Source organism: Balaenoptera borealis, assembly GCF_965194805.1.
Source record: "Balaenoptera borealis genome assembly, contig: HAP1_SCAFFOLD_42, whole genome shotgun sequence".
Lineage (NCBI taxonomy): Eukaryota > Metazoa > Chordata > Mammalia > Artiodactyla > Balaenopteridae > Balaenoptera > Balaenoptera borealis.
The window spans coordinates 1,303,999-2,457,431 of NW_028124003.1; the positions used below are offsets into that span (position 1 = coordinate 1,303,999).

At 44.2% G+C, this 1,153,433-nt stretch overlaps 1 long non-coding RNA gene across 1 annotated transcript; it reads left to right on the forward strand.

The window, feature by feature from the left end:
• The first annotated feature begins 44,545 nt into the window (after positions 1-44,545).
• LOC309621238 lies at positions 44,546-845,657 on the forward strand. The gene is made up of 2 exons (XR_014239845.1): positions 44,546-44,616; positions 845,548-845,657. It is a non-coding gene; the product is annotated as an uncharacterized lncRNA (long non-coding RNA).
• The last annotated feature ends 307,776 nt before the right edge of the window (positions 845,658-1,153,433 follow it).

Below are 1,153,433 nucleotides of genomic sequence, written 5' to 3' on the forward strand. Positions count from 1 at the left end.
AACGTCTAAAAAGCAAAGCTTAGAGAGCATAGGGCACTTCCACTCATGGGGGTATAAATTGGGAAAATGAAAAATCAGCAAGACACAAGCACCCCAAAGTTTAGGGCTGCTCTGTTGACAAGGACCTCCACTTCATTCCACCTTCAATATCCCAGGAAAGAGAAAAATGGATAAAGAAGTTGTGGTCCTTATGTACAATGGAATATCGCTCAGCCGTGAAATCAATGTCATAAGGCTAGTAGCAGCATGATGAGTGGATTTAGGTACAACGACTCTAAGGGAAATAAGTCACACAGAAAAGGACACTTCTCATAAGGTATCACTGATAGAGGGAATGTAAAAACCGTTACACTTCAACTGAATTACAAAACAGAACAGAGTCACACATGCAGAAAACACACTATGGCTGCTTAACGGGAAAGGTGAGGTGGGGTGATACATAAAACAAGGGTTTCAAATTAGCTCAGATACCGTTCCATAAAACCAATATGTAATAGACAAGACCTACTCCTTGCTCAGAGAACTGGACTCAACACGCCCTATTCACCGCACAAGAATATATCTGACTAGTAATAATCTTAAAACTTATGTATTGATATCTCTCTGTTAGTGTGTCAAGTGGGTGTAAAGCGGCATAAACACAGCAGTGAAAAGCAGCTAAACCCCATTATAAAAATAAATTACTTTGAAAAACCCATGAAACAAAGACAGTGAAAGAGATAGAAATTCTTACACAATGCGTTCACGGGCTGTGATGCAACCTGGATTGACCATATCTAGACCCACAGCTGGATGAGACATAAGGGTGGACACTCTTGGGGCTGAGAGGTTTGGTGAGGTTGGGTGAGCAAACGCAGACCCTTTAAAGTAATACTGCATGGTACCCATCGCATGGGTCCCAAATCGCCAGGTTCAAGGGCATCTTCCTACATCGAAAACATGCATGAGAAACCCAGAAGATGGTACACCGTGTGATGTGGAAAGGTTTCTAAAACGCACCTCATTTCTCATCTCCTTGTGCCCGGGTTCACTATTCCAGCCGCTTTACTAGCAATCTCCCTCCTTGGAGCATCAGCACCTTTAACCTCCTGTTCCGTACAGGTTGCAATTTGTACTGAGGATGAACGGGAAGACGTGGAACCAATGAAAGACTAGCTCTTGGTGTTGGGACAGGCACAGGTCACTCTATTTTCCCATCAGGAAGAAGAATTAACCACAGGCTCAGCCTGCCCCCCGGAACCAGAACAGGGCCTGAAGCCATCCTGCGCTTTTGCGGCCAGCTCCCAAAAAAGCGAGTTGTAAAATGGAGCTTCAGGGCACTGCAATTCACAAACCTGCAGAGTTATAAATGATAACTCTCATCCACAAATATATTGAGGGAAGGCAAAGAAGAGGATTTGAAATCAAGGCAGAATTGCAGGAAACAGATTTCAGGAGGTAGATTCGAATCGCCTTTAAAGCACATGAAAAGCGGCAAAACGTTGACAATGATGCCCTTGGCCAAAAAGGGCGTATGCGTTTTTTCCTGAATATATTCAGGAAAAAACGCATACGCCCTTTTTGGCCAACCAAGCAACCTGGAAAGGCAAATCAGCGCTACAAAGAAGTCTCGCTTCCCATCGGTTAAAAGGGCCATGCTGAAAAAAGTGTCAAAACCAGAAATGCAGGACAGGCCATGGAGAAATGGGAGCCTTGCTACACTGATGGGCGGGATGTAAATTGTCAACAGCCACTCTGGAGAAGTGTACGGTGAGTCCTGAAACGTCTAAAAAGCAAAGCTTAGAGAGCATAGGGCACTTCCACTCATGGGGGTATAAATTGGGAAAATGAAAAATCAGCAAGACACAAGCACCCCAAAGTTTAGGGCTGCTCTGTTGACAAGGACCTCCACTTCATTCCACCTTCAATATCCCAGGAAAGAGAAAAATGGATAAAGAAGTTGTGGTCCTTATGTACAATGGAATATCGCTCAGCCGTGAAATCAATGTCATAAGGCTAGTAGCAGCATGATGAGTGGATTTAGGTACAACGACTCTAAGGGAAATAAGTCACACAGAAAAGGACACTTCTCATAAGGTATCACTGATAGAGGGAATGTAAAAACCGTTACACTTCAACTGAATTACAAAACAGAACAGAGTCACACATGCAGAAAACACACTATGGCTGCTTAACGGGAAAGGTGAGGTGGGGTGATACATAAAACAAGGGTTTCAAATTAGCTCAGATACCGTTCCATAAAACCAATATGTAATAGACAAGACCTACTCCTTGCTCAGAGAACTGGACTCAACACGCCCTATTCACCGCACAAGAATATATCTGACTAGTAATAATCTTAAAACTTATGTATTGATATCTCTCTGTTAGTGTGTCAAGTGGGTGTAAAGCGGCATAAACACAGCAGTGAAAAGCAGCTAAACCCCATTATAAAAATAAATTACTTTGAAAAACCCATGAAACAAAGACAGTGAAAGAGATAGAAATTCTTACACAATGCGTTCACGGGCTGTGATGCAACCTGGATTGACCATATCTAGACCCACAGCTGGATGAGACATAAGGGTGGACACTCTTGGGGCTGAGAGGTTTGGTGAGGTTGGGTGAGCAAACGCAGACCCTTTAAGGTAATACTGCATGGTACCCATCGCATGGGTCCCAAATCGCCAGGTTCAAGGGCATCTTCCTACATCGAAAACATGCATGAGAAACCCAGAAGATGGTACACCGTGTGATGTGGAAAGGTTTCTAAAACGCACCTCATTTCTCATCTCCTTGTGCCCGGGTTCACTATTCCAGCCGCTTTACTAGCAATCTCCCTACTTGGAGCATCAGCACCTTTAACCTCCTGTTCCGTACAGGTTGCAATTTGTCCTGAGGATGAACGGGAAGACGTGGAACCAATGAGAGACTAGCTCTTGGTGTTGGGACAGGCACAGGTTACTCTATTTTCCCATCAGGAAGAAGAATTAACCACAGGCTCAGCCTGCCCCCCGGAACCAGAACAGGGCCTGAAGCCATCCTGCGCTTTTGCGGCCAACTCCCAAAAAAGCGAGTTGTAAAATGGAGGTTCAGGGCACTGCAATTCACAAACCTGCAGAGTTATAAATGATAACTCTCGTCCACAAATATATTGAGGGAAGGCAAAGAAGAGGATTTGAAATCAAGGCAGAATTGCAGGAAACAGATTTCAGGAGGTAGATTCGAATCGCCTTTAAAGCACATGAAAAGCGGCAAAACGTTGACAATGATGCCCTTGGCCAAAAAGGGCGTATGCGTTTTTTCCTGAATATATTCAGGAAAAACCGCATACGCCCTTTTTGGCCAACCAAGCAACCTGGAAAGGCAAATCAGCGCTACAAAGATGTCTCGCTTCCCATCGGTTAAAAAGGCCATGCTGAAAAAAGTGTCAAAACCACAAATGCAGGACAGGCCATGGAGAAATGGGAGCCTTGCTACACTGATGGGCGGGATGTAAATTGCCAACAGCCACTCTGGAGAAGCGTACGGTGAGTCCTGAAACATCTAAAAAACAAAGCTTAGAGAGCATAGGGCACTTCCACTCATGGGGTTATAAATTGGGAAAATTAAAAATCAGCAAGACACAAGCACCCCAAAGTTTAGGGCTGCTCTGTTGACAAGGACCTCCTCTTCATTCCACCTTCAATATCCCAGGAAAGAGAAAAATGGATAAAGAAGTTGTGGTCCTTATGTACAATGGAATATCACTCAGCCGTGAAATCAATGTCATAAGGCTAGTAGCAGCATGATGAGTGGATTTAGGTATGACGACTCTAAGTGAAATAAGTCACACAGAAAAGGGCACTTCTCAAAAGGTATCACTGATAGAGGGAATGTAAAAACCGTTACACTTGAACTGAATTACAAAAGAGAACAGAGTCACACATGCAGAAAACACACTATGGCTGCTTAACGGGAAAGGTGAGGTGGGGTGATACATAAAACAAGGGTTTCAAATTAGCTCAGATACCGTTCCATAAAACCAATATGTAATAGACAAGACCTACTCCTTGCTCAGAGAACTGGACTCAACACGCCCTATTCACCGCACAAGAATATATCTGACTAGTAATAATCTTAAAACCTATGTATTGATATCTCTCTGTTAGTGTGTCAAGTGGGTAAAAAGCGGCATAAACACAGCAGTGAAAAGCAGCTAAACCCCATTATAAAAATAAATTACTTTGAAAAACCCATGAAACAAAGACAGTGAAAGAGAGAGGAATTCTTACACAATGCGTTCAGGGGCTGTGATGCAACCTGGATTGACCATATCTAGACCCACCGCTGGATGAGACATAAGGGTGGACACTGTTGCGGCTGAGAGGTTTGGTGAGGTTGGGTGAGCAAACGCAGACCCTTTAAAGTAATACTGCGTGGTACCCATCGCATGGGTCCCAAATCTCCAGGTTCAAGGGCATCTTCCTACATCGAAAACATGCATGAGATACCCAGAAGATGGTACACCGTGTGATGGGGAAAGGATTCTAAAACGCACCTCATTTCTCATCTGCTTGTGCCCGGGTTCGCCATTCCAGCCACTTTACTAGCAATCTCCCTCCTTGGAGCATCAGCACCTTTAACCTCCTGTTCCGTACAGGTTGCAATTTGTACTGAGGATGAACGGGAAGACGTGGAACCAATGAAAGACTAGCTCTTGGTGTTGGGACAGGCACAGGTCACTCTATTTTCCCATCAGGAAGAAGAATTAACCACAGGCTCAGCCTGCCCCCCGGAACCAGAACAGGGCCTGAAGCCATCCTGCGCTTTTGCGGCCAGCTCCCTAAAAAGCGAGTTGTAAAATGGAGGTTCAGGGCACTGCAATTCACAAACCTGCAGAGTTATAAATGATAACTCTCATCCACAAATATATTGAGGGAAGGCAAAGAAGAGGATTTGAAATCAAGGCAGAATTGCAGGAAACAGATTTCAGGAGGTAGATTCGAATCGCCTTTAAAGCACATGAAAAGCGGCAAAACGTTGACAATGATGCCCTTGGCCAAAAAGGGCGTATGCGTTTTTTCCTGAATATATTCAGGAAAAAACGCATACGCACTTTTTGGCCAACCAAGCAACCTGGAAAGGCAAATCAGCGCTACAAAGATGTCTCGCTTCCCATTGGTCAAAAGGGCCATGCTGAAAAAAGTGTCAAAACCAGAAATGCAGGACAGGCCATGGAGAAATGGGAGCCTTGCTACACTGATGGGCGGGATGTAAATTGTCAACAGCCACTCTGGAGAAGTGTACGGTGAGTCCTGAAACGTCTAAAAAGCAAAGCTTAGAGAGCATAGGGCACTTCCACTCATGGGGGTATAAATTGGGAAAATGAAAAATCAGCAAGACACAAGCACCCCAAAGTTTAGGGCTGCTCTGTTGACAAGGACCTCCACTTCATTCCACCTTCAATATCCCAGGAAAGAGAAAAATGGATAAAGAAGTTGTGGTCCTTATGTACAATGGAATATCACTCAGCCGTGAAATCAATGTCATAAGGCTAGTACCAGCATGATGAGTGGATTTAGGTACGACGACTCTAAGTGAAATAAGTCACACAGCAAAGGACACTTCTCATAAGGTATCACTGATAGAGGGAATGTAAAAACCGTTACACTTCAACTGAATTACAAAACAGAACAGAGTCACACATGCAGAAAACACACTATGGCTGCTTAACGGGAAAGGTGAGGTGGGGTGATACATAAAACAAGGGTTTCAAATTAGCTCAGATACCGTTCCATAAACCCAATATGTAATAGACAAGACCTACTCCTTGCTCAGAGAACTGGACTCAACACGCCCTATTCACCGCACAAGAATATATCTGACTAGTAATAATCTTAAAACCTATGTATTGATATGTCTCTGTTAGTGTGTCAAGTGGGTAAAAAGCGGCATAAACACAGCAGTGAAAAGCAGCTAAACCCCATTATAAAAATAAATTACTTTGAAAAACCCATGAAACAAAGACAGTGAAAGAGAGAGAAATTCTTACACAATGCGTTCAGGGGCTGTGATGCAACCTGGATTGACCATATCTAGACCCACAGCTGGATGAGACATAAGGGTGGACACTGTTGCGGCTGAGAGGTTTGGTGAGGTTGGGTGAGCAAACGCAGACCCTTTAAAGTAATACTGCGTGGTACCCATCGCATGGGTCCCAAATCTCCAGGTTCAAGGTCATCTTCCTACATCGAAAACATGCATGAGATACCCAGAAGATGGTACACTGTGTGATGGGGAAAGGTTTCTAAAACGCACCTCATTTCTCATCTGCTTGTGCCCGGGTTCGCCATTCCAGCCACTTTACTAGCAATCTCCCTCCTTGGAGCATCAGCACCTTTAACCTCCTGTTCCGTACAGGTTGCAATTTGTACTGAGGATGAACGGGAAGACGTGGAACCAATGAAAGACTAGCTCTTGGTGTTGGGACAGGCACAGGTCACTCTATTTTCCCATCAGGAAGAAGAATTAACCACAGGCTCAGCCTGCCCCCCGGAACCAGAACAGGGCCTGAAGCCATCCTGCGCTTTTGCGGCCAGCTCCCTAAAAAGCGAGTTGTAAAATGGAGGTTCAGGGCACTGCAATTCACAAACCTGCAGAGTTATAAATGATAACTCTCATCCACAAATATATTGAGGGAAGGCAAAGAAGAGGATTTGAAATCAAGGCAGAATTGCAGGAAACAGATTTCAGGAGGTAGATTCGAATCGCCTTTAAAGCACATGAAAAGCGGCAAAACGTTGACAATGATGCCCTTGGCCAAAAAGGGCGTATGCGTTTTTTCCTGAATATATTCAGGAAAAAACGCATACGCCCTTTTTGGCCAACCAAGCAACCTGGAAAGGCAAATCAGCGCTACAAAGAAGTCTCGCTTCCCATCGGTTAAAAGGGCCATGCTGAAAAAAGTGTCAAAACCAGAAATGCAGGACAGGCCATGGAGAAATGGGAGCCTTGCTACACTGATGGGCGGGATGTAAATTGTCAACAGCCACTCTGGAGAAGTGTACGGTGAGTCCTGAAACGTCTAAAAAGCAAAGCTTAGAGAGCATAGGGCACTTCCACTCATGGGGGTATAAATTGGGAAAATGAAAAATCAGCAAGACACAAGCACCCCAAAGTTTAGGGCTGCTCTGTTGACAAGGACCTCCACTTCATTCCACCTTCAATATCCCAGGAAAGAGAAAAATGGATAAAGAAGTTGTGGTCCTTATGTACAATGGAATATCGCTCAGCCGTGAAATCAATGTCATAAGGCTAGTAGCAGCATGATGAGTGGATTTAGGTACAACGACTCTAAGGGAAATAAGTCACACAGAAAAGGACACTTCTCATAAGGTATCACTGATAGAGGGAATGTAAAAACCGTTACACTTCAACTGAATTACAAAACAGAACAGAGTCACACATGCAGAAAACACACTATGGCTGCTTAACGGGAAAGGTGAGGTGGGGTGATACATAAAACAAGGGTTTCAAATTAGCTCAGATACCGTTCCATAAACCCAATATGTAATAGACAAGACCTACTCCTTGCTCAGAGAACTGGACTCAACACGCCCTATTCACCGCACAAGAATATATCTGACTAGTAATAATCTTAAAACCTATGTATTGATATCTCTCTGTTAGTGTGTCAAGTGGGTGAAAAGCGGCATAAACACAGCAGTGAAAAGCAGCTAAACCCCATTATAAAAATAAATTACTTTTACAAACCCATGAAACAAAGACAGTGAAAGAGAGAGAAATTCTTACACAATGCGTTCAGGGGCTGTGATGCAACCTGGATTGACCATATCTAGACCCACAGCTGGATGAGACATAAGGGTGGACACTCTTGGGGCTGAGAGGTTTGGTGAGGTTGGGTGAGCAAACGCAGACCCTTTAAAGTAATACTGCGTGGTACCCATCGCATGGGTCCCAAATCTCCAGGTTCAAGGGCATCTTCCTACATCGAAAACATGCATGAGAAACCCAGAAGATGGTACACCGTGTGATCTGGAAAGGTTTCTAAAACGCACCTCATTTCTCTTCTCCTTGTGCCGGGGTTCGCCATTCCAGCCGCTTTACTAACAATCTCCCTACTTGGAGCATCAGCACCTTTAACCTCCTGTTCCGTACAGGTTGCAATTTGTCCTGAGGATGAACGGGTAGACGGGGAACCAGTGAGAGACTAGCTCTTGGTGTTGGGACAGGCAAAGGTCACTCTATTTTCCCATCAGGAAGAAGAATTAACCACAGGCTCATCCTCCCCCCCGGAACCAGAACAGGGCCTGAAGCCATCCTGCGCTTTTGCGGCCAGCTCCCAAAAAAGCGAGTTGTAAAATGGAGCTTCAGGGCACTGCAATTCACAAACCTGCAGAGTTATAAATGATAACTCTCGTCCACAAATATATTGAGGGAAGGCAAAGAAGAGGATTTGAAATCAAGGCAGAATTGCAGGAAACAGATTTCAGGAGGTAGATTCGAATCGCCTTTAAAGCACATGAAAAGCGGCAAAACGTTGACAATGATGCCCTTGGCCAAAAAGGGCGTATGCGTTTTTTCCTGAATATATTCAGGAAAAAACGCATACGCCCTTTTTGGCCAACCAAGCAACCTGGAAAGGCAAATCAGGGCTACAAAGCAGACTCGCTACCCATCGGTCAAAAGGGCCATGCTGAAAAAAGTCTCAAAACCAGAAATGCAGGACAGGCCATGGAGAAATGGGAGCCTCGCTACACTGATGGGCGGGATGTAAATTGCCAACAGCCACTCTGGAGAAGTGTACGGTGTGTCCTGAAACATCTAAAAAACACAGCTTAGAGAGCATAGGGCACTTCCACTCATGGGGGTATAAATTGGGAAAATGAAAATTCAGCAAGACACAAGCACCCCAAAGTTTAGGGCTGCTCTGTTGACAAGGACCTCCACTTCATTCCACCTTCAATATCCCAGGAAAGAGAAAAATGGATAAAGAAGTTGTGGTCCTTATGTACAATGGAATATCACTCAGCCATGAAATCAATGTCATAAGGCTAGTAGCAGCATGATGAGTGGATTTAGGTACGACGATTCTAAGTGAAATAAGTCACACAGAAAAGGACACTTCTCATAAGGTATCACTTATAGAGGGACTGTAAAAACCGTTACACTTGAACTGAATTACAAAACAGAACAGAGTCACACATGCAGAAAACACACTATGGCTGCTTAACGGGAAAGGTGAGGTGGGGTGATACATAAAACAAGGGTTTCAAATTAGCTCAGATACCGTTCCATAAACCCAATATGTAATAGACAAGACCTACTCCTTGCTCAGAGAACTGGACTCAACACGCCCTATTCACCGCACAAGAATATATCTGACTAGTAATAATCTTAAAACCTATGTATTGATATCTCTCTGTTAGTGTGTCAAGTGGGTGTAAAGCGGCATAAACACAGCAGTGAAAAGCAGCTAAACCCCATTATAAAAATAAATTACTTTGAAAAACCCATGAAACAAAGACAGTGAAAGAGAGAGAAATTCTTACACAATGCGTTCAGGGGCTGTGATGCAACCTGGATTGACCATATCTAGACCCACAGCTGGATGAGACATAAGGGTGGACACTCTTGGGGCTGAGAGGTTTGGTGAGGTTGGGTGAGCAAACGCAGACCCTTTAAAGTAATACTGCGTGGTACCCATCGCATGGGTCCCAAATCTCCAGGTTCAAGGGCATCTTCCTACATCGAAAACATGCATGAGAAAACAAAAAGATGGTACACCATGTGATGGGGAAAGGTTTCTAAAACGCACCTCATTTCTCTTCTCCTTGTGCCCGGGTTCGCCATTCCAGCCACTTTACTAACAATCTCCCTACTTGGAGCATCAGCACCTTTAACCTCCTGTTCCGTACAGGTTGCAATTTGTCCTGAGGATGAACGGGTAGACGGGGAACCAGTGAGAGACTAGCTCTTGGTGTTGGGACAGGCACAGGTCACTCTATTTTCCCATCAGGAAGAAGAATTAACCACAGGCTCATCCTCCCCCCCGGAACCAGAACAGGGCCTGAAGCCATCCTGCGCTTTTGCGGCCAGCTCCCAAAAAAGCGAGTTGTAAAATGGAGCTTCAGGGCACTGCAATTCACAAACCTGCAGAGTTATAAATGATAACTCTCGTCCACAAATATATTGAGGGAAGGCAAAGAAGAGGATTTGAAATCAAGGCAGAAATGCAGGAAACAGATTTCAGGAGGTAGATTCGAATCGCCTTTAAAGCACATGAAAAGCGGCAAAACGTTGACAATGATGCCCTTGGCCAAAAAGGGCGTATGTGTTTTTTCCTGAATATATTCAGGAAAAAACGCATACGCCCTTTTTGGCCAACCAAGCAACCTGGAGAGGCAAATCAGGGCTACAAAGAAGACTCGCTACCCATCGGTCAAAAGGGCCATGCTGAAAAAAGTCTCAAAACCAGAAATGCAGGACAGGCCATGGAGTAATGGGAGCCTTGCTACACTGATGGGCGGGATGTAAATTGCCAACAGCCACTCTGGAGAAGTGTACGGTGAGTCCTGAAACGTCTAAAAAGCAAAGCTTAGAGAGCATAGGGCACTTCCACTCATGGGGGTATAAATTGGGAAAATGAAAAATCAGCAAGACACAAGCACCCCAAAGTTTAGGGCTGCTCTGTTGACAAGGACCTCCACTTCATTCCACCTTCAATATCCCAGGAAAGAGAAAAATGGATAAAGAAGTTGTGGTCCTTATGTACAATGGAATATCGCTCAGCCGTGAAATCAATGTCATAAGGCTAGTAGCAGCATGATGAGTGGATTTAGGTACAACGACTCTAAGGGAAATAAGTCACACAGAAAAGGACACTTCTCATAAGGTATCACTGATAGAGGGAATGTAAAAACCGTTACACTTCAACTGAATTACAAAACAGAACAGAGTCACACATGCAGAAAACACACTATGGCTGCTTAACGGGAAAGGTGAGGTGGGGTGATACATAAAACAAGGGTTTCAAATTAGCTCAGATACCGTTCCATAAAACCAATATGTAATAGACAAGACCTACTCCTTGCTCAGAGAACTGGACTCAACACGCCCTATTCACCGCACAAGAATATATCTGACTAGTAATAATCTTAAAACTTATGTATTGATATCTCTCTGTTAGTGTGTCAAGTGGGTGTAAAGCGGCATAAACACAGCAGTGAAAAGCAGCTAAACCCCATTATAAAAATAAATTACTTTGAAAAACCCATGAAACAAAGACAGTGAAAGAGATAGAAATTCTTACACAATGCGTTCACGGGCTGTGATGCAACCTGGATTGACCATATCTAGACCCACAGCTGGATGAGACATAAGGGTGGACACTCTTGGGGCTGAGAGGTTTGGTGAGGTTGGGTGAGCAAACGCAGACCCTTTAAAGTAATACTGCATGGTACCCATCGCATGGGTCCCAAATCGCCAGGTTCAAGGGCATCTTCCTACATCGAAAACATGCATGAGAAACCCAGAAGATGGTACACCGTGTGATGTGGAAAGGTTTCTAAAACGCACCTCATTTCTCATCTCCTTGTGCCCGGGTTCACTATTCCAGCCGCTTTACTAGCAATCTCCCTCCTTGGAGCATCAGCACCTTTAACCTCCTGTTCCGTACAGGTTGCAATTTGTACTGAGGATGAACGGGAAGACGTGGAACCAATGAAAGACTAGCTCTTGGTGTTGGGACAGGCACAGGTCACTCTATTTTCCCATCAGGAAGAAGAATTAACCACAGGCTCAGCCTGCCCCCCGGAACCAGAACAGGGCCTGAAGCCATCCTGCGCTTTTGCGGCCAGCTCCCAAAAAAGCGAGTTGTAAAATGGAGCTTCAGGGCACTGCAATTCACAAACCTGCAGAGTTATAAATGATAACTCTCATCCACAAATATATTGAGGGAAGGCAAAGAAGAGGATTTGAAATCAAGGCAGAATTGCAGGAAACAGATTTCAGGAGGTAGATTCGAATCGCCTTTAAAGCACATGAAAAGCGGCAAAACGTTGACAATGATGCCCTTGGCCAAAAAGGGCGTATGCGTTTTTTCCTGAATATATTCAGGAAAAAACGCATACGCCCTTTTTGGCCAACCAAGCAACCTGGAAAGGCAAATCAGCGCTACAAAGAAGTCTCGCTTCCCATCGGTTAAAAGGGCCATGCTGAAAAAAGTGTCAAAACCAGAAATGCAGGACAGGCCATGGAGAAATGGGAGCCTTGCTACACTGATGGGCGGGATGTAAATTGTCAACAGCCACTCTGGAGAAGTGTACGGTGAGTCCTGAAACGTCTAAAAAGCAAAGCTTAGAGAGCATAGGGCACTTCCACTCATGGGGGTATAAATTGGGAAAATGAAAAATCAGCAAGACACAAGCACCCCAAAGTTTAGGGCTGCTCTGTTGACAAGGACCTCCACTTCATTCCACCTTCAATATCCCAGGAAAGAGAAAAATGGATAAAGAAGTTGTGGTCCTTATGTACAATGGAATATCGCTCAGCCGTGAAATCAATGTCATAAGGCTAGTAGCAGCATGATGAGTGGATTTAGGTACAACGACTCTAAGGGAAATAAGTCACACAGAAAAGGACACTTCTCATAAGGTATCACTGATAGAGGGAATGTAAAAACCGTTACACTTCAACTGAATTACAAAACAGAACAGAGTCACACATGCAGAAAACACACTATGGCTGCTTAACGGGAAAGGTGAGGTGGGGTGATACATAAAACAAGGGTTTCAAATTAGCTCAGATACCGTTCCATAAAACCAATATGTAATAGACAAGACCTACTCCTTGCTCAGAGAACTGGACTCAACACGCCCTATTCACCGCACAAGAATATATCTGACTAGTAATAATCTTAAAACTTATGTATTGATATCTCTCTGTTAGTGTGTCAAGTGGGTGTAAAGCGGCATAAACACAGCAGTGAAAAGCAGCTAAACCCCATTATAAAAATAAATTACTTTGAAAAACCCATGAAACAAAGACAGTGAAAGAGATAGAAATTCTTACACAATGCGTTCACGGGCTGTGATGCAACCTGGATTGACCATATCTAGACCCACAGCTGGATGAGACATAAGGGTGGACACTCTTGGGGCTGAGAGGTTTGGTGAGGTTGGGTGAGCAAACGCAGACCCTTTAAAGTAATACTGCATGGTACCCATCGCATGGGTCCCAAATCGCCAGGTTCAAGGGCATCTTCCTACATCGAAAACATGCATGAGAAACCCAGAAGATGGTACACCGTGTGATGTGGAAAGGTTTCTAAAACGCACCTCATTTCTCATCTCCTTGTGCCCGGGTTCACTATTCCAGCCGCTTTACTAGCAATCTCCCTACTTGGAGCATCAGCACCTTTAACCTCCTGTTCCGTACAGGTTGCAATTTGTCCTGAGGATGAACGGGAAGACGTGGAACCAATGAGAGACTAGCTCTTGGTGTTGGGACAGGCACAGGTTACTCTATTTTCCCATCAGGAAGAAGAATTAACCACAGGCTCAGCCTGCCCCCCGGAACCAGAACAGGGCCTGAAGCCATCCTGCGCTTTTGCGGCCAACTCCCAAAAAAGCGAGTTGTAAAATGGAGGTTCAGGGCACTGCAATTCACAAACCTGCAGAGTTATAAATGATAACTCTCGTCCACAAATATATTGAGGGAAGGCAAAGAAGAGGATTTGAAATCAAGGCAGAATTGCAGGAAACAGATTTCAGGAGGTAGATTCGAATCGCCTTTAAAGCACATGAAAAGCGGCAAAACGTTGACAATGATGCCCTTGGCCAAAAAGGGCGTATGCGTTTTTTCCTGAATATATTCAGGAAAAACCGCATACGCCCTTTTTGGCCAACCAAGCAACCTGGAAAGGCAAATCAGCGCTACAAAGATGTCTCGCTTCCCATCGGTTAAAAAGGCCATGCTGAAAAAAGTGTCAAAACCACAAATGCAGGACAGGCCATGGAGAAATGGGAGCCTTGCTACACTGATGGGCGGGATGTAAATTGCCAACAGCCACTCTGGAGAAGCGTACGGTGAGTCCTGAAACATCTAAAAAACAAAGCTTAGAGAGCATAGGGCACTTCCACTCATGGGGTTATAAATTGGGAAAATTAAAAATCAGCAAGACACAAGCACCCCAAAGTTTAGGGCTGCTCTGTTGACAAGGACCTCCTCTTCATTCCACCTTCAATATCCCAGGAAAGAGAAAAATGGATAAAGAAGTTGTGGTCCTTATGTACAATGGAATATCACTCAGCCGTGAAATCAATGTCATAAGGCTAGTAGCAGCATGATGAGTGGATTTAGGTATGACGACTCTAAGTGAAATAAGTCACACAGAAAAGGGCACTTCTCAAAAGGTATCACTGATAGAGGGAATGTAAAAACCGTTACACTTGAACTGAATTACAAAAGAGAACAGAGTCACACATGCAGAAAACACACTATGGCTGCTTAACGGGAAAGGTGAGGTGGGGTGATACATAAAACAAGGGTTTCAAATTAGCTCAGATACCGTTCCATAAAACCAATATGTAATAGACAAGACCTACTCCTTGCTCAGAGAACTGGACTCAACACGCCCTATTCACCGCACAAGAATATATCTGACTAGTAATAATCTTAAAACCTATGTATTGATATCTCTCTGTTAGTGTGTCAAGTGGGTAAAAAGCGGCATAAACACAGCAGTGAAAAGCAGCTAAACCCCATTATAAAAATAAATTACTTTGAAAAACCCATGAAACAAAGACAGTGAAAGAGAGAGGAATTCTTACACAATGCGTTCAGGGGCTGTGATGCAACCTGGATTGACCATATCTAGACCCACCGCTGGATGAGACATAAGGGTGGACACTGTTGCGGCTGAGAGGTTTGGTGAGGTTGGGTGAGCAAACGCAGACCCTTTAAAGTACTACTGCGTGGTACCCATCGCATGGGTCCCAAATCTCCAGGTTCAAGGGCATCTTCCTACATCGAAAACATGCATGAGATACCCAGAAGATGGTACACCGTGTGATGGGGAAAGGATTCTAAAACGCACCTCATTTCTCATCTGCTTGTGCCCGGGTTCGCCATTCCAGCCACTTTACTAGCAATCTCCCTCCTTGGAGCATCAGCACCTTTAACCTCCTGTTCCGTACAGGTTGCAATTTGTACTGAGGATGAACGGGAAGACGTGGAACCAATGAAAGACTAGCTCTTGGTGTTGGGACAGGCACAGGTCACTCTATTTTCCCATCAGGAAGAAGAATTAACCACAGGCTCAGCCTGCCCCCCGGAACCAGAACAGGGCCTGAAGCCATCCTGCGCTTTTGCGGCCAGCTCCCTAAAAAGCGAGTTGTAAAATGGAGGTTCAGGGCACTGCAATTCACAAACCTGCAGAGTTATAAATGATAACTCTCATCCACAAATATATTGAGGGAAGGCAAAGAAGAGGATTTGAAATCAAGGCAGAATTGCAGGAAACAGATTTCAGGAGGTAGATTCGAATCGCCTTTAAAGCACATGAAAAGCGGCAAAACGTTGACAATGATGCCCTTGGCCAAAAAGGGCGTATGCGTTTTTTCCTGAATATATTCAGGAAAAAACGCATACGCACTTTTTGGCCAACCAAGCAACCTGGAAAGGCAAATCAGCGCTACAAAGATGTCTCGCTTCCCATTGGTCAAAAGGGCCATGCTGAAAAAAGTGTCAAAACCAGAAATGCAGGACAGGCCATGGAGAAATGGGAGCCTTGCTACACTGATGGGCGGGATGTAAATTGTCAACAGCCACTCTGGAGAAGTGTACGGTGAGTCCTGAAACGTCTAAAAAGCAAAGCTTAGAGAGCATAGGGCACTTCCACTCATGGGGGTATAAATTGGGAAAATGAAAAATCAGCAAGACACAAGCACCCCAAAGTTTAGGGCTGCTCTGTTGACAAGGACCTCCACTTCATTCCACCTTCAATATCCCAGGAAAGAGAAAAATGGATAAAGAAGTTGTGGTCCTTATGTACAATGGAATATCACTCAGCCGTGAAATCAATGTCATAAGGCTAGTACCAGCATGATGAGTGGATTTAGGTACGACGACTCTAAGTGAAATAAGTCACACAGCAAAGGACACTTCTCATAAGGTATCACTGATAGAGGGAATGTAAAAACCGTTACACTTCAACTGAATTACAAAACAGAACAGAGTCACACATGCAGAAAACACACTATGGCTGCTTAACGGGAAAGGTGAGGTGGGGTGATACATAAAACAAGGGTTTCAAATTAGCTCAGATACCGTTCCATAAACCCAATATGTAATAGACAAGACCTACTCCTTGCTCAGAGAACTGGACTCAACACGCCCTATTCACCGCACAAGAATATATCTGACTAGTAATAATCTTAAAACCTATGTATTGATATGTCTCTGTTAGTGTGTCAAGTGGGTAAAAAGCGGCATAAACACAGCAGTGAAAAGCAGCTAAACCCCATTATAAAAATAAATTACTTTGAAAAACCCATGAAACAAAGACAGTGAAAGAGAGAGAAATTCTTACACAATGCGTTCAGGGGCTGTGATGCAACCTGGATTGACCATATCTAGACCCACAGCTGGATGAGACATAAGGGTGGACACTGTTGCGGCTGAGAGGTTTGGTGAGGTTGGGTGAGCAAACGCAGACCCTTTAAAGTAATACTGCGTGGTACCCATCGCATGGGTCCCAAATCTCCAGGTTCAAGGTCATCTTCCTACATCGAAAACATGCATGAGATACCCAGAAGATGGTACACTGTGTGATGGGGAAAGGTTTCTAAAACGCACCTCATTTCTCATCTGCTTGTGCCCGGGTTCGCCATTCCAGCCACTTTACTAGCAATCTCCCTCCTTGGAGCATCAGCACCTTTAACCTCCTGTTCCGTACAGGTTGCAATTTGTACTGAGGATGAACGGGAAGACGTGGAACCAATGAAAGACTAGCTCTTGGTGTTGGGACAGGCACAGGTCACTCTATTTTCCCATCAGGAAGAAGAATTAACCACAGGCTCAGCCTGCCCCCCGGAACCAGAACAGGGCCTGAAGCCATCCTGCGCTTTTGCGGCCAGCTCCCTAAAAAGCGAGTTGTAAAATGGAGGTTCAGGGCACTGCAATTCACAAACCTGCAGAGTTATAAATGATAACTCTCATCCACAAATATATTGAGGGAAGGCAAAGAAGAGGATTTGAAATCAAGGCAGAATTGCAGGAAACAGATTTCAGGAGGTAGATTCGAATCGCCTTTAAAGCACATGAAAAGCGGCAAAACGTTGACAATGATGCCCTTGGCCAAAAAGGGCGTATGCGTTTTTTCCTGAATATATTCAGGAAAAAACGCATACGCCCTTTTTGGCCAACCAAGCAACCTGGAAAGGCAAATCAGCGCTACAAAGAAGTCTCGCTTCCCATCGGTTAAAAGGGCCATGCTGAAAAAAGTGTCAAAACCAGAAATGCAGGACAGGCCATGGAGAAATGGGAGCCTTGCTACACTGATGGGCGGGATGTAAATTGTCAACAGCCACTCTGGAGAAGTGTACGGTGAGTCCTGAAACGTCTAAAAAGCAAAGCTTAGAGAGCATAGGGCACTTCCACTCATGGGGGTATAAATTGGGAAAATGAAAAATCAGCAAGACACAAGCACCCCAAAGTTTAGGGCTGCTCTGTTGACAAGGACCTCCACTTCATTCCACCTTCAATATCCCAGGAAAGAGAAAAATGGATAAAGAAGTTGTGGTCCTTATGTACAATGGAATATCGCTCAGCCGTGAAATCAATGTCATAAGGCTAGTAGCAGCATGATGAGTGGATTTAGGTACAACGACTCTAAGGGAAATAAGTCACACAGAAAAGGACACTTCTCATAAGGTATCACTGATAGAGGGAATGTAAAAACCGTTACACTTCAACTGAATTACAAAACAGAACAGAGTCACACATGCAGAAAACACACTATGGCTGCTTAACGGGAAAGGTGAGGTGGGGTGATACATAAAACAAGGGTTTCAAATTAGCTCAGATACCGTTCCATAAACCCAATATGTAATAGACAAGACCTACTCCTTGCTCAGAGAACTGGACTCAACACGCCCTATTCACCGCACAAGAATATATCTGACTAGTAATAATCTTAAAACCTATGTATTGATATCTCTCTGTTAGTGTGTCAAGTGGGTGAAAAGCGGCATAAACACAGCAGTGAAAAGCAGCTAAACCCCATTATAAAAATAAATTACTTTTACAAACCCATGAAACAAAGACAGTGAAAGAGAGAGAAATTCTTACACAATGCGTTCAGGGGCTGTGATGCAACCTGGATTGACCATATCTAGACCCACAGCTGGATGAGACATAAGGGTGGACACTCTTGGGGCTGAGAGGTTTGGTGAGGTTGGGTGAGCAAACGCAGACCCTTTAAAGTAATACTGCGTGGTACCCATCGCATGGGTCCCAAATCTCCAGGTTCAAGGGCATCTTCCTACATCGAAAACATGCATGAGAAACCCAGAAGATGGTACACCGTGTGATCTGGAAAGGTTTCTAAAACGCACCTCATTTCTCTTCTCCTTGTGCCGGGGTTCGCCATTCCAGCCGCTTTACTAACAATCTCCCTACTTGGAGCATCAGCACCTTTAACCTCCTGTTCCGTACAGGTTGCAATTTGTCCTGAGGATGAACGGGTAGACGGGGAACCAGTGAGAGACTAGCTCTTGGTGTTGGGACAGGCAAAGGTCACTCTATTTTCCCATCAGGAAGAAGAATTAACCACAGGCTCATCCTCCCCCCCGGAACCAGAACAGGGCCTGAAGCCATCCTGCGCTTTTGCGGCCAGCTCCCAAAAAAGCGAGTTGTAAAATGGAGCTTCAGGGCACTGCAATTCACAAACCTGCAGAGTTATAAATGATAACTCTCGTCCACAAATATATTGAGGGAAGGCAAAGAAGAGGATTTGAAATCAAGGCAGAATTGCAGGAAACAGATTTCAGGAGGTAGATTCGAATCGCCTTTAAAGCACATGAAAAGCGGCAAAACGTTGACAATGATGCCCTTGGCCAAAAAGGGCGTATGCGTTTTTTCCTGAATATATTCAGGAAAAAACGCATACGCCCTTTTTGGCCAACCAAGCAACCTGGAAAGGCAAATCAGGGCTACAAAGCAGACTCGCTACCCATCGGTCAAAAGGGCCATGCTGAAAAAAGTCTCAAAACCAGAAATGCAGGACAGGCCATGGAGAAATGGGAGCCTCGCTACACTGATGGGCGGGATGTAAATTGCCAACAGCCACTCTGGAGAAGTGTACGGTGTGTCCTGAAACATCTAAAAAACACAGCTTAGAGAGCATAGGGCACTTCCACTCATGGGGGTATAAATTGGGAAAATGAAAATTCAGCAAGACACAAGCACCCCAAAGTTTAGGGCTGCTCTGTTGACAAGGACCTCCACTTCATTCCACCTTCAATATCCCAGGAAAGAGAAAAATGGATAAAGAAGTTGTGGTCCTTATGTACAATGGAATATCACTCAGCCATGAAATCAATGTCATAAGGCTAGTAGCAGCATGATGAGTGGATTTAGGTACGACGATTCTAAGTGAAATAAGTCACACAGAAAAGGACACTTCTCATAAGGTATCACTTATAGAGGGACTGTAAAAACCGTTACACTTGAACTGAATTACAAAACAGAACAGAGTCACACATGCAGAAAACACACTATGGCTGCTTAACGGGAAAGGTGAGGTGGGGTGATACATAAAACAAGGGTTTCAAATTAGCTCAGATACCGTTCCATAAACCCAATATGTAATAGACAAGACCTACTCCTTGCTCAGAGAACTGGACTCAACACGCCCTATTCACCGCACAAGAATATATCTGACTAGTAATAATCTTAAAACCTATGTATTGATATCTCTCTGTTAGTGTGTCAAGTGGGTGTAAAGCGGCATAAACACAGCAGTGAAAAGCAGCTAAACCCCATTATAAAAATAAATTACTTTGAAAAACCCATGAAACAAAGACAGTGAAAGAGAGAGAAATTCTTACACAATGCGTTCAGGGGCTGTGATGCAACCTGGATTGACCATATCTAGACCCACAGCTGGATGAGACATAAGGGTGGACACTCTTGGGGCTGAGAGGTTTGGTGAGGTTGGGTGAGCAAACGCAGACCCTTTAAAGTAATACTGCGTGGTACCCATCGCATGGGTCCCAAATCTCCAGGTTCAAGGGCATCTTCCTACATCGAAAACATGCATGAGAAAACAAAAAGATGGTACACCATGTGATGGGGAAAGGTTTCTAAAACGCACCTCATTTCTCTTCTCCTTGTGCCCGGGTTCGCCATTCCAGCCACTTTACTAACAATCTCCCTACTTGGAGCATCAGCACCTTTAACCTCCTGTTCCGTACAGGTTGCAATTTGTCCTGAGGATGAACGGGTAGACGGGGAACCAGTGAGAGACTAGCTCTTGGTGTTGGGACAGGCACAGGTCACTCTATTTTCCCATCAGGAAGAAGAATTAACCACAGGCTCATCCTCCCCCCCGGAACCAGAACAGGGCCTGAAGCCATCCTGCGCTTTTGCGGCCAGCTCCCAAAAAAGCGAGTTGTAAAATGGAGCTTCAGGGCACTGCAATTCACAAACCTGCAGAGTTATAAATGATAACTCTCGTCCACAAATATATTGAGGGAAGGCAAAGAAGAGGATTTGAAATCAAGGCAGAAATGCAGGAAACAGATTTCAGGAGGTAGATTCGAATCGCCTTTAAAGCACATGAAAAGCGGCAAAACGTTGACAATGATGCCCTTGGCCAAAAAGGGCGTATGTGTTTTTTCCTGAATATATTCAGGAAAAAACGCATACGCCCTTTTTGGCCAACCAAGCAACCTGGAGAGGCAAATCAGGGCTACAAAGAAGACTCGCTACCCATCGGTCAAAAGGGCCATGCTGAAAAAAGTCTCAAAACCAGAAATGCAGGACAGGCCATGGAGTAATGGGAGCCTTGCTACACTGATGGGCGGGATGTAAATTGCCAACAGCCACTCTGGAGAAGTGTACGGTGTGTCCTGAAACATCTAAAAAACACAGCTTAGAGAGCATAGGGCACTTCCACTCATGGGGGTATAAATTGGGAAAATGAAAATTCAGCAAGACACAAGCACCCCAAAGTTTAGGGCTGCTCTGTTGACAAGGACCTCCACTTCATTCCACCTTCAATATCCCAGGAGGGAGAAAAATGGATAAAGAAGTTGTGGTCCTTATGTACAATGGAATATCACTCAGCCATGAAATCAATGTCATAAGGCTAATAGCAGCATGATGAGTGGATTTAGGTACGACGATTCTAAGTGAAATAAGTCACACAGAAAAGGACACTTCTCATAAGGTATCACTGATAGAGGGAATGTAAAAACCGTTACACTTGAACTGAATTACAAAACAGAACAGAGTCACACATGCAGAAAACACACTATGGCTGCTTAACGGGAAAGGTGAGGTGGGGTGATACATAAAACAAGGGTTTCAAATTAGCTCAGATACCGTTCCATAAACCCAATATGTAATAGACAAGACCTACTCCTTGCTCAGAGAACTGGACTCAACACGCCCTATTCACCGCACAAGAATATATCTGACTAGTAATAATCTTAAAACCTATGTATTGATATCTCTCTGTTAGTGTGTCAAGTGGGTGTAAAGCGGCATAAACACAGCAGTGAAAAGCAGCTAAACCCCATTATAAAAATAAATTACTTTGAAAAACCCATGAAACAAAGACAGTGAAAGAGAGAGAAATTCTTACACAATGCGTTCAGGGGCTGTGATGCAACCTGGATTGACCATTTCTAGACCCACAGCTGGATGAGACATAAGGGTGGACACTCTTGGGGCTGAGAGGTTTGGTGAGGTTGGGTGAGCAAACGCAGACCCTTTAAAGTAATACTGCGTGGTACCCATCGCATGGGTCCCAAATCTCCAGGTTCAAGGGCATCTTCCTACATCGAAAACATGCATGAGAAAACAGAAAGATGGTACACCATGTGATGGGGAAAGTTTTCTAAAACGCACCTCATTTCTCTTCTCCTTGTGCCCGGGGTCGCCATTCCAGCCGCTTTACTAACAATCTCCCTACTTGGAGCATCAGCACCTTTAACCTCCTGTTCCGTACAGGTTGCAATTTGTTCTGAGGATGAACGGGAATACGGGGAACCAGTGAGAGACTAGCTCTTGGTGTAGGGACAGGCACAGGTCACTCTATTTTCCCATCAGGAAGAAGAATTAACCACAGGCTCAGCCTGCCCCCCGGAACCAGAACAGGGTCTGAAGCCATCCTGCGCTTTTGCGGCCATCTCCCAAAAACGCGAGTTGTAAAATGGAGGTTCAGGGCACTGCAATTCACAAACCTGCAGAGTTATAAATGATAACTCTCGTCCACAAATATATTGAGGGAAGGCAAAGAAGAGGATTTGAAATCAAGGCAGAATTGCAGGAAACAAATTTCAGGAGGTAGATTCGAATCGCCTTTAAAGCACATGAAAAGCGGCAAAACGTTGACAATGATGCCCTTGGCCAAAAAGGGCGTATGCGTTTTTTCCTGAATATATTCAGGAAAAAACGCATACGCCCTTTTTGGCCAACCAAGCAACCTGGAAAGGCAAATCAGCGCTACAAAGAAGTCTCGCTACCCATTGGTCAAAATGGCCATGCTGAAAAAAGTGTCAAAACCAGAAATGCAGGAAAGGCCATGGAGAAATGGGAGCCATGCTACACTGATGGGCGGGATGTAAATTGCCAACAGCCACTCTGGAGAAGTGTACGGTGAGTCCTGAAACGTCTAAAAAGCAAAGCTTAGAGAGCATAGGGCACTTCCACTCATGGGGGTATACATTGGGAAAATTAAAAATCAGCAAGAGACAAGCACCCCAAAGTTTAGGGCTGCTCTCTTGACAAGGACCTCCACTTCATTCCACCTTCAATATCCCAGGAAAGAGAAAAATGGATAAAGAAGTTGTGGTCCTTATATACAATGGAATATCACTCAGCCATGAAATCAATGTCATAAGGCTAGTAGCAGCATGATGAGTGGATTTAGGTACGACAATTCTAAGTGAAATAAGTCACACAGAAAAGGACACTTCTCATAAGGTATCACTTTTAGAGGGAATGTAAAAACCGTTACACTTGAACTGAATTACAAAACAGAACAGAGTCACACATGCAGAAAACACACTATGGCTGCTTAACGGGAAAGGTGAGGTGGGGTGATACATAAAACAAGGGTTTCAAATTAGCTCAGATACCGTTCCATAAAACCAATATGTAATAGACAAGACCTACTCCTTGCTCAGAGAACTGGACTCAACACGCCCTATTCACCACACAAGAATATATCTGACTAGTAATAATCTTAAAACCTATGTATTGATATCTCTCTGTTAGTGTGTCAAGTGGGTGTAAAGCAGCATAAACACAGCAGTGAAAAGCAGCTAAACCCCATTATAAAAATAAATTACTTTGAAAAACCCATGAAACAAAGACAGTGAAAGAGAGAGAAATTCTTACACAATGCGTTCAGGGGCTGTGATGCAACCTGGATTGACCATATCTAGACCCACAGCTGGATGAGACATAAGGGTGGACACTCTTGGGGCTGAGAGGTTTGGTGAGGTTGGGTGAGCAAACACAGACCCTTTAAAGTAATACTGCGTGGTACCCATCGCATGGGTTCCAAATCTCCAGGTTCAAGGGCATCTTCCTACATTGAAAACATGCATGAGAAACCCAGAAGATGGTACACCGTGTGATGGGGAAAGGTTTCTAAAACGTACCTCATTTCTCATCTCCTTGTGCCCGGGTTCGCCATAACAGCCGCTTTACTAGCAATCTCCCTACTTGGAGCATCAGCATCTTTAACCTCCTGTTCCGTACAGGTTGCAATTTGTCCTGAGGATGAACGAGAAGACATGGAACCAATGAGAGACTAGCTCTTGGTGTTGGGACATGCAGAGGTCACTCTATTTTCCCATCAGGAAGAAGAATTAACCACAGGCTCATCCTGCCCCCCGGAACCAGAACAGGGCCTGAAGCCATCCTGCGCTTTTGCGGCCATCTCCCAAAAAGGCGAGTTGTAAAATGGAGGTTCAGGGCACTGCAATTCACAAACCTGCAGAGTTATAAATGATAACTCTCGTCCACAAATATATTGAGGGAAGGCAAAGAAGAGGATTTGAAATCAAGGCAGAATTGCAGGAAACAGATTTCAGGAGGTAGATTCGAATCGCCTTTAAAGCACATGAAAAGTGGCAAAACGTTGACAATGATGCCCTTGGCCAAAAAGGGCGTATGCGTTTTTTCCTGAATATATTCAGGAAAACACGCATACGCCCTTTTTGGCCAACCAAGCAACCTGGAAAGGCAAATCAGCGCTACAAAGAAGTCTCGCTACCCATTGGTCAAAATGGCCGTGCTGAAAAAAGTGTCAAAACCAGAAATGCAGGAAAGGCCATGGAGAAATGGGAGCCATGCTACACTGATGGGCGGGATGTAAATTGCCAACAGCCACTCTGGAGAAGTGTACGGTGAGTCCTGAAACGTCTAAAAAGCAAAGCTACAGAGCATAGGGCACTTCCACTCATGGGGGTATACATTGGGAAAATTAAAAATCAGCAAGAGACAAGAACCCCAAAGTTTAGGGCTGCTCTCTTGACAAGGACCTCCACTTCATTCCACCTTCAATATCCCAGGAAAGAGAAAAATGGATAAAGAAGTTGTGGTCCTTATATACAATGGAATATCACTCAGCCATGAAATCAATGTCATAAGGCTAGTAGCAGCATGATGAGTGGATTTAGGTACGACGATTCTAAGTGAAATAAGTCACACAGAAAAGGACACTTCTCATAATGTATCACTTATAGAGGGAATGTAAAAACCGTTACACTTGAACTGAATTACAAAACAGAACAGAGTCACACATGCAGAAAACACACTATGGCTGCTTAACGGGAAAGGTGAGGTGGGGTGATACATAAAACAAGGGTTTCAAATTAGCTCAGATACCGTTCCATAAAACCAATATGTAATAGATAAGACCTACTCCTTGCTCAGAGAACTGGACTCAACACGCCCTATTCACCGCACAAGAATATATCTGACTAGTAATAATCTTAAAACCTAGGTATTGATATCTCTCTGTTAGTGTGTCAAGTGGGTGTAAAGCGGCATAAACACAGCAGTGAAAAGCAGCTAAACCCCATTATAAAAATAAATTACTTTGAAAAACCCATGAAACAAAGACAGTGAAAGAGATAGAAATTCTTACACAATGCGTTCACGGGCTGTGATGCAACCTGGATTGACCATATCTAGACCCACAGCTGGATGAGACATAAGGGTGGACACTCTTGGGGCTGAGAGGTTTGGTGAGGTTGGGTGAGCAAACGCAGACCCTTTAAAGTAATACTGCATGGTACCCATCGCATGGGTCCCAAATCGCCAGGTTCAAGGGCATCTTCCTACATCGAAAACATGCATGAGAAACCCAGAAGATGGTACACCGTGTGATGTGGAAAGGTTTCTAAAACGCACCTCATTTCTCATCTCCTTGTGCCCGGGTTCACTATTCCAGCCGCTTTACTAGCAATCTCCCTACTTGGAGCATCAGCACCTTTAACCTCCTGTTCCGTACAGGTTGCAATTTGTCCTGAGGATGAACGGGAAGACGTGGAACCAATGAGAGACTAGCTCTTGGTGTTGGGACAGGCACAGGTTACTCTATTTTCCCATCAGGAAGAAGAATTAACCACAGGCTCAGCCTGCCCCCCGGAACCAGAACAGGGCCTGAAGCCATCCTGCGCTTTTGCGGCCAACTCCCAAAAAAGCGAGTTGTAAAATGGAGGTTCAGGGCACTGCAATTCACAAACCTGCAGAGTTATAAATGATAACTCTCGTCCACAAATATATTGAGGGAAGGCAAAGAAGAGGATTTGAAATCAAGGCAGAATTGCAGGAAACAGATTTCAGGAGGTAGATTCGAATCGCCTTTAAAGCACATGAAAAGCGGCAAAACGTTGACAATGATGCCCTTGGCCAAAAAGGGCGTATGCGTTTTTTCCTGAATATATTCAGGAAAAACCGCATACGCCCTTTTTGGCCAACCAAGCAACCTGGAAAGGCAAATCAGCGCTACAAAGATGTCTCGCTTCCCATCGGTTAAAAAGGCCATGCTGAAAAAAGTGTCAAAACCACAAATGCAGGACAGGCCATGGAGAAATGGGAGCCTTGCTACACTGATGGGCGGGATGTAAATTGCCAACAGCCACTCTGGAGAAGCGTACGGTGAGTCCTGAAACATCTAAAAAACAAAGCTTAGAGAGCATAGGGCACTTCCACTCATGGGGTTATAAATTGGGAAAATTAAAAATCAGCAAGACACAAGCACCCCAAAGTTTAGGGCTGCTCTGTTGACAAGGACCTCCTCTTCATTCCACCTTCAATATCCCAGGAAAGAGAAAAATGGATAAAGAAGTTGTGGTCCTTATGTACAATGGAATATCACTCAGCCGTGAAATCAATGTCATAAGGCTAGTAGCAGCATGATGAGTGGATTTAGGTATGACGACTCTAAGTGAAATAAGTCACACAGAAAAGGGCACTTCTCAAAAGGTATCACTGATAGAGGGAATGTAAAAACCGTTACACTTGAACTGAATTACAAAAGAGAACAGAGTCACACATGCAGAAAACACACTATGGCTGCTTAACGGGAAAGGTGAGGTGGGGTGATACATAAAACAAGGGTTTCAAATTAGCTCAGATACCGTTCCATAAAACCAATATGTAATAGACAAGACCTACTCCTTGCTCAGAGAACTGGACTCAACACGCCCTATTCACCGCACAAGAATATATCTGACTAGTAATAATCTTAAAACCTATGTATTGATATCTCTCTGTTAGTGTGTCAAGTGGGTAAAAAGCGGCATAAACACAGCAGTGAAAAGCAGCTAAACCCCATTATAAAAATAAATTACTTTGAAAAACCCATGAAACAAAGACAGTGAAAGAGAGAGGAATTCTTACACAATGCGTTCAGGGGCTGTGATGCAACCTGGATTGACCATATCTAGACCCACAGCTGGATGAGACATAAGGGTGGACACTGTTGCGGCTGAGAGGTTTGGTGAGGTTGGGTGAGCAAACGCAGACCCTTTAAAGTAATACTGCGTGGTACCCATCGCATGGGTCCCAAATCTCCAGGTTCAAGGTCATCTTCCTACATCGAAAACATGCATGAGATACCCAGAAGATGGTACACTGTGTGATGGGGAAAGGTTTCTAAAACGCACCTCATTTCTCATCTGCTTGTGCCCGGGTTCGCCATTCCAGCCACTTTACTAGCAATCTCCCTCCTTGGAGCATCAGCACCTTTAACCTCCTGTTCCGTACAGGTTGCAATTTGTACTGAGGATGAACGGGAAGACGTGGAACCAATGAAAGACTAGCTCTTGGTGTTGGGACAGGCACAGGTCACTCTATTTTCCCATCAGGAAGAAGAATTAACCACAGGCTCAGCCTGCCCCCCGGAACCAGAACAGGGCCTGAAGCCATCCTGCGCTTTTGCGGCCAGCTCCCTAAAAAGCGAGTTGTAAAATGGAGGTTCAGGGCACTGCAATTCACAAACCTGCAGAGTTATAAATGATAACTCTCATCCACAAATATATTGAGGGAAGGCAAAGAAGAGGATTTGAAATCAAGGCAGAATTGCAGGAAACAGATTTCAGGAGGTAGATTCGAATCGCCTTTAAAGCACATGAAAAGCGGCAAAACGTTGACAATGATGCCCTTGGCCAAAAAGGGCGTATGCGTTTTTTCCTGAATATATTCAGGAAAAAACGCATACGCCCTTTTTGGCCAACCAAGCAACCTGGAAAGGCAAATCAGCGCTACAAAGAAGTCTCGCTTCCCATCGGTTAAAAGGGCCATGCTGAAAAAAGTGTCAAAACCAGAAATGCAGGACAGGCCATGGAGAAATGGGAGCCTTGCTACACTGATGGGCGGGATGTAAATTGTCAACAGCCACTCTGGAGAAGTGTACGGTGAGTCCTGAAACGTCTAAAAAGCAAAGCTTAGAGAGCATAGGGCACTTCCACTCATGGGGGTATAAATTGGGAAAATGAAAAATCAGCAAGACACAAGCACCCCAAAGTTTAGGGCTGCTCTGTTGACAAGGACCTCCACTTCATTCCACCTTCAATATCCCAGGAAAGAGAAAAATGGATAAAGAAGTTGTGGTCCTTATGTACAATGGAATATCGCTCAGCCGTGAAATCAATGTCATAAGGCTAGTAGCAGCATGATGAGTGGATTTAGGTACAACGACTCTAAGGGAAATAAGTCACACAGAAAAGGACACTTCTCATAAGGTATCACTGATAGAGGGAATGTAAAAACCGTTACACTTCAACTGAATTACAAAACAGAACAGAGTCACACATGCAGAAAACACACTATGGCTGCTTAACGGGAAAGGTGAGGTGGGGTGATACATAAAACAAGGGTTTCAAATTAGCTCAGATACCGTTCCATAAACCCAATATGTAATAGACAAGACCTACTCCTTGCTCAGAGAACTGGACTCAACACGCCCTATTCACCGCACAAGAATATATCTGACTAGTAATAATCTTAAAACCTATGTATTGATATCTCTCTGTTAGTGTGTCAAGTGGGTGAAAAGCGGCATAAACACAGCAGTGAAAAGCAGCTAAACCCCATTATAAAAATAAATTACTTTTACAAACCCATGAAACAAAGACAGTGAAAGAGAGAGAAATTCTTACACAATGCGTTCAGGGGCTGTGATGCAACCTGGATTGACCATATCTAGACCCACAGCTGGATGAGACATAAGGGTGGACACTCTTGGGGCTGAGAGGTTTGGTGAGGTTGGGTGAGCAAACGCAGACCCTTTAAAGTAATACTGCGTGGTACCCATCGCATGGGTCCCAAATCTCCAGGTTCAAGGGCATCTTCCTACATCGAAAACATGCATGAGAAACCCAGAAGATGGTACACCGTGTGATCTGGAAAGGTTTCTAAAACGCACCTCATTTCTCTTCTCCTTGTGCCGGGGTTCGCCATTCCAGCCGCTTTACTAACAATCTCCCTACTTGGAGCATCAGCACCTTTAACCTCCTGTTCCGTACAGGTTGCAATTTGTCCTGAGGATGAACGGGTAGACGGGGAACCAGTGAGAGACTAGCTCTTGGTGTTGGGACAGGCAAAGGTCACTCTATTTTCCCATCAGGAAGAAGAATTAACCACAGGCTCATCCTCCCCCCCGGAACCAGAACAGGGCCTGAAGCCATCCTGCGCTTTTGCGGCCAGCTCCCAAAAAAGCGAGTTGTAAAATGGAGCTTCAGGGCACTGCAATTCACAAACCTGCAGAGTTATAAATGATAACTCTCGTCCACAAATATATTGAGGGAAGGCAAAGAAGAGGATTTGAAATCAAGGCAGAATTGCAGGAAACAGATTTCAGGAGGTAGATTCGAATCGCCTTTAAAGCACATGAAAAGCGGCAAAACGTTGACAATGATGCCCTTGGCCAAAAAGGGCGTATGCGTTTTTTCCTGAATATATTCAGGAAAAAACGCATACGCCCTTTTTGGCCAACCAAGCAACCTGGAAAGGCAAATCAGGGCTCCAAAGCAGACTCGCTACCCATCGGTCAAAAGGGCCATGCTGAAAAAAGTCTCAAAACCAGAAATGCAGGACAGGCCATGGAGAAATGGGAGCCTCGCTACACTGATGGGCGGGATGTAAATTGCCAACAGCCACTCTGGAGAAGTGTACGGTGTGTCCTGAAACATCTAAAAAACACAGCTTAGAGAGCATAGGGCACTTCCACTCATGGGGGTATAAATTGGGAAAATGAAAATTCAGCAAGACACAAGCACCCCAAAGTTTAGGGCTGCTCTGTTGACAAGGACCTCCACTTCATTCCACCTTCAATATCCCAGGAAAGAGAAAAATGGATAAAGAAGTTGTGGTCCTTATGTACAATGGAATATCACTCAGCCATGAAATCAATGTCATAAGGCTAGTAGCAGCATGATGAGTGGATTTAGGTACGACGATTCTAAGTGAAATAAGTCACACAGAAAAGGACACTTCTCATAAGGTATCACTTATAGAGGGACTGTAAAAACCGTTACACTTGAACTGAATTACAAAACAGAACAGAGTCACACATGCAGAAAACACACTATGGCTGCTTAACGGGAAAGGTGAGGTGGGGTGATACATAAAACAAGGGTTTCAAATTAGCTCAGATACCGTTCCATAAACCCAATATGTAATAGACAAGACCTACTCCTTGCTCAGAGAACTGGACTCAACACGCCCTATTCACCGCACAAGAATATATCTGACTAGTAATAATCTTAAAACCTATGTATTGATATCTCTCTGTTAGTGTGTCAAGTGGGTGTAAAGCGGCATAAACACAGCAGTGAAAAGCAGCTAAACCCCATTATAAAAATAAATTACTTTGAAAAACCCATGAAACAAAGACAGTGAAAGAGAGAGAAATTCTTACACAATGCGTTCAGGGGCTGTGATGCAACCTGGATTGACCATATCTAGACCCACAGCTGGATGAGACATAAGGGTGGACACTCTTGGGGCTGAGAGGTTTGGTGAGGTTGGGTGAGCAAACGCAGACCCTTTAAAGTAATACTGCGTGGTACCCATCGCATGGGTCCCAAATCTCCAGGTTCAAGGGCATCTTCCTACATCGAAAACATGCATGAGAAAACAAAAAGATGGTACACCATGTGATGGGGAAAGGTTTCTAAAACGCACCTCATTTCTCTTCTCCTTGTGCCCGGGTTCGCCATTCCAGCCACTTTACTAACAATCTCCCTACTTGGAGCATCAGCACCTTTAACCTCCTGTTCCGTACAGGTTGCAATTTGTCCTGAGGATGAACGGGTAGACGGGGAACCAGTGAGAGACTAGCTCTTGGTGTTGGGACAGGCACAGGTCACTCTATTTTCCCATCAGGAAGAAGAATTAACCACAGGCTCATCCTCCCCCCCGGAACCAGAACAGGGCCTGAAGCCATCCTGCGCTTTTGCGGCCAGCTCCCAAAAAAGCGAGTTGTAAAATGGAGCTTCAGGGCACTGCAATTCACAAACCTGCAGAGTTATAAATGATAACTCTCGTCCACAAATATATTGAGGGAAGGCAAAGAAGAGGATTTGAAATCAAGGCAGAAATGCAGGAAACAGATTTCAGGAGGTAGATTCGAATCGCCTTTAAAGCACATGAAAAGCGGCAAAACGTTGACAATGATGCCCTTGGCCAAAAAGGGCGTATGTGTTTTTTCCTGAATATATTCAGGAAAAAACGCATACGCCCTTTTTGGCCAACCAAGCAACCTGGAGAGGCAAATCAGGGCTACAAAGAAGACTCGCTACCCATCGGTCAAAAGGGCCATGCTGAAAAAAGTCTCAAAACCAGAAATGCAGGACAGGCCATGGAGTAATGGGAGCCTTGCTACACTGATGGGCGGGATGTAAATTGCCAACAGCCACTCTGGAGAAGTGTACGGTGTGTCCTGAAACATCTAAAAAACACAGCTTAGAGAGCATAGGGCACTTCCACTCATGGGGGTATAAATTGGGAAAATGAAAATTCAGCAAGACACAAGCACCCCAAAGTTTAGGGCTGCTCTGTTGACAAGGACCTCCACTTCATTCCACCTTCAATATCCCAGGAGGGAGAAAAATGGATAAAGAAGTTGTGGTCCTTATGTACAATGGAATATCACTCAGCCATGAAATCAATGTCATAAGGCTAATAGCAGCATGATGAGTGGATTTAGGTACGACGATTCTAAGTGAAATAAGTCACACAGAAAAGGACACTTCTCATAAGGTATCACTGATAGAGGGAATGTAAAAACCGTTACACTTGAACTGAATTACAAAACAGAACAGAGTCACACATGCAGAAAACACACTATGGCTGCTTAACGGGAAAGGTGAGGTGGGGTGATACATAAAACAAGGGTTTCAAATTAGCTCAGATACCGTTCCATAAACCCAATATGTAATAGACAAGACCTACTCCTTGCTCAGAGAACTGGACTCAACACGCCCTATTCACCGCACAAGAATATATCTGACTAGTAATAATCTTAAAACCTATGTATTGATATCTCTCTGTTAGTGTGTCAAGTGGGTGTAAAGCGGCATAAACACAGCAGTGAAAAGCAGCTAAACCCCATTATAAAAATAAATTACTTTGAAAAACCCATGAAACAAAGACAGTGAAAGAGAGAGAAATTCTTACACAATGCGTTCAGGGGCTGTGATGCAACCTGGATTGACCATTTCTAGACCCACAGCTGGATGAGACATAAGGGTGGACACTCTTGGGGCTGAGAGGTTTGGTGAGGTTGGGTGAGCAAACGCAGACCCTTTAAAGTAATACTGCGTGGTACCCATCGCATGGGTCCCAAATCTCCAGGTTCAAGGGCATCTTCCTACATCGAAAACATGCATGAGAAAACAGAAAGATGGTACACCATGTGATGGGGAAAGTTTTCTAAAACGCACCTCATTTCTCTTCTCCTTGTGCCCGGGGTCGCCATTCCAGCCGCTTTACTAACAATCTCCCTACTTGGAGCATCAGCACCTTTAACCTCCTGTTCCGTACAGGTTGCAATTTGTTCTGAGGATGAACGGGAATACGGGGAACCAGTGAGAGACTAGCTCTTGGTGTAGGGACAGGCACAGGTCACTCTATTTTCCCATCAGGAAGAAGAATTAACCACAGGCTCAGCCTGCCCCCCGGAACCAGAACAGGGTCTGAAGCCATCCTGCGCTTTTGCGGCCATCTCCCAAAAACGCGAGTTGTAAAATGGAGGTTCAGGGCACTGCAATTCACAAACCTGCAGAGTTATAAATGATAACTCTCGTCCACAAATATATTGAGGGAAGGCAAAGAAGAGGATTTGAAATCAAGGCAGAATTGCAGGAAACAAATTTCAGGAGGTAGATTCGAATCGCCTTTAAAGCACATGAAAAGCGGCAAAACGTTGACAATGATGCCCTTGGCCAAAAAGGGCGTATGCGTTTTTTCCTGAATATATTCAGGAAAAAACGCATACGCCCTTTTTGGCCAACCAAGCAACCTGGAAAGGCAAATCAGCGCTACAAAGAAGTCTCGCTACCCATTGGTCAAAATGGCCATGCTGAAAAAAGTGTCAAAACCAGAAATGCAGGAAAGGCCATGGAGAAATGGGAGCCATGCTACACTGATGGGCGGGATGTAAATTGCCAACAGCCACTCTGGAGAAGTGTACGGTGAGTCCTGAAACGTCTAAAAAGCAAAGCTTAGAGAGCATAGGGCACTTCCACTCATGGGGGTATACATTGGGAAAATTAAAAATCAGCAAGAGACAAGCACCCCAAAGTTTAGGGCTGCTCTCTTGACAAGGACCTCCACTTCATTCCACCTTCAATATCCCAGGAAAGAGAAAAATGGATAAAGAAGTTGTGGTCCTTATATACAATGGAATATCACTCAGCCATGAAATCAATGTCATAAGGCTAGTAGCAGCATGATGAGTGGATTTAGGTACGACAATTCTAAGTGAAATAAGTCACACAGAAAAGGACACTTCTCATAAGGTATCACTTTTAGAGGGAATGTAAAAACCGTTACACTTGAACTGAATTACAAAACAGAACAGAGTCACACATGCAGAAAACACACTATGGCTGCTTAACGGGAAAGGTGAGGTGGGGTGATACATAAAACAAGGGTTTCAAATTAGCTCAGATACCGTTCCATAAAACCAATATGTAATAGACAAGACCTACTCCTTGCTCAGAGAACTGGACTCAACACGCCCTATTCACCACACAAGAATATATCTGACTAGTAATAATCTTAAAACCTATGTATTGATATCTCTCTGTTAGTGTGTCAAGTGGGTGTAAAGCAGCATAAACACAGCAGTGAAAAGCAGCTAAACCCCATTATAAAAATAAATTACTTTGAAAAACCCATGAAACAAAGACAGTGAAAGAGAGAGAAATTCTTACACAATGCGTTCAGGGGCTGTGATGCAACCTGGATTGACCATATCTAGACCCACAGCTGGATGAGACATAAGGGTGGACACTCTTGGGGCTGAGAGGTTTGGTGAGGTTGGGTGAGCAAACACAGACCCTTTAAAGTAATACTGCGTGGTACCCATCGCATGGGTTCCAAATCTCCAGGTTCAAGGGCATCTTCCTACATTGAAAACATGCATGAGAAACCCAGAAGATGGTACACCGTGTGATGGGGAAAGGTTTCTAAAACGTACCTCATTTCTCATCTCCTTGTGCCCGGGTTCGCCATAACAGCCGCTTTACTAGCAATCTCCCTACTTGGAGCATCAGCATCTTTAACCTCCTGTTCCGTACAGGTTGCAATTTGTCCTGAGGATGAACGAGAAGACATGGAACCAATGAGAGACTAGCTCTTGGTGTTGGGACATGCAGAGGTCACTCTATTTTCCCATCAGGAAGAAGAATTAACCACAGGCTCATCCTGCCCCCCGGAACCAGAACAGGGCCTGAAGCCATCCTGCGCTTTTGCGGCCATCTCCCAAAAAGGCGAGTTGTAAAATGGAGGTTCAGGGCACTGCAATTCACAAACCTGCAGAGTTATAAATGATAACTCTCGTCCACAAATATATTGAGGGAAGGCAAAGAAGAGGATTTGAAATCAAGGCAGAATTGCAGGAAACAGATTTCAGGAGGTAGATTCGAATCGCCTTTAAAGCACATGAAAAGTGGCAAAACGTTGACAATGATGCCCTTGGCCAAAAAGGGCGTATGCGTTTTTTCCTGAATATATTCAGGAAAACACGCATACGCCCTTTTTGGCCAACCAAGCAACCTGGAAAGGCAAATCAGCGCTACAAAGAAGTCTCGCTACCCATTGGTCAAAATGGCCGTGCTGAAAAAAGTGTCAAAACCAGAAATGCAGGAAAGGCCATGGAGAAATGGGAGCCATGCTACACTGATGGGCGGGATGTAAATTGCCAACAGCCACTCTGGAGAAGTGTACGGTGAGTCCTGAAACGTCTAAAAAGCAAAGCTACAGAGCATAGGGCACTTCCACTCATGGGGGTATACATTGGGAAAATTAAAAATCAGCAAGAGACAAGAACCCCAAAGTTTAGGGCTGCTCTCTTGACAAGGACCTCCACTTCATTCCACCTTCAATATCCCAGGAAAGAGAAAAATGGATAAAGAAGTTGTGGTCCTTATATACAATGGAATATCACTCAGCCATGAAATCAATGTCATAAGGCTAGTAGCAGCATGATGAGTGGATTTAGGTACGACGATTCTAAGTGAAATAAGTCACACAGAAAAGGACACTTCTCATAATGTATCACTTATAGAGGGAATGTAAAAACCGTTACACTTGAACTGAATTACAAAACAGAACAGAGTCACACATGCAGAAAACACACTATGGCTGCTTAACGGGAAAGGTGAGGTGGGGTGATACATAAAACAAGGGTTTCAAATTAGCTCAGATACCGTTCCATAAAACCAATATGTAATAGATAAGACCTACTCCTTGCTCAGAGAACTGGACTCAACACGCCCTATTCACCGCACAAGAATATATCTGACTAGTAATAATCTTAAAACCTAGGTATTGATATCTCTCTGTTAGTGTGTCAAGTGGGTGTAAAGCGGCATAAACACAGCAGTGAAAAGCAGCTAAACCCCATTATAAAAATAAATTACTTTGAAAAACCCATGAAACAAAGACAGTGAAAGAGATAGAAATTCTTACACAATGCGTTCACGGGCTGTGATGCAACCTGGATTGACCATATCTAGACCCACAGCTGGATGAGACATAAGGGTGGACACTCTTGGGGCTGAGAGGTTTGGTGAGGTTGGGTGAGCAAACGCAGACCCTTTAAAGTAATACTGCATGGTACCCATCGCATGGGTCCCAAATCGCCAGGTTCAAGGGCATCTTCCTACATCGAAAACATGCATGAGAAACCCAGAAGATGGTACACCGTGTGATGTGGAAAGGTTTCTAAAACGCACCTCATTTCTCATCTCCTTGTGCCCGGGTTCACTATTCCAGCCGCTTTACTAGCAATCTCCCTACTTGGAGCATCAGCACCTTTAACCTCCTGTTCCGTACAGGTTGCAATTTGTCCTGAGGATGAACGGGAAGACGTGGAACCAATGAGAGACTAGCTCTTGGTGTTGGGACAGGCACAGGTTACTCTATTTTCCCATCAGGAAGAAGAATTAACCACAGGCTCAGCCTGCCCCCCGGAACCAGAACAGGGCCTGAAGCCATCCTGCGCTTTTGCGGCCAACTCCCAAAAAAGCGAGTTGTAAAATGGAGGTTCAGGGCACTGCAATTCACAAACCTGCAGAGTTATAAATGATAACTCTCGTCCACAAATATATTGAGGGAAGGCAAAGAAGAGGATTTGAAATCAAGGCAGAATTGCAGGAAACAGATTTCAGGAGGTAGATTCGAATCGCCTTTAAAGCACATGAAAAGCGGCAAAACGTTGACAATGATGCCCTTGGCCAAAAAGGGCGTATGCGTTTTTTCCTGAATATATTCAGGAAAAACCGCATACGCCCTTTTTGGCCAACCAAGCAACCTGGAAAGGCAAATCAGCGCTACAAAGATGTCTCGCTTCCCATCGGTTAAAAAGGCCATGCTGAAAAAAGTGTCAAAACCACAAATGCAGGACAGGCCATGGAGAAATGGGAGCCTTGCTACACTGATGGGCGGGATGTAAATTGCCAACAGCCACTCTGGAGAAGCGTACGGTGAGTCCTGAAACATCTAAAAAACAAAGCTTAGAGAGCATAGGGCACTTCCACTCATGGGGTTATAAATTGGGAAAATTAAAAATCAGCAAGACACAAGCACCCCAAAGTTTAGGGCTGCTCTGTTGACAAGGACCTCCTCTTCATTCCACCTTCAATATCCCAGGAAAGAGAAAAATGGATAAAGAAGTTGTGGTCCTTATGTACAATGGAATATCACTCAGCCGTGAAATCAATGTCATAAGGCTAGTAGCAGCATGATGAGTGGATTTAGGTATGACGACTCTAAGTGAAATAAGTCACACAGAAAAGGGCACTTCTCAAAAGGTATCACTGATAGAGGGAATGTAAAAACCGTTACACTTGAACTGAATTACAAAAGAGAACAGAGTCACACATGCAGAAAACACACTATGGCTGCTTAACGGGAAAGGTGAGGTGGGGTGATACATAAAACAAGGGTTTCAAATTAGCTCAGATACCGTTCCATAAAACCAATATGTAATAGACAAGACCTACTCCTTGCTCAGAGAACTGGACTCAACACGCCCTATTCACCGCACAAGAATATATCTGACTAGTAATAATCTTAAAACCTATGTATTGATATCTCTCTGTTAGTGTGTCAAGTGGGTAAAAAGCGGCATAAACACAGCAGTGAAAAGCAGCTAAACCCCATTATAAAAATAAATTACTTTGAAAAACCCATGAAACAAAGACAGTGAAAGAGAGAGGAATTCTTACACAATGCGTTCAGGGGCTGTGATGCAACCTGGATTGACCATATCTAGACCCACCGCTGGATGAGACATAAGGGTGGACACTGTTGCGGCTGAGAGGTTTGGTGAGGTTGGGTGAGCAAACGCAGACCCTTTAAAGTATTACTGCGTGGTACCCATCGCATGGGTCCCAAATCTCCAGGTTCAAGGGCATCTTCCTACATCGAAAACATGCATGAGATACCCAGAAGATGGTACACCGTGTGATGGGGAAAGGATTCTAAAACGCACCTCATTTCTCATCTGCTTGTGCCCGGGTTCGCCATTCCAGCCACTTTACTAGCAATCTCCCTCCTTGGAGCATCAGCACCTTTAACCTCCTGTTCCGTACAGGTTGCAATTTGTACTGAGGATGAACGGGAAGACGTGGAACCAATGAAAGACTAGCTCTTGGTGTTGGGACAGGCACAGGTCACTCTATTTTCCCATCAGGAAGAAGAATTAACCACAGGCTCAGCCTGCCCCCCGGAACCAGAACAGGGCCTGAAGCCATCCTGCGCTTTTGCGGCCAGCTCCCTAAAAAGCGAGTTGTAAAATGGAGGTTCAGGGCACTGCAATTCACAAACCTGCAGAGTTATAAATGATAACTCTCATCCACAAATATATTGAGGGAAGGCAAAGAAGAGGATTTGAAATCAAGGCAGAATTGCAGGAAACAGATTTCAGGAGGTAGATTCGAATCGCCTTTAAAGCACATGAAAAGCGGCAAAACGTTGACAATGATGCCCTTGGCCAAAAAGGGCGTATGCGTTTTTTCCTGAATATATTCAGGAAAAAACGCATACGCACTTTTTGGCCAACCAAGCAACCTGGAAAGGCAAATCAGCGCTACAAAGATGTCTCGCTTCCCATTGGTCAAAAGGGCCATGCTGAAAAAAGTGTCAAAACCAGAAATGCAGGACAGGCCATGGAGAAATGGGAGCCTTGCTACACTGATGGGCGGGATGTAAATTGTCAACAGCCACTCTGGAGAAGTGTACGGTGAGTCCTGAAACGTCTAAAAAGCAAAGCTTAGAGAGCATAGGGCACTTCCACTCATGGGGGTATAAATTGGGAAAATGAAAAATCAGCAAGACACAAGCACCCCAAAGTTTAGGGCTGCTCTGTTGACAAGGACCTCCACTTCATTCCACCTTCAATATCCCAGGAAAGAGAAAAATGGATAAAGAAGTTGTGGTCCTTATGTACAATGGAATATCACTCAGCCGTGAAATCAATGTCATAAGGCTAGTACCAGCATGATGAGTGGATTTAGGTACGACGACTCTAAGTGAAATAAGTCACACAGCAAAGGACACTTCTCATAAGGTATCACTGATAGAGGGAATGTAAAAACCGTTACACTTGAACTGAATTACAAAACAGAACAGAGTCACACATGCAGAAAACACACTATGGCTGCTTAACGGGAAAGGTGAGGTGGGGTGATACATAAAACAAGGGTTTCAAATTAGCTCAGATACCGTTCCATAAACCCAATATGTAATAGACAAGACCTACTCCTTGCTCAGAGAACTGGACTCAACACGCCCTATTCACCGCACAAGAATATATCTGACTAGTAATAATCTTAAAACCTATGTATTGATATGTCTCTGTTAGTGTGTCAAGTGGGTAAAAAGCGGCATAAACACAGCAGTGAAAAGCAGCTAAACCCCATTATAAAAATAAATTACTTTGAAAAACCCATGAAACAAAGACAGTGAAAGAGAGAGAAATTCTTACACAATGCGTTCAGGGGCTGTGATGCAACCTGGATTGACCATATCTAGACCCACAGCTGGATGAGACATAAGGGTGGACACTGTTGCGGCTGAGAGGTTTGGTGAGGTTGGGTGAGCAAACGCAGACCCTTTAAAGTAATACTGCGTGGTACCCATCGCATGGGTCCCAAATCTCCAGGTTCAAGGTCATCTTCCTACATCGAAAACATGCATGAGATACCCAGAAGATGGTACACTGTGTGATGGGGAAAGGTTTCTAAAACGCACCTCATTTCTCATCTGCTTGTGCCCGGGTTCGCCATTCCAGCCACTTTACTAGCAATCTCCCTCCTTGGAGCATCAGCACCTTTAACCTCCTGTTCCGTACAGGTTGCAATTTGTCCTGAGGATGAACGGGAAGACGTGGAACCAATGAAAGACTAGCTCTTGGTGTTGGGACAGGCACAGGTCACTCTATTTTCCCATCAGGAAGAAGAATTAACCACAGGCTCAGCCTGCCCCCCGGAACCAGAACAGGGCCTGAAGCCATCCTGCGCTTTTGCGGCCAGCTCCCTAAAAAGCGAGTTGTAAAATGGAGGTTCAGGGCACTGCAATTCACAAACCTGCAGAGTTATAAATGATAACTCTCATCCACAAATATATTGAGGGAAGGCAAAGAAGAGGATTTGAAATCAAGGCAGAATTGCAGGAAACAGATTTCAGGAGGTAGATTCGAATCGCCTTTAAAGCACATGAAAAGCGGCAAAACGTTGACAATGATGCCCTTGGCCAAAAAGGGCGTATGCGTTTTTTCCTGAATATATTCAGGAAAAAACGCATACGCCCTTTTTGGCCAACCAAGCAACCTGGAAAGGCAAATCAGCGCTACAAAGAAGTCTCGCTTCCCATCGGTTAAAAGGGCCATGCTGAAAAAAGTGTCAAAACCAGAAATGCAGGACAGGCCATGGAGAAATGGGAGCCTTGCTACACTGATGGGCGGGATGTAAATTGTCAACAGCCACTCTGGAGAAGTGTACGGTGAGTCCTGAAACGTCTAAAAAGCAAAGCTTAGAGAGCATAGGGCACTTCCACTCATGGGGGTATAAATTGGGAAAATGAAAAATCAGCAAGACACAAGCACCCCAAAGTTTAGGGCTGCTCTGTTGACAAGGACCTCCACTTCATTCCACCTTCAATATCCCAGGAAAGAGAAAAATGGATAAAGAAGTTGTGGTCCTTATGTACAATGGAATATCGCTCAGCCGTGAAATCAATGTCATAAGGCTAGTAGCAGCATGATGAGTGGATTTAGGTACAACGACTCTAAGGGAAATAAGTCACACAGAAAAGGACACTTCTCATAAGGTATCACTGATAGAGGGAATGTAAAAACCGTTACACTTCAACTGAATTACAAAACAGAACAGAGTCACACATGCAGAAAACACACTATGGCTGCTTAACGGGAAAGGTGAGGTGGGGTGATACATAAAACAAGGGTTTCAAATTAGCTCAGATACCGTTCCATAAAACCAATATGTAATAGACAAGACCTACTCCTTGCTCAGAGAACTGGACTCAACACGCCCTATTCACCGCACAAGAATATATCTGACTAGTAATAATCTTAAAACTTATGTATTGATATCTCTCTGTTAGTGTGTCAAGTGGGTGTAAAGCGGCATAAACACAGCAGTGAAAAGCAGCTAAACCCCATTATAAAAATAAATTACTTTGAAAAACCCATGAAACAAAGACAGTGAAAGAGATAGAAATTCTTACACAATGCGTTCACGGGCTGTGATGCAACCTGGATTGACCATATCTAGACCCACAGCTGGATGAGACATAAGGGTGGACACTCTTGGGGCTGAGAGGTTTGGTGAGGTTGGGTGAGCAAACGCAGACCCTTTAAAGTAATACTGCATGGTACCCATCGCATGGGTCCCAAATCGCCAGGTTCAAGGGCATCTTCCTACATCGAAAACATGCATGAGAAACCCAGAAGATGGTACACCGTGTGATGTGGAAAGGTTTCTAAAACGCACCTCATTTCTCATCTCCTTGTGCCCGGGTTCACTATTCCAGCCGCTTTACTAGCAATCTCCCTACTTGGAGCATCAGCACCTTTAACCTCCTGTTCCGTACAGGTTGCAATTTGTCCTGAGGATGAACGGGAAGACGTGGAACCAATGAGAGACTAGCTCTTGGTGTTGGGACAGGCACAGGTTACTCTATTTTCCCATCAGGAAGAAGAATTAACCACAGGCTCAGCCTGCCCCCCGGAACCAGAACAGGGCCTGAAGCCATCCTGCGCTTTTGCGGCCAACTCCCAAAAAAGCGAGTTGTAAAATGGAGGTTCAGGGCACTGCAATTCACAAACCTGCAGAGTTATAAATGATAACTCTCGTCCACAAATATATTGAGGGAAGGCAAAGAAGAGGATTTGAAATCAAGGCAGAATTGCAGGAAACAGATTTCAGGAGGTAGATTCGAATCGCCTTTAAAGCACATGAAAAGCGGCAAAACGTTGACAATGATGCCCTTGGCCAAAAAGGGCGTATGCGTTTTTTCCTGAATATATTCAGGAAAAACCGCATACGCCCTTTTTGGCCAACCAAGCAACCTGGAAAGGCAAATCAGCGCTACAAAGATGTCTCGCTTCCCATCGGTTAAAAAGGCCATGCTGAAAAAAGTGTCAAAACCACAAATGCAGGACAGGCCATGGAGAAATGGGAGCCTTGCTACACTGATGGGCGGGATGTAAATTGCCAACAGCCACTCTGGAGAAGCGTACGGTGAGTCCTGAAACATCTAAAAAACAAAGCTTAGAGAGCATAGGGCACTTCCACTCATGGGGTTATAAATTGGGAAAATTAAAAATCAGCAAGACACAAGCACCCCAAAGTTTAGGGCTGCTCTGTTGACAAGGACCTCCTCTTCATTCCACCTTCAATATCCCAGGAAAGAGAAAAATGGATAAAGAAGTTGTGGTCCTTATGTACAATGGAATATCACTCAGCCGTGAAATCAATGTCATAAGGCTAGTAGCAGCATGATGAGTGGATTTAGGTATGATGACTCTAAGTGAAATAAGTCACACAGAAAAGGGCACTTCTCAAAAGGTATCACTGATAGAGGGAATGTAAAAACCGTTACACTTGAACTGAATTACAAAAGAGAACAGAGTCACACATGCAGAAAACACACTATGGCTGCTTAACGGGAAAGGTGAGGTGGGGTGATACATAAAACAAGGGTTTCAAATTAGCTCAGATACCGTTCCATAAAACCAATATGTAATAGACAAGACCTACTCCTTGCTCAGAGAACTGGACTCAACACGCCCTATTCACCGCACAAGAATATATCTGACTAGTAATAATCTTAAAACCTATGTATTGATATCTCTCTGTTAGTGTGTCAAGTGGGTAAAAAGCGGCATAAACACAGCAGTGAAAAGCAGCTAAACCCCATTATAAAAATAAATTACTTTGAAAAACCCATGAAACAAAGACAGTGAAAGAGAGAGGAATTCTTACACAATGCGTTCAGGGGCTGTGATGCAACCTGGATTGACCATATCTAGACCCACAGCTGGATGAGACATAAGGGTGGACACTGTTGCGGCTGAGAGGTTTGGTGAGGTTGGGTGAGCAAACGCAGACCCTTTAAAGTATTACTGCGTGGTACCCATCGCATGGGTCCCAAATCTCCAGGTTCAAGGGCATCTTCCTACATCGAAAACATGCATGAGATACCCAGAAGATGGTACACCGTGTGATGGGGAAAGGATTCTAAAACGCACCTCATTTCTCATCTGCTTGTGCCCGGGTTCGCCATTCCAGCCACTTTACTAGCAATCTCCCTCCTTGGAGCATCAGCACCTTTAACCTCCTGTTCCGTACAGGTTGCAATTTGTACTGAGGATGAACGGGAAGACGTGGAACCAATGAAAGACTAGCTCTTGGTGTTGGGACAGGCACAGGTCACTCTATTTTCCCATCAGGAAGAAGAATTAACCACAGGCTCAGCCTGCCCCCCGGAACCAGAACAGGGCCTGAAGCCATCCTGCGCTTTTGCGGCCAGCTCCCTAAAAAGCGAGTTGTAAAATGGAGGTTCAGGGCACTGCAATTCACAAACCTGCAGAGTTATAAATGATAACTCTCATCCACAAATATATTGAGGGAAGGCAAAGAAGAGGATTTGAAATCAAGGCAGAATTGCAGCAAACAGATTTCAGGAGGTAGATTCGAATCGCCTTTAAAGCACATGAAAAGCGGCAAAACGTTGACAATGATGCCCTTGGCCAAAAAGGGCGTATGCGTTTTTTCCTGAATATATTCAGGAAAAAACGCATACGCCCTTTTTGGCCAACCAAGCAACCTGGAAAGGCAAATCAGCGCTACAAAGATGTCTCGCTTCCCATTGGTCAAAAGGGCCATGCTGAAAAAAGTGTCAAAACCAGAAATGCAGGACAGGCCATGGAGAAATGGGAGCCTTGCTACACTGATGGGCGGGATGTAAATTGTCAACAGCCACTCTGGAGAAGCGTACGGTGAGTCCTGAAACGTCTAAAAAGCAAAGCTTAGAGAGCATAGGGCCCATCCACTCATGGGGGTATAAATTGGGAAAATGAAAAATCAGCAAGACACAAGCACCCCAAAGTTTAGGGCTGCTCTGTTGACAAGGACCTCCACTTCATTCCACCTTCAATATCCCAGGAAAGAGAAAAATGGATAAAGAAGTTGTGGTCCTTATGTACAATGGAATATCACTCAGCCGTGAAATCAATGTCATAAGGCTAGTAGCAGCATGATGAGTGGATTTAGGTACGACGACTCTAAGTGAAATAAGTCACACAGCAAAGGACACTTCTCATAAGGTATCACTGATAGAGGGAATGTAAAAACCGTTACACTTGAACTGAATTACAAAACAGAACAGAGTCACACATGCAGAAAACACACTATGGCTGCTTAACGGGAAAGGTGAGGTGGGGTGATACATAAAACAAGGGTTTCAAATTAGCTCAGATACCGTTCCATAAACCCAATATGTAATAGACAAGACCTACTCCTTGCTCAGAGAACTGGACTCAACACGCCCTATTCACCGCACAAGAATATATCTGACTAGTAATAATCTTAAAACCTATGTATTGATAAATCTCTGTTAGTGTGTCAAGTGGGTAAAAAGCGGCATAAACACAGCAGTGAAAAGCAGCTAAACCCCATTATAAAAATAAATTACTTTGAAAAACCCATGAAACAAAGACAATGAAAGAGAGAGGAATTCTTACACAATGCGTTCAGGGGCTGTGATGCAACCTGGATTGACCATATCTAGACCCACAGCTGGATGAGACATAAGGGTGGACACTGTTGCGGCTGAGAGGTTTGGTGAGGTTGGGTGAGCAAACGCAGACCCTTTAAAGTAATACTGCGTGGTACCCATCGCATGGGTCCCAAATCTCCAGGTTCAAGGGCATCTTCCTACATCGAAAACATGCATGAGATACCCAGAAGATGGTACACCGTGTGATGGGGAAAGGTTTCTAAAACGCACCTCATTTCTCATCTGCTTGTGCCCGGGTTCGCCATTCCAGCCACTTTACTAGCAATCTCCCTCCTTGGAGCATCAGCACCTTTAACCTCCTGTTCCGTACAGGTTGCAATTTGTACTGAGGATGAACGGGAAGACGTGGAACCAATGAAAGACTAGCTCTTGGTGTTGGGACAGGCACAGGTCACTCTATTTTCCCATCAGGAAGAAGAATTAACCACAGGCTCAGCCTGCCCCCCGGAACCAGAACAGGGCCTGAAGCCATCCTGCGCTTTTGTGGCCAGCTCCCTAAAAAGCGAGTTGTAAAATGGAGGTTCAGGGCACTGCAATTCACAAACCTGCAGAGTTATAAATGATAACTCTCATCCACAAATATATTGAGGGAAGGCAAAGAAGAGGATTTGAAATCAAGGCAGAATTGCAGGAAACAGATTTCAGGAGGTAGATTCGAATCGCCTTTAAAGCACATGAAAAGCGGCAAAACGTTGACAATGATGCCCTTGGCCAAAAAGGGCGTATGCGTTTTTTCCTGAATATATTCAGGAAAAAACGCATACGCCCTTTTTGGCCAACCAAGCAACCTGGAAAGGCAAATCAGCGCTACAAAGATGTCTCGCTTCCCATTGGTCAAAAGGGCCATGCTGAAAAAAGTGTCAAAACCAGAAATGCAGGACAGGCCATGGAGAAATGGGAGCCTTGCTACACTGATGGGCGGGATGTAAATTGTCAACAGCCACTCTGGAGAAGTGTACGGTGAGTCCTGAAACGTCTAAAAAGCAAAGCTTAGAGAGCATAGGGCACTTCCACTCATGGGGGTATAAATTGGGAAAATGAAAAATCAGCAAGACACAAGCACCCCAAAGTTTAGGGCTGCTCTGTTGACAAGAACCTCCACTTCATTCCACCTTCAATATCCCAGGAAAGAGAAAAATGGATAAAGAAGTTGTGGTCCTTATGTACAATGGAATATCACTCAGCCGTGAAATCAATGTCATAAGGCTAGTAGCAGCATGATGAGTGGATTTAGGTACAACGACTCTAAGTGAAATAAGTCACACAGAAAAGGACACTTCTCATAAGGTATCACTGATAGAGGGAATGTAAAAACCGTTACACTTCAACTGAATTACAAAACAGAACAGAGTCACACATGCAGAAAACACACTATGGCTGCTTAACGGGAAAGGTGAGGTGGGGTGATACATAAAACAAGGGTTTCAAATTAGCTCAGATACCGTTCCATAAAACCAATATGTAATAGACAAGACCTACTCCTTGCTCAGAGAACTGGACTCAACACGCCCTATTCACCGCACAAGAATATATCTGACTAGTAATAATCTTAAAACTTATGTATTGATATCTCTCTGTTAGTGTGTCAAGTGGGTGTAAAGCGGCATAAACACAGCAGTGAAAAGCAGCTAAACCCCATTATAAAAATAAATTACTTTGAAAAACCCATGAAACAAAGACAGTGAAAGAGATAGAAATTCTTACACAATGCGTTCACGGGCTGTGATGCAACCTGGATTGACCATATCTAGACCCACAGCTGGATGAGACATAAGGGTGGACACTCTTGGGGCTGAGAGGTTTGGTGAGGTTGGGTGAGCAAACGCAGACCCTTTAAAGTAATACTGCATGGTACCCATCGCATGGGTCCCAAATCGCCAGGTTCAAGGGCATTTTCCTACATCGAAAACATGCATGAGAAACCCAGAAGATGGTACACCGTGTGATGTGGAAAGGTTTCTAAAACGCACCTCATTTCTCATCTCCTTGTGCCCGGGTTCGCTATTCCAGCCGCTTTACTAGCAATCTCCCTACTTGGAGCATCAGCACCTTTAACCTCCTGTTCCGTACAGGTTGCAATTTGTCCTGAGGATGAACGGGAAGACGTGGAACCAATGAGAGACTAGCTCTTGGTGTTGGGACAGGCACAAGTTACTCTATTTTCCCATCAGGAAGAAGAATTAACCACAGGCTCAGCCTGCCCCCCGGAACCAGAACAGGGCCTGAAGCCATCCTGCGCTTTTGCGGCCAACTCCCAAAAAAGCGAGTTGTAAAATGGAGGTTCAGGGCACTGCAATTCACAAACCTGCAGAGTTATAAATGATAACTCTCGTCCACAAATATATTGAGGGAAGGCAAAGAAGAGGATTTGAAATCAAGGCAGAATTGCAGGAAACAGATTTCAGGAGGTAGATTCGAATCGCCTTTAAACCACATGAAAAGCGGCAAAACGTTGACAATGATGCCCTTAGCCAAAAAGGGCGTATGCGTTTTTTCCTGAATATATTCAGGAAAAACCGCATACGCCCTTTTTGGCCAACCAAGCAACCTGGAAAGGCAAATCAGCGCTACAAAGATGTCTCGCTTCCCATCGGTTAAAAAGGCCATGCTGAAAAAAGTGTCAAAACCACAAATGCAGGACAGGCCATGGAGAAATGGGAGCCTTGCTACACTGATGGGCGGGATGTAAATTGCCAACAGCCACTCTGGAGAAGCGTACGGTGAGTCCTGAAACATCTAAAAAACAAAGCTTAGAGAGCATAGGGCACTTCCACTCATGGGGTTATAAATTGGGAAAATTAAAAATCAGCAAGACACAAGCACCCCAAAGTTTAGGGCTGCTCTGTTGACAAGTACCTCCACTTCATTCCACCTTCAATATCCCAGGAAAGAGAAAAATGGATAAAGAAGTTGTGGTCCTTATGTACAATGGAATATCACTCAGCCGTGAAATCAATGTCATAAGGCTAGTAGCAGCATGATGAGTGGATTTAGGTATGACGACTCTAAGTGAAATAAGTCACACAGAAAAGGACACTTCTTAAAAGGTATCACTGATAGAGGGAATCTAAAAACCGTTACACTTGAACTGAATTACAAAACAGAACAGAGTCACACATGCAGAAAACACACTATGGCTGCTTAACGGGAAAGGTGAGGTGGGGTGATACATAAAACAAGGGTTTCAAATTAGCTCAGATACCGTTCCATAAACCCAATATGTAATAGACAAGACCTACTCCTTGCTCAGAGAACTGGACTCAACACGCCCTATTCACCGCACAAGAATATATCTGACTAGTAATAATCTTAAAACCTATGTATTGATATCTCTCTGTTAGTGTGTCAAGTGGGTAAAAAGCGGCATAAACACAGCAGTGAAAAGCAGCTAAACCCCATTATAAAAATAAATTACTTTGAAAAACCCATGAAACAAAGACAGTGAAAGAGAGAGAAATTCTTACACAATGCGTTCAGGGGCTGTGATGCAACCTGGATTGACCATATCTAGACCCACAGCTGGATGAGACATAAGGGTGGACACTGTTGCGGCTGAGAGGTTTGGTGAGGTTGGGTGAGCAAACGCAGACCCTTTAAAGTAATACTGCGTGGTACCCATCGCATGGGTCCCAAATCTCCAGGTTCAAGGGCATCTTCCTACATCGAAAACATGCATGAGATACCCAGAAAATGGTACACTGTGTGATGGGGAAAGGTTTCTAAAACGCACCTCATTTCTCATCTGCTTGTGCCCGGGTTCGCCATTCCAGCCACTTTACTAGCAATCTCCCTCCTTGGAGCATCAGCACCTTTAACCTCCTGTTCCGTACAGGTTGCAATTTGTACTGAGGATGAACGGGAAGACGTGGAACCAATGAAAGACTAGCTCTTGGTGTTGGGACAGGCACAGGTCACTCTATTTTCCCATCAGGAAGAAGAATTAACCACAGGCTCAGCCTGCCCCCCGGAACCAGAACAGGGCCTGAAGCCATCCTGCGCTTTTGCGGCCAGCTCCCTAAAAAGCGAGTTGTAAAATGGAGGTTCAGGGCACTGCAATTCACAAACCTGCAGAGTTATAAATGATAACTCTCATCCACAAATATATTGAGGGAAGGCAAAGAAGAGGATTTGAAATCAAGGCAGAATTGCAGGAAACAGATTTCAGGAGGTAGATTCGAATCGCCTTTAAAGCACATGAAAAGCGGCAAAACGTTGACAATGATGCCCTTGGCCAAAAAGGGCGTATGCGTTTTTTCCTGAATATATTCAGGAAAAAACGCATACGCCCTTTTTGGCCAACCAAGCAACCTGGAAAGGCAAATCAGCGCTACAAAGATGTCTCGCTTCCCATCGGTTAAAAAGGCCATGCTGAAAAAAGTGTCAAAACCAGAAATGCAGGACAGGCCATGGAGAAATGGGAGCCTTGCTACACTGATGGGCGGGATGTAAATTGCCAACAGCCACTCTGGAGAAGCGTACGGTGAGTCCTGAAACATCTAAAAAACAAAGCTTAGAGAGCATAGGGCACTTCCACTCATGGGGTTATAAATTGGGAAAATTAAAAATCAGCAAGACACAAGCACCCCAAAGTTTAGGGCTGCTCTGTTGACAAGGACCTCCACTTCATTCCACCTTCAATATCCCAGGAAAGAGAAAAATGGATAAAGAAGTTGTGGTCCTTATGTACAATGGAATATCACTCAGACATGAAAGCAATGTCATAAGGCTAGTAGCAGCATGATGAGTGGATTTAGGTACAACGACTCTAAGTGAAATAAGTCACACAGAAAAGGACACTTCTCATAAGGTATCACTGATAGAGGGAATGTAAAAACCGTTACACTTGAACTGAATTACAAAACAGAACAGAGTCACACATGCAGAAAACACACTATGGCTGCTTAACGGGAAAGGTGAGGTGGGGTGATACATAAAACAAGGGTTTCAAATTAGCTCAGATACCGTTCCATAAACCCAATATGTAATAGACAAGACCTACTCCTTGCTCAGAGAACTGGACTCAACACGCCCTATTCACCGCACAAGAATATATCTGACTAGAAATAATCTTAAAACCTATGTATTGATATCTCTCTGTTAGTGTGTCAAGTGGGTAAAAAGCGGCATAAACACAGCAGTGAAAAGCAGCTAAACCCCATTATAAAAATAAATTACTTTGAAAAACCCATGAAACAAAGACAGTGAAAGAGAGAGAAATTCTTACACAATGCGTTCAGGGGCTGTGATGCAACCTGGATTGACCATATCTAGACCCACAGCTGGATGAGACATAAGGGTGGACACTGTTGCGGCTGAGAGGTTTGGTGAGGTTGGGTGAGCAAACGCAGACCCTTTAAAGTATTACTGCGTGGTATCCATCGCATGGGTCCCAAATCTCCAGGTTCAAGGGCATCTTCCTACATCGAAAACATGCATGAGATACCCAGAAGATGGTACACTGTGTGATGGGGAAAGGTTTCTAAAACGCACCTCATTTCTCATCTGCTTGTGCCCGGGTTCGCCATTCCAGCCACTTTACTAGCAATCTCCCTCCTTGGAGCATCAGCACCTTTAACCTCCTGTTCCGTACAGGTTGCAATTTGTACTGAGGATGAACGGGAAGACGTGGAACCAATGAAAGACTAGCTCTTGGTGTTGGGACAGGCACAGGTCACTCTATTTTCCCATCAGGAAGAAGAATTAACCACAGGCTCAGCCTGCCCCCCGGAACCAGAACAGGGCCTGAAGCCATCCTGCGCTTTTGCGGCCAGCTCCCTAAAAAGCGAGTTGTAAAATGGAGGTTCAGGGCACTGCAATTCACAAACCTGCAGAGTTATAAATGATAACTCTCATCCACAAATATATTGAGGGAAGGCAAAGAAGAGGATTTGAAATCAAGGCAGAATTGCAGGAAACAGATTTCAGGAGGTAGATTCGAATCGCCTTTAAAGCACATGAAAAGCGGCAAAACGTTGACAATGATGCCCTTGGCCAAAAAGGGCGTATGCGTTTTTTCCTGAATATATTCAGGAAAAAACGCATACGCCCTTTTTGGCCAACCAAGCAACCTGGAAAGGCAAATCAGCGCTACAAAGAAGTCTCGCTTCCCATCGGTTAAAAGGGCCATGCTGAAAAAAGTGTCAAAACCAGAAATGCAGGACAGGCCATGGAGAAATGGGAGCCTTGCTACACTGATGGGCGGGATGTAAATTGTCAACAGCCACTCTGGAGAAGTGTACGGTGAGTCCTGAAACGTCTAAAAAGCAAAGCTTAGAGAGCATAGGGCACTTCCACTCATGGGGGTATAAATTGGGAAAATGAAAAATCAGCAAGACACAAGCACCCCAAAGTTTAGGGCTGCTCTGTTGACAAGGACCTCCACTTCATTCCACCTTCAATATCCCAGGAAAGAGAAAAATGGATAAAGAAGTTGTGGTCCTTATGTACAATGGAATATCACTCAGCCATGAAAGCAATGTCATAAGGCTAGTAGCAGCATGATGAGTGGATTTAGGTACAACGACTCTAAGTGAAATAAGTCACACAGAAAAGGACACTTCTCATAAGGTATCACTGATAGAGGGAATGTAAAAACCGTTACACTTGAACTGAATTACAAAACAGAACAGAGTCACACATGCAGAAAACACACTATGGCTGCTTAACGGGAAAGGTGAGGTGGGGTGATACATAAAACAAGGGTTTCAAATTAGCTCAGATACCGTTCCATAAACCCAATATGTAATAGACAAGACCTACTCCTTGCTCAGAGAACTGGACTCAACACGCCCTATTCACCGCACAAGAATATAACTGACTAGTAATAATCTTAAAACCTATGTATTGATATCTCTCTGTTAGTGTGTCAAGTGGGTGTAAAGCGGCATAAACACAGCAGTGAAAAGCAGCTAAACCCCATTATAAAAATAAATTACTTTGAAAAACCCATGAAACAAAGACAGTGAAAGAGATAGAAATTCTTACACAATGCGTTCACGGGCTGTGATGCAACCTGGATTGACCATATCTAGACCCACAGCTGGATGAGACATAAGGGTGGACACTCTTGGGGCTGAGAGGTTTGGTGAGGTTGGGTGAGCAAACGCAGACCCTTTAAAGTAATACTGCATGGTACCCATCGCATGGGTCCCAAATCGCCAGGTTCAAGGGCATCTTCCTACATCGAAAACATGCATGAGAAACCCAGAAGATGGTACACCGTGTGATGTGGAAAGGTTTCTAAAACGCACCTCATTTCTCATCTCCTTGTGCCCGGGTTCGCTATTCCAGCCGCTTTACTAGCAATCTCCCTACTTGGAGCATCAGCACCTTTAACCTCCTGTTCCGTACAGGTTGCAATTTGTACTGAGGATGAACGGGAAGACGTGGAACCAATGAAAGACTAGCTCTTGGTGTTGGGACAGGCACAGGTCACTCTATTTTCCCATCAGGAAGAAGAATTAACCACAGGCTCAGCCTGCCCCCCGGAACCAGAACAGGGCCTGAAGCCATCCTGTGCTTTTGCGGCCAGCTCCCTAAAAAGCGAGTTGTAAAATGGAGGTTCAGGGCACTGCAATTCACAAACCTGCAGAGTTATAAATGATAACTCTCGTCCACAAATATATTGAGGGAAGGCAAAGAAGAGGATTTGAAATCAAGGCAGAATTGCAGGAAACAGATTTCAGGAGGTAGATTCGAATCGCCTTTAAAGCACATGAAAAGCGGCAAAACGTTGACAATGATGCCCTTGGCCAAAAAGGGCGTATGCGTTTTTTCCTGAATATATTCAGGAAAAAACGCATACGCCCTTTTTGGCCAACCAAGCAACCTGGAAAGGCAAATCAGCGCTACAAAGATGTCTCGCTTCCCATTGGTCAAAAGGGCCATGCTGGAAAAAGTGTCAAAACCAGAAATGCAGGACAGGCCATGGAGAAATGGGAGCCTTGCTACACTGATGGGCGGGATGTAAATTGTCAACAGCCACTCTGGAGAAGTGTACGGTGAGTCCTGAAACGTCTAAAAAGCAAAGCTCAGAGAGCATAGGGCACTTCCACTCATGGGGGTATAAATTGGGAAAATGAAAAATCAGCAAGACACAAGCACCCCAAAGTTTAGGGCTGCTCTGTTGACAAGGACCTCCACTTCATTCCACCTTCAATATCCCAGGAAAGAGAAAAATGGATAAAGAAGTTGTGGTCCTTATGTACAATGGAATATCACTCAGCCGTGAAATCAATGTCATAAGGCTAGTAGCAGCATGATGAGTGGATTTAGGTACGACGACTCTAAGTGAAATAAGTCACACAGCAAAGGACACTTCTCATAAGGTATCACTTATAGAGGGAATGTAAAAACCGTTACACTTGAACTGAATTACAAAACAGAACAGAGTCACACATGCAGAAAACACACTATGGCTGCTTAACGGGAAAGGTGAGGTGGGGTGATACATAAAACAAGGGTTTCAAATTAGCTCAGATACCGTTCCATAAACCCAATATGTAATAGACAAGACCTACTCCTTGCTCAGAGAACTGGACTCAACACGCCCTATTCACCGCACACGAATATATCTGACTAGTAATAATCTTAAAACCTATGTATTGATATCTCTCTGTTAGTGTGTCAAGTGGGTAAAAAGCGGCATAAACACAGCAGTGAAAAGCAGCTAAACCCCATTATAAAAATAAATTACTTTGAAAAACCCATGAAACAAAGACAGTGAAAGAGAGAGGAATTCTTACACAATGCGTTCAGGGGCTGTGATGCAACCTGGATTGACCATATCTAGACCCACAGCTGGATGAGACATAAGGGTGGACACTGTTGCGGCTGAGAGGTTTGGTGAGGTTGGGTGAGCAAACGCAGACCCTTTAAAGTATTACTGCGTGGTACCCATCGCATGGGTCCCAAATCTCCAGGTTCAAGGGCATCTTCCTACATCGAAAACATGCATGAGATACCCAGAAGATGGTACACCGTGTGATGGGGAAAGGTTTCTAAAACGTACCTCATTTCTCATCTCCTTGTGCCCGGGTTCGCCATAACAGCCGCTTTACTAGCAATCTCCCTACTTGGAGCATCAGCATCTTTAACCTCCTGTTCCGTACAGGTTGCAATTTGTCCTGAGGATGAACGAGAAGACATGGAACCAATGAGAGACTAGCTCTTGGTGTTGGGACATGCAGAGGTCACTCTATTTTCCCATCAGGAAGAAGAATTAACCACAGGCTCATCCTGCCCCCCGGAACCAGAACAGGGCCTGAAGCCATCCTGCGCTTTTGCGGCCATCTCCCAAAAAGGCGAGTTGTAAAATGGAGGTTCAGGGCACTGCAATTCACAAACCTGCAGAGTTATAAATGATAACTCTCGTCCACAAATATATTGAGGGAAGGCAAAGAAGAGGATTTGAAATCAAGGCAGAATTGCAGGAAACAGATTTCAGGAGGTAGATTCGAATCGCCTTTAAAGCACATGAAAAGCGGCAAAACGTTGACAATGATGCCCTTGGCCAAAAAGGGCGTATGCGTTTTTTCCTGAATATATTCAGGAAAACACGCATACGCCCTTTTTGGCCAACCAAGCAACCTGGAAAGGCAAATCAGCGCTACAAAGAAGTCTCGCTACCCATTGGTCAAAATGGCCGTGCTGAAAAAAGTGTCAAAACCAGAAATGCAGGAAAGGCCATGGAGAAATGGGAGCCATGCTACACTGATGGGCGGGATGTAAATTGCCAACAGCCACTCTGGAGAAGTGTACGGTGAGTCCTGAAACGTCTAAAAAGCAAAGCTACAGAGCATAGGGCACTTCCACTCATGGGGGTATACATTGGGAAAATTAAAAATCAGCAAGAGACAAGAACCCCAAAGTTTAGGGCTGCTCTCTTGACAAGGACCTCCACTTCATTCCACCTTCAATATCCCAGGAAAGAGAAAAATGGATAAAGAAGTTGTGGTCCTTATATACAATGGAATATCACTCAGCCATGAAATCAATGTCATAAGGCTAGTAGCAGCATGATGAGTGGATTTAGGTACGACGATTCTAAGTGAAATAAGTCACACAGAAAAGGACACTTCTCATAATGTATCACTTATAGAGGGAATGTAAAAACCGTTACACTTGAACTGAATTACAAAACAGAACAGAGTCACACATGCAGAAAACACACTATGGCTGCTTAACGGGAAAGGTGAGGTGGGGTGATACATAAAACAAGGGTTTCAAATTAGCTCAGATACCGTTCCATAAAACCAATATGTAATAGATAAGACCTACTCCTTGCTCAGAGAACTGGACTCAACACGCCCTATTCACCGCACAAGAATATATCTGACTAGTAATAATCTTAAAACCTAGGTATTGATATCTCTCTGTTAGTGTGTCAAGTGGGTGTAAAGCGGCATAAACACAGCAGTGAAAAGCAGCTAAACCCCATTATAAAAATAAATTACTTTGAAAAACCCATGAAACAAAGACAGTGAAAGAGAGAGAAATTCTTACACAATGCGTTCAGGGGCTGTGATGCAACCTGGATTGACCATATCTAGACCCACAGCTGGATGAGACATAAGGGTGGACACTCTTGGGGCTGAGAGGTTTGGTGAGGTTGGGTGAGCAAACGCAGACCCTTTAAAGTAATACTGCGTGGTACCCATCGCATGGGTCCCAAATCTCCAGGTTCAAGGGCATCTTCCTACATTGAAAACATGCATGAGAAAACAAAAAGATGGTACACCATGTGATGGGGAAAGGTTTCTAAAACGCACCTCATTTCTCTTCTCCTTGTGCCCGGGTTCGCCATTCCAGCCGCTTTACTAACAATCTCCCTACTTGGAGCATCAGCACCTTTAACCTCCTGTTCCGTACAGGTTGCAATTTGTCCTGAGGATGAACGGGAAGACGGGGAACCAATGAGAGACTAGCTCTTGGTGTAGGGACAGGCACAGGTCACTCTATTTTCCCATCAGGAAGAAGAATTAACCACAGGCTCAGCCTGCCCCCCGGAACCAGAACAGGGCCTGAAGCCATCCTGCGCTTTTGCGGCCATCTCCCAAAAACGCGAGTTGTAAAATGGAGGTTCAGGGCACTGCAATTCACAAACCTGCAGAGTTATAAATGATAACTCTCGTCCACAAATATATTGAGGGAAGGCAAAGAAGAGGATTTGAAATCAAGGCAGAATTGCAGGAAACAGATTTCAGGAGGTAGATTCGAATCGCCTTTAAAGCACATGAAAAGCGGCAAAACGTTGACAATGATGCCCTTGGCCAAAAAGGGCGTATGCGTTTTTTCCTGAATATATTCAGGAAAAAACGCATACGCCCTTTTTGGCCAACCAAGCAACCTGGAAAGGCAAATCAGCGCTACAAAGAAGTCTCGCTACCCATTGGTCAAAATGGCCATGCTGAAAAAAGTGTCAAAACCAGAAATACAGGAAAGGCCATGGAGAAATGGGAGCCATGCTACACTGATGGGCGGGATGTAAATTGCCAACAGCCACTCTGGAGAAGTGTACGGTGAGTCCTGAAACGTCTAAAAAGCAAAGCTTAGAGAGCATAGGGCACTTCCACTCATGGGGGTATACATTGGGAAAATTAAAAATCAGCAAGAGACAAGCACCCCAAAGTTTAGGGCTGCTCTCTTGACAAGGACCTCCACTTCATTCCACCTTCAATATCCCAGGAAAGAGAAAAATGGATAAAGAAGTTGTGGTCCTTATATACAATGGAATATCACTCAGCCATGAAATCAATGTCATAAGGCTAGTAGCAGCATGATGAGTGGATTTAGGTACGACGATTCTAAGTGAAATAAGTCACACAGAAAAGGACACTTCTCATAATGTATCACTTATAGAGGGAATGTAAAAACCGTTACACTTGAACTGAATTACAAAACAGAACAGAGTCACACATGCAGAAAACACACTATGGCTGCTTAACGGGAAAGGTGAGGTGGGGTGATACATAAAACAAGGGTTTCAAATTAGCTCAGATACCGTTCCATAAAACCAATATGTAATAGATAAGACCTACTCCTTGCTCAGAGAACTGGACTCAACACGCCCTATTCACCGCACAAGAATATATCTGACTAGTAATAATCTTAAAACCTAGGTATTGATATCTCTCTGTTAGTGTGTCAAGTGGGTGTAAAGCGGCATAAACACAGCAGTGAAAAGCAGCTAAACCCCATTATAAAAATAAATTACTTTGAAAAACCCATGAAACAAAGACAGTGAAAGAGAGAGAAATTCTTACACAATGCGTTCAGGGGCTGTGATGCAACCTGGATTGACCATATCTAGACCCACAGCTGGATGAGACATAAGGGTGGACACTCTTGGGGCTGAGAGGTTTGGTGAGGTTGGGTGAGCAAACGCAGACCCTTTAAAGTAATACTGCGTGGTACCCATCGCATGGGTCCCAAATCTCCAGGTTCAAGGGCATCTTCCTACATTGAAAACATGCATGAGAAAACAAAAAGATGGTACACCATGTGATGGGGAAAGGTTTCTAAAACGCACCTCATTTCTCTTCTCCTTGTGCCCGGGTTCGCCATTCCAGCCGCTTTACTAACAATCTCCCTACTTGGAGCATCAGCACCTTTAACCTCCTGTTCCGTACAGGTTGCAATTTGTCCTGAGGATGAACGGGAAGACGGGGAACCAATGAGAGACTAGCTCTTGGTGTAGGGACAGGCACAGGTCACTCTATTTTCCCATCAGGAAGAAGAATTAACCACAGGCTCAGCCTGCCCCCCGGAACCAGAACAGGGCCTGAAGCCATCCTGCGCTTTTGCGGCCATCTCCCAAAAACGCGAGTTGTAAAATGGAGGTTCAGGGCACTGCAATTCACAAACCTGCAGAGTTATAAATGATAACTCTCGTCCACAAATATATTGAGGGAAGGCAAAGAAGAGGATTTGAAATCAAGGCAGAATTGCAGGAAACAGATTTCAGGAGGTAGATTCGAATCGCCTTTAAAGCACATGAAAAGCGGCAAAACGTTGACAATGATGCCCTTGGCCAAAAAGGGCGTATGCGTTTTTTCCTGAATATATTCAGGAAAAAACGCATACGCCCTTTTTGGCCAACCAAGCAACCTGGAAAGGCAAATCAGCGCTACAAAGAAGTCTCGCTACCCATTGGTCAAAATGGCCATGCTGAAAAAAGTGTCAAAACCAGAAATACAGGAAAGGCCATGGAGAAATGGGAGCCATGCTACACTGATGGGCGGGATGTAAATTGCCAACAGCCACTCTGGAGAAGTGTACGGTGAGTCCTGAAACGTCTAAAAAGCAAAGCTTAGAGAGCATAGGGCACTTCCACTCATGGGGGTATACATTGGGAAAATTAAAAATCAGCAAGAGACAAGCACCCCAAAGTTTAGGGCTGCTCTCTTGACAAGGACCTCCACTTCATTCCACCTTCAATATCCCAGGAAAGAGAAAAATGGATAAAGAAGTTGTGGTCCTTATATACAATGGAATATCACTCAGCCATGAAATCAATGTCATAAGGCTAGTAGCAGCATGATGAGTGGATTTAGGTACGACGATTCTAAGTGAAATAAGTCACACAGAAAAGGACACTTCTCATAATGTATCACTTATAGAGGGAATGTAAAAACCGTTACACTTGAACTGAATTACAAAACAGAACAGAGTCACACATGCAGAAAACACACTATGGCTGCTTAACGGGAAAGGTGAGGTGGGGTGATACATAAAACAAGGGTTTCAAATTAGCTCAGATACCGTTCCATAAAACCAATATGTAATAGACAAGACCTACTCCTTGCTCAGAGAACTGGACTCAACACGCCCTATTCACCACACAAGAATATATCTGACTAGTAATAATCTTAAAACCTATGTATTGATATCTCTCTGTTAGTGTGTCAAGTGGGTGTAAAGCGGCATAAACACAGCAGTGAAAAGCAGCTAAACCCCATTATAAAAATAAATTACTTTGAAAAACCCATGAAACAAAGACAGTGAAAGAGAGAGAAATTCTTACACAATGCGTTCAGGGGCTGTGATGCAACCTGGATTGACCATATCTAGACCCACAGCTGGATGAGACATAAGGGTGGACACTCTTGGGGCTGAGAGGTTTGGTGAGGTTGGGTGAGCAAACGCAGACCCTTTAAAGTAATACTGCGTGGTACCCATCGCATGGGTCCCAAATCTCCAGGTTCAAGGGCATCTTCCTACATTGAAAACATGCATGAGAAACCCAGAAGATGGTACACCGTGTGATGGGGAAAGGTTTCTAAAACGTACCTCATTTCTCATCTCCTTGTGCCCGGGTTCGCCATAACAGCCGCTTTACTAGCAATCTCCCTACTTGGAGCATCAGCATCTTTAACCTCCTGTTCCGTACAGGTTGCAATTTGTCCTGAGGATGAACGAGAAGACATGGAACCAATGAGAGACTAGCTCTTGGTGTTGGGACATGCAGAGGTCACTCTATTTTCCCATCAGGAAGAAGAATTAACCACAGGCTCATCCTGCCCCCCGGAACCAGAACAGGGCCTGAAGCCATCCTGCGCTTTTGCGGCCATCTCCCAAAAAGGCGAGTTGTAAAATGGAGGTTCAGGGCACTGCAATTCACAAACCTGCAGAGTTATAAATGATAACTCTCGTCCACAAATATATTGAGGGAAGGCAAAGAAGAGGATTTGAAATCAAGGCAGAATTGCAGGAAACAGATTTCAGGAGGTAGATTCGAATCGCCTTTAAAGCACATGAAAAGCGGCAAAACGTTGACAATGATGCCCTTGGCCAAAAAGGGCGTATGCGTTTTTTCCTGAATATATTCAGGAAAAAACGCATACGCCCTTTTTGGCCAACCAAGCAACCTGGAAAGGCAAATCAGCGCTACAAAGAAGTCTCGCTACCCATTGGTCAAAATGGCCATGCTGAAAAAAGTGTCAAAACCAGAAATGCAGGAAAGGCCATGGAGAAATGGGAGCCATGCTACACTGATGGGCGGGATGTAAATTGCCAACAGCCACTCTGGAGAAGTGTACGGTGAGTCCTGAAACGTCTAAAAAGCAAAGCTACAGAGCATAGGGCACTTCCACTCATGGGGGTATACATTGGGAAAATTAAAAATCAGCAAGAGACAAGAACCCCAAAGTTTAGGGCTGCTCTCTTGACAAGGACCTCCACTTCATTCCACCTTCAATATCCCAGGAAAGAGAAAAATGGATAAAGAAGTTGTGGTCCTTATATACAATGGAATATCACTCAGCCATGAAATCAATGTCATAAGGCTAGTAGCAGCATGATGAGTGGATTTAGGTACGACGATTCTAAGTGAAATAAGTCACACAGAAAAGGACACTTCTCATAATGTATCACTTATAGAGGGAATGTAAAAACCGTTACACTTGAACTGAATTACAAAACAGAACAGAGTCACACATGCAGAAAACACACTATGGCTGCTTAACGGGAAAGGTGAGGTGGGGTGATACATAAAACAAGGGTTTCAAATTAGCTCAGATACCGTTCCATAAAACCAATATGTAATAGATAAGACCTACTCCTTGCTCAGAGAACTGGACTCAACACGCCCTATTCACCGCACAAGAATATATCTGACTAGTAATAATCTTAAAACCTAGGTATTGATATCTCTCTGTTAGTGTGTCAAGTGGGTGTAAAGCGGCATAAACACAGCAGTGAAAAGCAGCTAAACCCCATTATAAAAATAAATTACTTTGAAAAACCCATGAAACAAAGACAGTGAAAGAGAGAGAAATTCTTACACAATGCGTTCAGGGGCTGTGATGCAACCTGGATTGACCATATCTAGACCCACAGCTGGATGAGACATAAGGGTGGACACTCTTGGGGCTGAGAGGTTTGGTGAGGTTGGGTGAGCAAACGCAGACCCTTTAAAGTAATACTGCGTGGTACCCATCGCATGGGTCCCAAATCTCCAGGTTCAAGGGCATCTTCCTACATCGAAAACATGCATGAGAAACCCAGAAGATGGTACACCGTGTGATGGGGAAAGGTTTCTAAAACGTACCTCATTTCTCATCTCCTTGTGCCCGGGTTCGCCATAACAGCCGCTTTACTAGCAATCTCCCTACTTGGAGCATCAGCATCTTTAATCTCCTGTTCCGTACAGGTTGCAATTTGTCCTGAGGATGAACGAGAAGACATGGAACCAATGAGAGACTAGCTCTTGGTGTTGGGACAGGCACAGGTCACTCTATTTTCCCATCAGGAAGAAGAATTAACCACAGGTTCATCCTGCCCCCCGGAACCAGAACAGGGCCTGAAGCCATCCTGCGCTTTTGCGGCCATCTCCCAAAAAGGCGAGTTGTAAAATGGAGGTTCAGAGCACTGCAATTCACAAACCTGCAGAGTTATAAATGATAACTCTCGTCCACAAATATATTGAGGGAAGGCAAAGAAGAGGATTTGAAATCAAGGCAGAATTGCAGGAAACAGATTTCAGGAGGTAGATTCGAATCGCCTTTAAAGCACATGAAAAGCGGCAAAACGTTGACAATGATGCCCTTGGCCAAAAAGGGCGTATGCGTTTTTTCCTGAATATATTCAGGAAAAAACGCATACGCCCTTTTTGGCCAACCAAGCAACCTGGAAAGGCAAATCAGCGCTACAAAGAAGTCTCGCTACCCATTGGTCAAAATGGCCATGCTGAAAAAAGTGTCAAAGCCAGAAATGCAGGAAAGGCCATGGAGAAATGGGAGCCATGCTACACTGATGGGCGGGATGTAAATTGCCAACAGCCACTCTGGAGAAGTGTACGGTGAGTCCTGAAACGTCTAAAAAGCAAAGCTACAGAGCATAGGGCACTTCCACTCATGGGGGTATACATTGGGAAAATTAAAAATCAGCAAGAGACAAGAACCCCAAAGTTTAGGGCTGCTCTCTTGACAAGGACCTCCACTTCATTCCACCTTCAATATCCCAGGAAAGAGAAAAATGGATAAAGAAGTTGTGGTCCTTATATACAATGGAATATCACTCAGCCATGAAATCAATGTCATAAGGCTAGTAGCAGCATGATGAGTGGATTTAGGTACGACGATTCTAAGTGAAATAAGTCACACAGAAAAGGACACTTCTCATAATGTATCACTTATAGAGGGAATGTAAAAACCGTTACACGTGAACTGAATTACAAAACAGAACAGAGTCACACATGCAGAAAACACACTATGGCTGCTTAACGGGAAAGGTGAGGTGGGGTGATACATAAAACAAGGGTTTCAAATTAGCTCAGATACCGTTCCATAAAACCAATATGTAATAGATAAGACCTACTCCTTGCTCAGAGAACTGGACTCAACACGCCCTATTCACCGCACAAGAATATATCTGACTAGTAATAATCTTAAAACCTAGGTATTGATATCTCTCTGTTAGTGTGTCAAGTGGGTGTAAAGCGGCATAAACACAGCAGTGAAAAGCAGCTAAACCCCATTATAAAAATAAATTACTTTGAAAAACCCATGAAACAAAGACAGTGAAAGAGAGCGAAATTCTTACACAATGCCTTCAGGGGCTGTGATGCAACCTGGATTGACCATATCTAGACCCACAGCTGGATGAGACATAAGGGTGGACACTCTTGGGGCTGAGAGGTTTGGTGAGGTTGGGTGAGCAAATGCAGACCCTTTAAAGTAATACTGCGTGGTACCCATCGCATGGGTCCCAAATCTCCAGGTTCAAGGGCATCTTCCTACATCGAAAACATGCATGAGAAACCCAGAAGATGGTACACCGTGTAATGGGGAAAGGTTTCTAAAACGCACCTCATTTCTCATCTCCTTGTGCTCGGGTTCGCCATTCCAGCCACTTTACTAGCAATCTCCCTACTTGGAGCATCAGCACCTTTAACCTCCTGTTCCGTACAGGTTGCAATTTGTCCTGAGGATGAACGGGAAGACGTGGAACCAAAGAGAGACTAACTCTTGGTGTAGGGACAGGCACAGGTCACTCTATTTTCCCATCAGGAAGAAGAATTAACCACAGGCTCAGCCTGCCCCCCGGAACCAGAACAGAGCCTGAAGCCATCCTGCGCTTTTGTGGCCATCTCCCAAAAAGGCGAGTTGTAAAATGGAGGTTCAGGGCACTGCAATTCACAAACCTGCAGAGTTATAAATGATAACTCTCGTCCACAAATATATTGAGGGAAGGCAAAGAAGAGGATTTGAAATCAAGGCAGAATTGCAGGAAACAGATTTCAGGAGGTAGATTCAAATCGCCTTTAAAGCACATGAAAAGCGGCAAAACGTTGACAATGATGCCCTTGGCCAAAAAGGGCGTATGCGTTTTTTCCTGAATATATTCAGGAAAACACGCATACGCCCTTTTTGGCCAACCAAGCAACCTGGAAAGGCAAATCAGCGCTACAAAGAAGTCTCTCTACCCATTGGTCAAAATGGCCGTGCTGAAAAAAGTGTCAAAACCAGAAATGCAGGAAAGGCCATGGAGAAATGGGAGCCATGCTACACTGATGGGCGGGATGTAAATTGCCAACAGCCACTCTGGAGAAGTGTACGGTGAGTCCTGAAACGTCTAAAAAGCAAAGCTACAGAGCATAGGGCACTTCCACTCATGGGGGTATACATTGGGAAAATTAAAAATCAGCAAGAGACAAGAACCCCAAAGTTTAGGGCTGCTCTCTTGACAAGGACCTCCACTTCATTCCACCTTCAATATCCCAGGAAAGAGAAAAATGGATAAAGAAGTTGTGGTCCTTATATACAATGGAATATCACTCAGCCATGAAATCAATGTCATAAGGCTAGTAGCAGCATGATGAGTGGATTTAGGTACGACGATTCTAAGTGAAATAAGTCACACAGAAAAGGACACTTCTCATAATGTATCACTTATAGAGGGAATGTAAAAACCGTTACACTTGAACTGAATTACAAAACAGAACAGAGTCACACATGCAGAAAACACACTATGGCTGCTTAACGGGAAAGGTGAGGTGGGGTGATACATAAAACAAGGGTTTCAAATTAGCTCAGATACCGTTCCATAAAACCAATATGTAATAGATAAGACCTACTCCTTGCTCAGAGAACTGGACTCAACACGCCCTATTCACCGCACAAGAATATATCTGACTAGTAATAATCTTAAAACCTAGGTATTGATATCTCTCTGTTAGTGTGTCAAGTGGGTGTAAAGCGGCATAAACACAGCAGTGAAAAGCAGCTAAACCCCATTATAAAAATAAATTACTTTGAAAAACCCATGAAACAAAGACAGTGAAAGAGAGAGAAATTCTTACACAATGCGTTCAGGGGCTGTGATGCAACCTGGATTGACCATATCTAGACCCACAGCTGGATGAGACATAAGGGTGGACACTCTTGGGGCTGAGAGGTTTGGTGAGGTTGGGTGAGCAAACGCAGACCCTTTAAAGTAATACTGCGTGGTACCCATCGCATGGGTCCCAAATCTCCAGGTTCAAGGGCATCTTCCTACATCGAAAACATGCATGAGAAAACAAAAAGATGGTACACCATGTGATGGGGAAAGGTTTCTAAAACGCACCTCATTTCTCTTCTCCTTGTGCCCGGGTTCGCCATTCCAGCCGCTTTACTAACAATCTCCCTACTTGGAGCATCAGCACCTTTAACCTCCTGTTCCGTACAGGTTGCAATTTGTCCTGAGGATGAACGGGAAGACGGGGAACCAATGAGAGACTAGCTCTTGGTGTAGGGACAGGCACAGGTCACTCTATTTTCCCATCAGGAAGAAGAATTAACCACAGGCTCAGCCTGCCCCCGGAACCAGAACAGGGCCTGAAGCCATCCTGCGCTTTTGCGGCCATCTCCCAAAAAAGCGAGTTGTAAAATGGAGGTTCAGGGCACTGCAATTCACAAACCTGCAGAGTTATAAATGATAACTCTCGTCCACAAATATATTGAGGGAAGGCAAAGAAGAGGATTTGAAATCAAGGCAGAATTGCAGGAAACAGATTTCAGGAGGTAGATTCGAATCGCCTTTAAAGCACATGAAAAGCGGCAAAACGTTGACAATGATGCCCTTGGCCAAAAAGGGCGTATGCGTTTTTTCCTGAATATATTCAGGAAAAAACGCATACGCCCTTTTTGGCCAACCAAGCAACCTGGAAAGGCAAATCAGCGCTACAAAGAAGTCTCGCTACCCATTGGTCAAAATGGCCATGCTGAAAAAAGTGTCAAAACCAGAAATGCAGGAAAGGCCATGGAGAAATGGGAGCCATGCTACACTGATGGGCGGGATGTAAATTGCCAACAGCCACTCTGGAGAAGTGTACGGTGAGTCCTGAAACGTCTAAAAAGCAAAGCTACAGAGCATAGGGCACTTCCACTCATGGGGGTATACATTGGGAAAATTAAAAATCAGCAAGAGACAAGAACCCCAAAGTTTAGGGCTGCTCTCTTGACAAGGACCTCCACTTCATTCCACCTTCAATATCCCAGGAAAGAGAAAAATGGATAAAGAAGTTGTGGTCCTTATATACAATGGAATATCACTCAGCCATGAAATCAATGTCATAAGGCTAGTAGCAGCATGATGAGTGGATTTAGGTACGACGATTCTAAGTGAAATAAGTCACACAGAAAAGGACACTTCTCATAATGTATCACTTATAGAGGGAATGTAAAAACCGTTACACTTGAACTGAATTACAAAACAGAACAGAGTCACACATGCAGAAAACACACTATGGCTGCTTAACGGGAAAGGTGAGGTGGGGTGATACATAAAACAAGGGTTTCAAATTAGCTCAGATACCGTTCCATAAAACCAATATGTAATAAATAAGACCTACTCCTTGCTCAGAGAACTGGACTCAACACGCCCTATTCACCGCACAAGAATATATCTGACTAGTAATAATCTTAAAACCTAGGTATTGATATCTCTCTGTTAGTGTGTCAAGTGGGTGTAAAGCGGCATAAACACAGCAGTGAAAAGCAGCTAAACCCCATTATAAAAATAAATTACTTTGAAAAACCCATGAAACAAAGACAGTGAAAGAGAGAGAAATTCTTACACAATGCGTTCAGGGGCTGTGATGCAACCTGGATTGACCATATCTAGACCCACAGCTGGATGAGACATAAGGGTGGACACTCTTGGGGCTGAGAGGTTTGGTGAGGTTGGGTGAGCAAACGCAGACCCTTTAAAGTAATACTGCGTGGTACCCATCGCATGGGTCCCAAATCTCCAGGTTCAAGGGCATCTTCCTACATCGAAAACATGCATGAGAAAACAAAAAGATGGTACACCATGTGATGGGGAAAGGTTTCTAAAACGCACCTCATTTCTCTTCTCCTTGTGCCCGGGTTCGCCATTCCAGCCGCTTTACTAACAATCTCCCTACTTGGAGCATCAGCACCTTTAACCTCCTGTTCCGTACAGGTTGCAATTTGTCCTGAGGATGAACGGGAAGACGGGGAACCAATGAGAGACTAGCTCTTGGTGTAGGGACATGCAGAGGTCACTCTATTTTCCCATCAGGAAGAAGAATTAACCACAGGCTCATCCTGCCCCCCGGAACCAGAACAGGGCCTGAAGCCATCCTGCGCTTTTGCGGCCATCTCCCAAAAAGGCGAGTTGTAAAATGGAGGTTCAGGGCACTGCAATTCACAAACCTGCAGAGTTATAAATGATAACTCTCGTCCACAAATATATTGAGGGAAGGCAAAGAAGAGGATTTGAAATCAAGGCAGAATTGCAGGAAACAGATTTCAGGAGGTAGATTCGAATCGCCTTTAAAGCACATGAAAAGCGGCAAAACGTTGACAATGATGCCCTTGGCCAAAAAGGGCGTATGCGTTTTTTCCTGAATATATTCAGGAAAAAACGCATACGCCCTTTTTGGCCAACCAAGCAACCTGGAAAGGCAAATCAGCGCTACAAAGAAGTCTCGCTACCCATTGGTCAAAATGGCCATGCTGAAAAAAGTGTCAAAACCAGAAATACAGGAAAGGCCATGGAGAAATGGGAGCCATGCTACACTGATGGGCGGGATGTAAATTGCCAACAGCCACTCTGGAGAAGTGTACGGTGAGTCCTGAAACGTCTAAAAAGCAAAGCTTAGAGAGCATAGGGCACTTCCACTCATGGGGGTATACATTGGGAAAATTAAAAATCAGCAAGAGACAAGCACCCCAAAGTTTAGGGCTGCTCTCTTGACAAGGACCTCCACTTCATTCCACCTTCAATATCCCAGGAAAGAGAAAAATGGATAAAGAAGTTGTGGTCCTTATATACAATGGAATATCACTCAGCCATGAAATCAATGTCATAAGGCTAGTAGCAGCATGATGAGTGGATTTAGGTACGACGATTCTAAGTGAAATAAGTCACACAGAAAAGGACACTTCTCATAATGTATCACTTATAGAGGGAATGTAAAAACCGTTACACTTGAACTGAATTACAAAACAGAACAGAGTCACACATGCAGAAAACACACTATGGCTGCTTAACGGGAAAGGTGAGGTGGGGTGATACATAAAACAAGGGTTTCAAATTAGCTCAGATACCGTTCCATAAAACCAATATGTAATAGACAAGACCTACTCCTTGCTCAGAGAACTGGACTCAACACGCCCTATTCACCACACAAGAATATATCTGACTAGTAATAATCTTAAAACCTATGTATTGATATCTCTCTGTTAGTGTGTCAAGTGGGTGTAAAGCAGCATAAACGCAGCAGTGAAAAGCAGCTAAACCCCATTATGAAAATAAATTACTTTGAAAAACCCATGAAACAAAGACAGTGAAAGAGAGAGAAATTCTTACACAATGCGTTCAGGGGCTGTGATGCAACCTGGATTGACCATATCTAGACCCACAGCTGGATGAGACATAAGGGTGGACACTCTTGGGGCTGAGAGGTTTGGTGAGGTTGGGTGAGCAAACGCAGACCCTTTAAAGTAATACTGCGTGGTACCCATCGCATGGGTCCCAAATCTCCAGGTTCAAGGGCATCTTCCTACATTGAAAACATGCATGAGAAACCCAGAAGATGGTACACCGTGTGATGGGGAAAGGTTTCTAAAACGTACCTCATTTCTCATCTCCTTGTGCCCGGGTTCGCCATAACAGCCGCTTTACTAGCCATCTCCCTACTTGGAGCATCAGCATCTTTAACCTCCTGTTCCGTACAGGTTGCAATTTGTCCTGAGGATGAACGAGAAGACATGGAACCAGTGAGAGACTAGCTCTTGGTGTTGGGACAGGCACAGGTCACTCTATTTTCCCATCAGGAAGAAGAATTAACCACAGGTTCATCCTGCCCCCCGGAACCAGAACAGGGCCTGAAGCCATCCTGCGCTTTTGCGGCCATCTCCCAAAAAGGCGAGTTGTAAAATGGAGGTTCAGAGCACTGCAATTCACAAACCTGCAGAGTTATAAATGATAACTCTCATCCACAAATATATTGAGGGAAGGCAAAGAAGAGGATTTGAAATCAAGGCAGAATTGCAGGAACCAGATTTCAGGAGGTAGATTCGAATCGCCTTTAAAGCACATGAAAAGCGGCAAAACATTGACAATGATGCCCTTGGCCAAAAAGGGCGTATGCGTTTTTTCCTGAATATATTCAGGGAAAAACGCATACGCCCTTTTTGGCCAACCAAGCAACCTGGAAAGGCAAATCAGCGCTACAAAGAAGTCTCGCTACCCATTGGTCAAAATGGCCATGCTGAAAAAAGTGTCAAAGCCAGAAATGCAGGAAAGGCCATGGAGAAATGGGAGCCATGCTACACTGATGGGCGGGATGTAAATTGCCAACAGCCACTCTGGAGAAGTGTACGGTGAGTCCTGAAACGTCTAAAAAGCAAAGCTACAGAGCATAGGGCACTTCCACTCATGGGGGTATACATTGGGAAAATTAAAAATCAGCAAGAGACAAGAACCCCAAAGTTTAGGGCTGCTCTCTTGACAAGGACCTCCACTTCATTCCACCTTCAATATCCCAGGAAAGAGAAAAATGGATAAAGAAGTTGTGGTCCTTATATACAATGGAATATCACTCAGCCATGAAATCAATGTCATAAGGCTAGTAGCAGCATGATGAGTGGATTTAGGTACGACGATTCTAAGTGAAATAAGTCACACAGAAAAGGACACTTCTCATAATGTATCACTTATAGAGGGAATGTAAAAACCGTTACACGTGAACTGAATTACAAAACAGAACAGAGTCACACATGCAGAAAACACACTATGGCTGCTTAACGGGAAAGGTGAGGTGGGGTGATACATAAAACAAGGGTTTCAAATTAGCTCAGATACCGTTCCATAAAACCAATATGTAATAGATAAGACCTACTCCTTGCTCAGAGAACTGGACTCAACACGCCCTATTCACCGCACAAGAATATATCTGACTAGTAATAATCTTAAAACCTTGGTATTGATATCTCTCTGTTAGTGTGTCAAGTGGGTGTAAAGCGGCATAAACACAGCAGTGAAAAGCAGCTAAACCCCATTATAAAAATAAATTACTTTGAAAAACCCATGAAACAAAGACAGTGAAAGAGAGAGAAATTCTTACACAATGCGTTCAGGGGCTGTGATGCAACCTGGATTGACCATATCTAGACCCACAGCTGGATGAGACATAAGGGTGGACACTCTTGGGGATGAGAGGTTTGGTGAGGTTGGGTGAGCAAACGCAGACCCTTTAAAGTAATACTGCGTGGTACCCATCGCATGGGTCCCAAATCTCCAGGTTCAAGGGCATCTTCCTACATCGAAAACATGCATGAGAAAACAAAAAGATGGTACACCATGTGATGGGGAAAGGTTTCTAAAACGCACCTCATTTCTCTTCTCCTTGTGCCCGGGTTCGCCATTCCAGCCGCTTTACTAACAATCTCCCTACTTGGAGCATCAGCACCTTTAACCTCCTGTTCCGTACAGGTTGCAATTTGTCCTGAGGATGAACGGGAAGACGGGGAACCAATGAGAGACTAGCTCTTGGTGTAGGGACATGCAGAGGTCACTCTATTTTCCCATCAGGAAGAAGAATTAACCACAGGCTCATCCTGCCCCCCGGAACCAGAACAGGGCCTGAAGCCATCCTGCGCTTTTGCGGCCATCTCCCAAAAAGGCGAGTTGTAAAATGGAGGTTCAGGGCACTGCAATTCACAAACCTGCAGAGTTATAAATGATAACTCTCGTCCACAAATATATTGAGGGAAGGCAAAGAAGAGGATTTGAAATCAAGGCAGAATTGCAGGAAACAGATTTCAGGAGGTAGATTCGAATCGCCTTTAAAGCACATGAAAAGCGGCAAAACGTTGACAATGATGCCCTTGGCCAAAAAGGGCGTATGCGTTTTTTCCTGAATATATTCAGGAAAAAACGCATACGCCCTTTTTGGCCAACCAAGCAACCTGGAAAGGCAAATCAGCGCTACAAAGAAGTCTCGCTACCCATTGGTCAAAATGGCCATGCTGAAAAAAGTGTCAAAACCAGAAATGCAGGAAAGGCCATGGAGAAATGGGAGCCATGCTACACTGATGGGCGGGATGTAAATTGCCAACAGCCACTCTGGAGAAGTGTACGGTGAGTCCTGAAACGTCTAAAAAGCAAAGCTACAGAGCATAGGGCACTTCCACTCATGGGGGTATACATTGGGAAAATTAAAAATCAGCAAGAGACAAGCACCCCAAAGTTTAGGGCTGCTCTCTTGACAAGGACCTCCACTTCATTCCACCTTCAATATCCCAGGAAAGAGAAAAATGGATAAAGAAGTTGTGGTCCTTATATACAATGGAATATCACTCAGCCATGAAATCAATGTCATAAGGCTAGTAGCAGCATGATGAGTGGATTTAGGTACGACGATTCTAAGTGAAATAAGTCACACAGAAAAGGACACTTCTCATAATGTATCACTTATAGAGGGAATGTAAAAACCGTTACACTTGAACTGAATTACAAAACAGAACAGAGTCACACATGCAGAAAACACACTATGGCTGCTTAACGGGAAAGGTGAGGTGGGGTGATACATAAAACAAGGGTTTCAAATTAGCTCAGATACCGTTCCATAAAACCAATATGTAATTGACAAGACCTACTCCTTGCTCAGAGAACTGGACTCAACACGCCCTATTCACCACACAAGAATATATCTGACTAGTAATAATCTTAAAACCTATGTATTGATATCTCTCTGTTAGTGTGTCAAGTGGGTGTAAAGCAGCATAAACACAGCAGTGAAAAGCAGCTAAACCCCATTATGAAAATAAATTACTTTGAAAAACCCATGAAACAAAGACAGTGAAAGAGAGAGAAATTCTTACACAATGCGTTCAGGGGCTGTGATGCAACCTGGATTGACCATATCTAGACCCACAGCTGGATGAGACATAAGGGTGGACACTCTTGGGGCTGAGAGGTTTGGTGAGGTTGGGTGAGCAAACGCAGACCCTTTAAAGTAATACTGCGTGGTACCCATCGCATGGGTCCCAAATCTCCAGGTTCAAGGGCATCTTCCTACATTGAAAACATGCATGAGAAACCCAGAAGATGGTACACCGTGTGATGGGGAAAGGTTTCTAAAACGTACCTCATTTCTCATCTCCTTGTGCCCGGGTTCGCCATAACAGCCGCTTTACTAGCCATCTCCCTACTTGGAGCATCAGCATCTTTAACCTCCTGTTCCGTACAGGTTGCAATTTGTCCTGAGGATGAACGAGAAGACATGGAACCAATGAGAGACTAGCTCTTGGTGTTGGGACATGCAGAGGTCACTCTATTTTCCCATCAGGAAGAAGAATTAACCACAGGCTCATCCTGCCCCCCGGAACCAGAACAGGGCCTGAAGCCATCCTGCGCTTTTGCGGCCATCTCCCAAAAAGGCGAGTTGTAAAATGGAGGTTAAGGGCACTGCAATTCACAAACCTGCAGAGTTATAAATGATAACTCTCGTCCACAAATATATTGAGGGAAGGCAAAGAAGAGGATTTGAAATCAAGGCAGAATTGCAGGAAACAGATTTCAGGAGGTAGATTCGAATCGCCTTTAAAGCACATGAAAAGCGGCAAAACGTTGACAATGATGCCCTTGGCCAAAAAGGGCGTATGCGTTTTTTCCTGAATATATTCAGAAAAAACGCATACGCCCTTTTTGGCCAACCAAGCAACCTGGAAAGGCAAATCAGCGCTACAAAGAAGTCTCGCTACCCATTGGTCAAAATGGCCATGCTGAAAAAAGTGTCAAAACCAGAAATGCAGGAAAGGCCATGGAGAAATGGGAGCCATGCTACACTGATGGGCGGGATGTAAATTGCCAACAGCCACTCTGGAGAAGTGTACGGTGAGTCCTGAAACGTCTAAAAAGCAAAGCTACAGAGCATAGGGCACTTCCACTCATGGGGGTATACATTGGGAAAATTAAAAATCAGCAAGAGACAAGAACCCCAAAGTTTAGGGCTGCTCTCTTGACAAGGACCTCCACTTCATTCCACCTTCAATATCCCAGGAAAGAGAAAAATGGATAAAGAAGTTGTGGTCCTTATATACAATGGAATATCACTCAGCCATGAAATCAATGTCATAAGGCTAGTAGCAGCATGATGAGTGGATTTAGGTACGACGATTCTAAGTGAAATAAGTCACACAGAAAAGGACACTTCTCATAATGTATCACTTATAGAGGGAATGTAAAAACCGTTACACTTGAACTGAATTACAAAACAGAACAGAGTCACACATGCAGAAAACACACTATGGCTGCTTAACGGGAAAGGTGAGGTGGGGTGATACATAAAACAAGGGTTTCAAATTAGCTCAGATACCGTTCCATAAAACCAATATGTAATAGATAAGACCTACTCCTTGCTCAGAGAACTGGACTCAACACGCCCTATTCACCGCACAAGAATATATCTGACTAGTAATAATCTTAAAACCTAGGTATTGATATCTCTCTGTTAGTGTGTCAAGTGGGTGTAAAGCGGCATAAACACAGCAGTGAAAAGCAGCTAAACCCCATTATAAAAATAAATTACTTTGAAAAACCCATGAAACAAAGACAGTGAAAGAGAGAGAAATTCTTACACAATGCGTTCAGGGGCTGTGATGCAACCTGGATTGACCATATCTAGACCCACAGCTGGATGAGACATAAGGGTGGACACTCTTGGGGCTGAGAGGTTTGGTGAGGTTGGGTGAGCAAACGCAGACCCTTTAAAGTAATACTGCGTGGTACCCATCGCATGGGTCCCAAATCTCCAGGTTCAAGGGCATCTTCCTACATCGAAAACATGCATGAGAAACCCAGAAGATGGTACACCGTGTGATGGGGAAAGGTTTCTAAAACGTACCTCATTTCTCATCTCCTTGTGCCCGGGTTCGCCATAACAGCCGCTTTACTAGCAATCTCCCTACTTGGAGCATCAGCACCTTTAACCTCCTGTTCCGTACAGGTTGCAATTTGTCCTGAGGATGAACGGGAAGACGTGGAACCAAAGATAGACTAGCTCTTGGTGTTGGGACAGGCACAGGTCACTCTATTTTCCCATCAGGAAGAAGAATTAACCACAGGTTCATCCTGCCCCCCGGAACAAGAACAGGGCCTGAAGCCATCCTGCGCTTTTGCGGCCATCTCCCAAAAAGGCGAGTTGTAAAATGGAGGTTCAGGGCACTGCAATTCACAAACCTGCAGAGTTATAAATGATAACTCTCGTCCACAAATATATTGAGGGAAGGCAAAGAAGAGGATTTGAAATCAAGGCAGAATTGCAGGAAACAAATTTCAGGAGGTAGATTCGAATCGCCTTTAAAGCACATGAAAAGCGGCAAAACGTTGACAATGATGCCCTTGGCCAAAAAGGGCGTAAGCATTTTTTCCTGAATATATTCAGGAAAAAACGCATACGCCCTTTTTGGCCAACCAAGCAACCTGGAAAGGCAAATCAGCGCTACAAAGAAGTCTCGCTACCCATTGGTCAAAATGGCCATGCTGAAAAAAGTGTCAAAACCAGAAATGCAGGAAAGGCCATGGAGAAATGGGAGCCATGCTACACTGATGGGCAGGATGTAAATTGCCAACAGCCACTCTGGAGAAGTGTACGGTGAGTCCTGAAACGTCTAAAAAGCAAAGCTTAGAGAGCATAGGGCACTTCCACTCATGGGGGTATACATTGGGAAAATTAAAAATCAGCAAGAGACAAGCACCCCAAAGTTTAGGGCTGCTCTCTTAACAAGGACCTCCACTTCATTCCACCTTCAATATCCCAGGAAAGAGAAAAATGGATAAAGAAGTTGTGGTCCTTATATACAATGGAATATCACTCAGCCATGAAATCAATGTCATAAGGCTAGTAGCAGCATGATGAGTGGATTTAGGTATGACGATTCTAAGTGAAATAAGTCACACAGAAAAGGACACTTCTCATAATGTATCACTTATAGAGGGAATGTAAAAACCGTTACACTTGAACTGAATTACAAAACAGAACGGAGTCACACATGCAGAAAACACACTATGGCTGCTTAACGGGAAAGGTGAGGTGGGGTGATACATAAAACAAGGGTTTCAACTTAGCTCAGATACCGTTCCATAAAACCAATATGTAATAGACAAGACCTACTCCTTGCTCAGAGAACTGGACTCAACACGCCCTATTCACCGCACAAGAATATATCTGACTAGTAATAATCTTAAAACCTATGTATTGATATCTCTCTGTTAGTGTGTCAAGTGGGTGTAAAGCGGCATAAACACAGCAGTGAAAAGCAGCTAAACCCCATTATAAAAATAAATTACTTTGAAAAACCCATGAAACAAAGACAGTGAAAGAGAGCGAAATTCTTACACAATGCGTTCAGGGGTTGTGATGCAACCTGGATTGACCATATCTAGACCCACAGCTGGATGAGACATAAGGGTGGACACTCTTGGGGCTGAGAGGTTTGGTGAGGTTGGGTGAGCAAACGCAGACCCTTTAAAGTAATACTGCGTGGTACCCATCGCATGGGTCCCAAATCTCCAGGTTCAAGGGCATCTTGCTACATCGAAAACATGCATGAGAAACCCAGAAGATGGTACACCGTGTGATGGGGAAAGGTTTCTAAAACGCACGTCATTTCTCATCTCCTTGTGCTCGGGTTCGCCATTCCAGCCACTTTACTAGCAATCTCCCTACTTGGAGCATCAGCATCTTTAACCTCCTGTTCCGTACAGGTTGCAATTTGTCCTGAGGATGAACGAGAAGACTTGGAACCAATGAGAGACTAGCTCTTGGTGTAGGGACAGGCACAGGTCACTCTATTTTCCCATCAGGAAGAAGAATTAACCACAGGCTCAGCCTGCCCCCTGGAACCAGAACAGGGCCTGAAGCCATCCTGCGCTTTTGCGGCCAGCTCCCTAAAAAGCGAGTTGTAAAATGGAGCTTCAGGGCACTGCAATTCACAAACCTGCAGAGTTATAAATGATAACTCTAGTCCACAAATATATTGAGGGAAGGCAAAGAAGACGATTTGAAATCAAGGCAGAATTGCAGGAAACAGATTTCAGGAGGTAGATTCGAATCGCCTTTAAAGCACATGAAAAGCGGCAAAACGTTGACAATGATGCCCTTGGCCAAAAAGGGCGTATGCGTTTTTTCCTGAATATATTCAGGAAAAAACGCATACGCCCTTTTTGGCCTACCAAGCAACCTGGAAAGGCAAATCAGCGCTAAAAAGAACTCTCGCTACCCATTGGTCAAAATGGCCATGCTGAAAAAAGTGTCAAAACCAGAAATGCAGGAAAGGCCATGGAGAAATGGGAGCCGTGCTACACTGATGGGCGGGATGTAAATTGCCAACAGCCACTCTGGAGAAGTGTACGGTGAGTCCTGAAACGTCTAAAAAGCAAAGCTTAGAGAGCATAGGGCACTTCCACTCATGGGGGTATACATTGGGAAAATTAAAAATCAGCAAGACACAAGCACCCCAAAGTTTAGGGCTGCTCTGTTGACAAGGACCTCCACTTCATTCCACCTTCAATATCCCAGGAAAGAGAAAAATGGATAAAGAAGTTGTGGTCCTTATATACAATGGAATATCACTCAGACATGAAATCAATGTCATAAGGCTAGTAGCAGCATGATGAGTGGATTTAGGTACGACGATTCTAGGTGAAATAAGTCACACAGAAAAGGACACTTCTCATAATGTATCACTTATAGAGGGAATGTAAAAACCGTTACACTTGAACTGAATTACAAAACAGAACAGAGTCACACATGCAGAAAACACACTATGGCTGCTTAACGGGAAAGGTGAGGTGGGGTGATACATAAAACAAGGGTTTCAAATTAGCTCAGATACCGTTCCATAAAACCAATATGTAATAGACAAGACCTACTCCTTGCTCAGAGAACTGGACTCAACACGCCCTATTCACCGCACAAGAATATATCTGACTAGTAATAATCTTAAAACCTATGTATTGATATCTCTCTGTTAGTGTGTCAAGTGCGTGTAAAGCGGCATAAACACAGCAGTGAAAAGCAGCTAAACCCCATTATAAAAATAAATTACTTTGAAAAACCCATGAAACAAAGACAGTGAAAGAGAGCGAAATTCCTACACAATGAGTTCAAGGGCTGTGATGCAACCTGGATTGACCATATCTAGACCCACAGCTGGATGAGACATAAGGGTGGACACTCTTGGGGCTGAGAGGTTTGGTGAGGTTGGGTGAGCAAACGCAGACCCTTTAAAGTAATACTGCGTGGTACCCATCGCATGGGTCCCAAATCTCCAGGTTCAAGGGCATCTTGCTACATCGAAAACATGCATGAGAAACCCAGAAAATGGTACACCGTGTGATGGGGAAAGGTTTCTAAAATGCACCTCATTTCTCATCTCCTTGTGCTCGGGTTCGCCATTCCAGCCACTTTACTAGCAATCTCCCTACTTGGAGCATCAGCACCTTTAACCTCCTGTTCCGTACAGGTTGCAATTTGTCCTGAGGATGAACGGGAAGACTTGGAACCAATGAGAGACTAGCTCTTGGTGTAGGGACAGGCACAGGTCACTCTATTTTCCCATCAGGAAGAAGAATTAACCACAGGCTCAGCCTGCCCCCCGGAACCAGAACAGGGCCTGAAGCCATCCTGCGCTTTTGCGGCCAGCTCCCAAGAACGCGAGTTGTAAAATGGAGCTTCAGGGCACTGCAATTCACAAACCTGCAGAGTAATAAATGATAAGTCTCGTCCACAAATATATTGAGGGAAGGCAAAGAAGAGGATTTGAAATCAAGGCAGAATTGCAGGAAACAGATTTCAGGAGGTAGATTCGAATCGCCTTTAAAGCACATGAAAAGCGGCAAAACGTTGACAATGATGCCCTTGGCCAAAAAGGGCGTATGCGTTTTTTCCTGAATATATTCAGGAAAAAACGCATACGCACTTTTTGGCCAACCAAGCAACCTGGAAAGGCAAATCAGCGCTACAAAGAAGACTCGCTTCCCATCGGTCAAAAGGGCCATGCTGAAAAAAGTTTCAAAACCAGAAATGGAGGACAGGCCATGGAGAAATGGGAGCCTTGCTACACTGATGGGCGGATGTACATTCCCAACAGCCACTCTGAAGAAGTGTACGGTGTGTCCTGAAACATATAAAAAACACAGCTTAGAGAGCATAGGGCACTTCCACTCATGGGGGTATACACTGGGAAAATGAAAAATCAGCAAGACACAAGCACCTCAAAGTTTAGGGCTGCTCTGTTGACAAGGACCTCCACTTCATTCCACCTTCAATATCCCAGGAAAGAGAAAAATGGATAAAGAAGTTGTGGTCCTTATGTAAAATGGAATATCACTCAGCCATGAAATCACTGTTATAAGGCTAGTAGCAGCATGATGAGTGGATTTAGGTACGACGATTCTAAGTGAAATGAGTCACACAGAAAAGGACATTTCTCATAAGGTATCACTGATAGAGGGAATGTAAAAACCATTACACTTGAACTGAATTACAAAACAGAACAGAGTCACACATGCAGAAAACACACTATGGCTGCTTAACAGGAAAGGTGAGGTTGGGTGATACATAAAACAAGAGTTTCAAATTAGCTCAGATACCGTTCCATAAACCCAATATGTAATAGACAAGACCTACTCCTTGCTCAGAGAACTGGACTCAACACGCTCTATTCACCGCACAAGAATATATCTGACTAGTAATAATCTTAAAACCTATGTATTGATATCTCTCTGTTAGTGTGTCAAGTGGGTGTAAGGCGGTATAAACACAGCAGTGAAAAGCAGCTAAACCCCATTATAAAAATAAATTACTTTGAAAAACCCATGAAACAAAGACAGTGAAAGAGAGAGAAATTTCTATACAATTCGTTCAGGGGCTGTGATGCAACCTGGATTGACCATATCTAGACCCACAGCTGGATGAGACATAAGGGTGGACACTCTTGGGGCTGAGAGGTTTGGTGAGGTTGGGTGAGCAAACGCAGACCCTTTAAAGTAATACTGCGTGGTACCCATCGCATGGGTCCCAAATCTCCAGGTTCAAGGGCATCTTGCTACATCGAAAACATGCATGAGAAACCCAGAAGATGGTACACCGTGTGATGGGGAAAGGTTTCTAAAACGCACGTCATTTCTCATCTCCTTGTGCCCGGGTTCGCCATTCCAGCCGCTTTACTAGCAATCTCCCTACTTGGAGCATCAGCACCTTTAACCTCCTGTTCCGTACAGGTTGCAATTTGTCCTGAGGATGAACGGGAAGACGTGGAACCAATGAGAGACTAGCTCTTGGTGTTGGGACAGGCACAGGTCACTCTATTTTCCCATCAGGAAGAAGAATTAACTACAGGCTCAGCCTGCCCCCGGGAACCAGAAGAGCGCCTGAAGCCATCCTGCTCTTTTGCGGCCTGCTCCCAAAAAAGCGACTTGTAAAATGGAGCTTCAGGGCACTGCAATTCACAAACCTGCAGAGTTATAAATGATAACTCTCGTCCACAAATATATTGAGGGAAGGCAAAGAAGACGATTTGAAATCAAGGCAGAATTGCAGGAAACAGATTTCAGGAGGTAGATTCGAATCGCCTTTAAAGCACATGAAAAGCGGCAAAACGTTGACAATGATGCCCTTGGCCAAAAAGGGCGTATGCGTTTTTTCCTGAATATATTCAGGAAAAAACGCATACGCCCTTTTTGGCCAACCAAGCAACCTGGAAAGGCAAATCAGCGCTACAAAGAAGACTCGCTACCCATCGGTCAAAAGGGCCATGCTGAAAAATGTCTCAAAACCAGAAATGCAGGACAGGCCATGGAGAAATGGGAGCCTTGCCACACTGATGGGCGGGTTGTAAATTGCCAACAGCCACTCTGGAGAAGTGTACGGTGTGTCCTGAAACATCTAAAAAACACAGCTTAGAGAGCATAGGGCACTTCCACTCATGGGGGTATAAATTGGGAAAATGAAAAATCAGCAAGACACAAGCACCCCAAAGTTTAGGGCTGCTCTGTTGACAAGGACCTCCACTTCATTCCACCTTCAATATCCCAGGAAAGAGAAAAATGGATAAAGAAGTTGTGGTCCTTATGTACAATGGAATATCACTCAGCCATGAAATCAATGTCATAAGGCTAGTAGCAGCATGATGAGTGGATTTAGGTACGACGATTCTAAGTGAAATAAGTCACACAGAAAAGGACACTTCTCATAAGGTATCACTTATAGAGGGAATGTAAAAAGCGTTACACTTGAACTGAATTACAAAACAGAACAGAGTCACACATGCAGAAAACACAGTATGGCTGCTTAACGGGAAAGGTGAGGTGGGGTGATACATAAAACAAGGGTTTCAAATTAGCTCAGATACCGTTCCATAAACCCAATATGTAATAGACAAGACCTACTCCTTGCTCAGAGAACTGGACTCAACACGCCCTATTCGCCGCACAAGAATATATCTGACTAGTAATAATCTTAAAACCTATGTATTGATGTCCCTCTGTAAGTGAATCAAGTGGGTGTAAAGGGGCATAAACACAGCAGTGAAAATCAGGTAAACCCCATTATAAAAATAAATTACTTAAAAATTCCAAAAAACAAAGACAGTGATAGAGGGAAAATTTTTACGTAATTCGTTCCGGGGCTGTGATGCAACCTGGTGTGACCATATCTAGACCCACAGCTGGATGAGAAATAAAGCTGGACACTCTTGGGGCTGAAGGTCTCTTTCCCTATTTACCAGATTAGGAACGTAGAAAGGCTGCCACCCTCTGGCCGTTACCTGCAAAAGCAGCTTTAAAACCTGTGCTAATGGTCACTTCATATGAACAAGTACTTCAGGGCTGTAAATGAAACGTGCCCTCAAAATGTCTTGAGGGAGGTAATGGCCAAAAATTTTCAAAATGTGACACTTACTTTAAGAAAACACTTTGAAGAACTGAGCTGTAATCACAGTTTGATAAATAAAAAGGGCATGCTTTAAAGCTCAATTTCAACAGATTATGGGACACATGCAAATTCAACCACAGATAGGCATCAGCTCGCACCCATTAGAATAACCATCAGCAAGAAAACTACAAACAATAAATATTGAAGGTGTTTTGGAGAAATGCATACCCTCAATTTTAAGTGGGACGTAACCTGGAAAGAGCCACTAATGAGAACTGAATGGTGGTGCCTTTAAAACATACACACTGAGCTACCATATGATACAGCAAGCCCACTGCTTGGCCTATAACATAAGAAGATATAACTGGAAAGACACAGGCAAGCAAATGTGCATTGCAGCAGTATTACAATAGCCAAGACATGGAGGCAACCAGAAAGTCCATCAAGAGGTGCGTGGCCAAAGAAGAACTGGTACACGTACAGATGGAATATTAGCCAGGGAAAAAAATGAAACAATGCCATTTGCAGCACCATGTATGATTCTTGAGGTAATCAGGCAAATTGTACTAAGTCAGAAAGCAAAAGACACATATCCTATAATATCACTTATAGGTCTTAGCTAAAAATTGATACCAATGAAAATATTTCCACAGAGAAATGCAATCACAGATTCATGAAACAAACTTATGGTTCACCAAATGGAAAGGTGTGAGGATTGGATACATTAGGATATTGGGGTTAAGATAGATATAGAAACACATGTGAAATATGTAATCACCAAAGACCTACGTAATACCAAGACAAGACTACTCAACATCGTGTCATAACCTACATGGGAAAATGATCCAAAGAAGAATAGATATATGTATATGTTTAAAAGAACCACATCTTTCACACCTAGAAGAAACAAAACATTTTAATTAAATTTGCTCTGACAAAAAATAAAAATTAAATTAAAAAAAGAACAAGAAGTAATGAGACATAAACTTAAGGGGCTATTTGCTGGCACATTGCATTCTAATTTACAACCAGAACATGACTTCCATTAAGGCTCTGTCATCACTAATAAAGCAGCTTTATAAGCAATGTTGAAGGTAGCTTAAAAGAAGTCTCACTAATTATTGATAGTAACAAGGAAACAAAGAAAAGTAAAAATCTCACTGCAAAAAGTATACATAGGGTAAGGATAGTAGATCAAACACTTATTAAACTTCTGTAGAGAATAAAAGACAACAGTAGTATGTTTTTTTAAAAAGAGAGGGCCCAAATAAATCTGAAATGAAAGAGATGATGTTACAACAGACACCACAGAAATACAAAGTATCCTAAGATACACACAGGGTAACTCAGGGCTCAGACTGGACAGAGCCCACTCTCCAGTCCCCTGTACATGACTTACAGGAGCCTCAGGAACTGAGGAGGGGGTCCCTGAGGAGAGGCTCAAGATAGAATATGGTAGGCATTAACATGACTGCATTCATCTTAAACATGCCTGAACTACATTCACACGAGATGATTTTGTCCTGTATGTACATCGGCACCTCTAGTTGGAACTGCAGATCTTTGGCTTCAACACCTCTACTGACAACATTAGCGTCACCTGCTGTGGACCGTCTCCTATAGGATTTCTAGAATCACAAAACATCGAAGCTTCACAGGACCCAGAGTCTGTGCAACTCCACACAGAGTCTCAGAGTCTCAACTCCACTCAGATACTCCACTCTTGGAGGGCACACACAAAGTAGTGTGCACATCAGGACCCAGGGGAAGGAGCAGTGACCCTGTAGGAGAATGACCAGAACTACCTGCTACTTTTAGAGGGTCTCCTGCAGAGGCAGGTGGTGGCTGTGGCTGTGGCTCACCGTGAGGACAACGACACTGGCAGCAGAAGTTCTGGGAAATACTCCTTGGTGTGAGCCCTCCCAGAGTCCGCCATTAGCCCCACCAAGAGCAAGGTAGGCTCCAGGGCTGGGTCGCCTCAGGCCAAACAACCAACAGGGAGGGAACCCAGCCCCATGCATCAGCAGACAAGCGGATTAAACTTTTTATTAAAGTTTTATTTAATCCGTAGACAAGCGGATTAAAGCTCTGCCCACCAAAGCAACACCCAGCTCTACCCACCACCAGTCCCTCCCATCAGGAAGCTTGCACAAGCCTCTAAGATAGACTCATCCACCGGAGAGCAGACAGCAGAAGCAAGAAGAACTACAATTCTGCAGCCTGTGGAAGGAAAACCACATTCACAGAAAGATAGACAAAATGAAAAGGCAGAGGACTTTATACCAGATCAAGGAACAAGATAAAACCCCAGAAAAAAAATGAAATGAGGTGGAGATAGGGAACCTTCCAGAAAAAGAATTCAGAATAATGATAGTGAAGTTGAGCCAAGACCTTGGAAAAAGAAAGGAGGCAAAGATCGAGAAGATGCAAGAAATGTTTAACAAAGACCTAGAAGAATTAAGGAACAAACACCTAGAAGAATTAAAGAACAAACAAACAGAGGTGAACAATGGAATAACTGAAATGAAAAATACACTAGAAGGAATCAGTAGCAGAATAACTGTGGCAGAAGAACGGATAAGTGACCTGGAAGACAGAAAGGTGGAAATCACTGCCATGGAACAGAATAAAGAAAAAGAATGAAAATAAACGAAGATACCCCAAGAGTCCTCTGGGACAACTTTAAACGCAACAACATTCGCATTATAGGGGTCCCAGAAGGAGAAGAGAGAGAGAAAGGACCCGAGAATATATTTAAAGAGATAATGGTCAAAAACTTCCCTAGCATGGGAAAAGAAATAGCCACCCAAGTCCAGAAGCACAGCGTGTCCCAGGCAGGATAAACCAAAGGAGAAAAATGACAAGACACATAGTAATCAAATTGACAAAAATTAACGACAAAGAAAAATGATTGAAAGCAGCAAGGGAAAAATGACAAATAACATACAAGGGAACTCCCATAAGGATAACAACTGATTTCTCAGCAGAAAATCTACAAGCCAGAAGGAAGTGGCATGATAAATTTAAAGTGATGAAAGGGAAGAACCTACAACCAAGAGTACTCCACCCTGCAAAGAGCTCATTCAGATTTGATGGAGAAATCAAAAGCCTTACAGACAAGCAAAAGCTAAGAGAATTCAGCACCATGAAACCAGCTCTACACCAAATGCTAAAGGAACTTCTCTAAGTGGGAAACACAAGAGAAGAAAAGGACCCACCAAGACAAACCCATAACAATTAAGAAAATAGTAGTAGGAACATACATATCGATAATTACCTTAAACGTGAATGCACTACATGTTCCAACCAAAAGACACAGGCTCGCTGAATGGATACAAAAACAAGACCCATATATATGCTGTCTACAAGAGATCCATTTCAGACCTAGGGACACATACAGACTCAAAGTGAGGCGATGGAAAAATATATTCTATGCAAATGAAAATCAAAAGAAAGCTGGAGTAGCAATACTCATATCAGATAAAATAGACTTTAAAATAAAGAATGTTACAAGAGACGAGGAAAGGCACTACATAATGGTCAGGGGATCAATCCAAGAAGAAGATATAACAACTATAAATATATATGTACCCAAAATAGGAGCAGCTCAATGTATAAGGCAACTGCTAACAGCTATAAAAGAGGAAATCGACAGTAACACAATAATAGCGGGGGACTTTAACAGCTCACTTACACCAGTGGAGATCAGCCAGACAGACAATTAATAAGGAAACACAAGCTTTAAATGACACAATAGACCAGATAGAGTTAATTGATATTTATAGGACATTCCATCCAAAAACAGGAGATTACACGTTCTTCTCAACTGCACACGGAACATTCTCCAGGATAGATCACATCTTGGGTCACAGATAAAGCCTCAGTAAATTTAAGAAAACTGAAATCATATCAAGCAGCTGTTCCGACCACAATGCTATGAGATTAGAAATCAATTACACGGAAAAAACCGTAAAAAACACAAACACATGGAGGCTAAACAATACGTTACTAAATAACCAAGAGATCACTGAAGAAATCAAAGAGGAAATCAAAAACTACCTAGAGACAAATGACAACAAAAACACGATGATCCAAAACCTATGGGATGCAGCAAAAGGAGTTCTAAGAGGGAAGTTTATAGCAATACAAGCCTACCTCAAGAAACAAGAAAAATCTCAAATAAACAATCTAACCTTACACCTAGAGGAACTAGAGAAAGAAGAACAAAACCCAAAGTTAGTAGAAGGAAAGAAATCATAAAGATCAGAGCAGAAATAAATGAAATAGAAACAAAGAAAACGAAAGCAAAGATCAATAAAACTAAAAGCTGGTTCTTTGAGAAGATAAGCAAAAATGATCAACCTTTAGCCAGACTCCAGAAAAAGAGGGAGAGGACGCAAATCAACAAAATTAGAAGTGAAAAAGCAGAAGTTACAACAGACACCACAGGAATACAAAGCATCCTAAGAGACTACTACAAGCAACTCTAGGCCAATAAAATGGACAATCTGGAAGAAATGGACAAATTCTTAGAAAGGGATAACCTTCTAAGACTGAACCAGGAAGAAATAGAAAATATGAACAAACCTATCACAAGCAATGAAATTGAAACTGTGATTAAAAATCTTCCAACAAACAAAAGTCCAGAACCAGATGGCATCACAGGTGAATTCTATCAAACATTTAGAGAAGAGCTAACACCCAACCTTCTCAAATTCTTCAAAACAATTGCAGGGGAAGGAACACTCCCAAACTCATTCTATGAGACCACCATCACCCTGATACCAAAATCAGACAGAGATACTACAAGGAAAGAAAATTATAGACCAATATCACTGATGAATATAGATGTAAAAATCCTCAACAAAATACTAGCAAACAGAATCGAACAACACATTAAAAGGATCATACACCATGATCAAGTGGGGTTTATCCCAGGGATGCAAGGATTCTTCAATATACACAAATCAATGTGATACACCATATTAACAAATTGTAGAATAAAAGCATATGATCATCTCAATAGAGGAAGGAAAAGATTTTGAGAAAATTCAACACTCATTTACGATAAAAACTCTGCAGAGTGTGGGCATAGAGGGAAACTACCTCAACATAATAAAGGCCATATATGACAAACCCACAGCAAACAGCATTCTCAATGGTGAAAAAATGAAAGCGTTTCCTCTAAGATCAGGAACAAGACGAGGATGTCCACTCTCACCACTGCTATTCAACATAGTTTTGGAAGTCCTAGCCATGGCAATCAGAGAAGAAAAAGAAATAAAAGGAATACAAAAAGGAAAAGAAGAAGTAAAATTGTCACTGTTTGCAGATGACATGATATCATAGAAAGAGAATCCTGAAGATGCCACCAGAAAACCACTGGAGCTAATCAATGAATTTGGTAAAGTTGCAGGATACAAAATTAATGCACAGAAATTGCTTGCATTCCTATACACTAACAATGAAAGATCAGAAAGAGAAATTAAGGAAACAATCCCATTACCACTGCTACACAAAGAATAAAATACCTAGGAATAAACCTACCTAAGGAAGTAAAAGACCTGTACTCAGAAAACTATAAGACACTGATGAAAGAAATCAAAGATGATATAAACAGATGGAGACATATACCATGTTCTCGGATTAGAAGAATCAATATTGTGAAAATGACTATACTACCCAAAGCAATCTACAGATTCAATGCAATCCCGATCAAAATACATTTGGCATTTTCTACAAAACAAGAAAAAAAAATCTTAAAATTTGTAGGGAGACACAAAAGACCCTGGATAGCCAAAGCAGTCTTGAGGGGGGAAAAAAAAGAGCTGGAGGAATCAGACTTCCAGACTTCAGACTATATTGCAAAGCTACAGTAATCAAGATAATATGGTACTGACACAAGAACAGAAATATAGGTCAATAGAACAGGATAGAAAGCACAGAGATAAACCCACGTACCTATGGTTCACTAATCTATGACAAAGGAGGCAAGGGTATACAATGGAGAAAAGACAGTGTCTTCAGCAAGTGGTGCTGGGAAAACTGGACAGTTACATGTAAAAGAATGAAATTAGTACACTCCCTAACACCATACACAAAAATAAACTCAAAATGGATTAGAGACCTAAATATAAGACCAGCCACTATAAAACTCTTAGAGGAAAACATAAGCAGAACAGTCTATGACATAAATCACAGCAAGATCCTTTTTGACCCACCTCCTAGAGAAATGGAAATAAAAACAAAAATAAAAAAATGGGACCGAATGAAACATAAATTCTTTTGCACAGCAAAGGAAAACATAAGCAAGATGAAAAGACAACCATCAGAATGGGAGAAAATATTTTCAAATGAAGCAAATGGCAAAGGATTAATCTCCAAAAAGCAGCTCATGTAGCTCAATATCACAAAACCAAACAATCCAATCCAAAAATGGGCAGAAAACCTAAATAGACATTTCTCCAAAGAAGATATACAGGTTGCCAACAAACACATGAAAGGATGCTGAACATCACTAATCATTAGAGAAATGCAAATCAAAACTACAGTGAGGTATCACCTCACACCAGTCAGAATGGCCATCATCAAAAAATCTACCAACAATAAATGCTGGAGAGGCATTTATTGGAGCAAAGGGAACCCTCTTGCACTGTTGGTGGGAATGTAAATTGATATAGCCACTAGGGAGAAAGGTATGGGGGTTCCTTAAACACTAAAAATAGAACTACCATACAACCCAGCAAACCCACTCCTGGACATTTACCCTGAGAAAACCATAATTCAAAAAGAGTCATGTACCACAATGTTCACTGTAGCTCTATTTACAATAGCCAGGACATGGAAGCAACCTAAGTGTCCATCAACAGATAAATGGATAAAGAAGATGTGGCACATATATACAATGGAACATTATTCAGCCATAAAAAGAAACGAAATTGAGTTATTTTTAGTGAGGTGGATGGATCTAGAGTCTGTCCTACAGAGTGAAGTAAGTCAGAAAGAGAAAAACAAATACCGTATGCTAACACATATATATGGAATCTTAAAAAAAAAAGTTTATGAAGAACCTAGGGGCAGGAAAGGATTAAGGACACAGACGTAGAGAAAGGACTTGAGGACATGGGGAGAGGGAAGGGTAAGCTGGGACAAAGTGAGAGAGTGGTATGGACATATATACACTACCAAATGTAAAATTGATAGCTACTGGGAAGCAGCCACATAGCACAGGGAGATCAGCTCTGTGCTTTGTGACCACCTAAAAGGGTGGGATAAGGGAGTGAGAGGGAGGTGCAAGAGGGAGGGGATATGGTGTTATATGTATACGCACAGCTGATTCACTTTTTTATACAGCAGAAACTAACACACAATTGTAAAGCAATTATACTCCAATAAAGATGTAAAAGAAAAAAAAAAGCCCAGAGATAAACCTACACACCTATGGCCCACTAATCTATGACAAAGGAGGCAAGGGTATACAAAGGAGAAAAGACAGTCTCTTCAATAAGTGGTGCTGGGAAAAATGGACAGCTACATGTAAAAGAATGAAATTAGAACACTCCCTAACACCATACACAAAAAATAAACTCAAAATGGATTAGAGACCGAAATGTAAGACCGGACACTATAAAACTCTTAGAGGAAAACACAGGAAGAATACTCTTTGACATAAATCACAGCAAGATCTTTTTTGATCCACCTCCTAGAGTAATGGAATAAAAAAAAAAATAAACATATAGGAGCAAATGAAACCTAAAAGCTTTTGCAAAGCAAAGGAAACTACAAACAAGACGAAAAGACAACCCTCACAATGGGAGAAAATATTTGCAAACGAATCAATGGACAAAGGATTAATCTCCAATGTATATAAACAGCTCATGCAGCTCAACAGTAAAAAAACAAACAACCCAATCCAAAAATGGGCAGATGACGTAAATAGACATTTGTCCCAAGAAGACATACAGATGACCAAGAAGCACATGAAAAGCTGCTCAACATCACTAATTATTAGAGAAATATAAACCAAAACTACAATGAGGTATCGCCTCACACGAGTTAGAATGGGCATCATCAGAAAATCTACAAGCAACAAATGCTGGAGAGGGTGTGGAGAAAAGGGAACCCTCTTACACTATTTGTGGGAATGTAAATTGATACAGTCACGATGGAGAACAGTATGGAGGTTCCTTAAAAGACTAAAAATAGAATTACCATATGACCCAGCAATCCCACTACTGGCCATATACCCAGAGAAAACCATAATTCAAAAAGACATATTCACCACAATATTCATTGCAGCACTGTTTACAATAGCCAGGTCATGGAAGCAACCTAAATGCCCATAGACAGACGAACAGAAAAGATGTGCTACATATATAAAATGGAATATTACTCAGCCATAAAAAGGAATGAAATTGGGTCATTTGTAGAGACGTGGATAGATCTAGAGACTGTCATACAGAGTGAAGTAAGTCAGAAAGAGAAAAACAAATATCGTATATTAACGCATACATGTGGAACCTAGAAAAATGGTAAAGATGAACCGGTTTGCAAGGCAGAAATAGAGACACAGATGTAGAGAACAAATGTATGGACACCAAGGGGGGAAAGTGGCAGGGTGGTGGTGGTGGGATGAATTGCGAGCCTGGGATTGACATATATACACTTATATGTATAAAATAGGTTACCAATAAGAGCCTGCTGTATAAAAAAATGAATAAAATAAATTCAAAAATTAAAAAATAAATCATACTTAAAAAAATAAAACAGAAAAAAAAGTTCTGTCCTTCCCATAGACGTATTTATATGAATGAATTATTTCCATGCTTATATCCATAAATACAAAAAGAGGAATAAAACTTACCTTGAACCAAAAAAGAAAAAAAAAAAAAAAAACAGAACCCACTGGTCATACAGAGGAAAACCCTATCAGGGCACTTGCTCCAGGGGTAAACAATTCTGAAGTTGGTCACAGGTGGGGAATCATCTCCCATGCAGCCAGCAGCCCCCACACGAGGAGCGTCCTCATTGCAAAGCTGGGGGACCGTGAGGAGGCGTCTCTGAGTAAACGTGAGCTGAGCCCCAGGCCAGCTGCTGCTGAACTTTTCCCACCCTTCCCAGGTAAAACACCTGAATGTGTGCAAAGACTTTAAAAACTAGAGGAAGGGGCTTGGAGTCACACCAGCGACAGCACGCAGGCCGACTTGGTGCCTGCAGGCCAGCCAGGATGGTCCTGGCCCCGGGCGCTCGTCTGGAAGCTTTCCATTTCCCTGCCTGAGGTACCCCTCCTGTCCCGGCCCCCACTGCTTTTTTCCTTCCTCACCTCTGCCCGGGGAGAAATTCCAGCAGCAAGTATGGGTGACACATCCTCTTCTTTAGCAGGTGGCAGCCCGGCAACTCCTGCAGAAAGTCCAGCAGAGCCCCAGTCACACTGGGCCACTCATAGAGCCGTGGGCCCTACTCCCTCCCACCAGCCCAACCCCGAGACTGCTGACGGGGCAGAGAATATGGCGTCAGGCACAGCTGCAGAGGCTTTTGCTGCCTGGAGGGGTGTTTATATTGACCTCAACCCAGGCACACCTGGGAAGGGCTGGCCGGCCGGGTCAGGCTGCCCAGGTCAGCCAATCCTCGCCCCTCAGGGGCTCAGAGTTGCAGAAAATGGGCCTTGCTGCACCGGCCAGATCCAAGGAACAGGTGTAGGGTCCCGAGAGTCAGGATAGATAAGGGGCGGCAGCCCTGGCTTGTTTTCGAATCATTTTATCTGGTCCATGAGTGGGAGACAACTTCAAGAAGACCCTCTGCTAATGAGAGGAACCCAGGAGTCAGGGAGAGGAGGGGTGGTGGGTGGAGACAGAGGCCTGGTGCCCCGGCTGCAGTGGAAGCCCCTGGAAGACCAGGCAGAGGGAGGCCGCACAGAGTGAAGCCTAGGGTCACAGACCTGTTGGAGCTGCTGTTTGTTAGTTCAAGCTCTGCTCTGAGGTGCTCTGTGTCAGCTCTGAGTGACAGGGGTGCTGGGGGTGCTCTGCAATGAGGGCTATGTGCACGGTTCCTGTGTGCCCAGCCCTGCCGGGGTACCTGTCCACGGGAGCTCCATATCCAGGGAGGGGCCTGCCCACGAGAGCCCCGTGGGCTGCTGCGTACCTGCCCAGGTGAGCTCCATATCCTGGGAGGGGCCTGACCACAAGAGCCCCGTGGGCTGCTGGGGACCTGCTAGAGGACGCCAGGACAGTCAGTGAAGCCACAGAGGATATACATCTAGTAGTTCCTAATTCCTACACCCTGCTGGTCATTCTACCATCCACCAGGACATGGCATTCTGTATTAGACTTCAATGATGCCTTCTTCTGTATTCCATTAGTCCCAGAGTCACAAGAAATTTTGGCTGTGAGTGGCAGGACTCAACCTACAACAAAAACAATACTGCTGGGCCGTCCTGCCCCAGGGGTTCAAAAATTCCCACACCATCTTTGGGGAAACGTTAGCTAAAGACCTAAAAGATCTACCTCTGGAGAAGGGAACCCTCCTTCAATATGCAGATGACATTCTGATCACCAGCCCGACTAAGGAGGCCTCTGAACTACCTAGCCAATAAAAGATAGAAGGTGTCCAAGGAAAAGGCTCAAATATCACAAACTAAGGTGGCCTTCCTGGGCTTCATTCGCACAGAAGGTCGGAGAAGCCCACCCCAGGAAAGGGAAGAAGCCATTTGCAGCCTCACCTTTCCTGAAACTAGAAGACAGCTTAGGGGTTCCTGGGGAGACCGGGGTTTGCTGCATCTGGATCCCTAACTACAGTCTAATAGTTAGACTGGGCCTCTATATGAAACACTGAAAGGAAAAGATGATGATCCTTTTGAATAGAATCCAGAAGCGGCCTTTCAAGAATGGAAAGAGCAGTCAATTCAGACCCTGGCCCTGGACCTCCCTAAGTTAGCTAAACCCTTTGACCTTTACATTCCTGGTCCAAGGCGAATCGCCCTTGGAGTATTAGTGCAAAAACTGGGACCACTTGAAATGGAACAATGCAAGAATGCCCTCCAGGCATTGGCCAGCCACCCCATCCGACCAGGATACTGGGGGTATCTAAAAACCTGGAAATCAGCAGCCCACAAGGCCAGCTCCCTCCTAAGGGAAAAGGACGCCACTTGGTGATCCTAACCACCCACCATGCCCTGAAGTTGCAGGGATTGCTCCGTGGGCACAATGACCTCGAGTGAGGAGGCCCTCCAACACCAACCTCCAGAGAGACAACCTGGGGCAATGGGCCCCCATGACGACTCGTGTGACCATCACTTGACCTGGAGCTTCTCTCAGAAAACAACAAGAGTGTGCCCCAAAAGAGCAGACTATTGCTTACAGGACTTACTGCACCCAGAGCGGAGCTAATAAACTTGGCAGGGGAACCGTAAATAACGCTGCCACCATAGAAAAGCCTACAGACACCGCAGTGACGGCGGCCAATGAGACCGGCTGTACTCCTGGCTACTTCAAAAGGCCGTTGACTGAGTGGCCGTCATGGTCCTGGATCACCACCGGCCCTGGACTGTCTGGGAGTTGAGCAAGCAGGGCTCTGACACCTGGTGCTGTTTGTACGTTAATTCAGTGGCCTAACTGAAGAAAGCACAGACTACTGGTCAGAGCATCTAGGCTGGCAGAAACCGTCAGCCTAAGGGGGCCGAACCAATGTGGAGCAGGGTAAAACCGCCCACCCCCCCAGCGTCTCTGCACATCTCTTTCCTGGACCCTTAAAGGTCATTAGAATCTATAAAACTTCCAATGCTGGTGCTCAGGCAGACGAGCAGTGAGGGAGGAGGCCTGCGGACAATCAACCTCACCTGGAGGCTGCTGGGGAGAAGTCCTGCCCCTCCCCCCGGGTATGAGGACACCCAACTCAGCATGAAGCATTTACAGAAGACGTGTCTGCACCCTCAGCGCCCCAAGAATGAGGAATGGGACAAAAGGCAGAGGAGGGCTTTGTCACTGGCAAAGCCCATTAAAAATTCCTGGGAGATAAAAATAGAATCTGGGCAATAAAATAAAGTCTAACCATTTTTTCCTTTGTGCTTTGTCTAATTTCACTTGCTCCTAGGTTTCCACATGCAGAGGTCCCACACCCGACACTTCAGACCCGATTTCCTCGTGCAAAATGGCTGGGCCGACACCTCAGCTCGTGGGGCCCCGTGCAGACTCTGCGACATAGAGCCTGAGCTCCAGCCAACCTGGCCCTCGAGAGCTCCGCCCCCTCCCTCCCGCTGATGCTGACAGGATCCCTACACAGCAGCCCGGCCCACAACCCGCAGGGGAGCACACACTCTCACCTCTCCATTCTCTGATCAAAATATAAAGTTTTCCTTTGCTTCTGAACCAAAGTCAGTCTCGATCTGTTGGCTCCAATGACACTGGGCAGGGAGACCCTTGTTGGGGCCCACTCTGCAGGATCAGTAACAGAATTTGAGAACATTGTAACTTCAATGAACAGATGTGTGAGCCAAACTGTAATTAACATAGAGCAGTGTATAAGGCTCGTGTAAAATAAGATGTTTCTAACACTTCCATTTGATATTTCCATCACTTTATTATAAGCAAGTTCAGTGGAGGGGATTGTCTTATTTGTCAGGTCAAGAGTAGAGAAATGCAGTGATTTCTTTCCAAGGATGTACATCTAATAATCTTGGTTGAAGTTTCAACCTTGTTTGGAATGATTTTCCATTGAAAATGATACCTCTCTTTCAGCTCCTAGATTTCTGAGAAGTATAAAATCTTATATTTTTTATTACCAAAGGGGAAAGGTGGGAGGAGGGATAAATTAACAGTTTCAGATTAACATATACACACTGCTATGTATAAAATATATCATCAACAAGGAACTACTGTATAGCACAGGGAACTATACTCAATATTTTGTAATGACCCCTGAGGGGAAATAATCTGAAAAACAATAGATATCTATATCGACATCATCTATCAACTACAGATAAAATGGAAACTAAAGGAGGCCGATGGTGAGCGTTTCTGAACCTGAAGACTTCAATCATCTAAAGTTCGGACTCTGCCTACGGCCCAAGTCCCTTAATGAACACACATGTACCAGTAGCTTAAAAATTCCCCAGATTGGAGTTCGGGGAGACACTGATTTGGAAAAATCCCTTGTGTTCTCCTTACATACACGGGACCTTTCCTACAGCTAAAACATGCCTGTGACACCCAGAAGATGGAACACGGTTGGATCAGGAAGATTTTGGAAAAGGCACCAAAACGCCTAATTGCCTGGTTGTTGGGTTCACCCCTCCAGCCTTTTTCCTTAAAATCTCCCCACTAGAGGATGTCAGCACCTTCAACATCCAGTTGCACAGAAATCGGAATTTGTCCAAAGGAAGAAGGGGAAGGAGGAGAAACAAGGAGAGCCAAGCCCTAGATGTTCGGAGAGGCACATGTCACTCTACTTTCCAGTCAGGAAGAAGAATTAAGCAAAGGCTTAGCTTGCCACCGGGAACCAGAGTAGGTCCAGAAGCAAACGAGCGGTTCTGCGGAAAGCTCCCAAAAAAGCGAGTTGACAAATGGAGCTCAGGGGCACTGCAATTCACAAACCTGCAGAATTATAAATGATAACTCTCGTCCACAAATATATTGAGGGAAGGCAACGAATAGGATTTGAAATCAAGGCAGAATTGCAGGAAACAGATTTCAGGAGGTAGATTCGAATCACCCCTAAAGCACATGAAAAGCGGCAAAACGTCGACAATGATGCCCTTGGCCAAAAAGAGCATATGCGTTTTTTCCTGAATGAATTCAGGAAAAAACCCATAGGCCCTTTTTGGCCAACCAAGCAAGCCGGAAATGCAATTCAGCGCTACAAAGAAGTCTGACTTCCCATCGGTCAAAATGGCCTTCCTAAAAAAGTGTAAAACCAGAAAAGCAGGAGAGGCCAGGGAGGCAAGGGAGCCTTGCTACACTGATGGGCGGGATGTAAATTGCCAACAGCCACTCTGGAGAAGTGTACGGTGTGTCCTGAAACATCTAAAAAACACAGCTTAGAGAGCATAGGGCACTTCCACTCATGGGGGTATAAATTGGGAAAATGAAAAATCAGCAAGACACAAGCACCCCAAAGTTTAGGGCTGCTCTGTTGACAAGGACCTCCACTTCATTCCACCTTCAATATCCCAGGAAAGAGAAAAATGGATAAAGAAGTTGTGGTCCTTATGTACAATGGAATATCACTCAGCCATGAAATCAATGTCATAAGGCTAGTAGCAGCATGATGAGTGGATTTAGGTACGACGATTCTAAGTGAAATAAGTCACACAGAAAAGGACACTTCTCATAAGGTATCACTTATAGAGGGAATGTAAAAACCGTTACACTTGAACTGAATTACAAAACAGAACAGAGTCACACATGCAGAAAACACACTATGGCTGCTTAACGGGAAAGGTGAGGTGGGGTGATACATAAAACAAGGGTTTCAAATTAGCTCAGATACCGTTCCATAAAACCAATATGTAATAGACAAGACCTACTCCTTGCTCAGAGAACTGGACTCAACACGCCCTATTCACCGCACAAGAATATATCTGACTAGTAATAATCTTAAAACCTATGTATTGATATCTCTCTGTTAGTGTGTCACGTGGGTGTAAGGCGGCATAAACACAGCAGTGAAAAGCAGCTAAACCCCATTATAAAAATAAATTACTTTGAAAAACCCATGAAACAAAGACAGTGAAAGAGAGAGAAATTCCTACACAATGAGTTCAAGGGCTGTGATGCAACCTGGATTGACCATATCTAGACCCACAGCTGGATGAGACATAAGGGTGGACACTCTTGGGGCTGAGAGGTTTGGTGAGGTTGGGTGAGCAAACGCAGACCTTTTAAAGTAATACTGCGTGGTACCCATCGCATGGGTCCCAATCTCCAGGTTCAAGGGCATCTTGCTACATCGAAAACATGCATGAGAAACCCAGAAGATGGTACACCGTGTGATGGGGAAAGGTTTCTAAAACGCACCTCATTTCTCATCTCCTTGTGCCCGGGTTCGCCATTCCAGCCGCTTTACTAGCAATCTCCCTACTTGGAGCATCAGCACCTTTAACCTCCTGTTCCGTACAGGTTGCAATTTGTCCTGAGGATGAACGGGAAGACGTGGAACCAATGAGAGACTAGCTCTTGGTGTTGGGACAGGCACAGGTCACTCTATTTTCCCATCAGGAAGAAGAATTAACTACAGGTTCAGCCTGCCCCCCGGAACCAGAAGAGGGCCTGAAGCCATCCTGCGCTTTTGCGGCCAGCTCCCAAAAAAGCGAGTTGTAAAATGGAGCTTGAGGGCACTGCAATTCACAAACCTGCAGAGTTATAAATGATAACTCTCGTCCACAAATATATTGAGGGAAGGCAAAGAAGACGATTTGAAATCAAGGCAGAATTGCAGGAAACAGATTTCAGGAGGTAGATTCGAATCGCCTTTAAAGCACATGAAAAGTGGCAAAACGTTGACAATGATGCCCTTGGCCAAAAAGGGCGTATGCGTTTTTTCCTGAATATATTCAGGAAAAAACGCATACGCCCTTTTTGGCCAACCAAGCAACCTGGAAAGGCAAATCAGCACTACAAAGAAGACTCGCTACCCATCGGTCAAAAGGGCCATGCTGAAAAAAGTGTCAAAACCAGAAATGCAGGACAGGCCATGGAGAAATGGGAGCCTTGCTACACTGATGGGCGGGATGTAAATTGCCAACAGCCACTCTGGAGAAGTGTACGGTGAGTCCTGAAACATCTAAAAAACACAGCTTAGAGAGCATAGGGCACTTCCACTCATGGGGGTATAAATTGGGAAAATGAAAAATCAGCAAGACACAAGCACCCCCAAGTTGAGGGCTGCTCTGTTGACAAGGACCTCCACTTCATTCCACCTTCAATATCCCAGGAAAGAGAAAAATGGATAAAGAAGTTGTGGTCCTTATGTACAATGGAATATCACTCAGCCATGAAATCAATGTCATAAGGCTAGTAGCAGCATGATGAGTGGATTTAGGTACGACGATTCTAAGTGAAATAAGTCACACAGAAAAGGACACTTCTCATAAGGTATCACTTATAGAGGGAATGTAAAAAGCGTTACACTTGAACTGAATTACAAAACAGAACAGAGTCACACATGCAGAAAACACAGTATGGCTGCTTAACGGGAAAGGTGAGGTGGGGTGATACATAAAACAAGGGTTTCAAATTAGCTCAGATACCGTTCCATAAACCCAATATGTAATAGACAAGACCTACTCCTTGCTCAGAGAACTGGACTCAACACGCCCTATTCGCTGCACAAGAATATATCTGACTAGTAATAATCTTCAAACCTATGTATTGATGTCCCTCTGTAAGTGAATCAAGTGGGTGTAAAGGGGCATAAACACAGCAGTGAAAATCAGGTAAACCCCATTATAAAAATAAATTACTTAAAAATTCCAAAAAACAAAGACAGTGATAGAGGGAAAATTTTTACGTAATTCGTTCCGGGGCTGTGATGCAACCTGGTGTGACCATATCTAGACCCACAGCTGGATGAGAAATAAAGCTGGACACTCTTGGGGCTGAAGGTCTCTTTCCCTATTTACCAGATTAGGAACGTAGAAAGGCTGCCACCCTCTGGCCGTTACCTGCAAAAGCAGCTTTAAAACCTGTGCTAATGGTCACTTCATATGAACAAGTACTTCAGGGCTGTAAATGAAACGTGCCCTCAAAATGTCTTGAGGGAGGTAATGGCCAAACATTTTCAAAATGTGACACTTACTTTAAGAAAACACTTTGAAGAACTGAGCTGTAATCACAGTTTGATAAATAAAAAGGGCATGCTTTAAAGCTCAATTTCAACAGATTATGGGACACATGCAAATTCAACCACAGATAGGCATCAGCTCGCACCCATTAGAATAACCATCAGCAAGAAAACTACAAACAATAAATATTGAAGGTGTTTTGGAGAAATGCATACCCTCAATTTTAAGTGGGACGTAACCTGGAAAGAGCCACTAATGAGAACTGAATGGTGGTGCCTTTAAAACATACACACTGAGCTACCATATGATACAGCAAGCCCACTGCTTGGCCTATAACATAAGAAGATATAACTGGAAAGACACAGGCAAGCAAATGTGCATTGCAGCAGTATTACAATAGCCAAGACATGGAGGCAACCAGAAAGTCCATCAAGAGGTGCGTGGCCAAAGAAGAACTGGTACACGTACAGATGGAATATTAGCCAGGGAAAAAAATGAAACAATGCCATTTGCAGCACCATGTATGATTCTTGAGGTAATCAGGCAAATTGTACTAAGTCAGAAAGCAAAAGACACATATCCTATAATATCACTTATAGGTCTTAGCTAAAAATTGATACCAATGAAAATATTTCCACAGAGAAATGCAATCACAGATTCATGAAACAAACTTATGGTTCACCAAATGGAAAGGTGTGAGGATTGGATACATTAGGATATTGGGGTTAAGATAGATATAGAAACACATGTGAAATATGTAATCACCAAAGACCTACATAATACCAAGACAAGACTACTCAACATTGTGTCATAACCTACATGGGAAAATGATCCAAAGAAGAATAGATATATGTATATGTTTAAAAGAACCACATCTTTCACACCTAGAAGAAACAAAACATTTTAATTAAATTTGCTCTGACAAAAAATAAAAATTAAATTAAAAAAAGAACAAGAAGTAATGAGACATAAACTTAAGGGGCTATTTGCTGGCACATTGCATTCTAATTTACAACCAGAACATGACTTCCATTAAGGCTCTGTCATCACTAATAAAGCAGCTTTATAAGCAATGTTGAAGGTAGCTTAAAAGAAGTCTCACTAATTATTGATAGTAACAAGGAAACAAAGAAAAGTAAAAATCTCACTGCAAAAAGTATACATAGGGTAAGGATAGTAGATCAAACACTTATTAAACTTCTGTAAAGAATAAAAGACAACAGTAGTATGTTTTTTTAAAAAGAGAGGGCCCAAATAAATCTGAAATGAAAGAGATGATGTTACAACGGACACCACAGAAATACAAAGTATCCTAAGATACACACAGGGTAACTCAGGGCTCAGACTGGACAGAGCCCACTCTCCAGTCCCCTGTACATGACTTACAGGAGCCTCAGGAACTGAGGAGGGGGTCCCTGAGGAGAGGCTCAAGATAGAATATGGTAGGCATTAACATGACTGCATTCATCTTAAACATGCCTGAACTACATTCACACGAGATGATTTTGTCCTGTATGTACATCGGCACCTCTAGTTGGAACTGCAGATCTTTGGCTTCAACACCTCTACTGACAACATTAGCGTCACCTGCTGTGGACCGTCTCCTATAGGATTTCTAGAATCACAAAACATCGAAGCTTCACAGGACCCAGAGTCTGTGCAACTCCACACAGAGTCTCAGAGTCTCAACTCCACTCAGATACTCCACTCTTGGAGGGCACACACAAAGTAGTGTGCACATCAGGACCCAGGGGAAGGAGCAGTGACCCTGTAGGAGAATGACCAGAACTACCTGCTACTTTTAGAGGGTCTCTTGCAGAGGCAGGTGGTGGCTGTGGCTGTGGCTCACCGTGAGGACAACGACACTGGCAGCAGAAGTTCTGGGAAATACTCCTTGGTGTGAGCCCTCCCAGAGTCCGCCATTAGCCCCACCAAGAGCAAGGTAGGCTCCAGGGCTGGGTCGCCTCAGGCCAAACAACCAACAGGGAGGGAACCCAGCCCCATGCATCAGCAGACAAGCGGATTAAACTTTTTATTAAAGTTTTATTTAATCCGTAGACAAGCGGATTAAAGCTCTGCCCACCAAAGCAACACCCAGCTCTACCCACCACCAGTCCTTCCCATCAGGAAGCTTGCACAAGCCTCTAAGATAGACTCATCCACCGGAGAGCAGACAGCAGAAGCAAGAAGAACTACAATTCTGCAGCCTGTGGAAGGAAAACCACATTCACAGAAAGATAGACAAAATGAAAAGGCAGAGGACTTTATACCAGATCAAGGAACAAGATAAAACCCCAGAAAAAAAAACGAAATGAGGTGGAGATAGGGAACCTTCCAGAAAAAAAATTCAGAATAATGATAGTGAAGTTGAGCCAAGACCTTGGAAAAAGAAAGGAGGCAAAGATCGAGAAGATGCAAGAAATGTTTAACAAAGACCTAGAAGAATTAAGGAACAAACACCTAGAAGAATTAAAGAACAAACAAACAGAGGTGAACAATGGAATAACTGAAATGAAAAATACACTAGAAGGAATCAGTAGCAGAATAACTGTGGCAGAAGAACGGATAAGTGACCTGGAAGACAGAAAGGTGGAAATCACTGCCATGGAACAGAATAAAGAAAAAGAATGAAAATAAACGAAGACACCCCAAGAGTCCTCTGGGACAACTTTAAACGCAACAACATTCGCATTATAGGGGTCCCAGAAGGAGAAGAGAGAGAGAAAGGACCCGAGAATATATTTAAAGAGATAATGGTCAAAAACTTCCCTAGCATGGGAAAAGAAATAGCCACCCAAGTCCAGAAGCACAGAGTGTCCCAGGCAGGATAAACCAAAGGAGAAAAATGACAAGACACATAGTAATCAAATTGACAAAAATTAACGACAAAGAAAAATGATTGAAAGCAGCAAGGGAAAAATGACAAATAACATACAAGGGAACTCCCATAAGGATAACAACTGATTTCTCAGCAGAAAATCTACAAGCCAGAAGGAAGTGGCATGATAAATTTAAAGTGATGAAAGGGAAGAACCTACAACCAAGAGTACTCCACCCTGCAAAGAGCTCATTCAGATTTGATGGAGAAATCAAAAGCCTTACAGACAAGCAAAAGCTAAGAGAATTCAGCACCATGAAACCAGCTCTACACCAAATGCTAAAGGAACTTCTCTAAGTGGGAAACACAAGAGAAGAAAAGGACCCACCAAGACAAACCCATAACAATTAAGAAAATAGTAGTAGGAACATACATATCGATAATTACCTTAAACGTGAATGCACTACATGTTCCAACCAAAAGACACAGGCTCGCTGAATGGATACAAAAACAAGACCCATATATATGCTGTCTACAAGAGATCCATTTCAGACCTAGGGACACATACAGACTCAAAGTGAGGCGATGGAAAAATATATTCTATGCAAATGAAAATCAAAAGAAAGCTGGAGTAGCAATACTCATATCAGATAAAATAGACTTTAAAATAAAGAATGTTACAAGAGACGAGGAAAGGCACTACATAATGGTCAGGGGATCAATCCAAGAAGAAGATATAACAACTATAAATATATATGTACCCAAAATAGGAGCAGCTCAATGTATAAGGCAACTGCTAACAGCTATAAAAGAGGAAATCGACAGTAACACAATAATAGCGGGGGACTTTAACAGCTCACTTACACCAGTGGAGATCAGCCAGACAGACAATTAATAAGGAAACACAAGCTTTAAATGACACAATAGACCAGATAGAGTTAATTGATATTTATAGGACATTCCATCCAAAAACAGGAGATTACACGTTCTTCTCAACTGCACACGGAATATTCTCCAGGATAGATCACATCTTGGGTCACAGATAAAGCCTCAGTAAATTTAAGAAAACTGAAATCATATCAAGCAGCTGTTCCGACCACAATGCTATGAGATTAGAAATCAATTACACGGAAAAAACCGTAAAAAACACAAACACATGGAGGCTAAACAATACGTTACTAAATAACCAAGAGATCACTGAAGAAATCAAAGAGGAAATCAAAAACTACCTAGAGACAAATGACAACAAAAACACGATGATCCAAAACCTATGGGATGCAGCAAAAGGAGTTCTAAGAGGGAAGTTTATAGCAATACAAGCTTACCTCAAGAAACAAGAAAAATCTCAAATAAACAATCTAACCTTACACCTAGAGGAACTAGAGAAAGAAGAACAAAACCCAAAGTTAGTAGAAGGAAAGAAATCATAAAGATCAGAGCAGAAATAAATGAAATAGAAACAAAGAAAACGAAAGCAAAGATCAATAAAACTAAAAGCTGGTTCTTTGAGAAGATAAGCAAAAATGATCAACCTTTAGCCGGACTCCAGAAAAAGAGGGAGAGGACGCAAATCAACAAAATTAGAAGTGAAAAAGCAGAAGTTATAACAGACACCACAGGAATACAAAGCATCCTAAGAGACTACTACAAGCAACTCTAGGCCAATAAAATGGACAATCTGGAAGAAATGGACAAATTCTTAGAAAGGGATAACCTTCTAAGACTGAACCAGGAAGAAATAGAAAATATGAACAAACCTATCACAAGCAATGAAATTGAAACTGTGATTAAAAATCTTCCAACAAACAAAAGTCCAGAACCAGATGGCATCACAGGTGAATTCTATCAAACATTTAGAGCAGAGCTAACACCCAACCTTCTCAAATTCTTCAAAACAATTGCAGCGGAAGGAACACTCCCAAACTCATTCTATGAGACCACCATCACCCTGATACCAAAATCAGACAGAGATACTACAAGGAAAGAAAATTATAGACCAATATCACTGATGAATATAGATGTAAAAATCCTCAACAAAATACTAGCAAACAGAATCGAACAACACATGAAAAGGATCATACACCATGATCAAGTGGGGTTTATCCCAGGGATGCGAGGATTCTTCAATATACACAAATCAATGTGATACACCATATTAACAAATTGTAGAATAAAAGCATATGATCATCTCAATAGATGAAGGAAAAGATTTTGAGAAAATTCAACACTCATTTACGATAAAAACTCTGCAGAGTGTGGGCATAGAGGGAAACTACCTCAACATAATAAAGGCCATATATGACAAACCCACAGAAAACAACATTCTCAATGGTGAAAAACTGAAAGCGTTTCCTCTAAGATCAGGAACAAGACGAGGATGTCCACTCTCACCACTGCTATTCAACATAGTTTTGGAAGTCCTAGCCATGGCAATCAGAGAAGAAAAAGAAATAAAAGGAATACAAAAAGGAAAAGAAGAAGTAAAATTGTCACTGTTTGCAGATGACATGATATCATAGATAGAGAATCCTAAAGATGCCACCAGAAAACCACTGGAGCTAATCAATGAATTTGGTAAAGTTGCAGGATACAAAATTAATGCACAGAAATTGCTTGCATTCCTATACACTAACAATGAAAGATCAGAAAGAGAAATTAAGGAAACAATCCCATTACCACTGCAACAAAAAGAATAAAATACCTAGGAATAAACCTACCTAAGGAAGTAAAAGACCTGTACTCAGAAAACTATAAGACACTGATGAAAGAAATCAAAGATGATATAAACAGATGGAGACATATACCATGTTCTCGGATTAGAAGAATCAATATTGTGAAAATGACTATACTACCCAAAGCAATCTACAGATTCAATGCAATCCCGATCAAAATACCTTTGGCATTTTCTACAGAACAAGAAAAAAAAATCTTAAAATTTGTAGGGAGACACAAAAGACCCTGGATAGCCAAAGCAGTCTTGAAGGGGGAAAAAAAAGAGCTGGAGGAATCAGACTTCCAGACTTCAGACTATATTGCAAAGCTACAGTAATCAAGATAATATGGTACTGACACAAGAACAGAAATATAGGTCAATAGAACAGGATAGAAAGCACAGAGATAAACCCACGTACCTATGGTTCACTAATCTATGACAAAGGAGGCAAGGGTATACAATGGAGAAAAGACAGTGTCTTCAGCAAGTGGTGCTGGGAAAACTGGACAGTTACATGTAAAAGAATGAAATTAGTACACACCCTAACACCATACACAAAAATAAACTCAAAATGGATTAGAGACCTAAATATAAGACCAGCCACTATAAAACTCTTAGAGGAAAACATAAGCAGAACAGTCTATGACATAAATCACAGCAAGATCCTTTTTGACCCACCTCCTAGAGAAATGGAAATAAAAACAAAAATAAAAAAATGGGACCGAATGAAACATAAATTCTTTTGCACAGCAAAGGAAAACATAAGCAAGATGAAAAGACAACCATCAGAATGGGAGAAAATATTTTCAAATGAAGCAAATGGCAAAGGATTAATCTCCAAAAAGCAGCTCATGTAGCTCAATATCACAAAACCAAACAACCCAATCCAAAAATGGGCAGAAGACCTAAATAGACATTTCTCCAAAGAAGATATACAGGTTGCCAACAAACACATGAAAGGATGCTGAACATCACTAATCATTAGAGAAATGCAAATCAAAACTACAGTGAGGTATCACCTCACACCAGTCAGAATGGCCATCATCAAAAAATCTACCAACAATAAATGCTGGAGAGGCATTTATTGGAGCAAAGGGAACCCTCTTGCACTGTTGGTGGGAATGTAAATTGATATAGCCACTAGGGAGAACGGTATGGGGGTTCCTTAAAAACTAAAAATAGAACTACCATACAACCCAGCAAACCCACTCCTGGACATTTACCCTGAGAAAACCATAATTCAAAAAGAGTCATGTACCACAATGTTCACTGTAGCTCTATTTACAATAGCCAGGACATGGAAGCAACCTAAGTGTCCATCAACAGATAAATGGATAAGGAAGATGTGGCACAAATATACAATGGAACATTATTCAGCCATAAAAAGAAACGAAATTGAGTTACTTTTAGTGAGGTGGATGGATCTAGAGTCTGTCCTACAGAGTGAAGTAAGTCAGAAAGAGAAAAACAAATACCGTATGCTAACACATATATATGGAATCTTCAAAAAAAAGTTTATGAAGAACCTAGGGGCAGGAAAGGATTAAGGACACAGACGTAGAGAAAGGACTTGAGGACATGGGGAGAGGGAAGGGTAAGCTGGGACAAAGTGAGAGAGTGGTATGGACATATATACACTACCAAATGTAAAATTGATAGCTACTGGGAAGCAGCCACATAGCACAGGGAGATCAGCTCTGTGCTTTGTGACCACCTAAAAGGGTGGGATAAGGGAGTGAGAGGGAGGTGCAAGAGGGAGGGGATATGGTGTTATATGTATACGCACAGCTGATTCACTTTTTTATACAGCAGAAACTAACACACAATTGTAAAGCAATTATACTCCAATAAAGATGTAAAAGAAAAAAAAAAGCCCAGAGATAAACCTACACACCTATGGCCCACTAATCTATGACAAAGGAGGCAAGGGTATACAAAGGAGAAAAGACAGTCTCTTCAATAAGTGGTGCTGGGAAAAATGGACAGCTACATGTAAAAGAATGAAATTAGAACACTCCCTAACACCATACACAAAAAATAAACTCAAAATGGATTAGAGACCGAAATGTAAGACCGGACACTATAAAACTCTTAGAGGAAAACACAGGAAGAATACTCTTTGACATAAATCACAGCAAGATCTTTTTTGATCCACCTCCTAGAGTAATGGAATAAAAAAAAAAATAAACATATAGGAGCAAATGAAACCTAAAAGCTTTTGCAAAGCAAAGGAAACTACAAACAAGACGAAAAGACAACCCTCACAATGGGAGAAAATATTTGCAAACGAATCAATGGACAAAGGATTAATCTCCAATGTATATAAACAGCTCATGCAGCTCAACAGTAAAAAAACAAACAACCCAATCCAAAAATGGGCAGATGACGTAAATAGACATTTGTCCCAAGAAGACATACAGATGACCAAGAAGCACATGAAAAGCTGCTCAACATCACTAATTATTAGAGAAATATAAACCAAAACTACAATGAGGTATCGCCTCACACGAGTTAGAATGGGCATCATCAGAAAATCTACAAGCAACAAATGCTGGAGAGGGTGTGGAGAAAAGGGAACCCTCTTACACTATTTGTGGGAATGTAAATTGATACAGTCACGATGGAGAACAGTATGGAGGTTCCTTAAAAGACTAAAAATAGAATTACCATATGACCCAGCAATCCCACTACTGGCCATATACCCAGAGAAAACCATAATTCAAAAAGACATATTCACCACAATATTCATTGCAGCACTGTTTACAATAGCCAGGTCATGGAAGCAACCTAAATGCCCATAGACAGACGAACAGAAAAGATGTGCTACATATATAAAATGGAATATTACTCAGCCATAAAAAGGAATGAAATTGGGTCATTTGTAGAGACGTGGATAGATCTAGAGACTGTCATACAGAGTGAAGTAAGTCAGAAAGAGAAAAACAAATATCGTATATTAACGCATACATGTGGAACCTAGAAAAATGGTAAAGATGAACCGGTTTGCAAGGCAGAAATAGAGACACAGATGTAGAGAACAAATGTATGGACACCAAGGGGGGAAAGTGGCAGGGTGGTGGTGGTGGGATGAATTGCGAGCCTGGGATTGACATATATACACTTATATGTATAAAATAGGTTACCAATAAGAGCCTGCTGTATAAAAAAAATGAATAAAATAAATTCAAAAATTAAAAAATAAATCATACTTAAAAAAATAAAACAGAAAAAAAAGTTCTGTCCTTCCCATAGACGTATTTATATGAATGAATTATTTCCATGCTTATATCCATAAATACAAAAAGAGGAATAAAACTTACCTTGAACCAAAAAAGAAAAAAAAAAAAAAAAACAGAACCCACTGGTCATACAGAGGAAAACCCTATCAGGGCACTTGCTCCAGGGGTAAACAATTCTGAAGTTGGTCACAGGTGGGGAATCATCTCCCATGCAGCCAGCAGCCCCCACACGAGGAGCGTCCTCATTGCAAAGCTGGGGGACCGTGAGGAGGCGTCTCTGAGTAAACGTGAGCTGAGCCCCAGGCCAGCTGCTGCTGAACTTTTCCCACCCTTCCCAGGTAAAACACCTGAATGTGTGCAAAGACTTTAAAAACTAGAGGAAGGGGCTTGGAGTCACACCAGCGACAGCACGCAGGCCGACTTGGTGCCTGCAGGCCAGCCAGGATGGTCCTGGCCCCGGGCGCTCGTCTGGAAGCTTTCCATTTCCCTGCCTGAGGTACCCCTCCTGTCCCGGCCCCCACTGCTTTTTTCCTTCCTCACCTCTGCCCGGGGAGAAATTCCAGCAGCAAGTATGGGTGACACATCCTCTTCTTTAGCAGGTGGCAGCCCGGCAACTCCTGCAGAAAGTCCAGCAGAGCCCCAGTCACACTGGGCCACTCATAGAGCCGTGGGCCCTACTCCCTCCCACCAGCCCAACCCCGAGACTGCTGACGGGGCAGAGAATATGGCGTCAGGCACAGCTGCAGAGGCTTTTGCTGCCTGGAGGGGTGTTTATATTGACCTCAACCCAGGCACACCTGGGAAGGGCTGGCCGGCCGGGTCAGGCTGCCCAGGTCAGCCAATCCTCGCCCCTCAGGGGCTCAGAGTTGCAGAAAATGGGCCTTGCTGCACCGGCCAGATCCAAGGAACAGGTGTAGGGTCCCGAGAGTCAGGATAGATAAGGGGCGGCAGCCCTGGCTTGTTTTCGAATCATTTTATCTGGTCCATGAGTGGGAGACAACTTCAAGAAGACCCTCTGCTAATGAGAGGAACCCAGGAGTCAGGGAGAGGAGGGGTGGTGGGTGGAGACAGAGGCCTGGTGCCCCGGCTGCAGTGGAAGCCCCTGGAAGACCAGGCAGAGGGAGGCCGCACAGAGTGAAGCCTAGGGTCACAGACCTGTTGGAGCTGCTGTTTGTTAGTTCAAGCTCTGCTCTGAGGTGCTCTGTGTCAGCTCTGAGTGACAGGGGTGCTGGGGGTGCTCTGCAATGAGGGCTATGTGCACGGTTCCTGTGTGCCCAGCCCTGCCGGGGTACCTGTCCACGGGAGCTCCATATCCAGGGAGGGGCCTGCCCACGAGAGCCCCGTGGGCTGCTGCGTACCTGCCCAGGTGAGCTCCATATCCTGGGAGGGGCCTGACCACAAGAGCCCCGTGGGCTGCTGGGGACCTGCTAGAGGACGCCAGGACAGTCAGTGAAGCCACAGAGGATATACATCTAGTAGTTCCTAATTCCTACACCCTGCTGGTCATTCTACCATCCACCAGGACATGGCATTCTGTATTAGACTTCAATGATGCCTTCTTCTGTATTCCATTAGTCCCAGAGTCACAAGAAATTTTGGCTGTGAGTGGCAGGACTCAACCTACAACAAAAACAATACTGCTGGGCCGTCCTGCCCCAGGGGTTCAAAAATTCCCACACCATCTTTGGGGAAACGTTAGCTAAAGACCTAAAAGATCTACCTCTGGAGAAGGGAACCCTCCTTCAATATGCAGATGACATTCTGATCACCAGCCCGACTAAGGAGGCCTCTGAACTACCTAGCCAATAAAAGATAGAAGGTGTCCAAGGAAAAGGCTCAAATATCACAAACTAAGGTGGCCTTCCTGGGCTTCATTCGCACAGAAGGTCGGAGAAGCCCACCCCAGGAAAGGGAAGAAGCCATTTGCAGCCTCACCTTTCCTGAAACTAGAAGACAGCTTAGGGGTTCCTGGGGAGACCGGGGTTTGCTGCATCTGGATCCCTAACTACAGTCTAATAGCTGGGCCTCTATATGAAACACTGAAAGGAAAAGATGATGATCCTTTTGAATAGAATCCAGAAGCGGCCTTTCAAGAATGGAAAGAGCAGTCAATTCAGACCCTGGCCCTGGACCTCCCTAAGTTAGCTAAACCCTTTGACCTTTACATTCCTGGTCCAAGGCGAATCGCCCTTGGAGTATTAGTGCAAAAACTGGGACCACTTGAAATGGAACAATGCAAGAATGCCCTCCAGGCATTGGCCAGCCACCCCATCCGACCAGGATACTGGGGGTATCTAAAAACCTGGAAATCAGCAGCCCGCAAGGCCAGCTCCCTCCTAAGGGAAAAGGACGCCACTTGGTGATCCTAACCACCCACCATGCCCTGAAGTTGCAGGGATTGCTCCGTGGGCACAATGACCTCGAGTGAGGAGGCCCTCCAACACCAACCTCCAGAGAGACAACCTGGGGCAATGGGCCCCCATGACGACTCGTGTGACCATCACTTGACCTGGAGCTTCTCTCAGAAAACAACAAGAGTGTGCCCCAAAAGAGCAGACTATTGCTTACAGGACTTACTGCACCCAGAGCGGAGCTAATAAACTTGGCAGGGGAACCGTAAATAACGCTGCCACCATAGAAAAGCCTACAGACACCGCAGTGATGGCGGCCAATGAGACCGGCTGTACTCCTGGCTACTTCAAAAGGCCGTTGACTGAGTGGCCGTCATGGTCCTGGATCACCACCGGCCCTGGACTGTCTGGGAGTTGAGCAAGCAGGGCTCTGACACCTGGTGCTGTTTGTACGTTAATTCAGTGGCCTAACTGAAGAAAGCACAGACTACTGGTCAGAGCATCTAGGCTGGCAGAAACCATCAGCCTAAGGGGGCCGAACCAATGTGGAGCAGGGTAAAACCGCCCACCCCCCCAGCGTCTCTGCACATCTCTTTCCTGGACCCTTAAAGGTCATTAGAATCTATAAAACTTCCAATGCTGGTGCTCAGGCAGATGAGCAGTGAGGGAGGAGGCCTGCGGACAATCAACCTCACCTGGAGGCTGCTGGGGAGAAGTCCTGCCCCTCCCCCCGGGTATGAGGACACCCAACTCAGCATGAAGCATTTACAGAAGACGTGTCTGCACCCTCAGCACCCCAAGAATGAGGAATGGGACAAAAGGCAGAGGAGGGCTTTGTCACTGGCAAAGCCCATTAAAAATTCCTGGGAGATAAAAATAGAATCTGGGCAATAAAATAAAGTCTAACCATTTTTTCCTTTGTGCTTTGTCTAATTTCACTTGCTCCTAGGTTTCCACATGCAGAGGTCCCACACCCGACACTTCAGACCCGATTTCCTCGTGCAAAATGGCTGGGCCGACACCTCAGCTCGTGGGGCCCCGTGCAGACTCTGCGACATAGAGCCTGAGCTCCAGCCAACCTGGCCCTCGAGAGCTCCGCCCCCTCCCTCCTGCTGATGCTGACAGGATCCCTACACAGCAGCCCGGCCCACAACCCGCAGGGGAGCACACACTCTCACCTCTCCATTCTCTGATCAAAATATAAAGTTTTCCTTTGCTTCTGAACCAAAGTCAGTCTCGATCTGTTGGCTCCAATGACACTGGGCAGGGAGACCCTTGTTGGGGCCCACTCTGCAGGATCAGTAACAGAATTTGAGAACATTGTAACTTCAATGAACAGATGTGTGAGCCAAACTGTAATTAACATAGAGCAGTGTATAAGGCTCGTGTAAAATAAGATGTTTCTAACACTTCCATTTGATATTTCCATCACTTTATTATAAGCAAGTTCAGTGGAGGGGATTGTCTTATTTGTCAGGTCAAGAGTAGAGAAATGCAGTGATTTCTTTCCAAGGATGTACATCTAATAATCTTGGTTGAAGTTTCAACCTTGTTTGGAATGATTTTCCATTGAAAATGATACCTCTCTTTCAGCTCCTAGATTTCTGAGAAGTATAAAATCTTATATTTTTTATTACCAAAGGGGAAAGGTGGGAGGAGGGATAAATTAACAGTTTCAGATTAACATATACACACTGCTATGTATAAAATATATCATCAACAAGGAACTACTGTATAGCACAGGGAACTATACTCAATATTTTGTAATGACCCCTGAGGGGAAATAACCTGAAAAACAATAGATATCTATATCGACATCATCTATCAACTACAGATAAAATGGAAACTAAAGGAGGCCGATGGTGAGCGTTTCTGAACCTGAAGACTTCAATCATCTAAAGTTCGGACTCTGCCTACGGCCCAAGTCCCTTAATGAACACACATGTACCAGTAGCTTAAAAATTCCCCAGATTGGAGTTCGGGGAGACACTGATTTGGAAAAATCCCTTGTGTTCTCCTTACATACACGGGACCTTTCCTACAGCTAAAACATGCCTGTGACACCCAGAAGATGGAACACGGTTGGATCAGGAAGATTTTGGAAAAGGCACCAAAACGCCTAATTTCCTGGTTGTTGGGTTCACCCCTCCAGCCTTTTTCCTTAAAATCTCCCCACTTGAGGATGTCAGCACCTTCAACATCCAGTTGCACAGAAATCGGAATTTGTCCAAAGGAAGAAGGGGAAGGAGGAGAAACAAGGAGAGCCAAGCCCTAGATGTTCGGAGAGGCACATGTCACTCTACTTTCCAGTCAGGAAGAAGAATTAAGCAAAGGCTTAGCCTGCCACCGGGAACCAGAGTAGGGCCAGAAGCAAACGAGCAGTTCTGCGAAAAGCTCCCAAAAAAGCGAGTTGAAAAATGGAGCTCAGGGGCACTGCAATTCACAAATATGCAGAGTTATAAATGATAACTCTCGTCCACAAATATATTGAGGGAAGGCAACGAAGAGGATTTGAAATCAAGGCAGAATTGCAGGAAACAGATTTCAGGAGTTAGATTTGAATCACCCCTAAAGCACAAGAAAAACATCAAAACGTCGACAATGATGCACTTGGCCAAAAAGAGCATATGCGTTTTTTTCTGAATGAATTCAGGAAAAAACCCATAGGCCCTTTGTGGCCAACCAAGCAAGCCGGAAATGCAATTCAGCTCTACAAAGAAGTCTGACTTCCCATCGGTCAAAATGGCCTTCCTACAAAAGGGTAAAAACAAGAAAAGCAGGAGAGGCCAGGGAGTAAAGGGAGCCTTGTTACACTGATGGGTGGGGTGTAAATTGCCAATGATGACTCTGGAGAAGGGTATGGTGTTTCCTAAAACATCTAAAAAACACAGCTAGAGAGAAAGGGGCACATCGACTCATGGGCTTATAAATAGGGAAAACTAAAAATCAGCAAGACACAGGCACCCAAAACTTTAGGGCTGCTCTGTTGACAAGAACCTCCACTTAATTCCACCTTAAATATCCAAGGAAAGAGAAAAATGGATAAAGAAGTTGTGGTCCTTATGTACAATGGAATATCACTCAGCAATGAAATCAATGTCATAAGGGTAGTAGCAGCATGATGAGTGGATTTAAGTACAACGATTCTAAGTGAAATAAGTCACACAGAAAAAGACACTTCTCATAAGGTATCACTTATAGAGGGAATGTAAAAACCGTTACACTTGAACTGAATTACAAAACAGAACAATGTCACACATGCAGAAAACACACTATGGCTGCTTAACGGGAAAGGTGAGGTGGGGTGATACATAAAACAAGGGTTTCAAACTAGCTCAGATACCGTTCCATAAACCCAATATGTAATAGACAAGACCTACTCCTTGCTCAGAGAACTGGACTCAACACGCCCTATTCACCGCACAAGAATATATCTGACTAGTAATAATCTTAAAACCTATGTATTGATATCACTCTGTTAGTGTGTCAAGTCGCTGTAAAGCGGCATAAACACAGCAGTGAAAAGCAGCTAAACCACATTATAAAAATAAATTACTTTTAAAAACCCATGAAACAAAGACAGTGAAAGAGAGAGAAATTCTTATACAATTCGTTCAGGGGCTGTGATGCAAACTGGATTGACCATATCTAGACCCACAGTTGGATGAGACATAAGGGTGGACACTCTTGGGGCTGAGAGATTTGGTGAGGTTGGGTGAGCAAATGCAGACCCTTTAAAGTAATACTGCGTGGTACCCATCGCATGGGTCCCAAATCTCCAGGTTCAAGGGCATCTTCCTACATCGAAAACATGCATGAGAAACCCAGAAGATGGTACACCGTGTGATGGGGAAAGGTTTCTAAAACGCACCTCATTTCTCATCTCCTTGTGCTCGGGTTTGCGATTGCAGCCACTTTACTAGCAATCTCCCTACTTGGAGCATCAGCACCTTTAAACTCCTCTGCCGTACAGGATGCAATTTGTCCGGAGGATGAACGGGAAGACGGGGAACCAATGAGAGACTAGCTCTTGGTGTTGGGACAGGCACAGGTCACTCTATTTTCCCATCAGGAAGAAGAATTAACCACAGGCTCAGCCTGCCCCGCGGAACTAGAACAGGGCCTGAAGCCATCCTGCGCTTTTGCGGCCAGCTCCCTAAAAAGCGAGTTGCACAATGGAGGTCCAGGGCACTGCAATTCACAAACCTGCAGAGTTATAAATGATAACTCTCGTCCACAAATATATTGAGGGAAGGCAAAGAAGAGGAATTGAAATCAAGGCAGAATTGCAGGAAACAGATTTCAGGAGGTAGATTCGAATCGCTTTAAAGCACACGAAAAGCGGCAAAACGTTGACAATGATGCCCTTGGCCAAAAAGGGCGTATGCGTTTTTTCCTGAATATATTCAGGAAAAAACGCATACGCCCTTTTTGGCCAACCAAGCAACCTGGAAAGGCAAATCAGTGTTACAAAGAAGTCTCGCTTCCCGTCGGTCAAAAGGGCCATGCTGAAAAAAGTGTCAAAACCAGAAATGCAGGACAGGCCATGGAGAAATGGGAGCCTTGCTACACTGATGAGCGGGATGTAAATTGCCAACAGCCACTCTGCAGAAGTGTACGGTGTGTCCTGAAACATCTAAAAAACACAGCTTAGAGAGCATAGGGCACTTCCACTCATGGGGATATAAATTGGCAAAATGAAAAATCAGCAACACAAAAGCACCCCAAAGTTTAGGGCTGCTCTCTTGACAAGGACCTCCACTTCATTCCACCTTAAATATCCCAGGAAAGAGAAAAATGGATAAAGAAGTGGTGATCCTTATGTACAATGGAATATCACTCAGCCATGAAATCAATGTCATAAGGCTAGTAGCAGCATGATGAGTGGATTTAGGTACGACGATTCTAAGTGAAATAAGTCACACAGAAAAGGACACTTCTCATAAGGTATCACTGATAGAGGGAATGTAAAAACCGTTACACTTGAACTGAATTACCAAACAGAACAGAGTCACACATGCAGAAAACACACTATGGATGCTTAACGGGAAAGGTGAGGTGGGGTGATACATAAAACAAGGGTATCAAATTAGCTCAGATACCGTTCCATACACCCAATATGTAATAGACAAGACCTACTCCTTGCTCAGAGAACTGGACTCAACACGCCCTATTCACAGCACAAGAATATATCTGACTAATAATAATCGTAAAACCTATGTATTGATATCTCTCTGTTAGTGTGTCAAGTGGGTGTAAAGCGGCATAAACCCAGCAGTGAAAAGCAGCTAAACCCCATTATAAAAATAAACTAATTTTAAAAACCCATGAAACAACGACAGTGAAAGAGATAGAAATTCTTACACAATGAGTTCAGGGGCTGTGATACAACCTGGATTGACCATATCTAGACCCACAGCTGGATGAGACATAAGGGTGGACACTCTTGGGGCTGAGAGGTTTGGTGAGGTTGGGTGAGCAAACACAGACCCTTTAAAGTAATACTGCGTGGTACCCATCGCATGGGTCCCAAATCTCCAGGTTCAAGGGCATCTTCCTACATCGAAAACATGCATGAGAAAACAAAAAGATGGTACACCATGTGATGGGGAAAGGTTTCTAAAACGCACCTCATTTCTCTTCTCCTTGTGCCCGGGTTCACCATTCCAGCTGCTTTACTAACAATCTCCCTACTTGGAGCATCAGCACCTTTAACCTCCTGTTCCGTACAGGTTGCAATTTGTCCTGAGGATGAACGGGTATACGGGGAACCAGTGAGAGACTAGCTCTTGGTGTTGGGACAGGCACAGGTCACTCTATTTTCCCATCAGGAAGAAGAATTAACCAGAGGCTCATCCTCCCCCCCGGAACCAGAACAGGGCCTGAAGCCATCCTGCGCTTTTGCGGCCAGCTCCCAAAAAAGCGAGTTGTAAAATGGAGCTTCAGGGCACTGCAATTCACAAACCTGCAGAGTTATAAATGATAACTCTCGTCCACAAATATATTGAGGGAAGGCAAAGAAGTGGATTTGAAATCAAGGCAGAATTGCAGGAAACAGATTTCAGGAGGTAGATTCGAATCGCCTTTAAAGCACATGAAAAGCGGCAAAAAGGTTGACAATGATGCCCTTGGCCAAAAAGGGCGTATGCGTTTTTTCCTGAATATATTCAGGAAAAAACGCATACGCCCTTTTTGGCCAACCAAGCAACCTGGAAAGGCAAATCAGCGCTACAAAGAAGACTCGCTACCCGTCGGTCAAAAGGGCCATGCTGTAAAACGTGTCAAAACCAGAAATGCAGGACAGGCCATGGAGAAATGGGAGCCTTGCTACACTGATGGGCGGGATGTAAATTGCCAACAGCCACTCTGGAGAAGTGTACGGTGTGTCCTGAAACATCTAAAAAACACAGCTTAGAGAGCATAGGGCACTTCCACTCATGGGGATATAAATTGGCAAAATGCAAAATCAGCAACACAAAAGCACCCCAAAGTTTAGGGCTGCTCTCTTGACAAGGACCTCCACTTCATTCCACCTTAAATATCCCAGGAAAGAGAAAAATGGATAAAGAAGTGGTGATCCTTATGTACAATGGAATATCACTCAGCCATGAAATCAATGTCATAAGGCTAGTAGCAGCATGATGAGTGGATTTAGGTACGACGATTCTAAGTGAAATAAGTCACACAGAAAAGGACACTTCTCATAAGGTATCACTGATAGAGGGAATGTAAAAACCGTTACACTTGAACTGAATTACCAAACAGAACAGAGTCACACATGCAGAAAACACACTATGGATGCTTAACGGGAAAGGTGAGGTGGGGTGATACATAAAACAAGGGTATCAAATTAGCTCAGATACCGTTCCATACACCCAATATGTAATAGACAAGACCTACTCCTTGCTCAGAGAACTGGACTCAACACGCCCTATTCACAGCACAAGAATATATCTGACTAATAATAATCGTAAAACCTATGTATTGATATCTCTCTGTTAGTGTGTCAAGTGGGTGTAAAGCGGCATAAACCCAGCAGTGAAAAGCAGCTAAACCCCATTATAAAAATAAACTACTTTTAAAAACCCATGAAACAACGACAGTGAAAGAGATAGAAATTCTTACACAATGAGTTCAGGGGCTGTGATACAACCTGGATTGACCATATCTAGACCCACAGCTGGATGAGACATAAGGGTGGACACTCTTGGGGCTGAGAGGTTTGGTGAGGTTGGGTGAGCAAACACAGACCCTTTAAAGTAATACTGCGTGGTACCCATCGCATGGGTCCCAAATCTCCAGGTTCAAGGGCATCTTCCTACATCGAAAACATGCATGAGAAAACAAAAAGATGGTACACCATGTGATGGGGAAAGGTTTCTAAAACGCACCTCATTTCTCTTCTCCTTGTGCCCGGGTTCGCCATTCCAGCTGCTTTACTAACAATCTCCCTACTTGGAGCATCAGCACCTTTAACCTCCTGTTCCGTACAGGTTGCAATTTGTCCTGAGGATGAACGGGTAGACGGGGAACCAGTGAGAGACTAGCTCTTGGTGTTGGGACAGGCACAGGTCACTCTATTTTCCCATCAGGAAGAAGAATTAACCAGAGGCTCATCCTCCCCCCCGGAACCAGAACAGGGCCTGAAGCCATCCTGCGCTTTTGCGGCCAGCTCCCAAAAAAGCGAGTTGTAAAATGGAGCTTCAGGGCACTGCAATTCACAAACCTGCAGAGTTATAAATGATAACTCTCGTCCACAAATATATTGAGGGAAGGCAAAGAAGTGGATTTGAAATCAAGGCAGAATTGCAGGAAACAGATTTCAGGAGGTAGATTCGAATCGCCTTTAAAGCACATGAAAAGCGGCAAAACGTTGACAATGATGCCCTTGGCCAAAAAGGGCGTATGCGTTTTTTCCTGAATATATTCAGGAAAAAACGCATACGCCCTTTTTGGCCAACCAAGCAACCTGGAAAGGCAAATCAGCGCTACAAAGAAGACTCGCTACCCGTCGGTCAAAAGGGCCATGCTGAAAAACGTGTCAAAACCAGAAATGCAGGACAGGCCATGGAGAAATGGGAGCCTTGCTACACTGATGGGCGGGATGTAAATTGCCAACAGCCACTCTGGAGAAGTGTACGGTGTGTCCTGAAACATCTAAAAAACACAGCTTAGAGAGCATAGGGCACTTCCACTCATGGGGGTATAAATTGGGAAAATGAAAAATCAGCAAGACACAAGCACCCCAAAGTTGAGGGCTGCTCTGTTGACAAGGACCTCCACTTCATTCCACCTTCAATATCCCAGGAAAGAGAAAAATGGATAAAGAAGTTGTGGTCCTTATGTACAATGGAATATCACTCAGCCATGAAATCAATGTCATAAGGCTAGTAGCAGCATGATGAGTGGATTTAGGTACGACGATTCTAAGTGAAATAAGTCACACAGAAAAGGACACTTCTCATAAGGTATCACTTAAGGAGGGAATGTAAAAAGCGTTACACTTGAACTGAATTACAAAACAGAACAGAGTCACACATGCAGAAAACACACTATGGCTGCTTAACGGGAAAGGTGAGGTGGCGTGATACATAAAACAAGGGTTTCAAATTAGCTCAGATACCGTTCCATAAACCCAATATGTAATAGACAAGACCTACTCTTTGCTCAGAGAACTGGACTCAACACGCCCTATTCACCGCACAAGAATATATCTGACTAGTAATAATCTTAAAACCTATGTATTGATATCTCTCTGTTAGTGTGTCAAGTGGGTGTAAAGCGGCATAAACACAGCAGTGAAAAGCAGCTAAACCCCATTATCAAAATAAATTACTTTGAAACACCCATGAAACAAAGACAGTGAAAGAGAGAGAAATTCTTACACAATGCGTTCAGGGGCTGTGATGCAACCTGGATTGACCATATCTAGACCCACAGCTGGATGAGACATAAGGGTGGACACTCTTGGGGCTGAGAGGTTTGGTGAGGTTGGGTGAGCAAACGCAGACCCTTTAAAGTAATACTGCGTGGTACCCATCGCATGGGTCCCAAATCTCCAGGTTCAAGGGCATCTTCCTACATCGAAAACATGCATGAGAAAACAAAAAGATGGTACACCATGTGATGGGGAAAGGTTTCTAAAACGCACCTCATTTCTCTTCTCCTTGTGCCCGGGTTCGCCATTCCAGCCGCTTTACTAACAATCTCCCTACTTGGAGCATCAGCACCTTTAACCTCCTGTTCCGTACAGGTTGCAATTTGTCCTGAGGATGAACGGGTAGACGGGGAACCAGTGAGAGACTAGCTCTTGGTGTTGGGACAGGCACAGGTCACTCTATTTTCCTATCAGGAAGAAGAATTAACCACAGGCTCAACCCCCCCCGGGAACCAGAACAGGGCCTGAAGCCATCCTGCGCTTTTGCGGCCAGCTCCCAAAAAAGCGAGTAGTAAAATGGAGGTTCAGGGCACTGCAATTCACAAACCTGCAGAGTTATAAATGATAACTCTCGTCCACAAATATATTGAGGGAAGGCAAAGAAGAGGATTTGAAATCAAGGCAGATTTGCAGGAAACAGATTTCAGGAGGTAGATTCGAATCGCCTTTAAAGCACATGAAAAGCGGCAAAACGTTGACAATGATGCCCTTGGCCAAAAAGGGCGTATGCGTTTTTTCCTGAATATATTCAGGAAAAAACGCATACGCCCTTTTTGGCCAACCAAGCAACCTGGAAAGGCAAATCAGCGCTACAAAGAAGACTCGCTACCCATTGGTCAAGAGGGCCATGCTGAAAAAAGTCTCAAAACCAGAAATGCAGGACAGGCCATGGAGAAATGGGAGCCTTGCTACACTGATGGGCGGGATGTAAATTGCCAACAGCCACTCTGGAGAAGTGTACGGTGTGTCCAGAAACATCTAAAAAACACAGCTTAGAGAGCATAGGGCACTTCCACTCATGGGGGTATAAATTGGGAAAATGAAAAATCACCAAGACACAAGCACCCCAAAGTTTAGGGCTGCTCTGTTGACAAGGACCTCCACTTCATTCCACCTTCAATATCCCAGGAAAGAGAAAAATGGATAAAGAAGTTGTGGTCCTTATGTACAATGGAATATCACTCAGCCATGAAATCAATGTCATAAGGCTAGTAGCAGCATGATGAGTGGATTTAGGTACGACGATTCTAAGTGAAATAAGTCACACAGAAAAGGACACTTCTCATAAGGTATCACTTAAGGAGGGAATGTAAAAAGCGTTACACTTGAACTGAATTACAAAACAGAACAGAGTCACACATGCAGAAAACACACTATGGCTGCTTAACGGGAAAGGTGAGGTGGGGTGATACATAAAACAAGGGTTTCAAATTAGCTCAGATACCGTTCCATAAAACCAATATGTAATAGACAAGACCTACTCCTGGCTCAGAGAACTGGACTCAACACGCCCTATTCACCGCACAAGAATATATCTGACTAGTAATAATCTTAAAACCTATGTATTGATATCTCTCTGTTAGTGTGTCAAGTGGGTGTAAAGCGGCATAAACACAGCAGTGAAAAGCAGCTAAACCCCATTATCAAAATAAATTACTTTGAAACACCCATGAAACAAAGACAGTGAAAGAGAGAGAAATTCTTACACAATGCGTTCAGGGGCTGTGATGCAACCTGGATTGACCATATCTAGACCCACAGCTGGATGAGACATAAGGGTGGACACTCTTGGGGCTGAGAGGTTTGGTGAGGTTGGGTGAGCAAACGCAGACCCTTTAAAGTAATACTGCGTGGTACCCATCGCATGGGTCCCAAATCTCCAGGTTCAAGGGCATCTTCCTACATCGAAAACATGCATGAGAAAACAAAAAGATGGTACACCATGTGATGGGGAAAGGTTTCTAAAACGCACCTCATTTCTCTTCTCCTTGTGCCCGGGTTCGCCATTCCAGCCGCTTTACTAACAATCTCCCTACTTGTAGCATCAGCACCTTTAACCTCCTGTTCCGTACAGGTTGCAATTTGTCCTGAGGATGAACGGGTAGACGGGGAACCAGTGAGAGACTAGCTCTTGGTGTTGGGACAGGCACAGGTCACTCTATTTTCCCATCAGGAAGAAGAATTAACCAGAGGCTCATCCTCCCCCCCGGAACCAGAACAGGGCCTGAAGCCATCCTGCGCTTTTGCGGCCAGCTCCCAAAAAAGCGAGTTGTAAAATGGAGCTTCAGGGCACTGCAATTCACAAACCTGCAGAGTTATAAATGATAACTCTCGTCCACAAATATATTGAGGGAAGGCAAAGAAGTGGATTTGAAATCAAGGCAGAATTGCAGGAAACAGATTTCAGGAGGTAGATTCGAATCGCCTTTAAAGCACATGAAAAGCGGCAAAACGTTGACAATGATGCCCTTGGCCAAAAAGGGCGTATGCGTTTTTTCCTGAATATATTCAGGAAAAAACGCATACGCCCTTTTTGGCCAACCAAGCAACCTGGAAAGGCAAATCAGCGCTACAAAGAAGACTCGCTACCCGTCGGTCAAAAGGGCCATGCTGAAAAACGAGTCAAAACCAGAAATGCAGGACAGGCCATGGAGAAATGGGAGCCTTGCTACACTGATGGGCGGGATGTAAATTGCCAACAGCCACTCTGGAGAAGTGTACGGTGTGTCCAGAAACATCTAAAAAACACAGCTTAGAGAGCATAGGGCACTTCCACTCATGGGGGTATAAATTGGGAAAATGAAAAATCAGCAAGACACAAGCACCCCAAAGTTTAGGGCTGCTCTGTTGACAAGGACCTCCACTTCATTCCACCTTCAATATCCCAGGAAAGAGAAAAATGGATAAAGAAGTTGTGGTCCTTATGTACAATGGAATATCACTCAGCCATGAAATCAATGTCATAAGGCTAGTAGCAGCATGATGAGTGGATTTAGGTACGACAATTCTAAGTGAAATAAGTCACACAGAAAAGGACACTTCTCATAAGGTATCACTTATAGAGGGAATGTAAAAAGCGTTACACTTGAACTGAATTACAAAACAGAACAGAGTCACACATGCAGAAAACACACTATGGCTGCTTAACGGGAAAGGTGAGGTGGGGTGATACATAAAACAAGGGTTTCAAATTAGCTCAGATACCATTCCATAAACCCAATATGTAATAGACAAGACCTACTCCTTGCTCAGAGAACTGGACTCAACACGCCCTATTCACCGCACAAGAATATATCTGACTAGTAATAATCTTGAAACCTATGTATTGATATCTCTCTGTTAGTGTGTCAAGTGGGTGTAAAGCGGCATAAACACAGCCGTGAAAAGCAGCTAAACCCCATTATCAAAATAAATTACTTTGAAACACCCATGAAACAAAGACAGTGAAAGAGAGAGAAATTCTTACACAATGCGTTCAGGGGCTCTGATGCAACCTGGATTGACCATATCTAGACCCACAGCTGGATGAGACATAAGGGTGGACACTCTTGGGGCTGAGAGGTTTGGTGAGGTTGGGTGAGCAAACGCAGATCCTTTAAAGTAATACTGCGTGGTACCCATCGCATGGGTCCCAAATCTCCAGGTTCAAGGGCATCTTCCTACATCGAAAACATGCATGAGAAAACAAAAAGATGGTACACCATGTGATGGGGAAAGGTTTCTAAAACGCACCTCATTTCTCTTCTCCTTGTGCCCGGGTTCGCCATTCCAGCCGCTTTACTAACAATCTCCCTACTTGGAGCATCAGCACCTTTAACCTCCTGTTCCGTACAGGTTGCAATTTGTCCTGAGGATGAACGGGTAGACGGGGAACCAGTGAGAGACTAGCTCTTGGTGTTGGGACAGGCACAGGTCACTCTATTTTCCCATCAGGAAGAAGAATTAACCACAGGCTCATCCTCCCCCCGGGAACCAGAACAGGGCCTGAAGCCATCCTGCGCTTTTGCGGCCAGCTCCCAAAAAAGCGAGTAGTAAAATGGAGGTTCAGGGCACTGCAATTCACAAACCTGCAGAGTTATAAATGATAACTCTCGTCCACAAATATATTGAGGGAAGGCAAAGAAGAGGATTTGAAATCAAGGCAGATTTGCAGGAAACAGATTTCAGGAGGTAGATTCGAATCGCCTTTAAAGCACATGAAAAGCGGCAAAACGTTGACAATGATGCCCTTGGCTAAAAAGGGCGTATGCGTTTTTCCTGAATATATTCAGGAAAAAACGCATACGCCCTTTTTGGCCAACCAAGCAACCTGGAAAGGCAAATCAGCGCTACAAAGAAGACTTGCTACCCATTGGTCAAAAGGGCCATGCTGAAAAAAGTCTCAAAACCAGAAATGCAGGACAGGCCATGGAGAAATGGGAGCCTTGCTACACTGATGGGCGGGATGTAAATTGCCAACAGCCACTCTGGAGTAGTGTACGGTGTGTCCTGAAACATCTAAAAAACACAGCTTAGAGAGCATAGGGCACTTCCACTCATGGGGGTATAAATTGGGAAAATGAAAAATCAGCAAGACACAAGCACCCCAAAGTTTAGGGCTGCTCTGTTGACAAGGACCTCCACTTCATTCCACCTTCAATATCCCAGGAAAGAGAAAAATGGATACAGAAGTTGTGGTCCTTATGTACAATGGAATATCACTCAGCCATGAAATTAATGTCATAAGGCTAGTAGCAGCATGATGAGTGGATTTAGGTACGACGATTCTAAGTGAAATAAGTCACACAGAAAAGGACACTTCTCATAAGGTATCACTTATAGAGGGAATGTAAAAGCCGTTACACTTGAACTGAATTACAAAACAGAACAGAGTCACACATGCAGAAAACACACTATGGCTGCTTAACGGGAAAGGTGAGGTGGGGTGATACATAAAACAAGGGTTTCAAATTAGCTCAGATACCGTTCCATAAACCCAATATGTAATAGACAAGACCTACTCTTTGCTCAGAGAACTGGACTCAACACACCCTATTCACCGCACAAGAATATATCTGACTAGTAATAATCTTAAAACCTATGTATTGATATCTCTCTGTTAGTGTGTCAAGTGGGTGTAAAGCGGCATAAACACAGCAGTGAAAAGCAGCTAAACCCCATTATAAAAATAAATTACTTTGAAAAACCCATGAAACAAAGACAGTGAAAGAGAGAGAAATTCTTACACAATGCGTTCAGGGGCTGTGATGCAACCTGGATTGACCATATCTAGACCCACAGCTGGATGAGACATAAGGGTGGACACTCTTGGGGCTGAGAGGTTTGGTGAGGTTGGGTGAGCAAACGCAGACCCTTTAAAGTAATACTGCGTGGTACCCATCGCATGGGTCCCAAATCTCCAGGTTCAAGGGCATCTTCCTACATCGAAAACATGCATGAGAAAACAAAAAGATGGTACACCATGTGATGGGGAAAGGTTTCTAAAACGCACCTCATTTCTCTTCTCCTTGTGCCCGGGTTCGCCATTCCAGCTGCTTTACTAACAATCTCCCTACTTGTAGCATCAGCACCTTTAACCTCCTGTTCCGTACAGGTTGCAATTTGTCCTGAGGATGAACGGGTAGACGGGGAACCAGTGAGAGACTAGCTCTTGGTGTTGGGACAGGCACAGGTCACTCTATTTTCCCATCAGGAAGAAGAATTAACCACAGGCTCAGCCTGCCCCCTGGAACCAGAACAGGGCCTGAAGCCATCCTGCGCTTTTGCGGCCAGCTCCCAAAAAAGCGAGTTGTAAAATGGAGCTTCAGGGCACTGCAATTCACAAACCTGCAGAGTTATAAATGATAACTCTCGTCCACAAATATATTGAGGGAAGGCAAAGAAGAGGATTTGAAATCAAGGCAGAATTGCAGGAAACAGATTTCAGGAGGTAGATTCGAATCGCCTTCAAAGCACATGAAAAGCGGCAAAACGTTGACAATGATGCCCTTGGCCAAAAAGGGCGTATGCGTTTTTTCCTGAATATATTCAGGAAAAAACGCATACGCCCTTTTTGGCCAACCAAGCAACCTGGAAAGGCAAATCAGCGCTACAAAGAAGACTTGTTACCCATTGGTCAAAAGGGCCATGCTGAAAAAAGTCTCAAAACCAGAAATGCAGGACAGGCCATGGAGAAATGGGAGCCTTGCTACACTGATGGGCGGGATGTAAATTGCCAACAGCCAGTCTGGAGGAGTGTACGGTGTGTCCTGAAACATCTGAAAAACACAGCTTAGAGAGCATAGGGCATTTCCACTCATGGGGATATAAATTGGGAAAATGAAAAATCAGCAAGACACAAGCACCCCAAAGTTGAGGGCTGCTCTGTTGACAAGGACCTTCACTTCATTCCACCTTCAATATCCCAGGAAAGAGAAAAATGGATAAAGAAGTTGTGGTCCTTATGTACAATGGAATATCACTCAGCCATGAAATCAATGTCATAAGGTTAGTAGCAGCATGATGAGTGGATTTAGGTACGACGATTCTAAGTGAAATAAGTCACACAGAAAAGGACACTTCTCATAAGGTATCACTTTTAGAGGGTATGTAAAAACCGTTACACTTGAACTGAATTACAAAACAGAACAGAGTCACACATGCAGAAAACAGACTATGGCTGCTTAACGGGAAAGGGGAGGTGGGGTGATACATAAAACAAGGGTATCAAATTAGCTCAGATACCGTTCCATAAACCCAATATGTAATAGACAAGACCTACTCCTTGCTCAGAGAACTGGACTCAACACGCCCTATTCACCGCACAAGAATATATCTGACTAGTAATAATCTTAAAACCTATGTACTGATATCTCTCTGTTAGTGTGTCAAGTGGGTGTAAAGCGGCATAAACACAGCAGTGAAAAGCAGCTAAACCCCATTATGAAAATAAATTACTTTGAAAAACCCATGAAACAACAAAAGTGAAAGAGTTAGAAATTCTTACACAATGCGTTCAGGGGCTGTGATGCAACCTGGAATGACCATATCTAGACCCACTGCTGGATGAGACATAAGGGTGGACACTCTTGGGGCTGAGAGGTTTGGTGAGGTTGGGTGAGCAAACGCAGACCCTTTAAAGTAATACTGCGTGGTACCCATCGCATGGGTCCCAAATCTCCAGGTTCAAGGGCATCTTCCTACATCGAAAACATGCATGAGAAACCCAGAAGATGGTACACCGTGTGATGGGGAAAGGTTTCTAAAACGCACCTCATTTCTCATCTCCTTGTGCCCGGGTTCGCCATTCCAGCTGCTTTACTAGCAATCTCCCTACTTGGAGCATCAACACCTTTAACCTCCTGTTCCGTACAGGTTGCAATTTGTCCTGAGGATGAACGGGAAGACGGGGAACCAACGAGAGACTAGCTCTTGGTGTTGGGACAGGCACAGGTCACTCTATTTTCCCATCAGGAAGAAGAATTAACCACAGGCTCAGCCTGCCCCCTGGAACCAGAACAGGGCCTGAAGCCATCCTGCGCTTTTGCGGCCAGCTCCCAAAAAAGCGAGTTGTAAAATGGAGGTTCAGGGCAGTGCAATTCACAAACCTTCAGAGTTATAAATGATAACTCTCGTCCACAAATATATTGAGGGAAGGCAAAGAAGAGGATTTGAAATCAAGGCAGAATTGCACGAAACAGATTTCAGGAGGTAGATTCGAATCGCCTTTAAAGCACATGAAAAGCGGCAAAATGTTGACAATGATGCCCTTGGCCAAAAAGGGCGTATGCGTTTTTTCCTGAATATATTCAGGAAAAAACGCATACGCCCTTTTTGGCCAACCAAGCAACCTGGAAAGGCAAATCAGCGCTACAAAGAAGTCTCGCTCCCCATCGGTCAAAAGGGCCATGCTGAAAAAAGTGTCAAAACCAGAAATGCAGGACAGGCCATGGAGAAATGGGAGCCTTGCTACACTGATGGGCGGGATGTAAATTGCCAACAGCCACTCTGGAGAAGTGTACGGTGAGTCCTGAAACATCTAAAAAACACAGCTTAGAGAGCATAGGGCACTTCCACTCATGGGGATATAAATTGGCAAAATGAAAAATCAGCAAGACACAAGCACCCCAAAGTTGAGGGCTGCTCTGTTGACAAGGACCTCCACTTCATTCCACCTTAAATATCCAAGGAAAGAGAAAAATGGATAAAGAAGTTGTGGTCCTTATGTACAATGGAATATCACTCAGCCATGAAATCAATGTCATAAGGTTAGTAGCAGCATGATGAGTGGATTTAGGTACGACGATTCTAAGTGAAATAAGTCACACAGAAAAGGACACTTCTCATAAGGTATCACTGATAGAGGGAATGTAAAAACCGTTACACTTGAACTGAATTACAAAACAGAACAGAGTCACACATGCAGAAAACACACTATGGCTGCTTAACGGGAAAGGTGAGGTGGGGTGATACATAAAACAAGGGTATCAAATTAGCTCAGATACCGTTCCATAAACCCAATATGTAGTAGACAAGACCTACTCCTTGCTCAGAGAAGTGGACTCAACACGCCCTATTCACCGCACAAGAATATATCTGACTAGTAATAATCTTAAAACCTATGTATTGATATCTCTCTGTTAGTGTGTCAAGTGGGTGTAAAGCGGCATAAACACAGCCGTGAAAAGCAGCTAAACCCCATTATGAAAATAAATTACTTTGAAAAACCCATGAAACAACGACAGTGAAAGAGATAGAAATTCTTACACAATGAGTTCAGGGGCTGTGATGCAACCTGGATTGACCATATCTAGACCCACAGCTGGATGAGACATAAGGGTGGACACTCTTGGGGCTGAGAGGTTTGGTGAGGTTGGGTGAGCAAACGCAGACCCTTTAAAGGAATACTGCGTGGTACCCATCGCATGGGTCCCAAATCTCCAGGTTCAAGGGCATCTTCCTACATCAAAAACATGCATGAGAAACCCAGAAGATGGTACACCGTGTGATGGGGAAAGGTTTCTAAAACGCACCTCATTTCTCATCTCCTTGTGCCCGGGTTCGCCATTCCAGCCGCTTTACTAGCAAGCTCCCTACTTGGAGCATCAGCACCTTTAACCTCCTGTTCCGTACAGGTTGCAATTTGTCCTGAGGATAAACGGGAAGACGTGGAACCAACGAGAGACTAGCTCTTGGTGTTGGGACAGGCACAGGTCACTCTATTTTCCCATCAGAAAGAAGAATTAACCACAGGCTCAGGCTGCCCCCCGGAACCAGAACAGGGCCTGAAGCCATTCTGCGATTTTGCGGCCAGCTCCCATAAAAACGAGTTGTAAAATGGAGGTTCAGGGCACTGCAATTCACAAACCTGCAGAGTTATAAATGAGAACTCTCGCCCACAAATATATTGAGGGAAGGCAAAGAAGAGGATTTGAAATCAAGGCAGAATTGCACGAAACAGATTTCAGGAGGTAGATACGAATCGTCTTTAAAGCACATGAAAAGCGGCAAAACGTTGACAATGATGCCCTTGGCCATAAAGGGCGTATGCGTTTTTTCCTGAGTATATTCAGGAAAAAACGCATACGCCCTTTTTGGCCAACCAAGCAACCTGGAAAGGCAAATCAGCGCTACAAAGAAGTCTCGCTTCCCATCGGTCAAAAGGGCCATGCTGAAAAAAGTGTCAAAACCAGAAATGCAGGACAGGCCATGGAGAAATGGGAGCCTTGCTACACTGATGGGCGGGATGTAAATTGCCAAGAGCCACTCTGGAGAAGTGTCCGGTGAGTCCTGAAACATCTGAAAAACACAGCTTAGAGAGCATAGGGCACTTCCACTCATGGGGGTATAAATTGGGAAAATTAAAAATCAGCAAGACACAAGCACCCCAAAGTTTAGGGCTGCTCTGTTGACCAGGACCTCCACTTCATTCCACCTTAAATATCCCAGGAAAGAGAAAAATGGATAAAGAAGTTGTGGTCCTTATGTACAATGGAATATCACTCAGCCAGGAAATCAATGTCGTAAGGTTAGTAGCAGCATGATGAGTGGATTTAGGTATGACGATTCTAAGTGAAATAAGTCACACAGAAAAGGACACTTCTCATAAGGTATCACTGATAGAGGGAATGTAAAAACCGTTACACTTGAACTGAATTACAAAACAGAACAGAATCACACATGCAGAAAACACACTATGGCTGCTTAACGGGAAAGGTGAGGTGGGGTGATACATAAAACAAGGGTATCAAATTAGCTCAGATACCGTTCCATAAACCCAATATGTAATAGACAAGACCTACTCCTTGCTCAGAGAACTGGACTCAACATGCCCTATTCACCGCACAAGAATATATCTGACTAATAATAATCGTAAAACCTATGTATTGATATCTCTCTGTTAGTGTGTCAAGTGGGTGTAAAGCGGCATAAACACAGCAGTGAAAAGCAGCTAAACCCCATTATAAAAATAAATTACTTTGAAACCACCATGAAACAAAGACAGTGAAAGAGAGAGAAATTCTTACACAATGCGTTCAGGGGCTGTGATGCAACCTGGATTGACCATATCTAGACGCACAGCTGGATGAGACATAAGGGTGGACACTCTTGGGGCTGAGAGGTTTGGTGAGGTTGGGTGAGCAAACGCAGACCCTTTAAAGGAATACTGCGTGGTACCCATCGCATGGGTCCCAAATCTCCAGGTTCAAGGGCATCTTCCTACATCAAAAACATGCATGAGAAACCCAGAAGATGGTACACCGTGTGATGGGGAAAGGTTTCTAAAACGCACCTCATTTCTCATCTCCTTGTGCCCGGGTTCGCCATTCCAGCGGCTTTACTAGCAAGCTCCCTACTTGGAGCATCAGCACCTTTAACCTCCTGTTCCGTACAGGTTGCAATTTGTCCTGAGGATAAACGGGAAGACGTGGAACCAACGAGAGACTAGCTCTTGGTGTTGGGACAGGCACAGGTCACTCTATTTTCCCATCAGAAAGAAGAATTAACCACAGGCTCAGCCTGACCCCCGGAACCAGAACAGGGCCTGAAGCCATTCTGCGATTTTGCGGCCAGCTCCCATAAAAACGAGTTGTAAAATGAAGGTTCAGGGCACTGCAATTCACAAACCTGCAGAGTTGTAAATGATAACTCTCGTCCACAAATATATTGAGGGAAGGCAAAGAAGAGGATTTGAAATCAAGGCAGAATTGCAGGAAACAGATTTCAGGAGGTAGATACGAATCGTCTTTAAAGCACATGAAAAGCGGCAAAACGTTGACAATGATGCCCTTGGCCATAAAGGGCGTATGCGTTTTTTCCTGAGTATATTCAGGAAAAAACGCATACGCCCTTTTTGGCCAACCAAGCAACCTGGAAAGTCAAATCAGCGCTACAGAGAAGTCTCGCTTCCCATCGGTCAAAAGGGCCATGCTGAAAAAAGTGTCAAAACCAGAAATGCAGGACAGGCCATGGAGAAATGGGAGCCTTGCTACACTGATGGGCGGGATGTAAATTGCCAAGAGCCACTCTGGAGAAGTGTCCGGTGAGTCCTGAAACATCTGAAAAACACAGCTTAGAGAGCATAGGGCACTTCCACTCATGGGGGTATAAATTGGGAAAATTAAAAATCAGCAAGACACAAGCACCCCAAAGTTTAGGGCTGCTCTGTTGACCAGGACCTCCACTTCATTCCACCTTAAATATCCCAGGAAAGAGAAAAATGGATAAAGAAGTTGTGGTCCTTATGTACAATGGAATATCACTCAGCCAGGAAATCAATGTCGTAAGGTTAGTAGCAGCATGATGAGTGGATTTAGGTATGACGATTCTAAGTGAAATAAGTCACACAGAAAAGGACACTTCTCATAAGGTATCACTGATAGAGGGAATGTAAAAACCGTTACACTTGAACTGAATTACAAAACAGAACAGAATCACACATGCAGAAAACACACTATGGCTGCTTAACGGGAAAGGTGAGGTGGGGTGATACATAAAACAAGGGTATCAAATTAGCTCAGATACCGTTCCATAAACCCAATATGTAATAGACAAGACCTACTCCTTGCTCAGAGAACTGGACTCAACACGCCCTATTCACCGCGCAAGAATATATCTGACTAATAATAATCGTAAAACCTATGTATTGATATCTCTCTGTTAGTGTGTCAAGTGGGTGTAAAGCGGCATAAACACAGCAGTGAAAAGCAGCTAAACCCCATTATAAAAATAAATTACTTTGAAACCACCATGAAACAAAGACAGTGAAAGAGAGAGAAATTCTTACACAATGCGTTCAGGGGCTGTGATGCAACCTGGATTGACCATATCTAGACCCACAGCTGGATGAGACATAAGGGTGGACACTCTTGGGGCTGAGAGGTTTGGTGAGGTTGGGTGAGCAAACGCAGACCCTTTAAAGGAATACTGCGTGGTACCCATCGCATGGGTCCCAAATCTCCAGGTTCAAGGGCATCTTCCTACATCAAAAACATGCATGAGAAACCCAGAAGATGGTACACCGTGTGATGGGGAAAGGTTTCTAAAACGCACCTCATTTCTCATCTCCTTGTGCCCGGGTTCGCCATTCCAGCCGCTTTACTAGCAAGCTCCCTACTTGGAGCATCAGCACCTTTAACCTCCTGTTCCGTGCAGGTTGCAATTTGTCCTGAGGATAAACGGGAAGACGTGGAACCAACGAGAGACTAGCTCTTGGTGTTGGGACAGGCACAGGTCACTCTATTTTCCCATCAGAAAGAAGAATTAACCACAGGCTCAGCCTGACCCCCGGAACCAGAACAGGGCCTGAAGCCATTCTGCGATTTTGCGGCCAGCTCCCATAAAAACGAGTTGTAAAATGGAGGTTCAGGGCACTGCAATTCACAAACCTGCAGAGTTATAAATGATAACTCTCGTCCACAAATATATTGAGGGAAGGCAAAGAAGAGGATTTGAAATCAAGGCAGAATTGCACGAAACAGATTTCAGGAGGTAGATTCGAATCGCCTTTAAAGCACATGAAAAGCGGCAAAATGTTGACAATGATGCCCTTGGCCAAAAAGGGCGTATGCGTTTTTTCCTGACTATATTCAGGAAAAAACGCATACGCCCTTTTTGGCCAACCAAGCAACCTGGAAAGGCAAATCAGCGCTACAAAGAAGTCTCGCTTCCCATCGGTCAAAAGGGCCATGCTGAAAAATGTGTCAAAACCAGAAATGCAGGACAGGCCATGGAGAAATGAGAGCCTTGCTACACTGATAGGCGGGATGTAAATTGCCAACAGCCACTCTGGAGAAGTGTACGGTGTGTCCTGAAACATCTGAAAAACACAGCTTAGAGAGCATAGGGCACTTCCACTCATGGGGGTATAAATTGGGAAAATGAAAAATCAGCAAGACACAAGCACCCCAAAGTTGAGGGCTGTTCTGTTGACAAGGACCTCCACTTCATTCCACCTTAAATATCCCAGGAAAGAGAAAAATGGATAAAGAAGTTGTGGTCCTTATGTACAATGGAATATCACTCAGCCATGAAATCAATGTCATAAGGTTAGTAGCAGCATGATGAGTGGATTTAAGTACGACGATTCTAAGTGAAATAAGTCACACAGAAAAGGACACTTCTCATAAGGTATCACTTTTAGAGGGAATGTAAAAACCGTTACACTTGAACTGAATTACAAAACAGAACAGAGTCACACATGCAGAAAACAGACTATGGCTGCTTAACGGGAAAGGTGAGGTGGGGTGATACATAAAACAAGGGTATCAAATTAGCTCAGATATCATTCCATAAACCCAATATGTAGTAGACAAGACCTACTCCTTGCTCAGAGAACTGGACTCAACACGCCCTATTCACCGCACAAGAATATATCTGACTAGTAATAATCTTAAAACCTATGTATTGATATCTCTCTGTTAGTGTGTCAAGTGGGTGTAAAGCGGCATAAACACAGCCGTGAAAAGCAGCTAAACCCCATTATGAAAATAAATTACTTTGAAAAACCCATGAAACAACGACAGTGAAAGAGATAGAAATTCTTACACAATGAATTCAGGGGCTGTGATGAAACCTGGATTGACCATATCTAGACCCACAGCTAGATGAGACATAAGGGTGGACACTCTTGGGGCTGAGAGGATTGGTGAGGTTGGGTGAGCAAACGCAGACCCTTTAAAGTAATACTGCGTGGTACCCATCGCATGGGTCCCAAATCTCCAGGTTCAAGGGCATCTTCCTACATCGAAAACATGCATGAGAAACCCAGAAGATGGTACACCGTGTGATGGGGAAAGGTTTCTAAAACGCACCTCATTTCTCATCTCCTTGTGCCCGGGTTCGCCATTCCAGCCGCTTTACTAGCAATCTCCCTACTTGGAGCATCAGCACCTTTAACCTCCTGTTCCGTACAGGTTGCAATTTGTCCTGAGGATGAACGGGAAGACGGGGAACCAACGAGAGACTAGCTCTTGGTGTCGGGACAGGCACAGGTCACTCTATTTTCCCATCAGGAAGAAGAATTAACCACAGGCTCAGCCTGCCCCCCGGAACCAGAACAGGGCCTGAAGCCATCCTGCGCTTTTGCGGCCAGCTCCCAAAAAAGCGAGTTGTAAAATGGAGGTTCAGGGCACTGCAATTCACAAACCTGCAGAGTTATAAATGATAACTCTCGTCCACAAATATATTGAGGGAAGGCAAAGAAGAGGATTTGAAATCAAGGCAGAATTGCACGAAACAGATTTCAGGAGGTAGATACGAATCGCCTTTAAAGCACATGAAAAGCGGCAAAACGTTGACAATGATGCCCTTGGCCAAAAAGGGCGTATGCGTTTTTTCCTGAATATATTCAGGAAAAAACGCATACGCCCTTTTTGGCCAACCAAGCAACCTGGAAAGGCAAATCAGCGCTACAGAGAAGTCTCGCTTCCCATCGGTCAAAAGGGCCATGCTGAAAAAAGTGTCAAAACCAGAAATGCAGGACAGGCCATGGAGAAATGGGAGCCTTGCTACACTGATGGGCGGGATGTAAATTGCCAACAGCCACTCTGGAGAAGTGTACGGTGAGTCCTGAAACATCTAAAAAACACAGCTTAGAGAGCATAGGGCACTTCCACTCATGGGGGTATAAATTGGGAAAATGAAAAATCAGCAAGACACAAGCACCCCAAAGTTGAGGGCTGCTCTGTTGACAAGGACCTCCACTTCATTCCACCTTAAATATCCAAGGAAAGAGAAAAATGGATAAAGAAGTTGTGGTCCTTATGTACATTGGAATATCACTCAGCCATGAAATCAATGTCATAAGGTTAGTAGCAGCATGATGAGTGGATTTAGGTACGACGATTCTAAGTGAAATAAGTCACACAGAAAAGGACACTTCTCATAAGGTATCACTTTTAGAGGGAATGTAAAAACCGTTACACTTGAACTGAATTACAAAACAGAACAGAGTCACACATGCAGAAAACAGACTATGGCTGCTTAACGGGAAAGGTGAGGTGGGGTGATACATAAAACAAGGGTATCAAATTAGCTCAGATACCGTTCCATAAACCCAATATGTAGTAGACAAGACCTACTCCTTGCTCAGAGAACTGGACTCAACACGCCCTATTCACCGCACAAGAATATATCTGACTAGTAATAATCTTAAAACCTATGTATTGATATCTCTCTGTTAGTGTGTCAAGTAGGTGTAAAGCGGCATAAACACAGCCGTGAAAAGCAGCTAAACCCCATTATGAAAATAAATTACTTTGAAAAACCCATGAAACAACGACAGTGAAAGAGAGAGAAATTCTTACACAATGCGTTCAGGGGCTGTGATGCAACCTGGATTGACCATATCTAGACCCACAGCTGGATGAGACATAAGGGTGGACACTCTTGGGGCTGAGAGGTTTGGTGAGGTTGGGTGAGCAAATGCAGACCCTTTAAAGTAATACTGCGTGGTACCCATCGCATGGGTCCCAAATCTCCAGGTTCAAGGGCATCTTCCTACATCGAAAACATGCATGAGAAACCCAGAAGATGGTACACCGTGTGATGGGGAAAGGTTTCTAAAACGCACCTCATTTCTCATCTCCTTGTGCCCGGGTTCGCCATTCCAGCCGCTTTACTAGCAATCTCCCCACTTGGAACATCAGCACCTTTAACCTCCTGTTCCGTACAGGTTGCAATTTGTCCTGAGGATGAACGGGAAGACGGGGAACCAACGAGAGACTAGCTCTTGCTGTCGGGACAGGCACTGGTCACTCTATTTTCCCATCAGGAAGAAGAATTAACCACAGGCTCAGCCTGCCCCCCGGAACCAGAACAGGGCCTGAAGCCATACTGCACTTTTGCGGCCAGCTCCCAAAAAAGCGAGTTGTAAAATGGAGGTTCAGGGCACTGCAATTCACAAACCTGCAGAGTTATAAATGATAACTCTCGTCCACAAATATATTGAGGGAAGGCAAAGAAGAGGATTTGAAATCAAGGCAGAATTGCACGAAACAGATTTCAGGAGGTAGATTCGAATCGCCTTTAAAGCACATGAAAAGCGGCAAAACGTTGACAATGATGCCCTTGGCCAAAAAGGGCGTATGCGTTTTTTCCTGAATATATTCAGGAAAAAACGCATACGCCCTTTTTGGCCAACCAAGCAACCTGGAAAGGCAAATCAGCGCTACAGAGAAGTCTCGCTTCCCATCGGTCAAAAGGGCCATGCTGAAAAAAGTGTCAAACCAGAAATGCAGGACAGGCCATGGAGAAATGGGAGCCTTGCTACACTGATGGGCGGGATGTAAATTGCCAACATCCACTCTGGAGAAGTGTACGGTGTGTCCTGAAACATCTGAAAAACACAGCTTAGAGAGCATAGGGCACTTCCACTCATGGGGGTATAAATTGGGAAAATTAAAAATCAGCAAGACACAAGCACCCAAAGTTGAGGGCTGCTCTGTTGACAAGGACCTCCACTTCATTCCACCTTAAATATCCCAGGAAAGAGAAAAATGGATAATAAAGTTGTGGTCTTTATGTACAATGGAATATCACTCAGCCATGAAATCAATGTCATAAGGTTAGTAGCAGCATGATGAGTGGATTTAGGTACGACGATTCTAAGTGAAATAAGTCACACAGAAAAGGACACTTCTCATAAGGTATCACTTTTAGAGGGAATGTAAAAACCGTTACACTTGAACTGAATTACAAAACAGAACAGAGTCACACATGCAGAAAACACACTATGGCTGCTTAACGGGAAAGGTGAGGTGGGGTGATACATAAAACAAGGGTTTCAAATTAGCTCAGATACCGTTCCATAAACCCAATATGTAATAGACAAGACCTACTCCTTGCTCAGAGAACTGGACTCAACACGCCCTATTCACCGCACAAGAATATATCTGACTAGTAATAATCTTAAAACCTATGTACTGATATCTCTCTGTTAGTGTGTCAAGTGGGTGTAAAGCGGCATAAACACAGCAGTGAAAAGCAGCTAAACCCCATTATAAAAATAAATTACTTTGAAACACCCATGAAACAAAGACAGTGAAAGAGATAGAAATTCTTACACAATGAGTTCAGGGGCTGTGATGCAACCTGGATTGACCATATCTAGACCCACAGCTGGATGAGACATAAGGGTGGACACTCTTGGGGCTGAGAGGTTTGGTGAGGTTGGGTGAGCAAACGCAGACCCTTTAAAGTAATACTGCGTGGTACCCATCGCATGGGTCCCAAATCTCCAGGTTCAAGGGCATCTTCCTACATCGAAAACATGCATGAGAAACCCAGAAGATGGTACACCGTGTGATGGGGAAAGGTTTCTAAAACGCACCTCATTTCTCATCTCCTTGTGCCCGGGTTCGCCATTCCAGCCGCTTTACTAGCAATCTCCCTACTTGGAGCACCAGCACCTTTAACCTCCTGTTCCGTACAGGTTGCAATTTGTCCTGAGGATGAACGGGAAGACGGGGAACCAACGAGAGACTAGCTCTTGGTGTCGGGACAGGCACAGGTCACTCTATTTTCCCATCAGGAAGAAGAATTAACCACAGGCTCAGCCTGCCCCCCGGAACCAGAACAGGGCCTGAAGCCATCCTGCGCTTTTGCGGCCAGCTCCCAAAAAAGCGAGTTGTAAAATGGAGGTTCAGGGCACTGCAATTCACAAACCTGCAGAGTTATAAATGATAACTCTCGTCCACAAATATATTGAGGGAAGGCAAAGAAGAGGATTTGAAATCAAGGCAGAATTGCACGAAACAGATTTCAGGAGGTAGATACGAATCGCCTTTAAAGCACATGAAAAGCGGCAAAACGTTGACAATGATGCCCTTGGCCAAAAAGGGCGTATGCGTTTTTTCCTGAATATATTCAGGAAAAAACGCATACGCCCTTTTTGGCCAACCAAGCAACCTGGAAAGGCAAATCAGCGCTACAGAGAAGTCTCGCTTCCCATCGGTCAAAAGGGCCATGCTGAAAAAAGTGTCAAAACCAGAAATGCAGGACAGGCCATGGAGAAATGGGAGCCTTGCTACACTGATGGGCGGGATGTAAATTGCCAACAGCCACTCTGGAGAAGTGTACGGTGAGTCCTGAAACATCTAAAAAACACAGCTTAGAGAGCATAGGGCACTTCCACTCATGGGGGTATAAATTGGGAAAATGAAAAATCAGCAAGACACAAGCACCCCAAAGTTGAGGGCTGCTCTGTTGACAAGGACCTCCACTTCATTCCACCTTAAATATCCAAGGAAAGAGAAAAATGGATAAAGAAGTTGTGGTCCTTATGTACATTGGAATATCACTCAGCCATGAAATCAATGTCATAAGGTTAGTAGCAGCATGATGAGTGGATTTAGGTACGACGATTCTAAGTGAAATAAGTCACACAGAAAAGGACACTTCTCATAAGGTATCACTTAAGGAGGGAATGTAAAAAGCGTTACACTTGAACTGAATTACAAAACAGAACAGAGTCACACATGCAGAAAACACACTATGGCTGCTTAACGGGAAAGGTGAGGTGGGGTGATACATAAAACAAGGGTATCAAATTAGCTCAGATACCGTTCCATAAACCCAATATGTAGTAGACAAGACCTACTCCTTGCTCAGAGAACTGGACTCAACACGCCCTATTCACCGCACAAGAATATATCTGACTAGTAATAATCTTAAAACCTATGTATTGATATCTCTCTGTTAGTGTGTCAAGTAGGTGTAAAGCGGCATAAACACAGCCGTGAAAAGCAGCTAAACCCCATTATGAAAATAAATTACTTTGAAAAACCCATGAAACAAAGACAGTGAAAGAGAGAGAAATTCTTACACAATGCGTTCAGGGGCTGTGATGCAACCTGGATTGACCATATCTAGACCCACAGCTGGATGAGACATAAGGGTGGACACTCTTGGGGCTGAGAGGTTTGGTGAGGTTGGGTGAGCAAATGCAGACCCTTTAAAGTAATACTGCGTGGTACCCATCGCATGGGTCCCAAATCTCCAGGTTCAAGGGCATCTTCCTACATCGAAAACATGCATGAGAAACCCAGAAGATGGTACACCGTGTGATGGGGAAAGGTTTCTAAAACGCACCTCATTTCTCATCTCCTTGTGCCCGGGTTCGCCATTCCAGCCGCTTTACTAGCAATCTCCCCACTTGGAACATCAGCACCTTTAACCTCCTGTTCCGTACAGGTTGCAATTTGTCCTGAGGATGAACGGGAAGACGGGGAACCAACGAGAGACTAGCTCTTGCTGTCGGGACAGGCACTGGTCACTCTATTTTCCCATCAGGAAGAAGAATTAACCACAGGCTCAGCCTGCCCCCCGGAACCAGAACAGGGCCTGAAGCCATACTGCACTTTTGCGGCCAGCTCCCAAAAAAGCGAGTTGTAAAATGGAGGTTCAGGGCACTGCAATTCACAAACCTGCAGAGTTATAAATGATAACTCTCGTCCACAAATATATTGAGGGAAGGCAAAGAAGAGGATTTGAAATCAAGGCAGAATTGCACGAAACAGATTTCAGGAGGTAGATTCGAATCGCCTTTAAAGCACATGAAAAGCGGCAAAACGTTGACAATGATGCCCTTGGCCAAAAAGGGCGTATGCGTTTTTTCCTGAATATATTCAGGAAAAAACGCATACGCCCTTTTTGGCCAACCAAGCAACCTGGAAAGGCAAATCAGCGCTACAGAGAAGTCTCGCTTCCCATCGGTCAAAAGGGCCATGCTGAAAAAAGTGTCAAACCAGAAATGCAGGACAGGCCATGGAGAAATGGGAGCCTTGCTACACTGATGGGCGGGATGTAAATTGCCAACATCCACTCTGGAGAAGTGTACGGTGTGTCCTGAAACATCTGAAAAACACAGCTTAGAGAGCATAGGGCACTTCCACTCATGGGGGTATAAATTGGGAAAATTAAAAATCAGCAAGACACAAGCACCCAAAGTTGAGGGCTGCTCTGTTGACAAGGACCTCCACTTCATTCCACCTTAAATATCCCAGGAAAGAGAAAAATGGATAATAAAGTTGTGGTCTTTATGTACAATGGAATATCACTCAGCCATGAAATCAATGTCATAAGGTTAGTAGCAGCATGATGAGTGGATTTAGGTACGACGATTCTAAGTGAAATAAGTCACACAGAAAAGGACACTTCTCATAAGGTATCACTTTTAGAGGGAATGTAAAAACCGTTACACTTGAACTGAATTACAAAACAGAACAGAGTCACACATGCAGAAAACACACTATGGCTGCTTAACGGGAAAGGTGAGGTGGGGTGATACATAAAACAAGGGTTTCAAATTAGCTCAGATACCGTTCCATAAACCCAATATGTAATAGACAAGACCTACTCCTTGCTCAGAGAACTGGACTCAACACGCCCTATTCACCGCACAAGAATATATCTGACTAGTAATAATCTTAAAACCTATGTACTGATATCTCTCTGTTAGTGTGTCAAGTGGGTGTAAAGCGGCATAAACACAGCAGTGAAAAGCAGCTAAACCCCATTATAAAAATAAATTACTTTGAAACACCCATGAAACAAAGACAGTGAAAGAGATAGAAATTCTTACACAATGAGTTCAGGGGCTGTGATGCAACCTGGATTGACCATATCTAGACCCACAGCTGGATGAGACATAAGGGTGGACACTCTTGGGGCTGAGAGGTTTGGTGAGGTTGGGTGAGCAAACGCAGACCCTTTAAAGTAATACTGCGTGGTACCCATCGCATGGGTCCCAAATCTCCAGGTTCAAGGGCATCTTCCTACATCGAAAACATGCATGAGAAACCCAGAAGATGGTACACCGTGTGATGGGGAAAGGTTTCTAAAACGCACCTCATTTCTCATCTCCTTGTGCCCGGGTTCGCCATTCCAGCCGCTTTACTAGCAATCTCCCTACTTGGAGCACCAGCACCTTTAACCTCCTGTTCCGTACAGGTTGCAATTTGTCCTGAGGATGAACGGGAAGACGGGGAACCAACGAGAGACTAGCTCTTGGTGTCGGGACAGGCACAGGTCACTCTATTTTCCCATCAGGAAGAAGAATTAACCACAGGCTCAGCCTGCCCCCCGGAACCAGAACAGGGCCTGAAGCCATCCTGCGCTTTTGCGGCCAGCTCCCAAAAAAGCGAGTTGTAAAATGGAGGTTCAGGGCACTGCAATTCACAAACCTGCAGAGTTATAAATGATAACTCTCGTCCACAAATATATTGAGGGAAGGCAAAGAAGAGGATTTGAAATCAAGGCAGAATTGCACGAAACAGATTTCAGGAGGTAGATACGAATCGCCTTTAAAGCACATGAAAAGCGGCAAAACGTTGACAATGATGCCCTTGGCCAAAAAGGGCGTATGCGTTTTTTCCTGAATATATTCAGGAAAAAACGCATACGCCCTTTTTGGCCAACCAAGCAACCTGGAAAGGCAAATCAGCGCTACAGAGAAGTCTCGCTTCCCATCGGTCAAAAGGGCCATGCTGAAAAAATTGTCAAAACCAGAAATGCAGGACAGGCCATGGAGAAATGGGAGCCTTGCTACACTGATGGGCGGGATGTAAATTGCCAACAGCCACTCTGGAGAAGTGTACGGTGAGTCCTGAAACATCTAAAAAACACAGCTTAGAGAGCATAGGGCACTTCCACTCATGGGGGTATAAATTGGGAAAATGAAAAATCAGCAAGACACAAGCACCCCAAAGTTGAGGGCTGCTCTGTTGACAAGGACCTCCACTTCATTCCACCTTAAATATCCAAGGAAAGAGAAAAATGGATAAAGAAGTTGTGGTCCTTATGTACAATGGAATATCACTCAGCCATGAAATCAATGTCATACGGTTAGTAGCAGCATGATGAGTGGATTTAGGTACGACGATTCTAAGTGAAATAAGTCACACAGAAAAGGACACTTCTCATAAGGTATCACTTTTAGAGGGAATGTAAAAACCGTTACACTTGAACTGAATTACAAAACAGAACAGAGTCACACATGCAGAAAACAGACTATGGCTGCTTAACGGGAAAGGTGAGGTGGGGTGATACATAAAACAAGGGTATCAAATTAGCTCAGATACCGTTCCATAAACCCAATATGTAGTAGACAAGACCTACTCCTTGCTCAGCGAACTGGACTCAACACGCCCTATTCACCGCACAAGAATATATCTGACTAGTAATAATCTTAAAACCTATGTATTGATATCTCTCTGTTAGTGTGTCAAGTAGGTGTAAAGCGGCATAAACACAGCCGTGAAAAGCAGCTAAACCCCATTATGAAAATAAATTACTTTGAAAAACCCATGAAACAACGAGAGTGAAAGAGAGAGAAATTCTTACACAATGCGTTCAGGGGCTGTGATGCAACCTGGATTGACCATATCTAGACCCACAGCTGGATGAGACATAAGGGTGGACACTCTTGGGGCTGAGAGGTTTGGTGAGGTTGGGTGAGCAAATGCAGACCCTTTAAAGTAATACTGCGTGGTACCCATCGCATGGGTCCCAAATCTCCAGGTTCAAGGGCATCTTCCTACATCGAAAACATGCATGAGAAACCCAGAAGATGGTACACCGTGTGATGGGGAAAGGTTTCTAAAACGCACCTCATTTCTCATCTCCTTGTGCCCGGGTTCGCCATTCCAGCCGCTTTACTAGCAATCTCCCTACTTGGAACATCAGCACCTTTAACCTCCTGTTCCGTACAGGTTGCAATTTGTCCTGAGGATGAACGGGAAGACGGGGAACCAACGAGAGACTAGCTCTTGCTGTCGGGACAGGCACTGGTCACTCTATTTTCCCATCAGGAAGAAGAATTAACCACAGGCTCAGCCTGCCCCCCGGAACCAGAACAGGGCCTGAAGCCATACTGCACTTTTGCGGCCAGCTCCCAAAAAAGCGAGTTGTAAAATGGAGGTTCAGGGCACTGCAATTCACAAACCTGCAGAGTTATAAATGATAACTCTCGTCCACAAATATATTGAGGGAAGGCAAAGAAGAGGATTTGAAATCAAGGCAGAATTGCACGAAACAGATTTCAGGAGGTAGATTCGAATCGCCTTTAAAGCACATGAAAAGCGGCAAAACGTTGACAATGATGCCCTTGGCCAAAAAGGGCGTATGCGTTTTTTCCTGAATATATTCAGGAAAAAACGCATACGCCCTTTTTGGCCAACCAAGCAACCTGGAAAGGCAAATCAGCGCTACAGAGAAGTCTCGCTTCCCATCGGTCAAAAGGGCCATGATGAAAAAAGTGTCAAAACCAGAAATGCAGGACAGGCCATGGAGAAATGGGAGCCTTGCTACACTGATGGGCGGGATGTAAATTGCCAACAGCCACTCTGGAGAAGTGTACGGTGTGTCCTGAAACATCTGAAAAACACAGCTTAGAGAGCATAGGGCACTTCCACTCATGGGGGTATAAATTGGGAAAATTAAAAATCAGCAAGACACAAGCACCCAAAGCTGAGGGCTGCTCTGTTGACAAGGACCTCCACTTCATTCCACCTTAAATATCCCAGGAAAGAGAAAAATGGATAATAAAGTTGTGTTCTTTATGTACAATGGAATATCACTCAGCCATGAAATCAATGTCATACGGTTAGTAGCAGCATGATGAGTGGATTTAGGTACGACGATTCTAAGTGAAATAAGTCACACAGAAAAGGACACTTCTCATAAGGTATCACTGATAGAGGGAATGTAAAAACCGTTACACTTGCACTGAATTACAAAACAGAACAGAGTCACACATGCAGAAAACACACTATGGCTGCTTAACGGGAAAGGTGAGGTGGGGTGATACATAAAACAAGGGTTTCAAATTAGCTCAGATACCGTTCCATAAACCCAATATGTAATAGACAAGACCTACTCCTTGCTCAGAGAACTGGACTCAACACGCCCTATTCACCGCACAAGAATATATCTGACTAGTAATAATCTTAAAACCTATGTACTGATATCTCTCTGTTAGTGTGTCAAGTGGGTGTAAAGCGGCATAAACACAGCAGTGAAAAGCAGCTAAACCCCATTATAAAAATAAATTACTTTGAAACACCCATGAAACAAAGACAGTGAAAGAGATAGAAATTCTTACACAATGAGTTCAGGGGCTGTGATGCAACCTGGATTGACCATATCTAGACCCACAGCTGGATGAGACATAAGGGTGGACACTCTTGGGGCTGAGAGGTTTGGTGAGGTTGGGTGAGCAAACGCAGACCCTTTAAAGTAATACTGCGTGGTACCCATCGCATGGGTCCCAAATCTCCAGGTTCAAGGGCATCTTCCTACATCGAAAACATGCATGAGAAACCCAGAAGATGGTACACCGTGTGATGGGGAAAGGTTTCTAAAACGCACCTCATTTCTCATCTCCTTGTGCCCGGGTTCGCCATTCCAGCCGCTTTACTAGCAATCTCCCTACTTGGAGCATCAGCACCTTTAACCTCCTGTTCCGTACAGGTTGCAATTTGTCCTGAGGATGAACGGGAAGACGGGGAACCAACGAGAGACTAGCTCTTGGTGTCGGGACAGGCACAGGTCACTCTATTTTCCCATCAGGAAGAAGAATTAACCACAGGCTCAGCCTGCCCCCCGGAACCAGAACAGGGCCTGAAGCCATCCTGCGCTTTTGTGGCCAGCTCCCAAAAAAGCGAGTTGTAAAATGGAGGTTCAGGGCACTGCAATTCACAAACCTGCAGAGTTATAAATGATAACTCTCGTCCACAAATATATTGAGGGAAGGCAAAGAAGAGGATTTGAAATCAAGGCAGAATTGCACGAAACAGATTTCAGGAGGTAGATACGAATCGCCTTTAAAGCACATGAAAAGCGGCAAAACGTTGACAATGATGCCCTTGGCCAAAAAGGGCGTATGCGTTTTTTCCTGAATATATTCAGGAAAAAACGCATACGCCCTTTTTGGCCAACCAAGCAACCTGGAAAGGCAAATCAGCGCTACAGAGAAGTCTCGCTTCCCATCGGTCAAAAGGGCCATGCTGAAAAAAGTGTCAAAACCAGAAATGCAGGACAGGCCATGGAGAAATGGGAGCCTTGCTACACTGATGGGCGGGATGTAAATTGCCAACAGCCACTCTGGAGAAGTGTACGGTGAGTCCTGAAACATCTAAAAAACACAGCTTAGAGAGCATAGGGCACTTCCACTCATGGGGGTATAAATTGGGAAAATGAAAAATCAGCAAGACACAAGCACCCCAAAGTTGAGGGCTGCTCTGTTGACAAGGACCTCCACTTCATTCCACCTTAAATATCCAAGGAAAGAGAAAAATGGATAAAGAAGTTGTGGTCCTTATGTACAATGGAATATCACTCAGCCATGAAATCAATGTCATAAGGTTAGTAGCAGCATGATGAGTGGATTTAGGTACGACGATTCTAAGTGAAATAAGTCACACAGAAAAGGACACTTCTCATAAGGTATCACTTTTAGAGGGAATGTAAAAACCGTTACACTTGAACTGAATTACAAAACAGAACAGAGTCACACATGCAGAAAACACACTATGGCTGCTTAACGGGAAAGGTGAGGTGGGGTGATACATAAAACAAGGGTTTCAAATTAGCTCAGATACCGTTCCATAAACCCAATATGTAATAGACAAGACCTACTCCTTGCTCAGAGAACTGGACTCAACACGCCCTATTCACCGCACAAGAATATATCTGACTAGTAATAATCTTAAAACCTATGTACTGATATCTCTCTGTTAGTGTGTCAAGTGGGTGTAAAGCGGCATAAACACAGCAGTGAAAAGCAGCTAAACCCCATTATAAAAATAAATTACTTTGAAACACCCATGAAACAAAGACAGTGAAAGAGATAGAAATTCTTACACAATGAGTTCAGGGGCTGTGATGCAACCTGGATTGACCATATCTAGACCCACAGCTGGATGAGACATAAGGGTGGACACTCTTGGGGCTGAGAGGTTTGGTGAGGTTGGGTGAGCAAACGCAGACCCTTTAAAGTAATACTGCGTGGTACCCATCGCATGGGTCCCAAATCTCCAGGTTCAAGGGCATCTTCCTACATCGAAAACATGCATGAGAAACCCAGAAGATGGTACACCGTGTGATGGGGAAAGGTTTCTAAAACGCACCTCATTTCTCATCTCCTTGTGCCCGGGTTCGCCATTCCAGCCGCTTTAATAGCAATCTCCCTACTTGGAGCACCAGCACCTTTAACCTCCTGTTCCGTACAGGTTGCAATTTGTCCTGAGGATGAACGGGAAGACGGGGAACCAACGAGAGACTAGCTCTTGGTGTCGGGACAGGCACAGGTCACTCTATTTTCCCATCAGGAAGAAGAATTAACCACAGGCTCAGCCTGCCCCCCGGAACCAGAACAGGGCCTGAAGCCATCCTGCGCTTTTGCGGCCAGCTCCCAAAAAAGCGAGTTGTAAAATGGAGGTTCAGGGCACTGCAATTCACAAACCTGCAGAGTTATAAATGATAACTCTCGTCCACAAATATATTGAGGGAAGGCAAAGAAGAGGATTTGAAATCAAGGCAGAATTGCACGAAACAGATTTCAGGAGGTAGATTCGAATCGCCTTTAAAGCACATGAAAAGCGGCAAAACGTTGACAATGATGCCCTTGGCCAAAAAGGGCGTATGCGTTTTTTCCTGAATATATTCAGGAAAAAACGCATACGCCCTTTTTGGCCAACCAAGCAACCTGGAAAGGCAAATCAGCGCTACAGAGAAGTCTCGCTTCCCATCGGTCAAAAGGGCCATGATGAAAAAAGTGTCAAAACCAGAAATGCAGGACAGGCCATGGAGAAATGGGAGCCTTGCTACACTGATGGGCGGGATGTAAATTGCCAACAGCCACTCTGGAGAAGTGTACGGTGTGTCCTGAAACATCTGAAAAACACAGCTTAGAGAGCATAGGGCACTTCCACTCATGGGGGTATAAATTGGGAAAATTAAAAATCAGCAAGACACAAGCACCCAAAGCTGAGGGCTGCTCTGTTGACAAGGACCTCCACTTCATTCCACCTTAAATATCCCAGGAAAGAGAAAAATGGATAATAAAGTTGTGTTCTTTATGTACAATGGAATATCACTCAGCCATGAAATCAATGTCATACGGTTAGTAGCAGCATGATGAGTGGATTTAGGTACGACGATTCTAAGTGAAATAAGTCACACAGAAAAGGACACTTCTCATAAGGTATCACTGATAGAGGGAATGTAAAAACCGTTACACTTGCACTGAATTACAAAACAGAACAGAGTCACACATGCAGAAAACACACTATGGCTGCTTAACGGGAAAGGTGAGGTGGGGTGATACATAAAACAAGGGTTTCAAATTAGCTCAGATACCGTTCCATAAACCCAATATGTAATAGACAAGACCTACTCCTTGCTCAGAGAACTGGACTCAACACGCCCTATTCACCGCACAAGAATATATCTGACTAGTAATAATCTTAAAACCTATGTACTGATATCTCTCTGTTAGTGTGTCAAGTGGGTGTAAAGCGGCATAAACACAGCAGTGAAAAGCAGCTAAACCCCATTATAAAAATAAATTACTTTGAAACACCCATGAAACAAAGACAGTGAAAGAGATAGAAATTCTTACACAATGAGTTCAGGGGCTGTGATGCAACCTGGATTGACCATATCTAGACCCACAGCTGGATGAGACATAAGGGTGGACACTCTTGGGGCTGAGAGGTTTGGTGAGGTTGGGTGAGCAAACGCAGACCCTTTAAAGTAATACTGCGTGGTACCCATCGCATGGGTCCCAAATCTCCAGGTTCAAGGGCATCTTCCTACATCGAAAACATGCATGAGAAACCCAGAAGATGGTACACCGTGTGATGGGGAAAGGTTTCTAAAACGCACCTCATTTCTCATCTCCTTGTGCCCGGGTTCGCCATTCCAGCCGCTTTACTAGCAATCTCCCTACTTGGAGCATCAGCACCTTTAACCTCCTGTTCCGTACAGGTTGCAATTTGTCCTGAGGATGAACGGGAAGACGGGGAACCAACGAGAGACTAGCTCTTGGTGTCGGGACAGGCACAGGTCACTCTATTTTCCCATCAGGAAGAAGAATTAACCACAGGCTCAGCCTGCCCCCCGGAACCAGAACAGGGCCTGAAGCCATCCTGCGCTTTTGCGGCCAGCTCCCAAAAAAGCGAGTTGTAAAATGGAGGTTCAGGGCACTGCAATTCACAAACCTGCAGAGTTATAAATGATAACTCTCGTCCACAAATATATTGAGGGAAGGCAAAGAAGAGGATTTGAAATCAAGGCAGAATTGCACGAAACAGATTTCAGGAGGTAGATACGAATCGCCTTTAAAGCACATGAAAAGCGGCAAAACGTTGACAATGATGCCCTTGGCCAAAAAGGGCGTATGCGTTTTTTCCTGAATATATTCAGGAAAAAACGCATACGCCCTTTTTGGCCAACCAAGCAACCTGGAAAGGCAAATCAGCGCTACAGAGAAGTCTCGCTTCCCATCGGTCAAAAGGGCCATGCTGAAAAAAGTGTCAAAACCAGAAATGCAGGACAGGCCATGGAGAAATGGGAGCCTTGCTACACTGATGGGCGGGATGTAAATTGCCAACAGCCACTCTGGAGAAGTGTACGGTGAGTCCTGAAACATCTAAAAAACACAGCTTAGAGAGCATAGGGCACTTCCACTCATGGGGGTATAAATTGGGAAAATGAAAAATCAGCAAGACACAAGCACCCCAAAGTTGAGGGCTGCTCTGTTGACAAGGACCTCCACTTCATTCCACCTTAAATATCCAAGGAAAGAGAAAAATGGATAAAGAAGTTGTGGTCCTTATGTACAATGGAATATCACTCAGCCATGAAATCAATGTCATAAGGTTAGTAGCAGCATGATGAGTGGATTTAGGTACGACGATTCTAAGTGAAATAAGTCACACAGAAAAGGACACTTCTCATAAGGTATCACTTTTAGAGGGAATGTAAAAACCGTTACACTTGAACTGAATTACAAAACAGAACAGAGTCACACATGCAGAAAACACACTATGGCTGCTTAACGGGAAAGGTGAGGTGGGGTGATACATAAAACAAGGGTTTCAAATTAGCTCAGATACCGTTCCATAAACCCAATATGTAATAGACAAGACCTACTCCTTGCTCAGAGAACTGGACTCAACACGCCCTATTCACCGCACAAGAATATATCTGACTAGTAATAATCTTAAAACCTATGTACTGATATCTCTCTGTTAGTGTGTCAAGTGGGTGTAAAGCGGCATAAACACAGCAGTGAAAAGCAGCTAAACCCCATTATAAAAATAAATTACTTTGAAACACCCATGAAACAAAGACAGTGAAAGAGATAGAAATTCTTACACAATGAGTTCAGGGGCTGTGATGCAACCTGGATTGACCATATCTAGACCCACAGCTGGATGAGACATAAGGGTGGACACTCTTGGGGCTGAGAGGTTTGGTGAGGTTGGGTGAGCAAACGCAGACCCTTTAAAGTAATACTGCGTGGTACCCATCGCATGGGTCCCAAATCTCCAGGTTCAAGGGCATCTTCCTACATCGAAAACATGCATGAGAAACCCAGAAGATGGTACACCGTGTGATGGGGAAAGGTTTCTAAAACGCACCTCATTTCTCATCTCCTTGTGCCCGGGTTCGCCATTCCAGCCGCTTTACTAGCAATCTCCCTACTTGGAGCACCAGCACCTTTAACCTCCTGTTCCGTACAGGTTGCAATTTGTCCTGAGGATGAACGGGAAGACGGGGAACCAACGAGAGACTAGCTCTTGGTGTCGGGACAGGCACAGGTCACTCTATTTTCCCATCAGGAAGAAGAATTAACCACAGGCTCAGCCTGCCCCCCGGAACCAGAACAGGGCCTGAAGCCATCCTGCGCTTTTGCGGCCAGCTCCCAAAAAAGCGAGTTGTAAAATGGAGGTTCAGGGCACTGCAATTCACAAACCTGCAGAGTTATAAATGATAACTCTCGTCCACAAATATATTGAGGGAAGGCAAAGAAGAGGATTTGAAATCAAGGCAGAATTGCACGAAACAGATTTCAGGAGGTAGATACGAATCGCCTTTAAAGCACATGAAAAGCGGCAAAACGTTGACAATGATGCCCTTGGCCAAAAAGGGCGTATGCGTTTTTTCCTGAATATATTCAGGAAAAAACGCATACGCCCTTTTTGGCCAACCAAGCAACCTGGAAAGGCAAATCAGCGCTACAGAGAAGTCTCGCTTCCCATCGGTCAAAAGGGCCATGCTGAAAAAATTGTCAAAACCAGAAATGCAGGACAGGCCATGGAGAAATGGGAGCCTTGCTACACTGATGGGCGGGATGTAAATTGCCAACAGCCACTCTGGAGAAGTGTACGGTGAGTCCTGAAACATCTAAAAAACACAGCTTAGAGAGCATAGGGCACTTCCACTCATGGGGGTATAAATTGGGAAAATGAAAAATCAGCAAGACACAAGCACCCCAAAGTTGAGGGCTGCTCTGTTGACAAGGACCTCCACTTCATTCCACCTTAAATATCCAAGGAAAGAGAAAAATGGATAAAGAAGTTGTGGTCCTTATGTACAATGGAATATCACTCAGCCATGAAATCAATGTCATAAGGTTAGTAGCAGCATGATGAGTGGATTTAGGTACGACGATTCTAAGTGAAATAAGTCACACAGAAAAGGACACTTCTCATAAGGTATCACTTTTAGAGGGAATGTAAAAACCGTTACACTTGAACTGAATTACAAAACAGAACAGAGTCACACATGCAGAAAACAGACTATGGCTGCTTAACGGGAAAGGTGAGGTGGGGTGATACATAAAACAAGGGTATCAAATTAGCTCAGATACCGTTCCATAAACCCAATATGTAGTAGACAAGACCTACTCCTTGCTCAGAGAACTGGACTCAACACGCCCTATTCACCGCACAAGAATATATCTGACTAGTAATAATCTTAAAACCTATGTATTGATATCTCTCTGTTAGTGTGTCAAGTAGGTGTAAAGCGGCATAAACACAGCCGTGAAAAGCAGCTAAACCCCATTATGAAAATAAATTACTTTGAAAAACCCATGAAACAACGAGAGTGAAAGAGAGAGAAATTCTTACACAATGCGTTCAGGGGCTGTGATGCAACCTGGATTGACCATATCTAGACCCACAGCTGGATGAGACATAAGGGTGGACACTCTTGGGGCTGAGAGGTTTGGTGAGGTTGGGTGAGCAAATGCAGACCCTTTAAAGTAATACTGCGTGGTACCCATCGCATGGGTCCCAAATCTCCAGGTTCAAGGGCATCTTCCTACATCGAAAACATGCATGAGAAACCCAGAAGATGGTACACCGTGTGATGGGGAAAGGTTTCTAAAACGCACCTCATTTCTCATCTCCTTGTGCCCGGGTTCGCCATTCCAGCCGCTTTACTAGCAATCTCCCTACTTGGAACATCAGCACCTTTAACCTCCTGTTCCGTACAGGTTGCAATTTGTCCTGAGGATGAACGGGAAGACGGGGAACCAACGAGAGACTAGCTCTTGCTGTCGGGACAGGCACTGGTCACTCTATTTTCCCATCAGGAAGAAGAATTAACCACAGGCTCAGCCTGCCCCCCGGAACCAGAACAGGGCCTGAAGCCATACTGCACTTTTGCGGCCAGCTCCCAAAAAAACGAGTTGTTAAATGGAGGTTCAGGGCACTGCAATTCACAAACCTGCAGAGTTATAAATGATAACTCTCGTCCACAAATATATTGAGGGAAGGCAAAGAAGAGGATTTGAAATCAAGGCAGAATTGCACGAAACAGATTTCAGGAGGTAGATTCGAATCGCCTTTAAAGCACATGAAAAGCGGCAAAACGTTGACAATGATGCCCTTGGCCAAAAAGGGCGTATGCGTTTTTTCCTGAATATATTCAGGAAAAAACGCATACGCCCTTTTTGGCCAACCAAGCAACCTGGAAAGGCAAATCAGCGCTACAGAGAAGTCTCGCTTCCCATCGGTCAAAAGGGCCATGATGAAAAATGTGTCAAAACCAGAAATGCAGGACAGGCCATGGAGAAATGGGAGCCTTGCTACACTGATGGGCGGGATGTAAATTGCCAACAGCCACTCTGGAGAAGTGTACGGTGTGTCCTGAAACATCTGAAAAACACAGCTTAGAGAGCATAGGGCACTTCCACTCATGGGGGTATAAATTGGGAAAATTAAAAATCAGCAAGACACAAGCACCCAAAGCTGAGGGCTGCTCTGTTGACAAGGACCTCCACTTCATTCCACCTTAAATATCCCAGGAAAGAGAAAAATGGATAATAAAGTTGTGTTCTTTATGTACAATGGAATATCACTCAGCCATGAAATCAATGTCATACGGTTAGTAGCAGCATGATGAGTGGATTTAGGTACGACGATTCTAAGTGAAATAAGTCACACAGAAAAGGACACTTCTCATAAGCTATCACTGATAGAGGGAATGTAAAAACCGTTACACTTGCACTGAATTACAAAACAGAACAGAGTCACACATGCAGAAAACACACTATGGCTGCTTAACGGGAAAGGTGAGGTGGGGTGATACATAAAACAAGGGTTTCAAATTAGCTCAGATACCGTTCCATAAACCCAATATGTAGTAGACAAGACCTACTCCTTGCTCAGAGAACTGGACTCAACACGCCCTATTCACCGCACAAGAATATATCTGACTAGTAATAATCTTAAAACCTATGTATTGATATCTCTCTGTTAGTGTGTCAAGTGGGTGTAAAGCGGCATAAACACAGCAGTGAAAAGCAGCTAAACCCCATTATGAAAATAAATTACTTTGAAAAACCCATGAAACAACGACAGTGAAAGAGATAGAAATTCTTACACAATGCGTTCAGGGGCTGTGATGCAACCTGGATTGACCATATCTAGACCCACAGCTGGATGAGACATAAGGGTGGACACTCTTGGGGCTGAGAGGTTTGGTGAGGTTGGGTGAGCAAACGCAGACCCTTTAAAGTAATACTTCGTGGTACCCATCGAATGGGTCCCAAATCTCCAGCTTCAAGGGCATCTTCCTACATCGAAAACATGCATGAGAAACCCAGAAGATGGTACACCATGTGATGGGGAAAGGTTTCTAAAACGCACCTCATTTCTCATCTCCTTGTGCCCGGGTTCGCCATTCCAGCCGCTTTACTAGCAATCTCCCTACTTGGAGCATCAGCACCTTTAACCTCCTGTTCCGTACAGGTTGCAATTTGTCCTGAGGATGAACGGGAAGATGGGGAACCAACGAGAGACCAGCTCTTGGTGTTGGGACAGGCACAGGTCACTCTATTTTCCCATCAGGAAGAAGAATTAACCACAGGCTCAGCCTGCCCCCCGGAACCAGAACAGGGCCTGAAGCCATCCTGCGCTTTTGCGGCCAGCTCCCAAAAAAGCGAGTTGTAAAATGGAGGTTCAGGGCACTGCAATTCACAAACCTGCAGAGTTATAAATGATAACTCTCGTCCACAAATATATTGAGGGAAGGCAAAGAAGAGGATTTGAAATCAAGGCAGAATTGCAGGAAACAGATTTCAGGAGGTAGATACGAATCGCCTTTAAAGCACATGAAAAGCGGCAAAACGTTGACAATGATGCCCTTGGCCAAAAAGGGCGTATGCGTTTTTTCCTGAATATATTCAGGAAAAAACGCATACGCCCTTTTTGGCCAACCAAGCAACCTGGAAAGGCAAATCAGCGCTACAGAGAAGTCTCGCTTCCCATCGGTCAAAAGGGCCATGATGAAAAAAGTGTCAAAACCAGAAATGCAGTACAGGCCATGCAGAAATGGGAGCCTTGCTACACTGATGGGCGGGATGTAAATTGCCAACAGCCACTCTGGAGAAGTGTACGGTGTGTCCTGAAACATCTGAAAAACACAGCTTAGAGAGCATAGGGCACTTCCACTCATGGGGGTATAAATTGGGAAAATTAAAAATCAGCAAGACACAAGCACCCAAAGTTGAGGGCTGCTCTGTTGACAAGGACCTCCACTTCATTCCACCTTAAATATCCCAGGAAAGAGAAAAATGGATAATAAAGTTGTGGTCTTTATGTACAATGGAATATCACTCAGCCATGAAATCAATGTCATACGGTTAGTAGCAGCATGATGAGTGGATTTAGGTACGACGATTCTAAGTGAAATAAGTCACACAGAAAAGGACACTTCTCATAAGGTATCACTGATAGAGGGAATGTAAAAACCGTTACACTTGCACTGAATTACAAAACAGAACAGAGTCACACATGCAGAAAACACACTATGGCTGCTTAACGGGAAAGGTGAGGTGGGGTGATACATAAAACAAGGGTTTCAAATTAGCTCAGATACCGTTCCATAAACCCAATATGTAATAGACAAGACCTACTCCTTGCTCAGAGAACTGGACTCAACACGCCCTATTCACCGCACAAGAATATATCTGACTAGTAATAATCTTAAAACCTATGTACTGATATCTCTCTGTTAGTGTGTCAAGTGGGTGTAAAGCGGCATAAACACAGCAGTGAAAAGCAGCTAAACCCCATTATAAAAATAAATTACTTTGAAACACCCATGAAACAAAGACAGTGAAAGAGATAGAAATTCTTACACAATGAGTTCAGGGGCTGTGATGCAACCTGGATTGACCATATCTAGACCCACAGCTGGATGAGACATAAGGGTGGACACTCTTGGGGCTGAGAGGTTTGGTGAGGTTGGGTGAGCAAACGCAGACCCTTTAAAGTAATACTGCGTGGTACCCATCGCATGGGTCCCAAATCTCCAGGTTCAAGGGCATCTTCCTACATCGAAAACATGCATGAGAAACCCAGAAGATGGTACACCGTGTGATGGGGAAAGGTTTCTAAAACGCACCTCATTTCTCATCTCCTTGTGCCCGGGTTCGCCATTCCAGCCGCTTTACTAGCAATCTCCCTACTTGGAGCATCAGCACCTTTAACCTCCTGTTCCGTACAGGTTGCAATTTGTCCTGAGGATGAACGGGAAGACGGGGAACCAACGAGAGACTAGCTCTTGGTGTCGGGACAGGCACAGGTCACTCTATTTTCCCATCAGGAAGAAGAATTAACCACAGGCTCAGCCTGCCCCCCGGAACCAGAACAGGGCCTGAAGCCATCCTGCGCTTTTGCGGCCAGCTCCCAAAAAAGCGAGTTGTAAAATGGAGGTTCAGGGCACTGCAATTCACAAACCTGCAGAGTTATAAATGATAACTCTCGTCCACAAATATATTGAGGGAAGGCAAAGAAGAGGATTTGAAATCAAGGCAGAATTGCACGAAACAGATTTCAGGAGGTAGATTCGAATCGCCTTTAAAGCACATGAAAAGCGGCAAAACGTTGACAATGATGCCCTTGGCCAAAAAGGGCGTATGCGTTTTTTCCTGAATATATTCAGGAAAAAACGCATACGCCCTTTTTGGCCAACCAAGCAACCTGGAAAGGCAAATCAGCGCTACAGAGAAGTCTCGCTTCCCATCGGTCAAAAGGGCCATGATGAAAAAAGTGTCAAAACCAGAAATGCAGGACAGGCCATGGAGAAATGGGAGCCTTGCTACACTGATGGGCGGGATGTAAATTGCCAACAGCCACTCTGGAGAAGTGTACGGTGTGTCCTGAAACATCTGAAAAACACAGCTTAGAGAGCATAGGGCACTTCCACTCATGGGGGTATAAATTGGGAAAATTAAAAATCAGCAAGACACAAGCACCCAAAGCTGAGGGCTGCTCTGTTGACAAGGACCTCCACTTCATTCCACCTTAAATATCCCAGGAAAGAGAAAAATGGATAATAAAGTTGTGTTCTTTATGTACAATGGAATATCACTCAGCCATGAAATCAATGTCATACGGTTAGTAGCAGCATGATGAGTGGATTTAGGTACGACGATTCTAAGTGAAATAAGTCACACAGAAAAGGACACTTCTCATAAGCTATCACTGATAGAGGGAATGTAAAAACCGTTACACTTGCACTGAATTACAAAACAGAACAGAGTCACACATGCAGAAAACACACTATGGCTGCTTAACGGGAAAGGTGAGGTGGGGTGATACATAAAACAAGGGTTTCAAATTAGCTCAGATACCGTTCCATAAACCCAATATGTAATAGACAAGACCTACTCCTTGCTCAGAGAACTGGACTCAACACGCCCTATTCACCGCACAAGAATATATCTGACTAGTAATAATCTTAAAACCTATGTACTGATATCTCTCTGTTAGTGTGTCAAGTGGGTGTAAAGCGGCATAAACACAGCAGTGAAAAGCAGCTAAACCCCATTATAAAAATAAATTACTTTGAAACACCCATGAAACAAAGACAGTGAAAGAGATAGAAATTCTTACACAATGAGTTCAGGGGCTGTGATGCAACCTGGATTGACCATATCTAGACCCACAGCTGGATGAGACATAAGGGTGGACACTCTTGGGGCTGAGAGGTTTGGTGAGGTTGGGTGAGCAAACGCAGACCCTTTAAAGTAATACTGCGTGGTACCCATCGCATGGGTCCCAAATCTCCAGGTTCAAGGGCATCTTCCTACATCGAAAACATGCATGAGAAACCCAGAAGATGGTACACCGTGTGATGGGGAAAGGTTTCTAAAACGCACCTCATTTCTCATCTCCTTGTGCCCGGGTTCGCCATTCCAGCCGCTTTACTAGCAATCTCCCTACTTGGAGCACCAGCACCTTTAACCTCCTGTTCCGTACAGGTTGCAATTTGTCCTGAGGATGAACGGGAAGACGGGGAACCAACGAGAGACTAGCTCTTGGTGTCGGGACAGGCACAGGTCACTCTATTTTCCCATCAGGAAGAAGAATTAACCACAGGCTCAGCCTGCCCCCCGGAACCAGAACAGGGCCTGAAGCCATCCTGCGCTTTTGCGGCCAGCTCCCAAAAAAGCGAGTTGTAAAATGGAGGTTCAGGGCACTGCAATTCACAAACCTGCAGAGTTATAAATGATAACTCTCGTCCACAAATATATTGAGGGAAGGCAAAGAAGAGGATTTGAAATCAAGGCAGAATTGCACGAAACAGATTTCAGGAGGTAGATACGAATCGCCTTTAAAGCACATGAAAAGCGGCAAAACGTTGACAATGATGCCCTTGGCCAAAAAGGGCGTATGCGTTTTTTCCTGAATATATTCAGGAAAAAACGCATACGCCCTTTTTGGCCAACCAAGCAACCTGGAAAGGCAAATCAGCGCTACAGAGAAGTCTCGCTTCCCATCGGTCAAAAGGGCCATGCTGAAAAAAGTGTCAAAACCAGAAATGCAGGACAGGCCATGGAGAAATGGGAGCCTTGCTACACTGATGGGCGGGATGTAAATTGCCAACAGCCACTCTGGAGAAGTGTACGGTGAGTCCTGAAACATCTAAAAAACACAGCTTAGAGAGCATAGGGCACTTCCACTCATGGGGGTATAAATTGGGAAAATGAAAAATCAGCAAGACACAAGCACCCCAAAGTTGAGGGCTGCTCTGTTGACAAGGACCTCCACTTCATTCCACCTTAAATATCCAAGGAAAGAGAAAAATGGATAAAGAAGTTGTGGTCCTTATGTACAATGGAATATCACTCAGCCATGAAATCAATGTCATAAGGTTAGTAGCAGCATGATGAGTGGATTTAGGTACGACGATTCTAAGTGAAATAAGTCACACAGAAAAGGACACTTCTCATAAGGTATCACTTTTAGAGGGAATGTAAAAACCGTTACACTTGAACTGAATTACAAAACAGAACAGAGTCACACATGCAGAAAACAGACTATGGCTGCTTAACGGGAAAGGTGAGGTGGGGTGATACATAAAACAAGGGTATCAAATTAGCTCAGATACCGTTCCATAAACCCAATATGTAGTAGACAAGACCTACTCCTTGCTCAGAGAACTGGACTCAACACGCCCTATTCACCGCACAAGAATATATCTGACTAGTAATAATCTTAAAACCTATGTATTGATATCTCTCTGTTAGTGTGTCAAGTAGGTGTAAAGCGGCATAAACACAGCCGTGAAAAGCAGCTAAACCCCATTATGAAAATAAATTACTTTGAAAAACCCATGAAACAACGAGAGTGAAAGAGAGAGAAATTCTTACACAATGCGTTCAGGGGCTGTGATGCAACCTGGATTGACCATATCTAGACCCACAGCTGGATGAGACATAAGGGTGGACACTCTTGGGGCTGAGAGGTTTGGTGAGGTTGGGTGAGCAAATGCAGACCCTTTAAAGTAATACTGCGTGGTACCCATCGCATGGGTCCCAAATCTCCAGGTTCAAGGGTATCTTCCTACATCGAAAACATGCATGAGAAACCCAGAAGATGGTACACCGTGTGATGGGGAAAGGTTTCTAAAACGCACCTCATTTCTCATCTCCTTGTGCCCGGGTTCGCCATTCCAGCCGCTTTACTAGCAATCTCCCTACTTGGAACATCAGCACCTTTAACCTCCTGTTCCGTACAGGTTGCAATTTGTCCTGAGGATGAACGGGAAGACGGGGAACCAACGAGAGACTAGCTCTTGCTGTCGGGACAGGCACTGGTCACTCTATTTTCCCATCAGGAAGAAGAATTAACCACAGGCTCAGCCTGCCCCCCGGAACCAGAACAGGGCCTGAAGCCATACTGCACTTTTGCGGCCAGCTCCCAAAAAAGCGAGTTGTAAAATGGAGGTTCAGGGCACTGCAATTCACAAACCTGCAGAGTTATAAATGATAACTCTCGTCCACAAATATATTGAGGGAAGGCAAAGAAGAGGATTTGAAATCAAGGCAGAATTGCACGAAACAGATTTCAGGAGGTAGATTCGAATCGCCTTTAAAGCACATGAAAAGCGGCAAAACGTTGACAATGATGCCCTTGGCCAAAAAGGGCGTATGCGTTTTTTCCTGAATATATTCAGGAAAAAACGCATACGCCCTTTTTGGCCAACCAAGCAACCTGGAAAGGCAAATCAGCGCTACAGAGAAGTCTCGCTTCCCATCGGTCAAAAGGGCCATGATGAAAAAAGTGTCAAAACCAGAAATGCAGGACAGGCCATGGAGAAATGGGAGCCTTGCTACACTGATGGGCGGGATGTAAATTGCCAACAGCCACTCTGGAGAAGTGTACGGTGTGTCCTGAAACATCTGAAAAACACAGCTTAGAGAGCATAGGGCACTTCCACTCATGGGGGTATAAATTGGGAAAATTAAAAATCAGCAAGACACAAGCACCCAAAGCTGAGGGCTGCTCTGTTGACAAGGACCTCCACTTCATTCCACCTTAAATATCCCAGGAAAGAGAAAAATGGATAATAAAGTTGTGTTCTTTATGTACAATGGAATATCACTCAGCCATGAAATCAATGTCATACGGTTAGTAGCAGCATGATGAGTGGATTTAGGTACGACGATTCTAAGTGAAATAAGTCACACAGAAAAGGACACTTCTCATAAGCTATCACTGATAGAGGGAATGTAAAAACCGTTACACTTGCACTGAATTACAAAACAGAACAGAGTCACACATGCAGAAAACACACTATGGCTGCTTAACGGGAAAGGTGAGGTGGGGTGATACATAAAACAAGGGTTTCAAATTAGCTCAGATACCGTTCCATAAACCCAATATGTAATAGACAAGACCTACTCCTTGCTCAGAGAACTGGACTCAACACGCCCTATTCACCGCACAAGAATATATCTGACTAGTAATAATCTTAAAACCTATGTACTGATATCTCTCTGTTAGTGTGTCAAGTGGGTGTAAAGCGGCATAAACACAGCAGTGAAAAGCAGCTAAACCCCATTATAAAAATAAATTACTTTGAAACACCCATGAAACAAAGACAGTGAAAGAGATAGAAATTCTTACACAATGAGTTCAGGGGCTGTGATGCAACCTGGATTGACCATATCTAGACCCACAGCTGGATGAGACATAAGGGTGGACACTCTTGGGGCTGAGAGGTTTGGTGAGGTTGGGTGAGCAAACGCAGACCCTTTAAAGTAATACTGCGTGGTACCCATCGCATGGGTCCCAAATCTCCAGGTTCAAGGGCATCTTCCTACATCGAAAACATGCATGAGAAACCCAGAAGATGGTACACCGTGTGATGGGGAAAGGTTTCTAAAACGCACCTCATTTCTCATCTCCTTGTGCCCGGGTTCGCCATTCCAGCCGCTTTACTAGCAATCTCCCTACTTGGAGCATCAGCACCTTTAACCTCCTGTTCCGTACAGGTTGCAATTTGTCCTGAGGATGAACGGGAAGACGGGGAACCAACGAGAGACTAGCTCTTGGTGTCGGGACAGGCACAGGTCACTCTATTTTCCCATCAGGAAGAAGAATTAACCACAGGCTCAGCCTGCCCCCCGGAACCAGAACAGGGCCTGAAGCCATCCTGCGCTTTTGCAGCCAGCTCCCAAAAAAGCGAGTTGTAAAATGGAGGTTCAGGGCACTGCAATTCACAAACCTGCAGAGTTATAAATGATAACTCTGGTCCACAAATATATTGAGGGAAGGCAAAGAAGAGGATTTGAAATCAAGGCAGAATTGCACGAAACAGATTTCAGGAGGTAGATACGAATCGCCTTTAAAGCACATGAAAAGCGGCAAAACGTTGACAATGATGCCCTTGGCCAAAAAGGGCGTATGCGTTTTTTCCTGAATATATTCAGGAAAAAACGCATACGCCCTTTTTGGCCAACCAAGCAACCTGGAAAGGCAAATCAGCACTACAGAGAAATCTCGCTTCCCATTGGTCAAAAGGGCCATGCTGAAAAAAGTGTCAAAACCAGAAATGCAGGACAGGCCATGGAGAAATGGGAGCCTTGCTACACTGATGGGCGGGATGTAAATTGCCAACAGCCACTCTGGAGAAGTGTACGGTGAGTCCTGAAACATCTAAAAAACACAGCTAAGAGAGCATAGGGCACTTCCACTCATGGGGGTATAAATTGGGAAAATGAAAAATCAGCAAGACACAAGCACCCCAAAGTTGAGGGCTGCTCTGTTGACAAGGACCTCCACTTCATTCCACCTTAAATATCCCAGGAAAGAGAAAAATGGATAAAGAAGTTGTGGTCCTTATGTACAATGGAATATCACTCAGCCATGAAATCAATGTCATAAGGTTAGTAGCAGCATGATGAGTGGATTTAGGTACGACGATTCTAAGTGAAATAAGTCACACAGAAAAGGACACTTCTCATAAGGTATCACTTTTAGAGGGAATGTAAAAACCGTTACACTTGAACTGAATTACAAAACAGAACAGAGTCACACATGCAGAAAACAGACTATGGCTGCTTAACGGGAAAGGTGAGGTGGGGTGATACATAAAACAAGGGTATCAAATTAGCTCAGATACCGTTCCATAAACCCAATATGTAGTAGACAAGACCTACTCCTTGCTCAGAGAACTGGACTCAACACGCCCTATTCACCGCACAAGAATATATCTGACTAGTAATAATCTTAAAACCTATGTATTGATATCTCTCTGTTAGTGTGTCAAGTGGGTGTAAAGCGGCATAAACACAGCAGTGAAAAGCAGCTAAACCCCATTATGAAAATAAATTACTTTGAAAAACCCATGAAACAACGACAGTGAAAGAGAGAGAAATTCTTACACAATGCGTTCAGGGGCTGTGATGCAACCTGGATTGACCATATCTAGACCCACAGCTGGATGAGACATAAGGGTGGACACTCTTGGGGCTGAGAGGTTTGGTGAGGTTGGGTGAGCAAACGCAGACCCTTTAAAGTAATACTTCGTGGTACCCATCGAATGGGTCCCAAATCTCCAGCTTCAAGGGCATCTTCCTACATCGAAAACATGCATGAGAAACCCAGAAGATGGTACACCGTGTGATGGGGAAAGGTTTCTAAAACGCACCTCATTTCTCATCTCCTTGTGCCCGGGTTCGCCATTCCAGCCGCTTTACTAGCAATCTCCCTACTTGGAGCATCAGCACCTTTAACCTCCTGTTCCGTACAGGTTGCAATTTGTCCTGAGGATGAACGGGAAGATGGGGAACCAACGAGAGACCAGCTCTTGGTGTTGGGACAGGCACAGGTCACTCTATTTTCCCATCAGGAAGAAGAATTAACCACAGGCTCAGCCTGCCTCCCGGAACCAGAACAGGGCCTGAAGCCATCCTGCGCTTTTGCGGCCAGCTCCCAAAAAAGCGAGTTGTAAAATGGAGGTTCAGGGCACTGCAATTCACAAACCTGCAGAGTTATAAATGATAACTCTCGTCCACAAATATATTGAGGGAAGGCAAAGAAGAGGATTTGAAATCAAGGCAGAATTGCACGAAACAGATTTCAGGAGGTAGATACGAATCGCCTTTAAAGCACATGAAAAGCGGCAAAACGTTGACAATGATGCCCTTGGCCAAAAAGTGCGTATGCGTTTTTTCCTGAATATATTCAGGAAAAAACGCATACGCCCTTTTTGGCCAACCAAGCAACCTGGAAAGGCAAATCAGCGCTACAGAGAAGTCTCGCTTCCCATTGGTCAAAAGGGCCATGCTGAAAAAAGTGTCAAAACCAGAAATGCAGGACAGGCCATGGAGAAATGGGAGCCTTGCTACACTGATGGGCGGGATGTAAATTGCCAACAGCCACTCTGGAGAAGTGTACGGTGAGTCCTGAAACATCTAAAAAACACAGCTAAGAGAGCATAGGGCACTTCCACTCATGGGGGTATAAATTGGGAAAATGAAAAATCAGCAAGACACAAGCACCCCAAAGTTGAGGGCTGCTCTGTTGACAAGGACCTCCACTTCATTCCACCTTAAATATCCAAGGAAAGAGAAAAATGGATAAAGAAGTTGTGGTCCTTATGTACAATGGAATATCACTCAGCCATGAAATCAATGTCATAAGGTTAGTAGCAGCATGATGAGTGGATTTAGGTACGACGATTCTAAGTGAAATAAGTCACACAGAAAAGGACACTTCTCATAAGGTATCACTTTTAGAGGGAATGTAAAAACCGTTACACTTGAACTGAATTACAAAACAGAACAGAGTCACACATGCAGAAAACAGACTATGGCTGCTTAACGGGAAAGGTGAGGTGGGGTGATACATAAAACAAGGGTATCAAATTAGCTCAGATACCGTTCCATAAACCCAATATGTAGTAGACAAGACCTACTCCTTGCTCAGAGAACTGGACTCAACACGCCCTATTCACCGCACAAGAATATATCTGACTAGTAATAATCTTAAAACCTATGTATTGATATCTCTCTGTTAGTGTGTCAAGTGGGTGTAAAGCGGCATAAACACAGCAGTGAAAAGCAGCTAAACCCCATTATGAAAATAAATTACTTTGAAAAACCCATGAAACAACGACAGTGAAAGAGAGAGAAATTCTTACACAATGCGTTCAGGGGCTGTGATGCAACCTGGATTGACCATATCTAGACCCACAGCTGGATGAGACATAAGGGTGGACACTCTTGGGGCTGAGAGGTTTGGTGAGGTTGGGTGAGCAAACGCAGACCCTTTAAAGTAATACTGCGTGGTACCCATCGCATGGGTCCCAAATCTCCAGCTTCAAGGGCATCTTCCTACATCGAAAACATGCATGAGAAACCCAGAAGATGGTACACCGTGTGATGGGGAAAGGTTTCTAAAACGCACCTCATTTCTCATCTCCTTGTGCCCGGGTTCGCCATTCCAGCCGCTTTACTAGCAATCTCCCTACTTGGAGCACCAGCACCTTTAACCTCCTGTTCCGTACAGGTTGCAATTTGTCCTGAGGATGAACGGGAAGACGGGGAACCAACGAGAGACTAGCTCTTGGTGTCGGGACAGGCACAGGTCACTCTATTTTCCCATCAGGAAGAAGAATTAACCACAGGCTCAGCCTGCCCCCCGGAACCAGAACAGGGCCTGAAGCCATCCTGCGCTTTTGCGGCCAGCTCCCAAAAAAGCGAGTTGTAAAATGGAGGTTCAGGGCACTGCAATTCACAAACCTGCAGAGTTATAAATGATAACTCTCGTCCACAAATATATTGAGGGAAGGCAAAGAAGAGGATTTGAAATCAAGGCAGAATTGCACGAAACAGATTTCAGGAGGTAGATACGAATCGCCTTTAAAGCACATGAAAAGCGGCAAAACGTTGACAATGATGCCCTTGGCCAAAAAGGGCGTATGCGTTTTTTCCTGAATATATTCAGGAAAAAACGCATACGCCCTTTTTGGCCAACCAAGCAACCTGGAAAGGCAAATCAGCGCTACAGAGAAGTCTCGCTTCCCATTGGTCAAAAGGGCCATGCTGAAAAAAGTGTCAAAACCAGAAATGCAGGACAGGCCATGGAGAAATGGGAGCCTTGCTACACTGATGGGCGGGATGTAAATTGCCAACAGCCACTCTGGAGAAGTGTACGGTGAGTCCTGAAACATCTAAAAAACACAGCTAAGAGAGCATAGGGCACTTCCACTCATGGGGGTATAAATTGGGAAAATGAAAAATCAGCAAGACACAAGCACCCCAAAGTTGAGGGCTGCTCTGTTGACAAGGACCTCCACTTCATTCCACCTTAAATATCCAAGGAAAGAGAAAAATGGATAAAGAAGTTGTGGTCCTTATGTACAATGGAATATCACTCAGCCATGAAATCAATGTCATAAGGTTAGTAGCAGCATGATGAGTGGATTTAGGTACGACGATTCTAAGTGAAATAAGTCACACAGAAAAGGACACTTCTCATAAGGTATCACTTTTAGAGGGAATGTAAAAACCGTTACACTTGAACTGAATTACAAAACAGAACAGAGTCACACATGCAGAAAACAGACTATGGCTGCTTAACGGGAAAGGTGAGGTGGGGTGATACATAAAACAAGGGTATCAAATTAGCTCAGATACCGTTCCATAAACCCAATATGTAGTAGACAAGACCTACTCCTTGCTCAGAGAACTGGACTCAACACGCCCTATTCACCGCACAAGAATATATCTGACTAGTAATAATCTTAAAACCTATGTATTGATATCTCTCTGTTAGTGTGTCAAGTGGGTGTAAAGAGGCATAAACACAGCAGTGAAAAGCAGCTAAACCCCATTATGAAAATAAATTACTTTGAAAAACCCATGAAACAACGACAGTGAAAGAGAGAGAAATTCTTACACAATGCGTTCAGGGGCTGTGATGCAACCTGGATTGACCATATCTAGACCCACAGCTGGATGAGACATAAGGGTGGACACTCTTGGGGCTGAGAGGTTTGGTGAGGTTGGGTGAGCAAACGCAGACCCTTTAAAGTAATACTTCGTGGTACCCATCGAATGGGTCCCAAATCTCCAGCTTCAAGGGCATCTTCCTACATCGAAAACATGCATGAGAAACCCAGAAGATGGTACACCATGTGATGGGGAAAGGTTTCTAAAACGCACCTCATTTCTCATCTCCTTGTGCCCGGGTTCGCCATTCCAGCCGCTTTACTAGCAATCTCCCTACTTGGAGCATCAGCACCTTTAACCTCCTGTTCCGTACAGGTTGCAATTTGTCCTGAGGATGAACGGGAAGATGGGGAACCAACGAGAGACCAGCTCTTGGTGTTGGGACAGGCACAGGTCACTCTATTTTCCCATCAGGAAGAAGAATTAACCACAGGCTCAGCCTGCCTCCCGGAACCAGAACAGGGCCTGAAGCCATCCTGCGCTTTTGCGGCCAGCTCCCAAAAAAGCGAGTTGTAAAATGGAGGTTCAGGGCACTGCAATTCACAAACCTGCAGAGTTATAAATGATAACTCTCGTCCACAAATATATTGAGGGAAGGCAAAGAAGAGGATTTGAAATCAAGGCAGAATTGCAGGAAACAGATTTCAGGAGGTAGATACGAATCGCCTTTAAAGCACATGAAAAGCGGCAAAACGTTGACAATGATGCCCTTGGCCAAAAAGGGCGTATGCGTTTTTTCCTGAATATATTCAGGAAAAAACGCATACGCCCTTTTTGGCCAACCAAGCAACCTGGAAAGGCAAATCAGCGCTACAGAGAAGTCTCGCTTCCCATCGGTCAAAAGGGCCATGATGAAAAAAGTGTCAAAACCAGAAATGCAGTACAGGCCATGCAGAAATGGGAGCCTTGCTACACTGATGGGCGGGATGTAAATTGCCAACAGCCACTCTGGAGAAGTGTACGGTGTGTCCTGAAACATCTGAAAAACACAGCTTAGAGAGCATAGGGCACTTCCACTCATGGGGGTATAAATTGGGAAAATGAAAAATCAGCAAGACACAAGCACCCCAAAGTTTAGGGCTGTTCTGTTGACAAGGACCTCCACTTCATTCCACCTTAAATATCCCAGGAAAGAGAAAAATGGATAAAGAATTTGTGGTCCTTATGTACAATGGAATATCACTCAGCCATGAAATCAATGTCGTAAGGTTAGTAGCAGCATGATGAGTGGATTTAAGTACGACGATTCTAAGTGAAATAAGTCACACAGAAAAGGACACTTCTCATAAGGTATCACTTTTAGAGGGAATGTAAAAACCGTTACACTTGAACTGAATTACAAAACAGAACAGAGTCACACATGCAGAAAACAGACTATGGCTGCTTAACGGGAAAGGTGAGGTGGGGTGATACATAAAACAAGGGTATCAAATTAGCTCAGATACCGTTCCATAAACCCAATATGTAGTAGACAAGACCTACTCCTTGCTCAGAGAACTGGACTCAACACGCCCTATTCACCGCACAAGAATGTATCTGACTAGTAATAATCTTAAAACCTATGTATGGATATCTCTCTGTTAGTGTGTCAAGTGGGTGTAAAGCGGCATAAACACAGCCGTGAAAAGCAGCTAAACCCCATTATGAAAATAAATTACTTTGAAAAACCCATGAAACAACGACAGTGAAAGAGACAGAAATTCTTACACAATGAGTTCAGGGGCTGTGATGCAACCTGGATTGACCATATCTAGACCCACAGCTGGATGAGACATAAGGGTGGACACTCTTGGGGCTGAGAGGTTTGGTGAGGTTGGGTGAGCAAACGCAGACCCTTTAAAGTAATACTGCGTGGTACCCATCGCATGGGTCCCAAATCTCCAGGTTCAAGGGCATCTTCCTACATCGAAAACATGCATGAGAAACCCAGAAGATGGTACACCGTGTGATGGGGAAAGGTTTCTAAAACGCACCTCATTTCTCATCTCCTTGTGCCCGGGTTCGCCATTCCAGCCGCTTTACTAGCAATCTCCCTACTTGGAGCATCAGCACCTTTAACCTCCTGTTCCGTACAGGTTGCAATTTGTCCTGAGGATGAACGGGAAGACGGGGAACCAACGAGAGACTAGCTCTTGGTGTCGGGACAGGCACAGGTCACTCTATTTTCCCATCAGGAAGAAGAATTAACCACAGGCTCAGCCTGCCCCCCGGAACCAGAACAGGGCCTGAAGCCATCCTGCGCTTTTGCGGCCAGCTCCCAAAAAAGCGAGTTGTAAAATGGAGGTTCAGGGCACTGCAATTCACAAACCTGCAGAGTTATAAATGATAACTCTCGTCCACAAATATATTGAGGGAAGGCAAAGAAGAGGATTTGAAATCAAGGCAGAATTGCACGAAACAGATTTCAGGAGGTAGATACGAATCGCCTTTAAAGCACATGAAAAGCGGCAAAACGTTGACAATGATGCCCTTGGCCAAAAAGGGCGTATGCGTTTTTTCCTGAATATATTCAGGAAAAAACGCATACGCCCTTTTTGGCCAACCAAGCAACCTGGAAAGGCAAATCAGCGCTACAGAGAAGTCTCGCTTCCCATTGGTCAAAAGGGCCATGCTGAAAAAAGTGTCAAAACCAGAAATGCAGGACAGGCCATGGAGAAATGGGAGCCTTGCTACACTGATGGGCGTGATGTAAATTGCCAACAGCCACTCTGGAGAAGTGTACGGTGAGTCCTGAAACATCTAAAAAACACAGCTAAGAGAGCATAGGGCACTTCCACTCATGGGGGTATAAATTGGGAAAATGAAAAATCAGCAAGACACAAGCACCCCAAAGTTGAGGGCTGCTCTGTTGACAAGGACCTCCACTTCATTCCACCTTAAATATCCAAGGAAAGAGAAAAATGGATAAAGAAGTTGTGGTCCTTATGTACAATGGAATATCACTCAGCCATGAAATCAATGTCATAAGGTTAGTAGCAGCATGATGAGTGGATTTAGGTACGACGATTCTAAGTGAAATAAGTCACACAGAAAAGGACACTTCTCATAAGGTATCACTTTTAGAGGGAATGTAAAAACCGTTACACTTGAACTGAATTACAAAACAGAACAGAGTCACACATGCAGAAAACAGACTATGGCTGCTTAACGGGAAAGGTGAGGTGGGGTGATACATAAAACAAGGGTATCAAATTAGCTCAGATACCGTTCCATAAACCCAATATGTAGTAGACAAGACCTACTCCTTGCTCAGAGAACTGGACTCAACACGCCCTATTCACCGCACAAGAATATATCTGACTAGTAATAATCTTAAAACCTATGTATTGATATCTCTCTGTTAGTGTGTCAAGTGGGTGTAAAGCGGCATAAACACAGCAGTGAAAAGCAGCTAAACCCCATTATGAAAATAAATTACTTTGAAAAACCCATGAAACAACGACAGTGAAAGAGAGAGAAATTCTTACACAATGCGTTCAGGGGCTGTGATGCAACCTGGATTGACCATATCTAGACCCACAGCTGGATGAGACATAAGGGTGGACACTCTTGGGGCTGAGAGGTTTGGTGAGGTTGGGTGAGCAAACGCAGACCCTTTAAAGTAATACTTCGTGGTACCCATCGAATGGGTCCCAAATCTCCAGCTTCAAGGGCATCTTCCTACATCGAAAACATGCATGAGAAACCCAGAAGATGGTACACCATGTGATGGGGAAAGGTTTCTAAAACGCACCTCATTTCTCATCTCCTTGTGCCCGGGTTCGCCATTCCAGCCGCTTTACTAGCAATCTCCCTACTTGGAGCATCAGCACCTTTAACCTCCTGTTCCGTACAGGTTGCAATTTGTCCTGAGGATGAACGGGAAGATGGGGAACCAACGAGAGACCAGCTCTTGGTGTTGGGACAGGCACAGGTCACTCTATTTTCCCATCAGGAAGAAGAATTAACCACAGGCTCAGCCTGCCTCCCGGAACCAGAACAGGGCCTGAAGCCATCCTGCGCTTTTGCGGCCAGCTCCCAAAAAAGCGAGTTGTAAAATGGAGGTTCAGGGCACTGCAATTCACAAACCTGCAGAGTTATAAATGATAACTCTCGTCCACAAATATATTGAGGGAAGGCAAAGAAGAGGATTTGAAATCAAGGCAGAATTGCAGGAAACAGATTTCAGGAGGTAGATACGAATCGCCTTTAAAGCACATGAAAAGCGGCAAAACGTTGACAATGATGCCCTTGGCCAAAAAGGGCGTATGCGTTTTTTCCTGAATATATTCAGGAAAAAACGCATACGCCCTTTTTGGCCAACCAAGCAACCTGGAAAGGCAAATCAGCGCTACAGAGAAGTCTCGCTTCCCATCGGTCAAAAGGGCCATGATGAAAAAAGTGTCAAAACCAGAAATGCAGTACAGGCCATGCAGAAATGGGAGCCTTGCTACACTGATGGGCGGGATGTAAATTGCCAACAGCCACTCTGGAGAAGTGTACGGTGTGTCCTGAAACATCTGAAAAACACAGCTTAGAGAGCATAGGGCACTTCCACTCATGGGGGTATAAATTGGGAAAATGAAAAATCAGCAAGACACAAGCACCCCAAAGTTTAGGGCTGTTCTGTTGACAAGGACCTCCACTTCATTCCACCTTAAATATCCCAGGAAAGAGAAAAATGGATAAAGAATTTGTGGTCCTTATGTACAATGGAATATCACTCAGCCATGAAATCAATATCATAAGGTTAGTAGCAGCATGATGAGTGGATTTAAGTACGACGATTCTAAGTGAAATAAGTCACACAGAAAAGGACACTTCTCATAAGGTATCACTTTTAGAGGGAATGTAAAAACCGTTACACTTGAACTGAATTACAAAACAGAACAGAGTCACACATGCAGAAAACAGACTATGGCTGCTTAACGGGAAAGGTGAGGTGGGGTGATACATAAAACAAGGGTATCAAATTAGCTCAGATACCGTTCCATAAACCCAATATGTAGTAGACAAGACCTACTCCTTGCTCAGAGAACTGGACTCAACACGCCCTATTCACCGCACAAGAATGTATCTGACTAGTAATAAACTTAAAACCTATGTATTGATATCTCTCTGTTAGTGTGTCAAGTGGGTGTAAAGCGGCATAAACACAGCCGTGAAAAGCAGCTAAACCCCATTATGAAAATAAATTACTTTGAAAAACCCATGAAACAACGACAGTGAAAGAGATAGAAATTCGTACACAATGAGTTCAGGGGCTGTGATGCAACCTGGATTGACCATATCTAGACCCACAGCTGGATGAGACATAAGGGTGGCCACTCTTGGGGCTGAGAGGTTTGGTGAGGTTGGGTGAGCAAACGCAGACCCTTTAAAATAATACTGCGTGGTACCCATCGCATGGGTCCCAAATCTCCAGCTTCAAGGGCATCTTCCTACATCGAAAACATGCATGAGAAACCCAGAAGATGGTACACCGTGTGATGGGGAAAGGTTTCTAAAACGCACCTCATTTCTCATCTCCTTGTGCCCGGGTTCGCCATTCCAGCCGCTTTACTAGCAATCTCCCTACTTGGAGCATCAGCATCTTTAACCTCCTGTTCCGTACAGGTTGCCATTTGTCCTGAGGATGAACGGGAAGACGGGGAACCAACGAGAGACTAGCTCTTGGTGTTGGGACAGGCACAGGTCACTCTATTTTCCCATCAGGAAGAAGAATTAACCACAGGCTCAGCCTGCCCCCCGGAACCATAACAGGGCCTGAAGCCATCCTGCGCTTTTGCGGCCATCTCCCAAAAAGGCGAGTTGTAAAATGGAGGTTCAGGGCACTGCAATTCACAAACCTGCAGAGTTATAAATGATAACTCTCATCCACAAATATATTGAGGGAAGGCAAAGAAGAGGATTTGAAATCAAGGCAGAATTGCACGAAACAGATTTCAGGAGGTAGATTCGAATCGCCTTTAAAGCACATGAAAAGCGGCAAAACGTTGACAATGATGCCCTTGGCCAAAAAGGGCGTATGCGTTTTTTCCTGAATATATTCAGGAAAAAACGCATACGCCCTTTTTGGCCAACCAAGCAACCTGGAAAGGCAAATCAGCGCTACAAAGAAGTCTCGCTTCCCATCGGTCAAAAGGGCCATGCTGAAAAAAGTGTCAAAACCAGAAATGCAGGACAGGCCATGGAGAAATGAGAGCCTTGCTACACTGATGGGCGGGATGTAAATTGCCAACAGCCACTCTGGAGAAGTGTACGGTGTGTCCTGAAACATCTGAAAAACACAGCTTAGAGAGCATAGGGCACTTCCACTCATGGGGGTATAAATTGGGAAAATGAAAAATCAGCAAGACACAAGCACCCCAAAGTTGAGGGCTGCTCTGTTGACAAGGACCTCCACTTCATTCCACCTTAAATATCCAAGGAAAGAGAAAAATGGATAAAGAAGTTGTGGTCCTTATGTACAATGGAATATCACTCAGCCATGAAATCAATGTCATAAGGTTAGTAGCAGCATGATGAGTGGATTTAGGTACGACGATTCTAACTGAAATAAGTCACACAGAAAAGGACACTTCTCATAAGGTATCACTTTTAGAGGGAATGTAAAAACCGTTACACGTGAACTGAATTACAAAACAGAACAGAGTCACACATGCAGAAAACACACTATGGCTGCTTAACGGGAAAGGTGAGGTGGGGTGATACATAAAACAAGGGTATCAAATTAGCTCAGATACCGTTCCATAAACCCAATATGTAGTAGACAAGACCTACTCCTTGCTCAGAGAACTGGACTCAACACGCCCTATTCACCGCACAAGAATATATCTGACTAGTAATAATCTTAAAACCTATGTACTGATATCTCTCTGTTAGTGTGTCAAGTGGGTGTAAGCGGCATAAACACAGCCGTGAAAAGCAGCTAAACCCCATTATGAAAATAAATTACTTTGAAAAACCCATGAAACAACGACAGTGAAAGAGAGAGAAATTCGTACACAATGAGTTCAGGGGCTGTGATGCAACCTGGATTGACCATATCTAGACCCACAGCTGGATGAGACATAAGGGTGGACACTCTTGGGGCTGAGAGGTTTGGTGAGGTTGGGTGAGCAAACGCAGACCCTTTAAAGTAATACTTCGTGGTACCCATCGCATGGGTCCCAAATCTCCAGCTTCAAGGGCATCTTCCTACATCGAAAACATGCATGAGAAACCCAGAAGATGGTACACCGTGTGATGGGGAAAGGTTTCTAAAACGCACCTCATTTCTCATCTCCTTGTGCCCGGGTTCGCCATTCCAGCCGCTTTACTAGCAATCTCCCTACTTGGAGCATCAGCACCTTTAACCTCCTGTTCCGTACAGGTTGCAATTTGTCCTGAGGATGAACGGGAAGACGGGGAACCAACGAGGGACTAGCTCTTGGTGTTGGGACAGGCACAGGTCACTCTATTTTCCCATCAGGAAGAAGAATTAACCACAGGCTCAGCCTGCCTCCCGGAACCAGAACAGGGCCTGAAGCCATACTGCGCTTTTGCGGCCAGCTCCCAAAAAAGCGAGTTGTAAAATGGAGGTTCAGGGCACTGCAATTCACAAACCTGCAGAGTTATAAATGATAACTCTCATCCACAAATATATTGAGGGAAGGCAAAGAAGAGGATTTGAAATCAAGGCAGAATTGCACGAAACAGATTTCAGGAGGTAGATTCGAATCGCCTTTAAAGCACATGAAAAGCGGCAAAACGTTGACAATGATGCCCTTGGCCAAAAAGGGCGTATGCGTTTTTTCCTGAATATATTCAGGAAAAAACGCATACGCCCTTTTTGGCCAACCAAGCAACCTGGAAAGGCAAATCAGCGCTACAAAGAAGTCTCGCTTCCCATCGGTCAAAAGGGCCATGCTGAAAAAAGTGTCAAAACCAGAAATGCAGGACAGGCCATGGAGAAATGAGAGCCTTGCTACACTGATGGGCGGGATGTAAATTGCCAACAGCCACTCTGGAGAAGTGTACGGTGTGTCCTGAAACATCTGAAAAACACAGCTTAGAGAGCATAGGGCACTTCCACTCATGGGGGTATAAATTGGGAAAATGAAAAATCAGCAAGACACAAGCACCCCAAAGTTGAGGGCTGCTCTGTTGACAAGGACCTCCACTTCATTCCACCTTAAATATCCAAGGAAAGAGAAAAATGGATAAAGAAGTTGTGGTCCTTATGTACAATGGAATATCACTCAGCCATGAAATCAATGTCATAAGGTTAGTAGCAGCATGATGAGTGGATTTAGGTACGACGATTCTAACTGAAATAAGTCACACAGAAAAGGACACTTCTCATAAGGTATCACTTTTAGAGGGAATGTAAAAACCGTTACACTTGAACTGAATTACAAAACAGAACAGAGTCACACATGCAGAAAACAGACTATGGCTGCTTAACGGGAAAGGTGAGGTGGGGTGATACATAAAACAAGGGTATCAAATTAGCTCAGATACCGTTCCATAAACCCAATATGTAGTAGACAAGACCTACTCCTTGCTCAGAGAACTGGACTCAACACGCCCTATTCACCGCACAAGAATATATCTGACTAGTAATAATCTTAAAACCTATGTATTGATATCTCTCTGTTAGTGTGTCAAGTGGGTGTAAAGCGGCATAAACACAGCCGTGAAAAGCAGCTAAACCCCATTATGAAAATAAATTACTTTGAAAAACCCATGAAACAACGACAGTGAAAGAGAGAGAAATTCTTACACAATGCGTTCAGGGGCTGTGATGCAACCTGGATTGACCATATCTAGACCCACAGCTGGATGAGACATAAGGGTGGACACTCTTGGGGCTGAGAGGTTTGGTGAGGTTGGGTGAGCAAACGCAGACCCTTTAAAGTAATACTGCGTGGTACCCATCGCATGGGTCCCAAATCTCCAGGTTCAAGGGCATCTTCCTACATCGAAAACATGCATGAGAAACCCAGAAGATGGTACACCGTGTGATGGGGAAAGGTTTCTAAAACGCACCTCATTTCTCATCTCCTTGTGCCCGGGTTCGCCATTCCAGCCGATTTACTAGCAATCTCCCTACTTGGAGCATCAGCACCTTTAACCTCCTGTTCCGTACAGGTTGCAATTTGTCCTGAGGATGAACGGGAAGACGGGGAACCAACGAGAGACTAGCTCTTGGTGTCGGGACAGGCACAGGTCACTCTATTTTCCCATCAGGAAGAAGAATTAACCACAGGCTCAGCCTGCCCCCCGGAACCAGAACAGGGCCTGAAGCCATCCTGCGCTTTTGCGGCCAGCTCCCAAAAAAGCGAGTTGTAAAATGGATGTTCAGGGCACTGCAATTCACAAACCTGCAGAGTTATAAATGATAACTCTCGTCCACAAATATAGTGAGGGAAGGCAAAGAAGAGGATTTGAAATCAAGGCAGAATTGCAGGAAACAGATTTCAGGAGGTAGATACGAATCGCCTTTAAAGCACATGAAAAGCGGCAAAACGTTGACAATGATGCCCTTGGCCAAAAAGGGCGTATGCGTTTTTTCCTGAATATATTCAGGAAAAAACGCATACGCCCTTTTTGGCCAACCAAGCAACCTGGAAAGGCAAATCAGCGCTACAGAGAAGTCTCGCTTCCCATCCGTCAAAAGGGCCATGCTGAAAAAAGTGTCAAAACCAGAAATGCAGGACAGGCCATGGAGAAATGGGAGCCTTGCTACACTGATGGGCGGGATGTAAATTGCCAACAGCCACTCTGGAGAAGTGTACGGTGAGTCCTGAAACATCTAAAAAACACAGCTTAGAGAGCATAGGGCACTTCCACTCATGGGGGTATAAATTGGGAAAATGAAAAATCAGCAAGACACAAGCACCCCAAAGTTGAGGGCTGCTTTGTTGACAAGGACCTCCACTTCATTCCACCTTAAATATCCAAGGAAAGAGAAAAATGGATAAAGAAGTTGTGGTCCTTATGTACAATGGAATATCACTCAGCCATGAAATCAATGTCATAAGGTTAGTAGCAGCATGATGAGTGGATTTAGGTACGACGATTCTAAGTGAAATAAGTCACACAGAAAAGGACACTTCTCATAAGGTATCACTTTTAGAGGGAATGTAAAAACCGTTACACTTGAACTGAATTACAAAACAGAACAGAGTCACACATGCAGAAAACAGACTATGGCTGCTTAACGGGAAAGGTGAGGTGGGGTGATACATAAAACAAGGGTATCAAATTAGCTCAGATACTGTTCCATAAACCCAATATGTAGTAGACAAGACCTACTCCTTGCTCAGAGAACTGGACTCAACACGCCCTATTCACCGCACAAGAATATATCTGACTAGTAATAATCTTAAAACCTATGTATTGATATCTCTCTGTTAGTGTGTCAAGTGGGTGTGAAGCGGCATAAACACAGCCGTGAAAAGCAGCTAAACCCCATTATGAAAATAAATTACTTTGAAAAACCCATGAAACAACGACAGTGAAAGAGATAGAAATTCTTACACAATGAGTTCAGGGGCTGTGATGCAACCTGGATTGACCATATCTAGACCCACAGCTGGATGAGACATAAGGGTGGACACTCTTGGGGCTGAGAGGTTTGGTGAGGTTGGGTGAGCAAACGCAGACCCTTTAAAGTAATACTGCGTGGTACCCATCGCATGGGTCCCAAATCTCCAGGTTCAAGGGCATATTCCTACATCGAAAACATGCATGAGAAACCCAGAAGATAGTACACCGTGTGATGGGGAAAGGTTTCTAAAACGCACCTCATTTCTCATCTCCTTGTGCCCGGGTTCGCCATTCCAGCCGCTTTACTAGCAATCTCCCTACTTGGAAAATCAGCACCTTTAACCTCCTGTTCCGTACAGGTTGCAATTTGTCCTGAGGATGAACGGGAAGACGGGGAACCAACGAGAGACTAGCTCTTGGTGTCGGGACAGGCACAGGTCACTCTATTTTCCCATCAGGAAGAAGAATTAACCACAGGCTCAGCCTGCCCCCCGGAACCAGAACAGGGCCTGAAGCCATCCTGCGCTTTTGCGGCCAGCTCCCAAAAAAGCGAGTTGTAAAATGGAGGTTCAGGGCACTGCAATTCACAAACCTGCAGAGTTATAAATGATAACTCTCGTCCACAAATATATTGAGGGAAGGCAAAGAAGAGGATTTGAAATCAAGGCAGAAATGCAGGAAACAGATTTCAGGAGGTAGATACGAATCGCCTTTAAAGCACATGAAAAGCGGCAAAACGTTGACAATGATGCCCTTGGCCAAAAAGGGCGTATGCGTTTTTTCCTGAATATATTCAGGAAAAAACGCATACGCCCTTTTTGGCCAACCAAGCAACCTGGAAAGGCAAATCAGCACTACAGAGAAGTCTTGCTTCCCATCGGTCAAAAGGGCCATGCTGAAAAAAGTGTCAAAACCAGAAATGCAGGACAGGCCATGGAGAAATGGGAGCCTTGCTACACTGATGGGCGGGATGTAAATTGCCAACAGCCACTCTGGAGAAGTGTACGGTGAGTCCTGAAACATCTAAAAAACACAGCTTAGAGAGCATAGGGCACTTCCACTCATGGGGGTATAAATTGGGAAAATGAAAAATCAGCAAGACACAAGCACCCCAAAGTTGAGGGCTGCTCTGTTGACAAGGACCTCCACTTCATTCCACCTTAAATATCCAAGGAAAGAGAAAAATGGATAAAGAAGTTGTGGTCCTTATGTACAATGGAATATCACTCAGCCATGAAATCAATGTCATAAGGTTAGTAGCAGCATGATGAGTGGATTTAGGTACGACGATTCTAAGTGAAATAAGTCACACAGAAAAGGACACTTCTCATAAGGTATCACTTTTAGAGGGAATGTAAAAACCGTTACACTTGAACTGAATTACAAAACAGAACAGAGTCACACATGCAGAAAACAGACTATGGCTGCTTAACGGGAAAGGTGAGGTGGGGTGATACATAAAACAAGGGTATCAAATTAGCTCAGATACCGTTCCATAAACCCAATATGTAGTAGACAAGACCTACTCCTTGCTCAGAGAACTGGACTCAACACGCCCTATTCACCGCACAAGAATATATCTGACTAGTAATAATCTTAAAACCTATGTATTGATATCTCTCTGTTAGTGTGTCAAGTGGGTGTAAAGCGGCATAAACACAGCCGTTAAAAGCAGCTAAACCCCATTATGAAAATAAATTACTTTGAAAAACCCATGAAACAACGACAGTGAAAGAGAGAGAAATTCTTACACAATGCGTTCAGGGGCTGTGATGCAACCTGGATTGACCATATCTAGACCCACAGCTGGATGAGACATAAGGGTGGACACTCTTGGGGCTGAGAGGTTTGGTGAGGTTGGGTGAGCAAACGCAGACCCTTTAAAGTAATACTGCGTGGTACCCATCGCATGGGTCCCAAATCTCCAGGTTCAAGGGCATCTTCCTACATCGAAAACATGCATGAGAAACCCAGAAGATGGTACACCGTGTGATGGGGAAAGGTTTCTAAAACGCACCTCATTTCTCATCTCCTTGTGCCCGGGTTCGCCATTCCAGCCGATTTACTAGCAATCTCCCTACTTGGAGCATCAGCACCTTTAACCTCCTGTTCCGTACAGGTTGCAATTTGTCCTGAGGATGAACGGGAAGACGGGGAACCAACGAGAGACTAGCTCTTGGTGTCGGGACAGGCACAGGTCACTCTATTTTCCCATCAGGAAGAAGAATTAACCACAGGCTCAGCCTGCCCCCCGGAACCAGAACAGGACCTGAAGCCATCCTGCGCTTTTGCGGCCAGCTCCCAAAAAAGCGAGTTGTACAATGGAGCTTCAGGGCACTGCAATTCACAAACCTGCAGAGTTATAAATGATAACTCTCGTCCACAAATATATTGAGGGAAGGCAAAGAAGAGGATTTGAAATCAAGGCAGAATTGCAGGAAACAGATTTCAGGAGGTAGATACGAATCGCCTTTAAAGCACATGAAAAGCGGCAAAACGTTGACAATGATGCCCTTGGCCAAAAAGGGCGTATGCGTTTTTTCCTGAATATATTCAGGAAAAAACGCATACGCCCTTTTTGGCCAACCAAGCAACCTGGAAAGGCAAATCAGCGCTACAGAGAAGTCTCGCTTCCCATCCGTCAAAAGGGCCATGCTGAAAAAAGTGTCAAAACCAGAAATGCAGGACAGGCCATGGAGAAATGGGAGCCTTGCTACACTGATGGGCGGGATGTAAATTGCCAACAGCCACTCTGGAGAAGTGTACGGTGAGTCCTGAAACATCTAAAAAACACAGCTTAGAGAGCATAGGGCACTTCCACTCATGGGGGTATAAATTGGGAAAATGAAAAATCAGCAAAACACAAGCACCCCAAAGTTGAGGGCTGCTCTGTTGACAAGGACCTCCACTTCATTCCACCTTAAATATCCCAGGAAAGAGAAAAATGGATAAAGAAGTTGTGGTCCTTATGTACAATGGAATATCACTCAGCCATGAAATCAATGTCATAAGGTTAGTAGCAGCATGATGAGTGGATTTAGGTACGACGATTCTAAGTGAAATAAGTCACACAGAAAAGGACACTTCTCATAAGGTATCACTTTTAGAGGGAATGTAAAAACCGTTACACTTGAACTGAATTACAAAACAGAACAGAGTCACACATGCAGAAAACAGACTATGGCTGCTTAACGGGAAAGGTGAGGTGGGGTGATACATAAAACAAGGGTATCAAATTAGCTCAGATACCGTTCCATAAACCCAATATGTAATAGACAAGACCTACTCCTTGCTCAGAGAACTGGACTCAACACGCCCTATTCACCGCACAAGAATATATCTGACTAGTAATAATTTTAAAACCTATGTATTGATATTTCTCTGTTAGTGTGTCAAGTGGGTGTAAAGCGGCATAAACACAGCAGTGAAAAGCAGCTAAACCCCATTATGAAAATAAATTACTTTGAAAAACCCATGAAACAACGACAGTGAAAGAGAGAGAAATTCTTACACAATGCGTTCAGGGGCTGTGATGCAACCTGGATTGACCATATCTAGACCCACAGCTGGATGAGACATAAGGGTGGACACTCTTGGGGCTGAGAGGTTTGGTGAGGTTGGGTGAGCAAACGCAGACCCTTTAAAGTAATACTGCGTGGTACCTATCGAATGGGTCTCAAATCTCCAGCTTCAAGGGCATCTTCCTACATCGAAAACATGCATGAGAAACCCAGAAGATAGTACACCGTGTGATGGGGAAAGGTTTCTAAAACGCACCTCATTTCTCATCTCCTTGTGCCCGGGTTCGCCATTCCAGCCGCTTTACTAGCAATCTCCCTACTTGGAAAATCAGCACCTTTAACCTCCTGTTCCGTACAGGTTGCAATTTGTCCTGAGGATTAACGGGAAGACGGGGAACCAACGAGAGACTAGCTCTTGGTGTTGGGACAGGCACAGGTCACTCTATTTTCCCATCAGGAAGAAGAATTAACCACAGGCTCAGCCTGCCCCCCGGAACCAGAACAGGGCCTGAAGCCATCCTGCGCTTTTGCGGCCAGCTCCCAAAAAAGCGAGTTGTAAAATGGAGGTCCAGGGCACTGCAATTCACAAACCTGCAGAGTTATAAATAATAACTCTCGTCCACAAATATATTGAGGGAAGGCAAAGAAGAGGATTTGAAATCAAGGCAGAATTGCAGGAAACAGATTTCAGGATGTAGATTCGAATCGCCTTTAAAGCACATGAAAAGCGGCAAAATGTTGACAATGATGCCCTTGGCCAAAAAGGGCGTATGCGTTTTTTCCTGAATATATTCAGGAAAAAACGCATACGCCCTTTTTGGCCAACCAAGCAACCTGGAAAGGCAAATCAGCGCTACAAAGAAGTCTCGCTTCCCATCGGTCAAAAGGGCCATGCTGAAAAAAGTGTCAAAACCAGAAATGCAGGACAGGCCATGGAGAAATGGGAGCCTTGCTACACTGATGGGCGGGATGTAAATTGCCAACAGCCACTCTGGAGAAGTGTACGGTGTGTCCTGAAACATCTGAAAAACACAGCTTAGAGAGCATAGGGCACTTCCACTCATGGGGGTATAAATTGGGAAAATGAAAAATCAGCAAGACACAAGCACCCCAAAGTTGAGGGCTGCTCTGTTGACAAGGACCTCCACTTCATTCCACCTTAAATATCCAAGGAAAGAGAAAAATGGATAAAGAAGTTGTGGTCCTTATGTACAATGGAATATCACTCAGCCATGAAATCAATGTCATAAGGTTAGTAGCAGCATGATGAGTGGATTTAGGTACGACGATTCTAAGTGAAATAAGTCACACAGAAAAGGACACTTCTCCTAAGGTATCACTTTTAGAGGGAATGTAAAAACCGTTACACTTGAACTGAATTACAAAACAGAACAGAGTCACACATGCAGAAAACAGACTATGGCTGCTTAACGGGAAAGGTGAGGTGGGGTGATACATAAAACAAGGGTATCAAATTAGCTCAGATACCGTTCCATAAACCCAATATGTAGTAGACAAGACCTACTCCTTGCTCAGAGAACTGGACTCAACACGCCCTATTCACCGCACAAGAATATATCTGACTAGTAATAATCTTAAAACCTATGTATTGATATCTCTCTGTTAGTGTGTCAAGTGGGTGTAAAGCGGCATAAACACAGCCGTTAAAAGCAGCTAAACCCCATTATGAAAATAAATTACTTTGAAAAACCCATGAAACAACGACAGTGAAAGAGAGAGAAATTCTTACACAATGCGTTCAGGGGCTGTGATGCAACCTGGATTGACCATATCTAGACCCACAGCTGGATGAGACATAAGGGTGGACACTCTTGGGGCTGAGAGGTTTGGTGAGGTTGGGTGAGCAAACGCAGACCCTTTAAAGTAATACTGCGTGGTACCCATCGCATGGGTCCCAAATCTCCAGGTTCAAGGGCATCTTCCTACATCGAAAACATGCATGAGAAACCCAGAAGATGGTACACCGTGTGATGGGGAAAGGTTTCTAAAACGCACCTCATTTCTCATCTCCTTGTGCCCGGGTTCGCCATTCCAGCCGATTTACTAGCAATCTCCCTACTTGGAGCATCAGCACCTTTAACCTCCTGTTCCGTACAGGTTGCAATTTGTCCTGAGGATGAACGGGAAGACGGGGAACCAACGAGAGACTAGCTCTTGGTGTCGGGACAGGCACAGGTCACTCTATTTTCCCATCAGGAAGAAGAATTAACCACAGGCTCAGCCTGCCCCCCGGAACCAGAACAGGGCCTGAAGCCATCCTGCGCTTTTGCGGCCAGCTCCCAAAAAAGCGAGTTGTAAAATGGAGGTCCAGGGCACTGCAATTCATAAACCTGCAGAGTTATAAATGATAACTCTCGTCCACAAATATATTGAGGGAAGGCAAAGAAGAGGATTTGAAATCAAGGCAGAATTGCAGGAAACAGATTTCAGGAGGTAGATACGAATCGCCTTTAAAGCACATGAAAAGCGGCAAAACGTTGACAATGATGCCCTTGGCCAAAAAGGGCGTATGCGTTTTTTCCTGAATATATTCAGGAAAAAACGCATACGCCCTTTTTGGCCAACCAAGCAACCTGGAAAGGCAAATCAGCACTACAGAGAAGTCTTGCTTCCCATCGGTCAAAAGGGCCATGCTGAAAAAAGTGTCAAAACCAGAAATGCAGGACAGGCCATGGAGAAATGGGAGCCTTGCTACACTGATGGGCGGGATGTAAATTGCCAACAGCCACTCTGGAGAAGTGTACGGTGAGTCCTGAAACATCTAAAAAACACAGCTTAGAGAGCATAGGGCACTTCCACTCATGGGGGTATAAATTGGGAAAATGAAAAATCAGCAAGACACAAGCACCCCCAAGTTGAGGGCTGCTCTGTTGACAAGGACCTCCACTTCATTCCACCTTAAATATCCAAGGAAAGAGAAAAATGGATAAAGAAGTTGTGGTCCTTATGTACAATGGAATATCACTCAGCCATGAAATCAATGTCATAAGGCTAGTAGCAGCATGATGAGTGGATTTAGGTACGACGATTCTAAGTGAAATAAGTCACACAGAAAAGGACACTTCTCATAAGGTATCACTTTTAGAGGGAATGTAAAAACCGTTACACTTGAACTGAATTACAAAACAGAACAGAGTCACACATGCAGAAAACAGACTATGGCTGCTTAACGGGAAAGGTGAGGTGGGGTGATACATAAAACAAGGGTATCAAATTAGCTCAGATACTGTTCCATAAACCCAATATGTAGTAGACAAGACCTACTCCTTGCTCAGAGAACTGGACTCAACACGCCCTATTCACCGCACAAGAATATATCTGACTAGTAATAATCTTAAAACCTATGTATTGATATCTCTCTGTTAGTGTGTCAAGTGGGTGTGAAGCGGCATAAACACAGCCGTGAAAAGCAGCTAAACCCCATTATGAAAATAAATTACTTTGAAAAACCCATGAAACAACGACAGTGAAAGAGATAGAAATTCTTACACAATGAGTTCAGGGGCTGTGATGCAACCTGGATTGACCATATCTAGACCCACAGCTGGATGAGACATAAGGGTGGACACTCTTGGGGCTGAGAGGTTTGGTGAGGTTGGGTGAGCAAACGCAGACCCTTTAAAGTAATACTGCGTGGTACCCATCGCATGGGTCCCAAATCTCCAGGTTCAAGGGCATCTTCCTACATCAAAAACATGCATGAGAAACCCAGAAGATGGTACACCGTGTGATGGGGAAAGGTTTCTAAAACGCACCTCATTTCTCATCTCCTTGTGCCCGGGTTCGCCATTCCAGCCACTTTACTAGCAATCTCCCTACTTGGAGCATCAGCACCTTTAACCTCCTGTTCCGTACAGGTTGCAATTTGTCCTGAGGATGAACGGGAAGATGGGGAACCAACGAGAGACTAGCTCTTGGTGTCGGGACAGGCACAGGTCACTCTATTTTCCCATCAGGAAGAAGAATTAACCACAGGCTCAGCCTGCCCCCCGGAACCAGAACAGGGCCTGAAGCCATCCTGCGCTTTTGCGGCCAGCTCCCAAAAAAGCGAGTTGTAAAATGGAGGTTCAGGGCACTGCAATTCACAAACCTGCAGAGTTATAAATGATAACTCTCATCCACAAATATATTGAGGGAAGGCAAAGAAGAGGATTTGAAATCAAGGCAGAATTGCACGAAACAGATTTCAGGAGGTAGATTCGAATCGCCTTTAAAGCACATGAAAAGCGGCAAAATGTTGACAATGATGCCCTTGGCCAAAAAGGGCGTATGCGTTTTTTCCTGAATATATTCAGGAAAAAACGCATACGCCCTTTTTGGCCAACCAAGCAACCTGGAAAGGCAAATCAGCGCTACAAAGAAGTCTCGCTTCCCATCGGTCAAAAGGGCCATGCTGAAAAAAGTGTCAAAACCAGAAATGCAGGACAGGCCATGGAGAAATGAGAGCCTTGCTACACTGATGGGCGGGATGTAAATTGCCAACAGCCACTCTGGAGAAGTGTACGGTGTGTCCTGAAACATCTGAAAAACACAGCTTAGAGAGCATAGGGCACTTCCACTCATGGGGGTATAAATTGGGAAAATGAAAAATCAGCAAGACACAAGCACCCCAAAGTTGAGGGCTGCTCTGTTGACAAGGACCTCCACTTCATTCCACCTTAAATATCCAAGGAAAGAGAAAAATGGATAAAGAAGTTGTGGTCCTTATGTACAATGGAATATCACTCAGCCATGAAATCAATGTCATAAGGTTAGTAGCAGCATGATGAGTGGATTTAGGTACGACGATTCTAAGTGAAATAAGTCACACAGAAAAGGACACTTCTCATAAGGTATCACTTTTAGAGGGAATGTAAAAACCGTTACACTTGAACTGAATTACAAAACAGAACAGAGTCACACATGCAGAAAACACACTATGGCTGCTTAACGGGAAAGGTGAGGTGGGGTGATACATAAAACAAGGGTATCAAATTAGCTCAGATACCGTTCCATAAACCCAATATGTAGTAGACAAGACCTACTCCTTGCTCAGAGAACTGGACTCAACACGCCCTATTCACCGCACAAGAATATATCTGACTAGTAATAATCTTAAAACCTATGTATTGATATCTCTCTGTTAGTGTGTCAAGTGGGTGTAAAGCGGCATAAACACAGCCGTGAAAAGCAGCTAAACCCCATTATGAAAATAAATTACTTTGAAAAACCCATGAAACAACGACAGTGAAATAGATAGAAATTCGTACACAATGAGTTCAGGGGCTGTGATGCAACCTGGATTGACCATATCTAGACCCACAGCTGGATGAGACATAAGGGTGGACACTCTTGGGGCTGAGAGGTTTGGTGAGGTTGGGTGAGCAAACGCAGACCCTTTAAAATAATACTGCGTGGTACCCATCGCATGGGTCCCAAATCTCCAGCTTCAAGGGCATCTTCCTACATCGAAAACATGCATGAGAAACCCAGAAGATGGTACACCGTGTGATGGGGAAAGGTTTCTAAAACGCACCTCATTTCTCATCTCCTTGTGCCCGGGTTCGCCATTCCAGCCGCTTTACTAGCAATCTCCCTACTTGGAGCATCAGCACCTTTAACCTCCTGTTCCGTACAGGTTGCAATTTGTCCTGAGGATGAACGGGAAGACGGGGAACCAACGAGAGACTAGCTCTTGGTGTTGGGACAGGCACAGGTCACTCTATTTTCCCATCAGGAAGAAGAATTAACCACAGGCTCAGCCTGCCCCCCGGAACCAGAACAGGGCCTGAAGCCATTCTGCGATTTTGCGGCCAGCTCCCAAAAAAGCGAGTTGTAAAATGGAGGTTCAGGGCACTGCAATTCACAAACCTGCAGAGTTATAAATGATAACTCTCATCCACAAATATATTGAGGGAAGGCAAAGAAGAGGATTTGAAATCAAGGCAGAATTGCACGAAACAGATTTCAGGAGGTAGATTCGAATCGCCTTTAAAGCACATGAAAAGCAGCAAAATGTTGACAATGATGCCCTTGGCCAAAAAGGGCGTATGCGTTTTTTCCTGAATATATTCAGGAAAAAACGCATACGCCCTTTTTGGCCAACCAAGCAACCTGGAAAGGCAAATCAGCGCTACAAAGAAGTCTCGCTTCCCATCGGTCAAAAGGGCCATGCTGAAAAAAGTGTCAAAACCAGAAATGCAGGACAGGCCATGGAGAAATGAGAGCCTTGCTACACTGATGGGCGGGATGTAAATTGCCAACAGCCACTCTGGAGAAGTGTACGGTGTGTCCTGAAACATCTGAAAAACACAGCTTAGAGAGCATAGGGCACTTCCACTCATGGGGGTATAAATTGGGAAAATGAAAAATCAGCAAGACACAAGCACCCCAAAGTTGAGGGCTGCTCTGTTGACAAGGACCTCCACTTCATTCCACCTTAAATATCCCAGGAAAGAGAAAAATGGATAAAGAAGTTGTGGTCCTTATGTACAATGGAATATCACTCAGCCATGAAATCAATGTCATAAGGTTAGTAGCAGCATGATGAGTGGATTTAGGTACGACGATTCTAAGTGAAATAAGTCACACAGAAAAGGACACTTCTCATAAGGTATCACTTTTAGAGGGAATGTAAAAACCGTTACACTTGAACTGAATTACAAAACAGAACAGAGTCACACATGCAGAAAACAGACTATGGCTGCTTAACGGGAAAGGTGAGGTGGGGTGATACATAAAACAAGGGTATCAAATTAGCTCAGATACCGTTCCATAAACCCAATATGTAGTAGAAAAGACCTACTCCTTGCTCAGAGAACTGGACTCAACACGCCCTATTCACCGCACAAGAATATATCTGACTAGTAATAATCTTAAAACCTATGTATTGATATCTCTCTGTTAGTGTGTCAAGTGGGTGTAAAGCGGCATAAACACAGCCGTTAAAAGCAGCTAAACCCCATTATGAAAATAAATTACTTTGAAAAACCCATGAAACAACGACAGTGAAAGAGAGAGAAATTCTTACACAATGCGTTCAGGGGCTGTGATGCAACCTGGATTGACCATATCTAGACCCACAGCTGGATGAGACATAAGGGTGGACACTCTTGGGGCTGAGAGGTTTGGTGAGGTTGGGTGAGCAAACGCAGACCCTTTAAAGTAATACTGCGTGGTACCCATCGCATGGGTCCCAAATCTCCAGGTTCAAGGGCATCTTCCTACATCGAAAACATGCATGAGAAACCCAGAAGATGGTACACCGTGTGATGGGGAAAGGTTTCTAAAACGCACCTCATTTCTCATCTCCTTGTGCCCGGGTTCGCCATTCCAGCCGATTTACTAGCAATCTCCCTACTTGGAGCATCAGCACCTTTAACCTCCTGTTCCGTACAGGTTGCAATTTGTCCTGAGGATGAACGGGAAGACGGGGAACCAACGAGAGACTAGCTCTTGGTGTCGGGACAGGCACAGGTCACTCTATTTTCCCATCAGGAAGAAGAATTAACCACAGGCTCAGCCTGCCCCCCGGAACCAGAACAGGGCCTGAAGCCATCCTGCGCTTTTGCGGCCAGCTCCCAAAAAAGCGAGTTGTAAAATGGAGGTCCAGGGCACTGCAATTCATAAACCTGCAGAGTTATAAATGATAACTCTCGTCCACAAATATATTGAGGGAAGGCAAAGAAGAGGATTTGAAATCAAGGCAGAATTGCAGGAAACAGATTTCAGGAGGTAGATTCGAATCGCCTTTAAAGCACATGAAAAGCGGCAAAACGTTGACAATGATGCCCTTGGCCAAAAAGGGCGTATGCGTTTTTTCCTGAATATATTCAGGAAAAAACGCATACGCCCTTTTTGGCCAACCAAGCAACCTGGAAAGGCAAATCAGCGCTACAAAGAAGTCTCGCTTCCCATCGGTCAAAAGGGCCATGCTGAAAAAAGTGTCAAAACCAGAAATGCAGGACAGGCCATGGAGAAATGAGAGCCTTGCTACACTGATGGGCGGGATGTAAATTGCCAACAGCCACTCTGGAGAAGTGTACGGTGTGTCCTGAAACATCTGAAAAACACAGCTTAGAGAGCATAGGGCACTTCCACTCATGGGGGTATAAATTGGGAAAATGAAAAATCAGCAAGACACAAGCACCCCAAAGTTGAGGGCTGCTCTGTTGACAAGGACCTCCACTTCATTCCACCTTAAATATCCAAGGAAAGAGAAAAATGGATAAAGAAGTTGTGGTCCTTATGTACAATGGAATATCACTCAGCCATGAAATCAATGTCATAAGGTTAGTAGCAGCATGATGAGTGGATTTAGGTACGACGATTCTAACTGAAATAAGTCACACAGAAAAGGACACTTCTCATAAGGTATCACTTTTAGAGGGAATGTAAAAACCGTTACACGTGAACTGAATTACAAAACAGAACAGAGTCACACATGCAGAAAACACACTATGGCTGCTTAACGGGAAAGGTGAGGTGGGGTGATACATAAAACAAGGGTATCAAATTAGCTCAGATACCGTTCCATAAACCCAATATGTAGTAGACAAGACCTACTCCTTGCTCAGAGAACTGGACTCAACACGCCCTATTCACCGCACAAGAATATATCTGACTAGTAATAATCTTAAAACCTATGTACTGATATCTCTCTGTTAGTGTGTCAAGTGGGTGTAAGCGGCATAAACACAGCCGTGAAAAGCAGCTAAACCCCATTATGAAAATAAATTACTTTGAAAAACCCATGAAACAACGACAGTGAAAGAGAGAGAAATTCGTACACAATGAGTTCAGGGGCTGTGATGCAACCTGGATTGACCATATCTAGACCCACAGCTGGATGAGACATAAGGGTGGACACTCTTGGGGCTGAGAGGTTTGGTGAGGTTGGGTGAGCAAACGCAGACCCTTTAAAGTAATACTTCGTGGTACCCATCGCATGGGTCCCAAATCTCCAGCTTCAAGGGCATCTTCCTACATCGAAAACATGCATGAGAAACCCAGAAGATGGTACACCGTGTGATGGGGAAAGGTTTCTAAAACGCACCTCATTTCTCATCTCCTTGTGCCCGGGTTCGCCATTCCAGCCGCTTTACTAGCAATCTCCCTACTTGGAGCATCAGCACCTTTAACCTCCTGTTCCGTACAGGTTGCAATTTGTCCTGAGGATGAACGGGAAGACGGGGAACCAACGAGGGACTAGCTCTTGGTGTTGGGACAGGCACAGGTCACTCTATTTTCCCATCAGGAAGAAGAATTAACCACAGGCTCAGCCTGCCTCCCGGAACCAGAACAGGGCCTGAAGCCATACTGCGCTTTTGCGGCCAGCTCCCAAAAAAGCGAGTTGTAAAATGGAGGTTCAGGGCACTGCAATTCACAAACCTGCAGAGTTATAAATGATAACTCTCATCCACAAATATATTGAGGGAAGGCAAAGAAGAGGATTTGAAATCAAGGCAGAATTGCACGAAACAGATTTCAGGAGGTAGATTCGAATCGCCTTTAAAGCACATGAAAAGCGGCAAAACGTTGACAATGATGCCCTTGGCCAAAAAGGGCGTATGCGTTTTTTCCTGAATATATTCAGGAAAAAACGCATACGCCCTTTTTGGCCAACCAAGCAACCTGGAAAGGCAAATCAGCGCTACAAAGAAGTCTCGCTTCCCATCGGTCAAAAGGGCCATGCTGAAAAAAGTGTCAAAACCAGAAATGCAGGACAGGCCATGGAGAAATGAGAGCCTTGCTACACTGATGGGCGGGATGTAAATTGCCAACAGCCACTCTGGAGAAGTGTACGGTGTGTCCTGAAACATCTGAAAAACACAGCTTAGAGAGCATAGGGCACTTCCACTCATGGGGGTATAAATTGGGAAAATGAAAAATCAGCAAGACACAAGCACCCCAAAGTTGAGGGCTGCTCTGTTGACAAGGACCTCCACTTCATTCCACCTTAAATATCCAAGGAAAGAGAAAAATGGATAAAGAAGTTGTGGTCCTTATGTACAATGGAATATCACTCAGCCATGAAATCAATGTCATAAGGTTAGTAGCAGCATGATGAGTGGATTTAGGTACGACGATTCTAACTGAAATAAGTCACACAGAAAAGGACACTTCTCATAAGGTATCACTTTTAGAGGGAATGTAAAAACCGTTACACTTGAACTGAATTACAAAACAGAACAGAGTCACACATGCAGAAAACAGACTATGGCTGCTTAACGGGAAAGGTGAGGTGGGGTGATACATAAAACAAGGGTATCAAATTAGCTCAGATACCGTTCCATAAACCCAATATGTAGTAGACAAGACCTACTCCTTGCTCAGAGAACTGGACTCAACACGCCCTATTCACCGCACAAGAATATATCTGACTAGTAATAATCTTAAAACCTATGTATTGATATCTCTCTGTTAGTGTGTCAAGTGGGTGTAAAGCGGCATAAACACAGCCGTGAAAAGCAGCTAAACCCCATTATGAAAATAAATTACTTTGAAAAACCCATGAAACAACGACAGTGAAAGAGAGAGAAATTCTTACACAATGCGTTCAGGGGCTGTGATGCAACCTGGATTGACCATATCTAGACCCACAGCTGGATGAGACATAAGGGTGGACACTCTTGGGGCTGAGAGGTTTGGTGAGGTTGGGTGAGCAAACGCAGACCCTTTAAAGTAATACTGCGTGGTACCCATCGCATGGGTCCCAAATCTCCAGGTTCAAGGGCATCTTCCTACATCGAAAACATGCATGAGAAACCCAGAAGATGGTACACCGTGTGATGGGGAAAGGTTTCTAAAACGCACCTCATTTCTCATCTCCTTGTGCCCGGGTTCGCCATTCCAGCCGATTTACTAGCAATCTCCCTACTTGGAGCATCAGCACCTTTAACCTCCTGTTCCGTACAGGTTGCAATTTGTCCTGAGGATGAACGGGAAGACGGGGAACCAACGAGAGACTAGCTCTTGGTGTCGGGACAGGCACAGGTCACTCTATTTTCCCATCAGGAAGAAGAATTAACCACAGGCTCAGCCTGCCCCCCGGAACCAGAACAGGGCCTGAAGCCATCCTGCGCTTTTGCGGCCAGCTCCCAAAAAAGCGAGTTGTAAAATGGATGTTCAGGGCACTGCAATTCACAAACCTGCAGAGTTATAAATGATAACTCTCGTCCACAAATATAGTGAGGGAAGGCAAAGAAGAGGATTTGAAATCAAGGCAGAATTGCAGGAAACAGATTTCAGGAGGTAGATACGAATCGCCTTTAAAGCACATGAAAAGCGGCAAAACGTTGACAATGATGCCCTTGGCCAAAAAGGGCGTATGCGTTTTTTCCTGAATATATTCAGGAAAAAACGCATACGCCCTTTTTGGCCAACCAAGCAACCTGGAAAGGCAAATCAGCGCTACAGAGAAGTCTCGCTTCCCATCCGTCAAAAGGGCCATGCTGAAAAAAGTGTCAAAACCAGAAATGCAGGACAGGCCATGGAGAAATGGGAGCCTTGCTACACTGATGGGCGGGATGTAAATTGCCAACAGCCACTCTGGAGAAGTGTACGGTGAGTCCTGAAACATCTAAAAAACACAGCTTAGAGAGCATAGGGCACTTCCACTCATGGGGGTATAAATTGGGAAAATGAAAAATCAGCAAGACACAAGCACCCCAAAGTTGAGGGCTGCTTTGTTGACAAGGACCTCCACTTCATTCCACCTTAAATATCCAAGGAAAGAGAAAAATGGATAAAGAAGTTGTGGTCCTTATGTACAATGGAATATCACTCAGCCATGAAATCAATGTCATAAGGTTAGTAGCAGCATGATGAGTGGATTTAGGTACGACGATTCTAAGTGAAATAAGTCACACAGAAAAGGACACTTCTCATAAGGTATCACTTTTAGAGGGAATGTAAAAACCGTTACACTTGAACTGAATTACAAAACAGAACAGAGTCACACATGCAGAAAACAGACTATGGCTGCTTAACGGGAAAGGTGAGGTGGGGTGATACATAAAACAAGGGTATCAAATTAGCTCAGATACTGTTCCATAAACCCAATATGTAGTAGACAAGACCTACTCCTTGCTCAGAGAACTGGACTCAACACGCCCTATTCACCGCACAAGAATATATCTGACTAGTAATAATCTTAAAACCTATGTATTGATATCTCTCTGTTAGTGTGTCAAGTGGGTGTGAAGCGGCATAAACACAGCCGTGAAAAGCAGCTAAACCCCATTATGAAAATAAATTACTTTGAAAAACCCATGAAACAACGACAGTGAAAGAGATAGAAATTCTTACACAATGAGTTCAGGGGCTGTGATGCAACCTGGATTGACCATATCTAGACCCACAGCTGGATGAGACATAAGGGTGGACACTCTTGGGGCTGAGAGGTTTGGTGAGGTTGGGTGAGCAAACGCAGACCCTTTAAAGTAATACTGCGTGGTACCCATCGCATGGGTCCCAAATCTCCAGGTTCAAGGGCATATTCCTACATCGAAAACATGCATGAGAAACCCAGAAGATAGTACACCGTGTGATGGGGAAAGGTTTCTAAAACGCACCTCATTTCTCATCTCCTTGTGCCCGGGTTCGCCATTCCAGCCGCTTTACTAGCAATCTCCCTACTTGGAAAATCAGCACCTTTAACCTCCTGTTCCGTACAGGTTGCAATTTGTCCTGAGGATGAACGGGAAGACGGGGAACCAACGAGAGACTAGCTCTTGGTGTCGGGACAGGCACAGGTCACTCTATTTTCCCATCAGGAAGAAGAATTAACCACAGGCTCAGCCTGCCCCCCGGAACCAGAACAGGGCCTGAAGCCATCCTGCGCTTTTGCGGCCAGCTCCCAAAAAAGCGAGTTGTAAAATGGAGGTTCAGGGCACTGCAATTCACAAACCTGCAGAGTTATAAATGATAACTCTCGTCCACAAATATATTGAGGGAAGGCAAAGAAGAGGATTTGAAATCAAGGCAGAAATGCAGGAAACAGATTTCAGGAGGTAGATACGAATCGCCTTTAAAGCACATGAAAAGCGGCAAAACGTTGACAATGATGCCCTTGGCCAAAAAGGGCGTATGCGTTTTTTCCTGAATATATTCAGGAAAAAACGCATACGCCCTTTTTGGCCAACCAAGCAACCTGGAAAGGCAAATCAGCACTACAGAGAAGTCTTGCTTCCCATCGGTCAAAAGGGCCATGCTGAAAAAAGTGTCAAAACCAGAAATGCAGGACAGGCCATGGAGAAATGGGAGCCTTGCTACACTGATGGGCGGGATGTAAATTGCCAACAGCCACTCTGGAGAAGTGTACGGTGAGTCCTGAAACATCTAAAAAACACAGCTTAGAGAGCATAGGGCACTTCCACTCATGGGGGTATAAATTGGGAAAATGAAAAATCAGCAAGACACAAGCACCCCAAAGTTGAGGGCTGCTCTGTTGACAAGGACCTCCACTTCATTCCACCTTAAATATCCAAGGAAAGAGAAAAATGGATAAAGAAGTTGTGGTCCTTATGTACAATGGAATATCACTCAGCCATGAAATCAATGTCATAAGGTTAGTAGCAGCATGATGAGTGGATTTAGGTACGACGATTCTAAGTGAAATAAGTCACACAGAAAAGGACACTTCTCATAAGGTATCACTTTTAGAGGGAATGTAAAAACCGTTACACTTGAACTGAATTACAAAACAGAACAGAGTCACACATGCAGAAAACAGACTATGGCTGCTTAACGGGAAAGGTGAGGTGGGGTGATACATAAAACAAGGGTATCAAATTAGCTCAGATACCGTTCCATAAACCCAATATGTAGTAGACAAGACCTACTCCTTGCTCAGAGAACTGGACTCAACACGCCCTATTCACCGCACAAGAATATATCTGACTAGTAATAATCTTAAAACCTATGTATTGATATCTCTCTGTTAGTGTGTCAAGTGGGTGTAAAGCGGCATAAACACAGCCGTTAAAAGCAGCTAAACCCCATTATGAAAATAAATTACTTTGAAAAACCCATGAAACAACGACAGTGAAAGAGAGAGAAATTCTTACACAATGCGTTCAGGGGCTGTGATGCAACCTGGATTGACCATATCTAGACCCACAGCTGGATGAGACATAAGGGTGGACACTCTTGGGGCTGAGAGGTTTGGTGAGGTTGGGTGAGCAAACGCAGACCCTTTAAAGTAATACTGCGTGGTACCCATCGCATGGGTCCCAAATCTCCAGGTTCAAGGGCATCTTCCTACATCGAAAACATGCATGAGAAACCCAGAAGATGGTACACCGTGTGATGGGGAAAGGTTTCTAAAACGCACCTCATTTCTCATCTCCTTGTGCCCGGGTTCGCCATTCCAGCCGATTTACTAGCAATCTCCCTACTTGGAGCATCAGCACCTTTAACCTCCTGTTCCGTACAGGTTGCAATTTGTCCTGAGGATGAACGGGAAGACGGGGAACCAACGAGAGACTAGCTCTTGGTGTCGGGACAGGCACAGGTCACTCTATTTTCCCATCAGGAAGAAGAATTAACCACAGGCTCAGCCTGCCCCCCGGAACCAGAACAGGACCTGAAGCCATCCTGCGCTTTTGCGGCCAGCTCCCAAAAAAGCGAGTTGTACAATGGAGCTTCAGGGCACTGCAATTCACAAACCTGCAGAGTTATAAATGATAACTCTCGTCCACAAATATATTGAGGGAAGGCAAAGAAGAGGATTTGAAATCAAGGCAGAATTGCAGGAAACAGATTTCAGGAGGTAGATACGAATCGCCTTTAAAGCACATGAAAAGCGGCAAAACGTTGACAATGATGCCCTTGGCCAAAAAGGGCGTATGCGTTTTTTCCTGAATATATTCAGGAAAAAACGCATACGCCCTTTTTGGCCAACCAAGCAACCTGGAAAGGCAAATCAGCGCTACAGAGAAGTCTCGCTTCCCATCCGTCAAAAGGGCCATGCTGAAAAAAGTGTCAAAACCAGAAATGCAGGACAGGCCATGGAGAAATGGGAGCCTTGCTACACTGATGGGCGGGATGTAAATTGCCAACAGCCACTCTGGAGAAGTGTACGGTGAGTCCTGAAACATCTAAAAAACACAGCTTAGAGAGCATAGGGCACTTCCACTCATGGGGGTATAAATTGGGAAAATGAAAAATCAGCAAAACACAAGCACCCCAAAGTTGAGGGCTGCTCTGTTGACAAGGACCTCCACTTCATTCCACCTTAAATATCCCAGGAAAGAGAAAAATGGATAAAGAAGTTGTGGTCCTTATGTACAATGGAATATCACTCAGCCATGAAATCAATGTCATAAGGTTAGTAGCAGCATGATGAGTGGATTTAGGTACGACGATTCTAAGTGAAATAAGTCACACAGAAAAGGACACTTCTCATAAGGTATCACTTTTAGAGGGAATGTAAAAACCGTTACACTTGAACTGAATTACAAAACAGAACAGAGTCACACATGCAGAAAACAGACTATGGCTGCTTAACGGGAAAGGTGAGGTGGGGTGATACATAAAACAAGGGTATCAAATTAGCTCAGATACCGTTCCATAAACCCAATATGTAATAGACAAGACCTACTCCTTGCTCAGAGAACTGGACTCAACACGCCCTATTCACCGCACAAGAATATATCTGACTAGTAATAATTTTAAAACCTATGTATTGATATTTCTCTGTTAGTGTGTCAAGTGGGTGTAAAGCGGCATAAACACAGCAGTGAAAAGCAGCTAAACCCCATTATGAAAATAAATTACTTTGAAAAACCCATGAAACAACGACAGTGAAAGAGAGAGAAATTCTTACACAATGCGTTCAGGGGCTGTGATGCAACCTGGATTGACCATATCTAGACCCACAGCTGGATGAGACATAAGGGTGGACACTCTTGGGGCTGAGAGGTTTGGTGAGGTTGGGTGAGCAAACGCAGACCCTTTAAAGTAATACTGCGTGGTACCTATCGAATGGGTCTCAAATCTCCAGCTTCAAGGGCATCTTCCTACATCGAAAACATGCATGAGAAACCCAGAAGATAGTACACCGTGTGATGGGGAAAGGTTTCTAAAACGCACCTCATTTCTCATCTCCTTGTGCCCGGGTTCGCCATTCCAGCCGCTTTACTAGCAATCTCCCTACTTGGAAAATCAGCACCTTTAACCTCCTGTTCCGTACAGGTTGCAATTTGTCCTGAGGATTAACGGGAAGACGGGGAACCAACGAGAGACTAGCTCTTGGTGTTGGGACAGGCACAGGTCACTCTATTTTCCCATCAGGAAGAAGAATTAACCACAGGCTCAGCCTGCCCCCCGGAACCAGAACAGGGCCTGAAGCCATCCTGCGCTTTTGCGGCCAGCTCCCAAAAAAGCGAGTTGTAAAATGGAGGTCCAGGGCACTGCAATTCACAAACCTGCAGAGTTATAAATAATAACTCTCGTCCACAAATATATTGAGGGAAGGCAAAGAAGAGGATTTGAAATCAAGGCAGAATTGCAGGAAACAGATTTCAGGATGTAGATTCGAATCGCCTTTAAAGCACATGAAAAGCGGCAAAATGTTGACAATGATGCCCTTGGCCAAAAAGGGCGTATGCGTTTTTTCCTGAATATATTCAGGAAAAAACGCATACGCCCTTTTTGGCCAACCAAGCAACCTGGAAAGGCAAATCAGCGCTACAAAGAAGTCTCGCTTCCCATCGGTCAAAAGGGCCATGCTGAAAAAAGTGTCAAAACCAGAAATGCAGGACAGGCCATGGAGAAATGGGAGCCTTGCTACACTGATGGGCGGGATGTAAATTGCCAACAGCCACTCTGGAGAAGTGTACGGTGTGTCCTGAAACATCTGAAAAACACAGCTTAGAGAGCATAGGGCACTTCCACTCATGGGGGTATAAATTGGGAAAATGAAAAATCAGCAAGACACAAGCACCCCAAAGTTGAGGGCTGCTCTGTTGACAAGGACCTCCACTTCATTCCACCTTAAATATCCAAGGAAAGAGAAAAATGGATAAAGAAGTTGTGGTCCTTATGTACAATGGAATATCACTCAGCCATGAAATCAATGTCATAAGGTTAGTAGCAGCATGATGAGTGGATTTAGGTACGACGATTCTAAGTGAAATAAGTCACACAGAAAAGGACACTTCTCCTAAGGTATCACTTTTAGAGGGAATGTAAAAACCGTTACACTTGAACTGAATTACAAAACAGAACAGAGTCACACATGCAGAAAACAGACTATGGCTGCTTAACGGGAAAGGTGAGGTGGGGTGATACATAAAACAAGGGTATCAAATTAGCTCAGATACCGTTCCATAAACCCAATATGTAGTAGACAAGACCTACTCCTTGCTCAGAGAACTGGACTCAACACGCCCTATTCACCGCACAAGAATATATCTGACTAGTAATAATCTTAAAACCTATGTATTGATATCTCTCTGTTAGTGTGTCAAGTGGGTGTAAAGCGGCATAAACACAGCCGTTAAAAGCAGCTAAACCCCATTATGAAAATAAATTACTTTGAAAAACCCATGAAACAACGACAGTGAAAGAGAGAGAAATTCTTACACAATGCGTTCAGGGGCTGTGATGCAACCTGGATTGACCATATCTAGACCCACAGCTGGATGAGACATAAGGGTGGACACTCTTGGGGCTGAGAGGTTTGGTGAGGTTGGGTGAGCAAACGCAGACCCTTTAAAGTAATACTGCGTGGTACCCATCGCATGGGTCCCAAATCTCCAGGTTCAAGGGCATCTTCCTACATCGAAAACATGCATGAGAAACCCAGAAGATGGTACACCGTGTGATGGGGAAAGGTTTCTAAAACGCACCTCATTTCTCATCTCCTTGTGCCCGGGTTCGCCATTCCAGCCGATTTACTAGCAATCTCCCTACTTGGAGCATCAGCACCTTTAACCTCCTGTTCCGTACAGGTTGCAATTTGTCCTGAGGATGAACGGGAAGACGGGGAACCAACGAGAGACTAGCTCTTGGTGTCGGGACAGGCACAGGTCACTCTATTTTCCCATCAGGAAGAAGAATTAACCACAGGCTCAGCCTGCCCCCCGGAACCAGAACAGGGCCTGAAGCCATCCTGCGCTTTTGCGGCCAGCTCCCAAAAAAGCGAGTTGTAAAATGGAGGTCCAGGGCACTGCAATTCATAAACCTGCAGAGTTATAAATGATAACTCTCGTCCACAAATATATTGAGGGAAGGCAAAGAAGAGGATTTGAAATCAAGGCAGAATTGCAGGAAACAGATTTCAGGAGGTAGATACGAATCGCCTTTAAAGCACATGAAAAGCGGCAAAACGTTGACAATGATGCCCTTGGCCAAAAAGGGCGTATGCGTTTTTTCCTGAATATATTCAGGAAAAAACGCATACGCCCTTTTTGGCCAACCAAGCAACCTGGAAAGGCAAATCAGCACTACAGAGAAGTCTTGCTTCCCATCGGTCAAAAGGGCCATGCTGAAAAAAGTGTCAAAACCAGAAATGCAGGACAGGCCATGGAGAAATGGGAGCCTTGCTACACTGATGGGCGGGATGTAAATTGCCAACAGCCACTCTGGAGAAGTGTACGGTGAGTCCTGAAACATCTAAAAAACACAGCTTAGAGAGCATAGGGCACTTCCACTCATGGGGGTATAAATTGGGAAAATGAAAAATCAGCAAGACACAAGCACCCCCAAGTTGAGGGCTGCTCTGTTGACAAGGACCTCCACTTCATTCCACCTTAAATATCCAAGGAAAGAGAAAAATGGATAAAGAAGTTGTGGTCCTTATGTACAATGGAATATCACTCAGCCATGAAATCAATGTCATAAGGCTAGTAGCAGCATGATGAGTGGATTTAGGTACGACGATTCTAAGTGAAATAAGTCACACAGAAAAGGACACTTCTCATAAGGTATCACTTTTAGAGGGAATGTAAAAACCGTTACACTTGAACTGAATTACAAAACAGAACAGAGTCACACATGCAGAAAACAGACTATGGCTGCTTAACGGGAAAGGTGAGGTGGGGTGATACATAAAACAAGGGTATCAAATTAGCTCAGATACTGTTCCATAAACCCAATATGTAGTAGACAAGACCTACTCCTTGCTCAGAGAACTGGACTCAACACGCCCTATTCACCGCACAAGAATATATCTGACTAGTAATAATCTTAAAACCTATGTATTGATATCTCTCTGTTAGTGTGTCAAGTGGGTGTGAAGCGGCATAAACACAGCCGTGAAAAGCAGCTAAACCCCATTATGAAAATAAATTACTTTGAAAAACCCATGAAACAACGACAGTGAAAGAGATAGAAATTCTTACACAATGAGTTCAGGGGCTGTGATGCAACCTGGATTGACCATATCTAGACCCACAGCTGGATGAGACATAAGGGTGGACACTCTTGGGGCTGAGAGGTTTGGTGAGGTTGGGTGAGCAAACGCAGACCCTTTAAAGTAATACTGCGTGGTACCCATCGCATGGGTCCCAAATCTCCAGGTTCAAGGGCATCTTCCTACATCAAAAACATGCATGAGAAACCCAGAAGATGGTACACCGTGTGATGGGGAAAGGTTTCTAAAACGCACCTCATTTCTCATCTCCTTGTGCCCGGGTTCGCCATTCCAGCCACTTTACTAGCAATCTCCCTACTTGGAGCATCAGCACCTTTAACCTCCTGTTCCGTACAGGTTGCAATTTGTCCTGAGGATGAACGGGAAGATGGGGAACCAACGAGAGACTAGCTCTTGGTGTCGGGACAGGCACAGGTCACTCTATTTTCCCATCAGGAAGAAGAATTAACCACAGGCTCAGCCTGCCCCCCGGAACCAGAACAGGGCCTGAAGCCATCCTGCGCTTTTGCGGCCAGCTCCCAAAAAAGCGAGTTGTAAAATGGAGGTTCAGGGCACTGCAATTCACAAACCTGCAGAGTTATAAATGATAACTCTCATCCACAAATATATTGAGGGAAGGCAAAGAAGAGGATTTGAAATCAAGGCAGAATTGCACGAAACAGATTTCAGGAGGTAGATTCGAATCGCCTTTAAAGCACATGAAAAGCGGCAAAATGTTGACAATGATGCCCTTGGCCAAAAAGGGCGTATGCGTTTTTTCCTGAATATATTCAGGAAAAAACGCATACGCCCTTTTTGGCCAACCAAGCAACCTGGAAAGGCAAATCAGCGCTACAAAGAAGTCTCGCTTCCCATCGGTCAAAAGGGCCATGCTGAAAAAAGTGTCAAAACCAGAAATGCAGGACAGGCCATGGAGAAATGAGAGCCTTGCTACACTGATGGGCGGGATGTAAATTGCCAACAGCCACTCTGGAGAAGTGTACGGTGTGTCCTGAAACATCTGAAAAACACAGCTTAGAGAGCATAGGGCACTTCCACTCATGGGGGTATAAATTGGGAAAATGAAAAATCAGCAAGACACAAGCACCCCAAAGTTGAGGGCTGCTCTGTTGACAAGGACCTCCACTTCATTCCACCTTAAATATCCAAGGAAAGAGAAAAATGGATAAAGAAGTTGTGGTCCTTATGTACAATGGAATATCACTCAGCCATGAAATCAATGTCATAAGGTTAGTAGCAGCATGATGAGTGGATTTAGGTACGACGATTCTAAGTGAAATAAGTCACACAGAAAAGGACACTTCTCATAAGGTATCACTTTTAGAGGGAATGTAAAAACCGTTACACTTGAACTGAATTACAAAACAGAACAGAGTCACACATGCAGAAAACACACTATGGCTGCTTAACGGGAAAGGTGAGGTGGGGTGATACATAAAACAAGGGTATCAAATTAGCTCAGATACCGTTCCATAAACCCAATATGTAGTAGACAAGACCTACTCCTTGCTCAGAGAACTGGACTCAACACGCCCTATTCACCGCACAAGAATATATCTGACTAGTAATAATCTTAAAACCTATGTATTGATATCTCTCTGTTAGTGTGTCAAGTGGGTGTAAAGCGGCATAAACACAGCCGTGAAAAGCAGCTAAACCCCATTATGAAAATAAATTACTTTGAAAAACCCATGAAACAACGACAGTGAAATAGATAGAAATTCGTACACAATGAGTTCAGGGGCTGTGATGCAACCTGGATTGACCATATCTAGACCCACAGCTGGATGAGACATAAGGGTGGACACTCTTGGGGCTGAGAGGTTTGGTGAGGTTGGGTGAGCAAACGCAGACCCTTTAAAATAATACTGCGTGGTACCCATCGCATGGGTCCCAAATCTCCAGCTTCAAGGGCATCTTCCTACATCGAAAACATGCATGAGAAACCCAGAAGATGGTACACCGTGTGATGGGGAAAGGTTTCTAAAACGCACCTCATTTCTCATCTCCTTGTGCCCGGGTTCGCCATTCCAGCCGCTTTACTAGCAATCTCCCTACTTGGAGCATCAGCACCTTTAACCTCCTGTTCCGTACAGGTTGCAATTTGTCCTGAGGATGAACGGGAAGACGGGGAACCAACGAGAGACTAGCTCTTGGTGTTGGGACAGGCACAGGTCACTCTATTTTCCCATCAGGAAGAAGAATTAACCACAGGCTCAGCCTGCCCCCCGGAACCAGAACAGGGCCTGAAGCCATTCTGCGATTTTGCGGCCAGCTCCCAAAAAAGCGAGTTGTAAAATGGAGGTTCAGGGCACTGCAATTCACAAACCTGCAGAGTTATAAATGATAACTCTCATCCACAAATATATTGAGGGAAGGCAAAGAAGAGGATTTGAAATCAAGGCAGAATTGCACGAAACAGATTTCAGGAGGTAGATTCGAATCGCCTTTAAAGCACATGAAAAGCAGCAAAATGTTGACAATGATGCCCTTGGCCAAAAAGGGCGTATGCGTTTTTTCCTGAATATATTCAGGAAAAAACGCATACGCCCTTTTTGGCCAACCAAGCAACCTGGAAAGGCAAATCAGCGCTACAAAGAAGTCTCGCTTCCCATCGGTCAAAAGGGCCATGCTGAAAAAAGTGTCAAAACCAGAAATGCAGGACAGGCCATGGAGAAATGAGAGCCTTGCTACACTGATGGGCGGGATGTAAATTGCCAACAGCCACTCTGGAGAAGTGTACGGTGTGTCCTGAAACATCTGAAAAACACAGCTTAGAGAGCATAGGGCACTTCCACTCATGGGGGTATAAATTGGGAAAATGAAAAATCAGCAAGACACAAGCACCCCAAAGTTGAGGGCTGCTCTGTTGACAAGGACCTCCACTTCATTCCACCTTAAATATCCCAGGAAAGAGAAAAATGGATAAAGAAGTTGTGGTCCTTATGTACAATGGAATATCACTCAGCCATGAAATCAATGTCATAAGGTTAGTAGCAGCATGATGAGTGGATTTAGGTACGACGATTCTAAGTGAAATAAGTCACACAGAAAAGGACACTTCTCATAAGGTATCACTTTTAGAGGGAATGTAAAAACCGTTACACTTGAACTGAATTACAAAACAGAACAGAGTCACACATGCAGAAAACAGACTATGGCTGCTTAACGGGAAAGGTGAGGTGGGGTGATACATAAAACAAGGGTATCAAATTAGCTCAGATACCGTTCCATAAACCCAATATGTAGTAGAAAAGACCTACTCCTTGCTCAGAGAACTGGACTCAACACGCCCTATTCACCGCACAAGAATATATCTGACTAGTAATAATCTTAAAACCTATGTATTGATATCTCTCTGTTAGTGTGTCAAGTGGGTGTAAAGCGGCATAAACACAGCCGTTAAAAGCAGCTAAACCCCATTATGAAAATAAATTACTTTGAAAAACCCATGAAACAACGACAGTGAAAGAGAGAGAAATTCTTACACAATGCGTTCAGGGGCTGTGATGCAACCTGGATTGACCATATCTAGACCCACAGCTGGATGAGACATAAGGGTGGACACTCTTGGGGCTGAGAGGTTTGGTGAGGTTGGGTGAGCAAACGCAGACCCTTTAAAGTAATACTGCGTGGTACCCATCGCATGGGTCCCAAATCTCCAGGTTCAAGGGCATCTTCCTACATCGAAAACATGCATGAGAAACCCAGAAGATGGTACACCGTGTGATGGGGAAAGGTTTCTAAAACGCACCTCATTTCTCATCTCCTTGTGCCCGGGTTCGCCATTCCAGCCGATTTACTAGCAATCTCCCTACTTGGAGCATCAGCACCTTTAACCTCCTGTTCCGTACAGGTTGCAATTTGTCCTGAGGATGAACGGGAAGACGGGGAACCAACGAGAGACTAGCTCTTGGTGTCGGGACAGGCACAGGTCACTCTATTTTCCCATCAGGAAGAAGAATTAACCACAGGCTCAGCCTGCCCCCCGGAACCAGAACAGGGCCTGAAGCCATCCTGCGCTTTTGCGGCCAGCTCCCAAAAAAGCGAGTTGTAAAATGGAGGTCCAGGGCACTGCAATTCATAAACCTGCAGAGTTATAAATGATAACTCTCGTCCACAAATATATTGAGGGAAGGCAAAGAAGAGGATTTGAAATCAAGGCAGAATTGCAGGAAACAGATTTCAGGAGGTAGATACGAATCGCCTTTAAAGCACATGAAAAGCGGCAAAACGTTGACAATGATGCCCTTGGCCAAAAAGGGCGTATGCGTTTTTTCCTGAATATATTCAGGAAAAAACGCATACGCCCTTTTTGGCCAACCAAGCAACCTGGAAAGGCAAATCAGCACTACAGAGAAGTCTTGCTTCCCATCGGTCAAAAGGGCCATGCTGAAAAAAGTGTCAAAACCAGAAATGCAGGACAGGCCATGGAGAAATGGGAGCCTTGCTACACTGATGGGCGGGATGTAAATTGCCAACAGCCACTCTGGAGAAGTGTACGGTGAGTCCTGAAACATCTAAAAAACACAGCTTAGAGAGCATAGGGCACTTCCACTCATGGGGGTATAAATTGGGAAAATGAAAAATCAGCAAGACACAAGCACCCCAAAGTTGAGGGCTGCTCTGTTGACAAGGACCTCCACTTCATTCCACCTTAAATATCCAAGGAAAGAGAAAAATGGATAAAGAAGTTGTGGTCCTTATGTACAATGGAATATCACTCAGCCATGAAATCAATGTCATAAGGTTAGTAGCAGCATGATGAGTGGATTTAGGTACGACGATTCTAAGTGAAATAAGTCACACAGAAAAGGACACTTCTCATAAGGTATCACTTTTAGAGGGAATGTAAAAACCGTTACACTTGAACTGAATTACAAAACAGAACAGAGTCACACATGCAGAAAACAGACTATGGCTGCTTAACGGGAAAGGTGAGGTGGGGTGATACATAAAACAAGGGTATCAAATTAGCTCAGATACTGTTCCATAAACCCAATATGTAGTAGACAAGACCTACTCCTTGCTCAGAGAACTGGACTCAACACGCCCTATTCACCGCACAAGAATATATCTGACTAGTAATAATCTTAAAACCTATGTATTGATATCTCTCTGTTAGTGTGTCAAGTGGGTGTGAAGCGGCATAAACACAGCCGTGAAAAGCAGCTAAACCCCATTATGAAAATAAATTACTTTGAAAAACCCATGAAACAACGACAGTGAAAGAGATAGAAATTCTTACACAATGAGTTCAGGGGCTGTGATGCAACCTGGATTGACCATATCTAGACCCACAGCTGGATGAGACATAAGGGTGGACACTCTTGGGGCTGAGAGGTTTGGTGAGGTTGGGTGAGCAAACGCAGACCCTTTAAAGTAATACTGCGTGGTACCCATCGCATGGGTCCCAAATCTCCAGGTTCAAGGGCATCTTCCTACATCAAAAACATGCATGAGAAACCCAGAAGATGGTACACCGTGTGATGGGGAAAGGTTTCTAAAACGCACCTCATTTCTCATCTCCTTGTGCCCGGGTTCGCCATTCCAGCCACTTTACTAGCAATCTCCCTACTTGGAGCATCAGCACCTTTAACCTCCTGTTCCGTACAGGTTGCAATTTGTCCTGAGGATGAACGGGAAGATGGGGAACCAACGAGAGACTAGCTCTTGGTGTCGGGACAGGCACAGGTCACTCTATTTTCCCATCAGGAAGAAGAATTAACCACAGGCTCAGCCTGCCCCCCGGAACCAGAACAGGGCCTGAAGCCATCCTGCGCTTTTGCGGCCAGCTCCCAAAAAAGCGAGTTGTAAAATGGAGGTTCAGGGCACTGCAATTCACAAACCTGCAGAGTTATAAATGATAACTCTCATCCACAAATATATTGAGGGAAGGCAAAGAAGAGGATTTGAAATCAAGGCAGAATTGCACGAAACAGATTTCAGGAGGTAGATTCGAATCGCCTTTAAAGCACATGAAAAGCGGCAAAATGTTGACAATGATGCCCTTGGCCAAAAAGGGCGTATGCGTTTTTTCCTGAATATATTCAGGAAAAAACGCATACGCCCTTTTTGGCCAACCAAGCAACCTGGAAAGGCAAATCAGCGCTACAAAGAAGTCTCGCTTCCCATCGGTCAAAAGGGCCATGCTGAAAAAAGTGTCAAAACCAGAAATGCAGGACAGGCCATGGAGAAATGAGAGCCTTGCTACACTGATGGGCGGGATGTAAATTGCCAACAGCCACTCTGGAGAAGTGTACGGTGTGTCCTGAAACATCTGAAAAACACAGCTTAGAGAGCATAGGGCACTTCCACTCATGGGGGTATAAATTGGGAAAATGAAAAATCAGCAAGACACAAGCACCCCAAAGTTGAGGGCTGCTCTGTTGACAAGGACCTCCACTTCATTCCACCTTAAATATCCAAGGAAAGAGAAAAATGGATAAAGAAGTTGTGGTCCTTATGTACAATGGAATATCACTCAGCCATGAAATCAATGTCATAAGGTTAGTAGCAGCATGATGAGTGGATTTAGGTACGACGATTCTAAGTGAAATAAGTCACACAGAAAAGGACACTTCTCATAAGGTATCACTTTTAGAGGGAATGTAAAAACCGTTACACTTGAACTGAATTACAAAACAGAACAGAGTCACACATGCAGAAAACACACTATGGCTGCTTAACGGGAAAGGTGAGGTGGGGTGATACATAAAACAAGGGTATCAAATTAGCTCAGATACCGTTCCATAAACCCAATATGTAGTAGACAAGACCTACTCCTTGCTCAGAGAACTGGACTCAACACGCCCTATTCACCGCACAAGAATATATCTGACTAGTAATAATCTTAAAACCTATGTATTGATATCTCTCTGTTAGTGTGTCAAGTGGGTGTAAAGCGGCATAAACACAGCCGTGAAAAGCAGCTAAACCCCATTATGAAAATAAATTACTTTGAAAAACCCATGAAACAACGACAGTGAAAGAGATAGAAATTCGTACACAATGAGTTCAGGGGCTGTGATGCAACCTGGATTGACCATATCTAGACCCACAGCTGGATGAGACATAAGGGTGGACACTCTTGGGGCTGAGAGGTTTGGTGAGGTTGGGTGAGCAAACGCAGACCCTTTAAAATAATACTGCGTGGTACCCATCGCATGGGTCCCAAATCTCCAGCTTCAAGGGCATCTTCCTACATCGAAAACATGCATGAGAAACCCAGAAGATGGTACACCGTGTGATGGGGAAAGGTTTCTAAAACGCACCTCATTTCTCATCTCCTTGTGCCCGGGTTCGCCATTCCAGCCGCTTTACTAGCAATCTCCCTACTTGGAGCATCAGCACCTTTAACCTCCTGTTCCGTACAGGTTGCAATTTGTCCTGAGGATGAACGGAAAGACGGGGAACCAACGAGAGACTAGCTCTTGGTGTTGGGACAGGCACAGGTCACTCTATTTTCCCATCAGGAAGAAGAATTAACCACAGGCTCAGCCTGCCCCCCGGAACCAGAACAGGGCCTGAAGCCATTCTGCGATTTTGCGGCCAGCTCCCAAAAAAGCGAGTTGTAAAATGGAGGTTCAGGGCACTGCAATTCACAAACCTGCAGAGTTATAAATGATAACTCTCATCCACAAATATATTGAGGGAAGGCAAAGAAGAGGATTTGAAATCAAGGCAGAATTGCACGAAACAGATTTCAGGAGGTAGATTCGAATCGCCTTTAAAGCACATGAAAAGCAGCAAAATGTTGACAATGATGCCCTTGGCCAAAAAGGGCGTATGCGTTTTTTCCTGAATATATTCAGGAAAAAACGCATACGCCCTTTTTGGCCAACCAAGCAACCTGGAAAGGCAAATCAGCGCTACAAAGAAGTCTCGCTTCCCATCGGTCAAAAGGGCCATGCTGAAAAAAGTGTCAAAACCAGAAATGCAGGACAGGCCATGGAGAAATGAGAGCCTTGCTACACTGATGGGCGGGATGTAAATTGCCAACAGCCACTCTGGAGAAGTGTACGGTGTGTCCTGAAACATCTGAAAAACACAGCTTAGAGAGCATAGGGCACTTCCACTCATGGGGGTATAAATTGGGAAAATGAAAAATCAGCAAGACACAAGCACCCCAAAGTTGAGGGCTGCTCTGTTGACAAGGACCTCCACTTCATTCCACCTTAAATATCCCAGGAAAGAGAAAAATGGATAAAGAAGTTGTGGTCCTTATGTACAATGGAATATCACTCAGCCATGAAATCAATGTCATAAGGTTAGTAGCAGCATGATGAGTGGATTTAGGTACGACGATTCTAAGTGAAATAAGTCACACAGAAAAGGACACTTCTCATAAGGTATCACTTTTAGAGGGAATGTAAAAACCGTTACACTTGAACTGAATTACAAAACAGAACAGAGTCACACATGCAGAAAACAGACTATGGCTGCTTAACGGGAAAGGTGAGGTGGGGTGATACATAAAACAAGGGTATCAAATTAGCTCAGATACCGTTCCATAAACCCAATATGTAGTAGAAAAGACCTACTCCTTGCTCAGAGAACTGGACTCAACACGCCCTATTCACCGCACAAGAATATATCTGACTAGTAATAATCTTAAAACCTATGTATTGATATCTCTCTGTTAGTGTGTCAAGTGGGTGTAAAGCGGCATAAACACAGCCGTGAAAAGCAGCTAAACCCCATTATGAAAATAAATTACTTTGAAAAACCCATGAAACAACGACAGTGAAAGAGACAGAAATTCTTACACAATGAGTTCAGGGGCTGTGATGCAACCTGGATTGACCATATCTAGACCCACAGCTGGATGAGACATAAGGGTGGACACTCTTGGGGCTGAGAGGTTTGGTGAGGTTGGGTGAGCAAACGCAGACCCTTTAAAGTAATACTGCGTGGTACCCATCGCATGGGTCCCAAATCTCCAGGTTCAAGGGCATCTTCCTACATCGAAAACATGCATGAGAAACCCAGAAGATGGTACACCGTGTGATGGGGAAAGGTTTCTAAAACGCACCTCATTTCTCATCTCCTTGTGCCCGGGTTCGCCATTCCAGCCACTTTACTAGCAATCTCCCTACTTGGAGCATCAGCACCTTTAACCTCCTGTTCCGTACAGGTTGCAATTTGTCCTGAGGATGAACGGGAAGACGGGGAACCAACGAGAGACTAGCTCTTGGTGTCGGGACAGGCACAGGTCACTCTATTTTCCCATCAGGAAGAAGAATTAACCACAGGCTAAGCCTGCCCCCCGGATCCAGAACAGGGCCTGAAGCCATCCTGCGCTTTTGCGGCCAGCTCCCAAAAAAGCGAGTTGTAAAATGGAGGTTCAGGGCACTGCAATTCACAAACCTGCAGAGTTATAAATGATAACTGTCGTCCACAAATATATTGAGGGAAGGCAAAGAAGAGGATTTGAAATCAAGGCAGAATTGCAGGAAACAGATTTCAGGAGGTAGATACGAATCGCCTTTAAAGCACATGAAAAGCGGCAAAACGTTGACAATGAGGCCCTTGGCCAAAAAGGGCGTATGCGTTTTTTCCTGAATATATTCAGGAAAAAACGCATACGCCCTTTTTGGCCAACCAAGCAACCTGGAAAGGCAAATCAGCGCTACAGAGAAGTCTTGCTTCCCATCGGTCAAAAGGGCCATGCTGAAAAAAGTGTCAAAACCAGAAATGCAGGACAGGCCATGGAGAAATGGGAGCCTTGCTACACTGATGGGCGGGATGTAAATTGCCAACAACCACTCTGGAGAAGTGTACAGTGAGTCCTGAAACATCTAAAAAACACAGCTTAGAGAGCATAGGGCACTTCCACTCATGGGGGTATAAATTGGGAAAATTAAAAATCAGCAAGACACAAGCACCCCAAAGTTGAGGGCTGCTCTGTTGACAAGGACCTCCACTTCATTCCACCTTAAATATCCCAGGAAAGAGAAAAATGGATAAAGAAGTTGTGGTCCTTATGTACAATGGAATATCACTCAGCCATGAAATCAATGTCATAAGGTTAGTAGCAGCATGATGAGTGGATTTAGGTACGACGATTCTAAGTGAAATAAGTCACACAGAAAAGGACACTTCTCATAAGGTATCACTTTTAGAGGGAATGTAAAAACCGTTACACTTGAACTGAATTACAAAACAGAACAGAGTCACACATGCAGAAAACAGACTATGGCTGCTTAACGGGAAAGGTGAGGTGGGGTGATACATAAAACAAGGGTATCAAATTAGCTCAGATACCGTTCCATAAACCCAATATGTAATAGACAAGACCTACTCCTTGCTCAGAGAACTGGACTCAACACGCCCTATTCACCGCACAAGAATATATCTGACTAGTAATAATCTTAAAACCTATGTATTGATATCTCTCTGTTAGTGTGTCAAGTGGGTGTAAAGCGGCATAAACACAGCCGTGAAAAGCAGCTAAACCCCATTATGAAAATAAATTACTTTGAAAAACCCATGAAACAACGACAGTGAAAGAGAGAGAAATTCTTACACAATGCGTTCAGGGGCTGTGATGCAACCTGGATTGACCATATCTAGACCCACAGCTGGATGAGACATAAGGGTGGACACTCTTGGGGCTGAGAGGTTTGGTGAGGTTGGGTGAGCAAACGCAGACCCTTTAAAGTAATACTGCGTGGTACCCATCGAATGGGTCCCAAATCTCCAGCTTCAAGGGCATCTTCCTACATCGAAAACATGCATGAGAAACCCAGAAGATAGTACACCGTGTGATGGGGAAAGGTTTCTAAAACGCACCTCATTTCTCATCTCCTTGTGCCCGGGTTCGCCATTCCAGCCGCTTTACTAGCAATCTCCCTACTTGGAAAATCAGCACCTTTAACCTCCTGTTCCGTACAGGTTGCAATTTGTCCTGAGGATGAACGGGAAGACGGGGAACCAACGAGAGACTAGCTCTTGGTGTTGGGACAGGCACAGGTCACTCTATTTTCCCATCAGGAAGAAGAATTAACCACAGGCTCAGCCTGCCCCCCGGAACCAGAACAGGGCCTGAAGCCATCCTGCGCTTTTGCGGCCAGCTCCCAAAAAAGCGAGTTGTAAAATGGAGGTCCAGGGCACTGCAATTCACAAACCTGCAGAGTTATAAATGATAACTCTCGTCCACAAATATATTGAGGGAAGGCAAAGAAGAGGATTTGAAATCAAGGCAGAATTGCAGGAAACAGATTTCAGGAGGTAGATTCGAATCGCCTTTAAAGCACATGAAAAGCGGCAAAATGTTGACAATGATGCCCTTGGCCAAAAAGGGCGTATGCGTTTTTTCCTGAATATATTCAGGAAAAAACGCATACGCCCTTTTTGGCCAACCAAGCAACCTGGAAAGGCAAATCAGCGCTACAAAGAAGTCTCGCTTCCCATCGGTCAAAAGGGCCATGCTGAAAAAAGTGTCAAAACCAGAAATGCAGGACAGGCCATGGAGAAATGAGAGCCTTGCTACACTGATGGGCGGGATGTAAATTGCCAACAGCCACTCTGGAGAAGTGTACGGTGTGTCCTGAAACATCTGAAAAACACAGCTTAGAGAGCATAGGGCACTTCCACTCATGGGGGTATAAATTGGGAAAATGAAAAATCAGCAAGACACAAGCACCCCAAAGTTGAGGGCTGCTCTGTTGACAAGGACCTCCACTTCATTCCACCTTAAATATCCAAGGAAAGAGAAAAATGGATAAAGAAGTTGTGGTCCTTATGTACAATGGAATATCACTCAGCCATGAAATCAATGTCATAAGGTTAGTAGCAGCATGATGAGTGGATTTAGGTACGACGATTCTAAGTGAAATAAGTCACACAGAAAAGGACACTTCTCATAAGGTATCACTTTTAGAGGGAATGTAAAAACCGTTACACTTGAACTGAATTACAAAACAGAACAGAGTCACACATGCAGAAAACAGACTATGGCTGCTTAACGGGAAAGGTGAGGTGGGGTGATACATAAAACAAGGGTATCAAATTAGCTCAGATACCGTTCCATAAACCCAATATGTAGTAGACAAGACCTACTCCTTGCTCAGAGAACTGGACTCAACACGCCCTATTCACCGCACAAGAATATATCTGACTAGTAATAATCTTAAAACCTATGTATTGATATCTCTCTGTTAGTGTGTCAAGTGGGTGTAAAGCGGCATAAACACAGCCGTGAAAAGCAGCTAAACCCCATTATGAAAATAAATTACTTTGAAAAACCCATGAAACAACGACAGTGAAAGAGACAGAAATTCTTACACAATGAGTTGAGGGGCTGTGATGCAACCTGGATTGACCATATCTAGACCCACAGCTGGATGAGACATAAGGGTGGACACTCTTGGGGCTGAGAGGTTTGGTGAGGTTGGGTGAGCAAACGCAGACCCTTTAAAGTAATACTGCGTGGTACCCATCGCATGGGTCCCAAATCTCCAGGTTCAAGGGCATCTTCCTACATCGAAAACATGCATGAGAAACCCAGAAGATGGTACACCGTGTGATGGGGAAAGGTTTCTAAAACGCACCTCATTTCTCATCTCCTTGTGCCCGGGTTCGCCATTCCAGCCGATTTACTAGCAATCTCCCTACTTGGAGCATCAGCACCTTTAACCTCCTGTTCCGTACAGGTTGCAATTTGTCCTGAGGATGAACGGGAAGACGGGGAACCAACGAGAGACTAGCTCTTGGTGTCGGGACAGGCACAGGTCACTCTATTTTCCCATCAGGAAGAAGAATTAACCACAGGCTCAGCCTGCCCCCCAGAACCAGAACAGGGCCTGAAGCCATCCTGCGCTTTTGCGGCCAGCTCCCAAAAAAGCGAGTTGTAAAATGGAGGTCCAGGGCACTGCAATTCACAAACCTGCAGAGTTATAAATGATAACTCTCGTCCACAAATATATTGAGGGAAGGCAAAGAAGAGGATTTGAAATCAAGGCAGAATTGCAGGAAACAGATTTCAGGAGGTAGATTCGAATCGCCTTTAAAGCACATGAAAAGCGGCAAAACGTTGACAATGATGCCCTTGGCCAAAAAGGGCGTATGCGTTTTTTCCTGAATATATTCAGGAAAAAACGCATACGCCCTTTTTGGCCAACCAAGCAACCTGGAAAGTCAAATCAGCGCTACAGAGAAGTCTCGCTTCCCATCGGTCAAAAGGGCCATGCTGAAAAAAGTCTCAAAACCAGAAATGCAGGACAGGCCATGGAGAAATGGGAGCCTTGCTACACTGATGGGCGGGATGTAAATTGCCAACAGCCACTCTGGAGAAGTGTACGGTGAGTCCTGAAACATCTGAAAAACACAGCTTAGAGAGCATAGGGCACTTCCACTCATGGGGGTATAAATTGGGAAAATGAAAAATCAGCAAGACACAAGCACCCCAAAGTTGAGGGCTGCTCTGTTGACAAGGACCTCCACTTCATTCCACCTTAAATATCCAAGGAAAGAGAAAAATGGATAAAGAAGTTGTGGTCCTTATGTACAATGGAATATCACTCAGCCATGAAATCAATGTCATAAGGTTAGTAGCAGCATGATGAGTGGATTTAGGTACGACGATTCTAACTGAAATAAGTCACACAGAAAAGGACACTTCTCATAAGGTATCACTTTTAGAGGGAATGTAAAAACCGTTACACTTGAACTGAATTACAAAACAGAACAGAGTCACACATGCAGAAAACAGACTATGGCTGCTTAACGGGAAAGGTGAGGTGGGGTGATACATAAAACAAGGGTATCAAATTAGCTCAGATACCGTTCCATAAACCCAATATGTAGTAGACAAGACCTACTCCTTGCTCAGAGAACTGGACTCAACACGCCCTATTCACCGCACAAGAATATATCTGACTAGTAATAATCTTAAAACCTATGTATTGATATCTCTCTGTTAGTGTGTCAAGTGGGTGTAAAGCGGCATAAACACAGCAGTGAAAAGCAGCTAAACCCCATTATGAAAATAAATTACTTTGAAAAACCCATGAAACAACGACAGTGAAAGAGAGAGAAATTCTTACACAAAGCGTTCAGGGGCTGTGATGCAACCTGGATTGACCATATCTAGACCCACAGCTGGATGAGACATAAGGGTGGACACTCTTGGGGCTGAGAGGTTTGGTGAGGTTGGGTGAGCAAACGCAGACCCTTTAAAGTAATACTGCGTGGTACCCATCGAATGGGTCCCAAATCTCCAGCTTCAAGGGCATCTTCCTACATCGAAAACATGCATGAGAAACCCAGAAGATAGTACACCGTGTGATGGGGAAAGGTTTCTAAAACGCACCTCATTTCTCATCTCCTTGTGCCCGGGTTCGCCATTCCAGCCGCTTTACTAGCAATCTCCCTACTTGGAAAATCAGCACCTTTAACCTCCTGTTCCGTACAGGTTGCAATTTGTCCTGAGGATGAACGGGAAGACGGGGAACCAACGAGAGACTAGCTCTTGGTGTTGGGACAGGCACAGGTCACTCTATTTTCCCATCAGGAAGAAGAATTAACCACAGGCTCAGCCTGCCCCCCGGAACCAGAACAGGGCCTGAAGCCATCCTGCGCTTTTGCGGCCAGCTCCCAAAAAAGCGAGTTGTAAAATGGAGGTCCAGGGCACTGCAATTCACAAACCTGCAGAGTTATAAATGATAACTCTCGTCCACAAATATATTGAGGGAAGGCAAAGAAGAGGATTTGAAATCAAGGCAGAATTGCAGGAAACAGATTTCAGGAGGTAGATTCGAATCGCCTTTAAAGCACATGAAAAGCGGCAAAATGTTGACAATGATGCCCTTGGCCAAAAAGGGCGTATGCGGTTTTTCCTGAATATATTCAGGAAAAAACGCATACGCCCTTTTTGGCCAACCAAGCAACCTGGAAAGGCAAATCAGCGCTACAAAGAAGTCTCGCTTCCCATCGGTCAAAAGGGCCATGCTGAAAAAAGTGTCAAAACCAGAAATACAGGACAGGCCATGGAGAAATGGGAGACTTGCTACACTGATGGGCGGGATGTAAATTGCCAACAGCCACTCTGGAGAAGTGTACGGTGTGTCCTGAAACATCTGAAAAACACAGCTTAGAGAGCATAGGGCACTTCCACTCATGGGGGTATAAATTGGGAAAATGAAAAATCAGCAAGACACAAGCACCCCAAAGTTTAGGGCTGCTCTGTTGACAAGGACCTCCACTTCATTCCACCTTAAATATCCAAGGAAAGAGAAAAATGGATAAAGAAGTTGTGGTCCTTATGTACAATGGAATATCACTCAGCCATGAAATCAATGTCATAAGGTTAGTAGCAGCATGATGAGTGGATTTAGGTACGACGATTCTAAGTGAAATAAGTCACACAGAAAAGGACACTTCTCATAAGGTATCACTTTTAGAGGGAATGTAAAAACCGTTACACTTGAACTGAATTACAAAACAGAACAGAGTCACACATGCAGAAAACACACTATGGCTGCTTAACGGGAAAGGTGAGGTGGGGTGATACATAAAAAAAGGGTTTCAAATTAGCTCAGATACCGTTCCATAAACCCAATATGTAATAGACAAGACCTACTCCTTGCTCAGAGAACTGGACTCAACACGCCCTATTCACCGCACAAGAATATATCTGACTAGTAATAATCTTAAAACCTATGTATTGATATCTCTCTGTTAGTGTGTCAAGTGGGTGTAAAGCGGCATAAACACAGCCGTGAAAAGCAGCTAAACCCCATTATGAAAATAAATTACTTTTACAAACCCATGAAACAAAGACAGTGAAAGAGAGAGAAATTCTTACACAATGCGTTCAGGGGCTGTGATGCAACCTGGATTGACCATATCTAGACCCACAGCTGGATGAGACATAAGGGTGGACACTCTTGGGGCTGAGAGGTTTGGTGAGGTTGGGTGAGCAAACGCAGACCCTTTAAAGTAATACTGCGTGGTACCCATCGCATGGGTCCCAAATCTCCAGGTTCAAGGGCATCTTCCTACATCGAAAACATGCATGAGAAAACAAAAAGATGGTACACCATGTGATGGGGAAAGGTTTCTAAAACGCACCTAATTTCTCTTCTCCTTGTGCCCGGGTTAGCCATTCCAGCTGCTTTACTAACAATCTCCCTACTTGGAGCATCAGCACCTTTAACCTCCTGTTCCGTACAGGTTGCAATTTGTCCTGAGGATGAACGGGTAGACGGGGAACCAGTGAGAGACTAGCTCTTGGTGTTGGGACAGGCACAGGTCACTCTATTTTCCCATCAGGAAGAAGAATTAACCACAGGCTCATCCTCCCCCCCGGAACCAGAACAGGGCCTGAAGCCATCCTGCGCTTTTGTGGCTAGCTCCCAAAAAAGCGAGTTGTAAAATGGAGCTTCAGGGCACTGCAATTCACAAACCTACAGAGTTATAAATGATAACTCTCGTCCACAAATATATTGAGGGAAGGCAAAGAAGAGGATTTGAAATCAAGGCAGAATTGTAGGAAACAGATTTCAGGAGGTAGATTCGAATCGCCTTTAAAGCACATGAAAAGCGGCAAAATGTTGACAATGATGCCCTTGGCCAAAAAGGGCGTATGCGTTTTTTCCTGAATATATTCAGGAAAAAACGCATACGCCCTTTTTGGCCAACCAAGCAACCTGAAAAGGCAAATCAGCGCTACAAAGCAGACTCGCTACCCATCGGTCAAAAGGGCCATGCTGAAAAAAGTCTCAAAACCAGAAATGCAGGACAGGCCATGGAGAAATGGGAGCCTTGCTACACTGATGGGCGGGATGTAAATTGCCAACAGCCACTCTGGAGAAGTGTACGGTGTGTCCTGAAACATCTAAAAAACACAGCTTAGAGAGCATAGGGCACTTCCACTCATGGGGGTATAAATTGGGAAAATGAAAATTCAGCAAGACACAAGCACCCCAAAGTTTAGGGCTGCTCTGTTGACAAGGACCTCCACTTCATTCCACCTTCAATATCCCAGGAAAGAGAAAAATGGATAAAGAAGTTGTGGTCCTTATGTACAATGGAATATCACTCAGCCATGAAATCAATGTCATAAGGCTAGTAGCAGCATGATGAGTGGATTTAGGTACGACGATTCTAAGTGAAATAAGTCACACAGTAAAGGACACTTCTCATAAGGTATCACTTATAGAGGGAATGTAAAAACCGTTACACTTGAACTGAATTACAAAACAGAACAGAGTCACACATGCAGAAAACACACTATGGCTGCTTAACGGGAAAGGTGAGGTGGGGTGATACATAAAACAAGGGTTTCAAATTAGCTCAGATACCGTTCCATAAACCCAATATGTAATAGACAAGACCTACTCCTTGCTCAGAGAACTGGACTCAACACGCCCTATTCACCGCACAAGAATATATCTGACTAGTAATAATCTTAAAACCTATGTATTGATATCTCTCTGTTAGTGTGTCAAGTGGGTGTAAAGCGGCATAAACACAGCAGTGAAAAGCAGCTAAACCCCATTATAAAAATAAATTACTTTGAAAAACCCATGAAACAAAGACAGTGAAAGAGATAGAAATTCTTACACAATGCGTTCAGGGGCTGTGATGCAACCTGGATTGACCATATCTAGACCCACAGCTGGATGAGACATAAGGGTGGACACTCTTGGGGCTGAGAGGTTTGGTGAGGTTGGGTGAGCAAACGCAGACCCTTTAAAGTAATACTGCGTGGTACCCATCGCATGGGTCCCAAATCTCCAGGTTCAAGGGCATCTTCCTACATCGAAAACATGCATGAGAAAACAAAAAGATGGTACACCATGTGATGGGGAAAGGTTTCTAAAACGCACCTCATTTCTCTTCTCCTTGTGCCCGGGTTCGCCATTCCATCCGCTTTACTAACAATCTCCCTACTTGGAGCATCAGCACCTTTAACCTCCTGTTCCGTACAGGTTGCAATTTGTCCTGAGGATGAACGGGTAGACTGGGAACCAGTGAGAGACTAGCTCTTGGTGTTGGGACAGGCACAGGTCACTCTATTTTCCCATCAGGAAGAAGAATTAACCACAGGCTCATCCTCCCCCCCGGAACCAGAACAGGGCCTGAAGCCATCCTGCGCTTTTGCGGCCAGCTCCCAAAAAAGCGAGTTGTAAAATGGAGCTTCAGGGCACTGCAATTCACAAACCTGCAGAGTTATAAATGATAACTCTCGTCCACAAATATATTGAGGGAAGGCAAAGAAGAGGATTTGAAAGCAAGGCAGAAATGCAGGAAACAGATTTCAGGAGGTAGATTCGAATCGCCTTTAAAGCACATGAAAAGCGGCAAAACGTTGACAATGATGCCCTTGGCCAAAAAGGGCGTATGCGTTTTTTCCTGAATATATTCAGGAAAAAATGCATACGCCCTTTTTGGCCAACCAAGCAACCTGGAAAGGCAAATCAGGGCTACAAAGAAGACTCGCTACCCATCGGTCAAAAGGGCCATGCTGAAAAAAGTCTCAAAACCAGAAATGCAGGACAGGCCATGGAGAAATGGGAGCCTTGCTACACTGATGTGTGGGATGTAAATTGCCAACAGCCACTCTGGAGAAGTGTACGGTGTGTCCTGAAACATCTAAAAAACACAGCTTAGAGAGCATAGGGCACTTCCACTCATGGGGGTATAAATTGGGAAAATGAAAAATCAGCAAGACACAAGCACCCCAAAGTTTAGGGCTGCTCTGTTGACCAGGACCCTCCACTTCATTCCACCTTCAATATCCCAGGAGGGAGAAAAATGGATTAAGAAGTTGTGGTCCTTATGTACAATGGAATATCACTCAGCCATGAAATCAATGTCATAAGGCTAATAGCAGCATGATGAGTGGATTTAGGTACGACGATTCTAAGTGAAATAAGTCACACAGAAAAGGACACTTCTCATAAGGTATCACTTATAGAGGGACTGTAAAAACCGTTACACTTGAACTGAATTACAAAACAGAACAGAGTCACACATGCAGAAAACAGACTATGGCTGCTTAACGGGAAAGGTGAGGTGGGGTGATACATAAAACAAGGGTATCAAATTAGCTCAGATACCGTTCCATAAACCCAATATGTAGTAGACAAGACCTACTCCTTGCTCAGAGAACTGGACTCAACACGCCCTATTCACCGCACAAGAATATATCTGACTAGTAATAATCTTAAAACCTATGTATTGATATCTCTCTGTTAGTGTGTCAAGTGGGTGTAAAGCGGCATAAACACAGCCGTGAAAAGCAGCTAAACCCCATTATGAAAATAAATTACTTTGAAAAACCCATGAAACAACGACAGTGAAAGAGACAGAAATTCTTACACAATGAGTTCAGGGGCTGTGATGCAACCTGGATTGACCATATCTAGACCCACAGCTGGATGAGACATAAGGGTGGACACTCTTGGGGCTGAGAGGTTTGGTGAGGTTGGGTGAGCAAACGCAGACCCTTTAAAGTAATACTGCGTGGTACCCATCGCATGGGTCCCAAATCTCCAGGTTCAAGGGCATCTTCCTACATCGAAAACATGCATGAGAAACCCAGAAGATGGTACACCGTGTGATGGGGAAAGGTTTCTAAAACGCACCTCATTTCTCATCTCCTTGTGCCCGGGTTCGCCATTCCAGCCGATTTACTAGCAATCTCCCTACTTGGAGCATCAGCACCTTTAACCTCCTGTTCCGTACAGGTTGCAATTTGTCCTGAGGATGAACGGGAAGACGGGGAACCAACGAGAGACTAGCTCTTGGTGTCGGGACAGGCACAGGTCACTCTATTTTCCCATCAGGAAGAAGAATTAACCACAGGCTCAGCCTGCCCCCCAGAACCAGAACAGGGCCTGAAGCCATCCTGCGCTTTTGCGGTCAGCTCCCAAAAAAGCGAGTTGTAAAATGGAGGTCCAGGGCACTGCAATTCACAAACCTGCAGAGTTATAAATGATAACTCTCGTCCACAAATATATTGAGGGAAGGCAAAGAAGAGGATTTGAAATCAAGGCAGAATTGCAGGAAACAGATTTCAGGAGGTAGATTCGAATCGCCTTTAAAGCACATGAAAAGCGGCAAAACGTTGACAATGATGCCCTTGGCCAAAAAGGGCGTATGCGTTTTTTCCTGAATATATTCAGGAAAAAACGCATACGCCCTTTTTGGCCAACCAAGCAACCTGGAAAGTCAAATCAGCGCTACAGAGAAGTCTCGCTTCCCATCGGTCAAAAGGGCCATGCTGAAAAAAGTGTCAAAACCAGAAATGCAGGACAGGCCATGGAGAAATGGGAGCCTTGCTACACTGATGGGCGGGATGTAAATTGCCAACAGCCACTCTGGAGAAGTGTACGGTGAGTCCTGAAACATCTGAAAAACACAGCTTAGAGAGCATAGGGCACTTCCACTCATGGGGGTATAAATTGGGAAAATGAAAAATCAGCAAGACACAAGCACCCCAAAGTTGAGGGCTGCTCTGTTGACAAGGACCTCCACTTCATTCCACCTTAAATATCCAAGGAAAGAGAAAAATGGATAAAGAAGTTGTGGTCCTTATGTACAATGGAATATCACTCAGCCATGAAATCAATGTCATAAGGTTAGTAGCAGCATGATGAGTGGATTTAGGTACGACGATTCTAACTGAAATAAGTCACACAGAAAAGGACACTTCTCATAAGGTATCACTTTTAGAGGGAATGTAAAAACCGTTACACTTGAACTGAATTACAAAACAGAACAGAGTCACACATGCAGAAAACAGACTATGGCTGCTTAACGGGAAAGGTGAGGTGGGGTGATACATAAAACAAGGGTATCAAATTAGCTCAGATACCGTTCCATAAACCCAATATGTAGTAGACAAGACCTACTCCTTGCTCAGAGAACTGGACTCAACACGCCCTATTCACCGCACAAGAATATATCTGACTAGTAATAATCTTAAAACCTATGTATTGATATCTCTCTGTTAGTGTGTCAAGTGGGTGTAAAGCGGCATAAACACAGCAGTGAAAAGCAGCTAAACCCCATTATGAAAATAAATTACTTTGAAAAACCCATGAAACAACGACAGTGAAAGAGAGAGAAATTCTTACACAAAGCGTTCAGGGGCTGTGATGCAACCTGGATTGACCATATCTAGACCCACAGCTGGATGAGACATAAGGGTGGACACTCTTGGGGCTGAGAGGTTTGGTGAGGTTGGGTGAGCAAACGCAGACCCTTTAAAGTAATACTGCGTGGTACCCATCGAATGGGTCCCAAATCTCCAGCTTCAAGGGCATCTTCCTACATCGAAAACATGCATGAGAAACCCAGAAGATAGTACACCGTGTGATGGGGAAAGGTTTCTAAAACGCACCTCATTTCTCATCTCCTTGTGCCCGGGTTCGCCATTCCAGCCGCTTTACTAGCAATCTCCCTACTTGGAAAATCAGCACCTTTAACCTCCTGTTCCGTACAGGTTGCAATTTGTCCTGAGGATGAACGGGAAGACGGGGAACCAACGAGAGACTAGCTCTTGGTGTTGGGACAGGCACAGGTCACTCTATTTTCCCATCAGGAAGAAGAATTAACCACAGGCTCAGCCTGCCCCCCGGAACCAGAACAGGGCCTGAAGCCATCCTGCGCTTTTGCGGCCAGCTCCCAAAAAAGCGAGTTGTAAAATGGAGGTCCAGGGCACTGCAATTCACAAACCTGCAGAGTTATAAATGATAACTCTCGTCCACAAATATATTGAGGGAAGGCAAAGAAGAGGATTTGAAATCAAGGCAGAATTGCAGGAAACAGATTTCAGGAGGTAGATTCGAATCGCCTTTAAAGCACATGAAAAGCGGCAAAATGTTGACAATGATGCCCTTGGCCAAAAAGGGCGTATGCGGTTTTTCCTGAATATATTCAGGAAAAAACGCATACGCCCTTTTTGGCCAACCAAGCAACCTGGAAAGGCAAATCAGCGCTACAAAGAAGTCTCGCTTCCCATCGGTCAAAAGGGCCATGCTGAAAAAAGTGTCAAAACCAGAAATACAGGACAGGCCATGGAGAAATGGGAGACTTGCTACACTGATGGGCGGGATGTAAATTGCCAACAGCCACTCTGGAGAAGTGTACGGTGTGTCCTGAAACATCTGAAAAACACAGCTTAGAGAGCATAGGGCACTTCCACTCATGGGGGTATAAATTGGGAAAATGAAAAATCAGCAAGACACAAGCACCCCAAAGTTGAGGGCTGCTCTGTTGACAAGGACCTCCACTTCATTCCACCTTAAATATCCAAGGAAAGAGAAAAATGGATAAAGAAGTTGTGGTCCTTATGTACAATGGAATATCACTCAGCCATGAAATCAATGTCATAAGGTTAGTAGCAGCATGATGAGTGGATTTAGGTACGACGATTCTAAGTGAAATAAGTCACACAGAAAAGGACACTTCTCATAAGGTATCACTTTTAGAGGGAATGTAAAAACCGTTACACTTGAACTGAATTACAAAACAGAACAGAGTCACACATGCAGAAAACACACTATGGCTGCTTAACGGGAAAGGTGAGGTGGGGTGATACATAAAACAAGGGTATCAAATTAGCTCAGATACCGTTCCATAAACCCAATATGTAGTAGACAAGACCTACTCCTTGCTCAGAGAACTGGACTCAACACGCCCTATTCACCGCACAAGAATATATCTGACTAGTAATAATCTTAAAACCTATGTATTGATATCTCTCTGTTAGTGTGTCAAGTGGGTGTAAAGCGGCATAAACACAGCCGTGAAAAGCAGCTAAACCCCATTATGAAAATAAATTACTTTGAAAAACCCATGAAACAACGACAGTGAAAGAGATAGAAATTCGTACACAATGAGTTCAGGGGCTGTGATGCAACCTGGATTGACCATATCTAGACCCACAGCTGGATGAGACATAAGGGTGGACACTCTTGGGGCTGAGAGGTTTGGTGAGGTTGGGTGAGCAAACGCAGACCCTTTAAAATAATACTGCGTGGTACCCATCGCATGGGTCCCAAATCTCCAGCTTCAAGGGCATCTTCCTACATCGAAAACATGCATGAGAAACCCAGAAGATGGTACACCGTGTGATGGGGAAAGGTTTCTAAAACGCACCTCATTTCTCATCTCCTTGTGCCCGGGTTCGCCATTCCAGCCGCTTTACTAGCAATCTCCCTACTTGGAGCATCAGCACCTTTAACCTCCTGTTCCGTACAGGTTGCAATTTGTCCTGAGGATGAACGGGAAGACGGGGAACCAACGAGAGACTAGCTCTTGGTGTTGGGACAGGCACAGGTCACTCTATTTTCCCATCAGGAAGAAGAATTAACCACAGGCTCAGCCTGCCCCCCGGAACCAGAACAGGGCCTGAAGCCATTCTGCGATTTTGCGGCCAGCTCCCAAAAAAGCGAGTTGTAAAATGGAGGTTCAGGGCACTGCAATTCACAAACCTGCAGAGTTATAAATGATAACTCTCATCCACAAATATATTGAGGGAAGGCAAAGAAGAGGATTTGAAATCAAGGCAGAATTGCACGAAACAGATTTCAGGAGGTAGATTCGAATCGCCTTTAAAGCACATGAAAAGCAGCAAAATGTTGACAATGATGCCCTTGGCCAAAAAGGGCGTATGCGTTTTTTCCTGAATATATTCAGGAAAAAACGCATACGCCCTTTTTGGCCAACCAAGCAACCTGGAAAGGCAAATCAGCGCTACAAAGAAGTCTCGCTTCCCATCGGTCAAAAGGGCCATGCTGAAAAAAGTGTCAAAACCAGAAATGCAGGACAGGCCATGGAGAAATGAGAGCCTTGCTACACTGATGGGCGGGATGTAAATTGCCAACAGCCACTCTGGAGAAGTGTACGGTGTGTCCTGAAACATCTGAAAAACACAGCTTAGAGAGCATAGGGCACTTCCACTCATGGGGGTATAAATTGGGAAAATGAAAAATCAGCAAGACACAAGCACCCCAAAGTTGAGGGCTGCTCTGTTGACAAGGACCTCCACTTCATTCCACCTTAAATATCCCAGGAAAGAGAAAAATGGATAAAGAAGTTGTGGTCCTTATGTACAATGGAATATCACTCAGCCATGAAATCAATGTCATAAGGTTAGTAGCAGCATGATGAGTGGATTTAGGTACGACGATTCTAAGTGAAATAAGTCACACAGAAAAGGACACTTCTCATAAGGTATCACTTTTAGAGGGAATGTAAAAACCGTTACACTTGAACTGAATTACAAAACAGAACAGAGTCACACATGCAGAAAACAGACTATGGCTGCTTAACGGGAAAGGTGAGGTGGGGTGATACATAAAACAAGGGTATCAAATTAGCTCAGATACCGTTCCATAAACCCAATATGTAGTAGACAAGACCTACTCCTTGCTCAGAGAACTGGACTCAACACGCCCTATTCACCGCACAAGAATATATCTGACTAGTAATAATCTTAAAACCTATGTATTGATATCTCTCTGTTAGTGTGTCAAGTGGGTGTAAAGCGGCATAAACACAGCCGTGAAAAGCAGCTAAACCCCATTATGAAAATAAATTACTTTGAAAAACCCATGAAACAACGACAGTGAAAGAGACAGAAATTCTTACACAATGAGTTCAGGGGCTGTGATGCAACCTGGATTGACCATATCTAGACCCACAGCTGGATGAGACATAAGGGTGGACACTCTTGGGGCTGAGAGGTTTGGTGAGGTTGGGTGAGCAAACGCAGACCCTTTAAAGTAATACTGCGTGGTACCCATCGCATGGGTCCCAAATCTCCAGGTTCAAGGGCATCTTCCTACATCGAAAACATGCATGAGAAACCCAGAAGATGGTACACCGTGTGATGGGGAAAGGTTTCTAAAACGCACCTCATTTCTCATCTCCTTGTGCCCGGGTTCGCCATTCCAGCCGCTTTACTAGCAATCTCCCTACTTGGAAAATCAGCACCTTTAACCTCCTGTTCCGTACAGGTTGCAATTTGTCCTGAGGATGAACGGGAAGACGGGGAACCAACGAGAGACTAGCTCTTGGTGTTGGGACAGGCACAGGTCACTCTATTTTCCCATCAGGAAGAAGAATTAACCACAGGCTCAGCCTGCCCCCCGGAACCAGAACAGGGCCTGAAGCCATCCTGCGCTTTTGCGGCCAGCTCCCAAAAAAGCGAGTTGTAAAATGGAGGTCCAGGGCACTGCAATTCACAAACCTGCAGAGTTATAAATGATAACTCTCGTCCACAAATATATTGAGGGAAGGCAAAGAAGAGGATTTGAAATCAAGGCAGAATTGCAGGAAACAGATTTCAGGAGGTAGATTCGAATCGCCTTTAAAGCACATGAAAAGCAGCAAAATGTTGACAATGATGCCCTTGGCCAAAAAGGGCGTATGCGTTTTTTCCTGAATATATTCAGGAAAAAACGCATACGCCCTTTTTGGCCAACCAAGCAACCTGGAAAGGCAAATCAGCGCTACAAAGAAGTCTCGCTTCCCATCGGTCAAAAGGGCCATGCTGAAAAAAGTGTCAAAACCAGAAATGCAGGACAGGCCATGGAGAAATGAGAGCCTTGCTACACTGATGGGCGGGATGTAAATTGCCAACAGCCACTCTGGAGAAGTGTACGGTGTGTCCTGAAACATCTGAAAAACACAGCTTAGAGAGCATAGGGCACTTCCACTCATGGGGGTATAAATTGGGAAAATGAAAAATCAGCAAGACACAAGCACCCCAAAGTTGAGGGCTGCTCTGTTGACAAGGACCTCCACTTCATTCCACCTTAAATATCCAAGGAAAGAGAAAAATGGATAAAGAAGTTGTGGTCCTTATGTACAATGGAATATCACTCAGCCATGAAATCAATGTCATAAGGTTAGTAGCAGCATGATGAGTGGATTTAGGTACGACGATTCTAAGTGAAATAAGTCACACAGAAAAGGACACTTCTCATAAGGTATCACTTTTAGAGGGAATGTAAAAACCGTTACACTTGAACTGAATTACAAAACAGAACAGAGTCACACATGCAGAAAACAGACTATGGCTGCTTAACGGGAAAGGTGAGGTGGGGTGATACATAAAACAAGGGTATCAAATTAGCTCAGATACCGTTCCATAAACCCAATATGTAGTAGACAAGACCTACTCCTTGCTCAGAGAACTGGACTCAACACGCCCTATTCACCGCACAAGAATATATCTGACTAGTAATAATCTTAAAACCTATGTATTGATATCTCTCTGTTAGTGTGTCAAGTGGGTGTAAAGCGGCATAAACACAGCCGTGAAAAGCAGCTAAACCCCATTATGAAAATAAATTACTTTGAAAAACCCATGAAACAACGACAGTGAAAGAGACAGAAATTCTTACACAATGAGTTCAGGGGCTGTGATGCAACCTGGATTGACCATATCTAGACCCACAGCTGGATGAGACATAAGGGTGGACACTCTTGGGGCTGAGAGGTTTGGTGAGGTTGGGTGAGCAAACGCAGACCCTTTAAAGTAATACTGCGTGGTACCCATCGCATGGGTCCCAAATCTCCAGGTTCAAGGGCATCTTCCTACATCGAAAACATGCATGAGAAACCCAGAAGATGGTACACCGTGTGATGGGGAAAGGTTTCTAAAACGCACCTCATTTCTCATCTCCTTGTGCCCGGGTTCGCCATTCCAGCCGCTTTACTAGCAATCTCCCTACTTGGAGCATCAGCACCTTTAACCTCCTGTTCCGTACAGGTTGCAATTTGTCCTGAGGATGAACGGGAAGACGGGGAACCAACGAGAGACTAGCTCTTGGTGTCGGGACAGGCACAGGTCACTCTATTTTCCCATCAGGAAGAAGAATTAACCACAGGCTCAGCCTGCCCCCCAGAACCAGAACAGGGCCTGAAGCCATCCTGCGCTTTTGCGGCCAGCTCCCAAAAAAGCGAGTTGTAAAATGGAGGTCCAGGGCACTGCAATTCACAAACCTGCAGAGATATAAATGATAACTCTCGTCCACAAATATATTGAGGGAAGGCAAAGAAGAGGATTTGAAATCAAGGCAGAATTGCAGGAAACAGATTTCAGGAGGTAGATTCGAATCGCCTTTAAAGCACATGAAAAGCGGCAAAACGTTGACAATGATGCCCTTGGCCAAAAAGGGCGTATGCGTTTTTTCCTGAATATATTCAGGAAAAAACGCATACGCCCTTTTTGGCCAACCAAGCAACCTGGAAAGTCAAATCAGCGCTACAGAGAAGTCTCGCTTCCCATCGGTCAAAAGGGCCATGCTGAAAAAAGTGTCAAAACCAGAAATGCAGGACAGGCCATGGAGAAATGGGAGCCTTGCTACACTGATGGGCGGGATGTAAATTGCCAACAGCCACTCTGGAGAAGTGTACGGTGAGTCCTGAAACATCTGAAAAACACAGCTTAGAGAGCATAGGGCACTTCCACTCATGGGGGTATAAATTGGGAAAATGAAAAATCAGCAAGACACAAGCACCCCAAAGTTGAGGGCTGCTCTGTTGACAAGGACCTCCACTTCATTCCACCTTAAATATCCAAGGAAAGAGAAAAATGGATAAAGAAGTTGTGGTCCTTATGTACAATGGAATATCACTCAGCCATGAAATCAATGTCATAAGGTTAGTAGCAGCATGATGAGTGGATTTAGGTACGACGATTCTAACTGAAATAAGTCACACAGAAAAGGACACTTCTCATAAGGTATCACTTTTAGAGGGAATGTAAAAACCGTTACACTTGAACTGAATTACAAAACAGAACAGAGTCACACATGCAGAAAACAGACTATGGCTGCTTAACGGGAAAGGTGAGGTGGGGTGATACATAAAACAAGGGTATCAAATTAGCTCAGATACCGTTCCATAAACCCAATATGTAGTAGACAAGACCTACTCCTTGCTCAGAGAACTGGACTCAACACGCCCTATTCACCGCACAAGAATATATCTGACTAGTAATAATCTTAAAACCTATGTATTGATATCTCTCTGTTAGTGTGTCAAGTGGGTGTAAAGCGGCATAAACACAGCAGTGAAAAGCAGCTAAACCCCATTATGAAAATAAATTACTTTGAAAAACCCATGAAACAACGACAGTGAAAGAGAGAGAAATTCTTACACAAAGCGTTCAGGGGCTGTGATGCAACCTGGATTGACCATATCTAGACCCACAGCTGGATGAGACATAAGGGTGGACACTCTTGGGGCTGAGAGGTTTGGTGAGGTTGGGTGAGCAAACGCAGACCCTTTAAAGTAATACTGCGTGGTACCCATCGAATGGGTCCCAAATCTCCAGCTTCAAGGGCATCTTCCTACATCGAAAACATGCATGAGAAACCCAGAAGATAGTACACCGTGTGATGGGGAAAGGTTTCTAAAACGCACCTCATTTCTCATCTCCTTGTGCCCGGGTTCGCCATTCCAGCCGCTTTACTAGCAATCTCCCTACTTGGAAAATCAGCACCTTTAACCTCCTGTTCCGTACAGGTTGCAATTTGTCCTGAGGATGAACGGGAAGACGGGGAACCAACGAGAGACTAGCTCTTGGTGTTGGGACAGGCACAGGTCACTCTATTTTCCCATCAGGAAGAAGAATTAACCACAGGCTCAGCCTGCCCCCCGGAACCAGAACAGGGCCTGAAGCCATCCTGCGCTTTTGCGGCCAGCTCCCAAAAAAGCGAGTTGTAAAATGGAGGTCCAGGGCACTGCAATTCACAAACCTGCAGAGTTATAAATGATAACTCTCGTCCACAAATATATTGAGGGAAGGCAAAGAAGAGGATTTGAAATCAAGGCAGAATTGCAGGAAACAGATTTCAGGAGGTAGATTCGAATCGCCTTTAAAGCACATGAAAAGCGGCAAAATGTTGACAATGATGCCCTTGGCCAAAAAGGGCGTATGCGGTTTTTCCTGAATATATTCAGGAAAAAACGCATACGCCCTTTTTGGCCAACCAAGCAACCTGGAAAGGCAAATCAGCGCTACAAAGAAGTCTCGCTTCCCATCGGTCAAAAGGGCCATGCTGAAAAAAGTGTCAAAACCAGAAATACAGGACAGGCCATGGAGAAATGGGAGACTTGCTACACTGATGGGCGGGATGTAAATTGCCAACAGCCACTCTGGAGAAGTGTACGGTGTGTCCTGAAACATCTGAAAAACACAGCTTAGAGAGCATAGGGCACTTCCACTCATGGGGGTATAAATTGGGAAAATGAAAAATCAGCAAGACACAAGCACCCCAAAGTTTAGGGCTGCTCTGTTGACAAGGACCTCCACTTCATTCCACCTTAAATATCCAAGGAAAGAGAAAAATGGATAAAGAAGTTGTGGTCCTTATGTACAATGGAATATCACTCAGCCATGAAATCAATGTCATAAGGTTAGTAGCAGCATGATGAGTGGATTTAGGTACGACGATTCTAAGTGAAATAAGTCACACAGAAAAGGACACTTCTCATAAGGTATCACTTTTAGAGGGAATGTAAAAACCGTTACACTTGAACTGAATTACAAAACAGAACAGAGTCACACATGCAGAAAACACACTATGGCTGCTTAACGGGAAAGGTGAGGTGGGGTGATACATAAAAAAAGGGTTTCAAATTAGCTCAGATACCGTTCCATAAACCCAATATGTAATAGACAAGACCTACTCCTTGCTCAGAGAACTGGACTCAACACGCCCTATTCACCGCACAAGAATATATCTGACTAGTAATAATCTTAAAACCTATGTATTGATATCTCTCTGTTAGTGTGTCAAGTGGGTGTAAAGCGGCATAAACACAGCCGTGAAAAGCAGCTAAACCCCATTATGAAAATAAATTACTTTTACAAACCCATGAAACAAAGACAGTGAAAGAGAGAGAAATTCTTACACAATGCGTTCAGGGGCTGTGATGCAACCTGGATTGACCATATCTAGACCCACAGCTGGATGAGACATAAGGGTGGACACTCTTGGGGCTGAGAGGTTTGGTGAGGTTGGGTGAGCAAACGCAGACCCTTTAAAGTAATACTGCGTGGTACCCATCGCATGGGTCCCAAATCTCCAGGTTCAAGGGCATCTTCCTACATCGAAAACATGCATGAGAAAACAAAAAGATGGTACACCATGTGATGGGGAAAGGTTTCTAAAACGCACCTAATTTCTCTTCTCCTTGTGCCCGGGTTAGCCATTCCAGCTGCTTTACTAACAATCTCCCTACTTGGAGCATCAGCACCTTTAACCTCCTGTTCCGTACAGGTTGCAATTTGTCCTGAGGATGAACGGGTAGACGGGGAACCAGTGAGAGACTAGCTCTTGGTGTTGGGACAGGCACAGGTCACTCTATTTTCCCATCAGGAAGAAGAATTAACCACAGGCTCATCCTCCCCCCCGGAACCAGAACAGGGCCTGAAGCCATCCTGCGCTTTTGTGGCTAGCTCCCAAAAAAGCGAGTTGTAAAATGGAGCTTCAGGGCACTGCAATTCACAAACCTACAGAGTTATAAATGATAACTCTCGTCCACAAATATATTGAGGGAAGGCAAAGAAGAGGATTTGAAATCAAGGCAGAATTGTAGGAAACAGATTTCAGGAGGTAGATTCGAATCGCCTTTAAAGCACATGAAAAGCGGCAAAATGTTGACAATGATGCCCTTGGCCAAAAAGGGCGTATGCGTTTTTTCCTGAATATATTCAGGAAAAAACGCATACGCCCTTTTTGGCCAACCAAGCAACCTGAAAAGGCAAATCAGCGCTACAAAGCAGACTCGCTACCCATCGGTCAAAAGGGCCATGCTGAAAAAAGTCTCAAAACCAGAAATGCAGGACAGGCCATGGAGAAATGGGAGCCTTGCTACACTGATGGGCGGGATGTAAATTGCCAACAGCCACTCTGGAGAAGTGTACGGTGTGTCCTGAAACATCTAAAAAACACAGCTTAGAGAGCATAGGGCACTTCCACTCATGGGGGTATAAATTGGGAAAATGAAAATTCAGCAAGACACAAGCACCCCAAAGTTTAGGGCTGCTCTGTTGACAAGGACCTCCACTTCATTCCACCTTCAATATCCCAGGAAAGAGAAAAATGGATAAAGAAGTTGTGGTCCTTATGTACAATGGAATATCACTCAGCCATGAAATCAATGTCATAAGGCTAGTAGCAGCATGATGAGTGGATTTAGGTACGACGATTCTAAGTGAAATAAGTCACACAGTAAAGGACACTTCTCATAAGGTATCACTTATAGAGGGAATGTAAAAACCGTTACACTTGAACTGAATTACAAAACAGAACAGAGTCACACATGCAGAAAACACACTATGGCTGCTTAACGGGAAAGGTGAGGTGGGGTGATACATAAAACAAGGGTTTCAAATTAGCTCAGATACCGTTCCATAAACCCAATATGTAATAGACAAGACCTACTCCTTGCTCAGAGAACTGGACTCAACACGCCCTATTCACCGCACAAGAATATATCTGACTAGTAATAATCTTAAAACCTATGTATTGATATCTCTCTGTTAGTGTGTCAAGTGGGTGTAAAGCGGCATAAACACAGCAGTGAAAAGCAGCTAAACCCCATTATAAAAATAAATTACTTTGAAAAACCCATGAAACAAAGACAGTGAAAGAGATAGAAATTCTTACACAATGCGTTCAGGGGCTGTGATGCAACCTGGATTGACCATATCTAGACCCACAGCTGGATGAGACATAAGGGTGGACACTCTTGGGGCTGAGAGGTTTGGTGAGGTTGGGTGAGCAAACGCAGACCCTTTAAAGTAATACTGCGTGGTACCCATCGCATGGGTCCCAAATCTCCAGGTTCAAGGGCATCTTCCTACATCGAAAACATGCATGAGAAAACAAAAAGATGGTACACCATGTGATGGGGAAAGGTTTCTAAAACGCACCTCATTTCTCATCTCCTTGTGCCCGGGTTCGCCATTCCATCCGCTTTACTAACAATCTCCCTACTTGGAGCATCAGCACCTTTAACCTCCTGTTCCGTACAGGTTGCAATTTGTCCTGAGGATGAACGGGTAGACTGGGAACCAGTGAGAGACTAGCTCTTGGTGTTGGGACAGGCACAGGTCACTCTATTTTCCCATCAGGAAGAAGAATTAACCACAGGCTCATCCTCCCCCCCGGAACCAGAACAGGGCCTGAAGCCATCCTGCGCTTTTGCGGCCAGCTCCCAAAAAAGCGAGTTGTAAAATGGAGCTTCAGGGCACTGCAATTCACAAACCTGCAGAGTTATAAATGATAACTCTCGTCCACAAATATATTGAGGGAAGGCAAAGAAGAGGATTTGAAAGCAAGGCAGAAATGCAGGAAACAGATTTCAGGAGGTAGATTCGAATCGCCTTTAAAGCACATGAAAAGCGGCAAAACGTTGACAATGATGCCCTTGGCCAAAAAGGGCGTATGCGTTTTTTCCTGAATATATTCAGGAAAAAATGCATACGCCCTTTTTGGCCAACCAAGCAACCTGGAAAGGCAAATCAGGGCTACAAAGAAGACTCGCTACCCATCGGTCAAAAGGGCCATGCTGAAAAAAGTCTCAAAACCAGAAATGCAGGACAGGCCATGGAGAAATGGGAGCCTTGCTACACTGATGTGTGGGATGTAAATTGCCAACAGCCACTCTGGAGAAGTGTACGGTGTGTCCTGAAACATCTAAAAAACACAGCTTAGAGAGCATAGGGCACTTCCACTCATGGGGGTATAAATTGGGAAAATGAAAAATCAGCAAGACACAAGCACCCCAAAGTTTAGAGCTGCTCTGTTGACAAAGACCTCCACTTCCTTCCACCTTCAATATCCCAGGAGGGAGAAAAATGGATAAAGAAGTTGTGGTCCTTATGTACAATGGAATATCACTCAGCCATGAAATCAATGTCATAAGGCTAATAGCAGCATGATGAGTGGATTTAGGTACGACGATTCTAAGTGAAATAAGTCACACAGAAAAGGACACTTCTCATAAGGTATCACTTATAGAGGGAATGTAAAAACCGTTACACTTGAACTGAATTACAAAACAGAACAGAGTCACACATGCAGAAATCACACTATGGCTGCTTAACGGGAAAGGTGAGGTGGGGTGATACATAAAACAAGGGTTTCAAATTAGCTCAGATACCGTTCCATAAACCCAATATGTAATAGACAAGACCTACTCCTTGCTCAGAGAACTGGACTCAACACGCCCTATTCACCGCACAAGAATATATCTGACTAGTAATCATCTTAAAACCTATGTATTGATATCTCTCTGTTAGTGTGTCAAGTGGGTGTAAAGCGGCATAAACACAGCAGTGAAAAGCAGCTAAACCCCATTACAAAAATAAATTACTTTGAAAAACCCATGAAACAAAGACAGTGAAAGAGAGAGAAATTCTTACACAATGCGTTCAGGGGCTGTGATGCAACCTGGATTGACCATATCTAGACCCACAGCTGGATGAGACATAAGGGTGGACACTCTTGGGGCTGAGAGGTTTGGTGAGGTTGGGTGAGCAAACGCAGACCCTTTAAAGTAATACTGCGTGGTACCCATCGCATGGGTCCCAAATCTCCAGGTTCAAGGGCATCTTCCTACATCGAAAACATGCATGAGAAAACAAAAAGATGGTACACCATGTGATGGGGAAAGGTTTCTAAAACGCACCTCATTTCTCTTCTCCTTGTGCCCGGGTTCGCCATTCCATCCGCTTTACTAACAATCTCCCTACTTGGAGCATCAGCACCTTTAACCTCCTGTTCCGTACAGGTTGCAATTTGTCCTGAGGATGAACGGGTAGACGGGGAACCAGTGAGAGACTAGCTCTTGGTGTTGGGACAGGCACAGGTCACTCTATTTTCCCATCAGGAAGAAGAATTAACCACAGGCTCATCCTCCCCCCCCGGAACCAGAACAGGGCCTGAAGCCATCCTGCGCTTTTGCGGCCAGCTCCCAAAAAAGCGAGTTGTAAAATGGAGCTTCAGGGCACTGCAATTCACAAACCTGCAGAGTTATAAATGATAACTCTCGTCCACAAATATATTTAGGGAAGGCAAAGAAGAGGATTTGAAATCAAGGCAGAAATGCAGGAAACAGATTTCAGGAGGTAGATTCGAATCGCATTTAAAGCACATGAAAAGCGGCAAAACGTTGACAATGATGCCCTTGGCCAAAAAGGGCGTATGCGTTTTTTCCTGAATATATTCAGGAAAAAACGCATACGCCCTTTTTGGCCAACCAAGCAACCTGGAAAGGCAAATCAGGGCTACAAAGAAGACTCGCTACCCATCGGTCAAAAGGGCCATGCTGAAAAAAGTCTCAAAACCAGAAATGCAGGACAGGCCATGGAGAAATGGGAGCCTTGCTACACTGATGGGTGGGATGTAAATTGCCAACAGCCACTCTGGAGAAGTGTACGGTGTGTCCTGAAACATCTAAAAAACACAGCTTAGAGAGCATAGGGCACTTCCACTCATGGGGGTATAAATTGGGAAAATGAAAAATCAGCAAGACACAAGCACCCCAAAGTTGAGGGCTGCTCTGTTGACAAGGACCTCCACTTCATTCCACCTTAAATATCCAAGGAAAGAGAAAAATGGATAAAGAAGTTGTGGTCCTTATGTACAATGGAATATCACTCAGCCATGAAATCAATGTCATAAGGTTAGTAGCAGCATGATGAGTGGATTTAGGTACGACGATTCTAACTGAAATAAGTCACACAGAAAAGGACACTTCTCATAAGGTATCACTTTTAGAGGGAATGTAAAAACCGTTACACTTGAACTGAATTACAAAACAGAACAGAGTCACACATGCAGAAAACAGACTATGGCTGCTTAACGGGAAAGGTGAGGTGGGGTGATACATAAAACAAGGGTATCAAATTAGCTCAGATACCGTTCCATAAACCCAATATGTAGTAGACAAGACCTACTCCTTGCTCAGAGAACTGGACTCAACACGCCCTATTCACCGCACAAGAATATATCTGACTAGTAATAATCTTAAAACCTATGTATTGATATCTCTCTGTTAGTGTGTCAAGTGGGTGTAAAGCGGCATAAACACAGCAGTGAAAAGCAGCTAAACCCCATTATGAAAATAAATTACTTTGAAAAACCCATGAAACAACGACAGTGAAAGAGAGAGAAATTCTTACACAAAGCGTTCAGGGGCTGTGATGCAACCTGGATTGACCATATCTAGACCCACAGCTGGATGAGACATAAGGGTGGACACTCTTGGGGCTGAGAGGTTTGGTGAGGTTGGGTGAGCAAACGCAGACCCTTTAAAGTAATACTGCGTGGTACCCATCGAATGGGTCCCAAATCTCCAGCTTCAAGGGCATCTTCCTACATCGAAAACATGCATGAGAAACCCAGAAGATAGTACACCGTGTGATGGGGAAAGGTTTCTAAAACGCACCTCATTTCTCATCTCCTTGTGCCCGGGTTCGCCATTCCAGCCGCTTTACTAGCAATCTCCCTACTTGGAAAATCAGCACCTTTAACCTCCTGTTCCGTACAGGTTGCAATTTGTCCTGAGGATGAACGGGAAGACGGGGAACCAACGAGAGACTAGCTCTTGGTGTTGGGACAGGCACAGGTCACTCTATTTTCCCATCAGGAAGAAGAATTAACCACAGGCTCAGCCTGCCCCCCGGAACCAGAACAGGGCCTGAAGCCATCCTGCGCTTTTGCGGCCAGCTCCCAAAAAAGCGAGTTGTAAAATGGAGGTCCAGGGCACTGCAATTCACAAACCTGCAGAGTTATAAATGATAACTCTCGTCCACAAATATATTGAGGGAAGGCAAAGAAGAGGATTTGAAATCAAGGCAGAATTGCAGGAAACAGATTTCAGGAGGTAGATTCGAATCGCCTTTAAAGCACATGAAAAGCGGCAAAATGTTGACAATGATGCCCTTGGCCAAAAAGGGCGTATGCGGTTTTTCCTGAATATATTCAGGAAAAAACGCATACGCCCTTTTTGGCCAACCAAGCAACCTGGAAAGGCAAATCAGCGCTACAAAGAAGTCTCGCTTCCCATCGGTCAAAAGGGCCATGCTGAAAAAAGTGTCAAAACCAGAAATACAGGACAGGCCATGGAGAAATGGGAGACTTGCTACACTGATGGGCGGGATGTAAATTGCCAACAGCCACTCTGGAGAAGTGTACGGTGTGTCCTGAAACATCTGAAAAACACAGCTTAGAGAGCATAGGGCACTTCCACTCATGGGGGTATAAATTGGGAAAATGAAAAATCAGCAAGACACAAGCACCCCAAAGTTGAGGGCTGCTCTGTTGACAAGGACCTCCACTTCATTCCACCTTAAATATCCAAGGAAAGAGAAAAATGGATAAAGAAGTTGTGGTCCTTATGTACAATGGAATATCACTCAGCCATGAAATCAATGTCATAAGGTTAGTAGCAGCATGATGAGTGGATTTAGGTACGACGATTCTAAGTGAAATAAGTCACACAGAGAAGGACACTTCTCATAAGGTATCACTTATAGAGGGAATGTAAAAACCGTTACACTTGAACTGAATTACAAAACAGAACAGAGTCACACATGCAGAAAACACACTATGGCTGCTTAACGGGAAAGGTGAGGTGGGGTGATACATAAAACAAGGGTATCAAATTAGCTCAGATACCGTTCCATAAACCCAATATGTAGTAGACAAGACCTACTCCTTGCTCAGAGAACTGGACTCAACACGCCCTATTCACCGCACAAGAATATATCTGACTAGTAATAATCTTAAAACCTATGTATTGATATCTCTCTGTTAGTGTGTCAAGTGGGTGTAAAGCGGCATAAACACAGCCGTGAAAAGCAGCTAAACCCCATTATGAAAATAAATTACTTTGAAAAACCCATGAAACAACGACAGTGAAAGAGATAGAAATTCGTACACAATGAGTTCAGGGGCTGTGATGCAACCTGGATTGACCATATCTAGACCCACAGCTGGATGAGACATAAGGGTGGACACTCTTGGGGCTGAGAGGTTTGGTGAGGTTGGGTGAGCAAACGCAGACCCTTTAAAATAATACTGCGTGGTACCCATCGCATGGGTCCCAAATCTCCAGCTTCAAGGGCATCTTCCTACATCGAAAACATGCATGAGAAACCCAGAAGATGGTACACCGTGTGATGGGGAAAGGTTTCTAAAACGCACCTCATTTCTCATCTCCTTGTGCCCGGGTTCGCCATTCCAGCCGCTTTACTAGCAATCTCCCTACTTGGAGCATCAGCACCTTTAACCTCCTGTTCCGTACAGGTTGCAATTTGTCCTGAGGATGAACGGGAAGACGGGGAACCAACGAGAGACTAGCTCTTGGTGTTGGGACAGGCACAGGTCACTCTATTTTCCCATCAGGAAGAAGAATTAACCACAGGCTCAGCCTGCCCCCCGGAACCAGAACAGGGCCTGAAGCCATTCTGCGATTTTGCGGCCAGCTCCCAAAAAAGCGAGTTGTAAAATGGAGGTTCAGGGCACTGCAATTCACAAACCTGCAGAGTTATAAATGATAACTCTCATCCACAAATATATTGAGGGAAGGCAAAGAAGAGGATTTGAAATCAAGGCAGAATTGCACGAAACAGATTTCAGGAGGTAGATTCGAATCGCCTTTAAAGCACATGAAAAGCAGCAAAATGTTGACAATGATGCCCTTGGCCAAAAAGGGCGTATGCGTTTTTTCCTGAATATATTCAGGAAAAAACGCATACGCCCTTTTTGGCCAACCAAGCAACCTGGAAAGGCAAATCAGCGCTACAAAGAAGTCTCGCTTCCCATCGGTCAAAAGGGCCATGCTGAAAAAAGTGTCAAAACCAGAAATGCAGGACAGGCCATGGAGAAATGAGAGCCTTGCTACACTGATGGGCGGGATGTAAATTGCCAACAGCCACTCTGGAGAAGTGTACGGTGTGTCCTGAAACATCTGAAAAACACAGCTTAGAGAGCATAGGGCACTTCCACTCATGGGGGTATAAATTGGGAAAATGAAAAATCAGCAAGACACAAGCACCCCAAAGTTGAGGGCTGCTCTGTTGACAAGGACCTCCACTTCATTCCACCTTAAATATCCCAGGAAAGAGAAAAATGGATAAAGAAGTTGTGGTCCTTATGTACAATGGAATATCACTCAGCCATGAAATCAATGTCATAAGGTTAGTAGCAGCATGATGAGTGGATTTAGGTACGACGATTCTAAGTGAAATAAGTCACACAGAAAAGGACACTTCTCATAAGGTATCACTTTTAGAGGGAATGTAAAAACCGTTACACTTGAACTGAATTACAAAACAGAACAGAGTCACACATGCAGAAAACAGACTATGGCTGCTTAACGGGAAAGGTGAGGTGGGGTGATACATAAAACAAGGGTATCAAATTAGCTCAGATACCGTTCCATAAACCCAATATGTAGTAGAAAAGACCTACTCCTTGCTCAGAGAACTGGACTCAACACGCCCTATTCACCGCACAAGAATATATCTGACTAGTAATAATCTTAAAACCTATGTATTGATATCTCTCTGTTAGTGTGTCAAGTGGGTGTAAAGCGGCATAAACACAGCCGTGAAAAGCAGCTAAACCCCATTATGAAAATAAATTACTTTGAAAAACCCATGAAACAACGACAGTGAAAGAGACAGAAATTCTTACACAATGAGTTCAGGGGCTGTGATGCAACCTGGATTGACCATATCTAGACCCACAGCTGGATGAGACATAAGGGTGGACACTCTTGGGGCTGAGAGGTTTGGTGAGGTTGGGTGAGCAAACGCAGACCCTTTAAAGTAATACTGCGTGGTACCCATCGCATGGGTCCCAAATCTCCAGGTTCAAGGGCATCTTCCTACATCGAAAACATGCATGAGAAACCCAGAAGATGGTACACCGTGTGATGGGGAAAGGTTTCTAAAACGCACCTCATTTCTCATCTCCTTGTGCCCGGGTTCGCCATTCCAGCCACTTTACTAGCAATCTCCCTACTTGGAGCATCAGCACCTTTAACCTCCTGTTCCGTACAGGTTGCAATTTGTCCTGAGGATGAACGGGAAGACGGGGAACCAACGAGAGACTAGCTCTTGGTGTCGGGACAGGCACAGGTCACTCTATTTTCCCATCAGGAAGAAGAATTAACCACAGGCTAAGCCTGCCCCCCGGAACCAGAACAGGGCCTGAAGCCATCCTGCGCTTTTGCGGCCAGCTCCCAAAAAAGCGAGTTGTAAAATGGAGGTTCAGGGCACTGCAATTCACAAACCTGCAGAGTTATAAATGATAACTCTCGTCCACAAATATATTGAGGGAAGGCAAAGAAGAGGATTTGAAATCAAGGCAGAATTGCAGGAAACAGATTTCAGGAGGTAGATACGAATCGCCTTTAAAGCACATGAAAAGCGGCAAAACGTTGACAATGAGGCCCTTGGCCAAAAAGGGCGTATGCGTTTTTTCCTGAATATATTCAGGAAAAAACGCATACGCCCTTTTTGGCCAACCAAGCAACCTGGAAAGGCAAATCAGCGCTACAGAGAAGTCTTGCTTCCCATCGGTCAAAAGGGCCATGCTGAAAAAAGTGTCAAAACCAGAAATGCAGGACAGGCCATGGAGAAATGGGAGCCTTGCTACACTGATGGGCGGGATGTAAATTGCCAACAGCCACTCTGGAGAAGTGTACAGTGAGTCCTGAAACATCTAAAAAACACAGCTTAGAGAGCATAGGGCACTTCCACTCATGGGGGTATAAATTGGGAAAATTAAAAATCAGCAAGACACAAGCACCCCAAAGTTGAGGGCTGCTCTGTTGACAAGGACCTCCACTTCATTCCACCTTAAATATCCCAGGAAAGAGAAAAATGGATAAAGAAGTTGTGGTCCTTATGTACAATGGAATATCACTCAGCCATGAAATCAATGTCATAAGGTTAGTAGCAGCATGATGAGTGGATTTAGGTACGACGATTCTAAGTGAAATAAGTCACACAGAAAAGGACACTTCTCATAAGGTATCACTTTTAGAGGGAATGTAAAAACCGTTACACTTGAACTGAATTACAAAACAGAACAGAGTCACACATGCAGAAAACAGACTATGGCTGCTTAACGGGAAAGGTGAGGTGGGGTGATACATAAAACAAGGGTATCAAATTAGCTCAGATACCGTTCCATAAACCCAATATGTAATAGACAAGACCTACTCCTTGCTCAGAGAACAGGACTCAACACGCCCTATTCACCGCACAAGAATATATCTGACTAGTAATAATCTTAAAACCTATGTATTGATATCTCTCTGTTAGTGTGTCAAGTGGGTGTAAAGCGGCATAAACACAGCCGTGAAAAGCAGCTAAACCCCATTATGAAAATAAATTACTTTGAAAAACCCATGAAACAACGACAGTGAAAGAGACAGAAATTCTTACACAATGCGTTCAGGGGCTGTGATGCAACCTGGATTGACCATATCTAGACCCACAGCTGGATGAGACATAAGGGTGGACACTCTTGGGGCTGAGAGGTTTGGTGAGGTTGGGTGAGCAAACGCAGACCCTTTAAAGTAATACTGCGTGGTACCCATCGAATGGGTCCCAAATCTCCAGCTTCAAGGGCATCTTCCTACATCGAAAACATGCATGAGAAACCCAGAAGATAGTACACCGTGTGATGGGGAAAGGTTTCTAAAACGCACCTCATTTCTCATCTCCTTGTGCCCGGGTTCGCCATTCCAGCCGCTTTACTAGCAATCTCCCTACTTGGAAAATCAGCACCTTTAACCTCCTGTTCCGTACAGGTTGCAATTTGTCCTGAGGATGAACGGGAAGACGGGGAACCAACGAGAGACTAGCTCTTGGTGTTGGGACAGGCACAGGTCACTCTATTTTCCCATCAGGAAGAAGAATTAACCACAGGCTCAGCCTGCCCCCCGGAACCAGAACAGGGCCTGAAGCCATCCTGCGCTTTTGCGGCCAGCTCCCAAAAAAGCGAGTTGTAAAATGGAGGTCCAGGGCACTGCAATTCACAAACCTGCAGAGTTATAAATGATAACTCTCGTCCACAAATATATTGAGGGAAGGCAAAGAAGAGGATTTGAAATCAAGGCAGAATTGCAGGAAACAGATTTCAGGAGGTAGATTCGAATCGCCTTTAAAGCACATGAAAAGCGGCAAAATGTTGACAATGATGCCCTTGGCCAAAAAGGGCGTATGCGTTTTTTCCTGAATATATTCAGGAAAAAACGCATACGCCCTTTTTGGCCAACCAAGCAACCTGGAAAGGCAAATCAGCGCTACAAAGAAGTCTCGCTTCCCATCGGTCAAAAGGGCCATGCTGAAAAAAGTGTCAAAACCAGAAATGCAGGACAGGCCATGGAGAAATGAGAGCCTTGCTACACTGATGGGCGGGATGTAAATTGCCAACAGCCACTCTGGAGAAGTGTACGGTGTGTCCTGAAACATCTGAAAAACACAGCTTAGAGAGCATAGGGCACTTCCACTCATGGGGGTATAAATTGGGAAAATGAAAAATCAGCAAGACACAAGCACCCCAAAGTTGAGGGCTGCTCTGTTGACAAGGACCTCCACTTCATTCCACCTTAAATATCCAAGGAAAGAGAAAAATGGATAAAGAAGTTGTGGTCCTTATGTACAATGGAATATCACTCAGCCATGAAATCAATGTCATAAGGTTAGTAGCAGCATGATGAGTGGATTTAGGTACGACGATTCTAAGTGAAATAAGTCACACAGAAAAGGACACTTCTCATAAGGTATCACTTTTAGAGGGAATGTAAAAACCGTTACACTTGAACTGAATTACAAAACAGAACAGAGTCACACATGCAGAAAACAGACTATGGCTGCTTAACGGGAAAGGTGAGGTGGGGTGATACATAAAACAAGGGTATCAAATTAGCTCAGATACCGTTCCATAAACCCAATATGTAGTAGACAAGACCTACTCCTTGCTCAGAGAACTGGACTCAACACGCCCTATTCACCGCACAAGAATATATCTGACTAGTAATAATCTTAAAACCTATGTATTGATATCTCTCTGTTAGTGTGTCAAGTGGGTGTAAAGCGGCATAAACACAGCCGTGAAAAGCAGCTAAACCCCATTATGAAAATAAATTACTTTGAAAAACCCATGAAACAACGACAGTGAAAGAGACAGAAATTCTTACACAATGAGTTCAGGGGCTGTGATGCAACCTGGATTGACCATATCTAGACCCACAGCTGGATGAGACATAAGGGTGGACACTCTTGGGGCTGAGAGGTTTGGTGAGGTTGGGTGAGCAAACGCAGACCCTTTAAAGTAATACTGCGTGGTACCCATCGCATGGGTCCCAAATCTCCAGGTTCAAGGGCATCTTCCTACATCGAAAACATGCATGAGAAACCCAGAAGATGGTACACCGTGTGATGGGGAAAGGTTTCTAAAACGCACCTCATTTCTCATCTCCTTGTGCCCGGGTTCGCCATTCCAGCCGCTTTACTAGCAATCTCCCTACTTGGAAAATCAGCACCTTTAACCTCCTGTTCCGTACAGGTTGCAATTTGTCCTGAGGATGAACGGGAAGACGGGGAACCAACGAGAGACTAGCTCTTGGTGTTGGGACAGGCACAGGTCACTCTATTTTCCCATCAGGAAGAAGAATTAACCACAGGCTCAGCCTGCCCCCCGGAACCAGAACAGGGCCTGAAGCCATCCTGCGCTTTTGCGGCCAGCTCCCAAAAAAGCGAGTTGTAAAATGGAGGTCCAGGGCACTGCAATTCACAAACCTGCAGAGTTATAAATGATAACTCTCGTCCACAAATATATTGAGGGAAGGCAAAGAAGAGGATTTGAAATCAAGGCAGAATTGCAGGAAACAGATTTCAGGAGGTAGATTCGAATCGCCTTTAAAGCACATGAAAAGCAGCAAAATGTTGACAATGATGCCCTTGGCCAAAAAGGGCGTATGCGTTTTTTCCTGAATATATTCAGGAAAAAACGCATACGCCCTTTTTGGCCAACCAAGCAACCTGGAAAGGCAAATCAGCGGTACAAAGAAGTCTCGCTTCCCATCGGTCAAAAGGGCCATGCTGAAAAAAGTGTCAAAACCAGAAATGCAGGACAGGCCATGGAGAAATGAGAGCCTTGCTACACTGATGGGCGGGATGTAAATTGCCAACAGCCACTCTGGAGAAGTGTACGGTGTGTCCTGAAACATCTGAAAAACACAGCTTAGAGAGCATAGGGCACTTCCACTCATGGGGGTATAAATTGGGAAAATGAAAAATCAGCAAGACACAAGCACCCCAAAGTTGAGGGCTGCTCTGTTGACAAGGACCTCCACTTCATTCCACCTTAAATATCCAAGGAAAGAGAAAAATGGATAAAGAAGTTGTGGTCCTTATGTACAATGGAATATCACTCAGCCATGAAATCAATGTCATAAGGTTAGTAGCAGCATGATGAGTGGATTTAGGTACGACGATTCTAAGTGAAATAAGTCACACAGAAAAGGACACTTCTCATAAGGTATCACTTTTAGAGGGAATGTAAAAACCGTTACACTTGAACTGAATTACAAAACAGAACAGAGTCACACATGCAGAAAACAGACTATGGCTGCTTAACGGGAAAGGTGAGGTGGGGTGATACATAAAACAAGGGTATCAAATTAGCTCAGATACCGTTCCATAAACCCAATATGTAGTAGACAAGACCTACTCCTTGCTCAGAGAACTGGACTCAACACGCCCTATTCACCGCACAAGAATATATCTGACTAGTAATAATCTTAAAACCTATGTATTGATATCTCTCTGTTAGTGTGTCAAGTGGGTGTAAAGCGGCATAAACACAGCCGTGAAAAGCAGCTAAACCCCATTATGAAAATAAATTACTTTGAAAAACCCATGAAACAACGACAGTGAAAGAGACAGAAATTCTTACACAATGAGTTCAGGGGCTGTGATGCAACCTGGATTGACCATATCTAGACCCACAGCTGGATGAGACATAAGGGTGGACACTCTTGGGGCTGAGAGGTTTGGTGAGGTTGGGTGAGCAAACGCAGACCCTTTAAAGTAATACTGCGTGGTACCCATCGCATGGGTCCCAAATCTCCAGGTTCAAGGGCATCTTCCTACATCGAAAACATGCATGAGAAACCCAGAAGATGGTACACCGTGTGATGGGGAAAGGTTTCTAAAACGCACCTCATTTCTCATCTCCTTGTGCCCGGGTTCGCCATTCCAGCCGCTTTACTAGCAATCTCCCTACTTGGAAAATCAGCACCTTTAACCTCCTGTTCCGTACAGGTTGCAATTTGTCCTGAGGATGAACGGGAAGACGGGGAACCAACGAGAGACTAGCTCTTGGTGTTGGGACAGGCACAGGTCACTCTATTTTCCCATCAGGAAGAAGAATTAACCACAGGCTCAGCCTGCCCCCCGGAACCAGAACAGGGCCTGAAGCCATCCTGCGCTTTTGCGGCCAGCTCCCAAAAAAGCGAGTTGTAAAATGGAGGTCCAGGGCACTGCAATTCACAAACCTGCAGAGTTATAAATGATAACTCTCGTCCACAAATATATTGAGGGAAGGCAAAGAAGAGGATTTGAAATCAAGGCAGAATTGCAGGAAACAGATTTCAGGAGGTAGATTCGAATCGCCTTTAAAGCACATGAAAAGCAGCAAAATGTTGACAATGATGCCCTTGGCCAAAAAGGGCGTATGCGTTTTTTCCTGAATATATTCAGGAAAAAACGCATACGCCCTTTTTGGCCAACCAAGCAACCTGGAAAGGCAAATCAGCGCTACAAAGAAGTCTCGCTTCCCATCGGTCAAAAGGGCCATGCTGAAAAAAGTGTCAAAACCAGAAATGCAGGACAGGCCATGGAGAAATGAGAGCCTTGCTACACTGATGGGCGGGATGTAAATTGCCAACAGCCACTCTGGAGAAGTGTACGGTGTGTCCTGAAACATCTGAAAAACACAGCTTAGAGAGCATAGGGCACTTCCACTCATGGGGGTATAAATTGGGAAAATGAAAAATCAGCAAGACACAAGCACCCCAAAGTTGAGGGCTGCTCTGTTGACAAGGACCTCCACTTCATTCCACCTTAAATATCCCAGGAAAGAGAAAAATGGATAAAGAAGTTGTGGTCCTTATGTACAATGGAATATCACTCAGCCATGAAATCAATGTCATAAGGTTAGTAGCAGCATGATGAGTGGATTTAGGTACGACGATTCTAAGTGAAATAAGTCACACAGAAAAGGACACTTCTCATAAGGTATCACTTTTAGAGGGAATGTAAAAACCGTTACACTTGAACTGAATTACAAAACAGAACAGAGTCACACATGCAGAAAACAGACTATGGCTGCTTAACGGGAAAGGTGAGGTGGGGTGATACATAAAACAAGGGTATCAAATTAGCTCAGATACCGTTCCATAAACCCAATATGTAGTAGACAAGACCTACTCCTTGCTCAGAGAACTGGACTCAACACGCCCTATTCACCGCACAAGAATATATCTGACTAGTAATAATCTTAAAACCTATGTATTGATATCTCTCTGTTAGTGTGTCAAGTGGGTGTAAAGCGGCATAAACACAGCCGTGAAAAGCAGCTAAACCCCATTATGAAAATAAATTACTTTGAAAAACCCATGAAACAACGACAGTGAAAGAGACAGAAATTCTTACACAATGAGTTCAGGGGCTGTGATGCAACCTGGATTGACCATATCTAGACCCACAGCTGGATGAGACATAAGGGTGGACACTCTTGGGGCTGAGAGGTTTGGTGAGGTTGGGTGAGCAAACGCAGACCCTTTAAAGTAATACTGCGTGGTACCCATCGCATGGGTCCCAAATCTCCAGGTTCAAGGGCATCTTCCTACATCGAAAACATGCATGAGAAACCCAGAAGATGGTACACCGTGTGATGGGGAAAGGTTTCTAAAACGCACCTCATTTCTCATCTCCTTGTGCCCGGGTTCGCCATTCCAGCCGATTTACTAGCAATCTCCCTACTTGGAGCATCAGCACCTTTAACCTCCTGTTCCGTACAGGTTGCAATTTGTCCTGAGGATGAACGGGAAGACGGGGAACCAACGAGAGACTAGCTCTTGGTGTCGGGACAGGCACAGGTCACTCTATTTTCCCATCAGGAAGAAGAATTAACCACAGGCTCAGCCTGCCCCCCAGAACCAGAACAGGGCCTGAAGCCATCCTGCGCTTTTGCGGCCAGCTCCCAAAAAAGCGAGTTGTAAAATGGAGGTCCAGGGCACTGCAATTCACAAACCTGCAGAGTTATAAATGATAACTCTCGTCCACAAATATATTGAGGGAAGGCAAAGAAGAGGATTTGAAATCAAGGCAGAATTGCAGGAAACAGATTTCAGGAGGTAGATTCGAATCGCCTTTAAAGCACATGAAAAGCGGCAAAACGTTGACAATGATGCCCTTGGCCAAAAAGGGCGTATGCGTTTTTTCCTGAATATATTCAGGAAAAAACGCATACGCCCTTTTTGGCCAACCAAGCAACCTGGAAAGTCAAATCAGCGCTACAGAGAAGTCTCGCTTCCCATCGGTCAAAAGGGCCATGCTGAAAAAAGTGTCAAAACCAGAAATGCAGGACAGGCCATGGAGAAATGGGAGCCTTGCTACACTGATGGGCGGGATGTAAATTGCCAACAGCCACTCTGGAGAAGTGTACGGTGAGTCCTGAAACATCTGAAAAACACAGCTTAGAGAGCATAGGGCACTTCCACTCATGGGGGTATAAATTGGGAAAATGAAAAATCAGCAAGACACAAGCACCCCAAAGTTGAGGGCTGCTCTGTTGACAAGGACCTCCACTTCATTCCACCTTAAATATCCAAGGAAAGAGAAAAATGGATAAAGAAGTTGTGGTCCTTATGTACAATGGAATATCACTCAGCCATGAAATCAATGTCATAAGGTTAGTAGCAGCATGATGAGTGGATTTAGGTACGACGATTCTAACTGAAATAAGTCACACAGAAAAGGACACTTCTCATAAGGTATCACTTTTAGAGGGAATGTAAAAACCGTTACACTTGAACTGAATTACAAAACAGAACAGAGTCACACATGCAGAAAACAGACTATGGCTGCTTAACGGGAAAGGTGAGGTGGGGTGATACATAAAACAAGGGTATCAAATTAGCTCAGATACCGTTCCATAAACCCAATATGTAGTAGACAAGACCTACTCCTTGCTCAGAGAACTGGACTCAACACGCCCTATTCACCGCACAAGAATATATCTGACTAGTAATAATCTTAAAACCTATGTATTGATATCTCTCTGTTAGTGTGTCAAGTGGGTGTAAAGCGGCATAAACACAGCAGTGAAAAGCAGCTAAACCCCATTATGAAAATAAATTACTTTGAAAAACCCATGAAACAACGACAGTGAAAGAGAGAGAAATTCTTACACAAAGCGTTCAGGGGCTGTGATGCAACCTGGATTGACCATATCTAGACCCACAGCTGGATGAGACATAAGGGTGGACACTCTTGGGGCTGAGAGGTTTGGTGAGGTTGGGTGAGCAAACGCAGACCCTTTAAAGTAATACTGCGTGGTACCCATCGAATGGGTCCCAAATCTCCAGCTTCAAGGGCATCTTCCTACATCGAAAACATGCATGAGAAACCCAGAAGATAGTACACCGTGTGATGGGGAAAGGTTTCTAAAACGCACCTCATTTCTCATCTCCTTGTGCCCGGGTTCGCCATTCCAGCCGCTTTACTAGCAATCTCCCTACTTGGAAAATCAGCACCTTTAACCTCCTGTTCCGTACAGGTTGCAATTTGTCCTGAGGATGAACGGGAAGACGGGGAACCAACGAGAGACTAGCTCTTGGTGTTGGGACAGGCACAGGTCACTCTATTTTCCCATCAGGAAGAAGAATTAACCACAGGCTCAGCCTGCCCCCCGGAACCAGAACAGGGCCTGAAGCCATCCTGCGCTTTTGCGGCCAGCTCCCAAAAAAGCGAGTTGTAAAATGGAGGTCCAGGGCACTGCAATTCACAAACCTGCAGAGTTATAAATGATAACTCTCGTCCACAAATATATTGAGGGAAGGCAAAGAAGAGGATTTGAAATCAAGGCAGAATTGCAGGAAACAGATTTCAGGAGGTAGATTCGAATCGCCTTTAAAGCACATGAAAAGCGGCAAAATGTTGACAATGATGCCCTTGGCCAAAAAGGGCGTATGCGGTTTTTCCTGAATATATTCAGGAAAAAACGCATACGCCCTTTTTGGCCAACCAAGCAACCTGGAAAGGCAAATCAGCGCTACAAAGAAGTCTCGCTTCCCATCGGTCAAAAGGGCCATGCTGAAAAAAGTGTCAAAACCAGAAATGCAGGACAGGCCATGGAGAAATGGGAGACTTGCTACACTGATGGGCGGGATGTAAATTGCCAACAGCCACTCTGGAGAAGTGTACGGTGTGTCCTGAAACATCTGAAAAACACAGCTTAGAGAGCATAGGGCACTTCCACTCATGGGGGTATAAATTGGGAAAATGAAAAATCAGCAAGACACAAGCACCCCAAAGTTTAGGGCTGCTCTGTTGACAAGGACCTCCACTTCATTCCACCTTAAATATCCAAGGAAAGAGAAAAATGGATAAAGAAGTTGTGGTCCTTATGTACAATGGAATATCACTCAGCCATGAAATCAATGTCATAAGGTTAGTAGCAGCATGATGAGTGGATTTAGGTACAACGATTCTAAGTGAAATAAGTCACACAGAAAAGGACACTTCTCATAAGGTATCACTTTTAGAGGGAATGTAAAAACCGTTACACTTGAACTGAATTACAAAACAGAACAGAGTCACACATGCAGAAAACACACTATGGCTGCTTAACGGGAAAGGTGAGGTGGGGTGATACATAAAAAAAGGGTTTCAAATTAGCTCAGATACCGTTCCATAAACCCAATATGTAATAGACAAGACCTACTCCTTGCTCAGAGAACTGGACTCAACACGCCCTATTCACCGCACAAGAATATATCTGACTAGTAATAATCTTAAAACCTATGTATTGATATCTCTCTGTTAGTGTGTCAAGTGGGTGTAAAGCGGCATAAACACAGCCGTGAAAAGCAGCTAAACCCCATTATGAAAATAAATTACTTTTACAAACCCATGAAACAAAGACAGTGAAAGAGAGAGAAATTCTTACACAATGCGTTCAGGGGCTGTGATGCAACCTGGATTGACCATATCTAGACCCACAGCTGGATGAGACATAAGGGTGGACACTCTTGGGGCTGAGAGGTTTGGTGAGGTTGGGTGAGCAAACGCAGACCCTTTAAAGTAATACTGCGTGGTACCCATCGCATGGGTCCCAAATCTCCAGGTTCAAGGGCATCTTCCTACATCGAAAACATGCATGAGAAAACAAAAAGATGGTACACCATGTGATGGGGAAAGGTTTCTAAAACGCACCTAATTTCTCTTCTCCTTGTGCCCGGGTTAGCCATTCCAGCTGCTTTACTAACAATCTCCCTACTTGGAGCATCAGCACCTTTAACCTCCTGTTCCGTACAGGTTGCAATTTGTCCTGAGGATGAACGGGTAGACGGGGAACCAGTGAGAGACTAGCTCTTGGTGTTGGGACAGGCACAGGTCACTCTATTTTCCCATCAGGAAGAAGAATTAACCACAGGCTCATCCTCCCCCCCGGAACCAGAACAGGGCCTGAAGCCATCCTGCGCTTTTGTGGCTAGCTCCCAAAAAAGCGAGTTGTAAAATGGAGCTTCAGGGCACTGCAATTCACAAACCTACAGAGTTATAAATGATAACTCTCGTCCACAAATATATTGAGGGAAGGCAAAGAAGAGGATTTGAAATCAAGGCAGAATTGTAGGAAACAGATTTCAGGAGGTAGATTCGAATCGCCTTTAAAGCACATGAAAAGCGGCAAAATGTTGACAATGATGCCCTTGGCCAAAAAGGGCGTATGCGTTTTTTCCTGAATATATTCAGGAAAAAACGCATACGCCCTTTTTGGCCAACCAAGCAACCTGAAAAGGCAAATCAGCGCTACAAAGCAGACTCGCTACCCATCGGTCAAAAGGGCCATGCTGAAAAAAGTCTCAAAACCAGAAATGCAGGACAGGCCATGGAGAAATGGGAGCCTTGCTACACTGATGGGCGGGATGTAAATTGCCAACAGCCACTCTGGAGAAGTGTACGGTGTGTCCTGAAACATCTAAAAAACACAGCTTAGAGAGCATAGGGCACTTCCACTCATGGGGGTATAAATTGGGAAAATGAAAATTCAGCAAGACACAAGCACCCCAAAGTTTAGGGCTGCTCTGTTGACAAGGACCTCCACTTCATTCCACCTTAAATATCCAAGGAAAGAGAAAAATGGATAAAGAAGTTGTGGTCCTTATGTACAATGGAATATCACTCAGCCATGAAATCAATGTCATAAGGCTAGTAGCAGCATGATGAGTGGATTTAGGTACGACGATTCTAAGTGAAATAAGTCACACAGTAAAGGACACTTCTCATAAGGTATCACTTATAGAGGGAATGTAAAAACCGTTACACTTGAACTGAATTACAAAACAGAACAGAGTCACACATGCAGAAAACACACTATGGCTGCTTAACGGGAAAGGTGAGGTGGGGTGATACATAAAACAAGGGTTTCAAATTAGCTCAGATACCGTTCCATAAACCCAATATGTAATAGACAAGACCTACTCCTTGCTCAGAGAACTGGACTCAACACGCCCTATTCACCGCACAAGAATATATCTGACTAGTAATCATCTTAAAACCTATGTATTGATATCTCTCTGTTAGTGTGTCAAGTGGGTGTAAAGCGGCATAAACACAGCAGTGAAAAGCAGCTAAACCCCATTATAAAAATAAATTACTTTGAAAAACCCATGAAACAAAGACAGTGAAAGAGATAGAAATTCTTACACAATGCGTTCAGGGGCTGTGATGCAACCTGGATTGACCATATCTAGACCCACAGCTGGATGAGACATAAGGGTGGACACTCTTGGGGCTGAGAGGTTTGGTGAGGTTGGGTGAGCAAACGCAGACCCTTTAAAGTAATACTGCGTGGTACCCATCGCATGGGTCCCAAATCTCCAGGTTCAAGGGCATCTTCCTACATCGAAAACATGCATGAGAAAACAAAAAGATGGTACACCATGTGATGGGGAAAGGTTTCTAAAACGCACCTCATTTCTCTTCTCCTTGTGCCCGGGTTCGCCATTCCATCCGCTTTACTAACAATCTCCCTACTTGGAGCATCAGCACCTTTAACCTCCTGTTCCGTACAGGTTGCAATTTGTCCTGAGGATGAACGGGTAGACTGGGAACCAGTGAGAGACTAGCTCTTGGTGTTGGGACAGGCACAGGTCACTCTATTTTCCCATCAGGAAGAAGAATTAACCACAGGCTCATCCTCCCCCCCGGAACCAGAACAGGGCCTGAAGCCATCCTGCGCTTTTGCGGCCAGCTCCCAAAAAAGCGAGTTGTACAATGGAGCTTCAGGGCACTGCAATTCACAAACCTGCAGAGTTATAAATGATAACTCTCGTCCACAAATATATTGAGGGAAGGCAAAGAAGAGGATTTGAAAGCAAGGCAGAAATGCAGGAAACAGATTTCAGGAGGTAGATTCGAATCGCCTTTAAAGCACATGAAAAGCGGCAAAACGTTGACAATGATGCCCTTGGCCAAAAAGGGCGTATGCGTTTTTTCCTGAATATATTCAGGAAAAAATGCATACGCCCTTTTTGGCCAACCAAGCAACCTGGAAAGGCAAATCAGGGCTACAAAGAAGACTCGCTACCCATCGGTCAAAAGGGCCATGCTGAAAAAAGTCTCAAAACCAGAAATGCAGGACAGGCCATGGAGAAATGGGAGCCTTGCTACACTGATGTGTGGGATGTAAATTGCCAACAGCCACTCTGGAGAAGTGTACGGTGTGTCCTGAAACATCTAAAAAACACAGCTTAGAGAGCATAGGGCACTTCCACTCATGGGGGTATAAATTGGGAAAATGAAAAATCAGCAAGACACAAGCACCCCAAAGTTTAGAGCTGCTCTGTTGACAAAGACCTCCACTTCCTTCCACCTTCAATATCCCAGGAGGGAGAAAAATGGATAAAGAAGTTGTGGTCCTTATGTACAATGCAATATCACTCAGCCATGAAATCAATGTCATAAGGCTAATAGCAGCATGATGAGTGGATTTAGGTACGACGATTCTAAGTGAAATAAGTCACACAGAAAAGGACACTTCTCATAAGGTATCACTTATAGAGGGAATGTAAAAACCGTTACACTTGAACTGAATTACAAAACAGAACAGAGTCACACATGCAGAAATCACACTATGGCTGCTTAACGGGAAAGGTGAGGTGGGGTGTTACATAAAACAAGGGTTTCAAATTAGCTCAGATACCGTTCCATAAACCCAATATGTAATAGACAAGACCTACTCCTTGCTCAGAGAACTGGACTCAACACGCCCTATTCACCGCACAAGAATATATCTGACTAGTAATAATCTTAAAACCTATGTATTGATATCTCTCTGTTAGTGTGTCAAGTGGGTGTAAAGCGGCATAAACACAGCAGTGAAAAGCAGCTAAACCCCATTATAAAAATAAATTACTTTTACAAACCCATGAAACAAAGACAGTGAAAGAGAGAGAAATTCTTACACAATGCGTTCAGGGGCTGTGATGCAACCTGGATTGACCATATCTAGACCCACAGCTGGATGAGACATAAGGGTGGACACTCTTGGGGCTGAGAGGTTTGGTGAGGTTGGGTGAGCAAACGCAGACCCTTTAAAGTAATACTGCGTGGTACCCATCGCATGGGTCCCAAATCTCCAGGTTCAAGGGCATCTTCCTACATCGAAAACATGCATGAGAAAACAAAAAGATGGTACACCATGTGATGGGGAAAGGTTTCTAAAACGCACCTCATTTCTCTTCTCCTTGTGCCCGGGTTCGCCATTCCATCCGCTTTACTAACAATCTCCCTACTTGGAGCATCAGCACCTTTAACCTCCTGTTCCGTACAGGTTGCAATTTGTCCTGAGGATGAACGGGTAGACGGGGAACCAGTGAGAGACTAGCTCTTGGTGTTGGGACAGGCACAGGTCACTCTATTTTCCCATCAGGAAGAAGAATTAACCACAGGCTCATCCTCCCCCCCCGGAACCAGAACAGGGCCTGAAGCCATCCTGCGCTTTTGCGGCCAGCTCCCAAAAAAGCGAGTTGTACAATGGAGCTTCAGGGCACTGCAATTCACAAACCTGCAGAGTTATAAATGATAACTCTCGTCCACAAATATATTTAGGGAAGGCAAAGAAGAGGATTTGAAATCAAGGCAGAAATGCAGGAAACAGATTTCAGGAGGTAGATTCGAATCGCATTTAAAGCACATGAAAAGCGGCAAAACGTTGACAATGATGCCCTTGGCCAAAAAGGGCGTATGCGTTTTTTCCTGAATATATTCAGGAAAAAACGCATACGCCCTTTTTGGCCAACCAAGCAACCTGGAAAGGCAAATCAGGGCTACAAAGAAGACTCGCTACCCATCGGTCAAAAGGGCCATGCTGAAAAAATTCTCAAAACCAGAAATGCAGGACAGGCCATGGAGAAATGGGAGCCTTGCTACACTGATGGGTGGGATGTAAATTGCCAACAGCCACTCTGGAGAAGTGTACGGTGTGTCCTGAAACATCTAAAAAACACAGCTTAGAGAGCATAGGGCACTTCCACTCATGGGGGTATAAATTGGGAAAATGAAAAATCAGCAAGACACAAGCACCCCAAAGTTTAGGGCTGCTCTGTTGACCAGGACCTCCACTTCATTCCACCTTCAATATCCCAGGAGGGAGAAAAATGGATTAAGAAGTTGTGGTCCTTATGTACAATGGAATATCACTCAGCCATGAAATCAATGTCATAAGGCTAATAGCAGCATGATGAGTGGATTTAGGTACGACGATTCTAAGTGAAATAAGTCACACAGAAAAGGACACTTCTCATAAGGTATCACTTATAGAGGGACTGTAAAAACCGTTACACTTGAACTGAATTACAAAACAGAACAGAGTCACACATGCAGAAAACAGACTATGGCTGCTTAACGGGAAAGGTGAGGTGGGGTGATACATAAAACAAGGGTATCAAATTAGCTCAGATACCGTTCCATAAACCCAATATGTAGTAGACAAGACCTACTCCTTGCTCAGAGAACTGGACTCAACACGCCCTATTCACCGCACAAGAATATATCTGACTAGTAATAATCTTAAAACCTATGTATTGATATCTCTCTGTTAGTGTGTCAAGTGGGTGTAAAGCGGCATAAACACAGCCGTGAAAAGCAGCTAAACCCCATTATGAAAATAAATTACTTTGAAAAACCCATGAAACAACGACAGTGAAAGAGACAGAAATTCTTACACAATGAGTTCAGGGGCTGTGATGCAACCTGGATTGACCATATCTAGACCCACAGCTGGATGAGACATAAGGGTGGACACTCTTGGGGCTGAGAGGTTTGGTGAGGTTGGGTGAGCAAACGCAGACCCTTTAAAGTAATACTGCGTGGTACCCATCGCATGGGTCCCAAATCTCCAGGTTCAAGGGCATCTTCCTACATCGAAAACATGCATGAGAAACCCAGAAGATGGTACACCGTGTGATGGGGAAAGGTTTCTAAAACGCACCTCATTTCTCATCTCCTTGTGCCCGGGTTCGCCATTCCAGCCGATTTACTAGCAATCTCCCTACTTGGAGCATCAGCACCTTTAACCTCCTGTTCCGTACAGGTTGCAATTTGTCCTGAGGATGAACGGGAAGACGGGGAACCAACGAGAGACTAGCTCTTGGTGTCGGGACAGGCACAGGTCACTCTATTTTCCCATCAGGAAGAAGAATTAACCACAGGCTCAGCCTGCCCCCCAGAACCAGAACAGGGCCTGAAGCCATCCTGCGCTTTTGCGGTCAGCTCCCAAAAAAGCGAGTTGTAAAATGGAGGTCCAGGGCACTGCAATTCACAAACCTGCAGAGTTATAAATGATAACTCTCGTCCACAAATATATTGAGGGAAGGCAAAGAAGAGGATTTGAAATCAAGGCAGAATTGCAGGAAACAGATTTCAGGAGGTAGATTCGAATCGCCTTTAAAGCACATGAAAAGCGGCAAAACGTTGACAATGATGCCCTTGGCCAAAAAGGGCGTATGCGTTTTTTCCTGAATATATTCAGGAAAAAACGCATACGCCCTTTTTGGCCAACCAAGCAACCTGGAAAGTCAAATCAGCGCTACAGAGAAGTCTCGCTTCCCATCGGTCAAAAGGGCCATGCTGAAAAAAGTGTCAAAACCAGAAATGCAGGACAGGCCATGGAGAAATGGGAGCCTTGCTACACTGATGGGCGGGATGTAAATTGCCAACAGCCACTCTGGAGAAGTGTACGGTGAGTCCTGAAACATCTGAAAAACACAGCTTAGAGAGCATAGGGCACTTCCACTCATGGGGGTATAAATTGGGAAAATGAAAAATCAGCAAGACACAAGCACCCCAAAGTTGAGGGCTGCTCTGTTGACAAGGACCTCCACTTCATTCCACCTTAAATATCCAAGGAAAGAGAAAAATGGATAAAGAAGTTGTGGTCCTTATGTACAATGGAATATCACTCAGCCATGAAATCAATGTCATAAGGTTAGTAGCAGCATGATGAGTGGATTTAGGTACGACGATTCTAACTGAAATAAGTCACACAGAAAAGGACACTTCTCATAAGGTATCACTTTTAGAGGGAATGTAAAAACCGTTACACTTGAACTGAATTACAAAACAGAACAGAGTCACACATGCAGAAAACAGACTATGGCTGCTTAACGGGAAAGGTGAGGTGGGGTGATACATAAAACAAGGGTATCAAATTAGCTCAGATACCGTTCCATAAACCCAATATGTAGTAGACAAGACCTACTCCTTGCTCAGAGAACTGGACTCAACACGCCCTATTCACCGCACAAGAATATATCTGACTAGTAATAATCTTAAAACCTATGTATTGATATCTCTCTGTTAGTGTGTCAAGTGGGTGTAAAGCGGCATAAACACAGCAGTGAAAAGCAGCTAAACCCCATTATGAAAATAAATTACTTTGAAAAACCCATGAAACAACGACAGTGAAAGAGAGAGAAATTCTTACACAAAGCGTTCAGGGGCTGTGATGCAACCTGGATTGACCATATCTAGACCCACAGCTGGATGAGACATAAGGGTGGACACTCTTGGGGCTGAGAGGTTTGGTGAGGTTGGGTGAGCAAACGCAGACCCTTTAAAGTAATACTGCATGGTACCCATCGAATGGGTCCCAAATCTCCAGCTTCAAGGGCATCTTCCTACATCGAAAACATGCATGAGAAACCCAGAAGATAGTACACCGTGTGATGGGGAAAGGTTTCTAAAACGCACCTCATTTCTCATCTCCTTGTGCCCGGGTTCGCCATTCCAGCCGCTTTACTAGCAATCTCCCTACTTGGAAAATCAGCACCTTTAACCTCCTGTTCCGTACAGGTTGCAATTTGTCCTGAGGATGAACGGGAAGACGGGGAACCAACGAGAGACTAGCTCTTGGTGTTGGGACAGGCACAGGTCACTCTATTTTCCCATCAGGAAGAAGAATTAACCACAGGCTCAGCCTGCCCCCCGGAACCAGAACAGGGCCTGAAGCCATCCTGCGCTTTTGCGGCCAGCTCCCAAAAAAGCGAGTTGTAAAATGGAGGTCCAGGGCACTGCAATTCACAAACCTGCAGAGTTATAAATGATAACTCTCGTCCACAAATATATTGAGGGAAGGCAAAGAAGAGGATTTGAAATCAAGGCAGAATTGCAGGAAACAGATTTCAGGAGGTAGATTCGAATCGCCTTTAAAGCACATGAAAAGCGGCAAAATGTTGACAATGATGCCCTTGGCCAAAAAGGGCGTATGCGGTTTTTCCTGAATATATTCAGGAAAAAACGCATACGCCCTTTTTGGCCAACCAAGCAACCTGGAAAGGCAAATCAGCGCTACAAAGAAGTCTCGCTTCCCATCGGTCAAAAGGGCCATGCTGAAAAAAGTGTCAAAACCAGAAATACAGGACAGGCCATGGAGAAATGGGAGACTTGCTACACTGATGGGCGGGATGTAAATTGCCAACAGCCACTCTGGAGAAGTGTACGGTGTGTCCTGAAACATCTGAAAAACACAGCTTAGAGAGCATAGGGCACTTCCACTCATGGGGGTATAAATTGGGAAAATGAAAAATCAGCAAGACACAAGCACCCCAAAGTTTAGGGCTGCTCTGTTGACAAGGACCTCCACTTCATTCCACCTTAAATATCCAAGGAAAGAGAAAAATGGATAAAGAAGTTGTGGTCCTTATGTACAATGGAATATCACTCAGCCATGAAATCAATGTCATAAGGTTAGTAGCAGCATGATGAGTGGATTTAGGTACGACGATTCTAAGTGAAATAAGTCACACAGAAAAGGACACTTCTCATAAGGTATCACTTTTAGAGGGAATGTAAAAACCGTTACACTTGAACTGAATTACAAAACAGAACAGAGTCACACATGCAGAAAACACACTATGGCTGCTTAACGGGAAAGGTGAGGTGGGGTGATACATAAAAAAAGGGTTTCAAATTAGCTCAGATACCGTTCCATAAACCCAATATGTAATAGACAAGACCTACTCCTTGCTCAGAGAACTGGACTCAACACGCCCTATTCACCGCACAAGAATATATCTGACTAGTAATAATCTTAAAACCTATGTATTGATATCTCTCTGTTAGTGTGTCAAGTGGGTGTAAAGCGGCATAAACACAGCCGTGAAAAGCAGCTAAACCCCATTATGAAAATAAATTACTTTTACAAACCCATGAAACAAAGACAGTGAAAGAGAGAGAAATTCTTACACAATGCGTTCAGGGGCTGTGATGCAACCTGGATTGACCATATCTAGACCCACAGCTGGATGAGACATAAGGGTGGACACTCTTGGGGCTGAGAGGTTTGGTGAGGTTGGGTGAGCAAACGCAGACCCTTTAAAGTAATACTGCGTGGTACCCATCGCATGGGTCCCAAATCTCCAGGTTCAAGGGCATCTTCCTACATCGAAAACATGCATGAGAAAACAAAAAGATGGTACACCATGTGATGGGGAAAGGTTTCTAAAACGCACCTAATTTCTCTTCTCCTTGTGCCCGGGTTAGCCATTCCAGCTGCTTTACTAACAATCTCCCTACTTGGAGCATCAGCACCTTTAACCTCCTGTTCCGTACAGGTTGCAATTTGTCCTGAGGATGAACGGGTAGACGGGGAACCAGTGAGAGACTAGCTCTTGGTGTTGGGACAGGCACAGGTCACTCTATTTTCCCATCAGGAAGAAGAATTAACCACAGGCTCATCCTCCCCCCCGGAACCAGAACAGGGCCTGAAGCCATCCTGCGCTTTTGTGGCTAGCTCCCAAAAAAGCGAGTTGTAAAATGGAGCTTCAGGGCACTGCAATTCACAAACCTACAGAGTTATAAATGATAACTCTCGTCCACAAATATATTGAGGGAAGGCAAAGAAGAGGATTTGAAATCAAGGCAGAATTGTAGGAAACAGATTTCAGGAGGTAGATTCGAATCGCCTTTAAAGCACATGAAAAGCGGCAAAACGTTGACAATGATGCCCTTGGCCAAAAAGGGCGTATGCGTTTTTTCCTGAATATATTCAGGAAAAAACGCATACGCCCTTTTTGGCCAACCAAGCAACCTGAAAAGGCAAATCAGCGCTACAAAGCAGACTCGCTACCCATCGGTCAAAAGGGCCATGCTGAAAAAAGTCTCAAAACCAGAAATGCAGGACAGGCCATGGAGAAATGGGAGCCTTGCTACACTGATGGGCGGGATGTAAATTGCCAACAGCCACTCTGGAGAAGTGTACGGTGTGTCCTGAAACATCTAAAAAACACAGCTTAGAGAGCATAGGGCACTTCCACTCATGGGGGTATAAATTGGGAAAATGAAAATTCAGCAAGACACAAGCACCCCAAAGTTTAGGGCTGCTCTGTTGACAAGGACCTCCACTTCATTCCACCTTCAATATCCCAGGAAAGAGAAAAATGGATAAAGAAGTTGTGGTCCTTATGTACAATGGAATATCACTCAGCCATGAAATCAATGTCATAAGGCTAGTAGCAGCATGATGAGTGGATTTAGGTACGACGATTCTAAGTGAAATAAGTCACACAGTAAAGGACACTTCTCATAAGGTATCACTTATAGAGGGACTGTAAAAACCGTTACACTTGAACTGAATTACAAAACAGAACAGAGTCACACATGCAGAAAACACACTATGGCTGCTTAACGGGAAAGGTGAGGTGGGGTGATACATAAAACAAGGGTTTCAAATTAGCTCAGATACCGTTCCATAAACCCAATATGTAATAGACAAGACCTACTCCTTGCTCAGAGAACTGGACTCAACACGCCCTATTCACCGCACAAGAATATATCTGACTAGTAATAATCTTAAAACCTATGTATTGATATCTCTCTGTTAGTGTGTCAAGTGGGTGTAAAGCGGCATAAACACAGCAGTGAAAAGCAGCTAAACCCCATTATAAAAATAAATTACTTTGAAAAACCCATGAAACAAAGACAGTGAAAGAGAGAGAAATTCTTACACAATGCGTTCAGGGGCTGTGATGCAACCTGGATTGACCATATCTAGACCCACAGCTGGATGAGACATAAGGGTGGACACTCTTGGGGCTGAGAGGTTTGGTGAGGTTGGGTGAGCAAACGCAGACCCTTTAAAGTAATACTGCGTGGTACCCATCGCATGGGTCCCAAATCTCCAGGTTCAAGGGCATCTTCCTACATCGAAAACATGCATGAGAAAACAAAAAGATGGTACACCATGTGATGGGGAAAGGTTTCTAAAACGCACCTCATTTCTCTTCTCCTTGTGCCCGGGTTCGCCATTCCATCCGCTTTACTAACAATCTCCCTACTTGGAGCATCAGCACCTTTAACCTCCTGTTCCGTACAGGTTGCAATTTGTCCTGAGGATGAACGGGTAGACGGGGAACCAGTGAGAGACTAGCTCTTGGTGTTGGGACAGGCACAGGTCACTCTATTTTCCCATCAGGAAGAAGAATTAACCACAGGCTCATCCTCCCCCCCGGAACCAGAACAGGGCCTGAAGCCATCCTGCGCTTTTGCGGCCAGCTCCCAAAAAAGCGAGTTGTAAAATGGAGCTTCAGGGCACTGCAATTCACAAACCTGCAGAGTTATAAATGATAACTCTCGTCCACAAATATATTGAGGGAAGGCAAAGAAGAGGATTTGAAAGCAAGGCAGAAATGCAGGAAACAGATTTCAGGAGGTAGATTCGAATCGCCTTTAAAGCACATGAAAAGCGGCAAAACGTTGACAATGATGCCCTTGGCCAAAAAGGGCGTATGCGTTTTTTCCTGAATATATTCAGGAAAAAATGCATACGCCCTTTTTGGCCAACCAAGCAACCTGGAAAGGCAAATCAGGGCTACAAAGAAGACTCGCTACCCATCGGTCAAAAGGGCCATGCTGAAAAAAGTCTCAAAACCAGAAATGCAGGACAGGCCATGGAGAAATGGGAGCCTTGCTACACTGATGTGTGGGATGTAAATTGCCAACAGCCACTCTGGAGAAGTGTACGGTGTGTCCTGAAACATCTAAAAAACACAGCTTAGAGAGCATAGGGCACTTCCACTCATGGGGGTATAAATTGGGAAAATGAAAAATCAGCAAGACACAAGCACCCCAAAGTTTAGAGCTGCTCTGTTGACAAAGACCTCCACTTCCTTCCACCTTCAATATCCCAGGAGGGAGAAAAATGGATAAAGAAGTTGTGGTCCTTATGTACAATGGAATATCACTCAGCCATGAAATCAATGTCATAAGGCTAATAGCAGCATGATGAGTGGATTTAGGTACGACGATTCTAAGTGAAATAAGTCACACAGAAAAGGACACTTCTCATAAGGTATCACTTATAGAGGGAATGTAAAAACCGTTACACTTGAACTGAATTACAAAACAGAACAGAGTCACACATGCAGAAATCACACTATGGCTGCTTAACGGGAAAGGTGAGGTGGGGTGATACATAAAACAAGGGTTTCAAATTAGCTCAGATACCGTTCCATAAACCCAATATGTAATAGACAAGACCTACTCCTTGCTCAGAGAACTGGACTCAACACGCCCTATTCACCGCACAAGAATATATCTGACTAGTAATCATCTTAAAACCTATGTATTGATATCTCTCTGTTAGTGTGTCAAGTGGGTGTAAAGCGGCATAAACACAGCAGTGAAAAGCAGCTAAACCCCATTACAAAAATAAATTACTTTGAAAAACCCATGAAACAAAGACAGTGAAAGAGAGAGAAATTCTTACACAATGCGTTCAGGGGCTGTGATGCAACCTGGATTGACCATATCTAGACCCACAGCTGGATGAGACATAAGGGTGGACACTCTTGGGGCTGAGAGGTTTGGTGAGGTTGGGTGAGCAAACGCAGACCCTTTAAAGTAATACTGCGTGGTACCCATCGCATGGGTCCCAAATCTCCAGGTTCAAGGGCATCTTCCTACATCGAAAACATGCATGAGAAAACAAAAAGATGGTACACCATGTGATGGGGAAAGGTTTCTAAAACGCACCTCATTTCTCTTCTCCTTGTGCCCGGGTTCGCCATTCCATCTGCTTTACTAAAAATCTCCCTACTTGGAGCATCAGCACCTTTAACCTCCTGTTCCGTACAGGTTGCAATTTGTCCTGAGGATGAACGGGTAGACGGGGAACCAGTGAGAGACTAGCTCTTGGTGTTGGGACAGGCACAGGTCACTCTATTTTCCCATCAGGAAGAAGAATTAACCACAGGCTCATCCTCCCCCCCCGGAACCAGAACAGGGCCTGAAGCCATCCTGCGCTTTTGCGGCCAGCTCCCAAAAAAGCGAGTTGTACAATGGAGCTTCAGGGCACTGCAATTCACAAACCTGCAGAGTTATAAATGATAACTCTCGTCCACAAATATATTTAGGGAAGGCAAAGAAGAGGATTTGAAATCAAGGCAGAAATGCAGGAAACAGATTTCAGGAGGTAGATTCGAATCGCATTTAAAGCACATGAAAAGCGGCAAAACGTTGACAATGATGCCCTTGGCCAAAAAGGGCGTATGCGTTTTTTCCTGAATATATTCAGGAAAAAACGCATACGCCCTTTTTGGCCAACCAAGCAACCTGGAAAGGCAAATCAGGGCTACAAAGAAGACTCGCTACCCATCGGTCAAAAGGGCCATGCTGAAAAAAGTCTCAAAACCAGAAATGCAGGACAGGCCATGGAGAAATGGGAGCCTTGCTACACTGATGGGTGGGATGTAAATTGCCAACAGCCACTCTGGAGAAGTGTACGGTGTGTCCTGAAACATCTAAAAAACACAGCTTAGAGAGCATAGGGCACTTCCACTCATGGGGGTATAAATTGGGAAAATGAAAAATCAGCAAGACACAAGCACCCCAAAGTTTAGGGCTGCTCTGTTGACCAGGACCTCCACTTCATTCCACCTTCAATATCCCAGGAGGGAGAAAAATGGATTAAGAAGTTGTGGTCCTTATGTACAATGGAATATCACTCAGCCATGAAATCAATGTCATAAGGCTAATAGCAGCATGATGAGTGGATTTAGGTACGACGATTCTAAGTGAAATAAGTCACACAGAAAAGGACACTTCTCATAAGGTATCACTTATAGAGGGACTGTAAAAACCGTTACACTTGAACTGAATTACAAAACAGAACAGAGTCACACATGCAGAAAACACACTATGGCTGCTTAACGGGAAAGGTAAGGTGGGGTGATACATAAAACAAGGGTTTCAAATTAGCTCAGATACCGTTCCATAAACCCAATATGTAATAGACAAGACCTACTCCTTGCTCAGAGAACTGGACTCAACACGCCCTATTCACCGCACAAGAATATATCTGACTAGTAATAATCTTAAAACCTATGTATTGATATCTCTCTGTTAGTGTGTCAAGTGGGTGTAAAGCGGCATAAACACAGCAGTGAAAAGCAGCTAAACCCCATTATCAAAATAAATTACTTTGAAACACCCATGAAACAAAGACAGTGAAAGAGAGAGAAATTCTTACACAATGCGTTCAGGGGCTGTGATGCGACCTGGATTGACCATATCTAGACCCACAGCTGGATGAGACATAAGGGTGGACACTCTTGGGGCTGAGAGGTTTGGTGAGGTTGGGTGAGCAAACGCAGACCCTTTAAAGTAATACTGCGTGGTACCCATCGCATGGGTCCCAAATCTCCAGGTTCAAGGGCATCTTCCTACATCGAAAACATGCATGAGAAAACAAAAAGATGGTACACCATGTGATGGGGAAAGGTTTCTAAAACGCACCTCATTTCTCTTCTCCTTGTGCCCGGGTTCGCCATTCCAGCCGCTTTACTAACAATCTCCCTACTTGGAGCATCAGCACCTTTAACCTCCTGTTCCGTACAGGTTGCAATTTGTCCTGAGGATGAACGGGTAGACGGGGAACCAGTGAGAGACTAGCTCTTGGTGTTGGGACAGGCACAGGTCACTCTATTTTCCCATCAGGAAGAAGAATTAACCAGAGGCTCATCCTCCCCCCCGGAACCAGAACAGGGCCTGAAGCCATCCTGCGCTTTTGCGGCCAGCTCCCAAAAAAGCGAGTTGTACAATGGAGCTTCAGGGCACTGCAATTCACAAACCTGCAGAGTTATAAATGATAACTCTCGTCCACAAATATATTGAGGGAAGGCAAAGAAGAGGATTTGAAAGCAAGGCAGAAATGCAGGAAACAGATTTCAGGAGGTAGATTCGAATCGCCTTTAAAGCACATGAAAAGCGGCAAAACGTTGACAATGATGCCCTTGGCCAAAAAGGGCGTATGCGTTTTTTCCTGAATATATTCAGGAAAAAACGCATACGCCCTTTTTGGCCAACCAAGCAACCTGGAACGGCAAATCAGGGCTACAAAGAAGACTCGCTACCCATCGGTCAAAAGGGCCATGCTGAAAAAAGTCTCAAAACCAGAAATGCAGGACAGGCCATGGAGAAATGGGAGCCTTGCTACACTGATGGGCGGGATGTAAATTGCCAACAGCCACTCTGGAGAAGTGTACGGTGTGTCCTGAAACATCTAAAAAACACAGCTTAGAGAGCATAGGGCACTTCCACTCATGGGGGTATAAATTGGGAAAATGAAAAATCAGCAAGACACAAGCACCCCAAAGTTTAGGGCTGCTCTGTTGACCAGGACCTCCACTTCATTCCACCTTCAATATCCCAGGAGGGAGAAAAATGGATTAAGAAGTTGTGGTCCTTATGTACAATGGAATATCACTCAGCCATGAAATCAATGTCATAAGGTTAGTAGCAGCATGATGAGTGGATTTAAGTACGACGATTCTAAGTGAAATAAGTCACACAGAAAAGGACACTTCTCATAAGGTATCACTTTTAGTGGGAATGTAAAAACAGTTACACTTGAACTGAATTACAAAACAGAACAGAGTCACACATGCAGAAAACAGACTATGGCTGCTTAACGGGAAAGGTGAGGTGGGGTGATACATAAAACAAGGGTATCAAATTAGCTCAGATACCGTTCCATAAACCCAATATGTAGTAGACAAGACCTACTCCTTGCTCAGAGAACTGGACTCAACACGCCCTATTCACCGCACAAGAATGTATCTGACTAGTAATAAACTTAAAACCTATGTATTGATATCTCTCTGTTAGTGTGTCAAGTGGGTGTAAAGCGGCATAAACACAGCCGTGAAAAGCAGCTAAACCCCATTATGAAAATAAATTACTTTGAAAAACCCATGAAACAACGACAGTGAAAGAGATAGAAATTCGTACACAATGAGTTCAGGGGCTGTGATGCAACCTGGATTGACCATATCTAGACCCACAGCTGGATGAGACATAAGGGTGGCCACTCTTGGGGCTGAGAGGTTTGGTGAGGTTGGGTGAGCAAACGCAGACCCTTTAAAATAATACTGCGTGGTACCCATCGCATGGGTCCCAAATCTCCAGCTTCAAGGGCATCTTCCTACATCGAAAACATGCATGAGAAACCCAGAAGATGGTACACCGTGTGATGGGGAAAGGTTTCTAAAACGCACCTCATTTCTCATCTCCTTGTGCCCGGGTTCGCATTCCAGCCGCTTTACTAGCAATCTCCCTACTTGGAGCATCAGCACCTTTAACCTCCTGTTCCGTACAGGTTGCCATTTGTCCTGAGGATGAACGGGAAGACGGGGAACCAACGAGAGACTAGCTCTTGGTGTTGGGACAGGCACAGGTCACTCTATTTTCCCATCAGGAAGAAGAATTAACCACAGGCTCAGCCTGCCCCCCGGAACCAGAACAGGGCCTGAAGCCATCCTGCGCTTTTGCGGCCATCTCCCAAAAAGGCGAGTTGTAAAATGGAGGTTCAGGGCACTGCAATTCACAAACCTGCAGAGTTATAAATGATAACTCTCATCCACAATTATATTGAGGGAAGGCAAAGAAGAGGATTTGAAATCAAGGCAGAATTGCACGAAACAGATTTCAGGAGGTAGATTCGAATCGCCTTTAAAGCACATGAAAAGCGGCAAAATGTTGACAATGATGCCCTTGGCCAAAAAGGGCGTATGCGTTTTTTCCTGAATATATTCAGGAAAAAACGCATACGCCCTTTTTGGCCAACCAAGCAACCTGGAAAGGCAAATCAGCGCTACAAAGAAGTCTCGCTTCCCATCGGTCAAAAGGGCCATGCTGAAAAAAGTGTCAAAACCAGAAATGCAGGACAGGCCATGGAGAAATGAGAGCCTTGCTACACTGATGGGCGGGATGTAAATTGCCAACAGCCACTCTGGAGAAGTGTACGGTGTGTCCTGAAACATCTGAAAAACACAGCTTAGAGAGCATAGGGCACTTCCACTCATGGGGGTATAAATTGGGAAAATGAAAAATCAGCAAGACACAAGCACCCCAAAGTTGAGGGCTGCTCTGTTGACAAGGACCTCCACTTCATTCCACCTTAAATATCCAAGGAAAGAGAAAAATGGATAAAGAAGTTGTGGTCCTTATGTACAATGGAATATCACTCAGCCATGAAATCAATGTCATAAGGTTAGTAGCAGCATGATGAGTGGATTTAGGTACGACGATTCTAACTGAAATAAGTCACACAGAAAAGGACACTTCTCATAAGGTATCACTTTTAGAGGGAATGTAAAAACCGTTACACGTGAACTGAATTACAAAACAGAACAGAGTCACACATGCAGAAAACACACTATGGCTGCTTAACGGGAAAGGTGAGGTGGGGTGATACATAAAACAAGGGTATCAAATTAGCTCAGATACCGTTCCATAAACCCAATATGTAGTAGACAAGACCTACTCCTTGCTCAGAGAACTGGACTCAACACGCCCTATTCACCGCACAAGAATATATCTGACTAGTAATAATCTTAAAACCTATGTATTGATATCTCTCTGTTAGTGTGTCAAGTGGGTGTAAAGCGGCATAAACACAGCAGTGAAAAGCAGCTAAACCCCATTATGAAAATAAATTACTTTGAAACACCCATGAAACAAAGACAGTGAAAGAGATAGAAATTCTTACACAATGAGTTCAGGGGCTGTGATGCAACCTGGATTGACCATATCTAGACCCACAGCTGGATGAGACATAAGGGTGGACACTCTTGGGGCTGAGAGGTTTGGTGAGGTTGGGTGAGCAAACGCAGACCCTTTAAAGTAATACTGCGTGGTACCCATCGCATGGGTCCCAAATCTCCAGGTTCAAGGGCATCTTCCTACATCGAAAACATGCATGAGAAACCCAGAAGATGGTACACCGTGTGATGGGGAAAGGTTTCTAAAACGCACCTCATTTCTCATCTCCTTGTGCCCGGGTTCGCCATTCCAGCCGCTTTACTAGCAATCTCCCTACTTGGAGCATCAGCACCTTTAACCTCCTGTTCCGTACAGATTGCAATTTGTCCTGAGGATGAACGGGAAGACGGGGAACCAACGAGAGACTAGCTCTTGGTGTCGGGACAGGCACAGGTCACTCTATTTTCCCATCAGGAAGAAGAATTAACCACAGGCTCAGCCTGCCCCCCGGAACCAGAACAGGGCCTGAAGCCATCCTGCGCTTTTGCGGCCAGCTCCCAAAAAAGCGAGTTGTACAATGGAGCTTCAGGGCACTGCAATTCACAAACCTGCAGAGTTATAAATGATAACTCTCGTCCACAAATATATTGAGGGAAGGCAAAGAAGAGGATTTGAAATCAAGGCAGAATTGCACGAAACAGATTTCAGGAGGTAGATACGAATCGCCTTTAAAGCACATGAAAAGCGGCAAAACGTTGACAATGATGCCCTTGGCCAAAAAGGGCGTATGCGTTTTTTCCTGAATATATTCAGGAAAAAACGCATACGCCCTTTTTGGCCAACCAAGCAACCTGGAAAGGCAAATCAGCGCTACAGAGAAGTCTCGCTTCCCATTGGTCAAAAGGGCCATGCTGAAAAAAGTGTCAAAACCAGAAATGCAGGACAGGCCATGGAGAAATGGGAGCCTTGCTACACTGATGGGCGGGATGTAAATTGCCAACAGCCACTCTGGAGAAGTGTACGGTGAGTCCTGAAACATCTAAAAAACACAGCTAAGAGAGCATAGGGCACTTCCACTCATGGGGGTATAAATTGGGAAAATGAAAAATCAGCAAGACACAAGCACCCCAAAGTTTAGGGCTGCTCTGTTGACAAGGACCTCCACTTCATTCCACCTTAAATATCCCAGGAAAGAGAAAAATGGATATAGAAGTTGTGGTCCTTATGTACAATGGAATATCACTCAGCCATGAAATCAATGTCGTAAGGTTAGTAGCAGCATGATGAGTGGATTTAAGTACGACGATTCTAAGTGAAATAAGTCACACAGAAAAGGACACTTCTCATAAGGTATCACTTTTAGAGGGAATGTAAAAACCGTTACACTTGAACTGAATTACAAAACAGAACAGAGTCACACATGCAGAAAACAGACTATGGCTGCTTAACGGGAAAGGTGAGGTGGGGTGATACATAAAACAAGGGTATCAAATTAGCTCAGATACCGTTCCATAAACCCAATATGTAGTAGACAAGACCTACTCCTTGCTCAGAGAACTGGACTCAACACGCCCTATTCACCGCACAAGAATGTATCTGACTAGTAATAATCTTAAAACCTATGTATGGATATCTCTCTGTTAGTGTGTCAAGTGGGTGTAAAGCGGCATAAACACAGCCGTGAAAAGCAGCTAAACCCCATTATGAAAATAAATTACTTTGAAAAACCCATGAAACAACGACAGTGAAAGAGACAGAAATTCTTACACAATGAGTTCAGGGGCTGTGATGCAACCTGGATTGACCATATCTAGACCCACAGCTGGATGAGACATAAGGGTGGACACTCTTGGGGCTGAGAGGTTTGGTGAGGTTGGGTGAGCAAACGCAGACCCTTTAAAGTAATACTGCGTGGTACCCATCGCATGGGTCCCAAATCTCCAGGTTCAAGGGCATCTTCCTACATCGAAAACATGCATGAGAAACCCAGAAGATGGTACACCGTGTGATGGGGAAAGGTTTCTAAAACGCACGTCATTTCTCATCTCCTTGTGCCCGGGTTCGCCATTCCAGCCGCTTTACTAGCAATCTCCCTACTTGGAGCATCAGCACCTTTAACCTCCTGTTCCGTACAGGTTGCAATTTGTCCTGAGGATGAACGGGTAGACGGGGAACCAGTGAGAGACTAGCTCTTGGTGTTGGGACAGGCACAGGTCACTCTATTTTCCCATCAGGAAGAAGAATTAACCACAGGCTCATCCTCCCCCCCGGAACCAGAACAGGGCCTGAAGCCATCCTGCGCTTTTGCGGCCAGCTCCCAAAAAAGCGAGTTGTACAATGGAGCTTCAGGGCACTGCAATTCACAAACCTGCAGAGTTATAAATGATAACTCTCGTCCACAAATATATTGAGGGAAGGCAAAGAAGAGGATTTGAAAGCAAGGCAGAAATGCAGGAAACAGATTTCAGGAGGTAGATTCGAATCGCCTTTAAAGCACATGAAAAGCGGCAAAACGTTGACAATGATGCCCTTGGCCAAAAAGGGCGTATGCGTTTTTTCCTGAATATATTCAGGAAAAAACGCATACGCCCTTTTTGGCCAACCAAGCAACCTGGAAAGGCAAATCAGGGCTACAAAGAAGACTCGCTACCCATCGGTCAAAAGGGCCATGCTGAAAAAAGTCTCAAAACCAGAAATGCAGGACAGGCCATGGAGAAATGGGAGCCTTGCTACACTGATGGGCGGGATGTAAATTGCCAACAGCCACTCTGGAGAAGTGTACGGTGTGTCCTGAAACATCTAAAAAACACAGCTTAGAGAGCATAGGGCACTTCCACTCATGGGGGTATAAATTGGGAAAATGAAAAATCAGCAAGACACAAGCACCCCAAAGTTTAGGGCTGCTCTGTTGACAAGGACCTCCACTTCATTCCACCTTCAATATCCCAGGAGGGAGAAAAATGGATAAAGAAGTTGTGGTCCTTATGTACAATGGAATATCACTCAGCCATGAAATCAATGTCATAAGGCTAATAGCAGCATGATGAGTGGATTTAGGTACGACGATTCTAAGTGAAATAAGTCACACAGAAAAGGACACTTCTCATAAGGTATCACTTATAGAGGGACTGTAAAAACCGTTACACTTGAACTGAATTACAAAACAGAACAGAGTCACACATGCAGAAAACACACTATGGCTGCTTAACGGGAAAGGTGAGGTGGGGTGATACATAAAACAAGGGTATCAAATTAGCTCAGATACCGTTCCATAAACCCAATATGTAGTAGTCAAGACCTACTCCTTGCTCAGAGAACTGGACTCAACACGCCCTATTCACCGCACAAGAATATATCTGACTAGTAATAATCTTAAAACCTATGTATTGATATCTCTCTGTTAGTGTGTCAAGTGGGTGTAAAGCGGCATAAACACAGCAGTGAAAAGCAGCTAAACCCCATTATGAAAATAAATTACTTTGAAAAACCCATGAAACAACGACAGTGAAAGAGAGAGAAATTCTTACACAATGCGTTCAGGGGCTGTGATGCAACCTGGATTGACCATATCTAGACCCACAGCTGGATGAGACATAAGGGTGGACACTCTTGGGGCTGAGAGGTTTGGTGAGGTTGGGTGAGCAAACGCAGACCCTTTAAAGTAATACTTCGAGGTACCCATCGAATGGGTCCCAAATCTCCAGCTTCAAGGGCATCTTCCTACATCGAAAACATGCATGAGAAACCCAGAAGATGGTACACCATGTGATGGGGAAAGGTTTCTAAAACGCACCTCATTTCTCATCTCCTTGTGCCCGGGTTCGCCATTCCAGCCGCTTTACTAGCAATCTCCCTACTTGGAGCATCAGCACCTTTAACCTCCTGTTCCGTACAGGTTGCAATTTGTCCTGAGGATGAACGGGAAGATGGGGAACCAACGAGAGACCAGCTCTTGGTGTTGGGACAGGCACAGGTCACTCTATTTTCCCATCAGGAAGAAGAATTAACCACAGGCTCAGCCTGCCTCCCGGAACCAGAACAGGGCCTGAAGCCATCCTGCGCTTTTGCGGCCAGCTCCCAAAAAAGCGAGTTGTAAAATGGAGGTTCAGGGCACTGCAATTCACAAACCTGCAGAGTTATAAATGATAACTCTCGTCCACAAATATATTGAGGGAAGGCAAAGAAGAGGATTTGAAATCAAGGCAGAATTGCAGGAAACAGATTTCAGGAGGTAGATACGAATCGCCTTTAAAGCACATGAAAAGCGGCAAAACGTTGACAATGATGCCCTTGGCCAAAAAGGGCGTATGCGTTTTTTCCTGAATATATTCAGGAAAAAACGCATACGCCCTTTTTGGCCAACCAAGCAACCTGGAAAGGCAAATCAGCGCTACAGAGAAGTCTCGCTTCCCATCGGTCAAAAGGGCCATGATGAAAAAAGTGTCAAAACCAGAAATGCAGTACAGGCCATGCAGAAATGGGAGCCTTGCTACACTGATGGGCGGGATGTAAATTGCCAACAGCCACTCTGGAGAAGTGTACGGTGTGTCCTGAAACATCTGAAAAACACAGCTTAGAGAGCATAGGGCACTTCCACTCATGGGGGTATAAATTGGGAAAATGAAAAATCAGCAAGACACAAGCACCCCAAAGTTTAGGGCTGTTCTGTTGACAAGGACCTCCACTTCATTCCACCTTAAATATCCCAGGAAAGAGAAAAATGGATAAAGAATTTGTGGTCCTTATGTACAATGGAATATCACTCAGCCATGAAATCAATGTCATAAGGTTAGTAGCAGCATGATGAGTGGATTTAAGTACGACGATTCTAAGTGAAATAAGTCACACAGAAAAGGACACTTCTCATAAGGTATCACTTTTAGAGGGAATGTAAAAACAGTTACACTTGAACTGAATTACAAAACAGAACAGAGTCACACATGCAGAAAACAGACTATGGCTGCTTAACGGGAAAGGTGAGGTGGGGTGATACATAAAACAAGGGTATCAAATTAGCTCAGATACCGTTCCATAAACCCAATATGTAGTAGACAAGACCTACTCCTTGCTCAGAGAACTGGACTCAACACGCCCTATTCACCGCACAAGAATGTATCTGACTAGTAATAAACTTAAAACCTATGTATTGATATCTCTCTGTTAGTGTGTCAAGTGGGTGTAAAGCGGCATAAACACAGCCGTGAAAAGCAGCTAAACCCCATTATGAAAATAAATTACTTTGAAAAACCCATGAAACAACGACAGTGAAAGAGATAGAAATTCGTACACAATGAGTTCAGGGGCTGTGATGCAACCTGGATTGACCATATCTAGACCCACAGCTGGATGAGACATAAGGGTGGCCACTCTTGGGGCTGAGAGGTTTGGTGAGGTTGGGTGAGCAAACGCAGACCCTTTAAAATAATACTGCGTGGTACCCATCGCATGGGTCCCAAATCTCCAGCTTCAAGGGCATCTTCCTACATCGAAAACATGCATGAGAAACCCAGAAGATGGTACACCGTGTGATGGGGAAAGGTTTCTAAAACGCACCTCATTTCTCATCTCCTTGTGCCCGGGTTCGCCATTCCAGCCGCTTTACTAGCCATCTCCCTACTTGGAGCATCAGCACCTTTAACCTCCTGTTCCGTACAGGTTGCCATTTGTCCTGAGGATGAACGGGAAGACGGGGAACCAACGAGAGACTAGCTCTTGGTGTTGGGACAGGCACAGGTCACTCTATTTTCCCATCAGGAAGAAGAATTAACCACAGGCTCAGCCTGCCCCCCGGAACCAGAACAGGGCCTGAAGCCATCCTGCGCTTTTGCGGCCATCTCCCAAAAAGGCGAGTTGTAAAATGGAGGTTCAGGGCACTGCAATTCACAAACCTGCAGAGTTATAAATGATAACTCTCATCCACAATTATATTGAGGGAAGGCAAAGAAGAGGATTTGAAATCAAGGCAGAATTGCACGAAACAGATTTCAGGAGGTAGATTCGAATCGCCTTTAAAGCACATGAAAAGCGGCAAAATGTTGACAATGATGCCCTTGGCCAAAAAGGGCGTATGCGTTTTTTCCTGAATATATTCAGGAAAAAACGCATACGCCCTTTTTGGCCAACCAAGCAACCTGGAAAGGCAAATCAGCGCTACAAAGAAGTCTCGCTTCCCATCGGTCAAAAGGGCCATGCTGAAAAAAGTGTCAAAACCAGAAATGCAGGACAGGCCATGGAGAAATGAGAGCCTTGCTACACTGATGGGCGGGATGTAAATTGCCAACAGCCACTCTGGAGAAGTGTACGGTGTGTCCTGAAACATCTGAAAAACACAGCTTAGAGAGCATAGGGCACTTCCACTCATGGGGGTATAAATTGGGAAAATGAAAAATCAGCAAGACACAAGCACCCCAAAGTTGAGGGCTGCTCTGTTGACAAGGACCTCCACTTCATTCCACCTTAAATATCCAAGGAAAGAGAAAAATGGATAAAGAAGTTGTGGTCCTTATGTACAATGGAATATCACTCAGCCATGAAATCAATGTCATAAGGTTAGTAGCAGCATGATGAGTGGATTTAGGTACGACGATTCTAACTGAAATAAGTCACACAGAAAAGGACACTTCTCATAAGGTATCACTTTTAGAGGGAATGTAAAAACCGTTACACGTGAACTGAATTACAAAACAGAACAGAGTCACACATGCAGAAAACACACTATGGCTGCTTAACGGGAAAGGTGAGGTGGGGTGATACATAAAACAAGGGTATCAAATTAGCTCAGATACCGTTCCATAAACCCAATATGTAGTAGACAAGACCTACTCCTTGCTCAGAGAACTGGACTCAACACGCCCTATTCACCGCACAAGAATATATCTGACTAGTAATAATCTTAAAACCTATGTATTGATATCTCTCTGTTAGTGTGTCAAGTGGGTGTAAAGCGGCATAAACACAGCAGTGAAAAGCAGCTAAACCCCATTATGAAAATAAATTACTTTGAAACACCCATGAAACAAAGACAGTGAAAGAGATAGAAATTCTTACACAATGAGTTCAGGGGGTGTGATGCAACCTGGATTGACCATATCTAGACCCACAGCTGGATGAGACATAAGGGTGGACACTCTTGGGGCTGAGAGGTTTGGTGAGGTTGGGTGAGCAAACGCAGACCCTTTAAAGTAATACTGCGTGGTACCCATCGCATGGGTCCCAAATCTCCAGGTTCAAGGGCATCTTCCTACATCGAAAACATGCATGAGAAACCCAGAAGATGGTACACCGTGTGATGGGGAAAGGTTTCTAAAACGCACCTCATTTCTCATCTCCTTGTGCCCGGGTTCGCCATTCCAGCCGCTTTACTAGCAATCTCCCTACTTGGAGCATCAGCACCTTTAACCTCCTGTTCCGTACAGGTTGCAATTTGTCCTGAGGATGAACGGGAAGACGGGGAACCAACGAGAGACTAGCTCTTGGTGTCGGGACAGGCACAGGTCACTCTATTTTCCCATCAGGAAGAAGAATTAACCACAGGCTCAGCCTGCCCCCCGGAACCAGAACAGGGCCTGAAGCCATCCTGCGCTTTTGCGGCCAGCTCCCAAAAAAGCGAGTTGTAAAATGGAGGTTCAGGGCACTGCAATTCACAAACCTGCAGAGTTATAAATGATAACTCTCGTCCACAAATATATTGAGGGAAGGCAAAGAAGAGGATTTGAAATCAAGGCAGAATTGCACGAAACAGATTTCAGGAGGTAGATACGAATCGCCTTTAAAGCACATGAAAAGCGGCAAAACGTTGACAATGATGCCCTTGGCCAAAAAGGGCGTATGCGTTTTTTCCTGAATATATTCAGGAAAAAACGCATACGCCCTTTTTGGCCCACCAAGCAACCTGGAAAGGCAAATCAGCGCTACAGAGAAGTCTCGCTTCCCATTGGTCAAAAGGGCCATGCTGAAAAAAGTGTCAAAACCAGAAATGCAGGACAGGCCATGGAGAAATGGGAGCCTTGCTACACTGATGGGCGGGATGTAAATTGCCAACAGCCACTCTGGAGAAGTGTACGGTGAGTCCTGAAACATCTAAAAAACACAGCTAAGAGAGCATAGGGCACTTCCACTCATGGGGGTATAAATTGGGAAAATGAAAAATCAGCAAGACACAAGCACCCCAAAGTTGAGGGCTGCTCTGTTGACAAGGACCTCCACTTCATTCCACCTTAAATATCCAAGGAAAGAGAAAAATGGATAAAGAAGTTGTGGTCCTTATGTACAATGGAATATCACTCAGCCATGAAATCAATGTCATAAGGTTAGTAGCAGCATGATGAGTGGATTTAGGTACGACGATTCTAAGTGAAATAAGTCACACAGAAAAGGACACTTCTCATAAGGTATCACTTTTAGAGGGAATGTAAAAACCGTTACACTTGAACTGAATTACAAAACAGAACAGAGTCACACATGCAGAAAACAGACTATGGCTGCTTAACGGGAAAGGTGAGGTGGGGTGATACATAAAACAAGGGTATCAAATTAGCTCAGATACCGTTCCATAAACCCAATATGTAGTAGACAAGACCTACTCCTTGCTCAGAGAACTGGACTCAACACGCCCTATTCACCGCACAAGAATATATCTGACTAGTAATAATCTTAAAACCTATGTATTGATATCTCTCTGTTAGTGTGTCAAGTGGGTGTAAAGCGGCATAAACACAGCAGTGAAAAGCAGCTAAACCCCATTATGAAAATAAATTACTTTGAAAAACCCATGAAACAACGACAGTGAAAGAGAGAGAAATTCTTACACAATGCGTTCAGGGGCTGTGATGCAACCTGGATTGACCATATCTAGACCCACAGCTGGATGAGACATAAGGGTGGCCACTCTTGGGGCTGAGAGGTTTGGTGAGGTTGGGTGAGCAAACGCAGACCCTTTAAAGTAATACTTCGTGGTACCCATCGAATGGGTCCCAAATCTCCAGCTTCAAGGGCATCTTCCTACATCGAAAACATGCATGAGAAACCCAGAAGATGGTACACCATGTGATGGGGAAAGGTTTCTAAAACGCACCTCATTTCTCATCTCCTTGTGCCCGGGTTCGCCATTCCAGCCGCTTTACTAGCAATCTCCCTACTTGGAGCATCAGCACCTTTAACCTCCTGTTCCGTACAGGTTGCAATTTGTCCTGAGGATGAACGGGAAGATGGGGAACCAACGAGAGACCAGCTCTTGGTGTTGGGACAGGCACAGGTCACTCTATTTTCCCATCAGGAAGAAGAATTAACCACAGGCTCAGCCTGCCTCCCGGAACCAGAACAGGGCCTGAAGCCATCCTGCGCTTTTGCGGCCAGCTCCCAAAAAAGCGAGTTGTAAAATGGAGGTTCAGGGCACTGCAATTCACAAACCTGCAGAGTTATAAATGATAACTCTCGTCCACAAATATATTGAGGGAAGGCAAAGAAGAGGATTTGAAATCAAGGCAGAATTGCAGGAAACAGATTTCAGGAGGTAGATACGAATCGCCTTTAAAGCACATGAAAAGCGGCAAAACGTTGACAATGATGCCCTTGGCCAAAAAGGGCGTATGCGTTTTTTCCTGAATATATTCAGGAAAAAACGCATACGCCCTTTTTGGCCAACCAAGCAACCTGGAAAGGCAAATCAGCGCTACAGAGAAGTCTCGCTTCCCATCGGTCAAAAGGGCCATGATGAAAAAAGTGTCAAAACCAGAAATGCAGTACAGGCCATGCAGAAATGGGAGCCTTGCTACACTGATGGGCGGGATGTAAATTGCCAACAGCCACTCTGGAGAAGTGTACGGTGTGTCCTGAAACATCTGAAAAACACAGCTTAGAGAGCATAGGGCACTTCCACTCATGGGGGTATAAATTGGGAAAATGAAAAATCAGCAAGACACAAGCACCCCAAAGTTTAGGGCTGTTCTGTTTACAAGGACCTCCACTTCATTCCACCTTAAATATCCCAGGAAAGAGAAAAATGGATAAAGAATTTGTGGTCCTTATGTACAATGGAATATCACTCAGCCATGAAATCAATGTCATAAGGTTAGTAGCAGCATGATGAGTGGATTTAAGTACGACGATTCTAAGTGAAATAAGTCACACAGAAAAGGACACTTCTCATAAGGTATCACTTTTAGAGGGAATGTAAAAACCGTTACACTTGAACTGAATTACAAAACAGAACAGAGTCACACATGCAGAAAACAGACTATGGCTGCTTAACGGGAAAGGTGAGGTGGGGTGATACATAAAACAAGGGTATCAAATTAGCTCAGATACCGTTCCATAAACCCAATATGTAGTAGACAAGACCTACTCCTTGCTCAGAGAACTGGACTCAACACGCCCTATTCACCGCACAAGAATGTATCTGACTAGTAATAAACTTAAAACCTATGTATTGATATCTCTCTGTTAGTGTGTCAAGTGGGTGTAAAGCGGCATAAACACAGCCGTGAAAAGCAGCTAAACCCCATTATGAAAATAAATTACTTTGAAAAACCCATGAAACAACGACAGTGAAAGAGATAGAAATTCGTACACAATGAGTTCAGGGGCTGTGATGCAACCTGGATTGACCATATCTAGACCCACAGCTGGATGAGACATAAGGGTGGCCACTCTTGGGGCTGAGAGGTTTGGTGAGGTTGGGTGAGCAAACGCAGACCCTTTAAAATAATACTGCGTGGTACCCATCGCATGGGTCCCAAATCTCCAGCTTCAAGGGCATCTTCCTACATCGAAAACATGCATGAGAAACCCAGAAGATGGTACACCGTGTGATGGGGAAAGGTTTCTAAAACGCACCTCATTTCTCATCTCCTTGTGCCCGGGTTCGCCATTCCAGCCGCTTTACTAGCAATCTCCCTACTTGGAGCATCAGCACCTTTAACCTCCTGTTCCGTACAGGTTGCCATTTGTCCTGAGGATGAACGGGAAGACGGGGAACCAACGAGAGACTAGCTCTTGGTGTTGGGACAGGCACAGGTCACTCTATTTTCCCATCAGGAAGAAGAATTAACCACAGGCTCAGCCTGCCCCCCGGAACCAGAACAGGGCCTGAAGCCATCCTGCGCTTTTGCGGCCATCTCCCAAAAAGGCGAGTTGTAAAATGGAGGTTCAGGGCACTGCAATTCACAAACCTGCAGAGTTATAAATGATAACTCTCATCCACAAATATATTGAGGGAAGGCAAAGAAGAGGATTTGAAATCAAGGCAGAATTGCACGAAACAGATTTCAGGAGGTAGATTCGAATCGCCTTTAAAGCACATGAAAAGCGGCAAAACGTTGACAATGATGCCCTTGGCCAAAAAGGGCGTATGCGTTTTTTCCTGAATATATTCAGGAAAAAACGCATACGCCCTTTTTGGCCAACCAAGCAACCTGGAAAGGCAAATCAGCGCTACAAAGAAGTCTCGCTTCCCATCGGTCAAAAGGGCCATGCTGAAAAAAGTGTCAAAACCAGAAATGCAGGACAGGCCATGGAGAAATGAGAGCCTTGCTACACTGATGGGCGGGATGTAAATTGCCAACAGCCACTCTGGAGAAGTGTACGGTGTGTCCTGAAACATCTGAAAAACACAGCTTAGAGAGCATAGGGCACTTCCACTCATGGGGGTATAAATTGGGAAAATGAAAAATCAGCAAGACACAAGCACCCCAAAGTTGAGGGCTGCTCTGTTGACAAGGACCTCCACTTCATTCCACCTTAAATATCCAAGGAAAGAGAAAAATGGATAAAGAAGTTGTGGTCCTTATGTACAATGGAATATCACTCAGCCATGAAATCAATGTCATAAGGTTAGTAGCAGCATGATGAGTGGATTTAGGTACGACGATTCTAACTGAAATAAGTCACACAGAAAAGGACACTTCTCATAAGGTATCACTTTTAGAGGGAATGTAAAAACCGTTACACTTGAACTGAATTACAAAACAGAACAGAGTCACACATGCAGAAAACAGACTATGGCTGCTTAACGGGAAAGGTGAGGTGGGGTGATACATAAAACAAGGGTATCAAATTAGCTCAGATACCGTTCCATAAACCCAATATGTAGTAGACAAGACCTACTCCTTGCTCAGAGAACTGGACTCAACACGCCCTATTCACCGCACAAGAATATATCTGACTAGTAATAATCTTAAAACCTATGTATGGATATCTCTCTGTTAGTGTGTCAAGTGGGTGTAAAGCGGCATAAACACAGCCGTGAAAAGCAGCTAAACCCCATTATGAAAATAAATTACTTTGAAAAACCCATGAAACAACGACAGTGAAAGAGACAGAAATTCTTACACAATGAGTTCAGGGGCTGTGATGCAACCTGGATTGACCATATCTAGACCCACAGCTGGATGAGACATAAGGGTGGACACTCTTGGGGCTGAGAGGTTTGGTGAGGTTGGGTGAGCAAACGCAGACCCTTTAAAGTAATACTGCGTGGTACCCATCGCATGGGTCCCAAATCTCCAGGTTCAAGGGCATCTTCCTACATCGAAAACATGCATGAGAAACCCAGAAGATGGTACACCGTGTGATGGGGAAAGGTTTCTAAAACGCACCTCATTTCTCATCTCCTTGTGCCCGGGTTCGCCATTCCAGCCGATTTACTAGCAATCTCCCTACTTGGAGCATCAGCACCTTTAACCTCCTGTTCCGTACAGGTTGCAATTTGTCCTGAGGATGAACGGGAAGACGGGGAACCAACGAGAGACTAGCTCTTGGTGTCGGGACAGGCACAGGTCACTCTATTTTCCCATCAGGAAGAAGAATTAACCACAGGCTCAGCCTGCCCCCCGGAACCAGAACAGGGCCTGAAGCCATCCTGCGCTTTTGCGGCCAGCTCCCAAAAAAGCGAGTTGTACAATGGAGCTTCAGGGCACTGCAATTCACAAACCTGCAGAGTTATAAATGATAACTCTCGTCCACAAATATATTGAGGGAAGGCAAAGAAGAGGATTTGAAATCAAGGCAGAATTGCAGGAAACAGATTTCAGGAGGTAGATACGAATCGCCTTTAAAGCACATGAAAAGCGGCAAAACGTTGACAATGATGCCCTTGGCCAAAAAGGGCGTATGTGTTTTTTCCTGAATATATTCAGGAAAAAACGCATACGCCCTTTTTGGCCAACCAAGCAACCTGGAAAGGCAAATCAGCGCTACAGAGAAGTCTCGCTTCCCATCCGTCAAAAGGGCCATGCTGAAAAAAGTGTCAAAACCAGAAATGCAGGACAGGCCATGGAGAAATGGGAGCCTTGCTACACTGATGGGCGGGATGTAAATTGCCAACAGCCACTCTGGAGAAGTGTACGGTGAGTCCTGAAACATCTAAAAAACACAGCTTAGAGAGCATAGGGCACTTCCACTCATGGGGGTATAAATTGGGAAAATTAAAAATCAGCAAAACACAAGCACCCCAAAGTTGAGGGCTGCTCTGTTGACAAGGACCTCCACTTCATTCCACCTTAAATATCCCAGGAAAGAGAAAAATGGATAAAGAAGTTGTGGTCCTTATGTACAATGGAATATCACTCAGCCATGAAATAAATGTCATAAGGTTAGTAGCAGCATGATGAGTGGATTTAGGTACGACGATTCTAAGTGAAATAAGTCACACAGAAAAGGACACTTCTCATAAGGTATCACTTTTAGAGGGAATGTAAAAACCGTTACACTTGAACTGAATTACAAAACAGAACAGAGTCACACATGCAGAAAACAGACTATGGCTGCTTAACGGGAAAGGTGAGGTGGGGTGATACATAAAACAAGGGTATCAAATTAGCTCAGATACCGTTCCATAAACCCAATATGTAATAGACAAGACCTACTCCTTGCTCAGAGAACTGGACTCAACACGCCCTATTCACCGCACAAGAATATATCTGACTAGTAATAATTTTAAAACCTATGTATTGATATCTCTCTGTTAGTGTGTCAAGTGGGTGTAAAGCGGCATAAACACAGCAGTGAAAAGCAGCTAAACCCCATTATGAAAATAAATTACTTTGAAAAACCCATGAAACAACGACAGTGAAAGAGAGAGAAATTCTTACACAATGCGTTCAGGGGCTGTGATGCAACCTGGATTGACCATATCTAGACCCACAGCTGGATGAGACATAAGGGTGGACACTCTTGGGGCTGAGAGGTTTGGTGAGGTTGGGTGAGCAAACGCAGACCCTTTAAAGTAATACTGCGTGGTACCTATCGAATGGGTCTCAAATCTCCAGCTTCAAGGGCATCTTCCTACATTGAAAACATGCATGAGAAACCCAGAAGATAGTACACCGTGTGATGGGGAAAGGTTTCTAAAACGCACCTCATTTCTCATCTCCTTGTGCCCGGGTTCGCCATTCCAGCCGCTTTACTAGCAATCTCCCTACTTGGAAAATCAGCACCTTTAACCTCCTGTTCCGTACAGGTTGCAATTTGTCCTGAGGATTAACGGGAAGACGGGGAACCAACGAGAGACTAGCTCTTGGTGTTGGGACAGGCACAGGTCACTCTATTTTCCCATCAGGAAGAAGAATTAACCACAGGCTCAGCCTGCCCCCCGGAACCAGAACAGGGCCTGAAGCCATCCTGCACTTTTGCGGCCAGCTCCCAAAAAAGCGAGTTGTAAAATGGAGGTCCAGGGCACTGCAATTCACAAACCTGCAGAGTTATAAATAATAACTCTCGTCCACAAATATATTGAGGGAAGGCAAAGAAGAGGATTTGAAATCAAGGCAGAATTGCAGGAAACAGATTTCAGGATGTAGATTCGAATCGCCTTTAAAGCACATGAAAAGCGGCAAAATGTTGACAATGATGCCCTTGGCCAAAAAGGGCGTATGCGTTTTTTCCTGAATATATTCAGGAAAAAACGCATACGCCCTTTTTGGCCAACCAAGCAACCTGGAAAGGCAAATCAGCGCTACAAAGAAGTCTCGCTTCCCATCGGTCAAAAGGGCCATGCTGAAAAAAGTGTCAAAACCAGAAATGCAGGACAGGCCATGGAGAAATGGGAGCCTTGCTACACTGATGGGCGGGATGTAAATTGCCAACAGCCACTCTGGAGAAGTGTACGGTGTGTCCTGAAACATCTGAAAAACACAGCTTAGAGAGCATAGGGCACTTCCACTCATGGGGGTATAAATTGGGAAAATGAAAAATCAGCAAGACACAAGCACCCCAAAGTTGAGGGCTGCTCTGTTGACAAGGACCTCCACTTCATTCCACCTTAAATATCCAAGGAAAGAGAAAAATGGATAAAGAAGTTGTGGTCCTTATGTACAATGGAATATCACTCAGCCATGAAATCAATGTCATAAGGTTAGTAGCAGCATGATGAGTGGATTTAGGTACGACGATTCTAAGTGAAATAAGTCACACAGAAAAGGACACTTCTCATAAGGTATCACTTTTAGAGGGAATGTAAAAACCGTTACACTTGAACTGAATTACAAAACAGAACAGAGTCACACATGCAGAAAACAGACTATGGCTGCTTAACGGGAAAGGTGAGGTGGGGTGATACATAAAACAAGGGTATCAAATTAGCTCAGATACCGTTCCATAAACCCAATATGTAGTAGACAAGACCTACTCCTTGCTCAGAGAACTGGACTCAACACGCCCTATTCACCGCACAAGAATATATCTGACTAGTAATAATCTTAAAACCTATGTATTGATATCTCTCTGTTAGTGTGTCAAGTGGGTGTAAAGCGGCATAAACACAGCCGTTAAAAGCAGCTAAACCCCATTATGAAAATAAATTACTTTGAAAAACCCATGAAACAACGACAGTGAAAGAGAGAGAAATTCTTACACAATGCGTTCAGGGGCTGTGATGCAACCTGGATTGACCATATCTAGACCCACAGCTGGATGAGACATAAGGGTGGACACTCTTGGGGCTGAGAGGTTTGGTGAGGTTGGGTGAGCAAACGCAGACCCTTTAAAGTAATACTGCGTGGTACCCATCGCATGGGTCCCAAATCTCCAGGTTCAAGGGCATCTTCCTACATCGAAAACATGCATGAGAAACCCAGAAGATGGTACACCGTGTGATGGGGAAAGGTTTCTAAAACGCACCTCATTTCTCATCTCCTTGTGCCCGGGTTCGCCATTCCAGCCGATTTACTAGCAATCTCCCTACTTGGAGCATCAGCACCTTTAACCTCCTGTTCCGTACAGGTTGCAATTTGTCCTGAGGATGAACGGGAAGACGGGGAACCAACGAGAGACTAGCTCTTGGTGTCGGGACAGGCACAGGTCACTCTATTTTCCCATCAGGAAGAAGAATTAACCACAGGCTCAGCCTGCCCCCCGGAACCAGAACAGGGCCTGAAGCCATCCTGCGCTTTTGCGGCCAGCTCCCAAAAAAGCGAGTTGTAAAATGGAGGTTCAGGGCACTGCAATTCACAAACCTGCAGAGTTATAAATGATAACTCTCGTCCACAAATATATTGAGGGAAGGCAAAGAAGAGGATTTGAAATCAAGGCAGAATTGCAGGAAACAGATTTCAGGAGGTAGATACGAATCGCCTTTAAAGCACATGAAAAGCGGCAAAACGTTGACAATGATGCCCTTGGCCAAAAAGGGCGTATGCGTTTTTTCCTGAATATATTCAGGAAAAAACGCATACGCCCTTTTTGGCCAACCAAGCAACCTGGAAAGGCAAATCAGCACTACAGAGAAGTCTTGCTTCCCATCGGTCAAAAGGGCCATGCTGAAAAAAGTGTCAAAACCAGAAATGCAGGACAGGCCATGGAGAAATGGGAGCCTTGCTACACTGATGGGCGGGATGTAAATTGCCAACAGCCACTCTGGAGAAGTGTACGGTGAGTCCTGAAACATCTAAAAAACACAGCTTAGAGAGCATAGGGCACTTCCACTCATGGGGGTATAAATTGGGAAAATGAAAAATCAGCAAGACACAAGCACCCCAAAGTTGAGGGCTGCTCTGTTGACAAGGACCTCCACTTCATTCCACCTTAAATATCCAAGGAAAGAGAAAAATGGATAAAGAAGTTGTGGTCCTTATGTACAATGGAATATCACTCAGCCATGAAATCAATGTCATAAGGTTAGTAGCAGCATGATGAGTGGATTTAGGTACGACGATTCTAAGTGAAATAAGTCACACAGAAAAGGACACTTCTCATAAGGTATCACTTTTAGAGGGAATGTAAAAACCGTTACACTTGAACTGAATTACAAAACAGAACAGAGTCACACATGCAGAAAACAGACTATGGCTGCTTAACGGGAAAGGTGAGGTGGGGTGATACATAAAACAAGGGTATCAAATTAGCTCAGATACTGTTCCATAAACCCAATATGTAGTAGACAAGACCTACTCCTTGCTCAGAGAACTGGACTCAACACGCCCTATTCACCGCACAAGAATATATCTGACTAGTAATAATCTTAAAACCTATGTATTGATATCTCTCTGTTAGTGTGTCAAGTGGGTGTGAAGCGGCATAATCACAGCCGTGAAAAGCAGCTAAACCCCATTATGAAAATAAATTACTTTGAAAAACCCATGAAACAACGACAGTGAAAGAGATAGAAATTCTTACACAATGAGTTCAGGGGCTGTGATGCAACCTGGATTGACCATATCTAGACCCACAGCTGGATGAGACATAAGGGTGGACACTCTTGGGGCTGAGAGGTTTGGTGAGGTTGGGTGAGCAAACGCAGACCCTTTAAAGTAATACTGCGTGGTACCCATCGCATGGGTCCCAAATCTCCAGGTTCAAGGGCATCTTCCTACATCAAAAACATGCATGAGAAACCCAGAAGATGGTACACCGTGTGATGGGGAAAGGTTTCTAAAACGCACCTCATTTCTCATCTCCTTGTGCCCGGGTTCGCCATTCCAGCCGATTTACTAGCAATCTCCCTACTTGGAGCATCAGCACCTTTAACCTCCTGTTCCGTACAGGTTGCAATTTGTCCTGAGGATGAACGGGAAGACGGGGAACCAACGAGAGACTAGCTCTTGGTGTCGGGACAGGCACAGGTCACTCTATTTTCCCATCAGGAAGAAGAATTAACCACAGGCTCAGCCTGCCCACCGGAACCAGAACAGGGCCTGAAGCCATCCTGCGCTTTTGCGGCCAGCTCCCAAAAAAGCGAGTTGTACAATGGAGCTTCAGGGCACTGCAATTCACAAACCTGCAGAGTTATAAATGATAACTCTCGTCCACAAATATATTGAGGGAAGGCAAAGAAGAGGATTTGAAATCAAGGCAGAATTGCAGGAAACAGATTTCAGGAGGTAGATACGAATCGCCTTTAAAGCACATGAAAAGCGGCAAAACGTTGACAATGATGCCCTTGGCCAAAAAGGGCGTATGCGTTTTTTCCTGAATATATTCAGGAAAAAACGCATACGCCCTTTTTGGCCAACCAAGCAACCTGGAAAGGCAAATCAGCGCTACAGAGAAGTCTCGCTTCCCATCCGTCAAAAGGGCCATGCTGAAAAAAGTGTCAAAACCAGAAATGCAGGACAGGCCATGGAGAAATGGGAGCCTTGCTACACTGATGGGCGGGATGTAAATTGCCAACAGCCACTCTGGAGAAGTGTACGGTGAGTCCTGAAACATCTAAAAAACACAGCTTAGAGAGCATAGGGCACTTCCACTCATGGGGGTATAAATTGGGAAAATTAAAAATCAGCAAGACACAAGCACCCCAAAGTTGAGGGCTGCTCTGTTGACAAGGACCTCCACTTCATTCCACCTTAAATATCCAAGGAAAGAGAAAAATGGATAAAGAAGTTGTGGTCCTTATGTACAATGGAATATCACTCAGCCATGAAATCAATGTCATAAGGTTAGTAGCAGCATGATGAGTGGATTTAGGTACGACGATTCTAAGTGAAATAAGTCACACAGAAAAGGACACTTCTCATAAGGTATCACTTTTAGAGGGAATGTAAAAACCGTTACACTTGAACTGAATTACAAAACAGAACAGAGTCACACATGCAGAAAACAGACTATGGCTGCTTAACGGGAAAGGTGAGGTGGGGTGATACATAAAACAAGGGTATCAAATTAGCTCAGATACTGTTCCATAAACCCAATATGTAGTAGACAAGACCTACTCCTTGCTCAGAGAACTGGACTCAACACGCCCTATTCACCGCACAAGAATATATCTGACTAGTAATAATCTTAAAACCTATGTATTGATATCTCTCTGTTAGTGTGTCAAGTGGGTGTGAAGCGGCATAATCACAGCCGTGAAAAGCAGCTAAACCCCATTATGAAAATAAATTACTTTGAAAAACCCATGAAACAACGACAGTGAAAGAGATAGAAATTCTTACACAATGAGTTCAGGGGCTGTGATGCAACCTGGATTGACCATATCTAGACCCACAGCTGGATGAGACATAAGGGTGGACACTCTTGGGGCTGAGAGGTTTGGTGAGGTTGGGTGAGCAAACGCAGACCCTTTAAAGTAATACTGCGTGGTACCCATCGCATGGGTCCCAAATCTCCAGGTTCAAGGGCATCTTCCTACATCAAAAACATGCATGAGAAACCCAGAAGATGGTACACCGTGTGATGGGGAAAGGTTTCTAAAACGCACCTCATTTCTCATCTCCTTGTGCCCGGGTTCGCCATTCCAGCCGATTTACTAGCAATCTCCCTACTTGGAGCATCAGCACCTTTAACCTCCTGTTCCGTACAGGTTGCAATTTGTCCTGAGGATGAACGGGAAGACGGGGAACCAACGAGAGACTAGCTCTTGGTGTCGGGACAGGCACAGGTCACTCTATTTTCCCATCAGGAAGAAGAATTAACCACAGGCTCAGCCTGCCCCCCGGAACCAGAACAGGGCCTGAAGCCATCCTGCGCTTTTGCGGCCAGCTCCCAAAAAAGCGAGTTGTACAATGGAGCTTCAGGGCACTGCAATTCACAAACCTGCAGAGTTATAAATGATAACTCTCGTCCACAAATATATTGAGGGAAGGCAAAGAAGAGGATTTGAAATCAAGGCAGAATTGCAGGAAACAGATTTCAGGAGGTAGATACGAATCGCCTTTAAAGCACATGAAAAGCGGCAAAACGTTGACAATGATGCCCTTGGCCAAAAAGGGCGTATGCGTTTTTTCCTGAATATATTCAGGAAAAAACGCATACGCCCTTTTTGGCCAACCAAGCAACCTGGAAAGGCAAATCAGCGCTACAGAGAAGTCTCGCTTCCCATCCGTCAAAAGGGCCATGCTGAAAAAAGTGTCAAAACCAGAAATGCAGGACAGGCCATGGAGAAATGGGAGCCTTGCTACACTGATGGGCGGGATGTAAATTGCCAACAGCCACTCTGGAGAAGTGTACGGTGAGTCCTGAAACATCTAAAAAACACAGCTTAGAGAGCATAGGGCACTTCCACTCATGGGGGTATAAATTGGGAAAATTAAAAATCAGCAAAACACAAGCACCCCAAAGTTGAGGGCTGCTCTGTTGACAAGGACCTCCACTTCATTCCACCTTAAATATCCCAGGAAAGAGAAAAATGGATAAAGAAGTTGTGGTCCTTATGTACAATGGAATATCACTCAGCCATGAAATAAATGTCATAAGGTTAGTAGCAGCATGATGAGTGGATTTAGGTACAACGACTCTAAGTGAAATAAGTCACACAGAAAAGGACACTTCTCATAAGGTATCACTGATAGAGGGAATGTAAAAACCGTTACACTTCAACTGAATTACAAAACAGAACAGAGTCACACATGCAGAAAACACACTATGGCTGCTTAACGGGAAAGGTGAGGTGGGGTGATACATAAAACAAGGGTTTCAAATTAGCTCAGATACCGTTCCATAAAACCAATATGTAATAGACAAGACCTACTCCTTGCTCAGAGAACTGGACTCAACACGCCCTATTCACCGCACAAGAATATATCTGACTAGTAATAATCTTAAAACTTATGTATTGATATCTCTCTGTTAGTGTGTCAAGTGGGTGTAAAGCGGCATAAACACAGCAGTGAAAAGCAGCTAAACCCCATTATAAAAATAAATTACTTTGAAAAACCCATGAAACAAAGACAGTGAAAGAGATAGAAATTCTTACACAATGCGTTCACGGGCTGTGATGCAACCTGGATTGACCATATCTAGACCCACAGCTGGATGAGACATAAGGGTGGACACTCTTGGGGCTGAGAGGTTTGGTGAGGTTGGGTGAGCAAACGCAGACCCTTTAAAGTAATACTGCATGGTACCCATCGCATGGGTCCCAAATCGCCAGGTTCAAGGGCATTTTCCTACATCGAAAACATGCATGAGAAACCCAGAAGATGGTACACCGTGTGATGTGGAAAGGTTTCTAAAACGCACCTCATTTCTCATCTCCTTGTGCCCGGGTTCGCTATTCCAGCCGCTTTACTAGCAATCTCCCTACTTGGAGCATCAGCACCTTTAACCTCCTGTTCCGTACATGTTGCAATTTGTCCTGAGGATGAACGGGAAGACGTGGAACCAATGAGAGACTAGCTCTTGGTGTTGGGACAGGCACAAGTTACTCTATTTTCCCATCAGGAAGAAGAATTAACCACAGGCTCAGCCTGCCCCCCGGAACCAGAACAGGGCCTGAAGCCATCCTGCGCTTTTGCGGCCAACTCCCAAAAAAGCGAGTTGTAAAATGGAGGTTCAGGGCACTGCAATTCACAAACCTGCAGAGTTATAAATGATAACTCTCGTCCACAAATATATTGAGGGAAGGCAAAGAAGAGGATTTGAAATCAAGGCAGAATTGCAGGAAACAGATTTCAGGAGGTAGATTCGAATCGCCTTTAAACCACATGAAAAGCGGCAAAACGTTGACAATGATGCCCTTAGCCAAAAAGGGCGTATGCGTTTTTTCCTGAATATATTCAGGAAAAACCGCATACGCCCTTTTTGGCCAACCAAGCAACCTGGAAAGGCAAATCAGCGCTACAAAGATGTCTCGCTTCCCATCGGTTAAAAAGGCCATGCTGAAAAAAGTGTCAAAACCACAAATGCAGGACAGGCCATGGAGAAATGGGAGCCTTGCTACACTGATGGGCGGGATGTAAATTGCCAACAGCCACTCTGGAGAAGCGTACGGTGAGTCCTGAAACATCTAAAAAACAAAGCTTAGAGAGCATAGGGCACTTCCACTCATGGGGTTATAAATTGGGAAAATTAAAAATCAGCAAGACACAAGCACCCCAAAGTTTAGGGCTGCTCTGTTGACAAGGACCTCCACTTCATTCCACCTTCAATATCCCAGGAAAGAGAAAAATGGATAAAGAAGTTGTGGTCCTTATGTACAATGGAATATCACTCAGACATGAAAGCAATGTCATAAGGCTAGTAGCAGCATGATGAGTGGATTTAGGTACAACGACTCTAAGTGAAATAAGTCACACAGAAAAGGACACTTCTCATAAGGTATCACTGATAGAGGGAATGTAAAAACCGTTACACTTGAACTGAATTACAAAACAGAACAGAGTCACACATGCAGAAAACACACTATGGCTGCTTAACGGGAAAGGTGAGGTGGGGTGATACATAAAACAAGGGTTTCAAATTAGCTCAGATACCGTTCCATAAACCCAATATGTAATAGACAAGACCTACTCCTTGCTCAGAGAACTGGACTCAACACGCCCTATTCACCGCACAAGAATATATCTGACTAGAAATAATCTTAAAACCTATGTATTGATATCTCTCTGTTAGTGTGTCAAGTGGGTAAAAAGCGGCATAAACACAGCAGTGAAAAGCAGCTAAACCCCATTATAAAAATAAATTACTTTGAAAAACCCATGAAACAACGACAGTGAAAGAGAGAGAAATTCTTACACAATGCGTTCAGGGGCTGTGATGCAACCTGGATTGACCATATCTAGACCCACAGCTGGATGAGACATAAGGGTGGACACTCTTGGGGCTGAGAGGTTTGGTGAGGTTGGGTGAGCAAACGCAGACCCTTTAAAGTATTACTGCGTGGTATCCATCGCATGGGTCCCAAATCTCCAGGTTCAAGGGCATCTTCCTACATCGAAAACATGCATGAGATACCCAGAAGATGGTACACTGTGTGATGGGGAAAGGTTTCTAAAACGCACCTCATTTCTCATCTGCTTGTGCCCGGGTTCGCCATTCCAGCCACTTTACTAGCAATCTCCCTCCTTGGAGCATCAGCACCTTTAACCTCCTGTTCCGTACAGGTTGCAATTTGTACTGAGGATGAACGGGAAGACGTGGAACCAATGAAAGACTAGCTCTTGGTGTTGGGACAGGCACAGGTCACTCTATTTTCCCATCAGGAAGAAGAATTAACCACAGGCTCAGCCTGCCCCCCGGAACCAGAACAGGGCCTGAAGCCATCCTGCGCTTTTGCGGCCAGCTCCCTAAAAAGCGAGTTGTAAAATGGAGGTTCAGGGCACTGCAATTCACAAACCTGCAGAGTTATAAATGATAACTCTCGTCCACAAATATATTGAGGGAAGGCAAAGAAGAGGATTTGAAATCAAGGCAGAATTGCAGGAAACAGATTTCAGGAGGTAGATACGAATCGCCTTTAAAGCACATGAAAAGCGGCAAAACGTTGACAATGATGCCCTTGGCCAAAAAGGGCGTATGCGTTTTTTCCTGAATATATTCAGGAAAAAACGCATACGCCCTTTTTGGCCAACCAAGCAACCTGGAAAGGCAAATCAGCGCTACAAAGAAGTCTCGCTTCCCATCGGTTAAAAGGGCCATGCTGAAAAAAGTGTCAAAACCAGAAATGCAGGACAGGCCATGGAGAAATGGGAGCCTTGCTACACTGATGGGCGGGATGTAAATTGTCAACAGCCACTCTGGAGAAGTGTACGGTGAGTCCTGAAACGTCTAAAAAGCAAAGCTTAGAGAGCATAGGGCACTTCCACTCATGGGGGTATAAATTGGGAAAATGAAAAATCAGCAAGACACAAGCACCCCAAAGTTTAGGGCTGCTCTGTTGACAAGGACCTCCACTTCATTCCACCTTCAATATCCCAGGAAAGAGAAAAATGGATAAAGAAGTTGTGGTCCTTATGTACAATGGAATATCACTCAGCCATGAAAGCAATGTCATAAGGCTAGTAGCAGCATGATGAGTGGATTTAGGTACAACGACTCTAAGTGAAATAAGTCACACAGAAAAGGACACTTCTCATAAGGTATCACTGATAGAGGGAATGTAAAAACCGTTACACTTGAACTGAATTACAAAACAGAACAGAGTCACACATGCAGAAAACACACTATGGCTGCTTAACGGGAAAGGTGAGGTGGGGTGATACATAAAACAAGGGTTTCAAATTAGCTCAGATACCGTTCCATAAACCCAATATGTAATAGACAAGACCTACTCCTTGCTCAGAGAACTGGACTCAACACGCCCTATTCACCGCACAAGAATATAACTGACTAGTAATAATCTTAAAACCTATGTATTGATATCTCTCTGTTAGTGTGTCAAGTGGGTGTAAAGCGGCATAAACACAGCAGTGAAAAGCAGCTAAACCCCATTATAAAAATAAATTACTTTGAAAAACCCATGAAACAAAGACAGTGAAAGAGATAGAAATTCTTACACAATGCGTTCACGGGCTGTGATGCAACCTGGATTGACCATATCTAGACCCACAGCTGGATGAGACATAAGGGTGGACACTCTTGGGGCTGAGAGGTTTGGTGAGGTTGGGTGAGCAAACGCAGACCCTTTAAAGTAATACTGCATGGTACCCATCGCATGGGTCCCAAATCGCCAGGTTCAAGGGCATCTTCCTACATCGAAAACATGCATGAGAAACCCAGAAGATGGTACACCGTGTGATGTGGAAAGGTTTCTAAAACGCACCTCATTTCTCATCTCCTTGTGCCCGGGTTCGCTATTCCAGCCGCTTTACTAGCAATCTCCCTACTTGGAGCATCAGCACCTTTAACCTCCTGTTCCGTACAGGTTGCAATTTGTACTGAGGATGAACGGGAAGACGTGGAACCAATGAAAGACTAGCTCTTGGTGTTGGGACAGGCACAGGTCACTCTATTTTCCCATCAGGAAGAAGAATTAACCACAGGCTCAGCCTGCCCCCCGGAACCAGAACAGGGCCTGAAGCCATCCTGTGCTTTTGCGGCCAGCTCCCTAAAAAGCGAGTTGTAAAATGGAGGTTCAGGGCACTGCAATTCACAAACCTGCAGAGTTATAAATGATAACTCTCGTCCACAAATATATTGAGGGAAGGCAAAGAAGAGGATTTGAAATCAAGGCAGAATTGCAGGAAACAGATTTCAGGAGGTAGATTCGAATCGCCTTTAAAGCACATGAAAAGCGGCAAAACGTTGACAATGATGCCCTTGGCCAAAAAGGGCGTATGCGTTTTTTCCTGAATATATTCAGGAAAAAACGCATACGCCCTTTTTGGCCAACCAAGCAACCTGGAAAGGCAAATCAGCGCTACAAAGATGTCTCGCTTCCCATTGGTCAAAAGGGCCATGCTGGAAAAAGTGTCAAAACCAGAAATGCAGGACAGGCCATGGAGAAATGGGAGCCTTGCTACACTGATGGGCGGGATGTAAATTGTCAACAGCCACTCTGGAGAAGTGTACGGTGAGTCCTGAAACGTCTAAAAAGCAAAGCTCAGAGAGCATAGGGCACTTCCACTCATGGGGGTATAAATTGGGAAAATGAAAAATCAGCAAGACACAAGCACCCCAAAGTTTAGGGCTGCTCTGTTGACAAGGACCTCCACTTCATTCCACCTTCAATATCCCAGGAAAGAGAAAAATGGATAAAGAAGTTGTGGTCCTTATGTACAATGGAATATCACTCAGCCGTGAAATCAATGTCATAAGGCTAGTAGCAGCATGATGAGTGGATTTAGGTACGACGACTCTAAGTGAAATAAGTCACACAGCAAAGGACACTTCTCATAAGGTATCACTTATAGAGGGAATGTAAAAACCGTTACACTTGAACTGAATTACAAAACAGAACAGAGTCACACATGCAGAAAACACACTATGGCTGCTTAACGGGAAAGGTGAGGTGGGGTGATACATAAAACAAGGGTTTCAAATTAGCTCAGATACCGTTCCATAAACCCAATATGTAATAGACAAGACCTACTCCTTGCTCAGAGAACTGGACTCAACACGCCCTATTCACCGCACAAGAATATATCTGACTAGTAATAATCTTAAAACCTATGTATTGATATCTCTCTGTTAGTGTGTCAAGTGGGTAAAAAGCGGCATAAACACAGCAGTGAAAAGCAGCTAAACCCCATTATAAAAATAAATTACTTTGAAAAACCCATGAAACAAAGACAGTGAAAGAGAGAGGAATTCTTACACAATGCGTTCAGGGGCTGTGATGCAACCTGGATTGACCATATCTAGACCCACAGCTGGATGAGACATAAGGGTGGACACTGTTGCGGCTGAGAGGTTTGGTGAGGTTGGGTGAGCAAACGCAGACCCTTTAAAGTATTACTGCGTGGTACCCATCGCATGGGTCCCAAATCTCCAGGTTCAAGGGCATCTTCCTACATCGAAAACATGCATGAGATACCCAGAAGATGGTACACCGTGTGATGGGGAAAGGTTTCTAAAACGTACCTCATTTCTCATCTCCTTGTGCCCGGGTTCGCCATAACAGCCGCTTTACTAGCAATCTCCCTACTTGGAGCATCAGCATCTTTAACCTCCTGTTCCGTACAGGTTGCAATTTGTCCTGAGGATGAACGAGAAGACATGGAACCAATGAGAGACTAGCTCTTGGTGTTGGGACATGCAGAGGTCACTCTATTTTCCCATCAGGAAGAAGAATTAACCACAGGCTCATCCTGCCCCCCGGAACCAGAACAGGGCCTGAAGCCATCCTGCGCTTTTGCGGCCATCTCCCAAAAAGGCGAGTTGTAAAATGGAGGTTCAGGGCACTGCAATTCACAAACCTGCAGAGTTATAAATGATAACTCTCGTCCACAAATATATTGAGGGAAGGCAAAGAAGAGGATTTGAAATCAAGGCAGAATTGCAGGAAACAGATTTCAGGAGGTAGATTCGAATCGCCTTTAAAGCACATGAAAAGCGGCAAAACGTTGACAATGATGCCCTTGGCCAAAAAGGGCGTATGCGTTTTTTCCTGAATATATTCAGGAAAACACGCATACGCCCTTTTTGGCCAACCAAGCAACCTGGAAAGGCAAATCAGCGCTACAAAGAAGTCTCGCTACCCATTGGTCAAAATGGCCGTGCTGAAAAAAGTGTCAAAACCAGAAATGCAGGAAAGGCCATGGAGAAATGGGAGCCATGCTACACTGATGGGCGGGATGTAAATTGCCAACAGCCACTCTGGAGAAGTGTACGGTGAGTCCTGAAACGTCTAAAAAGCAAAGCTACAGAGCATAGGGCACTTCCACTCATGGGGGTATACATTGGGAAAATTAAAAATCAGCAAGAGACAAGAACCCCAAAGTTTAGGGCTGCTCTCTTGACAAGGACCTCCACTTCATTCCACCTTCAATATCCCAGGAAAGAGAAAAATGGATAAAGAAGTTGTGGTCCTTATATACAATGGAATATCACTCAGCCATGAAATCAATGTCATAAGGCTAGTAGCAGCATGATGAGTGGATTTAGGTACGACGATTCTAAGTGAAATAAGTCACACAGAAAAGGACACTTCTCATAATGTATCACTTATAGAGGGAATGTAAAAACCGTTACACTTGAACTGAATTACAAAACAGAACAGAGTCACACATGCAGAAAACACACTATGGCTGCTTAACGGGAAAGGTGAGGTGGGGTGATACATAAAACAAGGGTTTCAAATTAGCTCAGATACCGTTCCATAAAACCAATATGTAATAGATAAGACCTACTCCTTGCTCAGAGAACTGGACTCAACACGCCCTATTCACCGCACAAGAATATATCTGACTAGTAATAATCTTAAAACCTAGGTATTGATATCTCTCTGTTAGTGTGTCAAGTGGGTGTAAAGCGGCATAAACACAGCAGTGAAAAGCAGCTAAACCCCATTATGAAAATAAATTACTTTGAAAAACCCATGAAACAACGACAGTGAAAGAGAGAGAAATTCTTACACAATGCGTTCAGGGGCTGTGATGCAACCTGGATTGACCATATCTAGACCCACAGCTGGATGAGACATAAGGGTGGACACTCTTGGGGCTGAGAGGTTTGGTGAGGTTGGGTGAGCAAACGCAGACCCTTTAAAGTAATACTGCGTGGTACCTATCGAATGGGTCTCAAATCTCCAGCTTCAAGGGCATCTTCCTACATTGAAAACATGCATGAGAAACCCAGAAGATAGTACACCGTGTGATGGGGAAAGGTTTCTAAAACGCACCTCATTTCTCATCTCCTTGTGCCCGGGTTCGCCATTCCAGCCGCTTTACTAGCAATCTCCCTACTTGGAAAATCAGCACCTTTAACCTCCTGTTCCGTACAGGTTGCAATTTGTCCTGAGGATTAACGGGAAGACGGGGAACCAACGAGAGACTAGCTCTTGGTGTTGGGACAGGCACAGGTCACTCTATTTTCCCATCAGGAAGAAGAATTAACCACAGGCTCAGCCTGCCCCCCGGAACCAGAACAGGGCCTGAAGCCATCCTGCACTTTTGCGGCCAGCTCCCAAAAAAGCGAGTTGTAAAATGGAGGTCCAGGGCACTGCAATTCACAAACCTGCAGAGTTATAAATAATAACTCTCGTCCACAAATATATTGAGGGAAGGCAAAGAAGAGGATTTGAAATCAAGGCAGAATTGCAGGAAACAGATTTCAGGATGTAGATTCGAATCGCCTTTAAAGCACATGAAAAGCGGCAAAATGTTGACAATGATGCCCTTGGCCAAAAAGGGCGTATGCGTTTTTTCCTGAATATATTCAGGAAAAAACGCATACGCCCTTTTTGGCCAACCAAGCAACCTGGAAAGGCAAATCAGCGCTACAAAGAAGTCTCGCTTCCCATCGGTCAAAAGGGCCATGCTGAAAAAAGTGTCAAAACCAGAAATGCAGGACAGGCCATGGAGAAATGGGAGCCTTGCTACACTGATGGGCGGGATGTAAATTGCCAACAGCCACTCTGGAGAAGTGTACGGTGTGTCCTGAAACATCTGAAAAACACAGCTTAGAGAGCATAGGGCACTTCCACTCATGGGGGTATAAATTGGGAAAATGAAAAATCAGCAAGACACAAGCACCCCAAAGTTGAGGGCTGCTCTGTTGACAAGGACCTCCACTTCATTCCACCTTAAATATCCAAGGAAAGAGAAAAATGGATAAAGAAGTTGTGGTCCTTATGTACAATGGAATATCACTCAGCCATGAAATCAATGTCATAAGGTTAGTAGCAGCATGATGAGTGGATTTAGGTACGACGATTCTAAGTGAAATAAGTCACACAGAAAAGGACACTTCTCATAAGGTATCACTTTTAGAGGGAATGTAAAAACCGTTACACTTGAACTGAATTACAAAACAGAACAGAGTCACACATGCAGAAAACAGACTATGGCTGCTTAACGGGAAAGGTGAGGTGGGGTGATACATAAAACAAGGGTATCAAATTAGCTCAGATACCGTTCCATAAACCCAATATGTAGTAGACAAGACCTACTCCTTGCTCAGAGAACTGGACTCAACACGCCCTATTCACCGCACAAGAATATATCTGACTAGTAATAATCTTAAAACCTATGTATTGATATCTCTCTGTTAGTGTGTCAAGTGGGTGTGAAGCGGCATAATCACAGCCGTGAAAAGCAGCTAAACCCCATTATGAAAATAAATTACTTTGAAAAACCCATGAAACAACAACAGTGAAAGAGATAGAAATTCTTACACAATGAGTTCAGGGGCTGTGATGCAACCTGGATTGACCATATCTAGACCCACAGCTGGATGAGACATAAGGGTGGACACTCTTGGGGCTGAGAGGTTTGGTGAGGTTGGGTGAGCAAACGCAGACCCTTTAAAGTAATACTGCGTGGTACCCATCGCATGGGTCCCAAATCTCCAGGTTCAAGGGCATCTTCCTACATCGAAAACATGCATGAGAAACCCAGAAGATGGTACACCGTGTGATGGGGAAAGGTTTCTAAAACGCACCTCATTTCTCATCTCCTTGTGCCCGGGTTCGCCATTCCAGCCGATTTACTAGCAATCTCCCTACTTGGAGCATCAGCACCTTTAACCTCCTGTTCCGTACAGGTTGCAATTTGTCCTGAGGATGAACGGGAAGACGGGGAACCAACGAGAGACTAGCTCTTGGTGTCGGGACAGGCACAGGTCACTCTATTTTCCCATCAGGAAGAAGAATTAACCACAGGCTCAGCCTGCCCCCCGGAACCAGAACAGGGCCTGAAGCCATCCTGCGCTTTTGCGGCCAGCTCCCAAAAAAGCGAGTTGTACAATGGAGCTTCAGGGCACTGCAATTCACAAACCTGCAGAGTTATAAATGATAACTCTCGTCCACAAATATATTGAGGGAAGGCAAAGAAGAGGATTTGAAATCAAGGCAGAATTGCAGGAAACAGATTTCAGGAGGTAGATACGAATCGCCTTTAAAGCACATGAAAAGCGGCAAAACGTTGACAATGATGCCCTTGGCCAAAAAGGGCGTATGCGTTTTTTCCTGAATATATTCAGGAAAAAACGCATACGCCCTTTTTGGCCAACCAAGCAACCTGGAAAGGCAAATCAGCGCTACAGAGAAGTCTCGCTTCCCATCCGTCAAAAGGGCCATGCTGAAAAAAGTGTCAAAACCAGAAATGCAGGACAGGCCATGGAGAAATGGGAGCCTTGCTACACTGATGGGCGGGATGTAAATTGCCAACAGCCACTCTGGAGAAGTGTACGGTGAGTCCTGAAACATCTAAAAAACACAGCTTAGAGAGCATAGGGCACTTCCACTCATGGGGGTATAAATTGGGAAAATTAAAAATCAGCAAAACACAAGCACCCCAAAGTTGAGGGCTGCTCTGTTGACAAGGACCTCCACTTCATTCCACCTTAAATATCCCAGGAAAGAGAAAAATGGATAAAGAAGTTGTGGTCCTTATGTACAATGGAATATCACTCAGCCATGAAATAAATGTCATAAGGTTAGTAGCAGCATGATGAGTGGATTTAGGTACAACGACTCTAAGTGAAATAAGTCACACAGAAAAGGACACTTCTCATAAGGTATCACTGATAGAGGGAATGTAAAAACCGTTACACTTCAACTGAATTACAAAACAGAACAGAGTCACACATGCAGAAAACACACTATGGCTGCTTAACGGGAAAGGTGAGGTGGGGTGATACATAAAACAAGGGTTTCAAATTAGCTCAGATACCGTTCCATAAAACCAATATGTAATAGACAAGACCTACTCCTTGCTCAGAGAACTGGACTCAACACGCCCTATTCACCGCACAAGAATATATCTGACTAGTAATAATCTTAAAACTTATGTATTGATATCTCTCTGTTAGTGTGTCAAGTGGGTGTAAAGCGGCATAAACACAGCAGTGAAAAGCAGCTAAACCCCATTATAAAAATAAATTACTTTGAAAAACCCATGAAACAAAGACAGTGAAAGAGATAGAAATTCTTACACAATGCGTTCACGGGCTGTGATGCAACCTGGATTGACCATATCTAGACCCACAGCTGGATGAGACATAAGGGTGGACACTCTTGGGGCTGAGAGGTTTGGTGAGGTTGGGTGAGCAAACGCAGACCCTTTAAAGTAATACTGCATGGTACCCATCGCATGGGTCCCAAATCGCCAGGTTCAAGGGCATTTTCCTACATCGAAAACATGCATGAGAAACCCAGAAGATGGTACACCGTGTGATGTGGAAAGGTTTCTAAAACGCACCTAATTTCTCATCTCCTTGTGCCCGGGTTCGCTATTCCAGCCGCTTTACTAGCAATCTCCCTACTTGGAGCATCAGCACCTTTAACCTCCTGTTCCGTACAGGTTGCAATTTGTCCTGAGGATGAACGGGAAGACGTGGAACCAATGAGAGACTAGCTCTTGGTGTTGGGACAGGCACAAGTTACTCTATTTTCCCATCAGGAAGAAGAATTAACCACAGGCTCAGCCTGCCCCCCGGAACCAGAACAGGGCCTGAAGCCATCCTGCGCTTTTGCGGCCAACTCCCAAAAAAGCGAGTTGTAAAATGGAGGTTCAGGGCACTGCAATTCACAAACCTGCAGAGTTATAAATGATAACTCTCGTCCACAAATATATTGAGGGAAGGCAAAGAAGAGGATTTGAAATCAAGGCAGAATTGCAGGAAACAGATTTCAGGAGGTAGATTCGAATCGCCTTTAAACCACATGAAAAGCGGCAAAACGTTGACAATGATGCCCTTAGCCAAAAAGGGCGTATGCGTTTTTTCCTGAATATATTCAGGAAAAACCGCATACGCCCTTTTTGGCCAACCAAGCAACCTGGAAAGGCAAATCAGCGCTACAAAGATGTCTCGCTTCCCATCGGTTAAAAAGGCCATGCTGAAAAAAGTGTCAAAACCACAAATGCAGGACAGGCCATGGAGAAATGGGAGCCTTGCTACACTGATGGGCGGGATGTAAATTGCCAACAGCCACTCTGGAGAAGCGTACGGTGAGTCCTGAAACATCTAAAAAACAAAGCTTAGAGAGCATAGGGCACTTCCACTCATGGGGTTATAAATTGGGAAAATTAAAAATCAGCAAGACACAAGCACCCCAAAGTTTAGGGCTGCTCTGTTGACAAGGACCTCCACTTCATTCCACCTTCAATATCCCAGGAAAGAGAAAAATGGATAAAGAAGTTGTGGTCCTTATGTACAATGGAATATCACTCAGACATGAAAGCAATGTCATAAGGCTAGTAGCAGCATGATGAGTGGATTTAGGTACAACGACTCTAAGTGAAATAAGTCACACAGAAAAGGACACTTCTCATAAGGTATCACTGATAGAGGGAATGTAAAAACCGTTACACTTGAACTGAATTACAAAACAGAACAGAGTCACACATGCAGAAAACACACTATGGCTGCTTAACGGGAAAGGTGAGGTGGGGTGATACATAAAACAAGGGTTTCAAATTAGCTCAGATACCGTTCCATAAACCCAATATGTAATAGACAAGACCTACTCCTTGCTCAGAGAACTGGACTCAACACGCCCTATTCACCGCACAAGAATATATCTGACTAGAAATAATCTTAAAACCTATGTATTGATATCTCTCTGTTAGTGTGTCAAGTGGGTAAAAAGCGGCATAAACACAGCAGTGAAAAGCAGCTAAACCCCATTATAAAAATAAATTACTTTGAAAAACCCATGAAACAACGACAGTGAAAGAGAGAGAAATTCTTACACAATGCGTTCAGGGGCTGTGATGCAACCTGGATTGACCATATCTAGACCCACAGCTGGATGAGACATAAGGGTGGACACTCTTGGGGCTGAGAGGTTTGGTGAGGTTGGGTGAGCAAACGCAGACCCTTTAAAGTATTACTGCGTGGTATCCATCGCATGGGTCCCAAATCTCCAGGTTCAAGGGCATCTTCCTACATCGAAAACATGCATGAGATACCCAGAAGATGGTACACTGTGTGATGGGGAAAGGTTTCTAAAACGCACCTCATTTCTCATCTGCTTGTGCCCGGGTTCGCCATTCCAGCCACTTTACTAGCAATCTCCCTCCTTGGAGCATCAGCACCTTTAACCTCCTGTTCCGTACAGGTTGCAATTTGTACTGAGGATGAACGGGAAGACGTGGAACCAATGAAAGACTAGCTCTTGGTGTTGGGACAGGCACAGGTCACTCTATTTTCCCATCAGGAAGAAGAATTAACCACAGGCTCAGCCTGCCCCCCGGAACCAGAACAGGGCCTGAAGCCATCCTGCGCTTTTGCGGCCAGCTCCCTAAAAAGCGAGTTGTAAAATGGAGGTTCAGGGCACTGCAATTCACAAACCTGCAGAGTTATAAATGATAACTCTCGTCCACAAATATATTGAGGGAAGGCAAAGAAGAGGATTTGAAATCAAGGCAGAATTGCAGGAAACAGATTTCAGGAGGTAGATACGAATCGCCTTTAAAGCACATGAAAAGCGGCAAAACGTTGACAATGATGCCCTTGGCCAAAAAGGGCGTATGCGTTTTTTCCTGAATATATTCAGGAAAAAACGCATACGCCCTTTTTGGCCAACCAAGCAACCTGGAAAGGCAAATCAGCGCTACAAAGAAGTCTCGCTTCCCATCGGTTAAAAGGGCCATGCTGAAAAAAGTGTCAAAACCAGAAATGCAGGACAGGCCATGGAGAAATGGGAGCCTTGCTACACTGATGGGCGGGATGTAAATTGTCAACAGCCACTCTGGAGAATTGTACGGTGAGTCCTGAAACGTCTAAAAAGCAAAGCTTAGAGAGCATAGGGCACTTCCACTCATGGGGGTATAAATTGGGAAAATGAAAAATCAGCAAGACACAAGCACCCCAAAGTTTAGGGCTGCTCTGTTGACAAGGACCTCCACTTCATTCCACCTTCAATATCCCAGGAAAGAGAAAAATGGATAAAGAAGTTGTGGTCCTTATGTACAATGGAATATCACTCAGCCATGAAAGCAATGTCATAAGGCTAGTAGCAGCATGATGAGTGGATTTAGGTACAACGACTCTAAGTGAAATAAGTCACACAGAAAAGGACACTTCTCATAAGGTATCACTGATAGAGGGAATGTAAAAACCGTTACACTTGAACTGAATTACAAAACAGAACAGAGTCACACATGCAGAAAACACACTATGGCTGCTTAACGGGAAAGGTGAGGTGGGGTGATACATAAAACAAGGGTTTCAAATTAGCTCAGATACCGTTCCATAAACCCAATATGTAATAGACAAGACCTACTCCTTGCTCAGAGAACTGGACTCAACACGCCCTATTCACCGCACAAGAATATAACTGACTAGTAATAATCTTAAAACCTATGTATTGATATCTCTCTGTTAGTGTGTCAAGTGGGTGTAAAGCGGCATAAACACAGCAGTGAAAAGCAGCTAAACCCCATTATAAAAATAAATTACTTTGAAAAACCCATGAAACAAAGACAGTGAAAGAGATAGAAATTCTTACACAATGCGTTCACGGGCTGTGATGCAACCTGGATTGACCATATCTAGACCCACAGCTGGATGAGACATAAGGGTGGACACTCTTGGGGCTGAGAGGTTTGGTGAGGTTGGGTGAGCAAACGCAGACCCTTTAAAGTAATACTGCATGGTACCCATCGCATGGGTCCCAAATCGCCAGGTTCAAGGGCATCTTCCTACATCGAAAACATGCATGAGAAACCCAGAAGATGGTACACCGTGTGATGTGGAAAGGTTTCTAAAACGCACCTCATTTCTCATCTCCTTGTGCCCGGGTTCGCTATTCCAGCCGCTTTACTAGCAATCTCCCTACTTGGAGCATCAGCACCTTTAACCTCCTGTTCCGTACAGGTTGCAATTTGTACTGAGGATGAACGGGAAGACGTGGAACCAATGAAAGACTAGCTCTTGGTGTTGGGACAGGCACAGGTCACTCTATTTTCCCATCAGGAAGAAGAATTAACCACAGGCTCAGCCTGCCCCCCGGAACCAGAACAGGGCCTGAAGCCATCCTGTGCTTTTGCGGCCAGCTCCCTAAAAAGCGAGTTGTAAAATGGAGGTTCAGGGCACTGCAATTCACAAACCTGCAGAGTTATAAATGATAACTCTCGTCCACAAATATATTGAGGGAAGGCAAAGAAGAGGATTTGAAATCAAGGCAGAATTGCAGGAAACAGATTTCAGGAGGTAGATTCGAATCGCCTTTAAAGCACATGAAAAGCGGCAAAACGTTGACAATGATGCCCTTGGCCAAAAAGGGCGTATGCGTTTTTTCCTGAATATATTCAGGAAAAAACGCATACGCCCTTTTTGGCCAACCAAGCAACCTGGAAAGGCAAATCAGCGCTACAAAGATGTCTCGCTTCCCATTGGTCAAAAGGGCCATGCTGGAAAAAGTGTCAAAACCAGAAATGCAGGACAGGCCATGGAGAAATGGGAGCCTTGCTACACTGATGGGCGGGATGTAAATTGTCAACAGCCACTCTGGAGAAGTGTACGGTGAGTCCTGAAACGTCTAAAAAGCAAAGCTCAGAGAGCATAGGGCACTTCCACTCATGGGGGTATAAATTGGGAAAATGAAAAATCAGCAAGACACAAGCACCCCAAAGTTTAGGGCTGCTCTGTTGACAAGGACCTCCACTTCATTCCACCTTCAATATCCCAGGAAAGAGAAAAATGGATAAAGAAGTTGTGGTCCTTATGTACAATGGAATATCACTCAGCCGTGAAATCAATGTCATAAGGCTAGTAGCAGCATGATGAGTGGATTTAGGTACGACGACTCTAAGTGAAATAAGTCACACAGCAAAGGACACTTCTCATAAGGTATCACTTATAGAGGGAATGTAAAAACCGTTACACTTGAACTGAATTACAAAACAGAACAGAGTCACACATGCAGAAAACACACTATGGCTGCTTAACGGGAAAGGTGAGGTGGGGTGATACATAAAACAAGGGTTTCAAATTAGCTCAGATACCGTTCCATAAACCCAATATGTAATAGACAAGACCTACTCCTTGCTCAGAGAACTGGACTCAACACGCCCTATTCACCGCACAAGAATATATCTGACTAGTAATAATCTTAAAACCTATGTATTGATATCTCTCTGTTAGTGTGTCAAGTGGGTAAAAAGCGGCATAAACACAGCAGTGAAAAGCAGCTAAACCCCATTATAAAAATAAATTACTTTGAAAAACCCATGAAACAACGACAGTGAAAGAGAGAGGAATTCTTACACAATGCGTTCAGGGGCTGTGATGCAACCTGGATTGACCATATCTAGACCCACAGCTGGATGAGACATAAGGGTGGACACTGTTGCGGCTGAGAGGTTTGGTGAGGTTGGGTGAGCAAACGCAGACCCTTTAAAGTATTACTGCGTGGTACCCATCGCATGGGTCCCAAATCTCCAGGTTCAAGGGCATCTTCCTACATCGAAAACATGCATGAGATACCCAGAAGATGGTACACCGTGTGATGGGGAAAGGTTTCTAAAACGTACCTCATTTCTCATCTCCTTGTGCCCGGGTTCGCCATAACAGCCGCTTTACTAGCAATCTCCCTACTTGGAGCATCAGCATCTTTAACCTCCTGTTCCGTACAGGTTGCAATTTGTCCTGAGGATGAACGAGAAGACATGGAACCAATGAGAGACTAGCTCTTGGTGTTGGGACATGCAGAGGTCACTCTATTTTCCCATCAGGAAGAAGAATTAACCACAGGCTCATCCTGCCCCCCGGAACCAGAACAGGGCCTGAAGCCATCCTGCGCTTTTGCGGCCATCTCCCAAAAAGGCGAGTTGTAAAATGGAGGTTCAGGGCACTGCAATTCACAAACCTGCAGAGTTATAAATGATAACTCTCGTCCACAAATATATTGAGGGAAGGCAAAGAAGAGGATTTGAAATCAAGGCAGAATTGCAGGAAACAGATTTCAGGAGGTAGATTCGAATCGCCTTTAAAGCACATGAAAAGCGGCAAAACGTTGACAATGATGCCCTTGGCCAAAAAGGGCGTATGCGTTTTTTCCTGAATATATTCAGGAAAACACGCATACGCCCTTTTTGGCCAACCAAGCAACCTGGAAAGGCAAATCAGCGCTACAAAGAAGTCTCGCTACCCATTGGTCAAAATGGCCGTGCTGAAAAAAGTGTCAAAACCAGAAATGCAGGAAAGGCCATGGAGAAATGGGAGCCATGCTACACTGATGGGCGGGATGTAAATTGCCAACAGCCACTCTGGAGAAGTGTACGGTGAGTCCTGAAACGTCTAAAAAGCAAAGCTACAGAGCATAGGGCACTTCCACTCATGGGGGTATACATTGGGAAAATTAAAAATCAGCAAGAGACAAGAACCCCAAAGTTTAGGGCTGCTCTCTTGACAAGGACCTCCACTTCATTCCACCTTCAATATCCCAGGAAAGAGAAAAATGGATAAAGAAGTTGTGGTCCTTATATACAATGGAATATCACTCAGCCATGAAATCAATGTCATAAGGCTAGTAGCAGCATGATGAGTGGATTTAGGTACGACGATTCTAAGTGAAATAAGTCACACAGAAAAGGACACTTCTCATAATGTATCACTTATAGAGGGAATGTAAAAACCGTTACACTTGAACTGAATTACAAAACAGAACAGAGTCACACATGCAGAAAACACACTATGGCTGCTTAACGGGAAAGGTGAGGTGGGGTGATACATAAAACAAGGGTTTCAAATTAGCTCAGATACCGTTCCATAAAACCAATATGTAATAGATAAGACCTACTCCTTGCTCAGAGAACTGGACTCAACACGCCCTATTCACCGCACAAGAATATATCTGACTAGTAATAATCTTAAAACCTAGGTATTGATATCTCTCTGTTAGTGTGTCAAGTGGGTGTAAAGCGGCATAAACACAGCAGTGAAAAGCAGCTAAACCCCATTATAAAAATAAATTACTTTGAAAAACCCATGAAACAAAGACAGTGAAAGAGAGAGAAATTCTTACACAATGCGTTCAGGGGCTGTGATGCAACCTGGATTGACCATATCTAGACCCACAGCTGGATGAGACATAAGGGTGGACACTCTTGGGGCTGAGAGGTTTGGTGAGGTTGGGTGAGCAAACGCAGACCCTTTAAAGTAATACTGCGTGGTACCCATCGCATGGGTCCCAAATCTCCAGGTTCAAGGGCATCTTCCTACATTGAAAACATGCATGAGAAAACAAAAAGATGGTACACCATGTGATGGGGAAAGGTTTCTAAAACGCACCTCATTTCTCTTCTCCTTGTGCCCGGGTTCGCCATTCCAGCCGCTTTACTAACAATCTCCCTACTTGGAGCATCAGCACCTTTAACCTCCTGTTCCGTACAGGTTGCAATTTGTCCTGAGGATAAACGGGAAGACGGGGAACCAATGAGAGACTAGCTCTTGGTGTAGGGACAGGCACAGGTCACTCTATTTTCCCATCAGGAAGAAGAATTAACCACAGGCTCAGCCTGCCCCCCGGAACCAGAACAGGGCCTGAAGCCATCCTGCGCTTTTGCGGCCATCTCCCAAAAACGCGAGTTGTAAAATGGAGGTTCAGGGCACTGCAATTCACAAACCTGCAGAGTTATAAATGATAACTCTCGTCCACAAATATATTGAGGGAAGGCAAAGAAGAGGATTTGAAATCAAGGCAGAATTGCAGGAAACAGATTTCAGGAGGTAGATTCGAATCGCCTTTAAAGCACATGAAAAGCGGCAAAACGTTGACAATGATGCCCTTGGCCAAAAAGGGCGTATGCGTTTTTTCCTGAATATATTCAGGAAAAAACGCATACGCCCTTTTTGGCCAACCAAGCAACCTGGAAAGGCAAATCAGCGCTACAAAGAAGTCTCGCTACCCATTGGTCAAAATGGCCATGCTGAAAAAAGTGTCAAAACCAGAAATACAGGAAAGGCCATGGAGAAATGGGAGCCATGCTACACTGATGGGCGGGATGTAAATTGCCAACAGCCACTCTGGAGAAGTGTACGGTGAGTCCTGAAACGTCTAAAAAGCAAAGCTTAGAGAGCATAGGGCACTTCCACTCATGGGGGTATACATTGGGAAAATTAAAAATCAGCAAGAGACAAGCACCCCAAAGTTTAGGGCTGCTCTCTTGACAAGGACCTCCACTTCATTCCACCTTCAATATCCCAGGAAAGAGAAAAATGGATAAAGAAGTTGTGGTCCTTATATACAATGGAATATCACTCAGCCATGAAATCAATGTCATAAGGCTAGTAGCAGCATGATGAGTGGATTTAGGTACGACGATTCTAAGTGAAATAAGTCACACAGAAAAGGACACTTCTCATAATGTATCACTTATAGAGGGAATGTAAAAACCGTTACACTTGAACTGAATTACAAAACAGAACAGAGTCACACATGCAGAAAACACACTATGGCTGCTTAACGGGAAAGGTGAGGTGGGGTGATACATAAAACAAGGGTTTCAAATTAGCTCAGATACCGTTCCATAAAACCAATATGTAATAGACAAGACCTACTCCTTGCTCAGAGAACTGGACTCAACACGCCCTATTCACCACACAAGAATATATCTGACTAGTAATAATCTTAAAACCTATGTATTGATATCTCTCTGTTAGTGTGTCAAGTGGGTGTAAAGCGGCATAAACACAGCAGTGAAAAGCAGCTAAACCCCATTATAAAAATAAATTACTTTGAAAAACCCATGAAACAAAGACAGTGAAAGAGAGAGAAATTCTTACACAATGCGTTCAGGGGCTGTGATGCAACCTGGATTGACCATATCTAGACCCACAGCTGGATGAGACATAAGGGTGGACACTCTTGGGGCTGAGAGGTTTGGTGAGGTTGGGTGAGCAAACGCAGACCCTTTAAAGTAATACTGCGTGGTACCCATCGCATGGGTCCCAAATCTCCAGGTTCAAGGGCATCTTCCTACATTGAAAACATGCATGAGAAACCCAGAAGATGGTACACCGTGTGATGGGGAAAGGTTTCTAAAACGTACCTCATTTCTCATCTCCTTGTGCCCGGGTTCGCCATAACAGCCGCTTTACTAGCAATCTCCCTACTTGGAGCATCAGCATCTTTAACCTCCTGTTCCGTACAGGTTGCAATTTGTCCTGAGGATGAACGAGAAGACATGGAACCAATGAGAGACTAGCTCTTGGTGTTGGGACATGCAGAGGTCACTCTATTTTCCCATCAGGAAGAAGAATTAACCACAGGCTCATCCTGCCCCCCGGAACCAGAACAGGGCCTGAAGCCATCCTGCGCTTTTGCGGCCATCTCCCAAAAAGGCGAGTTGTAAAATGGAGGTTCAGGGCACTGCAATTCACAAACCTGCAGAGTTATAAATGATAACTCTCGTCCACAAATATATTGAGGGAAGGCAAAGAAGAGGATTTGAAATCAAGGCAGAATTGCAGGAAACAGATTTCAGGAGGTAGATTCGAATCGCCTTTAAAGCACATGAAAAGCGGCAAAACGTTGACAATGATGCCCTTGGCCAAAAAGGGCGTATGCGTTTTTTCCTGAATATATTCAGGAAAAAACGCATACGCCCTTTTTGGCCAACCAAGCAACCTGGAAAGGCAAATCAGCGCTACAAAGAAGTCTCGCTACCCATTGGTCAAAATGGCCATGCTGAAAAAAGTGTCAAAACCAGAAATGCAGGAAAGGCCATGGAGAAATGGGAGCCATGCTACACTGATGGGCGGGATGTAAATTGCCAACAGCCACTCTGGAGAAGTGTACGGTGAGTCCTGAAACGTCTAAAAAGCAAAGCTACAGAGCATAGGGCACTTCCACTCATGGGGGTATACATTGGGAAAATTAAAAATCAGCAAGAGACAAGAACCCCAAAGTTTAGGGCTGCTCTCTTGACAAGGACCTCCACTTCATTCCACCTTCAATATCCCAGGAAAGAGAAAAATGGATAAAGAAGTTGTGGTCCTTATATACAATGGAATATCACTCAGCCATGAAATCAATGTCATAAGGCTAGTAGCAGCATGATGAGTGGATTTAGGTACGACGATTCTAAGTGAAATAAGTCACACAGAAAAGGACACTTCTCATAATGTATCACTTATAGAGGGAATGTAAAAACCGTTACACTTGAACTGAATTACAAAACAGAACAGAGTCACACATGCAGAAAACACACTATGGCTGCTTAACGGGAAAGGTGAGGTGGGGTGATACATAAAACAAGGGTTTCAAATTAGCTCAGATACCGTTCCATAAAACCAATATGTAATAGATAAGACCTACTCCTTGCTCAGAGAACTGGACTCAACACGCCCTATTCACCGCACAAGAATATATCTGACTAGTAATAATCTTAAAACCTAGGTATTGATATCTCTCTGTTAGTGTGTCAAGTGGGTGTAAAGCGGCATAAACACAGCAGTGAAAAGCAGCTAAACCCCATTATAAAAATAAATTACTTTGAAAAACCCATGAAACAAAGACAGTGAAAGAGAGAGAAATTCTTACACAATGCGTTCAGGGGCTGTGATGCAACCTGGATTGACCATATCTAGACCCACAGCTGGATGAGACATAAGGGTGGACACTCTTGGGGCTGAGAGGTTTGGTGAGGTTGGGTGAGCAAACGCAGACCCTTTAAAGTAATACTGCGTGGTACCCATCGCATGGGTCCCAAATCTCCAGGTTCAAGGGCATCTTCCTACATCGAAAACATGCATGAGAAACCCAGAAGATGGTACACCGTGTGATGGGGAAAGGTTTCTAAAACGTACCTCATTTCTCATCTCCTTGTGCCCGGGTTCGCCATAACAGCCGCTTTACTAGCAATCTCCCTACTTGGAGCATCAGCATCTTTAACCTCCTGTTCCGTACAGGTTGCAATTTGTCCTGAGGATGAACGAGAAGACATGGAACCAATGAGAGACTAGCTCTTGGTGTTGGGACAGGCACAGGTCACTCTATTTTCCCATCAGGAAGAAGAATTAACCACAGGTTCATCCTGCCCCCCGGAACCAGAACAGGGCCTGAAGCCATCCTGCGCTTTTGCGGCCATCTCCCAAAAAGGCGAGTTGTAAAATGGAGGTTCAGAGCACTGCAATTCACAAACCTGCAGAGTTATAAATGATAACTCTCGTCCACAAATATATTGAGGGAAGGCAAAGAAGAGGATTTGAAATCAAGGCAGAATTGCAGGAAACAGATTTCAGGAGGTAGATTCGAATCGCCTTTAAAGCACATGAAAAGCGGCAAAACGTTGACAATGATGCCCTTGGCCAAAAAGGGCGTATGCGTTTTTTCCTGAATATATTCAGGAAAAAACGCATACGCCCTTTTTGGCCAACCAAGCAACCTGGAAAGGCAAATCAGCGCTACAAAGAAGTCTCGCTACCCATTGGTCAAAATGGCCATGCTGAAAAAAGTGTCAAAGCCAGAAATGCAGGAAAGGCCATGGAGAAATGGGAGCCATGCTACACTGATGGGCGGGATGTAAATTGCCAACAGCCACTCTGGAGAAGTGTACGGTGAGTCCTGAAACGTCTAAAAAGCAAAGCTACAGAGCATAGGGCACTTCCACTCATGGGGGTATACATTGGGAAAATTAAAAATCAGCAAGAGACAAGAACCCCAAAGTTTAGGGCTGCTCTCTTGACAAGGACCTCCACTTCATTCCACCTTCAATATCCCAGGAAAGAGAAAAATGGATAAAGAAGTTGTGGTCCTTATATACAATGGAATATCACTCAGCCATGAAATCAATGTCATAAGGCTAGTAGCAGCATGATGAGTGGATTTAGGTACGACGATTCTAAGTGAAATAAGTCACACAGAAAAGGACACTTCTCATAATGTATCACTTATAGAGGGAATGTAAAAACCGTTACACGTGAACTGAATTACAAAACAGAACAGAGTCACACATGCAGAAAACACACTATGGCTGCTTAACGGGAAAGGTGAGGTGGGGTGATACATAAAACAAGGGTTTCAAATTAGCTCAGATACCGTTCCATAAAACCAATATGTAATAGATAAGACCTACTCCTTGCTCAGAGAACTGGACTCAACACGCCCTATTCACCGCACAAGAATATATCTGACTAGTAATAATCTTAAAACCTAGGTATTGATATCTCTCTGTTAGTGTGTCAAGTGGGTGTAAAGCGGCATAAACACAGCAGTGAAAAGCAGCTAAACCCCATTATAAAAATAAATTTCTTTGAAAAACCCATGAAACAAAGACAGTGAAAGAGAGCGAAATTCTTACACAATGCCTTCAGGGGCTGTGATGCAACCTGGATTGACCATATCTAGACCCACAGCTGGATGAGACATAAGGGTGGACACTCTTGGGGCTGAGAGGTTTGGTGAGGTTGGGTGAGCAAATGCAGACCCTTTAAAGTAATACTGCGTGGTACCCATCGCATGGGTCCCAAATCTCCAGGTTCAAGGGCATCTTCCTACATCGAAAACATGCATGAGAAACCCAGAAGATGGTACACCGTGTAATGGGGAAAGGTTTCTAAAACGCACCTCATTTCTCATCTCCTTGTGCTCGGGTTCGCCATTCCAGCCACTTTACTAGCAATCTCCCTACTTGGAGCATCAGCACCTTTAACCTCCTGTTCCGTACAGGTTGCAATTTGTCCTGAGGATGAACGGGAAGACGTGGAACCAAAGAGAGACTAACTCTTGGTGTAGGGACAGGCACAGGTCACTCTATTTTCCCATCAGGAAGAAGAATTAACCACAGGCTCAGCCTGCCCCCCGGAACCAGAACAGAGCCTGAAGCCATCCTGCGCTTTTGCGGCCATCTCCCAAAAAGGCGAGTTGTAAAATGGAGGTTCAGGGCACTGCAATTCACAAACCTGCAGAGTTATAAATGATAACTCTCGTCCACAAATATATTGAGGGAAGGCAAAGAAGAGGATTTGAAATCAAGGCAGAATTGCAGGAAACAGATTTCAGGAGGTAGATTCAAATCGCCTTTAAAGCACATGAAAAGCGGCAAAACGTTGACAATGATGCCCTTGGCCAAAAAGGGCGTATGCGTTTTTTCCTGAATATATTCAGGAAAACACGCATACGCCCTTTTTGGCCAACCAAGCAACCTGGAAAGGCAAATCAGCGCTACAAAGAAGTCTCTCTACCCATTGGTCAAAATGGCCGTGCTGAAAAAAGTGTCAAAACCAGAAATGCAGGAAAGGCCATGGAGAAATGGGAGCCATGCTACACTGATGGGCGGGATGTAAATTGCCAACAGCCACTCTGGAGAAGTGTACGGTGAGTCCTGAAACGTCTAAAAAGCAAAGCTACAGAGCATAGGGCACTTCCACTCATGGGGGTATACATTGGGAAAATTAAAAATCAGCAAGAGACAAGAACCCCAAAGTTTAGGGCTGCTCTCTTGACAAGGACCTCCACTTCATTCCACCTTCAATATCCCAGGAAAGAGAAAAATGGATAAAGAAGTTGTGGTCCTTATATACAATGGAATATCACTCAGCCATGAAATCAATGTCATAAGGCTAGTAGCAGCATGATGAGTGGATTTAGGTACGACGATTCTAAGTGAAATAAGTCACACAGAAAAGGACACTTCTCATAATGTATCACTTATAGAGGGAATGTAAAAACCGTTACACTTGAACTGAATTACAAAACAGAACAGAGTCACACATGCAGAAAACACACTATGGCTGCTTAACGGGAAAGGTGAGGTGGGGTGATACATAAAACAAGGGTTTCAAATTAGCTCAGATACCGTTCCATAAAACCAATATGTAATAGATAAGACCTACTCCTTGCTCAGAGAACTGGACTCAACACGCCCTATTCACCGCACAAGAATATATCTGACTAGTAATAATCTTAAAACCTAGGTATTGATATCTCTCTGTTAGTGTGTCAAGTGGGTGTAAAGCGGCATAAACACAGCAGTGAAAAGCAGCTAAACCCCATTATAAAAATAAATTACTTTGAAAAACCCATGAAACAAAGACAGTGAAAGAGAGAGAAATTCTTACACAATGCGTTCAGGGGCTGTGATGCAACCTGGATTGACCATATCTAGACCCACAGCTGGATGAGACATAAGGGTGGACACTCTTGGGGCTGAGAGGTTTGGTGAGGTTGGGTGAGCAAACGCAGACCCTTTAAAGTAATACTGCGTGGTACCCATCGCATGGGTCCCAAATCTCCAGGTTCAAGGGCATCTTCCTACATCGAAAACATGCATGAGAAAACAAAAAGATGGTACACCATGTGATGGGGAAAGGTTTCTAAAACGCACCTCATTTCTCTTCTCCTTGTGCCCGGGTTCGCCATTCCAGCCGCTTTACTAACAATCTCCCTACTTGGAGCATCAGCACCTTTAACCTCCTGTTCCGTACAGGTTGCAATTTGTCCTGAGGATGAACGGGAAGACGGGGAACCAATGAGAGACTAGCTCTTGGTGTAGGGACAGGCACAGGTCACTCTATTTTCCCATCAGGAAGAAGAATTAACCACAGGCTCAGCCTGCCCCCGGAACCAGAACAGGGCCTGAAGCCATCCTGCGCTTTTGCGGCCATCTCCCAAAAAAGCGAGTTGTAAAATGGAGGTTCAGGGCACTGCAATTCACAAACCTGCAGAGTTATAAATGATAACTCTCGTCCACAAATATATTGAGGGAAGGCAAAGAAGAGGATTTGAAATCAAGGCAGAATTGCAGGAAACAGATTTCAGGAGGTAGATTCGAATCGCCTTTAAAGCACATGAAAAGCGGCAAAACGTTGACAATGATGCCCTTGGCCAAAAAGGGCGTATGCGTTTTTTCCTGAATATATTCAGGAAAAAACGCATACGCCCTTTTTGGCCAACCAAGCAACCTGGAAAGGCAAATCAGCGCTACAAAGAAGTCTCGCTACCCATTGGTCAAAATGGCCATGCTGAAAAAAGTGTCAAAACCAGAAATGCAGGAAAGGCCATGGAGAAATGGGAGCCATGCTACACTGATGGGCGGGATGTAAATTGCCAACAGCCACTCTGGAGAAGTGTACGGTGAGTCCTGAAACGTCTAAAAAGCAAAGCTACAGAGCATAGGGCACTTCCACTCATGGGGGTATACATTGGGAAAATTAAAAATCAGCAAGAGACAAGAACCCCAAAGTTTAGGGCTGCTCTCTTGACAAGGACCTCCACTTCATTCCACCTTCAATATCCCAGGAAAGAGAAAAATGGATAAAGAAGTTGTGGTCCTTATATACAATGGAATATCACTCAGCCATGAAATCAATGTCATAAGGCTAGTAGCAGCATGATGAGTGGATTTAGGTACGACGATTCTAAGTGAAATAAGTCACACAGAAAAGGACACTTCTCATAATGTATCACTTATAGAGGGAATGTAAAAACCGTTACACTTGAACTGAATTACAAAACAGAACAGAGTCACACATGCAGAAAACACACTATGGCTGCTTAACGGGAAAGGTGAGGGGGGTGATACATAAAACAAGGGTTTCAAATTAGCTCAGATACCGTTCCATAAAACCAATATGTAATAAATAAGACCTACTCCTTGCTCAGAGAACTGGACTCAACACGCCCTATTCACCGCACAAGAATATATCTGACTAGTAATAATCTTAAAACCTAGGTATTGATATCTCTCTGTTAGTGTGTCAAGTGGGTGTAAAGCGGCATAAACACAGCAGTGAAAAGCAGCTAAACCCCATTATAAAAATAAATTACTTTGAAAAACCCATGAAACAAAGACAGTGAAAGAGAGAGAAATTCTTACACAATGCGTTCAGGGGCTGTGATGCAACCTGGATTGACCATATCTAGACCCACAGCTGGATGAGACATAAGGGTGGACACTCTTGGGGCTGAGAGGTTTGGTGAGGTTGGGTGAGCAAACGCAGACCCTTTAAAGTAATACTGCGTGGTACCCATCGCATGGGTCCCAAATCTCCAGGTTCAAGGGCATCTTCCTACATCGAAAACATGCATGAGAAAACAAAAAGATGGTACACCATGTGATGGGGAAAGGTTTCTAAAACGCACCTCATTTCTCTTCTCCTTGTGCCCGGGTTCGCCATTCCAGCCGCTTTACTAACAATCTCCCTACTTGGAGCATCAGCACCTTTAACCTCCTGTTCCGTACAGGTTGCAATTTGTCCTGAGGATGAACGGGAAGACGGGGAACCAATGAGAGACTAGCTCTTGGTGTAGGGACATGCAGAGGTCACTCTATTTTCCCATCAGGAAGAAGAATTAACCACAGGCTCATCCTGCCCCCCGGAACCAGAACAGGGCCTGAAGCCATCCTGCGCTTTTGCGGCCATCTCCCAAAAAGGCGAGTTGTAAAATGGAGGTTCAGGGCACTGCAATTCACAAACCTGCAGAGTTATAAATGATAACTCTCGTCCACAAATATATTGAGGGAAGGCAAAGAAGAGGATTTGAAATCAAGGCAGAATTGCAGGAAACAGATTTCAGGAGGTAGATTCGAATCGCCTTTAAAGCACATGAAAAGCGGCAAAACGTTGACAATGATGCCCTTGGCCAAAAAGGGCGTATGCGTTTTTTCCTGAATATATTCAGGAAAAAACGCATACGCCCTTTTTGGCCAACCAAGCAACCTGGAAAGGCAAATCAGCGCTACAAAGAAGTCTCGCTACCCATTGGTCAAAATGGCCATGCTGAAAAAAGTGTCAAAACCAGAAATACAGGAAAGGCCATGGAGAAATGGGAGCCATGCTACACTGATGGGCGGGATGTAAATTGCCAACAGCCACTCTGGAGAAGTGTACGGTGAGTCCTGAAACGTCTAAAAAGCAAAGCTTAGAGAGCATAGGGCACTTCCACTCATAGGGGTATACATTGGGAAAATTAAAAATCAGCAAGAGACAAGCACCCCAAAGTTTAGGGCTGCTCTCTTGACAAGGACCTCCACTTCATTCCACCTTCAATATCCCAGGAAAGAGAAAAATGGATAAAGAAGTTGTGGTCCTTATATACAATGGAATATCACTCAGCCATGAAATCAATGTCATAAGGCTAGTAGCAGCATGATGAGTGGATTTAGGTACGACGATTCTAAGTGAAATAAGTCACACAGAAAAGGACACTTCTCATAATGTATCACTTATAGAGGGAATGTAAAAACCGTTACACTTGAACTGAATTACAAAACAGAACAGAGTCACACATGCAGAAAACACACTATGGCTGCTTAACGGGAAAGGTGAGGTGGGGTGATACATAAAACAAGGGTTTCAAATTAGCTCAGATACCGTTCCATAAAACCAATATGTAATAGACAAGACCTACTCCTTGCTCAGAGAACTGGACTCAACACGCCCTATTCACCACACAAGAATATATCTGACTAGTAATAATCTTAAAACCTATGTATTGATATCTCTCTGTTAGTGTGTCAAGTGGGTGTAAAGCAGCATAAACGCAGCAGTGAAAAGCAGCTAAACCCCATTATGAAAATAAATTACTTTGAAAAACCCATGAAACAAAGACAGTGAAAGAGAGAGAAATTCTTACACAATGCGTTCAGGGGCTGTGATGCAACCTGGATTGACCATATCTAGACCCACAGCTGGATGAGACATAAGGGTGGACACTCTTGGGGCTGAGAGGTTTGGTGAGGTTGGGTGAGCAAACGCAGACCCTTTAAAGTAATACTGCGTGGTACCCATCGCATGGGTCCCAAATCTCCAGGTTCAAGGGCATCTTCCTACATTGAAAACATGCATGAGAAACCCAGAAGATGGTACACCGTGTGATGGGGAAAGGTTTCTAAAACGTACCTCATTTCTCATCTCCTTGTGCCCGGGTTCGCCATAACAGCCGCTTTACTAGCCATCTCCCTACTTGGAGCATCAGCATCTTTAACCTCCTGTTCCGTACAGGTTGCAATTTGTCCTGAGGATGAACGAGAAGACATGGAACCAGTGAGAGACTAGCTCTTGGTGTTGGGACAGGCACAGGTCACTCTATTTTCCCATCAGGAAGAAGAATTAACCACAGGTTCATCCTGCCCCCCGGAACCAGAACAGGGCCTGAAGCCATCCTGCGCTTTTGCGGCCATCTCCCAAAAAGGCGAGTTGTAAAATGGAGGTTCAGAGCACTGCAATTCACAAACCTGCAGAGTTATAAATGATAACTCTCATCCACAAATATATTGAGGGAAGGCAAAGAAGAGGATTTGAAATCAAGGCAGAATTGCAGGAACCAGATTTCAGGAGGTAGATTCGAATCGCCTTTAAAGCACATGAAAAGCGGCAAAACATTGACAATGATGCCCTTGGCCAAAAAGGGCGTATGCGTTTTTTCCTGAATATATTCAGGGAAAAACGCATACGCCCTTTTTGGCCAACCAAGCAACCTGGAAAGGCAAATCAGCGCTACAAAGAAGTCTCGCTACCCATTGGTCAAAATGGCCATGCTGAAAAAAGTGTCAAAGCCAGAAATGCAGGAAAGGCCATGGAGAAATGGGAGCCATGCTACACTGATGGGCGGGATGTAAATTGCCAACAGCCACTCTGGAGAAGTGTACGGTGAGTCCTGAAACGTCTAAAAAGCAAAGCTACAGAGCATAGGGCACTTCCACTCATGGGGGTATACATTGGGAAAATTAAAAATCAGCAAGAGACAAGAACCCCAAAGTTTAGGGCTGCTCTCTTGACAAGGACCTCCACTTCATTCCACCTTCAATATCCCAGGAAAGAGAAAAATGGATAAAGAAGTTGTGGTCCTTATATACAATGGAATATCACTCAGCCATGAAATCAATGTCATAAGGCTAGTAGCAGCATGATGAGTGGATTTAGGTACGACGATTCTAAGTGAAATAAGTCACACAGAAAAGGACACTTCTCATAATGTATCACTTATAGAGGGAATGTAAAAACCGTTACACGTGAACTGAATTACAAAACAGAACAGAGTCACACATGCAGAAAACACACTATGGCTGCTTAACGGGAAAGGTGAGGTGGGGTGATACATAAAACAAGGGTTTCAAATTAGCTCAGATACCGTTCCATAAAACCAATATGTAATAGATAAGACCTACTCCTTGCTCAGAGAACTGGACTCAACACGCCCTATTCACCGCACAAGAATATATCTGACTAGTAATAATCTTAAAACCTAGGTATTGATATCTCTCTGTTAGTGTGTCAAGTGGGTGTAAAGCGGCATAAACACAGCAGTGAAAAGCAGCTAAACCCCATTATAAAAATAAATTACTTTGAAAAACCCATGAAACAAAGACAGTGAAAGAGAGAGAAATTCTTACACAATGCGTTCAGGGGCTGTGATGCAACCTGGATTGACCATATCTAGACCCACAGCTGGATGAGACATAAGGGTGGACACTCTTGGGGATGAGAGGTTTGGTGAGGTTGGGTGAGCAAACGCAGACCCTTTAAAGTAATACTGCGTGGTACCCATCGCATGGGTCCCAAATCTCCAGGTTCAAGGGCATCTTCCTACATCGAAAACATGCATGAGAAAACAAAAAGATGGTACACCATGTGATGGGGAAAGGTTTCTAAAACGCACCTCATTTCTCTTCTCCTTGTGCCCGGGTTCGCCATTCCAGCCGCTTTACTAACAATCTCCCTACTTGGAGCATCAGCACCTTTAACCTCCTGTTCCGTACAGGTTGCAATTTGTCCTGAGGATGAACGGGAAGACGGGGAACCAATGAGAGACTAGCTCTTGGTGTAGGGACATGCAGAGGTCACTCTATTTTCCCATCAGGAAGAAGAATTAACCACAGGCTCATCCTGCCCCCCGGAACCAGAACAGGGCCTGAAGCCATCCTGCGCTTTTGCGGCCATCTCCCAAAAAGGCGAGTTGTAAAATGGAGGTTCAGGGCACTGCAATTCACAAACCTGCAGAGTTATAAATGATAACTCTCGTCCACAAATATATTGAGGGAAGGCAAAGAAGAGGATTTGAAATCAAGGCAGAATTGCAGGAAACAGATTTCAGGAGGTAGATTCGAATCGCCTTTAAAGCACATGAAAAGCGGCAAAACGTTGACAATGATGCCCTTGGCCAAAAAGGGCGTATGCGTTTTTTCCTGAATATATTCAGGAAAAAACGCATACGCCCTTTTTGGCCAACCAAGCAACCTGGAAAGGCAAATCAGCGCTACAAAGAAGTCTCGCTACCCATTGGTCAAAATGGCCATGCTGAAAAAAGTGTCAAAACCAGAAATGCAGGAAAGGCCATGGAGAAATGGGAGCCATGCTACACTGATGGGCGGGATGTAAATTGCCAACAGCCACTCTGGAGAAGTGAACGGTGAGTCCTGAAACGTCTAAAAAGCAAAGCTACAGAGCATAGGGCACTTCCACTCATGGGGGTATACATTGGGAAAATTAAAAATCAGCAAGAGACAAGCACCCCAAAGTTTAGGGCTGCTCTCTTGACAAGGACCTCCACTTCATTCCACCTTCAATATCCCAGGAAAGAGAAAAATGGATAAAGAAGTTGTGGTCCTTATATACAATGGAATATCACTCAGCCATGAAATCAATGTCATAAGGCTAGTAGCAGCATGATGAGTGGATTTAGGTACGACGATTCTAAGTGAAATAAGTCACACAGAAAAGGACACTTCTCATAATGTATCACTTATAGAGGGAATGTAAAAACCGTTACACTTGAACTGAATTACAAAACAGAACAGAGTCACACATGCAGAAAACACACTATGGCTGCTTAACGGGAAAGGTGAGGTGGGGTGATACATAAAACAAGGGTTTCAAATTAGCTCAGATACCGTTCCATAAAACCAATATGTAATTGACAAGACCTACTCCTTGCTCAGAGAACTGGACTCAACACGCCCTATTCACCACACAAGAATATATCTGACTAGTAATAATCTTAAAACCTATGTATTGATATCTCTCTGTTAGTGTGTCAAGTGGGTGTAAAGCAGCATAAACACAGCAGTGAAAAGCAGCTAAACCCCATTATGAAAATAAATTACTTTGAAAAACCCATGAAACAAAGACAGTGAAAGAGAGAGAAATTCTTACACAATGCGTTCAGGGGCTGTGATGCAACCTGGATTGACCATATCTAGACCCACAGCTGGATGAGACATAAGGGTGGACACTCTTGGGGCTGAGAGGTTTGGTGAGGTTGGGTGAGCAAACGCAGACCCTTTAAAGTAATACTGCGTGGTACCCATCGCATGGGTCCCAAATCTCCAGGTTCAAGGGCATCTTCCTACATTGAAAACATGCATGAGAAACCCAGAAGATGGTACACCGTGTGATGGGGAAAGGTTTCTAAAACGTACCTCATTTCTCATCTCCTTGTGCCCGGGTTCGCCATAACAGCCGCTTTACTAGCCATCTCCCTACTTGGAGCATCAGCACCTTTAACCTCCTGTTCCGTACAGGTTGCAATTTGTCCTGAGGATGAACGAGAAGACATGGAACCAGTGAGAGACTAGCTCTTGGTGTTGGGACATGCAGAGGTCACTCTATTTTCCCATCAGGAAGAAGAATTAACCACAGGCTCATCCTGCCCCCCGGAACCAGAACAGGGCCTGAAGCCATCCTGCGCTTTTGCGGCCATCTCCCAAAAAGGCGAGTTGTAAAATGGAGGTTCAGGGCACTGCAATTCACAAACCTGCAGAGTTATAAATGATAACTCTCGTCCACAAATATATTGAGGGAAGGCAAAGAAGAGGATTTGAAATCAAGGCAGAATTGCAGGAAACAGATTTCAGGAGGTAGATTCAAATCGCCTTTAAAGCACATGAAAAGCGGCAAAACGTTGACAATGATGCCCTTGGCCAAAAAGGGCGTATGCGTTTTTTCCTGAATATATTCAGGAAAACACGCATACGCCCTTTTTGGCCAACCAAGCAACCTGGAAAGGCAAATCAGCGCTACAAAGAAGTCTCTCTACCCATTGGTCAAAATGGCCGTGCTGAAAAAAGTGTCAAAACCAGAAATGCAGGAAAGGCCATGGAGAAATGGGAGCCATGCTACACTGATGGGCGGGATGTAAATTGCCAACAGCCACTCTGGAGAAGTGTACGGTGAGTCCTGAAACGTCTAAAAAGCAAAGCTACAGAGCATAGGGCACTTCCACTCATGGGGGTATACATTGGGAAAATTAAAAATCAGCAAGAGACAAGAACCCCAAAGTTTAGGGCTGCTCTCTTGACAAGGACCTCCACTTCATTCCACCTTCAATATCCCAGGAAAGAGAAAAATGGATAAAGAAGTTGTGGTCCTTATATACAATGGAATATCACTCAGCCATGAAATCAATGTCATAAGGCTAGTAGCAGCATGATGAGTGGATTTAGGTACGACGATTCTAAGTGAAATAAGTCACACAGAAAAGGACACTTCTCATAATGTATCACTTATAGAGGGAATGTAAAAACCGTTACACTTGAACTGAATTACAAAACAGAACAGAGTCACACATGCAGAAAACACACTATGGCTGCTTAACGGGAAAGGTGAGGTGGGGTGATACATAAAACAAGGGTTTCAAATTAGCTCAGATACCGTTCCATAAAACCAATATGTAATAGATAAGACCTACTCCTTGCTCAGAGAACTGGACTCAACACGCCCTATTCACCGCACAAGAATATATCTGACTAGTAATAATCTTAAAACCTAGGTATTGATATCTCTCTGTTAGTGTGTCAAGTGGGTGTAAAGCGGCATAAACACAGCAGTGAAAAGCAGCTAAACCCCATTATAAAAATAAATTACTTTGAAAAACCCATGAAACAAAGACAGTGAAAGAGAGAGAAATTCTTACACAATGCGTTCAGGGGCTGTGATGCAACCTGGATTGACCATATCTAGACCCACAGCTGGATGAGACATAAGGGTGGACACTCTTGGGGCTGAGAGGTTTGGTGAGGTTGGGTGAGCAAACGCAGACCCTTTAAAGTAATACTGCGTGGTACCCATCGCATGGGTCCCAAATCTCCAGGTTCAAGGGCATCTTCCTACATCGAAAACATGCATGAGAAAACAAAAAGATGGTACACCATGTGATGGGGAAAGGTTTCTAAAACGCACCTCATTTCTCTTCTCCTTGTGCCCGGGTTCGCCATTCCAGCCGCTTTACTAACAATCTCCCTACTTGGAGCATCAGCACCTTTAACCTCCTGTTCCGTACAGGTTGCAATTTGTCCTGAGGATGAACGGGAAGACGGGGAACCAATGAGAGACTAGCTCTTGGTGTAGGGACAGGCACAGGTCACTCTATTTTCCCATCAGGAAGAAGAATTAACCACAGGCTCAGCCTGCCCCCGGAACCAGAACAGGGCCTGAAGCCATCCTGCGCTTTTGCGGCCATCTCCCAAAAAAGCGAGTTGTAAAATGGAGGTTCAGGGCACTGCAATTCACAAACCTGCAGAGTTATAAATGATAACTCTCGTCCACAAATATATTGAGGGAAGGCAAAGAAGAGGATTTGAAATCAAGGCAGAATTGCAGGAAACAGATTTCAGGAGGTAGATTCGAATCGCCTTTAAAGCACATGAAAAGCGGCAAAACGTTGACAATGATGCCCTTGGCCAAAAAGGGCGTATGCGTTTTTTCCTGAATATATTCAGGAAAAAACGCATACGCCCTTTTTGGCCAACCAAGCAACCTGGAAAGGCAAATCAGCGCTACAAAGAAGTCTCGCTACCCATTGGTCAAAATGGCCATGCTGAAAAAAGTGTCAAAACCAGAAATGCAGGAAAGGCCATGGAGAAATGGGAGCCATGCTACACTGATGGGCGGGATGTAAATTGCCAACAGCCACTCTGGAGAAGTGTACGGTGAGTCCTGAAACGTCTAAAAAGCAAAGCTACAGAGCATAGGGCACTTCCACTCATGGGGGTATACATTGGGAAAATTAAAAATCAGCAAGAGACAAGAACCCCAAAGTTTAGGGCTGCTCTCTTGACAAGGACCTCCACTTCATTCCACCTTCAATATCCCAGGAAAGAGAAAAATGGATAAAGAAGTTGTGGTCCTTATATACAATGGAATATCACTCAGCCATGAAATCAATGTCATAAGGCTAGTAGCAGCATGATGAGTGGATTTAGGTACGACGATTCTAAGTGAAATAAGTCACACAGAAAAGGACACTTCTCATAATGTATCACTTATAGAGGGAATGTAAAAACCGTTACACTTGAACTGAATTACAAAACAGAACAGAGTCACACATGCAGAAAACACACTATGGCTGCTTAACGGGAAAGGTGAGGGGGGTGATACATAAAACAAGGGTTTCAAATTAGCTCAGATACCGTTCCATAAAACCAATATGTAATAAATAAGACCTACTCCTTGCTCAGAGAACTGGACTCAACACGCCCTATTCACCGCACAAGAATATATCTGACTAGTAATAATCTTAAAACCTAGGTATTGATATCTCTCTGTTAGTGTGTCAAGTGGGTGTAAAGCGGCATAAACACAGCAGTGAAAAGCAGCTAAACCCCATTATAAAAATAAATTACTTTGAAAAACCCATGAAACAAAGACAGTGAAAGAGAGAGAAATTCTTACACAATGCGTTCAGGGGCTGTGATGCAACCTGGATTGACCATATCTAGACCCACAGCTGGATGAGACATAAGGGTGGACACTCTTGGGGCTGAGAGGTTTGGTGAGGTTGGGTGAGCAAACGCAGACCCTTTAAAGTAATACTGCGTGGTACCCATCGCATGGGTCCCAAATCTCCAGGTTCAAGGGCATCTTCCTACATCGAAAACATGCATGAGAAAACAAAAAGATGGTACACCATGTGATGGGGAAAGGTTTCTAAAACGCACCTCATTTCTCTTCTCCTTGTGCCCGGGTTCGCCATTCCAGCCGCTTTACTAACAATCTCCCTACTTGGAGCATCAGCACCTTTAACCTCCTGTTCCGTACAGGTTGCAATTTGTCCTGAGGATGAACGGGAAGACGGGGAACCAATGAGAGACTAGCTCTTGGTGTAGGGACATGCAGAGGTCACTCTATTTTCCCATCAGGAAGAAGAATTAACCACAGGCTCATCCTGCCCCCCGGAACCAGAACAGGGCCTGAAGCCATCCTGCGCTTTTGCGGCCATCTCCCAAAAAGGCGAGTTGTAAAATGGAGGTTCAGGGCACTGCAATTCACAAACCTGCAGAGTTATAAATGATAACTCTCGTCCACAAATATATTGAGGGAAGGCAAAGAAGAGGATTTGAAATCAAGGCAGAATTGCAGGAAACAGATTTCAGGAGGTAGATTCGAATCGCCTTTAAAGCACATGAAAAGCGGCAAAACGTTGACAATGATGCCCTTGGCCAAAAAGGGCGTATGCGTTTTTTCCTGAATATATTCAGGAAAAAACGCATACGCCCTTTTTGGCCAACCAAGCAACCTGGAAAGGCAAATCAGCGCTACAAAGAAGTCTCGCTACCCATTGGTCAAAATGGCCATGCTGAAAAAAGTGTCAAAACCAGAAATACAGGAAAGGCCATGGAGAAATGGGAGCCATGCTACACTGATGGGCGGGATGTAAATTGCCAACAGCCACTCTGGAGAAGTGTACGGTGAGTCCTGAAACGTCTAAAAAGCAAAGCTTAGAGAGCATAGGGCACTTCCACTCATAGGGGTATACATTGGGAAAATTAAAAATCAGCAAGAGACAAGCACCCCAAAGTTTAGGGCTGCTCTCTTGACAAGGACCTCCACTTCATTCCACCTTCAATATCCCAGGAAAGAGAAAAATGGATAAAGAAGTTGTGGTCCTTATATACAATGGAATATCACTCAGCCATGAAATCAATGTCATAAGGCTAGTAGCAGCATGATGAGTGGATTTAGGTACGACGATTCTAAGTGAAATAAGTCACACAGAAAAGGACACTTCTCATAATGTATCACTTATAGAGGGAATGTAAAAACCGTTACACTTGAACTGAATTACAAAACAGAACAGAGTCACACATGCAGAAAACACACTATGGCTGCTTAACGGGAAAGGTGAGGTGGGGTGATACATAAAACAAGGGTTTCAAATTAGCTCAGATACCGTTCCATAAAACCAATATGTAATAGACAAGACCTACTCCTTGCTCAGAGAACTGGACTCAACACGCCCTATTCACCACACAAGAATATATCTGACTAGTAATAATCTTAAAACCTATGTATTGATATCTCTCTGTTAGTGTGTCAAGTGGGTGTAAAGCAGCATAAACGCAGCAGTGAAAAGCAGCTAAACCCCATTATGAAAATAAATTACTTTGAAAAACCCATGAAACAAAGACAGTGAAAGAGAGAGAAATTCTTACACAATGCGTTCAGGGGCTGTGATGCAACCTGGATTGACCATATCTAGACCCACAGCTGGATGAGACATAAGGGTGGACACTCTTGGGGCTGAGAGGTTTGGTGAGGTTGGGTGAGCAAACGCAGACCCTTTAAAGTAATACTGCGTGGTACCCATCGCATGGGTCCCAAATCTCCAGGTTCAAGGGCATCTTCCTACATTGAAAACATGCATGAGAAACCCAGAAGATGGTACACCGTGTGATGGGGAAAGGTTTCTAAAACGTACCTCATTTCTCATCTCCTTGTGCCCGGGTTCGCCATAACAGCCGCTTTACTAGCCATCTCCCTACTTGGAGCATCAGCATCTTTAACCTCCTGTTCCGTACAGGTTGCAATTTGTCCTGAGGATGAACGAGAAGACATGGAACCAGTGAGAGACTAGCTCTTGGTGTTGGGACAGGCACAGGTCACTCTATTTTCCCATCAGGAAGAAGAATTAACCACAGGTTCATCCTGCCCCCCGGAACCAGAACAGGGCCTGAAGCCATCCTGCGCTTTTGCGGCCATCTCCCAAAAAGGCGAGTTGTAAAATGGAGGTTCAGAGCACTGCAATTCACAAACCTGCAGAGTTATAAATGATAACTCTCATCCACAAATATATTGAGGGAAGGCAAAGAAGAGGATTTGAAATCAAGGCAGAATTGCAGGAACCAGATTTCAGGAGGTAGATTCGAATCGCCTTTAAAGCACATGAAAAGCGGCAAAACATTGACAATGATGCCCTTGGCCAAAAAGGGCGTATGCGTTTTTTCCTGAATATATTCAGGGAAAAACGCATACGCCCTTTTTGGCCAACCAAGCAACCTGGAAAGGCAAATCAGCGCTACAAAGAAGTCTCGCTACCCATTGGTCAAAATGGCCATGCTGAAAAAAGTGTCAAAGCCAGAAATGCAGGAAAGGCCATGGAGAAATGGGAGCCATGCTACACTGATGGGCGGGATGTAAATTGCCAACAGCCACTCTGGAGAAGTGTACGGTGAGTCCTGAAACGTCTAAAAAGCAAAGCTACAGAGCATAGGGCACTTCCACTCATGGGGGTATACATTGGGAAAATTAAAAATCAGCAAGAGACAAGAACCCCAAAGTTTAGGGCTGCTCTCTTGACAAGGACCTCCACTTCATTCCACCTTCAATATCCCAGGAAAGAGAAAAATGGATAAAGAAGTTGTGGTCCTTATATACAATGGAATATCACTCAGCCATGAAATCAATGTCATAAGGCTAGTAGCAGCATGATGAGTGGATTTAGGTACGACGATTCTAAGTGAAATAAGTCACACAGAAAAGGACACTTCTCATAATGTATCACTTATAGAGGGAATGTAAAAACCGTTACACGTGAACTGAATTACAAAACAGAACAGAGTCACACATGCAGAAAACACACTATGGCTGCTTAACGGGAAAGGTGAGGTGGGGTGATACATAAAACAAGGGTTTCAAATTAGCTCAGATACCGTTCCATAAAACCAATATGTAATAGATAAGACCTACTCCTTGCTCAGAGAACTGGACTCAACACGCCCTATTCACCGCACAAGAATATATCTGACTAGTAATAATCTTAAAACCTAGGTATTGATATCTCTCTGTTAGTGTGTCAAGTGGGTGTAAAGCGGCATAAACACAGCAGTGAAAAGCAGCTAAACCCCATTATAAAAATAAATTACTTTGAAAAACCCATGAAACAAAGACAGTGAAAGAGAGAGAAATTCTTACACAATGCGTTCAGGGGCTGTGATGCAACCTGGATTGACCATATCTAGACCCACAGCTGGATGAGACATAAGGGTGGACACTCTTGGGGATGAGAGGTTTGGTGAGGTTGGGTGAGCAAACGCAGACCCTTTAAAGTAATACTGCGTGGTACCCATCGCATGGGTCCCAAATCTCCAGGTTCAAGGGCATCTTCCTACATCGAAAACATGCATGAGAAAACAAAAAGATGGTACACCATGTGATGGGGAAAGGTTTCTAAAACGCACCTCATTTCTCTTCTCCTTGTGCCCGGGTTCGCCATTCCAGCCGCTTTACTAACAATCTCCCTACTTGGAGCATCAGCACCTTTAACCTCCTGTTCCGTACAGGTTGCAATTTGTCCTGAGGATGAACGGGAAGACGGGGAACCAATGAGAGACTAGCTCTTGGTGTAGGGACATGCAGAGGTCACTCTATTTTCCCATCAGGAAGAAGAATTAACCACAGGCTCATCCTGCCCCCCGGAACCAGAACAGGGCCTGAAGCCATCCTGCGCTTTTGCGGCCATCTCCCAAAAAGGCGAGTTGTAAAATGGAGGTTCAGGGCACTGCAATTCACAAACCTGCAGAGTTATAAATGATAACTCTCGTCCACAAATATATTGAGGGAAGGCAAAGAAGAGGATTTGAAATCAAGGCAGAATTGCAGGAAACAGATTTCAGGAGGTAGATTCGAATCGCCTTTAAAGCACATGAAAAGCGGCAAAACGTTGACAATGATGCCCTTGGCCAAAAAGGGCGTATGCGTTTTTTCCTGAATATATTCAGGAAAAAACGCATACGCCCTTTTTGGCCAACCAAGCAACCTGGAAAGGCAAATCAGCGCTACAAAGAAGTCTCGCTACCCATTGGTCAAAATGGCCATGCTGAAAAAAGTGTCAAAACCAGAAATGCAGGAAAGGCCATGGAGAAATGGGAGCCATGCTACACTGATGGGCGGGATGTAAATTGCCAACAGCCACTCTGGAGAAGTGTACGGTGAGTCCTGAAACGTCTAAAAAGCAAAGCTACAGAGCATAGGGCACTTCCACTCATGGGGGTATACATTGGGAAAATTAAAAATCAGCAAGAGACAAGCACCCCAAAGTTTAGGGCTGCTCTCTTGACAAGGACCTCCACTTCATTCCACCTTCAATATCCCAGGAAAGAGAAAAATGGATAAAGAAGTTGTGGTCCTTATATACAATGGAATATCACTCAGCCATGAAATCAATGTCATAAGGCTAGTAGCAGCATGATGAGTGGATTTAGGTACGACGATTCTAAGTGAAATAAGTCACACAGAAAAGGACACTTCTCATAATGTATCACTTATAGAGGGAATGTAAAAACCGTTACACTTGAACTGAATTACAAAACAGAACAGAGTCACACATGCAGAAAACACACTATGGCTGCTTAACGGGAAAGGTGAGGTGGGGTGATACATAAAACAAGGGTTTCAAATTAGCTCAGATACCGTTCCATAAAACCAATATGTAATTGACAAGACCTACTCCTTGCTCAGAGAACTGGACTCAACACGCCCTATTCACCACACAAGAATATATCTGACTAGTAATAATCTTAAAACCTATGTATTGATATCTCTCTGTTAGTGTGTCAAGTGGGTGTAAAGCAGCATAAACACAGCAGTGAAAAGCAGCTAAACCCCATTATGAAAATAAATTACTTTGAAAAACCCATGAAACAAAGACAGTGAAAGAGAGAGAAATTCTTACACAATGCGTTCAGGGGCTGTGATGCAACCTGGATTGACCATATCTAGACCCACAGCTGGATGAGACATAAGGGTGGACACTCTTGGGGCTGAGAGGTTTGGTGAGGTTGGGTGAGCAAACGCAGACCCTTTAAAGTAATACTGCGTGGTACCCATCGCATGGGTCCCAAATCTCCAGGTTCAAGGGCATCTTCCTACATTGAAAACATGCATGAGAAACCCAGAAGATGGTACACCGTGTGATGGGGAAAGGTTTCTAAAACGTACCTCATTTCTCATCTCCTTGTGCCCGGGTTCGCCATAACAGCCGCTTTACTAGCCATCTCCCTACTTGGAGCATCAGCACCTTTAACCTCCTGTTCCGTACAGGTTGCAATTTGTCCTGAGGATGAACGAGAAGACATGGAACCAGTGAGAGACTAGCTCTTGGTGTTGGGACATGCAGAGGTCACTCTATTTTCCCATCAGGAAGAAGAATTAACCACAGGCTCATCCTGCCCCCCGGAACCAGAACAGGGCCTGAAGCCATCCTGCGCTTTTGCGGCCATCTCCCAAAAAGGCGAGTTGTAAAATGGAGGTTCAGGGCACTGCAATTCACAAACCTGCAGAGTTATAAATGATAACTCTCGTCCACAAATATATTGAGGGAAGGCAAAGAAGAGGATTTGAAATCAAGGCAGAATTGCAGGAAACAGATTTCAGGAGGTAGATTCAAATCGCCTTTAAAGCACATGAAAAGCGGCAAAACGTTGACAATGATGCCCTTGGCCAAAAAGGGCGTATGCGTTTTTTCCTGAATATATTCAGGAAAACACGCATACGCCCTTTTTGGCCAACCAAGCAACCTGGAAAGGCAAATCAGCGCTACAAAGAAGTCTCTCTACCCATTGGTCAAAATGGCCGTGCTGAAAAAAGTGTCAAAACCAGAAATGCAGGAAAGGCCATGGAGAAATGGGAGCCATGCTACACTGATGGGCGGGATGTAAATTGCCAACAGCCACTCTGGAGAAGTGTACGGTGAGTCCTGAAACGTCTAAAAAGCAAAGCTACAGAGCATAGGGCACTTCCACTCATGGGGGTATACATTGGGAAAATTAAAAATCAGCAAGAGACAAGAACCCCAAAGTTTAGGGCTGCTCTCTTGACAAGGACCTCCACTTCATTCCACCTTCAATATCCCAGGAAAGAGAAAAATGGATAAAGAAGTTGTGGTCCTTATATACAATGGAATATCACTCAGCCATGAAATCAATGTCATAAGGCTAGTAGCAGCATGATGAGTGGATTTAGGTACGACGATTCTAAGTGAAATAAGTCACACAGAAAAGGACACTTCTCATAATGTATCACTTATAGAGGGAATGTAAAAACCGTTACACTTGAACTGAATTACAAAACAGAACAGAGTCACACATGCAGAAAACACACTATGGCTGCTTAACGGGAAAGGTGAGGTGGGGTGATACATAAAACAAGGGTTTCAAATTAGCTCAGATACCGTTCCATAAAACCAATATGTAATAGATAAGACCTACTCCTTGCTCAGAGAACTGGACTCAACACGCCCTATTCACCGCACAAGAATATATCTGACTAGTAATAATCTTAAAACCTAGGTATTGATATCTCTCTGTTAGTGTGTCAAGTGGGTGTAAAGCGGCATAAACACAGCAGTGAAAAGCAGCTAAACCCCATTATAAAAATAAATTACTTTGAAAAACCCATGAAACAAAGACAGTGAAAGAGAGAGAAATTCTTACACAATGCGTTCAGGGGCTGTGATGCAACCTGGATTGACCATATCTAGACCCACAGCTGGATGAGACATAAGGGTGGACACTCTTGGGGCTGAGAGGTTTGGTGAGGTTGGGTGAGCAAACGCAGACCCTTTAAAGTAATACTGCGTGGTACCCATCGCATGGGTCCCAAATCTCCAGGTTCAAGGGCATCTTCCTACATCGAAAACATGCATGAGAAAACAAAAAGATGGTACACCATGTGATGGGGAAAGGTTTCTAAAACGCACCTCATTTCTCTTCTCCTTGTGCCCGGGTTCGCCATTCCAGCCGCTTTACTAACAATCTCCCTACTTGGAGCATCAGCACCTTTAACCTCCTGTTCCGTACAGGTTGCAATTTGTCCTGAGGATGAACGGGAAGACGGGGAACCAATGAGAGACTAGCTCTTGGTGTAGGGACAGGCACAGGTCACTCTATTTTCCCATCAGGAAGAAGAATTAACCACAGGCTCAGCCTGCCCCCGGAACCAGAACAGGGCCTGAAGCCATCCTGCGCTTTTGCGGCCATCTCCCAAAAAAGCGAGTTGTAAAATGGAGGTTCAGGGCACTGCAATTCACAAACCTGCAGAGTTATAAATGATAACTCTCGTCCACAAATATATTGAGGGAAGGCAAAGAAGAGGATTTGAAATCAAGGCAGAATTGCAGGAAACAGATTTCAGGAGGTAGATTCGAATCGCCTTTAAAGCACATGAAAAGCGGCAAAACGTTGACAATGATGCCCTTGGCCAAAAAGGGCGTATGCGTTTTTTCCTGAATATATTCAGGAAAAAACGCATACGCCCTTTTTGGCCAACCAAGCAACCTGGAAAGGCAAATCAGCGCTACAAAGAAGTCTCGCTACCCATTGGTCAAAATGGCCGTGCTGAAAAAAGTGTCAAAACCAGAAATGCAGGAAAGGCCATGGAGAAATGGGAGCCATGCTACACTGATGGGCGGGATGTAAATTGCCAACAGCCACTCTGGAGAAGTGTACGGTGAGTCCTGAAACGTCTAAAAAGCAAAGCTACAGAGCATAGGGCACTTCCACTCATGGGGGTATACATTGGGAAAATTAAAAATCAGCAAGAGACAAGAACCCCAAAGTTTAGGGCTGCTCTCTTGACAAGGACCTCCACTTCATTCCACCTTCAATATCCCAGGAAAGAGAAAAATGGATAAAGAAGTTGTGGTCCTTATATACAATGGAATATCACTCAGCCATGAAATCAATGTCATAAGGCTAGTAGCAGCATGATGAGTGGATTTAGGTACGACGATTCTAAGTGAAATAAGTCACACAGAAAAGGACACTTCTCATAATGTATCACTTATAGAGGGAATGTAAAAACCGTTACACTTGAACTGAATTACAAAACAGAACAGAGTCACACATGCAGAAAACACACTATGGCTGCTTAACGGGAAAGGTGAGGTGGGGTGATACATAAAACAAGGGTTTCAAATTAGCTCAGATACCGTTCCATAAAACCAATATGTAATAGATAAGACCTACTCCTTGCTCAGAGAACTGGACTCAACACGCCCTATTCACCGCACAAGAATATATCTGACTAGTAATAATCTTAAAACCTAGGTATTGATATCTCTCTGTTAGTGTGTCAAGTGGGTGTAAAGCGGCATAAACACAGCAGTGAAAAGCAGCTAAACCCCATTATAAAAATAAATTACTTTGAAAAACCCATGAAACAAAGACAGTGAAAGAGAGAGAAATTCTTACACAATGCGTTCAGGGGCTGTGATGCAACCTGGATTGACCATATCTAGACCCACAGCTGGATGAGACATAAGGGTGGACACTCTTGGGGCTGAGAGGTTTGGTGAGGTTGGGTGAGCAAACGCAGACCCTTTAAAGTAATACTGCGTGGTACCCATCGCATGGGTCCCAAATCTCCAGGTTCAAGGGCATCTTCCTACATCGAAAACATGCATGAGAAAACAAAAAGATGGTACACCATGTGATGGGGAAAGGTTTCTAAAACGCACCTCATTTCTCTTCTCCTTGTGCCCGGGTTCGCCATTCCAGCCGCTTTACTAACAATCTCCCTACTTGGAGCATCAGCACCTTTAACCTCCTGTTCCGTACAGGTTGCAATTTGTCCTGAGGATGAACGGGAAGACGGGGAACCAATGAGAGACTAGCTCTTGGTGTAGGGACAGGCACAGGTCACTCTATTTTCCCATCAGGAAGAAGAATTAACCACAGGCTCAGCCTGCCCCCGGAACCAGAACAGGGCCTGAAGCCATCCTGCGCTTTTGCGGCCATCTCCCAAAAAAGCGAGTTGTAAAATGGAGGTTCAGGGCACTGCAATTCACAAACCTGCAGAGTTATAAATGATAACTCTCGTCCACAAATATATTGAGGGAAGGCAAAGAAGAGGATTTGAAATCAAGGCAGAATTGCAGGAAACAGATTTCAGGAGGTAGATTCGAATCGCCTTTAAAGCACATGAAAAGCGGCAAAACGTTGACAATGATGCCCTTGGCCAAAAAGGGCGTATGCGTTTTTTCCTGAATATATTCAGGAAAAAACGCATACGCCCTTTTTGGCCAACCAAGCAACCTGGAAAGGCAAATCAGCGCTACAAAGAAGTCTCGCTACCCATTGGTCAAAATGGCCATGCTGAAAAAAGTGTCAAAACCAGAAATGCAGGAAAGGCCATGGAGAAATGGGAGCCATGCTACACTGATGGGCGGGATGTAAATTGCCAACAGCCACTCTGGAGAAGTGTACGGTGAGTCCTGAAACGTCTAAAAAGCAAAGCTACAGAGCATAGGGCACTTCCACTCATGGGGGTATACATTGGGAAAATTAAAAATCAGCAAGAGACAAGAACCCCAAAGTTTAGGGCTGCTCTCTTGACAAGGACCTCCACTTCATTCCACCTTCAATATCCCAGGAAAGAGAAAAATGGATAAAGAAGTTGTGGTCCTTATATACAATGGAATATCACTCAGCCATGAAATCAATGTCATAAGGCTAGTAGCAGCATGATGAGTGGATTTAGGTACGACGATTCTAAGTGAAATAAGTCACACAGAAAAGGACACTTCTCATAATGTATCACTTATAGAGGGAATGTAAAAACCGTTACACTTGAACTGAATTACAAAACAGAACAGAGTCACACATGCAGAAAACACACTATGGCTGCTTAACGGGAAAGGTGAGGGGGGTGATACATAAAACAAGGGTTTCAAATTAGCTCAGATACCGTTCCATAAAACCAATATGTAATAAATAAGACCTACTCCTTGCTCAGAGAACTGGACTCAACACGCCCTATTCACCGCACAAGAATATATCTGACTAGTAATAATCTTAAAACCTAGGTATTGATATCTCTCTGTTAGTGTGTCAAGTGGGTGTAAAGCGGCATAAACACAGCAGTGAAAAGCAGCTAAACCCCATTATAAAAATAAATTACTTTGAAAAACCCATGAAACAAAGACAGTGAAAGAGAGAGAAATTCTTACACAATGCGTTCAGGGGCTGTGATGCAACCTGGATTGACCATATCTAGACCCACAGCTGGATGAGACATAAGGGTGGACACTCTTGGGGCTGAGAGGTTTGGTGAGGTTGGGTGAGCAAACGCAGACCCTTTAAAGTAATACTGCGTGGTACCCATCGCATGGGTCCCAAATCTCCAGGTTCAAGGGCATCTTCCTACATCGAAAACATGCATGAGAAAACAAAAAGATGGTACACCATGTGATGGGGAAAGGTTTCTAAAACGCACCTCATTTCTCTTCTCCTTGTGCCCGGGTTCGCCATTCCAGCCGCTTTACTAACAATCTCCCTACTTGGAGCATCAGCACCTTTAACCTCCTGTTCCGTACAGGTTGCAATTTGTCCTGAGGATGAACGGGAAGACGGGGAACCAATGAGAGACTAGCTCTTGGTGTAGGGACATGCAGAGGTCACTCTATTTTCCCATCAGGAAGAAGAATTAACCACAGGCTCATCCTGCCCCCCGGAACCAGAACAGGGCCTGAAGCCATCCTGCGCTTTTGCGGCCATCTCCCAAAAAGGCGAGTTGTAAAATGGAGGTTCAGGGCACTGCAATTCACAAACCTGCAGAGTTATAAATGATAACTCTCGTCCACAAATATATTGAGGGAAGGCAAAGAAGAGGATTTGAAATCAAGGCAGAATTGCAGGAAACAGATTTCAGGAGGTAGATTCGAATCGCCTTTAAAGCACATGAAAAGCGGCAAAACGTTGACAATGATGCCCTTGGCCAAAAAGGGCGTATGCGTTTTTTCCTGAATATATTCAGGAAAAAACGCATACGCCCTTTTTGGCCAACCAAGCAACCTGGAAAGGCAAATCAGCGCTACAAAGAAGTCTCGCTACCCATTGGTCAAAATGGCCATGCTGAAAAAAGTGTCAAAACCAGAAATACAGGAAAGGCCATGGAGAAATGGGAGCCATGCTACACTGATGGGCGGGATGTAAATTGCCAACAGCCACTCTGGAGAAGTGTACGGTGAGTCCTGAAACGTCTAAAAAGCAAAGCTACAGAGCATAGGGCACTTCCACTCATGGGGGTATACATTGGGAAAATTAAAAATCAGCAAGAGACAAGCACCCCAAAGTTTAGGGCTGCTCTCTTGACAAGGACCTCCACTTCATTCCACCTTCAATATCCCAGGAAAGAGAAAAATGGATAAAGAAGTTGTGGTCCTTATATACAATGGAATATCACTCAGCCATGAAATCAATGTCATAAGGCTAGTAGCAGCATGATGAGTGGATTTAGGTACGACGATTCTAAGTGAAATAAGTCACACAGAAAAGGACACTTCTCATAATGTATCACTTATAGAGGGAATGTAAAAACCGTTACACTTGAACTGAATTACAAAACAGAACAGAGTCACACATGCAGAAAACACACTATGGCTGCTTAACGGGAAAGGTGAGGTGGGGTGATACATAAAACAAGGGTTTCAAATTAGCTCAGATACCGTTCCATAAAACCAATATGTAATTGACAAGACCTACTCCTTGCTCAGAGAACTGGACTCAACACGCCCTATTCACCACACAAGAATATATCTGACTAGTAATAATCTTAAAACCTATGTATTGATATCTCTCTGTTAGTGTGTCAAGTGGGTGTAAAGCAGCATAAACACAGCAGTGAAAAGCAGCTAAACCCCATTATGAAAATAAATTACTTTGAAAAACCCATGAAACAAAGACAGTGAAAGAGAGAGAAATTCTTACACAATGCGTTCAGGGGCTGTGATGCAACCTGGATTGACCATATCTAGACCCACAGCTGGATGAGACATAAGGGTGGACACTCTTGGGGCTGAGAGGTTTGGTGAGGTTGGGTGAGCAAACGCAGACCCTTTAAAGTAATACTGCGTGGTACCCATCGCATGGGTCCCAAATCTCCAGGTTCAAGGGCATCTTCCTACATTGAAAACATGCATGAGAAACCCAGAAGATGGTACACCGTGTGATGGGGAAAGGTTTCTAAAACGTACCTCATTTCTCATCTCCTTGTGCCCGGGTTCGCCATAACAGCCGCTTTACTAGCCATCTCCCTACTTGGAGCATCAGCATCTTTAACCTCCTGTTCCGTACAGGTTGCAATTTGTCCTGAGGATGAACGAGAAGACATGGAACCAGTGAGAGACTAGCTCTTGGTGTTGGGACAGGCACAGGTCACTCTATTTTCCCATCAGGAAGAAGAATTAACCACAGGTTCATCCTGCCCCCCGGAACCAGAACAGGGCCTGAAGCCATCCTGCGCTTTTGCGGCCATCTCCCAAAAAGGCGAGTTGTAAAATGGAGGTTCAGAGCACTGCAATTCACAAACCTGCAGAGTTATAAATGATAACTCTCATCCACAAATATATTGAGGGAAGGCAAAGAAGAGGATTTGAAATCAAGGCAGAATTGCAGGAACCAGATTTCAGGAGGTAGATTCGAATCGCCTTTAAAGCACATGAAAAGCGGCAAAACATTGACAATGATGCCCTTGGCCAAAAAGGGCGTATGCGTTTTTTCCTGAATATATTCAGGGAAAAACGCATACGCCCTTTTTGGCCAACCAAGCAACCTGGAAAGGCAAATCAGCGCTACAAAGAAGTCTCGCTACCCATTGGTCAAAATGGCCATGCTGAAAAAAGTGTCAAAGCCAGAAATGCAGGAAAGGCCATGGAGAAATGGGAGCCATGCTACACTGATGGGCGGGATGTAAATTGCCAACAGCCACTCTGGAGAAGTGTACGGTGAGTCCTGAAACGTCTAAAAAGCAAAGCTACAGAGCATAGGGCACTTCCACTCATGGGGGTATACATTGGGAAAATTAAAAATCAGCAAGAGACAAGAACCCCAAAGTTTAGGGCTGCTCTCTTGACAAGGACCTCCACTTCATTCCACCTTCAATATCCCAGGAAAGAGAAAAATGGATAAAGAAGTTGTGGTCCTTATATACAATGGAATATCACTCAGCCATGAAATCAATGTCATAAGGCTAGTAGCAGCATGATGAGTGGATTTAGGTACGACGATTCTAAGTGAAATAAGTCACACAGAAAAGGACACTTCTCATAATGTATCACTTATAGAGGGAATGTAAAAACCGTTACACGTGAACTGAATTACAAAACAGAACAGAGTCACACATGCAGAAAACACACTATGGCTGCTTAACGGGAAAGGTGAGGTGGGGTGATACATAAAACAAGGGTTTCAAATTAGCTCAGATACCGTTCCATAAAACCAATATGTAATAGATAAGACCTACTCCTTGCTCAGAGAACTGGACTCAACACGCCCTATTCACCGCACAAGAATATATCTGACTAGTAATAATCTTAAAACCTAGGTATTGATATCTCTCTGTTAGTGTGTCAAGTGGGTGTAAAGCGGCATAAACACAGCAGTGAAAAGCAGCTAAACCCCATTATAAAAATAAATTACTTTGAAAAACCCATGAAACAAAGACAGTGAAAGAGAGAGAAATTCTTACACAATGCGTTCAGGGGCTGTGATGCAACCTGGATTGACCATATCTAGACCCACAGCTGGATGAGACATAAGGGTGGACACTCTTGGGGATGAGAGGTTTGGTGAGGTTGGGTGAGCAAACGCAGACCCTTTAAAGTAATACTGCGTGGTACCCATCGCATGGGTCCCAAATCTCCAGGTTCAAGGGCATCTTCCTACATCGAAAACATGCATGAGAAAACAAAAAGATGGTACACCATGTGATGGGGAAAGGTTTCTAAAACGCACCTCATTTCTCTTCTCCTTGTGCCCGGGTTCGCCATTCCAGCCGCTTTACTAACAATCTCCCTACTTGGAGCATCAGCACCTTTAACCTCCTGTTCCGTACAGGTTGCAATTTGTCCTGAGGATGAACGGGAAGACGGGGAACCAATGAGAGACTAGCTCTTGGTGTAGGGACATGCAGAGGTCACTCTATTTTCCCATCAGGAAGAAGAATTAACCACAGGCTCATCCTGCCCCCCGGAACCAGAACAGGGCCTGAAGCCATCCTGCGCTTTTGCGGCCATCTCCCAAAAAGGCGAGTTGTAAAATGGAGGTTCAGGGCACTGCAATTCACAAACCTGCAGAGTTATAAATGATAACTCTCGTCCACAAATATATTGAGGGAAGGCAAAGAAGAGGATTTGAAATCAAGGCAGAATTGCAGGAAACAGATTTCAGGAGGTAGATTCGAATCGCCTTTAAAGCACATGAAAAGCGGCAAAACGTTGACAATGATGCCCTTGGCCAAAAAGGGCGTATGCGTTTTTTCCTGAATATATTCAGGAAAAAACGCATACGCCCTTTTTGGCCAACCAAGCAACCTGGAAAGGCAAATCAGCGCTACAAAGAAGTCTCGCTACCCATTGGTCAAAATGGCCATGCTGAAAAAAGTGTCAAAACCAGAAATGCAGGAAAGGCCATGGAGAAATGGGAGCCATGCTACACTGATGGGCGGGATGTAAATTGCCAACAGCCACTCTGGAGAAGTGTACGGTGAGTCCTGAAACGTCTAAAAAGCAAAGCTACAGAGCATAGGGCACTTCCACTCATGGGGGTATACATTGGGAAAATTAAAAATCAGCAAGAGACAAGCACCCCAAAGTTTAGGGCTGCTCTCTTGACAAGGACCTCCACTTCATTCCACCTTCAATATCCCAGGAAAGAGAAAAATGGATAAAGAAGTTGTGGTCCTTATATACAATGGAATATCACTCAGCCATGAAATCAATGTCATAAGGCTAGTAGCAGCATGATGAGTGGATTTAGGTACGACGATTCTAAGTGAAATAAGTCACACAGAAAAGGACACTTCTCATAATGTATCACTTATAGAGGGAATGTAAAAACCGTTACACTTGAACTGAATTACAAAACAGAACAGAGTCACACATGCAGAAAACACACTATGGCTGCTTAACGGGAAAGGTGAGGTGGGGTGATACATAAAACAAGGGTTTCAAATTAGCTCAGATACCGTTCCATAAAACCAATATGTAATTGACAAGACCTACTCCTTGCTCAGAGAACTGGACTCAACACGCCCTATTCACCACACAAGAATATATCTGACTAGTAATAATCTTAAAACCTATGTATTGATATCTCTCTGTTAGTGTGTCAAGTGGGTGTAAAGCAGCATAAACACAGCAGTGAAAAGCAGCTAAACCCCATTATGAAAATAAATTACTTTGAAAAACCCATGAAACAAAGACAGTGAAAGAGAGAGAAATTCTTACACAATGCGTTCAGGGGCTGTGATGCAACCTGGATTGACCATATCTAGACCCACAGCTGGATGAGACATAAGGGTGGACACTCTTGGGGCTGAGAGGTTTGGTGAGGTTGGGTGAGCAAACGCAGACCCTTTAAAGTAATACTGCGTGGTACCCATCGCATGGGTCCCAAATCTCCAGGTTCAAGGGCATCTTCCTACATTGAAAACATGCATGAGAAACCCAGAAGATGGTACACCGTGTGATGGGGAAAGGTTTCTAAAACGTACCTCATTTCTCATCTCCTTGTGCCCGGGTTCGCCATAACAGCCGCTTTACTAGCCATCTCCCTACTTGGAGCATCAGCACCTTTAACCTCCTGTTCCGTACAGGTTGCAATTTGTCCTGAGGATGAACGAGAAGACATGGAACCAGTGAGAGACTAGCTCTTGGTGTTGGGACATGCAGAGGTCACTCTATTTTCCCATCAGGAAGAAGAATTAACCACAGGCTCATCCTGCCCCCCGGAACCAGAACAGGGCCTGAAGCCATCCTGCGCTTTTGCGGCCATCTCCCAAAAAGGCGAGTTGTAAAATGGAGGTTCAGGGCACTGCAATTCACAAACCTGCAGAGTTATAAATGATAACTCTCGTCCACAAATATATTGAGGGAAGGCAAAGAAGAGGATTTGAAATCAAGGCAGAATTGCAGGAAACAGATTTCAGGAGGTAGATTCAAATCGCCTTTAAAGCACATGAAAAGCGGCAAAACGTTGACAATGATGCCCTTGGCCAAAAAGGGCGTATGCGTTTTTTCCTGAATATATTCAGGAAAACACGCATACGCCCTTTTTGGCCAACCAAGCAACCTGGAAAGGCAAATCAGCGCTACAAAGAAGTCTCTCTACCCATTGGTCAAAATGGCCGTGCTGAAAAAAGTGTCAAAACCAGAAATGCAGGAAAGGCCATGGAGAAATGGGAGCCATGCTACACTGATGGGCGGGATGTAAATTGCCAACAGCCACTCTGGAGAAGTGTACGGTGAGTCCTGAAACGTCTAAAAAGCAAAGCTACAGAGCATAGGGCACTTCCACTCATGGGGGTATACATTGGGAAAATTAAAAATCAGCAAGAGACAAGAACCCCAAAGTTTAGGGCTGCTCTCTTGACAAGGACCTCCACTTCATTCCACCTTCAATATCCCAGGAAAGAGAAAAATGGATAAAGAAGTTGTGGTCCTTATATACAATGGAATATCACTCAGCCATGAAATCAATGTCATAAGGCTAGTAGCAGCATGATGAGTGGATTTAGGTACGACGATTCTAAGTGAAATAAGTCACACAGAAAAGGACACTTCTCATAATGTATCACTTATAGAGGGAATGTAAAAACCGTTACACTTGAACTGAATTACAAAACAGAACAGAGTCACACATGCAGAAAACACACTATGGCTGCTTAACGGGAAAGGTGAGGTGGGGTGATACATAAAACAAGGGTTTCAAATTAGCTCAGATACCGTTCCATAAAACCAATATGTAATAGATAAGACCTACTCCTTGCTCAGAGAACTGGACTCAACACGCCCTATTCACCGCACAAGAATATATCTGACTAGTAATAATCTTAAAACCTAGGTATTGATATCTCTCTGTTAGTGTGTCAAGTGGGTGTAAAGCGGCATAAACACAGCAGTGAAAAGCAGCTAAACCCCATTATAAAAATAAATTACTTTGAAAAACCCATGAAACAAAGACAGTGAAAGAGAGAGAAATTCTTACACAATGCGTTCAGGGGCTGTGATGCAACCTGGATTGACCATATCTAGACCCACAGCTGGATGAGACATAAGGGTGGACACTCTTGGGGCTGAGAGGTTTGGTGAGGTTGGGTGAGCAAACGCAGACCCTTTAAAGTAATACTGCGTGGTACCCATCGCATGGGTCCCAAATCTCCAGGTTCAAGGGCATCTTCCTACATCGAAAACATGCATGAGAAAACAAAAAGATGGTACACCATGTGATGGGGAAAGGTTTCTAAAACGCACCTCATTTCTCTTCTCCTTGTGCCCGGGTTCGCCATTCCAGCCGCTTTACTAACAATCTCCCTACTTGGAGCATCAGCACCTTTAACCTCCTGTTCCGTACAGGTTGCAATTTGTCCTGAGGATGAACGGGAAGACGGGGAACCAATGAGAGACTAGCTCTTGGTGTAGGGACAGGCACAGGTCACTCTATTTTCCCATCAGGAAGAAGAATTAACCACAGGCTCAGCCTGCCCCCGGAACCAGAACAGGGCCTGAAGCCATCCTGCGCTTTTGCGGCCATCTCCCAAAAAAGCGAGTTGTAAAATGGAGGTTCAGGGCACTGCAATTCACAAACCTGCAGAGTTATAAATGATAACTCTCGTCCACAAATATATTGAGGGAAGGCAAAGAAGAGGATTTGAAATCAAGGCAGAATTGCAGGAAACAGATTTCAGGAGGTAGATTCGAATCGCCTTTAAAGCACATGAAAAGCGGCAAAACGTTGACAATGATGCCCTTGGCCAAAAAGGGCGTATGCGTTTTTTCCTGAATATATTCAGGAAAAAACGCATACGCCCTTTTTGGCCAACCAAGCAACCTGGAAAGGCAAATCAGCGCTACAAAGAAGTCTCGCTACCCATTGGTCAAAATGGCCATGCTGAAAAAAGTGTCAAAACCAGAAATACAGGAAAGGCCATGGAGAAATGGGAGCCATGCTACACTGATGGGCGGGATGTAAATTGCCAACAGCCACTCTGGAGAAGTGTACGGTGAGTCCTGAAACGTCTAAAAAGCAAAGCTACAGAGCATAGGGCACTTCCACTCATGGGGGTATACATTGGGAAAATTAAAAATCAGCAAGAGACAAGAACCCCAAAGTTTAGGGCTGCTCTCTTGACAAGGACCTCCACTTCATTCCACCTTCAATATCCCAGGAAAGAGAAAAATGGATAAAGAAGTTGTGGTCCTTATATACAATGGAATATCACTCAGCCATGAAATCAATGTCATAAGGCTAGTAGCAGCATGATGAGTGGATTTAGGTACGACGATTCTAAGTGAAATAAGTCACACAGAAAAGGACACTTCTCATAATGTATCACTTATAGAGGGAATGTAAAAACCGTTACACTTGAACTGAATTACAAAACAGAACAGAGTCACACATGCAGAAAACACACTATGGCTGCTTAACGGGAAAGGTGAGGGGGGTGATACATAAAACAAGGGTTTCAAATTAGCTCAGATACCGTTCCATAAAACCAATATGTAATAAATAAGACCTACTCCTTGCTCAGAGAACTGGACTCAACACGCCCTATTCACCGCACAAGAATATATCTGACTAGTAATAATCTTAAAACCTAGGTATTGATATCTCTCTGTTAGTGTGTCAAGTGGGTGTAAAGCGGCATAAACACAGCAGTGAAAAGCAGCTAAACCCCATTATAAAAATAAATTACTTTGAAAAACCCATGAAACAAAGACAGTGAAAGAGAGAGAAATTCTTACACAATGCGTTCAGGGGCTGTGATGCAACCTGGATTGACCATATCTAGACCCACAGCTGGATGAGACATAAGGGTGGACACTCTTGGGGCTGAGAGGTTTGGTGAGGTTGGGTGAGCAAACGCAGACCCTTTAAAGTAATACTGCGTGGTACCCATCGCATGGGTCCCAAATCTCCAGGTTCAAGGGCATCTTCCTACATCGAAAACATGCATGAGAAAACAAAAAGATGGTACACCATGTGATGGGGAAAGGTTTCTAAAACGCACCTCATTTCTCTTCTCCTTGTGCCCGGGTTCGCCATTCCAGCCGCTTTACTAACAATCTCCCTACTTGGAGCATCAGCACCTTTAACCTCCTGTTCCGTACAGGTTGCAATTTGTCCTGAGGATGAACGGGAAGACGGGGAACCAATGAGAGACTAGCTCTTGGTGTAGGGACATGCAGAGGTCACTCTATTTTCCCATCAGGAAGAAGAATTAACCACAGGCTCATCCTGCCCCCCGGAACCAGAACAGGGCCTGAAGCCATCCTGCGCTTTTGCGGCCATCTCCCAAAAAGGCGAGTTGTAAAATGGAGGTTCAGGGCACTGCAATTCACAAACCTGCAGAGTTATAAATGATAACTCTCGTCCACAAATATATTGAGGGAAGGCAAAGAAGAGGATTTGAAATCAAGGCAGAATTGCAGGAAACAGATTTCAGGAGGTAGATTCGAATCGCCTTTAAAGCACATGAAAAGCGGCAAAACGTTGACAATGATGCCCTTGGCCAAAAAGGGCGTATGCGTTTTTTCCTGAATATATTCAGGAAAAAACGCATACGCCCTTTTTGGCCAACCAAGCAACCTGGAAAGGCAAATCAGCGCTACAAAGAAGTCTCGCTACCCATTGGTCAAAATGGCCATGCTGAAAAAAGTGTCAAAACCAGAAATACAGGAAAGGCCATGGAGAAATGGGAGCCATGCTACACTGATGGGCGGGATGTAAATTGCCAACAGCCACTCTGGAGAAGTGTACGGTGAGTCCTGAAACGTCTAAAAAGCAAAGCTTAGAGAGCATAGGGCACTTCCACTCATAGGGGTATACATTGGGAAAATTAAAAATCAGCAAGAGACAAGCACCCCAAAGTTTAGGGCTGCTCTCTTGACAAGGACCTCCACTTCATTCCACCTTCAATATCCCAGGAAAGAGAAAAATGGATAAAGAAGTTGTGGTCCTTATATACAATGGAATATCACTCAGCCATGAAATCAATGTCATAAGGCTAGTAGCAGCATGATGAGTGGATTTAGGTACGACGATTCTAAGTGAAATAAGTCACACAGAAAAGGACACTTCTCATAATGTATCACTTATAGAGGGAATGTAAAAACCGTTACACTTGAACTGAATTACAAAACAGAACAGAGTCACACATGCAGAAAACACACTATGGCTGCTTAACGGGAAAGGTGAGGTGGGGTGATACATAAAACAAGGGTTTCAAATTAGCTCAGATACCGTTCCATAAAACCAATATGTAATAGACAAGACCTACTCCTTGCTCAGAGAACTGGACTCAACACGCCCTATTCACCACACAAGAATATATCTGACTAGTAATAATCTTAAAACCTATGTATTGATATCTCTCTGTTAGTGTGTCAAGTGGGTGTAAAGCAGCATAAACGCAGCAGTGAAAAGCAGCTAAACCCCATTATGAAAATAAATTACTTTGAAAAACCCATGAAACAAAGACAGTGAAAGAGAGAGAAATTCTTACACAATGCGTTCAGGGGCTGTGATGCAACCTGGATTGACCATATCTAGACCCACAGCTGGATGAGACATAAGGGTGGACACTCTTGGGGCTGAGAGGTTTGGTGAGGTTGGGTGAGCAAACGCAGACCCTTTAAAGTAATACTGCGTGGTACCCATCGCATGGGTCCCAAATCTCCAGGTTCAAGGGCATCTTCCTACATTGAAAACATGCATGAGAAACCCAGAAGATGGTACACCGTGTGATGGGGAAAGGTTTCTAAAACGTACCTCATTTCTCATCTCCTTGTGCCCGGGTTCGCCATAACAGCCGCTTTACTAGCCATCTCCCTACTTGGAGCATCAGCATCTTTAACCTCCTGTTCCGTACAGGTTGCAATTTGTCCTGAGGATGAACGAGAAGACATGGAACCAGTGAGAGACTAGCTCTTGGTGTTGGGACAGGCACAGGTCACTCTATTTTCCCATCAGGAAGAAGAATTAACCACAGGTTCATCCTGCCCCCCGGAACCAGAACAGGGCCTGAAGCCATCCTGCGCTTTTGCGGCCATCTCCCAAAAAGGCGAGTTGTAAAATGGAGGTTCAGAGCACTGCAATTCACAAACCTGCAGAGTTATAAATGATAACTCTCATCCACAAATATATTGAGGGAAGGCAAAGAAGAGGATTTGAAATCAAGGCAGAATTGCAGGAACCAGATTTCAGGAGGTAGATTCGAATCGCCTTTAAAGCACATGAAAAGCGGCAAAACATTGACAATGATGCCCTTGGCCAAAAAGGGCGTATGCGTTTTTTCCTGAATATATTCAGGGAAAAACGCATACGCCCTTTTTGGCCAACCAAGCAACCTGGAAAGGCAAATCAGCGCTACAAAGAAGTCTCGCTACCCATTGGTCAAAATGGCCATGCTGAAAAAAGTGTCAAAGCCAGAAATGCAGGAAAGGCCATGGAGAAATGGGAGCCATGCTACACTGATGGGCGGGATGTAAATTGCCAACAGCCACTCTGGAGAAGTGTACGGTGAGTCCTGAAACGTCTAAAAAGCAAAGCTACAGAGCATAGGGCACTTCCACTCATGGGGGTATACATTGGGAAAATTAAAAATCAGCAAGAGACAAGAACCCCAAAGTTTAGGGCTGCTCTCTTGACAAGGACCTCCACTTCATTCCACCTTCAATATCCCAGGAAAGAGAAAAATGGATAAAGAAGTTGTGGTCCTTATATACAATGGAATATCACTCAGCCATGAAATCAATGTCATAAGGCTAGTAGCAGCATGATGAGTGGATTTAGGTACGACGATTCTAAGTGAAATAAGTCACACAGAAAAGGACACTTCTCATAATGTATCACTTATAGAGGGAATGTAAAAACCGTTACACGTGAACTGAATTACAAAACAGAACAGAGTCACACATGCAGAAAACACACTATGGCTGCTTAACGGGAAAGGTGAGGTGGGGTGATACATAAAACAAGGGTTTCAAATTAGCTCAGATACCGTTCCATAAAACCAATATGTAATAGATAAGACCTACTCCTTGCTCAGAGAACTGGACTCAACACGCCCTATTCACCGCACAAGAATATATCTGACTAGTAATAATCTTAAAACCTAGGTATTGATATCTCTCTGTTAGTGTGTCAAGTGGGTGTAAAGCGGCATAAACACAGCAGTGAAAAGCAGCTAAACCCCATTATAAAAATAAATTACTTTGAAAAACCCATGAAACAAAGACAGTGAAAGAGAGAGAAATTCTTACACAATGCGTTCAGGGGCTGTGATGCAACCTGGATTGACCATATCTAGACCCACAGCTGGATGAGACATAAGGGTGGACACTCTTGGGGATGAGAGGTTTGGTGAGGTTGGGTGAGCAAACGCAGACCCTTTAAAGTAATACTGCGTGGTACCCATCGCATGGGTCCCAAATCTCCAGGTTCAAGGGCATCTTCCTACATCGAAAACATGCATGAGAAAACAAAAAGATGGTACACCATGTGATGGGGAAAGGTTTCTAAAACGCACCTCATTTCTCTTCTCCTTGTGCCCGGGTTCGCCATTCCAGCCGCTTTACTAACAATCTCCCTACTTGGAGCATCAGCACCTTTAACCTCCTGTTCCGTACAGGTTGCAATTTGTCCTGAGGATGAACGGGAAGACGGGGAACCAATGAGAGACTAGCTCTTGGTGTAGGGACATGCAGAGGTCACTCTATTTTCCCATCAGGAAGAAGAATTAACCACAGGCTCATCCTGCCCCCCGGAACCAGAACAGGGCCTGAAGCCATCCTGCGCTTTTGCGGCCATCTCCCAAAAAGGCGAGTTGTAAAATGGAGGTTCAGGGCACTGCAATTCACAAACCTGCAGAGTTATAAATGATAACTCTCGTCCACAAATATATTGAGGGAAGGCAAAGAAGAGGATTTGAAATCAAGGCAGAATTGCAGGAAACAGATTTCAGGAGGTAGATTCGAATCGCCTTTAAAGCACATGAAAAGCGGCAAAACGTTGACAATGATGCCCTTGGCCAAAAAGGGCGTATGCGTTTTTTCCTGAATATATTCAGGAAAAAACGCATACGCCCTTTTTGGCCAACCAAGCAACCTGGAAAGGCAAATCAGCGCTACAAAGAAGTCTCGCTACCCATTGGTCAAAATGGCCATGCTGAAAAAAGTGTCAAAACCAGAAATGCAGGAAAGGCCATGGAGAAATGGGAGCCATGCTACACTGATGGGCGGGATGTAAATTGCCAACAGCCACTCTGGAGAAGTGTACGGTGAGTCCTGAAACGTCTAAAAAGCAAAGCTACAGAGCATAGGGCACTTCCACTCATGGGGGTATACATTGGGAAAATTAAAAATCAGCAAGAGACAAGCACCCCAAAGTTTAGGGCTGCTCTCTTGACAAGGACCTCCACTTCATTCCACCTTCAATATCCCAGGAAAGAGAAAAATGGATAAAGAAGTTGTGGTCCTTATATACAATGGAATATCACTCAGCCATGAAATCAATGTCATAAGGCTAGTAGCAGCATGATGAGTGGATTTAGGTACGACGATTCTAAGTGAAATAAGTCACACAGAAAAGGACACTTCTCATAATGTATCACTTATAGAGGGAATGTAAAAACCGTTACACTTGAACTGAATTACAAAACAGAACAGAGTCACACATGCAGAAAACACACTATGGCTGCTTAACGGGAAAGGTGAGGTGGGGTGATACATAAAACAAGGGTTTCAAATTAGCTCAGATACCGTTCCATAAAACCAATATGTAATTGACAAGACCTACTCCTTGCTCAGAGAACTGGACTCAACACGCCCTATTCACCACACAAGAATATATCTGACTAGTAATAATCTTAAAACCTATGTATTGATATCTCTCTGTTAGTGTGTCAAGTGGGTGTAAAGCAGCATAAACACAGCAGTGAAAAGCAGCTAAACCCCATTATGAAAATAAATTACTTTGAAAAACCCATGAAACAAAGACAGTGAAAGAGAGAGAAATTCTTACACAATGCGTTCAGGGGCTGTGATGCAACCTGGATTGACCATATCTAGACCCACAGCTGGATGAGACATAAGGGTGGACACTCTTGGGGCTGAGAGGTTTGGTGAGGTTGGGTGAGCAAACGCAGACCCTTTAAAGTAATACTGCGTGGTACCCATCGCATGGGTCCCAAATCTCCAGGTTCAAGGGCATCTTCCTACATTGAAAACATGCATGAGAAACCCAGAAGATGGTACACCGTGTGATGGGGAAAGGTTTCTAAAACGTACCTCATTTCTCATCTCCTTGTGCCCGGGTTCGCCATAACAGCCGCTTTACTAGCCATCTCCCTACTTGGAGCATCAGCACCTTTAACCTCCTGTTCCGTACAGGTTGCAATTTGTCCTGAGGATGAACGAGAAGACATGGAACCAGTGAGAGACTAGCTCTTGGTGTTGGGACATGCAGAGGTCACTCTATTTTCCCATCAGGAAGAAGAATTAACCACAGGCTCATCCTGCCCCCCGGAACCAGAACAGGGCCTGAAGCCATCCTGCGCTTTTGCGGCCATCTCCCAAAAAGGCGAGTTGTAAAATGGAGGTTCAGGGCACTGCAATTCACAAACCTGCAGAGTTATAAATGATAACTCTCGTCCACAAATATATTGAGGGAAGGCAAAGAAGAGGATTTGAAATCAAGGCAGAATTGCAGGAAACAGATTTCAGGAGGTAGATTCGAATCGCCTTTAAAGCACATGAAAAGCGGCAAAACGTTGACAATGATGCCCTTGGCCAAAAAGGGCGTATGCGTTTTTTCCTGAATATATTCAGAAAAAACGCATACGCCCTTTTTGGCCAACCAAGCAACCTGGAAAGGCAAATCAGCGCTACAAAGAAGTCTCGCTACCCATTGGTCAAAATGGCCATGCTGAAAAAAGTGTCAAAACCAGAAATGCAGGAAAGGCCATGGAGAAATGGGAGCCATGCTACACTGATGGGCGGGATGTAAATTGCCAACAGCCACTCTGGAGAAGTGTACGGTGAGTCCTGAAACGTCTAAAAAGCAAAGCTTAGAGAGCATAGGGCACTTCCACTCATGGGGGTATACATTGGGAAAATTAAAAATCAGCAAGAGACAAGCACCCCAAAGTTTAGGGCTGCTCTCTTAACAAGGACCTCCACTTCATTCCACCTTCAATATCCCAGGAAAGAGAAAAATGGATAAAGAAGTTGTGGTCCTTATATACAATGGAATATCACTCAGCCATGAAATCAATGTCATAAGGCTAGTAGCAGCATGATGAGTGGATTTAGGTATGACGATTCTAAGTGAAATAAGTCACACAGAAAAGGACACTTCTCATAATGTATCACTTATAGAGGGAATGTAAAAACCGTTACACTTGAACTGAATTACAAAACAGAACGGAGTCACACATGCAGAAAACACACTATGGCTGCTTAACGGGAAAGGTGAGGTGGGGTGATACATAAAACAAGGGTTTCAACTTAGCTCAGATACCGTTCCATAAAACCAATATGTAATAGACAAGACCTACTCCTTGCTCAGAGAACTGGACTCAACACGCCCTATTCACCGCACAAGAATATATCTGACTAGTAATAATCTTAAAACCTATGTATTGATATCTCTCTGTTAGTGTGTCAAGTGGGTGTAAAGCGGCATAAACACAGCAGTGAAAAGCAGCTAAACCCCATTATAAAAATAAATTACTTTGAAAAACCCATGAAACAAAGACAGTGAAAGAGAGCGAAATTCTTACACAATGCGTTCAGGGGTTGTGATGCAACCTGGATTGACCATATCTAGACCCACAGCTGGATGAGACATAAGGGTGGACACTCTTGGGGCTGAGAGGTTTGGTGAGGTTGGGTGAGCAAACGCAGACCCTTTAAAGTAATACTGCGTGGTACCCATCGCATGGGTCCCAAATCTCCAGGTTCAAGGGCATCTTGCTACATCGAAAACATGCATGAGAAACCCAGAAGATGGTACACCGTGTGATGGGGAAAGGTTTCTAAAACGCACGTCATTTCTCATCTCCTTGTGCTCGGGTTCGCCATTCCAGCCACTTTACTAGCAATCTCCCTACTTGGAGCATCAGCATCTTTAACCTCCTGTTCCGTACAGGTTGCAATTTGTCCTGAGGATGAACGAGAAGACTTGGAACCAATGAGAGACTAGCTCTTGGTGTAGGGACAGGCACAGGTCACTCTATTTTCCCATCAGGAAGAAGAATTAACCACAGGCTCAGCCTGCCCCCTGGAACCAGAACAGGGCCTGAAGCCATCCTGCGCTTTTGCGGCCAGCTCCCTAAAAAGCGAGTTGTAAAATGGAGCTTCAGGGCACTGCAATTCACAAACCTGCAGAGTTATAAATGATAACTCTAGTCCACAAATATATTGAGGGAAGGCAAAGAAGACGATTTGAAATCAAGGCAGAATTGCAGGAAACAGATTTCAGGAGGTAGATTCGAATCGCCTTTAAAGCACATGAAAAGCGGCAAAACGTTGACAATGATGCCCTTGGCCAAAAAGGGCGTATGCGTTTTTTCCTGAATATATTCAGGAAAAAACGCATACGCCCTTTTTGGCCTACCAAGCAACCTGGAAAGGCAAATCCGCGCTAAAAAGAACTCTCGCTACCCATTGGTCAAAATGGCCATGCTGAAAAAAGTGTCAAAACCAGAAATGCAGGAAAGGCCATGGAGAAATGGGAGCCGTGCTACACTGATGGGCGGGATGTAAATTGCCAACAGCCACTCTGGAGAAGTGTACGGTGAGTCCTGAAACGTCTAAAAAGCAAAGCTTAGAGAGCATAGGGCACTTCCACTCATGGGGGTATACATTGGGAAAATTAAAAATCAGCAAGACACAAGCACCCCAAAGTTTAGGGCTGCTCTGTTGACAAGGACCTCCACTTCATTCCACCTTCAATATCCCAGGAAAGAGAAAAATGGATAAAGAAGTTGTGGTCCTTATATACAATGGAATATCACTCAGACATGAAATCAATGTCATAAGGCTAGTAGCAGCATGATGAGTGGATTTAGGTACGACGATTCTAGGTGAAATAAGTCACACAGAAAAGGACACTTCTCATAATGTATCACTTATAGAGGGAATGTAAAAACCGTTACACTTGAACTGAATTACAAAACAGAACAGAGTCACACATGCAGAAAACACACTATGGCTGCTTAACGGGAAAGGTGAGGTGGGGTGATACATAAAACAAGGGTTTCAAATTAGCTCAGATACCGTTCCATAAAACCAATATGTAATAGACAAGACCTACTCCTTGCTCAGAGAACTGGACTCAACACGCCCTATTCACCGCACAAGAATATATCTGACTAGTAATAATCTTAAAACCTATGTATTGATATCTCTCTGTTAGTGTGTCAAGTGCGTGTAAAGCGGCATAAACACAGCAGTGAAAAGCAGCTAAACCCCATTATAAAAATAAATTACTTTGAAAAACCCATGAAACAAAGACAGTGAAAGAGAGCGAAATTCCTACACAATGAGTTCAAGGGCTGTGATGCAACCTGGATTGACCATATCTAGACCCACAGCTGGATGAGACATAAGGGTGGACACTCTTGGGGCTGAGAGGTTTGGTGAGGTTGGGTGAGCAAACGCAGACCCTTTAAAGTAATACTGCGTGGTACCCATCGCATGGGTCCCAAATCTCCAGGTTCAAGGGCATCTTGCTACATCGAAAACATGCATGAGAAACCCAGAAAATGGTACACCGTGTGATGGGGAAAGGTTTCTAAAATGCACCTCATTTCTCATCTCCTTGTGCTCGGGTTCGCCATTCCAGCCACTTTACTAGCAATCTCCCTACTTGGAGCATCAGCACCTTTAACCTCCTGTTCCGTACAGGTTGCAATTTGTCCTGAGGATGAACGGGAAGACTTGGAACCAATGAGAGACTAGCTCTTGGTGTAGGGACAGGCACAGGTCACTCTATTTTCCCATCAGGAAGAAGAATTAACCACAGGCTCAGCCTGCCCCCCGGAACCAGAACAGGGCCTGAAGCCATCCTGCGCTTTTGCGGCCAGCTCCCAAGAACGCGAGTTGTAAAATGGAGCTTCAGGGCACTGCAATTCACAAACCTGCAGAGTAATAAATGATAAGTCTCGTCCACAAATATATTGAGGGAAGGCAAAGAAGAGGATTTGAAATCAAGGCAGAATTGCAGGAAACAGATTTCAGGAGGTAGATTCGAATCGCCTTTAAAGCACATGAAAAGCGGCAAAACGTTGACAATGATGCCCTTGGTCAAAAAGGGCGTATGCGTTTTTTCCTGAATATATTCAGGAAAAAACGCATACGCACTTTTTGGCCAACCAAGCAACCTGGAAAGGCAAATCAGCGCTACAAAGAAGACTCGCTTCCCATCGGTCAAAAGGGCCATGCTGAAAAAAGTTTCAAAACCAGAAATGGAGGACAGGCCATGGAGAAATGGGAGCCTTGCTACACTGATGGGCGGATGTACATTCCCAACAGCCACTCTGAAGAAGTGTACGGTGTGTCCTGAAACATATAAAAAACACAGCTTAGAGAGCATAGGGCACTTCCACTCATGGGGGTATACACTGGGAAAATGAAAAATCAGCAAGACACAAGCACCTCAAAGTTTAGGGCTGCTCTGTTGACAAGGACCTCCACTTCATTCCACCTTCAATATCCCAGGAAAGAGAAAAATGGATAAAGAAGTTGTGGTCCTTATGTAAAATGGAATATCACTCAGCCATGAAATCACTGTTATAAGGCTAGTAGCAGCATGATGAGTGGATTTAGGTACGACGATTCTAAGTGAAATGAGTCACACAGAAAAGGACATTTCTCATAAGGTATCACTGATAGAGGGAATGTAAAAACCATTACACTTGAACTGAATTACAAAACAGAACAGAGTCACACATGCAGAAAACACACTATGGCTGCTTAACAGGAAAGGTGAGGTTGGGTGATACATAAAACAAGAGTTTCAAATTAGCTCAGATACCGTTCCATAAACCCAATATGTAATAGACAAGACCTACTCCTTGCTCAGAGAACTGGACTCAACACGCTCTATTCACCGCACAAGAATATATCTGACTAGTAATAATCTTAAAACCTATGTATTGATATCTCTCTGTTAGTGTGTCAAGTGGGTGTAAGGCGGTATAAACACAGCAGTGAAAAGCAGCTAAACCCCATTATAAAAATAAATTACTTTGAAAAACCCATGAAACAAAGACAGTGAAAGAGAGAGAAATTTCTATACAATTCGTTCAGGGGCTGTGATGCAACCTGGATTGACCATATCTAGACCCACAGCTGGATGAGACATAAGGGTGGACACTCTTGGGGCTGAGAGGTTTGGTGAGGTTGGGTGAGCAAACGCAGACCCTTTAAAGTAATACTGCGTGGTACCCATCGCATGGGTCCCAAATCTCCAGGTTCAAGGGCATCTTGCTACATCGAAAACATGCATGAGAAACCCAGAAGATGGTACACCGTGTGATGGGGAAAGGTTTCTAAAACGCACGTCATTTCTCATCTCCTTGTGCCCGGGTTCGCCATTCCAGCCGCTTTACTAGCAATCTCCCTACTTGGAGCATCAGCACCTTTAACCTCCTGTTCCGTACAGGTTGCAATTTGTCCTGAGGATGAACGGGAAGACGTGGAACCAATGAGAGACTAGCTCTTGGTGTTGGGACAGGCACAGGTCACTCTATTTTCCCATCAGGAAGAAGAATTAACTACAGGCTCAGCCTGCCCCCGGGAACCAGAAGAGCGCCTGAAGCCATCCTGCTCTTTTGCGGCCTGCTCCCAAAAAAGCGACTTGTAAAATGGAGCTTCAGGGCACTGCAATTCACAAACCTGCAGAGTTATAAATGATAACTCTCGTCCACAAATATATTGAGGGAAGGCAAAGAAGACGATTTGAAATCAAGGCAGAATTGCAGGAAACAGATTTCAGGAGGTAGATTCGAATCGCCTTTAAAGCACATGAAAAGCGGCAAAATGTTGACAATGATGCCCTTGGCCAAAAAGGGCGTATGCGGTTTTTCCTGAATATATTCAGGAAAAAACGCATACGCCCTTTTTGGCCAACCAAGCAACCTGGAAAGGCAAATCAGCGCTACAATGAAGACTCGCTACCCATCGGTCAAAAGGGCCATGCTGAAAAATGTCTCAAAACCAGAAATGCAGGACAGGCCATGGAGAAATGGGAGCCTTGCCACACTGATGGGCGGGTTGTAAATTGCCAACAGCCACTCTGGAGAAGTGTACGGTGTGTCCTGAAACATCTAAAAAACACAGCTTAGAGAGCATAGGGCACTTCCACTCATGGGGGTATAAATTGGGAAAATGAAAAATCAGCAAGACACAAGCACCCCAAAGTTTAGGGCTGCTCTGTTGACAAGGACCTCCACTTCATTCCACCTTCAATATCCCAGGAAAGAGAAAAATGGATAAAGAAGTTGTGGTCCTTATGTACAATGGAATATCACTCAGCCATGAAATCAATGTCATAAGGCTAGTAGCAGCATGATGAGTGGATTTAGGTACGACGATTCTAAGTGAAATAAGTCACACAGAAAAGGACACTTCTCATAAGGTATCACTTATAGAGGGAATGTAAAAAGCGTTACACTTGAACTGAATTACAAAACAGAACAGAGTCACACATGCAGAAAACACAGTATGGCTGCTTAACGGGAAAGGTGAGGTGGGGTGATACATAAAACAAGGGTTTCAAATTAGCTCAGATACCGTTCCATAAACCCAATATGTAATAGACAAGACCTACTCCTTGCTCAGAGAACTGGACTCAACACGCCCTATTCGCCGCACAAGAATATATCTGACTAGTAATAATCTTAAAACCTATGTATTGATGTCCCTCTGTAAGTGAATCAAGTGGGTGTAAAGGGGCATAAACACAGCAGTGAAAATCAGGTAAACCCCATTATAAAAATAAATTACTTAAAAATTCCAAAAAACAAAGACAGTGATAGAGGGAAAATTTTTACGTAATTCGTTCCGGGGCTGTGATGCAACCTGGTGTGACCATATCTAGACCCACAGCTGGATGAGAAATAAAGCTGGACACTCTTGGGGCTGAAGGTCTCTTTCCCTATTTACCAGATTAGGAACGTAGAAAGGCTGCCACCCTCTGGCCGTTACCTGCAAAAGCAGCTTTAAAACCTGTGCTAATGGTCACTTCATATGAACAAGTACTTCAGGGCTGTAAATGAAACGTGCCCTCAAAATGTCTTGAGGGAGGTAATGGCCAAAAATTTTCAAAATGTGACACTTACTTTAAGAAAACACTTTGAAGAACTGAGCTGTAATCACAGTTTGATAAATAAAAAGGGCATGCTTTAAAGCTCAATTTCAACAGATTATGGGACACATGCAAATTCAACCACAGATAGGCATCAGCTCGCACCCATTAGAATAACCATCAGCAAGAAAACTACAAACAATAAATATTGAAGGTGTTTTGGAGAAATGCATACCCTCAATTTTAAGTGGGACGTAACCTGGAAAGAGCCACTAATGAGAACTGAATGGTGGTGCCTTTAAAACATACACACTGAGCTACCATATGATACAGCAAGCCCACTGCTTGGCCTATAACATAAGAAGATATAACTGGAAAGACACAGGCAAGCAAATGTGCATTGCAGCAGTATTACAATAGCCAAGACATGGAGGCAACCAGAAAGTCCATCAAGAGGTGCGTGGCCAAAGAAGAACTGGTACACGTACAGATGGAATATTAGCCAGGGAAAAAAATGAAACAATGCCATTTGCAGCACCATGTATGATTCTTGAGGTAATCAGGCAAATTGTACTAAGTCAGAAAGCAAAAGACACATATCCTATAATATCACTTATAGGTCTTAGCTAAAAATTGATACCAATGAAAATATTTCCACAGAGAAATGCAATCACAGATTCATGAAACAAACTTATGGTTCACCAAATGGAAAGGTGTGAGGATTGGATACATTAGGATATTGGGGTTAAGATAGATATAGAAACACATGTGAAATATGTAATCACCAAAGACCTACGTAATACCAAGACAAGACTACTCAACATCGTGTCATAACCTACATGGGAAAATGATCCAAAGAAGAATAGATATATGTATATGTTTAAAAGAACCACATCTTTCACACCTAGAAGAAACAAAACATTTTAATTAAATTTGCTCTGACAAAAAATAAAAATTAAATTAAAAAAAGAACAAGAAGTAATGAGACATAAACTTAAGGGGCTATTTGCTGGCACATTGCATTCTAATTTACAACCAGAACATGACTTCCATTAAGGCTCTGTCATCACTAATAAAGCAGCTTTATAAGCAATGTTGAAGGTAGCTTAAAAGAAGTCTCACTAATTATTGATAGTAACAAGGAAACAAAGAAAAGTAAAAATCTCACTGCAAAAAGTATACATAGGGTAAGGATAGTAGATCAAACACTTATTAAACTTCTGTAGAGAATAAAAGACAACAGTAGTATGTTTTTTTAAAAAGAGAGGGCCCAAATAAATCTGAAATGAAAGAGATGATGTTACAACAGACACCACAGAAATACAAAGTATCCTAAGATACACACAGGGTAACTCAGGGCTCAGACTGGACAGAGCCCACTCTCCAGTCCCCTGTACATGACTTACAGGAGCCTCAGGAACTGAGGAGGGGGTCCCTGAGGAGAGGCTCAAGATAGAATATGGTAGGCATTAACATGACTGCATTCATCTTAAACATGCCTGAACTACATTCACACGAGATGATTTTGTCCTGTATGTACATCGGCACCTCTAGTTGGAACTGCAGATCTTTGGCTTCAACACCTCTACTGACAACATTAGCGTCACCTGCTGTGGACCGTCTCCTATAGGATTTCTAGAATCACAAAACATCGAAGCTTCACAGGACCCAGAGTCTGTGCAACTCCACACAGAGTCTCAGAGTCTCAACTCCACTCAGATACTCCACTCTTGGAGGGCACACACAAAGTAGTGTGCACATCAGGACCCAGGGGAAGGAGCAGTGACCCTGTAGGAGAATGACCAGAACTACCTGCTACTTTTAGAGGGTCTCCTGCAGAGGCAGGTGGTGGCTGTGGCTGTGGCTCACCGTGAGGACAACGACACTGGCAGCAGAAGTTCTGGGAAATACTCCTTGGTGTGAGCCCTCCCAGAGTCCGCCATTAGCCCCACCAAGAGCAAGGTAGGCTCCAGGGCTGGGTCGCCTCAGGCCAAACAACCAACAGGGAGGGAACCCAGCCCCATGCATCAGCAGACAAGCGGATTAAACTTTTTATTAAAGTTTTATTTAATCCGTAGACAAGCGGATTAAAGCTCTGCCCACCAAAGCAACACCCAGCTCTACCCACCACCAGTCCCTCCCATCAGGAAGCTTGCACAAGCCTCTAAGATAGACTCATCCACCGGAGAGCAGACAGCAGAAGCAAGAAGAACTACAATTCTGCAGCCTGTGGAAGGAAAACCACATTCACAGAAAGATAGACAAAATGAAAAGGCAGAGGACTTTATACCAGATCAAGGAACAAGATAAAACCCCAGAAAAAAAATGAAATGAGGTGGAGATAGGGAACCTTCCAGAAAAAGAATTCAGAATAATGATAGTGAAGTTGAGCCAAGACCTTGGAAAAAGAAAGGAGGCAAAGATCGAGAAGATGCAAGAAATGTTTAACAAAGACCTAGAAGAATTAAGGAACAAACACCTAGAAGAATTAAAGAACAAACAAACAGAGGTGAACAATGGAATAACTGAAATGAAAAATACACTAGAAGGAATCAGTAGCAGAATAACTGTGGCAGAAGAACGGATAAGTGACCTGGAAGACAGAAAGGTGGAAATCACTGCCATGGAACAGAATAAAGAAAAAGAATGAAAATAAACGAAGATACCCCAAGAGTCCTCTGGGACAACTTTAAACGCAACAACATTCGCATTATAGGGGTCCCAGAAGGAGAAGAGAGAGAGAAAGGACCCGAGAATATATTTAAAGAGATAATGGTCAAAAACTTCCCTAGCATGGGAAAAGAAATAGCCACCCAAGTCCAGAAGCACAGCGTGTCCCAGGCAGGATAAACCAAAGGAGAAAAATGACAAGACACATAGTAATCAAATTGACAAAAATTAACGACAAAGAAAAATGATTGAAAGCAGCAAGGGAAAAATGACAAATAACATACAAGGGAACTCCCATAAGGATAACAACTGATTTCTCAGCAGAAAATCTACAAGCCAGAAGGAAGTGGCATGATAAATTTAAAGTGATGAAAGGGAAGAACCTACAACCAAGAGTACTCCACCCTGCAAAGAGCTCATTCAGATTTGATGGAGAAATCAAAAGCCTTACAGACAAGCAAAAGCTAAGAGAATTCAGCACCATGAAACCAGCTCTACACCAAATGCTAAAGGAACTTCTCTAAGTGGGAAACACAAGAGAAGAAAAGGACCCACCAAGACAAACCCATAACAATTAAGAAAATAGTAGTAGGAACATACATATCGATAATTACCTTAAACGTGAATGCACTACATGTTCCAACCAAAAGACACAGGCTCGCTGAATGGATACAAAAACAAGACCCATATATATGCTGTCTACAAGAGATCCATTTCAGACCTAGGGACACATACAGACTCAAAGTGAGGCGATGGAAAAATATATTCTATGCAAATGAAAATCAAAAGAAAGCTGGAGTAGCAATACTCATATCAGATAAAATAGACTTTAAAATAAAGAATGTTACAAGAGACGAGGAAAGGCACTACATAATGGTCAGGGGATCAATCCAAGAAGAAGATATAACAACTATAAATATATATGTACCCAAAATAGGAGCAGCTCAATGTATAAGGCAACTGCTAACAGCTATAAAAGAGGAAATCGACAGTAACACAATAATAGCGGGGGACTTTAACAGCTCACTTACACCAGTGGAGATCAGCCAGACAGACAATTAATAAGGAAACACAAGCTTTAAATGACACAATAGACCAGATAGAGTTAATTGATATTTATAGGACATTCCATCCAAAAACAGGAGATTACACGTTCTTCTCAACTGCACACGGAACATTCTCCAGGATAGATCACATCTTGGGTCACAGATAAAGCCTCAGTAAATTTAAGAAAACTGAAATCATATCAAGCAGCTGTTCCGACCACAATGCTATGAGATTAGAAATCAATTACACGGAAAAAACCGTAAAAAACACAAACACATGGAGGCTAAACAATACGTTACTAAATAACCAAGAGATCACTGAAGAAATCAAAGAGGAAATCAAAAACTACCTAGAGACAAATGACAACAAAAACACGATGATCCAAAACCTATGGGATGCAGCAAAAGGAGTTCTAAGAGGGAAGTTTATAGCAATACAAGCCTACCTCAAGAAACAAGAAAAATCTCAAATAAACAATCTAACCTTACACCTAGAGGAACTAGAGAAAGAAGAACAAAACCCAAAGTTAGTAGAAGGAAAGAAATCATAAAGATCAGAGCAGAAATAAATGAAATAGAAACAAAGAAAACGAAAGCAAAGATCAATAAAACTAAAAGCTGGTTCTTTGAGAAGATAAGCAAAAATGATCAACCTTTAGCCAGACTCCAGAAAAAGAGGGAGAGGACGCAAATCAACAAAATTAGAAGTGAAAAAGCAGAAGTTACAACAGACACCACAGGAATACAAAGCATCCTAAGAGACTACTACAAGCAACTCTAGGCCAATAAAATGGACAATCTGGAAGAAATGGACAAATTCTTAGAAAGGGATAACCTTCTAAGACTGAACCAGGAAGAAATAGAAAATATGAACAAACCTATCACAAGCAATGAAATTGAAACTGTGATTAAAAATCTTCCAACAAACAAAAGTCCAGAACCAGATGGCATCACAGGTGAATTCTATCAAACATTTAGAGAAGAGCTAACACCCAACCTTCTCAAATTCTTCAAAACAATTGCAGGGGAAGGAACACTCCCAAACTCATTCTATGAGACCACCATCACCCTGATACCAAAATCAGACAGAGATACTACAAGGAAAGAAAATTATAGACCAATATCACTGATGAATATAGATGTAAAAATCCTCAACAAAATACTAGCAAACAGAATCGAACAACACATTAAAAGGATCATACACCATGATCAAGTGGGGTTTATCCCAGGGATGCAAGGATTCTTCAATATACACAAATCAATGTGATACACCATATTAACAAATTGTAGAATAAAAGCATATGATCATCTCAATAGAGGAAGGAAAAGATTTTGAGAAAATTCAACACTCATTTACGATAAAAACTCTGCAGAGTGTGGGCATAGAGGGAAACTACCTCAACATAATAAAGGCCATATATGACAAACCCACAGCAAACAGCATTCTCAATGGTGAAAAAATGAAAGCGTTTCCTCTAAGATCAGGAACAAGACGAGGATGTCCACTCTCACCACTGCTATTCAACATAGTTTTGGAAGTCCTAGCCATGGCAATCAGAGAAGAAAAAGAAATAAAAGGAATACAAAAAGGAAAAGAAGAAGTAAAATTGTCACTGTTTGCAGATGACATGATATCATAGAAAGAGAATCCTGAAGATGCCACCAGAAAACCACTGGAGCTAATCAATGAATTTGGTAAAGTTGCAGGATACAAAATTAATGCACAGAAATTGCTTGCATTCCTATACACTAACAATGAAAGATCAGAAAGAGAAATTAAGGAAACAATCCCATTACCACTGCTACACAAAGAATAAAATACCTAGGAATAAACCTACCTAAGGAAGTAAAAGACCTGTACTCAGAAAACTATAAGACACTGATGAAAGAAATCAAAGATGATATAAACAGATGGAGACATATACCATGTTCTCGGATTAGAAGAATCAATATTGTGAAAATGACTATACTACCCAAAGCAATCTACAGATTCAATGCAATCCCGATCAAAATACATTTGGCATTTTCTACAAAACAAGAAAAAAAAATCTTAAAATTTGTAGGGAGACACAAAAGACCCTGGATAGCCAAAGCAGTCTTGAGGGGGGAAAAAAAAGAGCTGGAGGAATCAGACTTCCAGACTTCAGACTATATTGCAAAGCTACAGTAATCAAGATAATATGGTACTGACACAAGAACAGAAATATAGGTCAATAGAACAGGATAGAAAGCACAGAGATAAACCCACGTACCTATGGTTCACTAATCTATGACAAAGGAGGCAAGGGTATACAATGGAGAAAAGACAGTGTCTTCAGCAAGTGGTGCTGGGAAAACTGGACAGTTACATGTAAAAGAATGAAATTAGTACACTCCCTAACACCATACACAAAAATAAACTCAAAATGGATTAGAGACCTAAATATAAGACCAGCCACTATAAAACTCTTAGAGGAAAACATAAGCAGAACAGTCTATGACATAAATCACAGCAAGATCCTTTTTGACCCACCTCCTAGAGAAATGGAAATAAAAACAAAAATAAAAAAATGGGACCGAATGAAACATAAATTCTTTTGCACAGCAAAGGAAAACATAAGCAAGATGAAAAGACAACCATCAGAATGGGAGAAAATATTTTCAAATGAAGCAAATGGCAAAGGATTAATCTCCAAAAAGCAGCTCATGTAGCTCAATATCACAAAACCAAACAATCCAATCCAAAAATGGGCAGAAAACCTAAATAGACATTTCTCCAAAGAAGATATACAGGTTGCCAACAAACACATGAAAGGATGCTGAACATCACTAATCATTAGAGAAATGCAAATCAAAACTACAGTGAGGTATCACCTCACACCAGTCAGAATGGCCATCATCAAAAAATCTACCAACAATAAATGCTGGAGAGGCATTTATTGGAGCAAAGGGAACCCTCTTGCACTGTTGGTGGGAATGTAAATTGATATAGCCACTAGGGAGAAAGGTATGGGGGTTCCTTAAACACTAAAAATAGAACTACCATACAACCCAGCAAACCCACTCCTGGACATTTACCCTGAGAAAACCATAATTCAAAAAGAGTCATGTACCACAATGTTCACTGTAGCTCTATTTACAATAGCCAGGACATGGAAGCAACCTAAGTGTCCATCAACAGATAAATGGATAAAGAAGATGTGGCACATATATACAATGGAACATTATTCAGCCATAAAAAGAAACGAAATTGAGTTATTTTTAGTGAGGTGGATGGATCTAGAGTCTGTCCTACAGAGTGAAGTAAGTCAGAAAGAGAAAAACAAATACCGTATGCTAACACATATATATGGAATCTTAAAAAAAAAAGTTTATGAAGAACCTAGGGGCAGGAAAGGATTAAGGACACAGACGTAGAGAAAGGACTTGAGGACATGGGGAGAGGGAAGGGTAAGCTGGGACAAAGTGAGAGAGTGGTATGGACATATATACACTACCAAATGTAAAATTGATAGCTACTGGGAAGCAGCCACATAGCACAGGGAGATCAGCTCTGTGCTTTGTGACCACCTAAAAGGGTGGGATAAGGGAGTGAGAGGGAGGTGCAAGAGGGAGGGGATATGGTGTTATATGTATACGCACAGCTGATTCACTTTTTTATACAGCAGAAACTAACACACAATTGTAAAGCAATTATACTCCAATAAAGATGTAAAAGAAAAAAAAAAGCCCAGAGATAAACCTACACACCTATGGCCCACTAATCTATGACAAAGGAGGCAAGGGTATACAAAGGAGAAAAGACAGTCTCTTCAATAAGTGGTGCTGGGAAAAATGGACAGCTACATGTAAAAGAATGAAATTAGAACACTCCCTAACACCATACACAAAAAATAAACTCAAAATGGATTAGAGACCGAAATGTAAGACCGGACACTATAAAACTCTTAGAGGAAAACACAGGAAGAATACTCTTTGACATAAATCACAGCAAGATCTTTTTTGATCCACCTCCTAGAGTAATGGAATAAAAAAAAAAATAAACATATAGGAGCAAATGAAACCTAAAAGCTTTTGCAAAGCAAAGGAAACTACAAACAAGACGAAAAGACAACCCTCACAATGGGAGAAAATATTTGCAAACGAATCAATGGACAAAGGATTAATCTCCAATGTATATAAACAGCTCATGCAGCTCAACAGTAAAAAAACAAACAACCCAATCCAAAAATGGGCAGATGACGTAAATAGACATTTGTCCCAAGAAGACATACAGATGACCAAGAAGCACATGAAAAGCTGCTCAACATCACTAATTATTAGAGAAATATAAACCAAAACTACAATGAGGTATCGCCTCACACGAGTTAGAATGGGCATCATCAGAAAATCTACAAGCAACAAATGCTGGAGAGGGTGTGGAGAAAAGGGAACCCTCTTACACTATTTGTGGGAATGTAAATTGATACAGTCACGATGGAGAACAGTATGGAGGTTCCTTAAAAGACTAAAAATAGAATTACCATATGACCCAGCAATCCCACTACTGGCCATATACCCAGAGAAAACCATAATTCAAAAAGACATATTCACCACAATATTCATTGCAGCACTGTTTACAATAGCCAGGTCATGGAAGCAACCTAAATGCCCATAGACAGACGAACAGAAAAGATGTGCTACATATATAAAATGGAATATTACTCAGCCATAAAAAGGAATGAAATTGGGTCATTTGTAGAGACGTGGATAGATCTAGAGACTGTCATACAGAGTGAAGTAAGTCAGAAAGAGAAAAACAAATATCGTATATTAACGCATACATGTGGAACCTAGAAAAATGGTAAAGATGAACCGGTTTGCAAGGCAGAAATAGAGACACAGATGTAGAGAACAAATGTATGGACACCAAGGGGGGAAAGTGGCAGGGTGGTGGTGGTGGGATGAATTGCGAGCCTGGGATTGACATATATACACTTATATGTATAAAATAGGTTACCAATAAGAGCCTGCTGTATAAAAAAATGAATAAAATAAATTCAAAAATTAAAAAATAAATCATACTTAAAAAAATAAAACAGAAAAAAAAGTTCTGTCCTTCCCATAGACGTATTTATATGAATGAATTATTTCCATGCTTATATCCATAAATACAAAAAGAGGAATAAAACTTACCTTGAACCAAAAAAGAAAAAAAAAAAAAAAAACAGAACCCACTGGTCATACAGAGGAAAACCCTATCAGGGCACTTGCTCCAGGGGTAAACAATTCTGAAGTTGGTCACAGGTGGGGAATCATCTCCCATGCAGCCAGCAGCCCCCACACGAGGAGCGTCCTCATTGCAAAGCTGGGGGACCGTGAGGAGGCGTCTCTGAGTAAACGTGAGCTGAGCCCCAGGCCAGCTGCTGCTGAACTTTTCCCACCCTTCCCAGGTAAAACACCTGAATGTGTGCAAAGACTTTAAAAACTAGAGGAAGGGGCTTGGAGTCACACCAGCGACAGCACGCAGGCCGACTTGGTGCCTGCAGGCCAGCCAGGATGGTCCTGGCCCCGGGCGCTCGTCTGGAAGCTTTCCATTTCCCTGCCTGAGGTACCCCTCCTGTCCCGGCCCCCACTGCTTTTTTCCTTCCTCACCTCTGCCCGGGGAGAAATTCCAGCAGCAAGTATGGGTGACACATCCTCTTCTTTAGCAGGTGGCAGCCCGGCAACTCCTGCAGAAAGTCCAGCAGAGCCCCAGTCACACTGGGCCACTCATAGAGCCGTGGGCCCTACTCCCTCCCACCAGCCCAACCCCGAGACTGCTGACGGGGCAGAGAATATGGCGTCAGGCACAGCTGCAGAGGCTTTTGCTGCCTGGAGGGGTGTTTATATTGACCTCAACCCAGGCACACCTGGGAAGGGCTGGCCGGCCGGGTCAGGCTGCCCAGGTCAGCCAATCCTCGCCCCTCAGGGGCTCAGAGTTGCAGAAAATGGGCCTTGCTGCACCGGCCAGATCCAAGGAACAGGTGTAGGGTCCCGAGAGTCAGGATAGATAAGGGGCGGCAGCCCTGGCTTGTTTTCGAATCATTTTATCTGGTCCATGAGTGGGAGACAACTTCAAGAAGACCCTCTGCTAATGAGAGGAACCCAGGAGTCAGGGAGAGGAGGGGTGGTGGGTGGAGACAGAGGCCTGGTGCCCCGGCTGCAGTGGAAGCCCCTGGAAGACCAGGCAGAGGGAGGCCGCACAGAGTGAAGCCTAGGGTCACAGACCTGTTGGAGCTGCTGTTTGTTAGTTCAAGCTCTGCTCTGAGGTGCTCTGTGTCAGCTCTGAGTGACAGGGGTGCTGGGGGTGCTCTGCAATGAGGGCTATGTGCACGGTTCCTGTGTGCCCAGCCCTGCCGGGGTACCTGTCCACGGGAGCTCCATATCCAGGGAGGGGCCTGCCCACGAGAGCCCCGTGGGCTGCTGCGTACCTGCCCAGGTGAGCTCCATATCCTGGGAGGGGCCTGACCACAAGAGCCCCGTGGGCTGCTGGGGACCTGCTAGAGGACGCCAGGACAGTCAGTGAAGCCACAGAGGATATACATCTAGTAGTTCCTAATTCCTACACCCTGCTGGTCATTCTACCATCCACCAGGACATGGCATTCTGTATTAGACTTCAATGATGCCTTCTTCTGTATTCCATTAGTCCCAGAGTCACAAGAAATTTTGGCTGTGAGTGGCAGGACTCAACCTACAACAAAAACAATACTGCTGGGCCGTCCTGCCCCAGGGGTTCAAAAATTCCCACACCATCTTTGGGGAAACGTTAGCTAAAGACCTAAAAGATCTACCTCTGGAGAAGGGAACCCTCCTTCAATATGCAGATGACATTCTGATCACCAGCCCGACTAAGGAGGCCTCTGAACTACCTAGCCAATAAAAGATAGAAGGTGTCCAAGGAAAAGGCTCAAATATCACAAACTAAGGTGGCCTTCCTGGGCTTCATTCGCACAGAAGGTCGGAGAAGCCCACCCCAGGAAAGGGAAGAAGCCATTTGCAGCCTCACCTTTCCTGAAACTAGAAGACAGCTTAGGGGTTCCTGGGGAGACCGGGGTTTGCTGCATCTGGATCCCTAACTACAGTCTAATAGTTAGACTGGGCCTCTATATGAAACACTGAAAGGAAAAGATGATGATCCTTTTGAATAGAATCCAGAAGCGGCCTTTCAAGAATGGAAAGAGCAGTCAATTCAGACCCTGGCCCTGGACCTCCCTAAGTTAGCTAAACCCTTTGACCTTTACATTCCTGGTCCAAGGCGAATCGCCCTTGGAGTATTAGTGCAAAAACTGGGACCACTTGAAATGGAACAATGCAAGAATGCCCTCCAGGCATTGGCCAGCCACCCCATCCGACCAGGATACTGGGGGTATCTAAAAACCTGGAAATCAGCAGCCCACAAGGCCAGCTCCCTCCTAAGGGAAAAGGACGCCACTTGGTGATCCTAACCACCCACCATGCCCTGAAGTTGCAGGGATTGCTCCGTGGGCACAATGACCTCGAGTGAGGAGGCCCTCCAACACCAACCTCCAGAGAGACAACCTGGGGCAATGGGCCCCCATGACGACTCGTGTGACCATCACTTGACCTGGAGCTTCTCTCAGAAAACAACAAGAGTGTGCCCCAAAAGAGCAGACTATTGCTTACAGGACTTACTGCACCCAGAGCGGAGCTAATAAACTTGGCAGGGGAACCGTAAATAACGCTGCCACCATAGAAAAGCCTACAGACACCGCAGTGACGGCGGCCAATGAGACCGGCTGTACTCCTGGCTACTTCAAAAGGCCGTTGACTGAGTGGCCGTCATGGTCCTGGATCACCACCGGCCCTGGACTGTCTGGGAGTTGAGCAAGCAGGGCTCTGACACCTGGTGCTGTTTGTACGTTAATTCAGTGGCCTAACTGAAGAAAGCACAGACTACTGGTCAGAGCATCTAGGCTGGCAGAAACCGTCAGCCTAAGGGGGCCGAACCAATGTGGAGCAGGGTAAAACCGCCCACCCCCCCAGCGTCTCTGCACATCTCTTTCCTGGACCCTTAAAGGTCATTAGAATCTATAAAACTTCCAATGCTGGTGCTCAGGCAGACGAGCAGTGAGGGAGGAGGCCTGCGGACAATCAACCTCACCTGGAGGCTGCTGGGGAGAAGTCCTGCCCCTCCCCCCGGGTATGAGGACACCCAACTCAGCATGAAGCATTTACAGAAGACGTGTCTGCACCCTCAGCGCCCCAAGAATGAGGAATGGGACAAAAGGCAGAGGAGGGCTTTGTCACTGGCAAAGCCCATTAAAAATTCCTGGGAGATAAAAATAGAATCTGGGCAATAAAATAAAGTCTAACCATTTTTTCCTTTGTGCTTTGTCTAATTTCACTTGCTCCTAGGTTTCCACATGCAGAGGTCCCACACCCGACACTTCAGACCCGATTTCCTCGTGCAAAATGGCTGGGCCGACACCTCAGCTCGTGGGGCCCCGTGCAGACTCTGCGACATAGAGCCTGAGCTCCAGCCAACCTGGCCCTCGAGAGCTCCGCCCCCTCCCTCCCGCTGATGCTGACAGGATCCCTACACAGCAGCCCGGCCCACAACCCGCAGGGGAGCACACACTCTCACCTCTCCATTCTCTGATCAAAATATAAAGTTTTCCTTTGCTTCTGAACCAAAGTCAGTCTCGATCTGTTGGCTCCAATGACACTGGGCAGGGAGACCCTTGTTGGGGCCCACTCTGCAGGATCAGTAACAGAATTTGAGAACATTGTAACTTCAATGAACAGATGTGTGAGCCAAACTGTAATTAACATAGAGCAGTGTATAAGGCTCGTGTAAAATAAGATGTTTCTAACACTTCCATTTGATATTTCCATCACTTTATTATAAGCAAGTTCAGTGGAGGGGATTGTCTTATTTGTCAGGTCAAGAGTAGAGAAATGCAGTGATTTCTTTCCAAGGATGTACATCTAATAATCTTGGTTGAAGTTTCAACCTTGTTTGGAATGATTTTCCATTGAAAATGATACCTCTCTTTCAGCTCCTAGATTTCTGAGAAGTATAAAATCTTATATTTTTTATTACCAAAGGGGAAAGGTGGGAGGAGGGATAAATTAACAGTTTCAGATTAACATATACACACTGCTATGTATAAAATATATCATCAACAAGGAACTACTGTATAGCACAGGGAACTATACTCAATATTTTGTAATGACCCCTGAGGGGAAATAATCTGAAAAACAATAGATATCTATATCGACATCATCTATCAACTACAGATAAAATGGAAACTAAAGGAGGCCGATGGTGAGCGTTTCTGAACCTGAAGACTTCAATCATCTAAAGTTCGGACTCTGCCTACGGCCCAAGTCCCTTAATGAACACACATGTACCAGTAGCTTAAAAATTCCCCAGATTGGAGTTCGGGGAGACACTGATTTGGAAAAATCCCTTGTGTTCTCCTTACATACACGGGACCTTTCCTACAGCTAAAACATGCCTGTGACACCCAGAAGATGGAACACGGTTGGATCAGGAAGATTTTGGAAAAGGCACCAAAACGCCTAATTGCCTGGTTGTTGGGTTCACCCCTCCAGCCTTTTTCCTTAAAATCTCCCCACTAGAGGATGTCAGCACCTTCAACATCCAGTTGCACAGAAATCGGAATTTGTCCAAAGGAAGAAGGGGAAGGAGGAGAAACAAGGAGAGCCAAGCCCTAGATGTTCGGAGAGGCACATGTCACTCTACTTTCCAGTCAGGAAGAAGAATTAAGCAAAGGCTTAGCTTGCCACCGGGAACCAGAGTAGGTCCAGAAGCAAACGAGCGGTTCTGCGGAAAGCTCCCAAAAAAGCGAGTTGACAAATGGAGCTCAGGGGCACTGCAATTCACAAACCTGCAGAATTATAAATGATAACTCTCGTCCACAAATATATTGAGGGAAGGCAACGAATAGGATTTGAAATCAAGGCAGAATTGCAGGAAACAGATTTCAGGAGGTAGATTCGAATCACCCCTAAAGCACATGAAAAGCGGCAAAACGTCGACAATGATGCCCTTGGCCAAAAAGAGCATATGCGTTTTTTCCTGAATGAATTCAGGAAAAAACCCATAGGCCCTTTTTGGCCAACCAAGCAAGCCGGAAATGCAATTCAGCGCTACAAAGAAGTCTGACTTCCCATCGGTCAAAACGGCCTTCCTAAAAAAGTGTAAAACCAGAAAAGCAGGAGAGGCCAGGGAGGCAAGGGAGCCTTGCTACACTGATGGGCGGGATGTAAATTGCCAACAGCCACTCTGGAGAAGTGTACGGTGTGTCCTGAAACATCTAAAAAACACAGCTTAGAGAGCATAGGGCACTTCCACTCATGGGGGTATAAATTGGGAAAATGAAAAATCAGCAAGACACAAGCACCCCAAAGTTTAGGGCTGCTCTGTTGACAAGGACCTCCACTTCATTCCACCTTCAATATCCCAGGAAAGAGAAAAATGGATAAAGAAGTTGTGGTCCTTATGTACAATGGAATATCACTCAGCCATGAAATCAATGTCATAAGGCTAGTAGCAGCATGATGAGTGGATTTAGGTACGACGATTCTAAGTGAAATAAGTCACACAGAAAAGGACACTTCTCATAAGGTATCACTTATAGAGGGAATGTAAAAACCGTTACACTTGAACTGAATTACAAAACAGAACAGAGTCACACATGCAGAAAACACACTATGGCTGCTTAACGGGAAAGGTGAGGTGGGGTGATACATAAAACAAGGGTTTCAAATTAGCTCAGATACCGTTCCATAAAACCAATATGTAATAGACAAGACCTACTCCTTGCTCAGAGAACTGGACTCAACACGCCCTATTCACCGCACAAGAATATATCTGACTAGTAATAATCTTAAAACCTATGTATTGATATCTCTCTGTTAGTGTGTCACGTGGGTGTAAGGCGGCATAAACACAGCAGTGAAAAGCAGCTAAACCCCATTATAAAAATAAATTACTTTGAAAAACCCATGAAACAAAGACAGTGAAAGAGAGAGAAATTCCTACACAATGAGTTCAAGGGCTGTGATGCAACCTGGATTGACCATATCTAGACCCACAGCTGGATGAGACATAAGGGTGGACACTCTTGGGGCTGAGAGGTTTGGTGAGGTTGGGTGAGCAAACGCAGACCTTTTAAAGTAATACTGCGTGGTACCCATCGCATGGGTCCCAATCTCCAGGTTCAAGGGCATCTTGCTACATCGAAAACATGCATGAGAAACCCAGAAGATGGTACACCGTGTGATGGGGAAAGGTTTCTAAAACGCACCTCATTTCTCATCTCCTTGTGCCCGGGTTCGCCATTCCAGCCGCTTTACTAGCAATCTCCCTACTTGGAGCATCAGCACCTTTAACCTCCTGTTCCGTACAGGTTGCAATTTGTCCTGAGGATGAACGGGAAGACGTGGAACCAATGAGAGACTAGCTCTTGGTGTTGGGACAGGCACAGGTCACTCTATTTTCCCATCAGGAAGAAGAATTAACTACAGGTTCAGCCTGCCCCCCGGAACCAGAAGAGGGCCTGAAGCCATCCTGCGCTTTTGCGGCCAGCTCCCAAAAAAGCGAGTTGTAAAATGGAGCTTGAGGGCACTGCAATTCACAAACCTGCAGAGTTATAAATGATAACTCTCGTCCACAAATATATTGAGGGAAGGCAAAGAAGACGATTTGAAATCAAGGCAGAATTGCAGGAAACAGATTTCAGGAGGTAGATTCGAATCGCCTTTAAAGCACATGAAAAGTGGCAAAACGTTGACAATGATGCCCTTGGCCAAAAAGGGCGTATGCGTTTTTTCCTGAATATATTCAGGAAAAAACGCATACGCCCTTTTTGGCCAACCAAGCAACCTGGAAAGGCAAATCAGCACTACAAAGAAGACTCGCTACCCATCGGTCAAAAGGGCCATGCTGAAAAAAGTGTCAAAACCAGAAATGCAGGACAGGCCATGGAGAAATGGGAGCCTTGCTACACTGATGGGCGGGATGTAAATTGCCAACAGCCACTCTGGAGAAGTGTACGGTGAGTCCTGAAACATCTAAAAAACACAGCTTAGAGAGCATAGGGCACTTCCACTCATGGGGGTATAAATTGGGAAAATGAAAAATCAGCAAGACACAAGCACCCCCAAGTTGAGGGCTGCTCTGTTGACAAGGACCTCCACTTCATTCCACCTTCAATATCCCAGGAAAGAGAAAAATGGATAAAGAAGTTGTGGTCCTTATGTACAATGGCATATCACTCAGCCATGAAATCAATGTCATAAGGCTAGTAGCAGCATGATGAGTGGATTTAGGTACGACGATTCTAAGTGAAATAAGTCACACAGAAAAGGACACTTCTCATAAGGTATCACTTATAGAGGGAATGTAAAAAGCGTTACACTTGAACTGAATTACAAAACAGAACAGAGTCACACATGCAGAAAACACAGTATGGCTGCTTAACGGGAAAGGTGAGGTGGGGTGATACATAAAACAAGGGTTTCAAATTAGCTCAGATACCGTTCCATAAACCCAATATGTAATAGACAAGACCTACTCCTTGCTCAGAGAACTGGACTCAACACGCCCTATTCGCTGCACAAGAATATATCTGACTAGTAATAATCTTCAAACCTATGTATTGATGTCCCTCTGTAAGTGAATCAAGTGGGTGTAAAGGGGCATAAACACAGCAGTGAAAATCAGGTAAACCCCATTATAAAAATAAATTACTTAAAAATTCCAAAAAACAAAGACAGTGATAGAGGGAAAATTTTTACGTAATTCGTTCCGGGGCTGTGATGCAACCTGGTGTGACCATATCTAGACCCACAGCTGGATGAGAAATAAAGCTGGACACTCTTGGGGCTGAAGGTCTCTTTCCCTATTTACCAGATTAGGAACGTAGAAAGGCTGCCACCCTCTGGCCGTTACCTGCAAAAGCAGCTTTAAAACCTGTGCTAATGGTCACTTCATATGAACAAGTACTTCAGGGCTGTAAATGAAACGTGCCCTCAAAATGTCTTGAGGGAGGTAATGGCCAAAAATTTTCAAAATGTGACACTTACTTTAAGAAAACACTTTGAAGAACTGAGCTGTAATCACAGTTTGATAAATAAAAAGGGCATGCTTTAAAGCTCAATTTCAACAGATTATGGGACACATGCAAATTCAACCACAGATAGGCATCAGCTCGCACCCATTAGAATAACCATCAGCAAGAAAACTACAAACAATAAATATTGAAGGTGTTTTGGAGAAATGCATACCCTCAATTTTAAGTGGGACGTAACCTGGAAAGAGCCACTAATGAGAACTGAATGGTGGTGCCTTTAAAACATACACACTGAGCTACCATATGATACAGCAAGCCCACTGCTTGGCCTATAACATAAGAAGATATAACTGGAAAGACACAGGCAAGCAAATGTGCATTGCAGCAGTATTACAATAGCCAAGACATGGAGGCAACCAGAAAGTCCATCAAGAGGTGCGTGGCCAAAGAAGAACTGGTACACGTACAGATGGAATATTAGCCAGGGAAAAAAATGAAACAATGCCATTTGCAGCACCATGTATGATTCTTGAGGTAATCAGGCAAATTGTACTAAGTCAGAAAGCAAAAGACACATATCCTATAATATCACTTATAGGTCTTAGCTAAAAATTGATACCAATGAAAATATTTCCACAGAGAAATGCAATCACAGATTCATGAAACAAACTTATGGTTCACCAAATGGAAAGGTGTGAGGATTGGATACATTAGGATATTGGGGTTAAGATAGATATAGAAACACATGTGAAATATGTAATCACCAAAGACCTACATAATACCAAGACAAGACTACTCAACATCGTGTCATAACCTACATGGGAAAATGATCCAAAGAAGAATAGATATATGTATATGTTTAAAAGAACCACATCTTTCACACCTAGAAGAAACAAAACATTTTAATTAAATTTGCTCTGACAAAAAATAAAAATTAAATTAAAAAAAGAACAAGAAGTAATGAGACATAAACTTAAGGGGCTATTTGCTGGCACATTGCATTCTAATTTACAACCAGAACATGACTTCCATTAAGGCTCTGTCATCACTAATAAAGCAGCTTTATAAGCAATGTTGAAGGTAGCTTAAAAGAAGTCTCACTAATTATTGATAGTAACAAGGAAACAAAGAAAAGTAAAAATCTCACTGCAAAAAGTATACATAGGGTAAGGATAGTAGATCAAACACTTATTAAACTTCTGTAAAGAATAAAAGACAACAGTAGTATGTTTTTTTAAAAAGAGAGGGCCCAAATAAATCTGAAATGAAAGAGATGATGTTACAACGGACACCACAGAAATACAAAGTATCCTAAGATACACACAGGGTAACTCAGGGCTCAGACTGGACAGAGCCCACTCTCCAGTCCCCTGTACATGACTTACAGGAGCCTCAGGAACTGAGGAGGGGGTCCCTGAGGAGAGGCTCAAGATAGAATATGGTAGGCATTAACATGACTGCATTCATCTTAAACATGCCTGAACTACATTCACACGAGATGATTTTGTCCTGTATGTACATCGGCACCTCTAGTTGGAACTGCAGATCTTTGGCTTCAACACCTCTACTGACAACATTAGCGTCACCTGCTGTGGACCGTCTCCTATAGGATTTCTAGAATCACAAAACATCGAAGCTTCACAGGACCCAGAGTCTGTGCAACTCCACACAGAGTCTCAGAGTCTCAACTCCACTCAGATACTCCACTCTTGGAGGGCACACACAAAGTAGTGTGCACATCAGGACCCAGGGGAAGGAGCAGTGACCCTGTAGGAGAATGACCAGAACTACCTGCTACTTTTAGAGGGTCTCTTGCAGAGGCAGGTGGTGGCTGTGGCTGTGGCTCACCGTGAGGACAACGACACTGGCAGCAGAAGTTCTGGGAAATACTCCTTGGTGTGAGCCCTCCCAGAGTCCGCCATTAGCCCCACCAAGAGCAAGGTAGGCTCCAGGGCTGGGTCGCCTCAGGCCAAACAACCAACAGGGAGGGAACCCAGCCCCATGCATCAGCAGACAAGCGGATTAAACTTTTTATTAAAGTTTTATTTAATCCGTAGACAAGCGGATTAAAGCTCTGCCCACCAAAGCAACACCCAGCTCTACCCACCACCAGTCCTTCCCATCAGGAAGCTTGCACAAGCCTCTAAGATAGACTCATCCACCGGAGAGCAGACAGCAGAAGCAAGAAGAACTACAATTCTGCAGCCTGTGGAAGGAAAACCACATTCACAGAAAGATAGACAAAATGAAAAGGCAGAGGACTTTATACCAGATCAAGGAACAAGATAAAACCCCAGAAAAAAAAACGAAATGAGGTGGAGATAGGGAACCTTCCAGAAAAAAAATTCAGAATAATGATAGTGAAGTTGAGCCAAGACCTTGGAAAAAGAAAGGAGGCAAAGATCGAGAAGATGCAAGAAATGTTTAACAAAGACCTAGAAGAATTAAGGAACAAACACCTAGAAGAATTAAAGAACAAACAAACAGAGGTGAACAATGGAATAACTGAAATGAAAAATACACTAGAAGGAATCAGTAGCAGAATAACTGTGGCAGAAGAACGGATAAGTGACCTGGAAGACAGAAAGGTGGAAATCACTGCCATGGAACAGAATAAAGAAAAAGAATGAAAATAAACGAAGACACCCCAAGAGTCCTCTGGGACAACTTTAAACGCAACAACATTCGCATTATAGGGGTCCCAGAAGGAGAAGAGAGAGAGAAAGGACCCGAGAATATATTTAAAGAGATAATGGTCAAAAACTTCCCTAGCATGGGAAAAGAAATAGCCACCCAAGTCCAGAAGCACAGAGTGTCCCAGGCAGGATAAACCAAAGGAGAAAAATGACAAGACACATAGTAATCAAATTGACAAAAATTAACGACAAAGAAAAATGATTGAAAGCAGCAAGGGAAAAATGACAAATAACATACAAGGGAACTCCCATAAGGATAACAACTGATTTCTCAGCAGAAAATCTACAAGCCAGAAGGAAGTGGCATGATAAATTTAAAGTGATGAAAGGGAAGAACCTACAACCAAGAGTACTCCACCCTGCAAAGAGCTCATTCAGATTTGATGGAGAAATCAAAAGCCTTACAGACAAGCAAAAGCTAAGAGAATTCAGCACCATGAAACCAGCTCTACACCAAATGCTAAAGGAACTTCTCTAAGTGGGAAACACAAGAGAAGAAAAGGACCCACCAAGACAAACCCATAACAATTAAGAAAATAGTAGTAGGAACATACATATCGATAATTACCTTAAACGTGAATGCACTACATGTTCCAACCAAAAGACACAGGCTCGCTGAATGGATACAAAAACAAGACCCATATATATGCTGTCTACAAGAGATCCATTTCAGACCTAGGGACACATACAGACTCAAAGTGAGGCGATGGAAAAATATATTCTATGCAAATGAAAATCAAAAGAAAGCTGGAGTAGCAATACTCATATCAGATAAAATAGACTTTAAAATAAAGAATGTTACAAGAGACGAGGAAAGGCACTACATAATGGTCAGGGGATCAATCCAAGAAGAAGATATAACAACTATAAATATATATGTACCCAAAATAGGAGCAGCTCAATGTATAAGGCAACTGCTAACAGCTATAAAAGAGGAAATCGACAGTAACACAATAATAGCGGGGGACTTTAACAGCTCACTTACACCAGTGGAGATCAGCCAGACAGACAATTAATAAGGAAACACAAGCTTTAAATGACACAATAGACCAGATAGAGTTAATTGATATTTATAGGACATTCCATCCAAAAACAGGAGATTACACGTTCTTCTCAACTGCACACGGAATATTCTCCAGGATAGATCACATCTTGGGTCACAGATAAAGCCTCAGTAAATTTAAGAAAACTGAAATCATATCAAGCAGCTGTTCCGACCACAATGCTATGAGATTAGAAATCAATTACACGGAAAAAACCGTAAAAAACACAAACACATGGAGGCTAAACAATACGTTACTAAATAACCAAGAGATCACTGAAGAAATCAAAGAGGAAATCAAAAACTACCTAGAGACAAATGACAACAAAAACACGATGATCCAAAACCTATGGGATGCAGCAAAAGGAGTTCTAAGAGGGAAGTTTATAGCAATACAAGCTTACCTCAAGAAACAAGAAAAATCTCAAATAAACAATCTAACCTTACACCTAGAGGAACTAGAGAAAGAAGAACAAAACCCAAAGTTAGTAGAAGGAAAGAAATCATAAAGATCAGAGCAGAAATAAATGAAATAGAAACAAAGAAAACGAAAGCAAAGATCAATAAAACTAAAAGCTGGTTCTTTGAGAAGATAAGCAAAAATGATCAACCTTTAGCCGGACTCCAGAAAAAGAGGGAGAGGACGCAAATCAACAAAATTAGAAGTGAAAAAGCAGAAGTTATAACAGACACCACAGGAATACAAAGCATCCTAAGAGACTACTACAAGCAACTCTAGGCCAATAAAATGGACAATCTGGAAGAAATGGACAAATTCTTAGAAAGGGATAACCTTCTAAGACTGAACCAGGAAGAAATAGAAAATATGAACAAACCTATCACAAGCAATGAAATTGAAACTGTGATTAAAAATCTTCCAACAAACAAAAGTCCAGAACCAGATGGCATCACAGGTGAATTCTATCAAACATTTAGAGCAGAGCTAACACCCAACCTTCTCAAATTCTTCAAAACAATTGCAGCGGAAGGAACACTCCCAAACTCATTCTATGAGACCACCATCACCCTGATACCAAAATCAGACAGAGATACTACAAGGAAAGAAAATTATAGACCAATATCACTGATGAATATAGATGTAAAAATCCTCAACAAAATACTAGCAAACAGAATCGAACAACACATGAAAAGGATCATACACCATGATCAAGTGGGGTTTATCCCAGGGATGCGAGGATTCTTCAATATACACAAATCAATGTGATACACCATATTAACAAATTGTAGAATAAAAGCATATGATCATCTCAATAGATGAAGGAAAAGATTTTGAGAAAATTCAACACTCATTTACGATAAAAACTCTGCAGAGTGTGGGCATAGAGGGAAACTACCTCAACATAATAAAGGCCATATATGACAAACCCACAGAAAACAACATTCTCAATGGTGAAAAACTGAAAGCGTTTCCTCTAAGATCAGGAACAAGACGAGGATGTCCACTCTCACCACTGCTATTCAACATAGTTTTGGAAGTCCTAGCCATGGCAATCAGAGAAGAAAAAGAAATAAAAGGAATACAAAAAGGAAAAGAAGAAGTAAAATTGTCACTGTTTGCAGATGACATGATATCATAGATAGAGAATCCTAAAGATGCCACCAGAAAACCACTGGAGCTAATCAATGAATTTGGTAAAGTTGCAGGATACAAAATTAATGCACAGAAATTGCTTGCATTCCTATACACTAACAATGAAAGATCAGAAAGAGAAATTAAGGAAACAATCCCATTACCACTGCAACAAAAAGAATAAAATACCTAGGAATAAACCTACCTAAGGAAGTAAAAGACCTGTACTCAGAAAACTATAAGACACTGATGAAAGAAATCAAAGATGATATAAACAGATGGAGACATATACCATGTTCTCGGATTAGAAGAATCAATATTGTGAAAATGACTATACTACCCAAAGCAATCTACAGATTCAATGCAATCCCGATCAAAATACCTTTGGCATTTTCTACAGAACAAGAAAAAAAAATCTTAAAATTTGTAGGGAGACACAAAAGACCCTGGATAGCCAAAGCAGTCTTGAAGGGGGAAAAAAAAGAGCTGGAGGAATCAGACTTCCAGACTTCAGACTATATTGCAAAGCTACAGTAATCAAGATAATATGGTACTGACACAAGAACAGAAATATAGGTCAATAGAACAGGATAGAAAGCACAGAGATAAACCCACGTACCTATGGTTCACTAATCTATGACAAAGGAGGCAAGGGTATACAATGGAGAAAAGACAGTGTCTTCAGCAAGTGGTGCTGGGAAAACTGGACAGTTACATGTAAAAGAATGAAATTAGTACACACCCTAACACCATACACAAAAATAAACTCAAAATGGATTAGAGACCTAAATATAAGACCAGCCACTATAAAACTCTTAGAGGAAAACATAAGCAGAACAGTCTATGACATAAATCACAGCAAGATCCTTTTTGACCCACCTCCTAGAGAAATGGAAATAAAAACAAAAATAAAAAAATGGGACCGAATGAAACATAAATTCTTTTGCACAGCAAAGGAAAACATAAGCAAGATGAAAAGACAACCATCAGAATGGGAGAAAATATTTTCAAATGAAGCAAATGGCAAAGGATTAATCTCCAAAAAGCAGCTCATGTAGCTCAATATCACAAAACCAAACAACCCAATCCAAAAATGGGCAGAAGACCTAAATAGACATTTCTCCAAAGAAGATATACAGGTTGCCAACAAACACATGAAAGGATGCTGAACATCACTAATCATTAGAGAAATGCAAATCAAAACTACAGTGAGGTATCACCTCACACCAGTCAGAATGGCCATCATCAAAAAATCTACCAACAATAAATGCTGGAGAGGCATTTATTGGAGCAAAGGGAACCCTCTTGCACTGTTGGTGGGAATGTAAGTTGATATAGCCACTAGGGAGAACGGTATGGGGGTTCCTTAAAAACTAAAAATAGAACTACCATACAACCCAGCAAACCCACTCCTGGACATTTACCCTGAGAAAACCATAATTCAAAAAGAGTCATGTACCACAATGTTCACTGTAGCTCTATTTACAATAGCCAGGACATGGAAGCAACCTAAGTGTCCATCAACAGATAAATGGATAAGGAAGATGTGGCACAAATATACAATGGAACATTATTCAGCCATAAAAAGAAACGAAATTGAGTTACTTTTAGTGAGGTGGATGGATCTAGAGTCTGTCCTACAGAGTGAAGTAAGTCAGAAAGAGAAAAACAAATACCGTATGCTAACACATATATATGGAATCTTCAAAAAAAAGTTTATGAAGAACCTAGGGGCAGGAAAGGATTAAGGACACAGACGTAGAGAAAGGACTTGAGGACATGGGGAGAGGGAAGGGTAAGCTGGGACAAAGTGAGAGAGTGGTATGGACATATATACACTACCAAATGTAAAATTGATAGCTACTGGGAAGCAGCCACATAGCACAGGGAGATCAGCTCTGTGCTTTGTGACCACCTAAAAGGGTGGGATAAGGGAGTGAGAGGGAGGTGCAAGAGGGAGGGGATATGGTGTTATATGTATACGCACAGCTGATTCACTTTTTTATACAGCAGAAACTAACACACAATTGTAAAGCAATTATACTCCAATAAAGATGTAAAAGAAAAAAAAAAGCCCAGAGATAAACCTACACACCTATGGCCCACTAATCTATGACAAAGGAGGCAAGGGTATACAAAGGAGAAAAGACAGTCTCTTCAATAAGTGGTGCTGGGAAAAATGGACAGCTACATGTAAAAGAATGAAATTAGAACACTCCCTAACACCATACACAAAAAATAAACTCAAAATGGATTAGAGACCGAAATGTAAGACCGGACACTATAAAACTCTTAGAGGAAAACACAGGAAGAATACTCTTTGACATAAATCACAGCAAGATCTTTTTTGATCCACCTCCTAGAGTAATGGAATAAAAAAAAAAATAAACATATAGGAGCAAATGAAACCTAAAAGCTTTTGCAAAGCAAAGGAAACTACAAACAAGACGAAAAGACAACCCTCACAATGGGAGAAAATATTTGCAAACGAATCAATGGACAAAGGATTAATCTCCAATGTATATAAACAGCTCATGCAGCTCAACAGTAAAAAAACAAACAACCCAATCCAAAAATGGGCAGATGACGTAAATAGACATTTGTCCCAAGAAGACATACAGATGACCAAGAAGCACATGAAAAGCTGCTCAACATCACTAATTATTAGAGAAATATAAACCAAAACTACAATGAGGTATCGCCTCACACGAGTTAGAATGGGCATCATCAGAAAATCTACAAGCAACAAATGCTGGAGAGGGTGTGGAGAAAAGGGAACCCTCTTACACTATTTGTGGGAATGTAAATTGATACAGTCACGATGGAGAACAGTATGGAGGTTCCTTAAAAGACTAAAAATAGAATTACCATATGACCCAGCAATCCCACTACTGGCCATATACCCAGAGAAAACCATAATTCAAAAAGACATATTCACCACAATATTCATTGCAGCACTGTTTACAATAGCCAGGTCATGGAAGCAACCTAAATGCCCATAGACAGACGAACAGAAAAGATGTGCTACATATATAAAATGGAATATTACTCAGCCATAAAAAGGAATGAAATTGGGTCATTTGTAGAGACGTGGATAGATCTAGAGACTGTCATACAGAGTGAAGTAAGTCAGAAAGAGAAAAACAAATATCGTATATTAACGCATACATGTGGAACCTAGAAAAATGGTAAAGATGAACCGGTTTGCAAGGCAGAAATAGAGACACAGATGTAGAGAACAAATGTATGGACACCAAGGGGGGAAAGTGGCAGGGTGGTGGTGGTGGGATGAATTGCGAGCCTGGGATTGACATATATACACTTATATGTATAAAATAGGTTACCAATAAGAGCCTGCTGTATAAAAAAAATGAATAAAATAAATTCAAAAATTAAAAAATAAATCATACTTAAAAAAATAAAACAGAAAAAAAAGTTCTGTCCTTCCCATAGACGTATTTATATGAATGAATTATTTCCATGCTTATATCCATAAATACAAAAAGAGGAATAAAACTTACCTTGAACCAAAAAAGAAAAAAAAAAAAAAAAACAGAACCCACTGGTCATACAGAGGAAAACCCTATCAGGGCACTTGCTCCAGGGGTAAACAATTCTGAAGTTGGTCACAGGTGGGGAATCATCTCCCATGCAGCCAGCAGCCCCCACACGAGGAGCGTCCTCATTGCAAAGCTGGGGGACCGTGAGGAGGCGTCTCTGAGTAAACGTGAGCTGAGCCCCAGGCCAGCTGCTGCTGAACTTTTCCCACCCTTCCCAGGTAAAACACCTGAATGTGTGCAAAGACTTTAAAAACTAGAGGAAGGGGCTTGGAGTCACACCAGCGACAGCACGCAGGCCGACTTGGTGCCTGCAGGCCAGCCAGGATGGTCCTGGCCCCGGGCGCTCGTCTGGAAGCTTTCCATTTCCCTGCCTGAGGTACCCCTCCTGTCCCGGCCCCCACTGCTTTTTTCCTTCCTCACCTCTGCCCGGGGAGAAATTCCAGCAGCAAGTATGGGTGACACATCCTCTTCTTTAGCAGGTGGCAGCCCGGCAACTCCTGCAGAAAGTCCAGCAGAGCCCCAGTCACACTGGGCCACTCATAGAGCCGTGGGCCCTACTCCCTCCCACCAGCCCAACCCCGAGACTGCTGACGGGGCAGAGAATATGGCATCAGGCACAGCTGCAGAGGCTTTTGCTGCCTGGAGGGGTGTTTATATTGACCTCAACCCAGGCACACCTGGGAAGGGCTGGCCGGCCGGGTCAGGCTGCCCAGGTCAGCCAATCCTCGCCCCTCAGGGGCTCAGAGTTGCAGAAAATGGGCCTTGCTGCACCGGCCAGATCCAAGGAACAGGTGTAGGGTCCCGAGAGTCAGGATAGATAAGGGGCGGCAGCCCTGGCTTGTTTTCGAATCATTTTATCTGGTCCATGAGTGGGAGACAACTTCAAGAAGACCCTCTGCTAATGAGAGGAACCCAGGAGTCAGGGAGAGGAGGGGTGGTGGGTGGAGACAGAGGCCTGGTGCCCCGGCTGCAGTGGAAGCCCCTGGAAGACCAGGCAGAGGGAGGCCGCACAGAGTGAAGCCTAGGGTCACAGACCTGTTGGAGCTGCTGTTTGTTAGTTCAAGCTCTGCTCTGAGGTGCTCTGTGTCAGCTCTGAGTGACAGGGGTGCTGGGGGTGCTCTGCAATGAGGGCTATGTGCACGGTTCCTGTGTGCCCAGCCCTGCCGGGGTACCTGTCCACGGGAGCTCCATATCCAGGGAGGGGCCTGCCCACGAGAGCCCCGTGGGCTGCTGCGTACCTGCCCAGGTGAGCTCCATATCCTGGGAGGGGCCTGACCACAAGAGCCCCGTGGGCTGCTGGGGACCTGCTAGAGGACGCCAGGACAGTCAGTGAAGCCACAGAGGATATACATCTAGTAGTTCCTAATTCCTACACCCTGCTGGTCATTCTACCATCCACCAGGACATGGCATTCTGTATTAGACTTCAATGATGCCTTCTTCTGTATTCCATTAGTCCCAGAGTCACAAGAAATTTTGGCTGTGAGTGGCAGGACTCAACCTACAACAAAAACAATACTGCTGGGCCGTCCTGCCCCAGGGGTTCAAAAATTCCCACACCATCTTTGGGGAAACGTTAGCTAAAGACCTAAAAGATCTACCTCTGGAGAAGGGAACCCTCCTTCAATATGCAGATGACATTCTGATCACCAGCCCGACTAAGGAGGCCTCTGAACTACCTAGCCAATAAAAGATAGAAGGTGTCCAAGGAAAAGGCTCAAATATCACAAACTAAGGTGGCCTTCCTGGGCTTCATTCGCACAGAAGGTCGGAGAAGCCCACCCCAGGAAAGGGAAGAAGCCATTTGCAGCCTCACCTTTCCTGAAACTAGAAGACAGCTTAGGGGTTCCTGGGGAGACCGGGGTTTGCTGCATCTGGATCCCTAACTACAGTCTAATAGCTGGGCCTCTATATGAAACACTGAAAGGAAAAGATGATGATCCTTTTGAATAGAATCCAGAAGCGGCCTTTCAAGAATGGAAAGAGCAGTCAATTCAGACCCTGGCCCTGGACCTCCCTAAGTTAGCTAAACCCTTTGACCTTTACATTCCTGGTCCAAGGCGAATCGCCCTTGGAGTATTAGTGCAAAAACTGGGACCACTTGAAATGGAACAATGCAAGAATGCCCTCCAGGCATTGGCCAGCCACCCCATCCGACCAGGATACTGGGGGTATCTAAAAACCTGGAAATCAGCAGCCCGCAAGGCCAGCTCCCTCCTAAGGGAAAAGGACGCCACTTGGTGATCCTAACCACCCACCATGCCCTGAAGTTGCAGGGATTGCTCCGTGGGCACAATGACCTCGAGTGAGGAGGCCCTCCAACACCAACCTCCAGAGAGACAACCTGGGGCAATGGGCCCCCATGACGACTCGTGTGACCATCACTTGACCTGGAGCTTCTCTCAGAAAACAACAAGAGTGTGCCCCCAAAGAGCAGACTATTGCTTACAGGACTTACTGCACCCAGAGCGGAGCTAATAAACTTGGCAGGGGAACCGTAAATAACGCTGCCACCATAGAAAAGCCTACAGACACCGCAGTGACGGCGGCCAATGAGACCGGCTGTACTCCTGGCTACTTCAAAAGGCCGTTGACTGAGTGGCCGTCATGGTCCTGGATCACCACCGGCCCTGGACTGTCTGGGAGTTGAGCAAGCAGGGCTCTGACACCTGGTGCTGTTTGTACGTTAATTCAGTGGCCTAACTGAAGAAAGCACAGACTACTGGTCAGAGCATCTAGGCTGGCAGAAACCATCAGCCTAAGGGGGCCGAACCAATGTGGAGCAGGGTAAAACCGCCCACCCCCCCAGCGTCTCTGCACATCTCTTTCCTGGACCCTTAAAGGTCATTAGAATCTATAAAACTTCCAATGCTGGTGCTCAGGCAGATGAGCAGTGAGGGAGGAGGCCTGCGGACAATCAACCTCACCTGGAGGCTGCTGGGGAGAAGTCCTGCCCCTCCCCCCGGGTATGAGGACACCCAACTCAGCATGAAGCATTTACAGAAGACGTGTCTGCACCCTCAGCACCCCAAGAATGAGGAATGGGACAAAAGGCAGAGGAGGGCTTTGTCACTGGCAAAGCCCATTAAAAATTCCTGGGAGATAAAAATAGAATCTGGGCAATAAAATAAAGTCTAACCATTTTTTCCTTTGTGCTTTGTCTAATTTCACTTGCTCCTAGGTTTCCACATGCAGAGGTCCCACACCCGACACTTCAGACCCGATTTCCTCGTGCAAAATGGCTGGGCCGACACCTCAGCTCGTGGGGCCCCGTGCAGACTCTGCGACATAGAGCCTGAGCTCCAGCCAACCTGGCCCTCGAGAGCTCCGCCCCCTCCCTCCTGCTGATGCTGACAGGATCCCTACACAGCAGCCCGGCCCACAACCCGCAGGGGAGCACACACTCTCACCTCTCCATTCTCTGATCAAAATATAAAGTTTTCCTTTGCTTCTGAACCAAAGTCAGTCTCGATCTGTTGGCTCCAATGACACTGGGCAGGGAGACCCTTGTTGGGGCCCACTCTGCAGGATCAGTAACAGAATTTGAGAACATTGTAACTTCAATGAACAGATGTGTGAGCCAAACTGTAATTAACATAGAGCAGTGTATAAGGCTCGTGTAAAATAAGATGTTTCTAACACTTCCATTTGATATTTCCATCACTTTATTATAAGCAAGTTCAGTGGAGGGGATTGTCTTATTTGTCAGGTCAAGAGTAGAGAAATGCAGTGATTTCTTTCCAAGGATGTACATCTAATAATCTTGGTTGAAGTTTCAACCTTGTTTGGAATGATTTTCCATTGAAAATGATACCTCTCTTTCAGCTCCTAGATTTCTGAGAAGTATAAAATCTTATATTTTTTATTACCAAAGGGGAAAGGTGGGAGGAGGGATAAATTAACAGTTTCAGATTAACATATACACACTGCTATGTATAAAATATATCATCAACAAGGAACTACTGTATAGCACAGGGAACTATACTCAATATTTTGTAATGACCCCTGAGGGGAAATAACCTGAAAAACAATAGATATCTATATCGACATCATCTATCAACTACAGATAAAATGGAAACTAAAGGAGGCCGATGGTGAGCGTTTCTGAACCTGAAGACTTCAATCATCTAAAGTTCGGACTCTGCCTACGGCCCAAGTCCCTTAATGAACACACATGTACCAGTAGCTTAAAAATTCCCCAGATTGGAGTTCGGGGAGACACTGATTTGGAAAAATCCCTTGTGTTCTCCTTACATACACGGGACCTTTCCTACAGCTAAAACATGCCTGTGACACCCAGAAGATGGAACACGGTTGGATCAGGAAGATTTTGGAAAAGGCACCAAAACGCCTAATTTCCTGGTTGTTGGGTTCACCCCTCCAGCCTTTTTCCTTAAAATCTCCCCACTTGAGGATGTCAGCACCTTCAACATCCAGTTGCACAGAAATCGGAATTTGTCCAAAGGAAGAAGGGGAAGGAGGAGAAACAAGGAGAGCCAAGCCCTAGATGTTCGGAGAGGCACATGTCACTCTACTTTCCAGTCAGGAAGAAGAATTAAGCAAAGGCTTAGCCTGCCACCGGGAACCAGAGTAGGGCCAGAAGCAAACGAGCAGTTCTGCGAAAAGCTCCCAAAAAAGCGAGTTGAAAAATGGAGCTCAGGGGCACTGCAATTCACAAATATGCAGAGTTATAAATGATAACTCTCGTCCACAAATATATTGAGGGAAGGCAACGAAGAGGATTTGAAATCAAGGCAGAATTGCAGGAAACAGATTTCAGGAGTTAGATTTGAATCACCCCTAAAGCACAAGAAAAACATCAAAACGTCGACAATGATGCACTTGGCCAAAAAGAGCATATGCGTTTTTTTCTGAATGAATTCAGGAAAAAACCCATAGGCCCTTTGTGGCCAACCAAGCAAGCCGGAAATGCAATTCAGCTCTACAAAGAAGTCTGACTTCCCATCGGTCAAAATGGCCTTCCTACAAAAGGGTAAAAACAAGAAAAGCAGGAGAGGCCAGGGAGTAAAGGGAGCCTTGTTACACTGATGGGTGGGGTGTAAATTGCCAATGATGACTCTGGAGAAGGGTATGGTGTTTCCTAAAACATCTAAAAAACACAGCTAGAGAGAAAGGGGCACATCGACTCATGGGCTTATAAATAGGGAAAACTAAAAATCAGCAAGACACAGGCACCCAAAACTTTAGGGCTGCTCTGTTGACAAGAACCTCCACTTAATTCCACCTTAAATATCCAAGGAAAGAGAAAAATGGATAAAGAAGTTGTGGTCCTTATGTACAATGGAATATCACTCAGCAATGAAATCAATGTCATAAGGGTAGTAGCAGCATGATGAGTGGATTTAAGTACAACGATTCTAAGTGAAATAAGTCACACAGAAAAAGACACTTCTCATAAGGTATCACTTATAGAGGGAATGTAAAAACCGTTACACTTGAACTGAATTACAAAACAGAACAATGTCACACATGCAGAAAACACACTATGGCTGCTTAACGGGAAAGGTGAGGTGGGGTGATACATAAAACAAGGGTTTCAAACTAGCTCAGATACCGTTCCATAAACCCAATATGTAATAGACAAGACCTACTCCTTGCTCAGAGAACTGGACTCAACACGCCCTATTCACTGCACAAGAATATATCTGACTAGTAATAATCTTAAAACCTATGTATTGATATCACTCTGTTAGTGTGTCAAGTCGCTGTAAAGCGGCATAAACACAGCAGTGAAAAGCAGCTAAACCACATTATAAAAATAAATTACTTTTAAAAACCCATGAAACAAAGACAGTGAAAGAGAGAGAAATTCTTATACAATTCGTTCAGGGGCTGTGATGCAAACTGGATTGACCATATCTAGACCCACAGTTGGATGAGACATAAGGGTGGACACTCTTGGGGCTGAGAGATTTGGTGAGGTTGGGTGAGCAAATGCAGACCCTTTAAAGTAATACTGTGTGGTACCCATCGCATGGGTCCCAAATCTCCAGGTTCAAGGGCATCTTCCTACATCGAAAACATGCATGAGAAACCCAGAAGATGGTACACCGTGTGATGGGGAAAGGTTTCTAAAACGCACCTCATTTCTCATCTCCTTGTGCTCGGGTTTGCGATTGCAGCCACTTTACTAGCAATCTCCCTACTTGGAGCATCAGCACCTTTAAACTCCTCTGCCGTACAGGATGCAATTTGTCCGGAGGATGAACGGGAAGACGGGGAACCAATGAGAGACTAGCTCTTGGTGTTGGGACAGGCACAGGTCACTCTATTTTCCCATCAGGAAGAAGAATTAACCACAGGCTCAGCCTGCCCCGCGGAACTAGAACAGGGCCTGAAGCCATCCTGCGCTTTTGCGGCCAGCTCCCTAAAAAGCGAGTTGCACAATGGAGGTTCAGGGCACTGCAATTCACAAACCTGCAGAGTTATAAATGATAACTCTCGTCCACAAATATATTGAGGGAAGGCAAAGAAGAGGAATTGAAATCAAGGCAGAATTGCAGGAAACAGATTTCAGGAGGTAGATTCGAATCGCTTTAAAGCACACGAAAAGCGGCAAAACGTTGACAATGATGCCCTTGGCCAAAAAGGGCGTATGCGTTTTTTCCTGAATATATTCAGGAAAAAACGCATACGCCCTTTTTGGCCAACCAAGCAACCTGGAAAGGCAAATCAGTGTTACAAAGAAGTCTCGCTTCCCGTCGGTCAAAAGGGCCATGCTGAAAAAAGTGTCAAAACCAGAAATGCAGGACAGGCCATGGAGAAATGGGAGCCTTGCTACACTGATGAGCGGGATGTAAATTGCCAACAGCCACTCTGCAGAAGTGTACGGTGTGTCCTGAAACATCTAAAAAACACAGCTTAGAGAGCATAGGGCACTTCCACTCATGGGGATATAAATTGGCAAAATGAAAAATCAGCAACACAAAAGCACCCCAAAGTTTAGGGCTGCTCTCTTGACAAGGACCTCCACTTCATTCCACCTTAAATATCCCAGGAAAGAGAAAAATGGATAAAGAAGTGGTGATCCTTATGTACAATGGAATATCACTCAGCCATGAAATCAATGTCATAAGGCTAGTAGCAGCATGATGAGTGGATTTAGGTACGACGATTCTAAGTGAAATAAGTCACACAGAAAAGGACACTTCTCATAAGGTATCACTGATAGAGGGAATGTAAAAACCGTTACACTTGAACTGAATTACCAAACAGAACAGAGTCACACATGCAGAAAACACACTATGGATGCTTAACGGGAAAGGTGAGGTGGGGTGATACATAAAACAAGGGTATCAAATTAGCTCAGATACCGTTCCATACACCCAATATGTAATAGACAAGACCTACTCCTTGCTCAGAGAACTGGACTCAACACGCCCTATTCACAGCACAAGAATATATCTGACTAATAATAATCGTAAAACCTATGTATTGATATCTCTCTGTTAGTGTGTCAAGTGGGTGTAAAGCGGCATAAACCCAGCAGTGAAAAGCAGCTAAACCCCATTATAAAAATAAACTAATTTTAAAAACCCATGAAACAACGACAGTGAAAGAGATAGAAATTCTTACACAATGAGTTCAGGGGCTGTGATACAACCTGGATTGACCATATCTAGACCCACAGCTGGATGAGACATAAGGGTGGACACTCTTGGGGCTGAGAGGTTTGGTGAGGTTGGGTGAGCAAACACAGACCCTTTAAAGTAATACTGCGTGGTACCCATCGCATGGGTCCCAAATCTCCAGGTTCAAGGGCATCTTCCTACATCGAAAACATGCATGAGAAAACAAAAAGATGGTACACCATGTGATGGGGAAAGGTTTCTAAAACGCACCTCATTTCTCTTCTCCTTGTGCCCGGGTTCACCATTCCAGCTGCTTTACTAACAATCTCCCTACTTGGAGCATCAGCACCTTTAACCTCCTGTTCCGTACAGGTTGCAATTTGTCCTGAGGATGAACGGGTATACGGGGAACCAGTGAGAGACTAGCTCTTGGTGTTGGGACAGGCACAGGTCACTCTATTTTCCCATCAGGAAGAAGAATTAACCAGAGGCTCATCCTCCCCCCCGGAACCAGAACAGGGCCTGAAGCCATCCTGCGCTTTTGCGGCCAGCTCCCAAAAAAGCGAGTTGTAAAATGGAGCTTCAGGGCACTGCAATTCACAAACCTGCAGAGTTATAAATGATAACTCTCGTCCACAAATATATTGAGGGAAGGCAAAGAAGTGGATTTGAAATCAAGGCAGAATTGCAGGAAACAGATTTCAGGAGGTAGATTCGAATCGCCTTTAAAGCACATGAAAAGCGGCAAAAAGGTTGACAATGATGCCCTTGGCCAAAAAGGGCGTATGCGTTTTTTCCTGAATATATTCAGGAAAAAACGCATACGCCCTTTTTGGCCAACCAAGCAACCTGGAAAGGCAAATCAGCGCTACAAAGAAGACTCGCTACCCGTCGGTCAAAAGGGCCATGCTGTAAAACGTGTCAAAACCAGAAATGCAGGACAGGCCATGGAGAAATGGGAGCCTTGCTACACTGATGGGCGGGATGTAAATTGCCAACAGCCACTCTGGAGAAGTGTACGGTGTGTCCTGAAACATCTAAAAAACACAGCTTAGAGAGCATAGGGCACTTCCACTCATGGGGATATAAATTGGCAAAATGAAAAATCAGCAACACAAAAGCACCCCAAAGTTTAGGGCTGCTCTCTTGACAAGGACCTCCACTTCATTCCACCTTAAATATCCCAGGAAAGAGAAAAATGGATAAAGAAGTGGTGATCCTTATGTACAATGGAATATCACTCAGCCATGAAATCAATGTCATAAGGCTAGTAGCAGCATGATGAGTGGATTTAGGTACGACGATTCTAAGTGAAATAAGTCACACAGAAAAGGACACTTCTCATAAGGTATCACTGATAGAGGGAATGTAAAAACCGTTACACTTGAACTGAATTACCAAACAGAACAGAGTCACACATGCAGAAAACACACTATGGATGCTTAACGGGAAAGGTGAGGTGGGGTGATACATAAAACAAGGGTATCAAATTAGCTCAGATACCGTTCCATACACCCAATATGTAATAGACAAGACCTACTCCTTGCTCAGAGAACTGGACTCAACACGCCCTATTCACAGCACAAGAATATATCTGACTAATAATAATCGTAAAACCTATGTATTGATATCTCTCTGTTAGTGTGTCAAGTGGGTGTAAAGCGGCATAAACCCAGCAGTGAAAAGCAGCTAAACCCCATTATAAAAATAAACTACTTTTAAAAACCCATGAAACAACGACAGTGAAAGAGATAGAAATTCTTACACAATGAGTTCAGGGGCTGTGATACAACCTGGATTGACCATATCTAGACCCACAGCTGGATGAGACATAAGGGTGGACACTCTTGGGGCTGAGAGGTTTGGTGAGGTTGGGTGAGCAAACACAGACCCTTTAAAGTAATACTGCGTGGTACCCATCGCATGGGTCCCAAATCTCCAGGTTCAAGGGCATCTTCCTACATCGAAAACATGCATGAGAAAACAAAAAGATGGTACACCATGTGATGGGGAAAGGTTTCTAAAACGCACCTCATTTCTCTTCTCCTTGTGCCCGGGTTCGCCATTCCAGCTGCTTTACTAACAATCTCCCTACTTGGAGCATCAGCACCTTTAACCTCCTGTTCCGTACAGGTTGCAATTTGTCCTGAGGATGAACGGGTAGACGGGGAACCAGTGAGAGACTAGCTCTTGGTGTTGGGACAGGCACAGGTCACTCTATTTTCCCATCAGGAAGAAGAATTAACCAGAGGCTCATCCTCCCCCCCGGAACCAGAACAGGGCCTGAAGCCATCCTGCGCTTTTGCGGCCAGCTCCCAAAAAAGCGAGTTGTAAAATGGAGCTTCAGGGCACTGCAATTCACAAACCTGCAGAGTTATAAATGATAACTCTCGTCCACAAATATATTGAGGGAAGGCAAAGAAGTGGATTTGAAATCAAGGCAGAATTGCAGGAAACAGATTTCAGGAGGTAGATTCGAATCGCCTTTAAAGCACATGAAAAGCGGCAAAACGTTGACAATGATGCCCTTGGCCAAAAAGGGCGTATGCGTTTTTTCCTGAATATATTCAGGAAAAAACGCATACGCCCTTTTTGGCCAACCAAGCAACCTGGAAAGGCAAATCAGCGCTACAAAGAAGACTCGCTACCCGTCGGTCAAAAGGGCCATGCTGAAAAACGTGTCAAAACCAGAAATGCAGGACAGGCCATGGAGAAATGGGAGCCTTGCTACACTGATGGGCGGGATGTAAATTGCCAACAGCCACTCTGGAGAAGTGTACGGTGTGTCCTGAAACATCTAAAAAACACAGCTTAGAGAGCATAGGGCACTTCCACTCATGGGGGTATAAATTGGGAAAATGAAAAATCAGCAAGACACAAGCACCCCAAAGTTGAGGGCTGCTCTGTTGACAAGGACCTCCACTTCATTCCACCTTCAATATCCCAGGAAAGAGAAAAATGGATAAAGAAGTTGTGGTCCTTATGTACAATGGAATATCACTCAGCCATGAAATCAATGTCATAAGGCTAGTAGCAGCATGATGAGTGGATTTAGGTACGACGATTCTAAGTGAAATAAGTCACACAGAAAAGGACACTTCTCATAAGGTATCACTTAAGGAGGGAATGTAAAAAGCGTTACACTTGAACTGAATTACAAAACAGAACAGAGTCACACATGCAGAAAACACACTATGGCTGCTTAACGGGAAAGGTGAGGTGGCGTGATACATAAAACAAGGGTTTCAAATTAGCTCAGATACCGTTCCATAAACCCAATATGTAATAGACAAGACCTACTCTTTGCTCAGAGAACTGGACTCAACACGCCCTATTCACCGCACAAGAATATATCTGACTAGTAATAATCTTAAAACCTATGTATTGATATCTCTCTGTTAGTGTGTCAAGTGGGTGTAAAGCGGCATAAACACAGCAGTGAAAAGCAGCTAAACCCCATTATCAAAATAAATTACTTTGAAACACCCATGAAACAAAGACAGTGAAAGAGAGAGAAATTCTTACACAATGCGTTCAGGGGCTGTGATGCAACCTGGATTGACCATATCTAGACCCACAGCTGGATGAGACATAAGGGTGGACACTCTTGGGGATGAGAGGTTTGGTGAGGTTGGGTGAGCAAACGCAGACCCTTTAAAGTAATACTGCGTGGTACCCATCGCATGGGTCCCAAATCTCCAGGTTCAAGGGCATCTTCCTACATCGAAAACATGCATGAGAAAACAAAAAGATGGTACACCATGTGATGGGGAAAGGTTTCTAAAACGCACCTCATTTCTCTTCTCCTTGTGCCCGGGTTCGCCATTCCAGCCGCTTTACTAACAATCTCCCTACTTGGAGCATCAGCACCTTTAACCTCCTGTTCCGTACAGGTTGCAATTTGTCCTGAGGATGAACGGGTAGACGGGGAACCAGTGAGAGACTAGCTCTTGGTGTTGGGACAGGCACAGGTCACTCTATTTTCCTATCAGGAAGAAGAATTAACCACAGGCTCAACCCCCCCCGGGAACCAGAACAGGGCCTGAAGCCATCCTGCGCTTTTGCGGCCAGCTCCCAAAAAAGCGAGTAGTAAAATGGAGGTTCAGGGCACTGCAATTCACAAACCTGCAGAGTTATAAATGATAACTCTCGTCCACAAATATATTGAGGGAAGGCAAAGAAGAGGATTTGAAATCAAGGCAGATTTGCAGGAAACAGATTTCAGGAGGTAGATTCGAATCGCCTTTAAAGCACATGAAAAGCGGCAAAACGTTGACAATGATGCCCTTGGCCAAAAAGGGCGTATGCGTTTTTTCCTGAATATATTCAGGAAAAAACGCATACGCCCTTTTTGGCCAACCAAGCAACCTGGAAAGGCAAATCAGCGCTACAAAGAAGACTCGCTACCCATTGGTCAAGAGGGCCATGCTGAAAAAAGTCTCAAAACCAGAAATGCAGGACAGGCCATGGAGAAATGGGAGCCTTGCTACACTGATGGGCGGGATGTAAATTGCCAACAGCCACTCTGGAGAAGTGTACGGTGTGTCCAGAAACATCTAAAAAACACAGCTTAGAGAGCATAGGGCACTTCCACTCATGGGGGTATAAATTGGGAAAATGAAAAATCACCAAGACACAAGCACCCCAAAGTTTAGGGCTGCTCTGTTGACAAGGACCTCCACTTCATTCCACCTTCAATATCCCAGGAAAGAGAAAAATGGATAAAGAAGTTGTGGTCCTTATGTACAATGGAATATCACTCAGCCATGAAATCAATGTCATAAGGCTAGTAGCAGCATGATGAGTGGATTTAGGTACGACGATTCTAAGTGAAATAAGTCACACAGAAAAGGACACTTCTCATAAGGTATCACTTAAGGAGGGAATGTAAAAAGCGTTACACTTGAACTGAATTACAAAACAGAACAGAGTCACACATGCAGAAAACACACTATGGCTGCTTAACGGGAAAGGTGAGGTGGGGTGATACATAAAACAAGGGTTTCAAATTAGCTCAGATACCGTTCCATAAACCCAATATGTAATAGACAAGACCTACTCCTGGCTCAGAGAACTGGACTCAACACGCCCTATTCACCGCACAAGAATATATCTGACTAGTAATAATCTTAAAACCTATGTATTGATATCTCTCTGTTAGTGTGTCAAGTGGGTGTAAAGCGGCATAAACACAGCAGTGAAAAGCAGCTAAACCCCATTATCAAAATAAATTACTTTGAAACACCCATGAAACAAAGACAGTGAAAGAGAGAGAAATTCTTACACAATGCGTTCAGGGGCTGTGATGCAACCTGGATTGACCATATCTAGACCCACAGCTGGATGAGACATAAGGGTGGACACTCTTGGGGCTGAGAGGTTTGGTGAGGTTGGGTGAGCAAACGCAGACCCTTTAAAGTAATACTGCGTGGTACCCATCGCATGGGTCCCAAATCTCCAGGTTCAAGGGCATCTTCCTACATCGAAAACATGCATGAGAAAACAAAAAGATGGTACACCATGTGATGGGGAAAGGTTTCTAAAACGCACCTCATTTCTCTTCTCCTTGTGCCCGGGTTCGCCATTCCAGCCGCTTTACTAACAATCTCCCTACTTGTAGCATCAGCACCTTTAACCTCCTGTTCCGTACAGGTTGCAATTTGTCCTGAGGATGAACGGGTAGACGGGGAACCAGTGAGAGACTAGCTCTTGGTGTTGGGACAGGCACAGGTCACTCTATTTTCCCATCAGGAAGAAGAATTAACCAGAGGCTCATCCTCCCCCCCGGAACCAGAACAGGGCCTGAAGCCATCCTGCGCTTTTGCGGCCAGCTCCCAAAAAAGCGAGTTGTAAAATGGAGCTTCAGGGCACTGCAATTCACAAACCTGCAGAGTTATAAATGATAACTCTCGTCCACAAATATATTGAGGGAAGGCAAAGAAGTGGATTTGAAATCAAGGCAGAATTGCAGGAAACAGATTTCAGGAGGTAGATTCGAATCGCCTTTAAAGCACATGAAAAGCGGCAAAACGTTGACAATGATGCCCTTGGCCAAAAAGGGCGTATGCGTTTTTTCCTGAATATATTCAGGAAAAAACGCATACGCCCTTTTTGGCCAACCAAGCAACCTGGAAAGGCAAATCAGCGCTACAAAGAAGACTCGCTACCCGTCGGTCAAAAGGGCCATGCTGAAAAACGAGTCAAAACCAGAAATGCAGGACAGGCCATGGAGAAATGGGAGCCTTGCTACACTGATGGGCGGGATGTAAATTGCCAACAGCCACTCTGGAGAAGTGTACGGTGTGTCCAGAAACATCTAAAAAACACAGCTTAGAGAGCATAGGGCACTTCCACTCATGGGGGTATAAATTGGGAAAATGAAAAATCAGCAAGACACAAGCACCCCAAAGTTTAGGGCTGCTCTGTTGACAAGGACCTCCACTTCATTCCACCTTCAATATCCCAGGAAAGAGAAAAATGGATAAAGAAGTTGTGGTCCTTATGTACAATGGAATATCACTCAGCCATGAAATCAATGTCATAAGGCTAGTAGCAGCATGATGAGTGGATTTAGGTACGACAATTCTAAGTGAAATAAGTCACACAGAAAAGGACACTTCTCATAAGGTATCACTTATAGAGGGAATGTAAAAAGCGTTACACTTGAACTGAATTACAAAACAGAACAGAGTCACACATGCAGAAAACACACTATGGCTGCTTAACGGGAAAGGTGAGGTGGGGTGATACATAAAACAAGGGTTTCAAATTAGCTCAGATACCATTCCATAAACCCAATATGTAATAGACAAGACCTACTCCTTGCTCAGAGAACTGGACTCAACACGCCCTATTCACCGCACAAGAATATATCTGACTAGTAATAATCTTGAAACCTATGTATTGATATCTCTCTGTTAGTGTGTCAAGTGGGTGTAAAGCGGCATAAACACAGCCGTGAAAAGCAGCTAAACCCCATTATCAAAATAAATTACTTTGAAACACCCATGAAACAAAGACAGTGAAAGAGAGAGAAATTCTTACACAATGCGTTCAGGGGCTCTGATGCAACCTGGATTGACCATATCTAGACCCACAGCTGGATGAGACATAAGGGTGGACACTCTTGGGGCTGAGAGGTTTGGTGAGGTTGGGTGAGCAAACGCAGATCCTTTAAAGTAATACTGCGTGGTACCCATCGCATGGGTCCCAAATCTCCAGGTTCAAGGGCATCTTCCTACATCGAAAACATGCATGAGAAAACAAAAAGATGGTACACCATGTGATGGGGAAAGGTTTCTAAAACGCACCTCATTTCTCTTCTCCTTGTGCCCGGGTTCGCCATTCCAGCCGCTTTACTAACAATCTCCCTACTTGGAGCATCAGCACCTTTAACCTCCTGTTCCGTACAGGTTGCAATTTGTCCTGAGGATGAACGGGTAGACGGGGAACCAGTGAGAGACTAGCTCTTGGTGTTGGGACAGGCACAGGTCACTCTATTTTCCCATCAGGAAGAAGAATTAACCACGGGCTCATCCTCCCCCCGGGAACCAGAACAGGGCCTGAAGCCATCCTGCGCTTTTGCGGCCAGCTCCCAAAAAAGCGAGTAGTAAAATGGAGGTTCAGGGCACTGCAATTCACAAACCTGCAGAGTTATAAATGATAACTCTCGTCCACAAATATATTGAGGGAAGGCAAAGAAGAGGATTTGAAATCAAGGCAGATTTGCAGGAAACAGATTTCAGGAGGTAGATTCGAATCGCCTTTAAAGCACATGAAAAGCGGCAAAACGTTGACAATGATGCCCTTGGCCAAAAAGGGCGTATGCGTTTTTCCTGAATATATTCAGGAAAAAACGCATACGCACTTTTTGGCCAACCAAGCAACCTGGAAAGGCAAATCAGCGCTACAAAGAAGACTTGCTACCCATTGGTCAAAAGGGCCATGCTGAAAAAAGTCTCAAAACCAGAAATGCAGGACAGGCCATGGAGAAATGGGAGCCTTGCTACACTGATGGGCGGGATGTAAATTGCCAACAGCCACTCTGGAGTAGTGTACGGTGTGTCCTGAAACATCTAAAAAACACAGCTTAGAGAGCATAGGGCACTTCCACTCATGGGGGTATAAATTGGGAAAATGAAAAATCAGCAAGACACAAGCACCCCAAAGTTTAGGGCTGCTCTGTTGACAAGGACCTCCACTTCATTCCACCTTCAATATCCCAGGAAAGAGAAAAATGGATACAGAAGTTGTGGTCCTTATGTACAATGGAATATCACTCAGCCATGAAATTAATGTCATAAGGCTAGTAGCAGCATGATGAGTGGATTTAGGTACGACGATTCTAAGTGAAATAAGTCACACAGAAAAGGACACTTCTCATAAGGTATCACTTATAGAGGGAATGTAAAAGCCGTTACACTTGAACTGAATTACAAAACAGAACAGAGTCACACATGCAGAAAACACACTATGGCTGCTTAACGGGAAAGGTGAGGTGGGGTGATACATAAAACAAGGGTTTCAAATTAGCTCAGATACCGTTCCATAAACCCAATATGTAATAGACAAGACCTACTCTTTGCTCAGAGAACTGGACTCAACACACCCTATTCACCGCACAAGAATATATCTGACTAGTAATAATCTTAAAACCTATGTATTGATATCTCTCTGTTAGTGTGTCAAGTGGGTGTAAAGCGGCATAAACACAGCAGTGAAAAGCAGCTAAACCCCATTATAAAAATAAATTACTTTGAAAAACCCATGAAACAAAGACAGTGAAAGAGAGAGAAATTCTTACACAATGCGTTCAGGGGCTGTGATGCAACCTGGATTGACCATATCTAGACCCACAGCTGGATGAGACATAAGGGTGGACACTCTTGGGGCTGAGAGGTTTGGTGAGGTTGGGTGAGCAAACGCAGACCCTTTAAAGTAATACTGCGTGGTACCCATCGCATGGGTCCCAAATCTCCAGGTTCAAGGGCATCTTCCTACATCGAAAACATGCATGAGAAAACAAAAAGATGGTACACCATGTGATGGGGAAAGGTTTCTAAAACGCACCTCATTTCTCTTCTCCTTGTGCCCGGGTTCGCCATTCCAGCTGCTTTACTAACAATCTCCCTACTTGTAGCATCAGCACCTTTAACCTCCTGTTCCGTACAGGTTGCAATTTGTCCTGAGGATGAACGGGTAGACGGGGAACCAGTGAGAGACTAGCTCTTGGTGTTGGGACAGGCACAGGTCACTCTATTTTCCCATCAGGAAGAAGAATTAACCACAGGCTCAGCCTGCCCCCCGGAACCAGAACAGGGCCTGAAGCCATCCTGCGCTTTTGCGGCCAGCTCCCAAAAAAGCGAGTTGTAAAATGGAGCTTCAGGGCACTGCAATTCACAAACCTGCAGAGTTATAAATGATAACTCTCGTCCACAAATATATTGAGGGAAGGCAAAGAAGAGGATTTGAAATCAAGGCAGAATTGCAGGAAACAGATTTCAGGAGGTAGATTCGAATCGCCTTCAAAGCACATGAAAAGCGGCAAAACGTTGACAATGATGCCCTTGGCCAAAAAGGGCGTATGCGTTTTTTCCTGAATATATTCAGGAAAAAACGCATACGCCCTTTTTGGCCAACCAAGCAACCTGGAAAGGCAAATCAGCGCTACAAAGAAGACTTGTTACCCATTGGTCAAAAGGGCCATGCTGAAAAAAGTCTCAAAACCAGAAATGCAGGACAGGCCATGGAGAAATGGGAGCCTTGCTACACTGATGGGCGGGATGTAAATTGCCAACACCCAGTCTGGAGGAGTGTACGGTGTGTCCTGAAACATCTGAAAAACACAGCTTAGAGAGCATAGGGCATTTCCACTCATGGGGATATAAATTGGGAAAATGAAAAATCAGCAAGACACAAGCACCCCAAAGTTGAGGGCTGCTCTGTTGACAAGGACCTTCACTTCATTCCACCTTCAATATCCCAGGAAAGAGAAAAATGGATAAAGAAGTTGTGGTCCTTATGTACAATGGAATATCACTCAGCCATGAAATCAATGTCATAAGGTTAGTAGCAGCATGATGAGTGGATTTAGGTACGACGATTCTAAGTGAAATAAGTCACACAGAAAAGGACACTTCTCATAAGGTATCACTTTTAGAGGGTATGTAAAAACCGTTACACTTGAACTGAATTACAAAACAGAACAGAGTCACACATGCAGAAAACAGACTATGGCTGCTTAACGGGAAAGGGGAGGTGGGGTGATACATAAAACAAGGGTATCAAATTAGCTCAGATACCGTTCCTTAAACCCAATATGTAATAGACAAGACCTACTCCTTGCTCAGAGAACTGGACTCAACACGCCCTATTCACCGCACAAGAATATATCTGACTAGTAATAATCTTAAAACCTATGTACTGATATCTCTCTGTTAGTGTGTCAAGTGGGTGTAAAGCGGCATAAACACAGCAGTGAAAAGCAGCTAAACCCCATTATGAAAATAAATTACTTTGAAAAACCCATGAAACAACAAAAGTGAAAGAGTTAGAAATTCTTACACAATGCGTTCAGGGGCTGTGATGCAACCTGGAATGACCATATCTAGACCCACTGCTGGATGAGACATAAGGGTGGACACTCTTGGGGCTGAGAGGTTTGGTGAGGTTGGGTGAGCAAACGCAGACCCTTTAAAGTAATACTGCGTGGTACCCATCGCATGGGTCCCAAATCTCCAGGTTCAAGGGCATCTTCCTACATCGAAAACATGCATGAGAAACCCAGAAGATGGTACACCGTGTGATGGGGAAAGGTTTCTAAAACGCACCTCATTTCTCATCTCCTTGTGCCCGGGTTCGCCATTCCAGCTGCTTTACTAGCAATCTCCCTACTTGGAGCATCAACACCTTTAACCTCCTGTTCCGTACAGGTTGCAATTTGTCCTGAGGATGAACGGGAAGACGGGGAACCAACGAGAGACTAGCTCTTGGTGTTGGGACAGGCACAGGTCACTCTATTTTCCCATCAGGAAGAAGAATTAACCACAGGCTCAGCCTGCCCCCTGGAACCAGAACAGGGCCTGAAGCCATCCTGCGCTTTTGCGGCCAGCTCCCAAAAAAGCGAGTTGTAAAATGGAGGTTCAGGGCAGTGCAATTCACAAACCTTCAGAGTTATAAATGATAACTCTCGTCCACAAATATATTGAGGGAAGGCAAAGAAGAGGATTTGAAATCAAGGCAGAATTGCACGAAACAGATTTCAGGAGGTAGATTCGAATCGCCTTTAAAGCACATGAAAAGCGGCAAAATGTTGACAATGATGCCCTTGGCCAAAAAGGGCGTATGCGTTTTTTCCTGAATATATTCAGGAAAAAACGCATACGCCCTTTTTGGCCAACCAAGCAACCTGGAAAGGCAAATCAGCGCTACAAAGAAGTCTCGCTCCCCATCGGTCAAAAGGGCCATGCTGAAAAAAGTGTCAAAACCAGAAATGCAGGACAGGCCATGGAGAAATGGGAGCCTTGCTACACTGATGGGCGGGATGTAAATTGCCAACAGCCACTCTGGAGAAGTGTACGGTGAGTCCTGAAACATCTAAAAAACACAGCTTAGAGAGCATAGGGCACTTCCACTCATGGGGATATAAATTGGCAAAATGAAAAATCAGCAAGACACAAGCACCCCAAAGTTGAGGGCTGCTCTGTTGACAAGGACCTCCACTTCATTCCACCTTAAATATCCAAGGAAAGAGAAAAATGGATAAAGAAGTTGTGGTCCTTATGTACAATGGAATATCACTCAGCCATGAAATCAATGTCATAAGGTTAGTAGCAGCATGATGAGTGGATTTAGGTACGACGATTCTAAGTGAAATAAGTCACACAGAAAAGGACACTTCTCATAAGGTATCACTGATAGAGGGAATGTAAAAACCGTTACACTTGAACTGAATTACAAAACAGAACAGAGTCACACATGCAGAAAACACACTATGGCTGCTTAACGGGAAAGGTGAGGTGGGGTGATACATAAAACAAGGGTATCAAATTAGCTCAGATACCGTTCCATAAACCCAATATGTAGTAGACAAGACCTACTCCTTGCTCAGAGAAGTGGACTCAACACGCCCTATTCACCGCACAAGAATATATCTGACTAGTAATAATCTTAAAACCTATGTATTGATATCTCTCTGTTAGTGTGTCAAGTGGGTGTAAAGCGGCATAAACACAGCCGTGAAAAGCAGCTAAACCCCATTATGAAAATAAATTACTTTGAAAAACCCATGAAACAACGACAGTGAAAGAGATAGAAATTCTTACACAATGAGTTCAGGGGCTGTGATGCAACCTGGATTGACCATATCTAGACCCACAGCTGGATGAGACATAAGGGTGGACACTCTTGGGGCTGAGAGGTTTGGTGAGGTTGGGTGAGCAAACGCAGACCCTTTAAAGGAATACTGCGTGGTACCCATCGCATGGGTCCCAAATCTCCAGGTTCAAGGGCATCTTCCTACATCAAAAACATGCATGAGAAACCCAGAAGATGGTACACCGTGTGATGGGGAAAGGTTTCTAAAACGCACCTCATTTCTCATCTCCTTGTGCCCGGGTTCGCCATTCCAGCCGCTTTACTAGCAAGCTCCCTACTTGGAGCATCAGCACCTTTAACCTCCTGTTCCGTACAGGTTGCAATTTGTCCTGAGGATAAACGGGAAGACGTGGAACCAACGAGAGACTAGCTCTTGGTGTTGGGACAGGCACAGGTCACTCTATTTTCCCATCAGAAAGAAGAATTAACCACAGGCTCAGCCTGCCCCCCGGAACCAGAACAGGGCCTGAAGCCATTCTGCGATTTTGCGGCCAGCTCCCATAAAAACGAGTTGTAAAATGGAGGTTCAGGGCACTGCAATTCACAAACCTGCAGAGTTATAAATGAGAACTCTCGCCCACAAATATATTGAGGGAAGGCAAAGAAGAGGATTTGAAATCAAGGCAGAATTGCACGAAACAGATTTCAGGAGGTAGATACGAATCGTCTTTAAAGCACATGAAAAGCGGCAAAACGTTGACAATGATGCCCTTGGCCATAAAGGGCGTATGCGTTTTTTCCTGAGTATATTCAGGAAAAAACGCATACGCCCTTTTTGGCCAACCAAGCAACCTGGAAAGGCAAATCAGCGCTACAAAGAAGTCTCGCTTCCCATCGGTCAAAAGGGCCATGCTGAAAAAAGTGTCAAAACCAGAAATGCAGGACAGGCCATGGAGAAATGGGAGCCTTGCTACACTGATGGGCGGGATGTAAATTGCCAAGAGCCACTCTGGAGAAGTGTCCGGTGAGTCCTGAAACATCTGAAAAACACAGCTTAGAGAGCATAGGGCACTTCCACTCATGGGGGTATAAATTGGGAAAATTAAAAATCAGCAAGACACAAGCACCCCAAAGTTTAGGGCTGCTCTGTTGACCAGGACCTCCACTTCATTCCACCTTAAATATCCCAGGAAAGAGAAAAATGGATAAAGAAGTTGTGGTCCTTATGTACAATGGAATATCACTCAGCCAGGAAATCAATGTCGTAAGGTTAGTAGCAGCATGATGAGTGGATTTAGGTATGACGATTCTAAGTGAAATAAGTCACACAGAAAAGGACACTTCTCATAAGGTATCACTGATAGAGGGAATGTAAAAACCGTTACACTTGAACTGAATTACAAAACAGAACAGAATCACACATGCAGAAAACACACTATGGCTGCTTAACGGGAAAGGTGAGGTGGGGTGATACATAAAACAAGGGTATCAAATTAGCTCAGATACCGTTCCATAAACCCAATATGTAATAGACAAGACCTACTCCTTGCTCAGAGAACTGGACTCAACACGCCCTATTCACCGCACAAGAATATATCTGACTAATAATAATCGTAAAACCTATGTATTGATATCTCTCTGTTAGTGTGTCAAGTGGGTGTAAAGCGGCATAAACACAGCAGTGAAAAGCAGCTAAACCCCATTATAAAAATAAATTACTTTGAAACCACCATGAAACAAAGACAGTGAAAGAGAGAGAAATTCTTACACAATGCGTTCAGGGGCTGTGATGCAACCTGGATTGACCATATCTAGACGCACAGCTGGATGAGACATAAGGGTGGACACTCTTGGGGCTGAGAGGTTTGGTGAGGTTGGGTGAGCAAACGCAGACCCTTTAAAGGAATACTGCGTGGTACCCATCGCATGGGTCCCAAATCTCCAGGTTCAAGGGCATCTTCCTACATCAAAAACATGCATGAGAAACCCAGAAGATGGTACACCGTGTGATGGGGAAAGGTTTCTAAAACGCACCTCATTTCTCATCTCCTTGTGCCCGGGTTCGCCATTCCAGCGGCTTTACTAGCAAGCTCCCTACTTGGAGCATCAGCACCTTTAACCTCCTGTTCCGTACAGGTTGCAATTTGTCCTGAGGATAAACGGGAAGACGTGGAACCAACGAGAGACTAGCTCTTGGTGTTGGGACAGGCACAGGTCACTCTATTTTCCCATCAGAAAGAAGAATTAACCACAGGCTCAGCCTGACCCCCGGAACCAGAACAGGGCCTGAAGCCATTCTGCGATTTTGCGGCCAGCTCCCATAAAAACGAGTTGTAAAATGAAGGTTCAGGGCACTGCAATTCACAAACCTGCAGAGTTGTAAATGATAACTCTCGTCCACAAATATATTGAGGGAAGGCAAAGAAGAGGATTTGAAATCAAGGCAGAATTGCAGGAAACAGATTTCAGGAGGTAGATACGAATCGTCTTTAAAGCACATGAAAAGCGGCAAAACGTTGACAATGATGCCCTTGGCCATAAAGGGCGTATGCGTTTTTTCCTGAGTATATTCAGGAAAAAACGCATACGCCCTTTTTGGCCAACCAAGCAACCTGGAAAGGCAAATCAGCGCTACAGAGAAGTCTCGCTTCCCATCGGTCAAAAGGGCCATGCTGAAAAAAGTGTCAAAACCAGAAATGCAGGACAGGCCATGGAGAAATGGGAGCCTTGCTACACTGATGGGCGGGATGTAAATTGCCAAGAGCCACTCTGGAGAAGTGTCCGGTGAGTCCTGAAACATCTGAAAAACACAGCTTAGAGAGCATAGGGCACTTCCACTCATGGGGGTATAAATTGGGAAAATTAAAAATCAGCAAGACACAAGCACCCCAAAGTTTAGGGCTGCTCTGTTGACCAGGACCTCCACTTCATTCCACCTTAAATATCCCAGGAAAGAGAAAAATGGATAAAGAAGTTGTGGTCCTTATGTACAATGGAATATCACTCAGCCAGGAAATCAATGTCGTAAGGTTAGTAGCAGCATGATGAGTGGATTTAGGTATGACGATTCTAAGTGAAATAAGTCACACAGAAAAGGACACTTCTCATAAGGTATCACTGATAGAGGGAATGTAAAAACCGTTACACTTGAACTGAATTACAAAACAGAACAGAATCACACATGCAGAAAACACACTATGGCTGCTTAACGGGAAAGGTGAGGTGGGGTGATACATAAAACAAGGGTATCAAATTAGCTCAGATACCGTTCCATAAACCCAATATGTAATAGACAAGACCTACTCCTTGCTCAGAGAACTGGACTCAACACGCCCTATTCACCGCGCAAGAATATATCTGACTAATAATAATCGTAAAACCTATGTATTGATATCTCTCTGTTAGTGTGTCAAGTGGGTGTAAAGCGGCATAAACACAGCAGTGAAAAGCAGCTAAACCCCATTATAAAAATAAGTTACTTTGAAACCACCATGAAACAAAGACAGTGAAAGAGAGAGAAATTCTTACACAATGCGTTCAGGGGCTGTGATGCAACCTGGATTGACCATATCTAGACCCACAGCTGGATGAGACATAAGGGTGGACACTCTTGGGGCTGAGAGGTTTGGTGAGGTTGGGTGAGCAAACGCAGACCCTTTAAAGGAATACTGCGTGGTACCCATCGCATGGGTCCCAAATCTCCAGGTTCAAGGGCATCTTCCTACATCAAAAACATGCATGAGAAACCCAGAAGATGGTACACCGTGTGATGGGGAAAGGTTTCTAAAACGCACCTCATTTCTCATCTCCTTGTGCCCGGGTTCGCCATTCCAGCCGCTTTACTAGCAAGCTCCCTACTTGGAGCATCAGCACCTTTAACCTCCTGTTCCGTGCAGGTTGCAATTTGTCCTGAGGATAAACGGGAAGACGTGGAACCAACGAGAGACTAGCTCTTGGTGTTGGGACAGGCACAGGTCACTCTATTTTCCCATCAGAAAGAAGAATTAACCACAGGCTCAGCCTGACCCCCGGAACCAGAACAGGGCCTGAAGCCATTCTGCGATTTTGCGGCCAGCTCCCATAAAAACGAGTTGTAAAATGGAGGTTCAGGGCACTGCAATTCACAAACCTGCAGAGTTATAAATGATAACTCTCGTCCACAAATATATTGAGGGAAGGCAAAGAAGAGGATTTGAAATCAAGGCAGAATTGCACGAAACAGATTTCAGGAGGTAGATTCGAATCGCCTTTAAAGCACATGAAAAGGGGCAAAATGTTGACAATGATGCCCTTGGCCAAAAAGGGCGTATGCGTTTTTTCCTGACTATATTCAGGAAAAAACGCATACGCCCTTTTTGGCCAACCAAGCAACCTGGAAAGGCAAATCAGCGCTACAAAGAAGTCTCGCTTCCCATCGGTCAAAAGGGCCATGCTGAAAAATGTGTCAAAACCAGAAATGCAGGACAGGCCATGGAGAAATGAGAGCCTTGCTACACTGATAGGCGGGATGTAAATTGCCAACAGCCACTCTGGAGAAGTGTACGGTGTGTCCTGAAACATCTGAAAAACACAGCTTAGAGAGCATAGGGCACTTCCACTCATGGGGGTATAAATTGGGAAAATGAAAAATCAGCAAGACACAAGCACCCCAAAGTTGAGGGCTGTTCTGTTGACAAGGACCTCCACTTCATTCCACCTTAAATATCCCAGGAAAGAGAAAAATGGATAAAGAAGTTGTGGTCCTTATGTACAATGGAATATCACTCAGCCATGAAATCAATGTCATAAGGTTAGTAGCAGCATGATGAGTGGATTTAAGTACGACGATTCTAAGTGAAATAAGTCACACAGAAAAGGACACTTCTCATAAGGTATCACTTTTAGAGGGAATGTAAAAACCGTTACACTTGAACTGAATTACAAAACAGAACAGAGTCACACATGCAGAAAACAGACTATGGCTGCTTAACGGGAAAGGTGAGGTGGGGTGATACATAAAACAAGGGTATCAAATTAGCTCAGATATCATTCCATAAACCCAATATGTAGTAGACAAGACCTACTCCTTGCTCAGAGAACTGGACTCAACACGCCCTATTCACCGCACAAGAATATATCTGACTAGTAATAATCTTAAAACCTATGTATTGATATCTCTCTGTTAGTGTGTCAAGTGGGTGTAAAGCGGCATAAACACAGCCGTGAAAAGCAGCTAAATCCCATTATGAAAATAAATTACTTTGAAAAACCCATGAAACAACGACAGTGAAAGAGATAGAAATTCTTACACAATGAGTTCAGGGGCTGTGATGAAACCTGGATTGACCATATCTAGACCCACAGCTAGATGAGACATAAGGGTGGACACTCTTGGGGCTGAGAGGATTGGTGAGGTTGGGTGAGCAAACGCAGACCCTTTAAAGTAATACTGCGTGGTACCCATCGCATGGGTCCCAAATCTCCAGCTTCAAGGGCATCTTCCTACATCGAAAACATGCATGAGAAACCCAGAAGATGGTACACCGTGTGATGGGGAAAGGTTTCTAAAACGCACCTCATTTCTCATCTCCTTGTGCCCGGGTTCGCCATTCCAGCCGCTTTACTAGCAATCTCCCTACTTGGAGCATCAGCACCTTTAACCTCCTGTTCCGTACAGGTTGCAATTTGTCCTGAGGATGAACGGGAAGACGGGGAACCAACGAGAGACTAGCTCTTGGTGTCGGGACAGGCACAGGTCACTCTATTTTCCCATCAGGAAGAAGAATTAACCACAGGCTCAGCCTGCCCCCCGGAACCAGAACAGGGCCTGAAGCCATCCTGCGCTTTTGCGGCCAGCTCCCAAAAAAGCGAGTTGTAAAATGGAGGTTCAGGGCACTGCAATTCACAAACCTGCAGAGTTATAAATGATAACTCTCGTCCACAAATATATTGAGGGAAGGCAAAGAAGAGGATTTGAAATCAAGGCAGAATTGCACGAAACAGATTTCAGGAGGTAGATACGAATCGCCTTTAAAGCACATGAAAAGCGGCAAAACGTTGACAATGATGCCCTTGGCCAAAAAGGGCGTATGCGTTTTTTCCTGAATATATTCAGGAAAAAACGCATACGCCCTTTTTGGCCAACCAAGCAACCTGGAAAGGCAAATCAGCGCTACAGAGAAGTCTCGCTTCCCATCGGTCAAAAGGGCCATGCTGAAAAAAGTGTCAAAACCAGAAATGCAGGACAGGCCATGGAGAAATGGGAGCCTTGCTACACTGATGGGCGGGATGTAAATTGCCAACAGCCACTCTGGAGAAGTGTACGGTGAGTCCTGAAACATCTAAAAAACACAGCTTAGAGAGCATAGGGCACTTCCACTCATGGGGGTATAAATTGGGAAAATGAAAAATCAGCAAGACACAAGCACCCCAAAGTTGAGGGCTGCTCTGTTGACAAGGACCTCCACTTCATTCCACCTTAAATATCCAAGGAAAGAGAAAAATGGATAAAGAAGTTGTGGTCCTTATGTACATTGGAATATCACTCAGCCATGAAATCAATGTCATAAGGTTAGTAGCAGCATGATGAGTGGATTTAGGTACGACGATTCTAAGTGAAATAAGTCACACAGAAAAGGACACTTCTCATAAGGTATCACTTTTAGAGGGAATGTAAAAACCGTTACACTTGAACTGAATTACAAAACAGAACAGAGTCACACATGCAGAAAACAGACTATGGCTGCTTAACGGGAAAGGTGAGGTGGGGTGATACATAAAACAAGGGTATCAAATTAGCTCAGATACCGTTCCATAAACCCAATATGTAGTAGACAAGACCTACTCCTTGCTCAGAGAACTGGACTCAACACGCCCTATTCACCGCACAAGAATATATCTGACTAGTAATAATCTTAAAACCTATGTATTGATATCTCTCTGTTAGTGTGTCAAGTAGGTGTAAAGCGGCATAAACACAGCCGTGAAAAGCAGCTAAACCCCATTATGAAAATAAATTACTTTGAAAAACCCATGAAACAACGACAGTGAAAGAGAGAGAAATTCTTACACAATGCGTTCAGGGGCTGTGATGCAACCTGGATTGACCATATCTAGACCCACAGCTGGATGAGACATAAGGGTGGACACTCTTGGGGCTGAGAGGTTTGGTGAGGTTGGGTGAGCAAATGCAGACCCTTTAAAGTAATACTGCGTGGTACCCATCGCATGGGTCCCAAATCTCCAGGTTCAAGGGCATCTTCCTACATCGAAAACATGCATGAGAAACCCAGAAGATGGTACACCGTGTGATGGGGAAAGGTTTCTAAAACGCACCTCATTTCTCATCTCCTTGTGCCCGGGTTCGCCATTCCAGCCGCTTTACTAGCAATCTCCCCACTTGGAACATCAGCACCTTTAACCTCCTGTTCCGTACAGGTTGCAATTTGTCCTGAGGATGAACGGGAAGACGGGGAACCAACGAGAGACTAGCTCTTGCTGTCGGGACAGGCACTGGTCACTCTATTTTCCCATCAGGAAGAAGAATTAACCACAGGCTCAGCCTGCCCCCCGGAACCAGAACAGGGCCTGAAGCCATACTGCACTTTTGCGGCCAGCTCCCAAAAAAGCGAGTTGTAAAATGGAGGTTCAGGGCACTGCAATTCACAAACCTGCAGAGTTATAAATGATAACTCTCGTCCACAAATATATTGAGGGAAGGCAAAGAAGAGGATTTGAAATCAAGGCAGAATTGCACGAAACAGATTTCAGGAGGTAGATTCGAATCGCCTTTAAAGCACATGAAAAGCGGCAAAACGTTGACAATGATGCCCTTGGCCAAAAAGGGCGTATGCGTTTTTTCCTGAATATATTCAGGAAAAAACGCATACGCCCCTTTTGGCCAACCAAGCAACCTGGAAAGGCAAATCAGCGCTACAGAGAAGTCTCGCTTCCCATCGGTCAAAAGGGCCATGCTGAAAAAAGTGTCAAACCAGAAATGCAGGACAGGCCATGGAGAAATGGGAGCCTTGCTACACTGATGGGCGGGATGTAAATTGCCAACATCCACTCTGGAGAAGTGTACGGTGTGTCCTGAAACATCTGAAAAACACAGCTTAGAGAGCATAGGGCACTTCCACTCATGGGGGTATAAATTGGGAAAATTAAAAATCAGCAAGACACAAGCACCCAAAGTTGAGGGCTGCTCTGTTGACAAGGACCTCCACTTCATTCCACCTTAAATATCCCAGGAAAGAGAAAAATGGATAATAAAGTTGTGGTCTTTATGTACAATGGAATATCACTCAGCCATGAAATCAATGTCATAAGGTTAGTAGCAGCATGATGAGTGGATTTAGGTACGACGATTCTAAGTGAAATAAGTCACACAGAAAAGGACACTTCTCATAAGGTATCACTTTTAGAGGGAATGTAAAAACCGTTACACTTGAACTGAATTACAAAACAGAACAGAGTCACACATGCAGAAAACACACTATGGCTGCTTAACGGGAAAGGTGAGGTGGGGTGATACATAAAACAAGGGTTTCAAATTAGCTCAGATACCGTTCCATAAACCCAATATGTAATAGACAAGACCTACTCCTTGCTCAGAGAACTGGACTCAACACGCCCTATTCACCGCACAAGAATATATCTGACTAGTAATAATCTTAAAACCTATGTACTGATATCTCTCTGTTAGTGTGTCAAGTGGGTGTAAAGCGGCATAAACACAGCAGTGAAAAGCAGCTAAACCCCATTATAAAAATAAATTACTTTGAAACACCCATGAAACAAAGACAGTGAAAGAGATAGAAATTCTTACACAATGAGTTCAGGGGCTGTGATGCAACCTGGATTGACCATATCTAGACCCACAGCTGGATGAGACATAAGGGTGGACACTCTTGGGGCTGAGAGGTTTGGTGAGGTTGGGTGAGCAAACGCAGACCCTTTAAAGTAATACTGCGTGGTACCCATCGCATGGGTCCCAAATCTCCAGGTTCAAGGGCATCTTCCTACATCGAAAACATGCATGAGAAACCCAGAAGATGGTACACCGTGTGATGGGGAAAGGTTTCTAAAACGCACCTCATTTCTCATCTCCTTGTGCCCGGGTTCGCCATTCCAGCCGCTTTACTAGCAATCTCCCTACTTGGAGCACCAGCACCTTTAACCTCCTGTTCCGTACAGGTTGCAATTTGTCCTGAGGATGAACGGGAAGACGGGGTACCAACGAGAGACTAGCTCTTGGTGTCGGGACAGGCACAGGTCACTCTATTTTCCCATCAGGAAGAAGAATTAACCACAGGCTCAGCCTGCCCCCCGGAACCAGAACAGGGCCTGAAGCCATCCTGCGCTTTTGCGGCCAGCTCCCAAAAAAGCGAGTTGTAAAATGGAGGTTCAGGGCACTGCAATTCACAAACCTGCAGAGTTATAAATGATAACTCTCGTCCACAAATATATTGAGGGAAGGCAAAGAAGAGGATTTGAAATCAAGGCAGAATTGCACGAAACAGATTTCAGGAGGTAGATACGAATCGCCTTTAAAGCACATGAAAAGCGGCAAAACGTTGACAATGATGCCCTTGGCCAAAAAGGGCGTATGCGTTTTTTCCTGAATATATTCAGGAAAAAACGCATACGCCCTTTTTGGCCAACCAAGCAACCTGGAAAGGCAAATCAGCGCTACAGAGAAGTCTCGCTTCCCATCGGTCAAAAGGGCCATGCTGAAAAAATTGTCAAAACCAGAAATGCAGGACAGGCCATGGAGAAATGGGAGCCTTGCTACACTGATGGGCGGGATGTAAATTGCCAACAGCCACTCTGGAGAAGTGTACGGTGAGTCCTGAAACATCTAAAAAACACAGCTTAGAGAGCATAGGGCACTTCCACTCATGGGGGTATAAATTGGGAAAATGAAAAATCAGCAAGACACAAGCACCCCAAAGTTGAGGGCTGCTCTGTTGACAAGGACCTCCACTTCATTCCACCTTAAATATCCAAGGAAAGAGAAAAATGGATAAAGAAGTTGTGGTCCTTATGTACAATGGAATATCACTCAGCCATGAAATCAATGTCATACGGTTAGTAGCAGCATGATGAGTGGATTTAGGTACGACGATTCTAAGTGAAATAAGTCACACAGAAAAGGACACTTCTCATAAGGTATCACTTTTAGAGGGAATGTAAAAACCGTTACACTTGAACTGAATTACAAAACAGAACAGAGTCACACATGCAGAAAACAGACTATGGCTGCTTAACGGGAAAGGTGAGGTGGGGTGATACATAAAACAAGGGTATCAAATTAGCTCAGATACCGTTCCATAAACCCAATATGTAGTAGACAAGACCTACTCCTTGCTCAGAGAACTGGACTCAACACGCCCTATTCACCGCACAAGAATATATCTGACTAGTAATAATCTTAAAACCTATGTATTGATATCTCTCTGTTAGTGTGTCAAGTAGGTGTAAAGCGGCATAAACACAGCCGTGAAAAGCAGCTAAACCCCATTATGAAAATAAATTACTTTGAAAAACCCATGAAACAACGAGAGTGAAAGAGAGAGAAATTCTTACACAATGCGTTCAGGGGCTGTGATGCAACCTGGATTGACCATATCTAGACCCACAGCTGGATGAGACATAAGGGTGGACACTCTTGGGGCTGAGAGGTTTGGTGAGGTTGGGTGAGCAAATGCAGACCCTTTAAAGTAATACTGCGTGGTACCCATCGCATGGGTCCCAAATCTCCAGGTTCAAGGGCATCTTCCTACATCGAAAACATGCATGAGAAACCCAGAAGATGGTACACCGTGTGATTGGGAAAGGTTTCTAAAACGCACCTCATTTCTCATCTCCTTGTGCCCGGGTTCGCCATTCCAGCCGCTTTACTAGCAATCTCCCTACTTGGAACATCAGCACCTTTAACCTCCTGTTCCGTACAGGTTGCAATTTGTCCTGAGGATGAACGGGAAGACGGGGAACCAACGAGAGACTAGCTCTTGCTGTCGGGACAGGCACTGGTCACTCTATTTTCCCATCAGGAAGAAGAATTAACCACAGGCTCAGCCTGCCCCCCGGAACCAGAACAGGGCCTGAAGCCATACTGCACTTTTGCGGCCAGCTCCCAAAAAAGCGAGTTGTAAAATGGAGGTTCAGGGCACTGCAATTCACAAACCTGCAGAGTTATAAATGATAACTCTCGTCCACAAATATATTGAGGGAAGGCAAAGAAGAGGATTTGAAATCAAGGCAGAATTGCACGAAACAGATTTCAGGAGGTAGATTCGAATCGCCTTTAAAGCACATGAAAAGCGGCAAAACGTTGACAATGATGCCCTTGGCCAAAAAGGGCGTATGCGTTTTTTCCTGAATATATTCAGGAAAAAACGCATACGCCCTTTTTGGCCAACCAAGCAACCTGGAAAGGCAAATCAGCGCTACAGAGAAGTCTCGCTTCCCATCGGTCAAAAGGGCCATGATGAAAAAAGTGTCAAAACCAGAAATGCAGGACAGGCCATGGAGAAATGGGAGCCTTGCTACACTGATGGGCGGGATGTAAATTGCCAACAGCCACTCTGGAGAAGTGTACGGTGTGTCCTGAAACATCTGAAAAACACAGCTTAGAGAGCATAGGGCACTTCCACTCATGGGGGTATAAATTGGGAAAATTAAAAATCAGCAAGACACAAGCACCCAAAGCTGAGGGCTGCTCTGTTGACAAGGACCTCCACTTCATTCCACCTTAAATATCCCAGGAAAGAGAAAAATGGATAATAAAGTTGTGTTCTTTATGTACAATGGAATATCACTCAGCCATGAAATCAATGTCATACGGTTAGTAGCAGCATGATGAGTGGATTTAGGTACGACGATTCTAAGTGAAATAAGTCACACAGAAAAGGACACTTCTCATAAGGTATCACTGATAGAGGGAATGTAAAAACCGTTACACTTGCACTGAATTACAAAACAGAACAGAGTCACACATGCAGAAAACACACTATGGCTGCTTAACGGGAAAGGTGAGGTGGGGTGATACATAAAACAAGGGTTTCAAATTAGCTCAGATACCGTTCCATAAACCCAATATGTAATAGACAAGACCTACTCCTTGCTCAGAGAACTGGACTCAACACGCCCTATTCACCGCACAAGAATATATCTGACTAGTAATAATCTTACAACCTATGTACTGATATCTCTCTGTTAGTGTGTCAAGTGGGTGTAAAGCGGCATAAACACAGCAGTGAAAAGCAGCTAAACCCCATTATAAAAATAAATTACTTTGAAACACCCATGAAACAAAGACAGTGAAAGAGATAGAAATTCTTACACAATGAGTTCAGGGGCTGTGATGCAACCTGGATTGACCATATCTAGACCCACAGCTGGATGAGACATAAGGGTGGACACTCTTGGGGCTGAGAGGTTTGGTGAGGTTGGGTGAGCAAACGCAGACCCTTTAAAGTAATACTGCGTGGTACCCATCGCATGGGTCCCAAATCTCCAGGTTCAAGGGCATCTTCCTACATCGAAAACGTGCATGAGAAACCCAGAAGATGGTACACCGTGTGATGGGGAAAGGTTTCTAAAACGCACCTCATTTCTCATCTCCTTGTGCCCGGGTTCGCCATTCCAGCCGCTTTACTAGCAATCTCCCTACTTGGAGCATCAGCACCTTTAACCTCCTGTTCCGTACAGGTTGCAATTTGTCCTGAGGATGAACGGGAAGACGGGGAACCAACGAGAGACTAGCTCTTGGTGTCGGGACAGGCACAGGTCACTCTATTTTCCCATCAGGAAGAAGAATTAACCACAGGCTCAGCCTGCCCCCCGGAACCAGAACAGGGCCTGAAGCCATCCTGCGCTTTTGCGGCCAGCTCCCAAAAAAGCGAGTTGTAAAATGGAGGTTCAGGGCACTGCAATTCACAAACCTGCAGAGTTATAAATGATAACTCTCGTCCACAAATATATTGAGGGAAGGCAAAGAAGAGGATTTGAAATCAAGGCAGAATTGCACGAAACAGATTTCAGGAGGTAGATACGAATCGCCTTTAAAGCACATGAAAAGCGGCAAAACGTTGACAATGATGCCCTTGGCCAAAAAGGGCGTATGCGTTTTTTCCTGAATATATTCAGGAAAAAACGCATACGCCCTTTTTGGCCAACCAAGCAACCTGGAAAGGCAAATCAGCGCTACAGAGAAGTCTCGCTTCCCATCGGTCAAAAGGGCCATGCTGAAAAAAGTGTCAAAACCAGAAATGCAGGACAGGCCATGGAGAAATGGGAGCCTTGCTACACTGATGGGCGGGATGTAAATTGCCAACAGCCACTCTGGAGAAGTGTACGGTGAGTCCTGAAACATCTAAAAAACACAGCTTAGAGAGCATAGGGCACTTCCACTCATGGGGGTATAAATTGGGAAAATGAAAAATCAGCAAGACACAAGCACCCCAAAGTTGAGGGCTGCTCTGTTGACAAGGACCTCCACTTCATTCCACCTTAAATATCCAAGGAAAGAGAAAAATGGATAAAGAAGTTGTGGTCCTTATGTACAATGGAATATCACTCAGCCATGAAATCAATGTCATAAGGTTAGTAGCAGCATGATGAGTGGATTTAGGTACGACGATTCTAAGTGAAATAAGTCACACAGAAAAGGACACTTCTCATAAGGTATCACTTTTAGAGGGAATGTAAAAACCGTTACACTTGAACTGAATTACAAAACAGAACAGAGTCACACATGCAGAAAACACACTATGGCTGCTTAACGGGAAAGGTGAGGTGGGGTGATACATAAAACAAGGGTTTCAAATTAGCTCAGATACCGTTCCATAAACCCAATATGTAATAGACAAGACCTACTCCTTGCTCAGAGAACTGGACTCAACACGCCCTATTCACCGCACAAGAATATATCTGACTAGTAATAATCTTAAAACCTATGTACTGATATCTCTCTGTTAGTGTGTCAAGTGGGTGTAAAGCGGCATAAACACAGCAGTGAAAAGCAGCTAAACCCCATTATGAAAATAAATTACTTTGAAACACCCATGAAACAAAGACAGTGAAAGAGATAGAAATTCTTACACAATGAGTTCAGGGGCTGTGATGCAACCTGGATTGACCATATCTAGACCCACAGCTGGATGAGACATAAGGGTGGACACTCTTGGGGCTGAGAGGTTTGGTGAGGTTGGGTGAGCAAACGCAGACCCTTTAAAGTAATACTGCGTGGTACCCATCGCATGGGTCCCAAATCTCCAGGTTCAAGGGCATCTTCCTACATCGAAAACATGCATGAGAAACCCAGAAGATGGTACACCGTGTGATGGGGAAAGGTTTCTAAAACGCACCTCATTTCTCATCTCCTTGTGCCCGGGTTCGCCATTCCAGCCGCTTTACTAGCAATCTCCCTACTTGGAGCACCAGCACCTTTAACCTCCTGTTCCGTACAGGTTGCAATTTGTCCTGAGGATGAACGGGAAGACGGGGAACCAACGAGAGACTAGCTCTTGGTGTCGGGACAGGCACAGGTCACTCTATTTTCCCATCAGGAAGAAGAATTAACCACAGGCTCAGCCTGCCCCCCGGAACCAGAACAGGGCCTGAAGCCATCCTGCGCTTTTGCGGCCAGCTCCCAAAAAAGCGAGTTGTAAAATGGAGGTTCAGGGCACTGCAATTCACAAACCTGCAGAGTTATAAATGATAACTCTCGTCCACAAATATATTGAGGGAAGGCAAAGAAGAGGATTTGAAATCAAGGCAGAATTGCACGAAACAGATTTCAGGAGGTAGATACGAATCGCCTTTAAAGCACATGAAAAGCGGCAAAACGTTGACAATGATGCCCTTGGCCAAAAAGGGCGTATGCGTTTTTTCCTGAATATATTCAGGAAAAAACGCATACGCCCTTTTTGGCCAACCAAGCAACCTGGAAAGGCAAATCAGCGCTACAGAGAAGTCTCGCTTCCCATCGGTCAAAAGGGCCATGCTGAAAAAATTGTCAAAACCAGAAATGCAGGACAGGCCATGGAGAAATGGGAGCCTTGCTACACTGATGGGCGGGATGTAAATTGCCAACAGCCACTCTGGAGAAGTGTACGGTGTGTCCTGAAACATCTGAAAAACACAGCTTAGAGAGCATAGGGCACTTCCACTCATGGGGGTATAAATTGGGAAAATTAAAAATCAGCAAGACACAAGCACCCAAAGCTGAGGGCTGCTCTGTTGACAAGGACCTCCACTTCATTCCACCTTAAATATCCCAGGAAAGAGAAAAATGGATAATAAAGTTGTGTTCTTTATGTACAATGGAATATCACTCAGCCATGAAATCAATGTCATACGGTTAGTAGCAGCATGATGAGTGGATTTAGGTACGACGATTCTAAGTGAAATAAGTCACACAGAAAAGGACACTTCTCATAAGCTATCACTGATAGAGGGAATGTAAAAACCGTTACACTTGCACTGAATTACAAAACAGAACAGAGTCACACATGCAGAAAACACACTATGGCTGCTTAACGGGAAAGGTGAGGTGGGGTGATACATAAAACAAGGGTTTCAAATTAGCTCAGATACCGTTCCATAAACCCAATATGTAGTAGACAAGACCTACTCCTTGCTCAGAGAACTGGACTCAACACGCCCTATTCACCGCACAAGAATATATCTGACTAGTAATAATCTTAAAACCTATGTATTGATATCTCTCTGTTAGTGTGTCAAGTGGGTGTAAAGCGGCATAAACACAGCAGTGAAAAGCAGCTAAACCCCATTATGAAAATAAATTACTTTGAAAAACCCATGAAACAACGACAGTGAAAGAGATAGAAATTCTTACACAATGCGTTCAGGGGCTGTGATGCAACCTGGATTGACCATATCTAGACCCACAGCTGGATGAGACATAAGGGTGGACACTCTTGGGGCTGAGAGGTTTGGTGAGGTTGGGTGAGCAAACGCAGACCCTTTAAAGTAATACTTCGTGGTACCCATCGAATGGGTCCCAAATCTCCAGCTTCAAGGGCATCTTCCTACATCGAAAACATGCATGAGAAACCCAGAAGATGGTACACCATGTGATGGGGAAAGGTTTCTAAAACGCACCTCATTTCTCATCTCCTTGTGCCCGGGTTCGCCATTCCAGCCGCTTTACTAGCAATCTCCCTACTTGGAGCATCAGCACCTTTAACCTCCTGTTCCGTACAGGTTGCAATTTGTCCTGAGGATGAACGGGAAGATGGGGAACCAACGAGAGACCAGCTCTTGGTGTTGGGACAGGCACAGGTCACTCTATTTTCCCATCAGGAAGAAGAATTAACCACAGGCTCAGCCTGCCCCCCGGAACCAGAACAGGGCCTGAAGCCATCCTGCGCTTTTGCGGCCAGCTCCCAAAAAAGCGAGTTGTAAAATGGAGGTTCAGGGCACTGCAATTCACAAACCTGCAGAGTTATAAATGATAACTCTCGTCCACAAATATATTGAGGGAAGGCAAAGAAGAGGATTTGAAATCAAGGCAGAATTGCAGGAAACAGATTTCAGGAGGTAGATACGAATCGCCTTTAAAGCACATGAAAAGCGGCAAAACGTTGACAATGATGCCCTTGGCCAAAAAGGGCGTATGCGTTTTTTCCTGAATATATTCAGGAAAAAACGCATACGCCCTTTTTGGCCAAGCAAGCAACCTGGAAAGGCAAATCAGCGCTACAGAGAAGTCTCGCTTCCCATCGGTCAAAAGGGCCATGATGAAAAAAGTGTCAAAACCAGAAATGCAGTACAGGCCATGCAGAAATGGGAGCCTTGCTACACTGATGGGCGGGATGTAAATTGCCAACAGCCACTCTGGAGAAGTGTACGGTGTGTCCTGAAACATCTGAAAAACACAGCTTAGAGAGCATAGGGCACTTCCACTCATGGGGGTATAAATTGGGAAAATTAAAAATCAGCAAGACACAAGCACCCAAAGTTGAGGGCTGCTCTGTTGACAAGGACCTCCACTTCATTCCACCTTAAATATCCCAGGAAAGAGAAAAATGGATAATAAAGTTGTGGTCTTTATGTACAATGGAATATCACTCAGCCATGAAATCAATGTCATACGGTTAGTAGCAGCATGATGAGTGGATTTAGGTACGACGATTCTAAGTGAAATAAGTCACACAGAAAAGGACACTTCTCATAAGGTATCACTGATAGAGGGAATGTAAAAACCGTTACACTTGCACTGAATTACAAAACAGAACAGAGTCACACATGCAGAAAACACACTATGGCTGCTTAACGGGAAAGGTGAGGTGGGGTGATACATAAAACAAGGGTTTCAAATTAGCTCAGATACCGTTCCATAAACCCAATATGTAATAGACAAGACCTACTCCTTGCTCAGAGAACTGGACTCAACACGCCCTATTCACCGCACAAGAATATATCTGACTAGTAATAATCTTAAAACCTATGTACTGATATCTCTCTGTTAGTGTGTCAAGTGGGTGTAAAGCGGCATAAACACAGCAGTGAAAAGCAGCTAAACCCCATTATAAAAATAAATTACTTTGAAACACCCATGAAACAAAGACAGTGAAAGAGATAGAAATTCTTACACAATGAGTTCAGGGGCTGTGATGCAACCTGGATTGACCATATCTAGACCCACAGCTGGATGAGACATAAGGGTGGACACTCTTGGGGCTGAGAGGTTTGGTGAGGTTGGGTGAGCAAACGCAGACCCTTTAAAGTAATACTGCGTGGTACCCATCGCATGGGTCCCAAATCTCCAGGTTCAAGGGCATCTTCCTACATCGAAAACATGCATGAGAAACCCAGAAGATGGTACACCGTGTGATGGGGAAAGGTTTCTAAAACGCACCTCATTTCTCATCTCCTTGTGCCCGGGTTCGCCATTCCAGCCGCTTTACTAGCAATCTCCCTACTTGGAGCATCAGCACCTTTAACCTCCTGTTCCGTACAGGTTGCAATTTGTCCTGAGGATGAACGGGAAGACGGGGAACCAACGAGAGACTAGCTCTTGGTGTCGGGACAGGCACAGGTCACTCTATTTTCCCATCAGGAAGAAGAATTAACCACAGGCTCAGCCTGCCCCCCGGAACCAGAACAGGGCCTGAAGCCATCCTGCGCTTTTGCGGCCAGCTCCCAAAAAAGCGAGTTGTAAAATGGAGGTTCAGGGCACTGCAATTCACAAACCTGCAGAGTTATAAATGATAACTCTCGTCCACAAATATATTGAGGGAAGGCAAAGAAGAGGATTTGAAATCAAGGCAGAATTGCACGAAACAGATTTCAGGAGGTAGATTCGAATCGCCTTTAAAGCACATGAAAAGCGGCAAAACGTTGACAATGATGCCCTTGGCCAAAAAGGGCGTATGCGTTTTTTCCTGAATATATTCAGGAAAAAACGCATACGCCCTTTTTGGCCAACCAAGCAACCTGGAAAGGCAAATCAGCGCTACAGAGAAGTCTCGCTTCCCATCGGTCAAAAGGGCCATGATGAAAAAAGTGTCAAAACCAGAAATGCAGGACAGGCCATGGAGAAATGGGAGCCTTGCTACACTGATGGGCGGGATGTAAATTGCCAACAGCCACTCTGGAGAAGTGTACGGTGTGTCCTGAAACATCTGAAAAACACAGCTTAGAGAGCATAGGGCACTTCCACTCATGGGGGTATAAATTGGGAAAATTAAAAATCAGCAAGACACAAGCACCCAAAGCTGAGGGCTGCTCTGTTGACAAGGACCTCCACTTCATTCCACCTTAAATATCCCAGGAAAGAGAAAAATGGATAATAAAGTTGTGTTCTTTATGTACAATGGAATATCACTCAGCCATGAAATCAATGTCATACGGTTAGTAGCAGCATGATGAGTGGATTTAGGTACGACGATTCTAAGTGAAATAAGTCACACAGAAAAGGACACTTCTCATAAGCTATCACTGATAGAGGGAATGTAAAAACCGTTACACTTGCACTGAATTACAAAACAGAACAGAGTCACACATGCAGAAAACACACTATGGCTGCTTAACGGGAAAGGTGAGGTGGGGTGATACATAAAACAAGGGTTTCAAATTAGCTCAGATACCGTTCCATAAACCCAATATGTAATAGACAAGACCTACTCCTTGCTCAGAGAACTGGACTCAACACGCCCTATTCACCGCACAAGAATATATCTGACTAGTAATAATCTTAAAACCTATGTACTGATATCTCTCTGTTAGTGTGTCAAGTGGGTGTAAAGCGGCATAAACACAGCAGTGAAAAGCAGCTAAACCCCATTATAAAAATAAATTACTTTGAAACACCCATGAAACAAAGACAGTGAAAGAGATAGAAATTCTTACACAATGAGTTCAGGGGCTGTGATGCAACCTGGATTGACCATATCTAGACCCACAGCTGGATGAGACATAAGGGTGGACACTCTTGGGGCTGAGAGGTTTGGTGAGGTTGGGTGAGCAAACGCAGACCCTTTAAAGTAATACTGCGTGGTACCCATCGCATGGGTCCCAAATCTCCAGGTTCAAGGGCATCTTCCTACATCGAAAACATGCATGAGAAACCCAGAAGATGGTACACCGTGTGATGGGGAAAGGTTTCTAAAACGCACCTCATTTCTCATCTCCTTGTGCCCGGGTTCGCCATTCCAGCCGCTTTACTAGCAATCTCCCTACTTGGAGCACCAGCACCTTTAACCTCCTGTTCCGTACAGGTTGCAATTTGTCCTGAGGATGAACGGGAAGACGGGGAACCAACGAGAGACTAGCTCTTGGTGTCGGGACAGGCACAGGTCACTCTATTTTCCCATCAGGAAGAAGAATTAACCACAGGCTCAGCCTGCCCCCCGGAACCAGAACAGGGCCTGAAGCCATCCTGCGCTTTTGCGGCCAGCTCCCAAAAACGCGAGTTGTAAAATGGAGGTTCAGGGCACTGCAATTCACAAACCTGCAGAGTTATAAATGATAACTCTCGTCCACAAATATATTGAGGGAAGGCAAAGAAGAGGATTTGAAATCAAGGCAGAATTGCACGAAACAGATTTCAGGAGGTAGATACGAATCGCCTTTAAAGCACATGAAAAGCGGCAAAACGTTGACAATGATGCCCTTGGCCAAAAAGGGCGTATGCGTTTTTTCCTGAATATATTCAGGAAAAAACGCATACGCCCTTTTTGGCCAACCAAGCAACCTGGAAAGGCAAATCAGCGCTACAGAGAAGTCTCGCTTCCCATCGGTCAAAAGGGCCATGCTGAAAAAATTGTCAAAACCAGAAATGCAGGACAGGCCATGGAGAAATGGGAGCCTTGCTACACTGATGGGCGGGATGTAAATTGCCAACAGCCACTCTGGAGAAGTGTACGGTGAGTCCTGAAACATCTAAAAAACACAGCTTAGAGAGCATAGGGCACTTCCACTCATGGGGGTATAAATTGGGAAAATGAAAAATCAGCAAGACACAAGCACCCCAAAGTTGAGGGCTGCTCTGTTGACAAGGACCTCCACTTCATTCCACCTTAAATATCCAAGGAAAGAGAAAAATGGATAAAGAAGTTGTGGTCCTTATGTACAATGGAATATCACTCAGCCATGAAATCAATGTCATAAGGTTAGTAGCAGCATGATGAGTGGATTTAGGTACGACGATTCTAAGTGAAATAAGTCACACAGAAAAGGACACTTCTCATAAGGTATCACTTTTAGAGGGAATGTAAAAACCGTTACACTTGAACTGAATTACAAAACAGAACAGAGTCACACATGCAGAAAACAGACTATGGCTGCTTAACGGGAAAGGTGAGGTGGGGTGATACATAAAACAAGGGTATCAAATTAGCTCAGATACCGTTCCATAAACCCAATATGTAGTAGACAAGACCTACTCCTTGCTCAGAGAACTGGACTCAACACGCCCTATTCACCGCACAAGAATATATCTGACTAGTAATAATCTTAAAACCTATGTATTGATATCTCTCTGTTAGTGTGTCAAGTAGGTGTAAAGCGGCATAAACACAGCCGTGAAAAGCAGCTAAACCCCATTATGAAAATAAATTACTTTGAAAAACCCATGAAACAACGAGAGTGAAAGAGAGAGAAATTCTTACACAATGCGTTCAGGGGCTGTGATGCAACCTGGATTGACCATATCTAGACCCACAGCTGGATGAGACATAAGGGTGGACACTCTTGGGGCTGAGAGGTTTGGTGAGGTTGGGTGAGCAAATGCAGACCCTTTAAAGTAATACTGCGTGGTACCCATCGCATGGGTCCCAAATCTCCAGGTTCAAGGGTATCTTCCTACATCGAAAACATGCATGAGAAACCCAGAAGATGGTACACCGTGTGATGGGGAAAGGTTTCTAAAACGCACCTCATTTCTCATCTCCTTGTGCCCGGGTTCGCCATTCCAGCCGCTTTACTAGCAATCTCCCTACTTGGAACATCAGCACCTTTAACCTCCTGTTCCGTACAGGTTGCAATTTGTCCTGAGGATGAACGGGAAGACGGGGAACCAACGAGAGACTAGCTCTTGCTGTCGGGACAGGCACTGGTCACTCTATTTTCCCATCAGGAAGAAGAATTAACCACAGGCTCAGCCTGCCCCCCGGAACCAGAACAGGGCCTGAAGCCATACTGCACTTTTGCGGCCAGCTCCCAAAAAAGCGAGTTGTAAAATGGAGGTTCAGGGCACTGCAATTCACAAACCTGCAGAGTTATAAATGATAACTCTCGTCCACAAATATATTGAGGGAAGGCAAAGAAGAGGATTTGAAATCAAGGCAGAATTGCACGAAACAGATTTCAGGAGGTAGATTCGAATCGCCTTTAAAGCACATGAAAAGCGGCAAAACGTTGACAATGATGCCCTTGGCCAAAAAGGGCGTATGCGTTTTTTCCTGAATATATTCAGGAAAAAACGCATACGCCCTTTTTGGCCAACCAAGCAACCTGGAAAGGCAAATCAGCGCTACAGAGAAGTCTCGCTTCCCATCGGTCAAAAGGGCCATGATGAAAAAAGTGTCAAAACCAGAAATGCAGGACAGGCCATGGAGAAATGGGAGCCTTGCTACACTGATGGGCGGGATGTAAATTGCCAACAGCCACTCTGGAGAAGTGTACGGTGTGTCCTGAAACATCTGAAAAACACAGCTTAGAGAGCATAGGGCACTTCCACTCATGGGGGTATAAATTGGGAAAATTAAAAATCAGCAAGACACAAGCACCCAAAGCTGAGGGCTGCTCTGTTGACAAGGACCTCCACTTCATTCCACCTTAAATATCCCAGGAAAGAGAAAAATGGATAATAAAGTTGTGTTCTTTATGTACAATGGAATATCACTCAGCCATGAAATCAATGTCATACGGTTAGTAGCAGCATGATGAGTGGATTTAGGTACGACGATTCTAAGTGAAATAAGTCACACAGAAAAGGACACTTCTCATAAGCTATCACTGATAGAGGGAATGTAAAAACCGTTACACTTGCACTGAATTACAAAACAGAACAGAGTCACACATGCAGAAAACAGACTATGGCTGCTTAACGGGAAAGGTGAGGTGGGGTGATACATAAAACAAGGGTTTCAAATTAGCTCAGATACCGTTCCATAAACCCAATATGTAATAGACAAGACCTACTCCTTGCTCAGAGAACTGGACTCAACACGCCCTATTCACCGCACAAGAATATATCTGACTAGTAATAATCTTAAAACCTATGTACTGATATCTCTCTGTTAGTGTGTCAAGTGGGTGTAAAGCGGCATAAACACAGCAGTGAAAAGCAGCTAAACCCCATTATAAAAATAAATTACTTTGAAACACCCATGAAACAAAGACAGTGAAAGAGATAGAAATTCTTACACAATGAGTTCAGGGGCTGTGATGCAACCTGGATTGACCATATCTAGACCCACAGCTGGATGAGACATAAGGGTGGACACTCTTGGGGCTGAGAGGTTTGGTGAGGTTGGGTGAGCAAACGCAGACCCTTTAAAGTAATACTGCGTGGTACCCATCGCATGGGTCCCAAATCTCCAGGTTCAAGGGCATCTTCCTACATCGAAAACATGCATGAGAAACCCAAAAGATGGTACACCGTGTGATGGGGAAAGGTTTCTAAAACGCACCTCATTTCTCATCTCCTTGTGCCCGGGTTCGCCATTCCAGCCGCTTTACTAGCAATCTCCCTACTTGGAGCATCAGCACCTTTAACCTCCTGTTCCGTACAGGTTGCAATTTGTCCTGAGGATGAACGGGAAGACGGGGAACCAACGAGAGACTAGCTCTTGGTGTCGGGACAGGCACAGGTCACTCTATTTTCCCATCAGGAAGAAGAATTAACCACAGGCTCAGCCTGCCCCCCGGAACCAGAACAGGGCCTGAAGCCATCCTGCGCTTTTGCAGCCAGCTCCCAAAAAAGCGAGTTGTAAAATGGAGGTTCAGGGCACTGCAATTCACAAACCTGCAGAGTTATAAATGATAACTCTGGTCCACAAATATATTGAGGGAAGGCAAAGAAGAGGATTTGAAATCAAGGCAGAATTGCACGAAACAGATTTCAGGAGGTAGATACGAATCGCCTTTAAAGCACATGAAAAGTGGCAAAACGTTGACAATGATGCCCTTGGCCAAAAAGGGCGTATGCGTTTTTTCCTGAATATATTCAGGAAAAAACGCATACGCCCTTTTTGGCCAACCAAGCAACCTGGAAAGGCAAATCAGCGCTACAGAGAAATCTCGCTTCCCATTGGTCAAAAGGGCCATGCTGAAAAAAGTGTCAAAACCAGAAATGCAGGACAGGCCATGGAGAAATGGGAGCCTTGCTACACTGATGGGCGGGATGTAAATTGCCAACAGCCACTCTGGAGAAGTGTACGGTGAGTCCTGAAACATCTAAAAAACACAGCTAAGAGAGCATAGGGCACTTCCACTCATGGGGGTATAAATTGGGAAAATGAAAAATCAGCAAGACACAAGCACCCCAAAGTTGAGGGCTGCTCTGTTGACAAGGACCTCCACTTCATTCCACCTTAAATATCCCAGGAAAGAGAAAAATGGATAAAGAAGTTGTGGTCCTTATGTACAATGGAATATCACTCAGCCATGAAATCAATGTCATAAGGTTAGTAGCAGCATGATGAGTGGATTTAGGTACGACGATTCTAAGTGAAATAAGTCACACAGAAAAGGACACTTCTCATAAGGTATCACTTTTAGAGGGAATGTAAAAACCGTTACACTTGAACTGAATTACAAAACAGAACAGAGTCACACATGCAGAAAACAGACTATGGCTGCTTAACGGGAAAGGTGAGGTGGGGTGATACATAAAACAAGGGTATCAAATTAGCTCAGATACCGTTCCATAAACCCAATATGTAGTAGACAAGACCTACTCCTTGCTCAGAGAACTGGACTCAACACGCCCTATTCACCGCACAAGAATATATCTGACTAGTAATAATCTTAAAACCTATGTATTGATATCTCTCTGTTAGTGTGTCAAGTGGGTGTAAAGCGGCATAAACACAGCAGTGAAAAGCAGTTAAACCCCATTATGAAAATAAATTACTTTGAAAAACCCATGAAACAATGACAGTGAAAGAGAGAGAAATTCTTACACAATGCGTTCAGGGGCTGTGATGCAACCTGGATTGACCATATCTAGACCCACAGCTGGATGAGACATAAGGGTGGACACTCTTGGGGCTGAGAGGTTTGGTGAGGTTGGGTGAGCAAACGCAGACCCTTTAAAGTAATACTTCGTGGTACCCATCGAATGGGTCCCAAATCTCCAGCTTCAAGGGCATCTTCCTACATCGAAAACATGCATGAGAAACCCAGAAGATGGTACACCATGTGATGGGGAAAGGTTTCTAAAACGCACCTCATTTCTCATCTCCTTGTGCCCGGGTTCGCCATTCCAGCCGCTTTACTAGCAATCTCCATACTTGGAGCATCAGCACCTTTAACCTCCTGTTCCGTACAGGTTGCAATTTGTCCTGAGGATGAACGGGAAGACGGGGAACCAACGAGAGACTAGCTCTTGGTGTCGGGACAGGCACTGGTCACTCTATTTTCCCATCAGGAAGAAGAATTAACCACAGGCTCAGCCTGCCCCCCGGAACCAGAACAGGGCCTGAAGCCATACTGCACATTTGCGGCCAGCTCCCAAAAAAGCGAGTTGTAAAATGGAGGTTCAGGGCACTGCAATTCACAAACCTGCAGAGTTATAAATGATAACTCTCGTCCACAAATATATTGAGGGAAGGCAAAGAAGAGGATTTGAAATCAAGGCAGAATTGCACGAAACAGATTTCAGGAGGTAGATTCGAATCGCCTTTAAAGCACATGAAAAGCGGCAAAACGTTGACAATGATGCCCTTGGCCAAAAAGGGCGTATGCGTTTTTTCCTGAATATATTCAGGAAAAAACGCATACGCCCTTTTTGGCCAACCAAGCAACCTGGAAAGGCAAATCAGCGCTACAGAGAAGTCTCGCTTCCCATCGGTCAAAAGGGCCATGATGAAAAAAGTGTCAAAACCAGAAATGCAGGACAGGCCATGGAGAAATGGGAGCCTTGCTACACTGATGGGCGGGATGTAAATTGCCAACAGCCACTCTGGAGAAGTGTACGGTGTGTCCTGAAACATCTGAAAAACACAGCTTAGAGAGCATAGGGCACTTCCACTCATGGGGGTATAAATTGGGAAAATTAAAAATCAGCAAGACACAAGCACCCAAAGCTGAGGGCTGCTCTGTTGACAAGGACCTCCACTTCATTCCACCTTAAATATCCCAGGAAAGAGAAAAATGGATAATAAAGTTGTGTTCTTTATGTACAATGGAATATCACTCAGCCATGAAATCAATGTCATACGGTTAGTAGCAGCATGATGAGTGGATTTAGGTACGACGATTCTAAGTGAAATAAGTCACACAGAAAAGGACACTTCTCATAAGCTATCACTGATAGAGGGAATGTAAAAACCGTTACACTTGCACTGAATTACAAAACAGAACAGAGTCACACATGCAGAAAACACACTATGGCTGCTTAACGGGAAAGGTGAGGTGGGGTGATACATAAAACAAGGGTTTCAAATTAGCTCAGATACCGTTCCATAAACCCAATATGTAATAGACAAGACCTACTCCTTGCTCAGAGAACTGGACTCAACACGCCCTATTCACCGCACAAGAATATATCTGACTAGTAATAATCTTAAAACCTATGTACTGATATCTCTCTGTTAGTGTGTCAAGTGGGTGTAAAGCGGCATAAACACAGCAGTGAAAAGCAGCTAAACCCCATTATAAAAATAAATTACTTTGAAACACCCATGAAACAAAGACAGTGAAAGAGATAGAAATTCTTACACAATGAGTTCAGGGGCTGTGATGCAACCTGGATTGACCATATCTAGACCCACAGCTGGATGAGACATAAGGGTGGACACTCTTGGGGCTGAGAGGTTTGGTGAGGTTGGGTGAGCAAACGCAGACCCTTTAAAGTAATACTGCGTGGTACCCATCGCATGGGTCCCAAATCTCCAGGTTCAAGGGCATCTTCCTACATCGAAAACATGCATGAGAAACCCAGAAGATGGTACACCGTGTGATGGGGAAAGGTTTCTAAAACGCACCTCATTTCTCATCTCCTTGTGCCCGGGTTCGCCATTCCAGCCGCTTTACTAGCAATCTCCCTACTTGGAGCATCAGCACCTTTAACCTCCTGTTCCGTACAGGTTGCAATTTGTCCTGAGGATGAACGGGAAGACGGGGAACCAACGAGAGACTAGCTCTTGGTGTCGGGACAGGCACAGGTCACTCTATTTTCCCATCAGGAAGAAGAATTAACCACAGGCTCAGCCTGCCCCCCGGAACCAGAACAGGGCCTGAAGCCATCCTGCGCTTTTGCGGCCAGCTCCCAAAAAAGCGAGTTGTAAAATGGAGGTTCAGGGCACTGCAATTCACAAACCTGCAGAGTTATAAATGATAACTCTGGTCCACAAATATATTGAGGGAAGGCAAAGAAGAGGATTTGAAATCAAGGCAGAATTGCACGAAACAGATTTCAGGAGGTAGATACGAATCGCCTTTAAAGCACATGAAAAGCGGCAAAACGTTGACAATGATGCCCTTGGCCAAAAAGGGCGTATGCGTTTTTTCCTGAATATATTCAGGAAAAAACGCATACGCCCTTTTTGGCCAACCAAGCAACCTGGAAAGGCAAATCAGCGCTACAGAGAAATCTCGCTTCCCATTGGTCAAAAGGGCCATGCTGAAAAAAGTGTCAAAACCAGAAATGCAGGACAGGCCATGGAGAAATGGGAGCCTTGCTACACTGATGGGCGGGATGTAAATTGCCAACAGCCACTCTGGAGAAGTGTACGGTGAGTCCTGAAACATCTAAAAAACACAGCTAAGAGAGCATAGGGCACTTCCACTCATGGGGGTATAAATTGGGAAAATGAAAAATCAGCAAGACACAAGCACCCCAAAGTTGAGGGCTGCTCTGTTGACAAGGACCTCCACTTCATTCCACCTTAAATATCCCAGGAAAGAGAAAAATGGATAAAGAAGTTGTGGTCCTTATGTACAATGGAATATCACTCAGCCATGAAATCAATGTCATAAGGTTAGTAGCAGCATGATGAGTGGATTTAGGTACGACGATTCTAAGTGAAATAAGTCACACAGAAAAGGACACTTCTCATAAGGTATCACTTTTAGAGGGAATGTAAAAACCGTTACACTTGAACTGAATTACAAAACAGAACAGAGTCACACATGCAGAAAACAGACTATGGCTGCTTAACGGGAAAGGTGAGGTGGGGTGATACATAAAACAAGGGTATCAAATTAGCTCAGATACCGTTCCATAAACCCAATATGTAGTAGACAAGACCTACTCCTTGCTCAGAGAACTGGACTCAACACGCCCTATTCACCGCACAAGAATATATCTGACTAGTAATAATCTTAAAACCTATGTATTGATATCTCTCTGTTAGTGTGTCAAGTGGGTGTAAAGCGGCATAAACACAGCAGTGAAAAGCAGTTAAACCCCATTATGAAAATAAATTACTTTGAAAAACCCATGAAACAACGACAGTGAAAGAGAGAGAAATTCTTACACAATGCGTTCAGGGGCTGTGATGCAACCTGGATTGACCATATCTAGACCCACAGCTGGATGAGACATAAGGGTGGACACTCTTGGGGCTGAGAGGTTTGGTGAGGTTGGGTGAGCAAACGCAGACCCTTTAAAGTAATACTTCGTGGTACCCATCGAATGGGTCCCAAATCTCCAGCTTCAAGGGCATCTTCCTACATCGAAAACATGCATGAGAAACCCAGAAGATGGTACACCATGTGATGGGGAAAGGTTTCTAAAACGCACCTCATTTCTCATCTCCTTGTGCCCGGGTTCGCCATTCCAGCCGCTTTACTAGCAATCTCCCTACTTGGAGCATCAGCACCTTTAACCTCCTGTTCCGTACAGGTTGCAATTTGTCCTGAGGATGAACGGGAAGATGGGGAACCAACGAGAGACCAGCTCTTGGTGTTGGGACAGGCACAGGTCACTCTATTTTCCCATCAGGAAGAAGAATTAACCACAGGCTCAGCCTGCCTCCCGGAACCAGAACAGGGCCTGAAGCCATCCTGCGCTTTTGCGGCCAGCTCCCAAAAAAGCGAGTTGTAAAATGGAGGTTCAGGGCACTGCAATTCACAAACCTGCAGAGTTATAAATGATAACTCTCGTCCACAAATATATTGAGGGAAGGCAAAGAAGAGGATTTGAAATCAAGGCAGAATTGCAGGAAACAGATTTCAGGAGGTAGATACGAATCGCCTTTAAAGCACATGAAAAGCGGCAAAACGTTGACAATGATGCCCTTGGCCAAAAAGGGCGTATGCGTTTTTTCCTGAATATATTCAGGAAAAAACGCATACGCCCTTTTTGGCCAACCAAGCAACCTGGAAAGGCAAATCAGCGCTACAGAGAAGTCTCGCTTCCCATCGGTCAAAAGGGCCATGATGAAAAAAGTGTCAAAACCAGAAATGCAGTACAGGCCATGCAGAAATGGGAGCCTTGCTACACTGATGGGCGGGATGTAAATTGCCAACAGCCACTCTGGAGAAGTGTACGGTGTGTCCTGAAACATCTGAAAAACACAGCTTAGAGAGCATAGGGCACTTCCACTCATGGGGGTATAAATTGGGAAAATGAAAAATCAGCAAGACACAAGCACCCCAAAGTTTAGGGCTGTTCTGTTGACAAGGACCTCCACTTCATTCCACCTTAAATATCCCAGGAAAGAGAAAAATGGATAAAGAATTTGTGGTCCTTATGTACAATGGAATATCACTCAGCCATGAAATCAATGTCGTAAGGTTATTAGCAGCATGATGAGTGGATTTAAGTACGACGATTCTAAGTGAAATAAGTCACACAGAAAAGGACACTTCTCATAAGGTATCACTTTTAGAGGGAATGTAAAAACCGTTACACTTGAACTGAATTACAAAACAGAACAGAGTCACACATGCAGAAAACACACTATGGCTGCTTAACGGGAAAGGTGAGGTGGGGTGATACATAAAACAAGGGTATCAAATTAGCTCAGATACCGTTCCATAAACCCAATATGTAGTAGACAAGACCTACTCCTTGCTCAGAGAACTGGACTCAACACGCCCTATTCACCGCACAAGAATGTATCTGACTAGTAATAAACTTAAAACCTATGTATTGATATCTCTCTGTTAGTGTGTCAAGTGGGTGTAAAGCGGCATAAACACAGCCGTGAAAAGCAGCTAAACCCCATTATGAAAATAAATTACTTTGAAAAACCCATGAAACAACGACAGTGAAAGAGATAGAAATTCGTACACAATGAGTTCAGGGGCTGTGATGCAACCTGGATTGACCATATCTAGACCCACAGCTGGATGAGACATAAGGGTGGCCACTCTTGGGGCTGAGAGGTTTGGTGAGGTTGGGTGAGCAAACGCAGACCCTTTAAAATAATACTGCGTGGTACCCATCGCATGGGTCCCAAATCTCCAGCTTCAAGGGCATCTTCCTACATCGAAAACATGCATGAGAAACCCAGAAGATGGTACACCATGTGATGGGGAAAGGTTTCTAAAACGCACCTCATTTCTCATCTCCTTGTGCCCGGGTTCGCCATTCCAGCCGCTTTACTAGCAATCTCCCTACTTGGAGCATCAGCACCTTTAACCTCCTGTTCCGTACAGGTTGCAATTTGTCCTGAGGATGAACGGGAAGACGGGGAACCAACGAGAGACTAGCTCTTGGTGTCGGGACAGGCACAGGTCACTCTATTTTCCCATCAGGAAGAAGAATTAACCACAGGCTCAGCCTGCCCCCCGGAACCAGAACAGGGCCTGAAGCCATACTGCACTTTTGCGGCCAGCTCCCAAAAAAGCGAGTTGTAAAATGGAGGTTCAGGGCACTGCAATTCACAAACCTGCAGAGTTATAAATGATAACTCTCGTCCACAAATATATTGAGGGAAGGCAAAGAAGAGGATTTGAAATCAAGGCAGAATTGCACGAAACAGATTTCAGGAGGTAGATACGAATCGCCTTTAAAGCACATGAAAAGCGGCAAAACGTTGACAATGATGCCCTTGGCCAAAAAGGGCGTATGCGTTTTTTCCTGAATATATTCAGGAAAAAACGCATACGCCCTTTTTGGCCAACCAAGCAACCTGGAAAGGCAAATCAGCGCTACAGAGAAGTCTCGCTTCCCATTGGTCAAAAGGGCCATGCTGAAAAAAGTGTCAAAACCAGAAATGCAGGACAGGCCATGGAGAAATGGGAGCCTTGCTACACTGATGGGCGGGATGTAAATTGCCAACAGCCACTCTGGAGAAGTGTACGGTGAGTCCTGAAACATCTAAAAAACACAGCTAAGAGAGCATAGGGCACTTCCACTCATGGGGGTATAAATTGGGAAAATGAAAAATCAGCAAGACACAAGCACCCCAAAGTTGAGGGCTGCTCTGTTGACAAGGACCTCCACTTCATTCCACCTTAAATATCCAAGGAAAGAGAAAAATGGATAAAGAAGTTGTGGTCCTTATGTACAATGGAATATCACTCAGCCATGAAATCAATGTCATAAGGTTAGTAGCAGCATGATGAGTGGATTTAGGTACGACGATTCTAAGTGAAAAAAGTCACACAGAAAAGGACACTTCTCATAAGGTATCACTTTTAGAGGGAATGTAAAAACCGTTACACTTGAACTGAATTACAAAACAGAACAGAGTCACACATGCAGAAAACAGACTATGGCTGCTTAACGGGAAAGGTGAGGTGGGGTGATACATAAAACAAGGGTATCAAATTAGCTCAGATACCGTTCCATAAACCCAATATGTAGTAGACAAGACCTACTCCTTGCTCAGAGAACTGGACTCAACACGCCCTATTCACCGCACAAGAATATATCTGACTAGTAATAATCTTAAAACCTATGTATTGATATCTCTCTGTTAGTGTGTCAAGTGGGTGTAAAGCGGCATAAACACAGCAGTGAAAAGCAGCTAAACCCCATTATGAAAATAAATTACTTTGAAAAACCCATGAAACAACGACAGTGAAAGAGAGAGAAATTCTTACACAATGCGTTCAGGGGCTGTGATGCAACCTGGATTGACCATATCTAGACCCACAGCTGGATGAGACATAAGGGTGGACACTCTTGGGGCTGAGAGGTTTGGTGAGGTTGGGTGAGCAAACGCAGACCCTTTAAAGTAATACTTCGTGGTACCCATCGAATGGGTCCCAAATCTCCAGCTTCAAGGGCATCTTCCTACATCGAAAACATGCATGAGAAACCCAGAAGATGGTACACCATGTGATGGGGAAAGGTTTCTAAAACGCACCTCATTTCTCATCTCCTTGTGCCCGGGTTCGCCATTCCAGCCGCTTTACTAGCAATCTCCCTACTTGGAGCATCAGCACCTTTAACCTCCTGTTCCGTACAGGTTGCAATTTGTCCTGAGGATGAACGGGAAGATGGGGAACCAACGAGAGACCAGCTCTTGGTGTTGGGACAGGCACAGGTCACTCTATTTTCCCATCAGGAAGAAGAATTAACCACAGGCTCAGCCTGCCTCCCGGAACCAGAACAGGGCCTGAAGCCATCCTGCGCTTTTGCGGCCAGCTCCCAAAAAAGCGAGTTGTAAAATGGAGGTTCAGGGCACTGCAATTCACAAACCTGCAGAGTTATAAATGATAACTCTCGTCCACAATTATATTGAGGGAAGGCAAAGAAGAGGATTTGAAATCAAGGCAGAATTGCAGGAAACAGATTTCAGGAGGTAGATACGAATCGCCTTTAAAGCACATGAAAAGCGGCAAAACGTTGACAATGATGCCCTTGGCCAAAAAGGGCGTATGCGTTTTTTCCTGAATATATTCAGGAAAAAACGCATACGCCCTTTTTGGCCAACCAAGCAACCTGGAAAGGCAAATCAGCGCTACAGAGAAGTCTCGCTTCCCATCGGTCAAAAGGGCCATGATGAAAAAAGTGTCAAAACCAGAAATGCAGTACAGGCCATGCAGAAATGGGAGCCTTGCTACACTGATGGGCGGGATGTAAATTGCCAACAGCCACTCTGGAGAAGTGTACGGTGTGTCCTGAAACATCTGAAAAACACAGCTTAGAGAGCATAGGGCACTTCCACTCATGGGGGTATAAATTGGGAAAATGAAAAATCAGCAAGACACAAGCACCCCAAAGTTTAGGGCTGTTCTGTTGACAAGGACCTCCACTTCATTCCACCTTAAATATCCCAGGAAAGAGAAAAATGGATAAAGAATTTGTGGTCCTTATGTACAATGGAATATCACTCAGCCATGAAATCAATGTCATAAGGTTAGTAGCAGCATGATGAGTGGATTTAAGTACGACGATTCTAAGTGAAATAAGTCACACAGAAAAGGACACTTCTCATAAGGTATCACTTTTAGAGGGAATGTAAAAACCGTTACACTTGAACTGAATTACAAAACAGAACAGAGTCACACATGCAGAAAACAGACTATGGCTGCTTAACGGGAAAGGTGAGGTGGGGTGATACATAAAACAAGGGTATCAAATTAGCTCAGATACCGTTCCATAAACCCAATATGTAGTAGACAAGACCTACTCCTTGCTCAGAGAACTGGACTCAACACGCCCTATTCACCGCACAAGAATGTATCTGACTAGTAATAAACTTAAAACCTATGTATTGATATCTCTCTGTTAGTGTGTCAAGTGGGTGTAAAGCGGCATAAACACAGCCGTGAAAAGCAGCTAAACCCCATTATGAAAATAAATTACTTTGAAAAACCCATGAAACAACGACAGTGAAAGAGATAGAAATTCGTACACAATGAGTTCAGGGGCTGTGATGCAACCTGGATTGACCATATCTAGACCCACAGCTGGATGAGACATAAGGGTGGCCACTCTTGGGGCTGAGAGGTTTGGTGAGGTTGGGTGAGCAAACGCAGACCCTTTAAAATAATAATGCGTGGTACCCATCGCATGGGTCCCAAATCTCCAGCTTCAAGGGCATCTTCCTACATCGAAAACATGCATGAGAAACCCAGAAGATGGTACACCGTGTGATGGGGAAAGGTTTCTAAAACGCACCTCATTTCTCATCTCCTTGTGCCCGGGTTCGCCATTCCAGCCGCTTTACTAGCAATCTCCCTACTTGGAGCATCAGCACCTTTAACCTCCTGTTCCGTACAGGTTGCCATTTGTCCTGAGGATGAACGGGAAGACGGGGAACCAACGAGAGACTAGCTCTTGGTGTTGGGACAGGCACAGGTCACTCTATTTTCCCATCAGGAAGAAGAATTAACCACAGGCTCAGCCTGCCCCCCGGAACCAGAACAGGGCCTGAAGCCATCCTGTGCTTTTGTGGCCATCTCCCAAAAAGGCGAGTTGTAAAATGGAGGTTCAGGGCACTGCAATTCACAAACCTGCAGAGTTATAAATGATAACTCTCATCCACAAATATATTGAGGGAAGGCAAAGAAGAGGATTTGAAATCAAGGCAGAATTGCACGAAACAGATTTCAGGAGGTAGATTCGAATCGCCTTTAAAGCACATGAAAAGCGGCAAAATGTTGACAATGATGCCCTTGGCCAAAAAGGGCGTATGCGTTTTTTCCTGAATATATTCAGGAAAAAACGCATACGCCCTTTTTGGCCAACCAAGCAACCTGGAAAGGCAAATCAGCGCTACAAAGAAGTCTCGCTTCCCATCGGTCAAAAGGGCCATGCTGAAAAAAGTGTCAAAACCAGAAATGCAGGACAGGCCATGGAGAAATGAGAGCCTTGCTACACTGATGGGCGGGATGTAAATTGCCAACAGCCACTCTGGAGAAGTGTACGGTGTGTCCTGAAACATCTGAAAAACACAGCTTAGAGAGCATAGGGCACTTCCACTCATGGGGGTATAAATTGGGAAAATGAAAAATCAGCAAGACACAAGCACCCCAAAGTTGAGGGCTGCTCTGTTGACAAGGACCTCCACTTCATTCCACCTTAAATATCCCAGGAAAGAGAAAAATGGATAAAGAAGTTGTGGTCCTTATGTACAATGGAATATCACTCAGCCATGAAATCAATGTCATAAGGTTAGTAGCAGCATGATGAGTGGATTTAGGTACGACGATTCTAACTGAAATAAGTCACACAGAAAAGGACACTTCTCATAAGGTATCACTTTTAGAGGGAATGTAAAAACCGTTACACGTGAACTGAATTACAAAACAGAACAGAGTCACACATGCAGAAAACACACTATGGCTGCTTAACGGGAAAGGTGAGGTGGGGTGATACATAAAACAAGGGTATCAAATTAGCTCAGATACCGTTCCATAAACCCAATATGTAGTAGACAAGACCTACTCCTTGCTCAGAGAACTGGACTCAACACGCCCTATTCACCGCACAAGAATATATCTGACTAGTAATAATCTTAAAACCTATGTATTGATATCTCTCTGTTAGTGTGTCAAGTGGGTGTAAGCGGCATAAACACAGCCGTGAAAAGCAGCTAAACCCCATTATGAAAATAAATTACTTTGAAAAACCCATGAAACAACGACAGTGAAAGAGAGAGAAATTCGTACACAATGAGTTCAGGGGCTGTGATGCAACCTGGATTGACCATATCTAGACCCACAGCTGGATGAGACATAAGGGTGGACACTCTTGGGGCTGAGAGGTTTGGTGAGGTTGGGTGAGCAAACGCAGACCCTTTAAAATAATACTGCGTGGTACCCATCGCATGGGTCCCAAATCTCCAGCTTCAAGGGCATCTTCCTACATCGAAAACATGCATGAGAAACCCAGAAGATGGTACACCGTGTGATGGGGAAAGGTTTCTAAAACGCACCTCATTTCTCATCTCCTTGTGCCCGGGTTCGCCATTCCAGCCGCTTTACTAGCAATCTCCCTACTTGGAGCATCAGCACCTTTAACCTCCTGTTCCGTACAGGTTGCAATTTGTCCTGAGGATGAACGGGAAGACGGGGAACCAACGAGGGACTAGCTCTTGGTGTTGGGACAGGCACAGGTCACTCTATTTTCCCATCAGGAAGAAGAATTAACCACAGGCTCAGCCTGCCCCCTGGAACCAGAACAGGGCCTGAAGCCATACTGCGCTTTTGCGGCCAGCTCCCAAAAAAGCGAGTTGTAAAATGGAGGTTCAGGGCACTGCAATTCACAAACCTGCAGAGTTATAAATGATAACTCTCATCCACAAATATATTGAGGGAAGGCAAAGAAGAGGATTTGAAATCAAGGCAGAATTGCACGAAACAGATTTCAGGAGGTAGATTCGAATCGCCTTTAAAGCACATGAAAAGCGGCAAAACGTTGACAATGATGCCCTTGGCCAAAAAGGGCGTATGCGTTTTTTCCTGAATATATTCAGGAAAAAACGCATACGCCCTTTTTGGCCAACCAAGCAACCTGGAAAGGCAAATCAGCGCTACAAAGAAGTCTCGCTTCCCATCGGTCAAAAGGGCCATGCTGAAAAAAGTGTCAAAACCAGAAATGCAGGACAGGCCATGGAGAAATGAGAGCCTTGCTACACTGATGGGCGGGATGTAAATTGCCAACAGCCACTCTGGAGAAGTGTACGGTGTGTCCTGAAACATCTGAAAAACACAGCTTAGAGAGCATAGGGCACTTCCACTCATGGGGGTATAAATTGGGAAAATGAAAAATCAGCAAGACACAAGCACCCCAAAGTTGAGGGCTGCTCTGTTGACAAGGACCTCCACTTCATTCCACCTTAAATATCCAAGGAAAGAGAAAAATGGATAAAGAAGTTGTGGTCCTTATGTACAATGGAATATCACTCAGCCATGAAATCAATGTCATAAGGTTAGTAGCAGCATGATGAGTGGATTTAGGTACGACGATTCTAACTGAAATAAGTCACACAGAAAAGGACACTTCTCATAAGGTATCACTTTTAGAGGGAATGTAAAAACCGTTACACTTGAACTGAATTACAAAACAGAACAGAGTCACACATGCAGAAAACAGACTATGGCTGCTTAACGGGAAAGGTGAGGTGGGGTGATACATAAAACAAGGGTATCAAATTAGCTCAGATACCGTTCCATAAACCCAATATGTAGTAGACAAGACCTACTCCTTGCTCAGAGAACTGGACTCAACACGCCCTATTCACCGCACAAGAATATATCTGACTAGTAATAATCTTAAAACCTATGTATTGATATCTCTCTGTTAGTGTGTCAAGTGGGTGTAAAGCGGCATAAACACAGCCGTGAAAAGCAGCTAAACCCCATTATGAAAATAAATTACTTTGAAAAACCCATGAAACAACGACAGTGAAAGAGACAGAAATTCTTACACAATGAGTTCAGGGGCTGTGATGCAACCTGGATTGACCATATCTAGACCCACAGCTGGATGAGACATAAGGGTGGACACTCTTGGGGCTGAGAGGTTTGGTGAGGTTGGGTGAGCAAACGCAGACCCTTTAAAGTAATACTGCGTGGTACCCATCGCATGGGTCCCAAATCTCCAGGTTCAAGGGCATCTTCCTACATCGAAAACATGCATGAGAAACCCAGAAGATGGTACACCGTGTGATGGGGAAAGGTTTCTAAAACGCACCTCATTTCTCATCTCCTTGTGCCCGGGTTCGCCATTCCAGCCGATTTACTAGCAATCTCCCTACTTGGAGCATCAGCACCTTTAACCTCCTGTTCCGTACAGGTTGCAATTTGTCCTGAGGATGAACGGGAAGACGGGGAACCAACGAGAGACTAGCTCTTGGTGTCGGGACAGGCACAGGTCACTCTATTTTCCCATCAGGAAGAAGAATTAACCACAGGCTCAGCCTGCCCCCCGGAACCAGAACAGGGCCTGAAGCCATCCTGCGCTTTTGCGGCCAGCTCCCAAAAAAGCGAGTTGTAAAATGGATGTTCAGGGCACTGCAATTCACAAACCTGCAGAGTTATAAATGATAACTCTCGTCCACAAATATATTGAGGGAAGGCAAAGAAGAGGATTTGAAATCAAGGCAGAATTGCAGGAAACAGATTTCAGGAGGTAGATACGAATCGCCTTTAAAGCACATGAAAAGCGGCAAAACGTTGACAATGATGCCCTTGGCCAAAAAGGGCGTATGCGTTTTTTCCTGAATATATTCAGGAAAAAACGCATACGCCCTTTTTGGCCAACCAAGCAACCTGGAAAGGCAAATCAGCGCTACAGAGAAGTCTCGCTTCCCATCCGTCAAAAGGGCCATGCTGAAAAAAGTGTCAAAACCAGAAATGCAGGACAGGCCATGGAGAAATGGGAGCCTTGCTACACTGATGGGCGGGATGTAAATTGCCAACAGCCACTCTGGAGAAGTGTACGGTGAGTCCTGAAACATCTAAAAAACACAGCTTAGAGAGCATAGGGCACTTCCACTCATGGGGGTATAAATTGGGAAAATGAAAAATCAGCAAGACACAAGCACCCCAAAGTTGAGGGCTGCTTTGTTGACAAGGACCTCCACTTCATTCCACCTTAAATATCCAAGGAAAGAGAAAAATGGATAAAGAAGTTGTGGTCCTTATGTACAATGGAATATCACTCAGCCATGAAATCAATGTCATAAGGTTAGTAGCAGCATGATGAGTGGATTTAGGTACGACGATTCTAAGTGAAATAAGTCACACAGAAAAGGACACTTCTCATAAGGTATCACTTTTAGAGGGAATGTAAAAACCGTTACACTTGAACTGAATTACAAAACAGAACAGAGTCACACATGCAGAAAACAGACTATGGCTGCTTAACGGGAAAGGTGAGGTGGGGTGATACATAAAACAAGGGTATCAAATTAGCTCAGATACTGTTCCATAAACCCAATATGTAGTAGACAAGACCTACTCCTTGCTCAGAGAACTGGACTCAACACGCCCTATTCACCGCACAAGAATATATCTGACTAGTAATAATCTTAAAACCTATGTATTGATATCTCTCTGTTAGTGTGTCAAGTGGGTGTGAAGCGGCATAAACACAGCCGTGAAAAGCAGCTAAACCCCATTATGAAAATAAATTACTTTGAAAAACCCATGAAACAACGACAGTGAAAGAGATAGAAATTCTTACACAATGAGTTCAGGGGCTGTGATGCAACCTGGATTGACCATATCTAGACCCACAGCTGGATGAGACATAAGGGTGGACACTCTTGGGGCTGAGAGGTTTGGTGAGGTTGGGTGAGCAAACGCAGACCCTTTAAAGTAATACTGCGTGGTACCCATCGCATGGGTCCCAAATCTCCAGGTTCAAGGGCATCTTCCTACATCGAAAACATGCATGAGAAACCCAGAAGATAGTACACCGTGTGATGGGGAAAGGTTTCTAAAACGCACCTCATTTCTCATCTCCTTGTGCCCGGGTTCGCCATTCCAGCCGCTTTACTAGCAATCTCCCTACTTGGAAAATCAGCACCTTTAACCTCCTGTTCCGTACAGGTTGCAATTTGTCCTGAGGATGAACGGGAAGACGGGGAACCAACGAGAGACTAGCTCTTGGTGTTGGGACAGGCACAGGTCACTCTATTTTCCCATCAGGAAGAAGAATTAACCACAGGCTCAGCCTGCCCCCCGGAACCAGAACAGGGCCTGAAGCCATCCTGCGCTTTTGCGGCCAGCTCCCAAAAAAGCGAGTTGTAAAATGGAGGTCCAGGGCACTGCAATTCACAAACCTGCAGAGTTATAAATGATAACTCTCGTCCACAAATATATTGAGGGAAGGCAAAGAAGAGGATTTGAAATCAAGGCAGAAATGCAGGAAACAGATTTCAGGAGGTAGATTCGAATCGCCTTTAAAGCACATGAAAAGCGGCAAAACGTTGACAATGATGCCCTTGGCCAAAAAGGGCGTATGCGTTTTTTCCTGAATATATTCAGGAAAAAACGCATACGCCCTTTTTGGCCAACCAAGCAACCTGGAAAGTCAAATCAGCGCTACAGAGAAGTCTCGCTTCCCATCGGTCAAAAGGGCCATGCTGAAAAAAGTGTCAAAACCAGAAATGCAGGACAGGCCATGGAGAAATGGGAGCCTTGCTACACTGATGGGCGGGATGTAAATTGCCAACAGCCACTCTGGAGAAGTGTACGGTGTGTCCTGAAACATCTGAAAAACACAGCTTAGAGAGCATAGGGCACTTCCACTCATGGGGGTATAAATTGGGAAAATGAAAAATCAGCAAGACACAAGCACCCCAAAGTTTAGGGCTGCTCTGTTGACAAGGACCTCCACTTCATTCCACCTTAAATATCCAAGGAAAGAGAAAAATGGATAAAGAAGTTGTGGTCCTTATGTACAATGGAATATCACTCAGCCATGAAATCAATGTCATAAGGTTAGTAGCAGCATGATGAGTGGATTTAGGTACGACGATTCTAAGTGAAATAAGTCACACAGAAAAGGACACTTCTCATAAGGTATCACTTTTAGAGGGAATGTAAAAACCGTTACACTTGAACTGAATTACAAAACAGAACAGAGTCACACATGCAGAAAACAGACTATGGCTGCTTAACGGGAAAGGTGAGGTGGGGTGATACATAAAACAAGGGTATCAAATTAGCTCAGATACCGTTCCATAAACCCAATATGTAGTAGACAAGACCTACTCCTTGCTCAGAGAACTGGACTCAACACGCCCTATTCACCGCACAAGAATATATCTGACTAGTAATAATCTTAAAACCTATGTATTGATATCTCTCTGTTAGTGTGTCAAGTGGGTGTAAAGCGGCATAAACACAGCCGTGAAAAGCAGCTAAACCCCATTATGAAAATAAATTACTTTGAAAAACCCATGAAACAACGACAGTGAAAGAGACAGAAATTCTTACACAATGAGTTCAGGGGCTGTGATGCAACCTGGATTGACCATATCTAGACCCACAGCTGGATGAGACATAAGGGTGGACACTCTTGGGGCTGAGAGGTTTGGTGAGGTTGGGTGAGCAAACCCAGACCCTTTAAAGTAATACTGCGTGGTACCCATCGCATGGGTCCCAAATCTCCAGGTTCAAGGGCATCTTCCTACATCGAAAACATGCATGAGAAACCCAGAAGATGGTACACCGTGTGATGGGGAAAGGTTTCTAAAACGCACCTCATTTCTCATCTCCTTATGCCCGGGTTCGCCATTCCAGCCGATTTACTAGCAATCTCCCTACTTGGAGCATCAGCACCTTTAACCTCCTGTTCCGTACAGGTTGCAATTTGTCCTGAGGATGAACGGGAAGACGGGGAACCAACGAGAGACTAGCTCTTGGTGTCGGGACAGGCACAGGTCACTCTATTTTCCCATCAGGAAGAAGAATTAACCACAGGCTCAGCCTGCCCCCCGGAACCAGAACAGGGCCTGAAGCCATCCTGCGCTTTTGCGGCCAGCTCCCAAAAAAGCGAGTTGTAAAATGGAGGTCCAGGGCACTGCAATTCACAAACCTGCAGAGTTATAAATGATAACTCTCGTCCACAAATATATTGAGGGAAGGCAAAGAAGAGGATTTGAAATCAAGGCAGAAATGCAGGAAACAGATTTCAGGAGGTAGATTCGAATCGCCTTTAAAGCACATGAAAAGCGGCAAAACGTTGACAATGATGCCCTTGGCCAAAAAGGGCGTATGCGTTTTTTCCTGAATATATTCAGGAAAAAACGCATACGCCCTTTTTGGCCAACCAAGCAACCTGGAAAGTCAAATCAGCGCTACAGAGAAGTCTCGCTTCCCATCGGTCAAAAGGGCCATGCTGAAAAAAGTGTCAAAACCAGAAATGCAGGACAGGCCATGGAGAAATGGGAGCCTTGCTACACTGATGGGCGGGATGTAAATTGCCAACAGCCACTCTGGAGAAGTGTACGGTGAGTCCTGAAACATCTGAAAAACACAGCTTAGAGAGCATAGGGCACTTCCACTCATGGGGGTATAAATTGGGAAAATGAAAAATCAGCAAGACACAAGCACCCCAAAGTTTAGGGCTGCTCTTTTGACAAGGACCTCCACTTCATTCCACCTTAAATATCCAAGGAAAGAGAAAAATGGATAAAGAAGTTGTGGTCCTTATGTACAATGGAATATCACTCAGCCATGAAATCAATGTCATAAGGTTAGTAGCAGCATGATGAGTGGATTTAGGTACGACGATTCTAACTGAAATAAGTCACACAGAAAAGGACACTTCTCATAAGGTATCACTTTTAGAGGGAATGTAAAAACCGTTACACTTGAACTGAATTACAAAACAGAACAGAGTCACACATGCAGAAAACAGACTATGGCTGCTTAACGGGAAAGGTGAGGTGGGGTGATACATAAAACAAGGGTATCAAATTAGCTCAGATACCGTTCCATAAACCCAATATGTAGTAGACAAGACCTACTCCTTGCTCAGAGAACTGGACTCAACACGCCCTATTCACCGCACAAGAATATATCTGACTAGTAATAATCTTAAAACCTATGTATTGATATCTCTCTGTTAGTGTGTCAAGTGGGTGTAAAGCGGCATAAACACAGCAGTGAAAAGCAGCTAAACCCCATTATGAAAATAAATTACTTTGAAAAACCCATGAAACAACGACAGTGAAAGAGAGAGAAATTCTTACACAAAGCGTTCAGGGGCTGTGATGCAACCTGGATTGACCATATCTAGACCCACAGCTGGATGAGACATAAGGGTGGACACTCTTGGGGCTGAGAGGTTTGGTGAGGTTGGGTGAGCAAACGCAGACCCTTTAAAGTAATACTGCGTGGTACCCATCGAATGGGTCCCAAATCTCCAGCTTCAAGGGCATCTTCCTACATCGAAAACATGCATGAGAAACCCAGAAGATAGTACACCGTGTGATGGGGAAAGGTTTCTAAAACGCACCTCATTTCTCATCTCCTTGTGCCCGGGTTCGCCATTCCAGCCGCTTTACTAGCAATCTCCCTACTTGGAAAATCAGCACCTTTAACCTCCTGTTCCGTACAGGTTGCAATTTGTCCTGAGGATGAACGGGAAGACGGGGAACCAACGAGAGACTAGCTCTTGGTGTTGGGACAGGCACAGGTCACTCTATTTTCCCATCAGGAAGAAGAATTAACCACAGGCTCAGCCTGCCCCCCGGAACCAGAACAGGGCCTGAAGCCATCCTGCGCTTTTGCGGCCAGCTCCCAAAAAAGCGAGTTGTAAAATGGAGGTCCAGGGCACTACAATTCACAAACCTGCAGAGTTATAAATGATAACTCTCGTCCACAAATATATTGAGGGAAGGCAAAGAAGAGGATTTGAAATCAAGGCAGAATTGCAGGAAACAGATTTCAGGAGGTAGATTCGAATCGCCTTTAAAGCACATGAAAAGCGGCAAAATGTTGACAATGATGCCCTTGGCCAAAAAGGGCGTATGCGGTTTTTCCTGAATATATTCAGGAAAAAACGCATACGCCCTTTTTGGCCAACCAAGCAACCTGGAAAGGCAAATCAGCGCTACAAAGAAGTCTCGCTTCCCATCGGTCAAAAGGGCCATGCTGAAAAAAGTGTCAAAACCAGAAATACAGGACAGGCCATGGAGAAATGGGAGACTTGCTACACTGATGGGCGGGATGTAAATTGCCAACAGCCACTCTGGAGAAGTGTACGGTGTGTCCTGAAACATCTGAAAAACACAGCTTAGAGAGCATAGGGCACTTCCACTCATGGGGGTATAAATTGGGAAAATGAAAAATCAGCAAGACACAAGCACCCCAAAGTTTAGGGCTGCTCTGTTGACAAGGACCTCCACTTCATTCCACCTTAAATATCCAAGGAAAGAGAAAAATGGATAAAGAAGTTGTGGTCCTTATGTACAATGGAATATCACTCAGCCATGAAATCAATGTCATAAGGTTAGTAGCAGCATGATGAGTGGATTTAGGTACGACGATTCTAAGTGAAATAAGTCACACAGAAAAGGACACTTCTCATAAGGTATCACTTTTAGAGGGAATGTAAAAACCGTTACACTTGAACTGAATTACAAAACAGAACAGAGTCACACATGCAGAAAACACACTATGGCTGCTTAACGGGAAAGGTGAGGTGGGGTGATACATAAAAAAAGGGTTTCAAATTAGCTCAGATACCGTTCCATAAACCCAATATGTAATAGACAAGACCTACTCCTTGCTCAGAGAACTGGACTCAACACGCCCTATTCACCGCACAAGAATATATCTGACTAGTAATAATCTTAAAACCTATGTATTGATATCTCTCTGTTAGTGTGTCAAGTGGGTGTAAAGCGGCATAAACACAGCAGTGAAAAGCAGCTAAACCCCATTATAAAAATAAATTACTTTTACAAACCCATGAAACAAAGACAGTGAAAGAGAGAGAAATTCTTACACAATGCGTTCAGGGGCTGTGATGCAACCTGGATTGACCATATCTAGACCCACAGCTGGATGAGACATAAGGGTGGACACTCTTGGGGCTGAGAGGTTTGGTGAGGTTGGGTGAGCAAACGCAGACCCTTTAAAGTAATACTGCGTGGTACCCATCGCATGGGTCCCAAATCTCCAGGTTCAAGGGCATCTTCCTACATCGAAAACATGCATGAGAAAACAAAAAGATGGTACACCATGTGATGGGGAAAGGTTTCTAAAACGCACCTAATTTCTCTTCTCCTTGTGCCCGGGTTAGCCATTCCAGCTGCTTTACTAACAATCTCCCTACTTGGAGCATCAGCACCTTTAACCTCCTGTTCCGTACAGGTTGCAATTTGTCCTGAGGATGAACGGGTAGACGGGGAACCAGTGAGAGACTAGCTCTTGGTGTTGGGACAGGCACAGGTCACTCTATTTTCCCATCAGGAAGAAGAATTAACCACAGGCTCATCCTCCCCCCCGGAACCAGAACAGGGCCTGAAGCCATCCTGCGCTTTTGTGGCCAGCTCCCAAAAAAGCGAGTTGTAAAATGGAGCTTCAGGGCACTGCAATTCACAAACCTACAGAGTTATAAATGATAACTCTCGTCCACAAATATATTGAGGGAAGGCAAAGAAGAGGATTTGAAATCAAGGCAGAATTGCAGGAAACAGATTTCAGGAGGTAGATTCGAATCGCCTTTAAAGCACATGAAAAGTGGCAAAACGTTGACAATGATGCCCTTGGCCAAAAAGGGCGTATGCGTTTTTTCCTGAATATATTCAGGAAAAAACGCATACGCCCTTTTTGGCCAACCAAGCAACCTGAAAAGGCAAATCAGCGCTACAAAGCAGACTCGCTACCCATCGGTCAAAAGGGCCATGCTGAAAAAAGTCTCAAAATCAGAAAAGCAGGAGAGGCCAGGGAGGCAAGGGAGCCTTGCTACACTGATGGGCGGGATGTAAATTGCCAACAGCCACTCTGGAGAAGTGTACGGTGTGTCCTGAAACATCTAAAAAACACAGCTTAGAGAGCATAGGGCACTTCCACTCATGGGGGTATAAATTGGGAAAATGAAAAATCAGCAAGACACAAGCACCCCAAAGTTTAGGGCTGCTCTGTGGACAAGGACCTCCACTTCATTCCACCTTCAATATCCCAGGAAAGAGAAAAATGGATAAAGAAGTTGTGGTCCTTATGTACAATGGAATATCACTCAGCCATGAAATCAATGTCATAAGGCTAGTAGCAGCATGATGAGTGGATTTAGGTACGACGATTCTAAGTGAAATAAGTCACACAGAAAAGGACACTTCTCATAAGGTATCACTTATAGAGGGAATGTAAAAACCGTTACACTTGAACTGAATTACAAAACAGAACAGAGTCACACATGCAGAAAACACACTATGGCTGCTTAACGGGAAAGGTGAGGTGGGGTGATACATAAAACAAGGGTTTCAAATTAGCTCAGATACCGTTCCATAAAACCAATATGTAATAGACAAGACCTACTCCTTGCTCAGAGAACTGGACTCAACACGCCCTATTCACCGCACAAGAATATATCTGACTAGTAATAATCTTAAAACCTATGTATTGATATCTCTCTGTTAGTGTGTCACGTGGGTGTAAGGCGGCATAAACACAGCAGTGAAAAGCAGCTAAACCCCATTATAAAAATAAATTACTTTGAAAAACCCATGAAACAAAGACAGTGAAAGAGAGAGAAATTCCTACACAATGAGTTCAGGGGCTGTGATGCAACCTGGATTGACCATATCTAGACCCACAGCTGGATGAGACATAAGGGTGGACACTCTTGGGGCTGAGAGGTTTGGTGAGGTTGGGTGAGCAAACGCAGACCTTTTAAAGTAATACTGCGTGGTACCCATCGCATGGGTCCCAATCTCCAGGTTCAAGGGCATCTTGCTACATCGAAAACTTGCATGAGAAACCCAGAAGATGGTACACCGTGTGATGGGGAAAGGTTTCTAAAACGCACCTCATTTCTCATCTCCTTGTGCCCGGGTTCGCCATTCCAGCCGCTTTACTAGCAATCTCCCTACTTGGAGCATCAGCACCTTTAACCTCCTGTTCCGTACAGGTTGCAATTTGTCCTGAGGATGAACGGGAAGACGTGGAACCAATGAGAGACTAGCTCTTGGTGTTGGGACAGGCACAGGTCACTCTATTTTCCCATCAGGAAGAAGAATTAACTACAGGTTCAGCCTGCCCCCCGGAACCAGAAGAGGGCCTGAAGCCATCCTGCGCTTTTGCGGCCAGCTCCCAAAAAAGCGAGTTGTAAAATGGAGCTTGAGGGCACTGCAATTCACAAACCTGCAGAGTTATAAATGATAACTCTCGTCCACAAATATATTGAGGGAAGGCAAAGAAGACGATTTGAAATCAAGGCAGAATTGCAGGAAACAGATTTCAGGAGGTAGATTCGAATCGCCTTTAAAGCACATGAAAAGTGGCAAAACGTTGACAATGATGCCCTTGGCCAAAAAGGGCGTATGCGTTTTTTCCTGAATATATTCAGGAAAAAACGCATACGCCCTTTTTGGCCAACCAAGCAACCTGGAAAGGCAAATCAGCACTACAAAGAAGACTCGCTACCCATCGGTCAAAAGGGCCATGCTGAAAAAAGTGTCAAAACCAGAAATGCAGGACAGGCCATGGAGAAATGGGAGCCTTGCTACACTGATGGGCGGGATGTAAATTGCCAACAGCCACTCTGGAGAAGTGTACGGTGAGTCCTGAAACATCTAAAAAACACAGCTTAGAGAGCATAGGGCACTTCCACTCATGGGGGTATAAATTGGGAAAATGAAAAATCAGCAAGACACAAGCACCCCCAAGTTGAGGGCTGCTCTGTTGACAAGGACCTCCACTTCATTCCACCTTCAATATCCCAGGAAAGAGAAAAATGGATAAAGAAGTTGTGGTCCTTATGTACAATGGAATATCACTCAGCCATGAAATCAATGTCATAAGGCTAGTAGCAGCATGATGAGTGGATTTAGGTACGACGATTCTAAGTGAAATAAGTCACACAGAAAAGGACACTTCTCATAAGGTATCACTTATAGAGGGAATGTAAAAACCGTTACACTTGAACTGAATTACAAAACAGAACAGAGTCACACATGCAGAAAACACACTATGGCTGCTTAACGGGAAAGGTGAGGTGGGGTGATACATAAAACAAGGGTTTCAAATTAGCTCAGATACCGTTCCATAAACCCAATATGTAATAGACAAGACCTACTCCTTGCTCAGAGAACTGGACTCAACACGCCCTATTCGCTGCACAAGAATATATCTGACTAGTAATAATCTTAAAACCTATGTATTGATGTCCCTCTGTAAGTGAATCAAGTGGGTGTAAAGGGGCATAAACACAGCAGTGAAAATCAGGTAAACCCCATTATAAAAATAAATTACTTAAAAATTCCAAAAAACAAAGACAGTGATAGAGGGAAAATTTTTACGTAATTCGTTCCGGGGCTGTGATGCAACCTGGTGTGACCATATCTAGACCCACAGCTGGATGAGAAATAAAGCTGGACACTCTTGGGGCTGAAGGTCTCTTTCCCTATTTACCAGATTAGGAACGTAGAAAGGCTGCCACCCTCTGGCCGTTACCTGCAAAAGCAGCTTTAAAACCTGTGCTAATGGTCACTTCATATGAACAAGTACTTCAGGGCTGTAAATGAAACGTGCCCTCAAAATGTCTTGAGGGAGGTAATGGCCAAAAATTTTCAAAATGTGACACTTACTTTAAGAAAACACTTTGAAGAACTGAGCTGTAATCACAGTTTGATAAATAAAAAGGGCATGCTTTAAAGCTCAATTTCAACAGATTATGGGACACATGCAAATTCAACCACAGATAGGCATCAGCTCGCACCCATTAGAATAACCATCAGCAAGAAAACTACAAACAATAAATATTGAAGGTGTTTTGGAGAAATGCATACCCTCAATTTTAAGTGGGACGTAACCTGGAAAGAGCCACTAATGAGAACTGAATGGTGGTGCCTTTAAAACATACACACTGAGCTACCATATGATACAGCAAGCCCACTGCTTGGCCTATAACATAAGAAGATATAACTGGAAAGACACAGGCAAGCAAATGTGCATTGCAGCAGTATTACAATAGCCAAGACATGGAGGCAACCAGAAAGTCCATCAAGAGGTGCGTGGCCAAAGAAGAACTGGTACACGTACAGATGGAATATTAGCCAGGGAAAAAAATGAAACAATGCCATTTGCAGCACCATGTATGATTCTTGAGGTAATCAGGCAAATTGTACTAAGTCAGAAAGCAAAAGACACATATCCTATAATATCACTTATAGGTCTTAGCTAAAAATTGATACCAATGAAAATATTTCCACAGAGAAATGCAATCACAGATTCATGAAACAAACTTATGGTTCACCAAATGGAAAGGTGTGAGGATTGGATACATTAGGATATTGGGGTTAAGATAGATATAGAAACACATGTGAAATATGTAATCACCAAAGACCTACATAATACCAAGACAAGACTACTCAACATCGTGTCATAACCTACATGGGAAAATGATCCAAAGAAGAATAGATATATGTATATGTTTAAAAGAACCACATCTTTCACACCTAGAAGAAACAAAACATTTTAATTAAATTTGCTCTGACAAAAAATAAAAATTAAATTAAAAAAAGAACAAGAAGTAATGAGACATAAACTTAAGGGGCTATTTGCTGGCACATTGCATTCTAATTTACAACCAGAACATGACTTCCATTAAGGCTCTGTCATCACTAATAAAGCAGCTTTATAAGCAATGTTGAAGGTAGCTTAAAAGAAGTCTCACTAATTATTGATAGTAACAAGGAAACAAAGAAAAGTAAAAATCTCACTGCAAAAAGTATACATAGGGTAAGGATAGTAGATCAAACACTTATTAAACTTCTGTAAAGAATAAAAGACAACAGTAGTATGTTTTTTTAAAAAGAGAGGGCCCAAATAAATCTGAAATGAAAGAGATGATGTTACAACGGACACCACAGAAATACAAAGTATCCTAAGATACACACAGGGTAACTCAGGGCTCAGACTGGACAGAGCCCACTCTCCAGTCCCCTGTACATGACTTACAGGAGCCTCAGGAACTGAGGAGGGGGTCCCTGAGGAGAGGCTCAAGATAGAATATGGTAGGCATTAACATGACTGCATTCATCTTAAACATGCCTGAACTACATTCACACGAGATGATTTTGTCCTGTATGTACATCGGCACCTCTAGTTGGAACTGCAGATCTTTGGCTTCAACACCTCTACTGACAACATTAGCGTCACCTGCTGTGGACCGTCTCCTATAGGATTTCTAGAATCACAAAACATCGAAGCTTCACAGGACCCAGAGTCTGTGCAACTCCACACAGAGTCTCAGAGTCTCAACTCCACTCAGATACTCCACTCTTGGAGGGCACACACAAAGTAGTGTGCACATCAGGACCCAGGGGAAGGAGCAGTGACCCTGTAGGAGAATGACCAGAACTACCTGCTACTTTTAGAGGGTCTCTTGCAGAGGCAGGTGGTGGCTGTGGCTGTGGCTCACCGTGAGGACAACGACACTGGCAGCAGAAGTTCTGGGAAATACTCCTTGGTGTGAGCCCTCCCAGAGTCCGCCATTAGCCCCACCAAGAGCAAGGTAGGCTCCAGGGCTGGGTCGCCTCAGGCCAAACAACCAACAGGGAGGGAACCCAGCCCCATGCATCAGCAGACAAGCGGATTAAACTTTTTATTAAAGTTTTATTTAATCCGTAGACAAGCGGATTAAAGCTCTGCCCACCAAAGCAACACCCAGCTCTACCCACCACCAGTCCTTCCCATCAGGAAGCTTGCACAAGCCTCTAAGATAGACTCATCCACCGGAGAGCAGACAGCAGAAGCAAGAAGAACTACAATTCTGCAGCCTGTGGAAGGAAAACCACATTCACAGAAAGATAGACAAAATGAAAAGGCAGAGGACTTTATACCAGATCAAGGAACAAGATAAAACCCCAGAAAAAAAAACGAAATGAGGTGGAGATAGGGAACCTTCCAGAAAAAAAATTCAGAATAATGATAGTGAAGTTGAGCCAAGACCTTGGAAAAAGAAAGGAGGCAAAGATCGAGAAGATGCAAGAAATGTTTAACAAAGACCTAGAAGAATTAAGGAACAAACACCTAGAAGAATTAAAGAACAAACAAACAGAGGTGAACAATGGAATAACTGAAATGAAAAATACACTAGAAGGAATCAGTAGCAGAATAACTGTGGCAGAAGAACGGATAAGTGACCTGGAAGACAGAAAGGTGGAAATCACTGCCATGGAACAGAATAAAGAAAAAGAATGAAAATAAACGAAGACACCCCAAGAGTCCTCTGGGACAACTTTAAACGCAACAACATTCGCATTATAGGGGTCCCAGAAGGAGAAGAGAGAGAGAAAGGACCCGAGAATATATTTAAAGAGATAATGGTCAAAAACTTCCCTAGCATGGGAAAAGAAATAGCCACCCAAGTCCAGAAGCACAGAGTGTCCCAGGCAGGATAAACCAAAGGAGAAAAATGACAAGACACATAGTAATCAAATTGACAAAAATTAACGACAAAGAAAAATGATTGAAAGCAGCAAGGGAAAAATGACAAATAACATACAAGGGAACTCCCATAAGGATAACAACTGATTTCTCAGCAGAAAATCTACAAGCCAGAAGGAAGTGGCATGATAAATTTAAAGTGATGAAAGGGAAGAACCTACAACCAAGAGTACTCCACCCTGCAAAGAGCTCATTCAGATTTGATGGAGAAATCAAAAGCCTTACAGACAAGCAAAAGCTAAGAGAATTCAGCACCATGAAACCAGCTCTACACCAAATGCTAAAGGAACTTCTCTAAGTGGGAAACACAAGAGAAGAAAAGGACCCACCAAGACAAACCCATAACAATTAAGAAAATAGTAGTAGGAACATACATATCGATAATTACCTTAAACGTGAATGCACTACATGTTCCAACCAAAAGACACAGGCTCGCTGAATGGATACAAAAACAAGACCCATATATATGCTGTCTACAAGAGATCCATTTCAGACCTAGGGACACATACAGACTCAAAGTGAGGCGATGGAAAAATATATTCTATGCAAATGAAAATCAAAAGAAAGCTGGAGTAGCAATACTCATATCAGATAAAATAGACTTTAAAATAAAGAATGTTACAAGAGACGAGGAAAGGCACTACATAATGGTCAGGGGATCAATCCAAGAAGAAGATATAACAACTATAAATATATATGTACCCAAAATAGGAGCAGCTCAATGTATAAGGCAACTGCTAACAGCTATAAAAGAGGAAATCGACAGTAACACAATAATAGCGGGGGACTTTAACAGCTCACTTACACCAGTGGAGATCAGCCAGACAGACAATTAATAAGGAAACACAAGCTTTAAATGACACAATAGACCAGATAGAGTTAATTGATATTTATAGGACATTCCATCCAAAAACAGGAGATTACACGTTCTTCTCAACTGCACACGGAATATTCTCCAGGATAGATCACATCTTGGGTCACAGATAAAGCCTCAGTAAATTTAAGAAAACTGAAATCATATCAAGCAGCTGTTCCGACCACAATGCTATGAGATTAGAAATCAATTACACGGAAAAAACCGTAAAAAACACAAACACATGGAGGCTAAACAATACGTTACTAAATAACCAAGAGATCACTGAAGAAATCAAAGAGGAAATCAAAAACTACCTAGAGACAAATGACAACAAAAACACGATGATCCAAAACCTATGGGATGCAGCAAAAGGAGTTCTAAGAGGGAAGTTTATAGCAATACAAGCTTACCTCAAGAAACAAGAAAAATCTCAAATAAACAATCTAACCTTACACCTAGAGGAACTAGAGAAAGAAGAACAAAACCCAAAGTTAGTAGAAGGAAAGAAATCATAAAGATCAGAGCAGAAATAAATGAAATAGAAACAAAGAAAACGAAAGCAAAGATCAATAAAACTAAAAGCTGGTTCTTTGAGAAGATAAGCAAAAATGATCAACCTTTAGCCGGACTCCAGAAAAAGAGGGAGAGGACGCAAATCAACAAAATTAGAAGTGAAAAAGCAGAAGTTATAACAGACACCACAGGAATACAAAGCATCCTAAGAGACTACTACAAGCAACTCTAGGCCAATAAAATGGACAATCTGGAAGAAATGGACAAATTCTTAGAAAGGGATAACCTTCTAAGACTGAACCAGGAAGAAATAGAAAATATGAACAAACCTATCACAAGCAATGAAATTGAAACTGTGATTAAAAATCTTCCAACAAACAAAAGTCCAGAACCAGATGGCATCACAGGTGAATTCTATCAAACATTTAGAGCAGAGCTAACACCCAACCTTCTCAAATTCTTCAAAACAATTGCAGCGGAAGGAACACTCCCAAACTCATTCTATGAGACCACCATCACCCTGATACCAAAATCAGACAGAGATACTACAAGGAAAGAAAATTATAGACCAATATCACTGATGAATATAGATGTAAAAATCCTCAACAAAATACTAGCAAACAGAATCGAACAACACATGAAAAGGATCATACACCATGATCAAGTGGGGTTTATCCCAGGGATGCGAGGATTCTTCAATATACACAAATCAATGTGATACACCATATTAACAAATTGTAGAATAAAAGCATATGATCATCTCAATAGATGAAGGAAAAGATTTTGAGAAAATTCAACACTCATTTACGATAAAAACTCTGCAGAGTGTGGGCATAGAGGGAAACTACCTCAACATAATAAAGGCCATATATGACAAACCCACAGAAAACAACATTCTCAATGGTGAAAAACTGAAAGCGTTTCCTCTAAGATCAGGAACAAGACGAGGATGTCCACTCTCACCACTGCTATTCAACATAGTTTTGGAAGTCCTAGCCATGGCAATCAGAGAAGAAAAAGAAATAAAAGGAATACAAAAAGGAAAAGAAGAAGTAAAATTGTCACTGTTTGCAGATGACATGATATCATAGATAGAGAATCCTAAAGATGCCACCAGAAAACCACTGGAGCTAATCAATGAATTTGGTAAAGTTGCAGGATACAAAATTAATGCACAGAAATTGCTTGCATTCCTATACACTAACAATGAAAGATCAGAAAGAGAAATTAAGGAAACAATCCCATTACCACTGCAACAAAAAGAATAAAATACCTAGGAATAAACCTACCTAAGGAAGTAAAAGACCTGTACTCAGAAAACTATAAGACACTGATGAAAGAAATCAAAGATGATATAAACAGATGGAGACATATACCATGTTCTCGGATTAGAAGAATCAATATTGTGAAAATGACTATACTACCCAAAGCAATCTACAGATTCAATGCAATCCCGATCAAAATACCTTTGGCATTTTCTACAGAACAAGAAAAAAAAATCTTAAAATTTGTAGGGAGACACAAAAGACCCTGGATAGCCAAAGCAGTCTTGAAGGGGGAAAAAAAAGAGCTGGAGGAATCAGACTTCCAGACTTCAGACTATATTGCAAAGCTACAGTAATCAAGATAATATGGTACTGACACAAGAACAGAAATATAGGTCAATAGAACAGGATAGAAAGCACAGAGATAAACCCACGTACCTATGGTTCACTAATCTATGACAAAGGAGGCAAGGGTATACAATGGAGAAAAGACAGTGTCTTCAGCAAGTGGTGCTGGGAAAACTGGACAGTTACATGTAAAAGAATGAAATTAGTACACACCCTAACACCATACACAAAAATAAACTCAAAATGGATTAGAGACCTAAATATAAGACCAGCCACTATAAAACTCTTAGAGGAAAACATAAGCAGAACAGTCTATGACATAAATCACAGCAAGATCCTTTTTGACCCACCTCCTAGAGAAATGGAAATAAAAACAAAAATAAAAAAATGGGACCGAATGAAACATAAATTCTTTTGCACAGCAAAGGAAAACATAAGCAAGATGAAAAGACAACCATCAGAATGGGAGAAAATATTTTCAAATGAAGCAAATGGCAAAGGATTAATCTCCAAAAAGCAGCTCATGTAGCTCAATATCACAAAACCAAACAACCCAATCCAAAAATGGGCAGAAGACCTAAATAGACATTTCTCCAAAGAAGATATACAGGTTGCCAACAAACACATGAAAGGATGCTGAACATCACTAATCATTAGAGAAATGCAAATCAAAACTACAGTGAGGTATCACCTCACACCAGTCAGAATGGCCATCATCAAAAAATCTACCAACAATAAATGCTGGAGAGGCATTTATTGGAGCAAAGGGAACCCTCTTGCACTGTTGGTGGGAATGTAAGTTGATATAGCCACTAGGGAGAACGGTATGGGGGTTCCTTAAAAACTAAAAATAGAACTACCATACAACCCAGCAAACCCACTCCTGGACATTTACCCTGAGAAAACCATAATTCAAAAAGAGTCATGTACCACAATGTTCACTGTAGCTCTATTTACAATAGCCAGGACATGGAAGCAACCTAAGTGTCCATCAACAGATAAATGGATAAGGAAGATGTGGCACAAATATACAATGGAACATTATTCAGCCATAAAAAGAAACGAAATTGAGTTACTTTTAGTGAGGTGGATGGATCTAGAGTCTGTCCTACAGAGTGAAGTAAGTCAGAAAGAGAAAAACAAATACCGTATGCTAACACATATATATGGAATCTTCAAAAAAAAGTTTATGAAGAACCTAGGGGCAGGAAAGGATTAAGGACACAGACGTAGAGAAAGGACTTGAGGACATGGGGAGAGGGAAGGGTAAGCTGGGACAAAGTGAGAGAGTGGTATGGACATATATACACTACCAAATGTAAAATTGATAGCTACTGGGAAGCAGCCACATAGCACAGGGAGATCAGCTCTGTGCTTTGTGACCACCTAAAAGGGTGGGATAAGGGAGTGAGAGGGAGGTGCAAGAGGGAGGGGATATGGTGTTATATGTATACGCACAGCTGATTCACTTTTTTATACAGCAGAAACTAACACACAATTGTAAAGCAATTATACTCCAATAAAGATGTAAAAGAAAAAAAAAAGCCCAGAGATAAACCTACACACCTATGGCCCACTAATCTATGACAAAGGAGGCAAGGGTATACAAAGGAGAAAAGACAGTCTCTTCAATAAGTGGTGCTGGGAAAAATGGACAGCTACATGTAAAAGAATGAAATTAGAACACTCCCTAACACCATACACAAAAAATAAACTCAAAATGGATTAGAGACCGAAATGTAAGACCGGACACTATAAAACTCTTAGAGGAAAACACAGGAAGAATACTCTTTGACATAAATCACAGCAAGATCTTTTTTGATCCACCTCCTAGAGTAATGGAATAAAAAAAAAAATAAACATATAGGAGCAAATGAAACCTAAAAGCTTTTGCAAAGCAAAGGAAACTACAAACAAGACGAAAAGACAACCCTCACAATGGGAGAAAATATTTGCAAACGAATCAATGGACAAAGGATTAATCTCCAATGTATATAAACAGCTCATGCAGCTCAACAGTAAAAAAACAAACAACCCAATCCAAAAATGGGCAGATGACGTAAATAGACATTTGTCCCAAGAAGACATACAGATGACCAAGAAGCACATGAAAAGCTGCTCAACATCACTAATTATTAGAGAAATATAAACCAAAACTACAATGAGGTATCGCCTCACACGAGTTAGAATGGGCATCATCAGAAAATCTACAAGCAACAAATGCTGGAGAGGGTGTGGAGAAAAGGGAACCCTCTTACACTATTTGTGGGAATGTAAATTGATACAGTCACGATGGAGAACAGTATGGAGGTTCCTTAAAAGACTAAAAATAGAATTACCATATGACCCAGCAATCCCACTACTGGCCATATACCCAGAGAAAACCATAATTCAAAAAGACATATTCACCACAATATTCATTGCAGCACTGTTTACAATAGCCAGGTCATGGAAGCAACCTAAATGCCCATAGACAGACGAACAGAAAAGATGTGCTACATATATAAAATGGAATATTACTCAGCCATAAAAAGGAATGAAATTGGGTCATTTGTAGAGACGTGGATAGATCTAGAGACTGTCATACAGAGTGAAGTAAGTCAGAAAGAGAAAAACAAATATCGTATATTAACGCATACATGTGGAACCTAGAAAAATGGTAAAGATGAACCGGTTTGCAAGGCAGAAATAGAGACACAGATGTAGAGAACAAATGTATGGACACCAAGGGGGGAAAGTGGCAGGGTGGTGGTGGTGGGATGAATTGCGAGCCTGGGATTGACATATATACACTTATATGTATAAAATAGGTTACCAATAAGAGCCTGCTGTATAAAAAAAATGAATAAAATAAATTCAAAAATTAAAAAATAAATCATACTTAAAAAAATAAAACAGAAAAAAAAGTTCTGTCCTTCCCATAGACGTATTTATATGAATGAATTATTTCCATGCTTATATCCATAAATACAAAAAGAGGAATAAAACTTACCTTGAACCAAAAAAGAAAAAAAAAAAAAAAAACAGAACCCACTGGTCATACAGAGGAAAACCCTATCAGGGCACTTGCTCCAGGGGTAAACAATTCTGAAGTTGGTCACAGGTGGGGAATCATCTCCCATGCAGCCAGCAGCCCCCACACGAGGAGCGTCCTCATTGCAAAGCTGGGGGACCGTGAGGAGGCGTCTCTGAGTAAACGTGAGCTGAGCCCCAGGCCAGCTGCTGCTGAACTTTTCCCACCCTTCCCAGGTAAAACACCTGAATGTGTGCAAAGACTTTAAAAACTAGAGGAAGGGGCTTGGAGTCACACCAGCGACAGCACGCAGGCCGACTTGGTGCCTGCAGGCCAGCCAGGATGGTCCTGGCCCCGGGCGCTCGTCTGGAAGCTTTCCATTTCCCTGCCTGAGGTACCCCTCCTGTCCCGGCCCCCACTGCTTTTTTCCTTCCTCACCTCTGCCCGGGGAGAAATTCCAGCAGCAAGTATGGGTGACACATCCTCTTCTTTAGCAGGTGGCAGCCCGGCAACTCCTGCAGAAAGTCCAGCAGAGCCCCAGTCACACTGGGCCACTCATAGAGCCGTGGGCCCTACTCCCTCCCACCAGCCCAACCCCGAGACTGCTGACGGGGCAGAGAATATGGCATCAGGCACAGCTGCAGAGGCTTTTGCTGCCTGGAGGGGTGTTTATATTGACCTCAACCCAGGCACACCTGGGAAGGGCTGGCCGGCCGGGTCAGGCTGCCCAGGTCAGCCAATCCTCGCCCCTCAGGGGCTCAGAGTTGCAGAAAATGGGCCTTGCTGCACCGGCCAGATCCAAGGAACAGGTGTAGGGTCCCGAGAGTCAGGATAGATAAGGGGCGGCAGCCCTGGCTTGTTTTCGAATCATTTTATCTGGTCCATGAGTGGGAGACAACTTCAAGAAGACCCTCTGCTAATGAGAGGAACCCAGGAGTCAGGGAGAGGAGGGGTGGTGGGTGGAGACAGAGGCCTGGTGCCCCGGCTGCAGTGGAAGCCCCTGGAAGACCAGGCAGAGGGAGGCCGCACAGAGTGAAGCCTAGGGTCACAGACCTGTTGGAGCTGCTGTTTGTTAGTTCAAGCTCTGCTCTGAGGTGCTCTGTGTCAGCTCTGAGTGACAGGGGTGCTGGGGGTGCTCTGCAATGAGGGCTATGTGCACGGTTCCTGTGTGCCCAGCCCTGCCGGGGTACCTGTCCACGGGAGCTCCATATCCAGGGAGGGGCCTGCCCACGAGAGCCCCGTGGGCTGCTGCGTACCTGCCCAGGTGAGCTCCATATCCTGGGAGGGGCCTGACCACAAGAGCCCCGTGGGCTGCTGGGGACCTGCTAGAGGACGCCAGGACAGTCAGTGAAGCCACAGAGGATATACATCTAGTAGTTCCTAATTCCTACACCCTGCTGGTCATTCTACCATCCACCAGGACATGGCATTCTGTATTAGACTTCAATGATGCCTTCTTCTGTATTCCATTAGTCCCAGAGTCACAAGAAATTTTGGCTGTGAGTGGCAGGACTCAACCTACAACAAAAACAATACTGCTGGGCCGTCCTGCCCCAGGGGTTCAAAAATTCCCACACCATCTTTGGGGAAACGTTAGCTAAAGACCTAAAAGATCTACCTCTGGAGAAGGGAACCCTCCTTCAATATGCAGATGACATTCTGATCACCAGCCCGACTAAGGAGGCCTCTGAACTACCTAGCCAATAAAAGATAGAAGGTGTCCAAGGAAAAGGCTCAAATATCACAAACTAAGGTGGCCTTCCTGGGCTTCATTCGCACAGAAGGTCGGAGAAGCCCACCCCAGGAAAGGGAAGAAGCCATTTGCAGCCTCACCTTTCCTGAAACTAGAAGACAGCTTAGGGGTTCCTGGGGAGACCGGGGTTTGCTGCATCTGGATCCCTAACTACAGTCTAATAGCTGGGCCTCTATATGAAACACTGAAAGGAAAAGATGATGATCCTTTTGAATAGAATCCAGAAGCGGCCTTTCAAGAATGGAAAGAGCAGTCAATTCAGACCCTGGCCCTGGACCTCCCTAAGTTAGCTAAACCCTTTGACCTTTACATTCCTGGTCCAAGGCGAATCGCCCTTGGAGTATTAGTGCAAAAACTGGGACCACTTGAAATGGAACAATGCAAGAATGCCCTCCAGGCATTGGCCAGCCACCCCATCCGACCAGGATACTGGGGGTATCTAAAAACCTGGAAATCAGCAGCCCACAAGGCCAGCTCCCTCCTAAGGGAAAAGGACGCCACTTGGTGATCCTAACCACCCACCATGCCCTGAAGTTGCAGGGATTGCTCCGTGGGCACAATGACCTCGAGTGAGGAGGCCCTCCAACACCAACCTCCAGAGAGACAACCTGGGGCAATGGGCCCCCATGACGACTCGTGTGACCATCACTTGACCTGGAGCTTCTCTCAGAAAACAACAAGAGTGTGCCCCAAAAGAGCAGACTATTGCTTACAGGACTTACTGCACCCAGAGCGGAGCTAATAAACTTGGCAGGGGAACCGTAAATAACGCTGCCACCATAGAAAAGCCTACAGACACCGCAGTGACGGCGGCCAATGAGACCGGCTGTACTCCTGGCTACTTCAAAAGGCCGTTGACTGAGTGGCCGTCATGGTCCTGGATCACCACCGGCCCTGGACTGTCTGGGAGTTGAGCAAGCAGGGCTCTGACACCTGGTGCTGTTTGTACGTTAATTCAGTGGCCTAACTGAAGAAAGCACAGACTACTGGTCAGAGCATCTAGGCTGGCAGAAACCGTCAGCCTAAGGGGGCCGAACCAATGTGGAGCAGGGTAAAACCGCCCACCCCCCCAGCGTCTCTGCACATCTCTTTCCTGGACCCTTAAAGGTCATTAGAATCTATAAAACTTCCAATGCTGGTGCTCAGGCAGACGAGCAGTGAGGGAGGAGGCCTGCGGACAATCAACCTCACCTGGAGGCTGCTGGGGAGAAGTCCTGCCCCTCCCCCCGGGTATGAGGACACCCAACTCAGCATGAAGCATTTACAGAAGACGTGTCTGCACCCTCAGCGCCCCAAGAATGAGGAATGGGACAAAAGGCAGAGGAGGGCTTTGTCACTGGCAAAGCCCATTAAAAATTCCTGGGAGATAAAAATAGAATCTGGGCAATAAAATAAAGTCTAACCATTTTTTCCTTTGTGCTTTGTCTAATTTCACTTGCTCCTAGGTTTCCACATGCAGAGGTCCCACACCCGACACTTCAGACCCGATTTCCTCGTGCAAAATGGCTGGGCCGACACCTCAGCTCGTGGGGCCCCGTGCAGACTCTGCGACATAGAGCCTGAGCTCCAGCCAACCTGGCCCTCGAGAGCTCCGCCCCCTCCCTCCCGCTGATGCTGACAGGATCCCTACACAGCAGCCCGGCCCACAACCCGCAGGGGAGCACACACTCTCACCTCTCCATTCTCTGATCAAAATATAAAGTTTTCCTTTGCTTCTGAACCAAAGTCAGTCTCGATCTGTTGGCTCCAATGACACTGGGCAGGGAGACCCTTGTTGGGGCCCACTCTGCAGGATCAGTAACAGAATTTGAGAACATTGTAACTTCAATGAACAGATGTGTGAGCCAAACTGTAATTAACATAGAGCAGTGTATAAGGCTCGTGTAAAATAAGATGTTTCTAACACTTCCATTTGATATTTCCATCACTTTATTATAAGCAAGTTCAGTGGAGGGGATTGTCTTATTTGTCAGGTCAAGAGTAGAGAAATGCAGTGATTTCTTTCCAAGGATGTACATCTAATAATCTTGGTTGAAGTTTCAACCTTGTTTGGAATGATTTTCCATTGAAAATGATACCTCTCTTTCAGCTCCTAGATTTCTGAGAAGTATAAAATCTTATATTTTTTATTACCAAAGGGGAAAGGTGGGAGGAGGGATAAATTAACAGTTTCAGATTAACATATACACACTGCTATGTATAAAATATATCATCAACAAGGAACTACTGTATAGCACAGGGAACTATACTCAATATTTTGTAATGACCCCTGAGGGGAAATAACCTGAAAAACAATAGATATCTATATCGACATCATCTATCAACTACAGATAAAATGGAAACTAAAGGAGGCCGATGGTGAGCGTTTCTGAACCTGAAGACTTCAATCATCTAAAGTTCGGACTCTGCCTACGGCCCAAGTCCCTTAATGAACACACATGTACCAGTAGCTTAAAAATTCCCCAGATTGGAGTTCGGGGAGACACTGATTTGGAAAAATCCCTTGTGTTCTCCTTACATACACGGGACCTTTCCTACAGCTAAAACATGCCTGTGACACCCAGAAGATGGAACACGGTTGGATCAGGAAGATTTTGGAAAAGGCACCAAAACGCCTAATTTCCTGGTTGTTGGGTTCACCCCTCCAGCCTTTTTCCTTAAAATCTCCCCACTTGAGGATGTCAGCACCTTCAACATCCAGTTGCACAGAAATCGGAATTTGTCCAAAGGAAGAAGGGGAAGGAGGAGAAACAAGGAGAGCCAAGCCCTAGATGTTCGGAGAGGCACATGTCACTCTACTTTCCAGTCAGGAAGAAGAATTAAGCAAAGGCTTAGCCTGCCACCGGGAACCAGAGTAGGGCCAGAAGCAAACGAGCAGTTCTGTGAAAAGCTCCCAAAAAAGCGAGTTGAAAAATGGAGCTCAGGGGCACTGCAATTCACAAATATGCAGAGTTATAAATGATAACTCTCGTCCACAAATATATTGAGGGAAGGCAACGAAGAGGATTTGAAATCAAGGCAGAATTGCAGGAAACAGATTTCAGGAGTTAGATTTGAATCACCCCTAAAGCACAAGAAAAACATCAAAACGTCGACAATGATGCACTTGGCCAAAAAGAGCATATGCGTTTTTTTCTGAATGAATTCAGGAAAAAACCCATAGGCCCTTTGTGGCCAACCAAGCAAGCCGGAAATGCAATTCAGCTCTACAAAGAAGTCTGACTTCCCATCGGTCAAAATGGCCTTCCTACAAAAGGGTAAAAACAAGAAAAGCAGGAGAGGCCAGGGAGTAAAGGGAGCCTTGTTACACTGATGGGTGGGGTGTAAATTGCCAATGATGACTCTGGAGAAGGGTATGGTGTTTCCTAAAACATCTAAAAAACACAGCTAGAGAGAAAGGGGCACATCGACTCATGGGCTTATAAATAGGGAAAACTAAAAATCAGCAAGACACAGGCACCCAAAACTTTAGGGCTGCTCTGTTGACAAGAACCTCCACTTAATTCCACCTTAAATATCCAAGGAAAGAGAAAAATGGATAAAGAAGTTGTGGTCCTTATGTACAATGGAATATCACTCAGCAATGAAATCAATGTCATAAGGGTAGTAGCAGCATGATGAGTGGATTTAAGTACAACGATTCTAAGTGAAATAAGTCACACAGAAAAAGACACTTCTCATAAGGTATCACTTATAGAGGGAATGTAAAAACCGTTACACTTGAACTGAATTACAAAACAGAACAATGTCACACATGCAGAAAACACACTATGGCTGCTTAACGGGAAAGGTGAGGTGGGGTGATACATAAAACAAGGGTTTCAAACTAGCTCAGATACCGTTCCATAAACCCAATATGTAATAGACAAGACCTACTCCTTGCTCAGAGAACTGGACTCAACACGCCCTATTCACCGCACAAGAATATATCTGACTAGTAATAATCTTAAAACCTATGTATTGATATCACTCTGTTAGTGTGTCAAGTCGCTGTAAAGCGGCATAAACACAGCAGTGAAAAGCAGCTAAACCCCATTATAAAAATAAATTACTTTTAAAAACCCATGAAACAAAGACAGTGAAAGAGAGAGAAATTCTTATACAATTCGTTCAGGGGCTGTGATGCAAACTGGATTGACCATATCTAGACCCACAGTTGGATGAGACATAAGGGTGGACACTCTTGGGGCTGAGAGATTTGGTGAGGTTGGGTGAGCAAATGCAGACCCTTTAAAGTAATACTGCGTGGTACCCATCGCATGGGTCCCAAATCTCCAGGTTCAAGGGCATCTTCCTACATCGAAAACATGCATGAGAAACCCAGAAGATGGTACACCGTGTGATGGGGAAAGGTTTCTAAAACGCACCTCATTTCTCATCTCCTTGTGCTCGGGTTTGCGATTGCAGCCACTTTACTAGCAATCTCCCTACTTGGAGCATCAGCAACTTTAAACTCCTCTGCCGTACAGGATGCAATTTGTCCGGAGGATGAACGGGAAGACGGGGAACCAATGAGAGACTAGCTCTTGGTGTTGGGACAGGCACAGGTCACTCTATTTTCCCATCAGGAAGAAGAATTAACCACAGGCTCAGCCTGCCCCGCGGAACTAGAACAGGGCCTGAAGCCATCCTGCGCTTTTGCGGCCAGCTCCCTAAAAAGCGAGTTGCACAATGGAGGTTCAGGGCACTGCAATTCACAAACCTGCAGAGTTATAAATGATAACTCTCGTCCACAAATATATTGAGGGAAGGCAAAGAAGAGGAATTGAAATCAAGGCAGAATTGCAGGAAACAGATTTCAGGAGGTAGATTCGAATCGCCTTTAAAGCACACGAAAAGCGGCAAAACGTTGACAATGATGCCCTTGGCCAAAAAGGGCGTATGCGTTTTTTCCTGAATATATTCAGGAAAAAACGCATACGCCCTTTTTGGCCAACCAAGCAACCTGGAAAGGCAAATCAGTGTTACAAAGAAGTCTCGCTTCCCGTCGGTCAAAAGGGCCATGCTGAAAAAAGTGTCAAAACCAGAAATGCAGGACAGGCCATGGAGAAATGGGAGCCTTGCTACACTGATGAGCGGGATGTAAATTGCCAACAGCCACTCTGCAGAAGTGTACGGTGTGTCCTGAAACATCTAAAAAACACAGCTTAGAGAGCATAGGGCACTTCCACTCATGGGGATATAAATTGGCAAAATGAAAAATCAGCAACACAAAAGCACCCCAAAGTTTAGGGCTGCTCTCTTGACAAGGACCTCCACTTCATTCCACCTTAAATATCCCAGGAAAGAGAAAAATGGATAAAGAAGTGGTGATCCTTATGTACAATGGAATATCACTCAGCCATGAAATCAATGTCATAAGGCTAGTAGCAGCATGATGAGTGGATTTAGGTACGACGATTCTAAGTGAAATAAGTCACACAGAAAAGGACACTTCTCATAAGGTATCACTGATAGAGGGAATGTAAAAACCGTTACACTTGAACTGAATTACCAAACAGAACAGAGTCACACATGCAGAAAACACACTATGGATGCTTAACGGGAAAGGTGAGGTGGGGTGATACATAAAACAAGGGTATCAAATTAGCTCAGATACCGTTCCATACACCCAATATGTAATAGACAAGACCTACTCCTTGCTCAGAGAACTGGACTCAACACGCCCTATTCACAGCACAAGAATATATCTGACTAATAATAATCGTAAAACCTATGTATTGATATCTCTCTGTTAGTGTGTCAAGTGGGTGTAAAGCGGCATAAACCCAGCAGTGAAAAGCAGCTAAACCCCATTATAAAAATAAACTAATTTTAAAAACCCATGAAACAACGACAGTGAAAGAGATAGAAATTCTTACACAATGAGTTCAGGGGCTGTGATACAACCTGGATTGACCATATCTAGACCCACAGCTGGATGAGACATAAGGGTGGACACTCTTGGGGCTGAGAGGTTTGGTGAGGTTGGGTGAGCAAACACAGACCCTTTAAAGTAATACTGCGTGGTACCCATCGCATGGGTCCCAAATCTCCAGGTTCAAGGGCATCTTCCTACATCGAAAACATGCATGAGAAAACAAAAAGATGGTACACCATGTGATGGGGAAAGGTTTCTAAAACGCACCTCATTTCTCTTCTCCTTGTGCCCGGGTTCACCATTCCAGCTGCTTTACTAACAATCTCCCTACTTGGAGCATCAGCACCTTTAACCTCCTGTTCCGTACAGGTTGCAATTTGTCCTGAGGATGAACGGGTAGACGGGGAACCAGTGAGAGACTAGCTCTTGGTGTTGGGACAGGCACAGGTCACTCTATTTTCCCATCAGGAAGAAGAATTAACCAGAGGCTCATCCTCCCCCCCGGAACCAGAACAGGGCCTGAAGCCATCCTGCGCTTTTGCGGCCAGCTCCCAAAAAAGCGAGTTGTAAAATGGAGCTTCAGGGCACTGCAATTCACAAATCTGCAGAGTTATAAATGATAACTCTCGTCCACAAATATATTGAGGGAAGGCAAAGAAGTGGATTTGAAATCAAGGCAGAATTGCACGAAACAGATTTCAGGAGGTAGATTCGAATCGCCTTTAAAGCACATGAAAAGCGGCAAAATGTTGACAATGATGCCCTTGGCCAAAAAGGGCGTATGCGTTTTTTCCTGAATATATTCAGGAAAAAACGCATACGCCCTTTTTGGCCAACCAAGCAACCTGGAATGGCAAATAAGCGCTACAAAGAAGACTCGCTACCCGTCGGTCAAAAGGGCCATGCTGTAAAACGTGTCAAAACCAGAAATGCAGGACAGGCCATGGAGAAATGGGAGCCTTGCTACACTGATGGGCGGGATGTAAATTGCCAACAGCCACTCTGGAGAAGTGTACGGTGTGTCCTGAAACATCTAAAAAACACAGCTTAGAGAGCATAGGGCACTTCCACTCATGGGGGTATAAATTGGGAAAATGAAAAATCAGCAAGACACAAGCACCCCAAAGTTTAGGGCTGCTCTGTTGACAAGGACCTCCACTTCATTCCACCTTCAATATCCCAGGAAAGCCATGAAATTAATGTCATAAGGCTAGTAGCAGCATGATGAGTGGATTTAGGTACGACGATTCTAAGTGAAATAAGTCACACAGAAAAGGACACTTCTCATAAGGTATCACTTATAGAGGGAATGTAAAAGCCGTTACACTTGAACTGAATTACAAAACAGAACAGAGTCACACATGCAGAAAACACACTATGGCTGCTTAACGGGAAAGGTGAGGTGGGGTGATACATAAAACAAGGGTTTCAAATTAGCTCAGATACCGTTCCATAAACCCAATATGTAATAGACAAGACCTACTCTTTGCTCAGAGAACTGGACTCAACACACCCTATTCACCGCACAAGAATATATCTGACTAGTAATAATCTTAAAACCTATGTATTGATATCTCTCTGTTAGTGTGTCAAGTGGGTGTAAAGCGGCATAAACACAGCAGTGAAAAGCAGCTAAACCCCATTATCAAAATAAATTACTTTGAAAAACCCATGAAACAAAGACAGTGAAAGAGAGAGAAATTCTTACACAATGCGTTCAGGGGCTGTGATGCAACCTGGATTGACCATATCTAGACCCACAGCTGGATGAGACATAAGGGTGGACACTCTTGGGGCTGAGAGGTTTGGTGAGGTTGGGTGAGCAAACGCAGACCCTTTAAAGTAATACTGCGTGGTACCCATCGCATGGGTCCCAAATCTCCAGGTTCAAGGGCATCTTCCTACATCGAAAACATGCATGAGAAAACAAAAAGATGGTACACCATGTGATGGGGAAAGGTTTCTAAAACGCACCTCATTTCTCTTCTCCTTGTGCCCGGGTTCGCCATTCCAGCTGCTTTACTAACAATCTCCCTACTTGTAGCATCAGCACCTTTAACCTCCTGTTCCGTACAGGTTGCAATTTGTCCTGAGGATGAACGGGTAGACGGGGAACCAGTGAGAGACTAGCTCTTGGTGTTGGGACAGGCACAGGTCACTCTATTTTCCCATCAGGAAGAAGAATTAACCAGAGGCTCATCCTCCCCCCCGGAACCAGAACAGGGCCTGAAGCCATCCTGCGCTTTTGCGGCCAGCTCCCAAAAAAGCGAGTTGTAAAATGGAGCTTCAGGGAACTGCAATTCACAAACCTGCAGAGTTATAAATGATAACTCTCGTCCACAAATATATTGAGGGAAGGCAAAGAAGAGGATTTGAAATCAAGGCAGAATTGCAGGAAACAGATTTCAGGAGGTAGATTCGAATCGCCTTCAAAGCACATGAAAAGCGGCAAAACGTTGACAATGATGCCCTTGGCCAAAAAGGGCGTATGCGTTTTTTCCTGAATATATTCAGGAAAAAACGCATACGCCCTTTTTGGCCAACCAAGCAACCTGGAAAGGCAAATCAGCGCTACAAAGAAGACTTGTTACCCATTGGTCAAAAGGGCCATGCTGAAAAAAGTCTCAAAACCAGAAATGCAGGACAGGCCATGGAGAAATGGGAGCCTTGCTACACTGATGGGCGGGATGTAAATTGCCAACAGCCACTCTGGAGGAGTGTACGGTGTGTCCTGAAACATCTGAAAAACACAGCTTAGAGAGCATAGGGCATTTCCACTCATGGGGATATAAATTGGGAAAATGAAAAATCAGCAAGACACAAGCACCCCAAAGTTGAGGGCTGCTCTGTTGACAAGGACCTTCACTTCATTCCACCTTCAATATCCCAGGAAAGAGAAAAATGGATAAAGAAGTTGTGGTCCTTATGTACAATGGAATATCACTCAGCCATGAAATCAATGTCATAAGGTTAGTAGCAGCATGATGAGTGGATTTAGGTACGACAATTCTAAGTGAAATAAGTCACACAGAAAAGGACACTTCTCATAAGGCATCACTTTTAGAGGGTATGTAAAAACCGTTACACTTGAACTGAATTACAAAACAGAACAGAGTCACACATGCAGAAAACACACTATGGCTGCTTAACGGGAAAGGGGAGGTGGGGTGATACATAAAACAAGGGTATCAAATTAGCTCAGATACCGTTCCATAAACCCAATATGTAATAGACAAGACCTACTCCTTGCTCAGAGAACTGGACTCAACACGCCCTATTCACCGCACAAGAATATATCTGACTAGTAATAATCTTAAAACCTATGTACTGATATCTCTCTGTTAGTGTGTCAAGTGGGTGTAAAGCGGCATAAACACAGCAGTGAAAAGCAGCTAAACCCCATTTTGAAAATAAATTACTTTGAAAAACCCATGAAACAACAAAAGTGAAAGAGTTAGAAATTCTTACACAATGCGTTCAGGGGCTGTGATGCAACCTGGAATGACCATATCTAGACCCACTGCTGGATGAGACATAAGGGTGGACACTCTTGGGGCTGAGAGGTTTGGTGAGGTTGGGTGAGCAAACGCAGACCCTTTAAAGTAATACTGCGTGGTACCCATCGCATGGGTCCCAAATCTCCAGACCCTTTAAAGTAATACTGCGTGGTACCCATCGCATGGGTCCCAAATCTCCAGGTTCAAGGGCATCTTCCTACATCGAAAACATGCATGAGAAACCCAGAAGATGGTACACCGTGTGATGGGGAAAGGTTTCTAAAACGCACCTCATTTCTCATCTCCTTGTGCCCGGGTTCGCCATTCCAGCTGCTTTACTAGCAATCTCGCTACTTGGAGCATCAACACCTTTAACCTCCTGTTCCGTACAGGTTGCAATTTGTCCTGAGGATGAACGGGAAGACGGGGAACCAACGAGAGACTAGCTCTTGGTGTTGGGACAGGCACAGGTCACTCTATTTTCCCATCAGGAAGAAGAATTAACCACAGGCTCAGCCTGCCCCCTGGAACCAGAACAGGGCCTGAAGCCATCCTGCGCTTTTGCGGCCAGCTCCCAAAAAAGCGAGTTGTAAAATGGAGGTTCAGGGCAGTGCAATTCACAAACCTTCAGAGTTATAAATGATAACTCTCGTCCACAAATATATTGAGGGAAGGCAAAGAAGAGGATTTGAAATCAAGGCAGAATTGCACGAAACAGATTTCAGGAGGTAGATTCGAATCGCCTTTAAAGCACATGAAAAGCGGCAAAATGTTGACAATGATGCCCTTGGCCAAAAAGGGCGTATGCGTTTTTTCCTGAATATATTCAGGAAAAAACGCATACGCCCTTTTTGGCCAACCAAGCAACCTGGAAAGGCAAATCAGCGCTACAAAGAAGTCTCGCTCCCCATCGGTCAAAAGGGCCATGCTGAAAAAAGTGTCAAAACCAGAAATGCAGGACAGGCCATGGAGAAATGGGAGCCTTGCTACACTGATGGGCGGGATGTAAATTGCCAACAGCCACTCTGGAGAAGTGTACGGTGAGTCCTGAAACATCTAAAAAACACAGCTTAGAGAGCATAGGGCACTTCCACTCATGGGGATATAAATTGGCAAAATGAAAAATCAGCAAGACACAAGCACCCCAAAGTTTAGGGCTGCTCTGTTGACAAGGACCTCCACTTCATTCCACCTTAAATATCCAAGGAAAGAGAAAAATGGATAAAGAAGTTGTGGTCCTTATGTACAATGGAATATCACTCAGCCATGAAATCAATGTCATAAGGTTAGTAGCAGCATGATGAGTGGATTTAGGTACGACGATTCTAAGTGAAATAAGTCACACAGAAAAGGACACTTCTCATAAGGTATCACTGATAGAGGGAATGTAAAAACCGTTACACTTGAACTGAATTACAAAACAGAACAGAGTCACACATGCAGAAAACACACTATGGCTGCTTAACGGGAAAGGTGAGGTGGGGTGATACATAAAACAAGGGTATCAAATTAGCTCAGATACCGTTCCATAAACCCAATATGTAGTAGACAAGACCTACTCCTTGCTCAGAGAAGTGGACTCAACACGCCCTATTCACCGCACAAGAATATATCTGACTAGTAATAATCTTAAAACCTATGTATTGATATCTCTCTGTTAGTGTGTCAAGTGGGTGTAAAGCGGCATAAACACAGCCGTGAAAAGCAGCTAAACCCCATTATGAAAATAAATTACTTTGAAAAACCCATGAAACAACGACAGTGAAAGAGATAGAAATTCTTACACAATGAGTTCAGGGGCTGTGATGCAACCTGGATTGACCATATCTAGACCCACAGCTGGATGAGACATAAGGGTGGACACTCTTGGGGCTGAGAGGTTTGGTGAGGTTGGGTGAGCAAACGCAGACCCTTTAAAGTAATACTGCGTGGTACCCATCGCATGGGTCCCAAATCTCCAGGTTCAAGGGCATCTTCCTACATCGAAAACATGCATGAGAAACCCAGAAGATGGTACACCGTGTGATGGGGAAAGGTTTCTAAAACGCACCTCATTTCTCATCTCCTTGTGCCCGGGTTCGCCATTCCAGCCACTTTACTAGCAATCTCCCTACTTGGAGCATCAGCACCTTTAACCTCCTGTTCCGTACAGGTTGCAATTTGTCCTGAGGATGAACGGGAAGACGGGGAACCAACGAGAGACTAGCTCTTGGTGTCGGGACAGGCACAGGTCACTCTATTTTCCCATCAGGAAGAAGAATTAACCACAGGCTCAGCCTGCCCCCCGGAACCAGAACAGGGCCTGAAGCCATCCTGCGCTTTTGCGGCCAGCTCCCAAAAAAGCGAGTTGTAAAATGGAGGTTCAGGGCACTGCAATTCACAAACCTGCAGAGTTATAAATGATAACTCTGGTCCACAAATATATTGAGGGAAGGCAAAGAAGAGGATTTGAAATCAAGGCAGAATTGCACGAAACAGATTTCAGGAGGTAGATACGAATCGCCTTTAAAGCACATGAAAAGCGGCAAAACGTTGACAATGATGCCCTTGGCCAAAAAGGGCGTATGCGTTTTTTCCTGAATATATTCAGGAAAAAACGCATACGCCCTTTTTGGCCAACCAAGCAACCTGGAAAGGCAAATCAGCGCTACAGAGAAGTCTCGCTTCCCATCGGTCAAAAGGGCCATGCTGAAAAAAGTGTCAAAACCAGAAATGCAGGACAGGCCATGGAGAAATGGGAGCCTTGCTACACTGATGGGCGGGATGTAAATTGCCAACAGCCACTCTGGAGTAGTGTACGGTGAGTCCTGAAACATCTAAAAAACACAGCTTAGAGAGCATAGGGCACTTCCACTCATGGGGGTATAAATTGGGAAAATGAAAAATCAGCAAGACACAAGCACCCCAAAGTTGAGGGCTGCTCTGTTGACAAGGACCTCCACTTCATTCCACCTTAAATATCCAAGGAAAGAGAAAAATGGATAAAGAAGTTGTGGTCCTTATGTACAATGGAATATCACTCAGCCATGAAATAAATGTCATAAGGATAGTAGCAGCATGATGAGTGGATTTAGGTACGACGATTCTAAGTGAAATAAGTCACACAGAAAAGGACACTTCTCATAAGGTATCACTTTTAGAGGGAATGTAAAAACCGTTACACTTGAACTGAATTACAAAACAGAACAGAGTCACACATGCAGAAAACAGACTATGGCTGCTTAATGGGAAAGGTGAGGTGGGGTGATACATAAAACAAGGGTATCAAATTAGCTCAGATACCGTTCCATAAACCCAATATGTAGTAGACAAGACCTACTCCTTGCTCAGAGAACTGGACTCAACACGCCCTATTCACCGCACAAGAATATATCTGACTAGTAATAATCTTAAAACCTATGTATTGATATCTCTCTGTTAGTGTGTCAAGTGGGTGTAAAGCGGCATAAACACAGCAGTGAAAAGCAGCTAAACCCCATTATGAAAATAAATTACTTTGAAAAACCCATGAAACAACGACAGTGAAAGAGAGAGAAATTCTTACACAATGCGTTCAGGGGCTGTGATGCAACCTGGATTGACCATATCTAGACCCACAGCTGGATGAGACATAAGGGTGGACACTCTTGGGGCTGAGAGGTTTGGTGAGGTTGGGTGAGCAAACGCAGACCCTTTAAAGTAATACTTCGTGGTACCCATCGAATGGGTCCCAAATCTCCAGCTTCAAGGGCATCTTCCTACATCAAAAACATGCATGAGAAACCCAGAAGATGGTACACCATGTGATGGGGAAAGGTTTCTAAAACGCACCTCATTTCTCATCTCCTTGTGCCCGGGTTCGCCATTCCAGCCGCTTTACTAGCAATCTCCCTACTTGGAGCATCAGCACCTTTAACCTCCTGTTCCGTCCAGGTTGCAATTTGTCCTGAGGATGAACGGGAAGATGGGGAACCAACGAGAGACTAGCTCTTGGTGTTGGGACAGGCACAGGTCACTCTATTTTCCCATCAGGAAGAAGAATTAACCACAGGCTCAGCCTGCCTCCCGGAACCAGAACAGGGCCTGAAGCCATCCTGCGCTTTTGCGGCCAGCTCCCAAAAAAGCGAGTTGTAAAATGGAGGTTCAGGGCACTGCAATTCACAAACCTGCAGAGTTATAAATGATAACTCTCGTCCACAAATATATTGAGGGAAGGCAAAGAAGAGGATTTGAAATCAAGGCAGAATTGCAGGAAACAGATTTCAGGAGGTAGATACGAATCGCCTTTAAAGCACATGAAAAGCGGCAAAACGTTGACAATGATGCCCTTGGCCAAAAAGGGCGTATGCGTTTTTTCCTGAATATATTCAGGAAAAAACGCATACGCCCTTTTTGGCCAACCAAGCAACCTGGAAAGGCAAATCAGTGCTACAGAGAAGTCTCGCTTCCCATCGGTCAAAAGGGCCATGATGAAAAAAGTGTTAAAACCCGAAATGCAGTACAGGCCATGCAGAAATGGGAGCCTTGCTACATTGATGGGCGGGATGTAAATTGCCAACAGCCACTCTGGAGAAGTGTACGGTGTGTCCTGAAACATCTGAAAAACACAGCTTAGAGAGCATAGGGCACTTCCACTCATGGGGGTATAAATTGGGAAAATGAAAAATCAGCAAGACACAAGCACCCCAAAGTTGAGGGCTGCTCTGTTGACAAGGACCTCCACTTCATTCCACCTTAAATATCCCAGGAAAGAGAAAAATGGATAAAGAAGTTGTGGTCCTTATGTACAATGGAATATCACTCAGCCATGAAATCAATGTCATAAGGTTAGTAGCAGCATGATGAGTGGATTTAGGTGCGACGATTCTAAGTGAAATAAGTCACACAGAAAAGGACACTTCTCATAAGATATCACTGATAGAGGGAATGTAAAAACCGTTACACTTGAACTGAATTACAAAACAGAACAGAGTCACACATGCAGAAAACACACTATGGCTGCTTAACGGGAAAGGTGAGGTGGGGTGATACATAAAACAAGGGTATCAAATTAGCTCAGATACCGTTCCATAAACCCAATATGTAATAGACAAGACCTACTCCTTGCTCAGAGAACTGGACTCAACACGCCCTATTCACCGCACAAGAATATATCTGACTAGTAATAATCTTAAAACCTATGTATTGATATCTCTCTGTTAGTGTATCAAGTGGGTGTAAAGCGGCATAAACACAGCAGTGAAAAGCAGCTAAACCCCATTATGAAAATAAATTACTTTGAAAAACCCATGAAACAACGACAGTGAAAGAGATAGAAATTCTTACACAATGAGTTCAGGGGCTGTGATGAAACCTGGATTGACCATATCTAGACCCACAGCTAGATGAGACATAAGGGTGGACACTCTTGGGGCTGAGAGGATTGGTGAGGTTGGGTGAGCAAACGCAGACCCTTTAAAGTAATACTGCGTGGTACCCATCGCATGGGTCCCAAATCTCCAGCTTCAAGGGCATCTTCCTATATCGAAAACATGCATGAGAAACCCAGAAGATGGTACACCGTGTGATGGGGAAAGGTTTCTAAAACGCACCTCATTTCTCATCTCCTTGTGCCCGGGTTCGCCATTCCAGCCGCTTTACTAGCAATCTCCCTACTTGGAGCATCAGCACCTTTAACCTCCTGTTCCGTACAGGTTGCAATTTGTCCTGAGGATGAACGGGAAGACGGGGAACCAACGAGAGACTAGCTCTTGGTGTCGGGACAGGCACAGGTCACTCTATTTTCCCATCAGGAAGAAGAATTAACCACAGGCTCAGCCTGCCCCCCGGAACCAGAACAGGGCCTGAAGCCATCCTGCGCTTTTGCGGCCAGCTCCCAAAAAAGCGAGTTGTAAAATGGAGGTTCAGGGCACTGCAATTCACAAACCTGCAGAGTTATAAATGATAACTCTCGTCCACAAATATATTGAGGGAAGGCAAAGAAGAGGATTTGAAATCAAGGCAGAATTGCACGAAACAGATTTCAGGAGGTAGATACGAATCGCCTTTAAAGCACATGAAAAGCGGCAAAACGTTGACAATGATGCCCTTGGCCAAAAAGGGCGTATGCGTTTTTTCCTGAATATATTCAGGAAAAAACGCATACGCCCTTTTTGGCCAACCAAGCAACCTGGAAAGGCAAATCAGCGCTACAGAGAAGTCTCGCTTCCCATCGGTCAAAAGGGCCATGCTGAAAAAAGTGTCAAAACCAGAAATGCAGGACAGGCCATGGAGAAATGGGAGCCTTGCTACACTGATGGGCGGGATGTAAATTGCCAACAGCCACTCTGGAGAAGTGTACGGTGAGTCCTGAAACATCTAAAAAACACAGCTTAGAGAGCATAGGGCACTTCCACTCATGGGGGTATAAATTGGGAAAATGAAAAATCAGCAAGACACAAGCACCCCAAAGTTGAGGGCTGCTCTGTTGACAAGGACCTCCACTTCATTCCACCTTAAATATCCAAGGAAAGAGAAAAATGGATAAAGAAGTTGTGGTCCTTATGTACAATGGAATATCACTCAGCCATGAAATCAATGTCATAAGGTTAGTAGCAGCATGATGAGTGGATTTAGGTACAACGATTCTAAGTGAAATAAGTCACACAGAAAAGGACACTTCTCATAAGGTATCACTTTTAGAGGGAATGTAAAAACCGTTACACTTGAACTGAATTACAAAACAGAACAGAGTCACTCATGCAGAAAACAGACTATGGCTGCTTAACGGGAAAGGTGAGGTGGGGTGATACATAAAACAAGGGTATCAAATTAGCTCAGATACCGTTCCATAAACCCAATATGTAGTAGACAAGACCTACTCCTTGCTCAGAGAACTGGACTCAACACGCCCTATTCACCGCACAAGAATATATCTGACTAGTAATAATCTTAAAACCTATGTATTGATATCTCTCTGTTAGTGTGTCAAGTAGGTGTAAAGCGGCATAAACACAGCCGTGAAAAGCAGCTAAACCCCATTATGAAAATAAATTACTTTGAAAAACCCATGAAACAACGACAGTGAAAGAGAGAGAAATTCTTACACAATGCGTTCAGGGGCTGTGATGCAACCTGGATTGACCATATCTAGACCCACAGCTGGATGAGACATAAGGGTGGACACTCTTGGGGCTGAGAGGTTTGGTGAGGTTGGGTGAGCAAATGCAGACCCTTTAAAGTAATACTGCGTGGTACCCATCGCATGGGTCCCAAATCTCCAGGTTCAAGGGCATCTTCCTACATCGAAAACATGCATGAGAAACCCAGAAGATGGTACACCGTGTGATGGGGAAAGGTTTCTAAAACGCACCTCATTTCTCATCTCCTTGTGCCCGGGTTCGCCATTCCAGCCGCTTTACTAGCAATCTCCCCACTTGGAACATCAGCACCTTTAACCTCCTGTTCCGTACAGGTTGCAATTTGTCCTGAGGATGAACGGGAAGACGGGGAACCAACGAGAGACTAGCTCTTGCTGTCGGGACAGGCACTGGTCACTCTATTTTCCCATCAGGAAGAAGAATTAACCACAGGCTCAGCCTGCCCCCCGGAACCAGAACAGGGCCTGAAGCCATACTGCACTTTTGCGGCCAGCTCCCAAAAAAGCGAGTTGTAAAATGGAGGTTCAGGGCACTGCAATTCACAAACCTGCAGAGTTATAAATGATAACTCTCGTCCACAAATATATTGAGGGAAGGCAAAGAAGAGGATTTGAAATCAAGGCAGAATTGCACGAAACAGATTTCAGGAGGTAGATTCGAATCGCCTTTAAAGCACATGAAAAGCGGCAAAACGTTGACAATGATGCCCTTGGCCAAAAAGGGCGTATGCGTTTTTTCCTGAATATATTCAGGAAAAAACGCATACGCCCTTTTTGGCCAACCAAGCAACCTGGAAAGGCAAATCAGCGCTACAGAGAAGTCTCGCTTCCCATCGGTCAAAAGGGCCATGATGAAAAAAGTGTCAAAACCAGAAATGCAGGACAGGCCATGGAGAAATGGGAGCCTTGCTACACTGATGGGCGGGATGTAAATTGCCAACAGCCACTCTGGAGAAGTGTACGGTGTGTCCTGAAACATCTGAAAAACACAGCTTAGAGAGCATAGGGCACTTCCACTCATGGGGGTATAAATTGGGAAAATTAAAAATCAGCAAGACACAAGCACCCAAAGCTGAGGGCTGCTCTGTTGACAAGGACCTCCACTTCATTCCACCTTAAATATCCCAGGAAAGAGAAAAATGGATAATAAAGTTGTGTTCTTTATGTACAATGGAATATCACTCAGCCATGAAATCAATGTCATACGGTTAGTAGCAGCATGATGAGTGGATTTAGGTACGACGATTCTAAGTGAAATAAGTCACACAGAAAAGGACACTTCTCATAAGCTATCACTGATAGAGGGAATGTAAAAACCGTTACACTTGCACTGAATTACAAAACAGAACAGAGTCACACATGCAGAAAACACACTATGGCTGCTTAACGGGAAAGGTGAGGTGGGGTGATACATAAAACAAGGGTTTCAAATTAGCTCAGATATCGTTCCATAAACCCAATATGTAATAGACAAGACCTACTCCTTGCTCAGAGAACTGGACTCAACACGCCCTATTCACCGCACAAGAATATATCTGACTAGTAATAATCTTAAAACCTATGTACTGATATCTCTCTGTTAGTGTGTCAAGTGGGTGTAAAGCGGCATAAACACAGCAGTGAAAAGCAGCTAAACCCCATTATAAAAATAAATTACTTTGAAACACCCATGAAACAAAGACAGTGAAAGAGATAGAAATTCTTACACAATGAGTTCAGGGGCTGTGATGCAACCTGGATTGACCATATCTAGACCCACAGCTGGATGAGACATAAGGGTGGACACTCTTGGGGCTGAGAAGTTTGGTGAGGTTGGGTGAGCAAACGCAGACCCTTTAAAGTAATACTGCGTGGTACCCATCGCATGGGTCCCAAATCTCCAGGTTCAAGGGCATCTTCCTACATCGAAAACATGCATGAGAAACCCAGAAGATGGTACACCGTGTGATGGGGAAAGGTTTCTAAAACGCACCTCATTTCTCATCTCCTTGTGCCCGGGTTCGCCATTCCAGCCGCTTTACTAGCAATCTCCCTACTTGGAGCATCAGCACCTTTAACCTCCTGTTCCGTACAGGTTGCAATTTGTCCTGAGGATGAACGGGAAGACGGGGAACCAACGAGAGACTAGCTCTTGGTGTCGGGACAGGCACAGGTCACTCTATTTTCCCATCAGGAAGAAGAATTAACCACAGGCTCAGCCTGCCCCCCGGAACCAGAACAGGGCCTGAAGCCATCCTGCGCTTTTGCGGCCAGCTCCCAAAAAAGCGAGTTGTAAAATGGAGGTTCAGGGCACTGCAATTCACAAACCTGCAGAGTTATAAATGATAACTCTCGTCCACAAATATATTGAGGGAAGGCAAAGAAGAGGATTTGAAATCAAGGCAGAATTGCACGAAACAGATTTCAGGAGGTAGATACGAATCGCCTTTAAAGCACATGAAAAGCGGCAAAACGTTGACAATGATGCCCTTGGCCAAAAAGGGCGTATGCGTTTTTTCCTGAATATATTCAGGAAAAAACGCATACGCCGTTTTTGGCCAACCAAGCAACCTGGAAAGGCAAATCAGCGCTACAGAGAAGTCTCGCTTCCCATTGGTCAAAAGGGCCATGCTGAAAAAAGTGTCAAAACCAGAAATGCAGGACAGGCCATGGAGAAATGGGAGCCTTGCTACACTGATGGGCGGGATGTAAATTGCCAACAGCCACTCTGGAGAAGTGTACGGTGAGTCCTGAAACATCTAAAAAACACAGCTAAGAGAGCATAGGGCACTTCCACTCATGGGGGTATAAATTGGGAAAATGAAAAATCAGCAAGACACAAGCACCCCAAAGTTGAGGGCTGCTCTGTTGACAAGGACCTCCACTTCATTCCACCTTAAATATCCAAGGAAAGAGAAAAATGGATAAAGAAGTTGTGGTCCTTATGTACAATGGAATATCACTCAGCCATGAAATCAATGTCATAAGGTTAGTAGCAGCATGATGAGTGGATTTAGGTACGACGATTCTAAGTGAAATAAGTCACACAGAAAAGGACACTTCTCATAAGGTATCACTTTTAGAGGGAATGTAAAAACCGTTACACTTGAACTGAATTACAAAACAGAACAGAGTCACACATGCAGAAAACAGACTATGGCTGCTTAACGGGAAAGGTGAGGTGGGGTGATACATAAAACAAGGGTATCAAATTAGCTCAGATACCGTTCCATAAACCCAATATGTAGTAGACAAGACCTACTCCTTGCTCAGAGAACTGGACTCAACACGCCCTATTCACCGCACAAGAATATATCTGACTAGTAATAATCTTAAAACCTATGTATTGATATCTCTCTGTTAGTGTGTCAAGTGGGTGTAAAGCGGCATAAACACAGCAGTGAAAAGCAGCTAAACCCCATTATGAAAATAAATTACTTTGAAAAACCCATGAAACAACGACAGTGAAAGAGAGAGAAATTCTTACACAATGCGTTCAGGGGCTGTGATGCAACCTGGATTGACCATATCTAGACCCACAGCTGGATGAGACATAAGGGTGGACACTCTTGGGGCTGAGAGGTTTGGTGAGGTTTGGTGAGCAAACGCAGACCCTTTAAAGTAATACTGCGTGGTACCCATCGCATGGGTCCCAAATCTCCAGCTTCAAGGGCATCTTCCTACATCGAAAACATGCATGAGAAACCCAGAAGATGGTACACCGTGTGATGGGGAAAGGTTTCTAAAACGCACCTCATTTCTCATCTCCTTGTGCCCGGGTTCGCCATTCCAGCCGCTTTACTAGCAATCTCCCTACTTGGAGCATCAGCACCTTTAACCTCCTGTTCCGTACAGGTTGCAATTTGTCCTGAGGATGAACGGGAAGACGGGGAACCAACGAGAGACTAGCTCTTGGTGTCGGGACAGGCACAGGTCACTCTATTTTCCCATCAGGAAGAAGAATTAACCACAGGCTCAGCCTGCCCCCCGGAACCAGAACAGGGCCTGAAGCCATCCTGCGCTTTTGCGGCCAGCTCCCAAAAAAGCGAGTTGTAAAATGGAGGTTCAGGGCACTGCAATTCACAAACCTGCAGAGTTATAAATGATAACTCTCGTCCACAAATATATTGAGGGAAGGCAAAGAAGAGGATTTGAAATCAAGGCAGAATTGCACGAAACAGATTTCAGGAGGTAGATACGAATCGCCTTTAAAGCACATGAAAAGCGGCAAAACGTTGACAATGATGCCCTTGGCCAAAAAGGGCGTATGCGTTTTTTCCTGAATATATTCAGGAAAAAACGCATACGCCCTTTTTGGCCAACCAAGCAACCTGGAAAGGCAAATCAGCGCTACAGAGAAGTCTCGCTTCCCATTGGTCAAAAGGGCCATGCTGAAAAAAGTGTCAAAACCAGAAATGCAGGACAGGCCATGGAGAAATGGGAGCCTTGCTACACTGATGGGCGGGATGTAAATTGCCAACAGCCACTCTGGAGAAGTGTACGGTGAGTCCTGAAACATCTAAAAAACACAGCTAAGAGAGCATAGGGCACTTCCACTCATGGGGGTATAAATTGGGAAAATGAAAAATCAGCAAGACACAAGCACCCCAAAGTTGAGGGCTGCTCTGTTGACAAGGACCTCCACTTCATTCCACCTTAAATATCCAAGGAAAGAGAAAAATGGATAAAGAAGTTGTGGTCCTTATGTACAATGGAATATCACTCAGCCATGAAATCAATGTCATAAGGTTAGTAGCAGCATGATGAGTGGATTTAGGTACGACGATTCTAAGTGAAATAAGTCACACAGAAAAGGACACTTCTCATAAGGTATCACTTTTAGAGGGAATGTAAAAACCGTTACACTTGAACTGAATTACAAAACAGAACAGAGTCACACATGCAGAAAACAGACTATGGCTGCTTAACGGGAAAGGTGAGGTGGGGTGATACATAAAACAAGGGTATCAAATTAGCTCAGATACCGTTCCATAAACCCAATATGTAGTAGACAAGACCTACTCCTTGCTCAGAGAACTGGACTCAACACGCCCTATTCACCGCACAAGAATATATCTGACTAGTAATAATCTTAAAACCTATGTATTGATATCTCTCTGTTAGTGTGTCAAGTGGGTGTAAAGCGGCATAAACACAGCAGTGAAAAGCAGCTAAACCCCATTATGAAAATAAATTACTTTGAAAAACCCATGAAACAACGACAGTGAAAGAGAGAGAAATTCTTACACAATGCGTTCAGGGGCTGTGATGCAACCTGGATTGACCATATCTAGACCCACAGCTGGATGAGACATAAGGGTGGACACTCTTGGGGCTGAGAGGTTTGGTGAGGTTGGGTGAGCAAACGCAGACCCTTTAAAGTAATACGGCGTGGTACCCATCGCATGGGTCCCAAATCTCCAGGTTCAAGGGCATCTTCCTACATCGAAAACATGCATGAGAAACCCAGAAGATGGTACACCGTGTGATGGGGAAAGGTTTCTAAAACGCACCTCATTTCTCATCTCCTTGTGCCCGGGTTCGCCATTCCAGCCGCTTTACTAGCAATCTCCCTACTTGGAGCATCAGCACCTTTAACCTCCTGTTCCGTACAGGTTGCAATTTGTCCTGAGGATGAACGGGAAGACGGGGAACCAACGAGAGACTAGCTCTTGGTGTCGGGACAGGCACAGGTCACTCTATTTTCCCATCAGGAAGAAGAATTAACCACAGGCTCAGCCTGCCCCCCGGAACCAGAACAGGGCCTGAAGCCATCCTGCGCTTTTGCGGCCAGCTCCCAAAAAAGCGAGTTGTAAAATGGAGGTTCAGGGCACTGCAATTCACAAACCTGCAGAGTTATAAATGATAACTTTCGTCCACAAATATATTGAGGGAAGGCAAAGAAGAGGATTTGAAATCAAGGCAGAATTGCACGAAACAGATTTCAGGAGGTAGATACGAATCGCCTTTAAAGCACATGAAAAGCGGCAAAACGTTGACAATGATGCCCTTGGCCAAAAAGGGCGTATGCGTTTTTTCCTGAATATATTCAGGAAAAAACGCATACGCCCTTTTTGGCCAACCAAGCAACCTGGAAATGCAAATCAGTGCTACAGAGAAGTCTCGCTTCCCATCGGTCAAAAGGGCCATGCTGAAAAAAGTGTCAAAACCAGAAATGCAGGACAGGCCATGGAGAAATGGGAGCCTTGCTACACTGATGGGCGGGATGTAAATTGCCAACAGCCACTCTGGAGAAGTGTACGGTGTGTCCTGAAACATCTGAAAAACACAGCTTAGAGAGCATAGGGCACTTCCACTCATGGGGGTATAAATTGGGAAAATTAAAAATCAGCAAGACACAAGCACCCCAAAGTTTAGGGCTGCTCTGTTGACAAGGACCTCCACTTCATTCCACCTTAAATATCCCAGGAAAGAGAAAAATGGATAAAGAAGTTGTGGTCCTTATGTACAATGGAATATCACTCAGCCATGAAATCAATGTCATAAGGTTAGTAGCAGCATGATGAGTGGATTTAGGTACGACGATTCTAAGTGAAATAAGTCACACAGAAAAGGACACTTCTCATAAGGTATCACTGATAGATGGAATGTAAAAAGCGTTACACTTGAACTGAATTACAAAACAGAACAGAGTCACACATGCAGAAAACACACTATGGCTTCTTAACGGGAAAGGTGAGGTGGGGTGATACATAAAACAAGGGTATCAAATTAGCTCAGATACCGTTCCATAAACCCAATATGTAGTAGACAAGACCTACTCCTTGCTCAGAGAACTGTACTCAACACGCCCTATTCACCGCACAAGAATATATCTGACTAGTAATAATCTTAAAACCTATGTATTGATATCTCTCTGTTAGTGTGTCAAGTGGGTGTAAAGCGGCATAAACACAGCCGTGAAAAGCAGCTAAACCCCATTATGAAAATAAATTACTTTGAAAAACCCATGAAACAACGACAGTGAAAGAGATAGAAATTCTTACACAATGAGTTCAGGGGCTGTGATGCAACCTGGATTGACCATATCTAGACCCACAGCTGGATGAGACATAAGGGTGGACACTCTTGGGGCTGAGAGGTTTGGTGAGGTTGGGTGAGCAAACGCAGACCCTTTAAAGTAATACGGCGTGGTACCCATCGCATGGGTCCCAAATCTCCAGGTTCAAGGGCATCTTCCTACATCGAAAACATGCATGAGAAACCCAGAAGATGGTACACCGTCTGATGGGGAAAGGTTTCTAAAACGCACCTCATTTCTCATCTCCTTGTGCCCGGGTTCGCCATTCCAGCCGCTTTACTAGCAATCTCCCTACTTGGAGCATCAGCACCTTTAACCTCCTGTTCCGTACAGGTTGCAATTTGTCCTGAGGATGAACGGGAAGACGGGGAACCAACGAGAGACTAGCTCTTGGTGTCGGGACAGGCACAGGTCACTCTATTTTCCCATCAGGAAGAAGAATTAACCACAGGCTCAGCCTGCCCCCCGGAACCAGAACAGGGCCTGAAGCCATCCTGCGCTTTTGCGGCCAGCTCCCAAAAAAGCGAGTTGTAAAATGGAGGTTCAGGGCACTGCAATTCACAAACCTGCAGAGTTATAAATGATAACTCTCGTCCACAAATATATTGAGGGAAGGCAAAGAAGAGGATTTGAAATCAAGGCAGAATTGCACGAAACAGATTTCAGGAGGTAGATACGAATCGCCTTTAAAGCACACGAAAAGCGGCAAAACGTTGACAATGATGCCCTTGGCCAAAAAGGGCGTATGCGTTTTTTCCTGAATATATTCAGGAAAAAACGCATACGCCCTTTTTGGCCAACCAAGCAACCTGGAAAGGCAAATCAGCGCTACAGAGAAGTCTCGCTTCCCATCCGTCAAAAGGGCCATGCTGAAAAAAGTGTCAAAACCAGAAATGCAGGACAGGCCATGGAGAAATGGGAGCCTTGCTACACTGATGGGCGGGATGTAAATTGCCAACAGCCACTCTGGAGAAGTGTACGGTGTGTCCTGAAACATCTGAAAAACACAGCTTAGAGAGCATAGGGCACTTCCACTCATGGGGGTATAAATTGGGAAAATGAAAAATCAGCAAGACACAAGCACCCCAAAGTTTAGGGCTGCTCTGTTGACAAGGACCTCCACTTCATTCCACCTTAAATATCCAAGGAAAGAGAAAAATGGATAAAGAAGTTGTGGTCCTTATGTACAATGGAATATCACTCAGCCATGAAATCAATGTCATAAGGTTAGTAGCAGCATGATGAGTGGATTTAGGTACGACGATTCTAAGTGAAATAAGTCACACAGAAAAGGACACTTCTCATAAGGTATCACTTTTAGAGGGAATGTAAAAACCGTTACACTTGAACTGAATTACAAAACAGAACAGAGTCACACATGCAGAAAACAGACTATGGCTGCTTAACGGAAAAGGTGAGATGGGGTGATACATGAAACAAGGGTATCAAATTAGCTCAGACACCGTTCCATAAACCCAATATGTAGTAGACAAGACCTACTCCTTGCTCAGAGAACTGGACTCAACACGCCCTATTCACCGCACAAGAATATATCTGACTAGTAATAATCTTAAAACCTATGTATTGATATCTCTCTGTTAGTGTGTCAAGTGGGTGTAAAGCGGCATAAACACAGCCGTGAAAAGCAGCTAAACCCCATTATGAAAATAAATTACTTTGAAAAACCCATGAAACAACGACAGTGAAAGAGATAGAAATTCTTACACAATGAGTTCAGGGGCTGTGATGCAACCTGGATTGACCATATCTAGACCCACAGCTGGATGAGACATAAGGGTGGACACTCTTGGGGCTGAGAGGTTTGGTGAGGTTGGGTGAGCAAACGCAGACCCTTTAAAGTAATACTGCGTGGTACCCATCGCATGGGTCCCAAATCTCCAGGTTCAAGGGCATCTTCCTACATCGAAAACATGCATGAGAAACCCAGAAGATGGTACACCGTGTGATGGGGAAAGGTTTCTAAAACGCACCTCATTTCTCATCTCCTTGTGCCCGGGTTCGCCATTCCAGCCGCTTTACTAGCAATCTCCCTACTTGGAGCATCAGCACCTTTAACCTCCTGTTCCGTACAGGTTGCAATTTGTCCTGAGGATGAACGGGAAGACGGGGAACCAACGAGAGACCAGCTCTTGGTGTCGGGACAGGCACAGGTCACTCTATTTTCCCATCAGGAAGAAGAATTAACCACAGGCTCAGCCTGCCCCCCGGAACCAGAACAGGGCCTGAAGCCATCCAGCGCTTTTGCGGCCAGCTCCCAAAAAAGCGAGTTGTAAAATGGAGGTTCAGGGCACTGCAATTCACAAACCTGCAGAGTTATAAATGATAACTCTCGTCCACAAATATATTGAGGGAAGGCAAAGAAGAGGATTTGAAATCAAGGCAGAATTGCAGGAAACAGATTTCAGGAGGTAGATTCGAATTGCCTTTAAAGCACATGAAAAGCGGTAAAATGTTGACAATGATGCCCTTGGCCAAAAAGGGCGTATGCGTTTTTTCCTGAATATATTCAGGAAAAAACGCATACGCCCTTTTTGGCCAACCAAGCAACCTGGAAAGGCAAATCAGCGCTACAGAGAAGTCTCGCTTCCCATCGGTCAAAAGGGCCATGCTGAAAAAAGTGTCAAAACCAGAAATGCAGGACAGGCCATGGAGAAATGAGAGCCTTGCTACACTGATGGGCGGGATGTAAATTGCCAACAGCCACTCTGGAGAAGTGTACGGTGTGTCCTGAAACATCTGAAAAACACAGCTTAGAGAGCATAGGGCACTTCCACTCATGGGGGTATAAATTGGGAAAATGAAACATCAGCAAGACACAAGCACCCCAAAGTTGAGGGCTGCTCTGTTGACAAGGACCTCCACTTCATTCCACCTTAAATATCCCAGGAAAGAGAAAAATGGATAAAGAAGTTGTGGTCCTTATGTACAATGGAATATCACTCAGCCATGAAATCAATGTCATAAGGTTAGTAGCAGCATGATGAGTGGATTTAGGTACGACGATTCTAAGTGAAATAAGTCACACAGAAAAGGACACTTCTCATAAGGTATCACTGATAGATGGAATGTATAAAGCGTTACACTTGAACTGAATTACAAAACAGAACAGAGTCACACATGCAGAAAACACACTATGGGTGCTTAACGGGAAAGGTGAGGTGGGGTGATACATGAAACAAGGGTATCAAATTAGCTCAGATACCGTTCCATAAACCCAATATGTAGTAGACAAGACCTACTCCTTGCTCAGAGAACTGTACTCAACACGCCCTATTCACCGCACAAGAATATATCTGACTAGTAATAATCTTAAAACCTATGTATTGAAATCTCTCTCTGTTAGTGTGTCAAGTGGGTGTAAAGCGGCATAAACACAGCAGTGAAAAGCAGCTAAACCCCATTATGAAAATAAATTACTTTGAAAAACCCATGAAACAACGACAGTGAAAGAGAGAGAAATTCTTACACAATGCGTTCAGGGGCTGTGATGCAACCTGGATTGACCATATCTAGACCCACAGCTGGATGAGACATAAGGGTGGACACTCTTGGGGCTGAGAGGTTTGGTGAGGTTGGGTGAGCAAACGCAGACCCTTTAAAGTAATACTGCGTGGTACCCATCGCATGGGTCCCAAATCTCCAGGTTCAAGGGCATCTTCCTACATCGAAAACATGCATGAGAAACCCAGAAGATGGTACACCGTGTGATGGGGAAAGGTTTCTATAACGCACCTAATTTCTCATCTCCTTGTGCCCGGGTTCGCCATTCCAGCCGCTTTACTAGCAATCTCCCTACTTGGAGCATCAGCACCTTTAACCTCCTGTTCCGTACAGGTTGCAATTTGTCCTGAGGATGAACGGGAAGACGGGGAACCAACGAGAGACTAGCTCTTGGTGTCGGGACAGGCACAGGTCACTCTATTTTCCCATCAGGAAGAAGAATTAACCACAGGCTCAGCCTGCCCCCCGGAACCAGAACAGGGCCTGAAGCCATCCTGCGCTTTTGCGGCCAGCTCCCAAAAAAGCGAGTTGTAAAATGGAGGTTCAGGGCACTGCAATTCACAAACCTGCAGAGTTATAAATGATAACTCTCGTCCACAAATATATTGAGGGAAGGCAAAGAAGAGGATTTGAAATCAAGGCAGAATTGCACGAAACAGATTTCAGGAGGTAGATACGAATCGCCTTTAAAGCACATGAAAAGCGGCAAAACGTTGACAATGATGCCCTTGGCCAAAAAGGGCGTATGCGTTTTTTCCTGAATATATTCAGGAAAAAACGCATACGCCCTTTTTGGCCAACCAAGCAACCTGGAAAGGCAAATCAGCGCTACAGAGAAGTCTCGCTTCCCATCGGTCAAAAGGGCCATGCTGAAAAAAGTGTCAAAACCAGAAATGCAGGACAGGCCATGGAGAAATGGGAGCCTTGCTACACTGATGGGCGGGATGTAAATTGCCAACAGCCACTCTGGAGAAGTGTACGGTGTGTCCTGAAACATCTGAAAAACACAGCTTAGAGAGCATAGGGCACTTCCACTCATGGGGGTATAAATTGGGAAAATTAAAAATCAGCAAGACACAAGCACCCCAAAGTTTAGGGCTGCTCTGTTGACCAGGACCTCCACTTCATTCCACCTTAAATATCCCAGGAAAGAGAAAAATGGATAAAGAAGTTGTGGTCCTTATGTACAATGGAATATCACTCAGCCATGAAATCAATGTCATAATGTTAGTAGCAGCATGATGAGTGGATTTAGATACGACGATTCTAACAGAAATAAGTCACACAGAAAAGGACACTTCTCATAAGGTATCACTTTTAGAGGGATTGTAAAAACCGTTACACTTGAACTGAATTACAAAACAGAACAGAGTCACACATGCAGAAAACAGACTATGGCTGCTTAACGGGAAAGGTGAGGTGGGGTGATACATAAAACAAGGGTATCAAATTAGCTCAGATACCGTTCCATAAACCCAATATGTAGTAGACAAGACCTACTCCTTGCTCAGAGAACTGTACTCAACACGCCCTATTCACCGCACAAGAATATATCTGACTAGTAATAATCTTAAAACCTATGTATTGATATCTCTCTGTTAGTGTGTCAAGTGGGTGTAAAGCGGCATAAACACAGCCGTGAAAAGCAGCTAAACCCCATTATGAAAATAAATTACTTTGAAAAACCCATGAAACAACGACAGTGAAAGAGATAGAAATTCTTACACAATGAGTTCAGGGGCTGTGATGCAACCTGGATTGACCATATCTAGACCCACAGCTGGATGAGACATAAGGGTGGACACTCTTGGGGCTGAGAGGTTTGGTGAGGTTGGGTGAGCAAACGCAGACCCTTTAAAGTAATACGGCGTGGTACCCATCGCATGGGTCCCAAATCTCCAGGTTCAAGGGCATCTTCCTACATCGAAAACATGCATGAGAAACCCAGAAGATGGTACACCGTCTGATGGGGAAAGGTTTCTAAAACGCACCTCATTTCTCATCTCCTTGTGCCCGGGTTCGCCATTCCAGCCGCTTTACTAGCAATCTCCCTACTTGGAGCATCAGCACCTTTAACCTCCTGTTCCGTACAGGTTGCAATTTGTCCTGAGGATGAACGGGAAGACGGGGAACCAACGAGAGACTAGCTCTTGGTGTCGGGACAGGCACAGGTCACTCTATTTTCCCATCAGGAAGAAGAATTAACCACAGGCTCAGCCTGCCCCCCGGAACCAGAACAGGGCCTGAAGCCATCCTGCGCTTTTGCGGCCAGCTCCCAAAAAAGCGAGTTGTAAAATGGAGGTTCAGGGCACTGCAATTCACAAACCTGCAGAGTTATAAATGATAACTCTCGTCCACAAATATATTGAGGGAAGGCAAAGAAGAGGATTTGAAATCAAGGCAGAATTGCACGAAACAGATTTCAGGAGGTAGATACGAATCGCCTTTAAAGCACATGAAAAGCAGCAAAACGTTGACAATGATGCCCTTGGCCAAAAAGGGCGTATGCGTTTTTTCCTGAATATATTCAGGAAAAAACGCATACGCCCTTTTTGGCCAACCAAGCAACCTGGAAAGGCAAATCAGCGCTACAGAGAAGTCTCGCTTCCCATCGGTCAAAAGGGCCATGCTGAAAAAAGTGTCAAAACCAGAAATGCAGGACAGGCCATGGAGAAATGGGAGCCTTGCTACACTGATGGGCGGGATGTAAATTGCCATCAGCCACTCTGGAGAAGTGTACGGTGTGTCCTGAAACATCTGAAAAACACAGCTTAGAGAGCATAGGGCACTTCCACTCATGGGGGTATAAATTGGGAAAATGAAACATCAGCAAGACACAAGCACCCCAAAGTTGAGGGCTGCTCTGTTGACAAGGACCTCCACTTCATTCCACCTTAAATATCCAAGGAAAGAGAAAAATGGATAAAGAAGTTGTGGTCCTTATGTACAATGGAATATCACTCAGCCATGAAATCAATGTCATAATGTTAGTAGCAGCATGATGAGTGGATTTAGATACGACGATTCTAACAGAAATAAGTCACACAGAAAAGGACACTTCTCATAAGGTATCACTTTTAGAGGGAATGTAAAAACCGTTACACTTGAACTGAATTACAAAACAGAACAGAGTCACACATGCAGAAAACAGACTATGGCTGCTTAACGGGAAAGGTGAGGTGGGGTGATACATAAAACAAGGGTATCAAATTAGCTCAGATACCGTTCCATAAACCCAATATGTAGTAGACAAGACCTACTCCTTGCTCAGAGAACTGGACTCAACACGCCCTATTCACCGCACAAGAATATATCTGACTAGTAATAATCTTAAAACCTATGTATTGATATCTCTCTGTTAGTGTGTCAAGTGGGTGTAAAGCGGCATAAACACAGCCGTGAAAAGCAGCTAAACCCCATTATGAAAATAAATTACTTTGAAAAACCCATGAAACAACGACAGTGAAAGAGATAGAAATTCTTACACAATGAGTTCAGGGGCTGTGATGCAACCTGGATTGACCATATCTAGACCCACAGCTGGATGAGACATAAGGGTGGACACTCTTGGGGCTGAGAGGTTTGGTGAGGTTGGGTGAGCAAACGCAGACCCTTTAAAGTAATACGGCGTGGTACCCATCGCATGGGTCCCAAATCTCCAGGTTCAAGGGCATCTTCCTACATCGAAAACATGCATGAGAAACCCAGAAGATGGTACACCGTCTGATGGGGAAAGGTTTCTAAAACGCACCTCATTTCTCATCTCCTTGTGCCCGGGTTCGCCATTCCAGCCGCTTTACTAGAAATCTCCCTACTTGGAGCATCAGCACCTTTAACCTCCTGTTCCGTACAGGTTGCAATTTGTCCTGAGGATGAACGGGAAGACGGGGAACCAACGAGAGACTAGCTCTTGGTGTCGGGACAGGCACAGGTCACTCTATTTTCCCATCAGGAAGAAGAATTAACCACAGGCTCAGCCTGCCCCCCGGAACCAGAACAGGGCCTGAAGCCATCCTGCGCTTTTGCGGCCAGCTCCCAAAAAAGCGAGTTGTAAAATGGAGGTTCAGGGCACTGCAATTCACAAACCTGCAGAGTTATAAATGATAACTTTCGTCCACAAATATATTGAGGGAAGGCAAAGAAGAGGATTTGAAATCAAGGCAGAATTGCACGAAACAGATTTCAGGAGGTAGATACGAATCGCCTTTAAAGCACATGAAAAGCGGCAAAACGTTGACAATGATGCCCTTGGCCAAAAAGGGCGTATGCATTTTTTCCTGAATATATTCAGGAAAAAACGCATACGCCCTTTTTGGCCAACCAAGCAACCTGGAAAGGCAAATCAGTGCTACAGAGAAGTCTCGCTTCCCATCGGTCAAAAGGGCCATGCTGAAAAAAGTGTCAAAACCAGAAATGCAGTACAGGCCATGGAGAAATGGGAGCCTTGCTACACTGATGGGCGGGATGTAAATTGCCAACAGCCACTCTGGAGAAGTGTACGGTGTGTCCTGAAACATCTGAAAAACACAGCTTAGAGAGCATAGGGCACTTCCACTCATGGGGGTATAAATTGGAAAAATGAAAAATCAGCAAGACACAAGCACCCCAAAGTTGAGGGCTGCTCTGTTGACAAGGACCTCCACTTCATTCCACCTTCAATATCCCAGGAAAGAGAAAAATGGATAAAGAAGTTGTGGTCCTTATGTACAATGGAATATCACTCAGCCATGAAATCAATGTCATAAGGTTAGTAGCAGCATGATGAGTGGATTTAGGTACGACGATTCTAAGTGAAATAAGTCACACAGAAAAGGACACTTCTCATAAGGTATCACTTATAGAGGGAATGTAAAAACCGTTACACTTGAACTGAATTACAAAACAGAACAGAGTCACACATGCAGAAAACACACTATGGCTGCTTAACGGGAAAGGTGAGGTGGGGTGATACATGAAACAAGGGTATCAAATTAGCTCAGATACCGTTCCATAAACCCAATATGTAATAGACAAGACCTACTCCTTGCTCAGAGAACTGGACTCAACACGCCCTATTCACCGCACAAGAATATATCTGACTAGTAATAATCTTAAAACCTATGTATTGATATCTCTCTGTTAGTGTGTCAAGTGGGTGTAAAGCGACATAAACACAGCAGTGAAAAGCAGCTAAACCCCATTATGAAAAAAAATTACTTTGAAAAACCCATGAAACAACGACAGTGAAAGAGAGAGAAATTCTTACACAATGCGTTCAGGGGCTGTGATGCAACCTGGATTGACCATATCTAGACCCACAGCTGAATGAGACATAAGGGTGGACACTCTTGGGGCTGAGAGGTTTGGTGAGGTTGGGTGAGCAAACGCAGACCCTTTAAAGTAATACTGCGTGGTACCCATCGCATGGGTCCCAAATCTCCAGGTTCAAGGGCATCTTCCTACATCGAAAACATGCATGAGAAACCCAGAAGATGGTACACCGTGTGATGGGGAAAGGTTTCTAAAACGCACCTAATTTCTCATCTCCTTGTGCCCGGGTTCGCCTTTCCAGCCGCTTTACTAGCAATCTCCCTACTTGGAGCATCAGCACCTTTAACCTCCTGTTCCGTACAGGTTGCAATTTGTCCTGAGGATGAACGGGAAGACGGGGAACCAACGAGAGACTAGCTCTTGGTGTCGGGACAGGCACAGGTCACTCTATTTTCTCATCAGGAAGAAGAAATAACCACAGGCTCAGCCTGCCCCCCGGAACCAGAACAGGGCCTGAAGCCATCCTGCGCTTTTGCGGCCAGCTCCCAAAAAAGCGAGTTGTAAAATGGAGGTTCAGGGCACTGCAATTCACAAACCTGCAGAGTTATAAATGATAACTCTCGTCCACAAATATATTGAGGGAAGGCAAAGAAGAGGATTTGAAATCAAGGCAGAATTGCACGAAACAGATTTCAGGAGGTAGATACGAATCGCCTTTAAAGCACATGAAAAGCGGCAAAACGTTGACAATGATGCCCTTGGCCAAAAAGGGCGTATGCGTTTTTTCCTGAATATATTCAGGAAAAAACGCATACGCCCTTTTTGGCCAACCAAGCAACCTGGAAAGGCAAATCAGCGCTACAGAGAAGTCTCGCTTCCCATCGGTCAAAAGGGCCATGCTGAAAAAAGTGTCAAAACCAGAAATGCAGGACAGGCCATGGAGAAATGGGAGCCTTGCTACACTGATGGGCGGGATGTAAATTGCCAACAGCCACTCTGGAGAAGTGTACGGTGTGTCCTGAAACATCTGAAAAACACAGCTTAGAGAGCATAGGGCACTTCCACTCATGGGGGTATAAATTGGGAAAATTAAAAATCAGCAAGACACAAGCACCCCAAAGTTTAGGGCTGCTCTGTTGACAAGGACCTCCACTTCATTCCACCTTAAATATCCCAGGAAAGAGAAAAATGGATAAAGAAGTTGTGGTCCTTATGTACAATGGAATATCACTCAGCCATGAAATCAATGTCATAAGGTTAGTAGCAGCATGATGAGTGGATTTAGGTACGACGATTCTAAGTGAAATAAGTCACACAGAAAAGGACACTTCTCATAAGGTATCACTGATAGATGGAATGTAAAAAGCGTTACACTTGAACTGAATTACAAAACAGAACAGAGTCACACATGCAGAAAACACACTATGGCTGCTTAACGGGAAAGGTGAGGTGGGGTGATACATGAAACAAGGGTATCAAATTAGCTCAGATACCGTTCCATAAACCCAATATGTAGTAGACAAGACCTACTCCTTGCTCAGAGAACTGTACTCAACACGCCCTATTCACTGCACAAGAATATATCTGACTAGTAATAATCTTAAAACCTATGTATTGAAATCTCTCTCTGTTAGTGTGTCAAGTGGGTGTAAAGCGGCATAAACACAGCAGTGAAAAGCAGCTAAACCCCATTATGAAAATAAATTACTTTGAAAAACCCATGAAACAACGACAGTGAAAGAGAGAGAAATTCTTACACAATGCGTTCAGGGGCTGTGATGCAACCTGGATTGACCATATCTAGACCCACAGCTGGATGAGACATAAGGGTGGACACTCTTGGGGCTGAGAGGTTTGGTGAGGTTGGGTGAGCAAACGCAGACCCTTTAAAGTAATACTGCGTGGTACCCATCGCATGGGTCCCAAATCTCCAGGTTCAAGGGCATCTTCCTACATCAAAAACATGCATGAGAAACCCAGAAGATGGTACACCGTGTGATGGGGAAAGGTTTCTAAAACGCACCTAATTTCTCATCTCCTTGTGCCCGGGTTCGCCATTCCAGCCGCTTTACTAGCAATCTCCCTACTTGGAGCATCAGCACCTTTAACCTCCTGTTCCGTACAGGTTGCAATTTGTCCTGAGGATGAACGGGAAGACGGGGAACCAACGAGAGACTAGCTCTTGGTGTCGGGACAGGCACAGGTCACTCTATTTTCCCATCAGGAAGAAGAATTAACCACAGGCTCAGCCTGCCCCCCGGAACCAGAACAGGGCCTGAAGCCATCCTGCGCTTTTGCGGCCAGCTCCCAAAAAAGCGAGTTGTAAAATGGAGGTTCAGGGCACTGCAATTCAGAAACCTGCAGAGTTATAAATGATAACTCTCGTCCACAAATATATTGAGGGAAGGCAAAGAAGAGGATTTGAAATCAAGGCAGAATTGCACGAAACAGATTTCAGGAGGTAGATACGAATCGCCTTTAAAGCACATGAAAAGCGGCAAAACGTTGACAATGATGCCCTTGGCCAAAAAGGGCGTATGCGTTTTTTCCTGAATATATTCAGGAAAAAACGCATACGCCCTTTTTGGCCAACCAAGCAACCTGGAAAGGCAAATCAGCGCTACAGAGAAGTCTCGCTTCCCATCGGTCAAAAGGGCCATGCTGAAAAAAGTGTCAAAACCAGAAATGCAGGACAGGCCATGGAGAAATGGGAGCCTTGCTACACTGATGGGCGGGATGTAAATTGCCAACAGCCACTCTGGAGAAGTGTACGGTGTGTCCTGAAACATCTGAAAAACACAGCTTAGAGAGCATAGGGCACTTCCACTCATGGGGGTATAAATTGGGAAAATTAAAAATCAGCAAGACACAAGCACCCCAAAGTTTAGGGCTGCTCTGTTGACCAGGACCTCCACTTCATTCCACCTTAAATATCCCAGGAAAGAGAAAAATGGATAAAGAAGTTGTGGTCCTTATGTACAATGGAATATCACTCAGCCATGAAATCAATGTCATAATGTTAGTAGCAGCATGATGAGTGGATTTAGATACGACGATTCTAACAGAAATAAGTCACACAGAAAAGGACACTTCTCATAAGGTATCACTTTTAGAGGGAATGTAAAAACCGTTACACTTGAACTGAATTACAAAACAGAACAGAGTCACACATGCAGAAAACAGACTATGGCTGCTTAACGGGAAAGGTGAGGTGGGGTGATACATAAAACAAGGGTATCAAATTAGCTCAGATACCGTTCCATAAACCCAATATGTAGTAGACAAGACCTACTCCTTGCTCAGAGAACTGTACTCAACACGCCCTATTCACCGCACAAGAATATATCTGACTAGTAATAATCTTAAAACCTATGTATTGATATCTCTCTGTTAGTGTGTCAAGTGGGTGTAAAGCGGCATAAACACAGCAGTGAAAAGCAGCTAAACCCCATTATGAAAATAAATTACTTTGAAAAACCCATGAAACAACGACAGTGAAAGAGATAGAAATTCTTACACAATGAGTTCAGGGGCTGTGATGCAACCTGGATTGACCATATCTAGACCCACAGCTGGATGAGACATAAGGGTGGACACTCTTGGGGCTGAGAGGTTTGGTGAGGTTGGGTGAGCAAACGCAGACCCTTTAAAGTAATACGGCGTGGTACCCATCGCATGGGTCCCAAATCTCCAGGTTCAAGGGCATCTTCCTACATCGAAAACATGCATGAGAAACCCAGAAGATGGTACACCGTGTGATGGGGAAAGGTTTCTAAAACGCACCTCATTTCTCATCTCCTTGTGCCCGGGTTCGCCATTCCAGCCGCTTTACTAGCAATCTCCCTACTTGGAGCATCAGCACCTTTAACCTCCTGTTCCGTACAGGTTGCAATTTGTCCTGAGGATGAACGGGAAGACGGGGAACCAACGAGAGACTAGCTCTTGGTGTCGGGACAGGCACAGGTCACTCTATTTTCCCATCAGGAAGAAGAATTAACCACAGGCTCAGCCTGCCCCCCGGAACCAGAACAGGGCCTGAAGCCATCCTGCGCTTTTGCGGCCAGCTCCCAAAAAAGCGAGTTGTAAAATGGAGGTTCAGGGCACTGCAATTCACAAACCTGCAGAGTTATAAATGATAACTTTCGTCCACAAATATATTGAGGGAAGGCAAAGAAGAGGATTTGAAATCAAGGCAGAATTGCACGAAACAGATTTCAGGAGGTAGATACGAATCGCCTTTAAAGCACATGAAAAGCGGCAAAACGTTGACAATGATGCCCTTGGCCAAAAAGGGCGTATGCGTTTTTTCCTGAATATATTCAGGAAAAAACGCATACGCCCTTTTTGGCCAACCAAGCAACCTGGAAATGCAAATCAGCGCTACAGAGAAGTCTCGCTTCCCATCGGTCAAAAGGGCCATGCTGAAAAAAGTGTCAAAACCAGAAATGCAGGACAGGCCATGGAGAAATGGGAGCCTTGCTACACTGATGGGCGGGATGTATATTGCCAACAGCCACTCTGGAGAAGTGTACGGTGTGTCCTGAAACATCTGAAAAACACAGCTTAGAGAGCATAGGGCACTTCCACTCATGGGGGTATAAATTGGGAAAATTAAAAATCAGCAAGACACAAGCACCCCAAAGTTTAGGGCTGCTCTGTTGACAAGGACCTCCACTTCATTCCACCTTAAATATCCAAGGAAAGAGAAAAATGGATAAAGAAGTTGTGGTCCTTATGTACAATGGAATATCACTCAGCCATGAAATCAATGTCATAAGGTTAGTAGCAGCATGATGAGTGGATTTAGGTACGACGATTCTAAGTGAAATAAGTCACACAGAAAAGGACACTTCTCATAAGGTATCACTTTTAGAGGGAATGTAAAAACCGTTACACTTGAACTGAATTACAAAACAGAACAGAGTCACACATGCAGAAAACAGACTATGGCTGCTTAACGGAAAAGGTGAGATGGGGTGATACATAAAACAAGGGTATCAAATTAGCTCAGACACCGTTCCATAAACCCAATATGTAGTAGACAAGACCTACTCCTTGCTCAGAGAAGTGGACTCAACACGCCCTATTCACCGCACAAGAATATATCTGACTAGTAATAATCTTAAAACCTATGTATTGATATCTCTCTGTTAGTGTGTCAAGTGGGTGTAAAGCGGCATAAACACAGCCGTGAAAAGCAGCTAAACCCCATTATGAAAATAAATTACTTTGAAAAACCCATGAAACAACGACAGTGAAAGAGATAGAAATTCTTACACAATGAGTTCAGGGGCTGTGATGCAACCTGGATTGACCATATCTAGACCCACAGCTGGATGAGACATAAGGGTGGACACTCTTGGGGCTGAGAGGTTTGGTGAGGTTGGGTGAGCAAACGCAGACCCTTTAAAGTAATACGGCGTGGTACCCATCGCATGGGTCCCAAATCTCCAGGTTCAAGGGCATCTTCCTACATCGAAAACATGCATGAGAAACCCAGAAGATGGTACACCGTCTGATGGGGAAAGGTTTCTAAAACGCACCTCATTTCTCATCTCCTTGTGCCCGGGTTCGCCATTCCAGCCGCTTTACTAGCAATCTCCCTACTTGGAGCATCAGCACCTTTAACCTCCTGTTCCGTACAGGTTGCAATTTGTCCTGAGGATGAACGGGAAGACGGGGAACCAACGAGAGACTAGCTCTTGGTGTCGGGACAGGCACAGGTCACTCTATTTTCCCATCAGGAAGAAGAATTAACCACAGGCTCAGCCTGCCCCCCGGAACCAGAACAGGGCCTGAAGCCATCCTGCGCTTTTGCGGCCAGCTCCCAAAAAAGCGAGTTGTAAAATGGAGGTTCAGGGCACTGCAATTCACAAACCTGCAGAGTTATAAATGATAACTCTCGTCCACAAATATATTGAGGGAAGGCAAAGAAGAGGATTTGAAATCAAGGCAGAATTGCACGAAACAGATTTCAGGAGGTAGATACGAATCGCCTTTAAAGCACATGAAAAGCGGCAAAACGTTGACAATGATGCCCTTGGCCAAAAAGGGCGTATGCGTTTTTTCCTGAATATATTCAGGAAAAAACGCATACGCCCTTTTTGGCCAACCAAGCAACCTGGAAAGGCAAATCAGCGCTACAGAGAAGTCTCGCTTCCCATCGGTCAAAAGGGCCATGCTGAAAAAAGTGTCAAAACCAGAAATGCAGGACAGGCCATGGAGAAATGGGAGCCTTGCTACACTGATGGGCGGGATGTAAATTGCCAACAGCCACTCTGGAGAAGTGTACGGTGTGTCCTGAAACATCTGAAAAACACATCTTAGAGAGCATAGGGCACTTCCACTCATGGGGGTATAAATTGGGAAAATTAAAAATCAGCAAGACACAAGCACCCCAAAGTTGAGGGCTGCTCTGTTGACAAGGACCTCCACTTCATTCCACCTTAAATATCCCAGGAAAGAGAAAAATGGATAAAGAAGTTGTGGTCCTTATGTACAATGGAATATCACTCAGCCATGAAATCAATGTCATAAGGTTAGTAGCAGCATGATGAGTGGATTTAGGTACGACGATTCTAAGTGAAATAAGTCACACAGAAAAGGACACTTCTCATAAGGTATCACTGATAGAGGGAATGTAAAAACCGTTACACTTGAACTGAATTACAAAACAGAACAGAGTCACACATGCAGAAAACAGACTATGGCTGCTTAACGGGAAAGGTGAGGTGGGGTGATACATAAAACAAGCGTTTCAAATTAGCTCAGCTACCGTTCCATAAACCCAATATGTAATAGACAAGACCTACTCCTTGCTCAGAGAACTGTACTCAACACGCCCTATTCAATGCACAAGAATATATCTGACTAGTAATAATCTTAAAACCTATGTATTGATATCTCTCTGTTAGTGTGTCAAGTGGGTGTAAAGCGGCATAAACACAGCCGTGAAAAGCAGCTAAACCCCATTATGAAAATAAATTACTTTGAAAAACCCATGAAACAACGACAGTGAAAGAGATAGAAATTCTTACACAATGAGTTCAGGGGCTGTGATGCAACCTGGATTGACCATATCTAGACCCACAGCTGGATGAGACATAAGGGTGGACACTCTTGGGGCTGAGAGGTTTGGTGAGGTTGGGTGAGCAAACGCAGACCCTTTAAAGTAATACGGCGTGGTACCCATCGCATGGGTCCCAAATCTCCAGGTTCAAGGGCATCTTCCTACATCGAAAACATGCATGAGAAACCCAGAAGATGGTACACCGTGTGATGGGGAAAGGTTTCTAAAACGCACCTCATTTCTCATCTCCTTGTGCCCGGGTTCGCCATTCCAGCCACTTTACTAGCAATCTCCCTACTTGGAGCATCAGCACCTTTAACCTCCTGTTCCGTACAGGTTGCAATTTGTCCTGAGGATGAACGGGAAGACGGGGAACCAACGAGAGACTAGCTCTTGGTGTTGGGACAGGCACAGGTCACTCTATTTTCCCATCAGGAAGAAGAATTAACCACAGGCTCAGCCTGCCCCCCGGAACCAGAACAGGGCCTGTAGCCATCCTGCGCTTTTGCGGCCAGCTCCCAAAAAAGCGAGTTGTAAAATGGAGGTTCAGGGCACTGCAATTCACAAACCTGCAGAGTTATAAATGATAACTCTCGTCCACAAATATATTGAGGGAAGGCAAAGAAGAGGATTTGAAATCAAGGCAGAATTGCACGAAACAGATTTCAGGAGGTAGATTCGAATCGCCTTTAAAGCACATGAAAAGCGGTAAAATGTTGACAATGATGCCCTTGGCCAAAAAGGGCGTATGCGTTTTTTCCTGAATATATTCAGGAAAAAACGCATACGCCCTTTTTGGCCAACCAAGCAACCTGGAAAGGCAAATCAGCGCTACAAAGAAGTCTCGCTTCCCATCGGTCAAAAGGGCCATGCTGAAAAAAGTGTCAAAACCAGAAATGCAGGACAGGCCATGGAGAAATGAGAGCCTTGCTACACTGATGGGCGGGATGTAAATTGCCAACAGCCACTCTGGAGAAGTGTACGGTGTGTCCTGAAACATCTGAAAAACACAGCTTAGAGAGCATAGGGCACTTCCACTCATGGGGGTATAAATTGGGAAAATGAAACATCAGCAAGACACAAGCACCCCAAAGTTGAGGGCTGCTCTGTTGACAAGGACCTCCACTTCATTCCACCTTAAATATCCCAGGAAAGAGAAAAATGGATAAAGAAGTTGTGGTCCTTATGTACAATGGAATATCACTCAGCCATGAAATCAATGTCATAAGGTTAGTAGCAGCATGATGAGTGGATTTAGGTACGACGATTCTAAGTGAAATAAGTCACACAGAAAAGGACACTTCTCATAAGGTATCACTGATAGAGGGAATGTAAAAACCGTTACACTTGAACTGAATTACAAAACAGAACAGAGTCACACATGCAGAAAACACACTATGGCTGCTTAACGGGAAAGGTGAGGTGGGGTGATACATAAAACAAGGGTATCAAATTAGCTCAGATACCGTTCCATAAACCCAATATGTAGTTGACAAGACCTACTCCTTGCTCAGAGAACTGGACTCAACACGCCCTATTCACCGCACAAGAATATATCTGACTAGTAATAATCTTAAAACCTATGTATTGATATCTCTCTGTTAGTGTGTCAAGTGGGTGTAAAGCGGCATAAACACAGCCGTGAAAAGCAGCTAAACCCCATTATGAAAATAAATTACTTTGAAACACCCATGAAACAACGACAGTGAAAGAGATAGAAATTCTTACACAATGAGTTCAGGGGCTGTGATGCAACCTGGATTGACCATATCTAGACTCACAGCTGGATGAGACATAAGGGTGGACACTCTTGGGGCTGAGAGGTTTGGTGAGGTTGGGTGAGCAAACGCAGACCCTTTAAAGTAATACGGCGTGGTACCCATCGCATGGGTCCCAAATCTCCAGGTTCAAGGGCATCTTCCTACATCGAAAACATGCATGAGAAACCCAGAAGATGGTACACCGTGTGATGGGGAAAGGTTTCTAAAACGCACCTAATTTCTCATCTCCTTGTGCCCGGGTTCGCCATTCCAGCCACTTTACTAGCAATCTCCCTACTTGGAGCATCAGCACCTTTAACCTCCTGTTCCGTACAGGTTGCAATTTGTCCTGAGGATGAACGGGAAGACGGGGAACCAACGAGAGACTAGCTCTTGGTGTCGGGACAGGCACAGGTCACTCTATTTTCCCATCAGGAAGAAGAATTAACCACAGGCTCAGCCTGCCCCCCGGAACCAGAACAGGGCCTGAAGCCATCCTGCGCTTTTGCGGCCAGCTCCCAAAAAAGCGAGTTGTAAAATGGAGGTTCAGGGCACTGCAATTCAGAAACCTGCAGAGTTATAAATGATAACTCTCGTCCACAAATATATTGAGGGAAGGCAAAGAAGAGGATTTGAAATCAAGGCAGAATTGCACGAAACAGATTTCAGGAGGTAGATACGAATCGCCTTTAAAGCACATGAAAAGCGGCAAAACGTTGACAATGATGCCCTTGGCCAAAAAGGGCGTATGCGTTTTTTCCTGAATATATTCAGGAAAAAACGCATACGCCCTTTTTGGCCAACCAAGCAACCTGGAAAGGCAAATCAGCGCTACAGAGAAGTCTCGCTTCCCATCGGTCAAAAGGGCCATGCTGAAAAAAGTGTCAAAACCAGAAATGCAGGACAGGCCATGGAGAAATGGGAGCCTTGCTACACTGATGGGCGGGATGTAAATTGCCAACAGCCACTCTGGAGAAGTGTACGGTGTGTCCTGAAACATCTGAAAAACACAGCTTAGAGAGCATAGGGCACTTCCACTCATGGGGGTATAAATTGGGAAAATTAAAAATCAGCAAGACACAAGCACCCCAAAGTTTAGGGCTGCTCTGTTGACCAGGACCTCCACTTCATTCCACCTTAAATATCCCAGGAAAGAGAAAAATGGATAAAGAAGTTGTGGTCCTTATGTACAATGGAATATCACTCAGCCATGAAATCAATGTCATAATGTTAGTAGCAGCATGATGAGTGGATTTAGATACGACGATTCTAACAGAAATAAGTCACACAGAAAAGGACACTTCTCATAAGGTATCACTTTTAGAGGGAATGTAAAAACCGTTACACTTGAACTGAATTACAAAACAGAACAGAGTCACACATGCAGAAAACAGACTATGGCTGCTTAACGGGAAAGGTGAGGTGGGGTGATACATAAAACAAGGGTATCAAATTAGCTCAGATACCGTTCCATAAACCCAATATGTAGTAGACAAGACCTACTCCTTGCTCAGAGAACTGTACTCAACACGCCCTATTCACCGCACAAGAATATATCTGACTAGTAATAATCTTAAAACCTATGTATTGATATCTCTCTGTTAGTGTGTCAAGTGGGTGTAAAGCGGCATAAACACAGCAGTGAAAAGCAGCTAAACCCCATTATGAAAATAAATTACTTTGAAAAACCCATGAAACAACGACAGTGAAAGAGATAGAAATTCTTACACAATGAGTTCAGGGGCTGTGATGCAACCTGGATTGACCATATCTAGACCCACAGCTGGATGAGACATAAGGGTGGACACTCTTGGGGCTGAGAGGTTTGGTGAGGTTGGGTGAGCAAACGCAGACCCTTTAAAGTAATACGGCGTGGTACCCATCGCATGGGTCCCAAATCTCCAGGTTCAAGGGCATCTTCCTACATCGAAAACATGCATGAGAAACCCAGAAGATGGTACACCGTGTGATGGGGAAAGGTTTCTAAAACGCACCTCATTTCTCATCTCCTTGTGCCCGGGTTCGCCATTCCAGCCGCTTTACTAGCAATCTCCCTACTTGGAGCATCAGCACCTTTAACCTCCTGTTCCGTACAGGTTGCAATTTGTCCTGAGGATGAACGGGAAGACGGGGAACCAACGAGAGACTAGCTCTTGGTGTCGGGACAGGCACAGGTCACTCTATTTTCCCATCAGGAAGAAGAATTAACCACAGGCTCAGCCTGCCCCCCGGAACCAGAACAGGGCCTGAAGCCATCCTGCGCTTTTGCGGCCAGCTCCCAAAAAAGCGAGTTGTAAAATGGAGGTTCAGGGCACTGCAATTCACAAACCTGCAGAGTTATAAATGATAACTTTCGTCCACAAATATATTGAGGGAAGGCAAAGAAGAGGATTTGAAATCAAGGCAGAATTGCACGAAACAGATTTCAGGAGGTAGATACGAATCGCCTTTAAAGCACATGAAAAGCGGCAAAACGTTGACAATGATGCCCTTGGCCAAAAAGGGCGTATGCGTTTTTTCCTGAATATATTCAGGAAAAAACGCATACGCCCTTTTTGGCCAACCAAGCAACCTGGAAATGCAAATCAGCGCTACAGAGAAGTCTCGCTTCCCATCGGTCAAAAGGGCCATGCTGAAAAAAGTGTCAAAACCAGAAATGCAGGACAGGCCATGGAGAAATGGGAGCCTTGCTACACTGATGGGCGGGATGTAAATTGCCAACAGCCACTCTGGAGAAGTGTACGGTGTGTCCTGAAACATCTGAAAAACACAGCTTAGAGAGCATAGGGCACTTCCACTCATGGGGGTATAAATTGGGAAAATTAAAAATCAGCAAGACACAAGCACCCCAAAGTTTAGGGCTGCTCTGTTGACAAGGACCTCCACTTCATTCCACCTTAAATATCCAAGGAAAGAGAAAAATGGATAAAGAAGTTGTGGTCCTTATGTACAATGGAATATCACTCAGCCATGAAATCAATGTCATAAGGTTAGTAGCAGCATGATGAGTGGATTTAGGTACGACGATTCTAAGTGAAATAAGTCACACAGAAAAGGACACTTCTCATAAGGTATCACTTTTAGAGGGAATGTAAAAACCGTTACACTTGAACTGAATTACAAAACAGAACAGAGTCACACATGCAGAAAACAGACTATGGCTGCTTAACGGAAAAGGTGAGATGGGGTGATACATAAAACAAGGGTATCAAATTAGCTCAGACACCGTTCCATAAACCCAATATGTAGTAGACAAGACCTACTCCTTGCTCAGAGAAGTGGACTCAACACGCCCTATTCACCGCACAAGAATATATCTGACTAGTAATAATCTTAAAACCTATGTATTGATATCTCTCTGTTAGTGTGTCAAGTGGGTGTAAAGCGGCATAAACACAGCCGTGAAAAGCAGCTAAACCCCATTATGAAAATAAATTACTTTGAAAAACCCATGAAACAACGACAGTGAAAGAGATAGAAATTCTTACACAATGAGTTCAGGGGCTGTGATGCAACCTGGATTGACCATATCTAGACCCACAGCTGGATGAGACATAAGGGTGGACACTCTTGGGGCTGAGAGGTTTGGTGAGGTTGGGTGAGCAAACGCAGACCCTTTAAAGTAATACGGCGTGGTACCCATCGCATGGGTCCCAAATCTCCAGGTTCAAGGGCATCTTCCTACATCGAAAACATGCATGAGAAACCCAGAAGATGGTACACCGTCTGATGGGGAAAGGTTTCTAAAACGCACCTCATTTCTCATCTCCTTGTGCCCGGGTTCGCCATTCCAGCCGCTTTACTAGCAATCTCCCTACTTGGAGCATCAGCACCTTTAACCTCCTGTTCCGTACAGGTTGCAATTTGTCCTGAGGATGAACGGGAAGACGGGGAACCAACGAGAGACTAGCTCTTGGTGTCGGGACAGGCACAGGTCACTCTATTTTCCCATCAGGAAGAAGAATTAACCACAGGCTCAGCCTGCCCCCCGGAACCAGAACAGGGCCTGAAGCCATCCTGCGCTTTTGCGGCCAGCTCCCAAAAAAGCGAGTTGTAAAATGGAGGTTCAGGGCACTGCAATTCACAAACCTGCAGAGTTATAAATGATAACTCTCGTCCACAAATATATTGAGGGAAGGCAAAGAAGAGGATTTGAAATCAAGGCAGAATTGCACGAAACAGATTTCAGGAGGTAGATACGAATCGCCTTTAAAGCACATGAAAAGCGGCAAAACGTTGACAATGATGCCCTTGGCCAAAAAGGGCGTATGCGTTTTTTCCTGAATATATTCAGGAAAAAACGCATACGCCCTTTTTGGCCAACCAAGCAACCTGGAAAGGCAAATCAGCGCTACAGAGAAGTCTCGCTTCCCATCGGTCAAAAGGGCCATGCTGAAAAAAGTGTCAAAACCAGAAATGCAGGACAGGCCATGGAGAAATGGGAGCCTTGCTACACTGATGGGCGGGATGTAAATTGCCAACAGCCACTCTGGAGAAGTGTACGGTGTGTCCTGAAACATCTGAAAAACACATCTTAGAGAGCATAGGGCACTTCCACTCATGGGGGTATAAATTGGGAAAATTAAAAATCAGCAAGACACAAGCACCCCAAAGTTGAGGGCTGCTCTGTTGACAAGGACCTCCACTTCATTCCACCTTAAATATCCCAGGAAAGAGAAAAATGGATAAAGAAGTTGTGGTCCTTATGTACAATGGAATATCACTCAGCCATGAAATCAATGTCATAAGGTTAGTAGCAGCATGATGAGTGGATTTAGGTACGACGATTCTAAGTGAAATAAGTCACACAGAAAAGGACACTTCTCATAAGGTATCACTGATAGAGGGAATGTAAAAACCGTTACACTTGAACTGAATTACAAAACAGAACAGAGTCACACATGCAGAAAACAGACTATGGCTGCTTAACGGGAAAGGTGAGGTGGGGTGATACATAAAACAAGCGTTTCAAATTAGCTCAGCTACCGTTCCATAAACCCAATATGTAATAGACAAGACCTACTCCTTGCTCAGAGAACTGTACTCAACACGCCCTATTCAATGCACAAGAATATATCTGACTAGTAATAATCTTAAAACCTATGTATTGATATCTCTCTGTTAGTGTGTCAAGTGGGTGTAAAGCGGCATAAACACAGCCGTGAAAAGCAGCTAAACCCCATTATGAAAATAAATTACTTTGAAAAACCCATGAAACAACGACAGTGAAAGAGATAGAAATTCTTACACAATGAGTTCAGGGGCTGTGATGCAACCTGGATTGACCATATCTAGACCCACAGCTGGATGAGACATAAGGGTGGACACTCTTGGGGCTGAGAGGTTTGGTGAGGTTGGGTGAGCAAACGCAGACCCTTTAAAGTAATACGGCGTGGTACCCATCGCATGGGTCCCAAATCTCCAGGTTCAAGGGCATCTTCCTACATCGAAAACATGCATGAGAAACCCAGAAGATGGTACACCGTGTGATGGGGAAAGGTTTCTAAAACGCACCTCATTTCTCATCTCCTTGTGCCCGGGTTCGCCATTCCAGCCACTTTACTAGCAATCTCCCTACTTGGAGCATCAGCACCTTTAACCTCCTGTTCCGTACAGGTTGCAATTTGTCCTGAGGATGAACGGGAAGACGGGGAACCAACGAGAGACTAGCTCTTGGTGTTGGGACAGGCACAGGTCACTCTATTTTCCCATCAGGAAGAAGAATTAACCACAGGCTCAGCCTGCCCCCCGGAACCAGAACAGGGCCTGTAGCCATCCTGCGCTTTTGCGGCCAGCTCCCAAAAAAGCGAGTTGTAAAATGGAGGTTCAGGGCACTGCAATTCACAAACCTGCAGAGTTATAAATGATAACTCTCGTCCACAAATATATTGAGGGAAGGCAAAGAAGAGGATTTGAAATCAAGGCAGAATTGCACGAAACAGATTTCAGGAGGTAGATTCGAATCGCCTTTAAAGCACATGAAAAGCGGTAAAATGTTGACAATGATGCCCTTGGCCAAAAAGGGCGTATGCGTTTTTTCCTGAATATATTCAGGAAAAAACGCATACGCCCTTTTTGGCCAACCAAGCAACCTGGAAAGGCAAATCAGCGCTACAAAGAAGTCTCGCTTCCCATCGGTCAAAAGGGCCATGCTGAAAAAAGTGTCAAAACCAGAAATGCAGGACAGGCCATGGAGAAATGAGAGCCTTGCTACACTGATGGGCGGGATGTAAATTGCCAACAGCCACTCTGGAGAAGTGTACGGTGTGTCCTGAAACATCTGAAAAACACAGCTTAGAGAGCATAGGGCACTTCCACTCATGGGGGTATAAATTGGGAAAATGAAACATCAGCAAGACACAAGCACCCCAAAGTTGAGGGCTGCTCTGTTGACAAGGACCTCCACTTCATTCCACCTTAAATATCCCAGGAAAGAGAAAAATGGATAAAGAAGTTGTGGTCCTTATGTACAATGGAATATCACTCAGCCATGAAATCAATGTCATAAGGTTAGTAGCAGCATGATGAGTGGATTTAGGTACGACGATTCTAAGTGAAATAAGTCACACAGAAAAGGACACTTCTCATAAGGTATCACTGATAGAGGGAATGTAAAAACCGTTACACTTGAACTGAATTACAAAACAGAACAGAGTCACACATGCAGAAAACACACTATGGCTGCTTAACGGGAAAGGTGAGGTGGGGTGATACATAAAACAAGGGTATCAAATTAGCTCAGATACCGTTCCATAAACCCAATATGTAGTTGACAAGACCTACTCCTTGCTCAGAGAACTGGACTCAACACGCCCTATTCACCGCACAAGAATATATCTGACTAGTAATAATCTTAAAACCTATGTATTGATATCTCTCTGTTAGTGTGTCAAGTGGGTGTAAAGCGGCATAAACACAGCCGTGAAAAGCAGCTAAACCCCATTATGAAAATAAATTACTTTGAAACACCCATGAAACAACGACAGTGAAAGAGATAGAAATTCTTACACAATGAGTTCAGGGGCTGTGATGCAACCTGGATTGACCATATCTAGACCCACAGCTGGATGAGACATAAGGGTGGACACTCTTGGGGCTGAGAGGTTTGGTGAGGTTGGGTGAGCAAACGCAGACCCTTTAAAGTAATACGGCGTGGTACCCATCGCATGGGTCCCAAATCTCCAGGTTCAAGGGCATCTTCCTACATCGAAAACATGCATGAGAAACCCAGAAGATGGTACACCGTGTGATGGGGAAAGGTTTCTAAAACGCACCTCATTTCTCATCTCCTTGTGCCCGGGTTCGCCATTCCAGCCACTTTACTAGCAATCTCCCTACTTGGAGCATCAGCACCTTTAACCTCCTGTTCCGTACAGGTTGCAATTTGTCCTGAGGATGAACGGGAAGACGGGGAACCAACGAGAGACTAGCTCTTGGTGTCGGGACAGGCACAGGTCACTCTATTTTCCCATCAGGAAGAAGAATTAACCACAGGCTCAGCCTGCCCCCCGGAACCAGAACAGGGCCTGAAGCCATCCTGCGCTTTTGCGGCCAGCTCCCAAAAAAGCGAGTTGTAAAATGGAGGTTCAGGGCACTGCAATTCCCAAACCTGCAGAGTTATAAATGATAACTCTCGTCCACAAATATATTGAGGGAAGGCAAAGAAGAGGATTTGAAATCAAGGCAGAATTGCACGAAACAGATTTCAGGAGGTAGATACGAATCGCCTTTAAAGCACATGAAAAGCGGCAAAACGTTGACAATGATGCCCTTGGCCAAAAAGGGCGTATGCGTTTTTTCCTGAATATATTCAGGAAAAAACGCATACGCCCTTTTTGGCCAACCAAGCAACCTGGAAAGGCAAATCAGCGCTACAAAGAAGTCTCGCTTCCCATCGGTCAAAAGGGCCATGCTGAAAAAAGTGTCAAAACCAGAAATGCAGGACAGGCCATGGAGAAATGAGAGCCTTGCTACACTGATGGGCGGGATGTAAATTGCCAACAGCCACTCTGGAGAAGTGTACGGTGTGTCCTGAAACATCTGAAAAACACAGCTTAGAGAGCATAGGGCACTTCCACTCATGGGGGTATAAATTGGGAAAATGAAAAATCAGCAAGACACAAGCACCCCAAAGTTTAGGGCTGCTCTGTTGACAAGGACCTCCACTTCATTCCACCTTAAATATCCAAGGAAAGAGAAAAATGGATAAAGAAGTTGTGGTCCTTATGTACAATGGAATATCACTCAGCCATGAAATCAATGTCATAATGTTAGTAGCAGCATGATGAGTGGATTTAGGTACGACGATTCTAAGTGAAATAAGTCACACAGAAAAGGACACTTCTCATAAGGTATCACTGATAGAGGGAATGTAAAAACCGTTACACTTGAACTGAATTACAAAACAGAACAGAGTCACACATTCAGAAAACCGACTATGGCTGCTTAACGGGAAAGGTGAGGTGGGGTGATACATAAAACAAGGGTTTCAAATTAGCTCAGATACCGTTCCATAAACCCAATATGTAGTAGACAAGACCTACTCCTTGCTCAGAGAACTGTACTCAACACGCCCTATTCACCGCACAAGAATATATCTGACTAGTAATAATCTTAAAACCTATGTATTGATATCTCTCTGTTAGTGTGTCAAGTGGGTGTAAAGCGGCATAAACACAGCCGTGAAAAGCAGCTAAACCCCATTATGAAAATAAATTACTTTGAAAAACCCGTGAAACAATGACAGTGAAAGAGATAGAAATTCTTACACAATGAGTTCAGGGGCTGTGATGCAACCTGGATTGACCATATCTAGACCCACAGCTGGATGAGACATAAGGGTGGACACTCTTGGGGCTGAGAGGTTTGGTGAGGTTGGGTGAGCAAACGCAGACCCTTTAAAGTAATACGGCGTGGTACCCATCGCATGGGTCCCAAATCTCCAGGTTCAAGGGCATCTTCCTACATCGAAAACATGCATGAGAAACCCAGAAGATGGTACACCATCTGATGGGGAAAGGTTTCTAAAACGCACCTCATTTCTCATCTCCTTGTGCCCGGGTTCGCCATTCCAGCCGTTTTACTAGCAATCTCCCTACTTGGAGCATCAGCACCTTTAACCTCCTGTTCCGTACAGGTTGCAATTTGTCCTGAGGATGAACGGGAAGACGGGGAACCAACGAGAGACTAGCTCTTGGTGTCGGGACAGGCACAGGTCACTCTATTTTCCCATCAGGAAGAAGAATTAACCACAGGCTCAGCCTGCCCCCCGGAACCAGAACAGGGCCTGTAGCCATCCTGAGCTTTTGCGGCCAGCTCCCAAAAAAGCGAGTTGTAAAATGGAGGTTCAGGGCACTGCAATTCACAAACCTGCAGAGTTATAAATGATAACTCTCGTCCACAAATATATTGAGGGAAGGCAAAGAAGAGGATTTGAAATCAAGGCAGAATTGCACGAAACAGATTTCAGGAGGTAGATTCGAATCGCCTTTAAAGCACATGAAAAGCGGTAAAATGTTGACAATGATGCCCTTGGCCAAAAAGGGCGTATGCGTTTTTTCCTGAATATATTCAGGAAAAAACGCATACGCCCTTTTTGGCCAACCAAGCAACCTGGAAAGGCAAATCAGCGCTACAAAGAAGTCTCGCTTCCCATCGGTCAAAAGGGCCATGCTGAAAAAAGTGTCAAAACCAGAAATGCAGGACAGGCCATGGAGAAATGAGAGCCTTGCTACACTGATGGGCGGGATGTAAATTGCCAACAGCCACTCTGGAGAAGTGTACGGTGTGTCCTGAAACATCTGAAAAACACAGCTTAGAGAGCATAGGGCACTTCCACTCATGGGGGTATAAATTGGGAAAATGAAAAATCAGCAAGACACAAGCACCCCAAAGTTGAGGGCTGCTCTGTTGACAAGGACCTCCACTTCATTCCACCTTAAATATCCCAGGAAAGAGAAAAATGGATAAAGAAGTTGTGGTCCTTATGTACAATGGAATATCACTCAGCCATGAAATCAATGTCATAAGGTTAGTAGCAGCATGATGAGTGGATTTAGGTATGACGATTCTAAGTGAAATAAGTCACACAGAAAAGGACACTTCTCATAAGGTATCACTTATAGAGGGAATGTAAAAACCGTTACACTTGAACTGAATTACAAAACAGAACAGAGTCACACATGCAGAAAACAGACTATGGCTGCTTAACGGGAAAGGTGAGGTGGGGTGATACATAAAACAAGGGTATCAAATTAGCTCAGATACCGTTCCATAAACCCAATATGTAGTTGACAAGACCTACTCCTTGCTCAGAGAACTGGACTCAACACGCCCTATTCACCGCACAAGAATATATCTGACTAGTAATAATCTTAAAACCTATGTATTGATATCTCTCTGTTAGTGTGTCAAGTGGGTGTAAAGCGGCATAAACACAGCCGTGAAAAGCAGCTAAACCCCATTATGAAAATAAATTACTTTGAAACACCCATGAAACAACGACAGTGAAAGAGATAGAAATTCTTACACAATGAGTTCAGGGGCTGTGATGCAACCTGGATTGACCATATCTAGACTCACAGCTGGATGAGACATAAGGGTGGACACTCTTGGGGCTGAGAGGTTTGGTGAGGTTGGGTGAGCAAACGCAGACCCTTTAAAGTAATACTGCATGGTACCCATCGCATGGGTCCCAAATCTCCAGGTTCAAGGGCATCTTCCTACATCAAAAACATGCATGAGAAACCCAGAAGATGGTACACCGTGTGATGGGGAAAGGTTTCTAAAACGCACCTAATTTCTCATCTCCTTGTGCCCGGGTTCGCCATTCCAGCCGCTTTACTAGCAATCTCCCTACTTGGAGCATCAGCACCTTTAACCTCCTGTTCCGTACAGGTTGCAATTTGTCCTGAGGATGAACGGGAAGACGGGGAACCAACGAGAGACTAGCTCTTGGTGTCGGGACAGGCACAGGTCACTCTATTTTCCCATCAGGAAGAAGAATTAACCACAGGCTCAGCCTGCCCCCCGGAACCAGAACAGGGCCTGAAGCCATCCTGCGCTTTTGCGGCCAGCTCCCAAAAAAGCGAGTTGTAAAATGGAGGTTCAGGTCACTGCAATTCAGAAACCTGCAGAGTTATAAATGATAACTCTCGTCCACAAATATATTGAGGGAAGGCAAAGAAGAGGATTTGAAATCAAGGCAGAATTGCACGAAACAGATTTCAGGAGGTAGATACGAATCGCCTTTAAAGCACATGAAAAGCGGCAAAACGTTGACAATGATGCCCTTGGCCAAAAAGGGCGTATGCGTTTTTTCCTGAATATATTCAGGAAAAAACGCATACGCCCTTTTTGGCCAACCAAGCAACCTGGAAAGGCAAATCAGCGCTACAGAGAAGTCTCGCTTCCCATCGGTCAAAAGGGCCATGCTGAAAAAAGTGTCAAAACCAGAAATGCAGGACAGGCCATGGAGAAATGGGAGCCTTGCTACACTGATGGGCGGGATGTAAATTGCCAACAGCCACTCTGGAGAAGTGTACGGTGTGTCCTGAAACATCTGAAAAACACAGCTTAGAGAGCATAGGGCACTTCCACTCATGGGGGTATAAATTGGGAAAATGAAAAATCAGCAAGACACAAGCACCCCAAAGTTTAGGGCTGCTCTGTTGACAAGGACCTCCACTTCATTCCACCTTAAATATCCCAGGAAAGAGAAAAATGGATAAAGAAGTTGTGGTCCTTATGTACAATGGAATATCACTCAGCCATGAAATCAATGTCATAATGTTAGTAGCAGCATGATGAGTGGATTTAGGTACGACGATTCTAAGTGAAATAAGTCACACAGAAAAGGACACTTCTCATAAGGTATCACTGATAGAGGGAATGTAAAAACCGTTACACTTGAACTGAATTACAAAACAGAACAGAGTCACACATGCAGAAAACAGACTATGGCTGCTTAACGGGAAAGGTGAGGTGGGGTGATACATAAAACAAGGGTATCAAATTAGCTCAGATACCGTTCCATAAACCCAATATGTAATAGACAAGACCTACTCCTTGCTCAGAGAACTGGACTCAACACGCCCTATTCACTGCACAAGAATATATCTGACTAGTAATAATCTTAAAACCTATGTATTGAAATCTCTCTCTGTTAGTGTGTCAAGTGGGTGTAAAGCGGCATAAACACAGCAGTGAAAAGCAGCTAAACCCCATTATGAAAATAAATTACTTTGAAAAACCCATGAAACAACGACAGTGAAAGAGAGAGAAATTCTTACACAATGCGTTCAGGGGCTGTGATGCAACCTGGATTGACCATATCTAGACCCACAGCTGGATGAGACATAAGGGTGGACACTCTTGGGGCTGAGAGGTTTGGTGAGGTTGGGTGAGCAAACGCAGACCCTTTAAAGTAATACTGCGTGGTACCCATCGCATGGGTCCCAAATCTCCAGGTTCAAGGGCATCTTCCTACATCAAAAACATGCATGAGAAACCCAGAAGATGGTACACCGTGTGATGGGGAAAGGTTTCTAAAACGCACCTCATTTCTCATCTCCTTGTGCCCGGGTTCGCCATTCCAGCCGCTTTACTAGCAATCTCCCTACTTGGAGCATCAGCACCTTTAACCTCCTGTTCCGTACAGGTTGCAATTTGTCCTGAGGATGAACGGGAAGACGGGGAACCAACGAGAGACTAGCTCTTGGTGTCGGGACAGGCACAGGTCACTCTATTTTCCCATCAGGAAGAAGAATTAACCACAGGCTCAGCCTGCCCCCCGGAACCAGAACAGGGCCTGAAGCCATCCAGCGCTTTTGCGGCCAGCTCCCAAAAAAGCGAGTTGTAAAATGGAGGTTCAGGGCACTGCAATTCAGAAACCTGCAGAGTTATAAATGATAACTCTCGTCCACAAATATATTGAGGGAAGGCAAAGAAGAGGATTTGAAATCAAGGCAGAATTGCACGAAACAGATTTCAGGAGGTAGATACGAATCGCCTTTAAAGCACATGAAAAGCGGCAAAACGTTGACAATGATGCCCTTGGCCAAAAAGGGCGTATGCGTTTTTTCCTGAATATATTCAGGAAAAAACGCATACGCCCTTTTTGGCCAACCAAGCAACCTGGAAAGGCAAATCAGCGCTACAGAGAAGTCTCGCTTCCCATCGGTCAAAAGGGCCATGCTGAAAAAAGTGTCAAAACCAGAAATGCAGGACAGGCCATGGAGAAATGGGAGCCTTGCTACACTGATGGGCGGGATGTAAATTGCCAACAGCCACTCTGGAGAAGTGTACGGTGTGTCCTGAAACATCTGAAAAACACAGCTTAGAGAGCATAGGGCACTTCCACTCATGGGGGTATAAATTGGGAAAATTAAAAATCAGCAAGACACAAGCACCCCAAAGTTTAGGGCTGCTCTGTTGACCAGGACCTCCACTTCATTCCACCTTAAATATCCCAGGAAAGAGAAAAATGGATAAAGAAGTTGTGGTCCTTATGTACAATGGAATATCACTCAGCCATGAAATCAATGTCATAATGTTAGTAGCAGCATGATGAGTGGATTTAGATACGACGATTCTAACAGAAATAAGTCACACAGAAAAGGACACTTCTCATAAGGTATCACTTTTAGAGGGAATGTAAAAACCGTTACACTTGAACTGAATTACAAAACAGAACAGAGTCACACATGCAGAAAACAGACTATGGCTGCTTAACGGGAAAGGTGAGGTGGGGTGATACATAAAACAAGGGTATCAAATTAGCTCAGATACCGTTCCATAAACCCAATATGTAGTAGACAAGACCTACTCCTTGCTCAGAGAACTGTACTCAACACGCCCTATTCACCGCACAAGAATATATCTGACTAGTAATAATCTTAAAACCTATGTATTGATATCTCTCTGTTAGTGTGTCAAGTGGGTGTAAAGCGGCATAAACACAGCAGTGAAAAGCAGCTAAACCCCATTATGAAAATAAATTACTTTGAAAAACCCATGAAACAACGACAGTGAAAGAGATAGAAATTCTTACACAATGAGTTCAGGGGCTGTGATGCAACCTGGATTGACCATATCTAGACCCACAGCTGGATGAGACATAAGGGTGGACACTCTTGGGGCTGAGAGGTTTGGTGAGGTTGGGTGAGCAAACGCAGACCCTTTAAAGTAATACGGCGTGGTACCCATCGCATGGGTCCCAAATCTCCAGGTTCAAGGGCATCTTCCTACATCGAAAACATGCATGAGAAACCCAGAAGATGGTACACCGTGTGATGGGGAAAGGTTTCTAAAACGCACCTCATTTCTCATCTCCTTGTGCCCGGGTTCGCCATTCCAGCCGCTTTACTAGCAATCTCCCTACTTGGAGCATCAGCACCTTTAACCTCCTGTTCCGTACAGGTTGCAATTTGTCCTGAGGATGAACGGGAAGACGGGGAACCAACGAGAGACTAGCTCTTGGTGTCGGGACAGGCACAGGTCACTCTATTTTCCCATCAGGAAGAAGAATTAACCACAGGCTCAGCCTGCCCCCCGGAACCAGAACAGGGCCTGAAGCCATCCTGCGCTTTTGCGGCCAGCTCCCAAAAAAGCGAGTTGTAAAATGGAGGTTCAGGGCACTGCAATTCACAAACCTGCAGAGTTATAAATGATAACTTTCGTCCACAAATATATTGAGGGAAGGCAAAGAACAGGATTTGAAATCAAGGCAGAATTGCACGAAACAGATTTCAGGAGGTAGATACGAATCGCCTTTAAAGCACATGAAAAGCGGCAAAACGTTGACAATGATGCCCTTGGCCAAAAAGGGCGTATGCGTTTTTTCCTGAATATATTCAGGAAAAAACGCATACGCCCTTTTTGGCCAACCAAGCAACCTGGAAATGCAAATCAGTGCTACAGAGAAGTCTCGCTTCCCATCGGTCAAAAGGGCCATGCTGAAAAAAGTGTCAAAACCAGAAATGCAGGACAGGCCATGGAGAAATGGGAGCCTTGCTACACTGATGGGCGGGATGTAAATTGCCAACAGCCACTCTGGAGAAGTGTACGGTGTGTCCTGAAACATCTGAAAAACACAGCTTAGAGAGCATAGGGCACTTCCACTCATGGGGGTATAAATTGGGAAAATTAAAAATCAGCAAGACACAAGCACCCCAAAGTTGAGGGCTGCTCTGTTGACAAGGACCTCCACTTCATTCCACCTTAAATATCCCAGGAAAGAGAAAAATGGATAAAGAAGTTCTGGTCCTTATGTACAATGGAATATCACTCAGCCATGAAATCAATGTCATAAGGTTAGTAGCAGCATGATGAGTGGATTTAGGTACGACGATTCTAAGTGAAATAAGTCACACAGAAAAGGACACTTCTCATAAGGTATCACTGATAGAGGGAATGTAAAAACCGTTACACTTGAACTGAATTACAAAACAGAACAGAGTCACACATGCAGAAAACAGACTATGGCTGCTTAACGGGAAAGGTAAGGTGGGGTGATACATAAAACAAGCGTTTCAAATTAGCTCAGCTACCGTTCCATAAACCCAATATGTAATAGACAAGACCTACTCCTTGCTCAGAGAACTGTACTCAACACGCCCTATTCAATGCACAAGAATATATCTGACTAGTAATAATCTTAAAACCTATGTATTGATATCTCTCTGTTAGTGTGTCAAGTGGGTGTAAAGCGGCATAAACACAGCCGTGAAAAGCAGCTAAACCCCATTATGAAAATAAATTACTTTGAAAAACCCATGAAACAACGACAGTGAAAGAGATAGAAATTCTTACACAATGAGTTCAGGGGCTGTGATGCAACCTGGATTGACCATATCTAGACCCACAGCTGGATGAGACATAAGGGTGGACACTCTTGGGGCTGAGAGGTTTGGTGAGGTTGGGTGAGCAAACGCAGACCCTTTAAAGTAATACGGCGTGGTACCCATCGCATGGGTCCCAAATCTCCAGGTTCAAGGGCATCTTCCTACATCGAAAACATGCATGAGAAACCCAGAAGATGGTACACCGTGTGATGGGGAAAGGTTTCTAAAACGCACCTCATTTCTCATCTCCTTGTGCCCGGGTTCGCCATTCCAGCCACTTTACTAGCAATCTCCCTACTTGGAGCATCAGCACCTTTAACCTCCTGTTCCGTACAGGTTGCAATTTGTCCTGAGGATGAACGGGAAGACGGGGAACCAACGAGAGACTAGCTCTTGGTGTTGGGACAGGCACAGGTCACTCTATTTTCCCATCAGGAAGAAGAATTAACCACAGGCTCATCCTGCCCCCCGGAACCAGAACAGGGCCTGTAGCCATCCTGCGCTTTTGCGGCTAGCTCCCAAAAAAGCGAGTTGTAAAATGGAGGTTCAGGGCACTGCAATTCACAAACCTGCAGAGTTATAAATGATAACTCTCGTTCACAAATATATTGAGGGAAGGCAAAGAAGAGGATTTGAAATCAAGGCAGAATTGCAGGAAACAGATTTCAGGAGGTAGATTCGAATCGCCTTTAAAGCACATGAAAAGCGGTAAAATGTTGACAATGATGCCCTTGGCCAAAAAGGGCGTATGCGTTTTTTCCTGAATATATTCAGGAAAAAACGCATACGCCCTTTTTGGCCAACCAAGCAACCTGGAAAGGCAAATCAGCGCTACAAAGAAGTCTCGCTTCCCATCGGTCAAAAGGGCCATGCTGAAAAAAGTGTCAAAACCAGAAATGCAGGACAGGCCATGGAGAAATGAGAGCCTTGCTACACTGATGGGCGGGATGTAAATTGCCAACAGCCACTCTGGAGAAGTGTACGGTGTGTCCTGAAACATCTGAAAAACACAGCTTAGAGAGCATAGGGCACTTCCACTCATGGGGGTATAAATTGGGAAAATGAAACATCAGCAAGACACAAGCACCCCAAAGTTGAGGGCTGCTCTGTTGACAAGGACCTCCACTTCATTCCACCTTAAATATCCCAGGAAAGAGAAAAATGGATAAAGAAGTTGTGGTCCTTATGTACAATGGAATATCACTCAGCCATGAAATCAATGTCATAAGGTTAGTAGCAGCATGATGAGTGGATTTAGGTACGACGATTCTAAGTGAAATAAGTCACACAGAAAAGGACACTTCTCATAAGGTATCACTGATAGAGGGAATGTAAAAACCGTTACACTTGAACTGAATTACAAAACAGAACAGAGTCACACATGCAGAAAACACACTATGGCTGCTTAACGGGAAAGGTGAGGTGGGGTGATACATAAAACAAGGGTATCAAATTAGCTCAGATACCGTTCCATAAACCCAATATGTAGTTGACAAGACCTACTCCTTGCTCAGAGAACTGGACTCAACACGCCCTATTCACCGCACAAGAATATATCTGACTAGTAATAATCTTAAAACCTATGTATTGATATCTCTCTGTTAGTGTGTCAAGTGGGTGTAAAGCGGCATAAACACAGCCGTGAAAAGCAGCTAAACCCCATTATGAAAATAAATTACTTTGAAACACCCATGAAACAACGACAGTGAAAGAGATAGAAATTCTTACACAATGAGTTCAGGGGCTGTGATGCAACCTGGATTGACCATATCTAGACTCACAGCTGGATGAGACATAAGGGTGGACACTCTTGGGGCTGAGAGGTTTGGTGAGGTTGGGTGAGCAAACGCAGACCCTTTAAAGTAATACGGCGTGGTACCCATCGCATGGGTCCCAAATCTCCAGGTTCAAGGGCATCTTCCTACATCGAAAACATGCATGAGAAACCCAGAAGATGGTACACCGTGTGATGGGGAAAGGTTTCTAAAACGCACCTCATTTCTCATCTCCTTGTGCCCGGGTTCGCCATTCCAGCCACTTTACTAGCAATCTCCCTACTTGGAGCATCAGCACCTTTAACCTCCTGTTCCGTACAGGTTGCAATTTGTCCTGAGGATGAACGGGAAGACGGGGAACCAACGAGAGACTAGCTCTTGGTGTCGGGACAGGCACAGGTCACTCTATTTTCCCATCAGGAAGAAGAATTAACCACAGGCTCAGCCTGCCCCCCGGAACCAGAACAGGGCCTGAAGCCATCCTGCGCTTTTGCGGCCAGCTCCCAGAAAAGCGAGTTGTAAAATGGAGGTTCAGGGCACTGCAATTCCCAAACCTGCAGAGTTATAAATGATAACTCTCGTCCACAAATATATTGAGGGAAGGCAAAGAAGAGGATTTGAAATCAAGGCAGAATTGCAGGAAACAGATTTCAGGAGGTAGATACGAATCGCCTTTAAAGCACATGAAAAGCGGCAAAACGTTGACAATGATGCCCTTGGCCAAAAAGGGCGTATGCGTTTTTTCCTGAATATATTCAGGAAAAAACGCATACGCCCTTTTTGGCCAACCAAGCAACCTGGAAAGGCAAATCAGCGCTACAGAGAAGTCTCGCTTCCCATCGGTCAAAAGGGCCATGCTGAAAAAAGTGTCAAAACCAGAAATGCAGGACAGGCCATGGAGAAATGAGAGCCTTGCTACACTGATGGGCGGGATGTAAATTGCCAACAGCCACTCTGGAGAAGTGTACGGTGTGTCCTGAAACATCTGAAAAACACAGCTTAGAGAGCATAGGGCACTTCCACTCATGGGGGTATAAATTGGGAAAATGAAAAATCAGCAAGACACAAGCACCCCAAAGTTTAGGGCTGCTCTGTTGACAAGGACCTCCACTTCATTCCACCTTAAATATCCAAGGAAAGAGAAAAATGGATAAAGAAGTTGTGGTCCTTATGTACAATGGAATATCACTCAGCCATGAAATCAATGTCATAATGTTAGTAGCAGCATGATGAGTGGATTTAGGTACGACGATTCTAAGTGAAATAAGTCACACAGAAAAGGACACTTCTCATAAGGTATCACTGATAGAGGGAATGTAAAAACCGTTACACTTGAACTGAATTACAAAACAGAACAGAGTCACACATGCAGAAAACAGACTATGGCTGCTTAACGGGAAAGGTGAGGTGGGGTGATACATAAAACAAGGGTATCAAATTAGCTCAGATACCGTTCCATAAACCCAATATGTAGTTGACAAGACCTACTCCTTGCTCAGAGAACTGGACTCAACACGCCCTATTCACCGCACAAGAATATATCTGACTAGTAATAATCTTAAAACCTATGTATTGATATCTCTCTGTTAGTGTGTCAAGTGGGTGTAAAGCGGCATAAACACAGCCGTGAAAAGCAGCTAAACCCCATTATGAAAATAAATTACTTTGAAACACCCATGAAACAACGACAGTGAAAGAGATAGAAATTCTTACACAATGAGTTCAGGGGCTGTGATGCAACCTGGATTGACCATATCTAGACTCACAGCTGGATGAGACATAAGGGTGGACACTCTTGGGGCTGAGAGGTTTGGTGAGGTTGGGTGAGCAAACGCAGACCCTTTAAAGTAATACTGCGTGGTACCCATCGCATGGGTCCCAAATCTCCAGGTTCAAGGGCATCTTCCTACATCAAAAACATGCATGAGAAACCCAGAAGATGGTACACCGTCTGATGGGGAAAGGTTTCTAAAACGCACCTAATTTCTCATCTCCTTGTGCCCGGGTTCGCCATTCCAGCCGCTTTACTAGCAATCTCCCTACTTGGAGCATCAGCACCTTTAACCTCCTGTTCCGTACAGGTTGCAATTTGTCCTGAGGATGAACGGGAAGACGGGGAACCAACGAGAGACTAGCTCTTGGTGTCGGGACAGGCACAGGTCACTCTATTTTCCCATCAGGAAGAAGAATTAACCACAGGCTCAGCCTGCCCCCCGGAACCAGAACAGGGCCTGAAGCCATCCTGCGCTTTTGCGGCCAGCTCCCAAAAAAGCGAGTTGTAAAATGGAGGTTCAGGGCACTGCAATTCAGAAACCTGCAGAGTTATAAATGATAACTCTCGTCCACAAATATATTGAGGGAAGGCAAAGAAGAGGATTTGAAATCAAGGCAGAATTGCACGAAACAGATTTCAGGAGGTAGATACGAATCGCCTTTAAAGCACATGAAAAGCGGCAAAACGTTGACAATGATGCCCTTGGCCAAAAAGGGCGTATGCGTTTTTTCCTGAATATATTCAGGAAAAAACGCATACGCCCTTTTTGGCCAACCAAGCAACCTGGAAAGGCAAATCAGCGCTACAGAGAAGTCTCGCTTCCCATCGGTCAAAAGGGCCATGCTGAAAAAAGTGTCAAAACCAGAAATGCAGGACAGGCCATGGAGAAATGGGAGCCTTGCTACACTGATGGGCGGGATGTAAATTGCCAACAGCCACTCTGGAGAAGTGTACGGTGTGTCCTGAAACATCTGAAAAACACAGCTTAGAGAGCATAGGGCACTTCCACTCATGGGGGTATAAATTGGGAAAATTAAAAATCAGCAAGACACAAGCACCCCAAAGTTTAGGGCTGCTCTGTTGACAAGGACCTCCACTTCATTCCACCTTAAATATCCCAGGAAAGAGAAAAATGGATAAAGAAGTTGTGGTCCTTATGTACAATGGAATATCACTCAGCCATGAAATCAATGTCATAAGGTTAGTAGCAGCATGATGAGTGGATTTAGGTACGACGATTCTAAGTGAAATAAGTCACACAGAAAAGGACACTTCTCATAAGGTATCACTGATAGATGGAATGTAAAAAGCGTTACACTTGAACTGAATTACAAAACAGAACAGAGTCACACATGCAGAAAACACACTATGGCTGCTTAACGGGAAAGGTGAGGTGGGGTGATACATAAAACAAGGGTATCAAATTAGCTCAGATACCGTTCCATAAACCCAATATGTAATAGACAAGACCTACTCCTTGCTCAGAGAACTGGACTCAACACGCCCTATTCACCGCACAAGAATATATCTGACTAGTAATAATCTTAAAACCTATGTATTGATATCTCTCTGTTAGTGTGTCAAGTGGGTGTAAAGCGGCATAAACACAGCCGTGAAAAGCAGCTAAACCCCATTATGAAAATAAATTACTTTGAAAAACCCGTGAAACAACGACAGTGAAAGAGATAGAAATTCTTACACAATGAGTTCAGGGGCTGTGATGCAACCTGGATTGACCATATCTAGACCCACAGCTGGATGAGACATAAGGGTGGACACTCTTGGGGCTGAGAGGTTTGGTGAGGTTGGGTGAGCAAACGCAGACCCTTTAAAGTAATACTGCGTGGTACCCATCGCATGGGTCCCAAATCTCCAGGTTCAAGGGCATCTTCCTACATCGAAAACATGCATGAGAAACCCAGAAGATGGTACACCGTCTGATGGGGAAAGGTTTCTAAAACGCACCTCATTTCTCATCTCCTTGTGCCCGGGTTCGCCATTCCAGCCGCTTTACTAGCAATCTCCCTACTTGGAGCATCAGCACCTTTAACCTCCTGTTCCGTACAGGTTGCAATTTGTCCTGAGGATGAACGGGAAGACGGGGAACCAACGAGAGACTAGCTCTTGGTGTCGGGACAGGCACAGGTCACTCTATTTTCCCATCAGGAAGAAGAATTAACCACAGGCTCAGCCTGCCCCCCGGAACCAGAACAGGGCCTGTAGCCATCCTGCGCTTTTGCGGCCAGCTCCCAAAAAAGCGAGTTGTAAAATGGAGGTTCAGGGCACTGCAATTCAGAAACCTGCAGAGTTATAAATGATAACTCTCGTCCACAAATATATTGAGGGAAGGCAAAGAAGAGGATTTGAAATCAAGGCAGAATTGCACGAAACAGATTTCAGGAGGTAGATACGAATCGCCTTTAAAGCACATGAAAAGCGGCAAAACCTTGACAATGATGCCCTTGGCCAAAAAGGGCGTATGCGTTTTTTCCTGAATATATTCAGGAAAAAACGCATACGCCCTTTTTGGCCAACCAAGCAACCTGGAAAGGCAAATCAGCGCTACAGAGAAGTCTCGCTTCCCATCGGTCAAAAGGGCCATGCTGAAAAACGTGTCAAAACCAGAAATGCAGGACAGGCCATGGAGAAATGGGAGCCTTGCTACACTGATGGGCGGGATGTAAATTGCCATCAGCCACTCTGGAGAAGTGTACGGTGTGTCCTGAAACATCGGAAAACACAGCTTAGAGAGCATAGGGCACTTCCACTCATGGGGGTATAAATTGGGAAAATGAAAAATCAGCAAGACACAAGCACCCCAAAGTTTAGGGCTGCTCTGTTGACAAGGACCTCCACTTCATTCCACCTTAAATATCCAAGGAAAGAGAAAAATGGATAAAGAAGTTGTGGTCCTTATGTACAATGGAATATCACTCAGCCATGAAATCAATGTCATAATGTTAGTAGCAGCATGATGAGTGGATTTAGATACGACGATTCTAACAGAAATAAGTCACACAGAAAAGGACACTTCTCATAAGGTATCACTTTTAGAGGGAATGTAAAAACCGTTACACTTGAACTGAATTACAAAACAGAACAGAGTCACACATGCAGAAAACAGACTATGGCTGCTTAACGGGAAAGGTGAGGTGGGGTGATACATAAAACAAGGGTATCAAATTAGTTCAGATACCGTTCCATAAACCCAATATGTAGTAGACAAGACCTACTCCTTGCTCAGAGAACTGTACTCAACACGCCCTATTCACCGCACAAGAATATATCTGACTAGTAATAATCTTAAAACCTATGTATTGATATCTCTCTGTTAGTGTGTCAAGTGGGTGTAAAGCGGCATAAACACAGCCGTGAAAAGCAGCTAAACCCCATTATGAAAATAAATTACTTTGAAAAACCCGTGAAACAACGACAGTGAAAGAGATACAAATTCTTACACAATGAGTTCAGGGGCTGTGATGCAACCTGGATTGACCATATCTAGACCCACAGCTGGATGAGACATAAGGGTGGACACTCTTGGGGCTGAGAGGTTTGGTGAGGTTGGGTGAGCAAACGCAGACCCTTTAAAGTAATACGGCGTGGTACCCATCGCATGGGTCCCAAATCTCCAGGTTCAAGGGCATCTTCCTACATCGAAAACATGCATGAGAAACCCAGAAGATGGTACACCGTCTGATGGGGAAAGGTTTCTAAAACGCACCTCATTTCTCATCTCCTTGTGCCCGGGTTCGCCATTCCAGCCGCTTTACTAGCAATCTCCCTACTTGGAGCATCAGCACCTTTAACCTCCTGTTCCGTACAGGTTGCAATTTGTCCTGAGGATGAACGGGTAGACGGGGAACCAGTGAGAGACTAGCTCTTGGTGTTGGGACAGGCACAGGTCACTCTATTTTCCCATCAGGAAGAAGAATTAACCACAGGCTCATCCTCCCCCCCGGAACCAGAACAGGGCCTGAAGCCATCCTGCGCTTTTGCGGCCAGCTTCCAAAAAAGCGAGTTGTAAAATGGAGGTTCAGGGCACTGCAATTCACAAACCTGCAGAGTTATAAATGATAACTCTCGTCCACAAATATATTGAGGGAAGGCAAAGAAGAGGATTTGAAATCAAGGCAGAATTGCAGGAAACAGATTTCAGGAGGTAGATTCGAATCGCCTTTAAAGCACATGAAAAGCGGCAAAACGTTGACAATGATGCCCTTGGCCAAAAAGGGCGTATGCGTTTTTTCCTGAATATATTCAGGAAAAAACGCATACGCCCTTTTTGGCCAACCAAGCAACCTGGAAAGGCAAATCAGCGCTACAAAGAAGACTCGCTACCCATCGGTCAAAAGGGCCATGCTGAAAAAAGTCTCAAAACCAGAAATGCAGGACAGGCCATGGAGAAATGGGAGCCTTGCTACACTGATGGGCGGGATGTAAATTGCCAACAGCCACTCTGGAGAAGTGTATGGTGTGTCCTGAAACATCTAAAAAACACAGCTTAGAGAGCTTAGGGCACTTCCACTCATGGGGGTATAAATTGGGAAAATGAAAAATCAGCAAGACACAAGCACCCCAAAGTTTAGGGCTGCTCTGTTGACAAGGACCTCCACTTCATTCCACCTTCAATATCCCAGGAAAGAGAAAAATGGATAAAGAAGTTGTGGTCCTTATGTACAATGGAATATCACTCAGCCATGAAATCAATGTCATAAGGCTAGTAGCAGCATGATGAGTGGATTTAGGTACGACGATTCTAAGTGAAATAAGTCACACAGAAAAGGACACTTCTCATAAGGTATCACTTATAGAGGGAATGTAAAACCCGTTACACTTGAACTGAATTACAAAACAGAACAGAGTCACACATGCAGAAAACACACTATGGCTGCTTAACGGGAAAGGTGAGGTGGGGTGATACATAAAACAAGGGTTTCAAATTAGCTCAGATACCGTTCCATAAACCCAATATGTAATAGACAAGACCTACTCCTTGCTCAGAGAACTGGACTCAACACGCCCTATTCACCGCACAAGAATATATCTGACTAGTAATAATCTTAAAACCTATGTATTGATATCTCTCTGTTAGTGTGTCAAGTGGGTGAAAAGCGGCAAAAACACAGCAGTGAAAAGCAGCTAAACCCCATTATAAAAATAAATTACTTTTACAAACCCATGAAACAAAGACAGTGAAAGAGAGAGAAATTCTTACACAATGCGTTCAGGGGCTGTGATGCAACCTGGATTGACCATATCTAGACCCACAGCTGGATGAGACATAAGGGTGGACACTCTTGGGGCTGAGAGGTTTGGTGAGGTTGGGTGAGCAAATGCAGACCCTTTAAAGTAATACTGCGTGGTACCCATCGCATGGGTCCCAAATCTCCAGGTTCAAGGGCATCTTCCTACATCGAAAACATGCATGACAAACCCAGAAGATGGTACACCGTGTGATGTGGAAAGGTTTCTAAAACGCACCTCATTTCTCTTCTCCTTGTGCCCAGGTTCGCCATTCCAGCCGCTTTACTAACAATCTCCCTACTTGGAGCATCAGCACCTTTAACCTCCTGTTCCGTACAGGTTGCAATTTGTCCTGAGGATGAACGGGTAGACGGGGAACCAGTGAGAGACTAGCTCTTGGTGTTGGGACAGGCACAGGTCACTCTATTTTCCCATCAGGAAGAAGAATTAACCACAGGCTCATCCTCCCCCCCGGAACCAGAACAGGGCCTGAAGCCATCCTGCGCTTTTGCGGCCAGCTCCCAAAAAAGCGAGTTGTAAAATGGAGCTTCAGGGAACTGCAATTCCCAAACCTGCAGAGTTATAAATGATAACTCTCGTCCACAAATATATTGAGGGAAGGCAAAGAAGAGGATTTGAAATCAAGGCAGAATTGCAGGAAACAGATTTCAGGAGGTAGATTCGAATCGCCTTTAAAGCACATGAAAAGCGGCAAAACGTTGACAATGATGCCCTTGGCCAAAAAGGGCGTATGCGTTTTTTCCTGAATATATTCAGGAAAAAACGCATACGCCCTTTTTGGCCAACCAAGCAACCTGGAAAGGCAAATCAGCGCTACAAAGAAGACTCGCTACCCATCGGTCAAAAGGGCCATGCTGAAAAAAGTCTCAAAACCAGAAATGCAGGACAGGCCATGGAGAAATGGGAGCCTTGCTACACTGATGGGCGGGATGTAAATTGCCAACAGCCACTCTGGAGAAGTGTACGGTGTGTCCTGAAACATCTAAAAAACACAGCTTAGAGAGCTTAGGGCACTTCCACTCATGGGGGTATAAATTGGGAAAATGAAAAATCAGCAAGACACAAGCACCCCAAAGTTTAGGGCTGCTCTGTTGACAAGGACCTCCACTTCATTCCACCTTCAATATCCCAGGAAAGAGAAAAATGGATAAAGAAGTTGTGGTCCTTATGTACAATGGAATATCACTCAGCCATGAAATCAATGTCATAAGGCTAGTAGCAGCATGATGAGTGGATTTAGGTACGACGATTCTAAGTGAAATAAGTCACACAGAAAAGGACACTTCTCATAAGGTATCACTTATAGAGGGACTGTAAAAACCGTTACACTTGAACTGAATTACAAAACAGAACAGAGTCACACATGCAGAAAACACACTATGGCTGCTTAACGGGAAAGGTGAGGTGGGGTGATACATAAAACAAGGGTTTCAAATTAGCTCAGATACCGTTCCATAAACCCAATATGTAATAGACAAGACCTACTCCTTGCTCAGAGAACTGGACTCAACACGCCCTATTCACCGCACAAGAATATATCTGACTAGTAATAATCTTAAAACCTATGTATTGATATCTCTCTGTTAGTGTGTCAAGTGGGTGTAAAGCGGCATAAACACAGCAGTGAAAAGCAGCTAAACCCCATTATAAAAATAAATTACTTCGAAAAACCCATGAAACAAAGACAGTGAAAGAGAGAGAAATTCTTACACAATGCGTTCAGGGGCTGTGATGCAACCTGGATTGACCATATCTAGACTCACAGCTCGATGAGACATAAGGGTGGACACTCTTGGGGCTGAGAGGTTTGGTGAGGTTGGGTGAGCAAACGCAGACCCTTTAAAGTAATACTGCGTGGTACCCATCGCATGGGTCCCAAATCTCCAGGTTCAAGGGCATCTTCCTACATCGAAAACATGCATGAGAAAACAAAAAGATGGTACACCATGTGATGGGGAAAGGTTTCTAAAACGCACCTCATTTCTCTTCTCCTTGTGCCCGGGTTCGCCATTCCAGCCGCTTTACTAACAATCTCCCTACTTGGAGCATCAGCACCTTTAACCTCCTGTTCCGTACAGGTTGCAATTTGTCCTGAGGATGAACGGGTAGACGGGGAACCAGTGAGAGACTAGCTCTTGGTGTTGGGACAGGCACAGGTCACTCTATTTTCCCATCAGGAAGAAGAATTAACCACAGGCTCATCCTCCCCCCCGGAACCAGAACAGGGCCTGAAGCCATCCTGCGCTTTTGCGGCCAGCTTCCAAAAAAGCGAGTTGTAAAATGGAGGTTCAGGGCACTGCAATTCACAAACCTGCAGAGTTATAAATGATAACTCTCGTCCACAAATATATTGAGGGAAGGCAAAGAAGAGGATTTGAAATCAAGGCAGAATTGCAGGAAACAGATTTCAGGAGGTAGATTCGAATCGCCTTTAAAGCACATGAAAAGCGGCAAAACGTTGACAATGATGCCCTTGGCCAAAAAGGGCGTATGCGTTTTTTCCTGAATATATTCAGGAAAAAACGCATACGCCCTTTTTGGCCAACCAAGCAACCTGGAAAGGCAAATCAGCGCTACAAAGAAGACTCGCTACCCATCGGTCAAAAGGGCCATGCTGAAAAAAGTCTCAAAACCAGAAATGCAGGACAGGCCATGGAGAAATGGGAGCCTTGCTACACTGATGGGCGGGATGTAAATTGCCAACAGCCACTCTGGAGAAGTGTACGGTGTGTCCTGAAACATCTAAAAAACACAGCTTAGAGAGCTTAGGGCACTTCCACTCATGGGGGTATAAATTGGGAAAATGAAAAATCAGCAAGACACAAGCACCCCAAAGTTTAGGGCTGCTCTGTTGACAAGGACCTCCACTTCATTCCACCTTCAATATCCCAGGAAAGAGAAAAATGGATAAAGAAGTTGTGGTCCTTATGTACAATGGAATATCACTCAGCCATGAAATCAATGTCATAAGGCTAGTAGCAGCATGATGAGTGGATTTAGGTACGACGATTCTAAGTGAAATAAGTCACACAGAAAAGGACACTTCTCATAAGGTATCACTTATAGAGGGAATGTAAAACCCGTTACACTTGAACTGAATTACAAAACAGAACAGAGTCACACATGCAGAAAACACACTATGGCTGCTTAACGGGAAAGGTGAGGTGGGGTGATACATAAAACAAGGGTTTCAAATTAGCTCAGATACCGTTCCATAAACCCAATATGTAATAGACAAGACCTACTCCTTGCTCAGAGAACTGGACTCAACACGCCCTATTCACCGCACAAGAATATATCTGACTAGTAATAATCTTAAAACCTATGTATTGATATCTCTCTGTTAGTGTGTCAAGTGGGTGTAAAGCGGCATAAACACAGCAGTGAAAAGCAGCTAAACCCCATTATAAAAATAAATTACTTTGAAAAACCCATGAAACAAAGACAGTGAAAGAGAGAGAAATTCTTACACAATGCGTTCAGGGGCTGTGATGCAACCTGCATTGACCATATCTAGACCCACAGCTGGATGAGACATAAGGGTGGACGCTCTTGGGGCTGAGAGGTTTGGTGAGGTTGGGTGAGCAAACGCAGACCCTTTAAAGTAATACTGCGTGGTACCCATCCCATGGGTCCCAAATCTCCAGGTTCAAGGGCATCTTCCTACATCGAAAACATGCATGAGAAAACAAAAAGATGGTACACCATGTGATGGGGAAAGGTTTCTAAAATGCACCTCATTTCTCTTCTCCTTGTTCCCGGGTTCGCCATTCCATCCGCTTTACTAAAAATCTCCCTACTTGGAGCATCAGCACCTTTAACCTCCTGTTCCGTACAGGTTGCAATTTGTCCTGAGGATGAACGGGTAGACGGGGAACCAGTGAGAGACTAGCTCTTGGTGTTGGGACAGGCACAGGTCACTCTATTTTCCCATCAGGAAGAAGAATTAACCACAGGCTCATCCTCCCCCCCGGAACCAGAACAGGGCCTGAAGCCATCCTGCGCTTTTGTGGCCAGCTTCCAAAAAAGCGAGTTGTAAAATGGAGCTTCAGGGCACTGCAATTCCCAAACCTGCAGAGTTATAAATGATAACTCTCGTCCACAAATATATTGAGGGAAGGCAAAGAAGAGGATTTGAAATCAAGGCAGAATTGCAGGAAACAGATTTCAGGAGGTAGATTCGAATCGCCTTTAAAGCACATGAAAAGCGGCAAAACGTTGACAATGATGCCCTTGGCCAAAAAGGGCGTATGCGTTTTTTCCTGAATATATTCAGGAAAAAACGCATACGCCCTTTTTGGCCAACCAAGCAACCTGGAAAGGCAAATTAGGGCTACAAAGAAGACTGGCTACCCATCCGTCAAAAGGGCCATGCTGAAAAAAGTCTCAAAACCAGAAATGCAGGACAGGCCATGGAGAAATGGGAGCTTTGCTACACTGATGGGCGGGATGTAAATTGCCAACAGCCACTCTGGAGAAGTGTACGGTGTGTCCTGAAACATCTAAAAAACACAGCTTAGAGAGCATAGGGCACTTCCACTCATGGGGGTATAAATTGGGAAAATGAAAAATCAGCAAGACACAAGCACCCCAAAGTTGAGGGCTGCTCTGTTGACAAGGACCTCCACTTCATTCCACCTTCAATATCCCAGGAAAGAGAAAAATGGATAAAGAAGTTGTGGTCCTTATGTACAATGGAATATCACTCAGCCATGAAATCAATGTCATAAGGCTAGTAGCAGCATGATGAGTGGATTTAGGTACGACGATTCTAAGTGAAATAAGTCACACAGAAAAGGACACTTCTCATAAGGTATCACTTATAGAGGGAATGTAAAACCCGTTACACTTGAACTGAATTACAAAACAGAACAGAGTCACACATGCAGAAAACACACTATGGCTGCTTAACGGGAAAGGTGAGGTGGGGTGATACATAAAACAAGGGTTTCAAATTAGCTCAGATACCGTTCCATAAACCCAATATGTAATAGACAAGACGTACTCCTTGCTCAGAGAACTGGACTCAACACGCCCTATTCACCGCACAAGAATATATCTGACTAGTAATAATCTTAAAACCTATGTATTGATATCTCTCTGTTAGTGTGTCAAGTGGGTGAAAAGCGGCAAAAACACAGCAGTGAAAAGCAGCTAAACCCCATTATAAAAATAAATTACTTTTACAAACCCATGAAACAAAGACAGTGAAAGAGAGAGAAATTCTTACACAATGCGTTCAGGGGCTGTGATGCAACCTGGATTGACCATATCTAGACACACAGCTGGATGAGACATAAGGGTGGACACTCTTGGGGCTGAGAGGTTTGGTGAGGTTGGGTGAGCAAATGCAGACCCTTTAAAGTAATACTGCGTGGTACCCATCGCATGGGTCCCAAATCTCCAGGTTCAAGGGCATCTTCCTACATCGAAAACATGCATGAGAAACCCAGAAGATGGTACACCGTGTGATGTGGAAAGGTTTCTAAAACGCACCTCATTTCTCTTCTCCTTGTGCCCGGGTTCGCCATTCCAGCCGCTTTACTAACAATCTCCCTACTTGGAGCATCAGCACCTTTAACCTCCTGTTCCGTACAGGTTGCAATTTGTCCTGAGGATGAACGGGTAGACGGGGAACCAGTGAGAGACTAGCTCTTGGTGTTGGGACAGGCACAGGTCACTCTATTTTCCCATCAGGAAGAAGAATTAACCACAGGCTCATCCTCTCCCCCGGAACCAGAACAGGGCCTGAAGCCATCCTGCGCTTTTGCAGCCAGCTCCCAAAAAAGCGAGTTGTAAAATGGAGCTTCAGGGCACTGCAATTCCCAAACCTGCAGAGTTATAAATGATAACTCTCGTCCACAAATATATTGAGGGAAGGCAAAGAAGAGGATTTGAAATCAAGGCAGAATTGCAGGAAACAGATTTCAGGAGGTAGATTCGAATCGCCTTTAAAGCACATGAAAAGCGGCAAAATGTTGACAATGATGCCCTTGGCCAAAAAGGGCGTATGCGTTTTTTCCTGAATATATTCAGGAAAAAACGCATACGCCCTTTTTGGCCAACCAAGCAACCTGGAAAGGCAAATCAGCGCTACAAAGAAGACTCGCTACCCATCGGTCAAAAGGGCCATGCTGAAAAAAGTCTCAAAACCAGAAATGCAGGACAGGCCATGGAGAAATGGGAGCCTTGCTACACTGATGGGCGGGATGTAAATTGCCAACAGCCACTCTGGAGAAGTGTACGGTGTGTCCTGAAACATCTAAAAAACACAGCTTAGAGAGCTTAGGGCACTTCCACTCATGGGGGTATAAATTGGGAAAATGAAAAATCAGCAAGACACAAGCACCCCAAAGTTTAGGGCTGCTCTGTTGACAAGGACCTCCACTTCATTCCACCTTCAATATCCCAGGAAAGAGAAAAATGGATAAAGAAGTTGTGGTCCTTATGTACAATGGAATATCACTCAGCCATGAAATCAATGTCATAAGGCTAGTAGCAGCATGATGAGTGGATTTAGGTACGACGATTCTAAGTGAAATAAGTCACACAGAAAAGGACACTTCTCATAAGGTATCACTTATAGAGGGACTGTAAAAACCGTTACACTTGAACTGAATTACAAAACAGAACAGAGTCACACATGAAGAAAACACACTATGGCTGCTTAACGGGAAAGGTGAGGTGGGGTGATACATAAAACAAGGGTTTCAAATTAGCTCAGATACCGTTCCATAAACCCAATATGTAATAGACAAGACCTACTCCTTGCTCAGAGAACTGGACTCAACACGCCCTATTCACCGCACAAGAATATATCTGACTAGTAATAATCTTAAAACCTATGTATTGATATCTCTCTGTTAGTGTGTCAAGTGGGTGTAAAGCGGCATAAACACAGCAGTGAAAAGCAGCTAAACCCCATTATAAAAATAAATTACTTCGAAAAACCCATGAAACAAAGACAGTGAAAGAGAGAGAAATTCTTACACAATGCGTTCAGGGGCTGTGATGCAACCTGGATTGACCATATCTAGACCCACAGCTGGATGAGACATAAGGGTGGACACTCTTGGGGCTGAGAGGTTTGGTGAGGTTGGGTGAGCAAACGCAGACCCTTTAAAGTAATACTGCGTGGTACCCATCCCATGGGTCCCAAATCTCCAGGTTCAAGGGCATCTTCCTACATCGAAAACATGCATGAGAAAACAAAAAGATGGTACACCATGTGATGGGGAAAGGTTTCTAAAACGCACCTCATTTCTCTTCTCCTTGTGCCCGGGTTCGCCATTCCATCCGCTTTACTAACAATCTCCCTACTTGGAGCATCAGCACCTTTAACCTCCTGTTCCGTACAGGTTGCAATTTGTCCTGAGGATGAACGGGTAGACGGGGAACCAGTGAGAGACTAGCTCTTGGTGTTGGGACAGGCACAGGTCACTCTATTTTCCCATCAGGAAGAAGAATTAACCACAGGCTCATCCTCCCCCCCGGAACCAGAACAGGGCCTGAAGCCATCTTGCGCTTTTGCGGCCAGCTTCCAAAAAAGCGAGTTGTAAAATGGAGGTTCAGGGCACTGCAATTCACAAACCTGCAGAGTTATAAATGGTAACTCTCGTCCACAAATATATTGAGGGAAGGCAAAGAAGAGGATTTGAAATCAAGGCAGAATTGCAGGAAACAGATTTCAGGAGGTAGATTCGAATCGCCTTTAAAGCACATGAAAAGCGGCAAAACGTTGACAATGATGCCCTTGGCCAAAAAGGGCGTATGCGTTTTTTCCTGAATATATTCAGGAAAAAACGCATACGCCCTTTTTGGCCAACCAAGCAACCTGGAAAGGCAAATCAGCGCTACAAAGAAGACTCGCTACCCATCGGTCAAAAGGGCCATGCTGAAAAAAGTCTCAAAACCAGAAATGCAGGACAGGCCATGGAGAAATGGGAGCCTTGCTACACTGATGGGCGGGATGTAAATTGCCAACAGCCACTCTGGAGAAGTGTACGGTGTGTCCTGAAACATCTAAAAAACACAGCTTAGAGAGCTTAGGGCACTTCCACTCATGGGGGTATAAATTGGGAAAATGAAAAATCAGCAAGACACAAGCACCCCAAAGTTTAGGGCTGCTCTGTTGACAAGGACCTCCACTTCATTCCACCTTCAATATCCCAGGAAAGAGAAAAATGGATAAAGAAGTTGTGGTCCTTATGTACAATGGAATATCACTCAGCCATGAAATCAATGTCATAAGGCTAGTAGCAGCATGATGAGTGGATTTAGGTACGACGATTCTAAGTGAAATAAGTCACACAGAAAAGGACACTTCTCATAAGGTATCACTTATAGAGGGAATGTAAAACCCGTTACACTTGAACTGAATTACAAAACAGAACAGAGTCACACATGCAGAAAACACACTATGGCTGCTTAACGGGAAAGGTGAGGTGGGGTGATACATAAAACAAGGGTTTCAAATTAGCGCAGATACCGTTCCATAAACCCAATATGTAATAGACAAGACGTACTCCTTGCTCAGAGAACTGGACTCAACACGCCCTATTCACCGCACAAGAATATATCTGACTAGTAATAATCTTAAAACCTATGTATTGATATCTCTCTGTTAGTGTGTCAAGTGGGTGTAAAGCGGCATAAACACAGCAGTGAAAAGCAGCTAAACCCCATTATAAAAATAAATTACTTCGAAAAACCCATGAAACAAAGACAGTGAAAGAGAGAGAAATTCTTACACAATGCGTTCAGGGGCTGTGATGCAACCTGGATTGACCATATCTAGACCCACAGCTGGATGAGACATAAGGGTGGACACTCTTGGGGCTGAGAGGTTTGGTGAGGTTGGGTGAGCAAACGCAGACCCTTTAAAGTAATACTGCGTGGTACCCATCGCATGGGTCCCAAATCTCCAGGTTCAAGGGCATCTTCCTACATCGAAAACATGCATGAGAAAACAAAAAGATGGTACACCATGTGATGGGGAAAGTTTTCTAAAACGCACCTCATTTCTCTTCTCCTTGTGACCGGGTTCGCCATTCCAGCCGCTTTACTAACAATCTCCCTACTTGGAGCATCAGCACCTTTAACCTCCTGTTCCGTACAGGTTGCAATTTGTCCTGAGGATGAACGGGTAGACGGGGAACCAGTGAGAGACTAGCTCTTGGTGTTGGGACAGGCACAGGTCACTCTATTTTCCCATCAGGAAGAAGAATTAACCACAGGCTCATCCTCCCCCCGGAACCAGAACAGGGCCTGAAGCCATCCTGCGCTTTTGCGGCCAGCTCCCAAAAAAGCGAGTTGTAAAATGGAGCTTCAGGGCACTGCAATTCACAAACCTGCAGAGTTATAAATGATAACTCTCGTCCACAAATATATTGAGGGAAGGCAAAGAAGAGGATTTGAAATCAAGGCAGAAATGCAGGAAACAGATTTCAGGAGGTAGATTCGAATCACCTTTAAAGCACATGAAAAGCGGCAAAACGTTGACAATGATGCCCTTGGCCAAAAAGGGCGTATGCGTTTTTTCCTGAATATATTCAGGAAAAAACGCATACGCCCTTTTTGGCCAACCAAGCAACCTGGAAAGGCAAATCAGGGCTACAAAGAAGACTCGCTACCCATCGGTCAAAAGGGCCATGCTGAAAAAAGTCTCAAAACCAGAAATGCAGGACAGGCCATGGAGAAATGGGAGCCTTGCTACACTGATGGGCGGGATGTAAATTGCCAACAGCCACTCTGGAGAAGTGTACGGTGTGTCCTGAAACATCTAAAAAACACAGCTTAGAGAGCATAGGGCACTTCCACTCATGGGGGTATAAATTGGGAAAATGAAAAATCAGCAAGACACAAGCACCCCAAAGTTTAGGGCTGCTCTGTTGACAAAGACCTCCACTTCATTCCACCTTCAATATCCCAGGAGGGAGAAAAATGGATAAAGAAGTTGTGGTCCTTATGTACAATGGAATATCACTCAGCCATGAAATCAATGTCATAAGGCTAGTAGCAGCATGATGAGTGGATTTAGGTACGACGATTCTAAGTGAAATAAGTCACACAGAAAAGGACACTTCTCATAATGTATCACTTATAGAGGGAATGTAAAAACCGTTACACTTGAACTGAATTACAAAACAGAACAGAGTCACACATGCAGAAAACACACTATGGCTGCTTAACGGGAAAGGTGAGGTGGGGTGATACATAAAACAAGGGTTTCAAATTAGCTCAGATACCGTTCCATAAAACCAATATGTAATAGATAAGACCTACTCCTTGCTCAGAGAACTGGACTCAACACGCCCTATTCACCGCACAAGAATATATCTGACTAGTAATAATCTTAAAACCTAGGTATTGATATCTCTCTGTTAGTGTGTCAAGTGGGTGTAAAGCGGCATAAACACAGCAGTGAAAAGCAGCTAAACCCCATTATAAAAATAAATTACTTTGAAAAACCCATGAAACAAAGACAGTGAAAGAGAGCGAAATTCTTACACAATGCGTTCAGGGGCTGTGATGCAACCTGGATTGACCATATCTAGACCCACAGCTGGATGAGACATAAGGGTGGACACTCTTGGGGCTGAGAGCTTTGGTGAGGTTGGGTGAGCAAATGCAGACCCTTTAAAGTAATACTGCGTGGTACCCATTGCATGGGTCCCAAATCTCCAGGTTCAAGGGCATCTTCCTACATCGAAAACATGCATGAGAAACCCAGAAGATGGTACACCGTGTGATGGGGAAAGGTTTCTAAAACGCACCTCATTTCTCATCTCCTTGTGCTCGGGTTCGCCATTCCAGCCACTTTACTAGCAATCTCCCTACTTGGAGCATCAGCACCTTTAACCTCCTGTTCCGTACAGGTTGCAATTTGTCCTGAGGATGAACGGGAAGACTTGGAACCAATGAGAGACTAGCTCTTGGTGTTGGGACAGGCACAGGTCACTTTATTTTCCCATCAGGAAGAAGAATTAACCACAGGCTCATCCTCCCCCCCGGAACCAGAACAGGGCCTGAAGCCATCCTGCGCTTTTGCGGCCAGCTTCCAAAAAAGCGAGTTGTAAAATGGAGGTTCAGGGCACTGCAATTCACAAACCTGCAGAGTTATAAATGATAACTCTCGTCCACAAATATATTGAGGGAAGGCAAAGAAGAGGATTTGAAATCAAGGCAGAATTGCAGGAAACAGATTTCAGGAGGTAGATTCGAATCGCCTTTAAAGCACATGAAAAGCGGCAAAACGTTGACAATGATGCCCTTGGCCAAAAAGGGCGTATGCGTTTTTTCCTGAATATATTCAGGAAAAAACGCATACGCCCTTTTTGGCCAACCAAGCAACCTGGAAAGGCAAATCAGCGCTACAAAGAAGACTCGCTACCCATCGGTCAAAAGGGCCATGCTGAAAAAAGTCTCAAAACCAGAAATGCAGGACAGGCCATGGAGAAATGGGAGCCTTGCTACACTGATGGGCGGGATGTAAATTGCCAACAGCCACTCTGGAGAAGTGTATGGTGTGTCCTGAAACATCTAAAAAACACAGCTTAGAGAGCTTAGGGCACTTCCACTCATGGGGGTATAAATTGGGAAAATGAAAAATCAGCAAGACACAAGCACCCCAAAGTTTAGGGCTGCTCTGTTGACAAGGACCTCCACTTCATTCCACCTTCAATATCCCAGGAAAGAGAAAAATGGATAAAGAAGTTGTGGTCCTTATGTACAATGGAATATCACTCAGCCATGAAATCAATGTCATAAGGCTAGTAGCAGCATGATGAGTGGATTTAGGTACGACGATTCTAAGTGAAATAAGTCACACAGAAAAGGACACTTCTCATAAGGTATCACTTATAGAGGGAATGTAAAACCCGTTACACTTGAACTGAATTACAAAACAGAACAGAGTCACACATGCAGAAAACACACTATGGCTGCTTAACGGGAAAGGTGAGGTGGGGTGATACATAAAACAAGGGTTTCAAATTAGCTCAGATACCGTTCCATAAACCCAATATGTAATAGACAAGACCTACTCCTTGCTCAGAGAACTGGACTCAACACGCCCTATTCACCGCACAAGAATATATCTGACTAGTAATAATCTTAAAACCTATGTATTGATATCTCTCTGTTAGTGTGTCAAGTGGGTGAAAAGCGGCAAAAACACAGCAGTGAAAAGCAGCTAAACCCCATTATAAAAATAAATTACTTTTACAAACCCATGAAACAAAGACAGTGAAAGAGAGAGAAATTCTTACACAATGCGTTCAGGGGCTGTGATGCAACCTGGATTGACCATATCTAGACCCACAGCTGGATGAGACATAAGGGTGGACACTCTTGGGGCTGAGAGGTTTGGTGAGGTTGGGTGAGCAAATGCAGACCCTTTAAAGTAATACTGCGTGGTACCCATCGCATGGGTCCCAAATCTCCAGGTTCAAGGGCATCTTCCTACATCGAAAACATGCATGACAAACCCAGAAGATGGTACACCGTGTGATGTGGAAAGGTTTCTAAAACGCACCTCATTTCTCTTCTCCTTGTGCCCAGGTTCGCCATTCCAGCCGCTTTACTAACAATCTCCCTACTTGGAGCATCAGCACCTTTAACCTCCTGTTCCGTACAGGTTGCAATTTGTCCTGAGGATGAACGGGTAGACGGGGAACCAGTGAGAGACTAGCTCTTGGTGTTGGGACAGGCACAGGTCACTCTATTTTCCCATCAGGAAGAAGAATTAACCACAGGCTCATCCTCCCCCCCGGAACCAGAACAGGGCCTGAAGCCATCCTGCGCTTTTGCGGCCAGCTCCCAAAAAAGCGAGTTGTAAAATGGAGCTTCAGGGAACTGCAATTCCCAAACCTGCAGAGTTATAAATGATAACTCTCGTCCACAAATATATTGAGGGAAGGCAAAGAAGAGGATTTGAAATCAAGGCAGAATTGCAGGAAACAGATTTCAGGAGGTAGATTCGAATCGCCTTTAAAGCACATGAAAAGCGGCAAAACGTTGACAATGATGCCCTTGGCCAAAAAGGGCGTATGCGTTTTTTCCTGAATATATTCAGGAAAAAACGCATACGCCCTTTTTGGCCAACCAAGCAACCTGGAAAGGCAAATCAGCGCTACAAAGAAGACTCGCTACCCATCGGTCAAAAGGGCCATGCTGAAAAAAGTCTCAAAACCAGAAATGCAGGACAGGCCATGGAGAAATGGGAGCCTTGCTACACTGATGGGCGGGATGTAAATTGCCAACAGCCACTCTGGAGAAGTGTACGGTGTGTCCTGAAACATCTAAAAAACACAGCTTAGAGAGCTTAGGGCACTTCCACTCATGGGGGTATAAATTGGGAAAATGAAAAATCAGCAAGACACAAGCACCCCAAAGTTTAGGGCTGCTCTGTTGACAAGGACCTCCACTTCATTCCACCTTCAATATCCCAGGAAAGAGAAAAATGGATAAAGAAGTTGTGGTCCTTATGTACAATGGAATATCACTCAGCCATGAAATCAATGTCATAAGGCTAGTAGCAGCATGATGAGTGGATTTAGGTACGACGATTCTAAGTGAAATAAGTCACACAGAAAAGGACACTTCTCATAAGGTATCACTTATAGAGGGACTGTAAAAACCGTTACACTTGAACTGAATTACAAAACAGAACAGAGTCACACATGCAGAAAACACACTATGGCTGCTTAACGGGAAAGGTGAGGTGGGGTGATACATAAAACAAGGGTTTCAAATTAGCTCAGATACCGTTCCATAAACCCAATATGTAATAGACAAGACCTACTCCTTGCTCAGAGAACTGGACTCAACACGCCCTATTCACCGCACAAGAATATATCTGACTAGTAATAATCTTAAAACCTATGTATTGATATCTCTCTGTTAGTGTGTCAAGTGGGTGTAAAGCGGCATAAACACAGCAGTGAAAAGCAGCTAAACCCCATTATAAAAATAAATTACTTCGAAAAACCCATGAAACAAAGACAGTGAAAGAGAGAGAAATTCTTACACAATGCGTTCAGGGGCTGTGATGCAACCTGGATTGACCATATCTAGACTCACAGCTCGATGAGACATAAGGGTGGACACTCTTGGGGCTGAGAGGTTTGGTGAGGTTGGGTGAGCAAACGCAGACCCTTTAAAGTAATACTGCGTGGTACCCATCGCATGGGTCCCAAATCTCCAGGTTCAAGGGCATCTTCCTACATCGAAAACATGCATGAGAAAACAAAAAGATGGTACACCATGTGATGGGGAAAGGTTTCTAAAACGCACCTCATTTCTCTTCTCCTTGTGCCCGGGTTCGCCATTCCAGCCGCTTTACTAACAATCTCCCTACTTGGAGCATCAGCACCTTTAACCTCCTGTTCCGTACAGGTTGCAATTTGTCCTGAGGATGAACGGGTAGACGGGGAACCAGTGAGAGACTAGCTCTTGGTGTTGGGACAGGCACAGGTCACTCTATTTTCCCATCAGGAAGAAGAATTAACCACAGGCTCATCCTCCCCCCCGGAACCAGAACAGGGCCTGAAGCCATCCTGCGCTTTTGCGGCCAGCTTCCAAAAAAGCGAGTTGTAAAATGGAGGTTCAGGGCACTGCAATTCACAAACCTGCAGAGTTATAAATGATAACTCTCGTCCACAAATATATTGAGGGAAGGCAAAGAAGAGGATTTGAAATCAAGGCAGAATTGCAGGAAACAGATTTCAGGAGGTAGATTCGAATCGCCTTTAAAGCACATGAAAAGCGGCAAAACGTTGACAATGATGCCCTTGGCCAAAAAGGGCGTATGCGTTTTTTCCTGAATATATTCAGGAAAAAACGCATACGCCCTTTTTGGCCAACCAAGCAACCTGGAAAGGCAAATCAGCGCTACAAAGAAGACTCGCTACCCATCGGTCAAAAGGGCCATGCTGAAAAAAGTCTCAAAACCAGAAATGCAGGACAGGCCATGGAGAAATGGGAGCCTTGCTACACTGATGGGCGGGATGTAAATTGCCAACAGCCACTCTGGAGAAGTGTACGGTGTGTCCTGAAACATCTAAAAAACACAGCTTAGAGAGCTTAGGGCACTTCCACTCATGGGGGTATAAATTGGGAAAATGAAAAATCAGCAAGACACAAGCACCCCAAAGTTTAGGGCTGCTCTGTTGACAAGGACCTCCACTTCATTCCACCTTCAATATCCCAGGAAAGAGAAAAATGGATAAAGAAGTTGTGGTCCTTATGTACAATGGAATATCACTCAGCCATGAAATCAATGTCATAAGGCTAGTAGCAGCATGATGAGTGGATTTAGGTACGACGATTCTAAGTGAAATAAGTCACACAGAAAAGGACACTTCTCATAAGGTATCACTTATAGAGGGAATGTAAAACCCGTTACACTTGAACTGAATTACAAAACAGAACAGAGTCACACATGCAGAAAACACACTATGGCTGCTTAACGGGAAAGGTGAGGTGGGGTGATACATAAAACAAGGGTTTCAAATTAGCTCAGATACCGTTCCATAAACCCAATATGTAATAGACAAGACCTACTCCTTGCTCAGAGAACTGGACTCAACACGCCCTATTCACCGCACAAGAATATATCTGACTAGTAATAATCTTAAAACCTATGTATTGATATCTCTCTGTTAGTGTGTCAAGTGGGTGTAAAGCGGCATAAACACAGCAGTGAAAAGCAGCTAAACCCCATTATAAAAATAAATTACTTTGAAAAACCCATGAAACAAAGACAGTGAAAGAGAGAGAAATTCTTACACAATGCGTTCAGGGGCTGTGATGCAACCTGCATTGACCATATCTAGACCCACAGCTGGATGAGACATAAGGGTGGACGCTCTTGGGGCTGAGAGGTTTGGTGAGGTTGGGTGAGCAAACGCAGACCCTTTAAAGTAATACTGCGTGGTACCCATCCCATGGGTCCCAAATCTCCAGGTTCAAGGGCATCTTCCTACATCGAAAACATGCATGAGAAAACAAAAAGATGGTACACCATGTGATGGGGAAAGGTTTCTAAAATGCACCTCATTTCTCTTCTCCTTGTGCCCGGGTTCGCCATTCCATCCGCTTTACTAAAAATCTCCCTACTTGGAGCATCAGCACCTTTAACCTCCTGTTCCGTACAGGTTGCAATTTGTCCTGAGGATGAACGGGTAGACGGGGAACCAGTGAGAGACTAGCTCTTGGTGTTGGGACAGGCACAGGTCACTCTATTTTCCCATCAGGAAGAAGAATTAACCACAGGCTCATCCTCCCCCCCGGAACCAGAACAGGGCCTGAAGCCATCCTGCGCTTTTGTGGCCAGCTTCCAAAAAAGCGAGTTGTAAAATGGAGCTTCAGGGCACTGCAATTCCCAAACCTGCAGAGTTATAAATGATAACTCTCGTCCACAAATATATTGAGGGAAGGCAAAGAAGAGGATTTGAAATCAAGGCAGAATTGCAGGAAACAGATTTCAGGAGGTAGATTCGAATCGCCTTTAAAGCACATGAAAAGCGGCAAAACGTTGACAATGATGCCCTTGGCCAAAAAGGGCGTATGCGTTTTTTCCTGAATATATTCAGGAAAAAACGCATACGCCCTTTTTGGCCAACCAAGCAACCTGGAAAGGCAAATTAGGGCTACAAAGAAGACTGGCTACCCATCCGTCAAAAGGGCCATGCTGAAAAAAGTCTCAAAACCAGAAATGCAGGACAGGCCATGGAGAAATGGGAGCTTTGCTACACTGATGGGCGGGATGTAAATTGCCAACAGCCACTCTGGAGAAGTGTACGGTGTGTCCTGAAACATCTAAAAAACACAGCTTAGAGAGCATAGGGCACTTCCACTCATGGGGGTATAAATTGGGAAAATGAAAAATCAGCAAGACACAAGCACCCCAAAGTTGAGGGCTGCTCTGTTGACAAGGACCTCCACTTCATTCCACCTTCAATATCCCAGGAAAGAGAAAAATGGATAAAGAAGTTGTGGTCCTTATGTACAATGGAATATCACTCAGCCATGAAATCAATGTCATAAGGCTAGTAGCAGCATGATGAGTGGATTTAGGTACGACGATTCTAAGTGAAATAAGTCACACAGAAAAGGACACTTCTCATAAGGTATCACTTATAGAGGGAATGTAAAACCCGTTACACTTGAACTGAATTACAAAACAGAACAGAGTCACACATGCAGAAAACACACTATGGCTGCTTAACGGGAAAGGTGAGGTGGGGTGATACATAAAACAAGGGTTTCAAATTAGCTCAGATACCGTTCCATAAACCCAATATGTAATAGACAAGACGTACTCCTTGCTCAGAGAACTGGACTCAACACGCCCTATTCACCGCACAAGAATATATCTGACTAGTAATAATCTTAAAACCTATGTATTGATATCTCTCTGTTAGTGTGTCAAGTGGGTGAAAAGCGGCAAAAACACAGCAGTGAAAAGCAGCTAAACCCCATTATAAAAATAAATTACTTCGAAAAACCCATGAAACAAAGACAGTGAAAGAGAGAGAAATTCTTACACAATGCGTTCAGGGGCTGTGATGCAACCTGGATTGACCATATCTAGACCCACAGCTGGATGAGACATAAGGGTGGACACTCTTGGGGCTGAGAGGTTTGGTGAGGTTGGGTGAGCAAACGCAGACCCTTTAAAGTAATACTGCGTGGTACCCATCCCATGGGTCCCAAATCTCCAGGTTCAAGGGCATCTTCCTACATCGAAAACATGCATGAGAAAACAAAAAGATGGTACACCATGTGATGGGGAAAGGTTTCTAAAACGCACCTCATTTCTCTTCTCCTTGTGCCCGGGTTCGCCATTCCATCCGCTTTACTAACAATCTCCCTACTTGGAGCATCAGCACCTTTAACCTCCTGTTCCGTACAGGTTGCAATTTGTCCTGAGGATGAACGGGTAGACGGGGAACCAGTGAGAGACTAGCTCTTGGTGTTGGGACAGGCACAGGTCACTCTATTTTCCCATCAGGAAGAAGAATTAACCACAGGCTCATCCTCCCCCCCGGAACCAGAACAGGGCCTGAAGCCATCTTGCGCTTTTGCGGCCAGCTTCCAAAAAAGCGAGTTGTAAAATGGAGGTTCAGGGCACTGCAATTCACAAACCTGCAGAGTTATAAATGGTAACTCTCGTCCACAAATATATTGAGGGAAGGCAAAGAAGAGGATTTGAAATCAAGGCAGAATTGCAGGAAACAGATTTCAGGAGGTAGATTCGAATCGCCTTTAAAGCACATGAAAAGCGGCAAAACGTTGACAATGATGCCCTTGGCCAAAAAGGGCGTATGCGTTTTTTCCTGAATATATTCAGGAAAAAACGCATACGCCCTTTTTGGCCAACCAAGCAACCTGGAAAGGCAAATCAGCGCTACAAAGAAGACTCGCTACCCATCGGTCAAAAGGGCCATGCTGAAAAAAGTCTCAAAACCAGAAATGCAGGACAGGCCATGGAGAAATGGGAGCCTTGCTACACTGATGGGCGGGATGTAAATTGCCAACAGCCACTCTGGAGAAGTGTACGGTGTGTCCTGAAACATCTAAAAAACACAGCTTAGAGAGCTTAGGGCACTTCCACTCATGGGGGTATAAATTGGGAAAATGAAAAATCAGCAAGACACAAGCACCCCAAAGTTTAGGGCTGCTCTGTTGACAAGGACCTCCACTTCATTCCACCTTCAATATCCCAGGAAAGAGAAAAATGGATAAAGAAGTTGTGGTCCTTATGTACAATGGAATATCACTCAGCCATGAAATCAATGTCATAAGGCTAGTAGCAGCATGATGAGTGGATTTAGGTACGACGATTCTAAGTGAAATAAGTCACACAGAAAAGGACACTTCTCATAAGGTATCACTTATAGAGGGAATGTAAAACCCGTTACACTTGAACTGAATTACAAAACAGAACAGAGTCACACATGCAGAAAACACACTATGGCTGCTTAACGGGAAAGGTGAGGTGGGGTGATACATAAAACAAGGGTTTCAAATTAGCTCAGATACCGTTCCATAAACCCAATATGTAATAGACAAGACCTACTCCTTGCTCAGAGAACTGGACTCAACACGCCCTATTCACCGCACAAGAATATATCTGACTAGTAATAATCTTAAAACCTATGTATTGATATCTCTCTGTTAGTGTGTCAAGTGGGTGTAAAGCGGCATAAACACAGCAGTGAAAAGCAGCTAAACCCCATTATAAAAATAAATTACTTTGAAAAACCCATGAAACAAAGACAGTGAAAGAGAGAGAAATTCTTACACAATGCGTTCAGGGGCTGTGATGCAACCTGCATTGACCATATCTAGACCCACAGCTGGATGAGACATAAGGGTGGACGCTCTTGGGGCTGAGAGGTTTGGTGAGGTTGGGTGAGCAAACGCAGACCCTTTAAAGTAATACTGCGTGGTACCCATCCCATGGGTCCCAAATCTCCAGGTTCAAGGGCATCTTCCTACATCGAAAACATGCATGAGAAAACAAAAAGATGGTACACCATGTGATGGGGAAAGGTTTCTAAAATGCACCTCATTTCTCTTCTCCTTGTGCCCGGGTTCGCCATTCCATCCGCTTTACTAAAAATCTCCCTACTTGGAGCATCAGCACCTTTAACCTCCTGTTCCGTACAGGTTGCAATTTGTCCTGAGGATGAACGGGTAGACGGGGAACCAGTGAGAGACTAGCTCTTGGTGTTGGGACAGGCACAGGTCACTCTATTTTCCCATCAGGAAGAAGAATTAACCACAGGCTCATCCTCCCCCCCGGAACCAGAACAGGGCCTGAAGCCATCCTGCGCTTTTGTGGCCAGCTTCCAAAAAAGCGAGTTGTAAAATGGAGCTTCAGGGCACTGCAATTCCCAAACCTGCAGAGTTATAAATGATAACTCTCGTCCACAAATATATTGAGGGAAGGCAAAGAAGAGGATTTGAAATCAAGGCAGAATTGCAGGAAACAGATTTCAGGAGGTAGATTCGAATCGCCTTTAAAGCACATGAAAAGCGGCAAAACGTTGACAATGATGCCCTTGGCCAAAAAGGGCGTATGCGTTTTTTCCTGAATATATTCAGGAAAAAACGCATACGCCCTTTTTGGCCAACCAAGCAACCTGGAAAGGCAAATTAGGGCTACAAAGAAGACTGGCTACCCATCCGTCAAAAGGGCCATGCTGAAAAAAGTCTCAAAACCAGAAATGCAGGACAGGCCATGGAGAAATGGGAGCTTTGCTACACTGATGGGCGGGATGTAAATTGCCAACAGCCACTCTGGAGAAGTGTACGGTGTGTCCTGAAACATCTAAAAAACACAGCTTAGAGAGCATAGGGCACTTCCACTCATGGGGGTATAAATTGGGAAAATGAAAAATCAGCAAGACACAAGCACCCCAAAGTTGAGGGCTGCTCTGTTGACAAGGACCTCCACTTCATTCCACCTTCAATATCCCAGGAAAGAGAAAAATGGATAAAGAAGTTGTGGTCCTTATGTACAATGGAATATCACTCAGCCATGAAATCAATGTCATAAGGCTAGTAGCAGCATGATGAGTGGATTTAGGTACGACGATTCTAAGTGAAATAAGTCACACAGAAAAGGACACTTCTCATAAGGTATCACTTATAGAGGGAATGTAAAACCCGTTACACTTGAACTGAATTACAAAACAGAACAGAGTCACACATGCAGAAAACACACTATGGCTGCTTAACGGGAAAGGTGAGGTGGGGTGATACATAAAACAAGGGTTTCAAATTAGCTCAGATACCGTTCCATAAACCCAATATGTAATAGACAAGACGTACTCCTTGCTCAGAGAACTGGACTCAACACGCCCTATTCACCGCACAAGAATATATCTGACTAGTAATAATCTTAAAACCTATGTATTGATATCTCTCTGTTAGTGTGTCAAGTGGGTGAAAAGCGGCAAAAACACAGCAGTGAAAAGCAGCTAAACCCCATTATAAAAATAAATTACTTTTACAAACCCATGAAACAAAGACAGTGAAAGAGAGAGAAATTCTTACACAATGCGTTCAGGGGCTGTGATGCAACCTGGATTGACCATATCTAGACACACAGCTGGATGAGACATAAGGGTGGACACTCTTGGGGCTGAGAGGTTTGGTGAGGTTGGGTGAGCAAATGCAGACCCTTTAAAGTAATACTGCGTGGTACCCATCGCATGGGTCCCAAATCTCCAGGTTCAAGGGCATCTTCCTACATCGAAAACATGCATGAGAAACCCAGAAGATGGTACACCGTGTGATGTGGAAAGGTTTCTAAAACGCACCTCATTTCTCTTCTCCTTGTGCCCGGGTTCGCCATTCCAGCCGCTTTACTAACAATCTCCCTACTTGGAGCATCAGCACCTTTAACCTCCTGTTCCGTACAGGTTGCAATTTGTCCTGAGGATGAACGGGTAGACGGGGAACCAGTGAGAGACTAGCTCTTGGTGTTGGGACAGGCACAGGTCACTCTATTTTCCCATCAGGAAGAAGAATTAACCACAGGCTCATCCTCTCCCCCGGAACCAGAACAGGGCCTGAAGCCATCCTGCGCTTTTGCAGCCAGCTCCCAAAAAAGCGAGTTGTAAAATGGAGCTTCAGGGCACTGCAATTCCCAAACCTGCAGAGTTATAAATGATAACTCTCGTCCACAAATATATTGAGGGAAGGCAAAGAAGAGGATTTGAAATCAAGGCAGAATTGCAGGAAACAGATTTCAGGAGGTAGATTCGAATCGCCTTTAAAGCACATGAAAAGCGGCAAAATGTTGACAATGATGCCCTTGGCCAAAAAGGGCGTATGCGTTTTTTCCTGAATATATTCAGGAAAAAACGCATACGCCCTTTTTGGCCAACCAAGCAACCTGGAAAGGCAAATCAGCGCTACAAAGAAGACTCGCTACCCATCGGTCAAAAGGGCCATGCTGAAAAAAGTCTCAAAACCAGAAATGCAGGACAGGCCATGGAGAAATGGGAGCCTTGCTACACTGATGGGCGGGATGTAAATTGCCAACAGCCACTCTGGAGAAGTGTACGGTGTGTCCTGAAACATCTAAAAAACACAGCTTAGAGAGCTTAGGGCACTTCCACTCATGGGGGTATAAATTGGGAAAATGAAAAATCAGCAAGACACAAGCACCCCAAAGTTTAGGGCTGCTCTGTTGACAAGGACCTCCACTTCATTCCACCTTCAATATCCCAGGAAAGAGAAAAATGGATAAAGAAGTTGTGGTCCTTATGTACAATGGAATATCACTCAGCCATGAAATCAATGTCATAAGGCTAGTAGCAGCATGATGAGTGGATTTAGGTACGACGATTCTAAGTGAAATAAGTCACACAGAAAAGGACACTTCTCATAAGGTATCACTTATAGAGGGACTGTAAAAACCGTTACACTTGAACTGAATTACAAAACAGAACAGAGTCACACATGAAGAAAACACACTATGGCTGCTTAACGGGAAAGGTGAGGTGGGGTGATACATAAAACAAGGGTTTCAAATTAGCTCAGATACCGTTCCATAAACCCAATATGTAATAGACAAGACCTACTCCTTGCTCAGAGAACTGGACTCAACACGCCCTATTCACCGCACAAGAATATATCTGACTAGTAATAATCTTAAAACCTATGTATTGATATCTCTCTGTTAGTGTGTCAAGTGGGTGTAAAGCGGCATAAACACAGCAGTGAAAAGCAGCTAAACCCCATTATAAAAATAAATTACTTCGAAAAACCCATGAAACAAAGACAGTGAAAGAGAGAGAAATTCTTACACAATGCGTTCAGGGGCTGTGATGCAACCTGGATTGACCATATCTAGACCCACAGCTGGATGAGACATAAGGGTGGACACTCTTGGGGCTGAGAGGTTTGGTGAGGTTGGGTGAGCAAACGCAGACCCTTTAAAGTAATACTGCGTGGTACCCATCCCATGGGTCCCAAATCTCCAGGTTCAAGGGCATCTTCCTACATCGAAAACATGCATGAGAAAACAAAAAGATGGTACACCATGTGATGGGGAAAGGTTTCTAAAACGCACCTCATTTCTCTTCTCCTTGTGCCCGGGTTCGCCATTCCATCCGCTTTACTAACAATCTCCCTACTTGGAGCATCAGCACCTTTAACCTCCTGTTCCGTACAGGTTGCAATTTGTCCTGAGGATGAACGGGTAGACGGGGAACCAGTGAGAGACTAGCTCTTGGTGTTGGGACAGGCACAGGTCACTCTATTTTCCCATCAGGAAGAAGAATTAACCACAGGCTCATCCTCCCCCCCGGAACCAGAACAGGGCCTGAAGCCATCTTGCGCTTTTGCGGCCAGCTTCCAAAAAAGCGAGTTGTAAAATGGAGGTTCAGGGCACTGCAATTCACAAACCTGCAGAGTTATAAATGGTAACTCTCGTCCACAAATATATTGAGGGAAGGCAAAGAAGAGGATTTGAAATCAAGGCAGAATTGCAGGAAACAGATTTCAGGAGGTAGATTCGAATCGCCTTTAAAGCACATGAAAAGCGGCAAAACGTTGACAATGATGCCCTTGGCCAAAAAGGGCGTATGCGTTTTTTCCTGAATATATTCAGGAAAAAACGCATACGCCCTTTTTGGCCAACCAAGCAACCTGGAAAGGCAAATCAGCGCTACAAAGAAGACTCGCTACCCATCGGTCAAAAGGGCCATGCTGAAAAAAGTCTCAAAACCAGAAATGCAGGACAGGCCATGGAGAAATGGGAGCCTTGCTACACTGATGGGCGGGATGTAAATTGCCAACAGCCACTCTGGAGAAGTGTACGGTGTGTCCTGAAACATCTAAAAAACACAGCTTAGAGAGCTTAGGGCACTTCCACTCATGGGGGTATAAATTGGGAAAATGAAAAATCAGCAAGACACAAGCACCCCAAAGTTTAGGGCTGCTCTGTTGACAAGGACCTCCACTTCATTCCACCTTCAATATCCCAGGAAAGAGAAAAATGGATAAAGAAGTTGTGGTCCTTATGTACAATGGAATATCACTCAGCCATGAAATCAATGTCATAAGGCTAGTAGCAGCATGATGAGTGGATTTAGGTACGACGATTCTAAGTGAAATAAGTCACACAGAAAAGGACACTTCTCATAAGGTATCACTTATAGAGGGAATGTAAAACCCGTTACACTTGAACTGAATTACAAAACAGAACAGAGTCACACATGCAGAAAACACACTATGGCTGCTTAACGGGAAAGGTGAGGTGGGGTGATACATAAAACAAGGGTTTCAAATTAGCGCAGATACCGTTCCATAAACCCAATATGTAATAGACAAGACGTACTCCTTGCTCAGAGAACTGGACTCAACACGCCCTATTCACCGCACAAGAATATATCTGACTAGTAATAATCTTAAAACCTATGTATTGATATCTCTCTGTTAGTGTGTCAAGTGGGTGTAAAGCGGCATAAACACAGCAGTGAAAAGCAGCTAAACCCCATTATAAAAATAAATTACTTCGAAAAACCCATGAAACAAAGACAGTGAAAGAGAGAGAAATTCTTACACAATGCGTTCAGGGGCTGTGATGCAACCTGGATTGACCATATCTAGACCCACAGCTGGATGAGACATAAGGGTGGACACTCTTGGGGCTGAGAGGTTTGGTGAGGTTGGGTGAGCAAACGCAGACCCTTTAAAGTAATACTGCGTGGTACCCATCGCATGGGTCCCAAATCTCCAGGTTCAAGGGCATCTTCCTACATCGAAAACATGCATGAGAAAACAAAAAGATGGTACACCATGTGATGGGGAAAGTTTTCTAAAACGCACCTCATTTCTCTTCTCCTTGTGACCGGGTTCGCCATTCCAGCCGCTTTACTAACAATCTCCCTACTTGGAGCATCAGCACCTTTAACCTCCTGTTCCGTACAGGTTGCAATTTGTCCTGAGGATGAACGGGTAGACGGGGAACCAGTGAGAGACTAGCTCTTGGTGTTGGGACAGGCACAGGTCACTCTATTTTCCCATCAGGAAGAAGAATTAACCACAGGCTCATCCTCCCCCCGGAACCAGAACAGGGCCTGAAGCCATCCTGCGCTTTTGCGGCCAGCTCCCAAAAAAGCGAGTTGTAAAATGGAGCTTCAGGGCACTGCAATTCACAAACCTGCAGAGTTATAAATGATAACTCTCGTCCACAAATATATTGAGGGAAGGCAAAGAAGAGGATTTGAAATCAAGGCAGAAATGCAGGAAACAGATTTCAGGAGGTAGATTCGAATCACCTTTAAAGCACATGAAAAGCGGCAAAACGTTGACAATGATGCCCTTGGCCAAAAAGGGTGTATGCGTTTTTTCCTGAATATATTCAGGAAAAAACGCATACGCCCTTTTTGGCCAACCAAGCAACCTGGAAAGGCAAATCAGGGCTACAAAGAAGACTCGCTACCCATCGGTCAAAAGGGCCATGCTGAAAAAAGTCTCAAAACCAGAAATGCAGGACAGGCCATGGAGAAATGGGAGCCTTGCTACACTGATGGGCGGGATGTAAATTGCCAACAGCCACTCTGGAGAAGTGTACGGTGTGTCCTGAAACATCTAAAAAACACAGCTTAGAGAGCATAGGGCACTTCCACTCATGGGGGTATAAATTGGGAAAATGAAAAATCAGCAAGACACAAGCACCCCAAAGTTTAGGGCTGCTCTGTTGACAAAGACCTCCACTTCATTCCACCTTCAATATCCCAGGAGGGAGAAAAATGGATAAAGAAGTTGTGGTCCTTATGTACAATGGAATATCACTCAGCCATGAAATCAATGTCATAAGGCTAGTAGCAGCATGATGAGTGGATTTAGGTACGACGATTCTAAGTGAAATAAGTCACACAGAAAAGGACACTTCTCATAATGTATCACTTATAGAGGGAATGTAAAAACCGTTACACTTGAACTGAATTACAAAACAGAACAGAGTCACACATGCAGAAAACACACTATGGCTGCTTAACGGGAAAGGTGAGGTGGGGTGATACATAAAACAAGGGTTTCAAATTAGCTCAGATACCGTTCCATAAAACCAATATGTAATAGATAAGACCTACTCCTTGCTCAGAGAACTGGACTCAACACGCCCTATTCACCGCACAAGAATATATCTGACTAGTAATAATCTTAAAACCTAGGTATTGATATCTCTCTGTTAGTGTGTCAAGTGGGTGTAAAGCGGCATAAACACAGCAGTGAAAAGCAGCTAAACCCCATTATAAAAATAAATTACTTTGAAAAACCCATGAAACAAAGACAGTGAAAGAGAGCGAAATTCTTACACAATGCGTTCAGGGGCTGTGATGCAACCTGGATTGACCATATCTAGACCCACAGCTGGATGAGACATAAGGGTGGACACTCTTGGGGCTGAGAGCTTTGGTGAGGTTGGGTGAGCAAATGCAGACCCTTTAAAGTAATACTGCGTGGTACCCATTGCATGGGTCCCAAATCTCCAGGTTCAAGGGCATCTTCCTACATCGAAAACATGCATGAGAAACCCAGAAGATGGTACACCGTGTGATGGGGAAAGGTTTCTAAAACGCACCTCATTTCTCATCTCCTTGTGCTCGGGTTCGCCATTCCAGCCACTTTACTAGCAATCTCCCTACTTGGAGCATCAGCACCTTTAACCTCCTGTTCCGTACAGGTTGCAATTTGTCCTGAGGATGAACGGGAAGACTTGGAACCAATGAGAGACTAGCTCTTGGTGTAGGGACAGGCACAGGTCACTTTATTTTCCCATCAGGAAGAAGAATTAACCACAGGCTCAGCCTGCCCCCCGGAACCAGAACAGGGCCTGAAGCCATCCTGCGCTTTTGCGGCCATCTCCCAAAAACGCGAGTTGTAAAATGGAGGTTCAGGGCACTGCAATTCACAAACCTGCAGAGTTATAAATGATAACTCTCGTCCACAAATATATTGAGGGAAGGCAAAGAAGAGGATTTGAAATCAAGGCAGAATTGCAGGAAACAAATTTCAGGAGGTAGATTCGAATCGCCTTTAAAGCACATGAAATGCGGCAAAACGTTGACAATGATGCCCTTGGCCAAAAAGGGCGTATGCGTTTTTTCCTGAATATATTCAGGAAAAAACGCATACGCCCTTTTTGGCCAACCAAGCAACCTGGAAAGGCAAATCAGCGCTACAAAGAAGTCTCGCTACCCATTGGTCAAAATGGCCATGCTGAAAAAAGTGTCAAAACCAGAAATGCAGGAAAGGCCATGGAGAAATGGGAGCCATGCTACACTGATGGGCGGGATGTAAATTGCCAACAGCCACTCTGGAGAAGTGTACGTTGAGTCCTGAAACGTCTAAAAAGCAAAGCTTAGTGAGCATAGGGCACTTCCACTCATGGGGGTATACATTGGGAAAATTAAAAATCAGCAAGAGACAAGCACCCCAAAGTTTAGGGCTGCTCTCTTGACAAGGACCTCCACTTCATTCCACCTTCAATATCCCAGGAAAGAGAAAAATGGATAAAGAAGTTGTGGTCCTTATATACAATGGAATATCACTCAGCCATGAAATCAATGTCATAAGGCTAGTAGCAGCATGATGAGTGGATTTAGGTACGACGATTCTAAGTGAAATAAGTCACACAGAAAAGGACACTTCTCATAAGGTATCACTTATAGAGGGACTGTAAAAACCGTTACACTTGAACTGAATTACAAAACAGAACAGAGTCACACATGAAGAAAACACACTATGGCTGCTTAACGGGAAAGGTGAGGTGGGGTGATACATAAAACAAGGGTTTCAAATTAGCTCAGATACCGTTCCATAAACCCAATATGTAATAGACAAGACCTACTCCTTGCTCAGAGAACTGGACTCAACACGCCCTATTCACCGCACAAGAATATATCTGACTAGTAATAATCTTAAAACCTATGTATTGATATCTCTCTGTTAGTGTGTCAAGTGGGTGTAAAGCGGCATAAACACAGCAGTGAAAAGCAGCTAAACCCCATTATAAAAATAAATTACTTTGAAAAACCCATGAAACAAAGACAGTGAAAGAGAGAGAAATTCTTACACAATGCGTTCAGGGGCTGTGATGCAACCTGCATTGACCATATCTAGACCCACAGCTGGATGAGACATAAGGGTGGACGCTCTTGGGGCTGAGAGGTTTGGTGAGGTTGGGTGAGCAAACGCAGACCCTTTAAAGTAATACTGCGTGGTACCCATCGCATGGGTCCCAAATCTCCAGGTTCAAGGGCATCTTCCTACATCGAAAACATGCATGAGAAAACAAAAAGATGGTACACCATGTGATGGGGAAAGGTTTCTAAAATGCACCTCATTTCTCTTCTCCTTGTGCCCGGGTTCGCCATTCCATCCGCTTTACTAAAAATCTCCCTACTTGGAGCATCAGCACCTTTAACCTCCTGTTCCGTACAGGTTGCAATTTGTCCTGAGGATGAACGGGTAGACGGGGAACCAGTGAGAGACTAGCTCTTGGTGTTGGGACAGGCACAGGTCACTCTATTTTCCCATCAGGAAGAAGAATTAACCACAGGCTCATCCTCCCCCCCGGAACCAGAACAGGGCCTGAAGCCATCCTGCGCTTTTGTGGCCAGCTTCCAAAAAAGCGAGTTGTAAAATGGAGCTTCAGGGCACTGCAATTCCCAAACCTGCAGAGTTATAAATGATAACTCTCGTCCACAAATATATTGAGGGAAGGCAAAGAAGAGGATTTGAAATCAAGGCAGAATTGCAGGAAACAGATTTCAGGAGGTAGATTCGAATCGCCTTTAAAGCACATGAAAAGCGGCAAAACGTTGACAATGATGCCCTTGGCCAAAAAGGGCGTATGCGTTTTTTCCTGACTATATTCAGGAAAAAACGCATACGCCCTTTTTGGCCAACCAAGCAACCTGGAAAGGCAAATTAGGGCTACAAAGAAGACTGGCTACCCATCGGTCAAAAGGGCCATGCTGAAAAAAGTCTCAAAACCAGAAATGCAGGACAGGCCATGGAGAAATGGGAGCTTTGCTACACTGATGGGCGGGATGTAAATTGCCAACAGCCACTCTGGAGAAGTGTACGGTGTGTCCTGAAACATCTAAAAAACACAGCTTAGAGAGCATAGGGCACTTCCACTCATGGGGGTATAAATTGGGAAAATGAAAAATCAGCAAGACACAAGCACCCCAAAGTTTAGGGCTGCTCTGTTGACAAGGACCTCCACTTCATTCCACCTTCAATATCCCAGGAAAGAGAAAAATGGATAAAGAAGTTGTGGTCCTTATGTACAATGGAATATCACTCAGCCATGAAATCAATGTCATAAGGCTAGTAGCAGCATGATGAGTGGATTTAGGTACGACGATTCTAAGTGAAATAAGTCACACAGAAAAGGACACTTCTCATAAGGTATCACTTATAGAGGGAATGTAAAACCCGTTACACTTGAACTGAATTACAAAACAGAACAGAGTCACACATGCAGAAAACACACTATGGCTGCTTAACGGGAAAGGTGAGGTGGGGTGATACATAAAACAAGGGTTTCAAATTAGCTCAGATACCGTTCCATAAACCCAATATGTAATAGACAAGACCTACTCCTTGCTCAGAGAACTGGACTCAACACGCCCTATTCACCGCACAAGAATATATCTGACTAGTAATAATCTTAAAACCTATGTATTGATATCTCTCTGTTAGTGTGTCAAGTGGGTGAAAAGCGGCAAAAACACAGCAGTGAAAAGCAGCTAAACCCCATTATAAAAATAAATTACTTTTACAAACCCATGAAACAAAGACAGTGAAAGAGAGAGAAATTCTTACACAATGCGTTCAGGGGCTGTGATGCAACCTGGATTGACCATATCTAGACCCACAGCTGGATGAGACATAAGGGTGGACACTCTTGGGGCTGAGAGGTTTGGTGAGGTTGGGTGAGCAAATGCAGACCCTTTAAAGTAATACTGCGTGGTACCCATCGCATGGGTCCCAAATCTCCAGGTTCAAGGGCATCTTCCTACATCGAAAACATGCATGAGAAACCCAGAAGATGGTACACCGTGTGATGTGGAAAGGTTTCTAAAACGCACCTCATTTCTCTTTTCCTTGTGCCCGGGTTCGCCATTCCAGCCGCTTTACTAACAATCTCCCTACTTGGAGCATCAGCACCTTTAACCTCCTGTTCCGTACAGGTTGCAATTTGTCCTGAGGATGAACGGGTAGACGGGGAACCAGTGAGAGACTAGCTCTTGGTGTTGGGACAGGCACAGGTCACTCTATTTTCCCATCAGGAAGAAGAATTAACCACAGGCTCATCCTCTCCCCCGGAACCAGAACAGGGCCTGAAGCCATCCTGCGCTTTTGCAGCCAGCTCCCAAAAAAGCGAGTTGTAAAATGGAGCTTCAGGGCACTGCAATTCCCAAACCTGCAGAGTTATAAATGATAACTCTCGTCCACAAATATATTGAGGGAAGGCAAAGAAGAGGATTTGAAATCAAGGCAGAATTGCAGGAAACAGATTTCAGGAGGTAGATTCGAATCGCCTTTAAAGCACATGAAAAGCGGCAAAATGTTGACAATGATGCCCTTGGCCAAAAAGGGCGTATGCGTTTTTTCCTGAATATATTCAGGAAAAAACGCATACGCCCTTTTTGGCCAACCAAGCAACCTGGAAAGGCAAATCAGCGCTACAAAGAAGACTCGCTACCCATCGGTCAAAAGGGCCATGCTGAAAAAAGTCTCAAAACCAGAAATGCAGGACAGGCCATGGAGAAATGGGAGCCTTGCTACACTGATGGGCGGGATGTAAATTGCCAACAGCCACTCTGGAGAAGTGTACGGTGTGTCCTGAAACATCTAAAAAACACAGCTTAGAGAGCTTAGGGCACTTCCACTCATGGGGGTATAAATTGGGAAAATGAAAAATCAGCAAGACACAAGCACCCCAAAGTTTAGGGCTGCTCTGTTGACAAGGACCTCCACTTCATTCCACCTTCAATATCCCAGGAAAGAGAAAAATGGATAAAGAAGTTGTGGTCCTTATGTACAATGGAATATCACTCAGCCATGAAATCAATGTCATAAGGCTAGTAGCAGCATGATGAGTGGATTTAGGTACGACGATTCTAAGTGAAATAAGTCACACAGAAAAGGACACTTCTCATAAGGTATCACTTATAGAGGGACTGTAAAAACCGTTACACTTGAACTGAATTACAAAACAGAACAGAGTCACACATGAAGAAAACACACTATGGCTGCTTAACGGGAAAGGTGAGGTGGGGTGATACATAAAACAAGGGTTTCAAATTAGCTCAGATACCGTTCCATAAACCCAATATGTAATAGACAAGACCTACTCCTTGCTCAGAGAACTGGACTCAACACGCCCTATTCACCGCACAAGAATATATCTGACTAGTAATAATCTTAAAACCTATGTATTGATATCTCTCTGTTAGTGTGTCAAGTGGGTGTAAAGCGGCATAAACACAGCAGTGAAAAGCAGCTAAACCCCATTATAAAAATAAATTACTTCGAAAAACCCATGAAACAAAGACAGTGAAAGAGAGAGAAATTCTTACACAATGCGTTCAGGGGCTGTGATGCAACCTGGATTGACCATATCTAGACCCACAGCTGGATGAGACATAAGGGTGGACACTCTTGGGGCTGAGAGGTTTGGTGAGGTTGGGTGAGCAAACGCAGACCCTTTAAAGTAATACTGCGTGGTACCCATCCCATGGGTCCCAAATCTCCAGGTTCAAGGGCATCTTCCTACATCGAAAACATGCATGAGAAAACAAAAAGATGGTACACCATGTGATGGGGAAAGGTTTCTAAAACGCACCTCATTTCTCTTCTCCTTGTGCCCGGGTTCGCCATTCCATCCGCTTTACTAACAATCTCCCTACTTGGAGCATCAGCACCTTTAACCTCCTGTTCCGTACAGGTTGCAATTTGTCCTGAGGATGAACGGGTAGACGGGGAACCAGTGAGAGACTAGCTCTTGGTGTTGGGACAGGCACAGGTCACTCTATTTTCCCATCAGGAAGAAGAATTAACCACAGGCTCATCCTCCCCCCCGGAACCAGAACAGGGCCTGAAGCCATCTTGCGCTTTTGCGGCCAGCTTCCAAAAAAGCGAGTTGTAAAATGGAGGTTCAGGGCACTGCAATTCACAAACCTGCAGAGTTATAAATGGTAACTCTCGTCCACAAATATATTGAGGGAAGGCAAAGAAGAGGATTTGAAATCAAGGCAGAATTGCAGGAAACAGATTTCAGGAGGTAGATTCGAATCGCCTTTAAAGCACATGAAAAGCGGCAAAACGTTGACAATGATGCCCTTGGCCAAAAAGGGCGTATGCATTTTTTCCTGAATATATTCAGGAAAAAACGCATACGCCCTTTTTGGCCAACCAAGCAACCTGGAAAGGCAAATCAGCGCTACAAAGAAGACTCGCTACCCATCGGTCAAAAGGGCCATGCTGAAAAAAGTCTCAAAACCAGAAATGCAGGACAGGCCATGGAGAAATGGGAGCCTTGCTACACTGATGGGCGGGATGTAAATTGCCAACAGCCACTCTGGAGAAGTGTACGGTGTGTCCTGAAACATCTAAAAAACACAGCTTAGAGAGCTTAGGGCACTTCCACTCATGGGGGTATAAATTGGGAAAATGAAAAATCAGCAAGACACAAGCACCCCAAAGTTTAGGGCTGCTCTGTTGACAAGGACCTCCACTTCATTCCACCTTCAATATCCCAGGAAAGAGAAAAATGGATAAAGAAGTTGTGGTCCTTATGTACAATGGAATATCACTCAGCCATGAAATCAATGTCATAAGGCTAGTAGCAGCATGATGAGTGGATTTAGGTACGACGATTCTAAGTGAAATAAGTCACACAGAAAAGGACACTTCTCATAAGGTATCACTTATAGAGGGAATGTAAAACCCGTTACACTTGAACTGAATTACAAAACAGAACAGAGTCACACATGCAGAAAACACACTATGGCTGCTTAACGGGAAAGGTGAGGTGGGGTGATACATAAAACAAGGGTTTCAAATTAGCTCAGATACCGTTCCATAAACCCAATATGTAATAGACAAGACGTACTCCTTGCTCAGAGAACTGGACTCAACACGCCCTATTCACCGCACAAGAATATATCTGACTAGTAATAATCTTAAAACCTATGTATTGATATCTCTCTGTTAGTGTGTCAAGTGGGTGAAAAGCGGCAAAAACACAGCAGTGAAAAGCAGCTAAACCCCATTATAAAAATAAATTACTTTTACAAACCCATGAAACAAAGACAGTGAAAGAGAGAGAAATTCTTACACAATGCGTTCAGGGGCTGTGATGCAACCTGGATTGACCATATCTAGACCCACAGCTGGATGAGACATAAGGGTGGACACTCTTGGGGCTGAGAGGTTTGGTGAGGTTGGGTGAGCAAATGCAGACCCTTTAAAGTAATACTGCGTGGTACCCATCGCATGGGTCCCAAATCTCCAGGTTCAAGGGCATCTTCCTACATCGAAAACATGCATGAGAAACCCAGAAGATGGTACACCGTGTGATGTGGAAAGGTTTCTAAAACGCACCTCATTTCTCTTTTCCTTGTGCCCGGGTTCGCCATTCCAGCCGCTTTACTAACAATCTCCCTACTTGGAGCATCAGCACCTTTAACCTCCTGTTCCGTACAGGTTGCAATTTGTCCTGAGGATGAACGGGTAGACGGGGAACCAGTGAGAGACTAGCTCTTGGTGTTGGGACAGGCACAGGTCACTCTATTTTCCCATCAGGAAGAAGAATTAACCACAGGCTCATCCTCTCCCCCGGAACCAGAACAGGGCCTGAAGCCATCCTGCGCTTTTGCAGCCAGCTCCCAAAAAAGCGAGTTGTAAAATGGAGCTTCAGGGCACTGCAATTCCCAAACCTGCAGAGTTATAAATGATAACTCTCGTCCACAAATATATTGAGGGAAGGCAAAGAAGAGGATTTGAAATCAAGGCAGAATTGCAGGAAACAGATTTCAGGAGGTAGATTCGAATCGCCTTTAAAGCACATGAAAAGCGGCAAAATGTTGACAATGATGCCCTTGGCCAAAAAGGGCGTATGCGTTTTTTCCTGAATATATTCAGGAAAAAACGCATACGCCCTTTTTGGCCAACCAAGCAACCTGGAAAGGCAAATCAGGGCTACAAAGAAGACTCGCTACCCATCGGTCAAAAGGGCCATGCTGAAAAAAGTCTCAAAACCAGAAATGCAGGACAGGCCATGGAGAAATGGGAGCCTTGCTACACTGATGGGCGGGATGTAAATTGCCAACAGCCACTCTGGAGAAGTGTACGGTGTGTCCTGAAACATCTAAAAAACACAGCTTAGAGAGCTTAGGGCACTTCCACTCATGGGGGTATAAATTGGGAAAATGAAAAATCAGCAAGACACAAGCACCCCAAAGTTTAGGGCTGCTCTGTTGACAAGGACCTCCACTTCATTCCACCTTCAATATCCCAGGAAAGAGAAAAATGGATAAAGAAGTTGTGGTCCTTATGTACAATGGAATATCACTCAGCCATGAAATCAATGTCATAAGGCTAGTAGCAGCATGATGAGTGGATTTAGGTACGACGATTCTAAGTGAAATAAGTCACACAGAAAAGGACACTTCTCATAAGGTATCACTTATAGAGGGACTGTAAAAACCGTTACACTTGAACTGAATTGCAAAACAGAACAGAGTCACACATGAAGAAAACACACTATGGCTGCTTAACGGGAAAGGTGAGGTGGGGTGATACATAAAACAAGGGTTTCAAATTAGCTCAGATACCGTTCCATAAACCCAATATGTAATAGACAAGACCTACTCCTTGCTCAGAGAACTGGACTCAACACGCCCTATTCACCGCACAAGAATATATCTGACTAGTAATAATCTTAAAACCTATGTATTGATATCTCTCTGTTAGTGTGTCAAGTGGGTGTAAAGCGGCATAAACACAGCAGTGAAAAGCAGCTAAACCCCATTATAAAAATAAATTACTTCGAAAAACCCATGAAACAAAGACAGTGAAAGAGAGAGAAATTCTTACACAATGCGTTCAGGGGCTGTGATGCAACCTGGATTGACCATATCTAGACCCACAGCTGGATGAGACATAAGGGTGGACACTCTTGGGGCTGAGAGGTTTGGTGAGGTTGGGTGAGCAAACGCAGACCCTTTAAAGTAATACTGCGTGGTACCCATCGCATGGGTCCCAAATCTCCAGGTTCAAGGGCATCTTCCTACATCGAAAACATGCATGAGAAAACAAAAAGATGGTACACCATGTGATGGGGAAAGGTTTCTAAAACGCACCTCATTTCTCTTCTCCTTGTGCCCGGGTTCGCCATTCCATCCGCTTTACTAACAATCTCCCTACTTGGAGCATCAGCACCTTTAACCTCCTGTTCCGTACAGGTTGCAATTTGTCCTGAGGATGAACGGGTAGACGGGGAACCAGTGAGAGACTAGCTCTTGGTGTTGGGACAGGCACAGGTCACTCTATTTTCCCATCAGGAAGAAGAATTAACCACAGGCTCATCCTCCCCCCCGGAACCAGAACAGGGCCTGAAGCCATCTTGCGCTTTTGCGGCCAGCTTCCAAAAAAGCGAGTTGTAAAATGGAGGTTCAGGGCACTGCAATTCACAAACCTGCAGAGTTATAAATGGTAACTCTCGTCCACAAATATATTGAGGGAAGGCAAAGAAGAGGATTTGAAATCAAGGCAGAATTGCAGGAAACAGATTTCAGGAGGTAGATTCGAATCGCCTTTAAAGCACATGAAAAGCGGCAAAACGTTGACAATGATGCCCTTGGCCAAAAAGGGCGTATGCGTTTTTTCCTGAATATATTCAGGAAAAAACGCATACGCCCTTTTTGGCCAACCAAGCAACCTGGAAAGGCAAATCAGCGCTACAAAGAAGACTCGCTACCCATCGGTCAAAAGGGCCATGCTGAAAAAAGTCTCAAAACCAGAAATGCAGGACAGGCCATGGAGAAATGGGAGCCTTGCTACACTGATGGGCGGGATGTAAATTGCCAACAGCCACTCTGGAGAAGTGTACGGTGTGTCCTGAAACATCTAAAAAACACAGCTTAGAGAGCTTAGGGCACTTCCACTCATGGGGGTATAAATTGGGAAAATGAAAAATCAGCAAGACACAAGCACCCCAAAGTTTAGGGCTGCTCTGTTGACAAGGACCTCCACTTCATTCCACCTTCAATATCCCAGGAAAGAGAAAAATAGATAAAGAAGTTGTGGTCCTTATGTACAATGGAATATCACTCAGCCATGAAATCAATGTCATAAGGCTAGTAGCAGCATGATGAGTGGATTTAGGTACGACGATTCTAAGTGAAATAAGTCACACAGAAAAGGACACTTCTCATAAGGTATCACTTATAGAGGGAATGTAAAACCCGTTACACTTGAACTGAATTACAAAACAGAACAGAGTCACACATGCAGAAAACACACTATGGCTGCTTAACGGGAAAGGTGAGGTGGGGTGATACATAAAACAAGGGTTTCAAATTAGCTCAGATACCGTTCCATAAACCCAATATGTAATAGACAAGACGTACTCCTTGCTCAGAGAACTGGACTCAACACGCCCTATTCACCGCACAAGAATATATCTGACTAGTAATAATCTTAAAACCTATGTATTGATATCTCTCTGTTAGTGTGTCAAGTGGGTGTAAAGCGGCATAAACACAGCAGTGAAAAGCAGCTAAACCCCATTATAAAAATAAATTACTTCGAAAAACCCATGAAACAAAGACAGTGAAAGAGAGAGAAATTCTTACACAATGCGTTCAGGGGCTGTGATGCAACCTGGATTGACCATATCTAGACCCACAGCTGGATGAGACATAAGGGTGGACACTCTTGGGGCTGAGAGGTTTGGTGAGGTTGGGTGAGCAAACGCAGACCCTTTAAAGTAATACTGCGTGGTACCCATCGCATGGGTCCCAAATCTCCAGGTTCAAGGGCATCTTCCTACATCGAAAACATGCATGAGAAAACAAAAAGATGGTACACCATGTGATGGGGAAAGTTTTCTAAAACGCACCTCATTTCTCTTCTCCTTGTGACCGGGTTCGCCATTCCAGCCGCTTTACTAACAATCTCCCTACTTGGAGCATCAGCACCTTTAACCTCCTGTTCCGTACAGGTTGCAATTTGTCCTGAGGATGAACGGGTAGACGGGGAACCAGTGAGAGACTAGCTCTTGGTGTTGGGACAGGCACAGGTCACTCTATTTTCCCATCAGGAAGAAGAATTAACCACAGGCTCATCCTGCCCCCCGGAACCAGAACAGGGCCTGAAGCCATCCTGCGCTTTTGCGGCCAGCTCCCAAAAAAGCGAGTTGTAAAATGGAGCTTCAGGGCACTGCAATTCACAAACCTGCAGAGTTATAAATGATAACTCTCGTCCACAAATATATTGAGGGAAGGCAAAGAAGAGGATTTGAAATCAAGGCAGAAATGCAGGAAACAGATTTCAGGAGGTAGATTCGAATCACCTTTAAAGCACATGAAAAGCGGCAAAACGTTGACAATGATGCCCTTGGCCAAAAAGGGCGTATGCGTTTTTTCCTGAATATATTCAGGAAAAAACGCATACGCCCTTTTTGGCCAACCAAGCAACCTGGAAAGGCAAATCAGGGCTACAAAGAAGACTCGCTACCCATCGGTCAAAAGGGCCATGCTGAAAAAAGTCTCAAAACCAGAAATGCAGGACAGGCCATGGAGAAATGGGAGCCTTGCTACACTGATGGGCGGGATGTAAATTGCCAACAGCCACTCTGGAGAAGTGTACGGTGTGTCCTGAAACATCTAAAAAACACAGCTTAGAGAGCATAGGGCACTTCCACTCATGGGGGTATAAATTGGGAAAATGAAAAATCAGCAAGACACAAGCACCCCAAAGTTTAGGGCTGCTCTGTTGACAAAGACCTCCACTTCATTCCACCTTCAATATCCCAGGAGGGAGAAAAATGGATAAAGAAGTTGTGGTCCTTATGTACAATGGAATATCACTCAGCCATGAAATCAATGTCATAAGGCTAGTAGCAGCATGATGAGTGGATTTAGGTACGACGATTCTAAGTGAAATAAGTCACACAGAAAAGGACACTTCTCATAATGTATCACTTATAGAGGGAATGTAAAAACCGTTACACTTGAACTGAATTACAAAACAGAACAGAGTCACACATGCAGAAAACACACTATGGCTGCTTAACGGGAAAGGTGAGGTGGGGTGATACATAAAACAAGGGTTTCAAATTAGCTCAGATACCGTTCCATAAAACCAATATGTAATAGATAAGACCTACTCCTTGCTCAGAGAACTGGACTCAACACGCCCTATTCACCGCACAAGAATATATCTGACTAGTAATAATCTTAAAACCTAGGTATTGATATCTCTCTGTTAGTGTGTCAAGTGGGTGTAAAGCGGCATAAACACAGCAGTGAAAAGCAGCTAAACCCCATTATAAAAATAAATTACTTTGAAAAACCCATGAAACAAAGACAGTGAAAGAGAGCGAAATTCTTACACAATGCGTTCAGGGGCTGTGATGCAACCTGGATTGACCATATCTAGACCCACAGCTGGATGAGACATAAGGGTGGACACTCTTGGGGCTGAGAGCTTTGGTGAGGTTGGGTGAGCAAATGCAGACCCTTTAAAGTAATACTGCGTGGTACCCATTGCATGGGTCCCAAATCTCCAGGTTCAAGGGCATCTTCCTACATCGAAAACATGCATGAGAAACCCAGAAGATGGTACACCGTGTGATGGGGAAAGGTTTCTAAAACGCACCTCATTTCTCATCTCCTTGTGCTCGGGTTCGCCATTCCAGCCACTTTACTAGCAATCTCCCTACTTGGAGCATCAGCACCTTTAACCTCCTGTTCCGTACAGGTTGCAATTTGTCCTGAGGATGAACGGGAAGACTTGGAACCAATGAGAGACTAGCTCTTGGTGTAGGGACAGGCACAGGTCACTTTATTTTCCCATCAGGAAGAAGAATTAACCACAGGCTCAGCCTGCCCCCCGGAACCAGAACAGGGCCTGAAGCCATCCTGCGCTTTTGCGGCCATCTCCCAAAAACGCGAGTTGTAAAATGGAGGTTCAGGGCACTGCAATTCACAAACCTGCAGAGTTATAAATGATAACTCTCGTCCACAAATATATTGAGGGAAGGCAAAGAAGAGGATTTGAAATCAAGGCAGAATTGCAGGAAACAAATTTCAGGAGGTAGATTCGAATCGCCTTTAAAGCACATGAAATGCGGCAAAACGTTGACAATGATGCCCTTGGCCAAAAAGGGCGTATGCGTTTTTTCCTGAATATATTCAGGAAAAAACGCATACGCCCTTTTTGGCCAACCAAGCAACCTGGAAAGGCAAATCAGCGCTACAAAGAAGTCTCGCTACCCATTGGTCAAAATGGCCATGCTGAAAAAAGTGTCAAAACCAGAAATGCAGGAAAGGCCATGGAGAAATGGGAGCCATGCTACACTGATGGGCGGGATGTAAATTGCCAACAGCCACTCTGGAGAAGTGTACGTTGAGTCCTGAAACGTCTAAAAAGCAAAGCTTAGTGAGCATAGGGCACTTCCACTCATGGGGGTATACATTGGGAAAATTAAAAATCAGCAAGAGACAAGCACCCCAAAGTTTAGGGCTGCTCTCTTGACAAGGACCTCCACTTCATTCCACCTTCAATATCCCAGGAAAGAGAAAAATGGATAAAGAAGTTGTGGTCCTTATATACAATGGAATATCACTCAGCCATGAAATCAATGTCATAAGGCTAGTAGCAGCATGATGAGTGGATTTAGGTACGACGATTCTAAGTGAAATAAGTCACACAGAAAAGGACACTTCTCATAATGTATCACTTATAGAGGGAATGTAAAAACCGTTACACTTGAACTGAATTACAAAACAGAACAGAGTCACACATGCAGAAAACACACTATGGCTGCTTAACGGGAAAGGTGAGGTGGGGTGATACATAAAACAAGGGTTTCAAATTAGCTCAGATACCGTTCCATAAAACCAATATGTAATAGATAAGACCTACTCCTTGCTCAGAGAACTGGACTCAACACGCCCTATTCACCGCACAAGAATATATCTGACTAGTAATAATCTTAAAACCTAGGTATTGATATCTCTCTGTTAGTGTGTCAAGTGGGTGTAAAGCGGCATAAACACAGCAGTGAAAAGCAGCTAAACCCCATTATAAAAATAAATTACTTTGAAAAACCCATGAAACAAAGACAGTGAAAGAGAGCGAAATTCTTACACAATGCGTTCAGGGGCTGTGATGCAACCTGGATTGACCATATCTAGACCCACAGCTGGATGAGACATAAGGGTGGACACTCTTGGGGCTGAGAGCTTTGGTGAGGTTGGGTGAGCAAATGCAGACCCTTTAAAGTAATACTGCGTGGTACCCATTGCATGGGTCCCAAATCTCCAGGTTCAAGGGCATCTTCCTACATCGAAAACATGCATGAGAAACCCAGAAGATGGTACACCGTGTGATGGGGAAAGGTTTCTAAAACGCACCTCATTTCTCATCTCCTTGTGCTCGGGTTCGCCATTCCAGCCACTTTACTAGCAATCTCCCTACTTGGAGCATCAGCACCTTTAACCTCCTGTTCCGTACAGGTTGCAATTTGTCCTGAGGATGAACGGGAAGACTTGGAACCAATGAGAGACTAGCTCTTGGTGTAGGGACAGGCACAGGTCACTTTATTTTCCCATCAGGAAGAAGAATTAACCACAGGCTCAGCCTGCCCCCCGGAACCAGAACAGGGCCTGAAGCCATCCTGCGCTTTTGCGGCCATCTCCCAAAAACGCGAGTTGTAAAATGGAGGTTCAGGGCACTGCAATTCACAAACCTGCAGAGTTATAAATGATAACTCTCGTCCACAAATATATTGAGGGAAGGCAAAGAAGAGGATTTGAAATCAAGGCAGAATTGCAGGAAACAAATTTCAGGAGGTAGATTCGAATCGCCTTTAAAGCACATGAAATGCGGCAAAACGTTGACAATGATGCCCTTGGCCAAAAAGGGCGTATGCGTTTTTTCCTGAATATATTCAGGAAAAAACGCATACGCCCTTTTTGGCCAACCAAGCAACCTGGAAAGGCAAATCAGCGCTACAAAGAAGTCTCGCTACCCATTGGTCAAAATGGCCATGCTGAAAAAAGTGTCAAAACCAGAAATGCAGGAAAGGCCATGGAGAAATGGGAGCCATGCTACACTGATGGGCGGGATGTAAATTGCCAACAGCCACTCTGGAGAAGTGTACGTTGAGTCCTGAAAAGTCTAAAAAGCAAAGCTTAGTGAGCATAGGGCACTTCCACTCATGGGGGTATACATTGGGAAAATTAAAAATCAGCAAGAGACAAGCACCCCAAAGTTTAGGGCTGCTCTCTTGACAAGGACCTCCACTTCATTCCACCTTCAATATCCCAGGAAAGAGAAAAATGGATAAAGAAGTTGTGGTCCTTATATACAATGGAATATCACTCAGCCATGAAATCAATGTCATAAGGCTAGTAGCAGCATGATGAGTGGATTTAGGTACGACGATTCTAAGTGAAATAAGTCACACAGAAAAGGACACTTCTCATAAGGTATCACTGATAGAGGGAATGTAAAAACCGTTACACTTGAACTGAATTACAAAACAGAACAGAGTCACACATGCAGAAAACACACTATGGCTGCTTAACGGGAAAGGTGAGGTGGGGTGATACATAAAACAAGGGTTTCAAATTAGCTCAGATACCGTTCCATAAAACCAATATGTAATAGACAAGACCTACTCCTTGCTCAGAGAACTGGACTCAACACGCCCTATTCACCACACAAGAATATATCTGACTAGTAATAATCTTAAAACCTATGTATTGATATCTCTCTGTTAGTGTGTCAAGTGGGTGTAAAGCAGCATAAACACAGCAGTGAAAAGCAGCTAAACCCCATTATAAAAATAAATTACTTTGAAAAACCCATGAAACAAAGACAGTGAAAGAGAGCGAAATTCTTACACAATGCGTTCAGGGGCTGTGATGCAACCTGGATTGACCATATCTAGACCCACAGCTGGATGAGACATAAGGGTGGACACTCTTGGGGCTGAGAGGTTTGGTGAGGTTGGGTGAGCAAACGCAGACCCTTTAAAGTAATACTGCGTGGTACCCATCGCATGGGTCCCAAATCTCCAGGTTCAAGGGCATCTTCCTACATTGAAAACATGCATGAGAAACCCAGAAGATGGTACACCGTGTGATGGGGAAAGGTTTCTAAAACGTACCTCATTTCTCATCTCCTTGTGCCCGGGTTCGCCATAACAGCTGCTTTACTAGCAATCTCCCTACTTGGAGCATCAGCATCTTTAACCTCCTGTTCCGTACAGGTTGCAATTTGTCCTGAGGATGAACGAGAAGACATGGAACCAATGAGAGACTAGCTCTTGGTGTTGGGACATGCAGAGGTCACTCTATTTTCCCATCAGGAAGAAGAATTAACCACAGGCTCATACTGTCCCCCGGAACCAGAATAGGGCCTGAAGCCATCCTGCGCTTTTGCGGCCATCTCCCAAAAAGGCGAGTTGTAAAATGGAGGTTCAGGGCACTGCAATTCACAAACCTGCAGAGTTATAAATGATAACTCTCGTCCACAAATATATTGAGGGAAGGCAAAGAAGAGGATTTGAAATCAAGGCAGAATTGCAGGAAACAGATTTCAGGAGGTAGATTCGAATCGCCTTTAAAGCACATGAAAAGCGGCAAAACGTTGACAATGATGCCCTTGGCCAAAAAGGGCGTATGCGTTTTTTCCTGAATATATTCAGGAAAAAACGCATACGCCCTTTTTGGCCAACCAAGCAACCTGGAAAGGCAAATCAGCGCTACAAAGAAGACTCGCTACCCATCGGTCAAAAGGGCCATGCTGAAAAAAGTCTCAAAACCAGAAATGCAGGACAGGCCATGGAGAAATGGGAGCCTTGCTACACTGATGGGCGGGATGTAAATTGCCAACAGCCACTCTGGAGAAGTGTACGGTGTGTCCTGAAACATCTAAAAAACACAGCTTAGAGAGCTTAGGGCACTTCCACTCATGGGGGTATAAATTGGGAAAATGAAAAATCAGCAAGACACAAGCACCCCAAAGTTTAGGGCTGCTCTGGTGACAAGGACCTCCACTTCATTCCACCTTCAATATCCCAGGAAAGAGAAAAATGGATAAAGAAGTTGTGGTCCTTATGTACAATGGAATATCACTCAGCCATGAAATCAATGTCATAAGGCTAGTAGCAGCATGATGAGTGGATTTAGGTACGACGATTCTAAGTGAAATAAGTCACACAGAAAAGGACACTTCTCATAAGGTATCACTTATAGAGGGAATGTAAAACCCGTTACACTTGAACTGAATTACAAAACAGAACAGAGTCACACATGCAGAAAACACACTATGGCTGCTTAACGGGAAAGGTGAGGTGGGGTGATACATAAAACAAGGGTTTCAAATTAGCTCAGATACCGTTCCATAAACCCAATATGTAATAGACAAGACGTACTCCTTGCTCAGAGAACTGGACTCAACACGCCCTATTCACCGCACAAGAATATATCTGACTAGTAATAATCTTAAAACCTATGTATTGATATCTCTCTGTTAGTGTGTCAAGTGGGTGTAAAGCGGCATAAACACAGCAGTGAAAAGCAGCTAAACCCCATTATAAAAATAAATTACTTCGAAAAACCCATGAAACAAAGACAGTGAAAGAGAGAGAAATTCTTACACAATGCGTTCAGGGGCTGTGATGCAACCTGGATTGACCATATCTAGACCCACAGCTGGATGAGACATAAGGGTGGACACTCTTGGGGCTGAGAGGTTTGGTGAGGTTGGGTGAGCAAACGCAGACCCTTTAAAGTAATACTGCGTGGTACCCATCGCATGGGTCCCAAATCTCCAGGTTCAAGGGCATCTTCCTACATCGAAAACATGCATGAGAAAACAAAAAGATGGTACACCATGTGATGGGGAAAGTTTTCTAAAACGCACCTCATTTCTCTTCTCCTTGTGACCGGGTTCGCCATTCCAGCCGCTTTACTAACAATCTCCCTACTTGGAGCATCAGCACCTTTAACCTCCTGTTCCGTACAGGTTGCAATTTGTCCTGAGGATGAACGGGTAGACGGGGAACCAGTGAGAGACTAGCTCTTGGTGTTGGGACAGGCACAGGTCACTCTATTTTCCCATCAGGAAGAAGAATTAACCACAGGCTCATCCTGCCCCCCGGAACCAGAACAGGGCCTGAAGCCATCCTGCGCTTTTGCGGCCAGCTCCCAAAAAAGCGAGTTGTAAAATGGAGCTTCAGGGCACTGCAATTCACAAACCTGCAGAGTTATAAATGATAACTCTCGTCCACAAATATATTGAGGGAAGGCAAAGAAGAGGATTTGAAATCAAGGCAGAATTGCAGGAAACAGATTTCAGGAGGTAGATACGAATCGCCTTTAAAGCACATGAAAAGCGGCAAAACGTTGACAATGATGCCCTTGGCCAAAAAGGGCGTATGCGTTTTTTCCTGAATATATTCAGGAAAAAACGCATACGCCCTTTTTGGCCAACCAAGCAACCTGGAAAGGCAAATCAGGGCTACAAAGAAGACTCGCTACCCATCGGTCAAAAGGGCCATGCTGAAAAAAGTCTCAAAACCAGAAATGCAGGACAGGCCATGGAGAAATGGGAGCCTTGCTACACTGATGGGCGGGATGTAAATTGCCAACAGCCACTCTGGAGAAGTGTACGGTGTGTCCTGAAACATCTAAAAAACACAGCTTAGAGAGCATAGGGCACTTCCACTCATGGGGGTATAAATTGGGAAAATGAAAAATCAGCAAGACACAAGCACCCCAAAGTTTAGGGCTGCTCTGTTGACAAAGACCTCCACTTCATTCCACCTTCAATATCCCAGGAGGGAGAAAAATGGATAAAGAAGTTGTGGTCCTTATGTACAATGGAATATCACTCAGCCATGAAATCAATGTCATAAGGCTAGTAGCAGCATGATGAGTGGATTTAGGTACGACGATTCTAAGTGAAATAAGTCACACAGAAAAGGACACTTCTCATAATGTATCACTTATAGAGGGAATGTAAAAACCGTTACACTTGAACTGAATTACAAAACAGAACAGAGTCACACATGCAGAAAACACACTATGGCTGCTTAACGGGAAAGGTGAGGTGGGGTGATACATAAAACAAGGGTTTCAAATTAGCTCAGATACCGTTCCATAAAACCAATATGTAATAGATAAGACCTACTCCTTGCTCAGAGAACTGGACTCAACACGCCCTATTCACCGCACAAGAATATATCTGACTAGTAATAATCTTAAAACCTAGGTATTGATATCTCTCTGTTAGTGTGTCAAGTGGGTGTAAAGCGGCATAAACACAGCAGTGAAAAGCAGCTAAACCCCATTATAAAAATAAATTACTTTGAAAAACCCATGAAACAAAGACAGTGAAAGAGAGCGAAATTCTTACACAATGCGTTCAGGGGCTGTGATGCAACCTGGATTGACCATATCTAGACCCACAGCTGGATGAGACATAAGGGTGGACACTCTTGGGGCTGAGAGCTTTGGTGAGGTTGGGTGAGCAAATGCAGACCCTTTAAAGTAATACTGCGTGGTACCCATTGCATGGGTCCCAAATCTCCAGGTTCAAGGGCATCTTCCTACATCGAAAACATGCATGAGAAACCCAGAAGATGGTACACCGTGTGATGGGGAAAGGTTTCTAAAACGCACCTCATTTCTCATCTCCTTGTGCTCGGGTTCGCCATTCCAGCCACTTTACTAGCAATCTCCCTACTTGGAGCATCAGCACCTTTAACCTCCTGTTCCGTACAGGTTGCAATTTGTCCTGAGGATGAACGGGAAGACTTGGAACCAATGAGAGACTAGCTCTTGGTGTAGGGACAGGCACAGGTCACTTTATTTTCCCATCAGGAAGAAGAATTAACCACAGGCTCAGCCTGCCCCCCGGAACCAGAACAGGGCCTGAAGCCATCCTGCGCTTTTGCGGCCATCTCCCAAAAACGCGAGTTGTAAAATGGAGGTTCAGGGCACTGCAATTCACAAACCTGCAGAGTTATAAATGATAACTCTCGTCCACAAATATATTGAGGGAAGGCAAAGAAGAGGATTTGAAATCAAGGCAGAATTGCAGGAAACAAATTTCAGGAGGTAGATTCGAATCGCCTTTAAAGCACATGAAATGCGGCAAAACGTTGACAATGATGCCCTTGGCCAAAAAGGGCGTATGCGTTTTTTCCTGAATATATTCAGGAAAAAACGCATACGCCCTTTTTGGCCAACCAAGCAACCTGGAAAGGCAAATCAGCGCTACAAAGAAGTCTCGCTACCCATTGGTCAAAATGGCCATGCTGAAAAAAGTGTCAAAACCAGAAATGCAGGAAAGGCCATGGAGAAATGGGAGCCATGCTACACTGATGGGCGGGATGTAAATTGCCAACAGCCACTCTGGAGAAGTGTACGGTGAGTCCTGAAACGTCTAAAAAGCAAAGCTACAGAGCATAGGGCACTTCCACTCATGGGGGTATACATTGGGAAAATTAAAAATCAGCAAGAGACAAGCACCCCAAAGTTTAGGGCTGCTCTCTTGACAAGGACCTCCACTTCATTCCACCTTCAATATCCCAGGAAAGAGAAAAATGGATAAAGAAGTTGTGGTCCTTATATACAATGGAATATCACTCAGCCATGAAATCAATGTCATAAGGCTAGTAGCAGCATGATGAGTGGATTTAGGTACGACGATTCTAAGTGAAATAAGTCACACAAAAAAGGACACTTCTCATAAGGTATCACTGATAGAGGGAATGTAAAAACCGTTACACTTGAACTGAATTACAAAACAGAACAGAGTCACACATGCAGAAAACACACTATGGCTGCTTAACGGGAAAGGTGAGGTGGGGTGATACATAAAACAAGGGTTTCAAATTAGCTCAGATACCGTTCCATAAAACCAATATGTAATAGACAAGACCTACTCCTTGCTCAGAGAACTGGACTCAACACGCCCTATTCACCACACAAGAATATATCTGACTAGTAATAATCTTAAAACCTATGTATTGATATCTCTCTGTTAGTGTGTCAAGTGGGTGTAAAGCAGCATAAACACAGCAGTGAAAAGCAGCTAAACCCCATTATAAAAATAAATTACTTTGAAAAACCCATGAAACAAAGACAGTGAAAGAGAGCGAAATTCTTACACAATGCGTTCAGGGGCTGTGATGCAACCTGGATTGACCATATCTAGACCCACAGCTGGATGAGACATAAGGGTGGACACTCTTGGGGCTGAGAGGTTTGGTGAGGTTGGGTGAGCAAACGCAGACCCTTTAAAGTAATACTGCGTGGTACCCATCGCATGGGTCCCAAATCTCCAGGTTCAAGGGCATCTTCCTACATTGAAAACATGCATGAGAAACCCAGAAGATGGTACACCGTGTGATGGGGAAAGGTTTCTAAAACGTACCTCATTTCTCATCTCCTTGTGCCCGGGTTCGCCATAACAGCTGCTTTACTAGCAATCTCCCTACTTGGAGCATCAGCATCTTTAACCTCCTGTTCCGTACAGGTTGCAATTTGTCCTGAGGATGAACGAGAAGACATGGAACCAATGAGAGACTAGCTCTTGGTGTTGGGACATGCAGAGGTCACTCTATTTTCCCATCAGGAAGAAGAATTAACCACAGGCTCATACTGTCCCCCGGAACCAGAATAGGGCCTGAAGCCATCCTGCGCTTTTGCGGCCATCTCCCAAAAAGGCGAGTTGTAAAATGGAGGTTCAGGGCACTGCAATTCACAAACCTGCAGAGTTATAAATGATAACTCTCGTCCACAAATATATTGAGGGAAGGCAAAGAAGAGGATTTGAAATCAAGGCAGAATTGCAGGAAACAGATTTCAGGAGGTAGATTCGAATCGCCTTTAAAGCACATGAAAAGCGGCAAAACGTTGACAATGATGCCCTTGGCCAAAAAGGGCGTATGCGTTTTTTCCTGAATATATTCAGGAAAAAACGCATACGCCCTTTTTGGCCAACCAAGCAACCTGGAAAGGCAAATCAGCGCTACAAAGAAGACTCGCTACCCATCGGTCAAAAGGGCCATGCTGAAAAAAGTCTCAAAACCAGAAATGCAGGACAGGCCATGGAGAAATGGGAGCCTTGCTACACTGATGGGCGGGATGTAAATTGCCAACAGCCACTCTGGAGAAGTGTACGGTGTGTCCTGAAACATCTAAAAAACACAGCTTAGAGAGCTTAGGGCACTTCCACTCATGGGGGTATAAATTGGGAAAATGAAAAATCAGCAAGACACAAGCACCCCAAAGTTTAGGGCTGCTCTGGTGACAAGGACCTCCACTTCATTCCACCTTCAATATCCCAGGAAAGAGAAAAATGGATAAAGAAGTTGTGGTCCTTATGTACAATGGAATATCACTCAGCCATGAAATCAATGTCATAAGGCTAGTAGCAGCATGATGAGTGGATTTAGGTACGACGATTCTAAGTGAAATAAGTCACACAGAAAAGGACACTTCTCATAAGGTATCACTTATAGAGGGAATGTAAAACCCGTTACACTTGAACTGAATTACAAAACAGAACAGAGTCACACATGCAGAAAACACACTATGGCTGCTTAACGGGAAAGGTGAGGTGGGGTGATACATAAAACAAGGGTTTCAAATTAGCTCAGATACCGTTCCATAAACCCAATATGTAATAGACAAGACGTACTCCTTGCTCAGAGAACTGGACTCAACACGCCCTATTCACCGCACAAGAATATATCTGACTAGTAATAATCTTAAAACCTATGTATTGATATCTCTCTGTTAGTGTGTCAAGTGGGTGTAAAGCGGCATAAACACAGCAGTGAAAAGCAGCTAAACCCCATTATAAAAATAAATTACTTCGAAAAACCCATGAAACAAAGACAGTGAAAGAGAGAGAAATTCTTACACAATGCGTTCAGGGGCTGTGATGCAACCTGGATTGACCATATCTAGACCCACAGCTGGATGAGACATAAGGGTGGACACTCTTGGGGCTGAGAGGTTTGGTGAGGTTGGGTGAGCAAACGCAGACCCTTTAAAGTAATACTGCGTGGTACCCATCGCATGGGTCCCAAATCTCCAGGTTCAAGGGCATCTTCCTACATCGAAAACATGCATGAGAAAACAAAAAGATGGTACACCATGTGATGGGGAAAGTTTTCTAAAACGCACCTCATTTCTCTTCTCCTTGTGACCGGGTTCGCCATTCCAGCCGCTTTACTAACAATCTCCCTACTTGGAGCATCAGCACCTTTAACCTCCTGTTCCGTACAGGTTGCAATTTGTCCTGAGGATGAACGGGTAGACGGGGAACCAGTGAGAGACTAGCTCTTGGTGTTGGGACAGGCACAGGTCACTCTATTTTCCCATCAGGAAGAAGAATTAACCACAGGCTCATCCTGCCCCCCGGAACCAGAACAGGGCCTGAAGCCATCCTGCGCTTTTGCGGCCAGCTCCCAAAAAAGCGAGTTGTAAAATGGAGCTTCAGGGCACTGCAATTCACAAACCTGCAGAGTTATAAATGATAACTCTCGTCCACAAATATATTGAGGGAAGGCAAAGAAGAGGATTTGAAATCAAGGCAGAATTGCAGGAAACAGATTTCAGGAGGTAGATACGAATCGCCTTTAAAGCACATGAAAAGCGGCAAAACGTTGACAATGATGCCCTTGGCCAAAAAGGGCGTATGCGTTTTTTCCTGAATATATTCAGGAAAAAACGCATACGCCCTTTTTGGCCAACCAAGCAACCTGGAAAGGCAAATCAGGGCTACAAAGAAGACTCGCTACCCATCGGTCAAAAGGGCCATGCTGAAAAAAGTCTCAAAACCAGAAATGCAGGACAGGCCATGGAGAAATGGGAGCCTTGCTACACTGATGGGCGGGATGTAAATTGCCAACAGCCACTCTGGAGAAGTGTACGGTGTGTCCTGAAACATCTAAAAAACACAGCTTAGAGAGCATAGGGCACTTCCACTCATGGGGGTATAAATTGGGAAAATGAAAAATCAGCAAGACACAAGCACCCCAAAGTTTAGGGCTGCTCTGTTGACAAAGACCTCCACTTCATTCCACCTTCAATATCCCAGGAGGGAGAAAAATGGATAAAGAAGTTGTGGTCCTTATGTACAATGGAATATCACTCAGCCATGAAATCAATGTCATAAGGCTAGTAGCAGCATGATGAGTGGATTTAGGTACGACGATTCTAAGTGAAATAAGTCACACAGAAAAGGACACTTCTCATAATGTATCACTTATAGAGGGAATGTAAAAACCGTTACACTTGAACTGAATTACAAAACAGAACAGAGTCACACATGCAGAAAACACACTATGGCTGCTTAACGGGAAAGGTGAGGTGGGGTGATACATAAAACAAGGGTTTCAAATTAGCTCAGATACCGTTCCATAAAACCAATATGTAATAGATAAGACCTACTCCTTGCTCAGAGAACTGGACTCAACACGCCCTATTCACCGCACAAGAATATATCTGACTAGTAATAATCTTAAAACCTAGGTATTGATATCTCTCTGTTAGTGTGTCAAGTGGGTGTAAAGCGGCATAAACACAGCAGTGAAAAGCAGCTAAACCCCATTATAAAAATAAATTACTTTGAAAAACCCATGAAACAAAGACAGTGAAAGAGAGCGAAATTCTTACACAATGCGTTCAGGGGCTGTGATGCAACCTGGATTGACCATATCTAGACCCACAGCTGGATGAGACATAAGGGTGGACACTCTTGGGGCTGAGAGCTTTGGTGAGGTTGGGTGAGCAAATGCAGACCCTTTAAAGTAATACTGCGTGGTACCCATTGCATGGGTCCCAAATCTCCAGGTTCAAGGGCATCTTCCTACATCGAAAACATGCATGAGAAACCCAGAAGATGGTACACCGTGTGATGGGGAAAGGTTTCTAAAACGCACCTCATTTCTCATCTCCTTGTGCTCGGGTTCGCCATTCCAGCCACTTTACTAGCAATCTCCCTACTTGGAGCATCAGCACCTTTAACCTCCTGTTCCGTACAGGTTGCAATTTGTCCTGAGGATGAACGGGAAGACTTGGAACCAATGAGAGACTAGCTCTTGGTGTAGGGACAGGCACAGGTCACTTTATTTTCCCATCAGGAAGAAGAATTAACCACAGGCTCAGCCTGCCCCCCGGAACCAGAACAGGGCCTGAAGCCATCCTGCGCTTTTGCGGCCATCTCCCAAAAACGCGAGTTGTAAAATGGAGGTTCAGGGCACTGCAATTCACAAACCTGCAGAGTTATAAATGATAACTCTCGTCCACAAATATATTGAGGGAAGGCAAAGAAGAGGATTTGAAATCAAGGCAGAATTGCAGGAAACAAATTTCAGGAGGTAGATTCGAATCGCCTTTAAAGCACATGAAATGCGGCAAAACGTTGACAATGATGCCCTTGGCCAAAAAGGGCGTATGCGTTTTTTCCTGAATATATTCAGGAAAAAACGCATACGCCCTTTTTGGCCAACCAAGCAACCTGGAAAGGCAAATCAGCGCTACAAAGAAGTCTCGCTACCCATTGGTCAAAATGGCCATGCTGAAAAAAGTGTCAAAACCAGAAATGCAGGAAAGGCCATGGAGAAATGGGAGCCATGCTACACTGATGGGCGGGATGTAAATTGCCAACAGCCACTCTGGAGAAGTGTACGGTGAGTCCTGAAACGTCTAAAAAGCAAAGCTACAGAGCATAGGGCACTTCCACTCATGGGGGTATACATTGGGAAAATTAAAAATCAGCAAGAGACAAGCACCCCAAAGTTTAGGGCTGCTCTCTTGACAAGGACCTCCACTTCATTCCACCTTCAATATCCCAGGAAAGAGAAAAATGGATAAAGAAGTTGTGGTCCTTATATACAATGGAATATCACTCAGCCATGAAATCAATGTCATAAGGCTAGTAGCAGCATGATGAGTGGATTTAGGTACGACGATTCTAAGTGAAATAAGTCACACAGAAAAGGACACTTCTCATAAGGTATCACTGATAGAGGGAATGTAAAAACCGTTACACTTGAACTGAATTACAAAACAGAACAGAGTCACACATGCAGAAAACACACTATGGCTGCTTAACGGGAAAGGTGAGGTGGGGTGATACATAAAACAAGGGTTTCAAATTAGCTCAGATACCGTTCCATAAAACCAATATGTAATAGACAAGACCTACTCCTTGCTCAGAGAACTGGACTCAACACGCCCTATTCACCACACAAGAATATATCTGACTAGTAATAATCTTAAAACCTATGTATTGATATCTCTCTGTTAGTGTGTCAAGTGGGTGTAAAGCAGCATAAACACAGCAGTGAAAAGCAGCTAAACCCCATTATAAAAATAAATTACTTTGAAAAACCCATGAAACAAAGACAGTGAAAGAGAGCGAAATTCTTACACAATGCGTTCAGGGGCTGTGATGCAACCTGGATTGACCATATCTAGACCCACAGCTGGATGAGACATAAGGGTGGACACTCTTGGGGCTGAGAGGTTTGGTGAGGTTGGGTGAGCAAACGCAGACCCTTTAAAGTAATACTGCGTGGTACCCATCGCATGGGTCCCAAATCTCCAGGTTCAAGGGCATCTTCCTACATTGAAAACATGCATGAGAAACCCAGAAGATGGTACACCGTGTGATGGGGAAAGGTTTCTAAAACGTACCTCATTTCTCATCTCCTTGTGCCCGGGTTCGCCATAACAGCTGCTTTACTAGCAATCTCCCTACTTGGAGCATCAGCATCTTTAACCTCCTGTTCCGTACAGGTTGCAATTTGTCCTGAGGATGAACGAGAAGACATGGAACCAATGAGAGACTAGCTCTTGGTGTTGGGACATGCAGAGGTCACTCTATTTTCCCATCAGGAAGAAGAATTAACCACAGGCTCATACTGTCCCCCGGAACCAGAATAGGGCCTGAAGCCATCCTGCGCTTTTGCGGCCATCTCCCAAAAAGGCGAGTTGTAAAATGGAGGTTCAGGGCACTGCAATTCACAAACCTGCAGAGTTATAAATGATAACTCTCGTCCACAAATATATTGAGGGAAGGCAAAGAAGAGGATTTGAAATCAAGGCAGAATTGCAGGAAACAGATTTCAGGAGGTAGATTCGAATCGCCTTTAAAGCACATGAAAAGCGGCAAAACGTTGACAATGATGCCCTTGGCCAAAAAGGGCGTATGCGTTTTTTCCTGAATATATTCAGGAAAAAACGCATACGCCCTTTTTGGCCAACCAAGCAACCTGGAAAGGCAAATCAGCGCTACAAAGAAGTCTCGCTACCCATTGGTCAAAATGGCCATGCTGAAAAAAGTGTCAAAACCAGAAATGCAGGAAAGGCCATGGAGAAATGGGAGCCATGCTACACTGATGGGCGGGATGTAAATTGCCAACAGCCACTCTGGAGAAGTGTACGGTGAGTCCTGAAACGTCTAAAAAGCAAAGCTACAGAGCATAGGGCACTTCCACTCATGGGGGTATACATTGGGAAAATTAAAAATCAGCAAGAGACAAGCACCCCAAAGTTTAGGGCTGCTCTCTTGACAAGGACCTCCACTTCATTCCACCTTCAATATCCCAGGAAAGAGAAAAATGGATAAAGAAGTTGTGGTCCTTATATACAATGGAATATCACTCAGCCATGAAATCAATGTCATAAGGCTAGTAGCAGCATGATGAGTGGATTTAGGTACGACGATTCTAAGTGAAATAAGTCACACAGAAAAGGACACTTCTCATAAGGTATCACTTTTAGAGGGAATGTAAAAACCGTTACACTTGAACTGAATTACAAAACAGAACAGAGTCACACATGCAGAAAACACACTATGGCTGCTTAACGGGAAAGGTGAGGTGGGGTGATACATAAAACAAGGGTTTCAAATTAGCTCAGATACCGTTCCATAAAACCAATATGTAATAGATAAGACCTACTCCTTGCTCAGAGAACTGGACTCAACACGCCCTATTCACCGCACAAGAATATATCTGACTAGTAATAATCTTAAAACCTAGGTATTGATATCTCTCTGTTAGTGTGTCAAGTGGGTGTAAAGCGGCATAAACACAGCAGTGAAAAGCAGCTAAACCCCATTATAAAAATAAATTACTTTGAAAAACCCATGAAACAAAGACAGTGAAAGAGAGCGAAATTCTTACACAATGCGTTCAGGGGCTGTGATGCAACCTGGATTGACCATATCTAGACCCACAGCTGGATGAGACATAAGGGTGGACACTCTTGGGGCTGAGAGCTTTGGTGAGGTTGGGTGAGCAAATGCAGACCCTTTAAAGTAATACTGCGTGGTACCCATTGCATGGGTCCCAAATCTCCAGGTTCAAGGGCATCTTCCTACATCGAAAACATGCATGAGAAACCCAGAAGATGGTACACCGTGTGATGGGGAAAGGTTTCTAAAACGCACCTCATTTCTCATCTCCTTGTGCTCGGGTTCGCCATTCCAGCCACTTTACTAGCAATCTCCCTACTTGGAGCATCAGCACCTTTAACCTCCTGTTCCGTACAGGTTGCAATTTGTCCTGAGGATGAACGGGAAGACTTGGAACCAATGAGAGACTAGCTCTTGGTGTAGGGACAGGCACAGGTCACTTTATTTTCCCATCAGGAAGAAGAATTAACCACAGGCTCAGCCTGCCCCCCGGAACCAGAACAGGGCCTGAAGCCATCCTGCGCTTTTGCGGCCATCTCCCAAAAACGCGAGTTGTAAAATGGAGGTTCAGGGCACTGCAATTCACAAACCTGCAGAGTTATAAATGATAACTCTCGTCCACAAATATATTGAGGGAAGGCAAAGAAGAGGATTTGAAATCAAGGCAGAATTGCAGGAAACAAATTTCAGGAGGTAGATTCGAATCGCCTTTAAAGCACATGAAATGCGGCAAAACGTTGACAATGATGCCCTTGGCCAAAAAGGGCGTATGCGTTTTTTCCTGAATATATTCAGGAAAAAACGCATACGCCCTTTTTGGCCAACCAAGCAACCTGGAAAGGCAAATCAGCGCTACAAAGAAGTCTCGCTACCCATTGGTCAAAATGGCCATGCTGAAAAAAGTGTCAAAACCAGAAATGCAGGAAAGGCCATGGAGAAATGGGAGCCATGCTACACTGATGGGCGGGATGTAAATTGCCAACAGCCACTCTGGAGAAGTGTACGGTGAGTCCTGAAACGTCTAAAAAGCAAAGCTACAGAGCATAGGGCACTTCCACTCATGGGGGTATACATTGGGAAAATTAAAAATCAGCAAGAGACAAGCACCCCAAAGTTTAGGGCTGCTCTCTTGACAAGGACCTCCACTTCATTCCACCTTCAATATCCCAGGAAAGAGAAAAATGGATAAAGAAGTTGTGGTCCTTATATACAATGGAATATCACTCAGCCATGAAATCAATGTCATAAGGCTAGTAGCAGCATGATGAGTGGATTTAGGTACGACGATTCTAAGTGAAATAAGTCACACAGAAAAGGACACTTCTCATAAGGTATCACTGATAGAGGGAATGTAAAAACCGTTACACTTGAACTGAATTACAAAACAGAACAGAGTCACACATGCAGAAAACACACTATGGCTGCTTAACGGGAAAGGTGAGGTGGGGTGATACATAAAACAAGGGTTTCAAATTAGCTCAGATACCGTTCCATAAAACCAATATGTAATAGACAAGACCTACTCCTTGCTCAGAGAACTGGACTCAACACGCCCTATTCACCACACAAGAATATATCTGACTAGTAATAATCTTAAAACCTATGTATTGATATCTCTCTGTTAGTGTGTCAAGTGGGTGTAAAGCAGCATAAACACAGCAGTGAAAAGCAGCTAAACCCCATTATAAAAATAAATTACTTTGAAAAACCCATGAAACAAAGACAGTGAAAGAGAGCGAAATTCTTACACAATGCGTTCAGGGGCTGTGATGCAACCTGGATTGACCATATCTAGACCCACAGCTGGATGAGACATAAGGGTGGACACTCTTGGGGCTGAGAGGTTTGGTGAGGTTGGGTGAGCAAACGCAGACCCTTTAAAGTAATACTGCGTGGTACCCATCGCATGGGTCCCAAATCTCCAGGTTCAAGGGCATCTTCCTACATTGAAAACATGCATGAGAAACCCAGAAGATGGTACACCGTGTGATGGGGAAAGGTTTCTAAAACGTACCTCATTTCTCATCTCCTTGTGCCCGGGTTCGCCATAACAGCTGCTTTACTAGCAATCTCCCTACTTGGAGCATCAGCATCTTTAACCTCCTGTTCCGTACAGGTTGCAATTTGTCCTGAGGATGAACGAGAAGACATGGAACCAATGAGAGACTAGCTCTTGGTGTTGGGACATGCAGAGGTCACTCTATTTTCCCATCAGGAAGAAGAATTAACCACAGGCTCATACTGTCCCCCGGAACCAGAATAGGGCCTGAAGCCATCCTGCGCTTTTGCGGCCATCTCCCAAAAAGGCGAGTTGTAAAATGGAGGTTCAGGGCACTGCAATTCACAAACCTGCAGAGTTATAAATGATAACTCTCGTCCACAAATATATTGAGGGAAGGCAAAGAAGAGGATTTGAAATCAAGGCAGAATTGCAGGAAACAGATTTCAGGAGGTAGATTCGAATCGCCTTTAAAGCACATGAAAAGCGGCAAAACGTTGACAATGATGCCCTTGGCCAAAAAGGGCGTATGCGTTTTTTCCTGAATATATTCAGGAAAAAACGCATACGCCCTTTTTGGCCAACCAAGCAACCTGGAAAGGCAAATCAGCGCTACAAAGAAGTCTCGCTACCCATTGGTCAAAATGGCCATGCTGAAAAAAGTGTCAAAACCAGAAATGCAGGAAAGGCCATGGAGAAATGGGAGCCATGCTACACTGATGGGCGGGATGTAAATTGCCAACAGCCACTCTGGAGAAGTGTACGGTGAGTCCTGAAACGTCTAAAAAGCAAAGCTACAGAGCATAGGGCACTTCCACTCATGGGGGTATACATTGGGAAAATTAAAAATCAGCAAGAGACAAGCACCCCAAAGTTTAGGGCTGCTCTCTTGACAAGGACCTCCACTTCATTCCACCTTCAATATCCCAGGAAAGAGAAAAATGGATAAAGAAGTTGTGGTCCTTATATACAATGGAATATCACTCAGCCATGAAATCAATGTCATAAGGCTAGTAGCAGCATGATGAGTGGATTTAGGTACGACGATTCTAAGTGAAATAAGTCACACAGAAAAGGACACTTCTCATAAGGTATCACTTTTAGAGGGAATGTAAAAACCGTTACACTTGAACTGAATTACAAAACAGAACAGAGTCACACATGCAGAAAACACACTATGGCTGCTTAACGGGAAAGGTGAGGTGGGGTGATACATAAAACAAGGGTTTCAAATTAGCTCAGATACCGTTCCATAAAACCAATATGTAATAGATAAGACCTACTCCTTGCTCAGAGAACTGGACTCAACACGCCCTATTCACCGCACAAGAATATATCTGACTAGTAATAATCTTAAAACCTAGGTATTGATATCTCTCTGTTAGTGTGTCAAGTGGGTGTAAAGCGGCATAAACACAGCAGTGAAAAGCAGCTAAACCCCATTATAAAAATAAATTACTTTGAAAAACCCATGAAACAAAGACAGTGAAAGAGAGAGAAATTCTTACACAATGCGTTCAGGGGCTGTGATGCAACCTGGATTGACCATATCTAGACCCACAGCTGGATGAGACATAAGGGTGGACACTCTTGGGGCTGAGAGGTTTGGTGAGGTTGGGTGAGCAAACGCAGACCCTTTAAAGTAATACTGCGTGGTACCCATCGCATGGGTCCCAAATCTCCAGGTTCAAGGGCATCTTCCTACATTGAAAACATGCATGAGAAACCCAGAAGATGGTACACCGTGTGATGGGGAAAGGTTTCTAAAACGTACCTCATTTCTCATCTCCTTGTGCCCGGGTTCGCCATAACAGCCACTTTACTAGCAATCTCCCTACTTGGAGCATCAGCATCTTTAACCTCCTGTTCCGTACAGGTTGCAATTTGTCCTGAGGATGAACGAGAAGACATGGAACCAATGAGAGACTAGCTCTTGGTGTTGGGACATGCAGAGGTCACTCTATTTTCCCATCAGGAAGAAGAATTAACCACAGGCTCATCCTGCCCCCCGGAACCAGAACAGGGCCTGAAGCCATCCTGCGCTTTTGCGGCCATCTCCCAAAAAGGCGAGTTGTAAAATGGAGGTTCAGGGCACTGCAATTCACAAACCTGCAGAGTTATAAATGATAACTCTCGTCCACAAATATATTGAGGGAAGGCAAAGAAGAGGATTTGAAATCAAGGCAGAATTGCAGGAAACAGATTTCAGGAGGTAGATTCGAATCGCCTTTAAAGCACATGAAAAGCGGCAAAACGTTGACAATGATGCCCTTGGCCAAAAAGGGCGTAAGCGTTTTTTCCTGAATATATTCAGGAAAAAACGCATACGCCCTTTTTGGCCAACCAAGCAACCTGGAAAGGCAAATCAGCGCTACAAAGAAGTCTCGCTACCCATTGGTCAAAATGGCCATGCTGAAAAAAGTGTCAAAACCAGAAATGCAGGAAAGGCCATGGAGAAATGGGAGCCATGCTACACTGATGGGCGGGATGTAAATTGCCAACAGCCACTCTGGAGAAGTGTACGGTGAGTCCTGAAACGTCTAAAAAGCAAAGCTTAGAGAGCATAGGGCACTTCCACTCATGGGGGTATACATTGGGAAAATTAAAAATCAGCAAGAGACAAGCACCCCAAAGTTTAGGGCTGCTCTCTTGACAAGGACCTCCACTTCATTCCACCTTCAATATCCCAGGAAAGAGAAAAATGGATAAAGAAGTTGTGGTCCTTATATACAATGGAATATCACTCAGCCATGAAATCAATGTCATAAGGCTAGTAGCAGCATGATGAGTGGATTTAGGTACGACGATTCTAAGTGAAATAAGTCACACAGAAAAGGACACTTCTCATAATGTATCACTTATAGAGGGAATGTAAAAACCGTTACACTTGAACTGAATTACAAAACAGAACAGAGTCACACATGCAGAAAACACACTATGGCTGCTTAACGGGAAAGGTGAGGTGGGGTGATATATAAAACAAGGGTTTCAAATTAGCTCAGATACCGTTCCATAAAACCAATATGTAATAGACAAGACCTACTCCTTGCTCAGAGAACTGGACTCAACACGCCCTATTCACCGCACAAGAATATATCTGACTAGTAATAATCTTAAAACCTAGGTATTGATATCTCTCTGTTAGTGTGTCAAGTGGGTGTAAAGCGGCATAAACACAGCAGTGAAAAGCAGCTAAACCCCATTATAAAAATAAATTACTTTGAAAAACCCATGAAACAAAGACAGTGAAAGAGAGCGAAATTCTTACACAATGCGTTCAGGGGCTGTGATGCAACCTGGATTGACCATATCTAGACCCACAGCTGGATGAGACATAAGGGTGGACACTCTTGGGGCTGAGAGGTTTGGTGAGGTTGGTTGAGCAAACGCAGACCCTTTAAAGTAATACTGCGTGGTACCCATCGCATGGGTCCCAAATCTCCAGGTTCAAGGGCATCTTCCTACATTGAAAACATGCATGAGAAACCCAGAAGATGGTACACCGTGTGATGGGGAAAGGTTTCTAAAACGCACGTCATTTCTCATCTCATGGTGCTCGGGTTCGCAATTCCAGCCACTTTACTAGCAATCTCCCTACTTGGAGCATCAGCACCTTTAACCTCCTGTTCCGTACAGGTTGCAATTTGTCCTGAGGATGAACGAGAAGACATGGAACCAATGAGAGACTAGCTCTTGGTGTTGGGACATGCAGAGGTCACTCTATTTTCCCATCAGGAAGAAGAATTAACCACAGGCTCATCCTGCCCCCCGGAACCAGAACAGGGCCTGAAGCCATCCTGCGCTTTTGCGGCCATCTCCCAAAAAGGCGAGTTGTAAAATGGAGGTTCAGGGCACTGCAATTCACAAACCTGCAGAGTTATAAATGGTAACTCTCGTCCACAAATATATTGAGGGAAGGCAAAGAAGAGGATTTGAAATCAAGGCAGAATTGCAGGAAACAGATTTCAGGAGGTAGATTCGAATCGTCTTTAAAGCACATGAAAAGCGGCAAAACGTTGACAATGATGCCCTTGGCCAAAAAGGGCGTAAGCGTTTTTTCCTGAATATATTCAGGAAAAAACGCATACGCCCTTTTTGGCCAACCAAGCAACCTGGAAAGGCAAATCAGCGCTACAAAGAAGTCTCGCTACCCATTGGTCAAAATGGCCATGCTGAAAAAAGTTTCAAAACCAGAAATGCAGGAAAGGCCATGGAGAAATGGGAGCCATGCTACACTGATGGGCGGGATGTAAATTGCCAACAGCCACTCTGGAGAAGTGTACGGTGAGTCCTGAAACGTCTAAAAAGCAAAGCTTAGAGAGCATAGGGCACTTCCACTCATGGGGGTATACATTGGGAAAATTAAAAATCAGCAAGAGACAAGCACCCCAAAGTTTAGGGCTGCTCTCTTGACAAGGACCTCCACTTCATTCCACCTTCAATATCCCAGGAAAGAGAAAAATGGATAAAGAAGTTGTGGTCCTTATATACAATGGAATATCACTCAGCCATGAAATCAATGTCATAAGGCTAGTAGCAGCATGATGAGTGGATTTAGGTACGATGATTCTAAGTGAAATAAGTCACACAGAAAAGGACACTTCTCATAAGGTATCACTGATAGAGGGAATGTAAAAATCATTACACTTGAACTGAATTACAAAACAGAACGGAGTCACACATGCAGAAAACACACTATGGCTGCTTAACGGGAAAGGTGAGGTGGGGTGATACATAAAACAAGGGTTTCAAATTAGCTCAGATACCGTTCCATAAAACCAATATGTAATAGACAAGACCTACTCCTTGCTCAGAGAACTGGACTCAACACGCCCTATTGATCGCACAAGAATATATCTGACTAGTAATAATCTTAAAACCTATGTATTGTTATCTCTCTGTTAGTGTGTCAAATGGGTGTAAAGCGGCATAAACACAGCAGTGAAAAGCAGCTAAACCCCATTATAAAAATAAATTACTTTGAAAAACCCATGAAACAAAGACAGTGAAAGAGAGCGAAATTCTTACACAATGCGTTCAGGGGCTGTGATGCAACCTGGATTGACCATATCTAGACCCACAGCTGGATGAGACATAAGGGTGGACACTCTTGGGGCTGAGAGGTTTGGTGAGGTTGGGTGAGCAAACGCAGACCCTTTAAAGTAATACTGCGTGGTACCCATCGCATGGGTCCCAAATCTCCAGGTTCAAGGGCATCTTCCTACATTGAAAACATGCATGAGAAACCCAGAAGATGGTACACCGTGTGATGGGGAAAGGTTTCTAAAACGTACCTCATTTCTCATCTCCTTGTGCCCGGGTTCGCCATAACAGCCGCTTTACTAGCAATCTCCCTACTTGGAGCATCAGCATCTTTAACCTCCTGTTCCGTACAGGTTGCAATTTGTCCTGAGGATGAACGAGAAGACATGGAACCAATGAGAGACTAGCTCTTGGTGTTGGGACATGCAGAGGTCACTCTATTTTCCCATCAGGAAGAAGAATTAACCACAGGCTCATCCTGCCCCCCGGAACCAGAATAGGGCCTGAAGCCATCCTGCGCTTTTGCGGCCATCTCCCAAAAAGGCGAGTTGTAAAATGGAGGTTCAGGGCACTGCAATTCACAAACCTGCAGAGTTATAAATGATAACTCTCGTCCACAAATATATTGAGGGAAGGCAAAGAAGAGGATTTGAAATCAAGGCAGAATTGCAGGAAACAGATTTCAGGAGGTAGATTCGAATCGCCTTTAAAGCACATGAAAAGCGGCAAAACGTTGACAATGATGCCCTTGGCCAAAAAGGGCGTATGCGTTTTTTCCTGAATATATTCAGGAAAAAACGCATACGCCCTTTTTGGCCAACCAAGCAACCTGGAAAGGCAAATCAGCGCTACAAAGAAGTCTCGCTACCCATTGGTCAAAATGGCCATGCTGAAAAAAGTGTCAAAACCAGAAATGCAGGAAAGGCCATGGAGAAATGGGAGCCATGCTACACTGATGGGCGGGATGTAAATTGCCAACAGCCACTCTGGAGAAGTGTACGGTGAGTCCTGAAACGTCTAAAAAGCAAAGCTACAGAGCATAGGGCACTTCCACTCATGGGGGTATACATTGGGAAAATTAAAAATCAGCAAGAGACAAGCACCCCAAAGTTTAGGGCTGCTCTCTTGACAAGGACCTCCACTTCATTCCACCTTCAATATCCCAGGAAAGAGAAAAATGGATAAAGAAGTTGTGGTCCTTATATACAATGGAATATCACTCAGCCATGAAATCAATGTCATAAGGCTAGTAGCAGCATGATGAGTGGATTTAGGTACGACGATTCTAAGTGAAATAAGTCACACAGAAAAGGACACTTCTCATAAGGTATCACTTTTAGAGGGAATGTAAAAACCGTTACACTTGAACTGAATTACAAAACAGAACAGAGTCACACATGCAGAAAACACACTATGGCTGCTTAACGGGAAAGGTGAGGTGGGGTGATACATAAAACAAGGGTTTCAAATTAGCTCAGATACCGTTCCATAAAACCAATATGTAATAGATAAGACCTACTCCTTGCTCAGAGAACTGGACTCAACACGCCCTATTCACCGCACAAGAATATATCTGACTAGTAATAATCTTAAAACCTAGGTATTGATATCTCTCTGTTAGTGTGTCAAGTGGGTGTAAAGCGGCATAAACACAGCAGTGAAAAGCAGCTAAACCCCATTATAAAAATAAATTACTTCGAAAAACCCATGAAACAAAGACAGTGAAAGAGAGAGAAATTCTTACACAATGCGTTCAGGGGCTGTGATGCAACCTGGATTGACCATATCTAGACCCACAGCTGGATGAGACATAAGGGTGGACACTCTTGGGGCTGAGAGGTTTGGTGAGGTTGGGTGAGCAAACGCAGACCCTTTAAAGTAATACTGCGTGGTACCCATCGCATGGGTCCCAAATCTCCAGGTTCAAGGGCATCTTCCTACATCGAAAACATGCATGAGAAAACAAAAAGATGGTACACCATGTGATGGGGAAAGTTTTCTAAAACGCACCTCATTTCTCTTCTCCTTGTGACCGGGTTCGCCATTCCAGCCGCTTTACTAACAATCTCCCTACTTGGAGCATCAGCACCTTTAACCTCCTGTTCCGTACAGGTTGCAATTTGTCCTGAGGATGAACGGGTAGACGGGGAACCATTGAGAGACTAGCTCTTGGTGTTGGGACAGGCACAGGTCACTCTATTTTCCCATCAGGAAGAAGAATTAACCACAGGCTCATCCTGCCCCCCGGAACCAGAACAGGGCCTGAAGCCATCCTGCGCTTTTGCGGCCAGCTCCCAAAAAAGCGAGTTGTAAAATGGAGCTTCAGGGCACTGCAATTCACAAACCTGCAGAGTTATAAATGATAACTCTCGTCCACAAATATATTGAGGGAAGGCAAAGAAGAGGATTTGAAATCAAGGCAGAAATGCAGGAAACAGATTTCAGGAGGTAGATTCGAATCACCTTTAAAGCACATGAAAAGCGGCAAAACGTTGACAATGATGCCCTTGGCCAAAAAGGGCGTATGCGTTTTTTCCTGAATATATTCAGGAAAAAACGCATACGCCCTTTTTGGCCAACCAAGCAACCTGGAAAGGCAAATCAGGGCTACAAAGAAGACTCGCTACCCATCGGTCAAAAGGGCCATGCTGAAAAAAGTCTCAAAACCAGAAATGCAGGACAGGCCATGGAGAAATGGGAGCCTTGCTACACTGATGGGCGGGATGTAAATTGCCAACAGCCACTCTGGAGAAGTGTACGGTGTGTCCTGAAACATCTAAAAAACACAGCTTAGAGAGCATAGGGCACTTCCACTCATGGGGGTATAAATTGGGAAAATGAAAAATCAGCAAGACACAAGCACCCCAAAGTTTAGGGCTGCTCTGTTGACAAAGACCTCCACTTCATTCCACCTTCAATATCCCAGGAGGGAGAAAAATGGATAAAGAAGTTGTGGTCCTTATGTACAATGGAATATCACTCAGCCATGAAATCAATGTCATAAGGCTAGTAGCAGCATGATGAGTGGATTTAGGTACGACGATTCTAAGTGAAATAAGTCACACAGAAAAGGACACTTCTCATAATGTATCACTTATAGAGGGAATGTAAAAACCGTTACACTTGAACTGAATTACAAAACAGAACAGAGTCACACATGCAGAAAACACACTATGGCTGCTTAACGGGAAAGGTGAGGTGGGGTGATACATAAAACAAGGGTTTCAAATTAGCTCAGATACCGTTCCATAAAACCAATATGTAATAGATAAGACCTACTCCTTGCTCAGAGAACTGGACTCAACACGCCCTATTCACCGCACAAGAATATATCTGACTAGTAATAATCTTAAAACCTAGGTATTGATATCTCTCTGTTAGTGTGTCAAGTGGGTGTAAAGCGGCATAAACACAGCAGTGAAAAGCAGCTAAACCCCATTATAAAAATAAATTACTTTGAAAAACCCATGAAACAAAGACAGTGAAAGAGAGCGAAATTCTTACACAATGCGTTCAGGGGCTGTGATGCAACCTGGATTGACCATATCTAGACCCACAGCTGGATGAGACATAAGGGTGGACACTCTTGGGGCTGAGAGCTTTGGTGAGGTTGGGTGAGCAAATGCAGACCCTTTAAAGTAATACTGCGTGGTACCCATTGCATGGGTCCCAAATCTCCAGGTTCAAGGGCATCTTCCTACATCGAAAACATGCATGAGAAACCCAGAAGATGGTACACCGTGTGATGGGGAAAGGTTTCTAAAACGCACCTCATTTCTCATCTCCTTGTGCTCGGGTTCGCCATTCCAGCCACTTTACTAGCAATCTCCCTACTTGGAGCATCAGCACCTTTAACCTCCTGTTCCGTACAGGTTGCAATTTGTCCTGAGGATGAACGGGAAGACTTGGAACCAATGAGAGACTAGCTCTTGGTGTAGGGACAGGCACAGGTCACTTTATTTTCCCATCAGGAAGAAGAATTAACCACAGGCTCAGCCTGCCCCCCGGAACCAGAACAGGGCCTGAAGCCATCCTGCGCTTTTGCGGCCATCTCCCAAAAACGCGAGTTGTAAAATGGAGGTTCAGGGCACTGCAATTCACAAACCTGCAGAGTTATAAATGATAACTCTCGTCCACAAATATATTGAGGGAAGGCAAAGAAGAGGATTTGAAATCAAGGCAGAATTGCAGGAAACAGATTTCAGGAGGTAGATTCGAATCGCCTTTAAAGCACATGAAAAGCGGCAAAACGTTGACAATGATGCCCTTGGCCAAAAAGGGCGTATGCGTTTTTTCCTGAATATATTCAGGAAAAAACGCATACGCCCTTTTTGGCCAACCAAGCAACCTGGAAAGGCAAATCAGCGCTACAAAGAAGTCTCGCTACCCATTGGTCAAAATGGCCATGCTGAAAAAAGTGTCAAAACCAGAAATGCAGGAAAGGCCATGGAGAAATGGGAGCCATGCTACACTGATGGGCGGGATGTAAATTGCCAACAGCCACTCTGGAGAAGTGTACGGTGAGTCCTGAAACGTCTAAAAAGCAAAGCTACAGAGCATAGGGCACTTCCACTCATGGGGGTATACATTGGGAAAATTAAAAATCAGCAAGAGACAAGCACCCCAAAGTTTAGGGCTGCTCTCTTGACAAGGACCTCCACTTCATTCCACCTTCAATATCCCAGGAAAGAGAAAAATGGATAAAGAAGTTGTGGTCCTTATATACAATGGAATATCACTCAGCCATGAAATCAATGTCATAAGGCTAGTAGCAGCATGATGAGTGGATTTAGGTACGACGATTCTAAGTGAAATAAGTCACACAGAAAAGGACACTTCTCATAAGGTATCACTTTTAGAGGGAATGTAAAAACCGTTACACTTGAACTGAATTACAAAACAGAACAGAGTCACACATGCAGAAAACACACTATGGCTGCTTAACGGGAAAGGTGAGGTGGGGTGATACATAAAACAAGGGTTTCAAATTAGCTCAGATACCGTTCCATAAAACCAATATGTAATAGATAAGACCTACTCCTTGCTCAGAGAACTGGACTCAACACGCCCTATTCACCGCACAAGAATATATCTGACTAGTAATAATCTTAAAACCTAGGTATTGATATCTCTCTGTTAGTGTGTCAAGTGGGTGTAAAGCGGCATAAACACAGCAGTGAAAAGCAGCTAAACCCCATTATAAAAATAAATTACTTCGAAAAACCCATGAAACAAAGACAGTGAAAGAGAGAGAAATTCTTACACAATGCGTTCAGGGGCTGTGATGCAACCTGGATTGACCATATCTAGACCCACAGCTGGATGAGACATAAGGGTGGACACTCTTGGGGCTGAGAGGTTTGGTGAGGTTGGGTGAGCAAACGCAGACCCTTTAAAGTAATACTGCGTGGTACCCATCGCATGGGTCCCAAATCTCCAGGTTCAAGGGCATCTTCCTACATCGAAAACATGCATGAGAAAACAAAAAGATGGTACACCATGTGATGGGGAAAGTTTTCTAAAACGCACCTCATTTCTCTTCTCCTTGTGACCGGGTTCGCCATTCCAGCCGCTTTACTAACAATCTCCCTACTTGGAGCATCAGCACCTTTAACCTCCTGTTCCGTACAGGTTGCAATTTGTCCTGAGGATGAACGGGTAGACGGGGAACCAGTGAGAGACTAGCTCTTGGTGTTGGGACAGGCACAGGTCACTCTATTTTCCCATCAGGAAGAAGAATTAACCACAGGCTCATCCTGCCCCCCGGAACCAGAACAGGGCCTGAAGCCATCCTGCGCTTTTGCGGCCAGCTCCCAAAAAAGCGAGTTGTAAAATGGAGCTTCAGGGCACTGCAATTCACAAACCTGCAGAGTTATAAATGATAACTCTCGTCCACAAATATATTGAGGGAAGGCAAAGAAGAGGATTTGAAATCAAGGCAGAAATGCAGGAAACAGATTTCAGGAGGTAGATTCGAATCACCTTTAAAGCACATGAAAAGCGGCAAAACGTTGACAATGATGCCCTTGGCCAAAAAGGGCGTATGCGTTTTTTCCTGAATATATTCAGGAAAAAACGCATACGCCCTTTTTGGCCAACCAAGCAACCTGGAAAGGCAAATCAGGGCTACAAAGAAGACTCGCTACCCATCGGTCAAAAGGGCCATGCTGAAAAAAGTCTCAAAACCAGAAATGCAGGACAGGCCATGGAGAAATGGGAGCCTTGCTACACTGATGGGCGGGATGTAAATTGCCAACAGCCACTCTGGAGAAGTGTACGGTGTGTCCTGAAACATCTAAAAAACACAGCTTAGAGAGCATAGGGCACTTCCACTCATGGGGGTATAAATTGGGAAAATGAAAAATCAGCAAGACACAAGCACCCCAAAGTTTAGGGCTGCTCTGTTGACAAAGACCTCCACTTCATTCCACCTTCAATATCCCAGGAGGGAGAAAAATGGATAAAGAAGTTGTGGTCCTTATGTACAATGGAATATCACTCAGCCATGAAATCAATGTCATAAGGCTAGTAGCAGCATGATGAGTGGATTTAGGTACGACGATTCTAAGTGAAATAAGTCACACAGAAAAGGACACTTCTCATAATGTATCACTTATAGAGGGAATGTAAAAACCGTTACACTTGAACTGAATTACAAAACAGAACAGAGTCACACATGCAGAAAACACACTATGGCTGCTTAACGGGAAAGGTGAGGTGGGGTGATACATAAAACAAGGGTTTCAAATTAGCTCAGATACCGTTCCATAAAACCAATATGTAATAGATAAGACCTACTCCTTGCTCAGAGAACTGGACTCAACACGCCCTATTCACCGCACAAGAATATATCTGACTAGTAATAATCTTAAAACCTAGGTATTGATATCTCTCTGTTAGTGTGTCAAGTGGGTGTAAAGCGGCATAAACACAGCAGTGAAAAGCAGCTAAACCCCATTATAAAAATAAATTACTTTGAAAAACCCATGAAACAAAGACAGTGAAAGAGAGCGAAATTCTTACACAATGCGTTCAGGGGCTGTGATGCAACCTGGATTGACCATATCTAGACCCACAGCTGGATGAGACATAAGGGTGGACACTCTTGGGGCTGAGAGCTTTGGTGAGGTTGGGTGAGCAAATGCAGACCCTTTAAAGTAATACTGCGTGGTACCCATTGCATGGGTCCCAAATCTCCAGGTTCAAGGGCATCTTCCTACATCGAAAACATGCATGAGAAACCCAGAAGATGGTACACCGTGTGATGGGGAAAGGTTTCTAAAACGCACCTCATTTCTCATCTCCTTGTGCTCGGGTTCGCCATTCCAGCCACTTTACTAGCAATCTCCCTACTTGGAGCATCAGCACCTTTAACCTCCTGTTCCGTACAGGTTGCAATTTGTCCTGAGGATGAACGGGAAGACTTGGAACCAATGAGAGACTAGCTCTTGGTGTAGGGACAGGCACAGGTCACTTTATTTTCCCATCAGGAAGAAGAATTAACCACAGGCTCAGCCTGCCCCCCGGAACCAGAACAGGGCCTGAAGCCATCCTGCGCTTTTGCGGCCATCTCCCAAAAACGCGAGTTGTAAAATGGAGGTTCAGGGCACTGCAATTCACAAACCTGCAGAGTTATAAATGATAACTCTCGTCCACAAATATATTGAGGGAAGGCAAAGAAGAGGATTTGAAATCAAGGCAGAATTGCAGGAAACAAATTTCAGGAGGTAGATTCGAATCGCCTTTAAAGCACATGAAATGCGGCAAAACGTTGACAATGATGCCCTTGGCCAAAAAGGGCGTATGCGTTTTTTCCTGAATATATTCAGGAAAAAACGCATACGCCCTTTTTGGCCAACCAAGCAACCTGGAAAGGCAAATCAGCGCTACAAAGAAGTCTCGCTACCCATTGGTCAAAATGGCCATGCTGAAAAAAGTGTCAAAACCAGAAATGCAGGAAAGGCCATGGAGAAATGGGAGCCATGTTACACTGATGGGCGGGATGTAAATTGCCAACAGCCACTCTGGAGAAGTGTACGGTGAGTCCTGAAACGTCTAAAAAGCAAAGCTACAGAGCATAGGGCACTTCCACTCATGGGGGTATACATTGGGAAAATTAAAAATCAGCAAGAGACAAGCACCCCAAAGTTTAGGGCTGCTCTCTTGACAAGGACCTCCACTTCATTCCACCTTCAATATCCCAGGAAAGAGAAAAATGGATAAAGAAGTTGTGGTCCTTATATACAATGGAATATCACTCAGCCATGAAATCAATGTCATAAGGCTAGTAGCAGCATGATGAGTGGATTTAGGTACGACGATTCTAAGTGAAATAAGTCACACAGAAAAGGACACTTCTCATAAGGTATCACTGATAGAGGGAATGTAAAAACCGTTACACTTGAACTGAATTACAAAACAGAACAGAGTCACACATGCAGAAAACACACTATGGCTGCTTAACGGGAAAGGTGAGGTGGGGTGATACATAAAACAAGGGTTTCAAATTAGCTCAGATACCGTTCCATAAAACCAATATGTAATAGACAAGACCTACTCCTTGCTCAGAGAACTGGACTCAACACGCCCTATTCACCACACAAGAATATATCTGACTAGTAATAATCTTAAAACCTATGTATTGATATCTCTCTGTTAGTGTGTCAAGTGGGTGTAAAGCAGCATAAACACAGCAGTGAAAAGCAGCTAAACCCCATTATAAAAATAAATTACTTTGAAAAACCCATGAAACAAAGACAGTGAAAGAGAGCGAAATTCTTACACAATGCGTTCAGGGGCTGTGATGCAACCTGGATTGACCATATCTAGACCCACAGCTGGATGAGACATAAGGGTGGACACTCTTGGGGCTGAGAGGTTTGGTGAGGTTGGGTGAGCAAACGCAGACCCTTTAAAGTAATACTGCGTGGTACCCATCGCATGGGTCCCAAATCTCCAGGTTCAAGGGCATCTTCCTACATTGAAAACATGCATGAGAAACCCAGAAGATGGTACACCGTGTGATGGGGAAAGGTTTCTAAAACGTACCTCATTTCTCATCTCCTTGTGCCCGGGTTCGCCATAACAGCTGCTTTACTAGCAATCTCCCTACTTGGAGCATCAGCATCTTTAACCTCCTGTTCCGTACAGGTTGCAATTTGTCCTGAGGATGAACGAGAAGACATGGAACCAATGAGAGACTAGCTCTTGGTGTTGGGACATGCAGAGGTCACTCTATTTTCCCATCAGGAAGAAGAATTAACCACAGGCTCATACTGTCCCCCGGAACCAGAATAGGGCCTGAAGCCATCCTGCGCTTTTGCGGCCATCTCCCAAAAAGGCGAGTTGTAAAATGGAGGTTCAGGGCACTGCAATTCACAAACCTGCAGAGTTATAAATGATAACTCTCGTCCACAAATATATTGAGGGAAGGCAAAGAAGAGGATTTGAAATCAAGGCAGAATTGCAGGAAACAGATTTCAGGAGGTAGATTCGAATCGCCTTTAAAGCACATGAAAAGCGGCAAAACGTTGACAATGATGCCCTTGGCCAAAAAGGGCGTATGCGTTTTTTCCTGAATATATTCAGGAAAAAACGCATACGCCCTTTTTGGCCAACCAAGCAACCTGGAAAGGCAAATCAGCGCTACAAAGAAGTCTCGCTACCCATTGGTCAAAATGGCCATGCTGAAAAAAGTGTCAAAACCAGAAATGCAGGAAAGGCCATGGAGAAATGGGAGCCATGCTACACTGATGGGCGGGATGTAAATTGCCAACAGCCACTCTGGAGAAGTGTACGGTGAGTCCTGAAACGTCTAAAAAGCAAAGCTACAGAGCATAGGGCACTTCCACTCATGGGGGTATACATTGGGAAAATTAAAAATCAGCAAGAGACAAGCACCCCAAAGTTTAGGGCTGCTCTCTTGACAAGGACCTCCACTTCATTCCACCTTCAATATCCCAGGAAAGAGAAAAATGGATAAAGAAGTTGTGGTCCTTATATACAATGGAATATCACTCAGCCATGAAATCAATGTCATAAGGCTAGTAGCAGCATGATGAGTGGATTTAGGTACGACGATTCTAAGTGAAATAAGTCACACAGAAAAGGACACTTCTCATAAGGTATCACTTTTAGAGGGAATGTAAAAACCGTTACACTTGAACTGAATTACAAAACAGAACAGAGTCACACATGCAGAAAACACACTATGGCTGCTTAACGGGAAAGGTGAGGTGGGGTGATACATAAAACAAGGGTTTCAAATTAGCTCAGATACCGTTCCATAAAACCAATATGTAATAGATAAGACCTACTCCTTGCTCAGAGAACTGGACTCAACACGCCCTATTCACCGCACAAGAATATATCTGACTAGTAATAATCTTAAAACCTAGGTATTGATATCTCTCTGTTAGTGTGTCAAGTGGGTGTAAAGCGGCATAAACACAGCAGTGAAAAGCAGCTAAACCCCATTATAAAAATAAATTACTTTGAAAAACCCATGAAACAAAGACAGTGAAAGAGAGAGAAATTCTTACACAATGCGTTCAGGGGCTGTGATGCAACCTGGATTGACCATATCTAGACCCACAGCTGGATGAGACATAAGGGTGGACACTCTTGGGGCTGAGAGGTTTGGTGAGGTTGGGTGAGCAAACGCAGACCCTTTAAAGTAATACTGCGTGGTACCCATCGCATGGGTCCCAAATCTCCAGGTTCAAGGGCATCTTCCTACATTGAAAACATGCATGAGAAACCCAGAAGATGGTACACCGTGTGATGGGGAAAGGTTTCTAAAACGTACCTCATTTCTCATCTCCTTGTGCCCGGGTTCGCCATAACAGCCACTTTACTAGCAATCTCCCTACTTGGAGCATCAGCATCTTTAACCTCCTGTTCCGTACAGGTTGCAATTTGTCCTGAGGATGAACGAGAAGACATGGAACCAATGAGAGACTAGCTCTTGGTGTTGGGACATGCAGAGGTCACTCTATTTTCCCATCAGGAAGAAGAATTAACCACAGGCTCATCCTGCCCCCCGGAACCAGAACAGGGCCTGAAGCCATCCTGCGCTTTTGCGGCCATCTCCCAAAAAGGCGAGTTGTAAAATGGAGGTTCAGGGCACTGCAATTCACAAACCTGCAGAGTTATAAATGATAACTCTCGTCCACAAATATATTGAGGGAAGGCAAAGAAGAGGATTTGAAATCAAGGCAGAATTGCAGGAAACAGATTTCAGGAGGTAGATTCGAATCGCCTTTAAAGCACATGAAAAGCGGCAAAACGTTGACAATGATGCCCTTGGCCAAAAAGGGCGTAAGCGTTTTTTCCTGAATATATTCAGGAAAAAACGCATACGCCCTTTTTGGCCAACCAAGCAACCTGGAAAGGCAAATCAGCGCTACAAAGAAGTCTCGCTACCCATTGGTCAAAATGGCCATGCTGAAAAAAGTGTCAAAACCAGAAATGCAGGAAAGGCCATGGAGAAATGGGAGCCATGCTACACTGATGGGCGGGATGTAAATTGCCAACAGCCACTCTGGAGAAGTGTACGGTGAGTCCTGAAACGTCTAAAAAGCAAAGCTTAGAGAGCATAGGGCACTTCCACTCATGGGGGTATACATTGGGAAAATTAAAAATCAGCAAGAGACAAGCACCCCAAAGTTTAGGGCTGCTCTCTTGACAAGGACCTCCACTTCATTCCACCTTCAATATCCCAGGAAAGAGAAAAATGGATAAAGAAGTTGTGGTCCTTATATACAATGGAATATCACTCAGCCATGAAATCAATGTCATAAGGCTAGTAGCAGCATGATGAGTGGATTTAGGTACGACGATTCTAAGTGAAATAAGTCACACAGAAAAGGACACTTCTCATAATGTATCACTTATAGAGGGAATGTAAAAACCGTTACACTTGAACTGAATTACAAAACAGAACAGAGTCACACATGCAGAAAACACACTATGGCTGCTTAACGGGAAAGGTGAGGTGGGGTGATATATAAAACAAGGGTTTCAAATTAGCTCAGATACCGTTCCATAAAACCAATATGTAATAGACAAGACCTACTCCTTGCTCAGAGAACTGGACTCAACACGCCCTATTCACCGCACAAGAATATATCTGACTAGTAATAATCTTAAAACCTAGGTATTGATATCTCTCTGTTAGTGTGTCAAGTGGGTGTAAAGCGGCATAAACACAGCAGTGAAAAGCAGCTAAACCCCATTATAAAAATAAATTACTTTGAAAAACCCATGAAACAAAGACAGTGAAAGAGAGCGAAATTCTTACACAATGCGTTCAGGGGCTGTGATGCAACCTGGATTGACCATATCTAGACCCACAGCTGGATGAGACATAAGGGTGGACACTCTTGGGGCTGAGAGGTTTGGTGAGGTTGGTTGAGCAAACGCAGACCCTTTAAAGTAATACTGCGTGGTACCCATCGCATGGGTCCCAAATCTCCAGGTTCAAGGGCATCTTCCTACATTGAAAACATGCATGAGAAACCCAGAAGATGGTACACCGTGTGATGGGGAAAGGTTTCTAAAACGCACGTCATTTCTCATCTCATGGTGCTCGGGTTCGCAATTCCAGCCACTTTACTAGCAATCTCCCTACTTGGAGCATCAGCACCTTTAACCTCCTGTTCCGTACAGGTTGCAATTTGTCCTGAGGATGAACGAGAAGACATGGAACCAATGAGAGACTAGCTCTTGGTGTTGGGACATGCAGAGGTCACTCTATTTTCCCATCAGGAAGAAGAATTAACCACAGGCTCATCCTGCCCCCCGGAACCAGAACAGGGCCTGAAGCCATCCTGCGCTTTTGCGGCCATCTCCCAAAAAGGCGAGTTGTAAAATGGAGGTTCAGGGCACTGCAATTCACAAACCTGCAGAGTTATAAATGGTAACTCTCGTCCACAAATATATTGAGGGAAGGCAAAGAAGAGGATTTGAAATCAAGGCAGAATTGCAGGAAACAGATTTCAGGAGGTAGATTCGAATCGTCTTTAAAGCACATGAAAAGCGGCAAAACGTTGACAATGATGCCCTTGGCCAAAAAGGGCGTATGCGTTTTTTCCTGAATATATTCAGGAAAAAACGCATACGCCCTTTTTGGCCAACCAAGCAACCTGGAAAGGCAAATCAGCGCTACAAAGAAGTCTCGCTACCCATTGGTCAAAATGGCCATGCTGAAAAAAGTGTCAAAACCAGAAATGCAGGAAAGGCCATGGAGAAATGGGAGCCATGCTACACTGATGGGCGGGATGTAAATTGCCAACAGCCACTCTGGAGAAGTGTACGGTGAGTCCTGAAACGTCTAAAAAGCAAAGCTTAGAGAGCATAGGGCACTTCCACTCATGGGGGTATACATTGGGAAAATTAAAAATCAGCAAGAGACAAGCACCCCAAAGTTTAGGGCTGCTCTCTTGACAAGGACCTCCACTTCATTCCACCTTCAATATCCCAGGAAAGAGAAAAATGGATAAAGAAGTTGTGGTCCTTATATACAATGGAATATCACTCAGCCATGAAATCAATGTCATAAGGCTAGTAGCAGCATGATGAGTGGATTTAGGTACGATGATTCTAAGTGAAATAAGTCACACAGAAAAGGACACTTCTCATAAGGTATCACTGATAGAGGGAATGTAAAAATCATTACACTTGAACTGAATTACAAAACAGAACGGAGTCACACATGCAGAAAACACACTATGGCTGCTTAACGGGAAAGGTGAGGTGGGGTGATACATAAAACAAGGGTTTCAAATTAGCTCAGATACCGTTCCATAAAACCAATATGTAATAGATAAGACCTACTCCTTGCTCAGAGAACTGGACTCAACACGCCCTATTCACCGCACAAGAATATATCTGACTAGTAATAATCTTAAAACCTAGGTATTGATATCTCTCTGTTAGTGTGTCAAGTGGGTGTAAAGCGGCATAAACACAGCAGTGAAAAGCAGCTAAACCCCATTATAAAAATAAATTACTTTGAAAAACCCATGAAACAAAGACAGTGAAAGAGAGAGAAATTCTTACACAATGCGTTCAGGGGCTGTGATGCAACCTGGATTGACCATATCTAGACCCACAGCTGGATGAGACATAAGGGTGGACACTCTTGGGGCTGAGAGGTTTGGTGAGGTTGGGTGAGCAAACGCAGACCCTTTAAAGTAATACTGCGTGGTACCCATCGCATGGGTCCCAAATCTCCAGGTTCAAGGGCATCTTCCTACATTGAAAACATGCATGAGAAACCCAGAAGATGGTACACCGTGTGATGGGGAAAGGTTTCTAAAACGTACCTCATTTCTCATCTCCTTGTGCCCGGGTTCGCCATAACAGCCGCTTTACTAGCAATCTCCCTACTTGGAGCATCAGCATCTTTAACCTCCTGTTCCGTACAGGTTGCAATTTGTCCTGAGGATGAACGAGAAGACATGGAACCAATGAGAGACTAGCTCTTGGTGTTGGGACATGCAGAGGTCACTCTATTTTCCCATCAGGAAGAAGAATTAACCACAGGCTCATCCTGCCCCCCGGAACCAGAATAGGGCCTGAAGCCATCCTGCGCTTTTGCGGCCATCTCCCAAAAAGGCGAGTTGTAAAATGGAGGTTCAGGGCACTGCAATTCACAAACCTGCAGAGTTATAAATGATAACTCTCGTCCACAAATATATTGAGGGAAGGCAAAGAAGAGGATTTGAAATCAAGGCAGAATTGCAGGAAACAGATTTCAGGAGGTAGATTCGAATCGCCTTTAAAGCACATGAAAAGCGGCAAAACGTTGACAATGATGCCCTTGGCCAAAAAGGGTGTATGCGTTTTTTCCTGAATATATTCAGGAAAAAACGCATACGCCCTTTTTGGCCAACCAAGCAACCTGGAAAGGCAAATCAGCGCTACAAAGAAGTCTCGCTACCCATTGGTCAAAATGGCCATGCTGAAAAAAGTGTCAAAACCAGAAATGCAGGAAAGGCCATGGAGAAATGGGAGCCATGCTACACTGATGGGCGGGATGTAAATTGCCAACAGCCACTCTGGAGAAGTGTACGGTGAGTCCTGAAACGTCTAAAAAGCAAAGCTACAGAGCATAGGGCACTTCCACTCATGGGGGTATACATTGGGAAAATTAAAAATCAGCAAGAGACAAGCACCCCAAAGTTTAGGGCTGCTCTCTTGACAAGGACCTCCACTTCATTCCACCTTCAATATCCCAGGAAAGAGAAAAATGGATAAAGAAGTTGTGGTCCTTATATACAATGGAATATCACTCAGCCATGAAATCAATGTCATAAGGCTAGTAGCAGCATGATGAGTGGATTTAGGTACGACGATTCTAAGTGAAATAAGTCACACAGAAAAGGACACTTCTCATAAGGTATCACTTTTAGAGGGAATGTAAAAACCGTTACACTTGAACTGAATTACAAAACAGAACAGAGTCACACATGCAGAAAACACACTATGGCTGCTTAACGGGAAAGGTGAGGTGGGGTGATACATAAAACAAGGGTTTCAAATTAGCTCAGATACCGTTCCATAAAACCAATATGTAATAGATAAGACCTACTCCTTGCTCAGAGAACTGGACTCAACACGCCCTATTCACCGCACAAGAATATATCTGACTAGTAATAATCTTAAAACCTAGGTATTGATATCTCTCTGTTAGTGTGTCAAGTGGGTGTAAAGCGGCATAAACACAGCAGTGAAAAGCAGCTAAACCCCATTATAAAAATAAATTACTTTGAAAAACCCATGAAACAAAGACAGTGAAAGAGAGCGAAATTCTTACACAATGCGTTCAGGGGCTGTGATGCAACCTGGATTGACCATATCTAGACCCACAGCTGGATGAGACATAAGGGTGGACACTCTTGGGGCTGAGAGGTTTGGTGAGGTTGGTTGAGCAAACGCAGACCCTTTAAAGTAATACTGCGTGGTACCCATCGCATGGGTCCCAAATCTCCAGGTTCAAGGGCATCTTCCTACATTGAAAACATGCATGAGAAACCCAGAAGATGGTACACCGTGTGATGGGGAAAGGTTTCTAAAACGCACCTCATTTCTCATCTCATGGTAATCGGGTTCGCAATTCCAGCCACTTTACTAGCAATCTCCCTACTTGGAGCATCAGCACCTTTAACCTCCTGATCCGTACAGGTTGCAATTTGTCCTGAGGATGAACGAGAAGACATGGAACCAATGAGAGACTAGCTCTTGGTGTTGGGACATGCAGAGGTCACTCTATTTTCCCATCAGGAAGAAGAATTAACCACAGGCTCATCCTGCCCCCCGGAACCAGAACAGGGCCTGAAGCCATCCTGCGCTTTTGCGGCCAGCTCCCAAAAAGGCGAGTTGTAAAATGGAGGTTCAGGGCACTGCAATTCACAAACCTGCAGAGTTATAAATGATAACTCTCGTCCACAAATATATTGAGGGAAGGCAAAGAAGAGGATTTGAAATCAAGGCAGAATTGCAGGAAACAGATTTCAGGAGGTAGATTCGAATCGCCTTTAAAGCACATGAAAAGCGGCAAAACGTTGACAATGATGCCCTTGGCCAAAAAGGGCGTAAGCGTTTTTTCCTGAATATATTCAGGAAAAAACGCATACGCCCTTTTTGGCCAACCAAACAACCTGGAAAGGCAAATCAGCGCTACAAAGAAGTCTCGCTACCCATTGGTCAAAATGGCCATGCTGAAAAAAGTGTCAAAACCAGAAATGCAGGAAAGGCCATGGAGAAATGGGAGCCATGCTACACTGATGGGCGGGATGTAAATTGCCAACAGCCACTCTGGAGAAGTGTACGGTGAGTCCTGAAACGTCTAAAAAGCAAAGCTTAGAGAGCATAGGGCACTTCCACTCATGGGGGTATACATTGGGAAAATTAAAAATCAGCAAGAGACAAGCACCCCAAAGTTTAGGGCTGCTCTCTTGACAAGGACCTCCACTTCATTCCACCTTCAATATCCCAGGAAAGAGAAAAATGGATAAAGAAGTTGTGGTCCTTATATACAATGGAATATCACTCAGCCATGAAATCAATGTCATAAGGCTAGTAGCAGCATGATGAGTGGATTTAGGTACGACGATTCTAAGTGAAATAAGTCACACAGAAAAGGACACTTCTCATAATGTATCACTTATAGAGGGAATGTAAAAACCGTTACACTTGAACTGAATTACAAAACAGAACAGAGTCACACATGCAGAAAACACACTATGGCTGCTTAACGGGAAAGGTGAGGTGGGGTGATATATAAAACAAGGGTTTCAAATTAGCTCAGATACCGTTCCATAAAACCAATATGTAATAGACAAGACCTACTCCTTGCTCAGAGAACTGGACTCAACACGCCCTATTCACCGCACAAGAATATATCTGACTAGTAATAATCTTAAAACCTAGGTATTGATATCTCTCTGTTAGTGTGTCAAGTGGGTGTAAAGCGGCATAAACACAGCAGTGAAAAGCAGCTAAACCCCATTATAAAAATAAATTACTTTGAAAAACCCATGAAACAAAGACAGTGAAAGAGAGAGAAATTCTTACACAATGCGTTCAGGGGCTGTGATGCAACCTGGATTGACCATATCTAGACCCACAGCTGGATGAGACATAAGGGTGGACACTCTTGGGGCTGAGAGGTTTGGTGAGGTTGGTTGAGCAAACGCAGACCCTTTAAAGTAATACTGCGTGGTACCCATCGCATGGGTCCCAAATCTCCAGGTTCAAGGGCATCTTCCTACATTGAAAACATGCATGAGAAACCCAGAAGATGGTACACCGTGTGATGGGGAAAGGTTTCTAAAACGCACGTCATTTCTCATCTCATGGTGCTCGGGTTCGCAATTCCAGCCACTTTACTAGCAATCTCCCTACTTGGAGCATCAGCACCTTTAACCTCCTGTTCCGTACAGGTTGCAATTTGTCCTGAGGATGAACGAGAAGACATGGAACCAATGAGAGACTAGCTCTTGGTGTTGGGACATGCAGAGGTCACTCTATTTTCCCATCAGGAAGAAGAATTAACCACAGGCTCATCCTGCCCCCCGGAACCAGAACAGGGCCTGAAGCCATCCTGCGCTTTTGCGGCCAGCTCCCAAAAAGGCGAGTTGTAAAATGGAGGTTCAGGGCACTGCAATTCACAAACCTGCAGAGTTATAAATGATAACTCTCGTCCACAAATATATTGAGGGAAGGCAAAGAAGAGGATTTGAAATCAAGGCAGAATTGCAGGAAACAGATTTCAGGAGGTAGATTCGAATCGCCTTTAAAGCACATGAAAAGCAGCAAAACGTTGACAATGATGCCCTTGGCGAAAAAGGGCGTATGCGTTTTATCCTGAATATATTCAGGAAAAAACGCATACGCCCTTTTTGGCCAACCAAGCAACCTGGAAAGGCAAATCAGCGCTACAAAGAAGTCTCGCTTCCCATCGGTTAAAAGGGCCATGCTGAAAAAAGTGTCAAAACCAGAAATGCAGGACAGGCCATGGAGAAATGGGAGCCTTGCTACACTGATGGGCGGGATGTAAATTGCCAACAGCCACTCTGGAGAAGAGTACGGTGTGTCCTGAAACATCTAAAAAACACAGCTTAGAGAGCATAGGGCACTTCCACTCATGGGGGTATAAATTGGGAAAATGAAAAATCAGCAAGACACAAGCACCCCAAAGTTTAGGGCTGCTCTGTTGACCAGGACCTCCACTTCATTCCACCTTAAATATCCCAGGAAAGAGAAAAATGGATAAAGGTGTTGTGGTCCTTATGTACAATGGAATATCACGCAGCCATGAAATCAATGTCATAAGGCTAGTAGCAGCATGATGAGTGGATTTAGGTACGACGATTCTAAGTGAAATAAGTCACACAGAAAAGGACACTTCTCATAAGGTATCACTGATAGAGGGAATGTAAAAACCGTTACACTTGAACTGAATTACAAAACAGAACAGAGTCACACATGCAGAAAACACACTATGGCTGCTTAACGGGAAAGGTGAGGTGGGGTGATACATAAAACAAGGGTTTCAAATTAGCTCAGATACCGTTCCATAAAACCAATATGTAATAGATAAGACCTACTCCTTGCTCAGAGAACTGGACTCAACACGCCCTATTCACCGCACAAGAATATATCTGACTAGTAATAATCTTAAAACCTAGGTATTGATATCTCTCTGTTAGTGTGTCAAGTGGGTGTAAAGCGGCATAAACACAGCAGTGAAAAGCAGCTAAACCCCATTATAAAAATAAATTACTTTGAAAAACCCATGAAACAAAGACAGTGAAAGAGAGAGAAATTCTTACACAATGCGTTCAGGGGCTGTGATGCAACCTGGATTGACCATATCTAGACCCACAGCTGGATGAGACATAAGGGTGGACACTCTTGGGGCTGAGAGGTTTGGTGAGGTTGGGTGAGCAAACGCAGACCCTTTAAAGGAATACTGCGTGGTACCCATCGCATGGGTCCCAAATCTCCAGGTTCAAGGGCATCTTCCTACATTGAAAACATGCATGAGAAACCCAGAAGATGGTACACCGTGTGATGGGGAAAGGTTTCTAAAACGTACCTCATTTCTCATCTCCTTGTGCCCGGGTTCGCCATAACAGCCACTTTACTAGCAATCTCCCTACTTGGAGCATCAGCATCTTTAACCTCCTGTTCCGTACAGGTTGCAATTTGTCCTGAGGATGAACGAGAAGACATGGAACCAATGAGAGACTAGCTCTTGGTGTTGGGACATGCAGAGGTCACTCTATTTTCCCATCAGGAAGAAGAATTAACCACAGGCTCATCCTGCCCCCCGGAACCAGAACAGGGCCTGAAGCCATCCTGCGCTTTTGCGGCCATCTCCCAAAAAGGCGAGTTGTAAAATGGAGGTTCAGGGCACTGCAATTCACAAACCTGCAGAGTTATAAATGATAACTCTCGTCCACAAATATATTGAGGGAAGGCAAAGAAGAGGATTTGAAATCAAGGCAGAATTGCAGGAAACAGATTTCAGGAGGTAGATTCGAATCGCCTTTAAAGCACATGAAAAGCGGCAAAACGTTGACAATGATGCCCTTGGCCAAAAAGGGCGTAAGCGTTTTTTCCTGAATATATTCAGGAAAAAACGCATACGCCCTTTTTGGCCAACCAAGCAACCTGGAAAGGCAAATCAGCGCTAAAAAGAAGTCTCGCTACCCATCGGTCAAAATGGCCATGCTGAAAAAAGTGTCAAAACCAGAAATGCAGGAAAGGCCATGGAGAAATGGGAGCCATGCTACACTGATGGGCGGGATGTAAATTGCCAAGAGCCACTCCGGAGAAGTGTACGGTGAGTCCTGAAACGTCTAAAAAGCAAAGCTTAGAGAGCATAGGGCACTTCCACTCATGGGGGTATACATTGGGAAAATTAAAAATCAGCAAGAGACAAGCACCCCAAAGTTTAGGGCTGCTCTCTTGACAAGGACCTCCACTTCATTCCACCTTCAATATCCCAGGAAAGAGAAAAATGGATAAAGAAGTTGTGGTCCTTATATACAATGGAATATCACTCAGCCATGAAATCAATGTCATAAGGCTAGTAGCAGCATGATGAGTGGATTTAGGTACGACGATTCTAAGTGAAATAAGTCACACAGAAAAGGACACTTCTCATAATGTATCACTTATAGAGGGAATGTAAAAACCGTTACACTTGAACTGAATTACAAAACAGAACAGAGTCACACATGCAGAAAACACACTATGGCTGCTTAACGGGAAAGGTGAGGTGGGGTGATACATAAAACAAGGGTTTCAAATTAGCTCAGATACCGTTCCATAAAACCAATATGTAATAGACAAGACCTACTCCTTGCTCAGAGAACTGGACTCAACACGCCCTATTCACCGCACAAGAATATATCTGACTAGTAATAATCTTAAAACCTATGTATTGATATCTCTCTGTTAGTGTGTCAAGTGGGTGTAAAGCGGCATAAACACAGCAGTGAAAAGCAGCTAAACCCCATTATAAAAATAAATTACTTTGAAAAACCCATGAAACAAAGACAGTGAAAGAGAGCGAAGTTCTTACACAATGCGTTCAGGGGCTGTGATGCAACCTGGATTGACCATATCTAGACCCACAGCTGGATGAGACATAAGGGTGGACACTCTTGGGGCTGAGAGGTTTGGTGAGGTTGGGTGAGCAAACGCAGACCCTTTAAAGTAATACTGCGTGGTACCCATCGCATGGGTCCCAAATCTCCAGGTTCAAGGGCATCTTCCTACATTGAAAACATGCATGAGAAACCCAGAAGATGGTACACCGTGTGATGGGGAAAGGTTTCTAAAACGCACGTCATTTCTCATCTCCTGGTGCTCGGGTTCGCCATTCCAGCCACTTTACTAGCAATCTCCCTACTTGGAGCATCAGCACCTTTAACCTCCTGTTCCGTACAGGTTGCAATTTGTCCTGAGGATGAACGGGAAGACTTGGAACCAATGAGAGACTAGCTCTTGGTGTAGGGACAGGCAGAGGTCACTCTATTTTCCCATCAGGAAGAAGAATTAACCACAGGCTCAGCCTGCCCCCCGGAACCAGAACAGGGCCTGAAGCCATCCTGCGCTTTTGCGGCCAGCTCCCAAGAACGCGAGTTGTAAAATGGAGCTTCAGGGCACTGCAATTCACAAACCTGCAGAGTTATAAATGATAACTCTAGTCCACAAATATATTGAGGGAAGGCAAAGAAGAGGATATGAAATCAAGGCAGAATTGCAGGAAACAGATTTCAGGAGGTAGATTCGAATCGCCTTTAAAGCACATGAAAAGCGGCAAAACGTTGACAATGATGCCCTTGGCCAAAAAGGGCGTATGCGTTTTTTCCTGAATATATTCAGGAAAAAACGCATACGCCCTTTTTGGCCAACCAAGCAACCTGGAAAGGCAAATCAGCGCTACAAAGAAGTCTCGCTACCCATTGGTCAAAATGGCCATGCTGAAAAAAGTGTCAAAACCAGAAATGCAGGAAAGGCCATGGAGAAATGGGAGCCATGCTACACTGATGGGCGGGATGTAAATTGCCAACAGCCACTCTGGAGAAGTGTACGGTGAGTCCTGAAACGTCTAAAAAGCAAAGCTTAGAGAGCATAGGGCACTTCCACTCATGGGGGTATACATTGGGAAAATTAAAAATCAGCAAGAGACAAGCACCCCAAAGTTTAGGGCTGCTCTCTTGACAAGGACCTCCACTTCATTCCACCTTCAATATCCCAGGAAAGAGAAAAATGGATAAAGAAGTTGTGGTCCTTATATACAATGGAATATCACTCAGCCATGAAATCAATGTCATAAGGCTAGTAGCAGCATGATGAGTGGATTTAGGTACGACGATTCTAAGTGAAATAAGTCACACAGAAAAGGACACTTCTCATAAGGTATCACTGATAGAGGGAATGTAAAAACCGTTACACTTGAACTGAATTACAAAACAGAACAGAGTCACACATGCAGAAAACACACTATGGCTGCTTAACGGGAAAGGTGAATGGGGTGATACATAAAACAAGGGTTTCAAATTAGCTCAGATACCGTTCCATAAAACCAATATGTAATAGACAAGACCTACTCCTTGCTCAGAGAACTGGACTCAACACGCCCTATTCACCACACAAGAATATATCTGACTAGTAATAATCTTAAAACCTATGTATTGATATCTCTCTGTTAGTGTGTCAAGTGGGTGTAAAGCAGCATAAACACAGCAGTGAAAAGCAGCTAAACCCCATTATAAAAATAAATTCCTTTGAAAAACCCATGAAACAAAGACAGTGAAAGAGAGCGAAATTCTTACACAATGCGTTCAGGGGCTGTGATGCAACCTGGATTGACCATATCTAGACCCACAGCTGGATGAGACATAAGGGTGGACACTCTTGGGGCTGAGAGGTTTGGTGAGGTTGGGTGAGCAAACGCAGACCCTTTAAAGTAATACTGCGTGGTACCCATCGCATGGGTCCCAAATCTCCAGGTTCAAGGGCATCTTCCTACATTGAAAACATGCATGAGAAACCCAGAAGATGGTACACCGTTGGATGGGGAAAGGTTTCTAAAACGTACCTCATTTCTCATCTCCTTGTGCCCGGGTTCGCCATAACAGCCGCTTTACTAGCAATCTCCCTACTTGGAGCATCAGCATCTTTAACCTCCTGTTCCGTACAGGTTGCAATTTGTCCTGAGGATGAACGAGAAGACATGGAACCAATGAGAGACTAGCTCTTGGTGTTGGGACATGCAGAGGTCACTCTATTTTCCCATCAGGAAGAAGAATTAACCACAGGCTCATCCTGCCCCCGGGAACCAGAATAGGGCCTGAAGCCATCCTGCGCTTTTGCGGCCATCTCCCAAAAAGGCGAGTTGTAAAATGGAGGTTCAGGGCACTGCAATTCACAAACCTGCAGAGTTATAAATGATAACTCTCGTCCACAAATATATTGAGGGAAGGCAAAGAAGAGGATTTGAAATCAAGGCAGAATTGCAGGAAACAGATTTCAGGAGGTAGATTCGAATCGCCTTTAAAGCACATGAAAAGCGGCAAAACGTTGACAATGATGCCCTTGGCCAAAAAGGGCGTATGCGTTTTTTCCTGAATATATTCAGGAAAAAACGCATACGCCCTTTTTGGCCAACCAAGCAACCTGGAAAGGCAAATCAGCGCTACAAAGAAGTCTCGCTACCCATTGGTCAAAATGGCCATGCTGAAAAAAGTGTCAAAACCAGAAATGCAGGAAAGGCCATGGAGAAATGGGAGCCATGCTACACTGATGGGCGGGATGTAAATTGCCAACAGCCACTCTGGAGAAGTGTACGGTGAGTCCTGAAACGTCTAAAAAGCAAAGCTACAGAGCATAGGGCACTTCCACTCATGGGGGTATACATTGGGAAAATTAAAAATCAGCAAGAGACAAGCACCCCAAAGTTTAGGGCTGCTCTCTTGACAAGGACCTCCACTTCATTCCACCTTCAATATCCCAGGAAAGAGAAAAATGGATAAAGAAGTTGTGGTCCTTATATACAATGGAATATCACTCAGCCATGAAATCAATGTCATAAGGCTAGTAGCAGCATGATGAGTGGATTTAGGTACGACGATTCTAAGTGAAATAAGTCACACAGAAAAGGACACTTCTCATAAGGTATCACTTTTAGAGGGAATGTAAAAACCGTTACACTTGAACTGAATTACAAAACAGAACAGAGTCACACATGCAGAAAACACACTATGGCTGCTTAACGGGAAAGGTGAGGTGGGGTGATACATAAAACAAGGGTTTCAAATTAGCTCAGATACCGTTCCATAAAACCAATATGTAATAGATAAGACCTACTCCTTGCTCAGAGAACTGGACTCAACACGCCCTATTCACCGCACAAGAATATATCTGACTAGTAATAATCTTAAAACCTAGGTATTGATATCTCTCTGTTAGTGTGTCAAGTGGGTGTAAAGCGGCATAAACACAGCAGTGAAAAGCAGCTAAACCCCATTATAAAAATAAATTACTTTGAAAAACCCATGAAACAAAGACAGTGAAAGAGAGAGAAATTCTTACACAATGCGTTCAGGGGCTGTGATGCAACCTGGATTGACCATATCTAGACCCACAGCTGGATGAGACATAAGGGTGGACACTCTTGGGGCTGAGAGGTTTGGTGAGGTTGGGTGAGCAAACGCAGACCCTTTAAAGTAATACTGCGTGGTACCCATCGCATGGGTCCCAAATCTCCAGGTTCAAGGGCATCTTCCTACATTGAAAACATGCATGAGAAACCCAGAAGATGGTACACCGTGTGATGGGGAAAGGTTTCTAAAACGTACCTCATTTCTCATCTCCTTGTGCCCGGGTTCGCCATAACAGCCACTTTACTAGCAATCTCCCTACTTGGAGCATCAGCATCTTTAACCTCCTGTTCCGTACAGGTTGCAATTTGTCCTGAGGATGAACGAGAAGACATGGAACCAATGAGAGACTAGCTCTTGGTGTTGGGACATGCAGAGGTCACTCTATTTTCCCATCAGGAAGAAGAATTAACCACAGGCTCATCCTGCCCCCCGGAACCAGAACAGGGCCTGAAGCCATCCTGCGCTTTTGCGGCCAGCTCCCAAAAAGGCGAGTTGTAAAATGGAGGTTCAGGGCACTGCAATTCACAAACCTGCAGAGTTATAAATGATAACTCTCGTCCACAAATATATTGAGGGAAGGCAAAGAAGAGGATTTGAAATCAAGGCAGAATTGCAGGAAACAGATTTCAGGAGGTAGATTTGAATCGCCTTTAAAGCACATGAAAAGCGGCAAAACGTTGACAATGATGCCCTTGGCCAAAAAGGGCGTAAGCGTTTTTTCCTGAATATATTCAGGAAAAAACGCATACGCCCTTTTTGGCCAACCAAGCAACCTGGAAAGGCAAATCAGCGCTACAAAGAAGTCTCGCTACCCATTGGTCAAAATGGCCATGCTGAAAAAAGTGTCAAAACCAGAAATGCAGGAAAGGCCATGGAGAAATGGGAGCCATGCTACACTGATGGGCGGGATGTAAATTGCCAAGAGCCACTCTGGAGAAGTGTACGGTGAGTCCTGAAACGTCTAAAAAGCAAAGCTTAGAGAGCATAGGGCACTTCCACTCATGGGGGTATACATTGGGAAAATTAAAAATCAGCAAGAGACAAGCACCCCAAAGTTTAGGGCTGCTCTCTTGACAAGGACCTCCACTTCATTCCACCTTCAATATCCCAGGAAAGAGAAAAATGGATAAAGAAGTTGTGGTCCTTATATACAATGGAATATCACTCAGCCATGAAATCAATGTCATAAGGCTAGTAGCAGCATGATGAGTGGATTTAGGTACGACGATTCTAAGTGAAATAAGTCACACAGAAAAGGACACTTCTCATAATGTATCACTTATAGAGGGAATGTAAAAACCGTTACACTTGAACTGAATTACAAAACAGAACAGAGTCACACATGCAGAAAACACACTATGGCTGCTTAACGGGAAAGGTGAGGTGGGGTGATATATAAAACAAGGGTTTCAAATTAGCTCAGATACCGTTCCATAAAACCAATATGTAATAGACAAGACCTACTCCTTGCTCAGAGAACTGGACTCAACACGCCCTATTCACCGCACAAGAATATATCTGACTAGTAATAATCTTAAAACCTAGGTATTGATATCTCTCTGTTAGTGTGTCAAGTGGGTGTAAAGCGGCATAAACACAGCAGTGAAAAGCAGCTAAACCCCATTATAAAAATAAATTACTTTGAAAAACCCATGAAACAAAGACAGTGAAAGAGAGCGAAATTCTTACACAATGCGTTCAGGGGCTGTGATGCAACCTGGATTGACCATATCTAGACCCACAGCTGGATGAGACATAAGGGTGGACACTCTTGGGGCTGAGAGGTTTGGTGAGGTTGGTTGAGCAAACGCAGACCCTTTAAAGTAATACTGCGTGGTACCCATCGCATGGGTCCCAAATCTCCAGGTTCAAGGGCATCTTCCTACATTGAAAACATGCATGAGAAACCCAGAAGATGGTACACCGTGTGATGGGGAAAGGTTTCTAAAACGCACCTCATTTCTCATCTCATGGTGCTCGGGTTCGCAATTCCAGCCACTTTACTAGCAATCTCCCTACTTGGAGCATCAGCACCTTTAACCTCCTGATCCGTACAGGTTGCAATTTGTCCTGAGGATGAACGAGAAGACATGGAACCAATGAGAGACTAGCTCTTGGTGTTGGGACATGCAGAGGTCACTCTATTTTCCCATCAGGAAGAAGAATTAACCACAGGCTCATCCTGCCCCCCGGAACCAGAACAGGGCCTGAAGCCATCCTGCGCTTTTGCGGCCAGCTCCCAAAAAGGCGAGTTGTAAAATGGAGGTTCAGGGCACTGCAATTCACAAACCTGCAGAGTTATAAATGATAACTCTCGTCCACAAATATATTGAGGGAAGGCAAAGAAGAGGATTTGAAATCAAGGCAGAATTGCAGGAAACAGATTTCAGGAGGTAGATTCGAATCGCCTTTAAAGCACATGAAAAGCGGCAAAACGTTGACAATGATGCCCTTGGCCAAAAAGGGCGTAAGCATTTTTTCCTGAATATATTCAGGAAAAAACGCATACGCCCTTTTTGGCCAACCAAACAACCTGGAAAGGCAAATCAGCGCTACAAAGAAGTCTCGCTACCCATTGGTCAAAATGGCCATGCTGAAAAAAGTGTCAAAACCAGAAATGCAGGAAAGGCCATGGAGAAATGGGAGCCATGCTACACTGATGGGCGGGATGTAAATTGCCAAGAGCCACTCTGGAGAAGTGTACGGTGAGTCCTGAAACGTCTAAAAAGCAAAGCTTAGAGAGCATAGGGCACTTCCACTCATGGGGGTATACATTGGGAAAATTAAAAATCAGCAAGAGACAAGCACCCCAAAGTTTAGGGCTGCTCTCTTGACAAGGACCTCCACTTCATTCCACCTTCAATATCCCAGGAAAGAGAAAAATGGATAAAGAAGTTGTGGTCCTTATATACAATGGAATATCACTCAGCCATGAAATCAATGTCATAAGGCTAGTAGCAGCATGATGAGTGGATTTAGGTACGACGATTCTAAGTGAAATAAGTCACACAGAAAAGGACACTTCTCATAATGTATCACTTATAGAGGGAATGTAAAAACCGTTACACTTGAACTGAATTACAAAACAGAACAGAGTCACACATGCAGAAAACACACTATGGCTGCTTAACGGGAAAGGTGAGGTGGGGTGATATATAAAACAAGGGTTTCAAATTAGCTCAGATACCGTTCCATAAAACCAATATGTAATAGACAAGACCTACTCCTTGCTCAGAGAACTGGACTCAACACGCCCTATTCACCGCACAAGAATATATCTGACTAGTAATAATCTTAAAACCTAGGTATTGATATCTCTCTGTTAGTGTGTCAAGTGGGTGTAAAGCGGCATAAACACAGCAGTGAAAAGCAGCTAAACTCCATTATAAAAATAAATTCCTTTGAAAAACCCATGAAACAAAGACAGTGAAAGAGAGCGAAATTCTTACACAATGCGTTCAGGGGCTGTGATGCAACCTGGATTGACCATATCTAGACCCACAGCTGGATGAGACATAAGGGTGGACACTCTTGGGGCTGAGAGGTTTGGTGAGGTTGGGTGAGCAAACGCAGACCCTTTAAAGTAATACTGCGTGGTACCCATCGCATGGGTCCCAAATCTCCAGGTTCAAGGGCATCTTCCTACATTGAAAACATGCATGAGAAACCCAGAAGATGGTACACCGTGTGATGGGGAAAGGTTTCTAAAACGTACCTCATTTCTCATCTCCTTGTGCCCGGGTTCGCCATAACAGCCGCTTTACTAGCAATCTCCCTACTTGGAGCATCAGCATCTTTAACCTCCTGTTCCGTACAGGTTGCAATTTGTCCTGAGGATAAACGGGAAGACGTGGAACCAACGAGAGACTAGCTCTTGGTGTTGGGACAGGCACAGGTCACTCTATTTTCCCATCAGAAAGAAGAATTAACCACAGGCTCAGCCTGCCCCCCGGAACCAGAACAGGGCCTGAAGCCATTCTGCGATTTTGCGGCCAGCTCCCATAAAAACGAGTTGTAAAATGGAGGTTCAGGGCACTGCAATTCACAAACCTGCAGAGTTATAAATGATAACTCTCGTCCACAAATATATTGAGGGAAGGCAAAGAAGAGGATTTGAAATCAAGGCAGAATTGCACGAAACAGATTTCAGGAGGTAGATACGAATCGCCTTTAAAGCACATGAAAAGCGGCAAAACGTTGACAATGATGCCCTTGGCCAAAAAGGGCGTATGCGTTTTTTCCTGAATATATTCAGGAAAAAACGCATACGCCCTTTTTGGCCAACCAAGCAACCTGGAAAGGCAAATCAGCGCTACAAAGAAGTCTCGCTTCCCATCGGTCAAAAGGGCCATGCTGAAAAAAGTGTCAAAACCAGAAATGCAGGACAGGCCATGGAGAAATGGGAGCCTTGCTACACTGATGGGCGGGATGTAAATTGCCAAGAGCCACTCTGGAGAAGTGTCCGGTGAGTCCTGAAACATCTGAAAAACACAGCTTAGAGAGCATAGGGCACTTCCACTCATGGGGGTATAAATTGGGAAAATTAAAAATCAGCAAGACACAAGCACCCCAAAGTTTAGGGCTGCTCTGTTGACCAGGACCTCCACTTCATTCCACCTTAAATATCCCAGGAAAGAGAAAAATGGAGAAAGAAGTTGTGGTCCTTATGTACATTGGAATATCACTCAGCCAGGAAATCAATGTCGTAAGGTTAGTAGCAGCATGATGAGTGGATTTAGGTACGACGATTCTAACTGAAATAAGTCACACAGAAAAGGACACTTCTCATAAGGTATCACTGATAGAGGGAATGTAAAAACCGTTACACTTGAACTGAATTACAAAACAGAACAGAGTCACACATGCAGAAAACACACTATGGCTGCTTAACGGGAAAGGTGAGGTGGGGTGATACATAAAACAAGGGTATCAAATTAGCTCAGATACCGTTCCATAAACCCAATATGTAATAGACAAGACCTACTCCTTGCTCAGAGAACTGGACTCAACACGCCCTATTCACCGCACAAGAATATATCTGACTAATAATAATCGTAAAACCTATGTATTGATATCTCTCTGTTAGTGTGTCAAGTGGGTGTAAAGCGGCATAAACACAGCAGTGAAAAGCAGCTAAACCCCATTATAAAAATAAATTACTTTGAAACACCCATGAAACAAAGACAGTGAAAGAGAGAGAAATTCTTACACAATGCGTTCAGGGGCTGTGATGCAACCTGGATTGACCATATCTAGACCCACAGCTGGATGAGACATAAGGGTGGACACTCTTGGGGCTGAGAGGTTTGGTGAGGTTGGGTGAGCAAACGCAGACCCTTTAAAGGAATACTGCGTGGTACCCATCGCATGGGTCCCAAATCTCCAGGTTCAAGGGCATCTTCCTACATCAAAAACATGCATGAGAAACCCAGAAGATGGTACACCGTGTGATGGGGAAAGGTTTCTAAAACGCACCTCATTTCTCTTCTCCTTGTGCCCGGGTTCGCCATTCCAGCCGCTTTACTAACAATCTCCCTACTTGGAGCATCAGCACCTTTAACCTCCTGTTCCGTACAGGTTGCAATTTGTCCTGAGGATGAACGGGTAGACGGGGAACCAGTGAGAGACTAGCTCTTGGTGTTGGGACAGGCACAGGTCACTCTATTTTCCCATCAGGAAGAAGAATTAACCACAGGCTCATCCTCCCCCCCGGAACCAGAACAGGGCCTGAAGCCATCCTGCGCTTTTGCGGCCAGCTCCCAAAAAAGCGAGTTGTAAAATGGAGCTTCAGGGCACTGCAATTCCCAAACCTGCAGAGTTATAAATGATAACTCTCGTCCACAAATATATTGAGGGAAGGCAAAGAAGAGGATTTGAAATCAAGGCAGAATTGCAGGAAACAGATTTCAGGAGGTAGATTCGAATCGCCTTTAAAGCACATGAAAAGCGGCAAAACGTTGACAATGATGCCCTTGGCCAAAAAGGGCGTATGCGTTTTTTCCTGAATATATTCAGGAAAAAACGCATACGCCCTTTTTGGCCAACCAAGCAACCTGGAAAGGCAAATCAGCGCTACAAAGAAGACTCGCTACCCATCGGTCAAAAGGGCCATGCTGAAAAAAGTCTCAAAACCAGAAATGCAGGACAGGCCATGGAGAAATGGGAGCCTTGCTACACTGATGGGCGGGATGTAAATTGCCAACAGCCACTCTGGAGAAGTGTACGGTGAGTCCTGAAACGTCTAAAAAGCAAAGCTACAGAGCATAGGGCACTTCCACTCATGGGGGTATACATTGGGAAAATTAAAAATCAGCAAGAGACAAGCACCCCAAAGTTTAGGGCTGCTCTCTTGACAAGGACCTCCACTTCATTCCACCTTCAATATCCCAGGAAAGAGAAAAATGGATAAAGAAGTTGTGGTCCTTATATACAATGGAATATCACTCAGCCATGAAATCAATGTCATAAGGCTAGTAGCAGCATGATGAGTGGATTTAGGTACGACGATTCTAAGTGAAATAAGTCACACAGAAAAGGACACTTCTCATAAGGTATCACTTTTAGAGGGAATGTAAAAACCGTTACACTTGAACTGAATTACAAAACAGAACAGAGTCACACATGCAGAAAACACACTATGGCTGCTTAACGGGAAAGGTGAGGTGGGGTGATACATAAAACAAGGGTTTCAAATTAGCTCAGATACCGTTCCATAAAACCAATATGTAATAGATAAGACCTACTCCTTGCTCAGAGAACTGGACTCAACACGCCCTATTCACCGCACAAGAATATATCTGACTAGTAATAATCTTAAAACCTAGGTATTGATATCTCTCTGTTAGTGTGTCAAGTGGGTGTAAAGCGGCATAAACACAGCAGTGAAAAGCAGCTAAACCCCATTATAAAAATAAATTACTTTGAAAAACCCATGAAACAAAGACAGTGAAAGAGAGCGAAATTCTTACACAATGCGTTCAGGGGCTGTGATGCAACCTGGATTGACCATATCTAGACCCACAGCTGGATGAGACATAAGGGTGGACACTCTTGGGGCTGAGAGGTTTGGTGAGGTTGGTTGAGCAAACGCAGACCCTTTAAAGTAATACTGCGTGGTACCCATCGCATGGGTCCCAAATCTCCAGGTTCAAGGGCATCTTCCTACATTGAAAACATGCATGAGAAACCCAGAAGATGGTACACCGTGTGATGGGGAAAGGTTTCTAAAACGCACCTCATTTCTCATCTCCTTGTGCCCGGGTTCGCCATTCCAGCCGCTTTACTAGCAAGCTCCCTACTTGGAGCATCAGCACCTTTAACCTCCTGATCCGTACAGGTTGCAATTTGTCCTGAGGATGAACGAGAAGACATGGAACCAATGAGAGACTAGCTCTTGGTGTTGGGACATGCAGAGGTCACTCTATTTTCCCATCAGGAAGAAGAATTAACCACAGGCTCATCCTGCCCCCCGGAACCAGAACAGGGCCTGAAGCCATCCTGCGCTTTTGCGGCCAGCTCCCAAAAAGGCGAGTTGTAAAATGGAGGTTCAGGGCACTGCAATTCACAAACCTGCAGAGTTATAAATGATAACTCTCGTCCACAAATATATTGAGGGAAGGCAAAGAAGAGGATTTGAAATCAAGGCAGAATTGCAGGAAACAGATTTCAGGAGGTAGATTCGAATCGCCTTTAAAGCACATGAAAAGCGGCAAAACGTTGACAATGATGCCCTTGGCCAAAAAGGGCGTAAGCGTTTTTTCCTGAATATATTCAGGAAAAAACGCATACGCCCTTTTTGGCCAACCAAACAACCTGGAAAGGCAAATCAGCGCTACAAAGAAGTCTCGCTACCCATTGGTCAAAATGGCCATGCTGAAAAAAGTGTCAAAACCAGAAATGCAGGAAAGGCCATGGAGAAATGGGAGCCATGCTACACTGATGGGCGGGATGTAAATTGCCAACAGCCACTCTGGAGAAGTGTACGGTGAGTCCTGAAACGTCTAAAAAGCAAAGCTTAGAGAGCATAGGGCACTTCCACTCATGGGGGTATACATTGGGAAAATTAAAAATCAGCAAGAGACAAGCACCCCAAAGTTTAGGGCTGCTCTCTTGACAAGGACCTCCACTTCATTCCACCTTCAATATCCCAGGAAAGAGAAAAATGGATAAAGAAGTTGTGGTCCTTATATACAATGGAATATCACTCAGCCATGAAATCAATGTCATAAGGCTAGTAGCAGCATGATGAGTGGATTTAGGTACGACGATTCTAAGTGAAATAAGTCACACAGAAAAGGACACTTCTCATAATGTATCACTTATAGAGGGAATGTAAAAACCGTTACACTTGAACTGAATTACAAAACAGAACAGAGTCACACATGCAGAAAACACACTATGGCTGCTTAACGGGAAAGGTGAGGTGGGGTGATATATAAAACAAGGGTTTCAAATTAGCTCAGATACCGTTCCATAAAACCAATATGTAATAGACAAGACCTACTCCTTGCTCAGAGAACTGGACTCAACACGCCCTATTCACCGCACAAGAATATATCTGACTAGTAATAATCTTAAAACCTAGGTATTGATATCTCTCTGTTAGTGTGTCAAGTGGGTGTAAAGCGGCATAAACACAGCAGTGAAAAGCAGCTAAACCCCATTATAAAAATAAATTACTTTGAAAAACCCATGAAACAAAGACAGTGAAAGAGAGAGAAATTCTTACACAATGCGTTCAGGGGCTGTGATGCAACCTGGATTGACCATATCTAGACCCACAGCTGGATGAGACATAAGGGTGGACACTCTTGGGGCTGAGAGGTTTGGTGAGGTTGGTTGAGCAAACGCAGACCCTTTAAAGTAATACTGCGTGGTACCCATCGCATGGGTCCCAAATCTCCAGGTTCAAGGGCATCTTCCTACATTGAAAACATGCATGAGAAACCCAGAAGATGGTACACCGTGTGATGGGGAAAGGTTTCTAAAACGCACGTCATTTCTCATCTCATGGTGCTCGGGTTCGCAATTCCAGCCACTTTACTAGCAATCTCCCTACTTGGAGCATCAGCACCTTTAACCTCCTGTTCCGTACAGGTTGCAATTTGTCCTGAGGATGAACGAGAAGACATGGAACCAATGAGAGACTAGCTCTTGGTGTTGGGACATGCAGAGGTCACTCTATTTTCCCATCAGGAAGAAGAATTAACCACAGGCTCATCCTGCCCCCCGGAACCAGAACAGGGCCTGAAGCCATCCTGCGCTTTTGCGGCCAGCTCCCAAAAAGGCGAGTTGTAAAATGGAGGTTCAGGGCACTGCAATTCACAAACCTGCAGAGTTATAAATGATAACTCTCGTCCACAAATATATTGAGGGAAGGCAAAGAAGAGGATTTGAAATCAAGGCAGAATTGCAGGAAACAGATTTCAGGAGGTAGATTCGAATCGCCTTTAAAGCACATGAAAAGCAGCAAAACGTTGACAATGATGCCCTTGGCGAAAAAGGGCGTATGCGTTTTATCCTGAATATATTCAGGAAAAAACGCATACGCCCTTTTTGGCCAACCAAGCAACCTGGAAAGGCAAATCAGCGCTACAAAGAAGTCTCGCTTCCCATCGGTTAAAAGGGCCATGCTGAAAAAAGTGTCAAAACCAGAAATGCAGGACAGGCCATGGAGAAATGGGAGCCTTGCTACACTGATGGGCGGGATGTAAATTGCCAACAGCCACTCTGGAGAAGAGTACGGTGTGTCCTGAAACATCTAAAAAACACAGCTTAGAGAGCATAGGGCACTTCCACTCATGGGGGTATAAATTGGGAAAATGAAAAATCAGCAAGACACAAGCACCCCAAAGTTTAGGGCTGCTCTGTTGACCAGGACCTCCACTTCATTCCACCTTAAATATCCCAGGAAAGAGAAAAATGGATAAAGGTGTTGTGGTCCTTATGTACAATGGAATATCACGCAGCCATGAAATCAATGTCATAAGGCTAGTAGCAGCATGATGAGTGGATTTAGGTACGACGATTCTAAGTGAAATAAGTCACACAGAAAAGGACACTTCTCATAAGGTATCACTGATAGAGGGAATGTAAAAACCGTTACACTTGAACTGAATTACAAAACAGAACAGAGTCACACATGCAGAAAACACACTATGGCTGCTTAACGGGAAAGGTGAGGTGGGGTGATACATAAAACAAGGGTTTCAAATTAGCTCAGATACCGTTCCATAAAACCAATATGTAATAGATAAGACCTACTCCTTGCTCAGAGAACTGGACTCAACACGCCCTATTCACCGCACAAGAATATATCTGACTAGTAATAATCTTAAAACCTAGGTATTGATATCTCTCTGTTAGTGTGTCAAGTGGGTGTAAAGCGGCATAAACACAGCAGTGAAAAGCAGCTAAACCCCATTATAAAAATAAATTACTTTGAAAAACCCATGAAACAAAGACAGTGAAAGAGAGAGAAATTCTTACACAATGCGTTCAGGGGCTGTGATGCAACCTGGATTGACCATATCTAGACCCACAGCTGGATGAGACATAAGGGTGGACACTCTTGGGGCTGAGAGGTTTGGTGAGGTTGGGTGAGCAAACGCAGACCCTTTAAAGGAATACTGCGTGGTACCCATCGCATGGGTCCCAAATCTCCAGGTTCAAGGGCATCTTCCTACATTGAAAACATGCATGAGAAACCCAGAAGATGGTACACCGTGTGATGGGGAAAGGTTTCTAAAACGTACCTCATTTCTCATCTCCTTGTGCCCGGGTTCGCCATAACAGCCACTTTACTAGCAATCTCCCTACTTGGAGCATCAGCATCTTTAACCTCCTGTTCCGTACAGGTTGCAATTTGTCCTGAGGATGAACGAGAAGACATGGAACCAATGAGAGACTAGCTCTTGGTGTTGGGACATGCAGAGGTCACTCTATTTTCCCATCAGGAAGAAGAATTAACCACAGGCTCATCCTGCCCCCCGGAACCAGAACAGGGCCTGAAGCCATCCTGCGCTTTTGCGGCCATCTCCCAAAAAGGCGAGTTGTAAAATGGAGGTTCAGGGCACTGCAATTCACAAACCTGCAGAGTTATAAATGATAACTCTCGTCCACAAATATATTGAGGGAAGGCAAAGAAGAGGATTTGAAATCAAGGCAGAATTGCAGGAAACAGATTTCAGGAGGTAGATTCGAATCGCCTTTAAAGCACATGAAAAGCGGCAAAACGTTGACAATGATGCCCTTGGCCAAAAAGGGCGTAAGCGTTTTTTCCTGAATATATTCAGGAAAAAACGCATACGCCCTTTTTGGCCAACCAAGCAACCTGGAAAGGCAAATCAGCGCTAAAAAGAAGTCTCGCTACCCATTGGTCAAAATGGCCATGCTGAAAAAAGTGTCAAAACCAGAAATGCAGGAAAGGCCATGGAGAAATGGGAGCCATGCTACACTGATGGGCGGGATGTAAATTGCCAAGAGCCACTCTGGAGAAGTGTACGGTGAGTCCTGAAACGTCTAAAAAGCAAAGCTTAGAGAGCATAGGGCACTTCCACTCATGGGGGTATACATTGGGAAAATTAAAAATCAGCAAGAGACAAGCACCCCAAAGTTTAGGGCTGCTCTCTTGACAAGGACCTCCACTTCATTCCACCTTCAATATCCCAGGAAAGAGAAAAATGGATAAAGAAGTTGTGGTCCTTATATACAATGGAATATCACTCAGCCATGAAATCAATGTCATAAGGCTAGTAGCAGCATGATGAGTGGATTTAGGTACGACGATTCTAAGTGAAATAAGTCACACAGAAAAGGACACTTCTCATAATGTATCACTTATAGAGGGAATGTAAAAACCGTTACACTTGAACTGAATTACAAAACAGAACAGAGTCACACATGCAGAAAACACACTATGGCTGCTTAACGGGAAAGGTGAGGTGGGGTGATACATAAAACAAGGGTTTCAAATTAGCTCAGATACCGTTCCATAAAACCAATATGTAATAGACAAGACCTACTCCTTGCTCAGAGAACTGGACTCAACACGCCCTATTCACCGCACAAGAATATATCTGACTAGTAATAATCTTAAAACCTAGGTATTGATATCTCTCTGTTAGTGTGTCAAGTGGGTGTAAAGCGGCATAAACACAGCAGTGAAAAGCAGCTAAACCCCATTATAAAAATAAATTACTTTGAAAAACCCATGAAACAAAGACAGTGAAAGAGAGCGAAGTTCTTACACAATGCGTTCAGGGGCTGTGATGCAACCTGGATTGACCATATCTAGACCCACAGCTGGATGAGACATAAGGGTGGACACTCTTGGGGCTGAGAGGTTTGGTGAGGTTGGGTGAGCAAACGCAGACCCTTTAAAGTAATACTGCGTGGTACCCATCGCATGGGTCCCAAATCTCCAGGTTCAAGGGCATCTTCCTACATTGAAAACATGCATGAGAAACCCAGAAGATGGTACACCGTGTGATGGGGAAAGGTTTCTAAAACGCACGTCATTTCTCATCTCCTGGTGCTCGGGTTCGCCATTCCAGCCACTTTACTAGCAATCTCCCTACTTGGAGCATCAGCACCTTTAACCTCCTGTTCCGTACAGGTTGCAATTTGTCCTGAGGATGAACGGGAAGACTTGGAACCAATGAGAGACTAGCTCTTGGTGTAGGGACAGGCAGAGGTCACTCTATTTTCCCATCAGGAAGAAGAATTAACCACAGGCTCAGCCTGCCCCCCGGAACCAGAACAGGGCCTGAAGCCATCCTGCGCTTTTGCGGCCAGCTCCCAAGAACGCGAGTTGTAAAATGGAGCTTCAGGGCACTGCAATTCACAAACCTGCAGAGTTATAAATGATAACTCTAGTCCACAAATATATTGAGGGAAGGCAAAGAAGAGGATATGAAATCAAGGCAGAATTGCAGGAAACAGATTTCAGGAGGTAGATTCGAATCGCCTTTAAAGCACATGAAAAGCGGCAAAACGTTGACAATGATGCCCTTGGCCAAAAAGGGCGTATGCGTTTTTTCCTGAATATATTCAGGAAAAAACGCATACGCCCTTTTTGGCCAACCAAGCAACCTGGAAAGGCAAATCAGCGCTACAAAGAAGTCTCGCTACCCATTGGTCAAAATGGCCATGCTGAAAAAAGTGTCAAAACCAGAAATGCAGGAAAGGCCATGGAGAAATGGGAGCCATGCTACACTGATGGGCGGGATGTAAATTGCCAACAGCCACTCTGGAGAAGTGTACGGTGAGTCCTGAAACGTCTAAAAAGCAAAGCTTAGAGAGCATAGGGCACTTCCACTCATGGGGGTATACATTGGGAAAATTAAAAATCAGCAAGAGACAAGCACCCCAAAGTTTAGGGCTGCTCTCTTGACAAGGACCTCCACTTCATTCCACCTTCAATATCCCAGGAAAGAGAAAAATGGATAAAGAAGTTGTGGTCCTTATATACAATGGAATATCACTCAGCCATGAAATCAATGTCATAAGGCTAGTAGCAGCATGATGAGTGGATTTAGGTACGACGATTCTAAGTGAAATAAGTCACACAGAAAAGGACACTTCTCATAAGGTATCACTGATAGAGGGAATGTAAAAACCGTTACACTTGAACTGAATTACAAAACAGAACAGAGTCACACATGCAGAAAACACACTATGGCTGCTTAACGGGAAAGGTGAATGGGGTGATACATAAAACAAGGGTTTCAAATTAGCTCAGATACCGTTCCATAAAACCAATATGTAATAGACAAGACCTACTCCTTGCTCAGAGAACTGGACTCAACACGCCCTATTCACCACACAAGAATATATCTGACTAGTAATAATCTTAAAACCTATGTATTGATATCTCTCTGTTAGTGTGTCAAGTGGGTGTAAAGCAGCATAAACACAGCAGTGAAAAGCAGCTAAACCCCATTATAAAAATAAATTCCTTTGAAAAACCCATGAAACAAAGACAGTGAAAGAGAGCGAAATTCTTACACAATGCGTTCAGGGGCTGTGATGCAACCTGGATTGACCATATCTAGACCCACAGCTGGATGAGACATAAGGGTGGACACTCTTGGGGCTGAGAGGTTTGGTGAGGTTGGGTGAGCAAACGCAGACCCTTTAAAGTAATACTGCGTGGTACCCATCGCATGGGTCCCAAATCTCCAGGTTCAAGGGCATCTTCCTACATTGAAAACATGCATGAGAAACCCAGAAGATGGTACACCGTGTGATGGGGAAAGGTTTCTAAAACGTACCTCATTTCTCATCTCCTTGTGCCCGGGTTCGCCATAACAGCCACTTTACTAGCAATCTCCCTACTTGGAGCATCAGCATCTTTAACCTCCTGTTCCGTACAGGTTGCAATTTGTCCTGAGGATGAACGAGAAGACATGGAACCAATGAGAGACTAGCTCTTGGTGTTGGGACATGCAGAGGTCACTCTATTTTCCCATCAGGAAGAAGAATTAACCACAGGCTCATCCTGCCCCCGGGAACCAGAATAGGGCCTGAAGCCATCCTGCGCTTTTGCGGCCATCTCCCAAAAAGGCGAGTTGTAAAATGGAGGTTCAGGGCACTGCAATTCACAAACCTGCAGAGTTATAAATGATAACTCTCGTCCACAAATATATTGAGGGAAGGCAAAGAAGAGGATTTGAAATCAAGGCAGAATTGCAGGAAACAGATTTCAGGAGGTAGATTCGAATCGCCTTTAAAGCACATGAAAAGCGGCAAAACGTTGACAATGATGCCCTTGGCCAAAAAGGGCGTATGCGTTTTTTCCTGAATATATTCAGGAAAAAACGCATACGCCCTTTTTGGCCAACCAAGCAACCTGGAAAGGCAAATCAGCGCTACAAAGAAGTCTCGCTACCCATTGGTCAAAATGGCCATGCTGAAAAAAGTGTCAAAACCAGAAATGCAGGAAAGGCCATGGAGAAATGGGAGCCATGCTACACTGATGGGCGGGATGTAAATTGCCAACAGCCACTCTGGAGAAGTGTACGGTGAGTCCTGAAACGTCTAAAAAGCAAAGCTACAGAGCATAGGGCACTTCCACTCATGGGGGTATACATTGGGAAAATTAAAAATCAGCAAGAGACAAGCACCCCAAAGTTTAGGGCTGCTCTCTTGACAAGGACCTCCACTTCATTCCACCTTCAATATCCCAGGAAAGAGAAAAATGGATAAAGAAGTTGTGGTCCTTATATACAATGGAATATCACTCAGCCATGAAATCAATGTCATAAGGCTAGTAGCAGCATGATGAGTGGATTTAGGTACGACGATTCTAAGTGAAATAAGTCACACAGAAAAGGACACTTCTCATAAGGTATCACTTTTAGAGGGAATGTAAAAACCGTTACACTTGAACTGAATTACAAAACAGAACAGAGTCACACATGCAGAAAACACACTATGGCTGCTTAACGGGAAAGGTGAGGTGGGGTGATACATAAAACAAGGGTTTCAAATTAGCTCAGATACCGTTCCATAAAACCAATATGTAATAGATAAGACCTACTCCTTGCTCAGAGAACTGGACTCAACACGCCCTATTCACCGCACAAGAATATATCTGACTAGTAATAATCTTAAAACCTAGGTATTGATATCTCTCTGTTAGTGTGTCAAGTGGGTGTAAAGCGGCATAAACACAGCAGTGAAAAGCAGCTAAACCCCATTATAAAAATAAATTACTTTGAAAAACCCATGAAACAAAGACAGTGAAAGAGAGAGAAATTCTTACACAATGCGTTCAGGGGCTGTGATGCAACCTGGATTGACCATATCTAGACCCACAGCTGGATGAGACATAAGGGTGGACACTCTTGGGGCTGAGAGGTTTGGTGAGGTTGGGTGAGCAAACGCAGACCCTTTAAAGTAATACTGCGTGGTACCCATCGCATGGGTCCCAAATCTCCAGGTTCAAGGGCATCTTCCTACATTGAAAACATGCATGAGAAACCCAGAAGATGGTACACCGTGTGATGGGGAAAGGTTTCTAAAACGTACCTCATTTCTCATCTCCTTGTGCCCGGGTTCGCCATAACAGCCACTTTACTAGCAATCTCCCTACTTGGAGCATCAGCATCTTTAACCTCCTGTTCCGTACAGGTTGCAATTTGTCCTGAGGATGAACGAGAAGACATGGAACCAATGAGAGACTAGCTCTTGGTGTTGGGACATGCAGAGGTCACTCTATTTTCCCATCAGGAAGAAGAATTAACCACAGGCTCATCCTGCCCCCCGGAACCAGAACAGGGCCTGAAGCCATCCTGCGCTTTTGCGGCCAGCTCCCAAAAAGGCGAGTTGTAAAATGGAGGTTCAGGGCACTGCAATTCACAAACCTGCAGAGTTATAAATGATAACTCTCGTCCACAAATATATTGAGGGAAGGCAAAGAAGAGGATTTGAAATCAAGGCAGAATTGCAGGAAACAGATTTCAGGAGGTAGATTTGAATCGCCTTTAAAGCACATGAAAAGCGGCAAAACGTTGACAATGATGCCCTTGGCCAAAAAGGGCGTAAGCGTTTTTTCCTGAATATATTCAGGAAAAAACGCATACGCCCTTTTTGGCCAACCAAGCAACCTGGAAAGGCAAATCAGCGCTACAAAGAAGTCTCGCTACCCATTGGTCAAAATGGCCATGCTGAAAAAAGTGTCAAAACCAGAAATGCAGGAAAGGCCATGGAGAAATGGGAGCCATGCTACACTGATGGGCGGGATGTAAATTGCCAAGAGCCACTCTGGAGAAGTGTACGGTGAGTCCTGAAACGTCTAAAAAGCAAAGCTTAGAGAGCATAGGGCACTTCCACTCATGGGGGTATACATTGGGAAAATTAAAAATCAGCAAGAGACAAGCACCCCAAAGTTTAGGGCTGCTCTCTTGACAAGGACCTCCACTTCATTCCACCTTCAATATCCCAGGAAAGAGAAAAATGGATAAAGAAGTTGTGGTCCTTATATACAATGGAATATCACTCAGCCATGAAATCAATGTCATAAGGCTAGTAGCAGCATGATGAGTGGATTTAGGTACGACGATTCTAAGTGAAATAAGTCACACAGAAAAGGACACTTCTCATAATGTATCACTTATAGAGGGAATGTAAAAACCGTTACACTTGAACTGAATTACAAAACAGAACAGAGTCACACATGCAGAAAACACACTATGGCTGCTTAACGGGAAAGGTGAGGTGGGGTGATATATAAAACAAGGGTTTCAAATTAGCTCAGATACCGTTCCATAAAACCAATATGTAATAGACAAGACCTACTCCTTGCTCAGAGAACTGGACTCAACACGCCCTATTCACCGCACAAGAATATATCTGACTAGTAATAATCTTAAAACCTAGGTATTGATATCTCTCTGTTAGTGTGTCAAGTGGGTGTAAAGCGGCATAAACACAGCAGTGAAAAGCAGCTAAACCCCATTATAAAAATAAATTACTTTGAAAAACCCATGAAACAAAGACAGTGAAAGAGAGCGAAATTCTTACACAATGCGTTCAGGGGCTGTGATGCAACCTGGATTGACCATATCTAGACCCACAGCTGGATGAGACATAAGGGTGGACACTCTTGGGGCTGAGAGGTTTGGTGAGGTTGGTTGAGCAAACGCAGACCCTTTAAAGTAATACTGCGTGGTACCCATCGCATGGGTCCCAAATCTCCAGGTTCAAGGGCATCTTCCTACATTGAAAACATGCATGAGAAACCCAGAAGATGGTACACCGTGTGATGGGGAAAGGTTTCTAAAACGCACCTCATTTCTCATCTCATGGTGCTCGGGTTCGCAATTCCAGCCACTTTACTAGCAATCTCCCTACTTGGAGCATCAGCACCTTTAACCTCCTGATCCGTACAGGTTGCAATTTGTCCTGAGGATGAACGAGAAGACATGGAACCAATGAGAGACTAGCTCTTGGTGTTGGGACATGCAGAGGTCACTCTATTTTCCCATCAGGAAGAAGAATTAACCACAGGCTCATCCTGCCCCCCGGAACCAGAACAGGGCCTGAAGCCATCCTGCGCTTTTGCGGCCAGCTCCCAAAAAGGCGAGTTGTAAAATGGAGGTTCAGGGCACTGCAATTCACAAACCTGCAGAGTTATAAATGATAACTCTCGTCCACAAATATATTGAGGGAAGGCAAAGAAGAGGATTTGAAATCAAGGCAGAATTGCAGGAAACAGATTTCAGGAGGTAGATTCGAATCGCCTTTAAAGCACATGAAAAGCGGCAAAACGTTGACAATGATGCCCTTGGCCAAAAAGGGCGTAAGCATTTTTTCCTGAATATATTCAGGAAAAAACGCATACGCCCTTTTTGGCCAACCAAACAACCTGGAAAGGCAAATCAGCGCTACAAAGAAGTCTCGCTACCCATTGGTCAAAATGGCCATGCTGAAAAAAGTGTCAAAACCAGAAATGCAGGAAAGGCCATGGAGAAATGGGAGCCATGCTACACTGATGGGCGGGATGTAAATTGCCAAGAGCCACTCTGGAGAAGTGTACGGTGAGTCCTGAAACGTCTAAAAAGCAAAGCTTAGAGAGCATAGGGCACTTCCACTCATGGGGGTATACATTGGGAAAATTAAAAATCAGCAAGAGACAAGCACCCCAAAGTTTAGGGCTGCTCTCTTGACAAGGACCTCCACTTCATTCCACCTTCAATATCCCAGGAAAGAGAAAAATGGATAAAGAAGTTGTGGTCCTTATATACAATGGAATATCACTCAGCCATGAAATCAATGTCATAAGGCTAGTAGCAGCATGATGAGTGGATTTAGGTACGACGATTCTAAGTGAAATAAGTCACACAGAAAAGGACACTTCTCATAATGTATCACTTATAGAGGGAATGTAAAAACCGTTACACTTGAACTGAATTACAAAACAGAACAGAGTCACACATGCAGAAAACACACTATGGCTGCTTAACGGGAAAGGTGAGGTGGGGTGATATATAAAACAAGGGTTTCAAATTAGCTCAGATACCGTTCCATAAAACCAATATGTAATAGACAAGACCTACTCCTTGCTCAGAGAACTGGACTCAACACGCCCTATTCACCGCACAAGAATATATCTGACTAGTAATAATCTTAAAACCTAGGTATTGATATCTCTCTGTTAGTGTGTCAAGTGGGTGTAAAGCGGCATAAACACAGCAGTGAAAAGCAGCTAAACTCCATTATAAAAATAAATTCCTTTGAAAAACCCATGAAACAAAGACAGTGAAAGAGAGCGAAATTCTTACACAATGCGTTCAGGGGCTGTGATGCAACCTGGATTGACCATATCTAGACCCACAGCTGGATGAGACATAAGGGTGGACACTCTTGGGGCTGAGAGGTTTGGTGAGGTTGGGTGAGCAAACGCAGACCCTTTAAAGTAATACTGCGTGGTACCCATCGCATGGGTCCCAAATCTCCAGGTTCAAGGGCATCTTCCTACATTGAAAACATGCATGAGAAACCCAGAAGATGGTACACCGTGTGATGGGGAAAGGTTTCTAAAACGTACCTCATTTCTCATCTCCTTGTGCCCGGGTTCGCCATAACAGCCGCTTTACTAGCAATCTCCCTACTTGGAGCATCAGCATCTTTAACCTCCTGTTCCGTACAGGTTGCAATTTGTCCTGAGGATAAACGGGAAGACGTGGAACCAACGAGAGACTAGCTCTTGGTGTTGGGACAGGCACAGGTCACTCTATTTTCCCATCAGAAAGAAGAATTAACCACAGGCTCAGCCTGCCCCCCGGAACCAGAACAGGGCCTGAAGCCATTCTGCGATTTTGCGGCCAGCTCCCATAAAAACGAGTTGTAAAATGGAGGTTCAGGGCACTGCAATTCACAAACCTGCAGAGTTATAAATGATAACTCTCGTCCACAAATATATTGAGGGAAGGCAAAGAAGAGGATTTGAAATCAAGGCAGAATTGCACGAAACAGATTTCAGGAGGTAGATACGAATCGCCTTTAAAGCACATGAAAAGCGGCAAAACGTTGACAATGATGCCCTTGGCCAAAAAGGGCGTATGCGTTTTTTCCTGAATATATTCAGGAAAAAACGCATACGCCCTTTTTGGCCAACCAAGCAACCTGGAAAGGCAAATCAGCGCTACAAAGAAGTCTCGCTTCCCATCGGTCAAAAGGGCCATGCTGAAAAAAGTGTCAAAACCAGAAATGCAGGACAGGCCATGGAGAAATGGGAGCCTTGCTACACTGATGGGCGGGATGTAAATTGCCAAGAGCCACTCTGGAGAAGTGTCCGGTGAGTCCTGAAACATCTGAAAAACACAGCTTAGAGAGCATAGGGCACTTCCACTCATGGGGGTATAAATTGGGAAAATTAAAAATCAGCAAGACACAAGCACCCCAAAGTTTAGGGCTGCTCTGTTGACCAGGACCTCCACTTCATTCCACCTTAAATATCCCAGGAAAGAGAAAAATGGAGAAAGAAGTTGTGGTCCTTATGTACATTGGAATATCACTCAGCCAGGAAATCAATGTCGTAAGGTTAGTAGCAGCATGATGAGTGGATTTAGGTACGACGATTCTAACTGAAATAAGTCACACAGAAAAGGACACTTCTCATAAGGTATCACTGATAGAGGGAATGTAAAAACCGTTACACTTGAACTGAATTACAAAACAGAACAGAGTCACACATGCAGAAAACACACTATGGCTGCTTAACGGGAAAGGTGAGGTGGGGTGATACATAAAACAAGGGTATCAAATTAGCTCAGATACCGTTCCATAAACCCAATATGTAATAGACAAGACCTACTCCTTGCTCAGAGAACTGGACTCAACACGCCCTATTCACCGCACAAGAATATATCTGACTAATAATAATCGTAAAACCTATGTATTGATATCTCTCTGTTAGTGTGTCAAGTGGGTGTAAAGCGGCATAAACACAGCAGTGAAAAGCAGCTAAACCCCATTATAAAAATAAATTACTTTGAAACACCCATGAAACAAAGACAGTGAAAGAGAGAGAAATTCTTACACAATGCGTTCAGGGGCTGTGATGCAACCTGGATTGACCATATCTAGACGCACAGCTGGATGAGACATGAGGGTGGACACTCTTGGGGCTGAGAGGTTTGGTGAGGTTGGGTGAGCAAACGCAGACCCTTTAAAGGAATACTGCGTGGTACCCATCGCATGGGTCCCAAATCTCCAGGTTCAAGGGCATCTTCCTACATCAAAAACATGCATGAGAAACCCAGAAGATGGTACACCGTGTGATGGGGAAAGGTTTCTAAAACGCACCTCATTTCTCATCTCCTTGTGCCCGGGTTCGCCATTCCAGCCGCTTTACTAGCAAGCTCCCTACTTGGAGCATCAGCACCTTTAACCTCCTGTTCCGTACAGGTTGCAATTTGTCCTGAGGATAAACGGGAAGACGTGGAACCAACGTGAGACTAGCTCTTGGTGTTGGGACAGGCACAGGTCACTCTATTTTCCCATCAGAAAGAAGAATTAACCACAGGCTCAGCCTGCCCCCCGGAACCAGAACAGGGCCTGAAGCCATTATGCGATTTTGCGGCCAGCTCCCATAAAAACGAGTTGTAAAATGGAGGTTCAGGGAACTGCAATTCACAAACCTGCAGAGTTATAAATCATAACTCTCGTCCACAAATATATTGAGGGGAGGCAAAGAAGAGGATTTGAAATCAAGGCAGAATTGCAGGAAACAGATTTCAGGAGGTAGATACGAATCGCCTTTAAAGCACATGAAAAGCGGCAAAACGTTAACAATGATGCCCTTGGCCAAAAAGGGCGTATGCGTTTTTTCCTGAATATATTCAGGAAAAAACGCATACGCCCTTTTTGGCCAACCTAGCAACCTGGAAAGGCAAATCAGTGCTACAAAGAAGTCTCGCTTCCCATCAGTCAAAAGGGCCATGCTGAAAAAAGTGTCAAAACCAGAAATGCAGGACAGGCCATGGAGAAATGAGAGCCTTGCTACACTGATGGGCGCGATGTAAATTGCCAACAGCCACACTGGAGAAGTGTCTGGTGAGTCCTGAAACATCTGAAAAACACAGCTTAGAGAGCATAGGGCACTTCCACTCATGGGGGTATAAATTGGGAAAATGAAAAATCAGCAAGACACAAGCACCCCAAAGTTTAGGGCTGCTCTGTTGACCAGGACCTCCACTTCATTCCACCTTCAATATCCCAGGAAAGAGAAAAATGGATAAAGAAGTTGTGGTCCTTATGTACAATGGAATATCACTCAGCCATGAAATCAATGTCGTAAGGTTAGTAGCAGCATGATGAGTGGATTTAGGTACGACGATTCTAAGTGAAATAAGTCACACAGAAAAGGACACTTCTCACAAGGTATCACTGATAGAGGGAATGTAAAAACCGTTACACTTGAACTGAATTACAAAACAGAACAGAGTCACACATGCAGAAAACACACTATGGCTGCTTAACGGGAAAGGTGAGGTGGGGTGATACATAAAACAAGGGTATCAAATTAGCTCAGATACCGTTCCATAAACCCAATATGTAATAGACAAGACCTGCTCCTTGCTCAGAAAACTGGACTCAACACGCCCTATTCACCGCACAAGAATATATCTGACTAATAATAGTCGTAAAACCTATGTATTGATATCTCTCTGTTAGTGTGTCAAGTGGGTGTAAAGCGGCATAAACACAGCAGTGAAAAGCAGCTAAACCCCATTATAAAAATAAATTACTTTGAAACACCCATGAAACAAAGACGGTGAAAGAGAGAGAAATTCTTACACAATGCGTTCAGGGGCTGTGATGCAACCTGGATTGACCATATCTAGACCCACAGCTGGATGAGACATAAGGGTGGACACTCTTGGGGCTGAGAGCTTTGGTGAGGTTGGGTGAGCAAATGCAGACCCTTTAAAGGAATACTGCGTGGTACCCATCGCATGGGTCCCAAATCTCCAGGTTCAAGGGCATCTTCCTACATCAAAAACATGCATGAGAAACCCAGAAGATGGTACACCGTGTGATGGGGAAAGGTTTCTAAAACGCACCTCATTTCTCATCGCCTTGTGCCCGGGTTCGCCATTCCAGCCGCTTTACTAGCAAGCTCCCTACTTGGAGCATCAGCACCTTTAACCTCCTGTTCCGTAGAGGTTGCAATTTGTCCTGAGGATAAACGGGAAGACGTGGAACCAACGAGAGACTAGCTCTTGGTGTTGGGACAGGCACAGGTCACTCTATTTTCCCATCAGAAAGAAGAATTAACCACAGGCTCAGCCTGCCCCCCGGAACCAGAACAGGGCCTGAAGCCATTCTGCGATTTTGCGGCCAGCTCCCATAAAAACGAGTTGTAAAATGGAGGTTCAGGGCACTGCAATTCACAAACCTGCAGAGTTATAAATCATAACTCTCGTCCACAAATATATTGAGGGAAGGCAAAGAAGAGGATTTGAAATCAAGGCAGAATTGCACGAAACAGATTTCAGGAGGTAGATACGAATCGCCTTTAAAGCACATGAAAAGCGGCAAAACGTTGACAATGATGCCCTTGGCCAAAAAGGGCGTATGCGTTTTTTCCTGAATATATTCAGGAAAAAACGCATACGCCCTTTTTGGCCAACCAAGCAACCTGGAAAGGCAAATCAGCGCTACAAAGAAGTCTCGCTTCCCATCGGTCAAAAGGGCCATGCTGAAAAAAGTGTCAAAACCAGAAATGCAGGACAGGCCATGGAGAAATGGGAGCCTTGCTACACTGATGGGCGGGATGTAAATTGCCAAGAGCCACTCTGGAGAAGTGTCCGGTGAGTCCTGAAACATCTGAAAAACACAGCTTAGAGAGCATAGGGCACTTCCACTCATGGGGGTATAAATTGGGAAAATTAAAAATCAGCAAGACACAAGCACCCCAAAGTTTAGGGCTGCTCTGTTGACCAGGACCTCCACTTCATTCCACCTTAAATATCCCAGGAAAGAGAAAAATGGAGAAAGAAGTTGTGGTCCTTATGTACATTGGAATATCACTCAGCCAGGAAATCAATGTCGTAAGGTTAGTAGCAGCATGATGAGTGGATTTAGGTACGACGATTCTAACTGAAATAAGTCACACAGAAAAGGACACTTCTCATAAGGTATCACTGATAGAGGGAATGTAAAAACCGTTACACTTGAACTGAATTACAAAACAGAACAGAGTCACACATGCAGAAAACACACTATGGCTGCTTAACGGGAAAGGTGAGGTGGGGTGATACATAAAACAAGGGTATCAAATTAGCTCAGATACCGTTCCATAAACCCAATATGTAATAGACAAGACCTACTCCTTGCTCAGAGAACTGGACTCAACACGCCCTATTCACCGCACAAGAATATATCTGACTAATAATAATCGTAAAACCTATGTATTGATATCTCTCTGTTAGTGTGTCAAGTGGGTGTAAAGCGGCATAAACACAGCAGTGAAAAGCAGCTAAACCCCATTATAAAAATAAATTACTTTGAAACACCCATGAAACAAAGACAGTGAAAGAGAGAGAAATTCTTACACAATGCGTTCAGGGGCTGTGATGCAACCTGGATTGACCATATCTAGACGCACAGCTGGATGAGACATGAGGGTGGACACTCTTGGGGCTGAGAGGTTTGGTGAGGTTGGGTGAGCAAACGCAGACCCTTTAAAGGAATACTGCGTGGTACCCATCGCATGGGTCCCAAATCTCCAGGTTCAAGGGCATCTTCCTACATCAAAAACATGCATGAGAAACCCAGAAGATGGTACACCGTGTGATGGGGAAAGGTTTCTAAAACGCACCTCATTTCTCATCTCCTTGTGCCCGGGTTCGCCATTCCAGCCGCTTTACTAGCAAGCTCCCTACTTGGAGCATCAGCACCTTTAACCTCCTGTTCCGTACAGGTTGCAATTTGTCCTGAGGATAAACGGGAAGACGTGGAACCAACGTGAGACTAGCTCTTGGTGTTGGGACAGGCACAGGTCACTCTATTTTCCCATCAGAAAGAAGAATTAACCACAGGCTCAGCCTGCCCCCCGGAACCAGAACAGGGCCTGAAGCCATCCTGCGCTTTTGCGGCCAGCTCCCAAAAAGGCGAGTTGTAAAATGGAGGTTCAGGGCACTGCAATTCACAAACCTGCAGAGTTATAAATGATAACTCTCGTCCACAAATATATTGAGGGAAGGCAAAGAAGAGGATTTGAAATCAAGGCAGAATTGCAGGAAACAGATTTCAGGAGGTAGATTCGAATCGCCTTTAAAGCACATGAAAAGCGGCAAAACGTTGACAATGATGCCCTTGGCCAAAAAGGGCGTAAGCGTTTTTTCCTGAATATATTCAGGAAAAAACGCATACGCCCTTTTTGGCCAACCAAGCAACCTGGAAAGGCAAATCAGCGCTACAAAGAAGTCTCGCTACCCATTGGTCAAAATGGCCATGCTGAAAAAAGTGTCAAAACCAGAAATGCAGGAAAGGCCATGGAGAAATGGGAGCCATGCTACACTGATGGGCGGGATGTAAATTGCCAACAGCCACTCTGGAGAAGTGTACGGTGAGTCCTGAAACGTCTAAAAAGCAAAGCTTAGAGAGCATAGGGCACTTCCACTCATGGGGGTATACATTGGGAAAATTAAAAATCAGCAAGAGACAAGCACCCCAAAGTTTAGGGCTGCTCTCTTGACAAGGACCTCCACTTCATTCCACCTTCAATATCCCAGGAAAGAGAAAAATGGATAAAGAAGTTGTGGTCCTTATATACAATGGAATATCACTCAGCCATGAAATCAATGTCATAAGGCTAGTAGCAGCATGATGAGTGGATTTAGGTACGACGATTCTAAGTGAAATAAGTCACACAGAAAAGGACACTTCTCATAATGTATCACTTATAGAGGGAATGTAAAAACCGTTACACTTGAACTGAATTACAAAACAGAACAGAGTCACACATGCAGAAAACACACTATGGCTGCTTAACGGGAAAGGTGAGGTGGGGTGATACATAAAACAAGGGTTTCAAATTAGCTCAGATACCGTTCCATAAAACCAATATGTAATAGACAAGACCTACTCCTTGCTCAGAGAACTGGACTCAACACGCCCTATTCACCGCACAAGAATATATCTGACTAGTAATAATCTTAAAACCTATGTATTGATATCTCTCTGTTAGTGTGTCAAGTGGGTGTAAAGCGGCATAAACACAGCAGTGAAAAGCAGCTAAACCCCATTATAAAAATAAATTACTTTGAAAAACCCATGAAACAAAGACAGTGAAAGAGAGCGAAGTTCTTACACAATGCGTTCAGGGGCTGTGATGCAACCTGGATTGACCATATCTAGACCCACAGCTGGATGAGACATAAGGGTGGACACTCTTGGGGCTGAGAGGTTTGGTGAGGTTGGGTGAGCAAACGCAGACCCTTTAAAGTAATACTGCGTGGTACCCATCGCATGGGTCCCAAATCTCCAGGTTCAAGGGCATCTTCCTACATTGAAAACATGCATGAGAAACCCAGAAGATGGTACACCGTGTGATGGGGAAAGGTTTCTAAAACGCACGTCATTTCTCATCTCCTGGTGCTCGGGTTCGCCATTCCAGCCACTTTACTAGCAATCTCCCTACTTGGAGCATCAGCACCTTTAACCTCCTGTTCCGTACAGGTTGCAATTTGTCCTGAGGATGAACGGGAAGACTTGGAACCAATGAGAGACTAGCTCTTGGTGTAGGGACAGGCACAGGTCACTCTATTTTCCCATCAGGAAGAAGAATTAACCACAGGCTCAGCCTGCCCCCCGGAACCAGAACAGGGCCTGAAGCCATCCTGCGCTTTTGCGGCCAGCTCCCAAGAACGCGAGTTGTAAAATGGAGCTTCAGGGCACTGCAATTCACAAACCTGCAGAGTTATAAATGATAACTCTAGTCCACAAATATATTGAGGGAAGGCAAAGAAGAGGATATGAAATCAAGGCAGAATTGCAGGAAACAGATTTCAGGAGGTAGATTCGAATCGCCTTTAAAGCACATGAAAAGCGGCAAAACGTTGACAATGATGCCCTTGGCCAAAAAGGGCGTATGCGTTTTTTCCTGAATATATTCAGGAAAAAACGCATACGCCCTTTTTGGCCAACCAAGCAACCTGGAAAGGCAAATCAGCGCTACAAAGAAGTCTCGCTACCCATTGGTCAAAATGGCCATGCTGAAAAAAGTGTCAAAACCAGAAATGCAGGAAAGGCCATGGAGAAATGGGAGCCATGCTACACTGATGGGCGGGATGTAAATTGCCAACAGCCACTCTGGAGAAGTGTACGGTGAGTCCTGAAACGTCTAAAAAGCAAAGCTTAGAGAGCATAGGGCACTTCCACTCATGGGGGTATACATTGGGAAAATTAAAAATCAGCAAGAGACAAGCACCCCAAAGTTTAGGGCTGCTCTCTTGACAAGGACCTCCACTTCATTCCACCTTCAATATCCCAGGAAAGAGAAAAATGGATAAAGAAGTTGTGGTCCTTATATACAATGGAATATCACTCAGCCATGAAATCAATGTCATAAGGCTAGTAGCAGCATGATGAGTGGATTTAGGTACGACGATTCTAAGTGAAATAAGTCACACAGAAAAGGACACTTCTCATAAGGTATCACTGATAGAGGGAATGTAAAAACCGTTACACTTGAACTGAATTACAAAACAGAACAGAGTCACACATGCAGAAAACACACTATGGCTGCTTAACGGGAAAGGTGAGGTGGGGTGATACATAAAACAAGGGTTTCAAATTAGCTCAGATACCGTTCCATAAAACCAATATGTAATAGACAAGACCTACTCCTTGCTCAGAGAACTGGACTCAACACGCCCTATTCACCACACAAGAATATATCTGACTAGTAATAATCTTAAAACCTATGTATTGATATCTCTCTGTTAGTGTGTCAAGTGGGTGTAAAGCAGCATAAACACAGCAGTGAAAAGCAGCTAAACCCCATTATAAAAATAAATTCCTTTGAAAAACCCATGAAACAAAGACAGTGAAAGAGAGCGAAATTCTTACACAATGCGTTCAGGGGCTGTGATGCAACCTGGATTGACCATATCTAGACCCACAGCTGGATGAGACATAAGGGTGGACACTCTTGGGGCTGAGAGGTTTGGTGAGGTTGGGTGAGCAAACGCAGACCCTTTAAAGTAATACTGCGTGGTACCCATCGCATGGGTCCCAAATCTCCAGGTTCAAGGGCATCTTCCTACATTGAAAACATGCATGAGAAACCCAGAAGATGGTACACCGTGTGATGGGGAAAGGTTTCTAAAACGTACCTCATTTCTCATCTCCTTGTGCCCGGGTTCGCCATAACAGCCGCTTTACTAGCAATCTCCCTACTTGGAGCATCAGCATCTTTAACCTCCTGTTCCGTACAGGTTGCAATTTGTCCTGAGGATGAACGAGAAGACATGGAACCAATGAGAGACTAGCTCTTGGTGTTGGGACATGCAGAGGTCACTCTATTTTCCCATCAGGAAGAAGAATTAACCACAGGCTCATCCTGCCCCCCGGAACCAGAATAGGGCCTGAAGCCATCCTGCGCTTTTGCGGCCATCTCCCAAAAAGGCGAGTTGTAAAATGGAGGTTCAGGGCACTGCAATTCACAAACCTGCAGAGTTATAAATGATAACTCTCGTCCACAAATATATTGAGGGAAGGCAAAGAAGAGGATTTGAAATCAAGGCAGAATTGCAGGAAACAGATTTCAGGAGGTAGATTCGAATCGCCTTTAAAGCACATGAAAAGCGGCAAAACGTTGACAATGATGCCCTTGGCCAAAAAGGGCGTATGCGTTTTTTCCTGAATATATTCAGGAAAAAACGCATACGCCCTTTTTGGCCAACCAAGCAACCTGGAAAGGCAAATCAGCGCTACAAAGAAGTCTCGCTACCCATTGGTCAAAATGGCCATGCTGAAAAAAGTGTCAAAACCAGAAATGCAGGAAAGGCCATGGAGAAATGGGAGCCATGCTACACTGATGGGCGGGATGTAAATTGCCAACAGCCACTCTGGAGAAGTGTACGGTGAGTCCTGAAACGTCTAAAAAGCAAAGCTTAGAGAGCATAGGGCACTTCCACTCATGGGGGTATACATTGGGAAAATTAAAAATCAGCAAGAGACAAGCACCCCAAAGTTTAGGGCTGCTCTCTTGACAAGGACCTCCACTTCATTCCACCTTCAATATCCCAGGAAAGAGAAAAATGGATAAAGAAGTTGTGGTCCTTATATACAATGGAATATCACTCAGCCATGAAATCAATGTCATAAGGCTAGTAGCAGCATGATGAGTGGATTTAGGTACGACGATTCTAAGTGAAATAAGTCACACAGAAAAGGACACTTCTCATAAGGTATCACTGATAGAGGGAATGTAAAAACCGTTACACTTGAACTGAATTACAAAACAGAACAGAGTCACACATGCAGAAAACACACTATGGCTGCTTAACGGGAAAGGTGAGGTGGGGTGATACATAAAACAAGGGTTTCAAATTAGCTCAGATACCGTTCCATAAAACCAATATGTAATAGACAAGACCTACTCCTTGCTCAGAGAACTGGACTCAACACGCCCTATTCACCGCACAAGAATATATCTGACTAGTAATAATCTTAAAACCTAGGTATTGATATCTCTCTGTTAGTGTGTCAAGTGGGTGTAAAGCGGCATAAACACAGCAGTGAAAAGCAGCTAAACCCCATTATAAAAATAAATTCCTTTGAAAAACCCATGAAACAAAGACAGTGAAAGAGAGCGAAATTCTTACACAATGCGTTCAGGGGCTGTGATGCAACCTGGATTGACCATATCTAGACCCACAGCTGGATGAGACATAAGGGTGGACACTCTTGGGGCTGAGAGGTTTGGTGAGGTTGGGTGAGCAAATGCAGACCCTTTAAAGTAATACTGCGTGGTACCCATCGCATGGGTCCCAAATCTCCAGGTTCAAGGGCATCTTCCTACAGTGAAAACATGCATGAGAAACCCAGAAGATGGTACACCGTGTGATGGGGAAAGGTTTCTAAAACGCACCTCATTTCTCATCTCATGGTGCTCGGGTTCGCAATTCCAGCCACTTTACTAGCAATCTCCCTACTTGGAGCATCAGCACCTTTAACCTCCTGATCCGTACAGGTTGCAATTTGTCCTGAGGATGAACGAGAAGACATGGAACCAATGAGAGACTAGCTCTTGGTGTTGGGACAGGCAGAGGTCACTCTATTTTCCCATCAGGAAGAAGAATTAACCACAGGCTCATCCTGCCCCCCGGAACCAGAACAGGGCCTGAAGCCATCCTGCGCTTTTGCGGCCAGCTCCCAAAAAGGCGAGTTGTAAAATGGAGGTTCAGGGCACTGCAATTCACAAACCTGCAGAGTTATAAATCATAACTCTCGTCCACAAATATATTGAGGGAAGGCAAAGAAGAGGATTTGAAATCAAGGCAGAATTGCAGGAAACAGATTTCAGGAGGTAGATTCGAATCGCCTTTAAAGCACATGAAAAGCGGCAAAACGTTGACAATGATGCCCTTGGCCAAAAAGGGCGTAAGCATTTTTTCCTGAATATATTCAGGAAAAAACGCATACGCCCTTTTTGGCCAACCAAACAACCTGGAAAGGCAAATCAGCGCTACAAAGAAGTCTCGCTACCCATTGGTCAAAAGGGCCATGCTGAAAAAAGTGTCAAAACCAGAAATGCAGGACAGGCCATGGAGAAATGGGAGCCTTGCTACACTGATGGGCGGGATGTAAATTGCCAAGAGCCACTCTGGAGAAGTGGCCGGTGAGTCCTGAAACATCTGAAAAACACAGCTTAGAGAGCATAGGGCACTTCCACTCATGGGGGTATAAATTGGGAAAATTAAAAATCAGCAAGACACAAGCACCCCAAAGTTTAGGGCTGCTCTGTTGACCAGGACCTCCACTTCATTCCACCTTAAATATCCCAGGAAAGAGAAAAATGGAGAAAGAAGTTGTGGTCCTTATGTACATTGGAATATCACTCAGCCAGGAAATCAATGTCGTAAGGTTAGTAGCAGCATGATGAGTGGATTTAGGTACGACGATTCTAACTGAAATAAGTCACACAGAAAAGGACACTTCTCATAAGGTATCACTGATAGAGGGAATGTAAAAACCGTTACACTTGAACTGAATTACAAAACAGAACAGAGTCACACATGCAGAAAACACACTATGGCTGCTTAACGGGAAAGGTGAGGTGGGGTGATACATAAAACAAGGGTATCAAATTAGCTCAGATACCGTTCCATAAACCCAATATGTAATAGACAAGACCTACTCCTTGCTCAGAGAACTGGACTCAACACGCCCTATTCACCGCACAAGAATATATCTGACTAATAATAATCGTAAAACCTATGTATTGATATCTCTCTGTTAGTGTGTCAAGTGGGTGTAAAGCGGCATAAACACAGCAGTGAAAAGCAGCTAAACCCCATTATAAAAATAAATTACTTTGAAACACCCATGAAACAAAGACAGTGAAAGAGAGAGAAATTCTTACACAATGCGTTCAGGGGCTGTGATGCAACCTGGATTGACCATATCTAGACGCACAGCTGGATGAGACATGAGGGTGGACACTCTTGGGGCTGAGAGGTTTGGTGAGGTTGGGTGAGCAAACGCAGACCCTTTAAAGGAATACTGCGTGGTACCCATCACATGGGTCCCAAATCTCCAGGTTCAAGGGCATCTTCCTACATCAAAAACATGCATGAGAAACCCAGAAGATGGTACACCGTGTGATGGGGAAAGGTTTCTAAAACGCACCTCATTTCTCATCTCCTTGTGCCCGGGTTCGCCATTCCAGCCACTTTACTAGCAAGCTCCCTACTTGGAGCATCAGCACCTTTAACCTCCTGTTCCGTACAGGTTGCAATTTGTCCTGAGGATAAACGGGAAGACGTGGAACCAACGTGAGACTAGCTCTTGGTGTTGGGACAGGCACAGGTCACTCTATTTTCCCATCAGAAAGAAGAATTAACCACAGGCTCAGCCTGCCCCCCGGAACCAGAAGAGGGCCTGAAGCCATTATGCGATTTTGCGGCCAGCTCCCATAAAAACGAGTTGTAAAATGGAGGTTCAGGGCACTGCAATTCACAAACCTGCAGAGTTATAAATCATAACTCTCGTCCACAAATATATTGAGGGGAGGCAAAGAAGAGGATTTGAAATCAAGGCAGAATTGCACGAAACAGATTTCAGGAGGTAGATACGAATCGCCTTTAAAGCACATGAAAAGCGGCAAAACGTTGACAATGATGCCCTTGGCCAAAAAGGGCGTATGCGTTTTTTCCTGAATATATTCAGGAAAAAACGCATACGCCCTTTTTGGCCAACCAAGCCACCTGGAAAGGCAAATCAGCGCTACAAAGAAGTCTCGCTTCCCATCGGTCAAAAGGGCCATGCTGAAAAAAGTGTCAAAACCAGAAATGCAGGACAGGCCATGGAGAAATGGGAGCCTTGCTACACTGATGGGCGGGATGTAAATTGCCAAGAGCCACTCTGGAGAAGTGTCCGGTGAGTCCTGAAACATCTGAAAAACACAGCTTAGAGAGCATAGGGCACTTCCACTCATGGGGGTATAAATTGGGAAAATTAAAAATCAGCAAGACACAAGCACCCCAAAGTTTAGGGCTGCTCTGTTGACCAGGACCTCCACTTCATTCCACCTTAAATATCCCAGGAAAGAGAAAAATGGAGAAAGAAGTTGTGGTCCTTATGTACAATGGAATATCACTCAGCCAGGAAATCAATGTCGTAAGGTTAGTAGCAGCATGATGAGTGGATTTAGGTACGACGATTCTAAGTGAAATAAGTCACACAGAAAAGGACACTTCTCATAAGGTATCACTGATAGAGGGAATGTAAAAACCGTTACACTTGAACTGAATTACAAAACAGAACAGAGTCACACATGCAGAAAACACACTATGGCTGCTTAACGGGAAAGGTGAGGTGGGGTGATACATAAAACAAGGGTATCAAATTAGCTCAGATACCGTTCCATAAACCCAATATGTAATAGACAAGACCTACTCCTTGCTCAGAGAACTGGACTCAACACGCCCTATTCACCGCACAAGAATATATCTGACTAATAATAATCGTAAAACCTATGTATTGATATCTCTCTGTTAGTGTGTCAAGTGGGTGTAAAGCGGCATAAACACAGCAGTGAAAAGCAGCTAAACCCCATTATAAAAATAAATTACTTTGAAACACCCATGAAACAAAGACAGTGAAAGAGAGAGAAATTCTTACACAATGCGTTCAGGGGCTGTGATGCAACCTGGATTGACCATATCTAGACGCACAGCTGGATGAGACATGAGGGTGGACACTCTTGGGGCTGAGAGGTTTGGTGAGGTTGGGTGAGCAAACGCAGACCCTTTAAAGGAATACTGCGTGGTACCCATCGCATGGGTCCCAAATCTCCAGGTTCAAGGGCATCTTCCTACATCAAAAACATGCATGAGAAACCCAGAAGATGGTACACCGTGTGATGGGGAAAGGTTTCTAAAACGCACCTCATTTCTCTTCTCCTTGTGCCCGGGTTCGCCATTCCAGCCGCTTTACTAACAATCTCCCTACTTGGAGCATCAGCACCTTTAACCTCCTGTTCCGTACAGGTTGCAATTTGTCCTGAGGATGAACGGGTAGACGGGGAACCAGTGAGAGACTAGCTCTTGGTGTTGGGACAGGCACAGGTCACTCTATTTTCCCATCAGGAAGAAGAATTAACCACAGGCTCATCCTCCCCCCCGGAACCAGAACAGGGCCTGAAGCCATCCTGCGCTTTTGCGGCCAGCTCCCAAAAAAGCGAGTTGTAAAATGGAGCTTCAGGGCACTGCAATTCCCAAACCTGCAGAGTTATAAATGATAACTCTCGTCCACAAATATATTGAGGGAAGGCAAAGAAGAGGATTTGAAATCAAGGCAGAATTGCAGGAAACAGATTTCAGGAGGTAGATTCGAATCGCCTTTAAAGCACATGAAAAGCGGCAAAACGTTGACAATGATGCCCTTGGCCAAAAAGGGCGTATGCGTTTTTTCCTGAATATATTCAGGAAAAAACGCATACGCCCTTTTTGGCCAACCAAGCAACCTGGAAAGGCAAATCAGCGCTACAAAGAAGACTCGCTACCCATCGGTCAAAAGGGCCATGCTGAAAAAAGTCTCAAAACCAGAAATGCAGGACAGGCCATGGAGAAATGGGAGCCTTGCTACACTGATGGGCGGGATGTAAATTGCCAACAGCCACTCTGGAGAAGTGTACGGTGTGTCCTGAAACATCTAAAAAACACAGCTTAGAGAGCTTAGGGCACTTCCACTCATGGGGGTATAAATTGGGAAAATGAAAAATCAGCAAGACACAAGCAACCCAAAGTTTAGGGCTGCTCTGTTGACAAGGACCTCCACTTCATTCCACCTTCAATATCCCAGGAAAGAGAAAAATGGATAAAGAAGTTGTGGTCCTTATGTACAATGGAATATCACTCAGCCATGAAATCAATGTCATAAGGCTAGTAGCAGCATGATGAGTGGATTTAGGTACGACGATTCTAAGTGAAATAAGTCACACAGAAAAGGACACTTCTCATAAGGTATCACTTATAGAGGGAATGTAAAACCCGTTACACTTGAACTGAATTACAAAACAGAACAGAGTCACACATGCAGAAAACACACTATGGCTGCTTAACGGGAAAGGTGAGGTGGGGTGATACATAAAACAAGGGTTTCAAATTAGCTCAGATACCGTTCCATAAACCCAATATGTAATAGACAAGACGTACTCCTTGCTCAGAGAACTGGACTCAACACGCCCTATTCACCGCACAAGAATATATCTGACTAGTAATAATCTTAAAACCTATGTATTGATATCTCTCTGTTAGTGTGTCAAGTGGGTGTAAAGCGGCATAAACACAGCAGTGAAAAGCAGCTAAACCCCATTAAAAAAATAAATTACTTTTACAAACCCATGAAACAAAGACAGTGAAAGAGAGAGAAATTCTTACACAATGCGTTCAGGGGCTGTGATGCAACCTGGATTGACCATATCTAGACCCACAGCTGGATGAGACATAAGGGTGGACACTCTTGGGGCTGAGAGGTTTGGTGAGGTTGGGTGAGCAAACGCAGACCCTTTAAAGTAATACTGCGTGGTACCCATCGCATGGGTCCCAAATCTCCAGGTTCAAGGGCATCTTCCTACATCGAAAACATGCATGAGAAAACAAAAAGATGGTACACCATGTGATGGGGAAAGTTTTCTAAAACGCACCTCATTTCTCTTCTCCTTGTGACCGGGTTCGCCATTCCAGCCGCTTTACTAACAATCTCCCTACTTGGAGCATCAGCACCTTTAACCTCCTGTTCCGTACAGGTTGCAATTTGTCCTGAGGATGAACGGGTAGACGGGGAACCAGTGAGAGACTAGCTCTTGGTGTTGGGACAGGCACAGGTCACTCTATTTTCCCATCAGGAAGAAGAATTAACCACAGGCTCATCCTCCCCCCGGAACCAGAACAGGGCCTGAAGCCATCCTGCGCTTTTGCGGCCAGCTCCCAAAAAAGCGAGTTGTAAAATGGAGCTTCAGGGCACTGCAATTCACAAACCTGCAGAGTTATAAATGATAACTCTCGTCCACAAATATATTGAGGGAAGGCAAAGAAGAGGATTTGAAATCAAGGCAGAAATGCAGGAAACAGATTTCAGGAGGTAGATTCGAATCACCTTTAAAGCACATGAAAAGCGGCAAAACGTTGACAATGATGCCCTTGGCCAAAAAGGGCGTATGCGTTTTTTCCTGAATATATTCAGGAAAAAACGCATACGCCCTTTTTGGCCAACCAAGCAACCTGGAAAGGCAAATCAGGGCTACAAAGAAGACTCGCTACCCATCGGTCAAAAGGGCCATGCTGAAAAAAGTCTCAAAACCAGAAATGCAGGACAGGCCATGGAGAAATGGGAGCCTTGCTACACTGATGGGCGGGATGTAAATTGCCAACAGCCACTCTGGAGAAGTGTACGGTGTGTCCTGAAACATCTAAAAAACACAGCTTAGAGAGCATAGGGCACTTCCACTCATGGGGGTATAAATTGGGAAAATGAAAAATCAGCAAGACACAAGCACCCCAAAGTTTAGGGCTGCTCTGTTGACAAAGACCTCCACTTCATTCCACCTTCAATATCCCAGGAGGGAGAAAAATGGATAAAGAAGTTGTGGTCCTTATGTACAATGGAATATCACTCAGCCATGAAATCAATGTCATAAGGCTAGTAGCAGCATGATGAGTGGATTTAGGTACGACGATTCTAAGTGAAATAAGTCACACAGAAAAGGACACTTCTCATAATGTATCACTTATAGAGGGAATGTAAAAACCGTTACACTTGAACTGAATTACAAAACAGAACAGAGTCACACATGCAGAAAACACACTATGGCTGCTTAACGGGAAAGGTGAGGTGGGGTGATACATAAAACAAGGGTTTCAAATTAGCTCAGATACCGTTCCATAAAACCAATATGTAATAGATAAGACCTACTCCTTGCTCAGAGAACTGGACTCAACACGCCCTATTCACCGCACAAGAATATATCTGACTAGTAATAATCTTAAAACCTAGGTATTGATATCTCTCTGTTAGTGTGTCAAGTGGGTGTAAAGCGGCATAAACACAGCAGTGAAAAGCAGCTAAACCCCATTATAAAAATAAATTACTTTGAAAAACCCATGAAACAAAGACAGTGAAAGAGAGCGAAATTCTTACACAATGCGTTCAGGGGCTGTGATGCAACCTGGATTGACCATATCTAGACCCACAGCTGGATGAGACATAAGGGTGGACACTCTTGGGGCTGAGAGCTTTGGTGAGGTTGGGTGAGCAAATGCAGACCCTTTAAAGTAATACTGCGTGGTACCCATTGCATGGGTCCCAAATCTCCAGGTTCAAGGGCATCTTCCTACATCGAAAACATGCATGAGAAACCCAGAAGATGGTACACCGTGTGATGGGGAAAGGTTTCTAAAACGCACCTCATTTCTCATCTCCTTGTGCTCGGGTTCGCCATTCCAGCCACTTTACTAGCAATCTCCCTACTTGGAGCATCAGCACCTTTAACCTCCTGTTCCGTACAGGTTGCAATTTGTCCTGAGGATGAACGGGAAGACTTGGAACCAATGAGAGACTAGCTCTTGGTGTAGGGACAGGCACAGGTCACTTTATTTTCCCATCAGGAAGAAGAATTAACCACAGGCTCAGCCTGCCCCCCGGAACCAGAACAGGGCCTGAAGCCATCCTGCGCTTTTGCGGCCATCTCCCAAAAACGCGAGTTGTAAAATGGAGGTTCAGGGCACTGCAATTCACAAACCTGCAGAGTTATAAATGATAACTCTCGTCCACAAATATATTGAGGGAAGGCAAAGAAGAGGATTTGAAATCAAGGCAGAATTGCAGGAAACAAATTTCAGGAGGTAGATTCGAATCGCCTTTAAAGCACATGAAATGCGGCAAAACGTTGACAATGATGCCCTTGGCCAAAAAGGGCGTATGCGTTTTTTCCTGAATATATTCAGGAAAAAACGCATACGCCCTTTTTGGCCAACCAAGCAACCTGGAAAGGCAAATCAGCGCTACAAAGAAGTCTCGCTACCCATTGGTCAAAATGGCCATGCTGAAAAAAGTGTCAAAACCAGAAATGCAGGAAAGGCCATGGAGAAATGGGAGCCATGCTACACTGATGGGCGGGATGTAAATTGCCAACAGCCACTCTGGAGAAGTGTACGGTGAGTCCTGAAACGTCTAAAAAGCAAAGCTACAGAGCATAGGGCACTTCCACTCATGGGGGTATACATTGGGAAAATTAAAAATCAGCAAGAGACAAGCACCCCAAAGTTTAGGGCTGCTCTCTTGACAAGGACCTCCACTTCATTCCACCTTCAATATCCCAGGAAAGAGAAAAATGGATAAAGAAGTTGTGGTCCTTATATACAATGGAATATCACTCAGCCATGAAATCAATGTCATAAGGCTAGTAGCAGCATGATGAGTGGATTTAGGTACGACGATTCTAAGTGAAATAAGTCACACAGAAAAGGACACTTCTCATAAGGTATCACTGATAGAGGGAATGTAAAAACCGTTACACTTGAACTGAATTACAAAACAGAACAGAGTCACACATGCAGAAAACACACTATGGCTGCTTAACGGGAAAGGTGAGGTGGGGTGATACATAAAACAAGGGTTTCAAATTAGCTCAGATACCGTTCCATAAAACCAATATGTAATAGATAAGACCTACTCCTTGCTCAGAGAACTGGACTCAACACGCCCTATTCACCGCACAAGAATATATCTGACTAGTAATAATCTTAAAACCTAGGTATTGATATCTCTCTGTTAGTGTGTCAAGTGGGTGTAAAGCGGCATAAACACAGCAGTGAAAAGCAGCTAAACCCCATTATAAAAATAAATTACTTTGAAAAACCCATGAAACAAAGACAGTGAAAGAGAGCGAAATTCTTACACAATGCGTTCAGGGGCTGTGATGCAACCTGGATTGACCATATCTAGACCCACAGCTGGATGAGACATAAGGGTGGACACTCTTGGGGCTGAGAGCTTTGGTGAGGTTGGGTGAGCAAATGCAGACCCTTTAAAGTAATACTGCGTGGTACCCATCGCATGGGTCCCAAATCTCCAGGTTCAAGGGCATCTTCCTACATCGAAAACATGCATGAGAAACCCAGAAGATGGTACACCGTGTGATGGGGAAAGGTTTCTAAAACGCACCTCATTTCTCATCTCCTTGTGCTCGGGTTCGACATTCCAGCCACTTTACTAGCAATCTCCCTACTTGGAGCATCAGCACCTTTAACCTCCTGTTCCGTACAGGTTGCAATTTGTCCTGAGGATGAACGGGAAGACTTGGAACCAATGAGAGACTAGCTCTTGGTGTAGGGACAGGCACAGGTCACTTTATTTTCCCATCAGGAAGAAGAATTAACCACAGGCTCAGCCTGCCCCCCGGAACCAGAACAGGGCCTGAAGCCATCCTGCGCTTTTGCGGCCATCTCCCAAAAAGGCGAGTTGTAAAATGGAGGTTCAGGGCACTGCAATTCACAAACCTGCAGAGTTATAAATGATAACTCTCGTCCACAAATATATTGAGGGAAGGCAAAGAAGAGGATTTGAAATCAAGGCAGAATTGCAGGAAACAAATTTCAGGAGGTAGATTCGAATCGCCTTTAAAGCACATGAAATGCGGCAAAACGTTGACAATGATGCCCTTGGCCAAAAAGGGCGTATGCGTTTTTTCCTGAATATATTCAGGAAAAAACGCATACGCCCTTTTTGGCCAACCAAGCAACCTGGAAAGGCAAATCAGCGCTACAAAGAAGTCTCGCTACCCATTGGTCAAAATGGCCATGCTGAAAAAAGTGTCAAAACCAGAAATGCAGGAAAGGCCATGGAGAAATGGGAGCCATGCTACACTGATGGGCGGGATGTAAATTGCCAACAGCCACTCTGGAGAAGTGTACGGTGAGTCCTGAAACGTCTAAAAAGCAAAGCTACAGAGCATAGGGCACTTCCACTCATGGGGGTATACATTGGGAAAATTAAAAATCAGCAAGAGACAAGCACCCCAAAGTTTAGGGCTGCTCTCTTGACAAGGACCTCCACTTCATTCCACCTTCAATATCCCAGGAAAGAGAAAAATGGATAAAGAAGTTGTGGTCCTTATATACAATGGAATATCACTCAGCCATGAAATCAATGTCATAAGGCTAGTAGCAGCATGATGAGTGGATTTAGGTACGACGATTCTAAGTGAAATAAGTCACACAGAAAAGGACACTTCTCATAAGGTATCACTGATAGAGGGAATGTAAAAACCGTTACACTTGAACTGAATTACAAAACAGAACAGAGTCACACATGCAGAAAACACACTATGGCTGCTTAACGGGAAAGGTGAGGTGGGGTGATACATAAAACAAGGGTTTCAAATTAGCTCAGATACCGTTCCATAAAACCAATATGTAATAGATAAGACCTACTCCTTGCTCAGAGAACTGGACTCAACACGCCCTATTCACCGCACAAGAATATATCTGACTAGTAATAATCTTAAAACCTAGGTATTGATATCTCTCTGTTAGTGTGTCAAGTGGGTGTAAAGCGGCATAAACACAGCAGTGAAAAGCAGCTAAACCCCATTATAAAAATAAATTACTTTGAAAAACCCATGAAACAAAGACAGTGAAAGAGAGCGAAATTCTTACACAATGCGTTCAGGGGCTGTGATGCAACCTGGATTGACCATATCTAGACCCACAGCTGGATGAGACATAAGGGTGGACACTCTTGGGGCTGAGAGCTTTGGTGAGGTTGGGTGAGCAAATGCAGACCCTTTAAAGTAATACTGCGTGGTACCCATCGCATGGGTCCCAAATCTCCAGGTTCAAGGGCATCTTCCTACATCGAAAACATGCATGAGAAACCCAGAAGATGGTACACCGTGTGATGGGGAAAGGTTTCTAAAACGCACCTCATTTCTCATCTCCTTGTGCTCGGGTTCGACATTCCAGCCACTTTACTAGCAATCTCCCTACTTGGAGCATCAGCACCTTTAACCTCCTGTTCCGTACAGGTTGCAATTTGTCCTGAGGATGAACGGGAAGACTTGGAACCAATGAGAGACTAGCTCTTGGTGTAGGGACAGGCACAGGTCACTTTATTTTCCCATCAGGAAGAAGAATTAACCACAGGCTCAGCCTGCCCCCCGGAACCAGAACAGGGCCTGAAGCCATCCTGCGCTTTTGCGGCCATCTCCCAAAAAGGCGAGTTGTAAAATGGAGGTTCAGGGCACTGCAATTCACAAACCTGCAGAGTTATAAATGATAACTCTCGTCCACAAATATATTGAGGGAAGGCAAAGAAGAGGATTTGAAATCAAGGCAGAATTGCAGGAAACAAATTTCAGGAGGTAGATTCGAATCGCCTTTAAAGCACATGAAATGCGGCAAAACGTTGACAATGATGCCCTTGGCCAAAAAGGGCGTATGCGTTTTTTCCTGAATATATTCAGGAAAAAACGCATACGCCCTTTTTGGCCAACCAAGCAACCTGGAAAGGCAAATCAGCGCTACAAAGAAGTCTCGCTACCCATTGGTCAAAATGGCCATGCTGAAAAAAGTGTCAAAACCAGAAATGCAGGAAAGGCCATGGAGAAATGGGAGCCATGCTACACTGATGGGCGGGATGTAAATTGCCAAGAGCCACTCTGGAGAAGTGTACGGTGAGTCCTGAAACGTCTAAAAAGCAAAGCTTAGAGAGCATAGGGCACTTCCACTCATGGGGGTATACATTGGGAAAATTAAAAATCAGCAAGAGACAAGCACCCCAAAGTTTAGGGCTGCTCTCTTGACAAGGACCTCCACTTCATTCCACCTTCAATATCCCAGGAAAGAGAAAAATGGATAAAGAAGTTGTGGTCCTTATATACAATGGAATATCACTCAGCCATGAAATCAATGTCATAAGGCTAGTAGCAGCATGATGAGTGGATTTAGGTACGACGATTCTAAGTGAAATAAGTCACACAGAAAAGGACACTTCTCATAAGGTATCACTGATAGAGGGAATGTAAAAACCGTTACACTTGAACTGAATTACAAAACAGAACAGAGTCACACATGCAGAAAACACACTATGGCTGCTTAACGGGAAAGGTGAGGTGGGGTGATACATAAAACAAGGGTTTCAAATTAGCTCAGATACCGTTCCATAAAACCAATATGTAATAGACAAGACCTACTCCTTGCTCAGAGAACTGGACTCAACACGCCCTATTCACCACACAAGAATATATCTGACTAGTAATAATCTTAAAACCTATGTATTGATATCTCTCTGTTAGTGTGTCAAGTGGGTGTAAAGCAGCATAAACACAGCAGTGAAAAGCAGCTAAACCCCATTATAAAAATAAATTACTTTGAAAAACCCATGAAACAAAGACAGTGAAAGAGAGCGAAATTCTTACACAATGCGTTCAGGGGCTGTGATGCAACCTGGATTGACCATATCTAGACCCACAGCTGGATGAGACATAAGGGTGGACACTCTTGGGGCTGAGAGGTTTGGTGAGGTTGGGTGAGCAAACGCAGACCCTTTAAAGTAATACTGCGTGGTACCCATCGCATGGGTCCCAAATCTCCAGGTTCAAGGGCATCTTCCTACATTGAGAACATGCATGAGAAACCCAGAAGATGGTACACCGTGTGATGGGGAAAGGTTTCTAAAACGTACCTCATTTCTCATCTCCTTGTGCCCGGGTTCGCCATAACAGCCGCTTTACTAGCAATCTCCCTACTTGGAGCATCAGCATCTTTAACCTCCTGTTCCGTACAGGTTGCAATTTGTCCTGAGGATGAACGAGAAGACATGGAACCAATGAGAGACTAGCTCTTGGTGTTGGGACAGGCACAGGTCACTCTATTTTCCCATCAGGAAGAAGAATTAACCACAGGCTCATCCTGCCCCCCGGAACCAGAATAGGGCCTGAAGCCATCCTGCGCTTTTGCGGCCATCTCCCAAAAAGGCGAGTTGTAAAATGGAGGTTCAGGGCACTGCAATTCACAAACCTGCAGAGTTATAAATGATAACTCTCGTCCACAAATATATTGAGGGAAGGCAAAGAAGAGGATTTGAAATCAAGGCAGAATTGCACGAAACAGATTTCAGGAGGTAGATACGAATCGCCTTTAAAGCACATGAAAAGCGGCAAAACGTTGACAATGATGCCCTTGGCCAAAAAGGGCGTATGCGTTTTTTCCTGAATATATTCAGGAAAAAACGCATACGCCCTTTTTGGCCAACCTAGCAACCTGGAAAGGCAAATCAGTGCTACAAAGAAGTCTCGCTTCCCATCAGTCAAAAGGGCCATGCTGAAAAAAGTGTCAAAACCAGAAATGCAGGACAGGCCATGGAGAAATGAGAGCCTTGCTACACTGATGGGCGCGATGTAAATTGCCAACAGCCACACTGGAGAAGTGTCTGGTGAGTCCTGAAACATCTGAAAAACACAGCTTAGAGAGCATAGGGCACTTCCACTCATGGGGGTATAAATTGGGAAAATGAAAAATCAGCAAGACACAAGCACCCCAAAGTTTAGGGCTGCTCTGTTGACCAGGACCTCCACTTCATTCCACCTTCAATATCCCAGGAAAGAGAAAAATGGATAAAGAAGTTGTGGTCCTTATGTACAATGGAATATCACTCAGCCATGAAATCAATGTCATAAGGCTAGTAGCAGCATGATGAGTGGATTTAGGTACGACGATTCTAAGTGAAATAAGTCACACAGAAAAGGACACTTCTCACAAGGTATCACTGATAGAGGGAATGTAAAAACCGTTACACTTGAACTGAATTACAAAACAGAACAGAGTCACACATGCAGAAAACACACTATGGCTGCTTAACGGGAAAGGTGAGGTGGGGTGATACATAAAACAAGGGTATCAAATTAGCTCAGATACCGTTCCATAAACCCAATATGTAATAGACAAGACCTAATCCTTGCTCAGAAAACTGGACTCAACACGCCCTATTCACCGCACAAGAATATATCTGACTAATAATAGTCGTAAAACCTATGTATTGATATCTCTCTGTTAGTGTGTCAAGTGGGTGTAAAGCGGCATAAACACAGCAGTGAAAAGCAGCTAAACCCCATTATAAAAATAAATTACTTTGAAACACCCATGAAACAAAGACGGTGAAAGAGAGAGAAATTCTTACACAATGCGTTCAGGGGCTGTGATGCAACCTGGATTGACCATATCTAGACCCACAGCTGGATGAGACATAAGGGTGGACACTCTTGGGGCTGAGAGCTTTGGTGAGGTTGGGTGAGCAAATGCAGACCCTTTAAAGGAATACTGCGTGGTACCCATCGCATGGGTCCCAAATCTCCAGGTTCAAGGGCATCTTCCTACATCAAAAACATGCATGAGAAACCCAGAAGATGGTACACCGTGTGATGGGGAAAGGTTTCTAAAACGCACCTCATTTCTCATCGCCTTGTGCCCGGGTTCGCCATTCCAGCCGCTTTACTAGCAAGCTCCCTACTTGGAGCATCAGCACCTTTAACCTCCTGTTCCGTAGAGGTTGCAATTTGTCCTGAGGATAAACGGGAAGACGTGGAACCAACGAGAGACTAGCTCTTGGTGTTGGGACAGGCACAGGTCACTCTATTTTCCCATCAGAAAGAAGAATTAACCACAGGCTCAGCCTGACCCCCGGAACCAGAACAGGGCCTGAAGCCATTCTGCGATTTTGCGGCCAGCTCCCATAAAAACGAGTTGTAAAATGGAGGTTCAGGGCACTGCAATTCACAAACCTGCAGAGTTATAAATGATAACTCTCGTCCACAAATATATTGAGGGAAGGCAAAGAAGAGGATTTGAAATCAAGGCAGAATTGCAGGAAACAGATTTCAGGAGGTAGATACGAATCGCCTTTAAAGCACATGAAAAGCGGCAAAACGTTGACAATGATGCCCTTGGCCAAAAAGGGCGTATGCGTTTTTTCCTGAATATATTCAGGAAAAAACGCATACGCCCTTTTTGGCCAACCAAGCAACCTGGAAAGGCAAATCAGCGCTACAAAGAAGTCTCGCTTCCCATCGGTCAAAAGGGCCATGCTGAAAAAAGTGTCAAAACCAGAAATGCAGGACAGGCCATGGAGAAATGGGAGCCTTGCTACACTGATGGGCGGGATGTAAATTGCCAAGAGCCACTCTGGAGAAGTGTCCGGTGAGTCCTGAAACATCTGAAAAACACAGCTTAGAGAGCATAGGGCACTTCCACTCATGGGGGTATAAATTGGGAAAATTAAAAATCAGCAAGACACAAGCACCCCAAAGTTTAGGGCTGCTCTGTTGACCAGGACCTCCACTTCATTCCACCTTAAATATCCCAGGAAAGAGAAAAATGGAGAAAGAAGTTGTGGTCCTTATGTACATTGGAATATCACTCAGCCAGGAAATCAATGTCGTAAGGTTAGTAGCAGCATGATGAGTGGATTTAGGTACGACGATTCTAAGTGAAATAAGTCACACAGAAAAGGACACTTCTCATAAGGTATCACTGATAGAGGGAATGTATAAACCGTTACACTTGAACTGAATTACAAAACAGAACAGAGTCACACATGCAGAAAACACACTATGGCTGCTTAACGGGAAAGGTGAGGTGGGGTGATACATAAAACAAGGGTATCAAATTAGCTCAGATACCGTTCCATAAACCCAATATGTAATAGACAAGACCTACTCCTTGCTCAGAGAACTGGACTCAACACGCCCTATTCACCGCACAAGAATATATCTGACTAATAATAATCGTAAAACCTATGTATTGATATCTCTCTGTTAGTGTGTCAAGTGGGTGTAAAGCGGCATAAACACAGCAGTGAAAAGCAGCTAAACCCCATTATAAAAATAAATTACTTTGAAACACCCATGAAACAAAGACAGTGAAAGAGAGAGAAATTCTTACACAATGCGTTCAGGGGCTGTGATGCAACCTGGATTGACCATATCTAGACGCACAGCTGGATGAGACATAAGGGTGGACACTCTTGGGGCTGAGAGGTTTGGTGAGGTTGGGTGAGCAAACGCAGACCCTTTAAAGGAATACTGCGTGGTACCCATCGCATGGGTCCCAAATCTCCAGGTTCAAGGGCATCTTCCTACATCAAAAACATGCATGAGAAACCCAGAAGATGGTACACCGTGTGATGGGGAAAGGTTTCTAAAACGCACCTCATTTCTCATCTCCTTGTGCCCGGGTTCGCCATTCCAGCCACTTTACTAGCAAGCTCCCTACTTGGAGCATCAGCACCTTTAACCTCCTGTTCCGTACAGGTTGCAATTTGTCCTGAGGATAAACGGGAAGACGTGGAACCAACGTGAGACTAGCTCTTGGTGTTGGGACAGGCACAGGTCACTCTATTTTCCCATCAGAAAGAAGAATTAACCACAGGCTCAGCCTGCCCCCCGGAACCAGAAGAGGGCCTGAAGCCATTATGCGATTTTGCGGCCAGCTCCCATAAAAACGAGTTGTAAAATGGAGGTTCAGGGCACTGCAATTCACAAACCTGCAGAGTTATAAATCATAACTCTCGTCCACAAATATATTGAGGGGAGGCAAAGAAGAGGATTTGAAATCAAGGCAGAATTGCACGAAACAGATTTCAGGAGGTAGATACGAATCGCCTTTAAAGCACATGAAAAGCGGCAAAACGTTGACAATGATGCCCTTGGCCAAAAAGGGCGTATGCGTTTTTTCCTGAATATATTCAGGAAAAAACGCATACGCCCTTTTTGGCCAACCAAGCCACCTGGAAAGGCAAATCAGCGCTACAAAGAAGTCTCGCTTCCCATCGGTCAAAAGGGCCATGCTGAAAAAAGTGTCAAAACCAGAAATGCAGGACAGGCCATGGAGAAATGGGAGCCTTGCTACACTGATGGGCGGGATGTAAATTGCCAAGAGCCACTCTGGAGAAGTGTCCGGTGAGTCCTGAAACATCTGAAAAACACAGCTTAGAGAGCATAGGGCACTTCCACTCATGGGGGTATAAATTGGGAAAATTAAAAATCAGCAAGACACAAGCACCCCAAAGTTTAGGGCTGCTCTGTTGACCAGGACCTCCACTTCATTCCACCTTAAATATCCCAGGAAAGAGAAAAATGGAGAAAGAAGTTGTGGTCCTTATGTACAATGGAATATCACTCAGCCAGGAAATCAATGTCGTAAGGTTAGTAGCAGCATGATGAGTGGATTTAGGTACGACGATTCTAAGTGAAATAAGTCACACAGAAAAGGACACTTCTCATAAGGTATCACTGATAGAGGGAATGTAAAAACCGTTACACTTGAACTGAATTACAAAACAGAACAGAGTCACACATGCAGAAAACACACTATGGCTGCTTAACGGGAAAGGTGAGGTGGGGTGATACATAAAACAAGGGTATCAAATTAGCTCAGATACCGTTCTATAAACCCAATATGTAATAGACAAGACCTACTCCTTGCTCAGAGAACTGGACTCAACACGCCCTATTCACCGCACAAGAATATATCTGACTAATAATAATCGTAAAACCTATGTATTGATATCTCTCTGTTAGTGTGTCAAGTGGGTGTAAAGCGGCATAAACACAGCAGTGAAAAGCAGCTAAACCCCATTATAAAAATAAATTACTTTGAAACACCCATGAAACAAAGACAGTGAAAGAGAGAGAAATTCTTACACAATGCGTTCAGGGGCTGTGATGCAACCTGGATTGACCATATCTAGACCCACAGCTGGATGAGACATAAGGGTGGACACTCTTGGGGCTGAGAGGTTTGGTGAGGTTGGGTGAGCAAACGCAGACCCTTTAAAGGAATACTGCGTGGTACCCATCGCATGGGTCCCAAATCTCCAGGTTCAAGGGCATCTTCCTACATCAAAAACATGCATGAGAAACCCAGAAGATGGTACACCGTGTGATGGGGAAAGGTTTCTAAAACGCACCTCATTTCTCTTCTCCTTGTGCCCGGGTTCGCCATTCCAGCCGCTTTACTAACAATCTCCCTACTTGGAGCATCAGCATCTTTAACCTCCTGTTCCGTACAGGTTGCAATTTGTCCTGAGGATGAACGGGTAGACGGGGAACCAGTGAGAGACTAGCTCTTGGTGTTGGGACAGGCACAGGTCACTCTATTTTCCCATCAGGAAGAAGAATTAACCACAGGCTCATCCTCCCCCCCGGAACCAGAACAGGGCCTGAAGCCATCCTGCGCTTTTGCGGCCAGCTCCCAAAAAAGCGAGTTGTAAAATGGAGCTTCAGGGCACTGCAATTCCCAAACCTGCAGAGTTATAAATGATAACTCTCGTCCACAAATATATTGAGGGAAGGCAAAGAAGAGGATTTGAAATCAAGGCAGAATTGCAGGAAACAGATTTCAGGAGGTAGATTCGAATCGCCTTTAAAGCACATGAAAAGCGGCAAAACGTTGACAATGATGCCCTTGGCCAAAAAGGGCGTATGCGTTTTTTCCTGAATATATTCAGGAAAAAACGCATACGCCCTTTTTGGCCAACCAAGCAACCTGGAAAGGCAAATCAGCGCTACAAAGAAGACTCGCTACCCATCGGTCAAAAGGGCCATGCTGAAAAAAGTCTCAAAACCAGAAATGCAGGACAGGCCATGGAGAAATGGGAGCCTTGCTACACTGATGGGCGGGATGTAAATTGCCAACAGCCACTCTGGAGAAGTGTACGGTGTGTCCTGAAACATCTAAAAAACACAGCTTAGAGAGCTTAGGGCACTTCCACTCATGGGGGTATAAATTGGGAAAATGAAAAATCAGCAAGACACAAGCAACCCAAAGTTTAGGGCTGCTCTGTTGACAAGGACCTCCACTTCATTCCACCTTCAATATCCCAGGAAAGAGAAAAATGGATAAAGAAGTTGTGGTCCTTATGTACAATGGAATATCACTCAGCCATGAAATCAATGTCATAAGGCTAGTAGCAGCATGATGAGTGGATTTAGGTACGACGATTCTAAGTGAAATAAGTCACACAGAAAAGGACACTTCTCATAAGGTATCACTTATAGAGGGAATGTAAAACCCGTTACACTTGAAATGAATTACAAAACAGAACAGAGTCACACATGCAGAAAACACACTATGGCTGCTTAACGGGAAAGGTGAGGTGGGGTGATACATAAAACAAGGGTTTCAAATTAGCTCAGATACCGTTCCATAAACCCAATATGTAATAGACAAGACGTACTCCTTGCTCAGAGAACTGGACTCAACACGCCCTATTCACCGCACAAGAATATATCTGACTAGTAATAATCTTAAAACCTATGTATTGATATCTCTCTGTTAGTGTGTCAAGTGGGTGTAAAGCGGCATAAACACAGCAGTGAAAAGCAGCTAAACCCCATTAAAAAAATAAATTACTTTTACAAACCCATGAAACAAAGACAGTGAAAGAGAGAGAAATTCTTACACAATGCGTTCAGGGGCTGTGATGCAACCTGGATTGACCATATCTAGACCCACAGCTGGATGAGACATAAGGGTGGACACTCTTGGGGCTGAGAGGTTTGGTGAGGTTGGGTGAGCAAACGCAGACCCTTTAAAGTAATACTGCGTGGTACCCATCGCATGGGTCCCAAATCTCCAGGTTCAAGGGCATCTTCCTACATCGAAAACATGCATGAGAAAACAAAAAGATGGTACACCATGTGATGGGGAAAGTTTTCTAAAACGCACCTCATTTCTCTTCTCCTTGTGACCGGGTTCGCCATTCCAGCCGCTTTACTAACAATCTCCCTACTTGGAGCATCAGCACCTTTAACCTCCTGTTCCGTACAGGTTGCAATTTGTCCTGAGGATGAACGGGTAGACGGGGAACCAGTGAGAGACTAGCTCTTGGTGTTGGGACAGGCACAGGTCACTCTATTTTCCCATCAGGAAGAAGAATTAACCACAGGCTCATCCTCCCCCCGGAACCAGAACAGGGCCTGAAGCCATCCTGCGCTTTTGCGGCCAGCTCCCAAAAAAGCGAGTTGTAAAATGGAGCTTCAGGGCACTGCAATTCACAAACCTGCAGAGTTATAAATGATAACTCTCGTCCACAAATATATTGAGGGAAGGCAAAGAAGAGGATTTGAAATCAAGGCAGAAATGCAGGAAACAGATTTCAGGAGGTAGATTCGAATCACCTTTAAAGCACATGAAAAGCGGCAAAACGTTGACAATGATGCCCTTGGCCAAAAAGGGCGTATGCGTTTTTTCCTGAATATATTCAGGAAAAAACGCATACGCCCTTTTTGGCCAACCAAGCAACCTGGAAAGGCAAATCAGGGCTACAAAGAAGACTCGCTACCCATCGGTCAAAAGGGCCATGCTGAAAAAAGTCTCAAAACCAGAAATGCAGGACAGGCCATGGAGAAATGGGAGCCTTGCTACACTGATGGGCGGGATGTAAATTGCCAACAGCCACTCTGGAGAAGTGTACGGTGTGTCCTGAAACATCTAAAAAACACAGCTTAGAGAGCATAGGGCACTTCCACTCATGGGGGTATAAATTGGGAAAATGAAAAATCAGCAAGACACAAGCACCCCAAAGTTTAGGGCTGCTCTGTTGACAAAGACCTCCACTTCATTCCACCTTCAATATCCCAGGAGGGAGAAAAATGGATAAAGAAGTTGTGGTCCTTATGTACAATGGAATATCACTCAGCCATGAAATCAATGTCATAAGGCTAGTAGCAGCATGATGAGTGGATTTAGGTACGACGATTCTAAGTGAAATAAGTCACACAGAAAAGGACACTTCTCATAATGTATCACTTATAGAGGGAATGTAAAAACCGTTACACTTGAACTGAATTACAAAACAGAACAGAGTCACACATGCAGAAAACACACTATGGCTGCTTAACGGGAAAGGTGAGGTGGGGTGATACATAAAACAAGGGTTTCAAATTAGCTCAGATACCGTTCCATAAAACCAATATGTAATAGATAAGACCTACTCCTTGCTCAGAGAACTGGACTCAACACGCCCTATTCACCGCACAAGAATATATCTGACTAGTAATAATCTTAAAACCTAGGTATTGATATCTCTCTGTTAGTGTGTCAAGTGGGTGTAAAGCGGCATAAACACAGCAGTGAAAAGCAGCTAAACCCCATTATAAAAATAAATTACTTTGAAAAACCCATGAAACAAAGACAGTGAAAGAGAGCGAAATTCTTACACAATGCGTTCAGGGGCTGTGATGCAACCTGGATTGACCATATCTAGACCCACAGCTGGATGAGACATAAGGGTGGACACTCTTGGGGCTGAGAGCTTTGGTGAGGTTGGGTGAGCAAATGCAGACCCTTTAAAGTAATACTGCGTGGTACCCATCGCATGGGTCCCAAATCTCCAGGTTCAAGGGCATCTTCCTACATCGAAAACATGCATGAGAAACCCAGAAGATGGTACACCGTGTGATGGGGAAAGGTTTCTAAAACGCACCTCATTTCTCATCTCCTTGTGCTCGGGTTCGACATTCCAGCCACTTTACTAGCAATCTCCCTACTTGGAGCATCAGCACCTTTAACCTCCTGTTCCGTACAGGTTGCAATTTGTCCTGAGGATGAACGGGAAGACTTGGAACCAATGAGAGACTAGCTCTTGGTGTAGGGACAGGCACAGGTCACTTTATTTTCCCATCAGGAAGAAGAATTAACCACAGGCTCAGCCTGCCCCCCGGAACCAGAACAGGGCCTGAAGCCATCCTGCGCTTTTGCGGCCATCTCCCAAAAAGGCGAGTTGTAAAATGGAGGTTCAGGGCACTGCAATTCACAAACCTGCAGAGTTATAAATGATAACTCTCGTCCACAAATATATTGAGGGAAGGCAAAGAAGAGGATTTGAAATCAAGGCAGAATTGCAGGAAACAAATTTCAGGAGGTAGATTCGAATCGCCTTTAAAGCACATGAAATGCGGCAAAACGTTGACAATGATGCCCTTGGCCAAAAAGGGCGTATGCGTTTTTTCCTGAATATATTCAGGAAAAAACGCATACGCCCTTTTTGGCCAACCAAGCAACCTGGAAAGGCAAATCAGCGCTACAAAGAAGTCTCGCTACCCATTGGTCAAAATGGCCATGCTGAAAAAAGTGTCAAAACCAGAAATGCAGGAAAGGCCATGGAGAAATGGGAGCCATGCTACACTGATGGGCGGGATGTAAATTGCCAACAGCCACTCTGGAGAAGTGTACGGTGAGTCCTGAAACGTCTAAAAAGCAAAGCTTAGAGAGCATAGGGCACTTCCACTCATGGGGGTATACATTGGGAAAATTAAAAATCAGCAAGAGACAAGCACCCCAAAGTTTAGGGCTGCTCTCTTGACAAGGACCTCCACTTCATTCCACCTTCAATATCCCAGGAAAGAGAAAAATGGATAAAGAAGTTGTGGTCCTTATATACAATGGAATATCACTCAGCCATGAAATCAATGTCATAAGGCTAGTAGCAGCATGATGAGTGGATTTAGGTACGACGATTCTAAGTGAAATAAGTCACACAGAAAAGGACACTTCTCATAAGGTATCACTGATAGAGGGAATGTAAAAACCGTTACACTTGAACTGAATTACAAAACAGAACAGAGTCACACATGCAGAAAACACACTATGGCTGCTTAACGGGAAAGGTGAGGTGGGGTGATACATAAAACAAGGGTTTCAAATTAGCTCAGATACCGTTCCATAAAACCAATATGTAATAGACAAGACCTACTCCTTGCTCAGAGAACTGGACTCAACACGCCCTATTCACCACACAAGAATATATCTGACTAGTAATAATCTTAAAACCTATGTATTGATATCTCTCTGTTAGTGTGTCAAGTGGGTGTAAAGCAGCATAAACACAGCAGTGAAAAGCAGCTAAACCCCATTATAAAAATAAATTACTTTGAAAAACCCATGAAACAAAGACAGTGAAAGAGAGCGAAATTCTTACACAATGCGTTCAGGGGCTGTGATGCAACCTGGATTGACCATATCTAGACCCACAGCTGGATGAGACATAAGGGTGGACACTCTTGGGGCTGAGAGGTTTGGTGAGGTTGGGTGAGCAAACGCAGACCCTTTAAAGGAATACTGCGTGGTACCCATCGCATGGGTCCCAAATCTCCAGGTTCAAGGGCATCTTCCTACATTGAGAACATGCATGAGAAACCCAGAAGATGGTACACCGTGTGATGGGGAAAGGTTTCTAAAACGTACCTCATTTCTCATCTCCTTGTGCCCGGGTTCGCCATAACAGCCGCTTTACTAGCAATCTCCCTACTTGGAGCATCAGCATCTTTAACCTCCTGTTCCGTACAGGTTGCAATTTGTCCTGAGGATGAACGAGAAGACATGGAACCAATGAGAGACTAGCTCTTGGTGTTGGGACAGGCACAGGTCACTCTATTTTCCCATCAGGAAGAAGAATTAACCACAGGCTCATCCTGCCCCCCGGAACCAGAATAGGGCCTGAAGCCATCCTGCGCTTTTGCGGCCATCTCCCAAAAAGGCGAGTTGTAAAATGGAGGTTCAGGGCACTGCAATTCACAAACCTGCAGAGTTATAAATGATAACTCTCGTCCACAAATATATTGAGGGAAGGCAAAGAAGAGGATTTGAAATCAAGGCAGAATTGCAGGAAACAGATTTCAGGAGGTAGATTCGAATCGCCTTTAAAGCACATGAAAAGCGGCAAAACGTTGACAATGATGCCCTTGGCCAAAAAGGGCGTATGCGTTTTTTCCTGAATATATTCAGGAAAAAACGCATACGCCCTTTTTGGCCAACCAAGCAACCTGGAAAGGCAAATCAGCGCTACAAAGAAGTCTCGCTACCCATTGGTCAAAATGGCCATGCTGAAAAAAGTGTCAAAACCAGAAATGCAGGAAAGGCCATGGAGAAATGGGAGCCATGCTACACTGATGGGCGGGATGTAAATTGCCAACAGCCACTCTGGAGAAGTGTACGGTGAGTCCTGAAACGTCTAAAAAGCAAAGCTACAGAGCATAGGGCACTTCCACTCATGGGGGTATACATTGGGAAAATTAAAAATCAGCAAGAGACAAGCACCCCAAAGTTTAGGGCTGCTCTCTTGACAAGGACCTCCACTTCATTCCACCTTCAATATCCCAGGAAAGAGAAAAATGGATAAAGAAGTTGTGGTCCTTATGTACAATGGAATATCACTCAGCCATGAAATCAATGTCATAAGGCTAGTAGCAGCATGATGAGTGGATTTAGGTACGACGATTCTAAGTGAAATAAGTCACACAGAAAAGGACACTTCTCATAATGTATCACTTATAGAGGGAATGTAAAAACCGTTACACTTGAACTGAATTACAAAACAGAACAGAGTCACACATGCAGAAAACACACTATGGCTGCTTAACGGGAAAGGTGAGGTGGGGTGATACATAAAACAAGGGTTTCAAATTAGCTCAGATACCGTTCCATAAAACCAATATGTAATAGATAAGACCTACTCCTTGCTCAGAGAACTGGACTCAACACGCCCTATTCACCGCACAAGAATATATCTGACTAGTAATAATCTTAAAACCTAGGTATTGATATCTCTCTGTTAGTGTGTCAAGTGGGTGTAAAGCGGCATAAACACAGCAGTGAAAAGCAGCTAAACCCCATTATAAAAATAAATTACTTTGAAAAACCCATGAAACAAAGACAGTGAAAGAGAGCGAAATTCTTACACAATGCGTTCAGGGGCTGTGATGCAACCTGGATTGACCATATCTAGACCCACAGCTGGATGAGACATAAGGGTGGACACTCTTGGGGCTGAGAGCTTTGGTGAGGTTGGGTGAGCAAATGCAGACCCTTTAAAGTAATACTGCGTGGTACCCATCGCATGGGTCCCAAATCTCCAGGTTCAAGGGCATCTTCCTACATCGAAAACATGCATGAGAAACCCAGAAGATGGTACACCGTGTGATGGGGAAAGGTTTCTAAAACGCACCTCATTTCTCATCTCCTTGTGCTCGGGTTCGACATTCCAGCCACTTTACTAGCAATCTCCCTACTTGGAGCATCAGCACCTTTAACCTCCTGTTCCGTACAGGTTGCAATTTGTCCTGAGGATGAACGGGAAGACTTGGAACCAATGAGAGACTAGCTCTTGGTGTAGGGACAGGCACAGGTCACTTTATTTTCCCATCAGGAAGAAGAATTAACCACAGGCTCAGCCTGCCCCCCGGAACCAGAACAGGGCCTGAAGCCATCCTGCGCTTTTGCGGCCATCTCCCAAAAACGCGAGTTGTAAAATGGAGGTTCAGGGCACTGCAATTCACAAACCTGCAGAGTTATAAATGATAACTCTCGTCCACAAATATATTGAGGGAAGGCAAAGAAGAGGATTTGAAATCAAGGCAGAATTGCAGGAAACAGATTTCAGGAGGTAGATTCGAATCGCCTTTAAAGCACATGAAAAGCGGCAAAACGTTGACAATGATGCCCTTGGCCAAAAAGGGCGTAAGCGTTTTTTCCTGAATATATTCAGGAAAAAACGCATACGCCCTTTTTGGCCAACCAAGCAACCTGGAAAGGCAAATCAGCGCTACAAAGAAGTCTCGCTACCCATTGGTCAAAATGGCCATGCTGAAAAAAGTGTCAAAACCAGAAATGCAGGAAAGGCCATGGAGAAATGGGAGCCATGCTACACTGATGGGCGGGATGTAAATTGCCAACAGCCACTCTGGAGAAGTGTACGGTGAGTCCTGAAACGTCTAAAAAGCAAAGCTTAGAGAGCATAGGGCACTTCCACTCATGGGGGTATACATTGGGAAAATTAAAAATCAGCAAGAGACAAGCACCCCAAAGTTTAGGGCTGCTCTCTTGACAAGGACCTCCACTTCATTCCACCTTCAATATCCCAGGAAAGAGAAAAATGGATAAAGAAGTTGTGGTCCTTATATACAATGGAATATCACTCAGCCATGAAATCAATGTCATAAGGCTAGTAGCAGCATGATGAGTGGATTTAGGTACGACGATTCTAAGTGAAATAAGTCACACAGAAAAGGACACTTCTCATAAGGTATCACTGATAGAGGGAATGTAAAAACCGTTACACTTGAACTGAATTACAAAACAGAACAGAGTCACACATGCAGAAAACACACTATGGCTGCTTAACGGGAAAGGTGAGGTGGGGTGATACATAAAACAAGGGTTTCAAATTAGCTCAGATACCGTTCCATAAAACCAATATGTAATAGACAAGACCTACTCCTTGCTCAGAGAACTGGACTCAACACGCCCTATTCACCACACAAGAATATATCTGACTAGTAATAATCTTAAAACCTATGTATTGATATCTCTCTGTTAGTGTGTCAAGTGGGTGTAAAGCAGCATAAACACAGCAGTGAAAAGCAGCTAAACCCCATTATAAAAATAAATTACTTTGAAAAACCCATGAAACAAAGACAGTGAAAGAGAGCGAAATTCTTACACAATGCGTTCAGGGGCTGTGATGCAACCTGGATTGACCATATCTAGACCCACAGCTGGATGAGACATAAGGGTGGACACTCTTGGGGCTGAGAGGTTTGGTGAGGTTGGGTGAGCAAACGCAGACCCTTTAAAGTAATACTGCGTGGTACCCATCGCATGGGTCCCAAATCTCCAGGTTCAAGGGCATCTTCCTACATTGAGAACATGCATGAGAAACCCAGAAGATGGTACACCGTGTGATGGGGAAAGGTTTCTAAAACGTACCTCATTTCTCATCTCCTTGTGCCCGGGTTCGCCATAACAGCCGCTTTACTAGCAATCTCCCTACTTGGAGCATCAGCATCTTTAACCTCCTGTTCCGTACAGGTTGCAATTTGTCCTGAGGATGAACGAGAAGACATGGAACCAATGAGAGACTAGCTCTTGGTGTTGGGACAGGCACAGGTCACTCTATTTTCCCATCAGGAAGAAGAATTAACCACAGGCTCATCCTGCCCCCCGGAACCAGAATAGGGCCTGAAGCCATCCTGCGCTTTTGCGGCCATCTCCCAAAAAGGCGAGTTGTAAAATGGAGGTTCAGGGCACTGCAATTCACAAACCTGCAGAGTTATAAATGATAACTCTCGTCCACAAATATATTGAGGGAAGGCAAAGAAGAGGATTTGAAATCAAGGCAGAATTGCAGGAAACAGATTTCAGGAGGTAGATTCGAATCGCCTTTAAAGCACATGAAAAGCGGCAAAACGTTGACAATGATGCCCTTGGCCAAAAAGGGCGTATGCGTTTTTTCCTGAATATATTCAGGAAAAAACGCATACGCCCTTTTTGGCCAACCAAGCAACCTGGAAAGGCAAATCAGCGCTACAAAGAAGTCTCGCTACCCATTGGTCAAAATGGCCATGCTGAAAAAAGTGTCAAAACCAGAAATGCAGGAAAGGCCATGGAGAAATGGGAGCCATGCTACACTGATGGGCGGGATGTAAATTGCCAACAGCCACTCTGGAGAAGTGTACGGTGAGTCCTGAAACGTCTAAAAAGCAAAGCTACAGAGCATAGGGCACTTCCACTCATGGGGGTATACATTGGGAAAATTAAAAATCAGCAAGAGACAAGCACCCCAAAGTTTAGGGCTGCTCTCTTGACAAGGACCTCCACTTCATTCCACCTTCAATATCCCAGGAAAGAGAAAAATGGATAAAGAAGTTGTGGTCCTTATATACAATGGAATATCACTCAGCCATGAAATCAATGTCATAAGGCTAGTAGCAGCATGATGAGTGGATTTAGGTACGACGATTCTAAGTGAAATAAGTCACACAGAAAAGGACACTTCTCATAAGGTATCACTTTTAGAGGGAATGTAAAAACCGTTACACTTGAACTGAATTACAAAACAGAACAGAGTCACACATGCAGAAAACACACTATGGCTGCTTAACGGGAAAGGTGAGGTGGGGTGATACATAAAACAAGGGTTTCAAATTAGCTCAGATACCGTTCCATAAAACCAATATGTAATAGATAAGACCTACTCCTTGCTCAGAGAACTGGACTCAACACGCCCTATTCACCGCACAAGAATATATCTGACTAGTAATAATCTTAAAACCTAGGTATTGATATCTCTCTGTTAGTGTGTCAAGTGGGTGTAAAGCGGCATAAACACAGCAGTGAAAAGCAGCTAAACCCCATTATAAAAATAAATTACTTTGAAAAACCCATGAAACAAAGACAGTGAAAGAGAGAGAAATTCTTACACAATGCGTTCAGGGGCTGTGATGCAACCTGGATTGACCATATCTAGACCCACAGCTGGATGAGACATAAGGGTGGACACTCTTGGGGCTGAGAGGTTTGGTGAGGTTGGGTGAGCAAACGCAGACCCTTTAAAGTAATACTGCGTGGTACCCATCGCATGGGTCCCAAATCTCCAGGTTCAAGGGCATCTTCCTACATTGAAAACATGCATGAGAAACCCAGAAGATGGTACACCGTGTGATGGGGAAAGGTTTCTAAAACGTACCTCATTTCTCATCTCCTTGTGCCCGGGTTCGCCATAACAGCCACTTTACTAGCAATCTCCCTACTTGGAGCATCAGCATCTTTAACCTCCTGTTCCGTACAGGTTGCAATTTGTCCTGAGGATGAACGAGAAGACATGGAACCAATGAGAGACTAGCTCTTGGTGTTGGGACATGCAGAGGTCACTCTATTTTCCCATCAGGAAGAAGAATTAACCACAGGCTCATCCTGCCCCCCGGAACCAGAACAGGGCCTGAAGCCATCCTGCGCTTTTGCGGCCAGCTCCCAAAAAGGCGAGTTGTAAAATGGAGGTTCAGGGCACTGCAATTCACAAACCTGCAGAGTTATAAATGATAACTCTCGTCCACAAATATATTGAGGGAAGGCAAAGAAGAGGATTTGAAATCAAGGCAGAATTGCAGGAAACAGATTTCAGGAGGTAGATTCGAATCGCCTTTAAAGCACATGAAAAGCGGCAAAACGTTGACAATGATGCCCTTGGCCAAAAAGGGCGTAAGCGTTTTTTCCTGAATATATTCAGGAAAAAACGCATACGCCCTTTTTGGCCAACCAAGCAACCTGGAAAGGCAAATCAGCGCTAAAAAGAAGTCTCGCTACCCATTGGTCAAAATGGCCATGCTGAAAAAAGTGTCAAAACCAGAAATGCAGGAAACGCCATGGAGAAATGGGAGCCATGCTACACTGATGGGCGGGATGTAAATTGCCAACAGCCACTCTGGAGAAGTGTACGGTGAGTCCTGAAACGTCTAAAAAGCAAAGCTTAGAGAGCATAGGGCACTTCCACTCATGGGGGTATACATTGGGAAAATTAAAAATCAGCAAGAGACAAGCACCCCAAAGTTTAGGGCTGCTCTCTTGACAAGGACCTCCACTTCATTCCACCTTCAATATCCCAGGAAAGAGAAAAATGGATAAAGAAGTTGTGGTCCTTATATACAATGGAATATCACTCAGCCATGAAATCAATGTCATAAGGCTAGTAGCAGCATGATGAGTGGATTTAGGTACGACGATTCTAAGTGAAATAAGTCACACAGAAAAGGACACTTCTCATAATGTATCACTTATAGAGGGAATGTAAAAACCGTTACACTTGAACTGAATTACAAAACAGAACAGAGTCACACATGCAGAAAACACACTATGGCTGCTTAACGGGAAAGGTGAGGTGGGGTGATATATAAAACAAGGGTTTCAAATTAGCTCAGATACCGTTCCATAAAACCAATATGTAATAGACAAGACCTACTCCTTGCTCAGAGAACTGGACTCAACACGCCCTATTCACCGCACAAGAATATATCTGACTAGTAATAATCTTAAAACCTAGGTATTGATATCTCTCTGTTAGTGTGTCAAGTGGGTGTAAAGCGGCATAAACACAGCAGTGAAAAGCAGCTAAACCCCATTATAAAAATAAATTACTTTGAAAAACCCATGAAACAAAGACAGTGAAAGAGAGCGAAATTCTTACACAATGCGTTCAGGGGCTGTGATGCAACCTGGATTGACCATATCTAGACCCACAGCTGGATGAGACATAAGGGTGGACACTCTTGGGGCTGAGAGGTTTGGTGAGGTTGGTTGAGCAAACGCAGACCCTTTAAAGTAATACTGCGTGGTACCCATCGCATGGGTCCCAAATCTCCAGGTTCAAGGGCATCTTCCTACATTGAAAACATGCATGAGAAACCCAGAAGATGGTACACCGTGTGATGGGGAAAGGTTTCTAAAACGCACCTCATTTCTCATCTCATGGTGCTCGGGTTCGCAATTCCAGCCACTTTACTAGCAATCTCCCTACTTGGAGCATCAGCACCTTTAACCTCCTGATCCGTACAGGTTGCAATTTGTCCTGAGGATGAACGAGAAGACATGGAACCAATGAGAGACTAGCTCTTGGTGTTGGGACATGCAGAGGTCACTCTATTTTCCCATCAGGAAGAAGAATTAACCACAGGCTCATCCTGCCCCCCGGAACCAGAACAGGGCCTGAAGCCATCCTGCGCTTTTGCGGCCAGCTCCCAAAAAGGCGAGTTGTAAAATGGAGGTTCAGGGCACTGCAATTCACAAACCTGCAGAGTTATAAATGATAACTCTCGTCCACAAATATATTGAGGGAAGGCAAAGAAGAGGATTTGAAATCAAGGCAGAATTGCAGGAAACAGATTTCAGGAGGTAGATTCGAATCGCCTTTAAAGCACATGAAAAGCGGCAAAACGTTGACAATGATGCCCTTGGCCAAAAAGGGCGTATGCGTTTTTTCCTGAATATATTCAGGAAAAAACGCATACGCCCTTTTTGGCCAACCAAGCAACCTGGAAAGGCAAATCAGCGCTACAAAGAAGTCTCGCTACCCATTGGTCAAAATGGCCATGCTGAAAAAAGTGTCAAAACCAGAAATGCAGGAAAGGCCATGGAGAAATGGGAGCCATGCTACACTGATGGGCGGGATGTAAATTGCCAACAGCCACTCTGGAGAAGTGTACGGTGAGTCCTGAAACGTCTAAAAAGCAAAGCTACAGAGCATAGGGCACTTCCACTCATGGGGGTATACATTGGGAAAATTAAAAATCAGCAAGAGACAAGCACCCCAAAGTTTAGGGCTGCTCTCTTGACAAGGACCTCCACTTCATTCCACCTTCAATATCCCAGGAAAGAGAAAAATGGATAAAGAAGTTGTGGTCCTTATGTACAATGGAATATCACTCAGCCATGAAATCAATGTCATAAGGCTAGTAGCAGCATGATGAGTGGATTTAGGTACGACGATTCTAAGTGAAATAAGTCACACAGAAAAGGACACTTCTCATAATGTATCACTTATAGAGGGAATGTAAAAACCGTTACACTTGAACTGAATTACAAAACAGAACAGAGTCACACATGCAGAAAACACACTATGGCTGCTTAACGGGAAAGGTGAGGTGGGGTGATACATAAAACAAGGGTTTCAAATTAGCTCAGATACCGTTCCATAAAACCAATATGTAATAGATAAGACCTACTCCTTGCTCAGAGAACTGGACTCAACACGCCCTATTCACCGCACAAGAATATATCTGACTAGTAATAATCTTAAAACCTAGGTATTGATATCTCTCTGTTAGTGTGTCAAGTGGGTGTAAAGCGGCATAAACACAGCAGTGAAAAGCAGCTAAACCCCATTATAAAAATAAATTACTTTGAAAAACCCATGAAACAAAGACAGTGAAAGAGAGCGAAATTCTTACACAATGCGTTCAGGGGCTGTGATGCAACCTGGATTGACCATATCTAGACCCACAGCTGGATGAGACATAAGGGTGGACACTCTTGGGGCTGAGAGCTTTGGTGAGGTTGGGTGAGCAAATGCAGACCCTTTAAAGTAATACTGCGTGGTACCCATCGCATGGGTCCCAAATCTCCAGGTTCAAGGGCATCTTCCTACATCGAAAACATGCATGAGAAACCCAGAAGATGGTACACCGTGTGATGGGGAAAGGTTTCTAAAACGCACCTCATTTCTCATCTCCTTGTGCTCGGGTTCGACATTCCAGCCACTTTACTAGCAATCTCCCTACTTGGAGCATCAGCACCTTTAACCTCCTGTTCCGTACAGGTTGCAATTTGTCCTGAGGATGAACGGGAAGACTTGGAACCAATGAGAGACTAGCTCTTGGTGTAGGGACAGGCACAGGTCACTTTATTTTCCCATCAGGAAGAAGAATTAACCACAGGCTCAGCCTGCCCCCCGGAACCAGAACAGGGCCTGAAGCCATCCTGCGCTTTTGCGGCCATCTCCCAAAAACGCGAGTTGTAAAATGGAGGTTCAGGGCACTGCAATTCACAAACCTGCAGAGTTATAAATGATAACTCTCGTCCACAAATATATTGAGGGAAGGCAAAGAAGAGGATTTGAAATCAAGGCAGAATTGCAGGAAACAGATTTCAGGAGGTAGATTCGAATCGCCTTTAAAGCACATGAAAAGCGGCAAAACGTTGACAATGATGCCCTTGGCCAAAAAGGGCGTAAGCGTTTTTTCCTGAATATATTCAGGAAAAAACGCATACGCCCTTTTTGGCCAACCAAGCAACCTGGAAAGGCAAATCAGCGCTACAAAGAAGTCTCGCTACCCATTGGTCAAAATGGCCATGCTGAAAAAAGTGTCAAAACCAGAAATGCAGGAAAGGCCATGGAGAAATGGGAGCCATGCTACACTGATGGGCGGGATGTAAATTGCCAACAGCCACTCTGGAGAAGTGTACGGTGAGTCCTGAAACGTCTAAAAAGCAAAGCTTAGAGAGCATAGGGCACTTCCACTCATGGGGGTATACATTGGGAAAATTAAAAATCAGCAAGAGACAAGCACCCCAAAGTTTAGGGCTGCTCTCTTGACAAGGACCTCCACTTCATTCCACCTTCAATATCCCAGGAAAGAGAAAAATGGATAAAGAAGTTGTGGTCCTTATATACAATGGAATATCACTCAGCCATGAAATCAATGTCATAAGGCTAGTAGCAGCATGATGAGTGGATTTAGGTACGACGATTCTAAGTGAAATAAGTCACACAGAAAAGGACACTTCTCATAAGGTATCACTGATAGAGGGAATGTAAAAACCGTTACACTTGAACTGAATTACAAAACAGAACAGAGTCACACATGCAGAAAACACACTATGGCTGCTTAACGGGAAAGGTGAGGTGGGGTGATACATAAAACAAGGGTTTCAAATTAGCTCAGATACCGTTCCATAAAACCAATATGTAATAGACAAGACCTACTCCTTGCTCAGAGAACTGGACTCAACACGCCCTATTCACCACACAAGAATATATCTGACTAGTAATAATCTTAAAACCTATGTATTGATATCTCTCTGTTAGTGTGTCAAGTGGGTGTAAAGCAGCATAAACACAGCAGTGAAAAGCAGCTAAACCCCATTATAAAAATAAATTACTTTGAAAAACCCATGAAACAAAGACAGTGAAAGAGAGCGAAATTCTTACACAATGCGTTCAGGGGCTGTGATGCAACCTGGATTGACCATATCTAGACCCACAGCTGGATGAGACATAAGGGTGGACACTCTTGGGGCTGAGAGGTTTGGTGAGGTTGGGTGAGCAAACGCAGACCCTTTAAAGTAATACTGCGTGGTACCCATCGCATGGGTCCCAAATCTCCAGGTTCAAGGGCATCTTCCTACATTGAGAACATGCATGAGAAACCCAGAAGATGGTACACCGTGTGATGGGGAAAGGTTTCTAAAACGTACCTCATTTCTCATCTCCTTGTGCCCGGGTTCGCCATAACAGCCGCTTTACTAGCAATCTCCCTACTTGGAGCATCAGCATCTTTAACCTCCTGTTCCGTACAGGTTGCAATTTGTCCTGAGGATGAACGAGAAGACATGGAACCAATGAGAGACTAGCTCTTGGTGTTGGGACAGGCACAGGTCACTCTATTTTCCCATCAGGAAGAAGAATTAACCACAGGCTCATCCTGCCCCCCGGAACCAGAATAGGGCCTGAAGCCATCCTGCGCTTTTGCGGCCATCTCCCAAAAAGGCGAGTTGTAAAATGGAGGTTCAGGGCACTGCAATTCACAAACCTGCAGAGTTATAAATGATAACTCTCGTCCACAAATATATTGAGGGAAGGCAAAGAAGAGGATTTGAAATCAAGGCAGAATTGCAGGAAACAGATTTCAGGAGGTAGATTCGAATCGCCTTTAAAGCACATGAAAAGCGGCAAAACGTTGACAATGATGCCCTTGGCCAAAAAGGGCGTATGCGTTTTTTCCTGAATATATTCAGGAAAAAACGCATACGCCCTTTTTGGCCAACCAAGCAACCTGGAAAGGCAAATCAGCGCTACAAAGAAGTCTCGCTACCCATTGGTCAAAATGGCCATGCTGAAAAAAGTGTCAAAACCAGAAATGCAGGAAAGGCCATGGAGAAATGGGAGCCATGCTACACTGATGGGCGGGATGTAAATTGCCAACAGCCACTCTGGAGAAGTGTACGGTGAGTCCTGAAACGTCTAAAAAGCAAAGCTACAGAGCATAGGGCACTTCCACTCATGGGGGTATACATTGGGAAAATTAAAAATCAGCAAGAGACAAGCACCCCAAAGTTTAGGGCTGCTCTCTTGACAAGGACCTCCACTTCATTCCACCTTCAATATCCCAGGAAAGAGAAAAATGGATAAAGAAGTTGTGGTCCTTATATACAATGGAATATCACTCAGCCATGAAATCAATGTCATAAGGCTAGTAGCAGCATGATGAGTGGATTTAGGTACGACGATTCTAAGTGAAATAAGTCACACAGAAAAGGACACTTCTCATAAGGTATCACTTTTAGAGGGAATGTAAAAACCGTTACACTTGAACTGAATTACAAAACAGAACAGAGTCACACATGCAGAAAACACACTATGGCTGCTTAACGGGAAAGGTGAGGTGGGGTGATACATAAAACAAGGGTTTCAAATTAGCTCAGATACCGTTCCATAAAACCAATATGTAATAGATAAGACCTACTCCTTGCTCAGAGAACTGGACTCAACACGCCCTATTCACCGCACAAGAATATATCTGACTAGTAATAATCTTAAAACCTAGGTATTGATATCTCTCTGTTAGTGTGTCAAGTGGGTGTAAAGCGGCATAAACACAGCAGTGAAAAGCAGCTAAACCCCATTATAAAAATAAATTACTTTGAAAAACCCATGAAACAAAGACAGTGAAAGAGAGAGAAATTCTTACACAATGCGTTCAGGGGCTGTGATGCAACCTGGATTGACCATATCTAGACCCACAGCTGGATGAGACATAAGGGTGGACACTCTTGGGGCTGAGAGGTTTGGTGAGGTTGGGTGAGCAAACGCAGACCCTTTAAAGTAATACTGCGTGGTACCCATCGCATGGGTCCCAAATCTCCAGGTTCAAGGGCATCTTCCTACATTGAAAACATGCATGAGAAACCCAGAAGATGGTACACCGTGTGATGGGGAAAGGTTTCTAAAACGTACCTCATTTCTCATCTCCTTGTGCCCGGGTTCGCCATAACAGCCACTTTACTAGCAATCTCCCTACTTGGAGCATCAGCATCTTTAACCTCCTGTTCCGTACAGGTTGCAATTTGTCCTGAGGATGAACGAGAAGACATGGAACCAATGAGAGACTAGCTCTTGGTGTTGGGACATGCAGAGGTCACTCTATTTTCCCATCAGGAAGAAGAATTAACCACAGGCTCATCCTGCCCCCCGGAACCAGAACAGGGCCTGAAGCCATCCTGCGCTTTTGCGGCCAGCTCCCAAAAAGGCGAGTTGTAAAATGGAGGTTCAGGGCACTGCAATTCACAAACCTGCAGAGTTATAAATGATAACTCTCGTCCACAAATATATTGAGGGAAGGCAAAGAAGAGGATTTGAAATCAAGGCAGAATTGCAGGAAACAGATTTCAGGAGGTAGATTCGAATCGCCTTTAAAGCACATGAAAAGCGGCAAAACGTTGACAATGATGCCCTTGGCCAAAAAGGGCGTAAGCGTTTTTTCCTGAATATATTCAGGAAAAAACGCATACGCCCTTTTTGGCCAACCAAGCAACCTGGAAAGGCAAATCAGCGCTAAAAAGAAGTCTCGCTACCCATTGGTCAAAATGGCCATGCTGAAAAAAGTGTCAAAACCAGAAATGCAGGAAACGCCATGGAGAAATGGGAGCCATGCTACACTGATGGGCGGGATGTAAATTGCCAACAGCCACTCTGGAGAAGTGTACGGTGAGTCCTGAAACGTCTAAAAAGCAAAGCTTAGAGAGCATAGGGCACTTCCACTCATGGGGGTATACATTGGGAAAATTAAAAATCAGCAAGAGACAAGCACCCCAAAGTTTAGGGCTGCTCTCTTGACAAGGACCTCCACTTCATTCCACCTTCAATATCCCAGGAAAGAGAAAAATGGATAAAGAAGTTGTGGTCCTTATATACAATGGAATATCACTCAGCCATGAAATCAATGTCATAAGGCTAGTAGCAGCATGATGAGTGGATTTAGGTACGACGATTCTAAGTGAAATAAGTCACACAGAAAAGGACACTTCTCATAATGTATCACTTATAGAGGGAATGTAAAAACCGTTACACTTGAACTGAATTACAAAACAGAACAGAGTCACACATGCAGAAAACACACTATGGCTGCTTAACGGGAAAGGTGAGGTGGGGTGATATATAAAACAAGGGTTTCAAATTAGCTCAGATACCGTTCCATAAAACCAATATGTAATAGACAAGACCTACTCCTTGCTCAGAGAACTGGACTCAACACGCCCTATTCACCGCACAAGAATATATCTGACTAGTAATAATCTTAAAACCTAGGTATTGATATCTCTCTGTTAGTGTGTCAAGTGGGTGTAAAGCGGCATAAACACAGCAGTGAAAAGCAGCTAAACCCCATTATAAAAATAAATTACTTTGAAAAACCCATGAAACAAAGACAGTGAAAGAGAGCGAAATTCTTACACAATGCGTTCAGGGGCTGTGATGCAACCTGGATTGACCATATCTAGACCCACAGCTGGATGAGACATAAGGGTGGACACTCTTGGGGCTGAGAGGTTTGGTGAGGTTGGTTGAGCAAACGCAGACCCTTTAAAGTAATACTGCGTGGTACCCATCGCATGGGTCCCAAATCTCCAGGTTCAAGGGCATCTTCCTACATTGAAAACATGCATGAGAAACCCAGAAGATGGTACACCGTGTGATGGGGAAAGGTTTCTAAAACGCACCTCATTTCTCATCTCATGGTGCTCGGGTTCGCAATTCCAGCCACTTTACTAGCAATCTCCCTACTTGGAGCATCAGCACCTTTAACCTCCTGATCCGTACAGGTTGCAATTTGTCCTGAGGATGAACGAGAAGACATGGAACCAATGAGAGACTAGCTCTTGGTGTTGGGACATGCAGAGGTCACTCTATTTTCCCATCAGGAAGAAGAATTAACCACAGGCTCATCCTGCCCCCCGGAACCAGAACAGGGCCTGAAGCCATCCTGCGCTTTTGCGGCCAGCTCCCAAAAAGGCGAGTTGTAAAATGGAGGTTCAGGGCACTGCAATTCACAAACCTGCAGAGTTATAAATGATAACTCTCGTCCACAAATATATTGAGGGAAGGCAAAGAAGAGGATTTGAAATCAAGGCAGAATTGCAGGAAACAGATTTCAGGAGGTAGATTCGAATCGCCTTTAAAGCACATGAAAAGCGGCAAAACGTTGACAATGATGCCCTTGGCCAAAAAGGGCGTAAGCATTTTTTCCTGAATATATTCAGGAAAAAACGCATACGCCCTTTTTGGCCAACCAAACAACCTGGAAAGGCAAATCAGCGCTACAAAGAAGTCTCGCTACCCATTGGTCAAAATGGCCATGCTGAAAAAAGTGTCAAAACCAGAAATGCAGGAAAGGCCATGGAGAAATGGGAGCCATGCTACACTGATGGGCGGGATGTAAATTGCCAACAGCCACTCTGGAGAAGTGTACGGTGAGTCCTGAAACGTCTAAAAAGCAAAGCTTAGAGAGCATAGGGCACTTCCACTCATGGGGGTATACATTGGGAAAATTAAAAATCAGCAAGAGACAAGCACCCCAAAGTTTAGGGCTGCTCTCTTGACAAGGACCTCCACTTCATTCCACCTTCAATATCCCAGGAAAGAGAAAAATGGATAAAGAAGTTGTGGTCCTTATATACAATGGAATATCACTCAGCCATGAAATCAATGTCATAAGGCTAGTAGCAGCATGATGAGTGGATTTAGGTACGACGATTCTAAGTGAAATAAGTCACACAGAAAAGGACACTTCTCATAATGTATCACTTATAGAGGGAATGTAAAAACCGTTACACTTGAACTGAATTACAAAACAGAACAGAGTCACACATGCAGAAAACACACTATGGCTGCTTAACGGGAAAGGTGAGGTGGGGTGATATATAAAACAAGGGTTTCAAATTAGCTCAGATACCGTTCCATAAAACCAATATGTAATAGACAAGACCTACTCCTTGCTCAGAGAACTGGACTCAACACGCCCTATTCACCGCACAAGAATATATCTGACTAGTAATAATCTTAAAACCTAGGTATTGATATCTCTCTGTTAGTGTGTCAAGTGGGTGTAAAGCGGCATAAACACAGCAGTGAAAAGCAGCTAAACCCCATTATAAAAATAAATTACTTTGAAAAACCCATGAAACAAAGACAGTGAAAGAGAGCGAAGTTCTTACACAATGCGTTCAGGGGCTGTGATGCAACCTGGATTGACCATATCTAGACCCACAGCTGGATGAGACATAAGGGTGGACACTCTTGGGGCTGAGAGGTTTGGTGAGGTTGGGTGAGCAAACGCAGACCCTTTAAAGTAATACTGCGTGGTACCCATCGCATGGGTCCCAAATCTCCAGGTTCAAGGGCATCTTCCTACATTGAAAACATGCATGAGAAACCCAGAAGATGGTACACCGTGTGATGGGGAAAGGTTTCTAAAACGCACCACATTTCTCATCTCATGGTGCTCAGGTTCGCAATTCCAGCCACTTTACTAGCAATCTCCCTACTTGGAGCATCAGCACCTTTAACCTCCTGATCCGTACAGGTTGCAATTTGTCCTGAGGATGAACGAGAAGACATGGAACCAATGAGAGACTAGCTCTTGGTGTTGGGACATGCAGAGGTCACTCTATTTTCCCATCAGGAAGAAGAATTAACCACAGGCTCATCCTGCCCCCCGGAACCAGAACAGGGCCTGAAGCCATCCTGCGCTTTTGCGGCCATCTCCCAAAAAGGCGAGTTGTAAAATGGAGGTTCAGGGCACTGCAATTCACAAACCTGCAGAGTTATAAATGATAACTCTCGTCCACAAATATATTGAGGGAAGGCAAAGAAGAGGATTTGAAATCAAGGCAGAATTGCAGGAAACAGATTTCAGGAGGTAGATTCGAATCGCCTTTAAAGCACAGGAAAAGCGGCAAAACGTTGACAATGATGCCCTTGGCCAAAAAGGGCGTAAGCGTTTTTTCCTGAATATATTCAGGAAAAAACGCATACGCCCTTTTTGGCCAACCAAACAACCTGGAAAGGCAAATCAGCGCTACAAAGAAGTCTCGCTACCCATTGGTCAAAATGGCCATGCTGAAAAAAGTGTCAAAACCAGAAATGCAGGAAAGGCCATGGAGAAATGGGAGCCATGCTACACTGATGGGCGGGATGTAAATTGCCAACAGCCACTCTGGAGAAGTGTACGGTGAGTCCTGAAACGTCTAAAAAGCAAAGCTTAGAGAGCATAGGGCACTTCCACTCATGGGGGTATACATTGGGAAAATTAAAAATCAGCAAGAGACAAGCACCCCAAAGTTTAGGGCTGCTCTCTTGACAAGGACCTCCACTTCATTCCACCTTCAATATCCCAGGAAAGAGAAAAATGGATAAAGAAGTTGTGGTCCTTATATACAATGGAATATCACTCAGCCATGAAATCAATGTCATAAGGCTAGTAGCAGCATGATGAGTGGATTTAGGTACGACGATTCTAAGTGAAATAAGTCACACAGAAAAGGACACTTCTCATAAGGTATCACTTTTAGAGGGAATGTAAAAACCGTTACACTTGAACTGAATTACAAAACAGAACAGAGTCACACATGCAGAAAACACACTATGGCTGCTTAACGGGAAAGGTGAGGTGGGGTGATACATAAAACAAGGGTTTCAAATTAGCTCAGATACCGTTCCATAAAACCAATATGTAATAGATAAGACCTACTCCTTGCTCAGAGAACTGGACTCAACACGCCCTATTCACCGCACAAGAATATATCTGACTAGTAATAATCTTAAAACCTAGGTATTGATATCTCTCTGTTAGTGTGTCAAGTGGGTGTAAAGCGGCATAAACACAGCAGTGAAAAGCAGCTAAACCCCATTATAAAAATAAATTACTTTGAAAAACCCATGAAACAAAGACAGTGAAAGAGAGCGAAATTCTTACACAATGCGTTCAGGGGCTGTGATGCAACCTGGATTGACCATATCTAGACCCACAGCTGGATGAGACATAAGGGTGGACACTCTTGGGGCTGAGAGGTTTGGTGAGGTTGGGTGAGCAAACGCAGACCCTTTAAAGTAATACTGCGTGGTACCCATCGCATGGGTCCCAAATCTCCAGGTTCAAGGGCATCTTCCTACATTGAAAACATGCATGAGAAACCCAGAAGATGGTACACCGTGTGATGGGGAAAGGTTTCTAAAACGTACCTCATTTCTCATCTCCTTGTGCCCGGGTTCGCCATAACAGCCACTTTACTAGCAATCTCCCTACTTGGAGCATCAGCATCTTTAACCTCCTGTTCCGTACAGGTTGCAATTTGTCCTGAGGATGAACGAGAAGACATGGAACCAATGAGAGACTAGCTCTTGGTGTTGGGACATGCAGAGGTCACTCTATTTTCCCATCAGGAAGAAGAATTAACCACAGGCTCATCCTGCCCCCCGGAACCAGAACAGGGCCTGAAGCCATCCTGCGCTTTTGCGGCCATCTCCCAAAAAGGCGAGTTGTAAAATGGAGGTTCAGGGCACTGCAATTCACAAACCTGCAGAGTTATAAATGATAACTCTCGTCCACAAATATATTGAGGGAAGGCAAAGAAGAGGATTTGAAATCAAGGCAGAATTGCAGGAAACAGATTTCAGGAGGTAGATTCGAATCGCCTTTAAAGCACATGAAAAGCGGCAAAACGTTGACAATGATGCCCTTGGCCAAAAAGGGCGTAAGCGTTTTTTCCTGAATATATTTAGGAAAAAACGCATACGCCCTTTTTGGCCAACCAAGCAACCTGGAAAGGCAAATCAGCGCTACAAAGAAGTCTCGCTACCCATTGGTCAAAATGGCCATGCTGAAAAAAGTGTCAAAACCAGAAATGCAGGAAAGGCCATGGAGAAATGGGAGCCATGCTACACTGATGGGCGGGATGTAAATTGCCAACAGCCACTCTGGAGAAGTGTACGGTGAGTCCGGAAACGTCTAAAAAGCAAAGCTTAGAGAGCATAGGGCACTTCCACTCATGGGGGTATACATTGGGAAAATTAAAAATCAGCAAGAGACAAGCACCCCAAAGTTTAGGGCTGCTCTCTTGACAAGGACCTCCACTTCATTCCACCTTCAATATCCCAGGAAAGAGAAAAATGGATAAAGAAGTTGTGGTCCTTATATACAATGGAATATCACTCAGCCATGAAATCAATGTCATAAGGCTAGTAGCAGCATGATGAGTGGATTTAGGTACGACGATTCTAAGTGAAATAAGTCACACAGAAAAGGACACTTCTCATAATGTATCACTTATAGAGGGAATGTAAAAACCGTTACACTTGAACTGAATTACAAAACAGAACAGAGTCACACATGCAGAAAACACACTATGGCTGCTTAACGGGAAAGGTGAGGTGGGGTGATACATAAAACAAGGGTTTCAAATTAGCTCAGATACCGTTCCATAAAACCAATATGTAATAGATAAGACCTACTCCTTGCTCAGAGAACTGGACTCAACACGCCCTATTCACCGCACAAGAATATATCTGACTAGTAATAATCTTAAAACCTAGGTATTGATATCTCTCTGTTAGTGTGTCAAGTGGGTGTAAAGCGGCATAAACACAGCAGTGAAAAGCAGCTAAACCCCATTATAAAAATAAATTACTTTGAAAAACCCATGAAACAAAGACAGTGAAAGAGAGCGAAATTCTTACACAATGCGTTCAGGGGCTGTGATGCAACCTGGATTGACCATATCTAGACCCACAGCTGGATGAGACATAAGGGTGGACACTCTTGGGGCTGAGAGCTTTGGTGAGGTTGGGTGAGCAAATGCAGACCCTTTAAAGTAATACTGCGTGGTACCCATCGCATGGGTCCCAAATCTCCAGGTTCAAGGGCATCTTCCTACATCGAAAACATGCATGAGAAACCCAGAAGATGGTACACCGTGTGATGGGGAAAGGTTTCTAAAACGCACCTCATTTCTCATCTCCTTGTGCTCGGGTTCGACATTCCAGCCACTTTACTAGCAATCTCCCTACTTGGAGCATCAGCACCTTTAACCTCCTGTTCCGTACAGGTTGCAATTTGTCCTGAGGATGAACGGGAAGACTTGGAACCAATGAGAGACTAGCTCTTGGTGTAGGGACAGGCACAGGTCACTTTATTTTCCCATCAGGAAGAAGAATTAACCACAGGCTCAGCCTGCCCCCCGGAACCAGAACAGGGCCTGAAGCCATCCTGCGCTTTTGCGGCCATCTCCCAAAAACGCGAGTTGTAAAATGGAGGTTCAGGGCACTGCAATTCACAAACCTGCAGAGTTATAAATGATAACTCTCGTCCACAAATATATTGAGGGAAGGCAAAGAAGAGGATTTGAAATCAAGGCAGAATTGCAGGAAACAAATTTCAGGAGGTAGATTCGAATCGCCTTTAAAGCACATGAAATGCGGCAAAACGTTGACAATGATGCCCTTGGCCAAAAAGGGCGTATGCGTTTTTTCCTGAATATATTCAGGAAAAAACGCATACGCCCTTTTTGGCCAACCAAGCAACCTGGAAAGGCAAATCAGCGCTACAAAGAAGTCTCGCTACCCATTGGTCAAAATGGCCATGCTGAAAAAAGTGTCAAAACCAGAAATGCAGGAAAGGCCATGGAGAAATGGGAGCCATGCTACACTGATGGGCGGGATGTAAATTGCCAACAGCCACTCTGGAGAAGTGTACGGTGAGTCCTGAAACGTCTAAAAAGCAAAGCTTAGAGAGCATAGGGCACTTCCACTCATGGGGGTATACATTGGGAAAATTAAAAATCAGCAAGAGACAAGCACCCCAAAGTTTAGGGCTGCTCTCTTGACAAGGACCTCCACTTCATTCCACCTTCAATATCCCAGGAAAGAGAAAAATGGATAAAGAAGTTGTGGTCCTTATATACAATGGAATATCACTCAGCCATGAAATCAATGTCATAAGGCTAGTAGCAGCATGATGAGTGGATTTAGGTACGACGATTCTAAGTGAAATAAGTCACACAGAAAAGGACACTTCTCATAAGGTATCACTGATAGAGGGAATGTAAAAACCGTTACACTTGAACTGAATTACAAAACAGAACAGAGTCACACATGCAGAAAACACACTATGGCTGCTTAACGGGAAAGGTGAGGTGGGGTGATACATAAAACAAGGGTTTCAAATTAGCTCAGATACCGTTCCATAAAACCAATATGTAATAGACAAGACCTACTCCTTGCTCAGAGAACTGGACTCAACACGCCCTATTCACCACACAAGAATATATCTGACTAGTAATAATCTTAAAACCTATGTATTGATATCTCTCTGTTAGTGTGTCAAGTGGGTGTAAAGCAGCATAAACACAGCAGTGAAAAGCAGCTAAACCCCATTATAAAAATAAATTACTTTGAAAAACCCATGAAACAAAGACAGTGAAAGAGAGCGAAATTCTTACACAATGCGTTCAGGGGCTGTGATGCAACCTGGATTGACCATATCTAGACCCACAGCTGGATGAGACATAAGGGTGGACACTCTTGGGGCTGAGAGGTTTGGTGAGGTTGGGTGAGCAAACGCAGACCCTTTAAAGTAATACTGCGTGGTACCCATCGCATGGGTCCCAAATCTCCAGGTTCAAGGGCATCTTCCTACATTGAGAACATGCATGAGAAACCCAGAAGATGGTACACCGTGTGATGGGGAAAGGTTTCTAAAACGTACCTCATTTCTCATCTCCTTGTGCCCGGGTTCGCCATAACAGCCGCTTTACTAGCAATCTCCCTACTTGGAGCATCAGCATCTTTAACCTCCTGTTCCGTACAGGTTGCAATTTGTCCTGAGGATGAACGAGAAGACATGGAACCAATGAGAGACTAGCTCTTGGTGTTGGGACAGGCACAGGTCACTCTATTTTCCCATCAGGAAGAAGAATTAACCACAGGCTCATCCTGCCCCCCGGAACCAGAATAGGGCCTGAAGCCATCCTGCGCTTTTGCGGCCATCTCCCAAAAAGGCGAGTTGTAAAATGGAGGTTCAGGGCACTGCAATTCACAAACCTGCAGAGTTATAAATGATAACTCTCGTCCACAAATATATTGAGGGAAGGCAAAGAAGAGGATTTGAAATCAAGGCAGAATTGCAGGAAACAGATTTCAGGAGGTAGATTCGAATCGCCTTTAAAGCACATGAAAAGCGGCAAAACGTTGACAATGATGCCCTTGGCCAAAAAGGGCGTATGCGTTTTTTCCTGAATATATTCAGGAAAAAACGCATACGCCTTTTTTGGCCAACCAAGCAACCTGGAAAGGCAAATCAGCGCTACAAAGAAGTCTCGCTACCCATTGGTCAAAATGGCCATGCTGAAAAAAGTGTCAAAACCAGAAATGCAGGAAAGGCCATGGAGAAATGGGAGCCATGCTACACTGATGGGCGGGATGTAAATTGCCAACAGCCACTCTGGAGAAGTGTACGGTGAGTCCTGAAACGTCTAAAAAGCAAAGCTACAGAGCATAGGGCACTTCCACTCATGGGGGTATACATTGGGAAAATTAAAAATCAGCAAGAGACAAGCACCCCAAAGTTTAGGGCTGCTCTCTTGACAAGGACCTCCACTTCATTCCACCTTCAATATCCCAGGAAAGAGAAAAATGGATAAAGAAGTTGTGGTCCTTATATACAATGGAATATCACTCAGCCATGAAATCAATGTCATAAGGCTAGTAGCAGCATGATGAGTGGATTTAGGTACGACGATTCTAAGTGAAATAAGTCACACAGAAAAGGACACTTCTCATAAGGTATCACTTTTAGAGGGAATGTAAAAACCGTTACACTTGAACTGAATTACAAAACAGAACAGAGTCACACATGCAGAAAACACACTATGGCTGCTTAACGGGAAAGGTGAGGTGGGGTGATACATAAAACAAGGGTTTCAAATTAGCTCAGATACCGTTCCATAAAACCAATATGTAATAGATAAGACCTACTCCTTGCTCAGAGAACTGGACTCAACACGCCCTATTCACCGCACAAGAATATATCTGACTAGTAATAATCTTAAAACCTAGGTATTGATATCTCTCTGTTAGTGTGTCAAGTGGGTGTAAAGCGGCATAAACACAGCAGTGAAAAGCAGCTAAACCCCATTATAAAAATAAATTACTTTGAAAAACCCATGAAACAAAGACAGTGAAAGAGAGAGAAATTCTTACACAATGCGTTCAGGGGCTGTGATGCAACCTGGATTGACCATATCTAGACCCACAGCTGGATGAGACATAAGGGTGGACACTCTTGGGGCTGAGAGGTTTGGTGAGGTTGGGTGAGCAAACGCAGACCCTTTAAAGTAATACTGCGTGGTACCCATCGCATGGGTCCCAAATCTCCAGGTTCAAGGGCATCTTCCTACATTGAAAACATGCATGAGAAACCCAGAAGATGGTACACCGTGTGATGGGGAAAGGTTTCTAAAACGTACCTCATTTCTCATCTCCTTGTGCCCGGGTTCGCCATAACAGCCGCTTTACTAGCAATCTCCCTACTTGGAGCATCAGCATCTTTAACCTCCTGTTCCGTACAGGTTGCAATTTGTCCTGAGGATGAACGAGAAGACATGGAACCAATGAGAGACTAGCTCTTGGTGTTGGGACATGCAGAGGTCACTCTATTTTCCCATCAGGAAGAAGAATTAACCACAGGCTCATCCTGCCCCCCGGAACCAGAACAGGGCCTGAAGCCATCCTGCGCTTTTGCGGCCATCTCCCAAAAAGGCGAGTTGTAAAATGGAGGTTCAGGGCACTGCAATTCACAAACCTGCAGAGTTATAAATGATAACTCTCGTCCACAAATATATTGAGGGAAGGCAAAGAAGAGGATTTGAAATCAAGGCAGAATTGCAGGAAACAGATTTCAGGAGGTAGATTCGAATCGCCTTTAAAGCACATGAAAAGCGGCAAAACGTTGACAATGATGCCCTTGGCCAAAAAGGGCGTAAGCGTTTTTTCCTGAATATATTCAAGAAAAAACGCATACGCCCTTTTTGGCCAACCAAGCAACCTGGAAAGGCAAATCAGCCCTACAAAGAAGTCTCGCTACCCATTGGTCAAAATGGCCATGCTGAAAAAAGTGTCAAAACCAGAAATGCAGGAAAGGCCATGGAGAAATGGGAGCCATGCTACACTGATGGGCGGGATGTAAATTGCCAACAGCCACTCTGGAGAAGTGTACGGTGAGTCCTGAAACGTCTAAAAAGCAAAGCTTAGAGAGCATAGGGCACTTCCACTCATGGGGGTATACATTGGGAAAATTAAAAATCAGCAAGAGACAAGCACCCCAAAGTTTAGGGCTGCTCTCTTGACAAGGACCTCCACTTCATTCCACCTTCAATATCCCAGGAAAGAGAAAAATGGATAAAGAAGTTGTGGTCCTTATATACAATGGAATATCACTCAGCCATGAAATCAATGTCATAAGGCTAGTAGCAGCATGATGAGTGGATTTAGGTACGACGATTCTAAGTGAAATAAGTCACACAGAAAAGGACACTTCTCATAATGTATCACTTATAGAGGGAATGTAAAAACCGTTACACTTGAACTGAATTACAAAACAGAACAGAGTCACACATGCAGAAAACACACTATGGCTGCTTAACGGGAAAGGTGAGGTGGGGTGATATATAAAACAAGGGTTTCAAATTAGCTCAGATACCGTTCCATAAAACCAATATGTAATAGACAAGACCTACTCCTTGCTCAGAGAACTGGACTCAACACGCCCTATTCACCGCACAAGAATATATCTGACTAGTAATAATCTTAAAACCTAGGTATTGATATCTCTCTGTTAGTGTGTCAAGTGGGTGTAAAGCGGCATAAACACAGCAGTGAAAAGCAGCTAAACCCCATTATAAAAATAAATTACTTTGAAAAACCCATGAAACAAAGACAGTGAAAGAGAGCGAAATTCTTACACAATGCGTTCAGGGGCTGTGATGCAACCTGGATTGACCATATCTAGACCCACAGCTGGATGAGACATAAGGGTGGACACTCTTGGGGCTGAGAGGTTTGGTGAGGTTGGTTGAGCAAACGCAGACCCTTTAAAGTAATACTGCGTGGTACCCATCGCATGGGTCCCAAATCTCCAGGTTCAAGGGCATCTTCCTACATTGAAAACATGCATGAGAAACCCAGAAGATGGTACACCGTGTGATGGGGAAAGGTTTCTAAAACGCACCTCATTTCTCATCTCATGGTGCTCGGGTTCGCAATTCCAGCCACTTTACTAGCAATCTCCCTACTTGGAGCATCAGCACCTTTAACCTCCTGATCCGTACAGGTTGCAATTTGTCCTGAGGATGAACGAGAAGACATGGAACCAATGAGAGACTAGCTCTTGGTGTTGGGACATGCAGAGGTCACTCTATTTTCCCATCAGGAAGAAGAATTAACCACAGGCTCATCCTGCCCCCCGGAACCAGAACAGGGCCTGAAGCCATCCTGCGCTTTTGCGGCCAGCTCCCAAAAAGGCGAGTTGTAAAATGGAGGTTCAGGGCACTGCAATTCACAAACCTGCAGAGTTATAAATGATAACTCTCGTCCACAAATATATTGAGGGAAGGCAAAGAAGAGGATTTGAAATCAAGGCAGAATTGCAGGAAACAGATTTCAGGAGGTAGATTCGAATCGCCTTTAAAGCACATGAAAAGCGGCAAAACGTTGACAATGATGCCCTTGGCCAAAAAGGGCGTAAGCATTTTTTCCTGAATATATTCAGGAAAAAACGCATACGCCCTTTTTGGCCAACCAAACAACCTGGAAAGGCAAATCAGCGCTACAAAGAAGTCTCGCTACCCATTGGTCAAAATGGCCATGCTGAAAAAAGTGTCAAAACCAGAAATGCAGGAAAGGCCATGGAGAAATGGGAGCCATGCTACACTGATGGGCGGGATGTAAATTGCCAACAGCCACTCTGGAGAAGTGTACGGTGAGTCCTGAAACGTCTAAAAAGCAAAGCTTAGAGAGCATAGGGCACTTCCACTCATGGGGGTATACATTGGGAAAATTAAAAATCAGCAAGAGACAAGCACCCCAAAGTTTAGGGCTGCTCTCTTGACAAGGACCTCCACTTCATTCCACCTTCAATATCCCAGGAAAGAGAAAAATGGATAAAGAAGTTGTGGTCCTTATATACAATGGAATATCACTCAGCCATGAAATCAATGTCATAAGGCTAGTAGCAGCATGATGAGTGGATTTAGGTACGACGATTCTAAGTGAAATAAGTCACACAGAAAAGGACACTTCTCATAATGTATCACTTATAGAGGGAATGTAAAAACCGTTACACTTGAACTGAATTACAAAACAGAACAGAGTCACACATGCAGAAAACACACTATGGCTGCTTAACGGGAAAGGTGAGGTGGGGTGATACATAAAACAAGGGTTTCAAATTAGCTCAGATACCGTTCCATAAAACCAATATGTAATAGATAAGACCTACTCCTTGCTCAGAGAACTGGACTCAACACGCCCTATTCACCGCACAAGAATATATCTGACTAGTAATAATCTTAAAACCTAGGTATTGATATCTCTCTGTTAGTGTGTCAAGTGGGTGTAAAGCGGCATAAACACAGCAGTGAAAAGCAGCTAAACCCCATTATAAAAATAAATTCCTTTGAAAAACCCATGAAACAAAGACAGTGAAAGAGAGCGAAATTCTTACACAATGCGTTCAGGGGCTGTGATGCAACCTGGATTGACCATATCTAGACCCACAGCTGGATGAGACATAAGGGTGGACACTCTTGGGGCTGAGAGGTTTGGTGAGGTTGGGTGAGCAAACGCAGACCCTTTAAAGTAATACTGCGTGGTACCCATCGCATGGGTCCCAAATCTCCAGGTTCAAGGGCATCTTCCTACATTGAAAACATGCATGAGAAACCCAGAAGATGGTACACCGTGTGATGGGGAAAGGTTTCTAAAACGTACCTCATTTCTCATCTCCTTGTGCCCGGGTTCGCCATAACAGCCACTTTACTAGCAATCTCCCTACTTGGAGCATCAGCATCTTTAACCTCCTGTTCCGTACAGGTTGCAATTTGTCCTGAGGATGAACGAGAAGACATGGAACCAATGAGAGACTAGCTCTTGGTGTTGGGACATGCAGAGGTCACTCTATTTTCCCATCAGGAAGAAGAATTAACCACAGGCTCATCCTGCCCCCCGGAACCAGAACAGGGCCTGAAGCCATCCTGCGCTTTTGCGGCCATCTCCCAAAAAGGCGAGTTGTAAAATGGAGGTTCAGGGCACTGCAATTCACAAACCTGCAGAGTTATAAATGATAACTCTCGTCCACAAATATATTGAGGGAAGGCAAAGAAGAGGATTTGAAATCAAGGCAGAATTGCAGGAAACAGATTTCAGGAGGTAGATTCGAATCGCCTTTAAAGCACATGAAAAGCGGCAAAACGTTGACAATGATGCCCTTGGCCAAAAAGGGCGTAAGCGTTTTTTCCTGAATATATTCAGGAAAAAACGCATACGCCCTTTTTGGCCAACCAAGCAACCTGGAAAGGCAAATCAGCGCTACAAAGAAGTCTCGCTACCCATTGGTCAAAATGGCCATGCTGAAAAAAGTGTCAAAACCAGAAATGCAGGAAAGGCCATGGAGAAATGGGAGCCATGCTACACTGATGGGCGGGATGTAAATTGCCAACAGCCACTCTGGAGAAGTGTACGGTGAGTCCTGAAACGTCTAAAAAGCAAAGCTTAGAGAGCATAGGGCACTTCCACTCATGGGGGTATACATTGGGAAAATTAAAAATCAGCAAGAGACAAGCACCCCAAAGTTTAGGGCTGCTCTCTTGACAAGGACCTCCACTTCATTCCACCTTCAATATCCCAGGAAAGAGAAAAATGGATAAAGAAGTTGTGGTCCTTATATACAATGGAATATCACTCAGCCATGAAATCAATGTCATAAGGCTAGTAGCAGCATGATGAGTGGATTTAGGTACGACGATTCTAAGTGAAATAAGTCACACAGAAAAGGACACTTCTCATAATGTATCACTTATAGAGGGAATGTAAAAACCGTTACACTTGAACTGAATTACAAAACAGAACAGAGTCACACATGCAGAAAACACACTATGGCTGCTTAACGGGAAAGGTGAGGTGGGGTGATACATAAAACAAGGGTTTCAAATTAGCTCAGATACCGTTCCATAAAACCAATATGTAATAGACAAGACCTACTCCTTGCTCAGAGAACTGGACTCAACACGCCCTATTCACCGCACAAGAATATATCTGACTAGTAATAATCTTAAAACCTATGTATTGATATCTCTCTGTTAGTGTGTCAAGTGGGTGTAAAGCGGCATAAACACAGCAGTGAAAAGCAGCTAAACCCCATTATAAAAATAAATTCCTTTGAAAAACCCATGAAACAAAGACAGTGAAAGAGAGCGAAATTCTTACACAATGCGTTCAGGGGCTGTGATGCAACCTGGATTGACCATATCTAGACCCACAGCTGGATGAGACATAAGGGTGGACACTCTTGGGGCTGAGAGGTTTGGTGAGGTTGGGTGAGCAAACGCAGACCCTTTAAAGTAATACTGCGTGGTACCCATCGCATGGGTCCCAAATCTCCAGGTTCAAGGGCATCTTCCTACATTGAAAACATGCATGAGAAACCCAGAAGATGGTACACCGTGTGATGGGGAAAGGTTTCTAAAACGTACCTCATTTCTCATCTCCTTGTGCCCGGGTTCGCCATAACAGCCACTTTACTAGCAATCTCCCTACTTGGAGCATCAGCATCTTTAACCTCCTGTTCCGTACAGGTTGCAATTTGTCCTGAGGATGAACGAGAAGACATGGAACCAATGAGAGACTAGCTCTTGGTGTTGGGACATGCAGAGGTCACTCTATTTTCCCATCAGGAAGAAGAATTAACCACAGGCTCATCCTGCCCCCCGGAACCAGAACAGGGCCTGAAGCCATCCTGCGCTTTTGCGGCCATCTCCCAAAAAGGCGAGTTGTAAAATGGAGGTTCAGGGCACTGCAATTCACAAACCTGCAGAGTTATAAATGATAACTCTCGTCCACAAATATATTGAGGGAAGGCAAAGAAGAGGATTTGAAATCAAGGCAGAATTGCAGGAAACAGATTTCAGGAGGTAGATTCGAATCGCCTTTAAAGCACATGAAAAGCGGCAAAACGTTGACAATGATGCCCTTGGCCAAAAAGGGCGTAAGCGTTTTTTCCTGAATATATTCAGGAAAAAACGCATACGCCCTTTTTGGCCAACCAAGCAACCTGGAAAGGCAAATCAGCGCTACAAAGAAGTCTCGCTACCCATTGGTCAAAATGGCCATGCTGAAAAAAGTGTCAAAACCAGAAATGCAGGAAAGGCCATGGAGAAATGGGAGCCATGCTACACTGATGGGCGGGATGTAAATTGCCAACAGCCACTCTGGAGAAGTGTACGGTGAGTCCTGAAACGTCTAAAAAGCAAAGCTTAGAGAGCATAGGGCACTTCCACTCATGGGGGTATACATTGGGAAAATTAAAAATCAGCAAGACACAAGCACCCCAAAGTTTAGGGCTGCTCTCTTGACAAGGACCTCCACTTCATTCCACCTTCAATATCCCAGGAAAGAGAAAAATGGATAAAGAAGTTGTGGTCCTTATATACAATGGAATATCACTCAGCCATGAAATCAATGTCATAAGGCTAGTAGCAGCATGATGAGTGGATTTAGGTACGACGATTCTAAGTGAAATAAGTCACACAGAAAAGGACACTTCTCATAATGTATCACTTATAGAGGGAATGTAAAAACCGTTACACTTGAACTGAATTACAAAACAGAACAGAGTCACACATGCAGAAAACACACTATGGCTGCTTAACGGGAAAGGTGAGGTGGGGTGATACATAAAACAAGGGTTTCAAATTAGCTCAGATACCGTTCCATAAAACCAATATGTAATAGACAAGACCTACTCCTTGCTCAGAGAACTGGACTCAACACGCCCTATTCACCGCACAAGAATATATCTGACTAGTAATAATCTTAAAACCTATGTATTGATATCTCTCTGTTAGTGTGTCAAGTGGGTGTAAAGCGGCATAAACACAGCAGTGAAAAGCAGCTAAACCCCATTATAAAAATAAATTACTTTGAAAAACCCATGAAACAAAGACAGTGAAAGAGAGCGAAGTTCTTACACAATGCGTTCAGGGGCTGTGATGCAACCTGGATTGACCATATCTAGACCCACAGCTGGATGAGACATAAGGGTGGACACTCTTGGGGCTGAGAGGTTTGGTGAGGTTGGGTGAGCAAACGCAGACCCTTTAAAGTAATACTGCGTGGTACCCATCGCATGGGTCCCAAATCTCCAGGTTCAAGGGCATCTTCCTACATTGAAAACATGCATGAGAAACCCAGAAGATGGTACACCGTGTGATGGGGAAAGGTTTCTAAAACGCACGTCATTTCTCATCTCCTGGTGCTCGGGTTCGCCATTCCAGCCACTTTACTAGCAATCTCCCTACTTGGAGCATCAGCACCTTTAACCTCCTGTTCCGTACAGGTTGCAATTTGTCCTGAGCATGAACGGGAAGACTTGGAACCAATGAGAGACTAGCTCTTGGTGTAGGGACAGGCACAGGTCACTCTATTTTCCCATCAGGAAGAAGAATTAACCACAGGCTCAGCCTGCCCCCCGGAACCAGAACAGGGCCTGAAGCCATCCTGCGCTTTTGCGGCCAGCTCCCAAGAACGCGAGTTGTAAAATGGAGCTTCAGGGCACTGCAATTCACAAACCTGCAGAGTTATAAATGATAACTCTAGTCCACAAATATATTGAGGGAAGGCAAAGAAGAGGATATGAAATCAAGGCAGAATTGCAGGAAACAGATTTCAGGAGGTAGATTCGAATCGCCTTTAAAGCACATGAAAAGCGGCAAAACGTTGACAATGATGCCCTTGGCCAAAAAGGGCGTATGCGTTTTTTCCTGAATATATTCAGGAAAAAACGCATACGCCCTTTTTGGCCAACCAAGCAACCTGGAAAGGCAAATCAGCGCTACAAAGAAGTCTCGCTACCCATTGGTCAAAATGGCCATGCTGAAAAAAGTGTCAAAACCAGAAATGCAGGAAAGGCCATGGAGAAATGGGAGCCATGCTACACTGATGGGCGGGATGTAAATTGCCAACAGCCACTCTGGAGAAGTGTACGGTGAGTCCTGAAACGTCTAAAAAGCAAAGCTTAGAGAGCATAGGGCACTTCCACTCATGGGGGTATGCATTGGGAAAATTAAAAATCAGCAAGAGACAAGCACCCCAAAGTTTAGGGCTGCTCTCTTGACAAGGACCTCCACTTCATTCCACCTTCAATATCCCAGGAAAGAGAAAAATGGATAAAGAAGTTGTGGTCCTTATATACAATGGAATATCACTCAGCCAGGAAATCAATGTCATAAGGCTAGTAGCAGCATGATGAGTGGATTTAGGTACGACGATTCTAAGTGAAATAAGTCACACAGAAAAGGACACTTCTCATAAGGTATCACTGATAGAGGGAATGTAAAAACCGTTACACTTGAACTGAATTACAAAACAGAACAGAGTCACACATGCAGAAAACACACTATGGCTGCTTAACGGGAAAGGTGAGGTGGGGTGATACATAAAACAAGGGTTTCAAATTAGCTCAGATACCGTTCCATAAAACCAATATGTAATAGACAAGACCTACTCCTTGCTCAGAGAACTGGACTCAACACGCCCTATTCACCACACAAGAATATATCTGACTAGTAATAATCTTAAAACCTATGTATTGATATCTCTCTGTTAGTGTGTCAAGTGGGTGTAAAGCAGCATAAACACAGCAGTGAAAAGCAGCTAAACCCCATTATAAAAATAAATTCCTTTGAAAAACCCATGAAACAAAGACAGTGAAAGAGAGCGAAATTCTTACACAATGCGTTCAGGGGCTGTGATGCAACCTGGATTGACCATATCTAGACCCACAGCTGGATGAGACATAAGGGTGGACACTCTTGGGGCTGAGAGGTTTGGTGAGGTTGGGTGAGCAAACGCAGACCCTTTAAAGTAATACTGCGTGGTACCCATCGCATGGGTCCCAAATCTCCAGGTTCAAGGGCATCTTCCTACATTGAAAACATGCATGAGAAACCCAGAAGATGGTACACCGTGTGATGGGGAAAGGTTTCTAAAACGCACCTCATTTCTCATCTCATGGTGCTCGGGTTCGCAATTCCAGCCACTTTACTAGCAATCTCCCTACTTGGAGCATCAGCACCTTTAACCTCCTGATCCGTACAGGTTGCAATTTGTCCTGAGGATGAACGAGAAGACATGGAACCAATGAGAGACTAGCTCTTGGTGTTGGGACATGCAGAGGTCACTCTATTTTCCCATCAGGAAGAAGAATTAACCACAGGCTCATCCTGCCCCCCGGAACCAGAACAGGGCCTGAAGCCATCCTGCGCTTTTGCGGCCATCTCCCAAAAAGGCGAGTTGTAAAATGGAGGTTCAGGGCACTGCAATTCACAAACCTGCAGAGTTATAAATGATAACTCTCGTCCACAAATATATTGAGGGAAGGCAAAGAAGAGGATTTGAAATCAAGGCAGAATTGCAGGAAACAGATTTCAGGAGGTAGATTCGAATCGCCTTTAAAGCACATGAAAAGCGGCAAAACGTTGACAATGATGCCCTTGGCCAAAAAGGGCGTAAGCGTTTTTTCCTGAATATATTCAGGAAAAAACGCATACGCCCTTTTTGGCCAACCAAACAACCTGGAAAGGCAAATCAGCGCTACAAAGAAGTCTCGCTACCCATTGGTCAAAATGGCCATGCTGAAAAAAGTGTCAAAACCAGAAATGCAGGAAAGGCCATGGAGAAATGGGAGCCATGCTACACTGATGGGCGGGATGTAAATTGCCAACAGCCACTCTGGAGAAGTGTACGGTGAGTCCTGAAACGTCTAAAAAGCAAAGCTTAGAGAGCATAGGGCACTTCCACTCATGGGGGTATACATTGGGAAAATTAAAAATCAGCAAGAGACAAGCACCCCAAAGTTTAGGGCTGCTCTCTTGACAAGGACCTCCACTTCATTCCACCTTCAATATCCCAGGAAAGAGAAAAATGGATAAAGAAGTTGTGGTCCTTATATACAATGGAATATCACTCAGCCATGAAATCAATGTCATAAGGCTAGTAGCAGCATGATGAGTGGATTTAGGTACGACGATTCTAAGTGAAATAAGTCACACAGAAAAGGACACTTCTCATAAGGTATCACTTTTAGAGGGAATGTAAAAACCGTTACACTTGAACTGAATTACAAAACAGAACAGAGTCACACATGCAGAAAACACACTATGGCTGCTTAACGGGAAAGGTGAGGTGGGGTGATACATAAAACAAGGGTTTCAAATTAGCTCAGATACCGTTCCATAAAACCAATATGTAATAGATAAGACCTACTCCTTGCTCAGAGAACTGGACTCAACACGCCCTATTCACCGCACAAGAATATATCTGACTAGTAATAATCTTAAAACCTAGGTATTGATATCTCTCTGTTAGTGTGTCAAGTGGGTGTAAAGCGGCATAAACACAGCAGTGAAAAGCAGCTAAACCCCATTATAAAAATAAATTACTTTGAAAAACCCATGAAACAAAGACAGTGAAAGAGAGCGAAATTCTTACACAATGCGTTCAGGGGCTGTGATGCAACCTGGATTGACCATATCTAGACCCACAGCTGGATGAGACATAAGGGTGGACACTCTTGGGGCTGAGAGGTTTGGTGAGGTTGGGTGAGCAAACGCAGACCCTTTAAAGTAATACTGCGTGGTACCCATCGCATGGGTCCCAAATCTCCAGGTTCAAGGGCATCTTCCTACATTGAAAACATGCATGAGAAACCCAGAAGATGGTACACCGTGTGATGGGGAAAGGTTTCTAAAACGTACCTCATTTCTCATCTCCTTGTGCCCGGGTTCGCCATAACAGCCACTTTACTAGCAATCTCCCTACTTGGAGCATCAGCATCTTTAACCTCCTGTTCCGTACAGGTTGCAATTTGTCCTGAGGATGAACGAGAAGACATGGAACCAATGAGAGACTAGCTCTTGGTGTTGGGACATGCAGAGGTCACTCTATTTTCCCATCAGGAAGAAGAATTAACCACAGGCTCATCCTGCCCCCCGGAACCAGAACAGGGCCTGAAGCCATCCTGCGCTTTTGCGGCCATCTCCCAAAAAGGCGAGTTGTAAAATGGAGGTTCAGGGCACTGCAATTCACAAACCTGCAGAGTTATAAATGATAACTCTCGTCCACAAATATATTGAGGGAAGGCAAAGAAGAGGATTTGAAATCAAGGCAGAATTGCAGGAAACAGATTTCAGGAGGTAGATTCGAATCGCCTTTAAAGCACATGAAAAGCGGCAAAACGTTGACAATGATGCCCTTGGCCAAAAAGGGCGTAAGCGTTTTTTCCTGAATATATTCAGGAAAAAACGCATACGCCCTTTTTGGCCAACCAAGCAACCTGGAAAGGCAAATCAGCGCTACAAAGAAGTCTCGCTACCCATTGGTCAAAATGGCCATGCTGAAAAAAGTGTCAAAACCAGAAATGCAGGAAAGGCCATGGAGAAATGGGAGCCATGCTACACTGATGGGCGGGATGTAAATTGCCAACAGCCACTCTGGAGAAGTGTACGGTGAGTCCTGAAACGTCTAAAAAGCAAAGCTTAGAGAGCATAGGGCACTTCCACTCATGGGGGTATACATTGGGAAAATTAAAAATCAGCAAGACACAAGCACCCCAAAGTTTAGGGCTGCTCTCTTGACAAGGACCTCCACTTCATTCCACCTTCAATATCCCAGGAAAGAGAAAAATGGATAAAGAAGTTGTGGTCCTTATATACAATGGAATATCACTCAGCCATGAAATCAATGTCATAAGGCTAGTAGCAGCATGATGAGTGGATTTAGGTACGACGATTCTAAGTGAAATAAGTCACACAGAAAAGGACACTTCTCATAATGTATCACTTATAGAGGGAATGTAAAAACCGTTACACTTGAACTGAATTACAAAACAGAACAGAGTCACACATGCAGAAAACACACTATGGCTGCTTAACGGGAAAGGTGAGGTGGGGTGATACATAAAACAAGGGTTTCAAATTAGCTCAGATACCGTTCCATAAAACCAATATGTAATAGACAAGACCTACTCCTTGCTCAGAGAACTGGACTCAACACGCCCTATTCACCGCACAAGAATATATCTGACTAGTAATAATCTTAAAACCTATGTATTGATATCTCTCTGTTAGTGTGTCAAGTGGGTGTAAAGCGGCATAAACACAGCAGTGAAAAGCAGCTAAACCCCATTATAAAAATAAATTACTTTGAAAAACCCATGAAACAAAGACAGTGAAAGAGAGCGAAGTTCTTACACAATGCGTTCAGGGGCTGTGATGCAACCTGGATTGACCATATCTAGACCCACAGCTGGATGAGACATAAGGGTGGACACTCTTGGGGCTGAGAGGTTTGGTGAGGTTGGGTGAGCAAACGCAGACCCTTTAAAGTAATACTGCGTGGTACCCATCGCATGGGTCCCAAATCTCCAGGTTCAAGGGCATCTTCCTACATTGAAAACATGCATGAGAAACCCAGAAGATGGTACACCGTGTGATGGGGAAAGGTTTCTAAAACGCACGTCATTTCTCATCTCCTGGTGCTCGGGTTCGCCATTCCAGCCACTTTACTAGCAATCTCCCTACTTGGAGCATCAGCACCTTTAACCTCCTGTTCCGTACAGGTTGCAATTTGTCCTGAGCATGAACGGGAAGACTTGGAACCAATGAGAGACTAGCTCTTGGTGTAGGGACAGGCACAGGTCACTCTATTTTCCCATCAGGAAGAAGAATTAACCACAGGCTCAGCCTGCCCCCCGGAACCAGAACAGGGCCTGAAGCCATCCTGCGCTTTTGCGGCCAGCTCCCAAGAACGCGAGTTGTAAAATGGAGCTTCAGGGCACTGCAATTCACAAACCTGCAGAGTTATAAATGATAACTCTAGTCCACAAATATATTGAGGGAAGGCAAAGAAGAGGATATGAAATCAAGGCAGAATTGCAGGAAACAGATTTCAGGAGGTAGATTCGAATCGCCTTTAAAGCACATGAAAAGCGGCAAAACGTTGACAATGATGCCCTTGGCCAAAAAGGGCGTATGCGTTTTTTCCTGAATATATTCAGGAAAAAACGCATACGCCCTTTTTGGCCAACCAAGCAACCTGGAAAGGCAAATCAGCGCTACAAAGAAGTCTCGCTACCCATTGGTCAAAATGGCCATGCTGAAAAAAGTGTCAAAACCAGAAATGCAGGAAAGGCCATGGAGAAATGGGAGCCATGCTACACTGATGGGCGGGATGTAAATTGCCAACAGCCACTCTGGAGAAGTGTACGGTGAGTCCTGAAACGTCTAAAAAGCAAAGCTTAGAGAGCATAGGGCACTTCCACTCATGGGGGTATACATTGGGAAAATTAAAAATCAGCAAGAGACAAGCACCCCAAAGTTTAGGGCTGCTCTCTTGACAAGGACCTCCACTTCATTCCACCTTCAATATCCCAGGAAAGAGAAAAATGGATAAAGAAGTTGTGGTCCTTATATACAATGGAATATCACTCAGCCAGGAAATCAATGTCATAAGGCTAGTAGCAGCATGATGAGTGGATTTAGGTACGACGATTCTAAGTGAAATAAGTCACACAGAAAAGGACACTTCTCATAAGGTATCACTGATAGAGGGAATGTAAAAACCGTTACACTTGAACTGAATTACAAAACAGAACAGAGTCACACATGCAGAAAACACACTATGGCTGCTTAACGGGAAAGGTGAGGTGGGGTGATACATAAAACAAGGGTTTCAAATTAGCTCAGATACCGTTCCATAAAACCAATATGTAATAGACAAGACCTACTCCTTGCTCAGAGAACTGGACTCAACACGCCCTATTCACCACACAAGAATATATCTGACTAGTAATAATCTTAAAACCTATGTATTGATATCTCTCTGTTAGTGTGTCAAGTGGGTGTAAAGCAGCATAAACACAGCAGTGAAAAGCAGCTAAACCCCATTATAAAAATAAATTCCTTTGAAAAACCCATGAAACAAAGACAGTGAAAGAGAGCGAAATTCTTACACAATGCGTTCAGGGGCTGTGATGCAACCTGGATTGACCATATCTAGACCCACAGCTGGATGAGACATAAGGGTGGACACTCTTGGGGCTGAGAGGTTTGGTGAGGTTGGGTGAGCAAACGCAGACCCTTTAAAGTAATACTGCGTGGTACCCATCGCATGGGTCCCAAATCTCCAGGTTCAAGGGCATCTTCCTACATTGAAAACATGCATGAGAAACCCAGAAGATGGTACACCGTGTGATGGGGAAAGGTTTCTAAAACGTACCTCATTTCTCATCTCCTTGTGCCCGGGTTCGCCATAACAGCCACTTTACTAGCAATCTCCCTACTTGGAGCATCAGCATCTTTAACCTCCTGTTCCGTACAGGTTGCAATTTGTCCTGAGGATGAACGAGAAGACATGGAACCAATGAGAGACTAGCTCTTGGTGTTGGGACATGCAGAGGTCACTCTATTTTCCCATCAGGAAGAAGAATTAACCACAGGCTCATCCTGCCCCCCGGAACCAGAATAGGGCCTGAAGCCATCCTGCGCTTTTGCGGCCATCTCCCAAAAAGGCGAGTTGTAAAATGGAGGTTCAGGGCACTGCAATTCACAAACCTGCAGAGTTATAAATGGTAACTCTCGTCCACAAATATATTGAGGGAAGGCAAAGAAGAGGATTTGAAATCAAGGCAGAATTGCAGGAAACAGATTTCAGGAGGTAGATTCGAATCGCCTTTAAAGCACATGAAAAGCGGCAAAACGTTGACAATGATGCCCTTGGCCAAAAAGGGCGTATGCGTTTTTTCCTGAATATATTCAGGAAAAAACGCATACGCCCTTTTTGGCCAACCAAGCAACCTGGAAAGGCAAATCAGCGCTACAAAGAAGTCTCGCTACCCATTGGTCAAAATGGCCATGCTGAAAAAAGTGTCAAAACCAGAAATGCAGGAAAGGCCATGGAGAAATGGGAGCCATGCTACACTGATGGGCGGGATGTAAATTGCCAACAGCCACTCTGGAGAAGTGTACGGTGAGTCCTGAAACGTCTAAAAAGCAAAGCTACAGAGCATAGGGCACTTCCACTCATGGGGGTATACATTGGGAAAATTAAAAATCAGCAAGAGACAAGCACCCCAAAGTTTAGGGCTGCTCTCTTGACAAGGACCTCCACTTCATTCCACCTTCAATATCCCAGGAAAGAGAAAAATGGATAAAGAAGTTGTGGTCCTTATATACAATGGAATATCACTCAGCCATGAAATCAATGTCATAAGGCTAGTAGCAGCATGATGAGTGGATTTAGGTACGACGATTCTAAGTGAAATAAGTCACACAGAAAAGGACACTTCTCATAAGGTATCACTTTTAGAGGGAATGTAAAAACCGTTACACTTGAACTGAATTACAAAACAGAACAGAGTCACACATGCAGAAAACACACTATGGCTGCTTAACGGGAAAGGTGAGGTGGGGTGATACATAAAACAAGGGTTTCAAATTAGCTCAGATACCGTTCCATAAAACCAATATGTAATAGATAAGACCTACTCCTTGCTCAGAGAACTGGACTCAACACGCCCTATTCACCGCACAAGAATATATCTGACTAGTAATAATCTTAAAACCTAGGTATTGATATCTCTCTGTTAGTGTGTCAAGTGGGTGTAAAGCGGCATAAACACAGCAGTGAAAAGCAGCTAAACCCCATTATAAAAATAAATTACTTTGAAAAACCCATGAAACAAAGACAGTGAAAGAGAGCGAAATTCTTACACAATGCGTTCAGGGGCTGTGATGCAACCTGGATTGACCATATCTAGACCCACAGCTGGATGAGACATAAGGGTGGACACTCTTGGGGCTGAGAGGTTTGGTGAGGTTGGGTGAGCAAACGCAGACCCTTTAAAGTAATACTGCGTGGTACCCATCGCATGGGTCCCAAATCTCCAGGTTCAAGGGCATCTTCCTACATTGAAAACATGCATGAGAAACCCAGAAGATGGTACACCGTGTGATGGGGAAAGGTTTCTAAAACGTACCTCATTTCTCATCTCCTTGTGCCCGGGTTCGCCATAACAGCCGCTTTACTAGCAATCTCCCTACTTGGAGCATCAGCATCTTTAACCTCCTGTTCCGTACAGGTTGCAATTTGTCCTGAGGATGAACGAGAAGACATGGAACCAATGAGAGACTAGCTCTTGGTGTTGGGACATGCAGAGGTCACTCTATTTTCCCATCAGGAAGAAGAATTAACCACAGGCTCATCCTGCCCCCCGGAACCAGAACAGGGCCTGAAGCCATCCTGCGCTTTTGCGGCCATCTCCCAAAAAGGCGAGTTGTAAAATGGAGGTTCAGGGCACTGCAATTCACAAACCTGCAGAGTTATAAATGATAACTCTCGTCCACAAATATATTGAGGGAAGGCAAAGAAGAGGATTTGAAATCAAGGCAGAATTGCAGGAAACAGATTTCAGGAGGTAGATTCGAATCGCCTTTAAAGCACATGAAAAGCGGCAAAACGTTGACAATGATGCCCTTGGCCAAAAAGGGCGTAAGCGTTTTTTCCTGAATATATTCAAGAAAAAACGCATACGCCCTTTTTGGCCAACCAAGCAACCTGGAAAGGCAAATCAGCCCTACAAAGAAGTCTCGCTACCCATTGGTCAAAATGGCCATGCTGAAAAAAGTGTCAAAACCAGAAATGCAGGAAAGGCCATGGAGAAATGGGAGCCATGCTACACTGATGGGCGGGATGTAAATTGCCAACAGCCACTCTGGAGAAGTGTACGGTGAGTCCTGAAACGTCTAAAAAGCAAAGCTTAGAGAGCATAGGGCACTTCCACTCATGGGGGTATACATTGGGAAAATTAAAAATCAGCAAGAGACAAGCACCCCAAAGTTTAGGGCTGCTCTCTTGACAAGGACCTCCACTTCATTCCACCTTCAATATCCCAGGAAAGAGAAAAATGGATAAAGAAGTTGTGGTCCTTATATACAATGGAATATCACTCAGCCATGAAATCAATGTCATAAGGCTAGTAGCAGCATGATGAGTGGATTTAGGTACGACGATTCTAAGTGAAATAAGTCACACAGAAAAGGACACTTCTCATAATGTATCACTTATAGAGGGAATGTAAAAACCGTTACACTTGAACTGAATTACAAAACAGAACAGAGTCACACATGCAGAAAACACACTATGGCTGCTTAACGGGAAAGGTGAGGTGGGGTGATATATAAAACAAGGGTTTCAAATTAGCTCAGATACCGTTCCATAAAACCAATATGTAATAGACAAGACCTACTCCTTGCTCAGAGAACTGGACTCAACACGCCCTATTCACCGCACAAGAATATATCTGACTAGTAATAATCTTAAAACCTAGGTATTGATATCTCTCTGTTAGTGTGTCAAGTGGGTGTAAAGCGGCATAAACACAGCAGTGAAAAGCAGCTAAACCCCATTATAAAAATAAATTACTTTGAAAAACCCATGAAACAAAGACAGTGAAAGAGAGCGAAATTCTTACACAATGCGTTCAGGGGCTGTGATGCAACCTGGATTGACCATATCTAGACCCACAGCTGGATGAGACATAAGGGTGGACACTCTTGGGGCTGAGAGGTTTGGTGAGGTTGGTTGAGCAAACGCAGACCCTTTAAAGTAATACTGCGTGGTACCCATCGCATGGGTCCCAAATCTCCAGGTTCAAGGGCATCTTCCTACATTGAAAACATGCATGAGAAACCCAGAAGATGGTACACCGTGTGATGGGGAAAGGTTTCTAAAACGCACGTCATTTCTCATCTCATGGTGCTCGGGTTCGCAATTCCAGCCACTTTACTAGCAATCTCCCTACTTGGAGCATCAGCACCTTTAACCTCCTGTTCCGTACAGGTTGCAATTTGTCCTGAGGATGAACGAGAAGACATGGAACCAATGAGAGACTAGCTCTTGGTGTTGGGACATGCAGAGGTCACTCTATTTTCCCATCAGGAAGAAGAATTAACCACAGGCTCATCCTGCCCCCCGGAACCAGAACAGGGCCTGAAGCCATCCTGCGCTTTTGCGGCCAGCTCCCAAAAAGGCGAGTTGTAAAATGGAGGTTCAGGGCACTGCAATTCACAAACCTGCAGAGTTATAAATGATAACTCTCGTCCACAAATATATTGAGGGAAGGCAAAGAAGAGGATTTGAAATCAAGGCAGAATTGCAGGAAACAGATTTCAGGAGGTAGATTCGAATCGCCTTTAAAGCACATGAAAAGCGGCAAAACGTTGACAATGATGCCCTTGGCCAAAAAGGGCGTAAGCGTTTTTTCCTGAATATATTCAGGAAAAAACGCATACGCCCTTTTTGGCCAACCAAGCAACCTGGAAAGGCAAATCAGCGCTACAAAGAAGTCTCGCTACCCATTGGTCAAAATGGCCATGCTGAAAAAAGTGTCAAAACCAGAAATGCAGGAAAGGCCATGGAGAAATGGGAGCCATGCTACACTGATGGGCGGGATGTAAATTGCCAACAGCCACTCTGGAGAAGTGTACGGTGAGTCCTGAAACGTCTAAAAAGCAAAGCTTAGAGAGCATAGGGCACTTCCACTCATGGGGGTATACATTGGGAAAATTAAAAATCAGCAAGAGACAAGCACCCCAAAGTTTAGGGCTGCTCTCTTGACAAGGACCTCCACTTCATTCCACCTTCAATATCCCAGGAAAGAGAAAAATGGATAAAGAAGTTGTGGTCCTTATATACAATGGAATATCACTCAGCCATGAAATCAATGTCATAAGGCTAGTAGCAGCATGATGAGTGGATTTAGGTACGACGATTCTAAGTGAAATAAGTCACACAGAAAAGGACACTTCTCATAAGGTATCACTGATAGAGGGAATGTAAAAACCGTTACACTTGAACTGAATTACAAAACAGAACAGAGTCACACATGCAGAAAACACACTATGGCTGCTTAACGGGAAAGGTGAGGTGGGGTGATATATAAAACAAGGGTTTCAAATTAGCTCAGATACCGTTCCATAAAACCAATATGTAATAGACAAGACCTACTCCTTGCTCAGAGAACTGGACTCAACACGCCCTATTCACCGCACAAGAATATATCTGACTAGTAATAATCTTAAAACCTAGGTATTGATATCTCTCTGTTAGTGTGTCAAGTGGGTGTAAAGCGGCATAAACACAGCAGTGAAAAGCAGCTAAACTCCATTATAAAAATAAATTACTTTGAAAAACCCATGAAACAAAGACAGTGAAAGAGAGCGAAATTCTTACACAATGCGTTCAGGGGCTGTGATGCAACCTGGATTGACCATATCTAGACCCACAGCTGGATGAGACATAAGGGTGGACACTCTTGGGGCTGAGAGGTTTGGTGAGGTTGGTTGAGCAAACGCAGACCCTTTAAAGTAATACTGCGTGGTACCCATCGCATGGGTCCTAAATCTCCAGGTTCAAGGGCATCTTCCTACATTGAAAACATGCATGAGAAACCCAGAAGATGGTACACCGTGTGATGGGGAAAGGTTTCTAAAACGCACCTCATTTCTCATCTCATGGTGCTCGGGTTCGCAATTCCAGCCACTTTACTAGCAATCTCCCTACTTGGAGCATCAGCACCTTTAACCTCCTGTTCCGTACAGGTTGCAATTTGTCCTGAGGATGAACGAGAAGACATGGAACCAATGAGAGACTAGCTCTTGGTGTTGGGACATGCAGAGGTCACTCTATTTTCCCATCAGGAAGAAGAATTAACCACAGGCTCATCCTGCCCCCCGGAACCAGAACAGGGCCTGAAGCCATCCTGCGCTTTTGCGGCCAGCTCCCAAAAAGGCGAGTTGTAAAATGAAGGTTCAGGGCACTGCAATTCACAAACCTGCAGAGTTATAAATGATAACTCTCGTCCACAAATATATTGAGGGAAGGCAAAGAAGAGGATTTGAAATCAAGGCAGAATTGCAGGAAACAGATTTCAGGAGGTAGATTCGAATCGCCTTTAAAGCACATGAAAAGCAGCAAAACGTTGACAATGATGCCCTTGGCGAAAAAGGGCGTATGCGTTTTATCCTGAATATATTCAGGAAAAAACGCATACGCCCTTTTTGGCCAACCAAGCAACCTGGAAAGGCAAATCAGCGCTACAAAGAAGTCTCGCTTCCCATCGGTTAAAAGGGCCATGCTGAAAAAAGTGTCAAAACCAGAAATGCAGGACAGGCCATGGAGAAATGGGAGCCTTGCTACACTGATGGGCGGGATGTAAATTGCCAACAGCCACTCTGGAGAAGAGTACGGTGTGTCCTGAAACGTCTAAAAAACACAGCTTAGAGAGCATAGGGCAATTCCACTCATGGGGGTATACATTGGGAAAATGAAAAATCAGCAAGACACAAGCACCCCAAAGTTTAGGGCTGCTCTGTTGACCAGGACCTCCACTTCATTCCACCTTAAATATCCCAGGAAAGAGAAAAATGGATAAAGGTGTTGTGGTCCTTATGTACAATGGAATATCACGCAGCCATGAAATCAATGTCATAAGGCTAGTAGCAGCATGATGAGTGGATTTAGGTACGATGATTCTAAGTGAAATAAGTCACACAGAAAAGGACACTTCTCATAAGGTATCACTGATAGAGGGAATGTAAAAATCGTTACACTTGAACTGAATTACAAAACAGAACGGAGTCACACATGCAGAAAACACACTATGGCTGCTTAACGGGAAAGGTGAGGTGGGGTGATACATAAAACAAGGGTTTCAAATTAGCTCAGATACCGTTCCATAAAACCAATATGTAATAGACAAGACCTACTCCTTGCTCAGAGAACTGGACTCAACACGCCCTATTGACCGCACAAGAATATATCTGACTAGTAATAATCTTAAAACCTATGTATTGATATCTCTCTGTTAGTGTGTCAAATGGGTGTAAAGCGGCATAAACACAGCAGTGAAAAGCAGCTAAACCCCATTATAAAAATAAATTACTTTGAAAAACCCATGAAACAAAGACAGTGAAAGAGAGCGAAATTCTTACACAATGCGTTCAGGGGCTGTGATGCAACCTGGATTGACCATATCTAGACCCACAGCTGGATGAGACATAAGGGTGGACACTCTTGGGGCTGAGAGGTTTGGTGAGGTTGGGTGAGCAAACGCAGACCCTTTAAAGTAATACTGCGTGGTACCCATCGCATGGGTCCCAAATCTCCAGGTTCAAGGGCATCTTCCTACATTGAAAACATGCATGAGAAACCCAGAAGATGGTACACCGTGTGATGGGGAAAGGTTTCTAAAACGTACCTCATTTCTCATCTCCTTGTGCCCGGGTTCGCCATAACAGCCGCTTTACTAGCAATCTCCCTACTTGGAGCATCAGCATCTTTAACCTCCTGTTCCGTACAGGTTGCAATTTGTCCTGAGGATGAACGAGAAGACATGGAACCAATGAGAGACTAGCTCTTGGTGTTGGGACATGCAGAGGTCACTCTATTTTCCCATCAGGAAGAAGAATTAACCACAGGCTCATCCTGCCCCCCGGAACCAGAATAGGGCCTGAAGCCATCCTGCGCTTTTGCGGCCATCTCCCAAAAAGGCGAGTTGTAAAATGGAGGTTCAGGGCACTGCAATTCACAAACCTGCAGAGTTATAAATGATAACTCTCGTCCACAAATATATTGAGGGAAGGCAAAGAAGAGGATTTGAAATCAAGGCAGAATTGCAGGAAACAGATTTCAGGAGGTAGATTCGAATCGCCTTTAAAGCACATGAAAAGCGGCAAAACGTTGACAATGATGCCCTTGGCCAAAAAGGGCGTATGCGTTTTTTCCTGAATATATTCAGGAAAAAACGCATACGCCCTTTTTGGCCAACCAAGCAACCTGGAAAGGCAAATCAGCGCTACAAAGAAGTCTCGCTACCCATTGGTCAAAATGGCCATGCTGAAAAAAGTGTCAAAACCAGAAATGCAGGAAAGGCCATGGAGAAATGGGAGCCTTGCTACACTGATGGGTGGGATGTAAATTGCCAACAGCCACTCTGGAGAAGTGTACGGTGAGTCCTGAAACGTCTAAAATGCAAAGCTTAGAGAGCATAGGGCACTTCCACTCATGGGGGTATACATTGGGAAAATTAAAAATCAGCAAGAGACAAGCACCCCAAAGTTTAGGGCTGCTCTCTTGACAAGGACCTCCACTTCATTCCACCTTCAATATCCCAGGAAAGAGAAAAATGGATAAAGAAGTTGTGGTCCTTATATACAATGGAATATCACTCAGCCATGAAATCAATGTCATAAGGCTAGTAGCAGCATGATGAGTGGATTTAGGTACGACGATTCTAAGTGAAATAAGTCACACAGAAAAGGACACTTCTCATAATGTATCACTTATAGAGGGAATGTAAAAACCGTTACACTTGAACTGAATTACAAAACAGAACAGAGTCACACATGCAGAAAACACACTATGGCTGCTTAACGGGAAAGGTGAGGTGGGGTGATACATAAAACAAGGGTTTCAAATTAGCTCAGATACCGTTCCATAAAACCAATATGTAATAGACAAGACCTACTCCTTGCTCAGAGAACTGGACTCAACACGCCCTATTCACCGCACAAGAATATATCTGACTAGTAATAATCTTAAAACCTATGTATTGATATCTCTCTGTTAGTGTGTCAAGTGGGTGTAAAGCGGCATAAACACAGCAGTGAAAAGCAGCTAAACCCCATTATAAAAATAAATTACTTTGAAAAACCCATGAAACAAAGACAGTGAAAGAGAGCGAAGTTCTTACACAATGCGTTCAGGGGCTGTGATGCAACCTGGATTGACCATATCTAGACCCACAGCTGGATGAGACATAAGGGTGGACACTCTTGGGGCTGAGAGGTTTGGTGAGGTTGGGTGAGCAAACGCAGACCCTTTAAAGTAATACTGCGTGGTACCCATCGCATGGGTCCCAAATCTCCAGGTTCAAGGGCATCTTCCTACATTGAAAACATGCATGAGAAACCCAGAAGATGGTACACCGTGTGATGGGGAAAGGTTTCTAAAACGCACGTCATTTCTCATCTCCTGGTGCTCGGGTTCGCCATTCCAGCCACTTTACTAGCAATCTCCCTACTTGGAGCATCAGCACCTTTAACCTCCTGTTCCGTACAGGTTGCAATTTGTCCTGAGGATGAACGGGAAGACTTGGAACCAATGAGAGACTAGCTCTTGGTGTAGGGACAGGCACAGGTCACTCTATTTTCCCATCAGGAAGAAGAATTAACCACAGGCTCAGCCTGCCCCCCGGAACCAGAACAGGGCCTGAAGCCATCCTGCGCTTTTGCGGCCAGCTCCCAAGAACGCGAGTTGTAAAATGGAGCTTCAGGGCACTGCAATTCACAAACGTGCAGAGTTATAAATGATAACTCTAGTCCAAAATATATTGAGGGAAGGCAAAGAAGAGGATATGAAATCAAGGCAGAATTGCAGGAAACAGATTTCAGGAGGTAGATTCGAATCGCCTTTAAAGCACATGAAAAGCGGCAAAACGTTGACAATGATGCCCTTGGCCAAAAAGGGCGTATGCGTTTTTTCCTGAATATATTCAGGAAAAAACGCATACGCCCTTTTTGGCCAACCAAGCAACCTGGAAAGGCAAATCAGCGCTACAAAGAAGTCTCGCTACCCATTGGTCAAAATGGCCATGCTGAAAAAAGTGTCAAAACCAGAAATGCAGGAAAGGCCATGGAGAAATGGGAGCCATGCTACACTGATGGGCGGGATGTAAATTGCCAACAGCCACTCTGGAGAAGTGTACGGTGAGTCCTGAAACGTCTAAAAAGCAAAGCTTAGAGAGCACAGGGCACTTCCACTCATGGGGGTATACATTGGGAAAATTAAAAATCAGCAAGAGACAAGCACCCCAAAGTTTAGGGCTGCTCTCTTGACAAGGACCTCCACTTCATTCCACCTTCAATATCCCAGGAAAGAGAAAAATGGATAAAGAAGTTGTGGTCCTTATATACAATGGAATATCACTCAGCCATGAAATCAATGTCATAAGGCTAGTAGCAGCATGATGAGTGGATTTAGGTACGACGATTCTAAGTGAAATAAGTCACACAGAAAAGGACACTTCTCATAAGGTATCACTGATAGAGGGAATGTAAAAACCGTTACACTTGAACTGAATTACAAAACAGAACAGAGTCACACATGCAGAAAACACACTATGGCTGCTTAACGGGAAAGGTGAGGTGGGGTGATACATAAAACAAGGGTTTCAAATTAGCTCAGATACCGTTCCATAAAACCAATATGTAATAGACAAGACCTACTCCTTGCTCAGAGAACTGGACTCAACACGCCCTATTCACCACACAAGAATATATCTGACTAGTAATAATCTTAAAACCTATGTATTGATATCTCTCTGTTAGTGTGTCAAGTGGGTGTAAAGCAGCATAAACACAGCAGTGAAAAGCAGCTAAACCCCATTATAAAAATAAATTACTTTGAAAAACCCATGAAACAAAGACAGTGAAAGAGAGCGAAATTCTTACACAATGCGTTCAGGGGCTGTGATGCAACCTGGATTGACCATATCTAGACCCACAGCTGGATGAGACATAAGGGTGGACACTCTTGGGGCTGAGAGGTTTGGTGAGGTTGGTTGAGCAAACGCAGACCCTTTAAAGTAATACTGCGTGGTACCCATCGCATGGGTCCCAAATCTCCAGGTTCAAGGGCATCTTCCTACATTGAAAACATGCATGAGAAACCCAGAAGATGGTACACCGTGTGATGGGGAAAGGTTTCTAAAACGTACCTCATTTCTCATCTCCTTGTGCCCGGGTTCGCCATAACAGCCGCTTTACTAGCAATCTCCCTACTTGGAGCATCAGCATCTTTAACCTCCTGTTCCGTACAGGTTGCAATTTGTCCTGAGGATGAACGAGAAGACATGGAACCAATGAGAGACTAGCTCTTGGTGTTGGGACATGCAGAGGTCACTCTATTTTCCCATCAGGAAGAAGAATTAACCACAGGCTCATCCTGCCCCCCGGAACCAGAATAGGGCCTGAAGCCATCCTGCGCTTTTGCGGCCATCTCCCAAAAAGGCGAGTTGTAAAATGGAGGTTCAGGGCACTGCAATTCACAAACCTGCAGAGTTATAAATGATAACTCTCGTCCACAAATATATTGAGGGAAGGCAAAGAAGAGGATTTGAAATCAAGGCAGAATTGCAGGAAACAGATTTCAGGAGGTAGATTCGAATCGCCTTTAAAGCACATGAAAAGCGGCAAAACGTTGACAATGATGCCCTTGGCCAAAAAGGGCGTAAGCGTTTTTTCCTGAATATATTCAGGAAAAAACGCATACGCCCTTTTTGGCCAACCAAGCAACCTGGAAAGGCAAATCAGCGCTACAAAGAAGTCTCGCTACCCATTGGTCAAAATGGCCATGCTGAAAAAAGTGTCAAAACCAGAAATGCAGGAAAGGCCATGGAGAAATGGGAGCCATGCTACACTGATGGGCGGGATGTAAATTGCCAACAGCCACTCTGGAGAAGTGTACGGTGAGTCCTGAAACGTCTAAAAAGCAAAGCTTAGAGAGCATAGGGCACTTCCACTCATGGGGGTATACATTGGGAAAATTAAAAATCAGCAAGAGACAAGCACCCCAAAGTTTAGGGCTGCTCTCTTGACAAGGACCTCCACTTCATTCCACCTTCAATATCCCAGGAAAGAGAAAAATGGATAAAGAAGTTGTGGTCCTTATATACAATGGAATATCACTCAGCCATGAAATCAATGTCATAAGGCTAGTAGCAGCATGATGAGTGGATTTAGGTACGACGATTCTAAGTGAAATAAGTCACACAGAAAAGGACACTTCTCATAAGGTATCACTGATAGAGGGAATGTAAAAACCGTTACACTTGAACTGAATTACAAAACAGAACAGAGTCACACATGCAGAAAACACACTATGGCTGCTTAACGGGAAAGGTGAGGTGGGGTGATATATAAAACAAGGGTTTCAAATTAGCTCAGATACCGTTCCATAAAACCAATATGTAATAGACAAGACCTACTCCTTGCTCAGAGAACTGGACTCAACACGCCCTATTCACCGCACAAGAATATATCTGACTAGTAATAATCTTAAAACCTAGGTATTGATATCTCTCTGTTAGTGTGTCAAGTGGGTGTAAAGCGGCATAAACACAGCAGTGAAAAGCAGCTAAACTCCATTATAAAAATAAATTACTTTGAAAAACCGATGAAACAAAGACAGTGAAAGAGAGCGAAATTCTTACACAATGCGTTCAGGGGCTGTGATGCAACCTGGATTGACCATATCTAGACCCACAGCTGGATGAGACATAAGGGTGGACACTCTTGGGGCTGAGAGGTTTGGTGAGGTTGGTTGAGCAAACGCAGACCCTTTAAAGTAATACTGCGTGGTACCCATCGCATGGGTCCCAAATCTCCAGGTTCAAGGGCATCTTCCTACATTGAAAACATGCATGAGAAACCCAGAAGATGGTACACCGTGTTATGGGGAAAGGTTTCTAAAACGCACCTCATTTCTCATCTCATGGTGCTCGGGTTCGCAATTCCAGCCACTTTACTAGCAATCTCCCTACTTGGAGCATCAGCACCTTTAACCTCCTGTTCCGTACAGGTTGCAATTTGTCCTGAGGATGAACGAGAAGACATGGAACCAATGAGAGACTAGCTCTTGGTGTTGGGACATGCAGAGGTCACTCTATTTTCCCATCAGGAAGAAGAATTAACCACAGGCTCATCCTGCCCCCCGGAACCAGAACAGGGCCTGAAGCCATCCTGCGCTTTTGCGGCCAGCTCCCAAAAAGGCGAGTTGTAAAATGGAGGTTCAGGGCACTGCAATTCACAAACCTGCAGAGTTATAAATGATAACTCTCGTCCACAAATATATTGAGGGAAGGCAAAGAAGAGGATTTGAAATCAAGGCAGAATTGCAGGAAACAGATTTCAGGAGGTAGATTCGAATCGCCTTTAAAGCACATGAAAAGCAGCAAAACGTTGACAATGATGCCCTTGGCGAAAAAGGGCGTATGCGTTTTATCCTGAATATATTCAGGAAAAAACGCATACGCCCTTTTTGGCCAACCAAGCAACCTGGAAAGGCAAATCAGCGCTACAAAGAAGTCTCGCTTCCCATCGGTTAAAAGGGCCATGCTGAAAAAAGTGTCAAAACCAGAAATGCAGGACAGGCCATGGAGAAATGGGAGCCTTGCTACACTGATGGGCGGGATGTAAATTGCCAACAGCCACTCTGGAGAAGAGTACGGTGTGTCCTGAAACGTCTAAAAAACACAGCTTAGAGAGCATAGGGCAATTCCACTCATGGGGGTATAAATTGGGAAAATGAAAAATCAGCAAGACACAAGCACCCCAAAGTTTAGGGCTGCTCTGTTGACCAGGACCTCCACTTCATTCCACCTTAAATATCCCAGGAAAGAGAAAAATGGATAAAGGTGTTGTGGTCCTTATGTACAATGGAATATCACGCAGCCATGAAATCAATGTCATAAGGCTAGTAGCAGCATGATGAGTGGATTTAGGTACGATGATTCTAAGTGAAATAAGTCACACAGAAAAGGACACTTCTCATAAGGTATCACTGATAGAGGGAATGTAAAAACCGTTACACTTGAACTGAATTACAAAACAGAACAGAGTCACACATGCAGAAAACACACTATGGCTGCTTAACGGGAAAGGTGAGGTGGGGTGATACATAAAACAAGGGTTTCAAATTAGCTCAGATACCGTTCCATAAAACCAATATGTAATAGACAAGACCTACTCCTTGCTCAGAGAACTGGACTCAACACGCCCTATTGACCGCACAAGAATATATCTGACTAGTAATAATCTTAAAACCTATGTATTGATATCTCTCTGTTAGTGTGTCAAATGGGTGTAAAGCGGCATAAACACAGCAGTGAAAAGCAGCTAAACCCCATTATAAAAATAAATTACTTTGAAAAACCCATGAAACAAAGACAGTGAAAGAGAGCGAAATTCTTACACAATGCGTTCAGGGGCTGTGATGCAACCTGGATTGACCATATCTAGACCCACAGCTGGATGAGACATAAGGGTGGACACTCTTGGGGCTGAGAGGTTTGGTGAGGTTGGGTGAGCAAACGCAGACCCTTTAAAGTAATACTGCGTGGTACCCATCGCATGGGTCCCAAATCTCCAGGTTCAAGGGCATCTTCTTACATTGAAAACATGCATGAGAAACCCAGAAGATGGTACACCGTGTGATGGGGAAAGGTTTCTAAAACGTACCTCATTTCTCATCTCCTTGTGCCCGGGTTCGCCATAACAGCCGCTTTACTAGCAATCTCCCTACTTGGAGCATCAGCATCTTTAACCTCCTGTTCCGTACAGGTTGCAATTTGTCCTGAGGATGAACGAGAAGACATGGAACCAATGAGAGACTAGCTCTTGGTGTTGGGACATGCAGAGGTCACTCTATTTTCCCATCAGGAAGAAGAATTAACCACAGGCTCATCCTGCCCCCCGGAACCAGAATAGGGCCTGAAGCCATCCTGCGCTTTTGCGGCCATCTCCCAAAAAGGCGAGTTGTAAAATGGAGGTTCAGGGCACTGCAATTCACAAACCTGCAGAGTTATAAATGATAACTCTCGTCCACAAATATATTGAGGGAAGGCAAAGAAGAGGATTTGAAATCAAGGCAGAATTGCAGGAAACAGATTTCAGGAGGTAGATTCGAATCGCCTTTAAAGCACATGAAAAGCGGCAAAACGTTGACAATGATGCCCTTGGCCAAAAAGGGCGTATGCGTTTTTTCCTGAATATATTCAGGAAAAAACGCATACGCCCTTTTTGGCCAACCAAGCAACCTGGAAAGGCAAATCAGCGCTACAAAGAAGTCTCGCTACCCATTGGTCAAAATGGCCATGCTGAAAAAAGTGTCAAAACCAGAAATGCAGGAAAGGCCATGGAGAAATGGGAGCCTTGCTACACTGATGGGTGGGATGTAAATTGCCAACAGCCACTCTGGAGAAGTGTACGGTGAGTCCTGAAACGTCTAAAATGCAAAGCTTAGAGAGCATAGGGCACTTCCACTCATGGGGGTATACATTGGGAAAATTAAAAATCAGCAAGAGACAAGCACCCCAAAGTTTAGGGCTGCTCTCTTGACAAGGACCTCCACTTCATTCCACCTTCAATATCCCAGGAAAGAGAAAAATGGATAAAGAAGTTGTGGTCCTTATATACAATGGAATATCACTCAGCCATGAAATCAATGTCATAAGGCTAGTAGCAGCATGATGAGTGGATTTAGGTACGACGATTCTAAGTGAAATAAGTCACACAGAAAAGGACACTTCTCATAATGTATCACTTATAGAGGGAATGTAAAAACCGTTACACTTGAACTGAATTACAAAACAGAACAGAGTCACACATGCAGAAAACACACTATGGCTGCTTAACGGGAAAGGTGAGGTGGGGTGATACATAAAACAAGGGTTTCAAATTAGCTCAGATACCGTTCCATAAAACCAATATGTAATAGACAAGACCTACTCCTTGCTCAGAGAACTGGACTCAACACGCCCTATTCACCGCACAAGAATATATCTGACTAGTAATAATCTTAAAACCTATGTATTGATATCTCTCTGTTAGTGTGTCAAGTGGGTGTAAAGCGGCATAAACACAGCAGTGAAAAGCAGCTAAACCCCATTATAAAAATAAATTACTTTGAAAAACCCATGAAACAAAGACAGTGAAAGAGAGCGAAGTTCTTACACAATGCGTTCAGGGGCTGTGATGCAACCTGGATTGACCATATCTAGACCCACAGCTGGATGAGACATAAGGGTGGACACTCTTGGGGCTGAGAGGTTTGGTGAGGTTGGGTGAGCAAACGCAGACCCTTTAAAGTAATACTGCGTGGTACCCATCGCATGGGTCCCAAATCTCCAGGTTCAAGGGCATCTTCCTACATTGAAAACATGCATGAGAAACCCAGAAGATGGTACACCGTGTGATGGGGAAAGGTTTCTAAAACGCACGTCATTTCTCATCTCCTGGTGCTCGGGTTCGCCATTCCAGCCACTTTACTAGCAATCTCCCTACTTGGAGCATCAGCACCTTTAACCTCCTGTTCCGTACAGGTTGCAATTTGTCCTGAGGATGAACGGGAAGACTTGGAACCAATGAGAGACTAGCTCTTGGTGTAGGGACAGGCACAGGTCACTCTATTTTCCCATCAGGAAGAAGAATTAACCACAGGCTCAGCCTGCCCCCCGGAACCAGAACAGGGCCTGAAGCCATCCTGCGCTTTTGCGGCCAGCTCCCAAGAACGCGAGTTGTAAAATGGAGCTTCAGGGCACTGCAATTCACAAACGTGCAGAGTTATAAATGATAACTCTAGTCCAAAATATATTGAGGGAAGGCAAAGAAGAGGATATGAAATCAAGGCAGAATTGCAGGAAACAGATTTCAGGAGGTAGATTCGAATCGCCTTTAAAGCACATGAAAAGCGGCAAAACGTTGACAATGATGCCCTTGGCCAAAAAGGGCGTATGCGTTTTTTCCTGAATATATTCAGGAAAAAACGCATACGCCCTTTTTGGCCAACCAAGCAACCTGGAAAGGCAAATCAGCGCTACAAAGAAGTCTCGCTACCCATTGGTCAAAATGGCCATGCTGAAAAAAGTGTCAAAACCAGAAATGCAGGAAAGGCCATGGAGAAATGGGAGCCATGCTACACTGATGGGCGGGATGTAAATTGCCAACAGCCACTCTGGAGAAGTGTACGGTGAGTCCTGAAACGTCTAAAAAGCAAAGCTTAGAGAGCACAGGGCACTTCCACTCATGGGGGTATACATTGGGAAAATTAAAAATCAGCAAGAGACAAGCACCCCAAAGTTTAGGGCTGCTCTCTTGACAAGGACCTCCACTTCATTCCACCTTCAATATCCCAGGAAAGAGAAAAATGGATAAAGAAGTTGTGGTCCTTATATACAATGGAATATCACTCAGCCATGAAATCAATGTCATAAGGCTAGTAGCAGCATGATGAGTGGATTTAGGTACGACGATTCTAAGTGAAATAAGTCACACAGAAAAGGACACTTCTCATAAGGTATCACTGATAGAGGGAATGTAAAAACCGTTACACTTGAACTGAATTACAAAACAGAACAGAGTCACACATGCAGAAAACACACTATGGCTGCTTAACGGGAAAGGTGAGGTGGGGTGATACATAAAACAAGGGTTTCAAATTAGCTCAGATACCGTTCCATAAAACCAATATGTAATAGACAAGACCTACTCCTTGCTCAGAGAACTGGACTCAACACGCCCTATTCACCACACAAGAATATATCTGACTAGTAATAATCTTAAAACCTATGTATTGATATCTCTCTGTTAGTGTGTCAAGTGGGTGTAAAGCAGCATAAACACAGCAGTGAAAAGCAGCTAAACCCCATTATAAAAATAAATTACTTTGAAAAACCCATGAAACAAAGACAGTGAAAGAGAGCGAAATTCTTACACAATGCGTTCAGGGGCTGTGATGCAACCTGGATTGACCATATCTAGACCCACAGCTGGATGAGACATAAGGGTGGACACTCTTGGGGCTGAGAGGTTTGGTGAGGTTGGTTGAGCAAACGCAGACCCTTTAAAGTAATACTGCGTGGTACCCATCGCATGGGTCCCAAATCTCCAGGTTCAAGGGCATCTTCCTACATTGAAAACATGCATGAGAAACCCAGAAGATGGTACACCGTGTGATGGGGAAAGGTTTCTAAAACGTACCTCATTTCTCATCTCCTTGTGCCCGGGTTCGCCATAACAGCCGCTTTACTAGCAATCTCCCTACTTGGAGCATCAGCATCTTTAACCTCCTGTTCCGTACAGGTTGCAATTTGTCCTGAGGATGAACGAGAAGACATGGAACCAATGAGAGACTAGCTCTTGGTGTTGGGACATGCAGAGGTCACTCTATTTTCCCATCAGGAAGAAGAATTAACCACAGGCTCATCCTGCCCCCCGGAACCAGAATAGGGCCTGAAGCCATCCTGCGCTTTTGCGGCCATCTCCCAAAAAGGCGAGTTGTAAAATGGAGGTTCAGGGCACTGCAATTCACAAACCTGCAGAGTTATAAATGATAACTCTCGTCCACAAATATATTGAGGGAAGGCAAAGAAGAGGATTTGAAATCAAGGCAGAATTGCAGGAAACAGATTTCAGGAGGTAGATTCGAATCGCCTTTAAAGCACATGAAAAGCGGCAAAACGTTGACAATGATGCCCTTGGCCAAAAAGGGCGTATGCGTTTTTTCCTGAATATATTCAGGAAAAAACGCATACGCCCTTTTTGGCCAACCAAGCAACCTGGAAAGGCAAATCAGCGCTACAAAGAAGTCTCGCTACCCATTGGTCAAAATGGCCATGCTGAAAAAAGTGTCAAAACCAGAAATGCAGGAAAGGCCATGGAGAAATGGGAGCCATGCTACACTGATGGGCGGGATGTAAATTGCCAACAGCCACTCTGGAGAAGTGTACGGTGAGTCCTGAAACGTCTAAAAAGCAAAGCTACAGAGCATAGGGCACTTCCACTCATGGGGGTATACATTGGGAAAATTAAAAATCAGCAAGAGACAAGCACCCCAAAGTTTAGGGCTGCTCTCTTGACAAGGACCTCCACTTCATTCCACCTTCAATATCCCAGGAAAGAGAAAAATGGATAAAGAAGTTGTGGTCCTTATATACAATGGAATATCACTCAGCCATGAAATCAATGTCATAAGGCTAGTAGCAGCATGATGAGTGGATTTAGGTACGACGATTCTAAGTGAAATAAGTCACACAGAAAAGGACACTTCTCATAAGGTATCACTTTTAGAGGGAATGTAAAAACCGTTACACTTGAACTGAATTACAAAACAGAACAGAGTCACACATGCAGAAAACACACTATGGCTGCTTAACGGGAAAGGTGAGGTGGGGTGATACATAAAACAAGGGTTTCAAATTAGCTCAGATACCGTTCCATAAAACCAATATGTAATAGATAAGACCTACTCCTTGCTCAGAGAACTGGACTCAACACGCCCTATTCACCGCACAAGAATATATCTGACTAGTAATAATCTTAAAACCTAGGTATTGATATCTCTCTGTTAGTGTGTCAAGTGGGTGTAAAGCGGCATAAACACAGCAGTGAAAAGCAGCTAAACCCCATTATAAAAATAAATTACTTTGAAAAACCCATGAAACAAAGACAGTGAAAGAGAGAGAAATTCTTACACAATGCGTTCAGGGGCTGTGATGCAACCTGGATTGACCATATCTAGACCCACAGCTGGATGAGACATAAGGGTGGACACTCTTGGGGCTGAGAGGTTTGGTGAGGTTGGGTGAGCAAACGCAGACCCTTTAAAGTAATACTGCGTGGTACCCATCGCATGGGTCCCAAATCTCCAGGTTCAAGGGCATCTTCCTACATTGAAAACATGCATGAGAAACCCAGAAGATGGTACACCGTGTGATGGGGAAAGGTTTCTAAAACGTACCTCATTTCTCATCTCCTTGTGCCCGGGTTCGCCATAACAGCCGCTTTACTAGCAATCTCCCTACTTGGAGCATCAGCATCTTTAACCTCCTGTTCCGTACAGGTTGCAATTTGTCCTGAGGATGAACGAGAAGACATGGAACCAATGAGAGACTAGCTCTTGGTGTTGGGACATGCAGAGGTCACTCTATTTTCCCATCAGGAAGAAGAATTAACCACAGGCTCATCCTGCCCCCCGGAACAAGAACAGGGCCTGAAGCCATCCTGCGCTTTTGCGGCCAGCTCCCAAAAAGGCGAGTTGTAAAATGGTGGTTCAGAGCACTGCAATTCACAAACCTGCAGAGTTATAAATGATAACTCTCGTCCACAAATATATTGAGGGAAGGCAAAGAAGAGGATTTGAAATCAAGGCAGAATTGCAGGAAACAGATTTCAGGAGGTAGATACGAATCGCCTTTAAAGCACATGAAAAGCGGCAAAACGTTGACAATGATGCCCTTGGCCAAAAAGGGCGTAAGCGTTTTTTCCTGAATATATTCAGGAAAAAACGCATACGCCCTTTTTGGCCAACCAAGCAACCTGGAAAGGCAAATCAGCGCTACAAAGAAGTCTCGCTACCCATTGGCCAAAATGGCCATGCTGAAAAAAGTGTCAAAACCAGAAATGCAGGAAAGGCCATGGAGAAATGGGAGCCATGCTACACTGATGGGCGGGATGTAAATTGCCAACAGCCACTCTGGAGAAGTGTACGGTGAGTCCTGAAACGTCTAAAAAGCAAAGCTTAGAGAGCATAGGGCACTTCCACTCATGGGGGTATACATTGGGAAAATTAAAAATCAGCAAGAGACAAGCACCCCAAAGTTTAGGGCTGCTCTCTTGACAAGGACCTCCACTTCATTCCACCTTCAATATCCCAGGAAAGAGAAAAATGGATAAAGAAGTTGTGGTCCTTATATACAATGGAATATCACTCAGCCATGAAATCAATGTCATAAGGCTAGTAGCAGCATGATGAGTGGATTTAGGTACGACGATTCTAAGTGAAATAAGTCACACAGAAAAGGACACTTCTCATAATGTATCACTTATAGAGGGAATTTAAAAACCGTTACACTTGAACTGAATTACAAAACAGAACAGAGTCACACATGCAGAAAACACACTATGGCTGCTTAACGGGAAAGGTGAGGTGGGGTGATATATAAAACAAGGGTTTCAAATTAGCTCAGATACCGTTCCATAAAACCAATATGTAATAGACAAGACCTACTCCTTGCTCAGAGAACTGGACTCAACACGCCCTATTCACCGCACAAGAATATATCTGACTAGTAATAATCTTAAAACCTAGGTATTGATATCTCTCTGTTAGTGTGTCAAGTGGGTGTAAAGCGGCATAAACACAGCAGTGAAAAGCAGCTAAACCCCATTATAAAAATAAATTACTTTGAAAAACCCATGAAACAAAGACAGTGAAAGAGAGCGAAATTCTTACACAATGCGTTCAGGGGCTGTGATGCAACCTGGATTGACCATATCTAGACCCACAGCTGGATGAGACATAAGGGTGGACACTCTTGGGGCTGAGAGGTTTGGTGAGGTTGGTTGAGCAAACGCAGACCCTTTAAAGTAATACTGCGTGGTACCCATCGCATGGGTCCCAAATCTCCAGGTTCAAGGGCATCTTCCTACATTGAAAACATGCATGAGAAAGCCAGAAGATGGTACACCGTGTGATGGGGAAAGGTTTCTAAAACGCACCTCATTTCTCATCTCATGGTGCTCGGGTTCGCAATTCCAGCCACTTTACTAGCAATCTCCCTACTTGGAGCATCAGCACCTTTAACCTCCTGTTCCGTACAGGTTGCAATTTGTCCTGAGGATGAACGAGAAGACATGGAACCAATGAGAGACTAGCTCTTGGTGTTGGGACATGCAGAGGTCACTCTATTTTCCCATCAGGAAGAAGAATTAACCACAGGCTCATCCTGCCCCCCGGAACCAGAACAGGGCCTGAAGCCATCCTGCGCTTTTGCGGCCAGCTCCCAAAAAGGCGAGTTGTAAAATGGAGGTTCAGGGCACTGCAATTCACAAACCTGCAGAGTTATAAATGATAACTCTCGTCCACAAATATATTGAGGGAAGGCAAAGAAGAGGATTTGAAATCAAGGCAGAATTGCAGGAAACAGATTTCAGGAGGTAGATTCGAATCGCCTTTAAAGCACATGAAAAGCGGCAAAACGTTGACAATGATGCCCTTGGCCAAAAAGGGCGTAAGCGTTTTTTCCTGAATATATTCAGGAAAAAACGCATACGCCCTTTTTGGCCAACCAAGCAACCTGGAAAGGCAAATCAGCGCTACAAAGAAGTCTCGCTACCCATTGGTCAAAATGGCCATGCTGAAAAAAGTGTCAAAACCAGAAATGCAGGAAAGGCCATGGAGAAATGGGAGCCATGCTACACTGATGGGCGGGATGTAAATTGCCAACAGCCACTCTGGAGAAGTGTACGGTGAGTCCTGAAACGTCTAAAAAGCAAAGCTTAGAGAGCATAGGGCACTTCCACTCATGGGGGTATACATTGGGAAAATTAAAAATCAGCAAGAGACAAGCACCCCAAAGTTTAGGGCTGCTCTCTTGACAAGGACCTCCACTTCATTCCACCTTCAATATCCCAGGAAAGAGAAAAATGGATAAAGAAGTTGTGGTCCTTATATACAATGGAATATCACTCAGCCATGAAATCAATGTCATAAGGCTAGTAGCAGCATGATGAGTGGATTTAGGTACGACGATTCTAAGTGAAATAAGTCACACAGAAAAGGACACTTCTCATAAGGTATCACTTATAGAGGGAATGTAAAAACCGTTACACTTGAACTGAATTACAAAACAGAACAGAGTCACACATGCAGAAAACACACTATGGCTGCTTAACGGGAAAGGTGAGGTGGGGTGATATATAAAACAAGGGTTTCAAATTAGCTCAGATACCGTTCCATAAAACCAATATGTAATAGACAAGACCTACTCCTTGCTCAGAGAACTGGACTCAACACGCCCTATTCACCGCACAAGAATATATCTGACTAGTAATAATCTTAAAACCTAGGTATTGATATCTCTCTGTTAGTGTGTCAAGTGGGTGTAAAGCGGCATAAACACAGCAGTGAAAAGCAGCTAAACTCCATTATAAAAATAAATTACTTTGAAAAACCCATGAAACAAAGACAGTGAAAGAGAGCGAAATTCTTACACAATGCGTTCAGGGGCTGTGATGCAACCTGGATTGACCATATCTAGACCCACAGCTGGATGAGACATAAGGGTGGACACTCTTGGGGCTGAGAGGTTTGGTGAGGTTGGTTGAGCAAACGCAGACCCTTTAAAGTAATACTGCGTGGTACCCATCGCATGGGTCCCAAATCTCCAGGTTCAAGGGCATCTTCCTACATTGAAAACATGCATGAGAAACCCAGAAGATGGTACACCGTGTGATGGGGAAAGGTTTCTAAAACGCACCTCATTTCTCATCTCATGGTGCTCGGGTTCGCAATTCCAGCCACTTTACTAGCAATCTCCCTACTTGGAGCATCAGCACCTTTAACCTCCTGTTCCGTACAGGTTGCAATTTGTCCTGAGGATGAACGAGAAGACATGGAACCAATGAGAGACTAGCTCTTGGTGTTGGGACATGCAGAGGTCACTCTATTTTCCCATCAGGAAGAAGAATTAACCACAGGCTCATCCTGCCCCCCGGAACCAGAACAGGGCCTGAAGCCATCCTGCGCTTTTGCGGCCAGCTCCCAAAAAGGCGAGTTGTAAAATGGAGGTTCAGGGCACTGCAATTCACAAACCTGCAGAGTTATAAATGATAACTCTCGTCCACAAATATATTGAGGGAAGGCAAAGAAGAGGATTTGAAATCAAGGCAGAATTGCAGGAAACAGATTTCAGGAGGTAGATTCGAATCGCCTTTAAAGCACATGAAAAGCAGCAAAACGTTGACAATGATGCCCTTGGCGAAAAAGGGCGTATGCGTTTTATCCTGAATATATTCAGGAAAAAACGCATACGCCCTTTTTGGCCAACCAAGCAACCTGGAAAGGCAAATCAGCGCTACAAAGAAGTCTCGCTTCCCATCGGTTAAAAGGGCCATGCTGAAAAAAGTGTCAAAACCAGAAATGCAGGACAGGCCATGGAGAAATGGGAGCCTTGCTACACTGATGGGCGGGATGTAAATTGCCAACAGCCACTCTGGAGAAGAGTACGGTGTGTCCTGAAACGTCTAAAAAACACAGCTTAGAGAGCATAGGGCAATTCCACTCATGGGGGTATAAATTGGGAAAATGAAAAATCAGCAAGACACAAGCACCCCAAAGTTTAGGGCTGCTCTGTTGACCAGGACCTCCACTTCATTCCACCTTAAATATCCCAGGAAAGAGAAAAATGGATAAAGGTGTTGTGGTCCTTATGTACAATGGAATATCACGCAGCCATGAAATCAATGTCATAAGGCTAGTAGCAGCATGATGAGTGGATTTAGGTACGATGATTCTAAGTGAAATAAGTCACACAGAAAAGGACACTTCTCATAAGGTATCACTGATAGAGGGAATGTAAAAATCGTTACACTTGAACTGAATTACAAAACAGAACGGAGTCACACATGCAGAAAACACACTATGGCTGCTTAACGGGAAAGGTGAGGTGGGGTGATACATAAAACAAGGGTTTCAAATTAGCTCAGATACCGTTCCATAAAACCAATATGTAATAGACAAGACCTACTCCTTGCTCAGAGAACTGGACTCAACACGCCCTATTGACCGCACAAGAATATATCTGACTAGTAATAATCTTAAAACCTATGTATTGATATCTCTCTGTTAGTGTGTCAAATGGGTGTAAAGCGGCATAAACACAGCAGTGAAAAGCAGCTAAACCCCATTATAAAAATAAATTACTTTGAAAAACCCATGAAACAAAGACAGTGAAAGAGAGCGAAATTCTTACACAATGCGTTCAGGGGCTGTGATGCAACCTGGATTGACCATATCTAGACCCACAGCTGGATGAGACATAAGGGTGGACACTCTTGGGGCTGAGAGGTTTGGTGAGGTTGGGTGAGCAAACGCAGACCCTTTAAAGTAATACTGCGTGGTACCCATCGCATGGGTCCCAAATCTCCAGGTTCAAGGGCATCTTCCTACATTGAAAACATGCATGAGAAACCCAGAAGATGGTACACCGTGTGATGGGGAAAGGTTTCTAAAACGTACCTCATTTCTCATCTCCTTGTGCCCGGGTTCGCCATAACAGCCGCTTTACTAGCAATCTCCCTACTTGGAGCATCAGCATCTTTAACCTCCTGTTCCGTACAGGTTGCAATTTGTCCTGAGGATGAACGAGAAGACATGGAACCAATGAGAGACTAGCTCTTGGTGTTGGGACATGCAGAGGTCACTCTATTTTCCCATCAGGAAGAAGAATTAACCAAAGGCTCATCCTGCCCCCCGGAACCAGAATAGGGCCTGAAGCCATCCTGCGCTTTTGCGGCCATCTCCCAAAAAGGCGAGTTGTAAAATGGAGGTTCAGGGCACTGCAATTCACAAACCTGCAGAGTTATAAATGATAACTCTCGTCCACAAATATATTGAGGGAAGGCAAAGAAGAGGATTTGAAATCAAGGCAGAATTGCAGGAAACAGATTTCAGGAGGTAGATTCGAATCGCCTTTAAAGCACATGAAAAGCGGCAAAACGTTGACAATGATGCCCTTGGCCAAAAAGGGCGTATGCGTTTTTTCCTGAATATATTCAGGAAAAAACGCATACGCCCTTTTTGGCCAACCAAGCAACCTGGAAAGGCAAATCAGCGCTACAAAGAAGTCTCGCTACCCATTGGTCAAAATGGCCATGCTGAAAAAAGTGTCAAAACCAGAAATGCAGGAAAGGCCATGGAGAAATGGGAGCCTTGCTACACTGATGGGTGGGATGTAAATTGCCAACAGCCACTCTGGAGAAGTGTACGGTGAGTCCTGAAACGTCTAAAATGCAAAGCTTAGAGAGCATAGGGCACTTCCACTCATGGGGGTATACATTGGGAAAATTAAAAATCAGCAAGAGACAAGCACCCCAAAGTTTAGGGCTGCTCTCTTGACAAGGACCTCCACTTCATTCCACCTTCAATATCCCAGGAAAGAGAAAAATGGATAAAGAAGTTGTGGTCCTTATATACAATGGAATATCACTCAGCCATGAAATCAATGTCATAAGGCTAGTAGCAGCATGATGAGTGGATTTAGGTACGACGATTCTAAGTGAAATAAGTCACACAGAAAAGGACACTTCTCATAATGTATCACTTATAGAGGGAATGTAAAAACCGTTACACTTGAACTGAATTACAAAACAGAACAGAGTCACACATGCAGAAAACACACTATGGCTGCTTAACGGGAAAGGTGAGGTGGGGTGATACATAAAACAAGGGTTTCAAATTAGCTCAGATACCGTTCCATAAAACCAATATGTAATAGACAAGACCTACTCCTTGCTCAGAGAACTGGACTCAACACGCCCTATTCACCGCACAAGAATATATCTGACTAGTAATAATCTTAAAACCTATGTATTGATATCTCTCTGTTAGTGTGTCAAGTGGGTGTAAAGCGGCATAAACACAGCAGTGAAAAGCAGCTAAACCCCATTATAAAAATAAATTACTTTGAAAAACCCATGAAACAAAGACAGTGAAAGAGAGCGAAGTTCTTACACAATGCGTTCAGGGGCTGTGATGCAACCTGGATTGACCATATCTAGACCCACAGCTGGATGAGACATAAGGGTGGACACTCTTGGGGCTGAGAGGTTTGGTGAGGTTGGGTGAGCAAACGCAGACCCTTTAAAGTAATACTGCGTGGTACCCATCGCATGGGTCCCAAATCTCCAGGTTCAAGGGCATCTTCCTACATTGAAAACATGCATGAGAAACCCAGAAGATGGTACACCGTGTGATGGGGAAAGGTTTCTAAAACGCACGTCATTTCTCATCTCCTGGTGCTCGGGTTCGCCATTCCAGCCACTTTACTAGCAATCTCCCTACTTGGAGCATCAGCACCTTTAACCTCCTGTTCCGTACAGGTTGCAATTTGTCCTGAGGATGAACGGGAAGACTTGGAACCAATGAGAGACTAGCTCTTGGTGTAGGGACAGGCACAGGTCACTCTATTTTCCCATCAGGAAGAAGAATTAACCACAGGCTCAGCCTGCCCCCCGGAACCAGAACAGGGCCTGAAGCCATCCTGCGCTTTTGCGGCCAGCTCCCAAGAACGCGAGTTGTAAAATGGAGCTTCAGGGCACTGCAATTCACAAACGTGCAGAGTTATAAATGATAACTCTAGTCCAAAATATATTGAGGGAAGGCAAAGAAGAGGATATGAAATCAAGGCAGAATTGCAGGAAACAGATTTCAGGAGGTAGATTCGAATCGCCTTTAAAGCACATGAAAAGCGGCAAAACGTTGACAATGATGCCCTTGGCCAAAAAGGGCGTATGCGTTTTTTCCTGAATATATTCAGGAAAAAACGCATACGCCCTTTTTGGCCAACCAAGCAACCTGGAAAGGCAAATCAGCGCTACAAAGAAGTCTCGCTACCCATTGGTCAAAATGGCCATGCTGAAAAAAGTGTCAAAACCAGAAATGCAGGAAAGGCCATGGAGAAATGGGAGCCATGCTACACTGATGGGCGGGATGTAAATTGCCAACAGCCACTCTGGAGAAGTGTACGGTGAGTCCTGAAACGTCTAAAAAGCAAAGCTTAGAGAGCACAGGGCACTTCCACTCATGGGGGTATACATTGGGAAAATTAAAAATCAGCAAGAGACAAGCACCCCAAAGTTTAGGGCTGCTCTCTTGACAAGGACCTCCACTTCATTCCACCTTCAATATCCCAGGAAAGAGAAAAATGGATAAAGAAGTTGTGGTCCTTATATACAATGGAATATCACTCAGCCATGAAATCAATGTCATAAGGCTAGTAGCAGCATGATGAGTGGATTTAGGTACGACGATTCTAAGTGAAATAAGTCACACAGAAAAGGACACTTCTCATAAGGTATCACTGATAGAGGGAATGTAAAAACCGTTACACTTGAACTGAATTACAAAACAGAACAGAGTCACACATGCAGAAAACACACTATGGCTGCTTAACGGGAAAGGTGAGGTGGGGTGATACATAAAACAAGGGTTTCAAATTAGCTCAGATACCGTTCCATAAAACCAATATGTAATAGACAAGACCTACTCCTTGCTCAGAGAACTGGACTCAACACGCCCTATTCACCACACAAGAATATATCTGACTAGTAATAATCTTAAAACCTATGTATTGATATCTCTCTGTTAGTGTGTCAAGTGGGTGTAAAGCAGCATAAACACAGCAGTGAAAAGCAGCTAAACCCCATTATAAAAATAAATTACTTTGAAAAACCCATGAAACAAAGACAGTGAAAGAGAGCGAAATTCTTACACAATGCGTTCAGGGGCTGTGATGCAACCTGGATTGACCATATCTAGACCCACAGCTGGATGAGACATAAGGGTGGACACTCTTGGGGCTGAGAGGTTTGGTGAGGTTGGTTGAGCAAACGCAGACCCTTTAAAGTAATACTGCGTGGTACCCATCGCATGGGTCCCAAATCTCCAGGTTCAAGGGCATCTTCCTACATTGAAAACATGCATGAGAAACCCAGAAGATGGTACACCGTGTGATGGGGAAAGGTTTCTAAAACGTACCTCATTTCTCATCTCCTTGTGCCCGGGTTCGCCATAACAGCCGCTTTACTAGCAATCTCCCTACTTGGAGCATCAGCATCTTTAACCTCCTGTTCCGTACAGGTTGCAATTTGTCCTGAGGATGAACGAGAAGACATGGAACCAATGAGAGACTAGCTCTTGGTGTTGGGACATGCAGAGGTCACTCTATTTTCCCATCAGGAAGAAGAATTAACCACAGGCTCATCCTGCCCCCTGGAACCAGAATAGGGCCTGAAGCCATCCTGCGCTTTTGCGGCCATCTCCCAAAAAGGCGAGTTGTAAAATGGAGGTTCAGGGCACTGCAATTCACAAACCTGCAGAGTTATAAATGATAACTCTCGTCCACAAATATATTGAGGGAAGGCAAAGAAGAGGATTTGAAATCAAGGCAGAATTGCAGGAAACAGATTTCAGGAGGTAGATTCGAATCGCCTTTAAAGCACATGAAAAGCGGCAAAACGTTGACAATGATGCCCTTGGCCAAAAAGGGCGTATGCGTTTTTTCCTGAATATATTCAGGAAAAAACGCATACGCCCTTTTTGGCCAACCAAGCAACCTGGAAAGGCAAATCAGCGCTACAAAGAAGTCTCGCTACCCATTGGTCAAAATGGCCATGCTGAAAAAAGTGTCAAAACCAGAAATGCAGGAAAGGCCATGGAGAAATGGGAGCCATGCTACACTGATGGGCGGGATGTAAATTGCCAACAGCCACTCTGGAGAAGTGTACGGTGAGTCCTGAAACGTCTAAAAAGCAAAGCTACAGAGCATAGGGCACTTCCACTCATGGGGGTATACATTGGGAAAATTAAAAATCAGCAAGAGACAAGCACCCCAAAGTTTAGGGCTGCTCTCTTGACAAGGACCTCCACTTCATTCCACCTTCAATATCCCAGGAAAGAGAAAAATGGATAAAGAAGTTGTGGTCCTTATATACAATGGAATATCACTCAGCCATGAAATCAATGTCATAAGGCTAGTAGCAGCATGATGAGTGGATTTAGGTACGACGATTCTAAGTGAAATAAGTCACACAGAAAAGGACACTTCTCATAAGGTATCACTTTTAGAGGGAATGTAAAAACCGTTACACTTGAACTGAATTACAAAACAGAACAGAGTCACACATGCAGAAAACACACTATGGCTGCTTAACGGGAAAGGTGAGGTGGGGTGATACATAAAACAAGGGTTTCAAATTAGCTCAGATACCGTTCCATAAAACCAATATGTAATAGATAAGACCTACTCCTTGCTCAGAGAACTGGACTCAACACGCCCTATTCACCGCACAAGAATATATCTGACTAGTAATAATCTTAAAACCTAGGTATTGATATCTCTCTGTTAGTGTGTCAAGTGGGTGTAAAGCGGCATAAACACAGCAGTGAAAAGCAGCTAAACCCCATTATAAAAATAAATTACTTTGAAAAACCCATGAAACAAAGACAGTGAAAGAGAGAGAAATTCTTACACAATGCGTTCAGGGGCTGTGATGCAACCTGGATTGACCATATCTAGACCCACAGCTGGATGAGACATAAGGGTGGACACTCTTGGGGCTGAGAGGTTTGGTGAGGTTGGGTGAGCAAACGCAGACCCTTTAAAGTAATACTGCGTGGTACCCATCGCATGGGTCCCAAATCTCCAGGTTCAAGGGCATCTTCCTACATTGAAAACATGCATGAGAAACCCAGAAGATGGTACACCGTGTGATGGGGAAAGGTTTCTAAAACGTACCTCATTTCTCATCTCCTTGTGCCCGGGTTCGCCATAACAGCCGCTTTACTAGCAATCTCCCTACTTGGAGCATCAGCATCTTTAACCTCCTGTTCCGTACAGGTTGCAATTTGTCCTGAGGATGAACGAGAAGACATGGAACCAATGAGAGACTAGCTCTTGGTGTTGGGACATGCAGAGGTCACTCTATTTTCCCATCAGGAAGAAGAATTAACCACAGGCTCATCCTGCCCCCCGGAACCAGAACAGGGCCTGAAGCCATCCTGCGCTTTTGCGGCCATCTCCCAAAAAGGCGAGTTGTAAAATGGTGGTTCAGAGCACTGCAATTCACAAACCTGCAGAGTTATAAATGATAACTCTCGTCCACAAATATATTGAGGGAAGGCAAAGAAGAGGATTTGAAATCAAGGCAGAATTGCAGGAAACAGATTTCAGGAGGTAGATACGAATCGCCTTTAAAGCACATGAAAAGCGGCAAAACGTTGACAATGATGCCCTTGGCCAAAAAGGGCGTAAGCGTTTTTTCCTGAATATATTCAGGAAAAAACGCATACGCCCTTTTTGGCCAACCAAGCAACCTGGAAAGGCAAATCAGCGCTACAAAGAAGTCTCGCTACCCATTGGCCAAAATGGCCATGCTGAAAAAAGTGTCAAAACCAGAAATGCAGGAAAGGCCATGGAGAAATGGGAGCCATGCTACACTGATGGGCGGGATGTAAATTGCCAACAGCCACTCTGGAGAAGTGTACGGTGAGTCCTGAAACGTCTAAAAAGCAAAGCTTAGAGAGCACAGGGCACTTCCACTCATGGGGGTATACATTGGGAAAATTAAAAATCAGCAAGAGACAAGCACCCCAAAGTTTAGGGCTGCTCTCTTGACAAGGACCTCCACTTCATTCCACCTTCAATATCCCAGGAAAGAGAAAAATGGATAAAGAAGTTGTGGTCCTTATATACAATGGAATATCACTCAGCCATGAAATCAATGTCATAAGGCTAGTAGCAGCATGATGAGTGGATTTAGGTACGACGATTCTAAGTGAAATAAGTCACACAGAAAAGGACACTTCTCATAAGGTATCACTGATAGAGGGAATGTAAAAACCGTTACACTTGAACTGAATTACAAAACAGAACAGAGTCACACATGCAGAAAACACACTATGGCTGCTTAACGGGAAAGGTGAGGTGGGGTGATACATAAAACAAGGGTTTCAAATTAGCTCAGATACCGTTCCATAAAACCAATATGTAATAGACAAGACCTACTCCTTGCTCAGAGAACTGGACTCAACACGCCCTATTCACCACACAAGAATATATCTGACTAGTAATAATCTTAAAACCTATGTATTGATATCTCTCTGTTAGTGTGTCAAGTGGGTGTAAAGCAGCATAAACACAGCAGTGAAAAGCAGCTAAACCCCATTATAAAAATAAATTACTTTGAAAAACCCATGAAACAAAGACAGTGAAAGAGAGCGAAATTCTTACACAATGCGTTCAGGGGCTGTGATGCAACCTGGATTGACCATATCTAGACCCACAGCTGGATGAGACATAAGGGTGGACACTCTTGGGGCTGAGAGGTTTGGTGAGGTTGGTTGAGCAAACGCAGACCCTTTAAAGTAATACTGCGTGGTACCCATCGCATGGGTCCCAAATCTCCAGGTTCAAGGGCATCTTCCTACATTGAAAACATGCATGAGAAACCCAGAAGATGGTACACCGTGTGATGGGGAAAGGTTTCTAAAACGTACCTCATTTCTCATCTCCTTGTGCCCGGGTTCGCAATTCCAGCCACTTTACTAGCAATCTCCCTACTTGGAGCATCAGCACCTTTAACCTCCTGTTCCGTACAGGTTGCAATTTGTCCTGAGGATGAACGAGAAGACATGGAACCAATGAGAGACTAGCTCTTGGTGTTGGGACATGCAGAGGTCACTCTATTTTCCCATCAGGAAGAAGAATTAACCACAGGCTCATCCTGCCCCCCGGAACCAGAACAGGGCCTGAAGCCATCCTGCGCTTTTGCGGCCAGCTCCCAAAAAGGCGAGTTGTAAAATGGAGGTTCAGGGCACTGCAATTCACAAACCTGCAGAGTTATAAATGATAACTCTCGTCCACAAATATATTGAGGGAAGGCAAAGAAGAGGATTTGAAATCAAGGCAGAATTGCAGGAAACAGATTTCAGGAGGTAGATTCGAATCGCCTTTAAAGCACATGAAAAGCGGCAAAACGTTGACAATGATGCCCTTGGCCAAAAAGGGCGTAAGCGTTTTTTCCTGAATATATTCAGGAAAAAACGCATACGCCCTTTTTGGCCAACCAAGCAACCTGGAAAGGCAAATCAGCGCTACAAAGAAGTCTCGCTACCCATTGGTCAAAATGGCCATGCTGAAAAAAGTGTCAAAACCAGAAATGCAGGAAAGGCCATGGAGAAATGGGAGCCATGCTACACTGATGGGCGGGATGTAAATTGCCAACAGCCACTCTGGAGAAGTGTACGGTGAGTCCTGAAACGTCTAAAAAGCAAAGCTTAGAGAGCATAGGGCACTTCCACTCATGGGGGTATACATTGGGAAAATTAAAAATCAGCAAGACACAAGCACCCCAAAGTTTAGGGCTGCTCTCTTGACAAGGACCTCCACTTCATTCCACCTTCAATATCCCAGGAAAGAGAAAAATGGATAAAGAAGTTGTGGTCCTTATATACAATGGAATATCACTCAGCCATGAAATCAATGTCATAAGGCTAGTAGCAGCATGATGAGTGGATTTAGGTACGACGATTCTAAGTGAAATAAGTCACACAGAAAAGGACACTTCTCATAAGGTATCACTTATAGAGGGAATGTAAAAACCGTTACACTTGAACTGAATTACAAAACAGAACAGAGTCACACATGCAGAAAACACACTATGGCTGCTTAACGGGAAAGGTGAGGTGGGGTGATATATAAAACAAGGGTTTCAAATTAGCTCAGATACCGTTCCATAAAACCAATATGTAATAGACAAGACCTACTCCTTGCTCAGAGAACTGGACTCAACACGCCCTATTCACCGCACAAGAATATATCTGACTAGTAATAATCTTAAAACCTAGGTATTGATATCTCTCTGTTAGTGTGTCAAGTGGGTGTAAAGCGGCATAAACACAGCAGTGAAAAGCAGCTAAACCCCATTATAAAAATAAATTACTTTGAAAAACCCATGAAACAAAGACAGTGAAAGAGAGCGAAATTCTTACACAATGCGTTCAGGGGCTGTGATGCAACCTGGATTGACCATATCTAGACCCACAGCTGGATGAGACATAAGGGTGGACACTCTTGGGGCTGAGAGGTTTGGTGAGGTTGGTTGAGCAAACGCAGACCCTTTAAAGTAATACTGCGTGGTACCCATCGCATGGGTCCCAAATCTCCAGGTTCAAGGGCATCTTCCTACATTGAAAACATGCATGAGAAACCCAGAAGATGGTACACCGTGTGATGGGGAAAGGTTTCTAAAACGCACCTCATTTCTCATCTCATGGTGCTCGGGTTCGCAATTCCAGCCACTTTACTAGCAATCTCCCTACTTGGAGCATCAGCACCTTTAACCTCCTGTTCCGTACAGGTTGCAATTTGTCCTGAGGATGAACGAGAAGACATGGAACCAATGAGAGACTAGCTCTTGGTGTTGGGACATGCAGAGGTCACTCTATTTTCCCATCAGGAAGAAGAATTAACCACAGGCTCATCCTGCCCCCCGGAACCAGAACAGGGCCTGAAGCCATCCTGCGCTTTTGCGGCCAGCTCCCAAAAAGGCGAGTTGTAAAATGGAGGTTCAGGGCACTGCAATTCACAAACCTGCAGAGTTATAAATGATAACTCTCGTCCACAAATATATTGAGGGAAGGCAAAGAAGAGGATTTGAAATCAAGGCAGAATTGCAGGAAACAGATTTCAGGAGGTAGATTCGAATCGCCTTTAAAGCACATGAAAAGCAGCAAAACGTTGACAATGATGCCCTTGGCGAAAAAGGGCGTATGCGTTTTATCCTGAATATATTCAGGAAAAAACGCATACGCCCTTTTTGGCCAACCAAGCAACCTGGAAAGGCAAATCAGCGCTACAAAGAAGTCTCGCTTCCCATCGGTTAAAAGGGCCATGCTGAAAAAAGTGTCAAAACCAGAAATGCAGGACAGGCCATGGAGAAATGGGAGCCTTGCTACACTGATGGGCGGGATGTAAATTGCCAACAGCCACTCTGGAGAAGAGTACGGTGTGTCCTGAAACGTCTAAAAAACACAGCTTAGAGAGCATAGGGCACTTCCACTCATGGGGGTATAAATTGGGAAAATGAAAAATCAGCAAGACACAAGCACCCCAAAGTTTAGGGCTGCTCTGTTGACCAGGACCTCCACTTCATTCCACCTTAAATATCCCAGGAAAGAGGAAAATGGATAAAGGTGTTGTGGTCCTTATGTACAATGGAATATCACGCAGCCATGAAATCAATGTCATAAGGCTAGTAGCAGCATGATGAGTGGATTTAGGTACGACGATTCTAAGTGAAATAAGTCACACAGAAAAGGACACTTCTCATAAGGTATCACTGATAGAGGGAATGTAAAAACCGTTACACTTGAACTGAATTACAAAACAGAACGGAGTCACACATGCAGAAAACACACTATGGCTGCTTAACGGGAAAGGTGAGGTGGGGTGATACATAAAACAAGGGTTTCAAATTAGCTCAGATACCGTTCCATAAAACCAATATGTAATAGACAAGACCTACTCCTTGCTCAGAGAACTGGACTCAACACGCCCTATTCACCGCACAAGAATATATCTGACTAGTAATAATCTTAAAACCTATGTATTGATATCTCTCTGTTAGTGTGTCAAATGGGTGTAAAGCGGCATAAACACAGCAGTGAAAAGCAGCTAAACCCCATTATAAAAATAAATTCCTTTGAAAAACCCATGAAACAAAGACAGTGAAAGAGAGCGAAATTCTTACACAATGCGTTCAGGGGCTGTGATGCAACCTGGATTGACCATATCTAGACCCACAGCTGGATGAGACATAAGGGTGGACACTCTTGGGGCTGAGAGGTTTGGTGAGGTTGGGTGAGCAAACGCAGACCCTTTAAAGTAATACTGCGTGGTACCCATCGCATGGGTCCCAAATCTCCAGGTTCAAGGGCATCTTCCTACATTGAAAACATGCATGAGAAACCCAGAAGATGGTACACCGTGTGATGGGGAAAGGTTTCTAAAACGTACCTCATTTCTCATCTCCTTGTGCCCGGGTTCGCCATTCCAGCCGCTTTACTAGCAATCTCCCTACGTGGAGCATCAGCATCTTTAACCTCCTGTTCCGTACAGGTTGCAATTTGTCCTGAGGATGAACGAGAAGACATGGAACCAATGAGAGACTAGCTCTTGGTGTTGGGACATGCAGAGGTCACTCTATTTTCCCATCAGGAAGAAGAATTAACCACAGGCTCATCCTGCCCCCCGGAACCAGAACAGGGCCTGAAGCCATCCTGCGCTTTTGCGGCCAGCTCCCAAAAAGGCGAGTTGTAAAATGGAGGTTCAGGGCACTGCAATTCACAAACCTGCAGAGTTATAAATGATAACTCTCGTCCACAAATATATTGAGGGAAGGCAAAGAAGAGGATTTGAAATCAAGGCAGAATTGCAGGAAACAGATTTCAGGAGGTAGATTCGAATCGCCTTTAAAGCACATGAAAAGCGGCAAAACGTTGACAATGATGCCCTTGGCCAAAAAGGGCGTATGCATTTTTTCCTGAATATATTCAGGAAAAAACGCATACGCCCTTTTTGGCCAACCAAGCAACCTGGAAAGGCAAATCAGCGCTACAAAGAAGTCTCGCTACCCATTGGTCAAAATGGCCATGCTGAAAAAAGTGTCAAAACCAGAAATGCAGGAAAGGCCATGGAGAAATGGGAGCCATGCTACACTGATGGGCGGGATGTAAATTGCCAACAGCCACTCTGGAGAAGTGTACGGTGAGTCCTGAAACGTCTAAAAAGCAAAGCTTAGAGAGCATAGGGCACTTCCACTCATGGGGGTATACATTGGGAAAATTAAAAATCAGCAAGAGACAAGCACCCCAAAGTTTAGGGCTGCTCTCTTGACAAGGACCTCCACTTCATTCCACCTTCAATATCCCAGGAAAGAGAAAAATGGATAAAGAAGTTGTGGTCCTTATATACAATGGAATATCACTCAGCCATGAAATCAATGTCATAAGGCTAGTAGCAGCATGATGAGTGGATTTAGGTACGACGATTCTAAGTGAAATAAGTCACACAGAAAAGGACACTTCTCATAAGGTATCACTTATAGAGGGAATGTAAAAACCGTTACACTTGAACTGAATTACAAAACAGAACAGAGTCACACATGCAGAAAACACACTATGGCTGCTTAACGGGAAAGGTGAGGTGGGGTGATATATAAAACAAGGGTTTCAAATTAGCTCAGATACCGTTCCATAAAACCAATATGTAATAGACAAGACCTACTCCTTGCTCAGAGAACTGGACTCAACACGCCCTATTCACCGCACAAGAATATATCTGACTAGTAATAATCTTAAAACCTAGGTATTGATATCTCTCTGTTAGTGTGTCAAGTGGGTGTAAAGCGGCATAAACACAGCAGTGAAAAGCAGCTAAACCCCATTATAAAAATAAATTACTTTGAAAAACCCATGAAACAAAGACAGTGAAAGAGAGCGAAATTCTTACACAATGCGTTCAGGGGCTGTGATGCAACCTGGATTGACCATATCTAGACCCACAGCTGGATGAGACATAAGGGTGGACACTCTTGGGGCTGAGAGGTTTGGTGAGGTTGGTTGAGCAAACGCAGACCCTTTAAAGTAATACTGCGTGGTACCCATCGCATGGGTCCCAAATCTCCAGGTTCAAGGGCATCTTCCTACATTGAAAACATGCATGAGAAACCCAGAAGATGGTACACCGTGTGATGGGGAAAGGTTTCTAAAACGCACCTCATTTCTCATCTCATGGTGCTCGGGTTCGCAATTCCAGCCACTTTACTAGCAATCTCCCTACTTGGAGCATCAGCACCTTTAACCTCCTGTTCCGTACAGGTTGCAATTTGTCCTGAGGATGAACGAGAAGACATGGAACCAATGAGAGACTAGCTCTTGGTGTTGGGACAGGCAGAGGTCACTCTATTTTCCCATCAGGAAGAAGAATTAACCACAGGCTCATCCTGCCCCCCGGAACCAGAACAGGGCCTGAAGCCATCCTGCGCTTTTGCGGCCAGCTCCCAAAAAGGCGAGTTGTAAAATGGAGGTTCAGGGCACTGCAATTCACAAACCTGCAGAGTTATAAATGATAACTCTCGTCCACAAATATATTGAGGGAAGGCAAAGAAGAGGATTTGAAATCAAGGCAGAATTGCAGGAAACAGATTTCAGGAGGTAGATTCGAATCGCCTTTAAAGCACATGAAAAGCAGCAAAACGTTGACAATGATGCCCTTGGCGAAAAAGGGCGTATGCGTTTTATCCTGAATATATTCAGGAAAAAACGCATACGCCCTTTTTGGCCAACCAAGCAACCTGGAAAGGCAAATCAGCGCTACAAAGAAGTCTCGCTTCCCATCGGTTAAAAGGGCCATGCTGAAAAAAGTGTCAAAACCAGAAATGCAGGACAGGCCATGGAGAAATGGGAGCCTTGCTACACTGATGGGCGGGATGTAAATTGCCAACAGCCACTCTGGAGAAGAGTACGGTGTGTCCTGAAACATCTAAAAAACACAGCTTAGAGAGCATAGGGCACTTCCACTCATGGGGGTATAAATTGGGAAAATGAAAAATCAGCAAGACACAAGCACCCCAAAGTTTAGGGCTGCTCTGTTGACCAGGACCTCCACTTCATTCCACCTTAAATATCCCAGGAAAGAGGAAAATGGATAAAGGTGTTGTGGTCCTTATGTACAATGGAATATCACGCAGCCATGAAATCAATGTCATAAGGCTAGTAGCAGCATGATGAGTGGATTTAGGTACGACGATTCTAAGTGAAATAAGTCACACAGAAAAGGACACTTCTCATAAGGTATCACTGATAGAGGGAATGTAAAAACCGTTACACTTGAACTGAATTACAAAACAGAACGGAGTCACACATGCAGAAAACACACTATGGCTGCTTAACGGGAAAGGTGAGGTGGGGTGATACATAAAACAAGGGTTTCAAATTAGCTCAGATACCGTTCCATAAAACCAATATGTAATAGACAAGACCTACTCCTTGCTCAGAGAACTGGACTCAACACGCCCTATTCACCGCACAAGAATATATCTGACTAGTAATAATCTTAAAACCTATGTATTGATATCTCTCTGTTAGTGTGTCAAATGGGTGTAAAGCGGCATAAACACAGCAGTGAAAAGCAGCTAAACCCCATTATAAAAATAAATTCCTTTGAAAAACCCATGAAACAAAGACAGTGAAAGAGAGCGAAATTCTTACACAATGCGTTCAGGGGCTGTGATGCAACCTGGATTGACCATATCTAGACCCACAGCTGGATGAGACATAAGGGTGGACACTCTTGGGGCTGAGAGGTTTGGTGAGGTTGGGTGAGCAAACGCAGACCCTTTAAAGTAATACTGCGTGGTACCCATCGCATGGGTCCCAAATCTCCAGGTTCAAGGGCATCTTCCTACATTGAAAACATGCATGAGAAACCCAGAAGATGGTACACCGTGTGATGGGGAAAGGTTTCTAAAACGTACCTCATTTCTCATCTCCTTGTGCCCGGGTTCGCCATTCCAGCCGCTTTACTAGCAATCTCCCTACGTGGAGCATCAGCATCTTTAACCTCCTGTTCCGTACAGGTTGCAATTTGTCCTGAGGATGAACGAGAAGACATGGAACCAATGAGAGACTAGCTCTTGGTGTTGGGACATGCAGAGGTCACTCTATTTTCCCATCAGGAAGAAGAATTAACCACAGGCTCATCCTGCCCGCCGGAACCAGAATAGGGCCTGAAGCCATCCTGCGCTTTTGCGGCCATCTCCCAAAAAGGCGAGTTGTAAAATGGAGGTTCAGGGCACTGCAATTCACAAACCTGCAGAGTTATAAATGATAACTCTCGTCCACAAATATATTGAGGGAAGGCAAAGAAGAGGATTTGAAATCAAGGCAGAATTGCAGGAAACAGATTTCAGGAGGTAGATTCGAATCGCCTTTAAAGCACATGAAAAGCGGCAAAACGTTGACAATGATGCCCTTGGCCAAAAAGGGCGTATGCGTTTTTTCCTGAATATATTCAGGAAAAAACGCATACGCCCTTTTTGGCCAACCAAGCAACCTGGAAAGGCAAATCAGCGCTACAAAGAAGTCTCGCTACCCATTGGTCAAAATGGCCATGCTGAAAAAAGTGTCAAAACCAGAAATGCAGGAAAGGCCATGGAGAAATGGGAGCCTTGCTACACTGATGGGTGGGATGTAAATTGCCAACAGCCACTCTGGAGAAGTGTACGGTGAGTCCTGAAACGTCTAAAACGCAAAGCTTAGAGAGCATAGGGCACTTCCACTCATGGGGGTATACATTGGGAAAATTAAAAATCAGCAAGAGACAAGCACCCCAAAGTTTAGGGCTGCTCTCTTGACAAGGACCTCCACTTCATTCCACCTTCAATATCCCAGGAAAGAGAAAAATGGATAAAGAAGTTGTGGTCCTTATATACAATGGAATATCACTCAGCCATGAAATCAATGTCATAAGGCTAGTAGCAGCATGATGAGTGGATTTAGGTACGACGATTCTAAGTGAAATAAGTCACACAGAAAAGGACACTTCTCATAATGTATCACTTATAGAGGGAATGTAAAAACCGTTACACTTGAACTGAATTACAAAACAGAACAGAGTCACACATGCAGAAAACACACTATGGCTGCTTAACGGGAAAGGTGAGGTGGGGTGATACATAAAACAAGGGTTTCAAATTAGCTCAGATACCGTTCCATAAAACCAATATATAATAGACAAGACCTACTCCTTGCTCAGAGAACTGGACTCAACACGCCCTATTCACCGCACAAGAATATATCTGACTAGTAATAATCTTAAAACCTATGTATTGATATCTCTCTGTTAGTGTGTCAAGTGGGTGTAAAGCGGCATAAACACAGCAGTGAAAAGCAGCTAAACCCCATTATAAAAATAAATTACTTTGAAAAACCCATGAAACAAAGACAGTGAAAGAGAGCGAAGTTCTTACACAATGCGTTCAGGGGCTGTGATGCAACCTGGATTGACCATATCTAGACCCACAGCTGGATGAGACATAAGGGTGGACACTCTTGGGGCTGAGAGGTTTGGTGAGGTTGGGTGAGCAAACGCAGACCCTTTAAAGTAATACTGCGTGGTACCCATCGCATGGGTCCCAAATCTCCAGGTTCAAGGGCATCTTCCTACATTGAAAACATGCATGAGAAACCCAGAAGATGGTACACCGTGTGATGGGGAAAGGTTTCTAAAACGCACGTCATTTCTCATCTCCTGGTGCTCGGGTTCGCCATTCCAGCCACTTTACTAGCAATCTCCCTACTTGGAGCATCAGCACCTTTAACCTCCTGTTCCGTAGAGGTTGCAATTTGTCCTGAGGATGAACGGGAAGACTTGGAACCAATGAGAGACTAGCTCTTGGTGTAGGGACAGGCAGAGGTCACTCTATTTTCCCATCAGGAAGAAGAATTAACCACAGGCTCAGCCTGCCCCCCGGAACCAGAACAGGGCCTGAAGCCATCCTGCGCTTTTGCGGCCAGCTCCCAAGAACGCGAGTTGTAAAATGGAGCTTCAGGGCACTGCAATTCACAAACCTGCAGAGTTATAAATGATAACTCTAGTCCACAAATATATTGAGGGAAGGCAAAGAAAAGGATATGAAATCAAGGCAGAATTGCAGGAAACAGATTTCAGGAGGTAGATTCGAATCGCCTTTAAAGCACATGAAAAGCGGCAAAACTTTGACAATGATGCCCTTGGCCAAAAAGGGCGTATGCGTTTTTTCCTGAATATATTCAGGAAAAAACGCATACGCCCTTTTTGGCCAACCAAGCAACCTGGAAAGGCAAATCAGCGCTAAAAAGAACTCTCGCTACCCATTGGTCAAAATGGCCATGCTGAAAAAAGTGTCAAAACCAGAAATGCAGGAAAGGCCATGGAGAAATGGGAGCCGTGCTACACTGATGGGCGGGATGTAAATTGCCAACAGCCACTCTGGAGAAGTGTACGGTGAGTCCTGAAACGTCTAAAAAGCAAAGCTTAGAGAGCATAGGGCACTTCCACTCATGGGGGTATACATTGGGAAAATTAAAAATCAGCAAGACACAAGCACCCCAAAGTTTAGGGCTGCTCTCTTGACAAGGACCTCCACTTCATTCCACCTTCAATATCCCAGGAAAGAGAAAAATGGATAAAGAAGTTGTGGTCCTTATATACAATGGAATATCACTCAGCCATGAAATCAATGTCATAAGGCTAGTAGCAGCATGATGAGTGGATTTAGGTACGACGATTCTAAGTGAAATAAGTCACACAGAAAAGGACACTTCTCATAATGTATCACTTATAGAGGGAATGTAAAAACCGTTACACTTGAACTGAATTACAAAACAGAACAGAGTCACACATGCAGAAAACACACTATGGCTGCTTAACGGGAAAGGTGAGGTGGGGTGATACATAAAACAAGGGTTTCAAATTAGCTCAGATACCGTTCAATAAAACCAATATGTAATAGACAAGACCTACTCCTTGCTCAGAGAACTGGACTCAACACGCCCTATTCACCGCACAAGAATATATCTGACTAGTAATAATCTTAAAACCTATGTATTGATATCTCTCCGTTAGTGTGTCAAGTGGGTGTAAAGCGGCATAAACACAGCAGTGAAAAGCAGCTAAACCCCATTATAAAAATAAATTACTTTGAAAAACCCATGAAACAAAGACAGTGAAAGAGAGCGAAATTCTTACACAATGCGTTCAGGGGCTGTGATGCAACCTGGATTGACCATATCTAGAAAAACAGCTGGATGAGACATAAGGGTGGACACTCTTGGGGCTGAGAGGTTTGGTGAGGTTGGGTGAGCAAACGCAGACCCTTTAAAGTAATATTGCGTGGTACCCATCGCATGGGTCCCAAATCTCCAGGTTCAAGGGCATCTTCCTACATCGAAAACATGCATGAGAAACCCAGAAGATGGTACACCGTGTGATAGGGAAAGGTTTCTAAAACGCACCTCATTTCTCATCTCCTTGTGCCCGGGTTCGCCATTCCAGCCGCTTTACTAGCAATCTCCCTACTTGGAGCATCAGCACCTTTAACCTCCTGTTCCGTACAGGTTGCAATTTGTCCTGAGGATGAACGGGAAGACGGGGAACCAACGAGAGACTAGCTCTTGGTGTTGGGACAGGCACAGGTCACTCTATTTTCCCATCAGGAAGAAGAATTAACCACAGGCTCAGCCTGCCCCCCGGAACCAGAACAGGGCCTGAAGCCATCCTGCGCTTTTGCGGCCAGCTCCCAAAAAAGCGAGTTGTAAAATGGAGGTTCAGGGCACTGCAATTCACAAACCTGCAGAGTTATAAATGATAACTCTCGTCCACAAATATATTGAGGGAAGGCAAAGAAGAGGATTTGAAATCAAGGCAGAATTGCAGGAAACAGATTTCAGGAGGTAGATACGAATCGCCTTTAAAGCACATGAAAAGCGGCAAAACGTTGACAATGATGCCCTTGGCCAAAAAGGGCGTATGCGTTTTTTCCTGAATATATTCAGGAAAAAACGCATACGCACTTTTTGGCCAACCAAGCAACCTGGAAAGGCAAATCAGCGCTACAAAGAAGACTCGCTACCCGTCGGTCAAAAGGGCCATGCTGAAAAAAGTCTCAAAACCAGAAATGCAGGACAGGCCATGGAGAAATGGGAGCCTTGCTACACTGATGGGCGGGATGTAAATTGCCAACAGCCACTCTGGAGAAGTGTACGGTGTGTCCTGAAACATCTAAAAAACACAGCTTAGAGAGCCTAGGGCACTTCCACTCATGGGGATATAAATTGGGAAAATGAAAAATCAGCAAGACACAAGCACCTCAAAGTTTAGGGCTGCTCTGTTGACAAGGACCTCCACTTCATTCCACCTTCAATATCCCAGGAAAGAGAAAAATGGATAAAGAAGTTGTGGTCCTTATGTACAATGGAATATCACTCAGCCATGAAATCAATGTCATAAGGCTAGTAGCAGCATGATGAGTGGATTTAGGTACGACGATTCTAAGTGAAATAAGTCACACAGAAAAGGACACTTCTCATAAGGTATCACTGATAGAGGGAATGTAAAAAGCGTTACACTTGAACTGAATTACAAAACAGAACAGAGTCACACATGCAGAAAACACACTATGGCTGCTTAACGGGAAAGGTGAGGTGGCGTGATACATAAAACAAGGGTTTCAAATTAGCTCAGATACCGTTCCATAAACCCAATATGTAATAGACAAGACCTACTCTTTGCTCAGAGAACTGGACTCAACACACCCTATTCACCGCACAAGAATATATCTGACTAGTAATAATCTTAAAACCTATGTATTTATATCTCTCTGTTAGTGTGTCAAGTGGGTGTAAAGCGGCATAAACACAGCAGTGAAAAGCAGCTAAACCCCATTATCAAAATAAATTACTTTGAAAAACCCATGAAACAAAGACAGTGAAAGAGAGCGAAATTCTTACACAATGCGTTCAGGGGCTGTGATGCAACCTGGATTGACCATATCTAGACGCACAGCTGGATGAGACATAAGGGTGGACACTCTTGGGGCTGAGAGGTTTGGTGAGGTTGGGTGAGCAAACGCAGACCCTTTAAAGGAATACTGCGTGGTACCCATCGCATGGGTCCCAAATCTCCAGGTTCAAGGGCATCTTCCTACATCAAAAACATGCATGAGAAACCCAGAAGATGGTACACCGTGTGATGGGGAAAGGTTTCTAAAACGCACCTCATTTCTCATCTCCTTGTGCCCGGGTTCGCCATTCCAGCCGCTTTACTAGCAAGCTCCCTACTTGGAGCATCAGCACCTTTAACCTCCTGTTCCATACAGGTTGCAATTTGTCCTGAGGATAAACGGGAAGACGTGGAACCAACGAGAGACTAGCTCTTGGTGTTGGGACAGGCACAGGTCACTCTATTTTCCCATCAGAAAGAAGAATTAACCACAGGCTCAGCCTGCCCCCCGGAACCAGAACAGGGCCTGAAGCCATTATGCGATTTTGCGGCCAGCTCCCATAAAAACGAGTTGTAAAATGGAGGTTCAGGGCACTGCAATTCACAAACCTGCAGAGTTATAAATCATAACTCTCGTCCACAAATATATTGAGGGGAGGCAAAGAAGAGGATTTGAAATCAAGGCAGAATTGCAGGAAACAGATTTCAGGAGGTAGATACGAATCGCCTTTAAAGCACATGAAAAGCGGCAAAACGTTGACAATGATGCCCTTGGCCAAAAAGGGCGTATGCGTTTTTTCCTGAATATATTCAGGAAAAAACGCATACGCCCTTTTTGGCCAACCTAGCAACCTGGAAAGGCAAATCAGTGCTACAAAGAAGTCTCGCTTCCCATCAGTCAAAAGGGCCATGCTGAAAAAAGTGTCAAAACCAGAAATGCAGGACAGGCCATGGAGAAATGAGAGCCTTGCTACACTGATGGGCGCGATGTAAATTGCCAACAGCCACACTGGAGAAGTGTCTGGTGAGTCCTGAAACATCTGAAAAACACAGCTTAGAGAGCATAGGGCACTTCCACTCATGGGGGTATAAATTGGGAAAATGAAAAATCAGCAAGACACAAGCACCCCAAAGTTTAGGGCTGCTCTGTTGACCAGGACCTCCACTTCATTCCACCTTCAATATCCCAGGAAAGAGAAAAATGGATAAAGAAGTTGTGGTCCTTATGTACAATGGAATATCACTCAGCCATGAAATCAATGTCGTAAGGTTAGTAGCAGCATGATGAGTGGATTTAGGTACGACGATTCTAAGTGAAATAAGTCACACAGAAAAGGACACTTCTCATAAGGTATCACTGATAGAGGGAATGTAAAAACCGTTACACTTGAACTGAATTACAAAACAGAACAGAGTCACACATGCAGAAAACACACTATGGCTGCTTAACGGGAAAGGTGAGGTGGGGTGATACATAAAACAAGGGTATCAAATTAGCTCAGATACCGTTCCATAAACCCAATATGTAATAGACAAGACCTACTCCTTGCTCAGAAAACTGGACTCAACACGCCCTATTCACCGCACAAGAATATATCTGACTAATAATAATCGTAAAACCTATGTATTGATATCTCTCTGTTAGTGTGTCAAGTGGGTGTAAAGCGGCATAAACACAGCAGTGAAAAGCAGCTAAACCCCATTATAAAAATAAATTACTTTGAAACACCCATGAAACAAAGACGGTGAAAGAGAGAGAAATTCTTACACAATGCGTTCAGGGGCTGTGATGCAACCTGGATTGACCATATCTAGACGCACAGCTGGATGAGACATAAGGGTGGACACTCTTGGGGCTGAGAGGTTTGGTGAGGTTGGGTGAGCAAATGCAGACCCTTTAAAGGAATACTGCGTGGTACCCATCGCATGGGTCCCAAATCTCCAGGTTCAAGGGCATCTTCCTACATCAAAAACATGCATGAGAAACCCAGAAGATGGTACACCGTGTGATGGGGAAAGGTTTCTAAAACGCACCTCATTTCTCATCGCCTTGTGCCCGGGTTCGCCATTCCAGCCGCTTTACTAGCAAGCTCCCTACTTGGAGCATCAGCACCTTTAACCTCCTGTTCCGTAGAGGTTGCAATTTGTCCTGAGGATAAACGGGAAGACGTGGAACCAACGAGAGACTAGCTCTTGGTGTTGGGACAGGCACAGGTCACTCTATTTTCCCATCAGAAAGAAGAATTAACCACAGGCTCAGCCTGCCCCCCGGAACCAGAACAGGGCCTGAAGCCATTCTGCGATTTTGCGGCCAGCTCCCATAAAAACGAGTTGTAAAATGGAGGTTCAGGGCACTGCAATTCACAAACCTGCAGAGTTATAAATGATAACTCTCGTCCACAAATATATTGAGGGAAGGCAAAGAAGAGGATTTGAAATCAAGGCAGAATTGCACGAAACAGATTTCAGGAGGTAGATACGAATCGCCTTTAAAGCACATGAAAAGCGGCAAAACGTTGACAATGATGCCCTTGGCCAAAAAGGGCGTATGTGATTTTTCCTGAATATATTCAGGAAAAAACGCATACGCCCTTTTTGGCCAACCAAGCAACCTGGAAAGGCAAATCAGCGCTACAAAGAAGTCTCGCTTCCCATCGGTCAAAAGGGCCATGCTGAAAAAAGTGTCAAAACCAGAAATGCAGGACAGGCCATGGAGAAATGGGAGCCTTGCTACACTGATGGGCGGGATGTAAATTGCCAAGAGCCACTCTGGAGAAGTGTCCGGTGAGTCCTGAAACATCTGAAAAACACAGCTTAGAGAGCATAGGGCACTTCCACTCATGGGGGTATAAATTGGGAAAATTAAAAATCAGCAAGACACAAGCACCCCAAAGTTTAGGGCTGCTCTGTTGACCAGGACCTCCACTTCATTCCACCTTAAATATCCCAGGAAAGAGAAAAATGGAGAAAGAAGTTGTGGTCCTTATGTACATTGGAATATCACTCAGCCAGGAAATCAATGTCGTAAGGTTAGTAGCAGCATGATGAGTGGATTTAGGTACGACGATTCTAAGTGAAATAAGTCACACAGAAAAGGACACTTCTCATAAGGTATCACTGATAGAGGGAATGTAAAAACCGTTACACTTGAACTGAATTACAAAACAGAACAGAGTCACACATGCAGAAAACACACTATGGCTGCTTAACGGGAAAGGTGAGGTGGGGTGATACATAAAACAAGGGTATCAAATTAGCTCAGATACCGTTCCATAAACCCAATATGTAATAGACAAGACCTACTCCTTGCTCAGAGAACTGGACTCAGCACGCCCTATTCACCGCACAAGAATATATCTGACTAATAATAATCGTAAAACCTATGTATTGATATCTCTCTGTTAGTGTGTCAAGTGGGTGTAAAGCAGCATAAACACAGCAGTGAAAAGCAGCTAAACCCCATTATAAAAATAAATTACTTTGAAACACCCATGAAACAAAGACAGTGAAAGAGAGAGAAATTCTTACACAATGCGTTCAGGGGCTGTGATGCAACCTGGATTGACCATATCTAGACGCACAGCTGGATGAGACATAAGGGTGGACACTCTTGGGGCTGAGAGGTTTGGTGAGGTTGGGTGAGCAAACGCAGACCCTTTAAAGGAATAGTGCGTGGTACCCATCGCATGGGTCCCAAATCTCCAGGTTCAAGGGCATCTTCCTACATCAAAAACATGCATGAGAAACCCAGAAGATGGTACACCGTGTGATGGGGAAAGGTTTCTAAAACGCACCTCATTTCTCATCTCCTTGTGCCCGGGTTCGCCATTCCAGCCGCTTTACTAGCAAGCTCCCTACTTGGAGCATCAGCACCTTTAACCTCCTGTTCCATACAGGTTGCAATTTGTCCTCAGGATAAACGGGAAGACGTGGAACCAACGAGAGACTAGCTCTTGGTGTTGGGACAGGCACAGGTCACTCTATTTTCCCATCAGAAAGAAGAATTAACCACAGGCTCAGCCTGCCCCCCGGAACCAGAACAGGGCCTGAAGCCATTCTGCGATTTTGCGGCCAGCTCCCATAAAAACGAGTTGTAAAATGGAGGTTCAGGGCACTGCAATTCACAAACCTGCAGAGTTATAAATGAGAACTCTCGTCCACAAATATATTGAGGGAAGGCAAAGAAGAGGATTTGAAATCAAGGCAGAATTGCAGGAAACAGATTTCAGGAGGTAGATACGAATCGCCTTTAAAGCACATGAAAAGCGGCAAAACGTTGACAATGATGCCCTTGGCCAAAAAGGGCGTATGCGTTTTTTCCTGAATATATTCAGGAAAAAACGCATACGCCCTTTTTGGCCAACCAAGCCACCTGGAAAGGCAAATCAGCGCTACAAAGAAGTCTCGCTTCCCATCGGTCAAAAGGGCCATGCTGAAAAAAGTGTCAAAACCAGAAATGCAGGACAGGCCATGGAGAAATGGGAGCCTTGCTACACTGATGGGCGGGATGTAAATTGCCAAGAGCCACTCTGGAGAAGTGTCCGGTGAGTCCTGAAACATCTGAAAAACACAGCTTAGAGAGCATAGGGCACTTCCACTCATGGGGGTATAAATTGGGAAAATTAAAAATCAGCAAGACACAAGCACCCCAAAGTTTAGGGCTGCTCTGTTGACCAGGACCTCCAATTCATTCCACCTTAAATATCCCAGGAAAGAGAAAAATGGAGAAAGAAGTTGTGGTCCTTATGTACATTGGAATATCACTCAGCCAGGAAATCAATGTCGTAAGGTTAGTAGCAGCATGATGAGTGGATTTAGGTACGACGATTCTAAGTGAAATAAGTCACACAGAAAAGGACACTTCTCATAAGGTATCACTGATAGAGGGAATGTAAAAACCGTTACACTTGAACTGAATTACAAAACAGAACAGAGTCACACATGCAGAAAACACACTATGGCTGCTTAACGGGAAAGGTGAGGTGGGGTGATACATAAAACAAGGGTATCAAATTAGCTCAGATACCGTTCCATAAACCCAATATGTAATAGACAAGACCTACTCCTTGCTCAGAGAACTGGACTCAACACGCCCTATTCACCGCACAAGAATATATCTGACTAATAATAATCGTAAAACCTATGTATTGATATCTCTCTGTTAGTGTGTCAAGTGGGTGTAAAGCGGCATAAACACAGCAGTGAAAAGCAGCTAAACCCCATTATAAAAATAAATTACTTTGAAACACCCATGAAACAAAGACAGTGAAAGAGAGAGAAATTCTTACACAATGCGTTCAGGGGCTGTGATGCAACCTGGATTGACCATATCTAGACGCACAGCTGGATGAGACATAAGGGTGGACACTCTTGGGGCTGAGAGGTTTGGTGAGGTTGGGTGAGCAAACGCAGACCCTTTAAAGGAATACTGCGTGGTACCCATCGCATGGGTCCCAAATCTCCAGGTTCAAGGGCATCTTCCTACATCAAAAACATGCATGAGAAACCCAGAAGATGGTACACCGTGTGATGGGGAAAGGTTTCTAAAACGCACCTCATTTCTCAACTCCTTGTGCCCGGGTTCGCCATTACAGCCGCTTTACTAGCAAGCTCCCTACTTGGAGCATCAGCACCTTTAACCTCCTGTTCCATGCAGGTTGCAATTTGTCCTGAGGATAAACGGGAAGACGTGGAACCAACGAGAGACTAGCTCTTGGTGTTGGGACAGGCACAGGTCACTCTATTTTCCCATCAGAAAGAAGAATTAACCACAGGCTCAGCCTGCCCCCCGGAACCAGAACAGGGCCTGAAGCCATTCTGCGATTTTGCGGCCAGCTCCCATAAAAACGAGTTGTAAAATGGAGGTTCAGGGCACTGCAATTCACAAACCTGCAGAGTTATAAATGATAACTCCCGTCCACAAATATATTGAGGGAAGGCAAAGAAGAGGATTTGAAATCAAGGCAGAATTGCAGGAAACAGATTTCAGGAGGTAGATACGAATCGCCTTTAAAGCACATGAAAAGCGGCAAAACGTTGACAATGATGCCCTTGGCCAAAAAGGGCGTATGCGTTTTTTCCTGAATATATTCAGGAAAAAACGCATACGCCCTTTTTGGCCAACCAAGCCACCTGGAAAGGCAAATCAGCGCTACAAAGAAGTCTCGCTTCCCATCGGTCAAAAGGGCCATGCTGAAAAAAGTGTCAAAACCAGAAATGCAGGACAGGCCATGGAGAAATGGGAGCCTTGCTACACTGATGGGCGGGATGTAAATTGCCAAGAGCCACTCTGGAGAAGTGTCCGGTGAGTCCTGAAACATCTGAAAAACACAGCTTAGAGAGCATAGGGCACTTCCACTCATGGGGGTATAAATTGGGAAAATTAAAAATCAGCAAGACACAAGCACCCCAAAGTTTAGGGCTGCTCTGTTGACCAGGACCTCCAATTCATTCCACCTTAAATATCCCAGGAAAGAGAAAAATGGAGAAAGAAGTTGTGGTCCTTATGTACATTGGAATATCACTCAGCCAGGAAATCAATGTCGTAAAGTTAGTAGCAGCATGATGAGTGGATTTAGGTACGACGATTCTAAGTGAAATAAGTCACACAGAAAAGGACACTTCTCATAAGGTATCACTGATAGAGGGAATGTAAAAACCGTTACACTTGAACTGAATTACAAAACAGAACAGAGTCACACATGCAGAAAACACACTATGGCTGCTTAACGGGAAAGGTGAGGTGGGGTGATACATAAAACAAGGGTATCAAATTAGCTCAGATACCGTTCCATAAACCCAATATGTAATAGACAAGACCTACTCCTTGCTCAGAGAACTGGACTCAACACGCCCTATTCACCGCACAAGAATATATCTGACTAATAATAATCGTAAAACCTATGTATTGATATCTCTCTGTTAGTGTGTCAAGTGGGTGTAAAGCGGCATAAACACAGCAGTGAAAAGCAGCTAAACCCCATTATAAAAATAAATTACTTTGAAACACCCATGAAACAAAGACAGTGAAAGAGAGAGAAATTCTTACACAATGCGTTCAGGGGCTGTGATGCAACCTGGATTGACCATATCTAGACGCACAGCTGGATGAGACATAAGGGTGGACACTCTTGGGGCTGAGAGGTTTGGTGAGGTTGGGTGAGCAAACGCAGACCCTTTAAAGGAATACTGCGTGGTACCCATCGCATGGGTCCCAAATCTCCAGGTTCAAGGGCATCTTCCTACATCAAAAACATGCATGAGAAACCCAGAAGATGGTACACCGTGTGATGGGGAAAGGTTTCTAAAACGCACCTCATTTCTCATCTCCTTGTGCCCGGGTTCGCCATTCCAGCCGCTTTACTAGCAAGCTCCCTACTTGGAGCATCAGCACCTTTAACCTCCTGTTCCATACAGGTTGCAATTTGTCCTCAGGATAAACGGGAAGACGTGGAACCAACGAGAGACTAGCTCTTGGTGTTGGGACAGGCACAGGTCACTCTATTTTCCCATCAGAAAGAAGAATTAACCACAGGCTCAGCCTGCCCCCCGGAACCAGAACAGGGCCTGAAGCCATTCTGCGATTTTGCGGCCAGCTCCCATAAAAACGAGTTGTAAAATGGAGGTTCAGGGCACTGCAATTCACAAACCTGCAGAGTTATAAATGAGAACTCTCGTCCACAAATATATTGAGGGAAGGCAAAGAAGAGGATTTGAAATCAAGGCAGAATTGCAGGAAACAGATTTCAGGAGGTAGATACGAATCGCCTTTAAAGCACATGAAAAGCGGCAAAACGTTGACAATGATGCCCTTGGCCAAAAAGGGCGTATGCGTTTTTTCCTGAATATATTCAGGAAAAAACGCATACGCCCTTTTTGGCCAACCAAGCCACCTGGAAAGGCAAATCAGCGCTACAAAGAAGTCTCGCTTCCCATCGGTCAAAAGGGCCATGCTGAAAAAAGTGTCAAAACCAGAAATGCAGGACAGGCCATGGAGAAATGGGAGCCTTGCTACACTGATGGGCGGGATGTAAATTGCCAAGAGCCACTCTGGAGAAGTGTCCGGTGAGTCCTGAAACATCTGAAAAACACAGCTTAGAGAGCATAGGGCACTTCCACTCATGGGGGTATAAATTGGGAAAATTAAAAATCAGCAAGACACAAGCACCCCAAAGTTTAGGGCTGCTCTGTTGACCAGGACCTCCACTTCATTCCACCTTAAATATCCCAGGAAAGAGAAAAATGGAGAAAGAAGTTGTGGTCCTTATGTACATTGGAATATCACTCAGCCAGGAAATCAATGTCGTAAGGTTAGTAGCAGCATGATGAGTGGATTTAGGTACGACGATTCTAAGTGAAATAAGTCACACAGAAAAGGACACTTCTCATAAGGTATCACTGATAGAGGGAATGTAAAAACCGTTACACTTGAACTGAATTACAAAACAGAACAGAGTCACACATGCAGAAAACACACTATGGCTGCTTAACGGGAAAGGTGAGGTGGGGTGATACATAAAACAAGGGTATCAAATTAGCTCAGATACCGTTCCATAAACCCAATATGTAATAGACAAGACCTACTCCTTGCTCAGAGAACTGGACTCAACACGCCCTATTCACCGCACAAGAATATATCTGACTAATAATAATCGTAAAACCTATGTATTGATATCTCTCTGTTAGTGTGTCAAGTGGGTGTAAAGCGGCATAAACACAGCAGTGAAAAGCAGCTAAACCCCATTATAAAAATAAATTACTTTGAAACACCCATGAAACAAAGACAGTGAAAGAGAGAGAAATTCTTACACAATGCGTTCAGGGGCTGTGATGCAACCTGGATTGACCATATCTAGACGCACAGCTGGATGAGACATAAGGGTGGACACTCTTGGGGCTGAGAGGTTTGGTGAGGTTGGGTGAGCAAACGCAGACCCTTTAAAGGAATACTGCGTGGTACCCATCGCATGGGTCCCAAATCTCCAGGTTCAAGGGCATCTTCCTACATCAAAAACATGCATGAGAAACCCAGAAGATGGTACACCGTGTGATGGGGAAAGGTTTCTAAAACGCACCTCATTTCTCAACTCCTTGTGCCCGGGTTCGCCATTCCAGCCGCTTTACTAGCAAGCTCCCTACTTGGAGCATCAGCACCTTTAACCTCCTGTTCCATACAGGTTGCAATTTGTCCTGAGGATAAACGGGAAGACGTGGAACCAACGAGAGACTAGCTCTTGGTGTTGGGACATGCAGAGGTCACTCTATTTTCCCATCAGGAAGAAGAATTAACCACAGGCTCATCCTGCCCCCCGGAACCAGAATAGGGCCTGAAGCCATCCTGCGCTTTTGCGGCCATCTCCCAAAAAGGCGAGTTGTAAAATGGAGGTTCAGGGCACTGCAATTCACAAACCTGCAGAGTTATAAATGATAACTCTCGTCCACAAATATATTGAGGGAAGGCAAAGAAGAGGATTTGAAATCAAGGCAGAATTGCAGGAAACAGATTTCAGGAGGTAGATTCGAATCGCCTTTAAAGCACATGAAAAGCGGCAAAACGTTGACAATGATGCCCTTGGCCAAAAAGGGCGTATGCGTTTTTTCCTGAATATATTCAGGAAAAAACGCATACGCCCTTTTTGGCCAACCAAGCAACCTGGAAAGGCAAATCAGCGCTACAAAGAAGTCTCGCTACCCATTGGTCAAAATGGCCATGCTGAAAAAAGTGTCAAAACCAGAAATGCAGGAAAGGCCATGGAGAAATGGGAGCCTTGCTACACTGATGGGTGGGATGTAAATTGCCAACAGCCACTCTGGAGAAGTGTACGGTGAGTCCTGAAACGTCTAAAATGCAAAGCTTAGAGAGCATAGGGCACTTCCACTCATGGGGGTATACATTGGGAAAATTAAAAATCAGCAAGAGACAAGCACCCCAAAGTTTAGGGCTGCTCTCTTGACAAGGACCTCCACTTCATTCCACCTTCAATATCCCAGGAAAGAGAAAAATGGATAAAGAAGTTGTGGTCCTTATATACAATGGAATATCACTCAGCCATGAAATCAATGTCATAAGGCTAGTAGCAGCATGATGAGTGGATTTAGGTACGACGATTCTAAGTGAAATAAGTCACACAGAAAAGGACACTTCTCATAATGTATCACTTATAGAGGGAATGTAAAAACCGTTACACTTGAACTGAATTACAAAACAGAACAGAGTCACACATGCAGAAAACACACTATGGCTGCTTAACGGGAAAGGTGAGGTGGGGTGATACATAAAACAAGGGTTTCAAATTAGCTCAGATACCGTTCCATAAAACCAATATGTAATAGACAAGACCTACTCCTTGCTCAGAGAACTGGACTCAACACGCCCTATTCACCGCACAAGAATATATCTGACTAGTAATAATCTTAAAACCTATGTATTGATATCTCTCTGTTAGTGTGTCAAGTGGGTGTAAAGCGGCATAAACACAGCAGTGAAAAGCAGCTAAACCCCATTATAAAAATAAATTACTTTGAAAAACCCATGAAACAAAGACAGTGAAAGAGAGCGAAGTTCTTACACAATGCGTTCAGGGGCTGTGATGCAACCTGGATTGACCATATCTAGACCCACAGCTGGATGAGACATAAGGGTGGACACTCTTGGGGCTGAGAGGTTTGGTGAGGTTGGGTGAGCAAACGCAGACCCTTTAAAGTAATACTGCGTGGTACCCATCGCATGGGTCCCAAATCTCCAGGTTCAAGGGCATCTTCCTACATTGAAAACATGCATGAGAAACCCAGAAGATGGTACACCGTGTGATGGGGAAAGGTTTCTAAAACGCACGTCATTTCTCATCTCCTGGTGCTCGGGTTCGCCATTCCAGCCACTTTACTAGCAATCTCCCTACTTGGAGCATCAGCACCTTTAACCTCCTGTTCCGTACAGGTTGCAATTTGTCCTGAGGATGAACGGGAAGACTTGGAACCAATGAGAGACTAGCTCTTGGTGTAGGGACAGGCACAGGTCACTCTATTTTCCCATCAGGAAGAAGAATTAACCACAGGCTCAGCCTGCCCCCCGGAACCAGAACAGGGCCTGAAGCCATCCTGCGCTTTTGCGGCCAGCTCCCAAGAACGCGAGTTGTAAAATGGAGCTTCAGGGCACTGCAATTCACAAACGTGCAGAGTTATAAATGATAACTCTAGTCCAAAATATATTGAGGGAAGGCAAAGAAGAGGATATGAAATCAAGGCAGAATTGCAGGAAACAGATTTCAGGAGGTAGATTCGAATCGCCTTTAAAGCACATGAAAAGCGGCAAAACGTTGACAATGATGCCCTTGGCCAAAAAGGGCGTATGCGTTTTTTCCTGAATATATTCAGGAAAAAACGCATACGCCCTTTTTGGCCAACCAAGCAACCTGGAAAGGCAAATCAGCGCTACAAAGAAGTCTCGCTACCCATTGGTCAAAATGGCCATGCTGAAAAAAGTGTCAAAACCAGAAATGCAGGAAAGGCCATGGAGAAATGGGAGCCATGCTACACTGATGGGCGGGATGTAAATTGCCAACAGCCACTCTGGAGAAGTGTACGGTGAGTCCTGAAACGTCTAAAAAGCAAAGCTTAGAGAGCACAGGGCACTTCCACTCATGGGGGTATACATTGGGAAAATTAAAAATCAGCAAGAGACAAGCACCCCAAAGTTTAGGGCTGCTCTCTTGACAAGGACCTCCACTTCATTCCACCTTCAATATCCCAGGAAAGAGAAAAATGGATAAAGAAGTTGTGGTCCTTATATACAATGGAATATCACTCAGCCATGAAATCAATGTCATAAGGCTAGTAGCAGCATGATGAGTGGATTTAGGTACGACGATTCTAAGTGAAATAAGTCACACAGAAAAGGACACTTCTCATAAGGTATCACTGATAGAGGGAATGTAAAAACCGTTACACTTGAACTGAATTACAAAACAGAACAGAGTCACACATGCAGAAAACACACTATGGCTGCTTAACGGGAAAGGTGAGGTGGGGTGATACATAAAACAAGGGTTTCAAATTAGCTCAGATACCGTTCCATAAAACCAATATGTAATAGACAAGACCTACTCCTTGCTCAGAGAACTGGACTCAACACGCCCTATTCACCACACAAGAATATATCTGACTAGTAATAATCTTAAAACCTATGTATTGATATCTCTCTGTTAGTGTGTCAAGTGGGTGTAAAGCAGCATAAACACAGCAGTGAAAAGCAGCTAAACCCCATTATAAAAATAAATTACTTTGAAAAACCCATGAAACAAAGACAGTGAAAGAGAGCGAAATTCTTACACAATGCGTTCAGGGGCTGTGATGCAACCTGGATTGACCATATCTAGACCCACAGCTGGATGAGACATAAGGGTGGACACTCTTGGGGCTGAGAGGTTTGGTGAGGTTGGTTGAGCAAACGCAGACCCTTTAAAGTAATACTGCGTGGTACCCATCGCATGGGTCCCAAATCTCCAGGTTCAAGGGCATCTTCCTACATTGAAAACATGCATGAGAAACCCAGAAGATGGTACACCGTGTGATGGGGAAAGGTTTCTAAAACGTACCTCATTTCTCATCTCCTTGTGCCCGGGTTCGCCATAACAGCCGCTTTACTAGCAATCTCCCTACTTGGAGCATCAGCATCTTTAACCTCCTGTTCCGTACAGGTTGCAATTTGTCCTGAGGATGAACGAGAAGACATGGAACCAATGAGAGACTAGCTCTTGGTGTTGGGACATGCAGAGGTCACTCTATTTTCCCATCAGGAAGAAGAATTAACCACAGGCTCATCCTGCCCCCCGGAACCAGAATAGGGCCTGAAGCCATCCTGCGCTTTTGCGGCCATCTCCCAAAAAGGCGAGTTGTAAAATGGAGGTTCAGGGCACTGCAATTCACAAACCTGCAGAGTTATAAATGATAACTCTCGTCCACAAATATATTGAGGGAAGGCAAAGAAGAGGATTTGAAATCAAGGCAGAATTGCAGGAAACAGATTTCAGGAGGTAGATTCGAATCGCCTTTAAAGCACATGAAAAGCGGCAAAACGTTGACAATGATGCCCTTGGCCAAAAAGGGCGTATGCGTTTTTTCCTGAATATATTCAGGAAAAAACGCATACGCCCTTTTTGGCCAACCAAGCAACCTGGAAAGGCAAATCAGCGCTACAAAGAAGTCTCGCTACCCATTGGTCAAAATGGCCATGCTGAAAAAAGTGTCAAAACCAGAAATGCAGGAAAGGCCATGGAGAAATGGGAGCCATGCTACACTGATGGGCGGGATGTAAATTGCCAACAGCCACTCTGGAGAAGTGTACGGTGAGTCCTGAAACGTCTAAAAAGCAAAGCTACAGAGCATAGGGCACTTCCACTCATGGGGGTATACATTGGGAAAATTAAAAATCAGCAAGAGACAAGCACCCCAAAGTTTAGGGCTGCTCTCTTGACAAGGACCTCCACTTCATTCCACCTTCAATATCCCAGGAAAGAGAAAAATGGATAAAGAAGTTGTGGTCCTTATATACAATGGAATATCACTCAGCCATGAAATCAATGTCATAAGGCTAGTAGCAGCATGATGAGTGGATTTAGGTACGACGATTCTAAGTGAAATAAGTCACACAGAAAAGGACACTTCTCATAAGGTATCACTTTTAGAGGGAATGTAAAAACCGTTACACTTGAACTGAATTACAAAACAGAACAGAGTCACACATGCAGAAAACACACTATGGCTGCTTAACGGGAAAGGTGAGGTGGGGTGATACATAAAACAAGGGTTTCAAATTAGCTCAGATACCGTTCCATAAAACCAATATGTAATAGATAAGACCTACTCCTTGCTCAGAGAACTGGACTCAACACGCCCTATTCACCGCACAAGAATATATCTGACTAGTAATAATCTTAAAACCTAGGTATTGATATCTCTCTGTTAGTGTGTCAAGTGGGTGTAAAGCGGCATAAACACAGCAGTGAAAAGCAGCTAAACCCCATTATAAAAATAAATTACTTTGAAAAACCCATGAAACAAAGACAGTGAAAGAGAGAGAAATTCTTACACAATGCGTTCAGGGGCTGTGATGCAACCTGGATTGACCATATCTAGACCCACAGCTGGATGAGACATAAGGGTGGACACTCTTGGGGCTGAGAGGTTTGGTGAGGTTGGGTGAGCAAACGCAGACCCTTTAAAGTAATACTGCGTGGTACCCATCGCATGGGTCCCAAATCTCCAGGTTCAAGGGCATCTTCCTACATTGAAAACATGCATGAGAAACCCAGAAGATGGTACACCGTGTGATGGGGAAAGGTTTCTAAAACGTACCTCATTTCTCATCTCCTTGTGCCCGGGTTCGCCATAACAGCCGCTTTACTAGCAATCTCCCTACTTGGAGCATCAGCATCTTTAACCTCCTGTTCCGTACAGGTTGCAATTTGTCCTGAGGATGAACGAGAAGACATGGAACCAATGAGAGACTAGCTCTTGGTGTTGGGACATGCAGAGGTCACTCTATTTTCCCATCAGGAAGAAGAATTAACCACAGGCTCATCCTGCCCCCCGGAACCAGAACAGGGCCTGAAGCCATCCTGCGCTTTTGCGGCCATCTCCCAAAAAGGCGAGTTGTAAAATGGTGGTTCAGAGCACTGCAATTCACAAACCTGCAGAGTTATAAATGATAACTCTCGTCCACAAATATATTGAGGGAAGGCAAAGAAGAGGATTTGAAATCAAGGCAGAATTGCAGGAAACAGATTTCAGGAGGTAGATACGAATCGCATTTAAAGCACATGAAAAGCGGCAAAACGTTGACAATGATGCCCTTGGCCAAAAAGGGCGTAAGCGTTTTTTCCTGAATATATTCAGGAAAAAACGCATACGCCCTTTTTGGCCAACCAAGCAACCTGGAAAGGCAAATCAGCGCTACAAAGAAGTCTCGCTACCCATTGGCCAAAATGGCCATGCTGAAAAAAGTGTCAAAACCAGAAATGCAGGAAAGGCCATGGAGAAATGGGAGCCATGCTACACTGATGGGCGGGATGTAAATTGCCAACAGCCACTCTGGAGAAGTGTACGGTGAGTCCTGAAACGTCTAAAAAGCAAAGCTTAGAGAGCACAGGGCACTTCCACTCATGGGGGTATACATTGGGAAAATTAAAAATCAGCAAGAGACAAGCACCCCAAAGTTTAGGGCTGCTCTCTTGACAAGGACCTCCACTTCATTCCACCTTCAATATCCCAGGAAAGAGAAAAATGGATAAAGAAGTTGTGGTCCTTATATACAATGGAATATCACTCAGCCATGAAATCAATGTCATAAGGCTAGTAGCAGCATGATGAGTGGATTTAGGTACGACGATTCTAAGTGAAATAAGTCACACAGAAAAGGACACTTCTCATAAGGTATCACTGATAGAGGGAATGTAAAAACCGTTACACTTGAACTGAATTACAAAACAGAACAGAGTCACACATGCAGAAAACACACTATGGCTGCTTAACGGGAAAGGTGAGGTGGGGTGATACATAAAACAAGGGTTTCAAATTAGCTCAGATACCGTTCCATAAAACCAATATGTAATAGACAAGACCTACTCCTTGCTCAGAGAACTGGACTCTACACGCCCTATTCACCACACAAGAATATATCTGACTAGTAATAATCTTAAAACCTATGTATTGATATCTCTCTGTTAGTGTGTCAAGTGGGTGTAAAGCGGCATAAACACAGCAGTGAAAAGCAGCTAAACCCCATTATAAAAATAAATTACTTTGAAAAACCCATGAAACAAAGACAGTGAAAGAGAGAGAAATTCTTACACAATGCGTTCAGGGGCTGTGATGCAACCTGGATTGACCATATCTAGACCCACAGCTGGATGAGACATAAGGGTGGACACTCTTGGGGCTGAGAGGTTTGGTGAGGTTGGGTGAGCAAACGCAGACCCTTTAAAGTAATACTGCGTGGTACCCATCGCATGGGTCCCAAATCTCCAGGTTCAAGGGCATCTTCCTACATTGAAAACATGCATGAGAAACCCAGAAGATGGTACACCGTGTGATGGGGAAAGGTTTCTAAAACGTACCTCATTTCTCATCTCCTTGTGCCCGGGTTCGCCATAACAGCCGCTTTACTAGCAATCTCCCTACTTGGAGCATCAGCATCTTTAACCTCCTGTTCCGTACAGGTTGCAATTTGTCCTGAGGATGAACGAGAAGACATGGAACCAATGAGAGACTAGCTCTTGGTGTTGGGACATGCAGAGGTCACTCTATTTTCCCATCAGGAAGAAGAATTAACCACAGGCTCATCCTGCCCCCCGGAACCAGAACAGGGCCTGAAGCCATCCTGCGCTTTTGCGGCCATCTCCCAAAAAGGCGAGTTGTAAAATGGTGGTTCAGAGCACTGCAATTCACAAACCTGCAGAGTTATAAATGATAACTCTCGTCCACAAATATATTGAGGGAAGGCAAAGAAGAGGATTTGAAATCAAGGCAGAATTGCAGGAAACAGATTTCAGGAGGTAGATACGAATCGCATTTAAAGCACATGAAAAGCGGCAAAACGTTGACAATGATGCCCTTGGCCAAAAAGGGCGTAAGCGTTTTTTCCTGAATATATTCAGGAAAAAACGCATACGCCCTTTTTGGCCAACCAAGCAACCTGGAAAGGCAAATCAGCGCTACAAAGAAGTCTCGCTACCCATTGGCCAAAATGGCCATGCTGAAAAAAGTGTCAAAACCAGAAATGCAGGAAAGGCCATGGAGAAATGGGAGCCATGCTACACTGATGGGCGGGATGTAAATTGCCAACAGCCACTCTGGAGAAGTGTACGGTGAGTCCTGAAACGTCTAAAAAGCAAAGCTTAGAGAGCACAGGGCACTTCCACTCATGGGGGTATACATTGGGAAAATTAAAAATCAGCAAGAGACAAGCACCCCAAAGTTTAGGGCTGCTCTCTTGACAAGGACCTCCACTTCATTCCACCTTCAATATCCCAGGAAAGAGAAAAATGGATAAAGAAGTTGTGGTCCTTATATACAATGGAATATCACTCAGCCATGAAATCAATGTCATAAGGCTAGTAGCAGCATGATGAGTGGATTTAGGTACGACAATTCTAAGTGAAATAAGTCACACAGAAAAGGACACTTCTCATAAGGTATCACTGATAGAGGGAATGTAAAAACCGTTACACTTGAACTGAATTACAAAACAGAACAGAGTCACACATGCAGAAAACACACTATGGCTGCTTAACGGGAAAGGTGAGGTGGGGTGATACATAAAACAAGGGTTTCAAATTAGCTCAGATACCGTTCCATAAAACCAATATGTAATAGACAAGACCTACTCCTTGCTCAGAGAACTGGACTCTACACGCCCTATTCACCACACAAGAATATATCTGACTAGTAATAATCTTAAAACCTATGTATTGATATCTCTCTGTTAGTGTGTCAAGTGGGTGTAAAGCAGCATAAACACAGCAGTGAAAAGCAGCTAAACCCCATTATAAAAATAAATTACTTTGAAAAACCCATGAAACAAAGACAGTGAAAGAGAGCGAAATTCTTACACAATGCGTTCAGGGGCTGTGATGCAACCTGGATTGACCATATCTAGACCCACAGCTGGATGAGACATAAGGGTGGACACTCTTGGGGCTGAGAGGTTTGGTGAGGTTGGTTGAGCAAACGCAGACCCTTTAAAGTAATACTGCGTGGTACCCATCGCATGGGTCCCAAATCTCCAGGTTCAAGGGCATCTTCCTACATTGAAAACATGCATGAGAAACCCAGAAGATGGTACACCGTGTGATGGGGAAAGGTTTCTAAAACGTACCTCATTTCTCATCTCCTTGTGCCCGGGTTCGCAATTCCAGCCACTTTACTAGCAATCTCCCTACTTGGAGCATCAGCACCTTTAACCTCCTGTTCCGTACAGGTTGCAATTTGTCCTGAGGATGAACGAGAAGACATGGAACCAATGAGAGACTAGCTCTTGGTGTTGGGACATGCAGAGGTCACTCTATTTTCCCATCAGGAAGAAGAATTAACCACAGGCTCATCCTGCCCCCCGGAACCAGAACAGGGCCTGAAGCCATCCTGCGCTTTTGCGGCCAGCTCCCAAAAAGGCGAGTTGTAAAATGGAGGTTCAGGGCACTGCAATTCACAAACCTGCAGAGTTATAAATGATAACTCTCGTCCACAAATATATTGAGGGAAGGCAAAGAAGAGGATTTGAAATCAAGGCAGAATTGCAGGAAACAGATTTCAGGAGGTAGATTCGAATCGCCTTTAAAGCACATGAAAAGCGGCAAAACGTTGACAATGATGCCCTTGGCCAAAAAGGGCGTAAGCGTTTTTTCCTGAATATATTCAGGAAAAAACGCATACGCCCTTTTTGGCCAACCAAGCAACCTGGAAAGGCAAATCAGCGCTACAAAGAAGTCTCGCTACCCATTGGTCAAAATGGCCATGCTGAAAAAAGTGTCAAAACCAGAAATGCAGGAAAGGCCATGGAGAAATGGGAGCCATGCTACACTGATGGGCGGGATGTAAATTGCCAACAGCCACTCTGGAGAAGTGTACGGTGAGTCCTGAAACGTCTAAAAAGCAAAGCTTAGAGAGCATAGGGCACTTCCACTCATGGGGGTATACATTGGGAAAATTAAAAATCAGCAAGACACAAGCACCCCAAAGTTTAGGGCTGCTCTCTTGACAAGGACCTCCACTTCATTCCACCTTCAATATCCCAGGAAAGAGAAAAATGGATAAAGAAGTTGTGGTCCTTATATACAATGGAATATCACTCAGCCATGAAATCAATGTCATAAGGCTAGTAGCAGCATGATGAGTGGATTTAGGTACGACGATTCTAAGTGAAATAAGTCACACAGAAAAGGACACTTCTCATAAGGTATCACTTATAGAGGGAATGTAAAAACCGTTACACTTGAACTGAATTACAAAACAGAACAGAGTCACACATGCAGAAAACACACTATGGCTGCTTAACGGGAAAGGTGAGGTGGGGTGATATATAAAACAAGGGTTTCAAATTAGCTCAGATACCGTTCCATAAACCCAATATGTAATAGACAAGACCTACTCCTTGCTCAGAGAACTGGACTCAACACGCCCTATTCACCGCACAAGAATATATCTGACTAGTAATAATCTTAAAACCTAGGTATTGATATCTCTCTGTTAGTGTGTCAAGTGGGTGTAAAGCGGCATAAACACAGCAGTGAAAAGCAGCTAAACCCCATTATAAAAATAAATTACTTTGAAAAACCCATGAAACAAAGACAGTGAAAGAGAGCGAAATTCTTACACAATGCGTTCAGGGGCTGTGATGCAACCTGGATTGACCATATCTAGACCCACAGCTGGATGAGACATAAGGGTGGACACTCTTGGGGCTGAGAGGTTTGGTGAGGTTGGTTGAGCAAACGCAGACCCTTTAAAGTAATACTGCGTGGTACCCATCGCATGGGTCCCAAATCTCCAGGTTCAAGGGCATCTTCCTACATTGAAAACATGCATGAGAAACCCAGAAGATGGTACACCGTGTGATGGGGAAAGGTTTCTAAAACGCACCTCATTTCTCATCTCATGGTGCTCGGGTTCGCAATTCCAGCCACTTTACTAGCAATCTCCCTACTTGGAGCATCAGCACCTTTAACCTCCTGTTCCGTACAGGTTGCAATTTGTCCTGAGGATGAACGAGAAGACATGGAACCAATGAGAGACTAGCTCTTGGTGTTGGGACATGCAGAGGTCACTCTATTTTCCCATCAGGAAGAAGAATTAACCACAGGCTCATCCTGCCCCCCGGAACCAGAACAGGGCCTGAAGCCATCCTGCGCTTTTGCGGCCAGCTCCCAAAAAGGCGAGTTGTAAAATGGAGGTTCAGGGCACTGCAATTCACAAACCTGCAGAGTTATAAATGATAACTCTCGTCCACAAATATATTGAGGGAAGGCAAAGAAGAGGATTTGAAATCAAGGCAGAATTGCAGGAAACAGATTTCAGGAGGTAGATTCGAATCGCCTTTAAAGCACATGAAAAGCAGCAAAACGTTGACAATGATGCCCTTGGCGAAAAAGGGCGTATGCGTTTTATCCTGAATATATTCAGGAAAAAACGCATACGCCCTTTTTGGCCAACCAAGCAACCTGGAAAGGCAAATCAGCGCTACAAAGAAGTCTCGCTTCCCATCGGTTAAAAGGGCCATGCTGAAAAAAGTGTCAAAACCAGAAATGCAGGACAGGCCATGGAGAAATGGGAGCCTTGCTACACTGATGGGCGGGATGTAAATTGCCAACAGCCACTCTGGAGAAGAGTACGGTGTGTCCTGAAACGTCTAAAAAACACAGCTTAGAGAGCATAGGGCACTTCCACTCATGGGGGTATAAATTGGGAAAATGAAAAATCAGCAAGACACAAGCACCCCAAAGTTTAGGGCTGCTCTGTTGACCAGGACCTCCACTTCATTCCACCTTAAATATCCCAGGAAAGAGGAAAATGGATAAAGGTGTTGTGGTCCTTATGTACAATGGAATATCACGCAGCCATGAAATCAATGTCATAAGGCTAGTAGCAGCATGATGAGTGGATTTAGGTACGACGATTCTAAGTGAAATAAGTCACACAGAAAAGGACACTTCTCATAAGGTATCACTGATAGAGGGAATGTAAAAACCGTTACACTTGAACTGAATTACAAAACAGAACGGAGTCACACATGCAGAAAACACACTATGGCTGCTTAACGGGAAAGGTGAGGTGGGGTGATACATAAAACAAGGGTTTCAAATTAGCTCAGATACCGTTCCATAAAACCAATATGTAATAGACAAGACCTACTCCTTGCTCAGAGAACTGGACTCAACACGCCCTATTCACCGCACAAGAATATATCTGACTAGTAATAATCTTAAAACCTATGTATTGATATCTCTCTGTTAGTGTGTCAAATGGGTGTAAAGCGGCATAAACACAGCAGTGAAAAGCAGCTAAACCCCATTATAAAAATAAATTCCTTTGAAAAACCCATGAAACAAAGACAGTGAAAGAGAGCGAAATTCTTACACAATGCGTTCAGGGGCTGTGATGCAACCTGGATTGACCATATCTAGACCCACAGCTGGATGAGACATAAGGGTGGACACTCTTGGGGCTGAGAGGTTTGGTGAGGTTGGGTGAGCAAACGCAGACCCTTTAAAGTAATACTGCGTGGTACCCATCGCATGGGTCCCAAATCTCCAGGTTCAAGGGCATCTTCCTACATTGAAAACATGCATGAGAAACCCAGAAGATGGTACACCGTGTGATGGGGAAAGGTTTCTAAAACGTACCTCATTTCTCATCTCCTTGTGCCCGGGTTCGCCATTCCAGCCGCTTTACTAGCAATCTCCCTACGTGGAGCATCAGCATCTTTAACCTCCTGTTCCGTACAGGTTGCAATTTGTCCTGAGGATGAACGAGAAGACATGGAACCAATGAGAGACTAGCTCTTGGTGTTGGGACATGCAGAGGTCACTCTATTTTCCCATCAGGAAGAAGAATTAACCACAGGCTCATCCTGCCCCCCGGAACCAGAACAGGGCCTGAAGCCATCCTGCGCTTTTGCGGCCAGCTCCCAAAAAGGCGAGTTGTAAAATGGAGGTTCAGGGCACTGCAATTCACAAACCTGCAGAGTTATAAATGATAACTCTCGTCCACAAATATATTGAGGGAAGGCAAAGAAGAGGATTTGAAATCAAGGCAGAATTGCAGGAAACAGATTTCAGGAGGTAGATTCGAATCGCCTTTAAAGCACATGAAAAGCGGCAAAACGTTGACAATGATGCCCTTGGCCAAAAAGGGCGTATGCGTTTTTTCCTGAATATATTCAGGAAAAAACGCATACGCCCTTTTTGGCCAACCAAGCAACCTGGAAAGGCAAATCAGCGCTACAAAGAAGTCTCGCTACCCATTGGTCAAAATGGCCATGCTGAAAAAAGTGTCAAAACCAGAAATGCAGGAAAGGCCATGGAGAAATGGGAGCCATGCTACACTGATGGGCGGGATGTAAATTGCCAACAGCCACTCTGGAGAAGTGTACGGTGAGTCCTGAAACGTCTAAAAAGCAAAGCTTAGAGAGCATAGGGCACTTCCACTCATGGGGGTATACATTGGGAAAATTAAAAATCAGCAAGAGACAAGCACCCCAAAGTTTAGGGCTGCTCTCTTGACAAGGACCTCCACTTCATTCCACCTTCAATATCCCAGGAAAGAGAAAAATGGATAAAGAAGTTGTGGTCCTTATATACAATGGAATATCACTCAGCCATGAAATCAATGTCATAAGGCTAGTAGCAGCATGATGAGTGGATTTAGGTACGACGATTCTAAGTGAAATAAGTCACACAGAAAAGGACACTTCTCATAAGGTATCACTTATAGAGGGAATGTAAAAACCGTTACACTTGAACTGAATTACAAAACAGAACAGAGTCACACATGCAGAAAACACACTATGGCTGCTTAACGGGAAAGGTGAGGTGGGGTGATACATAAAACAAGGGTTTCAAATTAGCTCAGATACCGTTCCATAAAACCAATATGTAATAGACAAGACCTACTCCTTGCTCAGAGAACTGGACTCAACACGCCCTATTCACCGCACAAGAATATATCTGACTAGTAATAATCTTAAAACCTATGTATTGATATCTCTCTGTTAGTGTGTCAAATGGGTGTAAAGCGGCATAAACACAGCAGTGAAAAGCAGCTAAACCCCATTATAAAAATAAATTCCTTTGAAAAACCCATGAAACAAAGACAGTGAAAGAGAGCGAAATTCTTACACAATGCGTTCAGGGGCTGTGATGCAACCTGGATTGACCATATCTAGACCCACAGCTGGATGAGACATAAGGGTGGACACTCTTGGGGCTGAGAGGTTTGGTGAGGTTGGGTGAGCAAACGCAGACCCTTTAAAGTAATACTGCGTGGTACCCATCGCATGGGTCCCAAATCTCCAGGTTCAAGGGCATCTTCCTACATTGAAAACATGCATGAGAAACCCAGAAGATGGTACACCGTGTGATGGGGAAAGGTTTCTAAAACGTACCTCATTTCTCATCTCCTTGTGCCCGGGTTCGCCATTCCAGCCGCTTTACTAGAAATCTCCCTACGTGGAGCATCAGCATCTTTAACCTCCTGTTCCGTACAGGTTGCAATTTGTCCTGAGGATGAACGGGAAGACATGGAACCAATGAGAGACTAGCTCTTGGTGTTGGGACATGCAGAGGTCACTCTATTTTCCCATCAGGAAGAAGAATTAACCACAGGCTCATCCTGCCCCCCGGAACCAGAATAGGGCCTGAAGCCATCCTGCGCTTTTGCGGCCATCTCCCAAAAAGGCGAGTTGTAAAATGGAGGTTCAGGGCACTGCAATTCACAAACCTGCAGAGTTATAAATGATAACTCTCGTCCACAAATATATTGAGGGAAGGCAAAGAAGAGGATTTGAAATCAAGGCAGAATTGCAGGAAACAGATTTCAGGAGGTAGATTCGAATCGCCTTTAAAGCACATGAAAAGCGGCAAAACGTTGACAATGATGCCCTTGGCCAAAAAGGGCGTATGCGTTTTTTCCTGAATATATTCAGGAAAAAACGCATACGCCCTTTTTGGCCAACCAAGCAACCTGGAAAGGCAAATCAGCGCTACAAAGAAGTCTCGCTACCCATTGGTCAAAATGGCCATGCTGAAAAAAGTGTCAAAACCAGAAATGCAGGACAGGCCATGGAGAAATGGGAGCCTTGCTACACTGATGGGTGGGATGTAAATTGCCAACAGCCACTCTGGAGAAGTGTACGGTGAGTCCTGAAACGTCTAAAACGCAAAGCTTAAAGAGCATAGGGCACTTCCACTCATGGGGGTATACATTGGGAAAATTAAAAATCAGCAAGAGACAAGCACCCCAAAGTTTAGGGCTGCTCTCTTGACAAGGACCTCCACTTCATTCCACCTTCAATATCCCAGGAAAGAGAAAAATGGATAAAGAAGTTGTGGTCCTTATATACAATGGAATATCACTCAGCCATGAAATCAATGTCATAAGGCTAGTAGCAGCATGATGAGTGGATTTAGGTACGACGATTCTAAGTGAAATAAGTCACACAGAAAAGGACACTTCTCATAATGTATCACTTATAGAGGGAATGTAAAAACCGTTACACTTGAACTGAATTACAAAACAGAACAGAGTCACACATGCAGAAAACACACTATGGCTGCTTAACGGGAAAGGTGAGGTGGGGTGATACATAAAACAAGGGTTTCAAATTAGCTCAGATACCGTTCCATAAAACCAATATATAATAGACAAGACCTACTCCTTGCTCAGAGAACTGGACTCAACACGCCCTATTCACCGCACAAGAATATATCTGACTAGTAATAATCTTAAAACCTATGTATTGATATCTCTCCGTTAGTGTGTCAAGTGGGTGTAAAGCGGCATAAACACAGCAGTGAAAAGCAGCTAAACCCCATTATAAAAATAAATTACTTTGAAAAACCCATGAAACAAAGACAGTGAAAGAGAGCGAAATTCTTACACAATGCGTTCAGGGGCTGTGATGCAACCTGGATTGACCATATCTAGAAAAACAGCTGGATGAGACATAAGGGTGGACACTCTTGGGGCTGAGAGGTTTGGTGAGGTTGGGTGAGCAAACGCAGACCCTTTAAAGTAATATTGCGTGGTACCCATCGCATGGGTCCCAAATCTCCAGGTTCAAGGGCATCTTCCTACATCGAAAACATGCATGAGAAACCCAGAAGATGGTACACCGTGTGATAGGGAAAGGTTTCTAAAACGCACCTCATTTCTCATCTCCTTGTGCCCGGGTTCGCCATTCCAGCCGCTTTACTAGCAATCTCCCTACTTGGAGCATCAGCACCTTTAACCTCCTGTTCCGTACAGGTTGCAATTTGTCCTGAGGATGAACGGGAAGACGGGGAACCAACGAGAGACTAGCTCTTGGTGTTGGGACAGGCACAGGTCACTCTATTTTCCCATCAGGAAGAAGAATTAACCACAGGCTCAGCCTGCCCCCCGGAACCAGAACAGGGCCTGAAGCCATCCTGCGCTTTTGCGGCCAGCTCCCAAAAAAGCGAGTTGTAAAATGGAGGTTCAGGGCACTGCAATTCACAAACCTGCAGAGTTATAAATGATAACTCTCGTCCACAAATATATTGAGGGAAGGCAAAGAAGAGGATTTGAAATCAAGGCAGAATTGCAGGAAACAGATTTCAGGAGGTAGATACGAATCGCCTTTAAAGCACATGAAAAGCGGCAAAACGTTGACAATGATGCCCTTGGCCAAAAAGGGCGTATGCGTTTTTTCCTGAATATATTCAGGAAAAAACGCATACGCACTTTTTGGCCAACCAAGCAACCTGGAAAGGCAAATCAGCGCTACAAAGAAGACTCGCTACCCGTCGGTCAAAAGGGCCATGCTGAAAAAAGTCTCAAAACCAGAAATGCAGGACAGGCCATGGAGAAATGGGAGCCTTGCTACACTGATGGGCGGGATGTAAATTGCCAACAGCCACTCTGGAGAAGTGTACGGTGTGTCCTGAAACATCTAAAAAACACAGCTTAGAGAGCCTAGGGCACTTCCACTCATGGGGATATAAATTGGGAAAATGAAAAATCAGCAAGACACAAGCACCTCAAAGTTTAGGGCTGCTCTGTTGACAAGGACCTCCACTTCATTCCACCTTCAATATCCCAGGAAAGAGAAAAATGGATAAAGAAGTTGTGGTCCTTATGTACAATGGAATATCACTCAGCCATGAAATCAATGTCATAAGGCTAGTAGCAGCATGATGAGTGGATTTAGGTACGACGATTCTAAGTGAAATAAGTCACACAGAAAAGGACACTTCTCATAAGGTATCACTGATAGAGGGAATGTAAAAAGCGTTACACTTGAACTGAATTACAAAACAGAACAGAGTCACACATGCAGAAAACACACTATGGCTGCTTAACGGGAAAGGTGAGGTGGCGTGATACATAAAACAAGGGTTTCAAATTAGCTCAGATACCGTTCCATAAACCCAATATGTAATAGACAAGACCTACTCTTTGCTCAGAGAACTGGACTCAACACACCCTATTCACCGCACAAGAATATATCTGACTAGTAATAATCTTAAAACCTATGTATTTATATCTCTCTGTTAGTGTGTCAAGTGGGTGTAAAGCGGCATAAACACAGCAGTGAAAAGCAGCTAAACCCCATTATCAAAATAAATTACTTTGAAAAACCCATGAAACAAAGACAGTGAAAGAGAGCGAAATTCTTACACAATGCGTTCAGGGGCTGTGATGCAACCTGGATTGACCATATCTAGACGCACAGCTGGATGAGACATAAGGGTGGACACTCTTGGGGCTGAGAGGTTTGGTGAGGTTGGGTGAGCAAACGCAGACCCTTTAAAGGAATACTGCGTGGTACCCATCGCATGGGTCCCAAATCTCCAGGTTCAAGGGCATCTTCCTACATCAAAAACATGCATGAGAAACCCAGAAGATGGTACACCGTGTGATGGGGAAAGGTTTCTAAAACGCACCTCATTTCTCATCTCCTTGTGCCCGGGTTCGCCATTCCAGCCGCTTTACTAGCAAGCTCCCTACTTGGAGCATCAGCACCTTTAACCTCCTGTTCCATACAGGTTGCAATTTGTCCTGAGGATAAACGGGAAGACGTGGAACCAACGAGAGACTAGCTCTTGGTGTTGGGACAGGCACAGGTCACTCTATTTTCCCATCAGAAAGAAGAATTAACCACAGGCTCAGCCTGCCCCCCGGAACCAGAACAGGGCCTGAAGCCATTATGCGATTTTGCGGCCAGCTCCCATAAAAACGAGTTGTAAAATGGAGGTTCAGGGCACTGCAATTCACAAACCTGCAGAGTTATAAATCATAACTCTCGTCCACAAATATATTGAGGGGAGGCAAAGAAGAGGATTTGAAATCAAGGCAGAATTGCAGGAAACAGATTTCAGGAGGTAGATACGAATCGCCTTTAAAGCACATGAAAAGCGGCAAAACGTTGACAATGATGCCCTTGGCCAAAAAGGGCGTATGCGTTTTTTCCTGAATATATTCAGGAAAAAACGCATACGCCCTTTTTGGCCAACCAAGCCACCTGGAAAGGCAAATCAGCGCTACAAAGAAGTCTCGCTTCCCATCGGTCAAAAGGGCCATGCTGAAAAAAGTGTCAAAACCAGAAATGCAGGACAGGCCATGGAGAAATGGGAGCCTTGCTACACTGATGGGCGGGATGTAAATTGCCAAGAGCCACTCTGGAGAAGTGTCCGGTGAGTCCTGAAACATCTGAAAAACACAGCTCAGAGAGCATAGGGCACTTCCACTCATGGGGGTATAAATTGGGAAAATGAAAAATCAGCAAGACACAAGCACCCCAAAGTTTAGGGCTGCTCTGTTGACCAGGACCTCCACTTCATTCCACCTTCAATATCCCAGGAAAGAGAAAAATGGATAAAGAAGTTGTGGTCCTTATGTACAATGGAATATCACTCAGCCATGAAATCAATGTCGTAAGGTTAGTAGCAGCATGATGAGTGGATTTAGGTACGACGATTCTAAGTGAAATAAGTCACACAGAAAAGGACACTTCTCATAAGGTATCACTGATAGAGGGAATGTAAAAACCGTTACACTTGAACTGAATTACAAAACAGAACAGAGTCACACATGCAGAAAACACACTATGGCTGCTTAACGGGAAAGGTGAGGTGGGGTGATACATAAAACAAGGGTATCAAATTAGCTCAGATACCGTTCCATAAACCCAATATGTAATAGACAAGACCTACTCCTTGCTCAGAAAACTGGACTCAACACGCCCTATTCACCGCACAAGAATATATCTGACTAATAATAATCGTAAAACCTATGTATTGATATCTCTCTGTTAGTGTGTCAAGTGGGTGTAAAGCGGCATAAACACAGCAGTGAAAAGCAGCTAAACCCCATTATAAAAATAAATTACTTTGAAACACCCATGAAACAAAGACGGTGAAAGAGAGAGAAATTCTTACACAATGCGTTCAGGGGCTGTGATGCAACCTGGATTGACCATATCTAGACGCACAGCTGGATGAGACATAAGGGTGGACACTCTTGTGGCTGAGAGGTTTGGTGAGGTTGGGTGAGCAAATGCAGACCCTTTAAAGGAATACTGCGTGGTACCCATCGCATGGGTCCCAAATCTCCAGGTTCAAGGGCATCTTCCTACATCAAAAACATGCATGAGAAACCCAGAAGATGGTACACCGTGTGATGGGGAAAGGTTTCTAAAACGCACCTCATTTCTCATCTCCTTGTGCCCGGGTTCGCCATTCCAGCCGCTTTACTAGCAAGCTCCCTACTTGGAGCATCAGCACCTTTAACCTCCTGTTCCGTAGAGGTTGCAATTTGTCCTGAGGATAAACGGGAAGACGTGGAACCAACGAGAGACTAGCTCTTGGTGTTGGGACAGGCACAGGTCACTCTATTTTCCCATCAGAAAGAAGAATTAACCACAGGCTCAGCCTGCCCCCCGGAACCAGAACAGGGCCTGAAGCCATTATGCGATTTTGCGGCCAGCTCCCATAAAAACGAGTTGTAAAATGGAGGTTCAGGGCACTGCAATTCACAAACCTGCAGAGTTATAAATCATAACTCTCGTCCACAAATATATTGAGGGGAGGCAAAGAAGAGGATTTGAAATCAAGGCAGAATTGCAGGAAACAGATTTCAGGAGGTAGATACGAATCGCCTTTAAAGCACATGAAAAGCGGCAAAACGTTGACAATGATGCCCTTGGCCAAAAAGGGCGTATGCGTTTTTTCCTGAATATATTCAGGAAAAAACGCATACGCCCTTTTTGGCCAACCTAGCAACCTGGAAAGGCAAATCAGTGCTACAAAGAAGTCTCGCTTCCCATCAGTCAAAAGGGCCATGCTGAAAAAAGTGTCAAAACCAGAAATGCAGGACAGGCCATGGAGAAATGAGAGCCTTGCTACACTGATGGGCGCGATGTAAATTGCCAACAGCCACACTGGAGAAGTGTCTGGTGAGTCCTGAAACATCTGAAAAACACAGCTTAGAGAGCATAGGGCACTTCCACTCATGGGGGTATAAATTGGGAAAATTAAAAATCAGCAAGACACAAGCACCCCAAAGTTTAGGGCTGCTCTGTTGACCAGGACCTCCACTTCATTCCACCTTCAATATCCCAGGAAAGAGAAAAATGGATAAAGAAGTTGTGGTCCTTATGTACAATGGAATATCACTCAGCCATGAAATCAATGTCGTAAGGTTAGTAGCAGCATGATGAGTGGATTTAGGTACGACGATTCTAAGTGAAATAAGTCACACAGAAAAGGACACTTCTCATAAGGTATCACTGATAGAGGGAATGTAAAAACCGTTACACTTGAACTGAATTACAAAACAGAACAGAGTCACACATGCAGAAAACACACTATGGCTGCTTAACGGGAAAGGTGAGGTGGGGTGATACATAAAACAAGGGTATCAAATTAGCTCAGATACCGTTCCATAAACCCAATATGTAATAGACAAGACCTACTCCTTGCTCAGAAAACTGGACTCAACACGCCCTATTCACCGCACAAGAATATATCTGACTAATAATAATCGTAAAACCTATGTATTGATATCTCTCTGTTAGTGTGTCAAGTGGGTGTAAAGCGGCATAAACACAGCAGTGAAAAGCAGCTAAACCCCATTATAAAAATAAATTACTTTGAAACACCCATGAAACAAAGACGGTGAAAGAGAGAGAAATTCTTACACAATGCGTTCAGGGGCTGTGATGCAACCTGGATTGACCATATCTAGACGCACAGCTGGATGAGACATAAGGGTGGACACTCTTGGGGCTGAGAGGTTTGGTGAGGTTGGGTGAGCAAATGCAGACCCTTTAAAGGAATACTGCGTGGTACCCATCGCATGGGTCCCAAATCTCCAGGTTCAAGGGCATCTTCCTACATCCAAAACATGCATGAGAAACCCAGAAGATGGTACACCGTGTGATGGGGAAAGGTTTCTAAAACGCACCTCATTTCTCATCGCCTTGTGCCCGGGTTCGCCATTCCAGCCGCTTTACTAGCAAGCTCCCTACTTGGAGCATCAGCACCTTTAACCTCCTGTTCCGTAGAGGTTGCAATTTGTCCTGAGGATAAAGGGGAAGACGTGGAACCAACGAGAGACTAGCTCTTGGTGTTGGGACAGGCACAGGTCACTCTATTTTCCCATCAGAAAGAAGAATTAACCACAGGCTCAGCCTGCCCCCCGGAACCAGAACAGGGCCTGAAGCCATTCTGCGATTTTGCGGCCAGCTCCCATAAAAACGAGTTGTAAAATGGAGGTTCAGGGCACTGCAATTCACAAACCTGCAGAGTTATAAATGATAACTCTCGTCCACAAATATATTGAGGGAAGGCAAAGAAGAGGATTTGAAATCAAGGCAGAATTGCACGAAACAGATTTCAGGAGGTAGATACGAATCGCCTTTAAAGCACATGAAAAGCGGCAAAACGTTGACAATGATGCCCTTGGCCAAAAAGGGCGTATGTGTTTTTTCCTGAATATATTCAGGAAAAAACGCATACGCCCTTTTTGGCCAACCAAGCAACCTGGAAAGGCAAATCAGCGCTACAAAGAAGTCTCGCTTCCCATCGGTCAAAAGGGCCATGCTGAAAAAAGTGTCAAAACCAGAAATGCAGGACAGGCCATGGAGAAATGGGAGCCTTGCTACACTGATGGGCGGGATGTAAATTGCCAAGAGCCACTCTGGAGAAGTGTCCGGTGAGTCCTGAAACATCTGAAAAACACAGCTTAGAGAGCATAGGGCACTTCCACTCATGGGGGTATAAATTGGGAAAATTAAAAATCAGCAAGACACAAGCACCCCAAAGTTTAGGGCTGCTCTGTTGACCAGGACCTCCACTTCATTCCACCTTAAATATCCCAGGAAAGAGAAAAATGGAGAAAGAAGTTGTGGTCCTTATGTACATTGGAATATCACTCAGCCAGGAAATCAATGTCGTAAGGTTAGTAGCAGCATGATGAGTGGATTTAGGTACGACGATTCTAAGTGAAATAAGTCACACAGAAAAGGACACTTCTCATAAGGTATCACTGATAGAGGGAATGTAAAAACCGTTACACTTGAACTGAATTACAAAACAGAACAGAGTCACACATGCAGAAAACACACTATGGCTGCTTAACGGGAAAGGTGAGGTGGGGTGATACATAAAACAAGGGTATCAAATTAGCTCAGATACCGTTCCATAAACCCAATATGTAATAGACAAGACCTACTCCTTGCTCAGAGAACTGGACTCAGCACGCCCTATTCACCGCACAAGAATATATCTGACTAATAATAATCGTAAAACCTATGTATTGATATCTCTCTGTTAGTGTGTCAAGTGGGTGTAAAGCGGCATAAACACAGCCGTGAAAAGCAGCTAAACCCCATTATGAAAATAAATTACTTTGAAAAACCCATGAAACAACGACAGTGAAAGAGATAGAAATTCTTACACAATGAGTTCAGGGGCTGTGATGCAACCTGGATTGACCATATCTAGACTCACAGCTGGATGAGACATAAGGGTGGACACTCTTGGGGCTGAGAGGTTTGGTGAGGTTGGGTGAGCAAACGCAGACCCTTTAAAGTAATACGGCGTGGTACCCATCACATGGGTCCCAAATCTCCAGGTTCAAGGGCATCTTCCTACATCGAAAACATGCATGAGAAACCCAGAAGATGGTACACCGTGTGATGGGGAAAGGTTTCTAAAACGCACCTCATTTCTCATCTCCTTGTGCCCGGGTTCGCCATTCCAGCCACTTTACTAGCAATCTCCCTACTTGGAGCATCAGCACCTTTAACCTCCTGTTCCGTACAGGTTGCAATTTGTCCTGAGGATGAACGGGAAGACGGGGAACCAACGAGAGACTAGCTCTTGGTGTCGGGACAGGCACAGGTCACTCTATTTTCCCATCAGGAAGAAGAATTAACCACAGGCTCAGCCTGCCCCCCGGAACCAGAACAGGGCCTGAAGCCATCCTGCACTTTTGCGGCCAGCTCCCAAAAAAGCGAGTTGTAAAATGGAGGTTCAGGGCACTGCAATTCCCAAACCTGCAGAGTTATAAATGATAACTCTCGTCCACAAATATATTGAGGGAAGGCAAAGAAGAGGATTTTAAATCAAGGCAGAATTGCACGAAACAGATTTCAGGAGGTAGATACGAATCGCCTTTAAAGCACATGAAAAGCGGCAAAACGTTGACAATGATGCCCTTGGCCAAAAAGGGCGTATGCGTTTTTTCCTGAATATATTCAGGAAAAAACGCATACGCCCTTTTTGGCCAACCAAGCAACCTGGAAAGGCAAATCAGCGCTACAGAGAAGTCTCGCTTCCCATCGGTCAAAAGGGCCATGCTGAAAAAAGTGTCAAAACCAGAAATGCAGGACAGGCCATGGAGAAATGGGAGCCTTGCTACACTGATGGGCGGGATGTAAATTGCCAACAGCCACTCTGGAGAAGTGTACGGTGTGTCCTGAAACATCTGAAAAACACAGCTTAGAGAGCATAGGGCACTTCCACTCATGGGGGTATAAATTGGGAAAATGAAAAATCAGCAAGACACAAGCACCCCAAAGTTTAGGGCTGCTCTGTTGACAAGGACCTCCACTTCATTCCACCTTAAATATCCAAGGAAAGAGAAAAATGGATAAAGAAGTTGTGGTCCTTATGTACAATGGAATATCACTCAGCCATGAAATCAATGTCATAATGTTAGTAGCAGCATGATGAGTGGATTTAGGTACGACGATTCTAAGTGAAATAAGTCACACAGAAAAGGACACTTCTCATAAGGTATCACTGATAGAGGGAATGTAAAAACCGTTACACTTGAACTGAATTACAAAACAGAACAGAGTCACACATGCAGAAAACAGACTATGGCTGCTTAACGGGAAAGGTGAGGTGGGGTGATACATAAAACAAGGGTATCAAATTAGCTCAGATACCGTTCCATAAACCCAATATGTAGGTGACAAGACCTACTCCTTGCTCAGAGAACTGGACTCAACACGCCCTATTCACCGCACAAGAATATATCTGACTAGTAATAATCTTAAAACCTATGTATTGATATCTCTCTGTTAGTGTGTCAAGTGGGTGTAAAGCGGCATAAACACAGCCGTGAAAAGCAGCTAAACCCCATTATGAAAATAAATTACTTTGAAAAACCCATGAAACAACGACAGTGAAAGAGATAGAAATTCTTACACAATGAGTTCAGGGGCTGTGATGCAACCTGGATTGACCATATCTAGACTCACAGCTGGATGAGACATAAGGGTGGACACTCTTGGGGCTGAGAGGTTTGGTGAGGTTGGGTGAGCAAACGCAGACCCTTTAAAGTAATACGGCGTGGTACCCATCACATGGGTCCCAAATCTCCAGGTTCAAGGGCATCTTCCTACATCGAAAACATGCATGAGAAACCCAGAAGATGGTACACCGTGTGATGGGGAAAGGTTTCTAAAACGCACCTCATTTCTCATCGCCTTGTGCCCGGGTTCGCCATTCCAGCCGCTTTACTAGCAAGCTCCCTACTTGGAGCATCAGCACCTTTAACCTCCTGTTCCGTAGAGGTTGCAATTTGTCCTGAGGATAAACGGGAAGACGTGGAACCAACGAGAGACTAGCTCTTGGTGTTGGGACAGGCACAGGTCACTCTATTTTCCCATCAGAAAGAAGAATTAACCACAGGCTCAGCCTGCCCCCCGGAACCAGAACAGGGCCTGAAGCCATTCTGCGATTTTGCGGCCAGCTCCCATAAAAACGAGTTGTAAAATGGAGGTTCAGGGCACTGCAATTCACAAACCTGCAGAGTTATAAATGATAACTCTCGTCCACAAATATATTGAGGGAAGGCAAAGAAGAGGATTTGAAATCAAGGCAGAATTGCACGAAACAGATTTCAGGAGGTAGATACGAATCGCCTTTAAAGCACATGAAAAGCGGCAAAACGTTGACAATGATGCCCTTGGCCAAAAAGGGCGTATGTGTTTTTTCCTGAATATATTCAGGAAAAAACGCATACGCCCTTTTTGGCCAACCAAGCAACCTGGAAAGGCAAATCAGCGCTACAAAGAAGTCTCGCTTCCCATCGGTCAAAAGGGCCATGCTGAAAAAAGTGTCAAAACCAGAAATGCAGGACAGGCCATGGAGAAATGGGAGCCTTGCTACACTGATGGGCGGGATGTAAATTGCCAAGAGCCACTCTGGAGAAGTGTCCGGTGAGTCCTGAAACATCTGAAAAACACAGCTTAGAGAGCATAGGGCACTTCCACTCATGGGGGTATAAATTGGGAAAATTAAAAATCAGCAAGACACAAGCACCCCAAAGTTTAGGGCTGCTCTGTTGACCAGGACCTCCACTTCATTCCACCTTAAATATCCCAGGAAAGAGAAAAATGGAGAAAGAAGTTGTGGTCCTTATGTACATTGGAATATCACTCAGCCAGGAAATCAATGTCGTAAGTTTAGTAGCAGCATGATGAGTGGATTTAGGTACGACGATTCTAAGTGAAATAAGTCACACAGAAAAGGACACTTCTCATAAGGTATCACTGATAGAGGGAATGTAAAAACCGTTACACTTGAACTGAATTACAAAACAGAACAGAGTCACACATGCAGAAAACACACTATGGCTGCTTAACGGGAAAGGTGAGGTGGGGTGATACATAAAACAAGGGTATCAAATTAGCTCAGATACCGTTCCATAAACCCAATATGTAATAGACAAGACCTACTCCTTGCTCAGAGAACTGGACTCAGCACGCCCTATTCACCGCACAAGAATATATCTGACTAATAATAATCGTAAAACCTATGTATTGATATCTCTCTGTTAGTGTGTCAAGTGGGTGTAAAGCGGCATAAACACAGCAGTGAAAAGCAGCTAAACCCCATTATAAAAATAAATTACTTTGAAACACCCATGAAACAAAGACAGTGAAAGAGAGAGAAATTCTTACACAATGCGTTCAGGGGCTGTGATGCAACCTGGATTGACCATATCTAGACGCACAGCTGGATGAGACATAAGGGTGGACACTCTTGGGGCTGAGAGGTTTGGTGAGGTTGGGTGAGCAAACGCAGACCCTTTAAAGGAATACTGCGTGGTACCCATCGCATGGGTCCCAAATCTCCAGGTTCAAGGGCATCTTCCTACATCAAAAACATGCATGAGAAACCCAGAAGATGGTACACCGTGTGATGGGGAAAGGTTTCTAAAACGCACCTCATTTCTCATCTCCTTGTGCCCGGGTTCGCCATTCCAGCCGCTTTACTAGCAAGCTCCCTACTTGGAGCATCAGCACCTTTAACCTCCTGTTCCATACAGGTTGCAATTTGTCCTCAGGATAAACGGGAAGACGTGGAACCAACGAGAGACTAGCTCTTGGTGTTGGGACAGGCACAGGTCACTCTATTTTCCCATCAGAAAGAAGAATTAACCACAGGCTCAGCCTGCCCCCCGGAACCAGAACAGGGCCTGAAGCCATTCTGCGATTTTGCGGCCAGCTCCCATAAAAACGAGTTGTAAAATGGAGGTTCAGGGCACTGCAATTCACAAACCTGCAGAGTTATAAATGAGAACTCTCGTCCACAAATATATTGAGGGAAGGCAAAGAAGAGGATTTGAAATCAAGGCAGAATTGCAGGAAACAGATTTCAGGAGGTAGATACGAATCGCCTTTAAAGCACATGAAAAGCGGCAAAACGTTGACAATGATGCCCTTGGCCAAAAAGGGCGTATGCGTTTTTTCCTGAATATATTCAGGAAAAAACGCATACGCCCTTTTTGGCCAACCAAGCCACCTGGAAAGGCAAATCAGCGCTACAAAGAAGTCTCGCTTCCCATCGGTCAAAAGGGCCATGCTGAAAAAAGTGTCAAAACCAGAAATGCAGGACAGGCCATGGAGAAATGGGAGCCTTGCTACACTGATGGGCGGGATGTAAATTGCCAAGAGCCACTCTGGAGAAGTGTCCGGTGAGTCCTGAAACATCTGAAAAACACAGCTTAGAGAGCATAGGGCACTTCCACTCATGGGGGTATAAATTGGGAAAATTAAAAATCAGCAAGACACAAGCACCCCAAAGTTTAGGGCTGCTCTGTTGACCAGGACCTCCAATTCATTCCACCTTAAATATCCCAGGAAAGAGAAAAATGGAGAAAGAAGTTGTGGTCCTTATGTACATTGGAATATCACTCAGCCAGGAAATCAATGTCGTAAGGTTAGTAGCAGCATGATGAGTGGATTTAGGTACGACGATTCTAAGTGAAATAAGTCACACAGAAAAGGACACTTCTCATAAGGTATCACTGATAGAGGGAATGTAAAAACCGTTACACTTGAACTGAATTACAAAACAGAACAGAGTCACACATGCAGAAAACACACTATGGCTGCTTAACGGGAAAGGTGAGGTGGGGTGATACATAAAACAAGGGTATCAAATTAGCTCAGATACCGTTCCATAAACCCAATATGTAATAGACAAGACCTACTCCTTGCTCAGAGAACTGGACTCAACACGCCCTATTCACCGCACAAGAATATATCTGACTAATAATAATCGTAAAACCTATGTATTGATATCTCTCTGTTAGTGTGTCAAGTGGGTGTAAAGCGGCATAAACACAGCAGTGAAAAGCAGCTAAACCCCATTATAAAAATAAATTACTTTGAAACACCCATGAAACAAAGACAGTGAAAGAGAGAGAAATTCTTACACAATGCGTTCAGGGGCTGTGATGCAACCTGGATTGACCATATCTAGACGCACAGCTGGATGAGACATAAGGGTGGACACTCTTGGGGCTGAGAGGTTTGGTGAGGTTGGGTGAGCAAACGCAGACCCTTTAAAGGAATACTGCGTGGTACCCATCGCATGGGTCCCAAATCTCCAGGTTCAAGGGCATCTTCCTACATCAAAAACATGCATGAGAAACCCAGAAGATGGTACACCGTGTGATGGGGAAAGGTTTCTAAAACGCACCTCATTTCTCAACTCCTTGTGCCCGGGTTCGCCATTACAGCCGCTTTACTAGCAAGCTCCCTACTTGGAGCATCAGCACCTTTAACCTCCTGTTCCATGCAGGTTGCAATTTGTCCTGAGGATAAACGGGAAGACGTGGAACCAACGAGAGACTAGCTCTTGGTGTTGGGACAGGCACAGGTCACTCTATTTTCCCATCAGAAAGAAGAATTAACCACAGGCTCAGCCTGCCCCCCGGAACCAGAACAGGGCCTGAAGCCATTCTGCGATTTTGCGGCCAGCTCCCATAAAAACGAGTTGTAAAATGGAGGTTCAGGGCACTGCAATTCACAAACCTGCAGAGTTATAAATGATAACTCCCGTCCACAAATATATTGAGGGAAGGCAAAGAAGAGGATTTGAAATCAAGGCAGAATTGCAGGAAACAGATTTCAGGAGGTAGATACGAATCGCCTTTAAAGCACATGAAAAGCGGCAAAACGTTGACAATGATGCCCTTGGCCAAAAAGGGCGTATGCGTTTTTTCCTGAATATATTCAGGAAAAAACGCATACGCCCTTTTTGGCCAACCAAGCCACCTGGAAAGGCAAATCAGCGCTACAAAGAAGTCTCGCTTCCCATCGGTCAAAAGGGCCATGCTGAAAAAAGTGTCAAAACCAGAAATGCAGGACAGGCCATGGAGAAATGGGAGCCTTGCTACACTGATGGGCGGGATGTAAATTGCCAAGAGCCACTCTGGAGAAGTGTCCGGTGAGTCCTGAAACATCTGAAAAACACAGCTTAGAGAGCATAGGGCACTTCCACTCATGGGGGTATAAATTGGGAAAATTAAAAATCAGCAAGACACAAGCACCCCAAAGTTTAGGGCTGCTCTGTTGACCAGGACCTCCAATTCATTCCACCTTAAATATCCCAGGAAAGAGAAAAATGGAGAAAGAAGTTGTGGTCCTTATGTACATTGGAATATCACTCAGCCAGGAAATCAATGTCGTAAAGTTAGTAGCAGCATGATGAGTGGATTTAGGTACGACGATTCTAAGTGAAATAAGTCACACAGAAAAGGACACTTCTCATAAGGTATCACTGATAGAGGGAATGTAAAAACCGTTACACTTGAACTGAATTACAAAACAGAACAGAGTCACACATGCAGAAAACACACTATGGCTGCTTAACGGGAAAGGTGAGGTGGGGTGATACATAAAACAAGGGTATCAAATTAGCTCAGATACCGTTCCATAAACCCAATATGTAATAGACAAGACCTACTCCTTGCTCAGAGAACTGGACTCAACACGCCCTATTCACCGCACAAGAATATATCTGACTAATAATAATCGTAAAACCTATGTATTGATATCTCTCTGTTAGTGTGTCAAGTGGGTGTAAAGCGGCATAAACACAGCAGTGAAAAGCAGCTAAACCCCATTATAAAAATAAATTACTTTGAAACACCCATGAAACAAAGACAGTGAAAGAGAGAGAAATTCTTACACAATGCGTTCAGGGGCTGTGATGCAACCTGGATTGACCATATCTAGACGCACAGCTGGATGAGACATAAGGGTGGACACTCTTGGGGCTGAGAGGTTTGGTGAGGTTGGGTGAGCAAACGCAGACCCTTTAAAGGAATACTGCGTGGTACCCATCGCATGGGTCCCAAATCTCCAGGTTCAAGGGCATCTTCCTACATCAAAAACATGCATGAGAAACCCAGAAGATGGTACACCGTGTGATGGGGAAAGGTTTCTAAAACGCACCTCATTTCTCATCTCCTTGTGCCCGGGTTCGCCATTCCAGCCGCTTTACTAGCAAGCTCCCTACTTGGAGCATCAGCACCTTTAACCTCCTGTTCCATACAGGTTGCAATTTGTCCTCAGGATAAACGGGAAGACGTGGAACCAACGAGAGACTAGCTCTTGGTGTTGGGACAGGCACAGGTCACTCTATTTTCCCATCAGAAAGAAGAATTAACCACAGGCTCAGCCTGCCCCCCGGAACCAGAACAGGGCCTGAAGCCATTCTGCGATTTTGCGGCCAGCTCCCATAAAAACGAGTTGTAAAATGGAGGTTCAGGGCACTGCAATTCACAAACCTGCAGAGTTATAAATGAGAACTCCCGTCCACAAATATATTGAGGGAAGGCAAAGAAGAGGATTTGAAATCAAGGCAGAATTGCAGGAAACAGATTTCAGGAGGTAGATACGAATCGCCTTTAAAGCACATGAAAAGCGGCAAAACGTTGACAATGATGCCCTTGGCCAAAAAGGGCGTATGCGTTTTTTCCTGAATATATTCAGGAAAAAACGCATACGCCCTTTTTGGCCAACCAAGCCACCTGGAAAGGCAAATCAGCGCTACAAAGAAGTCTCGCTTCCCATCGGTCAAAAGGGCCATGCTGAAAAAAGTGTCAAAACCAGAAATGCAGGACAGGCCATGGAGAAATGGGAGCCTTGCTACACTGATGGGCGGGATGTAAATTGCCAAGAGCCACTCTGGAGAAGTGTCCGGTGAGTCCTGAAACATCTGAAAAACACAGCTTAGAGAGCATAGGGCACTTCCACTCATGGGGGTATAAATTGGGAAAATTAAAAATCAGCAAGACACAAGCACCCCAAAGTTTAGGGCTGCTCTGTTGACCAGGACCTCCAATTCATTCCACCTTAAATATCCCAGGAAAGAGAAAAATGGAGAAAGAAGTTGTGGTCCTTATGTACATTGGAATATCACTCAGCCAGGAAATCAATGTCGTAAAGTTAGTAGCAGCATGATGAGTGGATTTAGGTACGACGATTCTAAGTGAAATAAGTCACACAGAAAAGGACACTTCTCATAAGGTATCACTGATAGAGGGAATGTAAAAACCGTTACACTTGAACTGAATTACAAAACAGAACAGAGTCACACATGCAGAAAACACACTATGGCTGCTTAACGGGAAAGGTGAGGTGGGGTGATACATAAAACAAGGGTATCAAATTAGCTCAGATACCGTTCCATAAACCCAATATGTAATAGACAAGACCTACTCCTTGCTCAGAGAACTGGACTCAACACGCCCTATTCACCGCACAAGAATATATCTGACTAATAATAATCGTAAAACCTATGTATTGATATCTCTCTGTTAGTGTGTCAAGTGGGTGTAAAGCGGCATAAACACAGCAGTGAAAAGCAGCTAAACCCCATTATAAAAATAAATTACTTTGAAACACCCATGAAACAAAGACAGTGAAAGAGAGAGAAATTCTTACACAATGCGTTCAGGGGCTGTGATGCAACCTGGATTGACCATATCTAGACGCACAGCTGGATGAGACATAAGGGTGGACACTCTTGGGGCTGAGAGGTTTGGTGAGGTTGGGTGAGCAAACGCAGACCCTTTAAAGGAATACTGCGTGGTACCCATCGCATGGGTCCCAAATCTCCAGGTTCAAGGGCATCTTCCTACATCAAAAACATGCATGAGAAACCCAGAAGATGGTACACCGTGTGATGGGGAAAGGTTTCTAAAACGCACCTCATTTCTCAACTCCTTGTGCCCGGGTTCGCCATTACAGCCGCTTTACTAGCAAGCTCCCTACTTGGAGCATCAGCACCTTTAACCTCCTGTTCCATGCAGGTTGCAATTTGTCCTGAGGATAAACGGGAAGACGTGGAACCAACGAGAGACTAGCTCTTGGTGTTGGGACAGGCACAGGTCACTCTATTTTCCCATCAGAAAGAAGAATTAACCACAGGCTCAGCCTGCCCCCCGGAACCAGAACAGGGCCTGAAGCCATTCTGCGATTTTGCGGCCAGCTCCCATAAAAACGAGTTGTAAAATGGAGGTTCAGGGCACTGCAATTCACAAACCTGCAGAGTTATAAATGATAACTCCCGTCCACAAATATATTGAGGGAAGGCAAAGAAGAGGATTTGAAATCAAGGCAGAATTGCAGGAAACAGATTTCAGGAGGTAGATACGAATCGCCTTTAAAGCACATGAAAAGCGGCAAAACGTTGACAATGATGCCCTTGGCCAAAAAGGGCGTATGCGTTTTTTCCTGAATATATTCAGGAAAAAACGCATACGCCCTTTTTGGCCAACCAAGCCACCTGGAAAGGCAAATCAGCGCTACAAAGAAGTCTCGCTTCCCATCGGTCAAAAGGGCCATGCTGAAAAAAGTGTCAAAACCAGAAATGCAGGACAGGCCATGGAGAAATGGGAGCCTTGCTACACTGATGGGCGGGATGTAAATTGCCAAGAGCCACTCTGGAGAAGTGTCCGGTGAGTCCTGAAACATCTGAAAAACACAGCTTAGAGAGCATAGGGCACTTCCACTCATGGGGGTATAAATTGGGAAAATTAAAAATCAGCAAGACACAAGCACCCCAAAGTTTAGGGCTGCTCTGTTGACCAGGACCTCCAATTCATTCCACCTTAAATATCCCAGGAAAGAGAAAAATGGAGAAAGAAGTTGTGGTCCTTATGTACATTGGAATATCACTCAGCCAGGAAATCAATGTCGTAAAGTTAGTAGCAGCATGATGAGTGGATTTAGGTACGACGATTCTAAGTGAAATAAGTCACACAGAAAAGGACACTTCTCATAAGGTATCACTGATAGAGGGAATGTAAAAACCGTTACACTTGAACTGAATTACAAAACAGAACAGAGTCACACATGCAGAAAACACACTATGGCTGCTTAACGGGAAAGGTGAGGTGGGGTGATACATAAAACAAGGGTATCAAATTAGCTCAGATACCGTTCCATAAACCCAATATGTAATAGACAAGACCTACTCCTTGCTCAGAGAACTGGACTCAACACGCCCTATTCACCGCACAAGAATATATCTGACTAATAATAATCGTAAAACCTATGTATTGATATCTCTCTGTTAGTGTGTCAAGTGGGTGTAAAGCGGCATAAACACAGCAGTGAAAAGCAGCTAAACCCCATTATAAAAATAAATTACTTTGAAACACCCATGAAACAAAGACAGTGAAAGAGAGAGAAATTCTTACACAATGCGTTCAGGGGCTGTGATGCAACCTGGATTGACCATATCTAGACGCACAGCTGGATGAGACATAAGGGTGGACACTCTTGGGGCTGAGAGGTTTGGTGAGGTTGGGTGAGCAAACGCAGACCCTTTAAAGGAATACTGCGTGGTACCCATCGCATGGGTCCCAAATCTCCAGGTTCAAGGGCATCTTCCTACATCAAAAACATGCATGAGAAACCCAGAAGATGGTACACCGTGTGATGGGGAAAGGTTTCTAAAACGCACCTCATTTCTCATCTCCTTGTGCCCGGGTTCGCCATTCCAGCCGCTTTACTAGCAAGCTCCCTACTTGGAGCATCAGCACCTTTAACCTCCTGTTCCATACAGGTTGCAATTTGTCCTCAGGATAAACGGGAAGACGTGGAACCAACGAGAGACTAGCTCTTGGTGTTGGGACAGGCACAGGTCACTCTATTTTCCCATCAGAAAGAAGAATTAACCACAGGCTCAGCCTGCCCCCCGGAACCAGAACAGGGCCTGAAGCCATTCTGCGATTTTGCGGCCAGCTCCCATAAAAACGAGTTGTAAAATGGAGGTTCAGGGCACTGCAATTCACAAACCTGCAGAGTTATAAATGAGAACTCTCGTCCACAAATATATTGAGGGAAGGCAAAGAAGAGGATTTGAAATCAAGGCAGAATTGCAGGAAACAGATTTCAGGAGGTAGATACGAATCGCCTTTAAAGCACATGAAAAGCGGCAAAACGTTGACAATGATGCCCTTGGCCAAAAAGGGCGTATGCGTTTTTTCCTGAATATATTCAGGAAAAAACGCATACGCCCTTTTTGGCCAACCAAGCCACCTGGAAAGGCAAATCAGCGCTACAAAGAAGTCTCGCTTCCCATCGGTCAAAAGGGCCATGCTGAAAAAAGTGTCAAAACCAGAAATGCAGGACAGGCCATGGAGAAATGGGAGCCTTGCTACACTGATGGGCGGGATGTAAATTGCCAAGAGCCACTCTGGAGAAGTGTCCGGTGAGTCCTGAAACATCTGAAAAACACAGCTTAGAGAGCATAGGGCACTTCCACTCATGGGGGTATAAATTGGGAAAATTAAAAATCAGCAAGACACAAGCACCCCAAAGTTTAGGGCTGCTCTGTTGACCAGGACCTCCACTTCATTCCACCTTAAATATCCCAGGAAAGAGAAAAATGGAGAAAGAAGTTGTGGTCCTTATGTACATTGGAATATCACTCAGCCAGGAAATCAATGTCGTAAGGTTAGTAGCAGCATGATGAGTGGATTTAGGTACGACGATTCTAAGTGAAATAAGTCACACAGAAAAGGGCACTTCTCATAAGGTATCACTGATAGAGGGAATGTAAAAACCGTTACACTTGAACTGAATTACAAAACAGAACAGAGTCACACATGCAGAAAACACACTATGGCTGCTTAACGGGAAAGGTGAGGTGGGGTGATACATAAAACAAGGGTATCAAATTAGCTCAGATACCGTTCCATAAACCCAATATGTAATAGACAAGACCTACTCCTTGCTCAGAGAACTGGACTCAACACGCCCTATTCACCGCACAAGAATATATCTGACTAATAATAATCGTAAAACCTATGTATTGATATCTCTCTGTTAGTGTGTCAAGTGGGTGTAAAGCGGCATAAACACAGCAGTGAAAAGCAGCTAAACCCCATTATAAAAATAAATTACTTTGAAACACCCATGAAACAAAGACAGTGAAAGAGAGAGAAATTCTTACACAATGCGTTCAGGGGCTGTGATGCAACCTGGATTGACCATATCTAGACGCACAGCTGGATGAGACATAAGGGTGGACACTCTTGGGGCTGAGAGGTTTGGTGAGGTTGGGTGAGCAAACGCAGACCCTTTAAAGGAATACTGCGTGGTACCCATCGCATGGGTCCCAAATCTCCAGGTTCAAGGGCATCTTCCTACATCAAAAACATGCATGAGAAACCCAGAAGATGGTACACCGTGTGATGGGGAAAGGTTTCTAAAACGCACCTCATTTCTCAACTCCTTGTGCCCGGGTTCGCCATTCCAGCCGCTTTACTAGCAAGCTCCCTACTTGGAGCATCAGCACCTTTAACCTCCTGTTCCATACAGGTTGCAATTTGTCCTGAGGATAAACGGGAAGACGTGGAACCAACGAGAGACTAGCTCTTGGTGTTGGGACAGGCACAGGTCACTCTATTTTCCCATCAGAAAGAAGAATTAACCACAGGCTCAGCCTGCCCCCCGGAACCAGAACAGGGCCTGAAGCCATTCTGCGATTTTGCGGCCAGCTCCCATAAAAACGAGTTGTAAAATGGAGGTTCAGGGCACTGCAATTCACAAACCTGCAGAGTTATAAATGATAACTCCCGTCCACAAATATATTGAGGGAAGGCAAAGAAGAGGATTTGAAATCAAGGCAGAATTGCAGGAAACAGATTTCAGGAGGTAGATACGAATCGCCTTTAAAGCACATGAAAAGCGGCAAAACGTTGACAATGATGCCCTTGGCCAAAAAGGGCGTATGCGTTTTTTCCTGAATATATTCAGGAAAAAACGCATACGCCCTTTTTGGCCAACCAAGCCACCTGGAAAGGCAAATCAGCGCTACAAAGAAGTCTCGCTTCCCATCGGTCAAAAGGGCCATGCTGAAAAAAGTGTCAAAACCAGAAATGCAGGACAGGCCATGGAGAAATGGGAGCCTTGCTACACTGATGGGCGGGATGTAAATTGCCAAGAGCCACTCTGGAGAAGTGTCCGGTGAGTCCTGAAACATCTGAAAAACACAGCTTAGAGAGCATAGGGCACTTCCACTCATGGGGGTATAAATTGGGAAAATTAAAAATCAGCAAGACACAAGCACCCCAAAGTTTAGGGCTGCTCTGTTGACCAGGACCTCCAATTCATTCCACCTTAAATATCCCAGGAAAGAGAAAAATGGAGAAAGAAGTTGTGGTCCTTATGTACATTGGAATATCACTCAGCCAGGAAATCAATGTCGTAAAGTTAGTAGCAGCATGATGAGTGGATTTAGGTACGACGATTCTAAGTGAAATAAGTCACACAGAAAAGGACACTTCTCATAAGGTATCACTGATAGAGGGAATGTAAAAACCGTTACACTTGAACTGAATTACAAAACAGAACAGAGTCACACATGCAGAAAACACACTATGGCTGCTTAACGGGAAAGGTGAGGTGGGGTGATACATAAAACAAGGGTATCAAATTAGCTCAGATACCGTTCCATAAACCCAATATGTAATAGACAAGACCTACTCCTTGCTCAGAGAACTGGACTCAACACGCCCTATTCACCGCACAAGAATATATCTGACTAATAATAATCGTAAAACCTATGTATTGATATCTCTCTGTTAGTGTGTCAAGTGGGTGTAAAGCGGCATAAACACAGCAGTGAAAAGCAGCTAAACCCCATTATAAAAATAAATTACTTTGAAACACCCATGAAACAAAGACAGTGAAAGAGAGAGAAATTCTTACACAATGCGTTCAGGGGCTGTGATGCAACCTGGATTGACCATATCTAGACGCACAGCTGGATGAGACATAAGGGTGGACACTCTTGGGGCTGAGAGGTTTGGTGAGGTTGGGTGAGCAAACGCAGACCCTTTAAAGGAATACTGCGTGGTACCCATCGCATGGGTCCCAAATCTCCAGGTTCAAGGGCATCTTCCTACATCAAAAACATGCATGAGAAACCCAGAAGATGGTACACCGTGTGATGGGGAAAGGTTTCTAAAACGCACCTCATTTCTCATCTCCTTGTGCCCGGGTTCGCCATTCCAGCCGCTTTACTAGCAAGCTCCCTACTTGGAGCATCAGCACCTTTAACCTCCTGTTCCATACAGGTTGCAATTTGTCCTCAGGATAAACGGGAAGACGTGGAACCAACGAGAGACTAGCTCTTGGTGTTGGGACAGGCACAGGTCACTCTATTTTCCCATCAGAAAGAAGAATTAACCACAGGCTCAGCCTGCCCCCCGGAACCAGAACAGGGCCTGAAGCCATTCTGCGATTTTGCGGCCAGCTCCCATAAAAACGAGTTGTAAAATGGAGGTTCAGGGCACTGCAATTCACAAACCTGCAGAGTTATAAATGAGAACTCTCGTCCACAAATATATTGAGGGAAGGCAAAGAAGAGGATTTGAAATCAAGGCAGAATTGCAGGAAACAGATTTCAGGAGGTAGATACGAATCGCCTTTAAAGCACATGAAAAGCGGCAAAACGTTGACAATGATGCCCTTGGCCAAAAAGGGCGTATGCGTTTTTTCCTGAATATATTCAGGAAAAAACGCATACGCCCTTTTTGGCCAACCAAGCCACCTGGAAAGGCAAATCAGCGCTACAAAGAAGTCTCGCTTCCCATCGGTCAAAAGGGCCATGCTGAAAAAAGTGTCAAAACCAGAAATGCAGGACAGGCCATGGAGAAATGGGAGCCTTGCTACACTGATGGGCGGGATGTAAATTGCCAAGAGCCACTCTGGAGAAGTGTCCGGTGAGTCCTGAAACATCTGAAAAACACAGCTTAGAGAGCATAGGGCACTTCCACTCATGGGGGTATAAATTGGGAAAATTAAAAATCAGCAAGACACAAGCACCCCAAAGTTTAGGGCTGCTCTGTTGACCAGGACCTCCACTTCATTCCACCTTAAATATCCCAGGAAAGAGAAAAATGGAGAAAGAAGTTGTGGTCCTTATGTACATTGGAATATCACTCAGCCAGGAAATCAATGTCGTAAGGTTAGTAGCAGCATGATGAGTGGATTTAGGTACGACGATTCTAAGTGAAATAAGTCACACAGAAAAGGGCACTTCTCATAAGGTATCACTGATAGAGGGAATGTAAAAACCGTTACACTTGAACTGAATTACAAAACAGAACAGAGTCACACATGCAGAAAACACACTATGGCTGCTTAACGGGAAAGGTGAGGTGGGGTGATACATAAAACAAGGGTATCAAATTAGCTCAGATACCGTTCCATAAACCCAATATGTAATAGACAAGACCTACTCCTTGCTCAGAGAACTGGACTCAACACGCCCTATTCACCGCACAAGAATATATCTGACTAATAATAATCGTAAAACCTATGTATTGATATCTCTCTGTTAGTGTGTCAAGTGGGTGTAAAGCGGCATAAACACAGCAGTGAAAAGCAGCTAAACCCCATTATAAAAATAAATTACTTTGAAACACCCATGAAACAAAGACAGTGAAAGAGAGAGAAATTCTTACACAATGCGTTCAGGGGCTGTGATGCAACCTGGATTGACCATATCTAGACGCACAGCTGGATGAGACATAAGGGTGGACACTCTTGGGGCTGAGAGGTTTGGTGAGGTTGGGTGAGCAAACGCAGACCCTTTAAAGGAATACTGCGTGGTACCCATCGCATGGGTCCCAAATCTCCAGGTTCAAGGGCATCTTCCTACATCAAAAACATGCATGAGAAACCCAGAAGATGGTACACCGTGTGATGGGGAAAGGTTTCTAAAACGCACCTCATTTCTCAACTCCTTGTGCCCGGGTTCGCCATTCCAGCCGCTTTACTAGCAAGCTCCCTACTTGGAGCATCAGCACCTTTAACCTCCTGTTCCGTACAGGTTGCAATTTGTCCTGAGGATAAACGGGAAGACGTGGAACCAACGAGAGACTAGCTCTTGGTGTTGGGACAGGCACAGGTCACTCTATTTTCCCATCAGAAAGAAGAATTAACCACAGGCTCAGCCTGCCCCCCGGAACCAGAACAGGGCCTGAAGCCATTCTGCGATTTTGCGGCCAGCTCCCATAAAAACGAGTTGTAAAATGGAGGTTCAGGGCACTGCAATTCACAAACCTGCAGAGTTATAAATGATAACTCCCGTCCACAAATATATTGAGGGAAGGCAAAGAAGAGGATTTGAAATCAAGGCAGAATTGCAGGAAACAGATTTCAGGAGGTAGATACGAATCGCCTTTAAAGCACATGAAAAGCGGCAAAACGTTGACAATGATGCCCTTGGCCAAAAAGGGCGTATGCGTTTTTTCCTGAATATATTCAGGAAAAAACGCATACGCCCTTTTTGGCCAACCAAGCCACCTGGAAAGGCAAATCAGCGCTACAAAGAAGTCTCGCTTCCCATCGGTCAAAAGGGCCATGCTGAAAAAAGTGTCAAAACCAGAAATGCAGGACAGGCCATGGAGAAATGGGAGCCTTGCTACACTGATGGGCGGGATGTAAATTGCCAAGAGCCACTCTGGAGAAGTGTCCGGTGAGTCCTGAAACATCTGAAAAACACAGCTTAGAGAGCATAGGGCACTTCCACTCATGGGGGTATAAATTGGGAAAATTAAAAATCAGCAAGACACAAGCACCCCAAAGTTTAGGGCTGCTCTGTTGACCAGGACCTCCAATTCATTCCACCTTAAATATCCCAGGAAAGAGAAAAATGGAGAAAGAAGTTGTGGTCCTTATGTACATTGGAATATCACTCAGCCAGGAAATCAATGTCGTAAAGTTAGTAGCAGCATGATGAGTGGATTTAGGTACGACGATTCTAAGTGAAATAAGTCACACAGAAAAGGACACTTCTCATAAGGTATCACTGATAGAGGGAATGTAAAAACCGTTACACTTGAACTGAATTACAAAACATAACAGAGTCACACATGCAGAAAACACACTATGGCTGCTTAACGGGAAAGGTGAGGTGGGGTGATACATAAAACAAGGGTATCAAATTAGCTCAGATACCGTTCCATAAACCCAATATGTAATAGACAAGACCTACTCCTTGCTCAGAGAACTGGACTCAACACGCCCTATTCACCGCACAAGAATATATCTGACTAATAATAATCGTAAAACCTATGTATTGATATCTCTCTGTTAGTGTGTCAAGTGGGTGTAAAGCGGCATAAACACAGCAGTGAAAAGCAGCTAAACCCCATTATAAAAATAAATTACTTTGAAACACCCATGAAACAAAGACAGTGAAAGAGAGAGAAATTCTTACACAATGCGTTCAGGGACTGTGATGCAACCTGGATTGACCATATCTAGACGCACAGCTGGATGAGACATAAGGGTGGACACTCTTGGGGCTGAGAGGTTTGGTGAGGTTGGGTGAGCAAACGCAGACCCTTTAAAGGAATACTGCGTGGTACCCATCGCATGGGTCCCAAATCTCCAGGTTCAAGGGCATCTTCCTACATCAAAAACATGCATGAGAAACCCAGAAGATGGTACACCGTGTGATGGGGAAAGGTTTCTAAAACGCACCTCATTTCTCATCTCCTTGTGCCCGGGTTCGCCATTCCAGCCGCTTTACTAGCAAGCTCCCTACTTGGAGCATCAGCACCTTTAACCTCCTGTTCCATACAGGTTGCAATTTGTCCTCAGGATAAACGGGAAGACGTGGAACCAACGAGAGACTAGCTCTTGGTGTTGGGACAGGCACAGGTCACTCTATTTTCCCATCAGAAAGAAGAATTAACCACAGGCTCAGCCTGCCCCCCGGAACCAGAACAGGGCCTGAAGCCATTCTGCGATTTTGCGGCCAGCTCCCATAAAAACGAGTTGTAAAATGGAGGTTCAGGGCACTGCAATTCACAAACCTGCAGAGTTATAAATGAGAACTCTCGTCCACAAATATATTGAGGGAAGGCAAAGAAGAGGATTTGAAATCAAGGCAGAATTGCAGGAAACAGATTTCAGGAGGTAGATACGAATCGCCTTTAAAGCACATGAAAAGCGGCAAAACGTTGACAATGATGCCCTTGGCCAAAAAGGGCGTATGCGTTTTTTCCTGAATATATTCAGGAAAAAACGCATACGCCCTTTTTGGCCAACCAAGCCACCTGGAAAGGCAAATCAGCGCTACAAAGAAGTCTCGCTTCCCATCGGTCAAAAGGGCCATGCTGAAAAAAGTGTCAAAACCAGAAATGCAGGACAGGCCATGGAGAAATGGGAGCCTTGCTACACTGATGGGCGGGATGTAAATTGCCAAGAGCCACTCTGGAGAAGTGTCCGGTGAGTCCTGAAACATCTGAAAAACACAGCTTAGAGAGCATAGGGCACTTCCACTCATGGGGGTATAAATTGGGAAAATTAAAAATCAGCAAGACACAAGCACCCCAAAGTTTAGGGCTGCTCTGTTGACCAGGACCTCCACTTCATTCCACCTTAAATATCCCAGGAAAGAGAAAAATGGAGAAAGAAGTTGTGGTCCTTATGTACATTGGAATATCACTCAGCCAGGAAATCAATGTCGTAAGGTTAGTAGCAGCATGATGAGTGGATTTAGGTACGACGATTCTAAGTGAAATAAGTCACACAGAAAAGGACACTTCTCATAAGGTATCACTGATAGAGGGAATGTAAAAACCGTTACACTTGAACTGAATTACAAAACAGAACAGAGTCACACATGCAGAAAACACACTATGGCTGCTTAACGGGAAAGGTGAGGTGGGGTGATACATAAAACAAGGGTATCAAATTAGCTCAGATACCGTTCCATAAACCCAATATGTAATAGACAAGACCTACTCCTTGCTCAGAGAACTGGACTCAACACGCCCTATTCACCGCACAAGAATATATCTGACTAATAATAATCGTAAAACCTATGTATTGATATCTCTCTGTTAGTGTGTCAAGTGGGTGTAAAGCGGCATAAACACAGCAGTGAAAAGCAGCTAAACCCCATTATAAAAATAAATTACTTTGAAACACCCATGAAACAAAGACAGTGAAAGAGAGAGAAATTCTTACACAATGCGTTCAGGGGCTGTGATGCAACCTGGATTGACCATATCTAGACGCACAGCTGGATGAGACATAAGGGTGGACACTCTTGGGGCTGAGAGGTTTGGTGAGGTTGGGTGAGCAAACGCAGACCCTTTAAAGGAATACTGCGTGGTACCCATCGCATGGGTCCCAAATCTCCAGGTTCAAGGGCATCTTCCTACATCAAAAACATGCATGAGAAACCCAGAAGATGGTACACCGTGTGATGGGGAAAGGTTTCTAAAACGCACCTCATTTCTCAACTCCTTGTGCCCGGGTTCGCCATTCCAGCCGCTTTACTAGCAAGCTCCCTACTTGGAGCATCAGCACCTTTAACCTCCTGTTCCATACAGGTTGCAATTTGTCCTGAGGATAAACGGGAAGACGTGGAACCAACGAGAGACTAGCTCTTGGTGTTGGGACAGGCACAGGTCACTCTATTTTCCCATCAGAAAGAAGAATTAACCACAGGCTCAGCCTGCCCCCCGGAACCAGAACAGGGCCTGAAGCCATTCTGCGATTTTGCGGCCAGCTCCCATAAAAACGAGTTGTAAAATGGAGGTTCAGGGCACTGCAATTCACAAACCTGCAGAGTTATAAATGATAACTCCCGTCCACAAATATATTGAGGGAAGGCAAAGAAGAGGATTTGAAATCAAGGCAGAATTGCAGGAAACAGATTTCAGGAGGTAGATACGAATCGCCTTTAAAGCACATGAAAAGCGGCAAAACGTTGACAATGATGCCCTTGGCCAAAAAGGGCGTATGCGTTTTTTCCTGAATATATTCAGGAAAAAACGCATACGCCCTTTTTGGCCAACCAAGCCACCTGGAAAGGCAAATCAGCGCTACAAAGAAGTCTCGCTTCCCATCGGTCAAAAGGGCCATGCTGAAAAAAGTGTCAAAACCAGAAATGCAGGACAGGCCATGGAGAAATGGGAGCCTTGCTACACTGATGGGCGGGATGTAAATTGCCAAGAGCCACTCTGGAGAAGTGTCCGGTGAGTCCTGAAACATCTGAAAAACACAGCTTAGAGAGCATAGGGCACTTCCACTCATGGGGGTATAAATTGGGAAAATTAAAAATCAGCAAGACACAAGCACCCCAAAGTTTAGGGCTGCTCTGTTGACCAGGACCTCCAATTCATTCCACCTTAAATATCCCAGGAAAGAGAAAAATGGAGAAAGAAGTTGTGGTCCTTATGTACATTGGAATATCACTCAGCCAGGAAATCAATGTCGTAAAGTTAGTAGCAGCATGATGAGTGGATTTAGGTACGACGATTCTAAGTGAAATAAGTCACACAGAAAAGGACACTTCTCATAAGGTATCACTGATAGAGGGAATGTAAAAACCGTTACACTTGAACTGAATTACAAAACAGAACAGAGTCACACATGCAGAAAACACACTATGGCTGCTTAACGGGAAAGGTGAGGTGGGGTGATACATAAAACAAGGGTATCAAATTAGCTCAGATACCGTTCCATAAACCCAATATGTAATAGACAAGACCTACTCCTTGCTCAGAGAACTGGACTCAACACGCCCTATTCACCGCACAAGAATATATCTGACTAATAATAATCGTAAAACCTATGTATTGATATCTCTCTGTTAGTGTGTCAAGTGGGTGTAAAGCGGCATAAACACAGCAGTGAAAAGCAGCTAAACCCCATTATAAAAATAAATTACTTTGAAACACCCATGAAACAAAGACAGTGAAAGAGAGAGAAATTCTTACACAATGCGTTCAGGGACTGTGATGCAACCTGGATTGACCATATCTAGACGCACAGCTGGATGAGACATAAGGGTGGACACTCTTGGGGCTGAGAGGTTTGGTGAGGTTGGGTGAGCAAACGCAGACCCTTTAAAGGAATACTGCGTGGTACCCATCGCATGGGTCCCAAATCTCCAGGTTCAAGGGCATCTTCCTACATCAAAAACATGCATGAGAAACCCAGAAGATGGTACACCGTGTGATGGGGAAAGGTTTCTAAAACGCACCTCATTTCTCAACTCCTTGTGCCCGGGTTCGCCATTACAGCCGCTTTACTAGCAAGCTCCCTACTTGGAGCATCAGCACCTTTAACCTCCTGTTCCATGCAGGTTGCAATTTGTCCTGAGGATAAACGGGAAGACGTGGAACCAACGAGAGACTAGCTCTTGGTGTTGGGACAGGCACAGGTCACTCTATTTTCCCATCAGAAAGAAGAATTAACCACAGGCTCAGCCTGCCCCCCGGAACCAGAACAGGGCCTGAAGCCATTCTGCGATTTTGCGGCCAGCTCCCATAAAAACGAGTTGTAAAATGGAGGTTCAGGGCACTGCAATTCACAAACCTGCAGAGTTATAAATGATAACTCCCGTCCACAAATATATTGAGGGAAGGCAAAGAAGAGGATTTGAAATCAAGGCAGAATTGCAGGAAACAGATTTCAGGAGGTAGATACGAATCGCCTTTAAAGCACATGAAAAGCGGCAAAACGTTGACAATGATGCCCTTGGCCAAAAAGGGCGTATGCGTTTTTTCCTGAATATATTCAGGAAAAAACGCATACGCCCTTTTTGGCCAACCAAGCCACCTGGAAAGGCAAATCAGCGCTACAAAGAAGTCTCGCTTCCCATCGGTCAAAAGGGCCATGCTGAAAAAAGTGTCAAAACCAGAAATGCAGGACAGGCCATGGAGAAATGGGAGCCTTGCTACACTGATGGGCGGGATGTAAATTGCCAAGAGCCACTCTGGAGAAGTGTCCGGTGAGTCCTGAAACATCTGAAAAACACAGCTTAGAGAGCATAGGGCACTTCCACTCATGGGGGTATAAATTGGGAAAATTAAAAATCAGCAAGACACAAGCACCCCAAAGTTTAGGGCTGCTCTGTTGACCAGGACCTCCACTTCATTCCACCTTAAATATCCCAGGAAAGAGAAAAATGGATAAAGAAGTTGTGGTCCTTATGTACAATGGAATATCACTCAGCCATGAAATCAATGTCATAAGGTTAGTAGCAGCATGATGAGTGGATTTAGGTACGACGATTCTAAGTGAAATAAGTCACACAGAAAAGGACACTTCTCATAAGGTATCACTGATAGAGGGAATGTATAAACCGTTACACTTGAACTGAATTACAAAACAGAACAGAGTCACACATGCAGAAAACACACTATGGCTGCTTAACGGGAAAGGTGAGGTGGGGTGATACATAAAACAAGGGTATCAAATTAGCTCAGATACCGTTCCATAAACCCAATATGTAATAGACAAGACCTACTCCTTGCTCAGAGAACTGGACTCAGCACGCCCTATTCACTGCACAAGAATATATCTGACTAATAATAATCGTAAAACCTATGTATTGATATCTCTCTGTTAGTGTGTCAAGTGGGTGTAAAGCGGCATAAACACAGCAGTGAAAAGCAGCTAAACCCCATTATAAAAATAAATTACTTTGAAACACCCATGAAACAAAGACAGTGAAAGAGAGAGAAATTCTTACACAATGCGTTCAGGGGCTGTGATGCAACCTGGATTGACCATATCTAGATGCACAGCTGGATGAGACATAAGGGTGGACACTCTTGGGGCTGAGAGGTTTGGTGAGGTTGGGTGAGCAAACGCAGACCCTTTAAAGGAATACTGCGTGGTACCCATCGCATGGGTCCCAAATCTCCAGGTTCAAGGGCATCTTCCTACATCAAAAACATATATGAGAAACCCAGAAGATGGTACACCGTGTGATGGGGAAAGGTTTCTAAAACGCACCTCATTTCTCATCTCCTTGTGCCCGGGTTCGCCATTCCAGCCGCTTTACTAGCAAGCTCCCTACTTGGAGCATCAGCACCTTTAACCTCCTGTTCCATACAGGTTGCAATTTGTCCTGAGGATAAACGGGAAGACGTGGAACCAACGAGAGACTAGCTCTTGGTGTTGGGACAGGCACAGGTCACTCTATTTTCCCATCAGAAAGAAGAATTAACCACAGGCTCAGCCTGCCCCCCGGAACCAGAACAGGGCCTGAAGCCATTCTGCGATTTTGCGGCCAGCTCCCATAAAAACGAGTTGTAAAATGGAGGTTCAGGGCACTGCAATTCACAAACCTGCAGAGTTATAAATGAGAACTCCCGTCCACAAATATATTGAGGGAAGGCAAAGAAGAGGATTTGAAATCAAGGCAGAATTGCAGGAAACAGATTTCAGGAGGTAGATACGAATCGCCTTTAAAGCACATGAAAAGCGGCAAAACGTTGACAATGATGCCCTTGGCCAAAAAGGGCGTATGCGTTTTTTCCTGAATATATTCAGGAAAAAACGCATACGCCCTTTTTGGCCAACCAAGCCACCTGGAAAGGCAAATCAGCGCTACAAAGAAGTCTCGCTTCCCATCGGTCAAAAGGGCCATGCTGAAAAAAGTGTCAAAACCAGAAATGCAGGACAGGCCATGGAGAAATGGGAGCCTTGCTACACTGATGGGCGGGATGTAAATTGCCAAGAGCCACTCTGGAGAAGTGTCCGGTGAGTCCTGAAACATCTGAAAAACACAGCTTAGAGAGCATAGGGCACTTCCACTCATGGGGGTATAAATTGGGAAAATTAGAAATCAGCAAGACACAAGCACCCCAAAGTTTAGGGCTGCTCTGTTGACCAGGACCTCCAATTCATTCCACCTTAAATATCCCAGGAAAGAGAAAAATGGAGAAAGAAGTTGTGGTCCTTATGTACATTGGAATATCACTCAGCCAGGAAATCAATGTCGTAAAGTTAGTAGCAGCATGATGAGTGGATTTAGGTACGACGATTCTAAGTGAAATAAGTCACACAGAAAAGGACACTTCTCATAAGGTATCACTGATAGAGGGAATGTAAAAACCGTTACACTTGAACTGAATTACAAAACAGAACAGAGTCACACATGCAGAAAACACACTATGGCTGCTTAACGGGAAAGGTGAGGTGGGGTGATACATAAAACAAGGGTATCAAATTAGCTCAGATACCGTTCCATAAACCCAATATGTAATAGACAAGACCTACTCCTTGCTCAGAGAACTGGACTCAACACGCCCTATTCACCGCACAAGAATATATCTGACTAATAATAATCGTAAAACCTATGTATTGATATCTCTCTGTTAGTGTGTCAAGTGGGTGTAAAGCGGCATAAACACAGCAGTGAAAAGCAGCTAAACCCCATTATAAAAATAAATTACTTTGAAACACCCATGAAACAAAGACAGTGAAAGAGAGAGAAATTCTTACACAATGCGTTCAGGGGCTGTGATGCAACCTGGATTGACCATATCTAGACGCACAGCTGGATGAGACATAAGGGTGGACACTCTTGGGGCTGAGAGGTTTGGTGAGGTTGGGTGAGCAAACGCAGACCCTTTAAAGGAATACTGCGTGGTACCCATCGCATGGGTCCCAAATCTCCAGGTTCAAGGGCATCTTCCTACATCAAAAACATGCATGAGAAACCCAGAAGATGGTACACCGTGTGATGGGGAAAGGTTTCTAAAACGCACCTCATTTCTCAACTCCTTGTGCCCGGGTTCGCCATTACAGCCGCTTTACTAGCAAGCTCCCTACTTGGAGCATCAGCACCTTTAACCTCCTGTTCCATGCAGGTTGCAATTTGTCCTGAGGATAAACGGGAAGACGTGGAACCAACGAGAGACTAGCTCTTGGTGTTGGGACAGGCACAGGTCACTCTATTTTCCCATCAGAAAGAAGAATTAACCACAGGCTCAGCCTGCCCCCCGGAACCAGAACAGGGCCTGAAGCCATTCTGCGATTTTGCGGCCAGCTCCCATAAAAACGAGTTGTAAAATGGAGGTTCAGGGCACTGCAATTCACAAACCTGCAGAGTTATAAATGATAACTCCCGTCCACAAATATATTGAGGGAAGGCAAAGAAGAGGATTTGAAATCAAGGCAGAATTGCAGGAAACAGATTTCAGGAGGTAGATACGAATCGCCTTTAAAGCACATGAAAAGCGGCAAAACGTTGACAATGATGCCCTTGGCCAAAAAGGGCGTATGCGTTTTTTCCTGAATATATTCAGGAAAAAACGCATACGCCCTTTTTGGCCAACCAAGCCACCTGGAAAGGCAAATCAGCGCTACAAAGAAGTCTCGCTTCCCATCGGTCAAAAGGGCCATGCTGAAAAAAGTGTCAAAACCAGAAATGCAGGACAGGCCATGGAGAAATGGGAGCCTTGCTACACTGATGGGCGGGATGTAAATTGCCAAGAGCCACTCTGGAGAAGTGTCCGGTGAGTCCTGAAACATCTGAAAAACACAGCTTAGAGAGCATAGGGCACTTCCACTCATGGGGGTATAAATTGGGAAAATTAAAAATCAGCAAGACACAAGCACCCCAAAGTTTAGGGCTGCTCTGTGGACCAGGACCTCCAATTCATTCCACCTTAAATATCCCAGGAAAGAGAAAAATGGAGAAAGAAGTTGTGGTCCTTATGTACATTGGAATATCACTCAGCCAGGAAATCAATGTCGTAAAGTTAGTAGCAGCATGATGAGTGGATTTAGGTACGACGATTCTAAGTGAAATAAGTCACACAGAAAAGGACACTTCTCATAAGGTATCACTGATAGAGGGAATGTAAAAACCGTTACACTTGAACTGAATTACAAAACAGAACAGAGTCACACATGCAGAAAACACACTATGGCTGCTTAACGGGAAAGGTGAGGTGGGGTGATACATAAAACAAGGGTATCAAATTAGCTCAGATACCGTTCCATAAACCCAATATGTAATAGACAAGACCTACTCCTTGCTCAGAGAACTGGACTCAACACGCCCTATTCACCGCACAAGAATATATCTGACTAATAATAATCGTAAAACCTATGTATTGATATCTCTCTGTTAGTGTGTCAAGTGGGTGTAAAGCGGCATAAACACAGCAGTGAAAAGCAGCTAAACCCCATTATAAAAATAAATTACTTTGAAACACCCATGAAACAAAGACAGTGAAAGAGAGAGAAATTCTTACACAATGCGTTCAGGGGCTGTGATGCAACCTGGATTGACCATATCTAGACGCACAGCTGGATGAGACATAAGGGTGGACACTCTTGGGGCTGAGAGGTTTGGTGAGGTTGGGTGAGCAAACGCAGACCCTTTAAAGGAATACTGCGTGGTACCCATCGCATGGGTCCCAAATCTCCAGGTTCAAGGGCATCTTCCTACATCAAAAACATGCATGAGAAACCCAGAAGATGGTACACCGTGTGATGGGGAAAGGTTTCTAAAACGCACCTCATTTCTCAACTCCTTGTGCCCGGGTTCGCCATTACAGCCGCTTTACTAGCAAGCTCCCTACTTGGAGCATCAGCACCTTTAACCTCCTGTTCCATGCAGGTTGCAATTTGTCCTGAGGATAAACGGGAAGACGTGGAACCAACGAGAGACTAGCTCTTGGTGTTGGGACAGGCACAGGTCACTCTATTTTCCCATCAGAAAGAAGAATTAACCACAGGCTCAGCCTGCCCCCCGGAACCAGAACAGGGCCTGAAGCCATTCTGCGATTTTGCGGCCAGCTCCCATAAAAACGAGTTGTAAAATGGAGGTTCAGGGCACTGCAATTCACAAACCTGCAGAGTTATAAATGAGAACTCCCGTCCACAAATATATTGAGGGAAGGCAAAGAAGAGGATTTGAAATCAAGGCAGAATTGCAGGAAACAGATTTCAGGAGGTAGATACGAATCGCCTTTAAAGCACATGAAAAGCGGCAAAACGTTGACAATGATGCCCTTGGCCAAAAAGGGCGTATGCGTTTTTTCCTGAATATATTCAGGAAAAAACGCATACGCCCTTTTTGGCCAACCAAGCCACCTGGAAAGGCAAATCAGCGCTACAAAGAAGTCTCGCTTCCCATCGGTCAAAAGGGCCATGCTGAAAAAAGTGTCAAAACCAGAAATGCAGGACAGGCCATGGAGAAATGGGAGCCTTGCTACACTGATGGGCGGGATGTAAATTGCCAAGAGCCACTCTGGAGAAGTGTCCGGTGAGTCCTGAAACATCTGAAAAACACAGCTTAGAGAGCATAGGGCACTTCCACTCATGGGGGTATAAATTGGGAAAATTAAAAATCAGCAAGACACAAGCACCCCAAAGTTTAGGGCTGCTCTGTTGACCAGGACCTCCACTTCATTCCACCTTAAATATCCCAGGAAAGAGAAAAATGGAGAAAGAAGTTGTGGTCCTTATGTACATTGGAATATCACTCAGCCAGGAAATCAATGTCGTAAGGTTAGTAGCAGCATGATGAGTGGATTTAGGTACGACGATTCTAAGTGAAATAAGTCACACAGAAAAGGGCACTTCTCATAAGGTATCACTGATAGAGGGAATGTAAAAACCGTTACACTTGAACTGAATTACAAAACAGAACAGAGTCACACATGCAGAAAACACACTATGGCTGCTTAACGGGAAAGGTGAGGTGGGGTGATACATAAAACAAGGGTATCAAATTAGCTCAGATACCGTTCCATAAACCCAATATGTAATAGACAAGACCTACTCCTTGCTCAGAGAACTGGACTCAACACGCCCTATTCACCGCACAAGAATATATCTGACTAATAATAATCGTAAAACCTATGTATTGATATCTCTCTGTTAGTGTGTCAAGTGGGTGTAAAGCGGCATAAACACAGCAGTGAAAAGCAGCTAAACCCCATTATAAAAATAAATTACTTTGAAACACCCATGAAACAAAGACAGTGAAAGAGAGAGAAATTCTTACACAATGCGTTCAGGGGCTGTGATGCAACCTGGATTGACCATATCTAGACGCACAGCTGGATGAGACATAAGGGTGGACACTCTTGGGGCTGAGAGGTTTGGTGAGGTTGGGTGAGCAAACGCAGACCCTTTAAAGGAATACTGCGTGGTACCCATCGCATGGGTCCCAAATCTCCAGGTTCAAGGGCATCTTCCTACATCAAAAACATGCATGAGAAACCCAGAAGATGGTACACCGTGTGATGGGGAAAGGTTTCTAAAACGCACCTCATTTCTCAACTCCTTGTGCCCGGGTTCGCCATTCCAGCCGCTTTACTAGCAAGCTCCCTACTTGGAGCATCAGCACCTTTAACCTCCTGTTCCATACAGGTTGCAATTTGTCCTGAGGATAAACGGGAAGACGTGGAACCAACGAGAGACTAGCTCTTGGTGTTGGGACAGGCACAGGTCACTCTATTTTCCCATCAGAAAGAAGAATTAACCACAGGCTCAGCCTGCCCCCCGGAACCAGAACAGGGCCTGAAGCCATTCTGCGATTTTGCGGCCAGCTCCCATAAAAACGAGTTGTAAAATGGAGGTTCAGGGCACTGCAATTCACAAACCTGCAGAGTTATAAATGAGAACTCCCGTCCACAAATATATTGAGGGAAGGCAAAGAAGAGGATTTGAAATCAAGGCAGAATTGCAGGAAACAGATTTCAGGAGGTAGATACGAATCGCCTTTAAAGCACATGAAAAGCGGCAAAACGTTGACAATGATGCCCTTGGCCAAAAAGGGCGTATGCGTTTTTTCCTGAATATATTCAGGAAAAAACGCATACGCCCTTTTTGGCCAACCAAGCCACCTGGAAAGGCAAATCAGCGCTACAAAGAAGTCTCGCTTCCCATCGGTCAAAAGGGCCATGCTGAAAAAAGTGTCAAAACCAGAAATGCAGGACAGGCCATGGAGAAATGGGAGCCTTGCTACACTGATGGGCGGGATGTAAATTGCCAAGAGCCACTCTGGAGAAGTGTCCGGTGAGTCCTGAAACATCTGAAAAACACAGCTTAGAGAGCATAGGGCACTTCCACTCATGGGGGTATAAATTGGGAAAATTAGAAATCAGCAAGACACAAGCACCCCAAAGTTTAGGGCTGCTCTGTTGACCAGGACCTCCAATTCATTCCACCTTAAATATCCCAGGAAAGAGAAAAATGGAGAAAGAAGTTGTGGTCCTTATGTACATTGGAATATCACTCAGCCAGGAAATCAATGTCGTAAAGTTAGTAGCAGCATGATGAGTGGATTTAGGTACGACGATTCTAAGTGAAATAAGTCACACAGAAAAGGACACTTCTCATAAGGTATCACTGATAGAGGGAATGTAAAAACCGTTACACTTGAACTGAATTACAAAACAGAACAGAGTCACACATGCAGAAAACACACTATGGCTGCTTAACGGGAAAGGTGAGGTGGGGTGATACATAAAACAAGGGTATCAAATTAGCTCAGATACCGTTCCATAAACCCAATATGTAATAGACAAGACCTACTCCTTGCTCAGAGAACTGGACTCAACACGCCCTATTCACCGCACAAGAATATATCTGACTAATAATAATCGTAAAACCTATGTATTGATATCTCTCTGTTAGTGTGTCAAGTGGGTGTAAAGCGGCATAAACACAGCAGTGAAAAGCAGCTAAACCCCATTATAAAAATAAATTACTTTGAAACACCCATGAAACAAAGACAGTGAAAGAGAGAGAAATTCTTACACAATGCGTTCAGGGGCTGTGATGCAACCTGGATTGACCATATCTAGACGCACAGCTGGATGAGACATAAGGGTGGACACTCTTGGGGCTGAGAGGTTTGGTGAGGTTGGGTGAGCAAACGCAGACCCTTTAAAGGAATACTGCGTGGTACCCATCGCATGGGTCCCAAATCTCCAGGTTCAAGGGCATCTTCCTACATCAAAAACATGCATGAGAAACCCAGAAGATGGTACACCGTGTGATGGGGAAAGGTTTCTAAAACGCACCTCATTTCTCAACTCCTTGTGCCCGGGTTCGCCATTACAGCCGCTTTACTAGCAAGCTCCCTACTTGGAGCATCAGCACCTTTAACCTCCTGTTCCATGCAGGTTGCAATTTGTCCTGAGGATAAACGGGAAGACGTGGAACCAACGAGAGACTAGCTCTTGGTGTTGGGACAGGCACAGGTCACTCTATTTTCCCATCAGAAAGAAGAATTAACCACAGGCTCAGCCTGCCCCCCGGAACCAGAACAGGGCCTGAAGCCATTCTGCGATTTTGCGGCCAGCTCCCATAAAAACGAGTTGTAAAATGGAGGTTCAGGGCACTGCAATTCACAAACCTGCAGAGTTATAAATGATAACTCCCGTCCACAAATATATTGAGGGAAGGCAAAGAAGAGGATTTGAAATCAAGGCAGAATTGCAGGAAACAGATTTCAGGAGGTAGATACGAATCGCCTTTAAAGCACATGAAAAGCGGCAAAACGTTGACAATGATGCCCTTGGCCAAAAAGGGCGTATGCGTTTTTTCCTGAATATATTCAGGAAAAAACGCATACGCCCTTTTTGGCCAACCAAGCCACCTGGAAAGGCAAATCAGCGCTACAAAGAAGTCTCGCTTCCCATCGGTCAAAAGGGCCATGCTGAAAAAAGTGTCAAAACCAGAAATGCAGGACAGGCCATGGAGAAATGGGAGCCTTGCTACACTGATGGGCGGGATGTAAATTGCCAAGAGCCACTCTGGAGAAGTGTCCGGTGAGTCCTGAAACATCTGAAAAACACAGCTTAGAGAGCATAGGGCACTTCCACTCATGGGGGTATAAATTGGGAAAATTAAAAATCAGCAAGACACAAGCACCCCAAAGTTTAGGGCTGCTCTGTTGACCAGGACCTCCAATTCATTCCACCTTAAATATCCCAGGAAAGAGAAAAATGGAGAAAGAAGTTGTGGTCCTTATGTACATTGGAATATCACTCAGCCAGGAAATCAATGTCGTAAAGTTAGTAGCAGCATGATGAGTGGATTTAGGTACGACGATTCTAAGTGAAATAAGTCACACAGAAAAGGACACTTCTCATAAGGTATCACTGATAGAGGGAATGTAAAAACCGTTACACTTGAACTGAATTACAAAACAGAACAGAGTCACACATGCAGAAAACACACTATGGCTGCTTAACGGGAAAGGTGAGGTGGGGTGATACATAAAACAAGGGTATCAAATTAGCTCAGATACCGTTCCATAAACCCAATATGTAATAGACAAGACCTACTCCTTGCTCAGAGAACTGGACTCAACACGCCCTATTCACCGCACAAGAATATATCTGACTAATAATAATCGTAAAACCTATGTATTGATATCTCTCTGTTAGTGTGTCAAGTGGGTGTAAAGCGGCATAAACACAGCAGTGAAAAGCAGCTAAACCCCATTATAAAAATAAATTACTTTGAAACACCCATGAAACAAAGACAGTGAAAGAGAGAGAAATTCTTACACAATGCGTTCAGGGGCTGTGATGCAACCTGGATTGACCATATCTAGACGCACAGCTGGATGAGACATAAGGGTGGACACTCTTGGGGCTGAGAGGTTTGGTGAGGTTGGGTGAGCAAACGCAGACCCTTTAAAGGAATACTGCGTGGTACCCATCGCATGGGTCCCAAATCTCCAGGTTCAAGGGCATCTTCCTACATCAAAAACATGCATGAGAAACCCAGAAGATGGTACACCGTGTGATGGGGAAAGGTTTCTAAAACGCACCTCATTTCTCATCTCCTTGTGCCCGGGTTCGCCATTCCAGCCGCTTTACTAGCAAGCTCCCTACTTGGAGCATCAGCACCTTTAACCTCCTGTTCCATACAGGTTGCAATTTGTCCTCAGGATAAACGGGAAGACGTGGAACCAACGAGAGACTAGCTCTTGGTGTTGGGACAGGCACAGGTCACTCTATTTTCCCATCAGAAAGAAGAATTAACCACAGGCTCAGCCTGCCCCCCGGAACCAGAACAGGGCCTGAAGCCATTCTGCGATTTTGCGGCCAGCTCCCATAAAAACGAGTTGTAAAATGGAGGTTCAGGGCACTGCAATTCACAAACCTGCAGAGTTATAAATGAGAACTCTCGTCCACAAATATATTGAGGGAAGGCAAAGAAGAGGATTTGAAATCAAGGCAGAATTGCAGGAAACAGATTTCAGGAGGTAGATACGAATCGCCTTTAAAGCACATGAAAAGCGGCAAAACGTTGACAATGATGCCCTTGGCCAAAAAGGGCGTATGCGTTTTTTCCTGAATATATTCAGGAAAAAACGCATACGCCCTTTTTGGCCAACCAAGCCACCTGGAAAGGCAAATCAGCGCTACAAAGAAGTCTCGCTTCCCATCGGTCAAAAGGGCCATGCTGAAAAAAGTGTCAAAACCAGAAATGCAGGACAGGCCATGGAGAAATGGGAGCCTTGCTACACTGATGGGCGGGATGTAAATTGCCAAGAGCCACTCTGGAGAAGTGTCCGGTGAGTCCTGAAACATCTGAAAAACACAGCTTAGAGAGCATAGGGCACTTCCACTCATGGGGGTATAAATTGGGAAAATTAAAAATCAGCAAGACACAAGCACCCCAAAGTTTAGGGCTGCTCTGTTGACCAGGACCTCCACTTCATTCCACCTTAAATATCCCAGGAAAGAGAAAAATGGAGAAAGAAGTTGTGGTCCTTATGTACATTGGAATATCACTCAGCCAGGAAATCAATGTCGTAAGGTTAGTAGCAGCATGATGAGTGGATTTAGGTACGACGATTCTAAGTGAAATAAGTCACACAGAAAAGGGCACTTCTCATAAGGTATCACTGATAGAGGGAATGTAAAAACCGTTACACTTGAACTGAATTACAAAACAGAACAGAGTCACACATGCAGAAAACACACTATGGCTGCTTAACGGGAAAGGTGAGGTGGGGTGATACATAAAACAAGGGTATCAAATTAGCTCAGATACCGTTCCATAAACCCAATATGTAATAGACAAGACCTACTCCTTGCTCAGAGAACTGGACTCAACACGCCCTATTCACCGCACAAGAATATATCTGACTAATAATAATCGTAAAACCTATGTATTGATATCTCTCTGTTAGTGTGTCAAGTGGGTGTAAAGCGGCATAAACACAGCAGTGAAAAGCAGCTAAACCCCATTATAAAAATAAATTACTTTGAAACACCCATGAAACAAAGACAGTGAAAGAGAGAGAAATTCTTACACAATGCGTTCAGGGGCTGTGATGCAACCTGGATTGACCATATCTAGACGCACAGCTGGATGAGACATAAGGGTGGACACTCTTGGGGCTGAGAGGTTTGGTGAGGTTGGGTGAGCAAACGCAGACCCTTTAAAGGAATACTGCGTGGTACCCATCGCATGGGTCCCAAATCTCCAGGTTCAAGGGCATCTTCCTACATCAAAAACATGCATGAGAAACCCAGAAGATGGTACACCGTGTGATGGGGAAAGGTTTCTAAAACGCACCTCATTTCTCATCTCCTTGTGCCCGGGTTCGCCATTCCAGCCGCTTTACTAGCAAGCTCCCTACTTGGAGCATCAGCACCTTTAACCTCCTGTTCCATACAGGTTGCAATTTGTCCTCAGGATAAACGGGAAGACGTGGAACCAACGAGAGACTAGCTCTTGGTGTTGGGACAGGCACAGGTCACTCTATTTTCCCATCAGAAAGAAGAATTAACCACAGGCTCAGCCTGCCCCCCGGAACCAGAACAGGGCCTGAAGCCATTCTGCGATTTTGCGGCCAGCTCCCATAAAAACGAGTTGTAAAATGGAGGTTCAGGGCACTGCAATTCACAAACCTGCAGAGTTATAAATGAGAACTCTCGTCCACAAATATATTGAGGGAAGGCAAAGAAGAGGATTTGAAATCAAGGCAGAATTGCAGGAAACAGATTTCAGGAGGTAGATACGAATCGCCTTTAAAGCACATGAAAAGCGGCAAAACGTTGACAATGATGCCCTTGGCCAAAAAGGGCGTATGCGTTTTTTCCTGAATATATTCAGGAAAAAACGCATACGCCCTTTTTGGCCAACCAAGCCACCTGGAAAGGCAAATCAGCGCTACAAAGAAGTCTCGCTTCCCATCGGTCAAAAGGGCCATGCTGAAAAAAGTGTCAAAACCAGAAATGCAGGACAGGCCATGGAGAAATGGGAGCCTTGCTACACTGATGGGCGGGATGTAAATTGCCAAGAGCCACTCTGGAGAAGTGTCCGGTGAGTCCTGAAACATCTGAAAAACACAGCTTAGAGAGCATAGGGCACTTCCACTCATGGGGGTATAAATTGGGAAAATTAAAAATCAGCAAGACACAAGCACCCCAAAGTTTAGGGCTGCTCTGTTGACCAGGACCTCCACTTCATTCCACCTTAAATATCCCAGGAAAGAGAAAAATGGAGAAAGAAGTTGTGGTCCTTATGTACATTGGAATATCACTCAGCCAGGAAATCAATGTCGTAAGGTTAGTAGCAGCATGATGAGTGGATTTAGGTACGACGATTCTAAGTGAAATAAGTCACACAGAAAAGGGCACTTCTCATAAGGTATCACTGATAGAGGGAATGTAAAAACCGTTACACTTGAACTGAATTACAAAACAGAACAGAGTCACACATGCAGAAAACACACTATGGCTGCTTAACGGGAAAGGTGAGGTGGGGTGATACATAAAACAAGGGTATCAAATTAGCTCAGATACCGTTCCATAAACCCAATATGTAATAGACAAGACCTACTCCTTGCTCAGAGAACTGGACTCAACACGCCCTATTCACCGCACAAGAATATATCTGACTAATAATAATCGTAAAACCTATGTATTGATATCTCTCTGTTAGTGTGTCAAGTGGGTGTAAAGCGGCATAAACACAGCAGTGAAAAGCAGCTAAACCCCATTATAAAAATAAATTACTTTGAAACACCCATGAAACAAAGACAGTGAAAGAGAGAGAAATTCTTACACAATGCGTTCAGGGGCTGTGATGCAACCTGGATTGACCATATCTAGACGCACAGCTGGATGAGACATAAGGGTGGACACTCTTGGGGCTGAGAGGTTTGGTGAGGTTGGGTGAGCAAACGCAGACCCTTTAAAGGAATACTGCGTGGTACCCATCGCATGGGTCCCAAATCTCCAGGTTCAAGGGCATCTTCCTACATCAAAAACATGCATGAGAAACCCAGAAGATGGTACACCGTGTGATGGGGAAAGGTTTCTAAAACGCACCTCATTTCTCAACTCCTTGTGCCCGGGTTCGCCATTCCAGCCGCTTTACTAGCAAGCTCCCTACTTGGAGCATCAGCACCTTTAACCTCCTGTTCCATACAGGTTGCAATTTGTCCTGAGGATAAACGGGAAGACGTGGAACCAACGAGAGACTAGCTCTTGGTGTTGGGACAGGCACAGGTCACTCTATTTTCCCATCAGAAAGAAGAATTAACCACAGGCTCAGCCTGCCCCCCGGAACCAGAACAGGGCCTGAAGCCATTCTGCGATTTTGCGGCCAGCTCCCATAAAAACGAGTTGTAAAATGGAGGTTCAGGGCACTGCAATTCACAAACCTGCAGAGTTATAAATGATAACTCCCGTCCACAAATATATTGAGGGAAGGCAAAGAAGAGGATTTGAAATCAAGGCAGAATTGCAGGAAACAGATTTCAGGAGGTAGATACGAATCGCCTTTAAAGCACATGAAAAGCGGCAAAACGTTGACAATGATGCCCTTGGCCAAAAAGGGCGTATGCGTTTTTTCCTGAATATATTCAGGAAAAAACGCATACGCCCTTTTTGGCCAACCAAGCCACCTGGAAAGGCAAATCAGCGCTACAAAGAAGTCTCGCTTCCCATCGGTCAAAAGGGCCATGCTGAAAAAAGTGTCAAAACCAGAAATGCAGGACAGGCCATGGAGAAATGGGAGCCTTGCTACACTGATGGGCGGGATGTAAATTGCCAAGAGCCACTCTGGAGAAGTGTCCGGTGAGTCCTGAAACATCTGAAAAACACAGCTTAGAGAGCATAGGGCACTTCCACTCATGGGGGTATAAATTGGGAAAATTAAAAATCAGCAAGACACAAGCACCCCAAAGTTTAGGGCTGCTCTGTTGACCAGGACCTCCAATTCATTCCACCTTAAATATCCCAGGAAAGAGAAAAATGGAGAAAGAAGTTGTGGTCCTTATGTACATTGGAATATCACTCAGCCAGGAAATCAATGTCGTAAAGTTAGTAGCAGCATGATGAGTGGATTTAGGTACGACGATTCTAAGTGAAATAAGTCACACAGAAAAGGACACTTCTCATAAGGTATCACCGATAGAGGGAATGTAAAAACCGTTACACTTGAACTGAATTACAAAACAGAACAGAGTCACACATGCAGAAAACACACTATGGCTGCTTAACGGGAAAGGTGAGGTGGGGTGATACATAAAACAAGGGTATCAAATTAGCTCAGATACCGTTCCATAAACCCAATATGTAATAGACAAGACCTACTCCTTGCTCAGAGAACTGGACTCAACACGCCCTATTCACCGCACAAGAATATATCTGACTAATAATAATCGTAAAACCTATGTATTGATATCTCTCTGTTAGTGTGTCAAGTGGGTGTAAAGCGGCATAAACACAGCAGTGAAAAGCAGCTAAACCCCATTATAAAAATAAATTACTTTGAAACACCCATGAAACAAAGACAGTGAAAGAGAGAGAAATTCTTACACAATGCGTTCAGGGACTGTGATGCAACCTGGATTGACCATATCTAGACGCACAGCTGGATGAGACATAAGGGTGGACACTCTTGGGGCTGAGAGGTTTGGTGAGGTTGGGTGAGCAAACGCAGACCCTTTAAAGGAATACTGCGTGGTACCCATCGCATGGGTCCCAAATCTCCAGGTTCAAGGGCATCTTCCTACATCAAAAACATGCATGAGAAACCCAGAAGATGGTACACCGTGTGATGGGGAAAGGTTTCTAAAACGCACCTCATTTCTCATCTCCTTGTGCCCGGGTTCGCCATTCCAGCCGCTTTACTAGCAAGCTCCCTACTTGGAGCATCAGCACCTTTAACCTCCTGTTCCATACAGGTTGCAATTTGTCCTCAGGATAAACGGGAAGACGTGGAACCAACGAGAGACTAGCTCTTGGTGTTGGGACAGGCACAGGTCACTCTATTTTCCCATCAGAAAGAAGAATTAACCACAGGCTCAGCCTGCCCCCCGGAACCAGAACAGGGCCTGAAGCCATTCTGCGATTTTGCGGCCAGCTCCCATAAAAACGAGTTGTAAAATGGAGGTTCAGGGCACTGCAATTCACAAACCTGCAGAGTTATAAATGAGAACTCTCGTCCACAAATATATTGAGGGAAGGCAAAGAAGAGGATTTGAAATCAAGGCAGAATTGCAGGAAACAGATTTCAGGAGGTAGATACGAATCGCCTTTAAAGCACATGAAAAGCGGCAAAACGTTGACAATGATGCCCTTGGCCAAAAAGGGCGTATGCGTTTTTTCCTGAATATATTCAGGAAAAAACGCATACGCCCTTTTTGGCCAACCAAGCCACCTGGAAAGGCAAATCAGCGCTACAAAGAAGTCTCGCTTCCCATCGGTCAAAAGGGCCATGCTGAAAAAAGTGTCAAAACCAGAAATGCAGGACAGGCCATGGAGAAATGGGAGCCTTGCTACACTGATGGGCGGGATGTAAATTGCCAAGAGCCACTCTGGAGAAGTGTCCGGTGAGTCCTGAAACATCTGAAAAACACAGCTTAGAGAGCATAGGGCACTTCCACTCATGGGGGTATAAATTGGGAAAATTAAAAATCAGCAAGACACAAGCACCCCAAAGTTTAGGGCTGCTCTGTTGACCAGGACCTCCACTTCATTCCACCTTAAATATCCCAGGAAAGAGAAAAATGGAGAAAGAAGTTGTGGTCCTTATGTACATTGGAATATCACTCAGCCAGGAAATCAATGTCGTAAGGTTAGTAGCAGCATGATGAGTGGATTTAGGTACGACGATTCTAAGTGAAATAAGTCACACAGAAAAGGACACTTCTCATAAGGTATCACTGATAGAGGGAATGTAAAAACCGTTACACTTGAACTGAATTACAAAACAGAACAGAGTCACACATGCAGAAAACACACTATGGCTGCTTAACGGGAAAGGTGAGGTGGGGTGATACATAAAACAAGGGTATCAAATTAGCTCAGATACCGTTCCATAAACCCAATATGTAATAGACAAGACCTACTCCTTGCTCAGAGAACTGGACTCAACACGCCCTATTCACCGCACAAGAATATATCTGACTAATAATAATCGTAAAACCTATGTATTGATATCTCTCTGTTAGTGTGTCAAGTGGGTGTAAAGCGGCATAAACACAGCAGTGAAAAGCAGCTAAACCCCATTATAAAAATAAATTACTTTGAAACACCCATGAAACAAAGACAGTGAAAGAGAGAGAAATTCTTACACAATGCGTTCAGGGGCTGTGATGCAACCTGGATTGACCATATCTAGACGCACAGCTGGATGAGACATAAGGGTGGACACTCTTGGGGCTGAGAGGTTTGGTGAGGTTGGGTGAGCAAACGCAGACCCTTTAAAGGAATACTGCGTGGTACCCATCGCATGGGTCCCAAATCTCCAGGTTCAAGGGCATCTTCCTACATCAAAAACATGCATGAGAAACCCAGAAGATGGTACACCGTGTGATGGGGAAAGGTTTCTAAAACGCACCTCATTTCTCAACTCCTTGTGCCCGGGTTCGCCATTCCAGCCGCTTTACTAGCAAGCTCCCTACTTGGAGCATCAGCACCTTTAACCTCCTGTTCCATACAGGTTGCAATTTGTCCTGAGGATAAACGGGAAGACGTGGAACCAACGAGAGACTAGCTCTTGGTGTTGGGACAGGCACAGGTCACTCTATTTTCCCATCAGAAAGAAGAATTAACCACAGGCTCAGCCTGCCCCCCGGAACCAGAACAGGGCCTGAAGCCATTCTGCGATTTTGCGGCCAGCTCCCATAAAAACGAGTTGTAAAATGGAGGTTCAGGGCACTGCAATTCACAAACCTGCAGAGTTATAAATGATAACTCCCGTCCACAAATATATTGAGGGAAGGCAAAGAAGAGGATTTGAAATCAAGGCAGAATTGCAGGAAACAGATTTCAGGAGGTAGATACGAATCGCCTTTAAAGCACATGAAAAGCGGCAAAACGTTGACAATGATGCCCTTGGCCAAAAAGGGCGTATGCGTTTTTTCCTGAATATATTCAGGAAAAAACGCATACGCCCTTTTTGGCCAACCAAGCCACCTGGAAAGGCAAATCAGCGCTACAAAGAAGTCTCGCTTCCCATCGGTCAAAAGGGCCATGCTGAAAAAAGTGTCAAAACCAGAAATGCAGGACAGGCCATGGAGAAATGGGAGCCTTGCTACACTGATGGGCGGGATGTAAATTGCCAAGAGCCACTCTGGAGAAGTGTCCGGTGAGTCCTGAAACATCTGAAAAACACAGCTTAGAGAGCATAGGGCACTTCCACTCATGGGGGTATAAATTGGGAAAATTAAAAATCAGCAAGACACAAGCACCCCAAAGTTTAGGGCTGCTCTGTTGACCAGGACCTCCAATTCATTCCACCTTAAATATCCCAGGAAAGAGAAAAATGGAGAAAGAAGTTGTGGTCCTTATGTACATTGGAATATCACTCAGCCAGGAAATCAATGTCGTAAAGTTAGTAGCAGCATGATGAGTGGATTTAGGTACGACGATTCTAAGTGAAATAAGTCACACAGAAAAGGACACTTCTCATAAGGTATCACTGATAGAGGGAATGTAAAAACCGTTACACTTGAACTGAATTACAAAACAGAACAGAGTCACACATGCAGAAAACACACTATGGCTGCTTAACGGGAAAGGTGAGGTGGGGTGATACATAAAACAAGGGTATCAAATTAGCTCAGATACCGTTCCATAAACCCAATATGTAATAGACAAGACCTACTCCTTGCTCAGAGAACTGGACTCAACACGCCCTATTCACCGCACAAGAATATATCTGACTAATAATAATCGTAAAACCTATGTATTGATATCTCTCTGTTAGTGTGTCAAGTGGGTGTAAAGCGGCATAAACACAGCAGTGAAAAGCAGCTAAACCCCATTATAAAAATAAATTACTTTGAAACACCCATGAAACAAAGACAGTGAAAGAGAGAGAAATTCTTACACAATGCGTTCAGGGACTGTGATGCAACCTGGATTGACCATATCTAGACGCACAGCTGGATGAGACATAAGGGTGGACACTCTTGGGGCTGAGAGGTTTGGTGAGGTTGGGTGAGCAAACGCAGACCCTTTAAAGGAATACTGCGTGGTACCCATCGCATGGGTCCCAAATCTCCAGGTTCAAGGGCATCTTCCTACATCAAAAACATGCATGAGAAACCCAGAAGATGGTACACCGTGTGATGGGGAAAGGTTTCTAAAACGCACCTCATTTCTCAACTCCTTGTGCCCGGGTTCGCCATTACAGCCGCTTTACTAGCAAGCTCCCTACTTGGAGCATCAGCACCTTTAACCTCCTGTTCCATGCAGGTTGCAATTTGTCCTGAGGATAAACGGGAAGACGTGGAACCAACGAGAGACTAGCTCTTGGTGTTGGGACAGGCACAGGTCACTCTATTTTCCCATCAGAAAGAAGAATTAACCACAGGCTCAGCCTGCCCCCCGGAACCAGAACAGGGCCTGAAGCCATTCTGCGATTTTGCGGCCAGCTCCCATAAAAACGAGTTGTAAAATGGAGGTTCAGGGCACTGCAATTCACAAACCTGCAGAGTTATAAATGATAACTCCCGTCCACAAATATATTGAGGGAAGGCAAAGAAGAGGATTTGAAATCAAGGCAGAATTGCAGGAAACAGATTTCAGGAGGTAGATACGAATCGCCTTTAAAGCACATGAAAAGCGGCAAAACGTTGACAATGATGCCCTTGGCCAAAAAGGGCGTATGCGTTTTTTCCTGAATATATTCAGGAAAAAACGCATACGCCCTTTTTGGCCAACCAAGCCACCTGGAAAGGCAAATCAGCGCTACAAAGAAGTCTCGCTTCCCATCGGTCAAAAGGGCCATGCTGAAAAAAGTGTCAAAACCAGAAATGCAGGACAGGCCATGGAGAAATGGGAGCCTTGCTACACTGATGGGCGGGATGTAAATTGCCAAGAGCCACTCTGGAGAAGTGTCCGGTGAGTCCTGAAACATCTGAAAAACACAGCTTAGAGAGCATAGGGCACTTCCACTCATGGGGGTATAAATTGGGAAAATTAAAAATCAGCAAGACACAAGCACCCCAAAGTTTAGGGCTGCTCTGTTGACCAGGACCTCCACTTCATTCCACCTTAAATATCCCAGGAAAGAGAAAAATGGATAAAGAAGTTGTGGTCCTTATGTACAATGGAATATCACTCAGCCATGAAATCAATGTCATAAGGTTAGTAGCAGCATGATGAGTGGATTTAGGTACGACGATTCTAAGTGAAATAAGTCACACAGAAAAGGACACTTCTCATAAGGTATCACTGATAGAGGGAATGTATAAACCGTTACACTTGAACTGAATTACAAAACAGAACAGAGTCACACATGCAGAAAACACACTATGGCTGCTTAACGGGAAAGGTGAGGTGGGGTGATACATAAAACAAGGGTATCAAATTAGCTCAGATACCGTTCCATAAACCCAATATGTAATAGACAAGACCTACTCCTTGCTCAGAGAACTGGACTCAACACGCCCTATTCACCGCACAAGAATATATCTGACTAATAATAATCGTAAAACCTATGTATTGATATCTCTCTGTTAGTGTGTCAAGTGGGTGTAAAGCGGCATAAACACAGCAGTGAAAAGCAGCTAAACCCCATTATAAAAATAAATTACTTTGAAACACCCATGAAACAAAGACAGTGAAAGAGAGAGAAATTCTTACACAATGCGTTCAGGGGCTGTGATGCAACCTGGATTGACCATATCTAGATGCACAGCTGGATGAGACATAAGGGTGGACACTCTTGGGGCTGAGAGGTTTGGTGAGGTTGGGTGAGCAAACGCAGACCCTTTAAAGGAATACTGCGTGGTACCCATCGCATGGGTCCCAAATCTCCAGGTTCAAGGGCATCTTCCTACATCAAAAACATGCATGAGAAACCCAGAAGATGGTACACCGTGTGATGGGGAAAGGTTTCTAAAACGCACCTCATTTCTCATCTCCTTGTGCCCGGGTTCGCCATTCCAGCCGCTTTACTAGCAAGCTCCCTACTTGGAGCATCAGCACCTTTAACCTCCTGTTCCATACAGGTTGCAATTTGTCCTGAGGATAAACGGGAAGACGTGGAACCAACGAGAGACTAGCTCTTGGTGTTGGGACAGGCACAGGTCACTCTATTTTCCCATCAGGAAGAAGAATTAACCACAGGCTCAGCCTGCCCCCCGGAACCAGAACAGGGCCTGAAGCCATTCTGCGATTTTTTGGCCATCTCCCATAAAAACGAGTTGTAAAATGGAGGTTCAGGGCACTGCAATTCACAAACCTGCAGAGTTATAAATGATAACTCTCGTCCACAAATATATTGAGGGAAGGCAAAGAAGAGGATTTGAAATCAAGGCAGAATTGCAGGAAACAGATTTCAGGAGGTAGATACGAATCGCCTTTAAAGCACATGAAAAGCGGCAAAACGTTGACAATGATGCCCTTGGCCAAAAAGGGCGTATGCGTTTTTTCCTGAATATATTCAGGAAAAAACGCATACGCCCTTTTTGGCCAACCAAGCCACCTGGAAAGGCAAATCAGCGCTACAAAGAAGTCTCGCTTCCCATCGGTCAAAAGGGCCATGCTGAAAAAAGTGTCAAAACCAGAAATGCAGGACAGGCCATGGAGAAATGGGAGCCTTGCTACACTGATGGGCGGGATGTAAATTGCCAAGAGCCACTCTGGAGAAGTGTCCGGTGAGTCCTGAAACATCTGAAAAACACAGCTTAGAGAGCATAGGGCACTTCCACTCATGGGGGTATAAATTGGGAAAATTAAAAATCAGCAAGACACAAGCACCCCAAAGTTTAGGGCTGCTCTGTTGACCAGGACCTCCACTTCATTCCACCTTAAATATCCCAGGAAAGAGAAAAATGGATAAAGAAGTTGTGGTCCTTATGTACAATGGAATATCACTCAGCCAGGAAATCAATGTCGTAAGGTTAGTAGCAGCATGATGAGTGGATTTAGGTACGACGATTCTAAGTGAAATAAGTCACACAGAAAAGGACACTTCTCATAAGGTATCACCGATAGAGGGAATGTAAAAACCGTTACACTTGAACTGAATTACAAAACAGAACAGAGTCACACATGCAGAAAACACACTATGGCTGCTTAACGGGAAAGGTGAGGTGGGGTGATACATAAAACAAGGGTATCAAATTAGCTCAGATACCGTTCCATAAACCCAATATGTAATAGACAAGACCTACTCCTTGCTCAGAGAACTGGACTCAACACGCCCTATTCACCGCACAAGAATATATCTGACTAATAATAATCGTAAAACCTATGTATTGATATCTCTCTGTTAGTGTGTCAAGTGGGTGTAAAGCGGCATAAACACAGCAGTGAAAAGCAGCTAAACCCCATTATAAAAATAAATTACTTTGAAACACCCATGAAACAAAGACAGTGAAAGAGAGAGAAATTCTTACACAATGCGTTCAGGGGCTGTGATGCAACCTGGATTGACCATATCTAGATGCACAGCTGGATGAGACATAAGGGTGGACACTCTTGGGGCTGAGAGGTTTGGTGAGGTTGGGTGAGCAAACGCAGACCCTTTAAAGTAATACTGCGTGGTACCCATCGCATGGGTCCCAAATCTCCAGGTTCAAGGGCATCTTCCTACATCAAAAACATACATGAGAAACCCAGAAGATGGTACACCGTGTGATGGGGAAAGGTTTCTAAAACGCACCTCATTTCTCATCTCCTTGTGCCCGGGTTCGCCATTCCAGCCGCTTTACTAGCAAGCTCCCTACTTGGAGCATCAGCACCTTTAACCTCGTGTTCCATACAGGTTGCAATTTGTCCTGAGGATAAACGGGAAGACGTGGAACCAACGAGAGACTAGCTCTTGGTGTTGGGACAGGCACAGGTCACTCTATTTTCCCATCAGAAAGAAGAATTAACCACAGGCTCAGCCTGCCCCCCGGAACCAGAACAGGGCCTGAAGCCATTCTGCGATTTTGCGGCCAGCTCCCATAAAAACGAGTTGTAAAATGGAGGTTCAGGGCACTGCAATTCACAAACCTGCAGAGTTATTAATGATAACTCTCGTCCACAAATATATTGAGGGAAGGCAAAGAAGAGGATTTGAAATCAAGGCAGAATTGCAGGAAACAGATTTCAGGAGGTAGATTCGAATCGCCTTTAAAGCACATGAAAAGCGGCAAAACGTTGACAATGATGACCTTGGCCAAAAAGGGCGTATGCGTTTTTTCCTGAATATATTCAGGAAAAAACGCTTACGCCCTTTTTGGCCAACCAAGCAACCTGGAAAGGCAAATCAGCGCTACAAAGAAGTCTCGCTTCCCATCGGTCAAAAGGGCCATGCTGAAAAAAGTGTCAAAACCAGAAATGCAGGACAGGCCATGGAGAAATGGGAGCCTTGCTACACTGATGGGCGGGATGTAAATTGCCAAGAGCCACTCTGGAGAAGTGTCCGGTGAGTCCTGAAACATCTGAAAAACACAGCTTAGAGAGCATAGGGCACTTCCACTCATGGGGGTATAAATTGGGAAAATTAAAAATCAGCAAGACACAAGCACCCCAAAGTTTAGGGCTGCTCTGTTGACCAGGACCTCCACTTCATTCCACCTTAAATATCCCAGGAAAGAGAAAAATGGAGAAAGAAGTTGTGGTCCTTATGTACATTGGAATATCACTCAGCCAGGAAATCAATGTCGTAAGGTTAGTAGCAGCATGATGAGTGGATTTAGGTACGACGATTCTAAGTGAAATAAGTCACACAGAAAAGGACACTTCTCATAAGGTATCACTGATAGAGGGAATGTAAAAACCGTTACACTTGAACTGAATTACAAAACAGAACAGAGTCACACATGCAGAAAACACACTATGGCTGCTTAACGGGAAAGGTGAGGTGGGGTGATACATAAAACAAGGGTATCAAATTAGCTCAGATACCGTTCCATAAACCCAATATGTAATAGACAAGACCTACTCCTTGCTCAGAGAACTGGACTCAACACGCCCTATTCACCGCACAAGAATATATCTGACTAATAATAATCGTAAAACCTATGTATTGATATCTCTCTGTTAGTGTGTCAAGTGGGTGTAAAGCGGCATAAACACAGCAGTGAAAAGCAGCTAAACCCCATTATAAAAATAAATTACTTTGAAACACCCATGAAACAAAGACAGTGAAAGAGAGAGAAATTCTTACACAATGCGTTCAGGGGCTGTGATGCAACCTGGATTGACCATATCTAGATGCACAGCTGGATGAGACATAAGGGTGGACACTCTTGGGGCTGAGAGGTTTGGTGAGGTTGGGTGAGCAAACGCAGACCCTTTAAAGGAATACTGCGTGGTACCCATCGCATGGGTCCCAAATCTCCAGGTTCAAGGGCATCTTCCTACATCAAAAACATGCATGAGAAACCCAGAAGATGGTACACCGTGTGATGGGGAAAGGTTTCTAAAACGCACCTCATTTCTCATCTCCTTGTGCCCGGGTTCGCCATTCCAGCCGCTTTACTAGCAAGCTCCCTACTTGGAGCATCAGCACCTTTAACCTCTTGTTCCATACAGGTTGCAATTTGTCCTGAGGATAAACGGGAAGACGTGGAACCAACGAGAGACTAGCTCTTGGTGTTGGGACAGGCACAGGTCACTCTATTTTCCCATCAGAAAGAAGAATTAACCACAGGCTCAGCCTGCCCCCCGGAAACAGAACAGGGCCTGAAGCCATTCTGCGATTTTGTGGCCAGCTCCCATAAAAACGAGTTGTAAAATGGAGGTTCAGGGCACTGCAATTCACAAACCTGCAGAGTTATAAATGATAACTCTCGTCCACAAATATATTGAGGGAAGGCAAAGAAGAGGATTTGAAATCAAGGCAGAATTGCAGGAAACAGATTTCAGGAGGTAGATACGAATCGCCTTTAAAGCACATGAAAAGCGGCAAAACGTTGACAATGATGCCCTTGGCCAAAAAGGGCGTATGCGTTTTTTCCTGAATATATTCAGGAAAAAACGCATACGCCCTTTTTGGCCAACCAAGCCACCTGGAAAGGCAAATCAGCGCTACAAAGAAGTCTCGCTTCCCATCGGTCAAAAGGGCCATGCTGAAAAAAGTGTCAAAACCAGAAATGCAGGACAGGCCATGGAGAAATGGGAGCCTTGCTACACTGATGGGCGGGATGTAAATTGCCAAGAGCCACTCTGGAGAAGTGTCCGGTGAGTCCTGAAACATCTGAAAAACACAGCTTAGAGAGCATAGGGCACTTCCACTCATGGGGGTATAAATTGGGAAAATTAAAAATCAGCAAGACACAAGCACCCCAAAGTTTAGGGCTGCTCTGTTGACCAGGACCTCCACTTCATTCCACCTTAAATATCCCAGGAAAGAGAAAAATGGATAAAGAAGTTGTAGTCCTTATGTACAATGGAATATCACTCAGCCATGAAATCAATGTCGTAAGGTTAGTAGCAGCATGATGAGTGGATTTAGGTACGACGATTCTAAGTGAAATAAGTCACACAGAAAAGGACACTTCTCATAAGGTATCACTGATAGAGGGAATGTATAAACCGTTACACTTGAACTGAATTACAAAACAGAACAGAGTCACACATGCAGAAAACACACTATGGCTGCTTAACGGGAAAGGTGAGGTGGGGTGATACATAAAACAAGGGTATCAAATTAGCTCAGATACCGTTCCATAAACCCAATATGTAATAGACAAGACCTACTCCTTGCTCAGAGAACTGGACTCAGCACGCCCTATTCACTGCACAAGAATATATCTGACTAATAATAATCGTAAAACCTATGTATTGATATCTCTCTGTTAGTGTGTCAAGTGGGTGTAAAGCGGCATAAACACAGCAGTGAAAAGCAGCTAAACCCCATTATAAAAATAAATTACTTTGAAACACCCATGAAACAAAGACAGTGAAAGAGAGAGAAATTCTTACACAATGCGTTCAGGGGCTGTGATGCAACCTGGATTGACCATATCTAGACGCACAGCTGGATGAGACATAAGGGTGGACACTCTTGGGGCTGAGAGGTTTGGTGAGGTTGGGTGAGCAAACGCAGACCCTTTAAAGTAATACTGCGTGGTACCCATCGCATGGGTCCCAAATCTCCAGGTTCAAGGGCATCTTCCTACATTAAAAACATACATGAGAAACCCAGAAGATGGTACACCGTGTGATGGGGAAAGGTTTCTAAAACGCACCTCATTTCTCATCTCCTTGTGCCCGGGTTCGCCATTCCAGCCGCTTTACTAGCAAGCTCCCTACTTGGAGCATCAGCACCTTTAACCTCCTGTTCCATACAGGTTGCAATTTGTCCTGAGGATAAACGGGAAGACGTGGAACCAACGAGAGACTAGCTCTTGGTGTTGGGACAGGCACAGGTCACTCTATTTTCCCATCAGAAAGAAGAATTAACCACAGGCTCAGCCTGCCCCCCGGAACCAGAACAGGGCCTGAAGCCATTCTGCGATTTTGCGGCCAGCTCCCATAAAAACGAGTTGTAAAATGGAGGTTCAGGGCACTGCAATTCACAAACCTGCAGAGTTATTAATGATAACTCTCGTCCACAAATATATTGAGGGAAGGCAAAGAAGAGGATTTGAAATCAAGGCAGAATTGCAGGAAACAGATTTCAGGAGGTAGATTCGAATCGCCTTTAAAGCACATGAAAAGCGGCAAAACGTTGACAATGATGACCTTGGTCAAAAAGGGCGTATGCGTTTTTTCCTGAATATATTCAGGAAAAAACGCATACGCCCTTTTTGGCCAACCAAGCCACCTGGAAAGGCAAATCAGCGCTACAAAGAAGTCTCGCTTCCCATCGGTCAAAAGGGCCATGCTGAAAAAAGTGTCAAAACCAGAAATGCAGGACAGGCCATGGAGAAATGGGAGCCTTGCTACACTGATGGGCGGGATGTAAATTGCCAAGAGCCACTCTGGAGAAGTGTCCGGTGAGTCCTGAAACATCTGAAAAACACAGCTTAGAGAGCATAGGGCACTTCCACTCATGGGGGTATAAATTGGGAAAATTAAAAATCAGCAAGACACAAGCACCCCAAAGTTTAGGGCTGCTCTGTTGACCAGGACCTCCACTTCATTCCACCTTAAATATCCCAGGAAAGAGAAAAATGGAGAAAGAAGTTGTGGTCCTTATGTACATTGGAATATCACTCAGCCAGGAAATCAATGTCGTAAGGTTAGTAGCAGCATGATGAGTGGATTTAGGTACGACGATTCTAAGTGAAATAAGTCACACAGAAAAGGACACTTCTCATAAGGTATCACTGATAGAGGGAATGTAAAAACCGTTACACTTGAACTGAATTACAAAACAGAACAGAGTCACACATGCAGAAAACACACTATGGCTGCTTAACGGGAAAGGTGAGGTGGGGTGATACATAAAACAAGGGTATCAAATTAGCTCAGATACCGTTCCATAAACCCAATATGTAATAGACAAGACCTACTCCTTGCTCAGAGAACTGGACTCAACACGCCCTATTCACCGCACAAGAATATATCTGACTAATAATAATCGTAAAACCTATGTATTGATATCTCTCTGTTAGTGTGTCAAGTGGGTGTAAAGCGGCATAAACACAGCAGTGAAAAGCAGCTAAACCCCATTATAAAAATAAATTACTTTGAAACACCCATGAAACAAAGACAGTGAAAGAGAGAGAAATTCTTACACAATGCGTTCAGGGGCTGTGATGCAACCTGGATTGACCATATCTAGATGCACAGCTGGATGAGACATAAGGGTGGACACTCTTGGGGCTGAGAGGTTTGGTGAGGTTGGGTGAGCAAACGCAGACCCTTTAAAGGAATACTGCGTGGTACCCATCGCATGGGTCCCAAATCTCCAGGTTCAAGGGCATCTTCCTACATCGAAAACATGCATGAGAAACCCAGAAGATGGTACACCGTGTGATGGGGAAAGGTTTCTAAAACGCACCTCATTTCTCATCTCCTTGTGCCCGGGTTCGCCATTCCAGCCGCTTTACTAGCAAGCTCCCTACTTGGAGCATCAGCACCTTTAACCTCCTGTTCCGTACAGGTTGCAATTTGTCCTGAGGATAAACGGGAAGACGTGGAACCAACGAGAGACTAGCTCTTGGTGTTGGGACAGGCACAGGTCACTCTATTTTCCCATCAGGAAGAAGAATTAACCACAGGCTCAGCCTGCCCCCCGGAAACAGAACAGGGCCTGAAGCCATTCTGCGATTTTGTGGCCAGCTCCCATAAAAACGAGTTGTAAAATGGAGGTTCAGGGCACTGCAATTCACAAACCTGCAGAGTTATAAATGATAACTCTCGTCCACAAATATATTGAGGGAAGGCAAAGAAGAGGATTTGAAATCAAGGCAGAATTGCAGGAAACAGATTTCAGGAGGTAGATACGAATCGCCTTTAAAGCACATGAAAAGCGGCAAAACGTTGACAATGATGCCCTTGGCCAAAAAGGGCGTATGCGTGTTTTCCTGAATATATTCAGGAAAAAACGCATACGCCCTTTTTGGCCAACCAAGCCACCTGGAAAGGCAAATCAGCGCTACAAAGAAGTCTCGCTTCCCATCGGTCAAAAGGGCCATGCTGAAAAAAGTGTCAAAACCAGAAATGCAGGACAGGCCATGGAGAAATGGGAGCCTTGCTACACTGATGGGCGGGATGTAAATTGCCAAGAGCCACTCTGGAGAAGTGTCCGGTGAGTCCTGAAACATCTGAAAAACACAGCTTAGAGAGCATAGGGCACTTCCACTCATGGGGGTATAAATTGGGAAAATTAAAAATCAGCAAGACACAAGCACCCCAAAGTTTAGGGCTGCTCTGTTGACCAGGACCTCCACTTCATTCCACCTTAAATATCCCAGGAAAGAGAAAAATGGATAAAGAAGTTGTGGTCCTTATGTACATTGGAATATCACTCAGCCAGGAAATCAATGTCGTAAGGTTAGTAGCAGCATGATGAGTGGATTTAGGTACGACGATTCTAAGTGAAATAAGTCACACAGAAAAGGACACTTCTCATAAGGTATCACTGATAGAGGGAATGTAAAAACCGTTACACTTGAACTGAATTACAAAACAGAACAGAGTCACACATGCAGAAAACACACTATGGCTGCTTAACGGGAAAGGTGAGGTGGGGTGATACATAAAACGAGGGTATCAAATTAGCTCAGATACCGTTCCATAAACCCAATATGTAATAGACAAGACCTACTCCTTGCTCAGAGAACTGGACTCAACACGCCCTATTCACCGCACAAGAATATATCTGACTAATAATAATCGTAAAACCTATGTATTGATATCTCTCTGTTAGTGTGTCAAGTGGGTGTAAAGCGGCATAAACACAGCAGTGAAAAGCAGCTAAACCCCATTATAAAAATAAATTACTTTGAAACACCCATGAAACAAAGACAGTGAAAGAGAGAGAAATTCTTACACAATGCGTTCAGGGGCTGTGATGCAACCTGGATTGACCATATCTAGACGCACAGCTGGATGAGACATAAGGGTGGACACTCTTGGGGCTGAGAGGTTTGGTGAGGTTGGGTGAGCAAATGCAGACCCTTTAAAGGAATACTGCGTGGTACCCATCGCATGGGTCCCAAATCTCCAGGTTCAAGGGCATCTTCCTACATCAAAAACATGCATGAGAAACCCAGAAGATGGTACACCGTGTGATGGGGAAAGGTTTCTAAAACGCACCTCATTTCTCAACTCCTTGTGCCCGGGTTCGCCATTCCAGCTGCTTTACTAGCAAGCTCCATACTTGGAGCATTAGCACCTTTAACCTCCTGTTCCATGCAGGTTGCAATTTGTCCTGAGGATAAACGGGAAGACGTGGAACCAACGAGAGACTAGCTCTTGGTGTTGGGACAGGCACAGGTCACTCTATTTTCCCATCAGAAAGAAGAATTAACCACAGGCTCAGCCTGCCCCCTGGAACCAGAACAGGGCCTGAAGCCATTCTGCGATTTTGCGGCCAGCTCCCATAAAAACGAGTTGTAAAATGGAGGTTCAGGGCACTGCAATTCACAAACCTGCAGAGTTATAAATGATAACTCTCGTCCACAAATATATTGAGGGAAGGCAAAGAAGAGGATTTGAAATCAAGGCAGAATTGCAGGAAACAGATTTCAGGAGGTAGATACGAATCGCCTTTAAAGCACATGAAAAGCGGCAAAACGTTGACAATGATGCCCTTGGCCAAAAAGGGCGTATGCGTTTTTTCCTGAATATATTCAGGAAAAAACGCATACGCCCATTTTGGCCAACCAAGCAACCTGGAAAGGCAAATCAGCGCTACAAAGAAGTCTCGCTTCCCATCGGTCAAAAGGGCCATGCTGAAAAAAGTGTCAAAACCAGAAATGCAGGACAGGCCATGGAGAAATGGGAGCCTTGCTACACTGATGGGCGGGATGTAAATTGCCAAGAGCCACTCTGGAGAAGTGTCCGGTGAGTCCTGAAACATCTGAAAAACACAGCTTAGAGAGCATAGGGCACTTCCACTCATGGGGGTATAAATTGGGAAAATTAAAAATCAGCAAGACACAAGCACCCCAAAGTTTAGGGCTGCTCTGTTGACCAGGACCTCCACTTCATTCCACCTTAAATATCCCAGGAAAGAGAAAAATGGATAAAGAAGTTGTGGTCCTTATGTACATTGGAATATCACTCAGCCAGGAAATCAATGTCGTAAGGTTAGTAGCAGCATGATGAGTGGATTTAGGTACGACGATTCTAAGTGAAATAAGTCACACAGAAAAGGACACTTCTCATAAGGTATCACTGATAGAGGGAATGTAAAAACCGTTACACTTGAACTGAATTACAAAACAGAACAGAGTCACACATGCAGAAAACACACTATGGCTGCTTAACGGGAAAGGTGAGGTGGGGTGATACATAAAACAAGGGTATCAAATTAGCTCAGATACCGTTCCATAAACCCAATATGTAATAGACAAGACCTACTCCTTGCTCAGAGAACTGGACTCAACACGTCCTATTCACCGCACAAGAATATATCTGACTAATAATAATCGTAAAACCTATGTATTGATATCTCTCTGTTAGTGTGTCAAGTGGGTGTAAAGCGGCATAAACACAGCAGTGAAAAGCAGCTAAACCCCATTATAAAAATAAATTACTTTGAAACACCCATGAAACAAAGACAGTGAAAGAGAGAGAAATTCTTACACAATGCGTTCAGGGGCTGTGATGCAACCTGGATTGACCATATCTAGACGCACAGCTGGATGAGACATAAGGGTGGACACTCTTGGGGCTGAGAGGTTTGGTGAGGTTGGGTGAGCAAACGCAGACCCTTTAAAGGAATACTGCGTGGTACCCATCGCATGGGTCCCAAATCTCCAGGTTCAAGGGCATCTTCCTACATCAAAAACATGCATGAGAAACCCAGAAGATGGTACACCGTGTGATGGGGAAAGGTTTCTAAAACGCACCTCATTTCTCATCTCCTTGTGCCCGGGTTCGCCATTCCAGCCGCTTTACTAGCAAGCTCCCTACTTGGAGCATCAGCACCTTTAACCTCCTGTTCCATACAGGTTGCAATTTGTCCTCAGGATAAACGGGAAGACGTGGAACCAACGAGAGACTAGCTCTTGGTGTTGGGACAGGCACAGGTCACTCTATTTTCCCATCAGAAAGAAGAATTAACCACAGGCTCAGCCTACCCCCCAGAACCAGAAGAGGGCCTGAAGCCATTCTGCGATTTTGCGGCCAGCTCCCATAAAAACGAGTTGTAAAATGCAGGTTCAGGGCACTGCAATTCACAAACCTGCAGTTATAAATGATAACTCTCGTCCAGAAATATTTTGAGGGAAGGCAAAGAAGAGGATTTGAAATCAAGGCAGAATTGCAGGAAACAGATTTCAGGAGGTAGATTCGAATCGCCTTTAAAGCACATGAAAAGCGGCAAAACGTTGACAATGATGCCCTTGGCCAAAAAGGGCGTATGCGTTTTTTCCTGAATATATTCAGGAAAAAACGCATACGCCCTTTTTGGCCAACCAAGCAACCTGGAAAGGCAAATCAGTGCTACAAAGAAGTCTCGCTGCCCATCGGTCAAAAGGGCCATGCTGAAAAAAGTGTCAAAACCAGAAATGCAGGACAGGCCATGGAGAAATGGGAGCCTTGCTACACCGATGGGCGGGATGTAAATTGCCAAGAGCCACTCTGGAGTAGTGTCCGGTGAGTCCTGAAACATCTGAAAAACACAGCTTAGAGAGCATAGGGCACTTTCACTCATGGGGGTATAATTTGGGAAAATTAAAAATCAGCAAGACACAAGCAACCCAAAGTTTAAGGCTGCTCTGTTGACCAGGACCTCCATTTCATTCCACCTTAAATATCCCAGGAAAAAGAAATATGGATAAAGAAGTTGTGGTCCTTATGTACAATGGAATATCACTCAGCCATGAAATCAATGTCGTAAGGTTAGTAGCAGCATGATGAGTGGATTTAGGTACGACGATTCTAAGTGAAATAAGTCACACAGAAAAGGACACTTCTCATAAGGTATCACTTATAGAGGGAATGTAAAAACCGTTACACTTGAACTGAATTACAAAACAGAACAGAGTCACACATGCAGAAAACACACTATGGCTGCTTAACGGGAAAGGTGAGGTGGGGTGATACATAAAACAAGGGTATCAAATTAGCTCAGATACCGTTCCATAAACCCAATATGTAATAGACAAGACCTACTCCTTGCTCAGAGAACTGGACTCAACACGCCCTATTCACCGCACAAGAATATATCTGACTAGTAATAATCATAAAACCTATGTATTGATATCTCTCTGTTAGTGTGTCAAGTGGGTGTAAAGCGGCATAAACAAAGCAGTGAAAAGCAGCTAAATCCCATTATGAAAATAAATTACTTTGAAAAACCCATGCAACAAAGACAGTGAAAGAGAGAGTAATTCTTACACAATGCGTTCAGGGGCTGTGATGCAACCTGGATTGAACATATCTAGACCCACAGCTGGAAGAGACATAAGGGTGGACACTCTTGGGGCTGAGAGGTTTGGTGAGGTTGGGTGAGCAAATGCAGACCCTTTAAAGTAATACTGCGTGGTACCCATCGCATGGGTCCCAAATCTCCAGGTTCAAGGGCATCCTCCTACATCAAAAACATGCATGAGAAACCCAGAAGATGGTACACCGTGTGATGGGGAAAGGTTTCTAAAACGCACCTCATTTCTCATCTCCTTGTGCCCGGGTTCGCCATTCCAGCCGCTTTACTAGCAATCTCCCTACTTGGAGCATCAGCACCTTTAACCTCCTGTTCCGTAGAGGTGGCAATTTGTTCTGAGGATGAACGGGAAGACGGGGAACCAACGAGAGACTAGCTCTTGGTGTTGGGACAGGCACAGGTCACTCTATTTTCCCATCAGGAAGAAGAATTAACCACAGGCTCAGCCTGCCCCCCGGAACCAGAACAGGGCCTGAAGCCATCCTGCGCTTTTGCGGCCAGCTCCCAAAAAAGCGAGTTGTAAAATGGAGGTTCAGGGCACTGCAATTCAGAAACCTACAGAGTTATAAATGATAACTCTCGTCCACAAATATATTGAGGGAAGGCAAAGAAGAGGATTTGAAATAAAGGCAGAATTGCAGGAAACAGATTTCAGGAGGTAGATTCGAATCGCCTTTAAAGCACATGAAAAGCGGCAAAACGTTGACAATGATGCCCTTGGCCAAAAAGGGCGTATGCGTTTTTTCCTGAATATATTCAGGAAAAAACGCATACGCCCTTTTTGGCCAACCAAGCAACCTGGAAAGGCAAATCAGCGCTACAAAGAAGTCTCGCTTCCCATCGGTCAAAAGGGCCATGCTGAAAAAAGTGACAAAACCAGAAATGCAGGACAGGCCATGGAGAAATGGGAGCCTTGCTACACTGATGGGCGGGATGTAAATTGCCAACAGCCACTCTGGAGAAGTGTACAGTGTGTCCTGAAACATCTAAAAAACACAGCTTAGAGAGCATAGGGCACTTCCACTCATGGGGGTATGAATTGGGAAAATGAAAAATCAGCAAGACACAAGCACCCCAAAGTTTAGGGCTGCTCTGTTGACAAGGACCTCCACTTCATTCCACCTTAAATATCCCAGGAAAGAGAAAAATGGGTAAAGAAGTTGTGGTCCTTATGTACAATGGAATATCACTCAGCCATGAAATCAATGTCATAAGGCTAGTAGCAGCATGATGAGTGGATTTAGGTACGACGATTCTAAGTGAAATAAGTCACACAGAAAAGGACACTTCTCATAAGGTATCACTGATAGAGGGAATGTAAAAACTGTTACACTTGAACTGAATTACAAAACAGAACAGAGTCACACATGCAGAAAACACACTATGGCTGCTTAACGGGAAAGGTGAGGTGGGGTGATGCATAAAACAAGGGTTTCAAATTATCTGAGATACCGTTCCATAAACCCAATATGTAACAGACAAGAACTACTCCTTGCTCAGAGAACAGGACTCAACACACCCTATTCACCGCAAAAGAATATATTTGATTAGTAGTAATCTTAAAACCTATGTATTGATATCTCTCTGTTAGTGTGTCAAGTGGGTTTAAAGCGGCATAAACACAGTAGTGAAAAGCAGCTAAACCCCATTATAAAAATAAATTACTTTTAAAAACCCATGATACAAAGACAGTGAAAGAGAGAGAAATTCTTACACAATTCGTTCAGGGGCTGTGATGCAACCTGGATCGACCATATCTAGACCCACAGCTGGGTGAGACATAAGGGTGGACACTCTTGCGGCTGAGAGGTTTGGTGAGGTTGGATGAGCCAACGCAGACCCTTTAAAGTAATACTGCGTGACACCCATCCCATGGGTCCCAAATCTCCAGGTTCAAGGGCATCTTCCTACATCAAAAACATGCATGAGAAACCCAGAAGATGGTACACCATGTGATCGGGAAAGGTTTCTAAAATGCACCTCATTTATCATCTCCTTGTGCTCGGGTTCGCCATTCCAGCCACTTTCCTAGCAATCTCCCTACTTGGAGCATCAGCACCTTTAACCTCCTGTTCCGTACAGGTTGCAATTTGTACTGAGGATGAACGGGAAGAGGGGGAACCAATGAGAGACTAGATCTAGGTGTTGGGACAAGCACAGGTCACTCTATTTTCCCTTCAGAAAGAAGAATTAACCACAGGCTCAGCCTGCCCCCCGGAAGTAGAACAGGGCCTGAAGCAATCCTGCGCTTTTGCGGCCAACTCCCAAAAAAGCGAGTTGAAAAATGGATCTCAGGGGCACTGCAATTCACAAACCTGCAGAATTATCAATGATAACTCTCGTCCACAAATATATTGAGGGAAGGCAACGAAGAGGATTTGAAAGCAAGGCAGAATTGCAGAAACAGACTTAAGGAGGTAGATTCGAATCACCTTTAAAGCAAATGAAAAGCGGCAAAACGTTGACAATGATACCCTTGGCCAAAAAGGGCGTATGCGTTTTTTCCTGAATATATTCAGGAAAAAAACGCATACGCCCTTTTTGGCCAACCAAGCAACCTGGAAAGGCAAATCAGCGCTACAAAGAAGTCTCGCTTCCCATCGGTCAAAAGGGCCATGCTGAAAAAAGTGTCAAAACCAGAAATGCAGGACAGGCCATGGAGAAATGGGAGCCTTGCTACACTGATGGGCGGGATGTAAATTGCCAACAGTCACTCTGGAGAAGTGTACGGTGTGTCCTGAAACATCTAAAAAACACAGCTTAGAGAGCATAGGGCATTTCCACTCATGGGCGTATAAATTGGGAAAACTAAAAATCAGCAAGACACAGGCACACCAAAGTTTAGGGCTGCTCTGTTGACAAGAACCTTCTCTTCATTACACCTTAAATATCCCAGGAAATAGGAAAATGGATAACGATGTTGTGGTCCTTATGTACAATGGAATATCACTCAGCCATGAAATCAATGTCATAAGGCTATTAGCAGCATGATGAGTGGATTTATGTTCGACGATTCTAAGTGAAATAAGTCACACAGAAAAAGACACTTATCATAAGCTATCACTTATAGAGGGAATGTAAAAACCGCTACACTTGAACTGAATTACAAAGCAGAACAGAGTCACACGTTTAGAAAACACACTATGGCTGCATAACGGGAAAGGTGAGGTGGGGTGATGCATAAAACAAGGGTTTCATATTAGCTCAAATACAGATCCATAAACCCAATATGTAATAGACAAGACCTACTCCTTGCTTAGTGAAGTGGATGCAACACCCCCTATTCAACGAACAAGAATATATCTGACTAGTAAAAATCTTAAAACCTATGTATTGATTTCTCTCTGTAAGTGAATCAAGTGGCTGTAAAGGGGCATAAACACAGCAGTGAAAATCAGGTAAACCCCATTATAAAAATAAATTACTTTAAAATCCCAAAAAACAAAGACAGTGATAGAGGGAGAAATTTTTACATAATTCGTTCCGGGGCTGTGATGCAACCTGGTGTGACCATATCTAGACCCACAGCTGGATGAGAAATAAAGCTGGACACTCTTGGGGTTGAAGGTCTCTTTCCCTATTTACCAGATTGGGAACGTAGAAAGACTGCCACCCTCTGGCCGTTACCTGCAAAAGCAGCTTTAAAACCTGTGCTAATGGTCACTTCATATGAACAAGTACTTCAGGGCTGTAAATGAAACGTGCCCTCAAAATGTCTTGAGGGAGGTAATGGCCAAAAATTTTCAAAATGTGACACTTACTTTAAGAAAACACTTTGAAGAACTAAGCTGTAATCACAGTTTGATAAATAAAAAGGGCATGCTTTAAAGCTCAATTTCAACAGATTATGGGACACATGCAAATTCAACCACAGATAGGTATCAGCTCGCACCTGTTAGAATAACCATCAGCAAGAAAACTACAAACAATAAATATTGAAGGTGTTTTGGAGAAATGCATACCCTCAATTTTAAGTGGGACGTAACCTGGAAAGAGCCACTAATGAGAACTGAATGGTGGTGCCTTTAAAACATACACACTGAGCTACCATATGATACAGCAAGCCCACTCCTTGGCCTATAACATAAGAAGATATAACTGGAAAGACACAGGCAAGCAAATGTGCATTGCAGCAGTATTACAATAGCCAAGACATGGAGGCAACCAGAAAGTCCATCAAGAGGTGCGTGGCCAAAGAAGAACTGGTACACGTACAGATGGAATATTAGCCAGGGAAAAAAATGAAACAATGCCATTTGCAGCACCATGTATGATTCTTGAGGTAATCAGGCAAATTGTACTAAGTCAGAAAGCAAAAGACACATATCCTATAATATCACTTATAGGTCTTAGCTAAAAATTGATACCAATGAAGATATTTCCACAGAGAAATGCAATCACAGATTCATTAAACAAACTTATGGTTCACCAAATGGAAAGGTGTGAGGATTGGATACATTAGGATATTGGGGTTAAGATAGATATAGAAACACATGTGAAATTTGTAATCACCAAAGACCTACGTAATACCAAGACAAGACTACTCAACATCGTGTCATAACCTACATGGGAAAATGATCCAAAGAAGAATAGATATATGTATATGTTTAAAAGAACCACATCTTTCACACCTAGAAGAAACAAAACATTTTAATTAAATTTGCTCTGACAAAAAATAAAAATTAAATTAAAAAAAGAACAAGAAGTAATGAGACATAAACTTAAGGGGCTATTTGCTGGCACATTGCATTCTAATTTACAACCAGAACATGACTTCCATTAAGGCTCTGTCATCACTAATAAAGCAGCTTTATAAGCAATGTTGAAGGTAGCTTAAAAGAAGTCTCACTAATTATTGATAGTAACAAGGAAACAAAGAAAAGTAAAAATCTCACTGCAAAAAGTATACATAGGGTAAGGATAGTAGATCAAACACTTATTAAACTTCTGTAAAGAATAAAAGACAACAGTAGTATGTTTTTTTAAAAAGAGAGGGCCCAAATAAATCTGAAATGAAAGAGATGATGTTACAACGGACACCACAGAAATACAAAGTATCCTAAGATACACACAGGGTAACTCAGGGCTCAGACTGGACAGAGCCCACTCTCCAGTCCCCTGTACATGACTTACAGGAGCCTCAGGAACTGAGGAGGGGGTCCCTGAGGAGAGGCTCAAGATAGAATATGGTAGACATTAACATGACTGCATTCATCTTAAACATGCCTGAACTACATTCACACGAGATGATTTTGTCCTGTATGTACATCGGCACCTCTAGTTGGAACTGCAGATCTTTGGCTTCAACACCTCTACTGACAACGTTAGCGTCACCTGCTGTGGACCGTCTCCTATAGGATTTCTAGAATCACAAAACATCGAAGCTTCACAGGACCCAGAGTCTGTGCAACTCCACACAGAGTCTCAGAGTCTCAACTCCACTCAGATACTCCACTCTTGGAGGGCACACACAAAGTAGTGTGCACATCAGGACCCAGGGGAAGGAGCAGTGACCCTGTAGGAGAATGACCAGAACTACCTGCTACTTTTAGAGGGTCTCCTGCAGAGGCAGGTGGTGGCTGTGGCTGTGGCTCACCGTGAGGACAACGACACTGGCAGCAGAAGTTCTGGGAAATACTCCTTGGTGTGAGCCCTCCCAGAGTCCGCCATTAGCCCCACCAAGAGCAAGGTAGGCTCCAGGGCTGGGTCGCCTCAGGCCAAACAACCAACAGGGAGGGAACCCAGCCCCATGCATCAGCAGACAAGCGGATTAAACTTTTTATTAAAGTTTTATTTAATCCGTAGACAAGCGGATTAAAGCTCTGCCCACCAAAGCAACACCCAGCTCTACCCACCACCAGTCCTTCCCATCAGGAAGCTTGCACAAGCCTCTAAGATAGACTCATCCACCGGAGAGCAGACAGCAGAAGCAAGAAGAACTACAATTCTGCAGCCTGTGGAAGGAAAACCACATTCACAGAAAGATAGACAAAATGAAAAGGCAGAGGACTTTATACCAGATCAAGGAACAAGATAAAACCCCAGAAAAAACAAAACAAAATGAGGTGGAGATAGGGAACCTTCCAGAAAAAAAAATTCAGAATAATGATAGTGAAGTTGAGCCAAGACCTTGGAAAAAGAAAGGAGGCAAAGATCGAGAAGATGCAAGAAATGTTTAACAAAGACCTAGAAGAATTAAGGAACAAACACCTAGAAGAATTAAAGAACAAACAAACAGAGGTGAACAATGGAATAACTGAAATGAAAAATACACTAGAAGGAATCAGTAGCAGAATAACTGTGGCAGAAGAACGGATAAGTGACCTGGAAGACAGAAAGGTGGAAATCACTGCCATGGAACAGAATAAAGAAAAAGAATGAAAATAAACGAAGACACCCCAAGAGTCCTCTGGGACAACATTAAACGCAACAACATTCGCATTATAGGGGTCCCAGAAGGAGAAGAGAGAGAGAAAGGACCCGAGAATATATTTAAAGAGATAATGGTCAAAAACTTCCCTAGCATGGGAAAAGAAATAGCCACCCAAGTCCAGAAGCACAGAGTGTCCCAGGCAGGATAAACCAAAGGAGAAAAATGACAAGACACATAGTAATCAAATTGACAAAAATTAATGACAAAGAAAAATGATTGAAAGCAGCAAGGGAAAAATGACAAATAACATACAAGGGAACTCCCATAAGGATAACAACTGATTTCTCAGCAGAAAATCTACAAGCCAGAAGGAAGTGGCATGATAAATTTAAAGTGATGAAAGGGAAGAACCTACAACCAAGAGTACTCCACCCTGCAAAGAGCTCATTCAGATTTGATGGAGAAATCAAAAGCCTTACAGACAAGCAAAAGCTAAGAGAATTCAGCACCATGAAACCAGCTCTACACCAAATGCTAAAGGAACTTCTCTAAGTGGGAAACACAAGAGAAGAAAAGGACCCACCAAGACAAACCCATAACAATTAAGAAAATAGTAGTAGGAACATACATATCGATAATTACCTTAAACGTGAATGCACTACATGTTCCAACCAAAAGACACAGGCTCGCTGAATGGATACAAAAACAAGACCCATATATATGCTGTCTACAAGAGATCCATTTCAGACCTAGGGACACATACAGACTCAAAGTGAGGCGATGGAAAAATATATTCTATGCAAATGAAAATCAAAAGAAAGCTGGAGTAGCAATACTCATATCAGATAAAATAGACTTTAAAATAAAGAATGTTACAAGAGACAAGGAAAGGCACTACATAATGGTCAGGGGATCAATCCAAGAAGAAGATATAACAATTATAAATATATATGTACCCAAAATAGGAGCAGCTCAATGTATAAGGCAACTGCTAACAGCTATAAAAGAGTAAATCGACAGTAACACAATAATAGCGGGGGACTTTAACAGCTCACTTACACCAGTGGAGATCAGCCAGACAGAAAATTAATAAGGAAACACAAGCTTTAAATGACACAATAGACCAGATAGAGTTAATTGATATTTATAGGACATTCCATCCAAAAACAGCAGATTACACGTTCTTCTCAACTGCACACGGAACATTCTCCAGGATAGATCACATCTTGGGTCACAGATAAAGCCTCAGTAAATTTAAGAAAACTGAAATCATATCAAGCAGCTGTTCCGACCACAATGCTATGAGATTAGAAATCAATTACACGGAAAAAACCGTAAAAAACACAAACACATGGAGGCTAAACAATACGTTACTAAATAACCAAGAGATCACTGAAGAAATCAAAGAGGAAATCAAAAACTACCTAGAGACAAATGACAACAAAAACACGATGATCCAAAACCTATGGGATGCAGCAAAAGGAGTTCTAAGAGGGAAGTTTATAGCAATACAAGCCTACCTCAAGAAACAAGAAAAATCTCAAATAAACAATCTAACCTTACACCTAGAGGAACTAGAGAAAGAAGAACAAAACCCAAAGTTAGTAGAAGGAAAGAAATCATAAAGATCAGAGCAGAAATAAATGAAATAGAAACAAAGAAAACAAAAGCAAAGATCAATAAAACTAAAAGCTGGTTCTTTGAGAAGATAAGCAAAAATGATCAACCTTTAGCCGGACTCCAGAAAAAGAGGGAGAGGACGCAAATCAACAAAATTAGAAGTGAAAAAGCAGAAGTTATAACAGACACCACAGGAATACAAAGCATCCTAAGAGACTACTACAAGCAACTCTAGGCCAATAAAATGGACAATCTGGAAGAAATGGACAAATTCTTAGAAAGGGATAACCTTCTAAGACTGAACCAGGAAGAAATAGAAAATATGAACAAACCTATCACAAGCAATGAAATTGAAACTGTGATTAAAAATCTTCCAACAAACAAAAGTCCAGAACCAGATGGCATCACAGGTGAATTCTATCAAACATTTAGAGCAGAGCTAACACCCAACCTTCTCAAATTCTTCAAAACAATTGCAGCGGAAGGAACACTCCCAAACTCATTCTATGAGACCACCATCACCCTGATACCAAAATCAGACAGAGATACTACAAGGAAAGAAAATTATAGACCAATATCACTGATGAATATAGATGTAAAAATCCTCAACAAAATACTAGCAAACAGAATCGAACAACACATGAAAAGGATCATACACCATGATCAAGTGGGGTTTATCCCAGGGATGCGAGGATTCTTCAATATACACAAATCAATGTGATACACCATATTAACAAATTGTAGAATAAAAGTATATGATCATCTCAATAGATGAAGGAAAAGATTTTGAGAAAATTCAACACTCATTTACGATAAAAACTCTGCAGAGTGTGGGCATAGAGGGAAACTACCTCAACATAATAAAGGCCATATATGACAAACCCACAGCAAACAACATTCTCAATGGTGAAAAACTGAAAGCGTTTCCTCTAAGATCAGGAACAAGACGAGGATGTCCACTCTCACCACTGCTATTCAACATAGTTTTGGAAGTCCTAGCCATGGCAATCAGAGAAGAAAAAGAAATAAAAGGAATACAAAAAGGAAAAGAAGAAGTAAAATTGTCACTGTTTGCAGATGACATGATATCATAGATAGAGAATCCTAAAGATGCCACCAGAAAACCACTGGAGCTAATCAATGAATTTGGTAAAGTTGCAGGATACAAAATTAATGCACAGAAATTGCTTGCATTCCTATACACTAACAATGAAAGATCAGAAAGAGAAATTAAGGAAACAATCCCATTACCACTGCAACAAAAAGAATAAAATACCTAGGAATAAACCTACCTAAGGAAGTAAAAGACCTGTACTCAGAAAACTATAAGACACTGATGAAAGAAATCAAAGATGATATAAACAGATGGAGACATATACCATGTTCTCGGATTAGAAGAATCAATATTGTGAAAATGACTATACTACCCAAAGCAATCTACAGATTCAATGCAATCCCGATCAAAATACCTTTGGCATTTTCTACAGAACAAGAAAAAAAAAATCTTAAAATTTGTAGGGAGACACAAAAGACCCTGGATAGCCAAAGCAGTCTTGAGGGGGGAAAAAAAAGAGCTGGAGGAATCAGACTTCCAGACTTCAGACTATATTGCAAAGCTACAGTAATCAAGATAATATGGTACTGACACAAGAACAGAAATATAGGTCAATAGAGCAGGATAGAAAGCACAGAGATAAACCCACGTACCTATGGTTCACTAATCTATGACAAAGGAGGCAAGGGTATACAATGGAGAAAAGACAGTGTCTTCAGCAAGTGGTGCTGGGAAAACTGGACAGTTACATGTAAAAGAATGAAATTAGTACACACCCTAACACCATACACAAAAATAAACTCAAAATGGATTAGAGACCTAAATATAAGACCAGCCACTATAAAACTCTTAGAGGAAAACATAAGCAGAACAGTCTATGACATAAATCACAACAAGATCCTTTTTGACCCACCTCCTAGAGAAATGGAAATAAAAACAAAAATAAAAAAATGGGACCGAATGAAACATAAATTCTTTTGCACAGCAAAGGAAAACATAAGCAAGATGAAAAGACAACCATCAGAATGGGAGAAAATATTTTCAAATGAAGCAAATGGCAAAGGATTAATCTCCAAAAAGCAGCTCATGTAGCTCAATATCACAAAACCAAACAACCCAATCCAAAAATGGGCAGAAGACCTAAATAGACATTTCTCCAAAGAAGATATACAGGTTGCCAACAAACACATGAAAGGATGCTGAACATCACTAATCATTAGAGAAATGCAAATCAAAACTACAGTGAGGTATCACCTCACACCAGTCAGAATGGCCATCATCAAAAAATCTACCAACAATAAATGCTGGAGAGGCATTTATTGGAGCAAAGGGAACCCTCTTGCACTGTTGGTGGGAATGTAAATTGATATAGCCACTAGGGAGAACGGTATGGGGGTTCCTTAAAAACTAAAAATAGAACTACCATACAACCCAGCAAACCCACTCCTGGACATTTACCCTGAGAAAACCATAATTCAAAAAGAGTCATGTACCACAATGTTCACTGTAGCTCTATTTACAATAGCCAGGACATGGAAGCAACCTAAGTGTCCATCAACAGATAAATGGATAAGGAAGATGTGGCACAAATATACAATGGAACATTATTCAGCCATAAAAAGAAACGAAATTGAGTTACTTTTAGTGAGGTGGATGGATCTAGAGTCTGTCCTACAGAGTGAAGTAAGTCAGAAAGAGAAAAACAAATACCGTATGCTAACACATATATATGGAATCTTAAAAAAAAAAGTTTATGAAGAACCTAGGGGCAGGAAAGGATTAAGGACACAGACGTAGAGAAAGGACTTGAGGACATGGGGAGAGGGAAGGGTAAGCTGGGACAAAGTGAGAGAGTGGTATGGACATATATACACTACCAAATGTAAAATTGATAGCTACTGGGAAGCAGCCACATAGCACAGGGAGATCAGCGCTGTGCTTTGTGACCACCTAAAAGGGTGGGATAAGGGAGTGAGAGGGAGTTGCAAGAGGGAGGGGATATGGTGTTATATGTATACGCACAGCTGATTCACTTTTTTATACAGCAGAAACTAACACACAATTGTAAAGCAATTATACTCCAATAAAGATGTAAAAGAAAAAAAAAAGCCCAGAGATAAACCTACACACCTATGGCCCACTAATCTATGACAAAGGAGGCAAGGGTATACAAAGGAGAAAAGACAGTCTCTTCAATAAGTGGTGCTGGGAAAAATGGACAGCTACATGTAAAAGAATGAAATTAGAACACTCCCTAACACCATACACAAAAAATAAACTCAAAATGGATTAGAGACCGAAATGTAAGACCGGACACTATAAAACTCTTAGAGGAAAACATAGGAAGAATACTCTTTGACATAAATCACAGCAAGATCTTTTTTGATCCACCTCCTAGAGTAATGGAATAAAAAAAAAATAAACATATGGGAGCAAATGAAACCTAAAAGCTTTTGCAAAGCAAAGGAAACTACAAACAAGACGAAAAGACAACCCTCACAATGGGAGAAAATATTTGCAAACGAATCAATGGACAAAGGATTAATCTCCAATGTATATAAACAGCTCATGCAGCTCAACAGTAAAAAAACAAACAACCCAATCCAAAAATGGGCAGATGACGTAAATAGACATTTGTCCCAAGAAGACATACAGATGACCAAGAAGCACATGAAAAGCTGCTCAACATCACTAATTATTAGAGAAATATAAACCAAAACTACAATGAGGTATCGCCTCACACGAGTTAGAATGGGCATCATCAGAAAATCTACAAGCAACAAATGCTGGAGAGGGTGTGGAGAAAAGGGAACCCTCTTACACTATTTGTGGGAATGTAAATTGATACAGTCACGATGGAGAACAGTATGGAGGTTCCTTAAGAAACTAAAAATAGAATTACCATATGACCCAGCAATCCCACTACTGGCCATATACCCAGAGAAAACCATAATTCAAAAAGACATATTCACCACAATATTCATTGCAGCACTATTTACAATAGCCAGGTCATGGAAGCAACCTAAATGCCCATAGACAGACGAACAGAAAAGATGTGCTACATATATAAAATGGAATATTACTCAGCCATAAAAAGGAATGAAATTGGGTCATTTGTAGAGACGTGGATAGATCTAGAGACTGTCATACAGAGTGAAGTAAGTCAGAAAGAGAAAAACAAATATCGTATATTAACGCATACATGTGGAACCTAGAAAAATGGTAAAGATGAACCGGTTTGCAAGGCACAAATAGAGACACAGATGTAGAGAACAAATGTATGGACACCAAGGGGGGAAAGTGGCAGGGTGGTGGTGGTGGGATGAATTGCGAGCCTGGGATTGACATATATACACTTATATGTATAAAATAGGTTACCAATAAGAGCCTGCTGTATAAAAAAATGAATAAAATAAATTCAAAAATTAAAAAATAAGTAATACTTAAAAAAATAAAACAGAAAAAAAGTTCTGTCCTTCCCATAGACGTATTTATATGAATGAATTATTTCCATGCTTATATCCATAAATACAAAAAGAGGAATAAAACTTACCTTGAACCAAAAAAGAAAAAAAAAAAAAAACAGAACCCACTGGTCATACAGAGGAAAACCCTATCAGGGCACTTGCTCCAGGGGTAAACAATTCTGAAGTTGGTCACAGGTGGGGAATCATCTCCCATGCAGCCAGCAGCCCCCACACGAGGAGCGTCCTCATTGCAAAGCTGGGGGACCGTGAGGAGGCGTCTCTGAGTAAACGTGAGCTGAGCCCCAGGCCAGCTGCTGCTGAACTTTTCCCACCCTTCCCAGGTAAAACACCTGAATGTGTGCAAAGACTTTAAAAACTAGAGGAAGGGGCTTGGAGTCACACCAGCGACAGCACGCAGGCCGACTTGGTGCCTGCAGGCCAGCCAGGATGGTCCTGGCCCCGGGCGCTCGTCTGGAAGCTTTCCATTTCCCTGCCTGAGGTACCCCTCCTGTCCCGGCCCCCACTGCTTTTTTCCTTCCTCACCTCTGCCCGGGGAGAAATTCCAGCAGCAAGTATGGGTGACACATCCTCTTCTTTAGCAGGTGGCAGCCCGGCAACTCCTGCAGAAAGTCCAGCAGAGCCCCAGTCACACTGGGCCACTCATAGAGCCGTGGGCCCTACTCCCTCCCACCAGCCCAACCCCGAGACTGCTGACGGGGCAGAGAATATGGCGTCAGGCACAGCTGCAGAGGCTTTTGCTGCCTGGAGGGGTGTTTATATTGACCTCAACCCAGGCACACCTGGGAAGGGCTGGCCGGCCGGGTCAGGCTGCCCAGGTCAGCCAATCCTCGCCCCTCAGGGGCTCAGAGTTGCAGAAAATGGGCCTTGCTGCACCGTCCAGATCCAAGGAACAGGTGTAGGGTCCCGAGAGTCAGGATAGATAAGGGGCGGCAGCCCTGGCTTGTTTTCGAATCATTTTATCTGGTCCATGAGTGGGAGACAACTTCAAGAAGACCCTCTGCTAATGAGAGGAACCCAGGAGTCAGGGAGAGGAGGGGTGGTGGGTGGAGACAGAGGCCTGGTGCCCCGGCTGCAGTGGAAGCCCCTGGAAGACCAGGCAGAGGGAGGCCGCACAGAGTGAAGCCTAGGGTCACAGACCTGTTGGAGCTGCTGTTTGTTAGTTCAAGCTCTGCTCTGAGGTGCTCTGTGTCAGCTCTGAGTGACAGGGGTGCTGGGGGTGCTCTGCAATGAGGGCTATGTGCACGGTTCCTGTGTGCCCAGCCCTGCCGGGGTACCTGTCCACGGGAGCTCCATATCCAGGGAGGGGCCTGCCCACGAGAGCCCCGTGGGCTGCTGCGTACCTGCCCAGGTGAGCTCCATATCCTGGGAGGGGCCTGACCACAAGAGCCCCGTGGGCTGCTGGGGACCTGCTAGAGGACGCCAGGACAGTCAGTGAAGCCACAGAGGATATACATCTAGTAGTTCCTAATTCCTACACCCTGCTGGTCATTCTACCATCCACCAGGACATGGCATTCTGTATTAGACTTCAATGATGCCTTCTTCTGTATTCCATTAGTCCCAGAGTCACAAGAAATTTTGGCTGTGAGTGGCAGGACTCAACCTACAACAAAAACAATACTGCTGGGCCGTCCTGCCCCAGGGGTTCAAAAATTCCCACACCATCTTTGGGGAAACGTTAGCTAAAGACCTAAAAGATCTACCTCTGGAGAAGGGAACCCTCCTTCAATATGCAGATGACATTCTGATCACCAGCCCGACTAAGGAGGCCTCTGAACTACCTAGCCAATAAAAGATAGAAGGTGTCCAAGGAAAAGGCTCAAATATCACAAACTAAGGTGGCCTTCCTGGGCTTCATTCGCACAGAAGGTCGGAGAAGCCCACCCCAGGAAAGGGAAGAAGCCATTTGCAGCCTCACCTTTCCTGAAACTAGAAGACAGCTTAGGGGTTCCTGGGGAGACCGGGGTTTGCTGCATCTGGATCCCTAACTACAGTCTAATAGCTGGGCCTCTATATGAAACACTGAAAGGAAAAGATGATGATCCTTTTGAATAGAATCCAGAAGCGGCCTTTCAAGAATGGAAAGAGCAGTCAATTCAGACCCTGGCCCTGGACCTCCCTAAGTTAGCTAAACCCTTTGACCTTTACATTCCTGGTCCAAGGCGAATCGCCCTTGGAGTATTAGTGCAAAAACTGGGACCACTTGAAATGGAACAATGTAAGAATGCCCTCCAGGCATTGGCCAGCCACCCCATCCGACCAGGATACTGGGGGTATCTAAAAACCTGGAAATCAGCAGCCCGCAAGGCCAGCTCCCTCCTAAGGGAAAAGGACGCCACTTGGTGATCCTAACCACCCACCATGCCCTGAAGTTGCAGGGATTGCTCCGTGGGCACAATGACCTCGAGTGAGGAGGCCCTCCAACACCAACCTCCAGAGAGACAACCTGGGGCAATGGGCCCCCATGACGACTCGTGTGACCATCACTTGACCTGGAGCTTCTCTCAGAAAACAACAAGAGTGTGCCCCAAAGAGCAGACTATTGCTTACAGGACTTACTGCACCCAGAGCGGAGCTAATAAACTTGGCAGGGGAACCGTAAATAACGCTGCCACCATAGAAAAGCCTACAGACACCGCAGTGACGGCGGCCAATGAGACCGGCTGTACTCCTGGCTACTTCAAAAGGCCGTTGACTGAGTGGCCGTCATGGTCCTGGATCACCACCGGTCCTGGACTGTCTGGGAGTTGAGCAAGCAGGGCTCTGACACCTGGTGCTGTTTGTACGTTAATTCAGTGGCCTAACTGAAGAAAGCACAGACTACTGGTCAGAGCATCTAGGCTGGCAGAAACCATCAGCCTAAGGGGGCCGAACCAATGTGGAGCAGGGTAAAACCGCCCACCCCCCCAGCGTCTCTGCACATCTCTTTCTTGGACCCTTAAAGGTCATTAGATTCTATAAAACTTCCAATGCTGGTGCTCAGGCAGACGAGCAGTGAGGGAGGAGGCCTGCAGACAATCAACCTCACCTGGAGGCTGCTGGGGAGAAGTCCTGCCCCTCCCCCCGGGTATGAGGACACCCAACTCAGCATGAAGCATTTACAGAAGACGTGTCTGCACCCTCAGCGCCCCAAGAATGAGGAATGGGACAAAAGGCAGAGGAGGGCTTTGTCACTGGCAAAGCCCATTAAAAATTCCTGGGAGATAAAAATAGAATCTGGGCAATAAAATAAAGTCTAACCATTTTTTCCTTTGTGCTTTGTCTAATTTCACTTGCTCCTAGGTTTCCACATGCAGAGGTCCCACACCCGACACTTCAGACCCGATTTCCTCGTGCAAAATGGCTGGGCCGACACCTCAGCTCGTGGGGCCCCGTGCAGACTCTGCGACATAGAGCCTGAGCTCCAGCCAACCTGGCCCTCGAGAGCTCCGCCCCCTCCCTCCTGCTGATGCTGACAGGATCCCTACACAGCAGCCCGGCCCACAACCCGCAGGGGAGCACACACTCTCACCTCTCCATTCTCTGATCAAAATATAAAGTTTTCCTTTGCTTCTGAACCAAAGTCAGTCTCGATCTGTTGGCTCCAATGACACTGGGCAGGGAGACCCTTGTTGGGGCCCACTCTGCAGGATCAGTAACAGAATTTGAGAACATTGTAACTTCAATGAACAGATGTGTGAGCCAAACTGTAATTAACATAGAGCAGTGTATAAGGCTCGTGTAAAATAAGATGTTTCTAACACTTCCATTTGATATTTCCATCACTTTATTATAAGCAAGTTCAGTGGAGGGGTTTGTCTTATTTGTCAGGTCAACAGTAGAGAAATGCAGTGATTTCTTTCCAAGGATGTACATCTAATAATCTTGGTTGAAGTTTCAACCTTGTTTGGAATGATTTTCCATTGAAAATGATACCTCTCTTTCAGCTCCTAGATTTCTGAGAAGTATAAAATCTTATATTTTTTATTACCAAAGGGGAAAGGTGGGAGGAGGGATAAATTAACAGTTTCAGACTAACATATACACACTGCTATATATAAAATATATCATCAACAAGGAACTACTGTATAGCACAGGGAACTATACTCAATATTTTGTAATGACCCCTGAGGGGAAATAATCTGAAAAACAATAGATATCTATATCGACATCATCTATCAACTACAGATAAAATGGAAACTAAAGGAGGCCGATGGTGAGCGTTTCTGAACCTGAAGACTTCAATCATCTAAAGTTCGGACTCTGCCCACGGCCCAAGTCCCTTAATGAACACACATGTACCAGTAGCTTAAAAATTCCCCAGATTGGAGTTCGGGGAGACACTGATTTGGAAAAATCCCTTGTGTTCTCCTTACATACACGGGACCTTTCCTACAGCTAAAACATGCCTGTGACACCCAGAAGATGGAACACGGTTGGATCAGGAAGATTTTGGAAAAGGCACCAAAACTCCTAATTTCCTGGTTGTTGGGTTCACCTCTCCAGCCTTTTTCCTTAAAATCTCCCCACTTGAGGATGTCAGCACCTTCAACATCCAGTTGCACAGAAATTGGAATTTGTCCAAAGGAAGAAGGGGAAGGAGGAGAAACAAGGAGAGCCAAGCCCTAGATGTTCGGAGAGGCACATGTCACTCTAATTTCCAGTCAGGAAGAAGAATTAAGAAAAGGCTTAGCCTGCCACCGGGAACCAGAGTAGGGCCAGAAGCAACTGAGAGTTTCTGCGGAAAGCTCCCAAAAAAGCGAGTTGAAAAATGGAGCTCAGGGGCACTGCAATTCACAAATCTGCAGAGTTATAAATGATAACTCTCGTCCACAAATATATTGAGGGAAGGCAACGAAGAGGATTTGAAATCAAGGCAAAATTGCAGGAAACAGATTTCAGGAGTTAGATTCGATTCACCCCTAAAGCACATGAAAAGCGGCAAAACGTCGACAATGATGCACTTGGCCAAAAAGAGCATATGCGTTTATTTCTCAATGAATTCAGGAAAAAACCCATAGGCCCTTTGTGGCCAACCAAGCAAGCCGGAAATGCAATTCAGCACTACAAAGAAGTCTGACTTCCCATCGGTCAAAATGGCCTTGCTAAAAAAGTGTAAAAACAAGAAATGCAGGAGAGGCCAGGGAGGAAAGGGAGCCTTGTTACACTGATGGGTGGGGTATAAATTGCCAATGATGACTCTGGAGAAGGGTATGGTGTTTCCTAAAACATCTAAAAAACACAGCTAGAGAGAAAGGAGCACATCCACTCATGGGCGTAGAAATTGGGAAAACTAAAAATCAGCAAGACACAGGCACCCCAAACATTAGGGCTGCTCTGTAGACAAAAAACTCCACTTAATTCCACCTTAAATATCCAAGGAAAGAGAAAAATGGATAAAGAAGTTGTGGTCCATATGTACAATTGTATATCACTCAGGCGTGAGATAAATATTATAAGGCTGGTAGCAGCATGATGAGTGGATTTAGGTAGGACTATTCTAAGTGAAATAAGTCACACAGAAAAAGACACTTATCATAAGATATCACTAACAGAGGGAATGTAAAAACTGCTACACTTGAACGGAATTACAAAACAGAACAGATTCACACATTAAGAAAACATACTATGGTTGCTTAACGGGAAAGGTGAGGTGGGGTGATGCATAAAACAAGGATTTCAAATTAGCTCAGATAACGTTCCATAAATCCAATATGTAATAGACAAGACCTACTCCTTGCTCAGTGAACTGGACTCAACACCCCCTATTCACCGCTCAAGAACATATATGACTAGTAAGAATCGTAAAACCTGTGTATTGATATCTCTCTGGAAGTGAGTCAAGTGGGTGTAAAGCTGCATAAACACAGCCGTGAAAAGCAGCTAAACCCCATTATAAAAATAAATTACTTTTAAAAACCCGTGAAACAAAGACAGTGAAAGAGAGAAATTCTTACAAAATTCGTTCAGGGCCTGTGATGCAACCTGGATTGACCATATCTAGACCCACAGCTGGATGAGACATAAGGGTGGACACTCTCGGGGCTGAGAGGCTTGGTGAGGTTGGGGGAGCAAACGCAGAGCCTTTAAAGTAATACTGCCTGTTACCCATCCCATGGGTTCCAAATCTCCAGGTTCAAGGGCATCTTCCTACATCGAAAACATGCATGAGAAACCCAGAAGGTGGTACACTGTGTGATCCGGAAAGGTTTCTAAAACGCACCTCATTTCTCCTCTCCTTGTGCTCGGGTTCGCCATTCCAGCTGCTTTAGTAGCAATCGCCCTCCATGGAGAATCAGCACCTTTAACCTCCTGTTCCATACAGCTTGCAATTTGTCCTGAGTATGAACGGAAAGACGGGGAGCCAATGAGAGATTAGCTCTTGGTGTTGGGACAGGCACAGGTCACTCTATTTTCCCATCAGGAAGAAGAATTAACCACAGGCTCAGCATGCCGCCCAGAACAGGAATAGTGCCTGAGGCCATCCTGCGCTTTTGCGGCCAGCTCCCAAAAAAGCGAGTGAAAAATGGAGCTCAGGGGCATTGCAATTCACAAACCAGCAGAGTTATAAATGATAACTCTCGTCCAAAAATATATTGAGGGAAGGCAACGAAGAGGATTTGAAATCAAGGCAGAATTGCAAGAAACAGATTTCAGGAGGTAGATACGAATCGCCTTTAAAGCACATGAAAAGCGGCAAAACGTCGAAAATGATGCCCTTGGCCAAAAAGGGCGTATGCGTTTTTTCCTGAATATATTCAGGAAAAAACGCATACGCCCTTTTTGGCCAACCTAGCAACCTGGAAAGGCAAATCAGTGCTACAAAGAAGTCTCGCTTCCCATCAGTCAAAAGGGCCATGCTGAAAAAAGTGTCAAAACCAGAAATGCAGGACAGGCCATGGAGAAATGAGAGCCTTGCTACACTGATGGGCGCGATGTAAATTGCCAACAGCCACACTGGAGAAGTGTCTGGTGAGTCCTGAAACATCTGAAAAACACAGCTTAGAGAGCATAGGGCACTTCCACTCATGGGGGTATAAATTGGGAAAATGAAAAATCAGCAAGACACAAGCACCCCAAAGTTTAGGGCTGCTCTGTTGACCAGGACCTCCACTTCATTCCACCTTCAATATCCCAGGAAAGAGAAAAATGGATAAAGAAGTTGTGGTCCTTATGTACAATGGAATATCACTCAGCCATGAAATCAATGTCGTAAGGTTAGTAGCAGCATGATGAGTGGATTTAGGTACGACGATTCTAAGTGAAATAAGTCACACAGAAAAGGACACTTCTCATAAGGTATCACTGATAGAGGGAATGTAAAAACCGTTACACTTGAACTGAATTACAAAACAGAACAGAGTCACACATGCAGAAAACACACTATGGCTGCTTAACGGGAAAGGTGAGGTGGGGTGATACATAAAACAAGGGTATCAAATTAGCTCAGATACCGTTCCATAAACCCAATATGTAATAGACAAGACCTACTCCTTGCTCAGAGAACTGGACTCAACACGCCCTATTCACCGCACAAGAATATATCTGACTAATAATAATCGTAAAACCTATGTATTGATATCTCTCTGTTAGTGTGTCAAGTGGGTGTAAAGCGGCATAAACACAGCCGTGAAAAGCAGCTAAACCCCATTATAAAAATAAATTACTTTGAAACAACCATGAAACAAAGACAGTGAAAGAGAGAGAAATTCTTACACAATGCGTTCAGGGGCTGTGATGCAACCTGGATTGACCATATCTAGACGCACAGCTGGATGAGACATAAGGGTGGACACTCTTGGGGCTGAGAGGTTTGGTGAGGTTGGGTGAGCAAATGCAGACCCTTTAAAGTAATACTGCGTGGTACCCATCGCATGGGTCCCAAATCTCCAGGTTCAAGGGCATCTTCCTACATCAAAAACATGCATGAGAAACCCAGAAGATGGTACACCGTGTGATGGGGAAAGGTTTCTAAAACGCACCTCATTTCTCATCGCCTTGTGCCCGGGTTCGCCATTCCAGCCGCTTTACTAGCAAGCTCCCTACTTGGAGCATCAGCACCTTTAACCTCCTGTTCCGTAGAGGTTGCAATTTGTCCTGAGGATAAACGGGAAGACGTGGAACCAACGAGAGACTAGCCCTTGGTGTTGGGACAGGCACAGGTCACTCTATTTTCCCATCAGAAAGAAGAATTAACCACAGGCTCAGCCTGCCCCCCGGAACCAGAACAGGGCCTGAAGCCATTCTGCGATTTTGCGGCCAGCTCCCATAAAAACGAGTTGTAAAATGGAGGTTCAGGGCACTGCAATTCACAAACCTGCAGAGTTATAAATGATAACTCTCGTCCACAAATATATTGAGGGAAGGCAAAGAAGAGGATTTGAAATCAAGGCAGAATTGCACGAAACAGATTTCAGGAGGTAGATACGAATCGCCTTTAAAGCACATGAAAAGCGGCAAAACGTTGACAATGATGCCCTTGGCCAAAAAGGGCGTATGCGTTTTTTCCTGAATATATTCAGGAAAAAACGCATACGCCCTTTTTGGCCAACCAAGCAACCTGGAAAGGCAAATCAGCGCTACAAAGAAGTCTCGCTTCCCATCGGTCAAAAGGGCCATGCTGAAAAAAGTGTCAAAACCAGAAATGCAGGACAGGCCATGGAGAAATGGGAGCCTTGCTACACTGATGGGCGGGATGTAAATTGCCAAGAGCCACTCTGGAGAAGTGTCCGGTGAGTCCTGAAACATCTGAAAAACACAGCTTAGAGAGCATAGGGCACTTCCACTCACGGGGGTATAAATTGGGAAAATTAAAAATCAGCAAGACACAAGCACACCAAAGTTTAGGGCTGCTCTGTTGACCAGGACCTCCACTTCATTCCACCTTAAATATCCCAGGAAAGAGAAAAATGGATAAAGAAGTTGTGGTCCTTATGTACAATGGAATATCACTCAGCCAGGAAATCAATTTCGTAAGGTTAGTAGCAGCATGATGAGTGGATTTAGGTACGACGATTCTAAGTGAAATAAGTCACACAGAAAAGGACACTTCTCATAAGGTATCACTGATAGAGGGAATGTAAAACCGTTACACTTGAACTGAATTACAAAACAGAACAGAGTCACACATGCAGAAAACACACTATGGCTGCTTAACGGGAAAGGTGAGGTGGGGTGATACATAAAACAAGGGTATCAAATTAGCTCAGATACCGTTCCATAAACCCAATATGTAATAGACAAGACCTACTCCTTGCTCAGAGAACTGGACTCAACACGCCCTATTCACCGCACAAGAATATATCTGATTAATAATAATCGTAAAACCTATGTATTGATATCTCTCTGTTAGTGTGTCAAGTGGGTGTAAAGCGGCATAAACACAGCAGTGAAAAGCAGCTAAACCCCATTATAAAAATAAATTACTTTGAAACACCCATGAAACAAAGACAGTGAAAGAGAGAGAAATTCTTACACAATGCGTTCAGGGGCTGTGATGCAACCTGGATTGACCATATCTAGACGCACAGCTGGATGAGACATGAGGGTGGACACTCTTGGGGCTGAGAGGTTTGGTGAGGTTGGGTGAGCAAACGCAGACCCTTTAAAGGAATACTGCGTGGTACCCATCGTATGGGTCCCAAATCTCCAGGTTCAAGGGCATCTTCCTACATCAAAAACATGCATGAGAAACCCAGAAGATGGTACACCGTGTGATGGGGAAAGGTTTCTAAAACGCACCTCATTTCTCATCTTGTGCCCGGGTTCGCCATTCCAGCCGCTTTACTAGCAAGCTCCCTACTTGGAGCATCAGCACCTTTAACCTCCTGTTCCGTACAGGTTGCAATTTGTCCTGAGGATAAACGGGAAGACGTGGAACCAACGTGAGACTAGCTCTTGGTGTTGGGACAGGCACAGGTCACTCTATTTTCCCATCAGAAAGAAGAATTAACCACAGGCTCAGCCTGCCCCCCCGGAACCAGAACAGGGCCTGAAGCCATTATGCGATTTTGCGGCCAGCTCCCATAAAAACGAGTTGTAAAATGGAGGTTCAGGGCACTGCAATTCACAAACCTGCAGAGTTATAAATGATAACTCTCGTCCACAAATATATTGAGGGGAGGCAAAGAAGAGGATTTGAAATCAAGGCAGAATTGCACGAAACAGATTTCAGGAGGTAGATACGAATCGCCTTTAAAGCACATGAAAAGCGGCAAAACGTTGACAATGATGCCCTTGGCCAAAAAGGGCGTATGCGTTTTTTCCTGAATATATTCAGGAAAAAACGCATACGCCCTATTTGGCCAACCAAGCAACCTGGAAAGGCAAATCAGCGCTACAAAGAAGTCTCGCTTCCCATCGGTCAAAAGGGCCATGCTGAAAAAAGTGTCAAAACCAGAAATGCAGGACAGGCCATGGAGAAATGGGAGCCTTGCTACACTGATGGGCGGGATGTAAATTGCCAAGAGCCACTCTGGAGAAGTGTCCGGTGAGTCCTGAAACATCTGAAAAACACAGCTTAGAGAGCATAGGGCACTTCCACTCACGGGGGTATAAATTGGGAAAATTAAAAATCAGCAAGACACAAGCACACCAAAGTTTAGGGCTGCTCTGTTGACCAGGACCTCCACTTCATTCCACCTTAAATATCCCAGGAAAGAGAAAAATGGATAAAGAAGTTGTGGTCCTTATGTACAATGGAATATCACTCAGCCAGGAAATCAATGTCGTAAGGTTAGTAGCAGCATGATGAGTGGATTTAGGTATGACGATTCTAAGTGAAATAAGTCACACAGAAAAGGACACTTCTCATAAGGTATCACTGATAGAGGGAATGTAAAAACCGTTACACTTGAACTGAATTACAAAACAGAACAGAGTCACACATGCAGAAAACACACTATGGCTGCTTAACGGGAAAGGTGAGGTGGGGTGATACATAAAACAAGGGTATCAAATTAGCTCAGATACCGTTCCATAAACCCAATATGTAATAGACAAGACCTACTCCTTGCTCAGAGAACTGGACTCAACACGCCCTATTCACCGCACAAGAATATATCTGACTAATAATAATCGTAAAACCTATGTATTGATATCTCTCTGTTAGTGTGTCAAGTGGGTGTAAAGCGGCATAAACACAGCAGTGAAAAGCAGCTAAACCCCATTATAAAATTAAATTACTTTGAAACACCCATGAAACAAAGACGGTGAAAGAGAGAGAAATTCTTACACAATGCGTTCAGGGGCTGTGATGCAACCTGGATTGACCATATCTAGACCCACAGCTGGATGAGACATAAGGGTGGACACTCTTGGGGCTGAGAGGTTTGGTGAGGTTGGGTGAGCAAATGCAGACCCTTTAAAGTAATACTGCGTGGTACCCATCGCATGGGTCCCAAATCTCCAGGTTCAAGGGCATCTTCCTACATCAAAAACATGCATGAGAAACCCAGAAGATGGTACACCGTGTGATGGGGAAAGGTTTCTAAAACGCACCTCATTTCTCATCGCCTTGTGCCCGGGTTCGCCATTCCAGCCACTTTACTAGCAAGCTCCCTACTTGGAGCATCAGCACCTTTAACCTCCTGTTCCGTAGAGGTTGCAATTTGTCCTGAGGATAAACGGGAAGACGTGGAACCAACGAGAGACTAGCCCTTGGTGTTGGGACAGGCACAGGTCACTCTATTTTCCCATCAGAAAGAAGAATTAACCACAGGCTCAGCCTGCCCCCCGGAACCAGAACAGGGCCTGAAGCCATTCTGCGATTTTGCGGCCAGCTCCCATAAAAACGAGTTGTAAAATGGAGGTTCAGGGCACTGCAATTCACAAACCTGCAGAGTTATAAATGATAACTCTCGTCCACAAATATATTGAGGGAAGGCAAAGAAGAGGATTTGAAATCAAGGCAGAATTGCACGAAACAGATTTCAGGAGGTAGATACGAATCGCCTTTAAAGCACATGAAAAGCGGCAAAACGTTGACAATGATGCCCTTGGCCAAAAAGGGCGTATGCGTTTTTTCCTGAATATATTCAGGAAAAAACGCATACGCCCTTTTTGGCCAACCAAGCAACCTGGAAAGGCAAATCAGCGCTACAAAGAAGTCTCGCTTCCCATCGGTCAAAAGGGCCATGCTGAAAAAAGTGTCAAAACCAGAAATGCAGGACAGGCCATGGAGAAATGGGAGCCTTGCTACACTGATGGGCGGGATGTAAATTGCCAAGAGCCACTCTGGAGAAGTGTCCGGTGAGTCCTGAAACATCTGAAAAACACAGCTTAGAGAGCATAGGGCACTTCCACTCACGGGGGTATAAATTGGGAAAATTAAAAATCAGCAAGACACAAGCACACCAAAGTTTAGGGCTGCTCTGTTGACCAGGACCTCCACTTCATTCCACCTTAAATATCCCAGGAAAGAGAAAAATGGATAAAGAAGTTGTGGTCCTTATGTACAATGGAATATCACTCAGCCAGGAAATCAATGTCGTAAGGTTAGTAGCAGCATGATGAGTGGATTTAGGTACGACGATTCTAAGTGAAATAAGTCACACAGAAAAGGACACTTCTCATAAGGTATCACTGATAGAGGGAATGTAAAACCGTTACACTTGAACTGAATTACAAAACAGAACAGAGTCACACATGCAGAAAACACACTATGGCTGCTTAACGGGAAAGGTGAGGTGGGGTGATACATAAAACAAGGGTATCAAATTAGCTCAGATACCGTTCCATAAACCCAATATGTAATAGACAAGACCTACTCCTTGCTCAGAGAACTGGACTCAACACGCCCTATTCACCGCACAAGAATATATCTGATTAATAATAATCGTAAAACCTATGTATTGATATCTCTCTGTTAGTGTGTCAAGTGGGTGTAAAGCGGCATAAACACAGCAGTGAAAAGCAGCTAAACCCCATTATAAAAATAAATTACTTTGAAACACCCATGAAACAAAGGCAGTGAAAGAGAGAGAAATTCTTACACAATGCGTTCAGGGGCTGTGATGCAACCTGGATTGACCATATCTAGATGCACAGCTGGATGAGACATAAGGGTGGACACTCTTGGGGCTGAGAGGTTTGGTGAGGTTGGGTGAGCAAACGCAGACCCTTTAAAGGAATACTGCGTGGTACCCATCGCATGGGTCCCAAATCTCCAGGTTCAAGGGCATCTTCCTACATCAAAAACATGCATGAGAAACCCAGAAGATGGTACACCGTGTGATGGGGAAAGGTTTCTAAAACGCACCTCATTTCTCATCTCCTTGTGCCCGGGTTCGCCATTCCAGCCGCTTTACTAGCAAGCTCCCTACTTGGAGCATCAGCACCTTTAACCTCCTGTTCCGTACAGGTTGCAATTTGTCCTGAGGATAAACGGGAAGACGTGGAACCAACGAGAGACTAGCTCTTGGTGTTGGGACAGGCACAGGTCACTCTATTTTCCCATCAGAAAGAAGAATTAACCACAGGCTCAGCCTGACCCCCGGAACCAGAACAGGGCCTGAAGCCATTCTGCGATTTTGCGGCCAGCTCCCATAAAAACGAGTTGTAAAATGGAGGTTCAGGGCACTGCAATTCACAAACCTGCAGAGTTATAAATGAGAACTCTCGCCCACAAATATATTGAGGGAAGGCAAAGAAGAGGATTTGAAATCAAGGCAGAATTGCACGAAACAGATTTCAGGAGGTAGATACGAATCGCCTTTAAAGCACATGAAAAGCGGCAAAACGTTGACAATGATGCCCTTGGCCAAAAAGGGCGTATGCGTTTTTTCCTGAATATATTCAGGAAAAAACGCATACGCCCTTTTTGGCCAACCAAGCAACCTGGAAAGGCAAATCAGCGCTACAGAGAAGTCTCGCTTCCCATCGGTCAAAAGGGCCATGCTGAAAAAAGTGTCAAAACCAGAAATGCAGGACAGGCCATGGAGAAATGGGAGCCTTGCTACACTGATGGGCGGGATGTAAATTGCCAACAGCCACTCTGGAGAAGTGTACGGTGAGTCCTGAAACATCTAAAAAACACAGCTTAGAGAGCATAGGGCACTTCCACTCATGGGGGTATAAATTGGGAAAATGAAAAATCAGCAAGACACAAGCACCCCAAAGTTGAGGGCTGCTCTGTTGACAAGGACCTCCACTTCATTCCACCTTAAATATCCAAGGAAAGAGAAAAATGGATAAAGAAGTTGTGGTCCTTATGTACAATGGAATATCACTCAGCCATGAAATCAATGTCATAAGGTTAGTAGCAGCATGATGAGTGGATTTAGGTACGACGATTCTAAGTGAAATAAGTCACACAGAAAAGGACACTTCTCATAAGGTATCACTGATAGAGGGAATGTAAAAACCGTTACACTTGAACTGAATTACAAAACAGAACAGAGTCACACATGCAGAAAACACACTATGGCTGCTTAACGGGAAAGGTGAGGTGGGGTGATACATAAAACAAGGGTATCAAATTAGCTCAGATACCGTTCCATAAACCCAATATGTAATAGACAAGACCTACTCCTTGCTCAGAGAACTGGACTCAACACGCCCTATTCACCGCACAAGAATATATCTGACTAATAATAATCGTAAAACCTATGTATTGATATCTCTCTGTTAGTGTGTCAAGTGGGTGTAAAGCGGCATAAACACAGCAGTGAAAAGCAGCTAAACCCCATTATAAAAATAAATTACTTTGAAACACCCATGAAACAAAGACAGTGAAAGAGAGAGAAATTCTTACACAATGCGTTCAGGGGCTGTGATGCAACCTGGATTGACCATATCTAGACGCACAGCTGGATGAGACATAAGGGTGGACACTCTTGGGGCTGAGAGGTTTGGTGAGGTTGGGTGAGCAAACGCAGACCCTTTAAAGGAATACTGCATGGTACCCATCGCATGGGTCCCAAATCTCCAGGTTCAAGGGCATCTTCCTACATCAAAAACATGCATGAGAAACCCAGAAGATGGTACACCGTGTGATGGGGAAAGGTTTCTAAAACGCACCTCATTTCTCATCTCCTTGTGCCCGGGTTCGCCATTCCAGCCTCTTTACTAGCAAGCTCCCTACTTGGAGCATCAGCACCTTTAACCTCCTGTTCCATACAGGTTGCAATTTGTCCTGAGGATAAACGGGAAGACGTGGAACCAACGAGAGACTAGCTCTTGGTGTTGGGACAGGCACAGGTCACTCTATTTTCCCATCAGAAAGAAGAATTAACCACAGGCTCAGCCTGCGCCCCAGAACCAGAACAGGGCCTGAAGCCATCCTGCGCTTTTGCGGCCAGCTCCCAAAAAGGCGAGTTGTAAAATGGAGGTTCAGGGCACTGCAATTCACAAACCTGCAGAGTTATAAATGATAACTGTCGTCCACAAATATATTGAGGGAAGGCAAAGAAGAGGATTTGAAATCAAGGCAGAATTGCAGGAAACAGATTTCAGGAGGTAGATACGAATCGCCTTTAAAGCACATGAAAAGCGGCAAAACGTTGACAATGATGCCCTTGGCCAAAAAGGGCGTATGCGTTTTTTCCTGAATATATTCAGGAAAAAACGCATACGCCCTTTTTGGCCAACCAAGCAACCTGGAAAGGCAAATCAGCGCTACAAACAAGTCTCGCTTCCCATCGGTCAAAAGGGCCATGCTGAAAAAAGTGTCAAAACCAGAAATGCAGGACAGGCCATGGAGAAATGGGAGCCTTGCTACACTGATGGGCGGGATGTAAATTGCCAAGAGCCACTCTGGAGAAGTGTCCGGTGAGTCCTGAAACATCTGAAAAACACAGCTTAGAGAGCATAGGGCACTTCCACTCATGGGGGTATAAATTGGGAAAATTAAAAATCAGCAAGACACAAGCACCCCAAAGTTTAGGGCTGCTCTGTTGACCAGGACCTCCACTTCATTCCACCTTAAATATCCCAGGAAAGAGAAAAATGGATACAGAAGTTGTGGTCCTTATGTACAATGGAATATCACTCAGCCATGAAATCAATGTCGTAAGGTTAGTAGCAGCATGATGAGTGGATTTAGGTATGACGATTCTAAGTGAAATAAGTCACACAGAAAAGGACACTTCTCATAAGGTATCACTGATAGAGGGAATGTAAAAACCGTTACACTTGAACTGAATTACAAAACAGAACAGAGTCACAGATGCAGAAAACACACTATGGCTGCTTAACGGGAAAGGTGAGGTGGGGTGATACATAAAACAAGGGTATCAAATTAGCTCAGATACCGTTCCATAAACCCAATATGTAATAGACAAGACCTACTCCTTGCTCAGAGAACTGGACTCAACACGCCCTATTCACCGCACAACAATATATCTGACTAAAAATAATCGTAAAACCTATGTATTGATATCTCTCTGTTAGTGTGTCAAGTGGGTGTAAAGCGGCATAAACACAGCAGTGAAAAGCAGCTAAACCCCATTATAAAAATAAATTACTTTGAAACACCCATGAAACAAAGACAGTGAAAGAGAGAGAAATTCTTACACAATGCGTTCAGGGGCTGTGATGCAACCTGGATTGACCATATCTAGAAGCACAGCTGGATGAGACATAAGGGTGGACACTCTTGGGGCTGAGAGGTTTGGTGAGGTTGGGTGAGCAAACGCAGACCCTTTAAAGGAATACTGCGTGGTACCCATCGCATGGGTCCCAAATCTCCAGGTTCAAGGGCATCTTCCTACATCAAAAACATGCATGAGAAACCCAGAAGATGGTACACCGTGTGATGGGGAAAGGTTTCTAAAACGCACCTCATTTCTCATCTCCTTGTGCACGGATTCGCCATTCCAGCCGCTTTACTAGCAAGCTCCCTACTTGGAGCATCAGCACCTTTAACCTCCTGTTCCGTACAGGTTGCAATTTGTCCTGAGGATAAACGGGAAGACGTGGAACCAACGAGAGACTAGCTCTTGGTGTTGGGACAGGCACAGGTCACTCTATTTTCCCATCAGAAAGAAGAATTAACCACAGGCTCAGCCTGACCCCCGGAACCAGAACAGGGCCTGAAGCCATTCTGCGATTTTGCGGCCAGCTCCCATAAAAACGAGTTGTAAAATGGAGGTTCAGGGCACTGCAATTCACAAACCTGCAGAGTTATAAATGATAACTCTCGTCCACAAATATATTGAGGGAAGGCAAAGAAGAGGATTTGAAATCAAGGCAGAATTGCACGAAACAGATTTCAGGAGGTAGATACGAATCGCCTTTAAAGCACATGAAAAGCGGCAAAACGTTGACAATGATGCCCTTGGCCAAAAAGGGCGTATGCGTTTTTTCCTGAATATATTCAGGAAAAAACGCATACGCCCTTTTTGGCCAACCAAGCAACCTGGAAAGGCAAATCAGCGCTACAAAGAAGTCTCGCTTCCCATCGGTCAAAAGGGCCATGCTGAAAAAAGTGTCAAAACCAGAAATGCAGGACAGGCCATGGAGAAATGGGAGCCTTGCTACACTGATGGGCGGGATGTAAATTGCCAAGAGCCACTCTGGAGAAGTGTCCGGTGAGTCCTGAAACATCTGAAAAACACAGCTTAGAGAGCATAGGGCACTTCCACTCATGGGGGTATAAATTGGGAAAATTAAAAATCAGCAAGACACAAGCACCCCAAAGTTTAGGGCTGCTCTGTTGACCAGGACCTCCACTTCATTCCACCTTAAATATCCCAGGAAAGAGAAAAATGGATACAGAAGTTGTGGTCCTTATGTACAATGGAATATCACTCAGCCAGGAAATCAATGTCGTAAGGTTAGTAGCAGCATGATGAGTGGATTTAGGTATGACGATTCTAAGTGAAATAAGTCACACAGAAAAGGACACTTCTCATAAGATATCACTGATAGAGGGAATGTAAAAACCGTTACACTTGAACTGAATTGCAAAACAGAACAGAGTCACAGATGCAGAAAACACACTATGGCTGCTTAACGGGAAAGGTGAGGTGGGGTGATACATAAAACAAGGGTATCAAATTAGCTCAGATACCGTTCCATAAACCCAATATGTAATAGACAAGACCTACTCCTTGCTCAGAGAACTGGACTCAACACGCCCTATTCACCGCACAAGAATATATCTGATTAATAATAATCGTAAAACCTATGTATTGATATCTCTCTGTTAGTGTGTCAAGTGGGTGTAAAGCGGCATAAACACAGCAGTGAAAAGCAGCTAAACCCCATTATAAAAATAAATTACTTTGAAACACCCATGAAACAAAGGCAGTGAAAGAGAGAGAAATTCTTACACAATGCGTTCAGGGGCTGTGATGCAACCTGGATTGACCATATCTAGATGCACAGCTGGATGAGACATAAGGGTGGACACTCTTGGGGCTGAGAGGTTTGGTGAGGTTGGGTGAGCAAACGCAGACCCTTTAAAGGAATACTGCGTGGTACCCATCGCATGGGTCCCAAATCTCCAGGTTCAAGGGCATCTTCCTACATCAAAAACATGCATGAGAAACCCAGAAGATGGTACACCGTGTGATGGGGAAAGGTTTCTAAAACGCACCTCATTTCTCATCTCCTTGTGCCCGGGTTCGCCATTCCAGCCGCTTTACTAGCAAGCTCCCTACTTGGAGCATCAGCACCTTTAACCTCCTGTTCCGTACAGGTTGCAATTTGTCCTGAGGATAAACGGGAAGACGTGGAACCAACGAGAGACTAGCTCTTGGTGTTGGGACAGGCACAGGTCACTCTATTTTCCCATCAGAAAGAAGAATTAACCACAGGCTCAGCCTGACCCCCGGAACCAGAACAGGGCCTGAAGCCATTCTGCGATTTTGCGGCCAGCTCCCATAAAAACGAGTTGTAAAATGGAGGTTCAGGGCACTGCAATTCACAAACCTGCAGAGTTATAAATGAGAACTCTCGCCCACAAATATATTGAGGGAAGGCAAAGAAGAGGATTTGAAATCAAGGCAGAATTGCACGAAACAGATTTCAGGAGGTAGATACGAATCGCCTTTAAAGCACATGAAAAGCGGCAAAACGTTGACAATGATGCCCTTGGCCAAAAAGGGCGTATGCGTTTTTTCCTGAATATATTCAGGAAAAAACGCATACGCCCTTTTTGGCCAACCAAGCAACCTGGAAAGGCAAATCAGCGCTACAGAGAAGTCTCGCTTCCCATCGGTCAAAAGGGCCATGCTGAAAAAAGTGTCAAAACCAGAAATGCAGGACAGGCCATGGAGAAATGGGAGCCTTGCTACACTGATGGGCGGGATGTAAATTGCCAACAGCCACTCTGGAGAAGTGTACGGTGAGTCCTGAAACATCTAAAAAACACAGCTTAGAGAGCATAGGGCACTTCCACTCATGGGGGTATAAATTGGGAAAATGAAAAATCAGCAAGACACAAGCACCCCAAAGTTGAGGGCTGCTCTGTTGACAAGGACCTCCACTTCATTCCACCTTAAATATCCAAGGAAAGAGAAAAATGGATAAAGAAGTTGTGGTCCTTATGTACAATGGAATATCACTCAGCCATGAAATCAATGTCATAAGGTTAGTAGCAGCATGATGAGTGGATTTAGGTACGACGATTCTAAGTGAAATAAGTCACACAGAAAAGGACACTTCTCATAAGGTATCACTGATAGAGGGAATGTAAAAACCGTTACACTTGAACTGAATTACAAAACAGAACAGAGTCACACATGCAGAAAACACACTATGGCTGCTTAACGGGAAAGGTGAGGTGGGGTGATACATAAAACAAGGGTATCAAATTAGCTCAGATACCGTTCCATAAACCCAATATGTAATAGACAAGACCTACTCCTTGCTCAGAGAACTGGACTCAACACGCCCTATTCACCGCACAAGAATATATCTGACTAATAATAATCGTAAAACCTATGTATTGATATCTCTCTGTTAGTGTGTCAAGTGGGTGTAAAGCGGCATAAACACAGCAGTGAAAAGCAGCTAAACCCCATTATAAAAATAAATTACTTTGAAACACCCATGAAACAAAGACAGTGAAAGAGAGAGAAATTCTTACACAATGCGTTCAGGGGCTGTGATGCAACCTGGATTGACCATATCTAGACGCACAGCTGGATGAGACATAAGGGTGGACACTCTTGGGGCTGAGAGGTTTGGTGAGGTTGGGTGAGCAAACGCAGACCCTTTAAAGGAATACTGCATGGTACCCATCGCATGGGTCCCAAATCTCCAGGTTCAAGGGCATCTTCCTACATCAAAAACATGCATGAGAAACCCAGAAGATGGTACACCGTGTGATGGGGAAAGGTTTCTAAAACGCACCTCATTTCTCATCTCCTTGTGCCCGGGTTCGCCATTCCAGCCTCTTTACTAGCAAGCTCCCTACTTGGAGCATCAGCACCTTTAACCTCCTGTTCCATACAGGTTGCAATTTGTCCTGAGGATAAACGGGAAGACGTGGAACCAACGAGAGACTAGCTCTTGGTGTTGGGACAGGCACAGGTCACTCTATTTTCCCATCAGAAAGAAGAATTAACCACAGGCTCAGCCTGCGCCCCAGAACCAGAACAGGGCCTGAAGCCATCCTGCGCTTTTGCGGCCAGCTCCCAAAAAGGCGAGTTGTAAAATGGAGGTTCAGGGCACTGCAATTCACAAACCTGCAGAGTTATAAATGATAACTGTCGTCCACAAATATATTGAGGGAAGGCAAAGAAGAGGATTTGAAATCAAGGCAGAATTGCAGGAAACAGATTTCAGGAGGTAGATACGAATCGCCTTTAAAGCACATGAAAAGCGGCAAAACGTTGACAATGATGCCCTTGGCCAAAAAGGGCGTATGCGTTTTTTCCTGAATATATTCAGGAAAAAACGCATACGCCCTTTTTGGCCAACCAAGCAACCTGGAAAGGCAAATCAGCGCTACAAACAAGTCTCGCTTCCCATCGGTCAAAAGGGCCATGCTGAAAAAAGTGTCAAAACCAGAAATGCAGGACAGGCCATGGAGAAATGGGAGCCTTGCTACACTGATGGGCGGGATGTAAATTGCCAAGAGCCACTCTGGAGAAGTGTCCGGTGAGTCCTGAAACATCTGAAAAACACAGCTTAGAGAGCATAGGGCACTTCCACTCATGGGGGTATAAATTGGGAAAATTAAAAATCAGCAAGACACAAGCACCCCAAAGTTTAGGGCTGCTCTGTTGACCAGGACCTCCACTTCATTCCACCTTAAATATCCCAGGAAAGAGAAAAATGGATACAGAAGTTGTGGTCCTTATGTACAATGGAATATCACTCAGCCATGAAATCAATGTCGTAAGGTTAGTAGCAGCATGATGAGTGGATTTAGGTATGACGATTCTAAGTGAAATAAGTCACACAGAAAAGGACACTTCTCATAAGGTATCACTGATAGAGGGAATGTAAAAACCGTTACACTTGAACTGAATTACAAAACAGAACAGAGTCACAGATGCAGAAAACACACTATGGCTGCTTAACGGGAAAGGTGAGGTGGGGTGATACATAAAACAAGGGTATCAAATTAGCTCAGATACCGTTCCATAAACCCAATATGTAATAGACAAGACCTACTCCTTGCTCAGAGAACTGGACTCAACACGCCCTATTCACCGCACAACAATATATCTGACTAAAAATAATCGTAAAACCTATGTATTGATATCTCTCTGTTAGTGTGTCAAGTGGGTGTAAAGCGGCATAAACACAGCAGTGAAAAGCAGCTAAACCCCATTATAAAAATAAATTACTTTGAAACACCCATGAAACAAAGACAGTGAAAGAGAGAGAAATTCTTACACAATGCGTTCAGGGGCTGTGATGCAACCTGGATTGACCATATCTAGACGCACAGCTGGATGAGACATAAGGGTGGACACTCTTGGGGCTGAGAGGTTTGGTGAGGTTGGGTGAGCAAACGCAGACCCTTTAAAGGAATACTGCGTGGTACCCATCGCATGGGTCCCAAATCTCCAGGTTCAAGGGCATCTTCCTACATCAAAAACATGCATGAGAAACCCAGAAGATGGTACACCGTGTGATGGGGAAAGGTTTCTAAAACGCACCTCATTTCTCATCTCCTTGTGCACGGATTCGCCATTCCAGCCGCTTTACTAGCAAGCTCCCTACTTGGAGCATCAGCACCTTTAACCTCCTGTTCCGTACAGGTTGCAATTTGTCCTGAGGATAAACGGGAAGACGTGGAACCAACGAGAGACTAGCTCTTGGTGTTGGGACAGGCACAGGTCACTCTATTTTCCCATCAGAAAGAAGAATTAACCACAGGCTCAGCCTGACCCCCGGAACCAGAACAGGGCCTGAAGCCATTCTGCGATTTTGCGGCCAGCTCCCATAAAAACGAGTTGTAAAATGGAGGTTCAGGGCACTGCAATTCACAAACCTGCAGAGTTATAAATGATAACTCTCGTCCACAAATATATTGAGGGAAGGCAAAGAAGAGGATTTGAAATCAAGGCAGAATTGCACGAAACAGATTTCAGGAGGTAGATACGAATCGCCTTTAAAGCACATGAAAAGCGGCAAAACGTTGACAATGATGCCCTTGGCCAAAAAGGGCGTATGCGTTTTTTCCTGAATATATTCAGGAAAAAACGCATACGCCCTTTTTGGCCAACCAAGCAACCTGGAAAGGCAAATCAGCGCTACAAAGAAGTCTCGCTTCCCATCGGTCAAAAGGGCCATGCTGAAAAAAGTGTCAAAACCAGAAATGCAGGACAGGCCATGGAGAAATGGGAGCCTTGCTACACTGATGGGCGGGATGTAAATTGCCAAGAGCCACTCTGGAGAAGTGTCCGGTGAGTCCTGAAACATCTGAAAAACACAGCTTAGAGAGCATAGGGCACTTCCACTCATGGGGGTATAAATTGGGAAAATTAAAAATCAGCAAGACACAAGCACCCCAAAGTTTAGGGCTGCTCTGTTGACCAGGACCTCCACTTCATTCCACCTTAAATATCCCAGGAAAGAGAAAAATGGATACAGAAGTTGTGGTCCTTATGTACAATGGAATATCACTCAGCCAGGAAATCAATGTCGTAAGGTTAGTAGCAGCATGATGAGTGGATTTAGGTATGACGATTCTAAGTGAAATAAGTCACACAGAAAAGGACACTTCTCATAAGATATCACTGATAGAGGGAATGTAAAAACCGTTACACTTGAACTGAATTGCAAAACAGAACAGAGTCACAGATGCAGAAAACACACTATGGCTGCTTAACGGGAAAGGTGAGGTGGGGTGATACATAAAACAAGGGTATCAAATTAGCTCAGATACCGTTCCATAAACCCAATATGTAATAGACAAGACCTACTCCTTGCTCAGAGAACTGGACTCAACACGCCCTATTCACCGCACAACAATATATCTGACTAAAAATAATCGTAAAACCTATGTATTGATATCTCTCTGTTAGTGTGTCAAGTGGGTGTAAAGCGGCATAAACACAGCAGTGAAAAGCAGCTAAACCCCATTATAAAAATAAATTACTTTGAAACACCCATGAAACAAAGACAGTGAAAGAGAGAGAAATTCTTACACAATGCGTTCAGGGGCTGTGATGCAACCTGGATTGACCATATCTAGACGCACAGCTGGATGAGACATAAGGGTGGACACTCTTGGGGCTGAGAGGTTTGGTGAGGTTGGGTGAGCAAACGCAGACCCTTTAAAGGAATACTGCGTGGTACCCATCGCATGGGTCCCAAATCTCCAGGTTCAAGGGCATCTTCCTACATCAAAAACATGCATGAGAAACCCAGAAGATGGTACACCGTGTGATGGGGAAAGGTTTCTAAAACGCACCTCATTTCTCATCTCCTTGTGCACGGATTCGCCATTCCAGCCGCTTTACTAGCAAGCTCCCTACTTGGAGCATCAGCACCTTTAACCTCCTGTTCCGTACAGGTTGCAATTTGTCCTGAGGATAAACGGGAAGACGTGGAACCAACGAGAGACTAGCTCTTGGTGTTGGGACAGGCACAGGTCACTCTATTTTCCCATCAGAAAGAAGAATTAACCACAGGCTCAGCCTGACCCCCGGAACCAGAACAGGGCCTGAAGCCATTCTGCGATTTTGCGGCCAGCTCCCATAAAAACGAGTTGTAAAATGGAGGTTCAGGGCACTGCAATTCACAAACCTGCAGAGTTATAAATGATAACTCTCGTCCACAAATATATTGAGGGAAGGCAAAGAAGAGGATTTGAAATCAAGGCAGAATTGCACGAAACAGATTTCAGGAGGTAGATACGAATCGCCTTTAAAGCACATGAAAAGCGGCAAAACGTTGACAATGATGCCCTTGGCCAAAAAGGGCGTATGCGTTTTTTCCTGAATATATTCAGGAAAAAACGCATACGCCCTTTTTGGCCAACCAAGCAACCTGGAAAGGCAAATCAGCGCTACAAAGAAGTCTCGCTTCCCATCGGTCAAAAGGGCCATGCTGAAAAAAGTGTCAAAACCAGAAATGCAGGACAGGCCATGGAGAAATGGGAGCCTTGCTACACTGATGGGCGGGATGTAAATTGCCAAGAGCCACTCTGGAGAAGTGTCCGGTGAGTCCTGAAACATCTGAAAAACACAGCTTAGAGAGCATAGGGCACTTCCACTCATGGGGGTATAAATTGGGAAAATTAAAAATCAGCAAGACACAAGCACCCCAAAGTTTAGGGCTGCTCTGTTGACCAGGACCTCCACTTCATTCCACCTTAAATATCCCAGGAAAGAGAAAAATGGATACAGAAGTTGTGGTCCTTATGTACAATGGAATATCACTCAGCCAGGAAATCAATGTCGTAAGGTTAGTAGCAGCATGATGAGTGGATTTAGGTATGACGATTCTAAGTGAAATAAGTCACACAGAAAAGGACACTTCTCATAAGGTATCACTGATAGAGGGAATGTAAAAACCATTACACTTGAACTGAATTACAAAACAGAACAGAGTCACACATGCAGAAAACACACTATGGCTGCTTAACGGGAAAGGTGAGGTGGGGTGATACATAAAACAAGGGTATCAAATTAGCTCAGATACCGTTCCATAAACCCAATATGTAATAGACAAGACCTACTCCTTGCTCAGAGAACTGGACTCAACACGCCCTATTCACCGCACAAGAATATATCTGACTAATAATAATCGTAAAACCTATGTATTGATATCTCTCTGTTAGTGTGTCAAGTGGGTGTAAAGCGGCATAAACACAGCAGTGAAAAGCAGCTAAACCCCATTATAAAAATAAATTACTTTGAAACCACCATGAAACAAAGACAGTGAAAGAGAGAGAAATTCTTACACAATGCGTTCAGGGGCTGTGATGCAACCTGGATTGACCATATCTAGACGCACAGCTGGATGAGACATAAGGGTGGACACTCTTGGGGCTGAGAGGTTTGGTGAGGTTGGGTGAGCAAACGCAGACCCTTTAAAGGAATACTGCGTGGTACCCATCGCATGGGTCCCAAATCTCCAGGTTCAAGGGCATCTTCCTACATCAAAAACATGCATGAGAAACCCAGAAGATGGTACACCGTGTGATGGGGAAAGGTTTCTAAAACGCACCTCATTTCTCATCTCCTTGTGCCCGGGTTCGCCATTCCAGCGGCTTTACTAGCAAGCTCCCTACTTGGAGCATCAGCACCTTTAACCTCCTGTTCCGTACAGGTTGCAATTTGTCCTGAGGATAAACGGGAAGACGTGGAACCAACGAGAGACTAGCTCTTGGTGTTGGGACAGGCACAGGTCACTCTATTTTCCCATCAGAAAGAAGAATTAACCACAGGCTCAGCCTGACCCCCGGAACCAGAACAGGGCCTGAAGCCATTCTGCGATTTTGCGGCCAGCTCCCATAAAAACGAGTTGTAAAATGGAGGTTCAGGGCACTGCAATTCACAAACCTGCAGAGTTATAAATGATAACTCTCGTCCACAAACATATTGAGGGAAGGCAAAGAAGAGGATTTGAAATCAAGGCAGAATTGCAGGAAACAGATTTCAGGAGGTAGATACGAATCGCCTTTAAAGCACATGAAAAGCGGCAAAACGTTGACAATGATGCCCTTGGCCAAAAAGGGCGTATGCGTTTTTTCCTGAATATATTCAGGAAAAAACGCATACGCCCTTTTTGGCCAACCAAGCAACCTGGAAAGGCAAATCAGCGCTACAAAGAAGTCTCGCTTCCCATCGGTCAAAAGGGCCATGCTGAAAAAAGTGTCAAAACCAGAAATGCAGGACAGGCCATGGAGAAATGGGAGCCTTGCTACACTGATGGGCGGGATGTAAATTGCCAAGAGCCACTCTGGAGAAGTGTCCGGTGAGTCCTGAAACATCTGAAAAACACAGCTTAGAGAGCATAGGGCACTTCCACTCATGGGGGTATAAATTGGGAAAATTAAAAATCAGCAAGACACAAGCACCCCAAAGTTTAGGGCTGCTCTGTTGACCAGGACCTCCACTTCATTCCACCTTAAATATCCCAGGAAAGAGAAAAATGGATAAAGAAGTTGTGGTCCTTATGTACAATGGAATATCACTCAGCCAGGAAATCAATGTCGTAAGGTTAGTAGCAGCATGATGAGTGGATTTAGGTATGACGATTCTAAGTGAAATAAGTCACACAGAAAAGGACACTACTCATAAGGTATCACTGATAGAGGGAATGTAAAAACCGTTACACTTGAACTGAATTACAAAACAGAACAGAGTCACACATGCAGAAAACACACTATGGCTGCTTAACGGGAAAGGTGAGGTGGGGTGATACATAAAACAAGGGTATCAAATTAGCTCAGATACCGTTCCATAAACCCAATATGTAATAGACAAGACCTACTCCTTGCTCAGAGAACTGGACTCAACACGCCCTATTCACCGCACAAGAATATATCTGACTAATAATAATCGTAAAACCTATGTATTGATATCTCTCTGTTAGTGTGTCAAGTGGGTGTAAAGCGGCATAAACACAGCAGTGAAAAGCAGCTAAACCCCATTATAAAAATAAATTACTTTGAAACCACCATGAAACAAAGACAGTGAAAGAGAGAGAAATTCTTACACAATGCGTTCAGGGGCTGTGATGCAACCTGGATTGACCATATCTAGACGCACAGCTGGATGAGACATAAGGGTGGACACTCTTGGGGCTGAGAGGTTTGGTGAGGTTGGGTGAGCAAACGCAGACCCTTTAAAGGAATACTGCGTGGTACCCATCGCATGGGTCCCAAATCTCCAGGTTCAAGGGCATCTTCCTACATCAAAAACATGCATGAGAAACCCAGAAGATGGTACACCGTGTGATGGGGAAAGGTTTCTAAAACGCACCTCATTTCTCATCTCCTTGTGCCCGGGTTCGCCATTCCAGCGGCTTTACTAGCAAGCTCCCTACTTGGAGCATCAGCACCTTTAACCTCCTGTTCCGTACAGGTTGCAATTTGTCCTGAGGATAAACGGGAAGACGTGGAACCAACGAGAGACTAGCTCTTGGTGTTGGGACAGGCACAGGTCACTCTATTTTCCCATCAGAAAGAAGAATTAACCACAGGCTCAGCCTGACCCCCGGAACCAGAACAGGGCCTGAAGCCATTCTGCGATTTTGCGGCCAGCTCCCATAAAAACGAGTTGTAAAATGGAGGTTCAGGGCACTGCAATTCACAAACCTGCAGAGTTATAAATGATAACTCTCGTCCACAAACATATTGAGGGAAGGCAAAGAAGAGGATTTGAAATCAAGGCAGAATTGCAGGAAACAGATTTCAGGAGGTAGATACGAATCGCCTTTAAAGCACATGAAAAGCGGCAAAACGTTGACAATGATGCCCTTGGCCAAAAAGGGCGTATGCGTTTTTTCCTGAATATATTCAGGAAAAAACGCATACGCCCTTTTTGGCCAACCAAGCAACCTGGAAAGGCAAATCAGCGCTACAAAGAAGTCTCGCTTCCCATCGGTCAAAAGGGCCATGCTGAAAAAAGTGTCAAAACCAGAAATGCAGGACAGGCCATGGAGAAATGGGAGCCTTGCTACACTGATGGGCGGGATGTAAATTGCCAAGAGCCACTCTGGAGAAGTGTCCGGTGAGTCCTGAAACATCTGAAAAACACAGCTTAGAGAGCATAGGGCACTTCCACTCATGGGGGTATAAATTGGGAAAATTAAAAATCAGCAAGACACAAGCACCCCAAAGTTTAGGGCTGCTCTGTTGACCAGGACCTCCACTTCATTCCACCTTAAATATCCCAGGAAAGAGAAAAATGGATAAAGAAGTTGTGGTCCTTATGTACAATGGAATATCACTCAGCCAGGAAATCAATGTCGTAAGGTTAGTAGCAGCATGATGAGTGGATTTAGGTATGACGATTCTAAGTGAAATAAGTCACACAGAAAAGGACACTACTCATAAGGTATCACTGATAGAGGGAATGTAAAAACCGTTACACTTGAACTGAATTACAAAACAGAACAGAGTCACACATGCAGAAAACACACTATGGCTGCTTAACGGGAAAGGTGAGGTGGGGTGATACATAAAACAAGGGTATCAAATTAGCTCAGATACCGTTCCATAAACCCAATATGTAATAGACAAGACCTACTCCTTGCTCAGAGAACTGGACTCAACACGCGCTATTCACCGCACAAGAATATATCTGACTAATAATAATCGTAAAACCTATGTATTGATATCTCTCTGTTAGTGTGTCAAGTGGGTGTAAAGCGGCATAAACACAGCAGTGAAAAGCAGCTAAACCCCATTATAAAAATAAATTACTTTGAAACACCCATGAAACAAAGACAGTGAAAGAGAGAGAAATTCTTACACAATGCGTTCAGGGGCTGTGATGCAACCTGGATTGACCATATCTAGACGCACAGCTGGATGAGACATAAGGGTGGACACTCTTGGGGCTGAGAGGTTTGGTGAGGTTGGGTGAGCAAACGTAGACCCATTAAAGGAATACTGCGTGGTACCCATCGCATGGGTCCCAAATCTCCAGGTTCAAGGGCATCTTCCTACATCAAAAACATGCATGAGAAACCCAGAAGATGGTACACCGTGTGATGGGGAAAGGTTTCTAAAACGCACCTCATTTCTCATCTCCTTGTGCCCGGGTTCGCCATTCCAGCCGCTTTACTAGCAAGCTCCCTACTTGGAGCATCAGCACCTTTAACCTCCTGTTCCATACAGGTTGCAATTTGTCCTGAGGATAAACGGGAAGACGTGGAACCAACGAGAGACTAGCTCTTGGTGTTGGGACAGGCACAGGTCACTCTATTTTCCCATCAGAAAGAAGAATTAACCACAGGCTTAGCCTGCCCCCCGGAACCAGAACAGGGCCTGAAGCCATTCTGCGATTTTGCGGCCAGCTCCCATAAAAACGAGTTGTAAAATGGAGGTTCAGGGCACTGCAATTCACAAACCTGCAGAGTTATAAATGATAACTCCCGTCCACAAATATATTGAGGGAAGGCAAAGAAGAGGATTTGAAATCAAGGCAGAATTGCAGGAAACAGATTTCAGGAGGTAGATACGAATCGCCTTTAAAGCACATGAAAAGCGGCAAAACGTTGACAATGATGCCTTGGCCAAAAAGGGCGTATGCGTTTTTTCCTGAATATATTCAGGAAAAAACGCATACGCCCTTTTTGGCCAACCAAGCAACCTGGAAAGGCAAATCAGCGCTACAAAGAAGTCTCGCTTCCCATCGGTCAAAAGGGCCATGCTGAAAAAAGTGTCAAAACCAGAAATGCAGGACAGGCCATGGAGAAATGGGAGCCTTGCTACACTGATGGGCGGGATGTAAATTGCCAAGAGCCACTCTGGAGAAGTGTCCGGTGAGTCCTGAAACATCTGAAAAACACAGCTTAGAGAGCATAGGGCACTTCCACTCATGGGGGTATAAATTGGGAAAATTAAAAATCAGCAAGACACAAGCACCCCAAAGTTTAGGGCTGCTCTGTTGACCAGGACCTCCACTTCATTCCACCTTAAATATCCCAGGAAAGAGAAAAATGGATAAAGAAGTTGTGGTCCTTATGTACAATGGAATATCACTCAGCCAGGAAATCAATGTCGTAAGGTTAGTAGCAGCATGATGAGTGGATTTAGGTATGACGATTCTAAGTGAAATAAGTCACACAGAAAAGGACACTACTCATAAGGTATCACTGATAGAGGGAATGTAAAAACCGTTACACTTGAACTGAATTACAAAACAGAACAGAGTCACACATGCAGAAAACACACTATGGCTGCTTAACGGGAAAGGTGAGGTGGGGTGATACATAAAACAAGGGTATCAAATTAGCTCAGATACCGTTCCATAAACCCAATATGTAATAGACAAGACCTACTCCTTGCTCAGAGAACTGGACTCAACACGCCCTATTCACCGCACAAGAATATATCTGACTAATAATAATCGTAAAACCTATGTATTGATATCTCTCTGTTAGTGTGTCAAGTGGGTGTAAAGCGGCATAAACACAGCAGTGAAAAGCAGCTAAACCCCATTATAAAAATAAATTACTTTGAAACCACCATGAAACAAAGACAGTGAAAGAGAGAGAAATTCTTACACAATGCGTTCAGGGGCTGTGATGCAACCTGGATTGACCATATCTAGACGCACAGCTGGATGAGACATAAGGGTGGACACTCTTGGGGCTGAGAGGTTTGGTGAGGTTGGGTGAGCAAACGCAGACCCTTTAAAGGAATACTGCGTGGTACCCATCGCATGGGTCCCAAATCTCCAGGTTCAAGGGCATCTTCCTACATCAAAAACATGCATGAGAAACCCAGAAGATGGTACACCGTGTGATGGGGAAAGGTTTCTAAAACGCACCTCATTTCTCATCTCCTTGTGCCCGGGTTCGCCATTCCAGCCGCTTTACTAGCAAGCTCCCTACTTGGAGCATCAGCACCTTTAACCTCCTGTTCCGTACAGGTTGCAATTTGTCCTGAGGATAAACGGGAAGACGTGGAACCAACGAGAGACTAGCTCTTGGTGTTGGGACAGGCACAGGTCACTCTATTTTCCCATCAGAAAGAAGAATTAACCACAGGCTCAGCCTGACCCCCGGAACCAGAACAGGGCCTGAAGCCATTCTGCGATTTTGCGGCCAGCTCCCATAAAAACGAGTTGTAAAATGGAGGTTCAGGGCACTGCAATTCACAAACCTGCAGAGTTATAAATGATAACTCTCGTCCACAAATATATTGAGGGAAGGCAAAGAAGAGGATTTGAAATCAAGGCAGAATTGCACGAAACAGATTTCAGGAGGTAGATACGAATCGCCTTTAAAGCACATGAAAAGCGGCAAAACGTTGACAATGATGCCCTTGGCCAAAAAGGGCGTATGCGTTTTTTCCTGAATATATTCAGGAAAAAACGCATACGCCCTTTTTGGCCAACCAAGCAACCTGGAAAGGCAAATCAGCGCTACAAAGAAGTCTCGCTTCCCATCGGTCAAAAGGGCCATGCTGAAAAAAGTGTCAAAACCAGAAATGCAGGACAGGCCATGGAGAAATGGGAGCCTTGCTACACTGATGGGCGGGATGTAAATTGCCAAGAGCCACTCTGGAGAAGTGTCCGGTGAGTCCTGAAACATCTGAAAAACACAGCTTAGAGAGCATAGGGCACTTCCACTCATGGGGGTATAAATTGGGAAAATTAAAAATCAGCAAGACACAAGCACCCCAAAGTTTAGGGCTGCTCTGTTGACCAGGACCTCCACTTCATTCCACCTTAAATATCCCAGGAAAGAGAAAAATGGATACAGAAGTTGTGGTCCTTATGTACAATGGAATATCACTCAGCCAGGAAATCAATGTCGTAAGGTTAGTAGCAGCATGATGAGTGGATTTAGGTATGACGATTCTAAGTGAAATAAGTCACACAGAAAAGGACACTTCTCATAAGGTATCACTGATAGAGGGAATGTAAAAACCATTACACTTGAACTGAATTACAAAACAGAACAGAGTCACACATGCAGAAAACACACTATGGCTGCTTAACGGGAAAGGTGAGGTGGGGTGATACATAAAACAAGGGTATCAAATTAGCTCAGATACCGTTCCATAAACCCAATATGTAATAGACAAGACCTACTCCTTGCTCAGAGAACTGGACTCAACACGCCCTATTCACCGCACAAGAATATATCTGACTAATAATAATCGTAAAACCTATGTATTGATATCTCTCTGTTAGTGTGTCAAGTGGGTGTAAAGCGGCATAAACACAGCAGTGAAAAGCAGCTAAACCCCATTATAAAAATAAATTACTTTGAAACCACCATGAAACAAAGACAGTGAAAGAGAGAGAAATTCTTACACAATGCGTTCAGGGGCTGTGATGCAACCTGGATTGACCATATCTAGACGCACAGCTGGATGAGACATAAGGGTGGACACTCTTGGGGCTGAGAGGTTTGGTGAGGTTGGGTGAGCAAACGCAGACCCTTTAAAGGAATACTGCGTGGTACCCATCGCATGGGTCCCAAATCTCCAGGTTCAAGGGCATCTTCCTACATCAAAAACATGCATGAGAAACCCAGAAGATGGTACACCGTGTGATGGGGAAAGGTTTCTAAAACGCACCTCATTTCTCATCTCCTTGTGCCCGGGTTCGCCATTCCAGCGGCTTTACTAGCAAGCTCCCTACTTGGAGCATCAGCACCTTTAACCTCCTGTTCCGTACAGGTTGCAATTTGTCCTGAGGATAAACGGGAAGACGTGGAACCAACGAGAGACTAGCTCTTGGCGTTGGGACAGGCACAGGTCACTCTATTTTCCCATCAGAAAGAAGAATTAACCACAGGCTCAGCCTGACCCCCGGAACCAGAACAGGGCCTGAAGCCATTCTGCGATTTTGCGGCCAGCTCCCATAAAAACGAGTTGTAAAATGGAGGTTCAGGGCACTGCAATTCACAAACCTGCAGAGTTATAAATGATAACTCTCGTCCACAAACATATTGAGGGAAGGCAAAGAAGAGGATTTGAAATCAAGGCAGAATTGCAGGAAACAGATTTCAGGAGGTAGATACGAATCGCCTTTAAAGCACATGAAAAGCGGCAAAACGTTGACAATGATGCCCTTGGCCAAAAAGGGCGTATGCGTTTTTTCCTGAATATATTCAGGAAAAAACGCATACGCCCTTTTTGGCCAACCAAGCCACCTGGAAAGGCAAATCAGCGCTACAAAGAAGTCTCGCTTCCCATCGGTCAAAAGGGCCATGCTGAAAAAAGTGTCAAAACCAGAAATGCAGGACAGGCCATGGAGAAATGGGAGCCTTGCTACACTGATGGGCGGGATGTAAATTGCCAAGAGCCACTCTGGAGAAGTGTCCGGTGAGTCCTGAAACATCTGAAAAACACAGCTTAGAGAGCATAGGGCACTTCCACTCATGGGGGTATAAATTGGGAAAATTAAAAATCAGCAAGACACAAGCACCCCAAAGTTTAGGGCTGCTCTGTTGACCAGGACCTCCACTTCATTCCACCTTAAATATCCCAGGAAAGAGAAAAATGGATACAGAAGTTGTGGTCCTTATGTACAATGGAATATCACTCAGCCAGGAAATCAATGTCGTAAGGTTAGTAGCAGCATGATGAGTGGATTTAGGTATGACGATTCTAAGTGAAATAAGTCACACAGAAAAGGACACTTCTCATAAGGTATCACTGATAGAGGGAATGTAAAAACCGTTACACTTGAACTGAATTACAAAACAGAACAGAGTCACACATGCAGAAAACACACTATGGCTGCTTAACGGGAAAGGTGAGGTGGGGTGATACATAAAACAAGGGTATCAAATTAGCTCAGATACCGTTCCATAAACCCAATATGTAATAGACAAGACCTACTCCTTGCTCAGAGAACTGGACTCAACACGCCCTATTCACCGCACAAGAATATATCTGACTAATAATAATCGTAAAACCTATGTATTGATATCTCTCTGTTAGTGTGTCAAGTGGGTGTAAAGCGGCATAAACACAGCAGTGAAAAGCAGCTAAACCCCATTATAAAAATAAATTACTTTGAAACCACCATGAAACAAAGACAGTGAAAGAGAGAGAAATTCTTACACAATGCGTTCAGGGGCTGTGATGCAACCTGGATTGACCATATCTAGACGCACAGCTGGATGAGACATAAGGGTGGACACTCTTGGGGCTGAGAGGTTTGGTGAGGTTGGGTGAGCAAACGCAGACCCTTTAAAGGAATACTGCGTGGTACCCATCGCATGGGTCCCAAATCTCCAGGTTCAAGGGCATCTTCCTACATCAAAAACATGCATGAGAAACCCAGAAGATGGTACACCGTGTGATGGGGAAAGGTTTCTAAAACGCACCTCATTTCTCATCTCCTTGTGCCCGGGTTCGCCATTCCAGCGGCTTTACTAGCAAGCTCCCTACTTGGAGCATCAGCACCTTTAACCTCCTGTTCCGTACAGGTTGCAATTTGTCCTGAGGATAAACGGGAAGACGTGGAACCAACGAGAGACTAGCTCTTGGCGTTGGGACAGGCACAGGTCACTCTATTTTCCCATCAGAAAGAAGAATTAACCACAGGCTCAGCCTGACCCCCGGAACCAGAACAGGGCCTGAAGCCATTCTGCGATTTTGCGGCCAGCTCCCATAAAAACGAGTTGTAAAATGGAGGTTCAGGGCACTGCAATTCACAAACCTGCAGAGTTATAAATGATAACTCTCGTCCACAAACATATTGAGGGAAGGCAAAGAAGAGGATTTGAAATCAAGGCAGAATTGCAGGAAACAGATTTCAGGAGGTAGATACGAATCGCCTTTAAAGCACATGAAAAGCGGCAAAACGTTGACAATGATGCCCTTGGCCAAAAAGGGCGTATGCGTTTTTTCCTGAATATATTCAGGAAAAAACGCATACGCCCTTTTTGGCCAACCAAGCAACCTGGAAAGGCAAATCAGCGCTACAAAGAAGTCTCGCTTCCCATCGGTCAAAAGGGCCATGCTGAAAAAAGTGTCAAAACCAGAAATGCAGGACAGGCCATGGAGAAATGGGAGCCTTGCTACACTGATGGGCGGGATGTAAATTGCCAAGAGCCACTCTGGAGAAGTGTCCGGTGAGTCCTGAAACATCTGAAAAACACAGCTTAGAGAGCATAGGGCACTTCCACTCATGGGGGTATAAATTGGGAAAATTAAAAATCAGCAAGACACAAGCACCCCAAAGTTTAGGGCTGCTCTGTTGACCAGGACCTCCACTTCATTCCACCTTAAATATCCCAGGAAAGAGAAAAATGGATAAAGAAGTTGTGGTCCTTATGTACAATGGAATATCACTCAGCCAGGAAATCAATGTCGTAAGGTTAGTAGCAGCATGATGAGTGGATTTAGGTATGACGATTCTAAGTGAAATAAGTCACACAGAAAAGGACACTACTCATAAGGTATCACTGATAGAGGGAATGTAAAAACCGTTACACTTGAACTGAATTACAAAACAGAACAGAGTCACACATGCAGAAAACACACTATGGCTGCTTAACGGGAAAGGTGAGGTGGGGTGATACATAAAACAAGGGTATCAAATTAGCTCAGATACCGTTCCATAAACCCAATATGTAATAGACAAGACCTACTCCTTGCTCAGAGAACTGGACTCAACACGCCCTATTCACCGCACAAGAATATATCTGACTAATAATAATCGTAAAACCTATGTATTGATATCTCTCTGTTAGTGTGTCAAGTGGGTGTAAAGCGGCATAAACACAGCAGTGAAAAGCAGCTAAACCCCATTATAAAAATAAATTACTTTGAAACCACCATGAAACAAAGACAGTGAAAGAGAGAGAAATTCTTACACAATGCGTTCAGGGGCTGTGATGCAACCTGGATTGACCATATCTAGACGCACAGCTGGATGAGACATAAGGGTGGACACTCTTGGGGCTGAGAGGTTTGGTGAGGTTGGGTGAGCAAACGCAGACCCTTTAAAGGAATACTGCGTGGTACCCATCGCATGGGTCCCAAATCTCCAGGTTCAAGGGCATCTTCCTACATCAAAAACATGCATGAGAAACCCAGAAGATGGTACACCGTGTGATGGGGAAAGGTTTCTAAAACGCACCTCATTTCTCATCTCCTTGTGCCCGGGTTCGCCATTCCAGCGGCTTTACTAGCAAGCTCCCTACTTGGAGCATCAGCACCTTTAACCTCCTGTTCCGTACAGGTTGCAATTTGTCCTGAGGATAAACGGGAAGACGTGGAACCAACGAGAGACTAGCTCTTGGTGTTGGGACAGGCACAGGTCACTCTATTTTCCCATCAGAAAGAAGAATTAACCACAGGCTCAGCCTGACCCCCGGAACCAGAACAGGGCCTGAAGCCATTCTGCGATTTTGCGGCCAGCTCCCATAAAAACGAGTTGTAAAATGGAGGTTCAGGGCACTGCAATTCACAAACCTGCAGAGTTATAAATGATAACTCTCGTCCACAAACATATTGAGGGAAGGCAAAGAAGAGGATTTGAAATCAAGGCAGAATTGCAGGAAACAGATTTCAGGAGGTAGATACGAATCGCCTTTAAAGCACATGAAAAGCGGCAAAACGTTGACAATGATGCCCTTGGCCAAAAAGGGCGTATGCGTTTTTTCCTGAATATATTCAGGAAAAAACGCATACGCCCTTTTTGGCCAACCAAGCAACCTGGAAAGGCAAATCAGCGCTACAAAGAAGTCTCGCTTCCCATCGGTCAAAAGGGCCATGCTGAAAAAAGTGTCAAAACCAGAAATGCAGGACAGGCCATGGAGAAATGGGAGCCTTGCTACACTGATGGGCGGGATGTAAATTGCCAAGAGCCACTCTGGAGAAGTGTCCGGTGAGTCCTGAAACATCTGAAAAACACAGCTTAGAGAGCATAGGGCACTTCCACTCATGGGGGTATAAATTGGGAAAATTAAAAATCAGCAAGACACAAGCACCCCAAAGTTTAGGGCTGCTCTGTTGACCAGGACCTCCACTTCATTCCACCTTAAATATCCCAGGAAAGAGAAAAATGGATAAAGAAGTTGTGGTCCTTATGTACAATGGAATATCACTCAGCCAGGAAATCAATGTCGTAAGGTTAGTAGCAGCATGATGAGTGGATTTAGGTATGACGATTCTAAGTGAAATAAGTCACACAGAAAAGGACACTACTCATAAGGTATCACTGATAGAGGGAATGTAAAAACCGTTACACTTGAACTGAATTACAAAACAGAACAGAGTCACACATGCAGAAAACACACTATGGCTGCTTAACGGGAAAGGTGAGGTGGGGTGATACATAAAACAAGGGTATCAAATTAGCTCAGATACCGTTCCATAAACCCAATATGTAATAGACAAGACCTACTCCTTGCTCAGAGAACTGGACTCAACACGCGCTATTCACCGCACAAGAATATATCTGACTAATAATAATCGTAAAACCTATGTATTGATATCTCTCTGTTAGTGTGTCAAGTGGGTGTAAAGCGGCATAAACACAGCAGTGAAAAGCAGCTAAACCCCATTATAAAAATAAATTACTTTGAAACACCCATGAAACAAAGACAGTGAAAGAGAGAGAAATTCTTACACAATGCGTTCAGGGGCTGTGATGCAACCTGGATTGACCATATCTAGACGCACAGCTGGATGAGACATAAGGGTGGACACTCTTGGGGCTGAGAGGTTTGGTGAGGTTGGGTGAGCAAACGTAGACCCATTAAAGGAATACTGCGTGGTACCCATCGCATGGGTCCCAAATCTCCAGGTTCAAGGGCATCTTCCTACATCAAAAACATGCATGAGAAACCCAGAAGATGGTACACCGTGTGATGGGGAAAGGTTTCTAAAACGCACCTCATTTCTCATCTCCTTGTGCCCGGGTTCGCCATTCCAGCCGCTTTACTAGCAAGCTCCCTACTTGGAGCATCAGCACCTTTAACCTCCTGTTCCGTACAGGTTGCAATTTGTCCTGAGGATAAACGGGAAGACGTGGAACCAACGAGAGACTAGCTCTTGGTGTTGGGACAGGCACAGGTCACTCTATTTTCCCATCAGAAAGAAGAATTAACCACAGGCTTAGCCTGCCCCCCGGAACCAGAACAGGGCCTGAAGCCATTCTGCGATTTTGCGGCCAGCTCCCATAAAAACGAGTTGTAAAATGGAGGTTCAGGGCACTGCAATTCACAAACCTGCAGAGTTATAAATGATAACTCTCGTCCACAAACATATTGAGGGAAGGCAAAGAAGAGGATTTGAAATCAAGGCAGAATTGCAGGAAACAGATTTCAGGAGGTAGATACGAATCGCCTTTAAAGCACATGAAAAGCGGCAAAACGTTGACAATGATGCCCTTGGCCAAAAAGGGCGTATGCGTTTTTTCCTGAATATATTCAGGAAAAAACGCATACGCCCTTTTTGGCCAACCAAGCAACCTGGAAAGGCAAATCAGCGCTACAAAGAAGTCTCGCTTCCCATCGGTCAAAAGGGCCATGCTGAAAAAAGTGTCAAAACCAGAAATGCAGGACAGGCCATGGAGAAATGGGAGCCTTGCTACACTGATGGGCGGGATGTAAATTGCCAAGAGCCACTCTGGAGAAGTGTCCGGTGAGTCCTGAAACATCTGAAAAACACAGCTTAGAGAGCATAGGGCACTTCCACTCATGGGGGTATAAATTGGGAAAATTAAAAATCAGCAAGACACAAGCACCCCAAAGTTTAGGGCTGCTCTGTTGACCAGGACCTCCACTTCATTCCACCTTAAATATCCCAGGAAAGAGAAAAATGGATACAGAAGTTGTGGTCCTTATGTACAATGGAATATCACTCAGCCAGGAAATCAATGTCGTAAGGTTAGTAGCAGCATGATGAGTGGATTTAGGTATGACGATTCTAAGTGAAATAAGTCACACAGAAAAGGACACTTCTCATAAGGTATCACTGATAGAGGGAATGTAAAAACCGTTACACTTGAACTGAATTACAAAACAGAACAGAGTCACACATGCAGAAAACACACTATGGCTGCTTAACGGGAAAGGTGAGGTGGGGTGATACATAAAACAAGGGTATCAAATTAGCTCAGATACCGTTCCATAAACCCAATATGTAATAGACAAGACCTACTCCTTGCTCAGAGAACTGGACTCAACACGCCCTATTCACCGCACAAGAATATATCTGACTAATAATAATCGTAAAACCTATGTATTGATATCTCTCTGTTAGTGTGTCAAGTGGGTGTAAAGCGGCATAAACACAGCAGTGAAAAGCAGCTAAACCCCATTATAAAAATAAATTACTTTGAAACCACCATGAAACAAAGACAGTGAAAGAGAGAGAAATTCTTACACAATGCGTTCAGGGGCTGTGATGCAACCTGGATTGACCATATCTAGACGCACAGCTGGATGAGACATAAGGGTGGACACTCTTGGGGCTGAGAGGTTTGGTGAGGTTGGGTGAGCAAACGCAGACCCTTTAAAGGAATACTGCGTGGTACCCATCGCATGGGTCCCAAATCTCCAGGTTCAAGGGCATCTTCCTACATCAAAAACATGCATGAGAAACCCAGAAGATGGTACACCGTGTGATGGGGAAAGGTTTCTAAAACGCACCTCATTTCTCATCTCCTTGTGCCCGGGTTCGCCATTCCAGCGGCTTTACTAGCAAGCTCCCTACTTGGAGCATCAGCACCTTTAACCTCCTGTTCCGTACAGGTTGCAATTTGTCCTGAGGATAAACGGGAAGACGTGGAACCAACGAGAGACTAGCTCTTGGCGTTGGGACAGGCACAGGTCACTCTATTTTCCCATCAGAAAGAAGAATTAACCACAGGCTCAGCCTGACCCCCGGAACCAGAACAGGGCCTGAAGCCATTCTGCGATTTTGCGGCCAGCTCCCATAAAAACGAGTTGTAAAATGGAGGTTCAGGGCACTGCAATTCACAAACCTGCAGAGTTATAAATGATAACTCTCGTCCACAAACATATTGAGGGAAGGCAAAGAAGAGGATTTGAAATCAAGGCAGAATTGCAGGAAACAGATTTCAGGAGGTAGATACGAATCGCCTTTAAAGCACATGAAAAGCGGCAAAACGTTGACAATGATGCCCTTGGCCAAAAAGGGCGTATGCGTTTTTTCCTGAATATATTCAGGAAAAAACGCATACGCCCTTTTTGGCCAACCAAGCAACCTGGAAAGGCAAATCAGCGCTACAAAGAAGTCTCGCTTCCCATCGGTCAAAAGGGCCATGCTGAAAAAAGTGTCAAAACCAGAAATGCAGGACAGGCCATGGAGAAATGGGAGCCTTGCTACACTGATGGGCGGGATGTAAATTGCCAAGAGCCACTCTGGAGAAGTGTCCGGTGAGTCCTGAAACATCTGAAAAACACAGCTTAGAGAGCATAGGGCACTTCCACTCATGGGGGTATAAATTGGGAAAATTAAAAATCAGCAAGACACAAGCACCCCAAAGTTTAGGGCTGCTCTGTTGACCAGGACCTCCACTTCATTCCACCTTAAATATCCCAGGAAAGAGAAAAATGGATAAAGAAGTTGTGGTCCTTATGTACAATGGAATATCACTCAGCCAGGAAATCAATGTCGTAAGGTTAGTAGCAGCATGATGAGTGGATTTAGGTATGACGATTCTAAGTGAAATAAGTCACACAGAAAAGGACACTACTCATAAGGTATCACTGATAGAGGGAATGTAAAAACCGTTACACTTGAACTGAATTACAAAACAGAACAGAGTCACACATGCAGAAAACACACTATGGCTGCTTAACGGGAAAGGTGAGGTGGGGTGATACATAAAACAAGGGTATCAAATTAGCTCAGATACCGTTCCATAAACCCAATATGTAATAGACAAGACCTACTCCTTGCTCAGAGAACTGGACTCAACACGCGCTATTCACCGCACAAGAATATATCTGACTAATAATAATCGTAAAACCTATGTATTGATATCTCTCTGTTAGTGTGTCAAGTGGGTGTAAAGCGGCATAAACACAGCAGTGAAAAGCAGCTAAACCCCATTATAAAAATAAATTACTTTGAAACACCCATGAAACAAAGACAGTGAAAGAGAGAGAAATTCTTACACAATGCGTTCAGGGGCTGTGATGCAACCTGGATTGACCATATCTAGACGCACAGCTGGATGAGACATAAGGGTGGACACTCTTGGGGCTGAGAGGTTTGGTGAGGTTGGGTGAGCAAACGTAGACCCATTAAAGGAATACTGCGTGGTACCCATCGCATGGGTCCCAAATCTCCAGGTTCAAGGGCATCTTCCTACATCAAAAACATGCATGAGAAACCCAGAAGATGGTACACCGTGTGATGGGGAAAGGTTTCTAAAACGCACCTCATTTCTCATCTCCTTGTGCCCGGGTTCGCCATTCCAGCCGCTTTACTAGCAAGCTCCCTACTTGGAGCATCAGCACCTTTAACCTCCTGTTCCATACAGGTTGCAATTTGTCCTGAGGATAAACGGGAAGACGTGGAACCAACGAGAGACTAGCTCTTGGTGTTGGGACAGGCACAGGTCACTCTATTTTCCCATCAGAAAGAAGAATTAACCACAGGCTTAGCCTGCCCCCCGGAACCAGAACAGGGCCTGAAGCCATTCTGCGATTTTGCGGCCAGCTCCCATAAAAACGAGTTGTAAAATGGAGGTTCAGGGCACTGCAATTCACAAACCTGCAGAGTTATAAATGATAACTCCCGTCCACAAATATATTGAGGGAAGGCAAAGAAGAGGATTTGAAATCAAGGCAGAATTGCAGGAAACAGATTTCAGGAGGTAGATACGAATCGCCTTTAAAGCACATGAAAAGCGGCAAAACGTTGACAATGATGCCTTGGCCAAAAAGGGCGTATGCGTTTTTTCCTGAATATATTCAGGAAAAAACGCATACGCCCTTTTTGGCCAACCAAGCAACCTGGAAAGGCAAATCAGCGCTACAAAGAAGTCTCGCTTCCCATCGGTCAAAAGGGCCATGCTGAAAAAAGTGTCAAAACCAGAAATGCAGGACAGGCCATGGAGAAATGGGAGCCTTGCTACACTGATGGGCGGGATGTAAATTGCCAAGAGCCACTCTGGAGAAGTGTCCGGTGAGTCCTGAAACATCTGAAAAACACAGCTTAGAGAGCATAGGGCACTTCCACTCATGGGGGTATAAATTGGGAAAATTAAAAATCAGCAAGACACAAGCACCCCAAAGTTTAGGGCTGCTCTGTTGACCAGGACCTCCACTTCATTCCACCTTAAATATCCCAGGAAAGAGAAAAATGGATAAAGAAGTTGTGGTCCTTATGTACAATGGAATATCACTCAGCCAGGAAATCAATGTCGTAAGGTTAGTAGCAGCATGATGAGTGGATTTAGGTATGACGATTCTAAGTGAAATAAGTCACACAGAAAAGGACACTACTCATAAGGTATCACTGATAGAGGGAATGTAAAAACCGTTACACTTGAACTGAATTACAAAACAGAACAGAGTCACACATGCAGAAAACACACTATGGCTGCTTAACGGGAAAGGTGAGGTGGGGTGATACATAAAACAAGGGTATCAAATTAGCTCAGATACCGTTCCATAAACCCAATATGTAATAGACAAGACCTACTCCTTGCTCAGAGAACTGGACTCAACACGCCCTATTCACCGCACAAGAATATATCTGACTAATAATAATCGTAAAACCTATGTATTGATATCTCTCTGTTAGTGTGTCAAGTGGGTGTAAAGCGGCATAAACACAGCAGTGAAAAGCAGCTAAACCCCATTATAAAAATAAATTACTTTGAAACCACCATGAAACAAAGACAGTGAAAGAGAGAGAAATTCTTACACAATGCGTTCAGGGGCTGTGATGCAACCTGGATTGACCATATCTAGACGCACAGCTGGATGAGACATAAGGGTGGACACTCTTGGGGCTGAGAGGTTTGGTGAGGTTGGGTGAGCAAACGCAGACCCTTTAAAGGAATACTGCGTGGTACCCATCGCATGGGTCCCAAATCTCCAGGTTCAAGGGCATCTTCCTACATCAAAAACATGCATGAGAAACCCAGAAGATGGTACACCGTGTGATGGGGAAAGGTTTCTAAAACGCACCTCATTTCTCATCTCCTTGTGCCCGGGTTCGCCATTCCAGCCGCTTTACTAGCAAGCTCCCTACTTGGAGCATCAGCACCTTTAACCTCCTGTTCCGTACAGGTTGCAATTTGTCCTGAGGATAAACGGGAAGACGTGGAACCAACGAGAGACTAGCTCTTGGTGTTGGGACAGGCACAGGTCACTCTATTTTCCCATCAGAAAGAAGAATTAACCACAGGCTCAGCCTGACCCCCGGAACCAGAACAGGGCCTGAAGCCATTCTGCGATTTTGCGGCCAGCTCCCATAAAAACGAGTTGTAAAATGGAGGTTCAGGGCACTGCAATTCACAAACCTGCAGAGTTATAAATGATAACTCTCGTCCACAAATATATTGAGGGAAGGCAAAGAAGAGGATTTGAAATCAAGGCAGAATTGCACGAAACAGATTTCAGGAGGTAGATACGAATCGCCTTTAAAGCACATGAAAAGCGGCAAAACGTTGACAATGATGCCCTTGGCCAAAAAGGGCGTATGCGTTTTTTCCTGAATATATTCAGGAAAAAACGCATACGCCCTTTTTGGCCAACCAAGCAACCTGGAAAGGCAAATCAGCGCTACAAAGAAGTCTCGCTTCCCATCGGTCAAAAGGGCCATGCTGAAAAAAGTGTCAAAACCAGAAATGCAGGACAGGCCATGGAGAAATGGGAGCCTTGCTACACTGATGGGCGGGATGTAAATTGCCAAGAGCCACTCTGGAGAAGTGTCCGGTGAGTCCTGAAACATCTGAAAAACACAGCTTAGAGAGCATAGGGCACTTCCACTCATGGGGGTATAAATTGGGAAAATTAAAAATCAGCAAGACACAAGCACCCCAAAGTTTAGGGCTGCTCTGTTGACCAGGACCTCCACTTCATTCCACCTTAAATATCCCAGGAAAGAGAAAAATGGATACAGAAGTTGTGGTCCTTATGTACAATGGAATATCACTCAGCCAGGAAATCAATGTCGTAAGGTTAGTAGCAGCATGATGAGTGGATTTAGGTATGACGATTCTAAGTGAAATAAGTCACACAGAAAAGGACACTTCTCATAAGGTATCACTGATAGAGGGAATGTAAAAACCATTACACTTGAACTGAATTACAAAACAGAACAGAGTCACACATGCAGAAAACACACTATGGCTGCTTAACGGGAAAGGTGAGGTGGGGTGATACATAAAACAAGGGTATCAAATTAGCTCAGATACCGTTCCATAAACCCAATATGTAATAGACAAGACCTACTCCTTGCTCAGAGAACTGGACTCAACACGCCCTATTCACCGCACAAGAATATATCTGACTAATAATAATCGTAAAACCTATGTATTGATATCTCTCTGTTAGTGTGTCAAGTGGGTGTAAAGCGGCATAAACACAGCAGTGAAAAGCAGCTAAACCCCATTATAAAAATAAATTACTTTGAAACCACCATGAAACAAAGACAGTGAAAGAGAGAGAAATTCTTACACAATGCGTTCAGGGGCTGTGATGCAACCTGGATTGACCATATCTAGACGCACAGCTGGATGAGACATAAGGGTGGACACTCTTGGGGCTGAGAGGTTTGGTGAGGTTGGGTGAGCAAACGCAGACCCTTTAAAGGAATACTGCGTGGTACCCATCGCATGGGTCCCAAATCTCCAGGTTCAAGGGCATCTTCCTACATCAAAAACATGCATGAGAAACCCAGAAGATGGTACACCGTGTGATGGGGAAAGGTTTCTAAAACGCACCTCATTTCTCATCTCCTTGTGCCCGGGTTCGCCATTCCAGCGGCTTTACTAGCAAGCTCCCTACTTGGAGCATCAGCACCTTTAACCTCCTGTTCCGTACAGGTTGCAATTTGTCCTGAGGATAAACGGGAAGACGTGGAACCAACGAGAGACTAGCTCTTGGCGTTGGGACAGGCACAGGTCACTCTATTTTCCCATCAGAAAGAAGAATTAACCACAGGCTCAGCCTGACCCCCGGAACCAGAACAGGGCCTGAAGCCATTCTGCGATTTTGCGGCCAGCTCCCATAAAAACGAGTTGTAAAATGGAGGTTCAGGGCACTGCAATTCACAAACCTGCAGAGTTATAAATGATAACTCTCGTCCACAAACATATTGAGGGAAGGCAAAGAAGAGGATTTGAAATCAAGGCAGAATTGCAGGAAACAGATTTCAGGAGGTAGATACGAATCGCCTTTAAAGCACATGAAAAGCGGCAAAACGTTGACAATGATGCCCTTGGCCAAAAAGGGCGTATGCGTTTTTTCCTGAATATATTCAGGAAAAAACGCATACGCCCTTTTTGGCCAACCAAGCAACCTGGAAAGGCAAATCAGCGCTACAAAGAAGTCTCGCTTCCCATCGGTCAAAAGGGCCATGCTGAAAAAAGTGTCAAAACCAGAAATGCAGGACAGGCCATGGAGAAATGGGAGCCTTGCTACACTGATGGGCGGGATGTAAATTGCCAAGAGCCACTCTGGAGAAGTGTCCGGTGAGTCCTGAAACATCTGAAAAACACAGCTTAGAGAGCATAGGGCACTTCCACTCATGGGGGTATAAATTGGGAAAATTAAAAATCAGCAAGACACAAGCACCCCAAAGTTTAGGGCTGCTCTGTTGACCAGGACCTCCACTTCATTCCACCTTAAATATCCCAGGAAAGAGAAAAATGGATACAGAAGTTGTGGTCCTTATGTACAATGGAATATCACTCAGCCAGGAAATCAATGTCGTAAGGTTAGTAGCAGCATGATGAGTGGATTTAGGTATGACGATTCTAAGTGAAATAAGTCACACAGAAAAGGACACTTCTCATAAGGTATCACTGATAGAGGGAATGTAAAAACCGTTACACTTGAACTGAATTACAAAACAGAACAGAGTCACACATGCAGAAAACACACTATGGCTGCTTAACGGGAAAGGTGAGGTGGGGTGATACATAAAACAAGGGTATCAAATTAGCTCAGATACCGTTCCATAAACCCAATATGTAATAGACAAGACCTACTCCTTGCTCAGAGAACTGGACTCAACACGCCCTATTCACCGCACAAGAATATATCTGACTAATAATAATCGTAAAACCTATGTATTGATATCTCTCTGTTAGTGTGTCAAGTGGGTGTAAAGCGGCATAAACACAGCAGTGAAAAGCAGCTAAACCCCATTATAAAAATAAATTACTTTGAAACCACCATGAAACAAAGACAGTGAAAGAGAGAGAAATTCTTACACAATGCGTTCAGGGGCTGTGATGCAACCTGGATTGACCATATCTAGACGCACAGCTGGATGAGACATAAGGGTGGACACTCTTGGGGCTGAGAGGTTTGGTGAGGTTGGGTGAGCAAACGCAGACCCTTTAAAGGAATACTGCGTGGTACCCATCGCATGGGTCCCAAATCTCCAGGTTCAAGGGCATCTTCCTACATCAAAAACATGCATGAGAAACCCAGAAGATGGTACACCGTGTGATGGGGAAAGGTTTCTAAAACGCACCTCATTTCTCATCTCCTTGTGCCCGGGTTCGCCATTCCAGCGGCTTTACTAGCAAGCTCCCTACTTGGAGCATCAGCACCTTTAACCTCCTGTTCCGTACAGGTTGCAATTTGTCCTGAGGATAAACGGGAAGACGTGGAACCAACGAGAGACTAGCTCTTGGCGTTGGGACAGGCACAGGTCACTCTATTTTCCCATCAGAAAGAAGAATTAACCACAGGCTCAGCCTGACCCCCGGAACCAGAACAGGGCCTGAAGCCATTCTGCGATTTTGCGGCCAGCTCCCATAAAAACGAGTTGTAAAATGGAGGTTCAGGGCACTGCAATTCACAAACCTGCAGAGTTATAAATGATAACTCTCGTCCACAAACATATTGAGGGAAGGCAAAGAAGAGGATTTGAAATCAAGGCAGAATTGCAGGAAACAGATTTCAGGAGGTAGATACGAATCGCCTTTAAAGCACATGAAAAGCGGCAAAACGTTGACAATGATGCCCTTGGCCAAAAAGGGCGTATGCGTTTTTTCCTGAATATATTCAGGAAAAAACGCATACGCCCTTTTTGGCCAACCAAGCAACCTGGAAAGGCAAATCAGCGCTACAAAGAAGTCTCGCTTCCCATCGGTCAAAAGGGCCATGCTGAAAAAAGTGTCAAAACCAGAAATGCAGGACAGGCCATGGAGAAATGGGAGCCTTGCTACACTGATGGGCGGGATGTAAATTGCCAAGAGCCACTCTGGAGAAGTGTCCGGTGAGTCCTGAAACATCTGAAAAACACAGCTTAGAGAGCATAGGGCACTTCCACTCATGGGGGTATAAATTGGGAAAATTAAAAATCAGCAAGACACAAGCACCCCAAAGTTTAGGGCTGCTCTGTTGACCAGGACCTCCACTTCATTCCACCTTAAATATCCCAGGAAAGAGAAAAATGGATAAAGAAGTTGTGGTCCTTATGTACAATGGAATATCACTCAGCCAGGAAATCAATGTCGTAAGGTTAGTAGCAGCATGATGAGTGGATTTAGGTATGACGATTCTAAGTGAAATAAGTCACACAGAAAAGGACACTACTCATAAGGTATCACTGATAGAGGGAATGTAAAAACCGTTACACTTGAACTGAATTACAAAACAGAACAGAGTCACACATGCAGAAAACACACTATGGCTGCTTAACGGGAAAGGTGAGGTGGGGTGATACATAAAACAAGGGTATCAAATTAGCTCAGATACCGTTCCATAAACCCAATATGTAATAGACAAGACCTACTCCTTGCTCAGAGAACTGGACTCAACACGCCCTATTCACCGCACAAGAATATATCTGACTAATAATAATCGTAAAACCTATGTATTGATATCTCTCTGTTAGTGTGTCAAGTGGGTGTAAAGCGGCATAAACACAGCAGTGAAAAGCAGCTAAACCCCATTATAAAAATAAATTACTTTGAAACCACCATGAAACAAAGACAGTGAAAGAGAGAGAAATTCTTACACAATGCGTTCAGGGGCTGTGATGCAACCTGGATTGACCATATCTAGACGCACAGCTGGATGAGACATAAGGGTGGACACTCTTGGGGCTGAGAGGTTTGGTGAGGTTGGGTGAGCAAACGCAGACCCTTTAAAGGAATACTGCGTGGTACCCATCGCATGGGTCCCAAATCTCCAGGTTCAAGGGCATCTTCCTACATCAAAAACATGCATGAGAAACCCAGAAGATGGTACACCGTGTGATGGGGAAAGGTTTCTAAAACGCACCTCATTTCTCATCTCCTTGTGCCCGGGTTCGCCATTCCAGCGGCTTTACTAGCAAGCTCCCTACTTGGAGCATCAGCACCTTTAACCTCCTGTTCCGTACAGGTTGCAATTTGTCCTGAGGATAAACGGGAAGACGTGGAACCAACGAGAGACTAGCTCTTGGTGTTGGGACAGGCACAGGTCACTCTATTTTCCCATCAGAAAGAAGAATTAACCACAGGCTCAGCCTGACCCCCGGAACCAGAACAGGGCCTGAAGCCATTCTGCGATTTTGCGGCCAGCTCCCATAAAAACGAGTTGTAAAATGGAGGTTCAGGGCACTGCAATTCACAAACCTGCAGAGTTATAAATGATAACTCTCGTCCACAAACATATTGAGGGAAGGCAAAGAAGAGGATTTGAAATCAAGGCAGAATTGCAGGAAACAGATTTCAGGAGGTAGATACGAATCGCCTTTAAAGCACATGAAAAGCGGCAAAACGTTGACAATGATGCCCTTGGCCAAAAAGGGCGTATGCGTTTTTTCCTGAATATATTCAGGAAAAAACGCATACGCCCTTTTTGGCCAACCAAGCAACCTGGAAAGGCAAATCAGCGCTACAAAGAAGTCTCGCTTCCCATCGGTCAAAAGGGCCATGCTGAAAAAAGTGTCAAAACCAGAAATGCAGGACAGGCCATGGAGAAATGGGAGCCTTGCTACACTGATGGGCGGGATGTAAATTGCCAAGAGCCACTCTGGAGAAGTGTCCGGTGAGTCCTGAAACATCTGAAAAACACAGCTTAGAGAGCATAGGGCACTTCCACTCATGGGGGTATAAATTGGGAAAATTAAAAATCAGCAAGACACAAGCACCCCAAAGTTTAGGGCTGCTCTGTTGACCAGGACCTCCACTTCATTCCACCTTAAATATCCCAGGAAAGAGAAAAATGGATAAAGAAGTTGTGGTCCTTATGTACAATGGAATATCACTCAGCCAGGAAATCAATGTCGTAAGGTTAGTAGCAGCATGATGAGTGGATTTAGGTATGACGATTCTAAGTGAAATAAGTCACACAGAAAAGGACACTACTCATAAGGTATCACTGATAGAGGGAATGTAAAAACCGTTACACTTGAACTGAATTACAAAACAGAACAGAGTCACACATGCAGAAAACACACTATGGCTGCTTAACGGGAAAGGTGAGGTGGGGTGATACATAAAACAAGGGTATCAAATTAGCTCAGATACCGTTCCATAAACCCAATATGTAATAGACAAGACCTACTCCTTGCTCAGAGAACTGGACTCAACACGCGCTATTCACCGCACAAGAATATATCTGACTAATAATAATCGTAAAACCTATGTATTGATATCTCTCTGTTAGTGTGTCAAGTGGGTGTAAAGCGGCATAAACACAGCAGTGAAAAGCAGCTAAACCCCATTATAAAAATAAATTACTTTGAAACACCCATGAAACAAAGACAGTGAAAGAGAGAGAAATTCTTACACAATGCGTTCAGGGGCTGTGATGCAACCTGGATTGACCATATCTAGACGCACAGCTGGATGAGACATAAGGGTGGACACTCTTGGGGCTGAGAGGTTTGGTGAGGTTGGGTGAGCAAACGTAGACCCATTAAAGGAATACTGCGTGGTACCCATCGCATGGGTCCCAAATCTCCAGGTTCAAGGGCATCTTCCTACATCAAAAACATGCATGAGAAACCCAGAAGATGGTACACCGTGTGATGGGGAAAGGTTTCTAAAACGCACCTCATTTCTCATCTCCTTGTGCCCGGGTTCGCCATTCCAGCCGCTTTACTAGCAAGCTCCCTACTTGGAGCATCAGCACCTTTAACCTCCTGTTCCGTACAGGTTGCAATTTGTCCTGAGGATAAACGGGAAGACGTGGAACCAACGAGAGACTAGCTCTTGGTGTTGGGACAGGCACAGGTCACTCTATTTTCCCATCAGAAAGAAGAATTAACCACAGGCTTAGCCTGCCCCCCGGAACCAGAACAGGGCCTGAAGCCATTCTGCGATTTTGCGGCCAGCTCCCATAAAAACGAGTTGTAAAATGGAGGTTCAGGGCACTGCAATTCACAAACCTGCAGAGTTATAAATGATAACTCTCGTCCACAAACATATTGAGGGAAGGCAAAGAAGAGGATTTGAAATCAAGGCAGAATTGCAGGAAACAGATTTCAGGAGGTAGATACGAATCGCCTTTAAAGCACATGAAAAGCGGCAAAACGTTGACAATGATGCCCTTGGCCAAAAAGGGCGTATGCGTTTTTTCCTGAATATATTCAGGAAAAAACGCATACGCCCTTTTTGGCCAACCAAGCAACCTGGAAAGGCAAATCAGCGCTACAAAGAAGTCTCGCTTCCCATCGGTCAAAAGGGCCATGCTGAAAAAAGTGTCAAAACCAGAAATGCAGGACAGGCCATGGAGAAATGGGAGCCTTGCTACACTGATGGGCGGGATGTAAATTGCCAAGAGCCACTCTGGAGAAGTGTCCGGTGAGTCCTGAAACATCTGAAAAACACAGCTTAGAGAGCATAGGGCACTTCCACTCATGGGGGTATAAATTGGGAAAATTAAAAATCAGCAAGACACAAGCACCCCAAAGTTTAGGGCTGCTCTGTTGACCAGGACCTCCACTTCATTCCACCTTAAATATCCCAGGAAAGAGAAAAATGGATACAGAAGTTGTGGTCCTTATGTACAATGGAAATATCACTCAGCCAGGAAATCAATGTCGTAAGGTTAGTAGCAGCATGATGAGTGGATTTAGGTATGACGATTCTAAGTGAAATAAGTCACACAGAAAAGGACACTTCTCATAAGGTATCACTGATAGAGGGAATGTAAAAACCGTTACACTTGAACTGAATTACAAAACAGAACAGAGTCACACATGCAGAAAACACACTATGGCTGCTTAACGGGAAAGGTGAGGTGGGGTGATACATAAAACAAGGGTATCAAATTAGCTCAGATACCGTTCCATAAACCCAATATGTAATAGACAAGACCTACTCCTTGCTCAGAGAACTGGACTCAACACGCCCTATTCACCGCACAAGAATATATCTGACTAATAATAATCGTAAAACCTATGTATTGATATCTCTCTGTTAGTGTGTCAAGTGGGTGTAAAGCGGCATAAACACAGCAGTGAAAAGCAGCTAAACCCCATTATAAAAATAAATTACTTTGAAACCACCATGAAACAAAGACAGTGAAAGAGAGAGAAATTCTTACACAATGCGTTCAGGGGCTGTGATGCAACCTGGATTGACCATATCTAGACGACAGCTGGATGAGACATAAGGGTGGACACTCTTGGGGCTGAGAGGTTTGGTGAGGTTGGGTGAGCAAACGCAGACCCTTTAAAGGAATACTGCGTGGTACCCATCGCATGGGTCCCAAATCTCCAGGTTCAAGGGCATCTTCCTACATCAAAAACATGCATGAGAAACCCAGAAGATGGTACACCGTGTGATGGGGAAAGGTTTCTAAAACGCACCTCATTTCTCATCTCCTTGTGCCCGGGTTCGCCATTCCAGCGGCTTTACTAGCAAGCTCCCTACTTGGAGCATCAGCACCTTTAACCTCCTGTTCCGTACAGGTTGCAATTTGTCCTGAGGATAAACGGGAAGACGTGGAACCAACGAGAGACTAGCTCTTGGCGTTGGGACAGGCACAGGTCACTCTATTTTCCCATCAGAAAGAAGAATTAACCACAGGCTCAGCCTGACCCCCGGAACCAGAACAGGGCCTGAAGCCATTCTGCGATTTTGCGGCCAGCTCCCATAAAAACGAGTTGTAAAATGGAGGTTCAGGGCACTGCAATTCACAAACCTGCAGAGTTATAAATGATAACTCTCGTCCACAAACATATTGAGGGAAGGCAAAGAAGAGGATTTGAAATCAAGGCAGAATTGCAGGAAACAGATTTCAGGAGGTAGATACGAATCGCCTTTAAAGCACATGAAAAGCGGCAAAACGTTGACAATGATGCCCTTGGCCAAAAAGGGCGTATGCGTTTTTTCCTGAATATATTCAGGAAAAAACGCATACGCCCTTTTTGGCCAACCAAGCAACCTGGAAAGGCAAATCAGCGCTACAAAGAAGTCTCGCTTCCCATCGGTCAAAAGGGCCATGCTGAAAAAAGTGTCAAAACCAGAAATGCAGGACAGGCCATGGAGAAATGGGAGCCTTGCTACACTGATGGGCGGGATGTAAATTGCCAAGAGCCACTCTGGAGAAGTGTCCGGTGAGTCCTGAAACATCTGAAAAACACAGCTTAGAGAGCATAGGGCACTTCCACTCATGGGGGTATAAATTGGGAAAATTAAAAATCAGCAAGACACAAGCACCCCAAAGTTTAGGGCTGCTCTGTTGACCAGGACCTCCACTTCATTCCACCTTAAATATCCCAGGAAAGAGAAAAATGGATAAAGAAGTTGTGGTCCTTATGTACAATGGAATATCACTCAGCCAGGAAATCAATGTCGTAAGGTTAGTAGCAGCATGATGAGTGGATTTAGGTATGACGATTCTAAGTGAAATAAGTCACACAGAAAAGGACACTACTCATAAGGTATCACTGATAGAGGGAATGTAAAAACCGTTACACTTGAACTGAATTACAAAACAGAACAGAGTCACACATGCAGAAAACACACTATGGCTGCTTAACGGGAAAGGTGAGGTGGGGTGATACATAAAACAAGGGTATCAAATTAGCTCAGATACCGTTCCATAAACCCAATATGTAATAGACAAGACCTACTCCTTGCTCAGAGAACTGGACTCAACACGCCCTATTCACCGCACAAGAATATATCTGACTAATAATAATCGTAAAACCTATGTATTGATATCTCTCTGTTAGTGTGTCAAGTGGGTGTAAAGCGGCATAAACACAGCAGTGAAAAGCAGCTAAACCCCATTATAAAAATAAATTACTTTGAAACCACCATGAAACAAAGACAGTGAAAGAGAGAGAAATTCTTACACAATGCGTTCAGGGGCTGTGATGCAACCTGGATTGACCATATCTAGACGCACAGCTGGATGAGACATAAGGGTGGACACTCTTGGGGCTGAGAGGTTTGGTGAGGTTGGGTGAGCAAACGCAGACCCTTTAAAGGAATACTGCGTGGTACCCATCGCATGGGTCCCAAATCTCCAGGTTCAAGGGCATCTTCCTACATCAAAAACATGCATGAGAAACCCAGAAGATGGTACACCGTGTGATGGGGAAAGGTTTCTAAAACGCACCTCATTTCTCATCTCCTTGTGCCCGGGTTCGCCATTCCAGCGGCTTTACTAGCAAGCTCCCTACTTGGAGCATCAGCACCTTTAACCTCCTGTTCCGTACAGGTTGCAATTTGTCCTGAGGATAAACGGGAAGACGTGGAACCAACGAGAGACTAGCTCTTGGTGTTGGGACAGGCACAGGTCACTCTATTTTCCCATCAGAAAGAAGAATTAACCACAGGCTCAGCCTGACCCCCGGAACCAGAACAGGGCCTGAAGCCATTCTGCGATTTTGCGGCCAGCTCCCATAAAAACGAGTTGTAAAATGGAGGTTCAGGGCACTGCAATTCACAAACCTGCAGAGTTATAAATGATAACTCTCGTCCACAAACATATTGAGGGAAGGCAAAGAAGAGGATTTGAAATCAAGGCAGAATTGCAGGAAACAGATTTCAGGAGGTAGATACGAATCGCCTTTAAAGCACATGAAAAGCGGCAAAACGTTGACAATGATGCCCTTGGCCAAAAAGGGCGTATGCGTTTTTTCCTGAATATATTCAGGAAAAAACGCATACGCCCTTTTTGGCCAACCAAGCAACCTGGAAAGGCAAATCAGCGCTACAAAGAAGTCTCGCTTCCCATCGGTCAAAAGGGCCATGCTGAAAAAAGTGTCAAAACCAGAAATGCAGGACAGGCCATGGAGAAATGGGAGCCTTGCTACACTGATGGGCGGGATGTAAATTGCCAAGAGCCACTCTGGAGAAGTGTCCGGTGAGTCCTGAAACATCTGAAAAACACAGCTTAGAGAGCATAGGGCACTTCCACTCATGGGGGTATAAATTGGGAAAATTAAAAATCAGCAAGACACAAGCACCCCAAAGTTTAGGGCTGCTCTGTTGACCAGGACCTCCACTTCATTCCACCTTAAATATCCCAGGAAAGAGAAAAATGGATAAAGAAGTTGTGGTCCTTATGTACAATGGAATATCACTCAGCCAGGAAATCAATGTCGTAAGGTTAGTAGCAGCATGATGAGTGGATTTAGGTATGACGATTCTAAGTGAAATAAGTCACACAGAAAAGGACACTACTCATAAGGTATCACTGATAGAGGGAATGTAAAAACCGTTACACTTGAACTGAATTACAAAACAGAACAGAGTCACACATGCAGAAAACACACTATGGCTGCTTAACGGGAAAGGTGAGGTGGGGTGATACATAAAACAAGGGTATCAAATTAGCTCAGATACCGTTCCATAAACCCAATATGTAATAGACAAGACCTACTCCTTGCTCAGAGAACTGGACTCAACACGCCCTATTCACCGCACAAGAATATATCTGACTAATAATAATCGTAAAACCTATGTATTGATATCTCTCTGTTAGTGTGTCAAGTGGGTGTAAAGCGGCATAAACACAGCAGTGAAAAGCAGCTAAACCCCATTATAAAAATAAATTACTTTGAAACCACCATGAAACAAAGACAGTGAAAGAGAGAGAAATTCTTACACAATGCGTTCAGGGGCTGTGATGCAACCTGGATTGACCATATCTAGACGCACAGCTGGATGAGACATAAGGGTGGACACTCTTGGGGCTGAGAGGTTTGGTGAGGTTGGGTGAGCAAACGCAGACCCTTTAAAGGAATACTGCGTGGTACCCATCGCATGGGTCCCAAATCTCCAGGTTCAAGGGCATCTTCCTACATCAAAAACATGCATGAGAAACCCAGAAGATGGTACACCGTGTGATGGGGAAAGGTTTCTAAAACGCACCTCATTTCTCATCTCCTTGTGCCCGGGTTCGCCATTCCAGCGGCTTTACTAGCAAGCTCCCTACTTGGAGCATCAGCACCTTTAACCTCCTGTTCCGTACAGGTTGCAATTTGTCCTGAGGATAAACGGGAAGACGTGGAACCAACGAGAGACTAGCTCTTGGTGTTGGGACAGGCACAGGTCACTCTATTTTCCCATCAGAAAGAAGAATTAACCACAGGCTCAGCCTGACCCCCGGAACCAGAACAGGGCCTGAAGCCATTCTGCGATTTTGCGGCCAGCTCCCATAAAAACGAGTTGTAAAATGGAGGTTCAGGGCACTGCAATTCACAAACCTGCAGAGTTATAAATGATAACTCTCGTCCACAAACATATTGAGGGAAGGCAAAGAAGAGGATTTGAAATCAAGGCAGAATTGCAGGAAACAGATTTCAGGAGGTAGATACGAATCGCCTTTAAAGCACATGAAAAGCGGCAAAACGTTGACAATGATGCCCTTGGCCAAAAAGGGCGTATGCGTTTTTTCCTGAATATATTCAGGAAAAAACGCATACGCCCTTTTTGGCCAACCAAGCAACCTGGAAAGGCAAATCAGCGCTACAAAGAAGTCTCGCTTCCCATCGGTCAAAAGGGCCATGCTGAAAAAAGTGTCAAAACCAGAAATGCAGGACAGGCCATGGAGAAATGGGAGCCTTGCTACACTGATGGGCGGGATGTAAATTGCCAAGAGCCACTCTGGAGAAGTGTCCGGTGAGTCCTGAAACATCTGAAAAACACAGCTTAGAGAGCATAGGGCACTTCCACTCATGGGGGTATAAATTGGGAAAATTAAAAATCAGCAAGACACAAGCACCCCAAAGTTTAGGGCTGCTCTGTTGACCAGGACCTCCACTTCATTCCACCTTAAATATCCCAGGAAAGAGAAAAATGGATAAAGAAGTTGTGGTCCTTATGTACAATGGAATATCACTCAGCCAGGAAATCAATGTCGTAAGGTTAGTAGCAGCATGATGAGTGGATTTAGGTATGACGATTCTAAGTGAAATAAGTCACACAGAAAAGGACACTACTCATAAGGTATCACTGATAGAGGGAATGTAAAAACCGTTACACTTGAACTGAATTACAAAACAGAACAGAGTCACACATGCAGAAAACACACTATGGCTGCTTAACGGGAAAGGTGAGGTGGGGTGATACATAAAACAAGGGTATCAAATTAGCTCAGATACCGTTCCATAAACCCAATATGTAATAGACAAGACCTACTCCTTGCTCAGAGAACTGGACTCAACACGCGCTATTCACCGCACAAGAATATATCTGACTAATAATAATCGTAAAACCTATGTATTGATATCTCTCTGTTAGTGTGTCAAGTGGGTGTAAAGCGGCATAAACACAGCAGTGAAAAGCAGCTAAACCCCATTATAAAAATAAATTACTTTGAAACACCCATGAAACAAAGACAGTGAAAGAGAGAGAAATTCTTACACAATGCGTTCAGGGGCTGTGATGCAACCTGGATTGACCATATCTAGACGCACAGCTGGATGAGACATAAGGGTGGACACTCTTGGGGCTGAGAGGTTTGGTGAGGTTGGGTGAGCAAACGTAGACCCATTAAAGGAATACTGCGTGGTACCCATCGCATGGGTCCCAAATCTCCAGGTTCAAGGGCATCTTCCTACATCAAAAACATGCATGAGAAACCCAGAAGATGGTACACCGTGTGATGGGGAAAGGTTTCTAAAACGCACCTCATTTCTCATCTCCTTGTGCCCGGGTTCGCCATTCCAGCCGCTTTACTAGCAAGCTCCCTACTTGGAGCATCAGCACCTTTAACCTCCTGTTCCGTACAGGTTGCAATTTGTCCTGAGGATAAACGGGAAGACGTGGAACCAACGAGAGACTAGCTCTTGGTGTTGGGACAGGCACAGGTCACTCTATTTTCCCATCAGAAAGAAGAATTAACCACAGGCTTAGCCTGCCCCCCGGAACCAGAACAGGGCCTGAAGCCATTCTGCGATTTTGCGGCCAGCTCCCATAAAAACGAGTTGTAAAATGGAGGTTCAGGGCACTGCAATTCACAAACCTGCAGAGTTATAAATGATAACTCCCGTCCACAAATATATTGAGGGAAGGCAAAGAAGAGGATTTGAAATCAAGGCAGAATTGCAGGAAACAGATTTCAGGAGGTAGATACGAATCGCCTTTAAAGCACATGAAAAGCGGCAAAACGTTGACAATGATGCCTTGGCCAAAAAGGGCGTATGCGTTTTTTCCTGAATATATTCAGGAAAAAACGCATACGCCCTTTTTGGCCAACCAAGCAACCTGGAAAGGCAAATCAGCGCTACAAAGAAGTCTCGCTTCCCATCGGTCAAAAGGGCCATGCTGAAAAAAGTGTCAAAACCAGAAATGCAGGACAGGCCATGGAGAAATGGGAGCCTTGCTACACTGATGGGCGGGATGTAAATTGCCAAGAGCCACTCTGGAGAAGTGTCCGGTGAGTCCTGAAACATCTGAAAAACACAGCTTAGAGAGCATAGGGCACTTCCACTCATGGGGGTATAAATTGGGAAAATTAAAAATCAGCAAGACACAAGCACCCCAAAGTTTAGGGCTGCTCTGTTGACCAGGACCTCCACTTCATTCCACCTTAAATATCCCAGGAAAGAGAAAAATGGATAAAGAAGTTGTGGTCCTTATGTACAATGGAATATCACTCAGCCAGGAAATCAATGTCGTAAGGTTAGTAGCAGCATGATGAGTGGATTTAGGTATGACGATTCTAAGTGAAATAAGTCACACAGAAAAGGACACTACTCATAAGGTATCACTGATAGAGGGAATGTAAAAACCGTTACACTTGAACTGAATTACAAAACAGAACAGAGTCACACATGCAGAAAACACACTATGGCTGCTTAACGGGAAAGGTGAGGTGGGGTGATACATAAAACAAGGGTATCAAATTAGCTCAGATACCGTTCCATAAACCCAATATGTAATAGACAAGACCTACTCCTTGCTCAGAGAACTGGACTCAACACGCGCTATTCACCGCACAAGAATATATCTGACTAATAATAATCGTAAAACCTATGTATTGATATCTCTCTGTTAGTGTGTCAAGTGGGTGTAAAGCGGCATAAACACAGCAGTGAAAAGCAGCTAAACCCCATTATAAAAATAAATTACTTTGAAACACCCATGAAACAAAGACAGTGAAAGAGAGAGAAATTCTTACACAATGCGTTCAGGGGCTGTGATGCAACCTGGATTGACCATATCTAGACGCACAGCTGGATGAGACATAAGGGTGGACACTCTTGGGGCTGAGAGGTTTGGTGAGGTTGGGTGAGCAAACGTAGACCCATTAAAGGAATACTGCGTGGTACCCATCGCATGGGTCCCAAATCTCCAGGTTCAAGGGCATCTTCCTACATCAAAAACATGCATGAGAAACCCAGAAGATGGTACACCGTGTGATGGGGAAAGGTTTCTAAAACGCACCTCATTTCTCATCTCCTTGTGCCCGGGTTCGCCATTCCAGCCGCTTTACTAGCAAGCTCCCTACTTGGAGCATCAGCACCTTTAACCTCCTGTTCCATACAGGTTGCAATTTGTCCTGAGGATAAACGGGAAGACGTGGAACCAACGAGAGACTAGCTCTTGGTGTTGGGACAGGCACAGGTCACTCTATTTTCCCATCAGAAAGAAGAATTAACCACAGGCTTAGCCTGCCCCCCGGAACCAGAACAGGGCCTGAAGCCATTCTGCGATTTTGCGGCCAGCTCCCATAAAAACGAGTTGTAAAATGGAGGTTCAGGGCACTGCAATTCACAAACCTGCAGAGTTATAAATGATAACTCCCGTCCACAAATATATTGAGGGAAGGCAAAGAAGAGGATTTGAAATCAAGGCAGAATTGCAGGAAACAGATTTCAGGAGGTAGATACGAATCGCCTTTAAAGCACATGAAAAGCGGCAAAACGTTGACAATGATGCCTTGGCCAAAAAGGGCGTATGCGTTTTTTCCTGAATATATTCAGGAAAAAACGCATACGCCCTTTTTGGCCAACCAAGCAACCTGGAAAGGCAAATCAGCGCTACAAAGAAGTCTCGCTTCCCATCGGTCAAAAGGGCCATGCTGAAAAAAGTGTCAAAACCAGAAATGCAGGACAGGCCATGGAGAAATGGGAGCCTTGCTACACTGATGGGCGGGATGTAAATTGCCAAGAGCCACTCTGGAGAAGTGTCCGGTGAGTCCTGAAACATCTGAAAAACACAGCTTAGAGAGCATAGGGCACTTCCACTCATGGGGGTATAAATTGGGAAAATTAAAAATCAGCAAGACACAAGCACCCCAAAGTTTAGGGCTGCTCTGTTGACCAGGACCTCCACTTCATTCCACCTTAAATATCCCAGGAAAGAGAAAAATGGATAAAGAAGTTGTGGTCCTTATGTACAATGGAATATCACTCAGCCAGGAAATCAATGTCGTAAGGTTAGTAGCAGCATGATGAGTGGATTTAGGTATGACGATTCTAAGTGAAATAAGTCACACAGAAAAGGACACTACTCATAAGGTATCACTGATAGAGGGAATGTAAAAACCGTTACACTTGAACTGAATTACAAAACAGAACAGAGTCACACATGCAGAAAACACACTATGGCTGCTTAACGGGAAAGGTGAGGTGGGGTGATACATAAAACAAGGGTATCAAATTAGCTCAGATACCGTTCCATAAACCCAATATGTAATAGACAAGACCTACTCCTTGCTCAGAGAACTGGACTCAACACGCCCTATTCACCGCACAAGAATATATCTGACTAATAATAATCGTAAAACCTATGTATTGATATCTCTCTGTTAGTGTGTCAAGTGGGTGTAAAGCGGCATAAACACAGCAGTGAAAAGCAGCTAAACCCCATTATAAAAATAAATTACTTTGAAACCACCATGAAACAAAGACAGTGAAAGAGAGAGAAATTCTTACACAATGCGTTCAGGGGCTGTGATGCAACCTGGATTGACCATATCTAGACGCACAGCTGGATGAGACATAAGGGTGGACACTCTTGGGGCTGAGAGGTTTGGTGAGGTTGGGTGAGCAAACGCAGACCCTTTAAAGGAATACTGCGTGGTACCCATCGCATGGGTCCCAAATCTCCAGGTTCAAGGGCATCTTCCTACATCAAAAACATGCATGAGAAACCCAGAAGATGGTACACCGTGTGATGGGGAAAGGTTTCTAAAACGCACCTCATTTCTCATCTCCTTGTGCCCGGGTTCGCCATTCCAGCCGCTTTACTAGCAAGCTCCCTACTTGGAGCATCAGCACCTTTAACCTCCTGTTCCGTACAGGTTGCAATTTGTCCTGAGGATAAACGGGAAGACGTGGAACCAACGAGAGACTAGCTCTTGGTGTTGGGACAGGCACAGGTCACTCTATTTTCCCATCAGAAAGAAGAATTAACCACAGGCTCAGCCTGACCCCCGGAACCAGAACAGGGCCTGAAGCCATTCTGCGATTTTGCGGCCAGCTCCCATAAAAACGAGTTGTAAAATGGAGTTTCAGGGCACTGCAATTCACAAACCTGCAGAGTTGTAAATGATAACTCTCGTCCACAAATATATTGAGGGAAGGCAAAGAAGAGGATTTGAAATCAAGGCAGAATTGCAGGAAACAGATTTCAGGAGGTAGATACGAATCGCCTTTAAAGCACATGAAAAGCGGCAAAACGTTGACAATGATGCCCTTGGCCAAAAAGGGCGTATGCGTTTTTTCCTGAATATATTCAGGAAAAAACGCATACGCCCTTTTTGGCCAACCAAGCAACCTGGAAAGGCAAATCAGCGCTACAAAGAAGTCTCGCTTCCCATCGGTCAAAAGGGCCATGCTGAAAAAAGTGTCAAAACCAGAAATGCAGGACAGGCCATGGAGAAATGGGAGCCTTGCTACACTGATGGGCGGGATGTAAATTGCCAAGAGCCACTCTGGAGAAGTGTCCGGTGAGTCCTGAAACATCTGAAAAACACAGCTTAGAGAGCATAGGGCACTTCCACTCATGGGGGTATAAATTGGGAAAATGAAAAATCAGCAAGACACAAGCACCCCAAAGTTTAGGGCTGCTCTGTTGACCAGGACCTCCACTTCATTCCACCTTAAATATCCCAGGAAAGAGAAAAATGGAGAAAGAAGTTGTGGTCCTTATGTACAATGGAATATCACTCAGCCAGGAAATCAATGTCGTAAGGTTAGTAGCAGCATGATGAGTGGATTTAGGTATGACGATTCTAAGTGAAATAAGTCACACAGAAAAGGACACTACTCATAAGGTATCACTGATAGAGGGAATGTAAAAACCGTTACACTTGAACTGAATTACAAAACAGAACAGAGTCACACATGCAGAAAACACACTATGGCTGCTTAACGGGAAAGGTGAGGTGGGGTGATACATAAAACAAGGGTATCAAATTAGCTCAGATACCGTTCCATAAACCCAATATGTAATAGACAAGACCTACTCCTTGCTCAGAGAACTGGACTCAACACGCCCTATTCACCGCACAAGAATATATCTGACTAATAATAATCGTAAAACCTATGTATTGATATCTCTCTGTTAGTGTGTCAAGTGGGTGTAAAGCGGCATAAACACAGCAGTGAAAAGCAGCTAAACCCCATTATAAAAATAAATTACTTTGAAACACCCATGAAACAAAGACAGTGAAAGAGAGAGAAATTCTTACACAATGCGTTCAGGGGCTGTGATGCAACCTGGATTGACCATATCTAGACGCAAAGCTGGATGAGACATAAGGGTGGACACTCTTGGGGCTGAGAGGTTTGGTGAGGTTGGGTGAGCAAACGCAGACCCTTTAAAGGAATACTGCGTGGTACCCATCGCATGGGTCCCAAATCTCCAGGTTCAAGGGCATCTTCCTACATCAAAAACATGCATGAGAAACCCAGAAGATGGTACACCGTGTGATGGGGAAAGGTTTCTAAAACGCACCTCATTTCTCATCTCCTTGTGCCCGGGTTCGCCATTCCAGCCGCTTTACTAGCAAGCTCCCTACTTGGAGCATCAGCACCTTTAACCTCCTGTTCCGTACAGGTTGCAATTTGTCCTGAGGATAAACGGGAAGACGTGGAACCAACGAGAGACTAGCTCTTGGTGTTGGGACAGGCACAGGTCACTCTATTTTCCCATCAGAAAGAAGAATTAACCACAGGCTCAGCCTGCCCCCCGGAACCAGAACAGGGCCTGAAGCCATTCTGCGATTTTGCGGCCAGCTCCCATAAAAACGAGTTGTAAAATGGAGGTTCAGGGCACTGCAATTCACAAACCTGCAGAGTTATAAATGAGAACTCTCGCCCACAAATATATTGAGGGAAGGCAAAGAAGAGGATTTGAAATCAAGGCAGAATTGCACGAAACAGATTTCAGGAGGTAGATACGAATCGCCTTTAAAGCACATGAAAAGCGGCAAAACGTTGACAATGATGCCCTTGGCCAAAAAGGGCGTATGCGTTTTTTCCTGAATATATTCAGGAAAAAACGCATACGCCCTTTTTGGCCAACCAAGCAACCTGGAAAGGCAAATCAGCGCTACAGAGAAGTCTCGCTTCCCATCGGTCAAAAGGGCCATGCTGAAAAAAGTGTCAAACCAGAAATGCAGGACAGGCCATGGAGAAATGGGAGCCTTGCTACACTGATGGGCGGGATGTAAATTGCCAACAGCCACTCTGGAGAAGTGTACGGTGAGTCCTGAAATATCTGAAAAACACAGCTTAGAGAGCATAGGGCACTTCCACTCATGGGGGTATAAATTGGGAAAATGAAAAATCAGCAAGACACAAGCACCCCAAAGTTTAGGGCTGCTCTGTTGACAAGGACCTCCACTTCATTCCACCTTAAATATCCCAGGAAAGAGAAAAATGGATAAAGAAGTTGTGGTCCTTATGTACAATGGAATATCACTCAGCCATGAAATCAATGTCGTAAGGTTAGTAGCAGCATGATGAGTGGATTTAGGTACGACGATTCTAAGTTAAATAAGACACACAGAAAAGGACACTTCTCATAAGGTATCACTGATAGAGGGAATGTAAAAACCGTTACACTTGAACTGAATTACAAAACAGAACAGAGTCACACATGCAGAAAACAGACTATGGCTGCTTAACGGGAAAGGTGAGGTGGGGTGATACATAAAACAAGGGTATCAAATTAGCTCAGATACCGTTCCATAAACCCAATATGTAATAGACAAGACCTACTCCTTGCTCAGAGAACTGGACTCAACACGCCCTATTCACCGCACAAGAATATATCTGACTAATAATAATCGTAAAACCTATGTATTGATATCTCTCTGTTAGTGTGTCAAGTGGGTGTAAAGCGGCATAAACACATCAGTGAAAAGCAGCTAAACCCCATTATAAAAATAAATTACTTTGAAACCACCATGAAACAAAGACAGTGAAAGAGAGAGAAATTCTTACACAATGCGTTCAGGGGCTGTGATGCAACCTGGATTGACCATATCTAGACGCACAGCTGGATGAGACATAAGGGTGGACACTCTTGGGGCTGAGAGGTTTGGTGAGGTTGGGTGAGCAAACGCAGACCCTTTAAAGGAATACTGCGTGGTACCCATCGCATGGGTCCCAAATCTCCAGGTTCAAGGGCATCTTCCTACATCAAAAACATGCATGAGAAACCCAGAAGATGGTACACCGTGTGATGGGGAAAGGTTTCTAAAACGCACCTCATTTCTCATCTCCTTGTGCCCGGGTTCGCCATTCCAGCGGCTTTACTAGCAAGCTCCCTACTTGGAGCATCAGCACCTTTAACCTCCTGTTCCGTACAGGTTGCAATTTGTCCTGAGGATAAACGGGAAGACGTGGAACCAACGAGAGACTAGCTCTTGGTGTTGGGACAGGCACAGGTCACTCTATTTTCCCATCAGAAAGAAGAATTAACCACAGGCTCAGCCTGACCCCCGGAACCAGAACAGGGCCTGAAGCCATTCTGCGATTTTGCGGCCAGCTCCCATAAAAACGAGTTGTAAAATGGAGGTTCAGGGCACTGCAATTCACAAACCTGCAGAGTTGTAAATGATAACTCTCGTCCACAAATATATTGAGGGAAGGCAAAGAAGAGGATTTGAAATCAAGGCAGAATTGCAGGAAACAGATTTCAGGAGGTAGATACGAATCGTCTTTAAAGCACATGAAAAGCGGCAAAACGTTGACAATGATGCCCTTGGCCATAAAGGGCGTATGCGTTTTTTCCTGAGTATATTCAGGAAAAAACGCATACGCCCTTTTTGGCCAACCAAGCAACCTGGAAAGGCAAATCAGCGCTACAAAGAAGTCTCGCTTCCCATCGGTCAAAAGGGCCATGCTGAAAAAAGTGTCAAAACCAGAAATGCAGGAAAGGCCATGGAGAAATGGGAGCCTTGCTACACTGATGGGCGGGATGTAAATTGCCAAGAGCCACTCTGGAGAAGTGTCCGGTGAGTCCTGAAACATCTGAAAAACACAGCTTAGAGAGCATAGGGCACTTCCACTCATGGGGGTATAAATTGGGAAAATGAAAAATCAGCAAGACACAAGCACCCCAAAGTTTAGGGCTGCTCTGTTGACCAGGACCTCCACTTCATTCCACCTTAAATATCCCAGGAAAGAGAAAAATGGATAAAGAAGTTGTGGTCCTTATGTACAATGGAATATCACTCAGCCAGGAAATCAATGTCGTAAGGTTAGTAGCAGCATGATGAGTGGATTTAGGTATGACGATTCTAAGTGAAATAAGTCACACAGAAAAGGACACTTCTCATAAGGTATCACTGATAGAGGGAATGTAAAAACCATTACACTTGAACTGAATTACAAAACAGAACAGAATCACACATGCAGAAAACACACTATGGCTGCTTAACGGGAAAGGTGAGGTGGGGTGATACATAAAACAAGGGTATCAAATTAGCTCAGATACCGTTCCATAAACCCAATATGTAATAGACAAGACCTACTCCTTGCTCAGAGAACTGGACTCAACACGCCCTATTCACCGCACAAGAATATATCTGACTAATAATAATCGTAAAACCTATGTATTGATATCTCTCTGTTAGTGTGTCAAGTGGGTGTAAAGCGGCATAAACACAGCAGTGAAAAGCAGCTAAACCCCATTATAAAAATAAATTACTTTGAAACCACCATGAAACAAAGACAGTGAAAGAGAGAGAAATTCTTACACAATGCGTTCAGGGGCTGTGATGCAACCTGGATTGACCATATCTAGACGCACAGCTGGATGAGACATAAGGGTGGACACTCTTGGGGCTGAGAGGTTTGGTGAGGTTGGGTGAGCAAACGCAGACCCTTTAAAGGAATACTGCGTGGTACCCATCGCATGGGTCCCAAATCTCCAGGTTCAAGGGCATCTTCCTACATCAAAAACATGCATGAGAAACCCAGAAGATGGTACACCGTGTGATGGGGAAAGGTTTCTAAAACGCACCTCATTTCTCATCTCCTTGTGCCCGGGTTCGCCATTCCAGCGGCTTTACTAGCAAGCTCCCTACTTGGAGCATCAGCACCTTTAACCTCCTGTTCCGTACAGGTTGCAATTTGTCCTGAGGATAAACGGGAAGACGTGGAACCAACGAGAGACTAGCTCTTGGTGTTGGGACAGGCACAGGTCACTCTATTTTCCCATCAGAAAGAAGAATTAACCACAGGCTCAGCCTGACCCCCGGAACCAGAACAGGGCCTGAAGCCATTCTGCGATTTTGCGGCCAGCTCCCATAAAAACGAGTTGTAAAATGGAGGTTCAGGGCACTGCAATTCACAAACCTGCAGAGTTATAAATGATAACTCCCGTCCACAAATATATTGAGGGAAGGCAAAGAAGAGGATTTGAAATCAAGGCAGAATTGCAGGAAACAGATTTCAGGAGGTAGATACGAATCGCCTTTAAAGCACATGAAAAGCGGCAAAACGTTGACAATGATGCCCTTGGCCAAAAAGGGCGTATGCGTTTTTTCCTGAATATATTCAGGAAAAAACGCATACGCCCTTTTTGGCCAACCAAGCAACCTGGAAAGGCAAATCAGCGCTACAAAGAAGTCTCGCTTCCCATCGGTCAAAAGGGCCATGCTGAAAAAAGTGTCAAAACCAGAAATGCAGGACAGGCCATGGAGAAATGGGAGCCTTGCTACACTGATGGGCGGGATGTAAATTGCCAAGAGCCACTCTGGAGAAGTGTCCGGTGAGTCCTGAAACATCTGAAAAACACAGCTTAGAGAGCATAGGGCACTTCCACTCATGGGGGTATAAATTGGGAAAATTAAAAATCAGCAAGACACAAGCACCCCAAAGTTTAGGGCTGCTCTGTTGACCAGGACCTCCACTTCATTCCACCTTAAATATCCCAGGAAAGAGAAAAATGGATAAAGAAGTTGTGGTCCTTATGTACAATGGAATATCACTCAGCCAGGAAATCAATGTCGTAAGGTTAGTAGCAGCATGATGAGTGGATTTAGGTATGACGATTCTAAGTGAAATAAGTCACACAGAAAAGGACACTACTCATAAGGTATCACTGATAGAGGGAATGTAAAAACCGTTACACTTGAACTGAATTACAAAACAGAACAGAGTCACACATGCAGAAAACACACTATGGCTGCTTAACGGGAAAGGTGAGGTGGGGTGATACATAAAACAAGGGTATCAAATTAGCTCAGATACCGTTCCATAAACCCAATATGTAATAGACAAGACCTACTCCTTGCTCAGAGAACTGGACTCAACACGCCCTATTCACCGCACAAGAATATATCTGACTAATAATAATCGTAAAACCTATGTATTGATATCTCTCTGTTAGTGTGTCAAGTGGGTGTAAAGCGGCATAAACACAGCAGTGAAAAGCAGCTAAACCCCATTATAAAAATAAATTACTTTGAAACCACCATGAAACAAAGACAGTGAAAGAGAGAGAAATTCTTACACAATGCGTTCAGGGGCTGTGATGCAACCTGGATTGACCATATCTAGACGCACAGCTGGATGAGACATAAGGGTGGACACTCTTGGGGCTGAGAGGTTTGGTGAGGTTGGGTGAGCAAACGCAGACCCTTTAAAGGAATACTGCGTGGTACCCATCGCATGGGTCCCAAATCTCCAGGTTCAAGGGCATCTTCCTACATCAAAAACATGCATGAGAAACCCAGAAGATGGTACACCGTGTGATGGGGAAAGGTTTCTAAAACGCACCTCATTTCTCATCTCCTTGTGCCCGGGTTCGCCATTCCAGCCGCTTTACTAGCAAGCTCCCTACTTGGAGCATCAGCACCTTTAACCTCCTGTTCCGTACAGGTTGCAATTTGTCCTGAGGATAAACGGGAAGACGTGGAACCAACGAGAGACTAGCTCTTGGTGTTGGGACAGGCACAGGTCACTCTATTTTCCCATCAGAAAGAAGAATTAACCACAGGCTCAGCCTGACCCCCGGAACCAGAACAGGGCCTGAAGCCATTCTGCGATTTTGCGGCCAGCTCCCATAAAAACGAGTTGTAAAATGGAGTTTCAGGGCACTGCAATTCACAAACCTGCAGAGTTGTAAATGATAACTCTCGTCCACAAATATATTGAGGGAAGGCAAAGAAGAGGATTTGAAATCAAGGCAGAATTGCAGGAAACAGATTTCAGGAGGTAGATACGAATCGCCTTTAAAGCACATGAAAAGCGGCAAAACGTTGACAATGATGCCCTTGGCCAAAAAGGGCGTATGCGTTTTTTCCTGAATATATTCAGGAAAAAACGCATACGCCCTTTTTGGCCAACCAAGCAACCTGGAAAGGCAAATCAGCGCTACAAAGAAGTCTCGCTTCCCATCGGTCAAAAGGGCCATGCTGAAAAAAGTGTCAAAACCAGAAATGCAGGACAGGCCATGGAGAAATGGGAGCCTTGCTACACTGATGGGCGGGATGTAAATTGCCAAGAGCCACTCTGGAGAAGTGTCCGGTGAGTCCTGAAACATCTGAAAAACACAGCTTAGAGAGCATAGGGCACTTCCACTCATGGGGGTATAAATTGGGAAAATTAAAAATCAGCAAGACACAAGCACCCCAAAGTTGAGGGCTGCTCTGTTGACCAGGACCTCCACTTCATTCCACCTTAAATATCCCAGGAAAGAGAAAAATGGATAAAGAAGTTGTGGTCCTTATGTACAATGGAATATCACTCAGCCAGGAAATCAATGTCGTAAGGTTAGTAGCAGCATGATGAGTGGATTTAGGTATGACGATTCTAAGTGAAATAAGTCACACAGAAAAGGACACTACTCATAAGGTATCACTGATAGAGGGAATGAAAAAACCGTTACACTTGAACTGAATTACAAAACAGAACAGAGTCACACATGCAGAAAACACACTATGGCTGCTTAACGGGAAAGGTGAGGTGGGGTGATACATAAAACAAGGGTATCAAATTAGCTCAGATACCGTTCCATAAACCCAATATGTAATAGACAAGACCTACTCCTTGCTCAGAGAACTGGACTCAACACGCCCTATTCACCGCACAAGAATATATCTGACTAATAATAATCGTAAAACCTATGTATTGATATCTCTCTGTTAGTGTGTCAAGTGGGTGTAAAGCGGCATAAACACAGCAGTGAAAAGCAGCTAAACCCCATTATAAAAATAAATTACTTTGAAACAACCATGAAACAAAGACAGTGAAAGAGAGAGAAATTCTTACACAATGCGTTCAGGGGCTGTGATGCAACCTGGATTGACCATATCTAGACGCACAGCTGGATGAGACATAAGGGTGGACACTCTTGGGGCTGAGAGGTTTGGTGAGGTTGGGTGAGCAAACGCAGACCCTTTAAAGGAATACTGCGTGGTACCCATCGCATGGGTCCCAAATCTCCAGGTTCAAGGGCATCTTCCTACATCAAAAACATGCATTAGAAACCCAGAAGATGGTACACCGTGTGATGGGGAAAGGTTTCTAAAACGCACCTCATTTCTCATCTCCTTGTGCCCGGGTTCGCCATTCCAGCCGCTTTACTAGCAAGCTCCCTACTTGGAGCATCAGCAACTTTAACCTCCTGTTCCGTACAGGTTGCAATTTGTCCTGAGGATAAACGGGAAGACGTGGAACCAACGAGAGACTAGCTCTTGGTGTTGGGACAGGCACAGGTCACTCTATTTTCCCATCAGAAAGAAGAATTAACCACAGGCTCAGCCTGACCCCCGGAACCAGAACAGGGCCTGAAGCCATTCTGCGAGTTTGCGGCCAGCTCCCATAAAAACGAGTTGTAAAATGGAGGTTCAGGGCACTGCAATTCACAAACCTGCAGAGTTGTAAATGATAACTCTCGTCCACAAATATATTGAGGGAAGGCAAAGAAGAGGATTTGAAATCAAGGCAGAATTGCACGAAACAGATTTCAGGAGGTAGATACGAATCGCCTTTAAAGCACATGAAAAGCGGCAAAACGTTGACAATGATGCCCTTGGCCAAAAAGGGCGTATGCGTTTTTTCCTGAATATATTCAGGAAAAAACGCATACGCCCTTTTTGGCCAACCAAGCAACCTGGAAAGGCAAATCAGCGCTAAAAAGAAGTCTCGCTTCCCATCGGTCAAAAGGGCCATGCTGAAAAAAGTGTCAAAACCAGAAATGCAGGACAGGCCATGGAGAAATGGGAGCCTTGCTACACTGATGGGCGGGATGTAAATTGCCAAGAGCCACTCTGGAGAAGTGTCCGGTGAGTCCTGAAACATCTGAAAAACACAGCTTAGAGAGCATAGGGCTCTTCCACTCATGGGGGTATAAATTGGGAAAATTAAAAATCAGCAAGACACAAGCACCCCAAAGTTTAGGGCTGCTCTGTTGACCAGGACCTCCACTTCATTCCACCTTAAATATCCCAGGAAAGAGAAAAATGGATAAAGAAGTTGTGGTCCTTATGTACAATGGAATATCACTCAGCCAGGAAATCAATGTCGTAAGGTTAGTAGCAGCATGATGAGTGGATTTAGGTATGACGATTCTAAGTGAAATAAGTCACACAGAAAAGGACACTACCCATAAGGTATCACTGATAGAGGGAATGTAAAAACCGTTACACTTGAACTGAATTACAAAACAGAACAGAGTCACACATGCAGAAAACACACTATGGCTGCTTAACGGGAAAGGTGAGGTGGGGTGATACATAAAACAAGGGTATCAAATTAGCTCAGATACCGTTCCATAAACCCAATATGTAATAGACAAGACCTACTCCTTGCTCAGAGAACTGGACTCAACACGCCCTATTCACCGCACAAGAATATATCTGACTAATAATAATCGTAAAACCTATGTATTGATATCTCTCTGTTAGTGTGTCAAGTGGGTGTAAAGCGGCATAAACACAGCAGTGAAAAGCAGCTAAACCCCATTATAAAAATAAATTACTTTGAAACACCCATGAAACAAAGACAATGAAAGAGAGAGAAATTCTTACACAATGCGTTCAGGGGCTGTGATGCAACCTGGATTGACCATATCTAGACGCAAAGCTGGATGAGACATAAGGGTGGACACTCTTGGGGCTGAGAGGTTTGGTGAGGTTGGGTGAGCAAACGCAGACCCTTTAAAGGAATACTGCGTGGTACCCATCGCATGGGTCCCAAATCTCCAGGTTCAAGGGCATCTTCCTACATCAAAAACATGCATGAGAAACCCAGAAGATGGTACACCGTGTGATGGGGAAAGGTTTCTAAAACGCACCTCATTTCTCATCTCCTTGTGCCCGGGTTCGCCATTCCAGCCGCTTTACTAGCAAGCTCCCTACTTGGAGCATCAGCACCTTTAACCTCCTGTTCCGTACAGGTTGCAATTTGTCCTGAGGATAAACGGGAAGACGTGGAACCAACGAGAGACTAGCTCTTGGTGTTGGGACAGGCACAGGTCACTCTATTTTCCCATCAGAAAGAAGAATTAACCACAGGCTCAGCCTGCCCCCCGGAACCAGAACAGGGCCTGAAGCCATTCTGCGATTTTGCGGCCAGCTCCCATAAAAACGAGTTGTAAAATGGAGGTTCAGGGCACTGCAATTCACAAACCTGCAGAGTTATAAATGAGAACTCTCGCCCACAAATATATTGAGGGAAGGCAAAGAAGAGGATTTGAAATCAAGGCAGAATTGCACGAAACAGATTTCAGGAGGTAGATACGAATCGCCTTTAAAGCACATGAAAAGCGGCAAAACGTTGACAATGATGCCCTTGGCCAAAAAGGGCGTATGCGTTTTTTCCTGAATATATTCAGGAAAAAACGCATACGCCCTTTTTGGCCAACCAAGCAACCTGGAAAGGCAAATCAGCGCTACAGAGAAGTCTCGCTTCCCATCGGTCAAAAGGGCCATGCTGAAAAAAGTGTCAAACCAGAAATGCAGGACAGGCCATGGAGAAATGGGAGCCTTGCTACACTGATGGGCGGGATGTAAATTGCCAACAGCCACTCTGGAGAAGTGTACGGTGAGTCCTGAAATATCTGAAAAACACAGCTTAGAGAGCATAGGGCACTTCCACTCATGGGGGTATAAATTGGGAAAATGAAAAATCAGCAAGACACAAGCACCCCAAAGTTTAGGGCTGCTCTGTTGACAAGGACCTCCACTTCATTCCACCTTAAATATCCCAGGAAAGAGAAAAATGGATAAAGAAGTTGTGGTCCTTATGTACAATGGAATATCACTCAGCCATGAAATCAATGTCGTAAGGTTAGTAGCAGCATGATGAGTGGATTTAGGTACGACGATTCTAAGTTAAATAAGACACACAGAAAAGGACACTTCTCATAAGGTATCACTGATAGAGGGAATGTAAAAACCGTTACACTTGAACTGAATTACAAAACAGAACAGAGTCACACATGCAGAAAACAGACTATGGCTGCTTAACGGGAAAGGTGAGGTGGGGTGATACATAAAACAAGGGTATCAAATTAGCTCAGATACCGTTCCATAAACCCAATATGTAATAGACAAGACCTACTCCTTGCTCAGAGAACTGGACTCAACACGCCCTATTCACCGCACAAGAATATATCTGACTAATAATAATCGTAAAACCTATGTATTGATATCTCTCTGTTAGTGTGTCAAGTGGGTGTAAAGCGGCATAAACACATCAGTGAAAAGCAGCTAAACCCCATTATAAAAATAAATTACTTTGAAACCACCATGAAACAAAGACAGTGAAAGAGAGAGAAATTCTTACACAATGCGTTCAGGGGCTGTGATGCAACCTGGATTGACCATATCTAGACGCACAGCTGGATGAGACATAAGGGTGGACACTCTTGGGGCTGAGAGGTTTGGTGAGGTTGGGTGAGCAAACGCAGACCCTTTAAAGGAATACTGCGTGGTACCCATCGCATGGGTCCCAAATCTCCAGGTTCAAGGGCATCTTCCTACATCAAAAACATGCATGAGAAACCCAGAAGATGGTACACCGTGTGATGGGGAAAGGTTTCTAAAACGCACCTCATTTCTCATCTCCTTGTGCCCGGGTTCGCCATTCCAGCGGCTTTACTAGCAAGCTCCCTACTTGGAGCATCAGCACCTTTAACCTCCTGTTCCGTACAGGTTGCAATTTGTCCTGAGGATAAACGGGAAGACGTGGAACCAACGAGAGACTAGCTCTTGGTGTTGGGACAGGCACAGGTCACTCTATTTTCCCATCAGAAAGAAGAATTAACCACAGGCTCAGCCTGACCCCCGGAACCAGAACAGGGCCTGAAGCCATTCTGCGATTTTGCGGCCAGCTCCCATAAAAACGAGTTGTAAAATGGAGGTTCAGGGCACTGCAATTCACAAACCTGCAGAGTTGTAAATGATAACTCTCGTCCACAAATATATTGAGGGAAGGCAAAGAAGAGGATTTGAAATCAAGGCAGAATTGCAGGAAACAGATTTCAGGAGGTAGATACGAATCGTCTTTAAAGCACATGAAAAGCGGCAAAACGTTGACAATGATGCCCTTGGCCATAAAGGGCGTATGCGTTTTTTCCTGAGTATATTCAGGAAAAAACGCATACGCCCTTTTTGGCCAACCAAGCAACCTGGAAAGGCAAATCAGCGCTACAAAGAAGTCTCGCTTCCCATCAGTCAAAAGGGCCATGCTGAAAAAAGTGTCAAAACCAGAAATGCAGGACAGGCCATGGAGAAATGGGAGCCTTGCTACACTGATGGGCGGGATGTAAATTGCCAAGAGCCACTCTGGAGAAGTGTCCGGTGAGTCCTGAAACATCTGAAAAACACAGCTTAGAGAGCATAGGGCACTTCCACTCATGGGGGTATAAATTGGGAAAATTAAAAATCAGCAAGACACAAGCACCCCAAAGTTTAGGGCTGCTCTGTTGACCAGGACCTCCACTTCATTCCACCTTAAATATCCCAGGAAAGAGAAAAATGGATAAAGAAGTTGTGGTCCTTATGTACAATGGAATATCACTCAGCCAGGAAATCAATGTCGTAAGGTTAGTAGCAGCATGATGAGTGGATTTAGGTATGACGATTCTAAGTGAAATAAGTCACACAGAAAAGGACACTTCTCATAAGGTATCACTGATAGAGGGAATGTAAAAACCATTACACTTGAACTGAATTACAAAACAGAACAGAATCACACATGCAGAAAACACACTATGGCTGCTTAACGGGAAAGGTGAGGTGGGGTGATACATAAAACAAGGGTATCAAATTAGCTCAGATACCGTTCCATAAACCCAATATGTAATAGACAAGACCTACTCCTTGCTCAGAGAACTGGACTCAACACGCCCTATTCACCGCACAAGAATATATCTGACTAATAATAATCGTAAAACCTATGTATTGATATCTCTCTGTTAGTGTGTCAAGTGGGTGTAAAGCGGCATAAACACAGCAGTGAAAAGCAGCTAAACCCCATTATAAAAATAAATTACTTTGAAACCACCATGAAACAAAGACAGTGAAAGAGAGAGAAATTCTTACACAATGCGTTCAGGGGCTGTGATGCAACCTGGATTGACCATATCTAGACGCACAGCTGGATGAGACATAAGGGTGGACACTCTTGGGGCTGAGAGGTTTGGTGAGGTTGGGTGAGCAAACGCAGACCCTTTAAAGGAATACTGCGTGGTACCCATCGCATGGGTCCCAAATCTCCAGGTTCAAGGGCATCTTCCTACATCAAAAACATGCATGAGAAACCCAGAAGATGGTACACCGTGTGATGGGGAAAGGTTTCTAAAACGCACCTCATTTCTCATCTCCTTGTGCCCGGGTTCGCCATTCCAGCGGCTTTACTAGCAAGCTCCCTACTTGGAGCATCAGCACCTTTAACCTCCTGTTCCGTACAGGTTGCAATTTGTCCTGAGGATAAACGGGAAGACGTGGAACCAACGAGAGACTAGCTCTTGGTGTTGGGACAGGCACAGGTCACTCTATTTTCCCATCAGAAAGAAGAATTAACCACAGGCTCAGCCTGACCCCCGGAACCAGAACAGGGCCTGAAGCCATTCTGCGATTTTGCGGCCAGCTCCCATAAAAACGAGTTGTAAAATGGAGGTTCAGGGCACTGCAATTCACAAACCTGCAGAGTTATAAATGATAACTCTCGTCCACAAACATATTGAGGGAAGGCAAAGAAGAGGATTTGAAATCAAGGCAGAATTGCAGGAAACAGATTTCAGGAGGTAGATACGAATCGCCTTTAAAGCACATGAAAAGCGGCAAAACGTTGACAATGATGCCCTTGGCCAAAAAGGGCGTATGCGTTTTTTCCTGAATATATTCAGGAAAAAACGCATACGCCCTTTTTGGCCAACCAAGCAACCTGGAAAGGCAAATCAGCGCTACAAAGAAGTCTCGCTTCCCATCGGTCAAAAGGGCCATGCTGAAAAAAGTGTCAAAACCAGAAATGCAGGACAGGCCATGGAGAAATGGGAGCCTTGCTACACTGATGGGCGGGATGTAAATTGCCAAGAGCCACTCTGGAGAAGTGTCCGGTGAGTCCTGAAACATCTGAAAAACACAGCTTAGAGAGCATAGGGCACTTCCACTCATGGGGGTATAAATTGGGAAAATTAAAAATCAGCAAGACACAAGCACCCCAAAGTTTAGGGCTGCTCTGTTGACCAGGACCTCCACTTCATTCCACCTTAAATATCCCAGGAAAGAGAAAAATGGATAAAGAAGTTGTGGTCCTTATGTACAATGGAATATCACTCAGCCAGGAAATCAATGTCGTAAGGTTAGTAGCAGCATGATGAGTGGATTTAGGTATGACGATTCTAAGTGAAATAAGTCACACAGAAAAGGACACTACTCATAAGGTATCACTGATAGAGGGAATGTAAAAACCGTTACACTTGAACTGAATTACAAAACAGAACAGAGTCACACATGCAGAAAACACACTATGGCTGCTTAACGGGAAAGGTGAGGTGGGGTGATACATAAAACAAGGGTATCAAATTAGCTCAGATACCGTTCCATAAACCCAATATGTAATAGACAAGACCTACTCCTTGCTCAGAGAACTGGACTCAACACGCCCTATTCACCGCACAAGAATATATCTGACTAATAATAATCGTAAAACCTATGTATTGATATCTCTCTGTTAGTGTGTCAAGTGGGTGTAAAGCGGCATAAACACAGCAGTGAAAAGCAGCTAAACCCCATTATAAAAATAAATTACTTTGAAACCACCATGAAACAAAGACAGTGAAAGAGAGAGAAATTCTTACACAATGCGTTCAGGGGCTGTGATGCAACCTGGATTGACCATATCTAGACGCACAGCTGGATGAGACATAAGGGTGGACACTCTTGGGGCTGAGAGGTTTGGTGAGGTTGGGTGAGCAAACGCAGACCCTTTAAAGGAATACTGCGTGGTACCCATCGCATGGGTCCCAAATCTCCAGGTTCAAGGGCATCTTCCTACATCAAAAACATGCATGAGAAACCCAGAAGATGGTACACCGTGTGATGGGGAAAGGTTTCTAAAACGCACCTCATTTCTCATCTCCTTGTGCCCGGGTTCGCCATTCCAGCCGCTTTACTAGCAAGCTCCCTACTTGGAGCATCAGCACCTTTAACCTCCTGTTCCGTACAGGTTGCAATTTGTCCTGAGGATAAACGGGAAGACGTGGAACCAACGAGAGACTAGCTCTTGGTGTTGGGACAGGCACAGGTCACTCTATTTTCCCATCAGAAAGAAGAATTAACCACAGGCTCAGCCTGACCCCCGGAACCAGAACAGGGCCTGAAGCCATTCTGCGATTTTGCGGCCAGCTCCCATAAAAACGAGTTGTAAAATGGAGTTTCAGGGCACTGCAATTCACAAACCTGCAGAGTTGTAAATGATAACTCTCGTCCACAAATATATTGAGGGAAGGCAAAGAAGAGGATTTGAAATCAAGGCAGAATTGCAGGAAACAGATTTCAGGAGGTAGATACGAATCGCCTTTAAAGCACATGAAAAGCGGCAAAACGTTGACAATGATGCCCTTGGCCAAAAAGGGCGTATGCGTTTTTTCCTGAATATATTCAGGAAAAAACGCATACGCCCTTTTTGGCCAACCAAGCAACCTGGAAAGGCAAATCAGCGCTACAAAGAAGTCTCGCTTCCCATCGGTCAAAAGGGCCATGCTGAAAAAAGTGTCAAAACCAGAAATGCAGGACAGGCCATGGAGAAATGGGAGCCTTGCTACACTGATGGGCGGGATGTAAATTGCCAAGAGCCACTCTGGAGAAGTGTCCGGTGAGTCCTGAAACATCTGAAAAACACAGCTTAGAGAGCATAGGGCACTTCCACTCATGGGGGTATAAATTGGGAAAATGAAAAATCAGCAAGACACAAGCACCCCAAAGTTTAGGGCTGCTCTGTTGACCAGGACCTCCACTTCATTCCACCTTAAATATCCCAGGAAAGAGAAAAATGGATAAAGAAGTTGTGGTCCTTATGTACAATGGAATATCACTCAGCCAGGAAATCAATGTCGTAAGGTTAGTAGCAGCATGATGAGTGGATTTAGGTATGACGATTCTAAGTGAAATAAGTCACACAGAAAAGGACACTACTCATAAGGTATCACTGATAGAGGGAATGTAAAAACCGTTACACTTGAACTGAATTACAAAACAGAACAGAGTCACACATGCAGAAAACACACTATGGCTGCTTAACGGGAAAGGTGAGGTGGGGTGATACATAAAACAAGGGTATCAAATTAGCTCAGATACCGTTCCATAAACCCAATATGTAATAGACAAGACCTACTCCTTGCTCAGAGAACTGGACTCAACACGCCCTATTCACCGCACAAGAATATATCTGACTAATAATAATCGTAAAACCTATGTATTGATATCTCTCTGTTAGTGTGTCAAGTGGGTGTAAAGCGGCATAAACACAGCAGTGAAAAGCAGCTAAACCCCATTATAAAAATAAATTACTTTGAAACACCCATGAAACAAAGACAGTGAAAGAGAGAGAAATTCTTACACAATGCGTTCAGGGGCTGTGATGCAACCTGGATTGACCATATCTAGACGCAAAGCTGGATGAGACATAAGGGTGGACACTCTTGGGGCTGAGAGGTTTGGTGAGGTTGGGTGAGCAAACGCAGACCCTTTAAAGGAATACTGCGTGGTACCCATCGCATGGGTCCCAAATCTCCAGGTTCAAGGGCATCTTCCTACATCAAAAACATGCATGAGAAACCCAGAAGATGGTACACCGTGTGATGGGGAAAGGTTTCTAAAACGCACCTCATTTCTCATCTCCTTGTGCCCGGGTTCGCCATTCCAGCCGCTTTACTAGCAAGCTCCCTACTTGGAGCATCAGCACCTTTAACCTCCTGTTCCGTACAGGTTGCAATTTGTCCTGAGGATAAACGGGAAGACGTGGAACCAACGAGAGACTAGCTCTTGGTGTTGGGACAGGCACAGGTCACTCTATTTTCCCATCAGAAAGAAGAATTAACCACAGGCTCAGCCTGCCCCCCGGAACCAGAACAGGGCCTGAAGCCATTCTGCGATTTTGCGGCCAGCTCCCATAAAAACGAGTTGTAAAATGGAGGTTCAGGGCACTGCAATTCACAAACCTGCAGAGTTATAAATGAGAACTCTCGCCCACAAATATATTGAGGGAAGGCAAAGAAGAGGATTTGAAATCAAGGCAGAATTGCACGAAACAGATTTCAGGAGGTAGATACGAATCGCCTTTAAAGCACATGAAAAGCGGCAAAACGTTGACAATGATGCCCTTGGCCAAAAAGGGCGTATGCGTTTTTTCCTGAATATATTCAGGAAAAAACGCATACGCCCTTTTTGGCCAACCAAGCAACCTGGAAAGGCAAATCAGCGCTACAGAGAAGTCTCGCTTCCCATCGGTCAAAAGGGCCATGCTGAAAAAAGTGTCAAACCAGAAATGCAGGACAGGCCATGGAGAAATGGGAGCCTTGCTACACTGATGGGCGGGATGTAAATTGCCAACAGCCACTCTGGAGAAGTGTACGGTGAGTCCTGAAATATCTGAAAAACACAGCTTAGAGAGCATAGGGCACTTCCACTCATGGGGGTATAAATTGGGAAAATGAAAAATCAGCAAGACACAAGCACCCCAAAGTTTAGGGCTGCTCTGTTGACAAGGACCTCCACTTCATTCCACCTTAAATATCCCAGGAAAGAGAAAAATGGATAAAGAAGTTGTGGTCCTTATGTACAATGGAATATCACTCAGCCATGAAATCAATGTCGTAAGGTTAGTAGCAGCATGATGAGTGGATTTAGGTACGACGATTCTAAGTTAAATAAGACACACAGAAAAGGACACTTCTCATAAGGTATCACTGATAGAGGGAATGTAAAAACCGTTACACTTGAACTGAATTACAAAACAGAACAGAGTCACACATGCAGAAAACAGACTATGGCTGCTTAACGGGAAAGGTGAGGTGGGGTGATACATAAAACAAGGGTATCAAATTAGCTCAGATACCGTTCCATAAACCCAATATGTAATAGACAAGACCTACTCCTTGCTCAGAGAACTGGACTCAACACGCCCTATTCACCGCACAAGAATATATCTGACTAATAATAATCGTAAAACCTATGTATTGATATCTCTCTGTTAGTGTGTCAAGTGGGTGTAAAGCGGCATAAACACATCAGTGAAAAGCAGCTAAACCCCATTATAAAAATAAATTACTTTGAAACCACCATGAAACAAAGACAGTGAAAGAGAGAGAAATTCTTACACAATGCGTTCAGGGGCTGTGATGCAACCTGGATTGACCATATCTAGACGCACAGCTGGATGAGACATAAGGGTGGACACTCTTGGGGCTGAGAGGTTTGGTGAGGTTGGGTGAGCAAACGCAGACCCTTTAAAGGAATACTGCGTGGTACCCATCGCATGGGTCCCAAATCTCCAGGTTCAAGGGCATCTTCCTACATCAAAAACATGCATGAGAAACCCAGAAGATGGTACACCGTGTGATGGGGAAGGGTTTCTAAAACGCACCTCATTTCTCATCTCCTTGTGCCCGGGTTCGCCATTCCAGCGGCTTTACTAGCAAGCTCCCTACTTGGAGCATCAGCACCTTTAACCTCCTGTTCCGTACAGGTTGCAATTTGTCCTGAGGATAAACGGGAAGACGTGGAACCAACGAGAGACTAGCTCTTGGTGTTGGGACAGGCACAGGTCACTCTATTTTCCCATCAGAAAGAAGAATTAACCACAGGCTCAGCCTGACCCCCGGAACCAGAACAGGGCCTGAAGCCATTCTGCGATTTTGCGGCCAGCTCCCATAAAAACGAGTTGTAAAATGGAGGTTCAGGGCACTGCAATTCACAAACCTGCAGAGTTGTAAATGATAACTCTCGTCCACAAATATATTGAGGGAAGGCAAAGAAGAGGATTTGAAATCAAGGCAGAATTGCAGGAAACAGATTTCAGGAGGTAGATACGAATCGTCTTTAAAGCACATGAAAAGCGGCAAAACGTTGACAATGATGCCCTTGGCCATAAAGGGCGTATGCGTTTTTTCCTGAGTATATTCAGGAAAAAACGCATACGCCCTTTTTGGCCAACCAAGCAACCTGGAAAGGCAAATCAGCGCTACAAAGAAGTCTCGCTTCCCATCGGTCAAAAGGGCCATGCTGAAAAAAGTGTCAAAACCAGAAATGCAGGAAAGGCCATGGAGAAATGGGAGCCTTGCTACACTGATGGGCGGGATGTAAATTGCCAAGAGCCACTCTGGAGAAGTGTCCGGTGAGTCCTGAAACATCTGAAAAACACAGCTTAGAGAGCATAGGGCACTTCCACTCATGGGGGTATAAATTGGGAAAATTAAAAATCAGCAAGACACAAGCACCCCAAAGTTTAGGGCTGCTCTGTTGACCAGGACCTCCACTTCATTCCACCTTAAATATCCCAGGAAAGAGAAAAATGGATAAAGAAGTTGTGGTCCTTATGTACAATGGAATATCACTCAGCCAGGAAATCAATGTCGTAAGGTTAGTAGCAGCATGATGAGTGGATTTAGGTATGACGATTCTAAGTGAAATAAGTCACACAGAAAAGGACACTTCTCATAAGGTATCACTGATAGAGGGAATGTAAAAACCATTACACTTGAACTGAATTACAAAACAGAACAGAATCACACATGCAGAAAACACACTATGGCTGCTTAACGGGAAAGGTGAGGTGGGGTGATACATAAAACAAGGGTATCAAATTAGCTCAGATACCGTTCCATAAACCCAATATGTAATAGACAAGACCTACTCCTTGCTCAGAGAACTGGACTCAACACGCCCTATTCACCGCACAAGAATATATCTGACTAATAATAATCGTAAAACCTATGTATTGATATCTCTCTGTTAGTGTGTCAAGTGGGTGTAAAGCGGCATAAACACAGCAGTGAAAAGCAGCTAAACCCCATTATAAAAATAAATTACTTTGAAACCACCATGAAACAAAGACAGTGAAAGAGAGAGAAATTCTTACACAATGCGTTCAGGGGCTGTGATGCAACCTGGATTGACCATATCTAGACGCACAGCTGGATGAGACATAAGGGTGGACACTCTTGGGGCTGAGAGGTTTGGTGAGGTTGGGTGAGCAAACGCAGACCCTTTAAAGGAATACTGCGTGGTACCCATCGCATGGGTCCCAAATCTCCAGGTTCAAGGGCATCTTCCTACATCAAAAACATGCATGAGAAACCCAGAAGATGGTACACCGTGTGATGGGGAAAGGTTTCTAAAACGCACCTCATTTCTCATCTCCTTGTGCCCGGGTTCGCCATTCCAGCGGCTTTACTAGCAAGCTCCCTACTTGGAGCATCAGCACCTTTAACCTCCTGTTCCGTACAGGTTGCAATTTGTCCTGAGGATAAACGGGAAGACGTGGAACCAACGAGAGACTAGCTCTTGGTGTTGGGACAGGCACAGGTCACTCTATTTTCCCATCAGAAAGAAGAATTAACCACAGGCTCAGCCTGACCCCCGGAACCAGAACAGGGCCTGAAGCCATTCTGCGATTTTGCGGCCAGCTCCCATAAAAACGAGTTGTAAAATGGAGGTTCAGGGCACTGCAATTCACAAACCTGCAGAGTTATAAATGATAACTCCCGTCCACAAATATATTGAGGGAAGGCAAAGAAGAGGATTTGAAATCAAGGCAGAATTGCAGGAAACAGATTTCAGGAGGTAGATACGAATCGCCTTTAAAGCACATGAAAAGCGGCAAAACGTTGACAATGATGCCCTTGGCCAAAAAGGGCGTATGCGTTTTTTCCTGAATATATTCAGGAAAAAACGCATACGCCCTTTTTGGCCAACCAAGCAACCTGGAAAGGCAAATCAGCGCTACAAAGAAGTCTCGCTTCCCATCGGTCAAAAGGGCCATGCTGAAAAAAGTGTCAAAACCAGAAATGCAGGACAGGCCATGGAGAAATGGGAGCCTTGCTACACTGATGGGCGGGATGTAAATTGCCAAGAGCCACTCTGGAGAAGTGTCCGGTGAGTCCTGAAACATCTGAAAAACACAGCTTAGAGAGCATAGGGCACTTCCACTCATGGGGGTATAAATTGGGAAAATTAAAAATCAGCAAGACACAAGCACCCCAAAGTTTAGGGCTGCTCTGTTGACCAGGACCTCCACTTCATTCCACCTTAAATATCCCAGGAAAGAGAAAAATGGATAAAGAAGTTGTGGTCCTTATGTACAATGGAATATCACTCAGCCAGGAAATCAATGTCGTAAGGTTAGTAGCAGCATGATGAGTGGATTTAGGTATGACGATTCTAAGTGAAATAAGTCACACAGAAAAGGACACTACTCATAAGGTATCACTGATAGAGGGAATGTAAAAACCGTTACACTTGAACTGAATTACAAAACAGAACAGAGTCACACATGCAGAAAACACACTATGGCTGCTTAACGGGAAAGGTGAGGTGGGGTGATACATAAAACAAGGGTATCAAATTAGCTCAGATACCGTTCCATAAACCCAATATGTAATAGACAAGACCTACTCCTTGCTCAGAGAACTGGACTCAACACGCCCTATTCACCGCACAAGAATATATCTGACTAATAATAATCGTAAAACCTATGTATTGATATCTCTCTGTTAGTGTGTCAAGTGGGTGTAAAGCGGCATAAACACAGCAGTGAAAAGCAGCTAAACCCCATTATAAAAATAAATTACTTTGAAACCACCATGAAACAAAGACAGTGAAAGAGAGAGAAATTCTTACACAATGCGTTCAGGGGCTGTGATGCAACCTGGATTGACCATATCTAGACGCACAGCTGGATGAGACATAAGGGTGCACACTCTTGGGGCTGAGAGGTTTGGTGAGGTTGGGTGAGCAAACGCAGACCCTTTAAAGGAATACTGCGTGGTACCCATCGCATGGGTCCCAAATCTCCAGGTTCAAGGGCATCTTCCTACATCAAAAACATGCATGAGAAACCCAGAAGATGGTACACCGTGTGATGGGGAAAGGTTTCTAAAACGCACCTCATTTCTCATCTCCTTGTGCCCGGGTTCGCCATTCCAGCCGCTTTACTAGCAAGCTCCCTACTTGGAGCATCAGCACCTTTAACCTCCTGTTCCGTACAGGTTGCAATTTGTCCTGAGGATAAACGGGAAGACGTGGAACCAACGAGAGACTAGCTCTTGGTGTTGGGACAGGCACAGGTCACTCTATTTTCCCATCAGAAAGAAGAATTAACCACAGGCTCAGCCTGACCCCCGGAACCAGAACAGGGCCTGAAGCCATTCTGCGATTTTGCGGCCAGCTCCCATAAAAACGAGTTGTAAAATGGAGTTTCAGGGCACTGCAATTCACAAACCTGCAGAGTTGTAAATGATAACTCTCGTCCACAAATATATTGAGGGAAGGCAAAGAAGAGGATTTGAAATCAAGGCAGAATTGCAGGAAACAGATTTCAGGAGGTAGATACGAATCGCCTTTAAAGCACATGAAAAGCGGCAAAACGTTGACAATGATGCCCTTGGCCAAAAAGGGCGTATGCGTTTTTTCCTGAATATATTCAGGAAAAAACGCATACGCCCTTTTTGGCCAACCAAGCAACCTGGAAAGGCAAATCAGCGCTACAAAGAAGTCTCGCTTCCCATCGGTCAAAAGGGCCATGCTGAAAAAAGTGTCAAAACCAGAAATGCAGGACAGGCCATGGAGAAATGGGAGCCTTGCTACACTGATGGGCGGGATGTAAATTGCCAAGAGCCACTCTGGAGAAGTGTCCGGTGAGTCCTGAAACATCTGAAAAACACAGCTTAGAGAGCATAGGGCACTTCCACTCATGGGGGTATAAATTGGGAAAATTAAAAATCAGCAAGACACAAGCACCCCAAAGTTGAGGGCTGCTCTGTTGACCAGGACCTCCACTTCATTCCACCTTAAATATCCCAGGAAAGAGAAAAATGGATAAAGAAGTTGTGGTCCTTATGTACAATGGAATATCACTCAGCCAGGAAATCAATGTCGTAAGGTTAGTAGCAGCATGATGAGTGGATTTAGGTATGACGATTCTAAGTGAAATAAGTCACACAGAAAAGGACACTACTCATAAGGTATCACTGATAGAGGGAATGAAAAAACCGTTACACTTGAACTGAATTACAAAACAGAACAGAGTCACACATGCAGAAAACACACTATGGCTGCTTAACGGGAAAGGTGAGGTGGGGTGATACATAAAACAAGGGTATCAAATTAGCTCAGATACCGTTCCATAAACCCAATATGTAATAGACAAGACCTACTCCTTGCTCAGAGAACTGGACTCAACACGCCCTATTCACCGCACAAGAATATATCTGACTAATAATAATCGTAAAACCTATGTATTGATATCTCTCTGTTAGTGTGTCAAGTGGGTGTAAAGCGGCATAAACACAGCAGTGAAAAGCAGCTAAACCCCATTATAAAAATAAATTACTTTGAAACAACCATGAAACAAAGACAGTGAAAGAGAGAGAAATTCTTACACAATGCGTTCAGGGGCTGTGATGCAACCTGGATTGACCATATCTAGACGCACAGCTGGATGAGACATAAGGGTGGACACTCTTGGGGCTGAGAGGTTTGGTGAGGTTGGGTGAGCAAACGCAGACCCTTTAAAGGAATACTGCGTGGTACCCATCGCATGGGTCCCAAATCTCCAGGTTCAAGGGCATCTTCCTACATCAAAAACATGCATTAGAAACCCAGAAGATGGTACACCGTGTGATGGGGAAAGGTTTCTAAAACGCACCTCATTTCTCATCTCCTTGTGCCCGGGTTCGCCATTCCAGCCGCTTTACTAGCAAGCTCCCTACTTGGAGCATCAGCAACTTTAACCTCCTGTTCCGTACAGGTTGCAATTTGTCCTGAGGATAAACGGGAAGACGTGGAACCAACGAGAGACTAGCTCTTGGTGTTGGGACAGGCACAGGTCACTCTATTTTCCCATCAGAAAGAAGAATTAACCACAGGCTCAGCCTGACCCCCGGAACCAGAACAGGGCCTGAAGCCATTCTGCGAGTTTGCGGCCAGCTCCCATAAAAACGAGTTGTAAAATGGAGGTTCAGGGCACTGCAATTCACAAACCTGCAGAGTTGTAAATGATAACTCTCGTCCACAAATATATTGAGGGAAGGCAAAGAAGAGGATTTGAAATCAAGGCAGAATTGCACGAAACAGATTTCAGGAGGTAGATACGAATCGCCTTTAAAGCACATGAAAAGCGGCAAAACGTTGACAATGATGCCCTTGGCCAAAAAGGGCGTATGCGTTTTTTCCTGAATATATTCAGGAAAAAACGCATACGCCCTTTTTGGCCAACCAAGCAACCTGGAAAGGCAAATCAGCGCTAAAAAGAAGTCTCGCTTCCCATCGGTCAAAAGGGCCATGCTGAAAAAAGTGTCAAAACCAGAAATGCAGGACAGGCCATGGAGAAATGGGAGCCTTGCTACACTGATGGGCGGGATGTAAATTGCCAAGAGCCACTCTGGAGAAGTGTCCGGTGAGTCCTGAAACATCTGAAAAACACAGCTTAGAGAGCATAGGGCTCTTCCACTCATGGGGGTATAAATTGGGAAAATTAAAAATCAGCAAGACACAAGCACCCCAAAGTTTAGGGCTGCTCTGTTGACCAGGACCTCCACTTCATTCCACCTTAAATATCCCAGGAAAGAGAAAAATGGATAAAGAAGTTGTGGTCCTTATGTACAATGGAATATCACTCAGCCAGGAAATCAATGTCGTAAGGTTAGTAGCAGCATGATGAGTGGATTTAGGTATGACGATTCTAAGTGAAATAAGTCACACAGAAAAGGACACTACCCATAAGGTATCACTGATAGAGGGAATGTAAAAACCGTTACACTTGAACTGAATTACAAAACAGAACAGAGTCACACATGCAGAAAACACACTATGGCTGCTTAACGGGAAAGGTGAGGTGGGGTGATACATAAAACAAGGGTATCAAATTAGCTCAGATACCGTTCCATAAACCCAATATGTAATAGACAAGACCTACTCCTTGCTCAGAGAACTGGACTCAACACGCCCTATTCACCGCACAAGAATATATCTGACTAATAATAATCGTAAAACCTATGTATTGATATCTCTCTGTTAGTGTGTCAAGTGGGTGTAAAGCGGCATAAACACAGCAGTGAAAAGCAGCTAAACCCCATTATAAAAATAAATTACTTTGAAACACCCATGAAACAAAGACAGTGAAAGAGAGAGAAATTCTTACACAATGCGTTCAGGGGCTGTGATGCAACCTGGATTGACCATATCTAGACGCAAAGCTGGATGAGACATAAGGGTGGACACTCTTGGGGCTGAGAGGTTTGGTGAGGTTGGGTGAGCAAACGCAGACCCTTTAAAGGAATACTGCGTGGTACCCATCGCATGGGTCCCAAATCTCCAGGTTCAAGGGCATCTTCCTACATCAAAAACATGCATGAGAAACCCAGAAGATGGTACACCGTGTGATGGGGAAAGGTTTCTAAAACGCACCTCATTTCTCATCTCCTTGTGCCCGGGTTCGCCATTCCAGCCGCTTTACTAGCAAGCTCCCTACTTGGAGCATCAGCACCTTTAACCTCCTGTTCCGTACAGGTTGCAATTTGTCCTGAGGATAAACGGGAAGACGTGGAACCAACGAGAGACTAGCTCTTGGTGTTGGGACAGGCACAGGTCACTCTATTTTCCCATCAGAAAGAAGAATTAACCACAGGCTCAGCCTGCCCCCCGGAACCAGAACAGGGCCTGAAGCCATTCTGCGATTTTGCGGCCAGCTCCCATAAAAACGAGTTGTAAAATGGAGGTTCAGGGCACTGCAATTCACAAACCTGCAGAGTTATAAATGAGAACTCTCGCCCACAAATATATTGAGGGAAGGCAAAGAAGAGGATTTGAAATCAAGGCAGAATTGCACGAAACAGATTTCAGGAGGTAGATACGAATCGCCTTTAAAGCACATGAAAAGCGGCAAAACGTTGACAATGATGCCCTTGGCCAAAAAGGGCGTATGCGTTTTTTCCTGAATATATTCAGGAAAAAACGCATACGCCCTTTTTGGCCAACCAAGCAACCTGGAAAGGCAAATCAGCGCTACAGAGAAGTCTCGCTTCCCATCGGTCAAAAGGGCCATGCTGAAAAAAGTGTCAAACCAGAAATGCAGGACAGGCCATGGAGAAATGGGAGCCTTGCTACACTGATGGGCGGGATGTAAATTGCCAACAGCCACTCTGGAGAAGTGTACGGTGAGTCCTGAAATATCTGAAAAACACAGCTTAGAGAGCATAGGGCACTTCCACTCATGGGGGTATAAATTGGGAAAATGAAAAATCAGCAAGACACAAGCACCCCAAAGTTTAGGGCTGCTCTGTTGACAAGGACCTCCACTTCATTCCACCTTAAATATCCCAGGAAAGAGAAAAATGGATAAAGAAGTTGTGGTCCTTATGTACAATGGAATATCACTCAGCCATGAAATCAATGTCGTAAGGTTAGTAGCAGCATGATGAGTGGATTTAGGTACGACGATTCTAAGTTAAATAAGACACACAGAAAAGGACACTTCTCATAAGGTATCACTGATAGAGGGAATGTAAAAACCGTTACACTTGAACTGAATTACAAAACAGAACAGAGTCACACATGCAGAAAACAGACTATGGCTGCTTAACGGGAAAGGTGAGGTGGGGTGATACATAAAACAAGGGTATCAAATTAGCTCAGATACCGTTCCATAAACCCAATATGTAATAGACAAGACCTACTCCTTGCTCAGAGAACTGGACTCAACACGCCCTATTCACCGCACAAGAATATATCTGACTAATAATAATCGTAAAACCTATGTATTGATATCTCTCTGTTAGTGTGTCAAGTGGGTGTAAAGCGGCATAAACACATCAGTGAAAAGCAGCTAAACCCCATTATAAAAATAAATTACTTTGAAACCACCATGAAACAAAGACAGTGAAAGAGAGAGAAATTCTTACACAATGCGTTCAGGGGCTGTGATGCAACCTGGATTGACCATATCTAGACGCACAGCTGGATGAGACATAAGGGTGGACACTCTTGGGGCTGAGAGGTTTGGTGAGGTTGGGTGAGCAAACGCAGACCCTTTAAAGGAATACTGCGTGGTACCCATCGCATGGGTCCCAAATCTCCAGGTTCAAGGGCATCTTCCTACATCAAAAACATGCATGAGAAACCCAGAAGATGGTACACCGTGTGATGGGGAAAGGTTTCTAAAACGCACCTCATTTCTCATCTCCTTGTGCCCGGGTTCGCCATTCCAGCCGCTTTACTAGCAAGCTCCCTACTTGGAGCATCAGCACCTTTAACCTCCTGTTCCGTACAGGTTGCAATTTGTCCTGAGGATAAACGGGAAGACGTGGAACCAACGAGAGACTAGCTCTTGGTGTTGGGACAGGCACAGGTCACTCTATTTTCCCATCAGAAAGAAGAATTAACCACAGGCTCAGCCTGACCCCCGGAACCAGAACAGGGCCTGAAGCCATTCTGCGATTTTGCGGCCAGCTCCCATAAAAACGAGTTGTAAAATGGAGGTTCAGGGCACTGCAATTCACAAACCTGCAGAGTTGTAAATGATAACTCTCGTCCACAAATATATTGAGGGAAGGCAAAGAAGAGGATTTGAAATCAAGGCAGAATTGCAGGAAACAGATTTCAGGAGGTAGATACGAATCGTCTTTAAAGCACATGAAAAGCGGCAAAACGTTGACAATGATGCCCTTGGCCATAAAGGGCGTATGCGTTTTTTCCTGAGTATATTCAGGAAAAAACGCATACGCCCTTTTTGGCCAACCAAGCAACCTGGAAAGGCAAATCAGCGCTACAAAGAAGTCTCGCTTCCCATCAGTCAAAAGGGCCATGCTGAAAAAAGTGTCAAAACCAGAAATGCAGGACAGGCCATGGAGAAATGGGAGCCTTGCTACACTGATGGGCGGGATGTAAATTGCCAAGAGCCACTCTGGAGAAGTGTCCGGTGAGTCCTGAAACATCTGAAAAACACAGCTTAGAGAGCATAGGGCACTTCCACTCATGGGGGTATAAATTGGGAAAATTAAAAATCAGCAAGACACAAGCACCCCAAAGTTTAGGGCTGCTCTGTTGACCAGGACCTCCACTTCATTCCACCTTAAATATCCCAGGAAAGAGAAAAATGGATAAAGAAGTTGTGGTCCTTATGTACAATGGAATATCACTCAGCCAGGAAATCAATGTCGTAAGGTTAGTAGCAGCATGATGAGTGGATTTAGGTATGACGATTCTAAGTGAAATAAGTCACACAGAAAAGGACACTACTCATAAGGTATCACTGATAGAGGGAATGTAAAAACCGTTACACTTGAACTGAATTACAAAACAGAACAGAGTCACACATGCAGAAAACACACTATGGCTGCTTAACGGGAAAGGTGAGGTGGGGTGATACATAAAACAAGGGTATCAAATTAGCTCAGATACCGTTCCATAAACCCAATATGTAATAGACAAGACCTACTCCTTGCTCAGAGAACTGGACTCAACACGCCCTATTCACCGCGCAAGAATATATCTGACTAATAATAATCGTAAAACCTATGTATTGATATCTCTCTGTTAGTGTGTCAAGTGGGTGTAAAGCGGCACAAACACAGCAGTGAAAAGCAGCTAAACCCCATTATAAAAATAAATTACTTTGAAACCACCATGAAACAAAGACAGTGAAAGAGAGAGAAATTCTTACACAATGCGTTCAGGGGCTGTGATGCAACCTGGATTGACCATATCTAGACGCACAGCTGGATGAGACATAAGGGTGGACACTCTTGGGGCTGAGAGGTTTGGTGAGGTTGGGTGAGCAAACGCAGACCCTTTAAAGGAATACTGCGTGGTACCCATCGCATGGGTCCCAAATCTCCAGGTTCAAGGGCATCTTCCTACATCAAAAACATGCATGAGAAACCCAGAAGATGGTACACCGTGTGATGGGGAAAGGTTTCTAAAACGCACCTCATTTCTCATCTCCTTGTGCCCGGGTTCGCCATTCCAGCCGCTTTACTAGCAAGCTCCCTACTTGGAGCATCAGCACCTTTAACCTCCTGTTCCGTACAGGTTGCAATTTGTCCTGAGGATAAACGGGAAGACGTGGAACCAACGAGAGACTAGCTCTTGGTGTTGGGACAGGCACAGGTCACTCTATTTTCCCATCAGAAAGAAGAATTAACCACAGGCTCAGCCTGACCCCCGGAACCAGAACAGGGCCTGAAGCCATTCTGCGATTTTGCGGCCAGCTCCCATAAAAACGAGTTGTAAAATGGAGGTTCAGGGCACTGCAATTCACAAACCTGCAGAGTTGTAAATGATAACTCTCGTCCACAAATATATTGAGGGAAGGCAAAGAAGAGGATTTGAAATCAAGGCAGAATTGCAGGAAACAGATTTCAGGAGGTAGATACGAATCGTCTTTAAAGCACATGAAAAGCGGCAAAACGTTGACAATGATGCCCTTGGCCATAAAGGGCGTATGCGTTTTTTCCTGAGTATATTCAGGAAAAAACGCATACACCCTTTTTGGCCAACCAAGCAACCTGGAAAGGCAAATCAGCGCTACAAAGAAGTCTCGCTTCCCATCGGTCAAAAGGGCCATGCTGAAAAAAGTGTCAAAACCAGAAATGCAGGACAGGCCATGGAGAAATGGGAGCCTTGCTACACTGATGGGCGGGATGTAAATTGCCAAGAGCCACTCTGGAGAAGTGTCCGGTGAGTCCTGAAACATCTGAAAAACACAGCTTAGAGAGCATAGGGCACTTCCACTCATGGGGGTATAAATTGGGAAAATTAAAAATCAGCAAGACACAAGCACCCCAAAGTTTAGGGCTGCTCTGTTGACCAGGACCTCCACTTCATTCCACCTTAAATATCCCAGGAAAGAGAAAAATGGATAAAGAAGTTGTGGTCCTTATGTACAATGGAATATCACTCAGCCAGGAAATCAATGTCGTAAGGTTAGTAGCAGCATGATGAGTGGATTTAGGTATGACGATTCTAAGTGAAATAAGTCACACAGAAAAGGACACTTCTCATAAGGTATCACTGATAGAGGGAATGTAAAAACCATTACACTTGAACTGAATTACAAAACAGAACAGAATCACACATGCAGAAAACACACTATGGCTGCTTAACGGGAAAGGTGAGGTGGGGTGATACATAAAACAAGGGTATCAAATTAGCTCAGATACCGTTCCATAAACCCAATATGTAATAGACAAGACCTACTCCTTGCTTAGAGAACTGGACTCAACACGCCCTATTCACCGCGCAAGAATATATCTGACTAATAATAATCGTAAAACCTATGTATTGATATCTCTCTGTTAGTGTGTCAAGTGGGTGTAAAGCAGCATAAACACAGCAGTGAAAAGCAGCTAAACCCCATTATAAAAATAAATTACTTTGAAACCACCATGAAACAAAGACAGTGAAAGAGAGAGAAATTCTTACACAATGCGTTCAGGGGCTGTGATGCAACCTGGATTGACCATATCTAGACGCACAGCTGGATGAGACATAAGGGTGGACACTCTTGGGGCTGAGAGGTTTGGTGAGGTTGGGTGAGCAAACGCAGACCCTTTAAAGGAATACTGCGTGGTACCCATCGCATGGGTCCCAAATCTCCAGGTTCAAGGGCATCTTCCTACATCAAAAACATGCATGAGAAACCCAGAAGATGGTACACCGTGTGATGGGGAAAGGTTTCTAAAACGCACCTCATTTCTCATCTCCTTGTGCCCGGGTTCGCCATTCCAGCCGCTTTACTAGCAAGCTCCCTACTTGGAGCATCAGCACCTTTAACCTCCTGTTCCGTGCAGGTTGCAATTTGTCCTGAGGATAAACGGGAAGACGTGGAACCAACGAGAGACTAGCTCTTGGTGTTGGGACAGGCACAGGTCACTCTATTTTCCCATCAGAAAGAAGAATTAACCACAGGCTCAGCCTGACCCCCGGAACCAGAACAGGGCCTGAAGCCATTCTGCGATTTTGCGGCCAGCTCCCATAAAAACGAGTTGTAAAATGGAGGTTCAGGGCAGTGCAATTCACAAACCTGCAGAGTTATAAATGATAACTCTCGTCCACAAACATATTGAGGGAAGGCAAAGAAGAGGATTTGAAATCAAGGCAGAATTGCAGGAAACAGATTTCAGGAGGTAGATACGAATCGCCTTTAAAGCACATGAAAAGCGGCAAAACGTTGACAATGATGCCCTTGGCCAAAAAGGGCGTATGCGTTTTTTCCTGAATATATTCAGGAAAAAACGCATACGCCCTTTTTGGCCAACCAAGCAACCTGGAAAGGCAAATCAGCGCTACAAACAAGTCTCGCTTCCCATCGGTCAAAAGGGCCATGCTGAAAAAAGTGTCAAAACCAGAAATGCAGGACAGGCCATGGAGAAATGGGAGCCTTGCTACACTGATGGGCGGGATGTAAATTGCCAAGAGCCACTCTGGAGAAGTGTCCGGTGAGTCCTGAAACATCTGAAAAACACAGCTTAGAGAGCATAGGGCACTTCCACTCATGGGGGTATAAATTGGGAAAATTAAAAATCAGCAAGACACAAGCACCCCAAAGTTTAGGGCTGCTCTGTTGACCAGGACCTCCACTTCATTCCACCTTAAATATCCCAGGAAAGAGAAAAATGGATAAAGAAGTTGTGGTCCTTATGTACAATGGAATATCACTCAGCCAGGAAATCAATGTCGTAAGGTTAGTAGCAGCATGATGAGTGGATTTAGGTATGACGATTCTAAGTGAAATAAGTCACACAGAAAAGGACACTACTCATAAGGTATCACTGATAGAGGGAATGTAAAAACCGTTACACTTGAACTGAATTACAAAACAGAACAGAGTCACACATGCAGAAAACACACTATGGCTGCTTAACGGGAAAGGTGAGGTGGGGTGATACATAAAACAAGGGTATCAAATTAGCTCAGATACCGTTCCATAAACCCAATATGTAATAGACAAGACCTACTCCTTGCTCAGAGAACTGGACTCAACACGCCCTATTCACCGCGCAAGAATATATCTGACTAATAATAATCGTAAAACCTATGTATTGATATCTCTCTGTTAGTGTGTCAAGTGGGTGTAAAGCGGCACAAACACAGCAGTGAAAAGCAGCTAAACCCCATTATAAAAATAAATTACTTTGAAACCACCATGAAACAAAGACAGTGAAAGAGAGAGAAATTCTTACACAATGCGTTCAGGGGCTGTGATGCAACCTGGATTGACCATATCTAGACGCACAGCTGGATGAGACATAAGGGTGGACACTCTTGGGGCTGAGAGGTTTGGTGAGGTTGGGTGAGCAAACGCAGACCCTTTAAAGGAATACTGCGTGGTACCCATCGCATGGGTCCCAAATCTCCAGGTTCAAGGGCATCTTCCTACATCAAAAACATGCATGAGAAACCCAGAAGATGGTACACCGTGTGATGGGGAAAGGTTTCTAAAACGCACCTCATTTCTCATCTCCTTGTGCCCGGGTTCGCCATTCCAGCCGCTTTACTAGCAAGCTCCCTACTTGGAGCATCAGCACCTTTAACCTCCTGTTCCGTACAGGTTGCAATTTGTCCTGAGGATAAACGGGAAGACGTGGAACCAACGAGAGACTAGCTCTTGGTGTTGGGACAGGCACAGGTCACTCTATTTTCCCATCAGAAAGAAGAATTAACCACAGGCTCAGCCTGACCCCCGGAACCAGAACAGGGCCTGAAGCCATTCTGCGATTTTGCGGCCAGCTCCCATAAAAACGAGTTGTAAAATGGAGGTTCAGGGCACTGCAATTCACAAACCTGCAGAGTTGTAAATGATAACTCTCGTCCACAAATATATTGAGGGAAGGCAAAGAAGAGGATTTGAAATCAAGGCAGAATTGCAGGAAACAGATTTCAGGAGGTAGATACGAATCGTCTTTAAAGCACATGAAAAGCGGCAAAACGTTGACAATGATGCCCTTGGCCATAAAGGGCGTATGCGTTTTTTCCTGAGTATATTCAGGAAAAAACGCATACACCCTTTTTGGCCAACCAAGCAACCTGGAAAGGCAAATCAGCGCTACAAAGAAGTCTCGCTTCCCATCGGTCAAAAGGGCCATGCTGAAAAAAGTGTCAAAACCAGAAATGCAGGACAGGCCATGGAGAAATGGGAGCCTTGCTACACTGATGGGCGGGATGTAAATTGCCAAGAGCCACTCTGGAGAAGTGTCCGGTGAGTCCTGAAACATCTGAAAAACACAGCTTAGAGAGCATAGGGCACTTCCACTCATGGGGGTATAAATTGGGAAAATTAAAAATCAGCAAGACACAAGCACCCCAAAGTTTAGGGCTGCTCTGTTGACCAGGACCTCCACTTCATTCCACCTTAAATATCCCAGGAAAGAGAAAAATGGATAAAGAAGTTGTGGTCCTTATGTACAATGGAATATCACTCAGCCAGGAAATCAATGTCGTAAGGTTAGTAGCAGCATGATGAGTGGATTTAGGTATGACGATTCTAAGTGAAATAAGTCACACAGAAAAGGACACTTCTCATAAGGTATCACTGATAGAGGGAATGTAAAAACCATTACACTTGAACTGAATTACAAAACAGAACAGAATCACACATGCAGAAAACACACTATGGCTGCTTAACGGGAAAGGTGAGGTGGGGTGATACATAAAACAAGGGTATCAAATTAGCTCAGATACCGTTCCATAAACCCAATATGTAATAGACAAGACCTACTCCTTGCTTAGAGAACTGGACTCAACACGCCCTATTCACCGCGCAAGAATATATCTGACTAATAATAATCGTAAAACCTATGTATTGATATCTCTCTGTTAGTGTGTCAAGTGGGTGTAAAGCAGCATAAACACAGCAGTGAAAAGCAGCTAAACCCCATTATAAAAATAAATTACTTTGAAACCACCATGAAACAAAGACAGTGAAAGAGAGAGAAATTCTTACACAATGCGTTCAGGGGCTGTGATGCAACCTGGATTGACCATATCTAGACCCACAGCTGGATGAGACATAAGGGTGGACACTCTTGGGGCTGAGAGGTTTGGTGAGGTTGGGTGAGCAAACGCAGACCCTTTAAAGGAATACTGCGTGGTACCCATCGCATGGGTCCCAAATCTCCAGGTTCAAGGGCATCTTCCTACATCAAAAACATGCATGAGAAACCCAGAAGATGGTACACCGTGTGATGGGGAAAGGTTTCTAAAACGCACCTCATTTCTCATCTCCTTGTGCCCGGGTTCGCCATTCCAGCCGCTTTACTAGCAAGCTCCCTACTTGGAGCATCAGCACCTTTAACCTCCTGTTCCGTGCAGGTTGCAATTTGTCCTGAGGATAAACGGGAAGACGTGGAACCAACGAGAGACTAGCTCTTGGTGTTGGGACAGGCACAGGTCACTCTATTTTCCCATCAGAAAGAAGAATTAACCACAGGCTCAGCCTGACCCCCGGAACCAGAACAGGGCCTGAAGCCATTCTGCGATTTTGCGGCCAGCTCCCATAAAAACGAGTTGTAAAATGGAGGTTCAGGGCAGTGCAATTCACAAACCTGCAGAGTTATAAATGATAACTCTCGTCCACAAACATATTGAGGGAAGGCAAAGAAGAGGATTTGAAATCAAGGCAGAATTGCAGGAAACAGATTTCAGGAGGTAGATACGAATCGCCTTTAAAGCACATGAAAAGCGGCAAAACGTTGACAATGATGCCCTTGGCCAAAAAGGGCGTATGCGTTTTTTCCTGAATATATTCAGGAAAAAACGCATACGCCCTTTTTGGCCAACCAAGCAACCTGGAAAGGCAAATCAGCGCTACAAACAAGTCTCGCTTCCCATCGGTCAAAAGGGCCATGCTGAAAAAAGTGTCAAAACCAGAAATGCAGGACAGGCCATGGAGAAATGGGAGCCTTGCTACACTGATGGGCGGGATGTAAATTGCCAAGAGCCACTCTGGAGAAGTGTCCGGTGAGTCCTGAAACATCTGAAAAACACAGCTTAGAGAGCATAGGGCACTTCCACTCATGGGGGTATAAATTGGGAAAATTAAAAATCAGCAAGACACAAGCACCCCAAAGTTTAGGGCTGCTCTGTTGACCAGGACCTCCACTTCATTCCACCTTAAATATCCCAGGAAAGAGAAAAATGGATAAAGAAGTTGTGGTCCTTATGTACAATGGAATATCACTCAGCCAGGAAATCAATGTCGTAAGGTTAGTAGCAGCATGATGAGTGGATTTAGGTATGACGATTCTAAGTGAAATAAGTCACACAGAAAAGGACACTACTCATAAGGTATCACTGATAGAGGGAATGTAAAAACCGTTACACTTGAACTGAATTACAAAACAGAACAGAGTCACACATGCAGAAAACACACTATGGCTGCTTAACGGGAAAGGTGAGGTGGGGTGATACATAAAACAAGGGTATCAAATTAGCTCAGATACCGTTCCATAAACCCAATATGTAATAGACAAGACCTACTCCTTGCTCAGAGAACTGGACTCAACACGCCCTATTCACCGCGCAAGAATATATCTGACTAATAATAATCGTAAAACCTATGTATTGATATCTCTCTGTTAGTGTGTCAAGTGGGTGTAAAGCGGCACAAACACAGCAGTGAAAAGCAGCTAAACCCCATTATAAAAATAAATTACTTTGAAACCACCATGAAACAAAGACAGTGAAAGAGAGAGAAATTCTTACACAATGCGTTCAGGGGCTGTGATGCAACCTGGATTGACCATATCTAGACGCACAGCTGGATGAGACATAAGGGTGGACACTCTTGGGGCTGAGAGGTTTGGTGAGGTTGGGTGAGCAAACGCAGACCCTTTAAAGGAATACTGCGTGGTACCCATCGCATGGGTCCCAAATCTCCAGGTTCAAGGGCATCTTCCTACATCAAAAACATGCATGAGAAACCCAGAAGATGGTACACCGTGTGATGGGGAAAGGTTTCTAAAACGCACCTCATTTCTCATCTCCTTGTGCCCGGGTTCGCCATTCCAGCCGCTTTACTAGCAAGCTCCCTACTTGGAGCATCAGCACCTTTAACCTCCTGTTCCGTACAGGTTGCAATTTGTCCTGAGGATAAACGGGAAGACGTGGAACCAACGAGAGACTAGCTCTTGGTGTTGGGACAGGCACAGGTCACTCTATTTTCCCATCAGAAAGAAGAATTAACCACAGGCTCAGCCTGACCCCCGGAACCAGAACAGGGCCTGAAGCCATTCTGCGATTTTGCGGCCAGCTCCCATAAAAACGAGTTGTAAAATGGAGGTTCAGGGCACTGCAATTCACAAACCTGCAGAGTTGTAAATGATAACTCTCGTCCACAAATATATTGAGGGAAGGCAAAGAAGAGGATTTGAAATCAAGGCAGAATTGCAGGAAACAGATTTCAGGAGGTAGATACGAATCGTCTTTAAAGCACATGAAAAGCGGCAAAACGTTGACAATGATGCCCTTGGCCATAAAGGGCGTATGCGTTTTTTCCTGAGTATATTCAGGAAAAAACGCATACACCCTTTTTGGCCAACCAAGCAACCTGGAAAGGCAAATCAGCGCTACAAAGAAGTCTCGCTTCCCATCGGTCAAAAGGGCCATGCTGAAAAAAGTGTCAAAACCAGAAATGCAGGACAGGCCATGGAGAAATGGGAGCCTTGCTACACTGATGGGCGGGATGTAAATTGCCAAGAGCCACTCTGGAGAAGTGTCCGGTGAGTCCTGAAACATCTGAAAAACACAGCTTAGAGAGCATAGGGCACTTCCACTCATGGGGGTATAAATTGGGAAAATTAAAAATCAGCAAGACACAAGCACCCCAAAGTTTAGGGCTGCTCTGTTGACCAGGACCTCCACTTCATTCCACCTTAAATATCCCAGGAAAGAGAAAAATGGATAAAGAAGTTGTGGTCCTTATGTACAATGGAATATCACTCAGCCAGGAAATCAATGTCGTAAGGTTAGTAGCAGCATGATGAGTGGATTTAGGTATGACGATTCTAAGTGAAATAAGTCACACAGAAAAGGACACTTCTCATAAGGTATCACTGATAGAGGGAATGTAAAAACCATTACACTTGAACTGAATTACAAAACAGAACAGAATCACACATGCAGAAAACACACTATGGCTGCTTAACGGGAAAGGTGAGGTGGGGTGATACATAAAACAAGGGTATCAAATTAGCTCAGATACCGTTCCATAAACCCAATATGTAATAGACAAGACCTACTCCTTGCTTAGAGAACTGGACTCAACACGCCCTATTCACCGCGCAAGAATATATCTGACTAATAATAATCGTAAAACCTATGTATTGATATCTCTCTGTTAGTGTGTCAAGTGGGTGTAAAGCAGCATAAACACAGCAGTGAAAAGCAGCTAAACCCCATTATAAAAATAAATTACTTTGAAACCACCATGAAACAAAGACAGTGAAAGAGAGAGAAATTCTTACACAATGCGTTCAGGGGCTGTGATGCAACCTGGATTGACCATATCTAGACCCACAGCTGGATGAGACATAAGGGTGGACACTCTTGGGGCTGAGAGGTTTGGTGAGGTTGGGTGAGCAAACGCAGACCCTTTAAAGGAATACTGCGTGGTACCCATCGCATGGGTCCCAAATCTCCAGGTTCAAGGGCATCTTCCTACATCAAAAACATGCATGAGAAACCCAGAAGATGGTACACCGTGTGATGGGGAAAGGTTTCTAAAACGCACCTCATTTCTCATCTCCTTGTGCCCGGGTTCGCCATTCCAGCCGCTTTACTAGCAAGCTCCCTACTTGGAGCATCAGCACCTTTAACCTCCTGTTCCGTGCAGGTTGCAATTTGTCCTGAGGATAAACGGGAAGACGTGGAACCAACGAGAGACTAGCTCTTGGTGTTGGGACAGGCACAGGTCACTCTATTTTCCCATCAGAAAGAAGAATTAACCACAGGCTCAGCCTGACCCCCGGAACCAGAACAGGGCCTGAAGCCATTCTGCGATTTTGCGGCCAGCTCCCATAAAAACGAGTTGTAAAATGGAGGTTCAGGGCAGTGCAATTCACAAACCTGCAGAGTTATAAATGATAACTCTCGTCCACAAACATATTGAGGGAAGGCAAAGAAGAGGATTTGAAATCAAGGCAGAATTGCAGGAAACAGATTTCAGGAGGTAGATACGAATCGCCTTTAAAGCACATGAAAAGCGGCAAAACGTTGACAATGATGCCCTTGGCCAAAAAGGGCGTATGCGTTTTTTCCTGAATATATTCAGGAAAAAACGCATACGCCCTTTTTGGCCAACCAAGCAACCTGGAAAGGCAAATCAGCGCTACAAAGAAGTCTCGCTTCCCATCGGTCAAAAGGGCCATGCTGAAAAAAGTGTCAAAACCAGAAATGCAGGACAGGCCATGGAGAAATGGGAGCCTTGCTACACTGATGGGCGGGATGTAAATTGCCAAGAGCCACTCTGGAGAAGTGTCCGGTGAGTCCTGAAACATCTGAAAAACACAGCTTAGAGAGCATAGGGCACTTCCACTCATGGGGGTATAAATTGGGAAAATTAAAAATCAGCAAGACACAAGCACCCCAAAGTTTAGGGCTGCTCTGTTGACCAGGACCTCCACTTCATTCCACCTTAAATATCCCAGGAAAGAGAAAAATGGATAAAGAAGTTGTGGTCCTTATGTACAATGGAATATCACTCAGCCAGGAAATCAATGTCGTAAGGTTAGTAGCAGCATGATGAGTGGATTTAGGTATGACGATTCTAAGTGAAATAAGTCACACAGAAAAGGACACTACTCATAAGGTATCACTGATAGAGGGAATGTAAAAACCGTTACACTTGAACTGAATTACAAAACAGAACAGAGTCACACATGCAGAAAACACACTATGGCTGCTTAACGGGAAAGGTGAGGTGGGGTGATACATAAAACAAGGGTATCAAATTAGCTCAGATACCGTTCCATAAACCCAATATGTAATAGACAAGACCTACTCCTTGCTCAGAGAACTGGACTCAACACGCCCTATTCACCGCGCAAGAATATATCTGACTAATAATAATCGTAAAACCTATGTATTGATATCTCTCTGTTAGTGTGTCAAGTGGGTGTAAAGCGGCATAAACACAGCAGTGAAAAGCAGCTAAACCCCATTATAAAAATAAATTACTTTGAAACAACCATGAAACAAAGACAGTGAAAGAGAGAGAAATTCTTACACAATGCGTTCAGGGGCTGTGATGCAACCTGGATTGACCATATCTAGACGCAAAGCTGGATGAGACATAAGGGTGGACACTCTTGTGGCTGAGAGGTTTGGTGAGGTTGGGTGAGCAAACGCAGACCCTTTAAAGGAATACTGCGTGGTACCCATCGCATGGGTCCCAAATCTCCAGGTTCAAGGGCATCTTCCTACATCAAAAACATGCATGAGAAACCCAGAAGATGGTACACCGTGTGATGGGGAAAGGTTTCTAAAACGCACCTCATTTCTCATCTCCTTGTGCCCGGGTTCGCCATTCCAGCCGCTTTACTAGCAAGCTCCCTACTTGGAGCATCAGCACCTTTAACCTCCTGTTCCGTGCAGGTTGCAATTTGTCCTGAGGATAAACGGGAAGACGTGGAACCAACGAGAGACTAGCTCTTGGTGTTGGGACAGGCACAGGTCACTCTATTTTCCCATCAGAAAGAAGAATTAACCACAGGCTCAGCCTGACCCCCGGAACCAGAACAGGGCCTGAAGCCATTCTGCGATTTTGCGGCCAGCTCCCATAAAAACGAGTTGTAAAATGGAGGTTCAGGGCACTGCAATTCACAAACCTGCAGAGTTATAAATGATAACTCTCGTCCACAAACATATTGAGGGAAGGCAAAGAAGAGGATTTGAAATCAAGGCAGAATTGCAGGAAACAGATTTCAGGAGGTAGATACGAATCGCCTTTAAAGCACATGAAAAGCGGCAAAACGTTGACAATGATGCCCTTGGCCAAAAAGGGCGTATGCGTTTTTTCCTGAATATATTCAGGAAAAAACGCATACGCCCTTTTTGGCCAACCAAGCAACCTGGAAAGGCAAATCAGCGCTACAAAGAAGTCTCGCTTCCCATCGGTCAAAAGGGCCATGCTGAAAAAAGTGTCAAAACCAGAAATGCAGGACAGGCCATGGAGAAATGGGAGACTTGCTACACTGATGGGCGGGATGTAAATTGCAAAGATCCACTCTGGAGAAGTGTCCAGTGAGTCCTGAAACATCTGAAAAACACAGCTTAGAGAGCATAGGGCACTTCCACTCATGGGGGTATAAATTGGGAAAATTAAAAACCAGCAAGACACAAGCACCCCAAAGTTTAGGGCTGCTCTGTTGACCAGGACCTCCACTTCATTCCACCTTAAATATCCCAGGAAAGAGAAAAATGGATAAAGAAGTTGTGGTCCTTATGTACAATGGAATATCACTCAGCCAGGAAATCAATGTCGTAAGGTTAGTAGCAGCATGATGAGTGGATTTAGGTATGACGATTCTAAGTGAAATAAGTCACACAGAAAAGGACACTACTCATAAGGTATCACTGATAGAGGGAATGTAAAAACCGTTACACTTGAACTGAATTACAAAACAGAACAGAGTCACACATGCAGAAAACACACTATGGCTGCTTAACGGGAAAGGTGAGGTGGGGTGATACATAAAACAAGGGTATCAAATTAGCTCAGATACCGTTCCATAAACCCAATATGTAATAGACAAGACCTACTCCTTGCTCAGAGAACTGGACTCAACACGCCCTATTCACCGCGCAAGAATATATCTGACTAATAATAATCGTAAAACCTATGTATTGATATCTCTCTGTTAGTGTGTCAAGTGGGTGTAAAGCGGCATAAACACAGCAGTGAAAAGCAGCTAAACCCCATTATAAAAATAAATTACTTTGAAACAACCATGAAACAAAGACAGTGAAAGAGAGAGAAATTCTTACACAATGCGTTCAGGGGCTGTGATGCAACCTGGATTGACCATATCTAGACGCAAAGATGGATGAGACATAAGGGTGGACACTCTTGGGGCTGAGAGGTTTGGTGAGGTTGGGTGAGCAAACGCAGACCCTTTAAAGGAATACTGCGTGGTACCCATCGCATGGGTCCCAAATCTCCAGGTTCAAGGGCATCTTCCTACATCAAAAACATGCATGAGAAACCCAGAAGATGGTACACCGTGTGATGGGGAAAGGTTTCTAAAACGCACCTCATTTCTCATCTCCTTGTGCCCGGGTTCGCCATTCCAGCCGCTTTACTAGCAAGCTCCCTACTTGGAGCATCAGCACCTTTAACCTCCTGTTCCGTACAGGTTGCAATTTGTCCTGAGGATAAACGGGAAGACGTGGAACCAACGAGAGACTAGCTCTTGGTGTTGGGACAGGCACAGGTCACTCTATTTTCCCATCAGAAAGAAGAATTAACCACAGGCTCAGCCTGACCCCCGGAACCAGAACAGGGCCTGAAGCCATTCTGCGAGTTTGCGGCCAGCTCCCATAAAAACGAGTTGTAAAATGGAGGTTCAGGGCACTGCAATTCACAAACCTGCAGAGTTGTAAATGATAACTCTCGTCCGCAAATATATTGAGGGGAGGCAAAGAAGAGGATTTGAAATCAAGGCAGAATTGCAGGAAACAGATTTCAGGAGGTAGATACGAATCGCCTTTAAAGCACATGAAAAGCGGCAAAACGTTGACAATGATGCCCTTGGCCAAAAAGGGCGTATGCGTTTTTTCCTGAATATATTCAGGAAAAAACGCATACGCCCTTTTTGGCCAACCAAGCAACCTGGAAAGGCAAATCAGCGCTACAAAGAAGTCTCGCTTCCCATCGGTCAAAAGGGCCATGCTGAAAAAAGTGTCAAAACCAGAAATGCAGGACAGGCCATGGAGAAATGGGAGCCTTGCTACACTGATGGGCGGGATGTAAATTGCAAAGATCCACTCTGGAGAAGTGTCCGGTGAGTCCTGAAACATCTGAAAAACACAGCTTAGAGAGCATAGGGCACTTCCACTCATGGGGGTATAAATTGGGAAAATTAAAAACCAGCAAGACACAAGCACCCCAAAGTTTAGGGCTGCTCTGTTGACCAGGACCTCCACTTCATTCCACCTTAAATATCCCAGGAAAGAGAAAAATGGATAAAGAAGTTGTGGTCCTTATGTACAATGGAATATCACTCAGCCAGGAAATCAATGTCGTAAGGTTAGTAGCAGCATGATGAGTGGATTTAGGTATGACGATTCTAAGTGAAATAAGTCACACAGAAAAGGACACTACTCATAAGGTATCACTGATAGAGGGAATGTAAAAACCGTTACACTTGAACTGAATTACAAAACAGAACAGAGTCACACATGCAGAAAACACACTATGGCTGCTTAACGGGAAAGGTGAGGTGGGGTGATACATAAAACAAGGGTATCAAATTAGCTCAGATACCGTTCCATAAACCCAATATGTAATAGACAAGACCTACTCCTTGCTCAGAGAACTGGACTCAACACGCCCTATTCACCGCGCAAGAATATATCTGACTAATAATAATCGTAAAACCTATGTATTGATATCTCTCTGTTAGTGTGTCAAGTGGGTGTAAAGCGGCATAAACACAGCAGTGAAAAGCAGCTAAACCCCATTATAAAAATAAATTACTTTGAAACAACCATGAAACAAAGACAGTGAAAGAGAGAGAAATTCTTACACAATGCGTTCAGGGGCTGTGATGCAACCTGGATTGACCATATCTAGACGCAAAGCTGGATGAGACATAAGGGTGGACACTCTTGGGGCTGAGAGGTTTGGTGAGGTTGGGTGAGCAAACGCAGACCCTTTAAAGGAATACTGCGTGGTACCCATCGCATGGGTCCCAAATCTCCAGGTTCAAGGGCATCTTCCTACATCAAAAACATGCATGAGAAACCCAGAAGATGGTACACCGTGTGATGGGGAAAGGTTTCTAAAACGCACCTCATTTCTCATCTCCTTGTGCCCGGGTTCGCCATTCCAGCCGCTTTACTAGCAAGCTCCCTACTTGGAGCATCAGCACCTTTAACCTCCTGTTCCGTACAGGTTGCAATTTGTCCTGAGGATAAACGGGAAGACGTGGAACCAACGAGAGACTAGCTCTTGGTGTTGGGACAGGCACAGGTCACTCTATTTTCCCATCAGAAAGAAGAATTAACCACAGGCTCAGCCTGACCCCCGGAACCAGAACAGGGCCTGAAGCCATTCTGCGATTTTGCGGCCAGCTCCCATAAAAACGAGTTGTAAAATGGAGGTTCAGGGCACTGCAATTCACAAACCTGCAGAGTTATAAATGAGAACTCTCGCCCACAAATATATTGAGGGAAGGCAAAGAAGAGGATTTGAAATCAAGGCAGAATTGCACGAAACAGATTTCAGGAGGTAGATACGAATCGCCTTTAAAGCACATGAAAAGCGGCAAAACGTTGACAATGATGCCCTTGGCCAAAAAGGGCGTATGCGTTTTTTCCTGAATATATTCAGGAAAAAACGCATACGCCCTTTTTGGCCAACCAAGCAACCTGGAAAGGCAAATCAGCGCTACAGAGAAGTCTCGCTTCCCATCGGTCAAAAGGGCCATGCTGAAAAAAGTGTCAAAACCAGAAATGCAGGACAGGCCATGGAGAAATGGGAGCCTTGCTACACTGATGGGCGGGATGTAAATTGCCAACAGCCACTCTGGAGAAGTGTACGGTGTGTCCTGAAACATCTGAAAAACACAGCTTAGAGAGCATAGGGCACTTCCACTCATGGGGGTATAAATTGGGAAAATTAAAAATCAGCAAGACACAAGCACCCCAAAGTTGAGGGCTGCTCTGTTGACAAGGACCTCCACTTCATTCCACCTTAAATATCCCAGGAAAGAGAAAAATGGATAAAGAAGTTGTGGTCCTTATGTACAATGGAATATCACTCAGTCATGAAATCAATGTCATAACGTTAGTAGCAGCATGATGAGTGGATTTAGGTACGACGATTCTAAGTGAAATAAGTCACACAGAAAAGGACACTTCTCATAAGGTATCACTGATAGAGGGAATGTAAAAACCGTTACACTTGAACTGAATTACAAAACAGAACAGAGTCACACATGCAGAAAACACACTATGGCTGCTTAACGGGAAAGGTGAGGTGGGGTGATACATAAAACAAGGGTATCAAATTAGCTCAGATACCATTCCATAAACCCAATATGTAGTAGACAAGACCTACTCCTTGCTCAGAGAACTGGACTCAACACGCCCTATTCACCGCACAAGAATATATCTGACTAATAATAATCGTAAAACCTATGTATTGATATCTCTCTGTTAGTGTGTCAAGTGGGTGTAAAGCGGCATAAACACAGCAGTGAAAAGCAGCTAAACCCCATTATAAAAATAAATTACTTTGAAACACCCATGAAACAAAGACAGTGAAAGAGAGAGAAATTCTTACACAATGCGTTCAGGGGCTGTGATGCAACCTGGATTGACCATATCTAGACGCACAGCTGGATGAGGCATAAGGGTGGACACTCTTGGGGCTGAGAGGTTTGGTGAGGTTGGGTGAGCAAACGCAGACCCTTTAAAGTAATACTGCGTGGTACCCATCGCATGGGTCCCAAATCTCCAGGTTCAAGGGCATCTTCCTACATCAAAAACATGCATGAGAAACCCAGAAGATGGTACACCGTGTGATGGTGAAAGGTTTCTAAAACGCACCTCATTTCTCATCTCCTTGTGCCCGGGTTCGCCATTCCTGCCACTTTACTAGCAAGCTCCCTACTTGGAGCATCAGCACCTTTAACCTCCTGTTCCATACAGGTTGCAATTTGTCCTGAGGATAAACGGGAAGACGTGGAACCAACGAGAGACTAGCTCTTGGTGTTGGGACAGGCACAGGTCACTCTATTTTCCCATCAGAAAGAAGAATTAACCACAGGCTCAGCCTGCCCCCCGGAACCAAAACAGGGCCTGAAGCCATTCTGCGATTTTGCGGCCAGCTCCCATAAAAACGAGTTGTAAAATGGAGGTTCAGGGCACTGCAATTCACAAACCTGCAGAGTTATAAATGATAACTCCCGTCCACAAATATATTGAGGGAAGGCAAAGAAGAGGATTTGAAATCAAGGCAGAATTGCAGGAAACAGATTTCAGGAGGTAGATACGAATCGCCTTTAAAGCACATGAAAAGCGGCAAAACGTTGACAATGATGCCCTTGGCCAAAAAGGGCGTATGCGTTTTTTCCTGAATATATTCAGGAAAAAACGCATACGCCCTTTTTGGCCAACCAAGCAACCTGGAAAGGCAAATCAGCGCTACAAAGAAGTCTCGCTTCCCATCGGTCAAAAGGGCCATGCTGAAAAAAGTGTCAAAACCAGAAATGCAGGACAGGCCATGGAGAAATGGGAGCCTTGCTACACTGATGGGCGGGATGTAAATTGCCAAGAGCCACTCTGGAGAAGTGTCCGGTGAGTCCTGAAACATCTGAAAAACACAGCTTAGAGAGCATAGGGCACTTCCACTCATGGGGGTATAAATTGGGAAAATTAAAAATCAGCAAGACACAAGCACCCCAAAGTTGAGGGCTGCTCTGTTGACAAGGACCTCCACTTCATTCCACCTTAAATATCCCAGGAAAGAGAAAAATGGATAAAGAAGTTGTGGTCCTTATGTACAATGGAATATCACTCAGCCATGAAATCAATGTCATAAGGTTAGTAGCAGCATGATGAGTGGATTTAGGTACGACGATTCTAAGTGAAATAAGTCACACAGAAAAGGACACTTCTCATAAGGTATCACTGATAGAGGGAATGTAAAAACCGTTACACTTGAACTGAATTACAAAACAGAACAGAGTCACACATGCAGAAAACACACTATGGCTGCTTAACGGGAAAGGTGAGGTGGGGTGATACATAAAACAAGGGTATCAAATTAGCTCAGATACCATTCCATAAACCCAATATGTAGTAGACAAGACCTACTCCTTGCTCAGAGAACTGGACTCAACACGCCCTATTCACTGCACAAGAATATATCTGACTAATAATAATCGTAAAACCTATGTATTGATATCTCTCTGTTAGTGTGTCAAGTGGGTGTAAAGCGGCATAAACACAGCAGTGAAAAGCAGCTAAACCCCATTATAAAAATAAATTACTTTGAAACACCCATGAAACAAAGACAGTGAAAGAGAGAGAAATTCTTACACAATGCGTTCAGGGGCTGTGATGCAACCTGGATTGACCATATCTAGACGCACAGCTGGATGAGGCATAAGGGTGGACACTCTTGGGGCTGAGAGGTTTGGTGAGGTTGGGTGAGCAAACGCAGACCCTTTAAAGTAATACTGCGTGGTACCCATCGCATGGGTCCCAAATCTCCAGGTTCAAGGGCATCTTCCTACATCAAAAACATGCATGAGAAACCCAGAAGATGGTACACCGTGTGATGGTGAAAGGTTTCTAAAACGCACCTCATTTCTCATCTCCTTGTGCCCGGGTTCGCCATTCCTGCCACTTTACTAGCAAGCTCCCTACTTGGAGCATCAGCACCTTTAACCTCCTGTTCCATACAGGTTGCAATTTGTCCTGAGGATAAACGGGAAGACGTGGAACCAACGAGAGACTAGCTCTTGGTGTTGGGACAGGCACAGGTCACTCTATTTTCCCATCAGAAAGAAGAATTAACCACAGGCTCAGCCTGCCCCCCGGAACCAGAACAGGGCCTGAAGCCATTCTGCGATTTTGCGGCCAGCTCCCATAAAAACGAGTTGTAAAATGGAGGTTCAGGGCACTGCAATTCACAAACCTGCAGAGTTATAAATGATAACTCCCGTCCACAAATATATTGAGGGAAGGCAAAGAAGAGGATTTGAAATCAAGGCAGAATTGCAGGAAACAGATTTCAGGAGGTAGATACGAATCGCCTTTAAAGCACATGAAAAGCGGCAAAACGTTGACAATGATGCCCTTGGCCAAAAAGGGCGTATGCGTTTTTTCCTGAATATATTCAGGAAAAAACGCATACGCCCTTTTTGGCCAACCAAGCAACCTGGAAAGGCAAATCAGCGCTACAAAGAAGTCTCGCTTCCCATCGGTCAAAAGGGCCATGCTGAAAAAAGTGTCAAAACCAGAAATGCAGGACAGGCCATGGAGAAATGGGAGCCTTGCTACACTGATGGGCGGGATGTAAATTGCCAAGAGCCACTCTGGAGAAGTGTCCGGTGAGTCCTGAAACATCTGAAAAACACAGCTTAGAGAGCATAGGGCACTTCCACTCATGGGGGTATAAATTGGGAAAATTAAAAATCAGCAAGACACAAGCACCCCAAAGTTTAGGGCTGCTCTGTTGACCAGGACCTCCACTTCATTCCACCTTAAATATCCCAGGAAAGAGAAAAATGGATAAAGAAGTTGTGGTCCTTATGTACAATGGAATATCACTCAGCCAGGAAATCAATGTCGTAAGGTTAGTAGCAGCATGATGAGTGGATTTAGGTATGACGATTCTAAGTGAAATAAGTCACACAGAAAAGGACACTACTCATAAGGTATCACTGATAGAGGGAATGTAAAAACCGTTACACTTGAACTGAATTACAAAACAGAACAGAGTCACACATGCAGAAAACACACTATGGCTGCTTAACGGGAAAGGTGAGGTGGGGTGATACATAAAACAAGGGTATCAAATTAGCTCAGATACCGTTCCATAAACCCAATATGTAATAGACAAGACCTACTCCTTGCTCAGAGAACTGGACTCAACACGCCCTATTCACCGCACAAGAATATATCTGACTAATAATAATCGTAAAACCTATGTATTGATATCTCTCTGTTAGTGTGTCAAGTGGGTGTAAAGCGGCATAAACACAGCAGTGAAAAGCAGCTAAACCCCATTATAAAAATAAATTACTTTGAAACAACCATGAAACAAAGACAGTGAAAGAGAGAGAAATTCTTACACAATGCGTTCAGGGGCTGTGATGCAACCTGGATTGACCATATCTAGACGCACAGCTGGATGAGACATAAGGGTGGACACTCTTGGGGCTGAGAGGTTTGGTGAGGTTGGGTGAGCAAACGCAGACCCTTTAAAGGAATACTGCGTGGTACCCATCGCATGGGTCCCAAATCTCCAGGTTCAAGGGCATCTTCCTACATCAAAAACATGCATGAGAAACCCAGAAGATGGTACACCGTGTGATGGGGAAAGGTTTCTAAAACGCACCTCATTTCTCATCTCCTTGTGCCCGGGTTCGCCATTCCAGCCGCTTTACTAGCAAGCTCCCTACTTGGAGCATCAGCAACTTTAACCTCCTGTTCCGTACAGGTTGCAATTTGTCCTGAGGATAAACGGGAAGACGTGGAACCAACGAGAGACTAGCTCTTGGTGTTGGGACAGGCACAGGTCACTCTATTTTCCCATCAGAAAGAAGAATTAACCACAGGCTCAGCCTGACCCCCGGAACCAGAACAGGGCCTGAAGCCATTCTGCGAGTTTGCGGCCAGCTCCCATAAAAACGAGTTGTAAAATGGAGGTTCAGGGCACTGCAATTCACAAACCTGCAGAGTTGTAAATGATAACTCTCGTCCACAAATATATTGAGGGGAGGCAAAGAAGAGGATTTGAAATCAAGGCAGAATTGCAGGAAACAGATTTCAGGAGGTAGATACGAATCGCCTTTAAAGCACATGAAAAGCGGCAAAACGTTGACAATGATGCCCTTGGCCAAAAAGGGCGTATGCGTTTTTTCCTGAATATATTCAGGAAAAAACGCATACGCCCTTTTTGGCCAACCAAGCAACCTGGAAAGGCAAATCAGCGCTACAAAGAAGTCTCGCTTCCCATCGGTCAAAAGGGCCATGCTGAAAAAAGTGTCAAAACCAGAAATGCAGGACAGGCCATGGAGAAATGGGAGCCTTGCTACACTGATGGGCGGGATGTAAATTGCCATCAGCCACTCTGGAGAAGTGTACGGTGTGTCCTGAAACATCTGAAAAACACAGCTTAGAGAGCATAGGGCACTTCCACTCATGGGGGTATAAATTGGGAAAATGAAAAATCAGCAAGACACAAGCACCCCAAAGTTTAGGGCTGCTCTGTTGACCAGGACCTCCACTTCATTCCACCTTAAATATCCCAGGAAAGAGAAAAATGGATAAAGAAGTTGTGGTCCTTATGTACAATGGAATATCACTCAGCCAGGAAATCAATGTCGTAAGGTTAGTAGCAGCATGATGAGTGGATTTAGGTATGACGATTCTAAGTGAAATAAGTCACACAGAAAAGGACACTACTCATAAGGTATCACTGATAGAGGGAATGTAAAAACCGTTACACTTGAACTGAATTACAAAACAGAACAGAGTCACACATGCAGAAAACACACTATGGCTGCTTAACGGGAAAGGTGAGGTGGGGTGATACATAAAACAAGGGTATCAAATTAGCTCAGATACCGTTCCATAAACCCAATATGTAATAGACAAGACCTACTCCTTGCTCAGAGAACTGGACTCAACACGCCCTATTCACCGCGCAAGAATATATCTGACTAATAATAATCGTAAAACCTATGTATTGATATCTCTCTGTTAGTGTGTCAAGTGGGTGTAAAGCGGCATAAACACAGCAGTGAAAAGCAGCTAAACCCCATTATAAAAATAAATTACTTTGAAACAACCATGAAACAAAGACAGTGAAAGAGAGAGAAATTCTTACACAATGCGTTCAGGGGCTGTGATGCAACCTGGATTGACCATATCTAGACGCAAAGCTGGATGAGACATAAGGGTGGACAGTCTTGGGGCTGAGAGGTTTGGTGAGGTTGGGTGAGCAAACGCAGACCCTTTAAAGGAATACTGCGTGGTACCCATCGCATGGGTCCCAAATCTCCAGGTTCAAGGGCATCTTCCTACATCAAAAACATGCATGAGAAACCCAGAAGATGGTACACCGTGTGATGGGGAAAGGTTTCTAAAACGCACCTCATTTCTCATCTCCTTGTGCCCGGGTTCGCCATTCCAGCCGCTTTACTAGCAAGCTCCCTACTTGGAGCATCAGCACCTTTAACCTCCTGTTCCGTACAGGTTGCAATTTGTCCTGAGGATAAACGGGAAGACGTGGAACCAACGAGAGACTAGCTCTTGGTGTTGGGACAGGCACAGGTCACTCTATTTTCCCATCAGAAAGAAGAATTAACCACAGGCTCAGCCTGACCCCCGGAACCAGAACAGGGCCTGAAGCCATTCTGCGATTTTGCGGCCAGCTCCCATAAAAACGAGTTGTAAAATGGAGGTTCAGGGCACTGCAATTCACAAACCTGCAGAGTTATAAATGAGAACTCTCGCCCACAAATATATTGAGGGAAGGCAAAGAAGAGGATTTGAAATCAAGGCAGAATTGCAGGAAACAGATTTCAGGAGGTAGATACGAATCGCCTTTAAAGCACATGAAAAGCGGCAAAACGTTGACAATGATGCCCTTGGCCAAAAAGGGCGTATGCGTTTTTTCCTGAATATATTCAGGAAAAAACGCATACGCCCTTTTTGGCCAACCAAGCAACCTGGAAAGGCAAATCAGCGCTACAGAGAAGTCTCGCTTCCCATCGGTCAAAAGGGCCATGCTGAAAAAAGTGTCAAAACCAGAAATGCAGGACAGGCCATGGAGAAATGGGAGCCTTGCTACACTGATGGGCAGGATGTAAATTGCCAACAGCCACTCTGGAGAAGTGTACGGTGTGTCCTGAAACATCTGAAAAACACAGCTTAGAGAGCATAGGGCACTTCCACTCATGGGGGTATAAATTGGGAAAATGAAAAATCAGCAAGACACAAGCACCCCAAAGTTGAGGGCTGCTCTGTTGACAAGGACCTCCACTTCATTCCACCTTAAATATCCCAGGAAAGAGAAAAATGGATAAAGAAGTTGTGGTCCTTATGTACAATGGAATATCACTCAGCCATGAAATCAATGTCATAAGGTTAGTAGCAGCATGATGAGTGGATTTAGGTACAACGATTCTAAGTGAAATAAGTCACACAGAAAAGGACACTTCTCATAAGGTATCACTGATAGAGGGAATGTAAAAACCGTTACACTTGAACTGAATTACAAAACAGAACAGAGTCACACATGCAGAAAACACACTATGGCTGCTTAACGGGAAAGGTGAGGTGGGGTGATACATAAAACAAGGGTATCAAATTAGCTCAGATACCATTCCATAAACCCAATATGTAGTAGACAAGACCTACTCCTTGCTCAGAGAACTGGACTCAACACGCCCTATTCACCGCACAAGAATATATCTGACTAATAATAATCGTAAAACCTATGTATTGATATCTCTCTGTTAGTGTGTCAAGTGGGTGTAAAGCGGCATAAACACAGCAGTGAAAAGCAGCTAAACCCCATTATAAAAATAAATTACTTTGAAACAACCATGAAACAAAGACAGTGAAAGAGAGAGAAATTCTTACACAATGCGTTCAGGGGCTGTGATGCAACCTGGATTGACCATATCTAGACGCACAGCTGGATGAGGCATAAGGGTGGACACTCTTGGGGCTGAGAGGTTTGGTGAGGTTGGGTGAGCAAACGCAGACCCTTTAAAGTAATACTGCGTGGTACCCATCGCATGGGTCCCAAATCTCCAGGTTCAAGGGCATCTTCCTACATCAAAAACATGCATGAGAAACCCAGAAGATGGTACACCGTGTGATGGTGAAAGGTTTCTAAAACGCACCTCATTTCTCATCTCCTTGTGCCCGGGTTCGCCATTCCTGCCACTTTACTAGCAAGCTCCCTACTTGGAGCATCAGCACCTTTAACCTCCTGTTCCATACAGGTTGCAATTTGTCCTGAGGATAAACGGGAAGACGTGGAACCAACGAGAGACTAGCTCTTGGTGTTGGGACAGGCACAGGTCACTCTATTTTCCCATCAGAAAGAAGAATTAACCACAAGCTTAGCCTGCCCCCCGGAACCAGAACAGGGCCTGAAGCCATTCTGCGATTTTGCGGCCAGCTCCCATAAAAACGAGTTGTAAAATGGAGGTTCAGGGCACTGCAATTCACAAACCTGCAGAGTTATAAATGATAACTCCCGTCCACAAATATATTGAGGGAAGGCAAAGAAGAGGATTTGAAATCAAGGCAGAATTGCAGGAAACAGATTTCAGGAGGTAGATACGAATCGCCTTTAAAGCACATGAAAAGCGGCAAAACGTTGACAATGATGCCCTTGGCCAAAAAGGGCGTATGCGTTTTTTCCTGAATATATTCAGGAAAAAACGCATACGCCCTTTTTGGCCAACCAAGCAACCTGGAAAGGCAAATCAGCGCTACAGAGAAGTCTCGCTTCCCATCGGTCAAAAGGGCCATGCTGAAAAAAGTGTCAAAACCAGAAATGCAGGACAGGCCATGGAGAAATGGGAGCCTTGCTACACTGATGGGCGGGATGTAAATTGCCAAGAGCCACTCTGGAGAAGTGTCCGGTGAGTCCTGAAACATCTGAAAAACACAGCTTAGAGAGCATAGGGCACTTCCACTCATGGGGGTATAAATTGGGAAAATTAAAAATCAGCAAGACACAAGCACCCCAAAGTTTAGGGCTGCTCTGTTGACCAGGACCTCCACTTCATTCCACCTTAAATATCCCAGGAAAGAGAAAAATGGATAAAGAAGTTGTGGTCCTTATGTACAATGGAATATCACTCAGCCAGGAAATCAATGTCGTAAGGTTAGTAGCAGCATGATGAGTGGATTTAGGTATGACGATTCTAAGTGAAATAAGTCACACAGAAAAGGACACTACTCATAAGGTATCACTGATAGAGGGAATGTAAAAACCGTTACACTTGAACTGAATTACAAAACAGAACAGAGTCACACATGCAGAAAACACACTATGGCTGCTTAACGGGAAAGGTGAGGTGGGGTGATACATAAAACAAGGGTATCAAATTAGCTCAGATACCGTTCCATAAACCCAATATGTAATAGACAAGACCTACTCCTTGCTCAGAGAACTGGACTCAACACGCCCTATTCACCGCGCAAGAATATATCTGACTAATAATAATCGTAAAACCTATGTATTGATATCTCTCTGTTAGTGTGTCAAGTGGGTGTAAAGCGGCATAAACACAGCAGTGAAAAGCAGCTAAACCCCATTATAAAAATAAATTACTTTGAAACAACCATGAAACAAAGACAGTGAAAGAGAGAGAAATTCTTACACAATGCGTTCAGGGGCTGTGATGCAACCTGGATTGACCATATCTAGACGCAAAGATGGATGAGACATAAGGGTGGACACTCTTGGGGCTGAGAGGTTTGGTGAGGTTGGGTGAGCAAACGCAGACCCTTTAAAGGAATACTGCGTGGTACCCATCGCATGGGTCCCAAATCTCCAGGTTCAAGGGCATCTTCCTACATCAAAAACATGCATGAGAAACCCAGAAGATGGTACACCGTGTGATGGGGAAAGGTTTCTAAAACGCACCTCATTTCTCATCTCCTTGTGCCCGGGTTCGCCATTCCAGCCGCTTTACTAGCAAGCTCCCTACTTGGAGCATCAGCAACTTTAACCTCCTGTTCCGTACAGGTTGCAATTTGTCCTGAGGATAAACGGGAAGACGTGGAACCAACGAGAGACTAGCTCTTGGTGTTGGGACAGGCACAGGTCACTCTATTTTCCCATCAGAAAGAAGAATTAACCACAGGCTCAGCCTGACCCCCGGAACCAGAACAGGGCCTGAAGCCATTCTGCGAGTTTGCGGCCAGCTCCCATAAAAACGAGTTGTAAAATGGAGGTTCAGGGCACTGCAATTCACAAACCTGCAGAATTGTAAATGATAACTCTCGTCCGCAAATATATTGAGGGGAGGCAAAGAAGAGGATTTGAAATCAAGGCAGAATTGCAGGAAACAGATTTCAGGAGGTAGATACGAATCGCCTTTAAAGCACATGAAAAGCGGCAAAACGTTGACAATGATGCCCTTGGCCAAAAAGGGCGTATGCGTTTTTTCCTGAATATATTCAGGAAAAAACGCATACGCCCTTTTTGGCCAACCAAGCAACCTGGAAAGGCAAATCAGCGCTACAAAGTAGTCTCGCTTCCCATCGGTCAAAAGGGCCATGCTGAAAAAAGTGTCAAAACCAGAAATGCAGGACAGGCCATGGAGAAATGGGAGCCTTGCTACACTGATGGGCGGGATGTAAATTGCAAAGATCCACTCTGGAGAAGTGTCCGGTGAGTCCTGAAACATCTGAAAAACACAGCTTAGAGAGCATAGGGCACTTCCACTCATGGGGGTATAAATTGGGAAAATTAAAAACCAGCAAGACACAAGCACCCCAAAGTTTAGGGCTGCTCTGTTGACCAGGACCTCCACTTCATTCCACCTTAAATATCCCAGGAAAGAGAAAAATGGATAAAGAAGTTGTGGTCCTTATGTACAATGGAATATCACTCAGCCAGGAAATCAATGTCGTAAGGTTAGTAGCAGCATGATGAGTGGATTTAGGTATGACGATTCTAAGTGAAATAAGTCACACAGAAAAGGACACTACTCATAAGGTATCACTGATAGAGGGAATGTAAAAACCGTTACACTTGAACTGAATTACAAAACAGAACAGAGTCACACATGCAGAAAACACACTATGGCTGCTTAACGGGAAAGGTGAGGTGGGGTGATACATAAAACAAGGGTATCAAATTAGCTCAGATACCGTTCCATAAACCCAATATGTAATAGACAAGACCTACTCCTTGCTCAGAGAACTGGACTCAACACGCCCTATTCACCGCGCAAGAATATATCTGACTAATAATAATCGTAAAACCTATGTATTGATATCTCTCTGTTAGTGTGTCAAGTGGGTGTAAAGCGGCATAAACACAGCAGTGAAAAGCAGCTAAACCCCATTATAAAAATAAATTACTTTGAAACAACCATGAAACAAAGACAGTGAAAGAGAGAGAAATTCTTACACAATGCGTTCAGGGGCTGTGATGCAACCTGGATTGACCATATCTAGACGCAAAGCTGGATGAGACATAAGGGTGGACACTCTTGGGGCTGAGAGGTTTGGTGAGGTTGGGTGAGCAAACGCAGACCCTTTAAAGGAATACTGCGTGGTACCCATCGCATGGGTCCCAAATCTCCAGGTTCAAGGGCATCTTCCTACATCAAAAACATGCATGAGAAACCCAGAAGATGGTACACCGTGTGATGGGGAAAGGTTTCTAAAACGCACCTCATTTCTCATCTCCTTGTGCCCGGGTTCGCCATTCCAGCCGCTTTACTAGCAAGCTCCCTACTTGGAGCATCAGCACCTTTAACCTCCTGTTCCGTACAGGTTGCAATTTGTCCTGAGGATAAACGGGAAGACGTGGAACCAACGAGAGACTAGCTCTTGGTGTTGGGACAGGCACAGGTCACTCTATTTTCCCATCAGAAAGAAGAATTAACCACAGGCTCAGCCTGACCCCCGGAACCAGAACAGGGCCTGAAGCCATTCTGCGATTTTGCGGCCAGCTCCCATAAAAACGAGTTGTAAAATGGAGGTTCAGGGCACTGCAATTCACAAACCTGCAGAGTTATAAATGAGAACTCTCGCCCACAAATATATTGAGGGAAGGCAAAGAAGAGGATTTGAAATCAAGGCAGAATTGCACGAAACAGATTTCAGGAGGTAGATACGAATCGCCTTTAAAGCACATGAAAAGCGGCAAAACGTTGACAATGATGCCCTTGGCCAAAAAGGGCGTATGCGTTTTTTCCTGAATATATTCAGGAAAAAACGCATACGCCCTTTTTGGCCAACCAAGCAACCTGGAAAGGCAAATCAGCGCTACAGAGAAGTCTCGCTTCCCATCGGTCAAAAGGGCCATGCTGAAAAAAGTGTCAAAACCAGAAATGCAGGACAGGCCATGGAGAAATGGGAGCCTTGCTACACTGATGGGCGGGATGTAAATTGCCAAGAGCCACTCTGGAGAAGTGTCCGGTGAGTCCTGAAACATCTGAAAAACACAGCTTAGAGAGCATAGGGCACTTCCACTCATGGGGGTATAAATTGGGAAAATTAAAAACCAGCAAGACACAAGCACCCCAAAGTTTAGGGCTGCTCTGTTGACCAGGACCTCCACTTCATTCCACCTTAAATATCCCAGGAAAGAGAAAAATGGATAAAGAAGTTGTGGTCCTTATGTACAATGGAATATCACTCAGCCAGGAAATCAATGTCGTAAGGTTAGTAGCAGCATGATGAGTGGATTTAGGTATGACGATTCTAAGTGAAATAAGTCACACAGAAAAGGACACTACTCATAAGGTATCACTGATAGAGGGAATGTAAAAACCGTTACACTTGAACTGAATTACAAAACAGAACAGAGTCACACATGCAGAAAACACACTATGGCTGCTTAACGGGAAAGGTGAGGTGGGGTGATACATAAAACAAGGGTATCAAATTAGCTCAGATACCGTTCCATAAACCCAATATGTAATAGACAAGACCTACTCCTTGCTCAGAGAACTGGACTCAACACGCCCTATTCACCGCGCAAGAATATATCTGACTAATAATAATCGTAAAACCTATGTATTGATATCTCTCTGTTAGTGTGTCAAGTGGGTGTAAAGCGGCATAAACACAGCAGTGAAAAGCAGCTAAACCCCATTATAAAAATAAATTACTTTGAAACAACCATGAAACAAAGACAGTGAAAGAGAGAGAAATTCTTACACAATGCGTTCAGGGGCTGTGATGCAACCTGGATTGACCATATCTAGACGCAAAGCTGGATGAGACATAAGGGTGGACACTCTTGGGGCTGAGAGGTTTGGTGAGGTTGGGTGAGCAAACGCAGACCCTTTAAAGGAATACTGCGTGGTACCCATCGCATGGGTCCCAAATCTCCAGGTTCAAGGGCATCTTCCTACATCAAAAACATGCATGAGAAACCCAGAAGATGGTACACCGTGTGATGGGGAAAGGTTTCTAAAACGCACCTCATTTCTCATCTCCTTGTGCCCGGGTTCGCCATTCCAGCCGCTTTACTAGCAAGCTCCCTACTTGGAGCATCAGCACCTTTAACCTCCTGTTCCGTACAGGTTGCAATTTGTCCTGAGGATAAACGGGAAGACGTGGAACCAACGAGAGACTAGCTCTTGGTGTTGGGACAGGCACAGGTCACTCTATTTTCCCATCAGAAAGAAGAATTAACCACAGGCTCAGCCTGACCCCCGGAACCAGAACAGGGCCTGAAGCCATTCTGCGATTTTGCGGCCAGCTCCCATAAAAACGAGTTGTAAAATGGAGGTTCAGGGCACTGCAATTCACAAACCTGCAGAGTTATAAATGAGAACTCTCGCCCACAAATATATTGAGGGAAGGCAAAGAAGAGGATTTGAAATCAAGGCAGAATTGCACGAAACAGATTTCAGGAGGTAGATACGAATCGCCTTTAAAGCACATGAAAAGCGGCAAAACGTTGACAATGATGCCCTTGGCCAAAAAGGGCGTATGCGTTTTTTCCTGAATATATTCAGGAAAAAACGCATACGCCCTTTTTGGCCAACCAAGCAACCTGGAAAGGCAAATCAGCGCTACAGAGAAGTCTCGCTTCCCATCGGTCAAAAGGGCCATGCTGAAAAAAGTGTCAAAACCAGAAATGCAGGACAGGCCATGGAGAAATGGGAGCCTTGCTACACTGATGGGCGGGATGTAAATTGCCAACAGCCACTCTGGAGAAGTGTACGGTGTGTCCTGAAACATCTGAAAAACACAGCTTAGAGAGCATAGGGCACTTCCACTCATGGGGGTATAAATTGGGAAAATTAAAAATCAGCAAGACACAAGCACCCCAAAGTTGAGGGCTGCTCTGTTGACAAGGACCTCCACTTCATTCCACCTTAAATATCCCAGGAAAGAGAAAAATGGATAAAGAAGTTGTGGTCCTTATGTACAATGGAATATCACTCAGCCATGAAATCAATGTCATAAGGTTAGTAGCAGCATGATGAGTGGATTTAGGTACGACGATTCTAAGTGAAATAAGTCACACAGAAAAGGACACTTCTCATAAGGTATCACTGATAGAGGGAATGTAAAAACCGTTACACTTGAACTGAATTACAAAACAGAACAGAGTCACACATGCAGAAAACACACTATGGCTGCTTAACGGGAAAGGTGAGGTGGGGTGATACATAAAACAAGGGTATCAAATTAGCTCAGATACCATTCCATAAACCCAATATGTAGTAGACAAGACCTACTCCTTGCTCAGAGAACTGGACTCAACACGCCCTATTCACCGCACAAGAATATATCTGACTAATAATAATCGTAAAACCTATGTATTGATATCTCTCTGTTAGTGTGTCAAGTGGGTGTAAAGCGGCATAAACACAGCAGTGAAAAGCAGCTAAACCCCATTATAAAAATAAATTACTTTGAAACACCCATGAAACAAAGACAGTGAAAGAGAGAGAAATTCTTACACAATGCGTTCAGGGGCTGTGATGCAACCTGGATTGACCATATCTAGACGCACAGCTGGATGAGGCATAAGGGTGGACACTCTTGGGGCTGAGAGGTTTGGTGAGGTTGGGTGAGCAAACGCAGACCCTTTAAAGTAATACTGCGTGGTACCCATCGCATGGGTCCCAAATCTCCAGGTTCAAGGGCATCTTCCTACATCAAAAACATGCATGAGAAACCCAGAAGATGGTACACCGTGTGATGGTGAAAGGTTTCTAAAACGCACCTCATTTCTCATCTCCTTGTGCCCGGGTTCGCCATTCCTGCCACTTTACTAGCAAGCTCCCTACTTGGAGCATCAGCACCTTTAACCTCCTGTTCCATACAGGTTGCAATTTGTCCTGAGGATAAACGGGAAGACGTGGAACCAACGAGAGACTAGCTCTTGGTGTTGGGACAGGCACAGGTCACTCTATTTTCCCATCAGAAAGAAGAATTAACCACAGGCTCAGCCTGCCCCCCGGAACCAGAACAGGGCCTGAAGCCATTCTGCGATTTTGCGGCCAGCTCCCATAAAAACGAGTTGTAAAATGGAGGTTCAGGGCACTGCAATTCACAAACCTGCAGAGTTATAAATGATAACTCCCGTCCACAAATATATTGAGGGAAGGCAAAGAAGAGGATTTGAAATCAAGGCAGAATTGCAGGAAACAGATTTCAGGAGGTAGATACGAATCGCCTTTAAAGCACATGAAAAGCGGCAAAACGTTGACAATGATGCCCTTGGCCAAAAAGGGCGTATGCGTTTTTTCCTGAATATATTCAGGAAAAAACGCATACGCCCTTTTTGGCCAACCAAGCAACCTGGAAAGGCAAATCAGCGCTACAAAGAAGTCTCGCTTCCCATCGGTCAAAAGGGCCATGCTGAAAAAAGTGTCAAAACCAGAAATGCAGGACAGGCCATGGAGAAATGGGAGCCTTGCTACACTGATGGGCGGGATGTAAATTGCCAAGAGCCACTCTGGAGAAGTGTCCGGTGAGTCCTGAAACATCTGAAAAACACAGCTTAGAGAGCATAGGGCACTTCCACTCATGGGGGTATAAATTGGGAAAATTAAAAATCAGCAAGACACAAGCACCCCAAAGTTTAGGGCTGCTCTGTTGACCAGGACCTCCACTTCATTCCACCTTAAATATCCCAGGAAAGAGAAAAATGGATAAAGAAGTTGTGGTCCTTATGTACAATGGAATATCACTCAGCCAGGAAATCAATGTCGTAAGGTTAGTAGCAGCATGATGAGTGGATTTAGGTATGACGATTCTAAGTGAAATAAGTCACACAGAAAAGGACACTACTCATAAGGTATCACTGATAGAGGGAATGTAAAAACCGTTACACTTGAACTGAATTACAAAACAGAACAGAGTCACACATGCAGAAAACACACTATGGCTGCTTAACGGGAAAGGTGAGGTGGGGTGATACATAAAACAAGGGTATCAAATTAGCTCAGATACCGTTCCATAAACCCAATATGTAATAGACAAGACCTACTCCTTGCTCAGAGAACTGGACTCAACACGCCCTATTCACCGCACAAGAATATATCTGACTAATAATAATCGTAAAACCTATGTATTGATATCTCTCTGTTAGTGTGTCAAGTGGGTGTAAAGCGGCATAAACACAGCAGTGAAAAGCAGCTAAACCCCATTATAAAAATAAATTACTTTGAAACAACCATGAAACAAAGACAGTGAAAGAGAGAGAAATTCTTACACAATGCGTTCAGGGGCTGTGATGCAACCTGGATTGACCATATCTAGACGCAAAGCTGGATGAGACATAAGGGTGGACACTCTTGGGGCTGAGAGGTTTGGTGAGGTTGGGTGAGCAAACGCAGACCCTTTAAAGGAATACTGCGTGGTACCCATCGCATGGGTCCCAAATCTCCAGGTTCAAGGGCATCTTCCTACATCAAAAACATGCATGAGAAACCCAGAAGATGGTACACCGTGTGATGGGGAAAGGTTTCTAAAACGCACCTCATTTCTCATCTCCTTGTGCCCGGGTTCGCCATTCCAGCCGCTTTACTAGCAAGCTCCCTACTTGGAGCATCAGCAACTTTAACCTCCTGTTCCGTACAGGTTGCAATTTGTCCTGAGGATAAACGGGAAGACGTGGAACCAACGAGAGACTAGCTCTTGGTGTTGGGACAGGCACAGGTCACTCTATTTTCCCATCAGAAAGAAGAATTAACCACAGGCTCAGCCTGACCCCCGGAACCAGAACAGGGCCTGAAGCCATTCTGCGATTTTGCGGCCAGCTCCCATAAAAACGAGTTGTAAAATGGAGGTTCAGGGCACTGCAATTCACAAACCTGCAGAGTTATAAATGAGAACTCTCGCCCACAAATATATTGAGGGAAGGCAAAGAAGAGGATTTGAAATCAAGGCAGAATTGCACGAAACAGATTTCAGGAGGTAGATACGAATCGCCTTTAAAGCACATGAAAAGCGGCAAAACGTTGACAATGATGCCCTTGGCCAAAAAGGGCGTATGCGTTTTTTCCTGAATATATTCAGGAAAAAACGCATACGCCCTTTTTGGCCAACCAAGCAACCTGGAAAGGCAAATCAGCGCTACAGAGAAGTCTCGCTTCCCATCGGTCAAAAGGGCCATGCTGAAAAAAGTGTCAAAACCAGAAATGCAGGACAGGCCATGGAGAAATGGGAGCCTTGCTACACTGATGGGCGGGATGTAAATTGCCAACAGCCACTCTGGAGAAGTGTACGGTGTGTCCTGAAACATCTGAAAAACACAGCTTAGAGAGCATAGGGCACTTCCACTCATGGGGGTATAAATTGGGAAAATTAAAAATCAGCAAGACACAAGCACCCCAAAGTTGAGGGCTGCTCTGTTGACAAGGACCTCCACTTCATTCCACCTTAAATATCCCAGGAAAGAGAAAAATGGATAAAGAAGTTGTGGTCCTTATGTACAATGGAATATCACTCAGCCATGAAATCAATGTCATAAGGTTAGTAGCAGCATGATGAGTGGATTTAGGTACGACGATTCTAAGTGAAATAAGTCACACAGAAAAGGACACTTCTCATAAGGTATCACTGATAGAGGGAATGTAAAAACCGTTACACTTGAACTGAATTACAAAACAGAACAGAGTCACACATGCAGAAAACACACTATGGCTGCTTAACGGGAAAGGTGAGGTGGGGTGATACATAAAACAAGGGTATCAAATTAGCTCAGATACCATTCCATAAACCCAATATGTAGTAGACAAGACCTACTCCTTGCTCAGAGAACTGGACTCAACACGCCCTATTCACCGCACAAGAATATATCTGACTAATAATAATCGTAAAACCTATGTATTGATATCTCTCTGTTAGTGTGTCAAGTGGGTGTAAAGCGGCATAAACACAGCAGTGAAAAGCAGCTAAACCCCATTATAAAAATAAATTACTTTGAAACACCCATGAAACAAAGACAGTGAAAGAGAGAGAAATTCTTACACAATGCGTTCAGGGGCTGTGATGCAACCTGGATTGACCATATCTAGACGCACAGCTGGATGAGGCATAAGGGTGGACACTCTTGGGGCTGAGAGGTTTGGTGAGGTTGGGTGAGCAAACGCAGACCCTTTAAAGTAATACTGCGTGGTACCCATCGCATGGGTCCCAAATCTCCAGGTTCAAGGGCATCTTCCTACATCAAAAACATGCATGAGAAACCCAGAAGATGGTACACCGTGTGATGGTGAAAGGTTTCTAAAACGCACCTCATTTCTCATCTCCTTGTGCCCGGGTTCGCCATTCCTGCCACTTTACTAGCAAGCTCCCTACTTGGAGCATCAGCACCTTTAACCTCCTGTTCCATACAGGTTGCAATTTGTCCTGAGGATAAACGGGAAGACGTGGAACCAACGAGAGACTAGCTCTTGGTGTTGGGACAGGCACAGGTCACTCTATTTTCCCATCAGAAAGAAGAATTAACCACAGGCTCAGCCTGCCCCCCGGAACCAGAACAGGGCCTGAAGCCATTCTGCGATTTTGCGGCCAGCTCCCATAAAAACGAATTGTAAAATGGAGGTTCAGGGCACTGCAATTCACAAACCTGCAGAGTTATAAATGATAACTCCCGTCCACAAATATATTGAGGGAAGGCAAAGAAGAGGATTTGAAATCAAGGCAGAATTGCAGGAAACAGATTTCAGGAGGTAGATACGAATCGCCTTTAAAGCACATGAAAAGCGGCAAAACGTTGACAATGATGCCCTTGGCCAAAAAGGGCGTATGCGTTTTTTCCTGAATATATTCAGGAAAAAACGCATACGCCCTTTTTGGCCAACCAAGCAACCTGGAAAGGCAAATCAGCGCTACAAAGAAGTCTCGCTTCCCATCGGTCAAAAGGGCCATGCTGAAAAAAGTGTCAAAACCAGAAATGCAGGACAGGCCATGGAGAAATGGGAGCCTTGCTACACTGATGGGCGGGATGTAAATTGCCAAGAGCCACTCTGGAGAAGTGTCCGGTGAGTCCTGAAACATCTGAAAAACACAGCTTAGAGAGCATAGGGCACTTCCACTCATGGGGGTATAAATTGGGAAAATTAAAAATCAGCAAGACACAAGCACCCCAAAGTTTAGGGCTGCTCTGTTGACCAGGACCTCCACTTCATTCCACCTTAAATATCCCAGGAAAGAGAAAAATGGATAAAGAAGTTGTGGTCCTTATGTACAATGGAATATCACTCAGCCAGGAAATCAATGTCGTAAGGTTAGTAGCAGCATGATGAGTGGATTTAGGTATGACGATTCTAAGTGAAATAAGTCACACAGAAAAGGACACTACTCATAAGGTATCACTGATAGAGGGAATGTAAAAACCGTTACACTTGAACTGAATTACAAAACAGAACAGAGTCACACATGCAGAAAACACACTATGGCTGCTTAACGGGAAAGGTGAGGTGGGGTGATACATAAAACAAGGGTATCAAATTAGCTCAGATACCGTTCCATAAACCCAATATGTAATAGACAAGACCTACTCCTTGCTCAGAGAACTGGACTCAACACGCCCTATTCACCGCACAAGAATATATCTGACTAATAATAATCGTAAAACCTATGTATTGATATCTCTCTGTTAGTGTGTCAAGTGGGTGTAAAGCGGCATAAACACAGCAGTGAAAAGCAGCTAAACCCCATTATAAAAATAAATTACTTTGAAACAACCATGAAACAAAGACAGTGAAAGAGAGAGAAATTCTTACACAATGCGTTCAGGGGCTGTGATGCAACCTGGATTGACCATATCTAGACGCACAGCTGGATGAGACATAAGGGTGGACACTCTTGGGGCTGAGAGGTTTGGTGAGGTTGGGTGAGCAAACGCAGACCCTTTAAAGTAATACTGCGTGGTACCCATCGCATGGGTCCCAAATCTCCAGGTTCAAGGGCATCTTCCTACATCAAAAACATGCATGAGAAACCCAGAAGATGGTACACCGTGTGATGGGGAAAGGTTTCTAAAACGCACCTCATTTCTCATCTCCTTGTGCCCGGGTTCGCCATTCCAGCCGCTTTACTAGCAAGCTCCCTACTTGGAGCATCAGCAACTTTAACCTCCTGTTCCGTACAGGTTGCAATTTGTCCTGAGGATAAACGGGAAGACGTGGAACCAACGAGAGACTAGCTCTTGGTGTTGGGACAGGCACAGGTCACTCTATTTTCCCATCAGAAAGAAGAATTAACCACAGGCTCAGCCTGACCCCCGGAACCAGAACAGGGCCTGAAGCCATTCTGCGAGTTTGCGGCCAGCTCCCATAAAAACGAGTTGTAAAATGGAGGTTCAGGGCACTGCAATTCACAAACCTGCAGAGTTGTAAATGATAACTCTCGTCCACAAATATATTGAGGGGAGGCAAAGAAGAGGATTTGAAATCAAGGCAGAATTGCAGGAAACAGATTTCAGGAGGTAGATACGAATCGCCTTTAAAGCACATGAAAAGCGGCAAAACGTTGACAATGATGCCCTTGGCCAAAAAGGGCGTATGCGTTTTTTCCTGAATATATTCAGGAAAAAACGCATACGCCCTTTTTGGCCAACCAAGCAACCTGGAAAGGCAAATCAGCGCTACAAAGAAGTCTCGCTTCCCATCGGTCAAAAGGGCCATGCTGAAAAAAGTGTCAAAACCAGAAATGCAGGACAGGCCATGGAGAAATGGGAGCCTTGCTACACTGATGGGCGGGATGTAAATTGCCATCAGCCACTCTGGAGAAGTGTACGGTGTGTCCTGAAACATCTGAAAAACACAGCTTAGAGAGCATAGGGCACTTCCACTCATGGGGGTATAAATTGGGAAAATGAAAAATCAGCAAGACACAAGCACCCCAAAGTTTAGGGCTGCTCTGTTGACCAGGACCTCCACTTCATTCCACCTTAAATATCCCAGGAAAGAGAAAAATGGATAAAGAAGTTGTGGTCCTTATGTACAATGGAATATCACTCAGCCAGGAAATCAATGTCGTAAGGTTAGTAGCAGCATGATGAGTGGATTTAGGTATGACGATTCTAAGTGAAATAAGTCACACAGAAAAGGACACTACTCATAAGGTATCACTGATAGAGGGAATGTAAAAACCGTTACACTTGAACTGAATTACAAAACAGAACAGAGTCACACATGCAGAAAACACACTATGGCTGCTTAACGGGAAAGGTGAGGTGGGGTGATACATAAAACAAGGGTATCAAATTAGCTCAGATACCGTTCCATAAACCCAATATGTAATAGACAAGACCTACTCCTTGCTCAGAGAACTGGACTCAACACGCCCTATTCACCGCGCAAGAATATATCTGACTAATAATAATCGTAAAACCTATGTATTGATATCTCTCTGTTAGTGTGTCAAGTGGGTGTAAAGCGGCATAAACACAGCAGTGAAAAGCAGCTAAACCCCATTATAAAAATAAATTACTTTGAAACAACCATGAAACAAAGACAGTGAAAGAGAGAGAAATTCTTACACAATGCGTTCAGGGGCTGTGATGCAACCTGGATTGACCATATTTAGACGCAAAGCTGGATGAGACATAAGGGTGGACACTCTTGGGGCTGAGAGGTTTGGTGAGGTTGGGTGAGCAAACGCAGACCCTTTAAAGGAATACTGCGTGGTACCCATCGCATGGGTCCCAAATCTCCAGGTTCAAGGGCATCTTCCTACATCAAAAACATGCATGAGAAACCCAGAAGATGGTACACCGTGTGATGGGGAAAGGTTTCTAAAACGCACCTCATTTCTCATCTCCTTGTGCCCGGGTTCGCCATTCCAGCCGCTTTACTAGCAAGCTCCCTACTTGGAGCATCAGCACCTTTAACCTCCTGTTCCGTACAGGTTGCAATTTGTCCTGAGGATAAACGGGAAGACGTGGAACCAACGAGAGACTAGCTCTTGGTGTTGGGACAGGCACAGGTCACTCTATTTTCCCATCAGAAAGAAGAATTAACCACAGGCTCAGCCTGACCCCCGGAACCAGAACAGGGCCTGAAGCCATTCTGCGATTTTGCGGCCAGCTCCCATAAAAACGAGTTGTAAAATGGAGGTTCAGGGCACTGCAATTCACAAACCTGCAGAGTTATAAATGAGAACTCTCGCCCACAAATATATTGAGGGAAGGCAAAGAAGAGGATTTGAAATCAAGGCAGAATTGCACGAAACAGATTTCAGGAGGTAGATACGAATCGCCTTTAAAGCACATGAAAAGCGGCAAAACGTTGACAATGATGCCCTTGGCCAAAAAGGGCGTATGCGTTTTTTCCTGAATATATTCAGGAAAAAACGCATACGCCCTTTTTGGCCAACCAAGCAACCTGGAAAGGCAAATCAGCGCTACAGAGAAGTCTCGCTTCCCATCGGTCAAAAGGGCCATGCTGAAAAAAGTGTCAAAACCAGAAATGCAGGACAGGCCATGGAGAAATGGGAGCCTTGCTACACTGATGGGCGGGATGTAAATTGCCAACAGCCACTCTGGAGAAGTGTACGGTGTGTCCTGAAACATCTGAAAAACACAGCTTAGAGAGCATAGGGCACTTCCACTCATGGGGGTATAAATTGGGAAAATGAAAAATCAGCAAGACACAAGCACCCCAAAGTTGAGGGCTGCTCTGTTGACAAGGACCTCCACTTCATTCCACCTTAAATATCCCAGGAAAGAGAAAAATGGATAAAGAAGTTGTGGTCCTTATGTACAATGGAATATCACTCAGCCATGAAATCAATGTCATAAGGTTAGTAGCAGCATGATGAGTGGATTTAGGTACAACGATTCTAAGTGAAATAAGTCACACAGAAAAGGACACTTCTCATAAGGTATCACTGATAGAGGGAATGTAAAAACCGTTACACTTGAACTGAATTACAAAACAGAACAGAGTCACACATGCAGAAAACACACTATGGCTGCTTAACGGGAAAGGTGAGGTGGGGTGATACATAAAACAAGGGTATCAAATTAGCTCAGATACCGTTCCATAAACCCAATATGTAATAGACAAGACCTACTCCTTGCTCAGAGAACTGGACTCAACACGCCCTATTCACCGCGCAAGAATATATCTGACTAATAATAATCGTAAAACCTATGTATTGATATCTCTCTGTTAGTGTGTCAAGTGGGTGTAAAGCGGCATAAACACAGCAGTGAAAAGCAGCTAAACCCCATTATAAAAATAAATTACTTTGAAACAACCATGAAACAAAGACAGTGAAAGAGAGAGAAATTCTTACACAATGCGTTCAGGGGCTGTGATGCAACCTGGATTGACCATATTTAGACGCAAAGCTGGATGAGACATAAGGGTGGACACTCTTGGGGCTGAGAGGTTTGGTGAGGTTGGGTGAGCAAACGCAGACCCTTTAAAGGAATACTGCGTGGTACCCATCGCATGGGTCCCAAATCTCCAGGTTCAAGGGCATCTTCCTACATCAAAAACATGCATGAGAAACCCAGAAGATGGTACACCGTGTGATGGGGAAAGGTTTCTAAAACGCACCTCATTTCTCATCTCCTTGTGCCCGGGTTCGCCATTCCAGCCGCTTTACTAGCAAGCTCCCTACTTGGAGCATCAGCACCTTTAACCTCCTGTTCCGTACAGGTTGCAATTTGTCCTGAGGATAAACGGGAAGACGTGGAACCAACGAGAGACTAGCTCTTGGTGTTGGGACAGGCACAGGTCACTCTATTTTCCCATCAGAAAGAAGAATTAACCACAGGCTCAGCCTGACCCCCGGAACCAGAACAGGGCCTGAAGCCATTCTGCGATTTTGCGGCCAGCTCCCATAAAAACGAGTTGTAAAATGGAGGTTCAGGGCACTGCAATTCACAAACCTGCAGAGTTATAAATGAGAACTCTCGCCCACAAATATATTGAGGGAAGGCAAAGAAGAGGATTTGAAATCAAGGCAGAATTGCACGAAACAGATTTCAGGAGGTAGATACGAATCGCCTTTAAAGCACATGAAAAGCGGCAAAACGTTGACAATGATGCCCTTGGCCAAAAAGGGCGTATGCGTTTTTTCCTGAATATATTCAGGAAAAAACGCATACGCCCTTTTTGGCCAACCAAGCAACCTGGAAAGGCAAATCAGCGCTACAGAGAAGTCTCGCTTCCCATCGGTCAAAAGGGCCATGCTGAAAAAAGTGTCAAAACCAGAAATGCAGGACAGGCCATGGAGAAATGGGAGCCTTGCTACACTGATGGGCGGGATGTAAATTGCCAACAGCCACTCTGGAGAAGTGTACGGTGTGTCCTGAAACATCTGAAAAACACAGCTTAGAGAGCATAGGGCACTTCCACTCATGGGGGTATAAATTGGGAAAATGAAAAATCAGCAAGACACAAGCACCCCAAAGTTGAGGGCTGCTCTGTTGACAAGGACCTCCACTTCATTCCACCTTAAATATCCCAGGAAAGAGAAAAATGGATAAAGAAGTTGTGGTCCTTATGTACAATGGAATATCACTCAGCCATGAAATCAATGTCATAAGGTTAGTAGCAGCATGATGAGTGGATTTAGGTACAACGATTCTAAGTGAAATAAGTCACACAGAAAAGGACACTTCTCATAAGGTATCACTGATAGAGGGAATGTAAAAACCGTTACACTTGAACTGAATTACAAAACAGAACAGAGTCACACATGCAGAAAACACACTATGGCTGCTTAACGGGAAAGGTGAGGTGGGGTGATACATAAAACAAGGGTATCAAATTAGCTCAGATACCATTCCATAAACCCAATATGTAGTAGACAAGACCTACTCCGTGCTCAGAGAACTGGACTCAACACGCCCTATTCACCGCACAAGAATATATCTGACTAATAATAATCGTAAAACCTATGTATTGATATCTCTCTGTTAGTGTGTCAAGTGGGTGTAAAGCGGCATAAACACAGCAGTGAAAAGCAGCTAAACCCCATTATAAAAATAAATTACTTTGAAACAACCATGAAACAAAGACAGTGAAAGAGAGAGAAATTCTTACACAATGCGTTCAGGGGCTGTGATGCAACCTGGATTGACCATATCTAGACGCACAGCTGGATGAGGCATAAGGGTGGACACTCTTGGGGCTGAGAGGTTTGGTGAGGTTGGGTGAGCAAACGCAGACCCTTTAAAGTAATACTGCGTGGTACCCATCGCATGGGTCCCAAATCTCCAGGTTCAAGGGCATCTTCCTACATCAAAAACATGCATGAGAAACCCAGAAGATGGTACACCGTGTGATGGTGAAAGGTTTCTAAAACGCACCTCATTTCTCATCTCCTTGTGCCCGGGTTCGCCATTCCTGCCACTTTACTAGCAAGCTCCCTACTTGGAGCATCAGCACCTTTAACCTCCTGTTCCATACAGGTTGCAATTTGTCCTGAGGATAAACGGGAAGACGTGGAACCAACGAGAGACTAGCTCTTGGTGTTGGGACAGGCACAGGTCACTCTATTTTCCCATCAGAAAGAAGAATTAACCACAAGCTTAGCCTGCCCCCCGGAACCAGAACAGGGCCTGAAGCCATTCTGCGATTTTGCGGCCAGCTCCCATAAAAACGAGTTGTAAAATGGAGGTTCAGGGCACTGCAATTCACAAACCTGCAGAGTTATAAATGATAACTCCCGTCCACAAATATATTGAGGGAAGGCAAAGAAGAGGATTTGAAATCAAGGCAGAATTGCAGGAAACAGATTTCAGGAGGTAGATACGAATCGCCTTTAAAGCACATGAAAAGCGGCAAAACGTTGACAATGATGCCCTTGGCCAAAAAGGGCGTATGCGTTTTTTCCTGAATATATTCAGGAAAAAACGCATACGCCCTTTTTGGCCAACCAAGCAACCTGGAAAGGCAAATCAGCGCTACAAAGAAGTCTCGCTTCCCATCGGTCAAAAGGGCCATGCTGAAAAAAGTGTCAAAACCAGAAATGCAGGACAGGCCATGGAGAAATGGGAGCCTTGCTACACTGATGGGCGGGATGTAAATTGCCAAGAGCCACTCTGGAGAAGTGTCCGGTGAGTCCTGAAACATCTGAAAAACACAGCTTAGAGAGCATAGGGCACTTCCACTCATGGGGGTATAAATTGGGAAAATGAAAAATCAGCAAGACACAAGCACCCCAAAGTTTAGGGCTGCTCTGTTGACCAGGACCTCCACTTCATTCCACCTTAAATATCCCAGGAAAGAGAAAAATGGATAAAGAAGTTGTGGTCCTTATGTACAATGGAATATCACTCAGCCATGAAATCAATGTCGTAAGGTTAGTAGCAGCATGATGAGTGGATTTAGGTATGACGATTCTAAGTGAAATAAGTCATACAGAAAAGGACACTACTCATAAGGTATCACTGATAGAGGGAATGTAAAAACCGTTACACTTGAACTGAATTACAAAACAGAACAGAGTCACACATGCAGAAAACACACTATGGCTGCTTAACGGGAAAGGTGAGGTGGGGTGATACATAAAACAAGGGTATCAAATTAGCTCAGATACCGTTCCATAAACCCAATATGTAATAGACAAGACCTACTCCTTGCTCAGAGAACTGGACTCAACACGCCCTATTCACCGCACAAGAATATATCTGACTAATAATAATCGTAAAACCTATGTATTGATATCTCTCTGTTAGTGTGTCAAGTGGGTGTAAAGCGGCATAAACACAGCAGTGAAAAGCAGCTAAACCCCATTATAAAAATAAATTACTTTGAAACAACCATGAAACAAAGACAGTGAAAGAGAGAGAAATTCTTACACAATGCGTTCAGGGGCTGTGATGCAACCTGGATTGACCATATTTAGACGCAAAGCTGGATGAGACATAAGGGTGGACACTCTTGGGGCTGAGAGGTTTGGTGAGGTTGGGTGAGCAAACGCAGACCCTTTAAAGGAATACTGCGTGGTACCCATCGCATGGGTCCCAAATCTCCAGGTTCAAGGGCATCTTCCTACATCAAAAACATGCATGAGAAACCCAGAAGATGGTACACCGTGTGATGGGGAAAGGTTTCTAAAACGCACCTCATTTCTCATCTCCTTGTGCCCGGGTTCGCCATTCCAGCCGCTTTACTAGCAAGCTCCCTACTTGGAGCATCAGCACCTTTAACCTCCTGTTCCGTACAGGTTGCAATTTGTCCTGAGGATAAACGGGAAGACGTGGAACCAACGAGAGACTAGCTCTTGGTGTTGGGACAGGCACAGGTCACTCTATTTTCCCATCAGAAAGAAGAATTAACCACAGGCTCAGCCTGACCCCCGGAACCAGAACAGGGCCTGAAGCCATTCTGCGATTTTGCGGCCAGCTCCCATAAAAACGAGTTGTAAAATGGAGGTTCAGGGCACTGCAATTCACAAACCTGCAGAGTTATAAATGAGAACTCTCGCCCACAAATATATTGAGGGAAGGCAAAGAAGAGGATTTGAAATCAAGGCAGAATTGCACGAAACAGATTTCAGGAGGTAGATACGAATCGCCTTTAAAGCACATGAAAAGCGGCAAAACGTTGACAATGATGCCCTTGGCCAAAAAGGGCGTATGCGTTTTTTCCTGAATATATTCAGGAAAAAACGCATACGCCCTTTTTGGCCAACCAAGCAACCTGGAAAGGCAAATCAGCGCTACAGAGAAGTCTCGCTTCCCATCGGTCAAAAGGGCCATGCTGAAAAAAGTGTCAAAACCAGAAATGCAGGACAGGCCATGGAGAAATGGGAGCCTTGCTACACTGATGGGCGGGATGTAAATTGCCAACAGCCACTCTGGAGAAGTGTACGGTGTGTCCTGAAACATCTGAAAAACACAGCTTAGAGAGCATAGGGCACTTCCACTCATGGGGGTATAAATTGGGAAAATGAAAAATCAGCAAGACACAAGCACCCCAAAGTTGAGGGCTGCTCTGTTGACAAGGACCTCCACTTCATTCCACCTTAAATATCCCAGGAAAGAGAAAAATGGATAAAGAAGTTGTGGTCCTTATGTACAATGGAATATCACTCAGCCATGAAATCAATGTCATAAGGTTAGTAGCAGCATGATGAGTGGATTTAGGTACAACGATTCTAAGTGAAATAAGTCACACAGAAAAGGACACTTCTCATAAGGTATCACTGATAGAGGGAATGTAAAAACCGTTACACTTGAACTGAATTACAAAACAGAACAGAGTCACACATGCAGAAAACACACTATGGCTGCTTAACGGGAAAGGTGAGGTGGGGTGATACATAAAACAAGGGTATCAAATTAGCTCAGATACCATTCCATAAACCCAATATGTAGTAGACAAGACCTACTCCGTGCTCAGAGAACTGGACTCAACACGCCCTATTCACCGCACAAGAATATATCTGACTAATAATAATCGTAAAACCTATGTATTGATATCTCTCTGTTAGTGTGTCAAGTGGGTGTAAAGCGGCATAAACACAGCAGTGAAAAGCAGCTAAACCCCATTATAAAAATAAATTACTTTGAAACAACCATGAAACAAAGACAGTGAAAGAGAGAGAAATTCTTACACAATGCGTTCAGGGGCTGTGATGCAACCTGGATTGACCATATCTAGACGCACAGCTGGATGAGGCATAAGGGTGGACACTCTTGGGGCTGAGAGGTTTGGTGAGGTTGGGTGAGCAAACGCAGACCCTTTAAAGTAATACTGCGTGGTACCCATCGCATGGGTCCCAAATCTCCAGGTTCAAGGGCATCTTCCTACATCAAAAACATGCATGAGAAACCCAGAAGATGGTACACCGTGTGATGGTGAAAGGTTTCTAAAACGCACCTCATTTCTCATCTCCTTGTGCCCGGGTTCGCCATTCCTGCCACTTTACTAGCAAGCTCCCTACTTGGAGCATCAGCACCTTTAACCTCCTGTTCCATACAGGTTGCAATTTGTCCTGAGGATAAACGGGAAGACGTGGAACCAACGAGAGACTAGCTCTTGGTGTTGGGACAGGCACAGGTCACTCTATTTTCCCATCAGAAAGAAGAATTAACCACAAGCTTAGCCTGCCCCCCGGAACCAGAACAGGGCCTGAAGCCATTCTGCGATTTTGCGGCCAGCTCCCATAAAAACGAGTTGTAAAATGGAGGTTCAGGGCACTGCAATTCACAAACCTGCAGAGTTATAAATGATAACTCCCGTCCACAAATATATTGAGGGAAGGCAAAGAAGAGGATTTGAAATCAAGGCAGAATTGCAGGAAACAGATTTCAGGAGGTAGATACGAATCGCCTTTAAAGCACATGAAAAGCGGCAAAACGTTGACAATGATGCCCTTGGCCAAAAAGGGCGTATGCGTTTTTTCCTGAATATATTCAGGAAAAAACGCATACGCCCTTTTTGGCCAACCAAGCAACCTGGAAAGGCAAATCAGCGCTACAAAGAAGTCTCGCTTCCCATCGGTCAAAAGGGCCATGCTGAAAAAAGTGTCAAAACCAGAAATGCAGGACAGGCCATGGAGAAATGGGAGCCTTGCTACACTGATGGGCGGGATGTAAATTGCCAAGAGCCACTCTGGAGAAGTGTCCGGTGAGTCCTGAAACATCTGAAAAACACAGCTTAGAGAGCATAGGGCACTTCCACTCATGGGGGTATAAATTGGGAAAATGAAAAATCAGCAAGACACAAGCACCCCAAAGTTTAGGGCTGCTCTGTTGACCAGGACCTCCACTTCATTCCACCTTAAATATCCCAGGAAAGAGAAAAATGGATAAAGAAGTTGTGGTCCTTATGTACAATGGAATATCACTCAGCCATGAAATCAATGTCGTAAGGTTAGTAGCAGCATGATGAGTGGATTTAGGTATGACGATTCTAAGTGAAATAAGTCATACAGAAAAGGACACTACTCATAAGGTATCACTGATAGAGGGAATGTAAAAACCGTTACACTTGAACTGAATTACAAAACAGAACAGAGTCACACATGCAGAAAACACACTATGGCTGCTTAACGGGAAAGGTGAGGTGGGGTGATACATAAAACAAGGGTATCAAATTAGCTCAGATACCGTTCCATAAACCCAATATGTAATAGACAAGACCTACTCCTTGCTCAGAGAACTGGACTCAACACGCCCTATTCACCGCACAAGAATATATCTGACTAATAATAATCGTAAAACCTATGTATTGATATCTCTCTGTTAGTGTGTCAAGTGGGTGTAAAGCGGCATAAACACAGCAGTGAAAAGCAGCTAAACCCCATTATAAAAATAAATTACTTTGAAACACCCATGAAACAAAGACAGTGAAAGAGAGAGAAATTCTTACACAATGCGTTCAGGGGCTGTGATGCAACCTGGATTGACCATATCTAGACGCACAGCTGGATGAGACATAAGGGTGGACACTCTTGGGGCTGAGAGGTTTGGTGAGGTTGGGTGAGCAAACGCAGACCCTTTAAAGGAATACTGCGTGGTACCCATCGCATGGGTCCCAAATCTCCAGGTTCAAGGGCATCTTCCTACATCAAAAACATGCATGAGAAACCCAGAAGATGGTACACCGTGTGATGGGGAAAGGTTTCTAAAACGCACCTCATTTCTCATCTCCTTGTGCCCGGGTTCGCCATTCCAGCCGCTTTACTAGCAAGCTCCCTACTTGGAGCATCAGCAACTTTAACCTCCTGTTCCGTACAGGTTGCAATTTGTCCTGAGGATAAACGGGAAGACGTGGAACCAACGAGAGACTAGCTCTTGGTGTTGGGACAGGCACAGGTCACTCTATTTTCCCATCAGAAAGAAGAATTAACCACAGGCTCAGCCTGACCCCCGGAACCAGAACAGGGCCTGAAGCCATTCTTCGAGTTTGCGGCCAGCTCCCATAAAAACGAGTTGTAAAATGGAGGTTCAGGGCACTGCAATTCACAAACCTGCAGAGTTGTAAATGATAACTCTCGTCCACAAATATATTGAGGGAAGGCAAAGAAGAGGATTTGAAATCAAGGCAGAATTGCAGGAAACAGATTTCAGGAGGTAGATACGAATCGCCTTTAAAGCACATGAAAAGCGGCAAAACGTTGACAATGATGCCCTTGGCCAAAAAGGGCGTATGCGTTTTTTCCTGAATATATTCAGGAAAAAACGCATACGCCCTTTTTGGCCAACCAAGCAACCTGGAAAGGCAAATCAGCGCTACAGAGAAGTCTCGCTTCCCATCGGTCAAAAGGGCCATGCTGAAAAAAGTGTCAAAACCAGAAATGCAGGACAGGCCATGGAGAAATGGGAGCCTTGCTACACTGATGGGCGGGATGTAAATTGCCAAGAGCCACTCTGGAGAAGTGTCCGGTGAGTCCTGAAACATCTGAAAAACACAGCTTAGAGAGCATAGGGCTCTTCCACTCATGGGGGTATAAATTGGGAAAATTAAAAATCAGCAAGACACAAGCACCCCAAAGTTTAGGGCTGCTCTGTTGACAAGGACCTCCACTTCATTCCACCTTAAATATCCCAGGAAAGAGAAAAATGGATAAAGAAGTTGTGGTCCTTATGTACAATGGAATATCACTCAGCCAGGAAATCAATGTCGTAAGGTTAGTAGCAGCATGATGAGTGGATTTAGGTATGACGATTCTAAGTGAAATAAGTCACACAGAAAAGGACACTACTCATAAGGTATCACTGATAGAGGGAATGTAAAAACCGTTACACTTGAACTGAATTACAAAACAGAACAGAGTCACACATGCAGAAAACACACTATGGCTGCTTAACGGGAAAGGTGAGGTGGGGTGATACATAAAACAAGGGTATCAAATTAGCTCAGATACCGTTCCATAAACCCAATATGTAATAGACAAGACCTACTCCTTGCTCAGAGAACTGGACTCAACACGCCCTATTCACCGCACAAGAATATATCTGACTAATAATAATCGTAAAACCTATGTATTGATATCTCTCTGTTAGTGTGTCAAGTGGGTGTAAAGCGGCATAAACACAGCAGTGAAAAGCAGCTAAACCCCATTATAAAAATAAATTACTTTGAAACAACCATGAAACAAAGACAGTGAAAGAGAGAGAAATTCTTACACAATGCATTCAGGGGCTGTGATGCAACCTGGATTGACCATATCTAGACGCACAGCTGGATGAGACATAAGGGTGGACACTCTTGGGGCTGAGAGGTTTGGTGAGGTTGGGTGAGCAAACGCAGACCCTTTAAAGGAATACTGCGTGGTACCCATCGCATGGGTCCCAAATCTCCAGGTTCAAGGGCATCTTCCTACATCAAAAACATGCATGAGAAACCCAGAAGATGGTACACCGTGTGATGGGGAAAGGTTTCTAAAACGCACCTCATTTCTCATCTCCTTGTGCCCGGGTTCGCCATTCCTGCCACTTTACTAGCAAGCTCCCTACTTGGAGCATCAGCACCTTTAACCTCCTGTTCCATACAGGTTGCAATTTGTCCTGAGGATAAACGGGAAGACGTGGAACCAACGAGAGACTAGCTCTTGGTGTTGGGACAGGCACAGGTCACTCTATTTTCCCATCAGAAAGAAGAATTAACCACAGGCTTAGCCTGCCACCCGGAACCAGAACAGGGCCTGAAGCCATTCTGCGATTTTGCGGCCAGCTCCCATAAAAACGAGTTGTAAAATGGAGGTTCAGGGCACTGCAATTCACAAACCTGCAGAGTTATAAATGATAACTCCCGTCCACAAATATATTGAGGGAAGGCAAAGAAGAGGATTTGAAATCAAGGCAGAATTGCAGGAAACAGATTTCAGGAGGTAGATACGAATCGCCTTTAAAGCACATGAAAAGCGGCAAAACGTTGACAATGATGCCCTTGGCCAAAAAGGGCATATGCGTTTTTTCCTGAATATATTCAGGAAAAAACGCATACGCCCTTTTTGGCCAACCAAGCAACCTGGAAAGGCAAATCAGCGCTACAAAGAAGTCTCGCTTCCCATCGGTCAAAAGGGCCATGCTGAAAAAAGTGTCAAAACCAGAAATGCAGGACAGGCCATGGAGAAATGGGAGCCTTGCTACACTGATGGGCGGGATGTAAATTGCCAAGAGCCACTCTAGAGAAGTGTCCGGTGAGTCCTGAAACATCTGAAAAACACAGCTTAGAGAGCATAGGGCTCTTCCACTCATGGGGGTATAAATTGGGAAAATTAAAAATCAGCAAGACACAAGCACCCCAAAGTTTAGGGCTGCTCTGTTGACCAGGACCTCCACTTCATTCCACCTTAAATATCCCAGGAAAGAGAAAAATGGATAAAGAAGTTGTGGTCCTTATGTACAATGGAATATCACTCAGCCAGGAAATCAATGTCGTAAGGTTAGTAGCAGCATGATGAGTGGATTTAGGTATGACGATTCTAAGTGAAATAAGTCACACAGAAAAGGACACTACTCATAAGGTATCACTGATAGAGGGAATGTAAAAACCGTTACACTTGAACTGAATTACAAAACAGAACAGAGTCACACATGCAGAAAACACACTATGGCTGCTTAACGGGAAAGGTGAGGTGGGGTGATACATAAAACAAGGGTATCAAATTAGCTCAGATACCGTTCCATAAACCCAATATGTAATAGACAAGACCTACTCCTTGCTCAGAGAACTGGACTCAACATGCCCTATTCACCGCACAAGAATATATCTGACTAATAATAATCGTAAAACCTATGTATTGATATCTCTCTGTTAGTGTGTCAAGTGGGTGTAAAGCGGCATAAACACAGCAGTGAAAAGCAGCTAAACCCCATTATAAAAATAAATTACTTTGAAACAACCATGAAACAAAGACAGTGAAAGAGAGAGAAATTCTTACACAATGCATTCAGGGGCTGTGATGCAACCTGGATTGACCATATCTAGACGCAAAGCTGGATGAGACATAAGGGTGGACACTCTTGGGGCTGAGAGGTTTGGTGAGGTTGGGTGAGCAAACGCAGACCCTTTAAAGGAATACTGCGTGGTACCCATCGCATGGGTCCCAAATCTCCAGGTTCAAGGGCATCTTCCTACATCAAAAACATGCATGAGAAACCCAGAAGATGGTACACCGTGTGATGGGGAAAGGTTTCTAAAACGCACCTCATTTCTCATCTCCTTGTGCCCGGGTTCGCCATTCCAGCCGCTTTACTAGCAAGCTCCCTACTTGGAGCATCAGCACCTTTAACCTCCTGTTCCGTACAGGTTGCAATTTGTCCTGAGGATAAACGGGAAGACGTGGAACCAACGAGAGACTAGCTCTTGGTGTTGGGACAGGCACAGGTCACTCTATTTTCCCATCAGAAAGAAGAATTAACCACAGGCTCAGCCTGACCCCCGGAACCAGAACAGGGCCTGAAGCCATTCTGCGATTTTGCGGCCAGCTCCCATAAAAACGAGTTGTAAAATGGAGGTTCAGGGCACTGCAATTCACAAACCTGCAGAGTTATAAATGAGAACTCTCGCCCACAAATATATTGAGGGAAGGCAAAGAAGAGGATTTGAAATCAAGGCAGAATTGCACGAAACAGATTTCAGGAGGTAGATACGAATCGCCTTTAAAGCACATGAAAAGCGGCAAAACGTTGACAATGATGCCCTTGGCCAAAAAGGGCGTATGCGTTTTTTCCTGAATATATTCAGGAAAAAACGCATACGCCCTTTTTGGCCAACCAAGCAACCTGGAAAGGCAAATCAGCGCTACAGAGAAGTCTCGCTTCCCATCGGTCAAAAGGGCCATGCTGAAAAAAGTGTCAAAACCAGAAATGCAGGACAGGCCATGGAGAAATGGGAGCCTTGCTACACTGATGGGCGGGATGTAAATTGCCAAGAGCCACTCTGGAGAAGTGTCCGGTGAGTCCTGAAACATCTGAAAAACACAGCTTAGAGAGCATAGGGCTCTTCCACTCATGGGGGTATAAATTGGGAAAATTAAAAATCAGCAAGACACAAGCACCCCAAAGTTTAGGGCTGCTCTGTTGACCAGGACCTCCACTTCATTCCACCTTAAATATCCCAGGAAAGAGAAAAATGGATAAAGAAGTTGTGGTCCTTATGTACAATGGAATATCACTCAGCCAGGAAATCAATGTCGTAAGGTTAGTAGCAGCATGATGAGTGGATTTAGGTATGACGATTCTAAGTGAAATAAGTCACACAGAAAAGGACACTACTCATAAGGTATCACTGATAGAGGGAATGTAAAAACCGTTACACTTGAACTGAATTACAAAACAGAACAGAGTCACACATGCAGAAAACACACTATGGCTGCTTAACGGGAAAGGTGAGGTGGGGTGATACATAAAACAAGGGTATCAAATTAGCTCAGATACCGTTCCATAAACCCAATATGTAATAGACAAGACCTACTCCTTGCTCAGAGAACTGGACTCAACACGCCCTATTCACCGCACAAGAATATATCTGACTAATAATAATCGTAAAACCTATGTATTGATATCTCTCTGTTAGTGTGTCAAGTGGGTGTAAAGCGGCATAAACACAGCAGTGAAAAGCAGCTAAACCCCATTATAAAAATAAATTACTTTGAAACAACCATGAAACAAAGACAGTGAAAGAGAGAGAAATTCTTACACAATGCATTCAGGGGCTGTGATGCAACCTGGATTGACCATATCTAGACGCAAAGCTGGATGAGACATAAGGGTGGACACTCTTGGGGCTGAGAGGTTTGGTGAGGTTGGGTGAGCAAACGCAGACCCTTTAAAGGAATACTGCGTGGTACCCATCGCATGGGTCCCAAATCTCCAGGTTCAAGGGCATCTTCCTACATCAAAAACATGCATGAGAAACCCAGAAGATGGTACACCGTGTGATGGGGAAAGGTTTCTAAAACGCACCTCATTTCTCATCTCCTTGTGCCCGGGTTCGCCATTCCAGCCGCTTTACTAGCAAGCTCCCTACTTGGAGCATCAGCACCTTTAACCTCCTGTTCCGTACAGGTTGCAATTTGTCCTGAGGATAAACGGGAAGACGTGGAACCAACGAGAGACTAGCTCTTGGTGTTGGGACAGGCACAGGTCACTCTATTTTCCCATCAGAAAGAAGAATTAACCACAGGCTCAGCCTGACCCCCGGAACCAGAACAGGGCCTGAAGCCATTCTGCGATTTTGCGGCCAGCTCCCATAAAAACGAGTTGTAAAATGGAGGTTCAGGGCACTGCAATTCACAAACCTGCAGAGTTATAAATGAGAACTCTCGCCCACAAATATATTGAGGGAAGGCAAAGAAGAGGATTTGAAATCAAGGCAGAATTGCACGAAACAGATTTCAGGAGGTAGATACGAATCGCCTTTAAAGCACATGAAAAGCGGCAAAACGTTGACAATGATGCCCTTGGCCAAAAAGGGCGTATGCGTTTTTTCCTGAATATATTCAGGAAAAAACGCATACGCCCTTTTTGGCCAACCAAGCAACCTGGAAAGGCAAATCAGCGCTACAGAGAAGTCTCGCTTCCCATCGGTCAAAAGGGCCATGCTGAAAAAAGTGTCAAAACCAGAAATGCAGGACAGGCCATGGAGAAATGGGAGCCTTGCTACACTGATGGGCGGGATGTAAATTGCCAACAGCCACTCTGGAGAAGTGTACGGTGTGTCCTGAAACATCTGAAAAACACAGCTTAGAGAGCATAGGGCACTTCCACTCATGGGGGTATAAATTGGGAAAATGAAAAATCAGCAAGACACAAGCACCCCAAAGTTGAGGGCTGCTCTGTTGACAAGGACCTCCACTTCATTCCACCTTAAATATCCCAGGAAAGAGAAAAATGGATAAAGAAGTTGTGGTCCTTATGTACAATGGAATATCACTCAGCCAGGAAATCAATGTCATAAGGTTAGTAGCAGCATGATGAGTGGATTTAGGTACGACGATTCTAAGTGAAATAAGTCACACAGAAAAGGACACTTCTCATAAGGTATCACTGATAGAGGGAATGTAAAAACCGTTACACTTGAACTGAATTACAAAACAGAACAGAGTCACACATGCAGAAAACACACTATGGCTGCTTAACGGGAAAGGTGAGGTGGGGTGATACATAAAACAAGGGTATCAAATTAGCTCAGATACCATTCCATAAACCCAATATGTAGTAGACAAGACCTACTCCTTGCTCAGAGAACTGGACTCAAAACGCCCTATTCACCGCACATGAATATATCTGACTAATAATAATCGTAAAACCTATGTATTGATATCTCTCTGTTAGTGTGTCAAGTGGGTGTAAAGTGGCATAAACACAGCAGTGAAAAGCAGCTAAACCCCATTATAAAAATAAATTACTTTGAAACACCCATGAAACAAAGACAGTGAAAGAGAGAGAAATTCTTACACAATGCGTTCAGGGGCTGTGATGCAACCTGGATTGACCATATCTAGACGCACAGCTGGATGAGACATAAGGGTGGACACTCTTGGGGCTGAGAGGTTTGGTGAGGTTGGGTGAGCAAACGCAGACCCTTTAAAGGAATACTGCGTGGTACCCATCGCATGGGTCCCAAATCTCCAGGTTCAAGGGCATCTTCCTACATCAAAAACATGCATGAGAAACCCAGAAGATGGTACACCATGTGATGGGGAAAGGTTTCTAAAACGCACCTCATTTCTCATCTCCTTGTGCCCGGGTTCGCCATTCCAGCGGCTTTACTAGCAAGCTCCCTACTTGGAGCATCAGCACCTTTAACCTCCTGTTCCGTACAGGTTGCAATTTGTCCTGAGGATAAACGGGAAGACGTGGAACCAACGAGAGACTAGCTCTTGGTGTTGGGACAGGCACAGGTCACTCTATTTTCCCATCAGAAAGAAGAATTAACCACAGGCTCAGCCTGACCCCCGGAACCAGAACAGGGCCTGAAGCCATTCTGCGATTTTGCGGCCAGCTCCCATAATAACGAGTTGTAAAATGGAGGTTCAGGGCACTGCAATTCACAAACCTGCAGAGTTGTAAATGATAACTCTCGTCCACAAATATATTGAGGGAAGGCAAAGAAGAGGATTTGAAATCAAGGCAGAATTGCAGGAAACAGATTTCAGGAGGTAGATACGAATCGCCTTTAAAGCACATGAAAAGCGGCAAAACGTTGACAATGATGCCCTTGGCCAAAAAGGGCGTATGCGTTTTTTCCTGAGTATATTCAGGAAAAAACGCATACGCCCTTTTTGGCCAACCAAGCAACCTGGAAAGGCAAATCAGCGCTACAAAGAAGTGTCGCTTCCCATCGGTCAAAAGGGCCATGCTGAAAAAAGTGTCAAAACCAGAAATGCAGGACAGGCCATGGAGAAATGGGAGCCTTGCTACACTGATGGGCGGGATGTAAATTGCCAAGAGCCACTCTGGAGAAGTGTACGGTGAGTCCTGAAACATCTGAAAAACACAGCTTAGAGAGCATAGGGCACTTCCACTCATGGGGTTATAAATTGGGAAAATTAAAAATCAGCAAGACACAAGCACCCCAAAGTTTAGGGCTGCTCTGTTGACCAGGACCTCCACTTCATTCCACCTTAAATATCCCAGGAAAGAGAAAAATGGATAAAGAAGTTGTGGTCCTTAAGTACAATGGAATATCACTCAGCCAGGAAATCAATGTCGTAAGGTTAGTAGCAGCATGATGAGTGGATTTAGGTACGACGATTCTAAGTTAAATAAGTCACACAGAAAAGGACACTTCTCATAAGGTATCACTGATAGAGGGAATGTAAAAACCGTTACACTTGAACTGAATTACAAAACAGAACAGAGTCACACATGCAGAAAACACACTATGGCTGCTTAACGGGAAAGGTGAGGTGGGGTGATACATAAAACAAGGGTATCAAATTAGCTCAGATACCATTCCATAAACCCAATATGTAATAGACAAGACCTACGCCTTGCTCAGAGAACTGGACTCAACACGCCCTATTCAACGCACAAGAATATATCTGATTAATAATAATCGTAAAACCTATGTATTGATATCTCTCTGTTAGTGTGTCAAGTGGGTGTAAAGCGGCATAAACACAGCAGTGAAAAGCAGCTAAACCCCATTATAAAAATAAATTACTTTGAAACACCCATGAAACAAAGACAGTGAAAGAGAGAGAAATTCTTACACAATGCGTTCAGGGGCTGTGATGCAACCTGGATTGACCATATCTAGACGCACAGCTGGATGAGACATAAGGGTGGACACTCTTGGGGCTGAGAGGTTTGGTGAGGTTGGGTGAGCAAACGCAGACACTTTAAAGGAATACTGCGTGGTACCCATCGCATGGGTCCCAAATCTCCAGGTTCAAGGGCATCTTCCTACATCAAAAACATGCATGAGAAACCCAGAAGATGGTACACCGTGTGATGGGGAAAGGTTTCTAAAACACACCTCATTTCTCATCTCCTTGTGCCCGGGTTCGCCATTCCAGCCGCTTTACTAGCAAGCTCCCTACTTAGAGCATCAGCACCTTTAACCTCCTGTTCCGTACAGGTTGCAATTTGTCCTGAGGATAAACGGGAAGACGTGGAACCAACGAGAGACTAGCTCTTGGTGTTGGGACAGGCACAGGTCACTCTATTTTCCCATCAGAAAGAAGAATTAACCACAGGCTCAGCCTGCCCCCCGGAACCAGAACATGGCCTGAAGCCATTCTGCGATTTTGCGGCCAGCTCCCATAAAAACGAGTTGTAAAATGGAGGTTCAGGGCACTGCAATTCACAAACCTGCAGAGTTATAAATGATAACTCTCGTCCACAAACATATTGAGGGAAGGCAAAGAAGAGGATTTGAAATCAAGGCAGAATTGCAGGAAACAGATTTCAGGAGGTAGATACGAATCGCCTTTAAAGCACATGAAAAGCGGCAAAACGTTGACAATGATGCCCTTGGCCAAAAAGGGCGTATGCGTTTTTTCCTGAATATATTCAGGAAAAAACGCATACGCCCTTTTTGGCCAACCAAGCAACCTGGAAAGGCAAATCAGCGCTACAAAGAAGTCTCGCTTCCCATCGGTCAAAAGGGCCATGCTGAAAAAAGTGTCAAAACCAGAAATGCAGGACAGGCCATGGAGAAATGGGAGCCTTGCTACACTGATGGGCGGGATGTAAATTGCCAAGAGCCACTCTGGAGAAGTGTCCGGTGAGTCCTGAAACATCTGAAAAACACAGCTTAGAGAGCATAGGGCACTTCCACTCATGGGGGTATAAATTGGGAAAATTAAAAATCAGCAAGACACAAGCACCCCAAAGTTTAGGGCTGCTCTGTTGACCAGGACCTCCACTTCATTCCACCTTAAATATCCCAGGAAAGAGAAAAATGGATAAAGAAGTTGTGGTCCTTATGTACAATGGAATATCACTCAGCCAGGAAATCAATGTCGTAAGGTTAGTAGCAGCATGATGAGTGGATTTAGGTATGACGATTCTAAGTGAAATAAGTCACACAGAAAAGGACACTTCTCATAAGGTATCACTGATAGAGGGAATGTAAAAACCGTTACACTTGAACTGAATTACAAAACAGAACAGAGTCACACATGCAGAAAACACACTATGGCTGCTTAACGGGAAAGGTGAGGTGGGGTGATACATAAAACAAGGGTATCAAATTAGCTCAGATACCGTTCCATAAACCCAATATGTAATAGACAAGACCTACTCCTTGCTCAGAGAACTGGACTCAACACGCCCTATTCACCGCACAAGAATATATCTGACTAATAATAATCGTAAAACCTATGTATTGATATCTCTCTGTTAGTGTGTCAAGTGGGTGTAAAGCGGCATAAACACAGCAGTGAAAAGCAGCTAAACCCCATTATAAAAATAAATTACTTTGAAACAACCATGAAACAAAGACAGTGAAAGAGAGAGAAATTCTTACACAATGCGTTCAGGGGCTGTGATGCAACCTGGATTGACCATATCTAGACGCAAAGCTGGATGAGACATAAGGGTGGACAGTCTTGGGGCTGAGAGGTTTGGTGAGGTTGGGTGAGCAAACGCAGACCCTTTAAAGGAATACTGCGTGGTACCCATCACATGGGTCCCAAATCTCCAGGTTCAAGGGCATCTTCCTACATCAAAAACATGCATGAGAAACCCAGAAGATGGTACACCGTGTGATGGGGAAAGGTTTCTAAAACGCACCTCATTTCTCATCTCCTTGTGCCCGGGTTCGCCATTCCAGCCGCTTTACTAGCAAGCTCCCTACTTGGAGCATCAGCACCTTTAACCTCCTGTTCCGTACAGGTTGCAATTTGTCCTGAGGATAAACGGGAAAACGTGGAACCAACGAGAGACTAGCTCTTGGTGTTGGGACAGGCACAGGTCACTCTATTTTCCCATCAGAAAGAAGAATTAACCACAGGCTCAGCCTGACCCCCGGAACCAGAACAGGGCCTGAAGCCATTCTGCGATTTTGCGGCCAGCTCCCATAAAAACGAGTTGTAAAATGGAGGTTCAGGGCACTGCAATTCACAAACCTGCAGAGTTATAAATGAGAACTCTCGCCCACAAATATATTGAGGGAAGGCAAAGAAGAGGATTTGAAATCAAGGCAGAATTGCAGGAAACAGATTTCAGGAGGTAGATACGAATCGCCTTTAAAGCACATGAAAAGCGGCAAAACGTTGACAATGATGCCCTTGGCCAAAAAGGGCGTATGCGTTTTTTCCTGAATATATTCAGGAAAAAACGCATACGCCCTTTTTGGCCAACCAAGCAACCTGGAAAGGCAAATCAGCGCTACAGAGAAGTCTCGCTTCCCATCGGTCAAAAGGGCCATGCTGAAAAAAGTGTCAAAACCAGAAATGCAGGACAGGCCATGGAGAAATGGGAGCCTTGCTACACTGATGGGCGGGATGTAAATTGCCAACAGCCACTCTGGAGAAGTGTACGGTGTGTCCTGAAACATCTGAAAAACACAGCTTAGAGAGCATAGGGCACTTCCACTCATGGGGGTATAAATTGGGAAAATGAAAAATCAGCAAGACACAAGCACCCCAAAGTTGAGGGCTGCTCTGTTGACAAGGACCTCCACTTCATTCCACCTTAAATATCCCAGGAAAGAGAAAAATGGATAAAGAAGTTGTGGTCCTTATGTACAATGGAATATCACTCAGCCATGAAATCAATGTCATAAGGTTAGTAGCAGCATGATGAGTGGATTTAGGTACGACGATTCTAAGTGAAATAAGTCACACAGAAAAGGACACTTCTCATAAGGTATCACTGATAGAGGGAATGTAAAAACCGTTACACTTGAACTGAATTCCAAAACAGAACAGAGTCACACATGCAGAAAACACACTATGGCTGCTTAACGGGAAAGGTGAGGTGGGGTGATACATAAAACAAGGGTATCAAATTAGCTCAGATACCATTCCATAAACCCAATATGTAGTAGACAAGACCTACTCCTTGCTCAGAGAACTGGACTCAACACGCCCTATTCACCGCACAAGAATATATCTGACTAATAATAATCGTAAAACCTATGTATTGATATCTCTCTGTTAGTGTGTCAAGTGGGTGTAAAGCGGCATAAACACAGCAGTGAAAAGCAGCTAAACCCCATTATAAAAATAAATTACTTTGAAACACCCATGAAACAAAGACAGTGAAAGAGAGAGAAATTCTTACACAATGCGTTCAGGGGCTGTGATGCAACCTGGATTGACCATATCTAGACGCACAGCTGGATGAGATATAAGGGTGGACACTCTTGGGGCTGAGAGGTTTGGTGAGGTTGGGTGAGCAAACGCAGACCCTTTAAAGGAATACTGCGTGGTACCCATCGCATGGGTCCCAAATCTCCAGGTTCAAGGGCATCTTCCTACATCAAAAACATGCATGAGAAACCCAGAAGATGGTACACCGTGTGATGGGGAAAGGTTTCTAAAACGCACCTCATTTCTCATCTCCTTGTGCCCGGGTTCGCCATTCCAGCCGCTTTACTAGCAAGCTCCCTACTTGGAGCATCAGCACCTTTAACCTCCTGTTCCGTACAGGTTGCAATTTGTCCTGAGGATAAACGGGAAGACGTGGAACCAACGAGAGACTAGCTCTTGGTGTTGGGACAGGCACAGGTCACTCTATTTTCCCATCAGAAAGAAGAATTAACCACAGGCTCAGCCTGACCCTCGGAACCAGAACAGGGCCTGAAGCCATTCTGCGATTTTGCGGCCAGCTCCCATAAAAACGAGTTGTAAAATGGAGGTTCAGGGCACTGCAATTCACAAACCTGCAGAGTTGTAAATGATAACTCTCGTCCACAAATATATTGAGGGAAGGCAAAGAAGAGGATTTGAAATCAAGGCAGAATTGCAGGAAACAGATTTCAGGAGGTAGATACGAATCGCCTTTAAAGCACATGAAAAGCGGCAAAACGTTGACAATGATGCCCTTGGCCAAAAAGGGCGTATGCGTTTTTTCCTGAGTATATTCAGGAAAAAACGCATACGCCCTTTTTGGCCAACCAAGCAACCTGGAAAGGCAAATCAGCGCTACAAAGAAGTCTCGCTTTCCATCGGTCAAAAGGGCCATGCTGAAAAAAGTGTCAAAACCAGAAATGCAGGACAGGCCATGGAGAAATGGGAGCCTTGCTACACTGATGGGCGGGATGTAAATTGCCAAGAGCCACTCTGGAGAAGTGTACGGTGAGTCCTGAAACATCTGAAAAACACAGCTTAGAGAGCATAGGGCACTTCCACTCATGGGGTTATAAATTGGGAAAATTAAAAATCAGCAAGACACAAGCACCCCAAAGTTTAGGGCTGCTCTGTTGACCAGGACCTCCACTTCATTCCACCTTAAATATCCCAGGAAAGAGAAAAATGGATAAAGAAGTTGTGGTCCTTATGTACAATGGAATATCACTCAGCCAGGAAATCAATGTCGTAAGGTTAGTAGCAGCATGATGAGTGGATTTAGGTACGACGATTCTAAGTTAAATAAGTCACACAGAAAAGGACACTTCTCATAAGGTATCACTGATAGAGGGAATGTAAAAACCGTTACACTTGAACTGAATTACAAAACAGAACAGAGTCACACATGCAGAAAACACACTATGGCTGCTTAACGGGAAAGGTGAGGTGGGGTGATACATAAAACAAGGGTATCAAATTAGCTCAGATACCATTCCATAAACCCAATATGTAATAGACAAGACCTACTCCTTGCTCAGAGAACTGGACTCAACACGCCCTATTCAACGCACAAGAATATATCTGATTAATAATAATCGTAAAACCTATGTATTGATATCTCTCTGTTAGTGTGTCAAGTGGGTGTAAAGCGGCATAAACACAGCAGTGAAAAGCAGCTAAACCCCATTATAAAAATAAATTACTTTGAAACACCCATGAAACAAAGACAGTGAAAGAGAGAGAAATTCTTACACAATGCGTTCAGGGGCTGTGATGCAACCTGGATTGACCATATCTAGACGCACAGCTGGATGAGACATAAGGGTGGACACTCTTGGGGCTGAGAGGTTTGGTGAGGTTGGGTGAGCAAACGCAGACCCTTTAAAGGAATACTGCGTGGTACCCATCGCATGGGTCCCAAATCTCCAGGTTCAAGGGCATCTTCCTACATCAAAAACATGCATGAGAAACCCAGAAGATGGTACACCGTGTGATGGGGAAAGGTTTCTAAAACACACCTCATTTCTCATCTCCTTGTGCCCGGGTTCGCCATTCCAGCCGCTTTACTAGCAAGCTCCCTACTTGGAGCATCAGCACCTTTAACCTCCTGTTCCGTACAGGTTGCAATTTGTCCTGAAGATAAACGGGAAGACGTGGAACCAACGAGAGACTAGCTCTTGGTGTTGGGACAGGCACAGGTCACTCTATTTTCCCATCAGAAAGAAGAATTAACCACAGGCTCAGCCTGACCCCCGGAACCAGAACAGGGCCTGAAGCCATTCTGCGATTTTGCGGCCAGCTCCCATAAAAACGAGTTGTAAAATGGAGGTTCAGGGCACTGCAATTCACAAACCTGCAGAGTTATAAATGATAACTCTCGTCCACAAACATATTGAGGGAAGGCAAAGAAGAGGATTTGAAATCAAGGCAGAATTGCAGGAAACAGATTTCAGGAGGTAGATACGAATCGCCTTTAAAGCACATGAAAAGCGGCAAGACGTTGACAATGATGCCCTTGGCCAAAAAGGGCGTATGCGTTTTTTCCTGAATATATTCAGGAAAAAACGCATACGCCCTTTTTGGCCAACCAAGCAACCTGGAAAGGCAAATCAGCGCTACAAAGAAGTCTCGCTTCCCATCGGTCAAAAGGGCCATGCTGAAAAAAGTGTCAAAACCAGAAATGCAGGACAGGCCATGGAGAAATGGGAGCCTTGCTACACTGATGGGCGGGATGTAAATTGCCAAGAGCCACTCTGGAGAAGTGTCCGGTGAGTCCTGAAACATCTGAAAAACACAGCTTAGAGAGCATAGGGCACTTCCACTCATGGGGGTATAAATTGGGAAAATTAAAAATCAGCAAGACACAAGCACCCCAAAGTTTAGGGCTGCTCTGTTGACAAGGACCTCCACTTCATTCCACCTTAAATATCCCAGGAAAGAGAAAAATGGATAAAGAAGTTGTGGTCCTTATGTACAATGGAATATCACTCAGCCATGAAATCAATGTCATAAGGTTAGTAGCAGCATGATGAGTGGATTTAGGTACGACGATTCTAAGTGAAATAAGTCACACAGAAAAGGACACTTCTCATAAGGTATCACTGATAGAGGGAATGTAAAAACCGTTACACTTGAACTGAATTACAAAACAGAACAGAGTCACACATGCAGAAAACAGACTATGGCTGCTTAACGGGAAAGGTGAGGTGGGGTGATACATAAAACAAGGGTATCAAATTAGCTCAGATACCATTCCATAAACCCAATATGTAGTAGACAAGACCTACTCCTTGCTCAGAGAACTGGACTCAACACGCCCTATTCACCGCACAAGAATATATCTGACTAATAATAATCGTAAAACCTATGTATTGATATCTCTCTGTTAGTGTGTCAAGTGGGTGTAAAGCGGCATAAACACAGCAGTGAAAAGCAGCTAAACCCCATTATAAAAATAAATTACTTTGAAACACCCATGAAACAAAGACAGTGAAAGAGAGAGAAATTCTTACACAATGCGTTCAGGGGCTGTGATGCAACCTGGATTGACCATATCTAGACGCACAGCTGGATGAGACATAAGGGTGGACACTCTTGGGGCTGAGAGGTTTGGTGAGGTTGGGTGAGCAAACGCAGACCCTTTAAAGGAATACTGCGTGGTACCCATCGCATGGGTCCCAAATCTCCAGGTTCAAGGGCATCTTCCTACATCAAAAACATGCATGAGAAACCCAGAAGATGGTACACCGTGTGATGGGGAAAGGTTTCTAAAACGCACCTCATTTCTCATCTCCTTGTGCCCGGGTTCGCCATTCCAGCCGCTTTACTAGCAAGCTCCCTACTTGGAGCATCAGCACCTTTAACCTCCTGTTCCGTACAGGTTGCAACTTGTCCTGAGGATAAAAGGGAAGACGTGGAACCAACGAGAGACTAGCTCTTGGTGTTGGGACAGGCACAGGTCACTCTATTTTCCCATCAGAAAGAAGAATTAACCACAGGCTCAGCCTGACCCTCGGAACCAGAACAGGGCCTGAAGCCATTCTGCGATTTTGCGGCCAGCTCCCATAAAAACGAGTTGTAAAATGGAGGTTCAGGGCACTGCAATTCACAAACCTGCAGAGTTGTAAATGATAACTCTCGTCCACAAATATATTGAGGGAAGGCAAAGAAGAGGATTTGAAATCAAGGCAGAATTGCAGGAAACAGATTTCAGGAGGTAGATACGAATCGCCTTTAAAGCACATGAAAAGCGGCATAACGTTGACAATGATGCCCTTGGCCAAAAAGGGCGTATGCGTTTTTTCCTGAGTATATTCAGGAAAAAACGCATACGCCCTTTTTGGCCAACCAAGCAACCTGGAAAGGCAAATCAGCGCTACAAAGAAGTCTCGCTTTCCATCGGTCAAAAGGGCCATGCTGAAAAAAGTGTCAAAACCAGAAATGCAGGACAGGCCATGGAGAAATGGGAGCCTTGCTACACTGATGGGCGGGATGTAAATTGCCAAGAGCCACTCTGGAGAAGTGTACGGTGAGTCCTGAAACATCTGAAAAACACAGCTTAGAGAGCATAGGGCACTTCCACTCATGGGGTTATAAATTGGGAAAATTAAAAATCAGCAAGACACAAGCACCCCAAAGTTTAGGGCTGCTCTGTTGACCAGGACCTCCACTTCATTCCACCTTAAATATCCCAGGAAAGAGAAAAATGGATAAAGAAGTTGTGGTCCTTATGTACAATGGAATATCACTCAGCCAGGAAATCAATGTCGTAAGGTTAGTAGCAGCATGATGAGTGGATTTAGGTACGACGATTCTAAGTTAAATAAGTCACACAGAAAAGGACACTTCTCATAAGGTATCACTGATAGAGGGAATGTAAAAACCGTTACACTTGAACTGAATTACAAAACAGAACAGAGTCACACATGCAGAAAACACACTATGGCTGCTTAACGGGAAAGGTGAGGTGGGGTGATACATAAAACAAGGGTATCAAATTAGCTCAGATACCATTCCATAAACCCAATATGTAATAGACAAGACCTACTCCTTGCTCAGAGAACTGGACTCAACACGCCCTATTCAACGCACAAGAATATATCTGATTAATAATAATCGTAAAACCTATGTATTGATATCTCTCTGTTAGTGTGTCAAGTGGGTGTAAAGCGGCATAAACACAGCAGTGAAAAGCAGCTAAACCCCATTATAAAAATAAATTACTTTGAAACACCCATGAAACAAAGACAGTGAAAGAGAGAGAAATTCTTACACAATGCGTTCAGGGGCTGTGATGCAACCTGGATTGACCATATCTAGACGCACAGCTGGATGAGACATAAGGGTGGACACTCTTGGGGCTGAGAGGTTTGGTGAGGTTGGGTGAGCAAACGCAGACCCTTTAAAGGAATACTGCGTGGTACCCATCGCATGGGTCCCAAATCTCCAGGTTCAAGGGCATCTTCCTACATCAAAAACATGCATGAGAAACCCAGAAGATGGTACACCGTGTGATGGGGAAAGGTTTCTAAAACACACCTCATTTCTCATCTCCTTGTGCCCGGGTTCGCCATTCCAGCCGCTTTACTAGCAAGCTCCCTACTTGGAGCATCAGCACCTTTAACCTCCTGTTCCGTACAGGTTGCAATTTGTCCTGAGGATAAACGGGAAGACGTGGAACCAACGAGAGACTAGCTCTTGGTGTTGGGACAGGCACAGGTCACTCTATTTTCCCATCAGAAAGAAGAATTAACCACAGGCTCAGCCTGACCCCCGGAACCAGAACAGGGCCTGAAGCCATTCTGCGATTTTGCGGCCAGCTCCCATAAAAACGAGTTGTAAAATGGAGGTTCAGGGCACTGCAATTCACAAACCTGCAGAGTTATAAATGATAACTCTCGTCCACAAACATATTGAGGGAAGGCAAAGAACAGGATTTGAAATCAAGGCAGAATTGCAGGAAACAGATTTCAGGAGGTAGATACGAATCGCCTTTAAAGCACATGAAAAGCGGCAAAACGTTGACAATGATGCCCTTGGCCAAAAAGGGCGTATGCGTTTTTTCCTGAATATATTCAGGAAAAAACGCATACGCCCTTTTTGGCCAACCAAGCAACCTGGAAAGGCAAATCAGCGCTACAAAGAAGTCTCGCTTCCCATCGGTCAAAAGGGCCATGCTGAAAAAAGTGTCAAAACCAGAAATGCAGGACAGGCCATGGAGAAATGGGAGCCTTGCTACACTGATGGGCGGGATGTAAATTGCCAAGAGCCACTCTGGAGAAGTGTCCGGTGAGTCCTGAAACATCTGAAAAACACAGCTTAGAGAGCATAGGGCACTTCCACTCATGGGGGTATAAATTGGGAAAATTAAAAATCAGCAAGACACAAGCACCCCAAAGTTTAGGGCTGCTCTGTTGACCAGGACCTCCACTTCATTCCACCTTAAATATCCCAGGAAAGAGAAAAATGGATAAAGAAGTTGTGGTCCTTATGTACAATGGAATATCACTCAGCCAGGAAATCAATGTCGTAAGGTTAGTAGCAGCATGATGAGTGGATTTAGGTATGACGATTCTAAGTGAAATAAGTCACACAGAAAAGGACACTTCTCATAAGGTATCACTGATAGAGGGAATGTAAAAACCGTTACACTTGAACTGAATTCCAAAACAGAACAGAGTCACACATGCAGAAAACACACTATGGCTGCTTAACGGGAAAGGTGAGGTGGGGTGATACATAAAACAAGGGTATCAAATTAGCTCAGATACCGTTCCATAAACCCAATATGTAATAGACAAGACCTACTCCTTGCTCAGAGAACTGGACTCAACACGCCCTATTCACCGCACATGAATATATCTGACTAATAATAATCGTAAGACCTATGTATTGATATCTCTCTGTTAGTGTGTCAAGTGGGTGTAAAGCGGCATAAACACATCAGTGAAAAGCAGCTAAACCCCATTATAAAAATAAATTACTTTGAAACCACCATGAAACAAAGACAGTGAAAGAGAGAGAAATTCTTACACAATGCGTTCAGGGGCTGTGATGCAACCTGGATTGACCATATCTAGACGCACAGCTGGATGAGACATAAGGGTGGACACTCTTGGGGCTGAGAGGTTTGGTGAGGTTGGGTGAGCAAACGCAGACCCTTTAAAGGAATACTGCGTGGTACCCATCGCATGGGTCCCAAATCTCCAGGTTCAAGGGCATCTTCCTACATCAAAAACATGCATGAGAAACCCAGAAGATGGTACACCGTGTGATGGGGAAAGGTTTCTAAAACGCACCTCATTTCTCATCTCCTTGTGCCCGGGTTCGCCATTCCAGCCGCTTTACTAGCAAGCTCCCTACTTGGAGCATCAGCACCTTTCACCTCCTGTTCCATGCAGGTTGCAATTTGTCCTGAGGATGAACGGGAAGACGTGGAACCAACGAGAGACTAGCTCTTGGTGTTGGGACAGGCACAGGTAACTCTATTTTCCCATCAGAAAGAAGAATTAACCACAGGCTCAGCCTGCCCCCCGGAACCAGAACAGGGCCTGAAGCCATTCTGCGATTTTGCGGCCAGCTCCCATAAAAAGGAGTTGTAAAATGGAGGTTCAGGGCACTGCAATTCACAAACCTGCAGAGTTATAAATGATAACTCTCGTCCACAAATATATTGAGGGAAGGCAAAGAAGAGGATTTGAAATCAAGGCAGAATTGCAGGAAACAGATTTCAGGAGGTAGATACGAATCGCCTTTAAAGCACATGAAAAGCGGCAAGACGTTGACAATGATGCCCTTGGCCAAAAAGGGCGTATGCGTTTTTTCCTGAATATATTCAGGAAAAAACGCATACGCCCTTTTTGGCCAACCAAGCAACCTGGAAAGGCAAATCAGCGCTACAAAGAAGTCTCGCTTCCCATCGGTCAAAAGGGCCATGCTGAAAAAAGTGTCAAAACCAGAAATGCAGGACAGGCCATGGAGAAATGGGAGCCTTGCTACACTGATGGGCGGGATGTAAATTGCCAAGAGCCACTCTGGAGAAGTGTCCGGTGAGTCCTGAAACATCTGAAAAACACAGCTTAGAGAGCATAGGGCACTTCCACTCATGGGGGTATAAATTGGGAAAATTAAAAATCAGCAAGACACAAGCACCCCAAAGTTTAGGGCTGCTCTGTTGACCAGGACCTCCACTTCATTCCACCTTAAATATCCCAGGAAAGAGAAAAATGGATAAAGAAGTTGTGGTCCTTATGTACAATGGAATATCACTCAGCCATGAAATCAATGTCGTAAGGTTAGTAGCAGCATGATGAGTGGATTTAGGTACGACGATTCTAAGTGAAATAAGTCACACAGAAAAGGACACTTCTCATAAGGTATCACTGATAGAGGGAATGTAAAAACCGTTACACTTGAACTGAATTCCAAAACAGAACAGAGTCACACATGCAGAAAACACACTATGGCTGCTTAACGGGAAAGGTGAGGTGGGGTGATACATAAAACAAGGGTATCAAATTAGCTCAGATACCGTTCCATAAACCCAATATGTAATAGACAAGACCTACTCCTTGCTCAGAGAACTGGACTCAACACGCCCTATTCACCACACTAGAATATATCTGATTAATAATAATCGTAAAACCTATGTATTGATATCTCTCTGTTAGTGTGTCAAGTGGGTGTAAAGCGGCATAAACACAGCAGTGAAAAGCAGCTAAACCCCATTATAAAAATAAATTACTTTGAAACACCCATGAAACAAAGACAGTGAAAGAGAGAGAAATTCTTACACAATGCGTTCAGGGGCTGTGATGCAACCTGGATTGACCATATCTAGACGCACAGCTGGATGAGACATAAGGGTGGACACTCTTGGGGCTGAGAGGTTTGGTGAGGTTGGGTGAGCAAACGCAGACCCTTTAAAGGAATACTGCGTGGTACCCATCGCATGGGTCCCAAATCTCCAGGTTCAAGGGCATCTTCCTACATCAAAAACATACATGAGAAACCCAGAAGATGGTACACCGTGTGATGGGGAAAGGTTTCTAAAACGCACCTCATTTCTCATCTCCTTGTGCCCGGGTTCGCCATTCCAGCCGCTTTACTAGCAAGCTCCCTACTTGGAGCATCAGCACCTTTAACCTCCTGTTCCGTACAGGTTGCAATTTGTCCTGAGGATAAACGGGAAGACGTGGAACCAACGAGAGACTAGCTCTTGGTGTTGGGACAGGCACAGGTCACTCTATTTTCCCATCAGAAAGAAGAATTAACCACAGGCTCAGCCTGACCCCCGGAACCAGAACAGGGCCTGAAGCCATTCTGCGATTTTGCGGCCAGCTCCCATAAAAACGAGTTGTAAAATGGAGGTTCAGGGCACTGCAATTCACAAACCTGCAGAGTTATAAATGATAACTCTCGTCCACAAATATATTGAGGGAAGGCAAAGAAGAGGATTTGAAATCAAGGCAGAATTGCAGGAAATAGATTTCAGGAGGTAGATACGAATCGCCTTTAAAGCACATGAAAAGCGGCAAAACGTTGACAATGATGCCCTTGGCCAAAAAGGGCGTATGCGTTTTTTCCTCAATATATTCAGGAAAAAACGCATACGCCCTTTTTGGCCAACCAAGCCACCTGGAAAGGCAAATCAGCGCTACAAAGAAGTCTCGCTTCCCATCGGTCAAAAGGGCCATGCTGAAAAAAGTGTCAAAACCAGAAATGCAGGACAGGCCATGGAGAAATGGGAGCCTTGCTACACTGATGGGCGGGATGTAAATTGCCAAGAGCCACTCTGGAGAAGTGTCCGGTGAGTCCTGAAACATCTGAAAAACACAGCTTAGAGAGCATAGGGCACTTCCACTCATGGGGGTATAAATTGGGAAAATTAAAAATCAGCAAGACACAAGCACCCCAAAGTTTAGGGCTGCTCTGTTGACCAGGACCTCCACTTCATTCCACCTTAAATATCCCAGGAAAGAGAAAAATGGATAAAGAAGTTGTGGTCCTTATGTACAATGGAATACCACTCAGCCATGAAATCAATGTCGTAAGGTTAGTAGCAGCATGATGAGTGGATTTAGGTACGACGATTCTAAGTGAAATAAGTCACACAGAAAAGGACACTTCTCCTAAGGTATCACTGATAGAGGGAATGTAAAAACCGTTACACTTGAACTGAATTCCAAAACAGAACAGAGTCACACATGCAGAAAACACACTATGGCTGCTTAACGGGAAAGGTGAGGTGGGGTGATACATAAAACAAGGGTATCAAATTAGCTCAGATACCGTTCCATAAACCCAATATGTAATAGACAAGACCTACTCCTTGCTCAGAGAACTGGACTCAACACGCCCTATTCACCGCACAAGAATATATCTGACTAATAATAATCGTAAAACCTATGTATTGATATCTCTCTGTTAGTGTGTCAAGTGGGTGTAAAGCGGCATAAACACAGCAGTGAAAAGCAGCTAAACCCCATTATAAAAATAAATTACTTTGAAACACCCATGAAACAAAGACAGTGAAAGAGAGAGAAATTCTTACACAATGCGTTCAGGGGCTGTGATGCAACCTGGATTGACCATATCTAGACGCACAGCTGGATGAGACATAAGGGTGGACACTCTTGGGGCTGAGAGGTTTGGTGAGGTTGGGTGAGCAAACGCAGACCCTTTAAAGGAATACTGCGTGGTACCCATCGCATGGGTCCCAAATCTCCAGGTTCAAGGGCATCTTCCTACATCAAAAACATGCATGAGAAACCCAGAAGATGGTACACCGTGTGATGGGGAAAGGTTTCTAAAACGCACCTCATTTCTCATCTCCTTGTGCCCGGGTTCGCCATTCCAGCCGCTTTACTAGCAAGCTCCCTACTTGGAGCATCAGCACCTTTAACCTCCTGTTCCGTACAGGTTGCAACTTGTCCTGAGGATAAAAGGGAAGACGTGGAACCAACGAGAGACTAGCTCTTGGTGTTGGGACAGGCACAGGTCACTCTATTTTCCCATCAGAAAGAAGAATTAACCACAGGCTCAGCCTGACCCTCGGAACCAGAACAGGGCCTGAAGCCATTCTGCGATTTTGCGGCCAGCTCCCATAAAAACGAGTTGTAAAATGGAGGTTCAGGGCACTGCAATTCACAAACCTGCAGAGTTGTAAATGATAACTCTCGTCCACAAATATATTGAGGGAAGGCAAAGAAGAGGATTTGAAATCAAGGCAGAATTGCAGGAAACAGATTTCAGGAGGTAGATACGAATCGCCTTTAAAGCACATGAAAAGCGGCAAAACGTTGACAATGATGCCCTTGGCCAAAAAGGGCGTATGCGTTTTTTCCTGAGTATATTCAGGAAAAAACGCATACGCCCTTTTTGGCCAACCAAGCAACCTGGAAAGGCAAATCAGCGCTACAAAGAAGTCTCGCTTTCCATCGGTCAAAAGGGCCATGCTGAAAAAAGTGTCAAAACCAGAAATGCAGGACAGGCCATGGAGAAATGGGAGCCTTGCTACACTGATGGGCGGGATGTAAATTGCCAAGAGCCACTCTGGAGAAGTGTACGGTGAGTCCTGAAACATCTGAAAAACACAGCTTAGAGAGCATAGGGCACTTCCACTCATGGGGTTATAAATTGGGAAAATTAAAAATCAGCAAGACACAAGCACCCCAAAGTTTAGGGCTGCTCTGTTGACCAGGACCTCCACTTCATTCCACCTTAAATATCCCAGGAAAGAGAAAAATGGATAAAGAAGTTGTGGTCCTTATGTACAATGGAATATCACTCAGCCAGGAAATCAATGTCGTAAGGTTAGTAGCAGCATGATGAGTGGATTTAGGTACGACGATTCTAAGTTAAATAAGTCACACAGAAAAGGACACTTCTCATAAGGTATCACTGATAGAGGGAATGTAAAAACCGTTACACTTGAACTGAATTACAAAACAGAACAGAGTCACACATGCAGAAAACACACTATGGCTGCTTAACGGGAAAGGTGAGGTGGGGTGATACATAAAACAAGGGTATCAAATTAGCTCAGATACCATTCCATAAACCCAATATGTAATAGACAAGACCTACTCCTTGCTCAGAGAACTGGACTCAACACGCCCTATTCAACGCACAAGAATATATCTGATTAATAATAATCGTAAAACCTATGTATTGATATCTCTCTGTTAGTGTGTCAAGTGGGTGTAAAGCGGCATAAACACAGCAGTGAAAAGCAGCTAAACCCCATTATAAAAATAAATTACTTTGAAACACCCATGAAACAAAGACAGTGAAAGAGAGAGAAATTCTTACACAATGCGTTCAGGGGCTGTGATGCAACCTGGATTGACCATATCTAGACGCACAGCTGGATGAGACATAAGGGTGGACACTCTTGGGGCTGAGAGGTTTGGTGAGGTTGGGTGAGCAAACGCAGACCCTTTAAAGGAATACTGCGTGGTACCCATCGCATGGGTCCCAAATCTCCAGGTTCAAGGGCATCTTCCTACATCAAAAACATGCATGAGAAACCCAGAAGATGGTACACCGTGTGATGGGGAAAGGTTTCTAAAACACACCTCATTTCTCATCTCCTTGTGCCCGGGTTCGCCATTCCAGCCGCTTTACTAGCAAGCTCCCTACTTGGAGCATCAGCACCTTTAACCTCCTGTTCCGTACAGGTTGCAATTTGTCCTGAGGATAAACGGGAAGACGTGGAACCAACGAGAGACTAGCTCTTGGTGTTGGGACAGGCACAGGTCACTCTATTTTCCCATCAGAAAGAAGAATTAACCACAGGCTCAGCCTGACCCCCGGAACCAGAACAGGGCCTGAAGCCATTCTGCGATTTTGCGGCCAGCTCCCATAAAAACGAGTTGTAAAATGGAGGTTCAGGGCACTGCAATTCACAAACCTGCAGAGTTATAAATGATAACTCTCGTCCACAAACATATCGAGGGAAGGCAAAGAAGAGGATTTGAAATCAAGGCAGAATTGCAGGAAACAGATTTCAGGAGGTAGATACGAATCGCCTTTAAAGCACATGAAAAGCGGCAAAACGTTGACAATGATGCCCTTGGCCAAAAAGGGCGTATGCGTTTTTTCCTGAATATATTCAGGAAAAAACGCATACGCCCTTTTTGGCCAACCAAGCAACCTGGAAAGGCAAATCAGCGCTACAAAGAAGTCTCGCTTCCCATCGGTCAAAAGGGCCATGCTGAAAAAAGTGTCAAAACCAGAAATGCAGGACAGGCCATGGAGAAATGGGAGCCTTGCTACACTGATGGGCGGGATGTAAATTGCCAAGAGCCACTCTGGAGAAGTGTCCGGTGAGTCCTGAAACATCTGAAAAACACAGCTTAGAGAGCATAGGGCACTTCCACTCATGGGGGTATAAATTGGGAAAATTAAAAATCAGCAAGACACAAGCACCCCAAAGTTTAGGGCTGCTCTGTTGACCAGGACCTCCACTTCATTCCACCTTAAATATCCCAGGAAAGAGAAAAATGGATAAAGAAGTTGTGGTCCTTATGTACAATGGAATATCACTCAGCCAGGAAATCAATGTCGTAAGGTTAGTAGCAGCATGATGAGTGGATTTAGGTATGACGATTCTAAGTGAAATAAGTCACACAGAAAAGGACACTTCTCATAAGGTATCACTGATAGAGGGAATGTAAAAACCGTTACACTTGAACTGAATTCCAAAACAGAACAGAGTCACACATGCAGAAAACACACTATGGCTGCTTAACGGGAAAGGTGAGGTGGGGTGATACATAAAACAAGGGTATCAAATTAGCTCAGATACCGTTCCATAAACCCAATATGTAATAGACAAGACCTACTCCTTGCTCAGAGAACTGGACTCAACACGCCCTATTCACCGCACATGAATATATCTGACTAATAATAATCGTAAGACCTATGTATTGATATCTCTCTGTTAGTGTGTCAAGTGGGTGTAAAGCGGCATAAACACATCAGTGAAAAGCAGCTAAACCCCATTATAAAAATAAATTACTTTGAAACCACCATGAAACAAAGACAGTGAAAGAGAGAGAAATTCTTACACAATGCGTTCAGGGGCTGTGATGCAACCTGGATTGACCATATCTAGACGCACAGCTGGATGAGACATAAGGGTGGACACTCTTGGGGCTGAGAGGTTTGGTGAGGTTGGGTGAGCAAACGCAGACCCTTTAAAGGAATACTGCGTGGTACCCATCGCATGGGTCCCAAATCTCCAGGTTCAAGGGCATCTTCCTACATCAAAAACATGCATGAGAAACCCAGAAGATGGTACACCGTGTGATGGGGAAAGGTTTCTAAAACGCACCTCATTTCTCATCTCCTTGTGCCCGGGTTCGCCATTCCAGCCGCTTTACTAGCAAGCTCCCTACTTGGAGCATCAGCACCTTTCACCTCCTGTTCCATGCAGGTTGCAATTTGTCCTGAGGATGAACGGGAAGACGTGGAACCAACGAGAGACTAGCTCTTGGTGTTGGGACAGGCACAGGTAACTCTATTTTCCCATCAGAAAGAAGAATTAACCACAGGCTCAGCCTGCCCCCCGGAACCAGAACAGGGCCTGAAGCCATTCTGCGATTTTGCGGCCAGCTCCCATAAAAAGGAGTTGTAAAATGGAGGTTCAGGGCACTGCAATTCACAAACCTGCAGAGTTATAAATGATAACTCTCGTCCACAAATATATTGAGGGAAGGCAAAGAAGAGGATTTGAAATCAAGGCAGAATTGCAGGAAACAGATTTCAGGAGGTAGATACGAATCGCCTTTAAAGCACATGAAAAGCGGCAAGACGTTGACAATGATGCCCTTGGCCAAAAAGGGCGTATGCGTTTTTTCCTGAATATATTCAGGAAAAAACGCATACGCCCTTTTTGGCCAACCAAGCAACCTGGAAAGGCAAATCAGCGCTACAAAGAAGTCTCGCTTCCCATCGGTCAAAAGGGCCATGCTGAAAAAAGTGTCAAAACCAGAAATGCAGGACAGGCCATGGAGAAATGGGAGCCTTGCTACACTGATGGGCGGGATGTAAATTGCCAAGAGCCACTCTGGAGAAGTGTCCGGTGAGTCCTGAAACATCTGAAAAACACAGCTTAGAGAGCATAGGGCACTTCCACTCATGGGGGTATAAATTGGGAAAATTAAAAATCAGCAAGACACAAGCACCCCAAAGTTTAGGGCTGCTCTGTTGACCAGGACCTCCACTTCATTCCACCTTAAATATCCCAGGAAAGAGAAAAATGGATAAAGAAGTTGTGGTCCTTATGTACAATGGAATATCACTCAGCCATGAAATCAATGTCGTAAGGTTAGTAGCAGCATGATGAGTGGATTTAGGTACGACGATTCTAAGTGAAATAAGTCACACAGAAAAGGACACTTCTCATAAGGTATCACTGATAGAGGGAATGTAAAAACCGTTACACTTGAACTGAATTCCAAAACAGAACAGAGTCACACATGCAGAAAACACACTATGGCTGCTTAACGGGAAAGGTGAGGTGGGGTGATACATAAAACAAGGGTATCAAATTAGCTCAGATACCGTTCCATAAACCCAATATGTAATAGACAAGACCTACTCCTTGCTCAGAGAACTGGACTCAACACGCCCTATTCACCACACTAGAATATATCTGACTAATAATAATCGTAAAACCTATGTATTGATATCTCTCTGTTAGTGTGTCAAGTGGGTGTAAAGCGGCATAAACACAGCAGTGAAAAGCAGCTAAACCCCATTATAAAAATAAATTACTTTGAAACACCCATGAAACAAAGACAGTGAAAGAGAGAGAAATTCTTACACAATGCGTTCAGGGGCTGTGATGCAACCTGGATTGACCATATCTAGACGCACAGCTGGATGAGACATAAGGGTGGACACTCTTGGGGCTGAGAGGTTTGGTGAGGTTGGGTGAGCAAACGCAGACCCTTTAAAGGAATACTGCGTGGTACCCATCGCATGGGTCCCAAATCTCCAGGTTCAAGGGCATCTTCCTACATCAAAAACATACATGAGAAACCCAGAAGATGGTACACCGTGTGATGGGGAAAGGTTTCTAAAACGCACCTCATTTCTCATCTCCTTGTGCCCGGGTTCGCCATTCCAGCCGCTTTACTAGCAAGCTCCCTACTTGGAGCATCAGCACCTTTAACCTCCTGTTCCGTACAGGTTGCAATTTGTCCTGAGGATAAACGGGAAGACGTGGAACCAACGAGAGACTAGCTCTTGGTGTTGGGACAGGCACAGGTCACTCTATTTTCCCATCAGAAAGAAGAATTAACCACAGGCTCAGCCTGACCCCCGGAACCAGAACAGGGCCTGAAGCCATTCTGCGATTTTGCGGCCAGCTCCCATAAAAACGAGTTGTAAAATGGAGGTTCAGGGCACTGCAATTCACAAACCTGCAGAGTTATAAATGATAACTCTCGTCCACAAATATATTGAGGGAAGGCAAAGAAGAGGATTTGAAATCAAGGCAGAATTGCAGGAAATAGATTTCAGGAGGTAGATACGAATCGCCTTTAAAGCACATGAAAAGCGGCAAAACGTTGACAATGATGCCCTTGGCCAAAAAGGGCGTATGCGTTTTTTCCTCAATATATTCAGGAAAAAACGCATACGCCCTTTTTGGCCAACCAAGCAACCTGGAAAGGCAAATCAGCGCTACAAAGAAGTCTCGCTTCCCATCGGTCAAAAGGGCCATGCTGAAAAAAGTGTCAAAACCAGAAATGCAGGACAGGCCATGGAGAAATGGGAGCCTTGCTACACTGATGGGCGGGATGTAAATTGCCAAGAGCCACTCCGGAGAAGTGTCCGGTGAGTCCTGAAACATCTGAAAAACACAGCTTAGAGAGCATAGGGCACTTCCACTCATGGGGGTATAAATTGGGAAAATTAAAAATCAGCAAGACACAAGCACCCCAAAGTTTAGGGCTGCTCTGTTGACCAGGACCTCCACTTCATTCCACCTTAAATATCCCAGGAAAGAGAAAAATGGATAAAGAAGTTGTGGTCCTTATGTACAATGGAATACCACTCAGCCATGAAATCAATGTCGTAAGGTTAGTAGCAGCATGATGAGTGGATTTAGGTACGACGATTCTAAGTGAAATAAGTCACACAGAAAAGGACACTTCTCCTAAGGTATCACTGATAGAGGGAATGTAAAAACCGTTACACTTGAACTGAATTCCAAAACAGAACAGAGTCACACATGCAGAAAACACACTATGGCTGCTTAACGGGAAAGGTGAGGTGGGGTGATACATAAAACAAGGGTATCAAATTAGCTCAGATACCGTTCCATAAACCCAATATGTAATAGACAAGACCTACTCCTTGCTCAGAGAACTGGACTCAACACGCCCTATTCACCGCACAAGAATATATCTGACTAATAATAATCGTAAAACCTATGTATTGATATCTCTCTGTTAGTGTGTCAAGTGGGTGTAAAGCGGCATAAACACAGCAGTGAAAAGCAGCTAAACCCCATTATAAAAATAAATTACTTTGAAACACCCATGAAACAAAGACAGTGAAAGAGAGAGAAATTCTTACACAATGCGTTCAGGGGCTGTGATGCAACCTGGATTGACCATATCTAGACGCACAGCTGGATGAGACATAAGGGTGGACACTCTTGGGGCTGAGAGGTTTGGTGAGGTTGGGTGAGCAAACGCAGACCCTTTAAAGGAATACTGCGTGGTACCCATCGCATGGGTCCCAAATCTCCAGGTTCAAGGGCATCTTCCTACATCAAAAACATGCATGAGAAACCCAGAAGATGGTACACCGTGTGATGGGGAAAGGTTTCTAAAACGCACCTCATTTCTCATCTCCTTGTGCCCGGGTTCGCCATTCCAGCCGCTTTACTAGCAAGCTCCCTACTTGGAGCATCAGCACCTTTAACCTCCTGTTCCGTACAGGTTGCAACTTGTCCTGAGGATAAAAGGGAAGACGTGGAACCAACGAGAGACTAGCTCTTGGTGTTGGGACAGGCACAGGTCACTCTATTTTCCCATCAGAAAGAAGAATTAACCACAGGCTCAGCCTGACCCTCGGAACCAGAACAGGGCCTGAAGCCATTCTGCGATTTTGCGGCCAGCTCCCATAAAAACGAGTTGTAAAATGGAGGTTCAGGGCACTGCAATTCACAAACCTGCAGAGTTGTAAATGATAACTCTCGTCCACAAATATATTGAGGGAAGGCAAAGAAGAGGATTTGAAATCAAGGCAGAATTGCAGGAAACAGATTTCAGGAGGTAGATACGAATCGCCTTTAAAGCACATGAAAAGCGGCAAAACGTTGACAATGATGCCCTTGGCCAAAAAGGGCGTATGCGTTTTTTCCTGAGTATATTCAGGAAAAAACGCATACGCCCTTTTTGGCCAACCAAGCAACCTGGAAAGGCAAATCAGCGCTACAAAGAAGTCTCGCTTTCCATCGGTCAAAAGGGCCATGCTGAAAAAAGTGTCAAAACCAGAAATGCAGGACAGGCCATGGAGAAATGGGAGCCTTGCTACACTGATGGGCGGGATGTAAATTGCCAAGAGCCACTCTGGAGAAGTGTACGGTGAGTCCTGAAACATCTGAAAAACACAGCTTAGAGAGCATAGGGCACTTCCACTCATGGGGTTATAAATTGGGAAAATTAAAAATCAGCAAGACACAAGCACCCCAAAGTTTAGGGCTGCTCTGTTGACCAGGACCTCCACTTCATTCCACCTTAAATATCCCAGGAAAGAGAAAAATGGATAAAGAAGTTGTGGTCCTTATGTACAATGGAATATCACTCAGCCAGGAAATCAATGTCGTAAGGTTAGTAGCAGCATGATGAGTGGATTTAGGTACGACGATTCTAAGTTAAATAAGTCACACAGAAAAGGACACTTCTCATAAGGTATCACTGATAGAGGGAATGTAAAAACCGTTACACTTGAACTGAATTACAAAACAGAACAGAGTCACACATGCAGAAAACACACTATGGCTGCTTAACGGGAAAGGTGAGGTGGGGTGATACATAAAACAAGGGTATCAAATTAGCTCAGATACCATTCCATAAACCCAATATGTAATAGACAAGACCTACTCCTTGCTCAGAGAACTGGACTCAACACGCCCTATTCAACGCACAAGAATATATCTGATTAATAATAATCGTAAAACCTATGTATTGATATCTCTCTGTTAGTGTGTCAAGTGGGTGTAAAGCGGCATAAACACAGCAGTGAAAAGCAGCTAAACCCCATTATAAAAATAAATTACTTTGAAACACCCATGAAACAAAGACAGTGAAAGAGAGAGAAATTCTTACACAATGCGTTCAGGGGCTGTGATGCAACCTGGATTGACCATATCTAGACGCACAGCTGGATGAGACATAAGGGTGGACACTCTTGGGGCTGAGAGGTTTGGTGAGGTTGGGTGAGCAAACGCAGACCCTTTAAAGGAATACTGCGTGGTACCCATCGCATGGGTCCCAAATCTCCAGGTTCAAGGGCATCTTCCTACATCAAAAACATGCATGAGAAACCCAGAAGATGGTACACCGTGTGATGGGGAAAGGTTTCTAAAACACACCTCATTTCTCATCTCCTTGTGCCCGGGTTCGCCATTCCAGCCGCTTTACTAGCAAGCTCCCTACTTGGAGCATCAGCACCTTTAACCTCCTGTTCCGTACAGGTTGCAATTTGTCCTGAGGATAAACGGGAAGACGTGGAACCAACGAGAGACTAGCTCTTGGTGTTGGGACAGGCACAGGTCACTCTATTTTCCCATCAGAAAGAAGAATTAACCACAGGCTCAGCCTGACCCCCGGAACCAGAACAGGGCCTGAAGCCATTCTGCGATTTTGCGGCCAGCTCCCATAAAAACGAGTTGTAAAATGGAGGTTCAGGGCACTGCAATTCACAAACCTGCAGAGTTATAAATGATAACTCTCGTCCACAAACATATCGAGGGAAGGCAAAGAAGAGGATTTGAAATCAAGGCAGAATTGCAGGAAACAGATTTCAGGAGGTAGATACGAATCGCCTTTAAAGCACATGAAAAGCGGCAAAACGTTGACAATGATGCCCTTGGCCAAAAAGGGCGTATGCGTTTTTTCCTGAATATATTCAGGAAAAAACGCATACGCCCTTTTTGGCCAACCAAGCAACCTGGAAAGGCAAATCAGCGCTACAAAGAAGTCTCGCTTCCCATCGGTCAAAAGGGCCATGCTGAAAAAAGTGTCAAAACCAGAAATGCAGGACAGGCCATGGAGAAATGGGAGCCTTGCTACACTGATGGGCGGGATGTAAATTGCCAAGAGCCACTCTGGAGAAGTGTCCGGTGAGTCCTGAAACATCTGAAAAACACAGCTTAGAGAGCATAGGGCACTTCCACTCATGGGGGTATAAATTGGGAAAATTAAAAATCAGCAAGACACAAGCACCCCAAAGTTTAGGGCTGCTCTGTTGACCAGGACCTCCACTTCATTCCACCTTAAATATCCCAGGAAAGAGAAAAATGGATAAAGAAGTTGTGGTCCTTATGTACAATGGAATATCACTCAGCCAGGAAATCAATGTCGTAAGGTTAGTAGCAGCATGATGAGTGGATTTAGGTATGACGATTCTAAGTGAAATAAGTCACACAGAAAAGGACACTTCTCATAAGGTATCACTGATAGAGGGAATGTAAAAACCGTTACACTTGAACTGAATTCCAAAACAGAACAGAGTCACACATGCAGAAAACACACTATGGCTGCTTAACGGGAAAGGTGAGGTGGGGTGATACATAAAACAAGGGTATCAAATTAGCTCAGATACCGTTCCATAAACCCAATATGTAATAGACAAGACCTACTCCTTGCTCAGAGAACTGGACTCAACACGCCCTATTCACCGCACATGAATATATCTGACTAATAATAATCGTAAGACCTATGTATTGATATCTCTCTGTTAGTGTGTCAAGTGGGTGTAAAGCGGCATAAACACATCAGTGAAAAGCAGCTAAACCCCATTATAAAAATAAATTACTTTGAAACCACCATGAAACAAAGACAGTGAAAGAGAGAGAAATTCTTACACAATGCGTTCAGGGGCTGTGATGCAACCTGGATTGACCATATCTAGACGCACAGCTGGATGAGACATAAGGGTGGACACTCTTGGGGCTGAGAGGTTTGGTGAGGTTGGGTGAGCAAACGCAGACCCTTTAAAGGAATACTGCGTGGTACCCATCGCATGGGTCCCAAATCTCCAGGTTCAAGGGCATCTTCCTACATCAAAAACATGCATGAGAAACCCAGAAGATGGTACACCGTGTGATGGGGAAAGGTTTCTAAAACGCACCTCATTTCTCATCTCCTTGTGCCCGGGTTCGCCATTCCAGCCGCTTTACTAGCAAGCTCCCTACTTGGAGCATCAGCACCTTTCACCTCCTGTTCCATGCAGGTTGCAATTTGTCCTGAGGATGAACGGGAAGACGTGGAACCAACGAGAGACTAGCTCTTGGTGTTGGGACAGGCACAGGTAACTCTATTTTCCCATCAGAAAGAAGAATTAACCACAGGCTCAGCCTGCCCCCCGGAACCAGAACAGGGCCTGAAGCCATTCTGCGATTTTGCGGCCAGCTCCCATAAAAAGGAGTTGTAAAATGGAGGTTCAGGGCACTGCAATTCACAAACCTGCAGAGTTATAAATGATAACTCTCGTCCACAAATATATTGAGGGAAGGCAAAGAAGAGGATTTGAAATCAAGGCAGAATTGCAGGAAACAGATTTCAGGAGGTAGATACGAATCGCCTTTAAAGCACATGAAAAGCGGCAAGACGTTGACAATGATGCCCTTGGCCAAAAAGGGCGTATGCGTTTTTTCCTGAATATATTCAGGAAAAAACGCATACGCCCTTTTTGGCCAACCAAGCAACCTGGAAAGGCAAATCAGCGCTACAAAGAAGTCTCGCTTCCCATCGGTCAAAAGGGCCATGCTGAAAAAAGTGTCAAAACCAGAAATGCAGGACAGGCCATGGAGAAATGGGAGCCTTGCTACACTGATGGGCGGGATGTAAATTGCCAAGAGCCACTCTGGAGAAGTGTCCGGTGAGTCCTGAAACATCTGAAAAACACAGCTTAGAGAGCATAGGGCACTTCCACTCATGGGGGTATAAATTGGGAAAATTAAAAATCAGCAAGACACAAGCACCCCAAAGTTTAGGGCTGCTCTGTTGACCAGGACCTCCACTTCATTCCACCTTAAATATCCCAGGAAAGAGAAAAATGGATAAAGAAGTTGTGGTCCTTATGTACAATGGAATATCACTCAGCCATGAAATCAATGTCGTAAGGTTAGTAGCAGCATGATGAGTGGATTTAGGTACGACGATTCTAAGTGAAATAAGTCACACAGAAAAGGACACTTCTCATAAGGTATCACTGATAGAGGGAATGTAAAAACCGTTACACTTGAACTGAATTCCAAAACAGAACAGAGTCACACATGCAGAAAACACACTATGGCTGCTTAACGGGAAAGGTGAGGTGGGGTGATACATAAAACAAGGGTATCAAATTAGCTCAGATACCGTTCCATAAACCCAATATGTAATAGACAAGACCTACTCCTTGCTCAGAGAACTGGACTCAACACGCCCTATTCACCACACTAGAATATATCTGACTAATAATAATCGTAAAACCTATGTATTGATATCTCTCTGTTAGTGTGTCAAGTGGGTGTAAAGCGGCATAAACACAGCAGTGAAAAGCAGCTAAACCCCATTATAAAAATAAATTACTTTGAAACACCCATGAAACAAAGACAGTGAAAGAGAGAGAAATTCTTACACAATGCGTTCAGGGGCTGTGATGCAACCTGGATTGACCATATCTAGACGCACAGCTGGATGAGACATAAGGGTGGACACTCTTGGGGCTGAGAGGTTTGGTGAGGTTGGGTGAGCAAACGCAGACCCTTTAAAGGAATACTGCGTGGTACCCATCGCATGGGTCCCAAATCTCCAGGTTCAAGGGCATCTTCCTACATCAAAAACATACATGAGAAACCCAGAAGATGGTACACCGTGTGATGGGGAAAGGTTTCTAAAACGCACCTCATTTCTCATCTCCTTGTGCCCGGGTTCGCCATTCCAGCCGCTTTACTAGCAAGCTCCCTACTTGGAGCATCAGCACCTTTAACCTCCTGTTCCGTACAGGTTGCAATTTGTCCTGAGGATAAACGGGAAGACGTGGAACCAACGAGAGACTAGCTCTTGGTGTTGGGACAGGCACAGGTCACTCTATTTTCCCATCAGAAAGAAGAATTAACCACAGGCTCAGCCTGACCCCCGGAACCAGAACAGGGCCTGAAGCCATTCTGCGATTTTGCGGCCAGCTCCCATAAAAACGAGTTGTAAAATGGAGGTTCAGGGCACTGCAATTCACAAACCTGCAGAGTTATAAATGATAACTCTCGTCCACAAATATATTGAGGGAAGGCAAAGAAGAGGATTTGAAATCAAGGCAGAATTGCAGGAAATAGATTTCAGGAGGTAGATACGAATCGCCTTTAAAGCACATGAAAAGCGGCAAAACGTTGACAATGATGCCCTTGGCCAAAAAGGGCGTATGCGTTTTTTCCTCAATATATTCAGGAAAAAACGCATACGCCCTTTTTGGCCAACCAAGCAACCTGGAAAGGCAAATCAGCGCTACAAAGAAGTCTCGCTTCCCATCGGTCAAAAGGGCCATGCTGAAAAAAGTGTCAAAACCAGAAATGCAGGACAGGCCATGGAGAAATGGGAGCCTTGCTACACTGATGGGCGGGATGTAAATTGCCAAGAGCCACTCCGGAGAAGTGTCCGGTGAGTCCTGAAACATCTGAAAAACACAGCTTAGAGAGCATAGGGCACTTCCACTCATGGGGGTATAAATTGGGAAAATTAAAAATCAGCAAGACACAAGCACCCCAAAGTTTAGGGCTGCTCTCTTGACCAGGACCTCCACTTCATTCCACCTTAAATATCCCAGGAAAGAGAAAAATGGATAAAGAAGTTGTGGTCCTTATGTACAATGGAATATCACTCAGCCATGAAATCAATGTCGTAAGGTTAGTAGCAGCATGATGAGTGGATTTAGGTACGACGATTCTAAGTGAAATAAGTCACACAGAAAAGGACACTTCTCCTAAGGTATCACTGATAGAGGGAATGTAAAAACCGTTACACTTGAACTGAATTACAAAACAGAACAGAGTCACACATGCAGAAAACACACTATGGCTGCTTAACGGGAAAGGTGAGGTGGGGTGATACATAAAACAAGGGTATCAAATTAGCTCAGATACCGTTCCATAAACCCAATATGTAATAGACAAGACCTACTCCTTGCTCAGAGAACTGGACTCAACACGCCCTATTCACCACACTAGAATATATCTGACTAATAATAATCGTAAAACCTATGTATTGATATCTCTCTGTTAGTGTGTCAAGTGGGTGTAAAGCGGCATAAACACAGCAGTGAAAAGCAGCTAAACCCCATTATAAAAATAAATTACTTTGAAAAACCCATGAAACAAAGACAGTGAAAGAGAGAGAAATTCTTACACAATGAGTTCAGGGGCTGTGATGCAACCTGGATTGACCATATCTAGACGCACAGCTGGATGAGACATAAGGGTGGACACTCTTGGGGCTGAGAGGTTTGGTGAGGTTGGGTGAGCAAACGCAGACCCTTTAAAGTAATACTGCGTGGTACCCATCGCATGGGTCCCAAATCTCCAGGTTCAAGGGCATCTTCCTACATCAAAAACATGCATGAGAAACCCAGAAGATGGTACACCGTGTGATGGGGAAAGGTTTCTAAAACGCACCTCATTTCTCATCTCCTTGTGCCCGGGTTCGCCATTCCAGCCGCTTTACTAGCAAGCTCCCTACTTGGAGCATCAGCACCTTTAACCTCCTGTTCCGTACAGGTTGCAATTTGTCCTGAGGATAAACGGGAAGACGTGGAACCAACGAGAGACTAGCTCTTGGTGTTGGGACAGGCACAGGTCACTCTATTTTCCCATCAGAAAGAAGAATTAACCACAGGCTCAGCCTGCCCCCCGGAACCAGAACAGGGCCTGAAGCCATTCTGCGATTTTGCGGCCAGCTCCCATAAAAACGAGTTGTAAAATGGAGGTTCAGGGCACTGCAATTCACAAACCTGCAGAGTTATAAATGATAACTCTCGTCCACAAATATATTGAGGGAAGGCAGAGAAGAGGATTTGAAATCAAGGCAGAATTGCAGGAAACAGATTTCAGGAGGTAGATACGAATCGCCTTTAAAGCACATGAAAAGCGGCAAAACGTTGACAATGATGCCCTTGGCCAAAAAGGGCGTATGCGTTTTTTCCTCAATATATTCAGGAAAAAACGCATACGCCCTTTTTGGCCAACCAAGCAACCTGGAAAGGCAAATCAGCGCTACAAAGAAGTCTCGCTTCCCATCGGTCAAAAGGGCCATGCTGAAAAAAGTGTCAAAACCAGAAATGCAGGACAGGCCATGGAGAAATGGGAGCCTTGCTACACTGATGGGCGGGATGTAAATTGCCAAGAGCCACTCTGGAGAAGTGTCCGGTGAGTCCTGAAACATCTGAAAAACACAGCTTAGAGAGCATAGGGCACTTCCACTCATGGGGGTATAAATTGGGAAAATTAAAAATCAGCAAGACACAAGCACCCCAAAGTTTAGGGCTGCTCTGTTGACCAGGACCTCCACTTCATTCCACCTTAAATATCCCAGGAAAGAGAAAAATGGATAAAGAAGTTGTGGTCCTTATGTACAATGGAATATCACTCAGCCATGAAATCAATGTCGTAAGGTTAGTAGCAGCATGATGAGTGGATTTAGGTACGACGATTCTAAGTGAAATAAGTCACACAGAAAAGGACACTTCTCATAAGGTATCACTGATAGAGGGAATGTAAAAACCGTTACACTTGAACTGAATTCCAAAACAGAACAGAGTCACACATGCAGAAAACACACTATGGCTGCTTAACGGGAAAGGTGAGGTGGGGTGATACATAAAACAAGGGTATCAAATTAGCTCAGATACCGTTCCATAAACCCAATATGTAATAGACAAGACCTACTCCTTGCTCAGAGAACTGGACTCAACACGCCCTATTCACCACACTAGAATATATCTGACTAATAATAATCGTAAAACCTATGTATTGATATCTCTCTGTTAGTGTGTCAAGTGGGTGTAAAGCGGCATAAACACAGCAGTGAAAAGCAGCTAAACCCCATTATAAAAATAAATTACTTTGAAACACCCATGAAACAAAGACAGTGAAAGAGAGAGAAATTCTTACACAATGCGTTCAGGGGCTGTGATGCAACCTGGATTGACCATATCTAGACGCACAGCTGGATGAGACATAAGGGTGGACACTCTTGGGGCTGAGAGGTTTGGTGAGGTTGGGTGAGCAAACGCAGACCCTTTAAAGGAATACTGCGTGGTACCCATCGCATGGGTCCCAAATCTCCAGGTTCAAGGGCATCTTCCTACATCAAAAACATACATGAGAAACCCAGAAGATGGTACACCGTGTGATGGGGAAAGGTTTCTAAAACGCACCTCATTTCTCATCTCCTTGTGCCCGGGTTCGCCATTCCAGCCGCTTTACTAGCAAGCTCCCTACTTGGAGCATCAGCACCTTTAACCTCCTGTTCCGTACAGGTTGCAATTTGTCCTGAGGATAAACGGGAAGACGTGGAACCAACGAGAGACTAGCTCTTGGTGTTGGGACAGGCACAGGTCACTCTATTTTCCCATCAGAAAGAAGAATTAACCACAGGCTCAGCCTGACCCCCGGAACCAGAACAGGGCCTGAAGCCATTCTGCGATTTTGCGGCCAGCTCCCATAAAAACGAGTTGTAAAATGGAGGTTCAGGGCACTGCAATTCACAAACCTGCAGAGTTATAAATGATAACTCTCGTCCACAAATATATTGAGGGAAGGCAAAGAAGAGGATTTGAAATCAAGGCAGAATTGCAGGAAATAGATTTCAGGAGGTAGATACGAATCGCCTTTAAAGCACATGAAAAGCGGCAAAACGTTGACAATGATGCCCTTGGCCAAAAAGGGCGTATGCGTTTTTTCCTCAATATATTCAGGAAAAAACGCATACGCCCTTTTTGGCCAACCAAGCAACCTGGAAAGGCAAATCAGCGCTACAAAGAAGTCTCGCTTCCCATCGGTCAAAAGGGCCATGCTGAAAAAAGTGTCAAAACCAGAAATGCAGGACAGGCCATGGAGAAATGGGAGCCTTGCTACACTGATGGGCGGGATGTAAATTGCCAAGAGCCACTCCGGAGAAGTGTCCGGTGAGTCCTGAAACATCTGAAAAACACAGCTTAGAGAGCATAGGGCACTTCCACTCATGGGGGTATAAATTGGGAAAATTAAAAATCAGCAAGACACAAGCACCCCAAAGTTTAGGGCTGCTCTCTTGACCAGGACCTCCACTTCATTCCACCTTAAATATCCCAGGAAAGAGAAAAATGGATAAAGAAGTTGTGGTCCTTATGTACAATGGAATATCACTCAGCCATGAAATCAATGTCGTAAGGTTAGTAGCAGCATGATGAGTGGATTTAGGTACGACGATTCTAAGTGAAATAAGTCACACAGAAAAGGACACTTCTCCTAAGGTATCACTGATAGAGGGAATGTAAAAACCGTTACACTTGAACTGAATTACAAAACAGAACAGAGTCACACATGCAGAAAACACACTATGGCTGCTTAACGGGAAAGGTGAGGTGGGGTGATACATAAAACAAGGGTATCAAATTAGCTCAGATACCGTTCCGTAAACCCAATATGTAATAGACAAGACCTACTCCTTGCTCAGAGAACTGGACTCAACACGCCCTATTCACCACACTAGAATATATCTGACTAATAATAATCGTAAAACCTATGTATTGATATCTCTCTGTTAGTGTGTCAAGTGGGTGTAAAGCGGCATAAACACAGCAGTGAAAAGCAGCTAAACCCCATTATAAAAATAAATTACTTTGAAAAACCCATGAAACAAAGACAGTGAAAGAGAGAGAAATTCTTACACAATGAGTTCAGGGGCTGTGATGCAACCTGGATTGACCATATCTAGACGCACAGCTGGATGAGACATAAGGGTGGACACTCTTGGGGCTGAGAGGTTTGGTGAGGTTGGGTGAGCAAACGCAGACCCTTTAAAGTAATACTGCGTGGTACCCATCGCATGGGTCCCAAATCTCCAGGTTCAAGGGCATCTTCCTACATCAAAAACATGCATGAGAAACCCAGAAGATGGTACACCGTGTGATGGGGAAAGGTTTCTAAAACGCACCTCATTTCTCATCTCCTTGTGCCCGGGTTCGCCATTCCAGCCGCTTTACTAGCAAGCTCCCTACTTGGAGCATCAGCACCTTTAACCTCCTGTTCCGTACAGGTTGCAATTTGTCCTGAGGATAAACGGGAAGACGTGGAACCAACGAGAGACTAGCTCTTGGTGTTGGGACAGGCACAGGTCACTCTATTTTCCCATCAGAAAGAAGAATTAACCACAGGCTCAGCCTGCCCCCCGGAACCAGAACAGGGCCTGAAGCCATTCTGCGATTTTGCGGCCAGCTCCCATAAAAACGAGTTGTAAAATGGAGGTTCAGGGCACTGCAATTCACAAACCTGCAGAGTTATAAATGATAACTCTCGTCCACAAATATATTGAGGGAAGGCAGAGAAGAGGATTTGAAATCAAGGCAGAATTGCAGGAAACAGATTTCAGGAGGTAGATACGAATCGCCTTTAAAGCACATGAAAAGCGGCAAAACGTTGACAATGATGCCCTTGGCCAAAAAGGGCGTATGCGTTTTTTCCTCAATATATTCAGGAAAAAACGCATACGCCCTTTTTGGCCAACCAAGCAACCTGGAAAGGCAAATCAGCGCTACAAAGAAGTCTCGCTTCCCATCGGTCAAAAGGGCCATGCTGAAAAAAGTGTCAAAACCAGAAATGCAGGACAGGCCATGGAGAAATGGGAGCCTTGCTACACTGATGGGCGGGATGTAAATTGCCAAGAGCCACTCCGGAGAACTGTCCGGTGAGTCCTGAAACATCTGAAAAACACAGCTTAGAGAGCATAGGGCACTTCCACTCATGGGGGTATAAATTGGGAAAATTAAAAATCAGCAAGACACAAGCACCCCAAAGTTTAGGGCTGCTCTGTTGACCAGGACCTCCACTTCATTCCACCTTAAATATCCCAGGAAAGAGAAAAATGGATAAAGAAGTTGTGGTCCTTATGTACAATGGAATATCACTCAGCCATGAAATCAATGTCGTAAGGTTAGTAGCAGCATGATGAGTGGATTTAGGTACGACGATTCTAAGTGAAATAAGTCACACAGAAAAGGACACTTCTCATAAGGTATCACTGATAGAGGGAATGTAAAAACCGTTACACTTGAACTGAATTACAAAACAGAACAGAGTCACACATGCAGAAAACACACTATGGCTGCTTAACGGGAAAGGTGAGGTGGGGTGATACATAAAACAAGGGTATCAAATTAGCTCAGATACCGTTCCATAAACTCAATATGTAATAGACAAGACCTACTCCTTGCTCAGAGAACTGGACTCAACACGCCCTATTCACCGCACAAGAATATATCTGACTAATAATAATCGTAAAACCTATGTATTGATATCTCTCTGTTATTGTGTCAAGTGGGTGTAAAGCGGCATAAACACAGCAGTGAAAAGCAGCTAAACCCCATTATAAAAATAAATTACTTTGAAACACCCATGAAACAAAGACAGTGAAAGAGAGAGAAATTCTTACACAATGCGTTCAGGGGCTGTGATGCAACCTGGATTGACCATATCTAGACGCACAGCTGGATGAGACATAAGGGTGGACACTCTTGGGGCTGAGAGGTTTGGTGAGGTTGGGTGAGCAAACGCAGACCCTTTAAAGTAATACTGCGTGGTACCCATCGCATGGGTCCCAAATCTCCAGGTTCAAGGGCATCTTCCTACATCAAAAACATGCATGAGAAACCCAGAAGATGGTACACCGTGTGATGGGGAAAGGTTTCTAAAACGCACCTCATTTCTCATCTCCTTGTGCCCGGGTTCGCCATTCCAGCCGCTTTACTAGCAAGCTCCCTACTTGGAGCATCAGCACCTTTAACCTCCTGTTCCATACAGGTTGCAATTTGTCCTGAGGATAAACGGGAAGACGTGGAACCAACGAGAGACTAGCTCTTGGTGTTGGGACAGGCACAGGTCACTCTATTTTCCCATCAGAAAGAAGAATTAACCACAGGCTCAGCCTGCCCCTCGGAACCAGAACAGGGCCTGAAGCCATTCTGCGATTTTGCGGCCAGCTCCCATAAAAACGAGTTGTAAAATGGAGGTTCAGGGCACTGCAATTCACAAACCTGCAGAGTTATAAATGATAACTCTCGTCCACAAATATATTGAGGGAAGGCAAAGAAGAGGATTTGAAATCAAGGCAGAATTGCAGGAAAGAGATTTCAGGAGGTAGATACGAATCGCCTTTAAAGCACATGAAAAGCGGCAAAACGTTGACAATGATGCCCTTGGCCAAAAAGGGCGTATGCGTTTTTTCCTGAATATATTCAGGAAAAAACGCATACGCCCTTTTTGGCTAACCAAGGAACCTGGAAAGGCATATCAGCGCTACAAAGAAGTCTCGCTTCCCATCGGTCAAAAGGGCCATGCTGAAAAAAGTGTCAAAACCAGAAATGCAGGACAGGCCATGGAGAAATGGGAGCCTTGCTACACTGATGGGCGGGATGTAAATTGCCAAGAGCCACTCTGGAGAAGTGTCCGGTGAGTCCTGAAACATCTGAAAAACACAGCTTAGAGAGCATAGGGCACTTCCACTCATGGGGGTATAAATTGGGAAAATTAAAAATCAGCAAGACACAAGCACCCCAAAGTTTAGGGCTGCTCTCTTGACCAGGACCTCCACTTCATTCCACCTTAAATATCCCAGGAAAGAGAAAAATGGATAAAGAAGTTGTGGTCCTTATGTACAATGGAATATCACTCAGCCATGAAATCAATGTCGTAAGGTTAGTAGCAGCATGATGAGTGGATTTAGGTACGACGATTCTAAGTGAAATAAGTCACACAGAAAAGGACACCTCTCATAAGGTATCACTGATAGAGGGAATGTAAAAACCGTTACACTTGAACTGAATTACAAAACAGAACAGAGTCACACATGCAGAAAACACACTATGGCTGCTTAACGGGAAAGGTGAGGTGGGGTGATACATAAAACAAGGGTATCAAATTAGCTCAGATACCGTTCCATAAACCCAATATGTAATAGACAAGACCTACTCCTTGCTCAGAGAACTGGACTCAACACGCCCTATTCACCACACTAGAATATATCTGACTAATAATAATCGTAAAACCTATGTATTGATATCTCTCTGTTAGTGTGTCAAGTGGGTGTAAAGCGGCATAAACACAGCAGTGAAAAGCAGCTAAACCCCATTATAAAAATAAATTACTTTGAAACACCCATGAAACAAAGACAGTGAAAGAGAGAGAAATTCTTACACAATGCGTTCAGGGGCTGTGATGCAACCTGGATTGACCATATCTAGACGCACAGCTGGATGAGACATAAGGGTGGACACTCTTGGGGCTGAGAGGTTTGGTGAGGTTGGGTGAGCAAACGCAGACCCTTTAAAGGAATACTGCGTGGTACCCATCGCATGGGTCCCAAATCTCCAGGTTCAAGGGCATCTTCCTACATCAAAAACATGCATGAGAAACCCAGAAGATGGTACACCGTGTGATGGGGAAAGGTTTCTAAAACGCACCTCATTTCTCATCTCCTTGTGCCCGGGTTCGCCATTCCAGCCGCTTTACTAGCAAGCTCCCTACTTGGAGCATCAGCACCTTTAACTTCCTGTTCCGTACAGGTTGCAATTTGTCCTGAGGATAAACGGGAAGACGTGGAACCAACGAGAGACTAGCTCTTGGTGTTGGGACAGGCACAGGTCACTCTATTTTCCCATCAGAAAGAAGAATTAACCACAGGCTCAGCCTGCCCCCCGGAACCAGAACAGGGCCTGAAGCCATTCTGTAATTTTGCGGCCAGCTCCCATAAAAACGAGTTGTAAAATGGAGGTTCAGGGCACTGCAATTCACAAACCTGCAGAGTTATTAATGATAACTCTCGTCCACAAATATATTGAGGGAAGGCAAAGAAGAGGATTTGAAATCAAGGCAGAATTGCACGAAACAGATTTCAGGAGGTAGATACGAATCGCCTTTAAAGCACATGAAAAGCGGCAAAACGTTGACAATGATGCCCTTGGCCAAAAAGGGCGTATGCGTTTTTTCCTGAATATATTCAGGAAAAAACGCATACGCCCTTTTTGGCCAACCAAGCAACCTGGAAAGGCAAATCAGTGCTACAAAGAAGTCTCGCTTCCCATCGGTCAAAAGGGCCATGCTGAAAAAAGTGTCAAAACCAGAAATGCAGGACAGGCCATGGAGAAATGGGAGCCTTGCTACACTGATGGGCGGGATGTAAATTGCCAAGAGCCACTCTGGAGAAGTGTCCGGTGAGTCCTGAAACATCTGAAAAACACAGCTCAGAGAGCATAGGGCACTTCCACTCATGGGGGTATAAATTGGGAAAATTAAAAATCAGCAAAACACAAGCACCCCAAAGTTTAGGGCTGCTCTGTTGACCAGGACCTCCACTTCATTCCACCTTAAATATCCCAGGAAAGAGAAAAATGGATAAAGAAGTTGTGGTCCTTATGTACAATGGAATATCACTCAGCCATGAAATCAATGTCGTAAGGTTAGTAGCAGCATGATGAGTGGATTTAGGTACGACGATTCTAAGTGAAATAAGTCACACAGAAAAGGACACTTCTCATAAGGTATCACTGATAGAGGGAATGTAAAAACCGTTACACTTGAACTGAATTACAAAACAGAACAGAGTCACACATGCAGAAAACACACTATGGCTGCTTAACGGGAAAGGTGAGGTGGGGTGATACATAAAACAAGGGTATCAAATTAGCTCAGATATCGTTCCATAAACCCAATATGTAATAGACAAGACCTACTCCTTGCTCAGAGAACTGGACTCAACACGCCCTATTCACCGCACAAGAATATATCTGACTAATAATAATCGTAAAACCTATGTATTGATATCTCTCTGTTAGTGTGTCAAGTGGGTATAAAGCGGCATAAACACAGCAGTGAAAAGCAGCTAAACCCCATTATAAAAATAAATTACTTTGAAACACCCATGAATAAAGACAGTGAAAGAGAGAGAAATTCTTACACAATGAGTTCAGGGGCTGTGATGCAACCTGGATTGACCATATCTAGACCCACAGCTGGATGAGACATAAGGGTGGACACTCTTGGGGCTGAGAGGTTTGGTGAGGTTGGGTGAGCAAACGCAGACCCTTTAAAGTAATACTGCGTGGTACCCATCGCATGGGTCCCAAATCTCCAGGTTCAAGGGCATCTATCTACATCAAAAACATGCATGAGAAACCCAGAAGATGGTACACCGTGTGATGGGGAAAGGTTTCTAAAACGCACTTCATTTCTCATCTCCTTGTGCCCGGGTTCGCCATTCCAGCCGCTTTACTAGCAAGCTCCCTACTTGGAGCATCAGCACCTTTAACCTCCTGTTCCATACAGGTTGCAATTTGTCCTGAGGATAAACGGGAAGACGTGGAACCAACGAGAGACTAGCTCTTGGTGTTGGGACAGGCACAGGTCACTCTATTTTCCCATCAGAAAGAAGAATTAACCACAGGCTCAGCCTGCCCCCCGGAACCAGAACAGGGCCTGAAGCCATTCTGCGATTTTGTGGCCAGCTCCCATAAAAACGAGTTGTAAAATGGAGGTTCAGGGCACTGCAATTCACAAACCTGCAGAGTTATTAATGATAACTCTCGTCCACAAATATATTGAGAGAAGGCAAAGAAGAGGATTTGAAATCAAGGCAGAATTGCAGGAAACAGATTTCAGGAGGTAGATACGAATCGCCTTTAAAGCACATGAAAAGCGGCAAAACGTTGACAATGATGCCCTTGGCCAAAAAGGGCGTATGCGTTTTTTCCTGAATATATTCAGGAAAAAACGCATACGCCCTTTTTGGCCAACCAAGCAACCTGGAAAGGCAAATCAGCGCTACAAACAAGTCTCGCTTCCCATCGGTCAAAAGGGCCATGCTGAAAAAAGTGTCAAAACCAGAAATGCAAGACAGGCCATGGAGAAATGGGAGCCTTGCTACACTGATGGGTGGGATGTAAATTGCCAAGAGCGACTCTGGAGAAGTGTCCGGTGAGTCCTGAAACATCTGAAAAACACAGCTTAGAGAGCATAGGACACTTCCACTCATGGGGGTATAAATTGGGAAAATTAAAAATCAGCAAGACACAAGCACCCCAAAGTTTAGGGCTGCTCTCTTGACCAGGACCTCCACTTCATTCCACCTTAAATATCCCAGGAAAGAGAAAAATGGATAAAGAAGTTGTGGTCCTTATGTACAATGGAATATCACTCAGCCATGAAATCAATGTCGTAAGGTTAGTAGCAGCATGATGAGTGGATTTAGGTACGACGATTCTAAGTGAAATAAGTCACACAGAAAAGGACACTTCTCATAAGGTATCACTGATAGAGGGAATGTAAAAACCGTTACACTTGAACTGAATTACAAAACAGAACAGAGTCACACATGCAGAAAACACACTATGGCTGCTTAACGGGAAAGGTGAGGTGGGGTGATACATAAAACAAGGGTATCAAATTAGCTCAGATACCGTTCCATAAACCCAATATGTAATAGACAAGACCTACTCCTTGCTCAGAGAACTGGACTCAACACGCCCTATTCACCGCACAAGAATATATCTGACTAATAATAATCGTAAAACCTATGTATTGATATCTCTCTGTTAGTGTGTCAAGTGGGTGTAAAGCAGCATAAACACAGCAGTGAAAAGCAGCTAAACCCCATTATAAAAATAAATTACTTTGAAACACCCATGAAACAAAGACAGTGAAAGAGAGAGAAATTCTTACACAATGCGTTCAGGGGCTGTGATGCAACCTGGATTGACCATATCTAGACGCACAGCTGGATGAGACATAAGGGTGGACACTCTTGGGGCTGAGAGGTTTGGTGAGGTTGGGTGAGCAAACGCAGACCCTTTAAAGGAATACTGCGTGGTACCCATCGCATGGGTCCCAAATCTCCAGGTTCAAGGGCATCTTCCTACATCAAAAACATGCATGAGAAACCCAGAAGATGGTACACCGTGTGATGGGGAAAGGTTTCTAAAACGCACCTCATTTCTCATCTCCTTGTGCCCGGGTTCGCCATTCCAGCCGCTTTACTAGCAAGCTCCCTACTTGGAGCATCAGCACCTTTAACTTCCTGTTCCGTACAGGTTGCAATTTGTCCTGAGGATAAACGGGAAGACGTGGAACCAACGAGAGACTAGCTCTTGGTGTTGGGACAGGCACAGGTCACTCTATTTTCCCATCAGAAAGAAGAATTAACCACAGGCTCAGCCTGCCCCCCGGAACCAGAACAGGGCCTGAAGCCATTCTGCAATTTTGCGGCCAGCTCCCATAAAAACGAGTTGTAAAATGGAGGTTCAGGGCACTGCAATTCACAAACCTGCAGAGTTATTAATGATAACTCTCGTCCACAAATATATTGAGGGAAGGCAAAGAAGAGGATTTGAAATCAAGGCAGAATTGCAGGAAAGAGATTTCAGGAGGTAGATACGAATCGCCTTTAAAGCACATGAAAAGCGGCAAAACGTTGACAATGATGCCCTTGGCCAAAAAGGGCGTATGCGTTTTTTCCTGAATATATTCAGGAAAAAACGCATACGCCCTTTTTGGCCAACCAAGCCACCTGGAAAGGCAAATCAGCGCTACAAAGAAGTCTCGCTGCCCATCGGTCAAAAGGGCCATGCTGAAAAAAGTGTCAAAACCAGAAATGCAGGACAGGCCATGGAGAAATGGGAGCCTTGCTACACTGATGGGCGGGATGTAAATTGCCAAGAGCCACTCTGGAGAAGTGTCCGGTGAGTCCTGAAACATCTGAAAAACACAGCTCAGAGAGCATAGGGCACTTCCACTCATGGGGGTATAAATTGGGAAAATTAAAAATCAGCAAAACACAAGCACCCCAAAGTTTAGGGCTGCTCTGTTGACCAGGACCTCCACTTCATTCCACCTTAAATATCCCAGGAAAGAGAAAAATGGATAAAGAAGTTGTGGTCCTTATGTACAATGGAATATCACTCAGCCATGAAATCAATGTCGTAAGGTTAGTAGCAGCATGATGAGTGGATTTAGGTACGACGATTCTAAGTGAAATAAGTCACACAGAAAAGGACACTTCTCATAAGGTATCACTGATAGGGGGAATGTAAAAACCGTTACACTTGAACTGAATTACAAAACAGAATAGAGTCACACATGCAGAAAACACACTATGGCTGCTTAACGGGAAAGGTGAGGTGGGGTGATACATAAAACAAGAGTATCAAATTAGCTCAGATATCGTTCCATAAACCCAATATGTAATAGACAAGACCTACTCCTTGCTCAGAGAACTGGACTCAACACGCCCTATTCACCGCACAAGAATATATCTGACTAATAATAATCGTAAAACCTATGTATTGATATCTCTCTGTTAGTGTGTCAAGTGGGTGTAAAGCAGCATAAACACAGCAGTGAAAAGCAGCTAAACCCCATTATAAAAATAAATTACTTTGAAACACCCATGAAACAAAGACAGTGAAAGAGAGAGAAATTCTTACACAATGCGTTCAGGGGCTCTGATGCAACCTGGATTGACCATATCTAGACGCACAGCTGGATGAGACATAAGGGTGGACACTCTTGGGGCTGAGAGGTTTGGTGAGGTTGGGTGAGCAAACGCAGACCCTTTAAAGGAATACTGCGTGGTACCCATCGCATGGGTCCCAAATCTCCAGGTTCAAGGGCATCTTCCTACATCAAAAACATGCATGAGAAACCCAGAAGATGGTACACCGTGTGATGGGGAAAGGTTTCTAAAACGCACCTCATTTCTCATCTCCTTGTGCCCGGGTTCGCCATTCCAGCCGCTTTACTAGCAAGCTCCCTACTTGGAGCATCAGCACCTTTAACTTCCTGTTCCGTACAGGTTGCAATTTGTCCTGAGGATAAACGGGAAGACGTGGAACCAACGAGAGACTAGCTCTTGGTGTTGGGACAGGCACAGGTCACTCTATTTTCCCATCAGAAAGAAGAATTAACCACAGGCTCAGCCTGCCCCCCGGAACCAGAACAGGGCCTGAAGCCATTCTGCAATTTTGCGGCTAGCTCCCATAAAAACGAGTTGTAAAATGGAGGTTCAGGGCACTGCAATTCACAAACCTGCAGAGTTATTAATGATAACTCTCGTCCACAAATATATTGAGGGAAGGCAAAGAAGAGGATTTGAAATCAAGGCAGAATTGCAGGAAAGAGATTTCAGGAGGTAGATACGAATCGCCTTTAAAGCACATGAAAAGCGGCAAAACGTTGACAATGATGCCCTTGGCCAAAAAGGGCGTATGCGTTTTTTCCTGAATATATTCAGGAAAAAACGCATACGCCCTTTTTGGCCAACCAAGCAACCTGGAAAGGCAAATCAGCGCTACAAAGAAGTCTCGCTGCCCATCGGTCAAAAGGGCCATGCTGAAAAAAGTGTCAAAACCAGAAATGCAGGACAGGCCATGGAGAAATGGGAGCCTTGCTACACTGATGGGCGGGATGTAAATTGCCAAGAGCCACTCTGGAGAAGTGTCCGGTGAGTCCTGAAACATCTGAAAAACACAGCTCAGAGAGCATAGGGCACTTCCACTCATGGGGGTATAAATTGGGAAAATTAAAAATCAGCAAAACACAAGCACCCCAAAGTTTAGGGCTGCTCTGTTGACCAGGACCTCCACTTCATTCCACCTTAAATATCCCAGGAAAGAGAAAAATGGATAAAGAAGTTGTGGTCCTTATGTACAATGGAATATCACTCAGCCATGAAATCAATGTCGTAAGGTTAGTAGCAGCATGATGAGTGGATTTAGGTACGACGATTCTAAGTGAAATAAGTCACACAGAAAAGGACACTTCTCATAAGGTATCACTGATAGGGGGAATGTAAAAACCGTTACACTTGAACTGAATTACAAAACAGAATAGAGTCACACATGCAGAAAACACACTATGGCTGCTTAACGGGAAAGGTGAGGTGGGGTGATACATAAAACAAGAGTATCAAATTAGCTCAGATATCGTTCCATAAACCCAATATGTAATAGACAAGACCTACTCCTTGCTCAGAGAACTGGACTCAACACGCCCTATTCACCGCACAAGAATATATCTGACTAATAATAATCGTAAAACCTATGTATTGATATCTCTCTCTTAGTGTGTCAAGTGGGTATAAAGCGGCATAAACACAGCAGTGAAAAGCAGCTAAACCCCATTATAAAAATAAATTACTTTGAAACACCCATGAATAAAGACAGTGAAAGAGAGAGAAATTCTTACACAATGAGTTCAGGGGCTGTGATGCAACCTGGATTGACCATATCTAGACCCACAGCTGGATGAGACATAAGGGTGGACACTCTTGGGGCTGAGAGGTTTGGTGAGGTTGGGTGAGCAAACGCAGACCCTTTAAAGTAATACTGCGTGGTACCCATCGCATGGGTCCCAAATCTCCAGGTTCAAGGGCATCTATCTACATCAAAAACATGCATGAGAAACCCAGAAGATGGTACACCGTGTGATGGGGAAATGTTTCTAAAACGCACTTCATTTCTCATCTCCTTGTGCCCGGGTTCGCCATTCCAGCCGCTTTACTAGCAAGCTCCCTACTTGGAGCATCAGCACCTTTAGCCTCCTGTTCCATACAGGTTGCAATTTGTCCTGAGGATAAACGGGAAGACGTGGAACCAACGAGAGACTAGCTCTTGGTGTTGGGACAGGCACAGGTCACTCTATTTTCCCATCAGAAAGAAGAATTAACCACAGGCTCAGCCTGCCCCCCGGAACCAGAACAGGGCCTGAAGCCATTCTGCGATTTTGTGGCCAGCTCCCATAAAAACGAGTTGTAAAATGGAGGTTCAGGGCACTGCAATTCACAAACCTGCAGAGTTATAAATGATAACTCTCGTCCACAAATATATTGAGGGAAGGCAAAGAAGAGGATTTGAAATCAAGGCAGAATTGCAGGAAACAGATTTCAGGAGGTAGATTCGAATCGCCTTTAAAGCACAGGAAAAGCGGCAAAACGTTGACAATGATGCCCTTGGCCAAAAAGGGCGTATGCGTTTTTTCCTGAATATATTCAGGAAAAAACGCATACGCCCTTTTTGGCCAACCAAGCAACCTGGAAAGGCAAATCAGCGCTACAAAGAAGTCTCGCTTCCCATCGGTCAAAAGGGCCATGCTGAAAAAAGTGTCAAAACCAGAAATGCAGGACAGGCCATGGAGAAATGGGAGCCTTGCTACACTGATGGGCGGGATGTAAATTGCCAAGAGCCACTCTGGAGAAGTGTCCGGTGAGTCCTGAAACATCTGAAAAACACAGCTTAGAGAGCATAGGGCACTTCCACTCATGGGGGTATAAATTGGGAAAATTAAAAATCAGCAAGACACAAGCACCCCAAAGTTTAGGGCTGCTCTGTTGACCAGGACCTCCACTTCATTCCACCTTCAATATCCCAGGAAAGAGAAAAATGGATAAAGAAGTTGTGGTCCTTATGTACAATGGAATATCACTCAGCCATGAAATCAATGTCGTAAGGTTAGTAGCAGCATGATGAGTGGATTTAGGTATGACGATTCTAAGTGAAATAAGTCACACAGAAAAGGACACTTCTCATAAGGTATCACTGATAGAGGGAATGTAAAAACCGTTACACTTGAACTGAATTACAAAACAGAACAGAGTCACACATGCAGAAAACACACTATGGCTGCTTAACGGGAAAGGTGAGGTGGGATGATACATAAAACAAGGGTATCAAATTAGCTCAGATATCGTTCCATAAACCCAATATGTAATAGACAAGACCTACTCCTTGCTCAGAGAACTGGACTCAACACGCCCTATTCACCGCACAAGAATATATCTGACTAATAATAATCGTAAAACCTATGTATTGATATCTCTCTGTTAGTGTGTCAAGTGGGTATAAAGCGGCATAAACACAGCAGTGAAAAGCAGCTAAACCCCATTATAAAAATAAATTACTTTGAAAAACCCATGAAACAAAGACAGTGAAAGAGAGAGAAATTCTTACACAATGCGTTCAGGGGCTGTGATGCAACCTGGATTGACCATATCTAGACCCACAGTTGGATGAGACATAAGGGTGGACACTCTTGGGGCTGAGAGGTTTGGTGAGGTTGGGTGAGCAAACGCAGACCCTTTAAAGTAATACTGCATGGTACCCATCGAATGGGTCCCAAATCTCCAGGTTCAAGGGCATCTTCCTACATCGAAAACATGCATGAGAAACCCAGAAGATGGTACACCGTGTGATGGGGAAAGGGTTCTAAAACGCACTTCATTTCTCATCTCCTTGTGCCCGGGTTCGCCATTCCAGCCGCTTTACTAGCAAGCTCCCTACTTGGAGCATCAGCACCTTTAACCTCCTGTTCCATACAGGTTGCAATTTGTCCTGAGGATAAACGGGAAGACGTGGAACCAACGAGAGACTAGCTCTTGGTGTTGGGACAGGCACAGGTCACTCTATTTTCCCATCAGAAAGAAGAATTAACCACAGGCTCAGCCTGCCCCCCGGAACCAGAACAGGGCCTGAAGCCATTCTGCGATTTTGTGGCCAGCTCCCATAAAAACGAGTTGTAAAATGGAGGTTCAGGGCACTGCAATTCACAAACCTGCAGAGTTATAAATGATAACTCTCGTCCACAAATATATTGAGGGAAGGCAAAGAAGAGGATTTGAAATCAAGGCAGAATTGCAGGAAACAGATTTCAGGAGGTAGATTCGAATCGCCTTTAAAGCACAGGAAAAGCGGCAAAACGTTGACAATGATGCCCTTGGCCAAAAAGGGCGTATGCGTTTTTTCCTGAATATATTCAGGAAAAAACGCATACGCCCTTTTTGGCCAACCAAGCAACCTGGAAAGGCAAATCAGCGCTACAAAGAAGTCTCGCTTCCCATCGGTCAAAAGGGCCATGCTGAAAAAAGTGTCAAAACCAGAAATGCAGGACAGGCCATGGAGAAATGGGAGCCTTGCTACACTGATGGGCGGGATGTAAATTGCCAAGAGCCACTCTGGAGAAGTGTCCGGTGAGTCCTGAAACATCAAAAACACAGCTTAGAGAGCATAGGGCACTTCCACTCATGGGGGTATAAATTGGGAAAATTAAAAATCAGCAAGACACAAGCACCCCAAAGTTTAGGGCTACTCTGTTGACCAGGACCTCCACTTCATTCCACCTTCAATATCCCAGGAAAGAGAAAAATGGATAAAGAAGTTGTGGTCCTTATGTACAATGGAATATCACTCAGCCATGAAATCAATGTCGTAAGGTTAGTAGCAGCATGATGAGTGGATTTAGGTATGACGATTCTAAGTGAAATAAGTCACACAGAAAAGGACACTTCTCATATGGTATCACTGATAGAGGGAATGTAAAAACCGTTACACTTGAACTGAATTACAAAACAGAACAGAGTCACACATGCAGAAAACACACTATGGCTGCTTAACGGGAAAGGTGAGGTGGGATGATACATAAAACAAGGGTATCAAATTAGCTCAGATATCGTTCCATAAACCCAATATGTAATAGACAAGACCTACTCCTTGCTCAGAGAACTGGACTCAACACGCCCTATTCACCGCACAAGAATATATCTGACTAATAATAATCGTAAAACCTATGTATTGATATCTCTCTGTTAGTGTGTCAAGTGGGTATAAAGCGGCATAAACACAGCAGTGAAAAGCAGCTAAACCCCATTATAAAAATAAATTACTTTGAAAAACCCATGAAACAAAGACAGTGAAAGAGAGAGAAATTCTTACACAATGCGTTCAGGGGCTGTGATGCAACCTGGATTGACCATATCTAGACCCACAGTTGGATGAGACATAAGGGTGGACACTCTTGGGGCTGAGAGGTTTGGTGAGGTTGGGTGAGCAAACGCAGACCCTTTAAAGTAATACTGCATGGTACCCATCGAATGGGTCCCAAATCTCCAGGTTCAAGGGCATCTTCCTACATCAAAAACATGCATGAGAAACCCAGAAGATGGTACACCGTGTGATGGGGAAAGGTTTCTAAAACGCACCTCATTTCTCATCTCCTTGTGCCCGGGTTCGCCATTCCAGCCGCTTTACTAGCAATCTCCCTACTTGGAGCATGAGCACCTTTAACCTCCTGTTCCGTAGACGTTGCAATTTGTCCTGAGGATAAACGGGAAGACGTGGAACCAACGAGAGACTAGCTCTTGGTGTTGGGACAGGCACAGGTCACTCTATTTTCCCATCAGAAAGAAGAATTAACCACAGGCTCAGCCTGTCCCCCGGAACCAGAACAGGGCCTGAAGCCATTCTGCGATTTTGCGGCCAGCTCCCATAAAAACCAGTTGTAAAATGGAGGTTCAGGGCACTGCAATTCACAAACCTGCAGAGTTATAAATGATAACTCTCGTCCACAAATATATTGAGGGAAGGCAAAGAAGAGGATTTGAAATCAAGGCAGAATTGCAGGAAACAGATTTCAGGAGGTAGATTCGAATCGCCTTTAAAGCACATGAAAAGCGGCAAAACGTTGACAATGATGCCCTTGGCCAAAAAGGGCGTATGCGTTTTTTCCTGAATATATTCAGGAAAAAACGCATACGCCCTTTTTGGCCAACCAAGCAACCTGGAAAGGCAAATCAGCACTACAAAGAAGTCTCGCTTCCCATCGGTCAAAAGGGCCATGCTGAAAAAAGTGTCAAAACCAGAAATGGAGGACAGGCCATGGAGAAATGGGAGCCTTGCTACACTGATGGCCGGGATGTAAATTGCCAACAGCCACTCTGGAGAAGTGTCCGGTGAGTCCTGAAACATCTGAAAAACACAGCTTAGAGAGCATAGGGCACTTCCACTCATGGGGGTATGAATTGGGAAAATGAAAAATCAGCAAGACACAAGCACCCCAAAGTTTAGGGCTGCTCTGTTGACAAGGACCTCCACTTCATTCCACCTTAAATATCCCAGGAAAGACAAAAATGGGTAAAGAAGTTGTGGTCCTTATGTACAATGGAATATCACTCAGCCATGAAATCAATGTCATAAGGCTAGTAGCAGCATGATGAGTGGATTTAGGTACGACGATTCTAAGTGAAATAAGTCACACAGAAAAGGACACTTCTCATAAGGTATCACTGATAGAGGGAATGTAAAAACCGTTACACTTGAACTGAATTACAAAACAGAACAGAGTCACACATGCAGAAAACACACTATGGCTGCTGAACGGGAAAGGTGAGGTGGGGTGATACATAAAACAAGGGTATCAAATTAGCTCAGATACCGTTCCATAAACCCAATATGTAGTAGACAAGACCTACTCCTTGCTCAGAGAACTGGACTCAACACGCCCTATTCACCGCACAAGAATATATCTGACTAGTAATAATCGTAAAGCCTATGTATTGATATCTCTCTGTTAGTGTGTCAAGTGGGTGTAAAGCGGCATAAACACAGCAGTGAAAAGCAGCTAAATCCCATTATAAAAATAAATTACTTTGAAAAACCCATGAAACACAGACAGTGAAAGAGAGAGGAATTCTTACACAATGCGTTCAGGGGCTGTGATGCAACCTGGATTGACCATATCTAGACCCACAGCTGGATCAGACATAAGGGTGGACACTCTTGGGGCTGAGAGGTTTGGTGAGGTTGGGTGAGCAAACGCAGACCCTTTAAAGTAATACTGCATGGTACCCATCGCATGGGTCCCAAATCTCCAGGTTCAAGGGCATCTTCCTACATCAAAAACATGCATGAGAAACCCAGAAGATGGTACACCGTGTGATGGGGAAAGGTTTCTAAAACGCACCGCATTTCTCATCTCCTTGTGCCCGGGTTCGCCATTCCAGCCGCTTTCCTAGCAAGCTCCCTACTTGGAGCATCAGCACCTTTAACCTCCTGTTCCGTAGAGGTTGCAATTTGTCCTGAGGATAAACGGGAAGACGTGGAACCAACGAGAGACTAGCTCTTGGTGTTGGGACAGGCACAGGTCACTCTATTTTCCCATCAGAAAGAAGAATTAACCACAGGCTCAGCCTGCCCCCCGGAACCAGAACAGGGCCTGAAGCCATTCTGCGATTTTGCGGCCAGCTCCCATAAAAACGAGTTGTAAAATGGAGGTCCAGGGCACTGCAATTCACAAACCTACAGTTATAAATGATAACTCTCGTCCACAAATATATTGAGGGAAGGCAAAGAAGAGGATTTGAAATCAAGGCAGAATTGCAGGAAACAGATTTCAGGAGGTAGATTCGAATCGCCTTTAAAGCACATGAAAAGCGGCAAAACGTTGACAATGATGCCCTTGGCCAAAAAGGGCGTATGCGTTTTTTCCTGAATATATTCAGGAAAAAACGCATACGCCCTTTTTGGCCAACCAAGCAACCTGGAAAGGCAAATCAGTGCTACAAAGAAGTCTCACTGCCCATCGGTCAAAAGGGCCATGCTGAAAAAAGTGTCAAAACCAGAAATGCAGGACAGGCCATGGAGAAATGGGAGCCTTGCTACACCGATGGGCGGGATGTAAATTGCCAAGAGCCACTCTGGAGAAGTGTCCGGTGAGTCCTGAAACATCTGAAAAACACAGCTTAGAGAGCATAGGGCACTTCCACTCATGGGGGTATAAATTGGGAAAATTAAAAATCAGCAAGACACAAGCACCCCAAAGTTTAGGGCTGCTCTGTTGACCAGGACCTCCACTTCATTCCACCTTCAATATCCCAGGAAAGAGAAAAATGGGTAAAGAAGTTGTGGTCCTTATGTACAATGGAATATCACTCAGCCATGAAATCAATGTCATAAGGCTAGTAGCAGCATGATGAGTGGATTTAGGTACGACGATTCTAAGTGAAATTAGTCACACAGAAAAAGACACGTATCATAAGCTATCACTTATAGAGGGAATGTAAAAACCGCTACACTTGAACTGAATTACAAAGCAGAACAGAGTCACACGTTTAGAAAACACACTATGGCTGGTTAACGGGAAAGGTGAGGTGGGGTGATGCATAAAACAAGGGTTTCAAATTATCTGAGATACCGTTCCATAAACCCAATATGTAATAGACAAGAACTACTCCTTGCTCAGAGAACAGGACTCAACACACCCTATTCACCGCAAAAGAATATATTTGATTAGTAGTAATCTTAAAACCTATGTATTGATATCTCTCTGTTAGTGTGTCAAGTGGGTGTAAAGCGGCATAAACACAGTAGTGAAAAGCAGCTAAACCCCATTATAAAAATAAATTACTTTTAAAAACCCATGATACAAAGACAGTGAAAGAGAGAGAAATTCTTACACAATTCGTTCAGGGGCTGTGATGCAACCTGGATCGACCATATCTAGACCCACAGCTGGGTGAGAGATAAGGGTGGACACTCTTGCGGCTGAGAGGTTTGGTGAGGTTGGATGAGCCAACGCAGACCCTTTAAAGTAATACTGCGTGACACCCAACCCATGGGTCCCAAATCTCCAGGTTCAAGGGCATCTTCTTACATCAAAAACATGCATGAGAAACCCAGAAGATGCTACACCATGTGATCGGGAATGGTTTCTAAAATGCACCTCATTTATCATCTCCTTGTGCTCGGGTTCGCCATTCCAGCCACTTTCCTAGCAATCTCCCTACTTGGAGCATCAGCACCTTTAACCTCCTGTTCCGTACAGGTTGCAATTTGTACTGAGGATGAACGGGAAGAGGGGGAACCAATGAGAGACTAGATCTAGGTGTTGGGACAAGCACAGGTCACTCTATTTTCCCTTCAGAAAGAAGAATTAACCACAAGCTCAGCCTGCCCCCCGGAAGTAGAACAGGGCCTGAAGCAATCCTGCGCTTTTGTGGCCAACTCCCAAAAAAGCGAGTTGAAAAATGGATCTCAGGGGCACTGCAATTCACAAACCTGCAGAGTTATCAATGATAACTCTCGTCCACAAATATATTGAGGGAAGGCAACGAAGAGGATATGAAAGCAAGGCAGAATTGCAGAAACCGACTTAAGGAGGTAGATTCGAATCGACTTTAAAGCAAATGAAAAGCGGCAAAACGTTGACAATGATACCCTTGGCCAAAAAGGGCGTATGCGTTTTTTCCTGAATATATTCAGGAAAAAACGCATATGCCCTTTTTGGCCAACCAAGCAACCTGGAAAGGCAAATCAGCGCTACAAAGAAGTCTCGCTTCCCATTGGTCAAAAGGGCCATGCTGAAAAAAGTGTCAAAACCAGAAATGCAGGACAGGCCATGGAGAAATGGGAGCCTTGCTACACTGATGGGCGGGATGTAAATTGCCAACAGCCACTCTGGAGAAGTGTACGGTGTGTCCTGAAACATCTAAAAAACACAGTTTAGAGAGCATAGGGCATTTCCACTCATGGGCGTATAAATTGGGAAAACTAAAAATCAGCAAGACACAGGCACACCAAAGTTTAGGGCTGCTCTGTTGACAAGAACCTTCTCTTCATTACACCTTAAATATCCCAGGAAATAGGAAAATGGATAACGATGTTGTGGTCCTTATGTACAATGGAATATCACTCAGCCATGAAATCAATGTCATAAGGCTATTAGCAGCATGATGAGTGGATTTATGTTCGACGATTCTAAGTGAAATAAGTCACACAGAAAAAGACACTTATCATAAGCTATCACTTATAGAGGGAATGTAAAAACCACTACAGTTGAACTGAATTACAAAGCAGAACAGAGTCACACGTTTAGAAAACACACTATGGCTGCTTAACGGGAAAGGTGAGGTGGGGTGATGCATAAAACAAGGGTTTCATATTAGCTCAAATACCGATCCATAAACCCAATATGTAATAGACAAGACCTACTCCTTGCTCAGTGAAGTGGATGCAACACCCCCTATTCAACGAACAAGAATATATCTGACTAGTAATAATCTTAAAACCTATGTATTGATTTCTCTCTGTAAGTGAATCAAGTGGGTGTAAAGGGGCATAAACACAGCAGTGAAAATCAGGTAAACCCCATTATAAAAATAAATTACTTTAAAATCCCAAAAAACAAAGACAGTGATAGAGGGAGAAATTTTTACATAATTCGTTCCGGGGCTGTGATGCAACCTGGTGTGACCATATCTAGACCCACAGCTGGATGAGACATAAGGGTGGACACTCTTGGGGCTGAGAGGTTTGGTGAGGTTGGGTGAGCAAACGCATACCCTTTAAAGTAATACTTCGTGGTACCCATCGAATGGGTCCCAAATCTCCAGCTTCAAGGGAATCTTCCTACATCAAAAACATGCATGAGAAACCCAGAAGATGGTACACCATGTGATGGGGAAAGGTTTCTAAAACGCACCTCATTTCTCATCTCCTTGTGCCCGGGTTCGCCATTCCAGCCGCTTTACTAGCAATCTCCCTACTTGGAGCATCAGCACCTTTAACCTCCTGTTCCGTCCAGGTTGCAATTTGTCCTGAGGATGAACGGGAAGATGGGGAATCAACGAGAGACTAGCTCTTGGTGTTGGGACAGGCACAGGTCACTCTATTTTCCCATCAGGAAGAAGAATTAACCACAGGTTCAGCCTGCCTCCCGGAACCAGAACAGGGCCTGAAGCCATCCTGCGCTTTTGCGGCCAGCTCCCAAAAAAGCGAGTTGTAAAATGGAGGTTCAGGGCACTGCAATTCACAAACCTGCAGAGTTATAAATGATAACTCTCGTCCACAAATATATTGAGGGAAGGCAAAGAAGAGGATTTGAAATCAAGGCAGAATTGCACGAAACAGATTTCAGGAGGTAGATACGAATCGCCTTTAAAGCACATGAAAAGCGGCAAAACGTTGACAATGATGCCCTTGGCCAAAAAGGGCGTATGCGTTTTTTCCTGAATATATTCAGGAAAAAACGCATACGCCCTTTTTGGCCAACCAAGCAACCTGGAAAGGCAAATCAGCGCTACAGAGAAGTCTCGCTTCCCATCGGTCAAAAGGGCCATGATGAAAAAAGTGTTAAAACCCGAAATGCAGTACAGGCCATGCAGAAATGGGAGCCTTGCTACACTGATGGGCGGGATGTAAATTGCCAACAGCCACTCTGGAGAAGTGTACGGTGTGTCCTGAAACATCTGAAAAACACAGCTTAGAGAGCATAGGGCACTTCCACTCATGGGGGTATAAATTGGGAAAATGAAAAATCAGCAAGACACAAGCACCCCAAAGTTGAGGGCTGCTCTGTTGACAAGGACCTCCACTTCATTCCACCTTAAATATCCCAGGAAAGAGAAAAATGGATAAAGAAGTTGTGGTCCTTATGTACAATGGAATATCACTCAGCCATGAAATCAATGTCATAAGGTTAGTAGCAGCATGATGAGTGGATTTAGGTGCGACGATTCTAAGTGAAATAAGTCACACAGAAAAGGACACTTCTCATAAGGTATCACTGATAGAGGGAATGTAAAAACCGTTACACTTGAACTGAATTACAAAACAGAACAGAGTCACACATGCAGAAAACACACTATGGCTGCTTAACGGGAAAGGTGAGGTGGGGTGATACATAAAACAAGGGTATCAAATTAGCTCAGATACCGTTCCATAAACCCAATATGTAATAGACAAGACCTACTCCTTGCTCAGAGAACTGGACTCAACACGCCCTATTCACTGCACAAGAATATATCTGACTAGTAATAATCTTAAAACCTATGTATTGATATCTCTCTGTTAGTGTATCAAGTGGGTGTAAAGCGGCATAAACACAGCAGTGAAAAGCAGCTAAACCCCATTATGAAAATAAATTACTTTGAAAAACCCATGAAACAACGACAGTGAAAGAGAGAGAAATTCTTACACAATGCGTTCAGGGGCTGTGATGCAACCTGGATTGACCATATCTAGACCCACAGCTGGATGAGACATAAGGGTGGACACTCTTGGGGCTGAGAGGTTTGGTGAGGTTGGGTGAGCAAACGCAGACCCTTTAAAGTAATATTTCGTGGTACCCATCGCATGGGTCCCAAATCTCCAGGTTCCAGGGCATCTTCCTACATCGAAAACATGCATGAGAAACCCAGAAGATAGTATACCGTGTGATGGGGAAAGGTTTCTAAAACGCACCTCATTTCTCATCTCCTTGTGCCCGGGTTCGCCATTCCAGCCGCTTTACTAGCAATCTCCCTACTAGGAGCATCAGCACCTTTAACCTCCTGTTCCGTACAGGTTGCAATTTGTCCTGAGGATGAACGGGAAGACGGGGAACCAACGAGAGACTAGCTCTTGGTGTTGGGACAGGCACAGGTCACTCTATTTTCCCATCAGGAAGAAGAATTAACCACAGGCTCAGCCTGCCCCCGGAACCAGAACAGGGCCTGAAGCCATCCTGCGCTTTTGCGGCCAGCTCCCAAAAAAGCAAGTTGTAAAATGGAGGTTCAGGGCACTGCAATTCACAAACCTGCAGAGTTATAAATGATAACTCTCGTCCACAAATATATTGAGGGAAGGCAAAGAAGAGGATTTGAAATCAAGGCAGAATTGCACGAAACAGATTTCAGGAGGTAGATTCGAATCGCCTTTAAAGCACATGAAAAGCGGCAAAATGTTGACAATGATGCCCTTGGCCAAAAAGGGCGTATGCGTTTTTTCCTGACTATATTCAGGAAAAAACGCATACGCCCTTTTTGGCCAACCAAGCAACCTGGAAAGGCAAATCAGCGCTACAAAGAAGTCTCGCTTCCCATCGGTCAAAAGGGCCATGCTGAAAAATGTGTCAAAACCAGAAATGCAGGACAGGCCATGGAGAAATGAGAGCCTTGCTACACTGATGGGCGGGATGTAAATTGCCAACAGCCACTCTGGAGAAGTGTACGGTGTGTCCTGAAACATCTGAAAAACACAGCTTAGAGAGCATAGGGCACTTCCACTCATGGGGGTATAAATTGGGAAAATGAAAAATCAGCAAGACACAAGCACCCCAAAGTTGAGGGCTGTTCTGTTGACAAGGACCTCCACTTCATTCCACCTTAAATATCCCAGGAAAGAGAAAAATGGATAAAGAAGTTGTGGTCCTTATGTACAATGGAATATCACTCAGCCATGAAATCAATGTCATAAGGTTAGTAGCAGCATGATGAGTGGATTTAAGTACGACGATTCTAAGTGAAATAAGTCACACAGAAAAGGACACTTCTCATAAGGTATCACTTTTAGAGGGAATGTAAAAACCGTTACACTTGAACTGAATTACAAAACAGAACAGAGTCACACATGCAGAAAACAGACTATGGCTGCTTAACGGGAAAGGTGAGGTGGGGTGATACATAAAACAAGGGTATCAAATTAGCTCAGATATCATTCCATAAACCCAATATGTAGTAGACAAGACCTACTCCTTGCTCAGAGAACTGGACTCAACACGCCCTATTCACCGCACAAGAATATATCTGACTAGTAATAATCTTAAAACCTATGTATTGATATCTCTCTGTTAGTGTGTCAAGTGGGTGTAAAGCGGCATAAACACAGCCGTGAAAAGCAGCTAACCCCATTATGAAAATAAATTACTTTGAAAAACCCATGAAACAACGACAGTGAAAGAGATAGACATTCTTACACAATGAGTTCAGGGGCTGTGATGAAACCTGGATTGACCATATCTAGACCCACAGCTAGATGAGACATAAGGGTGGACACTCTTGGGGCTGAGAGGATTGGTGAGGTTGGGTGAGCAAACGCAGACCCTTTAAAGTAATACTGCGTGGTACCCATCGCATGGGTCCCAAATCTCCAGCTTCAAGGGCATCTTCCTACATCGAAAACATGCATGAGAAACCCAGAAGATGGTACACCGTGTGATGGGGAAAGGTTTCTAAAACGCACCTCATTTCTCATCTCCTTGTGCCCGGGTTCGCCATTCCAGCCGCTTTACTAGCAATCTCCCTACTTGGAGCATCAGCACCTTTAACCTCCTGTTCCGTACAGGTTGCAATTTGTCCTGAGGATGAACGGGAAGACGGGGAACCAACGAGAGACTAGCTCTTGGTGTCGGGACAGGCACAGGTCACTCTATTTTCCCATCAGGAAGAAGAATTAACCACAGGCTCAGCCTGCCCCCCGGAACCAGAACAGGGCCTGAAGCCATCCTGCGCTTTTGCGGCCAGCTCCCAAAAAAGCGAGTTGTAAAATGGAGGTTCAGGGCACTGCAATTCAGAAACCTGCAGAGTTATAAATGATAACTCTCGTCCACAAATATATTGAGGGAAGGCAAAGAAGAGGATTTGAAATCAAGGCAGAATTGCACGAAACAGATTTCAGGAGGTAGATACGAATCGCCTTTAAAGCACATGAAAGGCGGCAAAACGTTGACAATGATGCCCTTGGCCAAAAAGGGCGTATGCGTTTTTTCCTGAATATATTCAGGAAAAAACGCATACGCCCTTTTTGGCCAACCTAGCAACCTGGAAAGGCAAATCAGCGCTACAGAGAAGTCTCGCTTCCCATCGGTCAAAAGGGCCATGCTGAAAAAAGTGTCAAAACCAGAAATGCAGGACAGGCCATGGAGAAATGGGAGCCTTGCTACACTGATGGGCGGGATGTAAATTGCCAACAGCCACTCTGGAGAAGTGTACGGTGAGTCCTGAAACATCTAAAAAACACAGCTTAGAGAGCATAGGGCACTTCCACTCATGGGGGTATAAATTGGGAAAATGAAAAATCAGCAAGACACAAGCACCCCAAAGTTGAGGGCTGCTCTGTTGACAAGGACCTCCACTTCATTCCACCTTAAATATCCAAGGAAAGAGAAAAATGGATAAAGAAGTTGTGGTCCTTATGTACAATGGAATATCACTCAGCCATGAAATCAATGTCATAAGGTTAGTAGCAGCATGATGAGTGGATTTAGGTACGACGATTCTAAGTGAAATAAGTCACACAGAAAAGGACACTTCTCATAAGGTATCACTTTTAGAGGGAATGTAAAAACCGTTACACTTGAACTGAATTACAAAACAGAACAGAGTCACACATGCAGAAAACAGACTATGGCTGCTTAACGGGAAAGGTGAGGTGGGGTGATACATAAAACAAGGGTATCAAATTAGCTCAGATACCGTTCCATAAACCCAATATGTAGTAGACAAGACCTACTCCTTGCTCAGAGAACTGGACTCAACACGCCCTATTCACCGCACAAGAATATATCTGACTAGTAATAATCTTAAAACCTATGTATTGATATCTCTCTGTTAGTGTGTCAAGTAGGTGTAAAGCGGCATAAACACAGCCGTGAAAAGCAGCTAAACCCCATTATGAAAATAAATTACTTTGAAAAACCCATGAAACAACGACAGTGAAAGAGAGAGAAATGCTTACACAATGCGTTCAGGGGCTGTGATGCAACCTGGATTGACCATATCTAGACCCACAGCTGGATGAGACATAAGGGTGGACACTCTTGGGGCTGAGAGGTTTGGTGAGGTTGGGTGAGCAAATGCAGACCCTTTAAAGTAATACTGCGTGGTACCCATCGCATGGGTCCCAAATCTCCAGGTTCAAGGGCATCTTCCTACATCGAAAACATGCATGAGAAACCCAGAAGATGGTACACCGTGTGATGGGGAAAGGTTTCTAAAACGCACCTCATTTCTCATCTCCTTGTGCCCGGGTTCGCCATTCCAGCCGCTTTACTAGCAATCTCCCCACTTGGAACATCAGCACCTTTAACCTCCTGTTCCGTACAGGTTGCAATTTGTCCTGAGGATGAACGGGAAGACGGGGAACCAACGAGAGACTAGCTCTTGCTGTCGGGACAGGCACTGGTCACTCTATTTTCCCATCAGGAAGAAGAATTAACCACAGGCTCAGCCTGCCCCCCGGAACCAGAACAGGGCCTGAAGCCATACTGCACTTTTCCGGCCAGCTCCCAAAAAAGCGAGTTGTAAAATGGAGGTTCAGGGCACTGCAATTCACAAACCTGCAGAGTTATAAATGATAACTCTCGTCCACAAATATATTGAGGGAAGGCAAAGAAGAGGATTTGAAATCAAGGCAGAATTGCACGAAACAGATTTCAGGAGGTAGATTCGAATCGCCTTTAAAGCACATGAAAAGCGGCAAAACGTTGACAATGATGCCCTTGGCCAAAAAGGGCGTATGCGTTTTTTCCTGAATATATTCAGGAAAAAACGCATACGCCCTTTTTGGCCAACCAAGCAACCTGGAAAGGCAAATCAGCGCTACAGAGAAGTCTCGCTTCCCATCGGTCAAAAGGGCCATGCTGAAAAAAGTGTCAAACCAGAAATGCAGGACAGGCCATGGAGAAATGGGAGCCTTGCTACACTGATGGGCGGGATGTAAATTGCCAACATCCACTCTGGAGAAGTGTACGGTGTGTCCTGAAACATCTGAAAAACACAGCTTAGAGAGCATAGGGCACTTCCACTCATGGGGGTATAAATTGGGAAAATTAAAAATCAGCAAGACACAAGCACCCAAAGTTGAGGGCTGCTCTGTTGACAAGGACCTCCACTTCATTCCACCTTAAATATCCCAGGAAAGAGAAAAATGGATAATAAAGTTGTGGTCTTTATGTACAATGGAATATCACTCAGCCATGAAATCAATGTCATACGGTTAGTAGCAGCATGATGAGTGGATTTAGGTACGACGATTCTAAGTGAAATAAGTCACACAGAAAAGGACACTTCTCATAAGGTATCACTGATAGAGGGAATGTAAAAACCGTTACACTTGCACTGAATTACAAAACAGAACAGAGTCACACATGCAGAAAACACACTATGGCTGCTTAACGGGAAAGGTGAGGTGGGGTGATACATAAAACAAGGGTTTCAAATTAGCTCAGATACCGTTCCATAAACCCAATATGTAATAGACAAGACCTACTCCTTGCTCAGAGAACTGGACTCAACACGCCCTATTCACCGCACAAGAATATATCTGACTAGTAATAATCTTAAAACCTATGTACTGATATCTCTCTGTTAGTGTGTCAAGTGGGTGTAAAGCGGCATAAACACAGCCGTGAAAAGCAGCTAAACCCCATTATAAAAATAAATTACTTTGAAACACCCATGAAACAAAGACAGTGAAAGAGATAGAAATTCTTACACAATGCGTTCAGGGGCTGTGATGCAACCTGGATTGACCATATCTAGACCCACAGCTGGATGAGACATAAGGGTGGACACTCTTGGGGCTGAGAGGTTTGGTGAGGTTGGGTGAGCAAACGCAGACCCTTTAAAGTAATACTGCGTGGTACCCATCGCATGGGTCCCAAATCTCCAGGTTCAAGGGCATCTTCCTACATCGAAAACATGCATGAGAAACCCAGAAGATGGTACACCGTGTGATGGGGAAAGGTTTCTAAAACGCACCTCATTTCTCTTCTCCTTGTGCCCGGGTTCGCCATTCCAGCCGCTTTACTAGCAATCTCCCTACTTGGAGCACCAGCACCTTTAACCTCCTGTTCCGTACAGGTTGCAATTTGTCCTGAGGATGAACGGGAAGACGGGGAACCAACGAGAGACTAGCTCTTGGTGTCGGGACAGGCACAGGTCACTCTATTTTCCCATCAGGAAGAAGAATTAACCACAGGCTCAGCCTGCCCCCCGGAACCAGAACAGGGCCTGAAGCCATCCTGCGCTTTTGCGGCCAGCTCCCAAAAAAGCGAGTTGTAAAATGGAGGTTCAGGGCACTGCAATTCACAAACCTGCAGAGTTATAAATGATAACTCTCGTCCACAAATATATTGAGGGAAGGCAAAGAAGAGGATTTGAAATCAAGGCAGAATTGCACGAAACAGATTTCAGGAGGTAGATACGAATCGCCTTTAAAGCACATGAAAAGCGGCAAAACGTTGACAATGATGCCCTTGGCCAAAAAGGGCGTATGCGTTTTTTCCTGAATATATTCAGGAAAAAACACATACGCCCTTTTTGGCCAACCAAGCAACCTGGAAAGGCAAATCAGCGCTACAGAGAAGTCTCGCTTCCCATCGGTCAAAAGGGCCATGCTGAAAAAAGTGTCAAAACCAGAAATGCAGGACAGGCCATGGAGAAATGGGAGCCTTGCTACACTGATGGGCGGGATGTAAATTGCCAACAGCCACTCTGGAGAAGTGTACGGTGAGTCCTGAAACATCTAAAAAACACAGCTTAGAGAGCATAGGGCACTTCCACTCATGGGGGTATAAATTGGGAAAATGAAAAATCAGCAAGACACAAGCACCCCAAAGTTGAGGGCTGCTCTGTTGACAAGGACCTCCACTTCATTCCACCTTAAATATCCAAGGAAAGAGAAAAATGGATAAAGAAGTTGTGGTCCTTATGTACAATGGAATATCACTCAGCCATGAAATCAATGTCATAAGGTTATTAGCAGCATGATGAGTGGATTTAGGTACGACGATTCTAAGTGAAATAAGTCACACAGAAAAGGACACTTCTCATAAGGTATCACTTTTAGAGGGAATGTAAAAACCGTTACACTTGAACTGAATTACAAAACAGAACAGAGTCACACATGCAGAAAACAGACTATGGCTGCTTAACGGGAAAGGTGAGGTGGGGTGATACATAAAACAAGGGTATCAAATTAGCTCAGATACCATTCCATAAACCCAATATGTAGTAGACAAGACCTACTCCTTGCTCAGAGAACTGGACTCAACACGCCCTATTCACCGCACAAGAATATATCTGACTAGTAATAATCTTAAAACCTATGTACTGATATCTCTCTGTTAGTGTGTCAAGTGGGTGTAAAGCGGCATAAACACAGCCGTGAAAAGCAGCTAAACCCCATTATAAAAATAAATTACTTTGAAACACCCATGAAACAACGACAGTGAAAGAGATAGAAATTCTTACACAATGCGTTCAGGGGCTGTGATGCAACCTGGATTGACCATATCTAGACCCACAGCTGGATGAGACATAAGGGTGGACACTCTTGGGGCTGAGAGGTTTGGTGAGGTTGGGTGAGCAAACGCAGACCCTTTAAAGTAATACTGCGTGGTACCCATCGCATGGGTCCCAAATCTCCAGGTTCAAGGGCATCTTCCTACATCGAAAACATGCATGAGAAACCCAGAAGATGGTACACCGTGTGATGGGGAAAGGTTTCTAAAACGCACCTCATTTCTCTTCTCCTTGTGCCCGGGTTCGCCATTCCAGCCGCTTTACTAGCAATCTCCCTACTTGGAGCACCAGCACCTTTAACCTCCTGTTCCGTACAGGTTGCAATTTGTCCTGAGGATGAACGGGAAGACGGGGAACCAACGAGAGACTAGCTCTTGGTGTCGGGACAGGCACAGGTCACTCTATTTTCCCATCAGGAAGAAGAATTAACCACAGGCTCAGCCTGCCCCCCGGAACCAGAACAGGGCCTGAAGCCATCCTGCGCTTTTGCGGCCAGCTCCCAAAAAAGCGAGTTGTAAAATGGAGGTTCAGGGCACTGCAATTCACAAACCTGCAGAGTTATAAATGATAACTCTCGTCCACAAATATATTGAGGGAAGGCAAAGAAGAGGATTTGAAATCAAGGCAGAATTGCACGAAACAGATTTCAGGAGGTAGATACGAATCGCCTTTAAAGCACATGAAAAGCGGCAAAACGTTGACAATGATGCCCTTGGCCAAAAAGGGCGTATGCGTTTTTTCCTGAATATATTCAGGAAAAAACACATACGCCCTTTTTGGCCAACCAAGCAACCTGGAAAGGCAAATCAGCGCTACAGAGAAGTCTCGCTTCCCATCGGTCAAAAGGGCCATGCTGAAAAAAGTGTCAAAACCAGAAATGCAGGACAGGCCATGGAGAAATGGGAGCCTTGCTACACTGATGGGCGGGATGTAAATTGCCAACAGCCACTCTGGAGAAGTGTATGGTGAGTCCTGAAACATCTAAAAAACACAGCTTAGAGAGCATAGGGCACTTCCACTCATGGGGGTATAAATTGGGAAAATGAAAAATCAGCAAGACACAAGCACCCCAAAGTTGAGGGCTGCTCTGTTGACAAGGACCTCCACTTCATTCCACCTTAAATATCCAAGGAAAGAGAAAAATGGATAAAGAAGTTGTGGTCCTTATGTACAATGGAATATCACTCAGCCATGAAATCAATGTCATAAGGTTAGTAGCAGCATGATGAGTGGATTTAGGTACGACGATTCTAAGTGAAATAAGTCACACAGAAAAGGACACTTCTCATAAGGTATCACTTTTAGAGGGAATGTAAAAACCGTTACACTTGAACTGAATTACAAAACAGAACAGAGTCACACATGCAGAAAACAGACTATGGCTGCTTAACGGGAAAGGTGAGGTGGGGTGATACATAAAACAAGGGTATCAAATTAGCTCAGATACCGTTCCATAAACCCAATATGTAATAGACAAGACCTACTCCTTGCTCAGAGAACTGGACTCAACATGCCCTATTCACCGCACAAGAATATATCTGACTAGTAGTAATCTTAAAACCTATGTATTGATATCTCTCTGTTAGTGTGTCAAGTAGGTGTAAAGCGGCATAAACACAGCCGTGAAAAGCAGCTAAACCCCATTATGAAAATAAATTACTTTGAAAAACCCATGAAACAACGAGAGTGAAAGAGAGAGAAATTCTTACACAATGCGTTCAGGGGCTGTGATGCAACCTGGATTGACCATATCTAGACCCACAGCTGGATGAGACATAAGGGTGGACACTCTTGGGGCTGAGAGGTTTGGTGAGGTTGGGTGAGCAAATGCAGACCCTTTAAAGTAATACTGCGTGGTACCCATCGCATGGGTCCCAAATCTCCAGGTTCAAGGGCATCTTCCTACATCGAAAACATGCATGAGAAACCCAGAAGATGGTACACCGTGTGATGGGGAAAGGTTTCTAAAACGCACCTCATTTCTCATCTCCTTGTGCCCGGGTTCGCCATTCCAGCCGCTTTACTAGCAATCTCCCTACTTGGAACATCAGCACCTTTAACCTCCTGTTCCGTACAGGTTGCAATTTGTCCTGAGGATGAACGGGAAGACGGGGAACCAACGAGAGACTAGCTCTTGCTGTCGGGACAGGCACTGGTCACTCTATTTTCCCATCAGGAAGAAGAATTAACCACAGGCTCAGCCTGCCCCCCGGAACCAGAACAGGGCCTGAAGCCATACTGCACTTTTGCGGCCAGCTCCCAAAAAAGCGAGTTGTAAAATGGAGGTTCAGGGCACTGCAATTCACAAACCTGCAGAGTTATAAATGATAACTCTCGTCCACAAATATATTGAGGGAAGGCAAAGAAGAGGATTTGAAATCAAGGCAGAATTGCACGAAACAGATTTCAGGAGGTAGATTCGAATCGCCTTTAAAGCACATGAAAAGCGGCAAAACGTTGACAATGATGCCCTTGGCCAAAAAGGGCGTATGCGTTTTTTCCTGAATATATTCAGGAAAAAACGCATACGCCCTTTTTGGCCAACCAAGCAACCTGGAAAGGCAAATCAGCGCTACAGAGAAGTCTCGCTTCCCATCGGTCAAAAGGGCCATGATGAAAAAAGTGTCAAAACCAGAAATGCAGGACAGGCCATGGAGAAATGGGAGCCTTGCTACACTGATGGGCGGGATGTAAATTGCCAACAGCCACTCTGGAGAAGTGTACGGTGTGTCCTGAAACATCTGAAAAACACAGCTTAGAGAGCATAGGGCACTTCCACTCATGGGGGTATAAATTGGAAAAATTAAAAATCAGCAAGACACAAGCACCCAAAGCTGAGGGCTGCTCTGTTGACAAGGACCTCCACTTCATTCCACCTTAAATATCCCAGGAAAGAGAAAAATGGATAATAAAGTTGTGTTCTTTATGTACAATGGAATATCACTCAGCCATGAAATCAATGTCATACGGTTAGTAGCAGCATGATGAGTGGATTTAGGTACGACGATTCTAAGTGAAATAAGTCACACAGAAAAGGACACTTCTCATAAGCTATCACTGATAGAGGGAATGTAAAAACCGTTACACTTGCACTGAATTACAAAACAGAACAGAGTCACACATGCAGAAAACACACTATGGCTGCTTAACGGGAAAGGTGAGGTGGGGTGATACATAAAACAAGGGTTTCAAATTAGCTCAGATACCGTTCCATAAACCCAATATGTAATAGACAAGACCTACTCCTTGCTCAGAGAACTGGACTCAACACGCCCTATTCACCGCACAAGAATATATCTGACTAGTAATAATCTTAAAACCTATGTACTGATATCTCTCTGTTAGTGTGTCAAGTGGGTGTAAAGCGGCATAAACACAGCAGTGAAAAGCAGCTAAACCCCATTATAAAAATAAATTACTTTGAAACACCCATGAAACAAAGACAGTGAAAGAGATAGAAATTCTTACACAATGAGTTCAGGGGCTGTGATGCAACCTGGATTGACCATATCTAGACCCACAGCTGGATGAGACATAAGGGTGGACACTCTTGGGGCTGAGAGGTTTGGTGAGGTTGGGTGAGCAAACGCAGACCCTTTAAAGTAATACTGCGTGGTACCCATCGCATGGGTCCCAAATCTCCAGGTTCAAGGGCATCTTCCTACATCGAAAACATGCATGAGAAACCCAGAAGATGGTACACCGTGTGATGGGGAAAGGTTTCTAAAACGCACCTCATTTCTCATCTCCTTGTGCCCGGGTTCGCCATTCCAGCCGCTTTACTAGCAATCTCCCTACTTGGAGCATGAGCACCTTTAACCTCCTGTTCCGTACAGGTTGCAATTTGTCCTGAGGATGAACGGGAAGACGGGGAACCAACGAGAGACTAGCTCTTGGTGTCGGGACAGGCACAGGTCACTCTATTTTCCCATCAGGAAGAAGAATTAACCACAGGCTCAGCCTGCCCCCCGGAACCAGAACAGGGCCTGAAGCCATCCTGCGCTTTTGCGGCCAGCTCCCAAAAAAGCGAGTTGTAAAATGGAGGTTCAGGGCACTGCAATTCACAAACCTGCAGAGTTATAAATGATAACTCTGGTCCACAAATATATTGAGGGAAGGCAAAGAAGAGGATTTGAAATCAAGGCAGAATTGCACGAAACAGATTTCAGGAGGTAGATACGAATCGCCTTTAAAGCACATGAAAAGCGGCAAAACGTTGACAATGATGCCCTTGGCCAAAAAGGGCGTATGCGTTTTTTCCTGAATATATTCAGGAAAAAACGCATACGCCCTTTTTGGCCAACCAAGCAACCTGGAAAGGCAAATCAGCGCTACAGAGAAGTCTCGCTTCCCATTGGTCAAAAGGGCCATGCTGAAAAAAGTGTCAAAACCAGAAATGCAGGACAGGCCATGGAGAAATGGGAGCCTTGCTACACTGATGGGCGGGATGTAAATTGCCAACAGCCACTCTGGAGAAGTGTACGGTGAGTCCTGAAACATCTAAAAAACACAGCTAAGAGAGCATAGGGCACTTCCACTCATGGGGGTATAAATTGGGAAAATGAAAAATCAGCAAGACACAAGCACCCCAAAGTTGAGGGCTGCTCTGTTGACAAGGACCTCCACTTCATTCCACCTTAAATATCCAAGGAAAGAGAAAAATGGATAAAGAAGTTGTGGTCCTTATGTACAATGGAATATCACTCAGCCATGAAATCAATGTCATAAGGTTAGTAGCAGCATGATGAGTGGATTTAGGTACGACGATTCTAAGTGAAATAAGTCACACAGAAAAGGACACTTCTCATAAGGTATCACTTTTAGAGGGAATGTAAAAACCGTTACACTTGAACTGAATTACAAAACAGAACAGAGTCACACATGCAGAAAACAGACTATGGCTGCTTAACGGGAAAGGTGAGGTGGGGTGATACATAAAACAAGGGTATCAAATTAGCTCAGATACCGTTCCATAAACCCAATATGTAGTAGACAAGACCTACTCCTTGCTCAGAGAACTGGACTCAACACGCCCTATTCACCGCACAAGAATATATCTGACTAGTAATAATCTTAAAACCTATGTATTGATATCTCTCTGTTAGTGTGTCAAGTGGGTGTAAAGCGGCATAAACACAGCAGTGAAAAGCAGCTAAACCCCATTATGAAAATAAATTACTTTGAAAAACCCATGAAACAACGACAGTGAAAGAGAGAGAAATTCTTACACAATGCGTTCAGGGGCTGTGATGCAACCTGGATTGACCATATCTAGACCCACAGCTGGATGAGACATAAGGGTGGACACTCTTGGGGCTGAGAGGTTTGGTGAGGTTGGGTGAGCAAACGCAGACCCTTTAAAGTAATACTTCGTGGTACCCATCGAATGGGTCCCAAATCTCCAGCTTCAAGGGCATCTTCCTACATCGAAAACATGCATGAGAAACCCAGAAGATGGTACACCATGTGATGGGGAAAGGTTTCTAAAACGCACCTCATTTCTCATCTCCTTGTGCCCGGGTTCGCCATTCCAGCCGCTTTACTAGCAATCTCCCTACTTGGAGCATCAGCACCTTTAACCTCCTGTTCCGTACAGGTTGCAATTTGTCCTGAGGATGAACGGGAAGATGGGGAACCAACGAGAGACCAGCTCTTGGTGTTGGGACAGGCACAGGTCACTCTATTTTCCCATCAGGAAGAAGAATTAACCACAGGCTCAGCCTGCCTCCCGGAACCAGAACAGGGCCTGAAGCCATCCTGCGCTTTTGCGGCCAGCTCCCAAAAAAGCGAGTTGTAAAATGGAGGTTCAGGGCACTGCAATTCACAAACCTGCAGAGTTATAAATGATAACTCTCGTCCACAAATATATTGAGGGAAGGCAAAGAAGAGGATTTGAAATCAAGGCAGAATTGCAGGAAACAGATTTCAGGAGGTAGATACGAATCGCCTTTAAAGCACATGAAAAGCGGCAAAACGTTGACAATGATGCCCTTGGCCAAAAAGGGCGTATGCGTTTTTTCCTGAATATATTCAGGAAAAAACGCATACGCCCTTTTTGGCCAACCAAGCAACCTGGAAAGGCAAATCAGCACTACAGAGAAGTCTCGCTTCCCATCGGTCAAAAGGGCCATGATGAAAAAAGTGTCAAAACCAGAAATGCAGTACAGGCCATGCAGAAATGGGAGCCTTGCTACACTGATGGGCGGGATGTAAATTGCCAACAGCCACTCTGGAGAAGTGTACGGTGTGTCCTGAAACATCTGAAAAACACAGCTTAGAGAGCATAGGGCACTTCCACTCATGGGGGTATAAATTGGGAAAATGAAAAATCAGCAAGACACAAGCACCCCAAAGTTTAGGGCTGTTCTGTTGACAAGGACCTCCACTTCATTCCACCTTAAATATCCCAGGAAAGAGAAAAATGGATAAAGAATTTGTGGTCCTTATGTACAATGGAATATCACTCAGCCATGAAATCAATGTCGTAAGGTTATTAGCAGCATGATGAGTGGATTTAAGTACGACGATTCTAAGTGAAATAAGTCACACAGAAAAGGACACTTCTCATAAGGTATCACTTTTAGAGGGAATGTAAAAACCGTTACACTTGAACTGAATTACAAAACAGAACAGAGTCACACATGCAGAAAACAGACTATGGCTGCTTAACGGGAAAGGTGAGGTGGGGTGATACATAAAACAAGGGTATCAAATTAGCTCAGATACCGTTCCATAAACCCAATATGTAGTAGACAAGACCTACTCCTTGCTCAGAGAACTGGACTCAACACGCCCTATTCACCGCACAAGAATGTATCTGACTAGTAATAAACTTAAAACCTATGTATTGATATCTCTCTGTTAGTGTGTCAAGTGGGTGTAAAGCGGCATAAACACAGCCGTGAAAAGCAGCTAAACCCCATTATGAAAATAAATTACTTTGAAAAACCCATGAAACAACGAGAGTGAAAGAGAGAGAAATTCTTACACAATGCGTTCAGGGGCTGTGATGCAACCTGGATTGACCATATCTAGACCCACAGCTGGATGAGACATAAGGGTGGACACTCTTGGGGCTGAGAGGTTTGGTGAGGTTGGGTGAGCAAATGCAGACCCTTTAAAGTAATACTGCGTGGTACCCATCGCATGGGTCCCAAATCTCCAGGTTCAAGGGCATCTTCCTACATCGAAAACATGCATGAGAAACCCAGAAGATGGTACACCGTGTGATGGGGAAAGGTTTCTAAAACGCACCTCATTTCTCATCTCCTTGTGCCCGGGTTCGCCATTCCAGCCGCTTTACTAGCAATCTCCCTACTTGGAACATCAGCACCTTTAACCTCCTGTTCCGTACAGGTTGCAATTTGTCCTGAGGATGAACGGGAAGACGGGGAACCAACGAGAGACTAGCTCTTGCTGTCGGGACAGGCACTGGTCACTCTATTTTCCCATCAGGAAGAAGAATTAACCACAGGCTCAGCCTGCCCCCCGGAACCAGAACAGGGCCTGAAGCCATACTGCACTTTTGCGGCCAGCTCCCAAAAAAGCGAGTTGTAAAATGGAGGTTCAGGGCACTGCAATTCACAAACCTGCAGAGTTATAAATGATAACTCTCGTCCACAAATATATTGAGGGAAGGCAAAGAAGAGGATTTGAAATCAAGGCAGAATTGCACGAAACAGATTTCAGGAGGTAGATTCGAATCGCCTTTAAAGCACATGAAAAGCGGCAAAACGTTGACAATGATGCCCTTGGCCAAAAAGGGCGTATGCGTTTTTTCCTGAATATATTCAGGAAAAAACGCATACGCCCTTTTTGGCCAACCAAGCAACCTGGAAAGGCAAATCAGCGCTACAAAGAAGTCTCGCTTCCCATCGGTCAAAAGGGCCATGATGAAAAAAGTGTCAAAACCAGAAATGCAGGACAGGCCATGGAGAAATGGGAGCCTTGCTACACTGATGGGCGGGATGTAAATTGCCAACAGCCACTCTGGAGAAGTGTACGGTGTGTCCTGAAACATCTGAAAAACACAGCTTAGAGAGCATAGGGCACTTCCACTCATGGGGGTATAAATTGGGAAAATTAAAAATCAGCAAGACACAAGCACCCAAAGCTGAGGGCTGCTCTGTTGACAAGGACCTCCACTTCATTCCACCTTAAATATCCCAGGAAAGAGAAAAATGGATAATAAAGTTGTGTTCTTTATGTACAATGGAATATCACTCAGCCATGAAATCAATGTCATACGGTTAGTAGCAGCATGATGAGTGGATTTAGGTACGACGATTCTAAGTGAAATAAGTCACACAGAAAAGGACACTTCTCATAAGCTATCACTGATAGAGGGAATGTAAAAACCGTTACACTTGCACTGAATTACAAAACAGAACAGAGTCACACATGCAGAAAACACACTATGGCTGCTTAACGGGAAAGGTGAGGTGGGGTGATACATAAAACAAGGGTTTCAAATTAGCTCAGATACCGTTCCATAAACCCAATATGTAATAGACAAGACCTACTCCTTGCTCAGAGAACTGGACTCAACACGCCCTATTCACCGCACAAGAATATATCTGACTAGTAATAATCTTAAAACCTATGTACTGATATCTCTCTGTTAGTGTGTCAAGTGGGTGTAAAGCGGCATAAACACAGCAGTGAAAAGCAGCTAAACCCCATTATAAAAATAAATTACTTTGAAACACCCATGAAACAAAGACAGTGAAAGAGATAGAAATTCTTACACAATGAGTTCAGGGGCTGTGATGCAACCTGGATTGACCATATCTAGACCCACAGCTGGATGAGACATAAGGGTGGACACTCTTGGGGCTGAGAGGTTTGGTGAGGTTGGGTGAGCAAACGCAGACCCTTTAAAGTAATACTGCGTGGTACCCATCGCATGGGTCCCAAATCTCCAGGTTCAAGGGCATCTTCCTACATTGAAAACATGCATGAGAAACCCAGAAGATGGTACACCGTGTGATGGGGAAAGGTTTCTAAAACGCACCTCATTTCTCATCTCCTTGTGCCCGGGTTCGCCATTCCAGCCGCTTTACTAGCAATCTCCCTACTTGGAGCATGAGCACCTTTAACCTCCTGTTCCGTACAGGTTGCAATTTGTCCTGAGGATGAACGGGAAGACGGGGAACCAACGAGAGACTAGCTCTTGGTGTCGGGACAGGCACAGGTCACTCTATTTTCCCATCAGGAAGAAGAATTAACCACAGGCTCAGCCTGCCCCCCGGAACCAGAACAGGGCCTGAAGCCATCCTGCGCTTTTGCGGCCAGCTCCCAAAAAAGCGAGTTGTAAAATGGAGGTTCAGGGCACTGCAATTCACAAACCTGCAGAGTTATAAATGATAACTCTCGTCCACAAATATATTGAGGGAAGGCAAAGAAGAGGATTTGAAATCAAGGCAGAATTGCACGAAACAGATTTCAGGAGGTAGATACGAATCGCCTTTAAAGCACATGAAAAGCGGCAAAACGTTGACAATGATGCCCTTGGCCAAAAAGGGCGTATGCGTTTTTTCCTGAATATATTCAGGAAAAAACGCATACGCCCTTTTTGGCCAACCAAGCAACCTGGAAAGGCAAATCAGCGCTACAGAGAAGTCTCGCTTCCCATTGGTCAAAAGGGCCATGCTGAAAAAAGTGTCAAAACCAGAAATGCAGGACAGGCCATGGAGAAATGGGAGCCTTGCTACACTGATGGGCGGGATGTAAATTGCCAACAGCCACTCTGGAGAAGTGTACGGTGAGTCCTGAAACATCTAAAAAACACAGCTAAGAGAGCATAGGGCACTTCCACTCATGGGGGTATAAATTGGGAAAATGAAAAATCAGCAAGACACAAGCACCCCAAAGTTGAGGGCTGCTCTGTTGACAAGGACCTCCACTTCATTCCACCTTAAATATCCAAGGAAAGAGAAAAATGGATAAAGAAGTTGTGGTCCTTATGTACAATGGAATATCACTCAGCCATGAAATCAATGTCATAAGGTTAGTAGCAGCATGATGAGTGGATTTAGGTACGACGATTCTAAGTGAAATAAGTCACACAGAAAAGGACACTTCTCATAAGGTATCACTTTTAGAGGGAATGTAAAAACCGTTACACTTGAACTGAATTACAAAACAGAACAGAGTCACACATGCAGAAAACAGACTATGGCTGCTTAACGGGAAAGGTGAGGTGGGGTGATACATAAAACAAGGGTATCAAATTAGCTCAGATACCGTTCCATAAACCCAATATGTAGTAGACAAGACCTACTCCTTGCTCAGAGAACTGGACTCAACACGCCCTATTCACCGCACAAGAATATATCTGACTAGTAATAATCTTAAAACCTATGTATTGATATCTCTCTGTTAGTGTGTCAAGTGGGTGTAAAGCGGCATAAACACAGCAGTGAAAAGCAGCTAAACCCCATTATGAAAATAAATTACTTTGAAAAACCCATGAAACAACGACAGTGAAAGAGAGAGAAATTCTTACACAATGCGTTCAGGGGCTGTGATGCAACCTGGATTGACCATATCTAGACCCACAGCTGGATGAGACATAAGGGTGGACACTCTTGGGGCTGAGAGGTTTGGTGAGGTTGGGTGAGCAAACGCAGACCCTTTAAAGTAATACTTCGTGGTACCCATCGAATGGGTCCCAAATCTCCAGCTTCAAGGGCATCTTCCTACATCGAAAACATGCATGAGAAACCCAGAAGATGGTACACCATGTGATGGGGAAAGGTTTCTAAAACGCACCTCATTTCTCATCTCCTTGTGCCCGGGTTCGCCATTCCAGCCGCTTTACTAGCAATCTCCCTACTTGGAGCATCAGCACCTTTAACCTCCTGTTCCGTACAGGTTGCAATTTGTCCTGAGGATGAACGGGAAGATGGGGAACCAACGAGAGACCAGCTCTTGGTGTTGGGACAGGCACAGGTCACTCTATTTTCCCATCAGGAAGAAGAATTAACCACAGGCTCAGCCTGCCTCCCGGAACCAGAACAGGGCCTGAAGCCATCCTGCGCTTTTGCGGCCAGCTCCCAAAAAAGCGAGTTGTAAAATGGAGGTTCAGGGCACTGCAATTCACAAACCTGCAGAGTTATAAATGATAACTCTCGTCCACAAATATATTGAGGGAAGGCAAAGAAGAGGATTTGAAATCAAGGCAGAATTGCAGGAAACAGATTTCAGGAGGTAGATACGAATCGCCTTTAAAGCACATGAAAAGCGGCAAAACGTTGACAATGATGCCCTTGGCCAAAAAGGGCGTATGCGTTTTTTCCTGAATATATTCAGGAAAAAACGCATACGCCCTTTTTGGCCAACCAAGCAACCTGGAAAGGCAAATCAGCACTACAGAGAAGTCTCGCTTCCCATCGGTCAAAAGGGCCATGATGAAAAAAGTGTCAAAACCAGAAATGCAGTACAGGCCATGCAGAAATGGGAGCCTTGCTACACTGATGGGCGGGATGTAAATTGCCAACAGCCACTCTGGAGAAGTGTACGGTGTGTCCTGAAACATCTGAAAAACACAGCTTAGAGAGCATAGGGCACTTCCACTCATGGGGGTATAAATTGGGAAAATGAAAAATCAGCAAGACACAAGCACCCCAAAGTTTAGGGCTGTTCTGTTGACAAGGACCTCCACTTCATTCCACCTTAAATATCCCAGGAAAGAGAAAAATGGATAAAGAATTTGTGGTCCTTATGTACAATGGAATATCACTCAGCCATGAAATCAATGTCATAAGGTTAGTAGCAGCATGATGAGTGGATTTAAGTACGACGATTCTAAGTGAAATAAGTCACACAGAAAAGGACACTTCTCATAAGGTATCACTGATAGAGGGAATGTAAAAACCGTTACAGTTGAACTGAATTACAAAACAGAACAGAGTCACACATGCAGAAAACACACTATGGCTGCTTAACGGGAAAGGTGAGGTGGGGTGATACATAAAACAAGGGTATCAAATTAGCTCAGATACCGTTCCATAAACCCAATATGTAGTAGACAAGACCTACTCCTTGCTCAGAGAACTGGACTCAACACGCCCTATTCACCGCACAAGAATATATCTGACTAATAATAATCGTAAAACCTATGTATTGATATCTCTCTGTTAGTGTGTCAAGTGGGTGTAAAGCGGCATAAACACAGCCGTGAAAAGCAGCTAAACCCCATTATGAAAATAAATTACTTTGAAAAACCCATGAAACAACGACAGTGAAAGAGAGAGAAATTCTTACACAATGCGTTCAGGGGCTGTGATGCAACCTGGATTGACCATATCTAGACCCACAGCTGGATCAGACATAAGGGTGGACACTCTTGGGGCTGAGAGGTTTGGTGAGGTTGGGTGAGCAAACGCAGACCCTTTAAAGTAATACTGCATGGTACCCATCGCATGGGTCCCAAATCTCCAGGTTCAAGGGCATCTTCCTACATCAAAAACATGCATGAGAAACCCAGAAGATGGTACACCGTGTGATGGGGAAAGGTTTCTAAAACGCACCGCATTTCTCATCTCCTTGTGCCCGGGTTCGCCATTCCAGCCGCTTTCCTAGCAAGCTCCCTACTTGGAGCATCAGCACCTTTAACCTCCTGTTCCGTAGAGGTTGCAATTTGTCCTGAGGATAAACGGGAAGACGTGGAACCAACGAGAGACTAGCTCTTGGTGTTGGGACAGGCACAGGTCACTCTATTTTCCCATCAGAAAGAAGAATTAACCACAGGCTCAGCCTGCCCCCCGGAACCAGAACAGGGCCTGAAGCCATTCTGCGATTTTGCGGCCAGCTCCCATAAAAACGAGTTGTAAAATGGAGGTCCAGGGCACTGCAATTCACAAACCTACAGTTATAAATGATAACTCTCGTCCACAAATATATTGAGGGAAGGCAAAGAAGAGGATTTGAAATCAAGGCAGAATTGCAGGAAACAGATTTCAGGAGGTAGATTCGAATCGCCTTTAAAGCACATGAAAAGCGGCAAAACGTTGACAATGATGCCCTTGGCCAAAAAGGGCGTATGCGTTTTTTCCTGAATATATTCAGGAAAAAACGCATACGCCCTTTTTGGCCAACCAAGCAACCTGGAAAGGCAAATCAGTGCTACAAAGAAGTCTCACTGCCCATCGGTCAAAAGGGCCATGCTGAAAAAAGTGTCAAAACCAGAAATGCAGGACAGGCCATGGAGAAATGGGAGCCTTGCTACACCGATGGGCGGGATGTAAATTGCCAAGAGCCACTCTGGAGAAGTGTCCGGTGAGTCCTGAAACATCTGAAAAACACAGCTTAGAGAGCATAGGGCACTTCCACTCATGGGGGTATAAATTGGGAAAATTAAAAATCAGCAAGACACAAGCACCCCAAAGTTTAGGGCTGCTCTGTTGACCAGGACCTCCACTTCATTCCACCTTCAATATCCCAGGAAAGAGAAAAATGGGTAAAGAAGTTGTGGTCCTTATGTACAATGGAATATCACTCAGCCATGAAATCAATGTCATAAGGCTAGTAGCAGCATGATGAGTGGATTTAGGTACGACGATTCTAAGTGAAATTAGTCACACAGAAAAAGACACGTATCATAAGCTATCACTTATAGAGGGAATGTAAAAACCGCTACACTTGAACTGAATTACAAAGCAGAACAGAGTCACACGTTTAGAAAACACACTATGGCTGGTTAACGGGAAAGGTGAGGTGGGGTGATGCATAAAACAAGGGTTTCAAATTATCTGAGATACCGTTCCATAAACCCAATATGTAATAGACAAGAACTACTCCTTGCTCAGAGAACAGGACTCAACACACCCTATTCACCGCAAAAGAATATATTTGATTAGTAGTAATCTTAAAACCTATGTATTGATATCTCTCTGTTAGTGTGTCAAGTGGGTGTAAAGCGGCATAAACACAGTAGTGAAAAGCAGCTAAACCCCATTATAAAAATAAATTACTTTTAAAAACCCATGATACAAAGACAGTGAAAGAGAGAGAAATTCTTACACAATTCGTTCAGGGGCTGTGATGCAACCTGGATCGACCATATCTAGACCCACAGCTGGGTGAGAGATAAGGGTGGACACTCTTGCGGCTGAGAGGTTTGGTGAGGTTGGATGAGCCAACGCAGACCCTTTAAAGTAATACTGCGTGACACCCAACCCATGGGTCCCAAATCTCCAGGTTCAAGGGCATCTTCTTACATCAAAAACATGCATGAGAAACCCAGAAGATGCTACACCATGTGATCGGGAATGGTTTCTAAAATGCACCTCATTTATCATCTCCTTGTGCTCGGGTTCGCCATTCCAGCCACTTTCCTAGCAATCTCCCTACTTGGAGCATCAGCACCTTTAACCTCCTGTTCCGTACAGGTTGCAATTTGTACTGAGGATGAACGGGAAGAGGGGGAACCAATGAGAGACTAGATCTAGGTGTTGGGACAAGCACAGGTCACTCTATTTTCCCTTCAGAAAGAAGAATTAACCACAAGCTCAGCCTGCCCCCCGGAAGTAGAACAGGGCCTGAAGCAATCCTGCGCTTTTGTGGCCAACTCCCAAAAAAGCGAGTTGAAAAATGGATCTCAGGGGCACTGCAATTCACAAACCTGCAGAGTTATCAATGATAACTCTCGTCCACAAATATATTGAGGGAAGGCAACGAAGAGGATATGAAAGCAAGGCAGAATTGCAGAAACCGACTTAAGGAGGTAGATTCGAATCGCCTTTAAAGCAAATGAAAAGCGGCAAAACGTTGACAATGATACCCTTGGCCAAAAAGGGCGTATGCGTTTTTTCCTGAATATATTCAGGAAAAAACGCATATGCCCTTTTTGGCCAACCAAGCAACCTGGAAAGGCAAATCAGCGCTACAAAGAAGTCTCGCTTCCCATTGGTCAAAAGGGCCATGCTGAAAAAAGTGTCAAAACCAGAATGCAGGACAGGCCATGGAGAAATGGGAGCCTTGCTACACTGATGGGCGGGATGTAAATTGCCAACAGCCACTCTGGAGAAGTGTACGGTGTGTCCTGAAACATCTAAAAAACACAGTTTAGAGAGCATAGGGCATTTCCACTCATGGGCGTATAAATTGGGAAAACTAAAAATCAGCAAGACACAGGCACACCAAAGTTTAGGGCTGCTCTGTTGACAAGAACCTTCTCTTCATTACACCTTAAATATCCCAGGAAATAGGAAAATGGATAACGATGTTGTGGTCCTTATGTACAATGGAATATCACTCAGCCATGAAATCAATGTCATAAGGCTATTAGCAGCATGATGAGTGGATTTATGTTCGACGATTCTAAGTGAAATAAGTCACACAGAAAAAGACACTTATCATAAGCTATCACTTATAGAGGGAATGTAAAAACCACTACAGTTGAACTGAATTACAAAGCAGAACAGAGTCACACGTTTAGAAAACACACTATGGCTGCTTAACGGGAAAGGTGAGGTGGGGTGATGCATAAAACAAGGGTTTCATATTAGCTCAAATACCGATCCATAAACCCAATATGTAATAGACAAGACCTACTCCTTGCTCAGTGAAGTGGATGCAACACCCCCTATTCAACGAACAAGAATATATCTGACTAGTAATAATCTTAAAACCTATGTATTGATTTCTCTCTGTAAGTGAATCAAGTGGGTGTAAAGGGGCATAAACACAGCAGTGAAAATCAGGTAAACCCATTATAAAAATAAATTACTTAAAATTCCCAAAAACAAAGACAGTGATAGAGGGAGAAATTTTTACATAATTCGTTCCGGGGCTGTGATGCAACCTGGTGTGACCATATCTAGACCCACAGCTGGATGAGACATAAGGGTGGACACTCTTGGGGCTGAGAGGTTGGTGAGGTTGGGTGAGCAAACGCATACCCTTTAAAGTAATACTTCGTGGTACCCATCGAATGGGTCCCAAATCTCCAGCTTCAAGGGAATCTTCCTACATCAAAAACATGCATGAGAAACCCAGAAGATGGTACACCATGTGATGGGGAAAGGTTTCTAAAACGCACCTCATTTCTCATCTCCTTGTGCCCGGGTTCGCCATTCCAGCCGCTTTACTAGCAATCTCCCTACTTGGAGCATCAGCACCTTTAACCTCCTGTTCCGTCCAGGTTGCAATTTGTCCTGAGGATGAACGGGAAGATGGGGAATCAACGAGAGACTAGCTCTTGGTGTTGGGACAGGCACAGGTCACTCTATTTTCCCATCAGGAAGAAGAATTAACCACAGGTTCAGCCTGCCTCCCGGAACCAGAACAGGGCCTGAAGCCATCCTGCGCTTTTGCGGCCAGCTCCCAAAAAAGCGAGTTGTAAAATGGAGGTTCAGGGCACTGCAATTCACAAACCTGCAGAGTTATAAATGATAACTCTCGTCCACAAATATATTGAGGGAAGGCAAAGAAGAGGATTTGAAATCAAGGCAGAATTGCACGAAACAGATTTCAGGAGGTAGATACGAATCGCCTTTAAAGCACATGAAAAGCGGCAAAACGTTGACAATGATGCCCTTGGCCAAAAAGGGCGTATGCGTTTTTTCCTGAATATATTCAGGAAAAAACGCATACGCCCTTTTTGGCCAACCAAGCAACCTGGAAAGGCAAATCAGCGCTACAGAGAAGTCTCGCTTCCCATCGGTCAAAAGGGCCATGATGAAAAAAGTGTTAAAACCCGAAATGCAGTACAGGCCATGCAGAAATGGGAGCCTTGCTACACTGATGGGCGGGATGTAAATTGCCAACAGCCACTCTGGAGAAGTGTACGGTGTGTCCTGAAACATCTGAAAAACACAGCTTAGAGAGCATAGGGCACTTCCACTCATGGGGGTATAAATTGGGAAAATGAAAAATCAGCAAGACACAAGCACCCCAAAGTTGAGGGCTGCTCTGTTGACAAGGACCTCCACTTCATTCCACCTTAAATATCCCAGGAAAGAGAAAAATGGATAAAGAAGTTGTGGTCCTTATGTACAATGGAATATCACTCAGCCATGAAATCAATGTCATAAGGTTAGTAGCAGCATGATGAGTGGATTTAGGTGCGACGATTCTAAGTGAAATAAGTCACACAGAAAAGGACACTTCTCATAAGGTATCACTGATAGAGGGAATGTAAAAACCGTTACACTTGAACTGAATTACAAAACAGAACAGAGTCACACATGCAGAAAACACACTATGGCTGCTTAACGGGAAAGGTGAGGTGGGGTGATACATAAAACAAGGGTATCAAATTAGCTCAGATACCGTTCCATAAACCCAATATGTAATAGACAAGACCTACTCCTTGCTCAGAGAACTGGACTCAACACGCCCTATTCACTGCACAAGAATATATCTGACTAGTAATAATCTTAAAACCTATGTATTGATATCTCTCTGTTAGTGTATCAAGTGGGTGTAAAGCGGCATAAACACAGCAGTGAAAAGCAGCTAAACCCCATTATGAAAATAAATTACTTTGAAAAACCCATGAAACAACGACAGTGAAAGAGAGAGAAATTCTTACACAATGCGTTCAGGGGCTGTGATGCAACCTGGATTGACCATATCTAGACCCACAGCTAGATGAGACATAAGGGTGGACACTCTTGGGGCTGAGAGGATTGGTGAGGTTGGGTGAGCAAACGCAGACCCTTTAAAGTAATACTGCGTGGTATCCATCGCATGGGTCCCAAATCTCCAGCTTCAAGGGCATCTTCCTACATCGAAAACATGCATGAGAAACCCAGAAGATGGTACACCGTGTGATGGGGAAAGGTTTCTAAAACGCACCTCATTTCTCATCTCCTTGTGCCCGGGTTCGCCATTCCAGCCGCTTTACTAGCAATCTCCCTACTTGGAGCATCAGCACCTTTAACCTCCTGTTCCGTACAGGTTGCAATTTGTCCTGAGGATGAACGGGAAGACGGGGAACCAACGAGAGACTAGCTCTTGGTGTCGGGACAGGCACAGGTCACTCTATTTTCCCATCAGGAAGAAGAATTAACCACAGGCTCAGCCTGCCCCCCGGAACCAGAACAGGGCCTGAAGCCATCCTGCGCTTTTGCGGCCAGCTCCCAAAAAAGCGAGTTGTAAAATGGAGGTTCAGGGCACTGCAATTCAGAAACCTGCAGAGTTATAAATGATAACTCTCGTCCACAAATATATTGAGGGAAGGCAAAGAAGAGGATTTGAAATCAAGGCAGAATTGCACGAAACAGATTTCAGGAGGTAGATACGAATCGCCTTTAAAGCACATGAAAAGCGGCAAAACGTTGACAATGATGCCCTTGGCCAAAAAGGGCGTATGCGTTTTTTCCTGAATATATTCAGGAAAAAACGCATACGCCCTTTTTGGCCAACCAAGCAACCTGGAAAGGCAAATCAGCGCTACAGAGAAGTCTCGCTTCCCATCGGTCAAAAGGGCCATGCTGAAAAAAGTGTCAAAACCAGAAATGCAGGACAGGCCATGGAGAAATGGGAGCCTTGCTACACTGATGGGCGGGATGTAAATTGCCAACAGCCACTCTGGAGAAGTGTACGGTGAGTCCTGAAACATCTAAAAAACACAGCTTAGAGAGCATAGGGCACTTCCACTCATGGGGGTATAAATTGGGAAAATGAAAAATCAGCAAGACACAAGCACCCCAAAGTTGAGGGCTGCTCTGTTGACAAGGACCTCCACTTCATTCCACCTTAAATATCCAAGGAAAGAGAAAAATGGATAAAGAAGTTGTGGTCCTTATGTACAATGGAATATCACTCAGCCATGAAATCAATGTCATAAGGTTAGTAGCAGCATGATGAGTGGATTTAGGTACGACGATTCTAAGTGAAATAAGTCACACAGAAAAGGACACTTCTCATAAGGTATCACTTTTAGAGGGAATGTAAAAACCGTTACACTTGAACTGAATTACAAAACAGAACAGAGTCACACATGCAGAAAACAGACTATGGCTGCTTAACGGGAAAGGTGAGGTGGGGTGATACATAAAACAAGGGTATCAAATTAGCTCAGATACCGTTCCATAAACCCAATATGTAGTAGACAAGACCTACTCCTTGCTCAGAGAACTGGACTCAACACGCCCTATTCACCGCACAAGAATATATCTGACTAGTAATAATCTTAAAACCTATGTATTGATATCTCTCTGTTAGTGTGTCAAGTAGGTGTAAAGCGGCATAAACACAGCAGTGAAAAGCAGCTAAACCCCATTATGAAAATAAATTACTTTGAAAAACCCATGAAACAACGACAGTGAAAGAGAGAGAAATGCTTACACAATGCGTTCAGGGGCTGTGATGCAACCTGGATTGACCATATCTAGACCCACAGCTGGATGAGACATAAGGGTGGACACTCTTGGGGCTGAGAGGTTTGGTGAGGTTGGGTGAGCAAATGCAGACCCTTTAAAGTAATACTGCGTGGTACCCATCGCATGGGTCCCAAATCTCCAGGTTCAAGGGCATCTTCCTACATCGAAAACATGCATGAGAAACCCAGAAGATGGTACACCGTGTGATGGGGAAAGGTTTCTAAAACGCACCTCATTTCTCATCTCCTTGTGCCCGGGTTCGCCATTCCAGCCGCTTTACTAGCAATCTCCCCACTTGGAACATCAGCACCTTTAACCTCCTGTTCCGTACAGGTTGCAATTTGTCCTGAGGATGAACGGGAAGACGGGGAACCAACGAGAGACTAGCTCTTGCTGTCGGGACAGGCACTGGTCACTCTATTTTCCCATCAGGAAGAAGAATTAACCACAGGCTCAGCCTGCCCCCCGGAACCAGAACAGGGCCTGAAGCCATACTGCACTTTTCCGGCCAGCTCCCAAAAAAGCGAGTTGTAAAATGGAGGTTCAGGGCACTGCAATTCACAAACCTGCAGAGTTATAAATGATAACTCTCGTCCACAAATATATTGAGGGAAGGCAAAGAAGAGGATTTGAAATCAAGGCAGAATTGCACGAAACAGATTTCAGGAGGTAGATTCGAATCGCCTTTAAAGCACATGAAAAGCGGCAAAACGTTGACAATGATGCCCTTGGCCAAAAAGGGCGTATGCGTTTTTTCCTGAATATATTCAGGAAAAAACGCATACGCCCTTTTTGGCCAACCAAGCAACCTGGAAAGGCAAATCAGCGCTACAGAGAAGTCTCGCTTCCCATCGGTCAAAAGGGCCATGCTGAAAAAAGTGTCAAACCAGAAATGCAGGACAGGCCATGGAGAAATGGGAGCCTTGCTACACTGATGGGCGGGATGTAAATTGCCAACATCCACTCTGGAGAAGTGTACGGTGTGTCCTGAAACATCTGAAAAACACAGCTTAGAGAGCATAGGGCACTTCCACTCATGGGGGTATAAATTGGGAAAATTAAAAATCAGCAAGACACAAGCACCCAAAGTTGAGGGCTGCTCTGTTGACAAGGACCTCCACTTCATTCCACCTTAAATATCCCAGGAAAGAGAAAAATGGATAATAAAGTTGTGGTCTTTATGTACAATGGAATATCACTCAGCCATGAAATCAATGTCATACGGTTAGTAGCAGCATGATGAGTGGATTTAGGTACGACGATTCTAAGTGAAATAAGTCACACAGAAAAGGACACTTCTCATAAGGTATCACTGATAGAGGGAATGTAAAAACCGTTACACTTGCACTGAATTACAAAACAGAACAGAGTCACACATGCAGAAAACACACTATGGCTGCTTAACGGGAAAGGTGAGGTGGGGTGATACATAAAACAAGGGTTTCAAATTAGCTCAGATACCGTTCCATAAACCCAATATGTAATAGACAAGACCTACTCCTTGCTCAGAGAACTGGACTCAACACGCCCTATTCACCGCACAAGAATATATCTGACTAGTAATAATCTTAAAACCTATGTACTGATATCTCTCTGTTAGTGTGTCAAGTGGGTGTAAAGCGGCATAAACACAGCCGTGAAAAGCAGCTAAACCCCATTATAAAAATAAATTACTTTGAAACACCCATGAAACAAAGACAGTGAAAGAGATAGAAATTCTTACACAATGCGTTCAGGGGCTGTGATGCAACCTGGATTGACCATATCTAGACCCACAGCTGGATGAGACATAAGGGTGGACACTCTTGGGGCTGAGAGGTTTGGTGAGGTTGGGTGAGCAAACGCAGACCCTTTAAAGTAATACTGCGTGGTACCCATCGCATGGGTCCCAAATCTCCAGGTTCAAGGGCATCTTCCTACATCGAAAACATGCATGAGAAACCCAGAAGATGGTACACCGTGTGATGGGGAAAGGTTTCTAAAACGCACCTCATTTCTCTTCTCCTTGTGCCCGGGTTCGCCATTCCAGCCGCTTTACTAGCAATCTCCCTACTTGGAGCACCAGCACCTTTAACCTCCTGTTCCGTACAGGTTGCAATTTGTCCTGAGGATGAACGGGAAGACGGGGAACCAACGAGAGACTAGCTCTTGGTGTCGGGACAGGCACAGGTCACTCTATTTTCCCATCAGGAAGAAGAATTAACCACAGGCTCAGCCTGCCCCCCGGAACCAGAACAGGGCCTGAAGCCATCCTGCGCTTTTGCGGCCAGCTCCCAAAAAAGCGAGTTGTAAAATGGAGGTTCAGGGCACTGCAATTCACAAACCTGCAGAGTTATAAATGATAACTCTCGTCCACAAATATATTGAGGGAAGGCAAAGAAGAGGATTTGAAATCAAGGCAGAATTGCACGAAACAGATTTCAGGAGGTAGATACGAATCGCCTTTAAAGCACATGAAAAGCGGCAAAACGTTGACAATGATGCCCTTGGCCAAAAAGGGCGTATGCGTTTTTTCCTGAATATATTCAGGAAAAAACACATACGCCCTCTTTGGCCAACCAAGCAACCTGGAAAGGCAAATCAGCGCTACAGAGAAGTCTCGCTTCCCATCGGTCAAAAGGGCCATGCTGAAAAAAGTGTCAAAACCAGAAATGCAGGACAGGCCATGGAGAAATGGGAGCCTTGCTACACTGATGGGCGGGATGTAAATTGCCAACAGCCACTCTGGAGAAGTGTACGGTGAGTCCTGAAACATCTAAAAAACACAGCTTAGAGAGCATAGGGCACTTCCACTCATGGGGGTATAAATTGGGAAAATGAAAAATCAGCAAGACACAAGCACCCCAAAGTTGAGGGCTGCTCTGTTGACAAGGACCTCCACTTCATTCCACCTTAAATATCCAAGGAAAGAGAAAAATGGATAAAGAAGTTGTGGTCCTTATGTACAATGGAATATCACTCAGCCATGAAATCAATGTCATAAGGTTAGTAGCAGCATGATGAGTGGATTTAGGTACGACGATTCTAAGTGAAATAAGTCACACAGAAAAGGACACTTCTCATAAGGTATCACTTTTAGAGGGAATGTAAAAACCGTTACACTTGAACTGAATTACAAAACAGAACAGAGTCACACATGCAGAAAACAGACTATGGCTGCTTAACGGGAAAGGTGAGGTGGGGTGATACATAAAACAAGGGTATCAAATTAGCTCAGATACCATTCCATAAACCCAATATGTAGTAGACAAGACCTACTCCTTGCTCAGAGAACTGGACTCAACACGCCCTATTCACCGCACAAGAATATATCTGACTAGTAATAATCTTAAAACCTATGTACTGATATCTCTCTGTTAGTGTGTCAAGTGGGTGTAAAGCGGCATAAACACAGCCGTGAAAAGCAGCTAAACCCCATTATAAAAATAAATTACTTTGAAACACCCATGAAACAACGACAGTGAAAGAGATAGAAATTCTTACACAATGCGTTCAGGGGCTGTGATGCAACCTGGATTGACCATATCTAGACCCACAGCTGGATGAGACATAAGGGTGGACACTCTTGGGGCTGAGAGGTTTGGTGAGGTTGGGTGAGCAAACGCAGACCCCTTAAAGTAATACTGCGTGGTACCCATCGCATGGGTCCCAAATCTCCAGGTTCAAGGGCATCTTCCTACATCGAAAACATGCATGAGAAACCCAGAAGATGGTACACCGTGTGATGGGGAAAGGTTTCTAAAACGCACCTCATTTCTCTTCTCCTTGTGCCCGGGTTCGCCATTCCAGCCGCTTTACTAGCAATCTCCCTACTTGGAGCACCAGCACCTTTAACCTCCTGTTCCGTACAGGTTGCAATTTGTCCTGAGGATGAACGGGAAGACGGGGAACCAACGAGAGACTAGCTCTTGGTGTCGGGACAGGCACAGGTCACTCTATTTTCCCATCAGGAAGAAGAATTAACCACAGGCTCAGCCTGCCCCCCGGAACCAGAACAGGGCCTGAAGCCATCCTGCGCTTTTGCGGCCAGCTCCCAAAAAAGCGAGTTGTAAAATGGAGGTTCAGGGCACTGCAATTCACAAACCTGCAGAGTTATAAATGATAACTCTGGTCCACAAATATATTGAGGGAAGGCAAAGAAGAGGATTTGAAATCAAGGCAGAATTGCACGAAACAGATTTCAGGAGGTAGATACGAATCGCCTTTAAAGCACATGAAAAGCGGCAAAACGTTGACAATGATGCCCTTGGCCAAAAAGGGCGTATGCGTTTTTTCCTGAATATATTCAGGAAAAAACGCATACGCCCTTTTTGGCCAACCAAGCAACCTGGAAAGGCAAATCAGCGCTACAGAGAAGTCTCGCTTCCCATTGGTCAAAAGGGCCATGCTGAAAAAAGTGTCAAAACCAGAAATGCAGGACAGGCCATGGAGAAATGGGAGCCTTGCTACACTGATGGGCGGGATGTAAATTGCCAACAGCCACTCTGGAGAAGTGTACGGTGAGTCCTGAAACATCTAAAAAACACAGCTAAGAGAGCATAGGGCACTTCCACTCATGGGGGTATAAATTGGGAAAATGAAAAATCAGCAAGACACAAGCACCCCAAAGTTGAGGGCTGCTCTGTTGACAAGGACCTCCACTTCATTCCACCTTAAATATCCAAGGAAAGAGAAAAATGGATAAAGAAGTTGTGGTCCTTATGTACAATGGAATATCACTCAGCCATGAAATCAATGTCATAAGGTTAGTAGCAGCATGATGAGTGGATTTAGGTACGACGATTCTAAGTGAAATAAGTCACACAGAAAAGGACACTTCTCATAAGGTATCACTTTTAGAGGGAATGTAAAAACCGTTACACTTGAACTGAATTACAAAACAGAACAGAGTCACACATGCAGAAAACAGACTATGGCTGCTTAACGGGAAAGGTGAGGTGGGGTGATACATAAAACAAGGGTATCAAATTAGCTCAGATACCGTTCCATAAACCCAATATGTAGTAGACAAGACCTACTCCTTGCTCAGAGAACTGGACTCAACACGCCCTATTCACCGCACAAGAATATATCTGACTAGTAATAATCTTAAAACCTATGTATTGATATCTCTCTGTTAGTGTGTCAAGTGGGTGTAAAGCGGCATAAACACAGCAGTGAAAAGCAGCTAAACCCCATTATGAAAATAAATTACTTTGAAAAACCCATGAAACAACGACAGTGAAAGAGAGAGAAATTCTTACACAATGCGTTCAGGGGCTGTGATGCAACCTGGATTGACCATATCTAGACCCACAGCTGGATGAGACATAAGGGTGGACACTCTTGGGGCTGAGAGGTTTGGTGAGGTTGGGTGAGCAAACGCAGACCCTTTAAAGTAATACTTCGTGGTACCCATCGAATGGGTCCCAAATCTCCAGCTTCAAGGGCATCTTCCTACATCGAAAACATGCATGAGAAACCCAGAAGATGGTACACCATGTGATGGGGAAAGGTTTCTAAAACGCACCTCATTTCTCATCTCCTTGTGCCCGGGTTCGCCATTCCAGCCGCTTTACTAGCAATCTCCCTACTTGGAGCATCAGCACCTTTAACCTCCTGTTCCGTACAGGTTGCAATTTGTCCTGAGGATGAACGGGAAGATGGGGAACCAACGAGAGACCAGCTCTTGGTGTTGGGACAGGCACAGGTCACTCTATTTTCCCATCAGGAAGAAGAATTAACCACAGGCTCAGCCTGCCTCCCGGAACCAGAACAGGGCCTGAAGCCATCCTGCGCTTTTGCGGCCAGCTCCCAAAAAAGCGAGTTGTAAAATGGAGGTTCAGGGCACTGCAATTCACAAACCTGCAGAGTTATAAATGATAACTCTCGTCCACAAATATATTGAGGGAAGGCAAAGAAGAGGATTTGAAATCAAGGCAGAATTGCAGGAAACAGATTTCAGGAGGTAGATACGAATCGCCTTTAAAGCACATGAAAAGCGGCAAAACGTTGACAATGATGCCCTTGGCCAAAAAGGGCGTATGCGTTTTTTCCTGAATATATTCAGGAAAAAACGCATACGCCCTTTTTGGCCAACCAAGCAACCTGGAAAGGCAAATCAGCACTACAGAGAAGTCTCGCTTCCCATCGGTCAAAAGGGCCATGATGAAAAAAGTGTCAAAACCAGAAATGCAGTACAGGCCATGCAGAAATGGGAGCCTTGCTACACTGATGGGCGGGATGTAAATTGCCAACAGCCACTCTGGAGAAGTGTACGGTGTGTCCTGAAACATCTGAAAAACACAGCTTAGAGAGCATAGGGCACTTCCACTCATGGGGGTATAAATTGGGAAAATGAAAAATCAGCAAGACACAAGCACCCCAAAGTTTAGGGCTGTTCTGTTGACAAGGACCTCCACTTCATTCCACCTTAAATATCCCAGGAAAGAGAAAAATGGATAAAGAATTTGTGGTCCTTATGTACAATGGAATATCACTCAGCCATGAAATCAATGTCGTAAGGTTATTAGCAGCATGATGAGTGGATTTAAGTACGACGATTCTAAGTGAAATAAGTCACACAGAAAAGGACACTTCTCATAAGGTATCACTTTTAGAGGGAATGTAAAAACCGTTACACTTGAACTGAATTACAAAACAGAACAGAGTCACACATGCAGAAAACAGACTATGGCTGCTTAACGGGAAAGGTGAGGTGGGGTGATACATAAAACAAGGGTATCAAATTAGCTCAGATACCGTTCCATAAACCCAATATGTAGTAGACAAGACCTACTCCTTGCTCAGAGAACTGGACTCAACACGCCCTATTCACCGCACAAGAATGTATCTGACTAGTAATAAACTTAAAACCTATGTATTGATATCTCTCTGTTAGTGTGTCAAGTGGGTGTAAAGCGGCATAAACACAGCCGTGAAAAGCAGCTAAACCCCATTATGAAAATAAATTACTTTGAAAAACCCATGAAACAACGAGAGTGAAAGAGAGAGAAATTCTTACACAATGCGTTCAGGGGCTGTGATGCAACCTGGATTGACCATATCTAGACCCACAGCTGGATGAGACATAAGGGTGGACACTCTTGGGGCTGAGAGGTTTGGTGAGGTTGGGTGAGCAAATGCAGACCCTTTAAAGTAATACTGCGTGGTACCCATCGCATGGGTCCCAAATCTCCAGGTTCAAGGGCATCTTCCTACATCGAAAACATGCATGAGAAACCCAGAAGATGGTACACCGTGTGATGGGGAAAGGTTTCTAAAACGCACCTCATTTCTCATCTCCTTGTGCCCGGGTTCGCCATTCCAGCCGCTTTACTAGCAATCTCCCTACTTGGAACATCAGCACCTTTAACCTCCTGTTCCGTACAGGTTGCAATTTGTCCTGAGGATGAACGGGAAGACGGGGAACCAACGAGAGACTAGCTCTTGCTGTCGGGACAGGCACTGGTCACTCTATTTTCCCATCAGGAAGAAGAATTAACCACAGGCTCAGCCTGCCCCCCGGAACCAGAACAGGGCCTGAAGCCATACTGCACTTTTGCGGCCAGCTCCCAAAAAAGCGAGTTGTAAAATGGAGGTTCAGGGCACTGCAATTCACAAACCTGCAGAGTTATAAATGATAACTCTCGTCCCCAAATATATTGAGGGAAGGCAAAGAAGAGGATTTGAAATCAAGGCAGAATTGCACGAAACAGATTTCAGGAGGTAGATTCGAATCGCCTTTAAAGCACATGAAAAGCGGCAAAACGTTGACAATGATGCCCTTGGCCAAAAAGGGCGTATGCGTTTTTTCCTGAATATATTCAGGAAAAAACGCATACGCCCTTTTTGGCCAACCAAGCAACCTGGAAAGGCAAATCAGCGCTACAAAGAAGTCTCGCTTCCCATCGGTCAAAAGGGCCATGATGAAAAAAGTGTCAAAACCAGAAATGCAGGACAGGCCATGCAGAAATGGGAGCCTTGCTACACTGATGGGCGGGATGTAAATTGCCAACAGCCACTCTGGAGAAGTGTACGGTGTGTCCTGAAACATCTGAAAAACACAGCTTAGAGAGCATAGGGCACTTCCACTCATGGGGGTATAAATTGGGAAAATTAAAAATCAGCAAGACACAAGCACCCAAAGCTGAGGGCTGCTCTGTTGACAAGGACCTCCACTTCATTCCACCTTAAATATCCCAGGAAAGAGAAAAATGGATAATAAAGTTGTGGTCTTTATGTACAATGGAATATCACTCAGCCATGAAATCAATGTCATACGGTTAGTAGCAGCATGATGAGTGGATTTAGGTACGACGATTCTAAGTGAAATAAGTCACACAGAAAAGGACACTTCTCATAAGCTATCACTGATAGAGGGAATGTAAAAACCGTTACACTTGCACTGAATTACAAAACAGAACAGAGTCACACATGCAGAAAACACACTATGGCTGCTTAACGGGAAAGGTGAGGTGGGGTGATACATAAAACAAGGGTTTCAAATTAGCTCAGATACCGTTCCATAAACCCAATATGTAATAGACAAGACCTACTCCTTGCTCAGAGAACTGGACTCAACACGCCCTATTCACCGCACAAGAATATATCTGACTAGTAATAATCTTAAAACCTATGTACTGATATCTCTCTGTTAGTGTGTCAAGTGGGTGTAAAGCGGCATAAACACAGCCGTGAAAAGCAGCTAAACCCCATTATAAAAATAAATTACTTTGAAACACCCATGAAACAAAGACAGTGAAAGAGATAGAAATTCTTACACAATGCGTTCAGGGGCTGTGATGCAACCTGGATTGACCATATCTAGACCCACAGCTGGATGAGACATAAGGGTGGACACTCTTGGGGCTGAGAGGTTTGGTGAGGTTGGGTGAGCAAACGCAGACCCTTTAAAGTAATACTGCGTGGTACCCATCGCATGGGTCCCAAATCTCCAGGTTCAAGGGCATCTTCCTACATCGAAAACATGCATGAGAAACCCAGAAGATGGTACACCGTGTGATGGGGAAAGGTTTCTAAAACGCACCTCATTTCTCTTCTCCTTGTGCCCGGGTTCGCCATTCCAGCCGCTTTACTAGCAATCTCCCTACTTGGAGCACCAGCACCTTTAACCTCCTGTTCCGTACAGGTTGCAATTTGTCCTGAGGATGAACGGGAAGACGGGGAACCAACGAGAGACTAGCTCTTGGTGTCGGGACAGGCACAGGTCACTCTATTTTCCCATCAGGAAGAAGAATTAACCACAGGCTCAGCCTGCCCCCCGGAACCAGAACAGGGCCTGAAGCCATCCTGCGCTTTTGCGGCCAGCTCCCAAAAAAGCGAGTTGTAAAATGGAGGTTCAGGGCACTGCAATTCACAAACCTGCAGAGTTATAAATGATAACTCTCGTCCACAAATATATTGAGGGAAGGCAAAGAAGAGGATTTGAAATCAAGGCAGAATTGCACGAAACAGATTTCAGGAGGTAGATACGAATCGCCTTTAAAGCACATGAAAAGCGGCAAAACGTTGACAATGATGCCCTTGGCCAAAAAGGGCGTATGCGTTTTTTCCTGAATATATTCAGGAAAAAACACATACGCCCTTTTTGGCCAACCAAGCAACCTGGAAAGGCAAATCAGCGCTACAGAGAAGTCTCGCTTCCCATCGGTCAAAAGGGCCATGCTGAAAAAAGTGTCAAAACCAGAAATGCAGGACAGGCCATGGAGAAATGGGAGCCTTGCTACACTGATGGGCGGGATGTAAATTGCCAACAGCCACTCTGGAGAAGTGTACGGTGAGTCCTGAAACATCTAAAAAACACAGCTTAGAGAGCATAGGGCACTTCCACTCATGGGGGTATAAATTGGGAAAATGAAAAATCAGCAAGACACAAGCACCCCAAAGTTGAGGGCTGCTCTGTTGACAAGGACCTCCACTTCATTCCACCTTAAATATCCAAGGAAAGAGAAAAATGGATAAAGAAGTTGTGGTCCTTATGTACAATGGAATATCACTCAGCCATGAAATCAATGTCATAAGGTTAGTAGCAGCATGATGAGTGGATTTAGGTACGACGATTCTAAGTGAAATAAGTCACACAGAAAAGGACACTTCTCATAAGGTATCACTTTTAGAGGGAATGTAAAAACCGTTACACTTGAACTGAATTACAAAACAGAACAGAGTCACACATGCAGAAAACAGACTATGGCTGCTTAACGGGAAAGGTGAGGTGGGGTGATACATAAAACAAGGGTATCAAATTAGCTCAGATACCATTCCATAAACCCAATATGTAGTAGACAAGACCTACTCCTTGCTCAGAGAACTGGACTCAACACGCCCTATTCACCGCACAAGAATATATCTGACTAGTAATAATCTTAAAACCTATGTACTGATATCTCTCTGTTAGTGTGTCAAGTGGGTGTAAAGCGGCATAAACACAGCCGTGAAAAGCAGCTAAACCCCATTATAAAAATAAATTACTTTGAAACACCCATGAAACAACGACAGTGAAAGAGATAGAAATTCTTACACAATGCGTTCAGGGGCTGTGATGCAACCTGGATTGACCATATCTAGACCCACAGCTGGATGAGACATAAGGGTGGACACTCTTGGGGCTGAGAGGTTTGGTGAGGTTGGGTGAGCAAACGCAGACCCCTTAAAGTAATACTGCGTGGTACCCATCGCATGGGTCCCAAATCTCCAGGTTCAAGGGCATCTTCCTACATCGAAAACATGCATGAGAAACCCAGAAGATGGTACACCGTGTGATGGGGAAAGGTTTCTAAAACGCACCTCATTTCTCTTCTCCTTGTGCCCGGGTTCGCCATTCCAGCCGCTTTACTAGCAATCTCCCTACTTGGAGCACCAGCACCTTTAACCTCCTGTTCCGTACAGGTTGCAATTTGTCCTGAGGATGAACGGGAAGACGGGGAACCAACGAGAGACTAGCTCTTGGTGTCGGGACAGGCACAGGTCACTCTATTTTCCCATCAGGAAGAAGAATTAACCACAGGCTCAGCCTGCCCCCCGGAACCAGAACAGGGCCTGAAGCCATCCTGCGCTTTTGCGGCCAGCTCCCAAAAAAGCGAGTTGTAAAATGGAGGTTCAGGGCACTGCAATTCACAAACCTGCAGAGTTATAAATGATAACTCTGGTCCACAAATATATTGAGGGAAGGCAAAGAAGAGGATTTGAAATCAAGGCAGAATTGCACGAAACAGATTTCAGGAGGTAGATACGAATCGCCTTTAAAGCACATGAAAAGCGGCAAAACGTTGACAATGATGCCCTTGGCCAAAAAGGGCGTATGCGTTTTTTCCTGAATATATTCAGGAAAAAACGCATACGCCCTTTTTGGCCAACCAAGCAACCTGGAAAGGCAAATCAGCGCTACAGAGAAGTCTCGCTTCCCATTGGTCAAAAGGGCCATGCTGAAAAAAGTGTCAAAACCAGAAATGCAGGACAGGCCATGGAGAAATGGGAGCCTTGCTACACTGATGGGCGGGATGTAAATTGCCAACAGCCACTCTGGAGAAGTGTACGGTGAGTCCTGAAACATCTAAAAAACACAGCTAAGAGAGCATAGGGCACTTCCACTCATGGGGGTATAAATTGGGAAAATGAAAAATCAGCAAGACACAAGCACCCCAAAGTTGAGGGCTGCTCTGTTGACAAGGACCTCCACTTCATTCCACCTTAAATATCCAAGGAAAGAGAAAAATGGATAAAGAAGTTGTGGTCCTTATGTACAATGGAATATCACTCAGCCATGAAATCAATGTCATAAGGTTAGTAGCAGCATGATGAGTGGATTTAGGTACGACGATTCTAAGTGAAATAAGTCACACAGAAAAGGACACTTCTCATAAGGTATCACTTTTAGAGGGAATGTAAAAACCGTTACACTTGAACTGAATTACAAAACAGAACAGAGTCACACATGCAGAAAACAGACTATGGCTGCTTAACGGGAAAGGTGAGGTGGGGTGATACATAAAACAAGGGTATCAAATTAGCTCAGATACCGTTCCATAAACCCAATATGTAGTAGACAAGACCTACTCCTTGCTCAGAGAACTGGACTCAACACGCCCTATTCACCGCACAAGAATATATCTGACTAGTAATAATCTTAAAACCTATGTATTGATATCTCTCTGTTAGTGTGTCAAGTGGGTGTAAAGCGGCATAAACACAGCAGTGAAAAGCAGCTAAACCCCATTATGAAAATAAATTACTTTGAAAAACCCATGAAACAACGACAGTGAAAGAGAGAGAAATTCTTACACAATGCGTTCAGGGGCTGTGATGCAACCTGGATTGACCATATCTAGACCCACAGCTGGATGAGACATAAGGGTGGACACTCTTGGGGCTGAGAGGTTTGGTGAGGTTGGGTGAGCAAACGCAGACCCTTTAAAGTAATACTTCGTGGTACCCATCGAATGGGTCCCAAATCTCCAGCTTCAAGGGCATCTTCCTACATCGAAAACATGCATGAGAAACCCAGAAGATGGTACACCATGTGATGGGGAAAGGTTTCTAAAACGCACCTCATTTCTCATCTCCTTGTGCCCGGGTTCGCCATTCCAGCCGCTTTACTAGCAATCTCCCTACTTGGAGCATCAGCACCTTTAACCTCCTGTTCCGTACAGGTTGCAATTTGTCCTGAGGATGAACGGGAAGATGGGGAACCAACGAGAGACCAGCTCTTGGTGTTGGGACAGGCACAGGTCACTCTATTTTCCCATCAGGAAGAAGAATTAACCACAGGCTCAGCCTGCCTCCCGGAACCAGAACAGGGCCTGAAGCCATCCTGCGCTTTTGCGGCCAGCTCCCAAAAAAGCGAGTTGTAAAATGGAGGTTCAGGGCACTGCAATTCACAAACCTGCAGAGTTATAAATGATAACGCTCGTCCACAAATATATTGAGGGAAGGCAAAGAAGAGGATTTGAAATCAAGGCAGAATTGCAGGAAACAGATTTCAGGAGGTAGATACGAATCGCCTTTAAAGCACATGAAAAGCGGCAAAACGTTGACAATGATGCCCTTGGCCAAAAAGGGCGTATGCGTTTTTTCCTGAATATATTCAGGAAAAAACGCATACGCCCTTTTTGGCCAACCAAGCAACCTGGAAAGGCAAATCAGCACTACAGAGAAGTCTCGCTTCCCATCGGTCAAAAGGGCCATGATGAAAAAAGTGTCAAAACCAGAAATGCAGTACAGGCCATGCAGAAATGGGAGCCTTGCTACACTGATGGGCGGGATGTAAATTGCCAACAGCCACTCTGGAGAAGTGTACGGTGTGTCCTGAAACATCTGAAAAACACAGCTTAGAGAGCATAGGGCACTTCCACTCATGGGGGTATAAATTGGGAAAATGAAAAATCAGCAAGACACAAGCACCCCAAAGTTTAGGGCTGTTCTGTTGACAAGGACCTCCACTTCATTCCACCTTAAATATCCCAGGAAAGAGAAAAATGGATAAAGAATTTGTGGTCCTTATGTACAATGGAATATCACTCAGCCATGAAATCAATGTCGTAAGGTTATTAGCAGCATGATGAGTGGATTTAAGTACGACGATTCTAAGTGAAATAAGTCACACAGAAAAGGACACTTCTCATAAGGTATCACTTTTAGAGGGAATGTAAAAACCGTTACACTTGAACTGAATTACAAAACAGAACAGAGTCACACATGCAGAAAACAGACTATGGCTGCTTAACGGGAAAGGTGAGGTGGGGTGATACATAAAACAAGGGTATCAAATTAGCTCAGATACCGTTCCATAAACCCAATATGTAGTAGACAAGACCTACTCCTTGCTCAGAGAACTGGACTCAACACGCCCTATTCACCGCACAAGAATGTATCTGACTAGTAATAAACTTAAAACCTATGTATTGATATCTCTCTGTTAGTGTGTCAAGTGGGTGTAAAGCGGCATAAACACAGCCGTGAAAAGCAGCTAAACCCCATTATGAAAATAAATTACTTTGAAAAACCCATGAAACAACGAGAGTGAAAGAGAGAGAAATTCTTACACAATGCGTTCAGGGGCTGTGATGCAACCTGGATTGACCATATCTAGACCCACAGCTGGATGAGACATAAGGGTGGACACTCTTGGGGCTGAGAGGTTTGGTGAGGTTGGGTGAGCAAATGCAGACCCTTTAAAGTAATACTGCGTGGTACCCATCGCATGGGTCCCAAATCTCCAGGTTCAAGGGCATCTTCCTACATCGAAAACATGCATGAGAAACCCAGAAGATGGTACACCGTGTGATGGGGAAAGGTTTCTAAAACGCACCTCATTTCTCATCTCCTTGTGCCCGGGTTCGCCATTCCAGCCGCTTTACTAGCAATCTCCCTACTTGGAACATCAGCACCTTTAACCTCCTGTTCCGTACAGGTTGCAATTTGTCCTGAGGATGAACGGGAAGACGGGGAACCAACGAGAGACTAGCTCTTGCTGTCGGGACAGGCACTGGTCACTCTATTTTCCCATCAGGAAGAAGAATTAACCACAGGCTCAGCCTGCCCCCCGGAACCAGAACAGGGCCTGAAGCCATACTGCACTTTTGCGGCCAGCTCCCAAAAAAGCGAGTTGTAAAATGGAGGTTCAGGGCACTGCAATTCACAAACCTGCAGAGTTATAAATGATAACTCTCGTCCCCAAATATATTGAGGGAAGGCAAAGAAGAGGATTTGAAATCAAGGCAGAATTGCACGAAACAGATTTCAGGAGGTAGATTCGAATCGCCTTTAAAGCACATGAAAAGCGGCAAAACGTTGACAATGATGCCCTTGGCCAAAAAGGGCGTATGCGTTTTTTCCTGAATATATTCAGGAAAAAACGCATACGCCCTTTTTGGCCAACCAAGCAACCTGGAAAGGCAAATCAGCGCTACAAAGAAGTCTCGCTTCCCATCGGTCAAAAGGGCCATGATGAAAAAAGTGTCAAAACCAGAAATGCAGGACAGGCCATGCAGAAATGGGAGCCTTGCTACACTGATGGGCGGGATGTAAATTGCCAACAGCCACTCTGGAGAAGTGTACGGTGTGTCCTGAAACATCTGAAAAACACAGCTTAGAGAGCATAGGGCACTTCCACTCATGGGGGTATAAATTGGGAAAATTAAAAATCAGCAAGACACAAGCACCCAAAGCTGAGGGCTGCTCTGTTGACAAGGACCTCCACTTCATTCCACCTTAAATATCCCAGGAAAGAGAAAAATGGATAATAAAGTTGTGTTCTTTATGTACAATGGAATATCACTCAGCCATGAAATCAATGTCATACGGTTAGTAGCAGCATGATGAGTGGATTTAGGTACGACGATTCTAAGTGAAATAAGTCACACAGAAAAGGACACTTCTCATAAGCTATCACTGATAGAGGGAATGTAAAAACCGTTACACTTGCACTGAATTACAAAACAGAACAGAGTCACACATGCAGAAAACACACTATGGCTGCTTAACGGGAAAGGTGAGGTGGGGTGATACATAAAACAAGGGTTTCAAATTAGCTCAGATACCGTTCCATAAACCCAATATGTAATAGACAAGACCTACTCCTTGCTCAGAGAACTGGACTCAACACGCCCTATTCACCGCACAAGAATATATCTGACTAGTAATAATCTTAAAACCTATGTACTGATATCTCTCTGTTAGTGTGTCAAGTGGGTGTAAAGCGGCATAAACACAGCAGTGAAAAGCAGCTAAACCCCATTATAAAAATAAATTACTTTGAAACACCCATGAAACAAAGACAGTGAAAGAGATAGAAATTCTTACACAATGAGTTCAGGGGCTGTGATGCAACCTGGATTGACCATATCTAGACCCACAGCTGGATGAGACATAAGGGTGGACACTCTTGGGGCTGAGAGGTTTGGTGAGGTTGGGTGAGCAAACGCAGACCCTTTAAAGTAATACTGCGTGGTACCCATCGCATGGGTCCCAAATCTCCAGGTTCAAGGGCATCTTCCTACATTGAAAACATGCATGAGAAACCCAGAAGATGGTACACCGTGTGATGGGGAAAGATTTCTAAAACGCACCTCATTTCTCATCTCCTTGTGCCCGGGTTCGCCATTCCAGCCGCTTTACTAGCAATCTCCCTACTTGGAGCATGAGCACCTTTAACCTCCTGTTCCGTACAGGTTGCAATTTGTCCTGAGGATGAACGGGAAGACGGGGAACCAACGAGAGACTAGCTCTTGGTGTCGGGACAGGCACAGGTCACTCTATTTTCCCATCAGGAAGAAGAATTAACCACAGGCTCAGCCTGCCCCCCGGAACCAGAACAGGGCCTGAAGCCATCCTGCGCTTTTGCGGCCAGCTCCCAAAAAAGCGAGTTGTAAAATGGAGGTTCAGGGCACTGCAATTCACAAACCTGCAGAGTTATAAATGATAACTCTCGTCCACAAATATATTGAGGGAAGGCAAAGAAGAGGATTTGAAATCAAGGCAGAATTGCACGAAACAGATTTCAGGAGGTAGATACGAATCGCCTTTAAAGCACATGAAAAGCGGCAAAACGTTGACAATGATGCCCTTGGCCAAAAAGGGCGTATGCGTTTTTTCCTGAATATATTCAGGAAAAAACGCATACGCCCTTTTTGGCCAACCAAGCAACCTGGAAAGGCAAATCAGCGCTACAGAGAAGTCTCGCTTCCCATTGGTCAAAAGGGCCATGCTGAAAAAAGTGTCAAAACCAGAAATGCAGGACAGGCCATGGAGAAATGGGAGCCTTGCTACACTGATGGGCGGGATGTAAATTGCCAACAGCCACTCTGGAGAAGTGTACGGTGAGTCCTGAAACATCTAAAAAACACAGCTAAGAGAGCATAGGGCACTTCCACTCATGGGGGTATAAATTGGGAAAATGAAAAATCAGCAAGACACAAGCACCCCAAAGTTGAGGGCTGCTCTGTTGACAAGGACCTCCACTTCATTCCACCTTAAATATCCAAGGAAAGAGAAAAATGGATAAAGAAGTTGTGGTCCTTATGTACAATGGAATATCACTCAGCCATGAAATCAATGTCATAAGGTTAGTAGCAGCATGATGAGTGGATTTAGGTACGACGATTCTAAGTGAAATAAGTCACACAGAAAAGGACACTTCTCATAAGGTATCACTTTTAGAGGGAATGTAAAAACCGTTACACTTGAACTGAATTACAAAACAGAACAGAGTCACACATGCAGAAAACAGACTATGGCTGCTTAACGGGAAAGGTGAGGTGGGGTGATACATAAAACAAGGGTATCAAATTAGCTCAGATACCGTCCCATAAACCCAATATGTAATAGACAAGACCTACTCCTTGCTCAGAGAACTGGACTCAACATGCCCTATTCACCGCACAAGAATATATCTGACTAATAGTAATCTTAAAACCTATGTATTGATATCTCTCTGTTAGTGTGTCAAGTAGGTGTAAAGCGGCATAAACACAGCAGTGAAAAGCAGCTAAACCCCATTATGAAAATAAATTACTTTGAAAAACCCATGAAACAACGAGAGTGAAAGAGAGAGAAATTCTTACACAATGCGTTCAGGGGCTGTGATGCAACCTGGATTGACCATATCTAGACCCACAGCTGGATGAGACATAAGGGTGGACACTCTTGGGGCTGAGAGGTTTGGTGAGGTTGGGTGAGCAAATGCAGACCCTTTAAAGTAATACTGCGTGGTACCCATCGCATGGGTCCCAAATCTCCAGGTTCAAGGGCATCTTCCTACATCGAAAACATGCATGAGAAACCCAGAAGATGGTACACCGTGTGATGGGGAAAGGTTTCTAAAACGCACCTCATTTCTCATCTCCTTGTGCCCGGGTTCGCCATTCCAGCCGCTTTACTAGCAATCTCCCTACTTGGAACATCAGCACCTTTAACCTCCTGTTCCGTACAGGTTGCAATTTGTCCTGAGGATGAACGGGAAGACGGGGAACCAACGAGAGACTAGCTCTTGCTGTCGGGACAGGCACTGGTCACTCTATTTTCCCATCAGGAAGAAGAATTAACCACAGGCTCAGCCTGCCCCCCGGAACCAGAACAGGGCCTGAAGCCATACTGCACTTTTGCGGCCAGCTCCCAAAAAAGCGAGTTGTAAAATGGAGGTTCAGGGCACTGCAATTCACAAACCTGCAGAGTTATAAATGATAACTCTCGTCCACAAATATATTGAGGGAAGGCAAAGAAGAGGATTTGAAATCAAGGCAGAATTGCACGAAACAGATTTCAGGAGGTAGATTCGAATCGCCTTTAAAGCACATGAAAAGCGGCAAAACGTTGACAATGATGCCCTTGGCCAAAAAGGGCGTATGCGTTTTTTCCTGAATATATTCAGGAAAAAACGCATACGCCCTTTTTGGCCAACCAAGCAACCTGGAAAGGCAAATCAGCGCTACAGAGAAGTCTCGCTTCCCATCGGTCAAAAGGGCCATGATGAAAAAAGTGTCAAAACCAGAAATGCAGGACAGGCCATGGAGAAATGGGAGCCTTGCTACACTGATGGGCGGGATGTAAATTGCCAACAGCCACTCTGGAGAAGTGTACGGTGTGTCCTGAAACATCTGAAAAACACAGCTTAGAGAGCATAGGGCACTTCCACTCATGGGGGTATAAATTGGAAAAATTAAAAATCAGCAAGACACAAGCACCCAAAGCTGAGGGCTGCTCTGTTGACAAGGACCTCCACTTCATTCCACCTTAAATATCCCAGGAAAGAGAAAAATGGATAATAAAGTTGTGTTCTTTATGTACAATGGAATATCACTCAGCCATGAAATCAATGTCATACGGTTAGTAGCAGCATGATGAGTGGATTTAGGTACGACGATTCTAAGTGAAATAAGTCACACAGAAAAGGACACTTCTCATAAGCTATCACTGATAGAGGGAATGTAAAAACCGTTACACTTGCACTGAATTACAAAACAGAACAGAGTCACACATGCAGAAAACACACTATGGCTGCTTAACGGGAAAGGTGAGGTGGGGTGATACATAAAACAAGGGTTTCAAATTAGCTCAGATACCGTTCCATAAACCCAATATGTAATAGACAAGACCTACTCCTTGCTCAGAGAACTGGACTCAACACGCCCTATTCACCGCACAAGAATATATCTGACTAATAATAATCGTAAAACCTATGTATTGATATCTCTCTGTTAGTGTGTCAAGTGGGTGTAAAGCGGCATAAACACAGCAGTGAAAAGCAGCTAAACCCCATTATAAAAATAAATTACTTTGAAACACCCATGAAACAAAGACAGTGAAAGAGAGAGAAATTCTTACACAATGCGTTCAGGGGCTGTGATGCAACCTGGATTGACCATATCTAGACGCACAGCTGGATGAGACATAAGGGTGGACACTCTTGGGGCTGAGAGGTTTGGTGAGGTTGGGTGAGCAAACGCAGACCCTTTAAAGGAATACTGCGTGGTACCCATCGCATGGGTCCCAAATCTCCAGGTTCAAGGGCATCTTCCTACATCAAAAACATGCATGAGAAACCCAGAAGATGGTACACCGTGTGATGGGGAAAGGTTTCTAAAACGCACCTCATTTCTCATCTCCTTGTGCCCGGGTTCGCCATTCCAGCCGCTTTACTAGCAATCTCCCTACTTGGAGCATGAGCACCTTTAACCTCCTGTTCCGTACAGGTTGCAATTTGTCCTGAGGATGAACGGGAAGACGGGGAACCAACGAGAGACTAGCTCTTGGTGTCGGGACAGGCACAGGTCACTCTATTTTCCCATCAGGAAGAAGAATTAACCACAGGCTCAGCCTGCCCCCCGGAACCAGAACAGGGCCTGAAGCCATCCTGCGCTTTTGCGGCCAGCTCCCAAAAAAGCGAGTTGTAAAATGGAGGTTCAGGGCACTGCAATTCACAAACCTGCAGAGTTATAAATGATAACTCTGGTCCACAAATATATTGAGGGAAGGCAAAGAAGAGGATTTGAAATCAAGGCAGAATTGCACGAAACAGATTTCAGGAGGTAGATACGAATCGCCTTTAAAGCACATGAAAAGCGGCAAAACGTTGACAATGATGCCCTTGGCCAAAAAGGGCGTATGCGTTTTTTCCTGAATATATTCAGGAAAAAACGCATACGCCCTTTTTGGCCAACCAAGCAACCTGGAAAGGCAAATCAGCGCTACAGAGAAGTCTCGCTTCCCATTGGTCAAAAGGGCCATGCTGAAAAAAGTGTCAAAACCAGAAATGCAGGACAGGCCATGGAGAAATGGGAGCCTTGCTACACTGATGGGCGGGATGTAAATTGCCAACAGCCACTCTGGAGAAGTGTACGGTGAGTCCTGAAACATCTAAAAAACACAGCTAAGAGAGCATAGGGCACTTCCACTCATGGGGGTATAAATTGGGAAAATGAAAAATCAGCAAGACACAAGCACCCCAAAGTTGAGGGCTGCTCTGTTGACAAGGACCTCCACTTCATTCCACCTTAAATATCCAAGGAAAGAGAAAAATGGATAAAGAAGTTGTGGTCCTTATGTACAATGGAATATCACTCAGCCATGAAATCAATGTCATAAGGTTAGTAGCAGCATGATGAGTGGATTTAGGTACGACGATTCTAAGTGAAATAAGTCACACAGAAAAGGACACTTCTCATAAGGTATCACTTTTAGAGGGAATGTAAAAACCGTTACACTTGAACTGAATTACAAAACAGAACAGAGTCACACATGCAGAAAACAGACTATGGCTGCTTAACGGGAAAGGTGAGGTGGGGTGATACATAAAACAAGGGTATCAAATTAGCTCAGATACCGTTCCATAAACCCAATATGTAGTAGACAAGACCTACTCCTTGCTCAGAGAACTGGACTCAACACGCCCTATTCACCGCACAAGAATATATCTGACTAGTAATAATCTTAAAACCTATGTATTGATATCTCTCTGTTAGTGTGTCAAGTGGGTGTAAAGCGGCATAAACACAGCAGTGAAAAGCAGCTAAACCCCATTATGAAAATAAATTACTTTGAAAAACCCATGAAACAACGACAGTGAAAGAGAGAGAAATTCTTACACAATGCGTTCAGGGGCTGTGATGCAACCTGGATTGACCATATCTAGACCCACAGCTGGATGAGACATAAGGGTGGACACTCTTGGGGCTGAGAGGTTTGGTGAGGTTGGGTGAGCAAACGCAGACCCTTTAAAGTAATACTTCGTGGTACCCATCGAATGGGTCCCAAATCTCCAGCTTCAAGGGCATCTTCCTACATCGAAAACATGCATGAGAAACCCAGAAGATGGTACACCATGTGATGGGGAAAGGTTTCTAAAACGCACCTCATTTCTCATCTCCTTGTGCCCGGGTTCGCCATTCCAGCCGCTTTACTAGCAATCTCCCTACTTGGAGCATCAGCACCTTTAACCTCCTGTTCCGTACAGGTTGCAATTTGTCCTGAGGATGAACGGGAAGATGGGGAACCAACGAGAGACCAGCTCTTGGTGTTGGGACAGGCACAGGTCACTCTATTTTCCCATCAGGAAGAAGAATTAACCACAGGCTCAGCCTGCCTCCCGGAACCAGAACAGGGCCTGAAGCCATCCTGCGCTTTTGCGGCCAGCTCCCAAAAAAGCGAGTTGTAAAATGGAGGTTCAGGGCACTGCAATTCACAAACCTGCAGAGTTATAAATGATAACTCTCGTCCACAAATATATTGAGGGAAGGCAAAGAAGAGGATTTGAAATCAAGGCAGAATTGCAGGAAACAGATTTCAGGAGGTAGATACGAATCGCCTTTAAAGCACATGAAAAGCGGCAAAACGTTGACAATGATGCCCTTGGCCAAAAAGGGCGTATGCGTTTTTTCCTGAATATATTCAGGAAAAAACGCATACGCCCTTTTTGGCCAACCAAGCAACCTGGAAAGGCAAATCAGCACTACAGAGAAGTCTCGCTTCCCATCGGTCAAAAGGGCCATGATGAAAAAAGTGTCAAAACCAGAAATGCAGTACAGGCCATGCAGAAATGGGAGCCTTGCTACACTGATGGGCGGGATGTAAATTGCCAACAGCCACTCTGGAGAAGTGTACGGTGTGTCCTGAAACATCTGAAAAACACAGCTTAGAGAGCATAGGGCACTTCCACTCATGGGGGTATAAATTGGGAAAATGAAAAATCAGCAAGACACAAGCACCCCAAAGTTTAGGGCTGTTCTGTTGACAAGGACCTCCACTTCATTCCACCTTAAATATCCCAGGAAAGAGAAAAATGGATAAAGAATTTGTGGTCCTTATGTACAATGGAATATCACTCAGCCATGAAATCAATGTCGTAAGGTTATTAGCAGCATGATGAGTGGATTTAAGTACGACGATTCTAAGTGAAATAAGTCACACAGAAAAGGACACTTCTCATAAGGTATCACTTTTAGAGGGAATGTAAAAACCGTTACACTTGAACTGAATTACAAAACAGAACAGAGTCACACATGCAGAAAACAGACTATGGCTGCTTAACGGGAAAGGTGAGGTGGGGTGATACATAAAACAAGGGTATCAAATTAGCTCAGATACCGTTCCATAAACCCAATATGTAGTAGACAAGACCTACGCCTTGCTCAGAGAACTGGACTCAACACGCCCTATTCACCGCACAAGAATGTATCTGACTAGTAATAAACTTAAAACCTATGTATTGATATCTCTCTGTTAGTGTGTCAAGTGGGTGTAAAGCGGCATAAACACAGCCGTGAAAAGCAGCTAAACCCCATTATGAAAATAAATTACTTTGAAAAACCCATGAAACAACGACAGTGAAAGAGATAGAAATTCGTACACAATGAGTTCAGGGGCTGTGATGCAACCTGGATTGACCATATCTAGACCCACAGCTGGATGAGACATAAGGGTGGCCACTCTTGGGGCTGAGAGGTTTGGTGAGGTTGGGTGAGCAAACGCAGACCCTTTAAAATAATACTGCGTGGTACCCATCGCATGGGTCCCAAATCTCCAGCTTCAAGGGCATCTTCCTACATCGAAAACATGCATGAGAAACCCAGAAGATGGTACACCGTGTGATGGGGAAAGGTTTCTAAAACGCACCTCATTTCTCATCTCCTTGTGCCCGGGTTCGCCATTCCAGCCGCTTTACTAGCAATCTCCCTACTTGGAGCATCAGCACCTTTAACCTCCTGTTCCGTACAGGTTGCAATTTGTCCTGAGGATGAACGGGAAGACGGGGAACCAACGAGAGACTAGCTCTTGGTGTCGGGACAGGCACAGGTCACTCTATTTTCCCATCAGGAAGAAGAATTAACCACAGGCTCAGCCTGCCCCCCGGAACCAGAACAGGGCCTGAAGCCATCCTGCGCTTTTGCGGCCAGCTCCCAAAAAAGCGAGTTGTAAAATGGAGGTTCAGGGCACTGCAATTCACAAACCTGCAGAGTTATAAATGATAACTCTCGTCCACAAATATATTGAGGGAAGGCAAAGAAGAGGATTTGAAATCAAGGCAGAATTGCACGAAACAGATTTCAGGAGGTAGATACGAATCGCCTTTAAAGCACATGAAAAGCGGCAAAACGTTGACAATGATGCCCTTGGCCAAAAAGGGCGTATGCGTTTTTTCCTGAATATATTCAGGAAAAAACGCATACGCCCTTTTTGGCCAACCAAGCAACCTGGAAAGGCAAATCAGCGCTACAGAGAAGTCTCGCTTCACATTGGTCAAAAGGGCCATGCTGAAAAAAGTGTCAAAACCAGAAATGCAGGACAGGCCATGGAGAAATGGGAGCCTTGCTACACTGATGGGCGGGATGTAAATTGCCAACAGCCACTCTGGAGAAGTGTACGGTGAGTCCTGAAACATCTAAAAAACACAGCTAAGAGAGCATAGGGCACTTCCACTCATGGGGGTATAAATTGGGAAAATGAAAAATCAGCAAGACACAAGCACCCCAAAGTTGAGGGCTGCTCTGTTGACAAGGACCTCCACTTCATTCCACCTTAAATATCCAAGGAAAGAGAAAAATGGATAAAGAAGTTGTGGTCCTTATGTACAATGGAATATCACTCAGCCATGAAATCAATGTCATAAGGTTAGTAGCAGCATGATGAGTGGATTTAGGTACGACGATTCTAAGTGAAATAAGTCACACAGAAAAGGACACTTCTCATAAGGTATCACTTTTAGAGGGAATGTAAAAACCGTTACACTTGAACTGAATTACAAAACAGAACAGAGTCACACATGCAGAAAACAGACTATGGCTGCTTAACGGGAAAGGTGAGGTGGGGTGATACATAAAACAAGGGTATCAAATTAGCTCAGATACCGTTCCATAAACCCAATATGTAGTAGACAAGACCTACTCCTTGCTCAGAGAACTGGACTCAACACGCCCTATTCACCGCACAAGAATATATCTGACTAGTAATAATCTTAAAACCTATGTATTGATATCTCTCTGTTAGTGTGTCAAGTGGGTGTAAAGCGGCATAAACACAGCAGTGAAAAGCAGCTAAACCCCATTATGAAAATAAATTACTTTGAAAAACCCATGAAACAACGACAGTGAAAGAGAGAGAAATTCTTACACAATGCGTTCAGGGGCTGTGATGCAACCTGGATTGACCATATCTAGACCCACAGCTGGATGAGACATAAGGGTGGACACTCTTGGGGCTGAGAGGTTTGGTGAGGTTGGGTAAGCAAACGCAGACCCTTTAAAGTAATACTTCGTGGTACCCATCGAATGGGTCCCAAATCTCCAGCTTCAAGGGCATCTTCCTACATCGAAAACATGCATGAGAAACCCAGAAGATGGTACACCATGTGATGGGGAAAGGTTTCTAAAACGCACCTCATTTCTCATCTCCTTGTGCCCGGGTTCGCCATTCCAGCCGCTTTACTAGCAATCTCCCTACTTGGAGCATCAGCACCTTTAACCTCCTGTTCCGTACAGGTTGCAATTTGTCCTGAGGATGAACGGGAAGATGGGGAACCAACGAGAGACCAGCTCTTGGTGTTGGGACAGGCACAGGTCACTCTATTTTCCCATCAGGAAGAAGAATTAACCACAGGCTCAGCCTGCCTCCCGGAACCAGAACAGGGCCTGAAGCCATCCTGCGCTTTTGCGGCCAGCTCCCAAAAAAGCGAGTTGTAAAATGGAGGTTCAGGGCACTGCAATTCACAAACCTGCAGAGTTATAAATGATAACTCTCGTCCACAATTATATTGAGGGAAGGCAAAGAAGAGGATTTGAAATCAAGGCAGAATTGCAGGAAACAGATTTCAGGAGGTAGATACGAATCGCCTTTAAAGCACATGAAAAGCGGCAAAACGTTGACAATGATGCCCTTGGCCAAAAAGGGCGTATGCGTTTTTTCCTGAATATATTCAGGAAAAAACGCATACGCCCTTTTTGGCCAACCAAGCAACCTGGAAAGGCAAATCAGCGCTACAGAGAAGTCTCGCTTCCCATCGGTCAAAAGGGCCATGATGAAAAAAGTGTCAAAACCAGAAATGCAGTACAGGCCATGCAGAAATGGGAGCCTTGCTACACTGATGGGCGGGATGTAAATTGCCAACAGCCACTCTGGAGAAGTGTACGGTGTGTCCTGAAACATCTGAAAAACACAGCTTAGAGAGCATAGGGCACTTCCACTCATGGGGGTATAAATTGGGAAAATGAAAAATCAGCAAGACACAAGCACCCCAAAGTTTAGGGCTGTTCTGTTGACAAGGACCTCCACTTCATTCCACCTTAAATATCCCAGGAAAGAGAAAAATGGATAAAGAATTTGTGGTCCTTATGTACAATGGAATATCACTCAGCCATGAAATCAATGTCATAAGGTTAGTAGCAGCATGATGAGTGGATTTAAGTACGACGATTCTAAGTGAAATAAGTCACACAGAAAAGGACACTTCTCATAAGGTATCACTTTTAGAGGGAATGTAAAAACCGTTACACTTGAACTGAATTACAAAACAGAACAGAGTCACACATGCAGAAAACAGACTGTGGCTGCTTAACGGGAAAGGTGAGGTGGGGTGATACATAAAACAAGGGTATCAAATTAGCTCAGATACCGTTCCATAAACCCAATATGTAGTAGACAAGACCTACTCCTTGCTCAGAGAACTGGACTCAACACGCCCTATTCACCGCACAAGAATGTATCTGACTAGTAATAAACTTAAAACCTATGTATTGATATCTCTCTGTTAGTGTGTCAAGTGGGTGTAAAGCGGCATAAACACAGCCGTGAAAAGCAGCTAAACCCCATTATGAAAATAAATTACTTTGAAAAACCCATGAAACAACGACAGTGAAAGAGATAGAAATTCTTACACAATGCGTTCAGGGGCTGTGATGCAACCTGGATTGACCATATCTAGACCCACAGCTGGATGAGACATAAGGGTGGCCACTCTTGGGGCTGAGAGGTTTGGTGAGGTTGGGTGAGCAAACGCAGACCCTTTAAAATAATACTGCGTGGTACCCATCGCATGGGTCCCAAATCTCCAGGTTCAAGGGCATCTTCCTACATCGAAAACATGCATGAGAAACCCAGAAGATGGTACACCGTGTGATGGGGAAAGGTTTCTAAAACGCACCTCATTTCTCATCTCCTTGTGCCCGGGTTCGCCATTCCAGCCGCTTTACTAGCAATCTCCCTACTTGGAGCATCAGCACCTTTAACCTCCTGTTCCGTACAGGTTGCCATTTGTCCTGAGGATGAACGGGAAGACGGGGAACCAACGAGAGACTAGCTCTTGGTGTTGGGACAGGCACAGGTCACTCTATTTTCCCATCAGGAAGAAGAATTAACCACAGGCTCAGCCTGCCCCCCGGAACCAGAACAGGGCCTGAAGCCATCCTGTGCTTTTGCGGCCATCTCCCAAAAAGGCGAGTTGTAAAATGGAGGTTCAGGGCACTGCAATTCACAAACCTGCAGAGTTATAAATGATAACTCTCATCCACAAATATATTGAGGGAAGGCAAAGAAGAGGATTTGAAATCAAGGCAGAATTGCACGAAACAGATTTCAGGAGGTAGATTCGAATCGCCTTTAAAGCACATGAAAAGCGGCAAAATGTTGACAATGATGCCCTTGGCCAAAAAGGGCGTATGCGTTTTTTCCTGAATATATTCAGGAAAAAACGCATACGCCCTTTTTGGCCAACCAAGCAACCTGGAAAGGCAAATCAGCGCTACAAAGAAGTCTCGCTTCCCATCGGTCAAAAGGGCCATGCTGAAAAAAGTGTCAAAACCAGAAATGCAGGACAGGCCATGGAGAAATGAGAGCCTTGCTACACTGATGGGCGGGATGTAAATTGCCAACAGCCACTCTGGAGAAGTGTACGGTGTGTCCTGAAACATCTGAAAAACACAGCTTAGAGAGCATAGGGCACTTCCACTCATGGGGGTATAAATTGGGAAAATGAAAAATCAGCAAGACACAAGCACCCCAAAGTTGAGGGCTGCTCTGTTGACAAGGACCTCCACTTCATTCCACCTTAAATATCCAAGGAAAGAGAAAAATGGATAAAGAAGTTGTGGTCCTTATGTACAATGGAATATCACTCAGCCATGAAATCAATGTCGTAAGGTTAGTAGCAGCATGATGAGTGGATTTAGGTACGACGATTCTAACTGAAATAAGTCACACAGAAAAGGACACTTCTCATAAGGTATCACTTTTAGAGGGAATGTAAAAACCGTTACACGTGAACTGAATTACAAAAAAGAACAGAGTCACACATGCAGAAAACACACTATGGCTGCTTAACGGGAAAGGTGAGGTGGGGTGATACATAAAACAAGGGTATCAAATTAGCTCAGATACCGTTCCATAAACCCAATATGTAGTAGACAAGACCTACTCCTTGCTCAGAGAACTGGACTCAACACGCCCTATTCACCGCACAAGAATATATCTGACTAGTAATAATCTTAAAACCTATGTATTGATATCTCTCTGTTAGTGTGTCAAGTGGGTGTAAAGCGGCATAAACACAGCCGTGAAAAGCAGCTAAACCCCATTATGAAAATAAATTACTTTGAAAAACCCATGAAACAACGACAGTGAAAGAGATAGAAATTCGTACACAATGAGTTCAGGGGCTGTGATGCAACCTGGATTGACCATATCTAGACCCACAGCTGGATGAGACATAAGGGTGGACACTCTTGGGGCTGAGAGGTTTGGTGAGGTTGGGTGAGCAAACGCAGACCCTTTAAAATAATACTGCGTGGTACCCATCGCATGGGTCCCAAATCTCCAGCTTCAAGGGCATCTTCCTACATCGAAAACAGGCATGAGAAACCCAGAAGATGGTACACCGTGTGATGGGGAAAGGTTTCTAAAACGCACCTCATTTCTCATCTCCTTGTGCCCGGGTTCGCCATTCCAGCCGCTTTACTAGCAATCTCCCTACTTGGAGCATCAGCACCTTTAACCTCCTGTTCCGTACAGGTTGCAATTTGTCCTGAGGATGAACGGGAAGACGGGGAACCAACGAGGGACTAGCTCTTGGTGTTGGGACAGGCACAGGTCACTCTATTTTCCCATCAGGAAGAAGAATTAACCACAGGCTCAGCCTGCCCCCCGGAACCAGAACAGGGCCTGAAGCCATACTGCGCTTTTGCGGCCAGCTCCCAAAAAAGCGAGTTGTAAAATGGAGGTTCAGGGCACTGCAATTCACAAACCTGCAGAGTTATAAATGATAACTCTCATCCACAAATATATTGAGGGAAGGCAAAGAAGAGGATTTGAAATCAAGGCAGAATTGCACGAAACAGATTTCAGGAGGTAGATTCGAATCGCCTTTAAAGCACATGAAAAGCGGCAAAATGTTGACAATGATGCCCTTGGCCAAAAAGGGCGTATGCGTTTTTTCCTGAATATATTCAGGAAAAAACGCATACGCCCTTTTTGGCCAACCAAGCAACCTGGAAAGGCAAATCAGCGCTACAAAGAAGTCTCGCTTCCCATCGGTCAAAAGGGCCATGCTGAAAAAAGTGTCAAAACCAGAAATGCAGGACAGGCCATGGAGAAATGAGAGCCTTGCTACACTGATGGGCGGGATGTAAATTGCCAACAGCCACTCTGGAGAAGTGTACGGTGTGTCCTGAAACATCTGAAAAACACAGCTTAGAGAGCATAGGGCACTTCCACTCATGGGGGTATAAATTGGGAAAATGAAAAATCAGCAAGACACAAGCACCCCAAAGTTGAGGGCTGCTCTGTTGACAAGGACCTCCACTTCATTCCACCTTAAATATCCAAGGAAAGAGAAAAATGGATAAAGAAGTTGTGGTCCTTATGTACAATGGAATATCACTCAGCCATGAAATCAATGTCATAAGGTTAGTAGCAGCATGATGAGTGGATTTAGGTACGACGATTCTAACTGAAATAAGTCACACAGAAAAGGACACTTCTCATAAGGTATCACTTTTAGAGGGAATGTAAAAACCGTTACACGTGAACTGAATTACAAAAAAGAACAGAGTCACACATGCAGAAAACACACTATGGCTGCTTAACGGGAAAGGTGAGGTGGGGTGATACATAAAACAAGGGTATCAAATTAGCTCAGATACCGTTCCATAAACCCAATATGTAGTAGACAAGACCTACTCCTTGCTCAGAGAACTGGACTCAACACGCCCTATTCACCGCACAAGAATATATCTGACTAGTAATAATCTTAAAACCTATGTATTGATATCTCTCTGTTAGTGTGTCAAGTGGGTGTAAAGCGGCATAAACACAGCCGTGAAAAGCAGCTAAACCCCATTATGAAAATAAATTACTTTGAAAAACCCATGAAACAACGACAGTGAAAGAGATAGAAATTCGTACACAATGAGTTCAGGGGCTGTGATGCAACCTGGATTGACCATATCTAGACCCACAGCTGGATGAGACATAAGGGTGGACACTCTTGGGGCTGAGAGGTTTGATGAGGTTGGGTGAGCAAACGCAGACCCTTTAAAATAATACTGCGTGGTACCCATCGCATGGGTCCCAAATCTCCAGCTTCAAGGGCATCTTCCTACATCGAAAACATGCATGAGAAACCCAGAAGATGGTACACCGTGTGATGGGGAAAGGTTTCTAAAACGCACCTCATTTCTCATCTCCTTGTGCCCGGGTTCGCCATTCCAGCCGCTTTACTAGCAATCTCCCTACTTGGAGCATCAGCACCTTTAACCTCCTGTTCCGTACAGGTTGCAATTTGTCCTGAGGATGAACGGGAAGACGGGGAACCAACGAGGGACTAGCTCTTGGTGTTGGGACAGGCACAGGTCACTCTATTTTCCCATCAGGAAGAAGAATTAACCACAGGCTCAGCCTGCCCCCCGGAACCAGAACAGGGCCTGAAGCCATACTGCGCTTTTGCGGCCAGCTCCCAAAAAAGCGAGTTGTAAAATGGAGGTTCAGGGCACTGCAATTCACAAACCTGCAGAGTTATAAATGATAACTCTCATCCACAAATATATTGAGGGAAGGCAAAGAAGAGGATTTGAAATCAAGGCAGAATTGCACGAAACAGATTTCAGGAGGTAGATTCGAATCGCCTTTAAAGCACATGAAAAGCGGCAAAACGTTGACAATGATGCCCTTGGCCAAAAAGGGCGTATGCGTTTTTTCCTGAATATATTCAGGAAAAAACGCATACGCCCTTTTTGGCCAACCAAGCAACCTGGAAAGGCAAATCAGCGCTACAAAGAAGTCTCGCTTCCCATCGGTCAAAAGGGCCATGCTGAAAAAAGTGTCAAAACCAGAAATGCAGGACAGGCCATGGAGAAATGAGAGCCTTGCTACACTGATGGGCGGGATGTAAATTGCCAACAGCCACTCTGGAGAAGTGTACGGTGTGTCCTGAAACATCTGAAAAACACAGCTTAGAGAGCATAGGGCACTTCCACTCATGGGGGTATAAATTGGGAAAATGAAAAATCAGCAAGACACAAGCACCCCAAAGTTGAGGGCTGCTCTGTTGACAAGGACCTCCACTTCATTCCACCTTAAATATCCAAGGAAAGAGAAAAATGGATAAAGAAGTTGTGGTCCTTATGTACAATGGAATATCACTCAGCCATGAAATCAATGTCATAAGGTTAGTAGCAGCATGATGAGTGGATTTAGGTACAACGATTCTAACTGAAATAAGTCACACAGAAAAGGACACTTCTCATAAGGTATCACTTTTAGAGGGAATGTAAAAACCGTTACACTTGAACTGAATTACAAAACAGAACAGAGTCACACATGCAGAAAACAGACTATGGCTGCTTAACGGGAAAGGTGAGGTGGGGTGATACATAAAACAAGGGTATCAAATAAGCTCAGATACCGTTCCATAAACCCAATATGTAGTAGAAAAGACCTACTCCTTGCTCAGAGAACTGGACTCAACACGCCCTATTCACCGCACAAGAATATATCTGACTAGTAATAATCTTAAAACCTATGTATTGATATCTCTCTGTTAGTGTGTCAAGTGGGTGTAAAGCGGCATAAACACAGCCGTGAAAAGCAGCTAAACCCCATTATGAAAATAAATTACTTTGAAAAACCCATGAAACAACGACAGTGAAAGAGACAGAAATTCTTACACAATGAGTTCAGGGGCTGTGATGCAACCTGGATTGACCATATCTAGACCCACAGCTGGATGAGACATAAGGGTGGACACTCTTGGGGCTGAGAGGTTTGGTGAGGTTGGGTGAGCAAACGCAGACCCTTTAAAGTAATACTGCGTGGTACCCATCGCATGGGTCCCAAATCTCCAGGTTCAAGGGCATCTTCCTACATCGAAAACATGCATGAGAAACCCAGAAGATGGTACACCGTGTGATGGGGAAAGGTTTCTAAAACGCACCTCATTTCTCATCTCCTTGTGCCCGGGTTCGCCATTCCAGCCGATTTACTAGCAATCTCCCTACTTGGAGCATCAGCACCTTTAACCTCCTGTTCCGTACAGGTTGCAATTTGTCCTGAGGATGAACGGGAAGACGGGGAACCAACGAGAGACTAGCTCTTGGTGTCGGGACAGGCACAGGTCACTCTATTTTCCCATCAGGAAGAAGAATTAACCACAGGCTCAGCCTGCCCCCCGGAACCAGAACAGGGCCTGAAGCCATCCTGCGCTTTTGCGGCCAGCTCCCAAAAAAGCGAGTTGTAAAATGGAGGTTCAGGGCACTGCAATTCACAAACCTGCAGAGTTATAAATGATAACTCTCGTCCACAAATATATTGAGGGAAGGCAAAGAAGAGGATTTGAAATCAAGGCAGAATTGCAGGAAACAGATTTCAGGAGGTAGATACGAATCGCCTTTAAAGCACATGAAAAGCGGCAAAACGTTGACAATGATGCCCTTGGCCAAAAAGGGCGTATGCGTTTTTTCCTGAATATATTCAGGAAAAAACGCATACGCCCTTTTTGGCCAACCAAGCAACCTGGAAAGGCAAATCAGCGCTACAGAGAAGTCTCGCTTCCCATCCGTCAAAAGGGCCATGCTGAAAAAAGTGTCAAAACCAGAAATGCAGGACAGGCCATGGAGAAATGGGAGCCTTGCTACACTGATGGGCGGGATGTAAATTGCCAACAGCCACTCTGGAGAAGTGTACGGTGAGTCCTGAAACATCTAAAAAACACAGCTTAGAGAGCATAGGGCACTTCCACTCATGGGGGTATAAATTGGGAAAATGAAAAATCAGCAAGACACAAGCACCCCAAAGTTGAGGGCTGCTCTGTTGACAAGGACCTCCACTTCATTCCACCTTAAATATCCAAGGAAAGAGAAAAATGGATAAAGAAGTTGTGGTCCTTATGTACAATGGAATATCACTCAGCCATGAAATCAATGTCATAAGGTTAGTAGCAGCATGATGAGTGGATTTAGGTACGACGATTCTAAGTGAAATAAGTCACACAGAAAAGGACACTTCTCATAAGCTATCACTGATAGAGGGAATGTAAAAACCGTTACACTTGCACTGAATTACAAAACAGAACAGAGTCACACATGCAGAAAACACACTATGGCTGCTTAACGGGAAAGGTGAGGTGGGGTGATACATAAAACAAGGGTTTCAAATTAGCTCAGATACCGTTCCATAAACCCAATATGTAATAGACAAGACCTACTCCTTGCTCAGAGAACTGGACTCAACACGCCCTATTCACCGCACAAGAATATATCTGACTAGTAATAATCTTAAAACCTATGTACTGATATCTCTCTGTTAGTGTGTCAAGTGGGTGTAAAGCGGCATAAACACAGCAGTGAAAAGCAGCTAAACCCCATTATAAAAATAAATTACTTTGAAACACCCATGAAACAAAGACAGTGAAAGAGATAGAAATTCTTACACAATGAGTTCAGGGGCTGTGATGCAACCTGGATTGACCATATCTAGACCCACAGCTGGATGAGACATAAGGGTGGACACTCTTGGGGCTGAGAGGTTTGGTGAGGTTGGGTGAGCAAATGCAGACCCTTTAAAGTAATACTGCGTGGTACCCATCGCATGGGTCCCAAATCTCCAGGTTCAAGGGCATCTTCCTACATCGAAAACATGCATGAGAAACCCAGAAGATGGTACACCGTGTGATGGGGAAAGGTTTCTAAAACGCACCTCATTTCTCATCTCCTTGTGCCCGGGTTCGCCATTCCAGCCGCTTTACTAGCAATCTCCCTACTTGGAGCATGAGCACCTTTAACCTCCTGTTCCGTACAGGTTGCAATTTGTCCTGAGGATGAACGGGAAGACGGGGAACCAACGAGAGACTAGCTCTTGGTGTCGGGACAGGCACAGGTCACTCTATTTTCCCATCAGGAAGAAGAATTAACCACAGGCTCAGCCTGCCCCCCGGAACCAGAACAGGGCCTGAAGCCATCCTGCGCTTTTGCGGCCAGCTCCCAAAAAAGCGAGTTGTAAAATGGAGGTTCAGGGCACTGCAATTCACAAACCTGCAGAGTTATAAATGATAACTCTCGTCCACAAATATATTGAGGGAAGGCAAAGAAGAGGATTTGAAATCAAGGCAGAATTGCACGAAACAGATTTCAGGAGGTAGATACGAATCGCCTTTAAAGCACATGAAAAGCGGCAAAACGTTGACAATGATGCCCTTGGCCAAAAAGGGCGTATGCGTTTTTTCCTGAATATATTCAGGAAAAAACGCATACGCCCTTTTTGGCCAACCAAGCAACCTGGAAAGGCAAATCAGCGCTACAGAGAAGTCTCGCTTCCCATTGGTCAAAAGGGCCATGCTGAAAAAAGTGTCAAAACCAGAAATGCAGGACAGGCCATGGAGAAATGGGAGCCTTGCTACACTGATGGGCGGGATGTAAATTGCCAACAGCCACTCTGGAGAAGTGTACGGTGAGTCCTGAAACATCTAAAAAACACAGCTAAGAGAGCATAGGGCACTTCCACTCATGGGGGTATAAATTGGGAAAATGAAAAATCAGCAAGACACAAGCACCCCAAAGTTGAGGGCTGCTCTGTTGACAAGGACCTCCACTTCATTCCACCTTAAATATCCAAGGAAAGAGAAAAATGGATAAAGAAGTTGTGGTCCTTATGTACAATGGAATATCACTCAGCCATGAAATCAATGTCATAAGGTTAGTAGCAGCATGATGAGTGGATTTAGGTACGACGATTCTAAGTGAAATAAGTCACACAGAAAAGGACACTTCTCATAAGGTATCACTTTTAGAGGGAATGTAAAAACCGTTACACTTGAACTGAATTACAAAACAGAACAGAGTCACACATGCAGAAAACAGACTATGGCTGCTTAACGGGAAAGGTGAGGTGGGGTGATACATAAAACAAGGGTATCAAATTAGCTCAGATACCGTTCCATAAACCCAATATGTAGTAGACAAGACCTACTCCTTGCTCAGAGAACTGGACTCAACACGCCCTATTCACCGCACAAGAATATATCTGACTAGTAATAATCTTAAAACCTATGTATTGATATCTCTCTGTTAGTGTGTCAAGTGGGTGTAAAGCGGCATAAACACAGCAGTGAAAAGCAGCTAAACCCCATTATGAAAATAAATTACTTTGAAAAACCCATGAAACAACGACAGTGAAAGAGAGAGAAATTCTTACACAATGCGTTCAGGGGCTGTGATGCAACCTGGATTGACCATATCTAGACCCACAGCTGGATGAGACATAAGGGTGGACACTCTTGGGGCTGAGAGGTTTGGTGAGGTTGGGTGAGCAAACGCAGACCCTTTAAAGTAATACTTCGTGGTACCCATCGAATGGGTCCCAAATCTCCAGCTTCAAGGGCATCTTCCTACATCGAAAACATGCATGAGAAACCCAGAAGATGGTACACCATGTGATGGGGAAAGGTTTCTAAAACGCACCTCATTTCTCATCTCCTTGTGCCCGGGTTCGCCATTCCAGCCGCTTTACTAGCAATCTCCCTACTTGGAGCATCAGCACCTTTAACCTCCTGTTCCGTACAGGTTGCAATTTGTCCTGAGGATGAACGGGAAGATGGGGAACCAACGAGAGACCAGCTCTTGGTGTTGGGACAGGCACAGGTCACTCTATTTTCCCATCAGGAAGAAGAATTAACCACAGGCTCAGCCTGCCTCCCGGAACCAGAACAGGGCCTGAAGCCATCCTGCGCTTTTGCGGCCAGCTCCCAAAAAAGCGAGTTGTAAAATGGAGGTTCAGGGCACTGCAATTCACAAACCTGCAGAGTTATAAATGATAACTCTCGTCCACAAATATATTGAGGGAAGGCAAAGAAGAGGATTTGAAATCAAGGCAGAATTGCAGGAAACAGATTTCAGGAGGTAGATACGAATCGCCTTTAAAGCACATGAAAAGCGGCAAAACGTTGACAATGATGCCCTTGGCCAAAAAGGGCGTATGCGTTTTTTCCTGAATATATTTAGGAAAAAACGCATACGCCCTTTTTGGCCAACCAAGCAACCTGGAAAGGCAAATCAGCACTACAGAGAAGTCTCGCTTCCCATCGGTCAAAAGGGCCATGATGAAAAAAGTGTCAAAACCAGAAATGCAGTACAGGCCATGCAGAAATGGGAGCCTTGCTACACTGATGGGCGGGATGTAAATTGCCAACAGCCACTCTGGAGAAGTGTACGGTGTGTCCTGAAACATCTGAAAAACACAGCTTAGAGAGCATAGGGCACTTCCACTCATGGGGGTATAAATTGGGAAAATGAAAAATCAGCAAGACACAAGCACCCCAAAGTTTAGGGCTGTTCTGTTGACAAGGACCTCCACTTCATTCCACCTTAAATATCCCAGGAAAGAGAAAAATGGATAAAGAATTTGTGGTCCTTATGTACAATGGAATATCACTCAGCCATGAAATCAATGTCGTAAGGTTATTAGCAGCATGATGAGTGGATTTAAGTACGACGATTCTAAGTGAAATAAGTCACACAGAAAAGGACACTTCTCATAAGGTATCACTTTTAGAGGGAATGTAAAAACCGTTACACTTGAACTGAATTACAAAACAGAACAGAGTCACACATGCAGAAAACAGACTATGGCTGCTTAACGGGAAAGGTGAGGTGGGGTGATACATAAAACAAGGGTATCAAATTAGCTCAGATACCGTTCCATAAACCCAATATGTAGTAGACAAGACCTACGCCTTGCTCAGAGAACTGGACTCAACACGCCCTATTCACCGCACAAGAATGTATCTGACTAGTAATAAACTTAAAACCTATGTATTGATATCTCTCTGTTAGTGTGTCAAGTGGGTGTAAAGCGGCATAAACACAGCAGTGAAAAGCAGCTAAACCCCATTATAAAAATAAATTCCTTTGAAAAACCCATGAAACAAAGACAGTGAAAGAGAGAGAAATTCTTACACAATGCGTTCAGGGGCTGTGATGCAACCTGGATTGACCATATCTAGACCCACAGCTGGATGAGACATAAGGGTGGACACTCTTGGGGCTGAGAGGTTTGGTGAGGTTGGGTGAGCAAACGCAGACCCTTTAAAGTAATACTGCGTGGTACCCATCGCATGGGTCCCAAATCTCCAGCTTCAAGGGCATCTTCCTACATCGAAAACATGCATGAGAAACCCAGAAGATGGTACACCGTGTGATGGGGAAAGGTTTCTAAAACGCACCTCATTTCTCATCTCCTTGTGCCCGGGTTCGCCATTCCAGCCGCTTTACTAGCAATCTCCCTACTTGGAGCATCAGCACCTTTAACCTCCTGTTCCGTACAGGTTGCAATTTGTCCTGAGGATGAACGGGAAGACGGGGAACCAACGAGAGACTAGCTCTTGGTGTCGGGACAGGCACAGGTCACTCTATTTTCCCATCAGGAAGAAGAATTAACCACAGGCTCAGCCTGCCCCCCGGAACCAGAACAGGGCCTGAAGCCATCCTGCGCTTTTGCGGCCAGCTCCCAAAAAAGCGAGTTGTAAAATGGAGGTTCAGGGCACTGCAATTCACAAACCTGCAGAGTTATAAATGATAACTCTCGTCCACAAATATATTGAGGGAAGGCAAAGAAGAGGATTTGAAATCAAGGCAGAATTGCACGAAACAGATTTCAGGAGGTAGATACGAATCGCCTTTAAAGCACATGAAAAGCGGCAAAACGTTGACAATGATGCCCTTGGCCAAAAAGGGCGTATGCGTTTTTTCCTGAATATATTCAGGAAAAAACGCATACGCCCTTTTTGGCCAACCAAGCAACCTGGAAAGGCAAATCAGCGCTACAGAGAAGTCTCGCTTCACATTGGTCAAAAGGGCCATGCTGAAAAAAGTGTCAAAACCAGAAATGCAGGACAGGCCATGGAGAAATGGGAGCCTTGCTACACTGATGGGCGGGATGTAAATTGCCAACAGCCACTCTGGAGAAGTGTACGGTGAGTCCTGAAACATCTAAAAAACACAGCTAAGAGAGCATAGGGCACTTCCACTCATGGGGGTATAAATTGGGAAAATGAAAAATCAGCAAGACACAAGCACCCCAAAGTTGAGGGCTGCTCTGTTGACAAGGACCTCCACTTCATTCCACCTTAAATATCCAAGGAAAGAGAAAAATGGATAAAGAAGTTGTGGTCCTTATGTACAATGGAATATCACTCAGCCATGAAATCAATGTCATAAGGTTAGTAGCAGCATGATGAGTGGATTTAGGTACGACGATTCTAAGTGAAATAAGTCACACAGAAAAGGACACTTCTCATAAGGTATCACTTTTAGAGGGAATGTAAAAACCGTTACACTTGAACTGAATTACAAAACAGAACAGAGTCACACATGCAGAAAACAGACTATGGCTGCTTAACGGGAAAGGTGAGGTGGGGTGATACATAAAACAAGGGTATCAAATTAGCTCAGATACCGTTCCATAAACCCAATATGTAGTAGACAAGACCTACTCCTTGCTCAGAGAACTGGACTCAACACGCCCTATTCACCGCACAAGAATATATCTGACTAGTAATAATCTTAAAACCTATGTATTGATATCTCTCTGTTAGTGTGTCAAGTGGGTGTAAAGCGGCATAAACACAGCAGTGAAAAGCAGCTAAACCCCATTATGAAAATAAATTACTTTGAAAAACCCATGAAACAACGACAGTGAAAGAGAGAGAAATTCTTACACAATGCGTTCAGGGGCTGTGATGCAACCTGGATTGACCATATCTAGACCCACAGCTGGATGAGACATAAGGGTGGACACTCTTGGGGCTGAGAGGTTTGGTGAGGTTGGGTAAGCAAACGCAGACCCTTTAAAGTAATACTTCGTGGTACCCATCGAATGGGTCCCAAATCTCCAGCTTCAAGGGCATCTTCCTACATCGAAAACATGCATGAGAAACCCAGAAGATGGTACACCATGTGATGGGGAAAGGTTTCTAAAACGCACCTCATTTCTCATCTCCTTGTGCCCGGGTTCGCCATTCCAGCCGCTTTACTAGCAATCTCCCTACTTGGAGCATCAGCACCTTTAACCTCCTGTTCCGTACAGGTTGCAATTTGTCCTGAGGATGAACGGGAAGATGGGGAACCAACGAGAGACCAGCTCTTGGTGTTGGGACAGGCACAGGTCACTCTATTTTCCCATCAGGAAGAAGAATTAACCACAGGCTCAGCCTGCCTCCCGGAACCAGAACAGGGCCTGAAGCCATCCTGCGCTTTTGCGGCCAGCTCCCAAAAAAGCGAGTTGTAAAATGGAGGTTCAGGGCACTGCAATTCACAAACCTGCAGAGTTATAAATGATAACTCTCGTCCACAATTATATTGAGGGAAGGCAAAGAAGAGGATTTGAAATCAAGGCAGAATTGCAGGAAACAGATTTCAGGAGGTAGATACGAATCGCCTTTAAAGCACATGAAAAGCGGCAAAACGTTGACAATGATGCCCTTGGCCAAAAAGGGCGTATGCGTTTTTTCCTGAATATATTCAGGAAAAAACGCATACGCCCTTTTTGGCCAACCAAGCAACCTGGAAAGGCAAATCAGCGCTACAGAGAAGTCTCGCTTCCCATCGGTCAAAAGGGCCATGCTGAAAAAAGTGTCAAAACCAGAAATGCAGTACAGGCCATGCAGAAATGGGAGCCTTGCTACACTGATGGGCGGGATGTAAATTGCCAACAGCCACTCTGGAGAAGTGTACGGTGTGTCCTGAAACATCTGAAAAACACAGCTTAGAGAGCATAGGGCACTTCCACTCATGGGGGTATAAATTGGGAAAATGAAAAATCAGCAAGACACAAGCACCCCAAAGTTGAGGGCTGTTCTGTTGACAAGGACCTCCACTTCATTCCACCTTAAATATCCCAGGAAAGAGAAAAATGGATAAAGAAGTTGTGGTCCTTATGTACAATGGAATATCACTCAGCCATGAAATCAATGTCATAAGGTTAGTAGCAGCATGATGAGTGGATTTAAGTACGACGATTCTAAGTGAAATAAGTCACACAGAAAAGGACACTTCTCATAAGGTATCACTTTTAGAGGGAATGTAAAAACCGTTACACTTGAACTGAATTACAAAACAGAACAGAGTCACACATGCAGAAAACAGACTGTGGCTGCTTAACGGGAAAGGTGAGGTGGGGTGATACATAAAACAAGGGTATCAAATTAGCTCAGATACCGTTCCATAAACCCAATATGTAGTAGACAAGACCTACTCCTTGCTCAGAGAACTGGACTCAACACGCCCTATTCACCGCACAAGAATATATCTGACTAGTAATAATCTTAAAACCTATGTATTGATATCTCTCTGTTAGTGTGTCAAGTGGGTGTAAAGCGGCATAAACACAGCCGTGAAAAGCAGCTAAACCCCATTATGAAAATAAATTACTTTGAAAAACCCATGAAACAACGACAGTGAAAGAGATAGAAATTCTTACACAATGCGTTCAGGGGCTGTGATGCAACCTGGATTGACCATATCTAGACCCACAGCTGGATGAGACATAAGGGTGGCCACTCTTGGGGCTGAGAGGTTTGGTGAGGTTGGGTGAGCAAACGCAGACCCTTTAAAATAATACTGCGTGGTACCCATCGCATGGGTCCCAAATCTCCAGGTTCAAGGGCATCTTCCTACATCGAAAACATGCATGAGAAACCCAGAAGATGGTACACCGTGTGATGGGGAAAGGTTTCTAAAACGCACCTCATTTCTCATCTCCTTGTGCCCGGGTTCGCCATTCCAGCCGCTTTACTAGCAATCTCCCTACTTGGAGCATCAGCACCTTTAACCTCCTGTTCCGTACAGGTTGCCATTTGTCCTGAGGATGAACGGGAAGACGGGGAACCAACGAGAGACTAGCTCTTGGTGTTGGGACAGGCACAGGTCACTCTATTTTCCCATCAGGAAGAAGAATTAACCACAGGCTCAGCCTGCCCCCCGGAACCAGAACAGGGCCTGAAGCCATCCTGCGCTTTTGCGGCCAGCTCCCAAAAAAGCGAGTTGTAAAATGGAGGTTCAGGGCACTGCAATTCACAAACCTGCAGAGTTATAAATGATAACTCTCATCCACAAATATATTGAGGGAAGGCAAAGAAGAGGATTTGAAATCAAGGCAGAATTGCACGAAACAGATTTCAGGAGGTAGATTCGAATCGCCTTTAAAGCACATGAAAAGCGGCAAAATGTTGACAATGATGCCCTTGGCCAAAAAGGGCGTATGCGTTTTTTCCTGAATATATTCAGGAAAAAACGCATACGCCCTTTTTGGCCAACCAAGCAACCTGGAAAGGCAAATCAGCGCTACAAAGAAGTCTCGCTTCCCATCGGTCAAAAGGGCCATGCTGAAAAAAGTGTCAAAACCAGAAATGCAGGACAGGCCATGGAGAAATGAGAGCCTTGCTACACTGATGGGCGGGATGTAAATTGCCAACAGCCACTCTGGAGAAGTGTACGGTGTGTCCTGAAACATCTGAAAAACACAGCTTAGAGAGCATAGGGCACTTCCACTCATGGGGGTATAAATTGGGAAAATGAAAAATCAGCAAGACACAAGCACCCCAAAGTTGAGGGCTGCTCTGTTGACAAGGACCTCCACTTCATTCCACCTTAAATATCCAAGGAAAGAGAAAAATGGATAAAGAAGTTGTGGTCCTTATGTACAATGGAATATCACTCAGCCATGAAATCAATGTCATAAGGTTAGTAGCAGCATGATGAGTGGATTTAGGTACGACGATTCTAACTGAAATAAGTCACACAGAAAAGGACACTTCTCATAAGGTATCACTTTTAGAGGGAATGTAAAAACCGTTACACGTGAACTGAATTACAAAAAAGAACAGAGTCACACATGCAGAAAACACACTATGGCTGCTTAACGGGAAAGGTGAGGTGGGGTGATACATAAAACAAGGGTATCAAATTAGCTCAGATACCGTTCCATAAACCCAATATGTAGTAGACAAGACCTACTCCTTGCTCAGAGAACTGGACTCAACACGCCCTATTCACCGCACAAGAATATATCTGACTAGTAATAATCTTAAAACCTATGTATTGATATCTCTCTGTTAGTGTGTCAAGTGGGTGTAAAGCGGCATAAACACAGCCGTGAAAAGCAGCTAAACCCCATTATGAAAATAAATTACTTTGAAAAACCCATGAAACAACGACAGTGAAAGAGATAGAAATTCGTACACAATGAGTTCAGGGGCTGTGATGCAACCTGGATTGACCATATCTAGACCCACAGCTGGATGAGACATAAGGGTGGACACTCTTGGGGCTGAGAGGTTTGGTGAGGTTGGGTGAGCAAACGCAGACCCTTTAAAATAATACTGCGTGGTACCCATCGCATGGGTCCCAAATCTCCAGCTTCAAGGGCATCTTCCTACATCGAAAACATGCATGAGAAACCCAGAAGATGGTACACCGTGTGATGGGGAAAGGTTTCTAAAACGCACCTCATTTCTCATCTCCTTGTGCCCGGGTTCGCCATTCCAGCCGCTTTACTAGCAATCTCCCTACTTGGAGCATCAGCACCTTTAACCTCCTGTTCCGTACAGGTTGCAATTTGTCCTGAGGATGAACGGGAAGACGGGGAACCAACGAGGGACTAGCTCTTGGTGTTGGGACAGGCACAGGTCACTCTATTTTCCCATCAGGAAGAAGAATTAACCACAGGCTCAGCCTGCCCCCCGGAACCAGAACAGGGCCTGAAGCCATACTGCGCTTTTGCGGCCAGCTCCCAAAAAAGCGAGTTGTAAAATGGAGGTTCAGGGCACTGCAATTCACAAACCTGCAGAGTTATAAATGATAACTCTCATCCACAAATATATTGAGGGAAGGCAAAGAAGAGGATTTGAAATCAAGGCAGAATTGCACGAAACAGATTTCAGGAGGTAGATTCGAATCGCCTTTAAAGCACATGAAAAGCGGCAAAATGTTGACAATGATGCCCTTGGCCAAAAAGGGCGTATGCGTTTTTTCCTGAATATATTCAGGAAAAAACGCATACGCCCTTTTTGGCCAACCAAGCAACCTGGAAAGGCAAATCAGCGCTACAAAGAAGTCTCGCTTCCCATCGGTCAAAAGGGCCATGCTGAAAAAAGTGTCAAAACCAGAAATGCAGGACAGGCCATGGAGAAATGAGAGCCTTGCTACACTGATGGGCGGGATGTAAATTGCCAACAGCCACTCTGGAGAAGTGTACGGTGTGTCCTGAAACATCTGAAAAACACAGCTTAGAGAGCATAGGGCACTTCCACTCATGGGGGTATAAATTGGGAAAATGAAAAATCAGCAAGACACAAGCACCCCAAAGTTGAGGGCTGCTCTGTTGACAAGGACCTCCACTTCATTCCACCTTAAATATCCAAGGAAAGAGAAAAATGGATAAAGAAGTTGTGGTCCTTATGTACAATGGAATATCACTCAGCCATGAAATCAATGTCATAAGGTTAGTAGCAGCATGATGAGTGGATTTAGGTACGACGATTCTAACTGAAATAAGTCACACAGAAAAGGACACTTCTCATAAGGTATCACTTTTAGAGGGAATGTAAAAACCGTTACACGTGAACTGAATTACAAAAAAGAACAGAGTCACACATGCAGAAAACACACTATGGCTGCTTAACGGGAAAGGTGAGGTGGGGTGATACATAAAACAAGGGTATCAAATTAGCTCAGATACCGTTCCATAAACCCAATATGTAGTAGACAAGACCTACTCCTTGCTCAGAGAACTGGACTCAACACGCCCTATTCACCGCACAAGAATATATCTGACTAGTAATAATCTTAAAACCTATGTATTGATATCTCTCTGTTAGTGTGTCAAGTGGGTGTAAAGCGGCATAAACACAGCCGTGAAAAGCAGCTAAACCCCATTATGAAAATAAATTACTTTGAAAAACCCATGAAACAACGACAGTGAAAGAGATAGAAATTCGTACACAATGAGTTCAGGGGCTGTGATGCAACCTGGATTGACCATATCTAGACCCACAGCTGGATGAGACATAAGGGTGGACACTCTTGGGGCTGAGAGGTTTGGTGAGGTTGGGTGAGCAAACGCAGACCCTTTAAAATAATACTGCGTGGTACCCATCGCATGGGTCCCAAATCTCCAGCTTCAAGGGCATCTTCCTACATCGAAAACATGCATGAGAAACCCAGAAGATGGTACACCGTGTGATGGGGAAAGGTTTCTAAAACGCACCTCATTTCTCATCTCCTTGTGCCCGGGTTCGCCATTCCAGCCGCTTTACTAGCAATCTCCCTACTTGGAGCATCAGCACCTTTAACCTCCTGTTCCGTACAGGTTGCAATTTGTCCTGAGGATGAACGGGAAGACGGGGAACCAACGAGGGACTAGCTCTTGGTGTTGGGACAGGCACAGGTCACTCTATTTTCCCATCAGGAAGAAGAATTAACCACAGGCTCAGCCTGCCCCCCGGAACCAGAACAGGGCCTGAAGCCATACTGCGCTTTTGCGGCCAGCTCCCAAAAAAGCGAGTTGTAAAATGGAGGTTCAGGGCACTGCAATTCACAAACCTGCAGAGTTATAAATGATAACTCTCATCCACAAATATATTGAGGGAAGGCAAAGAAGAGGATTTGAAATCAAGGCAGAATTGCACGAAACAGATTTCAGGAGGTAGATTCGAATCGCCTTTAAAGCACATGAAAAGCGGCAAAACGTTGACAATGATGCCCTTGGCCAAAAAGGGCGTATGCGTTTTTTCCTGAATATATTCAGGAAAAAACGCATAGGCCCTTTTTGGCCAACCAAGCAACCTGGAAAGGCAAATCAGCGCTACAAAGAAGTCTCGCTTCCCATCGGTCAAAAGGGCCATGCTGAAAAAAGTGTCAAAACCAGAAATGCAGGACAGGCCATGGAGAAATGAGAGCCTTGCTACACTGATGGGCGGGATGTAAATTGCCAACAGCCACTCTGGAGAAGTGTACGGTGTGTCCTGAAACATCTGAAAAACACAGCTTAGAGAGCATAGGGCACTTCCACTCATGGGGGTATAAATTGGGAAAATGAAAAATCAGCAAGACACAAGCACCCCAAAGTTGAGGGCTGCTCTGTTGACAAGGACCTCCACTTCATTCCACCTTAAATATCCAAGGAAAGAGAAAAATGGATAAAGAAGTTGTGGTCCTTATGTACAATGGAATATCACTCAGCCATGAAATCAATGTCATAAGGTTAGTAGCAGCATGATGAGTGGATTTAGGTACAACGATTCTAACTGAAATAAGTCACACAGAAAAGGACACTTCTCATAAGGTATCACTTTTAGAGGGAATGTAAAAACCGTTACACTTGAACTGAATTACAAAACAGAACAGAGTCACACATGCAGAAAACAGACTATGGCTGCTTAACGGGAAAGGTGAGGTGGGGTGATACATAAAACAAGGGTATCAAATTAGCTCAGATACCGTTCCATAAACCCAATATGTAGTAGAAAAGACCTACTCCTTGCTCAGAGAACTGGACTCAACACGCCCTATTCACCGCACAAGAATATATCTGACTAGTAATAATCTTAAAACCTATGTATTGATATCTCTCTGTTAGTGTGTCAAGTGGGTGTAAAGCGGCATAAACACAGCCGTGAAAAGCAGCTAAACCCCATTATGAAAATAAATTACTTTGAAAAACCCATGAAACAACGACAGTGAAAGAGACAGAAATTCTTACACAATGAGTTCAGGGGCTGTGATGCAACCTGGATTGACCATATCTAGACCCACAGCTGGATGAGACATAAGGGTGGACACTCTTGGGGCTGAGAGGTTTGGTGAGGTTGGGTGAGCAAACGCAGACCCTTTAAAGTAATACTGCGTGGTACCCATCGCATGGGTCCGAAATCTCCAGGTTCAAGGGCATCTTCCTACATCGAAAACATGCATGAGAAACCCAGAAGATGGTACACCGTGTGATGGGGAAAGGTTTCTAAAACGCACCTCATTTCTCATCTCCTTGTGCCCGGGTTCGCCATTCCAGCCGATTTACTAGCAATCTCCCTACTTGGAGCATCAGCACCTTTAACCTCCTGTTCCGTACAGGTTGCAATTTGTCCTGAGGATGAACGGGAAGACGGGGAACCAACGAGAGACTAGCTCTTGGTGTCGGGACAGGCACAGGTCACTCTATTTTCCCATCAGGAAGAAGAATTAACCACAGGCTCAGCCTGCCCCCCGGAACCAGAACAGGGCCTGAAGCCATCCTGCGCTTTTGCGGCCAGCTCCCAAAAAAGCGAGTTGTAAAATGGAGGTTCAGGGCACTGCAATTCACAAACCTGCAGAGTTATAAATGATAACTCTCGTCCACAAATATATTGAGGGAAGGCAAAGAAGAGGATTTGAAATCAAGGCAGAATTGCAGGAAACAGATTTCAGGAGGTAGATACGAATCGCCTTTAAAGCACATGAAAAGCGGCAAAACGTTGAAAATGATGCCCTTGGCCAAAAAGGGCGTATGCGTTTTTTCCTGAATATATTCAGGAAAAAACGCATACGCCCTTTTTGGCCAACCAAGCAACCTGGAAAGGCAAATCAGCGCTACAGAGAAGTCTCGCTTCCCATCCGTCAAAAGGGCCATGCTGAAAAAAGTGTCAAAACCAGAAATGCAGGACAGGCCATGGAGAAATGGGAGCCTTGCTACACTGATGGGCGGGATGTAAATTGCCAACAGCCACTCTGGAGAAGTGTACGGTGAGTCCTGAAACATCTAAAAAACACAGCTTAGAGAGCATAGGGCACTTCCACTCATGGGGGTATAAATTGGGAAAATGAAAAATCAGCAAGACACAAGCACCCCAAAGTTGAGGGCTGCTCTGTTGACAAGGACCTCCACTTCATTCCACCTTAAATATCCAAGGAAAGAGAAAAATGGATAAAGAAGTTGTGGTCCTTATGTACAATGGAATATTACTCAGCCATGAAATCAATGTCATAAGGTTAGTAGCAGCATGATGAGTGGATTTAGGTACGACGATTCTAACTGAAATAAGTCACACAGAAAAGGACACTTCTCATAAGGTATCACTTTTAGAGGGAATGTAAAAACCGTTACACGTGAACTGAATTACAAAAAAGAACAGAGTCACACATGCAGAAAACACACTATGGCTGCTTAACGGGAAAGGTGAGGTGGGGTGATACATAAAACAAGGGTATCAAATTAGCTCAGATACCGTTCCATAAACCCAATATGTAGTAGACAAGACCTACTCCTTGCTCAGAGAACTGGACTCAACACGCCCTATTCACCGCACAAGAATATATCTGACTAGTAATAATCTTAAAACCTATGTATTGATATCTCTCTGTTAGTGTGTCAAGTGGGTGTAAAGCGGCATAAACACAGCCGTGAAAAGCAGCTAAACCCCATTATGAAAATAAATTACTTTGAAAAACCCATGAAACAACGACAGTGAAAGAGATAGAAATTCGTACACAATGAGTTCAGGGGCTGTGATGCAACCTGGATTGACCATATCTAGACCCACAGCTGGATGAGACATAAGGGTGGACACTCTTGGGGCTGAGAGGTTTGGTGAGGTTGGGTGAGCAAACGCAGACCCTTTAAAATAATACTGCGTGGTACCCATCGCATGGGTCCCAAATCTCCAGCTTCAAGGGCATCTTCCTACATCGAAAACATGCATGAGAAACCCAGAAGATGGTACACCGTGTGATGGGGAAAGGTTTCTAAAACGCACCTCATTTCTCATCTCCTTGTGCCCGGGTTCGCCATTCCAGCCGCTTTACTAGCAATCTCCCTACTTGGAGCATCAGCACCTTTAACCTCCTGTTCCGTACAGGTTGCAATTTGTCCTGAGGATGAACGGGAAGACGGGGAACCAACGAGGGACTAGCTCTTGGTGTTGGGACAGGCACAGGTCACTCTATTTTCCCATCAGGAAGAAGAATTAACCACAGGCTCAGCCTGCCCCCCGGAACCAGAACAGGGCCTGAAGCCATACTGCGCTTTTGCGGCCAGCTCCCAAAAAAGCGAGTTGTAAAATGGAGGTTCAGGGCACTGCAATTCACAAACCTGCAGAGTTATAAATGATAACTCTCATCCACAAATATATTGAGGGAAGGCAAAGAAGAGGATTTGAAATCAAGGCAGAATTGCACGAAACAGATTTCAGGAGGTAGATTCGAATCGCCTTTAAAGCACATGAAAAGCGGCAAAACGTTGACAATGATGCCCTTGGCCAAAAAGGGCGTATGCGTTTTTTCCTGAATATATTCAGGAAAAAACGCATACGCCCTTTTTGGCCAACCAAGCAACCTGGAAAGGCAAATCAGCGCAACAAAGAAGTCTCGCTTCCCATCGGTCAAAAGGGCCATGCTGAAAAAAGTGTCAAAACCAGAAATGCAGGACAGGCCATGGAGAAATGAGAGCCTTGCTACACTGATGGGCGGGATGTAAATTGCCAACAGCCACTCTGGAGAAGTGTACGGTGTGTCCTGAAACATCTGAAAAACACAGCTTAGAGAGCATAGGGCACTTCCACTCATGGGGGTATAAATTGGGAAAATGAAAAATCAGCAAGACACAAGCACCCCAAAGTTGAGGGCTGCTCTGTTGACAAGGACCTCCACTTCATTCCACCTTAAATATCCAAGGAAAGAGAAAAATGGATAAAGAAGTTGTGGTCCTTATGTACAATGGAATATCACTCAGCCATGAAATCAATGTCATAAGGTTAGTAGCAGCATGATGAGTGGATTTAGGTACAACGATTCTAACTGAAATAAGTCACACAGAAAAGGACACTTCTCATAAGGTATCACTTTTAGAGGGAATGTAAAAACCGTTACACTTGAACTGAATTACAAAACAGAACAGAGTCACACATGCAGAAAACAGACTATGGCTGCTTAACGGGAAAGGTGAGGTGGGGTGATACATAAAACAAGGGTATCAAATTAGCTCAGATACCGTTCCATAAACCCAATATGTAGTAGAAAAGACCTACTCCTTGCTCAGAGAACTGGACTCAACACGCCCTATTCACCGCACAAGAATATATCTGACTAGTAATAATCTTAAAACCTATGTATTGATATCTCTCTGTTAGTGTGTCAAGTGGGTGTAAAGCGGCATAAACACAGCCGTGAAAAGCAGCTAAACCCCATTATGAAAATAAATTACTTTGAAAAACCCATGAAACAACGACAGTGAAAGAGACAGAAATTCTTACACAATGAGTTCAGGGGCTGTGATGCAACCTGGATTGACCATATCTAGACCCACAGCTGGATGAGACATAAGGGTGGACACTCTTGGGGCTGAGAGGTTTGGTGAGGTTGGGTGAGCAAACGCAGACCCTTTAAAGTAATACTGCGTGGTACCCATCGCATGGGTCCCAAATCTCCAGGTTCAAGGGCATCTTCCTACATCGAAAACATGCATGAGAAACCCAGAAGATGGTACACCGTGTGATGGGGAAAGGTTTCTAAAACGCACCTCATTTCTCATCTCCTTGTGCCCGGGTTCGCCATTCCAGCCGATTTACTAGCAATCTCCCTACTTGGAGCATCAGCACCTTTAACCTCCTGTTCCGTACAGGTTGCAATTTGTCCTGAGGATGAACGGGAAGACGGGGAACCAACGAGAGACTAGCTCTTGGTGTCGGGACAGGCACAGGTCACTCTATTTTCCCATCAGGAAGAAGAATTAACCACAGGCTCAGCCTGCCCCCCGGAACCAGAACAGGGCCTGAAGCCATCCTGCGCTTTTGCGGCCAGCTCCCAAAAAAGCGAGTTGTAAAATGGAGGTTCAGGGCACTGCAATTCACAAACCTGCAGAGTTATAAATGATAACTCTCGTCCACAAATATATTGAGGGAAGGCAAAGAAGAGGATTTGAAATCAAGGCAGAATTGCAGGAAACAGATTTCAGGAGGTAGATACGAATCGCCTTTAAAGCACATGAAAAGCGGCAAAACGTTGACAATGATGCCCTTGGCCAAAAAGGGCGTATGCGTTTTTTCCTGAATATATTCAGGAAAAAACGCATACGCCCTTTTTGGCCAACCAAGCAACCTGGAAAGGCAAATCAGCGCTACAGAGAAGTCTCGCTTCCCATCCGTCAAAAGGGCCATGCTGAAAAAAGTGTCAAAACCAGAAATGCAGGACAGGCCATGGAGAAATGGGAGCCTTGCTACACTGATGGGCGGGATGTAAATTGCCAACAGCCACTCTGGAGAAGTGTACGGTGAGTCCTGAAACATCTAAAAAACACAGCTTAGAGAGCATAGGGCACTTCCACTCATGGGGGTATAAATTGGGAAAATGAAAAATCAGCAAGACACAAGCACCCCAAAGTTGAGGGCTGCTCTGTTGACAAGGACCTCCACTTCATTCCACCTTAAATATCCAAGGAAAGAGAAAAATGGATAAAGAAGTTGTGGTCCTTATGTACAATGGAATATCACTCAGCCATGAAATCAATGTCATAAGGTTAGTAGCAGCATGATGAGTGGATTTAGGTACGACGATTCTAAGTGAAATAAGTCACACAGAAAAGGACACTTCTCATAAGGTATCACTTTTAGAGGGAATGTAAAAACCGTTACACTTGAACTGAATTACAAAACAGAACAGAGTCACACATGCAGAAAACAGACTATGGCTGCTTAACGGGAAAGGTGAGGTGGGGTGATACATAAAACAAGGGTATCAAATTAGCTCAGATACTGTTCCATAAACCCAATATGTAGTAGACAAGACCTACTCCTTGCTCAGAGAACTGGACTCAACACGCCCTATTCACCGCACAAGAATATATCTGACTAGTAATAATCTTAAAACCTATGTATTGATATCTCTCTGTTAGTGTGTCAAGTGGGTGTGAAGCGGCATAAACACAGCCGTGAAAAGCAGCTAAACCCCATTATGAAAATAAATTACTTTGAAAAACCCATGAAACAACGACAGTGAAAGAGATAGAAATTCTTACACAATGAGTTCAGGGGCTGTGATGCAACCTGGATTGACCATATCTAGACCCACAGCTGGATGAGACATAAGGGTGGACACTCTTGGGGCTGAGAGGTTTGGTGAGGTTGGGTGAGCAAACGCAGACCCTTTAAAGTAATACTGCGTGGTACCCATCGCATGGGTCCCAAATCTCCAGGTTCAAGGGCATCTTCCTACATCGAAAACATGCATGAGAAACCCAGAAGATAGTACACCGTGTGATGGGGAAAGGTTTCTAAAACGCACCTCATTTCTCATCTCCTTGTGCCCGGGTTCGCCATTCCAGCCGCTTTACTAGCAATCTCCCTACTTGGAAAATCAGCACCTTTAACCTCCTGTTCCGTACAGGTTGCAATTTGTCCTGAGGATGAACGGGAAGACGGGGAACCAACGAGAGACTAGCTCTTGGTGTTGGGACAGGCACAGGTCACTCTATTTTCCCATCAGGAAGAAGAATTAACCACAGGCTCAGCCTGCCCCCCGGAACCAGAACAGGGCCTGAAGCCATCCTGCGCTTTTGCGGCCAGCTCCCAAAAAAGCGAGTTGTAAAATGGAGGTCCAGGGCACTGCAATTCACAAACCTGCAGAGTTATAAATGATAACTCTCGTCCACAAATATATTGAGGGAAGGCAAAGAAGAGGATTTGAAATCAAGGCAGAATTGCAGGAAACAGATTTCAGGAGGTAGATTCGAATCGCCTTTAAAGCACATGAAAAGCGGCAAAATGTTGACAATGATGCCCTTGGCCAAAAAGGGCGTATGCGTTTTTTCCTGAATATATTCAGGAAAAAACGCATACGCCCTTTTTGGCCAACCAAGCAACCTGGAAAGGCAAATCAGCGCTACAAAGAAGTCTCGCTTCCCATCGGTCAAAAGGGCCATGCTGAAAAAAGTGTCAAAACCAGAAATGCAGGACAGGCCATGGAGAAATGAGAGCCTTGCTACACTGATGGGCGGGATGTAAATTGCCAACAGCCACTCTGGAGAAGTGTACGGTGTGTCCTGAAACATCTGAAAAACACAGCTTAGCGAGCATAGGGCACTTCCACTCATGGGGGTATAAATTGGGAAAATGAAAAATCAGCAAGACACAAGCACCCCAAAGTTGAGGGCTGCTCTGTTGACAAGGACCTCCACTTCATTCCACCTTAAATATCCAAGGAAAGAGAAAAATGGATAAAGAAGTTGTGGTCCTTATGTACAATGGAATATCACTCAGCCATGAAATCAATGTCATAAGGTTAGTAGCAGCATGATGAGTGGATTTAGGTACGACGATTCTAAGTGAAATAAGTCACACAGAAAAGGACACTTCTCATAAGGTATCACTTTTAGAGGGAATGTAAAAACCGTTACACTTGAACTGAATTACAAAACAGAACAGAGTCACACATGCAGAAAACAGACTATGGCTGCTTAACGGGAAAGGTGAGGTGGGGTGATACATAAAACAAGGGTATCAAATTAGCTCAGATACCGTTCCATAAACCCAATATGTAGTAGACAAGACCTACTCCTTGCTCAGAGAACTGGACTCAACACGCCCTATTCACCGCACAAGAATATATCTGACTAGTAATAATCTTAAAACCTATGTATTGATATCTCTCTGTTAGTGTGTCAAGTGGGTGTAAAGCGGCATAAACACAGCCGTGAAAAGCAGCTAAACCCCATTATGAAAATAAATTACTTTGAAAAACCCATGAAACAACGACAGTGAAAGAGACAGAAATTCTTACACAATGAGTTCAGGGGCTGTGATGCAACCTGGATTGACCATATCTAGACCCACAGCTGGATGAGACATAAGGGTGGACACTCTTGGGGCTGAGAGGTTTGGTGAGGTTGGGTGAGCAAACGCAGACCCTTTAAAGTAATACTGCGTGGTACCCATCGCATGGGTCCCAAATCTCCAGGTTCAAGGGCATCTTCCTACATCGAAAACATGCATGAGAAACCCAGAAGATGGTACACCGTGTGATGGGGAAAGGTTTCTAAAACGCACCTCATTTCTCATCTCCTTGTGCCCGGGTTCGCCATTCCAGCCGATTTACTAGCAATCTCCCTACTTGGAGCATCAGCACCTTTAACCTCCTGTTCCGTACAGGTTGCAATTTGTCCTGAGGATGAACGGGAAGACGGGGAACCAACGAGAGACTAGCTCTTGGTGTCGGGACAGGCACAGGTCACTCTATTTTCCCATCAGGAAGAAGAATTAACCACAGGCTCAGCCTGCCCCCCGGAACCAGAACAGGGCCTGAAGCCATCCTGCGCTTTTGCGGCCAGCTCCCAAAAAAGCGAGTTGTAAAATGGAGGTCCAGGGCACTGCAATTCACAAACCTGCAGAGTTATAAATGATAACTCTCGTCCACAAATATATTGAGGGAAGGCAAAGAAGAGGATTTGAAATCAAGGCAGAATTGCAGGAAACAGATTTCAGGAGGTAGATTCGAATCGCCTTTAAAGCACATGAAAAGCGGCAAAATGTTGACAATGATGCCCTTGGCCAAAAAGGTCGTATGCGGTTTTTCCTGAATATATTCAGGAAAAAACGCATACGCCCTTTTTGGCCAACCAAGCAACCTGGAAAGGCAAATCAGCGCTACAAAGAAGTCTCGCTTCCCATCGGTCAAAAGGGCCATGCTGAAAAAAGTGTCAAAACCAGAAATACAGGACAGGCCATGGAGAAATGGGAGACTTGCTACACTGATGGGCGGGATGTAAATTGCCAACAGCCACTCTGGAGAAGTGTACGGTGTGTCCTGAAACATCTGAAAAACACAGCTTAGAGAGCATAGGGCACTTCCACTCATGGGGGTATAAATTGGGAAAATGAAAAATCAGCAAGACACAAGCACCCCAAAGTTTAGGGCTGCTCTGTTGACAAGGACCTCCACTTCATTCCACCTTAAATATCCAAGGAAAGAGAAAAATGGATAAAGAAGTTGTGGTCCTTATGTACAATGGAATATCACTCAGCCATGAAATCAATGTCATAAGGTTAGTAGCAGCATGATGAGTGGATTTAGGTACGACGATTCTAAGTGAAATAAGTCACACAGAAAAGGACACTTCTCATAAGGTATCACTTTTAGAGGGAATGTAAAAACCGTTACACTTGAACTGAATTACAAAACAGAACAGAGTCACACATGCAGAAAACACACTATGGCTGCTTAACGGGAAAGGTGAGGTGGGGTGATACATAAAAAAAGGGTTTCAAATTAGCTCAGATACCGTTCCATAAACCCAATATGTAATAGACAAGACCTACTCCTTGCTCAGAGAACTGGACTCAACACGCCCTATTCACCGCACAAGAATATATCTGACTAGTAATAATCTTAAAACCTATGTATTGATATCTCTCTGTTAGTGTGTCAAGTGGGTGTAAAGCGGCATAAACACAGCAGTGAAAAGCAGCTAAACCCCATTATAAAAATAAATTACTTTTACAAACCCATGAAACAAAGACAGTGAAAGAGAGAGAAATTCTTACACAATGCATTCAGGGGCTGTGATGCAACCTGGATTGACCATATCTACACCCACAGCTGGATGAGACATAAGGGTGGACACTCTTGGGGCTGAGAGGTTTGGTGAGGTTGGGTGAGCAAACGCAGACCCTTTAAAGTAATACTGCGTGGTACCCATCGCATGGGTCCCAAATCTCCAGGTTCAAGGGCATCTTCCTACATCGAAAACATGCATGAGAAAACAAAAAGATGGTACACCATGTGATGGGGAAAGGTTTCTAAAACGCACCTAATTTCTCTTCTCCTTGTGCCCGGGTTAGCCATTCCAGCTGCTTTACTAACAATCTCCCTACTTGGAGCATCAGCACCTTTAACCTCCTGTTCCGTACAGGTTGCAATTTGTCCTGAGGATGAACGGGTAGACGGGGAACCAGTGAGAGACTAGCTCTTGGTGTTGGGACAGGCACAGGTCACTCTATTTTCCCATCAGGAAGAAGAATTAACCACAGGCTCATCCTCCCCCCCGGAACCAGAACAGGGCCTGAAGCCATCCTGCGCTTTTGTGGCCAGCTCCCAAAAAAGCGAGTTGTAAAATGGAGCTTCAGGGCACTGCAATTCACAAACCTACAGAGTTATAAATGATAACTCTCGTCCACAAATATATTGAGGGAAGGCAAAGAAGAGGATTTGAAATCAAGGCAGAATTGCAGGAAACAGATTTCAGGAGGTAGATTCGAATCGCCTTTAAAGCACATGAAAAGCGGCAAAACGTCGACAATGATGCCCTTGGCCAAAAAGGGCGTATGCGTTTTTTCCTGAATATATTCAGGAAAAAACGCATACGCCCTTTTTGGCCAACCAAGCAACCTGAAAAGGCAAATCAGCGCTACAAAGCAGACTCGCTACCCATCGGTCAAAAGGGCCATGCTGAAAAAAGTCTCAAAACCAGAAAAGCAGGAGAGGCCAGGGAGGCAAGGGAGCCTTGCTACACTGATGGGCGGGATGTAAATTGCCAACAGCCACTCTGGAGAAGTGTACGGTGTGTCCTGAAACATCTAAAAAACACAGCTTAGAGAGCATAGGGCACTTCCACTCATGGGGTTATAAATTGGGAAAATGAAAAATCAGCAAGACACAAGCACCCCAAAGTTTAGGGCTGCTCTGTTGACAAGGACCTCCACTTCATTCCACCTTCAATATCCCAGGAAAGAGAAAAATGGATAAAGAAGTTGTGGACCTTATGTACAATGGAATATCACTCAGCCATGAAATCAATGTCATAAGGCTAGTAGCAGCATGATGAGTGGATTTAGGTACGACGATTCTAAGTGAAATAAGTCACACAGAAAAGGACACTTCTCATAAGGTATCACTTATAGAGGGAATGTAAAAACCGTTACACTTGAACTGAATTACAAAACAGAACAGAGTCACACATGCAGAAAACACACTATGGCTGCTTAACGGGAAAGGTGAGGTGGGGTGATACATAAAACAAGGGTTTCAAATTAGCTCAGATACCGTTCCATAAAACCAATATGTAATAGACAAGACCTACTCCTTGCTCAGAGAACTGGACTCAACACGCCCTATTCACCGCACAAGAATATATCTGACTAGTAATAATCTTAAAACCTATGTATTGATATCTCTCTGTTAGTGTGTCACGTGGGTGTAAAGCGGCATAAACACAGCAGTGAAAAGCAGCTAAACCCCATTATGAAAATAAATTACTTTGAAAAACCCATGAAACAAAGACAGTGAAAGAGAGAGAAATTCCTACACAATGAGTTCAGGGGCTGTGATGCAACCTGGATTGACCATATCTAGACCCACAGCTGGATGAGACATAAGGGTGGACACTCTTGGGGCTGAGAGGTTTGGTGAGGTTGGGTGAGCAAACGCAGACCTTTTAAAGTAATACTGCGTGGTACCCATCGCATGGGTCCCAATCTCCAGGTTCAAGGGCATCTTGCTACATCGAAAACATGCATGAGAAACCCAGAAGATGGTACACCGTGTGATGGGGAAAGGTTTCTAAAACGCACCTCATTTCTCATCTCCTTGTGCCCGGGTTCGCCATTCCAGCCACTTTACTAGCAATCTCCCTACTTGGAGCATCAGCACCTTTAACCTCCTGTTCCGTACAGGTTGCAATTTGTCCTGAGGATGAACGGGAAGACGTGGAACCAATGAGAGACTAGCTCTTGGTGTTGGGACAGGCACAGGTCACTCTAGTTTCCCATCAGGAAGAAGAATTAACTACAGGTTCAGCCTGCCCCCCGGAACCAGAAGAGGGCCTGAAGCCATCCTGCGCTTTTGCGGCCAGCTCCCAAAAAAGCGAGTTGTAAAATGGAGCTTGAGGGCACTGCAATTCACAAACCTGCAGAGTTATAAATGATAACTCTCGTCCACAAATATATTGAGGGAAGGCAAAGAAGACGATTTGAAATCAAGGCAGAATTGCAGGAAACAGATTTCAGGAGGTAGATTCGAATCGCCTTTAAAGCACATGAAAAGTGGCAAAACGTTGACAATGATGCCCTTGGCCAAAAAGGGCGTATGCGTTTTTTCCTGAATATATTCAGGAAAAAACGCATACGCCCTTTTTGGCCAACCAAGCAACCTGGAAAGGCAAATCAGCACTACAAAGAAGACTCGCTACCCATCGGTCAAAAGGGCCATGCTGAAAAAAGTGTCAAAACCAGAAATGCAGGACAGGCCATGGAGAAATGGGAGCCTTGCTACACTGATGGGCGGGATGTAAATTGCCAACAGCCACTCTGGAGAAGTGTACGGTGAGTCCTGAAACATCTAAAAAACACAGCTTAGAGAGCATAGGGCACTTCCACTCATGGGGGTATAAATTGGGAAAATGAAAAATCAGCAAGACACAAGCACCCCCAAGTTGAGGGCTGCTCTGTTGACAAGGACCTCCACTTCATTCCACCTTCAATATCCCAGGAAAGAGAAAAATGGATAAAGAAGTTGTGGTCCTTATGTACAATGGAATATCACTCAGCCATGAAATCAATGTCATAAGGCTAGTAGCAGCATGATGAGTGGATTTAGGTACGACGATTCTAAGTGAAATAAGTCACACAGAAAAGGACACTTCTCATAAGGTATCACTTATAGAGGGAATGTAAAAAGCGTTACACTTGAACTGAATTACAAAACAGAACAGAGTCACACATGCAGAAAACACAGTATGGCTGCTTAACGGGAAAGGTGAGGTGGGGTGATACATAAAACAAGGGTTTCAAATTAGCTCAGATACCGTTCCATAAACCCAATATGTAATAGACAAGACCTACTCCTTGCTCAGAGAACTGGACTCAACACGCCCTATTCGCTGCACAAGAATATATCTGACTAGTAATAATCTTCAAACCTATGTATTGATGTCCCTCTGTAAGTGAATCAAGTGGGTGTAAAGGGGCATAAACACAGCAGTGAAAATCAGGTAAACCCCATTATAAAAATAAATTACTTAAAAATTCCAAAAAACAAAGACAGTGATAGAGGGAAAATTTTTACGTAATTCGTTCCGGGGCTGTGATGCAACCTGGTGTGACCATATCTAGACCCACAGCTGGATGAGAAATAAAGCTGGACACTCTTGGGGCTGAAGGTCTCTTTCCCTATTTACCAGATTAGGAACGTAGAAAGGCTGCCACCCTCTGGCCGTTACCTGCAAAAGCAGCTTTAAAACCTGTGCTAATGGTCACTTCATATGAACAAGTACTTCAGGGCTGTAAATGAAACGTGCCCTCAAAATGTCTTGAGGGAGGTAATGGCCAAACATTTTCAAAATGTGACACTTACTTTAAGAAAACACTTTGAAGAACTGAGCTGTAATCACAGTTTGATAAATAAAAAGGGCATGCTTTAAAGCTCAATTTCAACAGATTATGGGACACATGCAAATTCAACCACAGATAGGCATCAGCTCGCACCCATTAGAATAACCATCAGCAAGAAAACTACAAACAATAAATATTGAAGGTGTTTTGGAGAAATGCATACCCTCAATTTTAAGTGGGACGTAACCTGGAAAGAGCCACTAATGAGAACTGAATGGTGGTGCCTTTAAAACATACACACTGAGCTACCATATGATACAGCAAGCCCACTGCTTGGCCTATAACATAAGAAGATATAACTGGAAAGACACAGGCAAGCAAATGTGCATTGCAGCAGTATTACAATAGCCAAGACATGGAGGCAACCAGAAAGTCCATCAAGAGGTGCGTGGCCAAAGAAGAACTGGTACACGTACAGATGGAATATTAGCCAGGGAAAAAAATGAAACAATGCCATTTGCAGCACCATGTATGATTCTTGAGGTAATCAGGCAAATTGTACTAAGTCAGAAAGCAAAAGACACATATCCTATAATATCACTTATAGGTCTTAGCTAAAAATTGATACCAATGAAAATATTTCCACAGAGAAATGCAATCACAGATTCATGAAACAAACTTATGGTTCACCAAATGGAAAGGTGTGAGGATTGGATACATTAGGATATTGGGGTTAAGATAGATATAGAAACACATGTGAAATATGTAATCACCAAAGACCTACATAATACCAAGACAAGACTACTCAACATTGTGTCATAACCTACATGGGAAAATGATCCAAAGAAGAATAGATATATGTATATGTTTAAAAGAACCACATCTTTCACACCTAGAAGAAACAAAACATTTTAATTAAATTTGCTCTGACAAAAAATAAAAATTAAATTAAAAAAAGAACAAGAAGTAATGAGACATAAACTTAAGGGGCTATTTGCTGGCACATTGCATTCTAATTTACAACCAGAACATGACTTCCATTAAGGCTCTGTCATCACTAATAAAGCAGCTTTATAAGCAATGTTGAAGGTAGCTTAAAAGAAGTCTCACTAATTATTGATAGTAACAAGGAAACAAAGAAAAGTAAAAATCTCACTGCAAAAAGTATACATAGGGTAAGGATAGTAGATCAAACACTTATTAAACTTCTGTAAAGAATAAAAGACAACAGTAGTATGTTTTTTTAAAAAGAGAGGGCCCAAATAAATCTGAAATGAAAGAGATGATGTTACAACGGACACCACAGAAATACAAAGTATCCTAAGATACACACAGGGTAACTCAGGGCTCAGACTGGACAGAGCCCACTCTCCAGTCCCCTGTACATGACTTACAGGAGCCTCAGGAACTGAGGAGGGGGTCCCTGAGGAGAGGCTCAAGATAGAATATGGTAGGCATTAACATGACTGCATTCATCTTAAACATGCCTGAACTACATTCACACGAGATGATTTTGTCCTGTATGTACATCGGCACCTCTAGTTGGAACTGCAGATCTTTGGCTTCAACACCTCTACTGACAACATTAGCGTCACCTGCTGTGGACCGTCTCCTATAGGATTTCTAGAATCACAAAACATCGAAGCTTCACAGGACCCAGAGTCTGTGCAACTCCACACAGAGTCTCAGAGTCTCAACTCCACTCAGATACTCCACTCTTGGAGGGCACACACAAAGTAGTGTGCACATCAGGACCCAGGGGAAGGAGCAGTGACCCTGTAGGAGAATGACCAGAACTACCTGCTACTTTTAGAGGGTCTCTTGCAGAGGCAGGTGGTGGCTGTGGCTGTGGCTCACCGTGAGGACAACGACACTGGCAGCAGAAGTTCTGGGAAATACTCCTTGGTGTGAGCCCTCCCAGAGTCCGCCATTAGCCCCACCAAGAGCAAGGTAGGCTCCAGGGCTGGGTCGCCTCAGGCCAAACAACCAACAGGGAGGGAACCCAGCCCCATGCATCAGCAGACAAGCGGATTAAACTTTTTATTAAAGTTTTATTTAATCCGTAGACAAGCGGATTAAAGCTCTGCCCACCAAAGCAACACCCAGCTCTACCCACCACCAGTCCTTCCCATCAGGAAGCTTGCACAAGCCTCTAAGATAGACTCATCCACCGGAGAGCAGACAGCAGAAGCAAGAAGAACTACAATTCTGCAGCCTGTGGAAGGAAAACCACATTCACAGAAAGATAGACAAAATGAAAAGGCAGAGGACTTTATACCAGATCAAGGAACAAGATAAAACCCCAGAAAAAAAAACGAAATGAGGTGGAGATAGGGAACCTTCCAGAAAAAAAATTCAGAATAATGATAGTGAAGTTGAGCCAAGACCTTGGAAAAAGAAAGGAGGCAAAGATCGAGAAGATGCAAGAAATGTTTAACAAAGACCTAGAAGAATTAAGGAACAAACACCTAGAAGAATTAAAGAACAAACAAACAGAGGTGAACAATGGAATAACTGAAATGAAAAATACACTAGAAGGAATCAGTAGCAGAATAACTGTGGCAGAAGAACGGATAAGTGACCTGGAAGACAGAAAGGTGGAAATCACTGCCATGGAACAGAATAAAGAAAAAGAATGAAAATAAACGAAGACACCCCAAGAGTCCTCTGGGACAACTTTAAACGCAACAACATTCGCATTATAGGGGTCCCAGAAGGAGAAGAGAGAGAGAAAGGACCCGAGAATATATTTAAAGAGATAATGGTCAAAAACTTCCCTAGCATGGGAAAAGAAATAGCCACCCAAGTCCAGAAGCACAGAGTGTCCCAGGCAGGATAAACCAAAGGAGAAAAATGACAAGACACATAGTAATCAAATTGACAAAAATTAACGACAAAGAAAAATGATTGAAAGCAGCAAGGGAAAAATGACAAATAACATACAAGGGAACTCCCATAAGGATAACAACTGATTTCTCAGCAGAAAATCTACAAGCCAGAAGGAAGTGGCATGATAAATTTAAAGTGATGAAAGGGAAGAACCTACAACCAAGAGTACTCCACCCTGCAAAGAGCTCATTCAGATTTGATGGAGAAATCAAAAGCCTTACAGACAAGCAAAAGCTAAGAGAATTCAGCACCATGAAACCAGCTCTACACCAAATGCTAAAGGAACTTCTCTAAGTGGGAAACACAAGAGAAGAAAAGGACCCACCAAGACAAACCCATAACAATTAAGAAAATAGTAGTAGGAACATACATATCGATAATTACCTTAAACGTGAATGCACTACATGTTCCAACCAAAAGACACAGGCTCGCTGAATGGATACAAAAACAAGACCCATATATATGCTGTCTACAAGAGATCCATTTCAGACCTAGGGACACATACAGACTCAAAGTGAGGCGATGGAAAAATATATTCTATGCAAATGAAAATCAAAAGAAAGCTGGAGTAGCAATACTCATATCAGATAAAATAGACTTTAAAATAAAGAATGTTACAAGAGACGAGGAAAGGCACTACATAATGGTCAGGGGATCAATCCAAGAAGAAGATATAACAACTATAAATATATATGTACCCAAAATAGGAGCAGCTCAATGTATAAGGCAACTGCTAACAGCTATAAAAGAGGAAATCGACAGTAACACAATAATAGCGGGGGACTTTAACAGCTCACTTACACCAGTGGAGATCAGCCAGACAGACAATTAATAAGGAAACACAAGCTTTAAATGACACAATAGACCAGATAGAGTTAATTGATATTTATAGGACATTCCATCCAAAAACAGGAGATTACACGTTCTTCTCAACTGCACACGGAATATTCTCCAGGATAGATCACATCTTGGGTCACAGATAAAGCCTCAGTAAATTTAAGAAAACTGAAATCATATCAAGCAGCTGTTCCGACCACAATGCTATGAGATTAGAAATCAATTACACGGAAAAAACCGTAAAAAACACAAACACATGGAGGCTAAACAATACGTTACTAAATAACCAAGAGATCACTGAAGAAATCAAAGAGGAAATCAAAAACTACCTAGAGACAAATGACAACAAAAACACGATGATCCAAAACCTATGGGATGCAGCAAAAGGAGTTCTAAGAGGGAAGTTTATAGCAATACAAGCCTACCTCAAGAAACAAGAAAAATCTCAAATAAACAATCTAACCTTACACCTAGAGGAACTAGAGAAAGAAGAACAAAACCCAAAGTTAGTAGAAGGAAAGAAATCATAAAGATCAGAGCAGAAATAAATGAAATAGAAACAAAGAAAACAAAAGCAAAGATCAATAAAACTAAAAGCTGGTTCTTTGAGAAGATAAGCAAAAATGATCAACCTTTAGCCGGACTCCAGAAAAAGAGGGAGAGGACGCAAATCAACAAAATTAGAAGTGAAAAAGCAGAAGTTATAACAGACACCACAGGAATACAAAGCATCCTAAGAGACTACTACAAGCAACTCTAGGCCAATAAAATGGACAATCTGGAAGAAATGGACAAATTCTTAGAAAGGGATAACCTTCTAAGACTGAACCAGGAAGAAATAGAAAATATGAACAAACCTATCACAAGCAATGAAATTGAAACTGTGATTAAAAATCTTCCAACAAACAAAAGTCCAGAACCAGATGGCATCACAGGTGAATTCTATCAAACATTTAGAGCAGAGCTAACACCCAACCTTCTCAAATTCTTCAAAACAATTGCAGCGGAAGGAACACTCCCAAACTCATTCTATGAGACCACCATCACCCTGATACCAAAATCAGACAGAGATACTACAAGGAAAGAAAATTATAGACCAATATCACTGATGAATATAGATGTAAAAATCCTCAACAAAATACTAGCAAACAGAATCGAACAACACATGAAAAGGATCATACACCATGATCAAGTGGGGTTTATCCCAGGGATGCGAGGATTCTTCAATATACACAAATCAATGTGATACACCATATTAACAAATTGTAGAATAAAAGCATATGATCATCTCAATAGATGAAGGAAAAGATTTTGAGAAAATTCAACACTCATTTACGATAAAAACTCTGCAGAGTGTGGGCATAGAGGGAAACTACCTCAACATAATAAAGGCCATATATGACAAACCCACAGCAAACAACATTCTCAATGGTGAAAAACTGAAAGCGTTTCCTCTAAGATCAGGAACAAGACGAGGATGTCCACTCTCACCACTGCTATTCAACATAGTTTTGGAAGTCCTAGCCATGGCAATCAGAGAAGAAAAAGAAATAAAAGGAATACAAAAAGGAAAAGAAGAAGTAAAATTGTCACTGTTTGCAGATGACATGATATCATAGATAGAGAATCCTAAAGATGCCACCAGAAAACCACTGGAGCTAATCAATGAATTTGGTAAAGTTGCAGGATACAAAATTAATGCACAGAAATTGCTTGCATTCCTATACACTAACAATGAAAGATCAGAAAGAGAAATTAAGGAAACAATCCCATTACCACTGCAACAAAAAGAATAAAATACCTAGGAATAAACCTACCTAAGGAAGTAAAAGACCTGTACTCAGAAAACTATAAGACACTGATGAAAGAAATCAAAGATGATATAAACAGATGGAGACATATACCATGTTCTCGGATTAGAAGAATCAATATTGTGAAAATGACTATACTACCCAAAGCAATCTACAGATTCAATGCAATCCCGATCAAAATACCTTTGGCATTTTCTACAGAACAAGAAAAAAAAAATCTTAAAATTTGTAGGGAGACACAAAAGACCCTGGATAGCCAAAGCAGTCTTGAGGGGGGAAAAAAAAGAGCTGGAGGAATCAGACTTCCAGACTTCAGACTATATTGCAAAGCTACAGTAATCAAGATAATATGGTACTGACACAAGAACAGAAATATAGGTCAATAGAGCAGGATAGAAAGCACAGAGATAAACCCACGTACCTATGGTTCACTAATCTATGACAAAGGAGGCAAGGGTATACAATGGAGAAAAGACAGTGTCTTCAGCAAGTGGTGCTGGGAAAACTGGACAGTTACATGTAAAAGAATGAAATTAGTACACACCCTAACACCATACACAAAAATAAACTCAAAATGGATTAGAGACCTAAATATAAGACCAGCCACTATAAAACTCTTAGAGGAAAACATAAGCAGAACAGTCTATGACATAAATCACAGCAAGATCCTTTTTGACCCACCTCCTAGAGAAATGGAAATAAAAACAAAAATAAAAAAATGGGACCGAATGAAACATAAATTCTTTTGCACAGCAAAGGAAAACATAAGCAAGATGAAAAGACAACCATCAGAATGGGAGAAAATATTTTCAAATGAAGCAAATGGCAAAGGATTAATCTCCAAAAAGCAGCTCATGTAGCTCAATATCACAAAACCAAACAATCCAATCCAAAAATGGGCAGAAGACCTAAATAGACATTTCTCCAAAGAAGATATACAGGTTGCCAACAAACACATGAAAGGATGCTGAACATCACTAATCATTAGAGAAATGCAAATCAAAACTACAGTGAGGTATCACCTCACACCAGTCAGAATGGCCATCATCAAAAAATCTACCAACAATAAATGCTGGAGAGGCATTTATTGGAGCAAAGGGAACCCTCTTGCACTGTTGGTGGGAATGTAAATTGATATAGCCACTAGGGAGAACGGTATGGGGGTTCCTTAAAAACTAAAAATAGAACTACCATACAACCCAGCAAACCCACTCCTGGACATTTACCCTGAGAAAACCATAATTCAAAAAGAGTCATGTACCACAATGTTCACTGTAGCTCTATTTACAATAGCCAGGACATGGAAGCAACCTAAGTGTCCATCAACAGATAAATGGATAAGGAAGATGTGGCACAAATATACAATGGAACATTATTCAGCCATAAAAAGAAACGAAATTGAGTTACTTTTAGTGAGGTGGATGGATCTAGAGTCTGTCCTACAGAGTGAAGTAAGTCAGAAAGAGAAAAACAAATACCGTATGCTAACACATATATATGGAATCTTAAAAAAAAAAGTTTATGAAGAACCTAGGGGCAGGAAAGGATTAAGGACACAGACGTAGAGAAAGGACTTGAGGACATGGGGAGAGGGAAGGGTAAGCTGGGACAAAGTGAGAGAGTGGTATGGACATATATACACTACCAAATGTAAAATTGATAGCTACTGGGAAGCAGCCACATAGCACAGGGAGATCAGCGCTGTGCTTTGTGACCACCTAAAAGGGTGGGATAAGGGAGTGAGAGGGAGTTGCAAGAGGGAGGGGATATGGTGTTATATGTATACGCACAGCTGATTCACTTTTTTATACAGCAGAAACTAACACACAATTGTAAAGCAATTATACTCCAATAAAGATGTAAAAGAAAAAAAAAAGCCCAGAGATAAACCTACACACCTATGGCCCACTAATCTATGACAAAGGAGGCAAGGGTATACAAAGGAGAAAAGACAGTCTCTTCAATAAGTGGTGCTGGGAAAAATGGACAGCTACATGTAAAAGAATGAAATTAGAACACTCCCTAACACCATACACAAAAAATAAACTCAAAATGGATTAGAGACCGAAATGTAAGACCGGACACTATAAAACTCTTAGAGGAAAACATAGGAAGAATACTCTTTGACATAAATCACAGCAAGATCTTTTTTGATCCACCTCCTAGAGTAATGGAATAAAAAAAAATAAACATATGGGAGCAAATGAAACCTAAAAGCTTTTGCAAAGCAAAGGAAACTACAAACAAGACGAAAAGACAACCCTCACAATGGGAGAAAATATTTGCAAACGAATCAATGGACAAAGGATTAATCTCCAATGTATATAAACAGCTCATGCAGCTCAACAGTAAAAAAACAAACAACCCAATCCAAAAATGGGCAGATGACGTAAATAGACATTTGTCCCAAGAAGACATACAGATGACCAAGAAGCACATGAAAAGTTGCTCAACATCACTAATTATTAGAGAAATATAAACCAAAACTACAATGAGGTATCGCCTCACACGAGTTAGAATGGGCATCATCAGAAAATCTACAAGCAACAAATGCTGGAGAGGGTGTGGAGAAAAGGGAACCCTCTTACACTATTTGTGGGAATGTAAATTGATACAGTCACGATGGAGAACAGTATGGAGGTTCCTTAAGAAACTAAAAATAGAATTACCATATGACCCAGCAATCCCACTACTGGCCATATACCCAGAGAAAACCATAATTCAAAAAGACATATTCACCACAATATTCATTGCAGCACTATTTACAATAGCCAGGTCATGGAAGCAACCTAAATGCCCATAGACAGACGAACAGAAAAGATGTGCTACATATATAAAATGGAATATTACTCAGCCATAAAAAGGAATGAAATTGGGTCATTTGTAGAGACGTGGATAGATCTAGAGACTGTCATACAGAGTGAAGTAAGTCAGAAAGAGAAAAACAAATATCGTATATTAACGCATACATGTGGAACCTAGAAAAATGGTAAAGATGAACCGGTTTGCAAGGCACAAATAGAGACACAGATGTAGAGAACAAATGTATGGACACCAAGGGGGGAAAGTGGCAGGGTGGTGGTGGTGGGATGAATTGCGAGCCTGGGATTGACATATATACACTTATATGTATAAAATAGGTTACCAATAAGAGCCTGCTGTATAAAAAAATGAATAAAATAAATTCAAAAATTAAAAAATAAGTAATACTTAAAAAAATAAAACAGAAAAAAAGTTCTGTCCTTCCCATAGACGTATTTATATGAATGAATTATTTCCATGCTTATATCCATAAATACAAAAAGAGGAATAAAACTTACCTTGAACCAAAAAAGAAAAAAAAAAAAAAACAGAACCCACTGGTCATACAGAGGAAAACCCTATCAGGGCACTTGCTCCAGGGGTAAACAATTCTGAAGTTGGTCACAGGTGGGGAATCATCTCCCATGCAGCCAGCAGCCCCCACACGAGGAGCGTCCTCATTGCAAAGCTGGGGGACCGTGAGGAGGCATCTCTGAGTAAACGTGAGCTGAGCCCCAGGCCAGCTGCTGCTGAACTTTTCCCACCCTTCCCAGGTAAAACACCTGAATGTGTGCAAAGACTTTAAAAACTAGAGGAAGGGGCTTGGAGTCACACCAGCGACAGCACGCAGGCCGACTTGGTGCCTGCAGGCCAGCCAGGATGGTCCTGGCCCCGGGCGCTCGTCTGGAAGCTTTCCATTTCCCTGCCTGAGGTACCCCTCCTGTCCCGGCCCCCACTGCTTTTTTCCTTCCTCACCTCTGCCCGGGGAGAAATTCCAGCAGCAAGTATGGGTGACACATCCTCTTCTTTAGCAGGTGGCAGCCCGGCAACTCCTGCAGAAAGTCCAGCAGAGCCCCAGTCACACTGGGCCACTCATAGAGCCGTGGGCCCTACTCCCTCCCACCAGCCCAACCCCGAGACTGCTGACGGGGCAGAGAATATGGCGTCAGGCACAGCTGCAGAGGCTTTTGCTGCCTGGAGGGGTGTTTATATTGACCTCAACCCAGGCACACCTGGGAAGGGCTGGCCGGCCGGGTCAGGCTGCCCAGGTCAGCCAATCCTCGCCCCTCAGGGGCTCAGAGTTGCAGAAAATGGGCCTTGCTGCACCGGCCAGATCCAAGGAACAGGTGTAGGGTCCCGAGAGTCAGGATAGATAAGGGGCGGCAGCCCTGGCTTGTTTTCGAATCATTTTATCTGGTCCATGAGTGGGAGACAACTTCAAGAAGACCCTCTGCTAATGAGAGGAACCCAGGAGTCAGGGAGAGGAGGGGTGGTGGGTGGAGACAGAGGCCTGGTGCCCCGGCTGCAGTGGAAGCCCCTGGAAGACCAGGCAGAGGGAGGCCGCACAGAGTGAAGCCTAGGGTCACAGACCTGTTGGAGCTGCTGTTTGTTAGTTCAAGCTCTGCTCTGAGGTGCTCTGTGTCAGCTCTGAGTGACAGGGGTGCTGGGGGTGCTCTGCAATGAGGGCTATGTGCACGGTTCCTGTGTGCCCAGCCCTGCCGGGGTACCTGTCCACGGGAGCTCCATATCCAGGGAGGGGCCTGCCCACGAGAGCCCCGTGGGCTGCTGCGTACCTGCCCAGGTGAGCTCCATATCCTGGGAGGGGCCTGACCACAAGAGCCCCGTGGGCTGCTGGGGACCTGCTAGAGGACGCCAGGACAGTCAGTGAAGCCACAGAGGATATACATCTAGTAGTTCCTAATTCCTACACCCTGCTGGTCATTCTACCATCCACCAGGACATGGCATTCTGTATTAGACTTCAATGATGCCTTCTTCTGTATTCCATTAGTCCCAGAGTCACAAGAAATTTTGGCTGTGAGTGGCAGGACTCAACCTACAACAAAAACAATACTGCTGGGCCGTCCTGCCCCAGGGGTTCAAAAATTCCCACACCATCTTTGGGGAAACGTTAGCTAAAGACCTAAAAGATCTACCTCTGGAAAAGGGAACCCTCCTTCAATATGCAGATGACATTCTGATCACCAGCCCGACTAAGGAGGCCTCTGAACTACCTAGCCAATAAAAGATAGAAGGTGTCCAAGGAAAAGGCTCAAATATCACAAACTAAGGTGGCCTTCCTGGGCTTCATTCGCACAGAAGGTCGGAGAAGCCCACCCCAGGAAAGGGAAGAAGCCATTTGCAGCCTCACCTTTCCTGAAACTAGAAGACAGCTTAGGGGTTCCTGGGGAGACCGGGGTTTGCTGCATCTGGATCCCTAACTACAGTCTAATAGCTGGGCCTCTATATGAAACACTGAAAGGAAAAGATGATGATCCTTTTGAATAGAATCCAGAAGCGGCCTTTCAAGAATGGAAAGAGCAGTCAATTCAGACCCTGGCCCTGGACCTCCCTAAGTTAGCTAAACCCTTTGACCTTTACATTCCTGGTCCAAGGCGAATCGCCCTTGGAGTATTAGTGCAAAAACTGGGACCACTTGAAATGGAACAATGTAAGAATGCCCTCCAGGCATTGGCCAGCCACCCCATCCGACCAGGATACTGGGGGTATCTAAAAACCTGGAAATCAGCAGCCCGCAAGGCCAGCTCCCTCCTAAGGGAAAAGGACGCCACTTGGTGATCCTAACCACCCACCATGCCCTGAAGTTGCAGGGATTGCTCCGTGGGCACAATGACCTCGAGTGAGGAGGCCCTCCAACACCAACCTCCAGAGAGACAACCTGGGGCAATGGGCCCCCATGACGACTCGTGTGACCATCACTTGACCTGGAGCTTCTCTCAGAAAACAACAAGAGTGTGCCCCAAAAGAGCAGACTATTGCTTACAGGACTTACTGCACCCAGAGCGGAGCTAATAAACTTGGCAGGGGAACCGTAAATAACGCTGCCACCATAGAAAAGCCTACAGACACCGCAGTGACGGCGGCCAATGAGACCGGCTGTACTCCTGGCTACTTCAAAAGGCCGTTGACTGAGTGGCCGTCATGGTCCTGGATCACCACCGGCCCTGGACTGTCTGGGAGTTGAGCAAGCAGGGCTCTGACACCTGGTGCTGTTTGTACGTTAATTCAGTGGCCTAACTAAAGAAAGCACAGACTACTGGTCAGAGCATCTAGGCTGGCAGAAACCATCAGCCTAAGGGGGCCGAACCAATGTGGAGCAGGGTAAAACCGCCCACCCCCCCAGCGTCTCTGCACATCTCTTTCCTGGACCCTTAAAGGTCATTAGAATCTATAAAACTTCCAATGCTGGTGCTCAGGCAGACGAGCAGTGAGGGAGGAGGCCTGCGGACAATCAACCTCACCTGGAGGCTGCTGGGGAGAAGTCCTGCCCCTCCCCCCGGGTATGAGGACACCCAACTCAGCATGAAGCATTTACAGAAGACGTGTCTGCACCCTCAGCGCCCCAAGAATGAGGAATGGGACAAAAGGCAGAGGAGGGCTTTGTCACTGGCAAAGCCCATTAAAAATTCCTGGGAGATAAAAATAGAATCTGGGCAATAAAATAAAGTCTAACCATTTTTTCCTTTGTGCTTTGTCTAATTTCACTTGCTCCTAGGTTTCCACATGCAGAGGTCCCACACCCGACACTTCAGACCCGATTTCCTCGTGCAAAATGGCTGGGCCGACACCTCAGCTCGTGGGGCCCCGTGCAGACTCTGCGACATAGAGCCTGAGCTCCAGCCAACCTGGCCCTCGAGAGCTCCGCCCCCTCCCTCCCGCTGATGCTGACAGGATCCCTACACAGCAGCCCGGCCCACAACCCGCAGGGGAGCACACACTCTCACCTCTCCATTCTCTGATCAAAATATAAAGTTTTCCTTTGCTTCTGAACCAAAGTCAGTCTCGATCTGTTGGCTCCAATGACACTGGGCAGGGAGACCCTTGTTGGGGCCCACTCTGCAGGATCAGTAACAGAATTTGAGAACATTGTAACTTCAATGAACAGATGTGTGAGCCAAACTGTAATTAACATAGAGCAGTGTATAAGGCTCGTGTAAAATAAGATGTTTCTAACACTTCCATTTGATATTTCCATCACTTTATTATAAGCAAGTTCAGTGGAGGGGTTTGTCTTATTTGTCAGGTCAACAGTAGAGAAATGCAGTGATTTCTTTCCAAGGATGTACATCTAATAATCTTGGTTGAAGTTTCAACCTTGTTTGGAATGATTTTCCATTGAAAATGATACCTCTCTTTCAGCTCCTAGATTTCTGAGAAGTATAAAATCTTATATTTTTTATTACCAAAGGGGAAAGGTGGGAGGAGGGATAAATTAACAGTTCCAGACTAACATATACACACTGCTATGTATAAAATATATCATCAACAAGGAACTACTGTATAGCACAGGGAACTATACTCAATATTTTGTAATGACCCCTGAGGGGAAATAATCTGAAAAACAATAGATATCTATATCGACATCATCTATCAACTACAGATAAAATGGAAACTAAAGGAGGCCGATGGTGAGCGTTTCTGAACCTGAAGACTTCAATCATCTAAAGTTCGGACTCTGCCCACGGCCCAAGTCCCTTAATGAACACACATGTACCAGTAGCTTAAAAATTCCCCAGATTGGAGTTCGGGGAGACACTGATTTGGAAAAATCCCTTGTGTTCTCCTTACATACACGGGACCTTTCCTACAACTAAAACATGCCTGTGACACCCAGAAGATGGAACACGGTTGGATCAGGAAGATTTTGGAAAAGGCACCAAAACTCCTAATTTCCTGGTTGTTGGGTTCACCTCTCCAGCCTTTTTCCTTAAAATCTCCCCACTTGAGGATGTCAGCACCTTCAACATCCAGTTGCACAGAAATTGGAATTTGTCCAAAGGAAGAAGGGGAAGGAGGAGAAACAAGGAGAGCCAAGCCCTAGATGTTCGGAGAGGCACATGTCACTCTACTTTCCAGTCAGGAAGAAGAATTAAGAAAAGGCTTAGCCTGCCACCGGGAACCAGAGTAGGGCCAGAAGCAAATGAGAGTTTCTGTGGAAAGCTCCCAAAAAAGCGAGTTGAAAAATGGAGCTCAGGGGCACTGCAATTCACAAATCTGCAGAGTTATAAATGATAACTCTCGTCCACAAATATATTGAGGGAAGGCAACGAAGAGGATTTGAAATCAAGGCAGAATTGCAGGAAACAGATTTCAGGAGTTAGATTCGAATCACCCCTAAAGCACATGAAAAGCGGCAAAACGTCGACAATGATGCACTTGGCCAAAAAGAGCATATGCGTTTTTTTCTGAATGAATTCAGGAAAAAACCCATAGGCCCTTTGTGGCCAACCAAGCAAGCCGGAAATGCAATTCAGCACTACAAAGAAGTCTGACTTCCCATCGGTCAAAATGGCCTTGCTAAAAAAGTGTAAAAACAAGAAATGCAGGAGAGGCCAGGGAGGAAAGGGAGCCTTGTTACACTGATGGGTGGGGTATAAATTGCCAATGATGACTCTGGAGAAGGGTATGGTGTTTCCTAAAACATCTAAAAAACACAGCTAGACAGAAAGGGGCACATCCACTCATGGGCGTATAAATTGGGAAAACTAAAAATCAGCAAGACACAGGCACCCCAAACATTAGGGCTGCTCTGTAGACAAAAACCTCCACTTAATTCCACCTTAAATATCCAAGGAAAGAGAAAAATGGATAAAGAAGTTGTGGTCCATATGTACAATTGTATATCACTAAGGCGTGAGATAAATATTATAAGGCTGGTAGCAGCATGATGAGTGGATTTAGGTAGGACTATTCTAAGTGAAATAAGTCACACAGAAAAAGACACTCATCATAAGATATCACTAACAGAGGGAATGTAAAAACTGCTACACTTGAACGGAATTACAAAACAGAACAGATTCACACATTAAGAAAACACACTATGGTTGCTTAACGGGAAATGTGAGGTGGGGTGATGCATAAAACAAGGATTTCAAATTAGCTCAGATAACGTTCCATAAATCCAATATGTAATAGACAAGACCTACTCCTTGCTCAGTGAACTGGACTCAACACCCCCTATTCACCGCTCAAAAACATATATGACTAGTAAGAATCGTAAAACCTGTGTATTGATATCTCTCTGGAAGTGAGTCAAGTGGGTGTAAAGCGGCATAAACACAGCCGTGAAAAGCAGCTAAACCCCATTATAAAAATAAATTACTTTTAAAAACCCGTGAAACAAAGACAGTGAAAGAGAGAAATTCTTACAAAATTCGTTCAGGGGCTGTGATGCCACCTGGATTGACCATATCTAGACCCACAGCTGGATGAGACATAAGGGTGGACACTCTCGGGGCTGAGAGGCTTGGTGAGGCTGGGGGAGCAAACGCAGAGCCTTTAAAGTAATACTGCCTGTTACCCATCCCATGGGTTCCAAATCTCCAGGTTCAAGGGCATCTTCCTACATCGAAAACATGCATGAGAAACCCAGAAGGTGGTACACTGTGTGATCGGGAAAGGTTTCTAAAACGCACCTCATTTCTCCTCTCCTTGTGCTCGGGTTCGCCATTCCAGCTGCTTTAGTAGCAATCGCCCTCCATGGAGAATCAGCACCTTTAACCTCCTGTTCCATACAGCTTGCAATTTGTCCTGAGGATGAACGGAAAGACGGGGAGCCAATGAGAGATTAGCTCTTGGTGTTGGGACAGGCACAGGTCACTCTATTTTCCCATCAGGAAGAAGAATTAACCACAGGCTCAGCCTGCCGCCCAGAACAAGAATAGTGCCTGAGGCCATCCTGCGCTTTTGCGGACAGCTCCCAAAAAAGCGAGTTGAAAAATGGAGCTCAGGGGCATTGCAATTCACAAACCAGCAGAGTTATAAATGATAACTCTCGTCCAAAAATATATTGAGGGAAGGCAACGAAGAGGATTTGAAATCAAGGCAGAATTGCAAGAAACAGATTTCAGGAGGTAGATACGAATCGCCTTTAAAGCACATGAAAAGCGGCAAAACGTCGAAAATGATGCACTTGGCCAAAAAGAGCATATGCGTTTTTTTCTGAATGAATTCAGGGAAAATCCCATAGGCCCTTTGTGGCCAACCAAGAAACCTGGAAAGGCAAATCAGTGCTACAAAGATATCTCGCTTCCCATCGGTCAAAAGGGCCATGCTGAAAAAAGTGTCAAAACCAGAAATGCAGGACAGGCCATGGAGAAATGGGAGCCTTGCTACACTGATGGGCGGGATGTAAATTGCCAACAGCCACTCTGGAGAAGTGTACGGTGTGTCCTGAAACATCTGAAAAACACAGCTTAGAGAGCATAGGGCACTTCCACTCATGGGGGTATAAATTGGGAAAATGAAAAATCAGCAAGACACAAGCACCCCAAAGTTGAGGGCTGCTCTGTTGACAAGGACCTCCACTTCATTCCACCTTAAATATCCCAGGAAAGAGAAAAATGGATAAAGAAGTTGTGGTCTTTATGTACAATGGAATATCACTCAGCCATGAAATCAATGTCATAAGGTTAGTAGCAGCATGATGAGTGGATTTAGGTACGACGATTCTAAGTGAAATAAGTCACACAGAAAAGGACACTTCTCATAAGGTATCACTGATAGAGGGAATGTAAAAACCGTTACAGTTGAACTGAATTACAAAACAGAACAGAGTCACACATGCAGAAAACACACTATGGCTGCTTAACGGGAAAGGTGAGGTGGGGTGATACATAAAACAAGGGTATCAAATTAGCTCAGATACCGTTCCATAAACCCAATATGTAATAGACAAGACCTACTCCTTGCTCAGAGAACTGGACTCAACACGCCCTATTCACCGCACAAGAATATATCTGACTAGTAATAATCTTAAAACCTATGTATTGATATCTCTCTGTTAGTGTGTCAAGTGGGTGTAAAGCGGCATAAACACAGCAGTGAAAAGCAGCTAAACCCCATTATGAAAATAAATTACTTTGAAAAACCCATGAAACAACGACAGTGAAAGAGAGGGAAATTCTTACACAATGCGTTCAGGGGCTGTGATGCAACCTGGATTGACCATATCTAGACCCACAGCTGGATGAGACATAAGGGTGGACACTCTTGGGGCTGAGAGGTTTGGTGAGGTTGGGTGAGCAAACGCAGACCCTTTAAAGTAATACTGCGTGGTACCCATCACATGGGTCCCAAATCTCCAGCTTCAAGGGTATCTTCCTACATCGAAAACATGCATGAGAAACCCAGAAGATAGTACACCGTGTGATGGGGAAAGGTTTCTAAAACGCACCTCATTTCTCATCTCCTTGTGCCCGGGTTCGCCATTCCAGCCACTTTACTAGCAATCTCCCTATTTGGAGCATCAGCACCTTTAACCTCCTGTTCCGTACAGGTTGCAATTTGTCCTGAGGATGAACGGGAAGACGGGGAACCAACGAGAGACTAGCTCTTGGTGTTGGGACAGGCACAGGTCACTCTATTTTCCCATCAGGAAGAAGAATTAACCACAGGCTCAGCCTGCCCCCCGGAACCAGAACAGGGCCTGAAGCCATCCTGCGCTTTTGCGGCCAGCCCCCAAAAAAGCGAGTTGTAAAATGGAGGTTCAGGGCACTGCAATTCACAAACCTGCAGAGTTATAAATGATAACTCTCGTCCACAAATATATTGAGGGAAGGCAAAGAAGAGGATTTGAAATCAAGGCAGAATTGCAGGAAACAGATTTCAGGAGGTAGATTCGAATCGCCTTTAAAGCACATGAAAAGCGGCAAAATGTTGACAATGATGCCCTTGGCCAAAAAGGGCGTATGCGTTTTTTCCTGAATATATTCAGGAAAAAACGCATACGCCCTTTTTGGCCAACCAAGCAACCTGGAAAGGCAAATCAGCGCTACAAAGAAGTCTCGCTTCCCATTGGTCAAAAGGGCCATGCTGAAAAAAGTGTCAAAACCAGAAATGCAGGACAGGCCATGGAGAAATGAGAGCCTTGCTACACTGATGGGTGGGATGTAAATTGCCAACAGCCACTCTGGAGAAGTGTACGGTGTGTCCTGAAACATCTGAAAAACACAGCTTAGAGAGCATAGGGCACTTCCACTCATGGGGGTATAAATTGGGAAAATGAAAAATCAGCAAGACACAAGCACCCCAAAGTTTAGGGCTGCTCTGTTGACAAGGACCTCCACTTCATTCCACCTTAAATATCCCAGGAAAGAGAAAAATGGATAAAGAAGTTGTGGTCCTTATGTACAATGGAATATCACTCAGCCATGAAATCAATGTCATAAGGTTAGTAGCAGCATGATGAGTGGATTTAGGTACGACGATTCTAAGTGAAATAAGTCACACAGAAAAGGACACTTCTCATAAGGTATCACTGATAGAGGGAATGTAAAAACCGTTACACTTGAACTGAATTACAAAACAGAACAGAGTCACACATGCAGAAAACACACTATGGCTGCTTAACGGGAAAGGTGAGGTGGGGTGATACATGAAACAAGGGTATCAAATTAGCTCAGATACCGTTCCATAAACCCAATATGTAGTAGACAAGACCTACTCCTTGCTCAGAGAACTGGACTCAACACGCCCTATTCACCGCACAAGAATATTTCTGACTAGTAATAATCTTAAAACCTATGTATTGATATCTCTCTGTTAGTGTGTCAAGTGGGTGTAAAGCGGCATAAACACAGCCGTGAAAAGCAGCTAAACCCCATTATGAAAATAAATTACTTTGAAAAACCCATGAAACAACGACAGTGAAAGAGATGGAAATTCTTACACAATGCGTTCAGGGGCTGTGATGCAACCTGGATTGACCATATCTAGACCCACAGCTGGATGAGACATAAGGGTGGACACTCTTGGGGCTGAGAGGTTTGGTGAGGTTGGGTGAGCAAACGCAGACCCTTTAAAGTAATACTGCGTGGTACCCATCGAATGGGTCCCAAATCTCCAGCTTCAAGGGCATCTTCCTACATCGAAAACATGCATGAGAAACCCAGAAGATAGTACACCGTGTGATGGGGAAAGGTTTCTAAAACGCACCTCATTTCTCATCTCCTTGTGCCCGGGTTCGCCATTCCAGCCGCTTTACTAGCAATCTCCCTACTTGGAAAATCAGCACCTTTAACCTCCTGTTCCGTACAGGTTGCAATTTGTCCTGAGGATGAACGGGAAGACGGGGAACCAACGAGAGACTAGCTCTTGGTGTTGGGACAGGCACAGGTCACTCTATTTTCCCATCAGGAAGAAGAATTAACCACAGGCTCAGCCTGCCCCCCGGAACCAGAACAGGGCCTGAAGCCATCCTGCGCTTTTGCGGCCAGCTCCCAAAAAAGCGAGTTGTAAAATGGAGGTCCAGGGCACTGCAATTCACAAACCTGCAGAGTTATAAATGATAACTCTCGTCCACAAATATATTGAGGGAAGGCAAAGAAGAGGATTTGAAATCAAGGCAGAATTGCACGAAACAGATTTCAGGAGGTAGATTCGAATCGCCTTTAAAGCACATGAAAAGCGGCAAAATGTTGACAATGATGCCCTTGGCCAAAAAGGGCGTATGCGGTTTTTCCTGAATATATTCAGGAAAAAACGCATACGCCCTTTTTGGCCAACCAAGCAACCTGGAAAGGCAAATCAGCGCTACAAAGAAGTCTCGCTTCCCATCGGTCAAAAGGGCCATGCTGAAAAAAGTGTCAAAACCAGAAATACAGGACAGGCCATGGAGAAATGGGAGACTTGCTACACTGATGGGCGGGATGTAAATTGCCAACAGCCACTCTGGAGAAGTGTACGGTGTGTCCTGAAACATCTGAAAAACACAGCTTAGAGAGCATAGGGCACTTCCACTCATGGGGGTATAAATTGGGAAAATGAAAAATCAGCAAGACACAAGCACCCCAAAGTTTAGGGCTGCTCTGTTGACAAGGACCTCCACTTCATTCCACCTTAAATATCCAAGGAAAGAGAAAAATGGATAAAGAAGTTGTGGTCCTTATGTACAATGGAATATCACTCAGCCATGAAATCAATGTCATAAGGTTAGTAGCAGCATGATGAGTGGATTTAGGTACGACGATTCTAAGTGAAATAAGTCACACAGAAAAGGACACTTCTCATAAGGTATCACTTTTAGAGGGAATGTAAAAACCGTTACACTTGAACTGAATTACAAAACAGAACAGAGTCACACATGCAGAAAACACACTATGGCTGCTTAACGGGAAAGGTGAGGTGGGGTGATACATAAAAAAAGGGTTTCAAATTAGCTCAGATACCGTTCCATAAACCCAATATGTAATAGACAAGACCTACTCCTTGCTCAGAGAACTGGACTCAACACGCCCTATTCACCGCACAAGAATATATCTGACTAGTAATAATCTTAAAACCTATGTATTGATATCTCTCTGTTAGTGTGTCAAGTGGGTGTAAAGCGGCATAAACACAGCAGTGAAAAGCAGCTAAACCCCATTATAAAAATAAATTACTTTTACAAACCCATGAAACAAAGACAGTGAAAGAGAGAGAAATTCTTACACAATGCATTCAGGGGCTGTGATGCAACCTGGATTGACCATATCTAGACCCACAGCTGGATGAGACATAAGGGTGGACACTCTTGGGGCTGAGAGGTTTGGTGAGGTTGGGTGAGCAAACGCAGACCCTTTAAAGTAATACTGCGTGGTACCCATCGCATGGGTCCCAAATCTCCAGGTTCAAGGGCATCTTCCTACATCGAAAACATGCATGAGAAAACAAAAAGATGGTACACCATGTGATGGGGAAAGGTTTCTAAAACGCACCTAATTTCTCTTCTCCTTGTGCCCGGGTTAGCCATTCCAGCTGCTTTACTAACAATCTCCCTACTTGGAGCATCAGCACCTTTAACCTCCTGTTCCGTACAGGTTGCAATTTGTCCTGAGGATGAACGGGTAGACGGGGAACCAGTGAGAGACTAGCTCTTGGTGTTGGGACAGGCACAGGTCACTCTATTTTCCCATCAGGAAGAAGAATTAACCACAGACTCATCCTCCCCCCCGGAACCAGAACAGGGCCTGAAGCCATCCTGCGCTTTTGTGGCCAGCTCCCAAAAAAGCGAGTTGTAAAATGGAGCTTCAGGGCACTGCAATTCACAAACCTACAGAGTTATAAATGATAACTCTCGTCCACAAATATATTGAGGGAAGGCAAAGAAGAGGATTTGAAATCAAGGCAGAATTGCAGGAAACAGATTTCAGGAGGTAGATTCGAATCGCCTTTAAAGCACATGAAAAGCGGCAAAACGTCGACAATGATGCCCTTGGCCAAAAAGGGCGTATGCGTTTTTTCCTGAATATATTCAGGAAAAAACGCATACGCCCTTTTTGGCCAACCAAGCAACCTGAAAAGGCAAATCAGCGCTACAAAGCAGACTCGCTACCCATCGGTCAAAAGGGCCATGCTGAAAAAAGTCTCAAAACCAGAAAAGCAGGAGAGGCCAGGGAGGCAAGGGAGCCTTGCTACACTGATGGGCGGGATGTAAATTGCCAACAGCCACTCTGGAGAAGTGTACGGTGTGTCCTGAAACATCTAAAAAACACAGCTTAGAGAGCATAGGGCACTTCCACTCATGGGGCTATAAATTGGGAAAATGAAAAATCAGCAAGACACAAGCACCCCAAAGTTTAGGGCTGCTCTGTTGACAAGGACCTCCACTTCATTCCACCTTCAATATCCCAGGAAAGAGAAAAATGGATAAAGAAGTTGTGGTCCTTATGTACAATGGAATATCACTCAGCCATGAAATCAATGTCATAAGGCTAGTAGCAGCATGATGAGTGGATTTAGGTACGACGATTCTAAGTGAAATAAGTCACACAGAAAAGGACACTTCTCATAAGGTATCACTTATAGAGGGAATGTAAAAACCGTTACACTTGAACTGAATTACAAAACAGAACAGAGTCACACATGCAGAAAACACACTATGGCTGCTTAACGGGAAAGGTGAGGTGGGGTGATACATAAAACAAGGGTTTCAAATTAGCTCAGATACCGTTCCATAAAACCAATATGTAATAGACAAGACCTACTCCTTGCTCAGAGAACTGGACTCAACACGCCCTATTCACCGCACAAGAATATATCTGACTAGTAATAATCTTAAAACCTATGTATTGATATCTCTCTGTTAGTGTGTCACGTGGGTGTAAGGCGGCATAAACACAGCAGTGAAAAGCAGCTAAACCCCATTATGAAAATAAATTACTTTGAAAAACCCATGAAACAAAGACAGTGAAAGAGAGAGAAATTCCTACACAATGAGTTCAGGGGCTGTGATGCAACCTGGATTGACCATATCTAGACCCACAGCTGGATGAGACATAAGGGTGGACACTCTTGGGGCTGAGAGGTTTGGTGAGGTTGGGTGAGCAAACGCAGACCTTTTAAAGTAATACTGCGTGGTACCCATCGCATGGGTCCCAATCTCCAGGTTCAAGGGCATCTTGCTACATCGAAAACATGCATGAGAAACCCAGAAGATGGTACACCGTGTGATGGGGAAAGGTTTCTAAAACGCACCTCATTTCTCATCTCCTTGTGCCCGGGTTCGCCATTCCAGCCGCTTTACTAGCAATCTCCCTACTTGGAGCATCAGCACCTTTAACCTCCTGTTCCGTACAGGTTGCAATTTGTCCTGAGGATGAACGGGAAGACGTGGAACCAATGAGAGACTAGCTCTTGGTGTTGGGACAGGCACAGGTCACTCTAGTTTCCCATCAGGAAGAAGAATTAACTACAGGTTCAGCCTGCCCCCCGGAACCAGAAGAGGGCCTGAAGCCATCCTGCGCTTTTGCGGCCAGCTCCCAAAAAAGCGAGTTGTAAAATGGAGCTTGAGGGCACTGCAATTCACAAACCTGCAGAGTTATAAATGATAACTCTCGTCCACAAATATATTGAGGGAAGGCAAAGAAGACGATTTGAAATCAAGGTAGAATTGCAGGAAACAGATTTCAGGAGGTAGATTCGAATCGCCTTTAAAGCACATGAAAAGTGGCAAAACGTTGACAATGATGCCCTTGGCCAAAAAGGGCGTATGCGTTTTTTCCTGAATATATTCAGGAAAAAACGCATACGCCCTTTTTGGCCAACCAAGCAACCTGGAAAGGCAAATCAGCACTACAAAGAAGACTCGCTACCCATCGGTCAAAAGGGCCATGCTGAAAAAAGTGTCAAAACCAGAAATGCAGGACAGGCCATGGAGAAATGGGAGCCTTGCTACACTGATGGGCGGGATGTAAATTGCCAACAGCCACTCTGGAGAAGTGTACGGTGAGTCCTGAAACATCTAAAAAACACAGCTTAGAGAGCATAGGGCACTTCCACTCATGGGGGTATAAATTGGGAAAATGAAAAATCAGCAAGACACAAGCACCCCCAAGTTGAGGGCTGCTCTGTTGACAAGGACCTCCACTTCATTCCACCTTCAATATCCCAGGAAAGAGAAAAATGGATAAAGAAGTTGTGGTCCTTATGTACAATGGAATATCACTCAGCCATGAAATCAATGTCATAAGGCTAGTAGCAGCATGATGAGTGGATTTAGGTACGACGATTCTAAGTGAAATAAGTCACACAGAAAAGGACACTTCTCATAAGGTATCACTTATAGAGGGAATGTAAAAAGCGTTACACTTGAACTGAATTACAAAACAGAACAGAGTCACACATGCAGAAAACACAGTATGGCTGCTTAACGGGAAAGGTGAGGTGGGGTGATACATAAAACAAGGGTTTCAAATTAGCTCAGATACCGTTCCATAAACCCAATATGTAATAGACAAGACCTACTCCTTGCTCAGCGAACTGGACTCAACACGCCCTATTCGCTGCACAAGAATATATCTGACTAGTAATAATCTTCAAACCTATGTATTGATGTCCCTCTGTAAGTGAATCAAGTGGGTGTAAAGGGGCATAAACACAGCAGTGAAAATCAGGTAAACCCCATTATAAAAATAAATTACTTAAAAATTCCAAAAAACAAAGACAGTGATAGAGGGAAAATTTTTACGTAATTCGTTCCGGGGCTGTGATGCAACCTGGTGTGACCATATCTAGACCCACAGCTGGATGAGAAATAAAGCTGGACACTCTTGGGGCTGAAGGTCTCTTTCCCTATTTACCAGATTAGGAACGTAGAAAGGCTGCCACCCTCTGGCCGTTACCTGCAAAAGCAGCTTTAAAACCTGTGCTAATGGTCACTTCATATGAACAAGTACTTCAGGGCTGTAAATGAAACGTGCCCTCAAAATGTCTTGAGGGAGGTAATGGCCAAACATTTTCAAAATGTGACACTTACTTTAAGAAAACACTTTGAAGAACTGAGCTGTAATCACAGTTTGATAAATAAAAAGGGCATGCTTTAAAGCTCAATTTCAACAGATTATGGGACACATGCAAATTCAACCACAGATAGGCATCAGCTCGCACCCATTAGAATAACCATCAGCAAGAAAACTACAAACAATAAATATTGAAGGTGTTTTGGAGAAATGCATACCCTCAATTTTAAGTGGGACGTAACCTGGAAAGAGCCACTAATGAGAACTGAATGGTGGTGCCTTTAAAACATACACACTGAGCTACCATATGATACAGCAAGCCCACTGCTTGGCCTATAACATAAGAAGATATAACTGGAAAGACACAGGCAAGCAAATGTGCATTGCAGCAGTATTACAATAGCCAAGACATGGAGGCAACCAGAAAGTCCATCAAGAGGTGCGTGGCCAAAGAAGAACTGGTACACGTACAGATGGAATATTAGCCAGGGAAAAAAATGAAACAATGCCATTTGCAGCACCATGTATGATTCTTGAGGTAATCAGGCAAATTGTACTAAGTCAGAAAGCAAAAGACACATATCCTATAATATCACTTATAGGTCTTAGCTAAAAATTGATACCAATGAAAATATTTCCACAGAGAAATGCAATCACAGATTCATGAAACAAACTTATGGTTCACCAAATGGAAAGGTGTGAGGATTGGATACATTAGGATATTGGGGTTAAGATAGATATAGAAACACATGTGAAATATGTAATCACCAAAGACCTACATAATACCAAGACAAGACTACTCAACATCGTGTCATAACCTACATGGGAAAATGATCCAAAGAAGAATAGATATATGTATATGTTTAAAAGAACCACATCTTTCACACCTAGAAGAAACAAAACATTTTAATTAAATTTGCTCTGACAAAAAATAAAAATTAAATTAAAAAAAGAACAAGAAGTAATGAGACATAAACTTAAGGGGCTATTTGCTGGCACATTGCATTCTAATTTACAACCAGAACATGACTTCCATTAAGGCTCTGTCATCACTAATAAAGCAGCTTTATAAGCAATGTTGAAGGTAGCTTAAAAGAAGTCTCACTAATTATTGATAGTAACAAGGAAACAAAGAAAAGTAAAAATCTCACTGCAAAAAGTATACATAGGGTAAGGATAGTAGATCAAACACTTATTAAACTTCTGTAAAGAATAAAAGACAACAGTAGTATGTTTTTTTAAAAAGAGAGGGCCCAAATAAATCTGAAATGAAAGAGATGATGTTACAACGGACACCACAGAAATACAAAGTATCCTAAGATACACACAGGGTAACTCAGGGCTCAGACTGGACAGAGCCCACTCTCCAGTCCCCTGTACATGACTTACAGGAGCCTCAGGAACTGAGGAGGGGGTCCCTGAGGAGAGGCTCAAGATAGAATATGGTAGGCATTAACATGACTGCATTCATCTTAAACATGCCTGAACTACATTCACACGAGATGATTTTGTCCTGTATGTACATCGGCACCTCTAGTTGGAACTGCAGATCTTTGGCTTCAACACCTCTACTGACAACATTAGCGTCACCTGCTGTGGACCGTCTCCTATAGGATTTCTAGAATCACAAAACATCGAAGCTTCACAGGACCCAGAGTCTGTGCAACTCCACACAGAGTCTCAGAGTCTCAACTCCACTCAGATACTCCACTCTTGGAGGGCACACACAAAGTAGTGTGCACATCAGGACCCAGGGGAAGGAGCAGTGACCCTGTAGGAGAATGACCAGAACTACCTGCTACTTTTAGAGGGTCTCTTGCAGAGGCAGGTGGTGGCTGTGGCTGTGGCTCACCGTGAGGACAACGACACTGGCAGCAGAAGTTCTGGGAAATACTCCTTGGTGTGAGCCCTCCCAGAGTCCGCCATTAGCCCCACCAAGAGCAAGGTAGGCTCCAGGGCTGGGTCGCCTCAGGCCAAACAACCAACAGGGAGGGAACCCAGCCCCATGCATCAGCAGACAAGCGGATTAAACTTTTTATTAAAGTTTTATTTAATCCGTAGACAAGCGGATTAAAGCTCTGCCCACCAAAGCAACACCCAGCTCTACCCACCACCAGTCCTTCCCATCAGGAAGCTTGCACAAGCCTCTAAGATAGACTCATCCACCGGAGAGCAGACAGCAGAAGCAAGAAGAACTACAATTCTGCAGCCTGTGGAAGGAAAACCACATTCACAGAAAGATAGACAAAATGAAAAGGCAGAGGACTTTATACCAGATCAAGGAACAAGATAAAACCCCAGAAAAAAAAACGAAATGAGGTGGAGATAGGGAACCTTCCAGAAAAAAAATTCAGAATAATGATAGTGAAGTTGAGCCAAGACCTTGGAAAAAGAAAGGAGGCAAAGATCGAGAAGATGCAAGAAATGTTTAACAAAGACCTAGAAGAATTAAGGAACAAACACCTAGAAGAATTAAAGAACAAACAAACAGAGGTGAACAATGGAATAACTGAAATGAAAAATACACTAGAAGGAATCAGTAGCAGAATAACTGTGGCAGAAGAACGGATAAGTGACCTGGAAGACAGAAAGGTGGAAATCACTGCCATGGAACAGAATAAAGAAAAAGAATGAAAATAAACGAAGACACCCCAAGAGTCCTCTGGGACAACTTTAAACGCAACAACATTCGCATTATAGGGGTCCCAGAAGGAGAAGAGAGAGAGAAAGGACCCGAGAATATATTTAAAGAGATAATGGTCAAAAACTTCCCTAGCATGGGAAAAGAAATAGCCACCCAAGTCCAGAAGCACAGAGTGTCCCAGGCAGGATAAACCAAAGGAGAAAAATGACAAGACACATAGTAATCAAATTGACAAAAATTAACGACAAAGAAAAATGATTGAAAGCAGCAAGGGAAAAATGACAAATAACATACAAGGGAACTCCCATAAGGATAACAACTGATTTCTCAGCAGAAAATCTACAAGCCAGAAGGAAGTGGCATGATAAATTTAAAGTGATGAAAGGGAAGAACCTACAACCAAGAGTACTCCACCCTGCAAAGAGCTCATTCAGATTTGATGGAGAAATCAAAAGCCTTACAGACAAGCAAAAGCTAAGAGAATTCAGCACCATGAAACCAGCTCTACACCAAATGCTAAAGGAACTTCTCTAAGTGGGAAACACAAGAGAAGAAAAGGACCCACCAAGACAAACCCATAACAATTAAGAAAATAGTAGTAGGAACATACATATCGATAATTACCTTAAACGTGAATGCACTACATGTTCCAACCAAAAGACACAGGCTCGCTGAATGGATACAAAAACAAGACCCATATATATGCTGTCTACAAGAGATCCATTTCAGACCTAGGGACACATACAGACTCAAAGTGAGGCGATGGAAAAATATATTCTATGCAAATGAAAATCAAAAGAAAGCTGGAGTAGCAATACTCATATCAGATAAAATAGACTTTAAAATAAAGAATGTTACAAGAGACGAGGAAAGGCACTACATAATGGTCAGGGGATCAATCCAAGAAGAAGATATAACAACTATAAATATATATGTACCCAAAATAGGAGCAGCTCAATGTATAAGGCAACTGCTAACAGCTATAAAAGAGGAAATCGACAGTAACACAATAATAGCGGGGGACTTTAACAGCTCACTTACACCAGTGGAGATCAGCCAGACAGACAATTAATAAGGAAACACAAGCTTTAAATGACACAATAGACCAGATAGAGTTAATTGATATTTATAGGACATTCCATCCAAAAACAGGAGATTACACGTTCTTCTCAACTGCACACGGAATATTCTCCAGGATAGATCACATCTTGGGTCACAGATAAAGCCTCAGTAAATTTAAGAAAACTGAAATCATATCAAGCAGCTGTTCCGACCACAATGCTATGAGATTAGAAATCAATTACACGGAAAAAACCGTAAAAAACACAAACACATGGAGGCTAAACAATACGTTACTAAATAACCAAGAGATCACTGAAGAAATCAAAGAGGAAATCAAAAACTACCTAGAGACAAATGACAACAAAAACACGATGATCCAAAACCTATGGGATGCAGCAAAAGGAGTTCTAAGAGGGAAGTTTATAGCAATACAAGCCTACCTCAAGAAACAAGAAAAATCTCAAATAAACAATCTAACCTTACACCTAGAGGAACTAGAGAAAGAAGAACAAAACCCAAAGTTAGTAGAAGGAAAGAAATCATAAAGATCAGAGCAGAAATAAATGAAATAGAAACAAAGAAAACAAAAGCAAAGATCAATAAAACTAAAAGCTGGTTCTTTGAGAAGATAAGCAAAAATGATCAACCTTTAGCCGGACTCCAGAAAAAGAGGGAGAGGACGCAAATCAACAAAATTAGAAGTGAAAAAGCAGAAGTTATAACAGACACCACAGGAATACAAAGCATCCTAAGAGACTACTACAAGCAACTCTAGGCCAATAAAATGGACAATCTGGAAGAAATGGACAAATTCTTAGAAAGGGATAACCTTCTAAGACTGAACCAGGAAGAAATAGAAAATATGAACAAACCTATCACAAGCAATGAAATTGAAACTGTGATTAAAAATCTTCCAACAAACAAAAGTCCAGAACCAGATGGCATCACAGGTGAATTCTATCAAACATTTAGAGCAGAGCTAACACCCAACCTTCTCAAATTCTTCAAAACAATTGCAGCGGAAGGAACACTCCCAAACTCATTCTATGAGACCACCATCACCCTGATACCAAAATCAGACAGAGATACTACAAGGAAAGAAAATTATAGACCAATATCACTGATGAATATAGATGTAAAAATCCTCAACAAAATACTAGCAAACAGAATCGAACAACACATGAAAAGGATCATACACCATGATCAAGTGGGGTTTATCCCAGGGATGCGAGGATTCTTCAATATACACAAATCAATGTGATACACCATATTAACAAATTGTAGAATAAAAGCATATGATCATCTCAATAGATGAAGGAAAAGATTTTGAGAAAATTCAACACTCATTTACGATAAAAACTCTGCAGAGTGTGGGCATAGAGGGAAACTACCTCAACATAATAAAGGCCATATATGACAAACCCACAGCAAACAACATTCTCAATGGTGAAAAACTGAAAGCGTTTCCTCTAAGATCAGGAACAAGACGAGGATGTCCACTCTCACCACTGCTATTCAACATAGTTTTGGAAGTCCTAGCCATGGCAATCAGAGAAGAAAAAGAAATAAAAGGAATACAAAAAGGAAAAGAAGAAGTAAAATTGTCACTGTTTGCAGATGACATGATATCATAGATAGAGAATCCTAAAGATGCCACCAGAAAACCACTGGAGCTAATCAATGAATTTGGTAAAGTTGCAGGATACAAAATTAATGCACAGAAATTGCTTGCATTCCTATACACTAACAATGAAAGATCAGAAAGAGAAATTAAGGAAACAATCCCATTACCACTGCAACAAAAAGAATAAAATACCTAGGAATAAACCTACCTAAGGAAGTAAAAGACCTGTACTCAGAAAACTATAAGACACTGATGAAAGAAATCAAAGATGATATAAACAGATGGAGACATATACCATGTTCTCGGATTAGAAGAATCAATATTGTGAAAATGACTATACTACCCAAAGCAATCTACAGATTCAATGCAATCCCGATCAAAATACCTTTGGCATTTTCTACAGAACAAGAAAAAAAAAATCTTAAAATTTGTAGGGAGACACAAAAGACCCTGGATAGCCAAAGCAGTCTTGAGGGGGGAAAAAAAAGAGCTGGAGGAATCAGACTTCCAGACTTCAGACTATATTGCAAAGCTACAGTAATCAAGATAATATGGTACTGACACAAGAACAGAAATATAGGTCAATAGAGCAGGATAGAAAGCACAGAGATAAACCCACGTACCTATGGTTCACTAATCTATGACAAAGGAGGCAAGGGTATACAATGGAGAAAAGACAGTGTCTTCAGCAAGTGGTGCTGGGAAAACTGGACAGTTACATGTAAAAGAATGAAATTAGTACACACCCTAACACCATACACAAAAATAAACTCAAAATGGATTAGAGACCTAAATATAAGACCAGCCACTATAAAACTCTTAGAGGAAAACATAAGCAGAACAGTCTATGACATAAATCACAGCAAGATCCTTTTTGACCCACCTCCTAGAGAAATGGAAATAAAAACAAAAATAAAAAAATGGGACCGAATGAAACATAAATTCTTTTGCACAGCAAAGGAAAACATAAGCAAGATGAAAAGACAACCATCAGAATGGGAGAAAATATTTTCAAATGAAGCAAATGGCAAAGGATTAATCTCCAAAAAGCAGCTCATGTAGCTCAATATCACAAAACCAAACAATCCAATCCAAAAATGGGCAGAAGACCTAAATAGACATTTCTCCAAAGAAGATATACAGGTTGCCAACAAACACATGAAAGGATGCTGAACATCACTAATCATTAGAGAAATGCAAATCAAAACTACAGTGAGGTATCACCTCACACCAGTCAGAATGGCCATCATCAAAAAATCTACCAACAATAAATGCTGGAGAGGCATTTATTGGAGCAAAGGGAACCCTCTTGCACTGTTGGTGGGAATGTAAATTGATATAGCCACTAGGGAGAACGGTATGGGGGTTCCTTAAAAACTAAAAATAGAACTACCATACAACCCAGCAAACCCACTCCTGGACATTTACCCTGAGAAAACCATAATTCAAAAAGAGTCATGTACCACAATGTTCACTGTAGCTCTATTTACAATAGCCAGGACATGGAAGCAACCTAAGTGTCCATCAACAGATAAATGGATAAGGAAGATGTGGCACAAATATACAATGGAACATTATTCAGCCATAAAAAGAAACGAAATTGAGTTACTTTTAGTGAGGTGGATGGATCTAGAGTCTGTCCTACAGAGTGAAGTAAGTCAGAAAGAGAAAAACAAATACCGTATGCTAACACATATATATGGAATCTTAAAAAAAAAAGTTTATGAAGAACCTAGGGGCAGGAAAGGATTAAGGACACAGACGTAGAGAAAGGACTTGAGGACATGGGGAGAGGGAAGGGTAAGCTGGGACAAAGTGAGAGAGTGGTATGGACATATATACACTACCAAATGTAAAATTGATAGCTACTGGGAAGCAGCCACATAGCACAGGGAGATCAGCGCTGTGCTTTGTGACCACCTAAAAGGGTGGGATAAGGGAGTGAGAGGGAGTTGCAAGAGGGAGGGGATATGGTGTTATATGTATACACACAGCTGATTCACTTTTTTATACAGCAGAAACTAACACACAATTGTAAAGCAATTATACTCCAATAAAGATGTAAAAGAAAAAAAAAAGCCCAGAGATAAACCTACACAC